The sequence below is a fragment of the Balaenoptera acutorostrata genome, chromosome 15, assembly GCF_949987535.1.
Source record: "Balaenoptera acutorostrata chromosome 15, mBalAcu1.1, whole genome shotgun sequence".
Taxonomy (NCBI): domain Eukaryota; kingdom Metazoa; phylum Chordata; class Mammalia; order Artiodactyla; family Balaenopteridae; genus Balaenoptera; species Balaenoptera acutorostrata.
In genome coordinates this window covers 16,941,236-18,033,844 of record NC_080078.1, presented here as the reverse complement: position 1 = coordinate 18,033,844, position 1,092,609 = coordinate 16,941,236, and the positions used below count along the sequence as shown (strand labels likewise).

At 48.9% G+C, this 1,092,609-nt stretch overlaps 23 protein-coding genes, 2 long non-coding RNA genes and 1 other non-coding gene across 92 annotated transcripts; 11 read left to right on the top strand and 15 right to left on the bottom strand.

The window, feature by feature from the left end:
• The first annotated feature begins 28,763 nt into the window (after nt 1–28,763).
• IL4R (interleukin 4 receptor) lies at nt 28,764–70,348 on the top strand. Of its 7 annotated transcripts, XM_057529474.1 has the most exons (12): nt 28,764–28,864; nt 41,226–41,409; nt 42,902–42,996; nt 46,988–47,078; nt 47,515–47,653; nt 49,379–49,530; nt 50,738–50,889; nt 55,883–56,039; nt 59,518–59,617; nt 61,447–61,525; nt 62,947–62,996; nt 64,438–70,348. In XM_057529474.1, the coding sequence occupies exons 4-12, from the start codon at nt 47,009–47,011 to the stop codon at nt 65,999–66,001; spliced, it is 2,463 nt and encodes an 820-aa protein (XP_057385457.1). In that variant the 5' UTR covers nt 28,764–28,864; nt 41,226–41,409; nt 42,902–42,996; nt 46,988–47,008; the 3' UTR covers nt 66,002–70,348. The 7 variants fall into 7 exon arrangements, with proteins under 7 accessions (XP_057385457.1, XP_057385454.1, XP_057385456.1 ...); XM_057529471.1 differs by lacking the exon at nt 42,902–42,996 and having other exon boundaries at nt 46,991–47,078; XM_057529473.1 differs by lacking the exon at nt 42,902–42,996.
• Nucleotides 70,349–105,855: 35,507 nt separating this feature from the next.
• IL21R (interleukin 21 receptor) lies at nt 105,856–140,986 on the top strand. Of its 2 annotated transcripts, none has more exons than XM_007186333.2 (9): nt 105,856–106,248; nt 125,802–125,865; nt 128,690–128,792; nt 131,876–132,075; nt 134,298–134,443; nt 135,499–135,676; nt 136,139–136,235; nt 137,238–137,322; nt 139,460–140,986. In XM_007186333.2, the coding sequence occupies exons 2-9, from the start codon at nt 125,817–125,819 to the stop codon at nt 140,222–140,224; spliced, it is 1,623 nt and encodes a 540-aa protein (XP_007186395.2). In that variant the 5' UTR covers nt 105,856–106,248; nt 125,802–125,816; the 3' UTR covers nt 140,225–140,986. The 2 variants fall into 2 exon arrangements, with proteins under 2 accessions (XP_007186395.2, XP_007186394.2); XM_007186332.2 differs by having other exon boundaries at nt 105,856–106,409.
• On the bottom strand, nt 116,916–118,542 carry LOC103018430 (septin-7). Its single transcript, XM_057529672.1, has one exon. The coding sequence runs from the start codon at nt 118,526–118,528 to the stop codon at nt 117,275–117,277; it is 1,254 nt and encodes a 417-aa protein (XP_057385655.1). The 5' UTR covers nt 118,529–118,542; the 3' UTR covers nt 116,916–117,274.
• An 8,220-nt stretch (nt 140,987–149,206) lies between the features above and the next one.
• On the bottom strand, nt 149,207–221,792 carry GTF3C1 (general transcription factor IIIC subunit 1). Of its 3 annotated transcripts, none has more exons than XM_007186334.3 (37): nt 221,532–221,792; nt 219,593–219,802; nt 216,655–216,831; nt 215,766–215,909; nt 213,971–214,067; nt 209,285–209,408; nt 194,847–195,005; nt 193,111–193,226; nt 191,722–192,031; nt 190,723–190,937; nt 188,022–188,158; nt 186,150–186,303; nt 183,199–183,302; nt 182,029–182,213; nt 180,283–180,537; nt 179,870–180,015; nt 178,630–178,727; nt 178,038–178,134; nt 177,743–177,920; nt 175,091–175,232; nt 174,558–174,693; nt 174,040–174,121; nt 173,718–173,906; nt 171,786–171,943; nt 169,784–169,926; nt 167,567–167,648; nt 165,324–165,436; nt 163,579–163,641; nt 162,596–162,689; nt 158,887–159,059; nt 157,449–157,736; nt 156,478–156,737; nt 155,127–155,407; nt 152,881–153,436; nt 152,195–152,246; nt 151,135–151,327; nt 149,207–150,194 (listed from the first exon to the last, which is right to left on the bottom strand). In XM_007186334.3, exons 1-37 carry the CDS (start codon nt 221,750–221,752, stop codon nt 149,982–149,984), a joined length of 6,345 nt encoding a protein of 2,114 aa, XP_007186396.3. In that variant the 5' UTR covers nt 221,753–221,792; the 3' UTR covers nt 149,207–149,981. The 3 variants fall into 3 exon arrangements, 2 of the variants coding, with proteins under 2 accessions (XP_007186396.3, XP_057384378.1); XR_009005310.1 differs by lacking the exon at nt 149,207–150,194 and adding an exon at nt 152,639–152,714 and having other exon boundaries at nt 151,265–151,327; XM_057528395.1 differs by lacking the exon at nt 151,135–151,327 and having other exon boundaries at nt 150,006–150,194.
• TRNAG-CCC (transfer RNA glycine (anticodon CCC)) lies at nt 191,313–191,385 on the top strand. The gene has a single exon. It is a non-coding gene; the product is annotated as a tRNA-Gly (tRNA).
• Nucleotides 221,793–221,982: 190 nt separating the features above from the next.
• Nucleotides 221,983–416,911, top strand: KATNIP (katanin interacting protein). 2 transcript variants are annotated; one of them, XM_057528396.1, is made up of 28 exons: nt 221,983–222,040; nt 242,208–242,263; nt 272,301–272,377; nt 280,699–280,868; nt 282,475–282,572; nt 294,765–294,896; nt 315,508–315,775; nt 322,621–322,752; nt 337,298–337,470; nt 338,467–338,526; nt 340,023–340,141; nt 341,707–341,809; nt 346,096–346,311; nt 355,461–355,598; nt 373,595–374,462; nt 387,629–388,354; nt 389,162–389,367; nt 391,500–391,578; nt 398,477–398,654; nt 403,270–403,435; nt 406,537–406,694; nt 408,249–408,313; nt 409,596–409,706; nt 411,442–411,581; nt 413,462–413,563; nt 414,119–414,279; nt 414,396–414,484; nt 415,036–416,911. In XM_057528396.1, exons 1-28 carry the CDS (start codon nt 222,034–222,036, stop codon nt 415,092–415,094), a joined length of 4,857 nt encoding a protein of 1,618 aa, XP_057384379.1. In that variant the 5' UTR covers nt 221,983–222,033; the 3' UTR covers nt 415,095–416,911. The 2 variants fall into 2 exon arrangements, with proteins under 2 accessions (XP_057384379.1, XP_057384380.1); XM_057528397.1 differs by having other exon boundaries at nt 221,999–222,040; nt 387,632–388,354.
• Nucleotides 416,912–424,983: 8,072 nt separating this feature from the next.
• Nucleotides 424,984–637,139, bottom strand: GSG1L (GSG1 like). 3 transcript variants are annotated; one of them, XR_009005440.1, is made up of 8 exons: nt 636,725–637,139; nt 565,424–565,471; nt 503,172–503,324; nt 466,552–466,663; nt 452,343–452,410; nt 451,676–451,843; nt 437,430–437,500; nt 425,608–425,673 (listed from the first exon to the last, which is right to left on the bottom strand). XR_009005440.1 is itself a non-coding variant. In XM_057529350.1 (7 exons), exons 1-7 carry the CDS (start codon nt 637,071–637,073, stop codon nt 425,576–425,578), a joined length of 999 nt encoding a protein of 332 aa, XP_057385333.1. In that variant the 5' UTR covers nt 637,074–637,139; the 3' UTR covers nt 424,984–425,575. The 3 variants fall into 3 exon arrangements, 2 of the variants coding, with proteins under 2 accessions (XP_057385333.1, XP_057385335.1); XM_057529350.1 differs by lacking the exon at nt 452,343–452,410 and having other exon boundaries at nt 424,984–425,673; XM_057529352.1 differs by lacking the exons at nt 451,676–451,843; nt 452,343–452,410 and having other exon boundaries at nt 424,984–425,673.
• LOC130704841 (cytochrome c oxidase subunit 8A, mitochondrial-like) lies at nt 553,971–555,339 on the top strand. Its single transcript, XM_057528706.1, has 2 exons — nt 553,971–553,975; nt 554,964–555,339. The coding sequence occupies exons 1-2, from the start codon at nt 553,971–553,973 to the stop codon at nt 555,337–555,339; spliced, it is 381 nt and encodes a 126-aa protein (XP_057384689.1).
• A 28,996-nt stretch (nt 637,140–666,135) lies between the features above and the next one.
• On the bottom strand, nt 666,136–777,146 carry XPO6 (exportin 6). 2 transcript variants are annotated; one of them, XM_007186336.3, is made up of 24 exons: nt 776,494–777,146; nt 740,422–740,512; nt 737,327–737,439; nt 736,358–736,555; nt 731,087–731,246; nt 729,044–729,121; nt 719,948–720,401; nt 716,536–716,662; nt 711,030–711,139; nt 702,387–702,495; nt 700,853–700,945; nt 699,628–699,697; nt 690,825–690,984; nt 687,303–687,395; nt 683,856–684,000; nt 682,056–682,202; nt 680,963–681,152; nt 675,258–675,413; nt 674,176–674,290; nt 673,830–674,001; nt 672,263–672,424; nt 669,783–669,881; nt 669,395–669,625; nt 666,136–666,846 (listed from the first exon to the last, which is right to left on the bottom strand). In XM_007186336.3, the coding sequence occupies exons 1-24, from the start codon at nt 776,494–776,496 to the stop codon at nt 666,745–666,747; spliced, it is 3,378 nt and encodes a 1,125-aa protein (XP_007186398.2). In that variant the 5' UTR covers nt 776,497–777,146; the 3' UTR covers nt 666,136–666,744. The 2 variants fall into 2 exon arrangements, with proteins under 2 accessions (XP_007186398.2, XP_057384619.1); XM_057528636.1 differs by having other exon boundaries at nt 700,853–700,942.
• Nucleotides 777,147–807,659: 30,513 nt separating this feature from the next.
• SBK1 (SH3 domain binding kinase 1) lies at nt 807,660–857,469 on the top strand. 7 transcript variants are annotated; one of them, XM_057529862.1, is made up of 6 exons: nt 834,999–835,849; nt 841,049–841,239; nt 846,696–846,776; nt 853,964–854,196; nt 855,636–855,838; nt 856,623–857,469. In XM_057529862.1, the coding sequence occupies exons 4-6, from the start codon at nt 853,971–853,973 to the stop codon at nt 857,454–857,456; spliced, it is 1,263 nt and encodes a 420-aa protein (XP_057385845.1). In that variant the 5' UTR covers nt 834,999–835,849; nt 841,049–841,239; nt 846,696–846,776; nt 853,964–853,970; the 3' UTR covers nt 857,457–857,469. The 7 variants fall into 7 exon arrangements, with proteins under 7 accessions (XP_057385848.1, XP_057385844.1, XP_057385846.1 ...); XM_057529865.1 differs by lacking the exons at nt 834,999–835,849; nt 846,696–846,776 and adding an exon at nt 807,660–808,469; XM_057529863.1 differs by lacking the exons at nt 841,049–841,239; nt 846,696–846,776 and adding an exon at nt 834,320–834,386 and having other exon boundaries at nt 835,635–835,849.
• On the top strand, nt 821,679–821,960 carry LOC114238463 (protein transport protein Sec61 subunit gamma-like). The gene has a single exon (XM_057529866.1). It carries the CDS (start codon nt 821,679–821,681, stop codon nt 821,883–821,885), a length of 207 nt encoding a protein of 68 aa, XP_057385849.1. The 3' UTR covers nt 821,886–821,960.
• Nucleotides 857,470–892,118: 34,649 nt separating the features above from the next.
• Nucleotides 892,119–896,522, bottom strand: LAT (linker for activation of T cells). 6 transcript variants are annotated; one of them, XM_007186338.3, is made up of 12 exons: nt 896,318–896,522; nt 896,114–896,141; nt 895,954–895,988; nt 895,605–895,689; nt 895,407–895,471; nt 895,285–895,314; nt 895,134–895,197; nt 894,968–895,062; nt 893,281–893,343; nt 893,018–893,080; nt 892,845–892,919; nt 892,119–892,675 (listed from the first exon to the last, which is right to left on the bottom strand). In XM_007186338.3, exons 1-11 carry the CDS (start codon nt 896,418–896,420, stop codon nt 892,852–892,854), a joined length of 699 nt encoding a protein of 232 aa, XP_007186400.2. In that variant the 5' UTR covers nt 896,421–896,522; the 3' UTR covers nt 892,119–892,675; nt 892,845–892,851. The 6 variants fall into 6 exon arrangements, 3 of the variants coding, with proteins under 3 accessions (XP_007186400.2, XP_057385365.1, XP_007186399.2); XM_057529382.1 differs by having other exon boundaries at nt 893,002–893,080; nt 895,134–895,314; XM_007186337.3 differs by having other exon boundaries at nt 895,134–895,314.
• A 792-nt stretch (nt 896,523–897,314) lies between these two features.
• On the bottom strand, nt 897,315–905,233 carry SPNS1 (SPNS lysolipid transporter 1, lysophospholipid). 3 transcript variants are annotated; one of them, XM_057529929.1, is made up of 13 exons: nt 904,902–905,233; nt 904,611–904,815; nt 904,447–904,512; nt 902,545–902,681; nt 901,242–901,393; nt 901,079–901,145; nt 900,125–900,270; nt 899,663–899,818; nt 899,187–899,376; nt 898,761–898,826; nt 898,391–898,489; nt 897,926–898,097; nt 897,315–897,652 (listed from the first exon to the last, which is right to left on the bottom strand). In XM_057529929.1, the coding sequence occupies exons 1-13, from the start codon at nt 905,169–905,171 to the stop codon at nt 897,558–897,560; spliced, it is 1,821 nt and encodes a 606-aa protein (XP_057385912.1). In that variant the 5' UTR covers nt 905,172–905,233; the 3' UTR covers nt 897,315–897,557. The 3 variants fall into 3 exon arrangements, with proteins under 3 accessions (XP_057385912.1, XP_057385914.1, XP_057385913.1); XM_057529931.1 differs by having other exon boundaries at nt 905,167–905,199; XM_057529930.1 differs by having other exon boundaries at nt 904,611–904,819; nt 904,902–905,160.
• A 7,049-nt stretch (nt 905,234–912,282) lies between these two features.
• Nucleotides 912,283–922,956, bottom strand: NFATC2IP (nuclear factor of activated T cells 2 interacting protein). Its single transcript, XM_007186340.3, has 8 exons — nt 922,517–922,956; nt 921,366–921,438; nt 918,858–918,972; nt 918,072–918,152; nt 917,793–917,979; nt 916,407–916,551; nt 916,173–916,282; nt 912,283–914,562 (listed from the first exon to the last, which is right to left on the bottom strand). Exons 1-8 carry the CDS (start codon nt 922,901–922,903, stop codon nt 914,404–914,406), a joined length of 1,257 nt encoding a protein of 418 aa, XP_007186402.1. The 5' UTR covers nt 922,904–922,956; the 3' UTR covers nt 912,283–914,403.
• Nucleotides 922,957–929,924: 6,968 nt separating this feature from the next.
• CD19 (CD19 molecule) lies at nt 929,925–935,615 on the bottom strand. Its single transcript, XM_028167636.2, has 15 exons — nt 935,525–935,615; nt 934,988–935,275; nt 934,461–934,664; nt 934,050–934,343; nt 932,905–933,015; nt 932,586–932,634; nt 932,174–932,262; nt 931,673–931,786; nt 931,446–931,550; nt 931,295–931,363; nt 931,131–931,187; nt 930,979–931,035; nt 930,315–930,407; nt 930,110–930,212; nt 929,925–929,999 (listed from the first exon to the last, which is right to left on the bottom strand). The coding sequence occupies exons 1-14, from the start codon at nt 935,613–935,615 to the stop codon at nt 930,124–930,126; spliced, it is 1,710 nt and encodes a 569-aa protein (XP_028023437.2). The 3' UTR covers nt 929,925–929,999; nt 930,110–930,123.
• Nucleotides 935,616–940,240: 4,625 nt separating this feature from the next.
• RABEP2 (rabaptin, RAB GTPase binding effector protein 2) lies at nt 940,241–951,756 on the top strand. 7 transcript variants are annotated; one of them, XM_057528470.1, is made up of 14 exons: nt 940,244–940,674; nt 941,184–941,393; nt 943,437–943,594; nt 946,081–946,191; nt 946,279–946,626; nt 947,559–947,654; nt 947,740–947,838; nt 948,686–948,970; nt 949,806–949,983; nt 950,134–950,145; nt 950,239–950,294; nt 950,391–950,444; nt 950,515–950,652; nt 951,095–951,756. In XM_057528470.1, the coding sequence occupies exons 1-14, from the start codon at nt 940,614–940,616 to the stop codon at nt 951,194–951,196; spliced, it is 1,908 nt and encodes a 635-aa protein (XP_057384453.1). In that variant the 5' UTR covers nt 940,244–940,613; the 3' UTR covers nt 951,197–951,756. The 7 variants fall into 7 exon arrangements, with proteins under 7 accessions (XP_057384451.1, XP_057384453.1, XP_057384452.1 ...); XM_057528471.1 differs by having other exon boundaries at nt 940,247–940,674; nt 950,536–950,652; XM_007186346.3 differs by having other exon boundaries at nt 940,256–940,674; nt 948,815–948,970.
• Nucleotides 951,710–968,136, bottom strand: ATP2A1 (ATPase sarcoplasmic/endoplasmic reticulum Ca2+ transporting 1). 2 transcript variants are annotated; one of them, XM_007186343.3, is made up of 23 exons: nt 967,825–968,116; nt 967,481–967,498; nt 967,060–967,142; nt 965,569–965,673; nt 964,726–964,864; nt 962,707–962,787; nt 961,735–961,820; nt 961,286–961,583; nt 960,927–961,093; nt 958,015–958,103; nt 957,645–957,747; nt 957,265–957,396; nt 955,851–955,973; nt 955,507–955,725; nt 954,507–954,842; nt 954,089–954,309; nt 953,785–953,987; nt 953,507–953,592; nt 953,275–953,408; nt 953,045–953,162; nt 952,766–952,883; nt 952,435–952,479; nt 951,915–952,001 (listed from the first exon to the last, which is right to left on the bottom strand). In XM_007186343.3, exons 1-22 carry the CDS (start codon nt 967,940–967,942, stop codon nt 952,475–952,477), a joined length of 2,982 nt encoding a protein of 993 aa, XP_007186405.1. In that variant the 5' UTR covers nt 967,943–968,116; the 3' UTR covers nt 951,915–952,001; nt 952,435–952,474. The 2 variants fall into 2 exon arrangements, with proteins under 2 accessions (XP_007186404.1, XP_007186405.1); XM_007186342.3 differs by lacking the exon at nt 952,435–952,479 and having other exon boundaries at nt 951,710–952,001; nt 967,825–968,136.
• Nucleotides 968,137–972,485: 4,349 nt separating this feature from the next.
• SH2B1 (SH2B adaptor protein 1) lies at nt 972,486–981,366 on the bottom strand. 8 transcript variants are annotated; one of them, XM_057528466.1, is made up of 9 exons: nt 981,097–981,366; nt 977,917–978,944; nt 977,558–977,659; nt 977,242–977,333; nt 976,954–977,129; nt 974,753–974,956; nt 974,331–974,542; nt 974,019–974,190; nt 972,486–973,279 (listed from the first exon to the last, which is right to left on the bottom strand). In XM_057528466.1, the coding sequence occupies exons 2-9, from the start codon at nt 978,853–978,855 to the stop codon at nt 972,903–972,905; spliced, it is 2,274 nt and encodes a 757-aa protein (XP_057384449.1). In that variant the 5' UTR covers nt 978,856–978,944; nt 981,097–981,366; the 3' UTR covers nt 972,486–972,902. The 8 variants fall into 8 exon arrangements, with proteins under 8 accessions (XP_057384449.1, XP_057384447.1, XP_057384448.1 ...); XM_057528464.1 differs by lacking the exon at nt 981,097–981,366 and adding an exon at nt 980,913–981,028; XM_057528465.1 differs by lacking the exon at nt 981,097–981,366 and adding an exon at nt 979,293–980,879.
• Nucleotides 981,367–986,145: 4,779 nt separating this feature from the next.
• On the bottom strand, nt 986,146–990,776 carry LOC102999295 (uncharacterized). 3 transcript variants are annotated; one of them, XR_451352.2, is made up of 3 exons: nt 990,411–990,776; nt 987,445–987,639; nt 986,146–986,303 (listed from the first exon to the last, which is right to left on the bottom strand). It is a non-coding gene; the product is annotated as an uncharacterized LOC102999295 (long non-coding RNA). The 3 variants fall into 3 exon arrangements; XR_451353.2 differs by having other exon boundaries at nt 987,445–987,630; nt 990,411–990,775; XR_003623817.2 differs by having other exon boundaries at nt 987,445–987,576; nt 990,411–990,773.
• A 90-nt stretch (nt 990,777–990,866) lies between these two features.
• TUFM (Tu translation elongation factor, mitochondrial) lies at nt 990,867–994,351 on the top strand. The gene is made up of 10 exons (XM_007186350.3): nt 990,867–991,025; nt 991,128–991,322; nt 991,795–991,961; nt 992,176–992,280; nt 992,373–992,537; nt 992,685–992,817; nt 992,901–993,005; nt 993,133–993,284; nt 993,374–993,493; nt 993,981–994,351. Exons 1-10 carry the CDS (start codon nt 990,983–990,985, stop codon nt 994,152–994,154), a joined length of 1,359 nt encoding a protein of 452 aa, XP_007186412.1. The 5' UTR covers nt 990,867–990,982; the 3' UTR covers nt 994,155–994,351.
• Nucleotides 994,352–996,859: 2,508 nt separating this feature from the next.
• ATXN2L (ataxin 2 like) lies at nt 996,860–1,008,411 on the bottom strand. 24 transcript variants are annotated; one of them, XM_057529563.1, is made up of 24 exons: nt 1,007,903–1,008,404; nt 1,006,383–1,006,419; nt 1,006,109–1,006,165; nt 1,005,949–1,006,020; nt 1,005,400–1,005,550; nt 1,004,885–1,005,009; nt 1,003,938–1,004,029; nt 1,003,283–1,003,483; nt 1,002,497–1,002,672; nt 1,002,217–1,002,327; nt 1,001,467–1,001,661; nt 1,001,307–1,001,378; nt 1,001,008–1,001,078; nt 1,000,536–1,000,831; nt 1,000,387–1,000,456; nt 999,857–1,000,003; nt 999,660–999,732; nt 999,379–999,566; nt 998,898–999,027; nt 998,686–998,807; nt 998,305–998,517; nt 997,928–998,171; nt 997,619–997,778; nt 996,860–997,506 (listed from the first exon to the last, which is right to left on the bottom strand). In XM_057529563.1, the coding sequence occupies exons 1-23, from the start codon at nt 1,008,196–1,008,198 to the stop codon at nt 997,624–997,626; spliced, it is 3,294 nt and encodes a 1,097-aa protein (XP_057385546.1). In that variant the 5' UTR covers nt 1,008,199–1,008,404; the 3' UTR covers nt 996,860–997,506; nt 997,619–997,623. The 24 variants fall into 24 exon arrangements, with proteins under 24 accessions (XP_057385546.1, XP_057385547.1, XP_057385548.1 ...); XM_057529564.1 differs by having other exon boundaries at nt 996,860–997,377; XM_057529565.1 differs by having other exon boundaries at nt 996,860–997,354.
• LOC130704909 (uncharacterized) lies at nt 1,008,393–1,032,848 on the top strand. Its single transcript, XR_009005470.1, has 2 exons — nt 1,008,393–1,008,844; nt 1,032,346–1,032,848. It is a non-coding gene; the product is annotated as an uncharacterized LOC130704909 (long non-coding RNA).
• A 2,772-nt stretch (nt 1,032,849–1,035,620) lies between these two features.
• Nucleotides 1,035,621–1,059,092, bottom strand: LOC102999562 (eukaryotic translation initiation factor 3 subunit C). The gene is made up of 21 exons (XM_057529587.1): nt 1,058,985–1,059,092; nt 1,058,709–1,058,848; nt 1,057,458–1,057,523; nt 1,056,843–1,057,032; nt 1,056,329–1,056,454; nt 1,056,083–1,056,137; nt 1,055,842–1,055,951; nt 1,055,319–1,055,446; nt 1,047,007–1,047,166; nt 1,046,767–1,046,870; nt 1,046,159–1,046,300; nt 1,045,844–1,045,969; nt 1,045,618–1,045,711; nt 1,044,590–1,044,780; nt 1,044,126–1,044,350; nt 1,038,000–1,038,363; nt 1,036,484–1,036,643; nt 1,036,327–1,036,392; nt 1,036,150–1,036,237; nt 1,035,889–1,036,051; nt 1,035,621–1,035,790 (listed from the first exon to the last, which is right to left on the bottom strand). Exons 2-21 carry the CDS (start codon nt 1,058,807–1,058,809, stop codon nt 1,035,708–1,035,710), a joined length of 2,742 nt encoding a protein of 913 aa, XP_057385570.1. The 5' UTR covers nt 1,058,810–1,058,848; nt 1,058,985–1,059,092; the 3' UTR covers nt 1,035,621–1,035,707.
• A 10,408-nt stretch (nt 1,059,093–1,069,500) lies between these two features.
• On the bottom strand, nt 1,069,501–1,080,946 carry CLN3 (CLN3 lysosomal/endosomal transmembrane protein, battenin). Of its 2 annotated transcripts, none has more exons than XM_028167556.2 (16): nt 1,080,700–1,080,946; nt 1,080,389–1,080,511; nt 1,080,186–1,080,288; nt 1,077,675–1,077,771; nt 1,076,791–1,076,862; nt 1,076,299–1,076,378; nt 1,076,076–1,076,161; nt 1,075,357–1,075,429; nt 1,075,128–1,075,271; nt 1,073,876–1,073,988; nt 1,072,956–1,073,002; nt 1,072,806–1,072,874; nt 1,072,656–1,072,711; nt 1,072,424–1,072,517; nt 1,069,989–1,070,129; nt 1,069,501–1,069,882 (listed from the first exon to the last, which is right to left on the bottom strand). In XM_028167556.2, the coding sequence occupies exons 2-16, from the start codon at nt 1,080,432–1,080,434 to the stop codon at nt 1,069,763–1,069,765; spliced, it is 1,341 nt and encodes a 446-aa protein (XP_028023357.2). In that variant the 5' UTR covers nt 1,080,435–1,080,511; nt 1,080,700–1,080,946; the 3' UTR covers nt 1,069,501–1,069,762. The 2 variants fall into 2 exon arrangements, with proteins under 2 accessions (XP_028023357.2, XP_007186414.2); XM_007186352.3 differs by having other exon boundaries at nt 1,080,186–1,080,264; nt 1,080,700–1,080,944.
• Nucleotides 1,080,947–1,082,331: 1,385 nt separating this feature from the next.
• On the top strand, nt 1,082,332–1,086,785 carry APOBR (apolipoprotein B receptor). The gene is made up of 4 exons (XM_057529609.1): nt 1,082,332–1,082,506; nt 1,082,847–1,085,513; nt 1,085,605–1,085,867; nt 1,085,958–1,086,785. The coding sequence occupies exons 1-4, from the start codon at nt 1,082,450–1,082,452 to the stop codon at nt 1,086,025–1,086,027; spliced, it is 3,057 nt and encodes a 1,018-aa protein (XP_057385592.1). The 5' UTR covers nt 1,082,332–1,082,449; the 3' UTR covers nt 1,086,028–1,086,785.
• A 213-nt stretch (nt 1,086,786–1,086,998) lies between these two features.
• IL27 (interleukin 27) lies at nt 1,086,999–1,091,633 on the bottom strand. Its single transcript, XM_007186354.3, has 5 exons — nt 1,091,603–1,091,633; nt 1,089,358–1,089,530; nt 1,089,175–1,089,273; nt 1,088,136–1,088,294; nt 1,086,999–1,087,250 (listed from the first exon to the last, which is right to left on the bottom strand). Exons 1-5 carry the CDS (start codon nt 1,091,631–1,091,633, stop codon nt 1,086,999–1,087,001), a joined length of 714 nt encoding a protein of 237 aa, XP_007186416.1.
• Between the last annotated feature and the right edge of the window lie 976 nt (nt 1,091,634–1,092,609).

The window sequence follows — 1,092,609 nt, the reverse complement described above, 5'->3', positions numbered from 1 at the left end:
TCCTATGAAATCGTGTGTTTGTGAGGTTTTAAGAGATAACGGCACATGGAAGTGCTGATTAAATGTTAGCTACTGTCCTACCTGGGCACTGTTGTGAGAAGTAAATGAAGTTATTAACAGAGGTGAACAGACTGTTTTGCGTCTCCAGGGCACTCATTTTACAAACGTTTGTATTCCAGTCCCTGCTCTGAGAGCTGGTCGTGCAGTCTAGCAGGGGCAACAGGTAACAGGTAACTAATTATAGACCAGTAGAAAGTGCAGGTGTCTATCCCTGTGATGATATCTTCAAGTCCCTACTTGGCCGGTTACCACTCCTGTGGTCTTGGACAACTTCTCAATCTCTCTGGTCCTCAGTTTTCTCATCTACTGCGGGAGGAAACCAGCAGAGTACCATGGTTAAAAACTTGAGCTCTGGAGCTGGACTGTCTGGATTTGAAACCTGATTCTTAAACTCAAAATCTCTGAGACCCAGGGCAAAGTACTGAAGCTCTCTGCCTCAGTTTGCTCCCTCTATAAAGCAGGATAATAATAGCACTTTGTTGATAGGATTGTTGTGAAGATTGAATGAGTTAATACATGCAAACCACTCAGAGGTGTGTCTGGCACATAGTAAATCCTCAATAAATGTGAACTTCCATTACTAATAAAGTACCTTATAAATTGTCCTAGGGGCAGTCGAATAAGAAAAGAACAGCCCTAATGAGACCATCCATGTTTTATTTACTCTGCACAGTTTTGGCAAACTTTCAATTCATAATCTATATTTAAAGTTGAGGCATTTCACGTAAAACCCTAGGGTATCTGACAGCTCTTGAAAAATGGGGCAATGTAGTGACAATCAGCCAGCATTCTCCCATGGCAGTGCTTGTTCGGAGCTTGGTAGAGACTACACCCCTTCGTAATGAATTGTGTGCTTTCCTGGTGTGTGTGGAGAAATAAAAACTGAGGACCATGAGTAGAAAACGCTGGGGACATTTCAGGATCAAAGGGACAAGAAAGAAGGTAGAAAGACAAGAAAGAGATTCAAGACAGAGTGGTATCAGGGGCAAAATAGGTAGGAGAGAGTTTTGAGAAGCAGGGAGTGGTCGGGATCTTCAGCGCTCTGGAGAGGGCAAGAAAGATGTGACCTGAGTTTAGAGTCTGATGGCCAGTTAGAGCCCATAGAGAGGGGAAGAAGCTAGGCTGGCCTCCAATAGGAGTGGATGCAGGGAAGCTGAGGTCGGGGGTGCTGACTACTTTTGGGAAGGATGGTTTGGGAAGGGGAGACACAGGAGCAGAGGGAAAAAGTAGAATAAAAACAGGGGAGACAGGAGAGGATGGGGTCAAGGACATACGGAGACAGGATTACTTTTACCCTAAGGAGGAAGAGAGACGCTCTGAAACAGAAGGAAAGGAAGTGAAAATGTTCAAATAAAGGCTCACCCCTGATGTATTCTATTTTCTCCATAAATTAGCAAACTATCATTCTGCTGAATAAAGGGGCTGGGGAGATGCTAGGGGACTTGAGGGGAGTCAAAAGGTTTGGAACAGAGGCCGAAGGGAATGCAAAAGTGAGGTTCCAGCAAAGGTTGAAACCTTAAATGTGTAGACAGGACAGTCGCTTACCCGATTCCCCTCCCCCCCCACCACACACAATCTCCCGTTCGCGTGTCAGGGGCCTCAGAGCAAAAGCTTAGTGTGGATTCATCCTGGGGTGGGTCTTGGTTGGGCATATGCCACTGACTCTAGAAGGCAAAGCAACTGGAGAGCGTTGGTGGGAGGGCCTTTGAAGTGATCCACCATGATGGGCAGGCAGAGGGAGGGAGGAGGGAAAGTGCTGAGAAATTGACATGGAGGGTACTGCAACCAGAGGCCTCAGTGAGGCAGGTTGGGTTCAGGAGGAGCAAGTAGTGAGTAAGGATTAGAGTTCATGATGAGGGAGTGAGTAACCCACCACTGGGTAACTGTCCTGTCTCAGCATAACTCCATCCTCAGAAGACAGCCCATTCTCTGGCTGACTCATTGAGTATCTAATAGGACCTTTGCATTGTCAGGCATTGGACTGTCTGCTACAGGACCACTCTGACAGTTCAAGCATTGCTTCTGAAAGTTGACCCTAAAAGGTACAAGAGCTACATGTCTGTAAATGTGTTGTATCAAAGGGAGGTGACTGAGGGCTTGGCTAAAGAGGAAGGTTGGGGCCAAATCATAGGCTAAGGCAGTGGGTCTTTAACCCGAGGACCACAGAAGCTATCAGAGAGGAAGTGATGAGATCAGTTTTGTATTTTAGACAAAGAACATTAGCACACCTGTTCGTGTCAAACACAGTTGAAACATTTATAGAAATTGACTATGCACTGGCCCACAAAGGAAGCTTAAATTCCAAAGAATCTACAGACTGTATTCACAAACCGCAACAAAGTAAAATTAAAAATCAACAACAAAAAGAGAGCCAAAAAGAAACCTATTCAACTCACAAGAATACACCTTAAATTAGTAACTGCAGTTGCTTCTCAGGAGGGGACCAGCAAGACAAAGTGATCTGTTTTTTATCACGTGCATCTTTTACTTATGAAAAGTAAAATTGAAAATTATCAGCATACATTTGAGTTTTATTTCTTAAGCTGGGTATTCATTATTTTTTTATATCTTTTTGTATTTGGAAAGATTTTATAATACATTTTTAACGGAAAAACAACAGGGACTTCCCTGGTGGCGCAGTGGTTAAGAATCCGCCTGCCAGGGTTTCCCTGGTGGCGCAGTGGTTGAGAATCTGCCTGCCAATGCAGGGGACACAGGTTCGAGCCCTGGTCTGGGAAGATCCCACATGCCGTGGAGCAACTAGGCCCATGAGCCACAACTACTGAGCCTGCGCGTCTGGAGCCTGTGCTCTGTAACAAGAGAGGCCGCGACAGTGAGAGGCCCACGCACCACGATGAAGAGTGGCCCCCGCTTGCCACAACTAGAGAAAGCCCTCGCACAGAAACTAAGACCCAACACAGCCAAAAATAAATAAATAAATTAATTAATTAAAAAAGAAGAATCCACCTGCCAATGCAGGGGACACGGGTTCGAGCCCTGGTCTGGAAGATCACACATGCTGCAGAGCAACTAAGCCCGTGCACCACAACTACTGAGCCTGCACTCTAGAGCCCACAAGGCACAACTACTGAGCCTGCGTGCCACAACTACTGAAGCCCATGCGCCTAGAGCCCGTGCTCCGCAACAAGAGAAGCCACCACAATGAGAAGCCCGCACACCGCAATGAAGAGTAGCCCCCTCTCTCTTCAACTAGAGAAAGCCTGCGCACAGCAATGAAGACCCAATGCAGCCAAAAATTTAAATTAATTAATTAATTTTAAAAAAAGAAAGAAAAAGAACATACATTTGGTAACTGAAGAATACACACGGCTTGAAAAGAAAACCAATAAAAAAATTATAAAATATTTAGAAATGAATGACAATAAAAGCCTGACATAAAACTTGTGAGACATAAAACTTGTGGGATCTAACTAAAACAACAATTAGAGGAGGGATTTATAGCCTTAAGGGTACTTATTACAAAGAAAGAAAACAAAATTTAAGTGTTGCATTTAAGAGGTAGAAAAATAAAAACCAAAGAGACAACAAAAGGGAAAACAATTCTTTAAAAGCAAAATGAAGTTGATTATGGAAACCAAAACCCGATGTTCTGTTAAAGACAAATAAAATAGACAAACTCCTAATAAGACTGATCAAGAAAATGATACACATACGCAATGTTATAAATGGCAGAGGAGACACCAGATAGAGTAAAAATGTTAGAAAACATCAGAGAACACAATGAACAACTTTATGCCAATACATTTGAAAACCTAGATAAAAGGGGTAATTTTTGACAAAAATACAAATTACAAAACTTGGTCCAAAAAGAAGAGAAGTAGATGAACAATCATCAATGAACTTGAAAAGGTAGTATAGAAGACTGGCTCCAACTGCCAAAATGCCTAGACTGAAATAGTTTTACTGGAGTGATACACAAAAAATGAGAAAAACAAAAAACAGAACAAAACTGTATTACACAAACTGCCCTGGAATGTGAACAAGATAGAGTAGTCGATCCAACACATTCTATGAGGCTAGTCTAAACTTGATACCAAAATGAGAACAGCAGAGTTAAAGAAAATGTCAGCTCCATCTATATTACAAACATGGTTGCAAAAACTGAGTCTCCTAGTGTATCTTCCAGAAGAGGAAATTCAAATGGCTGCAAAATGTGTAGAAAGATGTTCAACCTTATTATTACTTGGAAATAAAAACAAAGAGATACCGATTTTCCCCCATAAGAATGACAAAACGTTGCCAAGGGTGAGAGGAGACCAGTATTCTGGTACATATATGGTGGAGTTGTAAATATTATAGCTGCTCTGGAGAGCAATTTGGTGTTACTGAAATAGAAAAAGCTCACCTATCAGCTCCACTTCTAGGAAATTAACTGGAGAAAACTTCCCTTGTGCTCTTGAGGAGGTTTGCTGCCACAGTGTTGGCAATAGAGGGAAAAAAAGAAAACATCTTTAATAGGGAAATGAAAAAGCAAAATATTCACGTGCAATAGATAATTGTGTAACATTAAAAAGGATGAATTGACTCACAAGTATTTCCGCGGATGAATCTTAAAAGCATAGAATGGAGTGGGAAAAAAGCAAGATACAAAAGGATGCAACAGGATTACCATTTATGCAAAATTGATGAAATGCATAACGGGAATAGTTTATATTTCCAATAGATAAATATGTGCATATAAAAGTATTTTCTTTTTAAGGATTGGAAATATTGTCACAAAACTGTAACTAGAGGGCCTCTAGGAAGGGGAAAGGGGTGTGGGATGAGGCAGAAAATAAAGAAGTCTTGAGGTTTATCTGTAATATGATAATCTTAAAATAGTAAAACCACATATTCATATAGAGTTTGTATAATTTTCCAAACACCCCCTTTAAAAAAGGGGATAGAGGTAAATGTGCCAAAATCTTAACAGTGGTTAATGTTGGATGGTGGGAAAATGGATGACTGTCATTTTTTTCTCTTTCACTTTTCTGTATTTATTTTTAATTTCTAATAGGAAGAGTGAAAATAAGAAAAAGAATGAAAACCACATTTTAATTTTTTAAAGTACATGGCAATAAATGGAGAAGAAAGTAGAAAGGTTAAACCCTTTTCATTTTTTCATGACAGTCCTCTTTAGCATCTATTACTCACATAATTTGGGGATTCATTACATTTGAAGTTTGATCCGGTGGAGGAAATGGGTATGAATTTGTGGAGCAGAAAGGGAAAGTGATTCCCCTCTACTCATCCCTTATCTTAGAAGGATGGAGACAGCCCCCAAAGGTCAGCTTTAAAAACGATCCCTATTTAGAGTCCAACAGTGGACTGAGAAATGTGCATGCTGCAGGGCAGTGTAGACTGTTCAATCTTCATAAAGGGCAATTTGGCTGTGCCCGTGACGAGCCTAGACATATCATGTTCTTTGACCTCATAAGTCCACTTCTAGGAATCTGAGGACATAATCAGAGACTCACACAAAGGTTAATGTACAAAGAAGTACATCATAGCCTTAATTCCATCAGAGGAAAATGGCAACAATTTAAATGTCTCCATATAATTAAAAAGGAGAATGGTTGGCATAAGTTAAAATTCTGCAGAACATTATGCAGCCTGAAAATCATGTTTTCAAAGAATACTTGAGGTCAGAAAAAAACCATAATGCAGAATATTTTCAGAGAAAGAGAAAACTAGAGAACTAGAAGAATATATACTAAAATATTATCGATGGATATCCCTCATTGGGGGGATTACAGGTAAAATTTTTTTCATGTCACTTTCTTATATTTTCCATCTTTTCTCGAAAAGCATGTCTTATATTCATGAGAAATATTATTTTTCAAAATAGAGTCTGTGATCATGAAGATTTTAGATATAATGAAATTGACACTATAAAAATTGGGATATAGTTACAGCCATATTTATCTAGCATCATCCAAGATTTGTTATACAGAAAGGAATTTTCCATACAACTAGATTATCCCTTTACACACTAACATTTTAAAAGTTTTCTATTTTCTGTATTAATAATTCTAAAATACTTATCTGCCGTTTTAAGCCAATAATGACTTTTCTTGATGAGTACAGGGAAGTCTTTGAGGACAATTACTACTTCTAGGGCTTCTTGCCTTTGCATGAAATACCCCAAGTTTGTAACTGTAGCATCAGCTTTTTACAGTATTTCCATCTTCTTCCCTCTGTCAAGCTACCAGCAGTCCTAATCTCTTCTTCTAACTGCCTTCTTTTAACGTCCCCTGGCCTGAGCAAATAAATGTTGGAAAAGTGGCAAATAATAATAATAAAGCTAAATATTAGTAAAATGAACACATTTAGAATTAGATACACCTATTTTCTCAGGCCTCTGTTTTGCCTGTGTCTGTGCTCTCAACTATTTTCTAAAGAGTGAAATTACGAGAGAAGTGATTTTCAGATAAGATTCAAGGTCATAGTGATTTCCTAACTGACTTAAAAAGAAAACTTATCAAAGGTTTAATTCAGGGCAAGCTGATCAAAACTCCAAATTCAGTGTGGTCTCAAGTAGGCCTTTTAAGAGCTCTTGAATTGCAGTGACGGTTCTGATCACATAAGGAATATTCTACATTTGCTCTTCCAAGGTGGTCCATGTACTAGCGCGTCAGCATCACCTGGGAGCTTGTGGGACATCTCACAGGATGAGTCTGAGGCCCCACCCTGACCTACTGGAGCAGAATCTGCATTTTAACAAGATCCCCAGCTGAATCGCAAGCACGTCAAAGTTGGAGCAGGACTGATTTAGAAAACACTTAAATTTATTCACACGTCCCATGGCGCATGCTCTTACAGGTTATTCCAACAAAAGCATTTTCTCTCTCTTCTCTCTCTCTTTCTCACTGGGAACAGGTTGTAAATCATTTTCACTTTACATGTGTTTCTTTTAAAAGGAAGAAAAGTGGAGAATTCCTTCTTCTCCATGGTTCTTCCTCATGGGTTCAGCAACTTCTTGGGACACTTTTATTCTGATTTGAAAATTATTAATTCCTTTGGGAATGATAGACAAATATTTCCAAATTGCTGCTTCTCTCTTTGTCCACAATACAATGTTAAACATCAGGATTGGGGGAGGGGTGGGATGGGGAGATGAAAAACTAAAAACCCTACATATAGTATCTGTCATGAATTAAGAGCTTAGTGAATATTATTTTTGTTCTGATGTTTCAAAAGTATTTTGTTCTTTAGCATTTAATAAATTTTTGAAGTTATGAATCAATTAGAATATGATTGAAAACATATATATACATATATATTGCCACCATCATCATAAAAATAGAGGTAAAATCATATTTTTAATCTCTTAATTAAAACTCACTTGAAAATAGATTTGGAAGCCAAGACTGAAAAGAATGTATCTAGTTGACTCATCACACTTTTCATTTTCATTCAACTTTTGCATTCATCCTAACAAATAATTGTTGAGAGCTTTGTAAGTGTATGGCAGTGTGGTAGCATGCAAAGATGAAATCTTGGTAGTCCCTAGTCAGGTTGATTAAAAAATATATAGCTGATTAAAAAAATAAGATAGATGCACATTAGTAAGTATAATCAAAGAAGGAACTGCTAAGTGCTGTAGAGTTTATCAGTTAAGCTATTTTAGCCATAAGAAACTGACTCTGGGAACTTAAGCAAAAAAAAAAAAAAATTGTTGTAAGGATATTGGGTGTATATTACTCAGGATAGGCTAGGCTATGGTGCTGTAACAAACATCCCCCAAATCATTATTTCTAGGTCATGCTACCTAGCCCTTGTGTGTCAGCAGAGGTTCTTCTCTGCACTCACTCAGGGCCTCAGATTAACAGAGGCTCCACGATCCTGTAGCCACCTCACCTGAAACACGCAGCCTCCTCGGTAATCATGCAGGGGTCTCTAGAGACTAGAGATTTGCACAGGGGTTTTTTACTGCCTCAGCCTGAAAGTGACATGTCATTTCTACTCTACTGTCATCTGTCAGAACTAGTCACAGGGTCTGCCCTAACTGCAAGGGACTGGAAAATGTAAGGGGAAAATGGAATAATTGGTGATCTTACTGTCTCTGCTACAAGTGGGTTCAGAGACTCAAAGAAAAAGCTGAAGAATCAACTCTTGCCCTGAACAGGGATGAGAGCAGCTTGGGGGACCCAGCTGGCAGAAGCTATGAGGATGCAGTCAGGCTGCCATCCCTTTGGGGTTTCATGTCACCCATCTCAGGATTTGTACCGGAGGGAGAGAGAAGCTGATTGGCCCCAGTCAGGTTTTATGTCCCACCCAAGGCAGAGATGAGTGGACAACTTGACTGACAGTTTCACCAAAAAGGAAGGAGGGATCATCCGTCCAAACAAAATTGGTGCGCTGTTACAATAGAAAGGGAGGGTGCATGCAGGTGGGCAAAAACACACACCTGCTCCAGAGCTGATCCAAATACCCAAGTATTCAGGGTTGACATAATCGAGAAGGTTTTAAAGAGGTGACATTCAAGATGAGCCTTGAGGATGGGATAAACGTGATGAGGAGGAAACCTAATCTAGGCAATGTGTGGATGCAGGAGTAGTATCATCTGCAAGAAAGAGGAGACTAGTTGAGTCTGACTAGAAGAAGTGAGTTTCAGTTACTTTTTCACCCCATCTTGCCAGCTTGTCTTTGCTCCACTGGCTGTCAGTTCAGGGGACACAAGCGGGTGGGGCCTGATGGGAATGGCTCACCCTCCAACACGAGTTGGGCGCCTTGGTCTTCTGTGTTGACTGAGATTCTCAGCTCTCCTCCACATGGCCTCTCCTGGGGTTCACTTACACTGCCTCAGGCGCAGTGGTCTCAGTGCGGTTGGATTGCTTATCCGGTGGCTTAGGGCTGCTGAGGATGTAACAGTGGAATCTGCTTGGTCATCTTGACCCAGACTGACATAGCATCAGGCCCTCTGCTATCGAAGAATTAAAGTATTTGACAGGACCTGTGCAGATTCAGAGTGGGAGGGGGCTGCACAAGATTGTGGATCCTGGGAGATAGGCTCCATTGGGGGCCATCTTTGGAGACCAGCTACCATGGAGGACATACCTACTCTTGGCCTTCTTACTCCCAGCCTCCAGCATAAGGTATGTGGTGAGAAGTGGGTAACATTGCAAGAAAGATAAGTGCAGAGTGAGGTTGTCTAGGCATCAAATGTCAGCCTAAAGAGTTTAAACTTCTAAAACATAAATAAGGGAATTCCCTGGCGGTTCAGTGGTTAGGACTCAGCGCTTTCACTGCTGTGGGCCCGGGTTCAATCCCTGGTCGGGGAACTAAGATCCCACAAGCCACACGGCATGGCCAAAAATATTAAATTAAATAAAATAATCAAAAATAAAACATAAATGAAAATGATGGTGCTGGTTGGGGGGAGGGGGCGGGGCGAGCAGAGGTCCTTCTCTTCATGGGCCTCTTTCCAGGTTTCCCCTGTATGTCTTATTGGTCAAAACTGAATCATATCACCACCTCTTGGTGCAAAGGAGACCAGGAAAGTGAGAATCTGTCAAAGAGGATTAGGACTGCTGTTTCTGGCTTCAGTCAATCATGATTCATTCTTTAGGCATGGGCCATGGCAGCTTGAATGAAGTGAGAGAGAAGAAGGGGTGCTGGGTAGGCTATAATACAGGGGCTACCACCAGCAACAAAAAGCAATTTGTTGCTTTAGTTCATATGAGAGGGAGTTAGGGCCTGGACCAGGGCAGAAGCAGCAGGGAGAGGGAAATAGGGCAGATGTGAAAATGAATCCAGGAGTGGAGTGGGCAGACCATGGTGGCTTACGGCTGTCTTTCATGAGAGAGAAGGGGAAAGAGAGAGACCGACAGACAGGGGGAGGTCAAAGATGGCGACATCATTTCCAGCTTGCTTAGTTGGATGGCGACACCATTAACTGAGGCTGAGAAGACAGAAGGAGAAGTAAAGCTGGAGAAAGATGATGAGTTGGTCTTAGGCATGGAGTTTGAGAGGTCTGAGAGATAGCAACAGGGGAAACGCACACAAGATGGGGGTCGTGAAACACTGGGACATGGAGGACAGGCAGGGCCAGATGTAGAGACAGAGAATTATCAACATAGAGCTGTGGTCAAAACCACACTATCAAATTATGTCTCTGTTTATACAAGAATGCACATCTCAATACTCATAGAGCTTCCTTCTGGGAAGAGGGATTGGGAGGGTCAGGGGTGGGGGAGTAGATCCAGGCGAAAACATTCACTGACTTTACATCCTTATGCATCCTTGAAGCTTTGATCACAGGCACGTATCTGATAAGGGAAAAGTAAGTTTGTAAATGAGCTGAACAAGGAGAGTGCTAGAGGAAAAAGAAGAGGACGTGGTGAATGATCCCATTTAGAGGGCAGGATGAAAGGAAAGAGAAAAAGGTGATTAGAGAGTCTGTGTGGAATCTTATAAATCAACACAGGAGAACATTTGAGGAAGAATGGGCAGCTGCAGAGGTGGGGGAGACTGCGTGGGACCTGGAAAAAGAAGGCCTTTGTGTTGAAGCTGCCATTGTTGACCCTAGAAAGTTCTGTAAGTGTGGAGTTGAAATACGGTCACATACACAGAACTGTGGTGACATAAGGAGAGAACACGGCAGCTCAAGAAAGTGCGGGAGACAAGTGTTGCCACAGAAATGATATTTCTTAACTACAGGAGACCTATCACATCCTTAAAATGTATGATCCCACCCCTCCTCAAATATTTTAGCTAGTTTTTGACCTATGGGACTCCCACACCAAGTGTTAGGTGTTGATGAACCTGTACAAGGCACACACCAGTTATTGCTGTAACATCCTGCATCACCATGGGACCGGTAGTTGTTGTGGTGTAAATAGGTTGTGCATTTGTCTTTCCCACGAAATTTTTTTTAGCCACAAAATTAACCAGAAACAAGAGAAACATAACCCCTGTCTCCCCACTGACCCTTTTTCTCAGCAAAAGAGAGACAAAGTTTCCAATACAATAAAATGAATAATGTTCGGAAACTAAGTTAGAAATACTGTCATAACAAGGTGATGATAGGTAATGGTTTCTTTGCCAGCCCATGACAGGCTGACCCCCATGTTACAATTCTGATTATGGGACGCCCCCAGATTAAATGAACAAGGCTGTGTGATCAGATTGAGCACAAACCAAGCACGAGGAATCTGGATTATTCACTTGTGAGTGATTCCTCCCTTCCTTCTGTATTTTCTTTTGCTGTGCGTTCACCCACTCTCCTATGGGCACACTGTAGAACTGCCCATGAGGCCAACACATGTACTAGTGGACCAAGAAGCATTACCCATCTATGACCTCGGTTGGCAGTCAGCTCTTGTGCTAATGTGAATCTGGGTGGGGGAGTGGAGGCTGGAGAGCAGGGGGTGTTCATTGAAAGGCCACTTACGAGGGCCCCAGGAGTCCAGGATTTCCATCCTGGCACTGTCACTTCCTTTCAACAGTTACTGAGCATAAATTTCTGTAATAACATATTCAATGGGGCTTCCCTGGTGGTGCAGTGTTTAAGAATCCGCCTGCCAATGCAGGGGACACGGGTTCGAGCCCTGGTCTGGGAAGATCCCACATGCCGCAGAGCAGCTAAGCCCATGCACCACAACTACTGAGCCCGCGTGCCACAACTACTGAAGCCCGCGCACGGCTAGAGCCCGAGCTCTGCAACAAGAGAAGCCACCACAGTGAGAAGCCCGCGCACCGCAACGAAGAGTAGTCCCCGCTCGCCGCAGCTAGAGAAAGCCCGTGCGCAGCAACGAAGACCCAACACAGCCAAAAATAAATAAATAAAAAATAAATTTAAAAAAAAAACAAAACATATTCAATGGAATACTTTCAGCTGCTAATACCAGAATCCCCAATTCAAAGTAGCCCTCATAATAAGGTCATTTCAGATCCAATTTAACAAAGTGTTCTAAGATAGGAAGTTCCAAGGTTGGGGCAGCAACTCAACAATGTCATGGGGCTTCCCTGGTGGTGCAGTGGTTAAGAATCCGCCTGCCAATGCAGGGGAGACGGGTTCGATTCCTGGTCTGGGAAGATCCCACATGCCATGGAGCAACTAAGCCCGTGAGCCACAACTACTGAGCCTGCGCTCTAGAGCCCACGAGCCACAACTACTGAAGCCCCCGCACCTAGAGCCCATGCCCCGCAACAAGAGAAGCCACTGCAATGAGAAGCCCATGCACCGCAACCAAGAGTAGCCCCAGCTCGCCGCAACTAGAGAAAGCCCGTGCACAGCAACGAAGACCCAACTCAGCCAAAAATAAATAAATAAATAAATAAATTTTTTAAAAAACGTCATCAAGGCCCCTGACCCTTGCATCTTTCTGCTCTGACATTTTCAGCATGTTGACTTTTAGCCTTACCTCTGCCCTCATGGTCACAAGATGGCTGCCACAGCTCCAAGCATCACCTCTCTCTATGATAGTGTCCAAGGTCTCTATCTCTCTGTCTATTTATCAGAGAGGAAAATCTTTCCCAGAAGCCTCTTGCACACTTTTGTTCAAGTCCTGTTGCACAAGATTGGGGCAAAGCCACCTGCCCCAGCTGCAAGCAAGTCTGGGAAGATGAGTACTTTGCACTTTCAGTCTCTAATGTGGAAAAAAAGGAGCTGGGAATGACTGTTGGGTAGGCAACCAAACATCCACAACAAGTAACAATAATAAGAATAACAAGTAATAATAGCAGGTAATATTAATTGAGTTATTGGTACACGACAGGCACTGTTCTAAGGAATTAATATGCATTACCTTTGTTCATACCAACCAAACTACTATGAGATTGGTCCCATTTTACTGAGGCTCAGAGAAGTTTAAAAAACTTGCCTCAGTGGCACAATTAGAAAGCCCACTCTTGAGCGTTTGGAGACCAAGGTCAGTGAGACTGTTCTTGACCTCAGAAGACTCACAGTTCAGAGAAAGGTCCAGGCCAGGAAATAAATCACTGTAACGTGGTGAGGTAGGTGCTGATAGATGTGTAACAGTTAGTAAGAAACTGTCTGGCCTCGGTATCCCTTGCCCCCTCCCCTAGGCAAGCAAGACCATGCTGTGTTTCCAGTGAAAACTCCCAGGGAAGAAGGGAACAGAGGGAAGAGCTTGGGGGAGATGGACAGAAGCAGCGAGTTCCTCAAACTGGGAGGCCGGGGTGCGGGCATTTTGGGATTGTGTGACAATGCCATGCTGCCTCATGGTGCCCAGGGAGGTGACAGGATCCCAGTTTGAATGACTACATGATGCTATGAGGGGAAGCTTCACCCAGCCACTGCCAGACACTCGTGCCCCAGCTGGGAGGGACCTGGGAGGACACCCACCTTCCAGGGCCTGGCAGGATTGGACAATAGCCTCTCTGTGGTGCCTTTTGTAGATCAGAGCCCAGAGGGTTCTCCATAAGTGTCTACACTGCATACATGCCTCCACCCTCTGTCTCAACCTGGAGGCTGGGAGAGTCTAAGCAACTACTTAGAGTAATTTGTTATACTCTGGGGCATGAGGTCTTGGCAGCAGACAACTTTATTTGGAACAACAAATTCCTGTGGCGTTTTGTTCATCCAAAGAGAGAGCCAGCTTTACTTCACAGCTGCACGCGCAGATAGATGGAAATGCCAAAAAAGGAATCACTGCCTCTGCTGTAGGAGAAGGAATCCAGAAAAATTGCCACAGAAGAGGTGCAGGGTACTGAAGGACGAATAGGAGTTTCACCAGGGGAACAAGAGAGGGAAAAAAATCTATGCAAAGGCAAAGAGGTATGAAAGGCATTGCTCCTCTTCGGGACTGTGAATATTCTGAGCGTTGGGCAAATGGCGCAGAGCTCAGGTGATGACTCTGAGAAAGAAGACACCAGGGTTTTATCTTGAGCTCCAAGACCATGGGTAGGTAAGCCCAGCTCTTAAAATTGCAGAAATGACTTTGAATGAGGGTTTCCAAACTTGCACTTTTAAGTAGAAGAACATTTTTTTTATGCATGAACCCCTCTACAAGTTGAAATTAACTGTAACTCCAATATCAACATCAGATATAATAGAGATACATTTTTCCTTGACCACAACTGTCTTGAAGTTAGGAAACATGATTTTACTAATAAATTAAATTAAGCCTGACCCTGTATGCCCAGTGACGAGGCTGGTGAGAAAGCTAATCTCTGTCAGAATGGGAGAACTTTTTCCCATCCAGAGTCGAGTGCAAATCCAAGGTCCGATCCAGTCCAGATGGTGGATGAGAGCCTTGCGGTTTTCACCCACACAGATGACTTCGAGAACGCTGACTGCCTTCTGTTGCCACCTCAAGCTGGCTCTCTGATGCAGGAGACAGGATTCTGTCCATGGTCCAGCTTCCCTGGGGACAGCAGGCAGCCATTTCCCTCTGAGCTGAGCACAGGCTCCAGCTACTGCCCAGGACCTCCAACTGGCCCTGGTCCCAGAGTAGAGAACCCACCCAGCTCTGCTCACTTCTGGAGGCCCCAATCTCCCCAGGCTCTCTCAGGCTAAACTCTAAGTGCCTTAACCTGGTCTACAGCAGTGTTTTTCAAACTGCAGGTCACGACCCATCAGTAACTTATAAAATCAATTTAGTGGGTCATGACTTCTAATGCTTTAATTATTACATGTATTATTTAAGATATGAAGGGTGAAATGACTCACTATTTTTTATGTAATTAATTGTTTGTTTTGGTCATGCGTACATTTATTTATTTTTATCAATCACTTAATATCTTTTTGATGTTTTTGCCAAACATCTGATTCTGAACTTATTCAAACATACCAAGAAGATATGAATACACATATTCCCACCATCTAGATTCTACCTTTAATATATATTTTTAAAAATTTTAGATTAAGGTATAATTTACTTAGAGTAAGATTCACCTACTTTAGTGCACAGTTCTGTGAGTTTTGACAAATAACAGTCAAGCAGCTACTACCACAATCACAATTCAGAGCAGTGCCTTCAATCCCAAAAATTCTCCCCTGCCCCTTTGCAGTGACCCAGCTTCCCATCCCGTCCCTGGCCATCACTGGTCTAGTTTCTCTCCCTCGAGGTTGTCATGTAAACAGAGTCATACAGTAGGTAGCATTTTCAGTCTGGCTTCTTTCATAACACATAGTGCTTTGGAGATTTTCCCGCAGTGTTGTGTGTATCAGAAGATTCTTCCTTTTTATTGTTGAATAGCATTCCATCATATGCATGTACTGAGGTTCATTTATTCATTCACCAGCTGGGGGACATCTAGTTTTTGGCAGTTACGAATAAAGTCACTGTAAACATTTGCAGACAGATTGCTGTGTGAACCTGAGTTTTCATTTCTCCAGGATAAATACCTCAGAGTGGAAAAGTGGGTCGTATAGTAGAACATGTTTTACTTTATAAGAAACTGCCCAGCTGTTTTCCAAATGACCATATCATTTTGCATTCCCACCAGAAGGTGTGAGAATTCCTGTTATTTCAATCCTCACTATCACTTGGAATTGTGATATATCAAAAAAAATTTTACTATAAAAATATGAGCCATTCTAGTATGTGTGTTGAGGTATCTCATTGTGATTTTCGTTTCTAAATCCCTAATGACATGATGCTGAGCATCTTTTCACGTTTATTTGCTATATGTTTATATTTATTGGTAAAATGTCTGTTCAAGTCTTTTGCCCATTTTTAAGAATTGAGTTGTTTTTTATTGCATTTTAGAGTTCTTTGTATTATAGATACAAGTCCTTTATTAGATACATAGTTTGCAAATATTTTCTTACCATCTGTGGCTTGCCTCTTTATTTCCTTAGTAGTATCTTTTGAAGAGCAGAAGTGTTTAATTTTGGTGAAGTGCAATTTATTAATTGTTTCATTTTTGTCTACATTAACATTTTTAAACAGCTTTATTGAGATAAAATCCATAAACCATACAATTCAGCCATTTAAAGTGTATAATTTAATCGCTTTACTATATTCACAGATTTGTGCAAACCATCACCACAATCAATTTTAGAACCTTTTCATTACCCCAAGAAGAAACCCTGCACTCCTTAACCATCAGTCTCCTGCTGTCTCATCCAAACCTCCAACCCTGGGCAACATAATCTACTTTCTGGATCTTTAGATTTGTCTGTTTTGGATCTTCCGTATATCCTAAATAGAATCACACAACATGTGATCCTTCACAGATGGCTTCTTTCACTTGGCACAATGTTTTCGAGGTTTATCCATGTTGTAGCTTGTATCAGTACTTCATTTCTTTTTATTCCCAAATAATATTCCCTCGTATGAATATGGCACATTTTATTTATCCACTCGTAGGGGATGAACATTTGTGTTGTTTCCACCTTTTGGGGATTATGCATAATGCCGTTGTGTGCAAGTTTTTGTTGTTGTTTACATGTTCTAGATACAAGTCTCTTATCGGATATATGATTTTCAAAAATTTTCTTCAGGGCTTCCCTGGTGGCGCAGTGGTTGAGAATCCGCCTGCCAATGCAGGGGACACGGGTTCGAGCCCTGGTCCAGGAAGATCCCACGTGCCACGGAGCAGCTGGGCCCGTGCGCCACAACTACTGAGCCTGCGCGTCTGGAGCTTGTGCGCCGCAACAAGAGAGGCCGCGATAGTGAGAGGCCCGCGCACCGCGATGAAGAGTGGCCTCCGCTCGCCGCAACTGGAGAAAGCCCTCGCACAGAAACGAAGACCCAACACAGCCATAAATGAATGAATAAATAAATAAATTTAAAAAAAAATTTTCTTCAATTCTGGGGATTATCTTTTCACTTTCTTAATGGTGTCCTTTAAAGCCCCAAAGCTTTTAAATTTGATGATGTCAAATTTACTTATTCTTTTTTCTTTCGTTGATTCTGTTTTTTGTGTCATAGCTCAGAAATCACTGCCTAATCCAAGGTCAGGAAAATTTACATCCATGTATTCTTCTAAGAGTTTTATAGTTTAACTCTTCCATTTAGGTCTTAGATCCATTTTGAGTTAATTTTTGCATATGATGTGAGGTAAGGATCCAACTTCATTCTTTTGTTTTTTGGGGTTTTTTTAATTAATTAATTTATTTATTTATTTATTTATTTATTTAGGCTGCACTGGGTCTCAGCTGCAGCACTCGGGATCCCTGTCACGGCATGTGGGATCCCTCAGTTGAGTCATGCGGACTTCTTAGTTGCGGCATGCAGAGTCTTTAGTTGCGGCATTCGGACTCTTTTTAGTTGCGGCATGCGAACTCCCAGTCACAGCATGCATGTGGGATCCAGCTCCCCGACCAGGGACCTAACTCAGGCCTCCCACGTTGGGAGAGTGGAGCCTCACGCGCTGGACCATCAGGGAAGTCTCCAACTTCATTCTTTTGCATGTAAATATCCAGTTATTCCAGCACCATTTATTGAAAAGGCTGGCCTTTCCTCGTTGAATTGTCTTGACATGTGTTAACAGTTTTTTATATTTGCTTTATCACATATCTGTAAATCTTTCCATTCCTCTATCCATCCACCAATCTATTTTATTTTTTGATGCATTTCAAAAAGTGAGTTGCCGACACCAGAATACTTTCTCCTAACGCTTCAGCATGCATATCATCAACTACAGTTCACTACTTGCCCACAATTTTTTTCCTTTTGTTATAAAATGTACATACAATGAAATACACAAATCTTAAGTGTACCACTTGATGAGTTTTGACAAATGCATTCACCTGTGCAATGCAAATTCCTTATCAAGATATAGAACACCAATACCACCCCGGAAAGTTCCCTCCCATGCATTTATTTTTATGTATTTATTTTTGACAAATGCATGTGTCCATGTAAGCACCACCCTAATCAAGATGCAGAATATTTTCATCTCCTAAGAAAGCTCTCTTTCACTTCTTTGCTTTTAATCTTGCCCCACCCCATCTGCAGCCCAGACAGCCACTGACCTAATTTATACCACTGTAGATTAGATTAGTTGTGTCTGTTACAGAATTGCATATAAATGAAATCATACGATGTGTACTATTTTGTGATAAGCTTATTTCACCCCGACCAACATTTGAAAAACAAAATAGAACAGAATACAACATATCAGAATGAATGGCAAGTTGCAGTGCGAAATATTCTTTGTTGATCTTTGTTTCACACATGCATGCACACACGTGTGAATGTGCATGTGTGTGTGTGATTGTACCGGGCCAGAATAGAAAATGCATTTCTTACTGTGGGTTGTAATCAAAAAGATTTAAAAGCTACTATTCTCCTGGACCAGAACGCTGTGTTTCTTTTCTACCTGTCTTGTCACTCTCCCTGTTCCCTCAGCTTTTTTGATCTCATATCAATTACCCCAGTAATTGGTCTCCTCTTAATACCTTTGCAAATTCTGTTTCTTCCCCTGGGTCACTCTCCCCACCTCGTCCCGCTCACGCTCAAACTGGAGAACGCCTCCTCATCCATCAGATGTTCCAAGTTTGGCCCTTCTTCCAGAAAACTTCTGTTTTCATACTTCCCTCTCAGGACTGGTATAACATTGTACCCTAATTACTTGGTCATGCTTTCCTCCAGCTGATCATGAGCTCCTTCGGGACAGGGTCCATGTCTTATTCACCTTTGCAGTCCCTAGTTCCCAGGATGTGATGACATATAATAGGCATCAATAAATATTCACTGAATGAATGAATAAACCCCAGGGTTCTGGGTGACAGGGTTTTAAATAAACCAGCCTGGTTTTTCCCAAGGCCCCATTCCTGCATATTTTATTGTCCTGTATATCTCTGATTTCTTAACCATCATTTTTTATAACCTCCTTCAATCGCCCTGAGACTTTAGCCTTTCAACTTTCTTCTCTCCATGCCCCATACTAGTCCTTTCATCCTTGTAACTTCCTTCCAGACATGCTGAGGCAAACAACTGTCTTTATGAAGATGACATCATAGCCTTATCTTTGTGGCCTTTGTCCCAGAATGGCCCCACATCATCCAAAGTAACGCTAATTCTGTGACTGTGGATATGGGAGCAGGTGTGTAGGGTGTGAATGCACATGTGCATGGAGAGATGGTCATAGTCAGGAGAGTCATTGGCTCATTTTGGTCTGGGTCTTACCCTCAGGGCAAAGAAGCCCACAGATATACCTCCCAGATAGAATCCCAGAGAGGAAGTATAGCAGAGTGGTCAAGGGCACAGGCTGTGGAGTAGGAGAGATATTGGGTATTGTGCATTTTTACCACTTGCTAGCTGTGAGATCTTGGGAAAGTTACTTAATCTCTCTGAGCTTCAACATCTTCATCTATAAAATGGGAATGCACAGTGTTGTTTGAAGATTAAATGGGACAATTGATTATATGGCACTGGGCACATGGCAAGTTTCCAAGAAATGGAAATGAGTCCAGTCTGGAGAAATGACATTTCCCAAGAGGTATGTCTGAGTGTCCGAAGGAGAAGAGAAAAGACCCAGCCAGAGGTAAGCTGAGTTAAAGACCAAAGACACAGATGGCACTAAAGGACCAGCAAAAGATGTCACTAAGGACAAACAGCACTGATTGTGCAGATGCTGCAAGAACACCCAGGAGTAAAGTCTGGAACCAGGAGGCCACTCCGCTTAGGAAATGTACTCTAGGAAGGCAGGGCACATGTTGGCTTGTCCCTTGTTCGAAGAATCTGGTGCTCCACTGACTCCTTCTTGCAAAACAGCTGGAGGGCAGGAGTGGGGTGCCACCCTACTGACAGCTTTGCCACGGCACATTCCTGCTCCCTTCCACTGGAGACTAACCACTACAAATATTTCCGCACACAGGTTGAGCACTCGGTTCAGCACAGCAAATGTTAAGAATGGAAAGCTAACAAACTGGCTTGAGGAAAAAACCAAAATGTCCAGGGTAAGATCTTGCTAGCTTCAGGCACGGCTGGATCCAGGAGTTCTGACAGTTTCATTGGGACCTAATTTCACTCTCTCGTTCTCCATCTCTTGACTGCTTTCTGTGGGTGTCCATAAACAGAAAAGCCCTCTCTTGGTGGTTATAAGATGGCATCCAACAACAATGAAGTTAAAATCCCATACCTTCCACACTCAGCTCCAGTGCAAAAGGGTATAAGTGCTCTTGTCCCAGCAGTCCCACAAAAAGTCTTGAGGTTCACCCTGATTGGACTAGCTAAGGGTACTTAGGTCACATGCTTGCCCTGCCAAGCTTTGTGGCCCTGTGGCCACGTGGCCAGTGGAATAGCCTGGGCCACGCATTCCAACACTAGGCTGGGCATGGAGCCCATGCAGGTTTATGGATGGAAAGTTGGGGGAGGGGAGTAGATCCCCAGAGATTTAAAACAGGGCTTGACTATGGAGAACAGTATGGAGGTTCCTTAAAAAACTAAAAATAGAACTACCATGTGACCCAGCAATCCCACTACTGGGCATATACCCTGAGAAAATCATAATTCAAAAAGAGTCATGTACTACAATGTTCATTGCAGCTCTATTTACAATAGCCAGGACATGGAAGAAACATAAGTGTCCATCGACAGATGAGTGGATAAAGAAAATGTGGCACATGTATACAATGGAATATTAGCCATAAAAATAAACTAAATTGATTTATTTGTAGTGAGGTGGATGGACCTAGAGACTGTCATACAGAGTGAAGTAAGTCAGAAAGAGAAATGCTAACACATATATATGGGATGCTATATATGCTAACACATATATATGGAATCTATGTTAACACATATATATGGAATGCTAACACATTCTGTATGCTAACACATATATATGGAATCTAAAAAAAAAATAATGTTCTAAAGAACCTAGGGGCAGGACAGGAATGAAGACGCAGACGTAGAGAATGGCCTTGAGGACACGGGGAGGAGGAAGGGTAAGCTGGGACGAAGTGAGAGAGTGGCATGGACATATATACACTACCAAATGTAAAACAGATAGCTAGTGGGAAGCAGCCGCATAGCACAGGGAGATCAGCTCGGTGCTTTGTGTCCACCTAGAGGGGTGGGATAGGGAGGTTGGGAGGGAGACGCAAGAGGGAAGAGATATGGGGGTATATGTATATGTATAGCTGATTCACTTTGTTATACAGCAGAAACTAACACACCATTGTAAAGCAATTATACTCCAGTAAAGATTAAAAAAAAAACAAACAGGGCTTGTTGCCTGGCAACAAGGGGACAATTATGTGTGGGCGACAGACCACTAATATCCATTACAAATAAAGCCACAGTTCCCGCAGCTTCGGCCAACTAGCTGAAGAGGGCAGAGCCATGCCAACTGACAGGTGGTAGTCCTGCCGCCAGGTGAGGCCACTCAGGGAACACAGAAACATCACAGGAAAGCATTGGATGTGGAGCCCCAGTGTGCCGAGAGCTGGTTTCCACGTTCTTTAACTGTCTGGGCTTCAGCTCCTCCTTGGTCACTTCCTGCTGGGCAGTCAAGGGTGACTCACCAAAGCTCTGTAGGTCTCGCCCACCTCAACCATCCCATTGTCCACGCCTTCATTCATTCATTCACTCACTCACTCACCGGGCGCTCTGTGAGTGCTGGAAATACAAGACTGTTGGTGGTAGCTGTATCCCAGTACATAGCACAGTGCCTGGCACATAGTAGGTGCTCAATAAATATTGGTTCACAGAGTAAATGAACAAGACAGAGTCACAGCCCGCAAAGAGCTCATGTCTAATAGAGAAAACAAGCACAAAATCACAAGGTGCCCAAAACTCCTAAACAAGGACATTGGGTAGGTGGCCATAGGCATACAGAGGAGGTACCCTGTCTGGGAAGCTCAAGACTTCTCCACTGAGGAGATGTCAGGCCTTCAAAAAAGACGGTGGTTTCTGCAGGCTGAGGAATGGAAGAAGAGCACAGCCAGCCCAGGGAACAGAGATGGAGAAGGGAAAGCTCATATTATTAATCATTTACTATGGGCCGGAAATTTTATATTTGCCTTTTCACTCTTGGAAAGGATTAGAATTTATCCACAATGAAACAGGAAGACACTGCCTCTTGCCATGCCTAGAATCCTTCTGCCTCTTGCTCTACCCTCTGCTGGGCCTCAGCTCTCATGTGGATTATTGCAACACCCCAGCTGGTCACCAGCTGTGTCTCCCTCAGATTCGCCATCCATGCAACTGCCAGAGGGATTGGTCTATAACCCACGGTTGAACCTCTCTTGCCTTGGTTTGGAATCCTTTGACGCTCCACATCACCTGAAGCTGGTGTTCAAGACATTTTGTAATATGGCCCCAAGCTGCATTGCTGGCCCCAGCCCGGCACTCCCTGAGATATACTTGTACACCTCCACCCCTTGCTCGTGCTGCTTTTTCTGCCTGGCTGCCCATCTTCCCTCTTGTCTCCTTCAGAATGCTGCCCTACCTTCCACTGCAACTCACTCCTCTTCAGAGATGCACTCAGGACCCATTTCGGATGCCTCCCTCCTTGGTAGTCCCCACGCTTCCTGTTTGTATCCTTTTACCCCTTATCACAATCTGGTTGTACTCAATTTGACTCCTATCTCTTGAGTCCTCATTGCTCTGAGCTACAGATCAACCTCAGGGGAAGAGAAATAAGCCAAGTAAGGCTGGGTCTTCACCCTTGGGAAGCCCGCTGTCTGATGGGAGGCTCCCATGAGAGCCCTGTGGTCAAATTACCTTTTAAAGGTTGGAAACCTGTTTCCTTTAACCCAGGGGCCACCACCACTTCCCACCCCACTTTGCATTTGGCAAAGTCTGGAGACATTTTGGTTGCTACAACGGGCAGGAGGCTTCTGGAATCTAGTGGGTAGAGGCCAAGGATGCTGCTAAACATCTTACAATGCCTGGGACACCTCCCCACAACAAAGACTTATCCAGCTCAAAATGTCAATAGCGCCAAGGTTGAGAAACTCTGGTTTAACCATTAAGCAATGAGGAGTCACAGGGAGATTCTCAACCAAAAGAGAGAGAGATTTAACTTTGTGAATTCTGACAGCTGAGTCCGTGGTGGCCTGGAGGAAGGCAGCCCTGGAGACAATGTAATTCAGGACTTTTTTTTCCTTTGTCCCAGGAAATCAGTGAAGTAAGCAGGCAGGAGTGTACTGGTCTTCAGCCAGAAACACTAAGCTCTGTATACATTCCTCCCAGATGGCAAATCATGCATATTGCAACAAGCACAGTGTTACAATGTCAGTTAGGTTCCTGAGAGGAGTTTCTCTCTCCTGAGGAAGTGTGCTCACTCAGTACTCACCAGCTATGTGATCTTGAGCAAGTATCTTACCCTCTCTGTGTCTTTTCCTCAACTGTAAATGGACCTAATCATAGTACCTAATTCCAAGAGTTTTTGTAAGGATTAATTAATATATGACAAGAGCCTACAACAGAGTCTGGTACATAGTGCCACACTACTACATAAATGTCAGCTCTTAATATCATCCTCTCATCACTACCACCATCACCACCACCATCCTTATCATCATCATCATCCCTATCATCATCATCAACTTCAACACCCCCACCACTATCATCATCACCATCACCACCATCACCATTAACGTCGTCATCCCCACCTCCACCACCATGATTATCCCCACCAGCACCACCACTATCATCATCACCATCACCACCATCACCATTAACGTCGTCATCCCCACCTCCACCACCATGATTAGCCCCACCAGCACCATCACTGTCATCATCATCACCATCATCATCACCATCACCACCATCATCATTAACGTCGTCATCCCCACCTCCACCACCATGATTATCCCCACCAGCACCATCACTGTCATCATCATCACCACCATCATCATCACCATCGCCACCATCGCCATTAACATCATCATCCCCACCTCCACCACCATGATTATCCCCACCAGCACCATCATTGTCATCATCATCACCACCATCATCATCACCATCACCACGATCATCATTCCTTTCTTTTAGAAGAAAGCCTGTTTATCGAACCTGCGCTACCTGAGGTTTGATTGGATGTCATTCTGCCCCAAGGGTGGTAGCAAAAGGGATCAACCCTCAGCCCCCTTGGCACAGTCTGCTGGTTATGTCCACAGAGCTTGGTTCAGGGTTGTTATCAATCCCTTTGTCCTCACCCGCCAAAACCAGGTGAGCCAGGCCAGCTTGGAGGCCCCAGATGGCTCCAACTCTTGAAATAAGTCCCCTGGATCTGCTCTGTTAAAAACTGCAAAATGACAAAAAGTCAAAATTTCTCCTGTGGAGAAATGGTGTCTGTAGGTAGACCACAGCTGCTGTGGTTCAGCTGTTCAAAGATGTCAGGGCTCCCATGTCTGGAGAATTCTTTTCACCTTACAAGAATTCCAGATATTGGCTCTTGCTGGAGTTGCGTCCATAGTCCGCAGACATCAGGACTCCCACACTGCGGTTGTCTTGACCTTCCCTCCTGGCGGTAGGATGGCCTGTGTTCACAGCTGCAAGACCCCTTCTATCAGGAATACTAACACTGCCCCAGAAGCACTCCCCCACATACAGACTTCCATGTGTGTTTAGTTGGCAGAACTGGGTCACTCAGCCACCCATAGGACAAGGGAGGCTAGGAAAGCTGGAATGGGACTGTCATGATTGGCTGAAACAAATCATGTTCCATTGCCTCAGGGAGGGTACACCGCTGCCCTGATGAAGTCTGGGCTCTGTTGGCAAGGAAGAACGTGAGAGGTGAGTATCGTAGGTCTGCAGCAGGTCAAGGTACAATGGTTGCAAAACAAACTATCCCCAAACTTTGTGGCATTTATTTAGCTCATGAATCTGCAACCTGGCCGGGCTCAGTGGGGACAGTTTGTCTCTGTGCTACTTGGCATCAGATTGAAACAACATTCATTAGCAACATTCATTTTGCTGGTGACTTTGCAATTTGGTCAGGGTTCAGTGGGCTCGGCTCATGTCTGTTCCTCTTGGTGTCAGCTGGGATGGCTCAGGAATGGGAGCTGGAAACATCTGAGGGCTCGCTTGCTCACATCTGGGCCTGGGCTGGGAAGTCCCGTACAGCTGGGGCTCCTCCGGCCTTTCTCTCTGTCTCTCTGTGTTCTCTCCATGTTCTCTCTCCAGGACTGTGGCTTCAGGGTAGCTGGACGTCTCACATGTCAGCTCAAGGATCCCAAGTGTGAGCTGAGAGTGCGAGAGAGAAAGAGACAGAGACAGACAGACAGGCAGACAACAGAAAGAAAGAAAGAAAGAAAGAAAGAAAGAAAGAAAGAAAGAAAGAAAGAAAAGAAAGAAAGAAAGAAAGAGAGGGAGGGAGGGAGGGTGGGAAGGAGGGAGGAAGGAAGGAAGGAAGAAAGAAAGGAAGAAAGGAAGGAAGGAAGGAAGAAAGAGAGAGAGAGGAGGGAGGGAGGAAGGAAGGAAGGAAGGAAGGGATTCTATACATAGACCTTCTACCTTTCACAAAAAATAATGCAAAATGGATCATAAACCTGAATGTACAATGCAAAACTATAAAACTTCTAGAATATAACATAGAAGAAAATCTAGGATCTAGGTTTGGCAATCAGTTTTTAGATAACAACACCAAGAGCATGATCCACGAAAGAAAAAATAAGTCGAACTTCATTTAAAGTCAAAAATTCCACTTTACAAAAAACACTGTTAAGAGAATGAAAAGATAAGCCAAAGCTTGGAGAAAATCTTTGCAAAACACATGTTCAATAAAGGACTTGTATCCAAAATATACAAAGAATTTTTAAAAACTCAACTCTAAGAAAACAAACAACCCTATTTAAAAATGGGCAAAAGATCTTGACAGATGAAAAAGAAGATACACAGATGGCAAATAAGCATGTGAAAATATGCTCAACATAATATATCTTTAAGGAACTTGCAGATGAAAACAACCATGAGATACCATTACACATCTACTAGACTGGCTAAGATCCCAAAAACTGACAACACCGTGTGCTGGCAGGAATGCAGAGCAACAGGGACACTCATTCACTGCTGGTGGAAATGCAAAATGGCACAGGCATTTTGGAAGAGTTTGGCAGTTTCTTACAAAACTAAATGTATTCTTACCATATGATCTTAGCAATCACACTCGGTATTTACCCAAAGGAGTTGAAAACATGTCCACATAAAAACCTGCACACAAGTGTTTATATAGCAGCTTTATTCATACTTGTCAAAAACTGAAAGCAATCAAGGAGTCCTTCGGTAGGTGAATGGCTAAATAAGCAGTGGTACAGCCAGACAATGGAATACTATTCAGTGCTAAAAAGAAATGAGGTATCAAGCCATGAAAAGACATGGGGGGACCTTAAATGCATATTACTAAGTGAAAGAAGCCAGTCTTAAGAGGCTATATACTGTCAGATTCCAACTATATGGCATTCTGGAACAAGCAAAACTATAGGGACAGTAAAAAGATCAGTGGCTTCCAAGGTTCATGGGGAGGAGGAGGAGGAGGTGAAGCCTAGGGGATTTTCAGGAAGGTGAAACTCTTCTTTATGTTGCTGTACTGGTGGATAGATGTCATTATGCATTTGTCGAAACCCACAGAACAGCTCAGAAGGAAGCGAGCGTTAACCTTAATGTAAAGAGCAGACTTCAGTTAACAATAATGTATAAATACCGGTTCACTAACTGTTACAAATGTACTGTATTAATGCAAGATGTTACTAATAGGGGAAATTATGCACAGGGGAGGGGGTAATATAAGAGCTCTCTGTACTATCAATTTTTCTGTAAAATCTACAACTGTTCTAAAATTAAAAAAAAAAAATTAAACCTGAAAGACAGGATTAAAAACAAGTAATGTAACGTGAGCTGAGCTCGTACTGAGGCCAAACTTGGCAACCGCCTGTGTTGAGGGCCTGAGTTTTTATTGCTTTGGGGCCTCCAAACCCCCCCTCCAAGGCCTGACACAGAGCAGCCACTGACAAAGTTTGGACAGCTCAGGCAGGAATCCAAATAGTGCAACTATATGTGAGATGGCAAACTTTACATTTTTTATCCTTCTAAGGCTTCAGGACAATGTCCTATTTTCGTTAACTCTTTTTTTTTTTTTTTAATTTTTGGCTGTGTTGGGTCGTTAACTCCTTATATTGACATAATTTCAGACTTACAAAAAAGTGGCAAGTACAAAGAATTCCCATATTCCCTTTCTCCAGATTTCCCAAATGTTTTCACATCCAGCCACATCTGCCCCATCCTTTCCTGTCTTTTCAGTGTTGTTTTTACCCCCATTTCACAACCAAGCAAACAGGTGGAGGAAGCAGGCTCTGAATTGGCTTCTCATCTTCCTTCTGATCAGAACAACAGTGAACATTTATTGAGCGCCTACTATGTGCCAGGTGTTGCTCCAAGAACTTTTCATGGATGTCATCACATGTATTTCAGACCCTATGAGGTGGGGCCTGTGATCGTCCCCACTTTGCAGATGTGGGAGCTGAGGCACGCACTGTGCACGAGCCACTTCACCCAGAGTCCATAGTAAGCAGTGGGGTTAGTATGCAGATGCACTCAGTCAGGTGGAAGTGAGGGAAGAGTGAAGGATGACTTAAAGATGCAGAAAACAGGGTGGGAGCCCAGTTCGGGACCAGGAGGGCAGACAGCCCAGGCCACACATTCCCAAAGTGAGACTTCCACTGTCTCCAGATAAAACTTGGCACAAACTCAGAGACACAAAGATGGGGCAAAAGAAGATTTCATGTTTAGGAGGGGACCTCAGCACTATCCAGCCTGGGTCTGCACACCTCCTACCTGACTTTCTTCCCCTCTCCCCTCCTCAAGGCTCTCCAGCCTGGCCTTCAGGCAATTCCTCCAACATGCTAAATTGGTTCCCACCCCAGGGCCTTTGCACTTGCTGTTCTCACTTTCTAAACTAGTCTTGCCCCCATCCCTTTCAGGCTAGAAGCTCAAATGTTTCCTCCTCCAGGAGGAGTTAGGTCTCTCTCTGTTTTACTCTCTTCTTGGTATCTCTTGTTACCTGAAATACTTTATTCATTTACTGTTTTTCCCAGCTTCTGGGCTCCATCAGGGCTTTTATGGTGTGCAGTGATTAGTGGTCCATGGAGCGTGGGTTGGAATCCCACACTGGCTGCATGACTCTGAGCAAGTTTCCCCTCAGAGGCTCTGTGCCTGTTTCCCCATCTGCAAACTGGGGGACAGTAGTATAGCTCCCTCACAGGGTAGTTGTCAGTTAATATATGCATGGCCTTAGAAAGGGGTCTGCCAGATGGCACTAACTGTTGATTGAAGAGTTGTTTTACTATCTAAATTTTTCTGGAGCCCGGCATATCGTAGACGCTCAGAAAACATTTGCTGAAGAGAAGAACACACATCCGCATTCAGCAGAAGTTGGGCTGTCGGGAAGGGGAGCAGGATTAAAGATGCCCAGCCCCCCAACCCTTAACGGACCTGCCCCCTGTGCCTAGAGAGGCAGAGAGGGGCCTCAGCAGGAAAGGCAGGGGCAGGGGCGGTGGGACCAGCTGGTGCCAAATCCGGAGGCTCCATCCGGAGCTGGGATTTTATTCTGAGAGCTAGGAGAAGCCCTGCGGAGTTCTCCCCGCTGGGGTGTGACCTCCAGTGGCCATGGGGCCCGGGCGCTGGGATCGCCTCCGGGAGAGATCGGCAGCCCCTCGGACTGCGGAGACGGAGTGGACCGGGACAGTGACGCAGCTGTGACCGTCGGCGCCCCTGCCGGGAGGGCGCCCCGGGGAGCGCGGGGTGAGCGGAGCGGGGCGGGGCGGGGCGGCGCAGGCCAATGGGCGGGGAGCGGGGCGGGGCACAGGAAGCTGGGCGGGCTTGGCAGGGGGCCTAGGAAAGCCCCGCCTGGTGCAGCCAGGGCTGGGACGGCCACCCGGGGTGTCTCCCACTTGCCGCTCCGGCGCTGGCGCGGCGACTGGACCCGGAGCGCGCAGGTAGGACCCGGGGCCTGCGCACGGGTGGGAGGCTGGGGGATCGGCCCGGGCACGCGGCGGCGGTCCACAGAGCGCTGGGGCCGCCGGCGGTGCGCCAGGCGGCTGGGACCCCGGGATTTCCCGATCCCCAGTGGGGATTGCTCACCTGCCGGCTCCTCTTCGCGCGAGGGGCAGCGGCGGCTCCGTCCCTTCCGCCCAGCGCACCTGAAGCGGGGCTGGGGAGGCGAGTGCTGGTGCTCAGACACCCGCACGCCCCAAACTCGCCCCGTCCGCGACACGTCAGAGGGGCGGCCTCTTGGAGGGGCTTGGGAACGTCGTGAGCGTGGGGGGAGGCAGGTCTTGGGCCACCAACCTCCCCCGTCTTCTCTGGGCAGTCACCCCCCACCCCGCGCACAGGAAGTCGGTGAGGATTTGGATCGAGGAATCTGGTGAAACAAGGCCCTTTCGACCTCTGCTCTCCTTATGTGAATATTGATGGGCCCAATAATAGCGATCATTTGCTGGGACTTGTGTTGTACGGGCCTGCCCTGAGCACTGAAAGTATTCTGAGTTAAAGTTCAAAATAACCTTTCTGGTCGGTGCTTTGTGTGTATTGTGGCCATTTTGCAGATGAGAACTGCTGAGGCACAGGCAGCTTAAATGACTTGCCCAAGGTGATGCCCACAAAGAAAGTTCAGAGCAGGATTCCAAAGCACTCATTCTGGCACCAGAGCCCACTGCCTTACACATGTCAACAATATTTGTCAAACTACTCCATAAACAAATTCTCCAGGGGATTCGATTAAGATGCAGCTTCTCAGGCTCTTTTTGGTGAGATTCAGATTCAGTAAACACAGGAATCTAGATTCTTCTTCTTCTTCTCCTTCTCCTCCCTCCTCCTCCTCCTCCCCCTTCCTCTCCTTCTCCTTTTTCCCCTCCTTCTCCTTCTCCTTCTTCTCTTGAACAAATTCTATGTTTCTTATAATCAGGAGAGTCTGGGAACCAGCACACTTGGTGCCCGCTGCTGGGATCCACACATCACCCCCAGGCCAGCACTTACCCTGCTTGAATGCCAGCCTTTGCCCTCTGCGGCGAAGTATGACCCCCGCCCCCCTGCAACTCCTCCCCTATGGGTGGCCTTTTAGGAGCACCAGGCATTTGCTGGGACAACAGTGCCTTTATTAAAATCCTTAAGTCCAGTGGGAAAACTGAGGCTCAGGTTTACTTTTGTCCAGGTGTCCCCCACAGTCAGGGGTTTGTCCAGGTGTCCCCCACAGTCAGCGGTTTCCAGAGTCCTACAAAGGCCACTTGAACTCAGCCAGCCCCACCATGAGTACAGATGAGGATGCTGAGGTATAGAAAGGGAGGTGACCTACCCCAGCCATTCATTCACTCATTAGCACTCACTGGGCACTGCTTGAGTGCTGTTCAGGGCACTGGTGTTTGCCCTCAAGGAGCTCCCTCTTGGGGGGCGGTTGGGGAGAGCTATGAGGAAGGGAGGAAGCACAGGTAGGGGGTGATCAACCTTCATGGGTCAATGGGACAGACTTCATGGAGCAGGGACCTCTGAGCCAGCCCTGGGAGAGGAGGAGAGGAGCTCGGTAGGTGCAGAATGAGAGGGAACAGCATGCTGAGCAGTGGGAACAGCATGGATAAAGGCTAGGAGGTCGTTCAGGGAGTGGGGGAGAAGCCAGTGATGGATGGAAAGGTGGGGCGTGTTGTGAAAGGCCTTGAATGCCATGCGGAGGAGTGTAGGCCAGTGTATTTTACCTTTGCCTGAACCATAAGAATCATGATACAGATTCCTGGGCCCCGCCATGGACCTCTGGAGCTAAATCTAGAGGGAGGCTGGGGGAAGGCCGCAGGGAGGGAAAACCACTAACCAGTCACCCTGGTTACAACACACCCAGTTACCAGCAGGTCTGGGATGACCTGAGGATTTCCAAATTCTGGGCAGTGACTCAGTAACTGATGTGTTTTGTACAGCAAAAGCTCAGTGTTGCAGAAAGCCGAGGCAGGGGCAGGAATGCTGTCCCTGAAGGTATTCACAATTTCCTGGTGTTCAGATTCAGAAGAGGAGCTGAAATGAAGTATCAGGGAAATGAGAAGAGAGACCCTTTCCTGGACCCCCTTCTCTCTATCCCCTTATCCCCCATCCCTACCCCCGGATGGAAGAGAGAGTTTGGGATCAAATGTCCACTGCCCTTGATGGCACCTGGGAGTGGGGCAGGGACAGAGGCCCCCTGGGTGCTTAGTTTCCTCACGTTTGTAAAATTGAGCTTCTATGAGTGCTAATGACATCATGTTTTATAAGCTCCTTAGCACAATTTCCAACACAACACATGCACAGTCAGTATTCATGTCTGTTGTTACCTGTCAAGAAATATAGCTTGGAGGTTAAGAGCATGGACTCTGGATCCAGATCGCACAGGTTCAAATGCTGGCTTTGCCATTTCTTATGGAGCCAAGTTCTCAAGACTTCAGTTTCCCCATTTGTGAAATTACAGTGTCTACTTTATACCGTTTGTAGTGATGATAAACTGAATTCATAAGTGTCAAGCATACAGAACAACGCCCAGTGTAGAGTAAGCACTATATATTTGTTAAGTAAATAAATGAACCCCACTGGATGGCATTTAATCTGCCCATTTTGCAGGTGAGGAAACCAAGACTCAGAGATGTGCGTGGTGGCCTTGCCTAAGGTCGTACATCTAAGAGCACATCTAAGAGTGACAGATGGAGGGATTCAAACCTGCTTTCCTTCCCAACCTCTGTCCTTTCCCACTGTGCCACTTTGCTGGGGTGGCCAAGAGGGACATCTTTTGGAGCATTCCTCAGGACCGTGGAGACATGCCAGTCTTGTTTGACCAGATTTCCCTTGGCTCGGCTAGAAGAGAGGCCAACGGCTTGCCTAGATGTTGTACGAATTTGCCCTTGCAAGAATGTGGATGGGTGAACCCCAGTGGAGGCTGAGAGTCCTAGAGGGACTGGGGGACCCTGCATCTGATGGGCCGTAACCCCTGTTGCTTTGCTTCCAGCCAAGTCATTCTGCTTCTCTGAGCCTGAGGCAGAGAGAAGGTCACAGGCTTGAAGACAGGGGCCCCAGGTTCAAATGTGAGCTTGCTGTTCTTCCTATCTGTGGGATCTGGAGGAAGTTGCTTAACCTCTCTGAGCCTCAGTTTGCTTGTCAGTAAAATGGGTGTTTGGAGGTGGGGAGGGGGCGGTATTCGTGAGATGATTTTTGGAGTTACCTTGCCCACAGCTCCGTGATTGCTGTTTCTCTCCCCGATTAGGACAGAGTCACTTCTTCACATCCAGCGCCTGGCTTCCTCATTCATTTCTTCTTTGGATATTTATTGGGCACTTGTGTGCCAGGCAAGGTGCCAGGTGCTACTAATAGAGCACTGGACAAAGTCCTTGCTCTCCTGGAGTTAGACTTCTAGCTCTGAAAACAGGCAGTACACAAACAAACGTACACAGATCTATACTCCTTATCTAGCATTCGAAATCCACAAGCTCTGAAAACCGGAAGCGTTCTCATCACTCAAGTGGAAGCAAGACCTGACATGAACTAAATGCGAGGCTCTTTGGAGGCTTTATGTATTCTCCTTGGTGTGAAGGCTCGTGTGTCTTGCTGCAGAGATATTCATGTGATTGATCACAAGGTGCTCCTCGGGCCCCGTGGGGGACAGGGGTAGTTTTGATGGGTGGTATTTTATACAAGATTACCTTTCTCTAATCTGAGTAATTCTGAATTCAGAAACACACCTGGCCCCCAGGATCTCACACAGGAAGACAGGCACCTACAGTATCGTGTCACATAGTGACAGTGCTTGGAAGCAGTGTGGGGGCGGAGTCGGGGGAGCCTCTCCGAGGAGGGACATTTAGAAGGACAAGGGGCAGAGGCCCTGGAGGAGCGGGCCAGGTGGAGGGAACTAGAGAGGATGCTAGAAAAGGTCTCGTCCGCCCGACTGGCCCCATTTCCGGGCCTGCTGCTTGCCCCCGCTCTGCGTGCACAGTTCTGTCTAAATGCACACATCTTCGCCTTTCCAAGAAGTGGTGGTACCTCTGAGGTTTCGGGTTTGCCTCCGACTGACTCATTTTCATTCTTGGGGCCCCCTCGGGCCTCCTCATCTTCTCGACGTCACTTAAGAAATCCAAGTCTTCAACAAAGCAGGCCTGGGAGCTGCGACTCGCTGGGGTTGCTCACCATCTGGGCTGGCATCCGAGTCCCCCCTCCCCCTCCCTCCAGGGAGAGAGGCAGGAGGTGGGTCCTGGTGAGGGGAAGAGAAGCTTGGCCCTCAAGGGTTTGGTGGAACAGATTTCCTGAGAGGAAGGAGGTGTTCTAAGCAACAGGACTGTGAAGGGACTAACAGCCTCCAGCCTGCAGAGCCAGTTTGCAAAGCTAAAAGTGACAGGCACGCACGTGTCTTGAGTGCCAGTATGGGGCTCGCTGCTTACACTCAACTCAGCAAGCGTGCTGGGGCTGGGGACACAGCAGTGACTGATGCAGCAACAAGGGCCCTCGTGGAGCTGACCGTCTGGTGGTGGAGGTGACTTTTGAGCTAAGACCTGACATAGAAAGACACGTGGATATCTGGGGAAAGAGTGATCCCAGCAGAGGGAACAGCAAGTGCAAAGGCCCTGAGGTGTGTTTGACTCACAACAAGGAAGCTGATGTGGTTGGATGGAGTTGAAGCAAGTTGAAGAGGCCCGGGGAGAGAGGTCAGGAAAGCCAGTAGGAGCCAGAGACCTGCACTGTCTCACTCAACTTGTACAGTAGCTGTACGAGGTAGGAACTGCTCTTATCCAGATTTTACAGATGAAAAAAACAGGCACAGAAGCTTTAGTAACTTGTCCGGGGCCACATAGCTGTGAACCCGGCAGCTCCAGGGTCCTTAGTCTTTAGCACTGTGTTTAAACACATCATGGAAACTGTATTCAGGCGCTAAAGGCCCACCTGTCACTGTCTACTGTCGGTGCTCACCTCCCATCGATCTGCCCAGCAACCCTGTGCACGTGGTCAGGCCAGGACCAACGTCACAGGTGATCCGATCATTGCCCAGATCATTTTACAGATTGTTTTACCGACGAGCATCTTCCCAGCATGGCAGACACCCTAAAGCAGAGGGGGCGTGGTGGGGCTGAGGGTCGTGGAGGCAGGTAGATGCGTGGGTGCCTCCCCATTTCCCTGGGGAGGAAACTGAGGCTCAGGGAAGAGACTTACCCAGTGATGCAACTTGGAAAGGGCAGAATCTGGATTCAAATCCAGGGCTGGGAGCCTATGCATTTAACTACTATTCTGAGCCATCCGGCCCAAGGAGCAGAGTTTAAAAGAAGTAGGTTTCTAGGTTAGAAATAAGGGAGCACAGTCACCAAGAGCTGTTTTGGAGAACTGCGGAAGGCCTGAGGGTTTCCTGAAGCAGCCAGGAGAGTGTTTTGTCTTTTTAAAAGAGGAACTTCTCCAGAGAGGAGGGACGCCAGATCTCTGCGGGGGTAGCCCTCCAAGCCCGCAGACCCTCAGCTTCCCAATAGTGTTGCTTCTGGGGAGTAGGCCTTCTAGAAACCAGATTTCTACTGTTGGACAGCTCTTACTGGGAGAATATCTTTCCTGGGATTTAGCCAAATTAGCTTTCCAGCAGCTTTCGCTTTCTGGCTTTGGTTCTACCCCTTGGAGGTAGTAAGCATTCTCCTCCATCCCAGCGCAGTGATTCTCTTATTCAGATGACACAGCCATAATTCATTCAGTCATTCTTCCTCTTCAGTCTGGCTTTGGACATGATCCAATTGGTCAGAGTCCCACATAAAAACCATTGCCTCCCCCAAAGCCTGCCCAGTCAGAGAGGAGGGAGGCTGTCACCTCCTTGGATCTGGAGCCCATACCTCTGTTGATGCCACCTGCAATCATACTTTGTAGTGGCCACACCCCAGTTGGGGCTGGTATTGAACTTGTCAGCTAAACCCTCCAATTCTCTCGTCTACACGAGCTGCTGTCAATTAAGGTTTCTTCCATTCTGAGGTTCCTTGTTTGAGGCTAACAATCGTTCTCAGTCTTTCTTGTTTTCTAGTAAATCAACTGCAGGCTATAGTTTTTTCTCTGAGTACTGCTATGGCTTCATTCCACAGGTCTTGTTACACAGTGTCATTCACTACTAACTACTATAGTTTATAATTTCCCTTTTGCTTAAAAGTGTTATATGCGTTATAATATTTTTAAGGTGGATGGAATTTTTTAAGTTATTTTTTGATTGTTGATTTCTGAATGTATTGCATAATGGTCAATATCTGTAGATTCTATGATATCAGTGATGGAGAATTTGTCGAGATCATCTTTGTAGGATTTTCTGGTCCATTTTTTTTCTGTTTGTTCCTCTTGTATTTGAAAGGATGTGTGTTTTTGTTGGGTTAAAGTTCTGGAAATATATTTTGTTCACCCTTACTAATTATATCATTTATATTTTCTCTGTTTTTATGTAGTTTTCTCTACCTGATTTATCTCCCACTATGACAGAGGATCTGTTCAGTTTTCTCTGGCCTTCTCTCAGTTTTTTGCTTCATTTTTGAAGGTATGTTGTTAGGTGCTTATAAACAGAATATACGATACGAATAGAAGAGGGTTCATGATTTTTATACCTTCTTGGTGAGCTGCTCCTTTTATCAGTATAAAACAGCTACCTTTCTTTTAATACTTTGATGCCTTAAATTCCATTTTATTCAGTATTAGTATTCCTATACCTGTTATCTTTATTTGCATTTTTCTTGACTAATTTTCCAATTCTTTATTTTCTTTTCTTCCCCTCTAAAGTCGAAGGACTTTTCTTTGACTCCAGTCTGGTAGCCACATGAGTTTAAAAAAAAACAAAAAAGAAACTTGCATTTTAGTCTCAGCTCTGCAACCCACTTGCTCAGTGATCTTGGGCAAGTCCTTTTCCCTCTTTGGGCCTCAATTTCCTAAACCGTAACATGGGGCTATGACTCGCTTTGCCTCTCTCTAGGGTTTTTGTGAAAATAACAACACGCAGTGAATATGAAAGGCATTGTAAACATCCCGGTACTCATATTAGTCGTTGGGTGTAAACATTGGCCGGCATTCCAGGCAGTGAGAATGGCATGTACAAAGGCCTGGAGGAAGGAACACATCCAACAATGAGGCAGCCAACGACTTCAGTTTCGCCATCATTGGCTGGCCACCTCTGCGTTCGCAAGGAGACGTGCATGAGACACAGTCCCTGGCCTGGAGGACTTTCAGTCTGGAAATGGAGCAAAATGACGCGCACGGCTCACTCTTTATGGGAACGGAAAGAATGTCTGGACAGCGGGACAGGCAGAGCTGGGAAGTGGGAGGAGGAAAGAGTAGCGTTTGACCAGGAACATCCTGAGAGGGTGGCGTAGGAGGAGGGCACTGAGAGGCAGAGGAAACAGCCCAAGGGAAGTGGGGAGTCTGGGCACATATGGGGAGGGTGGGGCAGGGCTGGGAGGGTGGAAGGACTGTTCTTTGATCCCCTCGTCCACCCACCCCGAGGAGGAAAGCAGTGGGGCTTTTGCAAAATTTTGGAACTCCTCACTGACAAAACGATGCTTCTCAGCACCATAACAGCCGCATCCCGCAGGGACAGAAGGAAGGGAATGTTTGGGGGTGCCGGAGCTTAGGGAGCTTAGGGAAGGTGCAGGGGGCGGTCTCACCTGTTGCTCCTCTCCTCTTATTGGGGGTCTTCTGGTGTCTCAGGACACCCACTCACCCAGGAGGACATCACCTGGTGGTTGTAAGGCACAGAGGGACCACAAATGTGGGGTGTGGCTTTTTAAAAATTGAGCATTTAAAAACCAGGGCAATATACATACAAATCTGGATTTCCAGCTTCTTGTGAAAGATCGAGCACCCTAGCGACCCCTAGGCCTTCATTTACATGGTGCAAAGCAGAGTGGCGGGTGCCTGTTAGGAACTGGACATGTGCTCGCCACCTGCCCCCTCTCTACTCACTGAGGTCATGCATCTGCGTTCTCTTAGATATTTGAGTTGACGTTAGGGGAGATGACCCTCCGTGGCCGTGAGAGGTGGCTGGGAGCTGGGAACTGCCCCCGGAGGGAGTGAGCGCTCCATTGCTGGAAGCAGGCAACTAGAGGGTTGATGGCCCCGTGGCAAAGGCCTAGGGGGACGTGAAGTGCTAGCTGGCTTGGACTCCAGGGTCTTTGGGGATCCACCAGCCCTGAGAACTGGCTGTTCTGAGACCTTCGCTGACAAACCCCGATAGCCTCGTGCACCTTCCGCTCTATTCGCTTCCCTCTCACCCATCGTTTTTTTCTTTTTCTTTTTATTGCAATGTGCATGCAGACAAGTGCCCAGCTTCACAAAGTAAACACAAGCGTGTATAACCTGATCAGGAAACAAAGCATGACTAGCCCCCCAGAAGATTCTCTCCCGTCCCACCCTCCCCCAGGACACTTTCCTGACCACTAACCCCAAGATTGGTTTGTATCCTTTTGGACTTTATATAAATGGAATGAGTATTGCCCTTTAAAGCCCAGCTTCCTATACTCAGCTTGTACTCTGAGACCCGTCTGTGCTGTCATGGCAGCTGTCATGTACTCAGGGTCTGTACTTGGCGTTTGGAGACGAGCTTTTGCTGCCTGCTCCATCAGCACTGCCCTAAGCCTCTTCTGCCCAGCTATGCCAGCCGTGGTCTCTTTGCCTCCCCTCAACCGCCCCAGGAGGCAAGTGGTTCAGCTCTCATTTCACAGATAAGGAGACCGAGGCTCTGAGAGGACCACAGTGTGCCAAGGTCTCCCAGCCAGTCAGTGCAGAGGCCACGCGCTTAGGCTCAGAGTTACGCTTCCGCATCTTACGTGCTCTGGGGTCCCTGCCCATGTGGGTGTCCCCACACATCTGTGTGTCCCTGACCATGCCAAGAATGATAAAGGATGAGACAACAGAAAGAACTCGAGGGAGAGCCCCATCCCAACCCCTGCCTGTCTGCAGACAGACCATGAACAGGGAGCTGTTATCTGTGCTGACATGCTACTGCTTTGCGTTTGCCCAGGGGCCAAAGTCCTGGTCCCTGTTGAGACATGCTCCCTGTGAGGACCGGGCAAACAGTGGTCGGTGGTGGAGGCCAAGTTCTAGTTCATCACTTCCTGCCCTGTTACCTTGGGACTATTTCTGAATTCCCCTGAGCCTCAATTTCCTCCTCTGTGCAGGTAATGTTTAACCACATCTTCCACACGGGGCTTGCTGGGAGGAGCAAACAGAGAGGTGTATAAAAGGAGTGAATTTACGGCTGCTTCCTCCATGCCAGATGCTGTACTGTGACTCCAGAACCAAAAGATCTGGGTTCAATTCCCAGGCCCACCTCTTACTAGCTGTGCATCCTTAGGCAGGTTCCTGGACCTCTCTGGGCCTCAGTTTCCCCATGTCTACAAAGGGAATGATAATAATTGCACCTTCCATGTTCCTCAGTTGGGGAAGGGTGGAACCTATGGGCAGAAGGGCCCAGGACATGGTCTCTAAAGACTCAAGGAATTGGGGGGAATCATGGTGACTTCTGGTGACCTCAGGAAGAAGGTGAACCGGGAGCCGTGACTGTCACTAAGACAGCCAAAATCTAATCAGCATCTTGGGACCGAGACATCTTGTATCTGGGTATCAGGGCAATGAGCAGTAATCAGGGTAATGCCCCAATTACCAGCTCTCTGGAGATCAGCTCCCCCCTCCCCTCTTGGGGTGGCCAGGATCGGTGTGGTGCCTGCCTTGGGGTATATAAGGAGACTCTGAGCCAGAATTGGTCAGTGTTTATCCAGCAGTAAGAGGCAGAAAATGCCAGCTCTGGGAGCTGTATCCCTGCCTCCATCAGGGATGGCTGGCCAGGCCTCACTGCACACAGCCAGGGGGAGTTCGTTCATTTATTCTTCCATTCAGCAAATATCTATGGACCGCCCCCTACTGTGTGCCAGGCACTGTGCTAGGCTGTAGGGCTATAGCAGTGAACCCGGTGGGTGCAGCCTGTAGGAGCTGGTGTTCTCTGGGGGCTTTGGACTGTGCACAGGACACGTGCGTGTGTGCTAGGCTGTGAGGAGTAAGTGCCAGGAAGAGAAATAAAGCAGAAGGGCTTGCAGAGTGATGGAGGCTGGCCGCTGGTCCTGAGCACGTGGCGTCTGCACTCAGGTCCTCAGGCGCAGCCTCCTCCCCGGGGTCACTGGTACCTTCTGAGGATGGGCATGGCTTCCAGGATCCTAGATGGAGTCACCCGGCTGCCCCTCCCGTGGACACTTGGACTTCATGTGTCCGCAGCCAACGTGAGCGTCCACATTGCCATAAGGTGGCTGTTAGCCCAGGATGCCAGCCTGTCCCCGAGATGGTGCACCCCCTCGGGGCTCTGGCCCATCCGAATCCCACGAAGGAGGTTCACGGTCTCCAGCCCCCTCCCTCCCCTCTCAGACAAGGCTGTGTCTCTCACTCTGCACAGCCCCTGTGGGCTTCAGCCACAGCTGATGACCTGCAAACCGGTCTCCAGCGTGAGCCTTCCTCCTGAGCACCAGGCCGCTAGGACATACTGCCTCCTGGATGCCTTTTCGGGCCCATCGCCTACTTGGACTCACCAGGTCCACAGTATGGTGAAGTACGTGGTCTTCCGCAGCAAGACCACTCCTCTTCCCAGCACCCGCCACCACCCATCCGCCCATGCTCCAGCCCAAGGCCACCTCCCTGCTCCCAGCTCCCAGCCACCAGTCGTCACCAAGTTCTGCCACGTCCACCTCCCAAACAGAGCTAGAGCCTGCCTTCTCTTCTGCAGCTCGAGCGGCACTGCCTCTTCTGTCAGCTGCTCCTGCACTCGTTCTCCACACGCAGGTCAGAGTGGGCTTTCTGGAAAGCAGCTCCTCTCCTGCTCAATAGCCTTCAGTGGCTCCCTACTGCCCTGAGGATGGAGTCTGAATCGCTTACCACCCCTGGTAGACAGTGTTGTCCTCTGGCCTTTCTGATTGCACTGCTCTCATCCGCTATGACCCCTACCCCTTGCTGCAGCCAAGGGCCTGTCTTGTAGGATGGGAAATGGGCCACACCCTCCCTATCTTAGGATCCTTCAGAATCTGTAAAATGGGTTTAATAATTGTACTCATCTCATACGGGGTCTTAAAGCATCCTAGAACAGTGCCTGGCACGGAGGAAGCACTGTATAAGTGTAAAAGTCAGAATAAAGTAAAGTACACATGCTCATTTATTGAGTACCTGCTCTGTGCTGGGCACGGGCTAGGCGTTCTGCTTCCAGAAGATGGAGCACGTCCCCTGCCCTCACGGAGCCCACATGCCTTCTGGGGGACATTCTTCCTTCCTCTCCGCATGCCGCCGTCCCTCCCCTGGAGGATTCTTGTTCATTTACCTGCCCCCTGGCCCCCCACCGACCCTGTAGGACCAGCTGGCCCTTCCTCGCCCCTCCTCACTGACAGCTCTGTGCTCACAGCCTCTTACGTATCTGATGATGCCTGACCTCACACTGGTCCTTCCCGCAGCCCACTCCATCTTGGTGGGTGGCACCTCCATCCTTTCAGTGGCTCCGGCCGAAAGCCTCAGAGTCATTCTTGACCCCTACTTGTCCCCTTTTCTCTGACCCAGCCCCCGAACTCCATTCTGTCAGCAAAGCCTGTTGACTCTACCTTCACAACAGATCTAGAATTTAACCCGTTCTTACCTCTTCTTCCCTACAACCCTGGTGCACCTGGCACCTGGTGCCTGGGCTAGTCCAGTGGCCTCCTCATGGGTCCCTGCTTCTGCCCTTGACCCCAGAGGCCAGAGGGAGCCTTTGAAGTCTCACCTCTGTGCCCCAAATCCTCCAGTAACTTCTCTCCTCACTCCAATATTTGTTAAGGGAAAGAAGGTAAAAAGGCACGAATGAATGAATGAATGGCCTTTTTCACATCTGTAGTAGCTGGCACATAGTAGGTGCTGAGGAAACACCTGCAGCAAGAATACATGGGGCACAAGCGAGGGGGTGAGGACCCGGAGCACACAGTAGGCACGGGGGGAGCCTGGTGGGCTCTTTGGCTGAGGCGGCGGGTTCTTGCTGCTGCCGCCCCTCCCCTCCACTCTCTGGGCTGGGGGTGGGGCAGGCAGGCAGAGCCCAGGCCATTTTGGGGCCCTGGACGGCCTTCCTCACCGTCCTGGGTGGGGCTGGTGACGTGGCTTTCGGTTCTGGGAACCCTAGCTGGGCAGCAGTTCTGGGAAGGCTGCTGCCCCATGGAGAAGTGTATCCCTGCCCCCCTGCCAGACCAGCTCAGCAGAAGCTTCAGGCCAGCTTAAGATTGTGGCGTTTCAGGGGTCAGCGGCTCTGGAGGGAGGTCACCCGCAGCGCCTGCTGTCCCGGGTTTCCTATCCACATGCCTCTTGTCACAGGACCGGCTGCATCCTGTCTGCCGAGCCAACCTCCCACCCCCTCCACGTCGGTTTGCAGCCTAGAGAGGGAAGAGGAGCAGGAGGCCTGCACACCCACTGGGTTCAGGAAGAGACCCGCTGCGTCACTTCTGTACTGCTGCTGGCTTCTGACATTTCAAGACTCATCTCCCCCCAGATAAAAAGAGTGAGTTAATTGTGTTTCCCGGCCAGCAGGAGTGTTTTCCCACTCTGGGCACTTCTGCTCTTTTCTTGGTCAGGCTTTCACCCACTCTGCTGCTTCCTAACTCCATGAACTTGGCTTTGTCACTTGCCCTCTGTAGGCCTCAAGTTTCCTCTTTGGCCAATCAGACTAATAACACCACATGCCAGGGCTGCAGGGACGACATTCTGAGAGGCAGTGGTGCGTGGATTCTGGCGGGAGATTGCCTGGGTTCAAATCCCAGCTCTGTGACCACAAACGAGTGCTCTGACCTCTCCCTGCCTTCGTCTCCTCATCATTAAAATGAGGATTTTTTTTTTAATTAATTTTTTATTTTTGGCTGCGTTGGGTCTTCGTTGCTGTGCGTGGGCTTTCTCTAGTTGCGGCGAGCGGGGGCCACTCTTCGTTGCGGTGCGCGGCCTTCCCATTGCGGTGGCTTCTCTTGTTGTGGATCACGGGCTCCAGAGCGCAGGCTCAGTAGTTGTGGCGCACGGGCCGAGTTGCTCCGCAGCATGTGTGATCTTCCCGGGCCAGAGGCTCGGAACCCGTGTCCCCTGCATTGGCAGGCGGATTCTTAACCACTGCGCCACCAGGCAAGCCCTAAAATGGGGATTTTAATGGCATCTACTTCATAAAGTTGTGAGATGCTTAATATATTATAAGCACTTAGAACCATGCCTGGCACGTAATAAGTACTGTATATGCATGGCAGTTATTAGGGGCAAAGGCTTGGTACATACTCCATGTTTAAAAACAGATTATTGTATTCATTGTTGTTGAATTTTAACCAATCATTCATTTAATAGATGTTTCATGAGCACATACTGTGTACATGTCAGGCACTGTTTAGACACGGGACAAAGCAATGACCATGGCTATTTTACTTAAAGGAATGTTTTGTCGTACTGATTTGTCAGACCACTTTATATGTTAAGGCCCTTCACTTTCTGTAATGTAGATTGCCACTTTTTGCTAATCTTTTGCTTGCTTGCTTTTTTTCTTTATGGTGTGTTTTGATCTGGGGAAGTTCAAAACATTTTTGCAGTCAAATCTTTCTATCTTTGCCACCTACCTACTGAAATAAAATAAACATTCACATATATAACCACAGAGATATGATTAGAGATGGTGATAAGTATATGACAGAAATAAACAGGGTGCTGTGATGAGAAGTAACATAGAGTGCCCTCGCTGGATGGTGTTTCTGGGTGTAAAGGGTGCGAGGGAGGAAAGGGACAGGGGTGTGTCAGAAGGCCAGTGGGACAGAAGGCTTGAGGGGGAGGGAGCAGGAATAGGAGGGGATGGTAGTGGGGTCTCTGGGGGCCAGATCATCAGAGGGGCTTGAGTGGTTTGGGTTGGTTTTTTTTTTTTTTGCATTTTCTTAAACTTCTTATTTTGTGGTAATTGTTGTAAGGATTAATCCATGCAGTTGTAAGAAATAATACAGAGAGATCCCCTCTACTCTGTTTCCCCCAAGGGTAACATCTTACAAAACTATAGTTCAGTATCACAACCAAGGTATTGACATTGATGGAAACCACTGATCTTCCTCAGATTGCCTCCATTTTACTGGTACTCGTTTGCGTGTGTATTTGCGTGTTTGTGCATGCACACACATGTTATTTTTATTCGTTTTGTTAGCTTGCTTCTTATTAATTTAACTTTATCACGTGCACAGTTTTTGTCTCCACCACTGCAGTGAGATACAGAACAGTCCTACCATCACAAGGATCCCCGTGTTGCCCTTTTATAGCCATACCTCCCTCCCTCCCTGCTGCCCCCCCCCCCCACCTATGCGGCAACCACGAATCTATTCACCATTTCCATGGTTTGGTCATTTCAAGAATGTTACATAAAGGGAATCAAACAGCATGTAGCCTTTTCGATTGGCTGCTTTGGCTGCTTTCATTCTGGGGCTTGGATTTGATTCTGAGATGCTGCTCTTGGATGGGCTGTGGACCCCTGGGGCTCTGTGGCCCCCCCACCCCCACCCCCCGCCCTGGGGGTGAAGACATCTTTCAGGAGCCAGAGGCCAGTGAAGTGAACCGACAGATCATAGCCTGGTTTCCAATTTGAAAATGACTCTGGTTTCAGCATGGAGAAGAGACTCGCGTTTGCAGCAACTGCTAACTGCCCCCCACCCCGCCGGCTCCCCCTCATTTCAGCGTTCTCCCCAGCCCCAGACTGGGTCTTGGAAAAATCTTGCCACGACCCTATTCAAAGACCCTCAAAAACCGCTCATTGCCTGGGGAGCGGGTGGGGCTTTGACCTGGAGTCCTTACTTGGGCTTCAGTAAGCTCAAGTAACCGCTGTGTGAACCACTAAGACGGAATGCAAAATTAAATGTGTGCACTTTTCTGGAAAGAGAGCTTGGAGTTTGCATCGGAGGTTCAGATGGGTCAGGGACCTCCAAAACATGGAGAACTCTGGGGTCTAAACACAGATAGTGGTTAGGAGCCAAGGCTCTGGAGCCTGACTGACCCTGTTCAAATCCTAGGACTATCAGCTCTCTGTAACCTCAGACAAGTCACTTAACTTTCCTGAGCCTTGGTTTCCTCCTCTAAAAATGGGAAAAAGTACTAGTAGCTACTTCATTAGGGCTGTTTTAAATATTGAATTATTGTATGTAAAATGTTTAGAAAGAAACTTGGCATGTTTAAATATTTTGGTAAATAGTTTATGTTTGTTGAGTGCATGATGAGGCTGCAGGAAATAGGAGAGCAGAGCCGTTTAGGGGAGGCCTTCTAGCCCCTCTGGGATTTTCAGGCCCTCTCTGTATTAGTTGTCATCCTCTTGACAAGCTTGAAATCAGCAAGATTTCTTCCAAAGGGATGCACAGTTACGATTGGGTACTGTCGCCTCCCTGGTCTTGGCTCTCATATCTCTGTTAATATGGCTTTAGCTACAAGAGCTGTTTTGATTATTGAATTAATCGGTGTAAAATGTTTAGAAGGAAGCAGGTTGACCAACTCTTCCCGGCCCATTTCATTCCGCCTTGTTGGGTTCAGTCTGTGGTTCTAGGAGAAACTGAAGGAGTTGGTATATTGGAAGGTACCTTGGGCTCAGAAGCCAGCAGACCTGGATTCTGACTCTGGCCCTGCCCTCTCGCCAGCTGTGGGACCCGATGGGCAAGTTATTTGATCTCTCTGGCCTCGGTTCCCTTAGGAAGAAAGCGGAAATAACAACCCGTCTTGCAGGGTTCTTGGGCAGAGTCAATAAGGTAATAACTCTAGTGCACACGGCAAAGGGTCAAGCACATGTGAGTACTTGATAAGCAGGATTTTGTTTACACAAATGCTTGGTTCAGCACAAGGAAGCTGTTTCCAATAGTCAGGCTCTGCTCAAAAATGACCTGGGGGTGACCACCCCACCCATGGAAAGAGGACAAGCAGAAACTGGATGGCAACATGTCAGAGATGGCATCTCGGCAGGCACCCCTGTTCAGGTTGCCACTTGGGCTGGGCAGGTGACCCCGAGACTCCTCCCAACCCCTACACGTCAGGAATCCGACAGTCGAGGGTGTGGACTTGAAATTATTTCCTTTTGCCATGTGCCTTACACCCTGATCATTTGGTAATTATTCTTTTTAATTCCTCTGCTTCTCTGCACGTTCGTCCTTCGTTCCCTGTGATGTTCAGAGAGGCCTTGTCACCACCACATCTGTGCCGCGGTTTCTCCTGAGACGCAGCACCTGCCATCCCTGTGAAACCAGTCAGTGTGCGTGTGTGGGTGTGTGTGTGCACATGCGTACGTCTGGATGTGCCCTCCGAAACACATCAAGGATAACACCCTGACCGCTGTAGATGTCATGATATAGTCTGCCCTGAGGGGGTTGCTTCACTCCCCCACACCTTTTTAAAGGACTTTACCTCGGTAGCCTTTCTGCTGTGTGACCTTGGACACACGTCTTGACCTCTCTGTTTCTCTTTATTCAAAATTGGGGCGAGAGTGACCCCTTTGCTGTCTCTGCCACAGGATGCTGTGGATGTCTGTGAACTCACAAGAAGGAAGGTTGCTGGGACTTGGCAGAGGAAACCAGCATCACTGTTTTCCAAACTCCACTCCCACCCCTCCTTCCTTGGTCTTCACTGTGGCTCTGCCAGGAAGGCCAGTTGAGGCTTTGAGTGGATACCAAGTCTCCCCCTAGGGAGAGCTTTCCAGCCCCGTGCTGAGCCCATCAGTGGCCCCACATCATGTCCAAAGTGAATTTATTCGACAGACTTGCCTGAGCACGTGCTGCGTGCCAGGCATTGCCGTAGGTACTAGGAGATTGGCCGTGCACAAGACAAACACAGGCTCTCGGGATGACAGACACACAATTGAAAGGAGAACATCTCCCATTCTCCTTGCCTTTTGCCCCCAGGGCACTTTTTGAAGAGTACAGGCCGCTTCCTGCATAGACTGCCCCTCAGTGTAGGCTTGTCTGATGTTTCCATGCGATTTGTGCACTGGGGGCAGGGACCACAGGGAAGTGATGCTGTGTTCTTCCAAGGGCATTGTTTTCAGAAAGCTCATGACCTTGGTTTGTCCCATTCCTGGCCATGTCAACACTGACCATTTGGTTAAGGTGGTATCTGCCAGGTTTCTGTATATAAGGTTCTATACAATTACATATATCAAGTATTGTATATGAATTATGTAAAGTTAATTAATATGAGTTTGTGGGGAGATACTTGGAGCCTGCTGTGGTGAAATAGAGCTGTCCCTTCCCCCCACTTACTCATCTTTATCACCATAGACTCCTGCACCCCTATTTTAACTCTAAGGGTTACAGTTGGTTACTATAATATTCATTGTGAGGCTCTAATTGTGCCCATTTTGGCCGGTGGGCGTCCATTCTGTCTGGCTCCTATGTCTTTTCAAGAGGTCCCCATCATTCGTGGAGCACTTCCTTACTTTCTGGCACAAGAAGAATTCCAGGCTTTTCTTGTACTTTCCCTTCTCCTGGAGTCAGCTGTTTCTCCGAGGAGCCCTGGTTCCTGTCAGTCGAGAATAGTATTTAGAAGCCAAGACCTGGGCACTAGGATGGCATGATCATCAGATGCAACGCATGATTCTGGACTAGATCCTGGACTTATAAAGAGCATTGCTGTGGCAATTAGCAAAATGGAAATAGGGTCTGTGCATTAGCTGGCAGTAATGCATCCGTGTTAATTTCCTGATTTTGATGGTTGTATTGTAGTTATGTCGGCGACTGTCCTTGTTTTTCTTAATAAACACTGGAGTATTAAGGGCCCATTTATTCATCATGAATAGATGGATGAATAAAATGAATAAATGAGAGAGAAGACAGAGACAGAGACTGAGAGAATCAATGAGAAGGACAGGGAGAGGAAAGGCATGGGGGTGAGAGTGAATTCATGGTATGTTTGAAGAGCAGCAGGAAGTAAAGATGTGCAGGGGGGCAGGTGCAGGCCTGGTGGAGAGGGAGGCGGGGCCGGGTGGAGGGGGCGTGCGGCGGACGGGGAGGGCTGTATCTGGAGGTGAGCTCTGAAAGCTGCGCTCGGGATGATGGGGACCGTGGGAATCATGAATCAGCGCTAATGGGCTCGCTTGCTCCCAGCAGGCGCTGTAGGATCTCCCGATGGCGTGGCTTCACTCTGGGCTCGCGTTTTCCGTGGGCTGTCTGATCCTGATGTGGGTGGCACGCTCTGGTAAGTCACCACCTCTCGTTCACTCATTCCTTCCTTCATTCAGCAAACCTTGACAGTATTGACTGTTTATGCACCAGGCTTACGCCGGGGGACAGATGCCTGTGATGGTGGGATAGCTACCCTTAGACTGGCATATTTTTCCTTTAATTCGGCCAAGGGCAGGTAGTTGCATTTGCATACTATAAAGGTGCATTTGGTCTTTCTCCGCTGATGGACCCTGTACCCAAGGGTATTTCTTCCGCTGCAGGCATCACCCCAGTGCCAGCTGGGAAGCTCACAGAGCCCCATTCCTGGCCCCTGCGTTGTGAGGACCGTGCCTCGGACAGTGGTTTCGTTGTTTTGTGATGGGCCCCTTGGTCCTGTTTGGGCTGGTTTCCAACTCATCCCTCTTGGTCGTCAGGCTGTAGCTGCTCAGACGTCTCCTGTGTCTCCCCAGGGAGTGTGAGGGTCCTGCAGGGGCCCACCTGCTTCTCCGACTACATCAACATCTCCACCTGTGAGTGGGAGATGGCCCAGCCCACCAACTGCAGAGCCGAGCTCCGCCTGTTCTACCAGCTGGAATTTTTCTCCTTTGAGTAAGCCTGGGCTGGAACTGGGAGTTGGGGAAAGTTTGCCTCGGAGTTCGCCTGGCCCACGTGGTACCCCGGAGTGCGTGTGCTAAATGCGGTTCACGGGGGCTTACTGGGCATGGTAGAGGTGAGGTGCCCTGGGGTGCAGCGTGTGTAAGACACAGCGAGTGCATCACGGTGCTCCAAGCTCAGTGTCACCGAGGCACGTGGCATGTGGATGTGGTGGAATCCTGGACTAGACCAGCAGTTCTCAAGCTTTTTCGTCCCAGGACTCTCTTGCGTGCTTAAGAATTAGTGAGGACCAGGGACTTCCCTGGTGGTCCAGTGGCTAAGAGTCCATACTCCCAGTGCAGGGGGCCCAGGTTCTATCCCTGGTCAGGGAACCAGATCCCACATGCCACAACTAAGAGTTCGCATGGTGCAACTAAAGATCCTGCATGCTGCAACTAAGTCCTGGTGCAACCAAAGAAAGAAAGAAAGAAAAGAATTAGTGAGGACCCCCAAAGCTTTAGTCTGGGTAGCTTACATCTATCAATATTTCCCCTATTAGAAATTAAAACAGAAATTTTAAATCACAACAGCCCACAAGTTCACATTCAACAGGCCGTCAGAGCAATGGCATTATCACACATCGTGTACCCTCTGGAAAAGTCCACTGTACACTTGTGAGAGAAGGAGAGTGGAAATGGCAACTAATGTCGGAGTATTACTGTGAAACCAGTTTGACCTGGTGGAATCCCAGACCACACTTTGAGAACCTCTGGGCTAGACCATTGTTTGGGGGTACAGTGTTAGCAGTGGAGTTCACAGCGATGGTTGGTGGACCATGGAACTTGGGATATGTTTTTCCAGGTGGTCCACTGGGATAATCCATGGTACACAGGGGTAACCACTGGTATAGGTGGTGCCCCAGGACATGACCCAGTACACAAAGCACACAGTTATGGAGCACAGTGGGATATACAGCACACCTGATGTGGGCTACACTGACAGAGCTGTTATTCCACAATATACTAAGGTGGACCAGCTGTGCTTCTGTATGTGATACATTGGCCTAGACCAGGGATCTGCAAACTATGGCCCATGGGCCACATCTGGCCTACCACCTGTTTTTGTAAATAAAGTTTTACTGACACACAGCCATGCCCATTTGTTTACGTATTGTCTACGGCTGGGGCTTTTTTGTGCTGTATCAGCAGAGCTGTATAGTTGGAACAGCAAGGGTATGGCCCTCAAAGCCCCAAATATTTACTATCTGGCCCATTACAGAAGACGTTTGCTGACCCCTGGCCTAGTCTATGAGACATGGGGTTGGCTGTTTTGGGTGACACATTAGGATTAGGCTGTGGGGCACAGGATATGTGCCTGCCAAGCCACAGTCCGCTGTACTGGGCTAAACTGTGCTACCAGAGGGATGCTGGGACAGACACATATGTTGTTACAAATTCTTTCATGCCGTGGGTTCTTCCCTTTTGCTGGCTTTCAGGGTCCAAGGCTGGGGCCAGGGGCGGATAAGAGTCCATGGTGAGTGTGGTGAGGGGCTGTGGCCAGCAGGGAGGTGGTCCTAGGCCCCTGTCCCCATTGCATCCTGGCCACTCTGCTCCCAAGTTCCCAGATCTGGTCCTTGAGGCAGGGTGACCAGGAAGCTGGAAGGGCCTGTGGTTCCTTGAGGTGTGTCCTGGGATGCCCGTGGGTCACATGACCAGCCTAATGCAACATCTGTGTCTGCAGAAACCACATGTGTGTCCCCGAGAACAGAGCTGGCGCGGTGTGCGTGTGCCATATGCATATGGATAACGTGGTCAGCGCGGACACCTACCAGCTGGACCTGTGGGCTGGGGAGCAGCTGCTGTGGAAGAGCTCCTTCAAGCCCAGTGAGCATGGTGAGCAGGGCGGGGCACGGTGGGGTGGCATAGGGCGGGGCCGCAGTTGTTCCCACAGCGGCCAGGTGCCGGGCAAGGGAGGCAGGCTCCATTTGGGGGAGGGGGGCCATTCAAGCAGCCTCCAACCCCTGATGGGGTTGTTGCCCCTTTCTGGGCCTCAGTCCTCCCATCTTTGAAATGGGGTTGGGCTCAGCAGTACGTCAGGACCCCTTCGGTTCAGATATTTCAACCCCCTGTGTTTAAGTGCCCAGATCAGGGTGCTGAATGAGGCATATTTGGTGGAAGGCATGCTTGCTGCAGATCAGAAACTGAACCGGGAACCGTCCTTCCACCCTCTGTCAACTGTTCAGCTGTTGCTTCTTCTTCAGACAGTCTAGACCATGGGAGGCTAGACCAGTCTATCCTGGTACCCAGAATTCCCGCAGGAATTCCCCAAGAGCTTGCTGGGGTGTAGTGACAGGAGTTTAAAACACCACTTATTGCTGTATGATCTTGGGCAAGTCATGTTACCTCTCTGAGCCTCAGTTTCCAAAAGACAGTTATTATCCCTATTTTGCAATTGATAAAAACCGTACATAGTTCAGAGAAGGCAAGTAACCTGCCCTCAGGTCACACAGCTCCTCAGCAGCAGAGGCAGTATTCTCACAGAGCTCACAGTAGTCACCACTCCATCAGCAACTCCGGAAGGGCTTACTCATACCCGGAGTTGGAGGGTGTTGGGGGGAGGTGATTTAAATCGTCCCATGAACGGATCCATGAATTAAAAGAATTTTTATAAGTGTGTGTTGATTTTAATGCTCATTATATACCTGTGATCTCATGGATATGATTGCTTTAAAAGAGACTAAGTTTTAAAACACATGAATCAAAATAAAGAAAAATACTTAGTACATAATAATACAGAGCACAGAGGTGGCCAATAGAGTGAAGGATGAAGGTAGAAAGGCCAAAGTTTGGGTTACTTTGCGTATCCATTTTGCACTCACTGTGGAAATGTACTTAACAACCCCTAAAGTGCTAAGTAGGATTTTAGCAACATGAGAATCGGTATCAGGGTTTTAATTCTCCATTATGACGAAATCTGTGTGGTATCCCATCAACGTATTATGGAGGTGGTGTTGACCGAAAATCTCAATGGTCTGCAGGCCGGGCCGGGCCTCCTCCTGACGCCCAGCCCAGCCCCTCACCAGGCACCACTTCTCCGCAGTGAAACCCCTGGCGCCCAGAAACCTCACTGTTCACCCCAACACCTCCCGCACGTGGCTGCTGACGTGGAACAACCCGTACCCTCCTGAGAATCACCTATACTCCGAGCTCACCTACCTGGTCAACATCTCAAATGAGAACGACCCCACGGATGTGAGTGGGCACCCTGTGGGGTCTCTCTGTGACCTCTTGAGACTCAGACGGGTCGAGACTCAGGCTCTGGGGTGGGAGGTGGGGAAAGTGACCCGCGATTGGACAGCAAACCCTGGGGATCTGGACCCCCAGCTTCTCCTCTGGCTCTGTGCCGGGACCGGGCCCTCCACCCCTCCAGGCCCCTGATTCCCAGCGTGCAGACAGGGGAGTTTATTTCTGGGCGCTGTTCCTCATCTATAAAGAAGGGCTCTGGACCACATTTGTTTCCCAGGGGGCGGGACACTTGGGATTTTAGGTGGTACCTCCAAACACACTTAAATGAGCGAATCCCAGGGTGAGACCGGTCACTCCACGCCCGCTCCTGCCCAACCCTGACTGTCAAGGGAGGCATCTCAGCTGAGCTGACTGGTTTACTAATCCTTCTCTTTAACAGAGAGAAGAGGCTGCAGGCTCAGAGCCTTCCCCCAGAAAACAAGTTCAGCCGAAATTTAAGGCCGTTACGTGGCTCTGATTGCATTTACTTTATGAGATGCTTACGGCATTTCATGCTTGCTTTCCAGTCACGACAGTGGCAGTGAGGTGCCATTTTATTTTATTTTATTTTATTTTATTTTATTTTATTCTTTCATTTTATGATGTTCCTTTTTAAAAAAACGAACGTATTGACATTTTTTAAATAGGGAGAGCTGGTTTGTAGGAAACGATCAAGTAAATAATCACAGGGGCTACACAGTGGATGGCTTGGCCCGCCTCTATTTTAGGTGCAACTGGGGGTGGAGGCCATTTCCAGCCACTCATGTTTTCCCCTCAAATATTCCCATTGCAGGGATGACATCTGAATACCAGGGGCCCCAGAGTCCCACAGAGCTGGGTTCCAGTACCTGCCCTGCCACTTGCTGCATGATCTTGAGTTTTTTGCTCAACCTCCTCGTGCCTCAGTTTCCCCATCTGTAACATGGCGATAACAAGAGTACCCATCCCCTAGGGCTGTGGAGAGCAGGAAATGTACGACACAGACAGGCTCTCCTGTCAGAAACGTCATCCTCCTTTTCTCCTGAGTGCCACAGGCCTTGGAAATCCCATCTGACTCTCCCTCCCGCGCCCTGGCCTGTAACCGTTGAGGGTCTGCTGGGAGCCATGCCCTCGTGTCCCGGGACCCAGGCTGGCCTGGCTTCAGCTGACGGGGAGCAGGCCCCTGACATCTTGAGCTGTCACATCAGCTTCTGTCCCTGCTTCTTCTCTTCCTGGCCAAGCCGGGGGGGTGGCAGGTGTTGATTTACATCTCTCAGGTGTGGTTTTACTCCTTGGCACTGGGCCAGGATGTGGGGTAGGAGCAGGAATGGGGCAGCTGGGCTCTCAGAGCAATCGAGAAGAGGCGGTTGGCACAGACGCTGAGGAAAGACGCAGGTTCAGTTTTGTCAGTAAATCCCCTTCCCATTCCTGGGCCTGTGCAGGGATAGGCTGGAGGGGAGAGAAGGGTACGACCTATCGGGTCCAAAGGAATATCATTTATTTGCTTATCATGGCTGGATCCAGGTTCCAGAGATCTCCATCCTTTGGTCCTGCTTTATTCTGTGTTGGCTTCATTTTTAGGCAGGCTCTTCCCTCACGTAGCTGCCAATATGTCTACTAGCAGCTCCAGGTCTGCATCTTAAAACCGCAGTGGGAAAAGTTCTTCTCTCCAGATAGTCCCAGTAAAAGTCCTGGGGCCAGTGATCAGTTACCTGCCTGGGATCACATGCCACTCTCTGAACCTGTCGCGGGCTGTGGGCAGGAGACGGGGTGCTGGTGCAGTGTTCTCATTGTCCAGGGCCGAGTCACATGCCCACCTCTGGAGCAGGTCAGGTCAGCCTCACCCAAACCAGATGGGCTGAAAATGAGGGAGGGGTGGCTCCCCAAAGGAGGTTCTGGGGAAGAGGAAACAGAGATGGGGCTGGCTGAAACACAGCTGGGTTTAGGACCCGGCACCAGACTCCAGCCAGCGGACAGAATTGGTCGGTGTGCCTGGGCTACGGCTTAATGGTCACGTAGGTGCTCGGGGCTGCCTCAGGCCTCAGAATTCCAGGTCCAGCTTCTCTTGCTGGTGGGGCAGAATCTACTGAGACACGCTTCCCCCATCTCTCCCTTCCCAGGGACAGAACCGGGCCTGAAGAATTCCCCTCGTTAGTCACTGGCCAGAGAGAGTCACATGCTCCTCTCTAACCAGTCACAGGCTAGGGAATGAAATAGCCGTGATTGGTTTAGACCAATGAGAATTAACCCTGGAACTGGAGACAGAGGCTTACCTGCCCTGAGCTTTGGGTACCTGACCCCGATTGTGTAGATGCTGGGTGGGTGCCCAGCTGTGTTTGCTACAGTATTGCAGACACCACCTGTGGCTCAGACTGGTGGGATCAATTCTAAAAATATTAGAAACTCGCTGTGGAATTTGGGAGATGGAGATGCCCATTGTCCTGGGTGATTTCTGGACAAGGTTCTATAATGGAGGTAGAGTTTTGGCTTGGGCAGTGAAGGATGTATAGGAGTTCTCTAGCTAGGGAAGGGTAGGCCAGGCAGAGGGAACTAAATGAGCCAAGGCTTGGAGGCATGAAAATTCATGGTGTATCTGAGGATGATGGGGCTGTGGGAGTGTGTACAGTGAAAAGGCAGAAAATGAGGCCACAAGCTTACTGAGGGCCATGAATGCCATGTTCATGATAATGTCTCGGGTGCTTACTATGTGCCAGGCTCAATGTGTATTATCACCAATGACTGGGAAAGCCCTGCAGGTGGGAAGGTGTTTGTCTATCCATTTTAGTGACCAGGACACTGAGGTTTGGAGAGGTGGAATGACTCGCCCAGTGTCCCACAGCTGGAAATGGCCAAGCTGGGATTTGAAGCGAGGATTTGGACTGCGGGACCTGTGCTGTTCTCTTCTTCCGGATCTTTCTCTCAGAATGGTCTCCCGAACACCTGGCCTTTTTGTTAAAAAACACACCAACCACAAGTAGTTCCTCGGAAGCTCAATTTCTTTTTTGTTTCTTAGTAAACCATTTCCCAATTCCCTACTCCTCTCTAAGTTGTGTGATTCCTTCAGTGAACCAGATCCAGCTGCTTCTTCCTGTTTACTGCGATTTAGAAAGAAAGGAACACTGGCAGTAAGAGTGTCCTTCTCTCCCTGCCCTGGTCTCCTCCTGCCACTCCCACCCTGTCCCCAGCTTCCCTGGAAAGTTCCAGCTGCCCTCCAGTTTCTCCAGCAAGCTGTTAGGACTTTGCTTCCTTGTTGTGCAAAACCTCCCCTCGGCTCACTTTACACCAGACCGTTTCCCCCAAGTGCTTCCAACCTGCCAGCAGGAGCAGTTTGCCAGGAGCTAGGAAGGGGCTGCAGGGGATTGGTGGGGGGGCTGCGAAGGGATGGACCCCCCCCACAGGGGAAGAAGCCCAGGCAGAGGATTCAGGCCACTGTCTTGCTGTCAGAATCCATCCTGAACCCAAATTTTCCTTCATTTTTTATTTTTTTAAAGTCTTAAAAATAAAAGTAATATTTACATGAAGTAAAAAATTCAAATGCTACCAAAGGACTTAGAAAGGAAATATGTCTCTCTCCTAACCCCAACCTCCAGTACCTCTCCCAGAGGTTGACCACTGCTCCCGTCTCTTGCCAGGAGGGGAAGGCCAGGCTAGAGCAGGCAGAGGGTGTGGAGGCATGTGTGTCCTTCTAGAGACAGTTTATGCCTATACGAGCAAATGTGTGTGTGTTCCTTCATCACCATGAATTTTCTATTATTACATGATAATATTACTGCAAACAGAACTGCTTTAAACAGCACATATTTATTGCCCCAGAGTTTCTGGGGGTCTGGAGTCTGGGCACGGCTTAGCTGGGTCCTCTGCTTGGGGTCTCACAAGGCTGCACACACAAGGGTTGGCCAGGGGATTGCTTCCAACCTCCTGTGATGTTGGCAGCATCCAGTTTCTTGTGGGCTTTGAACTGAGAGCGCCGGGTTCTTGCTGACCTTTGTCGGGAGGCCGCCCTCAGTTCCTTCCCTTGTGGCCTTTTCAAAGCCAGCAAGGGGGAGAGAGTCTCCTAGCAAGTTGGAGTTACAGTCTTGCATAACGGAATCACATCCATGTAGTCCCTATATATCCATCACCTTCACCATATTCTGTTGGTTAGGAACAAGTCATAGGTCCCCCCGCCCCTTTAGGCAAGGAGAGGGGATTACACAAGGGCGTGATACAAGGTGAGGTCACGGGGCCATATGAGTCTGTCTGCCACCATCACTATGCCTTCTCCCTTTATGTTTTTAACATGAAAGGCAACAGACAACACATACTAATCTTCATGTTACCTTTTTCACTTAACAACGGATCTTGGACCTTCCTTCCCAATTGGGCCTAGGTTGGGCGGGACTGAGATGATGGGCCATTGTGTTTGGGCTTGACCGTGGAGCCTCTAGAGAGCCCTTGAAGGAGAGAGAGGGGCGCGGTGACCCTGTGTGTGCCTCAGGAAGATCACTCTCGTGCTCCCCGCATGCCTGGCCCTGTCCGAAGTGCTGACCTGTGTTAACCCACTTAATCCTCACAGCAACCCTGGGAAGTAGGCACTTTTATTATCGCCATGTTGCAGAAGAAGACATCAAGGTCCAGAGAGGTTATGTCACTTATCTAAGGTCACACAGCCGGAAAGTGGCAGTGGGAACTCTTACCTTCATTTTACAGATGAGGAAACTAAAACTCAGAAAGGTTCATCGACTTGCCCCAGTAACGTCAAAATGGCTAATTAGGGTGGGAGTGAGGGTTAGGATAAGGGCTGATTCCCTGACCCATCTTGCTTGATTCTGGTCACAGTTGTGGAAGTGACAAACAAGGGCCTGAAATTGGAGGAATAACCAAATACCCAGGCTGGTGGCTCTTAAACTTTGTGGGGTCAGCTAAGGACAGCAGCCCGGGTGGGAGCTGGTACTCCCCTCCCCCAGAGTTGGTGCGCTAATGGCTCCCTTTCCTCTACCAGTTCAGAATCTATAACGTGACCTACATGGGGCCCACCCTCCGCTTCGCAGCCAGCACCCTAAAGTCTGGAGCTTCCTACAGCGCACAGGTGAAGGCCTGGGCTCAGAGCTACAACAGCACCTGGAGTGAGTGGAGCCCCAGCGTCAAGTGGCTTAACTGTGAGTATCCTGCTGGGAGTCCTGAGCAGTCGGCCGCGCCGTGTGGCTTGCAGGATCTCAGTTCCCCGAACAGGGAACCAGGGATTGAACCTGGGCCACGGCAGTGAAAGCCCGGAATCCTAACCACTAGGCCACCAGGGAATTCCCAGCAGTTAGCGTCTCTGTTCCCCACTTTCATTCTGTGGCCAGAGACTTCCCCCAGCCAAACATCTGGTTTCCATATCATAGGATGCTCTAACTGCAGTGACAGAATTACCAACTGATGTGGCGTACTGGTCAGGGTAGGGTAGGTTACAGTAACAAACCCACAAGTTCTGCGGCTTAACACTGTAGAAATATATTTCTTGCTCACATAACAATTCAACACGAACTTTGCTGATTGGTGGGTGGTTTTCCTCCCTGCGGCTCTGTCATTCTCTAGGACAGAGATTCTCAGCCTTTCTGTATCATGGACCCCTTTGGCAGCCTGGTGAGGCCTGTGGACCTCATCTCAGAATAATATTTTTATTTTTATTTTTTTTAATTTTTAATTTTATTTTAGAGTATAGTTGATTCACAACGTTGTGTTAGTTTCAGGTGTCCAGCAGAGTGATTTAGTTATACATATTCATATATCTATTCTTTTTCAGATTCTTTTCCCATGTAGGTTATTACAGAGTATTGAGTAGAGTTCCCTGTGCTGTACAGTAGGTCCTTGTTGATTATCTATTTTATATATAGTAGTGTGCATATGCCAGTCCCAAACTCCCAATTCATCCCTCCTCCCCATCTTCCCCCCTTGGCAACCACGAGCCAGAATAATATTTTTTTTTATTATTATTTATTTATTTATTTAATTTTTGACTGTGTTGGGTCTTCGTTTCTGTGCGAGGGCTTTCTCTAGTTGCGGCAAGTGGGGGCCACTCTTCATCACGGTGCGCGGGCCTCTCACTATCGCGGCCTCTCTTGTTGCGGAGCACAGGCTCCAGACGCGCAGGCTCAGCAGTTGTGGCTCACGGGCCCAGTTGCTCCGTGGCATGTGGGATCTTCCCAGACCAGGGCTCGAACCCGTGTCCCCCGCATTGGCAGGCAGACTCCCAACCACTGCGCCACCAGGGAAGCCCTAGAATAATATTTTTAAACGTATAAAATAAAATACATAGGCCTTCAAGGGAAACCTAATTTTATTGAAATGCGATTATAAAAAGATTTTAGAATATATTTGTTATCTAGGAATATATGCTTCTTTAATAACACATTAAAAGCAGGATCTAATGGTAGTTCTCATAAATACTGTAATTTCACAGTAGATGAACATAAATGGTATTTCCTGCTACTGCAGCTGTCAGGTGATTTGAGAATAGCTGTGACTTCTGATGGGGGCTAAGTGACTGATGCTGCTATTACTGTGGTTTGCTCCCTCTATTCCTAATGGGGGGAAATGCCAGGTTTCAGAAGTTAGTGAAAATAAAGATATCATTTCTTTCCCATCCAAGTTCCCAGACCCCTAAATCCTAACAGCAGCCATGTTGGAGGTCAGTGGACCCCAAGTTAAGAATCCCTGCTCTATGGACCTGCCATCATCTGCATCCAGCCAGCCGAAAGGGAATGAGAGCGGGGAGACCACACCTGCTTCTTAAAAGCCTTATTAGCCCAGAAGTGACACACATCCCTTCCTCTCAAGCTCTATTGGTGGAGCTGGTCACATGGCCACACATAGCTGTAAGGGATTCTGGGAAATGTAGTCCCTCACCTGGTAGCTGCGTCCTCCAAACAACTCTTTGCGACTTTATCACACTTTTGCAAAAGAATATTGAATTATCTTACATAAAATGAAGTCTTTATTTTTTTTTGGCCGCACAGCATGTGGGATCTTAATTCCCCCACCAGGGATCGAACCCATGCCCCCTGCAGTGGAAGTGCAGAGTCCTAATCACTGGACCGCTGCCAGGGAATTCCCCTAAAATGAAGTCTTGCCAGTGGACCTTCCTGGTTCATACAGCTGCTCAGTTATGTCACCCCAGAGTCTTGTCTTCTTTCCCTCTGCCATCCCTAGCATGGTAGCATTTTATCCTTACCCTTGTCACCTCATGGCCCCAAGTTGTCTGCTGCACACACCCTCATGCCCAAGACCCAAAGGAAATGGAAGGCTGCCACAAGGAGTGCATCCCATGCATCTTTTATCATGAAACAAAAACCTTTCCAGTCCTGGTGGACTTTCCCTTGCCTTTCATTGTTCAGGACTGTCACGTGGCCTCTCCCAACAGCAAGGGAGGCTGGGAACTCAAATATCTGGAAAGGGGACTAGTTTTGACCCATGATTGGCTCAAACCTCAGGGTGGGCACATTGCAGCCTAGCAAAGAAGAAGGAGAGATAGCTGTTGCGTGGTGGAGGCTGCCTCGGGCATCATCCGTACAATGGGGAGAAGGAAGGGCTGTTGTGAACATTCAATGAGGAAAGGATTCTTCGAAATGCTGGGCACAGTGGTGATTGGCAGGTACCCCAACCCAACCCACCACACGCCCCTCTCAGCATCGCTCATCCTGTTCCATGGATACCTCTTGACCACCTGTCTCCCACTCCGGGCTGTGAGCTCTATGGGTAGTATCTTTTCTGTGTCTGTATCTCCATTGCCTGGCATGGTGCCAGGCACACAGTAAGTGCTTGGGAAAATTTTTTTTAATTGATTTGATTCTTCCTTTAACCTGGAGAAGGGAAGGGAAATAACTTGTATGGGACAGATACCATGTGCTGGACACTCATTATTTCCACAGATATTTCTTGAGCTCCTACTACGTGCTGGCCCAGTGGTGAACAAAATAGGCAAAAATCCCTGTTCTTGTGGAACTGACATTCTAGAGGGGGAGAGAGAAAATAAACAAGTAAACAAAAATATAAATGAGATCTAGATCCCGAGGACAATAATTCTGGGAAGGAAATAAAGCAGGGGAGAAGGATGGGAGGAGGCAATAGTAGAGAGGGTGTGAGGGAGAACTTTTGGGACCTGACAGTGAGCAAGGAGAGGGGGCCAGCTGTGTGAATGGACGTGTGGGCACTGCTTCAAGTGTATATTAAATCGTACAATCCTCACAACAACCCTATGAGTTAAGTAGTTATTAACCCCATTGCACAGAGAGGAAACCGAGGTACAGAGTGAGTGAGGGGCTTGTCCTGGGTCGCCAGCTAGTATATGACAGAGTCAGGCTTCGAACTGGGGCCGTCCAGCTCCAGAGTCTCTGCCCTTGACCTCACTGCTTCAAAAGAGAGAAAGCAGCAAGTTCAAGATCCTGAGGTGGCCCCGAGCTTTGGAGGAACAGAGGGCAGCAAGGAGGCCGATGTGGCGAGGGCTCAATGTGCAAGAGAGGGGAGTAGGAGGGGATGCAGCAGCCAGCAGAGTCTTGGAGGATGCTTTCACGAGGCCTCGGTCTCCCGCTCTGGGAAGTGGAGACCAGGCTGAACGCAGCGCGATGCAAGCTCACGGCTTCCCTCCACTTCCAGACTACGAGGCGACCTTGGAGCAGCGCCTCCCACTGGGCGTCAGCATCTCCTGCGTCGTCATCCTGGCTGTCTGCCTGTCCTGCTATGTCAGCATCATCAAGTGAGTCCTGAGCTGTGCAGGAGGCCGCCAGGCCAGCCCCCTGTGGTGTGGAGTGGGTGGGAATTTCCCCTCTCATCTGTCAGCTTGCAGCCCGTTCATGCAACTATAGATATTTACTGAGCACCTACTATGTGCGAGGCACTGAGACCGACAGGGACCCTGTGTCCTTGGGGAGGCACAAGATGCCAGGCCACCAAGTAACCATGGCTGTTTTCCATAGTGATCCTTGAGCTGAAGGAAATATGCCAGGGCAAGGGGGTGAAATGCTCCAGGGGCTGTTTTGGATGGGGAGGCCAGTGCAGGCCCCTCTGACGAGGTGATGTTTGAGCTGAGACCTGACTAGGGGAAAGGAGCTGGCCAGGGCAGGAGCTGGGGGCAGGGCCTTCCTTTGGCAGAAGCGAGATGGATCACGCCCAGGGTATGGCCCAGACACTTGAAGGCACGTGGCAATAGACAGAAGAATTCTAGATGATTGCCCTGCAGAGTCAGGAGACCTGGGTTCAGATCCTGGCCTTGGTGCTTGGTAGCTGTGTGACCAAGTTTCTGAACCTCTGTTCAGCCTTGGGTCCCTATTTCATCAGTCCCAAGAGTCCTAAGGGACTCCCCGATCACTCGGTGTAGGGGGGCAGAAGGAGCCTTGTTTCCAGTGAGCTTGAGCCCTTGGAATCATGGAGTCTCAGAGCCTCAGTCCTCCCACCTCTGAAATGGGACGAGCGAGCCCGAGCTGACCACTTAACGATGGCTATGGTTGAGGATTGATGTGAGCAAGTGTCTGCACTCTGCCGGGCACACAGTAGGTGTGCAGGGAATGCAAAGTCCCCTCTCCACGTCTGTTGCTGATGCCTCTGAGCCCCCCTGGGCTGGTCTTTCCCCTTCTCTGAGCCTCAGTTTCCCCATCGTCTGTCTTCCCCACCCCTACTCACTGTGTTCCAGTGCTCCAACCTCCTTGCTGTTCTTTGAACGCCCCAAGCAAGATCTTCCCTTGGAGCCTTTGCACTCGCTGTGCTCTCTGCCTGGAAAGCCCTTTTTCCAGGCATCACCGAGACCGACTCCTCCTCCACCTACAGTTGCCTCTCAGAAGTCACCTCCTCAGGGAGGCCTTCCTGGATCACACTATTCCTCTCTAGTCCCTTATCTTCTTTATTTTTATTCCTGGCGCTTATCGCCAGGAATGAATGATGTCACATAATCATTTCTGCAGGGTTTTTGCCTGTCTTGTTCACTGTGTGTCCCCGAGGCCTGGCACAGTGAGTGGTACATAGTAGGTACTCAATAAATGTGTGTTAACTGACTGAATGGAGTGGGTGGAGGCTAATCCAGGGGGTGTCTGAGGACCTTCCCTCCCAGCACTGACGCTCCGTGGCTCCAGGCTGACCCAGGAAGGGAGAAGGAACCCCTCAGCCTCTCAGGCCATCCCAGGCCTCTCCCCAGCACCTTATCCTCAGCTGCTCCAGAGTAAAGGTCGTTGAAGGGGAAACCCAGCATTCTCTCTCTGCAGCTTGAGTGTCTCCTGATTCCCTGGAACTTGTTCCCTCTGGGGCAGAGGCGGCCGCATTAGGAACTCCACTCTGGGTAGCAGGATGCTGGAGCCCAAACCCTGCTGTTCTGCCCACCGGCTGTCACTTCACCTCCCTGGGCCTCAGTCTCCTCATCGGTAGAGTGGGGTTAGCAGTAGAACCTGTTTCACGGAGTGAGGGTGAGACAGCCAGAAAACCTATCGACATGATCTCTGACCCCTGATAAGTCTTGGTGACTATGATAATTTTTATGGGAGGAACGTCAACCTGTTAGTGATACAGGGACCAACATCTTGTCCTTTTCTTTTTCAGGATTAAGAAAGAATGGTGGGACCAAATTCCCAACCCAGCCCACAGCCCCCTCGTGGCTGTTATCATCCAGGACTCTCAGGTAGGAGAGGGGGCTGGGAAGGATGCTGTGCGCTGTGTGTATCGGGAAATACAACTCAAGGCGTCTGGGATGTTCAGGATATTGCTTGGCTTTTGGGATTGCACATGGGAAGTCAGGAAGGTTTCAGGGTAGGTTGAGTCAGCAGCTAGAGGCTTTCACTCCCTTCCCTTTGGCTTCCATGACTGTTCTTTCAGCCTGAGTGGGGGACAGGGGTTCCTCTGGGGTTGGTTTTTTTTTCCCTCCCTTGGGAGGAGAGGATCCCTGAGGTCATTGGCATGTCATCTCTTGGCAAGGTACCTGTACCAGAGCAGGAGGCCAAAAGGAGAGGGAGAAGGGGACAGGCTTTCTGTATATTCCTCTTAGGAGCGGGAAACTGCCCCCCCAAAGCACTAGCAAATCTCTCCATTCTCATTGGCTTGAATTACATCACAGCCTCTTTCCTAAATCACTCGCTTGTAAGGAGTGGGAATACTTGAGACCAACCAGGTGGCCACCCCTGAGCTACGGGTGGGGTCAGCTTCCCCAGTGCGATGGCCAGGTGGGGTTTGCCTTAGTGCCATCAGGGTTCTCTAGGACAGGGGGAGGGGGGATACAGGTCCCGTCTAGAACAGAAGGTCTGAGTGTCCTCAATTCTCCAGGGACCCTGTAGCAGGCTCTGGAGTCCAGTGGTACTGGCTTTGAATGCTGGCTCTGCCACTTACCTGCAGGTTAGACTTAACAAGTTGCTTAACTTCTCTGAGCCTCAGTTTCCTTGTGTGGGTTATAGCAGTGGTTATAACAGGGCTGGTGTTGGAATTCACTGAGACAATCCACATGAAGCGTATATTACAGCATCCTGCACATAGTGTCGTTTATGTATCAGTTAGATTTTGCTGTGTAACAAATCATCCCAAAATTTAGAAAGTTAAAACAATAGACACTTATGTAGCTCTTGCTTCTGCAAGTCTGTAGTTGGGCTCTGCTCAGCAGTGGGGTTGGAAGGATCCTGGGTTTGGCTGGGCCTGTACCAGTGGCCTCACTTGCAGGTCTGGCAGGTGGCTGACACATCTGGGGCCATGGAGGTTACTAAGCCATGTATGTGTCTGTCATCCTTCAGCAGGCTGACCCAGTTGGCGCAGTATCACTTTTACCACATTCTATTGGTCAAAGCAAGTCACACAGCCATGCCAGATTCAGGGATGGGAGGAGCTTCAGAGACTGTGGCCATTTTTGCCATCAGCCACAGCAACTTAATAGTGCAGCCTCCTTAATTCTCAGAAAACTGAGGCTCAGAGAGGGGAAGTGACCTGATCAGACCTCAGACCTGTGTGATGTCAAGACTCAAAGTCTTCTCACGGCAAACACGTGCTGAGCATTGCTGGACGCTAGGCTGGGCCGGCAGGCCTCTCCGCTCTGTGTCACTGGCTGTCTCTATGTTTTAGGTGTCACTGTGGGGGAAGCGGTCCCAAGGCCAGGAACCAGCCAAGTGCCCGTATGTATATGAACTTGGGTCATAGCCTATGTGGATTTGGAAGGGGATGGAATTGGGGTGGTGGGCCCCATCTTGAGAGTCTGCCTTATCTTCCTTGGTGTTCAGCACTTGTCCTGTGACACTGGACTTCAAGGGATGGCAGGGGGAGGGGGTGGTCTGGGTAGGTCAGCTGCTGGCTGAGCCCTCTGAGTTTCACTGGGGGTCAGGTACATACTGAACCCCCTTGGGATGCCCAGTCTGTCCTGAGCAAGCCTGATGGGGGTAACAAGCAGGGTAGCTGTACCACTTGTTAAAATGTTGACATAGTGGCATACTGGTGGGCAGATACCACTATCCTGGACCCTTGAATATGCCACCATCTTCCTGGCCTCCTTAGCCCCTCTCTCAGGGCCCCCTGAACCTACCCGCAATCCAGTAACGGAAGGGTTTATACCTAGCACAGCAGGGGACTCCAGGATGCTGCCCCAGCCCTAGGACTCCCCAGCCATTCTAATTGGCCCTTACTTATGCTATGGTGTTCTGCTGTATAACAAAGTGAATCAGCTATATGTATACATATATATCCCCGTATCCGCTCCCTCTTGCGCCTCCCTCCCACCCTCCCTATCCTACCCCTGATAGGTATTTTAAATACCATCATCCCTGACAAAGACTTCTCCTTATTCAATAGATTGAGTTTGTATTATATGCCAGGCTCCAGAAATCCCAAAGTAAGGCACAGGCCCTGCCTTCAAGGAGTTCCCAATCTAGTAGTGAGGGTAGACTGGTAGATTATTGATTATAAAGTCTGGAAGTGTGTTTGCAACAGATAGACATTGATACCCACCAGGGTTCTCGGCCTTCCCTAGTCAAGAGAAATTGACTAGACGCCAGACAAGAAATTCAGGCAAGGCTTTACTGGGGCCCCTGCTGCAATGGGGCGGGGCGGCGTGGGTGAGGGGCTGGGGGGTGTTGGAGAACACGTAGCAGGTTCTCTTGCCCGCTCCCCGAGGGGGATGAGCAGGTTCCTTATGTGGAGTGAGGGTATGGGTATGTCCAGGGATTGGGCCGGAGGGGTGGCTTAGGTGGTCTGCCCACCCCTCTGGTGGTGTTGAGTGCAGGGAGCATGCGCAGTACCCTGGTTTTGCTCCTTACACCCTGTTTTTGCTCCTGGCTCTTCAGAAGTGGCAGTTGCATTTTTTGGTCTTTCTGTATCTTTTGTACATAATTTGCCCCAACTGCGCTTGCAGGCAGTTATTTTTAGTCCCATATAGTTTCTTTGTATTTTGTTGCTGGAGGTGAGGTTTGTCCAGGTGCAAGCATTGCAGCACTACAGCGAAGGGTCCTGGGTCCCAGCCTGTCTCAACATCAGTCCAGGGTGATTTTGAGCTGGGCTTTGAAGGATGAATAGGAGTTTTTTCAAGTGGAGAAACTGAACCCTGATCAAACTTTGCTTTTGTAGACACTGGAAGACTTGTCTTGCCAAGCTTCTGCCCTGTTTACTGGAGCATGGCATGGAAAGGGATGAAGATTCCTCCAAGCCTGCTAGAAATGAGCCTTTCCAGTGTCCTGGAAAAGTAGCATGGCACCCCATGGAGGTCAACAAGACAATCCTCTGGCCAGAGAGCATCAGCTTGGTTCGGTGCGTGGAGCTGTTTGAGGCCCAAGTGGAGAATGAAGAAGAGGAAGTGGAGGAAGATAAAGGGAGCTTCTGCCCATCACCTGACAGCAGCGGGGGCAGCTTCCAGGAGGGCAGGGAGGGCATCGCAGCCCGGCTGACAGAGAGCCTGTTCCTAGACCTACTCGGGGGTGAGGATGGGGGCTTTAGCCCACAGGGCTTGGAGGAGTCCTGCCTTCTTCCACCTTTAGAAAATCCAAGTGCTCAGAGGCCCTGGGCCACGTTCCCAAGTGTGGGGCCCCAGGAGGCATCGTCTGAGGACAAGGAGCCTTTGAACCCAGAGTCAAGTCCTCCGACCCAGAGCCCAGCCAGGCTGGCTTTCCCAGAGATGCCCGGCGTCATCACAGACTACCCCACTTGCCGCAGCTTCAGCACCTTCCTGAGCCAGTCCTCAGGCCCTGGAGAGCTTGACTCAGACCCACAGCTGGCCGAACACCTGGGGGAAGTGGACCCCGGCATCCCCGCCGCCCCCCAGCAATCTGCACTGCCCGCCGCACTCCAGCCTGAGCCAGAAACGTGGGAGCAGATCCTGCGCCAGAGCGTCCTCCAGTGCAGGGCGGCCCCGGGCCCCGCCTCGGCCCCCAGCAGTGGCTACCGGGAGTTTGTGCAGGCGGTGAAGCAGGGCGGTGCCCAGGACAGCGGGCTGGAGGGCTTTGGCCCTTGTGGAGAGGCTGGCTACAAGGCCTTCTCCAGCTTGCTCGCTGGCAGCGCTAGCTGCCCGGGGACATCTGGGGTTGAGCCCAGCAGTGGGGAGGGGGGCTACAAGCCCTTCCAGAGCCTCGCTCCTGGCTGCCCCGGAGCCCCTGCCCCAGTCCCCGTCCCCCTGTTCACCTTTGGACTGGATGTGGAGCCCCCTTACAGCCCTCACGACTCACTCCTGCCAGGCAGCACCCCAGGGTGCCCTGGTTTGGAGCCAGTGGTCAAGGGAGAAGACAGCCAGAAGCCCCCGCTGTCCCCGGAGCCGGCCACAGACCCCCTCGGGGATGACCTGGGCAATGGCATTGTCTACTCAGCCCTCACCTGCCACCTGTGTGGCCACCTGAAGCAATGCCACGGCCAGGAGGAACGTGGCAAGGCCCACGTCGAGGCCAGCCCCTGCTGTGACTGCTGCCGTGGGGACGGGTCCTCACCCCCGGTGAGCCCCCTGAGAGCCCTGGACGCCCAGCTTGGTGGGGCTCCACTGGAGGCCAGCCTCTCCCCGGCCTCCCTAGCACCCTTGGGTGTCTCAGAGGAGGGTAAGCCCGCCCTGTTCTTCCAAACTGCCCCCAACAATGCTCAGAGCTCAAGCCAGACCTCCACGGTGGTGGCCATGCTCTCCCCAGGGCCCACGTGCACGGACACTTCCTAGGTGCGTGCCTGCTTCTTGCTGAAGTCTGCAGGTGAGGACTGGGCCTTACCCATGACTGCGAAGTGCCTCCCTCCAGAAGGCAGCCAGGCTGGCAGTGTTCCGAAAGACTCAGAGAACCCTGGTGTGAAGTTGTGAAGTTGTCCAACACTGGGGTTACGGAGGCCGGACGCCCCCGGCTCCCAACGTTGGCCCGGGCTTGCCACGTCCCATGGGAGTGGAGGGTGCCAGGCAGCTGTACCCACAGCAGGCACCCGCAGGGGTCAGGAGGTTCCCGGGCACCTTGGCTTGTGAATGAGCTCTTGGTCATTTCATGGGTCCACAGCTGCCCCAGTGGACTATCCCTGTCACGCTCAAGGCGTGTTTTGTCCACCGAGCTGCTCTGTTACCCATGTCTTGCCCAAGCCGGGGGTCAGCTGCCACCATCTCACTGGATTGGAGGCTGAGCCTAGAAGCTAACCAAGCCAATGGGAGAATGACTTGGGAGGCCTTGGGAAACTGAGGTCCAGAAAGGGTGGTCGTTTGCCCAGAGACGCCTGTTCATTTAACAGAGGTTGACACTGGCAGCAGAGTCTGAGCTGCGGAGGGGCGCTTAGTCAAGTGGGGTTAACGAGGACACGAAAAATTGTGATTACCGAGCAGTGACAGCTTGCTGCCAGCTTCCCACACAGCTGTAAGGGTGGGGGTTCCTGTTAAGCACTGGATCCCCAGAACAAGCATGCCTGGTGACCTTGGGGCCGGTGTGTACCCCCATGCATGCCGTTGCCGGCATCGGTGGTTCAGAGGGAGTGGCTCAGGTCTCCTGATCCAGCGAGCTGGGCGTCCGAGATGCCGACACCAGGCATATCGCCTGCACCTCTGCCCGACCTCAGGTTGAGTAATGCTTCTTTGTGTGTATCTCAAAAATTGTTTCATCACCTGGTGTTTGTGTTTGCTGAGGAGGGTAGAATGGGAGGGGATGGAGTTTTGTATAAATAAAGGTTCTTTACCTCCTTCCCCACCCTCCTCTACCCCATTTATTAAACAAACATACTGCCAGGCACTGTTTCGAGTGCTTTATCTCTATTAACTCATAGAATCCTCCCATCCAGAGGTACTGAGACCAACCCAAGAGGTTAAGTAACTTCCTGTCTGCTTGGGTTTCCCTGAGACCAGGATTCAATTGCAGTTTGTTGAGATAGGTGGCGATCCCAGGAAGCCCTGCTTGGAGAGTGGGGAAAGGAGGCAGGGAAGGGCAGGAGGCAATAAAAGGTGTTATCACACAGAGTGCCAGCACGGGCAACAGATGCTTCACCCCGCCGGGGGGCTTGGGCAGGCCAGGCACCGCGCATGCCTAGAGGTGGGGAGCGGGCTGTTTGTCCACCAACTCCCATCTGTCGTTGGTGGAGGGCTGCTGCCAGGGGCAACTCCCCAGCACTTCCAGCTGCTCCAGGAAAAATTCCTCAGATCGAGAGTTGCGGGGGTGGCGTGGGGGGGGAGCCGTGTTTGAGCAGCTTTGGGCACGTGAAGATGTGGACAGGGCTGTGATGGCAGCTGCTACTTTGCCAAGGTCACACAGCTAGTGGCAGACCCGTAGCTGAGCCATTGCTCAGGCTCTCTGTAGGTGATCCGTGCTTGACATCTGGGCGGTGGGTGTATGGAGTGGGCCTCAGACAGGCAGGCAGGGGATCTTAAGCTCCTTTGTCTGCAATCACTGTGTCTGAGTAGCCGCCCTGACTGCCACGCTTGCAGAATGAAGGGCTCGGCTGTTTGAGGTTCCTTCCTGCTCTGGCATTCTATGTAATACATTACAGAGGTGATGGGGAGCTCACTACTTCACATGCAGCCTGATGTTTGTGAGAACTGCCTCCTTTGTGCTGAGCCCAAGTCTATCCCTTTAGCTGCCTGAGTCACCACCCCACACCCACGGTTTGCAGATCAGGGAAACTGCTCTAGAGAGGAAAAGGGACTTGCCCAACGTCACACAGTGGCAGAACCTGAACTGTGGCAGAACCTGAACTAGCCCTCTGGACCTTTTGTCTTCAAGAGCTCTTTGTAATAAAATATAATACTTTAAAATAAAAATAACTAGTTAGGACCAAGCAATTTGTTTGGTGTCATACACTGTGTCACAGCTCTAGCGAGCAGGTTATTATCCCAGTTTTACAGATAAGGGAGCAGGCCCAGAGAGGTTGAGGTTTAGCTTAGGGCCACACAACTGGGAAGTCCGGGAGCCAGGATTTGAATCCAGGTCTGATTGCAGAGTTCCCAGCCACCACGGTGTGCTATCTCATGTACAGCAGGGCACCGACTCGATTGTCAGCTCTGATTAGCCTGCGGGTCATCTCAGAAAATCAGATTTTAAAACTAAGCAGCCAGGGAATTCCCTGGTGTCCAGTGGATAGGACTCGGTGCTTTCACTTACGTGGCCCAGGTTCAATACCTGGTCGGGGAACTAAGATCCCTCAAGCCTCGTGGGGTGGCCAAAAATAAAATAAAAACTAAAAAAACTAAGCAGCCAACAGAGAAAATATACTTGCGTGAGTGCTGGAGAGCTGGTTGGATTCCAAGTCCAACAGAATTGAGACTGACTTATTCTATCCCCAGGATCTTAGGAGGAAGACACCCAACTTGTCAGCTGAGGCTCATATTACAGAATCCGCTGGGCTTTGGGAAACTAGAATGGAGAACTAGGCAGAGACACCTCCCATCTCTTATCCGGATTTCAACCCACCCTCCCAGGTTCAGGGAAGCTGGAGAGAGGTCACCGTTCTGGCTTCCTCAACCTCCTTCTGCATCTTAACACAGGGAAGGAGGAAGCAGAGAGAGCGGGAAAGCCACACATCCCACCGATGTTTACTGAGAACCTACTATGGGCCAACCACTGTGCTAGATGTGAGGAAACTGTGAGCGACACAAAGTCCCTTCCCTCTTGGATCTTACAGTTCAGTGGGGGAGACAGAAATGTTAAAGACAAAAGGAAAAAATAGGAGTCTGAGATGGGGGGGTTAGCGGAGAGGTCTTTAAGGAGGTGACATTTGAGCTGAGCCTTCAGTGACTAGAAGAACCAGGATGGACTGGAGGAAGAGCATTCCAGGCAGAGGACAGAGCAAGTGCAAAGGCCCTGAGGCACGAGAAGTTTGGCGAGTTCCCAGTAAGAAAAATAAGCTACAGTGCAGTGAGCCAGGGACAGTGGTGAGAGATAAGGTCAGGCAGGATGGGGGACTGGAGTGAGGAATTTATATTTTGGCTTAAATGCACATTAGCCCCACCCACTGAGAAACATGGTCCAGTAGACACCCATCTCTCTTCAATCTCTCCAGTCCCAAACGTAATCCATCCATAAGCAGGAGCCCAGGAGAGGAAGTGGAGGCACTGGAGCTGCTCCTCCAATAGGACTCCCTCTCACCTCGCAGAAGTGGAGGACTAAGGTTCCTTCTGATAACAGTGACGGAGTGCTTAACATCCTCCTAGCTGCTCTTCTCACTCAGGAGTGAAGTGAATCCCACCAGAAATGTGTTGATTAGCACAGGGGAGTGGCTGGCCGCCAGGGTCTTCCTTGGGAATTTCTTTGATAAAAGACTTTTAAAAATCCCCTTAAAATCTGATCTTGACCTCCCAGGCACTAGTCTCCGAATTAGGCAGGGAACCCAAGGGTCTTCGGGGTGTGAAGTCCCAGCCCCCATCTCTGCTCTCTCGGTCTCCTTTGTCCTGCCTGTGCCTTCATTTTTTTCGTTTGTAAAATAAGAAGGATAATAAAATCTGCATTGGAGGTTGTCCTGAAGATGGTCTACATTATCATCATCTTCATCATCTTCTGGGTTTACTCCAACCTGGCGGGGGCACAGGTAACAAGAGTGAAAAGGTACAACCAGCTTAGAAATCTAGAATTCTCAGCCTCAGCCACTGCTCTGGGCTTCCTCCCGTGGACCAAAAACAAACAAAATGTTGCCTGCTGTTTCAGTCAACAAAGAATGGTGTCTGCCATTCTGGTAAACAAAAATATTGCTCACCATCAAGCCTTCAGCCACTGCAGCTTCCCCAGGACAGGGAGCCCCGAAGGGAATTTGGGAGAAAAACAGGATACCAGCCCTAGACAGTTAAGATGCATATCAAAGGAGTAATTTCAATAAGCCCAGACTCTCGCACCTTCCCAAACACAGAAAAGCACTAAAATCATTAACTTGAGATGTCTGCTTTTTCTTGTGATTAGCAATAATCTTTCCATGTTCTACTACATGTTTTGTTTTGTTTCAGCAAAAACTCTTATATATCCAGGCTGCTCTCTTACCTCTTTGGAACAGTTCCTCAGAGCTATCTGAGAGGCTGTATCCTGGGCTATATAGTTCTCAGTAATGTCCCTGAATAAAACATAATTCTCAACTTGTACGGTGTGCGGTTTTTTTGTTTTTTTTGTTTTCTTTCAGTAGACACTCCAAATCTCCCTGGTAAGCCCCTGATGACTCCCACTGCCATTGGTTGATCCTGACATGGGAGATCCCCAGCTCATGCCCCCCTCAGTCCCCCATGCTCTCTGGCTTCTGCCTACTCCTTCGAAGTCAGGGCTTCGCCAGACTAAGCCTAGCGAGTCACTCCTTCATTCAAATATAATTACTCCCTGACAGCAATTGTTAAAAAATAAATAAATTTCTCAAATTATGAAAGTGGATCAAAGTTTTATTTTAGATTTTTAGGGAGGGAATCAGAAAAAGAGAGAACATTGGTTCAAGGAACAATCTTAGTGTTACCAAACGCAAGTTCATGTGCCGGACACACAGTGAGACCAACAAACCAAAATGTAGGAGTTTGGAGCAGAGAAAGGTTTATTGCAGGGCCATGCAAGGTGAGCGGATGGCTTGTACTCAACCCCGAACTCCCCAGAGGGTTTCAGCAAAGCATTTTTAAAGGCCAGGTGAGGGGGTGGGGGGGTCACAGGGTGTGTGATCAGCTCGTGCACAGTTTTCTGATTGGTTGATGGTGAGGTATCAATTCTTAGGCGCCAGTAGGTCTGGGGCTCATCAGTATCAAGCAGTTAATTTCTTCCATTTAGTGGTGGTTTTAGCATCTGTAAAAACAACTGAGGAAATGTGCATCAGATGCTATTATCTAGATATCAATACTTCAGAGAGGAGCTACAGCAGGGGATATGGGGGAGGGGTCTGTCCCCAGAAGGCCCCAGAAGGACCTGCTCTGTTACATTAGGAAGGGATTTACAGCAAGGCAAATGAGTGTCCAGAATAACGCTATCCAACAGAAATTTTTGCTGTGATGGAAAGCTTTCACGTTGTCCAATACAGTGGCACTAGCCATGTGTGGCTATTACACACTTGAAATATGGTTAGTGTGACTGAGGAACTGATTTTTTAATTTTATTGAATTAACATTTAAATTTAAACAGCCCCCCCCCCCAAATTTAAATAGCCCCAAGTGGCTAGTGATTACATTATTGGACAGGAGGACAGGGCTAGATCATTATAGTCCAAGGTACAACTTTAGCAGTTGCCTCAGCGTGGAGGAGCGAGGATAGGGTCCGAAGAGATGAAAGGAGAGAGGAGGGACAGATTGCATCAAACGTTTGCCCCAGAGCTACTGAGGGGCGGGGTCTAATGGATCGGGTGGGACCAGCGGGGGACCGCCCCACCAAGTAGGAAGTAGGCGGCAGGTGTGGGCGGAGCGAGATGCTGGCCGCGTGAGTTTCCCAGCGCCCCTCGCCGGTCTGGACCAGAGGTATGGAGAGCAGGAGGGGTGCCCCAGGGTAGCAGCACCAAAGGGGGCTGGGCGCGGCCGGAGACTGGAAGGTCTCAGCAGAACCCAGGAGACCTCCAGAGGCATTGAATTCGGGGTCCCCCCGCCCCAGCCCCGCACACCCACCGCCTCGATTTTACAAAGATTTTTCCAGGAGGTGGGGGTGGCAGGATGGGGGGGTCGTTTCCGCTTTAGTTTTTTTTTTTTTTTAAACAAAACCCCTACTTAACGCTTTTTTCTGATTACTAAATCGGCACGTGCCAGCCTTCTCCGATTCAGGGAAAACCTAAACGTATAAATAGGAAAGTGAAAACCACCGGAAATCCTGTCCCCCGCCCCAGCACCTGGCATCTCGTGGGCGGTCCCAAAATGTATATGTTTTTGAAGGTGTATCTCCGTTAACATCCTGTTGAATAACCTTTCTGACATTATTTTCCCACGAAAGTTATTGATTAAAAAAACAACAACACTAACAGCAAGAAGTTTCTGAGCCCCCGCTGCAAGGGAGGCATGACCTCACTGGATCCTCACAGCAGCCAGAGACCTCTGTGCGAGACTTTTCCATGATGTACCCTGACTCCTAACCACTCTTGTCTGCCATTTGCCTACATTCTTGTACTGCTTTTACAGGTGAGAACACTGAGACTCCGAGAAGCAAGGGCTCTGCACTCATCCTGCCTCGGTTTGAACCTGCCTTTGCTAATTCGGAGCCGTGTGACTGTGGGCAAAGCGTTGACCACTCTGGGTCTCAGTTTCCTCCCCATCAAAGATGGATAAGAGAAGCACCCTGCAGCCCACAGTGGTGGGGTGAGGAGAAGATGTCTTGATGGGTGAAGGCCAGGCGATGCCCAGCTGCTCTTGTGATGAACTGGCCTGAGCTTCCTGACAGCAGCAGGACAGTGCCAGTTCTTCCTCAAAATCCCACCTTTTTCCAGCTTTATTAATGAGTTGAGGACGCCTGGCCAGTGGAGATCAGATTGGCTAGAGACCCGCTTATTGATCCCTGCTGCCCCCTAGTGGCTCACTCTTGCCCAGCGCCTGCCCCTGGAGGTGCCTATGCACCTATGCCTATGGAGGTGCCATGCCCAGAAAGCCCAGAAAACTAGGCCTGGGTTATCTCCACCCTCCCGACCTCTCCTCTCTTTCATCCCTGCCTTTCTCCTCCATCCCCTCCAGCACCTGGCAAAGGGCTTGACATACATTCAGAACTCAGGGTGCTCCAAGGACCAGCTGTGTGGCTCAGGGCCAGTCATGGAACCCCTCTGTGCTTCCTTCCTCTTCTGTAAAATGGGAATAATAATAGTACTGACCTCATGGAGCTGTTGTTAGAATTAAATATGTTAATACACATAAGGCTCAGAATGGTGCCTGTACATAGTTAATGCTGTCTGAGCGTTTCCTAGCATTATTGTTATTATACTGAATGGGTCTGTGGGTGTCATAAAGCATAATTAAAGGAGATAATAATATTCTAAATTTAATGTTACTTTATTTTAAAAAGGACAGACTGGACCAATAGAAATCCGACCCAGAAATGGTCCCGATGGCATCACCCCACCAACTGTGTTTGTATATGTCCACATCACTTCTAGACGTCGTCCATGTGCAGAGTCAGTGTTTGTATATTGCAGAGGTTTCTATCATGCATTTCTCATCATATATTCATATATATTATATAAGACAGGTCTTTCCAGAGAAGGAGAACAAAACAAGAGAGACCAAGATGCAGAGAGAGAGAAACACTAAACAAACTTCTGATCCCAGCTCCAGCTTGATACTTGACTCCAACTACAGAATGACCTCTGACCCAGCTGTAGACTGATTCCTGACCCATGCTGTGGACCTATTCGTGATCCTGGCTGCACACTGACCCCAGCCACCTGCTGACCCCTAGCCCTGGCAACAGAATAATCTTTGACCCCAACCATAGACTGATCTCTGACTCTGGCCACTTGGACCCCTCACTCTTATACACGGACACCCCACCCCATCTGGGAAATGGCATTTCCTGATTTCCAGCTGGTAAATTCGGCTTGAGTTGGTCAACATATCTGGTCTGTCTGTCCTTCCTCTCTGCCATGGAACCACAGAGAAAGCTCGCAGTTCTCCTTTCTAATCAAAGAGAGCAGTGTTCAGGAAGGCCCCTTTGCCACCTTCTGTTCTGCTTTGGATGTGATGTCTGGTGGTTTGGAAGCCATTTTGTGATCATGAGGGGACAAGCTAGGAGAAGAAAGATAGTGTTCTGAATGGGGCAGAGTGAGAGGAAAAAAAGGGCCTGGGTCCTTGATTATATCATCCAGTGATCAAATCGACCTCTGGATTCTGAAATAAACCATAAACATGCTTCTGTTTAAACCATGTAGATTTCCTTGGTTTAAACAAGAAAAGCCATAAAGCAGCTTTAAAGCCATAAAGCAGCCTTGAAGACTGTAGTTGGTAGAATAATGGACCCCCTAAAGATGTTCACGTCCTAATCTCTGGAAACTGTGGACCTATTACATTGCAAGGGAGAATCAAGGTTGCAGGTGGAATCTCAATTGCTAATTAACTGACCTTGAGATGGGAGATTATCCTGGATTATGTGGATGGACTGACCTAATCACAAGAGTCTTTATAAGTGAAAGAAGGATGTAGGAGGGTTAGAGTCAGAGAGAGAATTGAAGATGCTACGCTGCTGGCTTTGAAGATGGAAGACGGGGCCAGAAGCCAAGGAATGCAGGCAACCACTAGAAGCTGGGAAAGTCTAGGAACAGACTCTCCTTTTGCGTCTCCAGAAGGAATGCAGCCCTGCTGACACCTTGATATTTAGCTCAGTGAGACCAGTTTCAGACCTCTGACCCTAGAACTATAAGATAATACATTTTTGTATTTCAAGCCACTGGATTTGTAGCATTTATTACAACAGCAATAGGAAACTAATCCACAGATACTCCTCGTTCATCTGGACACATCCCAGCCTTCTTTTCCTCAAGCCCTTCACCCATCACCATCCTCTCCGTCATTTTTTGCCACTCAATCTCCACTTCCAGAGGGTTCTGTCAGATCTCTGCCTGCTCCCTACCTCCATCACATCCATCATTTCTTGTTAAAGTGAACGTGGGGCAGGGCTGAACTTCATGGACAGGCCACCAGAGCACTAGTGCTGCAGGGCCCTGTGCTTGGAATTTGATGCTCTGAGGTCCCCTTCCTGAAATTCTTAATAATTTTACCTTTGAATCTGTGCTTTGTAAGGGAAGTCCCAGGGGACAGTGAAGCATGCACCAAGGGCTTGGAGTCTCTGCTCAAAACTCCCACCTCCAGCCATCTGCCCGCCCCCCTGGGAGAGGGTCATAGCCACCTGCCCCTGCACCCCCTGGCCCTCTAGATACTACTTGGCCTACCCCTTCCCACCTGCATCCAGTGTCCACTGGAGGGGGCTGGACACAAGGAAGGCACAAGGGAGGATGGAGGTCAGTTGCTCACCTCATGGGATCTTGGTGAAGAGTATGGCAGTGACCATTCCCACCCCAGGCGTGTCTGCCGCATGGCCAGAGGCTGCAGCTCAGCCGAAGCGGGCCTCTTGCCTGCTCCCCATCCAGGTACCAAGAGTCACCATCTTGAATTCTTAGTACTTTTTGAAGAAGAAGCCCTGCGTTTTCATTTTGCCCTGAGCCCCTCAAATTCCGTAGCCATTCCTGACATGGAGTCATTCTTTCTCTCCAAGGTTGAGCCCTCCACCTCCCAACACCATCACTCCCCTGAGTTTTCAGCTTTTTCCCTGTGCAGGCTTCTTCCCACCACCACGTATAGCTGTTCTGGTCCCTTCCATCTGCAGACAACCAAAGCTTCCCTCCATCAGCCTCCGAATTTCCCTTTCTCTGTCTCTCTGTCTCTGTCTCTATCTGTCCCTGCCTCTGTCTCTCTGTTTCTCTGTCTCTCTGTCTCTCTCTGTCTTTCTGTCGTCTCTGTCTCTGCCTGTCTCTGTCTCTCTTTCTCTTTCTGTCTCTGTCTCTCTGTCTCTGTCTCTCTCTGTCTCTCTGTCTCTGTCTCTCTCTGTCTTTGCCTCTGTCTCTGTCTCCCTGTCTCTGTCTCTCTGTCTCTCTCTGTCTCTGCCTCTCTGTCTCTGTCTCTCTGTCTCTGTCTCTCTCTGTCTCTGTCTCTGTCTCTGTCTCTGTCTCTGTCTCTCTTTCCCTCCCCAGACACAGTTCTCGAAAGCAGTCTCCTCTCTCTGTCTCCACTTCCTCAGAGCACACCCACTCCTCAGCCCTCTCTGTGCAGAAGCACTTCTGCCAGGAGCCTGCTTTCATGGACACCAGCTGCCAGGTCCAGGCCTGTTTCAGTCCCTAGCGCCCTCCGGCACCAGCCTCTCCCTTGTTCTTGAGGCTCTGCCCTTGTTGGTTTTCTTGCTACAGGCTGTTTGCTCCTGGACAGGCTCCCTTCCCAGGTCTCCTCTGCCCTCCCTGAAATGTTGGGAGTCCTCAGGGCCTGTCCTGGGCCACACACACACACACACACAGAACACACACACACACACACACACACACACACACACACACCCACGGGGAATCTTATCTGTGTCCATACAGATTGTAGCCAACCACAGCCTTTACTAAATCTAGACTAGAGTTTCATGGGATAGGGACGGTATTGCCCAGCGCCCAGCATAGTGCTTGGCACACAGAGTGTGCTCAAGAAACATTTGTTCAGTGCATGAATGAATGAATGAATGAAGCCTTCTAAATATGTCTCCCCAGCCCAGATCTCTCCCCTAAACTCCAGACCCATATAGTCAACTGCTATTGGGTGTATCTCAATTTCCACATCTCCCACCCAGATATGTCCCCTGTAGTAAACATCGCTATTTAATGTGACATCAGTTATGATATATTGTATGAAATATTGTCCTTGATTTCTCATCAGGTCTCCCATGCCTCTCCCACTAGAAGGCAGCCTTCACGGGGACAGAGATTTTGGGTTGGTTGGTCCACTGCTGTACCCTGGGGCCTTAGAACAGAGTGTGGTACATAGTAGGTGCTCAAGAAATACTCTGAACAAATGAATGGATCTCCACATGGATGTGCCCACACCTCAGACTCAGTGTATCCTCAGCTGGGTTCTTCATTATCCTCCCCACACCGTCTCCTTCCGGGTCCTGGTCTCAACTGCTAAATCTAAAGAGTGAGCATTACTCCAGGCAGCCCCCTCCTCCCTCTCTACCGAGATTCAGGCGCTGGCACCCTGTTCCTAGCACCCCATCTCTCCAGCAACTCTCTTTGGCCAAGTCGGCCTCCTCATTTGTATCACCTGGAATTATGCAAATAGCGTCTTCTCAAACGCTCTCCCCATCACTACCTGAGCTATTTTTCTGTGTCTCTTTCCTGCTCACAGTGCCTCCTGGCTTGCATTAGCCAGAAGTGTGGTACACATACCCCTGGGGTAATCCAGGTGGGGGACACAAACCCCTGGGGTCCCTAAGATGATTTGAAGTGGCACATGGGTGTGGGGTAAAAGGACATCGAGAAAGTGATCCCTTTTTCAATTTTCTTTCTCTTCATCTGACTAGCCTTCCACAGGCTACAGTATCTAGCTAGAATTCCATAATTCGTTTTTGGTGTCATTGTTTTTGTTTTCATAGTTCATTTCTGTTTATGATAAGGAACGCTGGTTTTTCCATTTGTGATGATGACAATGTTTCTTCTAAAAATAAAATTCTTTAAATAAAACAAGTAAATCAACATGAAGAAAAAGTTTAAAAGTGATGGAGGGCTTCCCTGGCAGTACAGTGGTTAAGAATCCGCCTGCCAATGCAGGGGACACGGGTTTGAGCCCTGGTCCGGGGGGATCCCACGTGCCGTGGAGCAACTAAGCCCATGGGCCACAACTACTGAGCCTGCGCTCTAGAGCCCACGAGCCACAACTACTGAGCCCACAAGCCACAACTACTGAAGCCCATGCGCCTAGAGTCTGTGCTCCGCAACGAAGAGTAGCCCCCACTCGCCGCAACTAGAGAAAGCCCGCAGGCAGCAACCAAGACCCAATGCGGCCAAAATTTAATTAATTAATTAATTAATTATTTAAAAGTGATGGACAAACATGTAAATCTGGAAGAAATAAATTGTGGCAGTGTGGATGAGGGACAAAAGTTTGGAAGACGTGGGTCTACAGACCAGAGCCCAAACCCTTTGCAGCCTGGCTCCTGGCTCCTCCCTTCTCATTCCTTCAGCCCATACTACTCCCCAGACACGTGACCTTGTGGGTTATAACGACTTATAATAAGAAATATATATTTGGTCTTCGTCCCTGTTCCTGGCACAGAGCTACTAAAACCCTCAGAATTTCCTAAGTGACAAGAGCATTAAATGTCTTTTGTTATGTTAATGAGGTGACCTTTGGGAAGCCCCTAGGTCACCTAAGGATGGAGGCTGGTTGCCAGGGGAACCAACCTTGTGATTAGAGGGGAACTGACTGTCCCTCCCTTCAACAGCCTGGGAAGGGAGAGGGGCTGGAGATTGCGTTCAATCACCAATGGCCAATGATATGATCATTCGAGCCTATATGATGAGGCTGCCACAGAAACTCAAAGGGACAGGGTTTGGGGGCTTCTGGTTTGGTGAACATTTGGAGGTGCTGGGAGATTGGCTAGTTCTGGAGATGACCTGGAAGCTCTGTGCCCTTTCCCCATACCTTGCCCTAATGCATCTCTTCCATCTGGCTGTTCCTAAGTTAAATCCTTTCCTAATAAATGAGACTCTAGTAAATAAAATGTTTCTCTCAGCCATGTGAGCTGCACTAGCAAATTAATCAAACCTGACTAGGGGGTTGTCGGAACCTCCACTCTACTGCAAGTTGATCAGAAGCACAGGGGACAGCCTGGACTTCCAATTGGTGTCTGAAGTAGGGGGTGGGGGACAGTCTTGTAGGACTGAGCCCTCAGCCTGTGGGATCTGATGCTATCTTTGGGTAGATAGTGACAGAATTGAGTTAATTGCTTGGTGGTGTGGAAGAGCACACACACATATTAGAATTGGTGTCAGAATCGTACCTGGGAACCCCTAGACACCATGACCTGGCCACTGTACCCAGACCACACTATGTATTCGAAAACCCCAAGCCTTTGCTCATGCCCTTCCCCCTACCAAGTGTGCCCTCCCCCACGTCTCCATCAGACACCTCTCCATCCTCATACAGAGGGATTCTGCTTCTGCCTGCCCAGCATCTACTCCTTCTTCTATTAACAGGACCTGGTGTTCCTTGGGGACAATCTCTCCCTACTCTTAGTTCATGTTGTTTCCAAGGAACTGATCTCACTCTCAGCCTTCCAATAGGACACATAGGCTTGGCCAATCAGAGTGTTCCTTCCCCAATCTGTATAGTGGTTGGTTCAGGGATGGGCATGTGATTAAAACTGACCAATGAGAGCCTTTCCTGATATGATCACTGAGACCATTAGAAAAAAGATCTGTTTTTTCCTCTGTGCTTCCTAAACTGGTAGGTTATAAGCCTGGACTTCTGAGAACCTTTATCTTTGGGTGGGGAGGGGGCAGGGGGAACAGCTGAGTTTCACTCAGCCTGCTTAAGGTAAAGCCAATACAAAAGAAAGCAGATCCCAGAGGTGGAGCCCTCCACTCTGAAGACATTATTTGATCCATCCCTGCCTGAAACTATATTCTTCAACTCAAAAAAAATCTTTTTATGAGCCAGTAAACCCATTTTAAAAAGCTAGTTCTGTCACTTGCAACCACAAGGCTCCTGCTTGAAACAGCATTTTCTTGTTTTGTTTTGTTTTTTTAGATAGAATTCACATAGCATAAAATTCTCCATTTTTTTTTTTTAAAGGATTTTCTTATTTATTTATTTATTTATTTATTTATTTATTTTTGGCTGTGTTGGGTCTTCGGTTCGTGCGAGGGCTTTCTCCAGTTGCGGCAAGCGGGGGCCACTCTTCATCACGGTGCGGGGACCGCTCTTCATCGCGGTGCGCGGGCCTTTCTCTATCGCGGCCCCTCCCGTTGCGGGGCACAGGCTCCAGATGCGCAGGCTCAGCAATTGTGGCTCACGGGCCCAGCCGCTCCGCGGCATGTGGGATCTTCCCAGACCAGGGCTCGAACCCGTGTCCCCTGCACTAGCAGGCAGACTCTCAACCACCGCGCCACCAGGGAAGCCCCTCTCCATTTTAATTACTTAAAAATATACAATTTACTGGGTTGTAGTATATTCACAATGTTGAATCCATCACTGCTATCTAATTCCATCATCACCCACCACACCTCTCCTCGCAAAAAAAACCCCAAGTCATTAGCAGTCACTCCCAATTTGCCCTCTGCCCATCCCCTGGTGACCACTGATGAAACGTCATCTTTTAAGACCCAGTTACAGTGGGCATTTCCCCAGAACCTTTCACTAAACACAAGGCAGAATTGTTCTCTCTTTTAGACACATCCCTTTATTATCACTTATGATTGTCAGTTTTATTTTTTGTTTTTAACAATGGAATATTTTGAACGTACAGAAAATTACTACTCCTATTTCTCTGACTAGACTGCCTTGAGGGCAGAAACTATATTTCTTCTGTGTCTCCTAGCCCCCAGCCCAGGGCCAGGTTCAGACAAAGTGTTCAGTGAAAATGAATAAATAAAATATTAAAACAAAAAGTGAACAAGGGCTCAGTCCAAACATCCCAGCCCTGGGCTGGGCCAAGACATGAACATGCCAGAAAAGGTTTGTTGACTGACTGCTGGACATCCTTGGTAAACAGTTCCACAATAGACAACACTCTTACCTTGTTTGTGTGTGAAGGGCAGGTGGGGGTGGTATGCTTTAGCTGAACTTATCACTTCCCACACTCTGACAATTAATTAAACCCCAAACTAAAGTTACAGTTGGTTGTCATGTCTGGGTACTCCCTAAAATTTTCCCAAGCCACACCCACTTCAGATGCTTAGAGGCAGCATAGTGGGGAGGCAGAGCAAACCAGCCATCACGGGCATGTTGACTAAACTTCTCTCATCTCAGTTGTCCCATCTGTACAATGGGGCTAAAAATACTAAGTATGTCCTAGGGTCATCTGAGGATTAAATGAGTGAAGATTTGCATAGCATTTAGATGAGATCTGGCTCATTTAAGAAGTCTATTAAACAGGATACTTTTTCTGGATTAACCAAGAAGTGCATGAGATCGCTAAGTCATTGCACATGCTGTTTCCTCTGCTTGGAAATACTCTTTTCTACCCCTTACTCACTGCCTTACTCCGTTACCTTTCTGCTTAGATGCCCCCACCTCCAGGAAGTCCTCTGGCTCCCCAGACTTTGGTTAGGTGCCTCTCCTCGGGGCTCCTCACACTGTGCTTCCCCATCAGCACAGGTAGGGATGATCTGAGACATCTTGGGGTGCCCATTGTCCAGCATGGGGCGGGTGCTGAGTTCATGAAAGGACATATCAGAATATGCATCGAAGGGTAAACAAGTGACTTTGTTCTCATCCCTGAGCCCTTCTAACTGAGACTCTTGCCCTGCCCTGGGCACCAAGGCCCTGGCTGCATCCTCCATGTGTCCCTGGGAAGAGAAGGCTGTGGAGCAGTGGGCATCCTAAGGCTGGTTTGCACCAGCTCCAGAGAGCAGCTGTGTCATTTTTACTCAGCCCTGCATTCTGTGACATCATATTGGTAGCTTGAAAGTGGCCAGGGTGGGAGTATTTACAACACGGAAAGCAGCAAACACCACATACCAGGTTTTTGTTGTTTGCTTTTTGACCGCTGACCAGCACACCTCCCATTGTTATTTGGGGGGACCACAGAACCCTTGTTTCAGTCTGACCGGGACATGCTTTCCCACAACCAGATTTTGCGCATGCAGCTCCCTCTGCCTGGACCCCTCCTCCCCTCCCCCCACGGCTAACCATGGCTCCCTCGTGGCCCCTGACCTTTGAAGGACGAGACCTCTGCTTCTTCCTCCTCCTCTTTCCCTGCTGCACCCAGCCCAGCCTGCAAGCTGCTGCTGTCAGTAAATGCTTGTTGATTGACAGTTCTTGGTAAATATTTTTGTGAATTTGACCTTTTCCCCATGTGAATGCGGGGAAACCACGGCAGCCTGAACTTTCAGTAAAGAGGAGCCTCTTTGAGGAAGGGAGTCTTTGCAGAAACTCACCACAGCTGCCTGGAAGCAGAGTCATTGCAGCCCTTCCTCCCTGCGTGCGCAGCCTCTTGGAAGACCCAGGTGTCTCGGGGCCACGGCTCCCTCTGGTGCAAGATGGGGGAAGAGGAGGAGGTTGGGGACTTTGGGGCAGCGGCTCTTGGTGGGGTGGGAGGCCCTGGAGGCTGACACACGTGTGCACACACACACGTGGGGTTGTGCACGTCAGCAAATGCATGTGGATTTGTCACTTGGATCATGGTCTGGTTTCAGGCGGGTTGACAGAGGCTTGGGGATCTTCCGACCACAGAGGGTGCTGGAAATAATGCTGGTCTCTGTCCCCTGCACAACCCACCTCCTGCCAAGACCCAGGTTGTGCCCTGTGGCTCCAGCAAAGAGCGAGAGGGTCTAGTCCTGTGTGCACGTGTGGGGAACAGTACTCAGCCCCAGATGCATGGGAGGGCTCAGCTCTGCAGAGTGAATACTCAGTAACCAGGACCTGTCTGATTTGACCATGGTGCGTGCATGTCTACACATGCGCGTGCCACCTTCCCCCCCACCCCGTCCATTACACACGTTGGGAAGGCGGGAACTCTGTTTTTGTCACCGCTATGTCCCCAGCACAGTGTCTGGCACATAGTAGATGCTCAATAAATATTTGCTCTTATGCAAGTGTGCACGTGTACACATATATGTGCCTGTGCTCACGTGACCGTGTGTGTACCTGCACACGGGTGAACATGGGTGGATGGGGGTGTTGTGTGCTTTCTGTGCAGCCGCGTGAACAGGGATGTGCACGCCTGTGTGTGAATGTGCCTGAAGAGGGAGCGTGAGAGAGGGGGCTGAGTCCTCACCGGCCCACGTGACCACGCGTGATGCATCTCCCGATAGCTGGGAATCTATCTCTGAGAGCTCGGGTTGCACGTGCGCATGGGTGCTTGAGCAGGGGTGTGATTTCATGTGCACGTGTGTGTATGTGAGAGCTGTTCAGATGTACACACGGGGGCGTGCATGGACTTTTGTGAGAAAGGTGATGGGGCGGTGGTTAGCAAACTGTCCAGGCTCAAATTCCTCTTTCATTTCATAGCTCGTCCATCTGAGCAAGCGTGGACGAGTTACTTAAACTCTTTGTGCCTCAGTTTCTTTATCTGTGAGATGGGGTGATAACAGCAACTGCCTCCTGGAGCCATTTGGGGGACTAAATAAGATACTAGCCCTTGGCACTGATTCCATTAGGAGTGGCTCTGGGCGTGCCCATGAGAGGTCCATTGGGTGGGAATCTTCCACTAATGCCATTAGCGAGTCCCAATCATGCCGCCTGCTACTGTTTTAAGTGGTGTGTTACACATGGCTCTATGAGCACATCTGTGTCCCCAGCCTGCCCCCACCTCAGCCATAGAGAGATAAGGACCCTCTCTGCTGGGCACCAGGATTTGCATGTGGGTTACAGGGAAATAATCAGGCTTCGGTCTAAGATGATTGGAGCAGGGTGGAGCTGGGGGGAAACTGGACTCAGCATCGCAGCCCCTCCCCTCAGCCATCCTTCCTCCCCACTCGGGGAGCAGAACTTGGTCTTTCCTTGGTCACCTGACTCCATCCTCCCAGCCTGGAGAGATCAGTCTTTGCCCGGCCAGCTCACTGGGCTCTGGCGAGGAAGATATGAAAAGATGGGTGAGGAGCTCACTCTGAGAAAAAGTGGTCCTAGGATGTGCTCACGGTGATTCCATTGGGAGTGGCTCTGGGTGTGCCCATTAGAGGTCCATTGGGCCAGAATCTTCCACTAATGCCCTAAAATGGAAAGAACCAGGTGACTTTCACGGGTCTAAAAAGAGCGATCATGCTCAGGAGGGGAACTTTGTACCTCGGAAGACATCAGAGGAGACTGTCAACCGATCAGCATGATTAAGGAGGATGAGGACTTTCCGTCACTCCTGCCCAGGCCCTGGGAGGGGCTGGAGGACAGGAAGTGACCTCCGAGGCTAATCCAGAGTGTTCATTCATCCACTGATTCACTCGAATCACATTTCTTGAGCCCCAGAAGATTCTAGGCCCTGGGGGATCCAAGACCGGTTCCTGCCCACGTGGAACTTGCAGTCACATAGAAAAGCCCCAATAATGCAGTGTGGTTCACAGCACGATGAGGGAAGCATGGGCCCAGAGGAGGGATGACTCACCCAGTCTTGGGGCATCAAGGAAAGCTTCCTGTAGGAGGTGACATCTCCAATGAAACCTGAAGAATGAGAACCTGTTTACCAGGAGATGGCAGGGGCGAGAGGGCGTCTGGTGGAGGATACAGCACAGGCAAAGACCTGGAGGAACAGCCCGACCTGGCTGGAGCACACAGTGTGAGGTGAGTGAGGTGGTAGGTGAAGCCAGAGGGGAAAGCAGAGCCCTGGGAGCCACACGTGGTGTTTGAGGCTGAAAGGGCCTTGTCATCTGTAGGCCATCCTGACTCGGGGATGGCAGGGGTGCCTATTTCCTGGGATGAGTCCAAAGTGGGGGTGGAATGGGGCTGATGGTGGAAAGGAGGGCCTTGAAATACCCATGCAATCACTCGACAAATATTTCATGAGCACCTACTACGCGCCAGGCACTGCTCTGAGGGTGGGGGGCTGTGCAGTGAACAGAACAAATCACGGCCCTAATGAAGTTGCGTGTCTACTGTGGGGACAGACAGCCAGGAGATGGGCATGAACACACTGAGTGAGGTCGGGTGGCAGTGAACAGGCCAGGGAGGTGAGGGAAAGAAGGGCAGAGAGCTGCTGTCGGGGGAGGCCAGGGAAAGCCTCGCTGAGGGGCAGGGGCGTTTGAACACTGGCTTGACGGGAGTAAAGGAATGGGCCACGCACGCATCTGGAGGTGGGAGAGGGAGAATGTTCCGGGCGGAACGGCAGCCTGGGCAAAGGTCCTGAGAAGGTAACGCTGTGATCGAGGAACAGCAGGGAGGCCAGTGTGTCCGGAGCAGAGAGCGAGGGGGCGAGGAGATGAATTCACTGGCGGTGGGGACCAGCCACGGAGGGCCTTGCTGGTACCCTAAGGACTTCGGGTTTTTTGTTTGTTTGTTTGTTTTGGCCGCACCGTGTGGCGTGAGGGACCCTAGTTCCCCCACCAGGGATCGAATCTGCACCCCCTGCATTGGAAGCGCAGAGTCGTAACCACTGGACCGCCAGGGAAGTCCCAGAACTTTGGGTTTATTCTACAAAGGACAGGAAGGCTTTGGGGGGCCTTCCCCAAACACTTCCCCAACATGGAAGTGACGAGATCAGATTTTTGTTTTATTTATTTTTATAAATTTATTTATTTTTGGCTGCATTGGGTCCTCGTTGCTGCGCGCGGGCTTTGCTTTTAGTTGCGGCGAGCGGGGGCTACTCTTCATTGCGGTGCGCAGGCTTCTCATTGCGGTGGCTTCTCTTGTTGCGGAGCACGGGCTCTAGGCACGTGGGCTTCAGTAGTTGTGGCATGCGGGCTCAGTAGTTGTGGCGCACGGGCTTAGTTGCTCCACAGCATGTGGGATCTTCCCGGACCAGGCCTCAAACCCGTGTCCCACTGCATTGGCAGGCGGATTCTTAACCACTGCGCCACCAGGGAAGCCCCCAGATTTTTGTTTTAAATGACCACTCTGCAGGGAGGAGGACAGGATGTTTCGGGTGGGGGAGGTCCGAAGGCACAAGCGGGAAGAGAAATGAGCAGCCGCCTGCTATAATCATCCAGGCGAGGGGTGCTGGTGGCCCAGGGCAGGTGCTGACCGTGGAGTCTGGGTGTGTTTTGAGGGTAGACCGGCAAGACTTCCTGACACGTGGGTTCAGGGTGAGGAGAGAAAGCGAGAAGGCAAGGATGACCCTGGGCTGAGGCCGTGCTGGGGACCCAGGCACACTCACACTTCACCCCCTTCAGCCTGGAGCGGGTGGAATAATTATCACCGAGAAGCATAATCGTAACCCCTGCTGTCTGTTGAGCCCCTACTCGGCCAGGTGTGGTGACCTCACTGCATCCTCGTTATCACCCCATCTGCAGCTGGGGGTGTAGAGGCTCAAAAGAAGGAGGCCCGCGCAGGCTCACACGGCCCTCAGGGTTGAGGTTCACCTGAGATGTCATCAGTAGGATTGTGGGTCCAACACCCCTCCCACTACAACACCAAATCAGGGGTCCTCTCCAGGGGCTACTTGGCAATGTCTAGTGACACTTCTCGTTGCTGCTGCTGGCATCTAGGAGCCCAGGATGCTGCTTAACATCGTTCGATGCAGAGGACAGCCCCACAGCAAAGAATCATCCAGCCCAAATGTCCACAGCACCGAGCTGGAGAGACCTTGCTCCCCCATCCTTCCAGCGCCCCTAAGAGACCGCCTGAGGGATTTGGGCGCCCCTCCCTGAATGAGAAGTGAGCCTGTGCTAGGGTGGCAGTTAGCAGCAGGCAGCTGTGGTGACAGAGGCTGGTTCCTCTGTGGAACTGAACTCAACATCCTTGTGGCTTTTCTTCTCCTTTTCAATCAGCCCAGGCATCTGGGCCTAGGCCTCTCATGTGCAGACGGTCTCCAAGGGCCCGATGTGTCCCCAGCCCACTACCCTGCTGAGGACCTTCTATGGCTCTGGGTACCATCTTCCCCTCCAGTCAATGGCCTCACCACTTCCCTCTTGTCCACCCACACCAGGGCCCTCATTCCCCAAATACCCTGTGTCTCTGCTTGGGGCTTTGTTGCTCATCTCCAGGGCACACTTCCTTCCTCTTTCAGTCTGTTCTTGACTATTTTCCTTCTCTTATTTTCTTCTGCATTTATCTTGCTGCTCTTTTTCCAAATTCTTGAGAGGGATGTTTGAAACATTCCTTTTTAGCTTTTCTTCTTTTCTAATTTATGAATTTTTAAGGCTACAAATTTCCCTCTCGGTATTGTTTTAGCTGCAACCCACAAGTTTTGATATGTACTTTTTGTATCGTTCAGTTCAAAATGCTTTCTAATTTTCCACTGTGATTTTTCTCATTGTCCCTTAGGTAATTTAGAGGTGTATTTCTTTGTTTCCCCATCCACATTTTTGAAAACCTTTGGAATGGCCTCTCCTATCTTTTCAACATAGTGAACTGCTCTTCCGAGTCCAGTTCAAGTGGCCCCTCCTCTGAGAAGCCTTCCCTGGACAGTCCCTCCACCCCAGCCCAGGCATGTAATTAGTAGTTGCCTCTTTTCTGTTCCCATGGCACTTTATACAGACGATCATTGTAGCACTTTTAGGGCACACAGTAATGTATCTGTCAAGACTCTTTCAGTTTCAAGTGAAAGAAAATTGATTCCTTTGGCTGAAACCAAAAGGGAACTTACTGTCTCATTTCACTAAGATGTCTGACTTTCAGGCACAGCTGGATCCAGCTGTTCTGATTCCTGACGACTCAGTTTATCTCTTGGGTCATTTCCTGTATGTTGACTCCATTCTGTTGCAAGTTCTCTCATTGTGGCCATGAGCTATCTGCAGCTACTGCAGCTACTGCAGATAGCTCATCCTCTCTGCTCCAAGTCTGGAGTCTTTGCCCTAATTGTCTCATCAAAAGTTTCATGGAGTCTCATTGGTTCTGACTGGGTCACACACTCTCACTGGATTAATTAATATGGCCTGGAGAATAGAGTACATTGGCTTAGGACAGGGTAATGTGCTCCCCTGGGGAGAGAGACAGAAAAAATCAGGACACAGTTACCAGGAGAGGAATAAGCTAGTACCAGAAAGCTAAAAAAGAAAAAGAAAAAGTAAAAAGGCACTACTCCTAAATAGTGTTACTACTAACAACAACTATTTAAGTCAGTCTTATACTCACCGAATGCCACCACCCCAAGTGCTTTACTTTTAGTCCTGCGTGTCCCTTTCCCACTGGACTTGAGACCATCGACAGTGAGGGAAGCTCTGTTGTATTAACTGAGAAAAATCGGAAGCTACAGGGGAGGAAGGAGATGGGCAACTCCTCCTCAACCTTATTAGTGTAGCTGCTGCAGTAACTCTCTGTCTTAATCAGCTCCGGCTGCTACAACAAATACCACAGACGAAGGGGCTTAAACAACAGATTTATTTCTCACGGTTCTGGAGGCAGGAAAGTCCAAGATCAAGGTGCTGACTGATTCAGTTCCTGGTGAGAACCCGCTTCCTCTCTTGGACAGCTGCTCTCTTGCTGCATCCTCGCATGGCCTTTCCTTAGTGCCCGTGGAGAGGGGGAGAGAGAGCGAGCTCCCTGGTGCCTCTTCTTGTAAGGACACCAATCCAATCCTTAATGACTTCCTTAGCAGCCCATCTCCATATACAGTCACACGGGGGGTTAGGGCTACAACATGTGAATTTGACGGGGACGCGAACATTCAGTCCAGAACACTCTCCTTCCAGGATAAGCCCTCCCACATCTTTCCAAAAATCAGAGCCGCACAGACACTCAGCATGAAAGGAGGCTTTATTGGCCCTGTGGTCCAACCACACATGCAATCAATCTGACCATACACCCACATCAACAGGTGGCCAAGCCTTGGTTTGCATACCACCGGGGACAGGAAGTTCACCTTCTACTGTAATTAGGCAGCTCTGCCTGCACTGGTCTGGACCTAAAGGTCAGCTATCACATCCCCCATCCTGAATCTTCTCTTCTTCAAGCTAAATACCTCTGCTCTCTGGTGGTTTTCAGACCCTCTTCACACCCCTCCCACCTTTTTGGTTGCCTCTTCTGAATATACTCCAGTTCACCAATGTTCTTAAAATGAAGGGCCAGAACTAGACATAGGCTGCAGGTGTGGCCACTGCAGTGAGGCTCACCTCCCTTCTTCTGGGCACCACACCTCTCTTAAGGCAGCCTCAGGGTGCCTCAAGTTTCTCTTGGCCGTGACATACTCTTGACGTTGGGAAAAACCCCCAAGCGCATGTTGCGTCAGTGGTTCTAATCCTCACACGTGTGAAATTGACTAGTTGACTTGAAGTAAAGGACATAACACTCATCCTTGGTCAGTGTCTTTGGAAGGACCACTACTCACATCTCTATAAATTTTTAATACCTTCCCTCTTGCTGTGCCCTCTCTCCAGCATGCAGGTGCTTTGTGACCTTCCATTTTTAATTTGAAAAATGGAAATAGCTTTATTATTTTCCTCAGATTCCAGAAGCAATGTATCACTTTAAAAATCAATACAGGGGGGCTTCCCTGGTGGCGCAGTGGTTGAGAATCTGCCTGTCAATGCAGGGGACACGGGTTCGAGCCCTGGTCTGGGAAGATCCCACATGCCACGGAGCAACTAAGCCCGTGAGCCACAACTACTGAGCCTGCGCGTCTGGAGCCTGTGCTCCGCAACAAGAGAGGCTGCGACAGTGAGAGGCCCGCGCACCGCGATGAAGAGTGGCCCCCACTCTCCACAACTAGAGAAAGCCCTTGCACAGAAACGAAGACCCAACACACCCAAAAATAAATAAATAGTTATTTAAAAAAAAAAAAAAAAATCAATACAGGGAATTCTCTGGTGGTCCAGTGGTTAGGACTCCATGCTTCCACTGCAGGGAGCATGGGTTCAATCCCTGGTTGGGGAACTAAGATCCCGCATGCCGTGCGGCATGGCACAGCCAAAAAAAAATTCAATACAGAAAAATACAAAAAATTAAAAATAAAAATTCCCACCACCTAGATATAGCCCTATTAACACTTGGAGCTAGACTGTCCAGGTTCAAATCCTGACTTGACCACTTACTAGCCCTATGATCCTGGGCAAGTTGCTTAATCTCCTGCACCTTCATTTCCCTGAGTCTAAAATGCGGATATTAAAAGTGATAACTTAGGGACTTCCCTGGTGGCACAGTGGTTAAGAATCCACCTGCCGGGCTTCCCTGGTGGCGCAGTGGTTGAGAATCTGCCTGCTAATGCAGGGGACACGGGTTCGAGCCCTGGTCTGGGAAGATCCCACATGCCACGGAGCAGCTGGGCCCGTGAGCCACAATTGCTGAGCCTGCGCGTCTGGAGCCTGTGCCCCGCGACGGGAGGGGCCGCGATAGAGAAAGGCCCGCGCACCGCGATGAAGAGCGGTCCCCGCACCGCGATGAAGAGTGGCCCCCGCTTGCCGCAACTGGAGAAAGCCCTCGCACGAACCGAAGACCCAACACAGCCAAAAATAAATAAATAAAAAAAAAAAAAAAAAAAAAGAATCCACCTGCCAATGCAGGGGACACGGGTTCGAGCCCTGGTCCAGGAAGATCCCACATGCCATGGAGCAACTAAGCCCACGAGCCACAACTACCAAAGCCCGTGCGCCTAGAGCCCATGCTCCGCAACAAGAGAAGCCACTGCAATGAGAAGCCCACGCACCGCAACGAAGAGTGGCCCCCGCTCACCGCAACTTGAGAAAGCCCGTGCGCAGCAATGAAGACCCAACGCAGCCAAAAATAAAATAAATAAATAAATAAATAAAGTGATAACTTAGCACAGGGCCTATTAGATGGTAAGTTCCTTAAAAGTGTAAACAATTTTGTTATTAATAATTGTATTAGTCAGGGTTCTGTTTCTCTGGAGAACCTTGACTAATACAGAGAAATATGTCTTAGTCGGTTCAGGCTGCCATAACAAAATACCATAGACGGGGGCGGGGGGGGGGGCAGCGGGCGCTTAAACAACAGAAATTTATTTTCTCACTGTTCTGGAGGCTGGAAGTCTGAGATCAAGTCTGAGCCAGGAAGTCAGCATGGTCGGGTTCTGGTGAGGGCTCTTTTCCTGGCTTGCAGACGGCCATCTTCTTGCTGAGTCTTCACGAATGTTGGGGAGGCAGAGAAAGAGAGAGAGAGAGAGTGTGTGCTCTGGTGTCTCTTCCTCTTCTTATAAAGCTACAGTCTTATCGGATTCAGGCTTCACCCTTATGACTTCATTTAACTTGAATTACCTCCTAAAGGCTCTGTCTCCAGACAGTATAACATCGGGGGTAAGGGTTTCAACATATGAATTGGTGGGCGGGGTTGGGGGGAATGCAGGTCAGTCCTTAGCAATAATATCAGTATATGTGATGGCTATTGTCTTTGTGTAACATGACTCTGTACCCGCACCCCCTTCTTTTTGTGATAACCACAGCGATGGGTTGGCAGTGACCCAATCAGAGCCTCCCTCCTCCTGGTCACAGTGACTCGTGCAGGTATGGCCAGGTTACTCAAGCTGAGGCATCCTTGACCCCAGACTGGCACACAGATTGGCTTGTGATTCAGTGCAAGCCAATGCAAATAATTCCCTGGGGTTTTTCTGGCTGGAGTCCATGGGAACTATTCCTTTCCACTCTGACTGCTGAGCTGGTGAGTTGGGAGTTCGGGGTCTCCAGATGCTACACAGAGAAAGCCCAACTGCAGCAGGAGAGAATCCCTTTCTGAGCTTTGCCCACCTGCTGCAATACATTCCCAGGTTTGCTAAGCTTGCTTGGTTTGGTTTTCTACCACTGCAACTGGAATAATGTTGTTAGTAACATGCCCCGAGTAATGAAATTTGTTTAGTTTATTTTCTAGGATATGAGAGACTGTTCGTTGCCAGTGTCAGTTTTATCTTTTTTCCTCCATAACAAGCCCCTGATGGGCATCTATCCATCAGTCAGGATTCTATCTGCATCTATATCTACCGCTACGTCTACATCAACATCTGTATGCAAATCTGTACCTGTATTAGTTCAAATACAGGTTCGGTTGCATGCAACAGGAACTCAAGTTGATAGCGGCTTAAATGAGTGGTTTTTTTTCTTACATGGACAGAGATGTCCAGGGCTGAGTGGTGCCCCACAAAATCACCTGGGCACCAAGGCTTCTTCTATCTTACTTTGTTGCAATGGTGAATGGGATTGTTTCCTTAATTTCTCTTTCCGATCTTTCATTGTTAGTGTATAGGGATACAAGAGATTTCTGTGCATTAATTTTGTATCCTGCAACTTTACCAAATTCATTGATTAGCTCTAGTAGTTTTCTGGTGGCATCTTTAGGATTCTCTGTGTATAGTATCATGTCATCTGCAAACAGTGACAATTTTACTTCTTCTTTTCCAATTTGTATTCCTTTTACTTCTTTTTCTTCTCTGATTGCCATGGTTAGGACTTCCAAAACTATGCTGAATAACAGTGGCGAGAGTGGACATCCTTGTCTTGTTCCTGATCTTAGAGGAAATGCTTTCAGTTTTTGAGAATGATGAGAATGATGTTTGCTGTGGGTTTGTCGTATATGGCCTTTATTATGTTGAGGTAGGTTCCCTCTGTGCCCACTCTCTGGAGAGTTTTTATCATAAGTGGGTGTTGAATTTTGTCAAAAGCTTTTTCTGCATCTATTGAGATGATCATATGGTTTTTATTCTTCAGTTTGTTAATATGGTGTATCACATTGATTGCTTTGCATATATTGAAGAATCCTTGCATCCCTGGGATAAATCCCACTTGATCATGTTGTAAGATCCTTTTACTGTGTTGTTGGATTTTGTTTGCTAGTATTTTGTCAAGGATTTTTGCATCTATATTCAACAGTGATATTGGTCTGTAATTTTCTTTTTTTTTTAAACATCTTTATTGGAGTATAATTGCTTTACAATGGTGTGTTAGTTTCTGCTTTATAACAAAGTAAATCAGTTATACATATACATATGTACCCATATCTCTTCCCTCTTGCTGTAATTTTCTTTTTTTGTGGTATCTTTGTCTGGTTTTGGTATCAGGGTGATGGTGGCCTCATAGAATGAGTTTGGGAGTGTTCCTTCCTCTGCAATTTTTTGGAAGAGTTTGAGAAGGATGGGTGTTAGCTCGTCTCTAAATGTTTGATAGACTTCACCTGTGAAGCCATCTGGTCCTCTACTTTTGTCTGTTGGAAGATTTTTAATCACAGTTTCAACTTCATTACTTGTGATTGGTCTGTTCATATTTTCTGTTTCTTCCTGGTTCAGTCTTGGAAGGTTATACCTTTCTAAGAATTTGTCCATTTCTTCCAGGTTGTCCATTTTATTGTCATAGAGTTGCTTGTAGTAGTTTCTTATGATGCTTTGTGTTTCTGCAGTGTCTGTTGTAACTTCTCCTTTTTCATTTCTAATTTTATTGATTTGAGTCCTCTCCCTCTTTTTCTTAATGAGTCTGGCTAATGGTTTATCAATTTTGTTTATCTTCTCCAAGAACCAGCTTTTAGTTTTATTGTTCTTTGCTATTGTTTTCTTTGCTTCTATTTCATTTATTTCTGCTCTGATCTTTATGATTTCTTTCCTTCTACTAACTTTGCGTTTTGTTTGTTGTTCTTTCTCTAGTTCCTTTAGGTATAAGGTTAGATTGTTTATTTGAGATTTTTCTTGTTTCTTGAGGTAGGCTTGTATTGCTATAAACTTCCCTCTTAGAACTGCTTTTGCTGAATCCCATAGGTTTTGGATAGTCGTGTTTTCATTGTAATTTGTCTCTAGGTATTTTTTAATTTCCTCTTTGATTTCTTCAGTGATCTCTTGGTTATTTAGTAGTGTATTGTTTAGCCTCCATGTGTTTGTGTTTTTTACGTTTTTTTCCTTTTAATTGATTTCTAATCTCATAGCATTGTGGTCAGAAAAGATGCTTGATATGATTTCAATTTTCTTAATTTACCAAGGCTTGATTTGTGACCCAAGATGTGATCTATCCTGGAGAATGTTCCATGTGCACTTGAGAAGAGAGTGTAATCTGCTGTGTTTGGATGGAATGTCCTATAAATATCAATTAAATCTATCTGGTCTATTGTGTCATTTAAAGCTTGTGTTTCCTTATTAATTTTCTGTCTGGATGATCTGTCCATTGGTGTAAGTGAGGTGTTAAAGTCCCCCACTATTATTGTGTCACTGTCGATTTCCTCTTTTATAGCTGTTAGCAGTTTCCTTATGTATTGAGGTGCTCCTATATTGGGTGCATATATATTTATAATTGTTATATCTTCTTCTTGGATTGATCCCTTGATCATTAGGTAGTGTCCTTCCTTGTCTCTTGTAACATTCTTTATTTTAAAGTCTATTTTATCTGATATGAGTATTGCTACTCTAGCTTTCTTTTGATTTCCATTGGCATGGAATATCTTTTCCCATCCCCTCACTTTCAGTCTGTATGTGTCCCTAGGTCTGAAGTGGGTCTCTTGTAGACAGCATATATATGGGTCTTGTTTTTGTATCCATTCAGTGAGCCTGTGTCTTTTGGTTGGAGCATTTAATCCATTCACATTTAAGGTAATTATCAATATGTGTGTTCCTATTACCATTTTCTTAATCGTTTTGGGTTTGCTTTTGTAGGTCCTTTTCTTCTCTTGTGTTTCCCACTTAGAGAAGTTCCTTTAGCATTTGTTGTAGAGCTGGTTTGGTGGTGCTGAATTCTCTTAGCTTTTGCTTGTCTGTAAAGCTTTTGATTTCTCCATCGAAGCTGAATGAGATCCTTGCTGGGTAGAGTAATCTTGGTTGTAGGCTCTTCCCTTTCATCACTTTAAATATATCATGCCACTCCCTTCTGGCTTGTAGAGTTTCTGTTGAGAAATCAGCTCTTAACTTTATGGGCGTTCCCTTGTATGTTATTTGTCATTTTTCCCTTGTTGCTTTCAATAATTTTTCTTTGTCTTTCATTTTTGTCAATTTGATTACTTTGTGTCTTGGCGTATTTCTCCTTGGGTTTATCCTGCCTGGGACTCTCTGTGCTTCCTGGACTTGGGTGGTTATTTCCTTTCCCACGTTAGGGAAGTTTTCAACTATAATCTCTTCAAATATTTTCTTGGGTCCTTTCTCTCTCTCTTCTCCTTCTGGGACCCCTATAATGTGAATGTTGTTGCATTTAATGTAGTCCCAGAGGTCTCTTAGGCTGTCTTCATTTCTTTTCATTCTTTTTTCTTTATTCTGTTCTGCAGCAGTGAATTCCACCATTCTGTCTTCCAGGTCACTTATCCGTTCTTCTGCCTCAGTTATTCTGCTATTGATTCCTTCTAGTGTAGTTTTCATTTCAATTATTGTATTGTTCATCTCTGTTTGTTTGTACTTTAATTCTTCTAGGTCTTTGTTAAACATTTCTTGCATCTTCTCGATCTTTGCCTCCATTCTTTTTCCGAGGTCCTGGGCCATCTTCACTATCATTACTCTGAATTCTTTTTCTGGAAGGTTGACTATCTCCACCTCATTTAGTTGTTTTTCTGGGGTTTTATCTTTTTCCTTCATCTGGTACAAAGTCCTCTGCCTTTTCATTTTGTCTATCTTTCTGTGAATGTGGTTTTCCTTCCACAGGCTGCAGAATTGCAGTTTTTCTTGCTTCTGCTGTCTGCTCTCTGGTGGATGAGGCTATTTAAGAGGCTGTGCAAGCTTCCTGATGGGAGGGACTGGTGGTGGGTAGAGCTGGGTGTTGCTCTGGTGGGCAGAGCTCAGTAAAACTTTAATCCCCTTGACTGCTGATGGGTGGGGCTGGGTTCCCTCCCTGTTGGTTGTTTGGCCTGAGGCAACCCAGCACTGGAGCCTACCTGGCTCTTTGGTGGGGCTAATGGCAGACTCTGGGAGGGCTCACGCCAAGGAGTACTTCCCAGAACTTCTGCTGCCAGTGTCCTTGTCCCCACGGTGAGCCACAGCCACTCCCTGCCGCTGCAGGAGACCCTCCAACACTAGCAGGTAAGTCTGGTTCAGTCTCCCCTGGGGTCACTCTCCTTCCCCTGGGTCCTGATGCGCACACTACTTTGTGTGTGCCCTCCAAGGGTGGAGTGTCTGTTTCTCCCAGTCCTGTCGAAGTCCTGCAATCAAATCCCGCTAGCCTTCAAAGTCTGATTCTCTAGGAATTCCTCCTCCCGTTGCCGGACCCCCAGGTTGGGAAGCCTGACGTGGGGCTCAGAACCTTCACTCCAGTGGGTGGACTTCTGTGGTGTAAGTGTTCTCCAGTTTGTGAGTAACCACCCCAGCAGTTATGGGATTTGATTTTATTGTGATTGCACCCCTCCTACCGTCTCATTGCAGCTTCTCCTTTGTCTTTGGATGTGGGGTATCTTTTTTGGTGAGTTTCAGTGTCTTCCCGTCGATGATTGTTCAGCAGTCAGTTGTGATTCCGGTGCTCTCGCAAGAGGGATGAGCGCACGTCCTTCTACTCTGCCATCTTCAACCAATCTCTCTACACTGTGGTTCTAATATGAGGAAGAAGGGCAGGAAGGAAGCTGGGAGGCAATTAGCAGTTGCTGCCATTTGCCCTGTAGCCACCGTTGGAGCCTCACCCTCATCCTCTCAGCTCTACACACTGAGGCGTTTTTATTGCAAATACTGGCAACTAGTAGCCCGAAGGCATATTTTTGGCTGCAGGTACACACAGGAGGGCAACTGAAGTGCCCCTGGAAGCAGCCCTCTACTAATGACAGATGGGGTCCTAGTGAAGAAATACCTTGGCTTCCTTGCTCCTCATCTGGGACAAGTTGGGGAAATTAACTGGATTAAGTTCCAGTTGCCGCAGCACTAACCTGCTCTTAGAGCTCCCTATTGGCCTCCTGCCCTGTCGTGCCTCACTTGCTGACTCGCCTGCAAATGTTTTCTGGGATCACCTCCCAAATCCATCATGTGCACTTGAATCCTTGTCTTAGAAATTGCTTCTGGCTCCGCAACAAGAGAAGCCACCGCAATGAGAAGCCTGCGCACCACGACGAAGAGTAGCCCCCGCTCGCCGCATCTAGAGAAAGCCTGCGCGCAGCAAAGAAGACCCAATGCAGCCAAAAGTAAATAAATAAATAAATAAACTAATTAATTAATCAATTTTTATAAAAGAAATTGCTTCTGGGGGAACCCAACCAAGACATCCTTCCTGCCTCAAACAGCAATAATGTGCTCAATGGCTGGGCAATCTGATCAGCCCACCAGGGAGACTAATTTGAGGAAGAGATTGAGAAAATTCTAAGACGTTATTATCATCTGCTTGAATGAGAGTCCTGTTTGGTCCACGGCCTCAAACACACCAAGGTGAGTCTTGAAAGCAGGATAATCATTTCCCTTCTGTGTTACTCATAACTGAGGGCACCGTTTATTAGTTTTTCCTTTATATTCAGCCACTGTTCTTGAAATAAATCCACTGTATCAGCGTAACAGAATGAAAAGATGGTTCCAAGTCTCAACCACATGTGTGTACAACCCAGCCCTCCTGCCTCCACCCTCTAGATGTTACCTTCTGCTATGGTGAGTTCTCAGTGTAAAACACCTCCTGCCCTTCCTTGGCTAGAGTCCTCAGCGGACCATTTGGTCCATCAAAGGAGCCCTACAATGTTGGACCTCAAAAGGAAATGGATGCGGAAGGAGGTGCCTGAGAGAGATTTTAAAAGATCTAAATAAATGGAGAGCTAGTTCGTGGGCATGGATTGGAAGACACAATATCTTTAAGACGGCACATCTCCCCCAACTGATCTATAGATTCGACACAATCCTTGTCAAAATCCCAGCAGATATTTTTGCAGAAATTAACAAGCGAATCCTAAAATTTATACAGAAATCCAAAGGAACCAGAATAGGCAAAACAATTCTGAAAAAGCAAAATAAAGTTGCATGACTTTCACGTCCCAATTTCAAAACTTCCTACAAAGCTACTGTAATCCAGACAGTGTGGTACGGACACACAGATAGACATAAAGCAATGGAACAGAATAGAGAGTACAAAAATAAACCCATACATTTACAGTTAATTAATTTTCAAAATAGGTGCCAAGGTAATTCCATAGGGAAAAGATAATCTTTTTAACATAATATCCATAATATGTTATGGATATTCACATGCAAAAAGATAAATTTAGATTACCTCACACTATACACAAACATTAACTCAAAATGAACCACGGTACTAAACGTAAGAACTAAAACAATGAAACTTTTAGAAGAAAACATAAGGAGAATTTTTGTTACCTTGGGCTAGGCACGTTACTCTTAGACATGCACCAAAAATGCAATCCATAGAAGGAAAAAAAAATTGGTGAATTGCACCTTAATAAGCTTTAAAATGTAGAGAATTTCAAGGATCAGTCTTTCCACTGACACAAGCATTAAGCTGGCAAAAACTGTCAGAATCAACTTTTTTTCCTGGAATCTAATCAAAACTGTAAAGCAACCAGGGGGCCTCCTTGATGAAGAAAGCGTTTGCTAAGAATGTGTTGTGGCATTTTTGCTTATCTGCTTACTATTTCTTATTCCCCAGCTCAGTGGGGCGGGTGTGGGAACAGTAGTCTGCATTTTGGGTGTGATTTGCTAGAACAGGAAAGGGCAATACAGACTTTGTTCTCAAAGAATTGTTGTACCTTTTGATCTGTCTGGTAGCTTCCTGAGGGATTGGCTTGGGCATTTGCCTTCATTTTGCCCCCCTTTGAAACTCTTTCAAGACTGGAGCTGCTTCCTAGGTAGTGTCTGTTGAAATAATTTAAAGACATATACTGCCCAACTGGGGCAAGGGGTGATGGACAGAGCAAGCACAGACAGACCAAAAAGCCTGGGAAAGAGGAGGCTGGAGAGGAAAATACAAAGGCATTGAAAGGCTTCATTCAACATATACCAGGGAATCTGGAATGCAATGCATATGTCCAGGGCTGAATGCATGCACAAGAAAGATCTGAGAAGACCCTAGGTTTGCACCTCTGGCTGATCTTTGGGTTCTTCAAAAGCAGGTGAAAAGCTAAGATGAAAGCTAAAATGCAGTTATAGTCAGCCTGGCTAAGCATTGAAGAAGTGTCCCAGCTCAGAGCCAGTCTCTAAAGACTAAGAAAGTATTTTTTGTTCTGTGTGCCTTATTCATTTTGGCTCCAGGTATTTAAGGAAATCTCTATCAGATCACTGGCTGACTGCTAAGATAATGGAATGGAGACTTCAGTGAATATACAACAACAAGGAATAATACAGTATTTGCAAAAATAGATCGGAAAAGTCACTAAACAAATGGATGGCCATAGCCAAAACAAACCACAAAACCAAACCCTGTTGGGGCAGAGGGGCAGGGGAGAATCTAATTTCCAGAGTTATCACATTACAATGTTCAAGATGTCCAGTTTTCAACAATAACAATAACAATAAGGCATAAAAGACATAGGAAAGCAAGGCCCATTCACAAGGAAAAAACAAACAAAAAAAGAAATTGACAGAAACTGTCCCTGAGGAAATCCAGACATTGGACTTACTAGCTAAAGATTTTAAATCTGGTGTCTTAAATATGCACAAAATGCTAAAGGAAACCACAGATGAAGAACTAAGGGAAACCAGAATGATGTATAAACAAATAGAAAATATTAATAAAAAGAGGGGCTTTCCTGGTGGCGCAGCGGTTGAGAATCTGCCTGCTAATGCAGGGGACACGGGTTCGAGCCCTGGTCTGGGAAGATCCCACATGCCACGGAGCAACTGGGCCCGTGAGCCACAATTACTGAGCCTGCGCGTCTGGAGCCTGTGCTCCGCAACAAGAGAGGCCACGATAGTGAGAGGCCCGCGCACCGCGATGAAGAGAGGCCTCCGCTTGCCGCAACTAGAGAAAGCCCTTGCACAGAAATGAAGACCCAACACAGCAAAAATAAATAAAATTAAGAAGCGTTGTAAGAAAGGTTTAATTAAAAAAAAAAAAAAAAAAAGAAATTACACAAAGGAACCAAATAGAAAATCTGGAGCTAAAAAGTAAACACTGAAATGAGAAATTTACCAGAGGGGTTCAACATCAGATTTGCAGCAGGCAGAACAAAGAATCAGTGACTTGAAGATAGGCAAATTGAAATTATCCAGTTTGAGGTGCATAAAGGAAAAAGAGAGTGAAGAAAAATGAACAGAGCCTGACGGACTTGTGGGGCCCCATTAGTATAACAACATATGATTTATAAGAGTCCCAGAAGGAGAGGAGGAAAAGAGCCAGAGAGAATATCTGAATGGCCTCCACCATCTGTTACTACAAATCAGTAACCTAACTGTACACCTTAAGGAACTAGAAAAAGAAGAGCAAATTAAACCCAAAACTGGCAGAGGAAGGAAATAAAAAAGATTAAAGTGGAGACAAATGAAACAAAGTGTAGAAAAACAGTGAAGAGGCTCAACAAAACCAAGGGTTGTTTCTTTGAAAAGATCAACAAAACTGACACACCTTTAGCTGAACTAAGCAAAACAGAGAAGATGCAACAGACTAAAATTAGAAATGGAAATGAGGCCATTATTACCAACCTTACAGAAAAAAGATTATAAGAGAATAAAAATTGTATGGCAAAAATTAGATAACCTAATTATCCATTTAGAAATGGAAAGACTCCTAAAAAGACATCAATTACCAAAACTGACTCAAAAAAAAAAAGAAAATCTAAACAGATATATAAGAAAAAAATAGTTGAATCAATAATCAAAAACCTCTCAACAAAGAAAAGTCCAGAGTCAGAAATGCTTCACTGATAACTTTTACCAAACATTTAAGGAAGAATTAACATCAATCCTTCTCAAACTCTTCCACAAAATAGAAGAGGAGGAAATACTTCCTAAGTCATTCTATAATACCAAAGCCAGATAAAAGCAGCAGAAGAAAAGAAAACTACATTATGTGCCAATATCCTTTATGAATACAGATGTAAAATCTTCAACAAAATACCAGCAAACTGAATCCTATTGCATGTTAAGAGGATTATACGCCATGACCAAGTAGGGTTTTCCCAGGAAATCAAGGGTGGTTCAACATAAAAGCAATCAATGTAGTACACCACATTAATAAAATGAAGGAAAACCCACATGATCATCTCAACTGATGCAAAAAAAAGAAGCATTTGATAAAATTCAATACCCTTTCATGATAAAATCACTTAGCAAACTAGGAATAGAATGGAAGTCCCTCAACGTCATAAAGGCCATATGTGAAAAACCCACAGTTAACATCACACATGATGAATGACACACCAAAAGCTTTTCCCCTAAGATCAGAAAGAAGGATGCCTGCTGTCACCACTGCTATTCAACATTGCACTGAAGGTTTTTGCCAGAGCAATTCAGCAAGAAAAAGAAATAAAAGAAACTGGAAAGGAAGAGGTAAAATACCACTATTTGTAGATGACATAATACTATAGCTACAAAATCCTTAAGAATTCACAAAAAAATTATTAGAGCTAATAAACAAATTAAGCAAAATGGCAGGGTACAAGATTAACATAAAAGTTAGCTGTGTTTATATACACTAACAATGAACAATCCAAAAAGGAAATCAAGAAAACAATTCCATATATAATAGTATCAAAAATAATAATATACTTAGGAATAGATTTAACCAAGGAGGTGAAAGACTTATACACTGGAAACTACAAAACATTGCTGAAAGAAATTAAAGATCTAAGTAAATGAAAAAGCATCCCATGTTCATGTAATGAAAGAATTAACATTGTTAAGATGGCACTTTTCCTCAAAACAACATCTAGATTCAGTGCAATCCCTGTCAAAATCCCAATAACCTTTTGTTCTTTCAGAAATGGAAAAGTTGATCCTAAAATTCATATGAAATTGCATAGGACCCAGAATAGCCAAAATAATCTTTAAAAAGAACAACAAAGTTGGAGGACTCAAACTCCCAACTTCAGAACTTACTACAAATCTACAGTAATTAAAACAGTGTAATACTGGCATAAGGATAGAAATAGAGATCAGTGGAATTGAATCAAGAGTCTAGAAATAAATCCATGCATGTACGGACAGTGACTTTTGACAAGGATGCCAAGACAATTCAATGGGGAAAGAATAGTCTCTTCAACAAGCAGGTGCTGGGACAACTGGATATCTACATACATGGACCCTTACATCATATACAAAAATCAATATAAAATGGATTAGAGACTTAAATATAAGAGCTAACAAAATAAAACTCTTAGAGGAAGGTATAAGGGTAAATCTTCATGTCCTTAGATTTGGTGATAGATTCTTAGACATGACACCAAAAGCATGGGCAACAAAAGAACAAGAGAGAAAAATTGTACTTCATAAACATTAAAAACTATAAGAAAGTGAAAAGATGACCACAGAATGGGAGAAAATATTTGCAAATCATATATCTGCTAAGGGTCTAGTATCCAGAATATATAAAGAACTCTTACAACTCAACAACAAAATGACAAACAATCTGTCTTAGTCTGTTTGGGCTGCTATAACAAAATCCAGTAGACTAGGTGGCTTATTAACAACAGAATTTACTTCTCACAGTTCTGGAGACTGGGAAGTCCAACATCAAGGTGCCAGCAGATTCGATAGAGCCCGCTTCCTTGTTTATAGACTGTTGTGTCCTCACACGGCAGAAGGAGTAATTTATCTTTCTAGTGTCTTGTTCATAAGGGCACTATTCGCATCCATGAAGGCTCTGCCCTCATGACCTAATCATCTCTCAGAGGCTCCACCTTCTAATACCGTTACATTTGAGGGGTAGGATTTCCACATGTGATTTTGGGGGGGAGCAGACAGTCTATAGCACAGCCCAAGTTAAAAACAGGCAAAGGACTTGAATAGACATTTCTCCAAAGAAGGTGTATAAATGACTACCAAGCACACGAAAATACGTTCAACATCATTAACCAGTAGGGAAATGCAAAGCAAAACCACAATGAGATACCACTTTATACCCACTAAGATGGCTCTAGTAAAATAAAAAAAAGGAAAATAGTAAGTGTTGGCAATGATGTGGAGAAATTGGAGTTCTCATACATTGCTGGTGGGCGTGTAAAATGGTGTGGCTGCTATGGAAATCCGTTTGTCAGCTCTTCAGTAAGTTAAACATACAATGACCCAGCAATCCACTCCTGGGTGTATATCCGCAAGATTTGAAATGCAGGTCTGCATATAGATTTGCTTGGAAATGTTCATAGCCGTATTATTCGTAATAAAGATAAGGTGAACACAATCCAACTTCCATCAGCTGATGAATGGATAAACCAAATGTAGCATATCTGTGCGATGGAGTATTACTCGGGCATAAAAATGAATGAAGTACATGCTACCACACAGAAGAAACTCACACACGTTATGCAAAAAAAAAGAAAGCAGACACAAAAGACCACATGCATGATTCAATTTATACCAAATATCCAGAAAAGAAAAAGGAAAATCAGTAGAGACAGAAAGGAGATTACTGGGGCTGGGGGTGGGAATGGGATTGACTGCAAACAGGAAAAAGGGACCTTTTTGGAAATGTTCAAAAAATTAGATAGCGGTGATGGTTGCAAAGCTCAGTAAACTTACTAAAAATCATTGAATTGTACACTTACAATGGGTTAATTTTATGCTGTGTAAATTATACCTCAATACAACTGTTAAAATAAAAAAGAGGAAATGGGTTGAAGGAGGGGCTGTGTCAATTTTTTTTTCCCAGTAGTCCCCTTGGCTGAAATGCAAATTTAACCACTTCCTCCCCGCTGACCAGCTTTAAATACTCAGGGGTGTTGGGAGGGTGTTGAGAGATCTTATTTCACCCTCTTCTGAGACCTCCTGGGCCACATTCATGAGACAGGAACTGACCCAGAGGGGTCCCTTAAGGGACCCTTCCCTCAACACAGATCTATTTCTAAGGGGACTCAGGTTCACCCCAGAGGACATGGCAGCTGTTAACTTTCCATCTCCAAAAGCATCTACTTTTTAAACACAAAGGGTTAAGTTGCCACTGCTGCATCTTACCCACTCCCTAAATCATGGCTGGAGCACTCTTTTGAAAATGTAAATTGGATTAAGCCACTCCTCTGATGAAACCTCAGATGACATCCAATTTCCCTTGGAGCCAAATCTACCTTCTTCACCCCGTCCTGCAAGGTCCCAGGTGGTGTGCAGGATGTGGGACTTCCATGACTCCGTCTCCTAGCATTCCTTTGCTTGCTCACTCTATTCCCCACACTGTTCCCAAGTTCCTGGAGCGAGCCACACTCCCTCCCACCTCAGTGCCTTTGCACCTGCAGGTCCTTCTGCCTAAAATGATTCCCCTGTGGCTGGGGTATTTCTTACAATCCAGGGTGCCCCCTCTGTGTCACTACCTAGACCTCTCATCGGTTTTCTATGACAGTATAATTTGCATTTAGTTTGTCCATTACTTCTTTTTGTCTGTCTCTCCCCACCAGAATACAGGCTCCATGAGGGCCACCACTCTTGTGTATTTCTGGAGAATATCCCCACTACCTAGCCAAGGGCATGTTCAGTGTTGGCGGGTAGAAGGCCGGAAGGAGAGAATGGGTTGGGTGGGTGGGTGGGTAGAAGAATGGAAGAGGGGGTGGGTGGGTGAATAGGTGGGTAGAGAGAAGAATGGGAGGGAAGAAAGCAGGCAGCTGGGAGGGAGGGTGGGAAGAGGGATTGAATATCCCTGGGTTAACATACATCCAGAAGCAGTGTAGTGCGTGATCAAGAATGTAAACTCAGGAGCCCGAATGACTGAATTAAAATCTCATCTCTGCCAGCATCAGCTGTGTGACCTTGGACAAGTCACTTAACCTCTCTGAGCCTTGGTTTCCTTATCTGTAAAATAGGAATGATGTCCATGATGGTAATAATAACTACCTTCTCATGTTATTCTGAGGTTTAAGTGAGGTGATACACCTTTAAAGTCCTTAAAACCCTGGCACAGAATCAGCCTTCAGCAAATATTAGCTCTTTTTTTTTTTTTTTTTAACTACTCCTTCTCTTGATCTTTCATCCATGGTATCAGAAAACTCACCCTGAAGATCAAGAGAAAGACAAAGAAAAGCTGGCTTCCTCTCAAGAAACGTGCTCCAGAGAACACAAGTTATTTTGGTTGTGAGGAAGAGAATCTCTTTAGGGCAAACTTCTTTTGAATCGGCCACAGGGGAATTTGTACCAAGTTCCTCAGACACAGCTAGAAAAAAAAAAAAAAAAAAAGAATAAATAACAAGATGCTTTCTCTTTTTCTCTGGAGCGGTCATGTGGCTTAGCTGCAAATTGTTCCCCCAAAATGAGCCAGGTGGGGAGAGATGGAATGTATGTTTGAGCCAACCTGTGTCATTAAAACAGCACAAAACAGCCCCCATCCACCCTGGTAACATTTCAAGGATGAAATGTTTGGGCCCATTTCCACAGCCTTAGGAATCTGATCCACCCAGGTTCAAATCCCAGCTCTGACACTTCTTTGCTAATGTGACATGTCACCCCTCTGAGCCTTGGTTTCTCCCACTGTAAAATAAATAGGCATAATCTTATTTGCCTCACAGCATTTGTAGAATAAATGACATCACCTAGTGCCTAAAAAATGCAAGATACTAATAGTAGTGGTTGTGATAGCACCAGCTTTTTGAGGCTGCTGGGTGTGAACTTGCTGAATTTTGCCCCCAGGTTTCATAAATGTCTGCAAGAGACATCTGACCCTCTCACGGGCCCTTGGCTTGTCAGCAAGACAAGAATTCTCTTGAGAATTTCTGTTCTCTATTTTCTTCATGAGTTCCCATGTGTTAAATGGCTAGGTCTCCCCATTTGACAGATGGGCAAAGCGAGGCATTCAGAGGGGTGATGTGACATGCCCAAGGGATTGTCTTCTCAAAGGCACGGAGACAGCATCCTGCTCCCCGCAGCATTGCAGCAGGAAGCCGGATTCAAAGGAAAAAGCCTCAGAGAGTCTGGGAGGGAGTACCGAACTCAGACCTCTGCTGGGCCAGGCAGGCAGCGTGCAGGAGTGAAGCCGGCCAGCGTGCAAACTCCAGAAGAGGGGCCATTGCCTCTCCATGGGACCTTGGGCAGGTCTCTGGGCTCTCATGCTTCTCTCTGAGCTGAGACCCCTGGGGACCTCCCGGGTCTCGCTATGCCACCTCCTCACCCTCGGAGCTTCAGTTTCCGCAGCTGGGAGAAGCGGCGGCTCACCGCCCCCCTGCCCGCCTTAAAGGTCAAGACTGTGAGGCCTGTGGGGGTCTTGTCACCCGTCCGCAGGAGGCAAACGTCACGCCGGTGGCCCCAAATGTCTTCCTAGCGGGCGACCTTTGGTGAGCAGTGGGCCTTGCCCTGGGGCCGGGCCCCCTCCCACCTCTTTCTCACTCCCTGGGGGAGGAGCCGGCTGCTCTGTGGGCGGGGCCTGGGGAGCGGCTTACCACATCCTCCCCTTCCTCCCCACCCTGAGCACGCGGTGGGGCTGGGATGGCAGGCACCGCCTCTGGCGGACCCACTGGCGTCTCTCTGCTGAGTGACCGAAGAGCTCGGGGTCCGACTGTCTGCCTGCTTCTCCCTGCGCGTGACTGACAGCCACCCGGCTGTCTGTCTGCCTGCCTGCCCGTCTGCCTGGCAGTCTGTCTGTCTGCCTGGGTGGCCAGCTACCTCTTTGCTTGACTTCTCCTGTCTGACTGGAGGGCCAGCCCTTGGCTGCTGTCGGTCCATCGCGGGTGCAGCTGATCGGTCCCTGCCCAACAACCTCTGTCTTCTGTCCATGTGTGACCTCTTTGGGACGTGACTGATGGTTGCCTTTGCCTCTGCGTGGCCCGCCTGCCCGGAGCCCAGCTGCCCTCCGTCTGGGTGACAGGTCTTGTGCTGTCTGGTAGGTGACTTGGGGCAGGTTACAGCTTCCCACCCCAGTCCCCTGCCTGTTCTGCCAGACCCCCATCCCTCACGCCAAGCCCAGCTGCCATCCCCTGGGAGCCCACCGGATTGCCCGAAGCACAGAGAGAATGGATTTCTGAGAAAGAAGTAGGACAGCAGGTAACTTACCTCTAGCTACCGCTCTGGAGGGGGGTGGGGGTGGGGTAGGGGAGGAGGTATCTTCTCTGCCCAGGAAGATGTGCAGGGGTCCTGTGGCCTCATCACACCTGGGGACAGTTCAGCCCAGCTCAGGATGCCTGGCGTCCCTCTCTGTGGGTCTGCAAGAGGCCCCAGGGACATAGAGGCAGAGGCATAGGCATGGCTGAGATGACCCCCTGAGGTTGTGGAAACCAGCCTCCAAAAGGCAGGGGCTGGGGAGGGAAAGCTGGTTCCAGACTGAACATGATGTGACAGTCACCATGGTTCTGGGCAGCTGAGCCGGGCAGGGGTGGACATGAGTGTGACGGGGTCTGTTTGGGGAAGGGGAGAGGCATCGACTTTGTACCAGGGTCTGTGTTTTATCTCCTTTATTTCATCTAAATCCTTTAAGATGGGTTGGTTTGCCCATTTCACAGATAAATACAGGTTCTGAGAGGTGGAGTGATTTTCCCAAGGTGACTCAGCCAGTACGTACGTAGCAGGGTCGGCAGGTGACTTGGAGGCTGGTCCTGCCCTCCACGTGCTGTCTCCTCATTTTTCTCATGAAAACACGGCGGATGCGCCGATGCTGAGAGGCAAGTCGGTTCTGTGTGTGCGGAGGAGAGGGGAATGAGGAGACTCGGGGAGGCTGAGCCTTGAAGGATGGGTTGAATTTTGACTTGGGGAAAAAAGGTGGAAGGAAGAAACAGGCAGACACACTCCTGGCAGAGGAGCAGGTGAGTAAACGCCTGGAGGGGAACTTAGGATGCAGAGGACCCAGGGCAGGGGGGACATTAAAAAGTCAGGGGCTGCTCCAGGGAGGACATCTGCTTTCCCCTGGGGGAAAGTGTGGGGGTTTCAGAAGCACATGGTAGAGTGGGGAAAACCTGGTGGGTTCAAAATCCAGCCATGCGGCTTCCTGGCTGGGTGAACTTGGGCAAGTTTCTCTGCTTCTTCTAGCCTCGCAGAGCCTCGGTTTTCTCATCTGTGAAATGGGGAGAATGGCAGCTCCGTCCTTGTAGGGCTGGTTGTGAGGATTCGAGGGAATGAAAATATCAAAGCTGCTGGCTGGGGGCCTGCCCAGGAAGGGAATTTGCATCATGAGGAGGCTGGAGTCTGTGGAGGAGAAAGGCCAGTTTCCAAGAGCCATGGAAGGTGCAGGGACACACTCGGGAACGTGCAGTCAGTCCCACCTCCCTCAGCCACCTGGGTTCTGGTCCTCCCGGGGCCAGCGCTCAGCATGCAGCAGGCGCGTGAAGCTCTCCCATCATCTTCACAACACCAGGTGAGGCTGGTGGCCTCATTCAGCCCATTTCACAGATGAGGAGACTGCCCCTCAGTGAGGAGAAGCTTGCCCCAGGTCAGCTGTGACCATAAGACGCAGAGCTGGGTTTGGAACCCCAGGGTGACAACCTGCTGGACAGGATGACAAAAAAGCAAGAGTCATAGTCCTAGGGCACCTTCTGAGAGGGGCACTGGATCAAGGGGGCTGGGCAGACCCCAGAGGGGGAGCCCCGATCACCTGTTCCCCATGGTGGGGTCAGCAGAAGCCCTAGTCTTGCCCGCCCCACACCTGGCGGGGAGTCTGGATACTCCCCGCAGTGGAGGAAACTAAGAGCCCTTATGTTAGGATGTGGCCAAGACCCCGGGCCAGGAGAGGCAGGTGAGCAAGACAAAGGATGTGCCCCAGGTGCTGCAGGCTCCCACCTGCCCATCGAGGAAGAGAAAGGGGTTGGAGGTGGGGACTGGAGCCCAAAGGGGCTTATAGGCAGAGGAAGGGGGCTTGCTGGAGGAGGGGGCCAGTTTAAGAGAAGATAGAACAAGTAAAGCAGGCAACCAGAAGCTTTGGGAGGGACCAGCTTCTCCACAGCATCAGGACCACCCTGGGGCCTGATAAATAAATGAATGAAAGGAAGGAAGGAAGAAAGGGCATCCTTCCTCCCAGCGAGGGGAGCCAGTGCCTTCAGAACCCTGGCAGGCCAGAATGATGGCTCAACTTCTCCACACAGCTGGGAGGTCTCCACAATCAGCTGGGGAGCCCTGGATCTGGCTCATCACCACACTACCGATTGTGATTTGGGGCTTTGAAAACAGTCAGACCCAAGTTCGAGTACCATCTCCATCACTTAGTACCTGTGTGACCTGCAGTGAGTCACTTAACCTCTCTGAACCTTTGGTTTCCTTATCTGTTATATGGAAATAAGGATGCCTATCTCGGTTTGCTGTGAGGTTTTATTCAATGTGTATTTATTGAGCACTGTCCTAGGTCCTGGGGATTCGGTGGTACACAAGACAGAGCCAGTGGCAGTTTGAGGGGAAAGAGCTTAGCAGTGGCTCACGAGAAATAGCAGCTACTATGTTTTACTTTAAATATCATTGGTAATAATCGTCTTGTTATTACCCAGAACACTTGGTGTAGCTTCTGGCTTATACTCAGCCCTCAATAAATGATCATTCTATGATGATTCTACTCCCCCCTTTCTCAGATGGGGAAGCTGAGGCTCTGAGAGGGCTGGGGGTTTCCTAGGGTCACCCAGGGAGTCATGTACAAGCAGAGGGAAGAAAGCTGTGAAGACAAGGGAACAAACACTTCCTCGGGGGGCAGGCGTCTTACCCCCCATCACAGCCCCTTCCTCCCCCGCTTCTCCCTTCCGTGCCTTCTGCAGCACCCCAGCCCCCAGGGGCAGGGGAAGGGGGGCTGAGAGGAGCCCCCAGCTTTGTGGCTCACAGGTGGCACTGCCCCCACTTCTCACCCTGGTGCCCGGCCAAAGGGACTTTTTACGACAGCTCAAATGAGAGCTCTGAGTAAACTTGGAACTTCTGAAACAACCTGACAGTATTCCCCGGGGTGTGAGCAGAGGTCCCTCTGAGGGCCCCCGATGGCCAGGCCACCTGCAAAAGGGCCCTGGCCTGCGGGTCCTCACAGCCCCCGGGAAGGATCTGGCCACTCATATCGTTCCGAGTGAGGTGGGGCAAATGCACCAGCCTGGATCCCTGCTCAGGCCCTGGCCGCTTCTCGCTCTGTGACCTGGGCAAGGCTCTGGGCCTCTCTGGGCCTCTGTTTCCTCATCTGCCAAGAGGGCTTGATGATGTAGCCTGGGACGAGGGCCTGCAGGCTTTCTCCAGTATGAACCAGTAACCCCCAGTCTACTTGGGCCAGGGCCAGCCAGGGCAGGCTGATGGGGGCGTGCTGGGCAAGGATGGGATAAAGGGCAGGTCGCCAGCCCGCCCCCCCAACCCACCCCAGCCCCCCACCCCCGCCTTGTGACCTCAAGCAGCCCTGGTTCAAAGCATCCTTTTTTCTCTGCCTTACAGCCAGCCCCTCCTGGTCAGGGGGCGGGGAAATGGGGCTGGGGTGAGGTGTGGCTACGGGAGCCCAGGGAGGTTGCACAGTCTGGGTGGGGTTGCCTAGCACAGTGAAGGGCAAATAGAGATGGCACAGGCAGGAAGAGTTTGCTGGGAGTGGGGCATGCGCCTCAGCTGGGAGAGGTTGCACAGGCTGGGGAAATTCCTGTAGGGAAAGGCCAGTCAGGCTTGGAGAGGCTGCGTGGACGGGGATTCATGGCCCGGCTGGGAGAGAGAGACGGACTAAAAGATTCCACAGGCTCAGAGGTGGGACAGGCTGGGAAGGCCTTTCCCCTCATGTTCAGCTCCTGCTGACGAAGCCGTCATCCCAGGGTCTTGGCACACCTGTCCTCAGACACCCCCAACCCACCCTTTGCCACCGCCCCCCTCCCCAAACTATGTAAAAAGCAACTTGCAATACTCACACACCTACAGTGTGCCCAGCACCCACCTTACGCTCCCTCAGCCAGGCCAGGGCCACTGCCCCCATTCTACAGATGAGGAAACTGAGGCCCAGAGAAAAGAAGAGCCCAAGGTCCCACTATGAGTTAGAGGCAGAGCCTCCTTCTGGATCCAGGGCCACAAGGCTGGTTCTTCCCCAGCCTGAGAGCTCCGCTTTAAGAACTCGCTGTGTGACCCTGGGCAACCCAACGTCCCTCTATGACAATTTCTTGCTGCTAATCTGATGACAACGGTCATGGTCACTCAGACCCTGGGAGCTGAGGGTGTTGCTCTGGGTGGGGGGAAGTTCCTGAGGACAGTGACAAAGTGGATGGAGAAACCAAGACCTCTTGGGGGCTGCCTTGGGGCCTGCTCCTTGTAGGACTGGACACAGCAATTTGTAGCCTCTGTCACTCATTCACCGTTCTTCAGCTCCTTGTTAAGTATCTGTTATGTTCCATGCCCCATTCTCCGCACTAGGGATGCCACGTGAACAAAATAGGTAAATTTCCCAACTTCTGGGAGCCTGTGCTTCAGGATAGAGACAGGTCATAAACACAAAACCAGGAACATTTGCTAAATGAATGCTAATATTACAGTTGCCAAGAAGGAGACAAACAAAGGGGTGTGTGGCACCCAGAACTGCAGGGGAGACGCATTTCAGACAGAGACGGTTGCCTCTTTAAGGAGGCAACATTGTAGCTGAAACCTGAGGATAAGAAAGCAAAGAAGCAGGGGGGAAAAGTGTTCTAGGTAGAAGGAGTGGCATGTGCACAGGCCCTGAGGTGGGGGGAAAATGTTGGCGCTCTGGAGCTTTTATCCTTATCAAGTGCATAAAGATCCTCAATGCACTGAATTTAAGAAACAAGAGTCAAAAAGAATAAGATTTATCTTTGGAGTGTACAGTCTACATGAGTTTCAACATTGAGGGTAAGCTTCAAAATCCATTATGATAGAAAGCATCTTCTTGCGTTTCGTCACTCATGTAACGAATGCTTTGAGCACCTACTGTCTGTCAGGCACTGGTTAGCCACTGCCATTCAGCAGTAACCAAGCAACACGTGGTTCCCACCTAGAAATTGCTCAGAATGTTGCCAAAAACACCATGAGCAATGTGCTGTGGTGGAAGGATGGACCCCAGAGGAAGGAGTGACTCATGCCTTGGAGAGGTCAAAGATTTACAAAGGAGACGACATTTGAACTGGCTTTTGAAGCCTGAGTAGGAAGCTGATAGACAGCCAGGGGGAGCAGAGAGTTCCGGTGGCTGAAACAGCACATGCGAAGGTGTGAGAACCAGACGAATGGGGATGTTGTGAAGATGTCCAGATGTCGGGGATCTGGAGCACCTGGAGTCCAGGATGAAGACTAGGGGCAAAGGGAATGTTGGGGGGCAGATCCTGACATGTTTTAAATGCTGGGCTAAGGAATTTGGGGCTTTCTCTGAAGGGCAGTGAGGAGCCATGGAGAGACATAGCTGGAGTGAGGACTGGGCTGGAGGGGCCACAGCTGGAGGCAGGGAGGTCAGGGAGGAGGCCAGGAGGAGGGCAGGTGAGCAGAAGTCCTTGGAGACCAGGGATAAACTAGGAGCCCTTTCTTCTGTGTTCCCTCTCGGGAAGTCCCTCAGTCTTGACACTTCCCCTTCTGGTGACCTGTTGGGTCTTGTTTCTGGCACTGCTGGGGAGTCCCTCTTCAACAACCTCATGTCTTCTTGGTCCCTGTGGAAAACGGGCCATTTTACTTTTACCACACCCCTCACCGTTCACTTTCAAGCCCCAGTCCTCACCTGGGTCACATTGGAAATGAGGACCGACTTAAGGATCTGAACGAGTCCCATTCCTGAATCATCAGTGAGGGAAAGAAGATACAGGGGAACCAAGAACTTGGGTTCTTTCCAGTTTGGGGAGGTAAATAATGCTGCTGTGAGCACTCTGGTACATGTCTGCTTGTGTACATGTACGTTTTGCTCTTTGGTGCATAATCTAGAAATGGAATTGTTGGGTCGCCTGTTCAGCAGAAGTTTTCCAAAGTGGTTGTACCAATTTACACTCCTCAGAGAAACTTGAGTAGAGATTGAGAGTTTTGATTAGTTCATATCCTTTTTAGCACTTGGAATTGTTTTGTTTTTTTTTTTCGTTTTAGTCATTCTGGGCTGATGTGTAGTGCTATCATATTGGGATATAAAATTGCACTTCTTTGATAAGTAACGATTTTAAGCCTTTTTAACATGCTTGTTGGCTGTTTGGATGTCCTGCTTTAGGAAGTGTCTGTTTAAGCTTTTTGTCCATTTAAAAAAAAAAATTGAGTTCTGGGTTATTTATTTATAATTGTTTTGTAGGAGTTCTCTCTATATATGTTGTATATAATTATATACATAGTTTAACATATTATATATTTATATACAATTATATAAAATATATAATTATATGAAAGAAACTATAACAGATATAGATATAATCTCTCATTTCAGTTTCTTTTCCATTCTTTTTTTTCAATTTGTCTTTTTGTTTGTGTCTTTTATAAAAGTCAAAAATTTTCTGAATTCAAAAGGTACTTGCACTGGAGAAAAAAAATGGAATTACAGTGTGACCTATTATTGTCTCCTTTTTTCAGAACAATAAAACATACCCCAATTTAATGAAGGTAGTTTACTCCATCAATCAAGCTATCTTCATCAACATTTGGCAATTTATCTGACACCTCAGTATATTAATCTGTTATTGCCTGATGCATACTTTTATAGATTTTAGACTTATGCACAAGGTAATTGTGCAAGTATTTATTTCCCTTTTGATAAGCTATCTGGGAAGATACCAGGACACGAGAGGCGTGATTTGTTTACCACATATTCTACTTCTCCATACTTAAAAATTTTTTTTAAATAAGGAAAATAGTACATAAATTTTGCAGTGTGGCTTATGACTTCTTAAAATGAAACAAAGTTGGCTCTTAAAATAGAGGTCAAAATTAGCATATGAATGTTGATACTGAATCACGTTATCAGTTGATTTCTACAAAGTTACTTAATGTACATTCTACTTTGTAAAGGTAAATTTATCAAAATCATACATTGCTATGTAAAATTAATATCCTCTCTATAATTGACAGTTTATTTTATGATTTAAAATTCTCCCTAGTTTCAGTGATGGTGATATAAAGTTCAAAGTGAGTATTTTAATAAGCTGTGTCATTGCTTTTAGAGAAAATGCATTGTATTCAAGTTGCAATATATTTCAGTTTCTGCAGCATTATTCAGTCTTTATAAAATTGCTGAAAACATGTTTTTGTGTACTTTTGACATACTCTTTGAACAAAAAGACAGAGGCAAAGCTAGAATAAATGCAATACTCAATGTTGGTGTAGCATTATAATTTATGGAGTAATAGTCTGTTCATGAAATTTAACTACACTGAACAAGACCCTCTGAGCTTATGCATTGCAAGTACATACATTTAAAAAAAATTTTTTTTGCTGCTTTTTTGTTGTTGTTTTTGCTCAGTAATGCACCACATTTTTTTTTTTTTTTTTAAAGGATTTTCTTATTTATTTATTTATTTATTTATTTATTTTTGGCTGTGTTGGGTCTTCGGTTCGTGCGAGGGCTTTCTCCAGTTGCGGCAAGCGGGGGCCACTCTTCATCGCGGTGCGGGGACCGCTCTTCATCGCGGTGCGCGGGCCTTTCTCCATTGCGGCCCCTCCCGTTGCGGGGCACAGGCTCCAGACGCGCAGGCTCAGCAATTGTGGCTCACGGGCCCAGCTGCTCCGTGGCATGTGGGATCTTCCCAGACCAGGGCTCGAACCCGTGTCCCCCGCATTAGCAGGCAGACTCTCAACCACTGCGCCACCAGGGAAGCCCTTTTTTTTACCTTTTGACCCCCTTCACCTATTCCTCCCACCTCCCACTCCTTTCTTCTGGCAACCATCAACCTGTTCTCTGTATCTATGGACTTATTTATTATTATTATTTTTGGATTCTACATATAAGAGAGATCATACAGTGTTTATCTTTCTCTGTCTGGCTTATTTCACTTAGCATAATACCCTCGAAGTTCATCCATGTTGTTGTAAATGGCAAGATTTCATTATTTTTCATGGCTGAATAATATTCCATTGTATGTATATTCCACATCATCTTCATCCATTCATCTATTGAAGGACACTTAGGTTGTTTCCATATCTTGATTGTTGTAAATAATACTGTAATGAACATAGGGGTGCAGATATCTTTTCGAGATACTGATTTCATTTCCTTTGGGTATATACCCAGAAGTGGAATTGCTGGATCATGTGGTAGTTCTACTTTTAATTTTTTGGGGGACCTCCATACTGTTTTCCATAGTGGCTGCACCAAATACATTTCCACCAACAGTGCACAAGTGGTCCCTTTTCTTCATATCCTCACCAATACTAGTTATTTCTTGTCTTTTTGATAATAGCCATTCTAACAGGTGTCAGGTGAAATCTCATTGTGATTTTGATTTGCATTTCCCTGATGATTAATGACGCTGAGCATTTTTTTCATGTACCTATTGTCCATCTGTATGTTCTCCTTGGAAAAATGTCTATTCAGATCTTCTGCTCTTTTTTTTTTAATTAATTAATTTATTTATTTATTTTTGGCTGTGTTGGGTCTTCGTTTCTGTGCGAGGGCTTTCTCTATTTGCGGTGAGCGGGGGCCACTCTTCATCGCGGTGCGCGGACCTCTCACTATCGCAGCCTCTCTTGTTGCGGAGCACAGGCTCCAGACGCACAGGCTCAGTAGTTGTGGCTCACGGGCCTAGTTGCTCCGCGGCATGTGGGATCTTCCCAGACCAGGGCTCGAACCCATGTCCCCTGCATTGGCAGGCAGATTCTCAACCACTGCGCCACCAGAGAAGCCCCCCTTCTGCTCATTTTTAAATCAGATTGTATGAGCTCTTTATATATTTGGCATATTAGTCCCTTATCTGATATATAATTTTCAAATATTTTCTCCCACTCAGTAGGTTACCTTTTCATGTTGTTGATGGTTTTCTTTGCAATGCAGAAGCTTTTTACTATGATGTAGTCCCACTTCCCTATCTTTGCTTTTGTTGCTTTTGCAGCCTACTTAGAGCCTACTTATTTCTTCATAATTCAGTCTTGGCAGGTTTTTAGGAATTTATCCATTTCTTCTACATTATCGAATTTGTTTCTGTATGATTATTCATAGTTGTATCTTATAATCAATTTTACTTCTGTGGCATCAGTTGTAATGTCTCATCTTTCTTTTCTGATTTTAGTTATTTGAATCTTCTCTTTCTTAGTCTAGCTAAATGTTTGTCAACTTTGTTGATCTTTAGAAATATATTTTTTATATTAGTCTCAAATTCAGTGCCCTTGTTTAACAGTTATTATCTAACAGTTTATCTGTTAATTACCTGGACTTTTTTTTTTTTTAAGAATTTCACTTTTATTTATTTATTTATTTATTTATTTATTTTGGCTGTGTTGGGTCTTCGTTTCTATGCGAGGGCTTTCTCTAGTTGAGGCAAGTGGGGGCCACTCTTCATCGCGGTGCGCGGGCCTCTCACTATCGCGGCCTCTCCTATTGTGGAGCACAGGCTCCAGACGCACAGGCTCAGCAGCCGTGGCCCACGGGCTTAGTTGCTCCGCGGCATGTGGGATCTTCCCAGACCAGGGCTCGAACCCATGTCCCCTGCATTGGCAGGCAGATTCCCAACCACTGCACCACCAGGGAAGCCCTATCTGGACTTTTTAAGGTAATATCATTCCAATCCTTATAGTTTTCTAATATTTATAAATTTATTTATTTTTCTTGCCTTATTGCATTGACTAGGACCTCCAGTACAAGACATTCTTACCTTTGTCCTGCCCTAGAGGATAAAGTGTTCAATATCTGACCATTAGGGATGTTAGTTGTATATAGTGTGCGTGTGTGCGTGTGCACACGTGTGTGTGCTCCTTATCAGATTAAGAGTGTTCCTTCTATTCCTGGTTTCCTGAGAGTGTTTTAAAAATCATGAATGAGTGTTGTAAATTATTAAATGTCATATATTTTTTTTTTACATCACAACATTGTTTATTATGTGAATTTTTTACAATACAAACAAAAAAATACAGAAATGCAATATATGAATACAGCTAAATGCAGAATGGTGACTTTTTTTTCTTTTCAAGAGGCCATGATTCCCATTTCTAGTAAAATAAAGAGACTGCACATAGGTAGAAATAGGTTGGTTGTTAGCTTCACAATTTTGCCTAGAAATGATCTATAAATGCATTTTTTCCCCCTGCTACTTACCATAAAGTGTAAAAAGGGAATTAAAGGAAAGTTTCCTTGTTGGTTCCTACCATATGAAAGATGCTATATCCTATTTTAGCAGGGCCAATATATGGAAAATACCTAAATTAAATGTTATTACAAAAATGAAGCAGTAATGAGATTCTGGCTAAAGAGGGCACTAAATGAGAATAATATATATTTAAAGAATCCAAAACAAACAAACAAAAAAAGAGGTTGTTATAAAAAAGCTCTAGGTGCGTTGTAAGCATATAGGTTTTTTTTTTCCATGTGTATTTTTAAACAATGGAAGTGTCAAAAAATAGGGTCAACTGTGTTAGACTAAATTACATTACTGTATATGTTGCACTGAATGAAACCTTTGTATTATAATTATCATAAAGAAGCATAGTTTGCATCATATTATGGCAATTTATCCTCAATGAAAACCTTCCAGAGTCCTTTTATTTTGGAATATCCTGTAAAAAATCAAACTACCAGAACATGATTGTACAACAGTAAAATGTTTTCTTGCATTAAATTGAAGACATCTGTTTAATAAAAAAAGAAAACATAGGAAAGGTACTTAGAGCTGTTAGTTTCTAAGTACACAACACCCTAGACAATTAAAGGCATCTTAATCTCCGTCAAGAACAAAAAAAAATAATAACAATTTTTGTCATGCTGTTAAATCCATCATTAAGGATAAAACCGGTGCAAATTGGTCAAACGGATCCAACAAACACTGATGTCCAAGCTGGCATGTTGGCAACTAATATGTAACTGGTGGTCAAAAGAGGGTTTAAAAGATCTTCCCTTTCTTCTTGTTCTTTTCCAAGGTTCTTGAAGAGTTCTGTTGCTCTAAAATACGTTGTTGGGCTTCCCAATTTGCTTTCTCATCTTCAAACTGACGACGTTTTTCCTCTAATTCTTTGTGCTGTGCTTCCAAATTCTTTTTCATTTGCTCATGGCGCCGTTGGAGCTCAGCTTCAGAGTCCTTCAGTTTTTGAACTTTTTCTTTGACCTTCATCTCAAACACCTGCTCCATCTCCATCTCCATCTTCTTCATCTTAGCTACATGCTCCCTTCTTTCTTCTTCCATTTGTGCAAGAGGGCTCTTAGTAAGCTGCCCTTTATTCTTGTTATTATCAACTCCATTATAAGTCACAGCTGCCAGTTTTCTGCTCCGGTAGTTCTCATAGTGTACATTATTAGTGACATCTTTCAAGTCCTGCATGTGTGTTCTTATCAACATATTTCTTAGAATTGTAAAATCACAATGTTCACCATTTTCAACTTCAGCAACACCCCAAGGATACTGCCTTCCTCTGACCCTTTTGCCATTAACTTCAATGATAGTATTACTACCTACCACAGCAAGAGGTAAACGGTCCTTTATCTTTTTAACAAGCTTATTTTCTTCTTCATCATCTGTCTCTGGGAATTCATATATTTTAATTTTATGTTCTTGGATTTCTTTCATTATCTGTTTCTTAAACTGTTGGCACTCCTCTGGTGTGAGTGTGTCTGCTTTGGCAATAAGTGGAATGATATTCACTTTTTCATGCAAACGCTTCATAAACTCAATATCCAATGGTTTAAGTCCATGTCGTGAAGGAGCAATGAAGTATAAACAACACTGCACTCTGTTATCAGGCATCTGACGTCTGTTCACCCTAGATTCTGCATTTAGGTAGTCCTCAAACTTACTATCAATGTAGTCGATAACAGGCTGCCAGCAATTACTATTATCCACTGCATCTCCAAATCCTGGGGTATCAACTATTGTGAGCAGCAACTGAACACCACCTTCTTTGATTAAAACTTTGGATTGTTCCACCTGTACAGTCTTTTTTATTCTATGGGAAGGACCTGGATACTCTGGAGAATACAAATCTGTGAGGAATAATGAGTTGATTAATGTTGACTTTCCCAGTCCAGATTCACCCACAACCATAAGTGTGAATTCAAACCCTCTCTTCACTGATTTTCTGTATACTTGATTTGGGAGATTTGCAAATCCCACATAGCCTTCAAGGTTCTTCTGTTGAGCCATGGTGCTGCTGTTGACGCTCCCTAAATGTCATATTAAAAATTATTAAATTATCGTATAAAATTTCTTCTTTATTCTGTTTATGTGGTGAAATAGATGACTGACTTTCAAATGTCAAACTACCCTTGTATTCTTGGAATAAACCTCATGTGATAAGGATGTATAATTTACTTTTGTATATATCATCAGATTTGATTTGTTAATATTTTGCTTAGAATTTTTGTAAGTATATTTATGAGAGAGATTAAACTATAATTTCACTTTATTTTAATGCAAAGTATTGGTTTCAAGGTTACGTCTTTAATTTCAGTGATTAGTTCATACACTTAATAAAAATACCGAGGTGTTTGGGATTAAGTGTAACTTCTTATTATTTGTTTTCCTTTTGTCCTATCTATTCTTTGTTCCTTTTTCTTCTTTGTCCCATTTTTTAGATGAATAAAGTTTTAAAAATTATTAATCTATGTTTCCTGTCTATTAGTTTGTTATATTTTCTTTTGTAACTCTTTTAGTGCTTTTCTTAGAGATTATAGCATGCGTAATTGATTTTTTTTTTTGGAGTCTACCTTTATATTAGTATTTTTATCACTTCCCAGACAATACAGTGACCTTTAACTTTATTCACCCCTTCTTATCTTTGGGGTATCATGGTAATGTATTTTAATTCTGCATATTGTTTAAACTTCATAAGATATTATCATTATTATTTTCAGCAATCAATAGTATTTATAATATTCTATTGCTCTTCATTCCTTCCTACAGTAAATTGCTTCCCATCTGAGATTATTTTCCTTTTGCCCCCAAAATTCACTTTAATATGTCTTTTGATGCAGGTCTACAGGTGACAAATTCTCTCAGCTTTTTTTTTTTTGGTATAAAAAATAAAGATTTATTTTGCCTTCATTTAAAAAAATTTGTAATTAAGATCCAATTCACATACCATAAAATTCACTCTTTTGAGGTACACAATTAAGTAGTTTTTAGTATACTTATAAATTTGTGCAATCATCACTACTATCTAACTACAGAACATTTTTATTGCTCCAAAAACATCCTATACCCATTAGCAGTCACTCCCTATTCCCCCTCCCTCCAAAGCTCTAGCCCTTGACAACAACTAATCTACTACCTGTCTATGGATTTGCCTATTCTGGACACTTCATATAAATAGTATCATACAATATGTGCCTTTTTGTGTCTGGCTTCTTTACTTTGGATAAATTTTCAAGGTTCATCCGTGTTGTAACATGTATCAGTAATTGATTCATTTTTATGGTGGAATAATATTCCATTGTATGCATAGTCTACATTTTGCTTGTCTGTTCATCAGTTAATGAACATTTGAGTTGCTTCCAGTTTAGGGTTATTATAAGTAATGCTGCTATGAACATTTGTGTAGAAGGGTTTTTTTGTGAACATATGTTTTCAATTCTTTTCGCTATATACCTAGGAGTCAAATTGCTTGGTCACGTGGTAACACTATATTAACTTTTTGAGAAACTGTAAAACTGTTTTGCATAGTGGCTGCACCATTTTACATTCCCATCAGCAATGTATAAGGGTTCCACCCTTATATCCTCACCCACATTTTTTATTTTCCATATTTAAAAATAGCCATCTAGTGGGTGTGAGGTGGTATCACTCCGTGGTCCTTATTTGCATTTCCCTAATGACTAATGATGATAAGCATCTTTTCATGTGTTTATTGGTCACTAGTATACCTCATTGGAAAAATGTCTATTCAAATCTTTTGCACAGTTTAAAATTGGGTTGTCTTTTAGATCTTGAGGGTTCTTTATGTATTCTGAACACTAACAAATATATGGTTTGCAAATATTTTGCCCATTCTGTATATTGTCTTTTCACTTTCTTGATAGTGTCTTTTGAAGCACGAAAGTTTTAAAATTTGAAATAGTTCAATATATCTGTTTTCCTTCGGTTGCTTGTGCTTTTAGTTTCATGTCTAAGAAAATACTGTCGAATACAAGGTTCTGAAGATTTACACCTGTATTTTATTTTAAGAGTTTAATAGTTCTTCCTCTTCATACTGGGCCTTTGATCCATTTTGAGTTGATTTTTGTATATGGTGTGAAATAGGAGTCCAGTTTCATTCTATTTCATGTGGGTACCCAGTTGTATGAGCACCATTTATTTTATTTTATTTATTTATTTTAATTTTAAAATTATTTTATTTTACTTTTGGCTGCGTTGGGTCTTCGTTGCTGTGTGCAGACTTTCTCTAGTTGCAGCGAGTGGGGGCTACACTTCGTTGTGGTGCGCAGGCTTTTCATTGCGGTGGCTTCTCTTGAGCACATACTCTAGGCGTGCGGGCTTCAGTAGTTGCAGCATGCGGGCTCAGTAGTTGCGGCGTGTGGACTCAGTAGTTGTGCCGCACAGGCTTCAGCAGTTGTGGCGCATGGGCTGTAGAGTGCAGGCTCAGCAATTGTGACGCACAGTTGCTCCGTGGCATGTGGGATCTTCCCGGACCAGGGATTGAACCCGTGGCCCCCTGCATTGGCAGGCTGATTCTTAACCACTGCGCCACCAGGGAGGTCCCCCATTTATTTTAAAGACTATTCTTTTCCCCCAGTGAATTGTCTTGGCACCCTTGTCAAACATCAATTGAATGTAAATGTATGACCTTTTTTCTGGACTCTCAGTTTTATTCCATTGATCTATATGTCTATAAATAAGCCAGTACAGTAGAATCTGTAGCTTAAGGTTTCCTGTTAGTTTTGAAAAATTCTTAACCAGTATCTCTATTATTGCTTCTGAGTTATCCTCTCTCTTCTTTTTCTTGACTCCAAATACATTCATGTTAGACCTTTTCACAATGTCTCATGTGTCTCTTTTGCTCTTTTCTGTATTTTTAAACATGTTTTCTCTGCATGCTTCAATCTGTTCATTTTCTACCAGTCTTTCAGTTCACCAATCCTATCTTCTGATTTTCTAATCTGTTCCTTTATCCATCTATTAAGTTCTTATAAATTTCAATTATCACATTTTTCAGCTCTAGAGTTTCTACTTTTAAATAGATGCCATATTTCTGGTGGAATTCTTGAACGTACTGATCATAGTTATTTTAAATCCTGTCTCATAAGGCCATTTTCTGAATCACTTATGGGTCTGTTTCTGGTTTTGTTTTGGTTTTATCCTCTTGGCTTTTGGTCATTTGGTACTGTTTTCTGGTTTGTCTTATCAATTTAATTCAATGCTGGACATTGTGTATGAAAAGTATGGAGGCTTTAGATGAAGCTAAGTTTTTCCAGATAGGTTTTAATTTTTTTTTCTAGCAGACATATAGCATATAGGCAGATCATCTTGATGCAGTGAAGACTGAACTATTTCTGATTTTTCTTATTCCCAAGGCATAGCCTTTCCTGAGTAACTGGGTATTTATCAGGGCCCATTTTTCTTAGACTCTGATTCTTTCCTTAGCATTATGAAACTGACAAAATCTCTTCTTAGCCTTTTAGCCTGTTACCAGATGCTTTCTGCTAGGTTTCCTGGAATGTAACTCATTTGCAATGACTTGGCAGATTATTTGAGGGGACATTGCATGCAGAATTTCAACACATTTTCCTTCTCTCTGGCACCCTGGCCTCTCAAGTACTATCTAACTTGGTTGCTTTCTCACGCTTTCTAGCGGTTTTTTTTCTCCTCTTGTAGTCGTTCTTAGTGAGAGGGTTACTCAGATACCAGCTCCATCATGGCCAGAAGTGAAAGTCCCCCTTCACATTTTATTTTATAAATCCAAGATTCACTTACATTTAAAATGTTATGAAATAGTTTGGACATACAAAAAGGTGTAAAGAAAAACATAATCAACACCCATGGTAGCTTCACTCAGTTTTACCAAACTGTTGAGACCCCTGGAGACCCTCACCTCATCACATCCCCTCCTTGTCTACGCTATTCAAGATTTGATGTTTTTCATTCCCTTGGATTTCTCTGTATATTCAGGACACATGTATATTCACCCAAACAATATATAGACCTGCTTTACATGGTGTTAAGTGTGACACAGATGTTGTTATTATGCCTCTGTTCTCTTCTAATTTTTCTTTTGCTCCAGAAAGAGTCATTTGCTTTGTGGGTTTTTTGGTTGGTTTTTTGGTTGTTGTTGTTGTTGTTTTTCTCTAAGAGTCATTTGCTTTGTTGTGTGAAGCTATGATTCGTTTTCACATTGAGTGATTACACCATAGTTTATCTTTCCATTCTCTTGCTTATGGATATTTAGGTTGTTTCCAGTTTTTCAATATTAAAATCAATGCCACTATAAACATTTCTGCCTGTGTTTCTTGTACACATGTGCCAGTGTTTCCTTGGTAGGATACCTCACAGTGGAATTGCTGGGTCTTAGGGCAAACACTTGTTCAGGTTTATTAGACCATGCCAAACTATTTTCCAGACTAGTTGTATTAATTTACATATCCACTAGCTGTAAATGAGAGTTCCCATTACGTTGTGTCCTCAGCAACATGTGATGTTGTCAGACTTTTAGTTTTTACTAATCTGATAAAATTTAAATGGCATGTTATTGTGGTTTTCATTTGCATTTCCCTGTTGACTGTGAAGTTAAGCACTTTGTGTTCTCCGTAGCACGTGCTTCCATTTGACTTCCTCCCCCCAGTCTTCTCCACATCCCCAGACTCTCCTGAAATTCGGCCAACTTTTAGTCTGAAGGACCACAACCTCAAAGTCATTTCTAGGCACTGGAGCCTGGTGGCTAAGCACCAATTTAGGGCGCCATCCCATCCAGGACTGCGCTGGAGTGCTTCACAGGCAATGATGCATTTAGTGCCTACAACAAAGATAAGAAAACAGAGAATCAGAGAGGTCAGGAACTTGCCCAAGGTCACACAGCTGGCACCTGGCAGACTCCAAGCCAGGTGTTCTTCACTCCTCTGTAGGAGGCTGCAGGGCACCCTCTGTCCTTCACTCAGGAAGCACACCTGCTGGTCTGGGTGCATCTGGGGAGTAAGTTGCTATCGCCCTCAGGAGTCGGCTGAGTGGGAAGCCCCATAAGGGGTGGATTCAGGGCAGGGAGGGCAGTAGGACCGGGAGGCGTTCCTACTTGGTGCTGTGGAAACAGGAGAAGACATCATCATTCAAGGTTGATGTTTCCCAGAATTGAGTGGCTTGTTTTAGATGGTGTTAAATATCCCTGGACCCCCTAGTGAGACCTTTTTCAAATTTCTTTCTATCCTCTGATGAGGGAGGGGGTGAGAATCTCAACTTGATGCTAGTATGTCTTCAACACTTCTCTAATACTCTTTAATCTCCCTTTTTAAACAAAGGCAAACTAGATCTCCAACTCATCAGAGTCTTTTTTTTAAAAATAAATTTATTTATTTTATTTATTTATCTTTGGCTGCATTGGGTCTTCGTTGCAGCGCGCGGGCTTCTCATTGCAGTGGCTTCTCTTGTTGCGGAGCACGGGCTCTAGGCGCACAGGCTTCAGTAGTTGTGGCATGTGGGCTCAGTAGTTGTGGCTCTCGGGCTCTAGAGCGCAGGCTCAGTAGTTGTGGCCCACGGGCTTAGTTGCTCCGCAGCATGTGGGATCTTCCCGAACCAGGGCTCGAACCAGTGTCCCCTGCATTGGCAGGCGGATTCTTAACCACTGAGCCACCAGGGAAGCCCCATCAGAGTCTTAAGCAGGGAATAGTATCTGACTAAAATTCAATTATTGTCTTTTGTTTTCCTTGTATTTAGTTTTTACATTTCACTGCATTTTGTTTTATGGTAAGTTGATTGTTTTGTTTAAGAAACAGTTATATAACACCTGCTATATGCCAGGCACTGTTTCAAATGCTTTACAGTCATTGACTGGGGAATGATACACAACTATGGGGAAAAAATACACAACTATGTGCATTATTGCTTAGCTTGAAGTTGGAGTTAAATTTTTAATAGGGTTTGTTTATAGAAAATACGTTAAATAAATAATAGTACACATGATCTACAAATATGGCCAACTTTTGGAAAATGAGACATTTGGGGACCTCTTGGCTAGATCACTCAGGGAGTCCATCCATTCTGGTGCTTTAAAAGCCTGTATCCATCACTGTTTCTTGAGTGTTTATGTGTCAGGGGCTATGCCAGGGGCCCAGTGATTCTATAAATGGAGTCTTTGAATCCTCACGAGAATCCTGGAAGCAGGCTTTACCATCTTTACTTCTAAGGCTCAGAGAGGGGAAGCGACCAGCCGAGAGCCACACAGCTGAACCTCTCCGTGCCCTGCACCACTGCCTGCCTGGTGACTTGTTAGGGAGCTCAGAGGAAGCTCCTGGCAGGGCCAGAGTAGGCTCTGGGGGAACCCAGGTTCAGGGATGGTGTCTGGAAGAAGCCATGTGTGTGACTTGGTCCCTGCACGGGTCAGCCCTCTGGGCTCCTGTTCCAGCTACACCCCTGTCCATGGGATCTATCTGGGTAGGGTTCTTGGGACCCACTGGCTTCTGGCTGGTACCTCCCCAAGTAGACACAGAGCTGGGGATGCAATGGACAAAGTGCCAGCAAGAGCCTGGCATTGCCAGCCTGGTGGGTTGTTCTTCTGTCCAAGGTACCAAAGTCCGCTCTTCCTGGACAGGCTGACTCTGGTCTCCAAAGAGGTCTCTTCTCCATCTCATGCAGATCAGGGTGTCCAGGGCACCTTCGTGTGGTCAAGCTGGGTTCCCCCATGCTTGCTGGTGGGCTAACCCAGGGGAGCTCTGTATTTGGGTCAGAACCCTCGCTATTGGGCTAAGCTTATCTTAGGTATGCAGTAACTGTCTCCTTTGTGGGCTAATCTTGGATTTGTTACTCATTAAGAAGCCAATTAATTGGGCTAACATCAACATGGGGGTTTCGTAAGAAGGAGGACTCAAGATCGCTGCTCCTCAAATACCACTTTCCAAGCCACTTTCCCCTCCCTGCCTCCCTCTTTCTTATCTAGATGGATAAACGTGCACACATCGTGCTACATCAACAGGCTTAGCAGGGGTGGACCAGCAGTGAGCTCTTCCCCCTTTACATCCCCCTCTCATTTGAGATGGTGCTGGGGGCCCAGGCAGAAGTGGGGAGACGTGGGGAGGGATCCAAGGGGCAAAGAAGCCACTTCTAAGGGACAGGAATCCTTGGGGGCAGCCACGGGCTCCTCAAACTCTTGTTTCTCAGAAACAAATCCAAGAAACTGAGGCAAGTCTTCCAAAGGAGGGATGGGGACCAGAGGCAGGATGTTCAAGGTCCTTTGGTCCCCAGGCCCCAGGCCCACCTTCTCCCTGTGTGTCTCTTCCAGGCTCTGGCAGGCAGCATGCTCTGCGGCTGGGCTGCCCCTTTGCTCCTGCTGATGCTCCAGGGGGGTAAGTAGTTGCCCCGTGGTGTGTGGGTGGAGAGCGGCCGGGCTGACCTTGTGGGCTCCAGGGCGGGGTAGAGGCCACGGGGTCAGAGTCTGTGGCATCTGTCCACTTGCGGCCGACACAAATCCAGTAGCCATCTCTGCATTAGCCAGAGCCCATCCCACCAGAGAGCTCCACTGTCCAGAAGTGGGTCCCACATGGCCCAGCCCACTGTCCTGGCCTCCACGTCTCACTGGCCGGGGAAGGGGGGCGGGAGGATGAGAGACTTCATCCTTCTTCTCTCTGCCTTGGCTGGCTCCCAATTCTCAGAGTGAGGAAGTCCTGCCTGTGGTCTAACCTCAGTTTCTCCTCATCTCCTAGGAGATGTTTCTCAACAATCACTGGATCCACTGCCAGCACAGATATTCCCTGGGTGGGGGAGTGGCTGTGGAGACAAAAGTAGCCAAAGCCTCAGAAGGAAGCCCCGGAGGACCAGAAGATGTTGCAGTCAGAGGGAGAGATGTTTGAGACCCGAGCAGGGAAAGGCCAGGTGTTAGACTTGGGGGCGCAGTCAGGGCTGAGAGATCCAGGAAGCCTTCCCAGAGGAGGCGGGACGCAGCACACAGGCTCGAATGGGAGCTGGCCTGGGGGCAGGGGTGCCCTCAGCCGCCACTGTGCTGACTCATAGGCATTTCACTCCGGTTTTTACCGGAAGACCCAAAGGCTCAAATAGCTCCATCAGGAAACAGATATCAGGCTCCTTTATTTTCCCTTTCTTAGTGGTCAGCATCCTGTCCTAGCCTCTAAGGGCCTTTGGGTCACCCGCTGCCTCTCCCCACCCCGTGGGCACAAATAACAAGCCCCTGCTGTGTCCCAGGGGCCAAGCATCCTCATTCCCTTCTCCCGACAGCCTGTGAGGCTCAGAGAGGGTGAGAGGCAGGTCCACGGCCACACAGCCGGGCAGTGGCAGAGCTGGGATGGGTTCCCAAATCTGCCTGATTCCCGTGGTCTTAACTGCTTTTATTGGGTGAGTGCCATGTGCAGGCAGTGTGGGCTGCACCGGCGTGATATCATCTAAATACCTCCCCACCCCCTCCGAGGGGCCAGTGTCTCCAGCTTACAAATAGGGACTCAGAGCAGTCGTGAGTCATGTGTGCACTTTTCATGGCTCCCACTGCCTCCCACACGCTGTGATAACCCTGGGCGGGGTGGGGGGGGTGGCCCGGGGGCTCTCTGCCCAGGGCTCAGGGTAGTGACCGGTGACAGGGTTTTTACTCCCTCTGGTCCCTGATGCCACGCCTCCACACTAGTTCAGGGACTACTGTCCCCTCTCCAATGTTTCATTACAAGTTTGGGACAAACCCTGTCCCTTGGTGGCCTTGAGTCTACCTAGGAAAGGCAGCTCCTCTCCGAGTTCTGGAGCCCTGAAAGAGAACAGCTAGGCTACGATGAACTCAGAGAGGACACAGCCACGTGGGTTTTGGTCCTGCCAGAATCAGTCCTCTTTTCTCCACAGAGTATCTGAACTGGCCGCTCTGTGTCCACCGACAGGCCCTGTGCCCCTCCCCGAGGGAAACTTCCTCCTAGAACAGGATTCATTGCCACATCTCAGATCCCTTGGTGGTGGCTGTCTGGAACCACTCGACTGTGTTGAGAAGGATTCTGAGGCCACACCCAAGGGAGTGAGTGCCATGACCGATGAGCGGTGTCTGCCATGTGTGTGGATGTGAAGAACCAGCACAGATTAGATTTTGCCTTTCCTGGGTCTCATGAGCCCAGACCAAGAGCGAGACAAGAGGTGTAGCCCAGTCTCAGAGCTTCAGTGTTCTCATTTGTAAAATGTGATGGGAGTAGAAATAAAGGATGTTTCCAGTGACAGTGTTCTTGACTGCAAATCCAGCTTCTGACCTAGATGGAGACCCAGGAGGAATGTACTACTACCCCCTGGATCTTCATTAGTCAGGGAAAAATAGGAAAAAGCCACTAAGAACGAATCCATTTAAAAGGGGAACAAATTTCTGGTAAATAGTGGGGGGTGGAGGCAGGGGGAATAGCAGCGTTGGCACTTGATCTTACAAAACAAAGCTAAACTAAAACTTATTAACTGGATTTTGTCGAACATTTTTAGCACAAAGTAAAGCAATTAATGTTGGAGTTGGGAGAGTATCAAATCTTCCAATAAAACTGCCTGAGGGGGACCATACCTGTGTCACTTGGTTGGTGCTGGTGGCGATGGTTTGGGCAGTAGGATAATACAGACATCTTGGCAAAAGTATCCAAGGGCTTCTCAGTTTTCTGAAGGTTTCTTGCTCCCTTGAAGCACTGCCAGGTCACCGAGGTCCGTGTCCTGTCTTGGACCAGCTGCGGGGAACAGAGGGAGCATGTGGTCTCTCACTGACCACACGAATCCCTCTCGCGGGATGTGCAGGTTCCCCTGGCAACCAGGGAGTTCAGGACACACCACCTTGAGAGGGAGGCCGGCCAGGAGGGCTGCTGACCTGGTGTCTGGACACAGGGCTTGTGGGGAGGGCGCTGAGTGGGGACCCGCTTAGTTTATGATGTTTATCGTTAAGAGAGTCTTGTCTCTATAGCCAACCTCGCAACTTTGGGGGCTCAAAAATAGAATTCTAAAAAAAAAAAAAAAAAAAAATAGAATTCTTAGGTGGCAAGGACCCCCTTGCTCCAGGACTTTATCTTAGTGGCCCTAGGATCATCATATTCATCCTGGCCCTGGGACCCCTGCTTCCCCTCATCCTCCAGCCCTCAAGGGGCTGAGGGGGTGATGAGCTCTGCTGCCCCTGACCGGCCCCCCCCAACACCAAGGTTTCTGTCTCCCTTGACCCTCCAGCCTGTGGCTGCTCAGACCTCGTCTGCTACACCGATTACATCCAGACGGTCACCTGCATCCTGGAGACATGGGCCCTGCACCCTGGCACGCTCACCCTCACCTGGTAAGTGGCCAGGCCTTGCCAGCCTCAGGGATGCTATTCAGGGTAGCCCTGCAGGGCTGGGGTGAGGCAGGACTGCCAGAGGCCACAGACTGAGTTGGACCTACTGTGTGCCTGGCAGGTAGTTTAGCAATAAAAATAATGGCTGCCACTTCTGGGGGCTCTCTCAGCACTTTCACCAACAGCATTTGGTTTCACCATGAGCTGAGAATCACTGACCGTGATCTGGGACCGTGAGCTGGGAATCACTGTGCCTATCTTACAGATGCCCATGCAGGACTCACGAGACTTGTCCAGTGAGCAGGGCTCCAAAGACCATACTCTCTTGCCCACACAGGCCAGACTGTGGTTTTGAGACCCCAGGATGACCAGACTGCCACATGATTTTTTTTGAACACTGAATACATGCCCGGCATCCTGCTACACTTCACATGAACCATCAATTCCCATCCTCACAATTATTACTCCCGTTTAACAAACGAGGACACTAGGGTTCAGAGAGGTTATGCAGTTTGCCCAAGGTCACACAGCCAGTGAATGGTGGAGGTGAGATTCAAACACAGGCAGTCTGACTCCAAGATTCATGGGTCCCTATTGTTAAAGAAAATTTTTTCATTGCACTTGTTTTTTTTTTAAAAATAAATTTATTTATTTATTTATTTATTTATTTATTTTTGGCTGTGTTGGGTCTTCGTTTCTGTGCAAGGGCTTTCTCCAGTTGCGGCGAGCGGGGGCCACTCTTCATCGCGGTGCGCGGGCCTCTCACTATCGTGGCCTCTCTTGTTGCGGAGCACAGGCTCCAGACGCGCAGGCTCAGTAGTTGTGGCTCACGAGCCTAGCCGCTCCGCGGCATGTGGGATCTTCCCGGAGCGGGGCACGAACCCGTGTCCCCTGCATTGGCAGGCGGATTCCTAACCACTGCGCCACCAGGGAAGCCCCTGCACTTGTTAAAGAATGGTAAGGCAGACTTTATTCAAGACCATAATGATCGGGCTTCCCTGGTGGCGCAGTGGTTAAGAATCCACCTGCCAATGCAGGGGACACAGTTTCGAGCACTGGTCCTGGAAGATCCCGCATGCCGTGGAGCAACTAAGCCCGTGTGCCACAACTACTGAACCTGCGCTCTAGAGCCCGTAAGCCACAACTACTGAGCCCACGTGCCACAACTACTGAAGCCTACGCACCTAGAGCCCGTGCTCCGCAACAAGAGAAGCCACTGCAATGAGAAGCCTGCACACCGCAATGAAGAGAGCCCCCTCTCGCTGCAACTAGAGAAAGCCCGCACGCAGAAACGAAGACCCAACGCAGGCAAAAATAAATAAGTAAATAGATTTATTTTTTTTAAAAAGAATATATAAGGGATTCTTTAAAAAAAAAAAAAAAAGACCATCATGATCGGTGTAGGGACCGCTGCGTGGGGTTTTGGCGTGGGGAAGAGAGCTTGGGCTCAACTCGAATACAGCAAGGAAAATTAGGAATTTATAGCCAAGGAGCAGGTCAATGGATGGAAAAATACTAAGAGGAAACATCAGGGTAAGGGGGGTTCCAGCTAAACTGACTTAACAGGATTCTTGCTAATGGCAGCCCAGGGTGAGCCTACATCACCCGGGGGTGGTGGAGGATGAGGAATTCGATCAGATATCAAGGATGGAAGATTCTGGCTAAAATGACTTAGCAGGATTTTTGCTAAAATTAGACAATGCAGAGACGAGCGTGGAAGTCCCAAAGTCAGGGCCTGGTTGAGGACAGAGTTCCGAGGAGCCTGAATTGAGCCTGGTCAAGGAGAGTCTTTGTCAATGTGCTGCTCAGGATAAAGAACAGCTGGCTTTCATTCTGTCATGACCAATTCATTCGTTCATTCACTTACTTCTTCAGAACATATTTATTAAGCTCTTGCCAGACACTTGCAGGCACTGGGGGCCCAGTAGAGCCTAAGACCAACAAGGTCCCAGCTGGTCCCGGAGCTGATTCACTGCAGGCGGGGAGTGGCTGGGGAGATAGACAAGAAACACGTAAACAACCAACAGGATGCTTTCTGAGAAAGCAAGTGACATGGGGGGAAGGTCTGCTTTAGCCAGGGTGGTCGGGGCAGGCCTCTCTGGGTGAGAAGGAGGCAGCCAGTGAGCTGGGGAAAGGGCAGTCCAGGCAGAGGGCACTGAAAGTGCAAAGATCCTGAGGTAGGGAGAGACTAATGAGTCTGAGGAAGAGCGAGGAGGTCAGTGGGGCCAGAGCAGAGTGACCCAGTGTGAGAGAGAATAACAAGCAAAGGAGATGAGAGGTAAGCAAGGGCCAGCTTTTATTGTGTGGGTGATGAGAAGCCACCGAGGGTTTTAGGCATGGGGATGATGGAGTTTTTAAAGATCCTCCTGGCTGCTGTGCAAGAGGTTTAGAGACCCTTTATTCAGCAGAAGTTTCTATTCCAGCAAATATTTAGCAAAGAACTGAGTCCACACATCCATATTAGCCCTCAAGGGTGGTCATGTTCACAGCCTGAAGATGTAGGTAGGGAAATAAATATCTGGTGAACTCCTATACATACTTCAAAACCCACTGTTTCTGCCCACTGGCAGTTAAAAAGCCAGAGCATTTCCCCCCACCCTTATACCAATAGCCTCCCTGGTAGTTCACCCAAAGCAGGGGATGAAGTTCATTTGGCTCTTATCTTGGTCCTGAGCACAAGCACTTATTAGGTATTCAGCAGATGTTGGACAGAAGAGGGCAGGAAGGAGAACTGAAATGCTTAGCACCCTTTCTGTAGGACAGTGATACAGCTGATGGAACTGACAGGGACAGATTTAGGCTCAGTCCAGGCAAGAATGGCCCAAATTTCCAAAGTTAAGAGCTGCTGTCCTTAAATGAGGTAGTGAGTTCCCAGTCCCTTGGAGGCATACAAGCCACGCCTGGACACCATCCATCAGGGCTGCTTCAGGGGAGGAGTATCTTCCCGGGGAAAGGGGTAGTTGGACCAGGTGACCCCTGGCGCCACCTCAACTCCCTCCCAGCCCCAAGATTCTGGGCTTGGGTCCTGGCCCTGTGCCCTGAGCCCCGCTGGCTTCCAGCCATAACCGGCTGCTCTGTCCTTGAAGGCAAGACTCATATGGAGAACTGCAGGACGAGGTCACCTCCTGCAACCTCTGCTGGTCCACCCACAACGCCACGCATGCGGAGTACACGTGCCACATGGATGTGCTCCAATTCATGGCCGACGACGTTTTCAGTGTCAACATGACAGACCAGTCCGGCAACCACTCCCAGGAGTGCGGCAGCTTCGTCCTGGCTAAAAGCAGTGAGTATCCCTTGGACCCCAGAGCTGAGGAGGACACATGGTCCCTGAGACAGCTCCCCTTCCCCCACCATCATAGCTGACCTGTCCTATGTCCTTACCTCCCCTTGGAGTTCTGCTCTGTAGATGCACTGATGTTTACTAAGGTGTGATGGGTTGATAACTAGGTTTGAGCTTTAACCAAAGAGAGGCAGCAGCGGTGTGAAAAGGAGCTGGACTGGGACCCAGGATCTTGGCCTTCAGTTCTGGCTCAGCCGCTGCCTATCTGTGAACTTGGACCGTTCCCTATTTGTAGAGTGAGGGCCCTTTTAACCCTGACTCTTAGGGATTCTGTCTGCATTATGAGGCAAGTGGGGACACTGAGTCCCAAGAGAAAAACTTCCCTGAGTTTTCTCCCATTCATTAGCTCCAGTGAGGCCTGGAATTTCCCTCCAGGCTGGGGGTAGGGAGGAGTCCAGGGGCAGGGGGGGCCTGGCTGGTGGAAGCAGTTGTCTCTGTAGGTCCAGAACCAGGGCGGGTCCAGGAGGCAGCTTTTAGTGTGTGTGTGTGTGTGTGTGTGTGTGTGTGTGTGTGTGTGTCCAAAGTGGGATTTCCACGGAGGGGGTGAGAAGCCCGTGCTCAGAGGCACGCAAGGGCAGACTGCTAAGAGAGTCCTGCCCTCCTCGGGAAGGCCCAGCCTCTGCGAGGAATCTCTGGGGAATTTTGGCCCTAGGTTCCCAGTGGTGGGGCAGGGGGGTGAGAGGGTGTCTGTCACCTGGAGGGGGTCCAGGTTTGCACCACTTCGCTGAGTGGGTGTCGCACCGCACAAGGTGTGAATGAAGATTCACACACACGCAGACACACCCAGAGTCTCTCACACACACACTCATAAATACAGCCTTGGACAAATGCACGGGTGTCCCAGCAGCCCTCGGCCTAGCCAGCCCGGCCACAGGCCCACGCTCTCTCACACACGCCCATGTGCACACGTACGCACACGCTCACTCAGCCGTGCAGCTCCAGGCATGGCGAGTTCACGGAGCAGGGGCGCCCTCTTGCCCCTCTGAGTGAGCTGGGCAGACAGTAAGCCTCCCGCTGCCCCTGCAGAGGAGAAGGAACCGCTTCACGGCCCCTCCACCTCGCAGGGTGGCTCCAAGTCCCATTTCTCTCTGGCCCGCTCCCTCTCCCCCTCCCTGCCAGGGCCTGAAGCCAGGCCTGTGCCCAGATTTGGCAGGGGGCAGTGTTCTACTCCCTTCCCCCTCCTGGGCTCTGGGCCCCCGTCCTTGACCCCATCCCTGATCCCCAGCTCTGGTCCTCACCACCCAGCCCAGGACGTACAGGGAAGTGGAAAACCAGGTCTCCGTCGGCCTGGGGAAAAGAAGAGAGGGCTTAGCAGTTTTTCCAGTCCCAAAGGACCCATGGCTGGAGTAGCAATGACAATAAAGCCCTCGCTGCAGCCTCGCGAACACTCACCTTCTCCCATCTCAGGCCTTGGTGCTGAGTCGTCTGCAGCCTCGGAGTTCCTTTCTGGAATCCCTGGAAGGTTCATTTGTTGGTTTAACAAGTATCTCTTGAGGGCCTGCTGTGTGCCGGCTCTGTCCTAGGAGCTGCGGACACAGCACTGACCTGGAGAACAAAACCTCTGTCCCAAGGAGCTAAGATCCCCAAGACAGGGGCATATGGCAAGCCGGATCACAGAGCCCAGGAGGGCGTGGTGTTGTGGCCCAGATCTCTGCTCCCGCACTTTCCAGAAGATGTCTGGGAGATGCCAACAGTCACATCGAATTCCCAGGACCCCTGCGGGCGTCAAAATGCTTGTTGTAGAGCAGCCCGGCAGGCACTCAGAGGTGGTAACTTCCATCATTAGCATAATTGGTGCTAATTAATTAGCATGATGCTAATTACAGTCTTTTGACTTCTCAAGAAAGCTAGAGTTAAAAGAAAATGATGCCATCATTTAGAACAGAAATGGAGAATGAGTGGGTCTCGTTGGTTTTTTTTCCCCCCAGCCACGCCGGTCTGCATTCTTGCCCCCCTGAGTCGTAGCACCCACCCTTTAGACTCATCTAAATCTCTCATTTCTCAGATGAGTAAACTAAGGCCCAGAGACAGGGAATGCTTTACCCCAAGTGATTCAGAGTCATTAGTCTTGATCTATCAAGGAGAGCATCTATTCGCATCACCACATCATTCTCAACTGCTGCAAAATCTCATCCCGTTTTATCTTTCTGACTTTTTCCTCTAAGTCAAGCCATCTCCCCCTTTCAACGTGACCGTGACCTTCTCCGGACAATATAACATCTCCTGGAGCTCCAATTACAATTTCTACGCGCTGAAGGGCAAACTTCAGTATGAGCTGCGGTACAGGAAGCTTGGAGACCCCTGGGCTCTGGTGAGACCCTCAGAGGATTGGGGCGAGGTGGGGGTGGCGAGGGGGAGGGGCAGTGCTGAGCATCCGGGTTGGGGGGAGGGGCAGGCACAGGTGAGCTTGTAATTCACAGTCCAGAGTGGAAACCAGGGACTCGCCAGGGATGGACGCTCTCCCTTGCGCTCTCTCACTCCGTGCTGCCCTTGCCTCATTTCTCCCTGGGGTAGGAGACCCCTTAAAATTCATTCCTTCCTGTCCCTGTTTCCCCCTCTATCGGTGTGCCAAGGAGGAAGGGATCTGCACTGTCCCTGGTTCTATCTCAAGTCTAGTACCGTCACAGTAGAAGAAGTTTCAGAAATGGGGCAGTCCGGAACCTTCCCGCTTTGCTTAGAATGGCCATAGTTGGAGAGTTCCAGAAGTATCAATAACCAAGAAAGTTCAGTGTCACAGGGACCGTTGTTTCAAATGTGAAGGCTTCTAGAGGCATTCTTTGTTTAGAATGTTGGAGAGTTCCAGAATGGCCCACTATTTAGAACAGTCGCAGCTGAAGTGGTCTAATTATCCGTCCTTTAGAATGGTCTCAGTTTAAGATTTTCATAAATGCCATAGTTTAGACGGTTCCCAGTGGAAGACTTCCAGAGGTACCCATTGCTAAGATGCCTGTAGTTAAAGACGCCCAGAAATGCCCACTATTGAAAATACCCACTGTTGAAGAATTACAGAAGTGTCCAAAGTCTGGAATGCTGCCAGCTAAACATTCCCAGGAATGGCCACTGCTGTTCCTGGCACATTCCCAGGCCCAGCAGGAAGGGTCCCCTGTGGGGCTGTGGGTGACTGAGCTGGGATCAGAGAGAAACCGAACAAAGCACTGTATCACAGGCAAGGCCGGGGCAGCGCCCATGGCTCTGTGCTGCCCACACTGGAGTGGCCAGAACTCACACTGATTCTTGTGGAGGGGGCGGAGACTTGCCAGGAGAAGCTCCACCCGTTTCCTGGGGGCTGGTAAAGGGTGGTTCTGCTGGAGGCGGGGGCTGGCCTGGGTGGTCCTAACCCAGTGCATCCTTTCCCTGTGTTGGCAGAGTCCAGGGAAAAAGCTGATCTCAGTGGATTCGAGAAGCGTCTCTCTCCTCCCCTTGGAGTTCCACAAAGGCTCAAGCTACGAGCTGCAGGTGCGGGCAGGGCCCCAGCCTGGCTCCTCCTTCCAGGGGACCTGGAGCGAGTGGAGTGACCCAGTCGTCTTTCACACCCAGCCAGAAGGTAAGATGTGAAGCAGGGATGCACACCCACTCCTTGTACTAAATCTTGTCCTAGTGCAGCGGCCCTGAGCCCTGAGATTTTCAGCACGGCTGGAAGGTACCCACTCAGTCATGCATCCCCTTGTAGCTGTTCCACAGCATTTCTGGGGCCCCTGCTTGCCAGGCCCTGCATTGGGTGCCAGGTGCTTCTCCTGGCAGGGCCTTTGATCCTCCTAATGTATCTGTGAAGTGGGAATTATTATCCCCATTTTGCAGATGAGAAAACTGAGGTTCAGAGAGATGAAATCACTTGCCTAGGGTGGGGGTGGGAGCAGGAGTTGAAGCCAGGTCCATCCCACTGCGAGGCACCAGCAGCCTTCCCACCCCCTTCCACTCCAGCCCAGACCCAGTGCCCTCCACAGCCAGCCCGGGTGGCCTCTCGTAGAGGTTGGTCAATTTCACCCAGTGTTTTCTTCCTTCCCAGAGATAAAGGGAGACTTGTACCCTCAACTGCTTCCCATCCTGGTCCTCGTATGCCCCATCCTCGTCTTCTTAGGCCTGAAGATCCACCTGCCTTGGAGGTGAGGCCAGGGAACAGGGTGGCAGGGAGGGGGTCAGCCTGGGCCAGGACTGGGGGACACACCTGTCACCACGACAATAGTAATGACAGTGATGGTGATAATAAACCGTTTACTGGGCACTGTGTAGAGCACATGCTTAACCCTCACAGCAGCCATATGCGCTTGATACATGGCATTTACTTCCATTTGACAAATGGGGAAACTGAGGCACAGAGCTGTCTAGGAACTTGCCCAGAGTCACACAGCAGTGAAGTGGAGGAGAAGGAATTTCTACCTGTGCTCATAACAGTGACCTCAGCTGTGATCTTGTCCAGTGAATTTTAAGCTTTGAGTCCTGAGGGTCAGGAGGGGCCGCCAGGTGGGAGTGAAGGGCTGGTAGGATAACCCGCCCGACAATCCTGCTTCAAAACCAGAGGTTTTGCTTTTATCTCTTTATGTATTGGGTTTCTGCCGAACGTGGCCATCGAGAGAAAGGCTGATGCTGATTAAAAATATTGATAAAACCTAAGCTCCCCTGGCCTTCGTGCGTGCTGCTGGCTGAGGCTGAGCCCTTGCTAAGTGGCAGACGCTGGGCGGGGGCCCTGCATACCCTGTTCGATGCAGAGAAGCCTGCGAATCACAGAGGGTGTTGCAGGCCAGTCTCTGGGTGCTGGGGTGCCTGGTGCCATGCCTACACTTCCTGACCCCTCCCTACAGCCCCACGGAATTGGCTGTTGGCTCATCCCTGGTGGTGGAGGAGGAAGTCAAGGCTCAGGGGCCAGCACTGGCTCAGCAGAGAATAGGCAGCCAAGCCCTTAAACTCGGAGCACCTTCAGGAGACTGGCTGCCCCATTTTACAGATGTGAAAACTGAGGCCTGGGGCAGAGGGGCGGAAGGGAGGGGCCTGGGTGTGTCTTGGAGGCTCTGAGCGTCCCGCAGGACACATTTGGGGAGCGTCTGAGCGGGAGGCCCGGCTGCCCTCTGGGAGATGCGGGGGGGCTCACCTCGTCTCTGCCCTCCCAGGCTATGGAAAAAGGTGTGGGTGCAGGTGCCCAGCCCAGAGCCCTTCTTCCAGCCCCTGTACATGGGCCACAGCGGAGACTTCAAGGTGAGTGTCCCCACCACGTGCTGAGCCCCTGGGAGCCTCTCACCTTCTGGGAGCTTGCTTCCACCCACACACCTAGACCACCAACCCCACCCTGTAGGCCCCGGGCCACCCAGATCCCCGACCCAGCCGGGAACCAGGCTTCAGTCTCTGCACATGCAAAGTGCAGGAAATACTTCCAGTGGGGCAGAGTTGGCCTAAGAATTAAACAAGATCCTGCAGCATTTCCCAGCCCGAGGAGCCAAACTGGGAGAGAGGGTGAGCCAGGTGGTCCCTTGAGCCACAAAGTGGTCTCCTGGTCCTTTGGTAGAAGCCCTTGCTGTGGAGGTGGGGAGGGAGCAGCTTCTGGGAAGGATATGGCCCTGCCTGCAAAATACACCAGCCCCATCCAGGCCCCAACCCCTGCTACCAGCGCCATCGCCCTTGGGTTCTCTGTGCCTATTTACCACCACCCACCCGGTGGCGGCAGTCACCGCAGAGAGGATGTGGTGACCCACCTGCTCCAGCAGAGCCTGGAAGTCAGGAAGTGCCACCTGCTGTCTGCCTGGCGCTCACTGAGCGCTGTCTCACCTCCACCCTTTCATCCTCTTAGCAGCCCCTGCAGGTGGGGAGGAGGGTGCTCCACCATCCCAGGGGAACCACGAGGAGACCGAGGCTCAGAGCCGGGCAGGGGAGGAGCCTAGGCTGCAGCCCACATTGGATAGACCCTTTCCTCTTTCCTCTGCACTTTCCCTGAAGCTCAAATATCACATCTATTTTGTGTTTGTTTTACCAATACTCATACAGCACTTGCTGTGCACCAGGCACTCTGCTAGGGGCGCCACAGATGTTATTTAATTTATCATTTAATCCCCACAACCACCCTGGGGAGTGGGGACTATTAGCAGGCCCATTTTACAGATGCAGAAACTGAGGCACAGAGAGGGTAAGTAACTGGCTCAAGGCCACACAGCTGAGAAGTGACTTCAAATCAGTGGTGGCGGCCTCAGCAGGGTTCTGAGAGGAGCTTTCTGATGGAGTAGGCTCAAAACTGGGAGATTTTGGTTCTCAGGGATTTTCTCTGCCAACTGGATGGAGACCCTGTGTCATGAGTGGGACCCCTGGCAGGTGAGGGCAGGGGGATCCTTAAAGTTTAGGGACGGCTGCCTCAGTCCATTGTCACCCCACAGCCCTTATCTATTCTGAGTGGCTGGCCCTTGATTCACTCCATTCATTCATTTAGTTAATATACATTTATTGGGTGCCTACTGTGCGCCAGGCACTGTGTGAGCCTCTGGGGACACGGCCGTGACCAGAAGAATTGGGGCTTCTTCCCTGGTCATGTGTCCACTCTGATGAGGACACAAACAGAAGAATGCATGGTTTCAAGAAATCTCCCCGGGCTTCCCTGGTGGCGCAGTGGTTGAGAATCTGCCTGCTAATGCAGGGGACACAGGTTCGAGCCCTGGTCTGGGAAGATCCCACATGCCGCGGAGCAGCTGGGCCCGTGAGCCACAATTGCTGAGCCTGCGCGTCTGGAGCCTGTGCCCCGCGACGGGAGGGGCCGCGATAGAGAAAGGCCCGCGCACCGCAAGGAAGAGCAGTCCCCGCACCGCGATGAAGAGTGGCCCCCGCTTGCCGCAACTGGAGAAAGCCCTCGCACGAACCGAAGACCCAACACAGCCAAAAATAAATAAATAAGTAAATAAATAAGAAAATCCTTTAAAAAAAAAAAAAAAAAAAGAAATCTCCCCGAGGACATAAAACAGAAGGCCTGGTGGGGGCTCTGTCACTCAGCTCTCAGGGCCTCCTGCCCCTCGTCCCCACAGCTCGGGAATCTTGGACCCACACCCATACAGACCCCAGGCCACTGAGCAGCGGATTGTCTGCGCCTGCAGGCTGCTGAGGGCCGTGGGTCCCTGCTACAGGCAGGGAGACTGAGGCCCAGGGAGGCCGGGACAGCGGCAGGGACTGTCCCTCGACAGGGACACAGCACGGTGCTCATCTCCCCCCACCCCCATCTCTCTCTTTATCTTCTGGAGTCTTTGTCTCTTTCTCTCTTGCTGTCTGTCTGGTCTCTGTGTCTGTCTGTTGACATGCTCCCCTGCCGCCCCTTGTCCCCCATCCCATCCATGACTCTCCCTCCTCTTCTCTCTCGCAGAAATGGGTGGGCACCCCCTTCACTGCCTCCAGCCTGGAGCTGAGATCCTGGAGCCCAGGGGTGCCCTTGTCCCTGGAGATGCACAGCCAGTGCCCACCGCAGACTGCAGCCAAGGGGCTGGTGCCCACAGAGCTGCCGGAGCCCCCAGACCTGGTGGAAGCCGACGGGGTGCTTGAGCCGGGCTCCTGGGGCCCAGCCCGCTCCACCGCCGGCAGCTTGGGCAGCTCAGCTCACAGCCAGGAGAGGGACCGGCCGTACGGCCTGGTATCCATCGACACGGTGACCGTGGTGGACGCAGAGGGGCTGTGCGCCTGGCCATGCACCTGCGGGGATGACGGCTACCCAGCCCTGAACCTGGACACCGGCCTGGAGCCTGGCCCGGGCACGGAGGACTCGCTCCTGGGCACGGGGGCCACCGTCCTATCCTGTGGCTTCGTCTCAGCCAGTGGCCCTGCCGGGCCGGGGGGCCCCCTGGGCAGCCTCCTTGACAGGATAAAGCTGCACCTCAAGGATGAAGAGGGTTGGGCCCCCGGGCCGCCCTGGGATGGCGGGTCGCCCCAAGGGGTGTCGGACAGCGAGGCAGGTTCGCCCCCAGCTGGCCTGGACATGGACACGTTTGACAGCGGCTTCGCGGACTCTGACTGCGGCAGCCCCGTGGAGCATGACTTCAGTAGCCCCAGGGACGAAGGGCCCCCCAGGAGCTACCTCCGCCAGTGGGTGGTCACGGCCCCTCCACCTGCAGGGCCTGGGCCCCAGGTCAGCTAGTGAGGCTGCCTGGCCGTCCAGAGCCGGCCATGCCACTGAGCCACGAGCCACGGACGGGGTCACCTGGGCTGAGGTGTAAAGAGGCCTGCAGCCCTCGGTCTCCCGGATGGGACCCCTGAGCCTGATGTTTACAGCGCGTGTCTGGGGCTCAGGTGCCCACTGGCGTGGCTGCACGTGTGAGTAGCCCGCGTGCCTGTGGACACGGAGCTCGCCCGTGGTTCTGCCATATTCCCGAGGCCACTCGTGTGTGTGTGCCAGCGTGAGCTTCCTGTGTGCGCGAATGTGAGCGGCACGCGTGTCTGTGGGCACGTGATGACAGCCTCCCTCCCTCCGAGGCACGTGGGTGACCCCCGGGTCACGTGCCGAGAGGCTGGTCCAGTGCTGCCCACTGGGCCTGCTGGGACCAGGGCACTGCCTGGGACAGACACCAAGCCCAGCCCCCCAGGTCCTACCTGCAGAGCCACATAAAGTCCAAACTGTTCCTTACCGCCTTTCAGGGGGAGGGGAAGGGGACCAAGCGAGCCCACAGTGACCCCGGGGGTGGGAAGATTTTGGGGGGAGCCGGTGGACCTGGCTCTGAATCCTGACTCTGACACCTCCTGGCTGTGCCTTCTTGGGTGAGTCACTTCCCCTCTCTGGGCTGGAGTTTCCTGTCTTAATAATGGGGGCGGCCTGACCTACCCTGGGGAGATATTGGAGAGGTCGCCCACGTACAGTGTGCAGCCCAGACTCTCAATAAACGTCAGCTTCCTTCCTTCTGCGGCCAGGACCAAGGCTTGTGCTGGAGGTGGGTGGGAGTGAGAAACCAGACACAGCCCAGGTACCTGTGGGCTGTCCCACCCTGCAGAGGGGCACTTCGGGGATTCCGGGTTTAAAATCAGCTTAGTTTCTTAGAATCAGCCCCTCACCAACCAAGATTTCTTTTTCTGGCTCCTGCTGCCCATTTTGTTGTTCCCTTTATGCACCCCAGAAATATTTATTGAGCACATTTACTGAGTACATGCAGGTGCTGGGAGACAGCGAGAGGACGCTCCCCTTGGCACTCACGTTGGGGAGGGCCGCAGGCTGGACTCGGCAGTAATGACACGGTGGTCCTGATCCCCTGGCGTCTTACTTGCTTGCCCTGGGGAATTGGAGGAAGTCAAGTTCTTTTTGATGATTGGTCGGAGAAACTGCTGAAATGTGAATTTAAGATGCTAAGAAAATACTTCTTTGTGACGTTTTGAAGGCACCTTATTGAACGTCAGCTTTGGACAGGAGCTCCATATTGGTGCTGCATATTGCATACAACTCATACTTTAAAAAAAGAAAGAAAGAAAAGAGATCGTTTTCCTCCTAAGGGTGCTCACCTTTAGAGGCAGCCTTTTCGAGTTCACGAAGCAGGGTTAAAATAGCAGAATCTGATTCAGCCACCGGCTCTCAGAGCCCTGAGGGGAATCCCTACCCTGGCCTGGACCTGCCTGGCCTGTGGTCCTCCCCAAAGGCCAGGCTGCATGCAGGGCAATGCCTGAAGCTCTGGCTTGTCTCTGCTTTTGGACGAGGGCTGAGCTGTCGATCCTGCTGATAGTTTCTCTGTGACTCTTCTGTAAAAGGGGATGATTGGAAGAAGTCACTGAGAGAACATGGGATTCCTTGGTTCTGAAAGTTCTACAACATTGATGGTCTTAATAGTGATACTGTTAACCTGGGATCAAGGTGTGAGGCTCGGATGGGAGCCCAAGTGCGAAACCACAGCTCCCGCAGGTGTGAGCAGCCCTCACCATCCCCCACCGTCACCCTGGAGATGCTTGGGTCAAGGTGTGCTGTGGTTTTCACACCCTCACGGAGGCCACAGGTTCCAGGCACCCCGTGAGCCCCAGGCTCCCCGTGGAAGCAGCTCAGCTCTCTCTCCAGCACACACAGCTCTGGGCCGGGGAGTAGGGGAAGGGGACACCTGGGACACTGGCTGATGTCAGGCCGGGGGGTGGGGGGATGGGGCTCTGGCCTGGGCCAGACGTGGTTCCTCAACAGCTCTGTCTTTGAAGGGGACCCAGCTCATGGTAGAGGCTTGAAGGAAGAGCAGTTGGATAGGTGGATGGAGATAAACAGTTGCTAGAGACAAGGATGAAATATCAAACCTAAGCTCCACGAAGGCAACAACTTTGCCTCTTTTGTTCACTGCTTTACACCCCCATCAGGCACCTAGTGGGCCTTCAGTAAAGCCTGATTTGCAGTGTTTGCTTATTTCCATGGTGTAAACACTTGCACCATGGTCAATTTCAAGCTACCAACTTGAGGACTTTAAACATGCGGTTGGAAGAGATGTTTACAATCAACTCTCCTAGCTCGTAGGAGGCAGCCCCGGCACACCATGGGTGGGAGCCCAGACAGGCAGCAGGAAGGCCCCAGGGGGCTTCAGGGAAGAGGTGGTATTCGTTGGGCTTTGAAAAATGAATAGGAGTTGTTAGGGACACCAGCTACTCAGGCAGAGGGAAGAGCTTGAGCAAAGGCCTGGAGGTGTGACCCAGCCCTGAACACATGGGGGTGGGGAAGGCAGTTCCCTGTCACCCAGAGTCCAGGCCAGAATTGCTAATGACCCTGTCTTCAGAGGCAGGGCTCCTGACCCAGCCCTTTTCCATCTGCAGGCTCCGAGGGGCAGGATATACATCTGACAAATGAAGGTGCAGAAGGGGCCGCTGACTTGCCTGAGGTCACACACTGAATTAAATGTCAGAGTCAGAACTTGAACTCTGGGCTCCTGATCCCAAGTCCAGCTATCCTCACCTCGCTCCGCTGGAAGGCACCTAGGTCAGGGGCGAAGAAACTCTCAGCAAACATCTGTGGGTGCCTGTGCTTCTGCCCTCACAGCATCGTTGGGGTAGCTGACTCCAGCTCTGGGAGTCACCCAGGCCTGGCCAAGAGAGCATTCTATCCTCCTGGCCTCAGGGCCAGTTCAGGGTCAGACATGTGACCAAGCTGGTCCATACGCTTTTCCTGCTGGGACTGCTCAGCTGTAGGGCTAGACTGAGCCTGGAGCTGCTGGGTGGTGGGACCGGGGAGGGGGGCACCAGGAAGAAGCAGCTCACCTAATATGAGGCCAACACACTGGAAAGCAGAGCTGGGAAGTGGGCATATACTCCTGGCAATATCCTCTTAAGCTCCTGGATCCAGCCATGCCTGAAACTACATTCCCCCTGGACTTTTGAGGTAGATGAGTATGGAAGTCATACTGTTCGCCAAGTATTTCCAGCTCTTGGCCTTCCGCCCCACCTTGTGGTCAGATGGCACCACATGACCAGGATTGGCCAATGAGTGGTGAGCAGAAGTGGTAAGTCTCACTTCTGGACCAGAGCATTGAACTGACAGTCGTGATGCCCTTCAGAGTGTTCCTCTGTGCCACAGTGACCAGTGATGTGTGAGATGGTGGCTTCTCCATCAGCCCGGGGCCTCGAGTGGGGAGATGTGGAGCAGAACTTCTAGTTCACCTGTGATGGACACGTATTGTGAGCAAGAAATAAATCTTTTATTCTAATCTGCTAAGATTTGGGGGCTGATTGTTACCACAGCATAACCCAGCCTATCCTGACTGAATCAATGAGCTGTAAGTTTCCTTTTTTTTGCTTAAGCACGTTTGGGATGGGTTTCTGTCACTTGTATTGGACAGTATTCTCATCTCATCCCTGCAGTGAGGACTGTCCTCCCATCCCAAGGAAGGACCACATTCAAAGGGGCCTGAGGACCAGCCTCCATCATGTATCATGAATGACCTTGGGCAAGTCGCTCGCTGTCTCTGAACCTGTTTCCTCTTTTGTAATGTGGGGCAGGAATCAGCCTCTCGGCTGACTCTGGGGATGAAAAGGGAGGATGAGGACAGGGACGTTAAACGTGTATGTGCTTCTCTGCCATCACCTTCAGCTGGCCTCTGGGTCAGATGAGGAAAGTGTTGTGGTCTCAGCCCTTCTCCAGTCTCCTTCCCAGAGAAATACCCTGAAGCTGCCATTGCCCTGTGCTAGGATTGAAAGAACCCAAGAACTCTAGCGTCCAGACATTTCCCCATCAGTTACTGCAAGATCTCAGCCTCGGATGCTCTCTGGATGTCCCGGACCATCTACTTTGGGAAGGAAGGAGAGAGTGCAAATTGGACCCAGCCCTTCATTTTACTGCTGGGGAAACAGAGGCCCAGAGGGGCAGTGACTTGCCCAGTCACCCGGAGTCTGTGCTCTCCACTCTGCATCCTCGACTCCTTTTTGGCCTCTTGTTGGAGGGAGAGCCTCTTCCCCCCTCCTCCCACCCATCTGGGGACTCGGTTTGCCTGGGCTGCTGCTGGCACTGCATGCAGGATAGCCCGTCACAGCCCGCCCCAGCTGTGGTCCCCCCAGATGCACCATCAAAACCCAGAATAGGGGACTTCCCTGGCGGTCCAGTGGTTAAGACTCCACGCTTCCACTGCAGTGGGTGCGGGCTTGATCCCTGATCAGGGAACTAAGATCTCATATGCCGCGTTGCACGGCCAAACAAAAACAAAAACAAAAACAAAAACAAAACCCAGAACGGGCCTTCTGTGGGTGATGGCAGAGTGAGCGCATGTACTTCCCCTCCGGGGAGATCATGACACCAAGAGCAAAGGAGAAAGGCGTATAAACTCTCCACAATGAAGGGGATGGGACAGGGGGTCACCTGCAGTCAAGAAGCATCAACACATGAATGGAAAACAAGCGGAGCCAAGTCTTTGCTCAAATGTCACCTTCGCAATGGGACCCACCCTAGTCTCCTTACTCAAAACTGTAGCACCCCACAGACCTAGTTTTATTATTTTCCATGACATTTATTGTGCTTTTAACATATGTCTTTTACTTGCTTATCATATTTACTGTCTGTCCCACTAGCACAGGGATTTTGTCTGTTTTATCCACTACTCGGTCTCAGAGCCTAGCATGGTGCCTGGCACATAGCAGGTGCTCAACAAATACTGAATGAATCAGTGAATCAATCAGTCAAAGGCAGAGTTGTGACTGACAAAGAAGCGGGCAGAGAGGAGGGAGGGGACTGAAACCAGGAGGGACCCACTTGCCCTTGGACTTGGAAATGGCCCAGAATGGGACATGAAAGTGAAAATAGGGGCCTCCTTGAAGTCTGTGAATGGAGCAAGAGACACCCCCCCTCCCCCCACTGCTCACACTGTGGAGCAGCTGGGGATCTTCTTTCATCTATGGTGGCAACAGGCGTGAGGGGTTTTCTCTTAAAAAATGATGTTCCCAGAAAAGAAATTTTGCATTCTGCCATTTTGTGGGTCTCTCAGCATCATGCTGGCTGGCCACCCCAAAGCAAACCCCATCCCTAAAAAGAAGTGTCAAGGGGGAGGTCTCTGAGGCTGGATGGCCTGAGTTGGGAAGCCAGTAGATCCACTTACCAGCTTCCAACCTGCAGAAATTATTTTACTTCCTTGTGCCTTGGTTTCCTCATACATGAAATGGGTATATTAATTGGACATACTTTCTTAGGTCTGTTGTGAGACCAAGAGTTAATATGTGTGAAGTGTGGAGAGCAGCGTGGCACATTGCAAGTGCTCAGAAAATGTTGTCACTTTATCATCATCTCTGTGGCCAAGTCCCCCCAACCCCAGCAAGCTTTTGTTGATCTCAACCTTAAACGTGGATAGACAGCGAGCTACAGACACCTGGAGACCCAGATGAACCAGCAGGAAACGGAGATGTTGGGCTGCTGCTGCCACCTGCTGGTGACCACTGGAACTTGGCTGAGGAGCCGGCTGAAGGCGGTGCCCTCCCCACGCTGCGGTCCAGGGGCTCCACTAGCATCTGCCAGCGCTGTCAGGTGGCTTCACAACTGTCACAGAAACTCCATGCAGTGGGAATGTGGCGATGAGGACACAAGGTGAACGGGTAGGTTCTTTTTTTAAAATTGAAGTATAGCTGGTTTACAATATTGTGTTAGTTTCAGGTGTATAGCCTAGGGATTCATTTTTGGGGGTTTTTGCGTGTGTGTGTCTTTTTTTTTTTTTTCTTTCCATATTCCATATAGGTTATTACAAGATATTGGGTATAATTCCCTATGCCACACAGTAAATCCTTGTTGCTTACCTGTCTTATGTATAGTTGTTTGTATGTGTTAATCCTAACCTCCCAATTTGTCCCTCCCCCTCTCCTCTCCCCTTTGGTAACCACAGTACATTCTTTTTTATTAATTAATTAATTAATAATTAATTATTTTTAGTAGGTTCTTTTTTAAATTCAACAAGGACTGAATTCTACTCCTTGGGTGGGTGGACCTGCATTGGGCAGTGGGCGGTGTGGGCAGTGAGACCACACTAAGCAGGGAGATCACATGTGTGTGTGTGCGCACACACACATGTACATATACACACATACACACATACTTCACACACACACAACACATATATGCACGTGCACATCTGGAAAGTCCCCGGCATAAGTGGGTCAAGGGCCCAAGGGAAGGATGGGTAGTCAGGTAGTCAGAGGACAGAGCTCACTCTCAGCCCAGGGTCCTGGGTGGCCTTGGGCGAAACGAGGCTGCAAGGGAAGGGAGGGGACGTGGGAGGAGGCTGGCGGCAGCAGCAGACTGAATGAGATCTGATTGAGCTCCAGGAAGAAGGGAGGCGGATCCTGAGAAGGCAGCCGAGAGGATGCTCAGTGGGGGAAACCAGGAAGTAATTTCAGTGAAGAGGGAATAAAATCAGGACCTCAGTGCCAGGACTCCTACCATAGAGATGACGTAGCGTGTAGCTCTCTACGTGCTGGTACAGATGTGCCAGGGACACTGCAGGGTGAACAGCCGGAGCTGTGTCAACATGTCAAATGTCATCGCAGGTCTATGTTTTCTCGGGGGTAGGGGAGCATAAAAGGTATGTAAATGAGAAAAGGCCTGAAGGAGAAAGCAGCCTGGAGGCTTAAGTCATATCTGTAATGTTTTAAGTGTTTAAAGAGAATGGATTAACTCATGGTTTATGTAAGTAAAAAGGAGTAATGAAACCGAGCAGGACCCTGTGGGGCTCCTGGGCACGGAAGCTTTTCTGTTCCCCGCTTTTTTTGTCTTTTTTTTTGGCCACGCCCTGCGGCATGTGGGATCTTAGTTCCCCGACCAGGGATTGAACGCGCACCCGCTGCAGTGGGAGGACGGAGTCTTAACCACTGGACCGCCAGGGAAGGAAGTCCCCTGTCCCCTGTTTCTTGTAGGGAACAGACTCCAGCCTCCATGAGCTTCCCTGAGTTCCAAAGGGCAGATTGGAACAGTCGCTAATCCGGGAAGGAAACGGATGCAAAGACAAGGGAGGGGCAGCCAAGAAACAATAGTGCAGCCCGGGGGCAGGGTCCTGGTTCCACCTCAGGGGATACATGTATCAGTGTCTTTAAGCTATTTATTATAGAATTAAAACCCAACAAATGGAACATGTCAGCATTTTTCATACCAGAGAAGCTCATCAACAAGATTACCTGAGACCAGATGAGAGGAGTGCAAACCCTGCACACACCCTAATCTTATCAGCAACCCCACTCTTGAACCATTGCTATAAACCTCCTCATCAAATCCTCCCGGGTTGGGACATCATACAGTTTTTCAGGGAAGGAGCCTCCTGTGTCCCCCTTTGCCTGGCAAAGCAATAAATCTATTCTTTTCTGCTTCCCCCCCAAACTCTGTCCCGAGATTCAATTTGGCACCCGTGCAGAGGCTGAGATTTCAGCATCAAGAGCCCACCCCACATCCCTATGTCCCATCTCCCATACACGTGCCCAAACTGTCCCTCAACTGGGGGAACAGGAAAGGAAACAGACTTGGCTGAGCTGCGCTTGCCCTTGGTGTTCTTCAGTTCATCTGGCCCTCCTGTGAGGCGGATATTCTATCCCCATTTCTCAGATGAGAAAACCAAGGCCCTGAGACGTGAACATCAAGACTGGATCCCAACAACGAAGTCCTACTACAAAGCATAGGGAACTCTAGCCAATCTCCTGGGATAAACTTTAATGGAAAAGAATATTAAAAAAAGAACGTCTCTATGTGTGTAACTGAGACACTTTGCTGTACAGCAGGGATTGGCACAGCACTGTCAATCAACTATCCTTCAATTAAAAAACAAGAAGACTTGATCCCAACCCTACCTTGCTCCTGCCACACAACGCATTCCCACATAATCAGCATCTGTTTACAAAGCAGATCACATCCACTATTCTACTTGATCTCAGAAAATCCCCCCAAATGCTAGTTTTTCACACTTGAGTAAAAATGAAAAAAGAAGAAAAAAATGATGCTAAGACTTGGCCAGGTCTTGGCTGTGCTTGGGTTCACCCTCAAGACCCTAGACCTCATGCCCCGCTCCCCTGCCCACTGCCCCGTCCCTCTGGAGTTTGGCCTGGGGACCAGGTCCCTGGCAGAGGGAAGATGGAAACACAGCGCCGCCAGCTGCGCCAGGTCAGGAGCTGCAGGTTGTGAGTGAGAGGAGCTGCAATGGGCCTGAGACCGGGCCTGGGGGTAGGGGGGCGGTGACTAGGGGGGCATGTCCCGTACATGTGACCATCACATGCAGTGTTACCAGGTTTCTCATCTTTCAAGAGAAGATAGAGATCTGGATTTTTTTAAAATGTGAAAACTCCGATTTTTAAAAAATGTTGGTAACTAAAAAAACAACAGAAAAAGAAATGTGGGCTAAAGATAACAGCCACGGGCCAAATCCATGTCCCAGGCCTGAGACCTCTGCGGCCTGCTGGCATCGTGGGCCACGCCAATTGGGCGCAGGCCTGCCCCGGATTGGGCGCTGCCAGACGCCTGTCAAGGGACAGGCACGGGCCCAGCTGAGTGGGAGGATGGGCTTCCAAGGCAGCCGCAGGCGGTCAGGCTGCACCCAGCACCCCGCCTGTTTGGTTTTACGGGCAACATCTATACCCGGCTGTTCCAAGGTTGTTCTGAGGTTGAAAAACAAGGAGCCCCCAGGGGATCAAAGATTCTTTAGGAGACACACACAACAAATTGCATTTTACTTCACTTTAATTAAAAAATATATAAATACATGCCAAGGGATTTTTTTTTCTTAATAAGGAAAAAGGTTGAAAGAACAAAACAAACCCCAAACCTGCCGGGACTCCCCGTTCCTAGGTGGCAGGAGGCCTGCAGGCGGGTCGCAGGCTCAGCCCCAGCCCAGAGGTCAGGGGTGCTGCCTGGAGAGGAGCACGTCTCTGCCGGGCCCTCGGCAGTGGGGCACCCAGCCCCGCTCCGTGACACGTCCCCAAGAGGCCCTGGCCCTCAGGCCACAAGGGCTTTCCAGGGAGCAGGGAGAGTCCTCCGCGGCGGGGTGGCTGGAATCTGGAACGCGAGGTCCGCGTGGATGGGGCAGACCCCCGCGGCCCCCAGCTCCTGACCCCTCACTGGCCAGTGGATGTCCGTACAGCTTGGGGCCTGGGCAGCCTCGCCTCGGAAGCCCTTGGAGGACGCTCCCCACAACCCAGGTTCCAGAGAGATCGGGAACACGAGGAGGAGAGCAGGCGGGACCAGTGTCTCCAAGCTCTCCCCCAGGCCCCGGGCTGACGAAGCACAGTCCTTAGGGCAGCCCTGGAAGGGCCTGGGGGCAGGCGGGCGGTCGGCCTTCCTTCCAGAGTTCCAGGCCGGGAACCACAGGCTGGGCACACAGTGTCCCCATGTGGCGGGCGAGACGCAGAGCCCCCCATGCCCCGACCTCGCCAGGCTGCACTGCTCACGTGGGCCCCCCAGGAGAGAACACCCTCTCCTCAGGGCCGGCGGTGGGAGAGGAGGCTCAGAAGTGGACCCACTTGTTCCAGTTGGCCTCGTGGGGGAAGGCGCGGCCCAGGTGGAGCGTGCAGTCCAGCGTGGGCTCGTAGAAGACCAAGGGGCTACCGCCCGGGCTGGGGGGCGTCTCTGCCTCTCCGCCCGCCGGCTTAGAGAAGAGCGAGACGGCCGGGAGCTTTCTCAGCAGGCGCTTTTGAACGCAGCCGAGGGATTCCAGGCCCTGCAGACGACACAGACAGACCAGTTCACAGGGGCATTCGAGGACCACGTCCTCTGTGCCCGGAGCTCCTCCCAGAACGAACACCTGAACCTGGCCTTGAGAGATGAGTAGGGATTGACCAGAGGGGTTTAGGCAAAAGCCCAGGGCAAGAGAGAGAAGCGCGTGACCAGCATCTGTACAGCGGCCCTGTGTTGAGCAGGGGTTGCAGGCCAGCTTCCAGCTGGGGTTCTGTTTGGCCCAGACCTGCTGTAAAGTGCAGGGAGTTCCACACTGAACTTCCCGTTTCCACTTCTGTTGAGGAGCTGGAGGCCCAGGGCACACAGGGCCGGAGTGCACGGTGGCCATCAGGCCGAGCTGCCCTCAGGAGGCCGCGAGCACGTCTCCAGCTCTCCCTGCCACCCACGGGGGCTTGTCACTCACTACTCACCTGTCCCTGTGGGCCTGTGAGCCTCTGAGCCCTGGTCTAGAGAAAGGGTCAGAGGCAAGACCCCGGGAACGCCCACGTGTAGGCCTGGGCAGCAGCTCGGGGCTGGGGAAGGGTGCTGTGAGGGACGGCCTGGGGACAGGAACCCAGGGCAGGGGTGGGGGATGTGGGAGGCTGGGCGCCAGCAGCGCTAAAGGGCACAGAGGCCAGAGGCAGGAGGACAGAAGCGGGCGTGGGGCTCGGCCAGCGCCGCGGCCTCGGCAGGGCTGACGGGGGGCGGGGGAGTAAGCAGTGCGGGGGACACCGGGGGCCTGAGGCTCTTCTGAGGAGCCTGGCTCTCTGCCAGGAGGCCAGTGCCCCCTCGCGGGCCGAGCCTGTACGTGGCGGCCACACCCTAGAGCTCGGCCAACGCGCCCACCACCCCTGGCCCTCTGAGACTCAAGCCCAGACCCAGGAAGAGGGAGCCGCAGTGGGGGACGGGGACCCAGTGAGGACCCTCCCCGAGCCCAGTCACACCTGGAGCAGCTCGAGCACAGCGAGGGGCTGCAGGACGCCCTCGTAGTGCTGTAGCAGGCAGCTCTCGGGCACGCCGGGCCTGGTCATGATGTGGTGCAACACGCCCTCCATCATGCCCTTGATCACGGGCGAGTTCAGGCGGCCGTCCACGATGCGCCACGGGCGCCCGATGAAGCGGACGCTCTCCCAGTCCCTGCGGGGTGGGCACACGGGCCTCAGGCTCGGCGGGGAAGGGGAGACAGCCACTCCCGCGTGGTCCCAGCTCCGGGGATGGGACACCAAGGCTCGGGGAGGTCTGGCGCCTGGCCTGGGACTCAGGGCTGGGGACCGTCTCCCTCTTGCTCTTCCACCTCCCGCTCCCCTCCCATCTGGACAGACGGGGTCCCAGCCCCACGGCCCACAAGCACCGGACCCACATCACCGCACACTGGTGGAGGTGGGGGGATGGGGGGAGGGAAGAGCTAGGACCTCTGGATTTTCCAGCTCCATCTGGGACCTGGGCCACTGGCTGCCTCCCCTTCTGACCAAGCTCTCAGGTCTGTACTCAAAAGTTCTACTTCTGTGCTGTATACGGGGGTTCCTGACACACTTTCCTTAGAAGGTTTCTGCTAAAAGCTTAACCAGTGACTGGTCTGACACACAGGGTCCCAGCGTGGGACAGGCCCCAGGGTAGCTGGACGCTTGGCTCGGACCGCGTGACTGGGCCCTGGCGGGGGGCTACACCTGAGCTGGGAGAGCACGGCCCCGCCAAGCCGAGGGTGATGTACACACTGGGGCAGGCGCCCCCTCGCCAGAAAGGCTTCTGTGACACCCACTGTTCCCGACGGACCGGGCGCTACAGCAGTCAGCACTGCTGGCCCTCGTCCACCACGTGCAAGGAGCACCTGCCTGGTCGCCCCGTGAGCGGGACCAACAGTCCCTCCCGTGTCCGGGACCCCTGTGCCAGACAGATCTTTGTGAAAGACCTTCACGTAATAACTAATCTTGGACCCTGGGGACAACCCCCAAGGCCCTCACTGCTCCCCCCGGCCCAGGCCACCTGAGTCTGAAGCACACTCACCTTTCCCACGCTGCCTGGGAGAGGCCCCCCGCCACAGAACTGTCCGCCAAACCTGACAAGAGAGAAGGGGTGTGGGAGACTGAAGAAGGTGAGGCCCATCTCTCCCTCCCCCATTCATTCCGCAAGTCCTTCTGGGTCTGGGGATAAAGCAGTGAACAAAGCAACAGCAATCCCACTCCTCAGAGCCTTCTTCCCGGGGCGGCAGGGCGTGGGGGGCAAAGCCTGCATGCCCAGGACAACACGGGACAGGTGGCGGGGGTGCAAGTGTGCCGGGGAGCGGCGCGAGCCTGGAGCCCTGACCACAGAGCTGGGGGTGTGAAAGCCTTGGGCAAAAACATCCCAGAGGGTTACAGCAGGGGAGAGGGAAACGGGGACCCTGCCAGGCCCCTGGGGAGGCCAGACCACCCCCTTTCTGCTTCCTGACAGGGATGCTTCAGGAAACACCTCTTTCCAGAACCAAGAGAGCGCCGCGTCCTCGCGATTCACAGGTCGGCTTAGGAGCGTCTGAGGCCTCTGCCCTCTAGTGGAAATACGAGTGTCAACAGGCAAGAGCCTCCCCCTCGAAGTCGAGGCCGTGAAAAGCTAATGTAAAGGCCCCTTTTGTGGCTGCAGCAGGTTCCCCATCAGGCCCCGTGACACAGAATGGGCGGGTGGGGGAAGGTGGGGTGGGGGACAGGGTTTGGTACCTCTGGGGTCTTCAGGGCCCTCCGGAAGCTGGGCCTGACAGCTCAGCTGCTCTTGGCCTGGGGAGCTGGGTACCCCGACACCCTCTTGGTCCTCCTGCCTGGCTTCCGATGCTCTGGGGGGAGGCTCCCTTACGCCTGTGTCCTCAGGAGCTGTGGGCAGGGCAGGCACCTGGGTTTCTGGGTCTTCTTCTGCTCTGGGCCCCGGGCTGGGGGCCAAACGCACGTCCTGGAGTGTGGGCCTCTTTGTGGGGGGCTCCGGGGCACTCTCGGGGTCGGCCCCCCCGCCCTGGCTGTCCACATCTGCACTGGCCCAGCTGGCACGCCTCTTGGCGCTCAGGGGGCCCTGAGAAGGCGGTGCCTGCCTCTCAGAGGGGTTGTCCTCGGTGGAAGGCCCCTCGGGGGGTCTGGCCTGGGGATCTTCTCTTTGAGGGTCAGTGCCCTCCTCTTTGTCTTTTAGCCGCACCGAGTGCAGGAGCCAGGGCTCGGCAGAGGCCACGGACACCAGGCGAGCGGTGTTGCCGCCGACTTCCAGCACCTGCTGTTGCTCTAAGAGGTCCTAGAAAAGCAGGAGACACTCGGCATCCGTAGGGATCCCCAGGGTCATCGGGGTCCCCTTCCCCTGCCTGAGGTGTTTAAGCGTCCTGAGCAAGTGGCCAGCCCAGCTCCTTCAGGACAGGTGGCTCCGCCTGCGCCCTCAAAGCTGATGTGACCTTACTAGTCTCCTTCTGCCTGGCCAGCTCCTCCTAGACTTAACACCCCGAGGGTTACCAAGTTCTTCTGCAAAAGCCATAATTATTCCCAAGTGAAGGACAGTGACTCCTTCCCTCGTTCACCACGCCCTCTTCCCACGTCCTTGTGCTTATCTACGAGCTGCACCAACTCTGGGCAGCACACAGGGATTCACCAACATCTTTTTCTTTTATATTAAAAAACCCACATGTCAAGATTCAAGGAGTTTGCCCATGTTCACAGCCTGGACGCAGGGCTCACACCCACAACATGCGGGTCTGCGGAGGGTCAGCTGCGCATGCGCCACTAGGGCCCTGTGCTGGGCACCAGGGAGCTGCCTGCCCCCCGCCTCTCGGCAGCCAGTGGGATCCGCTGCCTGGGGAAAATCCTCACCCTCCCTCCCAGGGCCCCAGAGGCACCATGAGTTTTAAGAACAATCCAACACCAAGTGAAAGGTACTCAACAGCCCTCTTGTATTTCCTGCATGGGTAAGAACTCCTTTGATAATGACAAGTATCGACTCCCGCCCCCGCTACCCCCCCCCCCCCGGCCACAGGAACACATGCAAGGCAGGCACCTCCGCAACATCAGTAACACACAACATCGATAACAACTGACACGCGGGAGGGCAAGCCAGGTCCCGGGGCACTTGATCTAAAAGGTCCAACTCTTCTCACATTCTTTGGGTTCAAGGGTCACTGATGAAAATGGGTCTGGGCAGGTAAAGCTGTAACCAAGCAGGACCCTATGGGGCCTTTGCGGGGCAGGCCTTTCCCCCATACCCTCTGCTTTAGCTCCTCTCTGAAGTACCCAGGTAACAGTATCTGGTGCACTTTCCTGAGTTGTTTTACAGATGTGAACCCCCCCCCCACCCCATCAAATGGAAGAAATTTAAATTTGCAGTCCCCAGACCTACTGGCACCTAAGGACTGACAATGTTAACCCCTGTGACACCAACCTGTTCCCTCGCCATCAGCCAATCAGAGAACTGTACACGAGCTGATCACATACCCTGCAACACCCCTCCCTCGCCTGGCCTTTAAAAATGTTTTGCTGAAACTTTTCAGGGAGCTCGGGGCTTTTTGGGGCATGAGCCACCTGTCTCCTTGCAGGGCCCTGCAGTAAACCTTTCCCCCCTCCAAACTCCGATGTTTCGGCTTGTCGGGCCTCACTGTGCGTCGGGCACGCGGACTCGCGCTAATGAAGCGGTGAGTACTGTGGACCAGGTGCAGGGTATCTGGAGACAGCAGAGAGCTGAGGAGGACAAGGCCCATGGCTTGGGGAGGCTCGGCCAGCTGTGCTGAAGAAACAGGGCCCAGAGTGGCCAGACCTTCTAACGCTCAGGAGAAGCTGGCAAAATTTCAGGCAGGATCTCCTGTCTTCAATGTGACAACTAATCCAGCTTTTGAAAAAATTCCACTACATGCCCCAAGCCAAGCCCACCCGCAGCGTGCGTCTGGCCCGTGAGCTGCTACTTCTGGTTCGGCCACCACAGGCCACCTGAGAGCGCAGCTCACCTGGACGTAGTCTGCGAAGGTCCGGGAGCGCTCCCCGTCCGCCCTCGCCAAGGCCGAGAACCTTCGGCTCAGCTCCGCCCTGTCCACCCCAAAGCAGCCGGCCGCAGCGATGGCCCCCTGGACCTCCAGGGCGGCCGACACGTCTCCGGGTCTGTACCCGGATAGCGCCACCTGGTGGGCGAACTCTTCCAAGCTGCAGGTGTCCTCCTGGCTGTTTATCAGCCTGGTGAATGTGTCAGGGAGGCAGGAGGTTCCCACCATCAGCTCTTCCAGAGAAGTGACTGTGGAGACCAGGAGGACCAGAATCAGCCCTGAGAAGCCCCTCCCCTCCCCAGACCAGTGTACAAGCGATGCCGAGGCAGGTCATGCTCCAACACCGACTCACTGCTCCCCAAATGTCCAGGGGTTGCCTTCTGGGTGGACACGGTTGGGCCCCTGGCAGTCGGGTTCCTGGTACATGCCGCCCTGGGCCCTTGACTGCAGCCCACTGGATCCCCAGGGCCAGTATGATTCTCTTGTTCAAGACTCACAGGGAAGGGCACAAAGGTGGGGCTGGGGTCTGAGAACCAGAACCCTAGAGCTCTGGAGGGAGCGGGGTGGTCCTCCACTCAGGCTGCCCGGGCCCCACCCTTCCTGATGTTCCCACGTCCACGGCTCCGCAGACCCCGTGAGATACGCCGGGACCCCTCCATAAGTCCCGACTTTTGTTCACACCAGCCACGGCTGGTTTCTGGTGCTTCCTGTACAAGGTGTCTCTGCTCAGACCACAGGCTACAGGTCATCACATTTTTGCCTGGGCCAAGCTCCTGAAACAGCACAGAATACTGACTGTGGTTGTGAAGGTAAACACCTCAACATGCGAAAATAAAGGCAAGTCAGACAGAGCGGGAAAGGGGTAGGAAGGGGGAAGAGGCCCTAATATTCTCGTTTTATGTGGAGGGAGGAGAGACTGCCAGAAATTAAGGGTGCAGGAAATGGAGGTTTAAGCAAGTCATTATCGTCTCAAAGGCAATCAATAGAAGAACTCAGAAAAGTGTAAAAACTGGAAGTAAAGGAGATAAGAGATAATGAATATAAGCAGAATACTTATCTTTCACAGCAAGAGGTCAGAAGGCAACACGCAGGCAAAAAGACCATGGTGGGCGCTAACCACACAGTGGGCACAGCCCAGGGCTCCCCAGGTGAGTGGGCAACTCAGGACGCGCGCCCCCCCGGGCCGGCTGCTACGGAGAGGAGGGCCTTTCCTTCATTTTCCGCTTTGGCTCAGTCAGTGGTGGCTGCCGCACGTGGCTCTGGGAGCCTGGCCATGAGCCCCAGGTCTGGGCCACGGGGCAGCTGGGGGGGCACTCACCGGCGGGCCCGAGCCCGGTGGGCTTCGGGGTGCAGCGCAGCCGGAGCCTGACCCGGCAGGAGTTCACCACGATGCTGTCGCTGGGGTTGAGGTTGCGGTTGCTGACGATGCCGGGGGCGCAGCAGCCCTTCATCAGCAGGTAGTTGGTGTGGGAGGCCTGGCGGGCTTTCACCTCGATGCTCCGGCGCTTGGCCCCCGAGCCCTCGTCCAGGTCTTCCTCTTCGTCCTCGTCCTCTTCCAAGGTGCCGTCCTTTCCCAGGCTAGGAGCAGAAAAGGACCTGGATGACGGAGCCCAGCCCAGCCTTCTGCTGGTCTGGCCGCCCCCTCAGAGAGCGGCGCTCTGACCACAGATGCGGCCCTGGCATCCGGCTGTGAGGTCAGGTCAGCACAGGCTGCGCTCCAGATTCATCCCCCTCGTCCACCTTCCATACCCCGCCACCCACCCCCCCCGTCCCTATACCTGTGTCTCTGCAAGGGCTGTCCCTTCGGCCTGGAAACCCTTCCTAGTCTCTGTCCAAAAATGCCTGCTTTTCCATTAAATCCCAATTCAGCTATTACGGCCTCAAGGAACCTTTAACGATCCCCCTGCTCTGCCTACCCCACCCTCCGTGCCACACTGTTCTGGGTCCTTCTCTTTGGCGCGGCCCAGTCACCCCCTCCTCTGGCTTCCCCGGCACCCAGAGGCACCAGCAGGAGGTGCTGCACTGGACACCGTACTGGAATCCCTGGTTCACAGACCCGTGATGCCCCAACCTGGGCGCTCCCTTTGCCGAGGCCCTGCTGTCTTTGTGCGGCAAATACCCACACAACGCCAAGCAGACGCAGAGAAACGCAGCACGTGTTCGTTGAAAATAAAAACCAGATGACTGAGGAAATAAAATTGCAGATGCCACAGCCTGAGAGGAAGTGATGGTGCCCAAAGCCCCCGACGGTGCTCGGAGCAGCACCCCAGCGGCTGCCCCGGCTCTTACCTCTTAATGACCTCGTTCTCCACCATTGAGCTGTCCACCACAACGATCTGCTCTGGGATCCTGACGTCCATGGAAACAAGGCCCAAAGAGAAAAGGGTCAGGACAGCCACACAGTGTCCTCCAGGGCCGTCCAAAGAAAATGCCACCAGGTCGCTCGTGGAGTCGTTATTATCCTGGTCTTTGAAGGAAAAATTATCAGGCTGGTCCAACTTGCCGGCAGCCCGGAGTCTATCGAAGAACTGGAATGATTCTGTGCAGATGGTACTCGGAAAGCGCCACGTGAAAATCCTACACAGAAAGAGAAGGGAAGGGCCTTTCTGAGGACGGGATGCTGGAGGCCTTGGTGCGGATGGGCTGAGGGCACTTCAAATCTTGCCGTCAACACTAAACACACCGGCTTCTCCCTGGAAGCCCTGTGTTCCATCTCGAATGAAGGTGCTGCACCTTTTCATCTAACCCAACACCCCAGGCCTCGTGGTACCAAATTGGGGAAGATGAATGTGCTTTTTGTAATCATCTTTACACAAGGCAAGTCCTGAACCCCTACAGAGGGGAGGGGACATGCGTGTGTTCAATCTCACAGTCTCCACTCGGAGCCTGCAGTCAAGCCCTCGCCTCTGTCCAGAGGGGTGACTTTCCAGACCCTGTAACAACCTCTTGCTGACGTGCCGCAAACTGGGTCTAAAAAGTACATGATGGGGCTTCCCTGGTGGCGCAGTGGTTGAGAATCCGCCTGCCAATGCAGGGGACACGGGTTCGAGCCCTGGTCTGGGAAGATCCCACATGCCACGGAGCAACTAAGCCCGTGCGCCACAACTACTGAGCCTGCGCTCTACAGCCCGCAAGCCACAACTACTGAGCCCACGTGCCACAACTACTGAAGCCCACGTGCCTAGAGCCCGTGCTCCCCAACAAGAGAAGCCGCCGCAATGAGAAGCCCGCACGCAGCAACAAAGACCCAACGCAGCCAAAAAGAAATAAATAAATAAATAAATCTATCTATCTATATATAAAAAGAGCAACTTATAAAAACAGAAAGTACATGGCTTCCAAATGAAGTGTGTGAGCCTGCAAGGCAGGCGGCCTGGTACAGCTCGGAGCCGTGAAGATTAGGACCGAGGTTATGCCCAACCGGGAGGGTGCACTTTCAGCTGGTCTAATTATTAGAAACTCATTTTACCCAATTTGATGGGAAAAAGGGAAACAAACTACCTACAAAATTGGTAAAACACCCCAACACAAAATACAGCAAGCGTTAACCTTATTCCCATAGAAGGGAGGACAGACACTGATGAGAAACTTGGTCCCAGAGGCTGCGTCTCGCACACGAGGCCACGAGAGGCCCAGGCCGCCCTGCTCTCTGATGAAGAGGGACGCCCGTCACTTCCGCTCACCCGTGTTCCTCTCCGCAGACAGGCCCCGCCCTCCCTGTGCTCACCTGTGGTAGGTCTGGGACAACTGGTAGGACATGGGCGCGAAGGGCAGAGCGCGGTTTTTCTTGGGGCCCAGCATGTGGTTGACCCGGCGCCGGTTGACCAAGCTCCTCTTCTGGTACTCCACAAAGGCCTTCACCAGGATGTGGTCCTTATACTCCCGGTAGAGGCGGAACGTCTGTAACACAGCAGGCCGTGCGTGAACAGGGCTCTCCAGCCGGCGGGGGGAACACCCAGACGTGGATGCAGAGAAGCCACAGCTGATCATCGATGGAGGAAGCGGCTGGCGGTGGGGGAGAGCCTGGAGGAAGCCCACGTCCCGCCGGCCGGCCTGCACCCACCTTCACGTCACCTCAGAGAGGACAGAGAACAGGCAACTGCAGGGAAAGGCGGGTTGCGCCCCATGCCTATTTCTCTGGCCGCAAAGACGCTGGGAGCTGACGCAGCATCACCTCTGATACCACTGTATCCCTTACCCCTACCTAACCCAGCAGCATGTCTGCTGGGCTCTACCCCCAAAATATGTTCCCAGACGCATCTGGTCTGTGCCGTCTACACTGCCACCATCTGGGCCATGCCACCATCGTTTCTCCCCGTGGCCTCCTGCCAACCGTTCTTGCTGCTTCCTGCCCCCTGCCCCCAGCCCGACCACTCTGCACAGCAGCCAAAGTAGCCCTTTGATGCCTAAATCAGACCACACGTTCCTTCCCTGCCTCGAAAGCCCCGATGGCTTCTGTCTGCAGGCGGAACTCCCAGTCCTCACTAGGCTTGACGAGAGCCCCGTGAGTGGGACCTGGCCCACCACCCTGGCCTCGACTCCTACAATAAGTGCAGCCCTTGCTCACTACCCTCCAGCCTCACCAGCCTCCTTACGTTTCTTGAAAAAGCCAAGGCACTCCCGCCTCAGGGCCTTTGCACTTCCCGCTCCCATTTCTGGGACAGCACACTCCCCCAGTCCCCGCGTGGCTGACTCCCTAACATTCGGCTCTCAGCTCACACACTTCCCCTCAAAGGCCAAATCCTCCTCCGTCCTGCTCCTCTGCAGTCAGCTCTATTACATTAACCTGTTTCCTTTTCTCTGTAGTAACTGTGTCTACCTGAAGTGATCTCATTTGTTTATTCACTGTCACTCTCTTCCATAAGAACATAGACTCGACTCTTACTGCTGCCCCAGCAGGCGCCTGGCACCCAGCATGGGGCACACATGGAGGGCGGTGTTGGGTCCTGGGTGCAGAGGCCCCCCCCGTGGGCCACACCGCCATGGCTCCCTGGCTCGCAGATGCGGATCCCGCCCAGAAGAGGGGCAGCTCAAAGGACTGCGGGACCGGCAGTCCCGTCATTCCAGTTTTCCGAACAGCGTTGGTTCAATCAACTGACAGCGAATGTCGAGTACACACCAGCCTCCAGGAAAGTTCAAAGCACTGGCCAAGAAAACCTGCAGGCATGGTCTGAGAATCCTGGCTTAGAAAGTTCTCTGCTGCACTGACCCCGGGACCCGAGGGTGACAGGAGACTGAGGCTCACGGATTTCGAGGGATCTTCCGAGGCCACACTGCTGGGAGGGGCGGGACCAGGCAGAGGACGAGGTGTCGTCCTCGAGCCAGTGGCCAGGGGATTGGGAGTCAAGTGGTGGTCAGTTGGGGTGCTGGGGCAGCATGGGGGGTGGCTCTCCCGGAGACAGAGGGGGTTCTGGGCACACACTGGGTCCCGTCAGTCCAAGGTGCACACAGTGCCCTCGATTTCTCAGGTACCACCTCTACGTCAGTCCTGGTGCACGGACGAGCAGCCTGATGGGGACAGACTGAGCGGGGCGGAGGGAAGAAGCAGGGAGCAGCCGCTAGGTCATCGCTGCCTCTCCCCAAGCGCAAGTGGAAGCTGAATCCAGCTTCCTGTGAAGCACCTGCACCTTCTGCTCGTCTCTTCCCCGTGACGACGAGGATGGGCGCACCCCCCAGACGGCCACTGGCGTGCAACAGGAGCGCACAGACCACGCACAGTGAGTGGGGAGTGTGGCGCAGCCCGTTAGACTCCCAAGAGGCTGGGCTGTCACAGACACAGTGAACTACCGCCATCTGGGGTGCCTGTGACGTCCACCTTCCTGCAGCACACTTCCCGGAAGCTCGGGGCTGCAGGGAGCCTGGTAGGATCCCGGGTGGCCTCTGACCTCATCCCTTTTCTTTTTTGTTTTTTTGGAGGTGGGCGGGGGGGGCACGCCAACGTGGCTTGTGAGATTTTAGTTCCCTGACCAGGGATGGAACCTGGGCCCTCGGCAGTGAAAGCGTGGAGTCCTAACCACTGGACCACCAGGGAAATCCCTGACTTCATCCCTAATGACCTCCCACTCCTTGCTGCCAGGGGGAGGGGGTCCCTGAAGAAGGGCCCTGTGTCCTCCTTGGGCTCAAGTGCTCTCCCTCATGCAACTTCCCACACCCTGGGTGGTCAGGGAGAGTGACAGCCCCTTGGCACCATCCCTACCACTCAGACTCCACCTGGAAATGGAGCTGGAGGAAGGAAAAATGAGGCCACAGCCCTGGCTGGGACACAGGGACCAGGCTCTTGCCATAACTTGGGGGCTGGGCTTTCTCGTGTGACGGGGGCTTGGACTGACCCCCCGAGGTCCTGCTAGCTCTAACCCCGGCTGGGCAGGAGAGCTCGTCAGGGCCCTGCCCCCTCCACTCCTGACTGCACACTGTGGGGTGGGGCTTGGGGCCCACGTGCCACAAGAGCTCTCCAGTTGACTCTGAGGCATCCCCACAAAGTGTGGGACAGCACCCGTCTGAATAGATCAGTGGGATGAGAAATAACACCAGCCTTTTGTTTTCTTATTTTTTTCCTGTCCCAAACTGGCTTGAAGAGCTGAGTTTAGGGTTTAGAGACTAAATACAAAAGTAGACAGGCTCTGCTTGGAACACACTTCTGTAATCCTTAGAAACAAGGGAAGCACGGGCTCGGGGAGAGGGCCCCTCTGCTGGGGGCTTGGAGCCACACAGACTCAGGTTAGATGGATGAGCTCTGGGATCTTGGGCATGGGCTTTTTAAACTTCTCTGAATCTCAAGTTTTCACACTTGTAGAAGAGCACTTCCCAGACTCAGCGCGGGGCTGAATGAGATCCGCCTTTCTCGTTCATCCTCATCCGGCCACAATAAAGCAGCGTTACAGTTCTAGTAAGTTCTCAGGAGATATATGACTCAACGCCTGCAGAAAGGCAGCTTTCCCACTGGGCGATATCTAGCAATCAAAATATGTTGACATCTGTCCGTTATAATTGGAAAAGATATGCCATGTAGTCCAATTACTTTCTCAGCTCTTTCAAGAGGCTCATTTCCTCTTCTGCCTAATTTTCTGCCTTCAACATTAGACTCAAAACCTCAGCGCTGGGAGGGATTTTGGAGGTCACCAGATCCTGTGCCCATACTTCAAAGATGGACGGGGGAGTGCCCTGGCGGTCCCGGGGTTAGGACTCGGTACTCTCACTGCTGTGGCCTGGGTTCAATCCCTGGTTGGGGAACTAAGATCCCAAAAGCAGTGCAGTGCGGCCAAAAAAAAAAAAGAAAAGATGAACAGAGTGAGGGCTAGAGTCTCAGGGGCAATCAGGCCCTCTGAGGCCCTGCAGTGAAGAAGTGAAGGGGTGGAAACCTCACAGGGCCCGGCCTGGGAAAGGCCCCGAGTTCCAGAGCACTGCTGTGAAGCTGACGTTGCGTCCCCGACACCCACCTGAAATGACTGGTAGATCTCCATCTGGCTGTCCGAGAGGGCCAGTGTGCTCTGGATCAGGTTCTGGAGCACCAGGAAGTGGATGTCATCCACGCTGAAAGAGACGGGGCAACAGGGCCACGTGAGCCCACAGGCCGCAGGGCACCGCGCATCCTGGGTAGATTTGGTCTCAAAAAAGTTTTCAATCTCACAAAAGTGATACGAATGTCCAAACTAGTCATAAACCAAAACAAAAGAAATGATGGTTTTTATGCCTTACTGATTGGTCCATTTTCACAGGGAAAAAGTTTCAGTCTGGTGGGTAAGGGGTGACATAACCTGGAAACGGGTTTTCATGACAACTAACTCATGTGGTTAGTGCTTAGATTTTCTTTTTGTCTAATTTTAAACAACTGTTTCTCCAACGAGAATAGGCTTTTCATTGAATACAGAGCTAAAAATCAAACTGAATATTGATTATCCAAGATGGAAAGAAAAGGCTGAGGCTTCTTTCTTTCTTTTTTTTTTTACTTTTCGCCGCGCTGCGCAGCATGTGAGATCTTAGTTTCCCGACCAGGGATCAAACCGGTGCCCCCTGAAGTGGAAGTGTGAAGTCTTAGCCTCTGGACCACCAGGGAAGTCCCAAGGGAGTTTTTGCTTGGGAAGTTCATGGGCTAGGAGTTCAAACCCCTTCCCCAACCCGCCCTCAGGCTGGGCCAGGGACAGGCGGGGTGAGGGGTCGGCACACTCTCCCCGCACAGGGCCTAATAATAAATAATTTAGTCTCTTTGGGCCCAATGGTCTCTGTTGCAGCCACCCAACCCTGCCGTCAGAGCGTCAAAGCAGTGCAGGCTACACGTGCAATGGGTGTGGCTGTGTTCCAATAACACTTCATTTCCAGAAATCGGCGCCAGGCTAGATTCAGCCCTAGATGACCCTGTGCTAGGTTGCAGACAACCCAATCAAGCAGCCGAGGAAAAGGCACTGGGTCTGTCAGTACTTGCCTATTAAGTTCATCCTCTTTCCTGACTTGATCTTTTTCATCTCCAATCATCAAAACTCGGTATCTGCATAGGAAACAGAAGAACTTGTGAACGGAGCCCAGCTGACCTCCCGTAGCCAAGGTGATGCTCATGGGAGGTGGTTACTGATTGGCTAACGTGGTGGAAAAAATAGTAAAGACCCTAAAATTGAAACACGTACGTGTAAGTTAAAATGAGAAAACACCACGTTCTGCCCATCGAATTGAGTGTGTTGCAAGAATGAGGGTTGAGGAAATGAGGAATGTTCGTTCACTGACCATTTTGAGGCAACAAGGAGATGTTAACTCACAGGGAGCGACTGTTAGGTGTTACTGGAGGAGGACAGACAGCTGTGGGCTCACCATGATGAAAAACAAGCATAAGGAAGAAGGTGGGGAGAAAACACCCCACAGGGCATAGCTGTATTAGGTGATGGCATTACAGGTTAACCCCTGATCTACTTTTCTGAGCTCCAAGTAATATTGTTTTATTGTGTTCATACCAAGCAAATAAATATAGAAGTAAATCATAGAACTCTACAAAAAAACACGGCCATCTATTTGAGACATTTCTTTGGTTTCTACAAAACTAAAGTCAAAACTCATCTTTGCAATCGTCAATTCTTCCTAAAACTTAGGAACAAGACAAAGCACCTTTTCAGAAAAACGTGACCTGATTTTGGTCAAACAAGAAAATATTTGGAACTGTCTTCTTTTTTGCTTTGCCTGCCAGAATGCTCAAGATCAAATTCAGCGGTAAACTGTTACAGCTGGAACTTTTTTCTCTCCCCTAGATGGGTCATGAACTCTTATTTAAAACTCTTAAGCTTCTTCTTTTATAACTAAAAGTTGCCCCACACATTTATTGAAAATATGTGGGAACATAAATTATATATAGGTAAACAGGCCACTTGAAACATCTTCAAGACTGAAGAGAAACCATGCCACTTGCAGATTCTGGGGAGGAGTTTGTGGCGAAGGCAACATCTGTAAACGGCTACAAATCGCTCCTTGGCCCTGGCACACAGTGGGCACGACATAAACTATTTGTTGGGTGAATGAAAGGACGAGATCCCCAACGGCAATGTAGACGGCTCACTGAAAAGGTACCACACAGTTCACAGTGGGACCGGATGGATGGAAGAAATGTGGAAATACAGTGCCGAGAGGGACTATCCTGATGAGGACGGAGAAGAGAAAGGATTCACATTTGGATCAAGCAGCGGAAATAGGTCTGGTTCACAGCACTCAAGATTTTCAAGTTTCACAGGTCTGGGCTCAAACCCAAGTATGTTCTTTTCCAGATGCCCAGTGGTTGAGCTGGAAAGAGCAGGGGCTCTGGGGTCAGACCTACCTAAGTTCAAATCCCGGCCTGGGGCTCACTAGCACTGTGACCTTGGGAAGTTAAGTACATCTCAGAGTTTCCTCGTGCTTAAAATGAGCCATCACAGCAAAAGGACTCAAATACCTGAGTAAGCCAGAATTAAGTCAGAGCAGGGCCTCCAGGGAATGGAAGGGAGTGCTTGGTGGGGCGCGAGGGATGGCAGTGCCTCCCCATTTTCAAGTCGCCCATGAGAGGAAACGAGGGCGTCCACAGTCAAGGGTAGTGCAGGGTTCGCTGCAAGGTCAAGTGGAACTGCTGGTGGGGGACACACCCGTGGCGGTCCTGGCCGGTGACTTTTCCTCTTGCCCCAAGGTTCACACAGAACCTTCCCAAGGGAACCTTACCTGGCAAACAGCTCCTTGAGTGTGTCTGGGATTTCAAGGTTAGGATTCTTTAGGGCTGAACTGAACTTCTCTTTAAGCTTCTCCACAAATTCTTTAAACTCGCTGGCACAAACCTTTCAACATGAGAGAATGAGATGTTAAGCCCTTTTTCTCCCTGAATGGAGGTTTCACTAAGACACATTGAGGGAAAATCTTGTAGCAAACTCCCTCGGCAGCGACCTCCCAGAGACAATGACAGAAACACTGTCTCCTGTGTCCTCCTGCCTCCCCAGCCCCCCCGGGAAGGTGACAGATGCTCGCCACTTCACTCGGAGATGGAGAGAGCCTTACACCTGCGCCGCCAGCACTCTCCCCCGAGCCCCAGATGGGAGCCCCGAACGTGTCCTGTGTAGTCTCCTCCAATCAGCAGGCCTGTGTCCCCTCGTCGCCTCCCTCCCCCCAGGTCTGTTCCTCTGTGACTCACCTGTGCAAGCTGGCCTCCACCGCCACGCTCAACTGTGAACCCCAAACCAGACCCCTCCTCCTCTGTACCCAACCTGCGACCATCCCAGTGCAGACCTGGATCACAGCATGGTCCCTCACTGCCTCGCCACCCCCAGGCTCACACCTCCAACTCATCCTCCATGGTATGGCCGGCAAAACGACCCTGTCACCCTGTCACCCGGTGTCCAGTGCTACAGGACAAGTTCACACTCCTCCCTGACGCCTCTCGCTGCCGCCCTCCCATGGGGCACCTCGCCCCCTTCCTTCTCTGCCTTTCCTCGGCTGGTCCCTCATCTCTGCATTCTGGGCTCAGTGCTGACACATTTGAAAAGCCCTCTGTAGTAGATGCCGTTGGTCGCCTACTTCCTTCATCCCGTTCTTTCTTAGCAGTGGAGCCAGCCCCAATTTGGTGTGGGGAGACAGCCTGCCCGGCTTCCTGAGGTGAGTCAGGACGGATCTTCTGGGAAAGGCTGTCCCCTCCCTGATACAAGGGCCCTCTCCCCACTTCTTCTTGCCCTGGGATTCAGTTGTGAGGACTGAGCACCAGCAGTTACCTGGCAGCCATGAGGTGACCAGCATGAGGATGGAAAGCTGACCACCAGGGATGGGGACAGAGCGACAGGATAAACCTGGGACCCTGAGGACATCTCTGCTTTGCTGCACCTGCACAGGACGGCCTACTTCCGGGCTGCTTGGCACATGGGGAAAATAAAGCCTTAAGCCCCTGTTATGTTTTTTTTTTTTCCGTCACCTGCATCAAAAGCACTCCTAATTCTCCCTCTGGGACCTCAGCGGCCCGTGCTTTCCTCTCTCAGGGTGGCTGCACTGTTCTGCGGAGCGCATTGACTTCTCTGCCCGGCCCACTGCCCCGTGGCTCCAGTTCAACTGGCCTCGCCTGGCACAAGGCCGGACATACACGCAGCGGAGGCCGGTGTGAGCTCAATGAGGGAGGGGTGAGCCGACTCTGAGCCACAGAACAGAGAAGCCTGGGTCTGGAAAGACAGCCTCCTTCCTTGTCAATCACCGTCCCGGCCCCGCCCACAGAAAACTCATGGCCGGGCTTCCCTGGTGGCGCAGTGGTTAAGAGTCTGCCTGCCAATGCAGGGGACAAGGGTTCGAGCCCTGGTCCGGGAAGATCCCACATGCCGTGGAGCAACTAAGCCCGTGCGCCACAACTACTGAGTCTGCGCTCTAGAGCCCGCGAGCCACAACTACTGAGCCCGCATGCCACAACTACTGAAGCCCACGCACCTAGAGCCCATGCTCCGCAACGAGAAGCCACCACAATGAGAAGAAGCCCGCGCACCACAACAAAGAGTAGCCCCCGCTCGCCGCAACTAGAGAAAGCCCGCGCACAGCAACGAAGACCCAACGCAGCCAAAAATAAAAATAAAATTTAAAATAAAATAAAAAAACAAAAAACAAAAAACAAAAAACTCATGGCCTATCCACGAGCTTTCCAGAAGTCTAGCTGTTTGTAATTTCTGAAGAGGAACCCTATTTTCTTAATAAAATAGACCCAAGACACAGCAGCGTTGCAAAGAGACATGGCAAATTCTAATCATCTTTAAAACTGATGCTGGACCCAGATCAAGTGAGGGCCACAGCCAAAGAACTGACAAGTCAATTTCCCAAATGAGCAGGGGAAAAGCCCATGTTTGCAAGGCTGGCAGAGGCACCGTGGGACCCAGAGGACCAGACTAGAACCTAGAAATCCCTGCCTCAGGGCTGGCTGAGCCCGACCACCGCGCGGGGCCCACCTTTGGGTCTCCATAGTCGCATTTTCGATTCATGAAATCTCCAACAAGCGCCTTATCCTGGTACACCTCGGCGAGGCAAACCCTGTGGAGAGAGCAGGCCACAGTGAAGTCTGGGCAATGTAACGATGCCCACGTTCAGAACCACCGCAAGATTTCTGTCCTAACAGTTCTGGCCTTGGGTAAACATGAAGTATGATCTGCTTATGTGCCTGCTGGGTGATTATAGCTTTTGAAAATGAAGGATTTGGGGTCGGCCTGTTAGTGCTCACGCTTCACATCTCGACTTCTCTGAGCTTCTGTCCTCCACGTGCAAACTGAGAACAGTAGCCTCCACCCGCCTGCCCTCACGGGGATTTGGCCAGGACCACAGGAGAGACCTATGTCAAAGAGGATCATAAGTTTAAAAACAGGCCCTGGTGTTTGGTATTAAGAGCTCCAGCCTCCTCCAGCACTCTGTCCACTGCACACATCTTCACACCTCCAGGCATCAAAAGAGCCTGACCTGCCCAAAGGGAAATGGAGGGAAAGACAACCAGCGTTTGCTGGGTTCCTAGGAGCTGCACACTTTGAAAGCTGGAGCTGCTCCTTCATAAAGAGCTTGCAAGGTAGAGACTGTCATTCCACTTCACAGCTCAGTGAGGTGTAGGGTCCGCCCCCGCCCCCAAGGTCACACAGAAGCCAAGGGCCAGGGCAGGTGGGACAGGTGTGGTTACTATTGGTATCGTCCTGCTCACAGGTGGGGAAACAGCCTCTAAGGGGATAAATGCCCCGTCCTGAGCTGCAGTGGACGGAGACCTGGGCCTGCGCACCCTGCAGCCCCCTCACGTCCCCCTTCCCCGGCTGCTGCGGGACAAGAGGAAGAGCGTCAGGCAGGGGCCAGGAAACCCGACTTCCAGATCTCACTTCACTGCCAGCTCACTGTCACCCCAGCCAACTTGCACACTCTCTCTGGGCCTGTTTCCACTCTGCAAAAAGGAGGACTTTGGACCAGGTGATCAGAGCCCTTTCAGATAGAACATTCTAAGCGTCTTCCACGCACTGGGGAAGTGGCTTCACACAGGAAGGCCCCTTGGTGTGTCTAACCCAGTGGTTCTCATCAGGGATCTGTCCCCCCAGGGGGCGCATGAAGACATTTTTGATTGTCACAGTTGGCAGGGGGTGGGGTGGGGGGCGGGTTGCCACTGGCACCTCGGGGGTGGAGGCAGGGAGGCTGCTAAACACCCCACAGTGCCCAGGACGCCCCACAACAGAGAATGAGCCGCCCCACATGTCAGCAGCGCCGAGACTGAGAAGCCTGGGCAGAGGGCTGAGTCTCCTCCGCAGTCCAGGGCTGGGCTGCTTCCCTGGCAATCTGGCTGACCGCAGGCAGCCCAGGGCTCGGAATCAACCGGGAGCCACGCTCTCCCACTGACCCGTGGCCCGAACATCAGCTGGTGGAAGCAGCTCCGCTTCCCGGCCCCACCCTTGTGCCGGCTGCAACACTCGGGTACCTTTCCACACCACCCGCTGGGCTTCCCCACTCGAGCCCACGCCAGCGGAAGGAGGGAGCTGCAGGAGTCTGACAGGGCTGGCGACGGCTTTACACCCTGGCCCTGAGAGACACGGATGGCGGGGCAGCCTCCCCGGCAACTGACGATGGGGGAGGCTTTGCAGCTCCTGGCCAGCTGCCGTGCCCTCACGTCTTAAGGGAACGCCCGGCTCTGCTGAGGAAATGGCCGAGTGCTTTTGGTCCAGTGATCCCGTTCCTGTCTAGCTTCTTTCTGGAGTGAGCTATGTGATGGGCCACTAACACGGAGACATCAAGAGCTGCTCTGGAGTGCTGAAACCCTAGTGGCAATGGGCGGAGGCCTCTGCTTTCACCACATGCTACTCAGGTGAGGTGAAGAGGTAACACTCAGCGCTGTCACCTAGCCTGTTTAGCCTGTTTCTTCACCTGTAACAAAGGAGAGCAGCACCTGCCTCACAAGGCTGTTCTAAAGTGTAAATAACACCTTGAATGTGAAAGTGCCCAGAATCACACCCAGCCCCCCAAAATCAAGGACGATCTCACCAACAGTCTCCAACAGACTGCTGATGTGCTACTGGACGACTCAGATTTTATCTATCTGGATTTTACAGCCGACTCTTAAGCAAATGGGATGAAAGAAGAGTAAAGAATGAACTAGAAGCATTGGGATACCCTCGTCTTGGAGTCACGGAAGTTCAAAGGAGGCTTACTTATAGTTCAGGTAGGCTTGTGGGTTTTTGACTATGTAGCGAGCTCTTCGTCCGACCGAATGGGATGTTTTATCCAAAGACTCTTCCAAGGTTGAGTGCAAAATGTCCCGCACGACCTGCCAGGGGACAAACGGGCCCTTCACCTGGATCAAACACAAGCCAAGACACAAAATCAGTACCCTCGGAGCCCATGTTATAGGTCACTAATGTAAAGGAGGGGGGAATACGCTCTGTGGAGCCTCTTTCCTCAGCGGACACGCAATACTGTCACCTCACGCATTTACTCAGTCACATTTACTAGGCACTGACCACGCGCCTGGCCCTGAGTGGGTGCTGGGCAGAGAGGAATAAGACAAATCCTCCAGGTCCAGTGGGAAGAGCATCTTTTGGTGACTAGTAGAGGTGCTCGGAGGGTGCTTGGGTAATACTGACTGGACGGCAATGCGTCACAGGAGGTCAGGAGTACAGAAGATGCATTTCATTAGACGGTTTTAGAGGTTTAAGTACCCATCGTGTACGCTCAAGAATGCTCTGTGTACGGCGCCTGTGGTTACACTAGTGGAAACAGAACATGCTGAGTCACAGACTCAGGAGACCCTCTCAGTGAACACATGCAGGAAGGCACAGCCCAGGTAAGGAAGGGGCTTGATGACAGGGTTATTTTCTTAGCGCCCCAGCAGGAGTGGGCCCAGGAATCTGGTGTAAGTTGAAGCGAGTGAGTGGAGGGTCCATGCAAGGCTCTCCTGGCTCCTCTGGCTGCGTGGAGGGCGGGGGGGAGGGGAGAGGCCTCTCCCATCAGTGCTGTGATGAGACAAGGCCAGGTATTAGGGACAGCAACACGCCTTCGGGTTCCTCCTGGCAGAAGGGATTGGGTGGGAATTGAGGAAGGGGTGGAGGGATAAGGAAATCTGGGGCAATGATCAAGAAAAGGGATTTAATGAGCTTGCAGGCAGAGAGCATCCATCCATCAGACCTCTCAGTGGGTTTCTCTTGGCTGGTATGGCTGAGAACAGGAAACACAAACGGGGCTCCTATGAAGCCGCCTCACCTACTCTGCCTGGCGGTATTACTGCCTGGAAGGGGCCCTGGACGGGACACTGGCAGAGCCCACGCTCCGGGTGGCTTCTGTGAACCAGCCTGATGGGACATTCGCCTCGGCATGGCATGGGAGGCGGGGAGTGAAGCCGGGGACATCCACCATCCCACGCTGACTTGGTCCGCACGGACAGAGTGATTACTGTGCGGGAGGCACCACGCGAGGGGCTGCAGCTACAAAAACAAGAAGTCTCTCTGCCTCTAGAAGCAGTCACTCCAGTGGGCCAAGAGGCGCCAGAAGCCAAAGGAGCAGCATGAAATGTACGCGTCCAAGGGGCAGAGCGAGAGCGCAGTAACTGCTTCCCTTTGGCAGGATCAGTGAAGCCTTTCCAGAGATGATAAGCAGTTACTGAAAGATAAATAGGAGTCTTCCAGGCAGATGAGGGTGGGAGGCGGGGAGCAGGGAAGGGTCAGATTCCTGGTGAAGAGAGAGGGAGAGCACAGCTCTCAGCCGTGTGGCCTGCAGCCAGGCAAAGACATAGACGCGCGAGCCGAAGCCAGGAAACAGATGTGCAAAAATAAGCATGGCGGGCGCGCGGATAACTCAGAAGAACCTGCTGTCTAGCACAGGCAACTCTATCAGTGCTCTGTAATGACTTACATGGGAAACGAATCTAAAAAAGAGTGGATATATGTGTATGTGTAACAGATTAATTTTGCTATACACCTGACACTAACACAACATTGTAAATCAACTATACCCCAATAAAATTAAAAAAAAAAAGAAAACGAGCGTGGTATCCATTGCTAGGATTCTGGGAAATGCTTCTCCCAGTGGCCAAGTGGAGTAGATGGGATGGATGAGAGGTCCCAGGCACGAGCCTCCCTACGTGGGTCCCACGATGAGAGGGACTTGCAAATCAGCGGGCCCGAGGCTGGGAGGGGGCGGGGGCGCCGGGCCGCGAACCTTGGTGTTGAGGACGTTGCTGGCAATCCGGCAGAGCGCAAGCAGCCCGTCCTCCTGCATGGACCAGGTGACACGCAGCCGGGTCATCCTCTGCAGGGCGCTCTGGTCGGCCTCGTCGTGGTAACGCAGCCTTTTGCTTTTTTCTTCCGGGAGCTCTTCTAAGAGGGGAAGAGGAGAGGGGGCCTCTAATAACCAGTCTGGAGCTGCCACTTTGGAGAGGGGAAGGGTCCCTACCCAGCAGGTCAGACTGCACCAAGGTACTGGTTATCAGAATCTCATTGTGCGGGGAGTCACATAAACTAATCACAAAAGACTCAGCCCATCCTGACGGACGTTTTTTTTACCCCTTTCATCATTTCTCTTTGGTCACATTTCATGGCGACGGGCTGGGCAGCCTGATGCATCCTCTTGTTAGTTATCTGCCCATCTCTGATCCTTCCCTTGGAGGCACCGAGCCCTTTGAAAGCACCTGGCACAGAAGCCAAGGGAGCCTGCTTGGGGTGCGCTCTCTGGATAAGTGGGTCCCCACCATCCCCTGCTCTGCGACCTCAGAGATGCTGTGCAAACTCTGGCGCAGCGTGGGGACAACAAGGCCCACCCTACGGGGCTGCCTTGAGGAGTGAACGAGGCTGGGTATAAAACACCTCGCGCGGCACCTGGCACAAAGTAGCTACTACCTAAACAATAACAATCACTAACATTATGGAATGTTTACTAGGTGCCAAACACTGCCTTAAGCTTTTTACACATATTCACTTATAATTAAAAATAATACTTGGCAACAACCCTATGAGAAGGATACAATTATTATCCCCATTTGGCAGCTGAGGAATCTGAAACACAGAGAGACACAGCACCTTGCCCAAAGTCACAGCCTAGTAAGCAGCAGACAGGAGTGGAACCCTGAGCTCTCAACCACTGGGTTTCCCAAAGTTTCTTCCCCTCGGGGAGACGCTAGTGGCAGTTTCACAGGCAGACGTCATATGCTGCCATATGCTACCGCCAATTCCAAAAGACTGTTTGTTTAGTGAGTGTCTTCCAAATGAGGGCAGGAGAAAAGTGGGCAAGAGCATTTAGATTCAAATCGACACACCACCACCGAATTTTGCCTTGTAATGCATTCAGGTCTTTGCGAGCCAATTGATCTTACGCGTATCTGGACAGGCTAAACAGAGGAGGCTGTTTCAGCTGACGCGAGGTTATTTGTTGTGAGCACCAGCCGAATGAACCACTACAAACAGGTTCCTGTTCAAATATTCTGTTCTCAGCTGGAATAGCTATAGCCATCAGATCACTGTGAAAACACACACACCACCGAGGTGATATGAAAGTGGCCTAAAACCTGGACACTGGTCTTCTCGCTGCCCTCCTTCACTGTAAATACTGCCCAAATGAAGACTCCGAAAGGGCAATCTACAAGGCACCGCACACGAGGGGTTCACGAGATCTGGAGAGATCCTGCGGGTTTAAGTGACGCCCATGTTGCCTCTGATTTAAAAACACAACGTAACTTTAAACTTTGCCCTGATTAGCACAGATGCAGATATTAAAAAGCAAACCAAAAGAGTAATAGGATTTGGGCTGGTTGTCATGAGGACTTTGCTATGGATTTTTTGCCGAGGTTTTTTTTTTCCCAGTTGAGAAGAAATTAGAAATTTGAACTGAGGAAGTTACTAAGTGAAAAGGCTCTACACAATGCAGAGACAGAGAAAGCAGGGGGAAGCGCAGAGTCAGTTCGAGGCCCTCTCGGCCAGCAGGCTGCGTGTGGAAAATAAAATGTGATCACGCAGAGTTACTGCTCCAAATGGAAGGAGACGGAACCCGGGTCTGAAGGCAGAGCTCAGGCTGGGCTGCGGGGAGGCTGCTGTCCATCCCCAGCCAGACCGTGCATGCAAAGGCAAGCCTGGCACACACGAACGAGCACCACGAAACCTTTTTTCTTTCTCTTGATCTTCTTCCCAGGGTCCTTCTTCAGCCGCTTGCGCTTCTGGCTTTTCCCACCCCTCACTTTCTGGTTCCGGTCCAGCGTGGGCTCTCGGTCAACCTCAAAGTGCTCTTCCCTGTCGGCACAGAGCCCCGATCCAGCTCGTGCTTCTCCCCAGACAGTCAACCTGCCGCTGCCTGGAAATAAGCACAGGACACCGGCGCTGCAGAATGACCTCTGCAAAGGCCAGAAGCCAAAGCCAACGCGCAGCGATCGTGTCGGCCCGAGACGGTCCCACGTCTATTTCTGCTGAACTCCTGGCCCACGTACCTCCAGCGCCAAGAGGCAACGGGCGCTTGGACAGGAACGTCTGCAGCCGCACCGTGAGCCCGTTCTCCGACGCGGAGGTCTCCTAAAAGACGGGGATGACACCGGACAAAGCGTGAGCTTTCCTGGACCGCGGGGAGCCCAGGGCAGCCACGGCGCTCAGGTGCACGAGCCTCTGACGAAGAGACTGTGCGGGGACCGCCACCCTCCTATCACACACGTACCCCCTCCCCGTGTGACCTCTGTCTTACAGACTTTCTGTTCTTCCTTTTAAAAAGGAATACTTGTCCACATCGCGGAATAAATTAGAATCCATTGGGGAAAAAAAAAAAAGGCCAGGCAGATATTTAAGGGGCCTGACATACCTTTAGTATATATGGAAGTAATTATTTGTGTCTCTGGTCAATTTTCATTTGGCCAGTTCAAAAACTGTGAGCCAGGAAAGGGAGAGGCACGTGAGTAGCAACGGCAGCCCCCCGGGTGGGGGCCCGGGGATGGCTGCCCACGTCCTGAAAGCCCACCTTTTTGGCCTTGTCGATGATGTAGCTGGTCCAGATCCAGTTTCGCTTTAGGTGTCCGTAGAAACTGGAATCGAGCCCAGCGGCTCCCAGCCCATCTCCGGGGATAAAGCCTTCATCCACGACCTCACGGCTGCCCCTGGGAGATGGAAATAAACAGAAAACAAGCCCTCCTTGGGAACTGAAAAGAGAGCTCATGGAGTGGGTAGGGGGCATTTATTATAACTGTTACCTTCCCAGAAAAACACCTGACAGGTGGAAGTAAAGGGCTTGTCAAAAACCCGGACTGTTAGGTAAAATTCCCAATTTGTGCACTCTGGTTACTGGTTCTTTTTATTTCTTGACCATAGGTGAGCTAACTACAGCATGGCTGGGGCCAGATGTGAGCCACGGCCACCAACTTGCAGCCTCGGCGCCAGAGACTCAGGCTTCCGGGCCTGACGGGGAAGGCCGATGGGGGGCGGGGCCGAGTCTGCAGGAGCAGGACGTCCGCGGCTCTGCATGCGGGGGCAGCGCGGGGCGGGGCGGGGACGCACGCGGTGTACTCCATCATGGCACACTTGCGCTCCAGGGTGTGCTTGTCCATGGCGCTCTCCTGCTCCTTCTGGAGACTGCCCTCCTCATCGCTGCCCTGATCTGGGCCGCTGTTCTTCCGGATGCGCGGGCAGCGCACCACGCCTAGGAAACCAGACACAAGCCCCGCTGAGGACACCTTCCAGCCACGGTCTGCCGGCCACGGCCTGCCGAGGGGTGGCGAGAGAAGACTGGATTCCCTTTCTGTGACCAGGCTCCCCACCAGGGGAGAGGGTCTGAAACTGGGGGACCTCTTTGCACAAAATGCACAAAATGCAGAAGGCAGAGAGTTAAAGCTGGTCGTGACCCTGAGAAAAGGGCCTGCATGCAGCCTGTACTCTATTAAGGAGGCGAGGCGAGCAGGCAACCAGAGAAACCCCACGCCTTCTTCCTTCCAGGGGGATGCCCCGGGGAGTTGTATGCCGCACAGAGGAAGCGGCAAGTGAAAACGGCTGCACACGGTGGTGGCTGCCAGGGTCGGGCTGGTGGGGGTCTAGACAGACAGTGCGAGGCAGCGTCACAGTCTCCCTGGGCCCACTGGGCTCCAGGAGCAGCCAGACGTTTCCTGAGTGCCCCAGAGGTGCATTAATTTAGTTGGGAAATTACATTCAGTGATTCCACCATAAGGCATCTCTTGCAAGGAAATATAAAATACGACTAAAACCGTTGCTTGCGTCAGGCCAGGGAAGGCTATGATAATTTGCAGACTACAGAAGAGCCTCTCATAACATGGTCAGCGGGAGACTGGCCTGGGTGGTGGCGAGGGGCGGCGGGGAGAGCCCATGCCCTGCACCTCCCAGCTGGAGCTTTACGTGAGACATCTGGTTCAAGCTTCACCTCAGCCCCACAAGGCGGTGGTGGTGTTACCAGATTAGAAATGAAGAAACTGAGGCTCAGGAGGTTACAAAGAGCTTACCCAAGGTCATGCATTTGAATGGACCTTGAACCTAAGAAGACTTCAGGCGATGCTTTGCCTTGCACCACCAAGCTGCCTGTGGGAGACGCAGATTCAGGCCCTCCCCAGGGCTGCTGAATCCAAATCCCTGGACCGTGCCCAGTAATCTGCATTTCAGCGGGTTCCCCAGGTGCTGCCTGTGTGCACTCATGCTCTGGAAGCCCCACTTTAAAGGATGCTCATGTCTTATTATTGATGGGGCAGAACCCCCTCAAATGTTTGTTGAATGAAGGGACAATCAATGCCTGATTAACGGACTCAATATGCCTCCCACATTTCGGCTCACGAACGTGGGAAGGGATGGAAATTCACCAGTTGTCAAGCCTGAAAAACTTTGGTGCAAATAACATACTGGTTCGCAAACTCTTATCTAGGTATAAAATGCAGGGGAATTAGGGCACTTTAAAATCTGCCCTGGTAAAAGCCTAGCTCACTGCTGATGCCAAAGGATTCTACAAAACACTGTTTCTAAAATTTGTCTGGACCCATTAAAGGATCTATACAAGTGCTCATTAGCCTATTGGCATTAAACAGTTCTACCCAATAAACATGTGGCCCCTGCTTTGCAAAAATCAAAGTGTAACCTTGATCTTCCAGCTCTGTGACAGAAGGAAGAGAGGGAGTCCTCTCCCAGGTGCAAATGGAATGTCCTTTTCCTCCTGGGACAGGTGGCAAGAAAGGAACTGATGAAAACTGGCTTAGAGGAAAGAGCACAAGACTGGAGGTTCTAACGCCTTCTACAAACCCTCCATTCATTCCATAAACATTTACGGGATGTCACCTAGCCAAGGCTTAACTCAAAGCCCAAGTCATCCGACCCACTGGACAGTCTGGTCAGTTCCTCCTCCTAAAGACCTGCCAACCTGTCCTCTGTCCTTCACTATCACCAGCGGACCTCTCCTGGACCCGAATCACAGCCCCTAGCTGGTCTCCCTGCTTCTACTCTGGTGCTTCTCAGTCTGTTCTCCACCCAGCAGCCAGGGCAACTTTGAAAGACCTGAGATCTTGGCTTACAACCTCCAATGGCTTCTCGCTGCTCTCAGAACAAACCTAAACTCTTCCTGTGTCCTGCAAGGCCCCAGAGTCTGCTTCCTGCCTGCTTCTCCATCTCATCAGCTGCCACTCCCCTCCCACGCACACCGGCCTCTTCTGTTTCTCCAGCAACACTCGGGGCCGTTGCACCTGCCTGGGATGGCTCGGCCTCATCCTTTAGAACTCAGCTCAAAGTGCCCTCCTCAGAAAGGCTGCTCCTGACCAGCCCAGTAAAACACCCTTGATTCATCACCCGGTGTGTTTCCTCCCCAGCTCTTATCACACTCTGGATCTCTGTGTGCTGTGTCTTCGCCAAGACAGCCTAAGTCCTGTTGCTGTGTGATCGGGCGCAGGAAAAGACACACACAAGGTGTTCAATAAATACCTACAGAAGGAGCAAATGAATAAAGACAAAAGCAAAGCTGTGTGGGCTCAATGGGGTGGAGGGCTAGTGGCCCTCCCAGCTGAGGCCCACCATTGTCCTTTCTAAGGGAGCTTCCAGGACACTCCAGGCCTCCGGGGGACAGTCGGAAAACCAGCAGGCGGCTTCTAGTCTCTTCTAGCTCTAACTCCCGGCTATCCCACAGAAAGGAGGGAAAACGGCGAGTCCAGTAAAGACAGATGGTACCTAGTGGGGTGTTGAGGCAGACGCACTGCAGATCGAACCAATAGTTCTCCACGTCCTGCATTGAGTTCAGGACGTAGAGACGCCTCTCGAAGGGCCGGCTGCTGTGGGCCAGGTTGTAATGGGGGTCACAGGTGGTGGTGTCCACGATGACCACGTTCTTCTTCAAGAAGATAAAGACCTACGAGGGAGACACTGGATGGGGTGAGGGGACAGCCTCAGCCTCAGCATCGGTGAGGTGTCTGGAAACTGCGCTTAGCAGTCAGGACCACCTTCATCTGGGCCTGGAGGCCGTTACCTGATCTTTATCCTGAAACTTCTCTGTGGGCCCGAACTGGAGCAGCCCCATGTAGCACAGCTTCTGAAGGTTCTCCACCACCGAGAAAATGTAACGTCTGGAAAACAGAGGAGGGTGGTGGGTTCTCAGCTGCCGTCAGGGGGTCTGCATGGGGGTGAGGGATGTGACTTGCTTCTTCTCCGCTCTTCGACCTGTGGGACCTCGAGGATTGGCCTCAGGCCTGAAATGTGCTGAGACCCAGAACCCCCATCCCAACACCAAGCAGGGCAACGGGGCATTGATCCTACTTGGGGGGCTTGAGTTCGAAAGTAAAAGTAACAAAAGGAAAGACCCACCTCATTACCTGCAGTCTTTATCAGCAGATTTTACTTTAAAAGAACCTTGAAAGCAAGTACTAAAATGTCCCAGCCCACACTGCATTTGCCTCTGTGCTTTATGTAGAAGGCACAGGTGGCTGAATTAATGACCTTGGGTTGCTACAACCTGGCAGGCAGAAACCTTTCCTCTTCCTGATCAACGATTACTCAGAAGCCCAACTCCAAGGGGCCTACCAGGACCCTCGGCCGCCCTGAGTTGGCTGCAGGGACCTCACCTCTTGTACAGAAGCTGTTGCCGGATGGGCCTGGGGAGAAAGCGGATCAGCGTGTGCTTCTTCAGAGGGTCGTTCAGAAACTCCTCGAGGTTGTCCACCTGAGAGGTGATTTTCAGGTTCAGCTCACCCTCAAGGGCAGGGTGAATTGCAAGAATTGTGAAAAAAACACCACTACTTTCCAGGCTGTGGTCTCGCTGAATCTGGCCATCCGTCCCATGGGGACAGCGCCCCCTCTTGCCTGTCCCTCCAAACCTCCCACATCTCTCAGTCCTGACGCCCCTCCCCTCCAACCCATCTGCCACACTGCTGGGTACAGTAAACAGGTGGCTTCACTCACTGCTGGTGGGCATGCAAAGTGCTAAAACATTTCTGGGAGACAATAGGGGAATATATTTATTCATATTAAAAACGTTTTAAAAAGATGAAGGATGCTTATTGCCTTTAAAGCCAGTGATTCTACTTCTATCCTTAACCTAAGACGAAAAATTTTGGAGCTGCCCACAAATACGTCTACCAAAAGGTATTCATCAACATGTCACTTACACCACCAAGAAACTGGAGCTTAAATGTCCAAAAATAGAGTATTGGTTAAATAAATTAGGGTACATGCATAAGAAGGAATACTATGGATTTACTTAATATCAAGTTAAGGCAACGAAGCGGAAAATACAATACATTGTTCAGTGGAAAGAACAGATCATAAAAGAGTAAATACAGTATGGTCTCAATTCAATTTTTTTTTAAAAAGGAAGACCTCATATATATATGTACATGCATTACATACAAACATGGCATAGGAAGAAAAAGACTAGAAGAAAAGGCACCAAAAACACTAGCAGTGATACCTCTGAGTGATGAAGTTATAGCATTTCTATGGAAATTTCTATTTTTTCCTTTTTCTGTATTTACCAAATTTGTAAAAATATATTTTATTGCTATACCATAATTGTCTGTCTTTTGACTGATCTAGAAGAACAAGTCTTTGAAATATTTCCCTTGACCCACCATCTATCTATCCATCCATCCATCCACCCAATCTGTCTGTCTTTCTTTCTATCTATCTTTCTATCTAGCGAGCCACTCTATCTATCTATCTATATCTATCTACCTATCTGGCGAGCCACCCACCCAGCCAGCCAGCCAGGCAACTGCAGGTATTTTCCCTTGACCAGGTGAGTGTAGGCCCTCTGGTATGGAGCTGAGGGACCAGCCCCTGAGAAAGCATGGGAGTCATCAGTACCTTGTAGCTGACTTGCACAATCTGGGTGAAGATGGAGAGGGGCAGGCAGAGAAGAATGTCGCTGACCAGAGCCCAGCCGAAGCCAAAGTCCTTGTGGATTGGGACGGGAGGGATGTAGCGCGTCCACGAGGCTTCATCCACGTACACTAGGGGAAAACAGGGGTCAGTCCCGAGACAGGGTCCTGGTCATGATGCTGGTATCGCCTCCCAGTAGGTCTTGGTTCCCTCTCACCACAAACTAGGGCAACACCCTCCTTGTCAGGCAGGAAGCCCAGAGGCTCAGGAAGCTTGGATTATGTCTTCGTTTTGATCAGGGCAATATGGGGACTCAGCCAGTTCAGATCATAAGGACAAGCAACCACCGTGACTCCCCTCTGGACCCCACTGTGGCCTGCCTGCCCAGGGCATCTCACCGGTCTCTGTGGAGAGCTCCACTTCACCCTCCCGGGTCGCTCCATCTTGGGTGTCCTTGGGTGGGGCGTCGAAGGAGGCCTCCAAGTTGCTCCCGGAGGAGGATGGGGCCCCCGTCCTCCTTTCGCTGCTGAAGCCCGGCTTCTCCACCGTGTCACTGGCAGGGTGCCCATAGATCAGGTACCACAGAAACATGTGGATCACCCGCAGGCGAGGCATTTTGGGCAGAAACCCTAGAGAACGCCCAAGTCCAGGAACTGGGGCAAGAAAGGAGGGCGATGCTTGAAAATCCCAGATTTAAGTGAGTTCAATTCATTCAAAAACTACTGAGTGCCACTGTATCCCAGGGGCCAGGGAGACGTCAAATGTTTTCACCCTCACGGGACTTACTTTCTAGCAGGAAAGGGCAGACAGCAACAAACTACCTAAGATAGTACATCGGATGGAAAGAGCTGATGCAGAAAATAAAGCAAGGAAGGCAGAGGAGGGCTATAATTCTACAGAGGCCTGGAAGGTCTCACTGGGGAGAGGCCTTAAGGGACGTCCTCGAGTTGGTGAGGGAGCGGGCCATGCAGACACCTGGGTGACATGCACCCCAGGGCGAATGCCAGAAGCCTGAGACGGGGGTGTGCCTGGCACATTCGAGGAAGGGCCAGGAGGCCCGAGTGATGGGGTGGAGCAAGGAAGGAGGAGCGCGCAGGAGGTGAGGCAGAGTGTAACAGGGCAGGGGGCCACCATGACAGACCCCAGCAAGAGGACCTGAGGCTGATGGGGACTGCGCAAAATATCCCAGAATCCAGGTTCTTCTAAATAGCTTATTTCTTTGACACAAAGTGCTCCTAGACTTTCCCCAGCGAGAGGAGACAGGTGAGAGCCAAGGGAGGTGCAGGAACAGGGTGGCGAGGACAAGGGACCGGGGGGCCCCTCCTCTGCCGTCAGGCCTTGACCGTGCGAGGAGCTCTCGGCCGCCTCCTGTCCTCTCAGGCGCACGTGCTGCTCCGCTGCGCCGCCTCGTGCGCAGGCTTCTCCCTCCATCTGTACTTTCTAACTGTGACCGCTTAAGAGTCTGGGCCAAGTCCATGTGCCTGGAGCCCTCCGCAAGGGAAGTCACACAAATGACCTCTCCTGCTCAGAACCCCCGGGTTGCCGGGTCCCCCACCAGGACGTTTCTGCCTGACAGAAGTCTGTGAGCTGTCACCATTGCCCTCCTCCTCCAGCTGCACGCTGTGACCAGCAACTACAACTACACCCCAATTATGAAGGCCCGGCCGTGGGCACCGGCCCAGCACAAGCTGACGTCAGAGCAGCTTGGTGTGGGGTGAGGGGAGACAGCCCTGTTCGAGATCTGCATCCCAGAAAATTAGATGAATGCTCAAAGCCATCAGTGGCTGTTAACTACCAGAGGCTTGTGGGCTCAGGAAAGGCAGAGATTTTCTGTGGTTTACAGAATGTTCCAGCCCAAGGGTATTCAGCAGAAAGAGTTAATCTTTGTGAACAATTCCTCAGGTTGGGACCTGGCATAATTTCACCTGGGCCTCACAATAGCCTTGTGAGGTACTCCGGGCAAGAATCACCCCCATTTTACAGACAGGAAAACTGATGTCGGCACGTGACCAGCCCCCCACGACCCCAGCTGTTGATTCAGACCTGACTCTCTGCCTGCAGCCCAGGGCTCAGATGTGCAACACCAAGTGACTCAGAAGACCAAATGAAACACAATCAGACACTGACAAGAAGCCGCTTTTTACCTACAACAGGGTGATAGTTTTTCAGCTGGGTTATGCCCATCTTCTCATCAGTCTTTTTCACCCGTCCACTTTCTAGTTTAGAGGAAGCATTCAGCTGAGAGTCTCCTGATCCTCTTGGGCCTCCTTTTCCTTGACTTTCTTCTTCAGCTTCCCCTTGAGGCACTGAAGGCTGGGGCGCTTTAACCCTGAAGTTCAAATATAAGATGTTAGAAAACCAAGGGCTGAGAAAGGACAGGGTCTGTCCTCAAGAATTTGGCCCTGGGGTTTCAAATCAACTGCCTGTAGGGGCCAAACAGGTGATGCAAACGGATAAAACATGTCAGGGCACTGGACATTTGGGGGTGACCTGGACAGTGGACCCCCACCTACGGGGCAGCTGCTACCTCGTGAGAAGGGCAGCCCAATGTGCTGGGTCCTCTGACACTTTCATCAATGCCAGAAATCAGGAATTTGACATGAAATTAATTGGTAACTGATTCAAAGCACCTGTGGCCAAGGCATGGCAGGCCACAAAAACCAACATCTGCGAGCCCAGGCGCCACCTCTAATTTAAACCCAACTGAGAACGTTCTCCCACCGAGCTTTCTGCCGGTCCATTAGGTTGCTTATGAACAAAATGAAAGAAGACCTCAGAAAGGCAACCAGAATCATTCTGAGCTATATTATAAACTAGGCAAGTCTCACATGTCATAGGGCCTGTGACTTGGACCACTCTGTCCACACTCCATTAGAGAGCATGGAATTAAGAATGTTAGCAGAGGGGAACTCTGCTCATTATTCTGTAACAACCCAAATGGGAAAAGAATTTGAAAAAGAATAGATACGTGTATAACTTAATATATATATATATATATATATATATATATATACACATACATATGTATAACTGAATCACTTTACTGTACACCTGAAACTAACAATATTGTTAATCAACTATGCCCCAATATAAAATAAAAATTAAACAAAGAAGAATGTTAGGATTTTTTTCCTCTTAAAGAATCCAGAAATTGATCCTTTTTGAGACTAGGGGATCATGAACCATAAACCCCAAACCAGTGACTTCACTGATCTCACAAAAGTATGAATAAAGGGCTTTTGTGGAAACTGCTTCAGGTTGGAACACAAACCCAGGGAGCGTCACTGTGAATTCCCATGGGAGCTGCCACTTGCCTGTTGGCTGTGCTTGAATTGGACATCCGGAAACGAACCTGCTCGATAGCACTTCTCACGAGAGGGTCGTTCTGGTCCATGGACGGGTGCACCACCAGATCCACCTGCGGAGAGAGATCGGGGGGGGGGGTCCCAAAGGGCAGGGGAGGTGCCAGGGGAGACTTAGTTCCACAGCTCGGTTCCCTGGTGGAACCCTGGTTATACCTGCTGTCATTGACATTTCCAAAAGGCAGTTATGAAACGGGACGTAAAATGCTAAACAGTTTGCCCTTACAGTTTCTGGCATCAAAATCCCTCAAGTGCCCAAGCCAGAAAGCTCCGCCATCCGTAACGTGCTGCTCTGACTGGTTAGGAATTCTGCCCTGGAAATCAAGCGGTCTGCCCTGCAGCCCCCCAGCTGGGCTGTCATGGCCCACTGGTCCTGGCTGCTACCTGGGGGGCTGCTCCCGACACCCCATCCTGCTAGCTGAGCATTTCCCACAGTTGCTCGGGAATCCTGAGGGCTTCCATCTGGAAGAGGTAAGCGGCTTTCATTAATCTCCCCTTGCTGAGAGTGCCGTCGGGGGACTCCTGCCAGCTGTGCCTCTAAACAAAGTGACAGAGGATTTGGGGCTGCCTTTGTTGTTTTAGCTTTTCCAAGGTACTGAGGCTTTAACAGTAAGGTGGCTATCATTTCTCGAGTGATAACTAGACTGACAAATGGCCATAACTCGGTGGGGCTGAGCAGCAGATGGGAGTGTGAGGCCTGGGCCCCAGGAGACAGCAAGGTAAGGTTTTCTAAACAAGGAACTCTGGCCAGCAGGCTTCGTGCCCAAAGTGGCCTGAAGAGGGTGGGTCACAGGGGACAGGTGGCCACGCCTGGACGGGGACGCCCAAGGCCACACGTGGCTCCATCTCTTCCGCTCCTCACTTGGGAAACGGAGGCCCCTCCCCGCTGCCCTGCCAACTGTTTTCGTGGTTCTGTGAGGTTCAAATGAGATACAGTTAGGCAACACCTCAGAGAATCTATAAGCCAGGTGCAAATACAAGGCATTCCTAGTTCCCCACTTTCCGCAGCCAAATGGCCGGGCCAACTTCCCAAAAGTCCGATGGACAGGGCAGGACGCAGGAGCAAAGGCAAAAGGCGGGTGCCGGACACAGCAACGCCAGCCAGCGTGACTCCAGCAGGTCGGTGGGAGCCAACCGGCAGCACACGCTCTGGGTGCCAGAGGCAGTGCTGCCGAGGAACTGAAGCTTACCCTGGAGGCAGGTGTACAATACGGCGGCCCTTCCAGCTGGCAAATGGGCTACTACAGCGGTAACCCCCTGGCAAGAGGCCCCCAGTACTGGGACACTGATCGATCCTCAGTGTTCACCCGGGACACTCACTCCTCATCCCCACCTCTTGCCCACTCCCTCTGGTACCACCGATGGATATGGGACCAAATAGGCATGGGGGACACGGCAGATGTCCATATGTCTATATAAACACAGTCTCTCTCCACTCCTAGGCTGGGGGCGGATTTCATTTCCCTGCTCTCAGTTACTGCCTGAGGAGGCTGCACATCGGAAAGACCTGCTCTGTGAAGACCAGCAGAAATCAGAGGCATTGCTGCTGACCGGCTGGGCTGCTGTCCCCCAGTGAGAGAGGTCAGCACCAGGCCCTCCTGCCATGCTCAGGGGGACGAGAGGCAGGCAGCCTGGGGAAGGGAGAGGGGCGATGTCAAGGGGACTCACAACAGATATAAAAACTGATGAGCTGCCCAACTTGGAATGGTAGAAACAGAGTTTTTAAAGTCATTTTCTGGTACTGCTCTATGTTTCTCAAATTTCAAAGGTCTCAAGAAAATAAGATAAAGTAAAAAAGACCAGAAATGACCTTGCCAGCTTATTAAGAAAACAAAACATCAAAGCAGAGCTTTCTTAAGGCAGAGATTTAAAACGTAGTCAGAAAAAAGGGCAGGAAATTACAAACGCCTATTCCGCAGCACCATTCCCTTTGGTCCCAACGCCCAGCCGGGTATCTCAAATGACTCTGACCCTGAAAAATTTATGCCTTAGAATATGTGCAAAGCCACTGAGCTGCAGTTGCTATGGGAATGGCCTAAACTTTAAACTTTACAGAAACAGATAAATTGGGAAAGAAGAGATCCACTGTCCCTGTTGGACGACCCGGCAGTGCATGCTAATTGAGTCGCTGACATCATTTCCTCTGGGATATGTTTCTGCAGATTTCTGTGGCTAATGTTCTTGCTGCTTAGTCTAAATTTTCCACCTTCCTTTTTTTTAAAAAATAAATTTATTTATTTATTTATTTTGGGCTGCATTGGGTCTTCGTTGCTGTGCTCGAGCTTTCTCTGGTTGTGGCGAGCGGGGGCTACTCTTTGTTGTGGTGCATGGGCTTCTCATTGCGGTGGCTTCTCTTGTTGCGGAGCACAGGCTCTGGGCGCGTGGGCTTCAGTAGTTGTGGCATGCGGGCTCAGTAGCTATGGCTTGTGGGCTCTAGAGCGCAGGCTCAGTAGTTGTGCCGCACGGGCTTAGTTAGTTGTTCCACAGTACGTGGGATCTTCCCGGACCAGGGTTCGAACCCGTGTCCCCTGCATTGGCAGGTGGATTCTTAACCACTGTGCCAACAGGGAAGCCCTAAATTTTCCACTTTCTAAATGTTGCTTAATTTCTCCCAGTACTAGTCAGCTGAACCTGGATATGCCTCCCTTTCCATCCTCTCCTTCGAGGCTGGCTGTGGGGCAGGACACCTGCCTTGGGCTGCACAGGCTGCTCTACAATCCAAGCAGGTTATTCCTCTTTTCTGTTTCCAGCTTCCACAGGCAGTGGAGATAATCCCTGTTGCCCCAGTGAGGAGGCATAATGGGAAATTCCGAAATATCAGCAACAAAGGAACAACCGAGGGACAAGGATGTGGGAAGCTGGGTAAGAAAACACCGAGCACGCGCGGTGGTCTGCGTGGTTACCTTCTTCTTGATGCCGTCTTGAATGACTGTCGTCCGATACAGCCTCAGGAGGCCTTCCTCGGACAGGTTCCGCACCAAGCGAACGATGGACTTCTTGCAGCACTTGGTGGACACACCTTCTTGCTTCTCCTGATCCATGATCATCTTCTGAATCCTGCAGCATCACAAAATAAGCCGTTAATATTCCCAGTCTCAACATGGAAGGCCTTTCTAAACCCAGGCAACCGACACCTGCCTAATGGGATCCAGCAGAAAGTAGGGGAGAATTAAAGGGTGTTTCACCACTGAAAGGATGACTTCTTAAGATAGCAAAGATCACCTCCCTTTGTGATAAATGAGTTAGCTAAAGACAAGCCACCATGCACAGCAGCTTCACGTTCTGAGCCTTTCACCAGGAACTAAAGAGATTACATGATTCATGACAACGACGGTGGGGAAACTGAGCTCCGTGATGGAAATCTGTCTTCACTGAGTCTCCATGCTAATTCAACATCCAGCTAAGGAATGTTCCAGTTTACCACTGTTGGACACCCTCAGATCTGAAGCTCTTTTGACTCCTCTCCTCACGTATCTTCTCTCTAGATGTTACTGAGTCACTATGCTGATGTTTCTGTATCACTACTCATAGAATGGCAGGCCCAGAAGGGATATTAGGAGCACCTAGCTCCATCTCACCTGCACAGAAGAGGAGACCCAGGCAGCAGTATCCACAGGCGGTCTCCCCATCCCCTAGTTAGAGAACTCACATCCTTGACTCAAGGGTAAGGCTCCTTCCAATCGAGTGGCTTTGACCTTGGCTGCCCAGACGCCCAAGGATGCCTCCCAGGACGTGGTGGTAACAGTGGGTTAGAAGGACCAAACCAGGGAGCAGAGCCCCCACTGCACCCTGGACACAGAAGCTCCACATGTGTCCCCTTTTTTTTAAAACAGATCTTTATTGGAGTACAATTGCTTCACAATGCTGTGTTAGTTTCTGTTGCACAACAAAGCGAATCAGCTGTATGTATACATGTGTCCCCATATCCCCTCCCTCTTGAGCCTCCTTCCCATCCTCCCTACCCCACCCCTCTAGGTCATCGCAAAGCACCGAGTCCATCTCCCTGTGCTATGTGGCTGCTTCCCACCAGCCAACTATTTTACATTCAGTAGTGTATATAAGTCGATGCTACTCTCACTTCGCTCCGGCTTCGCCCTCCCACCCCATGTCCTCAAGTCCATTTTCTATGTCTTCCTCTTTATTCCTGTCCTGGCTCTAGGTTCTTCAGAACCATTTTTTTTTTTTTTTTTAAGATTCCATATATATGTGTTAGCATATGGTATTTGTTTTTCTCTTTCTGACTTACTTCACTCTGTAGGATAGACTCTAGGTCCATCCACCTCACTACAAATAACTCAATTTTGTTTCTTTTTATGGCTGAGTAATATTCCATTGTATATATGTGCCACATCTTCTTTAGCCATTCATGTCCCTTTTGTTTTTGTTTTCATAAAGGATTTTGTTTGAACAAAAGGCTCCCTGGAGAACTAATAACAATGTTTCTAAGCTGATGCTATTACCTGCCTCCGTTTCCTCTCACCCCTTCCTGAGCACCAAATTCCTAAGGAAGGAACAAGGCAAATGCACTTTCCCCATGACCTCTGTTTCCTGCTCCATCATTCTCTCCCTGTCAAGTGTATGGATATTCCTCAATGTCTACACTTTTCAAATCACACAAACAGACTGCAAATCCTTTCTACCACAAAGGGCTCCTATGAGAATCTATACAGCAGAAGAGAGATGCAAATGCCTCTAAGTCGTTTCTGTGGATGGCGATGACTGATTGATGTGGGATTTACTATTAATGCAAGACAGACAGACAGACTACTCCTTACGTGAATAAGCTCTCGATTAAGCGGAGGTTGGTGACAGCCTCTATGATCAGATTCCTGCGTTTCAGCAGTCGGTAAGTCTCATGGGGTTTGTCTTGGCCTGGGCCGTGCTTCCCAGTCTTCTGGGAACTGCTACTCTCCTAGAACAGGGACCAAAAGCATGAGAAAACTATGGACTCAGCAAGGTTTGGGGGCCAGACACCACTCCTGCCGGTATGCTTTCCCTCTTTACGGAATTTCTACGCCATATTTCAAGAAGAAAAGTCAAGAGGATTACTGCCCCCATAGGATCCCACTACCCCACTATTTCAGCGCTTTGTAACAGCACAGACATCTGCCAGCAGAGGATCCCAGAACTTTATGAAGATCAGCTGGTTTCAGAACAGAAAGCAGTGGCATCTACTCCAGCCCTTCCCGGGGAAGGGGACCGCATTCACTCAATCTTTACTTGGTTCTTCCGCAGTGGAAGGAAGGAAATGGACAGACTCAGGGCCGACTCCCTGCCATCACTCTATGGGGCTTCTTCATCCAGAACTCTCAACCACCTCATTATTATGGTCCCCATTTTATGGAAAAGGAAACCAGGGCTCAGTGAGGTGAAACCACCATGCCAGGTCCCATGGCGTGAACGTGCGCCAGGATGGGCTTCTGCCTCCGCCTCAGGGAAGCCACAGGCAGCCTCTCTGGGAACATAAGGGAGATGCAGAGGCAGGGTTCCGAGTGGATCAGGATGAGTGGCGAGTGAATGCCGGAGAAAAGAGCGGACGGGTGCCCTCACCCACCCCTGCTGCGACGCCCACTTTTCTCTTCGTGGTTCCTTTTAGCTTCCAGGAACTTAGAATCTGAACTTGTTCCATCTGCCTTTGGATCAAAGACGCTGAAGCCCAAATGTGCACCCTGAAGGGAAAGGAAATCCCAACCCTAACACACTCCTGGCAAATCACTCAACATAATTCAGCGCCACTTGGTGGTCCCATGGCCTGTTTTGCTGGACGCCCTCCTCGCTTGGAGAAGTGCTTCGAGAGAATGAGAACACACTTGAGGAGGCGCCTTGGGCCAGGGTCCCATCACTTCCCCGCTGGCACCGGTGCTCTGGAAGAGGCTCGGTTCTTTCCTGAAGGGGGCGGGGCTCGAGGGGTGAAAGAGTCACAGATCCAAGAAGGGGCCCAAGAGTGGCAGAAAGACTTTGCTTCTCTCTTGCGTTTCAAAGCAAACATTTTGGAGGAGACCCACGTGAGAAAATCTGCCTGCTTCCCACGGCGCTGCTGCAAAGTGAACACATGCTTCACCAAGGGACCTCCAGACAGGACAGTTCACGCCCCTCTTCTCAGCAAGTGGGCAAAAAGAAGGACAAGGTTCTGCCATTACTCTGGGGACAGATTTCTAAGAGGAAGAGAAAGAGCTGAGCTAGGAAGCTAGCAGCAGGATTGGCAGGGCCTGGAGGGAGTGTGCTGCCGGGGACATGTGGACCTGAGGAGGAGGTGCAAAGGGGGTGGCAGGGCCAGGACGGCAGGTGCTTCAGGTGGAGACAAGACCAATCATGCCTTGATAAAGAGTCATGGCATCCAATGACAGGATACAGCTAGAAGGTTCTAGAAAATTCCACAGAAACTCTCCCCCACCCCATGCCCCATCACTCCTGCTGTAGGGACAGAACCCAAGCTCAGGCTTCCACACCGGAAACGGAGAAGCAGGGCAGGGTGGGAGCTCCACACCCACGGGTTCCACTCTCCATTTTGTCATTAACTGAGCAGGCAAGTCCCTCAGTCCCCAGAGGCTCTGCTCGCCTCCTCCTGACCAGAGCTGGCTTTCATCTTACAGGGTTGCTGTGAAGCCTGAGCCAAACAGCAGCAACAGCAACAAAGGCCATCCCGATCCCAAGTCTGTTCTGTGCTGGGCAACTGAGGCACCACTGGCCGTATCTGAGGCACCTTCCAGCGACCAAGGACAGCACTGAGTGAACTGAATCACATAATGACAAAGGCATTCCTGTGTCAACTGCCTTTTAATCCTTCTAATTACACTGAGGAAAAAGTATTGGTTTGATTCTACTGTCTTTAACACTGTGAAGTACAACACTATCTGACCAGAATGGACTAAAAAAGTTTTGTTTTTATCAGATCTATTTTATGATCACCTTCTTTTTATGGCAAATGATACTGGCTTCTCATCTAAAGCAGGGTTTTTCAACCTCAGCACTGCTGACACTTCGGGCTGGATAATGCTGCTGTGGTTTGCCCTGCATAGTCCAGGACATTTAACAGCATCCCTGGCCTCTGCCTACGAGATGCCATTAGCACCCTCTCCCTGATGTGACAACGAAAAATGTCTCCAGACATTGCCAAATGTCCCCCGGGGGGCAAAATCGGCCCAGAGTGAGAACCACTGATTTAGAGTAGCCATACACATTTTTCCTTCAAAATAAATTTAAGTAGAAAGAGTACGTTGTTGGAAATTTTAAAACCCTGTAAATAATATGCAGGTGATTTCTGCTAAAGATGGGCTGCATGAAGGTGGTGTGTCAACGAGCATTGCATTCGTCCCGTAGAGGCCCCCCCACCTACACTGCCTGAGCATGTGGCACTTTTACTATTATTGATTTTGTTGTTGTTGTTGTGATTCTTAAGCACAGAAAAGCCAAGGCTGACGTCCACCTGCCACAGGCTCCTCCCTAGAGGAAACGCCCTCCCCCGTGGGCACTCACCTTTGGGTTTTCAAGCCTGACCTCTTCGATCACGGCGATGTCGCCGCTGTGACTCTCCATGCAGTGGGAGCCCAAGGACACGCCGGGGTCTGCGGAGCTGCTGGTGTCCAGGAGGTTGTCCCCCCTGAAGGAGCTCTGGCCGGCTCTCTCAGCCGCTCCCACGGAGGAGGACGAATGCTTCTTCAACGGGTGAAGGCTGATGACTTTCCACCCCCCTGCAGTGGAGGACAGGCGTAGAACGGATGAACCGCGGCCGCAGCAGGGGGAAAGTGAGAGGGGCACTTCTGCTCAGCTGCCGGACCAGAGCCGCACAGGCCAAAGGAGTCCATGTGGTCAGTTTAAACGAGGGAAGTGGACCAGCAAGCAGCGAGCCGCACCCTCCGGACTCCGACCCCCACCCCCACCCCCGATGTGCAAATCTGTCATCAGCACCACCCTCCACGTGTTTTAAGAAAAGTCTTCCATAACTAAACTAAAACCCCAAGGGCTTCTCACATAGATTGTTGGAGGGAAAGGGATAGAGGAAGTTTAGGGAATTCCATCCCTTTAAGAGTCAACACATAACAAACAAAACATCTGCCAAGGGGACTTCCCTGGTGGTCCAGTGGTTAAGACTCTGTGCTCCCAATGCAGGGGGCCCAGGTTCGATCCCTGGTCAGGGAATTAGATCCCACATGCATGCCGCAACTAAGGAGCCCACGAGCCGCAACTAAACGGAGCCCCGGCACAACCAAATAAAAGCAAAACAAACAAAACATCTGCCAAGGAGAAATGACTTGCCAGCAGCCTGGAGACAGACCACACAAGCACCTCCAGAGCTTATGATTTATGTGATGCACGTGACACCAACAAGTCCCTAGTTAGGGCAGCACCAAGGCCATCCTCAGGTGTCTGCTGGACTGAACGTCCCCAGAGCCAGGCAGGACAGGCAGCAGCTCAGACTGAGGGCGCGCACCCCCCTGCCCACCCCCCTACCCCCCGCCCCGAGCATGCCCCTACCCTTGGTCGGGGTGGTGTGGTGAGGCTGAGTCCTGAGACCGCCGTTCGAGAAGGACTTTGAGTCCCGCTGTGATCCTCTGCCTCTCCTCCTGCAGCCGCTGCCCTCCTCCTCGCTGTCCGACTCGGAGAGGAAACCGTCCTCGCCCTCGGGCAGCAGGGACTCCTCCTGCACTGCGGCCAGGCTCACGGTGGTCAGCAGCTCGCTCCGCGCCTTCTCCCTCTCGTACTGCCGGCTCAGGTCGCTCTCCTCCGCAAACACGCAGGAGATGTACTTGGTGGTTCGCTGCCGTCCTTCGTCCTCCATGAAGCCCTGGAGGGGACGAGATGTGTCTAAGACACTGCAGAGGATGCCGGGACACCCAGGCGTTCGGGTGACCGGGCTTCTGCGGTGTCTGTTTCCTTGTCATCCCCACATTCCCCCACGTCTCCTCCACCTCACGCCTGGGCCCCAGCTCAGCCCCTCGTGGGTCCTCCCGTCTCGCCATCCCTCAGGTTCTGCTTCCACAGGAAGCAATCCCGACTGTGTGTCTGCTCTAGGAGACTGTGAGCTCCCCGCTGGGCAGGGCCCTAACTTGGCCTTCCGCAAACCCCCGGGGCCTGGCACAGGACGAGGCCTACGAGAAACGGTCAATAAGCAGAATTCGACGGTTCCTAACTGTTGTCACACACTCGGAGTCAGGGCCTTGAGGTCACCAGCTCCGTTCGGCCACTGCCGTGGGGAGTGGTGGTGAAGCTGTCACTCAGCTACTCCGTCTCCTACAACAGGGGAAAGGGGCTTTCTGCCCTTAATGGCAGAAGGAGTAACACCTTCCACGTACCAACCACACGCCAAGGACAGTGCTAAGTGCTCCACAATCATTAGCTCAACTGTAAACTGCCTTCCAGCAAAATGGCCAGAAAGCTGGCAAGAAGGGAGCGAAGCATAATGGGCTGAGATAGCAGGTCTGGGTCCCGAAAGGGGACACCAGACACAGTTGGCTGACTCGGGGTCCCCAGGACCCAGGCAAGGAACCTAAATGAGAGGGAGGGCCGGCTGGGGCTGAGGCCTGGGGGGGTGCCCGCTTTGTGTCTGGGCGCCGTCGGAGGCGCCACCTCAGCTGATGCCCCACGCGGGAGTGGGGGACCTGCTCCCTGGGCTGCAGCATCTCCTGCTGACTTTTCAAAGCTGACAACTCATTCAATTTTCAAAAAGCGAAAACCAACAAAATCCACAGTGGGGGTGGGGTGGGGCACACTTGTGGGCTGCGTTCAGCACTCCCGCCCTCCCTGGCAGCCATCTGCCTCCTTGACCGAGACGGAAGGAAGGCCGACCTGGGCTCCCGACGTCTGAGACAGCCCTTCAGAACCACGCTGTGTGCACATCCGAAGACAATGAACTCACGCTGTTACCTTGACCACTTTGAATCTCTGAAGGAGACGGCACAGCATTCTGGCTTCCAGTTTTCCCACGTTCATAGCCACTCGGATTTCAGCTTGGGAAATGCCTTTCGTGCCTCGACGCTCAACTATGTGAAACAATACACTTGAACCCCAGCCTCCGCCACGGAGCCGTTCTGCACAAGTCAGGTCCGTTCCCAGACATTTCAATGCGGGGAAACCGACAAACAGAATAAGACACCTGCCTCCTCCCACCCTCCCCTCCCAAGACTCTGAACGCTCCAACTCATTGCTCATTTTTAAGCGCTCACTATCTGACTCTTCCACGTCAAAGCTGTATGTCAAGCAACCGACGCCCGATCCACCGAATTCCAGGGACGCTGTTTTATCCTGCAGCAGGAAGTGTGTGCTTTCACACGAACGAACTTTCTCAGCTAAATTAAACTGAGCCTTTTAAAAAGCACCGAAGGAATTTTTAAGGAAGAACGTCTGCCCATCCTTCTCGGTAGGCTCAGAGGCACTACAGACACCGATTATGGCCTTATTCCGTAACAGCTGCCAGCCAGCAGGGGCCACAGAAGGAAATAATGCTATTTGCTCCTGTAATAAATGACCAGTAGGCAACTGTGCTCTATTACTTGCTCTGTCTGGTGTGTCACCTCCTGCCCTGCTACACGCTGTGCTATTACTGCATCTTCCTCCAATGAGCCCTTTCAAATTTACTCGACTACTCAGGGGGTGGGAACTCCAGGAAGGAGCCTGGTGGGGTGGCGGTGGGCGGGTGTCCCTCCAGTAAAATACTACAGGGCAGACTTCGGGGCAACACTCTTGGACCATTCAGAAAGAGCTTCCCCTTTATTTCCTGATGTGGCATACACTTGAGGCCGCCAGGCAAAACCGATCTGGATAAAGGCAGTTTTGCTGTATTGTCCATGCATAAAAATAAACAGCAGAATGGAAAGAGGTGACTAGAATGTGTTCCTATGTTAAACTAGTAACATGCTAAAAGCGGGGATGAAAGGGTTATGGACAGCATTTCTCAAACTGTGTTCTGAGGAACAGATCCTGAGAGATGTTGAAGAGTTGATGGAAAACAGCCAAACAGCCTTTCCTAAAGGCTGTGCTGATTTGCCAGGTGTTTTCGTACCTGCTGGCTGAACCAGATCTCCTGCAGCCCCTCCCCTTCTACTCTAGACATCCTCCGCTCCACAGCGACCTGCCACCACACCATCTATGGCACTGGGTCACTGCTGTCTTACATAGATTTTAGGGGATTTAGGGGAAGGGGGAGGAATGGACAGAGACATGTTTCTTCCCCCTTCATCACAACAATCCCCAGGCTGCAATGATTCCAGACCAATTTTAGAAGTTGTTAGGTGACTCTCAAATCTTTGAGTAGTAATATTAATAGGTAATTTTTTTAGTGCTTTCTACGTACCAGGCACTACACCAGATGTTTTAATCCTACTTATTCAGTCCTCTTACGTGCTAGGGGAGATATCCCCATTTTACAGATGAGGGAACTGAGGCTTGGAGACCTTGCTAAAGTCTCCAGCTGACGGACAAGGGGCAGAGCAAGGACTCAAACTCAAATCTGACTCCAAAGCCTAAACCCTCAAGGGGACCGGGGGGCTTCCCGCTGCGTGACATTCTCGACAGCAGGGCCCTCTTTCAACATGTGACCAAAACACACCTCGACTCAAAGCTCGGGAACCCTGTGTATATGCAAGTAGGAGAACGGGACTTACTGAGCTCGTAGGTCTGTGTGAGCATGTCCCGCTCGTACACGATGTCCACCGGTGGCACGGCCTTGGAGATGGCCTCCTCGTCCTCGTCGTCGTCCTGGTCTTCGACCTTCCGCTTGAACTCCTTCAGCAGCCTGAGGCAGCGCACCATGACGTCGGTCCCTGGGAACACAGGCACACGGTTCCATGATGACAAATCAGTGCGGCCCTGGGGGAGGCGGCTTCAGCAGACCCAGAGGCCCCGAGAAAGGCCGCACAGGGCATCGAGTTTGGAACATTTAACACTGCACACCTTGGGGCACGAGACCTGAATACTGACTCCATAAAATTGCTTTAAAAATAAAAAACATATTATTAGTGAACAAAGAAATGCAAATGAAAGGAATAATGAGGGGCCTGTTAAATAAACAGCAGCCTCTGCTTCAGGCAAGCTCCATGACTACAGGAAACGTGCCTGTCTTTTCCCATCACCACCCCCTGCTCCCCCACATAGTGCCCGGCACACAGCAGGCACATGGGCGGTATTGCTTAAAGGATGAATACAATCTTCTCCCTTTTAAGCCAATACCCGTTACCACTAAGGTATGGCAGCAGTGTGAATAAGTTCTATGACCTTTCCAGAGCATTTCAAGAGGCCTTTAACTCCATGATTCCAAGGGTAGGAATTTACTCCAAGAAATAACTCAAAAAGAGGCAAAACTGCCAATAGTAAGAGGTCCACACAGAACTGTTTATAGACCCAGCTTCTGTGAATAATATAAACGACGACCAGGACTAGGGGCAGGACACGGACAAGTCACCACACTCTGCAGGCGAGCGCCTGCCTTCAGACAATCACAAGGCACCGGAACTCAACCTATGGAAGCACCATGTGGGGAAAATAACAAGCTCACGCCTATGGCTGTAACACGAGAGGTACAAGGAAGAGGAAAACCATCTCGACACTACGTGCGCTAACTCCTTTGATCCTGACAACCCTAGGAGTCATACAGATGAAGAAACTGAGGTACAGACGCGTTAACTAACTTGCCCAAACTCCCAGCAGCCTGTGACAGGGGCTAAGTGACTCAGGCAGGTGCCAGTCTCTGATATGGAAGAGATGGTTCTACACTATGATGTCCTATGATACTGACAGCAGGGAGGCAGAATAACAGCCCCTCAAGGATGTCCACGCTTTCATCCCTGGAACCTATGAACATGTTACCTGCCATGGCAAAAGGGACTTGCAGGCATGATTAAATTAAGGCTTTTTGTCGTGGTGCCGGTGGTCAAGGATTTTGAGATTATCCTGGAATATCTGGCTGGGACCAGTATAACATCACAGAGTCCTTGTAAGAGGGAGGCAGGGAATCAGAGTGAGAGATTGGAAGATGCTACGCTGCTGGCTTTGAAGATGGAAGGGACCACGAGCCAAGGAATGCAAGCAGAGTCTAAAAACTGGAAAAGGCCAGGAAATGGATTCTTTCCTAGAGCCTCCAGAAGGAGCACGGCCCTGCCGAAACCTCGATTTTAGTCCAATGACAGACTTCCAACCTTCAGAACGATAAAATAACGAGTTTGTGTTGTGTTAAGTCACTGTATTTGTAGTGATTGTTACAGCAGGGCTATCAGCAGCTTCTCCACCAGCGTCCATCAGCACACCGAGGTGCAGAATCCTCGGGTACCAGGGCAAGGAGCGGTGGCAGTGAAGCTGGTCTCTGCAACCCAGTGCCTCCTAAGCAGGAGCTGTGCCACTGAGGGCCTTGCTGTGAAGGTGTGTGGAGCACCCACACCAGGGCAGCACAGACTGACGTCTGAGCAGATCAAGTCCAATCACCCCAACTCGGGCAGGGGATTCTCTGTAGGTGGGGGACACAGCACGTGGTTTGCAGGTGAAGTTCACAAACAGTAAAGCATCTCAGGGGCCTGAACTCTGACATCGGAGACTTTACCCTCAGAGTCAGGTCCACAGAGGCTGACCCACCAGAACCCTCCGGGAGGGCTGGCCTGGGGCCAAAGGTCAGCAGGTGTGTGGGCACCCTCGGCAGGGCTCGGGCACCAGCTGATTCCCCTCCACTCCCGCCAGTGAGAGAAAATCCCCCAGTTCTCGACTTTTCATGAGAAGAAACATGAAGCCCGCGAAGCCACGTCTGGCACAGCCTCCCTGCCCCCGGCTCCCTCTGCGCCCGCCAGGTCCTCCCTTCCTGCTTCCAAAGCTTTGCGCTTCGCTCCCGGCCTCCCCCTCCCAAGAGGGAAGCCCTGGGAACGAGGGGACTCCTGGGCCATCTGAATGGGTGAGAACTATTTCAAGGCTCCGGGGCCCGGGACTGGGTCCTCCCCGTGGCCAGCACCCCCAGCACGTGGGCAGAACACTGGCCGCCAAGCCACTCGCCACCTGGTCTTCCTCTCTGTCCTCTACCTTGAGCTACTGCCAAGCCCCTCAGCCCCCCTCTCACCCCTAAGCTGGTACTCACAGAGCCACCTCCTGCTCCTAACAATAAAACCACCACCACTCCTCGGACGCCTGCCAGGTCCCGGACGCTGATCTCAGCTCTCCCGGCGGGTTATATGGGTTAGTCCTCATCACAGCCGTAGGAGGTGGGCTACCATCCCTGTGTCATGCCTGAGAACGTGAGGAGCCAAGGGATTTGCCCAAACTCCCATCCCTTAGCGAGTGAGGAGCTGGGATTTACTGGGCAGTCCAGCCTCGAAGCCCAAGCCCTAAACCTTTGATGGCATACGGCCCCTGATTCAAAGATGCCCGTGTGACTGAGAACAGCGGGTGACCCGGGGCAAGGGCCAGCCCGCGTGAGGGGTGACACAATGCAGCATTTATGGAGGCAGACGGACTCGCTCTCAGGCAAGAGCCCAGTGTGATTTTTTCCCACACTTTTATAACTTCCTTAAGGGGCTAATTAGCCAAGAAAAGATACACAGAACAGCCCTCAAAGTAAGCTAAGTGGAAGAGGAAAAGCGTTACTAGTACACTCATGGACTCTAAGGCAACAGAGGAAAACGCCCTCAGCCATCAGCCTGCTCCTCATGCCGAGGCAGCAGCTGTTCTCACCTGCATCCCCCGTCACAGCCTTCTCCTGATGGCATAGCTGCGTCCTCTGCTGACAGCCAGGACGGAAGGATGCCCAGAGGAGAGTGGGGATAAACGGGCTCCCGGGTCAGGCACATGTGGGTTTCAAGCTCAGCTCTGTAACTCTGGGGCGATGACTTGCTGTAGCTCTCTGCTCCCCACTCAGTGAAATGAGATGATGTTCTCCGCCTCACGGGTGTCAGCGAGACCCGAGACAACGTCTGTACAGAGGCTGGCGTGGAGCCGTGGGCCAGGCACTGTGTTGTGAGCGTTACATAAATTAACCCATCAAATCTCATGATCTGAGGCTGGCAGGCCCCTGTAAGCTGCACTGTACAGACGCGGAAGCTGAGGCACAGAAAAGTTAAGTGACTTGCTCAAAGCGACGGAGCTGTGAAGTGGCAGAGCTAGGATGTGACCCAGGCTGTCTGACTCTCAACTAACACAGCAGTTGCTCTTAATGGCATCACCGGCACCTAGCACCGTGCAAAGGCGTGACAAACAGGAGCTGAACTCAGGGTGGTTGGTCCCTTCCTGCCAGGTAGGAAAGCCCCACAACTGGCCCACGGTCGGGGTGACCTGGCTCCTGGGTCCCATGGGAACTGTCCCCTGCTCTGGTTCTGAGCATGGGGTTGAGGAAGGCGCCTAGACAGGCAGGCCGCTGGCTGGGGGAGGCTGAGGGTGACGCAGGAGGACCAGGCTGCTCCCTGCGGTCACACCGGGAACTGTGAGCCCAGGACCAACAAGGAGCATGCGGCCCAGTGGGGGGAGGGGGAGTCCCAACACATCTCAAGGGGTGAGCTCCAGCATCTGAGGCTGGGCCGGGCAGGAGGCTGCTATGACTCATCCAGATGGCGCCTGGAGAGGGCTGGGGCCACAGGGTCTGCAGCTCTGCCTGTCCCTGAGCACAGCTGATTTCTCTGCCCTGAATCCCGACTGCACTTGTTTCTGTATCCGTCAGAGAGGTAAGCCCTGGTCATTCACCCACGCTGCATCTGTCGCTCGTCTTTCTCAACACACTGATGGCGGCAACGTTTCCCTTTCCTCAGGCCATGTCATTTGCATCTTTCCTTTGGAAAACCCTGCGTGAGAGAGAGCGAGCCTGCACAGTGGTTAAGAATCTGGACTCTTCTGCCTGAGCTGGTGTGGGAACCTGGGCAAGCTGGTCGACCTCCCTCAGCCTCCACTGACTCGCCCGCAAACCAGGGCTGATGAGAAAGAATGTCAGCCTCGTGGGGCTGGGGGAGAGAGGCAGGAGAAAAAACAGGTAAAGGATGGGGCACAGGGCAGTCTGAGCTTCATGGTCCAAGGGACCACTTGGAATTCGTTTCACCAGATCTTTATGCATTTCCCATAGTTCTAGAGTTTTTTCCAGACTCAGAATTTCTATTTTTATTAAAATCCTTTCAGCTCATACTTGCCTTTTTTTTTTTTGGCTGTGCTACACAGCTTGCAGGATCTTAGTTCCCCAACCAGGGATCAAACCTGGGCCCCCTGCAGTGGGAGCGTGGAGTCTTAACCACTGGACCACCAGGGAAGTAAGTCCCTCATACTTGCTATTTTTAAGGGTATTGTTCCAGAGCACAAGGCAGCTGAAGTCAAAGCAGAAGGGGCTAGAGTGAGACTGGTCAGCAGACTCACGCAGGTGAACGTGGCCTGTCACTCCATCTGAGCTGCCACCTCGGTTACCTGCAACCGCCCTGGAGGAGTCGCGGTCCCGTTGATGACGGCCCCTGACCCCTGGGTGCAGGGTTTTCTTTCCAGGAACAAAAGGGAGGAGAAATACAACCGGCCAGATCACTGCTCGTGCTCTCAAATACACAAAGTTTTAGGCATTTTACACGCACAAAAACATGTGGCGTGCACTAAGGTCAGCATTTCCACACAAAGGAACCACGCAGTTCTTCCGTGTCAATGATCCAGGAAGGGCTCCACCTTAGCGTGAAAAGTGCCTTAATTTAGACATCCTGAAGTTCCAAAAAGGAAGAAAGGAAGGACAGAATCTTTACTGAGTACCTGGGATGGGCCAGGCACTGTGTTAGGTCCTTTCACAGGCTATTTTACTTAACCATCGTGTGAATTCTGCAAGTTATTATCACCGTTTTAAGAAATAGGAAACTGAAGCTCAGAGGGCTCAAGCGATCTAAGTGGCCTTGGACCCAGCAAGTGGCCTTCCTTCCACACTAGGCCACATGGTTGGGCCTGAATTTCACATTTCTACCAGAAAGCACTGTTCCTTGTAAAGGAAAAGCCAGAGCGGCTGTGACGTAGAACCAACAGCCCGTGTGTCACACATTCCCAATGAAACATCTCATCCGCCTCCTAGCAGAGTGGTACCCTCAACTGTGATCAACCAGGGAGGGAAAAAAAGCAACAAATGAGCCCCAGGACAGACTTCCTCTTCAAGGGTCACAGACAAAGGGACAGTCCTACTAGTAAGCCAAGCGGAAGTTATGTAAATTCAGTGTTACCCCCTTCACCCCACCAACACACACACACACACACACACACACACACACACACACACCACCCCACCCCCACCCCCTGAATGGGGCTGGTCAGTCATTCAGATAGTCTGGGAAACTGAAACTGTAAGCAAGCCCATGGGACATTCTAAGGAGGTGACTGCCTTGGGTACCGGCAGAGAGGCCTAACCAGAGATGGAAGGACAGCATTCAGGGCAGCACCCAGAAGGACGGAGGGGGGTGCTGCAGCCCACACCCAGGGCGATGGAGCGGGTGAAAAGTATGGGCTCTGGAGTCAGTCTGTCTGGTGAGAACCTGCCTCTGCCTCTTGCTGGCTGCATCAGCGTGGCTGAGTGATCCCACAGCCCTGTGCCTCAGGCTGCTCAGCTATGAAATGGGGACAAGAATAGCATCTTCCTCACAGAGTGCTCGGGACAGTGCTTGCTACTGCTTTATCATTACTGTTATCACCACCACAACCTCGCAAAAACAGAGCTTGGGGGCTCCAGTGTCAGACGGAGTCACCGGTGTTGAAAATGTCAGGAGGCTGCTTGGGGCCTTTCATTCAATTTCACAGCATTTATTCTGTGATGGGCCTAGAACACATAAAGAAGGACAAGACAGGGTTCCCACCCCTGCAAAGGGTTGTGCCTGAGAGAGAGGCCAGGGAGCCTCGGACAGGGTGATTAGGCTTCACACAGGCCCGGGCGTGAACTCTGGCTCTACCATGAGCGAGCTGTGAACCTCTGAGCCTCAGGCTTCTCATCTACAAGGCGGGGATAATTCTACAACGTGTCTAGACTAACCTGGGAGTAAGGACTAAGGGAGTGAATGAGTTAAGTGCTCAGGGTACGCTATCCAGCTGGATGGCTACAGAGAAATCGGCTACAATGCGCTCAGGGCTCTGCTTCCAAAACCCACAGAGCTGGCAAACAAAAAGACTACGCAGGGGAAGGGAGAGAGGAGGGGCCATTTGGGTGGGATATTAAAGGATCCGGAAGAAACTGTCTTGGCAGAAGAGGACAGGCATTCCATGCAGATGGAAGGGCACCAGCAAAGGCAGAGGTGGAAAAGGACTGGCCGTTTGGGAAGGGGTGCTGGTGGGAGAGGCAGGAATGAAGATGAGAACGAAGAGGAGACTGCAGATGATTGCAGATGGTCTCCAGCCGAGCAGAGGTTTTATTTTTCATTCTGCAGGCATGACGGGAAGATACCGGTGGGTGTGGAAGAAGGGCTGATGGAGGGGTCTCCTGCTCCCGGCCACCCAGGCCGCCTTCACCTTCACCTTAAGAGCCACACTTTTCTGTGCTCACTCCCCTAGCAGCACGTCCCAGCTCTGTGACCTTAGGCAAGTGATCTGTGCTTTAGTTGCTGATCAGTGAAGGGTAGCACTGAGAAGATGGGGTGATAAAGGGATCAGAGTCAAAGAACTAACACTTGGCCCAGTGCCCCGCAAATTCCCTCCACGGTTCTTCTGCCCTGCGCCCCCCCAAGGCACAAAATGGTTAACAAAGTGCGGAATCTCCCCTAGCCCCTTCCTCTTTTTCACGCCCTAAGACAAGCCATCAGGGTCAGTGGTCTCTCTGGCTAACTGTGCAAGGCAGCGCGGGTCCTGACAGTAGCACACACGGGGGCTCACACAGGTTTAGGAAACTGTGGGAACGGCCTCGGTCTAGAGGTTCAGTCATCCTTCAATACCTGGTGCGAGTACCACCTCCCGGACCCTCTGGACGGATCACTTAGGTCCCCAAAGCTCTTAGAGCGTGACCGACAGGCAGAACTTTCTCTAGGACTCCAAGCTGGGCGCTGTTCAAGGATGAAACCTCACCACGCAGACACCTCTCAGTCACTTTGCTGGCCACGCAGACACCTCTCAGTCACTTTGCTGGCCCCCTGAACGTCTCTGTGGCCAGGCTGCTCACCTGCAGGCCAGCCCTGTGCCCACAGGTCCCAGCACTTGCCTTCGGGCTCTTCCGAGCATGGGGAGCCTTCCCTTCTCATCCCTCAGTCACACCACAGGAAGTTCTCAAAGGACAATGTCGCCAGTCCCTCCCCTCCGAGGCACATCTGCTGTTGTCTGTCCCCGTCTCATTCTCCAGAATTCTGCCCCAGACCTCACCGCCCTTCCCCCTCCCCGCCGTTGCCAGCCTGCTCCTTCCACCCCGCAGACCAGGCAGGCCCATCTTCCTGCTCAGGGGGGTCGATGGAGCGGCCAGCAGGCTTGAGCCCGTGTTCCCTCCTGGGGGGGGGGACACAGAGGAAAGGACTGTTTTCCCACAAGGGCACCCTCCAGGTGCCTGTGCCCCCTCAACCCCAGTGAAGTCACCCAAGGCCCAGAATTTATGCCACTGAGGATTCTACCCCTTTCTCTACTCTTTTAAGTTCCTGCCTTTAATAGTTTTTGCCATATTAAAAGGTCTATTTTATTCATCTTAATTATTGAGAGTAATTATCTTCATATTTTAGCTAGAGTCCTTTAATCAATCTTGTCACTTTTAACTTAGAGAAATCTCGCTATTTTTAATTGTTTGACCTGTTTTCCCCGAGCACCATTCATTTTCTAGGCTTTAAACTTCTCTGACAATCTTCTATTCTTTTCATGTTTATGCTCGCCCTTTATCCTGTGTTTCTGATCTTCATTCTTTTTAATTCCGGTTTTCTGGTTTCAAAGCTCTTTTAAACCTTTATATTTATTTTATTGTATTTTAATCCTTCTTAGTATGGCTCATGTCTCTTTTTTCTTAGCTTCTATACTTTAATCCTACTGTAACATTTTAAATGTCCCCTTCTGCCATTTTAATGACCATAATTTAGTTTGCTGTACCCTGTTTTAAGTGTTTGTTGGATTTGGTTTTCAATTTTATTGTAATTTTAACAGCTTTATTGAGATATAATTCATACACCACACAATTCACCTGTTTAAACTATACAAGTCAGTGGTTTTTTAGTATATTCACAGGTATGTGCACCCATCACAAGTCAGTTCTAGAACATTTTCGTCACCTCAAATCCTTTAGCTATCACCCCTCTGTGCCCCCAGCCCAGCCCTAAGCACTCACTAATCTACTGTCCTATTCTGGACTCACCCCTAAATGGAATCCCATAGTCATGGCCTTTTGTGATTGGCTTCTTTCTCCATTGAACGATCATGGCACCCTGGCTGAAAAGTCAGTTGACCACAGATGTGTGGGTTTATTTCTGGACTCTCAATTCTATTCCATCAGTCTCTAATTCTATCCTTGTGCCAGTACCATGCTGTCTGGATTACTGTTGCTTTGTAGTAAGTTTTGAAATTACAATGTGTGAGTCCTCTTACTGGATTCTTCTTTTTCAGGATTGTTTTAGCTTTCTACATACCCTCTAATTCCATATGAATTTTAGAATTAGTTTATTGATTTCCACAAAGAAATCAGCTGGAATTCTTATAGGAATTGCGTGGAATCTGAAGATCAGTTTGGGGAGTACTGACATCTTAACAATGTTAAGTCTTCTGATCTATGAACAGGGGATATTTTCCCATTTACTTAGATCTTAAGTCTCTGTCAATATTTTGTAGTTTTCAGAGTATATGTTTTGTACTTGTTTTGTTAAATTTATTCCTAAGTATTTTATTCTTTTTGATACTATTGTGAACAGAATTGTTTTCTTAATTTCATTTTTGGACTGTTCATTACAAGGGTAAAGAAATATAACTGATTTTTGTATATTGATCTTGTCCTGCTACCTTGTTGAACTTGTTTTTCATTTTTGAAAAGTCACAGGGCAACAGCTTGGGGGAAGAGTACACACCATAAGCAGGGAGGTACAGACACTAGAACCACCCCATCCTCTTCACAGCTGGACTCACCTTGCCACTGAACCTGGGAAACCCCGCTAAATGCCTGTCTCAGTCATTAGCCCCAGGGAGCACAACTTCTGTCTTCCGACTGTGATCCTTTTCTGAGGGATTACAAAGTTAACTTCTATTTCTCTTCCTTTCTGTCCTCAGCACAATTTAATAAACACAGAATGACTGCTAAACACTTGAAGAAAATAATCCAAATTTGCAAAACACATCAGTTTAGGTGACTGTTTTCATTACCAAGATATATTTGCCTTTTGCAAAACAGATCACTGCAGCTTTCTGTAACACATTTGAAATATGCCCGAAATCCAAACTCTTTGTTTATGGCCTTTTAGAAACACTCATATATATCCAGGCGCACCTGTAAATTTACATGAAGCAATACGTCATCTTTATTTATTATTTAAGTCTTGTCTACTCCATAAGAGCTTGGAGGGAAGGTTTTATGTTAATTTTGCAAACTGGGAAGACACAGCTCAAGGCAAGAAAAGACTAAAAAGCTGTGCATTCATCCCTTGTCTCCTGCGCGAGGAAAGTCACTGAAGGGGCACCTAATTAAATTAAATTGGCTAAACATTTACTTAGCACCTACTCTGCTCCCAGCAGACAATGCACAGACATTAAGGACAGAAAGTATGTGAGGGGTGCGGCCGCCACCCTCAAGGAGGGTGGCTTAGTTGGGAATAAGTCACACAGATAAATAGCTGAGACACAGCGTGGCAGGCCTGTCCATGAGCCTAAACAGCGGAGAGGTGGTGACAAGACCACGCGGGGATGAGATGAGCCTCCTGAACGGTCAGGAATGGGCTCACTGCGCGTGTGCGTGACAATCTAAAAATGCTGTCATCTCATCGTCGTAGGTATTTGCCCTCTTAATCTCACCACTGACACCCTTAGTACCCAGTCTCTGAGCCGTGCTGATCCTTCTTCCCAGCACTGGGCCTCCAGAAAACTAGGGCCACTCATGGTGTGATGAGGACGCCCCTTCAAGGGTTAGGCAGACGACATACCCAGACTGAAGCCAGCTGCGGGTTAAACAGCAGCTGAATAAATGGGGAAGGTGGGTTCCCTCAACAGGGGGTGGCACACCTCTCTGCCTCACCAGTTGCTATTAAAGAAATGCAGTTCAACGTTGCCTAGTTTTATTTTCACAGAAAAGTTGACAGGCTGACTTTGTAGGTGAAATTTCTGATTTTTAAATGCCAACAACTACAATTAAAACAAACACCATGAGGCCAACAAAATACACTGCCAGATGTGGCCCAAAGGCCCTGCTCTGTGTACACTGTCGCCTGTAAGCTCCACGACACTCTGGAAATATATATATTATTATTCCAGATAATCCTGATGAGGAAGCTGAGGCAGAGAGAGGTCAAAATTTGCTGAAGGACTCCCCAACAGGAAGTGACAGGACAAGAATTCTAACCCAGGGGCTTCCCTGGTGGTGCAGTGGTTAGGAATCCGCCTGCCAATGCAGGGGACACGGGTTCGTGCCCTGGTCCGGGAAGATCCCACATGCCGTGGAGCGGCTAGGCCCGTGAGCCACAACTACTGAGCCTGCGCTCCACAACGGGAGAGGCCGCGACAGTGAGAGACCCGCGCACCGCGATGAACAGTGGCCCCCGCTTGCCGCAACTGGAGAAAGCCTTTGCACAGAAACGAAGACCCAACACAGCCAAAAATAAATAAATAAATTTATATATATAAAAAAAATAATTCTAACCCAGGCTATCTTACATCAAAAGTCCATTCAGGTGTGATAGTCTCAAGGGGCTCCTTTGAATTTCCAAGGACCTCAAGCCGTGGAGAAGCCCAGCAAAAAAATTATTTAAGGCTATTTCTCTCTTAATTTCTCTTTACTCTAAAAAAATTACTCATCTGCTTATTTTTAATGCCTTTCTTTCAATAGGTCAGGAAATAAGAATGCTTATTAGATCCACAGGTCATGATATTTTAAGCATTCAGATAATCATATTTCCAAGCCAAATGTTAGGTGGGAATCCCCAGCATACCTCTCAGTTCCTGAGGCCTTTTCTTCCCTGCCTCAGGACCCAGCGGAACTTCCTGGTTTCCTGTCCACTTAAGGGCTGATGCTCCCCATCCCTTCCCCTGGGGAACTCCAGTCATTCAACCAGTCACACATCTACTCAGCACTTAAGACACTCAAAGATGAAGTCTGCTCTTGGGGGGCTTTCCTACCTCCAGGGGCTCCTGCCTTTTATACACCTGTTGTGTGGTAATATCTGTGTGTTACCATCTTCTCCACAAGACTTAGACACAGGGAAGTCAGACAGGGGGGGCAGTGATTCCATTAACTAAATGAGGAAGCAAAGGAAGAGACACAGCTCCCTCAGACTGGCAGCTCGGTCACTCAGCAAGCATACCACCTCCCTCCTGCAGGCACCAAGCCAAGTACTGGGGACGCCGTGGTCTGTCCTCATCCAGCAAACATTCTCTGGAGCTGTTAGTGAGGCCAGTCTCCAGAGGTTACTTGCTATGCCCACATAGTCAAGCACATAGGCCTTAAGCTTTTTAAAATTACACACCTTTTAGTTTTACTTGGCGTTGATAACTTTTTTCCATTTGCTTGGTTTTCTCTGTACCCATATCGAATTCACACTCAGACTCTCTGCTAGCATACAAATTTCCCTTCACACATTCACAGGCACTAGGCAAATGATCCTTTGCATGAACTTCCGTCCCCCACCCCCCGCGTCTGTCATCATGATTTCCCTTCATCATCTCTCCAGGGTTTCCATTGTCCCCCCTTCTTCCTGGACCCCATGCTTTCCTGTCTCTCGGCTTAGCCTGTCATTTGGTGGTGTACATCCTCCTGTAGCTTCCTAAAAGGGAACTTGGGAGATTAGAGATGAATTGTTTCTAATCCGCATGTATGAAAATGTGTGAGGTCCTTATTCTCACACCTCACTGATTGGAAGATTCCAGGGTGAAAGTCCATCCCCTTCAGAAAGTTGATGGTGTTGCTCCAAGCTCTCTAGCTTCAGTTACTACTGGGAAGTCTGATGTCTCCTCTCTGGAGGCTCTTCAGGCCCCAGACTTCTGAAGTCTCAGGCTGTTGGATCCTGGTGTGGGTTTCTTTATGTTCATCATGCTAGACATCTGCTAGGTCTTTTGATCTAGGACTTAACATCCTTCAGATCTAGGAAAATTCCACGTCATTTCCCGTCATCTCCTCCCCTGCACACACACTCCCTCCCCCTACTATGAACTTGAACTCCCACTGTGTGAACATTGGATCTTTTAGGCTCAGCTTCTTATTTTCAACTTAAACTCTCCTATTTCCATCCCTTTTGAGTTTCTGTTCTTTACAGGAGATTTTCTCAACTTTATCTCACTATCTTTCCTTCTACCAAATCTTTTATTGCAATAGTCATATTTCTTTTATTTCCAAGAGCTCTTTTTTATTTTCTGCATGTCCCTCCTTTATAGCCTCTTGCTCTGGTTTCATGGATGCAGTACCTTCCTTCTCTCTCCTTTCCTTTTTTTCTGCTCCTCACTTTGTTTCTATTTCCTAAGTTAGTTTGTTTCTCTTACATTCATGTTAGAGTTCTCAAATGCTTGGTGAAACGTTAAAATGCTTCATTAAAATACTGCTGTACATTAAAAGTCCTGTGTTTTGCAGGGTCGGGAAGAGAAAGGGAGAGGCTGCCATTGTGTGGGCTTCCATGAAGCGTGAGCAGGCAGAGGCCGACTATTTTGCTAGGAAACCCCTAAATTTCAGGATCTAGAAGACTTTTCTCTTGGACTGGTCAGTTTCTGCAGAAAAGAAGCCTCCAGCCTCTGGCCTTAGGGACTGTAAGCCTGGCTGCCAGTGTTTTAGGAGCCACAGGGGGAAAGGCAGTGAAGACTCCTACCTCATTGTGTATAGAGATTATCTCAGACCGCCTGTTATCAGCACTGGACCCTGTCCCCAGCTGCATCTCATGTCTGAGAGTCTCAAAAGTCTCCAGTGCATCTTCTCTTGAGGTTAAGTCCAAGGAATGAGGAATCACTGGAGGTACTAATGAGGAAAGACTAAGCCACGAAGTCCAGACCTCTGTCTTTGTGGGAAAGGGCTTGTTACCTGGCTATGCCAAATAGGGGAGGGGACCTGGGGGTGCAATGGCTCTTCACAGACTATAAACCAATCCTCTTGTCTCTAGTCCCATCCAAACTGGTGCTTTCAGAGTTCCCTGGTTTATTTCAGGTTTGAGGTGTCCACTCTTGGCTACTGCCCCGCACAAGCATTCAGCTTTCCCAGTCTGCTCGGTCAGTTACCATTTGTACATCTGCCTTTGAGCACAAAAATGTAGACAACTCTCCCTGCCGTCACTTCCTGTCCTATTCTCTTTGTACTTGCAGGTTTATTCCTTTTATAGCCTATCATCACTAGGAAGGAGTTGGAAGAGTGCAGAAAAACTCATCTATTCCTTCTGTCATCTTTTACTGAAAGCTCTGACCCTAAGATTTTTAAACAACTTTGGTTAATCAGGAGGGGTTAAACAGCATGGGATAAAAATCAAGAACTGAGAAAAATAAAGGACTAAGGAAGGTTTTTAAAGTTTCAGAGTCTATTGTCCCTAGTTTAACTTTCTTAGAAGGTTCAAATCCCACCTCCACCACTTCCTGATTGCTTAACCTCATGTAAGTTACTTAGCATCTCTTAACTTTAATTTTCTTACCTGTAAAATGGTAATGATACCACCTACTTTGCAGGGCTAGAAAAATGCAATCATGCAACACACAGATCAGGTACTTAGAAAATACTGGCTTAGCATAAGAAGGAAAAGATAAATTTTGGTTTCTGGACACCAGGAATGGGAGATGTTGGAGGGACATCCATATAGAGATGTTTGCTGGGAGTCAGAATGGGTTTCATTCAGCAAACGTTTCCTGAGCGCTTTTTATAGAGGAGGTCCTGAGCCAGGCGCTGAGGAACAGAGTTGAAAAAATAACGTGAAATCATCCTACCTCAGGGCAGAACGTGGTAAGAGGGACGGGCTGGCACTTAGAGGGGAGAAGTGAAAACTGTCCGTGCAGCCCGGGGAGGAACTGAGACTGCCTTTACCTTTCTTGGTCTTGCAAGGTCCACGTTCAGGGTGGATCTCTTGTAAGGGAAGAGGCACCACCTTGGCCAGCCCCGCGTTCAGCATGTACTGGTACAGACGCTTAAATGTCCTCTCGCACAGCCCCTGCAAAATTGAAATGCTGCTGTTAGGTAGAGCAAGGTGTTTGAAACTATTGGAGGGTCATGTAAACGAACAAGTGGGGACCTGAGTTAACTGATGATCTTGAATGAGGAAACACTGGAGGCACTAACGAGAAAATACTGCCAAGCTACCTTGTCCAGGGAACAAAATGGGTCTGCAGCAGCATATAAACCATCCTTTTGATTATGAGTGGGGAAAGAGATTTCCCTACAAAGATCCTGAAAGGATGCACCTGAAAGGGGTGAGAATGAGGCAGATGGGGGCAGCACTAGAAAATTTTCACTGTATACCTTTTCATATTGTTTTGGTTTTTTTAAACAAGTAAGTGTATTATTAATTATTAATAGATATATACATACGTACACACACCTCTCACAGGCAGTGGAAGAGAAAAAATTAAATTTAAGAACTTTAAAAAAAATTTAGTCTATCTGTGAAGTTTCAGCAAAATGAGGCCGAGTACCTCCACCCCATCACTCACATTTCTGCGAGGAGGCAACACAACCAAAATGACCCAAAGCGCCCCTAACTGTCGAGGTTACCAACGAGCAGCCTCCAGTGCAGGCCGTGTTTTTGCATCTACACGTTTTTTTTTTGAAAAAAGTAATTTACTTGCCAACACTGAAAAGTGAGAGAGTTCATGTTAAAAAAAACAGATTCTGGCTTCTCTTGAAAAACAGGATCTGGCAACAAATCCTAGGCCTGTGGTTCCTCCCAGCAACAGCCAGCGGGAGGTGAGGACCAGCTGCTCCCTCCAGACAGGCACGCCCGGCCCGGACGCCCTGGCCTTCTCTGCCCATCAGACCCCTTACACGGTGAGGCCGAAGGTCAGTTCCTGTTTATCACCATTTTTGTGCTGTTTTTCTCTCATGATAGTTAAGAGGAAAGTTGAATAATTCTTGAATCCATATTGATATAAAATTTTTTTTTTTTTTTTTTTTTTTTTGCCCACGCCACGCGGCTTGCAGGATCTCAGTTCCCCAACCAGGGATTGAACCCGGGCCACAGCAGTGAAAGCGTTGAATCCTAACCACTAAACCACCAGGGAACTCCCTCAAAAACTTATTTTACACTTGGCCTGTTTCACTAATCCGTACCACCCTCCTGGCCACTCGTAGCATTTGATTTTGCCACCTCTGGACAGACAGGCAGGTTACCACCTGAAGAGCAGGAGGCACTCGCGACCAAGAGTGGTTCATGGCACCTCCCAGGTTTCCTCTTACGCTCGGGGGGGGGGGGGGGGCAGCATGTGTCTGAGGGCTGCTGCCACCACCCACGAACGTGTGACCACCTCTCGGAGGAGCCGGTACGCTAACTGCTGGGCAGCAGAACATACTGCTATCAAAGAAATACAGACAACTCACACATGGCTCATTTAACCCGCTGGCTGGTAAATGGCACCTCTGGTTAATCCAGCCGTGCCCCCAGCGTCGTGGAGAGACCCTACGGAAACGCATCCATCAAAGCCTAGCCCTCAACATATGGCCCTGAGCCCTGGACCATCCTATGGGGGGCTGCCATCGAGGACTCACATCATCTGCCCAGAGGATGGAGGACGACACGGTCCTTCCCTTACGGGGGGGCCACCGTTGAGGACTCGCACGATCTGCCCAGTTAAAGAAAGTGGCCTTCCCCACTCCCCCCAAAAGTCAGCATCCATATGCACGGCGGCCACCTCATCCAGAGGTTAATTATTCACTAAATCCTGCTCAGCCTTCTCTGACCCCTATTTCCAGCTGCTGACTAAACATCACCAAGTCAAAGTCCCAGAAGATCTTCATACTCAATAAATCCTAAAATCAAATTTGCCATGTGCCTCAACCTCAGGCAAACTCATTCCTCTTTCTGAACTCTCTACTTTCATTGTACACTCATTCAACAAATCTGGGCTCAGCGTCTCCGTGGGCCAGGCCGTCCTCATGGTGGGGGGTGGCAGGCGTGGTCCCTGCCCTCAGGAGCCCGCCCTCCAGCTCTGGTCCACTCCAGGGAGGGGCTGCCACTCAGGCTGGACAACAGAGTCCTTCTCCTTCGTTCCTCCCCACACCCGACACCCACACCCCAGCTTCAGTCACTCACCAAGTCCTGCTAGTGCCACCCCCCCAAATGTCGCCAACAATTCAAGGCATCACCCACCCTACCTGAGGCCACAGCACCCACCTCCCCTCCCTGCCTCCAATCTCCTCCCCATCCATCAGTTCATTTCCCAAACGCTCAAACTGCAGTTTACCAGGCTAAAGGCTGAAACCCAAGTCCTCAGCCTGGCACTCGAGACCTTCCTTATCTGGCTCCAACTTTCCTTTCCAGCCATGTCTCTTACTACTCCCACCGGGCACGCTGCCGCCTGGCTGCCCCCTGTGTCACTGCCAAGCTCGGAAACACCCCATCACCTCCCACAGCTCCACGCCTTTGCTCCCGCCCATCTCCTCTGCCTGAAAGATGGTCTCTCCTCTGTCGGATGATGCTGACTTCATCTTCAAAGCCCAGCTCAACTGGAACTGGCTCTACAAAGCTTTTCCCATCTCTCCTTTCACGCAACTCAAACACATCCTTCCAAGGAGCAGTCTGGCCTGAGTGTGTGGTCACACGTCAGCCCCTCCAATTAGACTGCTCTGCGACATTGTAAGACTGTCATCCTGGTTAATTTTTGCCATGGTGGTGCGAAACACAGTTCTGACTCCAAACAGACACTCACTAAAGTATCTGTCGCATGAATAAATAAATAAAATAAACAGTGTCCTGTATCAGTCAAATCTCGTCACTTAGATCGTCCACAGCATTGACCTCAGACTGCTCAGTTTCTCTACCCTTGAGTGACTCAGCAGGGCAGAGGGTTTCGATCTTCAGTGTCTGCATGGGCTGGACGAACAATATAAAGAACAAAGCGGGCAGATATTTGAGCTTGCAGGAGTTTCCTTCATCTTGACTAGGGCCTCTCAGGAAGAGGCCTTATCAGTCTACCTTTTATTCCCCACTTTTGACAGACACTCAGACACTGAGAAATATTTCTCTCCTCCTGAACAGCAGTGCTCATGGAGTGACAAATGGCACTGCCTGGGCGTCTGAGAGCTGACAGGAGGTAAGGGGCCTGGGGTGGGCGGCCAGCACACAGCCAGCTCCAGATAACTGCTATCACAAGAGACCACGGGCCCAGGCTGGCCAGAGCCTCTGATATTTCAAGGGAAGCTGGTAACCTAGATTGTGAGGAAAAATCTCAATTTTTAAAAGATGCTAGGTCAGAGTTCTTTTTAACAATGTGCAGGCCGAATGTGACCCACAAGCTTTGGTTTATAACCTCTGCTTTAAAGAGGCTTGGGCATACAGTGCACTTAGCAGGAGGGGAGAGAGCCCTTCCCTCAGCGCAGTGAAATCAGAGAGCAGAGCCCCCCGGGGGCAGCACAAGGCGAGGAGCAAGAAGGATCTACCTGGACTCTACAACCAGACTCCAAGCCATGCTCCTCTGGGGACTAATTACTATCACCCCAAATCTTGACTTCAAATCGTACTGTTTAACCTACAGGGCAGTTTTACTTTCCTCCCGTTTCCAGCGTTGGCTCTTTCCTAACTTCTACCGAAGAGGGCTCAAATCAGACCGGAAGCGGCATCACCCCTGTGCTTTCTTCCTCCCACTCTCACTTCATCACTGCCTCTGTTCCTGGACCCAAAGATGAAGCAGGTCCATAACTGCTTTTCTCCCTGTGTTGTCTCTCCTCCTTCTCAGTAGTCACTCTGTTATTTCAGCATAAAACCACTGGGAACAAAATTACAAGCTTGATTAGGAAAGTAAATGTAAATGCCCAGATTCACCATTCCACAGGAACTTTTATAGCAGGACTTGGCGCAAATCCCCGGGAAAACTGGAGGCCACCCAAGAGCAGGAAGGACTTAAATTAAAGACTGAGCCCTTTTTCATTCTGTAAAGCAAAGGAAAGTTCTGCTGGTTTCATGGCTATGTAACAGGGAAGAGCCGATTTTGACTCCATGTTGATCTGTTTGACTTTAACCTTTGCTTTCCGTTGCTTTTGTTATTATAATCATACATAATGACCTGCCTCAGGGAACCCTGCCCCTCTGCCTGAAAGTTGAACTAAAGTGCCTTTGTTCAGCTCACAGGGAGACAATCTGACCCTGCCCACCGGTGAATGGCTGCTGAGAAGAAGAAATTAACATATCCCCTCCCGGATGCTGGCCAAGCCAGGCAAAACTAATGGCCATTTTACTTTACTTCCTCACCTCCTACCCCGCTCTGTTCTATAAAAAAAACTGGCATCCAGACCTGGATAGGAAGGTTTTTGGGGACCCTAGTCCGCATCTTCTCGGTCTGCCGACTTTCCGAATAAAGTCATTATCCCTTGCCTCAACACCTCGTCTCCCGATTTACTGGCCTGTCGTGCGGCGGGCAGAACGAGCTTGGACTCGGTAACAGCTAGGGATGGTCAAGTCCATGACAGGGTTTTCAACTGCAACGCACTGAAATCTACACTTGACGATGCTCCCCACTGCGTCACAAACGGATCCAGCCCCCCACACGGGCAGGGGCAGCTCACCAGCTCCTCCCTCAGCTTTCCCAGTGTCTCTGTCCGGTTACTCCGTGTGCTCAGCACAGCCGAAAGCTTCTCCATAAGGATGTCGTACTTGCTCCTCCTGTGAGAAACATAAAACACTTCATTTTTTTCCACACCTATTGCTAAAGACTGCCTGTTTTTTAAAGATGACAAGATTTAAATGACAACATATCAAACTACAGAACCTTGTGGTCTTAGGTCTCAGAGAACATCCAGCCCAACTCCTTGTCCTTTACAGTTGGAAAGACTGGGGCTCTGAGTGGTTCAGTCTCACGGCCAAGGTCACCGAACTAGTGGCAGTGTACAGACTAGCCTCTGTGGCTAAAACTGTCATGAAATGATTCTTTAAAATGCCTTACATCTTTTGATCATACTGATAAATGGAATACTGCCTGCCATATCAGTAAACAAAGGATGTCACAGTCATCAGCAATTGCAGCCCTCCAAGGTGAGCCGGTGAGCCCTGAGGAAACTCAGCAAAGAATACCTGCCATCTAGCAGCCATCAGACTGCAGCCACTCCCCATGGTGGGCCCTGAGGAAACTCAGGATGTGAAAACACAGGATACTGGCCCCAAATAGCTGAGGTGCATATCAAAGGAATGATTTCAGTGAGCCCAGACTCTTGCACCTTGCCATACACAGAAAAGCGCTAAATTCCTTAACTTGGTTTTCTTTAACAATTATATTTTGACGTCCAGATTACCTGCTCTGGGCTTGAAGTCCTAAAAATTCCCACCGAATAAAACATAACTCTCAACTTTTAGACTGTGAATATTTTTTGAGTTGACAATACCTTAAAGTTTAGGAAGCACCAACATTATTTCCTTATAAATCACTTGGTAAGAAAGGATAGGAATTATTTCATAAAGAAGTTAAGCTTTTCTAAAATTCAGGCACAAAATGTGAACCCAGGTCTTCCTCCTCGAAATACAGTGCCCTCTGCAGTAATCAGGACACCTCTCTGATTCTGAAGCCCTGGTTTCTACCTCTCACTTCGATGGCGTGACTGACTTTCCCTTCCTTTGCATTTTTATTGTGAAGTGGATGTCATAATAAATGCTTACAAGCTAATGGAAGCTATTAAAGGAGCCAAGGGCTCACCAGCTGTGTGTGGGTGGGGGGGTGTGGGAGGAGGGGCGGAGAGGAACGTATTGTCATGCAGCTGGGGAAGGTGAACTTGGCTTTAACTGCCCACAGGTTTAGCAGCGGGGAGGGCATATATATGGGATCCAGAGACGCCCACTTCTCCATTTTTACTGCCTTTCAATGAATGAAAGAATAGATGAAGGCACAGATATTCACTGCATATGAACTAGTACCAAGCTGTGTCATGGCCATTCTACAGAAGAGGAAACAGTGGTTCAGATAGGTCAAGTGATCGTGCCCAAATCAGGAGCAAAGACTTAAATACAGATCTTGACTTAGTCCATTGTTCTCTCTTCTACCCACAGAACTCTGTCACCATAACAAATCAAATCTGACTTATTTACTTTTATTTTTACATTCCCAAATTTCACCAAAATGTTAATAGTTCCTATTGCTGGGCTGTGGGGTGATAGGTATTTTTTGCCCTTCTTTTCTATATGATTTCCAGATTTTTCTAAATAAGCAAGACTTATTCTCATAATCCAAAATAGGTGGTAAATATCTTTTTTTAAAAGCTAGTCATATTCTGATTTGGCCTCTAGGATTTTTAAAGGTATAATACACATGGCTGAAGGACAGAGGTAAGGGAGCAGACAGGTAAGGGAGCGTTCTGGTGTCTCACACTGTACCTGTCCATGTGAAACCGATTCAGGAGGAGGAGGATTGAGTGCTGCTGGGCTCCGGTGGGTAATCGGATCACATGTGACTGCATCGTAATGAGCCCATTTTTGTTCAAAATTTTCCTATGATAGTGGAGCTTCCCAGCATCAACCCTGGAGGAGAGGAAGAGAATAGGTGGTCATTTTGCTTTGTTGGTTGCTTTCACCCCACAGTGTGGAGGACATGAACACCAGAGACACACACCTCCTATCCAGCCAACCTAAGAGAACAGTTGCTATGTGACAATGGCCTTGGAAAGAACAGCAGTGCCTCAGCCTAAGGCACACCCCAGACCCCCAAGAGAGGTGGATGGGAGATGGGGGTAGAGGATAGGGGAAACGGAGTCGGAAAGGATGGCTGGCGTGGGAGACAGTGAGGGTTATACTAGCGAGGAGCTGATCAGACATGGGTCTCTAATCATATAGCGGCCAATAACCAGGGTTGCCATGCATTCTGGCTCGCCAGGTGGTCTCAGTTTATGCCCATTGCCTTGGCGTCCCTTCTGGTCATCTCCACCTTCCACTCTCAAAATGTCTGGTTTGGACAATAAATTCTATGGTCACCCCAGGGTGTCTCTCTCTTTCTTTTTTTTTTCTTTTTTCAGCCGCACCATGAGGCATGCAGGATCTTAGTTCCCCAGACCAGGGATCAAACCCATGCCCCCCTGCAATGGAAAGGCAGAGTCTAAACCACTGGACTGCCAGGGAGTCCCCTTTTTTTGGTCTTTTTTTCCAGGGTCTCTTCAATGAGAAAGCATCGTGCTTCCAATCACCATGGATGTGGGGACTGCCCAGGTGGCAGGGCCCAATGATCAGGGAGCCCCAGCATTTACAGCAGAGAAGCAAAGCATCCCCTCACTTGAAAGCAGTGCTGTGGAGGTCTCGTTGGAGCTCCCCTTGCCACCGGGACCGGCCTAATCGCTCCAAAATGCAGTAAGAGAAGTCGGGGAGCTTCAAGTCGGGGTCACCCTCCAAGCCGATCAAGGCCCGGTACCGCATGTCTTGGGAGGCAACGATGATCAGTTTCTTCCCCCACCTGCAAATCAGAAGCCACCGCAGGAAGAAATAACTGTAATTGATTTTTAAGAATATCGAAATATAAAAAAGCAGAACCTTAGTGAACTATCATTTCCTGCTTCTTCTTGGAGGTTCACAATCCCCCAGTTAAGGAGGTTTCCATCCTAGAACCACAGAGCATTCAGGGGGAACAGAGCCAGTCTCACCAGTTCCTTGCTCAGAGCCCTCCCCGTCCGGCCAGGGCCCTCAGGCCATACCCCTGACTCCCCACCAGGGCCTGGCCCGTCCTACACACCCCCACGGCCCTGCCCTGCATCCACAACAGCCCCGCTGGTCCTCTGCCCAGCTGCTCTACCCTCACATCTTCAGGCCACTGATTCTCATCATTCAGGCCACTGCTCAGATACCAACAACCCAGGTCTTCCTGAAAATTTTAACCCGAGTCTATCCCCCGCCTCTGACCATTTCCAGACTCTTCACAGCACCTGACACTCTCAGAAATGGCCGCTTTTTTGGGTACACATTTCTGCAATAAGCGCCGTAAGAGGGGCAGGTTGTCATCAGGGTCCCCAAGACATCCTCAGGGCCTAGAATGGTTCTGGTGCACAGCAGGGTCTCTGTAAATATCTAATAAGTGAACAAACTCGCCTCCTGAACTGGATGGATAAAACAAACTTCAGAATCAAAAACAGTGCCCTGTGTCATCAGTGGACCTGCAGCCTGTTGGAGACCAGACTTGGGACAAATCATTAGTTCCTCCTACTGTCTCGGTGTGCGAAAAATAATGCCTGAAAAAGAGGCCAAGAACACTTCCCAGCCAGGTGCTTCGAGATGTCGCAGCTGGGAAAACTGACTTCTCTGCTGAGGTCGAACAGTCTACGGCGCTGAAGATGGAGACTCCACCCTGGCGCCTTGCCTGCTGACTTAAATGGCCATCTTGGGCAGATTGTCTCAGGTCCTAGCCCTGCCAGAGATCCCACAAGGGTGCGCTGGCAGAGAAGCCATCCCCACTCACTCCTTGGCATCGAGACGCACCAGTTGGAGGAGCTCCCTCTCCCAGGGGAATGAGTCACCAAGGGTCCATATTAGAGCCCACGGGCTCCCAACCCCTCCCACCTAGAGCCACCATCTACTGCCCCCAGCCTGTGGTTTACAGATGCCTGATCGCAAGGCCTGTCTTCAGTCACATCGCTCAGTCTGACAGTTCCTCCTCTTGCCCCCCTTGCTGCCCATACCAGATGACTTCATTGCTCCCACTGAACAGGCAAAAAGGAAAAAGAGGAGGTTGTCAACGGTTTCCTTTAACTGCAGCTTCCTTCACATTGCCTGTGACCCATAATTAGTCTTCCACATAGTCACAGGCTCTGTATGGTCCATCTTCAAAAAGAATGTGAGGCTGTGCATACACGTAACAGACAGAAAGTCTACTTTTCTGTGTCTGCGTGTCACAAACTTAGGACCTGTGTTCTCTGTCTCGAAACAGGCTCATTGAGTTAAATTGGAAGAGGTCAGTTGAGAAAAGTTTGAAAACAGGGGAGCTGATTTGCTGCTTTAAGAATGTGTTCAGGGTGGTTTACTCCCCTGTCCCATCAGAACTCCAACATCTCCCAGCAGCTGACTCTAGGACTCCTGCCCGAGGCCCAATTTGCTGACCCTGGTCATCACATAGGTTATCCAACACTGATTAAGCGCCACGCAAAGTACCGGAGATGCCAAAACAAATAAAAATGGCATCTGCCTTCACGGAGCTCAGAGTCTACTGAAGAGAAAGACAAGAAAAGGAACACTTACTCTGGGATTCGATAACTGTGTGTCAAGGTCATGAAATGACATGTACGAGGAGCCCCCATTCAGGCCTATGTGTGTGAAGAGAGCCTGTGTGCGGTCACTAGGGAGGGCTCTTCCTGAGCTAGCAGGAAGCTGGGTGGGGGAGGGTCAGGAAGCAGAAGCTGCAAAGCTCCAGAGCCAGAGGAGGGGAGGGGAGGTCAAGAGGGAGAAAGAGTGAGTATAGCTGTTTCTTCCAAGAAGCATGGCTGCAGCAACAGAATCACAGCTACAGGGGATCCAAGGCCAAGAGGTCTTGTTTTAAGATGAACAAGCCATGGTAATGGGCTGACGAGAAAGTACTGGTCAACGGGCAAAAGCTGAAAATAAAGGAGAAAGAGGAGCTAGCTGACAGAGGTAGGAAAGAGCACGAGGTAGAGGGGAGAAACGGAGGAAGAGAAGCATCCAGATGACTGCCCGAGGCAGGGCCCGGTTTCCCGTCTCCCCTGAGGTGAGGGACGGGGAGAGAAATATGGGCAAGTCTGCAAGCTGAGGAAGAAGGTGGCAACTAGGAGAGTTCACACTGGAAGCTTCTCCCTGTTCCGTCAAGTAGGAAGGGAGGTGGGGATGGGGCGAGGGGCTTGAGGCAGTCTGGGAAATTGGGACCCTGACTGAAGACTCACAAAAGTACGGCTGGGCAGCAGAGGACGCAGCCTGGACAAGAGAGCGAAAGGCACCCATCCAAATGACACCTGCCTGTCCTGCCCAAAGGGCCAGGCCTGTGGACACAAAGGGAAGAGAAAGGCAGCGCCCCACCCCCGCCCCCAGCAAAACTAGCCCCAAGAGGAGGGGAGCGGTAAAGGCCAAGGACTGGCTTGGGGCAGGGCCGACGCATTCTGATGGGCACGATGGGCACGATGGGCACGAGGGCGGCACGCCCGTTGTGGCGTTCTGACCACACCCCCAACTTAAAGCAGGATGATGCCCACAAGTTTCCCATGATGCAAATCAGTTACCTGCCAAAGGCTTCCACCATCGTACAGCGGGGCTGTAACATCTTGGTCCTGATGTCACTGGTAATGTTTTTCCTCTCTTTAAAGTACTGGCATGAGCCCTGGATGCCATCTTTATTCTCCAAGATCATATGAATGGGGTAGACATCCTCCAAAGGGACCGGGTCCCTCCTGGACTCCAAAATGCCAGTTTCCAAATCAATTTCTTCATACCTAAGGGGGAGATCACAGATATCAAACCACAGCTCAGCCTCAGAAATGACACGTTTGGCGTGTTCTTCCGACAACCTCTGGCAGAGGTCGGAGAGAGGGAGTGCGATCACCTCGTCGCACCCGCCTTCCAAACGCAGGTCATCTTAACAAGCAGCGTCCCTGCCTCTCTATCCCAGACAAGAGACTTTTCTAGGAGCCTCTGAATCCACCCTGGACGCTGAATGCTGAAACCAGAACCACCTTCCTGGCCCAAGTCATGGCCTTTTGTTTTCCCCCCAATCCAGTGCCTGGTCTCCAAACCATCAAGTTTGGACTTAAGGACTCAAGGCTTCCCTACTTTAAGATGTTACCTTTCCACATCTCTTTAGTTATCCCTCTCGTACTTCCATCCATTTTTATGGTTTCAATTATCACTTGCATGTTAACAATTCTCACCATCAAATCCTCGGTCCTGTTTTTCCCCCAAACACTAATCCTGCCTTCAGCTGTCTACGCCTCAGATTTGATGAGATCAAAACTCAAGTTATGACTGCCACTCCCCACCTCCAATAAAGTCCCTCCTTCCCCTCCTTGGTACCACTTTCTCCCAGTCTGGGTTTAGATTCTGGGTTGATGACCCTCTCTGCATCTCAATTTTCTCTTCAGGAAAATGGGGATAAGAATATCCAGCTCCTAAAGTTGTTGCAAAAATTAAATAACTTGCTATACGTAAGGATCTTAGAACAGTTCCTGCTTACGATAAGCATATATGTAAATGTCAACTATCATTCCTCATTCACTATCTCCAGTTCTACACTTCAACCAAACTTAACGTACTTCTCTTCCTTTGGAATACTCTGCCAACTGGCTACCTAAATCCAACCTTTAAGTCTTGTTTTAGACAGTATTACCTCTGGGAACCTCTCCTGACCCTCACAATATGGCTTAAGAGCACAGACTTGGGAGACAGACGGCCTGGGTTGAGTCAATACTCAGTCACTCAGTCCATAACTTTGGATGGGTTACTTAATCTCTATCACTCAGTTTCCTTCTCTGCAAAATGGGGAAGATAACTGGGAATTCCCTGGCAGTCCAGTGGTGAGGACTCGGTGCTGAATGGGGAACTGAGATCCCGCAAGCCCCGTGGCACAGCCAAAAAAAAAAAAAAATGGGTAAGATAAGAGCACCTTCCCTCACAGTGTCACTGTGAGAGAATGAAGTGGGTTCAGTCTCCAGGAACAAGATCTTAGAATAGTACGAGGCCATAACGAGCACTAAATAAATGTTAGCTATTATTATTGTTCTTGTTGTTGCTAAGCTTGCCGTCGTGAAGATCTCTAGTTGCCTTAGGCTCTCTAATCCAGCACTGAATGAATGCTCTGTTCTGTGGAACTCAACTGTCTCCAGTCTTGATCTGAACAGCCTTCCTGCTGCAATCGTAAGCTCCACTTCAGAGGAAATACTCTTTGAAACCCAAAGAATATCCTCCCAGTCCTGCTCACCACCACCCCAAACACACACGAACATAATGGAACATCACCAGATGACCCCCCCCCCCAACTCCATCAGACGCCTGGGTCCTGCCAGGCCTGAGGGACCCCAAATCAGCCTTTCTCTGCGCCTCCATCAGACTCCGGGTCTTTCTTGCGCTCCACTCCTTTTTCTCCCCTCCCGTAAGAACCTGGCCGCCTCGCAGCTCCATCAGACCCGGGTCTCTGCCCCCGCCCGCCCGCAGAGCCAGGCCGCTGACCGGTCTTGGAGCTGGAGATCCGGTCTCTCCCGAGGCTCCTCGTAGAAGCTGATGCCCGGGTGCGTAGCAAGGGCCCGCCACAGAAACTCCTGCGTGTAGGGCTCCAGAGGCAGCGGGAAGGGCGGCACTCGCGTCTCCAGACGGCTCCAAAGCGCGGGAAGACACAAGCCATCAAGCCCCTCCAGGGCCACCTCGTCCAACAACGACTCCAGCGCGTCCATTGCTACTTCAGTTGGCAGCACCCGGGGCGCCTGCGCACCACGCCGCCAAGGGCCCTGCTCCAGAGCGCCTGCGCACAACGACCGGCAGCCAGGGAGGCGGGGCGGATCCGGGGACCGGAGGAGGAGTTCCAGAGCATGATCGTGCTGTCACTCCCTTTGGGGGAGGGTTCATTCCGTGGAACTCCATTGCCATTGGTCCGGAACCCCGCAGTAACCAGGGGAACTGCAAACAGTGTAGAGGCCGCTTCCGGTTCGAGCACCCGGAACCGCCGCCTCTAGGGATGGACGGTGAGTGTCCATGGGCCCCCCCCCGGGAGGTCGGGCAGTTACTCTCCCGTCCCTCATGAGGGCCCCCCCCGCCCCGGGCAGAGCCCTAGGCCACAGACCCCTGGACCACCACTGCCTGACCCAAGGTGGTCTCCGTCTGAGGGAAAGGGAGCCTTAGTGGTCCGGGATGGGAAGAGGAGGCTGGGGGGAGTGGTCAGTGATTTGGTCACTATGCTGCCTGTGGTTGTGTTGGAACCCCGTACTGGCCAGGGCATCAGAGAAAAGGTTGTCGACTGAAAAATTATTCACAACCTAAAAGTTGAGAGTTATGTTTCATTTGGTGGGAGTTTTTAGAACTTCAGCCCCGCTAGGCAGCATCTCAAGTAATCCTGAGAGAACTGCTCAGAGGAGGCAAGTGGGGGGAGCCCGGATATATAGTTTTGCAACAAAGGGCAGGTAGTCTGAACGTCAAAAGATTATTGTTAATTAAAGAAAACCAGATATCCCAAGTTAAGGAATTTAGCGCTTTTCTATGTATGGGAAGATACAAGAGTCTGGGCTCACTGAAATCATTCCTTTGATATGCACCTCAGCTATTTGGGTTCAGTATGTAGGGAGTGGCTGCAGTCTGATGGCTGCTAAATGGCAGGTATTCTTTTTCTTCCTGAGTTCTCTCAGGGCTCACTGGCTCCTGTTCGAGGGCTGCAATTGCTGATGCCTGTGACATCCTTTGTTTACTGATACGGCAGGCAATATTCCATTTATCAGGATTTAGGGTGAGAAAGACAAATAGAGGTGGGGGGGGGCGTTCTTGTGTGTCCTGGGGCATGGAACTGTGGAATACGGGAGTTGGTTTGGAAGTAAGCATCATCGTGGGGAATGCAGTCATCAGCTACTGGGAAATGGGACTTGGTAAGGGGGATGAGGGGGAGACTCTGTGCTTTGAAGTTAATGATACTGTTCAGTGCCAGGAACTCTAAATGTTGTCAAGTAAGCTTCATAACAGTCTTTTGAGGTCAGTGTTATCCCATTTTACAAATGAGAACACTGAGGCTCAGAGAAGTGAAGTATCTTGCCCCAAATCAGAGTCATCAAGTGGCAGAGTGAGTAAGGAACCCGGACACTGTCTCTGGAGCTGAATTAGGGAGTCTGAGATTTGAAAGGGATTTTAGAAGCCCTTCATTCCAGAAGTTGCAAATGCAGATATTTGCAGGGGCAAGTCTGGTGGGCTGGATTGGGCTGTGATTAAAAGTCAATTTCTTTTCTGATTAAAAGTCAATTTCTTTTCTGAAAGGGAAGCTTCTCACTCAGCTCCAACCAATTAGTTTCCTGGGGTGCTTCTCAAAATGCCACAATGGCCAATCAGTCTGAAGGCCAGATGCAGCCTGTGGGCCATCATTTAGGGATCCCCAACAAGAATCATAGAATTCTATGATTCTAAAAATAGGCTCCCCTGATATCTCATTTTATAAATGGGAAGAGTTGGCCAGAATCCACATAATTTTTCTCATTATACCACTGTCCCTAACTTCTGGGAAATGTTGTTCCTTTGTGATATCTGCTTAACACAGTGTGGAAAAAAATTTTAATTGAACAATCTGTTATGTGCTTAAAAGACATCTTTGCCCTTTGTACTTCAGAGGTAGTATAAAATGTCATTCACTAGTTTGCCCAGTGGAAAGGTCAATGTAATGTTGCTATAGAACAACAGTACTCAACTCTTTCTGGTCTCAGGATGCCTTTATGCTCTTACCTCAAGAGAGCTTTGTGTGTATTGTATCTATGATATTTACCATATCAGAAATCAAAGCCAAGAAAATCTTAAGACATTTGTCATTTATCAACTCATTTAAAAGCAATAATAAATGCATTACTTCTGAACATAAGTAATACTTTTTATTGAAAAGTGGCTATATTTCCCACCAGAAAGGTTAGTAGGAAGCATGATATTGTTTTACAGTTTCTTAAATCTCTTTTTTTTTTTTAATTTTAAAAAATTTTTAAGTTTTTATTTTTTAACATCTTTATTGGAGTATAATTGCTTTACAATGATTAAATCTCTTTAATATCTGGTTTAATAGGAAATAGCTAGACTCGTTTCTGCTTCAGCAACCAAACTGTTGTGTTGTTATTTTGGCTGATATATTTGAAGAAAATGGGGCCTCACACAGACATTTTTTTTGGAACAGGGAGTATTTTAATTGTCTTTTCAGATAGCTGTAAACATTCTTCTTTGATAGTATTCCAAAACTTAGCAAGTGGTAATTTCTCAAAGGTTAGTCACAATGTGGCATCTGAAACCATATTGGTGAACTTTTGTTTGTACTCTGTTACATTAAAGCCCATTGGTCTATCTTGCCCTTTGATTGCATATTTTACCCATGTATGAGTCCGTAACATTAGGCACTGGTCATTTGGAAAGTTCACTGAGTTATGCAGATCTTCTAAATGTTGACATTGGAAATACAATATTAAATGGCATGTCATTACACAATATCAAAAAATCACATTCCTTAGTATCCCTTTTTAAAAAAAGTTTACGTATTGGGAAGCTATTAAACTCGAAGTACTGGAAACAAGTGTCCTACTTGTTTTCACTTGAAAGCTTGAATTTTATCATTGGCAACAAATACCATCACTTGTTTCCTTGAAGTGACATGCTCACTTTTGTATTTAAGAAAATGTCTGCCAGATACTCAAGTCTGAATAACTATAGTTTGTCTACTAGTTGTTCATTCAAGTAAACATGACATTTGATACAATATGTGGCTACTTCAGCTGGCAACTTAAACACACAAGTGTTTTCTAGGATCAACTGTTGTACTTTGGCTTATAGCAGAAGTGCTTTATGTGTACTTTGCATTTTTTCACACAGAATATTTAAAAGATGTGTTCTCATGGGTTCAGGTTTAATAAAATTAATTTTTACTGTTTCATCAGGACATTCTTAAGTGAAAATGTTTTTTTGTTTGTTTTATCGTCAGCACATGGCACTAAAGAGTATAATGACTACTGATACAGTTTGGTGCCGCTGCCTTGTAGCCACTCAAGCTATCAGCAGTTTTACCTACTGTTGGTTTTGCATCATCAGGGCAAATACCAACACAGTGAAAAAGTCTTAGAATTATCATGAAGATAATACTTGTCCTTGGGAACCCCTCTTCCTCCCAGGATCTGTGGAACACACTTTGAGAAACATTGCTGTAGACCATTTTCAAGAAGTCTATTCAGTCAGTTCTGTTATCATCTCAGTGCTCCTGAGCATTATTATGGCCCAGTGGAGGAACTTGTCCATTTTCAGATTGGTTACAAAAAGGAAAAATTTGTTCTAAGAAAGTGTTTGCCCTAAGATTAGATTTAGCATTCAAAGGATCCCTTTTTCCTTTGCAATTTTTAAAACTTTGATCTCTGCACAATTTTCCAGGCATATATCTATTGGGTAAAGTGAGGCATACCGTGATGAATTTTGATTCTAGCCAACTAGATAGATAAGCCAAGTCCAGCCTTGTTAGAAAGATGTTTACTTCCTAAACCCACAAAAGCTTAAATGTCTGCTAAGTATCCCCAAACTGGGTTGTAGTTTGGTTTATTCTTCCTGTCCTAGTCAGCATAGCTTTTCACAGCATTTTTTCTGGCCCATTGGGTTTGACTTTCGGCTCGGCAGGTTCTATCTGGCTCTGCGATGCAGCGTGGTGTAATACTCATAGGTTTTGCAGACCAAATAGCCCTGGATTTGAATCCCAGCGGTGTACTCTGACCTCTCTGAGCCTCAGTTTTCCTGTCAATAAAGTGGAGATGATAATGAAGCTTACCTCGTTTTGTGTGCCCATCCGTTGGTGAATCTATTATTGTGAATTCAATGAGACTATGCATGAACGCACTTAATACCAAGTCTGGCGTATAAAAAGCACACCTGTGTGGTAGCTGATGCTGTCATTACCTGCCAATGTGCAGACTTCTTCCGCATTGCTGACAGAAGAGGAAGGAGGGAATATGGTGAAGCTCTCTAACGAATAATAATCTTTGTAATTAGCTCGCTCTTTGTTTAAAAGAAAACCCAGTGTTTGACATGGTTTATTTACATGAAAGTAAATTGGCAATGTGTGAGTCTCCTGCCTATGTTTATTTACATGAAAGTAAATTGGCAATGTGTGAGTCTCCTGCCTAGGTAAATGTTCACCTTTATGTCAAAGTCAAATTTCCCCCATTGCTTTTAAAATATGAGATGGCCGAGAAAAAAAAAATTCTACTCAGCTTTCCAGGAACATAATAATTAGACAAAAGTTCAGCACATGGAGATAATTAGAAAGGATTTTAAAGCTAGGCATTTGCTTTGGTTCCCCACAGAGCAAGTATTCGACGTCTCCCCTGTTTATACTGTTCATTTGCCTAGCAGACTTTCTCAAAGAATTAATAATGCCAAGATGAAATTTAGCCTAGCTTGTCTAAATAATCCCAAACTGCAAAATGGGTGACGGTTGAATTACTTAGGTTTTGCTGAAAGTCCAGTCACCGTGTCTGATATTTTCTGTTCTTGTGTGGTGTTTACCTGGGCTCCTGGTGATTTGTCTGTTTCTCTTCCTACTTAAAATAAACCAAGCAAAAAAAAACCAATAAAATAAAACATAGAAAGCATTCAGCAGGCAAAATAAACATGTGGTCCATGTAGTCTCTGTGTTGGTTCTTCCTCCTTTGCTTCCATCCTTTTATCTGATTGATTTCTTTTCCCTTGCTGTTCCTCAGCATTCATTCCATCCTGTCGTTTTAGCTCGCAGGAACTTGGCACACTCTGTTTTGCTTATTTTTCTTGGGGGCATTCCTTCAGTTACCACATTCAGCTCCTTCTGTGTGCTGGGATCCAGAGATATCAAGATGAATTTGATTGAATCCAGGTGAAGAGTAGATGGGAGTTTACTGTAGTCTTCTCCAAATTTTCTTTAAAGTTGATTTTTCAAAAGCATGTAAGTTAAAATTTTTTAACCCTAAAAAATAGAAATGTAGCAAATTTAAAAATGAAGTCTTTGTATCAGAGGTTGCACACTGAGAGTCTTGGGCTGAGTCAGCCCACAGGCATATTTATTTGGCCCATAATGTTTCTTAATTTTTGAATTAGTTGTCAACATTGAAAAATTGGGAGATTTCTCATAAATCTCTGATTATGGTGTTTTCTTTGAAATATCAGTAAAGTCGATTTATCAATCTCAATAAAAAGCAATAAAGTTAACACTGAATTGAAATTCTGCATGGCAAGAGTTCCCTCAGCTGTAGCTAAGTGGAGACTGCCCCCTAGAAAGGAGGTGCCCTTTCCAATCCATCACAGCCTCTACCTGGCTGGCTTCCTTCATTGCCTCTGGTACCTGCCTGGCTTCCCTCATTGCCTCTGGTACCTGCCTGGGACCCTGTAGGCTTTATTTTTTCTAATATTTATTTATCTATCTATCTATCTGGCTGTGCCGGGTTTAGTTGCGGCATGCGGGATCTTCGTTGTTGCATGCGGGGATCTTCAGTTGTGGCATGCGAACTCTTAGTTGTGGCCTGTAGGATCTAGTGCCCTGACCAGGAATCGAACCCAGGCCCTCTGTGTTGGGAGCGTGGAGTCTTAGCCACTGGACCACCAGGGAAGTCCCCTCTGTAGGCATTTTAAGTTACAGTCCTGCTCTAGTATTAACTGGGACAATTTTGAAAACCTCTACGTACTTCATTGTGTGCCATACTGTGCTTTACTTGTTCTTTTAGTTGTTTTTTTTTTTTTTTAAGAAGTGTAGTTTATTTATTTATTTATTTATTTATTTATTTATTTATTTATGGCTGTGTTGGGTCTTCGTTTCTGTGCGAGGGCTTTCTCTAGTTGCGGCAAGTGGGGGCCACTCTTCATCGCGGTGCGCGGGCCTCTCACTGTCACGGCCTCTCCCGTTGCGGAGCACAGGCTCCAGACGCGCAGGCTCAGTAGTTGTGCCTCACGGGCCTAGTTGCTCCGCGGCATGTGGGATCTTCCCAGACCAGGGCTCGAACCCGTGTCCCCTGCATTGGCAGGCAGATTCTCAACCACTGTGCCACCAGGGAAGCCCCTCTTTTAGTTTTAATCTGGAAAAAAAAAAAAGTGGGGGAGGATATATTCTCTTCACTGAAGAACTTCATAGTCGAGTGAGAAAGCCAGACATAAACAGATAACTATAGTCCAACATGGGGGTCCCTGGAAGATAACATTTGTAAAGGTCTTCCCCACACCCAAAGCACTCTGGTCCACTGCTGGCTTTTGTAAATAAAGTTTTATTGGAACACAGCCACACCTATTTGCATACAAATGCACACCAACAGTCTATGGCTGTTTTCATGTTTCAGTGGCAGAGCTGACTCACTGTGACAGGGAACAGATGGCCCCCAAAGCCAAAAATATTTACTGTCTGGCCCTTCACAGGAGAAGTTTGCCAACTTCTGCTGTAGAAGACCCAGTTTGGTCCTTCAGACGGCTCAATACGATGCTGTAATTGTGCTCCTTTTACACCACACAGCTAGTTGGTGGCAGAACCAGGACTCAGCTGAATAAAGTCTACACTCTAGTGTGTCATCAAAGACCCAGCCCAGCCCTGTCCCTGCCAGTGTGTGGCTAGGTTCTCACACCTGGGGAGTGAGTCTGCGGGTGAGGCTTGCCCGTTAGGCTGGTTTAAAAGACACTGTCCTCGACTACTTTCTTGGCTCCCTCCTGGATCTGACCCTGTGGCTGTTCCTCTGTGTCCACGTAGGAGGGGCTTACGAGGAGCAACATGGTTGGTTGGAAGGAGGAGCTTGGAGCTGTTCACAGAGCACTTTATGTAGGAATAAGAAAGCATCCGTTAATACCACTGGACTGACTACTGGTGCCCCATGGGTTTTGTTTTGTTTTTTTAAGATTTTTTTCATGTGGACTATTTTTAAAGTCTTTACTGAATTTGTCACAATATTGCTTCTCTTTCATGTTTTGGTTTTTTGGCCGCTAGGCATGTGGGCTCTTAGCTCCCCAAACAGGGATGGAACCTCACCCCCTGCATTGGGAGGCAAAGTCTTAACCACTGGACCACCAGGGAAGTCCACCCCATGGGGTTTTGAACAGCCTGACCCTTGTAACCTTAACAGTTGCCCTGTGGACATAGCACCTTTAATCAGAGAATTTCCCTGGGGAAGCAGTCCCCCCCTCCTTTCCCCTATCCCTCGGTTGGTCTCCCTCTTCATCTTTAGACACTCACCCACCCATTCTTATGCTCAGAGGTTTTATATTGGGCTGAACTGGGTCCATAGATGTGTTTTCCCACATTTAAAAATAATGATTTCCCATAAAAACCTGGACATTTCAGTCTCTTGATAAAAGGGAGCTTTAGCCCTGGGGCTGTGTAGACCTGCCTTCCTACACAGCCCCAGTGGCCACCCCCTTGACCTTGGGCATGTGATAACAGTTTGACTCAGTCTTCTGGCTGGTGGTGCCAGTCATCAAGTGTTTACTTCTTGCGTTGAGAATGTTGGCCTGACCCTACAGGCATCTGTGACTTCAGCCCCTAGCCAAGCCACCTCAGAAAGCTGGCCGTCTCTTGAGCACCCTGTATCCTTTCCCACCTCCCTGCCTTGCCTTTGCTGTGCTCCCTGCCCACTGTGCCCTTCTTTCATGTCACTTTCACACTGTAGATTACAGTGAGTAACGTCACCTGCAGTCTTAATTCCTCCCACGTGGTGGAATCCTGTGGCCTCTCAGGCATGGTGCTGTATCACAGGTACTGGGCTCCATGCCTTTCTCCTCTGTGGGTGGAGACCCATTCTTGTTCCTTTGCATGCCCAACACTTGGCCCAAGGACTGGCACAGGGAGATGCCCATGAGTGTTTGCTGGGTTGACATTGTAACCAGGAAAGAGATGAATCCATTTGTTCCTTAGTGAATTGCTGGCTGGTCTCCATTAAGCAGAGAAAAGGCCCTTGTAGACAAGCCTCCAGGCCAAGTTCCAGAGACCTCAGCTGGTTTCTCTTTCTCTGGTGGACAAGTATGGTTCCTCCAGACTCTGTCCTTTGCAGCAATTCAATGCAGTCCTAATAATACACTCTAGCCTAGCTACCTTTACTATACCCCAGAGCCTCTAGTTTTATTTTGTTCTTCCTCAACTTTTCAGTTGGCATTCTTTTTTTTTTTTTTTTTAATTTATTTTATTTATTTTTATTTGTGGCTGCGTTGTGTCTTCGTTGCAGTGCACGGGCTTTCTCTAGTTGCGGCAAGCGGGGGCTACTCTTTGTTGTGGTGCGCAGGCTTCTCATTGTGATGCCTTTTCTTGTTGCAGGGCGTGGGCTCTAGGCGCATGGGCTTCAGTAGTTGTGGCGCGTGGGCTCAGTAGTTGCAGTGCACAGGGTCAGTAGTTGTGGCTCGCAGGCTCCAGAGCACAGGCTCAGTAGTTGTGGTGCACGGGCTTAGTTGCTCCACGGCATGTGGGACCGTCCCGGACCAGGGCTCGAACCCGTGTCCCCTGCATTGGCAGGCGGATTCTTAACCACTGCACCACCAGGGAAGTCCTCAGTTGGCATTCTTATGGTCCCCCATTCCCTATCCCAGTAAAGTCACTGCCACTCCTACCTCCCGACTCATTTTGGAGTCCGATGCTATCATACCTTGACCACCCTTAGCTGATGGATTCTCCAGACACAGCCGCTGACTTATGTCCTTAGGGGATAGGAAAGTTACAGGTGAATGCAGCACCTGGCAGGAAGTTGGAATATCACAGATGTCTAGTCACCAACCACAGGTCCCCTGCAGGGACTACAACACTTTTCTAAACTCTAAGTGAACTTGCAATGCATTGTGTGTGTGTGTTTCCACTACAAAGGGTCCCAAACTAATTAGATACATTGTATGAACCAACATAAAATCACAGAAGGTTAGAGCTGGAAGGCACTTGGCAGATCTGGTCCAGGATCCCATTTGGGGAATGCTGATATATCTCAGAACACTGAGGATCCTGTAGAGAGGTCATAAGTTTAGAAGCCTGCAGGGACCAGGCAGGTAATATAATGGTGGCAGTGGCTAGGGTTTATTTCCTTATGCTGATTTGCGTTGGGTTTTTTCAACACCTAAATACACTTTGCATATCTGGGAATTTCCTAAAGAAATCTGTTGTCTACTAATTTTTTTAAATTAATTAATTAATTTATTTTTGGCTGTGTTGGATCTTCGTTGTTGGGTGCGGGCTTTCTCTAGTTGCGGCGAGCGGGGGCTACTCTTCATTGCGTTGCGCGGGCTTCTCATTGTGGTGGCTTCTCTTGTTGCAGAGCACGGGCTCTAGGGCGCATGGGCTTCAGTAGTTGTAGCATGCAGGCTCAGTAGTGGTGGTGCACGGGCTTAGTTGCTCCGTGGCACGTGGGGTCTTCCCGGACCAGGGATCGAACCCCTGTCCCCTGCATTGGCAGGCAGATTCTTAACCACTGTGCCACCAGGGAAGTCCCTCTACTAATATCTTGAAGCGCGTGTCTTCCTCCATCTCTCTGTCATCTATACAATAGAGATAATAAATGTATTCACCTCCTCGGGTTGTTGTGAGAATTAAATACATTAGTAGCTGCCAAGTCCTTAGATCAGGGGTTGGCACTTGAGAAGTACACGTTTTAAGTACTTTTGATAATGATGATGATTCACTCTTGCTGTAGACGTGGACACATGAACCTTCACTTGCATCTTTACTGTAGGGAAAAACCTCTCAGACCTGCTGATAAACGGCAACTTGGACTTGACCTCTGTGGTAGGGAGACAACTGGGGAACGGGGAGGGATGGGAGGGCACCATGCCATCTGGTGGGCATTGCCCTCAGCTCCCGACAATGGCTGCCAGACAGGAACACAGGTCCTGTGTTGACAGATTTTTCAGTTTTTCAAAAGAATCCAGAACTCAGGATTTTTAAATGTGACATCTCCCAAGCTTTAAATGTTGGCTGGAAAAAAAAAAAAATCTTTTTCAACAGTTTGGAGGCCAGACAAATGTATATGGACTGGGTTCGGCCAGCGAGTGACTTTGGATGTAGTCTGATCACTGTCATGTATCAGATGTGAAGGCCGAGGCACGGGGTGTAGTTAAGAGCCCCCGATGGGCAGCCCAAGAATAGGTGAACAAGGCTCAGATCGCTTTCAGTCCGGCGCCCCTACCCACACCGCAAAGCCTTTCTCGTAATGAGCCTGCGCGGCAGAAGTTCTGCCTCCTGCCTCCACTGGGACGGAGTTTTCATTTTAAGCCTGCAGAGTGGAACTGTGAAAACCAGGGCCAAGAATTTAGACTCTCCTCTCCCTCTCTTCATGTTGATGCTCACCTGAGGCTTCCTCATCCTGGAAAGGAGTGGAAGGAGCCGAGCTCGTGGAGTTTTAGTCAAAAGGGCTTCGATTTCTGGCGACGCCTCTTCCCAGCCACGTGATCCCGGCTGGGGCAGCGGTGTTAGTTACTTCATCTCAGTACCTGGACTCTTAAACTGTAAAACGGAGATTAATAGAATGTAACTGGGAAGAGCGAAATCGGACTCCATGTTGGATCTGTTTCTTTGACTTTAACCTTTGCTTTTCATTGCTTTTGTTATTATAATCGTACATAATGGCCTGACTCAGGGAACCCTGCCCCTCTGCCTGAATGTTGAACTGAAGTGCCTTTGTTCAGCTCACAGGGAGACAGTCTGACCCTGCCCACCTGTAAATGGCTGAAATTAACACGTCCCCTCACCATGGCTGGCCATTCCAGGAGATGTTTTCCAAGGCTGATGGCCCTTTTTACTTTACTTCCTCACCACCTCTCCCTCTCTATTATGCCTTTTTACTTTACTTTCCTCTCTGATTCTGTAAAAGAAACTGGCATCCAGACCCCATAAGATGGTTATTTTGAGACATTAGTCTGCCATTTTCTTGGTCTGCTGGCTTTCCTCATAAAGTCATATCCCTTGCCTCAACACCTTGTCTCCAACTTATTGGTCTGTTGTGCGGCGAGCCGAGCGAGCTTAGACTCGGTAACAGTAGGACCTTCCCATAGGGCTGCTCTGAGAACCAAGTGAATTCATCTATCTAAAGCCCTTAGAATGGTGCCCAGCACTTAATAGGCTCTCAGTAACAATTAGCTATCAGAGGAACAAACGCATCTTTTTCCTTAGGATTCCAGGGATCTCATGAACCAGTCTCATGTTTTCCAAGTTTGTTTGGCCGACCATTTTTTTGGGGGGGATGAAAATACTCAAAAGATACTTGAATTTGGATATCCACACACATACACATATTTTCACAAATGCAGTCAGTGTTATCGCTTGTATTCTATGGGGAGCTGGGATGGGAGGAGGGGGCTGGGTGGGGTTTGGAGTGGGAGTGCGTTTGGGAGCTTGTATGATGGATACAGAGGTAGACCAAAGTCCATTTTAGCCTGGGAAGTGTGTCATCACGTAGACCACTGATTAGATTACAGATGTGTGGCATTTACTTATCTTCACTATTTCAAATGAAAAAAATCAATATTTTCCAATTATCTCCGATGGTGTATTTTTTTTAAATTTAATTTCTTTTTGGCTACGTTGGGTCTTCGTTGCTGTGTGCTCCAATAGTGTATTAAACTTACTTTGTCATATTTCATTTCACCATCCCAGAAAGAGCAGGGGGAAAGGGTCAGGAAAGCACATTGCAAGAGAAGATGAAGTCTTTACAGCAGTTCATAATCATGCCTCCTGCCCTTCCAGCATTGTCCATTCAGAATTTGATCATTCACTCATTCATTGATTTCAGAAATGCCTACGGACGCCTACTCCATTTCAGGCACTGTTCCAGGTGTGGGAAATTCAGTGATAAAAAACCAGACAGGAAACCTCTGATTTCACAAAGCTGATATCTAGTGAGGCAGGCAGACCACATCAGCAAATAAAGATCAGATAAGTGCTATGCAGAAGATTAAAGTAGGGAGGATTGGGGGCTAGTCCACTCTGAGCAAGTGGGTCCCTTTAAGCTGAGATCTGATTGATGAGAAGGAGCCAGCAGGAGAAGACCTAGGGGGATGAGGACAAAGGCCCCGAGGCAGGAATGGATCCTGAGTCCAAGGAGCAGGAGAAAGACTGGGGGCTGCAGAGGTGTGAACCTGAGGGAGGGAAGAGGGAAATGTATGAAGTGAAATACACCAGAGGACGGTCAGGCAGGCAAGTGTTATCACTTGGACTTATGGCCTTATTTTTAGATGGCTGCAGTGGGAAAAGCCAGCAATAGTGGAGGGTGGAGACCTACCAGGTGGCTGTTGGAAAGATGACAGGCCACACAACGGGATGATTGAGAGGAAGGAGCAGATTCAGGATATGTTTGGGCAGCAGAGTTCAACGGAACTCCCTCAGATCCACAAACAGCTGTTTCTGCGGAAGGAAACTGCTAACTGCTAAGTACCTACTACGTGCAGGGCAGTGTTCTAAGTGTTTCACATGTACTATCTTAACCCTAAAAATGGAATTGGAACTCTTAGGATTCCCAAACAGGTAATGAGTGGCTGAGCGAGACAGGCTGACCCAGAGCCTAGCCTCTCGGCCACCGCACAGCATCGTCCCCAGGCTCTCATGTGATTATGAAGCTGGCTGAAGAATGCACGGCTAAGCATTTCTAAACCAAGCAAATGCGCGGAACGGTGTGCAGGTTATAAATAACCATTTCTAGCTGCCAGCTGCTGTTTAGGTTTGGACAGGAAAAGAGAATCTTAGCATGACTTGCTTATCTCAGGTAATTTGGCAGTAAACTGGGCCCTGGGAATTTGAGTTATACAGAAAATGCAAAGGAAGAGTGACAGGGATATTGTTTCGGGCTTTCAGAAGACAGGATGTAACTTAAAGGCCCAGAACCAGCCTGGAGGTGCACATGGAGTATTTGAAGAGCAAAATGTGTCTCAGAGCCAATGTTTGTTTACTTGGCTCCCAAACAGTCATGCTCTTTGTCTAATAGATTTCTGTTCTAATGATGATATTTCCTTAAAGAGGTCTCCCTTCCCCCTCCCCAAAAAGGGTCCGTGGCATTGAGATAAGGAAATAACGGGAGGAGTGGGAGATTTTCCCATCTTCTGCCTAGTTGTCTACTAGGTTGGAAACTAGAGGCCTCTTTTGTTGGGCCTGTCCAGAGCTCTAAAAAAATTTTAATTACTTGTCAACATTTAAAGATTAGAAGCTTTCTCATACAACTGGACTTCTCTGGAAAAATCTCACCCAACAAAACTGAGCCCACGTTCCTGCCTGGAAACCTGCAGCCGGAGACAAATAGTGATTCCTCTTTAGGCTGGGCAGGTGCTTGCCAGACTGCCTTGTCCCCACCCTGCCACACGTGTCTCTGCAGAGGCTGTAGGTTCAGGAGGCTGGGATGGGGCTGAAGGTGGGTATGGGGTGGCGTAGAAAGGCCAGTGGGGCTGGAGCTCTGGCATTCCTGGAGGTGAAGAAGGCGTGCAGGCAGGCAGGCTGCAGGCTGTAGCGAACTCGGGATTAGCAGCCAGCTGATGGGTTCTTAGCCCCAGTTCTTTCTCTTCGTTGCTCTGTGACCTTGGGCAAGTTACTCTGCTCCTCTGAGCCTCACGGCTTTGTTGTTGCATATGCTAGTGAGGGAATCCCAAGAACTATCACCTGGGGAGGAACCTGACCATGCCCGGTAAGTACTAGGAAACCACGAGTTCCAGACAAGCCATCTGGACAGGTCTCAATCTTCCTTTCCTTTTTTCTTTTTCTCTTTTTCCTTTCTCATCTTGTCTAGCCATTCCAGAAAAAAAAAAACTTAGCCCTCAAGTAAACGAGCAGGTCACCACCAGCCTACTGGCTTAGCTCAGAAACTGTTGTTTCAATGTCCAGAAACCATATTTTGTCATCATTTCATTCTTAACTCTCACACGTTACAGACTGATCTCTTAAAAGAAGGCAGCTTTTCCTCCGAAAATACTGTGTCCTTTCGAGCAAGCTTCGGGGTCCTGAGGTCCATGGAGGCTACTCTTGTCTCCCTCCGGCAGACCACACCCTTGGACCTTAGTTGGGAGTGTCCACAGCGTTTCTCACTATATTTTTAAAAAATCTGAACCAGCCCTTTTGGACATTTAATGTCTTAAGTTTATTTTAGTTTCTTGAGTAGGAAATAGTTCCAACTAAATCATTCAAAAATAAAAACAATATAAAAAGTTTACATCGAGAAGTCGCTCTTGTGCATGTGCCTTCCAGGTGGTTCTTTGTACAAACAGAACCAATATGAGCATATATTCTTTTTTTTTTTTTTATAAGTTCATTTGTACCATTTTTTTTTAGAGAAATCTGTTCTTATAGGTGTTTTTTGTTTTTTTTAAAATTTATTTTATTTATTTATTTTTGATTGCATCTGGTCTTTGTTGCTGCACGCAGGCTTTCTCTAAGTTGTGGCGAGCAGGGGCTACTCTTTGTTGTGGTGCGCGGGCTTCTCATTGCGGTGGCTTCTCTTGTTGCGGAGCATGGGCTCTAGGTAAACGGGCTCAGTAGTTGTGGCTCACAGACTCTAGAGCGCAGGCTCAGTAGTTGTGGCGCATGGGCTTAGTTGCTGTGTGGCATGTGGGATCTTCCCGGACCAGGGATCGAACCCATGACCCCTGCATTGGCAGGCAGATTCTTAACCACTGCGCCACCAGGGAAGTCCCAGGAGCATATATTCTTATTTTCCCTCTTTCATAGAGAAAAAATTGTATACTACGTCAACTTTCTCCCCCTTGAATTCATTTAACATATGGTCATATTATCAGCTTGCCATTCTTTCACCCAGTATTCCATTCCATTGTGTGGATCAACCATATTTATTCAGCCAGTCCCCACTGTGATAGACTTATAGGTCACTTCTAATATTTTCCATTGCAAATTATGATGCAGTGAATACCTTGTGCATGCATTTGTTTCCTGTTTGTGGAGGTATTTCTTCCTGGTAGATTCCTAGAAGTGCTATTGCTAGCTTAAAGGGATACTGCCAAAAGCCTTTTTGAAGATATTGCCAAAATCCCCTCCACAGAGCCTGTATCATTTTATATTACTCCCAGCAGTGCTCGAAAATGCCTGCTTCCCAGATCTTGCCAACAGTATATTGTCCAACCTCTGGATTTTTGCCAATCCAATGGGTAAGATTAAGTGGCATCTCTGGGATATTTGCCATTTGAATTAAATTACATAGATATATAAAATGAGAACAGGGTGAGCCCTTATATTTGGACCGCAGAAGAAATAAGCTCGTTTTAGTAACCTAGTAGAAGCACCATCACCCCAGCTGGGAGAAACAAGTTCTTCATTTAAAACTCCTTTTTGATGGGGAGGTCCCTGCATAGTCTTGGATTTCCATTGAGTCGCCTTTATTCTCCAAAGCCCAACCCTGCTTGCCAAGGCTGAGCATTGTACCTGAGTGGATGGGAGTGAGTGTCTAATGCCAACCCGCCTTTCCACATTTGGCATTTAATGGCAGTTTTCTGGCTAATGGGGAACTCCATCTTCCTTGACTCTTGGGGAATCATTTTGTTCTAATCCCCTTATTAATTACTCTAGGAGTCCAAAGTACATTAAATAGCTGCATCACAGAAAGAAATCCTTAAGTCAGACTCCCTCCCTAGCACATGCTGGCCTTCTCAGACTTGTCTTTAACCTGACCGAGGGGCAGTGTAGTCTAGTGGTTAGGAGTGCAGGCTCTGGAGCCAAACTACCCAGATTCAAATCCAGGCTCCTATACTCACTAGCTGTGTGATATTAGGCAAGTTTCCTAACCTCTTTGGGTCTCCATGCCCACCTTGGACAAGTGGGATAATAGTAGTACCTATTTCATAAAGTAGCTATAAAGAGTACCTGAGTTGATTCATGTACGTAGACTGGAGCTCAGGGCCTGGCACATAAGAAACCCTGATAAGGTGAGCTCATGTGGTAATGATGATGATGATAATGATGGTGGTGATAGTGATACTGGTGCTGGTGCTGGTGCTGGTGATGATGGCCACTGGGAGCACACTGAGCCTGACCACTTACAAGCTACCCTTCTCTGGCCTTGAGCAAGTGGCTCAATCACTCACCCTCAGTTTGTTTCTCATTTCTTCATTGGTTTGTTCCAATGGGAATAGCTCTGTTCACCTAAAACAAGAGTCAGCAAACTACAGCCTGGGCGCCATATCTGGCTTGCTACCTGTTTCTGTGAATAAAGTTTTATTGGAACACAGCCACACCCATTTGTTTACATATTGTCTATAGCTGTTTTCATGCTCTAATGGCAGAGTTGAGTAGTTGCACCAGAGACCTTATAACCTCATGACTTTATGGTCTATAAACTAAAAGAATATTTACTCTCTGGGCCTTTACAGAAAAAGTTTATTGACCCCTGATCTAAAGGAGTGTCTGTGAGAATGCAGGAGATGAAGCCCGTGCATAGAACCTGGACCATAGCAGGTGTCTGGTACAGTGGAGCTATATCAACTAAGCATTTAAGCTTCAGGAACTCAGTGCCTGGTTCTTGCCACCATCCCCCCCATCCCCCCCACCCCGCTGCCCTCTCCTCCTACCCCAAGATAAAAAACAGAGGGAATAATTACAATATCGATAGCTTAATTAGAAATACCATAAAATTATATTTTGTATATATATTTTACCATGTACCATGCATTTGCAAATGCACCAAATATTACACATGCACATTAGTCAACAACAGTGGATATAAAATCTGTGTCCTGGAGGCTGTACTTTACAGGAGGTTTAAGGCTCTTTTTCAAGGGGAATTTTGACACTGATTTTCCCATGCCTGAGGACTTCAGAAGCTAACATCCAAGGAAAACACAACTTCCCTCTAAATGGTAGTGATGAATATTATTATCTGCAGCCAGAACAAAGTAAAACTAAAGTGTCAGAATCTTCTAACCACTGAATATTAATCCTAAGTGCAGATAAAATCTCTCCGAAATCCTAAGTGGGAGACCGGTATTATATTTACAACAATTCAACGCAGTCACTTTTTCTTTTCCCCAGGCACACATCTGTTTTCTAAAGTGAGGTGTACACGTGGTATTTACATTTGACCTTATTTATTGTTTCCTGGCTGAAGCTGGCAGGTCACCTTGCAAAATGCAGAGGAACACCCCCTTAATTTTGCAAGCAGCATATATTGATATTAATGTCACCTTCTTACCCCTCCCTAAGTCGTTGTGAGGATAAAATGAGGTCTAGGTAGGAAGCTAGCTACTCAGAGAAGCTAAGTGCAGTAGACAGGCACAGTGTAACCTGTTCCTTCTGTCCTTGGGGAGAAGGAGTCGTCGTCTCCACATCGAGCTACCTGGAGGAGAGAGGGGCTCAGTGGGGTGAGGACAGAGGCATTCAATAACAAATGTGCATAATTAGAGTGAATTATCTTCATTAGAAAATAAGCAAATTATTTTCCAATTTAATGAATAAAGGAGCTTCTAATTAACTCCAGTAGAGAGATTTGCTTGCAAATTTCAGTGGTTAAGCTCTCTGTTCTTTGTATTAATATTTTCTTTTTATGGCTCACCTGAATCTTTTTTTTTTTACTGTTCTTTATTGGTATAAAAGAACTTTCAAAATGGAAAGCAAACCCAGAGGTGATTCAGTCTAATCCTCATTTTAAAAAAATAGGAAGAAAATATGGCCCATAGAGAACCTGTTGGATCTTGTGAGTTATCTAAGATCTCATAACTGGTCAGCGATCCACTGGACTGGATCCCCAGGCATGTGTCTGACCAGAACAGGAAGGGCCTCAGCCAGACTCTGGGGTCTGCCGTGTTCTCCCCGAACTAGCACTGTTTCCCTCCTGCGCCCTACCCTTGCTCTGGGCTTTTCTTGGCTCTGCTGACGTCTTACTTGCCTCAACACTACTTCTGCTGCTAGAACACCCTGGCCTGTCAGCACAGTCTGCTCTGTGCCCTTCCAGCTCCAGACCCACCTCCCAGCTCCTGGCTCTGCATTGCGTGGCCTACTACCTTGTATGTCATCCTCTCTGGTCGACCTTAGGGCCTACCCTGAGGCCTTGACTGACAGCCAGAGCAGGTGTGGATAAGGGTTTGGGGGAGCTGTCCACCCAAGCTCCTGCCCTAGAGCATCAGGGATCAGGAGGTCAGGATAAAATTGACATAACAACCCGGATCACCTGATCCCTAAATCCCGGGCTTTTTTTTTTTTTTTTTTTTTTTAGTTAATAAACTTTATTTTATGGAGCAGATTTAGGTTCATAGCGAAATTGAGTGGAAAGTACAGAGAGTTCTCATATACCCCCTGTCCACATATGTAAATCCTCCCCCACTATCGACATCCCCCATCACAGTGGTATCTTTTCCTGGGCTCTTTTTTTTTTTTTTTTTTAGAAATTCACGTTCTTTTATTTATTTATGACTGTGTTGAGTCTTCGTTTCTGTGCGAGGGCTTTCTCTAGTTGCGGCAAGTGGGGACCACTCTTCATCGCGGTGCGCGGGCCTCTCACCATTGCGGCCTCTCTTGTTGCGGAGCACAGGCTCCAGACGCGCAGGCTCAGTAATTGTGGCTCACGGGCCCAGTTGCTCCGTGGCATGTGGGATCTTCCCAGACCAGGGCTCGAACCCGTGTCCCCTGCATTGGCAGGCAGATTCTCAACCACTGTGCCACCAGGGAAGCCCCTGGGCTCTTTTTCATCTTTAAACCCTAGCTTCTTTGTCTTAAGGCAAAAAAAAAGAAAAAAAAAAAAGAGGCAACAAACACACACACACAGAGAACCTAATCTAAGTGGGTGTCTGTGGAACACCAAGGCAAGCATGCAGTTGGTTTCAGATCTGTTCATTCTGTCTTGGCATTCTGTGTTAGTCTGTCCCCAAGGCCAGTGGCTGGCGGCTGCTCACACATGGAGGGAGCCCTGCTCCGGCCCTCTGTCCTCTCTCTCTCTCAGAATCAATTTCAGCGTTAGGGGCTGGGATTCTGATTGGCTGCAACTGCGTCAAGGGCCCATACCCAGTGCAGCGTATGAAGTTCAGGGTATGGGGTCATGTACAGTCGTGGCTGCCACAGGACCCCACCGTGGGGACGGGGAGGAAGAAAAGAGGGAAGGGAGCAGTCTAGGGTGTCATTATGAGCTGAGCAGATACCCCCAAAGATGTCTACCATACCATGATACTGTACAACCCGGGGTCTCCTATAAATAGCTGCCTCTTTTCTACATCCTCTTATGTATTGGCCCAAAGTTTGGCCAGTGCCAGAAGTTCATCTTTGGACCTTTGCTCTTTCCCTTATTCTCACTTTTTTGGAAAGAGCATCATCCCTTGACCTGAGCTTTATCACTGGCTGTGAGCCCCTCTGCATCCCCCTCACATGTGGTCCCACTGCAAGTGACCACATCCAAAGACAAACGTCTTTCCTCTCAGATTCGGTCCCCATCTCTCGCCTCTCAATAAGTCATCACTAAGCCTTTTTGTTCCTGCCTTCAGTGTGCTCCTGGCTAATGGGACATATGGTTGTGGCACTCTAAAAAATAGCCACCCGAGAGTGAAGCTGGACAATTTGGGAGACACACTGACAACGTGCAGTGAGACTCGCATCTTATGTTTTAAAACCAAGGCGATCCATTAATTTCCCATCAAGGATTCCTTTTATAATGGACACTTCCATCGAAGTTGTAAAAACTGCACTTGGAACAGCGTATTTAAACATTCTGATGTCGATCTGTGAAATGTATGCATAACTTCAATGTTAGTTTTCTAGTTTTCCGAGAAAAGCAACAATTCTCTCTGAAATTGCCCCATTATGTGAAATGCAGGTGATTACTGCTAATTCACATCTGCACCAGCACCTATGTGGCGAGTTTGGGGGTTTGGTGCAGCGTATTGGCACACACCCATCAAAGGTTATGTGTATGTGCACAGTGGAAGGCATTTTATATAACTCCAATTTAATAAAAATGTAATTTGACTGGGAAAAACTAGTCTGTCAGCCCTTGCAGAGTGCAGATAATGTTCCAGATTAAAGAGTGGAGGCTTTGTTCATTATAGTCAAATAATATGAGTGTGTGAATTACCATTTCATTGCCGTTGGTCTATTTCAAGAGTATGCCATTTTCCCATTATCATAATAGGCTACATTTTCTTAAAATCACTTGATTGTGATTGGTCCCATCTATTCGGTTTGCAAATAAAAAGCTTTTGTGGTGATAAACTAGCTGTTTTAAAACAGCCTTAATCTCTGTTTCTGCTTTTGAACTGCTACAGGTCAGACTCTGCAGAAGGCTGAGAGAAGCCGGTCCTGCTCTCGGGAGAAAAAGGAGGTAAATGAGTCACTGGGGAGGGCAGGTGGGAGGCAACTCTATTTAAAGAGACCTGAGGGAGTGGGCTGGTGATTAAGTATCCCTGGATCTCTTATTCTTTTCTCTCATTCTCAACTGGAGTTATCAACCCAGTGTCACTTATAGTAATAATCTCTTACTGAATGTATCAGTTAGCTTTGGCTGTGTAACAAGTCACCCAGATTTTAGTGACTCAAAACAACCACAGATTTAGTTCATGATTCTGAGGGTCAGCCATCTGGGCTTAGCTTCCCCAGGCAGTTCTGCTGATGGGCCAGGCTCTGCTGACTTCAGCTGGGCTCACTTACGCATCTGCAGTTAACAGGGGTGTTGCCCTGGGGCTGCCTGAACATCAGTTAGGGTGCTTTAGTTCTCCTCCGATGTTCTCCCATCCTCCAGCAAGCCAGCCAGGTTTGTTCACATGGGGGCTCAGGGGTTCAAGAGCATGAGATTGGAAGACGCAGGAACTCCTGAGCTCTAGGCTCAGCACTGGCATGGTGTCACTTCTGCCACTTTCTGTTCTTTAAAGCAAATCACAAGGTCAATAATTCAGGTTCAAGGGGTGGGGGAATAGGCCTCACCTCTTAATGGGAAGAGCTACAAAATATTGAAATTTACCACATTCTTGAAATTTACCATTCTTGAAATTTTTGAAATTTACCACACTGAGCCCACCTGTGCTGTGCTGGGCCCCAGGGCCGGGACTAAGGGATGGATGAGAGACAGTCCTTGACTCAGGGTGTGCGCAGTGTAGTTGGAAGGGATGTGCGATGAGATCATTACAATACAGTGTGAAAGTGCCAGTACAGGGAGAGAAGGCCAAGAGTGGGATTTCAATACAGAAAAAGGGTCACCTGCCTCTGCCAGTGGTATCAAGAAAGGCTTTGCAGAAAAGCGGATGTAAAGACCAACTCTTGAGGGTGAGCAGTTTTCCAGGCCAAGTAAATAGCATGGTCAAACGCAGAGAGGTGGGACTTCCCTGGTTGCACAGTGGTTAAGAATCCGCCTGCCAATGCAGGGGACACGGGTTTGAGCCCTGGTCCGGGAAGATCCCACATGCTGTGGAGCAACTAAGCCTGTGTGCCACAACTACTGAGCCTGCGCTCTAGAGCCCACGTGCCACAACTACTGAAACCCATGTGCCTAGAGCCCGTGCTCTGCAACAAGAGAAGCCATCCCAATGAGAAGCCCATGCACCACAACAAAGAGTAGCCCCCGCTCGCCACAACTAGAGGAAGACCGCCCGCAGCAACAAAGACCTGACGTAGCCAAAACTAAATAAAAATTTTTTTTTAATTAAATTTATTAAAAAAAAGTAACCAAGAGTGGGGACCAGTACCCCTAGGCCAGGAATGAATTGTTTAAACCTGAGGCCTTTGGTTGCAGAATGACAGCATCCGATTTATCCACATTAAGAAATTCTCTGGAAAAATGATGGAGCAGGGCAGCCGGTAACTAGCAGAGATACTTTTTCCCTCCCCTCATCTCTCTCCTTGGCAACAGGACTCCCCTAATTGCCGCTTTCCCGGCTACTCCCATCATGCCAGTCGCCCGAGAGCATTTCAGATCACTCTTCTGAAAAATGCTTGAATGAGGGAAAAGGGAGAGTGATGTTGTTTATCTCAACATCCGAGTTTAACCCTGAAAGATGTTTAAAATGGTTTCAGGCCCTCTGAAAAAGAGTGCTTTCTTAACAAGGCTTTTGTTTGGTTAGAAAAACAAGAGAAAGAAACTAATAGCAAGCTGCCAGGATGCTCATCTTGATATATTATAACATGCCTTTCCACCCACCTCCTCTTTCCACATCCTTCCCCCCGTCGTCTGTGAAATCTGCACTTCCTGATACTCTGTGCTTACACAGGATGCCAGGTATAGAGGAAGCTTTGTCCTTATGAAAGGCAAGGAAAAGACAAGCTGGTTAGAACAAACAGACAAGGACACTCATCATGTTCCTTTGGAGGTAGGGTATACGGGCCAGCTCACACCTTGGCAGGTGGATGTGCAGTTTCCATCCTGGGTGGGGATTGGGTACCATCCTGCATGGTCGTGGGCCAGCACAGCAAAGGGAGGATGGGAAGCTGTTCTCAGTGAGCTTGCCAGGCCACATTCAGCCCAAAGATGTGTTTTATTTGGCCCATACCCTACTACAGTTTTTAAAAATTAGGCAGCTGCATTCAAAAATTAGGAGATTTCACATAAAAATGCAGACTTCTTGCTTCTCTGAAAAAATGGAGAATGACAACACTGAGTCCTTCCTTATTCCTATAAGGCAACAGTGGGCAATGGCTTCTGATGAGGACATGTCCCCCTTTTGATGGGACCCTCCCTGTCCCCCACGACTCCCCACCCGCTCAACAGCAAGCAGGTATTAGCACCCACATGATGCCAGGCCCTGTGCTGGGTGCTTGATGTCAGCGGTTCACAAATGTTGCAGCACGTTAGAATCACCTGGGAGCTATTAAATACCCCCGTGTCCAGGCCTCTTTCCAAACCAGTTAAATCAGAATGTCTGGGGGTGTGACCCAGGCATCAGAATTTTTTAATCTTCCCAAGTGGTTCCAATGTGCAGCCATGGATGAGAACCAGCGTTTTACGGGTTATTAAGTAACCCCTGGTTCTCAGTGCTTCCCCACGCACTGCATGCCTGCCCTGCACCAAGGATGCTTCGGTTCTCAAGCCCTGTCACAGACACAGACAGGCACAGATCATAGCAGAGAATGACAGCCAGCACAGAGGAGACCCAGTTAAAGCCCCAGCAGGTGCTGGAGGAGAGAGAGAAGACTTCCTGGAAGAGGCGGCTTTAACCGAGGCTTTGGAAGGGTTAGTCATTTCTGAAAAAATGTATCTTTGATGGTTGGCTTTAAGTCGGTAGATACTTTTGAGGTAGCTGGTAAAAGTATTCTCCACTTCTTCTCTAGCAAGAATTCACTGCCTGTGGAGATTATATAGTGTTTATGGCCCTTGATCATGAATTATTAATGGTTTTGAAATCATGGTCATTGTAGTTTACTCAAAAATCATTAGAAAGTAAATTTATCATACAGTGTTAAAAAAAACAAAAACCAGGAAACCACAGTGGAGGAAGAAATCTTTATTCATCACCCCCCCCTCACTAGGGTCCACACTGATGGCCATGGCACCTTGGGGCTCACAGACATGGCGCTGGGGACATGTTCTCCTGCTGCACAGAGGCACGCAGGCCCCAGGCAACTCTGTGAATTAGTGTCCACAATGGACTTCTGTCTCAAATCCTTGTCAGGTGACCTTGGACGAGTCTCTTGACCCCTCACACCTGATTTGGTAATTCCCACCTTGGAGACTCAGTATACAGAGTCAAGGCAGTAATAAAGTGCCTAGCATAGCACATAGTAAACATTCCGTAAATGTTAGTTGCTACATAATTGTAATCATTCCTTAGAGTGTCTAGAATTTAGCAGAGAGACAGTCACGGCCTTGGACAGAAAAGGCAGCACAATTTCACTTAGTACTGAAGGAGTCTCCTTTGCTCCAGCTGCACTTTAGGCTGATTCCAGCCGTCCAGGCTTCTGGCTGTGCGCCCCCAGGCAAGCGAGCCCCAGGCAGGCTAGCTCTGGGGCCTCCACTGTAAACCACTTTGAAGGCCTTCTGTGATCATGGACTGCCTCCTTGTGCAGCTGATTGGAGATTCTGCAAAATGCTCCTGACGGCACACTCCTCTGTTGAGCTCACTTTGTAAAGGACTGCAAAAGTCATTTAACTCAACCACCTAGAAAATGTTAAGCCTTCCCTTTGCACGCACGCATAAGCGTGCACACGTGCATGTGCACACATGCGAACACTTCCTGCTATTAAGCAGAGCCTTGTGGTGCAATGACTAGAGAGGCCTTTCATCTTGCCAAGCAAAGGAGGAGACTGGGTTCTCAGGGGAACACAGCAAAGCAGGGAGGCCAGGATCCAGGGTGCCTCCAGGGATGGGGCTATCCCAACAACCTCTCCGTGTGCCGCCACGGACACGCCTCTGCTCCCCTCTGGTCCCTCCCTGTACCTCATTGTCGTCTTTATGCTCCTCTCTCCCAGCTGTTCCTTCTTTCAGCTCAGAGGCCAGAGAGAGAGTCTGATCAACCTGGCTAATCGATGCTAAAGGGCATTGAGGGGGTACAGTACTCTTGACATTAGCCCCCCAGTTGCCCTCCCAAGAGACAACCATTGAAATCAATTTCTTGTGTCCTTCCAGAAATATTCTATCTATCCCCTCTGCCCTTACCTCTACCCCCTGCTTTTTAACACAATGATAGCATGCAATACACATTGTTCTGGATTTTTCTTTTCACTTAACAACATGTCTTAGAGAACATTCTATAGTACAAATCTCATCCATTCTTTCTTTTTTTTTTTTTTTTTTTAATTTATTTGGCTGCGCCGGGTCTTAGTTGTGGCAGGCAGGATCTAGTTCCCCAACCAGGGATTGAACCCGGGCCCCCTGCATTGGGAGTGTGGAATCTTGACTGCTGGACCACTAAGGAAGTCCCTCATCCATTCTTTTTTATGGCTACCTAGTACTCCACTGTGAATCCACAGAAACACAATCCTTTATATGAAATCTTTGGGGCCAAATGTGTTTCATTTTTTTAGAATTTAGAAAGTAATACCATCCCAGTATGGCCTGGGTCAGCACTCTATAATCAAATATGTTAATATATCTGTAGAAAAATAAGAATATTCATACTATGTGGGGTAAATCAAGACTTTAAATTTCATGTCAGTTCAAATCTGGTTTTGCTTCTAAAAAAATGACATATAAAGGATCGTGGACCTGTCCATAAATACATGAGTAGTTCCCGGTTAATGACTAATCTAGACTATCAATAGTCTTCTGCTACTATAAGAGTACTGGAAAGAATATTCTAGAGCAGGCATCTCGGTGCACTTGTGCAGGAATAGCCAAAGGTTAATTCTTGCAAATAGAATTAAGGGATCACAGGGGATATGCTTTTTTAGATGAGCGTTTCTGATTTGTTTTGTAGCAGTGCACGAGAGGGGCAGAGTTTTTTGTTCCAAGACACCTGGTAGCATTCTGGCCAGATTCAAGTGTGGCTACCGTTGGCTGAGGCACCCACACTCAGTGGCCTCTGCTGTAGTTCCCCAGCCCGCTTTCCTCAGCAGGGAGTGGGAGCAGGGCATTGTCCTGAGAAGGACTTGGGGACATGTCCAGCACCTCGATTTCTGAATGCCATCTCTCATGGGCCCTCAACTCCAAGCACCTGTCTTGGCCAATTGCAGGAGGCCAGTGGGACTGGTGACTCTTCTTGTAAGCTTCGGACCCCACTAGCCTGGAGACCCTCCCCTTTCCTCATTTCAGTTCTCAGTGTTCTTGCAGCTTCAGTCTCCTGGGGGAATCAGGAGCTGCCCCTTGCATATTTACAGATCTCCACTGCTTTGTTTAAAATGCTAAAAAAAAAAAATTTTTTTAAAAAGGAAGGGAGAGAAAAAAAGACAATGTAAGCTGATGGTGCTGCATTACAAGAGCCTGTCTGATGTGACAGCTGACATTCCAAATATGCACTTTTCCTGGAAAAAGTTCACATTTCTGGGCAGAGAAGAACTAAATCCATTTTACGTCCAACTGCCAAATGTGTTCCCAGTTGTGAAGTTACCGTTGGCAGTTTTTTTGCTTCTTTTGCTCTTGGTCTCCATTGCTTTGAGAACTTGGACAAGTGGGGGCCCTGGTGACATGAACAGCTTCTGATTTCTGCAGGGCAGGGCAGTCACATGGCAGGGTTTGAAGCAGCGTAGCCAAGTGAGCCCTGGAACCAAACAGTCTGGATTCCTAGGCTCGTGCCATCACTCGGGCAAGATACCTAACCTGTCTGTGACTTGACTTCCTCTTCTAAAGAGTAGGGATAATATAGGGAATCCCTGGTGGCGCAGTGGTTAAAAATCCACCTGCCAATGCAGGGGACACGGGTTCGAGCCCTGGTCCAGGAAGATCCCACATGCCACGGAGTAACTAAGCCCATGGGCCACAACTACTGAAGCCCACATGCCGCGAGCCCGGGCTCCGCAGCAAGAGGAGCCAGCGCAATGAAAAGTCCGTGCACTGCAGTGAAGAGTAGCCCCCGGTCGCCACAACTGGAGAAAGCCCGCACGCAGCAACGAAGACCCAACACAGCCAAAAATAAATAAATAAATAATAAAATAAAAATTAAAAAAAAAGAGTAGGGATAATATAGAAGCTGCAGCCTAGGGGTGAGGTAAGGATTCAATGAGCTGATGCGTGTAAAGTACCTTGAACAGTGCCTGGTACTTACTAGGAACTCGATGAGTGTTGAGTATTATAATTTAGGACTGGTATTATAATTAGTATTATATTGAGGGCAAAATGGCTTGTTAATCCCTTCCGAGTCGGAAGGGGATGAGAACTCTTTCTAAGAAAAAGCAGGACACGGATTGGGCCATTGTTCCTCACCCCTTCGGTGTGATGGAACAGCACATAATCCCTCCTGTGAGAATTACCTTGCCCTTGAATCACCACCTACTCCCAGACCCCTGCAATCAGGCTGGGAGCTGCAGGAAATGTGTATACAGATGCCGTGCCCGTAACCCAAGTTGAACAACAGCAAAGCCAAGACTTGAGCTTCGAAAAGCAAAGAGAATCAATTTCTGATAAAATGCCAGGGAGGAGACTGACATGTCTGAAACCTTCCTGGTATCAGCTGAGCTTCCGGCAGAAGATTAAACTCGGGGGAAAAAAACCCATCGGAGAGCTGCAATTTGTGACCAGAAGGAGATAATGTTGACAGCTTCTTCTTCCTGAGTCGGTTTTGGATAAGCATTGTGCCCTTCACCAGAGCATCATCAAAGTTTCCTGTATCCTCAGATCTTAGGCATGAAATTGCCCTGAGTCTCCCTTCACCTCTCCACCGCCCCCCCCCAGATCACTTTATAGAATACAGAATATGATTAGAAAAAAGAATGATACTATCTAAAGGAAGAAGGTTCCTGCAAATTACTGATGAAAGGTATGTGTCCTGGGTGAAAATGCGCCCGTACAATTGTTCCTCAGTCTGGGGACACCTCTGGAGGAGCAGAACGAGGGCTGTAAGAGTGTCAGGGCACCTGGGCTCCAGTCCTGAGTCACCGTGGCTGACAGTAGGCACACTCACTCTCCCCGCTCTGGGCCTCCATTTCCTCTGTGACTACTCTGGGTCTGATAAGAGCCGATGGTCCTGTGAACTTCAGCTTCATTAGGGTTCACAAGCTGTGTCTCTTAGGCTCTGTTCAAGTGATAGAAGCCTTCCTCAAACCAGCGTCGGCAAAAAAGGGAATCCGTTGCCTCACCTAGCTGTAAAGTTCAGGGGTGGACCACGTCAGGAATGGCTGGATCCAGGTGCTCTGGCTCAGTCCTTCTGACCCTGCCTTCTTCTAAGACGTGGCCATTCTCCAGCTTCTGGTCCTGCTCAGTGTAAACTGGCCACTGGAAGCACCAGGCCGACTGCATAGATGCTGGATAGCTCACGGGTGCAGGGGTGCGGTGGGGGGAACCACACAGGCACTGGAGCCAGATAGCCTGGGGTCAAATCCTGACTCATCACTGACCCAAGTGCTTATCTGCCTCTGAGCCTTGGTTTCTTCGTATGTAGAATGGGGATGAGAGCAACACCTACCTCTGCCGGTTGTCAGGGATACTCTGAACAGTGCCTGACATGTAGTAAGTGAGTGAGTGACAGAGGCTTCTTCCTCTTCTCTTACTTTTTTCCTGTCATTATTACAATTCTCTCAGCAATTTCAGCAAAAGAGAGTCCGCACATTAAGCACATGGTAAGGAAGGGGCGTTTTCCCAAAGTACCATCAAGATCCAGTTACCAGAAGAAATGGGAAAGGCTGGTGGGCAGGCAAAGCCAAGCCGCTGTCCGTCACCTGGCCACTGTGTAGTGGGTGTGGTAAAGCGGACAAATAGTGCAATTGTTAAGAATTGCTTTTGGGCTTCCCTAGTGGCGCAGTGGTTAAGAATCTGCCTGCCAATGCAGGGGACACGGGTTCAATCCCTGGTCTGGGAAGATCCCACATGCCGCGGAGCAACTCAGCCCTTGCGCCACAACTGCTGAGCCCGCGCTCTAGAGTCCGTGAGCCACAACTACTGAACCTGTGTGCCACAACTACTGAAGCCCGCGCACCTAGAGCCTGTGCTCCACAACAAGGGAAGCCACTGCAATGAGAAGTCCATGCACTGCAGCGAAGAGTAGCCCCTGCTCCCCGCAACTAGAGAAAGCCCGCGCACAGCAGCGAAGACCCATTGCAGCCAAAAATAAATAAATAAAATAAATACATTTATTAAAAGAAAAAGGAATTGCTTTCACGTCCATGCTCACAGTACTCGGTGAGGTAAGCGATAGTATCCTCATCTCGCACATGAGGAATGTCGGCTCAGAGCAAGGAGGCCACCCGCCCCAGTTAACACAGCAAGCACTGGGCCTAGCTGATCCTGCACGTTCTGTGCACGTGGCGAAGTGGAGGCAGCTGGGGGAGCTTAGGCACGTTTCTTCACCCTTCCCAGACTCAGTTTCTTTAGCTGTAAAATGGGCGTTATCAGTCCTTCCTCCTCAGGTGTCTGAGGGCTCAGTGAGGTTGAGGGAGATAAACACGGGACGCCCAGCCCCTCTCAGGACACCCCTGCCTCTCCCCTCTCCTCCCCACGGGCCCTGTTGCCAGTTCAGAGCTAGACTGGGGGACCCCTGGCTACTGGGACCATAGAGCTGGACAGGTGAATGGGAGGCCGGGGCAGTGACTGCCAGATAAATGGAAGCCTCGGTTTCCTCACCTGATGAGCTGAGATAGTCTGACACTGACTTCCAGCTAAACGCTGTTAATGATGGCTAGATTCCCATTAGAGGCCAATGAAGAGATTATGTGCCCCTCCCCGCCCCCCACTACGTATTTCAGAACAAAAACTGTGAAATAAGTGTAGGAAAGTTCAACAAAGTTCTCCATTTCTTTTCCAAGGATGACTACTTTGATGCCCTTTTATGGTTTTTTGGTTTTGGTTTTGGTGTTTTTTTGGCTGCGTTGGGTCTTCGTTGCTGCGCGCGGGCTTTCTCTAGCTGCGGTGAGGGGGGGCTACTCTTCGTTGAGGTGCGAGGGCTTCTCATTGCAGTGGCTTCTCTTGTTGTGGAGCATGGGCTCTAGGCGCTCGGGCTCAGTAGTTGTGGTGCACGGACTTAGTTGCTCGCGGTATGTGGGATCTTCCTGCACCAGGGCTTGAACCCGTGTCTCCTGCCATGGCAGGCGGATTCTTAACCACTGAGCCACCAGGGAAGTCCTGCCTTTATGTTTTTAATATAGAAGCCTAAACTCTTTCAAAAAATTTTCTTTGGGCTGCTCATGCTCTGTTGATGCCCTGGGAGATGGCTTGGCACATGAGGGACGGAATGGCAAGACTGGTCAAGGGCAGGGAAGGGGTCCAGGTCGGACTGGTTGGGTTTGCATCCTGGTTCTATCTCTTAATTCGCTGTGTGGTCTTTGACACTTTACATAACCTCTCTGTGCTTCAGTTTCTGTCTGCAGAATGGAGCTGAAAGCATAGTGCCACATCATGGGGTTGTTGAGAGAATTAAATAATACACATGAAGTATTTAGGACCATACCTGTAAGTGCTGTTTAAATGTATGCTGTTGTTATTCAAGTCCCACCACTGGGTCCCCTTCATAGAATGTTCCATCAGTTGGGGTAGCTGGGGGAGGCAGGGTCAGTATAGTTCACATTTGTAGGCATTTACCTCAGTGGGGCCAGCATTAGACATTTTAAATCTCTTTCTGATTCAAGAACTGATGCATGCTGATTGTAGAAAAATAGAAGAAGCAGAAAGCTACAAAAATTAGTCCTTATCCTACCACCTATATAATTACTCTTACTTTTTTTTTTTCCCCTTCTAGCTTTTCCCTATGCAACTATATATATTTCAGGATTAGGATCATAGTAAGAGACAGTTAGAAATGCCTACCTTCTATTATTCTTTATCAGTTTTTTTTATTTATTGAGGTATAACATATACAATAAAGGGGATAATCTTTGGCGTACAGTTTTGTGGATTTTCATGTATGAATACTCCTGTGTTAGCACCACCCACACCAAAATATGGAACATTCCTAGCAACGCAGGAGACATCTTCATGCCACCTCCCAGTTACTACACCTCTCCAAGAGTAACCACTATCTTGGCTCTAATAGCATAGATTAGTTTTGCCTGTATTTGAACTTCATATAAATGGATTCACGGAGTAAGCACTTTTTTTGTCTTTTTGTTTTTTGTTTTTGTTAAACATGTCTATGAGATTCATCCATGTTTTTAAATGTATCAGTAATTCACTCTTTACCACTGTGTTATTAAACCTTCAGTTATTCTTTCATTAGAAAAATTAAATTGCAAATTTTTAAAATAATTTAGTTGTCATTATTTTTAAAATTTCAAGTTTGCTCATTAAATAAACTTTGCTCTCAAACATACCCCAACTTAATTCCCCTTTCTAGAAACAACCTATTATCAGTAGGATGTTCATCTTTCTGGGCTTTTTGCTATTTATACAATTCTAGTCATTGTTTCAGTTGGGAGTGCATTTGGCTGCAAAGAACAGGAAACCCAACTAACAATGGCCTAAACCAGGGATCAGCAAATTTTTTATGTAAAAGGCCACACTGTCTCTGTCACAGCTACTCAACTCTGTCATTGTAGTATGAAAACAGCCATAGTCAATATGTCAATTAATGAGTGTGTCTGTGTTCCAGTAAAACTTTATTGACAAAAATAGGCAGTGGGACAGATTTTCCCTGTGGGGTATAATTTGCTGACCCTTGGCTTAACAACAGGGATTTGTTTGGCTCATGTGGCAAGAAATCTAGAAATAGTCTCATAAGAAAAAACTAATAATTTATACTCCTGCTAAAAATATTTGAGAATGCTGGACTCTCTAAGACCTTGCTAATAGTGGATATTAATAGCCTATGCTGTTTTTGCCAGTACTCTTTGTGTTATTCCTGTGTTTTGGGGGGAAATACCTCTGTCTGATCTTCCAGCTCAGTAATTTTCTATAACTGTATCTATTCTGTTCTTCATTGTCTTCTGATTTTTTTTTATTTTGATGATTAAATATTTTATTCATGATTTCTAATTCTTTTGCATAGTAGGTTGCTCTTGTTTGATGGAGTCAACGTCCTCTCTTATCTCTCTAAGAATATTAAATGTATTTTTAATGTCTCTGCTTGCATCGTTATCTCTGTTTCTTTGGTTGTTAGTTCCGTTTGTTGAGTTGGCTGTTCTCTTTCATGATGTGAGTTTTCCTGGAATGTTTGGTGATTTGTGAATATGTGCTCTTCTATGTAATCTGATCCCCTGTTTTCTTCTCTGTGGATGCTATTTCTTTTTACTCGAATTTGCCGCCAGTGATTGTGGACAGAGGGGTGGAAATTGCCACAAGAAGTGTGATGCTAATAGTTTGTCTTCTGAGCACAGAATATTCCTTTTCCTTCTGGACACGTCCTGCCTTTCTGTCGCAGAGACCCACAGTCACAGCTCCTACAAGCTGGGTGGATTGAAGGGCCGCTTCCTAGCATCCCCACAGGCATTCTCAATCAGTCTGTTTGACCTTTGACCTTAGGCCCCCTCCTCTCCCTGGAGAATGTGTTGCCTCTAGGTTTGGAGCAGCCTAAGACGACCTTCCCCTATCCCAGCAGTCCTTTCTAGCTTTGGATTTGGCCTGTGCTTCTTTTCATTAATCCAGTTCTGTCTGCCATCCATTTCTCAGGAGTTTCTCAACATTTTAAAGCTGCCAGTAGCACCCCTCCATATCTTCCTGTGCTCTTATGAATTTTAAATGGTGTCATTTCTGTGGACTTGGGTGGGAGAGGCTGATGTGTGTATTTGCTCTTGGTCTTCCCAACTTGATTCAGTCTCAAGGTGACTTCTCATTAGAGTTTTCATCTTCCTGGTCACCTTCATCTGGACAAGTTCATCTTTCTCTAAAAATACACTGTGTCAGAACCAAACTGAATATTCCAACTATGAACAGATCAGTGTAGACTGTGGAGATAGAGTGTACTTTCTAATAAGAACTGGGTTCCAATACTAACTCTGGTCTCTACTATCAATACATTGGTCAAGTCCCTTCACTTCTCTAAGCCTCAGTTTCCTCACCTGTCAAATGGGAATAATGATTATACCACCCCCCTCATAGGTTAATGAAAGTATCAATTGCAATAGTGTGTCAAGTGTTTAAGGTGGGGCCTGGTACACAGTAGGTGCTGAAACGTGTTAGTTCCCTTCTTCTCTCTGATCCCGACAAAATTTTTAACACACTCGTCATGTTTGCTGTGGTGGTGGCAGTTTTTGGCAGCCACGTCACCCCGTTAGCTCATACTGAACACATTAGCTAAAAGCCCTGCCTTTGTCTCGTGAACTTTTCTCAAGCAGACTTTTCCAGTGCCTCTCCTTGTATGGAACCTTTACCTTGGCCGTGACGCATTTTATCAACCTGTCCTCGATCCATCTCTAGCCCGTAGAAGTTGATCTGAACCCAGATTCCGTCATCCAGTTTACTCTGTGTGCTACCCATCTGAATATCATCTGCAGACTTAATAAACAGCCTTCAACAGCCAGATATGGCCATTGATAAAATTACGGCCTGGGATACGACCAAGGACAGAATCCCATGGCATGCCACCCCTCAGGGGAAGAGTAATTTAGATGACTGGGCAAGATGATTAATTTGTCCAGTTCCTGTAATACTCTGTCCTTGTGGCTTGATTATAATAATAATATTAGCAACCATGTATTGGGTGTTATTTACAGGCCAGGCACTGAGGTAAGCATTTTTCATATATTATCTTTATTTCTTATAACAAGTCTATAAGGTAAGTATTTGTATTACTTAGGACTTAGTCCCTGTTCTGCTAAAGATAGAGTTTATTTTTTTAAACTATGTTACTTCATTACAAAGCTCTAAAGAGCAGGTGCTTCCCAGAAGCCAAGGGCAGGGATGCATCTGGGTGGCACGATGACAAAAACGGTGTCAAAAATGGTGAACCAATGCCTGGGGCCCCGAAGGTCCCAGAAAATCCTCTCTCTATGGCTCTTATCTTTACATCTGTCAGTATCTGTGTCCTTCTTCTCACTTGGTACAAACCAGCTTTCTCTGTTTCTCAGTTCACCTGGCAGAAAATAATCCCACCAGCAACTCTGAGTTCATGTTCCCCCTTTTGAGAAAACAGCCAGATCTTACCTGAGCCTGTTAGTCCCAATTCCCCAGGATTATTGGCTCTGCTTGGGTCAGGTGCCTGCTCCTGGGCAGTGGTGGGATCACACTGTCTGGACATTACCTCCAGGAGTCTCAGTGCTATGACCTGGTGGCCATGGGGCAGGCGACACCCAGAGCCCTACCCCATGACATTTGTACATTTTACAAGTGAAAGGGAGGCCCAGAGTCAATGGCAAGTAAGTAGAGGAATCAAGACTTAATCCTGGTTTATCTGATGCTGAAGCTTGTATTGTTGATGCTCTGTTCCTTACACCAGGCCACGTGGTCCCAGGGCAGCTCCTGTGGTGGTGCTGGTGAAGGCTGGCCTGTGTCTCTAGCGGGACAGCTCAAGCACCCACCTCATGCCTCACCATGTCCCAGATCAGGGCTCTGAGACCCTTGGTTGGTTGGTTGGTTTGCTTGTTTCTTTGGTGACTCGGCAGATGCCTCAGTGTTGGCCATCACAGGACTCACACACAACTTTGATGAGGGACCTGATACTTAAGAGGATAAGCACAGACTTTGGAGCCCAGTAAAGCTAGGTTCAGATTCCAGCTCTGCCACTTTTTCACTGGTGACTCTCTGTGCCTCAGTTTCCATAACTGTAAAATGGAGGTAATACTACCTACTTTGTTAGTTGTTGTGGTGGTGATTTAATGAGGTAATACGTGTAAACCACATATGGCCAGCAGAGAGCAATCAGTTCATGCTTCCACTTAGCAAATATTTGTCAAGTACCTGCTGTGTGCCAGGCACTGCCCTGGGGCTTGTAGATTTCTCGGTGAACAAAACAGACACAAATCCACACCCTTGTGTTCCAGTGGTTAGAGGCAGACACCAAGCAAATAAATGAGTGAAATATAAAGGGTAGCAGGGAAACAAATAAAGCAGGGAAGCGCGATGGGGGCTGCTAGGCGGCTTGTTATGTTACATAGGTCCTCAGGCAGAGACCAAAGGAGGTGAGAGGGGAGAGCTTTGGGCAGAGAAGACAGCAAAGACCAGAGGCCCGAGGGTGGAGGCCAAACTGGGGGAATGAGGGGCAGGGTGGTGGGAGGCGAGGAGAGGGGCAAAGGCCAGGTCGTGGAGGGCCTTGTGGCCGTTAGTAAGGACTTGGGCTTTCGTCTGAGTGAGAGGGGAGTCATGGGAACATTTTCAGTGAAAGAGGGCCAGGACCCGATTTTAGCAGGATATGCTCCCTGGCTGTATGTGGAGAACAGACAGTGGGGAAGGGCAGATGGGGAGACCTGTCGGGGCTGTTGCAGAAACTCTGTGGAGGTGACGGTGGCTCGGACTTGGGGGGGCAGCAGTGGAGCAGCAGAGAAGGCGCCAGGTCCCAAGCATCGTGAAGATGGAGTCGCTTGGATCTGTGGTTGGACAGGATATGGGTGGGGAAGAGAGAGAGGAGTCAAGAAGGACTTTAAGTTTTGGTCTGAAAACCAGAGAGATTGGTCATCTCCTAAGATGGGCACGAGAGTGGGGGCGGGTTTTAGGGGGAAGATCAGGAGTTCAGCTTAAACCCTGTTAAGACCTCGATTGAACCCGCAGCTGGGTATGGGAATCTGGAATTCTGGGGAAAAGTCATGTCAGGCTGCATCTGTCTGGAATGTGGAACCATTGATTTTTTTTTTTTTTCTTACTTTTTGGAGAAGGGAAGTGGGTGGATGGAGGTCATTAGTTAGGCAAGTAATACAAGAAAACAGCTTCGTTAAGAAAATATTTTTCACCCTCTAGATAAGCCTAGAGTCCCTTCTGCCAATTCCCAACCCTCCCTAATCCCAGCCTTCCCCTCCTGGACTAATTGTTGTCACAAGCTTGGCATGCATCCTTCCAGACCTTTCTCTGCACATCCACATATTCGAGTGTATCCATAAAATATATGTGGTATTTGGGGAGTGTATGTATTTTAACAAAACGGTGTCATAATGAACGTGTCATATGTGCTTTTTTTTTTTTTTTTTTTTTAATTTTTATTTATTTATTTATTTATTTATTTATTTTATTTTTGGCTGTGCTGGGTCTTTGGTTCGTGCGAGGGCTTTCTCCAGTTGCGGCAAGTGGGGGCCACTCTTCATCGCGGTGCGGGGACCGCTCTTCATCGCGGTGCGCGGGCCTTTCACTATCGCGGCCCCTCCCGTCGCGGGGCACAGGCTCCAGAAGCGCAGGCTCAGCAGCCGTGGCTCACGGGCCCAGCCGCTCCGCGGCATGTGGGATCCCCCCAGACCAGGGCTCGAACCCGTGTCTCCTGCATTAGCAGGCAGACTCTCAACCACTGCGCCACCAGGGAAGCCCATATGTGCTTTTGTAACTTGTCATTTGCCTCTCTTCTCTGAACTATGTCTTCAAGATCCATCCTTGGTGTTACAAACAAACCCAGATTTTTCTGAACTTGTTACGGTATGTTATGGACAGACTGTGGGTTATTTAGTCATTTTCCAGATGGAGGGCATTAGCATTTTGTACATTCCTCCTCCGGCACCTGTGTGAGTCTTTCTGGTAGATTCCAAGGAGTGCAAGGGCTGGGTCTGAGTAGACCAAAGCTATTCGGGGTTTTGTTTTGCCTTGTTTAGCGGAGACTGCCATTGCCCCCTGAAGTGCCTCTGTCACCTGACTCACCAGCTGTGGCAGGTTTTTCATGAGGGAGGCCACAGGGATCTGTGTTGTCGAGCAAAGCACAGTGGCAGGCTGTGGGCTGGAAGGAGCGAGCAGAAAGCCGAGAAGGGAATTTGTGGGCTGCTGTTCTGCTCTTAAGAACCCACATTCAGAGAGGACACAGGCTACTTTAGGGGCTGGGAGAGATGCTCCCAATCCCTTCCTTTCCTCCTGAAAATAGATTAGCACAAATGAAATACCATCTCTCCCGCAGCCTGCACGCCTGGCTTCTTCCCTGTCAGCCAGTTTCTATTCCTAGCCCTCCTCACCAGCTTGAAGTCATCCCCTTTTGACAAACACACCAATCAAGACATTATAAAAATGCTATTTTTATTAGAGCAGACCAACTCCCCCATCAGTGGGCCCCTTGTCCTGACCCCAGCCTGAGAGCATCCTTTGCCTGCCACCCTCGACGGCACATTCAAGGGTTGGTGCACGACCAAGGTTGTGTTTGTCACCAGCTTGGCGCCTGTTCTGAGGGTGTGATTGCAGTCCCACTCCTGAGGCAGACCGAATCCTACACCCAGCTGCTCTCCCCTTCCTACACGGGAAAAGGAAAGTTGCAGCCTTTGAGAAGTTACGTCATCTTTTCTTTGCATGCATTTCAGGCGGGTGTTAACTTTGTGGTATAAAATGCCTTTAGGGTTAGCTCAGGGAACTGGGTCTAGGGTCAACTCCAAGTTCAGGTTTTGTGCCATCGTAATTAGAAACTTCGAACTATTTCTCGTCAGCATCATCTTCATTGCTAACGTTTATCGAGCATGTATTATTACACACCAGGCAATATTCTAAATATTTTGTGTTTATAAGGTGGATGCTTTTAATCGTCATCCCACTTTTTTTTTTTTTTTGCCTTTTTTTATTGAGATACAATTTATGTAACACAAAATTCACGATTTTAAAGTGTACAATTCCGGGACTTCCCTGGCGGTCCAGTGGTTAAGACGCCGCACTTCCACTGCAGGTGGCACAGGTTCAATCCCTGATCGAGGAATTAAGATCCGCATGCCTCACGGCACAGCAAATTAAAAAAAAGTGTACAATTCAGTGATATTCGCAAAGCTATGCAACCATCACTGCTATTTAGTTCCAAAACATTTAGATCACCCCGTATAGAAACCCTGTACCTGTTAGCAGTCACTCCCAATTCCTCTTTCCCCCATTCCCTGGCAACCACGAATCTTTCTGTCTCTGTGGATTTGCCTGTTTTGGACCTTTCATATATATGGAATCATACAATACGTAGCCTTTTATGTCTGGCTTCTTGCACTTAGCATAATGTTCTCAGGGTCATCCATGTGGTCACATGTGCCTGTGCTTCATTCCTTTCTATGACCAGATGATATTCCATTGTATGGATATGCCACAGCCTGTTTATCCATTCATCCATTGATGGACAGTTGGGTTGCTTCCACTTTTGGGGCTATTATGAACAACACCACTAGGATGGCATCCCAGTTTGACAGCTGAGGAAACTTAGGAACAAGTATCTTTTCCCACTCAAAAGAGCCTGATGGGATTCTTACCCAGGTGCCTGGCTTCACAGCCGAGTCCTGACCACCCAACTTGGCTGTTTGGCTGTTGAACTAAGACCTGGAAATTGAGGACCTATATCACACACCTTCATGGCAACCATGTTTCAGAATTAAATATTGGGCCCCGTGGTCCGAGGAATTCATTTTTGGGGGACTTGGGTCTGTCCTGTTTGAATTCAGGACCATTGTGGGAAGTCCTGGCTGAGTCAGGACTGTCCATTCAATTCAGTTTGCGTTTACCAATGGCCTTTGATGTAACAAGATTCAGCTCTGCCCTGGGAGTTCATGGTCAAGTAACTGCCCTAGGTCCCCAGGAAGCAGACTGTGGGATGGAGATGTGCATGCAGGAGGCTGATTAGGGAGGGATCTCAGGAACAATACTCGTGAGGATGAGGGAAGCAGGACTGGACAGAGGGAGGAGCTGAACTGTGATGCCGGCCTTGCTGATCCCACAGGGAGCTGTGGGGATGGGTGGCCCTTCAGAGATGTTCCCAGTTGAGGCAAGGAGCCTGGGTCTTTGTACCCTTGTCATTAATCAGTATCAGAGATCAGACATAACCTGGGGCAAGACAGGCTTCTCTCTGGGAAGGGACACAGCTCCCAGCAGCTGGGGTGTGAGTGGGTGATCTGGGCCCGTAGCACAGCGTCCACTGTGCACACCTAGGCCCATGTCCATGGTGGCTTTCATCAGTGTCCCGACAGAGAACAGTCTGTGAAGATGCTTCAGGAGCACAGCTGAGGGAGGGTGTAACCCAGCCTGGGACGGGGATGAGCAGGGAGGAAGGGGCATCTTAACTGTGCGATGCACCTTGAACCCCAAACCTGTACATTCCAACCGCCAGTCCACGAACTGCGCCTCTTGGGTGCCTCAGAGTATCCACACGACTGCTCCAGAGCACACTCAGCCCCGCCCCTCCTCCAGCCTTGACCTCTCCGAGAATGGCACCACTGTCCCTCCAGTTACCCGGGCCAGAAGCTGCACAATCATCCTCAATACGTCGTTCTTCCTTGCCTCCTTTTTCCAGCCCATCACCAGGTCCTGCGCCCTCACCTTGGAAACATGTTCTCCCTGCTTCCTCCATGTGGCTGGCTGACACCTCTTGTCCGAACACCCACAGCACCCACTCCCAGCTGCCTCTCACTCCAGCCTCCACCCTCTACCCCAGTAACCCCACGTGGCTTCCCATTGGTCTGGGCTTAAGGGAAAAACTCCCTGCTGTGGCCCACATGGTGGTCTTGCCCGCTGAGTCCCGAGTCAACCCCTGCTCCCCTGCCCCCCGGCTCCAGCCCCTCTGTCATTCCTTGTCCCTCTTGATAGCGACCAGGGTTCTTGGCCTTCCCCAAGCAGTAGAAATTGACTAGAGGCCAGACAAGAAATTCAGGCAAGGCTTTACTGAGGCCCCTGCAGCCGCCGGAAGGAGCAAGAACAAGTAACAGGTCCCCTTACTTGCTCCCCGAGGTGGGGCGGTGGGGTGGGGAGCCGGTACCCTGTATGGGGTGAGGGTAGGGGTGTGTCCAGGGGTGGGGTCGGAGGCGTGGCTTAGGTGGTTTGCCCACCCCTTAGGTGGTGGTGTGTGCAGGGGGCATGCGCGGTACGCTGCTTTTGCTCCTGGCCCTTCAGAAGTGGCAGTTGGGTTTTTTTTGATCTTTCTGTATCTTTTTGTCTATAATTTGCCCCAACTGCACATGCACGCAGTTATTTTTAGTCCCTTATAGTTTCTTTGTAATTTGTAGCTTGAGGAGACATTTGTCCAGGTGCAAGCACTGCAGCACTGCAGCAAAGGGTCCCACATCCCAGCTTGTCTCACTCTTACTCTCTGCTCCCTCTCACCACGTGGCCTTCCACGTGCGTTCGTTTTGCTTAGCGCACACCCCGCTCTGCGCCCCTAAGTTGACGTGTTCGTCCTTCACATCGCGGTTGTTGTCACCCTTCCACGGAGCATCACCTCACCTCCCTGCCACAGTCGTGTTTCCCATTGAAAACCTCTCAAGGCACCACGCACCTACCTCCAGAAATGGCTGACGATGTACTTTGGTGGTGGGGTCGTTTGCTTAAAGTTGGCCTCCCTCCCTAGAGGGTCCATTCCCTAAGGCAAGGAAACTTGTCCCCGTGTGGAATAGGAGGTGCTCAGTCAACCTAAACGGGGGGAAGGAGAGACGGAGGGAGGGAGGAAAGGATCACAGCCCCACGTGATCAGGGAGGAGATGGGGGCGAACCATCTCCTTTACATTCCTGGATCTCCAGGATCTCACACGGCAGAAATCTTGACTAGTGTGTGAGACAGCATCAAAATGGGGACCCTGAGCCCCACTGCACCGCCCTAGACTTGAGTAGAACGTTTCAGTCCCTTCCTGGCTTTCCCCACCACTCAGCACCTGTCATGGGCACAAACAGGCTTTGTCCCTCATTGGGCTTTAAGCTGGCTGGAATGTCAGAAGCCAGGGCTCTCCCCTGCGATCAATCAACATGCTCTGACCACTCTCCATCCCAGCCCTGAGATGAGCTCCCAGGGTCTCCTAGCACTGGGCCTTTGCACACACTGTTCCTGCCCGGATGCCCTTCCCGTCCCTCCTCTGCCCGCCCCATCCACCTCTGAGCTCCTTACCGTCGGCACTCGTCCTCTCCTCTGTAGAGCCTGCCCAGCCCCGGAGCGATACCAAGGACCCGTCCTCTCCACCCACCGCCCCCGGCACAGCACCTACTCCATGGCCTCAGAGCAGTGTCTTTGCTGCTCCTCTAATTTCCTTGAGGACAGGGACCTTGTCTTCCTGCCTCCCTCTCTTTCTTTTCCTCCTCATCCCTTCCTTTCCACAAATACGCTGGCCCTGTCCTCATGGGTCTGGCATCCCAGCAGGGGAACCACAAACAAACAAACAGAGATACTTCCAAAGAGGGAAGTACTGCCACGTCGAGGAGGCTGAGAAGGCCGGGGACAGTCAGAAGAGGCCCCAAGAAGGGCCGCACATGCCCATGAACAAGAGGAAGCCATCCAGGCAGGGGGAAGAGCAAGTGTCTCGGCCCTGAGGAGGAAGGGACCTCTCTGAGAAACAGCCTGAAGAGCCACTGGGCTGAGGGGGGTGCGGGAGGTGGGAGTGAGGTCAGGAGGGTGGTGGAGCCAGATTACATCCATCTCTGTCTCGGGCCCTTAGCGCAGCACCCAACCCATAGGAGAAGCTCAAGGAGTCTTTGTTGAATCAATGGGGAGGGGGCCTGAGTGCTCCCCTTTCAGGGGGCGGGGGAGCAGCCCTGGGAGGAAAGCGTCCGCTCAAGCAGCCCAGCTTGCTGGGCAGGAGGTGATAGGTAAGGTCCTGGTGATGGATGCGCTCTGTGAGAGGTTCACTCCATTAGAATGAAAAATTCTCGGTTGCAAATCAGATGGTGGAGGCGGAGACTGGAGGGAAAGTTCCACCCAGGCCGCCTCTCTTCTCTCATCAGGCCAAGTGATGGGTGCTGTGGGATTAGAGGCTCTGACAGGTAACAGCCGCCCTAAATCAGTTTAGCACCAGTCTGCGCGTTCAGGAGCAGGCGTGCCTTGTTCCCTCCTTAGCAGTCAGAGGCTGTTTACGCTACCGGGCTTCCAGTGGGCCCTGCAGGCCTGCGTCCCCTCCCGAGTGCTCCTCGGGGTGGACGGTGGGGACAGCCTCAGCCCATGGCAGGTCTGCTCAAAACCCTCCACTAGCCTCCTGGTCACCTCACAGTAAGACCAGAGTCCTCACCATGGCCTCCGCCCCCATCTCAGGGCCTTTGCACTTGCTGTTCCTGCCACCTGGAAACCCCCTTTGTCCAGATTCCCACAGAGGTTCCTCTCCTCCACTTCCTTCAGTCTCTGCTCAAATGTCATTTCACCAGAGGCCTTCTCTGACCCCCTGGCTAAAATAACACCTCTCTCCCCACTCCCTGTTTTTCTCTACCTCCTATTTTCTGTAGCACCGAGCATCATTTGACATACTATATATTTACTTTTTTTTTTTTTTTTCTTTTAATCACTTGTCTCCTCTCGCTAGAATGTGAGCTCCGTGATAGTGGAGACTTTGATGTGCCCACTGTGTGTCCAGAAGAGGTGTTCAATAACTTCAATAACTTCAATAATATTGAGTGAACAGATGAATTGGGGAAATGAGGTCAGCGCCTCCCGCCTCTCGAGGTTGTGTGGATGTGGAATTTCGGGCACCGAGCTTCCCAGTATGTGGTTTGCACACTTGCACAACACTGCAGGTGGCATGTAAACGTGCTATTTCAGTCGGGCTGTATTTCTGTTTGCCTTCTGTTTATGGCAAGCGATAATGATTTTCCATTTATGGCGTTAATATAAAGTTTCCTTTTTGAAGCAAGCTCATTCAAGATTAAAAAAAGAAAAATCTATATTTGCCAGCCTAAAAGATAGTTTATAATACACATTGCCATCTTACAAGGAAACTTTTCTGAGAATACAAAGAAACGTTAATTATTTTCTAGTGGCTATGTATTGAAAATGATTTTTTAGATAGCCGTGGAAGAAAAACATTTTCATAAAGATACAGCGTACCGTGTCCTGGAGACCAGGAGGAAGCCCTAGATTCTGGATCTGCATCAATATTCTACAAACCTGAAACTAAGTATAAAATCTCAAGGTGTACATTGGTTGCAGTAAATAATGGTGCATGGGTGTTTGAGAAATAACCCAAAGTCTTCTTTGGATTATCCACCTGGTATGCAAATAGCATGTGATTTTATTGGCACATCTACCCAGGGCATGCGACACTCCAACCTTTGCTTCAGTGTTTGGGCTGTTTTGATCCACCTCTAGGAGGCAGTCTCAGCCATTGCTTTAGGTCTCGCAATGTAAGCATCCTGAATGCGGAGTATTTATTGTTCTTGTTTTGAGTATGGGAGTACATCTGATATGTCAGCAAAAGCTGCAAAAAACAAACTCAGAACTATACCTTTTCATTCAACTAATATGCATTAAGGACTTACTATACAGCACCGGGACACAAAGAACAGAATCACTGGGAGATCACTAGGGTGGGTTTTGAAGGAAGAGTAGGAGTTTTGTACTGTGAGATACATTTGGATCGTCGCTTTCTGTGGGCTTAGGGCCATCGTTGAGAATATTCATTAAGGAATTATTTTAATCCTCTACTAAATGCTCCTCTGGCCATAGGACATGGCAGAGACTTCAGATTCAGACACCTCTGAGTATTAGTTCTTCCACTGTACCACCGAGAACTCACTCAAGTGTGAGTCACACACACACACAGAGACACACAATTCAAAGTGGCTTGAGTAAAGAAAGGAATGTATTATTAGCTCTTGTGACTTAAAAGCCCAAGATAGTGCTGGCTCCACGTGGGGCTGGTTATGGGGGTTGAACACGGTTAAGAAGTTCTACGTTCTATCTGGTCTGTCTCTCTGTGTCCTCAATTCTGCTCCCTCTGTGTTGGTGTCTCTCTTGGACAGATCTCTTCATGGAACATAGAAGGACATTCATAATAGTGAACCTAATCAGTTGATAAAAAATAACTTCTTCCTTTTGGTGGCCCTTGTAGCTCTCGGCTCACATCAGCTAATAATTCCAGGGGAAGAGGAAGAGGGACTTTTCCAGCAGATTCAACCAATCCCTGGGTTGAGTCTGTTGGCCTGGCTTTGGGCACATGCCTAGTCCTAAACCAGTCACATGGCCAGGGAAACGGACTAGCCAGACTAACCTGGCCTTGAGTGGCCAGGCCTCTGTCATGTGCTCGCCCTTGAAGTGCCAGCAGTGTTATTTCCACCCATACCACATGGATTGAGAGTGGAGGAGAGGTGGTTTCCCAAAGGAAAACCAAGACGATGTAACTAGAAGAAAATGAATAGATGCTAAACCGACAGAAACAACAAATGTCCACTGTCTCCACTTGGACATGGCCTTTGGGCAATTCGCTTCAGCTTTCAAAGCCTCAGTTTCCTCCTCTGCAAAATGGGTATAATGATCCCAGGGCATAGCATTATTGCAGACACCCACAATAAGCGCCACAGAGAGCATCATAAATGGTCATTAAAGCGGCCCGAAGACTGGGCTCCAGTAACCTCGCTTGTCGCTCATAAATCATCCCTCAGTTAAGATGTGGCATTTGGGGGAGGGGGAGGGGCAGGGCAGGTGGAGTAGTCAGGTGTGCGGAAGTGCTCCGAGAACTCTGTGGTGCCCCCCCGGCACAGTGTGTTCACAGCTCATTATTAAACCATTCCAAGTTATTGTTCTTCTCCGCTGGGACTTGACACCTACAAAGTCAGGTCCTCAATGTCTTCCAGCCCTGGAAACCAACCCTACGCTCTAAGCTGCTCGTTAATGCAGCTCAGGCTCTGGCACTCGCTAAATCAACCCTGTTTAGGAGAATTCCAATATTCTGGCCTCAGAGGAATACGTGATCCCAGAAATATAGACTCTGTCTAGTTCCTTTAAGCATAACTGATTATTGGCGTTTCTCTCCAATTCCATTTCTTTTTCCCCAGAGAGAATTAATAATATGGCCATTGATAAAATTCTACACCATCTCTGGGGCCAGCATTAGGGATAAAGATGATAAGGATAACAATAATGGCAGTGGGACTTTGCTTTCGCATCACGTCCAAATTCCTTAAACCTTTTCCCGTACTTAACTCACGCCTCCCCGGCACCCATCACTCTAGTCAAACCCAACTTCTGGCCAATCCATGAACGTTTCAGGCTTTTTCAGGCCCCCAAACCTTTGCCTGTGCTGCTCCTGCTGCCTGGAATGCCTTTCTCTTATTGCCCAGCAAACCTTTCAACTTTCAAATCTCAGCTCAAATGTCTCCTTATTTATTCATTTAGGGCCCATTGTGTGCCAGACAATGTCCTAGGGGCTTGGCATACGCAAGTGATCAAAACAGACACAGTCCCTGCCTTCATGAAATTTCCATTCTAGTGCAGGGGATGGCCCAATAAATAAAAGGCTTGATGAGTAAGATAAAGTAGAGATTATTAGTGAGCGGTTGGGAGTGTGTGTGTGTGTGTGTGTGTGCGCGCGCGCGCGCGCGCCTGTGCACAGGTGCACGCACAGCTTGCAATTTTAAATAGGATGGCTGGGGAGGACCTCCCCGAGAAGGTAAGATCTAAGACAAGCCTTGAGGAGGTGAGGAATCTGGGGTATTTACCTGGGGGAAGGAATGGTGGGTCTAAGGCCCTGAGGTGGGCACATGCTGGGTGTTGCGGGTACTGGAGTGATGAGGAGGAGGGTGGAGCAGTGGGAGGTGGTCAGAGACGTGGATGGAGGCCCAGTGGGCAGGGCCTGGTGGCCGCTGGGACCCGTGCAGAGTCCAGAGCAGAGAAGTGACATGATTCGACTTCCCTTTCATCAGGACCCGCGGCTGTAGAAAGGAGAACGGACTGCAGGGGTGAGGGCGGGAGCAGGAGGCCAGTGAAGGGTCCTGAACCAGTGTGGTAGCGGGGAAGTAGGGAGAAGTGGTCAGATTTTGGATACATGGTATTTTTCACATGGAGCTGATGGATTGGACATGGAGTGGGAGAGTGAGTTAGTGAGTTACACTTCGAAGATGATTCCCAAGGATTTGGGCCTGGCCGTGCCCTCAGGAGCCTTCCCTGTTCCCTCCTTCAGATCCTTGGCATCACATTTTATACATTTTGCTATAATCACTTGTCTCTCTTTTCTTTTTTTTAAAAAATTATTAGCACCTTTAATGATTATTTATTTATTTATTTATTTATTTATTTAGACTGTGTTGGGTCTTCGTTTCTGTGCGAGGGCTTCCTCTAGTTGCGGCAAGCGGGGGCCACTCTTCATCACGGTGCGCGGGCCTCTCATTATCGCGGCCTCTCTTGTTGCGGAGCACAGGCTCCAGACGCGCAGGCTCAGTAGTTGTGGCTCACAGGCCTAGGTGCTCCGCGGCATGTGGGATCTTCCCAGACCAGGGCTCAAACCCATGTCCCCTGCATTAGCAGGCAGATTCTCAACCACTGCGCCACCAGGGAAGCCCCCACTTGTCTCTTTTTTTTGGCCTCAGACGCCCTTGGTAATCTGATGAAAGTTATGGACTCTCTTCCCAGAATAGTACCCTAGTGCATTCAATTGAATCGGTGTCCCCAGAGCCCCCTGCGGGCCATCCCCCGTATTAGGGACCCCTGGCCAGTGTGTGTTGCTTGACTGGGCACATGAAAGCGGGGGGTGCCATTCACACCGCACACAACAGGAATGGGGGCAGAGTTGTGCAGATCGGCCCCTGGCTGGTGGTTGGGTACTGTCTACAGGCACGTTGGAATCTGAATGCACGCTGGGTCAGTTTTTTGTTAAACCCTCATTGCGTAGGTAAACAGCCACATAGTAAACACTTGATCAGTGTTTGCTGAAACACAGTGATGATAAACCTGGCGCTTTCTAAGTTTCTCCCACCTTTGTGGGATGCCTTAAATATTAATTAATGCCTCCGCTTTATAGCCTGAGAAATAAAGCCTCAGCAAAGTGAAATATGCCGTGCTGGGGAGAGGTCGTGTCTGATGTCTGACCAGGGTGAGGGTTAACCAGGTGGGTACTTGGTCAGCCTTAGCAGTTATCACGGAGCTGGATGTTGTTGAAGCTGAGACCGGGGCCCAGGACTCCAGGCTTCCCACATGATGGTCCCCTCCTTTCCCAGTTCTGTGCTCCAGGAATTTATAATCCAGCTGGGGAATCAATAAGAAGAAGAAAGAAACGAATCCTAAATTACTTCTACTTTTCTCCTAGTTAATCCTTAGAGCAGCCCTGCGAGGTAGACCTTATTACTATTCCCTTTTTACAGATGAGGAAACTGAGGCTCAGAGAAGGTAAGTAGCAGAGTTCAGGACTCACCTCCAGGTCTCCAAATCCCCAGATAATGAGTGAGCAATAGATATAGTTAAAGGCTTACAACGTAGCACTTAATTATATATGATTTCACCCTGTATTGTATATAATTTAATACTAATTGCAGGGTTTCAGAATGAGCTGAAGTGAGAGGGGATGAGAATGGTAGGGGAAGACTTCGTGGAGAATTGGGGAGCTGAGCTGGGTCTTGGAGAGGATTTAGGTGGAGGTTGGAGGGAAAGGGAATCGAATGATTAAGGCATCAGGATAGCAATGAGCTGGCTGGGAGTGGGGAGGGGCCAGGATAGTACTAGTTAAATAATAGAACTCCATAAATGCAAATGTAACTAACGTTCATTGAGAACCACCCAAGTGCCAGGTACTGTGCTGTGGCTTTTTTATTGTTATTGCATCCAACCCACCTTTGACCCTGTGAGGGAAAGACAAATCCAACCAGACAGGTACTATTATTACCTCCATTTGATAGATAAGGAAACAAATAGCACTGTTGTGACTTGGAGCCAGGCCTGGACTCCAAAGCTCACATTCTTCGAAGCTCAAGTTCAGTGCTGATCTGATTAGAGGTGGGCGTATTGTGAATAGTGGGGAATAAGCTGGGCTGGTCTAGGGCCTTGCTGGCTAAGTGTGGCCCACGGGCATTGCCTGGGAGCTTGTTAGACGTGTCGGCTTGGGACCCTTCCCAGTCCTACTGAACCAGAACCTGCATTTCAGCACAATCCCCAGGTGATTTGTGTTCACATCAGCATTTGAGAAGCACGGGACTGGTGAGAAGTTTGACTGGATCTATGCCTGAGCTCTCCCTCCTGGCAGAGGCGAATAAATGTATTCCCGGAGGGTTTGAGGTAAAAGCCCAGGACAGCCCACCCCAAGCTGAGATTTCTCTGAAGTCTCATATTTCATCTAAAAATGTCTTTGACTCTTTCATTCCATACCATAATATATCAGTGGTCATTTTAATATCTCAAAATGGTTATGTAAATTGCCATGGAGTAAGATCCGTATTCCGGGAAGATGCATGGGATGGGTTTCCTTGTATCTTAAATGGGGTAATAATAACCACTTCAAGGGCTGCTGCAAAGATCAAAGGAGAATCATGTATATGGAATTGCTGCGTCAGCTGTCCGCATCGTACACATGTTGTTATGGAAGGAACTGAGAATCCTCTCCAGACCCAGTGTCCCGCAACCAACCAGCTGTCCAGAGGGCGGAGGTCGCGGTGCTTTTCTCACAGTCAAGGTGAGGCAGGGCTCAGTCCCAAAGAAGGACAAGGGAGCATCTCTGGGCATCTCAGGAAGCCAGGGAAATAGGAATAGGAACACCTATTGCTAGTTTGCTTAAATTTCTTATGATTTCATAATATCACCCTTTCTTATTATTCCCCACTTCCTGATTGGCCAGATTAGCTAAGCCGGAAAACCCCAGGAAAATCCAGAGGCTTCAGAGACATCAGGGTGAGAGAAGATGGGAGTACAGCATCCTGTCCCCAGGTGGCCCAGAGAGAGGGGAGCCTGGGAGGAAAAGTGGGGGTGACAGGGAAAGAGGGAAGCAGACGGCCACAACCTGGAGTCCTATAGGAAAAGGGGCGAGCAGGGGACTGGGCTGTCAGCCCTGGGCTAGCAGTGACTCTCTGGCTCCCCCATCCAGGGGACCCATTTCCTTGTATCGGAAGAAGAGAAGCCAGAGGGAGAGAGACCCAGAGGGGTGAGATGGAGAGACAGTGACTGTCCACGTCCAAGGCCAAGGAGGAAGGGCAGCCAGAGAAGGCGCAGGAGGGAAGGGAGGCTCATCCAGAACCGCAGAAGCTACAGGAGGGGAATTTGGGGACGGGTGGGTGGGAGCAACTCCCCATGGCCCGGAGCAGTCGAAAAGGATGAAGTTGGGAAGAGCTATTATATTTGCTTAAGGAGGTTATGAGTCACCCTTGGGGAGAGTTCTGGTAGATAATTGGGGTTAAGGCCAGATTTTGAGGCGCTAAGAAGAGAATGATGGAGATTCTTTTTTTCTCTTCTTCCCATGATAATCGTTAGGATTTTCACACAAACTGTGTTTCTCTTACAAATGTCTTACTTGCCATTTAACACTTAATCCCTGTGACTTGTGACTAGAATGAAGCTGATATTGTCCCTTTAATCCATTCCTTGGCAAAAAGTTAGTTAAGAAACATAGAAAATTACAAAGCATTGTTTACAGTATAATCCTACTTTTGTTTAAAAGAATGTGTGTGTTTGTGTATTTATAAATATGAATATATGTATATTGTAAACAAAGAAAAACATCTAGAGAAATATGTATCAGATTGTAATGGGGGTTTTACTGGTATATACATGTTGCTTTTAATATGTATAGTTTATTATACATTTATTATCCCTCCATAAAGCTGTAACAAATTCTAATAGAGGTTATCTCTAATGTTCAGGTTACGGTATATGACTTATAATTCTTTTGGCTACAAAGGACAGAAGCTCAGCTGAAACTTTAAAGAAATAACTAAGTTGTTCCAGTACTTCTTCAGGCATGGGTGGATCCAGGGGCTCAAATTATGTCGTTGGGAATCTCTCTCTCTCCATCTCTGGGATCTGCTGTCTTCTTTCTTGACTTCATTCTCAGGCAATTCCAGGCCTGCATCTCATCACTTTAGCACCCCAGTGGAAAGAGAACAGCTTTTTCCCCAGGAGTATTAGCAAAGTCCCAGGGCTGACTTTCAAGGGCTGTGCTCAGGCCATGGCTCATCCCTAGACTAGTGAATCGTTGTGGCTGAGGGAAGTACTATATTGATGGTTGAGACCAAGGCCAAGGTCATGTGACCCAAGAGGAGACCAAAGGAACTTTCATGGGTGTCTAAGGAAGCCAGTGAACTGAAAAAAGGGGGCTGAATGGTTCCCCCAAAGAAATTCAGAGTTCTGTGGCCGGAAGAGGAAGCAGGAAACCACAAATGTCTGCTTTAAAGGAGCCTTCACTCTAGGGGTCATATATATATATATATATTTTTTTTTTAATTTTTATTTATTTTTGGCTGTGTTGGGTCTTCGTTTCTGTGTGAGGGCTTTCTCTAGTTGCGGCAAGCGGGGGCCACTTCTTCATCGCGGTGCGCGGGCCTCTCACTGTCGCGGCCTCTCTTGTTGCGGAGCACAGGCTCCAGACGCGCAGGCTCAGTAGTTGTGGCTCACGGGCCTAGTTGCTCCGCAGCATGTGGGATCTTCCCAGACCAGGGCTCGAACCCGTGTCCCCTGCATTGGCAGACAGTTTCTCAACCGCTGCGCCACCAGGGAAGCCCTGGAGGTCATATATTTTTGTAATGACTGAGTTGTTTATAATAAGCATGCGTTTTTCTTACAGTGGCAAGAGAAAGATGAGCTTCCCCTCTTAAACAACTGATCTGGGTTCCATCTGGTTGGGACAACTGAGATCACAAAATCATGAGTGTGGAGAAAACAGTAAAGCCCAAGTCTTCCCAGAGTCCTTGATTTTATAGGACATGGGAGGAAAGAACAGTGGCAAGGCTGGGGAATCGACCTTCTCCTTTTCGTAGATTGTTAGTTGTGTATGTTCAAGACCCAGTGGGCCATCAGAAGGTCTCTGGGGCTCTGGGTCACCAGGGTGATGCGCCCAGGGAGCTGGGCCTTTGTCAAGGTCAGCCTCTCTGCCTCTTGGCCTCCTGTGTGGTGTGTGCTGTACCCAGGCTTCAGTAAAGCTTCCCTGCATTCCGATATCACACCGCTCTGTTTCTTCATTTCAGGGTTACACTAAGGACATGGTGACAGACTTTGATGAGAAACACGATGAGTATTTAATATTGCTCCAGCAGAGGAACCGGTAAGATGAAGCCGCTCAACGGCTACCCTTAATATTAACCAAATCAAAATCCTATTTAGATTTATTAACAGCATGCAGGCTCTTTCACACAGGAATGAGGTGCAGTCACCCTCCACTCAGAAGCTTGGAATAATATCTGCCATCCCAGTTCCTATTTCTCCATTCACTGATTTAATTGCATCTTTTGATTGAGCTGTAGCAAACTGTTTGACGTGTCAGAGCCGCCTCTCGCTTCCCTGCTTCGGTTCTGGGAGAAGCTGGGTTTGTTATGAAAAGCTAGAATTTGGCAGGGCCTGTGCATTAGTCACCTGAATAGGCCAGCCTGTGATCTCACAGGCTTTGAAGGTCCCTGGAAATCTGAGTCTGTAATCATGCCTTGTGTAAAGGAGGAGTCCTTTTACACTTGTGTTTGAAGTTGGTTGATGTCATTTAAAGTTAAGTCAGTCCTGATTTTGACTCTGGAGTGCTGGTTCTTACAAAAGCCTGCAGCCATGCCATGTGTAGTGACTGGGGTCAAGGCTTGTGGTCTGGTTTGAAAGAGAGTGGATATCGTGTCCTCCGTGCCTTTGCAGGGCTGCGCAAGTTCATTTGCAGTTCACTGTGGTTTGTCTTCAGGCCTGGAACCTTACAGAAAGCTGGGTTTGCAAACTCCGATGCTAGGAGGGGCCAGGCAGGGAGTGAAGCTGGCTCAGTGGGGACAGTGGGCACCTGGAACTCTCACGGGCCAAGGGGTGCATATCCTCCAAGGTGGCCAGAGAAGCTGGAAATCTGGATTTGTGTGGTGAAATCTCCTGAGTTTTAAAATGTTGGTAATGAATTCAAATCAAAGCACAAAACAAACAGAGGAATACCGCAGGCCCCCCAAACAGATCTGCAGGTGGGGGAAGGACGGGGGTACTAATGTGGGGCTTTGTGTTGTGGTCTGGGCTTGGGGTCTTGTAGGTTAAGAGAGTCTGCGGGTTGTTATTCTGAATGTGAATTCAGCCCTTGTCTGATGGGCTGGATTCCCGGTGCTTGTCAACTGGGGCTCCAGTGGCATGTCGCATGGGGCAAGTTTTTATGGTGCGGGATTGTCCCATGTGTTGTAGGAGTTTAGCATCCCTGCCTACTCACCCCTTTACTTAATTCCACTAAGACCCCCAGTATCTATGACAACAATACCTGGCCGCATTCCAGATGCCTCCTTGCAAGGCGGTCCCGCCCCCAGTAGAGAACTTCTGAATAGATCAACTCTCCAGGACCAGCCAGAAATGCCAGGCAACATCCCATGTGCCCAGCTGCTCTGCACTCATCTCTCTCCGTCCCAGGGGCAGCCTCAAACCCAGGCTTGTGCTGATTAGACCTATGTGGGTTTTTATCATCATTAATGCCAGCAACAGAATGTTTTTCTTCAGTTTCCGGCAGGCTGGATGGTGCCACTGAACACCTGGGCGATCACTGAATCATACGCATGTGACTTGTCTGGGAGGAGAGTGTCATAGTTCCTTATGAGCAAATTGCTTCTCATTAATCGAGAGATCAGTACGTGCGTGATCAAAGGGCACCAACCAGTAACATAGCTGAACAGATCCAGAGATGAGGTTGCAGCACAAAGGCCATGAAAAAATATGTCACCATGGAGCTGCCATAAAATTTGGGGGATGTGTTGTCACCAAGAGGGAGCTGGCTTGATGACAGGAAATTAGAAAGTAGAGCTAGAACACCTCCAAATGGAGACCTGCAAAGTAGGAGTGCCCCTGAGCTGTCATCAGATGAAGCCTGAAAAGGCACCTTTGCTGGAGTGCCAGTTGCGTGGCAGGCACCTCAACCCCATCATTTCGTTTTATCCACACACTACCTGATGAAGCCGGTACAGTTATTGCACCCATTTTACAGATAAGGAAGCGGAGACCAGGACAGCAAGCAATTTGACCACGGTCATGCAGCCGGGAAGTGGTGGAGCTGGGCCGTACTTTCTTATTTATGTTTTCTGTGACATTGTCATCAATAATCAAAAGGAGAGAAACCTGCCAGGGTTGCCAATGGGTTGCCATCTAAGTTCACTACGGAGGAGTTTTGTGGGAATAAACTGAAATTGACTTGGAAATGTAGTTACAAGACTGGGTAGAAAACCAGCCTCTGAACTTTATATTGGGCATAGAGGAAGGTGAAAACCCGGGCTGCTTGTCTGCGTTGCCTTGTGACCCAAGAAGAGGGTGTGCAATCACTGGGCTGAGTTCTTAGACATCTTCCCAGAACACAGCTGCCCACAAGATGCTGGTGACATTATTCTTCTATTCATTCAGCAGGATTCCACTGAGTACCTTCTCAGTGCCTAGCATTACCACTGGTATGAAGGAGAACATTGCAATGAGGGAGACACAGACTGTATTAGTTAGTGCTCCTTTGCTTGAAGGGACAGGAACCCAAGGTAAATGACTTTAAACAACGAAAGGTATTGACTTGTGAAATTAACAAATCCAGGATGATACACTGACTTCAGGCATAGTTGGATCCAGGCACTCAAACTGGGTCACTGAAATCAGTCACTCTCCATCTCTCAGTTCTGTTTTCTCATGTTGGAATCATCTCAGGCAGGTACTTCCCTCACGGAGGTCAAGGCAGCCACTGGAAACCCCACACTTACATCCCACCTCGAGGGGAAGAGAACACAACTTTCCTAATAGTTCCAGCAAAAGTGCTGAGGAGGGCCCCCGTTGGTCTGGCTGGGGCCCCGTTCCCATCCCTGAGCCAGTCGCCGCCCTGTGCCTGGTGGGGGTGGCAGGGTCTGCCTGGCCACTCCTGGGCGATGGTGTGAATCTCACCCAAACCACGTGGAGTAAGAGGAGGAGTGGAGCAGTTCCCAAGGGGAACCTGAGGGGCTGTGTTTGGAAGATGGGGGAGAGTTGCTGGACAGGCAGAAAGAACAGGTGCCCACCACACAGCCCTGGCCCTCAAGGAACTCCCCAGGCAGCAGCAAGTGAGCACAGGGCTACCTGTGACTATGCCAGAAGCACAGAAAGTGACCACATGCTCCAGGAGAGGACCGGGGAGAGTAGGGAAGGTGTGGCAGCCCTGGTTCACCCCCGTACAACCCTCGCCCAGAGGATGCTTAGTGATTCTAGTCGCTCAGCTTCAGGAAAGATGTAATCATGGCCAACAGGACTCATGAAAACGCAACCAGAATCATCAAAGGGCTGAGATATGAGGAACAGTTAAGAGCGAACGGCCAAGAGGGGCAGTAATATACGCGCTAGATGGTGGCAGATCTAAGATCTAAGAATCCAGCAGTGGTATTTGCTTTTTGAAAAAGGTTGTTTGAGGGAAACTTATAGGAAAACGTACCCATATGAGAGGTGAACCCACTGCCCCAAGAGGAGATTCAGGCAGAAAGAAGAAAGGGGAGAACCAGCACCCAGGGCGAGCCTTGCACAGGCCGGTCTCTGAGCTGGAGATTCATCTGGTATCACCTTCCATCCTCATGAGCCATAGGCATCCTTGGTCTCATTTTACAGAAGAGGAAACAGGCCCCGGGAGGTGTAGGGACTTGCCCAAGGTCACGAAAGCTGGGAAATGGCAGAGCCTCCAGTACGGAGCTCTGTCCTCCACCCACATGGATGGGGGGGTGGTGACATCCTAGAAGACAAATTACAGAGCCTGTGGGCCACCAGGTTCTGGGAGGAATGGCAGGCTCTTTGCACCACTGCCTTCCTCCTCTCCATCCTTCAAGGCTGCACTCAAATGCCACCACCTCCAAGAAGCCCCCACCTGGGAGCCACTGCTTCTCCTCTGAACTCTCCTTTCTTGGAGCCCCTGCGGCATGATGCCTGGTGAGGAGACAAGCAATGGCACAATGATGTGGCTGGGAGACGGGCTCTGGAGCCTCATGGACTGGAATTTAAATCCTGGCTGCTTACCTTGGGCAAATTCATCTATAAAACAGATCAATGGTAGGAACTTAATCCCTGGGCCAGTGAAGGATTAAGCAGGACAAGGTGCTTGGCGGTCCACAGTAAGCCCACCCATCCAAGTATACTTTCTCCATCATCATCATCATCGTCATCATCATCATTTTAATGATAAACATGCCTTCTCAAATGATGTCCAGATAATCCTTGAATGCCTGACCCTTAGAGAACCCCTCAGTTGACCCTGGGGGTACATGAGGTCCAGAGGAGGCACATGGCCAGCCCACAGTCACACAGTAACTGTGGCCCTTAGAGACCGAGATGGTTCAGTCAATAAACCCGGTCACAATTAGGCCCATGAACAACACGCCACCTGCCCTTTGAGCTCAGCTAAGTCCTCTCACCACCTGGACCCCTGCTTGTGCCCTGACTGCCCAGCCGTCAAGCGTCTCATGTCCCCGGTCACAGTCCCTCACGTGACACCCTGTGCTCTAACTCACAGCGCCTCCACTTCCTCTTCTGAACAAAAGAGCTCTCTGTACAAGTGACCCCAAAGGTCATTACGAGATAAGCGGAAATAATGCCTGTGGCGTGGTTAGATACACGGTAGCTGTATTAGGGTGCACGTGCATGCCTTCTCTCTCCTGCTGGACCTTGAGTTCCAGAAATATTGAGAGTATTCCTCACCGTTCCTCACACTCATCACGGACCCCACACCCGGGGGGCAGGAAGGGAGAATAAACAGGCACACAGACACTGTTCTGTAGCATGAGGCAGGGAGACACGTGCTCTGAAACAAACAGAATCCCTAAGGGAATAGAGAGTGACAGGGCAGCAGGTGGCTGGGGGCTCCACCTCCGAAAGGGCAGGGACTTAATCTGATTTTTCTGAATCCCCGACACTAAGGACAGCTTTTTATGCAAAATAAGCTATCTGTTAAAAAACACCCACTTTTCTTTGAAGCCACGTGTGTACTGCCGATGTGCTCAGCTGCAGCAGGGGAGTTCCTTTAGTGATTCCTTTCACAGTCTGAATAATTATCTCCCCATTTATCAGTTTCATAAATCCACATTTTCATAAATCACTCTGCTTAAAGAGAGACCTCTGTGGAGTGCCAGCCACAGAGCCTGGGTAACGGGATGCCACCGTGACCATTAAGGTAGCATCAGGAGACAGGGCGGTCTCCGGAAGGAAGTTGAGGCAGGCACTCCCTGGCTAGGTGGTCAGATTTTCCGCGTGCCGCCCCTCCCTCAGCTCCCTGTTCTCCCTCCCCGGGGACTGCTGGTACCCACTGTGCCCTTTGATTGTTTGCTCCAGAGAATGCAGCTACTGCCATGTTTGGAAATTGTCTCTTAGTTACTTGTGTTTTCCTTCTGTTTTATGCTGTTGCCCAACTATCAGGCATCTCCCAGGCTTCCGAGGCTGGCAAGAGATAAGCAGTCTGTAATAAATGTTCCTGCCATGATTGGCAAGATGGATGTGTCAACCGTTAAAGAAACATTTAAAAAGCAAACAAAGAAATCACCAGTACTACCACCACCGTCCCTCAACAGCTGATTTAATTTTCACATTTATCACCCTCCACTCTGGGTCCACAAACACACTTTTTTCCAACTTTGCACTTATCACATATATCCCATTTTTATCCTGCCTTTTTCACCCCCCACTGAACAGATCACAAATAAGCCCCTATGTTTCCATAGACTCTTCGTAATTTTAACAGCTGCATGAGATCCCGGCTTCCACTTCCCTAGTGTTGGACATTCGAGTTGCTTTCATGGTTTTGTTATGAATGAATGCTGACCATTGTTCCTGATCGGAAACAATTTGCTCACTGGGCAAAGACCAAGCAAATGGCATTTTCTGTATTTTCATGTTACTTCTGAGAAGGTCCTCTGAGTTTCCAGCAATGTCTAAGTTTGCCAGTTTCAGCTTGCTAGCTTTACAAGTCGCCTTCGTTGTGGTGAAGACTCTGGAGCCACATTGCTTCAATTTGCATCCTAACCCTGATGCCATACTAGCTGTGTGACCTTAGGCAAGTTACTTAACCTCTCTGTGCTCCAATTTCTTTATCTATTCAATGAGGTTAAGAAAAGTAATTACCCCACAGGGTTGTTGTAAAGATTAAAGTCTTAATACAGTCAGTCCTTATTATTCACAGATTCCATATTTGCAAATTTACCCACTCACTAAAATTTATTTGTAACCTCCAAATCAATACTTGCAGTGCTTTTGTGGTCACTCAAAGACACATGCAGATGGCAAAAAAATTGTAGTTGCCCAGCACACACGTTCCCAGCTAAGGTAGAACAAGGGAACACTCTGCCTTCTTGTTTCAGATCTTACACTGTAAAGCGTCCTTTTCACATTTTACTTAGTGCTGTTGTAACCGAAAGTGGGGTCCAGCTGCTCACCACTCAAAAGCCAATAAAGAGGCCAGGTTGGTGGAAAGGAAAGTTTGCTTTATTTCAGATGCCGGCAACCAGAGGGGAGGGTGGACTTCTGACCAAAGGCCAACTCCCCCCACACTGACAATCAGTGGGCAAGAGCTTTTATAGACAAAGGAAGGGGGCTACAGGCAGAAACAGAACAGTCAACTCTTGACAGCCATCTTGAAATTGGTCCTGCGGTGGTCTGACCAGCATCATTTGATTGTTTTAAGTACAGTTAATCTTCAGTTCCAGGGCTGGTTTGTTCCCATTTCCTTGAGGCCAGTTCTTGGAGTTGTGGGAGCTTATGTCATGGCTACAGTCTGGTCATCATGTAGTTAACTTCTTCCACCTAGTGGGGCTTTCAGTATCTACAAGACAGCTCATGGGATATGGCTCAGAATATTACCTATAGCCCTTGAGAAGGAACTAAAGGTCTTGTTGGACTGTTTTCCTTTGTTTCTGCATTTTCTCACTTCTCTGCTGAAATTTATTCTTTGGCTAAAGTTTTTCCACAGACAAAAGGCAGGCTGAGGACCTGGGGGGCAAAGACCATAGGGTCCTGCTCCATTTCACCGTGTTTTTTATATTTTTGTGCTTTTCATTGATGACTTTGCTGTTTAAACTGGCCCCCTGGCATAGGGGTGAAGTGGTGTCTCGCATTTATTTCTAAGCCCAAGAAGGCTATGTTGTCCCTTACGGAGAAAATACATGTGTTAGATAAGCTTCCTTCACTCATGAGTTGAAGTGCTGCTGGCATGAGTTCAGTGTTATTGTATTAAGTATATATTAAATAAGGCGCCTTCAAACAGAAACACACCTAAAGCAAGGTTTTGTATTGATCGGCTGATGAAAATGTTGTGACCAGAGGCTCACAGGAACCAAATCCTGTATTTTCCCCTAGGAACAGTGGTTCAGTATTCACTAATTCAGTGTTTGAGGCAACTTTATAGAACATAACTATTGTGAATAATGAGAACTGACTATATGCAAAGCATCTAGAACAGGGTTTGGCCTTCTACCCTTTATGTGATTACCATTACTATTATTTTTTAAAATTTACATTTTGCTAATTTGGTGGGAACTTACTTAATCACTGAAGAGGATGCACATTTATTGCCACGATGGTTGTTTGGTTGTATTTCTTCTTGTGCGGAAATAACTCTGGTTTGTGCGGGGTGCCTAAAAGTGTCTGTAAAGGCGCTGAAGGGTTTGGCATCACACGGGAGCAATTCCAAAGAGTACACTGCACACCGTTTACGGCAGTGAACATCAGGTCTGGGGAAAAAAGGACCAGGCCAAGGTGCGAGGTTGGGCTTTAGAGAAAGCTGAACAACGGACCCGGCCATGCTCACGCCAAGACCCTTTTAGCCAAAGGGTGTGATCATCACATCATTAATCTTGAGCAAAGCCTGCACTGGTGTATTTTTAAACTTCATCAGAATATAAAATAATGACATTTGGGATATCAGGGGGTGAGTGTTTGAGAACACATTTATTTCCTGAAGCCAAAAATCAGTCCACCTGGCCTGATGACAGCCGTTTCCTGATGTGTGTATGTGTTCCGTGCAATCTCTCTCACAAAGGCTTAGACCGTGTTTTGTTACACGTGGAACAAAGTGTTGCTATCCACGCAAAGTAGAGATGCGTGAAATTGGGATCATCCCTGGAGATCCGGGCAGTGTGTAGCAGCGTGCACACGCGCCTGTTTTGTCTCAGCCACCTTGGGGCGAGGCTGGGTGCCCAAGGTTCTGCTAACGTATGTCTGAGCCTCAGAATGACAAGCAGAAACACCCCTGCAGGGTCCAGAACAGCCTCCCCGTCGCTGCTCCTGCATGTGTGTAATGGGCCTCTCAAGGCTGTTTATGGATGAACAGCTGGGCACCCGCCACCCGGCCTCTGATTAGAGAAGCTTGGCTGTCAGAGCAGCAGGTCCCTCCCCGCGTGGGGGTGGGCGGTGGCCCAGGCTCCTAGAATGAGAAGCCAGCAATCGTTTCTCTTCCAGGATATTAAAGCATTTGAGAGCCAAGGACCCCATGCAGTTGAGGCTGGAGCACCTGGAACACGGGTTCTCTGTCTACGTCAACGGGGCCAATTCTGAACTGAAGACATCCCCTCGGAAAGCCATCCACTCCAGCTTCTCCAGAAGTGCCTCCCACGCCGAGGCGACTCACGGTGAGCACAGGCCAGCAACAGCTCTGCGGACAAATTAGGGACAACGGAGCCGCACCCCATGCACAGAAATTGGTTAACCTATACAAGTTAACTCTACCCACTTGGACAGAAAGAAAGAACATGAAAGTGTGTGAGAGAGAGAGAGAGAGAGAGAGAGAAATCCTTTTCCACTTCTTTTTAAACTAGTCTCGGCCTCCACTCCCCCAGGGCAAAGGTGGCCAGAGCAGTCAATTCCTGGCTTTTACATTTCCTAGGTCTCATGTGCCAGTCGTTTAAGGACATGTCAAGGATAGTTTTGATCATACTTGATTTTCACTCACTATGTCTTAACTTCAGTACCTAACCCCTGTGATAATTGATTCCACTGTTCATGTCTGAATTTAGTTAATACATACTCTGCAGACTTTAAGTGGATTTCAGGTGTCCTATAATAAAGGACACATGAAATAAAATCTGGGAAGTGGCCTAGAAGGCACCCGACCCAGTGGCTGGCCCCATATAGGCACCGAAAATGATTTGGTGGTGGTTGAATGAATGAAATGGCAGTGCATAGGAGTCAGATACCAGTTTGGCTGTGTTGCTTTGGGGAAGCCATTTTTGTCTCTCTGCGACTTTGTTTTCTCATCTTTAAAATGGGGCTAATGAGTGCCAGAGTGCCCTTCAAGGCGGGTCACTTTGTCTAAGAGGACAGTGTGCTACTGGGTTACAAGAAGAGGACTTGGAACAAGGCAGGGTTGGGTTCGAACCCTGTTCTGCCACTTTCTAGCTTTGAGACCTCTGGCAATTGGGTCCTCTCTGACCCTCAGTTTCCTCTTCTGTAAAATGGGAATAATTATGCCCACCTCACAGGCTTCCCAGGAAGATTAAACAACATAAGAAGTGTAAAGTGTCCAGCACACAATAATCTTGACTTGTGTTCTAATTCACTGCCTCACAGGTATGGTAAGATCCCAGGCTATTAATAGACAGTAAAAGTCAATACAACAACAAGGGGATAAAAGGAGAAAGTGGTGTCTTCAAATCTTCCCCTAGGAGAGCCACTGCATTTCTGCTTAGAGTTTAGCATGAGTTTCCTAGCCCCCAGGGCAAAGAGGGAAATGGGATGGACTCTCCTAGCTTTCATGGGGGAGGAGTCTGGCTGACCTGATAGGAGAAGCCGGCCTTTCCTGGTCCAGGTTTCAGGGAGGTGCAGATAACAGGAGTCTCTGTACTTGGGCCCCCAGCAGTATATTTACTCATTCCACATATCTCTCTCCCCTCACCCCTCTTTTATACTAATGCTGGTCTGTTGTGCGCCCTGTCCTATGTACCCTGCTTCTGTATCTTAGAGATTGCTCCTTTTGCACATAGACCTGCCCAATTCAGGAACATACCTACTGTTCCATAGCACAGCGGTGCTGTGACTGATACCCCATCCCGTTTTGTTGGGCATTTAGCTTGTTTTCTGATGCCTTTTGGCTACAGACAGTGCTACAAAAGTGTATCGCTTCACACACAAGACTCTGGGCACCCTGACGGGCATTGTAGATGTAAGTTACAAAAGTACCATCAGTGTGGGCTCGTCCTCGGGGCCTCACCAAGTCTCTTTCCCTCATCTCTGGTGCAGATTGCGGACGAAAAACCCTGTTTCGAGAAGCTGAAGAACCGCTAGGACGCCATTCACGGACAGCGCCCAGCAAAGTCCAGCGCCGAGGATGGCACCAGGTGTGGAGGCCCTGGGCAGAGAGGCAAGGCGGTGGCCCCGGCTCACACTTCAGATATCGTGAGAACAGAAACATAGTCAGAGCCTTTGGAGTCCCCACGGGCAGGGGGTGGGTCTGCCTGGGCACTGCCACGGTGCCCTCTCCGCCTGTGGCACTGGCCTCTGGAGAGCAGAGGAGCCCTGGGGACCCTCCAGCCCACGCTGTGGCACGATCCTCCCTTCTGGCTGGGGCCACCCCAGCCCCACTCAGGAGCATCACAGGTCCAACTCACAGCCCTGTCATGATGGCGTATTCGTACAGCGGTTTTTTATTGAGCACCTGTGACGTGCCAGGCGTGGTCTTAGATGCCATGGACGCAGCGGGTGGATAAGACCAAACCCCTGCCCCACAGACCTAGGATGCCTCTTCGGATTGCTACCGATGCTGCTGATCTGGCAGCTTGCTTTTTTTTTTTTTTTTTTTTTTAAATTTATTTATTTATTCATTTATGGCTGTGCTGGGTCTTCGTTTCTGTGTGAGGGCTTTCTCCAGTTGCGGCGAGCGGGGGCCACTCTTCATCGCGGTGCGCGGGCCTCTCATTATCGCGGCCTCTCTTGTTGCGGAGCACAGGCTCCAGACGCGCAGGCTCAGTAATTGTGGCTCACGGGCCTAGTTGCTCCGCGGCACGCGGGATCTTCCCAGACCAGGGCTCGAACCCGTGTCCCCCGCACCGGCAGGCAGACTCTCAACCACCGCGCCACCAGGGAAGCCCTGGCAGTTTGCTTTTTTGAGCACCTGCCAGTACCAGCCGTGAGCTAAGCTCCCACGTGACTCCTCTCCTTTACCCTCACAGCAGACCTATAGGATAAATTCCAAAGTCCTTCCTCTTTTAAGGATGCTGAGGACACGAGAGCTCAGAAAAGTTAAGTGAGCTTTCCAAGGTCAACCACTAGGATGTGGCAGAATCAAGATTCAAATCTAGATCTGTGGCTCCAAGCTCGGCGTTCTTGCTCATATAGTCCTGACACCTTCCCTTGCAGTTACTCAGCCTTACTTGGGACCAGTGGGACCCCCACTGCACATTCGAATCACCTGGGATTCTGAGGCCCCACCCTCAGAGGTTCTGGCTCACTTGGTCTGAGATGAGGCTTAAGCAACATATACATACATATAAGTATATGTATATATATATATATATATATGTATATATGTGTGTGTGTGTGTGTACATATATATATATGTATATGTATGTTAATCCTTTGTTCACCAAGATTGGGAAGTACTGCTTTATAACATTTCACACTGCACACATACGTATGGGTCTAGGGTAAATACTTTCCTACGCTTTATCCGCCATCTTTGCAATAACCCTGGAGGTACATAAGTATCCTCATTGTGCCACTGAAGAAATTGAGGCCCAGAGAGCAGAGAGGTAATAAGATGACTTGCTCCCATAGATACTAAGGGAGGATGTAGGCTGAGGTTTGCACCCTGGACCTGTGACTCCAAACCCAGTGGTCCTCACTTCTCTGCAGGGACGTTTGTGGGTCTCTGATGAAACGGGGAGGGGTGTTCCTGCCAGCTAACTCCCAGGCCTCATCTCCATGCTGATGAGCAAGGCCTTCAGGGCACACAGCCTGGAGGCTTCCTTTTGTCCCCAGCAATGAATGTTAATTTCCCACTAATGAGGCCTTTCTCCACTTCTCACTTCAGAGAGTTCTCCTAGCTGTTTTGAGTGCCTTCTATTATCAGGAGCCATATTTGCATCTTAGACTGTGACTTAATGGCTGACCCCAGAGTCTGTGCAATTTAAAGACTTGGCCTAAGATTAATTAGCATCCCTCCCCAGTCTCTCCCTGTGGTCCCACACTTCACAGGGCCTAATCGTGGCTAATTTCCTGGCTTCCTGATGCCACGAAGGCTGTAATTGGTCTTCTGTACCGAATCCGTCAGGGGTCAGTCAGTGCCTAACAACAGAGACCTCTCAGGCTATCTGAAGCATAAATGAATGGAAGGCAGGGAATTGGGTGCTTACATCCGGCGAGAGGATGGGCTCTGAGCCAGGCCTCCAGGAATGGTACCCAGCATCCTAACGCTGACCTGCCAGGAAAGCTGCTGCCTAGGACACAGGAGGGAAGGTGGGGATCAGCCTCAGGAATGTGTCACCTGAGCTGTGATCCAGGAATCAGGAAGCCAGTGCCACAACCACTGGCCTCAGAGTGATGCTGTGTCTGCTAGAGCGACACTGTGAAGAAAGGCCTTGCTCACAGCTCATCCGGCCAGGGTGGGACATGGATGAAAGCACTCATGGCCTCTGCCACATGCTTAGCACAGGAACAGCCAGCGTGTGTCCCCTCCTTTCCACCTCACTTCTGCTGTCCCTGCCTTCCATGAGGCCATCTGATCTGCTGCACCCACGTCACATCCAGACCCCAGCTGGGAGGGAGGCTGCGAAACGCAGTGTCTGGCTTTCCAGCCTCTTCTGAGCAGAGAGGCACCCTTGGAGGAGAGCGGAATGGGTGCTGGGGGGCCACCCCCCCAGCTTCGCGTCGACTCTGTTCCACCCACACACAGTCCTTTGGGGACCACCCTTCAGAGATGGAGACAAACCCGGGAACCTTCAGAAGTGGTGAGTGGGCTGGGAGCCATATCATGAGAGAAGTCATCCATTAAGTTAACGAACATGTATTACCATGGGCCAGGCACTCTGCAAGGCTCTGGGGTTAAAAAACAAAACTCAGGCTCAGTTCCTGCCCTGGAAGATCCGGTTGTGAAGACATGGGCACTGCTTATCCTGGGAGGAAGGGGCCACAGCTGTTCTCCAACATACGGAGGGCTAGCCCGGTAGACTCTGAAAGTCAACAGCTTGAAGCCTGTGGGCTGAACTGGCCCCCCAGATAATGGTTTTTGGGCTCACACAGTTTAAAAAGGCTTAATCACTTGCTAACATTTAAATTCAAAAGATTTTACACATTTTTTTTAAAGTTCGATTCCTCCTTGCCTAGGGAAACGGGAAGATCTGGCCCCCATGCTGGGCCGCCTCCCATAAGGCAGCCATCAGTGGCAGCTGAGTGGCGGTTCCCAGTTTGGACAGCGAACAGGCCTCCTGTTTGCCGTGGTCCCCAGCACTCCCTTTAGAGCCCTAGCGCCGAGGCCGAGTAGTAGTTGCAGTTTGTCATCATGCTCTGGCTGCTGTTTCTCTTATAGCCAGCAGCTTCCCCCTTGGCCGTTCCCCACCTGGCTCACTGGGGCGTTTGAACCTGAGTCCCTGGAGAGTAGAAGGGAATGGGCTTTGGAGTCAGACAAACAGCTTACTAGCTGTGTGCCCTGGAGCCAGCCTTGTGACCTCTCTGAGCTTTGGGCTCACCATCCATAAAGCCTCCCAGGGCTGCTGGGAAGGAATGTGTGTATAGTATGTGTCACGGGCGGTCCATCAGCAGGGGCGGTCGGCTGCCTCAGGTAGGAGCACCTGGCGACAGGTGACAGACAAGTCCAGATGGTTAAGAGCGCAGACTCAGGAACCCAGCGGCCTGGGTTCAAAACCTCAGCTCTACCAGTTGCTGGCTGTACGGCCCTGGGTAAGTGGCTTGTCTTCTCATCTGTAAGTGGGGCTGGTGATGGTACCCTCCTCAGCGGGTAGTTGCTGAGGACTGAGTGAGCGAACCAGTGTTTGTAGAACGCGCCAACCAGTGCCTGGCACAGAGGAAGCTGACAGTAAATGGTAGTGACCGTTGTAATCAGCTGAGAGGCAGGCAGATGCCGAGGGCGGCTCTTCACTCCAGAGGGTTCCTTCACTCGTTCAGTCCTTCATTCATTCCGGGACCAACTACTGGACACTTGCAGGTGCTGGGGTCAGAGCAGTAAGTGAGGCAGGCTAGGCCAGCTCTGGTGTGCGGGTCGGGACTCATAGGCCAGAGGGTCTAGAAGACCCCAGAAAGGAGCTTGCATTTCATCTTACATGTGAGGACTCCCCTGGAGGGTTTTCAGCAGGAGAGTTGTGTGTTGGGCTTCTGTTTTGGAAACATCCGCAGCGGTTGCACAGAAGGACCAGGTGGGGGGCTTTGAAGCAGGGCTTCCCGTAAGCCTAACGGACCTTTTCTCTCTCCCAGGCTTCCCCAGCCCCACCCTTGCACCTGCTTCCTTCCCCCAGCTTCCCCTTCTCACTTCAGCTTTCTCCAGGTCACAGTTTTTCTCTCCCTCAGTATTCGTTTGGTGAAATTTTCCAAGAGAGAGACCTTCTGAGTCTCTCAGCTCATCTTTGTTACTCGAGTCACGGCCTGGCCTGCCGGTCAGCCTGACGAGGCGCCCACTCAGGCCTCAGTTGGCCGAGACTGGAGGTGGGGACCAGGTCAGACGATTCAAAGCCTGCCTGCCCTAGAGCTGTCCCCTGAGCAGGGACTGGGTCCCCACCTTCTCGTCAAGGAGGCTGTAGGCAGGACAGTAAATAGACTCGATTTGCCAGCTGCACTGTTATTGTCAAGAGGAAGAGGGAATGGATTGGCTTCCTTTGGCCCCAAGAAGTGGAGTAAAGTAGAAAATTTCTCCATGGTGGAAAGTACATGGAGACAGACTTGGGGGTGTGAAGGATAGAGAGGAAGGTGGTCTCTCTATCTCCATCCTTTCGGATGGGTACCATTGCCCTTGGAGGCGGCCAAGGTCAGAGTGGTCAAGGCAGCAGAATCTCCAATGGCCACTGGTGGCGAGTTCTCAAGAGCCACCCCATCAGGAGAGGGACCACAGCCCTGCCCCAGTCCTCTTGTGTGCTGTGCCCAGCAGGAGGGACAGGTGGGGCCACACAGTCACTGGGTGTATTCACACGGGCCGTGTCCGGGTCAGCAGGGGACACAGCGGTCACAGCCAGCCCCCAGCCAGCACCACTTCCTCCCTGTCGCATCCCCGCCCCTTCCGACTTGTCGCCTTGCCGGTTTCTCTGAGTGGCGCTCTAAACTCTCTTGAGTCCCACGTAACCTTTCCACTGACCAAGCCCAATGCCTCTTCCAGTAGAATGGAGTTGCCAGCTTAGGGTCTTGCCCACCAACTAGGAAGCACTTTTGGGTGGAGCTGCCCTGATGGAAGGGGCTGCCGCAGGTGCACGGGCCCGAGGATACCTGGGCCAGAAGGTCAGAGAGTCATCCAAATGCTGGCCGAGATGCTGACCACTCCACCTGTAAAACCCTTCCCTGACTCTCCAGTGCTGGGAGAGCCAGGGAGGCGGTTGGCGGCACTGGGCTGGGCTTCCGTGCGGCCACCCACACTGTAGATCGGGCTGGTGGTGATAAATGGCTCTTGTTGGTGCTGTCCTTTTTCCCCCCACTGCTTCTCGGCCTTAGATCTTTCTGCTGCTATCAGTGGATTAAGATTTATGGCTTCCTCAGCCTTGTAATACTTGGGTGGACAGAGGCCTAATCAACAGAGCCGTCGTTTACCAAAATGCTGTCAGATTTGATGAACGTCGTCGGCTCTTAGCGTTAAATTGGTAGTGAAGGGATTGGCTTTCCAGCAATTTACTGTGGGGTGGGCTTTCCTTAAAGGCCTGGAAAGCAAGTTCATTGCAGTCATTAAAGCAAAGGCTTTGTCCTCGCTCTGCCACCATATCCGCTTTCCTGTTGGGGGCCAGGCAGCTTAAACACCTCCAGGAAAGCTCATAAGTGAAAATGTGAAGCGTGTGGGGCCCTTCCCTTTGTTTTCTTTTTTTTTTTTTTTTCTGAGTTTTGAAAACCCCTGCAGTGAGGACAATAAATGAAACAACCCATAAAGCATCAGCCTTTACAGTGACCTTGCTTGACACAGACTGTCAGAACGCGAATGCTGTTATTTGTAAGAGATCAGACAGATCCGGGAAGAACATATCAAATAAGGTCTATTTATTCCCCACCCTAACCCAAAGCTGGCTCTGTCAGTATCTTCAGAGCTCTCCCACCTCTAGAGGGAGCCATTTGCATACTGCACAACCTGTGCAACCATCCGGGGCAGCCCCCAGCCTTGCTCTTTTTTTCTAACTGATAATAAGCGTTAATGCACACCTCTTGGAATACTTTGCTAAGAAGGGAGGCAATACACACAAAAAACTCTGAGCGCGACACTGGGCTGAGTGCGGCTGAGTACAGAACAAGCTGGCCTTGGGCTGGCAAACTGGAACATGGGTGTTTAGGCATGAGGGCTTTTAAACCCTGTTCCAGTATATGGTCGATACTGCAATGGAGTACCAGGTCTGGGCGCTTGCAAGTAGGCAGGAAAGAGCAGCCGCTTAGAAACACCCACTCCGGGTAAAGCAGTGCACCGAGCGGGGAGCCAGCCAGAAGCTTGGGCATCATCTTCGCAAGGGCGTGAAGGTGGGAGACAGGGAGCGGGCGGGCGAGCCCGGGGACTGGGTTGGAACCTGCCACCTCGCGCTCCTCAGCAGCAGGTGGGTGTCCTCGTATGGGCGGGGCTGCTTGCCATCTCCTCCCGGTGGGGGTAGAGGCAGCTCCCTGGGGCTGGGGCGGGAGAGCCGGCCAGATGGAGAGACTATTTATTTCCCTCTCCAGCACCCACTCAGTGTTTAGACACTCCTTCTGGACCACATTAATTTTGTCACATGTTGCTTCATAAACACATTTTCCGTTATGTGTGCTGGGTGGGTTCTTTGAGGCCCGACATTGGTTTTAAAATTTTTTTATATCTTGACATATTTCCAGAGCCTAGTATGCAGTTAGCACTCGGTAAGGACTTGCTGATTGTTCCTTAATGCCTATTGCAAACCTGTCTCCTGATATCTTGGTGAGGTGAGCAGTTGTGCTAAGCTCCTTGGAGGGAGGATGGAAAAGCTGCAGAACAGAGAGACACACATGGACTCTTCTCCTTCAACGCTGGAGTGCCTTCTCATATTTATAATTAAGATCAGACCAGTAGAGCTGCATTAATCCCAACTCTCTTACTTGCCAGTGGGAATCCCACTTCAGGTATGGCTGGATCCAGGTGCTCAGACAATGTAGCAGGGCTCATTCACCGTCACCCAACTCTGCTTTTTTCCATGTTGCCCTGGGTGAACCAAGATGGCCACCAGCAGCTCCCAACTTACATTCTTTCACCTGCTGTTACATCTCTTTGGCTTCCCTAAACCAATCACCCAGACACCGTGGGCCAGCAGGATCTAATGCTCAGAGTGGCCAGGCCTGGGTCATGTGCTCTACCCACCCCTGGATGCAGTTCCACATGAATGCTTGGGTTGGGAGTGGGGAAAGGGAGGATTTCCCAAAAGAAAACCAGGGTACTTTTACCAGAAGACAGGGGAACGCACGCTGGACAGACAGAAGCAACAGCGCCCACCACAAAACCTCACAGACCTCCTGATCTCACACCTCGCCAACTTTAATGTGCGTATAAATCACCCGGGTTCTTGGCAAAATGCACCTTCTGATTCCTGCATCTGAGGTGGGGCTTGAAACTTTGCATTTCTCACAAATTCCTAGGAGAAGCCAATGCTGCTGGTCCCTGGATCCTCGTCCCAGCCCTCCCTTTCCAGAGAAAGGAACAGAAACCCACGGAGGAGCCAGGCTGCGCCCCAGGCCTGGGCCCCGTGCCCAGTGGTCCTCGCTCTGTTGCCCCTGCTCCTTCCCTCCTCCGCTCTTGGACTGTTTCTTCCCAACATTTGAACGTTACTGAGTGGTTCCCGGGACGAGGGAGGAGCACACTGTGGAACACCCATCCCAGCCATGACCTTCAAAGCCTTCACAGCTTCATCCTGGTCCAAGGCGGGAAAGCCCCCAGGAGCCTCCTGGCCTGGAAAGGCCCAGGTCTGTGGATTCCGTGGTGCCCGCCCTCCACGTGGTGCCCACTGCTGGCGCCAACAAATGCTCTGAGAGCGAGTTGACAAAGACTGGGAGGCAGTGACACTACACGGGAGGCCAGAGCCCAGGGCAGCGAGGCCGACGGCCAAAAGGAAGACGGGTGGAAGGTGCAGTTCCAGAAAGAGCAAGGAGCACTTGGAGTCCGGCGAACATCGCCACAAGACGGATCGCCCGTGGAAGGAAAAGTGTCCCAGGGTCCCTTCCTCGTGCACCTCTGCCTCCCGGTTCTCTGATGGGGGGCTCCTTACCTGCCTTTTTCTGCCTCTCACACTCTCTCTCCAAGGCCTTTTCCTGGAATGATCTAGAGCCCAGCCCCTGCCCCTTTAGTGTTAAATAGTCTCAGGAAATTCTTGAATCCCTCCTTGTTCTCCCCAAAGGCCACTGCAGCCCAGGCTGGATACATTTCTTCTTCACTAGCCTGTTGGGGGCAATACAGCATCGAGGTGCAGGACTGGGGTCAGTCAGCAAACTACAGCCCCGGGGCCAAATTCGGCCACAGCCTGTTTCTGTAAATCAAGTGTTCTGGGGACACAGCCACGCCCATTTATGTAGGCATCGTCCAGGGCTGTTCTGAGCTACAGTGGAACAGTTGACTATTGAGACCACAGGGCTGGCAAAGCCTTAAAATATTTATTCTTTACAGGAAACTGGCCCAAATTCGGCCACAGCCTGTTTCTGTAAATCAAGTGTTCTGGGGACACAGCCACGCCCATTTATGTAGGCATCGTCCAGGGCTGCTCTGAGCTACAGTGGAACAGTTGACTATTGAGACCACAGGGCTGGCAAAGCCTTAAAATATTTATTCTTTACAGGAAACTGGCCCATCCCTGTTTTCGAGTAAGGCCTCTGAAGCCACGCTGCTGGGGTTCAGATCCAGGTCTGTGGCTTCCTAGCTGTGTGACCTTGGCCACGTGGCTTACACCCTTGTGCCCCGGTCTCCCCCTGGGATGGCTGTGAGGACTAAATGAGCAAATGCCCCCGAAGCTCTTGGAGTGGCACCCGCTCTGCATTAAGTGACCTGATGCCCCAGGTGATGGCAGGGGGTGGGGTGGGAGCGCGGGCGGCGTGGACGCGATGAGAAAGAACTTCCGTCCTAACCAGCGAGAGTCCCGCAGGTCAACAAGCCTCACCATCCTCATCCTCTAGATAGAATAATAGCTCGTTTCACTAAGCTTGTGGGGAAGCTGAATCTCACCCCGGGGGTGGAGGGTTCTTACGCTGGGGCATCAGGGGAAATGCAAGCTCTAAATCACCCTTGACTGTCCCTCGGCTGGGAAGTAGGTCCAGTCCACATGGCTTGGTGGACCTCTTCTGACTCTCAGAGTGACGTTTAAGGAGGCCCTGGCTCTCGGATTTGTGCACGTGCGTGGCCTCACCCCTAGGGAACACCTCCTTAGATGTTGCTCCCTGGGCACCTGGCTCGCCTCACACTGGCCCCAGCCTTGCTCACCAAGTCTAGCACAGCCAGTGCTGGACCGTTGGCGGTTTCTTTGCTTGACTGCCCAGGCAGTTTGGTCCTGGGCCCATGGTGGATGAAACATACCCTTGGGGGGAGGTCTGGCCCCCTGTGTAGACTTGATGCCACTGCAGCCCCACTGCACTGCTCATCACAGCCCCTCGCCAAGGGCTCAGCCCATCACCACGAGTCATCCTCATGGCGGTTCTGCGAGGAAGATGGCATTAGTGCCACTCTGACAGACGTGGACACCGGTGCTCAGCGAGGGTCCATGACTTGCCCAGGGCTGCACAGGGAATAATCATCAGAGTGCCAGGGATCGAACCCGTCTGCCTGAATTTAGAACCCGGGCCCTAAACCACATGTGAGCAACTCCAAAACAGCCACAAAGAGTGATGAGCGCCCAGAGGAGGGTTATCCACTAGGGTGGGTTCAGCTCAGCTGCACGTAATGGACGCTGAACCACTGGGGCTTAAAGACTGTGGTTGTTCCTCCTCTGACACGAACAAGGCATTTGGAGGCAGCCAGGCTGCTAGGACGGGTGGACAATGCCCCAGGGACCCAGGCTCCTTCGGGTTTGCCTTCCTTAGCATGTGGCTTGCTTTCTTATTCTTACAAGATGGCTACCCTGCTCCCAAATGTTCCATCCACATTCCATCAGGAAGAAGGGTAGGATACAGGGCAAAAACCCTGTGTCCCTGAGTGAGTCTTTTTTTTTTTTTTTTTTTTTGGCTGTGTTGGGTCTTCGTCGCTGTGCACAGGCTTTCTCTAGTTGCGGCGAGCGGGGGGCTACTCTTCATTGCGGTGTGCGGGCTTCTCATTGCGGTGGCTTCTCTTGTTGCGGAGGAGGGGTTCTAGGCGCACAGGCTTCAGTAGTTATGATACATGGGCTCAGTAGTTGTCGCCCGTGGGTTCTGGAGCGCAGGCTCAGTAGTTGTGGCACACGGGCCTAGCTGCTCTGAGGCATGTGGGATCTTCCCAGACCAGGGCTCGAACCCGTGTTCCCTGCATTGGCAGGCGGATTCTTAACCACTGCGCCACCAGGGAAGCCCCCCTGAGTGAGTCTTGATTAGCAGGGAAACAGTGGCTTCCTCGGCGGCTCCTCCAGCCACTCACATCAGCCTCACAGGCCTTCCCAGCTGCGAGGGCCTCCAGCGACATGACCATCTTAAAGGGGCACAATGCCAACTCGATAGAATCAGAGTTCCATTAAGTCAGGATGGAGAGGGCCATGGATAGCTATTGGGCGGTCAGGGAGTGTCTCCAAAGTTTAGATAGGACTTGGATACTTGGAGAAGATTTGAAAGAATGGCCTTAAGATCGGGAGAACAGCATGAGCAAAGGCACAGAGGTGGGAGATTTTGGGGCCCAGGCGAGAGTCAGGACTCTGTCACAAACAACATAAATCCTATTCGCGTTGGCTTAAGCAAAAGACAGGAAGCTTCAGCGATGTCTTCCTTCAGGCATGGCTGGATCCAGGGGTTCTGAACAAATCCACCAGGACTCTGCTTCACTCTCTCAATCTCTGTGGAAGGGGCACGATGGTCCCCAGCAGCTCCTGGGGTGCCTCCCTGTAGCTTAGCACCCCTGTAGGAAGAGAGCACCTCCTTCCACAGCTGTAGCAGGAGTCCTGGGGCTACTGTCATTGGCTGCCGTAGGTCCACTCCCGTCCCTGAACCACTGGCCAGGTGTATTGTGAGGGATGGAGTGGGCTGATTGGCCAGACCTGAGTCACATTCCCACCCTCCCTTTGGCCACATGTGGACTGAGTCGGGGAGGGAAATGGGGCCTGGAGGAAAATGAGGGAGACCTTTCCTGCAGGCTGGGGAATGGATGCTGGGCTGACAAAGCTGCAGATACTCGGGGTACAGGAAGCAATTTTGCTTGGCCCAGGTGTCAGGTGTGTGAATGTATGTGTGGGAATCAATGCGGGAAAGATCGGTTGGGGCCGTGTTGTAGAGACCTTCACATGCCAGGTATACACCATTTAGGGTACAGGTCTGGCTCCTAAAGCAAGGAGATCCAAATACTGGCTTAAACAACATGAAAGTTGATGTCTCTGACACAGGTTAGCGGTGGGCAGTCACCTTGCTCCGAGAGTTCACGGGGGAACCCCAGCACAACCTCTTTTGTCACTCCAGCATCCTCCAGCTGTCGCCCCCTCCCCGCAGTCCTCAGCAGCTTGCTGCCACCTCCTCATTCCAGTCGGCAGGAAGGGGGGCAGGGCAAGGGGGGGGCTCTCCCCTTCCCTTTCCGGGCACAACCTCAAAGGTGTACATGCCCCTCTCACCCACCCACACATCACGGGCCAGAACGTGTTCACCTGCTCCCTCCCAGCCGCAGGGGATGCTGGGAGCACCACTTGCACATCCAGAGACGCAGTACAAGAGAGAGGGGAGACGGACATTCCGGGGACAGCCTGTGGGCTGCCACGCCAGGCCAAAGGATGGGTTTCCTAAAGAATGATCCAGGGAGTGCTAGGAGGAAGAGGCCCCACCGCTCAGTTTCCATGGCCCCAGAAGTTTGGGGTATGTTCCATCTGTATTCTGTTTTAGGACATCCACAGTGTGTGTGGAGGAGAGGGTGAGGGGGCCATTAAAGGCCCTGAGAAGTCCTGGCCCCAAACCCGGGCTTTCCTAAACTTATTTAGATCACAAAGCTCATTTGGGGAAGTTCTACCAATAAGTTATTTTAAACCAAAAAAATTACTGAAAAATTCTACTGAACACTCTTTGGGCAGTAAGAACCAGTAAAGACTTGAGTGGAAGTGGCGTGACCCATCCAGCTGGCCTTCCCGGGATGGCGCCGGGCCAGGTGCACCCCGACCTGACTGCTGTCATGTGCAGCGAACCCCTGCAGTGCTTGCCCCTCGGAGGAAACAAGAGGTTCGTTTCACCATATCTGAAACGGTCTGACTTTTTGTGTATAGAAATCTGTGCAGATCAGAACGGAAGCTGGCCCGCGGCTCCACATCGAGCCTCCTCTGGACTATTCTGAAGATTGTGAGCCACGTGGGGGTGTGACTGTCAAGGCAGAGGATGCTTCTGGGAATCGTCCACAGGTAGGACTGGCCTCAGCTCGGGGCTATAGCGGCTCTCGGGGGCGCTTTCTAACAGTTACTTATTCCTTCCTTTGCGAGCCCTTGCCTTCCTTCACTCTTGCATTTATTTCCCGCACTTTAACAAGCAGACAAATCTTGTGCTAGATGCTCTGCTAGGGACCCGGTGTCCAAAGGTCAGCAAGGCTGGTGTCTGACCCAAAAGAGGCAAAAGCATATAATCTCTTTTACCGCAAGAGGGAGCTGAGAGGTGGGGCAGGGCATAGCGGGACCAGGAGGGAGAGTATCTAGGAAGGCTTCCTGGAAGGAGTGACATTTACCTGGTTCCTAAAAGCTGGGTAAGAGTGTGGGGGCCAGGGAGGTAAAGGTAGGTAAGCCGAGCTGATACTCAGCCTGTCCACACCTGTATGCCTAAACCTGTTGTTAAATATTTTGAATATCCGCGCCCCCTCCCCCTCCTGCCACGGCACCAGAAACCACACATGGAAACACCCAGAGGCCCTGTGTAGCCGTAGCTCAGAGGCCCTGGCCGTGTAGCAACTCACAGGGTTGACCATGGGGTGTTTCATTCCCCTTCCTCAAATTGTCATTTCATTTCTGAAATCCTTGGAATTGCAACAGTAAACCCCAGCCTCCCATTCAACAAGCATTTGTTGGGTACCGACTTTTGAGCATCAGGCTCTGTCCTAGGCACCAGAGATGCAGAAATGAACAAAACTGACAAGGGGCCTATTCTTAAGCAACTCACGTTCCCGAGGGAGAGACAGACAGTAAAGAATAAAACCAAGAAATAAATAATGCGATTTCAGGTATTGATATGTTCTAGGAAAAAAAAACAGAAAGGGGAGATGGGACAGCCAGGAGATCAGACAGCATGGGAGAGAGGGAACATTAGACGGTAGACAGGGAAGGAGCGTCTCTCTCAGGTATGATTTTTCAGCTGAAACTTGATGGATAAGAAGGAGCCGGCTTTGGAGCCAGCAATGGGAAAAGCATTCCAGGCGGAGGGAACAGCAAGCACGGGTGACCTGAGGCTGGGCTTGTTCAAGGGCGCATGATGTAGACATGATGTGAGCCAAGGGGTGTTAGAAGGCGATGAGGTTGGTGGGGCAGAGGGCAGACCAGGCAGGGGTGGGGATGGAGAGTTGAATTTTATTTCAAGGGCATCGCTTTTATAATTAGAAGGAGTGTGTAAATTAGCTCCATGGTTATATACGAGCTAAATTTTAGAGAGGAGGCAGAGTCAAGTTGCTAAGCCAGTCCTGCCCCATTTGCCAGAATGAGATTGTTCAGCCGTGGACCCGGGCTGCAGATTCCAGAGCCTCACCAGGAGGACAGACTTCCTTCCGCATGCGCCTTCTGTACCAAAAACCTGCTTTTCTGAAATGAAAATGACTCAAAAAGGAGATGGGAATGTCACCCAGGAAACATTCCTCTGATCACAATTGCATGTTGGTGTTTCCTTCTTTGCTTGTAAAGGAAGGACAGTTTAAGGAGCAGGGGATCACTTTGTTTCACATTCTGGCTGCAAAAAATCTGAAAGTTAATTGCAAATTTTTGTCTTCCTGGAAAAAAAAAGTCCTTTTCTATGGAAGGACCCAAAGACCTTGTTTCCTTAAAAACAGTCCATAGGAATGGGATTTTTACAGTGGGCAAAATCGTGAACTTTATTGCCCTCAACACCCACCTCCTACACAACACAGACACACAGACAGACACACACACACAGACACACACATGCTTTTGAATCAGCTAAAAGGTTTTCTGCTCAGGATCAGTCTGTGCAAACAGCCCTCAGCTTCCCTTAGGGAGGCTGGTTTGAAGCCAAGTTCAGTCTGTTGCAACGCTAGCCCCGTCCCCTGTCTCAGAACGCATGCATGGCCTTCAAGCAAGAGGCATGCTCGTCCTCTCCTCCTTTGGCCATTTGGCACCCCCTGTTAATTGAACATATACAGTATTCCTTCTTTTGCAAGCTTCCAAGCTCCCTGCATCACCACGCAGCCTGTCCCTCACAAGCTATTAAGCTCCATTAGCATTCCTGTGTGAGCGTGCTCTGAATCAGCATCTCCCTGCTCACCCACACTTAATTTTCTCCACCGTGAGTGCCTGATTGCATGTCTTCCTTCCCTTTTTCTCCCCATCTTGAGGGGGCACTCTGTAAGCCTTCACAGTCAATTTCCCCCTGGAGTTATTTTCCTGCTAAGTGAAAGAGTGAAATGGCCATGCCAGTTTTCGTCAAAGGCAGAAGCCTTAAGAGATGCAATCTGACAGAGAAGGAAAAATAATGCCTGGCTAAATATACTCAGCCCCCCTCACAGTGTTTGCAAGTGCAGTCTGAAATGGAGCAAAAGGAATTGCTGCCCGCATGTGTACTTTTCATCTGACCTTCACTGTTGAAACACACCAGCCTTTTTGCCTTCCATCAGATCCTTAGTGAACTTCAATTTCTTGGCACTCTGAGTTCACAGACCAGCATATGCAGGCATGTTCTGTTGGCCTTCACCCCCGTTGACTGTGCCTTTTTAAAAGATGTGAATTACTAGCTGACATTTAAGAATCAGGAGAGTTCATGTCAAAATCTGAATTGGGGGTTTCTCTTGAAAAGTCGAAAGATTTAGGAATTACATTCTTAAATGACAGCCGCGAGTGGAGCTGGGGGGTAGCTGTCCCCTTAGACAAGTGTGTGCTGCACGTACCACAGTCCCCACCATGTCCCAGGCACCATCTAGACGCTGAAGCTAAAACAGACAAGTACATAATATGCCAGCAGGTGATCGGGCTTGTAAGAGAACTAGGGCAGAGTAAGGGGCTAGAGAATGTGGGCAGAGGCTGCCGTGTGATATGGGAGGACGGGGCTTACCCTTGATGAGGTGCTGTGTGAGCAGGGCCCTCAAGGAAGCCAGGGAGTGAGTAGGTAGAGAAGAGCTTCCACACACAAGGAGCAGCAGGTGTAGAGGCCCCGAGGAGGGAGGACAGCAGGGAGGCCGGTGTGGCTGGAGGTGAGTGAGCAAGGGGACGAGGAAGAGGGGTGAGGCCAGAGACATAGCCAAGGCTTAGATGGCATCGGGCTTTGAGGGCTGCGCTAGAGGTGAGGGATTCTACTTTGAGTCAGAGGAGAAGCCATCGTAGGGTTTTGTAAGCCACTGTAGCTTAACAACTCCAGGGAAAGGAGGACACCTCTTTCTTTCCAGAGAGTTCTGCCTAAGTGCCAGGTCTTGGTTATGTTGGCTTGCCTTAGTGTATGTGTTACAATGGATAATAAGGCTCCATTTAAATGCTTTCGGCTCCATTTAGGGACCAGGAATGAAAGTACACATTTTTTTCTATTATTAAGGTATCCTTTTTTTCCTGACAATGCATGATCAATGTTAAAAATTCAAATGATAACAAAGAAAATAAAAGTCCTCTCATAATCCCACTGCCCCAGAGATCAGTGCTGTGAATAGGTGAGTATATAACCACCCAGACTGAAAATTGCATATATTCATTCTATTCCTTGAAAGTATATATTAATTATATCCAGGATGAGATAGTTGATCTGGAATGTTCCAGTCCTGGCCTGTTCCCAATGAGTAGTATTTCCTGCGTTTAGTTATCTTTTCAGTCCCTGAGAGCATGACAGCTGATGGGAAGAAGATTGGCCCACTCCGGCATCTTCTGGAATACCTTCTCTGAGTTTTTCTTTCCATTGTGTAGATCCTGGAGTGGCGTGAATTGGATATTTGGCCACAATTACAATTCAATGTTTTGAAGTCATTGTTACTTGCTGACACATATAACAACTAAAGACCTGTCTTAACCCGTGTACCACCAGCAGGGCTGCCACATGTGGACTCTGCTGTGGTCCATGACGGCTCACCCACCTGTCGATACTGTTTGGAGAAATTAATGAAATTTGAAAGTCATATTATATTAGAAAATAATACTGTATTGATGTTAAATTTCCTGAATTCGGTAATTATATTGTGGTTATGTAAGAAAAGGTCCCTGTTCTCAGGTTTCTGAGAACTGGTGAAGAATTGGTGAATATAGGTGATGGGTATTTGGGCATTCATTATACCCTTCTATTATACTGTGCTGATAAATTTTCTACGGGTTTTACATTTTTTCAAACCAAGTTTTAAAGAAGTAGTACATTAAGGAGGAGATAAGCTGCTTCAGTAGAGCTAAGCATCAGCAAAGGAAGAAATAGAAAAAAGTAAAAAAAAAGGAGACCTAGTTTAAAAAGCTTAGTAGGATTGTATTGATGTCAGTTTCTGGACTGTGCTATTGTGCTGTTGTTATACGGGATGTTACCATGGGGGAGACTGGATGAAGGGTACATGGGATGGCTCTGTATTGTCTACAGTTAGCTCAAAACAAAAAGTAAAAAGCTAGCTAAATAAAAAAAACACAAATGTCCAGGTCATATCATCCAGAGGTTTTGATTCTGATTCTGGATTTGGACTCAGACATGGTTCCTCTGTTTAAGTGCCCCATGTGACTGTAATTTGCAGCAATGTTTGAGAACCACCGTTATAAGGAAAAGATAGAGCCATGGATCTTAAAATTTGATATACACAAGAATCACTAAGGTCCATCGACAGATGAATGGATAAAGAAGATGTGGCACATATATATATACAATGGAATATTACTCAGCCATAAAAAGAAACGAAGTTGAGTTATTTGTAGTGAGGTGGATGGACCTAGAGTGTGTCATACAGAGTGAAGTAAGTCAGAAAGAGAAAAACAAATACCGTATGCTAACACATGTATATGGAATCTAAAAAAAAAAAAAAAAGTTCTGAAGAACCTAGGGGCAGGACAGAAATAAAGATGCAGACGTAGAGAATGGACTTGAGGACATGGGGAGGGGGAAGGGTAAGCTGGGACAAAGTGAGAGAGTGGCATGGACATATATACACTACTAAATGTAAAATAGATAGCTAGTGGGAAGCAGCCGCATAGCACAGGGAGATCAGCTCCGTGCTTTGTGACCACCTAGAGGGGTGGGATAGGGAGGGTAGGAGGGAGACGTAAGAGGGAGGAGATATGGGGATATATGTATATGTATAGCTGATTCACTTTGTTATACAGCAGAAACTAACACACCATTGTAAAGCAATTATACTCCAATAAAGATGTTAAAAAAAAAAGGGAAAAGTAAATAACAACAACAACAACAAAAAGAATCACTAAGGAGATATATATATATATATATATATTTTTTTTTTTTTTTTTTTTGCCCGTGCTGGGTCTTAGTTGCGGTACGCGAGATCTTTGTTGCGGCATGTGGGATCTTTAGTTGCATCATGCGGGCTCTAGTTCCCTGACCAGGAATTGAACCTGAGTCCCCTGCATTGGGAGCATGGAGTCTTAACCAGTGGACCACCAGGGAAGTCCCACGATATATTTTTTTTTAATATTTTATTTATTTATTTATGTATTTATGGCTGTGTTGGGTCTTCGTTTCTGTGTGAGGGCCTTCTCCAGTTGCAGCAAGTGGGGGCCATTCTTCATCGCAGTGCGCGGGCCTCTCACTATCACGGCCTCTCTTGTTGCGGAGCACGGGCTCCAGACGCGCAGGCTCAGTAATTGTGGCTCACGGGCCCAGTCGCTCCGCGGCATGTGGGATCTTCCCAGACCAGGGCTCGAACCCGTGTCCCCTGCATTGGCAGGCAGATTCTCAACCACTGCGCCACCAGGGAAGCCCTCACGATATTTTTTTAAATGCATATTTTAGGTCTAATTTTTATGCTAAGAGAGTTGTTCACAGGAGGTAGCACAGTTTTTAACAGATGAACTCCTGGATATTCTGAATCAGAAGGTCTGAAGATTAGAGTCTCTCTCAAATGGAAGGAAAGTTTTCAAGATCATTTGGACTTTGTGGCTTTGATTTGGGGACTATAAAAGAAAGAAATGTTAAAATTGGAAGTCAAAATCTCATATGTCAGATAAAATTAAGATAACTGTTAAGTAAAAAGCAAAATAAAATAACAACAAAAATCCAGAGGTTCACAAAAGCCAGAAAGGGATGAGAGGGGGCTCTTCCCTTGTCTTCAAACCATATCCTGTACTTCTGGAAACTCGGGTAGGAGAGGATGTCACTTAATAAATGAAAGATACAAAAGCATAATAGCTCCTGGCAATATCTCCTGTATTATAGATCAATTTCTATCCAGAATATTGATTATTCGTATTAAGAAAAGACTAAATTATGTTTAATATACATACTCTTTTAAGAAGACAAGGAAGTCTTATCTATTTTAGAAATACTTTCATTTTAAATTATTTTATTTAGGTTTTTGACTATTTAAAGGGGTGAATTTTAGATAAATAGAAAATTCATTTTATATTATTAAGGCATTATTGTATTAAGAAAATGAATATGCACCCTTCATACTTGGCTTTCTCACTTCGGTCACATTCAAAATATGTCGCACATTCAAAATAGGTCTCAAACTTGAGGAAAAAAAATTCAGAAAAAATAGGGGCATGTAAGAGAGGATTTCTTATTAGTTACGACTTGAAAAAGTTATGCTTAAATTCAAGCTAAGGGTAGAAATATAGTGATAAATGGAAGAGGATATATCCAAAGGGGAGGGTTTGGACCCGTGACCTCAAGGGCCAGCTTCAGCTCATGGGCGTGTTTCATTGGCTGGTCTGGTGTTGTGCTATAATCATTATTGTTGCTGTTTTAGGGGGTTGGCCAAACTGGAAAAAATCCGAACGAACTTTTTGGCCAAACCAATATTTTGACTTAGAAAACTTTTATTCTGAGCACTCACCCTTCACTCTACCTTAGTCCTCACCTCTCCCTGTTGTCTGACACTGTGTCTCCCATTGCTGTTTCACACGACATTACATTTTCCGAAGATGTAGGGAGCTTGTGGCTCCTGTTTTAGGGAGGAAAAAGAACCAGTGACTGTGACTCAGCAAGTCTGGAGAGGGTAGTTTGAGCTTTTCTATAAACTCTGTGGGGACTTGGCTAAGTCACACTCTTTTGGAGCCCCATTTCCTCCCCTACAACAAAAAGGGATAGATTCGATATGTCCTGTGCCTGTCAGCTCTGAAATCATACATCCTACGGGGAGTTTATAGGTGTTCCCATATTGTAAAATCCACAGGAACAGAGGGCACGTGGTAGTTCAGGGAGCCCTCCACTCATCAAGGACCATTTCTAGAGGCTGTTTGCAAGTTACATATTTAGGGCTTGAAACACCCTTCCCCCCCCATCCCAGATCTAAGCTTCATGATGGCATAGACATGTGCCATCTCTTGCCTGCCGTGTCTCTGGTCCCTAGAAAAGTGCCTGGCGTAGAGTTAGTTTGCAAATCTTTGTTAAGCAAGTGAATTGGGTAGTTGATTGATTGAATCAATGAGCTAGTGTGGCAGAGATGTTGATTAGGCACCCTGGCCAGCCCACACATAGCTGAGTTCAGTTACCACATCGCTAAGTTATAATTATGATGACAGTATTTTCCAAACTATGAATCAGGACACATAATCTGACAAAGAATTTCTGTGCTACTTGGGGTAGAAGTGTCAGTTTGGGAGATGTAGCTTGGATTCTGAAATACTGGGATTTCTGGCAGAGGGTGCTAATTAAAATGAATATTTTAAGTGACATGAGTGAGGGGAGTGGGGGGTGGTACCAAGGATGGCACTTGGCCTGGGTGTCAGGGCATGGTAGAAAGTAGAGGGGATGTAGGGAACAGTCTCTGCACAGCTCAGCTGACTGTCATCATAGGGGCCCGGTGGCGCCAGGCTTTCTAATTTCAAGAGAAGCCAAGTATCTGGGCTTGTCTGTGTTCGATTTCTCCCATTTTTTTTATGTTGGTAACTAATTCACGATTTTCTATGAACCATACAAAATGTGCCTGCTGGCCAGAGTTGGTCTTCAGACCACCAGCTTGCAACTTTTGATTTAGACAATGAAAGCTTTGTTGCTCCTGACAAGAGAAGAGGAAGAGGTTTTTTCCTTTCTAGTGACACTTGAGTTAGCCCCTCTGGTACCCAGAGCCATCAGGGGCATGGCGTCCTGAATGTACCCAGAGATGCCCAGCTGGATAGCTCAGACCAAAGGACCACCTGGCCAACGACATTAGGAAGGGCCCTGAGCAGGTAGGTCAGACAGCACAAAGCCAGCTGAGCAGGAATAATTCAGTGATGAGCTTGAATGATTTGTGTGGAATGATGCTGAACAAGCACTAAATACCCATAAAATACAGGTCCAGAACTGAGAGATGTAGTAATCCTTTCACCTAATAGAGCATTCCTGTAATTGAAGATACTGGATGGTATTTGACTTCCTAAAGCATCCTTTTCAATCTTAATGAAAATTTTAAATGATCTCTGAATCAATACCGGAATAAATAATCTTTTTTTTTTTTTACTTTTTTAAAAAATTTTTCGGCAGGTGAGTTGTTACACACTCCTTAGCGGATTCCGACTTCCATGGCCACCGTCCTGCTAATAATCTTTTTTATTTCTTGCATTTATAGTCTACTTAGAATTTCTTAGGTATTTTCACATTATTTTGTCGTTTTATATAACATCTAATACATGAGTGATTTCTCATTAGAAAAGATTCAAACAATTAAGAAGTAAACTGAGTAAAATAGGAAAAACTCTCTCTACCACCCAGACAAACCAGGCCCAGCTTTCAGTTCTATTGAGCATGCATACTTTATTTATTTTGTCATTCATTCACTCATTCATTTACTGTTTTCTATTTCAGTTCATTTCTGCTTTTATCTTGATTCCTTCCATAAACTTTTTTGTTTAATTTATTGCTTTGATTCTCCCCCCACCACCATCCCATAACCTGGCTTCTTACTTTAAATGCTTAATTACCTTATTTTCAGTCTTGTTTTCTAATACAGCAATTTTAAGCCTATAAATTTTCCTCTGAATACTGCTCTGTCCTTATCTCACAAATTTTGTGTGTATGTAATGTTTTCATTGTCATTTACTTCTTTTGGTTTGTGATTTTAGGGATTTTTTTCTCTTTATTTAGAAGAGTTTTACAAATGTTCTAAGTAGAGAGTTTTTGTCTAGCTTTCTGTGTTAATTTCTAATTTTACTACATTATGGTTAGAGATTGGTCTGTTTGATTTCTGTTGTTTTGGAAGTTTTTGAGACTTTGTGGTCTACCAGATAATTTTTATGAATGCTCTATGGTATTTCAAAAGAATAATCATTCTCTTTTTGGTATAAAGTTCTCAGTATATCTATTAAAGCAAGCTATTAATTATGTTATTTAACCAGGCAATTATGTATGTCCCAGTATAGTCCCAGACCACCTATATCGGAATCACTTTGGCTTCTTATTAAAAACGTAAATTCTCATACCCCATTCAAAGATATAGAGCTGGGTTTACAGGGGGCATGGAGTGCTCAGAATCTGCATTTTTAATAGGACTCCCAGAAAATTCTTATGCTCATTAGCAAACCACTGCAATAGAGCCCTAATTAATTTTTGTCTGTTTAATCTGGGTGATTTCTGTGAACTTATCAATATTCCCTTATATTTCTCTGTTTTTGCTTTATACATTTCAAATCTGTCATTGTGTACATATAGAGTCAAGATATTTTCTGACCGGTTGTTTAATCCATATGAATATATCAGTATCATTCTCTTTGTCCCATTTAAAGTGCTAGGTGGGCCTTTTCAGTCTAAAGGCTTATGTCTTTCTTTAGCATTGGAAAATGTTCATTTATTATTGTTGTTATTATTTTCCATTGTTTCTGTTCTATCCTCTGGATCTTCTCTTGGACAAATGTTGGCCCAGATCTTCAAGTCTCTTAATTTTTCTTTCATATTTTTCTTTTTGTCTTTTTATACTGTGTCGAATGTGAAATTGTTTGGCTTGAATTTCTAGCACATTTAACTTGTCACCTTCTAGCTCTTTCTGTACTTAGTTTATCTTTTTCAAAATGTTAATGATAAAATTAAAACTTGAGATCTCTAGCTGTTTCTTTTTCATGGCTGAAATGTCCTCTTAAATCTCTCCAGGGATATTAATTTTCAGGATTCTAAAGTCTTCCTCTGCTTATTCTATTAACTCTCTTTCATTGGGTGTTTGTTCTTTTGTTAATTAAATTTTGTGCCAATCTTCAGAGTTTTGGTTTTCCCAAATGTTTGGTCATTCTCAGTTGTCTGCTCATCTTTGTATTTGAGAATCCTACTTCTTCTGCCTGTTCTATTTAATATAACCTGACCTTGATGTTGGTTGGGGCACAACATGCTCCTGGAGGCTGTGTGCCTTAGCTCCTCTTCCAGGTATGGGAACTCCTAGTCTACTTCGGGGAAAACGACCTCCTGGAGCATTGCCCACAACCAAGCATCAGCCTGTGTGCACTTAATACAGCTGGGGAGGGGCCAGCAGCCCTAAAAGCAGCCCCCAGTGAATGCCCCAGGGCTTCCTCTCACTCCACCTTGACTCTGGACTCAGCTACACACACACACACACACACACACACACACACACACACACACACACACACACACAATTCCTTGTATGGAAAATTTTACTGCCCTTGTTTTGGTCCATAGTTTCCTCTGCTTTTACTGCTTCATAGATGTGATCTCTGCTTTCTTGCCTTTCAGGAATTCCTCAAAATTTCTAGTGATCCAGCAGCATTCTGTGATGTTTGGTCTCTATCCTGCCATCCCTATCCGATTTCCTTCTCTTGATCTTTCAGCCACCCTCCCACCCCTGCTCTGGACAGGCTCAGGTGAGGCCTCCACAGCACACTGATGCCACAGGGTTTGCCCAGGGCCTCATAGCCAGGAAATGGTACCTTTCTGCTTCCCGAGTCTGTGCTCTTTCTCTTATATCACTCCACTCCTTAAGACAAGGATGGCTTTTTTCTTCATAATAATGGACATTTGAGACTGAACTCTAGGGGGCTTCATAAATAAATTTGGCTTTGAATGAAAATCAGTGAAAGAAAATCCAAGGTTGAAAGGGGGCAGTAAGAAAGTAGCAGAAAACCAAAAACATCGCACAGGTACTTGAAGCTCAGATAAAACTCATACTTTCCTAGCCACAGTTCCATCAGAATTGATGTAGGGAAATGTGATTTAAAAAATACACAGCGTGGACCCTATAGTTAGAGCTCAAGTCACTTTATTCTGGGAAGTTTGTGATCTAGATGCCACCAGGCTTGAGGTGTGGACTGGTAAGCCTCAAATGTGGGTTCTTGACACTCGTTATATTTGTAATTTCTTATGGAATGGCTGTCTTTGTTGCCAGATTATAAATTCCATGAGAACAGGGACTCTGTCTTATTCATCACTCTATCCCTAGCACTTAGCAATCAGACCTGCTTATGGGGACACATATATTCAACAATAAATGAATGAATGAAAAGAAGGACAGATTAGTTAATTAACCCCTCATTGCAGGGTAAAAATCATTTCTGGGTCAGGCAGTTTAATATATGTAAAATGGCTCATGTAAGGCAATAGGAGTTGGTGGGAATTATTGCAACTAACAGTGCATGCAAATTCCACTTTTATAAAATTGCCAATCAAATGAGGACATCATTGGGGGTTCGCTGCATGTCCATGACCTCTACCGCAGAGACTGCTGCTTCCTCTTGAGGACTCAAAGTATCCAGTGTGGCTTCATGGGCTAAACATCTGATACTCTTGTAGGCAGTGTCAATAGGGTCTGAGAGATAGAAAAGAATATGCTGTCATCTCAATGTTAAATTTTCTGTAAAAACTAGACCTCTGTTAGAGCAATCACGAAACACTAATTCATAGCTATTATCTCATTGCATCCCTTCCACAAACTTGTCAGGTTGTCAGGGAACATTTTCCCACATGAGAGGTGGGGGCTTGAGGCTCAGAGACTTGCCTGGGGACACAGGACGGCTGGAGTCGGGCCTGGAACCCACACCCAGAACTTAGACCAAGCTGTTCCCTTTTCTAAGTGGAGTTAGAGGTTTAATGCTTCATCCACTAACACCGAACACATGCTTTAACACATTTAGTGGCCTCATGGCAGCTTTGTGTCGAAAGCTCTTACGGGCAGGTGTCATCAATTTCGTGTAAGCCAATGGGTGATCACAGAGCACCTGACTTTCATCTCGCTCTAGAGACCACTGGCTTCCAATGCATTGATGCCAGGCAGGGAATAAACGTGGGCACGGAATGAAAAACCTGGACTTTGGAGTCAGACAGTCCTTCATCCAAACCCTGGCTCTGCCCTTGCTGGCCACATGAGCTGGGGCTGCCATTTAAGTGCCCTGAACCTGTAAGATAAGGATACCTACACACAGGGGTGGTGGGAGGCTGCAGGGAGACGAGGTGTGTAGAGGGGTTAGCCTGGTGCCTAATATGTAGCAAAAGCTTTGTAATCGGCAGCTGCTGCCATTGTTGATATTACAGTTGTGGTTGCTATTGTTGCAGACATTTCATGTGCTATGGTGACCCGGTTTTGCTCTTTTCCTAGCCCAGCAGAAAAGAGGAAGATCAGGCATGTACGGCACTAATCCACTGACCATGACACCTCGGCTGCGTTTTAGTCACTGGTCCAGCATCCTTCCTTCCCTTGCCTCCTCCCTGGCTCTCTAGCAAGAAGGCCAATTTGTATACAGTCCCATCATCTGCTCCCCACCTGTGGTATTTGCAGCCTGGCCTTCGTGAAGAAGGCTTTCTGTTGAAAGGGCTTGAACTGAACATTTTAAGGGCTGAGCATTGAAACTGCATATAACAGGGTTTTAAAGCAAAGCTATAAAGTAAGTTTTCACAGAGCTTTTTCTGGATGACAGCTTCAAAGCAACTGGTAGATGCCCTAGCAGGGTATCCCTTTGAAGTATCGGCAGGTTGGCTTTCAAAGCGACCAACCCAAGGTCCTCATCTTTCCAGGTGGAAAGGATTTCAACAGCTTTCTCGAGGGAATGTGGCTACTTAGTTCATCTCCCCTTTGCCCCTGGAACAGATGGTTTTAGATCACGTGGGCATTATAAGGGCCTAGGTTCTTAAAGTGTGCTCACCCAGTGTAAGCAAATGTATTATTTCCCTCTGTGAACAAGATAGCAGTAATGCAGAATCTAGGCTTCTTTTACATATATATTTACTATATATATTTATAGTAAATACAATTATGGCATTTAAATTTGCATTAATTTGCCAGAAGCAAAACCAAATTGAAACAGAATTATTGAAATTCAGATTTCTTTATCACAAGAGAGATTTCTTAAAACATCCCATCCGTCTAATAAACTATGAACAAAATATTAAGAGGTCGGAGTTGCCATTTTTTAAAACCCTGTTGTTTCCATTTAAGATGGATATGAATTGACTAATCTGCTATGGAAAATGAGGCCAGGGTGCACCCACACTGCCTGCCCTCTTCTGGCTTTTGTGAGCTTAGCTAAGAGCTTAGGTTTAGAACATTACATTTTGGTCCATAACCCCGATACGCACAATTGTCTAATACAGTTGACCCTTAAATAACACGGGTTTGAACTGCATGGGTCCACTTGTACGTGGGGTTTTTGTCAATAAATATAGTTCCTGTATTTTCATTTTACAGATCTTTAAGTATGGGGAAAAGTTTGTGTTCGGTTAGAGATCACAATATGCGAAATCAAAAGAACTAGGGTGTGAGTCCTCTTCTCTCCAGACTGCTTCAGCTTCCTGCCCTTGGGTGAGCCATTTATCAGTTCCTTTGCTTTTGAGGCAGGGACAGCAGTACATGGATCTTCGACTGCATGGGGGGCAGGGCCCCAGTCCCCGTGTTGTTCGAGGGTCACTTGTATTTCTTTAGTCTCTAAGCGTCTTCAGTGTTCACCATTAGACCTTTTATCGTAGGGTCTCCTGGTCTGCGTTCTTTATTTTGATTTTACTTTTCATTGTTTGGATTTTGTCCTCTGGAGGTTTTTTCTGAGAAGGACTTATGGGTGCTATATTTATATTACCGGATTGTCTCCCTGTTGAGATTGGTTGGTTGTTACTTTTAAATCTGGACCCCTTGAGTGGATACAGTAAGTTAGAAGCGGCTCCATCATCTCCCTCTTTTGGGGACAAGATGTGTTCCCAGGCTAGAGATCAGTGACCATCAGACAACTGGCCGTTCAGGGTCCTCCACACCACTGTTGCTACCACTCCTACATGGAATTTATTTATTTTCAGGAGTAAGGATTTAAACGTAAATGTAAATACCTGATTTTTTTCTATTTATAAAATGGAAAACATGCTTATAATAAAAAATTAAGTAAAACAAAGCAGAAAACAAAGTCCCCATCATGCCACCCCAGAGAGAATATTGTTAAGAGTTTGATGTTTCCAGACTTTTTGTATGCCTATATGTATACATACTAATATAATATTTTTTTTAAAAATCCGGTTTATACTATATGTACATTTTCCAACATGCTTCTCTTTACTTAAGCATATATCTTGTTGTCTTTCTGAATAAGTGCATGAGACCTACCTGATTCTCTGTAAGGGTTGCCTGGGGCTCCGTCAACGCCTGCTCTATTAGTAATTTAACCCATCTCTTACTAATGAACATGCAGGTCATTCTCTTTTGTAAATGATGCCTCAACGATCTTTGCATACTTAAGAATGAAGGGTAAATTCCTAGAAGGGCTGGGGTGAAGGGTATGCACATTGTTAATTTCTAGTCAGCCATTTCTGTCATCTCGGCCTCCAAAATACATCTCAAAATGCATCTCTTGTCCCCACCTCTGCTTCCACCTTCCTCTTTACCTGCTACCGCAGGTGCAGCTGTCTGCTGTCTGTCCTGTTTCCATCCTGGCCCCGCCTCTCAAAATCCACTTGGTATCCAAGAGCCATAGTGATCTTTATTTTATTTTATTTTTTTTTAATATTGATTGATTGATTGATTGATTGCTGTGTTGGGTCTTCGTTTCTGTGCGAGGGCTTTCTCTAGTTGCGGCAAGCGGGGGCCACTCTTCATCGCGGTGCGCTGGCCTCTCACTATCGCGGCCTCTCTTGTTGCGGAGCACAGGCTCCAGACGCGCAGGCTCAGTAATTGTGGCTTACGGGCCTAGTTGCTCCGCGGCATGTGGGATCTTCCCAGACCAGGGCTCTAACCCGTGTCCCCTGCATTGGCAGGCAGATTCTCAACCACTGCGCCACCAGGGAAGCCCCATAGTGATCTTTAAAAACAGAAATCAGATAATGTTGTATTTCTGCTTAGCACCCTTCGTGACCTCTCATGGTACATCAAAGAAAATCCAGGGCTTCCCTGGTGGCGCATTGGTTGAGAGGCTGCCTGCCAATGCAGGGGACACGGGTTCGAGCCCTGGTCTGGGAAGATCCCACATGCCGCAGAGTGGCTGGGCCCGTGAGCCACAACTGCTGAGCCTGCGCGTCTGGAGCCTGTGCTCCGCAAGAAGAGAGGCCGCGATAGTGAGAGGTCCGCGCACCGCGATAGTGAGAGGTTCGCGCACCGCGATGAAGAGGAGGTCCGCGCACCGCGATGAAGAGTGGCGCCCGCTTGCCGCAACTGGAGAACGCCCTCGCACAGAGACGAAGACCCAACACAGCCATAAATAAATAAATAAATAAATAAATAAATAAATATTAAAAAAAAAAAAAAAAAAAGAAAATCCAGACTCTGCTCTGAGGCCTACAAGGCACTGCCCCTGTGACCCCCTTCCTGCTCCCCGCCCTCCCCTCCCAGTGTGTTTGGTACCCGCTGCCCTCCAGCCATTGCTGCCTCCAGGCTTTTGCCTCTGCTGTTCCTCCTGACACACCTTGTGCCCCAGACATTCACTGGGCGTTTCTTTACCACCCAGCATTCCCTGACCAGCTTTCAACAGGGCTGCCCTCAGCCCACTCACTCTTGGTTCCATCATCCAGGCAGGCTCTTTCCTTCCCAGTCCTGGCCACATCTGAAATGCCCCTGATTCTTTTTCTTTATGCACTGATTGCCCGAGGCTTCGCCATCTTACTCCCCACCATGACCTCAGCCCTCAACGAAGCGTCTGTAGCACACCTGCGTGTGTGAATAAATGAATGATAATAGTTGCCGCATCTTCTTCCCCATTGGTTGGACCACAAAAGTGGGTCTGTTTTACACTTGGAGAGTCTAGAAGGAGCAGGGAGCAGTGGCTGAGGGCACACGTCACGACTCTGCCACTTAATCACTGTGACGGGTCGGACCAGCTTAAAGGCTCTAGGCCTCAGTCCTCTGACTTGTGGGGACTCCAGAAATTCAGTCTCTTAAAACATGGGGCCACCACAAGGTGAAGGTAATGAAGAGGCTGGAGGGAACCTGCTCAGCTGACCGTGGGTTCTAGAATCCTAATGCCCCATCCAGCTATTTCCTGGAACTGGCAGTGGGTGGTAGCTCCACTCGGCCTTAGACATCAGTGGGGAGGATTCTGGGCCCTGGGACTGACCAAGATTTCCTGGACAGTCACAGCAGTCTCCCATCCTGGAATCTCCCAGTTTAGCTGGCATCCATTTAATCATTTTTTTTCCACCGTGACTGGGTGAGAATACCAGGTTTGCCCACTGTTTTCTCACCTAGCCTTGCCTCCACCCCTGCAGAACAGAGAACTGAAGATGACCCCATCTGAGATGGGTGGGGTGGACCAAGAACCGGAACCAACTGCTTATCCTGCTGTAACAGGAGTTCACGTTATCATCAAAGCAAGTTTCACTCCACCCATCTATCTTGCAGGGTTATTGTGAGGATCAAATGAGGGAGGGAGTTGAAAATGTTTTGTAAAGTACAGAACATTATTCCGCTGTAAAGGATTACTAGCTTTACAGTCACTGCAGTTGCTGTTAAACAGCAGGCCACCCAGGAACTCAAGTTTCCCCACGGAGGAGCAGTAAATCTGTTCGCCCTCCAACTGCCGACCACAGTCAGACTGTGAAGACATGAGCCATGACTTCAGTCTGGCTTCCGTGAAGGTTGCATGGATCATGTCAATACACTCAACTAGAAGACCTTGCTATGATCTTTTGAAATGCCATTGGTGAATACGTGCTCACTTTAATGTAGGGTTTTTCACTCACACCACTATTGACATTTGCCCAGATAATTCTTTGTTGTGGGAACTGCCCTGTACATTCTAGGATGTTTAGCAGCATGCCTGGCCTCCACCTACCAGATGCCACTAGCACTCCTTTCCCCCAGTTCTGACCAAAAACATCTCCAAATAATTGCCAAATGTCCCCAGGAGAGGGGGACAAAATCATCCCCAGTTCACACCACTACTTTAATAAAACAATTCAGTGAGGTTGGGATTTGTTAACCCATTTTTATGGATGGCAAAATGCAGATCAGAGAAGTTAAGTAACTTTCTAAGAGTCACATCACTAATGCCACCGCCAAGGCAGGTGGGTGCTCTCCACCCCTGCTTACAGCTTCTACCCAATCACTGACATAAATTAGTCATTCAGCACATATTTGTGAAGCATCTACTATGTGCCAGGCAGTGTTCTATTTGCTCAATAAATATCACTGATACTTGATATTGGGCAGGGTGGGAGGGAGAGAGCTATAAAAGATAGATAGCTATATTAGTTTCCTGGGGAATTCCCTGGTGGTCCAATGGTTAAGACTCAGTGCTTCCACTGCCAGGGGCCTGGGTTCAATCCCTGGTCAGGGAACTAAGATCCCACAAGCTGTGAAGCATGTCTAAAAACAAAAAAAAGTTTCTTATTGCTGCCATGACAACTTACCACAAACTTAGTGGTTTATCTTACAGTTCTGGGGCTCAGAAATCCAAATTCAGTTTCATTGGTCTAAAATCAAGATGTCAGCAGACCTGTGTTCCTTCTAGAGGCTCTAGAGGAGAATCCGTTTCCTTGCCTTTTCCAACTTCTAGAGGCCACCTACATTCCTTGGCTTGTGCCCTTTCCTCCTTCAAGGCCAGCAGGGTAGCATCTTTTCTCCTGCCTAACCTCTGCTTCCACCCTTATATCTTGTCTTTCTGATGCTGATCTTCCTGCCTCCCTCTTAGAAGGACCCTTGTGATTACATAGGCCTCTCTAGATATCCAAGATAATATCCCCCATCTCAAGATCGTTAATCACATCTGCAAGGTCCCTTTGCCATGTAATATCCACCATCCAAGGTGATTAGAACATGGACATCTTTGGGGCCCACAGCAGTCTGCTCTTGGGTCCCCAAAGATTCATGTCCCCCTCACATGCAAAATATTTCCATCCCATCCCAAGTTTCCCAAAAGTCTCAACCCCTTACAGTAGCAACTTAAGTGCAAAATATCATTTAAGTCTCATCTGCTCAAAACTCCCAAAGCTCATTATCTATATCTAAATTAGGAGGGGTGAATCTATGGGTATTACTCATCTTAGGGCAAAATTTCTCTCCCTCTTTGAACTTTTAAAACTAGAAAACAAGTTATCTGCTCCCAAATACAGTGGTGGGTCAGGCACAGGATAACAGTTATAGACATTCCCATTACAATAGACAGAAAATTAAAGGGAAAAAGGAGTCACCAAAACCAAGCAAGTTTGAAATCCAACTGGGCAAACTCCATTAGGTTTCAAGGCACAGGAATAATTCTCTGTGGCTCAGGATTCCGCCCTCTGGGCCCATGGCTCCACCCTGGGAGTCATTCTTCCTCTTTCATGAAGGGTAGCATGTGTTTGCACCTACGAAGTTTTATTAACCTGTTTCCTGCCTGTAGAATTTTGGGAGCCTGTCAGCTTTCTTTAATTTTGTCCTTTCTCTCTCCCACGGAGTTCAAGCTGGCAGTGTTTCTGCTGGTATAACAGTCTCAAAAACCATGTGAGTCTCCTCTGTATGTCTCTAGGATTCACTCCATTAGACAAGAGGCTCCTCCACAAACCTTTCCTGGATAATCCCATCTCTATTCCTGGCTTCTGTTGAGATGTCTAAGGGGATTCATGAGTCACATGTCTAATCTCTTCAAAGAGCCCTCAGTGTGATTGAATACTCTAAACCAGCGGTCCCCAACCTTTTTGGCACCAGGAACCGTTTCATGGAAGGCAATTTTTCCATGGACAGGAGTGGGGTGATGGTTCAGGCAGTCATGTGAGCAATGGGGAGCGGCAGATGAAGCTTCGCTCGCCGGCCTGCTGCTCACCTCCGCTGCTCACCTCACCTAACAGGCCGCGGACCGGTACTGGTCCATGGACCAGGGGTTGGGGACCGCTGCTCTAAACTGTAGATCCCTCTGAGGTTTTGGCAAAAGGTTGTCCAGCCACACCCTTCGTTTTTTTCTCCAGAGCACGCTTTCCTGGCTTTTTCATGCTTTTTTTTTTTTTTTTAGCATCTTTTGTAGTAGGCTGAGAGCTTCCCAAATCATCAACTCCCAGTTCTTTGTACTTAACGGTTCTCTCAGTCTGTCCCTTTCCTCTAGCATTTTACTCTAAGCAGCAAGAAGGAACCAGACTGTATCTTTAACACTTTGCTTGGAACTCTCTTGAGCTAAATATCCAAGTTCATCATTTACAAGTTCCTCTTACCGTATAACTGTAGGACACAGTTTGGCTAAGATTCTGCTGCCACATAACAGGATTTTCTGTCCTCTAGTTCCCAATAACATGTTCCTTATTTCCTGAGCCCTCACCAGCAGCACCTTTGATGTCCATATTTCTATCACTGGGCTTTTTAGGATGACTTCCCTAAGATGATCAAAGTTTTCTATGTGGTGCGTCTCACTTGTACATGAGCCCTCACTAATTCAGTGGATCCAGGAATAAGGACTTGGACATCTTTGGGGAATCATTATTCAGCCTACCACACAACTATTAAGTTTATGGTCAACTGTAAACTTGATTGCTTCTCATGCTCTCACAACTATGTTAGTTACTACAAGGGCTACAGGGATAGCATAGCTAGGCTAACCAAAGATACTGGTTTCCCCAGACAGTCCAGTGTACACTTTCGTCCCAGTGTAAATGTAGTAGTGCCTTTATTCCCCTTCCAAAGTATCCTGGGGACTTCCCTGGTGGTGCAGTGGTTAAGAATCCGCCTGCCAACGCAGGGGACACGGGTTCGAGCCCTGGTCCGGGAAGATCCCACATGCCGTGGAGCAGCTAAGCCCGTGCGCCACAACTACTGAGCCTGTGCTCTAGAGCCCGCGAGTCACAACTGCTGAGCCCGTGAGCCACAACTACTGGAGCCCGCGTGCCTAGAGCCCGTGCTCCGCAACAAGAGAAGCCACCACAATGAGAAGCCCGCACACCGCAACAAAGAGTAGCCCCCGCTCTCCGCTTTCCACGAGTAGAGAAAAGCCCGCGTGCAGAAACAAAGACCCAATGCAGCCAAAAATAAATAAATAAATTCAAAATATCATTTTCTGATCACTGTAAGTATAGCTTAATGCTTGGTCTTAAGATTGTAAATCTACAATCTCTTAGAGACAGAAGACGTATGAAAAAATTTGCAAGCAGCTACAGGAAACCACAATTAGTACTATAAAACTAAACTCTGCTCCATCCAGAGGAGAGTTTCTCATTTGTCCCTGCCCCTTTGTTTTCTCATCCTCAAAGCGAGGATAACACATGGGTTGAGATGGTTTTGGTAAATGTTAGTTTCATGGGAATAGTTCTTTGATTCTAATGATCTATTTTCAAAAGAGTTTTTCCTCAAAGGAACATATTTCATTTTTCACTTCTCTTCTTGACTTTTGGCAGGAGCTAAGAAAAAGCCTGGAACTTAGTGTCAATCTACAAAGGAAAGAAGAGGATGGTTCCAGTGATGAGTATGACTCTATCGAAGAAGATGTACTCTCTGAGCCGGAGCCTGAGGACCAGGTGCTGCTGGGCCGTCCTAGAGATGACTCCCCTCTTCCCAGTGGGGACTCAGTGCAGAAGGATGTTTCCGAGGACCAGGGGACAGAAGGACGCCCTCCCCAGGGCCCAGACACCCTCGTAGTGCTGGAATTTAATCCAGCTTCCAAAAGTAAGCTCTGTCTTATGCGGCATTTCTTTGCCTTTGATGTCTCTGGATCTAATAATAGGACTTAAATTTCCAGTGGTACTTTGAATTCAGCTTTGGGTAGACCATCTCACAGGCCGGGGTATATATCAGTCAGGTCTCTGCTGATTGCAAGAGGTGAAGGCTCCCAAAAGCTTACAGATGACCCTGAAATTCCAGATGGTAAATGTCTGGCAGATAGTTGTAGGGGGCTGTCCTGTGTGCATCGTAGGAAGTTTACCAGCATCTATGCGGCAACTGGCTAGTGAAACTGACTTGAGCAAAAGGGACTATTTATTGACTTGGATAACTAAGGAGTCCAGGGCTGCAGTAGGACTCATTTCTGTTCCCCTCCCCTCCCCTTCCCTTCTTCCTTTTCTCCCTCTTCTCTCTTCCTTCTTTTGTCTTGGCACCATTCTCACGTGGGCTTTCCACATATAGACACAGAATTGAGACACTGGCTTTGTAACTCCATCAGAAAGTGGATTTCTCTTCCTAAAAGCTCCAGCAAAAGTCCCAGACTTGGCTCTCGAACCCACGTGGGGTCACATCTCTGAACTAGTCACTGTGGCTCTGATTGGCCAGGTCCGACCAACAGGACTGGGGGTGTGGTTATCGCCACCCAAACCACATGGACGGAGATAGTAGTTTCCAAAGGAAAATTAAGGTGAATCTAAAGGAGAAGGAAAGCAGCTGGGCACCAACAGCAATTGTCCAGTGGAGAGGGTTTTTCAGAAATCACCCTAGAAGGTAGAGTCAACAGAACAATTGGTGGGTGGCAGGGAGGGTTACGGTTAGGGCATTCTCCCCAAAGCTGGAGGTGCCGTATTTCCTGAACCAAATACCAAGACCAACCAATGGGGAAGCATGGGTGAACCTAAGGAAAGAGAAATGAGGGAATGTTTGAAATCAGGCAGTGAGTATATTCGCCTGCCCAGGCTGCCATAACAAAGTACACAGACCAGGGGTGGCATCAACAGCCACGGAAATGTAATTTTTTTCACAGTTCTGTAGGCTAGAAGTCCAAGATCAGGGCTTCGGCAAGCTTGGTGTCTTCTGAGGCCTCTCTCCTTGGCTTGCAGATGGCCGCCTTCTCCCTGTGTCCTCACATGGTCTTCCCTCTGTGTGTCCCTGTGTCCTAATCTCCTCTTCTTATAAGGACACCAGTCATGTCGGCTTAACGCCCACTCTCAAGGCCTCATTTTACCTTAACTACCTCTCTAGTGACCCTATCTCCAAATACAGCCACATTCTGAGGTACTGGGGGTTAGGACTTGAACCTATGAGTCTTGGGGGGACATAATAATAGGCAGCTCTGGAAAATCTACACCCCACGGTTGACGTCTCCAGCGAAGAGAACATTTGTCCCTCCGACATGCTCTCACCTCCTTGCTGGGCTGTTCCCTCCACCTAGATCACCACATTTCCTTTCCTCTCCACTCTGACCCATGAAACCTGGCTCCCTGCTTTTTCCTCGAGACTCAGCTCAGAGGTTGCTTCCTCCAGGAAGCCTTCTTGGCACTCCCAGCCTGGCCAGCTAGGTCGGTGCCTGCTCTGCTCCTGTAGCATCATCAGGACACTAGTCTCAATGCCCGCAGTTGCCTTTCTCTCCCTCCGGCCTGTGAGCTCTGCCAGGGCACAGGCCAGCTCTTCCCCTCTGTTGCATCCCCAGCTTGCAGCCTTCACCTGGCACATTCAAGCCAGTCGGGAAACCGTTAAAATAAATGAAGGACTATGCCCACCTGCTAAAGCGTCTGGTGGTCACGGCAATGAACATACCCTTCTGACTGAGACCCACTGGGGCTGCATCATTGCTGTGGATTGTGTTTCCTCCAAAGGGAAGGGAAGTGTTGTGAGGGGGTTGACTGGGCCCCTGCCCTGGAAACGGGGGTGTGGCGGGGACGGAGGTGGGAGTGGGTATGACAGTCACTTCCGGGTGTGGAGGACCAGGCCACAGAAGGGGAGCAATTGAACCCCAGGCAGTTTAAGAGTGATACTGGGCATAAAACTGAAGGAGAGAACTTCACTTTCTTGCCATTTTACATTTTTTAACAATTAGATTGCTCGGCAGGCCCCGAGTTGACCCTGGTGATGTCTGCTGCAGGCGGCGGGTGCCCAGTCTGCAGTACACGAGGGCGGCACGAACGCCCCCTACCGCCGCTCTCAGCCGCCCCTTTCATCTGCAGCCCCTGGCTGGCTTCTCAGCCCCAGCAGGAGACAGGCTCCCACCAAGGGGAGCAAGAAGGAGGCTGAGGGGCCTGTTACAAGGTCTCCCCAGACCCCAGCATGGGATTGGAGTTCTGAGATAATCCTGAGTGTTTACTCAAGAACAGTCAGCAGTAACCTGAAAAGATATGCTTGGTTCTGGGCAGTTCATTCATGCACTGGGCACGCATCATGCCCCAGGCCCTGTGCTGGGACAAGATGGGTCCGCTCATTCTACGTCATTTAATCCTAGCAGGGAAAACAGACAATAAGCACATAACTACATAAATAATAATTGCCAACACTTACTGAGTTGTTATTAATATGAGCCAAGAGCTACTCCAAGGGCTTTACATATAGTCCCTCATTAAATCCTCACCCGCACATTAAATCTCAACCCCGAGGAAAGTCCTGTCGTTGTACTTGTTTTACAGAGGGGAAACTGAAGCACAGAGAGGTCAAATAACTTGCCCAAGGTCACACAGCTAGGAACGGGCAGAGTGGAATTGAATCTGCAGCAGTCTGAGCCCAGAGCCTGCACTCTTAATCTTTAGGCTAAATAAATAAACCAGATGAAGTTACAAAGTGATAATTGGGCTTTGAGGAGCCAGTAAGTAACCCCACCCTGCTCTGCTTTCCCTTCTAAATTGTGAGACAAATGAGAAATGATCATGGATGGAAGGTCAGCAAATGATTACCTCTCCAACTGAAAGTACTGCCCCTCTGCAGTAGACTGACCCCTGACCCCAGATGTTGGCAAAGCTGGACCGCTGATGGCATCAGCATGGTGGAAGGGGCCCATGTGACCTGACGGCACCCTCCCACCCCACCCCAGCCCATAGAAGAGGGAAGAAGGAGGGCCTGGGCTGAGCCCCGATGGCTTCCTGCCCCCACTCTCTCCCATCCCATTTGTCCTCCTTGTGAGCTAAGGGGCAGTGAATGAGCGGCACAGAGAAAGGCAGAAGTTATTTTTCTATTAATTGGACAGGGGAGGGCTGGGTCATGGGTTAAGAATTCAGGGAGGAGGAGAGAATGGTACCCTGATGGTCTTGACAGTTGTGAAGATTATAAAACAGGACACTGGTTGGGCGTTGGGGGTCAGCGAAGGATGCTAGTAACTGGGATGGTCAGAAAAGGCTTCTCAGAGGAGGTGATGTTTAAGCTGGGACAGGAATGAGGAAGAGAAAGCAGCCATGGCAACAGCATTCCAGGTCCAGGGATCAGCAAGCACAAAGGGCTTGGAGAGGGAAAGAGCTTGGTGTACCCAAGTACAGAGAAAGGGCCAGTATGGCTGCAGCCGAGTGAGTTGGGGCCAAGGGTGGGGGGAGGGTGGTACAAAATGAGTGAACCCAGGCCACTTTCCATGAAGACCTGATGGTTTTAGGATCGCACCACGAGTCTGGGTCCTTTGGTGCCCTAAGAAATATCCTTGTATAGACTTTTTTTTTAATTGTTTCTGTGTTTCTGTTTTAATTAATTAATTAATTTATTTATTTTTGCTGAGTTGGGTCTTCGTTTCTATGCAAGGGCTTTCTCCAGTTGCGGCGAGTGGGGGCCACTCTTCATCGCGGTGCGCGGGCCTCTCACTGTCACGGCCTCTCGTTGTGGAGCACTGCTCCAGACGCGCAGGCTCAGTAGTTGTGGCACACGGGCCCAGTTGCTCCGCGGCATGTGGGATCTTCCCAGACCAGGGCTCGAACCCGTGTCCCCTGCGTCGGCAGGCAGACTCTCAACCACTGTGCCACCAGGGAAGCCCCCTTGTATAGACTTTTGATGGCCAAGGCAGACCTCCACCAGAGTTACTGAAGGGCAGTCTTAAGGAGAGGAGGGAGCCAGGAGACAGGGAATAAAGTGGTTAAGGGCAGGGCTCTGAGCCAGGCAGGCCTGGTCAAATCCTGATTCCCTCACTTCCTAGCTCTGTGATGTTGGACAAACGACTTGAACCTCAGAGCCTTACTCTGCAATAGTATGTATTAGTTTTCTACTGCTGCTATAAAAAATTAGCCCAAACTTGGTGGCTTGAAACAATACCAACTTATTATCTTATAGTTCTGTGGGTCAGAAGTTTGACATGAGTCTCACTGAGCTAAAATCACAGTGTCAGCAAGGCTGTGTTCCTTATGGAAGCTCTAGGGGAAAATGTGTTTCCTTGCCTTTTCCAGCTTCTAGAGGCTGTCACATACCTTGGCTCCTGGCCGCCTTCCAAGCTGGCAACGTTGCATCTCTCTGTGCTTTTCTTCTATAGTGACGTCTCCCTTTGATCTTGCTCTTCTGCAGCACTTTTCCACCTGTGTGCTGCACACACACATGTGTTTTATTGTGGCAAAATATACATAACGTAAAATTTACCGTCTTCACCATTTTTAAGAGCACAATTTGGTGTCACGAAGTACACTCACATTGTTGTGTAACCATCACCACTATCTATCACCAGAAGTTTTTCATCATCCCAAACTGAAACTCTGTCCCTCTTCCACTTTTAAGAACCCTTGTGATTACCTTGGGTCCAGCGGAATAATCCAAAATAACCTCCCTAGTTTAAGGTCAGCTGATGAGCACAGTTAATTCCCCTTTGCCTTGTAGCCTAACACATGCACAGCTTCTGAGAATTAGGATGTGGCCATTTTTGAGGTCCATTGTTCTACCTACCCTCCACCCACTAGGATGGCTGGGGAAACACATGAGACAGTGTGTGCCAAGGACCTGCCCCAGTGCCTGGGCACTCAGGAGGCTGAACTGAATACATGCTGGCTGTCGTTCTTACCATCATCAGCATATTTTCAGCACTTAGACAGCCAATCTCCGTTTGGGCATTGGCCCCTCTCCATTCTTTGTCTTGTCCCATTGGACATGGTGGCTTCTCGCTCACACACAGGTCTGCCCTTGGGCCCTGGATGTCAGGCCAACCAGGGAGCAGCCACTTGAGAAAGTGTAGAGGAACACGTGTCCTTTGCAGAGTCAAAGGGGGATGGCAGAGAGGTTAGTGCAAGTCGGACAGACCCCACACTCATCCCCAACATCTTCCCTGAGCTCCCAAGAATCCCATAGCGCCCTTGATTCCGGGGCTTCCCTCCTTTGGGCCACCACAGGCCCCAGAATTTCCTCTGAATTTGAGCAGACACTTCCGAGGTTTTCTGCCTTCCCAGACTGGAGGTTCCCAAGTCCAGGGACCTAACTCTTCTCCCTGCTTTTTTTCTTTATTCCATTTAGCCACCTGCCTCGCTGCCCCCTGGGCTGCTTTCCTGCCTGGAGCCACTTTACCCAGACTTGTGCCATTTGCAAACCTTCTTCACAATTTTTTTTTTTTTTGCCAAATTCACAGACCACTCATACTATTTTTTAGCTTTTATTTAAACCAGTCACCTTTCTTCTTTCCTCCTTTCCTTTTCTCTCCACCCCCTCACCCCTTCCTTCCTCACTCCTTCTTTCTTTTCTTTCATAATTCTAGGATTGTTCCACACAATAACATACATGAAATCAAGGCTTGATACACTGGTTGCTTATTTTTTTCCCATACACATTAAGATAGATAATTGCTTTCTTTTTTTAAATTTTATTTATTTTGGCAGCGTTGGGTCTTCATTGCTGCGTGCGGGCTTTCTCTAGTTGCGGCGAGTGGGGGCTACTCTTCGTTGCGGTGTGCGGGCTTCTCATTGCAGTGGCTTCTCTTGTTGCAGAGCACGGGCTCTAGGCACGTGGGCTTCAGTAGTTGTGGCACATGGGCTCAGTAGTTGTGGCGTGCAGGCTCAGTAGTTGTGGTGCACGGGCTTAGTTGCTCTGCGGCACGTGGGATCTTCCCGGACCAGGGATCAAACCCATGTCCCCTGCTTTGGCAGGTGGATTCTTATCCACTGTGCCACGAGGGAAGTCCCAGTCATTACCTATTTCACCAGTGGTCCAGGCACCCCACTTTGAGAAACACTGACTATAAATCATGGCCCGTGGGCCCTTCACTGTCTGGCTCCTCTCGCCAGCCCAGACCCTAGCCACTCACCTGTCACATGCATGTCAGCTCTCAAGCCTTCACACACACTGTTCCCTGTGTCTGAATGCCCCCCAGTTCTGTGCCCTGGAGACACCCTGGTCATCTGTAAGGGTTCTCTTCACTGTCGACTACACACCTGCCAGCCCCGTCCTCTGTGACCCTGGTACTGGATCCCTTCTTCTGTGCCAGCCCTGCTCTCTTATCTATTCAACCATCCTTTTCCTCGGCGCGAATGTGCCTCGAGGGCAGCAAACATGTTCTACTATACTTTTCCTGCTCTTGCATATCCTTGGTTACATCATTATTTTCTGTATCTTGCTGCCAATTAAATCCAGTACCCCATTGTTTATAAGACTTGTCCCTAATCAGAAATGTTAAAACCTGAAAACCTGTGTGTGTCCTAGAAGAATTCACTTATTTACCAAAATGTGGTACTTGGCACATAACAACTCTCAACAAACTTGTTTTGTTGTCTGCAACAAATCCCAAACTAGCATGGTGCCTGGCACAGAGCAGGGATTCCATCAATATTTGTTGAATGAATAAGTGAACGCACAAATAAACAGATGCTGGAGCAGAATTTCCCAACTCTGCCTGCACTCAGTGTTTGTTTGACATATAAACTATTGTGTTTTTACAGGTAATAAAAAAGAAAGGAATTTGTCTGCTAAGCGGAAGGACAACGCTGAGGTCTTCATTCCCAGCAAACCTGAGCCAAACCTGAGTCCCCAGCCCCTGACCGTGTTCCCAGACCAGGAGAGGGCATGCTCAAGTAAGAGTTCCGTGCCCACCCTCGAGCAGTTGGGACTGGGCTTTGGGTCAGTGGGGTGCCGTGATGGAGGAGTCCTTGCTTCTTCACCCTCCTCCCCGAGGCCTGAGCTGACCTTCAGCAAATGTATTATTGGTCAAGGTCTCCAGAGAAACAGAGCCAATAGGATGTGTGTGTATATACATATGCCTATATATATACATACATATATATATAGAGAGAGAGAGAGAGGTGGAGAAATTTATTTTTTTAAATTATTTTTTTATTGACGTATAGTTGATTTACAATGTTGTGTTAATTTCTGCTGCACAGCAAAATGACTCAGTTATACACATATATACATTCTTTTATATATTCTTTTCCATTATGGTTTACCCCAGGGTATTGAATATAGTTCCCTGTGCTATCCAGTAGGACCTTGTTGTCCATCCATTCTGTATGTCATGGTTTTCATCTGCTAACCCCATACTCCCAGTCCATCCCTCCCCCAGAGAGAAATTTGTTGTAAGGAATTGGCTCATGCAATTATGGAGGCTGCCAAGTCCAATCTATACGATGGGTCAGCAGGCTGGAGACCCAAGAAAAATCAGTGTTCCATTTCGAAGGCCATCGGGCAGGAAGGGCCAGTGTTGAAGATGAAATCCGGAGGCAGTCTGCTGGAGGATTCTCTCTTATTCGTGGGAGGATCAGCGTTTTTGTTTTATTCAGGCCTTCCACTGATTGGATGAGGCCCACCCACACTATGGAGGGCAGTCTGTTTTCTTCTATCAATTAACATGTTAATCTCACCCCCAAACACCCTCTCAGAAACATCCAGGATAATGTTTGACCAAATAGCTGGGCTCCCCATGGCCTAGTCGAGTGGACACCTAAAATTAACCATCACAGTTACTTTCTGGGTCTACAACCAAGATGTGGTTATAATTGAAAATTTGTCTTATTTTTGTTTTTACTTTTAAATGAATTTGCTTACTTTATATGGGTAACAATACATGCAGATGATACTACATTCTAAAGGTACAAAGAAGTTTATGGTGAAAGGTCCGTGTGCTGCCCTTCTAATGAAATGAGGGGGTCCATTGATTGAGTACTTACCATGAGCCAGCCACCATTGTAAGCTTTTATTTATTACAATTTACTATGTGTTTACTTATCATTTACTTATATACATTATATAGTTTACTTATATATATATATATAAATTCTATATGAAATTTACTCATCTATATGCAGTAAGTCCCCTACATATGAACCTTCAAGTTGCAAACTTTCAAAGATGTGAACATGCATTCCATCAGTGTCAGGCTTCAGTGAAATTACAGCTTGCCCTCCGTCTCCTATTGCTGACGATTCTTCAGCTCTACCATCTCCCACCTCCTCTCCCTCTTCCAGTCAGTAATTCTTCTTGCCTGCTCACTCGATGCCAGCCCCTGTATGCCAGGTGTTGTACTGTACTACTGTACTTTTCAAGGTACTGTACTGTAAGATTTAAAATGTTTGGTTGTTTTTTTTTTTTTTTGGCCACACTGTGCATGGCATGTGGGATCTTAATTCCCCAATCAGGGATCGAACCCACAACCCCTTCATTAGGAGCACAGGGTCTTAACCACTGGACTGCCAGGGAAGTCCCCTAAAAATGTTTTCTTTATTTTTTGTAGTTTTTTTAATGTATTATTTGTGTGAAAAGTATTATAAACCTATTACAGTACAGCACTATATAGCTGATTGTGTTAGTTGGGTATCTAGGCTAACTCTGTTGGACTTATGAATGAATTGGACTTACGAACCCACTCTCGGAACAGAACTCATTCGTATGTAAGGGACTTACTGTATAAGTAAATTATATATGTAATTTATATGTGTAGGTCAATTATAATCCTTATCACCAGGCTCTGAGGTGGGTTCTCCGATTGTGCCCATTTCTCAGATGAGTAACTGAGGCACAGAGCAGGTGATTCACACAGCTGGAAAGCAGCAGATGTAGGCCTCAAACCCTGGGGGAGTGACTGCACTGCTGTGTCCTTACCCAGCAGACTGCACACAGTGAGGCTGCAGATGAAACATCTCAGTCTGATGCTGTGGATCCAAACGAGTGGCTGGAGTGACTCTGTGAGGGCAGCTTGCTTCTGAGTTCTGTGATCCAGAGAACCTCAGAGAGCTCAAGGCATCCTGGTGTCCTAAGAATTTGGAACTGTGGGGTGCCTAGGGCAAAATCCAGCCCCAGCCAGCCAGCCTTGTTAGACAAGTGACCTCTGTGGCCATGACATTCCATCCACGTTTACTAAGGAGCTGGAGGGACTGTTTCCTGCAGGGACGGGCCAAGGGACCTGGCGGCAGGAAGCAACCCCTACTCCAAACAGTCACCGTTCCCAGATCTGGACCAGTGCACTCCATGCATGAGGCCTGAGGCTTGAAGCTCTTTTCCCAGCAGCTCAGGGCAGATGGAAGGAGGCGGAGGAAGTGATAACAGTCCTTCCACTTACTGAGCGTTTGCTCCCTGCTGTGTAAATATTGTCTTGGTTTGGATTCCCCAGGACCAGACTCTGAGATGAGGATTCCAGAACAAGTAATCTAGTTGGGAGGTGGTCCCTGGAAGGGGACAGGAAAGGGGAGGAGCCAAAACTGGCTTCATCACCAAGCAAGTTCACTGGGCAGGTGGAGCTCCACCTGGCTGGGGAGCTCAGGGGGCGGTGCCGAGCAGAAGCCTGCTCCCACCCCGGGGTGGCTGAGGGGCCCTCCCTTCGGTGCTGGGTTGTGGGCTGTACCTGGTGGTGTTGACCCTCCAGTGCTCTGGCTCGGGAGGCTCTGGGTGCCGGTGGAGCCCTGAGGCAGAGCTGCAGGTGGAGGTCTGGCTAAGGGGGCACCCAGGCATTCCCTGATTAACCCTTATCAAGCCCCAAACTGATGGGGGGAAAAGACTGTGCTAATACAAAGCAAAGCATTTTAGATAGCATGTGATAAAAAGAGTGGATTGAAGGAAAAGGATCTACATCAACCCGTGTAAATGAACTTTCAAAGGCATCAACCCGTGTAAATGAACTTTCAAAGGTGGTGTGATCTCTGGGCACAGCCAGACCCCAGTAATTAAAGTATGTCAGCAGTCTGCCTCTCCACACCTCTTGGCTCAGCTTCTCCTTTATGCCCTGCATTCTCAGAAAGGCTCTTAGGGTGGTGAGACAGCCCACCAGCAGCTCTGGGCTGACAGCCCACCAGCCCAGCAACCCTGGCAGAAGATAGGCCTGGCAGACTCTGCAACCTGACCACCTGGTACAAATCCTGCCCTTCCACCTACCAGCTCCGTGACCTTGGGCAGGTTACTTAACCTCTCTGGGCCTCATTCTCCCATCTGCCAAACAGGGATAAGAGTAAGACTCTCCTCTGAGGGTCAGTATAAGGATTAAAGGACTGGATGGATAGACTGCTTAGAGGAGCGCCTGGCTCAGAGCAAGCGCTTGCTCAGGGTCAGCTGGTGGAGAGTGTGGAGGGCAAGCCCTGAGCCATTGTTTCTTCTACGCCTGGACTGGCTCCACTGACCACTGCTCGAGTTGACAGGACTCCAGTCTGTACTGCTGATGTTCACTCTATGTGAAAAATTTTAAAATGGTTTTTTAGAAAATTCCTCCAAGACAAGTTGTTAAAAGAAATGAAACCAAGGGTAGAGTGCCACTGTGCAGGAACCTTCCAGAGCCCCTGGTAGAGTGGGAGCAGCACAGTGGCGGTCAAGCACCCTTCCCAGCTGTCCTGTTGGGCTCACTGGGATCTCCCTCCTTCATGTGCAGGCCATGATCACTAAATATTTACGTTTCTGGGTAATAAAATGAAGAACCAGCACTTACAAAGCACTGAACCAGCTCCCAGGCTGTGTTTTGTACCACACGTGTTAATCTTGCATTTAATCACCCAAACAACCCCGTGTAGCAGGTACTGCTATTATCAACACTATTATACAGAGGAAACCAAGGCACAGAGAGGTTGAGGAATCTGCCCAAGGTCACACAGCCAGTAAGTGGTAAAGCCAGTGTTTAAAACCTGGCTGCAGAGTATCTGTTTGTAATCAGTCCACTGCATGGCCCCTCATGTGTCAACTCAACTGCTATTTGCTTGCGACATACCCACATCAGTCTAGTTCTAAGCAATGACGTGCCTAAAATCCACAGGTTGGAGTCACTTGTTCTGTTTTTTCTAATGTTCATTAATATAAATATATAACTGTTAACATTTTTAAAGTTAAACCATGTATCAACTAAAATCATTTCAAATACTGTATTCATTTCCCAGGGCTGCTGTAACAAAGTACCACAATCTGATTGGCTTAAACAATAGAGAGTTATTGTGTCACGTTTCTGGAGGCTGGGAAGTCCAAGATCAAGGTGTCAGCAGGGCCATGTTCCTTCTGAAGGCACTAGGGGTGAATCTGCACCAGGCTTCTCTCCTAGCTTCTGGTATTTCCTTGCCTTGTGGCAACATAACTCCAACTTTCACCTGGTGCTTTCCTGTGTACACATCTGTCTCTGGGTCCAAGTTTCCCCTTCTTATACGGGTACCAGTCATATTGGATTGAGGCCCACCCTAATGACCTCATCTTAACTCGATCATCAGCAAAGACCCTATTTCCAAATAAGGTCACATTCACAGGTACTAGGAGGTTAAGACTTCAACAAGTCAACTGTAACACACACCTTCATGTACAGCATTTTGAGAAGTCAAGCTTCATTAATTATTTATAATCTGCCTTTCTCCAAGAAGTTCTGACATGTTCTAACAAATTTCATAGTGCAGGAAGACTTTAACAATATGTAAGGAAATGAAGGTAAAGGGAAAACAAGAGTAGGAACAATAAGTTGATGCCAAGGGGTGAACAGATGAATGCCTCAGGGGGTCACACTCATGACTCTGACTTTCCGGACCACCATGGCAAGGAAGCAATGCATTCACATAAACAGCACATGTCACTGGGTCCATCTGGTAAAAATCAGATTACCAGCTGTCCCTGGCACTTGGTTCTTAGTTTGTCCCATTGATTCCCTTAAAGAGGACACTGTTTGAGGTGGTGGAATCCTCATTTTGAACAGGTTTGGAGGTCAGCCTTTATCTGTTAAGTATACATGGCTCCTACATAGGCCAAATTTGAAAAAAAGGAAAGTTGAAAACCATGGCATTGTCACCACTCTCATACTGAAATGGGATGACATTGGAGCCACATGTCCCATGGGGATGAGGTTCTAAAGGTCAAAAAAAAGTGCAGGTGGTTAAAGCTACCCTTGAAAATCCCTCAGACTGATGATCAAGTGCAGCGTATATGGCTCCATCTAGAAAACCCCATACAGCCATATCACCTCTCCTTAAGCCCAAGAGTCATTGCTCCTTCAGGGTGGGGACAATCACAGCTTCTTGGTCAAGCTCCAGATGAAGCAGTTGGCCTTGTTTAGGGTCTGGTTGTAGGGAAAATGTGATTTTAAGCACTGGCATTATGCTGAGGTCACTGAGATATTAGTACCTCCAGAGGCACAGGACCCTGAGACTTGCTGAAAGGACAGAATACTCAAACCAGGTCTCACTTGTCCAGGCAAAATCTGGACTGCTTAGATGCTTTACTTTCTGTTTGTGGGGGGGACGTCTTTCTGGGGGGCATACAAAATCAGCCTTTTTATATCTTCCTGGTGAACTGAACCTTTTATCACCGAGTGTTGTCTCTTTCACTCTAATAATGCTTTTGTCTTAAAGTTGACCAGCTTTCTTTTGGTTAGTGTTTATGTAGCGTATCCTTTTTCATCCTTTCATTTCAAACAGTCTGCATCCTTACATTGGGGTTTGTCTCTTGTAAACCCCATGTAATTGGTTTTTATTTTTATCCTCTAACAATCTATGTGTTTTAATGGGCACATTTAGTCCATTTACGTTTAATGTAATTGCAGATCTATTTGAGTTTAAATCTACCATTTTATTGTTTGCTTTTTATTTGTTCCGCCTGTTTTATGTTCCTTTTTCTCTCCTTTCTTGCCCTATTCTGAACTGATTACATTATCCCTCTTTTTTCTTCTCTATTAGCTTGTTAGTTATACATTCTTTTACTAGTCTTTAGTCATTACCAGAGATTGCAACATGTATTCTTGACTTATTAGAGTCTACTTTAAATTAGCAAGTTTACCGCTTCTCATTCAGTGGGGACCTTACAACTCTGTAACTCCATTTACTCCCATCCAAAATTAAATGCTATTATTGTCATGCATTTTAATTCTCTCTAGATATTAAACCTCACCAGACATCATCATCATTATTATTATTATTATTAAAATAGTCAATAGTAATTTAGATTTGCCTACATTGTTAACCTTTCTGTGCCCTTCATGCCTGGCTCTTTCTAGGTCACCCTGACTCTCAGACTGTAGCCCTGAGTCTGTCACCAGCTCTCTTCAGTTTCTCAGCCTTGCAACAGCTCTTAGAATCAGCAGCACCTTGAGGGGAAACACTTCCCAGGCGCTGGGGTCACCTCTCTAGGTTTCTATTCTCCTGCCTGTAACCCTTCACAGCCCTGTTCACTCTCCATGCCTTCAAACAGATTTCTTTTTATAAACAGATTTTTATACTATTATTTGGTCCGGGTTTTCTAGTTGTGCTCCAGGGATAGGTTGGTCTGGATTAGATAGCCTGCCATTACCATAAGTGTAACCTATTGCCTGCCCTCTTAAAAGAGTTATTTCTCTCCTTGCTCCTTTATCCTTGGCCAAGGTCATAAAATTGAATTTATGTCAATTAAATGTACATATGATGCAACTCCACGAGAGCTTAATTCCTCTCTATCACTATAATTGTCCCTTGTTCTAATGAAAGGGCCTCATGCCCTGGGTTACTTTGGTCTCTATCAATAAGCCTTCCAGGAAACTTCCAGAGACCTGTTGTCTTGTTGAAGGTGAAAGAACATCAGTCTTAAATGCAGAAAGTTTACTGTCCAAGTTGTCAGAGTGCTCTAGGGAGGTTATATATCTGAACCACTTTTCCCAGACAAGCTGCCAACCACAGAAATAAAGTAACACCCTTCAGCATGAGTGAATTAGAAGACACTAACAGCCCTGCAGTTAGCGCAGTTAGCATTTCTGTCAAGAAAACCTGCAGCAGGAAGACCATTCTGCCAAAGTCCAGAGTCTCATAACATATGTCAGTGTTCATTATTAATAGCAAGTGTCAGAAATCCAAACTGGCTGAAGCAACACAGGAAGATGTACTGCTCAGAGACCTGAAAAGTCCAGGACTATAGATTTGCCCTCAGGCATGGTGGGATCCAGGTACTCAGATGATGCTATCACCAGGAACTGTTTCTTCATCACTTAGCTCTACTTTTTGAGTCCATTGGGTCTCAAACTTGAACATGCATCAGAATGATTGGCCAAGCAAATTAAAACTAGATTGTTGGACCCTGCCCAATTTTTAATTCAGTGCGTCTAGGGTGGAGCCTAAGCGTTTTAATTCCTAACAAGTTCCTAGATGATACTGATGTTACTGCTCCAGGGACCACACTTTGAGAACCACATCTGTAGTCTCAGGCATGGTCCGGAGATGGTCCCTGGTGGCTCCAGGCTCACATTTACTGACTTAGCAACCCCAGGGGAAAGGGACTGCTCCTCTCCAAATAGTTCCAGCAGAGTCCAAGAACCAGCTCTACCCTGAACCGATCTCCAGTCTCTGTAGTCAGGGAGAGCACCTGTTCTCTCAAGGGCCCAGGCAGGGCCAGGAGTGGGGGCAGATCCAGATCCATCCAAAGCATGTAGACTGAGAAGATGGAGAAGAGGTGGTTCCCTGAAGGAAAACATGGATGCCGTGAAGGTCACTGCTGCTGGGAGGATGAAAGCAACTGCTGCTCATTTCTTACAAAAATTAACCACACAGGGCACTTTGCTACAAATTCTTCAGGGGCCGGGTGCGGAGCAAAGGACTGTAATATGCGAGGAAAGAGTAAAGTCATTTAGTCAGGGATGGGGAGATGGGGGCTGACTGCCTTCCTTGAAAAATCATTAAAAATCACGTGCATTCCTGGGCTCATGAAGAGACAGCAGCAGAAGAATGAGTATTAAGGGTTACAGACAGCATCTGCCTGTGGAGAGGCCCCCAACTAAGCTTCAGAGATGAGAAGAGCACAGGCCTGGACAAGCCAGGTGTATCAACTATCTCTTGCTGCCTAACAATCCCCTCCACGCTGCAGTGGCTGCAAGCAACAATGCTTTTATTATTGCTGTGGGGGGTGCTGGCCAGTTCCATAGTGGGTGCCTGGCTGGCTGGTCTCGCACGGCCACCCTCACAGCGTCTGGCGGTCCCGCTGGCCCAAGGGCCTCAGCTGGGACACCTCGTCTCTGCTCCACGTGGTCTCATTATCCAGCGCCTGGTGGTCTCCAGGCAGCCCGAGAGGACACACCCCAGCAGTGCTTTCTTAAGTTAGGCTCCACTTGGTCGTGACTGCTAAGGACCTGTTGGCCAAAGGAAGTCACCAGGCCATGCCCAGCTAGAGAAACAGATTCAACAACCCACCTCTTGATGGGAGATGCTGCAGCGTCACAGGGCGGTGTGGCACATTGCAGGTGGGAGGCATTTGTGGCCATTTGTCGCAGTCTCCTACGCTGTGGGAAGCGTGTAGCCTGCTGAGGCTGAGCCAACTTAAAATGCACAGAGGCTCTGGAATACTCAGATGTAAGCTCTTGTCCCAGCAGGCAGCCCCCTTCCCCCTCCTGGTTGGATTTTAGAGGGAGTGTGTGCAGCTCAGGACAAAACACGGCTAAGCCAGCTGTTACCCTGGACCTTTCACCACACAAATCGTGCACAGTTTCCGGGCTGACAGGCACATGACCACCACTGATGCCCCGTCTATAGCAGGCGCTGCTCCCCAGCTCACGATTGCCACGTCAGATCATAGGACTTTTCAAGAGACGCCAGGAATCCCGATTTTCAGGTGGATTTTCTCTTCTTCTTCTTCTTTTTTTTTTTTTAACTTAGCATCTGTTTCCACTTTTTTAAAAAAGTCACACAACGCAGTCTTCAGGCTGGCTTCAGCCTTTGGGCTGCCGGCCTATGAGCTCTATCTACGTTAGACCCTTGTGATTCTCAGATGTAATGTTTGCCTTTTCAATGGATTCCCAGGTGATCTCAAAGGGCCCTTGCATGTGGGAAGGGGTCATTTTGCTGAGACTCTGACTTTGAGCTTTTCGAGTCATAGCTGGCGAGTGGGAAGAAGCCGCCTGGCTGGTGAGCTGACCAGACAGCCCCCATGTCCTCACGTCTTCTTTGTGACATGTGCTGCATTCATGGTAAATCTCCTGAATTGATACGCTCTTTTGTTTCCCTGCAAGAGAGATGAAAGCCAAGTTCTAGTGAAGCAAAGAGAAAGTGAAGTTAACAGTAGAGGAGTGGTTTTCAACCAGAAAAGAGCAGCTTGGGATAAATTAAAATGTGCCATTTGGCTTTTGCTGGTGGCACCGATTTACTGTGTGAATAAATCCACCGTTCTCCAGATCTGTGATGAGAATAAATCCACCCTCACGTGGTGCTCAGGCCAGTGCAGAAACGGCTCCCCCAAGCGAGCAAGGAGAACTTCCAATGGAATCAAAAGGCAGTGACCTCGTGTGCAATGAGGAAACGCACAGTCTACACAGCCAGGCAACGAGGATGTGATTCAGGAGGACACGGCACTGTGTACACGCGTTTCTGGGAAGCCATGGATGGGGAGAGCTCTGGTGGTGGAGCTGTGGCATTGACCTTCACTCAGAGAAAGGCTGATATAATTTTTAAAAGCATCTTCTTAGCCTAATAGGACTCAAAGGGCACAGGCAGGACCCAATGATCGTGTTGTTGCAGGAGCATTCCCTCCCAGATGAAAGGCGCTCAGGGCAGAAGGGTTTGTGCAGACAAAGCTGAACCCCACTGGAAGAAAATGCCTTCCTGATTATCCTTTTCCAAGAAGAGGTGATCGTAGGGTTGTAGTGGCCAAGGTGCGATGCTCCACCATAGCCCCAGACCACTGAGGCACAAGCGGACGGGGCTCTCGCCCACATAGTGGCAATAAATAGGCAAGGGTCACCACGCAGGGGCTCTCTTTCGACTGACTTTATAAGTGCTCTAGGCAGGAAGTGCAGAAGGAGCTTACGAATCTCAGGTTCTGCTTATCCTGGCATTGCCCGAGCCTCGCACCGATGCTGGGGTTCGCACCCCCAGTGTCAGAGTGCTGGCACGTTTGTTTAGCTGTACACAAGATCCTCGGCCCTTATTTATAGGGTCTTCTGTAGGATCTGAAGGGGCCTTGAATTTCTCAGCTCTGCTTTACTGCAGATGGAGGAGGAGATGATATGTCTTAATGATATTCGCAAATACTGCAGATTGACAAGGTTCGGAATTGAAATCATTTTCCATCCATTCATTTGACGATGATCATAATGCCGGGAGCCAGGACATAGCAGCAAACAAGGTGGGCGTGGCCTCCTGGAGTAGCAGGAGGCCTCTGGGGCTTACTTGGCCTCAGGGTCCCATGAGACCTGTCTACCCCCCCCCCCGCTGCCCCCCAGTCTTCCCCTCGCTCCCCGAGGCCAGCCCCCCTGTGCCAAGCTCCACCCACCGCAGGGCCTTGACACCTGCTGCTCCCTTGGCCTGGAACAGCCTCCGCATATGGGTATTCACAAGGCTCACCGCCTTCAGGTCTCTGCTCAGGTGTCACCTTCCCTGACCGAGTGTCTGAAATAGTGTCCTTCCCCCTCCTGTCATCTCTAGCTTTTATCCCACTTGATTTTTCTCCCCAGCACTCATCACCTGCTGCTGGCGTGTCCTGTGTGCCTGATCCGTGTCTGTCTCTGCCCCATGACTGTGAGGTCTGTGAGGACAGGGACATGCCTTTCCCACCCACGTCTGTACCCTGGCACCCAGAGCAGCATCTCATCCCACAGTGTAGTGACAGTTGAGAGCCTGTGTCATTAATGCCTGTGCCTTGCGGGGAACCCAGTTCTGCTTCAGCTCCCCTTGGGGTGAGGTTGTGTTGATGCTTCAGGATTCCTCAGTTCCAGCTCCAGAGGGGCTCAAGGCCACTTCTTTTCCTTCACTCTCTTTTCCTGTCCTCCCAGCTGCTTCAGGGACCTGCGTGAGGAAGATCCCAGTGGCCTCACCACACCCCTTGGACCCACAGTGTTTCCATAGCAATGAGAATCCCCACCTCCATCAGCTCCTTCCAGCTCTCACCTTCTCATCCCTCGAGTTGCAGAGCAGGCCAAGTAGCTGATAAGAAAGGAAACCAGAGTTAAAGCAGCCTTGACTGGGGAGCACAGAGTCCCCGGGTCACACTGCCGGCAGTGCCTTCCTCTGTGTCCCCAGGAGCAGTGCTGGACCCACAGCAAGAGCCCATCAAAGTCAGGAATGACCCACTGCCGTTACCGCCCAGGCCAGCCAGCCATCCGGAGGCATGCAAGGCTTCCTTTGGGTGCCCTTGACTTTCCTGGAGGAGCAGCTTGGACTTGCCGTGGCCTGTATTAGACCAGCCCTTGGGTTCTGTTGGCTTTCACGTTTCCTAAACACTGAAATACTTTATGAACAAATAAATTCAGGGGGATTTCACATAAACTTCAGATTCTAACTTTTCTTGGAGGAAAACCTGGCAACACTAGAAGCACAGCTCTGCCTGGCAGGCATTGGCTGGAGCTGGGCAGTGGCTCAGCTGCCTCCCATCTCCCCGACCCCCACCCCGAGTTCAGTCTTACTCACCCAGAGTGCCTGCCCGGTCCCTGGTTATTCACATCCAAAGCCCCTCTCCTGGATGCCTGGAAGAAATTGGTGTCCCCTCATTTTCGCTTAGCTTTTCCGTCAACCCAGTACCTGGCTATACTCCCTCTCCTGCCAAAGCCGTTCTTGGTGTTGCTACTTGAAGTCTCGTTCAGATGTAAATTCTAACAACACAGCAGGAGGATAAAGGGCTCCAACTAAATCTCTAATAATCAACGGTGCCTGTTAACTGAGGTCATGAGGATGGAAGGTTGCTGGGTTTTTTTTGTTTGTTTGTTTTCAAATTTTATGTATGTATTTATTTATTGGCTGCATTGGGTCTTCGTTGCTGCGCACAGGCTTTCTCTAGTTGTGGCGAGCAGGGGCTGCTCTTTGTTGCGGTGCACGGGCTTCTCATTGCGGTGGCTTCTCTTGTTGCGGAGCACGGGCTCTAGGCGCGTGGGCTCAGTAGTTGTGGCTCACGGGCACTAGAGCGCAGGCTCAGTGGTTGTGGCACGTGGGCTTCAGTAATTGTGGCTCGCGGGCTCTAGAGTGCAGGCTCAGTAGTTGTGGCACACAGGCTTATTTGCTCTGTGGCATGTGGGATCTTCCCAGACCAGGGCTCGATCCTGTGTCCCCTGCATTGGCAGGCGGACTCTCAACCACTGTGCCACCAGGTAAGCCCAGATTGCTGGTTTTTAACAAGCCTTTGTACCAGGCTATCTATATCTGTATCTATATCTATATCTATATCTCCCCAGAGAAGTCATAGCCATCAATTCCCGGTTAGTTAGTTATAGGCCAGCGTTAATGTCAGTCTTTGATACTATTGTTAAATGATGCAACCCAGTTGCCTATGTTGAATTCACATCTCCAGCCCAGACCACCCTCCCAAACTCCACCCTCGTGTGTGTGTACAGGCCAACTCGACAGCTCCACCCTGATGCCAAAATCACATCTCTGGGCTCCAAGCTGCCCCCGCTCTTCGCTTCCAAACCTGCTCTGCTGACAGCCCTCCCAAGCTCAACTGAAAGCAGCCCCATCCTCTGTTTCCTCAGGCCAGAACCTTGGCATCACTCTTGACTCCTCTCTTTCTGCACCAGCCACATCTACTCTGTCAGGAAATCCTGTTGCCTCTGTCTGCAACATACATGCAGAAACTGACCACACTCTGCGTCCCCCCTCCACTGGACAGCTGCAGGAGCCCTAACTGGCCTCTCTGCTTTCCCCTCACCTCCCTTCATTCTGTTCTCCACTCAGCACCTAAGTCAGATCAGGTCCCCTGCTCTCAAGTCTTCAGTGGCTCCCCATTTCTCTCAGAGTAATGGCCTTACAGTGTCCTCCAAGGCCCTGCCTTGGCCCTCCCCACCCCTTCTCAGGCCTCTCACTTCGCACTGGTTCCTGGACCACACTTCCCCAACGCTCCGTGAGGCCAACGCTGCCACCCTGCTCGCCCCATCTCTGTTACTGTGCTCTGCTGTTCTTGTTTTTCCATATCATTTTCTGGCATGGAACACCCTAGAGTATTTATTGTTGCTCTGCCTGTTGCCTCTCTCTACAAGGGCGAGGGTCTTGATCTGTGTGGTCGCTGCTGTGTCCCCAGTGCTAAGAACAGAGCCTGGCAGAGTGGCACTCAATAAATATTTGCCGAGGGGATGAAATTCAGTAGGTTAAAGCCTCTTTAAACATCCCAATGGAAACATTTTGAGCAGTTCTATTTTTAAACGGAGATTTTTTTTTTTTAACAGAGAAAGAATCCAAACATAAGTAATTGAGAGGATGTTATCATAACCCCCCATGTTCATTACCCGACCTTGGCAATGGTCAATTGATGGCCAATTTCATCTGCACCCACACCCACACCCCAGGTGATTATGAAGCAAATTCAGGTCACCATATTTATCTATAGATATTTTAGAATGCCTTTCTTTTTACAGATGTGTAGTATTCCATTGGGTAAACGTACCATAATGTATTTTTTTCCAACCAGTCTTGTTGGGTACTTTTTCATATATTGCAAATATTTTTGCATATTATAAAATCAGTGTTCCACTCATTAGAACTTCCAGAATCGACTACAGCTTTGCAATACTTTTTTTCTTCAGTTGAGGAGTAATTTCTTTGTAACTCTTATTACCTGTGCAAATATGAAACAAAGCAAAAATATTCCCAAATACCCATCCTTCTTCACAATGTCAGGTGTTAGTCCTTATAGGCACTTTGTTAGAGGGCTAACTTTTTAACTTTTTATTTCAATTTTAGATGTAAAGGCAAGTTGCAAGGATCGTACAAATGACACTCCCATTCCCCCAGGTTCACCAGTTGTTAACATTTTGCTGCAGTTGCTTTATATTTGCTCTGCGTGTGTGTATTTTTAAATCATTTGAAATTAAATTGTAGACAGCATCCCACTTTACCCTGAACACTGCGGTATGTATCTCCTAAGAACAAGGGCATTCATTTTACATTGCCACAGTGCACTTACGTATGAAATTCAGGATATTTAGCATTAATACAATACTATTATCCAAGTCACAGACTCTACTCGGATTTCTCCACTTGCTACAATAATGTTCTTTACAGGGATATTTGCCAACCCAGGATCCAGCCTCGGGATCACCATTGCATTCAGCTGCCATGTCTGCCCCATCTGCTTTCATCTAGAGCAGCTCTCCAGGCTATCTTTGTCTTTTTTGACCTTGACATTTTTGGAGAGTATGGGCCAGTTGTTTTTGTAGAATGTTCCTCAATTTGAGTCTAATCGATTTGGAGCTGCCCTCCAAGAATGCAGTCTAAAGGCTCACCCCCTGTTTTCTGCCCCCAGGACCTGGAAGCCGCCGAGAGAGACCCCTATCAGCAACCCGAAAACTCGTGCGCAAGGCGGAGGACCGAGAGGAGGACACCTCAGCCGTGCTCAGAGCCATCCAGGTGGAGAACGAGGCCCTGCAGAGGGCGATCCTCAGCAGAAAGGCTGAGCCCCCCGCCAGCCCACCACAGGTGCGTTCCCAGGCAGAGGGAAAGGATGGAGAAGGACTTGGGCTACTCAGGGACCAGGCAGTGTCTGAGCGGTGCTTGCAAAGGGCACATGGTGAAGAGAGAGAGCAGTGGAGGCATCCCTGACCTTAGACCAATCAGCACATCCACTGTCTGATGCACAGCTGCTTACTGACCTGTCGAAGTCCCCATTTCCTCCACCTCCTTTCCATCTTTTGTTTCCTAAGCCTAAGTTGGACGCTAATATGCCTCCAATTCTTGCTGATTTCCTTACAAACCCTGAATACCTTCAACTAGAGTTGCACATTGTTGGGTCCGAGACAGAATGGCGCAAACAACCAGCTCTGGCTTCTCTGGAAAGACCCCCTTCCCCAGAGCATGAGCCCTTCCGGCCTCCGCAGTCCTCACCACTCCTTAATGTCCTGCTCCTGGCCTGCTTCACCTTCTCAGGAAACCCCTCTGGCCCTACAGGTGTTTGAGTTGGTGCCCGCAGCCTTCGGCTTTGAGCAGCAAACAGGAGGATGGATGGTGGGGTGGAGCGGGGGTCTCTGGGGAGCTTGGACATCCCTCAATGTCTACATCCTTTCTCAGAAGCATGTTCCCTGACTCACCTGTTGAAATCCTTTACCTTAACTTGATGTTCACAGTAGCCCTGACACAGGCAGGGCTGGTTTCATCACACTGTTTTATAGATACGGCTGATGGCACCCAGGGCATCAGGGCGGCTCTCTCATGGTATGTCTGTGGAAGTGGCTAAGGTCTGCCTGCCTGAAAGCCTAGGGCCCCGTCCACACCGCTAGTTGCTCCCCAGGCCCTGTTGGCAGGCTGCTCTTTGGGGCGATCATCAAGCAGCATCTGTAGTCTGTTTTCCTGGTGCTCAGCCCTTTGCCCCTGACATTTGTGTCTATGACCCTCAAGATGGTCTGTACCTCTATCAGTGAAGAGTGTGAAGTGGATGGCTTTATTCTGACCTCAGATCATGTGATTCCATCCTTCCAGGGCACTGAGAGACCACCAGCAGAGTCATGGACCTGTCTGCTGAAGGAGGAGACCCCTGAGGTCAGTGAAGGCCAGAGAGGGACAGCAGAGCCCCATTCCCACAGCAGCCAACGGTCTCCAGAGGGCCTTCCCCACACGGTCCCAGCAGGGCCTCACCGTGCTCCCTGAGCACGCCAGCATTCTGCCCATCTCCCAGATGGGGAGACCCGTGCTGAAGCACGTTGCCCAAGGTTACAAGGGGAAGCCAGAACTCACCCAGGCCTGCTGATTCCAGTCCCTTGTTAACGTTTCCATTTCCTGACAAGATAACACAGAAAAGGGTCTCAGTATCCTAAATAAATCAATTTATATCTACATCTACCTAGGTCAGTTAGGCCAGTCTCAGCAAAGATGGCCCCAGGAAATATGGTCGTGAATTAATAAAACACCTGGGAACGTCTTTGTTAGACTGTGCACAAGTCTATGCTGTGTCCTCAGAATACAGAGGTGGCCGAGTCAGACCAGAGTAGCCCCTGGCCTCAGGGAGCTTTCAGACAAGATTCGAGTATATACGAGTAAAGCCGTATATAACCAAGGTGACTTCAGAGAGAGGTGGCAATACAAGGTGCTAATGGGTGAGAGAGTGACAGGGTATAGGATGGTGGCTACTTCCCACAGGGGGATCCAAGGAGGTCCCTTGGAAGGTGTCCCATTTAGGCTGAGCCCTGTCTAGTAAGAAGGAGCCAAAAAAAAAAAGGAGCCAGCCAACAAAGGAACAGCATTCCAAGTGGAAGGAACAGGGGAAAAGCTTTGAAGTGGGAATGAGCCTGGCCTGTCCCAGGAGTGGGAGAGTCGTGGAGGAGAAGAGGACAGGGGAAGATAAGGGGTGGACAGTAGGGAATTGGAGAGAACGCTCATGAGACAGAGTGCCGGGCAGGGCAGCACCCCAGAGCAACGCAGTGGTTTTCTTTTGGCATCCCTCCTGCTTTTTCTATTACTTCCCAGTCATCTTAAACCATTGCCGGCCAATATTTCTGACAGGTTTGCCACTCTGCCCACCCTGCGGTCCAGGATTTCTGGATGACCTGACCTCTGATTCACGGAGCTTCCAATGACTACAATTATTTGCAGATAAAGAGCAGAGCACATTTCTAGTTTAGATGATAAATGGAAAAGAAGGGGAAAAGGCTTGGAGGATTAAAAATCAAAGGGTCTAATGTTACTGGAATTCTCCATGGAGTCCCACTACTTTGTAGCAAACAGAACAGAGGTTCACTGGAGGTGGGGAAAGGTTTTGATGAGAGAAATTTTTCAATGGCTCATTGAAGCAGACCATTTCCTGGGACCTCCCAGATCATAAGAAACTGAGATCCCACCTTTTTTGCAAAGACCGTTTGAGGGGATTCTAGATCTAATCAGCCCCAGGTAGTCACTTTCACTCTCATTCCTGTTCCCAGTCTCCCGCAACGAGACTGATGGCCTGCGAAGTGTGTCCCTTTGACCGTGGCTGTGCTGTGTCTTGGGCCAGGAGGGTCGCCTCGGACATCTGTGTAATAAGCTTTTCCATCCTCCCTCAGCCGCCCTCCATCACCGCGGCAACCAGCACAGCGACCAGCGCACAGGAGCAGTCCAGGGCAGCAGGGGGAGCCAGAGCCGTCAGTGAAGCCATCGACAGAATCGGCCTTCTGGGGAGCAGGTACTTATCGAGGCAGCTTCAAAACAAAAACAGCAACCCGTAGCCATCCAGCCACAAGGATCTTATTAATTGAGGTTTTTCTTTGCATTATGATTCCAGACCATTTAAAACTGCTCCCTTAGACTGCATCCCCCCTCAACTTCCCTCCAACCCAAAAGCCTGAAATTGACTTGATTTCTTTCAGCCACATGTCTCTTGGCTTGTTCAGTTCTGTTCAGCCTGTGTAAAACTTCAGTCTCCTCAAAGGTTTCCACGGAAGCAGCCCACGCGGCAGACAGTGACCCAAGGCAGTGTCCTTTGAACCTTCTTTTCTCTATTCAGAGTTTGTTCAAATGCAGCATTCTGTTCCATTCACACATAGCATCAGTGATTGGCACTGTCAAGTTTTATTATCAAAATAAAGGCTTTCTTGTAGTCATCAGGCAACACTGATCTTCAGAAAGATGCACCATGCCAAGCCAATAGCTTCAAGCACGCATTTGAACCCCACCATGTTCCCCGGGCCGCTGTGCGGAGCTGGGCGCGTGGTAGTCTGTGCAGTGCCCGTGCCTGGCTGAGCGGTGAGAGCAGCTGAAGTCCAGCCTGCACAGTGGTCGCTAAGCTGAGGCTCTGGCCTGAGGCTGCATCAGCCCCAAAAGGCGTGGGGACTTTTTCTCTGCACAAAGGAGGAATTTCCTGGCCAATCTATGTACTCTCCAGATCTGTGTCCATCCAGAGGGTGTTTGCCTTTGATAATTTGTAGAAAAACTCTGAATAGGCTAAAGGCAGTGCTAGCCACTCCTCCAGGAGTCTGCAGACCCCAGATTGGAAACCATGCTGTGGACCATTGTGGCCGTAGATAAGAACTTGAAGTTTCCTCCGAGAGTGAAAGGGCTGGGCCTTGAGGATATGTTACATCAGATACAGATACAGGATACATTACAAGCAGCACACACATCACCAAATGCTTCTTTCTTCATCATCAAGGTCCTTTGTGCTTCAGGGTCTTGGGAGTTCTCAGCCTTAAACAGCACAAGTAGGGTGTGTTTGCAGACAACTCTCTGCTAGGTTTGGAATGCTGTGTCCTCAGAAACTAGAGATGCAAGGCAGGTCACTAGATCAGGAGCTGGCAAACTTTTTCAGTAAAGGGCCAGATAGCAAATACTTCAGACTTTTCACTTTTTGTTTGTTTGTTTGTTTTAACAACGTAAAAACCATTTTTAGCTTGCAGGCCACACAGAAACAGGCTGCGGGCTGCATTTGACCTGCAGCCTGTATGTACTGTGTAGACACCAGCTCTAGACTCTTACAGCCTAGCAGTCAGCTTAAGGAGATCAGCTGGCCATCTGGCCCCAAGCAATTTCTCTTACTTGGCCCTTCTTTCATCGCTAATTGTACAATTATTTATAAAGGGAGAAAACCAGCTGGTGTGCGCCTTTGATCTGTCTGCCGGGTGTGAGTATTTTCGTCTCAAATTGTTACTTCTCTCTGAAATAGAAAAGTAAGCCCGGTACCCTTGATGGGAACATTCTCTATTGTGTATCATTACTATCGATACCTGTTTGCTAAAACAAAATCAATTTCAGACAACAGCAGAAGGTTCTGAAAGTCCTCCAAGCCATCGAAAGTGACTCCGCCCAACTCAGCCAGGTTGTTTCACCCACTGAGGAGCAAGTTCTGGACCCAGAGGTGAGAACCTTGACCTGTGAGGGTTTTGGAAGGCATCCATGTCTTGCCTGAAGGCTGAGGGAGGAAGGGCCCCTCGGTACAATCATTTCTGTTCGGTGGGAGCTGCTCTGACAGTGGTAAACTTAGCATCTTTCTGCCCCAGTCTCCATCCCCCCTCCTCCCCAGCACATAGACATCCATGTAATGGAGCATGAAGTTTCAGCAGACAGAAGCCTGTCCACACAAGAGGAAATATAAATAGCCTGTAAGCCCATAGAAAAATATCCAGCATCACTTGTAATCAAGAAATACAAATTAGAGCAACCTTAACATCCCATTTGATGTTAACAAATCTCAGTTAACAAATTATTTTTTATGATAACCTCTAGCACTGGCAAGGTTACAGTAAAACTGGCAGTCTTACCCTGCCGGCAGGAATAGAAATGGGTGGAAAGCTTTTGAAAAGCTGAAAGGCTCTTAGGAAGAGCCTTAGAAATACTTATGTCTTCCAGCCTGACGATCCCACTTCCTTACCCTGAAGAAATCACTCAACAGGAATAAAAAACTATAGGTGCAAAAATGGCTATTGCACAATTATTGGAAGTAGGGAAAGGTGAGAGAAAAAAACACAGAAATAACATAAATGTCTCACGATAGTAGAGTTAATCAGGAAGGTATGATACATCAGCACAATGCAGTCATGTAAAAGGATGGAAATTTGCATTATGGAGATTATGCGGATAGAAAATGTTAAGGATATGAAGTTAGCTGCAAAAAGTGATGTTCATCTTCATCGAGTCTGATACGATTGCAGCGACTGGGCAAGGATATGGCTGTGAGTGGGTCAATGGAGCTGAGGCATGAACGGTGAAAGGGCAAGGTAGCATCAGGGTGGAGGGATAACGGGTGATGCTTTTCTCTTTTGGGTCAAAAGGTGTGTGTCCAGCACATCCTCTCACCTCTTCCTCTACCCAAGCCTTTCTTATAACTATTTGGTTCCGTGGTCACCCATCTTGTGATTGGCCAATGGGGACTTAACAGGAAGCCCTCCCAAAGTCACACGTAAAGCTCATATGACAGCAGAAAGAGCCCTGCTCCAGCCCAGACTGGAGTTCTGGCTTGGAGTCTGGCACCATCATTTAGAGGTCGTGTGACCTTAGATAAGCCTCTTAAGCTGTCTGGTCCTGGGGGTGTGTGACTGTCAAACTAGGTAAATAATCCACAGCCCACGGGGGCCACTGCGCAGCTGGGAGAGGAAAGGTCTGTGAGGGCAGACGGCTCGGTGCCTGGCACAAGGCAAGGAGGAATCAGGAAATATGCCGTCTAGAAAAATCTAGGGAAAGCAAAGCTTTGTTTCCCCCTGTATGGCATAGTTGCTTTCTTAGCTATGAGGATCCTAAGTGTGGTGAAACCTCAGCCACGTTAAAAAGAGCCTGGATGGGGCTTCCCTGGTGGCGCAGTGGTTGAGAATCTGCCTGCTAATGCAGGGGACACGGGTTCGAGCCCTGGTCTGGGAAGATCCCACATGCCACGGAGCAGCTGGGCCCGTGAGCCACAATTGCTGAGCCTGCGCGTCTGGAGCCTGTGCCCCGCGACGGGAGGGGCCGCGATAGAGAAAGGCCCGCGCACCGCGATGAAGAGCGGTCCCCGCACCGCGATGAAGAGTGGCCCCCGCTTGCCGCAACTGGAGAAAGCCCTCGCACGAACCGAAGACCCAACACAGCCAAAAATAAATAAATAAATAAATAAATAAATAAGAAAATCCTTTAAAAAAAAAAAAAAAAAAAAGAGCCTGGATGGATCAAGTCTCCTTATATTATAGGAGACAGAAAACCCAGGGCAAACTGACTTATAAAACAAAGAGAAGAAAAATGACACATTTCTTTGTAATGAATGCCGTAGTCGGGATCAAGTAGGACTTGATCCAGAAGCTCACACTATGTCTGTACCGTGTCAGCTGCATCTTGAGCCTCATCCCCACCTCAGTGCCCAGTCCCAGCTCTGCTATCTCCCTGTGATCCCTCAATAGCTAGAGTGATTCCCACCTCTTGCCCTTATACCCTCAGACCCCACAGTCAGGAGAAAAGAGCAGTTTCTCCACACACAGATCTGAAACTGGGTCACGTGCCCATCACCGAGCCATTCCCTCCAGGTGGCCCGGGTGACAGGACACACTGATCAATTGGACCAGTTCATCTCCTCCTTGGGGTAGGAAAGTGTCCATCCCCCATACCTCATGGCTGAGAAAAGAGAAGGGACAGCTTCACCAAAGGAAAAGCAGGTGGTCTTGTTGAGAGCGGGGCAGTGAATGCCAGGGACCAGAAGCTTGCCAGCCAGTGTTTGCCTCAGACCCCTCGATCCTAAATCGAGCAGGGGTGGCCGTCGGGTTGCAACTCTGACAAGTTGTGACACTTCCTTAGTTAATAGACCCTTCAGCTTCTTCACTTAGAAACCCCGCTGCAGGAATTTGCACATCTTAGATTGCACTGTGCGTGAGATCCAGCAGCCCCTCCTCGAGGCAGCTCGCCTCCCATCTGGCCTCCTCCCAACGGCCAACAACCACGGTGACCAGCGCCGCATCCTCACGCCTCCCACGGGGCGCACCTGGCAGCGGAACGCACCTCCCAAGCACAAGTTCATTAACCTCCTGATCCCCGAGCCTTGAGCCGGGCCAGTTGAGTTTTATCACCATCCTGCCCGCCTGGGACTCAGGCCCAGGGTAGCAGAGGGCTTGGCCTGGGCTCACAAGGCCCCGCGGCAGAGAAGGAGGAAGCCATGGGGTCTGCTAATAAACACAGCCCCTGCCTTCCTTCCGGGGGCTGACAGCTTACTTCCCTCCCTCCATGTCCCCATCCCATCGCCTGACAATCAAGGCTCATCCAAACACACGCTGAGAGCGCTAGCACGTCTCGCTGGCTATTAATTAAAAAAATAAGTAGGGAACAGTTGCTGTTCATTTGCTCAGCTTCCTGCTCACAGAACCATCGCAGATTACGGTGTTAATTAAGAGAGGGCATGTGCATGCGGGGAAGGTACCATTTTCTGAGCGGCTGATCCGTGGCGACCAGCACTGCAATCAGAGCCCGAAGGGGCCTCGGGAAGTCATTCCGCGGTGTGGCCATTGATTGATGGCATTCACGACCTCTCAGACCAGACAACCTACCCGCGAAGGAGGCAGGCATTAAAATCCAGGGAGGAGAGAAATGGGTGGAAATGGCCACTTACAGAGTGCACGCAGGCCAGGACTGCTGACCGGGTCTTCTCCGGGTGTGTATCCCGCTTAATCTCCGGGACAGGATTGTCAGATCTATGGTGTCATCTCCTGGTCCCCAGCCAGGCAGGGGGATGTCAACTGACTTGTCCAGGGCCTTGTGTTATCTACTGTGTTAGACAGGCCATCTGCTAGGCTACCACTACCAAGTACCACAGACTGGGTGGCTTAAACAACAGAGACTTCTTTTCTCACAGTTCTGGAAGCGAATGCAAGATCCAGGTGTTGGCAGGCTGGGTTTCTCCACCTTCTCACTGAGTCCCCACATGGCCTTTGCTTTGTGCCTGCCCATCCCTGGTGTCTCTCTGGTCCTGGGGATGTGTGACTGTCAAACTGGGTAAATAATCCACAGCCCACGGAGGTGGTGGTGGGGTCCAAATGTCCTCTTCTTGTAAGGACATCAGTCAGAATGGATTAGGCCCACCCTAACGGCCTCATTTTAACTTAATTACCTCTTTAAAGGCCCTGTCTCCAAACAGAGTCATCTTCTGAGGTACTAGGGTTTGGGCTTCAGTATCTGAATTTGTGTGTGGCGGACACAATTTAACCCATAACACCAGCCCAATTCAGCATAAGTTGTGACATGCCTATAGGACATGAACCCTTGGTAGTGGATGAGAAAAGTACGTGTTCAGGCAGAATCTGATGCCTTTTAAACATTCTTTGTTATTTACAGACTCTTACAGAAAATACTAAGTGCCAGGGTTCATAGTAACTTTTTTTTTTGGCCATACTGCATGGCTTGTGGGATCTTAGTTCCCCGACCAGGGATGGAACCTGGGCCCCAGCAGTGAAAGTGGAGTCCTAACCACTGGACCGCCAGGAAATTCCTCTAGTAACTATGTTTGAAATGCCTTACAAACATGAGCTCATTTAATCTCCATGATAACCATCTGTAATGGGTGCTCTTCTTATCCTCATGGTACAGAGGGGGAAACCCGGGCACTGAACAATTAAATACCTTGTCATTTAGTGGTAGAGCTGGATTCCACCTGTTGTATTTCCATCCTTTGGCATTACTTTTCTCCTCGCTAAGGACAAATCGGGACCGAAAGCAGAAGAGATCAAAGATGCCATCTACGTGACCATGGAAATCCTGTCCAACTGGGGCAGCGCGTCGTGGGTGGGTCTCACGGAAGTGGAGTTCTTCGACCGGAACAACACAAAGCTTTATGTGTCGCCTTGCGATGTGGCTGTCCGGAACTCGGACACGCCTGGGGAGCTGGGCCACCTGGTCAGCAAGAACTTGGCTGTAAGTGGAGGCGCCCTTGTGTGAGTCTTGGCCGAATGTTTTGATGCATTTTTTCTGCCCACGATAAGCCCACGATAAAGGTGTGGGTGCAGCAAGGGGAAGGATGATGTAATCGTCCACAGCCATTCATTTGGGCAGGGTGGGGAGGAGACGGAGGGAGAGGCCTCCAACCGCACCCCCGGGCCTGAGCTCTTGCCCAGATCCCTGCTCTGTAGAGGGTTCTTATGGGGGTTGAGGGGACAAAGCGGAGCCGGTTCACCCCCTTTATCTACATTGCAGTTTCCCACAGTAACCACCAAACACGGGACCTCAGGGCTCATTGAGGGCAACGCCCACATTTTGTAGATGAAGAAGCTAAGGCTTGGACAAGGGCATTGACTTGGCCAAGGTCACACAGCTGGAAGGTCGGTGGGGGGGAGGGGGGCGGTGCAAATGCACCCCCTGCAGCCTGGCCCAGGGCCCATGCACCCTCTCAGGGTCCTGCTTCCCTGGGGCATGGAGTACGCACCCAGCAAACGTGGAACATCACTTTCTTGTAAATATCTGAAAGTTGAAAAAAGAAAAGCACTGGCATTTTCTCTTCCTGCCACTTGCAAGCTGGACACAGGAGACTAGACAGACCGCCCAGCACTGACATCTCTACGGTGCTATGTTGCTTCAGCATCAGTCACCATGACCTCTGGGAGGGGCCCAAGATATGGGGAATAGGGGTTGCCTCTGGGCCACGGAACTGGCTGAGCAAGGGACAGGGGCAATAGGAAGACTTTCCCTTGGATGCTTTTTTGCACCTTTTAAATTTCCTGCAACATACATGTATTTGCTATTCCAAAGAACAAATTATTAATTTTTTAAAGGTATTGAAAATGAAGACAATTGCCACGTGTTCAGTTCTTGCTTTGTGCCCGGCACCACGCTAAGTGTGTTGTGTGTATAATCTTATTTAAACGAAACAGTGTACAGGCTGGAGAAGCAGAAAGGCCTGGGTTCAAAGCTTAATCACTTACAGCTTCATGATCGTGGGCAACTCACCTAACATCTACTTTGATTTCCTCGTCTGTAAAATGGGGATAATAATAGTACTTACCTTGATACGATGTTTTAAGGATCACATGTAAATATGATCCTCACTGTTCGAAAGGGCTCCAAAACATCAGCTATTACTGTTTCTGTTGTTACTCGTCGTCGTAGTAGTAATACCACTATGAAGTAAATATTACTACCATTTAAAGAAAAAGAAGCAAGAAAGGAGGGCTTTGAAATCCCCAGCTCTAGAGACCCAAGTTCTGGTCTTGACTCTCTAGCCTTGGGCATCTTACCCGCCTTCTCTGAGAGTCATTTTTTTCTGCCCCCTGTAGAATGGGAGTGGAGGGCCTGGATAATTCGTATGATTCTTATTTTGCCAGCAAAAGAAACTGAGTCTGGCTCTCTTTAGCCAATTTTTGGAAAGAAATTTGTTGCAAGTCTTTTGAGTAGCTGGCGTATTCACTGTCACCCAGGCCAAAAGAGGACAGGCCCCGTGAGCAACTTGGGGTTCTGGGTAGCATCCTGGGATGCATGAATACCGAGAGTTTGGTCTTCTTTTTTGGAGGGGGGAGGGTGCAGTGTTTGTTGGTTGATTGGTTAGTTAGTTGGTTTGTCATCTTGTCATTCTGCTGGAGATATCCAGTCCAGGAAAGGAAGGCTGATGGACCAACCTGGCTAGGAGGGCCAGGCACCTTGGTGCCAGTTCCACTAAGATGCCCCAGTGGGGCAGGGAGGGAATTTTCCCTGAAGAAATTTGTGGTTGTTACTGAAAGAAAGGCAGGGTAGATGTGAGATAGCCAGGAAACGCAGCCTGTCCATAGGGTTGGACTGGGTGTTTTCTGAGCCCACTTAAAGATCAGCAGCTCTGGGACCTTGAAGGAAACAGGTCATGGCCGCTTGGACACTCTGGCCTTGCATTCCCTGCTCTGCTCCCTGCTTCAAGTCTGTAGGCTCCCGTGCATGCTGCTGAGGCTTGGACCAGCCCTTGCTAAACCTCTCCCGTCCCCCTTGTGCACAAAGCAGTGGCATTGTTGGAAGCCTACTGTACAGAACAGAGCATACCAGGGGCGATAAAAAGCATCACTGGATTTAATGGGGACAAATTCTGTTGATTGCTCTCCCCTTTTCTCTGTTTAGCTGAGGCTGATGAGCATTGCCATGTGAGAGCAGTGAGGACTTTGGCCCGGGGTTTTGGTGGGTTTCGTTTTTTTTGTTTTTGTTTTTGTTTTTGTTTTTTAATTTGGGGCCCTGAGGCAGCTGTCTCACCCTGGGCTGCTAGATCTCTGGGCCCAGCTGTGGGTGGGCTGGATTCCCCCTGCTGCCCTGGCCTGGGGTCTCTCTGATAGCCGCCCTGTGAACCGCGCCGGGGGCCACCAGGACACACTGCCTCTCAGAACCATTCAGTTTCACTGGGGTCTCGGGCATCCCTCACTGAATCCTCACATGAACCTCGGGATGACTTTCCCCATCTGATAAATGAGAAAACCAAGTCTCAGGGAGGATGAGTGACTCGTCCAGGCCACACTGCTGTGGAGTGGTGGGGCTCGGCTGAAAGCTGAGGAGAAGATACCTGAAAGCAGAGTCTGGGTTTGAAAGAGAAGTTGCTTCAATGGAGGTGAATGGGGGGCGTATGGGGGGCTGTATGAGTGCCCCGTGTTCAGTGCAAACCCTCCTTCCTGCCCTGCCCACCCCATCTCTCTCATCGCCATCCCCCAGGCCCATGGCTTCAAGTTGACTATAAATTTATATGCCCAGCCCTGCCTGCTTCCGAGTTCCTGACTTGAATGTCAGCCTCCGCTCAACATCTCAGACTTCAGAGACCTGAAACCTGAGTGTTGATTCCCTGGCTCATGCCCACATCTCTTCCTCCTCCAGCTCAGTAAATGGCATCCCCATCCGCCCAGCTGCCAAGCCCACCACTTAAGAGTCTTCCTTGGTGGCCCCACGCCCCTTCCCCTTCCAACACGTCAGGAAGTCCTATTGATTCCACCTCCAACATGGAGCCTGGATCTGGCCCCTTCTCTCCATTTCCACTGGTTCTTCCCAAGTCTGATCAGCTGCTCCCTCTCACTGGAACTATTAAGTGGTCTCCTCTCTCATCCCTTTCTTCCATTCTTGACCCCATCCACTCCATTTTCCACTCTGTATTCGAAGGGATCTTTAACAAATGTCAGCTTGCAGCCCTCCCCTGCTTGAAACCCCTGCCGTGACTTTCTGGGGAAAATTGGATGCCTCTCTGTGGCCCCGGAGGCTGTCTGTGAACCGACCTCCAGCTCCCTCTCTGCCTGCCTCACATACCAGGGCTCCCTGCTGCTCCTCTGAGCTGCCAAGCTCGTTCTCACCTGTGGGTTCGGCACTTGCCGCCCCCTCTGCCCAGAGCATCCCTCCTCCAGATGTTCATGTGGCTCCTTCCTTTCTCGTCACTCAGATTTCAGCCCAGGTATCACTTTCTCAGCAAGACCTTCCCGGACTCTATAAGCCGGAGGAGCTACGCCAGTCTCTATCATCACATCAGATTTTTTCGTTTTCTTCAGACCACTTCCCACTATCAAAAGTGATTTTGTTCACTTGTTTCTGATCTGTCTCCTCCCATCAACCTGTAAGTTCTTGTCTGTCCTATTCACACTATATCCCTAGCACATAGAGCAATACATTTTTGAACTTTTAAAAATAAATAATTATAGACTCACAGGAAATTGTTTTTTAAAAAAACAGTGCAGAAAAGAGAAGAACAATAGAGAAAAATCAACAAAGCCAAAAGTTGTTTTTTGGGAAGAATCAACAAAATGAACAAACCTTTAGCTAGACTGAGCAAGAAAAAAAAAGGGGGAAATATTCAAATTACTAAAATCAGGAATGAAAAAGGGGCCATCACTACCAAACTAATAGAAATAAAAAGGATTACAAGGGAATATCATGAACAATTTTATGCCAACAAATTAGATATCCTAGATGAAATGGACAAATTCCTAGAAAGACACAAATTACCAAAACTGAATCAAGAAGAAATAGAAAATCTGAATAGACCTATAGCAAGAAAAGAGATTGAATTAGTAATCAATAAAAAACTTCCCACAGAGAAAAGCCCGGGACCAGATGGCTTCACTGGTGAATCTTACCAAATATTTAAAGAATTAGCACCAAGCCTTCACAAACTGTTCTAAAATATAGAAGAAGAGAGAACACTTCCCAACTCATTCTCTGAGGCCAGTATTACCCTGATACCAAATCCAGAAAAAGCCATCACAATAAAACTACAGACCAGTATCCCTTATGAATATAGATGTAAAAATCCTCAACAAAACATTAACAAATCAAATCTAGCAGTTTATAAAAAGATTTATATATCAAGACCTAGTGGAGTTTATTCCAGGAATGCAAAGTTGTTCAACATGTGGAAATTAATCAACAGAATACAACATATTAATAGAATAAAGGAGGAAATAACCACATGATGTCTTAATAGACACAGAAAAGGCATTTGATAAAATTCAACATTCTTTCATGATAATACATCAACAAACCAAGAATAGAAGCAAACATCCTCAGTCTGATAAAGGGCATCTATGAAAACCCACAGCTAACATCATACTGAATGGTGGAAGACTGAAAGCTTTCCCTCTGGGACCAGGAATGGGACAAGGACGCCTGCTTTCATCACTTCTATTCAACGTTGTACTGGAGATTCTACCCAAGGAAGTTAACTAGAAAATGAAATAAGAGGTTGGAAAGGAAGAAATAAACTATATTTGCAGGTGATACAATCTTATGTACAGAAAATCTTAAAGAATTCACAGAAGCTACTGGTAAAGCTAACATCGAGTTCAGCAAGCTTAGAGAATAAAAGATCAATATACAGAAATCAGTAGTATTCCTATACACTATCAATGAACCATCCAAAAAGGAAATTAAGAAAATTTCCATTTATAATAGTTTGATGCTATTTAAGAATAAAATACTTAAGAATAGACTTCACCAAATAAGTGAAAGACTTGTACACTGAAAAGTACAAAATATTGTTGACAGAAATTAAAGAAGACCTAAATAATGAAAGATGAAAAGATATCTGTGTTCATGGATTGGAAGACTTAATACCATTGATATGGCAGTGCTCCCAAATTATCTACAGATTCAATGTAATCCTACTGCCTTTTTTGTGGAAATTGACAAGCTGGTTCTAAAGTGTATAATGGAAGTTCAGAGAACCCAGAAGAGCCAAAACAATGTTGGAAAACAACAAAGTTGGAGGACTAACACTTTTGAGTGAGTCCAGTTTCAAAACTTACTACCAAGCCACAGTAATTAAGACTGTGTGGTTCTGGCGTAAGGATAGACATATAGATCAATGGAATGGAATTGAGAGTCCAGAAATAGATTCTTACATCTATAGTCAATTGATTTTTAACAAGGATGCCAATACCATTTGATGAGGAAAGAATAGTTTCTTTTCAACAAATGGTATTGGAACAACTGGATTTCCACATGCAAAAGAATGAAATTGGACTCTTACACACCATTTACAAAAACTAACTCAATGGATCAAATACCTTGAAATTTTTACAGTGTTAAGGCTATAAAACTCTTAGAAGAAAACATAGGTGTAAATCTTCATAGCCTGGAATTTTTCAGTGGAGTTTTAGATATGACATCCAAAGCATAAACAACAAAAGAAAAAAACAGGTAAATCAGACCTCATCAAAATTTTTAAACAAACAAAATTTTTTAAACATTTTTGCTTCAAAGAACATTATCAAGAAAGTAAAAAGATAACCTACAAAAAAGGAGAAAATATTTGCAAATCATGTATCTGATAAGGGTCTTGTATCCAGAATATATGAAGAAAAGGACTCAGACTCAACAACAAAAAGACAAATCACCCAGTGAAATATGGCCAAAGTAGCTCCACGCCACCAGGGAACCTGGGAGCCAGTGTGGAACACACCTCAGGGTGACTCCACTTCCGGGACAAGGGAGCTGGGGTATCCACACCCCAGTTCCCATCAGTGTAGGTTCAGGCCTGCTCCTGGGGACTCAGTTCCCCGCCAGTCTGGGCCTGCTGCAGGGGAGACAAAGTGGGCCCTGGAGGCCAGAAAACAGATCCTCCATCGGAGAAATGTGTGTGCTGGCAGTGGGAAGAGCAGCCAGCAGGGACCAAAGTGGGAAGGGCAGGGGACTGGGGGAGGCGCCAACGGCATCTGCTACCCACTTGCTCAACAAATACCGAGTGCGGGGGGAGCCTGGCCCAGCAGATCCCAGCTCTGTGCCAGGAGGGGAGGCAAACAAGTAATATTGCCAAGAAAAAAAAAAATCAAGCGGGGCTGGGGGTGGGGGAATAAATTCAATGAAGAAAATATGAGAGAATTATTAATGGCCAATGGAAGGACTAATTTAGAATGGATGGTCAGAGAAGAAGGCCTCTCTCAGGAGGTAGCTTTCTAACTCCTAACATAACTGCCTAGCCTGGTAACACACTCTTTATGGAATACCTCTCCCCCTCTCACTTCCCCACCCTCCAACTGGTGTTTCCTTCACTGTCTAAATCAACTCCGTACACTTGCCTTGCCTCAGGGTCTGCTCCTGGGGGAATCCAAACCAACACAGAATGAATGAATGAATGAATTAAAAACCTAGGTTTAAATCCTCACTCCATCACTTGGGCAAACCATGCCTTTGCTGGACTCTGGTCTTCCTTCGGTGACACGGGTGTTACTGCAGTACTCACCTTCCAGGGCTCGGAGAGAACCCAGTGAGATAACGGCGGTGCCCAGGTGCCCTGATTCTTGTTCTGCCATCTTGATTACCACCTGCGATGGGCAGGTGCAGCAGACGCTCTCCTGCTGGCCAGGCATCTGGAGGTTTGCCCAGCGTGCCTTGGGTCAGCCCTCGGCAGCTCCCCGGCAGCCTTCCTCTCGGGGACTCTGTCTGTGGAAAGGAAACATCAGAAGGCCCAGTTGCTAATGAGGCCGAGTTACCCGCAGGTTAATGTTCTCCGACTTTGAACACCACGACTCCCACTTAGCCCTCCCGTTATCCCTCCTGCTGACGGAAATGTGATGGGAAATCAATCACAGTTCCCTCGCTTGTGTCTAAGGTCAGCCTTCAGTCTCTGCCTTTGTCAAGCAGCCTCAGCGACCCATTTTAGGCTCCAATGAAGAGAAGGAATGAGACTCCCCTGCTGGATTTGAGATGTGCTATCTTTGACCCCTCGCAGCTGCCCAGAGCACTAAAAGTTCTCGCAGAGCTTGAGAAACTTGCCAGAATAAGTCAGAACCCCTTGAACTCGTCTCTCCCCCTTAACAAAGCAGCCTCCTCCCTCCTGAAAGGCACCATTGTCACTGGGACAAGCCACCTCTGTCCTCCGCGCAGCTGGAGCCTGAGCCTCACGTCTCCTGGGGGCCAGCAGACCCCAGAGGCAGGCACGGTCCTGGGGATGGGAGCCCATGCAGACGCTCTCAAATACGGGGCGATGCTCCTTTTAGATAAAAGGAACAACTTCAGCCAGTGTCAGAGGTACAGGTTGCTTATTGGCAGATGGGACTTGTGACTGTTCAGCCCCTAAGCAGGGACCCTAAACTCAGGCCTGCAGGGGCTGGGCAGAAGCATAACCAGGGAGGTGAGGTGGGTGTAGAACAGTAGGGAATGGTGAGGACTGGGGCACTGGAGAGCACCCGCCCTGGCCGCCAGAGCAGTGTACTCAGCTCCAGCCAACGGCTGCCGGGGACTCCGTGTTGCTGCATCTCCAAAGTCTGTAGACAAGCCAGACATCTAGCTCTGAGGGGGAGGGGATATCTTCCATCTTTAAGTCTTGGCAACGAATTTGCCTTTAAAAAAAAAACACTTCATGAGCTAGACAAAATATCTCTGCCAGCCAGATCAGTTTAGTCTCTTCTTTAAAGTTTCAGTGAGAGGACAGATATTAGGAGGTACATTTCACTTATCTGTTCATTTCTTCATTCAAGGATTGTTCAAAAAATTCAATTCCAAGATTTTTTTTTTGTCATTTACCAGGTGCCAAGGAACTGTGCTGAATGCTAAGGGTTCTGGAATGAATTAGAAGAGCTCGCAGCTGAGTGTGTGTGTATGTGTATGTGTGTGTGCGCGCGCATGCGTGTGTTGGCGAGGGGGGTGACATAGATGTGAAGACAGGTACTTGTGGGACACTGAGTAAATTATAACCTCAGGTGTTGCAAGGAGCCGTGGGCACCTGGAGAAGGGAGTGATTGTGTCAAGGGAAGGGATGACAATGGGGGAGACAGCACATCTGAGCTGAAGTTCCCAGGGGGAGAAGGGCAGGAGAGTACTGCACGCAGAGTCCCAGCCTGTGCAAAGGCACAGAGGCCGAGCCATCATGGACATATTTGGGAACAACTGTGCGTTTTGTCCAGACAGAGAGCAGAAGAGGTACCCAAAGAGACAAGAGAGGAGGTGACCAGGGCTGAGAAAAGTCCCCTGATTTCACTCTTTCCCATCTGCATCCCAAGCACTCATGATACGAAATTTTGTTGGTGCAAATGAAAATGACAGCAAGGCTCCCCTGCTCCTCTGCCTCTTTGGCCTTGAGACTGGCCTTGGCAGCCTCGCTGGCAGGCGGAAACTGCACACAGGGGTCTCACGGCTTGGAAACCCTGAAAGGGAACAGAATAAATCCTAAGGCTCAGTGCCATGGCCCCGTCCCAACAAACGCCTGAGCCAGTTTCTTTCTTTTCTATTTTTAAATTTGTAAAATTCTACAGGGTTTTACAAAAGAAAATCAAAGGCTCTGTTTGCCAGGTTAATCAAATAGCGCAAGTCATGGCTCTTTTCCCGTCCTTCTCCTCCAGTCTCTCTCCCCAACAAAGCCGATTAGGTTGATTAAAATAAAGCCCGCTGCATTTTAAATTTGGTCTGGATGGCAGGGGCAGAGGGGTGCATGTGGCAGCTTTGTGCCGGGGACGAGGGTCAGTAGCCTGCTCCAAAATACGGTCCAGATGGGGTGAGATCTAAGACCCCACCCAGGATGAAGTAGAGAAGGTGGGTGGCTTCCCACCTTCATCCTCCCCGGGTTTCCATGGTCACTGCCCGCTTACTTTGGGGTAAGGCAGAATTGTGCTAACAATAACAACTTCCTTCTCTTGCTGGCATTTCAGGGCAAGAAAGACCCTTCCTTTTGGACGTGCCCCTTCCACCCACCGCTCCAGCTCTTTTTTGTTATCCGCAACACGAGACAGCTGCGTGACTTTGATCTAACCAAGATCAAGGTTTGGAATTACTGCACGGCTGACGGCGTAAGTAACGGGCTCCGGTTCCTGGCTGGGCATTTGGCTGATGGAAGCACTTAGTGCTTCCCCATAGCCTGATTCCCGAAGTTGCAAAATGGGGACCAGGAGGCCCCGTTGCCCTTCCTCCTGGGTGTAGCAAGCGCCTGCTGGGGGCTTTCACTTCGCGTTGTCAGAGCCCCCAGGAACAGAGCCTCCGCTGAAGGTTTGGGAAGTAGAATCAGGTCACCTTTTGGGGGAACTGGAGAAATATGAACCGAGGTGCAGTTTTAACAGATAAGGAAACAGACGCACAGAGAGGTTACGTAACGTGGCCCAAGTCACACAGCCAGTGAGCGTCAGAGTGAGAATTTGATTCCCTGCAGTCAGACTCCAAGCCCATTGGCTTAGCCAGCGCTTCTCAAACCGTATCCGCAACAACTTGCCTGGGATCTTGATGAAAAGCGGGTTCTAATCCAGTAGGTCTAGGGTGGGGCCCAAGATTCTGCACGTCTCACCAGCTCCCGCATGTACCAGCGCTCCTGGTGTGTGCACCCCGCTCTAAACAGCCAAGCTCTTAACCTCTGGGCTTTTCAGCCCCTCTGGTTTCAGAGCCCCTCCCCTCCTTCCTACCCTCACACCACTACCCAGGCCCTCATCCTTGCTTTCTTCTCCGGGTTGTTTTTCACATATTCACATGCACTTATTCCTCCATTCAACCTTGATTATTGAGCACATCCTAGGTACCATCAGGCTTCATGATCAATTCTGAGGACACTGAGGTAAAAACACAGTCCATGCCTTGGAGATACTCCTTGTCTAAAAGCTGGCAGACAAGTAAATGTGGAAGTATGAGGCAGTGTGATGAAGGCCTTGATAAAGCTGAACCCGGAGAGCCAAGGGTTTCAAACAGAAGCCCCAGGGACTCAGCAGGGAACGCAGTGAGCAAGGAGGGACAGGACTCCCTCAGCCTATCTTGGTTTCCCCTCTTATGATAGAAAAGGGAGCAAAACTTGTTCTACTTTCCTTTCTAATCTGCTATAAGGGAAGCAATAGTACAAGCGAGATGATAAATGGGAACCAATCCTCGGCCTCCATATTGTTAGAGAGAGACGCTAGGGCCTGGTGGGGAACGTGGCAGACTGGCAAGCACATGGCCCAGGTAAAGGGCAGGGCATTTTTCAGCTTTAACTAATGGTTGATATGGAGCAATGCCAGCCAGCGCTGCTAGATCTTCTGAACTTTCCCAGAGAGCTGGGAATCCGGATTTTGAGATGAGCCTTTCTGTTTGCAAATGTCAGTAGCTAATTTCAATTCTTTTGAAGCCACCATACAGTTCAAACCAAACTCATCTTTGGGCTGGAGCTAGCCTTTCCCAGTCTGCGGCCCCTGGAGCCCGGAGGAGCGAGCCCGCCTCAGGCTGGGAGAGGTCAGGGAAGGTAGTTGAAAGAGCGCATACCTGAGCTCTAGTGGAAGGAGAAGCACTGAGCCGGACAGAAAAGGGAAAGCCTCTCCAGGTGGAGGGAGCTTCGCGGGCAAAGGCGTGGAGGTGTGGAAGAGTACAGCTTCCTAATCGCTCTCTCTGACCCCAGGCCCAAGCCTCCAGTCTGTCTCCAGTAGCCACTGGGAGGTCTGATCACGACTCTACTGTTTCAAGCCCTCAAAGGCTCCCCTTGATCCAGAGAATCCAGGACAGAGGGCCCCTAATCCCTGTGCGTCAAGCCTGCCTCCCTCTTGGCACCCGCCCCTTGACCACGCCACCCTCCAGAGTGCCAGCTGCTCGTGGCTCTCCACCGCCCTCCCTGGTAGGCGCACCTTTAGTCCCTGGCCCCTCCCATCTCGCTCAACTCAGAATGCTTGCCTCTGCCTCGTACTCCTGGGAAACCCAGACATCCCTTTCTCCAGGATGCTCGCCTGACCCCCTGACCCTTGTGCACTTCTGGACCTCATGAACTGGTTCTTTCACCCCTGTACCAGGATGGACACTTGTCCCCCCATCACACTGTGGGCCTCTTGGGATCAGGGCCTGAGTCGTCTCCACCACTGCTCTGTTCCAATTAGAAATACATGGTTGTCGAATGAATGAATGAGTTCATTCCCCCAAGAGCCCATAAGCAATTGTCTCATCCTTCTTGAGATCCAGATGAGAGACTGCGAGTAGGAGGGGTTAGGATGCTTGCCCAAGGTCATACCGCAGGTTAGAGGCCAACTGGGGCTCAACCAGGAGACTCTGTGCCTCCTCCCACCTTGCCGTCCTCCCCTCCTGTACCTCTTCTGGCTGGTTCTCCACCCACCCACTCACCCAGCCGTCCCTCCAGCTCCCGAGTAGCCATCTGCTAGGCTCTGGGGATCTGGAGGGTAACATGGCAGACGCGGTCCCAGCCGGCTCTGTTCACACACGATGCTGCCCCAGAGAAGTAACAAAAGGCTTTCTCTGATTTCTGTGTTTTGATTTTTTTTTTTAAACAAATGCCTAAAGTTTAAATTTGAGAAAAAGTCCGAACTATTGGAACAAATGAGAAAGTTCCTGTGGGCATGTCAGCCTCCCCTGCCCGGGGTGTGAGGAGGGGCTGTCCTCTAGGCCCCGGATGCAGCCCCGGCCCCATGTAGCTGCAGCGCGTTCCCGGCATCCAGGGCTGGGTCCTCTCCTTCTCCAGTTCTCCCGGCACTTCCTGGCAGGCGGTCACCAGCATCTTCTGCAATGGTTAATGAAACAGCGCTGGCTGCCCAAGCCCGTGCCCTGTAGCTCGGCCCTGTCAACAACTATATCGCTCAGGCCAAGAAAAGCAGATTTTATGTGCTGGATTACAAAGCAGATAAGCTTCGTCCCTGTTGGCTGAGGCCTGCCTTTCTTCTTTAACCTGCGCTCGGCCTTCCCTGTGTGCTGAGAACAGAAAAGGAGCAGGACATCAGGGCGTCATTGCTGTTGCGGGCGTTTTGGGGAGCAGCCGGCTGCGGGGATTAGAGACTTGAGGTGCTTCTACACAGAGGAGCGTGTGGAGGGCCGCAGTCCCCGGCAGGGCCACCACTTACGTCACGCACACCTATCTGTTGACAGAATTTTCCGGGGACAGAAAGCGCAAACAAATGCAGCTGCAGGTTGGTTTCATTTAATATTCTCCAGAGAATGCTATTACTGTGTGTTTTAGAGGAGATAAAATGAGAGTTTATAGGAAATATAGCTCAGCCCAGTAGGCACGGCTTGTTAAGACAGTGTTTTGTGTCTGGGAATTCAAGGAAGCAAAGTTCAATGTGAGGCGCTGATCCAACCAAGGCTTATTTAGAGCATAAGAAAAGAAGGTGCTAGAAGAATGGAAGTCTCTTATTGGAAAATCTGCTGCCCGTTTAATCCTCGGGCTAACTTGGATGGGTTCCTTCCCCCTCGCTAGGTGATGCGGTAAGTGTGAGCCGGCCCGGAGGAGAGGACTTGCGGGCAGGGTAAGGACACGGAGGCTAGCATCCGTCCACGCAGGCACACAGGGCGGCCCGCAGGTGTGGGTACTCATGACAGCCGCCGTTTACCCAGTGCTGCATGCATCTGGCAGGCGTGAACCCCCACTGAGCGCTCCGTAAACATCTGATGCCTGAACAAATAACTGAACAAATGAATCATCTCAATTAACCCCCCAACCATCCTGCAAGGTGGATGTTGTCGGGCCCCACGTTGTAGATAAAGAAGCTGGGGCTTAGGACAAAAAGATCCTACGGGACAGATAGCTGCGTCTCTTTTGCCAACTCTGCTTGGAAATGGCTGCCTGGAGTGCTGTCTTGAGAAGGATTTAGAACTTTCCTTCTGGTTCATCCAGGAAAGGGTGTGTGATTGATCAGCGATGCCTGTCTTGGGCTCAGGAGGAGGACGCGATAATATGTTTGTCACATTTTGTGATGTTTCCCCAGATTAGATTGACTGGCCCAGCTAGTAGAGGAGTAAGGGACCGAGGTGGGAAGGGAACATGGGGGCTGTGGGTTTTCCTGTGGTTTTTCTCGGCACTGCTTCCCCTGCAGAGCGACATCTGCTAGGAGAAAGGAATCAGTGGTCTCCCTCCTCTAGGATGTAATAACCCATCCAAAAAGTGGGCTTTCAGCTGCTCGCCACGGCCCATCTGTTTTCGTTTATAATAAGCACGTTCATCGTCTCCGTGGCGCCATTCCATCACCATTTTCACCTGCAGCATCACCACGCGGACGCCACCTCCAGCCTGGTCACGACAGCAAGTGAGGCAGGACCCAGTGATATAGTTTATGCATGGAAATGGTGCTCACTAAGTAGTTTCTGAATTAATTAATTAATTAATTAATTAATGTTAGATTTCCCCAGTGGTGTATTTCTTTTCTTTTTTTTTTTTTAACTTTTTATTTTATATTGGAGTATAGTTGATTAACAACGTTGTGCTAGTTTCAGGTGTACAGCAAAGTGATTCAGTTATACATATACATATAGCTATTCTTTTTCAAATTCTTTTCCCATTTAGGTTGTTACGTAATATCGAGCAGAGTTCCCTGTGCTCTACGGCAGGTCCTTGTTGGTTATCCATTTTAAAAATAGCAGTGTGTACATGTCAATCCCAAACTCCAGTGGTATATTTCTGTGACTTGTCATGGTGATCCAGGCCAGGACTGCCCAGTAGAACTTCTGATGATATTAACATGCTCCATCTGCCTTGTCTAGGGCAGTAGCCACTAGTCCCAGGTGGCCACTGAGAACTTGAATTGTGGCTCCTGTAACTGAGAGACTGCATTTTACAATTTATTTCATTTTAATATTAATGTAATTGTCCGCATGTGGCTGGTGACTACATATTAGACCATAAGGGTCTTGGTGCTCAGGGAACCATGTTGAACAAATAGACAAGGTCCTGTTCATACAGCCCTGTCCCTTCTCATGAGGAAGGGACAAAAAAAAAAAAAGGGTACAAGTGAATAGTGTCATTTCAGGTAATGCTAAGTGTTCTGAAGACGATAAAATCAGGCAACGGGAGAGAGGCAGGAGGAGAAAGAGGCAGGACTGCTCTGGACAGGTGATCAAAGGCCTTCCCCGACCTGGATGTTGAGAAGGAGCAGCCGTGCTGACATCAGTGGGAAGAGAATTCCCAGCAGGGGGCACAGCAAGAGCAAAGGCAGGAACACCAGTTTAGGCAGAGACTGAGCTGGTGAACAGAGGAGAGGGTAAGGGGAGGTCCCAAGGGTAGGTGGGAACCAGGTCGTGTGGGCCTTACTGGTTTGGAGGCAGAATAGGGGGATGGTCAGAGCCAGCCCAGCTGGGGCAAACCCTGGCTCCTCCTCTTCCTAGCCATGTGACCTTGGGCGTGTTACTCTACACCTCTATGCCTCGGTTTCCTCATCTGGAAAATGGGGTGATTATTGTTCGGTTAATACGTATGAAATGCTCAGAATGACTCCTGGCCTTTGTGAGCACTATACAAAAGTCAGCTCTTAGTATCATTATTGGAGGGTTTTGGGCAAAGGGTGATACAATCTGATTGAGGAATTTAAAAGATCACTCAGGCTGCTGTTTGGAGAAGGGGTCAGAGGGAAGAGGGAGCCCCAAGAGGAGGCTCTTAGCATAGTCTAGCTTGGTGGCTTGGATGAGGGTCACAGTGCTTCTGGAGTGCACCATGGGTAGACTCAATTCATCCCAGGGCAATATTTCTATTTTCAGAAAGGCCTCTTTTTTTGGCAGGGTTGGGGGGGTGGATTTTCAAATGAATGCAAGTGAAGAGATTAGTTCAATAATGACCTATGTACCTTTCACCAGCTTCATTAATTATCTACATTCTGCCATTTTTGTTCCATCTCTTCCCCTAACATTTAAAAATAATTGTAGCTATCATATCATTTCACTCATAAATTTTTTGTATGCATCTCTAACAGATAAGGAGTTGGTTTTTATATAATCCCAATGCCACTATCATACCTGACAATAATTAATTATTATGCTCTAATACCCAGTCCATATTCAAATATCCTTGATTGCCCCCAAATTATTTTTTTTAATAGTTGATTTGTTTGGATCAGGATACAAACGGAGGAGGCCAAACATGGCAATGGCTTTGAAGTCAAAGATGTGACCTTCATTTGGGCAGCTAAGTCAGTGTAGCCTGATGGCCCTGCCATATGGTGGGGTCTGTGCACCCTTGGGCCTGGAGATCATGATGGCATCTTAACAGGGCAGCTGGTGGGAAAGGCACTAACCCAGGTGCACGAGAGCCTTCCTCAGGTGTTGACCTCAGGCTTGGTCTAGGCCATTGCCTGTCACCAGAGGGTGCTCTCTTGTAGGTGGGCTGCAGGATCTGAAATCTATGTGCAGAGTCCATACTCGGGAAGATACAGGTGTGGTCATCTTGAGAGTCCCAGGAGGCTCAGGTTTGAAGCAGACCCCCAGCCAGCAGGGGAAGGAGAAGTGAGCAGAGAATTCTGCCTTGAGAGAGGGGGCCCAACGAGGTATTCAGGCTCCAACCAGAAGGTTGGAATTCAGATCCATACTGTACTCCCACCAGGGATGAGAACACAGATGCAGAACCAGGGTAGAAGCTGAGGCCCATGTCCTGTTCTGTACAGACCAGGGGACAGGCTGCATCTGGGACCAGACAGTTGTCTAAGTAGGGAGAACTGCTCACCCATGTGCAGGGGCCAGCCTAGGACAGCAAGATAAATCCCAGACCCCCTAGGGGGTAGGGCTCCCCATCTCCTGCCTGCCTTGGCCAGGACTGATTTAGTAGCTGAATCTGTTGATTAAAGTTCTCAGTCCCAGCGCTAGTGTATCAGCCAGGATTCTCTTGGTAACAAAGGACAAAAAAACCCAATTAAATCCGGCTTAAGGACAAAAAAGTGTTCTTTGGCTCATGTTACAGGAGAGTATGAGTTTGCTGGCTTCAGGCATGGCAGGATCCAGGAGTTCACATGATGTCATCAGGAATCTGCCTCCCTCCATCACATATCTCTGCTTTCCTCTGTGTTGGCATCATCCTCAGGTTCCAGGTGGTGGTCCCTGATGACATCGCTCTTGATTTCAGCACTCCTTGCAGAAAGAGACTCTCCTCAAGAAAGTCCCAGACTGAGGGCCCACTGGCCAGGCCTGGGTTGCAACCTGGGGTGAGGCCCACATTATCCACATGAAGTCAGGTCGAGGGAAGGGTGGATTCCCAATGGAAAATTGAGGTGCTGTCTCCAAAAGAAGGGACCATCACCAGGAAAAGTAGAAAACGATACCCAAACTAGGTCCTTTTTCTTTTCCTCTAAGAATGCAGAAATCACATGCTGTTGAATTTATTCGTTAAACCTTCCCCAAGGCTTAATTTCTGAACCAAGCTTCACTCCCAGCCACGAGATACTTTTCTTCGGCATTTCCCCCCAGCCTTGCACCGACACCCCAGCTTGGTAGCCCCACCCCCAGGCCCCTCTGCCCCGGTCCCAGCTCCGCTTCCTTTTACTGTCTGCAGCAGCGCCCGACTCCCACCTTTGAATCCTCCGCTCCGCCCTTTGCCCCTCACTGCCAGTCATTTCTAAGTCCTACCATTTCCACTGCCCAAAACCTGTCTCCTTCCAAGTCCAGCTCCTCCTTCCCCTGCTGCCCGCTGCCCCCTCCACCTCCCCGCTCCGCTCACTCATATGCTCAGTCCCTCCGTCTCATCAGCAGAGCCGTATCGATCGCCCCACACTCAGGCGTTTTGCTGGGGCCAGGAATCAGACACGCTGTCTGCCCCTGCGAGCTCTCACCCAGGCAGGAGGGCCCAGGGGGATAACGGCAAACCACAGTTCAGTGGGGCTGGGACAGTGGCGGGAGATGAGCCGAGGGCCTCGCCACTGCAGAATGCCTCAGGGGAGAGGCCGCAGTCCCCGGCCAGCTCGTGCTGCCGGGACATCCTGGGAAGAGGCTGTGCCCCGACTCACCGAAGGCAGCTCACAGATTGCAGCTGGCTCACAGCATGTTTTCAAAGTTCTTTAATTAATTGCCAACATTTAAAAATTGGAAGGGATTCCGTGCAAAATAGGGATTTTTTGACTTTTATTGAGAAACTAGACGATCCGGCGACACGAGGTCACATCCACTCCTGGAAGCTTTGGCGGAGCTGAGTCACGGCGCCGCAGTCCCCACCACTCCTACTTGTGTCCCCGACACAGTGACACAGTTGTCCTGACACCACACCACCTCTCCCATTTGCCATGCTTGCCCGGGCCCTGCGTGCGTGTGCACTGGTGACCTTCCCCATTCTCAGACCCCAAAACTGGCTCTCTGGCTCTTCCATCCTTATGCAACTTTCATCCCCTCTGGTCCCTAGGAAACTCCTCTCTTCTGTGCCTTTGCTCCTGCCCTTTCCAGCACCTGGAATGCCTAGCCGGTCTCATTACAAACCCTGCCTTTGGAAACATCAAGGTTCTGCTTCACCCACCAGCCTCCTGCACACCCTTAGCCTGCCCCAGGCCCCTTCTGGTGGTCTCAGCCACCCCTTCCGGGCACCAAGTCATGTACTTCCCTGGGGTATCCCTCAGTTTCCTGAGCCTTTGGTGTCCCAAACGGGTGCCCCCGGCCAAATCTATCCTGCAGGCATATTCCGTTTGGCACTCACGATGTTGTACAGCTTGTGAAACATTTGACAACGTTGGAAAGTTGGCTTTTGATGAGCCGGCTATATTCCCTCTGTGGCGTCCACCGGCTGGAGCCCAGTGGCCCCTGCAGCCTCTGGACTTGCAGGTGTGCATTCCCCAGCTCACCAGCGTCCCCGTGCCGCTCACGTCTGTGGTGCTGCAAGCATTTGAGTCTGTGACACCTAATTATTCATACTTTTGTGAACTCCTTAAGGAGAGGAGCCTTGCTCTCATCTTTTGTGTCTCACACAGACCAGGATCCTGAAAGGCCCCCATGTGGTATGTGTTGGGTTGAATAAAATTGCGAGAATTGCCTGCTGGGGCCTGAGCCCAGATCGAGGGGAATCTTTTTTTTTTTTTAATTTATTTTTTATTGAAATATAGTTGATTTACAATATCGTGTTAGTTTCTGGTGTACAGCACAGTGATTCAGTTATATATATGTATGCATATATATGTTATGTATGTACATATATACATATATATATATATATATATATATATATATATATATATTCCTTTTCAGATTCTTTTCCCTTATAGGTTATTACAAAATACTGAGTCGAGTTCCCTGTGCTATACAGAAGGTCCTTGTTGGTTGTCTGTTTTATATATAGTAGTGTGTATATGTCAATCCCAACTTGAGGGGAATCTTGACCTAAGTCAGCAGGAGTAATGCTAGGTCCCACTCTGGAGTGGATGGGGTTCTCCTGTGCCTGCTGCCAGCCTCTGCCAGGAACAGGGAACTGCTGCACCAGGACTTAGGGGAGCAGGGAGTCTCCAGCCACGCTAGCCCTGAGCAGCCAGCCTCAGTGGGTACTTCCATCCAGGCAGTAGATGGGATACAAGACAATGATGGCGGCTTGCGTTTCTTGAGTGTGTATTATGTGCCAGTCAGCATTCAAAGCACTTTACATGTATGAGCTCATTTATTCCGTACAGCAGTCCTATGAGATTGGTACTATGGTGATCAGCTCCATCCTACAGATGGGGAAGCTGAGGCACAGAAAAGCAAAAGAACTTGCTGGTAGTCACATGACTACCAGGCAATCTGGTGCCCACCACCTGGTCCTGCCTTTCAACAGAGAGTAGTTGTGGTCACTGGCAAGCCGGGCCCTGCCTAGAGCAGCCATCACTCTGCCCTGGCGCCCTCCTGCCAGATGGCCTAAGTTTTCAAGAGAGGCCAAAAATGCACATTGTTATGTGAAAGCTCTCAGTTTTTAGATATTATCAGCTGGTTCTGAAATTTTTAACTGCTCTATGGGCCAAACCAGCCCAGATTCAGCTGTAGGTCCTCCAGTTAGTGACCCCGTCTGTCAGGTCCCATCCCCATCCTTTGTCCTCTGAGTCTGTGATGCCGGGAGGTCAGAGTCGTTGGCCCCCAGCCTGGCATGTAATAGGTCAAATGTAGCTTGTTAAATGTCACATGTCCCCAGCATCTTCTTCAAGTGGCTACATCACAAAGAAGGGTTTTCATTGCTCTTCCTCCCAAGGGACATATGAAAGGTCATTGAGATCTCCTCTCGATAAAGCATTCAAGTTCAGGTGGAAAGAGCAGGTTTAGTTCCCAGAGCCAGGCCTCAAGATAGATGGCGATAGGCCTGTTCCCCATCCTTGAAGGTCTCCATCCGGCTGAAGACAGGTGAGCACATGGGGCCACGGGGTAGTAGGCGCAAGGGTCCAGTCGCAAGCCCAGCTGTGAGAGCCTGGAGGAGGACCCTCGACTCAACCCGAGGAGGCGGGGAGGGGCACATCGGGAGGGGCAGATCGGGAGGGCCAGGGGCTTCCCGGAGGGGTCGTCAGCTCCTGAGCCAGGTCCCGAAGCCTACCTGGCAGCTCTCTGGGCAGCCGCAGCTCACTCCCCAAAGTCCCCCGTGCCTGATAAGCCCCCCGATCAGCCCACAGCCCCTCGGCCCCTCCTGTTGTGGACCCAGCACTTCCCGGCAAAGAGAGCAGTCAGGGACGGCAGCCCACGTTCTCCCCGTGCAGTGGAGCCAGCGTGGGCGCCCAGCAGGTGACAGAACCCCTAGAGTGCGGGCCCCCTCGGGCTGTGCATGAATGAGGTCCAGCGACACACAGCTGGTTCGACTCCACTTGTCACCCACGCCGAGGAAGGGTTTGTTTTAATGGACCCTCCCCGGCATCCGGCACGTAGGCTTAGCCAATGCTTTGCTCCAGATCATTTCCTTCAGGCTTTTTCGCCTGTGCTGAGGGCGGTTGTTGGTCTCTAGGGAAAGTGTTTCGTGAGCACAAGAGCCCCCGCCTGTGCTTGGGTTGTTGTCATGATGGAGCCGGGCCGCCATCAGTCTTTGCTGAGCAATTCATGTGCTCATTGGAAGAGACATGTTATTTGACCCCAGGACCAGGGAGGAAAGTGGCCTTATCGAGTCAATTCAATTACTTAGATCAAAATAATATTAATGTTGTTGTGTTAAAATGCATTACAGTCTCAACATGATTGGTTCTCGTCAACTGGAAAGAAGGATAAAGTCCTTCTTTGGACTAGAGAAGGTGCTCCCATTGACTACGTGGCAGCCACAGAGTTTCAAAGTGTCCTTTTGAAAATCCACTGCAAGAGGGGTTTGAGACAGCATCAACAAAAGGCATAGCAATAACTCTAGTTAAACGAGGAAGAAAATATGAGCACCAAGGAAGCAAGTACCCCCCCCCACACACACACAAATGGTTCTCAAGGGTAAGGTCATCAGCAGGATGGAGTTTCACCTGGACTTCTTGGAAGCTGAGGCAAAGGAGGAAACAGCCAGGACTAGAGCCCTCTTGTTGGAAAGGAGGAAGCAGGCTGGTTGTTTAGGAGTGAAAGGATTTTCCCTTGGATCTATTCCCAAAGGCACCCCTCATGCAGAGCTTTACAGAGGGACGCCAAGTAGTACAGACCTGCAAAATCTCAACCCCGTCTTCTCCACGGAGCACACACGTGTCTCACATAGCTTTGGACCACACTCTTGAGGTGTGATGGCAGTTGCATCAATATGTACGTAAATACATAGGAAAAGCCTGGAAGGACACAAGCATACGTACACATGCTCCCCACCAGTGCCCACAGGGACTGCCTCTAGGGAGTGAGGAGAGGGCTAGGATGGGAGTACGAGATAGTTGGTCCATGGGGACTAATTAAGAAATAGAAGTGGGGACTCAGGGTTCCACCCAGAGCAGGTGGCCAGGCTAGCACGGCCAAGACGGAGGCCCTCTCCAGGTCTGGCTTGACCCAAAGGGAGGTGGCAGTAGGACCTCAGGGTGTCAGCCAGAGTGGCTCCCTGTGCACCAGCTGTGTGACCTCAGGGAAGGCTGAGGCTCAGTTTCTTCATCTGTCAGATGGGCCCTAATGCCCAAGACCTTGGGGAGTTGTTCCAAAGACAGCATGGGACAATGCATGCAGCCTTTTTTTTTTTTTTTTTTTTTAACACATGGAATTCCCAGAGAAGTGACTCCCTACCGTTCCCCACCAGGGATCCCACCCTGGTGATGCTTGGACCAAATCCACCCACAGATACGGCTTGTTTGGTCTGCAGAGTGTTGGAAACTTTAAACACCATCAGGTAGGGGGCATGAACCTCTCAGCTCCCCATGACCCCCGCCACTCCCTGTGGTTTCCACCCTAACCCTCTTCTCTCTCCTACCTGCCTGATCCTAGGGGCATTAGAGGTCACACCCCTCTAATAGCACCCCAGCCTGCTCCCCTCTCTCTGTCCCCACTCAGCCAGGCTTCTTGGAGAGAGCTGAGGTCAGACGGGGCTCTAGACCGTTCACGGACGGTCCAGAAGCCCATTGTGGAAACCAGGTATCTCCTTACGGAAGCCGGGATGCCCATCTGATGACTGTGCGGACTGAAAGGTCTCCTCCCCACCCACCGCCTCTCTCGGTGAGAGCGTGTCTGTCTCACCAGATGTTTCCACGGCGGTAATTTTGCGGAACTAGTCATTGAAAGCTGCCCAGGCTGTCCTTCTCAAATAGCTATTTCCTGATTAATTCACATCACACACTTGCTCTGCGCCTCTGCTAAACAGAGAACACATCCGTATAAACATGTAAAAGAGGGCTTTGAGAATCGACTTTTCTGACAGGCGGCAAATAGTAGCCTGCCATCCTGCAATTGGACGATTGAAGCTGGGTTCCTGTGGTGTAACACGGGCTTGACGTTGCTCATCCTAAATTGCTACGGAAACCTTCGTAGCAATAACTTAGTGAACTAGGAAGTTAGTTAGAGCTTCGTTGCCTGGCTTTCAGGAGGGCTAAGGCAGGGGGAAATAAGTATAGATGGACACCTCTGGGATCTCAGATCTTGTATCCCAAGAGCGGATCAGAAGCCAAAGCAAGATGGAAAATGGACTGGGGTTGAAATCAACAGGCTACCATTTTTCTGATCAGGTTTGTTCTCTGAAGATTGTTAGAGAGCAGTGTTGCCCGGGGAGAAAAATACCTGTGTTTATTCACTTATAATTCCAAAGGGATTACTGAGCAGCAGCTATGTGCCAGGCACTTGCCGGGCCCTTGGATGAGATTAGTCGGGTCTCTGCTGTCTTGGAGCTTAACTTTGAGTGGGGGAGACAATAAATAAGTTAGAAAGCTGATAAACAAGACCATTTCAGAGACCAGAAGGAAAGGAAACAGGGCCATGGGCTAGAGAGGTGACGGGATGGGCCGGGGGCTGCTCTAGGGAGAGCAGCCACGTCTCTCTGAAGACAAGGAGGTGCCAGCCTTGCAGGTTTCCGGAGCAGAACATTCCAGGCAGGTGCCCAGGTCCCAAGGTGGGCAGGAGCTCCCTGGGATCACAGAGCAGCAAGCAGAGCGGTGTGTTGGAAGCAGAAGGGGAAGGGAGAGACAGGTCGTCAAAGGACCGGATCACGCAGGCCACATTGACCACTGAAAGGAGCTGGAATTTATTCTCCGCGTAGTAGGAAGTCACTGGGTGGTTTTAAGCAGGGGGCTGCTGTGATCTGGTTTAAGTTGTTTTGGTTTGGTTTGGTTTTTTCTGGCAGCACCGTGAGGCTTGTGGGATCCCAGTTCCCTGACCAGGGGTTGAACCTGGGCCCCCTGCTGTGGAAGCGCAGACTCCTAACTGCTGGACCGCCAGGGAATTCCCTGATTTAAGTTGTTTTTTGAGAAAGACTGGCTGCTGGAAACGAAGTGTGTGTGCCGGGGGTGGGGTGGGGGTGGGTGGGTGACGGTGCAGAGTGGAAACGCAGAGAGCACTTAGGAGGATACGGTTGTTGTCTCCAGGAGAGATGACTGTGGCCCGGGCTAGGAGGCGGCCGCCATTCAGGGAGAAGAGGTCAGATTCCAGAGGGGTTTTAGAGGTAGAGCCGCAGGGCTTCTGATGGATTGGATGTGTGAGTGAGACAGCAAGAAGACTCAAGGACTCCTAGGTTTGGGGCAGCTGGTTGAACAGCAGGACCACTTTTGAGATGAAAGAAGACAAGTTTTGGGAAGAGTGGGTTGATCATTCTGTTTGGGGCCTGTTAAGGTTGAGACACCTGTTAGATATCCAAGAAGAGAGGTCATGTGGTCACTGTGGGCTGGATGGAGAGGTCAGGATTGGAGATTGAAATAGTCAGGAATCCAGTGTTCATTGGCATTATTCACAATAGCCAAGACATGGAAGCAACCTAAATGTCCACTGACAAATGAATGGATAAAGAAGATGTGGTACATATATACAATGGAATACTACTCAGCCATAAAAAAGGACAAAAATAATTCCATTTGCAGCAACATGGATGGACCTAGAGATTATCATACTAAGTGAAGTAAATCAGACAGAGAAAGACAAATATCGTATATCACTTATATGTGGAATCTAAAAAATGATACAAATGAACTTATTCACAAAATAGAAACAGACTCACAGACATAGAAAACAAACTTATGGTTACCAAGGGGGAAAGGGGGTGAGGGAGGATAAATTAGGAGTTAGGGATTAGCAGATACAAACTACTATATTTAAAATAGATAAACAACAAAGACCTACTATATAGCACAAAGAACTATATTCAATATCTTGCAGTAAAACATAATGGAAGGGACTTCCCTGGTGACGCAGTGGTTAAGAATCCGCCTGCCAAAAAAAAAAAAAAAAAAAAGAATCCGCCTGCCAATGCAGGGGACACGGGTTCGATCCCTGGTCCTGGAAGATCCCACATGCCGCGGAGCAACTAAGCCCGTGCGCCACAACTACTGAGCCTGCACTCTAGAGACCGTGAGCCACAACTACTCAACCCACATGCCACAACTACTGAAGCCCGTGCACCTAGAGCCCGTACTCTGCAACAAAGAGAAGCCCCCGCTCGCCACAACTAGAGAAAGCCCATGCACAGCAACAAAGACCCAATGCAGCCAAAAGTATAAATAAATAAATAAAATTTATTAAGAAAAAAAACCATAATGGAAAAGAATATGGAAAAGAATATATGTATACACATATATAAAACGGAATCACTTTGCTGTACATCTGAAACTGAAACAACATAGTAAATCACCTATACTTCAATAATAAAATAAAATTAAATAGTCAGGAGTCACCAATGAGAGAATGATAGTTAGGGCCCTGGGCCTGAGTGGGACCCCCCTAGTGAGAGGGTGCAGGAAAATCGGGAGGCTGGGGACCAGCCCAACCGGTCAAGGCCCAGCTGAAGAGGAGCAACAGCGGGGAGCCTGGGCTGCGGTGAGAGCAGGGGGGGCAGGAGGACAGCCTACCTGAGAACGGAGAACTTCCCGGTGGTTCTGATCCCCTGCTGGACCCTAAAACTGATTGTCCAAACCAGGGCACCCTTGAGAGTGAAAAGAAGGCTCTATGAGTGATAGACTAGGGCAACAGGAATCAACAGAATCGTCCAGGCAAACAGGGAAGTTCTGTGACCCAGTTTCTGGCACCCTTGGCAGGGTGGGTTCGTGTAGAGGAGCAGGCAAAGGCCAGCGGGCAGGAGACGCAGCTGTGACTGTGACTCTTAGAGTTTGCTGTAAAGGTGGACAAACAGATTGTGGGGCATCCCAGCAATAAGAAGGAATAAAACTACTCATTTACACAACATGGATGAATCTCAAGAGTTATTATGCTGAGTGAAAGAAGCCAGGCCCCAAAAAGTTCATAGTGTGTGATGCCTTTTATAGAAAAATTCTAGAAAATGCAAAGTAATCTATAGTGACAGAAGGCTGATGGGTGGTTGGCTCGGGGTGGGGGAAAAAGATAGGGTGGCAGGGATTACGTAGGGGTACGAGGAAACCTCATGGGTGATAGGTGTGTTCATTACCTCGATCATGGGTGTACATGTGTTAGAACTTATCAAGTAGCATGCTTTTTTTTTTTTATTGAAGTATAGTTGATTTACAATGTTGTGTTAGTTTCAGGTGTATAGCACAGTGATTCAGTTATATATAGTTATATATATATGTGTGTGTATATATATATATATCCTTTGCAGATTCTTTTCACTTAGAGGTTATCACAAAATATTGAATATAGTTCCCTGTGCTATAAGTAGATCCTTGTTGGTTATCTATTTTATACTTAGGAGTGTGTATCTGCTAATCCCAAGCTCCTAATTTATCCCTCCCTTTCCCCTTTGGTAACCATAAATTTATTTTCTATGAATGTGGGTCTATTTCTGTTTTGTAAATAAGTTCATTTGTATCTTTCTTTTAGATTCCACATATAAGCAATATCACATGATATTTGTCTTTCTCTGTCTTACTTGACTTAGTATGATCATCTGTAGGTCCATCCATGTTGCTGCAAATGGCATTATTTCATGCTTTTTTTATGGCTGAGTAATATCCATTGTGTATGTGTATATATATATATATATATATATATATATATATATCACATCTTCTTTATCCATTAAGTTGTATGCTTTAAACATGTACAGTTTACTGTATGAGGTATGTATTATATTCCTTGAGAAAGCTGTTTATTAAAAATGTTTTTGTGTAAAGAGGTATGGCCAAATAAGGCAGTAGCAGGAGGAGGTGTTATTTGATTTTTTTTTCTTTTCTTTTTTTTCTTTTTTTTTTTTGGCTGCGTTGGGTCTTCTTTGCTGTGCACGGGCTTTCTCTAGTTGCAGCAAGCGGAGGCTACTCTTCATTGTGGTGCAAGGCTTTCTCATTACAGTGGCTTCTCTTGTTGCGGAGCACAGGCTCTAGGCACACAGGCTTCAGTAGTTGTGGCATGCGGGCTCAGTAGTTGTGGTGCACGGGCTTAGTTGCTCCACGGCATGTGGGATCTTCCCGGACCAGGGCTCAAACCCGTGTCCCCTGCATTGGCAGGTGGATTCTTAACCACTGCGCCACCACGGAAGCCCCCTAATTTTAAGTATGACCCAAGAAGCGTTGAACACCTGCCTGATCCGGGGCACATGTGCTGGGAGAGGAGGAGACAGAAGGCTAGCAGGGACCCTTTTGTGAAGGTTACTGTACATCATGCTGAGGGGTTCGGAATTCATCTCATGGGCCTGGTGTTCTCCACACAAGTGCAGCGCCCACACCGCATCCTCTGGGCTCCCCTCCACTTGTGGCCACAGCTGCGTTGGGACAGTCCCGGGAGTGCCAACTGGGCACCACTTCCAGCGATTCCAGGCTCTAAGCCCTTCTGCTTGGGTCCTTTTGCCGAAGCCTCTAGAGGGCTTAGCCTGTGGTCATGGCGGGGAGTCAGTGTCCCCAGGGGCAGCCATCAACAGCAGGGAAGGGAGTCAGTGGATAAGCACCCAACCTCCCGCCTTTGGAGGGACACTTCTGGGATGCATTCTGCTGGTCCCTGACAGTGTCCCAGCTGGATGGAGCCCCAGTTCCCCACAGCAGTGACCAGCCCCAAAACCTTTTTGGGTTTTCACCTGCCCTACCTGACTCTCCCTCTTAGGAGCACCTGCTGATAAGCTCCCTGCACTCAAATCCTCGTCTCAGGCTCTGCTCTCAGGGCCCCCAAAATATGGCACCCATGGAACCTAGGGCATCTGCATTTTATGTGCCTGCCAAGCTTTTCTGACGCAGGAGGCCCAGGAACCATACTTTAAAGAACCCTGCTACAGGCAGTGAAAAAAACATGAAGAATTTCACAAAGGGATGTGACTGGGCCAGATCTGCTCTTGTAGAAAACTAACACGGGTGGCAATGTGAAGCTGAGGTCGGAGGAGCAAGAGACAGGAAGCAGGGAGACCAATTAGCAGGCTGTTACATGTGTCCCAGCAGGAGGTAATGATGACGAAGACGGCGATGGAGGCCGCCTCTTTGTGAAAGTCCTTTGATTTATAACATATGTAACCCTTTGCGCGGAAATGAAAAGGAGTCTGATTTAACAGCCCCAGTGCTGTAGTCTCAGAAAGCTCACGTTTCCAGCGTCCCACATTTGTCTTTTTCATCTGCTCCTTTCAAAATCTGATACATCAGTCCGATGCCACGCATCTTCATTTTGTGAAATTTTGTGTTTTCAGGATCTTGACATTGGGGCCAAAAACGTGAAGCTTTATGTCAACAAAAAACTCATCTTTGATGGCAACTTAGACAAAGGAGGTGAGGAGGCCCCACAGAGCATCCTGGTGGGCCTGCAAAATGAGAGAATGGAAAACAACGTTGCTGCCCACTCAGAAGAAAGCAAAGGTGCCCGCGAGAGGAACAGCACCGATGGGGACGAGGAGCTCGGCGTCAGTTACTCGCAGCCAGCTGGAGCAGCAGCGGATGTGAAGGTTTCTTCACAAGGAAATTTATTTGGTGGAAGGATGAATTCTCCTGACTGCATGAAAGACAATTTGTCCAAGTTAGAGGAAGAGTGCAGCTTTTTAGCCGCACCATCCTCTCCGGGTGGCATGCCCAGTGTCCCTCCCCACTCCTCCCCTGCGGAATGCCCTCCTCCTCTTGACCAGGAGCTCTCGCTGATCCAACAGCTGGAAAACCTTATGGGCAGAAAAGTCTCTGAGCCTCCAGGGAAAACCCCATCCTGGTTACAACCTTCTCCTGCAGGGAAAGGCAGGAAGCAGGGAGGCCCGAAGTCAAAACCCCTCTGGCTGAGTCCGGAGAAGCCGCTGGACTGGAGAGGCAGGCTTCCATCAGAGGATATCATCCGTGAGGGGCCTGGAGAGACCGAGGCCGGAGATAAAGGCCCCAGGCGTGAGCAAGGGCGGGCAAGCAGCTGGAATGTCATCGCCAGCGAGAGAGCTCAGAGAGCGACCCCCAGAGTCTGCGGTGATGACTTCAACATCTTTAACCAACCCTCCCACAGGGAGCACCCTGCTAGTGGGAGGAGGGGCCTGAGGAAGGACGCCCTCAGCAACAGTCATGGTGATGGCCAGCCAGACAGCAGAGGTAAGCTTGGGAAGCAGTCTGACTCGGGGCCATGTCACCTGAGCCAGGGCCACTGATTGGCATGAAGCCATTTTGCTCCCTGGACCTCAGTTTCCTCATCTGCAAAGCAAGTGGGTTCTTCTCAACTAAGGGTCACAAATTCCCTGTCTCAGGGGCCACAGGGGTGGCAGCAGTGAGTGAAATGGGCAAGGCACACTTTGCATGTTAAACGCATAGATATATTTGTCATTACCTCCAAGATACGTTCCTTTGTCCATTTTTCTTGCAAAACGTGGCTTTTCCAATCTAGACTGTTATCCCACCTCTGATGGAGACGTTGGTCTCTAAGAACTTCACTTTTTCTTAACCATACCATTAGAAAAATAATACAAGTGTGATGAAAAATAGCAATCAATTCTTGCCTGGGGGTTGGAAGGACTATAGGGAATGGTGAGGACTATGGCATTCAGGAATACAAGACCAGTATGCCAGATCTCCCTTTTCCTTTTATCAAGAGAAATCAAAATTGTAGAATATTCTTGTTTTTCAACATGGGCAACTGATGGAGATTATTTTTAAACCACTGTGTGGGTCAAAAAATATATATATACATCTGCTAGCAGGATTCACCTGCTTTGTGAACTTTACAGTAGATTATCTCTAAGAGATCCGAAAGGAGGTGCCAATGGCTGGGTTACTGAATATTTGCCCTCAGATTTGGCTACTGGGATGGAGTGTAGCATAGCAACAAGGAGTCAAATCATATGAATTCAAGCTCTGCTACTTATAGGTCTGGGACCTCTAGACTGGGTCCTATAGAACTGGGCATTTCCACTTTCTGAGCCTCAGCATCTTCATCTGTGAAATGGGAATGAACCCCCACGCCCCACAGTGTTGTGAAAAATGAATGAGATGATAGCTTCAAAATATTGACCAGAGCCTGGCATGTGGAAAGTGCTCCAGAAGTGGTGGCCATTATTTCAACACTAGCTTCTACATCCTTTATTGTCCACAGAGCTCCTGGACCTACCAAGGCAGGAGCAGAAGCCTACCTACCTACCTCTAGATCCTCTGAGTTTATCCCCACCCCCTACCACACAGGAGCAGAAGCCCTGGAGTCAAACTGACTGGGCATGTATCCTGGTTCCCCACTGCCAACCCACACTGTGGGCAAGTTCTGAAATCCCCCTGAGCCTCAGTTTCCTCGTTTATAAGGACACCAGTAATATCCAACTCACGAGGGGCTGGGAGGATCAAATGAGATCCTACATGTGCAGCATTTGGCACTGTGCCTGGGACATAAGAGCACCCAACAGACGTTAGCTGCTGCTATTTATTATTATTATTGTCGTCATCATCATCATCATCATCATCATCATCATCATCGTCATCCCCATTCTGTGACTCTGCCTCTTGGTGTATCTGTATGTGAAACCAATGTATATATTTTTAGTGAATTACATTAGCATCTGCACTATTACTGTCTACTGGACAGACCCCAAAGGCCTGCATTTAGCCAGAGTCTACACATAGAAATGTGAAGAGTTTGTGGCCTCTTTCAGACCCTTGATGTTACTTAGGGCAGAGCAAGTCCCTCAGACTCTTGAGTGCCTTTCCATGGTGAGCAGCTGGCTCCCTTCTCCCAGGCAGAGCTTCCCCTTCTGGTTCCCCAGCCTTACAGATTCTGCTGCCCACCCCCACCAAGACTTAACCCTGAGACTGGGTATCAGGGAGGAGAGCAGAGTGGGAGAACAGAACCGAGAAGCTCTTTGGGGGCAGGGACTACGTCTTATTTGTGTTGGGGTTCCCAGGACCCAGGTGCCTGACTCATGGTGGGTCTTCTGCAGTGTGGGAGGAATCATGGAAAGAAGGAACTGCAATGGCTAGATGCATGGCATGTTTGCAGTAAGCCAGGCTGTCATTTGGGCACGTTACTCAAACGGGTTCATTTAATCCTCATACCAGTCCCATTTTACAGATAAAGAAAATGTGAGGTAAGAAAGCAGGGTGAGATGGGAGGTTCAGGATGGTGGCAGAGGAAGATCCTGAACTCAGCTCCTCTCAATGGACACAACAAAACTACATCTACGTGTAGACTAATTCCCTCTGAAAAGGACCTGAAAACTGGATGAACAGAGTCTCCACAAGAAAGGGTAAAAGGGCAGCATCAAGGCAGATAAGAGAGGCAGAGAGATGATCTCATTAAGGAGAAAAACCACACCCCAGGTGTGACAGTCCACAGATGGGAGGGATTACACAGGTACAGTTACTGTCCCTGGGGATTGAAGGATTTGAGCTTCACATCAGGCACCCCAGTCCTTAGATCCTGCACAAGAGAGATGAGACCCCAAAACATCTGGCTTTGAAAACCAATGGGGAATACACTCAAAACTAAAGAACTGCAGAGAATGGAAAGCTAGCTTTTAAAGGGCACACTCACACTCACACTCACTCCACCTGAAAACCAGCACAAAAACACCAGACTGAAAAGTGCATGAGCCATAGGTGGATGGGACCCACCTGCTAATCTTGAAGCATCTGCTGGAGAGGCAGGAACGAGTTGGGATGCTCTCTGGGGACTGAGAAACTGGAGGGAGCCATTTTTCCAGTCTCAGGCTACCTTGCTGATTCCAATGCTGGTGGGTGCCATTTTGGAATTCTCCCTCTAGTCTGTTAGCACCAGTCGGCACACCCCACTTAGAGCCCCACCCACCCCTGCACCTCAGCCAGGCCTCACAGCTGACTATGTGATAACCCCGCCCACTAGAACCCATCAGCCACTGTGGCCAGCATTGCAGTCTTTCCAGGGGCCAGCCCTGCCCACCAATGCATGGCAGCAGCATCCATGACCCTGCCACAACAAGAGGGTGCACGCAACCCATAAGGGGACACTGCTTGAGGACCTGGCTCTGGTGGCCAGGCATGATTGCATTTCTGAGCCCCACAGGACGTCTCCTACATAAGGCCACTCCTTCAAGACCAAGAGAGGTAGTCGATTTACTTAATGTATAGAAACAAACACAGAAAATTAGGCAAAATGAGGAAACAGAGGAATATATTCCTATCGAAAGAACAAGACAGAACCACAGAAAAAGAACTAAACAAAACAGAGATAATCAGTCTACCTGATAAAAAGCTCAAAATAATGGTCAAATGATGCTCATAGAACTTGGGAGAAGAATGGACAAACATGGTGAGAACAACAAAGAGATAGAAAATATAAGAAAGTATCACACAAATTATAACTGAACTGAGAAATACACTAGAGGGGTTCAACAGCAGATTGGATGAGGTAGAAAAACAAATCAGCAAGCTGGAAGACAAAGCAATGGAACTCACCCAGACAGAGCAGCATAATGAAAAAAGAATTAAAAAAAAAATAAAGATATTTTAAGGGACCTTTGGGACATCAAGCAGAATAACATTCATATTATAGGCTCCCAGAAGGAGAAGAGAGGAAGGGCAAGAAAAATTATTTGAAGGAATAGTGGCTGAAAATTTCCCTGGGGAAGGAAACAGACATCCAGGAAGCCGAGAGAGTTCTGAATAAGATGAACCCAAAGAGACACCCACCAAGACACATTATAATTAAAATGGTAAAAGTTAAGGATAAAAAGAGAATCCTAAAAGCAGCAAAAGAAAAACAACTTGTGACATACAAGGAAATCCCTTTAAGGCTGTCAGCAGATTTTTTTCAGCATAAACTTTACAGGCCAGAAGGGAATGGCATGACATATTCCAAGTGCTGAAAGAAAAAAACTTCCAGTGAGAATTCTCTGCCCAGCGAGTTTATCATTCAGAATTGAAGGAGAGATTAAGAGTTTCCCAGGTAAGCAAAAGCTGAAGGAGTTTATCACCACTAAACTGGCCCTACAAGAAATGTTAAAGTACTCCTTTAAACTGAAAATAAATGACACTAATTAATAATATGAAAACATACAAATGTAAAAGTCTTACTGGCAAAGGTAAATATATAATAAAAGTAGTGGATCAATCAGTTATAAAGCACGACTTCCCTGGTGGTGCAGTGGTTAAGAATCCGCCTGCCAATGCAGGGGACACGGGTTCAAGCCCTGATCCAGGAAGATCCCACATGCCGTGGAGCAACTAAGTCTGTGCACAACTACTGAGCCTGTGCTCTAGAGCCGGTGAGCCACAACTACTGAGCCCACGTGCCACAACTACTGAAGCCTACGTGCTCTAGGGCCCATGATCCACAACAAAGAGAAGTCACCACAATGGGAAGCCCATGCACCGCAACAAAGAGTAGCCCCCGCTCACCACAACTAGAGAAAGCCTGCGCGCAGCAACGAAGACCCAACGCAGCCATAAATAAATAAATAAATTTATTTATTTATTTATTTATTTTCAAAAATCAATTATAAAGCAAGCTTGAAGGTTAAAAGGCAAAAATGTTAAAATTAACTAAAATTACAATAGTTTGTTAAGGGATACATAAAATAAAAAGATGTAGTACTTGTCATCAAAGTATAAAATGTGTGGAGGGGGAGTAGAAAGACAAAGCTTCGGAATGTGTTCAGATTTAAGTTGCTACCAACTTAAAACAGACTGCAGCTTACCTAGGATGGCATATGTGATCCTCATGGTAACCACAAGGAAAAAACTCACAGTAAATACACAAAAGAAAATGAGAAAGGAATCTAAATATAGCACTGAAGAAAGCCACCAAAACATAAGGGAAATGAGAAAAGAAAAAGAAAGGAACAGAGAAGAACTATAAAAACAGCCAGAAAACAATTCACAAAATGGCAGTAATTACATACTTAACAATAATTACTTTAAATGGGCTAAATTCGCCAATCAAAAGATAGAGAGTGGCTTAATGGATTAAAAGAAAAAGACACTCATCTATATGCTGCCTACAAGAAGCTCATTTCAGAAGTAAGGACACACACTGAAGGGATAGAAAAAGATATTCCATGCAAGTGAAATGAAAAGAAAGCTGGAGTAGCTATTCTTATATCAGACAAAATAGACTTTAAAACAAGGCTATAATAAAAGACAAAGAAGGGCATTACATAATGATAAAGGAGTCGATGCAACAAGAAGTTATAACATTTATAAATGTATGTGCACCCAACATAGGAGCACCGAAATATATAAAGCAAATATTGATGGACTTAGAGAAATTGAAAGCAATACAGTAATAGTAGGGGACTTTAACACCCTACTTACCTCAATGGATAAATCATCCAGACAGAAAATTGATAAGGAAACATCAGACTTAAGCAACACATTATAGCAGATGGGATTAACAGATATATACCAAATATTCCATTCAAAAGCAGCAGAACATACATTCTTCTCAAGTGCACATGGAACATTCTCCAGGATAGATGACATGTTAGGTCACAAAACAAGTCTCAATAAATTCAAGAAGATTTAAATCATATCAAGAATCTTCTCCAACTACAATGGTATGAAACTAGAAATCAATCACAAGAAAAAAATGGGAAAAACCACACATGAAGATTAAACAACATGCTACAAAACAACTGCAGGGGGGAGGCATTGAAGAAATCAAGGAGAAACAAAAAATACCTGGAGACAAATGAAAACAGAAATACAACATACCAAAATCTGTGGGATACAACAAAAGTGGTTCTGAGAGGGAAGTTCATAGCAATACAGACCTACCTCAAGAAATAAGAAAAATTCCCAATAAACAATCTAACTTAACACCTAAAGGAACTAGAAAAAGAAGAACAAATGAAGCCCAGAATTAGTAGATGAAGGCAATAATAAAGATCAGAGCAGAAATAAATGAAGTAGAGACTAAAATAAAATAGAAAAAAATCAGTGAAACTAAGAGCTGATTCTTTGAAAAGATAAATGTAGTTGACAAACCTTTAGCTAGACTAACCAAGAGAAAAAGAGAGAGGTCTCAAATAAATAAAATCAGAAATGAAAGAGAAGTTACAACTAATACCACACAAATACAAAGGATCGTAAGAGACTACTATGAACAATTATATGCCAATAAATTGGGCAACCTAGAAGAAATGGATAAATTCCTAGAAACAAACAATCTTCTAAGACTGAATCATGAAGAAATAGAAAATTTAAATAGACCAATTACTAGTAAGCAGATTGAAAAAGTAATCAAAAATCTTCCAACAAACAAAAGTCCAGGACCAGACGGCTTCACTGGTGAATTCTACAAAACACTCAAAGAAGATTTAATACCTAGTCTTTTCAAATGCTTCCAAAAAATTGAAGAGGAGGGAAACCTTCCAAACATATTTTATGAAGCCAGCATTACCCTGATACCAAAACTGGACAAGGACATCACAAAAAAAAAAAAAAAAAATTACAGGCCAATATCACTGATGAACATACATGCAGAAATTCTCAACAAAATATGAGCAAACCTAATCCAACAATACATTAAAAGTCTCATACACCATGAATAAGTGGGATTTATTCCAGGGATGCAAAGATGGTTCAATATCCACAAATCAATCAACATGATACAACAAAATTGAAGAATACAAATCATATGATTATCTCAATAGATTTTAAAAATGCTTTTGACAAAATTCGACATTTACTTATGATAAAAATTCTCAACATCGTTGGTATAGAGGGAACATACCTCAACATAATAAAGACCATATGTGACAAACTCACAGCTAACATCATACTCAATGGTGAAAAGCTGAAAGGGTTACCTCTAAGAGATCAGGAACAAGACAAGGATGCACACTCTCACCACTTTCATTCAACATTGGAAGTCCTAGCCACAGCAATTCGGCAAGAAAAAGAAATAAAAATCATCCAAATCAGAACGGAAGAAATAAAACTCACTATTTGCAGATGACATGATACTATATATAGAAAACCGTAAAGACTCCATCAAAAAACTGTTATAACTAATAAATGAATTCAGTAAAACTGCAGGATACAAAATCAATATACAGAAATATGTGGCATTTCTATACACTAATAATGAACTATCAGAAAGAGAAGTAAAGAAAACAATCCCGTTTACAATTGCATCAAAAAGAAACAATACCTAGGAATAAATTTAACCAAGGAGGTTAAAGACTTGTACACTGAAAGCTGTAAGACACTGATGAAAGAAATTAAAGAAGACACACACACACAAAATGAAAGATATTCCTTGCTCATGGATTGGAAGAATTAATATTGTTAAAATGTCCATACCATACTACTAAAACAATCTATAGATATAATGCAATCTTTATCAAAATTCCAGTGGTGTATTTCACAGAACTAGAACAAATAATTCTAAAATGTATATAGAACCACAAAAGATCCCAAATAGCCAAAAGCATCTTGAGAAAGAAGAACAAAGCTGGAGATATCATGCTCCCTGATTTTAAATTATACTACAAAGCTATAGTGATCAAAACAGTATGATACTGGCACAAAAAGAGACACACAGATCAATGGAATAGAATTGAGAGCCCAGAAATAAACCCATGCACATATGGACTATTAATCAATGACAAAGGAGCAAAGACATAGAATGGAGAAAGGACAGTCTCTTCCATAAATTGTGTTGGGAAAACTGGACAGCCACATGCAAAAGGATGGAACTAGACCACTATCTTACACCATACACGAAAATTAACTCAAAATGGATTAAAGACTTGAATATAAGACCTGAAACCATAAAATTCCTAGAAGAAAACATAGGCAATAACCTTATTGACATCAGCCTTAGAAATGTTTTTGTGGATCTGACTCCAAAGGCAAGAGAAACAAAAGCATAAATAAATAAATGGGACTACATCAAACAGAAAAGGTTATGTACAGTAAAGGAAACCATCCTCAAAATGAAAAGGCAACCTACCGAATGGGAGAAGATATTCTCAAATCATATATCTTTTAAGGGGTTAATATCCAAAATATATAAAGAACTCATACAACTCAACAACAAAAAACAAACAAACAGATTTAAAAGTGGGAAGAGGGTCTGAATAGACATTTTTCCAAAGAAGACATACAGATGGCCAACAAGCACAAGAAAAGATGTTCAATATCACTAATTATCAGGGAGATGCAAATCAAAACGACAAGGCAATGTCCCATCACACCTGTTAGAATGGCTACTATTAACAAGACAAGAAATAATAAATGTTGGAGAGGATGTGGAGAAAAGGGAATGCTTGTACACTGTTGGCAAGATTGTAAATTGGTGCAGCCACTATGGAAAACAATATGGAGATATCTTAAAATATTAAGAATAGAACTGCTATATGACCCAGCTATACCACTTCTGGGTATTTATCTGAAGAACATGAAAATACTAATTTGAAAAGATATATGCACCCCCATGTTCATTGCAGCATTATTTACAAGAGACAAGATATGGAAAAAACCTAAGTGTCCACTGATGAATGAATAAAAAAGATGTGGTATATATATACATATATATATAGTATATATATACATGGAATAATATACATACAATGTCATACTTCTCAGCCATAAAAAAGAGTGAAATCCTGCCATTTGCAACAACATGGGTGGACCTTGAGGGTATTATGCTAAGTAAAATAAGTCAGAGAAAGACAAATACCGATGACTTCACTAATATGTGGAATCTAATAAACAAAATAAAACAAAGACAAATTAATAGATATGGAGAGCAGATTAGTGGCTACCAGAGGAGAAGGCATTTGTGGTGTGGGTGAAATGGATGAAGGAGGTCAACTGTATGGTGATGGATAGGAGCTAGATTTATGGTGGTGATCACTTTGTAGTGTATACAGATGTTGAATGACAATGCAGTGCACCTGAAAGTTATATGATTAAAAAAGAGAAAAGAAAATGTGAGGTTTAAGTAACTTCCTCAGGTCACACAGCCAATAAGGGTTAGAGCAGGGTTTGAACCCAGGCAGTCCTGCTCCAGCATCCGTGCTTCGAACTACTACCCTACAGTGCCCTGTTTCCCCAGCTGTCATCAGCCACCTGCCCCAGAAGAGCTAGGCAATTCCAAACCTTCCTGGTAAACAGACCCAAAGAACCTCTGGGAGTTATGAGGTGATGGGCATTTTTCTAACTTGTCCATGTTCAGAAGACTTTGTCTCGCTTTAATTTCCTTCCAGGCATTTCACTGCTTAGCTCAACACACATTAAGAACTGAGCCCCTGAGATTTCATGCTTGTTAAGCTGGTCGTGCTAAAAAGGAAAGTTGCTTAGAAATTTTAAATTGCCCATTACATAGAGCCAAATCCCATAGCCATGCCCTTCAGGAAAGGTGGGGGCCAAGCCCTCCAACAGTGCTTGTAGAATGAATGACTGCCCACGATCCTCCCTGGGACTGGAATCGTGCTCTTACCATAATATAGAGCCTGGAAATCCTTTTGTTAAACAAAGTATCTCATTGTAATGACATCTGCATTTTGCAAGTGTCTTTATCAGGGGTCAGTTAGCTTCAGGTGAATGAAATCTCACTGGCCCAGTTTGAGCAGTAAAAAGGGGTGTTATTTGAGAAGCTCCTGGACCCCCAAAGGCAGGAAGCATCACATGGGATTTGAAGGAGGAACCAGAAAGCCAGTAGGCACCGAGGAGGCTTCTCCCTGACTCTCCAGGGCTGCTGGGCCCTGCCTCTGCTTCTTTGCAGGTCCACTCTTCCTCACCCCTCCTCTGTGCACATGGCGGGAAATGGCTTCACAGTCCAAAAGTGAAAATTTCCCAGCTCTAGCTCCAGAATGCAATTCCAGAGTCTCAGGGCAGAAGCTGATTGGCTGTCATGGGTCAGGTGTCCACTCCTAGTCCAATCAGCTATGGCTAAAGGGCTGTTCACCTAGAATAAACGTGATTCTGTTGCATCTCACTACATGCTTTTTCACTTCCCATTTTAATAGCAATTAATGCCTACCTCATAGTGGTGCCAGTGATTTCTATAAACTGAAATTCAGAACTTTGCAGTTCATATTAATCTCCACCAAAGAGTAGTTTTGAAGCTTTAATCCCATCATCTCATACTGGTCCCTCCCAGACCATGGGGACTGCAGATTAAAGCAGTAGCTTTCTGTTGTCGGTTCAGATCTGTTGGCAGGAATGTTGACAGACAAGACAAAGCACCGATCCCAGCAGTTTCCCAACTCCCAAAGACTAATGAGTCATGTGTGACAGAGGGAAACGTGGGCCCCAGCCTGCTGTTTCATCTGAGAGGTCCAAGACAAAGTCTATACCTCTCTGCTTTTAAAACCCAGGGCGTACGTACATCTCGGGGAGAATAGGTCAGAAAGCAGATGCAGGACGAAAGCCAAGTCCTGCCTTTCTAGCACACCCCGGCAGAGAAAGGCAGGCTGAGTCCCTGACACGTGACTTTTGGTGCTTTCTCCTCGGTTGCCCTTGCAGACCAACCCAGCCCATTCATTTCAGTCAGTGGAAATCAAATCACAGTAAACTGAGGTCATGATGATCCATATGGGAAGTTCCTTCTGCCAGATGTTAAGCCTCATGCCCGGAAGAAAGGATGGAAGGAACTCCTGGGGTCTTGTTAATGACAGCTGAGAAGGAGGGGAGAGGACAGGAGGTGCAGGAGAACTGACAGGTGGAGGGGGAGTCCCTCGGCTTCCAGCCCAGAGCACAGGGGGCACGTGATAGTGGCGCCAACCAGCCGTCCCTTTACTGGCACACACTTATTGAGCACTTCCAAGCACCAGCTTCTGTGCCAGGCCCTGGGATGCAACAGGGAACAGGGCAGAAAAGGCCTCTCCAAGAAGGAGGGTGTCAAGAAGAGCCAGCGAAGTGGGGCTCTGGGGGAAGAGCGTTCCTGGCAGAGGGCAAGTAAGGGCAAAGACTCTGAGGCGAGGAGAGACTTGTGTCCATGGAATGAAAGGCTGGCGTGGCTGGAGTGGGATGCTCGTGGAGAGAAGGCTGTGAGGCTGGGCTGGAGAAGTCAGCTGGGAGTTGGGGACCCACACTCAGGGCCCTAGGGGCACAGTGAGGAGTTAGATTTTCTTTATTCTCAATATAGTAGAGATAATGCCAACTAGAGGGGTTGATGACAAACTCCATTTTAGGTACCCGGAGTTTGAAGTGACAGAGTGGACATGTCTGGACCGTCCAAGGGGTCTTTGGAATTGGAAGATGGTACCCCAGGAAGAGAGGCCAGAACTTGGCTGATGTCAGTGAGCAGGGCCTGCATGGGAGCCAGGAGCTGGATGAGGGCAGTGTTGGGAGAGGACAGCATGGAGCTGAGGGGTTTGGGCGCAACCAGACTTCGAGTGCAGGGAGGAGTGGAGGGCGCCATGACACAAAGAGAGGAGCTGTTGGCCGGGGAAGTGGAGAACCAGGGAGGGATGATGTCTCCTAAGCTGGTGGAGGGGGGACTGCTGAGTGGAGGAGCCTTGCCTGGGATGTCAAGCAGGGAAGGAGGACTGAGAAAAGGTTGTGTACTTGGAGTCATTGTGTACTTGGAGAAAGTCACTTCAGTGGAGGGTTGTGGGAATTAGAGGACTCTTATGGATGCCAGGAACAGAAAACCACAAAGGGTTTGACTTCAGGCACAGCTGGATCCAGGGGCTCAAATGATTGTCATCGGGACTCTCCATCTCTCAGCTCACGTTCCCCAGGTTGGCTTCATTCTCAGCCAGGCTCCCCCCACACGGTGTAGCAAATGGCCACCAACAACTCCACCCCTCCATCCTACCAGCTCAGCAGTGCCAATTTAAAGAGAGCCCCTCTCTCTCCCCGTAGTTCCTTTCATGAGCCCAGCTTGGAAGGATGCTGTCAGTGTTTGCCTAATCTGCGTGGACTGAAGATGGGGAAAATCAGAATCTTGTTCCTAGGAGAAGGAGAAGTGGAGTCTGGGTGGGCAAAACAACAACTCTGCACACAGGAGCCAAGTTTCAGGGGGTTGAGAGAAGGCAGTGGTGATGAGGATGCAGTGTCTTTGGTGAAAGGAGGGAGAAAATAGGACGGTGGTGGGAGGGAGCCCCAAGATCAGGTCAGCTTCCTTTTTCTTTCAGGTAGGAGAGATTTATGCATGTCTGCAGGCAGAGAGAGGGGAAGATGCCAGTGGGGAAGGAGTGATTGAAGATTCTGGAGAGAGGAGATAATTGATGGGGCCAGGCCCCCGAGGAGACAGGCAGAAAATGGAGTGCAGAGCGCAGCACGATATGAAAGAAGGAAAAACAGAATGTCAGTGTCATCAGCTGCTGTTTTTCCAGAATGACACCCTTAGATGGCAGTTAGCCATGGCGTGGCCGTGAGGACCGGCCGCTGCTTAGATGCACACGCCAGGACTTTAATATTCTACAGGGAGGAGAGCAGCGCCTTCAGAGCCATGCCTCTGAGGGCCAGGCCCGTGTTCTCCGCATGCCCCAGACGCAGCTTCGGCTCTTGGAGCCAATTTAACCACAAGTAGAAGTAAATTCCTTGCCTTGTAATGTACCTGAGTTGTTTGGTTTTTTAATAGAATGTGTCCCTGATTATAAAAATAATACACGTAGGGAACTTAGAAGATAAGGTGTCAAAGAGGAAAGTACAAGTCTTTCCTACTCACCACGCAGACACGATGATATTAACAGGTCGGGACATGCCGCCCACACTACGAGAGGCCGCATCTAAAATGGCCTATCTGGCTCTTTTTTTTTCCCATGTAACATTCTTTCACAAGCCTTCCGCCTGCTATTAGGCAGTCTTTGAAACACCCCGTTAGAGTCACGTGGCTGTGATGGCCGTCAGAGCAGACCCTGGGGATGCTGACTCAGACTCTGCAGGCAGCGGCATCGCCCTGGGTCGTGTGAATTTCTGAAAAGGTTCTCACACAAGCAGAGAGTGTCCCCTTGATTTGCATGGTGGTCGCATTCTTAGAAAATTCAAAGTACATCGAGAAACACTTTGCTCTTTGTAAAACAAGTAGGTTCCAGACTCGGGTGACCATAAACAATTTTTTTACCGACCTGAATGGTGCCTGAGACAGGAGAGCGTACTCTGTGCCTGGAACCGTCCCCGGCAGTGAGGGACAGTCGCATCCCTGGTCCCACCCTTCAAGTGCCAGCAGGGCCAATAGGCACTGAGACGGCCAAGAGTGTCGAACCACCCACTGGTTACTAGAATTTCCCCCTGAGGGTGACCCCCACCCAGCTGAGAGCCACTGGGTGAAACGATCTCTAAGGGTCCCCACTTCCACACACGCCACTAATGGGGCTTCGCCTCTCCTGTGTCCTTCCTTCCAGAAGATGCCTGGTCCACCCGGACGCCACTGCGGCCCCAGTGGCACAGCGAGCAGGAACACACCTTACGTGAATCGTGGAACTCCCTCACCGTCTTTGACCACTCCCACCGGGGACGCATCTCCAACGTGGAGTTCCAAGGCGATATCCTGGATGAGTTCCTGCAGCAGCAGAAGAGCAGCCGACACAGCGACCAGCCGCACCCCTGGAAGGAGGAGAAGCCGGAGCCCATGAAACGACAGGACCACAGCTCCCTAGAGATAGATGACGGGGGTGACTTTAAAATCCCCGTCTTGCCTTATGGACAGCACTTGGTCGTGGACATCAAGTCCACGTGGGGGGACAGGCACTACGTGGGCCTGAACGGGATAGAAATATTCAGTTCCAAGGGAGAGCCGGTGCGAATTGCGAACATTCAAGCCGACCCCCCGGACATCAATATCTTACCGGCCTATGGGAAAGACCCCCGTGTGGTCACCAACCTTATCGACGGGGTGAATAGGACCCAGGACGACATGCATGTCTGGCTGGCCCCCTTCACGCCGGGCAAGTCCCACTCCATCTCCATCGACTTCCTGCAGCCTTGCCAAGTCGCCCTGATCAGGATCTGGAATTACAATAAATCGCGGATACATTCCTTCCGGGGTGTGAAGGACATCACGATGCTGTTAGATACACAGTGCATCTTTAAGGGAGAAATCGCCAAGGCCTCAGGAACCCTGACGGGAGGTACAGTATGTCTGTAAGAATGCCCTCGAAGCCCCTACCTGCTACTCGCTGAGGCTCTGAGGAAAATCTAAACTTAGTGGCTAGCCAGTGACAGACAGGTCTCTCTCCTTTCCAAGAGCTGGCCCGCTCCTCGCCTTTTGCTGCTGGGTGTGAAAGAGCTGACCTCATTGAAACGCCTCCCCTGGGTACCAACCTTACTTAGCTTCCTAGGGCCTGAGCCTGATGAGTGCAAGTGAGTTATGGGGGGAGTGCTCTCAGGAGACCCTGTAGGGCAGGGAGGGGTGTAGGATATGGAAGGGTCGGGGGGAGAAGCTAGGCAAGGATGTCGTTTCAGGGAAAGCCCAGCCTCAGCCTGATCCCAAGGGGAGCTCTGGAGTGTAAATTGCAGGGTCTGTCCTGCCTTAAGGCAAAGCAGCAGGGCTTTGGAACCCTCAGACTCCTGGTTGGGACGTAACACCCACACCCTTCCAGGAAGGCCCCCTATAAGGATCGGCAAAGGATCTGGATGGGGCACCAACCGCATCAGCTACCGTGCCTCACCCACGCCTAAGAAACATCCCTTATTTCATGACAGACCACAGTGATTCTCATTAGATTAGGTGCCTTCATTAAATCTATGTGGTTCTTATGGTCCGTGAATTCCATTTGCAAATACGTAAAGAAGAATAAGGCTCAGTTACACAAATCAAGACCTGTTAGTGGTTTGGGACTTTCTAGCCCAAAGATTGATGGGTTTAGGTTCCTGGTCTGCACATCACTGGGACATGGGGTGAGCTGACTCTTCTGTCTTCCTGGTACCCCTGTCAGCTCCAGAGCACTTTGGAGACACGATCTTATTCACAACCGATGAGGACATTCTTGAGGCCATCTTCTGTTCTGATGAGACGTTTGACTTGGACGTGGAGAGCCCGTGCAGCCTGCAGTGCGAGCAGGCGCTGAGGAGGCCCAGCACGGCCGACGGCCAGTGGGAGGAGAGGCCCTACACCCAGGCTGGCTCATGGGCTGATGACCGGGTAGGACTGGAGGCGGGTGGGCGCCCCAGAGAGGTTTCTTCTCCTGACTCGGAGTATACCAGGAGGAATGAAGATGGATCTCCTTTAAGCTGCTGGTGCTCCCGTTTTGACATTTCCCATTTTTTCTGCTTCATTTTTGTTCTGTAGGTCATATTTCATTCTCTAATTTTTTTTAATTTTTTTCTAAACCAAAGTGAAGGAAGTATTCAAATTTTAATCAGAGCTAGGGGAAATCAGTTCTGTGTCATTTCTGTAATTTAGAGGTTGGCAGTCTCAGGGGAATTTTTGCTTTGGGTTGCGTTTTGATCACTCACTGTTGTTTTTGATGGAAGGGCTAGAAATGCTTTTAATAGGCGGACTTGAGAATGAAAAGAATGATGATCCTGGCAATCACTTCTTGGGCACATACCGTGATCCAGTTGTGGAGCACCTTGTTACCGTGTTTAACCCTCCTGACAGCCCTTGGGGTAGAGATGATTCACATCCCCGCTTAGGAAACCAAGGCTCAGACAGGCTAAGGGCCTTGCCCAAGGGCACATCTTGGGAAAGTAACAAGGCTAGAACTTGAATGCAGGACTCCAAAGTCTGTGCTTTTAATGGACAAATTATCAAAAATGAAAGATGACCTTCAGGGCAAGGGTCAGCCCAAGTCAAAGACGGGTAATCAAGGTGAAGAGACACCAGGGTCTCCGGGGATGTTCCTGAGGCCACGGGAGAAAGAGGAGCCGGTTAAAGAGGGTGGGGGGAAGAGTGGAAAGAAGCAGGAACCACGGACAAAAGGTTCGGCCACAAGAAGGTCATGACCAAGGCGGTGCAGTGACATGCCCCTGCCCCGCCCACTCAGACAGTCTAGCTCATTGTTGATGGTTGTCCTGATTTTTTCAAAGAAAGCCAGAAATCTGGATTGTTATGTAAAAATCTCCCCATTAAGAAATGTTGGCAACTAATCCATGATGTTTTCAACCCTTCTGCGGGCCACAAAACATGTCCGTGGTCTGGCTTTGCTGCGCAGGCCTCCAGCTGGGAGATGGCCTTGAGGCCTTTCATTCCCCCAACATTTTCCAAATGGCAAAGTGCCTGCTCAGGAGCTCTGATAGGATCTAGTCCTGGGAGGGGCAGGGAGGGATCACTCTCTCCGCCTTAGAGATAGGACCTCGAGCTCAGGGAGGCCACGTCAGTGTCACACCCCTAGCAGGTGGCTGGGCTGGAGCCGCCCCATGCCCGCCTAGGTGTCCTGGTCGGTGCATCCACCAGGGGGCGTGGCAGGAGGCTCAGGGAGGGCAGGGCGCCAGGGAAGGCAGGAGAAGGCACGTGGGTTCCAGGGCAGCAGCTTTCCGGGAGGCCACTCAGCGTCAGGGGTTAACTTCTGGCAGACAGGCTTCCTCTCCCTCCTCCCCATAGCCGGGCAGGGGCCTGGAGGGGCCGTGCCTAGGGGCTGGACTGAGGGGTCATCAGGGTGTCATTGGGTACCGAAACACCATCCCCACTAAAAACTCTAAGATCCAGACAAGCGACTTCACCTCTTTTTGCATCTCAGCTTTCCTGTCTGTGAAGTAGGACAGGCGCTTCTACCCTGACTTACGGTGCAGAGATCTAATGAAAAGAGTTTACATAGAGACCCAAGAAGCAGGGTGTGGCAGCCCACCGTGTCTGTAGACCGAGGGTTCTTTATCTGCCTGCCCATGGGAATCACAGAGGAGGTTTTAAAAATGCAGATCATAGACCCCAGGGTTGAGAACCACTCTTTACGTTTGAATTCTTTCTTCTCCTTCCCTCCATCCCTCCCTCCCGATCTCTCTCCCTCCCCCCTTCCTCTAGTTCACTAGATAAACTAGATAGGGCCCTTCCCTGTCCCAGAAAATCTAATCACCTGAGCTGGTTAGTGTCAAACTCCTCCCCTACAGTAAGAACTTCCAGCAAGGACTCAGATGCACTCAGGGTTTCTGGGCCCGCCCATATTACCAGTCATGGAGCTCCCACCAGGGCAGAAAACACCAGAAAAGACACCGGGACTTACCTGGGGCTTACCTGGGGCACAGAGTAGGCATCTAGCTGGGAAGATGTCCAGTGAGCTGCGTGGGTATCACTAAAGTCACCCCCTTTCCCTCTGCTTCTCTCCAACCTGTGTGCAGACCCCTGGGCCAGAGCTGCCCCCCAGCCCCACTGTCCCTGAAGTCACCACGCCAGAGCCGGGCATCTACCACGGCATCTGTGAGTACCCTCTCTGGGGGCAGTGTCAGGGGAAGGAGGACCTTCACGGGTCGGGGGTGGGGAGGGAGTCCTGGCCACTTGGGGCAGGGTTTCCCGGGACAGTTGGACAGGTTGTACCTTGGCACAGAGACACCAGGCCCTGGGATAAGTCAGGGCTGAAACCAGCCTGCACTGGCGACACTGGCCCGGGCAGGGCTGCATCCCTTCAGAGGAGGGGTCCTCCTGGCAGTGTGCCCTCCCAGAGGGGCACTTCTGCATTTCACACGCAGACATCTTACGTGTTAGCTGCAGCCCTGACCCAGGAGGCGGCAGTCAGAGCCCAGAAGTTATAGAGCAAGAAGACATAAGAGCCAGAGAGACCTGGGCATCTGTCAGTCAGGGGTTTGAGCTGCCCCTTCAAACTGGACCACAGAGCAGGTGCTGCGGCAGAGAAAGTCTGCATCCTCCTGGCTCTAGGTGGGGTGGGGCAGCAGGAGTACCGGCCCAGGTGCCAGGTCTTCTGAGAAGTCAGAAATCTGGATTTTTACATGAAATCTCTAGATTTTTCAATGTTGGTGACTGATTTTACAGTATTTTAAAACGCCCTATGAGCCAAGCAAAACACATGTGTTTGGCCAGTCAGCTGCTGGTTGGTGGCCTCTGAGCAGATCCCGTCTGGGTTTCGCTGTCTGTTCTTCTGTCTCCTCTGCCTGTGTGCCCTTCCAGCCAGTTCCTCTCTTACTCCGCGTACTTCCCATCAGCACCTCTGCCTGCATCCCAGGGAATCCTCAGGCCCAGCGTTGCGCTGTGATCTCTCCCACCGGTTCCCTGTTCACAAGGCTCTGCGGGCTTGCTCGCTGCGGCCTCCCCTCCTGCTCTTTCTTTTTCTTTTTAATTTTTAAATTTTTTTATTTTTGGCTGCGTTGGGTCTTCTTTGCTGTGCGCGGGCTTTCTCTAGTTGCGGCGAGCGGGGGCTACTCTTCGTTGCGGTGCGTGGGCTTCTCATTGCGGTGGCTTCTCTTGTTGAGGAGCACGGGCTCTAGGCGCATGGGCTTCAGTAGTTGTGGTGCGTGGGCTCAGTAGTTGTGGCGCACGGGCTTAGCTGCTCCGCGGCATGTGGGATCTTCCCAGACCAGGGCTCGAACCCGTGTCCCCTGCATTGGCAGGCGGATTCTCAACCACTGCGCCACCAGGGAAGCCCCCCTCCTGCTCTTTCTTGCCCCCTTGTGCCTGTCATCTGCCTCCAGTTATCTTCTGAAAAGAAGAGACGTGCCATTGTCACGCGCCCTCCCCACATCCACACCGTCATCTCCAGAACGAAGCCGAAGCCGGAATGTGTCAGAGTTTAGCCCCCTCCTTGCTCCGCTCCTCCCCGCCCCAGCCTCCCCCTGCGGGCTTCTGTTCCCTCGCTCTCCATCCCTGCCCGTTGAAAGGATGTCGACTGCCGATTGGGTTCCCAAGAAGCAGCCTCTGAGATGGAGTTGACTGGGGCGTGCTTTTGGGGGAGGGCAGGAAGCAGGGCTGGGCAGGGGGAGAACTGGGCCGTGGGGCAGTCACACCAAGGCCTCTGCCAGCTCCACAGGGAGCTGCAAAGTCCCCTGGAAGTTGTCCCTGAGTTGAGTAAGGGGGCTGGGCCTTTACACTCCTGTGTTAACGTGTCACTGGATATGGGCTGGGGAGGGGCAAAGCCAAGGTTAGTCACAAGTCGGGGGACTCAGCTGTGAGCTGTCAGCCGTCAGCACTCCCAGCCACTGTAGGGATGAGCCCTTCAGCCCTGGGGATGGGAGGTGGGATCTGGGCAGTGCCCCACACTGTCCTCCACTCCGCCTTCTTAAGGCCTTGCTGTAATCCCATCCCATCCCCAGAAGCCTTCCCCACGGTGCCCACTGAGAATTCAGCTCTCCCTCCCTCACTCCACGAGGACAAATTACCTCTTCGAAAAGACGAAGTCTTCCTTTGAATCCTCACAGCCCCTTACTTTCCAGAACTCTCTCTCAATTACTTTGGGACTTTGGGACAACCGAGTAATTTAAAAGCCAACCTGATGTAGTCAAGAGCCTGGTTTGAGGCTTGGTTGTGTATCCCATTCAGACACTGTGCTGGGGCTTTCCCTCCCTTATCTCACTCACAGCTCTTATTCTCCCCATTTTTCAGATTAGATTAGGAAACTGAGGCTCCGAGAAATTGAGAAAGCCACCCAAAGTCACACAGCTAGTACAAGGCCAAGAACGGGACCAAGCATATCTGAATTCAAAGCCCAGGTCCTCACCACTCAACACACTCCCTGAGAGGCTGCCTGACCTCAGAGGTCTTTGGGAAGAGTCAGCATCCCCACAGAGCTGTAAGGTCCTGGAAGACAGCAGTCGTTTCTTGTTTAGTCTGGACTCCCCTAGGTTGGTCAGGATCCTGGGGGTCAGGGTCGGTGGGGGGGGAACAATGGAACTTGAATTCCAATTGAGTTAAGCAAAAAAGAGAATTCCTTAGCTTATGCAACTGAAAAGATCAGGCGTTGCTAGTTTCCCCGTACTGCTGGATCCAGGTGTGCAAACGACGTCATCAAGCCTTGGCATCTCCCTGCATCTCTATGCCCTGTTTCTCACTCTCTTGTCCGTCTCCCATTCAGACTCTGTCCACCTGGGAGCTCCTAGAAGCTCTACCTGGTAATCCCAGGTAAAAGAACTTCTGTTTCCCAATAAGTCCAACAGTTGTCCCAGAATTGTCTCCTCACCTGGCTCAGGTCACGTGCCCATCCTTAACTAATAATCACCGTGGCTCACCTTGGCGGGGAGGGAAGGGGGTGTGATGGAAAACACGGATTGGCCCGGCCTGGGTCAGAAGCCCATCTTTGGAGCCAAGGGTGAGGAGTCAGCCTCCCATACAGTGCTTCAGAGGAGGTTAGAGTGCCATAACCAGAGGAAGGGAGGGAGGGAGGAAGGAAGGAAGGAAGGAAGGAAGGAAGGAAGGAAGGCAGGCAGGCAGGCAGGCCAGAAGCAGCCACTGTCCTCTTCATCTGATGATTTCCCCAAAGATGCTGCGTCTGATGATTTCCCCAAAGATGCTGTCTGTAAATGTCTGTCCCACTGAACCGGCTTCTGACCTTTCTCAGAAATGTTATTTCAGTGCCTTTGGGAGTTTTACCCTGGAGTAGCGCTCCCAGACCTTTTTGCTGCAAGGAAAGTGTAATTTCTCTGCGTCTCTACTCAGCAGGAAGGCAGAAGAACCTCCTGATCAAGGACCCTCTGCCCGTTTTGAGGCCTGTGATTTCTGAATCTCTCTTCTCTGAACCTTTGGCTTTTTCCTCATTGTATCCCAAATCCTAACCCTACTTTCCCAGCCTGTGCAAATGAAGAGAGCTTTGATAAAGTGACCCAGGGGGTATGCGTTGGGGTTGGTAAATACGGCCAATCCTATTAATGTTTTGAACGGGGATATATGACTTGCTAATTTGCAGATGACACTAATTTTGGAAGTTTTGCAAATATCAGCGGTGATGAATAGGAAAGGAGCTGAGAGAGTTGAAACATGGGAGAGAAATAACAAAATTAATTTCCATTTATATAAATACTAATTGATACACCAGAGGAAAATGAATATGGAACACGGATATCAGCTCAAAAAGGAGAGCCATCACTTTCAGAGCAGACTCGATTAGATGGCATCATAGTGCATCTTGCCAGGCAGACAAAGGGGTGGCAGGCTTGGGAGCGTCTGGGGTGCTGCCTCTTGTTTCGAGGGGGAGGTGGCATTTCTCCCTCACAGGGATCCCCCTGATCTAAATCCACTCCCACTTCCACCTCCAGGCCTTCTCCATCTCAGGAATGGTACCCACAGCTACTCTGTCCCTTGGGTCAGAAACATTTTCTCTCTTCGTTAATTCCATACAGGCCATTGAGAGCCCTGGCAAGGCTGTCTCCAAAACAGGTCCTGAATCTGTCCACTTTGCCCCCGTTTTCACCACTACCGCCTTTGTCCCGGCCACAGGTATCCCAATTGCCTCCTCCCTGGCCTCCCTATGGAGTCCAACCCCAGTGCGCTTTCCAAGACACGGGTCCGATCATGTCACTTCTCAGCTTCCACATCTAAGCCTCCCTAGCTGCCCACTGCAGAGAAGAAAATCCAGACTTCGTGACATGATCTGGCCTCCACCTAACCTTCTGACCTCATTTTCCTCCACCTTCTACCTCAGTCACTTGGTTCCAACCACAGATCAAATATGTTCCCATCCCAGGGCCTTTGCCCTTCCTGCCCTCTCAGCCTGGAATGTTCTTCCAGAAATGCTACAGAATGGCGGCCTCCTTCTTATCACCCAGCTCTCAGCTCAAATGTCACCTCCTCAGAAAGGCCCTCTGTGGCCAGCCCTATTCCTGCTTAGTTAGTCCCTGTCTTATCTCTTTCATTTTTTTCATGGTATTCATCACTCTATGGAACTATCAGATTATTTTTTTGGTGTGTGTTCATTGTCTGTCTTCACTGCAGTGGAAGCTCCTAGAGAGATTTTGCTATGTATTTACCCCTGAATCTCCAGTGCCAAGAACAGGGCTTGGTACCATAGTAGCAATATGTTTACCATTGACTGTGATTTTGGTGAAACTCAAATGATTGTATTTTGATTCATTTACCTACACGTATTTACTAAACACATACTCTTCAATCAATCATTTATTTTTTTAAAAAAAGCCTTAATGGACCATCTGTTTTCAGGCACTATTCTAGGCTCTGGAGATAACAACAGTGAAACACAGCTAACAGAGCCCTTCCCTCAGGGAGCTTCCATCTTAGTGGGAAAGACTGATGAAAACAAATAAGCAAATCAATGTAGAACATCTTGTGACAAAAAATAAAGCAGAGGAAGGGTTTTGAGAGTGATGGGAGAGGGTGCTATTTGAGTTCAGGTGGCTGGCAGGGCCTCTCTGAGGAGATGACGATTGAACACAGACTCATCATGAGAAGGAATGCATCAGTTAGCTTCTGCTGTGAAACAAACCAACCCCAAATTTAGCAGCTTAATATAACCACCATTAATTGTGATTTATCATAATTCAGTGGCTTGGCTGGGCATTCCTTTGCATCTGAGCCGGGCTGGCCTCTGCTGACCCTGCTCATGTGTCTAGTCAGCTGGCAGATGGGCTGGCAGCTGAATGACCTAGGATGTCTTCACCCACATGGCCTGCAATTGGGAGGCTAGCCTGTCTCCTTCACATGGCAAGACTCCAGGTGTGGAAAGAGAGGCCAAACCCCTGTATACATGCGCTTTACAGCCTCTGCGTGCTTCACTTTTGCTTCTGTCCCATTGGCCAAAGCAAATCACATGGCCCAGATTCAGGAAGTGAAGAAATAGACTCCACTTCTGGATGGGAGAAGCGGCAAAATCACATTGCAAAGAGGCAAGGACTCGGTGGGAGGAATTTGTGGCCATTTTGCAGGCTTCTGGTGCTGTGAGAAGCTATGATGTGCCCAGGACCACGCTGGTCACACATCTGTTTCATGTGCCCCCAAGATGCTCAGAGTTACCTTGGCACCATGGAGGGCAGAGGGGAGGGATCTGAGACCAAGTTACAAAATGTATGTTGGAAACGACAGGGGCGTAGGAGAGGAAGCCACGCTCCAGGGAGGTCACGTGGCTTGGCCTCCCTTCCAGCCGCAAGGACGTCTGCAACCTCCCTGAGCTGAAATGGGTGGAGCTGCGTGAATCCAGGCTTCCTTCCTCCAGTGCTACGGTGCTGGCATTCTGTGAAAGTGGCAACGAGTGTGACTCTTTGGAACACAGCCACCCAAAAGAGTGCTAAAGTAGGCCCCCAGTTCTCCAAGGGTAGAAGAGTTCATGGGGCTTGGTCCTGGTCCTGCTGTAACGGGAGACCATTCAGGAAAGAGAAACTCCAGCCAGATATTGGATAGAGAGTCATCGGCTTTGCACTTTCTGGGCAAATGAATGACTCACCTGGGCAGTTTTGCCCAGAAGTTCACTCCTAAATGCTCCCTGATGGAGAAGGGGTGGAACAAGGGCAAGAGCATGGGAGTGTCACCATGGGTCACTTCCTTTACCTTGAATCCTTTACCTTGAATCCTCGTGGTAGCGGCCAATTTGCATAAAATGTCCATTTCCGACGCGGTGGCTCACTGCTGCAGCCCCCTCTATTTAGTTACGTGTTTAATCATTCCATCTGTACTGAGCTCCTACTGTGTGGCAGGTACTGTACCAAGCTCTGGGGGCACAGCGAGCTAGCACAACAGATGGGATTTCTGCCCTCAGGGCAGATGGGTATTTACCAAACGATCACAAGATCACAGTGGTGACCAGAGCATGCAAGGGGAAGTTCACAGTGACATGGCAGGCTGTGAGTGGAGGCTTGATGTGGTCAAAGAAGTTGGGAGGGCTTCCCTGAGGAAGTAGCTGGGGTCTGAAGGATGAGCACAAGTTAGCCTAGGCCATGTGAGTTCAGGAGGGAGAGAACAGCATGTGCAAAGGCCCTGTGGTGGGAGAGGGGAATGTGAATATTGAGGGATTGAAAGACAGTCTGAGTGGAGCAAGGGATTTTGGGTGCAAGATGAGGTTAGAGAAGTAGGCAGAAGGCAGATGACGAAGCCTGCTGGCCAAGCAGCATGGGAAGCCACGCTAAGGTGTTAAGCATGGGGTGGGCAACGTGATTGATAAGTGGAGAAAAGACCCAGGGCTGTGTGCAAGTTTAAACCACACCGGCGCACTCATCCTGCAGACATTTCCTGAGCATTAATGGTGACCCAGGCCCAAGGGCCACCGAGAGGAAAGGTGCAGAGCCCACTCTGAAGGCCCTCTCATTAAAGTCTGGGCTTTCCAGTTGGTAGAATGCAGAGGCTGAAGATCACTCCTCTTCCTCTCTCCATCTTGGGTACCTCCTCTGGAACCTCTGATGTTCACGGGACACTTTTCTTCCTGCTGCAGGCCTCCAGCTGAATTTCACCGCCTCCTGGGGAGACCTGCATTACCTGGGGCTCACAGGCCTGGAAGTGGTGGGCAAGGATGGCCAGGCACTGCCCATCAACCTGCACCAGATCTCTGCCTCCCCCAGAGACTTAAATGACCTCCCTGAGTACACCAACGACTCCCGGACCCTGGACAAGTGAGTGTCTGTAAGAAGCACAAAGCTCATGACAGCAGGGGTTCGGGGACCTGATCTGTATCGTAGGTTTCAGACTCAACCATCAGCCGGCATCTCCTATTCCACCTTCTCCCAGCCACCCCGTGAGGTCTGGGGTCTGCCCATTTTATACTCAAGGGAAACTGAGGCCCAGGAAAGGGCCACACAACTGGAAGAGGTAGGCAGGATTGGAAGCCAGGCTCTCCTGCTTCCAGACCCAGGTGTAATTTGTGTTTTCTTCACGGTGCTTAGCATGGGCCTCGCACATGGTGGCTGCTTGGTAAGCCTTTAGCTCGGTGTTTAGGCGTGAGGGACCCCACCTCTCGGGGGCTGAAAGCTTTCCCCTCCCTGAGGTCAGAGGTGATGGCTGAGGAAGTCTCCACAGGTGGCTACAGCTGCACTTTCCTCTGCATTTGTCAGACTCATAAGCCCAGGTTGGGTCAAGTCAATAAGAGAACACAAGCCTGAATATAGCATTGATCCACAGGGCCCCAGAACCTGCAGACTGGCACTCGGCCCCCCTGAATCAGGACAGCTGTCAGGCTTAGGCCCTGCCTGGAGGTGCAAACAAGAAGAGTCTAGGGGAGTCAGAGGGATGAGAGTTCAAATCCTGTCTCTGACCCTTACCAGCTAGTTTCTTAACCTCTCCAATAATAATAGACATGATAATAATAATAATAACGGAAATTATAACTGCCATTTTTTGAGCATTTATTAATGCCAGACACTGGACCATGCTAAGCAGGTTGCAGATATTCATTCATTTAAACCTCAAACAGCCCTAAGAGGCCCCCACTCTACAGATGAAGAAACTGAGGTACAGAGAGGTTAAAATTGTCACCCACACTAGTTGAATGGCAGAGTCATGATTTGAACACGGGTCCATGGGAGACCAACACCCATACGTTTAACCACTAAGTTATGCCTCAGTTTCCTTATCAGTAGAATGGGGACAATAATTCCCATGGCTGGAGGGCGGGAGGGGGATTGCCACGTCACAGCTGCGCCCCTCCCTGGCCCAGAGCGTGTGTGGGGTCCATGGTGGGCCCCTCCCTGCTTTCCTCGAAGGTGCCCCTTAGCCGCGGCCCTCACAGCCTGCTGCCGTTGCCTGCCCACGGGCCATCTTGGCGAGTCACACTCCTGCACACTGTGGTCCCCGCTGCCGATTGGAAAGGTGATCAGCTCGTGGCTGGCCCTGCTTGTTCATCCGCACCCACCCTCTACCCAGATTGTGTTGCAGCAAATCCCAGGTCTGATAGTATTTCATCTCTACATATTTCAGTATGTAGCTCTAAACAATAAGGACTTAAACATAATCTGAGTACCATTATTCCACCTAAATAACTAACAGTCATTTCTTAAATTACTAGATATCCAGCATGTTTCTATTTCCCTGACCATCTTTTTCCCCCTTTTATAACAGTTTGTTCCTTGAATTGACATCCAGGTAAGGTCCATACATTGTGATTGGTTGTTATGCCTCGTTTTAAAAAAATTTGGGGGAAATTCCCTGGCAGTCCAGTGGTTAGGACTCCACAATTCCACTGCAGAGGGCCTGGGTTCGATCCCTGGTCAGGGAACTGGGATCCCGCAAACCGAGTGGCGTGGCCAAAAAATAATTTTTTTTTTTAATTTTAAAATTTTATTTATTTATTTTTTAAAAAAATTTTATTGAAATATAGTTGATTTACAATGTTGTGTTAGTTTAGGGTAAGCAGCAACGTGATTCAGATATATATATCTATATATTCATGTTCCTTTTTTAGATTCTTTTCCATTACAGGTTATTACAAAATATTGAGTAGAGTTCCCTGTGCTACACAGTGGGTCCTTGTTGGTTGTCTATTTTATATATAGTAGTGTGTATATTCTAATCCCAAACTCCTAATTTATCCCTCCCCTGCCTCTTTCCACTTTGGTAACCATAAGTTTGTTTTCTATGACTGTGAGTCTATTTCTGTTTTGTAAGTAAGTTCCTTTGTAGGTTGATATGTCTCTTAAGCCTCTCATAATCTCTAGGTTCCCTTCCATCTTTCTTGTTTTTTTCCTTATAAATTATCTGTTGAAGAAACCAGGGTTTTTGCCCTGTTGAGTCTGGATTTTATCGCTATGGTATCGTTTAGCCTGTTCTTCAGGCCCCTGTATTTCTTGTAAATTGTTCACCAGATCTAGAGGCCTGATCAGATTGAGGTTTGACCATTAGGGCAAGACATAACCATCAGGGCGTGGATGTCACTGTGTATTCCCTTCAGGACTCATGGAATATCTGGTTGTCAGGCTTTCTGTGATGTTGGCAGCCAATACTAGTGGTTAGATCTATTACTCTATTAGGGGTTGTGAAACAGTGATACACTGATCCTATCACTCTTTTTTTTGTCAATAAAGGGAAAATTTCCCTCAATTATTTGGTTACTTTGAGGTACAATTCAAACAGGAAAGACAACCTAAATGTTTGATTCTTTCCCTTTATTTTTCAGTTTTCAAAAGAGCAAATTGTTTCTCTAGCATCCTTTAAAACATTTGTTTGCTTTTGACTACCATAAGCTCATGGATTTAAACCTACTGTGTTTGAAGGGTTTCAATCTATTACGGTTTTTATCCTATTGATGCTCAAATTGATCCCTCTTTGGACATTGGGACCTCCCAAATCCTTTTGTAAAATAGTAGTCTCTGATAGCTGCCTTGCTTTCTGATGTGACAAGGTAGTCCAGGTTCCTCTTTTATGTGTATTGTCCCAGGCATGGAATCAGCTATTTCTCCAAGAAGCCCAGGTTCCTTCTAGTGGGAAATGGTATTTAGAGACCATAATCTAACCTCTAGGGATGCTCATTGCTTCTGGGTCAATCCTTGTTTCTAGGCTTTTTTTGTGGACAGAGCTAGGAAGTATCATTTAGATATTCTTGAGGGTGTCTATAGGGACCTCTCTGGACTGTCAGCTATAAACGCTTCATCGGTTCTCTCCACTCTCAGAATTGGGCAGTAGTTTTGCTTTGGAGGTGGTACCATATCTAGGACAGAGAGGTAATTGCTTTGGGGAGGAAATAGAAGGTTCTCTAGCTTCAGACCTCAGTCAGCTTAATTCCACAAACACCCCAGGGTTAAATTGCTGAATTTCCTCAGTTTTAAGATGCCAGCAATTGTAAGACACACCATCCATCAATTTAATAACAGCCTTTTAGAGAAAAAAAGAAACATTACCTCCTTGGATGAACACTTCGATTGTAAGATTTATTCCAAGTCCAAAACTTCAAAATGTAAGAGGAAAAACATAAAGTTTATTTTAAAATCTAGGAAACGTGGGGCCTTCCCTGGCAGTCCAGTGGTTAAGAATCCGTGCTCCCAATGCAGGGGGCATGGATTTGATCCCTGGTCTGGAAACTTAAGATCCCACATGCTGCGCCACCAAAATAAATCAATAGAATGTTTAAAAAAAAAAAAATCTAGGAAGTGTGGCAGCAGCCTGTGTCCCTCCCAGGGCAGCAGCTTCAAAGTCACCAGGAAAATGGGAGGGTGAGGGGAGGGGGTCGCCCAAGAGGCTGAGAGTTGGGCCCCTATCTCCAGGGCCAGGCCTCTCAGTGGTAGTGAGATCAGGGCTGGGGTCTGGGCTGAGGTGTGCTGGGCAGAGTTGGGAAGGATGAGGCAGGATGTCCCAAGCAGGAGAACCAGAAACTGGCCAGGATGGGACTGCAGTGTGGTGACAAGCTCTTTTAGAACATGAGGGTGCTGGGGGCTCCCTCCCAGCGGTGGCGGGCTGCCCTGGGATACCCAGGCTGGGTGACTACAGGCCAGACCATCTCCCCCAAGAGGCACCTGCCCCTTCTTGTACTTGTCCTACGCCAGGAGCTGCCAAGTTCACCCTGGTGCTTTAGTATCTTTCTCCCCCCAGCACAAGAAAGAAGGAATAGAATTCTTTCAAAATGTACCATGGAGTCAATACATCACTTTATAGAAATTTGGGAAAATAGAAATAGTCACCCCCCCATCCCCTCTGACAGAAATATATCTTTCACTTTTGCATAATCTCTCCTGGCCCTTGTCCTCATTTTACAGCATTAAAATCAGTGCCCCTGCCATCCCATAGCCTGCCTTTTCCCATCACTGCGTCATCCTTGTGATTGTCATTTTAACTACCGTACAGATTTACTGAACTTTTCCCTATTTTGAGACCTTTTAGGCTTTGCTTGTTTGTTGCTAATGTAAGTAGTATCTTGGTTCAGATAGCTTTTTGACATGTTGAATAAATTTTTCTTAGGGGGAATAAATTCTAGAAATGAGATCTCTGGGTTAAAGGGTCCTAAAAAATAGCACACACCCCATCCCCATTTTAAAAACCTTGATGATTGCTTCACTGTACCTTTAACAGCACAGACTGTTATTTTTCCCCTTGTTTTCCTATTCTGTCTAACTTCACAGATGAGAGATGGCTCCTCACTGTTGCTTTAATTAGTCTCACCTCCCCTTAATGAGCCAGATCCAGCCAGGCTCGTGCCAGGCAGGGGCTGCCATGGGGAGAGGAGTGGGTGTAGACCCTACACTGTGAGTTCTCCCAGCAGACCGGGCTGCCCCCATCTCTCCGCTCCTTCCCCACTGAGTGCAGGTTAATCGATGGAGCCAACATCACGATGGAGGATGAGCATATGTGGCTGATCCCCTTCTCGCCGGGGCTGGACCACGTGGTCACGATCCACTTCGACAGAGCCGAAAGCATCGCAGGCCTGCGCTTCTGGAACTACAATAAATCTCCCGAGGACACCTATCGAGGGGTAAGCCGGGCAACAGCAGCCGCGCTTAGTCCACTGTCAGGGAAACAGCGCCTTGATGAATGGCTGGCGTGGCTGCCAGAGAGGAGCATAAATCCTTCAGAACTTTCCAGATGAAGCTGCGGGAGGTTACAGCCAGGGAGAGAGAGCTGCTGCCTTTTCCTTCTTCTGCAAACAGCAAATGCAGGCTAAAGAGGCCAGGGCAGACTCGGAGAACTGCAGCGCCTTGTCTCTTCTGGGGGTTCAGGGGTCCTCAGCAGGCCCAGCCCCCAACTCACAGTGGTCGGTTGCAGCCCTGCTGTTCACTGAGCGCTTTGGGGGCCAGGCCCGGGCTGAGGGCTTCTCACGCCTTTGTCATTTCATTGGACCCGCATCCCAGCCTCTGGGAGGCAGGTGTTATTACCCCCATCTTTCAGGGTATTGAAAACTGAGGTTCAGAGAGGTCCAGTCACTCGTCTCAGGTCACACAGCTAGAGGCCCAGTCCATGTCTGCTGAGCTTGGAGCCTACACTCTTAATTTCCACCCTATGTTCTTCTCCTTCTGGGTGTGAAAAAGCAGGGGCCTCTGTTGGCATGTGGAAAAGAGCATCAGAAGTGCCCCCTTTCATGGGCTTTTCTGACCCGTGTGACCATGAACTATGAGACATTTGTCCCCTCCCACTACATGGAAGTGATGATGACAAGGTCACCTAAAATATAGCAATGCAGTTGGGGCCCTAAATGCACAAGGCTCTGCGTCTGAATCCCCCCTCGGACCCTTACCAGCTGTGTGACCTTTGGCAAGTGGCCCGCCTTCCCTGGACCTCAGTGTCCTCATCTGTAAAAGGAAGAGGAGGAGGAGGATACCTGCCTCTGGCCCACGGAAGTTGACAAAGCCAGGACCTGGCCTGTAAGGATGCTGTGAGCCCAGGTCTGGGTCCTCAATACGTCCAGGGACTTAAGACTGTGGTGGTTTATCATAGCGGAGTGAGCAGCCCCCAGCCCCCCGGCGGCTCCTCTGAGCGTGCAGTTTACAAACCCTCCCCAGGCTGCCCTGGTGTCTTTGTAAGCAGGCTTTTGGGTCGAGCGCGAATAAAATGTCAGCTATATTGGCGTTAAAGAAACATTCTTTTGCCTCAACTCGTGCCTCTGGGCCTTTCCCTTCCCTTGAATGAATCCCTCTTTCCAGTTGAGCTTCCACGACCTGGATTTACCGCCTGGGAACGTTGGACCCAGAGCCCCTGCTTCCCAGGTCGGGCCCCCACCAGCCTTGGTGCCAGTGATGAATGGCCACCATGGGAGGGGGTCTGAGCGCCGTCTGAGAGGGCGATCCCAGGGCTCAGAGTAAGGGGAACTCTGGCCCCTCCCTCCCCAGGGAAGTACATCAGATGCCTACCCCACAAGGCACCACTGGGCACCCTGGCTCTGAGCCCCTAGCGTGAGGTTAGAGGCAGGCCTGGCACTCCAGGAGGTGGGCTTCACACCCCTCCAGTGTGTCCTTGGGCAAATTGCTTAACCTCTCTGAACTCTAGTTTCCTTAGCTATAAGATGGAGGTGATAATAAAAGCCCCTTCTGAGGCAACGAACTGGGGTCTGGGGAAGTCAGAGATGCTCCCAGGAGGCGGTGGTGGCCCTAGAAGAGGGACAGGGACTTCCTGGACCTCTGCTTTGCTCTGTTGCCAGCTTCACTTCAGGTGGCTTTCTCCTCCGGGCCAACCCTGGCAGCTCTGGGCTTGCATCCTGCATGCTCCAAGTCTAGCAGAGCAAGCCAGCAAAACCCCAAGAGCCACGCTGATTGTTCTGGTCGAGTTCCATCACCCCGAACCAACCACATGGCCAGTGGGTGACAGTTCTCTGTTTGGCCAGGCCTGAGTCACAGGTCCAGCCCTGGGGCCCAGGCAGGAATTAGGCTTGAGGAAAGCAGAGTGGAGGTGTAGTGACAGCTTTGGGGTCGCCATTTCCAGCCCCTCTACACCTTTTAGGTTTATGCACCCTGTGACTGACTGACTGAGTTTCGGGGGCTCCCTAAACGCTGAAGGGTGAAGAGCCCCAGGGTACGTTGTTATCCATGAGACCCAGGACAGGGCCCCTTCCTTCCCTCACGGAGAAGCCCTCTGTGTCTCCCCGGGTGAAACACCACCAGTTTGGTGAGCAGCTGGCTGGGCTGCCAACCATGAAGGTGGAGTGAGGCGCCAAGGAGCCCTGATTCCAAAATGTGGAGTCGGAGAGGGTACTGGCTTAGCCCCCTCTCTGCTCACCTACCAGCCTCGTTCCCCGGGTAACAGAGCTGAGCCATCTCAGATCCTGCCATTAGGCTTTGACATTTACTGGCAGATCCTGGCCATCCGGCTGGCAAAATCTGGCCTATAACAGGGGGCCATGGTGGCCCAGATCCAATCAATTCAGCAAACTCCTACTGTGTGCCAGGCCCAGAGGCGGATGTAGAGATAATCCAGCTGGGGTCTCTGCCATCAGGGGAGACCCCGAAACCACGGAGGACACAGCTAGGGAGTACATGCCCTTAAAAGGACAAGCCAAGGGCTGTGAGAAAGAATATCAGGAAGGGGCCCATTTCTGTCGCAGGGGAAGGTGCTAGAAGAGGAGGTGAGGTATGAGCCAGGGTTTGGAGAAGGATCAGTCTAGGCTAACACTGGTCCAGTGTGTATTTTGTGCAAGGCACTGTTCTGTTCTGGAGACTTTATATAAGTCAGCTCCTCGTTGAGCCCATTTAACAGATGAGGAAATTGAGGCAGGGAGGTCAAGTAACTTGCACAACTACTCATGGTGGATCTCAGAGCAGCTGAATCCATACCCTTGACCACCATGTCATACCTGCTCAGGCCACTGCAGCTGAGTAGACCGGGGAAGGTCTGCACGTGTCCACCGTGGCTGGGGCCTCACCTGCCTGCTCCCCTGCTATCCGTCCAGCGCCCAGCACAGAGTAGGGATGGCACTGGAAAGGGGACCCCGGCCAAGTGGTTCTGGTCTGGGAGAAAGCCCTGGGGGCTCTGTGAAGGCCCCCAGTCATACATGTCAGCTGCCAGCAGCACCAGCCATGTCAGTGCTCACTGCCCTCCTCACGCTGGCTCCTGCCCTTCAGGCTTGTTATTTCTTTTGTTTGCTAGGCCAAAGTCGTCCACGTCTCCCTGGATGGCCTGTGCGTCTCCCCTCCTGAGGGCTTCCTCATCCGGAAGGGGCCGGGCAACTGCCACTTTGACTTTGCTCAAGAAATCCTCTTTGTGGACTACCTGCAGCCCTGCCCGCTGCCCCCGCCAGCCCAGAGGTGAGGGGAGCAGCTCCATGAACGGTCCCTCCCGGCCCAAGGGCGCTGGCTTTGCGTCGTGCTCTGAAACGGTCCCTCCCGGCCCAAGGGCGCTGGCTTTGCGTCGTGCTCTGAAACGTGTACCTAAAGGGTTTTGAAATGATGATCAAACACATTGCTTTTCAACTTGGCTGCTTTCTAAAGCTTAGCCAAGCCTCTCTGGAAGCCTGGGGGATGTACCCACCTTGTCTGGGGATGTTTGGGTTTCTCACAGTCTGGAGTGCTTGAGATTTTAAATGCTTCGTTGTGCTTCCTGCTGGGAAGAGAGGCTCAAGCCTGCCTAGATTCCAGAAATGCCTGCTGGCCGATTCGGGGGAAGGGCCTTCCTCCTCTTGTTTCTGTATTCCTGATTTAGAAAGATTCAAAGAGAAAAATAGAGCCTAACATTTCATGGATTCACTGGGATTCCTTGGCCCGTCTCAGCTGCCATTAAGTTCATAACAATTTGTAAATGCCACGTTAAGTTTATTCATTTAAACCCCCTGATGTCCAAGTACCAGAGGCCAAGCTCTCAAAACAAAATGAGTTTCCCTCCACTGTAGCTGGGATCACTCCTTGGGCCAGATACTGGGAATAGTCACTTAATTATAACACTGCCCTTGAAACTGAATAAAACCAGGCCAGGGCTGGAGGGCACTGGCCGTGGACCAGGGAGAGAAGCCCCGCGGGGAGGAGTCTGGAGGAGGAGAGAGGCTCCCTCCCGTGTGCCTGCTGTGAGCCAGATGCTTTGTAGTCATCCTTCAGGGAATCCTTCCAACTACCCTTTGAAGCAGGGATTGTTAGGCCCATTTCACAGATGTGGGAACTGAGGCCCAGGCGAGTGAAGCCGCTTGCTCAAGATCATGAAGCAAAGACTTCAGGGCTCTCCCCACCTCCCTGCCTCCTCTCCCTGCCCGCCTCCCATCCCACCCCACACTTCAGCCCATCTGGCGGCTTTCTGGGACAAACATCAACTGTCCAGCCCCGTCCCACCTCAGGGCCTTTGTCCTGGGTGCTCTTCGGCTTGGAAGGCTCAGCTCTGACTCTTCCCATGGCTGCCTCCTCCTTAGCTCAGACATCACTTCCCTGATTACCGCCTGGGGTAGCCTGCCGCCTCCCAGCACTCCACCCCATCGGCCCATCGTGGATCTCACTCAGCTCTCAGAACAGTGTGGACTTACCTTGTTCATGAAGGGGCTGAAGTCGGGTGGGGTGATTAAGAGTGTGGACCCTGGAACCAGACAACCTCAGGTCACATCCCACTTCTGCCACCGCCCAGCTGTGTGACCTTGAGCAAGTGACTTCACTTCCCTGTGCTCCACTTTCCTCACCCACAACCCAGGGATGTGAGAGTACCCACCTCCCAGGGTTGTTTTGAGGAATGTGAGTCAAACCCGAGGTGACGAGCCTCCCCCAGTAGATGGGAACTCCAGAAGCTTGTCTGTCCTTCCCCCACTGCCTCCCCGGGGGATCACTGACCAGCGACTTGGGCCACTGCAATCCTCTGCTTCCTGGTGCTGTTCTGTGTTTTTTCAGACTGGACACAAAGAGCCTGGAGCGGGCGAGCATGGACTATGAGGCGCCCCTGATGCCCTGTGGCTGTATCCTCCCTCCTCCACCCACCTCGCATCCCAGGCACTGGCTCTACGCCCAGAGCCCAGGGAGAGGGCAAGGCCTTTGTGGCCTCCTCGCGGGCCCTGAGGTGGGGTCTGGGCCTCAGCTGCTGCCCTGGGGTTTCAGCCAGGCCACAGCCAAGGCAGCTGGAGCCCATGCAGGGAAACTAAGGGGAGGATGGGAGAGCTCCCGGGTCCTTGGGAACACTGGGTGCTGCTGGGACCGAGGAGTTCCAGGCCCCGCCCCCCTGGTGGGCTGAGGTTCAGGAGGCAGCACCAAGGACTGTAGCTGGGGGGGGCAGGCCAGAGAGGCTGGAACCGACCCCGGGACTGGGCTGGGGGCTCTCCTTGGAACCAGGCAGGGAGGAGGTGAAGAGAGAAGGAATCATAGCTCAAATGTGCTGGACCCTTTCTGCCGCCCAGCACTGTTTGCAGTAGGTCGCCTGTATGAACCTCCTGTGTTAGCCCCATGAGGTGGGTACTGCATCCCCATTTCACAGCTGAGAAAACTGAGGCACAGAGAGGTTAACTAACTTGCCAGGCCACCTAGCCGGGAAGGGGTAGGACCGGATTAGTGAACACAGACAGCCTGGCTCTCTCACTAGCCTTTTCTCCCTCCAGCGTTATCGCCTGGTGACCACCCTACCACTTCTCAGGCTTCCCAGCCTGCCTGCTCCTGGGGATGCTGGGAGCCAGTGGGGGACAGAGCTGAGGAAGGGCTGGATGCCCGGTTGTCTGTGTGAGGCGCAGTCAGCAATGCAGGAGTTGGGGGGGGTCACCCTGCCAGGGCCCATTCCCCCAATGCTGTGATGCTCCCGCGTCCCCCGTCCCCGTTCACGCCCTGCACACTTGAAACGGGTGGAGCAGGGAACAGGCACTCTGTTCGTGTCATTTTACAGCCAGGGAAACTGAGGCAGGAGGTAGTTTGAGGCTGGTCACGGTTCCGCTCTAAATACTGAGTTTGTGACAGATGCGTCCCCATCCTGCCAGCTCCCTGGAGCGCACCCTCCCCACCTGTCCTCCTACCTCCTGGGGCCTGGAGAAAGCTTTTGAATTCTTAAAACACACATACACACATTCATATACAGTTTAAATTAAAGAAAATTTCATGCCACATACATTTTGATTGACTTCAGTCTCAAAGGAAAAAGAAACCATTTTTTTCTCTCGTTCATCTCTATAAACATATATGTATCCCTTTTATCTTTGTAATTGTTTTCCTCTGTTCTCCAGAAAATTAAGCCTGTTTTTCCTTAATAACATGCTCCAGTCATTTTCCAGTTTCAGCTCCTGACCAGCTGGGGTGACCCCTATTACATCGGTCTTACCAGCCTGGAGCTGTATGACGAACGGGGAGAAAAAATCCCTCTGTCGGAAAACAGTATCCTTTCTAGGCAGAAGGGGGGCTCCACCCAGACTGCAGGGAGCATGGGAGGGTCGGGGGAAGAAGCAGAATCCTCGAATGTAGAGAGAAATGTCCCTTTAGGAACCAGACGTGGAAATTCAAAATGCCACTGGGCTCTGCTTACAGTCAGATGTGACCCTTGCAAAGCAGAGAGAAGCTCCCAGGCACACCTGCCAAGACATCCATAAAACAAAGAGTCCTGTGGTCCAGGAATTTGGGAGAGGCTACCAACTGCAGCCTCGTCTTGGAGAAGCACAGACACTTTGGAGTTGTAAAGGCTCTGACAAGGCCTGTAGGGAGAAACCTGTTCTATTGTGTTCAACCCAGTGTGTCCTGAATTTATTGACCATGGAGCCCTTTGCTCACAGAATGCCGACACCAGAATTAGCAAACTGTTAGCCCAGTGAGTTTTTAAATGTTTTGAGTTAGTCGCTAATATTTTTTAAAAATCAGGAGGTTTCAGATGACAACCCAATCTTCAGCTTCTCTTGAGAAGTTGGCAATGCGAGGCCACAGTCCTGCATAGTGACGATGGCTGGACCTGAGTGTCTGCTGCCCTTTCTCCCCAAGCGCATCCACCTGCTTGATCCCAGTCCTCTACCTCCACTGATACTTCCCAGGCCCCAGAAACATAGTGTTAATATTCACCAAGGGCTCACTCGGTGCCAGGGCTTGTCCCATGTACCTCATTTGCCCTCACAACAATCTTGTGAAGTGAGGCACAGAGAGGTTGAGTAACTTACCCAAGGCCACACAGCCAGTGAGCTGGGAGTCTGGCTCCAAAGACCATGCTCTTGACCACTGAGCTGTCCTGCTTCCCTTTGATATAACCTGCCTGACCCCTCTGGGCTCTTGATCTGTGATCCCTGGCGCACCAGTTAGGGAACTACCAGAGCAGGTCAAACCCGAAAGCCTCCCTTGCATCTCTTTGGGGTCCCTGGGTTCTGACTGGATCCTTTTCTGCTTTGCCCTGGTGGCACGGCACCATGCTCCTCACCTGGGATAAGTGATTCTTGGTGGTTTTGATCGTTATTCGTGATTCCTTAGATGTATAAGTCTTCATCCATTCTGGGACATAGAGACGTTTATTCCCATTTTACAGATGAGGAAACAAGCCCAGAGATAGCCCATGACTTGCCCAAGATCTCACAGGTCAGGATGGCAGAGCCAGAGCTGGGACCATGTCCTCTCCGTCCGCATTAATGCCCATCCATTGAGTAGCAATAGCTGAGTCAGGCTCCGCCCCCCACATCCTCCCAGTCTCAGTAGGGTGGTCACATGCCAAGGCAGAATCCAGCCATGACCCCGTCCATCCCCTCGCAAAGGAAAACCTCAGAGTCTGCCCTCCACTCTCCAACGAGACAGCAACAGTTTTTCTTCCCGCCTCCAGCACGTCCATGAAACCCATCTTTTTCAGCCTGCTCTCTGCCTGCTTTCCTCCCCTTTCCTTGAAACTGGCCACGCCTCCACCCTCACCCCGACTCCCCTCAGCCTCCTTGCTTTCATTTTCCCCAGAGCATGTCTAATTTGGCTGTCACTTCTCTGGCTGCCCAGAGCAGCAGACGACGGCTCTGCCTGCCAGGCGCACCCGCCCTGGCGTCCCCTGAGCCGCGCCGTCAGTGTGATGGAGGCTGGCGGCCGCAAGAGTGGCCCACGGCGCGCGGTGCTGAGCACTCCGCTTTGGGTTATGAGAACTTAGAGGCGCCCACAGATATCGCCGCCTTCCCCGACAGCGTCAACTCTCTGGAGGGCGTGTGTGGGGACGTCCGGACCCCCGACAAGCTCATCGACCAAGTGAACGACACCAATGACGGCAGACACATGTGGCTGGCTCCCATCCTGCCTGGCCTGGTGGGTTCCGGAGGCTCTCAGCCCTGGGGTGGATGGGGGGGCTTTCTGTCCCTGGTCTCAGTGACACATCTTTCTTCCAGGTTAACCTCGAACAAGTCAAAATGCCCAGGGGCCGCCAGGAAGGCTCGGGTCTTTGCTAACACATCTGACGGGTTGGCTTTTCCTGGCCAGAGTTCTTTCCCTTTGCTCTGAGGGTGCATATTATAAGGCGACACCAGGGAGATGAAGGGCCACATTGGACTCTGAGGCCAGGAGCCCAGTGCAGCGGTCCTGGGGGCTTGGGCATCTGTCGATCCCTGTAAGACATCCCTCTCTGGTTCTCTTTTCTGCCCCTGCCTCTCTCTGAAGAGTCCACTCTGTCCTCTTCTTCCCAGCCCCAGCCTCTCCACATTCACTGTTTCTGCTCCCTTTTTATGTCGCTGGGCACTTGACCCCAACCTTGCCCTCTCTCTGGCCTCAGACCTGCCTGGTAAGCTCTTCCAACCAACTGACTCAGTCTCCCAGGTCTCAGACTCTGCAGTTGGTCCTGCCTGTCTCTTTGCTCCAAGGCCTGATGGCGAACCTAGGGGTGGGCCTTTGCCCGCCTGGGCCTGGTCGATAGTGGTAGAGAGGGAGGTGAGAGACCAGGAGATGGGACGGGTTGGGTAGCACCCCCTAGCCTCTCAGTCACGGGGCCAGATGCCTGGGTAGATGTGCAGCAGGGGCTGGGCATCTAGCCCTGTGACCACTGGGTGGGAAGATAAGGGGTACATTTTCCTCTCAAAACCCTCACAGGAAGGGGCAGCACCCCTTCAATGGTCCATCAGCTTCCCTTGAGAAGAGGCCAAACCTCTCAGCCCCTCCACTGCAAAGGGGAACCACATAGATCTATCAGCCCTCCGACCTGGGGCTGCAAACTGGTGGCCCCCTGGCCAGTCCAGCCTGCTGCCATCTTGATCTTGGCCGGCAGGCATTTGCCAACGTCTTTCACATGAAGGCCTTTGGGTGTAGAGCAGTTTCTCCATCTCTCCCTCTTCTAGCTGGACTCAAACATTTGTATCCAGTTGAACGCTGTGGGCAACTGAGTTTGAGGACCCTCCTCTAGACCTTTATTATTTCCACGGTACAAGCAGAAGGCTGACCCTTTCCACATCCCCCTACGTCCTCTTGGGGCTGAGACCCAGGGCTGGGACAAAACGAAGTCTGCAGCCTGTGGCCAACACTGAATTCTTACTGCTTTATTCTGTCTTGCAAGGGGCCCCCTAATATTTGCGAGTCTTTGTTGGGGGTGAGGAACTGGTGGAGGCTGTTGGGTCCCACTTTACTAGCTGATCTGCCACGGATCGGGACACCTCCCTCCCCCTCCCCCAGCAGAGGTTCAGAGATCTCCGCTGAAAATCACCCAGCAGTGCCTTCAGGGCCACTCGGCTGTGCTTTTCATTTATGACTTGGAGAAAGGACAAACAGGGGTCAAGGCTGTGCTGATTGCTCGGAGGTCGTGCCTCTTGACTCTGGAGCTGGGGACCGTTCCCTTGGCCCCTGGAGCCCCAGACTGTGTTTCTGGACCTGACCTGGAGGGAAGGGAAGGGCGCACCCAGTTCTCAGCGGGCATTTGAATGACGGCCATGCCAGGCCCGGAAAACAGGCCTTTCAACAGCCAGCTCAGCGGTTTGTTGCAAACGCAGCCACACGTGACCTGACTCAAGATGGGCTGCAAGGAGAAGAAAGGCGGCGGGAACCCCACGCATAGCGGTCCCGAGCAGCCCAGGCGGCTCACCTGGGCCGGCACTGCCTCGGGCACCCACCGCCCTCGCGCCCCGGCCCACGCCTGGCACCCCGGGCCCAGCCCAGTGCCTCTGTTCCCAAACATGCCTGTTTTAATTAGTTCTTCTCTCTGACAGGTGAACCGGGTTTATGTGATTTTCGATCGGCCTACCACGGTGTCAATGATCAAACTGTGGAATTACGCGAAAACACCCCATCGAGGGGTGAAGGAGTTTGGCGTAAGTACTTACTGGCTGAGTTTTTGGAGATAATTATGCTCGTTGGTAATTAGGCTGCCGGCAATTATCATCTGTCGCAGTTTGATTTACTTCTCTCGGCCGCAACCTTAGACACAAGTGCCTGGTCCTCAGAGGCAGGGAGATTTGCCATCCAACCGTGAATTCAAAACCTCCAAGTGATTTGAATCATCACCCCGAAAAAAACAGAGTGGCTTTTCTTTCATCTTTTCTTCTCGAATCGTACTGGTGTAGGGAGCTCTTCCTGCCAGAGGCGACTCTGGGGTAGGGAGAGCTAGGGCCCTGGGGGACCAGAGACCCGAGTTTGCCTCCCAGCCCTGCCACATGGGTGAAAGATTTTAGCCCTTTGAGCCTCAGCTTCCCCATCTGCAATGTGGGGCTAATCCAGGTGCCCTTCCTGGTCGTCGTGAAGATTTGAGGCCGCGCACTTAGTAGGCGAGGCTCTGAGCAGTGATGCACTTTGCCCGAGGTCACACGTGGGAAGGACGAGGGGGATGATAGACCACACGCCACACAGGCCTTCCTCTGTCTGTCCAGCTCCTGGTGGATGACTTGCTCGTGTACAATGGGATCCTGGCCATGGTGGGCCACCTGGTCAGGGGCATCCTGCCCACGTGCGAGCCCACAGTACCCTACCACACCATCCTCTTCACCGAGGACACGGACATCTGTCACCAGGAGAAGCACACCGCCATCAGGTGCGCCCCGAGCCGGCTCCGTGACCTCCCCTCCCCTGCCGGCCCTAACGAGGAAGGATGGCAGCGACACGCGGCCTGGAGCCCGATGGAACCTTCTGGCTTTTCCCTCCCCGCAGTAACCAGGTGGAGGATCAGGACGTGCAGATGATGAATGAAAACCAAATCGTTACCAACTCGAAAAGGAAGCAGAATGCAGCTGACCCAGGTCAGTTTCCTCCTCTGCCCAGAGCACCCCTCCCACCCGCCTTCAGGAGTCTGGTCGGAACAGAGAAGGAGCTGGCAGCATCACACACTGTCTCTCGCCCCTGCCAGCCCTCAGACCCCTCTCCTCCACCCAGGAGCCTTCCCCGGGGGGCTGCGGGGGGGCTGATGGGGGCAGAACCCCGGGAGCAATGTGGTGCGCTTCCCAGAAGCCAAGCCTTGCATGTACAGAGGGAAAAGGACCATGAAGGGCAGAAGCGCTATATTGAAAGGGTTGCCCTGGGCCGCGGGAAACCAGGAGAGGATGCGCAGGGCAAGGGCTTCCCAGAGGAGGGATGCTCGAGCTGGATCCTGAAAGATGCTCAGGGTTGGTCAGGCAGAGGGAACAGCGTGGCAGAGCCTGCTCCGAGCTCGAGGCTGCTGGGGGCGGAGGCCAGGTCTCCAGGGGCCGTGAATGGCAACCCCAGGCAGTCTGGATTTCACCCCAAGGGTATGGGGCAGCCCTCGGGGATGGTGGCTGGGTGACACTGCTCCCTCTGTGCTCTCCCTCGACAGCCTTACGCCCCAAAACCTGCATCAGCGAGAAGGAGACAGCGAGACGCTGGCGGTGCTGACCGCTGAAGGAGAGGGAGCTGGTCCTCTCAGCCGGGGTGGGGCTCCGTCACCCGGCCCCCACTCAGCACCCATGTCCCCCGCCCTCAGGCCTCCGTGTGGGCCAGCCCAGACCCCGGACCCCAAGAGCTGGAAGGGAGCTGCAGCGTGGAGGGAGCCCGCTGGAGAGACGGGACTCAAGGGGTGAACGGCCCTGGGAAATACAGGAGTTGCGGGCAGGTGGAAGAAGGGGTGTGGTGTGGCCTTCCACTGTCCCCCGCGGTCCTGGGCCCAGCTGCAGGCAGCCCGGGGTCCCCTGGCTCCGTGGCTCTACCGTGAGATCCAGCAAAGCAGGGCCCGAGTCCGCTGAGGCCTGTCGTGGGATCCGCAGGCTCGGCCTGACTCCAGGCAAGACGGTACCATGGCCAGCCGTGCCAGGGCCTGGAGTATGGCTGAGCGGGCAAAGGAGGCCAGGCGTCAGACACCAACACCGACAGGCGTGGGGTCCTGCCTTCCGAGGCCCCCGCTGAGGGGCCAGCAGCTCCCACCCCCACCACATCCCCACCTCATCTGGGGGCTGCGGAGCCAGCTGAGCAGGTGGGACTTTCCCCTGGACCCCCCTAGATGTCTAGCCTGGACTGCTACCACCCCTTCACCCATCCTGGGTCCCGCCCAGGCCCAGCTGAGAAGGAGGGATCCCCTGAGGGGAGCTGGTCCTGCAGGGCCTCTGTCCTCTGGTCAAGCCCAAGAAGGGATCTGCCAAGGGCATGTGTCCTGCTGAGCAACGGAGGGAGCTGAACCCACCCGCAGCCTAGAGCCGGCCCCACCCTGGCCTGCGGGGCCTTGTCCCTGAGGAGTTGCCCGGCCCAGATAGGACAGGTGGGCAGCGTCATACCCCAGAGGGCCAGTAGGACCCACCCAGATGCCTTCTGGATGCAGGGCCCGGAGACAGAGGACCGGTGCCACGGCCCCACCCTCGGGCCCCAGAGGCCCCGCCCCCTTCCGCTGGAACTAGCCTGGAGGGGGCGGGGCCCTCGCTCCCCACCTGTCCCTGCCCTCAGTCTGATCCAGGCTTTTCGCCCTTGCTGTCTCCCTTTCCATCTGTCCTTGACCCCGTGTCCTGGGCATCAGGCAGTGAGGTTCTTGGTGCCGGGGGTCCCCACCCCTGCTCCCTCATCGAGCAGCTTCCCAGCAAGTTGGAAATAGGGTTGCACCCCCAGCTGCGTGAAGCCCAAAACGCATCTATTTCCACCTGTGTAATAAACTCGGATCAGGGACCTAATTGGTTTCCCAGTGGTGGGTAATTTCTTGTTCCAAATATTAATGCGTTGTTTTCCTGGCGCCCGGCCCAGCCCCGCCGCGTTACTGTACTCAAAGTAGTTCCTATGCAACCAAAAGCCCCAGCAAATACTTTATGAGCTTTGCAGCTTCAGCTGAGCAGCTATGCAAATGCGCTTCTCATTTGGAGCGTGGGGCTGATGTGAAGATAAGGAATTGTTTCTCCCGGAGATGATCCATCATTTCTGTAGCTTGCAAGCCCCTGGCTGCCCTGCTCACCTCCCAGATGTGGCAAGTGCCTCCGGGGCCTCGGGGCTCCCAGGAGACCTGACCAGCTTTTAGTGACCAAAACCAGTGCCGTGGCTTTCAAGGGAGCCCAGCCTTCCATCCCCGCCGAGGCACGTGTACAGGTCAGACGTGTCCGGGAGATTGCACGAACACCGCACACTCTTGCTCCCGGAATCTCAGTTGATGTTTAGAATAATTGTATGTACCATGCAATTTAGGGGGAAAAAAAGCTGTACAGGCATTAACTCTCTATTTTTTTCTCTTGCAAAATCAATAAAAGATGTTGTTAAGAATATGGTCTGATGCACTGGATTTGGGCTCAGACAGAGGGAACCTGTGCTGCCGCCAAGAACTGAGTCAGAGTCTGCTGGAGGCTGGCCGTTCCCTTTTCCCACCTGCAAATGGGGTCGTGGTCCTGGCCAGGTAATAGAAGCCCGTACATTTATAGTGGTTATTACCTGCCTGGAACTAACTCATTTCATCTGCATGCAACCCTGTAGGGTAGGTATGATTATGATCCTCCTTTTACAGACAAGGGAACCAGGGCACAGAGAGGTTGAGTAACTTGCCCAAGACACACAGCTTGGGGAGCTATTAGTCAATACACAAATCCTGAGATAACCAAGGGAGAGCTGAGACGGGGTGAAATTCCCTGGGCCCTGGGGTTTCCCTTCAGCATGTGTGGATTCTGAAAGCCCAGCCCCCAGATGCTGGGTTGCTGGCTCCTCCTGCGGTTCCCCATGCCCCTGCGTCCTTTAGGGGTGAGCATTGGCATCTGGATAAAGCAGCCCTTGAGTGGGAAGAAGGTTCAGTTGAAGGGGCCAGGGGTCTAGACTGCAGCTCGGTTGCCAGCAATTGCATTGGCACTAGGTAAGAGGGCCCTCTGGAGACCCCACCTCCCTCCACTGAACCAGCGAGAGGGGAGAGGGCCTCTGTCCTGCCCGAATGCAGGGAAAATGGCAGGGCCTCTAGGGGGCCTGCCCCGGCCCCTGCTCCCCTCTGAGTTCCTGTGAAGACAGAAGGGCCCTGCTCTGCCAGCCACCCTGGTGCTGCCAAGGCTTGTGTCTCTGCGCCAGCCCTGGAGACCCTGAACGCGCAGGCCAGCCCTTCCCGCATTCCAGCTGTGGGCTGTGAGGCCGGCTGGGCATCCCAACTTCTAAGCCTCTCCAGCCACCAGCCAGGGCCCTGGGCCTGGGTCCCTGTTGCTCAGGAGCCAGGCAAGCAACGTCGGGGAGCAAAGCTGGCCTTCAAGGACCTGGTCAACAGGGCAGCACGGGCCCCTTCCAGGGGGCAGCTGCAGCTCAGCACCCAGGGGCCCGCAAGGCCAGATCTTCCGGGGTTTTAAGGGAAGCCAGGAATCCAGGTGTTTTCATTATTTTTAATCTGAAATCTGACTTTTAAATGTTGGCTCTAAATTGTTGTTTAAGTTAAGTAAACATTGAGTGAGCCAAATAAATCCGGTTACAAGTCCTGTGAAGCCGACCGTCCACCCCGGCTCCCACCCCAGCTCAGCCTGAACATCAGCCCCCCTCCCTTCCTGGCCCCCGGGAGGTTTCGGTCCCTGATCCCTGGTTCCATGAGTGCCCAGGGCTGGTTCCCCCCCCAGCCCTTCTTGCCTCTCCAGGGAGGTAAAGGGAGGGAGGGGATTATTCCTGAGACCTCAGCCCCGCCCCTCAATCCCCAGGGGCAGAAAGGCAGGGGTCAGTGGGGTAACCTTTGCCAACTGGAGCTGCAGTCCCCAGCCCCAGCCCTCCTGGAGAACAGAGGCCTCCCTCTCTCTCCACATCCCGCTCCCTGTTCCCTGCATCCCACCCCGACCCTGAAAACACAGGGGTGTAAATCAGCCCCAAACCATAGCTGTCAGTTGGCACGCAGACCACGCAGGGGCTCGTTGGCACCCAGGCATGGTCTGCTGGGAATGAATCTTGGCCACAGCTGACAAGAGGGTTAAGGCAGAGCAGGCACAGCCCCCCAGGGGAGCCTCCCCGCAGGCCTGCGTGCCCTGGGGACCTGCCTTCTCTGCTCTTCAGTGGGAAGGACCGGCTTCTGTCTGTCTGTCTGGCTCCAGACAGTTCCAGCACTGGCACCATGACCTCAGAAGGGCCCAGAGGGTCCTGCAGAGCCTGCCAAGGCTGTTTCTGTAGCCAGACAGGTGACAGCTGCCCCATGCCCAGACATGTTTGCTGAGACGCCCTGGGTCCCTCCGCTGGCCTCACCTCCCACCCCACCTGGAGCCAGGATGGTCCTTTCCCGAGGCTCCAGGCACCCCCTGGCCTCTGAGTGAAATGGCAGCTCAGTCTGGAGGCCCAGCCTCCTCGGGGTTGGTTGGCTGCCCTGGTCTGGCAATTCCCTGCTTCTCTGGAAAAACTGGAAGCTCTGGCATCTCTCATCCCACATTACCAGACGGTCCCCAAAGCCAGAGCTGGCCCTGAGCCCAGCAGGTCCTCCCCGGATCACCACAGTCCCCACTAGCCCCTTTTGCCTCACTGGCCTCGACATCACAATTCTACAGGCATCTGACTTTGCACCCCTGAGACAGAGACAGGTTGATTATGTGGAGGAGCAGGAGGGGACGGGGTGACAGTGCTGTAGGGCCCAGCAGGGGTGGGGCTCAGCCTCCTAGGCACGCAGAGAGCTCTCCTGGCGTCCTGGGACTCAAGCTTCAAACATCCGGTCAGGCAACAGGCCCAGGCCAGGGGGCCAGGGGAGGCAGGCGAGGCATCTGTCCAATGGGTCGTGTGTCCCAATGTGCCATGGGGCTGGCCATCAAGCATGTCCCTGGACCTCTATGCGGCATTCGCGACACCACTTCCAGGTTCCCAGCCTCTGGGAAACTGCTCCACTCAGCCCCTGCCGAAGGGACAGCCTTTGGTAGTCACATTCTGTGATAATAACAACAAAAATAATAACAGCCAATGCATACGAAGCCCGTACCGAGCTGGATGCTCTGTGGGTTTCGTCACTGAAGGTGCGTATCACTGTTAGACACCGAGACCTCGAGGGTACCCTTTCCCCAGCGTGTTGATGATGGGAGCAACGGCCCTGGGTCCAGCCAGCCAGGGCTCAAGGGTGGGCCCCACCACCTCCTAGCTGTGCGACCCTCTCGAGTGACCTTACGCCCCATGCCTCCTCAGCTTCCTTACCCAGGTCGCAGGGTGCCAGCCATGCCTGCTCCGTGGAGTCGCTCTGTGTGCCCTTGGGGCATCTCCTGGGAGGGAGGGCACGCTGGCTAAGCTCTATGATTGCCCTCATTTTACAGGTGTGCAAACTGAGGCTTTCACAGTAAGAGAGTGGCCTGGGGGCTGAGATGGGACCCCAGGGCTGCCCAGCTCCGGGCTGAGGCTCCTCACCAGAGCAGCACGGCGCTCGCTCCCGCTCTGCCCACCTGAACTTCCGGGATGCCCTCCAGCCTCAGCTGGTCGGTCCTCAAAGGGCACTGGCCTCAGAGAGTGAGTGCTGTCTCCCCTCCCCCACCAGCTCTTGTCCCTGCTCTGAGCACCCCCCTCGCCTCCTCTCTCTAACCCACCCTGCCTGCACCTCCCACCCCGCCTGCACCTCCCACCCCTGACACCCACCCACTCACCCTGGAAGTTCTGGGGGAGGGTCAGCAGGGTCCAGGGAAGGGCGCTTGGTGCACTGACTCACCATCTCGGCCTCATGCCCTGGAACTTCTCCCAGGCAGAGGCCCCTTCCCGCTCCCCGCCCTCCGAGTCCCAGGGCCCCTCCCTCCCCAATGTCCTGGCCAGTTCTGGCAGCTGCCTTCTCCCCTGCCAGGCCTCTGGCCATCCCCCAGCCACCGGCCTCCCCGAAGGCAGAGACTCAGACAGCGTCCGTCTGGGGTGAAATGTGGCCCGAGAAGCAATTTCCAGGGAATGGTGGGTCGGGCTGTGCGGGCACAGGGAAGAGGTCCCGCACCGTGATTTCCTGTCTGTCTATGCAGTAAATCCCCACGCGGAGGAGACTGGTTTTTCCTCATGACTGGTGGTCCGGCTGGGCTGAGTTTATCTTCGGTCCCACGGCGGGGCTGTCCACCAGTGCAGCGGTGTAATTTGTTCACCGCCCAGAGGCCCTGGGTGAGGGGTGAGGGGTGAGAGGAGCTAAACTCCAGGCCTCCCAGGCTATGTGCTCCAGGGCCCCATCTCTCGTGGCTTGGGGACAGGAGCTTTTCTAAGTCGTCCACTCAGAGGACACTCTTTCCTGGTTTCCACGAAGGCCTCATGTGGCCTACAGCATCCCTGCCTGCACAGTATCAAAGCCCCAAAGGGAGGCTCAGAGAAAGGCCAGCCCAGTCCAGACGCCCCTGCCCCCTCCCCATCTCCCTCCAGGACCTGCAGCAGCTCCTCTCTGGTCACCCTGCCTCTGCCCTGCACCCCATCTCCCAGACCTGGGTGAACTTCCCAAAACGCAGAGCTGATGTGTCCATCTCTTAAAACCCTCCTATCAGAGGTCCCCTGCAGCCTTCCAGGTGAAGGCCAAACTTGCTGTAATCCACAAGGCCCCACACACTCTGACCCCAGACGCCTGCTCAGTAGCAGGCCTCATGCCCTCGCCTGGAGCTCCAGGCACACTGTCCCGGTGTCACACACAACCACACGGCATTCGTGTCGACCCCAGGGCCTTTGCACATGCTGTGACTTCTGCCCACACCGCCTCGTTGCCTCCTTCCTCATCCTTCAATCCCTGTTGCCATGGCCCTTCCTCTGAGAGGCCCGCCCTCACCCCTGCAGTTTAAATCCGGTCTTTCCGTGGTTCGCCTACACAGCGCTTCCCAGAAGCTGAACTGATATTTTTGTTAGAATTATTAAAGTCATCTCTGTCTCCTCCCTGGAATATCCTTTCCATGAGGATAGAGTCAGTGTCTTTCTGACTCACTGTGGCAGCTCCAGTGCACACTCAGCGCCTGGCACATGGAAGCCCCTCGGCAAATAGTTCTCGACGAATGAGGCCCAATGCAGGTCAGCGGTGGTCTCAGGATCTGAATTAACTCTGCAGCCCCAGCTGCTTTCCTCTGTCCCCACTTCCTCCCAAACAAGGAGTCGGCACCTTGGAAGCAGCGGCTCTTCCCAGAGACGAGCCTCCCAGCGAGCCTTGTCCTCAGGCCTGGCTGCCGCGGACGAATGGCCATGAATCAAGTTGACGCTTCCATTACCTGAGGGAGTGTGTGGCCAGGATGGGCTGGCTTTGGTGCTGGCGGCGGGGAGGACGGCTCATCACAGCCACCAGCCGAAGAGGGCAGTCAGCCCAGTGACCTCCAGAGGCCTGGACCTGCCCATTAGCCCCCGGGCAAGGCAAGGACCATGGCCCCAAGGGCACCTGGGGAGAAAGGGGGTGATATGAGCAAACAAAAGGGCAGAGCCTCATTTCAGGGCACGGGGCATGTGCAGTCACGGGTCCAGGGCCAGCACGTGCCCACATGAGCGCGTGCTCAGGGCCAGCGGCAGCACACAGGCAAGGGTGGGTTAGCAGCTGTGCACGTGCAAATTGCTAACTCAAGCTTATACAATGTCGAGGTTGGCATGTGCACACAAGCCCAGGGTGTGTGGCTACAGGGAGGCTGGGAGCAGGTGCCCAGGGCAGAACAGGCTGCATAATAACTACTCTGGGCTGTGGGTCAGGCCAACCTATGGGGGTCAAGGTCAACATCCAAGGTCAACGGCCATTCTATCCATGGACAGACAGATGGTCATTCTATCCATGTCTGCTCACTGCAGGGGATGGAGCTGGGAAAGTTGTCTGCCGGGGCGGGAGGAGAGCGCCTTTGCCTCCCCATCCAAGCCTCTGTGTGCTCACCCAGGACCCCTGCTTTCAAACCAGGTGGTCCTTCCTCCTCCCAGGTTCAGACAGACAGTGTGACATTTGTTCCCTGCATGAAGACAACCCTTCCAGTAACTCTCAGTAGGGACTCATTGGGATCATTCACCTGGCCTGCCTGGAAGTGCTTCCTTTAATCTAACCTGCAGCCTTCTTGCTGCAACCTCTGTGAGACTGAAAGACAGCTACTTCTCCCCGCCGCCCAGCAGGTGCCCGAAAGGACTTGAAGCCTGAGTGGTCCCATGGGCCTCCTCCCTCCTCCCCGTCCCTCTCTGGCCTGAGCAGAGGGTAAGAATGGCCCTCGCTTGAGCCGTCCACGTACCATAATCACATACCACTTCCACGATTATTTATTTAATATTTTTCTTTAAGCCAACTTTTTCTTTTAACTTAAATGCCTATTTTGGTTTCATCTTAAGCAATAACGTCTGTGAAATCATGGCACTAATGTGCCCGTTACACATTTTTTTCCTAATACACATTTACATAAACACAACTGTTAAAATAGATTAGAATTTTTCCCATGTGTCAATGAAAATCATCTCCCGGACCTCTGTGGTCCACTTGTAACTTTGAAAGGATCCTGGGTGAGAATAGAGAGCTCCAAGGGGCCCTGGGCCAGATTTCCCTTTGGGCGCGCCCCTGCCCAGCCTCACACTGCTGCTGTGCTTTCTTCTCGCTCAGAGGCCAAAGCCTGACCCTCTTGTCCTGACATTCAAAGCCTTTTTATTTGGGTCCCAGTCTGTCTCCCAGACCCAGCTCCCACCCCTCACGGTAGGTCTGCAATATTCACTGGATGAATGAATCACTGACTTAACAGCTGCATGAATGAATGAATGAATAGCACACACCTCCACCTGGGTGTCCCCCAGGCACTGAGACTCAAGACATCTGACCCTGCCCCCGCCTCCCGCAGCCCATAACCTGAGAGTCATCGCTGACTTTCCCCTCTCCTCCCCCCACCTCGGCCTGTTCTCCCTGCTGACTAGCTCCTGAATCTGCTCTCACTGTCCCATCCCAGGGCCTCCGTGCTGAAGCAGCCCACCCGCTTCTCTCCCTTCAGGTGTGGTGAGGGTGAGGAAGGGAGCCATCCTCTCGCATCTGTTCTCTGTCCAGAGCTGCGGGGACCTTCCTGGAATGCACAGCTGGGCGCTTCCCACTCTGCTGAAAGCATCCCCCGCTGCTCCGTCCCAAAGAGGCTTCAGAGTCCCTCTGGCCCCACCGACCTCTGCTGCCAGATTTCTCACCACCTCCGCTGCTCTCCCTTCTCTCCGCACCTGCCATCTAGACTATCTTAAAGTTCCTATCATGTTCCCAACTTTCTTCCCCTCTACATTTTTGCCTGCCCGACATCTAGACAACTTCATGTCTCAGCTTAAATGTCATTTTCCCACAGGAGCCTCCCCTGACCACCACTCCCCCCACAACAAGCAGGTGCTGCCTTTGGGCTCCTGCAGCTTCCCCCCCCCTCAGTTCCCCTCATTGAGGTAACAGCAAATACCGACAGAGCGTTTGTATGCCAGGCTCTGTTCTAAATGCTTCGCATACATTCCCTCCTTTAACCCTCAGAATAGTTTTAAGAGGTAGGTGTGCTGATGAGCCCCATGTGCCCATGGGGTTGAGGCACAGAGAGGTCAGGTAACTTGCACAAGGTCTCAAGTGGAGGAGCGGGGATCTGAATCCAGGCTGCCTGGTCCCAGAGCACTTCACACGCTGTCCTATATAATCATCTGTCTAGTTATGTGCCCTGCCCATCTGTGAGCTCTGTGAGGACAGACGCCCTCTCTGGATGGTTCAGTATCCTGTCTCAGGTGCCTACCACAGTGTTTGGCACATAGTAGGGGCACAATGAATTATATCATTGGATATGGATACACAGATGTATGGATGGTTGAATAATGAGGATGGGTGATGCGTGAAAGGATGACGGATGGCTGTCTGATACAAGGAAGAAAGACCACTGATGGGTGGATAATGGATGAATGGATGGGTGGCTGGCTGGCTGGCTGGATAGGTGGATGGATGGATGGAAGATGGATGGAAAATGGATGATGGATGGTTGGATGACGGGTTTATGAAAGAATGAAAAACATTCTCTACCTGAGGGAAAGCTCTAGAAATCCTTCTGGGAAGGGATGAGGCCTCTTGGAGTCAGGAGTCTTGGTTCAAACCCTCATCTGCCGTTTGCTAGCTCTGTGATCTTGGGCAAGTTATGTCATCTCTGTGACCCCAGGTTCCCTTGTCTTCACAACAGGAATGTTTCCCCAGTCACCTAAGCCTTGAGATTCGATGTAAATGTGGCTCTAGACACAGGGTAAAGGGTCCCTGTGGGAGGCAGCGTAGCTTAGCGCCTGGGTTTGAGGGCCTGTCTCTTGTCCACCCAAATTTCCCACCTGCCCGGCCCCCAGCTCGCCCACCCTCTGGAATCCAAGGCAGCCTGCCAGCCTGGCTCAATCCTGACCCCATCCTGACCCCGCCCCCCAGACCTAGCCTCAGCTCCAGGTCCCCCCTGTGCCCCACCCGCCCATGCTTCACTGTCTGGCCCTGACCAGCACACTCAGGGCTGTCTCATCTTCAGGTTCCTTAGGGACCTGATGGGGGGGGCCATGAGGGGGCAGCCACAGCCCGGAGAGCAACTGGCCTCCACACATGGCAAGGAAACAGATCCAACAAGCATTTATTGAGCCCTTGCTGTGTGCCTGCTGTGAGATCCCCCTGGTGCCAATGCCACTGCCCCTCCTCCAGGAAGCCCCACCCATTCCCTGCCCCCCCGCAGGGCTCCGCACACAGGGGACCTGCTGAACTTCCCGGCTGGCTCGTGGGTCCCAGGTTTTCAGTGACCGAGCTCTGTGTCTTTCCCGGCATCCCAGCTGCACCCAGCAGGGCTCTGCAGGTGGCGGTGGCGAGAGTTAGGAGTTGCTGTCCCAGAGTCACGCTGTGCAGCTCTGTGCAGTCCCTCCGGCTGCCCTGGTCCCGTTTCCAGGACCCTGAGACCCAGGCAGCGGCGGGCAGGGCAGGCCACATGTGTCCCACACAGGCCAGGTTTCCAAAGGCGCCAGACCAGTGGTCTTGCAGCAGGGGGCTGGTGCCGATGACGGCCCGAGGTCTGGAGCCAGGTTGGTCGCTGTCACACCCAGTGCCCCAGGACCCAGCACTGGCGGTTCAGCTCCGGCACCTCCTGTGCAGAGCTCCGGGGCCAGGAATCTCCCATGTGTGGCTGGTATCCTGCCGAGAGATGGCATGGTCAGTGCCAACGGCTGCCTTCCTCCACTCCCACCCCATCTGCCCACCGACCCCCGCCAGCTCCCCACCCAGCCATCTATCAAGCTGCACCCAGCTCTCTACCCACTGTCCCACTCACCGTATCACCATCCGCCCACCCAGCTCTCCACCTCTGCCACGCCCCCATCACCCACCCATCTGCCCACCGGTCCACCAACACCTAGACATCCACCTGCCAGTATCCGCTGTCATCCACTCACCAACCCACCAAGATATCCACCATCCACTCACACACGATCCCCCCACGAGCCCACACAGCCCTAGAACCCACTCAAGCATCTCCCACCTCTCAACACACCATATGCCCACCATTGCCTCATCCAGCCTCCCAGCACCCCATAATACTCCCACCAGCCTGGCTTCCCACACACACATCTACCCATAACCTGAAGCATCCACCCGTCCAGCCACCCAGCCACTCTCCAACTCACCTGGTTACTCATCTGCTTCCCAACCTGCCAACACATCCACTAACTCATCAGGTCTCTATCCCTTAACTCACCAACATACCCATCCAACAATCCCACACTGCCCCGCCACCAACCCTGCACACCCACCTGCCCTGACGTTCACCCACCCAAGTCATCCACCCACCAACTTTCCATCCCCCCCTTCACCTACCCACACCCTCACCTGCCCCCCAGCCACCCACCCCGTCAGGCTTCCCTGGGCTCCGCTGTGTGCTCCTACGTGCTCGAGGAGCTCTGGGAGGGTTAGAAGGAGAACAGTGTAGATGACTCCTGGGGCCCAATTGTACTTGACCTCAGGCCAGCGAGCAAGTACGTGGACGTCCCAAAGCCGGCCCTGAGCAGCTCCCTGGGCCGAGACATGGGGCAGAGACTCTACCGCCTCCCACTACAGCCCTCTGCTATTGATGGCCTGGGCAAGCACAGGGGCTGGGAGGCTCGACTGATCCAACATGCTCACTCTTCTATTTTTCTTGATTCTCGGAAGCTCGCTCCCCTGCCTTCACCCAAGCACCTCCTTCATGTCTTCCTAACACACAAGACCCATTTCCATCTCCAAGCTGGGACCTGCCTAAATTGCCCTTGTACCTACTGCTGAATTGAACACTCAAAGCCCAGCTCAAGTTTCTTCTCCTACAGGAAGCCCTCCGGACATCCTCTCTCCAGCCTCAGGGGTCTCCCTCTCTTGGAGCATCCACTCCAAGTGGTGCTCTGCCAGCTGCCACCCCCCCCCCCCCCCAGCATTAGACTGTGAGCCCAGGAGAGAAACGGCTCAACCCCTGGAGAACATTCCATGGTGAATCAATGGAGCCAGAAAGATAAGAACAAAGGGGAACACAGGGAGGAGAGACTGCGTGGCATGGTGGGTGGGACTGGCTCAAAGGGCAAGGGGGAAAACTAACAGTGACAGAGCACTTATAGTCTACACACCCTGCTAGGTTCTGTCCTCGCAAGCCTGAGCCCATTTTACAGATGAGGAAACTGAGACTCAGCCAACGTAAGCAGCTGCCTTAGGATTCACAGCTACAAGCCTGCTGGGCTGAATTAATTTCTTCCTGATTCCAAAACTTCAGCATTAAAAGAAATGTGTTCTCTGCTGGTTTGTTTCCCTCTCCGAGCTCTAAAGGATGCTCAGATATACTTCTCATCCTTTAGGGTCAGACATCCTTCAGAGCAAGCCCGTTGAGGTGGGAATTCCTGCGGAAGCCAAGCGGCTGCTTGCACTCCTCCAAGGACAGACAGCTCATCATTCTTCCTCCACCCCCAAAGTAGCTCTGACTATTGGGAGATTCTTCCTCATAACAAAGGCTGGAAGGGAACAGGCAAAGATGAGGATGGTTGTACCAATGGTGGGGAGTGTGCACGCGTGATTTTTTTTTCCTTTGGCGTTTCTTCTGTTTTTAATATTCTTTAATGTTGGTGCTTTGCTAATTTTACTATATTTTAAAAAGGGGTGGGATACATTTGCCAAACATTCTGGAATCGTTTGGCCTCAGGAAAAACATTTGTTTTGGCCCCAGTCACTGAAACAGTTGCATTCTTTGGAAGTGCCTGCTGCCAAGATATAGGTGTTGGGAATTTTTTTTAAATCTAAAAGCAAATATTTGGTGCACAGAAAACCTTGATTGTTTTTCTAAATGAGTGTTTAGAAATGATTGTACCTGCTTACCGTTGCCAACAGGCAGAACCTTGGAGAGTTTGTTGGAACAGAGAGAAAGTGATCATGTGATTTTAAGGAAAAAGAAGGGCCGTGATCCTTATCCTTCTGTGAGTCAAAATCAGGTCAATTCGCTGATGACTGGGGCCCTCCTCCCTTCTCTAGCCTCCCAGGAGGGGCTTGGGGCCCAGAGCCATTTACAGTGAGGGGACCCTGTCCTCACCATACACCCCACCAACCCACCACGACTCCCCACTCACTTCCCTTCTCCTGGTTCCTTTACTTTGGGGCCAGTCACCAGCCAGGAATAAAAAAAAAGCCTTATGCTATAAATCAGAGAATCCCACCTCAAAATGTCTACTGGCCCAAGCAAATGACATAACTGGGTGAAGTGGCCAGAAGCAGCCTTTCCTTAGCTTTGGTCAACTGTTGCCGTGGGGAATGTGGGCTCTGATCTCCCAAAATGATCAGAGAAACTGAAAATCGGAATTTTGAAATCAAATCTCCTGGCTTTTGAATGATGACAACTAAGGCTTTTAAAGCATTTAAAACCGTCTGTGGGCTAAACAGCATCTCTCAGGCTGGACTCAGCCCACAGGAGGCCATTTCTGACCTCTGACTACTTCTCGGATGGCGTCTTTGTCCCATGACTCCAGTCTGTGGCTTCACACATTCTGGTCCCTCGGCCGGGGCACCCTTCCCTGCTGTCCTCTGGCCGTTGAGTCCCCCACTCCTCACTTGAATGCGCCCTCCTCTGGGAAGCATTCCATGGGCCTCTGTGCCCACACAGCAAGCTGCACGTCCTTCTCTCCCTGTGCATGTCCCTTTGTGCTGTCGGGGTCTCTCCAACTAACCTGGGGACTCAGTGCCGTCAGGGACTGGGTCTGCTTCATCCCGGAGCCCGCAGCCCCCAGCACCTGGCTGGGCACAGAGCACGTCCTGAGCTGACTTTTTATAACAAATGAAGAAACCATGCGGGAGGAGAAGGAGTGATCCCTGAGCTGGAGGCATGTTCTCGGCCCACCTTCCCTGAGATTCTGTACATTTGAGAGTCTCTTTGCTCAGCCTCTCCTCCTCTGGGTACAGACTCAGGGCGGGGAACTGTACTTGGAGTCTGATAGTCAAAGGTTCAAATCCGGGCTCCACCACTGACAAGCTGAGTGAACCTATTTTTTTTTAAAGCTGTGTGACTTTTGACAAGTAACTTCACCTCTCTGGGCCTGCAAATGGATGTTAGTTACAAAGGAGTCAGCAGACCCTGCAGGCCCCCTGCTAGAAGCCTTTCATTATGTGACCTCAGAGAGATGTGAAAATTTTTAAATGCCAGTATAGAGGGGGTTTGGGTTCAACCACCTCTCTTCACAGATGAGGTGGCCAAGGCCCAGAGGTGGGAAGAGATCTATCCAAGGTCTCGCTCAGAGGGTTGGCAGCAAGTACTGTGCTTCAAATTCCCTTGGAACCTCCCAGGCTTAGCAGAGTATTCAGCCCATAGGAGGTTCTCAGAAGATGTGATTTATCTTCCATTTTTGGTCCAAATGTCAAACATGAAGTTTTTTAACATTCAGCCTCTTCCAGTCCTAACATCTCAATCCCTCAGTGGGAAATCACTGTCTCGAACTCTCTCCAAGGCACCAAGATCCCGGGAGTTCAGCTCTCAGCTCTGCTGAATTGTGTGAAGTCACATCCACTGTTCCAAAATGGATTCATTGGGTTGGAAGGGTCCTTCAAGACCAAGAGCGGCATCACAAATGTGCAGACAGGGAAATGGGGGCGATCACAGGGGAAGTGACTTGTCCAAGGTGCTCCAAAGCCAGTAGAGAAATTAGTGAGGGTGGGCAGGTGGCTGGTATTGCCGTCCTTGACCCCATAGGAGCTCAGCCTATCACAGAAGAGCCAGATGGACCCTCTCCACCCGCTGTCCAAGGCACTGAAGAACTCTCTCCAGGACTCATGGGCCCATCCAGAGCCTACTGTCTGGCTGCGCAACCTTGAACTCTTACCTCTAGAAAGACTTGGGATGTGCGGAGAGATGGGGAGATGAATCAAGGTTGGCACTGAGATGTCTGGCTTTGGAGACCCTTCCAGCTAGTGACACCATCATCCCTCTTCCATGGCCGCCCTGATTGCTTCTCCAAGTCAACCGTGCTCTGTAAATCTGTGTGCTGAGGGCGCTGCAGAAACTCCATCATATTTGGTAACATCTGTTTACTTGTTTCCTCCCGTTTTCCTTTTCTAGGCTGTATGTAACATGAGGACACAGACTAGCTCTGCTTTTATTCATCGCTGTGTCCTCGGCACCCAGCACAATTCCACACACAGTGCTGAGAGCGTAGATTTGGTGAATGGATACGATGGAGGATTTGGGAAGGATTTGTGTGGGATCCATGTGGAGGGGAAGGTGTGTCCGCCTCCATCTGGGTGCTGGGTCTGCAGACACGAGTCAGACGCAGACCTGTCCTCTGGGTGCTCACAGTCTAGTGAGGGGAAGAGATGACAAGAGCAAACATGCCTCCAGCTCTCACTGTGTCAGGAGCCATTCACTGTGCCTCGTGTTCACTGGCTCATTTAATCCTCAGAAATGGGAGTCAGGTGCCATTACTATGCCCATTTCACAGATGAGGAAACTCAGGCTCAGACAGGTTAAGTGACTTGTCCAGGGTCTTACTGCTGGGATTTGAACCTAGGCAGTCTCACTCCACAGGCTGGACTTGTAACCACTATAAAATTCTCCCTCATCTACTCGAGCGCCAGGGAAGGGAAATGCAGAGGTGAACACACCAGCTCTGCTAGGGGCTGGAGAGGGGACTGATTACTATTGCTAGACATCTGAGCTAGACTTGTAAAGCACTGTGAAGCTCACAATTCCACTGGTAGGGTTTGTTTTGTTTTGTTTTGTTTTTTGCCAAACGGAGGCAGGGAGCAGGTCATTTCAGGCAGAAGGAACAGGGTGTGAAATAGGTTCTTGGCAGGTAAATGAGGTTTACAGGAGGTGTGAAAAACCTCATGATGTTGGTGGTTGGAGGAAAGCAAGATGGTCTGTGAGGCTGGAAAGCCCAGTACACGGGGCTGGAGGGGTCAGGAGTGGAAGGCTGCAGTTGCAAAGACACTGGGTGCCAGGTGTAAATGGCCCGGCAGGCCCCTGGGGGTACAGGGTTTATCCTGCACCTGGGGTTTCTGCTGTATCATCAGACTTACCTGAAGCCAATTCCTGGCCTGCCCCAAATCAAGGAATTGGAATCTCCAGGGAAATCTGTATTTTAACAACTGTCCCCAAGTGTTTCTTAGGATCGGGGATGATTGCAGAAACACTGCCTTGGGCAAAAATGGGCATGAAGAACAATGACACAGCTTGAGCTTAGAGTCGCCCAGACTTCTGAGCCAAGAAAAATGACATTGTTGCTCGGAATATAAGGAACTTCACCTGTAAAATGGAAATAGTCCTCAGAGCAACTACCCCATGAAGACAAAGTGAGCTCAACCATTCACTGGAACGGTACTGAGGACCAACCCTGTGCTAGGCACTGGGGCTGCCACACAAATGTGGTGACAAGGTCCTGGTCTTCATGACATTTCCATTCCAGTGGGGAGAGAGTTAAGCAAAGGAGGATTCCAAGAGTGATGACTGACTGAAAGAAAGCTGAAGCACGAATGGGATGGCTGGAGAAGGCTTCCCAGGGAAGGTCCAGGAGGGGTCGGCACAGGACCTGACACCCACCAGGGATGCTCTCACAGGAAGGTTTGGGGCTGGGAGGGGGTGGAGAAGACATGATTTTGTGTCTTAGGAAGATGGATGGGAAGAGAATCGGCCCTAGAGGCAGCAGTTTCCATCCAGAAGTTGCTGAAGAGCCCAAACAGGTGACAAAATGCAGACTCCCTCCTGGCAGCAGCCCAGGGCCAAGTGCAGTTCAGAATTTGGTCTGTGGAGTAGCAGAAGCGGCGTCTCTGGAAATGCAGAACCCCAGGCCCCACCCTGATCTCCTCAGCCAGAAACTCTGGGCTGGGACCGGGCAATCTGTGTTTCCGGGAGCCCTCCAGGGGATTCTGATGCTGACATTGGCTCGGCTCTCTCTACCCCAGTGCCAGGGTCTCGGATCTCTCCAAGCTGCGCGGCTGTCTGTGTGCCCAGCAAGTTGGCATTGATATTTATTTCAGAAATATCGTCTGTTTCCATTTTAATAAAGGAAGCAGACTCAAGCAGTGCTATATTGGATTTGATTTTGATCTAATAAAAATGCCAAGTTGCTCTGAGCCCAGAAAAGTCTTCCTTGAAATTCCCTCTGCTATTTTGAGGGCAGCAGCGGCAGAGACTCGTCTAGATGGAGCTCCCAGAAGCCACCTCTGTACCCGGGGAGTGACAGCCTCTCACTCAGCCCAGCCTCACGGACACACCTGGCAAAATCAAAAGCTTGTCTCGGGCATTGAACTGGACAGCTGCAATCAGCTGCGAACCCCAGTTGTCCCTAAAAGGAAGATGCAGACACCTGGACCATATGGCAGCACTGCCTCCATCAAATGTCACGTCTGATGTGCCCGAGCTAGCTGGTGGCACTGCAAAGCCCCAAGGGCAGGTTTCAAAGGCAAACGCTTTCCTCAGGAAGAAGAAGAAAAAAAAAAATGTGGCAGAATCTATATCACAGTAGCCCAAGAAAAAATAGCAACTTCTGGAACAGTTAAGATAACCAAAAGTTCATGTAACTGCTTATGTAAAAGTGGCTTCTCGGGTGGGATATGGTGGGAGAAAATGAGAGGTTTAGAGAGGCAATTCAGCACCTACTGTGTGCCACCCACTGTTGTAGGCTCTCAGGATACAGGCGTGAACAAAACAAAAGACAGGGTGCTTAATCTCATGGAACCCAGCGGAGAAAGGCAACAAAACAAAAACCAGGTATGTAAGTATAATTTCAGAGAGGTACAGATATGATGAAGAAAAGAAAACACAGTGATGTGAGGTCGACTGGGGAAGCTGGTGCAGGTCAGGGGAGCTTCTCTGAGGAAGTGGCCTTAAAGAGGAGACAAGGGACTTCCCTGGTGGCGCAGTGGTTAAGAATCCGCCTGCCAATGCTGGGGACGCGGGTTCGAGCCCTGGTCCGGGAAGACCCCACATGCCACAGAGCAACTAAGCCTGTGCGCCACAACTACTGAGCCTGTACTCTAGAGCCCATGAGCCACAACTACTGAAGCCCATGCGCCTAGAGCCCATGCTCCACAACAAGAGAAGCCACCGCAATGAGAAGCCCGCGCATCGCCATGAAGAGTAGCCCCCGCTCGCCACAACTAGAGAAAGCCCATGTGCAGCAACAAAGACCCAACACAGCCAAAAATAAATTAATTAAAAAAAAAAAAAGGGGGAGACAAAGCCAGCCATGCAAAAATTTAGAGGGAGAGCATTTCAGGTGGAGAGAAGAGCATGTGCAAAGATCCTGTGGAGTGAATGAGTTCTGTACGTTCAAGAAAGAGAAAGGCCAGGGTGGCTGGAGCAGAATGAGGGAGGGGAGAGTGGGAAGAAATGAGGTGGAGAGTTTGGGGGCCAGAGCAGGAACGGCCTGGTTCCCAGGATAAGGGGATAGATTTACACGCCAAGCTGAGTTGTACTGCCCGGGGGACCAGAGATCTCAACAAAGTCAATCTGCGTCTCAGAGCCTCAGCCTGTCAATCTACACAATAACAACAATCAACCCTCCTTCCCAGGGCTGTGCCAGCCATCAGATGAGATGGCTGTGAAGTGCTTAGCGGGACCTGCACACAGTAAGTGCTTAATAATGCAGGCTCCCCGGCACTCCTCCTCCCCCGTGCGTCCCGCTGGCAAGTCAGTCCACCAACCAGATCTGAGCAGTTGCTCAGTAGAGAAATATAGCAAAACTTGTCCAGGCCTTTCCAAAACATTTTCTTGGCCAGAACCCCACTAGCAGCTAAGAGGCCGCATTCTGGAGACGGTGTCATTTCCCTAGACGGTCTGATCAGGCTGATCTCCAGCCCATGAACCACGTGAGGACCCAGTCCACACGTGGCTGGGCCCCGCATCCCCAAACGCTGCCTGGGGTCTGGCAGATGGGGTGTGCCCAGCCCACATTCGGGGGCCTCCCCGCTCAGCTCCGACAGCAGATGGGGGTCTATCTCTTCCTCACTGTTGTGACTCTGAGTCCCCAGCGCCTCCGCTGGTCCCCAGGGAAAAACAGCCATCTGGATAACTCGCCTACCTGATGAAAGGCACACCTGGCAGAGGTGCTGGGGACTCTGCGGTTCCTTTCTTCCCCAAGAGGCTGGGACTTGGAAAACCTGTGGAAGCCACAGTGCCTTCCCCACCGGCTTCCATGCTTCTCTTTGAGCCCCAGGGTGTTAGGACCTCGTGGCTTCTCCATCTCTCCCCACCCCACACAATCTCCCTCGACGGTCTCAGAAGTCCCCCAGCTTCAACTATCTCTGTTCTCAACCCTACACGCCCCTCAAACTCGTCCTCTCCAGGTCCATCAGTGGGTGACATCTGGCCCTTGATTGCTGGCCTGAAAGTTCTGTGCAGATCTTAGGTTCCTGGCCGCCTCCATCCCTCACCTCAAGTCAGACAAGCTGATGCTGTGGGTGCGCCCTCCCTCCCAGTGGAGCAGGCTGCTGACCTCCTACGGCGCCAGAGCTTTCCCCACCCGCCCCAGGAGAATTCATGCACCCCACCCTAGCCCAGCAGCCTTCGAACAACGCCTGAGGAGAGCTACTGTCATGTCTGGGGGGATAACTCAGACCGTGTGCTCTGCACTGGCTCCCCAAGTCACCCAGCAGGGCCTACAGTGATAACCAGCCTGGAACGTGGCTTCCACCTGCCATCTGCCTTTCCCTGCTTAGTCTGCCTCCCTGGCACCTATCTGTATTTTCTGGGATCACCCCAATAAGGTACTTGCTGTTGGACCCTTATCTCAGGATCTGCTTCCAGAGGAGCACAAACAAAGCACTCAGACGACTCTTCCAGCAAAAAATTCTTGAATCCTCCCACTTTTATCTCTGTTGCCACAGGTCGGGCCACTGTCACTCCGGGGGCGATGAGGGGACAGCATCTAAGCTGGTCTGCTGGCCTCTACTCTTCCTCCCCTCCCATCCTTTTCCCACATTGCAGGTGGATGGAAGGAGGGATGGATAGATGTGGATATAGGTAAAGATGATGTAGACACAGATATAGATATAGATATTGATACAGATACAGATAAATAATCTGGGCAAGTCTCTTCTGCGCTCAAAATACCCCCTGCCCCCTACTGCAGAGCCAGCTCCTTCCCATGGTCCTGCCTCCTGGGCACCCCAGCCCCATCTCCTCCCCCATCCCAATCCCCACCCCCCACCGCCTTCCCTGCTCCAGCCACGTGGCCTCCAGTGCTGGCTGCTTTGGAGACTTGGCACCTGCAGGCCCCTCTGCCTGGAAGGCTCTTTGTTTGGCTGACTCCTTCTATCTCCTTAGGCCCCAGCTCCAGCGGCTCCTCAAAGAGATGGCTCTGAAGAGGCCTCCCCCGATCCCTCTTTATCATCACGTTCCTTAGCACTTGAGATCACCATGTTTGTTTCTGAGTTCACGTCTTTCTTGATTCTCTCTCCCTCTAGACTCCCACCCCACAAGGCAGGAGCTTTGCCTGCTCTGGCTCCCGGCTGCATCTCCAGTGCCAGCACGGAGGGTCTGCACAGCTCAGTATTTGCTGAGGGCACGAAAGATGGAATTCTCTGCAGGCTGCTGACCTGGGGAATGCATCTGATGCTTGGGAGGTGAAGTGGATGCCAGGACAAAGGTGAGAGGCTGGGCTGGGGGTGGAGGGCTTCTGCGGCTCCCCCGACGCTGGCTGTCCTCACTTTCCATCCCACGGCTCGTTTTCAGGGCCAGATTTGCTCTCTGGACTCTTTCTTCCATCCTCAGCCCTCAGGGATCTGGCCTTTCCTCCTCCCAGCTCCCTAGCTGCCCCCAAGACAAGCCCCACGACCTCTTTCCACCCAGGGCTTCCTGCCCACTCTGCAGGGGCCTCAGGGGGCTCCGGCCCAAGCAGGGGAGCCAGTGGCACTCTGGAACGTGCCAGGGCTCTCAGCCTGTGTTCCTGAACCCCTCTGGTGGATTCCTGCTCTCTTCTGTTATCCCTGAGGCAGGCGCTCCCCAGCCTCCTCCATGCCCTGGCTCCTGACCCCTTCCTCCAGGAAGCCCCCCACCCTGACACCTGCCATGAAACCACAGTCTGTGGGCCCCGCATCCACCCTAGTTTCTCGGGCAGGCAGTTAGCATTCTGGACATCTTCCTGGGCTGGTGTCTCCTACAGGAGCCTCTTCCCTCAGCGTGAAGACCAGACCCTCTCCTCCTCTCCAGCTGGGCCTCCTCCCAGGCTCCTTCACCCGCCTCCATCTTCTGCTCTCAGCAGAGCCATTTCTCACTCCGTTACTAGGATCCCAGGGGTTGGGGGCAGACAAACCTGAGTTTAAATCTCTGCTGTCTTAGTTCAGATTCCCCAGAAGCAAACCCTGACATAGGAATTGGAGCAAAGGGGTGACACTACAAAGATGCAGGGAAACTTGACAGAGGGGAGACATGGCCCAGGGAAGGGAAGGCGGCCAACCCAGGCAGCTGCTAGACTTGGTAAACCTGGCTAATCCTGCAAATCACACACCTCGGGGCGATACCACTCAAGGGGCAAGGGAGCTGGGGTATCTATATGCCGGCTTCCCTGGTACTTCCTGCTTTCTGTGGGTGGAGGTGGGGCAAGCCCCCAGGCACAGAGATGCAGATACTGGCAGCTGGGAGGCACCGTAGCTTCCTAAAAGGTCTGAGAGATACAGGCAGGGCACAGACAGCACCTGCTCTAACGGCTCTGCCACTGACTAGCTAAGCTGTGTGACCTTAGGCAAGCTGCTCCACCTCTCTGAGCCCTCACTTCTGCAAAGTGTGGTTAGTAATCCTGGCTGTAGGGGTTGGCGGTCAGCAAGAACAGGAGATCAGGCATAAAAAGCCCTTAGTACAGAGTGGGGTGGGCAGGGAGCACGGGGTGGGCATTCAGCAGGCTCGGATGAGATTCTGCCACTTTAACTCTAGTCTCAGCTCCTTTCTTTTCTGTCCAGAGCAAGGCCTTTCTCTCCTTTGACCTCCCCTTTGCTTTCTGGTCCAGACATTTGTTTTCTGAATAGGAGCCCTAGATTCTGACCCCCACAGTGAGGCAAAGGAAGTCAGTGCATTCTGAGCTGCCGCAAGTATCCGCTGCTCAAACAGATCTTGTGAGCTATCACCTCCCTGACTTGGCTAGTTCTGCCCCGGAGCTGTTGTCCCTTCCAGCCAATAGCTAACCCCGGCCTGGATGGAGCTGTGGTTCACCTGCCTGTCTTTAAGGCACCCCCATGTCCCTCTTGCTTCCTTAGCATTCCGACTGCATTGCAAGGGCCGTGGCTGCTGTGTGCGGAAGACTTGCTCTGCTAAGACCCCAGCCTCAGTTTTGCCATCTGCAGTGTGTGTCTGGGGGAGGATGCAGGGGGGCAGGGAGAAGTTGGCCCGGCCCATCTCCAGGGTCCTCTCTTCTCAGACGGCTCACGAATCTGCAGCACTGGCTCCTGCAGGTGAGGCCACTTACGGGCAGGGTATCTCTCGTGGCGGCAATCCAAGCGAAGGTCCTCCTCCTCGTTCCCGTCCCCCTTCTCTATCCTGGAAAGAAAAGAAGCCAAAAGCCGGTGTAAGAAAAAGCAGGCTGAGCTGGCAGAGACCCGGGACCTGGAAAAGTGCAGCCCCGCCCCTCTGGAGAACATTTTGCAAAGCAACTTGGCACCATCGTCCCACGGGATCCTTCCCACGGCCCTGTGAGATGGGCATCGTTATCTTTCCATTTTATTGATGAAGAAACTGAGGCATTGAAAGGTGATGTGACCAATCAGGTGCCATGCAGCTGATAAATTAGAGGCAGACTAGGGATGTAAACCTACGTGCTCTCACAAAAAGATGTTCAATCACGTGCAAACAGCATATGACACGAGAATGTGTACAGTTTGATTTGCTTAAAACTTACACACTAATATGCACAAAACATTACTTGCCAGAACATATACCAAAGGGTTAGTGGTGATTAACCCCAGATAATGAGAATATAGCGGATTAAATCTAGAACCTTCTTTTTGAACTTACCCCTATTTTCTGATTTGGGGGCAAAGGACTTTTATTAGCTGCGTCACTTTCTTTAACTAAATCAAAACATTCCCTAAAGACATTTCTACATAGAAACAAAGCCCTGGTCTTCTGACCTCTGTCACAGTGTTCTTTCCCACCAACAACTGTGAGAATTTCTCCTCTGGCATCTCAAGATCACTGCAGTTCCAGAGGGAGCTGTCTCTACCGGCCTGGCCGGGGATGCGATGACAAGCACAGAGCAGAGGAAGGGTCAGAGTGAAAGCAGCTGCAGATTCTCCAACACAGCTCCGGACCTAGACCCTCACCCCCATCCCACCAATGACTGAGCCAGAGAATGGGCAGGGCCATAGTCCCACATGGCACTTATCCATGTGCAACCCAAATACATTCCAGAGCTCCACGAGGTCCAGTCCACATGTGCCTCACCTTTAGACAAACATAACCTAGGCCTCCAAAGTAGAAACAATTCCAACCATTACTGTATGTCCTAAAGAACACTGAAAGCACCCCCAATTCCTTATCAGTGGCCCTGCACCTTGACATCGGCCCTCTATCCCTTGCTTTGCTTTTACTTGCCTTGCAGCTGTCCTAGAACCTCTCTCGTCTCACATCTCACTTTCAGTGCCTCCCCACACTCTCTCCAGTGCCCCCAGCATGGTGTCTTCCCTTTTCCCCACCCTCCTCTTCTTTCCACTGCTCTCCTCTTTTCTCTCACGCAAGGATGTCTCAATTCTTTCCAGAGCAAATGCCCCACCCCTGTTTTCTGACTCTTCCCATCACCTCTTATTCCTAGTTGCAGAGCTGTGTCCAGAAGCTTGGGGCTAGAGGAGACGTGGGGCAGGCAGTGACTGACAAGCAAGCAATGCCAGAAGTGTCCCCAGTAGAAGGGAAAGATATACTCCTGCAATGATAATTTGGGTCTCCTAACATTGTTCATTCACGCATTCAGCAGGGATTTCCTGAGGCCTTGCTCTGTGTAGTTTGTACCAGATGCTGTAGAGGGTGGAAATGTCTACTTCATAGTCTCTGCCCTCAAAGAGCTTCTAGTCAAGTAGGAAGTCAAGCATGCACACGAGTTAGAAAATGCCATGCATTAAATAACACACTTCGGGATTGCCTACGATAATGTCTGTACCAGGGGCTAGGCCTGTGCTTCCCAGGAGACAAACTCTGAACACAGATCTTATTAACAAGGACCTTCTGTGGCCCAGGAAGCCCCAGATGGCAGAACAAAGGCCTGAGTGTAGATGCTATATGAAGGCAGATATCCTATAGATAACTGACGCTATAGGAAGGTTCAAGGGAGGTTCAGTATAAGGGAAGATGTATTTTTGTTTGTTTGTTTGGTTGGTTTTTTGATTTTTGTTTTTTTGTTTTTTAGTGGAAACATCCTTGTTAGTTTCCTTATAGCACAGGCTTGTTTAAAAAATTCCAACCTTATAGACAGAGCAAAAGTCCCCCTATAATTAAACCTCCATGAAGGGAGATCACCACTGATAGTAGTTTAGGGTTTCAGAATTAATACTTTTTTTTTACATAAATAGCCTCAAATTAAACAGATTTTTTGTAATCTGATTTTTTAACTTACCCTTAAAGTTCCAATGTCTTTTTATATCAATACACATAAGTCCCACTCATCTTTCCTCATAGTTGTACATGAAAGAATAATGAATATTCAATAACCTATTGACAGACATTTAGGTGTTTTCCAGTTTTTTCACTCTTCCAAGTAATGGTACATGTGTATCTAGCAAGGGGGTTAGTTTCCCTTCTGCAGAGGTGCTAGAGGCGGGAGAATGCCCAGTCAAGAAGGTGCAACTGGGGGCTTCCCTGGTGGTGCAGTGGTTAAGAATCCGCCTGCCAATGCAGGGGCCCTGGGTTCAAGCCCTGGCCTGGGAAGATCCCACATGCTGTGGAGCAACTAAGCCCATGAGCCACAACTACTGAGCCCATGTGCCACAACTACTGAAGCCCACGTGCTAGAGCCTGTGCTCTGCAACAAGAGAAGCCTATGCAGTGAGAAGCCCGCACATCGCAACAAAGAGTAGCCCCCGCTCACCTCGACTAGAGAAAGCCTGCGCACAGCAACAAAGACCCAATGCAGCCAAAATAAATAAATAAATTTATTAAAAAAAAAAAAAGAAGGTGCAACTGGGGACTTCCCTGGTGGCGCAATGGTTAAAAATCCACCTGCCAATGCAGGGGACACGGGCTCGAGCCCTGGTCCGGGAAGATCCCACATGCTGTGGAGCAACTAAGCCCATGCGCCACAACTACTGAGCCTGCGCTCTAGAGCCCGTGAGCCACAACTACTGAGCCCACATGCCACAACTACTGAGCCCACATGCCACAACTACTGAAGCCCGAGCACCTAGAGCCCGTCCCGTGCTCTGCAATAAGAGAAGCCACCTCAATGAGAAGCCTGCGCACCGCAACGAAGAGTAGCCCCCGCTCGCCACAACTAGAGAGAAAGCCCGCATGCAGCACTGAAGACCCAATGCAGCCAAAAATAAATACATAAATTTATTTAAAAAAATAAAAATAAGAAGGTGCAACTGGAGTCAAACACTGGATAGGAGGCTGCAGCAGATAACTGAGCCCATTTCATCCCGGAGACCACCTACCCGGCCACGGCTAGAACCTCCGGGTCAAGAGATACCAGCCTGGCCAAGTACTGGGCCTCCCACATCCTCCTGCATTTCACAGCCTTAACCTTGAACCCATTCCTCGATCTCCTCCAGGCTCCCAGTTCTCATAGCTTCTTATCCTGAGATCATCTTCCTCCAGGCCTCGTGCTGGGCACCTCCTTAGGCTCTGCTGGGAGCCCCGCCCTGGGGAGAGGGGCCAGCGAGCAAAGGAGCTGATGCTTTAGGAGAGAACAGCCCCACCTGGCATGGTAAGCCCCGTCCCTGGTCACCTTCCTGCTAAGAAGCCCAAAGTTCAATAGTCAACATATAAGAACACCTGCCAGTTAGTGGGCACCTGCTGCGCTGGGGGCCACAGGGACAGCTCGAAGTCCCCACCCTTGAGATGCTCACACCTGCTATACACATGAACCAATAAGCACAACTTCATGTACTAAGTTTTAAGCTAGAAGGACATTACGAAGGCTGAATAAGGGTGACTGTCTGTCTAGACCAGGGGTTGGCAAACTTTTTCTCTAAAGGTCTAGATGGTAAATATGTGAGCCTTTGCGTACCACATGATCTCTGTCACAACTATTCAACTGCCCTTGCAGTTGGAAAGCAGCTGCAGACAATATGCAAACGAATGGGCACATTGTTTAATAGACGGATATGTACAGCAGGCGGTGGGCTGGACTTGGCTTCCGGGAGACAGTATGTTAACCTCTGGTCTAGCCAGTGGTTCTCCATGTGGAGGCCCCCTGAAGTCACCAGGGGAGTTTCAAGTTGCCCGGCGATCACAGTGTACAGCCAGGGTTGAGATTCACTCGTGTCGGGACCAGCAGAGGCTTCACAGGAGGAAGCGATGCTGGAGCTGCATCTTGAAAGCCACAGGACGCGCTCGCCTCTCAGAGAGGGAGCTGGGATCCAGCCCAGGTCTACCTGTCTTTCTGCTGTGCTGTGTGGCCGTTCTGGAAAGAGCTGGTTCCTTGCACAAATGCAGCCCTCTCCACCAGGTTCGCCAATGAAAATAAACGGTCTGCAGGGTCCTGGCAGCTGTCTGGTGAGTGGCAACGCCTGTGACCCTTCGTCCCCCTACCCCCGTGCATCCTGGCAGAAAACACATGAAGACAAGAGGATGCTTTGGGCACAGCTGAGACCTTGGGCCCTGCAGTGAGGCGGGATCATGGCCGAGCCCAGCTCTGCTGCGAATGGACAGCTCAGCCGCTCTGAATCTCCGTGATCCGGAGTTTTCTACGTGGCCACGGGCAGGACAGTGGTGGTAGGAATGACCGTCGGACAGCTACCACCGCCCCACTGGTTGTTGTGAGGTCAGAAGTCCAGGACCTGGCACGGAGGGAGGGCTCAGAACAGAGTTGCACTACTACTGGTTTTCAATCTGTTTAATCGTTGGTCTCCCCGCAAACATTTTAAACTCAGAGAGAAGAAGGATGGAGTTTATCTCCTTCTCCACTTGTAGTCTCAGGGTCTAGCACAGCGACGGCACAAAGTATCCCAAAGAATGTCAGAAGGGAGGGAAGGGAGAGTGGGGTAGGTAGGGAGGCAAGGTATTGAGGAAAAGCAGCCAAGGCTAAGAGCAGACCACCGGGGAGGCAGCTCAGGTTCATCCAGGGAGGCTGAGCTTTGTATTGAAAGAAAAGGAAATACTCAAATGTCACTAGATGACTATCTTCTTTAATTTGAAGTACTTCCTGCAGGAAATATTATGTGTTCTCTGAAGACAGGCTTTTTTTTTTTTTTTTGATGGTGGTGTGAGTGGTGACCCACGAATCTAAATAAGTGCCTTGAAGGGTTAGCGGGGGAGGCTTGGGGTGAAGCAGTGCTCAGAAGGGGCAGCGGGTGGGTCCCAGGGCCGCTCAGGCCCTCCACGCACCTGCTGTGTCACCTTCCTCTCCGGGTCTCAGCGACTCCTCTGTGAGGGGGTGGAGCGGTGGCTCCACCAGGTACTACCTCTCTGCGTCTGGACACGTCCCTGTCATCCCCGAGCCTCGACTTCCTCATCTGATAAATGGGCATAATAATGTACCCACTCTTAGGGTTGTCATAAGGATTTAGTGAATAACACATGCTCTAGCTCCATGTGTTTGGCGTTCTTACAGCACTGCCTGCACTTGCTACTGTCACAACTGTTATTATTATCCTCATCGCTGGGGCCTTTGCAGTCCGTCACTCTGTGACTCCACCTCCCAGCTCCTGATGCAGAAGGATATTATTTTAACATATTAACCAATGCTCCTCCTCAAAAAACCCCACATACACCCCTTCCTTTCATTCCATCATTTTGACCTCATTGCGTCAGGAAAGGGATGTTTTCCAAGAAGCAGAGAAAAGGCTTCAAAGTATGAAACACCTCTGGGTTCAGGGCAGAGGGAAGCACAGGGACTCACAGCACAGCCTTATGCCCCAGAAGAGAAGAGTCTCCCCAAACTGGGGACAAGGAGAGTCAGAGCAGAGGCTGAGTGAGCCCATGCTGTGATGTGCAGAAAGGTGAATGAGCCCTAGGGAGAGGCGACAAAAACAGAGGTAACTGCTCAGACTTTCACGGGAGAGAGAAATAAACTTGTACATTGTTTAAATCCTCATTATTTGCGGTATATTTACACTGATTCACACCTGTATCCCAACCACAGAGGCACTACCATCGTCCTCATCGTTACCGTCATCCCCATTTTACAGATGTGAAAACTTTGTAACTTGCCCAAAGTCTAGTGGTGTGCTGGTAAAGATCAACAACCAGCTCTACAATAGAACATGCTCTGCTTTGTGGTGTTTGTGGACCTCTGTGGGGTGAATGCTCCCAGCACGGCTGATCTGAAGCAGAGAAAAGGCTTCAAAGTGTCAAACACCTCTGGACATCACTGAAGGTGTGATGTCACTGAACGCGGCACCAGGAAGGCATCTGTACACCCTGCTCTCATGGGCCAGCTCCACCCCAGCAGCTGGCTGGTGGCAGGGCAGGGATTTGAACTCAGGTTTATCAGGAAACAGGCCCAAGCCTGTTTCCATTGTGCCCTGCAGATTCCCGGCTGGCAAGGGATGCTCTGTCAGACTCACCATGGGTACACACCTACACTATGAGGTCCCAGTGGAAAGTGGGGCTGGGCACCATCCAACTCGGGCTCTCCCGAACAGCCAGCAGGTGTGCAAATGGCGGTGAGGGGTGTGACCACACTGTCACAGAGTCACTGCTCCAATGACCCACAACATCTGGAATCGGGTTGAACCTGGGCATTTGCTCTTTTTGAGAGAAGAGAAGGACGCAAGTGATGGAGCAGGGAGGCTCCAAGGATTTGATGGTTTGAACCAATGTCTTGTCTTACAGGGAGACCACTGGCACCTGCCCATCTAATTCCACAGCCAAGGGTGGCCACAGCAGCTGGGGCACTGGCAAGGGGTCTACCGGGTCTTACCTCTGTTGTGGCGGGAGTCCCAGGCCGCCCCAGCACACAGCTCCCAGCACGCGCTCCAGCTGCCGTGGCCCTCTCTGTGCCAGCCTCAAAGCCAAACCCTTTCTTGCTGCCCCAGGCTGGCTTGTTTCCCAAATCTCCAGTCACTGCCTGGTATAAAGTGGCAGTCTACGTGGTGTGCTTCTCAAACCATCTGATAAAGGACTAGGTTTTTCCCCCTTAATTTTCAATCTACCTCGGACCAAATTTTTAATAAAATACAATAAAAATGAGTTGCTGGAAAATGAAACACACACACACACACACACACACAAAAGGTAAGCTTGGGTGTACCAGCGATATCAACTCACTATGAAAGTTTCCAAACACGTGTCTCAGTTCCTCTCCTTATATCATCATGGACGTTTGCAAATGGGCCCCGGTCCAGGGACCACACTTTGAGTAGCACTGAGGTGTAGAACCCTTCTTTATCCACTGGCCTCTACTGGCCATGTCCACCTCCTGACCCGTAACCGGGCTGCATCTGCTCTGTCCTCTAGCCCGACGTTTCCCAAATGTGCCGGTGCCCACAGATCACCCGAGGAGCTTTTTAAAATGCAGATTCTGGTTCAGTGGGTCTGGGGCAGTGGGTCTGGGGCAAGGCCTGCATTCTAACAGGTTTCCAGGTGGGGCCAATGCTGTTGGGCCCCAGATCACATCTGAGGAAACAGGCATTGGACCCTGGGCTCTGGGCACTTGTGAGGCTCCGCAAAGTGTCAGCCCCGTCACCCTCTACGTCCTGGGCTGTCATCCAGTGGGCCCAGGCCTCCAGTGCCCTCCCCACAGTCCCAGCTGCAAATGAGCTTCACTGAAGAGCCCGCAGTAGTGACGGGGGGAAGGAGGGCACCCGGAGCCCTCCCGCCTCCACTGGGCTGATATTTGGAGAAGACATGGAGGTCAGGGAGCAGCTGTCCTGCAGGGTTATTTCCAGTTCAAGGACCACTCTGTTCTTTTTGCTTTCCTTTCACACAGCGTTGGTCATCAAGCTAGTCTTGGGAGGGCCCTGAAATTCCCATGGTGCCATCTCCAATCTCTGGGCACCTCGCGAGAGGTGCGAGGCATCCCTGAGAAGTAATATCCAGGCAGCAAGAGTGGAAACAGACAGGTAAGAGGGAGCTGTGATCGAGCACGTCTCAGAGGTTAAATGGCTAAGAAACAGTCACAGAGGAGAAAGAACACAAGGATTTTTAAATGATGCACTGATGATGGGATGGAGGATGAAATTAAAAGAAAATTTGGCAAATAAATGACCACAGGTAGGAGATTAAGATTCTATAACCTCCCAGCAGAAGTGCCATTCCAAGACGGGGGAAATGAACGGGTTTTTTAAAAGATTCTTTTTTTTTTTTCTCTCTTTTGCCATTTTGTGAGTAAGATCATCATGATACAGAACAGCTGGAAAATACAGGGAAGGTAAATAGCCACGGTGCCAATGCCCTCCCCTGATCTTTGTGTGTGGTTGACAGTTCTACCTCCTGTTTCTCTGCTGAGCTTTAAAAAGAGACCTCTAGATATTAGCACCTTGAGATTATTTTGGGAACAGCATGGGCTAGAAATTATTGCTCAGAAAAACAATCACTAGCATTAGTGGAGCCCCTACCCCCGCACCCCGTGCCCGCCTTCAACAGTTCCAAAGGCCCCTGACAACATGAAAACCTCTACACCTGACTTCTCTCAAAAGTCAAAAGACCAGGTGAGCAGAGGTGAGCGCACCTGAGCAGGGTGCTGTCCAGCATGGCGGCAGCAGTGTGGGAAAGGTCATGCAAGCAAGACCAGTGGCAGCTCCTAGAGGACAAAGGTCACCTTGGCCAACAGACTGACCAGTGACCTCCTCACAAGGCTCCTTCCTCTCTGCTCTCTGTCACCCTCTCCATCCATCCCCTATTTGGGAATAAAGAAGGGAATGGACCTGCATCCCTGCCCCGTGGAACTTGCATCCGTGGCCAGTGCTGAGAGAGGATGGGCGGGGGAATTCAGTCCAGTTCAGAATCGATGCTTCAGGACTTCCCTGGTGGCGCAGTGGTTAAGAATCCGCCTGCCAATGCAGGGGACATGGGTTCGAGCCTTGGTCCAGGAAGATCCCACATGCTGCAGAGCAACTAAGCCCGTGCACCACAACTACTGAGCCTGCACCCTAGAGCCCGTGAGCCACAACTACTGAGCCCGCGTGCCACAACTACTGAAGCCTGCGCACCTAGAGCCCATGCTCCACAACAAGAGAAGCCACTGCATGAGAAGCCTGCGCACCGCAACGAAGAGTAGCCCCCTCTCGCTGCAACTAGAGAAAGCCTGTGCGCAGCAACGAAGACCCAACGCAACCAAAAATAAGTAAAATTGATTCTAAAAAAAAGAAAAAAAAGAATCAATGCTTGAGGTAAGATCTGCAGGCCCAGAACCAACAAGGCAAAGAATGGGGGGCACCCCGATAGAGAGGACAGCCATCCTGAGGCTACATGGAAGCAGAACGACTCTGTCTGGGGAACTTCCAGGGGAGGGGCAGCTGTGTGCAGGGGAAGGGGCCCGGGTCCGCAGGGAGGCTCATAAGTTATGGCGGGGAGCTGGGCCTTTGTCCTGGGGCTGTGGGAAGGCACTGCAGCGTTTTAGAGGAAAGATGAGGGTAGAGGCACCCTGATCACATTAGCATAGTGAAGAGGCTTTGGCTGCTGGGGGAGGACAGATGTGGGATTTACATCTCACCTCCACGTAGGAGGTGAGAGCTGCCGCCCTGGACGAGGAAGACGGGAGTGAAGACAAAGAGAAGTGACCCACCCGTAGGGGAAAAGCACTGGATTTGGGGTGTCCTGACATGATGTGCAGATGTCTGCTTGCACAAGCAGGACCACCCTGGCGAGGAACGTGGAAACAGGACCAGGTTTGGGGGAGACCATCATGAGTGGGCACTGGCCATGTTGAGTTTTGAAGCCTTTGAGGATTGAGTGGAAACACCAGGGAGGCGGCTGGATACGGGGCTGGGGGTCAGGAGGGGACTAAGAACTCAGGAGTCCTGGTGCGCATGTGGCTGCTGAGGCTAATGTCGAGGAAGGGCCCAGAACTGACCTCGGGAGCATCTCCATTTAACACAACAAGGAGGAGGGGGTGGGAGGGGCTGCCTGGAGCCCAGAAGCGTGGCTGGTGGGAGCTGGGGGAGGGTGTGTGCACATCATCTAGGCCTCTGGGAGCTGGTTCAGCGGAGTCAGGGGTGGAGGGCAGCTTGCAGTGGGTCGAGCCATGAGGGAAGGTGAGGAGGTGAAGACCAGCCCTTCCAAAGGTTTCCCTACAACAGACAGGAGAGAGAGCAGAGCCAGAGCGGGGTGGGGTCCTTAAGGCCCTTTCTGCTCCAGTCACGGGGATGGGTAAAGAGGCGGTGGTCCTCCACTATGCCAGAGCGATTTATGTCCAGGCCAATCGCCCCCAGGTTGGGGTGCAGCTGCTCTGCGTCTGCCCAGAGCCCCGTGAGGCCTGGCGCCCAGGAAGGAGGCTTAAGGATGGTCCCCACGCCGCCTTCTCATCCCAGTAACATCCAGTCCGCTACTGCGCCAGCCCCCCGCCCCAAATGCTGTGGGAGGACGAGAGAGATGAGAAAGCGAGGCCGAACTCCCACCCATACCCTACTCTCAGACCACACCAAAGTGCTTAGATTTTCCTAACGACCCTTGTGTGTTGCCCGTCCTGGCCTTTGCTCGCGCTGTTGCCTGTGTCTGGGAACGCCTTCTCCCACCCACTGCCCGTCTGGCCACGAGCGCTGTGCATACCTTTAAAAACCTGGCTTGAGGGTCTCGTGTGTGAAGGCTTCTCTAGCCTCTGCCTTCTCCGGGGTGCCCAGCCCTCCACCTGGAGTGACCTCCAGGAGACCCCATCGCGGCACCCAGGGTGATTTGCTGCACTCCCTAGACCAGAGCCGGGGGACCGGCAGGTGATGGAAGAGGCTGGAGGGCTCTGAGGTGAGTGACTCACCTGGGGACTCACAGCTAATAAACTGCAGAGCTCATTCCAGCCCTGGTCTATTTCCTCGTGGCTTCCACAGGGTTAAGTGAGAGTGTACAGGTAAGGCCCGCGAACAGTGCTTGCAACAGGGGGGACTGCACCACTATAATGAACAATATAATTACTACGGATAGTTAATAACTTGTTGAGCATCTGTGGTTCTAGGTGTCAGGGACAGAGCGGAAGCCAAGAAAGCTCACTGCTCTGGCGCGGAGGCAGATAAAGTGCACGCACAAGTTCAGAGACTGGGACAGGCGCCTCATGCCTTGGAGCGAGGGCGTGTGACGGGGGGATCTGACCCTGGGGAGGGCAGCTGCGCTTCTCCCTGGAGGCCCCGGCCCTTTGCTCCCACCCACCCACGGCGGCTTCCCTGGGAGCGGGATGCTGGCTCAGTTGAATTCCCCCTGGAGTCCAATCCAACAGGGTCTCATTTCCTTCCCCGCATTGTTAAACGAGATCTGAACATCAAGCATTCAAGAAAGCCCCGATGTGCAGATATCTACCTCTCGTCCTGCAGCTTCCGACCCTCCCCTGGGAGGCCCGATTAAGACGCCCTCCTTGGGGACGACAGGCAGGGTGAGGCTGGGAGGGTTTAATGCCAGACGTTTCTCAGAGCTGGGACAGGCAAGGCGGTTCAGAGTTAGCAGGCTCGCCCACCCCCACAAGCCCAACATACGGGGGCACACTGGCCCCTGCACATGCATACACACACACACACACACACACACACACACACACACACCCATGCCTTTCTTCCACACACCACTACATTTCAAAACCTCTGAAAACGGTACAGAATCTGCCCGATCACTCTTCAGACTCACAACTGGCTCCTGCAGAGAAAAATCCAGCAAGACAGGGATGGGGTGCAGTGGGGTGGGCGGCAGTACGGGCCCTCCCGCTCCACCAGCCTCCACAGGGCACCGTCTTGTCCTCAGTCAGGGGTGCCTCTCCCGCTGATAGGAATGGCAAGGGCGGGGGCGGGGGGGCGCACCTGGGAAAACCTGCACCCTCTCCAAGGGCAGGTCTTATCCCACACCCCTCTTCCGTCTTCACAGCCCACCTCGCACCTCACCCACCCGTTTGCTGTGGTTATTAACGTGCTTATTAGATTCCCAATATCCACAACTGTGTCTTCACCTCCATCCCAAGCTAGTCAGTCCCAAGCTTTGTACTTTGCATCGGTCGCAGAAGGGACACGTGAAATGCCCTCCATGTGCCACGCACTGTGCTTACCACGTGACCTGGGTCCAATTTGAGCCTTCCCAAGACGACGAGAGCTCTGGGTTCTCCTACTGTAGGTCAGCGGAAATCGACCCAGAGGGGCTCAGTGACTTGCCCCAAGTCACATAGCAGTGAGGCGACAGAACTGGAAAATTCAGGTCGGGGGGCCCTCAAACCCCTATTCTCTCCACAGCACCCCCTGTTCCCCAAGGAGTGAGAAACGTGGGCAGGGGAGCTCAAGGATCTCTTCCCTCACGTCCCTGGCTATGGTTTCGGGGACTCCGGCCACTGCAGGAGTTCAGCCCTGCTGCTGGGTCCCCACAGACCTGTGTAGACATCTGTCTGTGTGCTCTGAGCTCTTTGCAGAGAAGGCACCAAAAAGAAAAAGAAAAAAAAAAAGAACAGCCCAGCTAAGCTGAAACGTTCTCCTTGGAGAGGAAGGGAAATAAAATTTGATGAACCTCTGCATAATGTTCAAGTTATGAACGTGTAAAGTGATATTCTGCACATATGCTGGGAAGCATTTATCTTCTCCCACGTCGTTGGGGCCTGAGCTGTTCAGGACCAGCGAACAGCAGCTTCTTGCTGATGAGGTACAAAGAGGTCCTGTCTTCTGCCTCAGCGAAACGAGGGTGCCCATGGCTGCCCCGGGCTTTCCCACAGCCCAGGTAACAGCGGATGCGGTGTTCATGGAGCAGCTTTAGAACCAGGCTGCTCATGTAGCTGCTGTAAACATTTCCTGAGCACCTACTATGGGTCCCGTGCTCTGCCAGTCATCACCACCTTCCTAGTGGACGTGCTCTGTCCACAGCCATGGGCAAGGCGGGCCTGTGTGCCAGGCTGGCCTGACCTCCCTGACCACACCTGACAGGCCCAGGACTGGACAACTGACTGGGACTTTGATGAAGGGGCACTGGGATGCTGAACCTTGCTGGGATGGTGGGGCTTGAGCTGAAAGTGGACGAGGCAGTCAGGGCTGAGGTCTCCAAAGAGAAGTATTCAGCCAATCACACACACACACACACACCCCCACACACACCAAACTAACCCAAATAATGTTAAATGAGCACCTATTAGGTGCCTGACCGAGTCCTCGGTGCTCAGAATACAATGGGCAAGAAGTCAGCAGAGCCCTTCCATCATGGAGCTCACGGTCTACAAACTATCAAACAGATAAACAAATAAAATAATGTCAGGTTGTGTAGGTGTTATGAAAAAATAGCAATGATAGAGTGTCTAGGACAGAGTGTATGGGGGTGTACAAATTTAGATGAAGTGATTAAGGAAGGCTTCACTGAATAGGTGACATCTGAGCCAAGACCTGAGTGAGCCAGCCAGGTGAGAATTCCAGGCAGGGGCACAGCAGGTGCAAAGGCCCTGAGGTGGGGATGAGCTTGTAGTGTTCAAGAGACAGAAAGGAGGCTCATGGGGCAAGGGAGAGATGATGGGGTCTGCAGCAGTCAGAGGGAGGTTCCGGTGTGGCCCCCACCATCCCCCACTGTGCAACTTCTTGGCTTAAACCCTTCCATGTGCCCCACGGAGAGTCCAACTCCTCAACGCTGCCCAGCTCCACAGTCTCCTTCCCCCTTTTCCTCCTCAGACTCTGTCATCAGTCCTGAGAACCTTTCAGTTCCCTGCCACCAAAAGGCATTATGGCATGTCCAATCAGCTCCCCAAAAGTAAGCTGTGATAAAGATTTGGGTACAGGTAGTTTATTTAGGAGATGGTCCCAGGAAATATGATAACCATCTGCTTGTCCTTCCACTCATCCATCATCCATCCATCCATCCATCCATTCATCCATCATCCATCCATCAATTCATCCATATACCCGCCCACCCAACCATACATACATCTGTCCATCCACTCAACCGTCCATCCATCCATACATACATCCACCCACTATTTATTGTCACCTTCTCTATTCCCAGCTGGACTCTAAGGACTCAGGTGATCAGATGTGGTCCCTGACCTTGAGGAGCCCTCCTCCTCTAGCAACCGTCACCGATCCCACCGCTGAGTCTTTTTTTTCACTCAGTGCTGTGACAGACCCCAAGAAGGAAACCTTGGTTCTGCATCTCTGTGACCCTATCTTGGTTCTAAGAAGCATGGGGCCCAAGGGCAAACACTCAAACTTGATTCCCTTCTTAGTTTCTCAGGCTCTGTTCCCATAAGCCCAAGGCAACCTCATGCCCCATAAAACATTAAAATGTCCCAGAAATTCCAACATAGTGGGGTCCAAACTCTGCCTCACCCAGCCTGCCCCTTCCAACCCGCAACCCCCCAGAACACTTCTGTCAGATCACTCTAGTTTTCGACTGGCGCCCTGTGGCCACTGAGGCCGGGCCTCAGGCTTCTGATTCCCAGTGGTGGCCAGAGGTGACCCCATGTGCACTGACCTCTCCCGGAAGTACTTGATGGCCTCAGGGTCTATGAAGGTCGGCTCCTCCCGGTAGCCCTGCTCAAAGACCTTGCGCTTGTGCCGGAACTCAATGACCGTCTTGGTGTAGGAGTTGAGCGTGGTGACAGAGGCTGCCATGCAGCAGGTAAAGGAGCCCCACGCCAGGCTGCCAAGAGATGAGGAGAGAGGTGCCACGGTGAGGGTGGGCAGGGGACAGAAAACCACACCCACCAGATATCCAGACCTGAGCATGTGCCGCCGCAGAGAAGAATAAGACTTGATCCCTGCCCCGCCCGTGGTCTGGCCTGGGAGACAGCATTATCTGTACATTGTGATGCAGACACCACAGAGTTCATTACTGGGAGGCAAGAAGACAGCGAGTCATTCCATCCACAGGTTGGCATCAGGGAAAGTGACCAGAATACAACAACACTTGCAGTCGGTCTTAGAGGATGAGTGAGAGTTTACTAGGGGGAACAGCATTCCAGGAAGAGGGAAGAGCATGTGTAAAGGCGTGGAGACAGGAGGCAGTAGGAAGCCCTCCACAAACTGTAGGAGGTTTGGGGTGCCAAGTGAGGGGGTTTGAGGAGGTTAGTTGGAAGTGATGGAAAAGTAGAGGGGGGTCAGATACCCTAGTAGCTGATTTTCCATGAGAGTTAAATTACCCTTGTTCACGAGTGACCTTGGCAAAGGTGTTTCGCCTCTCTGCCTCATAGAGTACCATGTCACAGGCCTGTTGCAAAGATTAAAGGAAACGACCCATTAAAAATATCTTAGAACAGCGCCTGGAAATAGTAGGCACTCAAGAAAGGTTTGCCCTCGTTACTGCCATCACTATTATCAACATCCTTACTACCCACTTCTTTTTTTTTTTTTTTTTAATTGGGGTATAGTTGCTTTACAATGTTGTGTTAGTTTCTGATGTACAGTGAAGTGAATCAGCTATATGTATACATATACCCCCTCTTTTTTGGCTTTCCTTCCCGTTTAGGTCCCCACAGAGCACTGAGTAGAGTTCCCTGGGCTACACAGCAGGTTCTCATTAGTTATCTATTTTATACATATTAGTGTATATATGTCAGTCCCAATCTCCCAATCTAGCTGACTTGGTTTCCAGGCTCTTTCTCTGTTAGATTAAGGCTCTCTGCTCACACTTCCTCTTTGCACAGCTGGGGACTCCTGGCTGCGCTCACCTCATGCGGATGTCAACCAGAGCTGGAGAATCTGTCCTGTCCACATCTGGAGAGAAGGGAAGGGGGGCGTGGAGCTAGTAGAGTCAGCTGGCCAGGATGCTGGTCTTCTCTGCTCCAGCGCCCACTCTAGAAATGGCCTCCTGCCTGCTTCCTCTGATCAAGACCATGCAGTAACATGTAGAACCAGAAGTGGGGTACCCGCTTTGCTCCAGTTGCACCCGGTCCGGTTCCCAGGTACCTGTTGCCCAGTTTTTTGTTTGTTTGGTTTTTTTTAATTTTTAATTTTTATTTATTTATTTATTTATGGTTGCATTGGGTCTTCGTTACTGTGTACTGGCTTTCTCTAGTTGCAGCGAGCGGGGGCCACTCTTCGCTGCGGTGTGTGGGCTTCTCACTGTAGTGGCCTCTCTTGTTGTGGAGCACGGGCTCTAGGTATGCAGGCTTCAGTAGTTGTGGCATGCGGGCCTAGCCGCTCCGCGGCATGTGGGATCCTCCCGGGCCAGGGCTCGAACCCGTGTCCCCTTCATTGGCAGGCGGATTCTCAACCACTGCGCCACCAGAGAAGTCCCCCAGTCTCTGTCTTGATAACTGGTTTCCTCCACATCAAGGGCTCAGTTTGTTGCTGCCAACGCTGCACTGTCTCAGGGCCTCCAGCCTCCCCTTCCACCAGCCACCCACTGGGTCTCTCAACGTCACCGCTCCTGCATTCCTCAAGGTCAGTGCAGCCCGCCTCCCATACCCACTGCTCTTCTCTGTGTCAGCCTCAGAGCACCCGGAAGGAAAGCAAGGGGAAATCTGAGGATTCCGCCTTTCTCCCAGGGATCCCCATTCATCATCCATCCCTTATCACAAAACCCTTTAGGAGAGTCCCCTGTTTTTTCATAAGAAACTAATTTAGATCCTCTAGAAACTCCATCTATAATAGACAGCTGCAGGGTGTCAGTCTGGCTCCTCTAAGAACTGCCTTGTCCATCAAAGGGCCCAGTAGGTGACCCCACCCTACTGTTCACAGATGATTGGAGGAGGGCCGAACACCTGGCCAAAGCTGGTCCAGTCAGATACATTGTTCTCTCTTCCCAACAATGAAACTGAAGAGTCTAGCTCAATCTGGGATGTCTGTTTGAACTAGAGTGATGGAAATTCAGAACATGAGGACAGAGGATGAAGAAGCAGGCTTTTTCTGGGATTCCACGAGTACACGTCTGTTGGTTTGGCCTGACCAGCACCCATTCTGTAAAGGGACCACTACTCCCCTCCTCTTGGGCCGTGTGGTTCGTGGGGGGTTGGCCTCACCCCCAAACTTTAGGGGTGTGCACATGACCTAGGCCTGGCCAGTGAGAGACTTCCATCTGGCCACAGTAATTGGTGCAGGGATGGACATGTGACACCCTAATTAGGCTTTCGAGACTCAATCCCAGGACTTTTGCTGAAGCTGTTGGGAAACAGGGCTCATCTTTTTTCTGGGGTGCCAAGCTGGTGGGATTTGAGCCAGGAGCTGCTGGAGCCCATTTGGCCACACACCCCCCAACTCTGAGAATGAACCTGACTCAAAAGGAAGCAGAGCCACAAAAAGGAGCTAGATCCCTGAGTTGAAGCCATTACTCCTGGACTTTCAATTATAGGAGCCCAAATTCCTTTTTTGGATTTTTTCCCCCCCTCAAGCCAGTTTGAATTGGGTTTCTTTCATTGGCAACGAAAGTTCTTATACAATTACTTTCTATAAATTCCCTTCTTTTGCATAAGTTCCTTTTGAAGTGATTTTCTAGTCTTTACAACCAAGGATCTTTACTCGGAACAGGTCTAACTCTCAACTCCGATGACCCAACCAGGATGGGGCCTCACATTCTACCACATACGCCTGTTTAATTTCACCGCAGTCCTCATAACACCCTGTACTTCTCTTGTGTCTTTTTATCTACTATGTTTTTATTCTTTGTTTTTAAATTAAACATTTTATTTTGAGATCATTACAGATTCACATGCAGTTGTAGGAAGTGATTCAGAGAGGTCCCTGTGTACTCTTTACCCAGTTTCCCCCAATGGTAACATCTTGCAAATATAGTAACAACCAGGATATTGACACTGATACAGTCAAGATACAAAACATTTCCATCCATCACCACAGTGACCCCTCCTGTTGCCATTTTTATAGGCATACCCACATGGCTCCCAACCTCTGGCAACCACTCATCAGTTCTTCATCCCTATAATCCTGTCATTTCAAGAACGTTGTATTAATGGGATCACCCAGTATGTATGTTTGGGGTTGGCGTTTTTTGCTTAGCATAGTTCTCTGGAGATTCATCCAAGTTGTGTGTATCAAGCATTTGTTCCTTTATATTGCTGAATCGCATTCCTAGAGCAATGTATGAGTTGCTCCACACCTTCACCTGCTTTTGGCATTGTCACTATTTATTAATTTTAGTTATTCTGAGAGACATGTAGAAATATCTCATTGTGGCTTTCCTTTGCATTTCCCTAACGGCTAATGGTGTTGAACATCTTTTCATTTGTTTATTTGCCATCTGTGTATCCTCTTTGGTAAAATGGCTGTTCACGTTTTTTGCCCACTTTCTTTTTTTATATAAATTTATTTATTTATTTTTGGTTGCGTTGGGTCTTAGTTGCTGTGCACAGGCTTTCTCCAGTTGCAGCAAGCAGGGGCTACTCTTCACTGCAGTGCATGGGCTTCTTACTGTGGTGGATTCTCTTGTTGCGGAGCACGGGCTCTAGGTGCGTGGGCTTTAAGTAGTTGTGGCACGCGGGCACAGTAGTTGTGGCTCGCGGGCTCTAGAGCGTAGGCTCAGTTGTGGCGTGCGGGCCTAGCCGCTCCGCGGCATGTGGGATCCTCCCGGACCAGGGCTCAAACCCGCGTCCTCTGCATTTGCAGGCGGACTCCCAACCACTGCGCCACCAGGGAAGTCCTGCCCACTTTCTAATTGGATTGTTTTGCTATTGTTGTTATTTACTATTGAGTTTTGAGAGTTTTTATATATCCTAGATATTAGTTCTTTGTCAAATATGTGGTTTCCAATAGTTTCTATCAGTCTGTAGCTTATCTTTTCAACCTCTTAACAAGGTTTCTCGCACAGCAGAAGTGTTTAATTATTTTAAATTAATTAATTAATTTAATTTTTGGCTGCGTTGGGTCTTCGTTGCTGCGCGCGGGCTTTCTCTAGTTGCGGTGAGCAGGGGCTACTCTTCGTTGCAGTGCTTGGACTTCTCATCGCGGTGGCTTCTCTTGTTTCGGAGCATGGGCTCCACGGCGTGCCGGCTTCAGCAGTTGCAGCACACGGGCTCAGTAGCTGTGGCTTGCGGGCTCCAGAGCGCAGGCTCAGTCGTTGTGGCGCACGGACTTAGTTGCTCCACTGCATGTGGGATCTTCCCAGACCAGGGCTCGAACCCATGTCCCTGCATTGGCAGGGGGATTCTTAACCACTGCGCCACCAGGGAAGTCCCAAAAGTGTTTAATTTTGATGAAATCCATTTTATCAATTTTTCCTTTGACGCTTTTGATGCCAAGTCTAAGAACTCTTTGCCAGGTCTAAATCCCAAAGATTTTCTTCTAATTTTTTTCTAAAAATTTTATAGTTTTACATTTTATTTTGAGGACAATGATCCATTTAGAGTTACTTTTTATATAAAGTAGGAATTTAGATCAAGATTGGGTTTTGTTTGTTTGTTCATTTATTGAAAAAGTTATTCCCTGTTCCACTGAATGGATTTACACCTTTGTCAAAAATCAGTTGGGCACATTGGTGTGGGTCTATTTCTGGGTTCTTTGTTCTGTTCCATTGATCTGTAGGCCTATCCTTCCACCAGTACTACACAGTCTGGATTACTGTAGCTATATAGTAAGTCTTGAAACTGGGTAGCCTGATCCGTCCCGCTTTATTCTTCTTTCTCCAAATTGTTTTAGCTATTCTAGTTCCTTTACCTTTCCTAATAAGTTTTAGAATAATCTTGTCTAAACCTACAAGAAATGTTGCTGAGATTTTAATGAGAATTGCATTAAACCTCTATACCAACTTGAGGAGAATCAACGTCTTAACCATGAACATGGTGTATCTCTCCATTTATTTAGATCTTCTTTTATTTCTTTCATTAGCATTTTGTGGTTTTCAACAAGCAAGTCAAGTAGTGTTTTGTTAGATTTATGACTATTTCACTTTTTGAAGTGTACATGGTATTGTACTTTTTGGTTTTGTTGCCCAACTGTTTTTTCTAGCTTACAGAAATATAATTGATTTTTTGTATTTTTATCTTGTATCCTGAAACCATACTGAACTCATTTATTAGGTCTAGGCATTTTGGAGGGGGTAGATTTCTTAGATTTTTCTACAGAGACAATCATGTCATCTGCAAATAGGTGTAGTTTATTTCTTCCTTTCCAGTCTCTATGCTTTTTATTTACTTTTTGTGCCTTACTGCACTGGCAAGAACTTCCAGCACTATGTTGAGTAAGAGTGGTGTTCCCAGTCTTAGGGAGAAAGCATTCAATCTTTCACCATTAAGTATAATGTTAGCTGTAGGTGTTTGTAGATGCTCTTTATCAAGTTGAGGAAGTTTCTCTCTATTCCTAGCTTTCTGCAAGTTCTTTAAAAAAATCACGAATGGATGTTGAATTTTATCAAACTTTTTTCTGCATTGATTGATATGATTATGTGGTTTTCACTTTATGTCCCTTAATCTTCTGCCATTAATAATATAATCACCTTAAATATTTCCTCTGAGTAATTTAGAACCACATCAGACCATGTTATAATTTTTGCTTCAATCATCATGCATGATTCAGAAAACTCAAGAGGAAAAGTAAAAATGTTCTTTCTTCATTCCTAACATTCCAAGATGCCTTCTTTAATTTTTTTTTTTTTTCCTGTTTAGAGAACTCCTTTGGCCATTCTTTTAGGATAGGTCTGCTGACAACAAATTTTCTTAGTTTTCCGTCATCTGAGAATGTCTTGATCCCCCCTTTCCTTTCCTAAAGGATATTTTTGCTAGGAATGGAATTCTGAATTCTTTTCTTTCAGGAGTTGAAATGTCATGTCACTTCCTTCTAGCCCCATGATTTCTGATGCAAAATTCCCTGTTTAAATTGTTTTTTCCTGCAGTTAAGGTACTGTTTCTCTCTTGCTGCTTTCAATTTTTTTTTTCTTTGACTTTAGGTTTTTTTAAAACACAGATGTATCATAGTGTGGATTTCTTTGGGTTTATCCTGTTTGGCTATCCACTCAGCTTGACTCTGTAGGTTTATGTCTTTTACAAAATTGGGGAATTTTTCAGCCATTATTTCTCAGTATTTTTTCAGCACCCTCTTTCCTCTCCCCTTCTGGCACTCCAATGTTAGATTTTTGTTATAGTCCCAGAGGTCCTTGAGGCTCTGTTCATTTTTTTAAAGTCTATTTTCTCTCTGTTGTTCAGATCAGGTGACTTCTATCTTCAAGTTCACTGATTCTTTCCTCTGTCCTCTCTATTCTGTTGTTGAGCCCACTCACTGAAGTTTTTATTTCAGTTATTGTATTTTTCAGTTCTAAAATTTCCGCTTGTTTATTTTTCATATTTTCTAGTTCTTTCCTGAGACTTATTTCTTTCCTGAGACTTTCTATTTTTTTCATTTGTTTCAAGGGTGTTTGTAATTGCTTGTTGAAGCATTTTCATGATTGCTTTAGAATCTTTCTCAGATAATTCTAACATCTCTGTTATCTCAGTATTGGGATCTCGTCTTTTTACTTTCAAGTTGAGATCTTCCCAGGTCTTGATATGGTGAGTGATTTTTAGTTGCAAACTTGACATTTGGGGTATTTTTTTACGAGACTCTGGATCTTGTTTAAACCTTCTGCTTTAGCTGACTTCCTCTGACACTGTTCTGACACAGGAAGGGGGAACACTGCCTTGTGAATGCCAGGTAGGAGTAGAAGTCCAGGTTTCCCACTGGGCCACCACTGACATTCAAGATGGAAAGGTTCCTGGTTACTGTTGGGCAGGGGTGGGAGTTCTGACCCCCTTAGGCCTTTGCAGATACAACTCTGGTTGGGAGGGGCAGAAGTGCCTCGTTACTCCTCCCCAGTTTGCCTCCACTGACACCACAGGGAGGGGGATGACTTCATCACCACTGGGCAGTGGTGAAAATCCTGACTCTCCACTACTTCTCCTCTGACACCACTCCAGCAGGGATAGGGAGGGTTCTTACTTGTTACTGCCTACTGGGGGTGGGAGTCCAGGCTCTCCAGGTGACCTCCACTGACACTCAGGGGTGGGTGGGGCATATTACCGTCAAGCAGGGTGCAAGTCACAGCTCCCTACTCTGGTACCAGCTCAGCAGGACGTGGGCGTGCAGTTGAGTGCCTCATTATAGCCTGATGACATGAGAACTAAACTTGGCATGAGTGGGGTAGAGCCACAGGGTGGTTTTGTTGTTGTTGTTTGGGGATTCTTTTGTTTTGTTTTTTTTTGTTTGTTTGTTTTTTTAAAGGTTAGACTTTATTTTATTGCCTAGATTCTATTTTTTTAATTTATTTATTTATTATTTATTTATTTTTGGCTGTGTTGGGTCTTCGTTTCTGTGCGAGGGCTTTCTCCAGTTGCGGCAAGCGGGGGCCACTCTTCATCGCGGTGCGCGGGCCTCTCACTATTGTAGTGTCTCTTGTTGCGGAGCACAGGCTCCAGATGCGCAAGCTCAGTAGTTGTGGCTCACGGGCCTAGTTGCTCCGCGGCATGTGGGATCTTCCCAGACCAGGGCTCGAACCCATGTCCCCTGCATTGGCATGCAGATTCTCAACCACTGCGCCACCAGGGAAGCCCTTTTGTTTTGTTTTTGTTATTTTTCTGTGATGGGTGACTGGGTAGAGCAGTTATTGCTAAAAGTTTTCTGTCTTGGTAGGCTGGCCCTTTTCTGGTTCTTTGACTAGAAAGCAGACTTTTAGAGGCGTTTTTGTGGGGGGGCGTGGGGGTCGGTGCCTTTCGGCATTTCTGAGTTGCTGATTTCTTCAGCTCCAAATCTGGGATGTAGGAGACAAAAAGTACTCACCAGTGTGTTATCCCTTGGGTCCTTAGCTAGCCTACTGTCTTCCCTCCACCTCTCAGAGGCTTATTATGTTTGTTTTATGTATACTGTCCGGGATTTCAGTTGTACTTAGCAGGAGGGTAGGGAGAAGTGTGTCTGCTCCATCTTCCCAGAAGTGCAAGTCCTTATTGTTTGTTTTCGGATTGTCTTCCCCCACACTCCAGAATGTCAGCTTTATGAAAACAGGAGCTTTATTTTGTTCACTGCTATATCCTTAGCACCTGAAACAGTGCCTGGCACATAGTAGGTGCTCAATAAATATTTGTAGAATGAATAAATACAGATAAAATAAAAACAGATAGAAAAAAAACTGTTCTGGTTTTGATGTGGGTGAGGGGTTCAGGGGTGCATCTGTGAGTCTTCAACTTCCCTGCTCCCCCAAACCCCCGGCTCTCAGGCCCCCATGCAGGGCACAGATTGAAAACTTCGAGTCTGGAACGCCCGCTGGTGTTTGCAGCTTACATGGCTGGACTGGTACAGTGAGGTACGTGGGTGGTTGGCCTGGTTTTTGGAGACAGGGACAGAGTGGACACTGTGACACGGATGGGGGAGGGGCAGGGGGTGGCTGTCAGCTAACTCTCTGTCTTCTGGGAGCTATAGGGGTGGGTCGGGGGATGCTAGGGGACCAGATTCAGAGATGCATGGATGCCACCTTGAAATCCACCCCAGGCCCTGCTCGGTGGAAAGATTGTACCTGGTCACTGAGGGAGGCAGCCCCCGTCCACCTGCAGGCCAGATGGGCGTAGAGTCACTGTGTGGGGCAGGACATGGCACAGATGCTCCTAATGTAGGCCATCCTCAGTGCCTGTGAACTGAAGGGGCCAGGAGATGATGACGGCAGGTTCTGGGGGCCCAGCTGGTCCATCCATGGCAGCAGGGCACCCTTGGGCACCACAGTGCTCTCTCCCTGCCCTGGTCTTAGAGAAAAGGAAGCCAGTGCCACCTGCCTGGGGCGGGGGGGATGAGTAAGAGCAAGAGATTCCTGCTGACCACACAGCCTCTCGGTAACACCAGCAAACACCCTGTCCAGTGGTTCTTTGTGGCCAAGGCTCTTCCAGAACCCCCCTCTCCCACTGCAAGGGATCAACTTGCTGAAATGCCAGCTCGGCCCTGCAGAGAGGGCAGAGCAGCCTGGGATCCCCAGAGAGGGAAAGGGCTAGCCTGCTGTTTCCACAGGGTCATGTAGACTGAAGAGGAGGGGAGGGGAAGAAAGGAGGACAGTGGTGAGGCCACCACATGACACACAGATGCAAACAGAGAGGCACCACCCTCCTGGGACCTGGCCTAACTTGCTACTCTCTTGCTGCGTGACCTGGGACAAACTACTTAACCTCTCTGGGCATCCAGCTTTTATAAGCTACAACTCCATGACCTTCTACTACCCTCATTCTGTCACATGAATGCTCAGGATTGGTGTTTCACCGTGTGTGCTAGGGTAGGAGGGCCCCTTTATCCACCCCTCTCCATTTTGATCAAATGCAAAACGGAAGTAGAAAGTGACTAGCTTTCCATTCTCCCACCATCACCAGGAAAACTGACATGTTGACATTCCAACTGGGGTCACAAACTCCATTTCCTGCAGGGTCAGACAAATGACTAAGTGAGGAAATTGTAAGGAAAGGGAAGGCAATAGCGAGCAGTGGGGACTGGGGTGAAGTAGAGAGCAGGTGCCTCATCTAAAGAGGGCAGCCTCTACTCAGCTGAAGCTGCCTGCTGCCATGCGGCAATGCAGGCTAGACACAGACATATCTTCCAACAGTCAAGAGAAGGCAGAAACCTGGATTTTTATGTAAAGTTTTTACGAATTTGAATGATAGAAATAAATGCAAATTAAAAAAAAATAAAACCACTGTGGCAGGTCAAACAAAATATCTACAGGCTGGGTTCAGCCCTGGGCTTCATGCAATTTGGAGCCTCTGAAGCTAATTGTGTGACTTGGGCCTTTGCCCTTTCTGAGCCTGTGTCCTCATCCCTCAAGTATGCATGGCAACCCCTCCGAGTGGGAGTCAGTGGCAGGACCGGAAAGCTCAGGGCTTGTAAAGTGTCTCCTGGTGTGCCTGGTACAAAGGAGGCGCTGACCAACCTTGGTCTCATCCACCCCTTCCCCACACCAAGCATCTGCTGTGTCCCCGTGCCCCCCACCCCCCAGGGTCTTGCCTTGGCACTGTCATAGGAGGACCTGGAGAGAGTTAAGACAAAGAGCTGAAAAAAAGGAGCAGGCAGGAGAGCTGGAGGGACCGGGGTGCAGGGCAGGGATGGGGTTCCGCAGCTTAGTGGGTGCCCACGGAGGGGAGTCTGGGCGTGAGGGGAGGGTGCAGCCAGGGCTGGATCTCAAGGAAACACTGAAGTCCTGAAAACAAGCATGAGCAGCAAGTCGGGGGAGACTGGGGAGAACGGAGCGCAAAGGGCTGCCTGCATGCCCACCAGATGTCATCCTCTTGGACATTTGGGTCACATGTCTCTCAAAAAGTGACAGTGGCATTACCAAAGGCCCAATGTCATTATCACCATTTATAATCACTGCCACTTAACGGAGCAGTTACTGTGTATACACACTTTAAGAGCTGGGTGTCACATGGCCCTCACAATAACCCCATTAGACCTGCATTACTGTGATCCCTACTCCAGAGATGAAGAAGCTGAGACTCGGAGAGGATGGGTCGCTTGCCTTTAATAGCAAAACGCATCAAGCACATTCTCTGTGCTAAGTGCCTCATGTGCGTTATTTCACACAGTCTCCAAAGATGCCCCCCACCCCTGAGACACACCTCCTGGGGTTCATGCTTTGTGCAGCACTTTCTCCTTGACTCTGGCCCCATTACTTGCTCTTGACCATCAGAATGCAGCAGACGTGACACTGCGTGGTTTCTGAGGCAGGGTCATGAAATAAACTTGCAGCTTCCACTTGGATCTCTTGGGGCACTCTCCAGGGACCCAACCACCGTGGCTGAGAAGCCAGTCTCGCTGACAGCCGAGCTCCCAGTGCCAGCCAGCACCGACTGCCAACATTGTGAGGGGCCACCCTGGATGCCTAGCCCAGTGGGGCCCCAGAGGACTGGCCCCAGACAGCATCTGACTGAAACATCGTGGAAGAGCCCGAACCAGGACCACCCAGCTGAGTTGGGTCAACCCGCTGAACCATAAGAGATAATAAGACATTTTTTATTTTAAGCCACTAAATTTTCTGATGACGTCTGATGAATCAACAGAGAACTAGAACACCACTCACAAGAGCCCCATGACGTGGAAACTCAGGTTGTCCCCATTTTACAGCTGAGGATACTGAGGCGCAGGGAGGGTAAGTGACTTGGCCAGGCCCACAGTTGGTGAAGGTCAGGGTCAGGATCTGCTCCCAAGCTGTCTGATTCCAGAGGCCGCCCCTCAACCACCCCTTTATGCTGCTCACAGTGGCCGGCAGTGCCCGTCAGGGTGAGGTTTGAACCCAGGCTGGTGGACCCCTAACCATGGAAACTTCGCCTTCCCGTGCAGGTGTGGCTCTCGAAAGCTGGTCCCCAACATCCGTTGAGCTCCTCAGAAGCCCCAGCCGACAAGCCCCTGCAGCCCGTTCTTCCTCTCCTGCTGGGCCAGGAGACAGAGGCTGGTGCTGTCTTGCCGTGGAGCTGACCTCCTCCCTGGTCGGGGGCTGGGGGCAGAATTTTGACACATGGCCGCACACATATTAAACAAGAGAGATGACGCTGCACAGCCCTGCCAAGGCCCCCAGATGCGAGGGATGACAAATGGGGCTGATCCATCTTGCGGGCCTCAGTGACAAGGAGAAATGGATCAGACCTAATAGGGGCCGCACACTGGGCACCAGCCTTAAATAAGTCAAATGGGAATTGGGTGCCCCTTGAGAGGCTGGCCCGGGGGGAGCTGAGGAGCAGGGCAGGAGGTCTGGCTTTCAGGGGAAGAAAGGTTCCCGTGGGAGACCAGCAGCCTGGGCTCCAGGCCAGGTGGAGAGCCAGGGGCTGCTGGAAAGAGAGGCACGTGGGGGGAAGGGGTTTGGAATCCTGGGCAAGTGACCCAACCTTTCTGAGCCTCAGTGTCTACATATGCAACAGGGGGTTATTGTGCGTGTTAAATTTCATGTCAATAACGATAATATTAGAAGAACTAGTGTTCCCTGAGCATTTACATGTGCCATGTGCTAAACACACATGAACTGTCTTACTATTAGCCCATCCCCTCCGAGAGGCAGAATACAGAGGTTGAGAGCATGGGCTCCAGAGCCAGACTGCCTGGGTTCAAATCCCAGCTCCGCTGCTCACAAGCTGGATGACCCCAGACAGGTTACCTAAGTTCTCTGTGCCTCAGTTTCCCCTCCATGAACCACCTACCTCATAGCGCTGTTGTGCGGTTTCCCCACGACTGTTCTACTTAAAGGGATCAGGGTCTGTGTTGACGGGTCCAGGTCCCTTTAGGGCACATGCCTTTAGCTTTAAGGGGGTGGAGCCAAGCAGAGAGTGGGAAGGGGCAGAAAAACAGCAGGAGTCCCCACTGGTCACAGTCAAAGCCTTTCTTGCTCCATTCTGACCACCTTCCCCCCAAGAAGCCCTCTCACTGGCAAGTCTTTGCACCTGCCATTCCCCTGCCCAACACGCTATCTTATTCCCTCCTCCACCAGCTTGCCTGACCAAATTCTCCCCCGAGGACCCTCCCCAGGGGAAGCTGGGTCAGTGACCCCTTCTCTGTGCTTCCGTGGCTGTCTGTGACTCGCCGCCCCCCCCACCAGCCAACCACCCACATCGTAGCATGGCTCAAAGTACTGCTTGTCCATTGTCTTAATCCCCTGTTACCACACTGTCTCAGCCACTGCTGTACCCCCAGCACCTAGGAGCCCCAGCACCAGCTGCCCCCAAATAAGTGCTCACTCGGTTAATATGTGTTAAATGACTGAGTGGATAAATGCGCCTAGGCACCAGAACCGGACCTGGATGCCCTGCGTAACAGACACCTGTGGTCACTGTCTTTCCAGTGCACATTCCTCCTTTTGAGAACACCTCGCTCCGCCCTTGCCCCACCCCCAGTTTTCCATTAGAGGACCTCTCCTCCATCTTCCTGTCCAAGAGTTTGGATGGGGCAACTCCACCCTCTGCACCACATGACTTAGGCCAGACAATTAGAGCAGCTGAGTCTCCTCAGGGTCTAAATCATTGGTTGCAGTATGGTCACATGACTTAAGCTAACCCAGTGAAAGTCATAACCAAGATTTTGGCTGGCGATATTGGAAAGAGGCCCCATCTCTCTGCTGGTATTGCTACATTTGTAACATGTAAGCCTAGAACTGGGCTTGGTGACCAAATTTGCTACCACCTGGGGAAAAGCTGCTTATGAATAAAGCCACCACAAAGAGAATGGAGTCAGAAGTGGGGAGAGAATGACTGAGTTCCTGATCAATCACCTGACCACCTGGATCCAGCTGTGCCTGAAGCAGACATTGTGGTAGCTCGCCCAGCATCCATTCCACCCACTTACCATTTGAGAGTTTTGGACTCATTCCTCGTTCCAGAGGAATGGTCCAGCTGTGCCAATGTGCTCATGACACTCCCCCAGCCATGGTGACGATTCAGAAGAGAGAAAATGACTTAAGTTGGGCTCATCAGAGGGAGGCTTGGGACTTTAGTGAATGTTAGGGAAAGAGCTCTTTCTCCCCCCTGTATGTGAAGGAAGAAGCACCAGCTTCAAAGAAGCTTTCTCACCACTAGGAGGGAAGCCCACCCAGAGACAGAGTTAACATGGGGAGTGGGCAATGCTCAGGTGACCACAGAGGAAAAAAAGTCAGCCCTGATGACAACAGAAACTCTGGATCAAACGTTCCCTGAAGTCCATGCCAAGCTGCACTTTCCATTTACAGGAACCAAGGTATTTCCTTATTGACTGGACTGAGGTGGGTGGGTTTTTGTGTTATAATCCATGCCCCCACCCCCAGCTGAGCCAACTGGGTTTTTCAGTTCCATGAACTAATACACACCTCTTGTTTACTTAAGGTTGGGACTCATCACTCACAAGCCAAAGAATCTTGACGGATTCTGCCTTTCTTTTGCACACCATGCTCTGAGGTGCTGGCCCCTGCTCCCTGTAGCCAGAGCCCTTCACTAGGCTCTCGACAGCTTCCATCCCACCTTCCAGAGCAGCCTCTAAGGCAGAGGCTGGCCAACTTTATCTGTAAAGGGCCAGATAGTAAATATTTTAGGCTTAGTGGGCCATTCAGTCTCTGTCACAACCACTCAGCTCTGCCATTGTAGCGTGAAAGCAGCTGTAGACAATATGTAAACGATAAGCCTGGCTATGTTCCGAGAAAACTTTACGGACACTGAAATCTGAATTTCCCATAATTTTCGCATGTCCCCAAATATTTTTCTTCTTTTGATTTATCTGTTCAAGCATTTAAAAATGTAAAAACTATCCTTAGCTTGAGGGGTACATAAAAACAGGTGATGGGCTGGATTTGGCCCAGCGGCCAGTTTGTCAACCTCAGCTCTAGGATCTCAAAGCATCTTTGGACTCTGGGCTTCCCCCCGACACCCCACCTTCCTCTGTTTCCCAACTGGGTTGAGCTACTGAAGTTCCAGCATGCCTCGGGGCTCTGGTGTCTGAAAGTCAAAAGCCACTTACCAGAAGGACCACCCGTAGTCCCAGGAATGGGGCCTCCAGTCTTCAGGGCCGAGGCTCACGGTGACCTGGAACACCTGCGTGTACATCATGTGGGCTACCATTCCCAGGAGGCCTGTGAGGGGGGAGCAGGACAAGGTGTCAGGAAGCAAGGTGGGGCTTTGTCTACCCAGCAGGGGCCTGTTAGCGCTGGGGAGAGCATGGACCCCCAGGGAAGGACAGTCAGCAGGACTGAAACACAGAAGACCAGAGGGCGGTGGTTTTCTAAGCCTGCCAAGGAGTTTGAGTTGAGCCCAAGGGCAAAGGGAGACCCTGGAGAAATGTAAACAAGGGAGACACAGAGTCAGATCTGCTTCTGGATGGGCAAAGTTTTTCTGTTAGGGACCAGATAAGTAAATATTTTAGGCTTTGTGGGTTTCAACTCTACCGTGGCAGCACAAAGAAGCCGTAGACAGTACATAAAGGGATGAGCATGGCCGTGTACCAATCAGACTTTATTTACAAAAGCAGGCGTTGGGCTGGATTTAGCCTGTGGGCCAGAGTTTGCTGATACTTGTGTTAGAAGGTCATTTGGGAGAAGTTGCTTAGAGAATGTTTATCAAACTGCAGGTCTTGACTCACTAGACCAGTGGATTGTGAAATCAACTTCATGGATTGCATGGATTGCAACCAGCATTTAAAACAAACAAACATGGACTTCCCTGGTGGCGCAGTGGTTGAGAATCTGCCTGCTAATGCAGGGGACATGGGTTCGAGCCCTGGTCTGGGAAGATCCCACATGCCGCGGAGCAACTAGGCCCGTGAGCCACAACTACTGAGCCTGCGCGTCTGGAGCCTGTGCTCCACAACAAGAGAGGCCACGATAGTGAGAGGCCCGCGCACCGCGATGAAGAGTGGCCCCCGCTTGCTGCAACTAGAGAAAGCCCTCGCACAGAAACGAAGACCCAACATAGCAATCAATCAATCAATAAATAAATCTTTAAAAAAAAAAAAAAAAAAAAGAAACGGCCTGCCAATGCAGGGGACACCGGTTTGAGCCCTGGTCCAGGAAGATCCCACATGCCGTGCGTCACGTGCCTAGAGCCTGTGCTCTGCAACAAGAGAAGCCACCGCAACTAGAGAAAGCCCGCGCGCAGCAGCGAAGACCCAACACAGCCAAAAATAAATTAATTTTTAAAAATTTAAAAAAATAAACAAGAGTGGAATGGAATAGATATCTGATACCATCAAATGTAGCAGAAGTAAATACCATTTTGTGAAACTTTTCAGTTGTATACATGTGTGCGTCCACGCGCGCACGCACGTGCGTGTGTATAGCGATTGTAATATGAAATGTTTTTCCATGGTCATGTCAAAAATCTTGAAGCCCACTGGCTGGGAGAACTCTGATTCCAAGGGATCTGAGCGGGAATCCTTTCCCACCACGTTTCCACTGCGCGGCCCTGGGCAAGGCACCTCACTTTTCTGAGCTTCAAGTCTTTCAACCCTAAGATGAGGATTATGACAAGTAAGGTGAAAAGTGGCTGAAACGAAGCGAGGCAGCCTCCATGTCTGCTGCCTAGCGGGCATGCAGTCGTTACAGTTACCAGGATTATTATGAACCTGGGGACATCGCTCGTGTGGACTATGGCATCTGGAGCCTTTGTGGGCTAACTGGCGTGGACCTAATTTTCAGATGGAGTGATACGGTATTGATGAGGAGGGAAGAGATAGATGACAAGAGGAAGGAAGGAAACCAACAATGCATGTGCACCTACTGTGTGCCAGGCACTCTGTCAGACTCATTCACCTCCATTACAGTATTATCTTTTAATCTTCACAACAACCCTCTGAAGTAAGTATGATGATGTGGGCCATGTACCGCTGTTCAGGCTGCCCACTGCACATCTCCATACGGCTCCATTCACATCACAGTCTATGCGTACATCACTCCCTGGAGTTGAAGCAGAACCACACCTCCAAGGCTGTATATAGTAGTCCTGAATATGATTATTCCCATTTTACAGGTGAGAAAACAGAAGCTCAGAGTGGTCAAGTCTGTCCCAGGTCACAAAGAGAGTAGATGGCTTAGTTGTGACAGGGGCCCAGATCCAAATGCCCTTAAAGCCAGGGCTCTTCCCACGCTGCCTAGAATGCATCTGTCCTCCCCTTGTTGCCCCAGTCACCCTTTCCCCTGTGGAGACGAGAGAAGAGATGGAGATAAGGAGAGAAGGGGTAGAGATAAGAAAAGACAGAAGTAAAGAGGCAGTGAGGTACCGAGTCCTGAAACCCAGCCTTGCAGGCAGCTGTGAGGGCAAAGGGGGACATCCTGTGTTGTCATGGTGTGAAGGTAAATGTTTAACACCAGGTTCCCCAAAGAGAGAGAGAGAGAAAAAAAGCTATGATTTGTAGCGTTTGCCAATTTCCATGGTGTGAATAATCCCACCATGGCCAATTTCAAGCTACCCGTGTAATGTCAGTGAAAGCAGAGTAGAGAAGAGGTGTGCACAGTCGGGCCTCGGGAGCTGAGCCAGCAGGATCCAGCATACCTGTCACCTTCCAGTCACCTGACCCCAGGCCCCACGGAGACAGAGGACTCAGCGCTGGTTGCCTGTATCTCTGGGCCGGGGCCAGCCCCTCATGGACCTCTGGCGTCAGATGAGAGCTGCTCTCCAGGGCTGGCAGGGAGCACCTGAGTCAGGAAATCCAGGGAGAGGGTGACTGTGACAGGTGCTGAGGCCCCCGAAGATCTCCTAAAGGCTCTGCCTTCCCCAGCTGTCTCTGCCAGGCTTAGACCCCATCCTCTGTCATACCCCGGCAGGTATGCTAGAAGCCTCTCGGGTCCCCTCTGCCTTGGCTCAGTTTGTTAGAAGGAGACAAGGGCTGAGCCACGTGGGTATCTTATTTATCTTTACTTGACACAATTCCTGGTGAACTTCCAAGAGGTACATAACAGACGTACCTTATTCTTTGGAACTGATGCATAAGATTCCCTGATAATGATACACCATGTTTTATTTATCCAATCAGTTGATGGTATTTACGTTATTTCCAGCTTTTTGCTCTCTAAGCAATGCTGCAGTGAACACGTTTCTACAAGTCTCTTTGTGCGGACAAGCAAGTATGTCTCCAGCGTGAACAACAAGAGGAATTGCCACGTCGTAAAGCGTGTGCATTTTAAATTTTAATCAGTGTCAGTGAACTGCTCTCCTGAGCAGAGGTACCGTGTCGTACTTCCGCCAGCTTTGTGAGAGTCCTCACCCAAATCCTCACCGATACTTGATATTATAAAACATGAACAATTTTGCCCATTGCATGGTAAAAAATGACACCTCAACATTGTTTTAAGTTTTATAATTTCCCTTATTACTAGTGAGCTTGGGCATTTTTCATGTTATTTATTAACCATTTTTATTTCTTCTTCTATGACTGTGCTTGGCTGTATCCTTTGTCAATTTCCTTTTATTAAAAATCTTTCTCCTTATCAATTGATAGAAATTCTTTATGTATTCTGGATACTAAACCTGTCTATTGTATAGACTCCAAATAGCTTACTGCTTGTCCTTCCCCCTGTACAGCACAAGGGAAAAAGCACTTTTTTTTTAACTAATAGATTTTATTTTTTAGAACAGTTTTAGGTTTACAGAAAATTAAGCGGAAAATACAGAGAGTTCCAGAGTTCCCAAATGCCCCCTCTCTCTGCCTTCACAGTTTCTCCCATGATTAACATCTTTCAACAGAGTGTATATTTGTTACAGTTGATGAGCCAACAGTGATATATTATTATTAATGAAATCCATAGTTTACATTAGGGTTCACTCTCTGTGTTGTACAGTCTATGGATTTTGACAAATGCATAGTGACATGTATCCACCATTACTGTGTCCAATAGTTATGGCCCTAAAAACCCCCTGTGCTCCACCTCTTCATCCCTCCCTCCCCACTCCTTCTGAACCCCTGGTAACCACTGATTTTTTACTGTCTCCATAGTTGGGGTGCTTTCAGAATGTCATGTAGTTGGAATCACACAGTATGTAGCCTTTTCAGATTGGCTTCTCTCACTCAGCAATATGGATTTAAGGTTCTCCCCTATCTTTTCATGGCTTGTTTGTTCTTTTCCTTTTATTGCTACATAATATTCCACCATATGGATGCATCACTTATTGAAGGACATCTTGGTTGCTTCCAAGTTTTAGCAATTATGAACAAAACTGCTTTTGTCATACATTTTGATTTTTTTTTTAATTTTTATTTATTTATTTATTTATGGCTGTGTTGGTCTTCGTTTCTGTGCGAGGGCTTTCTACAGTTGTGGCAAGCGGGGGCCACTCTTCATCGCGGTGCGCGGGCCTCTCACTATCGCGGCCTCTCTTGTTGCAGAGCACAGGCTCCAGACGCGCAGGCTCAGTAGTTGTGGCTCACGGGCCTAGTTGCTCCGCGGCATGTGGGATCTTCCCAGACCAGGGCTCGAACCCGTGTCCCCTGCATTGGCAGGCAGATTCTCAACCACTGCGCCACGAGGGAAGCCCCATTTTGGTATTTAATACAGTCAAATTTAGCAGTCTTTTGCTTTTTGCTTCCTGTGTCTACTTTAGGAAAACCAACACCATAAACACATTATCCTATATTTTTTCTAATATACTTATAGATATTTATGTTAATTTATCTGGAATTTATCTTGGTGAATGGTGTGAAGTAAGGATCTAACTTAATTTTTTTTTAATGAGTCGTTAATTGCTCTGAACCCTTATAGAAGGGACCGTTCTTTTCCCAATGATTTTTGATAACACTTTTATACCACATTCCAAGCCTCACATTACATGAGTCTATTCCTAACTCTCATTCTGTGCCATGGATCTCTCTCTGTTCCTGTGACAATGCCACACTATTTTTTTGTTTTGCAGTGCCACATGGTTTGTGGGATCCTAGTTCCCTGACCAGGGATCGAACCCAGGCCCCCAGCAGTGGAAGCTCGGAGTCCTAACCACTGGGCCGCCAGGGAATTGCCGCCCCCTGTTTTTTTTAATCATTGTAACTTATGGTGGAGTCTGTTAGCTGGAAGGACAGGTGTCTCCTCCTTTCGGCCCATTGCTCATTCCCTCTAGAAGTGCTACCCTACCCAGAATCTTGCTCCCTCTGTGGGGCAGGACCCCTTCTTTAGCCCCAACCCCCAACCCCACCCACTGCCCAGGTCCCTTTCTGAAGGCTGGACTTTCTCTCCAAACACTCAGCTGTTGTAACGTTCAGCTTCTTCCTCACCATGTCTGTCCAGATGCTATCCAAGTTATCTGACCTGTCAGTGCCTTGGTTCTCTCATCTATAAAGTGGGGATAACAGTAGACATAGGTAATTCCAGAGAACATCCACTGAAGCAGGAAAACGTTCATGAGAACAACTGCTCCATGTACTAGGACAGTGGGGACAGAACAGTATTTTAATACAAAAACTACCAACCAGACCCAGAAGCTGGACCCAGCCTGTTGGCAGAATAATTAATTTTCCAAATTGTTAGTTTAGAAATGCATTGATTTCTCAACTGAATCCCATTTATTCCCAAATATGAAAGGCCATGCTTTAAGAAAATTCAATAAATGAAAATTACAAATCATTCAAAGATAGGCTGGTGAGATTTTCTGATTGCATTCTAACGATTCTGCTTAAAAAAAGAGAGCCCTCAGTCAAGCTTCTGGAAGCACGTTTGTTCTGTAAAGTGAGGCCCACCACCAGTAGCATCTGCTGTCACAATCCTCAGCAGAAGGAACTGTTTCCAGCTCGCTCTGAATTGAAGAGTGACTTTCTGTGAGTTATGACACCTCCTAAACCAGTGGCAACTGACCGAAGGCAGCTTTCCGTGCTGCTTCTGCTGCTTCCTGGCATGGACTTACACCACGAAACTCACAGCTGTAAATCTCTCATCCTGTGGTTTCTGGAACCTCCCAACTCCTGACACCATACATGGGATTCTCAGCCCCTGTGGTGAGGCAGGCATGGCTCCTCCCTGCCCCTGCGGGACCTTGGACAGCACTGACCGGTGGGGGATGCTGGCTGAGGGCTCAGAGCTGGGCTGGGTGCGATGCCACCCAGAACCCAAGGCAAAAAGAGCTGCCATGACTCCCAGGCCTGCCCTCCGCTGGTCAGACTGAGGAAGCCGAAATCTGTTGTCAAGGCCGGAGGGGTTGGTGTCGGGGCCAGAATTAAGAGCCAAAGTCAGGAGAGTCAAAAGGTGAGCCCACAGTAAAGCAGGGGTGAAACAAAGGGAAAGGGAGGGTCTGGTTTCCAGCTCTGTCTCTTACAAGCTATATGACCTTGGGTAGATTACCTTGCCCGTCTGTGCCTCAGTTTCCTCAACTGTAATGTGGGGATAATAATAATGCCTACCTCATAGATTGATATGAGGATTAAGTGGCTTATACTGTAAAGCACTTAGAATAGTGCTTGGCAGATAATAAGCCCTACGTAAGTGTTTCATGAATGAATGAATGAATGTATGTTTGAGACTCACTGCGTAGGCCTGCTTGACCGCACACTAGTCCAGGGACCAGGTCTGTTTTCTCTCCACTGAATCCCTAGCATGGAGCCCAGGGTCTGGCACAGTAAGTGTTCCATACGTGTTTGTTAAATGAATAGATGGTTCGTTCCGTTCAATGCCGATTGCAAGGTGCTTGGGAGAGCTGCACTGCCTGCTGTAAAGGTCCAGGGTCTGGGATATGGGAATGAGCTAGGACAGGGCCAAATCTGAAAACTCTGGAGAGCAAATTGTCTCTGTACAGGAACAAATGTCAGACTCATCATTTGTTTATTTATCATTCATTCATTCATTCAATGAATATTTATCACTGCTTTTTACATGCCAAGCACTGTTCCTGGGGGCGGGGGAGGGGTCTGCTCTCAGAGGTCTCAGGTTCCAGTGGACAGATCCAGACAATGAGCACATTGATTAACAAGAAAAAGTCAGGCAGTGAAAAGTGTGGTGATGAAAATAAAATAGGGCAAATGCCTGGGGCTCAGTTCAGAGTGGGCGGTCATGGAGGTCATGGAGGGCCTCTCGGAGGAGGTGACACTTAAACAGAGGTTTGAATGGGGAACTGGAGGCAGCCACAGAGAGGTCTGGGAAAGAGCATTCCAGACAGAGGGAGTGACCGGCTGGGGCAAAGGCTTGAAGGCAACCAGAGCCTGACCTTAGGGGGAAGGGGAGAGAAGGTTCGGCAGAGTGGGAAAGGGGCGGGGCGGGGGGGCGGGGTAGAGACGGGTCAGGAAGGCAGTTGAGGACCAGCTCATCCAGGACCTTGTAGGTCACAGTGAGGACTCTGGCTTTCTTCTAAGTACTATGGGAAACCATAGTAGAGGGCTGAAGCAGGGGCCTAATTTATGTTTTCAGATCATTCTGATTACTGTGTGAAGACAGATGGTGGAAGCTGGGGTAAAGAAGGGCGCCCAGGCCGAGCTGTTGCTGCTTGGTCTAAAGTTATTGCCAGCTCTGGGGCAGGTTTCGAAGGTGGAGTCCACAGGACCTGCTGGTGGGCTGGGTGTGAGGGACCAGGGCTACCCAGAGATTGGGATGACCTTGGGGTTTGCGTTTGGGCAATTGGGCGGACGATGGTGCCCCTCATGAAGATGAAGAAGACGGAGGAAGTTGTCTGGGTGGGTCAAACCCCATGTGGGCTACATTAATTTGAAATGCCTATTTTATACCCAAGCTGAGACAACACACCAGCACTTGGGTGTACAAGTTTGGGGTCCAGGGGACAGTCAGAGCTGGAGATTTAAATGCGTGAGTCATTGGCGAACGGACATGGGCCGAGAAGAGGCCTGTAGGGAGAGAAGAGAAGGGCCGGGATGGAGCCAACATCCAGTGCAGAGCAGAATAGGCGGAGCCAGCAGAGGAGGATGAGGCCCAGAGGCCCAGGCAGCAGGAGGAAAACCAGAGCACGGCACTACCAAGGTCAGGAGAAGGATGCATATCGCGGAGGAGGACGCATATCGAGGAGGAGGACGCATACCGCGGAGGAGGACGCATACCGCGGAGGAGGACGCATATCGAGGAGGAGGACGCATACCGCGGAGGAGGACGCATACCGCGGAGGAGGACGCATATCGAGGAGGAGGACGCATATCGCGGAGGAGGACGCATACCGCGGAGGAGGACGCATATCGAGGAGGAGGACGCATATCGCGGAGGAGGACGCATATCGCGGAGGAGGACGCATATCGCGGAGGAGGACGCATATCGAGGAGGAGGACGCATACCGCGGAGGAGGACGCATACCGCGGAGGAGGACGCATATCGCGGAGGAGGACGCATATCGCGGAGGAGGACGCATACCGCGGAGAAGGATGCATATCGAGGAGGAGCAAGTGGTTTGTTAGATCAGAGATGAGGACAGGGAAGTGACTGCTGGATTTGCCAACATGGAGGCCATGGGGGACAGACGCTCCATGGAATACGCTGAGCGGAGGACAGAAAACAGCCAGTTAGAGAGAAGACGTCCAAACTTGCTGCATGGAGAAGCGGAAAAATGGGGTGATAGCTGGAGCAGGCCTGGGGTTCAGGGAGGGATCTTGAAGAGGGGAGATATAGGCTGCTCCTGCACTTACCCAGAGTGCTCGAGTAGACAGGGGGAGCCTGCGGGTGCGGAGGAGCCAGACAGCAATTGTAGAAGCAAGGGAGAGAGAAGGTTCTGGAAGACGGAGGAGCTGGCTTTAGATGAGAGCAGGGATGCTTGGCCCAAGGGAACGGGAAGCAGGGCGTGCGAGTGAAGATCCCAGTACCGGGGCGGCTTTGCCTGTCCCTCTTCCCGAGGAGTCCAGGCCACCAGCCGAGAGCGAGACGGCGGATGTAGGAGTTTTGAGGAACCAGGAGATGGTGTGGAATGGTCCTTTCAGAGCGTGGGAAAGCACAGAAAAACCGTGGCAGTGCGTGTGGCCGGCGGGGCAGTGCTGCTGCGCGTGAGGCCTGAGCTCAGGAATTTAAAGTGAGACCGGGCGGCATGGCCAAGGGATTCGGGTGAGGGGAGAGGAGTCACCTGGCCGTGCAGAGTGGTGCCTCCTGGGTCTGGAGGACACACAGGAGGGCCAAGCCATGGTGCCTCCCCCCAGATAGGGATATGGAGCAATGAAGCCCAACTGAGTTCCAGAACTCCTCTTGCCTCCAGCCCCACTTCTTCTCTTTTGCAGGGTTTGTATGTATTATGTTAGTGGCATGCTCCATTTAATTGAGATAGCAGAGGAATCAGCTGATGAATTAATTTATAATAGAGTTTATCATTAAAGATGCTGTTCAAGTTATTACTCAGAACACTCGGGGAGAGTTCATGTCTAAACAAACATTCCGTGTATGTGGGCACTGGCCTGGATTTGCCAACATCCCATGCACGTCATGTCAGGGACGTAAGACAGAGGGGCCAGTGGGGACTTGGAGGGAGCTGAAACCAGATGAGGTGGGGCACAAAGGTAGCAAAGGGAAACCCCTGCTAGGGCAGCCTGACTTTTAGTTAGTTGCTGAGCATGTACTGAGCACCTGCTGTGTACCAGGCCTCCTTCTGGCTGGGGGAATATGCCTGGGAATGAGAGACCTGGCTTTCAATGCTCTCAGGGAGGTGAGAGACAGAAAACTGGGGACGACTGTGTGGCAGGGCAGCCAACGGGGGAGGCCAGGGGCCTGCGGGAACCCTAGCTGGGTTCCCCCCGCCCCAGGTGGGGAGGTCAGGAAAGGCGTCGAGAGGGGGTGACATCCAAGCTGAGAGGGAGCAGGAGGGCGGACCAGGCAGTGGAGCAGCTCTAGCAGAGCCCACAGGCAAAGGGGTTTGGTGGGGCCGTAATGGGCCGTTAGGTAGGGCATGTGGGTGGAGAGAGCGGCTGCTGGAAGGGTAAACAAGAGGCTGCATGGAAAATTCTGAAGCCATCCTGGGAGTTCAGGCTTTCTCCTGAGGGCAATGGGCAGGAATTGCATAATTGTAAGTTCGGGGACGAGAACCAGGCGGCCTTTTTTTAAAGCCCTCTCTTCCTGCTGGTGGAGGACGGACTGGCAGGAAGCTGGGAGCAGGGAGGTCCGGGAGGGGCAGCTGCAGTGAGAGGTCGAGGCCAGGCCAAGGGTGCTGAGATTAAGAGGTGGGCGAGCAGGTGGCTGGAGGGAGTCACGTCTGGCACCGCTGAGATGGATGGATTCCCAGCAAGGCCTCAGGGCACTGGAGAGCCCTGACTCAGGAATGGGGACAGACTGGGAGAAGCTGGTGGGACTGACCCAATTAACATCAGCCCTATAACATCCTCCCACAGAAAGAAAACTCTGAGATCCTAAGGGCTGGTATTTCATGACACCAATCAACTGGGGGCAGATGGAAAAAGAAATCCCTTACCTATGCAAATCTCAAACATCCATCCAGATGTCTGCCCCCACAGGGGCTAAAGGCTGACTCTCCCTTCTGCCCTTTGGCCTGGGGAGGACCCCACACCGCTGCAGACACCTGCACATAAAACCATCCCCAAGAAGCTAAGCTGATGCTGTTTAAAGCTTGCCCAGATCTATTTTTAAAGAACAGGCTATTTTTAGATACTCTCCAGAGAATCCGCAGCCTCTCTTGGTAGCATATTTCAGGGTTTAAAAAGTTATTCCTTACAGGTAACCTAAATCTTTCCAGCGCCAATTGAAGCTAATTTCTTGCTCTGCCCCCTGAGGACAAGGGGGCTGGGGAGTGAGCTGGTTGGCATCTTCCTGAGAAGAACCTTCCCCGAGCTTGGCAATTACCGAGTCACCCCTCAACTCTGTCTTCTCGGCACTAGATCATTCCAATTACTCTGCCCTTGCTCCAAAGGTCTCCTTCTGGGCCCCTTGAGTTATCAGCACCACTCCTGATTGGATTCTGCCCATTTCTCTATTTGCCTTTTCAGGTGAAGTGGCCCAGATCAGAGGTGGCATTCAATGAGGGACCAAGGTTTACTGAACCCTCACCAGCCTCGTCCACCCGGCTACCCCCATCCAGCCCTGGGACGATGAATGGGCTAAGACAGCCCTCTCACCCGGGAGGCGGGCGTCTAGAATGAGTCCTGAGGCCACGCCCCCAGTTCCCAGTGAATCTTGGGGTGGCCCGGGGCGACTTGGTGGTGGATGATTTTTTTTATATTAGTGGGTATGTCCCCATACCCTCCTTCATTAGGGTAACTAGATATAAGACCTCGATGGCCTCGGCTATCACAGAGGACTGAGAAAACAAGAATCAAACCCCTGGCTTTGGGGATTTCAAAAGCCTACATGCAGGTGCTCAAAGAAAAGGTTTGGAAGAATATATGATCAAGCAGAGCCATTTCCTCCTCCCCTCCACCTGGAGACCAGGTAAAGTTGCCCGCCTGGGGGAAGTGGGAGGAAGAGGAGGAGGAGGAGAGGATAGTGGGTCCCAGGAGAGAATGGATGCAACGATGCAGGCATGAGCAGGGCAGCCCCCGAGGGGGCCCAGCCTCCTCTTTATTCCCGGGAACACATGGGAGTGAAGTGGCCTCCACGAACGGCCCTGTCCCCATCTGAGTGGACCGGGAACATCCTGGGAGTCGGGCCACGTGCTCACAGACAGGGCCAGTACATCCTGTTCAGAACGACTGCTGTCTGCCTGGGTCCCGGCCCTCGACTCCCGTGTGACTCTTCGCGTGGACAACCCCACTGTGACAGCCCTGGATGCCCTTAAGCCCCCCAGGATGGAGGGTCGGCCCTCTGGCCTAGAGGAGGATGGTGCGAGGAAGAGGAGAACGTCCCCCAGCCCGTGCTTGGGCGGGACTGAGTAAAGCACGCTGGGAACCTCACACAGACACCCAGGCAGAGGCCAGAGGCCCCCTTCACAGATACACACACCCAAGTCACCGTCCTGCCCCTCTCCCACGTCTCCACCCCGGAAATCCACGTGCCACGGCACGGGGTCTTGACATTCCACCCAAGCCTTGGACTTGGGCTGCCTCTGTGGGGAACAGCCCTGACCCTGTGAAACTGAGCAGGGCCCTGTGGGGCTCCTGGACACAAAAGCCTTGCTGGGTCCCCCATTTCTTGATTACAGGAAATAGGCTTCATTCAGCCTCTATGACCTTCCCTCAGTTCCAAAGGGTAGGTTCAAACAGTTGCTAAATCGGGAAGGGAGCGGATGGGTAGACAAGGGATGCGGAGACAAGGGAGGAACAGTCAAGAAACAAGACTGCAGCCTTGGGGCAGGGTCCCGGTTCCCCCTTAAGGGATACACATAAGAATATCTTTAAGCTGTTTTGCAGATACTGAAACCCCCCCCCACCCCAGGTGAGAGAAGTTAACTGTACACTGCCCACAAGCATGTAGACCCCAGACCGGTTGCAACCAGAAGGTTGATGAGGCTGACTCCCGGTTACCTCACCGCCAACCAATCAGAAGAATGTCCATGAGTTGACCACACCCTCTTTGAACCATTACTGTAAAACTCCTCACTACCCCCTCCAGGTCGGGACACACAGTTCTGAGGGCCTTAGCCCGCTGTGGCCCCCTTTGCCTAACAAAGCGACAAAGCTATTCTTTTCTACTTCACCCCAAACTGTCTCCGAGATTTAATCTGGTGTTGGGGTACAGAGGCCAGATTCGGCTTCACCTGGGCGTGATGTTCCCAGCCACATGTCTGCCATGTGGCACCTTCTCAGAGGCTCCCAGCCAGCCCCACCTGCAGCCTCTAGGCCCTGCTGCTAAACAGAGATCCCTGAGGATCCCTGAGCGCTTAGCGCAGGGTCCGCAGCAGTGGGAGCAAGGATCAGATGACAGGGTGGAGGAGATCAGATGACAGGGTGGAGGAGATCAGATGACAGGATGGAGGAGATGACAGCCAGGGCAGACGGCCCTCTCAAGCCTTAATTACTGCTCACCTCTCCACTGCCCTACTAGATACAGTGGCTGAGAGTGAGAGGGACTGTATCACTGAGTGCCCAAGCCAAGACGCCTTTGAGATGAAAGGGGATGTAACTAAAACTTACCCTGGGACAAGAGGAATACAGGCTCTTGACAATGGTGGTAGATAAATGAATGAGAGAATGAGCCCCAATCTCTCCAGCGATCCCCCTTCTACCTGTGGATGCCCCTAACCTTTACCGAGGGCTTTCCCTCTGCCAAGGACTTTTACACCTGCTGTTTCTCTGATGGTGACAGACTCCCCTTACGGTGTCCATCTCACAAGTGAGAAAAAAAAAAGTTCACCAAGGAGAGGTTATGTGCCTGACCGACAGTGGGGAATCCGGGAACAGAATCCACATCTTTTTTTTTGCCCAAACCTTCCTTCTTTCCTTCCTTGCTTCATTGTTTCTTTCCTTCCTTCCGCACGTAAGGAGCCCCTACTATGAGCAAGCACTGTGCTAGGGGCTGGAGAAAGAGAAAAATGAGGCAGACGTGTCCCCTGCCTGCTTGAAGGTCTAGTTGGGGAGACAGACACAAGCAGAAAACAACTGCCAAGGGTCAGAGAGTTAGGAGGTGGGAGGGTCAGGGGCCATAGGACCTGACATCTGGAGTCCTCTGTTCCGGGGGTCAGGGAAGGTGTCCCTGGGGCAGGTGTTCCAGCTGAGCCTGAAGGATGAGGCACAGTTAACCAGGTCAGAGCTGCCCAAGTATGGGGCATACCTCCCTGGGGTGCTCAAGCTTATTTTAGATCAGGAGTTCCAAGCCTCAGCGCTATTGGCATCTGGGGCCAGATAACCCTTAGCTGCGGGGGTGAGCTGCCCTGTGCATGGCAGGTTATTTACTCATTACATGCCAGGAGCATTCACCTCCCAGCTCCCCTAGTTGTGACAACCCAAAACGTCTCCAGATGTTGGGACTTCCCTGGTGGTCCAAAGGCTAAGACTCCATGCTCCCAATGCACGGGGCCTGGATTCGATCCCTGCTCAGGGAATTAGATCTCACACGCATGCTGCAACTAAGAAGTCCGCATGCCGCAAATAAGAAGCCCGCATGCCACAACTAAGACCCGGCACAGACAAATAAATAAATAAATAAATAATCAAAATGTCTCCAGATGTTACCAAATGGCCCCGGGGGCGGGGAGGGAGCTGAGAGTGCAAAATCACCCCCCCCCCCCGTGAGACCACCGTCTTAAATGCTACATAAACGTCTTTACAATGGTAATGTTTTTATTTTTACAGATTTACAATTCCCTTCTATTTACTGCAAGGGATATTGGCTTTTTATTTCCAAAAGTGATCTGAAGCTTCCTTGCTGGATAAGTTTAAATTTCAAAACAAGTGAGTGATTAAGAGGTAAAAAATGCTAAGTAAATAATGGCATATGGATGTGGCTATAGTCGTGGAGGAAGAATGCCCAGGCTGAGAAATGCTGAGTCAGGTGAGAGTGGGGCGTGTGGCACCCGAGGGAGCTGAAGGCTGGTGTGTGTGTGTGTGTGTGTGTGTGTGTGTGTGTGTGTGTGTGAGAGAGATGCTTGGGAATCCCCCAGGGCATGCCATCCTGGAGAGCACACCCTTTCCCTCTGGAGTTCAAGGCCAGCTTTCCTCCTGCCTAGCAACAGATTTTCTCTCTTGGGTTGGGCACCAGAAGAAGGAATTGGCTAAACTTTGGGGGCCCAAGTGGTACGAAAGATAAGAATCTTTAAACACCAGAAGCACACTCTTTGAGGCAAGATGCTCGCGTTATGAAAGGCATTGGGAGCCCTGAATCAATGGAGGCAGGGCCAGCACGCTGGACAATTCCATCTCACTGTCCTTCTGGGGCATGTGTTCATAGGGGCCGCTAGGCAGACCCCTTCCTTTTGGCTTTTTTCTCTTTCTACCTCTGGCTCTGTCTCCCTCTTTCTTCTATTTCTGCCTTTGACTCTCATTCTGTGTCTGGCACTCTCTCTCTCTCTCTCACTTTCTCATTGTCCCAGGAATATCTAGTTACATGAGCCCAAGTTATAAGCAGGAATAGTCACTGTACTCAGGTCTCATGCAGTGGGCCTCCACTTCCCCTCCCACTTGGCCCATGAGGGACCCTGGCCTTCACAGAGAAACCTGGGGTGGGTTTGGGGCTGAAGTTTCAGGCCCACACCTCACCCCCTGCCCGCTGACTCTTTCCACCTCAGCACAGAGTGAGCGGAGACCTTCATAAGCAGCCTCGAGAACATTCCTCCCAGGGCTACCCTTCCATGCCCCCGTCACATTAGCTGAAATGCAAATCCGACTCTTCTGGCCGGTGAGATCTTAAGTGCTCTGAGCTTCCAACTTCCCCGCAGCGACGCTATGATACCATCCAATTAGTTTCATTGCCTGGGAAGCTGCCCGTGCACTAGGAAAATGAGATGCCTTACTGCAGAACCTCTAGAGAACAAAACCTCTGCACAGCCCTTCCCTTCCCTGGGGACTCTACAGTTTGTAAGGCACTCAACTGTCCCATATCTCATATAATCCTTGCCTCATCCCAAGAAGGCTAGGTTTGGTGACACCCTATTTAACAAATGAGAAAGTGAAGCTCAGAGAGGTAGAGCAATCCACCCAGCAAAGCACAGCATGAAAGGAGTGTGTTTGAGTCCAGGTCTGCCCAACTCCAAGTCCAGACGTTTTACCATTCCATCATAGCCCTTTCCATCCATTCATTCAGTCAACACATATTTATTAGGTACTTACTGTGTACCGGGCTCTCTTCATGGTTCAGGATATAAAGGAGTATGTAAGACAAGCAAGGTCCCTGCCCTCATGGAGCTGATAGTCTTATGAAGGAAGATAGAAAATAAACACAGAAGCATATCTAAAATTTAGAGTTTAGGGGATTTCCCTGGTGGTCCAGTGGTTAAGAATCTGCCTTCCAACGCAGGGGATGCGGGTTCCATCCCTGGTCGGGGAACTAAGATCCCACACGCCACGGGGCAACTAAGCCTGCGCTGCAACTACTGAGTCCGTGTGCCACAACTAGAGAGCCTGCATGCCGCAACTACTGAGCCCGTGTGCTCTGGACCCTGCACACCACAACTCGAGAGAAGCCCACGAGCTACAGCGAAGAGCCCGCTCGCTGCAACGAAAGATCACGCACGCCGCAACAAAGTTTCCGCGTGCCACAACTAAGACCCAATGCAGCCAAATAAAAAAACTAATTAAAACAAATAAATTAAAATAAAATAAAATTCAGAGTTTAGTAAATGCTGTGAAGGAAAAGAGAGGGCATGAGGAAAACAGAGATTGGGTAGTTAGTCTGGTCAAGGAAGTCAGGGCACGCATGTGTAGGAAGGTGACATTTAAACCGAGACCTGAATTTTTTGAAGATTTGGGGAAGAGAGGCCCAGGCGAAGAGGAGGGCAAGCACAGAGGCCTGGAGGTGGGAAGGAAGCCAGCTGTCCTCAGTCCAGGAGGCCAGGAGGACAGAAGCCTCATCTCCATGGCGGCAGGGAGGTGGGGTTACGAGCTGTGAGGAGGTGGGGTTACAAGCTGTGCGGAGGCGGGGGCAGAGCACCATCAGCCCCTCCTCCTTCGTGAGTGATGTTGGCTCTGGGGGTCTCTCCGCAGGCCCCCTTGCTGACCTGGCTCAGGGGGACTCAGAGGGGCCCAGATGCCAATGGACTGCAAGCCCCAGTGGGCCCACTTCTGTCCTGGGACAGGAGCTAAGATGGGAGCCTTCAAGACTGGGACCCGGCCACGCACAGCCAGGGTGATGGGAGGACAGAGCTGGAGGGAGACAGTGCAACGAGCCCGGAGCTGGATGTCGAGGGGCTGCCCCAGTCACCCTCCGGCGGCGCTAAGAGCTCCCTCGGGGTGAGAGGCTGGGATTGCCTGGGGCGCTCCTGGAGGACAGGATGTTTCACGCGCATCACTGCGGGGGGGCCGGACACCACTGCTTTTGCTCTTATGGGCCGGTGCCCCTGTGCCTAAGACCTTCAGCTTTTCTCCTCTGCTCCTCCCTCGGACGGGAATGGGTTTTGCAGCCCCTCTTCCAAGGAAGGCCTGGGACTCAGGCAGGTGCCCCCACTGGGGCTCCCCGGGTGCTGAGAGTAGACCTTAGGGCTGGGGGGGCCCTCAGGCCACGGGGAGTCAGCTGTGTCTGCGAGCTATGGAGGAGCAGAGGCAAGTGAGGGGTGTTGTGTTTTGTTTTGTTTTGTTTCACTGTTCAAGGTTTATTTATTGTTTTAGTTGGTATAACAGTTGTCTGCGTTATTTATGTCGATTTTTCTTTTTTACATTACATGGCAATGTACACTATTCTCATCCATATAGTACATAAAATAAGATTCTTTACAACAGTTATGCACAAGACATGCAATACTGGATTTATAATCAATCCCAGGATGTGATTAATTGGAGAAAAAACAAGTTGGACTAGGCATCTTGGCTAAAGGAACCAGAAGTTATATAACACAGAGTTAAATACACTTCTGGTTTGAAGGGCAACTGCAGCACCTGCAACATGGTCAGTGGTACCTTTTGAGGAAGTAGAACTATTTTACACGAACCCATTTAGGACCACACAAGATAAGCGCCATGCAGCATCAGGATAGAGCTGCAGGGTTTTATGAACCATTCCTATTGCTAATGTTAGGAAACTGATGTTTTTTCCTAGGCTGTCTTAACATTACTGCTTTAGTCACAGTTCAGATATAAAGGACGATATGCACAACCTCCATTTCCCGGCCACGTCCCTCAGGGTCCAGCTTCCCCTGGGCCAGCGCCTGGCCCCCCTCATGTTTCCCCAGAGACCAGGCCCCTGAGCCCCTGGCATCCGTTGCTACATCCACTCTGCTAAGTAGGTTAAAACCACTAGAACCAAGCAGTTCCAGGACTGTGGGTTTTACCTCCAATTTTTAGTAAACTTATTAAAATTCTTGCTTCCTCCTACGCCCCCCAAAGCCCAATTGCTGCCTGGTTCTGTGCCTGGGGCCAGCCTCATTTGTATGAAAGGCCCCGTGGGTTGCACATTCCCCCAGTCCTCGCTTCCAAAAGCATGCAAAGGATGTGGCAGAATTTCAATCACCGCGACCAGCCTCAGTGAGGTCAAGGACAGACACAGGCTGCGCCCTCAGCCCTACCTCCTGAAGACACACTGGTTGCCCCCCAGCTGACAGGTCCTGGTTCCCTTCTAGAATCTTCAGACCCCTTTGCAGGCCCCTGACTTGCTTCTAACACTCCAACTCATTCATTCAACTAACATTTGTGAAGCATTCTCTATATGCAAAGCATTGGATCAGCCACTGGGGATACAGCTGTGACTACGGCATGACCATTCCCCCAAGGCTAATGAGGAGGACAACATAAATAGTGAAGGAAAATCAATGATTACAAATACCAAAATAGAAATACATACAACCACGGTCGAAAACTGGCAGCCCATGAGCTGAATCCAACCTGCAGATGTTGGCTAGAGCTGTAAAAAATGATGAATTTTTTTTGGCCAACATTTAAACATCTGGAGGATTTCCATTAAAATATGGGAGTTTGGCCTTCTCTGGTAAAAATCAGAAACTGTGGCAACACTGGGTCCACATTTCCCCTCGGTGACCCTCAGCTGGAGCTGATCAGAGCCATGCTGTTTAGTGAGGACCCGTGGTGGCCGAGCCTCACAGGCTACATGGTGCCCAGGGGGCCACCGTCTCCCTGTCCGCTGCCTTTGCCAACCCTGTAATATTCCCACCCACTCATGCATCCACTTTTCCTTCCAGGCCACTCAAGGCATTTACATTTTCAACCCCTGGAAAGGACCGGAGGGAGAGAAGGGGTCAGTTTTACCTGGGCTTGGGGAAAGGCTTGGAAGGGGAAGTGAGCTTCGAGCTGGGTCAGGAAAGATCGGCATGTGTTCACCAAGAGGGGGCAGGGGGAGGCGGGGAAGAAGGAGAAAGGCAGCCTGGACAAGTAAAGAGCCCAAGCAAAGGCAGGGAAGAGAGGAACAGCCAGTTCTGGGTCTCCCAGTCCTGCTGAGTTTGGCACTGGCTGCTCTGATGGCGCTCCTGACTCAGGAATGTCAGTTGTGTTTCTGATCTCCTGGGACCTGCCACAGACAGGAGAGAGCAAGGCCACAAGTGATGCAGACCACAAAGTGTAGGGGACATAAGAAGGGGAGGTTTCCGACCATATCATCCGTAAGCCACCTTGTAACCCTTACTGGAATTTTTTTTTAAACTTCTTATTCTGAGATAATCATAGAGTCACAGGAAGTTGCAAAGAAATGTACAAGGACGTCTCGTGCACCCTTCCCCCAGTGTTAACACTTACCCACCTTGCATGGTCCTAGGGTACAATATCAAAGCCAAAAAATTGACCATGGCACAATCCATAGTTGACTCAGGTTTCACTAGTTCTGCATGCACCCGTAAGTGTGTGTGTGTGTGTGTGTGTGTGTGTGTGTGTTCACTTGTGTAGCCTGGCATAAACACCACCACAATCAAGATACTCAACTGCACCATCACTAGACCCCATCAGGTCGCCTCTTACTAGACACACCCATCTGCCCTCCATCCCTAATCCCTGATAACCACTTATCTGTTCTCCATCTCTGGAGATACATTTGTCACATAAATGGAATCATGCAATATGTGTCTTTTTGAGATTGGCTTTATTGGCTCAGCACAATTTTCTTGAGGTCCATCCAAACTGTTGTGTGTATCAGCAGTGGTTTTTTTTTTTTTTTTTTTTTTTTTTTTGCTGAGTAATGTTCCGTGGGATGGATGTGCTGCAATTTGTTTATTTACTCACTCACTGAAGGACATTTGGTTAGTTTCCAGTTCGGGGCTATTACAGATAAGGCCGCTATGAACACTCTTGTACAAGTTCCTGTGTGAAAATAAGTCTTCTTTTCTCTGGGATCAATGCCCAAGAGTGCAATTCCTGGGTCTCCTGGTAAGTCTTACGGTCACTCCATCTTTACTTTTGAAAATAACTGCTGAACTATTTTCCAGAGTGGCTGTACCATTTTACATTCCCACCAACAATGTACGGGGTGATCACCTTTCTTGATAACTGGACTTCTATTTAAAAACAAAAAACTAGAGTTCTCACCGGGAACCCAACCTTTCTGCAGTCTCAGCCTTTCTGAGCCACCCCAGGACTTTGACACCCTGTCATCCCATCATTGTCAGCCTTGGACAATGCCTGTCTCCTCCCTCTGCCACCCCCAGGCCATAAGCTCATAGAAATCGGGGGCCAGGCCCCGATCAGGCCTGCAGCCCTGGGTCCAGCATAGGCACAGGGCATAGCAGGTACTCTGTGAAGGAAATTAAATTGCACAGAAAGAATAAGCAAGTCAGCAAAGACCCACAGCCAACAAGTCGGTTAGAGAGCAGGGTAGATGCCAGGCCCCCAGGTCCCAGGGCCATGGCTTAACTCACCTTCAGGCAGGCTCTACGTGAAAGTGCTCAGCCTAAAAGGTCACTGTCATCCTACCACATGCAAAAAAAAAAAAAAATCTAATTGTGTAGAAAGCACAGATGTACATCATGTGTGTAAACAGATATATAGTGTATCTGTGGAGTTAAGATTTCATGAAGGGAGGGGCAGTTAGGAAAAGAAAGTGTAAAACGTGGAACAAGAATGAACGTAAGGTTGAGAAACGCTGTCCTGGCTGCACATCTTGGCCTTCCATCTGTGAGTCAGAGGGAGGCCTCCTGACTGGCAGAGCAGACCTTCCCAAAAGGCACTTTGACTATCTCACTCCTCTGATCTAGAACCATCACTGGCTCCCCACTGCCTCCGGGGGAGAGTCTGAACTGCCCAGCATGGCCGCCTCTCAAACCTCATCTCGACCCACAGTGCCCAGGCCCACCACTCACGTTGCAGCGGCAGGAAACTACAGATTCACCTGCACTCTCCAAGCTCTGCCATGCCTCCTTGCCTTCACACCTGCTGTTCCTTCTGCTTGAAATGCCTTCCCCCGATTCTTTACCTGATCTTCCTTCAAAGAGCAGTCAACTTGTCACCTCTGTGAAGGCTCCTTCACCTTTGCAGTTGCCCCAGGTGGCCTGCAATGCTCTGTTCATGCTTCTATGGCATCTTAAACACATCAGATTGTCACTAAGGTATGTCCTGGATGGTTTCTCCAGGCTAGACTCTGAGTTCCCTGGAGACAGGGGTTGCGTCTTACTCATCTGCAGCATTTAACGGGCATCTCAAGTTAGCATGCCCCAGATCTAAACTCCTGATCCCCCCAAACGTTCCACCCACCCAGTCTGCCCAACCTGACTGAAGGAGACTCCATCCTTTCAGTGGCTCAAATCCCTCTCTCTCTAAATCTCTTAATGTCCATCTCCATCTCCCCTACATCTGATCCATCAGTGCAGCCTGTTGTTTCTACCTCTGAAACACATCCAGAAGCCAACCACCTCTCACGTTTCCACCACTGCCCCCCCAAACCTAAGCACCCACATCTCTCACCTGGACCGTCATGGTAGCCTCCTCACTGGTCTCCCTGCTTCTGCCCTTCTCAACAAAGCAGTCACTGTGGTCCCTCTAAGAATAGATCAGATCGTGCTTCTCTGATCAGAACGCTCCAATGGCTCTCCGCCTCCTTGGGGTCAAAGCCAAAGTCCTCATCAAGGATAAAGCGGCCGACAAGGACTCCACAATCTAACCCCTGCTCTTCCTGGTCGTTCTTGACCTTGTAACACTCTCCACCTTGCTCATGCCACCCCAGACAGGTGGCTTCCATTCCTCAGGCAACACCAGACACACTGCTACCCCAGGGCCTTTGTACTTACTGTCCCCTCACTCTGAAATGCCCTCCCCCAGATAGTCCCACAACTCCCTCACTTCTTCCAAGTTTCTACTGAAATGTACAATACCTCTGTTGGGAGGCCTTTCCTGACCACCCTGTCTACAATAGCCCCTCCTTCCACCACTCTCTATCCCCTTACTTTATTTTTGCCAAAGCATGTATCATCACCTGACATTATATCATCATATTATCTTTGTTTATCCAATTATATGTCCAACTCCTCCACCAGATTGTACACTCCACAAGAACAGCGATTTTGTCTGTTTTGATCACTGTTGTATTTCCCAGATCTAGAGCAGGGGTTGGTAAACTATGACCCACCCGCCAAACGTGGCTGGTAGTCTGTTTTTGTAAACAAAGTTCTTTTCCTCCCAGTTTTACTGAGATATAATTGACAGATAACATTGTATTATTTTGAGGTAATTGCTGATTTGCTATATCAAATCACGTGATGATTTGATATTTGTATGTATAGATGGTCCCCAATTTATGATTTTTCAACTTCACAGTGTTGTGAAAGTGATAGGCACTCAGAATTCTGAATTTCCTCTTTTCCCAGGCTAGTGATACGTGCTTCTTTCGTGATGCTGGGCAGTGGTGGCCACCTCAGCTCCCAGGCAGCCATGCAATCACGAGGGTAAACAACCGATACACTTACAACCATTCTCTACCCAGACAACCATTCTGGTTTTCACCTTCAGTACAATATTCAATAAATTACATGAAATATTCAACACTTTATTATGAAATAGACTTTGTGTTAGATAATTTTGCCCAACTGCCGGCCAATGTAAGTGTTCTGAGCATGCTTAAGGCAAGCCAGGCTCAGCTTTGACGGTTAGGTGTATTAAATGTATTTTCAACTTACGACATTTTCAACTTAAAACAATGGGTTTATCAAGACATAACCCCCTCACAAGTTGAGGAAGATCTGTATTGCAAAATGATTATCACAATAAGTTTAGTTAAAATCCATCACCTCACATAGCTATGATTTTTTTCTTATGATGAGAATTTTTATGATCTACTCTCTTAGTAACTTTCAAATATATGATACCATATCATTAATTTCAGTCACCATGCTGTACGTTAACAACCCCAGGACTTATTTATCTTATAACTGGAAGTTTGTCCTTTTGACCACTTTCACCCATCTTACCCAACCCAACCTGCCTCCTCTGGCAACTACCAACCTGTTCCCTGCATCTATGAGTTCTACTTTTTTTTTTTTTTTTGATTCCACATATAAGTGAGATCATACAGTATTTGTCTTTCTCTGTCTGACTTATTTCACTTAGCATAATGCCCTCAAGGTCTAGCCATGCTGTCACAAATGGCAGAATTTCCTTCTTTTTATGGCTGAATAATATTCCACTGTGTGTGTGTGTGTGTGTGTGTGTGTGTGTTTGTATATATCTCACATTTTTCTTTATCCATTCATACATCGATGGACACTTCGGTTTTTCCCATGTCTTGCTTATTGTAAATAATGTTGCAATGCACATGGGAATGCAGATATCTCTCAAGACAGTGATTTCGCTTCCTTCCAAGAATTACCCAGAAGTGAAATTACTGGATCATATGGTAGGTCTATTTAAAATTTTTTTAGGAACTGCCATTCTTAAAGTTGTTTTGGACGATGACCATGCCCATCATTTACATATTGTCTATGGCTGCTTTCAACAGCAGTGTTGAGTGACTCTGATGGAAGACCCAATGGCCTGCAAAGCCTAAAATATTTACTCTCTGGCTTTTTATAGAAAGAGTTTGTTGACCCTGTTCTAGAACAATGTCTTGTATGTAGGAGCTCAATAAACATTGGTTGAATGAATGAATGAACCAATAATTGCTATCGCTATTCTCGGAATTCCACTGTTGTAATTCATTAAGATACACACACACACACACACACACACACATAAACACATACAACTGTATTCCAGACTTTATTCAACAGTAGAGGGTCCCAAAGGTCTTCGAGTCGGAGAGGGGGTTAATCGTAAGATTAACTTTGATCATGGGTCTGGCACACAGTAGGGGCTCAGTAAAAATTAGTGTCTTTGCTACCGTTTTCTTGCTGTGTCTCTTCCCTCCTTCCCCCCACCCCCCTGCCTGTCTCTTTCTCCCTGTGTGTGTGTCCCCCTCCATCCTAGTGGGTCTGTCCATCTCCCTCTGCCTCCCCCAGTCTCCTGCTCCATCTCTTTCCTTATCAGGGACCTTCTACTCTCCTCTCTTCCCTGCCCCCTCCCTCCTAGCCCTGGACAGACTGAGACATGGTGAGCAAGTATTTCCCATGAGAGGTCCCGTCTCAGCCCTCACACACCCAGAATGCACCCCTCTGCCTTCCTGACCTCAGGGCATGACTCCCCATGTCCTCATCACAGTCACAACCCGGGCACATCAACAACTCCCACCCCTGCCCTCCAGGTCCTGCCAATCCTTCCTCTCTCAAATCCATCCCCATCCCTCTCTGTTCCCACTGCCACCATCTCCTTGTGGCCAGACACCCACATAGCCTCCTAGCCGGGCTCCTGGATCTGTGCCCACCCCTCTCTCTACCCCAAGAACCATATTTCTAGAACTCGCCCCTGACCTTACCACTTCTTTGCTTAAAGCCTCAGAGGTCCCCAACTACACCCCCACTCCGGCGAGGCCCACATTTCCTGGCCCGGCATCCACAGCCAGTCACAATCAGACCCAAGTTTCTACTTCCCCACCCTTGCCCAGCGCACCCATGTCCAGCAACTCCAGGGAGTCACCTTCCCTGAAACTTCCTTACTGAAAACCCCTGATGCCTGGCTTCCTCCGTGTTGTTCTGCTAGGAAAACTCAAGCCCTGCACCATCCGCCTCTGCATCTCGTCCCCAGCGCTCCCTTGCTCCCCAGTCTCCTCCCATGGCCACCTTCTCACAGAGCCTCTGACATCCCGCCTGGATGGGGCCTTTGCATTTGCCGCCCCCTTGCCTGGAGCACTCTCTGTCACCTCCTCCACCCCCGCTGCCTCCCCACCCAGCTAACTCCTCCCATCCTTAGGGCCTCTGGACGGGCCCCTGAGCCCCCAGCAGCGCCGTGGTCTCTAGCCTTGGGACTGTCTCTTCATATCACAGTCCTAACTGCTCACTAATTCACTGCTTCCCCCACTAGACACAAGCCTCCGAGGGCAGAGAGCTTGCTTGGTTGTTTTCCTGGTACCTGGTACAGAGGAAATGCTCTAGGACTCTTTGTGGAAGGAAGGAGAAATGAAGGATGGATGCCGTGTGTCCCTCCGGCCTCTGCATCTGTCATCCTGCTTCCTCCCCGGCAAGGGTTTTCACACCTTTCCACCCATCCTTTAAGGCTAAGAGAGTCTTTCTCTAAGTGTCTGTCAGCCCCAGGGTGGAATTAACACTTACACCCGGCGAGAGGCTGCTGACACAGCCCCCTCCCCCAGCTCCAAACAGTCCCCACCCTGCCTGGCCTCCCTCCTTGCTGCCCAGCTGTCAACAACCACAAGAAAAACAAAGCCCAGATGAAAGTCAGCAACTCAGAGTCAAAAAAAAAAATTTTTTTTTTTAAAAAGAAGTCCCATTGTTCCAGCAAGCCGAGAGAAACAGAGCGGAAATAGACCAAGCACTGGACTAGGAGAAAAGGAACAATTCAAAGGACTGACAGCCGGAAAGGGCTGGCATTGGGGTGGGTGATTTCTGCCTTAGGAAAGAGGAGGGGAAGATGTGGATTCTTCTAAGAAGAAACTCAGAGAATAAGGCAAGAGCAGAGCCCCCAAAAGTGGGTGAGCAGACAGTTTATCACCCGAAACAGGGCGCTTCTGGGAGTGAAAGGGGCCCTGTTAATAATGCCGCTGGGACTGTCCTGGGCACACCTGGACACACGGTCGCCTACGCAGAAGTGTAGAGCCTTGTACCCGATCCGATCGGTGTCACTGTTCTCACCCCAACTCTTCAACAAACAAGGCCGAGAACGTGCTGCGTGTCTACCCGCTGCACTGGCTCTTCACGTGGTTCGGGGGATGTCATTTCATCACTCAAACCCATCTTGTGCAGATGCTACAGGATGCTATAAGTAACTTGCCAGACCACGCAGTTTCAACGGGACCCAACTGTGGTTTGATCTGATCTGTCTGGTTCAGAGTCCCTGCTTGTCCTATTGGGGCGAGTTGCAAACCCCAAAGCTCAAATGCCAACAACCCCACTGTGAGGGGTCTGGCCCCCGCATGTCGCCTCTACAGTGCACGCCTACATTCAAGGAGAATTTTCTGAGGGCCAGGCCCTGGGGATACAGCAGCGAAGAAGACAGCCGCGGCTCTCAGGGACCCCACTGTCCAGGGCAGTGGTTCTCAAGCAGGAGTGCTTTTTGCCTCCCACGGGACATTTGGCAACGTCTGGAGACATTTTTGGTTGCCACGACTTGGGTGGGGCACCTCTGGCATCTGGTGGGTAGAGACCAGGGAGGCTCCTCATCACCCTACCACGCACAGGACAGCCTCTCTCCCCCCACAATAAAGAACGATCCAGCAAAGAGTGTGCCACCGTTGAGAAAACCTGGTCTGAGGAGCAGAGATGGGGTGGCAGACAAGCAAGCAAATTAGTATGTAAGTTCTCTTATCCATTCAACAGATATTCATTGAGTGCCCACCATGTTTTAGGTGATGCTCAGAAAGCAGTATGTGTCATTAAGAAAAACAAGCAGGGGATTTCCCTGGTGGTCCAGTGGGCAAGACTCCCCGCTCCCAACGCAAGGGGGTCAGGGTTCGATCCCTGGTCGGGGAACCAGATCCCGCGTGCATGCTGCAACTGAGTCCGCATGCCGCAACTAAGAAGTCCGAATGCTGCAACTAAGAAGCCTGCATGCATGCTGTAACTACGAAGTCTGCATGCCGCAACTAAGAAGTCTGCATGCCGCAATTAAGGCCCGGCACAACCAAAATAAAGAAATAAAGAAAGAAATATTTTTAAAAAGGAAAGAAAAACAAGCAGGAGGGGATGGAAACGACTGGGGGAAAGGAAAGAGCTCCTAAGGAGATGCCATTTGAGTGACAGCTGGCTGAAGGAGGAAGTGAGCCAGGCTCATGCGGGGAAGGCAGCCCCACGGAGGGGACCACGGGCCTGGGCAGGACCAAGCTCAGAGAGCGTGAAGACCAGCAAGGAGGGGCTGATTGTAGGAGATGAAGTTAGAGAGGACGGCAAAGGCCACATTTTGTGGTCTTGGGATGGAGTTTAGATTTTGTTTACAAAAGTAACATTTGACAAATACCAACTAGAAATGACAAAAACAGACTTTGTAAAAAAAAATCCCCTAAAATGTCCAATGAGGCGAAGTGAGAAAAAAGCCTTCTATATTTAAAACTCTAAAGGAGCTGGAACTTTATCACACGGAGAGCCGTACACTTTGATGAGTATCAACTTGAGGTCAGTTGCTAAGTATGCAAAATGACCATTTGGCAAATAGCTGTGGCGTAATATTTTTAGATGGTAATTCATGCTCTTTTCCCCTGTATTTTCCCCCCTTTTCCTTTCGCTTCAAACGGTAAGAGGCTCTGGACTTCTTCATCCCAGAGGTTTTGCAGCAAAGAGGGGAAACCCATCTGCAAAATCCTTCCCTCCTGGCTTTCATCTTTAGAAGCCTTAATTTACCGAGGAGATTAGGACAGGGACCTCTGAGTCAGGGAGAGAAAGAGTGAGCTGTCTTCTAGTCCTTAGGACAAAAAAAGGGTTGGGGACTTCCTTGGTGGCGCAGTGGTTAAGAATCCACCTGCCAATGCAGGGGACACAGGTTCGATCCCTGGTCCGGGAAGATCCCACATGCCACGGAGCAACTAAGCCCGTGGGCCACAACTACTGAGTCTGTGTGCTAGAGCCCGCGAGCCAACACAGCCCCCCCAAAAAAAAAACAAAAGAAAAAGGGTTGGATTGTCCTTGTCGGGGGCAGGAGAGGATGCTGAGGGTCTGCAGTGATGTTTTGTTGGCTAATACAATGTTTTAAAACATTTTGAATTAAAAAGTTAAACCTAGGGTTACTAGGTAACCCAACAATTCCTCTCCTAGGAGAACGTATGTCCACACAAACACTTGGACATGAATGTTCACAGCAGCATTATTTGTACTAGCCAAAAAGTGAAAAACAACACACATGTCCATCAACTGACAAACAGAGAAATGAGATGTGGTGTATTTGTGCCATGGAATATTATTCGGCAATAAAACAGAATGCAGTGGTGATACATCTTACAACTTGGATGAACCTTGAAAACATCACGCTAAGTCAAAGAAGCCAGTCATAAAAGACCATATAGTGTATGACCGCATTTATATAAAATGTCTAGAATTGGCAAATCCATGGAGATAGAAAGTAGATCAGTGGTTGCCTAAAGATGGGGTGGGGGTTGGTGGAAAATAGGGAGTGACTGCTAGCGGGTATGGGGTTTCTTTCTGGGGTGATGAAAAGATTTTAAAATTAGATTCTGTGACGGTTACTAAAAGCCTTTAAACTATACACTTTACATGGGTGAACTTTATGATATGTAAATTCTATCCCAATAAAGCTGTTTAAAAAACATTTTGAATTAAAAATCAGGAGATTTTCCTATTAAAAAACCAGTTTTGGGCTTTCCTTGAATGCCGTGCATCTTCCCCCACGGCAGCAATGGGGTGCTGATGGGGCGTGCACTCCCAAGTTTGCCGCCATCCCCACATCCACTGCTGTGTTACATCTGGACAGCTTGACTCACTTATGTCACCTACATGGTCCCTGTAGGCACTGCACTTGAGACCTCTGATCAGGAGTGATGACACCACAGGCACTGAGGTCACCAGCCCCCTTCTCCCACCTCCCATCTGGCCCTAGAAGCAAAGAGCTCTGGGGACTGGAAGGGACCCTGTGAACAGGGCACTAGAGAAGGCTCAGTGGCAACCTACATGGACCCATGTAACAGTAAAGCACATGGGCTCTGAAGCCAGAATAGCCACATACTAACTCTGTGCCTCAGTTTTCTCAACTGTAAAATGGGAATAATAATAGCACCTACCATCGTAGGGTTCAACAGAGGGAATATGTTTAGAACAGTGTCTGGCATGATAAATGCTCAATAAATGGAAGCTATTGAGCCCATAATTTCTTATCTGCAATTTCAAATTCCCAGAAGTTCTGAAATCCAAAAGCTTCTTCATAATTCATCTGGCCACAAAATCTGACTTGGCCTGAACTCGTTTAGCACCAAAACCTGACCTGAATGGACGTGAGGCTATTGACCGTCTTTATTTATCCCCCCTAGAATGAATATTCACGGGTTTCACTGTGTTTGCTTACACAGTGCTGCCCCAGCCCCTACTGGGGTGTTATGTAATGGATGGTTTATGTATTACATTACCTGCCCAAATCTGAAAAGTTCCAAATTCTGGAACACTTCTAGCCCCAAGGGTTTCAGATCAGGGACTAAGCTGTATGATGAAGATGATAATGACAAAGATTAAACCCCACCCCCTCTTTGTCTGACACTGCATAAGACCAGACAATTGCAGCACAGCCCCAGGCAAAGGCAGTAGGGAGTAAGCCCCTCAAAATTCTGACAATAAATCTTCTACCAGCCCAGGAGGATGGGAGCACAGAATCAAAATGAAGTTCTTTTCCAGAAATGAAAGAAATGCAGTGTTCCTTGCATGCCTGGATTCAGGGTATGAGAATCACACAGGCCAGGTTAGCCTTAGAGGACAAAACCTCACCTTGTCCTTGGTTTAGCTCCCAGACCTCGTTGGGTGTCTCTTCCTTTGGCTGGTCCTGATTTGTATCCTTTAACCGTAACTATAGTGCTTTGCTGAGTTCTGTGAGTAGTCCTAATGAATTATCAAACTTAAGAGGGTCATAAGAAGGCTGATTTGAAGCCAGTTGGTTAGAGGTGAGGGTAGCCCGGGGACCCCCTGAACTTACACGTGGCACCTGCAGTGGGGCAGTCTTGCTGGGGACCGTGGCATCTGATGGCAAATAGCGTCAGAATTGTATTGCAGGGCACAAGTTAATGTCAGAACAACACCCTTTGCCTTGGTTTGTCCTCACCCATACCCCCCTTGCCGGCACCAGAGGTCACCGGCAGATTTAGTTGGCAGCTCTGGTGCATGTTGGTGGCTTCCTTCCTCAAACACTTTCCATCTTAGGTGGCAAAGGCTAGAAATGCTGGGGGAGTTACTGACTCAGGAGTGCCCCCTAAACCAGTGATGGATGAGAGATGGTGAATAAATTCCACTGCTTTCTCACCCCTTGGGTGTCCTACACAGTCTCTCAGAGGGTCCCCAGCAGGAGGAAAACCCAGTTGCCCCCAGTGGTCACCCACCTACCAACATTCCCTTTATTGGCCCTCCTGCCTTCTTGTCTTACAAATCCACTGTCCGACCATACTTCCTGGGATCACTTCCCAAATAAACTACTTGCACCCATATCTTCACCTTGGGGTCTGCTTTGGAGGAACCCAAATGAAGACCTCTACCATTCCTGGGGCTCTTGAGTCCTTTAGCTCCACCGCTGACCTCCTGATAATCTCCCAACTTGACAAGCCAACCAATTCCCAACCACTGGGACTTCCAGTCAACGATGCCTTTGGGCAACCACTTGTCCACCATTGCATAGTAATCCTGCTTGGTCCATGGCTAAGCCCATGCCACAGGTGTGCTTAGAGACCCAGGCCCGGCTAATCACAGTATTTCATCCTCTGGCGTGGTGACTGGCTCAGGAATCAGTCTAGGAACCTAGCTGGTCTTATCATAGTCCTCCTTGGAGTTTTGCAGGAGGTACTTGAAAGGAGTCCTCTCTGCCTCTGGAATCTTATGTAAGGCTGGAGCTGCTTGTGACTATCCACTCTCCACAAGGATGGGCCTGACTGAGACAGAAGCTAAAAGAAGTCAGAGTTTGGAGATACAGCTAGATTCCTGATGACATGATCGTCTGGATGCAGCCATGCCTGAAGCGTAACCACCCTGTACTTTTCAATTACATGAATCAATAGAGTTCAACCACGCCCCCCCCCCAACTTCTTCCTTTAGCTAATTTGATTGGGTTCTTGTCACTTGCAAGCAAAAGAATCTTTTAACGATACTGAAAACTCATTTCTCTGATTTAGACCGTCTGCACTTTTAGACATAAAAATACACAAAAGTACTTGCTCTCTCAGTTATGAGCAAGAGATCCAGTCTGGCCAGGGCAGAAGAACTGAACAGAGGCAGCTATGGGCAGGAGATTCTTTTTAGCACAGGCCCACGGTGGCAGGGTAGCTAGTGGAATTAGTGTCTCAGGAAACTCACCCTAAAATACAATGGCAGTTTATAGTAGGAAGTTACAGATCATCACACCAAGAGTAAGCTCTAAGAAAGAGTCAAGGAATGAAGTGAAGGGTGGACTGGGGAGGAATTCAAGACCACAGGCAGCCTCGCTTGGGGGGAGCTGCTATGACTGAACACAAAACAAACAGATCTAAGCTTCCTGGCAGCCAGTGAAAGGCAAACCCGATGGGTTAACCAGCTTACATTCGCTCACAGAAGGCAGCCTCAGACCAGGTCGTAGGGCCAATGGCTCTATAAAATTGCCTTCCTGGAACTCACAGGCTTCATGGCTCATGGGGCTGGAGGTGGGTCCAGAGGAGCAGGTAGCACTTTGCATGCCTCACAGCTTGGTTCCTGAGGATTTTGGTGGTCCCACGGGTGTCTGCAGTGCAGTGGGGTTTGCCTGCTTTGTCCCTCAGGCCCCAGGCCTCCGGATCCCCAAAGGTCTATCCAAAACCCACGGGTAGGTGTCCACCTCGCAGGCTTGCCCTTCAACTCCTACCTCACCTTGAAAATAGCCCCTGAAATTTTTTTAAAGTGTATGTAATGGTTAAGACTTTAATGCTTCTCAATCAAAATTCTTAGAAGTCATTCTGAATGCATAAGATTAGAATTCCTTCAAAGAAAAACATACAAGATTCTAACTTGAATTCCTAACCTAAGTTTCCACTAGCCCTGTATTTTTTGGTCACAAAAGCATCAAAACATCTCCAGTCCCATCATACTCCATTCAATTGCCTTTCAAGTTTAAGATATTCTGTATTTTTAAAAAAGAAAATTAAAATAAAAATTTTCAAATCACACATTATGTATACAAGGTTAAGAAATTAAATACAAGATTAAGAGTGGTGTACTGTGCAGTGAAATATACGCTTTATGATGAAGCCAAATATGCCAAGATTACATAAAAGATAAGGTTCTAGTTTCCCGGATTCAAAGAGCTACCTCATCCTTGGTCATTTTTCGTTTTATCGCAAAATTTCCTTTTCTCGATACTTAACAAAATAGATTCTTGCTGACTTCTCCATGAGGTCTGATTTTTTCCTGGAAACAGACGTTCTCCTCTTCATTCCAGTGCAGTTTTTACTAAAAGCCCACCTGTGTTAGCCTGACCATCTAGGAGTTCTCCAAATGACCTTTTCTTCCTAAGTAGATCAGCCTCATTTTTCGGAGAAACTGGGGAAGAACAGACATCTTCCAGCCTGCTTTCACATCCCCTCCAAGATACACGACCCTGGCCACTGGGGGAAGAGACAGTGGCACAGGGAGCCCCATCTTCTCCAGCACCTCTGCTAAAGCCACAGGACAGGGTGGGCGGGGGGGACCCTGGCAGCTGGAGCGCACCCCCGTCTGGAATTAGTCTTGCTCAGGCCTGATGGACGGAGAAAAGCCATGGCCCAGTGCAGGACCACATTATGACTTTCAAGGGCCCCAGGCACTTTTGACTTCATGGGTCTGTTCCTCCATAAAAGAAATATTAAAAATTACATTTTATGATGGCAGTGGTATAAAAAACACCAGTCCAGTCTAGGTTCATTCTTATGCCTTCATTAATATTCTATGTTTTTCTTCTGATTTTAAAAGCAGTCAAAATTAAAGCACTTTGTGGGTCCCTAGAAGCACCGGGAGCTCTAGGCTCTGGACCAGCGGACCAACAGTCTGTACAACCACCCTCCTGCCAGAATTGGGAACATAGCCCTGCTGGCCCTGCCCCACCACCCCTTCTCCCTCGGCTATAGAGTCCAAATCCCTCACCCCAGCCTCACTGGGACAGGGCTGGTCCCTGGGGCCCTGATCTGCCCTTCAGTTTATTCAGGGACAACTAGGAATAATAACAACAGTGACAACCTGAAGCCCTGGGGGCCAAGCCCTGCTCAAAGCACTCTATGTGGCAGGCTCTGGATTCAACCACTGGCTAGCTATGTGACTGCCAGCGAGTCAGTTTTCCCATCTGTGGAATGGACGTAATGTCCCTCCCACAAGCACACTGAGGAATAAAGATATTAACACGTGCAGCAGGCTCAGCCCAGTGCTGGTGCAGCATGGCATCTCAGTCCGTGTTGGCAATTACGATTAATCCTAACCCACTGGCTCATTATAATAATTAATTATAATAATTGGCTCCCATAGGGGCTGCCCTGCCTCTGCTTTCTCCTCTACCCTAGAAGGCGTTGACCTTGGGCTAAGGACCCCTCGGTGTGAGCTGGTCCGGCAGCATCACAGCCCTGGCAGCAGCAGAGCCCAGCCCTCTCCCCACATGGACTCAGTCGATGGGCTCTCCCCCACCCTGCTCGCCCACTCCTTCCCCTCCCACAGCAACAAACCAGAAGCCCACCCACCTCCTCCAAGCTTCTCACCCTCCCCAAACACAACCCCCCAGCTGCTTCCCCACCCCCAGCTGCCTTGTTCTCAAGTGGCTCCTGAAAGGCCAGCTTCCTGGTTCCTCCAGGCCAGGCAAGTCAGGGGCTTGGCTCTCTCCTGGTCTCATGTTTCTCCCAGGCATGAATACAGAATCCTTTCTCTCCACCACTTGCTTATCACATCATCTGGCTGCTACATCCTTCTCAGTTACTGTTTTCTGAGGACTTAAAAGTCTTCTCCCTCCCTGCCTGCCCGGTCACTCCTGCAGTAGGATCCTGAGAAAACAGCTGAGGGCTTTGAAGCCAGCAGGAGCCGGGTTTAATCCCAGCTCCACAACTGACCAGCTGTGTGACCTTGGGCAAGTCAGTTAACCTCCCTGAGCCATGCATTGTTTATCTGCCTGAAATTACGGAGATGATCTTATTTTCTTTAGCAGTGGGACTCCCCGCTAGAAGGAACCTGGGGTTTTTTGAGGGGTGAAAACTTTGATAAGCCCTTTGAGGTAGGGGGAAGAGCGCCCTACCCGCTTCCCCACGAGAGAGGCTTGAAGAACCAGAGACAGCTGCCTTGGGCTGGCCACCAGCTTTTGTTTTGTGACAGGAATAAGCAGGTTGAGGGGAGGGCTGGATGCTTGGGATAATGGAGGGGATTCTTTGATGCTTGGTAGAGAGAAAGAAAAGGAGAGATGAAACCACTGACAAGGAAAGGAGCCTAGACACCCCGCAGCACCTCACACCCAACTTGTTCGAAAGGGACCCATCATCTACCCCACCTGCTCTTTCCCCACCTTCCTCATCTTGGTGGTACCATCCCATCCTGGCCAAATGCCAGCCCAGATCAGGGGTCTGGCCATCTGGACCTAGGGGTCTCTCCCCAGAATAATGTTTTCAGCTCCATAAAATAAAATAAAAGGATTATAGAAGAAACCAGTTATACTGAAATACAATTAGCAAAATATTCAAACAAATGTGTTGTATAGTAATGTACGTGCTTCTTCATTAGCATGTTAGATAAGATTCAGTGGAAGCTCTCAGAAGCACTGCCCTTTTGAAGGAGTGCATTTCAAGATATGTGCATATGAAAAATGTGGTTCCTACTGGTGACTACGTCACAGGTGCCGCCCACGACTGTGATGCATTACCTCCGTTCATATTTGAAAGATATTCTAAATGTCAGTTACAAGTTAGAGAAATAAAGATGTAACTTCTCCCCCATCCAGGTTCATGGACTCCCTGAATTCTGTGGACTCCACACTAGGAACCTTTGACCTAGAGTCTCGGTGTTTCCATACCCACTCATTCCCGCCCACCTCTCCTAATCAGTCTGCAGGCACTGTGCCTGCATCTCCTATCCCCACAGCCACTGCATGGGGTTGGGGCCTCACCCTTTCTTACCTCCTGTCCGGCCTCCTCACCTCCATTCTGACTCCACTCCTCCCGTGCTGCACCCTGAACCCTCATCCCCAAATGCAAACCTGACCGCATCACCCTTTGCTCTGGATTCTTCGATGGCTCCCTATTGCCTGCATGATAAAATCTACAGACCATTGCAAAGTACCAAGACCCCTACCCAGCTCTCCAGCTTCATCTCTCAACACTCCTACTCACCTGACTTTTCACGTTCCCATTATTTTGAAGTACGTGAAGTTTCCAGAATATGCCACCTCACTAAGCTTTTCCCTATGCTGTTCCCTCCACCCAAAATGCCCTCCCCGAGTTGTCCATCAAGGCAAACTCTTAAAGTTTTTTTTCCAAGTCTCAGCTCTAATGATTGCTTCCTCAGGCCCCACCCCACCCATCGGCACCCCCTGGGCAACTGTAGGTGCCCCCTTGCAGGGCTCACCACACCCAGTTCATGAAGGTCAACTTGCCATGTTACAAGGGTTTGACGAGTCTGTGTCGCTACAAGATGGCAAACTTCAGGAGGCCATGACTGAGTCATTTTTTCTTTGACTCCCCCAAACCTAGTACCGACCCCGGAGCCCAGGAGGCCTTCAGTGAGTGTCGGTTGAGTAAATGAATACAATATGAAAAAAAAAATGATTTCAGGCATAATAAATGCATTTAATAACAGCAAACAAAAAATAACCCATCTCTCCATCTGGAATAGCTGAAAACAGGGTCACGGGGGAAGGGGAGGGTGGCCAAAATCGACACTGTGCTGTGAAGATCACTGTTTTTCTTTTCTTCCCTTTACTATTCTGGTTAGATTTCCCACATCCTGGGAATGACAATGCGCATGTTTTGATCTATGCAGCATGCTATAATTTCTTGAATTCCGCTCTCTATTCTTTGGGAGATCCTTCTGTTATATACACATACCTCAATTAGGGGGCGATTATTTCCCTTTACCAAAAGGCTCATCGTTTCGGTTTCATTAAATAGAGAGTTCTTCCAGTGCATGAAGAATAAGATTAGATTTATAGAAATTCAGTTTACATTTGGCTTTTTAGGAACAGATGTCGTACACAGCCAAGCCACTGCTCTGTCAGGCTTCCTGAAGTTATGGTTTACAGGCTCCTTTGACTCCCTTCCGGCAAACTCCTGGCTTAACCCCTCATGACCCGGGTCTGCTGAGGCTATTCGGGGCACCTGGCCACCTAATCCAATGACCTTTGCTTGGAGCCTTCCGTCTCCACCTCCCTGAGTCATGCTGCCGCCACCGATCATCCAATTTTTCCTAAAACCCTCAAAATCCTTGGCCTTTGTCCACAATCTCTGTTCACCCCACCCTCACCACTGAGATTCCAAATGTGTTTGTTCATCCAGCTTCCTGCTGGCCATCTCCCCATGGAGGTCTCAAGGGCAAATAAGATAAAGCAGATGAGTATTGTGCCCACCACCCCCAGCGGGCTCCCCTTTCATATCCCTGTGAAAGACACCACCATCCGCCCATTTTCACGACCATCTCCCTTTCCCTCGAGCCACAAATCCAATCCATCACCCGCCATGTGGCGTTCATCTCCTGAATACATCTCCAGCAAACCCATCTCTCTCTCCCACGTGTGTTAAGCTCCATGACGCACTGGAATTGTCTGTTTCCGTTCATTACTATAACCCCATACTTATTAAACACATGACCTGGCACATGAGACACTCAGTAAACACATGCTGAATCAGAGAATAGGGGAGCAGACAAATCCTACTTTACAAATTGTAACACTGAGCTTCAGAGAAGAGAAGTGATTGGCCCACGGTCACCTAGGTGGACCAATCAGGACTTCGCCCGAGGGTGGTTCCAGCTCCCGCATTCCCCTCTGCTCTGGGCACAGGGTTGGTTCCGGTGTGTTCTTGCCCCACTGCCCGAGGCCCTCTGCCTTACCTGAGAGCACCGTGAAGACGGCCGCAAAGGCATTGAGCTTGAGCCCGTCGATGACATTGCTGGAGTGGAAGAGCTCGAGACACATGAGGCTGAAACCAACCACCAGCAGGAGGATGTAGAGCACCTCGGAGACGACCGACAGCCACAGGACCCCTGCACGGAGGAGGCAGGGAGGTCGTGAGATGGGCACGCACAGGGCGGACTCTCCCTGGGTTCGTTCCACCCCACGCCCTTGGGTTGGGGGATCAAGTCGTTTTAGAGAAGACCTCGGTTCTAGGGTGGGTCCTGATTAGGTAAGGCGATCCTGGCCAGCCATCCTCCTCACCAGGACTGGCTCAGGAACCCCAGCCTAAGTCAGCCGGAGCGTGGCACTCTCAGGATGACAGTTACTGGTCCAGGGAGGCATGTGACCAATAAGCGGGTCCATTCAGATCGGAGGGAAGAACTTCCATCCTGTGGTTGGATGGGAGGCTCTCTTTCTCTTCTCATCTGTTACATGACTGCCACTGGGAGCCATCTCATGGCCCATAGAGCACCTGCCTTAGAATGAAGCTGACACTGGTTGCTGAGCAGAGCAATGGAAAGATGACCTCACTGGGCCACGCACCACCAGCCCCGACGGCTTCCCTGTGGCTAAGCTGGCCAGTATGATGTTGTCTGTTACCTGCAGCTATAAGCATCCCAACTCTTACACACATCATGCTTGCCCTCAAGGTACACCTACATTTTTATTTACCCTGTTCCCTGCTCCACTTTTTTCTAGAAACCACCACTGCTATTCCCACAGCTTCAACCTTGTGTTTCTCTTGGGAGCTGCCATGTTCTGCTGTGGTCCCACCCCACTGGGCACAGCTAATTGATCCAATGTGATCACGTGACCTAGAATTGGCCAGTCAAGGCCCTTCTCCAGGAATCTGTGCTTGGAACCGACTGAAGTAGACAGGAAGAGAGGCCCAGATGGGAGTCCAGGCACTCTGTCAGTATGAGCGACTGGTTCCAGCTGTTCCTGAAGGCCAGCTGCACCCCATCTTGCCAGTGTTTTGGCTACCCAAACCTTCTTTTTATTCCCTAAGACAGCACAGCTCCCTCTTCCCCCAAATTGGCCCAAATTGGGTTACCATCATTTGTCACCTAATTTAGGGGGCATCTTCTACTTCTCCCATCCTACATTATTCTTCCTTCTTCCTACATGCTTTTTATTTGAAGAACCCCTTTCCTCTCTCAGTCTGTGCAGTTTAGTTGCATCAGATTCACACCCTGGCTCCATGACTCGTATCTGGCCAATCAGAACTCCGTGTCCTTCTGACTCTAGTCATTGGTTCAGGAATGAACCTCTCTATGCCTCAGTTTCTTAACCTATAAAATGGGGATAATAATAACTCCTATCTCATAGTACTGTGGTGCTGCGAGGATTCACACGGCAACGTAATGAGCTTGAGCTTAGCATATAGCAAGAGCTCAGTTCATGTGCACCATTACCATTGCTGGATGGGAGGAACACGGTGGGGACTGGAAATGGAGCTGAGGGGTCCTTGAGTGAGGTCAAGGCTAGAGACAGTCAAGAGGGAGAAATGACACTGTGGGAGCAGACACGATTTCTGAGAAAAAGGGTGGCGAGTAGGAGATGGAGCACATCATGTGACTTACCTTCCAAGCCACATTAACCATAGGTTTTGAGAAGGGACTATGGAGGGACCAGGCCTGGCCAGCGGAGATGGATACATGACCCAAATCAGTTCAATGAGTCAGGCATAGGACTTTTGCTGAAACTATTGGGAAAGAAAATTCCTTTTTTCCACTGGGTTTGAGGCTGGGAAGATGGAAGGATGGAAGTGACTGCATCAAGTAGCAAGGGCCTTCCTGAGGGCAGAGCCAAGGCCAAGGAAGGCGGCACCAAGAGATGGAGGAAGACCGTGTCCTGTGACATTGAGCCCCCAGATCCAGCCATGCCTAAAGCTGCCAGTCATCTGTTCTTTCAATCACATGAACCAAGAGGTCCTTGTCTTTGCCTAAGCCGGTTTGGGGTAGAACTTCTGTCTCTTACAACCAACAGTCCGGATCTTCAGTTTTTCTTTTCTCGGAAGCTGTCCTTCCCTACCTCTCTGCCTTTGCACAAGTTGTTCCTTCCACCTTAGTGCCCTAGGGACACCCGATATGCACCATTCAGTAAAGGAAGCAAACAAACAGTAATGTCTGAGCCCCTATCTATTCGCTGATGAAGGATCCAGATTCTCAAACACCCACTATCATTCCTAATGCAACGGGGCTTTGAGAGCTTTGAAGAACTTTTTTCTTTTCTTTTTTTTTTTTGCTACAGAAATACCGCTTCTCCTGGGCAATCCCTTGGATTTCTGTGAGAGAATAACGTGCTCTTGGCAGCCTGCATGTTGTTAAAACATCCCCTGGCACCGTACACTCGCAGCCTCTGAGGCCCTTCGCTGGCCCCAGGCCCACCGGGCAGAGAGGAGGAAGGCAGGAGGTGCAGGGTGAGCTGGGCCACGCAGGGGGGCGGCTGCCCTCGGGGAGGCCTGCTCTCCCTCCCAGCAGCCTTCACCTCCAGCTGCCGTTGCCCTGCGGGTGGGCGGAGCCTCACCAGGGTGAATTTGCCACAACTAGGCTCACAGCATCTGTCTGCAAGTTACAGCCCACCCCAGCCAAGGAAATTAATAACTATAGTAAGAAGCGGAATTGTTGCTGAGGTTATGCTAATAGCAGCAACAATGTCACAGTAAGGGCCAAGGGATATCAGGCGTTTATCACGTGCCAAGTCATACTGGACAATGTTTATGTTCCACCCAATGTCCTCGCACCTCTTTTTAGCGTTTCTGTCTTTGCAGGATTGTCTTTGGGAAACTGGACTACATCTTGCCCATATTCATTCAGAAAGTGCCTGGAAGCTTATATTTTCCTCTCTGTTCTGTCGTCAACCAGTGGCCGACTGAGGTAGTCCTGCCCCATGGCTCTGGTGGAGACCACCCTGGGTGGTGACCCACACTGCAAAGCTCCCTCGGGGCCAAAACTGAAGCTGCCCTCTCTGGGCCCTGGCCTGACATCACCCCCTCACTTGCCTTCCTCCCTTCCCCGTTCTGCTCCCCCCAATTCCCTTACCATTCTCCTCCGGGGCATTTCCTTTATAAATGACTTGCACATGGATCCTCAGCCCAGAGTCTGTTTCTAGGGACTCTGGCCTCAAACACCAGCATTCACATGCATGATCTCCCTCAATCTTCCTGACAGCTTTGCAAGGCAGCAATGCAGCACCCATATCACAGATGGGCAAACTGAGGTTCGGAGGGATTAAACCACTGGTCTACACAGCTGGACAGTGAGTGATATAGTCAATCTGGGTTCAAACTCAGGCCTCTCTGACTCCAGAAACCATCATGGGTCGGGAGGTTGTAACCTATCAGGATAGAATGGCCACTTTGAAGTCATATCGGGGGAGTTGGGTTCCCTGGCAGTGGCTCTCATCTACATGCACTCCAGCATCCCAAAGAATTTCTGCATCAGAATTCTCGCAAGACGATGGCCACGGAGTGGGATTATGGTGGGGGAGGGGGTTCTCAGTGATCCTGAACCCAGCTGGCCACCAGGTGTGGTGGGGAAGGAGGTCGCAGGGAAGAGCAGATGGGTCTTCAGGATGCTGGTGACTCAGGCTGGGACCTGGGACCTGGGACCCTTTGCTGCAATGCTCGTACCTGGACAAAGTCTCTTCGAGCAACAAAACACAAAGAAACTATAAAGGACTAAAAATAATTGTGCGCATTGGCAGTTAGGGCAAATTATGATTATGGACAACAAGATACGAAAAGACAAAAACCCCAACTGCTACTTCTGAAGAGCCAGGAGCCAAAGCACAGTACTGCGCATGCCCCTGCACACAGCACCACCAAGGGGGTGGGCAGACCACCTAAGCCACGCCTCTGGCCCGACCCCTGGACCCGCCCCTACCCTCACCCCATATAAGGAACCAGCTGGCCGCCCCCCACCCCACCCCCACTCCGGGAGCCAGCGAGCAAGGAAAACTAACTGTTGCTTGTTTACGCTCCCTCTTGCTGTAGCAGGGACCCTGGTAAAGCCTTGCCTGAATTTCTTGTCTGGCCTCTTATCAATTTCTATTGATTAAGGAGGCCAAAAACCCTGGTTGGTAACACTGGGAACCAGGCTGGAAAAGATGGGTTTGACCCATGCTGCAGAGGCAGGTGCAGTCCTAAAGGGCTTAGCAAGGGAAAGACATGCAGGGAGGCTTGCTCTGGAAGGGGTATGGCTGGAAGACCCGCTGGAGGTTTGGGCCGCGCTCCATGAAGAGATGGTGGTGGCCTGGGCCGTGGCAATGATGGGGAGTGAGGACAAGTGGGGAGCTTGATGACTCCAGAGGGGTGGGCTCAGTGGCCTGCTGACCCATGAATGCGATGGCAAAGGTGAGGGAGGAGTCCAGAGTGGGGCCATGTCTCCAGCGCAGGCAACTGAGCAGGCAGTCATCGTTCCTCAGTGAGAATGGTGCTAAGGCAGGAAGGTGGTGAGGCCACTCCTACATGTGCAGAGTCTGCAGCAGCTGCAGGACCTCCAGTGGGGATGTGCAGGAGGCAGCTGGCGCTCAGACAGGGATGTGGGGACAGTGGCAAGACATGGGCACTCACTAAATGTTTGCCGTGATTGTTAAAGAGATGGATGCCCAAAAAAAGCATTTAGAGCAAAAGAGAAAAGGGTAAGAAGTAGAATCCACAGGAACATTAATACTCAAGGGGAGGGCGGGTGGTGAGGGGCTGTGAAGGTGTAGTGACACTGTGGGTGTCCCATCCATCCCTGCCAACAGCACTTCAATGCACCTGCCACCGGCCAGCACCTCTCTGCCCCAGGGGTTGCCCTGGTCACCAGAGCCTACTCCCCACCTGCTGGGAGACTGACACCAGCCTGCCCTGCACCTCTGCAGCAGCCCTCAACCAATGCCTGATGTGAGCTGATGAATAAGTACAAATTATATGTGTGTTTCCCACTGTAACAGGGAAGAACAAATCTGACTCCATACTGGATTGGTTTCTTTTCCTTTAACCTTTATAGTCTATTGCTTTTGCTACAAGTTAAGAATATCGCCTATAGCCTGAAATACACAGGATGGCCCATTCTCAAGGTTCTGACCTTTATAGGTGTAACACTTATCCATTCATGTAGAGATAAAAAGTTGCAGAACAGAGAAGAACATTTGTCTTGTTGGAGGTTTACAGGAACATCTGACCTGACCTAGCTGGACAGTTGTAAGAACAAAGGATTCCCCTACCAAGAAGTTTGCAACAACAAACCACACCCCCTCCCCTTTCAGTATAAAAGTAGCTTGAATTCTAACTTGGGGAAGATGGTCCTTTGGGACACGAGTCCACCATCTTCTCAGTCTGCTGGCTTTCGGAATAAAGTCGCTATTCCTTGCCCCAGCAACTCTATCTATTGTCCTGCCATGCATGAGCAGTACAAGCTTGGACTCAATAACACCACCACCAGGGGAGAGATGGTGTTAAGTGTGAAGAACCACAACATTAAATTGTCTCCATCAAAGAGTGAAAACGCTATTCGCTTTTCCATTATTTTTAAAATTCTTATCAGCCCTATCAAAAGAGTCTCGCTTGGCGATAATGTGTCCTTAACACTTTCCTAACACTTGTTAATTGTTTAAAACAACGAGAGGGCTCAGATCTTCGGCAGTTCCTAAGCAGACTTGCAGAACATTTTGACAGTTGCCTTCTGTGCTGGGGACTCTCCATCACCCCCATCCTCTCCCTCCCCTCCCAGGCCACAGCTCTCCACCCATCTCTGCCCTACTCTGGGCCCCAGGGGACTGACTCCTTAGAAGGTCATCCCCAGGCTCCCTGGCCCTCTGAGTCAGCAAGGGAGGGGGGGCACCAGCTGGAAATCGGCACATGGGAGGAGAGAGGTCAGCGTGCTTCTGCCCTGCTCCCTCTCTCTCTCTGTCCACTTCTCTGGCATCAGCTTCATCCTCTTGCCCATGACTACAGCTCCGTTGTCACGGCTGCTATTCTTACAGACCCCAGAACACTGTTCTTGCCCTTTTCTCCTTCCTGTCCAAGGCTGGTAACGGCTCCCCTCTGTCATCAGCGCTTGGGGGCCTCAGATTCTCTTAACCCTTTCCATGCCTCTGTTAGGAGTTCTTTCATCCAAGTGCCTTCATTTGAACCATTCGGGAGATTCTGTTTCCCGCAGAGAACCTCCCTGACACATCATGTTTTATGGCAAGGGATCCAATTAGAGGAGTGATCTTAGCCAGTGGTCCCAGAGTAGGCCCCGAATAGCAGCAGCAGCAGCACTTGGGAACTTGTGATGCAAATTCTTGGGCCTTACTGAATCCAGGAACTCTGAGAGTAGAACCCATCTGTGTCTTTTTTAAAAAAAAAAATAAATTTATTTATTTATTTATTTTTGGCTGCTTTGGGTCTTTGTTGCTGTGCGTGGGCTTTCTCTAGTTGCAAGCGTGCAGGCTTCTCATTGTGGTGGCTTCTCTTGTTGCAGAGCATGGGCTCTAGGCACGCGGGCTTCAGTAGTTGTGGCACGTGGGCCCAGTAGTTGTGGCTCGTGGGCTCTAGAGCGCAGGCTCAGCAGTTGTGGCGCACGGGCTTAGTTGCTCCGTGGCATGTGGGATCTTCCCGGACCAGGGATCAAACCCGTGTCCCCTGCATTGGCAGGCGGTTTCTTAACCACTGCACCACCAGGGAAGTCCCCCATCTGTGTCTTAGTGGGCCCTCCAGGTGATGCTGATACACATTCAAATTTGAGCATCACTGATCTGAAGTCCCCTTTCAAATGTATGTAGGAAAAAGAGAGTCGACTTGTGTAGGGGAGGGGATTGAGTCAATAAATGCTAGACCGTAGGTGTTGGTGTCTAGCCAACAGAGAGAAGGTATAATGGGAATAATGAAACAATCGGGAATCATCGCGTAGTGTCTGGTCTAAAATCAATGCCCACTATTAGTGTTATGGAATGCATGCACGTGTGAATAAAGGAAGCTGGGAAGGACAGTGGGCTGGCAGCCTCTGGGCAGGACCAGCGGGGAGCCTTGGTGACACCCAGAAAGGCTCAATAATCACAGAGATGATTGTTTCAAGTCTCTGAAACTTGCTGCTAATGGCTCAATTTGCAGCTGAGAACTGGTGACCTCCCGGGGCAGAAGAAATGAAATGATTTCTCATCAGGTGCGTGGCCTGTGGGGTGACAGCTAATCCTGTTAGCTGCACTTTTTGCCTTTTTAAAAAACATCTTCATGACGCCAGCTCTGACCCTCCACTGATGCAATTGATGGGTTTGCAAGAACCATTTCCCTTTTGCCCGGGAATCCCTCCCTTGCTAAGGCACTTTCCAGGGCCAGCTCGTTGGCTGAGGGGAAAGTCACAGGCGGGAACCGTCTTGGATGTGTAACCTTGGCTGGAGGCCTTAACCTTTTGCCCTCTGTTTCCTCAAGTGAAAAATGGGCATGATAGACTTGTGAGCATTAAATGAGATGACATCTTTAAGTCACACAAGCCTGACACTTGGAAAGTATTCAAGAGAGCTAAGTATTACTATCACTTCCTGATTAGTATAATTATTAGCAATTACAATAATTACAAGAGGCAGTGAGGCATAGGGGTGAAGAGCCAGATGTGGGCCAGGCCACCTAGATTGACACTAGCTCTGCCAGTTACTAGCTGGGAGACTGAGCAAGTGGTATCACACACTGTACCTGTTTTCTCGCTTATAAATTGGGGATTGATCTGGTACCCATTTATGGACTGTTGTGAGGATAAAGCAAGTTAATTGATAAGTGCTAAGGGCAGTGCCTGGCACATAGCAAGTGTTAACATAAGTGTTAGTTACTGTCACTATTATTGTTGTCATCGTTGTTATTCCCATGGGACGTAGCCAAGGAGTAGGCAGCCTGGAACAATTGCATCTCAGCCACCGGACAAATAAAACTCTTATGGCGGGGGGTGGGGGGGGCGGTACACAGGGGGATTGTGGTAAAATCATATGAAATCCCAAGATGCAATGGCATCTTAAGAGAAAACATTTTTCCTCCCCAAATCCAGCAGTTTAATACGTCAAATCAATAAGTCGTGGTGCAGTGGCCACTGGCTGTGGGCTCGGTGACACGTCCCCTGAAACCTAGCATGTTAAATCATGTAAATGGCGTGGGCCGGGACCTCTGAGGCTGGAAACAGCTCCATGATAGCTGCTGCTTGCGAAATGTCCATACTGGAAGCTCAGAGGCAGAGATGCACAGGGGATGGGAAGAGAAAGCCAGAGGCCTCGAAGAACCGTGGAGAGGGACTTTGGGGGTCACCGAGACCCCAGCCCTCCATCTGCAGATGAGAAGTTAGCCCAGAGAGGAGTTAGGATGTGCCCCTGTCACAAAGCACGTTGGGGGCAGATTGGGGTAGGGGTGGGTCTGCCACCTCCCAGGCTGCTCGAGGTTGCGTGATTGGGGTGACTCTATCACAGGCACTGGGATTGAGATTTTAGGGGAAAGGGGCTGCCTTGAACATGGTGGCCGCATCGCACGTCTGTAGCCCCGAGTTCCAGCCCTGATGCCGGGGGACCTCTGGAAGGGCCCCGTGTCTCCAGGCGCCTCAGTTTCCCTCCCGGTAAAACAAGTGGATTCTCAAACAAGCTGCCAACAGGCCGAAGCCAGTCCGCAAAATTGTCTTGTTTGGCCCACACAGGATTTTAAAAATATCTGAATTCATTATCAACATTTAAAAATAGGAGACTTCGCATAAAAATCCAGATTTCTGGATTTGTTTGCAAAATGGGTGGATGCAGCAATATAAGACCCGCATCCCCATACAATGATGACTGTGAGGCTGAGCTGGGGCGGCCCCCCCTCAAACAGGGCAGCCCAGACCCCAGCCAGCGCCCTTCACCCCTTCATGGTTCCTTCCTAGCACTCGTGAGCATTTGGGTTTACAGCCCCCCCATACAATGCTGTCTAAGGTCATTTCTATCCCTGACACCCGGCAGCGATGCAACATTTTGAGACCCTGTATGGTCCTCCCTGATATTTACACGCGGGAGTGAAATACAAAGTCTCAGTTATCCAACTTCCTCAGGGATGGGGGGTTCTAGCAAACACCATGCTACCCCACACGTGAGGGTACCAATTTTCCAAGAGTCAGATTCAAAGGAAAGGCATTCAGCTCTAAAAATATGCCCAGATGGATTTAACGGAGCCAAGAGCATGGGTCTGAACGCTATTTCCAAGCATCATGTTGTCCACCCCAGCCCTACATCCTGTTCATGAAGGCCTGAGAGGGCCGGTGAGTGGCCCGAGGTCACGACACTGGGAATCTTCCTTTCATGAGTCAGATAGAACCTTTTAGGCTTTGACTGGAGGTCATGGTGGAGACCCTAGGTGGCTGCTCTCGTGGATGTGCAAAAAACGTTGGGTAACAGAGCGCCTGGGAACGGAATGCCATTCAAACGCCCATCAGCACGTTGCTCGGGAAACACAGGGCCTGGCTGGGGCTGTTTTCTGTGTCAGTCACCATCTTTTCCAGAACTGTCCTTTTTTAGAGCCTCTCTACTCAAAGTAGACCTACTGACTCAAGGTCTACATTTTAACCAGATCCCCAGCTGACCCGAACACACGTTCAAGTGTGAGGAGCACTGCTCTAGAGGATGAAGTTCATATGTTTTAATATGGGACCCGCATCCTTGACAAGCGGGTCCTAAGTAGCCCTGCCCACCTCAGCACTGGCTGCTTGCTGAACATTCCATGCCCTCCTGTGCCTCTAGCATGGCCCGGGCCCTTGGAGTGTTGTCCTCCTCTGGGGTCAGCTGAATAACGGCAAAGATATCCACGCCCTAATCTCCAGAACCTATGAGTATGTTACCTTATACGGCAGAAGGGACTTTGCAGACGTGATTATGATCTTGAGATGGGGAAATTATCCTGGATTAATTGGATGGGCCCAATGTAATCACAAGAGTCCTTATAAGAGGGAAGCAAGAGGGTCTGAGTCAAGAACAGGAGATGTGACAATAGAAGCAGAGGTTGGAGTGATATGGGGCCACGAGCCAAGGAATGCAGGCAGCCTCTAGAAACTGGAAAACGCAAGGAAACAGGTTCTCCCCTGGAGCCTCCAGAAAAGGGATGACGACACTTTGATTTTAGCCCCATAAGGCTCATTTCAGAATTCTGATCCCCAGAACTTTAAGATAATAAATCCAGGGACTTCTCTGGTGGTCGAGTGGTTAAGACTTCGCCTTCCAATGCAGGGAGTGCGGGTTCAATCCCTGGTCGAGGAGCTAAGATCCCACATGCCTCACGGCCAAAAAAACAAAACATAAAACAGAAGCAATATTGTGGCAAATTCAATAATGACTTTAAAAATGGTCCACATCAAATAAATAAATAAATAAAAATAAAAGAGAATAAATCGATGTTATTTTAAGCCATTAAAGTTTGTGCTAACTTGTTACTATAGCAATAAGAAACTAATACATCTTCTTTCTTTGTTCAAGATCACCTCTTCCAGGAAGCCTCTCCTGACTACCCTAGCCCCCACTGAGGCCCCCAGACAGACCTCAGCAAACAAGAAATCTTCTCCATCACTTCCAGGTAGATGCCTCGCTGAGATGGAGAGAGCCTGGACTTGGGGTCAAGCAGGTCTGGATTTGACCTTGGACCCTTACCTAACTTCTCTGAGTCTCAGTCTCTTTGGCTATAAAATGGAGTTAACACCACCAATCTCACATATTTTCTGGGCAAGTTAAATGAGATTGTGGCTGCAAACCCTCCCCCACCCCCCAACAGTCCAGTTCCTGGAACATTGTTGGTCCTCAGTAAATGTTGTGTATCAAGCTGACAGGCTGGGCCCAGAGAAATGAGTCGTTCTCCTCTGAGCTCACAATTGATAAACGAGTTTATCACTGGAATGGATTTTGACAATGTCTTATTGCCCCCAGAGTTCCACAAGGTTCCAGTTCCTGTCAATTTAGAAATGACTCTGGCAGACATGCCCTTATAAACGCCTCTGTTGGAACCCTGGGACAGTCACTGAGCATTTGAGATGTGTCATGGTGACCTTGGCCTTCAGCATCAGGCTACAATGATTTTTCTCTCTCTTTAGGACCCAGAAGCTGGCCTGGAAAATAATCTCTGGCCCACACAAGCCGGGGCCTGGGGAGGAGGCTGGGAGGGGGAGCGTGGTGGGAAGAATTTAGAAGTCCGAGGTTGAGTACTGGCCACTACACCCCACCCGGACCTCCCATCACTTGAGCAAGTCCTCTCATCGCTCTGGGCCTCCCCCTTCCCCATCTCTAAAATGGGGTTGCTATGTAGGCAAAGGAAGTAGGACGGGGTAGGTCAGAAGTTGCAAACTGGCCTGAAGACAAGGTTTTGAGATTTTTTTGCTGTGTTTCCTGGGTTGGTGTTTTGGTTTGGTTTGGTTCCTTCTCTTTCTTTGTCTCTCTGTCTCTCTGTCTCTGTCATTCTGTCTTTCTGTCTTTCTCTCTTGTTATATGTGGTATTTTTAAAATTTTGAATTAGAAAAATGAATTTGAAAAATGGGAAAATCACATGAAAATCTAGATTCTTTTGGAAATCTGGTTGACCAGGGCCACCTTCCTACAGGAAGACGATGGCTGGAGCCCGGTGGTGGCCGCTCCCTGCAGGCAGTTTCTCTCTAGTTTGCCAGAGTCCTCACCCTTCCCTATAATTTCCAGCCCTGGAGGCTGAGGGCTACAGCCCAGGGAATCACCCCCGAGTGCAGGCAGGTTCTTTTGCAATGAGAGCTGGGAGAAAGTCGTTGGAGGGTGGGGAATGCCAGGCGGTGTGCAGCCAGGGGACAGAGATGGGCAGGGCCGGGGGAGGAGGTCAGCAGGGGATGCTGGGAAAGGTACTGCATCAGAAGGGCCTCCCAGACACCAGCTGGTTCCTACTCCAGCTGCCACCTGCTGCCAGGTGGGAGGAGTAGTACCCTGAAGAACACAGCTTCAAAGTGTGAACAAAGTGTTCACAGTGAACAAAGAATGGGGCTGGTCACTGCAGAGGCGGGGAAAGAAGGAAAGGGTTATCTGCTGTGAGATGGTAGTGTGCCCAATGGTTAAGGGCATGGCCTGGGGAGCCAGACCACCTACAGGCAAATCTCATCTCTGCTAATCTCATCACTTGCTGTGTGGCCTTGGGCAAGTTACTTCACCTCTCTGAGCCTGTTTCCTCCTCCGCCTCAGAGGGTGGTTGTAAGAATTAAATGAGACATGTAAAGAGGCATAATCCAGGCTCAGCTCATGATAGGCCTCAATATATGCCAGCTATCCCCATTTAACAGATGAGAACATTGAGACTTGGAAAGAAGAAGGAAAAATTCATCTGTCTCAAGCCTGACAGAGCCAGGCCGAGTGGGTAGTGGGGAGGTACTGTCAACCGGGTGATCTGGATTCAACATTTGCCCAGGATGTCAAGAAGAAGCACAGTCTAGCCCTCTGCCTTTGGCCTCCCTGTGGCCCCCTTGCTCAATCAAGGGCATTCTGACTTGCCCTCCCCAATCCTGACCTCTAGAGTGTCCGTCTTCCCTTAAACTCACCTGAAAAACCATAGTCTCTGCACCAAACAAATTTCCCAAACCCAGACTCTGCAGAGGGCACTATGGGGAATGCAGAGGGGAACAGACTTGGATCCAGCCCTCTGGGAACCCCAAATTTAACCTGAGGGCTGAGATACACCCAATAATGACAACCACGTTATACATCACCTAAGGAGGGCAAAGCACCATGCTGGGGCCTTGGCAAAGAGAAGCTCATTTCAACCCACAACAACCCTATGACTTGGGTGCTATTATTTTCTCTGAGTTATGGATGAGAGGAAACTGGGCACAGAGAGCTTAACTACCGAGCCCAGGAACATAGCTAATAAGTGACAGAACTGGGATTCAAAGGCCAGCCAGCCCAGATCCCCCTGCCTACCAAGCCCAGCTGGCCTCAGGGTCTGGTGAGCCAGTGGAAAAAAGGGCACTTCCTGATAACCTCTGGGTGGCCTGCCTGGTCCCTTCCAACAAGCATTCAAAACAGCTGATACAGGTTCCATCTTACAAATGAGGACACTGAGGCAGAGGGAAGGAGAGTGATTTGCCCAAGGCCCCACAGCATTGGCAAGGGGAGGAGTCATGAGTGGTGCCCAGCTCTGTCTGAGCCCCCTTCCAGCTCTCTGCAGGGGCTCTGCCCCTCTTCTGGGCCATGGACCCCTATGGCATCTGATGAAGCCTAACAGTTTTCTCTGAAAAATGTTTTAAAATAAAACAAACATACAGGGTTGCAAAGGAAACCAAATATATTGAAATGGGGTTATCAAGACATTTTTAAAAATCAAATGTATAATATTAAACTACGTGCTTTTTTATTAATGCACAAAATAACAAGATCTAGTGCAAGTCTAATAACTTCAGTAACTTTGAAGGAGAAAGGAAGAAAGTGATATTTTCAAGACCTCTGCAAACCCTGTAATGTGTTATGAAATCTGTGATTCCAACTGGCGACAAAGTCCCAGGTGGGGCTAGGACTCCACATATCATGGAAAGAAATGCTTAACTGCCAGTTAGAAGCTAGTGAGAGTAAAGATGTAATATTTTGCCACCCAAGTTCTGGGATCCCCTGAATTCTGACCACTGACCCCTTGGGAATTTCCAGGTTAAACATTTCTGCCTGAAGCAGTTGTTCTCAAATATGTAAGTGCTTGCTAAAATGCAATTCCCAGACTGGCCCTAGGGAAGCTGATGCTGCAGAGACGAGGAAGAGGCTGGGCTCTGCATTGTGAAAAGCACCCCAGGTCATTCTGATGCATGGGCCATATTTTGAGAAAGAGGCGTCTTTCAAAAGCACAAATACCATGAAGTCTCTTCTTCGTTGCAACCTTCTGGAGATTTCTCACTGCACTTGGAATAAACCCCAACTTCCTGCCCAGCTTTCAAGCCCCGCCCCCAGATTGTCAAGCCTCTGCCTACCCTTTGATGCCTCCTCACCCACCGTGCTCCAGCCACCTCAGGGCCTTTGCACTTGCTGTGCCCTCTGTCTAGAATGCTCATCCCCCAGCACTGCTTGGTTGACTGTTTCCCAGATCAGACGCCACAGACCACTCCATCTAAATGAGCCACACACCCAACACACACAGTCACTTTCTATCCTTCACCCTGTTTTATTTTTCATTATTTGAAATGGTGTCTTCTCTTGGCTAACATGTGTGGTCTGTTCTCCATTCACAGTGAAAGTTCCACGCGGGCAGGGATTTTGTCAGACCGTTCAGCGCTGTCTCCTAGAACAGTATCTGGCACTGGCCCGGGAGACACTAAGTAAAAAGTTGTTAAATAAATAATTAAGAAAGGACACAAGCCAAGAGGAAAAGGAAGAGACGGCCAGACTCTCTCAGCTGCAAAGAAGCCAAGGGAAGAAACTGCTTCAAGGATGAGGCAGCTGCTGCTGTGAATGCCACCCAAAGGTCAGGAAAAAACGAGGACCAGGAGATGAGAAAAAGGCCATGGGCTTTGGAGATTTGAGCCCCTCTAGTGACATCTGCGGGGAGAGAGGCAGAGTCTTCAGAGGGGACGATGCCAAGGGGAATCTGACTTGAGGGGCTAGGGAAGGAGTGGGCGGTGAGGCTGGCGGTGCAGACCCCCTGGGTTTTGATGATGAGAACCGGCCCGCCCGGGGGAGGTTTGCTCAAGCTTCAGTGCAGAGGGAGAGAGAAGGGGAGGCAGCCAGTTTGGAGGTTTGGTCATCTGGCCTGCGTGGGTGCCTGAGTCATTCATTCCATTTCAGGGGGGGAGGGACAATCCTGCCAGAGCAGTCCAGGAGTCCAGGGGAAAAGAGCGGGGCTCTTGGGAGCCCTGACAGAGTGGATTCAAATCCCACCTCCTCCACATACCAGCTGTGTGATTTGGGGCAAGTTATTTACATCCTGCTGGGCCTCAGTTTCCTTATCTGTAAAATGGAATGCCTACAATGCCCATTTCAAGGGTTGTAGCAGGGATTCAATGACCTACGTGGAAATAGAGCCTGGTACACAGTGAGCGCCCAGCAAGTGCAATCTTCTATTTCCTAAATGTGCCGGCGCTGTGATGGAGCTGGAATGTCAGGATGAAAGTGAAAGGCCACTCTCAGGACACACCAGAGAGATGAGGAGAAAGACCAGCTAAGCACGGCTGGTCCACGCGTGAGCCTGTAAGCAGGGGCTGTGGCCAGGCTGGGAAGTCCCAAGAGTTTCTGGAGGAGACGCTGCCTCCAATGGGACTTGAAGGACGAGAGGGGACCGGGAAGGGCAAAGGCCGGGAGGAGCAGGAGTTAGGACCACAGGGAACCTCAGGTGTGGCTGGACCACAGAGGCCGAGAGGTAATGGGCTGGGGCTGGGCAGAGGAGGCCACTTTATCTTGAGGGCAAAGGGGATCTAGTGTCCAAAAGTTCATGCGGGTGCCACGCAGAGAGGGGAGGGAGGAGTCGACGCTGACCTGTGGGGAGACCACTCTGGGTATCCAGAAGGCAATGGTGGATAGTGTGACCAAGGCAGCCACAGGGCTCACCCCTGAGGACTCCAGGGTGAGTTAATCTGATGCATGTCCCACTAGGACAAGTACCTGAGGTGGCCGCCAAACTCCCACCTGACACCATCAACCCTTTTTCCCCCAACTCCATCACGGCCGGCTGAGGGTCACAGATGGAGCCTATTCGTAGTGCGGCGGGGAGGGGACTTCAGCTGCTGAGACTTCATCCTGGGGTCTGTGGACAGAGAACAGCCTCAAAGCTGGAATGGGCCACCAGGGCACCAACCCCTGCAGAGCAGGCCAGGAGTCCGGGGCTCAGTGGACAGACTGCAGCTCCACCCTCCTCCCCAAGCTCCCATTTGGAAGTCCTGGCCCCAGGAAGGCCCAGCCAAGACACAGGCCCTCCGAGGTCCTCCACGAAGCCAGTCCGAGATCCTCCAGTGGGCTCAGCATTCACTTGCCTGTTGCCTGTTGCCTGTCGCCTGTCGTGGGCAGCAGTACAGTAGCTTTTAACTCCCCCACACCTCCTGACCCCATTTCCTACCCTCCTCCCCCTTGCTCACTTCCTTCTACTCCTACTGGCCTCCTTGCTGGTCCTTAAATACATCAGGCACACACCCGCCTCAGGGCCTTTGCACTTGTCTTTCCCTTCCCCTGGATCTCCCTCCCCTCCCCTAAGTTTTGCCCAAATGTTATTTCTTAGTGAGGTCTTCCCTGATCCCACTGTTTAAAACTGTCAACACCCCTCCCCAATATTCCCTGGCCCCTTCCCCATTTTATTTTTTTCTCTAGTACTTATCACCATTCAGCAGCCACAGGGATCTTTCTAGAATGTAAATGGAATCTCATTCTTTTAAGCCCTCCAATGCTCCAATGTTTTCCCATCACACTCAAAATAAAATCCAAGTTCCTTCCAGGACCCTAAATAATCTGGCCCTTGCCCCCCTTGTCGGGCCTGATCTCCCTTCCTCCTTGAGCCAAATGCACAAAACTCATTCCTACCTCAGGGCCTTCGCACATGCTTTTCCCTACCTTTGGCAGAAAACATGGGTGCAAGAAATGTCTTACTTTCTTCCTTAAGTAAAGGCACAAGCACAATAATAAATGGAACTGACACCCGGCTTCCATGTCAGGAAGACAAGAGGGCAACAGGGTGGCAACTGCAGCCACCTGGAGGGCCCTACCCCAGGTAAAAGGAGAGGCTGACTCAACTCAGCCAACTGGTGGGAGGGTGTAACCAGGGTTGCCAGATCTTCCAACTTTTCAAAAGCCAGGAATCCTGATTTTTTAATGTGAAATCTCCCCATTCTGAAACACCAGCAACAAATTCTAACATTTCCAAACACCACGTGAGTCAAACACAGATGAGCGGTGGCGGGGTCCTAGAACACTAGTGTGCATCCTTCACAGAACTCAAAACCCAATCATAACTGAGTCCTCTCCACTTCATTACTCAGATGGTAAAAATTCACCCCAGAGAGGGAAGAAGAATTGAACGAGGTCACACAGCAGCACACTGGACTCCAATCCAGGACTTCTGATTCTTAACAGACATGTCTTTAACTCCTACAATGCTAGACTAGACCACACAAAGGGGAAAATGCTAGTCAAGTTCATGTCAATACCTTTAAGGCATGCACGGAATAAGGGGAAAAAAAATGCTTGTGGGCAGAAATCTTTTAGGACTTATCTGCAAGGGTGTGAGAAGGGCTATTCTAGCACAAAGGAAGGGCTTCTATCTGAGTAGGACATTCATCGTGGCGGGGGTTGGCGGAGTAATGCATGATTCCGCCTGAGTCTCCCTTGCACTTGGAATCTCTATTTTATTACCCTGGAGCCAGACAGCATCTTTTCTCTTGCACCCTCCCTCCACCCCCCGACCCCCGCCGTCACCACCTTGGTCAAAAGGATCCTAGTTTTATCACTCTAGCAGAGATTCTAAAAATACCTAAACTTACCAACTTCAGGGCTTTATTCTCTCATCTGGGAGGCACCCACAAAGCTTTTGCCAATATAAATGGCATTTCCTTTGGTATTTTTAAAGATCAGAGAATCCAAGAGAATATGCAAGCTGGACGGGGCCTTTGAGATCACAGCTTCCAAATGCCTCATATTTCAGGCTTTAAAAAAAAAGGCGGGCGGGGGCAGATTTTAAAGAGGCCCAAAAGGTTAGGTTTTCAGATAATTCACAAAAGAAGAAATGAATGTAGTTAAAATTCTATGGAAAAATAGATTCAACCTCATTAGTAGTAAAATTTAAATGAAAACATCCATGAAATAGCACTTCTAACCAGCATATTGAGCAAAGGTTTTTCAGGTAAGAGTTTCTGGCCAGAGATGTTAAGGGAAAGTGGGTTTCCCTTGCAGGAACACTTCTTACTCAATAGCCATGTGATCCCCGGTGTTCCAGACCCCTTGCAGATAGGAAGGGCTGTGTGACTTGTCCTAGCCACTGTGCTCTGAGCAGAAACATGCACCACTTTTGAGGAAATGCATAGAAGAGCTGGCATGTGACCTCTGTAGCCCTCACCCCTGCTTACGGGGAGTGTGGGAGACCACAGGTTGAGATGTTGGTGTGTAGACCAAGTCTGCTTCAGCCTGGGGCCCTCTGCACCTAGCTGTTCCTTCTGGAATGTTCTTTCCCCTTATCCTCACGTGGCTGACTCCTTTTCTCCATTCAGGTCTCAGCTCAGATGTCATCTCTTCAGACAGGATCCAGAAAGGTCCCAGTCTCTCCACCAATCCAACCTTCCTCTCCCCAAACCCTCCCCACTCTAACATCTTGTTCATCTTCCTAGCAGCCTTCCCATTTGAAATGATCATATCCTTGGCTCAGTCTCCTCATCTGTGAAATGGGCAGTTGGACTCAACAGTTCCTAAGGGCCCTTCCTCTGTGACATGACTTGTGGGACTCGTGGTAGGTACTGACCCCCACGCCCATCCCCCTCCCCCAACCCCACCCCGTTTCCACCACCTCTCCCGCTCCTGTGCCCTTGGCCAGCCCAGCATCCCTTTTGGGAATAGAATCTGCTTTTCCCTCCAGGGACCACCGCTCCCCACTCCAGTCCCTGGAATGGGTGGGACAGACCCCCCCCCTCCCAGTTCCAGTGGGGCTGGGACTCAGGCCACGGTGATTGGTTCAGGGATGGGCACATGACTCAAAGCTGAGCCAATCAGAGTCAGCCCAGAGCTTTGCTGAAACATCTGGGAAGAAGGTGTTCCTCTTCCATGGTGGGTTGCTAAACCGGGGAAGATGGAAAGCTGGAGCTGTCCGGGGCATCTCTGCCACTACATAACCCGCTTGAGAATGAAGCTGACAGGAACACCAAGCTGAGAGACAGAAGCTGCTCCCTAGCGGACCCAGCTGTGCATTTTGAAGATCTACCCGACTGCTGGGTTACCTAGGCTGGCAAATTCTTCCTTTGGCTCAAGCCTGTTGCAATGAGTTGTCTGTCTCTTGCAAGCAAAACAGCCTTCAGCCTTCACTGGCCCTGTAAGAATGCCTGTCACAGCCCCCGGAATGTTTGCTTATCGGCCAGTGTCCCTTCAGGCTGTGAGCTCCCCGCAGCCCCCAGCAGGGCCTGTGGCCTCTCTGCCCCTCCACTGCCCTCCACAGCCCTGGCCAAGTGACCAGAGAAGACCGAAAGCTCAGTAGCTCTGAGTCCCTAACTGGGGAGCTGTTCTGCTGGTAGAGAAGCTTCAGACTGTGTGATCTGAGCAATTAACCTTTCCGCAGAGGCCAAGGCCAATTATAGCCCCGGGCCATCTGTGACATCTGTGTAACAGACCGAGTACCTCAGCCTGACTGCCTGGGTTTTTATAGGACAAAAGTAGCATAATCAATCTCTTCCATCCCCACCGCTCTTGCCGTGGTCCGAGCCTGTGTCCTTTCCCGTGGCGGCGGCAGCCGCCTCCCCACTTCCTGTCGGCCCCTCCAGTCATTCTCCACAAACTTGTCCCCAAGACAAGACAGACGACCTCTGCTGCCTCATCTGCAGCTACACCCCAGCTCTCCAATCCCCCAAACTCCCTGTGCGATAGATGGCAGACGTGGCCCCGATTCTTCACCCCTCCTTGGGTCTGTGTCCTCTGCGCTACCCCCCTGCTGGGACTTTGGGCTCCACCGCGTGACTTGCTTTGGCCAATGGGGTTCGAGTGGATGAGACACAAGCATAGGTGTGCCCTGTTGCTTGCACCTCTATTATTGCCACAGGTCATGCCTGCGGCAAGAGGTAACTGACACATACGACACATAACTCACATGTCATTACTTCGGCAAGAGATCACTGACACATCTTCCAAGTCCCCCAGACACCTCCAGCCTTTGCAAGCGCTCTTCCATCTGCCTGGAAGACCTCCCCGTCCCCGCTCTGATCTGCCTGGCCAACTCCTACACATCCTTCAATACTCAGCTCAAGTGTCTCATCCAATGAAGACCTTCAGGAACTTCCTCCTCCTGTCCCACCCCAAGACAGTTCATTTCTTTGTGCCCCTGCAACAGCCCTCTGTTAAAACAGGCTGGAGTCAGACAGTGTGGGTCAAGTCCTGGTGCCACCACTCACTAGCTCTGGGGGCTTTGGACCCATCATGTCACCTTACTAAACCTCGGCTTCCTCACGTGAAAAACGAGATGATGATAACAGCACCCGCCTCATAGATAACCCACAGGAAGGGTTAAGCACCGTGTCTGGAGCACAGATTTCAGTGCACCATACACCTAGCTGTTATTCTTGTTACCATGGTGCTTATCACACCACAGTGCAATTATCTGGCTCCCTCATCAAGGCATGAAGGCATTTGGGCTCTAGAAGTCAGGACCCACACCTTGTTCACCACCACCTGCCTGTGGCCTGGACCATAGAAAGATGGAAAAGGTAAAGCGACCCAACACCCTCCATGACCCAGCTCTGGATAAGCTGGCACTGCTGCTTCTCTGAAGAGGGCATTAACAGTCCCATTTCATTACTAAGAAAACTAAGGTGCAGAGAAGCAACATAACTTGCCCATGATCACAGAGCAATTAAGTGACATACATACCCCTCCTGTCCTGTCCATATTTGGGACAAAGATACATGTTGTGATATCCAAGAAAAGTGAATGGTCCTCTTTGGTATAAATAATAATAATAGCTAATATTGTAAAGCATTTGCTGTATTACTGGTGCTGTTCTAATCAACTGACTTATTTCAGCATATTTAATCTTTGCAGAAACCTCTCTGAGGTATGACTATGATTATCCCCATTTTACAGTCAAGGAAACTGAGGCACAGAAGGTTCATTGACTTGCTCAAGGTCTCACAGCTAGTAAATGTCAGAGCTGGGATTTGAATAGGCTGCCTGGTGCCATGGAGCTTTCTAGGCTGACGGGCTCTCGCGGAAGACAGGACCCAAGAGGTGGAGAGGGCACCCCAGCACCACTTCAACCTGTGGCTACTGCCCTGTTCTGGGCTCAGCCTGGCCGCCCTGGCACCTCCTCCAGACTCAACCTCACCCTTACCTGAGCCCCACCAGCCTGTGAGTTCTGGCATTAGTCTTGTTGCCCTAGACTAGGAAATGAATACTAATGATCCCCAGTCTTCCCACCAGAGATGCCCAAACGCACATACAGGTACACACACCTTGTCAACCTGCCTTACACAGTGGGAGCTTGCCTCTGTCTCCACCAAACACTCCAGTTCCCTGCGCAGAACCCCAGGCAAGGGCTGGGGCCCCAACAGTCTCTTTTGATACCGACCACTTCCTCCCCAGCAGCTGCCAGACCCTGCCACCCCCACCAGCCTGATCGGACTCTCTCAGAGTTTCTTGGCAGCCAGAATCAAGCCTGCCGTTTGCACAGCCCAGCACAGTCTGGCCCCTTTCCTCTCTAGCCTCACCTCCCTAACTCTCCTCTGTTCTCTCTTTACTCCAGGCACAATGGTCTCTTTGCTGCTTGGCTGTTCTTTGAACATACTGGGCATTCTCCTGCCTCAGGGCCTTTGCACCTGCTGTTCCTGATGCTTAGCACATTCTCCCCCCAACTCCCCCCCAGATATCCTCATGGCTTGTTCCCCCACCTCCCTCTGATCTTTGCTCAGATGTCACCTTCTCAGTGAAGTCTGCTCCGGCCACTCCATCTGAAACGCAAACACCCATTCGCTCCCCGTTCCCTCCTTTTTCTCCACACTTACCACCACCTAAGAAAACCATGTAACTGATGACTTACTTTTTGAATGTTTGTTTCTCTCTTCAAGAGGGTAAGCTCCATGGAGGCAGGGATTTTTGTCCCTTTTTACACCACTGAACCCTTGCCATCTTGACCAGTGCCTAACACAGAGTAGGCATTCAATATTTGTCAAATAAACAAATGATTCACTTGCCGGCTTTGAATTCAAGCTACAAACTGCTGACTACCTACTGTGGAGGTTCAGGCTGAGGCTTGGTTAGTTCCTACAAATCCTACAAGGGTCTGACAGCCACCACTGTCCCACTATCTGGCACCCAAGCTCCCAGCCTGCTGGTGGTCCAGGCCCAGCCACTGGACCACCAGGGAAGTCCCTCACTGCGTTTTTATTATTGGTACTTTGAACTTATTTTCATAAATATTCTTTTGTATCTATTCCAATATTTAATGAAGTCAGGTGTTTTTAACAAGGAAAACAGGAACTTCCCTGGTGGTCCAGTGGTTAAGACTCTGCGCTTCCACTGCAGGGGGCACGGATCATCGGGGAACTAAGATCCCACATGCCACACGGCATGGCTAAAAAAAAAAACTAAAAAAAGGAAAACAATAACTAGGGAAGGCTAGAGCAAGGAGGGTTGGCAAACTATGGTCCATAGTGTGGCTTACATCTTGTTTTTACAAATAAAGTTTTATTGGAACACAGCCATATCCATTTGTTTATGAGTTGTTTGTGGCTGCTTTCACACTACAATGGCAAGGTTGACTAACTGCAACAGAGAGCACAGACCCACAAAGCCAATGTTTACTATCCAGATATTTGCTATCTGGCCACTTCGCAAAAAAAGTTTGCTGAACCCTAGGCTACAGCCTTGAGCCAAACTCACACACTAAACTAATTATTTTAAATGTTTGTACTTATTTTTTTAATTTAGAAGTGATACATGCTCATTGTGAAGAATTTGAAAAATATGGCAACATGAAAAAAATAGCAGTTTTCCATATAAGGTCAGCACCCAGCAATAACCATTAGGAAAATTGGGAAGTATTTCCTTCCTTTTTTTTATGCATCTGTTCATCCCCCCCCCCCGACCCATAACCAGCAGCACACTGATTATGCAATTTTGTACCCTGCTGCTTTCACTCAATATCATCTTAGAAGCATTTTTCTGTGTGGCTTAATTACATTCAATTTTTGCTATTATAAGTAATGATGCAATTAGTATCCTTGTACACACATTTTTGTTGACAATATGAAATATATAGTCATCCAAAATGAATTCTTCAAGGAATTCTTAATGATATGGAGACTGTCATGGCTGCATTATTTATACCAGCAAAGAGACTGGAAACAAGATGAATGGGCTGGCAGTAGGAGAATCATTATAGGAACTTGGTACATTATTGGATGGAATATTCTCTAGCTATGAAGTGTGAAGATCATAAGGAATGGAAAAATGGCTGTCTTTCAGAGCCTCAGTTTCCTCATCTACAAAGTGGAGACAATACCTTGCAGAGCTGTTTTAGGAGGATTAAAGGAGATGATGCTTTGGAAGCATCTAGCACAAATGGCCTGCATCCTCTGTCCTAGAGCTATTATAATTAAAAATAATAATATATAAATGGGGAAAAGAGGATATAATCAGGCTGATAGGTCAGTCCTGCATCCTACCAGCTGCTAAATTTTTGAAGATCGCCCCTGGCTACACCCACACTTAAGTAAAAAATAACAAGCTTCTGGAAGGGGCCCCAGCAAAGTGGCAGGAGGCACTCTTCCGGCTCAACTTTGCAGCCCTGTGATGACTGTTTCCATATCATTTGTCGAAGGACTGATCACAAATGGGCTTTGATGAGAACATACCTGCAACCAAAAAAGGAGCAAATGGCTCTTGACTGCAGACAGAACTGAGCCGCTACTACGCAGGTATTGATCGGAGCTGAGGCAGATCCGAGCTGAGTGATGGGGTGATCCTCTCCCCCAGAGGATGTGTGTGCACACGCATGCACACACACAAGCACATCCAAATTTGGTTTCCAAAACAGGAAGTAGGGAGGGAGGGATGGGATGGGGTCTGAACACGTGACCTGCTGCCCAGGAAGTCTGGTGATTTAGGGAGCGTTTGCCAGACTCCTATTTCAGTTAGGAAAAAAATATTTGAAAGCAAAGAAATCCATGAACGGCAGGAGGCCTTTTGGGGCCGTAAATAAAGATCGGGCATACAGGGCACGGTAGTGAGCAGACAAACCACAGGGGAGAGTCAACTGGCTTCCTGGGCTCATGGCCCCACCAGTCCTCGTTCACACCAGGAACATTTCCTGAGTACCTTCTATGGGCCAGGCACTGTTCAAAGCACTGGGGATGTAGCTGTTTCTTTCGAAATGATGAGTTGGCTCCCTTGAGGAGACTGAAAATAAACAAGCTTTAAGAAGTCAATGAATCTTGTAATAACCTATAATGGGAAAGAATCTGTAGCTGTACACCTGAAACTAACACAATATTGTAAATCAACTATAGTTCAATCAATAAAATTTTTTAAAATTAAAAATTAAAAAAAAGAAGTAAATGAGATCATTTCAGACAGTGCCAGCCAGAGCAGAGCGGCTGAAGGTACAGACTCTGGAGCCAGACGGCCTGGGTTCAAATCCTGGCTCTGACACTTGCTAGGTAGGGACATTGGGCAAGTCATTTAAGCTCTCTGTAGTGAATGCTACCTGTGCTCTGCCCACATCCCTGGCTGCCCTGACTGTGGACCACTAAATGTTCACGTGGCTTCACGTTGCCCCCTTTTGCAGATGTCCTTGGCCGATTTACAGCAACCTCACCTGGAAGGTCATGTTCATTCCCTCTAATTCTTGAGGCAGCCAATGAGGGGAAAAGGCCCGCCCCCTTTGTCTGAAGGTGGGACCAGCTCTGCGGTGCAATTCATGCTCCAAAACTCCCCGCGGGATCAGATTGAAGCCAGTCTCTCAGAGGCCACATCCTCGCTTAGCCCTTCTCTGCAGCATCTTGCTTCCTTCACCCCCCTTCTCCTGAAAATGCCTCTCTCAAAAACCTTGGGCACCAGAATACACATCTTAGGCTGTGTTTCTAGGGAACCTAGCTTAAGACACTCATTCTTATCAGTAAATGGAGGCTATCGTGGCACTTCTCTCTGGGAATTGTTGAAGACTAAATGAATCAATATATTTCTTTTCTTCCCCAAGCTTTACTGAGATATATAATAATAATATTTATTGACATATAACATTGTGTAAGTTTAAGATATACAACGTGATGATTTGATATATGTATATATTGTGAAATGATTACCACAATAAGGTTAATATATTTTTAAGTGCTTAGGATAGCACATTACAAGTGCTATTTAAGCATTCATAATTATTAAAGAAAAAAATAAAATTGTTTAATGCAAAATAAGTGTCTAAGGGGCTACAGTAGTTAAAAGTGTCCAGGGAAAGTGTCTATGAGGAGGTGACATTTGAGCTAAACTCTGAGTGATGGAAAGGAGTCAACTAAGTGAAGAGCTGGATGAAGAGAAATCCACACACAGCAAGTGCAAAGGCCCTGTGGTGGGAATAATGTTGCTTAGTGCTTTGTTCCTGTAACAGAAGGCCAGTGTGGCTGGAACCTCAGAGGGTTTTAAGTAAGGGTGTAGTCTAATTTGATTTACACTGCAGATCACTCTGGTTGATGAGTTAAGAATGGATTTGTTGGCTTAACAAGTACTTCCTGGTGGCTTGTTTTGTGCAAGGCAGTATAACAAGTATTTGGAAGGGTTCAAAGATGAACCTCACATCAAAGGGTTCATATCCAGAAGAGGCAGCGAGCCTTAGCATCAGGACTCTACAATCTAGAAAGTGCTGATAGAGAGGGGCAGGTGAAACCTGGGGGAGCCTGGGGGTGGAGAGCTGCTGGACCTTAAACAGTGACAGGAATGTAGATGTGAAGAGAAAGAGAGGATGTTCCAAGCAGAGGGAACAGAATGAGCAAAGGCACAGAGGCGGGAAAGGAGGAGACGGTGGAGGGCAGTTTGAAAGTCCAATTAACCTAGCGCACAGGATACCTTAATCTGAAGCCAGAGAGAGAGAGTGGAGCCAGACTGTGGGAAATCTTGGATGCTGGGTGAGAACTTGAACATTCCTCCCAAGGCAGCGGAGAACTATTCACAAAGTTTTGAAGAGATGAATACTAAACCATCTGTTTTTTGCATATTGAAATATAAAATTTATAGCAGGCTTCTTTTAGTTGAAAGAGACAGAAAATACAACCCAAATAGGCTTAAACAGAAGAATCATTTATCAGCTGAAAAATATAAAGGCAGGTGTAGCTTCAGGCACAACTGGATTCAGGACTCGGTCCTCTCTCTTTTGGCTCCACCTCCCACTTTGTGGCTTGGGTCTCTGGCTCTTTGCAGTAGCTCGAAAGCTTCTGGCAGCCCCCAGGCCAGCGGAGTGCTGGCAAGTCAGCTCTCAGGGAAAAGAACGTCCCTGATTTGTGGCAAATACTTCCACTGTGGCTGACTTCGAGCTACCAGTGTGACATCACTGAACGTCAAGTTGAGAAGAGGTGCAAAATGAGCTCTTAAGAACATGGGAAACAGCCCCAGCACACCTAGGCCTATATCCTAACACCTTCAAATCCACGGGCACAGTAGCCTTCCCCAGGGGTTACAGCACATATTTCACTACATCTCATAACCTCTGTGTGGTCATGGGTCCACCACTTGACCCACTGCCATGATGAGGTGACTATCACGGTAGAGGCCTGGTTCTCGTATCCTATCCTCAGCCCCAAAGCACACAGCCTGAGCACAGGAAGGGATTGGTGCCCAAGAAAAAAACCAGAGTATGGTTACCAGAAGGAGGGATGCCGGGTGTGAGACAAACATAATAGATTGTTAGGTTCGAATGAGAAAATGGCCATGGAAACTCTTTGTAAAGTGGGAAGCCCTGTGTAAGTTTCCTAACTTGCTAGACATTTTTATTCCTGGTCTGGTGCTCCAAGCTGCTGATACGTCTGACTTAAAGTCTCATAAAATGCTATAGAAGACACCTCCGGGAGCATGTGGTCTTGAGATGAATGATTCACCACTCCTTTTTTCTTTACCCATGGCAGACATTGCTAATGGGTCATGGCACTCTCCCATAGAGCCTGGGTGATACTCACAATCCTTCTCTCCAAAGCTGTCCAGGCAAACACTACCAAGCGAACAGAGAAGGGATGAAAGATGAAATCTTTTTGTTATCCTTGAACTAGTCCAATTCCATCATGAGCCAGAGTGGAAACAGGCCCAGAGAAGGGTGCAACTGGCCCATTTCACTGAGCAAGTCATCAGCAGAGCCTGGGGACGCCCCTAGTCCTCTAACTCCTAATTAATCCTGGTAATATCCAAGATGACTCATATGAAGGGATGAGTCAGGAGCAAAGAAGGTTTGAGGGTGTGGAGATGCCCAAAGTGGTGAGAGCTTCCCACTGCTGTTAGAATAAACTCCAAATTCCCTACCATAGCCTTCAAGGTTTTGCATAGGCTGGCTCCTGCCTTTCTCTCTGACTTCACCTCTTACAAATCTCCCCTCACCCTCCAGCCCCGGACATCCTGTCTTTTTGTTCCTCAAAAGGGAACACTCTTGCACTGTTGGTGGGAATGTAAATTGATACAGCCATTATGGAGAACAGTATGGAGGTTCCTTAAAAAACTAAAAATAGAACTACTATATGACCCAGCAATCCCACTACTGGGCATATACCCTGAGAAAACCATAATTCAAAAAGAGTCATGTACCAAAATGTTCATTGCAGCTCTATTTACAATAGCCAGGACATGGAAGCAACCTAAGTGTCCATCATCGGATGAATGGATAAAGAAGATGTGGCACATATATACAATGGAATATCACTCAGCCATAAAAAGAAATGAAATGGAGGTATTTGTAATGAGGTGGATGGAGTTAGAGTCTGTCATACAGAGTGAAGTAAGTCAGAAAGAGAAAAACAAATACAGTATGCTAACACATATATATGGAATCTAAGGAAAAAAAAAAAAAAGGTCATGAAGAACCTAGTGGCAAGATGGGAATAAAGACACAGACCTACTAGAGAATGGTCTTGAGGATATGGGGAGGGGGAAGGGTGAGATGTGACAGGGTGAGAGAGTGTCATGGACATATATACACTACCAAATGTAAAATAGCTAGCTAGTGGGAAGCAGCTGCATAGCACAGGGAGATCAGCTCTGTGCTTTGTGACCACCTAGAGGGGTGGGATAGGGAGGGTGGGAGGGAGGGAGATGCAAGAGGGAAGAGATATGGGAACATATGTATATGTATAACTGATTCACTGTGTTATAAAGCTGAAACTAACACACCATTGTAAAGCAATTATACTTCAATAAAGATGTTTTTAAAAAAAAAATACCAAGCTCAGACACTCCTCAGTGCCTTTGAAAGGTTTCCCCAAGGGGAGACAAAGACCTTCACCAGCAGCTCCAGCCTAACATCCCACCAGCTTAGCCCACGAACCCCACAGAAGGAGAGCTCCACTCTTCCACTAAGTGCAGCAAAACCCCTAAGCCTGAGTCTCATTTGCCTATTAGACTCCAGAACCCACTGTGGCAGCCAAGAAGATGGAAAGCTGACTGGCCAGGCCTGGATCCTGAATCCCTGGAGAGTAGTCAGCCTCGTCCTGATCACGCAGACTGACAGCGATGGAGAGGTGGTTGCCCATGAGGAAATTACAGCACACTGGCAAAGGAAGGGAGGAAGGGCTCCACAGACACTCTAGCTGGTAATGTAGAGTCCAAATCATTTGGTTTTCACCTGGAAGGAGAAACCTGAGAGACAGGAGGTTTGGATGCTTATTTTCCCAGGACCAAGAACAAAGAGTGCAAAGGTAAATGGATTTATCCCATCTCTCCCGATGAGGGTCCATCCTACTCCATGCAGATGGCATATTCAGAGAGGGCTGCATTGGTGAAATACTGGGGAATCTTGACAGCAGGGAAGGGACCTCTTTAGCCATGATCAGAATGTCTTCCTCTGAGGCCTACTGAGGCTTGACATGACCATTGTACTTCAAAATGACCAAAAAAAAAAAAAAAAAAAAGATCTCTCATTGTCTTATTTTAAGATACCCCCAAGCCCTGAACAGCCAACATTCACATCCACGCTCCTGTAACATTCAGGCTTACTGGGTGCCGTGATCAATTAGCAATGTCTGCCGTGGGCGGAGAAGTGGGAAACAGTGGCATGCCTGCTGTGTATTTGCCGTCCCTAGTCTACCAACTTTCTTGGACTCTAGAGTGGCTGCCTAAGGCCAAAAAGATCCCCCCTGGACCTGAGCTGTCAGCACACCAGGTTGACGTAATTAAAGTGAGCAGAATTACTAAGTCATTATTTAACAGATCTAAAGAGTTTCCAGAAGTCCTTGGGAGCACGTACCACCTCCAGGGGAACCGCTGTGCTTTCTGTCCTCCGCCCTGGCTGCATGGCTCTCTCTCTTTTATCATCTCTTCCGCTGCAAGCGTTTTCCCTGCTTGCTAGCTGATCTCGCAAAATGGGAATGAGACATGTTTTGCTCGGGAAAACACAGAGCGGCCCAAGGAGTGTGGGGCCAGCCACTGGGTACAGCCACCATGCCGGGAAGCCGCTGTTCATCACCGCATGTTCCTGTCACCCTCCCAGTGACAGCCTGCAGGAGCCTTGTGATGGGCTGAAAAGCCCTCAGGGAACCTGTAACTAAATCCCAGAAGATTGCCGATTCTCTTGCTGGTGAGGGGAGAAAAGAGCAAGGCACAGCAGGCATGTCCAGACAGGGCTGAGCAGAGACAGCCAGCCAGGGACAGAGGCAGCTTGGGCTGCAGTGGTCAAGAGCAGACAATGTGGGGAGCTGGGGATATGTTTAGTCACAGGGAATGAGGGGCCAGATGGAAGCAGGTGATTTCTGGCCAGGCCCAGGCTGAGAAGGACTGGAAACTTTTACATTCTGTCAGGTGGAAAGAAATCAGCCCAGATCCCTACCCATTCTAAAATTCTATTACCCATCAATCCACCTGGTGAACAAACATTTGCTGTGACCAGAGCCACTTTTTTTTTTTTAAGGGAATGCTATTTATTTATTTTATTATTTATGGCTGTGTTGGGTCTTCGTTTCTGTGCTAGGGCCTTCTCTAGTTGCGGCAAGTGGGGGCCACTCTTCATCGCGGTGCGTGGGCCTCTCACTATTGCGGCCTCTCCCGTTGCAGAGCACAGGCTCCAGACGCGCAGGCTCAGTAGTTGTGGCTCACGGGCCCAGCTGCTCCGTGGCATGTGGGATCCTCCCAGACCAGGGCTCGAACCCGTGTCCCCTGCATCGGCAGGCAGACTCTCAACCACTGCACCACCAGGGAAGCCCCAGAGCCACTTTTTAAAGCATAAATCCAATTGTATCATTCCCTTGCTCCCAACTCAGGTCTGCTGGTCAGCTGATACGCACCAGTACAGCCATTCTGATGGTTCAAATACTGAAATACTTTCATATCAGTTCATACAGGTAAATAGTTGCTATCTTGAGCACCACCTCCCTGTCCCCAGTGTTCCTCCAACACACATACACTGTCCTCGCCCCTCTCCAAGACCCTTAGTTTTCCCTTCCAAGACTTTCTCCAGCACCATGGCCAGCGTCTGCACTTATGGTTGGTGCCTGAGTGTTATTAAAAGATTCTGAATATCACTCTCCACTATTTAAAGTCCATAGCCTTTCATCTGGCATATTCTTTTTTTTTTTTTTTTTTTTTTTATAGCTACTTTATTTATTTATTTATTTATTTATTTTTGGCTGTGTTGAGTCTTTGGTTCGTGCGAGGGCTTTCTCTAGTTGCGGCAAGTGGGGGCCACTCTTCATCGCGGTGTGGGGACCGCTCTTCATCGCGGTGCGCGGGCCTTTCACTATCGCGGCCCCTCCCGTTGCGGGGCACAGGCTCCAGATGCACAGGCTCAGCAGTTGTGGCTCACGGGCCCAGCTGCTCCGTGGCATGTGGGATCTTCCCAGACCAGGGCTCGAACCCGTGTCCCCTGCATTAGCAGGCAGATTCTCAACCACTGCGCCACCAGGGAAGCCCCCCATCTGGCATATTCTTTTATACTCTTGCTCCTACTAACTTTTCTGGGCTTATCTCTCGCAACACAATCACCATGAACCCCAGTAACATGAATTTCCCACCATTCCCCAAGCAAGACTAAATAAGGCACATTCTCCCTACCTAGCTTTTGGTCTCCCTCATCTTTCCTTCAAAACCCCTACACATCCTTCACAAGCCTTCTCAGTTTTGCCCCAATTCATACACTTGAGCTTCCTGCAAGTTGAGGAACTGGCTTGATAGCTTGGATTCTGCTCTGTGTATAACCAGATCTCTGCCTTGATTTCTTTTCCAAGTTTCTGTCTTGGTGATGTGTCTTAGACTGTGTCTTAGACTTAGACTTAGCCCCCTCCTAAGATGAGGACTCTACCTTGATCGTACCTGTCACCCATTTTTTTTTGGCAGCAGCAAGAGACAGGGAGGGAAACCAAGGCATCAGGATGTCACAGTATCTATATAATAACTCAAGCCAACTCCCTAAAGACCACCAGAAGAGTAACTCCAGCCTTCCCTCCATCCACTATGTCCTCTAATCAGCTGTGCTGAGGAGCAAACATAATAAACAAATTTATCAACATTACATTTATTTACCCTGTTGTGACCATGCCTGTACACATCTCCTTTATCCATCACTCATCCTTTTCACCCTGAAAATGACTTATTTCTCTCTCCTCTGCACTACTCTAGTTCCTCCATCTCTCTTGTGGCCACAAGAATGTCAAAACTGCAGTTTTCCCCTCTTTATCATGCCTGTGTCTCCAAGTATCTTGCTGCACAAGATAGTTGTCTATTTCCATTGATCCAATATATTCTATTTCTCCCAACAAAACAGGCCTATAAAACATTTTCCAACACACACGGCCATATAATTATAATTTTTTCCTTCACATACCTATAACCAAATACACTTTATATACTAACTACTAAACCTAACAAGTTTCCCTACTCGATTACAATAGATTGGCCCCCGATCAATACTGCCAATCACCTCTAGGGGAAGATGGGACTCTTTGATGCAGATGCTGACCTGATTCCCAGTCTCTGTGACTCCCTCCCTATCTCCTTTCCTTTGTTCATTCTGCATTCTGCTTTCTCTCGTGACCCAAGCCTTCAGCACTGCCCACCGGACAGCTCCCCAGCACCATTTACCCCAGGGTTCGGAGTCCAAAGGTGGATGGCCCTCAATCCTACACAACAGCCTTCTCCCCAAACACAGACAAGTGGAGGCACCCCGTGCTGATGCTCCTGAATCTCTCCATCCCCCCTCATTCTCCACAACTGATTCAACATATCACCATTTAAACATAATATTTGCATATATAGATTTGACAAATTGGACCAGTATTTACTGGCTGGGTAAAGCCTGGTGCTGGGAGATGGGCTGGACATGATCATCAAGCTTTGCTCTGCTGCCCCTGGCTAGGGTCAGGCTCTATGTAGTACTCAGCACACCACGGCCATCTGGGCAACTGTTGCTGAGCTTCTGCCTCTGTCCCTGTGCTCCCAAGAGGCTCTAGACACCCCCAGGATGAGGACCACCTCTCATTTCTACACCCCTGATACACTCTGTCAATGCCCTGCCCTACTGCAAAGGGGGAGACCTCACCAGAAATCCCTGGTATGCAGCATGCTTCAGGAAAGTTCCGAAAGACCAACTACAAAGAGTATTGTGGAAGCCATTTTTTCAGGGACACTCAAAAGGAGTGTACCATGGTGATTAAGAGCACGAACTCTGGGGAGTTCCCTGGCAGTCCAGTGGTTAGGACTCGGCGCTATCCCTGCCGTGGCCAGGTTCAATCCCTGGTTGGGGAACTAAGATCTCCCGCCCATGCGGCACAGTAAAAAGAAAAAAAAAAAGGCACAAACTCTGGAGCCCAGCTATCTGTGTTCAAATCTTTGCTCCCCCCGCACACTAGCTTTGTGCCCTTATGCAAGTTCCCTAACCTCTCTCGGCCTCAATCTCCTCAAAGTATTATTAAATAGGAATAATAGTACATTCCTCAGAGGGTTTGTGAGGATTAACTCAGTGTGTTAATGTTTAAATTTATGAATATAATATTTATATTTATAAAGTGTTTAATCTGTAGGAGCAAAATTATATATATGTATGAATATACACCTATACATACACAAATATATATCATTATATATATCATATATACTTAGTATATACCATATATACTTATTGAACTATGTAATCAATATTAGATGTCATTATAGTACACTATATACTATACTTTATACAGTATATTTAGTATAATGTATATGTGCGTGTTTGTGTACACATTACTAAAGGTAGCAGGAAGTGGGGGTAGAAATGAACAGATTCACTACCCTAACAGCTATCATCATTGTTTAAATTCTTTTCTTCTGATCTTTTTTTCATTTGCATACATTTTTATATCATGCTGGACCTACACTTTTGTGTCTTGATTTCTGGGCATAAATAATGTTATCAGCATTGTTTCATGTGACTACACAACCTTAGAGTTCCTTTTTTAATGGCTGTATAATACTCCAATGAGTAGATAGACCCGGATTGACTTAGCTGTTGCCCTTATATCTGCTAGGGTGCTTTAGGCTGCAAGTAACAAGAAGCCCTGATTCAACTGCCTTAAACAATAAGGGATTTTCTTATCTCACATAAATGAAACCTTGGAAGGAAAGCATCTCTGGGGTTGATTAGTTTGGCAGCTCAACAGTATCATCACAAAATCCTTTCTATATTTGGGCTCTGCCATCTGCAGGTGATGGATGATGGATTGTCCTAAGACCCTTACGATCATAATACGACTGCAGTGATCCGGGCTGAAGTGGAAGAAGAGACTGATTCTCATGTCTCTTCTTAAGAGTAGGAAAAGCTTTCCACTGTCTCCCAGCAGAACGGGGTCACACACCTACTTCTAAGCCAATCACTGCCAAGGGGACAGGACAACCTTGTTGATTTAGACCAACTGGGATTCATTCCTAAGCTGCGGATATAGGGTTACATTCCCCAAAAGTGGATACACGTGGATAGCTGAACAGAAACCAATTCCTTTGGAAGAAGAAAGGTAGGGCGGACAGATAGTGGGGAGATAGTTAACATATCTGCCTTGTTCCTCGTTTGGACGGTTCACTTACATGCAACTTGGAGAAGCAATTAAGTCTGAGTAAAGGGATTAAAATGCTTAAAGGAGGTGACATTTGATCTGGGCTTTGGAGGATGTGTAAATGTCAACAGTGTGGGAGGAGCCAACATTTCAGGCTGAAGTTCCAGCATGAGTAGAGTCAGAGGTGCAGTAAACTGTGGGGCATTTTCCAGGAAGAATGAATGTCCCAGGGAAATTGGGATGTTGGCTGCTAGAAGTGAGGAGGGGTGGAATGTAAGGCTACATTGAGGCCAAATTGGAAGAAATGTTTAAATGCTAGTTGAAGAAGGCTGGACTCAGAATTTGGGGCCATGGGAAGCCACTGAAGTTTTCAGAGAAAATAAAAACACAGAAAAGCTGAACTTTGGGGGGAAAAACCTGGGCATAGATACAGGATGCAGGGCAGGAGAGAGGTGGGTGAAGGGAGACCAGTTAGGAACAAGGCACAGTCGTCCAAGGGTAATATCACAGGCTCACCCCAGGGCAGCGCTCATGGGAGGGAGGTGAGAGAGTCTACCCATCCAGGGAGGTGGGATCCAGAGAAGCAGCGGTGCTTTCATGTTAGGACAGGGGCCAAGGGGCAGGGGGTGATGAGATGAATGATGGCATCGTTAACCAAGCCAGTAAAGAAGCAAAAATAAAGAATACTACCCCACCTGCGGCATGCATAGAGTCCTAGATTTCCAGGCTATGTGCCAGCACCTCAAATGGCGACAGCAGAGAGCAGCCCAGGAAGTCCAAACAAAAATGCATTTATGCCAACATCGGAGGGGAAGGGGAAAAATTAGCTGAATGAAATGGTGTGTGTTGTTAAAGTTCCAGAGGCATCCTCCGTGAAAGTTTTTCTGCATTAATTGAAGTGGGGTTTCTCATTGGGTTTCAATAAAACGGGCTTCACGAATACAAGATGGAGAAAAGGAATGACAAAGCCTAATCTACAATTATGGTTTCTCATTGGATTTTAATAAAACGGGCTTCACGAATACAAGATGGAGAAAAGGAATGGCAAAGCCTAATCTACAATTATGGTTCCATCTTCTCCAAGGAAAGGCCCTGGACGTTAGATTGTAAGCGTGGGAAGCCATCACCGAAGGGTTCCACAACCCTGACCATAGGTCAGTCTGGACTCAGTGCTGGCTCCGTAAAATGCGAGAGGAGTTATCCATGTATTTGTTCCTTCTTGGCATTCATTCATTTATCCACAAACATTAAGTGCATGCTATGTGCCAGGCACAGAAAAAGAACCATGAAAAAGAATCATAGAAAGAGAGCCATGATCCAAGCAGTGATGGTCCCTGCCTTTGCAGAGCTCGTGTTCAGTCTAGTGGGGGATGCAGATGAGTACAAGACAAGCTGATAAGATGCACTGACAAGGAATCCCAGTGGAGAAGCAACGAGCTGGAAGACGTGCCACCTGGGGTGACGACTGAAGAGTGAGAGGCTAGCACAGAAGGTTGACCTCAGTGAGATGTCCACTATGGAGGCAGGTCATCATCTCCCATTTAATGATCACGACAATCCAGTGAGGTGGCTATTGCTACTATCCTCCCTTTTCAGATGAGGAACCTGAGGCTCAGAAGGGTTAAGAAACATGTCAGAGACTGATGCCAAACCCAAGCCCCTGACCTCTACATTGAGCCACCCCCTCATCCAACCCTCCGTCTTTGCTCACCCAGATGACTATAGTAACCTCCTGATGGGTCTCCCATGTCCACTTAGATCCCCTTCAATCCACCCTCCACACAGCAGCCAGAGGGATCTTTTGAAAATGCAAATCTGACCTTGTCACCTCCCACCAGGATCCTTCAAAGGCTTCCCTTACCATTCAGATGGAGGAAAGACTCCTCACCATGGACTTCAAGGCCTTGTGCAGTCTGGCCCCTCCCATATCTCCACACTCATCCTCTCTGTGCTCCAGCCACACTGGCCTTTTCCCAGACGCCCTCCCCAATGCCAACTTCCTTCATGCCACAGGGCCTTTGCCCATGCTCCCCCGTCTCGAGCATTCTACCTCACCTTCACTCCCACCAAGCTCCTGCCTTAGTTGGCTCACACCCATCCTTCAGCCCACCTGTCACCTCCTCCAGGATACCCTCCCTGACTTCCCAGTATAGGGAAAATCTCCCCAGGTACAGCCACAGTGGAGAATCAGTGCCTCATCATAATTTCTTCAATGCATAAATCATAATCTTATTCATGTTTGTCTCCTCCACTAGACTATAAGCTCCATGGGGGCAGAGGGTTTCCCCAAGCACCCCTCACAGTTCCTGAGAAAGCAGGCACACAATAATACTTATTCTGTGGGTGAGGATCACCATTGCAGCCAGTGTGTGCCAGGCCCGCGGACTTCACGTGCACTGCCTGGCTTCATTCTCACAAAAACCCTATCAGGTGGGAATTCCTATTAGCCCCACTTGACAGATGGGGAAACTGAGTCTCAAACCAGGACCAAGATCACAAAGAGAAGCGAATCCCAGAGGGTAGATTCCAGCCCCGGTCCATCTGACTCCAGAACTTTCTCCCTACCCAACCCTGCCCATCTCCTCACATCATGGTAAAAAATAACATCTGTGAAGCTGCCGCCCCGAGGGAGACTCTGATTAAGTGTTTGACTCGGTCTTTCCCAGCCTCTTCACCCCCGAGCTCAGTTCTAAGGAAAATAAAACCCTTGTGAGTGGAGAGGAAACAAAACAAAGACCAGGGCTCCATGTGTCAGGCCTACTGCACACCAGGGAGAGGCATCAAATTGGATTCTGTTCAGCTGACCTGGATCTTTCTGCTGACACTTGGCTGGTGCTGGAGGGCGCAACAAAGGCCTGGCTCAGAGGGTCCTCGGAGTGGCCCGCGGCCCGGGCAGTAGGACTTTAACCTCAGTGGCTTTGATGCCCATCAGAAGCCACACTCTGATGAAACTCACCCTGATGACCTCCATCCCTGGAGACCCGGACACTGGCCTGGAGCTCAGTTTAATATAAGCCAGAGACTGGCTAAGGGGTTTAGAGTCTGCTTATGGATTTCTGTCCCTTTTAACTTTCTTCCTTCTGAACTGGGAGACTGAAAAAATCTTTCCTAATCACAGAATGATAATACGTGGAGTGAATTAAGGAGTGGGAACCCAGGAAAGTGATTCTCAGCTCTGGCTGCCAGAGGAGCACTTAAAAAATAATGGGGCTGGGGTCCTACCTCAGACCTGTGTCTATCCAGGTAGGGCCCAGGTATCTGTATTTCTTAAAATCTACCCAGGTGGTTTTAACCTGCTGCCAGACTTGAGAACCACTGCACAAGAGGTTAAATGGCTCCTTGAAGGTGACAGAGGGTAAAATCATAGTGGAGTCACCCAGTCCATCCTCCTTTCTTCTGGTAACAGCTGCCTGGTTTTCCTTACCCTTCCTCCACTCTCATCCCTTGGTTTGGGACAGTCTCACTGCTGGCCCCGGGATAGTCACATGACCCAAACCTGGCCAATCAGAGTTTTCCATCTCCCTAATGACACTGATTGATTCAGGAAGGGCAAGTAGCTCAAGTCATCCCACTGATAATCAGCCTGGGGCTTTTGTGGGTACTGCTGAGAAAGAAAAGCTGCCTTTTCTCTGGGATTGCTATGTATGGAAGCTCCAGCAGTCACTGGGCCACCTCCTGGAAAGAGTCAACCAGATAATGAAACCATAACAGAGGAACTGTAAAGCCAACAGCTGAAAAGAAGATAGATTCCAGAGATGTAGTGTGAGTCCTGGATCCAGCCATGCCTGAAGGTTGTTTCCAGTTACTTGGGCCTATGAATTTCCTTTTTCCTTTCAGCCTGCCTGAGTTGTGTTTCTGTCTTGTATGGTTTTTTTAAAAGTCTCGATGGCTGGAGTTGAGATTAGTCTGCCTGCTCCATGGTGAGCTTGGTGAGGTGAGGTGAGCCTGTGGGCCAGATTCCATTCCACACGCCCGGGGCACCCAGCTCAGAGTGAGAGAATGAGGAATGGGTGGGCAGGGTCCCAGCTCTCTGTTCTCTTCTATCACACTCTTCATCCTTCCTGCTCTTATGGGTCCCCTACAGCCCAGATCACACCCCAGAAAAGACTCTCTGTGATGAAGCAGTAGCCAAGCCCTGCATAGCTGGCCATCCCCACATGTGCAGCACTTACTGAGTGCCCCATGCTGCGTGTTAGAGAGCAGGTTTGAGCCCAGCTGCGCCTCTTGGCCAGGGCTGGGACTTGCATGCCTCCGAGAGTGAGGGTCTCCTTATATTTTGTACCCAAGGCCCTTCACCTTAGTCCCAGCCTGCTCCTGTGGGCAAGAGGAGCTCCTCTGGGCAAGTCACAAGAGCCCCCTGAATCCCCGCTTCTTCATGTATAAACTACAGTTGTTGTACAGAGGGCCTACTAGGTGTCAGGAGCCACTCTTAGTGCCTTTTTATAATGCCTCGCTGACCCCAGTGGTCGATCCCCTCATCCCCTGTGGGTCTTTATTCAAAGGAGCCTTCTTCCGCCCTATTAACAAGTGCATTCACCCTGCCCCACTTCCCTCCTTAGCACTTAACACCAACCACCTAAATACTCTACATGATCCACATTCACTTCTTATCTGACTCCCCACTGGAAGGTGAGCTGCAGGAAGGTAGAACTGTTTTCCTTTTATTCACTGCTGTATGCCAGGGCCTAGCATACGCCGTGCACATAGTAGGTGCTCAATCAATGTTTGCTGACTAAATGAACGAGTTCAGTCTTCACAAGGTCCTAGTATCCCTGAGGTGATATCATTATCTTTCAGCCCCCAGCGCATAGTAGGTCCTCGACTGACGTGGTTCAGAAATGCTCTTGTCTTGATTTCCATAGCAACCTGAGAAAGAAGGGTTTGGGGGTGCCTCTCAGGTCACTCAGAATACAGCAAATAATGTGACATCTGCTTCTTCATTCAGGTTCTTCATGGGGCCAATCAAGGAACAACAGGTTTCCTATCTCAGAGGTGCTAATAAAGGTTAAATAATTAATGCCACCGGGACAAAGCAGATGAGCCTGGACTTTTTCCAGGTGAAATCTCCTGCCTGTGCCCACTGAGGACTCAGCCACACGGATGCCCTGCTCTGACCTCAGCCCAACACGTCCAAATGGGTGGCCTGCACACCGCTGCCCCCCGCCCAGCCCCCTTCCCAGCCCCCCCGCCCCCGACCTCTCTCTCCTGGTAGGAAGCACACAGTGCGAAGGATGTGAAGAGGCAGTTTCCAGAAGCGGAAACTCAAACCTGAGGGGCATGTGAAGAGACACTCAGACGCATTACTAATCAGAGAAATGCAAATTAAGGTAAGGAGACATGACTTTAGGCTTTCTACTGATTAGACAGGTAAACATTAGAAAGCTGGCTGATACCCGGATGTGAGTCCGGATGGTCTGAATGTGGAGGGTGTGGGACCCTCCAGCGGCGCTGGTGTTAATGTTGCAAAGTAAGAGTGTATCCTACCCTACGACCCCGTAATTCTGCTCCTGGGTGTACACCTCAAGGACGTCCTCACAGGGCAGACTCAAGGATGTTCTTTGCAGCATCGTTTGTGGTGAGAGAGAGTGAGAAACAACCTTGGTGTCCATCTCTAGGAGAACAAATAGCACACAGAGGAGATGCTCAACCTGGCCTATCAGGCAGGTGTTGGACTAGGTGTGCACACAGCTACATGGACGGAGCTTAAACACGTAGTGCTTAATGGAAACTTAAGAAACAAAGTGAGACCTAAAACAGATACTGCAATCAACTGCGTTACTGTTCAGCAAACAGTCACACCCCTCTTTCTTGGGGCAGAAGATACTTGCCCACCCTACTAACTTTGGGCCTGGCTGTGTGACTTGCTTTGTCCACTGGGATACGGACAGAAGTGGCCATGCACCATTCCCTAGCCAAGACTTAAAAAGGCATCACAGATTTCTTTTCTTTTCTTTTTTTAGGATTTCCTAGGATTTTCTTTTTGTTCTTGATGTTTTTCATGCGTGAATGGGACTTTCATTCATTTATTTATTTATTTATTATTTATTTATTTAATTCTATTGAAGTATAGTTGATTTACAATGTTGTGTTAATTTCTTCTGTACAGCTAAGTGACTCAGCTATACATATATGTGTATATTCTTGTTCATATTCTTTTCCATTATGGTTTGTCACAGGATACTGAATATAGTTCCCTGTGCTATACAGTAGGACCTTGTTGTTTATCCATCCTATATATGATAGTTTGCCTCTACTAATCCCAAACTCCCATTCCTTCCCTCCCCTACCCACCCTCCCCCATGGCAACCACAAGTCTGTTCTCTATGTCTGGCATCACAGATTTCTCTCATCCCTTCGCCATGAAAATATCCTCCAGGTAGATGCCGGCCCCAACATGACAGGACACGCCCAGGGCAGACCTGAACCCAAGGCACAGCCTGGAACCAAGCCCAATCAGCCCACAGCCCACAGCAGTCACCACCCAACCCTCAGACCCACGAGCAAGAAAAATAAAGCTTGTTTCTGTAAGCCATTGAGTTTTGGGGTGATTTGTTATAGTACAGCCTTACTGCAGAAATAGTAATACACGTACTATTTATATAAATTTAAAGGATGCAAAAAAATGACACATGTGCAAGAATATATACAAACATGAATACTTTAAACAGAACTGAAGGTTGCCAGTATGGAAGAGAGGGGAATGGGAGGAGGGTACGGGGGATAAAGAGAAATCAATCAGTCGCATACTCGCACGGACCACTGATGGTCACTGCCTTGGTCAGAGCAGTAACAAGGGCTCACTCTCTTCCCCTGAGTTTCTGCCTCAACAAAGTCAAGCCCAGGAGGGCAGGGACCTAAAATAACCCTGGGAGGGTGGGGTTCACAGTTGGTGCCCAATAAATACCCGTTGAACCAATGACTAAGATCAAAAATCTGAAGCCTTTTTGACTCCCGGAACCCCAGAACCTCCCTTCCAGAAGAAAGGTTCACACGATTTTGTCAGAATGCAAAACTCAAGTGCCTGGAGAGAGTGTCTTTGTCACCTTTACCTTGCAGGTCTCAGAGAGGTTCAGAAGCAAGTCCAAGATCCCCTGGGTGCTGGCCCTGCTTGGCCCCAGATCCGCTGGAGGTGGAGGCCCTATTTTGAACCCCACCTCAGAGGTCCTTCTGTTGGCATGAGTGCAGGAGGGGGAAGGGCCAGAGTTGAACTAAATTAAATCGTTCTGACCGTCTCAGCCAGTTTGTCAACTTCAGTCGTAAAGGGATGTTGATGAGAACTCCACGGGAAATAATGAGACAGCAGAGGGGAAGCCAGGAAGGCAGGGCAGCCTTCTGTGCCCAGCAGGTTACCGGTCTATTTGTAAGGGCCCCTCCCTCTTCAGCTTATTTAACTCTAAATAAACCTCAGGATGGAATGCCCTTGAGGTGCAGAGAGGGAAGGACTTAAGTGAGCTATGAATTTTATTTCCAAGGAAACTAGATTCGGAAGAGACCGAAAAGTAGAGGAAACCCAGAGCAAATGGCTCGGAAACCACCACAGAGCCGGTTCTGGAGTCCAGGCGGCCCCGGGTTGAACCCCGATGCTGTCACTTTGCAGCTGTGTGTGTGTAAGCAGTGTGCTCAGCCTCTCTGAGCCTCAGTTTTCCCATGTATAGAATGGGGACAAGAATCGCCCCTATCCCATGGGGCTGTTAGGAGAATTCAGTGAGATGCTCTGTGCACAATGCCTGGTTCAGCAGAGCCTCCAAAAGGTACCTCTGATGTTGGCTGAGCTCCTGCTGGGCGCCAAGCACCATGCTGGGATTCAGCGCCGAATGAGGCAGGCTAGGCTGTGCCCTCGTGTAGCTCAAGGTGTTTTGGAAACAAGACAGAAAACAAGTAAACGCATCCGACAAGATCATTTTAGGGATTTGCAGAAGGGGTAAATCATAGTGATTAGAGATGGGGGTGTCCATTTCAGACAGGCTGGCAGGGCAAGGCTTCTCCCAGGAGAGAACATTGAGGTGAGACTGCAAGCTGGGAAGATGCCCATGTGGGAAGTGTTGGTGCAGATAGGGTGCAGGAAGAGATCCCCCCACTCTCATCAGCAAACAGTGCCCCCTGCCCGGGGAAGGGCAGCCAGGATGGCTGAGAAAGGCCCCGCCCACAGGTCCTCCAAAAGCGGCCTTGGCCACACCTCCTCATCTCTTCACACCCTATCAGAGGAAAGGAGGGCTTCAGAGTCAGCAATGGGGGCTTTAGTTGGGCCTTTATTCCCAATGACACCTGAAGTCTATGACACAGGCTCTGATTCTGGGCTCTTTCTGAATCCGTAGGACATGTAGTCAGAATCTCAACTGACAGCTTACTCAGTGCCAGTCTCTCAGACACATCTGAGAGACAGACCCCCCCTCTCAGGCCCTCCCCAAGCTCCCCCAGAGTTCTAGGGGCTGCTGCTTCCAACCAATGCCACCCCTCTGCCTAGGGGTAGCTATGAATCCGTTTCCAGAGTTCAGGTCGGATCTGCCACTGTTGATCCTGTGGCTGACCCTCTGGTGGCCTCCAGGATAGAGACTAAGCTTCTTGACATGACATTTGAAGCTTGTTGCGACCCAGCCCTGCTGACCCCTCTAGCCTGGCTCCTCACTGCTCCCCACTCATCAGTGTCCCGCTAAAGCCAGCAGTTACTGCAGACAGAACAGGCCACGGGCATCCGATCTCCTTGAATTTGCCCCTGCTGATCCTCCCACTTGGAATGCCTTTCCCTCCCTTAACCATGAAGCCAGCAAGGTGCATCAGGATGGTACCGCTCAGTAACCCCTACCTGACAATCTGACCCCTACCGCAAGCACGGTCAGGCCTAGCTCTGGGACCCACACTGTGCCGTAATGTAAGACCCCCCAATCCCAGGACCCAAGGGTCAGCCCCACCCGCTCAGGACCCCACCTGACCTTCACCCAGCCTGCCCAGGACACCAAGGATTTCACATGCCCAGTGCCGTCACAACCCAGGCAAGGGAAAAGGAGGCGCTAACAGTCACAATACTCTTAACTGGGGGATGATCCTGACCATTTTACAAATAAGGCAACTGAGGTTCAGAGTTGGTAAGGTCACCTGGCATGCAAATCAGAGCTGGGATTTGAAGCCAGATCTTGGGTTTCTCTGGTTCAAAGTCCTTCTCTTTCTCCTAAACCAAACAATGGTTCACTCCCCATCCCCCCGCCACAGTAGCCCTGTCAATCATCTCCTCCCTGACCACATCACCTTCTTATTGAAACTGACCACAACCCTGGGGTGTCCTGGGTGATCCCGCCCCCTGCTTCAGCTCATCCAGTCTGAGTTGTTCCCAGCTCCAAGCTGGACCAATCAGATTCTCTGTCCTCAAGTATTTGAAAGTGGGACCTAGAGATTTAGTTAACAGATGGAAGGTTAAGTAGACTACTATAGGGCTACGGTCATCACGCAGGAAAGGGCACAAGAAAAGAAACAGATGTGCAGAGGAAGAGAAGTAAGACTTCTGGTCAGTCCCCTTCTCATGTCCTAAGTTTTGGTCTTTAAATACTTCTCATCCGGACTTTGTGGGGTTGTCCTGTCAAAACCGCCTTTGTAGTTAAGCTGGTCTGAGCAGGCTTCTGGCTCTTGCAGCCAATCTTCCTTCTTTTCTAGAACCTCCCACCACTCTCCGGTCCAACAATGGTGCCAAGGATTTGGGGAGCACTGAGCGATTGCCTGGGTCTGTCTCACTAGGAGAATGATCTAGAGGTAGACTGCCCATTTCAGATCCCCCTGTCAACAAGGGAGATGGTCTCCTGAGAGAGCATAGGGCCATGCAGGATGACCACTGACCTTCCAAGAGTCTACACTTTATGCTCCCCAAAGGCTTCCATCGAGGCAAACATGCCTCGACACGGGCTGGAGTCCAGCAGGGATGGGAGCAGATGCCCTAATGGGGAAGGAAATGTCGAAGGCCCTGTAGGCAGGGTGTCAGGATCCTGTCGGGATGGGCAGGCGCCCACCACCAGGGACTGAGCTGGTGAAAACTGCTGGTGAGAGCAAAAATGAGCTCTGCAGTTCCGTTCAGAACAAGAACAACTGGGCAGGAACAAACAGGCTGCTCAGGGCCAACAGTCCGATGTCAAAGCATGACAGGAAGCGATCGGAACTCCCCAAATTCTGCTTTATTTCTGACTTCTGTGGCACGAAAGAGGATCAGTTAAAGTGAAAAGGGCAGAGTGAGTACTGGCAAGGTAGAGCCAAAGTCCAAAGGAAGTGAAGTTCTGTGCTTTCTGAATCAGCCCCCAACACAAACAACACAGTCCAGGGTGCAGGGACCCCCACCTGGGATTGGTGGCCCTTTGTTGCTGTGCAGGGGGGAATCCTGTGGAACCAGTGAGGAATCAAGCACCTGAAAGCAGGTAATGGGCATTTTGACTTTAAAAAGTGCAAGAAACTAGTATCTGCAAACTAAAGGGTGGCAGACACACAACTGGATTCTTGAGTTAACAGTAGCAGGATAATTTTTTGAGACATTAGGTAAGGTTTCCCACAGCCTTCCTGAACCCCTTGTCCTTCCCCACCTGTATCCACTGCTGCAGGGGAGGGGGTCCAGGGGAAAGCAGGGCCAGGTCTCAGGACACAAGAGCAAGGCTTCTGAGCTGCAAAATCCTGGACTTTTAAGTTTAAAAGCCACAACTTTTACTGTAAATACTGTATTTAGAAAAAGAGAAGAAGGTCTGGGCTACCTCCCCTCTCCTGCCCCTTCACCCCCCAATATCCCACACTTAATAAAGCTCCCCTGGCCTGGGGGACAGAGAAAGGGAAGACAGAGGGTATGGCAGAGACTTCCACGTGTCACCAAAGCCCATTTCCTTTTCCTCGTGGGCACACAAATAAGCTACATTTCTCTATAGCCTTTGTAGTTGAGTACAGCCATGAGACTGAGTTCCAGCCAAAGGAATGTGGGTGGAAATGAAAGAAGCCACTTCCCAGCCCAGCCCGGCCCATAGGGACCTCCCACACCATCCTCTTTCCCCAGCTTCTGGCTGGATGGAGAAGATTCCAAAGCCTGCAGGGGAAGGAGCCTGGAGCTCTGGATGAGCAGGAGGAAGGAGGTCGGCCATGGGATCACCTGCACAGGACCTCCCGTGATGGGAAAATCAACTCTTATCACAGAGGGCGACTAAGATTTGGAGGCTTCTTTGTTACAGCAGCTAGTGTTGCTAATTCAAGGGAAGCAAGAAAGCACAGATGCTGGAGTGGATCACTGAAGGGGGCCCCTGCACCCTCTGCCAACGCACACGTGTGCGCGCACACACACATGCACACACCATCCTGCCAGGGAGAGAATAACAGACTACGAAATCTTAAAGCAGAAATCACCCAATCTCCCAAGGAAGACGAGGAGAGTAGCAAGACACAAGAGTTCTCCTGCACCCAGTACAGCGCAGGAACAAATTAATGTTTGCAAAGGTTTTCCAGACAAATGGGCCTGGGACAGCCTTGGAGTGTTTTTCATGAGGCCAGAAGGATGTGCATGCAGCTGGAGAATCAAAATTATCGGATGGATGGATGGATGAATAAGTTTTGGGTGTGTGTTCATGCTCTTAGAAGGAAACAGGGGGAAGCTTCATGACATTGTATTTGGCAATAATCTCTTGGGTACAACAACAAAAACACAGACAACAAAAGAAAAAGCAAATAAATTGGACTTCATCAAACTTGAAAGCTTTTGTGCATCAGAGGACACTATCAACAGAATGAAAAGGCAACCCACAAAATGGGAGAAAATACTTGCATAGCATATATCTGGTAAAGAATGATATTCAGAATATATACAGAACTCCTACAACTCAACAACAAAAAACAAACAACCCAATTCATAAATGGGCAAAGGACCTGAATAGACATTCTCCAAAGGAGATACACAAATGGCCAAAAAGCACAAGAAGATGCTCAACATCACCAGTCAAATCAAAACCACAGTGAGAGACCACCTCACATCCATTAGGATGGCTGTTATCAAAACAGAAAATAACAAGCGTTGGTGAGGACATCGAGAAATTGGAACCCTTGTGCATTGTGAATGTAAAATGGTGCAGCTGTTATGGAAAACAGTATGGTGGTTCCTCAAAAAATTAAACATAGAATTACCATATGATCCAGCAATTCCATTTCTGGGTGGAAGAAGTGAAAGCAGGGATCTGAATGGATGTCAGTACACCAATGTTCACAGCAGTATTATTCACAATAGCCAAAAGGTACAAACAACCCAAACGTCCGTCAACCGATGGATAAACAAAATATAGTATATATACCAGACCACACCAAAACATTTTGTTTCTGACACATCCACAGTGAGGTACATAGATGAACCTCAAAGACATTATGCTAAGTGAAATAAGACAGGCACAGAAGGACAAATATTGCATATTCCACTTATATGAGGTACCTTGAGCAGTCTTATTCATAGAGACAAGAAGGAGAATGATGATTGGGAGGGGGGAATGGGAATTAATGTTTAACGGATACTGAGTTTCAGTTTGGGAGGATAAAAACGGTATGGAGATGGGTGGTGGTGATGGTTGCATAACAATGTGAATGTACTTAATGCCACTGAACTGTACAGTTAAAATGGTAAATTTTATGTTACGGATGTTTTATCACAATTTTCAAAATTAAGAATTTATATTCATCAAAAGACATCTGTGAAAAAGCAAGCCCACAGAGTGACAAAAGGAATGTGTAATACCTATAAGCAACGAAGGGTTATAATATGTAAAAAAAAAAACACAAACCCTTATAAAGCAATAAGTAAAAGACAAACAATCTAATAGGCAAAAGATGTGAACAGGCACTTCATGCAAGAGAAAACCCAAATAACCATAAACATGAGGAGATGCTCAACCCATTTAATAACCAAGGAAATGCAAATTGAAAACCACAATAAGATACCATTTCTCATCCATCCTTTTGGCAAATTTTAAAAATCTGATAAAACGAATCATTGTCGAGAATAGAACAATGGGAATTCTCATACCACGTGCGTGGGAGCATAAATTGGTACGCCCGCTTTGGAAAACAAGACGACTAGTAAAATTAAAGATATACAGAGTTGACCCAGTAATTCTATGTCTAGGTAAACACTACAGCAGCGATTCTCAAACTGGAGGATGCATCAGAATCACCCAAAGGGCTTGTTAAACACAGACTGCCAGCCCCAACCCAGAGTTTCTTGTTCAGGAGGTCTGGGGTGGGGCTTGAGAACTTACAGCTCTAATAGGCTCCCAGGTGATGCTGATGCTGCTGGGCCGGGTACCACACTTGAAGAACTAACAGCACTATTCACAATAAAAACTGAAAATGTCCCAAATATCCACTGAGGGTAAAACGAACAAACAGAGGGTCGTAGAGTCACACAATGGAATATTACACAGCAATAAAAATGAACAAACCACAGCTACGTGATTGCTATAGACTGAATGTTTGTGTCCCCTACACACACACAGATTCATATGTTGAAATTCTAACTCCCAATGTGATGGTTGGAGGTGGGGCATTTGGGGGTGATTAGATCATGAAGGTGGACCCCTCATGAAAGGGATTAATAACTTATAAAAGAGACCCCAAAGAGCTCCCTCACCCCTTGTGCCCTGTGAGAACACAGCAAGAAGACAGGCATCTGTGAACCAAGGAACAGGTTCCCACCAGACACTGAATCTGGCGATGCCTTGGTCTTGGACTTCCAGCCTCCAAAATAGTGAGAAATAAATTTCTGTTGTTTTTAGCAGCCCAAATGAACTACAATAATGATCAACATAATGTTAAGCAAAAGAAGCCAGACACAAAAAAGGTCCATCATTTGATCACATTTATGTAGAAAGTTCAAAAACAAGCAAATCTATTGTGTTTAAGTTTGCATATTTGATGGTAAACTATGAAGCAGGGTCAGCTAACCTTTTCTGTAAAGAGCCAGGGAGGAAATAGCTTATGTTTTTCAGGCCATACCATCTCTGCTACAACCGTTCAACTCTGTCATTGTAACATGGAAGCAGCCAGGGATATACATAAGGGAATGAGCATAGCAGTGTTCCAGGAAAACTGTATTTACAAAAACAAGTAGCGGGCCATGCTTTGCCAGCCCCTGATGTACAGCTAAGCAAGGCAGTGACTACTCTCTTCTGGGGACAGGAGTTGGTAGTGCTCAGGAAGGGGCACATGGCATGCTGGCAATGATCTTCTTCTTTGACCTCAGTGGTAATAAAGTTTTTGCTTTCAACTATTTGTTAAACTATATATTTTATGTACTTTTTGGAATCGTGCTGTATTTCCCAATTTTAAAAAGGGTTGATAAATATCTACACAATGAAATATTATTTGGCAATAAAAAGAAATGAAGTACTGATACATGCTACAATATGAATGAACCTTTAAAACATTATGCTTATTAAAAGAAGTCAGGCACAAAAATCCTCATATTATATGATTCTGTTCATATATGTCCAGAATTGACAAATCTACAATGACAGAAAGGAGATCGTTGGTTGTGTGAGTCTGTGGGATCTGGTGGATTGAGGGATGATGGCTAAAGGAAACAGTGTTTCTTTTCAGGGTGATGAAAATATTCTATAATTCATAGTGGTGATGATTGCACAGCTCTGTGAATACACTAAAAACCACTGAACTTTAAGGGGACAAACATATGGTAAGTGAATTATATCTCAAAAAAGCTGTTACCCCCCAATCAAAAAAATTTTTAACTAATGAATAAAACCAACAGCCTCTGCCCTCACCACCAGAGATGGGCCAGGGAACGGGAGTGTGTGATGAGACCAACAGACAGACACCAGCTTCGGAGAAACCACTTTCCTTCCTCGTGTCTCCGGAACAAGTGCACGCGCGCACGCGCGCGCACACACACACACACACACACACACACACACACACACACTGGGCTTTCCTCTGCCTTTGGCAAAACACACACTGAATACCAGAAGCCCACGAGGCCAGAGATTCTGTGGACGAGCAGGGGACCAGGGCATCCCTGCCAAGAGACACAGGACTTTTTAAACTCAAAATGAAATTTCAGGGGAAAGCCTAAGCGAAGCAGAGCCCATGGGAGTCAGGCTGGCTCCAGAACTGGCACGAGGTCTGCAGGAGCAAATTCCTGGGTAGCAAACCAGGGCAGGGGCTTCAGCCCTCCAGGGCCTGAAAGGGCCTCTAACTTAAGTCCATCGTTCCGAGTGGGTTCAAGATATAGATAAGGTCTCAGGGGCTTAAACCCCTCTGCTCCTCACACAGGCTAAAGGCAGTGGGTTTCGGGGATTCTGTGTCACATCACAGACTTAGCGCCTCCAGGGAGCCCGGCAGATGGTTGCAAATGACGAGTCTGCAGGAGCCAGCAGATGTGATGCGTGAGGAGCAGAGGGTGCCAGGAGCAGGAGCAGCCATGGGTCCCCTTAGCTGCCACCTCCCTCTGCTCCACGCAGCCCCTGACAGCTGTGAGCCAATGGGGCCACCTGGCTGGGTCAGAACACACAGCAAAGCCAACCAAAGAATTTCCTGGGCCCAAGGAGCGGAAGAGGGGCCAGGAGGCCCCAGGCAGGGTGGAAAGACCTGTGAGGTGTGGCAGAAATAGCACGTGACTGATGGGATACAGTGCTTTGCTGTGTGACCTCAGGCAAGTAGCTCAACTTCCCTGAGTCTGTTTCCTTGGGTGTAAACCAGAGATAATAGCACCTCCTCAAAGAGCTGTCAAAAGAATTAAATGAACCAAGAGATGTGAAAGTATTTAGCAGGGAATGGAATTCTGTGCATGATTCAATGAAGGTTAGTTGAGTAGAAATAAACACAAATTTGAGTTCTTTCCAAGTTAGCTTTCCAGCTGGTTGGGCCGAACTGAGGAGATGGCGGAAATATGCTGGAATATTCATTCAAGCTAGTGTTGATTGAGACAGACCCTGTGCTAACCCCTCGCGTGGATTATTCCATTTGATTCTCGGAAGAATTCCACAAAGTGGATGCTATTTATCCCCATTTTTCAGATGAAGAGAGTGAGCCATAAAGAGGATGAGAAGCATGCCTGAGATCCCACAGCTAATGAGGTAGAGTCACAATTTGAATCCAGAGCCCATGCTCTGCATTAACACTGCACTCAGCTCTGTGATTAAATCCCAGCTCTGCCCCTCCCTGGACCAGGAGCAAGTGTCTTAGCCTGAGCCTCAGCTTCCTGATCTGAAAAGGGGGATAACAGTAAACCCACTTTGTGGGCTATTGAGAGGATTAAATGGGATAATATGCCTGAAAGGGACTGGTATGCAGCAGGTGCTCAATAAGTTTTCAAAGTATTGCCAGGGCTGGGCTGGGGGAGGCTGCCCCAGAGTGGGGACTCCACTTCTTAGGGATTTGTATGCCATTTGTACACTCATTATACAGGCACACCTTGTTATTGCATTTTGAAGATACTGCTTTTTTTTACAAATTAAAGATTTGTGGCAATCTTGCATTGTCAGACAATGGTTAGCATTTTTTAGCAATAAAATATTTTTAATTAAGGTATGCACATTGTACTTTAGACATAATGCTGTTGCACACTTAATAGACTACAGTATTGTGTAAACATAACTTTTCTATGCACTGGGAAACCAAACAATTGGTGTGGCTTGCTTTATTGCGATATTTGCTTCATTGTGGTGGCCTGGAACTGAACCCGCAATATCTCTGAGGTCTACCTGTACTCAGGCCATGGCAGCCACGAAGAATTTTATCTCAGGGCCTCAGTTTTCTTATCTGCAAAATGGAGCAGGTGAGACCAGCTCTCTGAGGCCTTCCCACCTGACAGCCCATGTGTGATGGTTAGACTCCTGTCTTGGAACAGGAGGTAACAAGAAGGAAGCAGCATTAGATGCATGAGTCATAAGGGCTTTGGAGGATGACAAATGTCACCCCATGCGGTATGACGACCTTTTCTCCCTCCCAGCCCCACCTAGACAACACTTACCTTATCCTTTCCTTTCATTAGATTTTAGTCCTTCCCTAGTCGCGGGGATTCTTTTTCCATTTTAATAGCTCGCATCAAGGCAGCAAGTGGAATGGTAAAGCGCAAGGACTCTGCGGCCCACCTGCCAGGTTCCATCCCAGCTCCACCACCGCAACCCATATGGCCTTGGGCAAGTTAACTTAACCTCTCTGGGCCTCAGTTTCCCCACCCATCACATAGTTTAACGACAACACAAACTCACTGAGTTGTTGGGGGAATCAGCTGGGTCTGACACATTGGCAAAACAGAAATAAGTTTTTGGTATTATTATTATTTATTTTAAAGCACCTCAGGAAAAAATAACATGGCACACTAAAACCGTGAATTGACGGATCTCATTGCTCAGGATGGGGAGAAAATAATTCGACTTTGTAAGTGAATCAATGTAAAGAGAAATAGTAAAGTGAATAATAATATGGGGATGCAGTATACAGCCCAAATTGGGAAGGCAGTGCAAAATGAAAATTCAGGGGACTTCCCTAGTGGCACAGTGGTTAAGAATCCGCCCGCCCATGCAAGAGACACGGGTTCGAGCCCTGCTCCGGGAAAATCCCACATGCCGCGGAGCAACTAAGCCCGTGCGCCACAACTACTGAGCCTGCGCTCTAGAGCCCCCGAGCCACAACTAATGAAGCTCACGCGCCTAGAGCCCATGCTCTGCAACAAGAGAAGCCACCGCAATGAGAAGCCCGCGCACCGCAACGAAGAGTAGCCCCTGCTCACCGCAACTAGAGAAAGCCTGCACACTGCAACAAAGACCCAACGCAGCCAAATTAATTAATTAATTAATTAAATTGTAAAAAAAAAAGAAAATTCAGGGCCTCTTGTGGAAAACATTATTAAGAGTTTCAAGACAGATTTTGACTTCACGGCCTTGGGTTCCGGCTGCCTGCTACCTGCAGTCTACTCCGTGCGGTCACGTCTGTGCTGACTCCACTGCCGCTGAGGGGCCTGACAGGCCCGGCCCGGCGGCTCCCCGTGCTGCGGGCCCAGATCCATCCCAAGCCGCCGCGGGAGCAGCTCAGAACCATGGATATCACCATTGGGCTCACCTCCTGCTTCCTGTGTTTCCTCCTGCCGTCGGGCTGGGTCCTGTCACACCCAGAGACCTACAAAAAGCGGGAGAGACAGGAGCTGTCCTCTCCCTCACCCTGTGACCTGACCACCCCGGCCTGTCCTGATCACGTCTGCTGCATTCCTGGCTGGCCTCCCGGGATCATGTCCTTCAGTTACAGTGACCTCTTCTGCAATCATGACCTCTTCATTTCTCCATGCTGACATCCTGGGACCACATGTATCCATTTAGAAGGCCCTGCTCCGTAGGGCCTCCCTTGTAACAGTAAAGTCTATTTAAACCCTGCTTCAGAGGGAATTCCCTGGTGGTCCAGTGGTTGGGACTCCGCTCTTTCACTGCTGAGGGTGTGGGTTTGATCCCTGGTCAGGGAACTAAGATCCTGCAAGCTGTGTGGCGTGGCCAAAAAGTAAATAAATAAATAAACCCTGCTTCAGGAACTCAAAAAAAAAGAATTTCAAGACAGTTACAGTATAGCATTAAACCAAATGGAGGGCCCTTCCGTGCACGGAACCCTATGCGACTATAAGGTCACGTGCCCACGAAGCTGGCCCTGGTTCTACATCTTGGCAAGCATGTGGGAGACATGGATGTATGCATTTCTTGAAACTCACTGAACTGTACATTTAAAATCTGTGCCTTTCATTCTTTGTATATTATATAAATGAAATTATATCAATTAAAAAAGAAACATGACAAAATAGGTTTATAAATTCCCTGCTCATCACAGGCAGTGCAGTTCAGCAATGAGGTGCAGGTATAGACTTGTATGTTGAATGTTGTCTTCTTTTAACCCAGTCTGTGTATCCCCGGCCCCTGCCTACAGCCATATAGGATGTGCACTGCCCAACCCAATGCCACTCACGTAGATGAATCATGACCCCCAGAGTTGCACAGTGGGTAACCTACACAACTGTACCTGGTGGCCTTGATTGTATAACTTCATTTGAAGGACTCATCATTTGTCTAAAGTGAAGGCCCTGTGTGAATGCAAAGCCTGGGCCAAATGGAAGGGTCTTATGGCAAATTCCATCCCAAGGCCTCCCATCCAGGCAGAGATCCAGAAGGAAACCAGCCCATGCAAAGACTTTCCTAGAATGTGCAAAGGAGCCATCCTTCAAATTCCTCCACCCCCGTGCAGTTCAGCAAGCCCTATTTCCCCAATGCTGCTGAAACCTCTGCTCAGAGGGGCAAAGAGCTGGATTTAAGCATCCGAGGTAATTTCTCAAACCAAAGTATGATAAGACCAAAGAGTCATTTCGAAATGTTAATTACCACTGTTTACACTTAACAGAGTCTTCTCACCATGGAGAAACTGTTTCCAATTATGAAACATGAAAGCTGGTCACCGTTTGGGGTTAATATGACACTCTCTGAGAGAGCGAACAGGCAAGACTACCCAGACACCTAATTACCTGGAAAGATAATCTTGAATAATTGGAATTAGAGCAACTAAAGCAATTATTGGATGTTGTGATCTCCGGGAGCAGTCCTCCACTGGCACGGGGGTTTAATCACTTTTAATAAGAGCACGTAATTAGAGGAATCCAGAATTTCAGAACTAAAGTGGCAGAACCAGCACTTCAGAATGAGGGAGGTGGGAGGACCATGTGTGAAGCTAGAGAAAATGAGGCTGGAGGGATGGGTGGGAAGGAAAGGTGAGATGAGAAACAATGGGTGGTGTTGGCAGAGTGAGCGGGATGCTGATTAAAAGCCCTCAGGATCCTGGCAGGTGAGCCTGACTCTAACCTAAATTTGCTGTGTGACTTTGAGCAAGGCACTTAACCTCTCGGGGCTACACTTTCCTTCCACTCTTCAGTCATTCAGCAAGTGTCTATTGCACCTCTGTCATGTGCCTGGCATAAGGATACTGGGTCTCACGTCTTTGCACATGTCATTCATTCTACCAGGAATGACACCCCCCCCCCCACCGCCGTGCCCCTTATGCAGTAGAAGGAATGCCACTCATCCTTCAGGACCCTCCCCACATGGAACCCTCCACACAGCCTTCCTATACTGCCATCTTTCCTTCCACAGGCCTCTGGGCTCCCCCATGGGTCCCTGATTCACAGACGTGACTCTCCACCTCCTTGTGTGTCTCCCCCACTAGAAGGCGCCTCAAGATCGGAAGCTGTGAGGCGTCCTCCTCACTGACCCAGCTCCTGGCACACAGCCTGGCACCGAGGGATGCTGCCCACTAGCCTGGGGGAAGGTGGACAAAGGTCCCTGCAGCCCTTCCCCGAAAACAAGGCTGCAGCCTGCCCTGCTTCCGAGAATGAAATGGCTCCAGGTGAGGTGGCTGTGCTGTGAGTTTATTGAGAATGGCCAGGAAATGATCTCCTTCTGTCGGAGGATACCAGAGCTCTGCTGCCTCCACAGAAGGACCAGGGCCATTCAGACAAACGATGGTTCCCACCCACGGTCAGAGGGCTGCAAAAACTAGCTCAGTGTTGTCTGGGAATGGCAGGTGAGCGGGAAAAATGGACGTGTGGACCACTCGGGCCAGTCTCTTGCCTCTTTGTGTCCTGAATTGTCTGTCTTGTTGGGGTGAAAGAATCAGAGTTCCCTTTTTGTCAGGCCCTGGACCACAGGCATGTACTCCGTGACTTGGGAGCCCAGAGCGGGCATAACTAACTCAGCCTGGGGGCCAGAGAGGACTTCGCAGAGGCAGGACCTTTGGGTTGGCAGGTGAAGGTGACAGTGAGTTCCCCAAACAGCCAGGGCGAAAAGATCACCCAGGATTAATGCACAGGCACAAGGATGCACTAGTGACTCGGTGTGTTCAGGCTGCAGCCAGCAGGCTGACCTGCTTGCAGCTCGATGTCAGAGTCTGGGCAGCTGTGGAAGCTGGTTCCCCTCTCCCTTCCCTGTTCGGCATGTTCTGATCTATGCACCTTTCGGTTCTATGACATAAATCAATAAAATGCACTAAATAAATTAAGTGAGCAGCAGAATTGTAAATCGATTTCAGACGGAGAACAGAGAGGTTGAGGGAACCAACAAGAGACTATTATAGGAACTCAGTTGAGAAATGACTCACGCAAGACTAGGGATCGTGGCCACAGAGCCACCACATTGTTGCATATCCCTGAAATATTAAACAAACGAAACCTACAAGCTTAAGAGATTGTTTCACAAAAATTGCCAGCTGGTAGCTGCCCAAAATCCCAGCTCCCTGAGACAGAGGGGCAGGGAGCCGGGATGGCTTAAAACACAGCTCAGCCCAGGCGGGACAGAGGAGACCACGGCTTCCAGAGTTGGGATCCAGATTTCCAAACCCAAATGGGATACCCAGTATCTATAACATGACCCCTGTTCCTTCCTTCCTTCTTTCCTTCATTCAACAAAACTTTATTAAATTCTTGTTGTGTGCCAACCCCATCTGGGGCACGGGAGCCACTGGAAAGACAAGATCCAGTGCCTGTCCTCAGGGAGTGTCCAGTCTGGTGGAGGAGATCATCTCAAGGCTGTGTGATGGGTGCTAATAGGACCAGTCACCGTGAGTACTTCTGGGGTCCGAGGTGCCTTTTCAGAAGAGGTCATGTCTTAACTGGGTTTTGAAGGATAAACAGAAGTTGTCATGGCAAACAAGAGGTGGTAAAAGCAGGTCAGGCAGAGGGAAGAGAATATGCAAAGGCACAGAGGCATGAGATATGATGGAGAGTTTGGGGGGGAAATGTATGCAAGTAAGGAGGCGGGGCTGGAGCACAAGGTCCACATGAGGGATTACAGGAGGTGGAGTGGAAAAGGCAGACACACACTAGATCACGAAGGGCCACGAGTGCCGTGTTACGTGGTGTATGTTTAGGAGCCAGGAAAGCCTTTAAGCAGGAGGCTGATGGAGCTGGATTTCCAGTTTAGAAAGATAATTTAGAATTCAGTGCAGGAAATTTTTGTTTTACTTTTTATGGAAGTATCACATATACAGAAAAGGGCATTGATCACAAACGTACAGCTTGATGAACTTTCATAAACTGAACACATCGTGTAACCAGCACCGGCTTAAGAAACATAACATCGCCAGCTGCCAGAGCCTTCCACTGGCTCCCTTTCAGTCACACTCGCTCTTGAAGGGTAACCCCTGTCCTGACTTCCGACGGCACAGATCCGTTTTGCCTGATTTCCAGTTTTATACAAATGGAATCACATACTGTGTATTCTTTTGAATCTGGCTTCGTTTGCCCAACATCCATACAGCTGAGAGGAGTTGGAGACTGCACAGTACTCCACGGTGTGTGTTGATGGGCATTGAGGCATCACAGTGATTTACCAGTACAGCCTTGTTGGCAAATATGAATCAGGACGAGTTCAATTCCTTCCCTCCTTCCTTCCTTCCTTCCTTCTTCATTCATTCATTCACAGTGAGAACCCATCCACCTGTGAGCGGAAGCTCCAACCTGGGATTTAGAAACCGGGAATTTTCCCCATACCACACCTTGACAAATGACTTGGGACAGATCTTTACTGGGGGGTCCAGTTAACATAACAAAGGGCAGAAAACCCAAAATTCCTCATGGACACCCCCCACCCCCGCCCCACGGCAGGATCGGAGGTGGCAGCCATCACGTCCCCAGCCTTTTGCACTGGAGGGTGGCCTCCCTGTTCCTCGGCTGGAGCCCTCCCACGATGCCTGATAACCGTTTCCGTAGCTCTCTCCCACTCCTGTAGGGCAGGGACCTTCACCTCTTTCGTCCTTGCATTGCCCCCCATACCTAGCCCAGAACCTGGATCATAGTAGGTGCTCAGGAGATATGTGTTGAATTGGAAGGCATGTGTGCAGATGGCTGGCACGCAGAGGCTGCTCAGCTGATTGTTTGGGGAAGGAATGAATTACCTCCCTCAAATATTTTGGTTACTTTTGGAAAAAATAAATAAGTCACTTTGGGATGACAATGACCAGAGAAGACCTTGATAAGCAAATTAAGCACATACACCCAGAAATCCAGCTGGGCCAGTTCCAGCACAGCCAGCTGCCAATCATCCTTAAGGCCTGTGGTGAGGCCCAGGTGTGGCAGATTAGACTATCACTCAGCAAATATTCATTCCCACTCCACCCTCCACGTGGGTCATGTATTTCTTGCCCCATTGATGTTGGATGCAACCCCATGACTTGATTTAGCCAATAGGATGTTAGCAGATAGGATGTAAGCAAAGGTTTTAAATGTGCTTGTGCATGGGACTCCCCCGGCAGTCCAGTGGTTAAGACTCCACGCTTCCACGGCAGGGGGCATGGGTGCAATCCCTGGTCGGGGTACTAAGATCCTGCATGCCACACAGTTCAGCCAAAAAAAAATAAATGAATAATTTTTTTTTTTTAATGTACTCGTTCAGTTAGCCACCTTGCATTTCTGTCCCCTCTATTTGGCCCCCAAAAAGAATACACATGGAGCGGACTTGAGCCCAGTCTGCAGCCTGGAACCAAGACAGCCTACATCAGCTAAACCTAAGTCAACCCACAGACATGCAAGCAAAAAAATACATGCCGGGTGCCACTGAGTTTGGGGATGGCTTGTTACATAGCATTACAGTGACTATTGCTGACCAATACACTAGGTTTGAAAAGTATCCAGTTGGTCACAATTATTTGGTAGGAGAATCTGGCCCCAGGGGATAAGAGGTTGAGATTTGGAGAGACAAGGGAAACCTTGAAGAGGAAGATTAGGAAGCATAAGAAGCTTTTCCTCTGCATTTTCAGTATCAAGTTCACAATACACAGACGTTGCTGTTTATCTGCATTTGCACATTTCATGTTCACAGACTGCTCAAGCGTCTTTAATCCATTCCTCCTCCTCTGACTCTCATGGCTTGCTGGGCAGATCTTTGTCACAGAACTTATTACTCTGCTCTGCCAGTAGGGCTCCAGTGCTGGGCTGGGCCCCGGAGGCCCAGAGGTAAATAAGAAACCACTGCTCGGAGGGCCCCATTCTTGCGAGGGAGAAAGATATGTGTACAGGTTACTATTATTCAGCTGTGATACAAGATTCTCAAAGTGTACTGGGGACATAATCTGAATGTCCAGTGATAGGGCTTGGTTAAATAAATTGTCTCTATGTGATGGGCTATTATACAGTTGTTCCAAAAGATGAGTGAGTTCTATGTATTGATATAAAAAGCAATCTATGATTTTATACAGGTGTGTAAGTATATATGTGTATATACGTATGTGTGTGTATTTATCTATCTACCTATCTATCTATCTTTCATCCTTCTAACTTTCTTCAGGGACTAATAAACCAAACCATTACCAGTGAATATCTAAGGGTGGGCTTACAAGAGACTTTCATTTCTCATTTACACATTTAAACATTGTTATAATTTTTATAACAAGAGTGTATACAGTTAAAAATCAATGTTCATTTTTCATTAATTCAACAGTGCCAGGCATTGCTTTGGACCCTGGGGATACAGTGAGTCACAAACAAGACAAAAATCCCTGCCCTCATGGAGCTGACGGTCTTTTAGGGGACACCATTCTTGATCAAAGAAGCACTGAGTACATTTCATATGTGATGTAAAGACAACTAAACATTGAAGAGAGTAGAGAAGGACTTGGCAGGAGGAAGGGCTGCTCTAAGGATGTTCAAGGAAGGCTGCCCTGAAGATGTGACGTTTGAGTGATGAGAAGGGACCAGCTGTGCAGAGAGCTGAGAGAACAGTGTTCCAGGAGCAGGAAACAGCAAGTGCCAAGGCACACACCAGCTTGGCTGACTCAAGGAACAGTAAAGATTTTGGAGACCTGAAGTATGGTGAGGGAGGGGAGATTACAGGAGATGAGGTCCCGGATGTACAGGGCCAGATCCCCCAGACCTTACAAGCCAAGATGAGGACAATGACTTTTACTCTGAACGAGATGGGAGCCAAGGGAGTGTTTTAAACAGGGAGCTACAGGAGATGATTTATGCTTTAAAAGGATCATTCTGGCTACCAGTGAAGCAGGGGTCAAAAATGGAAGGACATAACCAGTTAAGAGACTGTGGCAGGAATCTAGATGAAAAATGGTTGTGGCTTAGGCTAGTTTAAAATGAAAAGATATTTCCCCACGTGAAGCACAAAGCTAGAATGATCAGGAGAACTAACAAAAATATGCCATGGTAAAAACACTGATGACAGACACATATTTTGCCAGGGGAGAGGGTAGGGAGGAAAGGACAGAGGGTATTGGAGAAAATGGCAAAGACGGGGCCCATTTCCGAAGGGCCTCAATTACTCTCACACACACACACACAAACACACACACACACACACACACACACACACACACACACACAGAGGCTCGGAAGGCCTAGCTTTTCAGCAGAAGAACCAAACATTTAAGAGCCAGACAGCTCAGTTTTAAATCCCAGCATCCTAACTGTGTGACTTTGGGCAAGTCAATTAACTCCCTAGGCCTCAGTCTCCTCATCTGTAAAATGGGGATTAAATGAGCCACCAGGTATAAAGTTCTCAGAACAGCGCCTGGCACGTGGTAAGCACCGCATGAAAGCCAGTTTGTGTTAGTGTCACCTAACACTAATTATTATGATCGGATTTTGCAGAGCAGGAAGGAAGTCACAGCGGGACCGGGTGCAGCCAGAATCTGGGAGAAGAGTGTTCTTTGGGAGAGAACACGCCTGGGCTCCAACATTGGCCTGGACTCCCTGTGTGACCCTGAACCAGTCCCCCTCTCTCTGCAGCCTGGGCTCTTCATCTGTGAAACAGACAGTGTGGCGAGGACTCGGCGAGAACACGGAGGGGTCCGGGGACACCAGGCTCCTGCAGGTGCCCCTGGGAGGGCTGGGCCTCCCGGTAGGTTCGGGAACAGGCCACAGAGCTGCCTGACCAAACCCCGCCGGCCCCAAAGGTGAGCCTAAGTGCTTGAGAGGCAGTGAGTCCATGAACACTGGTCTGCAAAGCCAGCCCGCTCAGGCTTCTTATAAACATTTTTATACACACAGCCAGAAGGTCTTTGGCGTGGCCACCAAGCCCTGAAAGTAAAATCACGAGGCCAGTAAAACACAAAGATACAACCCCTCTGGGGCCTTGGTTCTCATACACGAGGCAGGAATAAGCCACTAGCAAGAGGCACGAGCAACCCATGTGCCACTGTATGTGGACACACACACGCATGTACACATATCCACACGCTCATATGTGCACACATGTGTACATGCCTCCATGCTCACACTCACCCACGAGTGTGCATGCAGGCACACACATGAGACCCATGTGCACACTCTCACAGGAGCACCTGCCCATGCATGCATACCCTCGCCCTCAACCAGACATGCACACACATTTACATGTGCACACACGGGCCCAGCTTCCTGGAAGCCAGATTTGGAGCAGAGGTGACCCAGGAACTCCAAGGCCTTGGGGATTATGGGATGATCATCATAGAGGTTGCCTACAGGTATTGGCTTCTCAAATGCAGTACAACGGAGGGGTACAGAGCATGGGCTCTGCTCCTTATGAGATGTGAGACGTGAGTGGCTTAATGTCTCTAGGGCTCAGTTTTCTCATCTGTCAAGTGGGGTGAGAAGGTCAGCCCCTTCTTAGCAAGGTTGTGGGGAGGTTTCTCAGTTGATACATTTAAAGTGTTTGGCCCAGTGCCTAACACACTGTACCTGCTCAGTAAGTATCAGCCATTTATTAGCAGCTGTAGTATTTTCTGAAGAACTCAGTTTGGCAGCTGTGGCCCAAGTTGCTCAGCTCGAAACTTCAGGGATGGCCACAAGTAGCCACTAAACAGGGCATCGTCACTGGGAAGCAAAGGAAACAGAGGAGGTAGTTCCCACTGCAAAAAGCTTGCTCAGAGGGGGAGCCCAGCCTCTTCCTGGACCCGAGAGCACTATGGGCTCCCTGTCACATGCCCCTCAGTCTCACCAGCTGCCACTTGGCTGGAGCTCTTCAAGGGGACAGCGTCTGTGAGACAGGAACGTCACCAGCCTCAAAGACACGCAGCCCCCTTGCCTGTCCCGCCTCTCCCAACACCCTGGACAGGTCAGAGACGGGGCACTTCAGGCCCTTGAACCTCCTGACGCTGCAGGGAAACTGCAAACTCAGCCCCACCAGCAGGGGGCGTGGGTGACCGCACGTCCTGGATTTAAGAATTTCCCCTGAGCCTCGGCCCACCAAGGCCCCCCACGTAGGGACAGTTTAGGGCTGAACTCTTGTCTCAGTTTCCCCACCCCGACTCCCAGGACCAGAGCCCTCTCCTAATCTCCAGGCTGTCTGAAGAGACCTGCACACCTGTTCTCTCTTGGCAAGGGTTCTCCTTGGTGGCAGGGTAGGGAAGTAGGGAGGTGGCCATGCCCTATGCTCCTGTGGCAGCGCATCCTCCAGTATCCATTCTCCTGTTCTTTCATAATGATAAAACCCCTGCCTTTCAGCTGAGCACATGGTTGCCAGGATAAAGACCTCATTTCCCAGCCTCCCTTGCAGCTGTGATCAAGTTCTGGCCAAGGGGATATAAGCCCGTGTCATGGGGCAACTTCTGGGAACCTTACTGTTGACATGCAACCTTTGCCCTTTCTTCTTTGCCTTTCCTCTATCCTGTTGCCTGGAGTGCAGATGTGACAGCTGTAGCTCTAGCCATCCTGTTAGTCCATGAGGACAAAGGCCACAGGGATGATGGAGAGGGTCCCCCGGGGCCGGGATGCTGAAGACTGGACGGAGCAGAGCCACCCCAGATTTGAAACTTTTAAAAGGAATAAATACATTTCTCCACTGAAGCCAGTTATTTGGGGTCGCCATTACTTGCAGCGAAACCTAATCCTGACTGCTCTGCCCCCTACACAAGCTGCAGCCCACTCCTAATCATCATATCTGAGCACCACTGGGCTCAGAATCTCTGCTGTCAAGCCCTGCACACCAACGGGTCCTTTCTGAATGGCAGTGTCCGATCAGGCTGGACCTCCCCACACCCGTGAGACGACAGAGACAGAACGTCTGGCTTCCCTCCCCCAAGGTCAAATCCTACACTTGGAAGCAATGCCAACACTGGTCCCAACTTCTGTACACCCATCCTACCTCCCCCAAAGTCCCAGCACGCACTGGAAGTAAGGGAAGTGTAATGACTCTCAGAACCATCCCACTTGGGGGGCGGGTGGGGAACGGGGGAGGGCAAGATGATGTCCCTCCACCTGCCTCTCCCCCTGCACTAACCGCTCAAGGAACTCAGAGCTTTGCAACAGGATTCTGGCCCCTGGGGCACCATCACCCAGGGATGCTGAAGGACAGGATCACCCAGGGCTTCGGGAAGTGTCCCTGTAGAGGGCAAGGTTGGCACACCTGAGCTGGGGCCACACCTACCTTTCTCTGATGCTGGGGCCAGGTCAATGAAGCTGCGGCATTTTTCACCTTTGAAAAAAAAAAAAAGAAAGAAAGGTTTTCAGAATATGAAAGGAAGTGAGGGCTTCAGGCTTTCGCCTCTCGCCCTGTACGGATCTGGGGGTAGGGGGGCCCAAACATCTCTAACCCGAGTGCATCTTTCTCTAACCCTAATTCCCAGAAAGCCAACGTCCTGAGGAATGTGGATGGCGAAGCCACAAGTCCCCGTGATGCCTCCTTCCGTCACCTCCCAGTCCAATCCAACCAGCCCTGTCACTCCCACCTCCTCAAAGCCCTCCTGCCCTTTCCACGGACTCCACCCCATCCAGGCCCAGCAGGACGAGGGCAGAAGCCGTCACTGGGCTCCCTGGACCTCCACTCTGGCCTCTGTCGGATCCACTCTCCACACTGCAGCTGGAGGGATATTTTCAAACCACGCAGCTCTGATTACATCACATGCACACACGCAAGTACACACACTCCTGCTCAAAACACTTTATCCCAAAATAAAGCCCAAATTCCTTCACATGGATCCAGGACTGGCCTCCACCGGCCTCTCCATCCACACCCCCTCCCCGCCCCGCCTCCCCTCCCCTCCTCTCAGCTCCTATACTCTTCGTGTTCCCTCCGCCCACCCCCCGACTGGGAACACACTTCACCCCTATTAGAAGCTCTCATGGCACCATGGCCTTCTCCTAGGGGGCAGCTAGTCACCTTATAACTCTTATCATTTTGTGTGTGATTCTCACATGGATGGTTCCCAAGCTGGAAGCCCCGTGAAGGCAGGTACCACATCTTCAATTCATCCCCAGCTCAGAAAATGGTACCCCCATCCTCCCAGATGCTCAGGCCAGAACCTTGATGTCATCCTTTGTTTCTCTCTTTCTCTCACACCTCCCCATCTGATCTGCAGCTCCAGCTTCCCAATATACTTAGAATCCAACTACTTTTCACCACCTCCTCTGGTCCCAGCCCCATCATCTCCCCCTGGATTACTGCAGTAGCCTCTGCATGGGTCTCCCTGTTCCTGCTCTTATCCACACAGTCACCAGAAGGGTCCTGTTATAACCTAAGATGGATTACGTCTCCTCTCAGAACTTTCCCATGGTTCTCAATTCACTCAGAGTCAGAACCTAAGTCCTTACCATGGCCTATAAGGCCCTGTGTGATCTGTGCCCCCATCACCTCCCTGACCTCATCTCCTACTGGCTTGCCCCTCACTCACTCCACTCCAGCCACACTGGCCTCCTTGCTGATCCTTAAATGTGCCAGCCACATTCCTGCCTCAGGACCTTTGCACGTGCTGTTACTTCTCCCTTGATCATTCCTCCCCCAGATGGCTGAATGGTTTATCCTTTCTCTCCTTTATCACTTTCCCCAAGTTTTACCTTCTCAGGGAGGCCTTTCCTAACTAGTCTATTTAATATTCCAAACACCTTTTCCCTGACTCTCCCCATCTCTCTTCCCGCTGGACCCCTAGCACCTAGAACAGTGCCTGGTACATAGAGTGCTCAATAAATATTTGTTGAAGGGGTATACGAATGAGTAAATGAATGAATGAACAAATGATTGCCTTCCACCCAAACCTTATGCCTATAAGAAACTTCAACTCTTCAGTCTTTCCTCCCAGCCTCCTTGATGTCAGGCCCTATGCTGGCCATCAAGGACACAGTGAGGCAAGATGTGACCCAGCCTTAAGGTCCTTTCTCAGATGGGACATGTGCTCTATACTTTGCCACAGTCCCCACCACACCCTGTTGCTTTACCCCTAGACCTTAGACCTCACTGGTCCCTGAGACACTAGGTTCGCTGACCTTTAGGGTAAGCTTGCAACTCCTAGTTCAAGGATTTTACTGCTGAGCATAGCAGCAAGAGATAGATTTCACTGCTGAGTCCAACAAGGAGATAGACTTTGAGTCCAAATGGAGTCAATGTAGGTTGGGGAATGAAAAGAATCTGGAAGCTTCCAGCATTCTCAATTCTTGTGTCTGCTTGAAGCTTCCTAAGTTTTCCTCTAAGAAAGTCCCTTGAAGCCCGTTTGGGCTCCTGAACCTCCTTCCAGCCCCATATAAATGCAAAGGCAGATATCAGGGAGTGGTGAGAGATGAGGCTGAGAAGGAAGGCTGGGGCCAGATCACGAAGGGTCTTAAGTGCTGAGTTAAGGAGTGGATTTCTCTCTTATATATGTCACCCCTTCCAAAGAATCATGAGGCCACAGATGGATGGATGCCGCTCCTGTGATTCCATCGTGCTTGCTTCCTCCCCAGGCTCTATATTGAGATGTAGGACCCTCTCCTTCCTTTACAGAAAAGGCTCAGGGCCACTGAGTGACCAGCCAGGACCACACAACAAGTCAGTGGTACTGAGATTATAAAGAGATATTTGCTGACAGCCAAGAACCAGAGAGGATTTTTTAAAATGAGAATAGGTAGTGTGCTAAGAATGGATGGATTTTAAATGCATCATCTTAAACTTTCTTTATGTTATATTGCTTTCTCAGAGCTAGAGAGGAAAAATTTTAATGGCCAAATTCAGACCAGCAGCCAGGGCCCCATTAAGACTTTTGTGGACCTTAGGCTCTTTTGCCTTTGGGGTCTCTTCCTCAATAAAAACAAATTAAATTAAAAATTATATTTTACAAATGCATTGGTTAAAGATTAATATATTAACATTATATATTAAAATTTTTCTTCACCTAAAAGGTTTTTTTTCTTCTGATTCTGAAAGAAATTAAAACATTTTATGGGCTATTGCTCTGACCTTGTACCCTGAAATCCTGCTGAATTCATTTATTAGTTCTGATAGTTTTTAGTGGATTCTTAGGATTTACTATATACAAGATCATGTAATCTACAAATAGATACAGTTTCACTTTTTCCTTTAATCTCGATGTCATTTATTTCTTTTTCTTGACTAATTGCTCTGGCCAAAACCTCCAGTATTATGTTGAATAGAAGTGGCAAGAGCAGGCATCCTTGTCTTGTTCCTGATATGAAAGGGAAAGAATTCATTCTTGTACCACAAGTATGATGTTAATGGTACTCTTTTTCATAGATACTCTTTATCGGGTTGGGGAGGTTCTCTTCTATTTCTAGTTTGTTGAGTAGTTTTATTGTAAAAGTGTGTTTACTTTCTCTTTAATTCCACAACAACCTACAATGTAGTTCTGAGAATCCCCATTTTAGAGACAAGCAAACTGAGGCTCTGAGTTTTCAGTGACTTGCCCAAGACCACATAGCCAGTCAGTGATGGACTCAACCCAGTCCATAGACTCCAAACTCTATGCCCTAAAGTTTTTCCAGCTATCTATTCCCATTTGCAGCTAGCCATTCCCACTGTGCAGAGCTACTAGGTCCTAAAAGTAACTCTCTGAGAACATACCTCCATGCAGATAGGGAAAATCCACCAGGGACTAAATAAAATGCCTCTCACGCTTCTATTTCTGCTACATGGACAAGACCGAATAGAAGATGTCTGAGCAGAGATGGTCAAACTTGGCCCACACTGCCTGTGCAGGGCAAAGCTGAGGTTTAAGGAAAAATCATAGTAATGACATAAGGACAACTGGATATTTCAATGGTCACCAAGTCTAATAACTAAAATCCAAACACAAAGAGATTCTTGGCTCCAGACCCTTAGTTCCATGATAAAGGTTAGCTAACCATTTGTGGGAAAGATATCAAAGTGTACCATACTGGCTAATTGCTTTTAGAAGTGGCCCTTAAAACTTTAACATCTTTATTAGTTATTATTATATTTGTTATGTTCAACAAGGGATTTCGTTTGGGTATAAAACTGAAGAAAAGTGCACTTATCTCTTCAGACCAAAACTTGTCAATTAGATCATGGAGCTGTGGCCTGTTACTACCACCTGATGGCAGCATACCTTCCTTGCACTGCAGAACTAGAAAGCTGGAAAGAATTTTTTTTTTTTAAATACATTTATTTATTTATTTTTGGCTGCGTTGGGTCTTTGCTGCTCCATGCAGGCTTTCTCTAGTTGCAGCGAGCAGGGGCTACTCTTCGTTGCAGTGCGCAGGCTTTTCATCGCAGTGGCTTCTCTTTGTTGTGGAGCACGGACTCTAGGCACGCTGTTTCCAGTAGTTGGGGCACACAGGCTCACTAGTTGTGGCTCGCAGGCTCTACAGCACAGGCTCAGTAGTTGTGGCATACAGGCCTAGTTGCTCTGTGGCATGTGGGATCTTCCCAGACCAGGGCTCGAACTTATGTCCCCTGCATTAGCAGGCGGATTCTTAATCACTGCGCCACCAGGGAAGTCCCTGGAAAGAATCTTAAAGGTCATCCAACGTAAGTGGTTCTCAGCCCTGGGAAGCCCAGGCCCCACACACAGACATTCTGGTTTAACTGGTTGGCAGGAGGCCTAAACATCAGTGGGTTTTCAAAGCCCCCAGGTGATTCCAGTCACAGCCAGGGTGAGATTCACATTCCAATCTGATTTGTAAAAACAACTATTTTCAACATTAGAAAAGCAATAGTAAGTCATTTTAGTGACAGCTGGTGCTATCGCACAGGACACTCCTTCCAGTAACAGTGTTTATGGGGCAGGATAGCAGAGTGGCCAAGGCCTGAGCTCTGGAATCAGCAGAGGTGGGTTCAAATCCTGGCTCTGTCACTTCCTGTCATGTGAGTTCACAGTCTTTCTGGACCTTGAGTTCCTCGTCTCTAAAATAGGCACAGCACCTACAGGGGTGTTATAAAGACTCAACATGGGCAAAGAACTTAGACAGGATGCCTGGAACAGAGTGGGAACTTAGGAGATGGTGGCTCTCATCACCATCATAATCATCACCTGCCACACAGGGGTCAGAGGAAACATGGAACATCATGGGAAGAGAGACAAGACTGGTGCATCGACCACCATGGGGGGGGGGGGTGGTATGTGGCTCTAGAGCCAGACCTGCGTGGGTTCAGCCTGACTCCATCACCTACTAGATATGTAACATCAACGTTAGCCTTTTGGTGCCTCAGTTTCCCTACCTATAAAAAGTGAAAAGCACTAATGCTAGTGTTTCTGTAGTGCTTATTACAGGGTGGATCTGTAGGGGTTGGTGCCAACCCCCAGGTGACACACTAGGACAGCTCAGCAGGCAGGAGTCCAGCCAAGTGGCAGCTGCAGGGATACATGGGTTCCCCTACAGCCCTGCACCTTCCGTTGTCTCCCCCTAACCATTGGACACTGCCTGGTGACTGCCTCATTTTTGCCCCGTGAAGATGCCCTTTCTCCCGTCACTCCCTCCCACTCGGATTCCCTCTGACCCAAGATCAAGAGGATGAATGGGTGTCAGCCTCTCCTCCCCAGGAAGGAGAGTTCCCTAAAGATCCACTATGTTCCCAGAGGCCCCCTGGAGGGTAACGCTGCCCCACTTCAGGGAGGGGCAGAGGAGGGAATTTGTGCAGGAGGAGGATAGAGCCAGCAGACCCCTGGGGAGAAGTTTTTGGGGGTCCATGAGCTACAGGACCGCCACAGCCCCCTACGGAGATGTCAGGACCTTCTAGGAAAAACAGCCTGGGAAAGCTGGACTTTGGGGTCAGAGGTCACAGGTTTAACAAAAATCCTGTACCCCAGTGAGGGTCTCAGGGCCCCCATGGGCCCAGGAAACCATCAGCAATGGGGAGAAGAGGGGCAGGAGAGGACAAGAGGTTCTCCCAAAAGTTCTGAAAACTTCACATCACCCCAGGGCTGTGAGGGAACCTTCATTATGTGAGGTCTGAATTTCTCACTATCCCAGAGGACGGACGTTCAGTCCCATTAGACCAGAGGAATAAACTAATGGGAAGTACCTTGCCTGTAAGAAGGGGGCGTGCCGATTCAGACCCACCATAGCCTCGAAGGGAAACATCCTGCACAAGGTTCCTCATCATTGCATCTTGCTCCGAGGTCCGCAGTCAACAGATGGGACTTGGAACCCAGTCCCAATGCATGAGATCTCAACACCCAGCAATGACTGGGGAAGCCTGTGGGGACTGGGTAACCTGGAGGAGGTGTGCCCTGTCTAAAGGAATATGAATTAACATCCTGGCCATCTGGACCAGTCAGGATCCCGGCAGGAAACAGAAGGCACCCTGGAAAGGGCTCACCGAAGACTGCTGAGTGAAGGGCCTATTCACAGACGTGTGGACAGGGGCGAGGGGTGAGCAACAGTGGGGAGCCCTCACCTCCTCCAGCCTGAAGGGGCTGCGGAGGGAAAGGAGGCTGCGAGAGATGATGCCACAGAGGAGGAACTGCCCCTCGGAGCTTAGCTGCACCGAAGCAAGCATCAAAATCAGAAATTCTGGGGCAGGGCCTGAGAATCTGCATTTCTAACAAATTCCCAGGGGTTGCTGTTGCTGCTAGTCTGGGGACCACACTTTAGAACCAGTCCTTAGAGGAATGCAGTCACTGTCAAAACCTCAACAGGCCAAGAACGAGGCAGGGGAGGGGAAAACACCCCGACCTTTCTCCCCTTCTGCCCTCTGATTTCCTTCCTATGCCTCCCACTGGCCAGAACCAATAAGAAACCAGAGGACGCAGGAGTCCGGGCCATTGCATCTGCACAGGGCAGTCTCCCACGGCCCAGGGGGCAGTGGACAGACATGGAGGGGTGAATGGCGAACCACCAGCATGCCACCCTACACCAGGTGGCCCTCACCCCTCCTCACCCATCACTCTCATCCTCTCAACCTGCATGCTTGTCTCTTTCACAGTCTTACCACGGTTACTATCTGAAATGATCTTGTGTATGCATTTGTTCACGTGTTTATTATCTGTGTCCTCTACAGGATGTGTGTGGACTTCTCCTCTGTTGTGGGTTGTATTTACATGTAGGTATGCATAGGCTGTGGGCTTGACCACATTCTGGACCAGGCTGGAGGCTACACACAGTGATGCAACAGTGAAGATGAGATCTCTCTCTCTCTCTCTGAATCCTAGGAATCCAAATCACATCAAGCAGTGATATTTGGGGATGTTTGAATTTTTTTTTTTTAATATTTATTTGTTTATTTTTGGCTGCATCTGGTCTTAGTTGCGGCACGCGGGATCTTTCGTTTTGGCGCATGAGCTTCTCTCTAGTTGTGGTACGCAGGCTCCAGAGCGCGTGGGCTCTGTAGTTGTCGCACAGGGGCTCCAGGGTGCGTGGGCTCAGTAGTTGCAGCGTGCAGGCTTAGCTGCCCCATGGCATGTGGAATCTTAGTTCCTCCACGGCATGTGGAATCTTAGTTCCCCAACCAGGGATCAAACCCGAGTCCCCTGCATTGGAAGGAAGATTCTTAACCACTGAACCACCAGGGAAGTCCCATGTTTGAATTAATTTTGATCCCTAAAAATATACTTCTCTTTGGTTCCCAATATCAGTGTTTAGTATTCACGCACTTATATTCAATGAACATTTATTGAGCACCTACATGCCAGGCACGATTCAAGGTGCTGGGGGTGCAGCAGTGAACCAGAAGGCAAGTGCCCACCCTTGCGGAGCTGCTGTTCTAATATTAAAGTGTATGTATAGACCACTTGGAATCCTTGCACCAAAAGAGGGCATTCCCCAGCTCATCTAAACAGTGCCCAGATGCATATAGCCAGACAAAACTCTAATTCAAAAAGATACATGCACCCCTATATTTATAGTAGCACTATTCACAATAGCCAAGGCATGGAAACAACCTAAATGTCCATCGACAGATGAATAGATAGAGAAGATATGGTGCATATATACAATGAATACTACGCAGCCATAAAAAAGAATAAAATAATGCCATTTGTAGCAACATGGATGCAACTAGAGATTATCATACTAAGTGAAGTAAGTCAGAAAGAGAAAGACAAATACCATGTGATATCACTTATATGTGGAATCTAAAATACGACACAAATGAACCTATCTATGAAACAGAAACAACACTCATGGACATAGAGAACAGACTGGTGGTTGCCAAGGGGGAGGGGGTTGGGGGAGGGATGGAGTGGGAGGTTGCGGTTAGTAGATGTAAGCTTTTATATACAGGATGGATAAACAACAAGGTCCTGCTGTATAGCGCCAAGAACTGTATCCAATATCCTATGATAAACCATAACGGAAAAGAATATTAAAAAAGAATGTGTATATATGTATAACTGAATCATCTTGCTGTACGGCAGAAATTAACACAACATTGTAAATCAACTATACATCAATTGAAAAATTAAAAATAAATACGTAAACAGTGCCCAGCCAGCATCTCTGAGACAAACAGAAGCTCTGTGATCAGGTGTCTCATTCGCTGCTGTGTCCTCAAAGCCTGGGACACTAACAGGTGCTCCGGACATGATGGTGGAATGAGTAAATGAAGAGCATTTCACAGATTGCCTTTATTAAGGATTACACCAAAGGGGGGCGACTCTGCAGAACCCTACAGGTATGGCCAACACACCTGCAGGCAGAGGTGAGAATGAAAGTTGAGCTCCGGAGCATCTTGGGGCCCATCTGAGAGGGAAGAGGCAAACAGAAAGGGGGGGGAGGGTCTTCACTACCCAGCGAAGAGCAGCCATGCCTAGCCTCACGTCTGCCACGACGCAGAGGAGCCCGGAGATCAGCCTGGGCGTGATGCCTTTGATGGTCGCCTTTCACCTCCTTTTCTGCTGCTTTGCGCCTGCTGATTCAGATTTACAACCTACCTTTTCCTACCTCTCAATCTCGACGTCTTCTCTCCCTCCATTTCCCCATGTCTGACGCAGCCCCAGCCTTCAAACCCACCAGCTCCCCCACCGTGAAGCCTGCCTTGTTCACCAACCACCTGCCCCGCCCCGAAGAGATGTCTCCCCGCTCTGAATTCCATGTTTTATCATGATATCTCCCATGATACGGTCACTTTCTACCTTGGGCACAGCTTGGCCCGTTTTGGCCCCCTTTGGGCTGTTAATAGCAGATCTACCCACCATCAGGTGGAAGCTTGAGTTTGTCATGTTGCCTAAGATCCAGGATCCAATGACCCAAGGAGAATCCAGGGCAAGCACCATGCTAAGAGCATGGCACACATCACAACTGTATGAGGTCAATATCCACCCCCACTTTACAGATGAGGAAACTGAGGCTCGCACAGGCAAAGCGACCTACCCAAAGTTACACAGCCAAGAAGTAGCAGAACCAGGAGCTGGACCCAGGTCTGTGTCTTTCCACAGCTCTTTCCATCATGCAAGGGACTGACTTGTCCAGAGGGGGACAGGGACCCAGGACATTCCATGACCAGACCAGCTTGTTTAGACTCCAGCAAATCAACACTGTCTCTGAAATATCTTTTTCTTTTTTTAACATTTTATTACGGGAAGTTCCCATCTTTTACAAAAGCAGAGAGACCAGTATGAAGAGTCCCATGTCCGCAGCCCAGCTTGGAAACTTACCTTGTCTCTCCGCACCCAGCAGCCCACCACTAGTGGGGTTATCTTGAAACAAATCCCAGAGGTTTGAATCTAAATGCCTCTTTGAAGGGTTTGCTCCCTTGCTCAGAAAAGACAAATGGAAGGTCATTTCTTCTTAGACACTCTGGCATCACGCTATGGGGCTGCTGACTTTTAGCACCACGGGAACAAAACGTGCAACCCAAGAGGCCCTGACCTGCCCTAGCTGCTGACTCCTTTTGACCCACTGTCTGCGGGACCTGGCCGAGCTAAGGGTGAGGCGGCTCAGAAATTGCCCTCAACACAGCATCTTCAGCTTGGCAGCCGGCGCTCCAATCCCACCACCAAGGGGAACACCTGGCAAGGCCCTCGGCGGAATCGAGGCTTCTAGGAATCCACACCAGAGACAATGGGAGGGTCACAGCTGCCTCCTTTCTGGCTCACCACTCACGCCTCATTCCAGGAATCTCACCCCGAGGTCCCTCCTCCAGGTTCAATCTACTTGAGAAAGAAACTCATGGTGGAGGCCAAGGAAGGCGGGTAGCCTGGGGTCCACGGTAGCCAGGCAGGCTATGCTCCCTGGTGAAAAGCCTGGGCTCTGATTTCACACGGACCTGAAGCCAAATCCCAGCTCTGCCACCTGCTAGCCGTGGAACTCTGGGGGAACCATCGTTTTTATTCGTTTGGTTGGGTTTTTTGGCCAGTAAAGGATGATGATCCCAGCCTCACGAGGTTGCTTGAGGGCTAAATGAGGTAACGGGTATAAAGCAAGACGTCTTCAGTTAGGATTTAAATCAGGCAACACCTGCGAGGGATCAGCTTGATGTGCTGACATCCACATCCCCAGCCCGTCATTCATCACAGCTCCTGGGCTCCCTCCTCGAAAGGGGGTGCTCTGAAGGCAAACGGAGGTGTCTGGGCTCAGAAGCCACAAGACGTGCGTTCAAACCCCTCCTCTGCCTCCCCCTGGCCCCGTGACCTCAGGAAGTGGCGTCACAAATCTGAGCCTTTTCCTCGGGTGCCAAATGAAAGTCATTTCAGTTCTGCCCTCCAGGCTTGCAAAAAAGGATGAAAACGGAAGGGAGTGTGAGAAAATGCCTGCCCCGTGCTCGGCTCCGTAAATAAGCGCTATTTTTTTATTTATTTATTTTTTTTTTAATAAGCGCTATTTTTGATTCTATCCCTGGATCCTAAGTTAGAGTCACACTGCGCTCCTCCTAAGGAGAGCCTGGACGTCTTCCCGAGCCAGAAGCAGGAGGCTGTAATTGTGCCACTTCAGCGGGAGCAGGTGGGGGGAGCCTGGCAGGGCCACGGGCAGAATCCAGGGAGGTGGCCAGAGGCAGATGCCCAAGGCTGGCAGAAGGGTGAGGAGCGCTGAGGGTCAGCCAAGCTGCCCTCGGCATGAACACGCAGGAGCCAGATCTGGTTGGCAGCGGGAAGACGGGCAGCAAGAGGAAGGGGCACTGGGGAGCCCAGTGTCCTTGGCTGGGTCCCCAGATCATGGGTCTGAGGTTCGTGACTTAATTTCACAACCCATCTGATGGTGGAGTTGAGGCTTCTGTGGCTTGTAAGGTAGGGAGAGGGCACCCAGAGGGAGCCCCATGGTGAGGAGCTAGGCCCAACATGCTTTACAAACTACCACCCCCATTTTACAGATGAAGAAACTGAGGCACAGATATAGACTGAGTAACTTGTCTAAGGTCGCACAGCCAATGGTGGAGCCTGGATTCAAATGGAGACAGCCCGCCACAGAGCCTTTGCATTTGGCCACTACCCTGTGCTGCCTCTTAGGAGAGTAAGCAGGTTCTAGAAAAATCTGTTCTTTCTAAGGGAAGTCTCAGATGCCCTCCAAGAGGACTCCACATGTGGCAGGAGAAATCAGCATCCATCAGGATGTGACTGCATTTCGAGATGTCCAGCCAGATGCCCAAACATGGCTGGTTCTGCTTTTGACTCTGGTTCTGAGACCCAGATTCCACGGAGCCCAACCTCTGGGCAGGTGCATGGCTAGTTTTCTCTATAGTAGGAGCTTTCAACTTGCTGGGAGGGCAGAGGAGAACAGTCCTGGCCCCCAACAAATGTGGCCAAAAGAAACAATTTTAACTGTTTGGCAAGGGTGAAAATCCACACACCTTCGCTGGGCTGGATTCAAGGAATTCAGCACCGGGAGCGGGGAGTAAAGAAAAATGCCAGCAGATCTTGCATGAAGCTTCTCCTCACACTATCCAGGCTGGCGGCAGAGCCTTGGCAAGCACTTCCTTGGAATTCTCCGGAGGCCTCTGCCAGTTCAACTGACAGGGCAGCAGATGGCACACACTTATCTGCTGATGATATTTTGATTTATTTATCTCTTACAGATGGTACCAGGCCTTGATTTCTGGCAGGAGTTCAAAACATGGGTCAACTTTCTGGAGATAATCATTTCTCCAAGTCCACTGAAACACTGGAAACTAAAATCCTGCCTGGCATCATGACTGCATCACCATGGCCTCCAGACGTACCTTGCTTGGGCATTTGGGGGCATTCTGGGTAAACCGAAGGGAATAATTTGTTCTGAAGAATTTTACAGCCAGAGGAACCTAAATGCTTATTTAAAATTAACACCATAGTGGTTAAGTGTAAGAGCTTTGAACTCACAGAGCCTCTGCCACTTATAAACTCTGGGACCCAGGCCAGACTCTGGGTCTTAGTTTCCTCATCTGTAAAATGGGTATAATTGTCTTCTCCACCACATAAGCTGTGACAGAATTACCTAGCTATCCACCAAAAAATGTGCTACTCCTTCTGTAGTGTGGAGTTATTGCTACAAAGTGGCTGCCCCACCAGGCACAATATTTCCCAGCACCCCCTGCATCCTGCTGGGGTCATGTGACTGGTTCTTGCCTATAAAATGTGAGTGTGAGTGATGTGTGGCACTTCCTGGGGTGGGCTTTTATGAAGTAGAAGTGCCTTTTCTTTCCTCTTCCGCCCAGATGCAGAGGCCTCCGAGGTCCTAGGAAATGGTAGAGGCACAATATGGAAGTTGCTGGGTCCCCAAATCACTGTGTGGAGGAGAGCTGCCACCCACCAGCATCACCTGTACCGAAGTGTTACATGAGCTACTGTGTTAATCCCCTGCCATCTCAGGGGTTTATTTGTTACAGCAGTGGTTGTTGCCTTATACATAATTGGGGATCAAATGAGACCATACATGTGAGACAGCTGGTGCATGACAAGAACTCAGCAAGTGTTCACAATTATTATTATTGTCATCTTTCAAGGGAGCTTAATAAATAAAGGATATTGTGGGGTTTTTTTATGTCATCTCTTATGTTGGGTTTAGTTAAAGCAAAGCAAAGCTGCTTTTCCTGATACCTCAGTCTTATTTTCACCCTTTTTTTGATACTATCAGGAATCCTTCATGCATTGTCACTCCTCAAAAGAAAGTCCTGGGAGAAATTAAGGAGGGAGAAGGTATGGGTAGTTTTTGGGGGGCACACTCTGGCTGACACAGGGACATTATGGCCCACAATCATCTGTGTTCCCAGTTTGCTTCTCTCCTCCCTCAGCACAGAAGTCTCTAGCCCGGCTGGAGATGGGAGGGGGGACTTGGGGACCATGAATCCCACCACCCTCAGCTTCCGGACGTGGAAACCAAGGCCCAGGTAGGGCTCGTAAGTTGCTTACGACCTCATCACCAGGCAGATATTGAGCTGAAGCTGGAACCCAAGTCCTCTGCCTTCTAATCCAGAAGAAGGGATGGGAGGACAGGGGCCCCACAGTCTGTGGCTACAGAAAATAACAGTAGCCAACACTTACTGAGCACTTAATAGGTGTCAGAAACTGTTCTAAATCTCCATATGCACCACCTTCTTTAATTCTCATAACAACCATAGGAAGGAGACACTATTACTGTTCCCATTTATCAGATGAATAAACTGAGGCCCAGTGAGGTTAAGTATCTTACCCAAAGGCACAGAGATAGTAAGTGGTGGATCCAGGATTCCACCCAGGACACTCCAATTCCAGAAGCTTCGCTTTTAATCATGTTTGGAGGGATGGAACTTGTAGGAAGCATTTGTTTTTTTTTTTTTTCTGCTTGACTCCAGGGAGCAGAATTAAACCCTGTGGGCCCAAGGAGCAGCTCTCTACCTGGCACAACCAAAGAAGAGTCCAGCCATAAAAAAGGCCCCTCCAAGGTGGCATTAAACTTCCCAGTGGTGAGGGAATTTCCTGGCGGTCCAGTGGTTAGGACTCTGCGCTTCCACTGCAGGGGGCCCGGGTTCGATCCCTGGTTAGGGAACTAAGATCCTGCAAGCCACGGCACGGCCAAAACAAGAACAAAAACAAACTTCCCATTGCTGAGAGGATGTAAGAAAGGGTTGGATTCCCACGTGGAGATGTTGCCAAGAGATTCAAGTAGCCAGTGGGGTATCAGACTGAGCCAGTGCTTCCTCACGTGTCCCACAGGTGGTTTATGATGGGGGATGTGGCACTAAATTACACTGAATCACATCATGGGTAAACGATTTCCCTTCCCAATTCCCTTCCAACCCTTCAAGATGACTTCCAGGAAAAAAATTTCAGTTTGCGCTAGTCTGTCCTTAACATGGCTCTAACACTTGCTAATCTTCTCTTTTAAAAAAGGAGAAAAGGCAAAAATTCCCAATTCCCTTCCAACCCTTCAAGATGACTTCCAGGAAAAAAATTTCAGTTTGCGCTAGTCTGTCCTTAACATGGCTCTAACACTTGCTAATCTTCTCTTTTAAAAAAGGAGAAAAGGCAAAAATATCCAGTTAGAATTTGATAGCGTTGTTGTCTTGTATGCATACACTTACGCACGTGTATACATTTCTTCTATTTTTGGCAAGCTGCGCTGATTTTCTATTTCCAGTTGGAATTGAAAGCTCCCCTTCATTTATGTAAGGAAAATATGAGCCAATATAGAGCAAAAAAAAAAAATTCATAGTAGAACAGGAGGATGTGACTAAGAACAAATTCATAAAGGTGTTATAAGAATAACTAAAGTTTGGCAAACACTGGGATAAAAGCATTCTGTGCTTCTAGGCCCACTCCAGGCTAAGAGGTTGCAGGGTCACCATCCTGCACAATGCTGGAAGCACGGTCCACATCGTGGTTTATACAAATGAGATTCCCTGGAGTCATGCAGTGCGCAGCGTGCGTGGCTGTACACAGCAGCCATGGATATTTTTAGAGTAACAAATACACCAAACATAGGATAAAAGAGAAGTAATCTTCTGTTCAACTGCCCTGAAATTGGCAGTCAAAGTTCCTCACTCCAAATTATAGCACTCTCTGATCTTCCCACAATGTCCCCATGCTCGGGGGGCCCCCCAGGCTGCCCAAGCAGCGCTGGCACCCAACCCATCCTCAGGATGAATGGAAGAACCCCAGGCACGGGATTCTCCTCAGGGGATGCAGCAGGAAGATAAATGGCAAGTGAGCTGCACGTTCAGCTACAAAGGCAGCGGGCAGACGTCCTCAGACACAAAGGCAATTGGAGAATATAGAGTCCGTGAACCATTCCTGGAATAGCTAGTTGACACTGAAATCCAGCTCCCCCGGGGATGAACCAAAATCAACTCAAGAATGGAGAATTCATAGTAAAATCACCAAGATGAGGAAGGAATCTATGTGAACACACAAACAAAATGAAACTATTGTAGATATCAGGGGCTTACAAGCCAGAGGCTGTAATGCAACCCTGACTTTGTAAAACTCATACAAACATCAAAAGTCAGGAGGTCAGAGCAGTAGGAATGCTGGTGGTGCTCTCATGTTTCTCAGGTGGGGTCTAATACTGGAAACACCTTGTTTAAAGGCTGCAAGCACACATTTTTTTCCTCCCCTCCCCACCCCCTCAAATCACAAAGGTAAGCACAGACCCAGAGTCAAATGACCGGGCAGAAGGGAAAGGAGATTAGAATTCAGGCCTGACATGTGAACACATGGGCTCACTTGTCCCCAGGGACCCCAACATGGCTCTCTGACCCAGGGTCACTGAGAAAGAGCCTCTCATGTCCTATGAATTCCCCAAGTTGATAAACAAACAAAACAAGAAAATCAACTTACACTCACCCATGCCAGGTCAGTCCTAAACTTCTCTCTCTCTCTCTCTCTCTCTCTCTCTCTCTCTCTCTCACACACACACACACACACACACACACACACAGACACACACACTCATCTCTCTAGAGATCCATTGCCTCAGCCTCTCCTCCGGCCTCCCTGCCTCCACACTGTCAGCCACAGGGATGTTTATGGAGCCCAGATCTGAAATTCTGTTCAGGAGCCTCCACTTAATTTCAGTTCTCACCAGAATCATCGTGCCCTCAGACATTTATTAAAAATGCATGGGGGCTTCCCTGGTGGCGCAGTGGTTGAGAATCTGCCTGCTAATGCAGGGGACACGGGTTCGAGCCCTGGTCTGGGAAGATCCCATATGCCGCGGAGCAACTAGGCCCGTGAGCCACAACTACTGAGCCTGCGCGTCTGGAGCCTGTGCTCCGCAACAAGAGAGGCCACGATAGTGAGAGGCCCGCGCACCGCGATGAAGAGTGGCCCCCACTCGCCGCAGCTAGAGAAAGCCCTCGCACAGAAACGAAGACCCAACACAGCCAAAAATAAACTAAAAAAAAAAAAAAATGCAGACTCCCAAAGATGCATATTCTCTGTGACCCAACAATTTCGTTTCTTGGAATTCACCTTACAGACATATTCACACGTGTGCAAAATAACACAAGGTCAAGATAATTTGTTGCATCATTATTTTAATAACAAAGGACTGGAAATAATCTAAATTCCCATGAATTAAATAAGAAATACACATTCAATTTATGGAATATTCACACCCATTAAAACAAACAGGTAGCTCTTTCCCTCTCAGAATATTAACATAGACTATTAATATTAATTAATATTAATACAGAGCACAGAATATCAATATTCCATGAAAAAGTGGATACCCCGCTGAAGCTTGAGACCCACTGCTCTTACAGAATAAATCTAAACAATTCTATCTGCCCCTTCTTTTATCCAGTGTGGTCTCAATCTTCTCCCTCAGATACTGTATCAGTTTCCTATGGCTGCTATAACAAGTTACCACAAACGTAAAGACTTAAACAATACAAAATTTTTATCTTATAATTCTATAGGTCAGAATTCCAACATGAGTCCCGCTGGGCTAAAATCATGGCGCTGACAGGGCTGTGCTCCTCTGTGGAGGCTCTGTGGACAATTCCCTAGCCTTGCCTTTTCTAGCTTCTCATACTCCTTGACTCTCGGTCCCTTCCTCCATCTGCAGAGTCAGCCGTGTTGAATCTCTCCTCTTCCATAGACAGAGCTCCCTGTCTGACTACAACTGGAAAGGTTCTCCTCTTTTAAGGACTCATGTGATTAGACTGGGCCCATCTGGAAGATTCAGGATAGTCTCCCCAACTCAAAATCCTTAACTTAATCACATTTGAAAAAGTCTCTTTCACCATTAAGGCAACATATTCACGGGTTATGGAGAGTCTGATGCTGACCTCTTGGGGAGGGGATATTGTTCTGCCCACCGTGGATACTCTGGACTCCAGCCACCAAGGTACTGGTCACATCTCATCAAACCCAAGATCTCGTATCCATCCCTCTGCCTGAAATGCTCTTTCTCACTTGTCAGACTCCTACTCAAACCTTCAAGGCTGAACTCCATAGCCCCCTCCTCTGTGAAGCTCTCCCTGATTCCCCCAAGCAGAATTAGGGACACTGCTGGCACTTTGGAAAGATCCTTCTGTATGACACTTGTCACTTGGCATTTGAATTATTTGCCTATACGTGCATCTCTCAGTAGCCAGCAAGCAACTTAAAAGTGAACACTTATTCAACCACACATCCCCACCATTCAGCATGATGCCTGGCACACAGTAGGGTTAGCAAACACTGAAGGGATGAATGACTTAATCCTTTCTATTTTACTGTGGCATGAAATATATATATAATTATACATATAAAATACATATATTATGTATATATATATGTACAATACATATATGTATGTATATATGTGTATATATATGTATATATGTATATATGTGTGTGTATATATATATACATACATATACTTATTGATATTTATATAATTTGTAATCCAAATATGATTTTATGTGTCTGTTGTTGTTACAGGTATATTGTTGTTGTTATTGTCAATCCACGTGCCTGGCATATGATAGGAGCTCAATAAATATTTGCTGCGTAAATAAATTAATAAGTAAACCCAATATTTATTGAACTTTTTCTATATTCCAGGCACTTGGCTAAGCTTTTCATAAGCTCTGCCTCCCTCATTATTTTTTCCACAATAACTCTCAAAGGACTACTACAGTAGCTGGGTAATGAATACTAGCTGCTGTTACAAACACCTCAAAATCCTAAAGGCTTATTTCTCAGATGTCTCTCCTGTATGACTCCCATCCACGAGGTGACTCAAGGACCCCGGCTCCTTCCATGGTGCAGCTGTACCACCGACGAGGGAGAGAAAGCATGGGGAGAGCACACTGGATACTTACCCACCTTAGCCCAAAGAGAACATATGTCACTTCCTTTCATACCCCACTGGCCACACCAGTCACATGGCCAATCCAACTGCAAAGGAGGCTGGGAAATGCAGAGGAGCTCATGGATACTGATAAGCATAGCAGTCACTGCCACAATTATTACCTGCCTCATCTTACTGCTGGAGAAACAGAGGATCAGAGGAATGGAGACATGGCCCAAGACCTTGCAGCTAGTGTGTGGAGGAGACCAATTCAACCCCAGGCCTGTCTGCCTGCACAGACCACACTCTTAACCATTGCTTGCTCATAGGCCACCACAGAGGGCAAAGGCCTGCCTGGGACCTTGCTGAGTGGCAGGAAGGATCCCACCCTGGAATGGATATTTCCTCTGGACAATGCCCATATCGGATAATCTACACAGAGATAATCGGGAGTTGGCCAGGTCCGGTTCCACCATCTATTTCCTTACCCCTCCAGTGTCAGTTTATTCATAAGCATCTGAATGATGACACGAGGCAGATGTTTTGTGCTTGATTTTCCCCTCCAGACTGTTGCAAGAGGGGAAACAAAATCTATTTTTTTAAGAGAGCATCAGATGATGCTTGAACAAAGCCAATAACTCTTTCAGGACAAGCAGCTCTGTAAGCTTCCCACAGACGTTCTCTGAGTGTCATTTCTGGCGTTTATTTGGCAGTTGTTTACTGTCTGCAAAGAAACATCGCTCCTTCCTGTATATGTTTCTCCTCTCCTTCTCCCTGTAACCTTCCCCCACGGCGTTAGCCCTTTGCCCTTGCAGTTTAAAATTGTAACAAAAAGATTTCCCCTAACCCCGGCCCCAAGTTGCTTTGCCGTGCATCAATCCCAGATCCTGCATCCTCTCTCCAGATCCTATCGTTCTAGCCTGCCTGTTCCTTGTCTTTTAGCATCAGCATCTCAGCTGACACAACTGCAATTATAAGTCAATTCGCAATTATTCAGGGCTGATTATTCAGGGAGTGGATTCCTCGGGCTTCTAGCTTCCCCCCTCCCTGTGGGCCTGGCACCACTCATTAGCACTTCCACCAGCAGGGAAGAAAGGAAAAGAAAGTTTGCAAAACTCTTAGCTACCAAGAGGAGTTCCTGGTCAGCCATTTCTGTTTGGCAAGGAGGCAACTCAGACACTGGACTCATCCGCTCATGCTACCTCTTCCCCAATCACACAGGTAATTCGATGTTTACAATCATTTTCACGGAAAGGAGAAGGGAGCTATGGCCGGTACCAGACTGGATCTCCCATCCTCAGGGCTGCTCCCACCAGCCTGTGATGTCTGCACGCTTCACAACAGCACGTGCACTTGTGTGAGCTGTGAGCGTGTTGTCAGCTACGGCGCACAGCTTGATGGCAGGGGCTGTCTCTTTACATCATGAAATATGTCGAGGGATCAATGTGTAATGGCTTATCTAATAAATGCAATGAACTTTTTAAAAACAAAGCAGAGAGAGACAGATGGAAGGCAACTCACCCTCGCATGAAATCATCTCCTTTGCCAGCTGACCCAAGAAGGGGCTTGTTTTCTGACACAAGGCCCTTCCCCAGGCCAAGGCCCCCATTCCTGGGGAATCTGAACCATGGTCCCCTACTGAAGGACTCTAGGAAATACAGGGGACCCACTTGAGGAGATCGTCTCCAGGGCCCCCAAGAGAAAGAACAGACACTGGCCCAGGAGACAGAGTGCACGTCAGCCCAGTAGGGGACCCAAGGTCAGTGCAGGTACAACTGGGCCACCTCTGCTGCACTCACCACCTCCATGCCGCCTGGCAGCCCAGTCTCCACCCACTGCTTCGGAACCTTTAGAACCATCATCTACTGGGTCAGAGCAGCCAATGGGCAAGAGGTGGGGGGTCCTATGTGAGGAGAATGAAATGGGTCCTTTACCTTTCTCCCAGCAAACCCAGCCAAGCTCCAGCTGATCTAACCCTCAGTCCTTTTACCATTTTCTTGCATTCAATCAACAAATCTTCATTAAGCCCCTACGATGTGTCAGGCACTATTCAAAGCACTGAGGAGTCAGCAGTAAACAAGACATTTCATTCCAGCAGAGAAGACAGACAGTAAATAAGTAAACAAATAAGTAAATAATAGATGGTGATATACACTCTGAATACAACAAAACAGGACGGAACGACTGGGGTGGGTGAGACTTCTTTGACAGAGTGATCTCCTCCTCTCTAATGAAAGAATAGTCCAGCTGCAACCTGATGAAGACAAGCCAGCCATGTAAGGGTCCAGGGGGAAAGCATCCCAGAGAAGCTCATCAAGTGCAAAGGCCCTGGGGCAGGAATGTGCTTGGAGGGCTGCAGGAGCAGCCAAGAGTCTGGACGGCCTGGGGCTGAGTGAGTCCTGGGTGAAGAGAAGCAGGAGTCAGCAGGGCTGAGTCTTGCGGGCCTCGGGCTGGGGTTAGGCTGAGGAGCTATGCTGGGGCTCTGGGAAGTCACTGGAGGAATCCAAGCAGCAGAGTGCTGTGATCTGATTTGCATTTTTAAAAAGCTCTATCTGGAGGCTGTGTAGTTACAAAACACTGAACCAGCTCACAAGCTTAAGCACGGAAGCTTGTTAACTTGAAAGGCTACAAGAGTATCTTGCTGAACCCAGATGCAGGGACTGCACGGAGCTGGGAGCCATCGGGAGCCAGGGCAGCCTTTCTCTGGCCATCTCAGCTCCGGGGTCTCTCTTCTCAACCCCTCTCTGCTCCTCAGACCACAGGCCCAAAGCACGTGCTCTGGCCCCTGCTCTGCATCCAGCCCTACAGAGTCTGACCAGTCCTCCAAATGCCCAGGAGACTGAGGCTGATTGGCCCAGCTCAGACCACGTGTCCAACCCAGTGTCCAATCAGCACAGCCCCCGGCAAGGGCGAGGCTGCCCAGGAAAATATGGTTGCCGGCAGTGGCCGCAACTGTAGGTGGGGAAGCTCCCAGAGAGGAGGGCTGGGCAGACACCTCCAAGTGCCCTCTGCTTGGCGGTTCCCCAGAATTCCCTCTCGGCAGCCTTCGATGACTTCCTGCATTTCCAGTCTCCATCTCAGTCCCCACCCCCAACTCTGCAGGAGACCGTGGGCTGGCCAGACCACCGAAGTTCCCTGGGGCTTAGGAAGTGGGAGAGCTTCCCACTCAGAGAATCAGGGGACCCCAGAAGCAGGGGCAACAGAGGGGACAGGCCAAATCCTAAAGATTGAGGGGTCTGACAGGGAGAAAGGCTACTCTGCAGACCCTGGAACCAGAAATCAGGTGCAGACAAACAAGAGTCAGTGCGGCAGGGTCAGGGTGATTGCCAGAACAGCTGCTGGTGCGTATGGCTGGTGTCAAGCGCCAGCCAGGCCTGGTGGGGTTGACAGCCACTCTGCCAGAGGCTCATGTGTGCAAGGCAGGCTCAAGGAGAAAGGACAGAGCCCACAGGGAGCACAGAGAAAGTGGGGGGCTCAGCTTGGCTCCTCTGCGGCTCAGGTGCCTCCTCTCCGTATCTCCATTGTCAGCTCAGTGCTGCTGCCATCAGGGCCCCAAGCTGAGACAGTGCGGCCACCCTGGGATCTGGGCATGTCTGGGCCTTGATTAGTCAGCGGTGCAATACAGAGGGCTGCTCTGGGAGGAACGGTGGCTGGAGGGGGATGGGGGACCTGGGAGGGGTCCTCTCTCATCTGCAGGGCCAGGAGGAGAGGAGGGAAGGAGGGAGGCAGAGAGATGGATTAAGGGGGGGTTAGCAGTGAGGAGACAGAGGAACAGTGAGTGAGAAAAAGACAGAAGAGAGAACGATCAGGACAGAGTAAGCAGAGCCAGAGAAACCAAAGGGAGAGAGAGAGATGGAGACAGAAGCAAGGAGAAAAACCACTGGAGAGTCAAAGAGGGAGAGCTGCCTGGGTTCAAATCCAGGCACCACAACCAATGACAAGTCACTTGTATTAGTTTGTTGGTACCAATAACTGGGCAGCTTAAACAACAAGAATCTATTGCCTCACAGTTCTGGAGGCTATAAGTTCAAGATCAAGGCATCGGCAGGAATGGTTCCTTCTGAGGCTGTGAGTGAAGAATCTGTTCCGGGCCTCACTCCTTGGTTCATAAATGGCTGTCTTCATGTTCACATGGCGTTCTCCACGTATGCGTGTGCATCTCCAAACTTCCCCATTTTATAAGGACACCAGTCGTGCTGGATTAAGGCCCACCTTAATGGCCTCATTTTAACTCGATTATCTCTGTAAGACCCTATCTCCCATCTCCTATCACATTCTGAGGTACTGGGGCGTTTAGGACTTCAACATATGAATTCTGGGAGGACACAATTCAACCCATAACATCACTTAACCTCTCTGTGCCTCCGTTTTCTCATCTACCTTCCTCAGAGGATCATTCTGAGGATTCATGAGTTTCTAAACATAAAACCTGGCAAGCTGTAAATGCTTATTAAGTGTGAGACACATTACAATCTTTATTATCATTATTTCGTGTGTTAGGTAGGATAATGGCCCCCAAAGATGTCCATGCTCTAATCCTCAAAACCTGTAAGTATATTACTTTCCACGACAAAAGGGACTTTGCAGACGTAATTAATTGCATATCTTGAAATGGGGAGATTATCCAGGATTATCTAAGTGAACCCAATGTAATCACACGAGTCTTTAAAAGCAGAGAACCTTTCCCCGCTGTGAAAGGACTCAGTCACCATTGCTGGCTCTGAAGATGGAGGAAGGGGTCACAAGCCAAGAACACGGTGACCTATAGAAGCTGAGAACAGTCATCGATTTACAGCCAGCAGGAACATGGGGACCTCAGTCCTACAACCTTGAGAAACTGAATTCTTCCAACAATCAAAATAAGCAGAAACAGAGCCTACACTAGGGCCTCCAGAAAGAAATACAGCCTGCCAACACCTTGAGTTTAAGGGGGTGAGATTGTACAAGACTTCTGACCTCCAGAACTGTAAAATAATACATCTGTGTTGTTTTAAGCCACTACATTTGTGGCAATTTGTCACAGCTGGCCCCTCCCCCACCTCCTCACTCACTGTACTCCAAACCCTGTGGCTTCTGTGCTGCTACCCACACCATCCAGGCTCAGACTTTTGCACCTACTTGCCCTCTTCCCCCTGATACCTGTGGGGTTTGCACTCTCAAAGGCCTCACCCCCATTATAAGAGAGCACTCTGCCCCTGCCCCCTTGACCCTGCCGGACGTGGCTCATCAGCACTCAAACCTGACTGTGGGAACAAGACGCCTTTGTTCCTGTGCTGTGTGTGCTCATCGTCTGTCTCCACGGACTCTCAGCTCCGTGAGGGCAGCGGGTCCCCTCTGTCTTACTCACCACTAATTCCCTAATACAGTTCCTGGCACAGAGCGTGGGCACATCATATGTTGGTTGAATGAGTAAACGAATGCTTTGCCATTACCCACATCTCTGCTCATATAAGGAAGGCTCACAATGGAAGCAAACTCAGCACCACGCTCCAGCAAAGAGGTTTTGGAAAGGCAGAGGTGCCCCAGAAAGGGCGCTGGACTTGGGAGTCAGTGGGCCCAGAACTGTGTCCCAGGGCGCACCTCATCCAGCTGGGTCACCCTGAGAGATTCACTGTACCTCTCTGAGTCTCGGTTTCCTCATCTGTAAAATGGGGGTGATGACTTACTTCAGCCAACCTCACAGCTGTGAGCAGCACGACCAGTACCAGTCTGCCAGTACCAGAATCCCTCTGGGGGATAGAAATGACTTTGTTGAGCAAAATGTTTGGATGAGTGCTGGAGTACAAGGTAAGTGTCCCACCACACGTGCACACACAAGGTTGTATGTTGGCTCCAACGGGGAAGGCTTCAGGGGAGAGGCATCAGGTACATCTTGGGAAACCCAGGGGGAAGGAGGGGCCCGTCAGATGCCAGAAGCTCCACACTGTGCGCTGTAGCCTCCCACGGATCTTCAGTAAAGTCAGCTAAATCCCCCAACGCTCTCACTCTCTGAAGAGGGGTTTGTCACCATGGAAACCAAGGAAAGGACAGCATCTCATCTTGGAGCTAACCCCATTCATTAGGGGAGTCAGCTGTGGGAAACCCAGACCCTGAATGCACAGGGGGCCTCTGGGAACTTGGAAATGGCAGGGGGTGGGCCCCAGGGACCGTATGCTTTGTGGAGAATTGCGCCAGATGGACCTGGTTCTCCAGGGGGACAGAGGTCCCAGCTGAGAGATGGCGCTCAGGAAGAGCACATTAGACCAGACTCCTCCTACTGGTATGGGAGAGCCTTCTCCACACTGTGGAGTGCTAGTTGACCTTGAGGTGGCAATGCCCTTTCCTGCCCACAGGGACCTTTGGTCTCCAGGAGTCCTGCAGCCCCTGGGAGGCAAGTTTCTCTGCTCTCCAGCTCCACCTGAGTATCTTCATCAACATTCACCCCTAAAAGGAGACCTATTCATCCCCCTCCTGCCTGATAGTCCCAGCTACAGAGGCCCTGGTGTCAGGAATCGTGGATACCGATGGATGGCGGCAAATATCCCGACACAGGAAGTCATTCCTTGGCAACTGGTCCACCAGCAAGAGTGGGAAGAATATAATCTAGAGCTTCCATGGGGCCTCGACTGCAAAATCCATATGCAGCCTAACGGCCCACAATTGCCTCTGGCTGGAAGTCTGAACAGCATCCCAGGCCAAAAGGCTCCCGCTCTGACAGCCTCAGCCCTTTCGGGGACGGGAAAGCAGGTCTGGGAGCCTCGGAGGGCAGGGCTGAGGAGGGGGCTCTGCTGGGCCAGCCACTCTCACCCCTGCGTGGGGACCCCTGGGGAGAGCCAGCTCCCAGGGCAAGGAACTCACATGCCTCAGGGACCAGGTGGGTGACGCAGGTGAGTGAAGGAGCAGATGTAAGATGGTTGACACCAACAAACAGTCAGGGATACAAAAGGGAGTGGTGGGGACTGTGGAGAACTGAGAGTACAGGCCCTGTCCAAAAGGGTGGATGCTATTCAACTCATGTCTGTGTGGCCCTGTGTGACCCACCACTGCTGGAGTCTTCCTGTTGTCCAAGAGCCTGAACCCTGACGCTTCTGTGAAATCTCCTGATCTTTCCAGTTTGAAGTGAAAGAGACTCTTATTCAGCCCCAATATCCACCCTCTCCTCCTCTGGCGGCTGGAATCTGGCCATGACCGTGGTCTATCTCAGACCATGTGGACGAGAGCAGTATTTGGGGATGCCACAGTGACAATCTAGAAGAATCCTGGGTCCCCAGTGTGGAGCTGAGATGCCTGACTAGTTCAGGCTCTTATGTGAGAGAGGAAAAAAAGCTTCGATCACATGTAAGCTGCTGTTATTTTGGGGTGTTTGGCTCAGCGGTCAGACTTAAAATCCTAACTAATACAGTTGGCCCCAAATTCCACTGTAGGAGGCTAAGTGAGCCCAGCCAGCTCTGTCAGCCAGCCAGGGCCAGTCTGCAGCCCTGACCTGAAGTGATGTTCTAAACGGACCCTATGGGCTCACGTGGCTCCTCTGTTTACGAACCTCTGAGAGTTCCCGTCAGCTCGGCTAAGTCCAAACTCCTTGGAACCCCGAAGCAGGGCCTGCACAACCAGCCCTACATTTGGTTCCATCTTTTATACTCCCACGCAGTCGCGATAGCTACTCCAAACTACCCACAGTTTCTAAGCCTTCAAGGTCACCGCCTCCTCCAGGCAGCCATCCTCTCCCCCAGGCTGAGTCAGTCATGCCCTCCTCTGCCCTCCCACCACCCCTTAAACATACCCTATTAATACCCTATTACATCATGTGGCATTCTAATTGCATCAAGCTGTGAAAGCCAGGGCTCTGGAGGCAGACAGACTGAAATCTCAGTGCCCAAACTCACAAGCTGTGTGATCTTAGGGCTGGTTAGTTACTCAGCCTCTCTAAGCCTCAATTTCCTCATCGGTGAACTGGTGAGAATACCGATTAAACAAGTAGAGACAGAATACCTATCGTGCCAGGTGTCCTGCTAAGTGCTGAGCATACAAAAATGCACCTGTCATCGTGAAGCTTACAAACACACGGTAAGGACTGCCTTGAAAGAAAATCTTATACAACAGAAGTTACCTCAGTGCAGTTGTGATTAAATTTACACAGGAAAAGTACCATGTGTGGAAAAATGGGGGGATCCAACCTAGTCTGGGGGAGGGGGTCAGAGAAGGTTTCCTTGAGGAGGTGGCATTTATGAAGAGACGTAAAGTAGGGGCTGGCTAGGCCAGCGAGGAGAGCTGCAGGGAAGGCAGTCCCAGAAAGAAGGAAGAGTATATACAAAGGCCCTAAGGCAGGAAGAGAATATCCTTTTCCAGGAACCCAACAGGGTAATGATAATGATGTCTGAGAGCAGAGCAGCTGTGTCTTTGCGTCTCCAGGGCCCAGATCGCGCTTGGCACGTAGCAAACATAAACAGGTATCTGCTAAACGAGTGAAAGATTCTGTTCAGAGGCCACCATCCTCTGTTTCAATGACTAACACGTTACCACGCACTGGCTGCGTGTTTGCCAAGCACCAATCACACACCAGGTGCTGCGTGGGACTGAAGGAAGATGCAGACATGGATCAGTCCTGGGTCATGCCCTCAGCCTTGCCACTCCCAAAGCCGGGAAGCACGAATAGGGGACCCCAAACATGAGGTTAAGGCTCAAGGCTTGTGGCAGAGACTAGCCATTGTCCACCAAAACCTGCTTCCTTTCTTCAGTGGTACTGATGCCACGCAGGCCTCCTGGGCAGCAGGCATGGCCACGCAAAGCTCTTGCCAAAGGCTTGTGAGTCCACACTCCAGGTCAGGGATGAAGACGCCAGGCAGGCCTCCTCCACACTCTTTCCCAGCTTCCTGGGTGGCCCAGTTTCAACCATGCAGATAACTGGGTGCCCTAAGTGTTGGCAGAGTGATGACTTGGACAGAACCAAGTTCCTGAAATGACCGGCAGGGGCAGAGCTGCTCCACCAACCAAGACTATTACCTAAGAGAGAAACAGCCTCTCGGTTCCATAAGCCTCTGTATGGGGGGTCTCTTTGTTACAGCAGCATAGCCTTACCCTGACTAATACAGCACCTGAATAAGAGACATGGTTCTAGGAGTTTGGAGCAGGAAGTGGCCATTTTGTACTGCAGGAATCAAGGAAGACTTCCTGGAGGAAGATGGCATTTGCACTAGGCTTTAAGGAAGTCTGTATTCCAAATAAATAAGTGTGTATCCATTGTGGCAACAGTAAACAGCTAATAAAGACAATGAGGCAGATCCATATGTGCAGACATGGGGAAATGCCTGAGTTCTGTTGTTACGAGAAGAAGGCAAAGTGCATACATCCATGTTTCCATTGCTCTACAGAAGAATGTGGTTGTAGATGGAGAGAAAATAATGGGAAAAATACAGGCTAAACTGAGGAGTGGGGCCGCAGCACAAGGGAAGAAGAGGGATTTTCTTAATTTTTACTTCTCTGTTCTACTGGCTATTGTATCTTTTGACGATGAACACCTATCACACTATAATAAAACTTTCCTGTATTTCTAAAGCAAATTGGAAATGTGCTTGTCCTACCCTGCCCGGCCAGGACGTGAGCTCTGGAAGAAGGCCTTGGTGTAACTACTGGTCCTCAGAGTGTGGGACTCAGGGGTTCCGGTACAGGGAGGTTAGGAATCAATTTCCAGTTAGTCAAGTCTGAGCTTAGTGGTTTCCCAGAGACAGAAGTCTCAGAGGCAGGGAGTTCACCCTCTCTGCCTGGGCCAGGAGCGAGGAAATGTGACCTCATAGGGCCAGGCCATGGCTAATCAGGGAAGGCCTGGGCAACATCCCGTCAAAGGCAGGATGGGTCCCTTGTCTCCTGTGGTACAGGATGGATGGTGACTCAGAGAGGGAAGCCCACCCACGGAAAAGGTGGCCAGATGAATCCCAGCTGCTTCAATTAGTGACTCCTCACATCTGATCTGTCCTCGGCCATCAGGGAGGAACTGAGGCAGCCCAGCTGGCAATGGCGAACTTGTACTCACTGTATGGTAGAGCCTGTTTGTTACAGCTGCAGACCTTTATCACAACTGCAGCTGGCTTCTGGGAAAGGGATGGGGTCCTGGGACCTCAGAGCAGGAAGAGGCCATGGACCTAAGAAGTTGACCATTTTCATAATTCTAGAACAGAGGTCAGAATACCTTTTCTGTAAAGAGCCAGAGAGTAAATATTTTAGGTTTTTTGGGCCATCCAGTCCCTGTCACAATTACCCAACTCTGATGTTGTAGCAAAAAAGCAGCCATACGAGATACATAGAACGAATAGATATGACTGTGTTCCAATACAACTTTATTTACAAAAACAAGCAGTGGGCACAACAACGTGGATATACTTATCACTACTGAACTGTGCATTAAAACTGGCTGACGTGGAACTTCCCTGGCAGTCCAGCGGTTAAGACTCCACGCTTCCACTGCAGGGGACATGGGTTCAATCCCTGGTGAGGGAACTAAGATCCCGCATGCCGCATGGCCAAAAAATGGCTGAGATGGTAAATTTTATATTATGGTTTTTTACAATTAAAAATTAAAATTTTAATTTAAATTAAAAAACAAAAAATAAAAACAGGCAGTGGGCTGGATTTGGCCCCCAGGCTGTAGTTTGCCAACCCCCTGTTCTAGAACATCGCAGCTGGAAAGACCCTCCGAGGACACAGTCTCTTCTGCTATAAGGCAGGTTCCTTTAACAAGGGTACTTCATCTGTGATTGGTAAATAGGGAAAGGATGTTGAAATAACAGGGAAACTGTGCCCATACATGATTTTCCCCAGCACGCTAGTATTTTTAAATAGTCCGGAACAAGCACAATTTTAAAAAATATCTATAGCAGGATTTAAAGAACTTAAGGAAAAGACTAGAATTCTGTAGAAGTGCCTTCGCTTGTTATAAGTAGTAGCTGGATCAGTGGCTCCAAGGACCTCCATGCTGTCACGGGATTAAGCAATGTGGGGACATGGCAAGTTGAGATGAAAAAGCTATAAAGTCATTCCTACTACCTCTCCTGAGAAAATGGATTAATGACGAAGGCTATCCTTTCAATCATATTTTTAGTCCCGATTAGAAGCCACTGCCCCCCAGGACCTCCCTCTCAGGAGGCAAAGGGAGCCTCAGGGTTTAAGGCCGAAACGTGTGAATGAGTGTGCAGCTGGGCTCAAATGCCCCTGGGAGTCTGCACGTCCTCAAGTGTTTATTAGAATTGGTATTGATTTTGTGGTGCTCTGGTAGATTCTGAGCAATCTACCCGAACTCTTTTTTTCTCGTTGGCCCTGTTCTTATTAGTGCACAATTATACAGATCACAATGTCTCACAGGAGCGCATTTATGGCAAGAGGGCAGTGACACCTGGAACTTTTCTCAAGCACACCGCACCACTCTAGATGAGAACTACGACCAATAGTGGCTGCTAACATTCATGGAGCACTTACTGGATGCTGGCATCGTGCTAAAGGACTTATACACCCCCTCTCTCCACAGTAAGCCTATATATTTTTTTTTTAATTTTTTTTATTTATTTATTTTTGGCTGTGTTGGGTCTTCGTTTCTGTGCGAGGGCTTTCTCTAGTTGCGGCAAGCAGGGGCCACTCTTCATCGCAGTGCGCGGGTCTCTCACTATCGCGGCCTCTCTTGTTGCAGAGCACAGGCTCCAGACGCGCAGGCTCAGTAATTGTGGCTCACGGGCCTAGTTGCTCCGCGGCATGTGGGATCTTCCCAAACCAGGGCTTGAACCCGTGTCCCCTGCATTGGCAGGCAGATTCTCAACCACTGCGCCACCAGGGAAGCCCAGTAATCCTATATTATCATCCCCGTTTTAATAGAAGAGAACTCTGAGTCTCAGAGAGGGTAGGGGACCTGCCCAAGTCGGTAATGAGAGCCAGGGAGGGCCCTCTCGCGTCCTTTCAAATCTCCTTGCCTGCCCCATGTCCTCACCTCCCTACAGCACGCACGCCTGAGAATCCTAGAATGTGCGTCCACCTGCAGAGTTGATTATTCAAAATACATAGTGAGAACCAAGGGAGAGAAATTGGATGCTGACCTTGAAGAGAAGTTCCCGCAGATGTGTGGGGAAATTGAACCAGAGGCAGTTTTGATGACTGAGGATGTCAAATCAGTTTTACCCTTACTGGGAACTCTAAAATCAGCAGAACCCAGAGATAAAGCCATGAGTGAAGCAATGGCCTTAAGGCACCCAAAATCACTTGGAGGTGATCACTTAAAGAAGTATGAAAGCCGATATTTAATGGCAAATGGGGCAGAGCACCTTTAAAGATCAAAGGTCAACTCTGCTTGGCCACAGGGCCATTCAGAAGAGAACGTGCCCAGGACCGAATGTCGGTGAGGGTGTAAGCAACACGAGCATTCAGCCACTGCTGGGGGAGTATAAATGGGTGCAGCCACTTTGGAAAAGCATTTGGCATTACCAAACCAAGGTAGCATGTGCATTCCTACGACCCAGCAACTCCACTCAAAAGCATATGCCCCAGAGTGACTCTTGCCCATGTGCACCCTGAGACATGGACAAGAATGTCCAGAGCAGCCTTGTTGGCAATGGCGACAGAACAGCAAGCATCCCAAATGCTTCTGTTTATATACAATTCAAGGATAGGCATCATTAAACATCATATGTTTGTGGACACATGGGTGAAACAACTATAAAGAACAGCAGAAAATGATTAGCATAAAGTTAAGGATAGTAGTGAGCTTTGGGGAGAATTAGGGTGTGATGGAGAGGGACACACAGGGAGTATCTAAGGTTTGGTAATGTTCTAATCCTTAACTTAGGTGGTAAGTATATGGGTATTTTTATTATTATTCGTTAGACTATACACTTATGTTTTAAACACTCTTTTGCATAAATGATATATTTCACAATTTAATTTTTTAGGTTTAGAAGTAAAAAAAAAAAAAAAAGAAAAAAAAAAAAGAAAGAAAATGGCCTAGGGGTAGGATAGAGCAAATTCAAGACCCTGTGGATGTTTAAGGGGTAGCCAATTCTCTATAGCCTCAGATAACATGCTCAAGCACTCCCTATAATATTAGGAATGCAGCTTTCGGTTGAAATCAAAAACTCCACTAGAAGTGGCCTAAATAATAAAGGCATTCAATGATCTCTCATGACAAGAAGGTTGGTGGTTAAGGGTTGATCAAGTAGCTGAGTGATGCATTTCTCTGAAATTCTCCTAGAGGCACAAGATGGCTGCTGCAGCTCCAGACATCACATCTTCACCCAACCACTTCCAGAAGTAGGAAGTAGGGAAGGAGCCAGGATAGTGAAGACTTCCCTCATATGCCCACATCCTTTCATCAAGGGGAAAATATTTCCCAAAAAGTCCCAGCAGAGTTCCACTTACATCTCACTGGCCAAAACTGGGTCATTTAAACACTGCTAGCCACAAGGGAGGCTGGGTAAATATCTGCCCTTTTCAGCCTCCCTGTCAGATAGAAAAGGAAGAAGAGGGAATGCTCACTGGGCAGGAAACCATAATGCCTGTCCCAACCCACCCCCACCTCTAGGCAAATGAAGTACATCTGTCCCACCACTGATGCCTTCAGATCTGTCAAATAAACCATGCCTCACGTGGAAACTGGAGTGGATACCACACAGCCCCAAAACGAACGGCTGAGATGTGTCTGTTTCCTCCATGAGATTCTTGGGAGGGGGGTGCTCTGAAAAGCGTTTGCTCTCCAGCCCCCACCCCAGCTCAGAGTGATAAACCTCACTTTGTCAATCAATAACAGTCGCTATCAGATGATGAAGTAAGTCAGCAAGTCCTCCTGAGGTCATGATCTGGTCATTTGGAACTCTGGTGTATGATGGTGATGACCCCAATGCCAGACCCTATAGAAAAGGGAGAAGCTAGTCAGGGGAGGCCACTAGCCACTTTACCCACTGGTTGCAAATCAACTGGAAACTTGAGCTTCGAGGGCCCAAAAGTTCACTACGGTGGTAGGCCACGGCAGCAAAGCACTGAGGCGGGGAGCAGAAATCCACGCAGTGCTGGCCTACAGTCCTGCAGACAATGACTGCCTGGCACCTGAAATACAACGGTCCTGGAGACAGGGCATCTGTTGTCCTGTCTGCCACAGTCCCCACCGCTCCCTATTGTTTCTCCAACACTGAGGCCAGGGGTTGACTGCTGTTTATCATCACGCTCACATGGTTCTTATTGCCCTTGGCCACTTCGCAAGTTTGGGTTACCTGTCTGGTCTTTACACTTGAGTTTTGGATCCTTGAACTAAAGCACTGAAGACAGTCAAGTTTCCTGTTCTGTGGTGAAAGGAACAAGTCTACTCTCACATCAATGCCTTCATTCGCTCTGGGGCATTAATGCGGTAAATGATTGAAGTCAGACTCAATGCTTGTTCCCAAAGAGATAAGAATCAGCCCTACCATCTTGCTGGGCATCAGTCCATGCAGTGAAGCTGACATGCAAAATGGCTATGTGGGGTGCCGTCTCTGCGCACTGGCTCAAATGCTGCTCTGGCGGTTACTCCAAAGCACAGCTCTTCGTGACTATTGTTACATGGTGTGTCATTCCAGGAAACCTGAGCACCGACTTACAGTTACAAAATTAGGAGATAAAATGAAGCCCAGAAAAATTCATGAAGGTGATGCATTTGGCAGCATTTCTGAAATAATAATGACAACTAGGGCTCCTATGAAGCTTATCGTGCCAGCCATTGTTCGAAGTGCTTTTACCCAGATTAATTCACTTAATCCTCACAAAAACCCTAGGAGGTGGGTACTACTATCCCTATTTCAGATGGGATGCGGTAACCAGCCCCTACATGACTCCAGGGAGCCTTACCTCCTGCTCTACATACCCTTGTGCATGAACCAGGGATAATGGACTACTACAGAAGTGGCAGTGTGTGACATCCAAGGCCAGGTCACAAAAGGCACTGCAACTTCTGACTTGGTTTCTGGACTGCTTGCTCTGGGGGAAGCCAGCCGCCATGTTGTGAGGGCTCTCAAGCAGCCCCACGGCGAGATGCACGTGGAGAGGAACCCACTGGCCAGTGCCAGCCTGGCAACAAGACAGTGAGCCACCTTGCAGGCCAACTCTCCAGCCCCAAGAAAGCCTCAGATGACTTCAGCCCCAACCCTCATCTACTGCAATCTCATGAGAAACCCCCACTCAGAACCACCCACGATGTAATGAGGTGGATGGAGTTAGAGTCTGTCATACAGAGTGAAGTAAGTCAGAAAGAGAAAAACAAATACAGTATGCTAACACATATATATGGAATCTAAGGGAAAAAAAAAAAAAAGGCCATGAAGAACCTAGTGGCAAGACGGGAATAAAGACACAGACCTACTAGAGAATGGACTTGAGGATATGGGGAGGGGCTGGGGTGAGATGTGACAGGGTGAGAGAGTGGCATGGACATATATACACTACCAAATGTAAAATAGATAGCTAGTGGGAAGCAGCCGCATAGCCCAGGGAGATCAGCTCGGTGCTTTGTGACCACCTAGAGGGGTGGGATGGGGAGGGTGGGAGGGAGGGAGATGCAAGAGGGAAGAGAAATGGGAACATATTGTATATGTATAACAGATTCACTTTGTTATAAAGCAGATGCTAACACACTATTGTAAGGCAATTATACTTCAATAAAGATGTTTGAAAAAAAAAAAAAAGAAAAAAAAAAAAAAAAGAACCACCCACGAAACTGCTCCCAGATTCCTAACCCATAGAATCCAAGAGAGATAGTTCGCAATTATTGTTATTTTAAGCCACTAGGTTTTGGAGGTGATTTGTTAGGCAGCAATAGATAACTGTTACAGGTGGTAAAACTCAGGGAGGGAGATAGAAGTTAAATAAACTTCTGTTTATTTATTTTAACTGACAAGTAGTGGAGCCAGGATTTGAACCCACGCCATCTTGAGCCCCTGCATCTAACCACTCCACTACACCGCCCCTCTGGCTGTTTCCAAAAGAGATCCAGCTTGTGTTTAACTGTATCCACCTCCCTTTCTCTGAGTTCCTGCTCTGTGTTCCCAGTGTTACCTATATTAATTCATTTCACTCTCCCAACCACTCTGGCAAACATGTAATATTCTCTCCATTTTATTCTTTCTATTAAAATGTAATTAGCCAAGTAATGCATCAATGCATTCCTCCTTCAAAAAAAATTCAATTAGAAGATAAGATTCCTAAATCTCCTCAGAACACTCCCATTCCTACATCCAGGTCCCTCTCCCAAACTGGCATCATCAGTTTGGTGGGTACCTTTCCAGATCTTTTTTTCTAGTCATTTATATTCATGTTTATGTCCCCCAAAAACTACACAGCAGAACAACTATGGAGTGAAGTCTCACGAAATAATGTTGAGCAGGACACCAGTCACAACAGAATCCACTGTGTGACTCCTTTAACGTAAATACAAAACATAGGCAAAATTATACTATGGTGTTTAGGGTTGTAGGCTTAGGTGGCCAAATTATCAAGTGAATCAAGGCAGTGACCACCAGAAATGCCAGGGCAGTGGGTACTTCTCAAGGTAAAGGTGGGGGTCATTGCAGAGGTGTGAGAGGAGTTTCTGGGGTGGTGGCAAGTTTCTATTTTGACCTCCGAGGTGGTTCCACAGGGTCGGCTTTGTGATAAATCATTAAACTGGGCGTTTTCGTTTTGTGTACCTTTCTGTAAGTACAATTCACAGTTTTAAAAGGCTTAGTTTAAGAAACTATGTGTTCTCTACTTCTGTTTTATAGCAAATTTCTCGTTCTATCTTTCTAAACACTGCTTCTGTTCACTCACCAATAAGTCTATCCATTTCTCACCTGAAAATTTACTTCATTCTCTTTAACAGCTGCAGTATATACTACAGAGTGGATATTCCACAATTTCACTTAGCCATTCCCTACTGATGAATATTTGGTTTGTTTCAAATTTGAACAAGACTGCAGTGAACATCTTTGTGGACATGTGCATTTCCTTAGGGATGACCCCAGCAGTTGGAATTGCTGTGGCAAAAGGTAAGAACATTGATAGTTTTAATAAACGTTGCCAAAATAGTGTTCATCGTGGTTGTACTGGTTCATCTCCCCCCAGCATCATGTGAGGATTCCCATGTTCCTTCATCCTTACCAACTCATGATATCCTCAAAATGCTCCATTTTTTGGCCATTTCGGGGAAGGAAAATAGTGCCTCCTAATTGTCCATTTCACAGATGAAGAAACAGAGGCTCAGAGAACTTAAGTGATTTGCCTGAGACCACACAGCAAGGAAGTTGCAACACAAGGACTTGAATTCGGATCTTTCGCCTCCAAACCCAAGCTCTTGCCAAGATGTGGAGTTTTGATCCTTAAAGAACAGGTGCTCTTGAGATATGCCATGGATACCCCCTACCGAGGGGCTAAAGGCAACCTGATGTCCCCAAGGTCACAACCAGGTGAGATGCATGTGGAGCCTGGCCCAGGGGCTGGCAGGTAGACCACCACCTGCATGGAAATCATCGGGGAGGAAATGAGCTCGAAATGGAATTGACAAGGTGCCGCCGCCAACTCTGATAGTAAATTAGATACACTTGCATCTGACACGATGCATTTAGAGCATGGGAACACGAGGTTCTCAGCTGCTCCCGAGCAACAAGCCACTGGGAATAAAAAATAAAACAATCTATGAAGCTACAAAACGCAATAATAAATGATAACAGGCCCCAGAGCAGCAAGGGAGAATTATTGGAAAATCAGCTAAGAGCCCATCAGACTGGAGGCCTGCGCAGCTGGCAGCAGGAGATGGTGAAGAGTGGCAGAGAGGACAGGACCTGCAGTCAGAGATGCCTGGGCGTGAAGCGACTCCCACACTTGCTGACTAAGTGACCTTAAACAAGTTCCTGAAGCTCTCAAAGACTCAGCTTCCTTGACTGTAAGATAGGAATGAAAACAGCACATACGACCTCCTAGCACTATTATGAGGATTAAATGAGATAGTGACTAGACAGGGCCCAGGGCTGCTAAGCACAGTTGTTCAGGTTGTGCACAAACAAGGACATTTACCTGAGGCTGTGAGTGGGGTTTCAGTCAAACCCATCCTCCATGCCCGAGCAGGAGGCTTTCTCAATTTTGCCAGAGCCTGCCGTGTGCTACAACAGCCCTGAAAGTGCTGGGCACATAGCAGGTGCTTGATAAATAGGAGTGTTAGGATCACGGCAACCTGATTCCCCACTTGGGGGCTCAGGCCATTCTGACGGTGTCTGTAACAAGACCTCCTCTCCTAGGACCAAGAGAAAGTCCCCATGCAAGGGTCCTGAAAGCAAGCCTTGCAGGACTGAGCGGAATGAGTCGTGTTCCCCCAGCAGCCCATGTAAGAAAAGCTGGAGTTCCAGTAAGTGCAAATGAACCAGGAGTTGCTGTGTCCTGTGCCTGCCGTGGAGCTGCTGGCGAGCCACATCAGCAGGGAAGGAGGCGAGAAGCCAAGGTGATGGGAGAGCTTGACACTCCCCATACGGGAACTCCCAGGAGGGGAGGGCTTGGGAGGACTGGAGCCCCACCTCTAAAGGGCCGCCCCAACCTCCATGTCTTTGTGCTTTTCTTTCTGCCTAAAATGCTCTCTGCTTTGTCAATCTCACCCATCCTCCTAGACCCAGCTCAAATGCCATCTCCCTGGTTCCCCAAGGCCCTCGCACACCTGTCCCAGGCTAGAAGGACTAACTGGGTCTTATTCTCCCTGGAACCGCCACCCCCCAACTGGATATAATTGGTTATCTATCTGTCTGATAAATTAATGAATAAGTGACTGAGAGAGAGAGAGAGAGAGCGCCGGGCCTTCCTGTAGGACCCTGTGAAAGAGCGGGGACCCCCATCCTTGCCTGTCCTTTTATAATTAGGACCAGTGAGGTCTGAAGTCAGAGAACAGTGTGTTAGGACAGGAGAGCGCTGACAGTTAGGCGTGATATGCCTGTCATTCTGATGGCCCCAAGGGCTACAGCAGAGTAAAATGTGACCCCCAGCCAAGGCAGAGACATACCATGGCCGGCGCTGCGCGGAGGATAATGAGCTGGGGAAGGATGCTCCTTGCCACAGAGAGAAGATCTCTAGAGGCCTTCAGTCTCGCTGGACCACCTGCGCTTGTAGGACCACACTTCTAGTCCAGGGTCATTTTTAAAGGAATTGATCAGACAAACACGGTGCTCCAGGTCCAAGGCCAGCCCCGTGTTCAACCAAGCCAAGCTCCCAGGTCGTCTTGGGCCTGGGTCTACCAGAGCCCTCCCTGGTCCTGCTGCACCTTCGTCACTTGCTTGCCAATCACTCTCCCTTCCAGTTGTGCGCACCTGGAGGGCAGGGACTGAATCTTGTCAAGATCTTGCAATTCCAGCCCCCGGCATATGGCAAGAGCTCAGTAAATGGTTCTGACTGAGTGAATGGCAGCAAGCTCAAGAGAAATCAGGAGAGGAGCCCCTTCTGCCCTGGCCTGAGTTTGGTCCTCACTGGAGTCTGATGCTGCCACGGGCTTCAGATCCCAAAGTGGATGAGAGCAGGAAGCAGGATGGGACAGAAGGAAGAGGATCAGGATGTGTATGAGGCAGCTTCTGCTGCAATGATGAAGAGTCCTAAAATCTCAGCTGCTTTCAGTACCAAACATTTATTTCTTATGCTTGTTACACAAGGGCAGCAGGTTGGCCACAGCTCAAGCAGGCTCAGCTGGGCTCAGCTGGGCTTGGCTGCACTGGGCTCTGCGTGTCCTCTCTCTGGGACCAGGCAGAAGAAACAGCCACTCTCTGGGGCTCTGTGTTCTCATGACAGGGGTCTGAAGCTAAAGGAGGGCAGAGGCTTGCCATGCTTGGATATGGCAAACATCACATCAGCTCACATTTCAATGGTCAGAGCAAGTCACATGACCATTCCAAAGTCAACGGTGGTAGGAAGTACACAGGGCCTCCAGGGACACATGGTAATGGTGGAGAGGAAATGAATAATTGTGAATAAATAATACTATGGAGCACAGTATGTTATTTTTTCATTCTCCAGCTTCCCCTCTCCTCCACTCCGGAAACATATTCCATGTGGTGTGAGCAGACCTAATCATCCCCACCACTGGGTAGGCAGAGGAATTAGGCCAGCCAATCGGAGTATCCCATTCACACCCCCAGGCCACGATGATTGGTTGAGGAATGGAAATGTGTTGTAAACAGGCCAATGAGAGCTCTCCCTGAGACCTTTCTGCCAGGGCTACCAGGAAAGATGTTCTCTTCCCTCTGGGGTTGCTAAGCAGGTAGGGTGTGAGTGCAGGGCTTACAAGTGTCCACACCAATCTCCACAGAGAGCAGCACAGTCCAATATGGCAGCAATGGTGGAAATGTTCTGCGCTGCCCACATGTGACTGTGGCTGGTGCAGATGAGGTACTGAAGTTTACATTTTCTTTTGGGTTTAATTTAAATTTTATTTTATTTTAATTCATTTTTCATTTCAATCTTATAGCCATAGGTCGCTAGTGGCTAACGTATTGGATGTAACCAATATAGAGTCATCTAAGAAATGGAAGAGCCTTTTATGATTTTGGGGGACCCCGGGTCCCATCAGGTTGAACCTGATGACTTTGTCACTTATAAGAGCAAGTAAATTTCTTCACTTTGCTTAAGCTAGCAGGGTTTCCATCATCAGAAGTGGAAAGAGTCTCAAGTAATGTCATCAGCAGCAGTATCACCTCCATTTATTTTGCCCTACTATGTGCCAGGCATTCAGCTGATATACATGTGTCATCTCACTGACCTTTCTAAGTAAGCCCATGAGGAACTCGGGAGCCAGACGTCCTGGGCTTGAGTCCCACCTTCACCAAGTACTGGCTGTAGGGCTTTGGGCAAGGTATGCACTTCTTGATGCCTCAGTTTCCTTATCTGTCCAATGGGGATGATGGTCATCCCTACCTCGAAGGGCTTTGAAGGCCAAGTGAGTTATTAAATGTGGATTGCCTACAACAGTGCCAGGCATGTAGCAAACAGTCCCTAGTGTTAACTATTTTTTTTTATTATTATTTTCATCCTGATCCTGCAGGTGAGTAAACTGAGGCTCACCCTGCAAAGTGGCAAAGGTGACAAAGCCAGGAATGGAACATCAGCCTAGAAGATTCCAGAACGTAAACTCTTTACCACCACATTATGCTGTCTATGGCTTTTAAACTCTGTCCATGGTCGTGATAAGACTAATATTAATAAGCTCTAGAGCTCATTGCATGCCCAAGAATATACATCCCAGGCGGTTTTGCCTCAGAGCCCAAGCTTTTAACTCTCAGAGAAAGAAAATTATTCCCTTTTCAATGCTCCTCCTGTCCTTCTATTAATACCAAGGAGAAAGTCCCAGCTTAGTGCTGATGTGTCTTTAATGCCTCTCTAGTACTTGCGCAGAGAGAGCCAGCCTAAGGCTCAAAGCCGACCATACTATCTAAAGGGGATTTATTACTATCTAATAGGCCCTATGCTTAACCTCTATGCTATATGCCTCCAGAAGATGCAGGAATTCCCTCTCTCTAGAGGTACTATGGCTCCTGGTAGCCAGAAAGGCAGTAGTTATAGAGGGGAGGCCTCGGCTTCAGGGAGCTCTCGGAGCCTGTGGAAGTGACCCCCAGTCTGCCAGGCTCTCATTCCCAGCCCAGGTAAGTTTCAGAGGGTGATGGATGGCAGGGCACTGGGGGACCAGCAGCCTTCTGTGACACCACCAGATGTCATACAGCCTGCATCAGCTGGTGGACAGATTCTCAACCCGCAGTGAGTGGAGCTGCAGAAAGTGCCTTGACTCACAGCATGTGAACAGGAGCCAAAGGCCCGTATCTGAGTACCAAGGTGAGGGTCCTTGGGCAGTTCCCTGCCCTCTCTGGGCCTCAGTTTCCTCATCTGAGAAACAGACATAACAATACCTACCCCCAAAGAATGGTCCTAAGAAACAAACGAGGCCATACATGAGAAAGCACCGTGTAAAGAACTGAATAAACGTGAACTGATGCCATTTTTATTATTTGAGTACAAGTGTATTATTTACATGTAGGACTCATCAGCACAAAGTAAATGGCTGACACTGGGGTGAGATGGGAGCACCTGTAATTTTTTGAATTTTCTTTTTTTTTGTATCTGTCTCTTGCTCTCTCAGGGCAGGGATCTTCTTACCCATCTGGGGAGTCCACTGCCTAAGGCAGTGCCCAGAACAGCAGAGACAGCAACAAATATTTGTTATATGGATGGATTATGGATAAATGGAGAACTGGATGTGTGGGAGTATGGGGGCATGGATGGACGGATGAAGGGATGGATGATGGATAGATGGATTGTGGATGGATGAATGGATGGGTAGTGATGGATAGATGGAAGGATGAAGGATTGATGGGTGATGGATGTATAGTAGATGGATGAAAGATGGATGGATGAATGGATGGATGGTGGATGAGTGGGTGATGTATTTATGAGTGATGGATGTATAATGGATGGATAAATGGATGGAGGAGGGATGGGTGATGAAACTGAAATTTTAGGATGCAACTCTTGGCTGGGTCAGAATCTTACTCTGGTACTAGATCCCAATACCCAAAACCCTCAAGGCACAGGGAGCGTGTGTGTGTGTGTGTGTGTGTGTGTGTGTGTGTATTGGTTGTGCTGTCCTGAGGGAGAATTTGGCAGAGAATGTGGGTTGTGAAAAAAAGTTCAAATTAAAATGTACTTTTTTTTTAAGTGCCGGGCGGCCTCCGGGGCTGGTTTCCAGCTTGGGCATGGAAGGACTGACGGACTCACACACCTGGCCTGGCACCATTTGGTCGCTCCCTAAAATGTACTTTTTAAAACAAATTCCGGAGTATGCCCTCTGCGAGTCTGCCTTCTCCCCAGTCTCCTACGCCAGCTACACTCCCAGACCAATGCAAGGAAGGCTTGTGTTCAAGAGGCTGCAGGTAAGGTTGGTCAAGGTGAAAGGTCCCCAAAAGGCATCCATTGTACAGTTCAGCCCAGCCCAGCCCCAAGGGGCACTGATTTATCTCAAATGGATTTTCAAGAATGGTTGGGACCAAGAGCTCTGGCCTCTCACCAGAATTCTCAGTTACCTGGAGTGGCCTGTCCTCCAGGCAGCCTACCTATGATGGGTTAGTCTCAGTATTTGTCTGCCTCACTGTAGGTCTCTGGGGCCCTCCTTGAGCCAGAGGTGGGACCGGCAGGTAGTAACCTGGTGCAGTCTAATTCCCAGCCCCTCTCAATACCTCAGTGATGGGGGCACAAAGCGGGAGCAGCTAACCCCACCTACAGGGGCCAAGGAAGCTTCATCAGGGAAGCAGCACTGACTTTGAATTAGGCTCAAAGGACGTGTGGGTGACCCCTAGATGACTCACAGTGGCTTGACCGCACCGGGGCTCCCCTCATGCATACTGCACTTTCACTGGTGAACAGGTAATTACGACAGAGTGTGGGCGGAGAGATGACTCGGCACTTCTCTGCGAGCTGGGGGGACAGAGTACAGGGCGAGATGAGGCACACCAGGTCACAGATGGAGGGAGCCTCGCTTGCACAACCTCGAAGCAAGAGGAGGAAGGACTTTTCCAGGAGGACCGGGTGGGGGCCATTTCAGAAGGGAAGTGCTTGCAAAAGACACAGAGGCATGGAGAAGCTCTTTGAAGAAAGATGTAGCAAGGTGCTTGTCTGTGGTTCTGCTGGCCCAGCACCATAACTCTGGTAGCGGCATCTTGACTCTCCTTGGGGCACCACCACCCTCAGTGTGTGAGATTCTGTTGGGGCTGACTCCACCCCTCACTCCAGTGGTGAGCAGGTGACCCAGGCCCAGACTATCAGGGCCACATTCTTCACAATGGCAGGGTTAGTGATGTCAAGTGACCCAAACCTGGCTAACGAGCCCTGCCTGGGAGGTTTACTGGTGCTAAACTGGGGGGAATAAAAACACGGAGCCGTTGGGGGCTACCATAGAGTGAATCCAACAAAAAAAAAGAAGAATTCTGAAATGGGGCAGAAAAAAAAAACAGAAACAGAAGGAGAAACAAAGGGAAGTGGAGAGAAAGAGAGACACTGAATCCCATTGACATCATATGAGCACCTGGATCTAACTGAGCCTGAAGCCATATCTTTTCCCTTGCGTGAGCCAATAAAATTTTGTTTGCTTAAGCCTCTTTTTCCCAAGGTCTTTTTGCTTAAACCAGTTTGAGTTCTGTCACTTGTGGCCAAACAAGTTGCCTTATTCATTTTTGTACCTCAATTCCCATACCAGGAACTCAGGACTGGGAAAGGGATGGGATTCAGCCCTGCCCTTTATGGTAACTGTGCATAGGCCATGCTGTAGTTGTTCATTAGTATGAACATTATTGCTTGAGCTCATCCATTAACTTTCCCAAAGCAAGGTGTCCAAGAACATGAGGCCCCTCTAGGTTCCAAATGGATGTGTCCATTTGTCCATTCATAAGAGGCTTCACCAGAGGGGTGACCTTAATTTCCTGCCTACTTTAAGATCCCAGATTCTTTGTAGCAAGCTGATGTGACCTGAGAGATAAGCACAGTTGTGACCCCAGCATGTGGATGGTGCTCTATAAATAGCTGCCTGATGAATCGGTTAATGCTACCTTACGTAAATGTTAACATGAATACGAGACTCGCTTTCTGGATGTGCAGAGCACAGAAGGTGAACTCCATGCCAATTTCCATCAGCAGCCCCTCCAAGGAGAGCCTTGACGTCACAGGGGGAAAAAAATGCATCTTGAGGCTTTTTGAGCCTTGACAGGAATTACAACCCTGCTGGAAAGGAAAATAATCTAGAAATAGAGAAAATTAGGATTTATAATGAAAAAGCAACGAGAATGTATTATGCCAAGATCAGCAGGGAGCCGCGTCTCTTGGGTTTTCAAGATACACAGGGAAGAGGAGAGACAGCTCCAGCTCTATACTGGAAGGTTCCTCTCCAGTGAGCACCCCTGGCTTTCAGGGTGGAAATGGCTGGAGATGCATGAACTCAATGAGAAACCCAGAAAGGCTCGTTTTCTTGATTTGGGTATCCGGCAGATTTGATTCTCCCCTAGATTAGGTAAAGCTACTGAAACAAGTAAGAGAGTTCCTAAAATCCAAATACAAGCAGCCAACCGATGTCTTTAAATTCACTACAGGCCACGTTTGCTTTGGAAAATTAGAAAGTTACAAAATAAAAAACATGAATGATAACATGCAGATCTGGTATAGTTAAGGTGAAACGAATAGATTCCTACACTGATGTATGCACTAAGCACTCCCAGGTAACCTCAACCCATCCTCCCCGCCATCTCCCTTCCTCACCCCATCACCCCTACCATGCCCGCTCTACTTGACATGGCCTCTGCGCTGTCACACAGACACAATAAACTTAACACAGCCAGTCTGAACTCAAGATTCCCTCCCCTCCTGCTAAATAAATTAATAATAAATAATAAAAACAAAAATCTGTTCCCACTTCAATCTTCTCCATCCCAATAGTGGACACAATCATGTGTGTAGAACAATAAGTCTAGGAGTTGTCCTCAGTGCCTCCTTTCCCTCACTCCACATCCAATTTGTCAGTTGATCCTGTTGGCTGTATCATCAAGCTATATCCTGAATCCATCCAGTCCTCTCCACCTCCCCCCGAGGCCAAGCCACCAGCATCTCTCACCTGGCCCATCACCTGTTAAGCCTCCTATTCCTGCCTCTATCCAATATTCTCCACTCATCAGTCAAAATGCTCTTTTGTTCAATGCAGATCATATCCTTTCACCTCTCTGCTTAAAAGCCCTCAAAGGCATCCCAGTGTATTTAGCATAAAGACCAAATTTTATACCACCGCCAACAGTGCTCTGTATGACCAGTTCCCTCCCAAGCAATTTGACCTTTCTTGTTCTGCAACAGCCCCACTGACCTCCTTCGAGGTCTTGCAATCTGCCAGCCCATTCCTACCCCAGGGCCTTTGCACTTGCTGCCTCATTTTCCTATACCACTCTTCCTTCCATTCTTACCATCTTCTAGGCTTCCACTCAAATGTCACCTCCTTAGAGAGGCCTCCTCTGCCTCCCCTCCGGTCCAAAGGAGATCTGCTCCCACACAAGCCCACAAGCAGAACAGTGGGCAGAGCGTGACCCCATTTATAAGACATGAATATAGACAAATACTTGAAAAGTGCTACCAGAGGTCACCCCTGGGAGAGGAAGAGGGTGGCTGGGAACAAGGAGACTTTTTACTCTGCATTGTTTAATGCCTTTGAATTTTAAATCATGTGCATATATTATTATTCCAAAATGTTTCATTAAATCAAATAAAATAAGGAAGGAAAGAAGGGAGGGAGAGAGGAGAAAAAGAAAACAGGGAGAGGGAGAGAGAGAGAAATACTCTTGGGAAATTGTCCTAAGGAAATAATTCCACAAACAAAAATGTTCTATTCAAGAAAACAATCATTGTGGTGTTAAACTACAAGGAATCCAAAAACTAAAAATAAAATAAATGCCCAGCAACACAGGAAGGACACAGGAAATACTGTTTTGTGAATAGGACGGAGTAGTATGAAGCACTTAATAATGATCATTATTAAGACTGCAGGGGCTTCCCTGGTGGCGCAGTGGTTGAGAGTCCGCCTGCCGGTGCAGGGGACACGGGTTCGAGCCCTGGTCTGGGAGGATCCCACATGCCGCGGAGCGACTGAGCCCGTACGCCACAGCTACTGAGCCTGTGCTCTAGAGCCCGCGAGCCACAACTACTGAGCCCACGCGCCTAGAGCCCATGCTCTGCAGCGGGAGAGGCCACCGCAGTGAGAGGCCCATGCACTGCGGCGGAGAGTGGCCCCTGCTCGCCGCAGCTAGAGAGAGCCCGCGCGCAGCGACAGAGACCCAACGCAGCCAAAATAATAATAATAATAATAATAATAAAATTTTAAAAGACTGCAGAAATGTGGAGAAACATTTATGACAATAATGGAAAAGCAGACTCTAAAAGAGTATACTGAAAAGAGAAAATACTGTCAAATTGTTGAAGAGAGAAGGCCCATAGCTTTCATCACTTTCTCCAGGGCGTGTACAACACAGAAAACATTGGTAACATCTCAGCTCTAGGCATGGGCCCATCTTCGAGATCAGAAACTGAGGCTCACAGGGTGCCCACGCAGGACTGGCGTGGCAACAAAGGCAGGGTTAGGACTCCAGGAGATCTTAGCAGGGTGATAGCAGGCCAGGGTCTCATAGCCTCCGCACTGTTGACATATGGTGCTAGATAATTCTCTGTTGTCAGGACTGTCCTGTGCACTGTAGGATGTTTAGCAGCATCCCTGGCCCTGACCCACTGGATGCCACCAGCAGCCCCCGCCCACAGCCGAGAACCCCTATACTAGGCAAATTTCTGAACTTCTCTGACTGCCAGTTTCCCCAACTGTAAAATGGGAGAGTGCCTAGCACGTAAACTCTCTCCCCTGCTTTATATACACTAATTACAGCTATATATTTTTTTATTCTATTATTTGGCTGCATCAGGTCTTAGTTGCAGCACGCTGGATCTTCCTTGCAGCATGCAGGATCTTTCGTTGTGGTGGGTGGGCTCTCTAGTTGCGGCGCATGGGCTCAGTAGTTGCGGCGTGCGGGCTTAGTTGCCCTGCGGCATGTGGGATCTTAGTTCCCCGCCCGGGGATCAAACCCGCGTCCCCTGCATTGGAAGGCAGATTCTTAACCACTGGACCACCAGGGAAGTCCCAACAGCTCTATTTTTTAAAGAAGATGTATATTAAATGGGTTTCTATGGTGCCTTTTTAATTTAAATAAAATAGGTGAGGATCCTTCTCTCATGGGAACCCCAACTGCCAGCTTTTCAGTAGCCCGTCTCAGTGACAGTAATTATTTATCATCCACTCACCCTCACATACATACAGGTCCGGTTTTATAGCACACGGGTGCCCCTTCACAGGGGGGCTCTAATGGGGCCACGATTAATTCATAAAATATTAGGAAGCACTTCGCCACACACCATGATAATAGCCCCGATTTCCACACAGGGTCTTTGTAGTTTAATGGCAGCTCAAATAATAAATTGCTTTAATGTCTTATTCAAGCTTTTCCAGAGACTGGAAATGTCAGCTCTAGAATTCGAGATTTCCTCATCCAACTCTCATTTTTCCGATGCGAAATCTGAGCTCCTTCCACCTAAGGGGATGTGACCTGTCTGAAGTCTCACAGCTCATCAACAAGAAAGCTGGGATGACAGCCTGGTCCCCTGGTTCACTGGGCCACCTCGGTGCCACCCAGCCACACTCCCTTGGGAAAACACCGTTAATCACTGTAGGAGTCGTTTGGGTCAGCAACCTGGGCACTTCTGACCAACAACTGAGCATCTGAGTGGGCTCCCGTGTTTGGAATTAGCCTGAGGGTGAGGCCGCAACGGTGGGTTAGGAAAAAGAAAACCAGCTTTAAAAGCTATTCTTCCTCCACGGCCACCCACCTCCAAACTCCCCCAATCACCTGTGGGATAAAGAGCCGGGATTACAGCATCTCTCAAGTGGGCAACACGGACTAAATGCCTTCAAGATTCCACATCGCCCAGGGCAGACTCAGCCCAACTCCTCGCCAGCAGTCATCCAGGCACTACTTCCCTAACCCCATTCAGGAGGCTCACTGCCAGCTCCCAACACCGCCCCTGTGCCCTGGCACTCACCACCCCCCGGTGCTTCCTCTGGCCCCAGCGCGTGCTCAGCCAGCACCCAGAGCGGGGAAGAAGTCAGCGACGCCCTCAGCCGACAGCCCATGGCAGTTGGTGGGGCACATGCCTGACTCTCCCGCGTCTCAAGCTGTCCCCCAGAGTCCTCCGTGGGGTTCCGCATTGGAACACGCACTGTTCCAGCTGCCCTCCCTACCCCGTCTCATGACCCCCCCTCTTCACCAGGACTTCTGGAACCCCCTCCCAAATAAACTGCAGGCACACAAATCAAGTCCTCATTTCAGAGCTGGCTTCTAAGGCAGAAGCCGAGCAGCCCAGGCTGGTCTGAGCTAAGCCTCTTTCCATTAGCTTTTGTCAGCACAGTCTCCCTCTGATGGTGACTCTGGGGTCTCCTAGGACAAGTCAGGGCTCTCTTCACCACAGAAGCCCTTGAGACATTTCAAGACAGCTCCCAGATGTCCCCAGACCACTCCCCCTTCCCTGCTTCTCTTTCCTTGGCTTAAAATGCCTTTCCCCACAGTTGAAACCCTCCGCCCAACACACACAGTGTTCATTGCATTTCCCATTGTGTATGAGAATCACGGGCCTGGTTTATACTCCCTAGAAGAGTGTACACTCCATGAGGGCAGAATTTCTCTTTGTCTCTTTCTTAATTCTTAGAACTGCAAGCCATTAATAGATGAACAAGACACAGCCTCCACTTCCCTGTGACGAAGTCACCCTCCTGGTTCCTCTCCAGAAGACCCATGATATAGTTCATTAATGTCCTTCTTAAGGCCAAATGCTTTGGGTGTGCCTCCACTATAGCGGAGAAGAGAGGGGCCACACCTCCCTCATGCTATATGTAACATTTCTGGTGATGTAACCCAAGGTCACATTCTGGTTTTGGGAAACCATTTTTCACTGTTGGCAAAAAATCACAGTAGCAATAATAGCAGCAGCAGCAAAGATAACAATAGTGTATATATACATATATATATATATATATATATATATATATATATATATATGCACACACACTATATATAGGTACTATATATATAGTATATATATGTGTGTGTATATATATATAGGTATATAGTATATACCTATATATAGTACTATATATATATATATAGATAGATATATATGATGTGCTAGGCCCTGTTCTTATACCAAATTCACAGTTAACCAAAGCCTTGCTGAGTCTCTCATATGTTGCCAGACTTGCCCATTAGATCCTGTCATTTGCTCTCTGGACCTGAGTGCCTCACATTACCTTTTTCCATCTAATATCTCCCCTAGTGGGATGCAGCCACCACCATCCTCTCCCCATCTCTCTGTACCCTGAACCCTCCCCCTACTGTCTGACAGATACACGGTTGGTCAGAGTGCCCCCAATCCCTCTCGCAGGTCATGGATTAAATGTGTCCCCATAGCACCAAGAACAGATCCTCACCACCACCTCTAAACCCCCGGTCCAATGGTCTGGACGCCCAGACACCCGCACGCACAACTGATCCACTTCTCCCCATCTTGCCATGGCTTTGCAGCAAGCTCTACAGAAACTGGATATCATACCAGCCTTGTTAAGTTCACTGACTTTTTTTTAAATTAGTTTATTTATTTATTTATTTTTGGCTGCACTGGGTCTTCGTTGCTGCCCATGGGCTTTCTCTAGTTGCAGCGAGCGGGGGAGCACGGGCTCTAGGCGCGTGGGCTTCAGTCGTTGTGGCACATGGGCTCAGTAGTTGTGGCTCGCAGACTCTAGAGCGCAGGCTCAGTAGTTGTGGCGCACGGGCTTAGTTGCTCTGCGGCATGTGGGATCTTCCTGGACCAGGGCTCGAACCCGTGTCGCCTGCATTGGCAAGAGGATTCCTAACCACTGCGCCACGAGGGAAGTCCCGTTAAGTTCACTGACTTAACAAACACTTACACAGCCAGACACGGTCCTAAAAGCTTTACAAATATCAATCCATTTAATCTTCACAACAACTCTGCGGTAGGTACTATTATTATCCCACTTTACAGCTGAGCCGCTGAGGCACAGAGAAGCTACATAACGTGTGGTTACACATGCAGTAAGGCTAGAGCTGAGACGCGCCCAGGCAGGCTGCCCAACCTGGCAGCAGCACAGCTCCAAGCTGCCGGCTGCCAGAGTCATGGTCTAGTTCTTGGGTAGTCTCATTCTCAAGGGTTCTTACCAAACACATAAATAAAACACAGTGAGGCCACACATTGACCTTTGGTGAGAGGACAGCACGAACCACAGGTTTGGTTTTGTTGAGTGTGTTCATTTGTTTGTGTTTTTTTAATCAAGGATTTAGATTCCTATCATTCTGGGTTCCTGAGGTCCATATTAACAATACAGCAAGTGAGGCCACACTCTAATAAGAGTTTTTGAGAGTTCACAGGGTTCTCCCCCACTGGAGATGGAGTTTGATCCTCCCATAACTTTGTGGGGAGGGGGGAGTACTTTATCTTCATCTCACAGATGAGGAGACGGAGGCTCCCAGAGGCTGAGCCACTTATCCACGGTCACATGTCAGGAAGGGGCAGTGCCAGCACTTGAACCCACAGCCCTGGCGTCCAGATTCCACAGTGCTGTCCCTCTCTAGGGTGTCCTCTGACTCCTCACTTCTGCCCAAGCCAGAAGGAGTCTGGGTAGAGGGAAGAGGGAACGTGCGTGTGTGGTGAGTACATATGTGCAGGAGTGTGGAATCAGCTCCACGGAAAGAAGGGGGGGGGGGGAAGTCTGTCTCCATGGTTACACAGAACCTGAACAAAACATCATACACCACACAGATTACCGTAGCCTTGAGCATTGCCACTCCTCCTCCTGGCGACAGCCTGAGACAGCCAATTGCAGGGCCTTCCAACCTGCCCGCCCGCTCCTGAGAGCCTTCCTTTTTCATTATTCCCATTATTAAATATGGCACTTGATAACAGCTAAATGTTTTCTAATCATTTACAGGTTCACCTTCACAGCACCCCATGAGATAATGATCCCACTGCACATTTCTGTAATATTCTGCCCGCCTCCAAAAACTCAAATTGAGTTACCAAGATTATCTCATTGATCCTCCCACTTAAGGCTCTGTCAGATCCATAGAAAGCAGTTAGAATTGCTTTCATCTGACTTGGAGGGACACTGAGGCACAGATGGATAAAGGCTGCTGTCTAGGATTTTACTGTAAATCACTGTGTGGGCCACAGAGAGCATTCTAGGTTTTTTGTTTTTTTTTTCCTTTTAACCCCAGAGTAAGGAGAATAAATGGGTTTCCCCTCATTACCAATCCCAGTCATGGATAAGAGCTACTGGTCAGCTGTATTAAGAAGGATTCTGAGGCGGTATCGAGATTTGTAGGAAAAAAGTAGTGTGATCAATTAAGGATGTTGACCATGGGTAAGGGAGAGGGTGGTGCTAGCACTTGTACTGTGTATTTTCCATTTCTTCCTATGACAACGGCAAACGTCCCTGAGAAGGTTTCATGTTGGTTCTCAACCAGAAGCGATTTTGTCCCCCAGGGGACATTTGGCAGTGCCTGGAGACGTTTTGATTGTCACAACTGGGATGGGTACCACTGGCATCTAGTTGGTAGAGGCCAATGAGGCTTCTAAATACTGTACAAGGCAAAAACAGTCCCCCGCAACAAAGAATGATCCAGTCCAAAATGTCAACAGTGCCAAGGTTGAGAAACCCTCAGCAGAAGCAGAACACACCCACGCATACACACCACACACACACACACACACACACACACACGCACACACACACACACACACACAACAGTTTGGATTTCCGTCCTTGGTCCTCAGCAGGTCAGATGTCAACATGAGTATCTAGACCTTAATAGGACAAAAGACAAAATTCCTGATTTTACCCCTAAACGTGTTCCCCCTCCTTTTCCTCCGTCTCAGGAAATGGCACCACCTGTTTGTCAGGCCAACATCCTAGGGCTCTTCCCTGACTCTCCTCCTCCCTTTGTGAGCCTCATCATCAGGTCCTGATGTTTCTTCCTGCAAAACAATTCCCACACTCACCCACCCCTCCTCCAGGCCCCCCACCCCAGCTCAATCTACCATTTTGCGTGGACCACTGTAACTGCCTCCTAACTGGACCCCCAGCCATACCCACCTTTTTCAGTTCCTTGCGCCCACCTCAGGCCCTTTGCACTTGCTGTTCCCTCTGCCTGTTCTGCTTTCCCCAGATCTTCACTGGGAGGCTCCTTTTTGACATTCAGGTCTTCAGAAAAACATCACCTCCCCAGAGAGGCCTCCCTGCCCTGATGACCCGAGCTAAAGTAGCTCTTCAGTTACCCTCCAGTCCATCACTATTTTTTTCCTTCTTTCATTGTAATTCTCACTCTCTGAAACCATCTTATTTACTCATTTGTTGCCTCATCCCTCCCCTTAAAGAGATTTAAAAGTTCATAAGAGTAGAGACCTTTTTCACCACTGTCTCCTCCTCGTTACCCCCACGAAACCCCAACAAACACAAAACAAAACACACACACACAGCGTTTGGCATACAGCATGCACTCAGGGAAATCCCTGGCGGTTCAGTGGTTAGGACTCTGCACTTTCACTGCCAAGGGCCAAGGGTTCAATCCCTGGTTGGGGAGCTAAGATCCTGCAAGCCACGAAGCATGGCCAAAAAAAGAAAAAGAAAAAGAAAAAAAAGCAGCATGCACTCAAAATGTTTTCTAATAAATGAATGAATGAAATTTCAAGGATAGATGCCTTTCCAGCGACCTAAGAAGAGACCCCTTTTGCTGGGTAAGACCCAGGAGATGAAGACAGTCTCACAGCCCCAGAACTGAGAACCTTCTCTCTGCTGAGCTCTGGCCCCTCTGGACACTCAGGCAGGTGGGGGGTTTGCGGGTCGCTCCAGGGCCTCCCACCCCCCAGGCAGGGCAGTGCCGACTGGCTTCCCAGGCATTTCTTGGAACCAGTTAAGATCTAACCAAACTCTCTTTTCTCAACAGTATTCCCATCCCAGGCCCTCCTTTTAAATTCCAAGTGCTTTATTCAGACTTGAAAGCAGCAAATGTGCACATACCTGCCTATGCCGAGTGCTGTGGGAGAACACTCCTTGCCTGCGTCCTCTCGACCTCACAACAACCCTCCAGATGTTTGGGTTTTTTATGGTCATTTTAGTGATGGGTAAAATGAGGTACCATTAAGTCAAGTCATTTATTCAAGATCACACAGAGCTGGTAATGAAAGAATTCCTCAGAGGACAAAGACCCAATGCTAGCCGTCTTTTATCTCTAGTACCTATCAGGTAAGCACCTGACATAATATGAGCTTAATAATTCAGCGCTTAATAAATGGTCGTGGAATGAACGAGTGAGTAAATGAATGAATAACTGAGCCACAATTCCAATTCACATCTTCTTATTCTAAATCCAATAGAGATCAAGTTTCCCCTCCTCTTTATCAAAACCTACACTCAACAGAGGGTGCAGGGCTTCTGGGTTAAGACTGGTGGCACACCAGGGATGTATGACTTGCCCCTTTTACCCATCTTTCAATCAAAATGCTCAGGGAGACACATGAAGTAGTGAAATATTACAAGGGGACTAGAAATTGGGCTTATAGTCAATGATCTCTGCCAGACCAAGAAGGAATTTCTATTAGTCGACTTATCTTTGCAGCCAAGAAGGAAGACCAAAGGGGTCCCACCGCCCTAGTGCAGTGACATCACTAGGTCTGGTAGAGGTGGTGCCCACCCTCTGTAGCCCAGGACCCACGGGACTGTTCAGTCCCCAGCCTCCATCCATCTGGTATCTGTGATGCCCAGTGAGGGCACATGGCGAGGGTCTGAACGGAGGAGAAACAGTGCATTGCATCTTGAGTTGAAGTAAAATGGGGCAAAGACAAGAAGAAATGTAGGAATGGCATGCTGTGGGAATTGGAGTTTTACATCAGCCATTTCTGTTAAGAAAAGAACTAGAAAGCACTGCATAGAACAAGAAGGTCATTCCTCCTTTCCATACTCAAACCACCAGGAGGAAGAAAGGGAGGTCCCACCTCCAGCAAGCTGAGTCACAAAACGTAAATAAATTCTGAAAAAAACAGAAATCGGCTTAAGGATATAAATGCCAACCATCGGTACCGCTTAAGATACATGAGGAAGAATCTAACAGCAGCCAGGTGAAAAGTGAGACGGATGGAAGAGAATCCACACATCCCATTTTAGAGTAAACATTAGGCCTGGAGAGACCTTTCCAGACCCAAAGATGAGAAAAACAATGACAAATAGGGCATTGGGGATAATTCTACAACCTAAAAAGAGGAACAGAAGCACATCTTTGAAATGTACTTATTCCAAGATAATTCATGAAAGCATTTGTTTGTGTCCCTGAGAAAATATAAACTCTATAACTGAGACTCAACAGATTGGAGACCAAGACAACAGATTTAGTTGAGAAGAGCCTCCAGGAAGGCAGTCTAAGTGAAAGAAAGGACTATAAGGAACTAAAGATGCAAAAAACAGAGTCCAAATACACATCTGAAGCAGTAAAAAGCAGACTCAACCCTACAGAAAATGGAATCGACATGGCAGCGTGTCAGTGACACTGAGCTCCAGAAAATTACACCACTGCCCAAGAAGAGATGTTTTGATATGAGTTAGGGACACAAGGAGGCACAGCTCAAGGGCAGAGAGAATCTTCTTTTGTGTCTCTGCTCCTCCCAGCTGGAATTGAAACTAGGGCCTGGAGCCTCCTCTTGCTTTGGTGGATACACCACATTTCACACCCTTAGAGGTCCCAACAGAATCAGTCTGGGCACAGGGAAGAGGAAGCAAGGCGACCTCTCAGACTAGACCAAGGCACCCTCAGAGCTGCCCAAGCATGGTCTAACCGTGATCACTAGAGTAAAAAAGCATCAAGGATATAGGGTCTGGAATCCACTCGCTTGAGCATTCAGAGATACCAAAAGCTGGAGAACAAACTTTCTAAACTACTTTGGCATACAAAAGAATGAGACAGGACTTCTGGTTTCTGGACCAGCATGTAAGAGGCTTGGAAGTCGCCAATCCATCCAAAGAACGAGTAAAAAAGCTGAACAAACTGAAAAATCAACAACTCTTCTTAGAGCCCTAAGAGAAGTGAGGGCACAGGGCAAACGGCTGCCCCCAAAATTGGAGACTCAGGTGGATTCAGAGCAATACAATGTACTGCAGCAGAAACCACTGTGGGAACCAGCACCGGCTTAATGCATCCTGAACTGTAATTGATGAATTGCTGGAGGCTCAGTGTGGACAAGTCTGAGAGATGAAAACTCCCGGGGGGACTCGGTCATCAGGGGTCCTCACACTTCCGTGATTTTACCTCCAGAAGCTCGACCAGGTCCTCACAGTGAATATCAGAGAAAAATCCCCTCATGCTTCAGGACAGGAGGAGGAAAAGGAACCATTTTGAAATTCATGAGAGCATTCTGTTCTTAATAAGGCCTGCCCTCAGGACAAACTAGTTAACCAGAGCCTAACCTACTGGGGTGTTATCAGAGCCTAACTGACCTGGGGGAAGGGAAATACCCAACTCCAGCCATCCTATGCCACCTAACAGGATAGGGGACTGAGAAGCACTTGGGAAACTCACAGCCCAGGGGCACAGGCTCACTAAAAGGCTGAGACCTAAGTCACAGGACGATAGGACACTTGCCCTGCCCCACACCTCACCACCACATTACTAAAGGCTATTTACAGCAGTTCCTTTTACCCAGCACATCATGTCCAGCTATTAAGAAAAAAATTACAAGGTACAGTTAACATATGATCCAGCAATACCACTCCTGGGCATATATCCAGAGAAAACTCTAATTTGAAAAGATACATGCACCCCTGTGGGACTTCCCTGGTGGTCCAATGGTTAAGATTTTGCCTTCCAGTGCAGGGGGTGTGGGTTTGATCCCTGGTCAGGGAGCTAAGATCCCCCAGGCCTCTGGCCAAAAAACCAAAACATAAAAAACAGAAGCAATATTGTAACAAATTCAACAAAGACTTTAAAAATAGTCCAGATCAAAAAAAAAAAATCTTTAGAAAGAAAAGATACATGTATCCCAATGTTCAGGGCAGCACTATTTACAATAGCCAGGACATGGAAGCAACCTAAATGTCTATTGACAGATGAATGGATAAAGAAGATGTGGTACACATATACAATGGAGTACTACTCAGCCATAAAAAAGAATGAAATAATGCCATTTGCAGCAACATGGATGGACCTAGAAATTATCATACTAAGTGAAGTAAGTCAGACAAAGACAAATATCATATGATATCACTTATATGTGGAATCTAAAATATGATACAAATGAACTTATTTACAAAATAGAAACAGACTCACAGACATAGAAAACAAATTTATGGTTACCAAAGGGGAAAGTGGGGGAGGGATAAATTAGGAGTTTGGGATTAGCAGATACAGACTACTATATATAAAATAGATAAACAACTAGGTCCTACTGTATAGCACAGGGAACTATACTCAATATCTTGTAATAAACCATAATGGTAAAGAATATGAAAAAGAATATATATATTTTATATATATATGTATTTCCCAAATTAACATCAGACACCATACCACAGATCCAGGAAGCTCAGAGAATACCAAACAGGAAAAACTCCAAAATAATGAGCCAAAAAGAACATTAAGATTATGTGACAGACAATAATAGCCATAGAGGTCAGGGAACAGAAAGCAATCCCATAAATAAGAGGTGGGTGTTTCTGAAGAAGAGCCCAGAACAAATGGAATAGTAGAAATAGTTGAAAATATAATACAATTAAGCTTTCCTAAGCTGATCGCAGCAGGTACCTGGCCAGTTAAAAAGAGATTTATTTATTCTGTGATGAAATTCTATTTTGAGGATGAATGGGGAAAAAATTCATACAAGAATTAAGGAAAAAACAAAACAAGTTGCCTACAAAGGAAAAAAATTAGGCTGACTTCAAGCATCTCTTCCTCAACGCTAGATGCCAGAAGACATGGAGCGATGCCCACAGGATGTTGAGGGCAAAGGTTTAAACCTGTGGCTTCTATACCCAGCCATGGTGTTGTCATTCATAGCCAAAGGTCACAAAGAGCTGTTCTTAAATAAACAAGAGCTAAGAAGTAGATCATGTGCACAGCCCTCCACGCCTACAAAGCTCTCATCTTGTCTCTGCTCCCTCTCCCACTTCGCCCCACACCACTCTCCCTAGCTCACTACCCTCCAGCCACATCCATCTTCTCTCCATTCTTCCCACTCACCAAGCTCTGTCCCTCTGCAAAGGCTCTGCATGGCTGTTTCCTCTGCCTGCTCAGGGCCAACTATTCCCCACTCTTCAAGTCTCACTTAGATGCCCCTCCTCAGAGGTAGATGGGTTTGCTTCCTTGTGTATTGTTTACATGCACATGAGCACATGAGCACTCACGCGTGTGCACACACATACACACAACTAGAAGTTCCAGGAGAGCAGGAGCCTACACCTCGTTGGCCTCATCTCCATTGCATCTCAGCATCTAGCATGGGATCCAGCGCACAGCTGGTGGCAAGAACATACACCATCGTATCTAGTGTTCAAAGCCAACCAAGATATGAATAAAATGTGTGGGAAAATGAACTAAAGGGACTTGCAATTAGTACTGAAACCAGTTACACAAGGGATCAAGCTACAATTATTATTACAAATATGAGCAAAAAGCAGAAATCAAGAGCAACTAATCTCATCCTACCATGGAAGATGCACTATATACAGCTCTTCATAGTTATTAGAGAAATAGAAACCCAAGTTTTAAAAACAGAATTAATAGCAATGTGTATACTTTTTAAATCATTAGTAAAGAAAAAAGAAACAAAACCAAATCCACATACCAAAGGATAAAAACAAAGAAAACGTTTAAAGAAAAAGGAATAAAGAATTGAAGCATTCAACAAAAAGAGAGAGGTGAGATCAAATTTATTGACTGTAGAAATGTCATTTGGTTAAGACCCCTAGGATGTACCAAAAGACAGAATCTAACTATGCTGTTCTTACCAGATATGCGCCTAACAGAAAGACATGAAAAAGTTAAAATAACAAGGCTAGAAAGAGATACAGCAAGAGGACACAAATAAAAGAAAACTGGGATAGCAATATTAAAATATGAAAAAATAGAAGCCAAGGCAAAAAGCATTCACTAGGGGAAAATAGTCATTTTATCTTGACAAAAGATAAAATCCACAATTCCACAGTGAAAATATAACTGTCACAAATCTTTTTGTGATGAATAACGAAGAATCAAACTTTATAAAAACAAAAACTATCAGAAACACAAATAAAAATGGAAAGAATTCTATTGAAGAGAAAGACTTTGACCTACCTCATCCAGCTTTTCACAGATCAAGAAAGCAAAGAGAAATAAATAACAAAATGATCCTTGAAATTCTAAATTCTGTAAAGCTGCCTTCCCTTACATACAGGGAAATTACCTGCTTTTTCAAGTAAAACTTTTACCAGAAAAAGTATGAAGTAGAACCTCACAGGCCACCTCCTCCAACATTCAGTAAAACTAGAAATTAATGACAAATATTTAAGCAAATAAGGCAAAGCACCAGGAAATGTTTAATGCTCCACTAAATTATTCTTGGATCAATGAAGAAACAAAACTGAAATTTCAGAACTGCTAGAAACAAAATTGTAATTACAGAATTTTTAGAAAACAATTTTGAAAAAGGCACTGCATTTTTTTTTTTTTTTTTTTGGCCATGCAGCATGTTGGATCTTAGCTCCCCAACCAAGGATCAGACCTATGTCCCCTGCATTAGAAGCGCGGAAGCTTAACCGCTGGACCGCCAGGGAAGTCCCATGCATTTTAAAACTCACAAGATATGACCAAAGTGGTGCTCATAGGCAAACTCATAGCATTAAACACATTCTTTTTTTTTTAACTATGGAAACAAAAGTTTTCAACTCAAATACTTGAAAACACTAACAAAACAAACCTCAGAAAAGTAAGCCAAAAGAAATTTAATGATGCATTAGGAAATTTGAACAAACAGAATTTATAAATACAAGAGTATGGATTCTTTGGGGAAAAAAAAAAAAGTGGGGGAGGGCAATAAAACAGCCTAGCTGGCAAGACCTGGACCAAAAACAAGGGAGGAAGCTGGAACAAATTACCAGAGCCTCCAATCCAAGGATATGACATCTCAGTTCAGATCCCATGTAAAGATTTCAAGCCAGTCTGCTCTTTCTGGAAGGTCTGAGAAGCAATTTTCACCAGGACCCACATCACCCTCAGCAGATCTCAGCAAGGTAAATCAAGAGAAAGAGAAAAAAATACACAGGACTAGGAGTACAAAGAGGAAACTCATCAAAGAGAGACTTTTTCTTCTAATCATAAGAAAATACTTTGCTAAATTTTATGCAAATAAGTTCAAATCTCTTGATGAATAAATTATTTTCATAGAAAACACAATCCACTAAAAATTGACTCAAGAAGTAGAAAACGGATGAACTTATTCTGCCTAGAATGCCCTCCCCCGCACCAGAACTCTGAGTGGCCACCTTATTCTAGTCATTCAGGTCTCAGTTCAAATGTCACCCCTTCAAAGAAGTTTCCCTGACACCCCATCAAGAACTCCACCCTCATGTGCTACCTCATGACCATGCTTCATAGCACTTAGGTCTATATTGATTGATAATAAATGAAATGATTGCTTTACCCCTTTTTAACTTATTTATTTTCTCTCTCTCCACTGGAATGTGAGCTCCTTGTGAGCAGGGACCTCATTCACCAAGTTCACCAAGTATTCCTGGTATAGAGGAAAGGACCCAGCACAGAGTAGTTGCTCAAAAAACATGTCTGAATGAATGAAAACCATAGAAGACAAGAGGATAGCTTCCAGAAAATCCTTCCAAATAACCTCTTATTACAAAGGAGGACAAATCTATCAAGATGGAAAAAACTATCCTGGAAAATACTTCAAGGGTCAGGACAACCGGGCCAGCAGGTGAGGGTTCATATACGGGAAGATGACCACAGGTCTCAAAACCCTACTCCAACACCATTAGAGGGGGAATGAAGAACAGGCTTGAGAAGCAACCTAAATGTCCATTGACAGATGAACGGATAAAGAAGATGTGGTACGTATATACAATGGAATACTACTCAGCCATAAAAAAGAATGAAATCATGCCATTTGCAGCAACATGGATGGACCTAGAGATTGTCATACTAAGTGAAGTAAGTCAGACAGAGAATAACAAATATCATATGATATCACCTATATGTGGAATCTAAAAAAAATGATACAAATGAACTTATTTACAAAACAGAAACAGACTCACAGGCATAGAAAACAAACTTAAATTATGGGGAAAGGCAGGGAGAGATAAATCAGGAGTTTGGGATTTACAGATACACACCACTATATATAAAATAGATAACCAACAAGGACCTACTATATAGCACAGGGAATTATACTCAATATTTTGTAATAACCTATAAGGGAAAAGAGTCTGAAAAAGAATACACACACACACACAACTGTGCGGTACACCTGAAACTGAAACTAACACGATATTGTAAATCAACTATACTTCAATTTAAAAAACTCCATTTAAAGACAGTGAGTATTCTCCAATTTAAAATACTTCAATTGGCTTCCCTGGTGGCGCAGTGGTTGAGAATCTGCCTGCTAATGCAGGGGACACGGGTTCGAGCCCTGGTCTGGGAAGATCCCACATGCCGCGGAGCAGCTGGGCCCGTGAGCCACAACTACTGAGCCTGCGCGTCTGGAGCCTGTGCCCCGCAACGGGAGGGGCCGCGATAGAGAAAGGCCCGCGCACCGCAATGAAGAGCGGTCCCCGCACCGCGATGAAGAGTGGCCCCCGCTTGCCGCAACTGGAGAAAGCCCTCGCACGAACCGAAGACCCAACACAGCCAAAAATAAAATAAATAAATAAGAAAATCCTTTAAAAAAAAATAAAATAAAATAAAATACTTCAATTTAAAAAACTCCATTAAAGACAGTGAGTATTCTGACTCTACCACAGATTAAAAAATAAAATAAAATATAATAAACAACAAGGACCTACTGTATAGCACAGGGAACTATATTCAATATCTTGTAATAACCTATAATGGAAAAGAATCTGAAAAAGAAAAAAAAATATATATATATATTATATATAAAAAATATATATAAAAATATATATATATATATATCTGAGTCGTGTTGCTGTACACCAGAAACCACCACAACATTGTAAATCAACTACACTTCAATTAAAAAAAAAAAAAAAAAAGCAGGCTTGAAAAGTCACAGAGATGTGACTGGCTTATGCAATTAAGAACACACATGGAAGCAGTGAGTGGCCTGTTAGCCCTCAGGGGGTCCAACTGCTTCCCTGACCCCTGAGTCCCAGGGAATCTGGTGCTGCATAAGCCATGATGAGCGATAAAACTATTCTCATTGTCCGTCCCCTCTAGAACGTAAGCTCCATGAAGTCAGAGCCTTTGTCTGTTTTGTTCACCACTGAATCCACAGTGGCCTCAACAGGGACTCAGTAAATGTAGGTTAAATGCACAAATATATAACCAACCTCTTACTGTCTCTTTCCCTGCTCTAGAATGTAAGCTCCATGAGATTAAAAGCTTCATGTCTTGTTTCCTGCCATAATCTCTGCACCTAAACAAAACCTAGAACATAGTAGGTATTCATGAACATGAATGAAAGAATGAATAAAAATTTGAAGTTTTCCAACTTCCCACCAGTCCCAGGAAATGTGGCTTTGGGGAGGCCGGGGAGTGCCATTTTTTAAACAACAGCTCTTCTGACAAATAGAGCAAAAGTCAGGAAACTGGAGGTAAAGGTCTGTGGATCTTCAAGGGATAATCGAGGACCAGCAACTAGAAGCCAGGGCTGAGGGGGATGCAGTCCAGGACCCAGCACCAGCTCTGCTAGTGACAGGTGTGGTTTACAGGAGGTCTGCTCCCCCGCAGAGACCTGAGTGTCCTTGGCCATAAAACAGAGTTAAGCAGCTAGTGGTTCTCAGAGTGTGGCTTGCAGATCCCTGGGGCATTGAGGTAGGTCCAGGGACTGATAGAATGTCACAAGGGAGAATGTCACAAGGGAAAAGTGTTATGAAAAAAAAATTAAGCTGAGTGGTGGAAGAGGGTGTGCTGGGTTCGCAATTTTAAATAGGGTGACCAGAAAAGATCTCGAACGAAAGGAGGCATTTTATTAAAGTGAGGGGGCAGAAATCTCAGGGAAGAGCGTTCAGGCTGAGGGAACTCCAAGTGCAAAGGCCCTGAGGCAGGAACATGCCTGGGGCATCTGTGCAAAAGCCCAGAGGATAGCGGGGCTGGAGCTGAGGAAACAAGAAAGTATGTAGTGAGAGACGAGGCAGAGGGACATCAGGGACAAGTTACATCTTGCAGCCACTGGGAGGACTCTGGCTACACCCAAGTGAGATGGGAGCCACTGGAGGGCTTAAGCAGAGGAATGAGGTCTGATGTGTAGTAGGATCCCTCGGCAGACTGTGGGGACACGTGAGGCAGGAGGACCAGTGTGGGGGGGCTGGAGTCGTCCAGGTAAGAGATGGTGCTCGCTCAGACCAGGGTGCCAGAGGAGACAGGGAGAAACAGTTGGACTCTGGAGGTATTTTTAAAAGAAGCCAACAGGATTTGCTGATGGATTGAATGGTGGTGGTGGTGGTGGTAGCGGTGGAGTGTGTGTGTGTGTGTGTGTGTGTGTGTGTGTGTGTGTGTGTGTGTGTGTGTGTGTGTGTGTGTGTGTGTGAGAGACAGAGAGAGAGAGAGAGACAGACAGGGAGACAGAGAGAGGAGTTAAAGACAAAGACGACTCCAAGGTTTTGCCTGGGAAAGATGGCATTGTCCTTTATTGTTTCTTGAGATGGAGCTGAGAGGGGCAGGTGAGGGTGAGGTAGCCTTACATGGTGTCACCAATCTTCCCAGTCCTCCGCTTTCTAGGCACCTGGTAGGATAGCAACACTCCAGCCCCCGAGGAGATTAGCTATGGCCATGTGACTTGCCTTGGCCAATGAAATGCAAGCCAAATGGCATGAGCCACTTCTGGGCAGAAACTCATCCCCCTTTCCTGCTTCTACAGCCAAGGAACCCGGGGACAGAGGCTCTTTTACCTGAGTCCCTGATGGGGACAGCAGGGAACAGAGCCCCCAGGGTTGTTTGAACCCTCCCGGATTTGCAGATGATCAGGGCAGAGTGACCTAGCCTACCCCAGCTGGTGAGGGCAGAAGAACAGGCGGCGGGTTGAGGGCTTGTTCACTGGAAATGCTGGTTAGACCTCCGAGCAGAGGTATCAACTGAGTGGAGACACTGAGACTTGTGTCCACCCTCTCCCACCCCGACTGTGTCTGGGGAGGGTCTCCCTCCCTCTGCGCCTCTTCCAGGGCCACCCAGATTTCTCCTGAGGTGGGGTTCGGCAGAGTGGGGCAGCAGGGGACAAAGCCGGCAGCCGAGAGCATGGGAGGGACGGACGGGAGTTCTTCCAGAGCTGCACCCTCAGATAGAGAAAGCAGGGTGGACAGAGGCCCAGAGAGAAGGGGGGACAAACAGGACAGAGAGGAGGGGAGGCTCCACAAGTGTGTCCCAGAGGCAACAAGGGTACAGATCCAGTTGACTTGCGGAGAAGCTGCCTCCCACGTACTGAGTTTACTTAGGCTGTGAATGACTAATAAAATACCATAGTTTTTAGACGAAGAAACAACCCTCAGAATGGGAGAAAATCCCTGCAAACGAAGCAACTGATAAAGGATTAATCTCCAAAATGTACGAGCAGCTCATGCAGCTCTATATCAAAAAAACAAACAACCCAATCCAAAAATGGGCAGAAGACCTACACAGACATTTCTCCAAAGAAGACATACAGATTGCCAACAAACACATGAAAGGATGCTCAACATCACTAATCATTAGAGAAATGCAGATAAAAACCACAGAGTGGTATCACCTCACACCAGTCAGAATGGCCATCATCAAAACATCTAGAAACAATAAATGCTGGAGAGGGTGTGGAGAAAAGGGAACCCTCCTGCACTGTTGGTGGGAATGTAAATTAATACAGCCACTATGGCGAACAGCATGGAGGTTCCTTAAAAAACTAAAAATAGAACTACCATATGACCCAGCAATCCCACTACTGGACATATACCCTGAGAAAACCATAATTCAAAAAGGCACATGCACCCCAATGTTCATTGCAGCTCTATTTACAATAGCCAGGACATGGAAGCAACCTAAGTGTCCATCGACAGATGAATGGATAAAGAAGATGTGGCACATATATACAATGGAATATTACTCAGCCATAAAAAGAAACGAAACAGTTATTTGTAGTGAGGTGGATGGACCTAGAGTCTGTCATACAGAGTGAAGTAAGTCAGAAAGAGAAAAACAAATACCATATGCTGACGCATATATATGGAATCTAAGGGAAAAAAAAAAAAAAAGGTCATGAAGAACCTAGTGGCAAGACGGGAATAGAGACACAGACCTACTAGAGAATGGACTTGAGGATATGGGGAGGGGGAAGGGTAAAATGTGACAAAGTGAGAGAGTGGCATGGACATATATACACTACCAAATGTAAAATAGATAGCCAGTGGGAAGCAACCGCATAGCACAGGGAGATCAGCTCTGTGCTTTGTGACCACCTAGAGGGGTGGGATAAGGAGGGTGGGAGGGAGGGAGACACAAGAGGGAAGAGATATGGGGACATATGTATATATATAACTGATTCACTTTGTTATAAAGCAGAAACTAACACACCACTGTAAAGCAATTATACTCCAATAAAGATGTTTAAATAAATAAATAAATAAATGAATGAATAAATATCCATCTCCTGTTAATGTTTTCCTAACAGAGAAAGAATAAAACAAATAAAAGTGGCAGGTATCAATTCTTACTAAAAATAAGAGGTTTGGTATAAAAACCTGGAGTGTTGACAAAGTGGACAACTTGGCACCACGTGGTCTCCCCTCCCCCAATGATAATGGTCACCTGGAACTGAACAGTAGCTACTGCTTCAGGCCAGGCAGACGCTCCCAGTTCTCCACAGTCCCCTCCACTCCCTGTATGTTTACTCTCTTTGGTTTCCAATCTGGGCCCTGTAGGATTTTAGTTGGTGGCTCTAGACCTGAGGGAGGACTCGTCCACTCTGGCCTCCAGGAGCCCAGGAGGTCCCGGCTCTGACCTCCGAGGCCTTTGCCTGGATTCTGTAGGCAGCAGCAGCATCCTTCTTAAAAACTCCCCTTTATCCTTAAGTGGGCCTGAGTCTGCTTCTGTCACTTGGGACCAGAAGAGCTTAACCGCCACGGATGGTCCCACAGGCAGCACAGAGGCCCGAGGTCACAGCATCCCTGCAAGATGGTTCTGAGTTGGTACACCAGGATTTAAATAGGGAGGATGACCACAGTGAACCCCCTCAGCCCTTCACAGCAGCCCACTACATACCTCTTCTTGGGAGCAGAACAGGGGAGGGAAGAGGGAAGAAAGAACATCTGACAAGTCCATGGGAATGATGGGCACAGAGCTTGGGGCCTCTCACAGCACACACAAGTCCTGAGAAGGCCCTAGAATCCCAAATGCTTTCAACACATATTCACCAAACCCTCACTCAATGCCAGCTCGTCTAGTTTCTGGGATATGGCAGTACGTGAAATGGACCAAGTCCTGCCACCATGGAGCCAGCATCCGTGCAGGGCAGACACATAATAAAGAAGACAAGTGAAAAACAGAAATAGAGTCACAGATATAGAAAACAAACTTATGGTTACCAAGGGGGAAAGGGGGGGAGGGATAAATTGGGAGATTGGGATTGACATATACACACTACTATATATAAAATAGATAACTAATAAGGACCTACGGTTTAGCACAGGAACTCTACTCAATACTCTGTAATGACCTATATGGGAAAAGAATCTAAAAAAGAGTGGATATATGTATACGTATAACTGATTCACTTTGCTGTACAGCAGAAACTAGCACAACACTGTAAATCAACTATACTCCAATAAAAATTTTAGAAAATCTTTTTAATGAAAGAAAGAAGATAAATGAGTGTGATATGTAGTGGGTAAGACAATAATCAGAGTGATGGGGGAATAAGGAGGGAGGCAGAAGTGGTTGGGGGTGGTGAGGTCACTGATATACATCGTGTGGTCTGGGAAGGTCTCACTGAGAAGAGGACATTTGAGCAGAGACCTGCCTGAGAAGGGAGGGAGCCTGGCAGACATCTGGGAGAAGAGTTCCCACACGAAGGAACAGCAAGTGCAAAGGCCCTGAGGCAGGAGGGTCTTAGCCTGTTCAAGGACCAGCAAGGAGGCTGGTATGGCTGGAGCAGAGCAGTTGCGGGGAGAGATGGTCAGAGAGGCAATAGGGGCAAATTTCAAAGGGCCCACAGGCTTTGGAGGATGTTTGGCTGTAACTGAGCGAGATGGGATGCACAGGAGGCCCTGAGCAGTGGAGGGAAGTGACCTGACTCGGATTTAACAGGATTCCTCTGGCTGCTGGGTGGAGAGCAGATGGTGGGGGCCAAGGGCAGAAGCAAGGAGTCCAGGGAGGGGCCACTGCCCTAGTCCAGGGGCGAGGCACCAGGGGCCCGGCCAGGGCAGAGCTGGAGGAACGCGATCAGGCAGGGGCTGGATTCTGACTGAAGAGCTGGCAGGATTCACCCATGGATGAGACGTGGGATGTGAGAGCAAGAGGCACCAAGGAGGACCCCAAGGCTTGGGTCCTGAGCGCCTGGAAGGTGGCGAAGTTACCTCAATAGTGAGGAGGGGCGGGCGATGGACTCCCAGGAGGGGCAGCTGCCACTCCCACAGGAACCTGGGCCCAGCGCTGATGGATCTGCCAGGTTTTTGAGAAAAGCCATAAATCCAGATGTTTCTGTGAAGTGTCTCAATTTTCAAATATTGGCAACTTATTCAAAGATGCTGAAGACACTGCAGGGCCAAACAAAACAGATGGACAGTTTGGATCTGACCCGATGGCCATGGGTCTGCAGCCTCTGACACGAGGTCAGATCACCGAAAGCTCCATTACTGAGTGATTGCTGTGTACCAGCCAAGCATCCACGTTATCTGCTTTAACTCCAAGGACACTACCATGAGGCAGATATCATCGTCCTCTTGTCCCAGCCAAGGAAACTGAGGCCCAGAGAGGGCAAGCCCCTGCCAGAGGTCACACAGCAGGTGAGTGGTGGCATGGGGGCTGGAGCCTGAACTGTCTGACCACAAGGCCTGTGGTCATGGGGTGCTCTGCCGCCTCCATCACCCAGACGAAAAACAAAACCAAACCCTCATTGTACACATAAGGAAAGAAAAGCCCACAGAGAGAGGGAGTGTGACTTGTTTAAAGTCACTCAGCAAGTTGGCACTGGAGGCTGGACTTGAACCCGGGGTTCATGACACCTGGTGCAGCGCCCTTCTCAGTGAGGCCTCTTGGAGGTGCCTGGGGAGGCTGCATGAACTGGGATGGGGGCACGGGGTGCAGCACAGCACTGCAGGCAAGAGCCAGGCTCTGGAGCCTTCTGCATATCACAGCTCTGCCACTTGGAAGCTGTGTGACCTTGAACAAGTCACTTCACCTCTCTGTGCCTTGGTTTCCTCATTGGGTGTAACCATGGCACCTACCTCATAGGGCTGTTATGGGAACAAAAGGAAGTAACACTTTTGGGGGCTCAAAGCCATGCCCTTCAAAGTCCACCTCTTCATGTATCAGCTGCTCCTGGCCTGTCTAATATTACACCAACGTATTCCCAAGCGCCGGAAGTCCCCAGGTTGGGGACATCCCATGCGTCCTCATACTTGTGGAAATGTAGCAGCATGATATAAGGGACGGAAAGAAGAGCTGGGGTTTTCTGTAGAAATGAAGGGGAAGCAAGAAAGGCGTGGGGGTGGCAGGGGTCTTCTCCTGAGGGGCTATGGGCCCGCCCCACACTCATGCGCGCGTGTGTGTGTGTGTGTGTGTGTGTGTGTGTGTGTGTGTGTGTGTAAGGAGGGGTAGATGTAGCAGAAGCCTCAGCGGAAGGGGAGGGGTCCCCGGCCGGGCCCCCTGCTTCCCTGCAGCATAAGAAGACACTTAGAGCCTGGCAGAGAACTGGACACAAAGAACAACAGACATAACAACCAACATCTAACCCACAAATGCTGACTGAACACCTACTGCTGCCAGTGTCCTGAGCACTGGGGAGCCAGCCGTGAAACAACACAGATAAACTCAACCTCCACCTTCACGGAGCTGGTGGACCACACACAAAACAAACAAGGAACGCTGAGGAAAAGTCAATGGTGGCAAATGCTTGCAAAAAAATCAAGCAGCAAAAGTGTGGGGAGATCAATATTGAATGGGGTGCTGGGAAAGAGCTGACTTCAAAAAGTTTCCGGAAACAGTCTTGTGGCCAACTGGGGGAAGAGCATTCCAGGCAGAGGGAAAGGCAGTGCAAAGGCACTGAGGCAGAGTGTGCCTGGTGTCAGGAGCCAGTGTGGCAGAAGCCAGTGACCAGGCGGGAGAAGGAGAGGACCCCAGAGAGGCAGAGAGGCCATGTAGCCGGGGAGGGGCTGAGGGCCACCTTCACGCAGGGCCTCAAGCTTTGGGGAGGGTGTGGCTTTGACTCTAAGTGGTGGGGTGGGGGGAGTTGTCAGAGGGGGGCTGTGCAAAGGAGAGACAGGATCTGATGATTACTCACATGTAGGGTGGACAGGGGACTGGCAGGGGTGGGGGCAATGGTGGAAGCGGGGAGGCTGCTGCAGAAGTCCACAGGAGAGATGTGGGCGGCTCAGACAGGTGGCAGCACAGAGGTGACCCGGCGCACTCACACATCCAACAGGTGCCCGGCACTTCCCTGCACTATTTCACTGAATCCTTGCACCATGAGCAGCTGCTAGTTGCTCTGATCTCCCTGACCCCATTCTACAGGGCAGCAAACTGAGGCCCTCGCCCAAACCACACTGCTAAAAAGAGGCAGCACGTGGCATCCATCCTTCACAAGAGAGAGTGGGCACCGTCCCACCCATGACAGGGGAGAGAGTGGGTCTAGAGTCGGGACACCAAACATCCAGCTCCTCCTCCCCCTGACCGGTCTCTCCCTTCTCTCTGGCCGCCCCAATCCCACTTCCCTCCAGCCACCCTCACAAGCCCTCCTAGACCCTGCCACCCCATCAATCCTCCGGAGTCACCCATTTCCTGAGGTTCAAACACACACTCCCTGAGACTGAAGTCCAACATCACCTGCGTTCCCAGTCAGCATAACCACCTGCCTGCCATCCCCACCTCGGCCGCCTCCAGACCTTCACTCGTGACCCCTCCAGGCCTTTCTCTGCTGCCCCTCCAACCCCGATGCCTGCGTCTGCACCCACCCGAGCCTTCCGAGCACCTAATCCAGAAGAGAAACCCAATTTGCGTGAAGGCCTTGGGGTAATTCTGTGTCGAGGCCACACTTCTCTTTCTGTTTGTTGAAGGAGCTGATGCTCCTTCTTGGAGGAAGGAGAAAAGCTTCCTTTGTGCCGGGTCTGGGGAAATTGTGTCTGTTTAGGACAGGCTGCAGTTTTCTTTGTGAAAGCTGTAGATTTTTCGTGTGGGAAAAGGGTTTATTAGATTTCCCTGCGGCTGCCCAGAATGGGGAGAGGTTTTTCTGAGCACAGAAAGAAATTACCAAACAGGCGTTTGAGAGGAAGGAACATTTAGCAGCTGCTTCTCACGGAGAGGTTACGATTTCGTGGTTGGTGTTTTCATTGGAGTGAACATAAAATGCAGAGAAAGGAAGAAAGCCTTCCCTGTAGTTTCATGCGAGTGAGGGAAGGAAGTTGGTCCTTGATGTTCTGGCAGGGAGGGCAGGATTTTGTTTGGGGGGGGAAGGGTGTTGGGGTGGTTTTTTTTTTTTTCTCTTCAAGTAGAAAATAAATTTTAAAATGGTCGCAGAACCCAGAAGAAAGGTTGTCATAGCAACAAAAGTTTGAGGCCAGGTACCTCCTGACACCCTTTCAGTACCGTGACCGTGGAGGGGCAGGATTTGGGCACTGTAGGATCAGTGGGGGAAACCATCCAAAGCTTGGCTCAGACCTCCCAAATTTCTCACCAGCACTGACAGGCTGATAACTATTTTCCAAGCTCCCAGGGAGGAAAATTGTGATTTTCTGGGAGGGGCGATCTCTAGCCAACAGTGATCAAGAGGAAAGAGAAAACTGTGGGTTTGGTTTATTTACCCAACAAACTAACCATCCGTGTTTTTACTAACCAAGGACTGGGGGTGAGGGTCTTATGCTGAGCCCCCCAGATCACCCCTTTCTCTGACCCCCAACTGCACCATTCTCTTCCCTGATCATTTCATCGTGATCCCTTTGCGCCCCATGAAGACAATTCAGGCCCCCTCATCAGCTGTGAGGCCACACGAAAAGCTCTCTTAGCTTCAAATTCCTCATCTGAAAAATGGGCGCCGTAGAAGTGCCTGCCACAAGGGTGCTGACAAGGATTCAACAAGATCCGGCCGGTGAGAAGTTTTAACAATGTCTGGTACACATGAAGGGCTCAATAAATGTGAGCTAGCATTGTTTTTAATTAATACTTTTTTTAATGCTTAGTTTTAAACATCCTGTATCAAGCCCTGGAGGAGCTACAGGGACGAGCTACAGGGAAATAACTGCAAGAGCTGGGGGGCATGACCTTCAGGAAGAAGCTAGGAGAGACCTCAAACAATTGAGAGGCTCAGCTGGCCAGTGAGGGCCCAGGCACTCCATGGGGCAGAGACAGGGCAACTCCGCTGCAGGACACAGCATTGGATTTAAGTGTGGACATAAAGGAAAGGGCAGGGAGTCTGCGTTTTTACACAAAGGAGAAACTTGGTGAGAGGCGGAGGTGAGGTAGGGGGACCTCTACCCCAAAGGGTGCAGATATTTCCCAGGACGAGGCATTCCGAGGCCTCCATGGGAGAGGATTGGGCTGAGCGGAAAGCAGGGAATTTTAGCCAAGATGTCTTTTAAGGTTAATTATTATTAAATCATTAAATTATTATCATTATTACATCCCAGAGTAAAAATTCAAGTCCTGAGTGCACACCAGAAGTGAGTCTGATGGGGTGAAACTGGTCAGGGGTGGGACCCTATTCGGAGTGTCTTTGGCAAACAGCCAGCATCAAGCAGGTGGTCCCAGAAAACTTAAGTGGGGCACCCCTACAGGCAAGACAGAGCAGGGAGCACCCCGGGAAACCTCCGGTTCATGGTCCCGAAGCCTCATCCAACATTTATCCTGCAAATAGGTATTGAAGACCTTCTATGCACTAGACAGTACCCAGAGACTGGGCATGGCAATGAACAAGACGGCTGGGGCCCTGCCCTCATGGAGTGACATCCTATGGGTAGGGGGGACAAGAAGCTGGTGACCGAAGGCATGCCCCCAGAAAACTTCAGGTGTGCCAAGTGTGATGGGGGAGATAAAAATGGTGATGAGATACAAAGATGGGGCGACCCTGCCTCCAAAGAGGGATAGGGAGGTCTTCTCTCCAAGGCACCCGGCCTGGGAAGGTGGGTCAGGAAGTCCCACTGGAGCTGAGGAGGAGCCAGCCAGGGAAGATGTGGGGAAGGGCATTCCGGGCAGAGTCAGCAGCCTCCCCGGGTTTATTTCACACCTTCCTCCCTCTGTCCTTTAAACCAGTCAGGCCAACGCCGTATTCAGGGCAAACTAGCAGTTGTGGCCCACTCCTGTCTACATGAGACTCCACACATAGCCCACGCTGACATCAAAGAGCTAGGCAGGCACGGGGAGTTTTAACCTTGGGCAAAGAGGTCAATTCAACTCAAGAGGGTCCCCAGACTTGGACTCGGAGCAACATGGTCTGGGAGGTACCAGGTGGTGTGGACCAGCATCCCCAGCATGTGATACAACCACTGCCAGGCAGCTTTCCCCTGAGCCCTGCCCTAGCCTCAGTGCCTGCCTCGGGGACACTTACTCCGGCCCTGGCTGCCTCCGGCGGCGGGTCCAGGAAAGGGTGCGAGGCCGAGGGAACAGTTTGATCTGCCTTCTGAAGAGTCCCCCCCCACCCCGCGCCCCAATTCTGACCTGAGCCTCGCCGAGCTGTCCCGCTTTCCCACCGGCCTCCTCTCCCTCCCGCCGCATATTCTCCCGGGCGGGGGCCGGGACACGAAGGGCTCCCTGCCGGGAACCCACCGGACTGGCCCCACTCCTCACTCCCGTGCTGCCCAAACCCGGTCTGGGAGCGGTTTAGTGCGGGCCGGGGATGGGGGTGGAAGAACGAGCGCCTCGGCTTCTGGCTCTGTGTACCTGCGGTGGAAGGGGCGGCTGACACAACAGTCCCTGCGCCAACACCACCGCCACCCCAGGCTCCCGGGAAGGGATGGATGGGAGTAGCCAGTGCCCCGCGAAAGGAAGAGGGGCAAGGGGCGAGCATGGAGATGAGTTCTGGCTCGGAAAGGAACGGGGTGGGTGCCGGGAGACTCTCCTCTCCAAGGCGCGGCGACGTCCCCACAGGCGCCTGGTGCTCGGAAGGGGCACGAGCTCTGCCCGAACCTTGAAACGGCGGAGCGTCCCGAACGCCATCATTCGACACCCCCGGACCTGCCCACCGCGCTCCCCGCCCCCGAACGTTCGGCCGAGCCTGCGGAGCGCGGGGCACGGCGTCCTGGCGGTGGCGCGGGTCCCCGGCCCGGGCGCGAGGAGGGAGCGCAGGTTCGGGTCTGGGGCGCCGGGGCCGCGCAGCCCGGAGAAGCCGGGAGCGGAGCCCCGGGGCGCCGCCGCTCACTCACCGAGCCCGCCGAGCTCCTCCTCGCACGAGTACCAGATGCCGGTGTGGAAATTCCTGAAGAGGAAGCGGTCGTCGCCCGTCTCCCAGCTGTAGAGCGCGACGCCAGGGGGGCCGTTCCCCGCGGCGGCGGCGGCGGCGGCGGCGGCGGCGGGGGCGGCGGTGCCGTTGGCCGTGGCGTTGGCGCCCGAGTTGGGGCAGTTGGCGCTCCCGCCCTGGCCGCAGACCGGCTTGGGCACCCGCTGCGTGCCCTGGCACCAGTGAGTGGTGAGGAAGGCGGTGGTGGCGAAGAGCAGCGCCAGCAGGTTCAGGGCCACGGCCAGGAGCGCTCGGCCGCGGCGGTTCGTCTTCATGCCGCCCGCGCCGCCGGGACCGCGCCGCCGGGGAGCTCCGCGCGCGAAGTTGGCAGCCGGCGCCCCGCGTCAGCGGCCGCTGCCCGCCGCGCCCCGGGGCTCGGGCGCCTGCGATGGGCGGCGGCGGACGCGGCGCTGGCCCATGCCCCCGCCCCCGGGGTGGGGGCGCGGCGCGCGGGGGGCGCGGGGGGCGCGGGGGGCGGGCGGCGGCGGAGCGGCTCCTGCGCGCCCGCAGCCCGGAGCGCGAGTGCACCTCGGCGAGGAGCCGCTGGCGCCTGGCAGCGGCCACGGCGCAGGGACGCGCGCCCCTCCGTGGGGAGACACCTGCAGGCGGCCGGCGACACTGTTCCGGCTCCCGCCCTCACTGGGAGAGGGGGCGCCCCACGCCGGGCGCTGGCGGGGGCCCGGCAGAGAAGGGCGCCCCCTAAAGAGACCCGCACCCGAGTGGAGAGCCTGAGAAGCAAAGAAAGTGCCAGGAGGCGCTCTCGGAGAAAGAGGCTTCCCACCGGGTACGTGAGGCAACAAAACCAGCCGGGAGGGGTCATCTCACGCAGGAGCCAGAGAAGTCCCGCCCTCTGGAGAGAAGGGCAGAGCCTGCTGGGGCTCCCCACGAGGAACATGGACCAGCAGCACCCTCCCCCGGAGGCGCGGTAGGGAGCCCCAAGAAGGAGCCCCAAAGAGTCTGAGCTGCAGAGTTGAGTTTTTTGGGCTTCCCACACCCAAGAAGCAGCAGGGCCCACTGAGAAGGATGCCTCATTACTGATCCTGGAGTTGCAGGACCTGTCAGGAGGGGTACCTCACCAGAAATGCGGGGTTGTAGAGTCTAAAGGGCTTGTGCTTCCCCTGGGGGTCTCCCAGGGAGATTTGGGCTGTGTGAACCAACAGGACAGGCTCCCCTGGCAGGATGAAGCTGCAGTCACCTGGGCTCCTTATCATGGCATGGTACAGCACGAAGGGTGGCAAAGAAGTGTGCCACACAGGATGCCAAGTGTTGGATATGACGAATGGGACTTCCCCATGCAGGCATCCCCACCCACCTGAGATCCTTAGCAGTATGACCCAAGGAGGTACCACACCAGACACAAAGTTGTTGCAGTTATCAGGCAGGGGTGCCCTACAGAGGCTGCCAGCCCAGAATCTCCAAGGTGGGGGGTGAGAACAGAAAGGTCAAGAATACTGACTTTGGGGTCAGGCAACCCTGGGGCTTAACCAGCTGTGGGCTTTGAACAAGTTATTGTACTAAACCTCTCTGAGTCTCAGTTCCATATCTATAAAAGGGAGGAGGAATATTGGGCTGTCGTAATGAGATCACACCTGCAAAAAGCACTTGGCACATAGTAGGTGCTCAATAAACGCTGGCCATTATTATTATTATTAACATCTGAACCAAGATCAGAGGACTAAATTCGCACAGACCTTTTCAGGATCTCTTGTGCAAGGTGGGATTGCCCAACTATGAACGCTCCATCCCCACCTCTGCTCTAAAATAACCATGTCCCCTGAAGCCCCGTCACGCTGCAAAGCACAGGGTGCCCGGATGCCCAGGATGTGCAACAGTTAATTGCATGTTGATTACAAGAGCTCATCTGAATTCTGCCCAAGCTGAGAACTTCTCCAACAACCCCCTGCTCGTGGAGTGGCAGGGCGTGCAGAATTCAAGGTTAACGGATTATGAATTGCCTTACTCTAGTGGGTGAGCCTGTGCTCCCTGGCAGCTGCTGCTACTTTGCCTGGGGGTAGGTGAGAATAATTGTGGGCAACGTTCCTGGCAGGAACCCATATGAAAGATGGCCAAGGGTCTCCAGACTTGTTTATTAGATCCCTTTTCTGGCCCTAGGCAAGGTGTTCCCAACTATTTTGAGGAGGACCTCCATTCAGTATTGAGGGTATTGGTTGAGAGAGAAAATACATCATGGCCAAACAGCTAAAAAGAATTCAGTGACACTTTTAAACGGCCGTGCAATATTCATCGGAGGAGTATCTGTACACATTTGAAAACCAGTCCCTCAGATGTTGGCTTGAGACGGTGGTTCATGTGCATGTGTGTAGCACTCAGGGACCTACAGGCTGGGAACCCTGTCCTGCACATTCAAAGCCAGGAGAGCCCAAGTGACCTATGTCTCAGGGACCACACTCTCTTAAAAAATACCTGGAGGAAGCACAGAGGGGTTTGAAATTTCCATCTAAGACACTCTTCCACTCTCTGAGTGCCCACTGGATGCTCAGCACCAGGGAGAAAAGAGCATGAACAGCATTAATAAGTCCGTTGTAGAGTCGGCAGGTGTTAAGAGCCAGGGAGAACAATAAAGCAGGGAGGAGGATAGAAGTGAGGGTAGCAGACTGTGATTTTAAATCAGGGCTTCAAGGAGATCTCACCGGGAAGTTGACATTGTAGCAAAGGCTTGAAGGAGGGTGGGAGCAGGCCACGGAGATATCCCAGGAAAGGAGGTTCCAGGAAGCAGGAGCAGCCAGTGCAAAGGCCCTGAGGTAGGGGATAACTGAGAAAGCAGTGTGGCTGGAGATGAGTGAGCAGGGAGAGTAGAGAGGTGATGGGGGGAGGGGACAGGTCATGGTGTGTGGAGTTACAAGGACTCCGGCATTTACTCTGAGTTGGGTGGGAGCCTGGGGAGGTTCTGCGTAGAGGAGAGACATATCTGACTTGGAGTGTAACAGGACCACTCTAGATGCTGGATTAAGAAGGGGGAAACAGAGACCAGCTGGGGGCTAGTGAGTGAATCCGTGCAAGCAATGCCAGCGGCTCAGACCAGGGTGGTTGCAGCGAGGTTCTGCATCTGTGTCAGTTTTCAAAAGCAGATCCAGCAGGATCTGAGGTGGGATGTGTAAGACGCCTTTGAGGTGTTTGGCAGGAGCTCCTGCAAGGACAGAGCTGCCCTGTGCTGAGCCGGAGCAGGTGGGGGTGGGGCGCGGGGAAGCTCCAAAGTTCTGACTGATGTTGCCCTGGACCTTGTACTCAAAGTGAAGATAAGGACGAGGGGGTGGCGCTTGTGCCACCAGAGGGAGCCACTGCATGTGTCTACACACCCTTCCGGAACCGAATCCAAACTCATGAGCGAGCCCCTTGGATAGGATACGTATTTTTATCCTCAAATAATAATACAGTTGCCTTGGGTGTGGACAGGTGTTAAAGAAAAATTATTCATGACACTTGTTAAGACAGTAAGGCAGCCTTTATTCAGGGACCACTGTAAAAGGAGCTTTGCCACAGGAGAGAGAGATTGGGCTGAACTCTCAACACAGGGACAAGAGGGGATTTATAGCCAAGGAGTGGGGGCGGGGGGAGGTGGTCAGTGGACGGAGGAAACCTCAGGGCTGGGGGGATTCTGGCTAAAGTGACTTGACAGGATTCCTGCTGAAGGCGGCCCAGGAGGATAAGCTGTCTGGAGTGGGGAATGAGGAAGTTGATTGGGTTTCAAGGATGAGGGATTCTTGCTAAAACTGGAGTTAGCTGGCCAAGGACAGAGCCCAAGGTCAGGGCCTAGTTGAGAAGAGGGCTCAGAGGAGCCCGACTAAGGCTTGGTCGAGGAGGGTCTTTGTCTGGGGTGGGGCTGGGGTGGGGAGGGAGCTTGTTTAGGAGGCCAGAAAGGTGGGCCCAAGCCCCTGTCCCCTCCTCTTCAGACACTGTCAGAGGCCAAGGCCTCCTGTCTCCCAAGACACCCGACCAGGGATTGAACCTCGGCCACCGCAGTGAAAGCACCGAGTCCGAACCACTGGACCGCCAGGGCATTCCCCCAATGCCTCTGCTTAACCTCCTCCAAGTACTGCGCTCTGCCGGCCCCAGGACAAAGTCTAGATACCCCAGTCCTAGAAAGTCCTGGAAAGTCCAGTCCTTTCCAGGTCCTATACGGCTGGCCCTGCGCACATCTCAGCCCCTCCCATGCCGCCGACACACCAAGCCACTTTCCGCTTCCTGATCACCGTGGGCTGGGACAGGCCCCCAGGCCTCGCGCACCTCCCTCCCTCCCCCTCCCTCTGCCTGGATGATCTGATCCTGTGCGTCCTTCAAAGTGCTGGTCACACGTCGCTCCACGCACCGCAGAGCCTTCCTTGGCTCTGTCCTCCTCCGTCTGGCCCTTCATCACCCTCCTCTGAGCTGTGATGTCTGTGTTCACGCTCATCTCCCCCACGGGCCTGGGGGTCCCTCAAGGTCACCCCCACCGGCAGCCTGCAGGCCAAGTTTGGCCCATGAGCGTGTTTTGTTTGGCCTGGTTGGAACTGGCCTCCACAGGGTACTAAATTTTCATGAGTTGCCAACATTCAGTAATCATGATTTCACACAAAAATCTAGACTTCCAGCTTCTCTGGCAAGATCAAGTTACCTGCCGACACTGGGCCTGCATTTTTGCCCGGCAACCATTGCCAAAGTTCCCCGTAAAGCGGATCACAAGAGACCACAGTCCCACTGGGCCCTTCCATCGTTAGGGATACCTGTGGGGAGCTCCTGGGGGCATTCAAATTTGAGAACCTGGAAGCAAGGCCTCGAACATTTTTGATAACAGCACTTAGCACGTCTCACCACTTAGCACGTCTGTGGTGCTGAAAGTCAGGGTGATGGTTACAGTCTCGAGGTGGCACAGTGACTGAAAGGGGCCCCTGGGGGTGGGGCTTCTGGGGGCCGGTCACATAGGTGTGTGCACTTTATGAAAACTCATTGAGCCATACAATCGGGAACTGTGCCCTTGTTTATATTCAACAAAATTTACCAGAAAAACTGTTGCTGTTAATAAGGAAATTCATACTTTTCAGGAACCATGAATATGCTTTGAAGGGACACGACCCAAATGCATCTCACTTTCCACTTAGAGTCGGCTGCTGCCAACACTCTCACCAGCTTCTGGACCTCCTAAGTCACTTCCTGTTTTCTTTTTCTTATTTTCTAAATTTATTTATTTGTTTTTATTTTTGGCTGTGCTGGGTCTTCGCTGCTGCATGCGGGCTTTCTCTAGTTGTGGTGAGCAGGGGCTACTCTTTGTTGCGGTGTGCGGGCTTCTCATGGCGGTGGCTTCTCTTGTTGTGGAGCACGGGCTCTAAGTACGCGGGCTTCAGTAGCTGTGGCTCGTGGGCTCTAGAGCGCAGGCTCAGTAGTTGTGGCGCATAGGCTTAGTTGCTCTGCGGCATGTGGGATCTTCCCCGACCAGAGCTCAAACCCGTGTCCCCTGCATTGGCAGGCGGATTCTTAACCACTGCGGCATCAGGGAAGCCCAGTCACTTCCTGTTTTCTAAGCCTTCAAAATAAACCTTGGGAAACCAGAGCATCTCCGGCCTCCAGGCCCTCCTAATTATAGCAAGGGATTAGCCAATTTCCAATTACTGGTGAGGTTTTTTAAACATTGACTCCCAAGGTATCTAAGCCTAATACACATTTTACTCCCTGGTTCAGATGCCTCTCCAGGGCTTCAGTGAAAGCCTCCGGCCGCTGGTGTGTTTATTAGGCTGCCTGCTGCTTGGGGCCAGTGTTCCCAGGGGAGGAAGGGACCCTGGAGCTCTGTGCAATCAAATAAGTCCCAAGGTGTGGGGTCTCTGGAGGAGAAAGGAACCCACTTCATTAGCAAGTGATCAATTGGAGTTTCTTTGAAACTGTCTTAACTCTTCCAACAACTATTCAAGAAGAATTTAACAGGCCCTGGCTCTGTGCTAGGCTTTCAATGAACAAGACCAACCAGGTCCGTATCTTCATGGGGCTATGTTCTAGAAAAGGAGACAATAATGAGCAAGGAAACCGCTCATACATTCAATAATTGCAGATGGTAAAACAGGATGCAGGAGACAGCAACCAGGGGCCTCACTGAGGAGGGACGGTTGAGCTGGGATGTGTTAGCAGATGTCCCGGATCGAGGGTGGAAGGTCTGAATTTTAATCCTGGCTCTGCCACATCTGGGCCACCCCTACCCCTCAGAGCCTCAGCTTTCTCATCTGTAAATGGGGAGGGGAAGGGGCCATCAACACGTGCTGAGCGTCCTCACCACAGGAGGAGACTTCCATCCCCTGTCACTCTCAACCCTCACGAGGCTAGTTGCCTCCATTTGACAGATGAGGAAACTGAGGCATGGAGAGAGAAGAGGCTTGGAGTGCAGGGGGTTGGGGAGAGCTCCTATCCCACGGCCTTGAACATCAGCCCAGGAGCTAAGATCTTACCCCATCAGCGATGAGGATCCAGTGATGACTGTGGAGCCTAGAGCATGACACACCCAGGGCTGTGTTTCTGGAAGGTTGCCCAGGGGGCCGGCAGGGTGGGTGGCTGGGAGGTAAGGAGTCCTGGAGATGTGTCAGGAGGCTCATGCTGTGGTCCACACCTGCTCTGGTGATGAGACGGAAGCCTGGGCTTGTTATCTGGCCACATTCACAGAGAACAAGGCTAGGGCACACGTGCACCACAGGACGTCTGCTCAAAAATGTGTTCAGAAACCACAGCCATAGGGTGACCAACAAATCAACCTCAGCTCTGACGTCCGGGGCAGGAGGGAAGTGAGCCAGTCCTGGAGAGAAGTGGGAGGAGGACAGGAGGCCCTCACACTGGTCCCCACCATCAGCAGTGACGTCCTCTGGATGACAGGCCAGGGACGATCTCAGGGGGATGGAGCATGAATGAATCACGAGAAAGAGCGTGGGAACGTTTATTTAGGACCGAGGGCACGTCAGGCACTTTGGCCAAAGGGATGTAACTGAACCCTTATGGAATTCTTAATCTCAGCTGGAGAAACTGAGGCTCAAGAAGTAGCAGGGCAGGGGCCGGAGTCCAGGGCCTGGCTGACTGTCATCTTCAGGTAAATCAAGTCTCCAGGTGAAAGCCCCATAGCCCACTGACTCCCCTCCTTGTTTCCAGCACTCAGTGGGATTTTTCTCAGTCCTCAGGGGCTGTAGCTGGTTTGTTTTACTCCAGTCTTGAGGAGGGACAGTGAGGAAGGTTGGGGAGAAAACAGACATTCTAAGGTGTCTCCTGAAACCAGCCCTTCTTGGGCTTTCTGAGACCGCTTTTTCCCCCCAAGTTGTTTTTTGCTTCCCTCTTCTGCCCCCTAGAGGCTGAGAATGGGGCAGCAGGCTCTGCTTCCCTGGACCAGGAAGAAAGCCCCCTCTCTCCGCATCCACCCTCCACCAAGAAGCTAAAATTGCCTCCACAGCGACCTGAGGGACACCTGGGACTCGATTAGGTGATTGAGAGCAGAGGTCTCCAACTGGGTGTAAAAGTTTATAAATTACAAATATATTACCAGCAGTATAAAGCATATATAAAAACTAAAAAAATTTAAAGGAGGACATAAAGATTAAATAAACACGGCTTTTAAATGTTTTTATTTTATTTACTAACAGTATAATAGACCTTTTGGCCTTCCTTTAAACATTCTTAATAATATATTTTTACAGCTAGCAATGCAACTGCATATGCTTTCTTAAATTTTTTGAAAAGCATGGGTTAATACTCTGTGCTGTTGTGATTCAGGAGTCTGGTTCTATGTAGAGTTATTTCCATACTTGATTTGGCTGTTGGAGCTGAAAGCAGCGCTTTCATTTGGATTTATACAAAGGTTTCTAAATCCAAATGAAAGAAGCACCTCATGGGCTGTGCTTTCTAAATACTAATATTCATATTTTAGTCCCATTCTCAAAATAGGGAACCGTTTTTGGTGAAATCTGGCTAATCTACATTCATCTTTCTAGATATCCATCACTAAGTCCGGCAAACAAATCAGAAGATTAGTATTCATGTATTTTTAACAAACGGATTCAAAACGCCCTGAAAGTTTTCTTTTTGGAAGCTTTTTGAAATTGGTTGGAATCTTCCGTTTTCAAGTTCTTAAAGTGTGCAGACTTGGAGAGTTTCTAAGGAGAACATACTTTCCTTGTTTTTTGGCAATATAAGCTCATAACAATGGAAACATTTCCAAACATCTGCTTTCAAAATTCTCTTTCCAAAGATGTAAAAAAGCAGTTACATTCTCTCCCATTGTTTAAAAATTACCTTCCTCTTAGAGGAGCAGATTAGGTGCTTTGTTTTCAGGGGGATAAATAGTCGACAGTCACGTGTCACCCCAGAAGAGGTCAGTGAATGTGGGCGCTTGTCTTTAAATACATGAGCCTCATCCCCAGGCTCAGCAGCTGTTTGAAGTTACACTCAGGGTCCCTCCGCATCTCGTAACAAAGTATCACTGAAGAGTCTTATATGCAAAGGTCTTGTTCTAGTAGTAATAATATAAATCATAAATACGATGATAGAGAATAGGGACTCTGTGTCAGGCACTATGTAAGCGGGCTCAGACGGATTAACTTACTATATCCACGAACAACCCTGTGAGGCAGGTACGATTCTAGACCTTTTTGACAGATGGAGAAACTATGGCACGGACGTGGCAAAACCATGAGAAGCCAACTGGACAGCATGTTTAGGACATCGTTGTTGTTGTGACTCTGACAGATGATAATGGCAAAGGGGAGACTGTTGATGGGGCCACTGTGAGAACATGGGGACCCTCAAACTTGGGAATCAGAGCTTCCCCCACCACCCAGGAGACACCATGAGCTTCTAGCGGATTTGAGTGCAGGCCTGTGGTTTCGGCACAGCCCGCAAGGGACACCCACACTCTGATGGGAGGTGAGGGGCACAAAACTCACTGAAAAAGGGTGAATCTTGCCTGTGCTCGCACTGCCTTATCTTCCTCGGGTTTCTGATCAAGACATATATTCTGGAGCCTCTTACCTTTACCACACAATCTGTTAAACAGTGGAGATGCTCACACACATACACACACACACACACAAACTGCCTGACAATCCTTTCATTGGTTTAGTCTCCCAAGTAAAGCAAAGAGAAAGACGATTTATTGAACATCTACTAAGTGCCATATGGTGTACCCAGACCTTTATACGCATGACTTCATTTTCTCCTTGCAATAGCCCTATGAGTCAGGGGCCCTTGTATCCCCATTTTATAGATGAGAAAACTGAGGCTGAAAGAGGAGTTGACCTGCCCAAGGTCAATGGCAGAGCTAGAGTTCAACCCCAGGTATGTGACTCCCATTCCTGTGGCCCAGGATACCTTGACCTGTCAGCCATCACTTCTGGAAGTTCCACCTGGCAACTCTCTGAGTGGTCAACTCTGTTCTGTGTGTTGGGAGGGGGTTTTGTTTATTTGTTTGTTTTTTGGTTTTTCTAATGGAATAAATTTGACATGTAACATTGTGTAGAGTTTTTGAGCAGGAAATAATTCTACTGAGTTAGAAGAGGGTTTTGTTAAAATAGGTGAAGGCAGTGAAGCATGGAGAAACAGAAGTAGGAAGAATGGGATGTATTCCACTCCTGCCTCCCCAAGAGTGAGGAAAACCAAACACTGGATTCAACCCAGTGCAAGGGAGAGAGCCCCCTCGTTGGGGTAAGTTTATCACGAAGAGAAAATCTACCGCCTGACCAGCACCCCTGAGGGGAGGCTGCCCCAGGAAGGGACTTGGCTGGGGTTTGTGAGCCAAAGGTGGGCACACAGGGGGTGGATTTAGGCTGTTGAGATGAATAAATGAGGTAGATCCCATCCTTGGCCCCCATTCTTTATCCATCCTGTATCTGTACCCTTTGCCATCTTACACTGTCCTTCCACAGTGGGCGGGGCCTGCTTCCCTGCCTCTTGACTTTGGACGCGGCTTTGCCAAGAGCATGAGGTCAAGATGTTGGTGGCTTGGTCCTCAGTCTAGGCCTCATGAGATCTTGCAAGTTCCCACTTGCACTTCTGTCGTCGCTGCGATCAGAACACACCTGGGCTAGGCTGCTGGCCCCAGGAGGGGGACCTTGATTGACAGCCCCCCCAACTGATTCCCAGATACGTGACCAAGCCAGCCAAGATCAACAGAGCTCCCTTGCCAAGTCCAACATGCCTTGATTCCTGACCTCACATTCTCACACCACGCCAGCTCTTTCTTAGATGATGGGGAAGTTTCTCTTTCCCAGAAGCCCCAGCAAATGGCTCTTGATGTCTCACTGTAGACAGAGAGAATGGGATGCTCCGACTGGCTTAAGACAGTCAGGACCCACCCCTGGAGCTGCGTCTGGGGTCAGTCCCTGCTCAAACATCATGGATGAGACTGAGAGAGAGGTGGCTACAACAGTTATCTATTGCTGTGTTAACAACTTGCAAAACTTAGCAACAATTACTATTTCTCATGATCCTGTGGGTTGGAATCTAGGCAACTATACTTCTCTCTCCTTGTACCATTCATGGGCTGCAGTCTTCTGATGGCTCGACTGGGCCATAGGATCAATGAGGAGCTCGCTTGTACACCTGGAAGTTGGTACTATGCTTGGTGGGGTGCCTTAGTTCATCACGTGAGCCCTCCCCTCCAGTCAGCTAGACGGGGCTCCTGTTTTGCATGCGTCTTGGAGGTCTTAGAAGGCACAGGTGGAAGCCACAAGGCCTCCTAAGCTCTGCCCTAAGCACACACATGGAGTCACTTCCATGCATTCTATTGGTCTAAGCATTTCTGCCCAGATCTAAAGGGAGAGGGAGTATTGCAAAGGGCTGGTAGGTCTGCAAACAATCCCCACAGGTGATTAGGGCAGATACAAGAGAACAGATTCTGGATGGCCAAAATGGCCAATGACCACCACGAGAGGGCAGAGGGAAGCAATGGCAGAGAGGCCTTCCCAGGCAGTGGGTGGATCTTTCTGCCCACGGGTGCCCTGGCAACTCAGCAGGCGATGCCCCTAGAGACAGTGCTCGTGTCAAACACAGGAATGTTCCTGGGACCTACGCCCAGGGATAATCTTTGAGATCAGGACAGGAGGGGCTGGCATTACATGTCTCCCTCACTAAACTGAGTCATGAAACTTTTATTAAGGGTTATAGTTTGTCAACGTCAAGAAAACAAGGCAATTCTGGGCAGACCCATTAAGAGCAAATCCTTCTCCACTACCGCCATCGCCGGTCCTGATGGAATTGTGAAATGACAGGGGAAGAGGTAGATGCGGGGTGGCAGAAGGGGCTGTCTAATCTGCTAATTGCATGCGAAGTGCTTCCCAGGCCCCTAAGAAAGCAGGCCCAGCAGCCACATCCAATTTCCCCAGGTTTCTTCGCAGAAAACTACCTCCTTCACAGACACGAGCGACAGCTGCTTCCATCAGACACGGGAGTGTGTACCCAGCCACTTCTCCATCAGCCAAGAAGGAGGGTCAAGTGTGGCTATGTCATTCCAGGAACCTGAACACCCCCCTCCTTCCCCCTCTGACTGAAGGCATCAGGGACCCAGACCTCCTAGCTGGAGAGACCCCCTGGGCCCTCTGGACCACTCTGCTCAGGGAATGGGGCCACACAAAGCCCCCACTTGGAAGACTATGATGTCACCCACATCCAGATTGGCCATCTCATAGATGTGTGTTGCTGGTCAAGCAACTTAGCCCCTCTGAATGTAAGATGGGTACGACAGTGTCCACTTAACCTGTGGAAAACTCCTGGTATGACATTTTTTTTTTTTAATGTGAGCCAAGATTTTAAATCAGGAGATCGAATACAAATAATTGGATTCTCCAGCTTCTTAGGGACAATCTAAAAGTCTGCCAGCACTGGGCCTGCATTCCCAGCTGGCAGAACTGGCTGGAACTGAGTAACTGTTTTAGATAGGAGACAGTCTCCCCACTTTGCCACAGTCCCCACCACTCCCTATTGTCTTACATCAGATCTACTTTGTTCATTCCTATCCCTGGCCTAATCCCAGCAGGCACTGGAGTTTGCCACCACTGGGTTAGAATTTTAGTTCCACTGTCCTCAGAGCTCCACCAGATCGTTATCCTGGGATCCACTGTCACTAAACCCACAGCTCAACATCTGATCTTTGTAGGGAGCCGTCATTGCCTCCTTCTGCATCCTCCATCACTCCAGCCACCAGGGCACCAACCAGCACTGAGGACTTGGGAACCACCTCCCTAGCCAGGCATCTGAGTGACCGAATCAGCCTTCAGACGTCCTCGTTCCTCCCTGTGGCTGAAGATCCTGGGGTGAGGCCTCTGCTTTCAGCAGTTTGCAGGGCCCCAGAATCCAAGTCTGTTTTAATCCTCCAGGCACTTAGTCTGCAAATGGTTTCATCTTGGTCTCTGGGCTACTTGACTAGAGCATCCAGCTGCCGTCTCTGATGTTCCAATCCTTCAACAAATCCCCATCGAGCATCTGCTACAGGAAGCAGCAGACCACGGCGCATGGGCCCAATCCAGCCCTCCACCTGCTGCATTCTGCCCACAAGCTGAGAACAGTTTTTACATTTTTTAATGGTCGAAACAAAATCAAAATAAGAATCATATTTTGTGACACATGCAAATTATATGAAATTCAAATTTCAGTGTCCGCAAATAATGTTTGATTGGAAAGTAGCCATGCCCATTTATTTCCGTGTTATCTGTGGCTGCTTGCAGGCTCCAGGGCAGCGTTGGGTTGTTGCAACAGAGACGTAAGGCCCACAGCCCACAGAGCGTCAAATGTTTGCTCTCTGGCCCTTTCCAGGGAAAGCCTGCTGCCCCCTGCTCTGCTACATTCCAGGCCCTGTTCTGGGTATTGGCGCTACAGAACTACTTCCGCTGCCTGGCGCTGCATAACAAAGTACCACAGACTGGGCGGCTTAAAACAACAGCAATGTATTCTCTCTGAACTCAAGGTGTCGGCAGGGCCACGCTCCCTCCGGGGGCTCCAGGGGAGGATCCTTCCTTGCCTCTTCCAGTTTCTGGTGGCTCCCGACATTCCTTGTGGCCGCATCCCTCCAATCTCTGCATCCCACCTTCCCCTCTGGGTACATCTTTTGGAGACACTCATCATTGGATTTAGGGCCCACCGGATAATCCAGGGTGGTCTCATCTCTAGATCCTTAAGTATATCTGCAAAGACCCTTTTTAAAAATAAGGTCGCATTTACAGGTTCTGGGATGTGGGCATATCTTTGGCGGGAAGGGGTCATCTTTCAACCACTACAAGTGGTTTATTGCCTTCTAGAATCTTCCATTCTTTTGAAGGGAGACTAATGATAACCACTCCCCACTCCCCCCCAGAAAAGACCCTAATAGGTCAGGTGTTGATGAGAGCTGTAGGTGAACTTGAGGCAGGTGAAGCAGATGGAGAGGAGGCTGCTTACATACCCTGGAGCAGAGACCACAGGGAAGTGAGCCTTGCAGACCCGTGGGGGGGGAGCGGGGGGAGGGTACGGGGGTGCGGGGTCGGTGGACAACAGTGTAGAGACCGGAAGAGAAAGAATGTGAGAGGAGCAGCAAGGGGTCACTGTGTGGCCGGAGGGAAGAGGGCAAGACCGGAAGAATGGTCACCATCTCTGGCTCAGGTACCGCTGGTCAAGGGGCTATTAAGTTCCAGGTCCTTCACCACATAGTAAGGACGCCTTCCTACCACAGTTCTTGCTACGTACCTGCAATTAACGCACACACGCTGGTAAACTCCCTCACAGCCCTAACTTGGAGCTGTCTTGATCATCAGCCTTCCCCCAGTTATTTTGATGAATAAACCGAGGCAGGTGACTCATGCGAGGTCACTTAGCCCAGAGGCGGCAGAGCTGGGATCCAGGGTGATCAATCTCTCACAGCCCATCCGTGGGACCTTTCTTTTTCTTCTTTTTTTTTTAATTTTAATTAATTAATTTATTTATTTTTGGCTGCGTTGGGTCTTCGTTGCTGCGAGTGGGCTTTCTCTAGCTGCGGCGAGCAGGGGCTACTCTTCGTTGCGGTGGTTTCTCGTTGGGGAGCACAGGCTCTAGGTGCTCGGGTTTCAGTAGTTGTGGCACTTGGGCTCAGTAGTTGTGGCTCGCAGGCTCAGTAATTGTGGCTCACAGGCTTAGTTGCTCCGTGGCATGTGGGATCTTCCTGGACCAGGGCTCGAACCCGTGTCCCCTGCACTGGCAGGCGGATTCTTAACCAGTGCACCACCACGGGGTCTTTCCTAAAACAGAAGGAAAGGGAAGGATGCTGGGTTTTACAGAGTTAAGCCTCGCCCAGATTGAGGAACAAACTTGTTTTCTCCAACAGCAGGAGACTCCGGAGGTGCTTGGGAGGAGGTGGCTGGTCGTCCTGCTTTGACTTTCAAGGAGGTCAATTATCACAGAAAACAGCCTTCACAATCAGAGCTCGGGGGCAAGCGCGCATGCGTCATGTGCGGTCTTGCCGGCCGGCGTGCGCCAGAGGTCGCTGAGCTGGCGCGGTGTCTGCTGTTGTCCGTGTGGAACCCAGGAGGTTTTAGGGGCCCGAGTTTGGGGTGGGGGTCATGGAAGCCTCAGCAAGGACTGCTGAAAGGAAGGGCTGAGACTCCCCCCACCCCACCACCTGCCAAACAAGACAGCTGGGGCAGGACATCAGCTCCCACCTGGGTAGTGCTGGGGCTTGGGGAGTAGTAGTTTGTACTATTGTTGATTTTCAATTATTGTTTAAAATTCATATTAAAATTAACATGTACAGATTTGGAAAATCAAATAATATCTCATAATATTCTGCCCCCTTGCCCTCTAAATTCCAGCCACCCTGGCCTTCCTTCTGTTCTCTAGCACATCCAGCTGATTCCTGCCACAGGGCCTTTGCACTGCTATTCCTCCTTCCTGAAGACTGTGCTTGGGTCTCATTGGGTCTCAGCTCCAGATCTTGAGGTCCCCAACCGTTCATCCTGTGACATGCAGGCGTCCCATCCCTAGCACGGTCTCCTTCCCTCGGCATGATCCCAAATGGCCACGTTTAGTCATTTATGACTGTTGTTCATTTATGGTCTGTTCTGTCTTCTCCACTGGAACACCAGCTACATGAGGGCAGGACCAGGCCTGCCATTCCCTGTTGAGTCCCGTGGGCCTAGAATACAGCCCGGGATGTAGCAGATTCTCACTGAATGTTTGTCAAAGAAAGAAGTGAAGAAGCAAGTGGGGGCCGGGGGGAATGGAAGAGGCAGACACGGCCACAGGCACCTTGCCCACCTCCTTCCTCACTCTGCGAATGGAACCCAACCCTCACCCGCAAAACTGACCCAAGTATAGCAGCTGCCCTTCTGGGGGAGCAATGGGGGCAAGTAGAGAGGAGCCCTAAAGAGATTCTTCCAGAAGTCCCAGGCCCATCTCAGCCCAGACTCCATGAGGTGGCCAGAGAGGGATGCTGGCTTCAACCACCCAGTTGAGATTCTTTTCCGTGGCATGTGGCAGGACTAATAGCATGGACTCCTTTGTCAGACACGTGTGCTGGGATCTGGGATCCATCACTTACAACCTTGTGCAGGACATTTACCATACTGACCTCCATTTCCTCATCTGTAAAGCGGCGGCAGTCTCACTGATGCTGCGGACGTTAACTCAGATAATATGCAGGTAACAGGCCACCCAGTGAGACTTTTTTTCCTGTTTTGTCCGTGCTTAGCAGCTAAGGTCCGAAGCCAAGGACCAAAGCTGCCAAGGATCCCACGTTCTAAATAGAAGGAGGCTCTGTGAGAATTGTATAGACAGACTGGGGATGTCTTTAAGGAAAGGCATCTTGTTTGTCAGCTGGATGCTGGCAGAGGTAGGGGCTCCACAGGCCCACATTTGTGCCCCTACAGGAGAGAAGCATGGGAAGAGAGCTTCCTCGGGGCCCACGGAAGTGCGTAATGAATCCTTATTTTCAGCCCTTCTCCATTGTGGGGTAGAAGGTGGGGGTGTGTAGCAATTAACTAAAGGCCAAGATAACACTGTGTAACAAAGAGCCACAAAACCTCAGTGGCATCAACACCACACATGTATTTAGCTCAGGAATCTGCAGTGACCGGGGTTGGATGATCTAGAATGAGCTGGCTAGGACAGCTCTGCTGATTTCCATTGGGCCTACTCACATGTCCAGGGGCTAGCTGGGGTCAGCTGGTCTCAGCTGGGTCATCTGGGCAGCTCCACGATCTCAGCCGAACTCACTCTCACGTCAGAGGGTTGGCTGGGGTCTGCTCATCTCAGCTCGGCCTACTCACCTGTCTGGGGGTGACCGAGGCTGGGCTCTGCAGGGCAGCTCTGCTGAGCTTGGCAGCCTCGCTCAGGTGGCTGCAGTTGACTCGAGCTGGTGACCTGGGCTGGCCTCGGCTCCTCCTCGTGTGTCCTTCATCCTCCTCTTGGGATCAGGAGGGTGGTCCAGGCCTACTCTTTTCATGACAATAGTAGAGGTACAAGGAAGTGAGCACGAGGCCTCTGAAGGTCTAGGTCAGAACTGACATGCTGTCACTTTTTTTGCCGGAATTCGGCCTCTGTTCACCAGTGCCGAATAGAAGCGCGGAGACAGAGTTTTGGGTGAAGTAGAAAAGAATAGCTTTACTGCTGTGCCAGGCAAGGGAGGCCACCAGCAGGCTAATGCCCTCAAAACTGTGTGCCCCACCCCGGAGCGGGTAGTGAGGAGTTTTTTTTTTTGTGTGTTTTTTTTTTAATTTTTTTAAAAAATTTATTTATTTATTTATTTATGGCTGTGTTGGGCCTTCGTTTCTGTGCGAGGGCTTTCTCTAGTTGTGGCAAGCGGGGGCCACTCTTCATCGCGGTGCACGGGCCTCTCACCATCGTGGCCTCTCTTGTTGCGGAGCACAGGCTCCAGACGCGCAGGCTCAGTAGTTGTGGCTCACGGGCCCAGTTGCTCCGTGGCATGTGGGATCTTCCCAGACCAGGGCTCGAACCCGTGTCCCCTGCATTGGCAGGCAGATTCTCAACCACTGCGCCACCAGGGAAGCCCAGTGAGGAGTCTTATAGTGTTCGAGGAGCAGGGTGTGGTCAGCTCGTGGACGTTCTTCTGATTGGTTGGCTGTGAGGTAATCGGGAGTCAGCCTCATCAACCTGGTTCCAACTGGTCTGGGGTCTACGCGCTTGTGGACAGCATACAGTTAACTTCTTCCACCTGGTGGGAGTTTTAGTATCTGTAAAACAGCTCAAAGGACGTGGCTCAGAATATTATCTATAGTCCCTGAGGAAGAACTAAAAGTCCTTGACTTTGTTTAATGGCTAAATTATTATTATATTGTCTTGCTTGACCGTTTCCCTTTCTTTCTGCATTTTCTCACTTCTCTGATTAAATTTATTCTTTGACTAAAGTTTTTCTACAGACAAAAGGCAGACAGAGGACATGGGTAGGGGTCTATTCTAGGAAGGCCTCATAGGTCCTGCTTGGTTACACTTTTACTTTACCTTACTGGCCAAGGAAAGTCCATGGACAAACCCAAGTTACACTCCTCTGTGGTGGGAGGAGCTGGAAGCCACAGACAAAGGGCAGGCATAGGAGGGGTGAAGAACTGGGGCCGATAGGGCTCCACTGCACAGGGCTTGGCTCCTGGAGTTTGGGGATGCACTTGGGAACCTGGCATGGGTGGCATTTCTGCCCCAGAGACTTCTGAAGGTGAGAGGCCCCCTGTAGGGGGCCCACAGATGATCTCCACTTGAAGGGCCGGTGGTGGTGTGCGCCCCGGGAGACCAGGGGAAATCACGTTTCTTCTCTGTGGCCCTCAGAAGGGTGGGAAAGGACTCTCTTTATCCCCAGCAGATTAGAGGAGGAAAGGAGGTCTCAGGACCACTCCTGGGACCACAGAACTGAGACATGGTGTGGACTCCCGGCTGAGTCCATGGTGGAGACTGAACCATGGTGGGGTCCAGGTGAGGCTGGCTTCCGCTCCATGACGTATGTGGGACCCCTCTGCAGGCAGTTTGCAGGGTCGAGGGGAGGGGAGGAGCTCTGAGTTGAACTGAAGACTGAGATTTGGAAACATGCAGGCCTGAGCCTACGACGGAAATGAGACGGTTCCCACAGAAAGGGACCAGAAGCTGCGGAATCAGGCCAACATGGCACTGAGGGACGGGGTATAGTTGAGGGCAATTATGTGACTAATAAAAATACAATAAGTACAATAATAATAACAATGTTAGCAGCTAACATATACACCACTTCTTGTGTACCAGCCAGCGTTCTAGTGCTTTATTTATTTTAAATATTTATTTATTTATTTATATTATTTTATTTATTTTTGGCTGCGTAGGATCTTCGTTGCTGCGCGCAGGGTTTCTCTACTTGCGGCGAGCAGGAGCTACTCTTTGTTGCGGTGCGCGGGCTTCTCATTGCGGTGGCTTCTCTTGTTGCGGAGCACGGGGTCTAGGCGCATAGGCTTCAGTAGTTGTGGCGCACGGGCTTAGTTGCTCCGGCATGTGGGATCTTCCCGGACCAGGGATCAAACCCATGTCCCCTGCATTGGCAGGCATATTCTTAACCACTGCGCCACCAGGGAAGCCCCATAGTGCTTTATTTAGATTTAGTAACTCTCTTAACCTTCACAACAGCCCTATAATACCGTTATTATATTAATCATTATATTATTATTATCTTCATTTCAAAGATGAGGAGGCTGCGGCAGAGAGGCTCAGAAACTTGCCCAGGGTCACACAGCAAGAGGCACAAGCCAGGATTTGATCCCTGGCAGTTGAAATTCCGAGGCTTGTAGCTATGCTGTCTCCTTATTTTTTAAGAAATGAAACCATTTCATGTTTACACTCCAATGAGTTAAATGCCCCAATAAACCAGTCACTTAGTAGGTTCTCAAGAAATGATAGCTCCCTGGCCTATTCCTCCCAATGACCTGGGCCACCTGACGCCCCCTGTTACCATGGTGACCCCTCCCAGGGGTGCCCAGGGGCGCTGTGGAGAGAGTTGAGCTGCGAGATGGGATCCTAGGTTCTAATCCTGGCTCGACCCTGGCTCTCATATCTGGCTCGTTCCCCACTCTGGCCTCGGGCTCCCAAGCTATAAAACACAGGCATTGAACTTGGCCGTGACCAGGGAGGCCATGTCAATACCTCCTGGGGAGGCCATGTGCTCTCTGCCTCCTCAGACAATTCCTGCTCTCCCAGACGGTATGTGTGGATGTGCATGTGTGTGTCAAAGTCACAGGCTGTGTCCCCAGGGTGGCAGCCATGCAGAACAGGGCAGAGCATCTGGAGGCAACAGACAGCCATAGGGACAGCCCGGGAAAGCCTCACTTTCCACCAGCCCCCCTGGACCTGCCCAGACAATCCCTGGACCCCAGGGCCAGCATTGCGGGCGAGGGGTGCTCAGGAAGAGCCCCATCTGCGTCACGTGTGGCAGGAGAGGGCTGACCAGCAAGCTGCCACCACACCTGGGCTCACAGCCCCACCTGCTGTGTCTCTGAGCATCTGAGCTTCTGCCTCGAAAGTGAGGCTAACCATGCACCTCTCCAGGGGCATGAGGAGTGCATGAGGGACCTGGGGGGATGCCCAGCCCGGGACCATCTTCTCTCCTGACACCTGCTTCATGTCTACACCTGGCCCGTGTGTCTGACACTTTGCTCAAGCTGTCTCCATCTTTTCCAATCAAGTATCAGCTGAACCCCCAATCACTCCGACCGCTGCTGACCAGCCAAAGCCAGGCCTTCTGCGCTATGGGTTACACACCCCAACGGCCCAGAGGAGCCTGTATCAGTAACAACCCAAAGGACCACTGTTCTACTACAACTACTGCAACCCAGGCTTGAAGCTGAATACTCTACATCCATCAGCTCATGTGGTCCTTCAACAACCCTGGGAGGAACTCATACTAACTCCCCTTTACAGCTGAGGACTGAGGACCAGAGAGCCTAAGTGACTTGCCTGAGGTCACACAGCTGGGCTGACTGACTTGTGCGTGGAAGCACAAGAGAGAGAAATCAGCCCACAGACAAGTGTAGCATCACTTTACAATATTAAATCTAATTCTATGACTTAGTATTGTGGGGTTGTTGGGTTTTTTTTCATTTTTTCCTCAGTTTTATTGAGGTATAATTGACTTAGTATTGTTTTTATTTTTAATTACTTTGGGGTTGGGGGTGGGGTGTTGGCACTACACTTTTTCCAGTGTTTAGGGTCTGGCCCTCCATCTAGGAAGCAGTAGCATGTGAACTTGAACCCAGATCTGTCCGAACCTGACTCTCAGGACCTCGACAAGAACAGACAGACTCTGAGCTCCACCAAGCTCCCAGGCACCCACCTCTCTGGGTGCGTTGGCACCTCCAGAGGGCCTGGGACTGCGGGGGTGGGAGGGGAAGGCTGAGGACGGGGTCCCCAGGCCAGCCCCTCACACTGTCATACCTGAGGGGAGGGTCTGTGGAGTGGGTCTAGCTGGAGGAGTCCTATGGATCCAGAAATGCCTGTGTCGCCATCTAGTGGGCATAGGTCACACACGCAGCTGCCCACCATCTTTTAAATAGCCTTTGTATCTGGGGGAAATTCTCGCAGTATGAGTCCATCTCCCGGCACAGAAGGCAATACACACATCCCAGCTTCCCTGTCCCAGTCTCCCTGTTGCCATCACATGCGCTGACCTAGGATTCCAATTTGGGAGAGAGTCAAGTAGCTTCCTGGAGTAGGAGGCAGAGCGTGGTGGGGGACATCGAGATTTTAGAGGCGGGGGGTAGGAGTGACCAGCGGTTGGAGTTTAGCTCCTCATAGTGGAGCTCCAAGCCTGATTAAGGGTTCCCCGGGCAGCCTGTTCTCACCAAGTCCTGCCGGTCTGCACAGAAAGGTGAGGCTGTTTGCACGTGGCCATGAAGCGCCCCCTCCCTAGGGAAGCGAATACTCTTGGTTCTCCCTGCTTTGCCCCCTCAGAATGCAAGGCCAGGGCTGACCCCAAACTCTGCCCCTGGGAGGCTGGCTGGATTGGTGGGCAGAGAGGCCGGAGAGAAGACGGAGCGTGAGGATGGGGATGGGGACCGTCATCTGTCACCACGTGCAAACTGCTGAAGACCAGCCAGTGAACAGCCGACCCCTCAGGGGCCACATGGGTCAAGGCTTCGTGTGGGCAGTGGCCAGCCTGTTGCCCAAGACTGACCAGCAGGACTGATGCCCATCTGTGCCAGAACTCCGGCTCTGCCCCCTCTGACCTCACTTCTTGTTGCCAACTCCCTTTTCTATGGCCATGGCCTCTCCAGAGTTGTCTGGAAGAGTGGTGGGAGCAGGGCCCGGGTGGACCGGAGGGAGGCGGCCGAGTCACCCGAGCCCGGTCCCCGGCGTCCCCGGCGTCCCCGGCGCCGGGGAGGAAAGCTGAGGCTCAAGAACAGGGGCCTGAGGCCTGCCCCAGGGCAACAGGCCACCCCCCGGCCTGGGAGGGTCGGAAAGGCAGGAGCTGCTCCACCACCCACCTAACTGCGGTGGCACCAAACAGCATCGAGTCCTCAAGCCCACTCACTCTGATTTTGTACTCTGCTGACAGGAAGGCGGAGACTTCAGGCGCTGGTGACAACCTGCTGTGTCCTGGTGGGGATGGTAAAGGTCAGATGTCACAGGCAAGGGTATGGCACACAGACACACTTAGCTTCAGACACGGGATTGAGTCGGTTTCGGATATTCCGTCCTGAGGGGACCAGGATCATCTAACAGTGGCCTTTTAGTCTGAGGATCCAAAGTCCAAAACAAGACCTGGATGTCCCTCCCCCAACCCCATAAAGACGTCTGCCTCCCCCCAAAAGCCGTCTTGGAAAGAAGAGGGATGAGGGGGAAAGGGAGTTTGACAAGTCTGCCATGGACAGCTGTGCAGGTTGTTCACCATCCAAGAAGGCCTGGCTGAGGGAGCAAGTGTGGGGTGAAATCTTGCTTACACTCCACTCTCCTGGTGCAGAGCTGCACCTATTTGGAGGAAGAGGTGCCTTTTGAAATTCTCACAAAACTTGTCTGAAGTTTGAACTTTAATGGAATATTTTATCCAGAAGAGCCTGTTTTAAATCTGGAGAGAATGATTTCGGTTTAATGGGCAAATTTTTTAAAAATACATTTTTCCGGCCACCAGTTTTGCAGTGTAAAATGAGATGATTTCTAGAAACAGGTACATTTTGTGTACCTCTGAGTCAGGTCAGAGCACAGAGTATATTTTGTCCGTCACCCCACACATGCGCATTGTACACACACACACACACACACACACACACACTCTCTCTCTCTCTCGTAATTATGATGATATAAAGGACACGGACCACTTTCTTGAGGGCAGGACCCATGGCTATCCAGGCGTCAGGCCTAGTCCTCGACCCAGTACTGGTCACAGTATAAACCCTCAGTGAATGTCTGGTGATGACTGGCAGACTGAACAGGTGAGTGATGCGTAAGTGATACACACCTTTGAGCTGAGGGCGGGTCAGACCCGCATCATTCTATTAAGGGAAACCTACACAGCTGGCCTTTGGCTCCACAACCCCTGTGCACAGAGAAACCCCAAGGAGCCTTGTGCTCAGGGATGGGCCGGAGTGCCCAGGGTCTCCCAGAAGTGCACTCCACCTGGGTCATCTATACAAACTGGATTCTGCAAATAGCTCTCAAAGCCACCAGGGGAAGCAGAACCAACTGTACGGAGCATACTGTGTGCCAGGAAGCAGTCCTGCTCCTCACATGCCCAGGCTCCAAAAACAGAAAGGGACGGGACCCGGCAGACCCGGTCAATCTGGGCCCCCAGGGACCCAGACTCCTGGCTCTCGGCTTCCCACTGTCCCCGCAGCCAGCTCAGGCTCTGGCTCTGGGACTCCTCCAGCAGCTCCGTCCACAAGCACTTCCCCTCAGGAAGAACAAATCCGACTCCAGGCACAGCAGCCACGGCACCTCTGGCAGGGAACAGAATTTGGAATCCCGTAGACCTGGTTTCCCCGCCCTGCCACTTACAAGCTGTGTGACCTCGGGCAAGCCACATAACCCCTCTGGGCCTCAATGTCCTTCAGGTTCAAGGGTGACAGTGACGAATGTCCTGTCTCCTCGGCTCAGCAGAATAAGAGCTTAGGGGACTTTCCTGGTGGTCCAGTGGCTAAGACTCCACGCTCCCAATGCAGGGGGCCCGGGTTTGATCCCTGGTCAGGGAACTAGACCCCACATGCCGCAACTAAAGATCCCACAGGCCACAACGGAGGTCCCACGTGCCACAACTAAGACCTGATGCAGCCAAATAAATAAATAAATATTTTAAAAAAGAAAAGAGAGAGAAAGAGAGAAAGAAAAAAGAAAGAGAGGAGAGAAAGAAAAAGAGAGGAAGAAAGAGAAAGGAAGGAAGGAAGGGAGAGAGAAAGAAAGAGGAGAGGAGGGAGGGAGGCAGGGAGGGAGGGAGGCAGGGAGGAAATGAGCTTAGGAATGACTGACAGGAGCACAGAAGCTTCCAAGGCCCCTCAGCATGCCGTTTCCCCAGTGAGGCTGAGCAGAGGCTGGCTCCTCTGTGAGCACGGGCATAGCAGAAAGAACACAGGCTCTGGAACCACACAGACCTAAAACTGGACCCCAGCTTTGCCAATGACTTGCCGCGTGGCCTTGGGAAATTCACTTCCCCTCTCTGCGTCTCAGTCTCCTCATCTGTAAGCGTGTGCTCTGAGAGCAGCGGATCCTAAGGGCTGGGGTGGGTGCCTGCAGAAGGCAAGCCCCAGGCAGCATCTGGAAGGCAGTGGTGGCCTGTCTCGTCCTGCAGGGGGGGAGGCGGGAACCATTTTTGGAAATGCCACAGTACAGATCAGTAAGGTAATAACAGCCCCCAGAGCGTCCTCGGGGCTCCCAGCCCCTCCCCAGGTAGGCTCAGCAGGGGGAAGCTGGAGATGCTGTGCATGTCCTTTTCTGGAGTCCGAATCACTTCTACTCCAGTGGCCTTCAGAGGCTGGAAGCAAGGTCGCAGCTACTCCAGGGGAGCTCAGGACTTGGGCAGAGAGAGGCAGGGCGTGGGCTGGTTGCAGCCTCGGGACCTCAGGCCCCACCCCGGCAAAGTGAGGATAAGCCTTCCTCGAGGGCTCCGAGACTGGACAGTATCTGTCTTGGTTTTTTTTTTTTTTTAAATTAATTTATTTATTTATTTTTGGCTGTGTTGGGTCTTCGTTTCTGTGCGAGGGCTTTCTCTAGTTGCGGCGAGTGGGGGCCACTCTTCATCGCGGTGCGCGGGCCTCTTCACTATCGCGGCCTCTCTTGTTGCGGAGCACAGGCTCCAGACGCGCAGGCTCAGTAATTGTGCCTCACGGGCCCAGTTGCTCCGCGGCATGTGGGATCTTCCCAAACCAGGGCTCGAACCCGTGTCCCCTGCATTGGCAGGCAGATTCTCAACCACTGCGCCACCTCTGTCTTGGTTTTTCCAGAAGGAGCCGCACCTCTGGATGAGTCTCTAGCCTCAGGCCCCAAGCTAACTCCAGACACCAACGTGGGTCCAAGAGACAAGGGCCCAGATTACCTCCTACAATGTTCCAGAGGCCACTTCTACCTCACTGGTCCCAGTCACGGCTTAGGCAGAAACAGTCAGACAGCTGGGGTCTCCAGGGGTCTGTGACCCACCAAAAGGTGTGTATATGCACAGAGGCCTAAGGGGACAGAACCCTGCCACACACATAACATCATGTTGTACACCCTGAAAGAAGTGTGTGCATGTACATACACACAAGGAAAGGTCTGGAAGGCCACCCACTGAGTCATTATAATGACTTAAGAAACTTATTTTGTTTGTTTCTCTGAAAGGAACATGTATTGTTTGCACAATAAAGAGAAGGAAAACTGGAGCTGCTGGATGTGTTTAAATAATTAATCTTTCACCCTCCTTGCCCCCCACCGCGGGCACCACACAAGGCTCGCGGCTTAGACCCAGGAGACCGCATAACCCATGTCTGTGGCGAAATGCACCAGCCCACCTAGGGCCCGAGCCAATCAATTAACATGGTTTTTAAAAGATGTTTCCAAACGATGCAGACAGGGAAGAGCGGAAAAGGGAGTCCCTGAGCTGAAGAAATCCTTCACTGAAGAGCCGTTCTCTCAAGTGCTTTTCCCTAAGGAGCCTGAAAGTAAGGCCAGGCGTTCTGAGAAGACACCAAGGACGCAGCTTCATTGTGTTAAAAACTAGCGCCAGGAGAGACCTCAGTGTGACTCCAGCTTCCTCCTTTGAGGAAAAACCCACTTAGATACATCTGGAAAATCCTCACGCACTCAGTATTTTGGGGGCACCTGCTCCAGGCCCTACACTGAGTGCTGGGGACACAGATGCTCCCCTGCCTTCACGGAGATCTCACCCCGGTGGGGGACAGAGGCGCTTGTATGGTTAGTTAGGAAGCCTCGCTGTCAAGGGGCATGCAGGAGAGCTTCTGAGTGGAGGACCTGGAGGAGGGCAGCCAGCTCAGGTCCAGGGGGTCAGGGAAGACCCCAGCTTTCCCCTGGAGAAATTTCCCCTGGGGATGAACCGAATTGGTCAAACTGCAACCACCAAAATGCTGGCTGCGCAGAATACGATGTTGCTCGTCATGTTTATCTCAGTGCCGGGGACCCCCTCAGAGTCGATCCCTCCTGACGAGCCAGGCGGCTGCACCTGAAGCTGAAAGGAAGGACGCCGGGGATCGTCTGTCTTCTAGACACAACAAGCCTCCCAGGGCCGGACACTTTCTCTTCCAGGACTAGGGAGAACAGAAGTCCCAGTTTACACCTGTCACCCCAGAGTTATTGTGATAATGTCTCTTTTCACTCAACACATCCTGGTTTGGGGAAAAAAAAAAATACAGTCATCCTACCCATCTGTCCACCAAAGCTTCATGGCAATCTTCAAATGTTTCCAGTCAGCGCCAGCCTGCTGGCCAGCCTTAAGATGCCGTCACACCTGTGTCTTCAGCCTTCCTCTGCCCACTTGCCCAGAGGTGAGAACCACTCAGATGATCGTCACCTGCAGTGAAGCCTCCCCTGACCCCCCTAGCTCTACAACCCTCTGTCCATTTTCTGGACTCCTAACCTTGTCACAGTCCTAAGTACTGAGATTCTGCAACAATCTGTTTGCCTTTCTCCTCACTGGTCTGTGAGTTCCTTGCAGACACAGGCTGTGTCTTATTAATCTCCAAATCCTTCCCTCGCAGCCCAAGCACCTGGCTTATGGAGGCATTTGGTAAGTCTGTAAAATTGACGAGCCACCACCAACCATGGCTCCTGTGAAGGTCCCTCTCCCTGGTCTCAGCTGCCTGGCAGAGGTGTCACTCGGGGACACTAACGTTGCTCAGAAGTGGGCAGGAGGCCTGGTTAGGCTGCCACTAACCAGCCAGGAGGCCCTGGGGCTCAGGGTCCCCACGATCCACAAAATTAGGGGCTGATTTGGTCAAATGGTCTCAGTGGAGCCCTACAGTTCAGACATTTTGCAACTCTGAAGTCTGTAACTTTCATCCTTCTTCTGAATAGAAATCAGGCCCCACCCCCGCAAGTGATATCACAAGCCTCAAAAATATTTGACCCAGCAGTTTCACATGTAGGAACTGAACCTGTGGAAATAATCACACAAGTACCAAGATTTATGTACGAGGACGTTCACTGCAGCATCATTCGTAATAAGAAAAAGTGTAAACAAATCATGGTATAGCCATACGACAGAATACTGTTAACGATTGCAAGTTTGTGTGCCTGACGCCCAATGAGGCCAAACGGAAACATCAGAGTTTGGAGCAGAGAAAGGTTTATTGCAGGGCCACGCAAGGAGATGGGTGGCTCACGCCCCCCCAAAACCCCAAACTACCTGAAAGCTTGCAGCAAAGCGTTTTAAAAGGTGAGGGAGGGGTGTGGCTGGTTGTTACTTCTTGGTGCAGGAATCCTTTGTCCCCATAGGTCCGGTCACCATGTTCCTGTAAACTTCCAACAAGCCAAGTATTATTTTCTGCTCTGCAACATTTTATCTCTGTATGAGCAGAAAAGTGTAATACTCTTAAAAAGTATAGCGCTTGGGACATTGGGATTGACATATATACACCTGTTGATACTATGTATAAAATAGGTAACTAATGAGAACCTACTGTGTAGCACAGGGAACTCTACTCAATGCTCTGTGGTGACCTAAATGAGAAGGAAGTCCAAAAAAGAGGGGATGTATTTATCTATACGTATAGCTGATTGTAAGGCAACTATACGCCAATTAAAAAAAAAAAGGTATAGACTTGAGAATAGGCTGTCCTGTATATTTCAGGCTATGGGCAACATTCTTAACTGGAAGCAAAGGCAATAGAACACAAAGATTAAAGTAAAAGAAACAGATCTAACATGGAGTCAGATTTGTTTCCCTATTACAATACCATCCACCATTAAAAACCATGTTTTAGTAGAATATTTAACAACATGAGAAAATGGTCATGTTAAATAAATCAAAAGGAGCCTACAAAAACAACAGGACCTCTATTTAAAAAAAAAAAAAGGAAAAGGAAAATCATACATGTTTGCAGACAAATAGGGAAATGTTGAAAGAAAATTCACCAAAATATTAACAGCGGTTTTCTCTGGGCATTGGGATTAGATGACCCTATTTTTTTTTTTTCCTGCATTTTTTACATATTCTTCTACGACATTTTGTAGTTGGAGGGGGAAAAAAGGTTGTTAAAAAATGTCAACCCTCCGTTGTGTGAGGCCAATGGTAGGCAATGGAGGAAAATGCCATAAATTGTGAAAACCAGAAAATTTCATCAGAACCCTTCCCAAAGCCAGCGGCTGTGCCTTTGGCGGACATAAATGACATAAACCAGAGGAAAAGCAGGACATGGGCATCAAATGGAGCCGAGACAACCTCCTTGCACACGAAGGTGGCAGGGAAAGCAGCCCACCTCATTGAAAACCCCCAGCCATTATCTGTCCCCAGCTGAGACTGACCTAAAGGCTCCCTCTTGTCCATCTCTACCCTTTCCCCATCCCCTTCCTCAGATCACAGAGACGGTTTCTGGATTTGCCAAGGGCCTGAGAACTTACCCAGTTCCACCCAGGCGTCCTAAGGCCTGCTCTGTGCCAGGCCCTATGTGGGGCACTGCAGTCAAGAGAAATCGGATCAAGACCTGTCTGACCTCCCTCCCAGGGGAGGAACCCTTCCTGCGGGTCACCCAGCCTCTTGTCCACCTCCGAGGACTGGGAGCTCACTACAATCCATGCAGCTGGGGCCGCGCCCATCAGTCTTAGAATAAAAATCCTCCATCCCAGCCCACCTTACTCCTCAAGGCCTTTCCTCTACCATCCCAAGTCCTGCCTTGGGTTCCATCCAAGGGTGGGGCCCACAGGCGACCAAACCCATTCCCTCACCCCCTCCGTCGTTAGGCATTCAAAAAGCCCTTTCATAATCTCGGGCACAGGCAGCGCTCCCGGCCTTGCCTAGCAGGCAGGTGAGGTGGTGTTTATAGCCCAGGAATAACTGGATGCTAATTCCCTTCTGTAGAAGAGCAACTGAAGTTTCAATTCCCTCCTCTATGAACTCTGAACTGGGGCTAGCTGCAGCTGGGAGGCTGCGACTGACGCGGAGCAAGGGGCTGTGTGCACGTGTGCACGCATGCACACGTGCGCGCACACACACGTAGCTCAAAGCCAGCCCACGTCCCCACCCCCAACCAAAGATATTCTTATAAAGAAAGGCCTCGGAAGTAGAAGCCGTCAGCCCCCAACTCCCTCCCCAGTTCTGTCAATGAGTTCACATAACACCCCTACCCTCACTTTCAGGTGAGCAAACCTCTTCCTGCCAGGTGTGGTGTTCCTCATTAGAAGCAACCCCAGTCCTGTCTGTCCAGTCCCTGTCACACCTCAAGCAGGAGGAGCTGCCGATCCGTTATCCTAGAAACTTCGAGGACAAGTACCATTTCTGCACATGAACAGCGGGTCAAGGCCTCACCTCTCCGACACACCAGCGAGCCCTGAGTCCCACGCACTCCTCGTCCCTCACACGGCTACACCCTCCCCTCCCCTCTCCAATCCCCATTCTCAGACAATCCATTAAGAGACCTTCACCTCCCTGTTGTCCTCAGGCGAGACTTTGGTCCATTGAGGGGTCCACTCACTGGGAGGGGGAGGAGTGGGAGCCCACGTTTTGAGAAGCAGGGGTGTGGACACCACCTGGACTCCAGGCCCACCTCCACCACTAGGGTAACTGTCAGACCAAGTCCCCCACCGTCCCTGAACTTGAGAACAGGGACCCTGCGTCTTCTCACTGTTAAAGACACTGTCGAGAAGAGGACGGGATGTAAGTTAGTCCTCCTCGGAGGGGCTCCCCGTGGGCACCGACACAGGCCTCACCCCCTGCTGCCCTGCTCCCCGCCAGGACGCTCCCCTTCACCTGGATGCTGGCCCTTGAGGAAGTTTTGAGTGGAAAAGAAGCTCCCTAACCAGCGTTTATATAACAACAACATAAGCATTTTATTTTTTCATTAAGCTTCTTAGTTTCTTAGTATCACAATGGAATGATGAGAAAACAAGACCAAAAAAAAAAAACCCCATGGGTCTGCAAATCTCTGACAAACAGCAGAGACTTCAAGGCAATTGAGGGGGAGGGAGGGAGAGGCTTGACAGAAGTGCCAAAGTAGTTCCAACATCATGCCTCTCCTTAGCCGGCTGGGCCGGGAGGGGTGGGGAGGTGGAATGGTGAGAAGGTGGCACTGTCGCAGCTGTCCTTGGCGTTTCTGCCTCGTGACTGATACACGCATGATCTGCACGGACCACCCCACAAGGTTTCCCGTTGCCTCCCTGGTACCTGGCCGCATGATCCCTGCCTGCTCCAAACCCCGGGACACCCCGGAGCCAGTTCTGCTGGGTGGGTGGCAGGAGAGGAGCGTGGAGGGGGGTGAGGGCAGGCGACGCCGCTCCAGGCGTGAGAAGCCGAGGAGCGGCCGAGGCCCGTCCGGGAGACACCCGTGGCAGCAGGCGGAGGTGGTGCAGGTGGCGGCGGCAGGAGTCCACGTCCCTTGGGCGGTGAGCAGGCCGCGCCTAGAGCTTCACGGTGCCGGGGGGCAGGCTGTCATTGCAGAGTCTGTAGTAACGCAGGTCGTTGACCAGCCTGTGCACACTCTGGGTGAACGAGGGCAGGTCCTGGAAGGCAGGGGCACAGCTGCAGCCCAGCCCCACCCAACACCCCAAATCACCCCCACCCCACCAGCCACTCCTGTCCCACAGGGCGTCCGGAGCTCTGAGAACATTTGACAAAACGCGAAACTTCACTCATTCTTGCCCCACGTGTCAGCAAAGGCACGGTGGGAGAAAAAGAACAACAGCTGATACTGCCCTAGTGCCCACCACGTGCCAGGCCCTGTCCCAAGCAATTCAGAGACAAAAGTCATTTAATCCTCACTGCCAGCCTGCGGGGCAGGTTGTTAGTACCATCATTTGAAGGATGAAGAAAGCGAAGCGCAGACAGATTAAGAAACCTGCCCCGGGTTACACAGTCAGGAAGGGAGGGGATCCAGACTGGAGTCGCTCCCGAGCACTGATACAGCTCCCCTCCGCCACGGCCAGCCGAGCCACATCTGCAGAACCCTTCTCCACCCAGGGCTCCAGGCAGGCCCTGCCAATCAAGAGTCACGGTGGCCCATATGTCTCATGACACCTAGCCTGCTAGGCCGCAGAATAGCAGAATACAAACAGAGAAGGCCCCTCACAGCAGGAAGCTCAAATTCAACCATGGACCACTACAGGACCACCCGAGGTCTGCTTCTTCATCTTTGGATTGGGATTACTGAAGGCTGGATTGCAGGTCCACAGGCAAAGTAACATCAACGGTGCCTGTCCACACCCCCAAGGCCACCTGGCTAACCTCTCCTCCTCTTCAAACTCCAGCTCAAAGCCTGCCTCTTCCAAAAAGGCCACTCGGATACGTCCTATTTCCTGGCTCCAGCGGGCTAGGTCGGCGCCTCTGCTCCAAGCTCTCTGAGGCCCTTGGCTCACCCTGCCTGTGGACAGTGAGGGCAGGCTCTGGAGCCAGAACCCCCAGCTCCAGATCCCGCTTCCTGGCTCTACCAATCCCAAGTTCTGTAACTGCCAACCAACTGCTGCCCTTTCTGAGCCTGGGTTCCTCTGTGAAGTGGGGTTAAACAACAGGACCTACACTTCAGAAGGCTGTTGGAAGGCTAAAAAAAAGCCGAGGCAAATAAGGTGCTTGGCTCAGTGTGGTCCACAGAGGGCGCTGTTGCCCATCTTCCCAGCAGGACTCCTTAAAGGCAGGGAGGCACGAGCTCCTGGACACCTGGCACAGGGCTGGAGAAGAAGCCAGCTTCAAATACACAGTGGATGAATGAATGAATGAAGGCGCTGATTCCTTTACTTATTTCATCCTCAAGAAAACAAACCAAGGGATATTTTTAAAATCAGTGGCGCCCAAATGCCAAATTCAAATGTCTTGAATGGAACACGGCAGTACACTTCTGCATTTTTAATAAGCACCCCAGGTGCTCTGATGCATACCTATCAATAGCTTTGAAAACCACTGCTTTAAATCAAGAAGTTGACTGAGAATGACATCATTAGAAACTGATCATTAAATATTAGGATTTGGCCTCCAGGATAAGGATGACAAAATACCCAACTGGCTGAAGTGAACTTAACGAAGCTCAGGAGAAAACAAGATCAACGCCAGGGAGAGAAAGATTCCAGACAAGGGAAAACAGGAGCTGAGTCTAAGAAAGAACTACCCTGACACGTATCACAGACGAGACAAGCAAGGAAGACGAAGAGTTTGCTCCAGCAAGAGCAACACGCAACCCTGGACGCTGAAGTGGAACGTGGACGGGCTGTTCTCACACGGCGGTCGGGTCAACACCACCAAGAGGATGTGGGAGAAAGAGAAGGTGTCACTGCATCAAGTGTGAGTGGCTGAAAGACGAAAATTACTTATTTGATAGGAAAAGTTCCAGGAAGGGCCTCTTGGCGGGCGAGCAGCCAAGACTGAGCAGCTGAAACTGGAAGGAGGACAGGTGAGGGCCCAGCAAGGAGGCCCCAGGACAGGAGAGGCTGGGCACCACGGGACCCGGACACACTAGCAACGATGGCTTCACGTGCATCCACAGGCCTCACCACCCCAGTTCCCACTCAAGGGGCTGCCCAGGCGGAACAGCCCACCTGACCGGCTCTGGGTGGACAGTGGTAGGCAAGAGCGTGAGTGCTGTGAGGCTCCTCCCAGGGCCTGGCAGCAGGTCAGCCCCACTGAGCCTGGCATCTGGAAGAGCCCAGGGACCCACCGCTAACCCCTGGCGCTTGGGCTCCCAAGCACCAATCTTCACGGCCTGTCTGCCAAGTCCGGGCTGTACTGGCTCACGACCCAGAGGAAACAAGAGCTGGGCCCCAGTCAGAGGTGGGCTCGACAGAGTGTAAAGAAGCTGAGACAAATCAGGCGGACGGCTGGGGCCAGAACCGGGCCCAGTAGCTGAGACGAAGAATATACGTGCTGCAGAGGCCACCACTGGGGGACAGCGTGTGCCCCTCAATCCAGCCACGGCACCGAGTCATCCAGGAGCCGCACAAGCTACAGTGGAGCCGCCGGGGGCACAAAGCACGCGCGAGGCAGCCTGCCCCCTCCTCTCCGAACAGGTGCCAGGCTTGAGAGCCCACGCCTGCCCTCCCTTTAGCCTGGCCTCTCTCTCCTCACCCGATCCATCTTGAAATTCCGCCCCAGCACATTTTTCTGGTTGGCATCCACACCGTCACAGCTGGTCAGGAACTCTGGGAGGAAGGCCGCGAAAAAGCCATCGAAGTCCACAGAGGCCATGTTGTAAATGGCGATGCCGATCTCCTCCTGCAGGAGGTCGTGGGACTTGTGAACCAGGACCTGGAGCAGCACGTTCACAAACTGAAAGAGCATGGTGGTCCGGAAGATCTTCTGCAGACAGAGAGGGAGCAGGGTGAGCGAAGGCCGGGCGGGCTCCCTGCCTACTTCCCGTCGTGCTCCGCAGCCACTGACCTGAGGAGGGTGGCCTCGGCCTGGGCCCATGGCACCTCTGATGAAGAAACCTTCATCTGAGAGCTGGGGCACTTACCTTGTGGTACAGCTTCTGCTTGGTGTTGAGAGTCTCCAAGTAAAAGAGATTTTGTTTAAATAGGTGGATGTCAGGCTGGAGAAAGGACTGTCCAAAAGCCTAGGAAATAAGACCACCATTTTATAAGCAGCCTTTCAACACCCTCAGATCCAGCCCTTCTAGGGCACCTCCCTACGCCCAAAGAACTGACCTTGGCGGCGGTTCCCCACGCTGACGCAGGGCGGGGGCACCTACTGCCTCATTCTCCTGGCCTGTCTGGTCAGATCTTTGGAACGCTCCTGTGTAGTCTGAGCTCCCAAGTCCTCCCCACTGGGCCTCACTTATTTGGTCTCATCTTGCACCTTTTGTAATTAACCTCCACACCTTCACAGGATCTGTCTTTGAAGGAAGCAGCTAACACCTCTAGGCAAGTACCTCAGCCGTCTTAGCAGATACCAGAGGCTGCCCTCCCCGCCTCAAGCCAACCACTCGCCCGTAAGCCACCCTCTCCTTGGCATCCCAGGTCTTATAAACCACAAATCCTTGAAGGCTCCTTCACACCTGGCTGCCTCTGCCTTAGGGTTAAGCAATAGCAAGTTTTTAAACTGCTTTGCAGTTTCTGGGCTGTGGAAGTTTCCAGTTCACCCCCCACCCCAAACACAAAGAGCCCTGCTCCCCCAGAAAGTGACTGAGGAGGAGTGGGGGAGGCGAGTGAAATGCAAACCCAGTGGTGGGCAGGACACTCCCCAGAATAAGCCGGTGATGGCCTCGTCATTCTGTCCCTGGGCTCCTAAACTATGAGAAGGGGGTCTTATAACCCTTGCTATAGTGATAAAATCTCAATGATGCCCAATTGTTTTATTAAGTTTTTAAAGTCGGGTTTATTGAAGTGTAACACAGAGTGAAATTCACCCTTTTGAGATTCACCATTGTGTAATTCTGACCAACACACAGAGTCATCTAACCACCACAACGATCAGAACAGAACATTTCCTTCTCCCCAAAAAGTTCCCTCATGCCCCCTTTGTGGTCAGTCCTCTCCTCTCACCCCGAGGTAACCACTGCTCACTCTCTGTTCCCCTGGATTTGCCTTTTCCAGAACATGTGTCATATGATGGAATGGAATCAGCAGTATATAGCCCTTTGGAGCCGGACTCTTACACCTGGTGGAATGTATTGGGAGGTCACTGTGTTGTGCGAATGAGAACAGGTTCCTTTTTACTTGCTGAGGAGCAGGTGCCACAGTCTGTTTATCAAGCCACTGGCTGATGGATATTTGAATTGTTTCCAGCTTTTGGCAATTATGAAAAAAGCTGCTATAACATCTGTGTATAGGTTGGGGGGAATATATGTTTTCATTTATCTTAGGTAAAATATTTAGAGGTGGGATTGCTAGATCACATAGTAATTACATGTTTAACTTTATAAGAAACTGCCAAACTGTGAAGCTGTTTTCCAAAGTGGCTTTTACCCGCCCTGAGTGGAGGACCAGCCATCAGAAGAGTCTTGAAAGCAAGGACAGTGTGGAAGAGGGAGGTAGGAGGGGAAGGAGAGAAGGCACTTGAATACTCCAAATCCAGGGCCGTGATGGGGTGTCAGAGATGGAAGTGCATGAAAATAACTGCAAAGACCAGGGGTGCGACATCTGCTCTTCTACACAGGGAGAGCGCGTGAGCGTGTGTGTGTGTGCGCGCACGCTGGGAGGAAGCCGAATGGAAGAACGGTAGAATCCCGCTGGTTTCCCCGTGACGAAAAGCTAGCACTGAAAAACCAAAAAATAAAAATAACTCTCTACTTCAGCCGAGGCTTAGAATAAAAAAATTGTATGACTGAGGGCAGAACAAGGAGTGCGCCTGGAAGCGGTCCCTGAGCAGCCGGCCACGCTGGCACGGGGAGGCCGCCCGTCTCCCACAGTGGCGTGTGCTCAGCCCCCAGAGCTCACTCTCTAGGGTTTAACAGTCGCACTTGATCAGAAAGGGAGACAATCACAGGGCAGTGTTTCTCCCAACACGGTACAAGCCAGAATTCTCTCTCAAAAATGCAGATCAACTAACACAGTGCTGCAGGTAAGGAGGGCCCCAGGTGGTCCTGACGTGGGCAGCCTCCTCACACGTGGGGCAACTCTGCTATAAGGCAGAGGGAACTGAGACGTGTCCAGCATCCTGGGTGCCAGGAACGCTGTGTACACTCTCATTTAACCCCACAACAAACCCACGAAATAGGCACTATTATCCCTACTTCACAGATGGAGAGACTGAGGCTCCAAGAAGTTAACTAATTTCATAGGTACTAAGAGGTAGAGCTGAGCTTCAGACCCAAGACCACGAGGCTTCAAAGTGCCACTGTGTGGCGCCTGCTGCAGTGGCCATGTTAGAGGCAGTGGGACCATATGCCACAGAAGCAAAGCAAGGGACACTCGGCCAGTGGACCCAGGTGGTGTCCAGAATGATGTGTGTCTGTTCCTGGATCACAAGGCAGCCTCACCAGCTCTGCCCCATTACCTGCATGATGGCACTGAACTGAGGCTCATTCTCCATCTGCTCCTCAGCAATCCCCCTCTGGACACTGGCCAGGACGGTGGACCTGAAGAAGTACCTCCAGTTGTGATGCAGCGTCCGGAAAAGGAGCTCAAACAGCTCAGCCTTCACATCAGGGGAGGGGCGCTGCGGAGACACACACAGACCCTCAGACCTTCAGGGAGCCACTCACAGCCTGGGCCCAGAGCAGCAAAGAGGCCTGAGAGATGCCTCCTAACAGCCAGCAGCGGGTTGGCTTTCCACCCTCACTCTCGTCCTGTCAAGCCCCCTGAGGGCCAGCAGTTCAAACGAGGAGTTCTTCGGCAGAGACATGGTCACAGTTGAGACACAGAATGCCTGGGTCGGTGCCCAGGGGCCCTTTTTCTGATGGAAGCACTCAGCTTTTTAAGTTAAGAAAAAAAGGCTACTAAATGGAAAACAATTAGAAATATGGATTTCCTGCTGAGCAAGCAGCTGATCTGATCTGTCACATCTTCTTGGTGGTGCTGTTCCTTTGTCAGTATTAAAAAAAAGCTGTCCCAGCTAACCTGTTGGTCTTATGCAACCTCTGAGGATAAAGACAAATAAGAAGGCTTAAAAGAGGTTCTGCCCTCTATAGAAAAGGAGTTTAAAGAGCACTTAGAAACCACCGACAGCAGCGTTAGAGGGCCTCCGGGTGGAAGCAGCACCCCGGGGGAGGCACAGTGTGGCGCTAACTGCTCTCCCAGCCTGTCTCCTTTCTCAGGCAAGAGGAGGGGGTGAGGGAGGCAGGCTCAGCAATAATTTTCACATTTATCCAAAAATCTCCAAGTCACTGAAGAGCACGACAGGTCACATTATTCCACAGGTCTCGGCAGAATTAAAAATTATAAGGCCCAGATCTATTTAATTCAGCTTTGATTAAAGTTAAATTAAGACCAGGGGGCACCAACTTCCATGGCAGGAATCCTCAGAGGGCGCAGGTGTGTTTAATGATGCAAAGCAACTGGACTTACTTAAGCCTTAGTTTGGGCAGTTAGGAAGGTTAGCCCTTATTTACGTAACTATTACAGAAAACTTAAGTTAAATATGTATTTATTCTGAATTTTGTCATGCTGAGTGGCTGTTTTCTAAGAAGGACAAAGAGCTTTCTAATGATGAAAGCTTTGAATGGTTCTAAGAACTTGTTTTGTATCCTTGAGATCATGAAAGTTCTTAATAGGAAAGTGTTGTGAAGTGTTATTACTACAACATTTGTTATGTTTGCTGGAGAAAACCATATATTCACCTAAAGTTCTAAATTATTTGCCATGGGACACTGATCTTACTTACCAACCAACCTTGTGACAATTAACCTGTTATGCTTACACTAGATTAGTTCTAATTAACTCAACCAATATAAAAAAACCATACCAAGCTAATGGCATTCTTTCTCAGAAAAAAAATTATTTTATAAGAAAAATAAAATAACTAACAAATTAGCTTTAAAACACAACCCATTTTCCTCAATATTTCATTCCCTCCCCCATCTCAGGCAGGAGGCAGCACAGGGGACCACCCCAGCCCCTCATACCTCGGCGATGATGGGATACACCTGCTCCATGCACAGGGAGATGATACTGGGGAGGAAGGGCTTGAACACCTGGCCAGGCTCCTGGACCACCACCTGCAGGATCTTCAGGAACTTCTCAACCACCCGGCAGCCAGTACTGCCTTCATGGAGGATGCTCTCGGCCAACTGTTCTCTGCAGACAGAGAAAACACACAGTAGCCAAGAAAGCGTTTCTCTGGGGAGCAGCATGAAAACCAACACTTGTGGCAAGTGAAGGAAAGAGCAAAAAGTCCCACACTTTGTAGCCAGGTCGCACCACTGCTCATGTGGAGTCTGAAAACCCTGGACACAGCGGGTCTGTGGTTACCTGGTAAACATATTGAGGAAAGTCTGTATGATCTGCTCAGTGAAAGGCACGCCCATCTGTACTCTAAGGCCTCGAAACAGAGTGAGGAAGAAACTCAGCATCTCATCAGTCACATCTAAATAAAGGGACAAAGCAAATGATCAGAGGCACGTACACAGGGATAAACAGAAGCCCTTGGCTTGATGCACTTCCTTCTGCAATCTGCACTATCCTTTCTCTCTAAGGCTTCCTGCTGGAAGAAATTTCCCCAACACCATCACAGCCAATGATGGAAAGTGGGAAATGATTAAGGATGTGCTGAGAAAACTGCTCTGGCACAGAGAACTCTGCCTGATGGCTCACGATAGGAAAAGAAGGTCATCTCGAAGCCGCCCTCACTGCCCAGCACCCAGCGCCACGCAGAATTCTCACTGCAGGTGGGTTATTCTGTACTCGCTGATGCAACTACTGAACTGGGTCAGCCCCTGAGGGCTTCAGCCACTTCTCTATGACTGATAATCTGCAGTTGGGTCCAGGGTCAAGTGGCTGAAAGTGGACAGTGAGGGTGTACTCAGATTGCATGGCCCTGGGCTATTAAATAGATTAACTGCAGAAAATACTGGTTACATTTAGCGTGGCTCCACTTCCAGATCTAAACAATCATACTGCACAGTGCGCTCTGGCTTGAACCACACACACTCAGGGGCAATCTGAGTGACTGAGAAGCCCTGGATATTTCTCTCATACGACTGACAAGACCACTGTAAGTGGTCATGAAAGCCAGGTGAGTACCTCCAGAGACCCAGAGAGCCTCTCTGAGTGACAGTGACAGTATGCAGAGGTGAAGCATCTCAGCAAAATCCACCTTGCCACGTAAGTAAATAAGTGGAACTATCAGAAAAGTTCTCTGTCCCACTGCAATGCCCCTCTTACTCCCATCCATTCATGTTCCCAAGTGACTCAGCAACACACAACATAACCGCCCTCCACCTTCACCATCTAGGCCGACCCCACCGACTGACTTGGCCTGCCCTGCAGAGCTAAGCAGTTACTCTGGTCCTTGTCAGCACCACCCAGCAGTGAGGCCTGCGGCCAGCTCCTACCTGACTGATGGATAAAAGCTGGAAAGAGGGCCAGGGAGACCTGAACGGATTCCTGCAGGGACTGGTAGCAGATCTGTCGGGACTTGGTGGATTCCCCGGAGATATTCTCCACGATATCTTCTAAGACACTAAGTGTCTGGTGGATAATCACTTTGGCTGCAAACCAAGATTAAGTTGCCTGTTATGACTTGTCTGAGGATAAAGCAGGGTAAGAGGGAACACAGGGAAGGGGAAGAAACCTGCAAAGTTATTCAGAGGACAATCACACAGAAGTCTCTCTTGAGTAAGTTATCAATCTCTCTCTGTATCTCTCTTTCTACATCCTTTTCTTCCTTTTTTTGTTCCCTTTTTACTGTCAGGACTCCAGTTGCCTGCCAGCCAGCCTGCTCAGTTTTTTGCCTCTATTCTGCCTCTATCCACCTGAAACATGTCCACAGAGAAGATGAAATGTCCCTCAGGTTAGGTGTCTTGGACTTAAACAAGACTGTAAGATGGTGAATAGACCAGTGAGAATGTTAAGTGTCACAAGGTAATCATCACAGGCAAGAATGGACACATGCAGATCAAACACCCTCCTTCAACTCCAGACATGGCTCCAGCCCGGTAATCCACACAAGCACCTGCCATGCACATCTACTGCTGCTGTGTTAAGGAATCAACTGCCTGATCAACCCTTGGTCTACTGGGCCTGAGGGCCTGAAAAAATATATACAATTATTGTTATTATGTTGCATTATATTATATTGTAATATATATTGTATTATATGTTACTGACAATAAATACTTCTAACAATCCCCTGATGTAAGAGCTCACTGATGACTCCGTACAGCACACAGGGGAAACAGAGGCAGTGGTTAGCAAACAGGCAGGATCTCAGAGAACAGAGCAAGGGCCTGGGTCAGAGGGGCCTGGATGTGAATTGCACGTGGTCAACACAGCTACACATGGGGGCAGGATCCTCATCGGTACACCAGGGTTGGCCAATAGCCCCCACCTTTGCAGGGTTGCTGTGAGGATTAGAGACAAGGTTCAGAATGATTCTCGCCAAGCACCTGACATATCAGGAGATCCAGCACAGGGAAGTTGTCACCATTCCCCAGCACCTGTGGGGTTTCTCTTCCCACCGGCTGCCTCAAGAAGCCCCACAGGGCTCAGCCTGAGCTTGACAGACTCGACCCTGGCGGAGCTCCAGAGGAGGAACCGGAGCTGGGCTGAGAGCCACCCTCCACCTGCTAGGGCTCTCTGGGTGGCGCTGACCCCGAGCCCACCAGACTCTGTGAGGGCTGCAGCAGCTTCCAGGGAAGGGGACAGCAGAAAGAATCCAGGCTTTAGAGGTGCATGGGACCAGATCTGACTCCTGACTCTGCTTATTCTGAATCTCGGTTTCCTCATCTGAAAACGTGGAGAGATGATACCACCTCACTCATAGGACTGGGCATGAAGAAGACAATGGCTCGCAACAGGCCTGGTCCACTCAAGGCTGGTCACAGGGATGCTAGAAACCGAGCTCCTGAAGAAGCCATTCACTCACAACACTACCAGCACACGGATGCTCACTGAGCCGGAAAACTGCATCCGGCAGACGCTTCCCCAAGAACACACAAGGCACAGGGAAGGCAAACAGAGTCAAGAGACCAAAATCTGACCTCTGATGTGAGCGTATTTAAACATGAATCAAGATTTATTCACAAAAATGTGCAAGTGGAAAACTAAAAGCACAATTAAATATGCAATAATAGGAAAATGGATTAAATATGCAAAAATTGGAAATATGTAAATTGGTACTTCCACAGGATAGGATGTTATAAAACCATTAAAAACACTGCTTTCAAGAAGAAAGGCTAATTAATAATAATAAAAAAAAAGGTGGCGGGGGGCTTCCCTGGTGGCGCAGTGGATAAGAATCCACCTGCCAATGCAGGGGACACGGGTTTGAGCTCTGGTCCGGGAAGATCCCACATGCCGCGGAGCAACTAAGCCCGTGTGCCACAACTACTGAGCCTGCGTGCTACAGCCCACGAGCCACAACTACTGAGCCCGTGTGCCACAGCTACTGAAGCCCATGCACCTAGAGCCCGTGCTCTGCAACAAGAGAAGCCACTGCAATGAGAAGCCTGCGCAACACAATGAAGAGTAGCCCCCGCTCATCACAACTAGAGAAAGCCCGCGCTCAGCAACCAAGACCCAACATAGCCAAAAATAAATAAACAAACAAATAAATAAATAAGTAATTTAAAAAAAAAAAAAAAAGAAGAAGAAGAAGAAAGGGGCAATGTGGTGAAGAGCAACGGATCTGGAGCCAGTCAGACCTAAATCACACTCCTGACGCCACCACTTTCCCTGTGATCCAGAGCAATGTACACCGGCCAGGCCTGGGGTGGGGGGTAGGGGGTACGGGATATCTTTATTGTGGAGAGATTGGCAGACACTCCCTGAAGCTGGTGATCACACTGAGCATCGCCAATAATGGGATAAACAGAAGCGATGCAGTGGAAGTACACGTCACCACCTGGGTGGTATTCCTGCCAAAAACTGCTGGAAACAACCAGACAGAGTAAGATTATGGGACTGTCTACAAGAGGTCTGGACGCTTTAAAAATGTCAATGTCATGACAAACAAAAACTAGGAATATTTTTCTTTATTAAGAAACTAAAGAGATGTGACAATCAAATGTAACTCATGATCCTTGAAGGTATCCTTTTTTAAAAAGCAAAAAAGGACAGTTTGATAAGAACTAGGGAAAATTTAAATGTGGTCTATATATTAAACAACATTATTGTAACAATGTTCCACAGCTTGGTTGGCTGTGTTAATGGTGTTCTGGTAATATAAGAGAATATCTTGTTCTCAAAGATAAAGGTTAAGTACTCAGGGATAAAGTGTTGATGTCACCAACTTCCTTTAAATGGCTCAGTTAAAAAGAAAAAGTGTGTGTGAGGTTGGGGAGAACACAAATGTGGCAAAATATTAACAATTGGTGAATCCTGGTGAAAGATATCAGTTTCTCATTTAATCTTTTTTAAAAAATTTTTTTATTGAAATATAGTTGATTTACAATGTTGTTTTAATTGGAATGGGGGTTTAATTCTGTTTTACTACCATGTATTTTCTTGGCTGCTTTGGGTCTTCATTGCTGCATGTGGGCTTCTTCTCTAGTTGCGGCAAGCGGGAGCTACTCTTTGTTACAATGCGTGAGCTTCTCATTGTGGTGGCTTCTCTTGTTGCGGAGCACGGGCTCTAGGTGCACAGGCTTCAGTAGTTGCAGCACGCAAGCTCAGTAGTTGTGGTTCACGGGGTCTAGAGCACAGGCTCAGTAGTTGTGGCACACGGGCTTAGTTGCTCTGCAGCATGTGGCATCTTCCCGGACCAGGGATCGAACCCGTGTCCCCTGCATTGGCAGGTGGATTCTTAACCACTGTGCCACCAAGGAAGTCCCTCGTTTACTTAATCTTTTAACTATTCTGTAGGTTTGGAAATTTTTCAAAGTATAAAGTTGGGATAGGAAAAACTTTCCAGCCTTCATTTCACCACTTGTAGAATGAGGATAACAAGACATAGCTCAAAGGGCTATAGGGGAAAGCTAGATGAAATAACGTATATAAAGTTCCCAGCCCAGTGCCTGGGACAGAGTACACACTCAACAAACGTTAACTATGTCTTTCATTATGTTTACTGTGGAAATCATTATGCTATTCAGCAAATATTTGCTCACATGGTGGCAATCACACTTCCCACTTCCTCTGAAGTTAAGCCCTGGCCCTATAACCATTCACTCTGGCCAATGAAATGGGAGTGGAAATGACAAGCATCACTTCTAGGCAAGAGCTTTAAGAACCACTGCACAATTCGCCATGTTCCTTTCCCAACGTAAGCACAGACTACAACCGAGCCATCATCAGCCTGGGTCCCCGAGTGACTAAAATAAGAACAACCTCCCCAAACCCCTGACGCAAGCTGGACACATAGTAAGAGCAAGAAAATAGATGTTCTACCTGCATTAAGCCCCTAAGCTTTGGGGGTTGTTTGGTACCACATAGCATAACCTAGCTTATGCTACCTGATATAAGTACATGCAAGATAAAGTGAGACAAGACCATTAAGCTTTATAAAACATGATTCCACAATAGCTGTATGGAACCCCTCGGCAGGTTACTCGATCTTCACATACCTTAGTTTCCTCATGGATAAAATCAGGATAATTAACAGTACCTAACTCATAAAGCTGATACTAGAATTAGATGAATTACTGAATGTAAAACACTTAGAACGAGATTCAGACAAATACCAGACTTTGAAGGTTGATGTTGGCACAGCCAGATATTTGATGAGGATGTAAGATCGCCAAGGCAAGAGTCTGGCACACAGGATGCCCTCATTAAGCCAGCCATTCTTATGCAGCTATATAACTATAAAATATTCTTACAAATAGAAAAGGGAAGACAATGAGGAATTAAACCTTAGCTAGACCAGGAGTCAGGACAGGTCTGCAGGGGGAGCTATCATGCCCCACCATGTATTACTGTCAATTACTCCAAATAGGAAGGTGTTGCCTACTTATTCCACAGGAAGAAGAAAACTATTCTCCCACCTGAAGACAGTCCAGCCAATCACAGACTGTAGCAGCCTAACCAGTGAGAAGACTTTATACTTTGGACTCCCAGGTTCCTCCAATGGACTCTGGTTATTACAGCCCCTAGCAACTCCCCCTTTTACCCTATAAAAGCAAGTTCCCCTTCCTAGTTCTTTGGATTTGCCTATGGTCTGCCATAGTCCTCATATCCTGAGAACTGCAATTCCTCTGGCTATTCCCGAATAAACTCACTTTTGCTGGTAAAATAATTGGCTATTACGGTATATTATTATTAAGGTTGATAACAGTAAGACGGTTAAAAAGGTTACTTTCTAAAATACTAAAAATGGTGAGATTTAAGAGTTTCTTTTTCCATCTGTATACCATTCTAGTATTTTTGTACAATTAGCATATGTTAATATTTCTAATTATAAAAGTAATGCTTTTTTTAAAGAATGTTGAGTACATATGACTAACATTTCACAAAGCATTTTTGTTGATATCAGCAATGTTCTATTATTTTCTTTCTGTGAAAATAGACTGTATTTTCAAAATATTTCTTTAATATTTGTTATTTCAGGAAGATTTTTCAGAGAAAGCTGATGCCTTCTACTTGAACTATTGAGTTCTCTTGATTCTTTTTTTTCCTCCTCCTTTAATATAAACAATCAAACTTGAAGATACCACGCTCTTTCAAAGCCTCTTAAATATATTTGGAGAAAGGTTAGAAACGGTTTCAAAAGATAGTTTCATGTTTCCCAGTGTGTAGAAGTGAACTGCTTTGATTGCTTATACAAGTATCTGAAATGGATCAAGAATCACTGTAGGATGTTTACCCACGGAAGGCATCATCAAATAATGCCTTTAAATGGATGTTTTCCTTATTTTGGACATTTTAAATAAGAGACAGGGGCAACCTGCATTCAGGAAGTAGGTTCACCTGATGTGTTCACTGAATTCCACAGGCGAACAGGATTCTACCCCCGAGTACGACTCTGCTGCTTAGCAGCTGCGTGACTGTGGACAGATGAATTCACCCACGAGCCCCAGATGCAAATCCCATCTGCCACAAAGGAAGAATGATGCCTGCCCTACCTATCTCCCCAGGCTGCCCCTGCCTAGGGGCCACTTACTGTCATCCAGGGGCATCTTCCTCTGCGGGGCGACAGCATTGGGCTTCAGGTTGTGATAATCCCGGGAGAGCGCAGAGATGAGGCTGGCATGGTTGATGGAGCGCACAGGCCACTGCTGCTCATTCTCTGGGAGGTTTGGCCATGGAAGCAGCAGGATATTAGAGAGGGCTCGGCACACCAACACCTGAGCCTGGAAGAGACCCCAAGGCATCCATCAGAAGTTTACGAGCAACGTGGGCAGCAGAGGGGCTGTGCCTGACACAACCTTCAGTACCTACCGCACACAGTGAGCTCAGGCCTCAGGCTCCTTTCTTAAAACCTGGGCCTGGGACTTTGGTCCAACTCAGATAATCCAGGGAGAAAAGAGAAACTGAGGCAAAAACACCAAATCTGGGTCTAGCACATCTCAGGGCCAGCCTCCACAATCACTCTTAGTGCTGGCACTTCCCCTCTAATTCAGTACTTGAAGCATCACAGAGGGAGAAATCACAGACACTGAATCCAACCTGTCCCTCAGCTGCTGGCTTCTGACACCCTCCGAGAAGCTACTCACAACAGTGCTGGTAAGAGTCTCTTACAGTCAATGTGCCCTTGGTGTCACGTCAGAAGCAATACATTCACATCCCAGGTGCTTTTAAGTAACTGCTTGGACTCCCCTATGACCCCACCCCTGTTTTGTTGTTTTTAAACTTCTAGCCTGAGCCTCCCGGAGGATTTTAGGAGACTATACTTGTCTGGAGTGTCTCAACCCTAAGAAAACAAACATTTAACAACAAAAGCAGACTGTTTTAAACCAGAAAGAATGCAAAGAGGACTCTCCCAACACCAGCCAAATCGCCAGCTCTCAAAGCAGCACAATCTCCACACCTCTTGGGAGGAACAATTTATGTGTGAATCAGCACACTGACTGTGTTAGGAAGGTCATGACAGAGAGCACTGAGGCTGCATCGGTGCCATGCATATAAGAAATCCATCTATGTTAGCACAGCCTGTAAGCTCTGAGTGCAAAAAGAAAGGCTAGACTCTTCTCCTCAGCTTCCCTGAGCCTGAGCCACACGGCTCTGGGGACCCCAGGGTAGCCCTGAGGCCTCACCTTATCAACCAGCCGCTGGGCAGAGGCATCGGTGATTCTGTTGAATACTTTCTGTACTGCGGGGATGCTGATAAGAAAGACGGGTCGCACAGTGGTGGCCAGTGAGACCAGTAAATGGCATGCAGATAGCAGCAATTTGTCTTGGACCTGGAGAGGGAAGAGGACATGATATGTCAGCTCACGACATCTCTTGTGAGACTGGTATCAGAAGAACTTGGTGAGGCAGCCACGAGCTAAATATGGCTCTTGGATGCCAAATTATACCACCTAGGCTCTGGCTCAAAGAATTTTTCCTATAATGATGCCCAGCAACAAGGCATCCTCTTCCTTGCCACATCCATAGCTCCTGCCCTCAAGCCAGGACCATCCCCCCGTGCCCCCCCCAGTTCCTCCCATTCTCAGTCACCGGCATCTTTGAGCTCAGTCACTTCTCAGCTCAAGAATCTACAGTGGCTCCCGTCAGCTCTTAAATCACATGGCAAACTCCTTGGCATATCATTCAAACAGCTGGGGATTGTTCATCTCACTCTTCTTGCTCCAATCAAGCCAAGATCTCCCCCCGCCACTTTCTGCACTCCATCAATTGCACCAGGCTCGCCTACTTCCTTCACCTCAACATGCCGATCAAAACCTTGGTTCACGTACCATTCTATCCCTTTCAAATTAGCAGAAGAGAAGACTCTTTGAAAACAGGACCTAATGCTAGTAAGACTGTGGTGAAAACAACACACCAAAGAGTCAGTGGCACGTAGAATAATTTAGGGAAAAAAATTACATAATTTCCTTAGAACCACAAAATATCCCTAACTTTTAACCCTATAATCCCACTTGTTCTAAGAAAATTACCTAACAGGACAAAGCTACATTCATGAGTACACACATTTCAGAGTTATTCATTACAGAGTGACTTTTTATCAAGCGGAGGCAACGTAAAATACCAGCAATGGGTAGGTAAGTTTTGAAACAACCCCTCACAGGATATCATAACTCATTTACAATTACAAACATAACAAAAATTTACAGAAAACAATACCGTGTTCTGTTAATAGTGGTACAGGATGCCATGTATGATTAAAACTACCGCCCCCCACCCAAAAAAAGAAAGAAAGAAAAGAAAAAAAGTATATGCTTTAGAAATATAAATTGGTGGTCTTCTTGGAGGACGACTTAGAATCTATCAAATTTTACATGGATATAACCTTCGACCCAGCAATTACACTTCCAGGAGTCTACTCTACAAGGATGTACACACAAGGATCTAATTTCCATCAACAGAAAAATCATTATACGCCCCCACTACAGAATAGCGTTGGTCAATTTGAAAAACTGAACTTGCTCGACATGTGTAAAGGTCTCCGAGGCATAATGTTAAGCAAAAGAAGATATCTGAAGATATCTCTCCAACTATCTACAAACTTTTACTTATGCAGTATGTGAAAACAGGAAAAAGTCTGAAGGATATACAACAAACTGTTGACAGTGCTTCCCTTGGAAAGGAAAATGTTTTGAAGGTAGGGATTAAAGAGTACCATAATTTTTTAGTCTGTATATTGGAACAGTATTTTACTTTTTGACAATGAGCATGTATTCATGTGGGACTTAGAGAATTGAAAAAATAGTTATATTTGAATTTGTATGGACTACAACTAAAAAGGAACATGAAATACACATAGTTCTATCACAGCGGTTAAGAACTGGGTCCAACGCTTTGTGGTATTTTAATGTTATAAGAAACGAGTATATGAACAGAAGGACAGACGTGGAGTTAGAGAAAAGGTGCAGCCTTTGCTGTTTCAAGACCTTGGTGCTGATCAGGGGTGTGACTGCATCCATGGTGGTGGAAATGAGCGTAACAAACTGCTGCGTATTCTGCCGATGAGCCTCGCTGCAGTACTGTGCTAGCCAGTGAGAGTAAGCCTGCAGAGCAGCCAGGGACTGAGCATGCCTGCGAAAGGAGAGAAGACGCGATTTTAAAGGTTATGCTCAAAATATATTATCACTAAACTTGTTTCCACAGGAGGGAAGAATTCCATCCATCACATTTACTATTCTAGGACACGCGTGAAAGTGTGGAAACCATTTACTTGCTCACGTAGTACCTAAAAGTTAAAACCCATCGTCTAAATATTGCCACCATTGCCTGGAACACAGAAGGCAGTTAGTAAATGTCTATCAGATCTCATTCATTCTTTCTGTGACACACGTGAGCTCAGCCGAGAGAATGGTAAATAATAAAAACGGAATCAAAGAACTTAAGTGATAATGTGTTGACTTGGGAACTAGTAAAAATTTTATATCCATAGCTACAAATCAGGATGTAGAAAACTACCAGGAATTATAGTTTTATAAATAAGCTTTGATATGAGTCTCTCAAGTTTAAGCTTCCATCATACCATACATGGTATCTGGCTAGAGGCTTGAAGTAGCAAAGACTATGTTTGGTTTCTGCCAATTTTGTACTGCACCATACACACAACAAAATATACATCATAAAAGCTAAAAATTCATCAAAGATAATAAATAATCAATCTTTTTAAAAGTGAGGCAGTTGTCTCAGAGCTTACGAAACACCAGACCTTCTAATAAACCTAAATGGGTTATTTCTCCCTTTTCTGAAAAAATTAGTAAGCAATCTTGGGGTGATACTTTGAGACTCTAAATAAATATACCATTCCCCAAAGAACACCCATTGAGGAACCCTGCCTAAATCATTCTTACACTGGTGGTTGCAAACTAGTGGTTTTTCTAATTCTATCTTTCTTTTTCTGTTCATTAGCTGTATTCTTCTGTAAAAAACAGCTTCCCCTCCCTGATCTTTTTCTTTCTTTTAAATTATATGGATGCCTTATATTCAATATGTTATAACTCATTATCATCCTCATTCTTTCTTGATGATCACACTGTCAAGTCTGACCAGGAAAAACCCTTTCAAGCTAGCCCCTATATCCTTTTCATATGTTCCCAACCTTCCTTACTGACTCAACAAGATTCTCCAGGGTCAACCTGCCCCAGACTTAGAGCATTTCTCCAAGGAACTCTGGTCCCTTTTGATGGAGAATGTATTTTAGAAACCAAGAGCCTGAGTACTAGAGGTAGCATTGCTACTGGAGTGCCACTGCTTCTAGGAGCTTTCAGTGGATGTAGCTAGGTTATAGGCAGACACTATTTAAAATCAAACTCAGTACCAACAATCCCAGGGCAAACTGACCTCAAGTGCCTCTAGATACGATGCAAGAAGGACATGTCATCACCTATGCAGTACTCTTGCTAAAATGTTTAACCTCAATCGAATACAGAGAAAAACAACTAGACAAATCCAGATTAAGATTTTCTTAAAAAAAAAAAAAAAAAATTAGGATCTGGATCTCCAGAAAGTCAGTCTCTCTCTCCACTCCACCCCTCCCAAACATGCACAATTTGGGGAACTGGTCTAGGCTACAGGAGGCAAACATAATGTGTGATTCATTAGTTAGAACTCAGATCCAAAATATGTATGTCTATAGATATATATGTAAAAAGGACATTCTTGGGATAATTAGGGAAATTTGAATACGGAATATATATACATATACACTTAAAAATAGGAGATGACATTACTGTATCTATGAAAGTTTTTGAGTGTTGATAATGGTATTATGGTTACATAGGAGAATGTTCCTAGGAGATACATGCTGAAGGATATACATGTGAAGTGATGTGTTGTCTGCAATTTATTTTCAAACAGTTCACACACAAAAAATATATGTGTGTGCACTTGTGTATACAGAGAGAAGCACAAGAAAAAAAAAACATGATGGCGCAGTGGTTAAGAATCCGCCTGCCAATGCAGGGGACACGGGTTCGAGCCCTGGTCCGGGAATATCCCACATGCCACAGGGTAACTAAGCCCGTGCGCCACAGCTACTGAGCCTGTGCTCTAGAGCCCGCGAGCCACAACTACTGAGCCAATGCACCTAGAGATTGTGCCCTGCAACAAGAGAAGCCACCGCAATGAGAAGCCTGGCAGTGCGACGAAGAGTAGCTCGCCACAAGTAGAGAAAGCCTGCATGCAGCAATGAAGACCCAATGCAGCCAGAAATAAATAAATAAAAATAAATTTATTAAAAAAAAAAACCCAAAAAACAGCAGATGTGGCAAAATATTTATCATTGATGAATCTAGCTTGAGAGTATAGTATATGGGTGTTCATTCTATTTTCCCCTTTTCTATAGATTTGAACTTTTTCAAAATAAGTTAGGTAAGAGAAGGTACTATGTACCTTAAAGTAAGAAAATATAAATATTATTTATATTTAAATATAAATAAGACTCTCTTTCTATTATTTATCTAATTTGAAGCTCAAGAATGCTCTAGAACAGGAGTCAGAGACTTTTTCTGCAAAAACCAGAGTATAAATATTTCAGGTTTTATAGGCTATCCACTCTTGTTCAGAAATATTCAACTCTGCCACTGTAGTGCAAAAGCAGCTCACAGATAATATGTAAATGAATGGGCATGGCTGTGTTCCAATAAAACTATTTACATAAGCTGGCAGTGGGCTGGATTTGGCACAGGCCATAGCTTGCCAACTCCTGCTCTAGTCTAGAGCAAGCCTTCTGGGCAGTGTAATCTCTGGGATATGGCCCCATCTCCAGTCCCCATTCCTCTATCCCTTCCATATGTCACTTTCCTAATGGCTTTTCACTGTCTGTAAAGTTTCTCAAAGTGTGGTCCCTGGATGCCCCGCTTTCAAAATCACTTGAGGTTCTTGTTTAATATGCAAATACCCGAGGCTTATGCCATCCTGCTACAATCAGAATCTCTGAGGGAATATGTTTCCCAAGCAATTCTCCTGTACCCTGCAGTTTCAGTCACTGGTCTACAGGGTAAGAGTAATGGCATTCAAGGTGAAACACTTAGTCCTAACATGCCTATCCAGCCCCACCTCCCGCCACACCAACTGCTCAGCACGTCCCTAACTGTGTGACTCTGGAACACTTCTGTGGCTTGGCTTGTGCTGTTCTTTCCTCCTGAAATGCCTACTCCATATACCTTCTGCTGCCAGCTCTCATCTGCCCGATGAATTCCATTCACTCCAACCACCCCGGCCCCAAGATATCATCAAACAATCTTTCTCCTTCTAGGTTACGAGGTGGGAGATTTTCATCTTTTCATGGCAGCCACTACAGTCCCTTTTTACCTGTAAAATCATTTGGGGCTAGACAACAAAGTCTTTCTGAGAATACATGAACATCTAACTATACTTACACATCAATGAGATCAGGCTTCAATACTGATGGCACAGCAGTCTCAATGTTGTACAATTTTATCTGAGATCCATACAAAGTGACTTTGACCAGCCTGTTGGCAAAGAAGAATATAAGAAAAAACATTCAGCTTATGGACTAAAATAGACAAAATGGACTAGGTACCAAGGTCTCGAGGACAGACTTCTTTTCAATCAAAAAGAATCCAGGGACTTCCCTGGTGGCGCTGTGGTTGAGAACCTGCCTGCCAATGCAGGGGACACGGGTTCGAGCCCTGGTCTGGGAAGATCCCACATGCCGCGGAGCAACTAAGCCCGTGAGCCACAATTACTGAGCCTGCGTGTCTGGAGCCTGTGCTCCGCAACAAGAGAGGCCGCGATAGTGAGAGGCCCGCGCACTGCGATGAAGAGTGGCCCCCGCTTGCTGCAACTGGAGAAAGCCCTCGCACAGAAACGAAGACCCAACACAGCCATAAATAAAAAATAAAAAAATAAAAAAAATAAAAAAAAAAAAAGAATCCAGACCAGGTCTTCAATTTTATCCCAAAGACATAATCTGAGATGTGCATAAAGATTTATATACTAAGATACCAACTAAAGCATTACTTACATTGAAAACAATATAAATATCCAACACAGAGAACATAATGTAATGTAACAATATATACAATAAAAATGATTAGGATGGAAATTTTTATGCTATGTGTATTTTACCACAATAAAAAAAATTAGAAAAAAAGTGAATGTTTCAGGCGGATAGGTATATGACAAAGAAAATACAGCAAAATGTTCACTGTAGAATCTATGGGTATTTCCTACACAATTTTTTAACTTTCTGAAGAGTTGAAATGGGGTTGGGGGTTGGGAGGCCACAAAAGTTTCTAAAATAGATTAAGGTATTTTTAACTTCAAGCACAATTCTTTGAGAAGCAAGTTACTGAGCCCACTGGTTGCCCAAGGGCTCACTATATATCAGTACAAACGAACATTAAATACAGTAACTAATAGCCAGCTCTAGTGGGAAATGGGAAATGCGTCTTTCATTAGAGACAGACATTCCTTTCTGAGTAAACATAAACAAACAAACCAAAAAAACTAGAGACCTGGCTAGGTTCTCTCTGTGCTTACTCTGTAAGGAAACCTGGGAGCAGGTCTGAGGGGGACGCCAGGGAAGACGGTGCATGTTTCTCTCCCCCAATCCAACAGTGAGGAGAGTCTCAAACTTCACTGAGCATAAGAATCAACTGGGGAACTAATTACAAATGCAGCTCGCTGGTGCTGCCCCACAGACTGACTCTAGCATTGAGGGGGGTCTGGAAATGTGCATCTTTGAAAAGCAGCCAGGGGACTCTGATGCATGTGGACCATACTCTGAAAAATGCTCCGCTCTGATGGTGGGGAGAAAGCAGGACTTTGTTAAAAAACCACAAGCTTGAGCCACAAGTTATTCAGGGTTGGGGAGCAGTCAGAAAGACGTATTTCCAGTCAGTCAAGGAAATAAGGGTAAAAGAGCCAAGGGTTCTCAATCTGAAGACCTAGGAAGCGGGGTGTGGTGGTGGCAATACTAGGCATCAAATCAGTCACCATCAATAAGTAAGACGCCAATGTGCAGCCAGTATTTAATTCTTTAAGCTGCCCCACATTTTTCACATTCATACAATAAGTGTACAGTTCAGTGGTATTAAATATATTCACAACGTGCTACCACCCCCACCATCCATCTCCATCACGCTTTCATCTTGTAAAATTGCACCTCAGTACCCATTAAATAATAACTCTCCATACCCCTCCCACCCCGGCAACCAGCCTTCTACTTTCTGTCGCTATGATTTTGACTACTCTAAGTACCTCATATAAGTGAAATCATACCGCATGCGACTTTACATTCTGTTTCTTCATTCAACAGCATTCTTTAACGTTGTTCTACACTAAAAATGAACATCTTTTAATATTTCTATGTTTAGCAATCTTAATATTAGGTTTGTTTCATGTAACCTATAAGTGAAAACACTGCTAATCACAGTGGCTATTAAGATCACATAGCCATAACAAGGAAGCTTCTCTCACACTTTATTCTAAATGAAGACAAAACAGCAAAGTATCTTTACGGACTGAGCCTGAAAACCTAAGCAGTGCACAAAGATGTATATATAAGGACCTATAAAATAGCAATCCGGGATCTCTGAACAGTCATCTCACTATGAAGTTGAAATGACTGATGGATATAATATATTGCTTAAGTTTAAATTAAATATAGATTTCAGACAGAAGGACATGTTCTATTCCTACTAACCATCAGTGGAAACAGGCCTAGTGCAGGAAAAAGAGGAAAAAGAACTTGAAGTAGAAGCTCTGTGGTTTGGAAAGAGCACAGTATTTGGACTCAGGAAACTGGTTAAAGTACCTGTGCTCCCACTCATGAACTGTGTGACCTGAGGTAAGGCACTCACCACCCTCTCTGGGTCAGAATTTACTCAGTTAAATGACAATACCTGTCCCTCAAAGAATAGAATGAAAGAAAATGTACAAAATTACTTTTGAAAATTTCCTACTACTGTATGCTGCTTTTATTATTAATATTAATCTGGCTTTTCAAGATTTATTTAAAATTCTTAGTTATCACTGCTTTTAAGCTAAGAGTAACAGTTTAAAAAAAATCTGGCATGCAAGTAATTAGGCTTGAGCCCCAGCTACCCCTCATGTGTTACCAACGATACAGCTACTGGGTAAATGAAAGCACCAGGTGTCTCTCAACTTTCGGCTGGACCCACACCCACCCAGTTTTGATCGAATCAACTCACTGGTTACCTTGAAATGATCTGAAAACCTCCTGTCGCTTTTATTTTAAGCATATGACTTTTTAAATGTATGAGTTCATGCGAAGGGAGGGGGCAGACTAGGTAGTAGGAAATGGTCTTCAACAAATGCAGCCGTAAACCCTGTGGGGGACCCTCGAGGAAGAAGTAGTAAAAGGAGCTTGGTGGTGGGAAGGCTGGGATCCACCCCTCAGGTCAGGCTTGGAAGCTGCCCAGTTTCAAATCCTCAGGACCCTAAGAGGACTGGAAAAACCAGTCCCATTCTAAAAGGACCAGAAAAGGTCCCACCTCTGGCATCTGACTGCCTACTCGGACGGATAGTGCCTACTGCCTACTTGTTTGTCCTTTTATTAATATGGCTTTCTTCATGTCTCTTTATGACCTCACCTGGTTTCTTCTGAGGTTATTCCTGTCTTTAAATATGAGATCTTCTATGAAACAACAGCTTATATTTACTGTTTGCTACACACTAGGCCCTGTGCTCAGTGCCTTACCTCATGTAATTCTCACAATAAACCTACAGGATACTACGTCCACTCCATTTTACAGATGAGGGACCTGAAGTTCAGAGAGGGTCAGTGACTGCTCCACACTCCCCTGCATGTGGCAGAGCCTCAATTCACCTGGCGCCAGAGCACAGCTGCCTGGCAACAGCTGTTCCTCACACAAGCAGGTAAGCTGAGCTCCATGCTGTAACTGCCAACCCACCTCTCCACCACCGTGAGGGCGTCGCTGAAGCGCACGGCGAACACGTCCCCGATGAAGTACTCGGCTAGGCGGCCCACAGCCTGCAGGAGGGAGCTCAGGTCTCGCAGGGAACAGTGCAGCCGCCGGCAGTCGTTCTCTGCTGTGATGTTCAACCTGTGTCCTGGAACATAAAACTTCAGATGGTTTTTCAACAGGAAGAACATGCTTTAATTACCACTACAGATAACTGCTCATCCAGGCAAGCTACATTCAGCAAAACCAATTTTTGAAACATAGCAACCCACAGGCTGCTTCCCAGTACCAAGCAGGGAAACTGGGCAGGCTCCACCTGCAGCCAGACCCACATGCACCCAAGGCCAGAGGGAGAAACAGAGACAACAGACAGCCCGGGCTGTGCTCACATGGACCGATCTGATCCATGACTGGATTCCTCTTGACCCTGTGAGGAATGACACCGCCAATTTTACATACAAGGAAACACACCCAGGGGGGCCCAGTAACTTGCCTAACATGGGTCGTATTTCCAGGGCAGAGCTAGACTCCTAAGCTAAGCCTATGCGACTCTGCGGGCTTTCTGCAAATGGCCCTGGTGCAGAATGGAGTCTCCATGGGCTGACAGGGTTCAAAGAACAGGGTGCACTCAGCACTCCACCCCAGGTTCGCAGGTAGCACAGTATGGACCAAAGGCACAGGACCTGGGATTCAGAAGACACAGGTTCCCTGCCACGTGCAAGCTCTGTGCCTCAGAGAGCCCTCTAAGTCTCAGTTTCTTCATCTTTAAAATGGAAACAAGCACTACTATCTAATTCACTATAGTAAGGGCTGAATTAGAATGTGTAAAAACCCTATAAACTATAAAACATTATTCAGTGTTTGTAATTAATAATGAATAACAAAGAGCTAGTGATTTTCTAAGGCCTGAAACTTCCCCTCAACATTTCTTCAAGCTGAGCAAGGAGGAAACAAAGATGAAGGGCAACAACATCCTCAATTCAGCCACCTCCTTGCCCTTTGGACCCCTCTACCCACACAGGTCTACAAAATATATTAATTATTGCCAAGCCAGAGAAAGCGCTCTCCGTCTGACCAAGTCCTCCTCCTGCATCCAGGAGGAGGGAGGGAGGGGTAGTAACAGTAAGATCACTGCCATAGGGCACCTGCAATCCATCCACTCCCTAAATACTTTTCAAACCTTCTCCTGCCACTGCCACTTCAGGATTTTACTCTGCTGCAGGCAGGAACCTCCCCCCATGGCACTCCACGGCATCTTCCTAGAACCCAGATCTAAGCACAAAGCTCCCAGCAGGCAAGGTGCCAAACCCTTCTGGGGCTCCCTCTGGCCAAAAGGGAAAATCCCAACCTCCCCAGCCTCAGCTGAGGTCTCTGTGACTTCGCCTCCTCCTCCGATCCCACTCTATCACCTGGACCCACTGATGACCCCCTGGTGCCTCGTCTCTGCACAAGCTGCGGTCTCTGCCTGGAGTCCCCACGTCACTCTCTGGCCACGCACACCTCAACAGCCCTCATATAGCCTGCAGGCTCACCTAAGTATCGCCTCTCCTGGAAAGCCTTCCCTCCTCCCCACTCCCCCAACAGAGGGAACTCACCTCCCCTCCTACATCCCCCCAGGGCACTCCGTGCACATAAGGAGATAAACTACTGATTTATAAGTCTGTCTCCTCACTGTGAACTCCTTCGTGGTGAGGGGCTCTGCCCAGCAGCCAGCACGGCACCTGGTACAGAATGAGTGACCACAGATGTACAACTGAATTCGATACACAGAACAGAGAGCTAACTAGAGCAGCAGAGAGAGTCCTGGGGGCCTGAATTTTCTCATATGCCCTTGGGAGCATTCACTTTACTATGTAAACGTGAATACGGATAAGCGACACCTGTGGAGAAGAAAAAGTAAGGATGACACCTAAAAGACTGGGGGTGAAGCAGCAAGTTCGATGCCTCAGCTCCTACACTGACTTCCAAGTGCTGAGCCTGGAAGAGAGCCTGTGACAGCCCCGAAGGAAGGACAGGAGCCTGGAAAAGGGGACACTGTGATCAGGGCTTGTTACAGTGGGTCACACCCCAAGGAGCAGAAGAACAAAAGGAAGGGGCAACTCAAGCAGAGAGCCAGTGACAAAGCCGGCCCTGACCTGCCCGATCACCTGTCCGCTTGCAACACTCCCCGTGGAGAGCAGAGCCTCGGTGCAGAAACACCCAGTGGGCTTCTCAGCCTCAGACAGCCCTGCCAAGGCCGCTGGGTGGGCGTCGAAGGAGGGTGGGCCAGCTCCCCTAGTCAGAGCAGGAGGGTGAGCGTCCCACACCGCCAGCCAGAGAAGCCCACAGAACACACAGAACCAAGAAGTGGTTCTGGTCGTGCTTGGTCACATGAGAGCGAAAAATGCCTCTCTCCTCTCCTCTCCCAGTTAACAAAAGTGCCACAGTTACACGCCTTCTGAATGTCAAGGATGTTCAGGGTTACTGCTATGGAACCGAAGCCCAGAGTAAATGAAAACCTGTTGTTCCACCTGTATGCACACCAACCAAGCCTTAGGGCTCTGTGGGAAATAAACCCTTAAGAAAAACATACCCTGGAACTGGATGTGGTGGTGGTACAGGCTTCAAAAGAGATGAGGCCAGCTATTCTTTCAGAGAGCAACGTGGACAGGTTTCGAATCCGCATCAGTAGCCCCTCACTCTCCCTGCACGCACCTATCCTCATCTTCCACCCCATCTCCCACAGAGCTCTACCCTGACGAGTTGGTTTCAACTTATTCACTGTACTAAATACCAAGAACTAGGTACCCTTAGGTACAATCTAAGAACTAGGTTCTTAAATATTTTAAGCATGAAGGAAAACATTCTGTGTTTCTCTTTTAAAAACCAAACCAAAACACCACCCTAAATCATGTTTCCCTAGTAGATGGTCATAAGACAACTTAAAAGTCATGGGGACCATTATTATTCAACATAGTTTTGGAGGTTTTAGCCACAGCAATCAGAGAAGAAAAAGAAATAAAAGGAATCCAAATCAGAAAAGAAGTAAAGCTGTCACTGTTTGCAGATGACATGATACTATACATAGAGAATACTAAAGATGCTACCAGAAAACTACTAGAGCTAATCAATGAATTTGGTAAAGTAGCAGGATACAAAATTAATGCACAGAAATCTCTTGCATTCTTATACACTAATGATGAAAAATCTGAAAGTGAAATTAAGAAAACACTCCCATTTACCAATGCAACAAAAAGAATAAAATATCTAGGAATAAACCTACCTAAGGAGACAAAAGACCTGTATGCAGAAAATTATAAGACACTGATGAAAGAAATTAAAGATGATACAAATAGATGGAGAGATATACCATGTTCTTGGATTGGAAGAATCAACATTGTGAAAATGACTCTACTACCCAAAGCAATCTACAGATTCAATGCAATCCCTATCAAACTACCACTGGCATTTTTCACAGAACTAGAAGAAAAAATTTCACAATTTGTATGGAAACACAAAAGACCCCGAATAGCCAAAGCAGTCCTGAGAACGAAAAATGGAGCTGGAGGAATCAGGCTCCCTGACTTCAGACTATACTACAAAGCTACAGTAATCAAGACAGTATGGTACTGGCACAAAAACAGAAACATAGATCAATGGAACAGGATAGAAAGCCCAGAGATAAACCCACGCACATATGGTCACCTTATCTTTGATAAAGGAGGCAAGCATATACAGTGGAGAAAAGACAGCCTCTTCAATAAGTGGTGCTGGGAAAACTGGACAGGTACATGTAAAAGTATGAAATTAGAACACTCCCTGACACCATGCACAAAAATAAACTCAAAATGGATTAAAGACCTAAATGTAAGGCCAGACACTATCAAACTCTTAGAGGAAAACATAGGCAGAACATTCTATGACATAAATCACAGCAAGATCCTTTTTGACCCAGCTCCTAGAGAAATGGAAATAAAAACACAAATAAACAAATGGGACCTAATGAAACTTAAAAGCTTCTGCACAGCAAAGGAAACCATAAACAAGACCAAAAGACAACCCTCAGAATGGGAGAAAATATTTGCAAACGCAGCAACTGACAAAGGATTAATCTCCAAGATTTACAAGCAGCTCATGCAGCTCAATAACAAAAAAACAAACAACCCAATCCAAAAATGGGCAGAAGACCTAAATAGACATTTCTCCAAAGAAGATATACAGATTGCCAATAAACACATGAAAGAATGCTTAACATCATTAATCATTAGAGAAATGCAAATCAAAACTACAATGCGATATCATCTCACACTGGTCAGAATGGCCATCATCAAAAAAATCTAGAAACAATAAATGCTGGAGAGGGTGTGGAGAAAAGGGAACACTCTTGCACTGTTGGTGGGAATGTAAATTGATACAGCCACTATGGAGAACAGTATGGAGGTTCCTTAAAAAACTAAAAATAGAACTACCATACGACCCAGCAATCCCACTACTGGGCATATACCCTGAGAAAACCAGAATTCAAAGAGTCATGTACCAAAATGTTCATTGCAGCTCTATTTACAATAGCCAGGACATGGAAGCAACCTAAGTGTCCATCATCGGATGAATGGATAAAGAAGATGTGGCACATATATACAATGGAATATTACTCAGCCATAAAAAGAAACGAAATGGAGGTATTTGTAGTGAGGTGGATGGAGTTAGAGTCTGTCATACAGAGTGAAGTAAGTCAGAAAGAGAAAAACAAATACAGTATGGTAATACATACATATGGAATCTAAGGAGAAAAAAAAAAAGGTCACGAAGAACCTAGTGGCAAGACGGGAATACAGACACAGACATACTAGAGAATGGACTTGAGGATATGGGGAGGGGGAAGGGTAAGATGTGACAGGGTGACAGAGTGGCATGGACATATATACACTACCAAATGTAAAACAGATAGCTAGTGGGAAGCAACCGCATAGCACAGGGAGATCAGCTCTGTGCTTTGTGACCACCTAGAGGGGTGGGATAGGGAGGGTGGGAGGGAGGGAGATGCAAGAGGGAAGAGATATGGAAACATATGTATATGTATAACTGATTCACTTTGTTATAAAGCAGAAACTAACACACCATTGTAAAGCAATTATACTCCAATAAAGATGTAAAAAAAAAAAAAAAAAAGTCATAGTGACCAGGCCTGCCCCTCTTCCCCTTTGGCCCCTGCATCCACGCACACATCTGAAGCATGGCCTTCCCCCAGCCTTGCCCCTCCAGCCTCTTCTTGGACACCTCAACTGAATACTAGAGAGCCCAATGCCTCTTGAGGGAGTCTTCCATCTTTGGACAGCTTCGTCAAAAACACAGGGGCCTCCCTATAATTGCTCCTTATTACCCCTGGTCCCGGCCTTTGAGGGGAGAAAAACAAGCCTAAGCCTGCTGACACATGACAGTCTTGGGGAGATATGCAGAGAGGGGTCACACTCTTGCCAGTCTCCTCTTGGCTGAAATACACCCCAGGGCCCCTTCCATTTTCTGTGTCACCCTCCCTCGAGAATCCTTGCCATCCTGACCACTCCCTTCTAAACCGACCCTAATTTGTCTGACAAAAAGCAGTACCTAGAATGAAAAACAGCTCGCAACTGCTATGTGTGTCTTAAACTATTAGTTTGAACCATATGAAATTGCTGATATTTGACTGTTTCTGACCTAAGAAAACTGCAATTCCATATAATTCAACTTAATACATATGTGCCATCCAAGGTTCATATTAATCAAAATGGCAGTTGGCTCTTCCCTGCTCCGTCTGCAAGGCAGACAGACATACAGGCAGTAAGTACCCTAAATCAGTCTCCAGTCCCTGCCCCCCAGCCTGGAAACCACATACTACCACCACCACCAAAAAATCATGCAAGGTACCACACCTCAACCTGAGGGGGCAGGCTAGAGTTCCCACTGTGAAAAGCTGTTCAGATCAACCCACATTTTCTCCTATTTGGCTAAGGCTTAGTTCCCTCCCTCCTCCAGTCAACAGCACAGAACATCCGCAAAGTGGAGCCTGCAGGGGAGAACACTGCTACGTACAGGTTTCAGAGACAGAAAATATCATGGCCACACTGAAGTCCTATCTTACAGAAAGCAAGTCACCCTGCAGCTGTCTAGATGTACCCTAAGCCACATCCAAAGAACAGCTCACTGGCAAATCACTGCCCTGGAAAGAAACATCTTAATGTTAAATATAATTTGGTCTTTCTTTTTTTTTTTTTTTTTTTGAGGTGGGGGAGGCTGGGAGATAAAGGTATAAAAATTAGCATTTAAGGTATTCCACTCTGAGAGAACAAACAAGTCATAAACGAACCTAAGCAGAACAAAGAATTTAAGTCCAGAAATCTATATATTGTAGATGGAGCAATCTCTTAGGCAGGCAAGTTTGCACAGCTAAACAGAAAAATTAACAGGGCTGCTTAGAGCAGAAATATTGCCCCAATGAGGGAAGATCTCAGTAAGGAGTGGCAGAAGCCAATCACCTACAAAATGGATACCTGAGGGCCACATAAGGACACAAATGCAGCACTAGGGGCACAACAGGGCTTTGAGGATTTCTCAAACCACAAAAGGGACAGACGAACAGCGAGGGCAAAGGATGACTCCCAGGGGTAAGGGAGGCACAGCGACTGACGTACCTAGCACAGGGACAGCATGTTTTGCCTTGGACTTTACTGAGGAAGTGGAAGCAGAAGGATCAGCAGAAGCAGAGGAAAGAGTAAGACTCCCATCTCACAGGCTCTGGAATTCAGGCCGGGAGAAGGTCAATGCAAATGAAAGGAACGGGCCATAACCCATCAGGGGAAAGAGAACGTAGTTTCTGGTAAGAGGCAGTAAAGCTGACTAATATAGCATGGAGGTTATATGAGGGGTAAATGACCATGGGAACCAAGGAACAAAATGTACTCAGAGTTTCCATTTTTTAATAGCCTTTGTATTGGAAACTTGGCTTTTGCTTTGTCATGGATAAGAGAGCTCATTTTAAAACAGGAAATAAGGATTTCTCTGGCCTGAGAGGTTCTGCCACTGGAGTATATGCACCAATGATCAGTGCTAGGGATGAGGTTTAGAAATGACCTGGAAGAGCCAAGAGCACTGTGAAATTGCCAGTAAATGGGCGGCAATGAGAGCAGGCATATGATATTTCATTTAGGGAAAAATCATTCAGATTATCCTTCTCAGATAAGAAGCTCTAAGTTATCAATTATGTCTCAGAAAAAGGACTTAGGAATCACTGCAGATTTTCACCTGAAGACCGACTCAATGTAATGTAAAAAAAGTCAGCTACTAACACTGACTTTAGGGGTCAATTTTGGGGGAAAGGAATACACGCTCAACTTTTTTTTTTTTAAGATCAAGAATGTCTTTAGGGTCCTGAGTATATTCTAATTTGAATAGTGGCCCTGAGGGAGAGATCACCACAGTACGATTTTTCCCAAGAATGGATTCTGGAAACATCTGTAGCATTTGTACACAGTCAAATGTCCATTAATGCTGACAGCATTTTACAGGCGCATTTGCTTTGAAAAGTGGTCTTTTTAAAGTTCTGCATAAGCTGTTCTTACCCTATCTACACAATCAGGGCCTAAAGCTGGGGCATGCCAAGTCCCATCAACCTCCTGGGGCCCAGTGGATTATTTAGAAGCTAATATAGTCATGGAAACAAGCCGTCACAGGCCACCAAGAAGGGCAGCCTCAGAAAGAGCCTCTCGGGGAGGCTCTGCCACAAATAACAAGCTCATCCAGGCAATGGGCTACACCCTGGACAGCTCTGTGCCAGGATGAAACAAGAGTTACACAAGAGAGGGGAGCCCGGCCAGGGCCAGGCAGAACTCCTGTAAGGAAAACTGTGAGGAAGAGCAGTGTGAAATGACGTGTGTGTGTGTGTGTGTGTGTGTGTGTGTGTGTGTGTACGTGTGTGTGTGTGTGTGTGTGTTTTCAGCTGGCAGAATGAATGTCAAATTTTGGTTAATTCACCTTTTTATCATTCCCTATTATACCATCTTGGTACTAGCACCAACAAGCCACATGGCCTTGGGTAAACTAACATCTCTGAACATTAATTTCCTCTTCTGTAAAACCGGAGAACTATTATTAGTACTTACACCTCACAGGCCAGTTGAGAGAATTAAATAACAAAAGCAAACAACATGGTGCCTGGCATGCAATGTGTGTTCTACAAATAGAAGCTATTATTTTATCATTATTATTAACAAAATAACCAAAAAATGCTAACCCTAAACCCCAAGCTGGTGAAACCTGCCAACAGCAGGCCAAAATCTTTCCAGCCGGCTACAGTCAGGGCTGCTGACACAGGAGCGCTAACAACCCCCCAGGGTGAGCTCTACCAGCCCACCTGCTGCAGAGCTGCTCCCATGTCCTCCTGATTCTAAAAGCCAGAGAAGAACGAACCCGTCGCAGGAAAGTCCAAGGCCATTTTTTGCTAGCGTACTAGCTGGCTTAAAGGACACAGAGAAATATTCTAATCACTAGGGTTTTTCAAAAGTCCTACCTCTTTGCTCCAAACCAGCTTCCTTTCTCTCACTGAGATGCCTCTTTGGAATATGCGGTCACAGCCTCATCTCTTACCTCCCCCAAAGCTCCTTTTTAATCATGATTTTTTGTGTTTTTTTTTTAAATTTTCCCTGTTTAGAAATGGAGAGAGAGGGAGCAGTAGGGAGGGGGCAGTGGAGAAAGCATGTTCTGACAACACAGAAGGCAGTAATTAAATATCAGTCCAATTTTTTCTGAACATTAAATTAGAAAATAAAAGCCAGCTTACCTGACGCTGAAGTAACTATAAACTGCTGTAACCCCAGATAAACTTCTAAATTGTCCTGAAGAACTGGAAACTGAAAACAAAGAAACAAAGATTTAAAAACAAAAAAAAAAACACCATAAATGCGAATTGTAACAGCATTTCAACAATGAAAGAAGTACCTATGGTGGGGAGGAACAGGATAAAAAACTTTTCTCTGGGAAGCTTTATATGCAGCCAAGAAGAGGTGGCACCCTTCAGCACCTCCCACCCCAGACAATTTCTACAATTGAAACCACCAGTTAATATTTGGAATAAGAAAGAAAATAACACACCAGTTTGATACTTTTTCTAAACAAAGCACTGGATGCTGGGTATGATTATTATGACTATTATGTTCTTAAAAGAGGACATCAAGCCCCCAAATGATCTACACCTTCTAGAGCTCTGAGACAGGGCCCACCTCCCTTCAAGTCCAAGGAAAACCCTGCCTTTTAAAGAAACAGCAGATTTGCCTTATTAAAGTGTATGGCAGAGTGAAAAGACAGCCAAATTATTTGGAGTCAGTTTGCCTTACTCATTTAGCAGACAGGACCTTCATAACCAGAGCTCTACCTTCTCTTTCTAAAGCTGCTAACTCACCATTAAGATAAAATGAAGACGTTAATACGACAGGTCCCAAAGAAAGGCAGATGGCAAAATAAAATGGCACTCTCCATAAGAGAATACAAGATATAGCTGGGCTGTGCAATGCAAAACTGACCCCAATAAATTATCTTGCCTCTAGAGGAGAGATGGACTTAATGAAATCTCCTCAAATAACAAATACCACTTAGTAAATGAAATCAGTCCTTATGACTTAAGGATTCTAGCACATAAACACAGGCAGAGAGTACCCAGCAAATAATTTGTCAAGAGTGAGCTTTACAAAGGCTAACTTTTCAACGATGTAATTTTTATAAATAAATCTTCCACTTGGCTTAGCCACTTCTGAGCTACTGATGAAAGCATTAGTAAAATTCATATTACACCCAAGAGTTTAGGAAAGAAAAACAGAGTTTCCAAAAGTTGATTTTAAAATATCTGGGGGAAATGTTAACATTTTTAAATTTGAGGGTCGGTTATGGTAATTATTACTCTGTTTAAAATATATACATTTTATAATACTGGTGAGCAAAAAAGCCTTACTACTCGTGCTATATGCAGGGAAATAATTAGGCTCTTCGTTCCCCTCCAAGTGGTGAGTTACCAGTGTTGAGAAGGCGTGTGTGGGAAGGAGCTCCATCACTTTGGCCACTACCTCCAAGCTCTGGCGTAAGTACCGCTGCCACTCTGTCTGCTGCTGCGGGGCAAACACAGAAGGATCAGCTCTCCCAGACAGGCAGAGTCTCGTCATCTTCCCTGCCAACCTGTCCTCAACCTCAAGTCCACTCTCAGACATAAATATGTGAAGAAATAGCAAATCATGGAACCAGGTTATTTGGTACTTTAAAAAGGCTCAGCTAAAAAAATTTTTTTAATCCAGTGAGTTAATTTCACAGGAAGCTATTTCCTCAAAAAGCAAATGATCCACATAGAATGACCTACTTTTCTCCCTACTGTCATAGGAATAAGATATTTTTAAAAAGTCACCTGTGAAATGCTCAAGTCCCCTTTACGTCATCCCAGCTATAGGAATTGGTTCATTACTTTCTGAGACAGCCCGTCACTAAGCACGTATAAGTATAACCAAGCACACCAGTGCCAGGCAAAGTACGGTCCTCAGACAGGCAGCATCAGCATCTCCTGGTGGTTTGTCAGAAATGCAAACTCTGTGCCCCCACCCCAGACCTCCTGAATCAAAGTCTATTTAACAAGCTGTCCCAGTGATTCTTATCCAGGCTACAATATGAGATGCACTGGCCTATATCAAACAGGTAACGGGAAGTGAAGCTAAAATTTACCAAGCCTCTGCCACCCACCAGGCATGTCGTCAGTACATCCACGTGTGCTACCCTCACATGTAACTGTCAATACAGGTCAGTTCAGATATATCCTTCACCTTTTGGGAGATGAGGAAATTAAAGCTCAGAGAATTTCAGTGACCAGACCTCTACCTCTTTCCTACCCAGGGTTGCAGAGATTCAAATCCAGGCCATCTGATTCCAAGTACAAGGCTATTTTGAACCCAAATATGGCTTCCCTCAAGGTCTTGACCACACCACAGTGGCTGTTATTTTGAGAGTCATACAGTGACCTGAAATTTTTTAAATGCACGGTGCTTAAGAAAAAGGAACACTGGAGTTGTGTCCTTACAGACATTTTCCTTACAAACGTTGGGCACACCAGCATCAATAAATTCAAGATTGATTTTAAGAGATATCAGTTTACAAAATATATATAGTCAAAAGAGACATCCTTTCATTCTAGCCTTATCATTTAAGTATCTCTTTAACTATTTCCACCAGCATCCAGCTAGCTTTTATTTGTTGCCCAGAGTGTGGGTGCAAGGCAGGGAAAACAGGAGGTAGATGCAGAGTCCTTACTAAACCACTTTTCACTGTATATATGGTTTCTCTACTTACCTCTCTAGTCCATATAGGTAAATGCCTGTAAAACTTTTTTTTACAGTTAATGAACCCAAAGAGACCAGTCGGATACAATTTCAAATGCATAACTCAAACCGTAAGACCACTCTGGCTTAAAAATAATCTCCAGAGCAAAGGGCCACGGATTCCAAGGCTCCATTTCGATTCATACCACAGCATGACAATGATTAAGGTCAATTAGGATGTGCTGCTTACATCGTCATCCAGTGTCTCATCATCCAACTCCTCCAACTGGGCCTGGTTGTATCTGAACTGGATTCGATTCAACACCTCCGTGAGCAAGAGGACTAGGGCGTCTTCGTACCTATGTGGCAGGGAGAAATTCAATATCAGATGAAAGCAGGCTTTTAGCCTAGGATTTCAAAAAGGCCTCCTGTACTGTGAAGGGAATGGTGTCTGTGTTGGATCACCATACACAAGAAGCATCTAAACTAAACTTAGTTTATGGTTTTGCAAGTGCTATGTGAGAGTGGAACAGTAGCAGGGGTGTTTGTTTATTTATTTAACTATGTTCCAGGCACAGAACATACTGGATTGAACCTTCTTGATGGATTGAACCTTTTATCATTATATAATGTCCTTCTCTGCCTCAGGTAGCAATTTTTGTCTTAAAGTCTATTTTGTCTGATATTAGTATAGCTACCCTTGCTCTGTTTTGGTTATTGTTTGCATGGAATATCTTTTTCTATCTTTTTACTTTAAACCTATTCGTGTCTAAAATTCAAGTGTCTTGAACAACATGTAGTTGGATCATGTTTTTTAATCCATTTTGCCAATCTATGCTTTTTAACTGGAGAAGTTAATCCTTTACATTTAATGTAATTACCGATAAGGAAGGACTTACTTCTGCCATTCGTTTTCTCTATGTTATATCTTTTCTTCCTCAATTCCTCCAGTACTGCCTCCTTTTGTGTTAAATAGATATTTTCTAGTGTGCTATTTTAATTCCCTTGCCATTTCTTTTACCATATATTTTTAAAGTTTTTTCCTTAGTGGTTGCCCTGAGAATTGTAAGTACTATATATAAATATCTATTAATTTAATGATTCAGTCCTTTTAACAACTGTGACAGGTAGGTGGTATTATCGGTACTTAGAATCTGATGAGGAAACTACAGTTAACAGAAGCTAAATAAACTGCCCAAGGTCACAAAGCTAGCTGGTTTGAACCCAGAGCTCCCTAACTCAACATGTCATGTTCTCCTCTCTACACATAAACCACCAACAGGCTTGGAGCCTGCTCCACCCACTCCAGAAAACCTCAATTCTAGTCAATTTGTAAGAACACTTAAAACCTAAAAGGAGAGATGGAAAAAGCCTAGGGGAACCCTGACCCTTTGATCTATGTCTAAGAATAATTTCTCAAAGAAACATGTGGAGCCCTAGGCTTGGATATTTCCCACATGTGATAAGAACTCAGAAGACACCATAGTTCTATGTGACAGTTGCTACCACAAGGGCCAACAAACCACTAATTTTCAAGAACAAATCAAGTAGCCGGAACACTTGCCTGTCCTGAAATGTTTCTACGGGAAGTTCAGAGCTCGTCCTACTCATAAGGCAAACCAGCCACGCTGGTTATGCAGCTCTCAGTACCAGTCCACTCTCCACATTGTGTGATGCTGGGACTCAGACTACACAAAGCACATTCCTCCTCTGCCTGTTAGGCTCTGTCAACAGGGGCACTGGAGGAAAACTGGAAGGCAGAAGAAGGGGCAAAGGGACCCCATTCTTCCTGTGGGCTTGCTGTCCTGGCCAGTGTCACCCCAACAATGGTCACCCGGCAGTAATAATTGGTTCCAGCTTCCACATTCCCCAAACCAGCCCCATCACGAACTCTCAGAGGTGCTAGCAGCAGCCAGGTTACATCTTCTCAAAGGATTAAGTCCCAGCTCCCTGGGGCCTCTCCTCTGAGCTCCTGTGGCAGTTGGGTGATACCCTCTCCTCAGAGATCTGAGCTCTAGCTGCATGGGGGCCGTCCCTCTGATATTTGACATTTTAATGACCCCAACACCTCTTTCCTTTGTACCGCTAGCCCTAGGGGTGGAGCTGCTTCCCACAGTTATCATCTGTGTTGTCTCAGTGGTCAAGGACATATGGAAAGAAGTCATTTGGTGGGACCTCTGGGAAAGCTTCTTTTGTCTAACCTCTCCCTCTTATTCCTGCTGCCTGAATCATAGGTGTGATGTCTATAGATTCAGCATCCATCTTTGACCATAACGTGACTGTGGAGATGGAAGCCATGCCTAAGGCTGGTAGAACAACAGGTAAAGGGATCCAAATATTAATTGACAGGGACTTCCCTGGCAGTCCAGTGGTTAAGACTCCACGCTCCCAATGCAGGGGGCATGGATTCAATCCCTGGTCAGGGAACTAAGATCCTGCATGCCGCACGGTGCGGCCTAAAAAACACAAAAACAAACAAACAAACAACAAAATATTAATTGACATACCAAAAAAAAGAAGACACTGAACATTTGTCAAGGGAAAGAAAATCAACAGATTGTCACAGATGACACGTGTTGAATTATCGAAGATTTTTAAAGCAGCTGTTATAACCATCCTCCATGAGGTTCTTTCAGCTGGAAGGTGTTTTGGACTGAACTGTGTCCACTCAAAATTCATATGTTGAGGGACTTCCTTGGTGGCACAGCGGTTAAGAATCTGCCTGCCCATGCAGAGGACATGGGTTCAGTTGCTGGTCCAGAGAGATCCCACATGCCGTGGAGCAACTAAAAGTCCATGCGCCACAACTACTGAGCCCGTGTGCTGCAACTACTGAAGCTTGCGCACCTAGAGCCCGTGCTCCGCAACAAGAGAAGCCACCGCAATGAGAAGCCCGTGCACTGCAACAAAGAGTAGCCCCCGCTTGCCGCAACTAGAGAAAGCCTGTGTGCAGCAACGAAGACCCAATGCTGCCATAAATAAATAAATAAATTCATACGTTGAAGCCCTAACTCTCAGTGTGACTGTATTGGAGACAAGGCCTATAAAAGTTAATAAAGGTTAAGTGAGATCATAAGGGTGGGGCGGGCCTTAATCCACTTATATGAAGAGGAGGAGACGTGAGGAAGTACGAGCGTGCTCACTCTCCCCACTCCCCGTTCATACACAGAAGAGAGGCCATGTGAGGTCACAGAGGGAAGGCAGCGTCTGCAAGCCAGGGAGAGCCCTCACCAGAAACCGAATCTGCCAGCACCCTGATCCATGACTTCCAGTCTCCAGAAGTATGAGAAAATTAATTTCTGTTGTTTAAGCCACCCAGCCAGTGGTATTTTGTTATGGCAGCCCGAGCTGATTAAACTAGAAGGTAAAGGATAATGAAAAAGAAACCTGGAACTTCAAGAATGAAGGGAAAGCAAGAGAACTGACAAATCTCTTGGTAAACACAACAGACTGTTTCTCTATTGTTTCTCTTAAGATCTTTAAAATATGAATGTTGGATGAAAGCAAAAACAGAACACTGTCTGATGGGGTTTTCAATGCACACAGATGTAACATATATGGCAACCTCAATACAAAGAAGGGAGGGCAAAAAGATCTATATGGTGGTGAGGTTCCTATATCACACTTGAAGTGGTAGTATGTTAACTTGAAAAATTAAATATATATGTATTTTAATATACAGAGCAACCACTTAAAAAACTCACATAAAGAGATATAGTCAAACACTCAATAGATACATTGAAAAGGAAAACTAAACTTGCGTGAAACAACGGAGTCTCAAAATAAATGAAGCAAAAACTGATAGAACTGAAAGGAGATGTAGACAAATCCACAATTATATCTGGGAGAATTCAACTCTCTCTCAGTAACTGACAGAACAAACTGGATAAAGACAACATGTACACCATCAACCAACCTGACTTAACTGACATATCTAGAACACTCCACCCAACAACAGCAGAATGCACACTTTTCAAGTGCACAATGAACAATCACCAAGAAGACTAGGTCATAAAACAAACCTTAACAAATTGAAAAGAATTGAAATCACCCAAAATGTGTTTGCAGATCATAATCAACTAGAAAACAATAATGAGAAGGCATATGGAAAATCCCCAAATATTTGGAAATTAAACAACAAAGAGGAACTCAAGAGAAATTACAAAATATTTTAAATTGAATGGAAAGGAAAATAAAACATATTAAAATTTGATAAAGCTAAGGCAGTGCTCAGAGAGAAACTTACAGCATTACGTGCTTAAATATACAATGCAAATAAACCTATAGATCTGGGTGGCTCAAGCCACAAATGTGATTCCAAAAGCACTGAGAGTTAAATAAAATTATACACGTTAAGGTGACTACATAGTAGGTGTTTGTAAACATATGATGAATGAAGGAACAAGAGAACAAACAAATGAATAAACATGCAGGCAATAAATAAACAAAACTACAAGTCAGATAACTATGAAGCACTGAAGCATAGTCCTGGATAGCTTTTTCAACTCAATGAAATAACTAAGATTCCATTCCCTTGCTCTCTGGGGCAATCAACAGCATGAATTTCTTGTAACAAGAGCTAGAAAGCTACTGAAGCCCTGGTACAACCCTAGTTAATACCTTTTATTAACTGTATCAAAATGTCATGTGTCACAATGGCACTTCCTCTCTATTCAGCAGAAAAACCCACTCAGAAAAGAAGGGCAGCAATTTTTCTCACGCTTACCCACATTTGTTTATAGTCCAGGCAGGTCTATGGCCAGCACTTGCCAGTACTTTCATGACAAAGGGGTTCACAGGACATGACTCAATAACTTCAGGTTGCTTAACTCACTTCAGGTTTCCTCATCTTCCTGTAAAAATAAGTTTCTACACAGGTGTCTCCCTTCACATTAACAAGCATAGAGAGAAGGGAGTGAGAGAGAGAAAAGGGACGAGAACCAATACTTATTTACTGAACACCTACTGTCAGCCAAGGTACTTTACACACACTGGTTCATTTAATTTGCTCAACAACTTGTAAAGTAGGAACAACCGTTCCCAAAGTACAAAGAGGAGAAAAGGAGACTGAAATTTAGGTCATCCCACACCACAGATTCAAAATGGCAAACCTGGACAATAAACCCCATTAGCAATTTCGTTCAGCTGGGTATGTTACAGAACATTTATTCCGTTAACACTGGGACTCAAGTTCTCTAAGTCCCCACCAGTTCTGATCAAGAAACTCTTGAGCATCCTCACTGAACAAGGAACATGCAGAGCTCCAATTTCCAAGCTCCTAGGACCAAAAATAAATCCACGTACATTTGTGCTTCTAAATTCGTAGCCTACAATGCCTATCACTTTGTTGTGATGAATGATGCAAAACTTTTAAACCACAAGGGACAGGAACTGAATGCTGTCTCTGTGACTTAACCACACCTACGTTTTGCATTTAAGATACCAAGAAAACATTCTTGACTACTTCCTGCAAGATCAGTTGCTTCTGAAATTCTGGCTCAAGCCACAAAAGCCCCCCAACTTCTTTCAGATACATTTTCTCAGTTGAAAAACATTTGATTGCATTTACATGCTCTTCATTAAAATGAATGTGGTAATTATCTGTAGCCAGTGCTCTTTAACAGCTGCTTCTGCAAAACAGTGTATCTCTACTCTATTGGGATCTCTAATATAACCTAGAGCAGTGGTTTAACTTTCATTTAAAATTTTTTCAGGGCTTCCCTGGTGGCACAGTGGTTAAGAATCCACCTGCCAGTGCAGCGGACACGGGTTCAAGCCCTGGTCTGGGAAGATCCCACATGCCGCAGAGCAGCTAAGCCCGTGAACCACAACTACTGAGCCTGCGCTCTAGAGCCCGCGAGCCACAACTACTGAGCCCACGTGCTGCAACTACTGAAGCCCACGTGCCCAGAGCCCATGCTCCGCAACAAAGAGAAGCCACTGCAATGAGAAGCCCGTGCACTGCAACAAAGAGGAGCCCCAGCTCGCCACAACTAGAGAAAGCCCGCACGCAGCAACGAAGACCCAATGCAGCCAAAAATAAATAAATAAATTTATTTTTTAATAAATAAATAAATTTATTTTTTAATAAATAAATAAATTTATTTTTTAATAAATAAATAAATTTTAAGAATAAATAAATAAAATTTTTCCAGTGCACACTTGTGTAAATATACAGCATAAGAGGTGAAAGGAAAAACATGTAAGTTAAAGTTCAACTATTTTCTTTGCACACCTCAGCAGACTACACCCTTCTTTGTAGTCTACCTTAGACCACTAGAGGGTGTCTGATTGACAAGCAGTTCCCCAGATGATGGTTACCATTTAACAGCATAAACCACAGACAAGCTTTGAGGGTTTGGGAGTTTTTTGTTTTTTTAAAGGCATAAAAGTGTTATACATGTACGTTTAAAAAAAAAGTCATGGGGCTTCCCTGGTGGCGCAGTGGTTGGGAATCTGCCTGCCAATGCAGGGGACACGGGTTCGAGCCCTGGTCTGGGAAGATCCCACATGCCGCGGAGCGGCTGGGCCCGTGAGCCACAATTACTGAGCCTGCGCGTCTGGAGCCTGTGCTCCGCAACAAGAGAGGCCGCGATGGTGAGAGGCCCGCGCACTGCGATGAAGAGTGGTCCCCACTTGCCACAACTGGAGAAGGCCCTCGCACAGAAACGAAGACCCGACACAGCCATAAATAAATAAATAAATAAATTAAAAAAAAAAAATAAATAAAAACAATGGTTTCTTATAAAAAAAAAAAAAAAAAGTCACGAAAAATTAGAAAGCCTTATTTAGGATAATAATCAAATGATCAATGAGAAAAATCCCTAGTGCTTTTTTTTTTAATTGGAGTACAGTTGCTTTACAATATTGTGTTAGTTTATACTGTACGGCAAAGTGAATCAGCTGTATATATGTATACATATACATGAATGTATATACATATACATATATCCCCTCTTTTAAGGATTTCCTTCTCATTTAGGTCACCACAGAGCACTGAGTAGAGTTCCCTGTGCTACACAGTAGGTTCTCATTAGTTATGTTTTATATACAGTATCAATAGTGTATATATGTCAATCCCAATTTCCCAAATCATCCCACCCCTAGTGTTTAAAGCCGTCAGCAAGAACCACTGACAACTGTGACAACAGATGACAGATGCCTAGGCAGGCAAGACAACATCTGCAAGTGGGCTGAAGGCCTTTGCTATCCAGGGACCCTGTCATTTAACTCCACAGTCACCACCTCAGTCAAATGACAGCAACATCTTCTATTACTTATTATTACTGTGTAGTCATTACTATGTCCATTTATTGAGTGCCTAATACGTGACTGATAGTGTGCCAGGTATTTTATATACAATTTCCTTGAATCCTAGCCATTCTGCAAAAGAGGTATTAGTATTAGTATGCTCATTTTGCAAGAGGAAACGTGATTACCATATAACTTGACCAAAAGTAACACTGCTGCCATGAAGCAGAAAAGAAATTTAAACTGCACCACTGCTCCTTCTATTGGTGCAACAGTCCGCACAAGTATATATTTTCTCAATGGAACCATATTCTCCACACCTAAAGCACATTTGTACTGCGCTTTAAAAAGCATTTTCATATTAATCATGTCCTCAGTTTATTCTTCCAACAAGCCTGAGAGATGTGAAAGAATATCTACCACTTAAATATAGCAAAATCAGGCACAGTCCCAGAACCAAAGGATGCAACTGCTCAGCATACGAGAAAGAGAATTTGGCGGAAGTGCCTTTTCTTTGAACAATCTCATTCAACAACACAATTACTCACAGTTGGCAAATTCACCGAAAACAGGATCCACTGTTGTGTAAGAAGGTTTCTGACACACAAATATACTACCCATAACCACATGTGACCTGACACCATAACAAGATGGAAGCTATTTTGCAATCACAAAAATAGTTTTGGGAATGAAAGTACAAATGCTAAACTTGGAATGCAAATACCGTTTCGAATTTTAAAAACGCATAAAACCTCAGCAATGGAAAGGGTTTTAGAGGTTCAGTCCAACTCTCCCCAGTTGGGGGGTCTCCTCACCACCTCCATTTGGCACATTTCTGGGGGAGGGGCATTCACTATCTCCACCATCAACCACTAATACTATTTACTGAGCATTTGTAATGTGTTGAGCGTTCTAGATATATTAGCTTCAAATAATTAGATATATAATGACCACAGTGTACAGGAACCATACTTTCTGCCTGCAAACAAGAAAAAAATGGGTTTGAGAAACGTGGGGAAAAAAACATTTCCCCATTTTCTGTTTTTTAAAATAAAATTAGAAGTACAAAAATGATTATCTCTGGATTGCGGGATTATAGATAACTTTTCTTTATATTTTTCTATCTTTGCTAGTTTTTAAAATAAATATTTTTTTCCTGACAAGTATTTATTACTTTATTTGGGAAATTTTCAAGCACATACAAAAGGAGTGAGGCTATAATGAACCCCAAGTTCCTATCAACTAAGTTCAACACCAATTATCAACACATGGCCAACCCACTTCCCCCTCTATCCCCAGGGAATTATTTTAAAGCAAATCCCAGATATCATATCATTTTATCCAATAAATACTTCAGCTTGTATCTCTAAAATAAGGGCCATGGGGGAGGATGGGGACCACAAAAGCATTATCATACCTAAAAAATTAACGATACATATTACTTTTTTAATCAGAAAAATGTGTTTTTAAAAATGAGATATTTAAGGGGAAGAAAGAAGAAAATGCTCAATGGCTTTACTACCTAAACAGCTTACATGACTCAGTTTCACTGAAGAGGTCTGACTGCATGGTTGCCTCTTTAGGCCACAAGAAAAACTGACAAAAATGTTTATTTCTAGTTATCAATGTTTCTGCGGTTTACCTGTTGAGAACTGCTTCCTTGTCTCCCAGACGGCTTTTAATTTTACTTGTCAGATAGTCCAAAAAGAGCGTCCAGATATCCAAACAAGAGAAGTAACCTTCATGAGTAGGCTATGGTGCAAAAGAAATCCAGACAATGAAATTACTTAATGCAACTACTCCTTAGAAACACACCCACCAGTGTTTACATCCACCAGAATGCTACAACCATAAGCCTAGGTTCCCTCGGCTTCTTGGTAACCACAATTGGTGTCTTTTATTCGGTCTTCACGATTGGGCCCTGTTGAACCTAACAAGACAAGGGTACCATGGAACACATCATTAAGGAGATACTGTACTATGCAGGGCAAACCAATTTACAAAATAAGCCGAGCGAACACCTGTTTTAAAATCTGAGACTGTGATGCAGAGAGCTCTTACAGATCATCCAATTCAAATCTGTTTTAGAGAAAAAGAAACTGAGATCCAGAGATATGTTCAAGGTCAGGGGTAGGAACAGGTCCCTTTACCCCCAGCCAATGCTCTTTCCACTACATACTATTACAAAACCAAAACTAAGTTTCAGTGGCTCCAAAGTGACAAGTTTACACATTTGAACATTAGGAAAGTAACATCTGCAGTCTTCCTACATAACAGATTGAAAATGAGCTCGTTAAGACTGACCTACAGGCTTTACCTCATCTGCAAAGTAGACGTGTCAAACAGGCTAACAGCAACCTCTTACCAGGTGTCAATAAGGACAAAGTAAGGAGAAAAGAGCAAGTCTTTGTAGGGTCCTAGCGCCTGGACCACTGCACTGATCAACTTTCTCAAGAGCCTTGAGATTCTATTTCATGCAAAATCCAAGCATTATATTCTCCAACATCTAGTCCTTCTCACACATATTCAGTTTCATCTGTGGCCCCCCAATCCCTTATATATCCACTCAAATTCTTGCTACCTACAAGAACTCTTTAGCTTTACTTGTGATTACTTCATCGAACCACATATTTGATGGCAGGATTAGACATGGAAAGAAATAATACCATCATCTTCTTGAGTCAGTTTCCTTCCATCTCTGAGCCAAAGAAATCCAGAAGTTTACAAGGGCATGTATGGAATCTGTCCAAGAGATAACTACCAATGACGGTGGTGGTGTACCCAGGCTGGGTCTGAGACAGAAAAACTGTCAACTTAAAAAATGTGGCAGACCCCACTCACAAGCCACAGGGCAGCTCTGGAACTGGACTGCTACAGCTCAATCAGGACCACTGGCAGGGCCATCCTCAGAACACGAAATGAACCAGAAGAATAAGCAGAAAAAACAATAAGCCGTGTGGAAATAATATGGATAGCTTGTGGACAGGCACTTGACTTGCAGCCAGGAGATGTAGTCTCGTCCTGGCTTTGGCTTGCTGTGCTTCCAGTAAGGAGGTCACCCAGCCACCCTTCCTTGCTTTGAAAATAAATACCCACCAGATCCCTCACCAAAAAATATAACTGATCAGATGCATGTGGAGGTGCTTTTGAGAAAAGCCACCATATAAATCCAAGTGTTATCGCTATGTCAAAGTAGTTTACAATTATACATGTCTTTCTCATGCGTTTGAAATGAGCATTTACTGTGTGGCTCAAGGCTGGAAAAAAAGTTGGGCAAATACACCCTCTGCAGGACCTGAAACACCACCATTCACATCCATCTCTACAGGCCCCACTGTGAGGCCTTACGCACTGCCCACAGTCTGGCCTTTGACAATTGCTCTGGGCACAGATTGCTAAGGTCATAAAGGCAATAGGCTGACTGCACTTTTGGAGTCATACAACTTTGCAGAGCCCTCAGGGACCCATTTTTAAAATGTACCCATACTCAGATTTTTTACTTTTCAGATCCCAGGGCTGGTTAGTCACTAAAGATCCTGGCAAGTTCCTTTAAGAAACTAATGATACTACTCTTCTCTCCAAGTGGTTTGTTTTCATTTGCATTGGTCTATTTGATCTTCACAACAGTCCTGGAAACCGGAGAGATGTTTTTCTTCTTCCCATTTTACAGATAAAGAAACCAGAAGTCAAGTCATCTGCCCAAGGTGACAAGATAAGGAACAAAAACAGAACTAGACTGTGGATCGTAAGACTCCCCCAGTCCAGACCCTTCCCCCTATGCCATACTATCTCAGGCATGTTTTAAGAAGAAGGGGCAAAATGGAAACTGCAAGACCAAGAAGGAATTGGTAATGATACAGCAAGAGAAGGAGCAGGAAGACAGAAACCATATGTTTATACAGACACCCCAGGGGCTCAGCAATGGTAGAGGCAAACACCTGATGAGCACTAGTGGCTGGAGGGACTGTGGCAGGACACTTAGGTGAAAGAAAAAATGCAGGAAAATAAACAGAAGAGAGGAAATGGTTACAGGAAGATACTACCACCATCTTTGTCTTATTACTATTCTTTAAAAATACGTTGACCAGGGACTTCCCTGGTGGTGCAGTGGTTAAGAATCTGCCTACCAATGCAGGGGACACAGGTTCGAGCCCTGGTCCAGGAAGATCCCACATGCTGCGGAGCAACTAAGCCCGTGCACCACAACTACCGAGCCTGCGCTCTAGAGCCCGCGATCCACAACTACTGAAGCCCACGCACCACAACCACTGAAGCCCACGTGCCTGGAGCCCGTGGTCCTCAACAAGAGAACCCACTGCAATGAGAAGCCTGCGCACCGCAATGAAGAGTAGCCCCCGTTCACCGCAACTAGAGAAAGCCTGCGGGCAGCAACAAAGACCCAACAGACCCAAAGATAAATAAATTTAAAATAAATTAAAAAAAAAAATGTTGACCAGGACTAATATTTCCATGAATTGTAGGAACAAAAGGCAAAGTACATTGAGAATAACCCTCTAAACAAGAGAAAAGACACATTTTCCCACTTTACAGAGAACTAAGCTATAATAAAGGAAGAGCACGCTGTTAATGAACAGATGAGAACTTAAAGCTCTCTTGAGAGCAATTTAATTTCTTACTCTTAAATCTTATCCTAAAGAAATCTTTTACTACCAGCTCCTGGGCCTAGAGTGTGCCCTGCCAGCTTTCTCCCGCCCTGCCTCTCCAGCAAAGGGCAGCTTCCCCCGGAGCCCCTTCCAGGTTCCTGCCCTTCTGGCCAGTGCTCAGAATCGGCTTCTGCCTGCACCTTGAGGCCACCAACCCATACAGCCCAGAGTCTGCACCCAGACATGCAAGTCCTCGCACAGGAGGCCAGCAGAACACAGGGAGCTCAGCTGACAGTGACCCGCTGGTGAGGGAGGAAGACAGAAGCTTGCTGTTTGCCTCATGACCAATCTATCTCTTCTCCCAGTATGTAATTAAAACACATATAAATATATAAAACCACCACTCTCGGTTCAGTGGAAAATTAACCCGTAGGATTCTAGTGAAAGAATCATAGAAGACGAATATGGAAAGACCCTAAAGATGCCCACTGCAGTCTATCTCCTTAGGAAATTTAAAAGACTTGTCCAAGGACAGAATCTAATAGAAATAACCAGAGCTCAAACACAGAACTTTTGGGTCCACATCCAAAGAAGGAGGCATCAGACATGCATACTTCAAAATACTTTTTAGCTTTCTTCTACACCACGTATACTAAAAAGGTCCCATTTTACACAGGGAGCAAAATCGCAAGATGTTTCATTCTGTTTCCCAAATAAACCCTTCCTTCTGCCCCCAGCACTGGCTCCTTATCTCTCGTTCATTTCTGCTGCACTTATTCTAAGGTATCTATCAAATCCTTCCTTTTTTCCTGGTCCCCTTTAAGATTTCTCCAGATCCATCTCAAATCTCTCCCACTTCTGATGCTTCTCTCCTACATCCTCACCCTCCTACATCTCATCACCTCTTCTATCCCTTCTAGGCCTAGTGAGATCAGCGTGTTTCCTTCTTGCTCTGCACTCACCGGCCCCTCTATCAGACATCGTGTCACTTCTTTAACCTTTGATCCTCCTCCATCCGCACCCTTCCAAATCCCCTTGTACATATACACACCCCTCCCAGCCTCCACCCTTACCTCTCCTCTAGCCTCATTAAGTTACAACATCAGTGACTGAAACAACCAAAAAAGACTGCTTATAAAATCAGATGCCCTCACTGACCCAGCAGTTTCATCCCTGGTAATATACCAACATACGCAGAAAGAGCTACGTATGTACATCAAAAGGCAGGCACAAGAATGTTCACTGCAACATGATTCATGACCACCAAAAACTGGAAGTGGCCCAAATCAGCAGTGGAGTGGCTTTTCTAATGACTTCCTATAAAACAATGAGAACAAACTACTGCCACACACAACACAGATGAAGCTCACAAACATAATGTTGAATGAAAAAAGTCAGACAAAACAAATCTACATTGTATGTATGCTTCCATTTAGACAAGTTCTAAAACAGGCACAACTCATCTGGGATATTAAAGTCAGGTCTGGGGTTACTTCTGGGGAGGATGTGGAGGGGAGTGATGAAGGACATGAGGGGATTTCTGGGGGTGCTGGTAACGTTCTACTTCTTGACTTAGGTGGTGGTCACATGTCTTTTTCGTTTTGGGAAAACTCACGAAGCTATACATGTATGATTTATGCACTTTTCCATACGTGTGTGATAGTTCAACAAAAAGCTTTTTTGGGGGGAGTAGGGGGGAGCTGCACCGCAATGCTTGCGGGATCTGAGTTCCTCAACCAGGGATTGTGCCCGGACCACGGCAGTGAAAACCCCGAAACCTAACTACTAGGCCACCAGGGAGCTCCCCAAAAAGCTAATAAAGACACACAAATGGGCACAAGTGATAGGGCATGACAGAAATGTTTAAAACTGGACTCTGATGATGGCTGCACAAGTCTATAAATCTATCGAACATCACTGAATTGTACAATTACAATGGGTGAATTGCATAGTAAGTAAATGTTATCTCAATAAAGCTGCTGAAATATATATAGAAACAAAAAATATTGAGTCATCAGAATGTAAATTCAGTGAAGGCAAGGACTTTGCTTATAAGGGTTATATGCCTCGCTCCTGGAACACAACAGGAGCTCAAAAAACATTTGCTGAATGGGAGAAACAACTGGATCCACCAAAACTGAACTCTTGAGAGCTTCACTATTTACAGTCTCCTTGTGGTAAGTCTTAGTGACAGTTACAGACTAGAACTAAAGGCCCTAACTTCAGACTTTTTCTATATTTTGCTTCTTCAACGTAACAGTGATTAAGAGCAGACTCTATGAGTTCAAATCCTGGCTCCACCGCTTACTAACTGTATGACCCTCAGCAAGTTATCTTTGTGCCTCAGTTTCTTTATCTGTAAAATGGGGATGATAATAATACCTACCTCATAGGGTTGTTATGAAGGATAAATGTGTTAATCTTCATATAGTAAGCACTATATAAATGTTTGACAAATAAAATAAAGAAGTTCTTTCTCCTGAAAGTAACAAAGTAGACATTTTGAGTGGCAAGGGATAGACATGGGCAGTTCCAGTGCTTTACCTGATGAAATGTGTACTTGAACAAAAGTGTCAAAAACTCCACCACAGGGAACTGGGAGTAGGACTCGATTCTTCTTAGGTGAACGCTGACAAAGAGCCGCAGAAAGTCAGTAAACTTCTCGATGTAGCTAAAGAAGACAAGAAGACAAAAGGTGACAATGAGAAACTCGGCCACCTCCCTAGAAGAGAACTCAAATTCAATCCAAATTTCTTTCAGTACAAAACTATACAGATTTATAACAAATATACTTTCAGTTAAAAATATAAAGGCCTGCAACAATTACCTACAGGTCAGGCAACCCTTCATTCCATTACCACCTGAAACATAGCAGAAAAGCAACTTTAATCCTCAGACACTATCTAGGTAAGGCATCTTATAAGCTAGCATCCTCATATTTTCTAACTCAGTGTTATGACCCAATTAAAGTGAAAGGAAATGGTACTCAAAAGGTCCATGGGCAGATCATCTGTCATTTCAATGTGTCAAGTCTGGAGGGCTGGTTTTCTTTGCTAGGAGGCCAACATATTAAAACGAATGTGCTAAAAACCCAAAAACAAAACAAGGCTATAGGAAAGGGATGGCATCCAGGTAAGATATATTCAGTCTTGCAACCTAATGTTCGTGTTTTTTCCCACCCTCTGGCTCCTGGTGCTAATTAAACATAGCACATCCCAATCCATTCTAAAAGTGATTTCAAATGTAAGGGAGGAGGACTATTAGAGCTGGACAAGACTCAGGGACAATTTAATGATGCATCATTTTAGAGATGAAGCCCAGAGAGATAAAGTGACTGGCCCAAGGTCACTCAGCCAGCTCACAAAAGAATTGGACTACCATCTACTCCCAATCCAGTGCTCTTTCTTTTCACATCACAGTGAATTCCCAATTCATTTGTATTCAAAAATCATTTCACAGAAGAGTGTGGGTCACAGCTGCAAGGATAAGATATTTCTGTTATTGAATACACAGCACATCATCACTCTCACATTTCAGAAACTGTCATTTTAAGCTCCTAAATACCAAAAGGTGATTAGAAAATGAGATGGGCATACCTCCATAAACCACATTTCAGAGACAGATTAAAAAAGATAAAAGATACACTGGGCCTTAGCCAAATATTGAATGATGGCTAAAAGCAATTCTGAAACTCCTAACTGCAAAAAGCTGTGTTGTTTTTTTTTTAAAGCAAAGATGTATGAGATAATAAAGGGGAAGAAGACTACTCCTCAGAAGAGCAAAACTGGCCCATAAATAAAACGTCCCATATTGTTCCTGGGACCTAGCACCCTCAGGGTGGCCAATCTGTGTGGCCGCCACACACAGGTAAGCTTATTTGCAGCTTAAAAAAAAAAAATTAATTTGTTTGATAAGGATCATGGGGCCAAATACCTGAAAAACAGTAAGGCACTAATCAAGTGTTTTTAGAGATAGGCAAGTACAAAAAAGCTTCTCTGAGGCCTTCAGTCACTAATACTCAAGAGCAGGAACTCTTCATTCCTCGCTCAGCCTATTGCACATTTTTATGTGGTTATTCAAAGACATCAACCAGTTTGCTGCTCTTCAGGAAGATGCACTCAATTCCCTACCACCCATTAAAGAATAAGGAGAAGTCATGGGTCAAATACCACACAATCTCAATTTTATTTGAATCTCCAACCCAATTTTTTTAAAGAATACAAGCAAGACTGTTCCGTAGCTAAAACTCCGATTTTATTTCACCTCATTTTCTTTCCCTTGCCCACCTTCTGGTACAGGTGCTAATGAGCAGTAGAAAGTTAGAAAAAAAGGCAGTAGAGGAGAAGAGAGGAAGAAACCTGGTTAAGCAGCTCCTAAACAACTGAGAATGGACTTAGCTGTTTAGAATTAGTGGTAAGGGACCCAAGAGCCAGGAAGCAAGCACACAGTGTTGTTCATGTCACCTTTCTGCTTCCAGGCACCTCTCAGCTTTCACAGGGCAATAGGAAGCATAGGATTAAAATATAAAACCAAGAGCACAAAAGTTACGCGTAACAAAATCAGAACACAGATCATCCATGATGACATTTTTATACCACCCAAATGTAAGCCATAACAAACATTACACCACAAGTAAAAGTCAGAACAACTGATATCTGATGGTTGGTACAAGCAGTTGGGTTACTGTTGTGATTTTTTTAAACATATGAAAATACAGCCTTTCTTAACCAAAGCTAGAAGGATATAAACATATAAGCTGTGTCTGAATGTTGATGCTTTTGAATTCAAATAGGAAGCTATTATCAAATAATGAAAAGTAAAACCAACATATTACCATATCAGATTATGAGTTCTTTTGTGATTATACAAAGAAAATTTCACACAAAGCTTGTTTACAATGAACCAAACCAAAATAATCTCATGTACCAATTTTTTCAACTTTAGAAAAACTTATTAAAATTGCTAAATTTAGAAAGCACTAAAACTGTCTTAACTTTAGGCACTTGACTTTATATCCTGCTGCTTACTCTAAAGAAAAAGAAATGGCTTAACTCTGCATAGCTTAACAACAAAAACAAGCCAAGGAAAATTGATGAAAATACTAACAACTTTTGCTGCCAGGCAATCTATAAATATTTACTAATTCAATACAATTTATCTGCTTGAAAGTCTCTGAACAGTCAACATAATGTTCTTAATATAAGCTTCCAATTTTCCCTTTTGTTTTTACACAGCAGTAGCATCATATTAATGAAAGCTGGAAGATACATAAATGACATCATCTGTAAGGGAAATAAATGAGACCATGCCTCAGCATACTGTGGAATCATCTGCTAAGAGTCCTTAATAAAGAGAGGCTAAGTGATTTTAGGCTCCATCTAAGAGGACAGTAACCAAGAAACACAGGTGTGTGCCCCATTAACAACTCTCCTTTCTTTTGATGAAAACTTGCCATCGGTGCAAAACTCACAATAGTGACAACATTCCTATACACTGCACGACGTTCACTTGAGAAAAGTCAAATAGGAAGAACCAACAAGCAACACCAAGCAAGGAAGGGCAAGTGTAACTCCTGTACCTCCACGGGCCTCCTCTCCTGTGCTTGGCTACGCATGAGCAGCGGTCCCAGTTCCTGCACCACCTCAGACCTGCAGGCAAAGAGTGAGGAGAGGGCGGACAAGGGTGGAAGGGAGGACAGGAAATGGACGGGCAAAGAAGACAACCAACCTACACAGTTCACACAATTCACAACTTTTCCAACTCAACTCCTTTCCCTTAACCACCCTAGCCCTTCCAGCTAAGCTCGGACTTACTGGTACACACCTACCTCTCCGTTCCTCACCAGGAGCCCCAGATTCTGAAACCAAAGAGGATTACAGACACTATGCAGTGCAACGTGATAAACAGTCAAGGCTCATTCTCAGGGCACAGCCGATGCCACACCTGTTTTCATTACCTCTCATCGAGTTCTTCTAGCCTGCTCTTCACCGTGTGGGCATTGTTATCCTTGGTGATTTTCTGCAGGAGGTAGAAAGTCTGCTGGAACATACGCAGTAAGTACTCCTCGAACTCCATAGGCACACAGTTCTTGGACATGAGTTCATTGATGCAGGACATGGCCAGGACCCCAAGCCGGCCGCGCTCCTGACCCAACACACAGTTCTGGCTGCTGCCATTAACTGATGCCATCTTTCTGGCCCGGATGTCACAGCCAAAGCGCGCAAAGTGGAAGATGGTGGTAAGGAGGGATGGGGTGATGCTGGCAGACAGAGGAATCCAACTGAAGAGATGGGCCAGGCACTCCAAGGCCAGGGAACAGATATACTCACTCTCCACATCAAGGATGGGGATTGGCTGATTCAACAGTTTGGCTGAACTAGGACTCTGCAACAGGTTACTCAGTAAGTCACCTGAAACACAAAAGGCTTCTAAGATATACACTATCAAATCTCTTATAAACCAATTTAAGTAATTCTCCTTAAAAAAGAACAAAAACAAAAAACCAAGCATTAGCATAAAGCAGAAGTTCTCAAAGTTTGGTCCAGGGACCCCTGAGAGCCCCCAGAACCCTTTTTGGGGTTCACAAATTCAAAACTATTTTTAAAAGAATGTTATTTTCCTTTTTCACTTTTACTATCTCACAAGTGTACAACGGAGCTTTCCAGAGGTTACATTCCAAGTTACAAGCAACAGAGAAAAAGCAAACGCTATCTATCATTAAGCTACATATTAAAGAGATTTACAAAAATGTAATGCCGCTCTTCTCAGTAAATGTTTTTGTTTGCTTTGGAAAAGTTATTTTTCATTAAGATATATTATTTGTTAATATGCACTGAATTCATCACAGTTACTTTTAAAAGAATTAATAAATATTTCCAAATTTTCTCAGTTTGAATATCAGTAGATAAAACCCACAAAGCTCTTTGAGGACCTCAATAATTCTTAAGAGTAAAGGGGTTCAGGGAATTCCCGGTGGCACAGTGGTTAAGAATCCACCTGCCAATGGAGGGGACATGGGTTCAAGCCCTGGTCCAGGAAGATCCCACATGCTGCAGAGCAACTAAGCCCATGTGCCACAACTACTGAGCCTGCGCTCTAGAGTCGGTGAGCTACAACTACTGAAGCCTGGGTGCCTAGAGCTCGTGCTCCACAACAAGAGAAGCCACTGCAATGAGAAACCCATACACTGCAATGAAGAGGAGCCCCTGCTCCCCACAACTAGAGAAAGCCTGTGTGCGGCAACAAAGACCCAACGCAGCACCCCCAAAGAATAATTAATTAATTAATTTTTTTCCCAAAAAAAGAGTAAAGGGGTCCAGGGAGGGCGAAACAGGTGAAGGTGGTAAAAAGGTACAAACTTCCAGCTGTAAGACAAATAAGTCCTGGGGATGTAATGTACAATATGGTGACTACAGTTTACAATTCTGTACTGTATATTTGAAAGTTGCTACTAGTGTAAAATAAATTCTCACGAGAAAAAAATTTGTAACTGTGTGGTAATGGATCTACAGTTACTGTGGTGATCATTTTGCAAATATACATAAACCACTATTTTGTACACCTGAAACTAACACTAACAGTGTTATATGTCAATTATACCTCAATTAAAAAAAAAAAAGAGTAAACAGGTCCAAAGACCAAAAATTTGAAACTACTGGGCTAGTCAAGGTGAGGTCTGTGGACCCGCATCATCAACATAACCTGGAAGTTTGTCGGAAATACAAATGATCAGGCAACACCCACACCCACTGAAGTAGAACCTGGTGGGTGGGGGCAGGAAGCTGTGCTTGTACCAGCTCTCCAGGTGATTCTTATGCTTGCTTAATTTTTGAGAAGCACTGAACACTAAAGGAAATCACACAAAATGAAATTGGGGGTGGGGGTGGCTATAAAATGATGTTAGAGAAGACAAAAGAAGAAAAACATTCATAACTACAACAAGAAGAAGCCTTTCCTGAAATAAAGGTGTGACTATACAAAATGAAAGGGCTTATTCTGCCCCAAGAAAAAAAATAAGGCGTAATCAATACAAAAACTTCAGGAATAAGGAAGGAATGTAGGCAGAAAATGCACATATACAAAGGAGAAAACCCCAAATTCAGACTTCACAGTAACAGTCAAAGCCAAAAAACAGTGGTGCAGTGTCTACAAGTTCTGGGGCAAAGAATGACTTAACCCAAAGGTCCCCTTTGAGTATAAAGGAAGGTGACATTTTTTTCAAACATGCAAAAATTCAAATAATATATTGCCCACAGATTCTTAGGGAGAATACTGAACAATGAAACCATGCAAATAAAGAGATAAATAAAAACGAAGAATTACAGAATGGTGAAGCTGTGGCAAAGGGACTAATGCAAGCACTGAATTAAATACAGAATCAAGACTAAACAAATGGTGGAATTATAGAAGGGTGTGCTAACTAACTTTCTCACCTTTCACAAGCACGAAGTCTCAAAATATATGGTCTAAAATTAAAATATGTAGTAAGAAATTGGTTTTCATAACCTTTTTTTCCTATCCTTGGAGATATCTTTTACAAACTAATATTCCTTGTGGAAAAAGCATCTCAAGGTCAGCAATTCCTTCCATTTAATACTTTCTGTTAAATTCAAGTAAAACTAAAACTGAATAGTCTTTAGCAAAAATATATGATACCAAAAAAAAAATACATGATATGATGCCATTTGGTCCTTTTATTCAGTTTAATCTATCTTTAACTGCATCTATGTAGAAAGAGAGGTCTGGAATGATGTTATTTCTGTATGGTGGAATACTAGGTAAATTTTTACATTTTGTTTTTTACCTTATAGCAGCAGTTCTCAAATGTTTTAGTCTTAAAACCCCTTTACACTCTTAAAAATCACTGAGGACAGCAAAAAGCTTCTTTCTGTTTATGTAGGTTATTGATATTTGTCATATTAGAAATTAAAACTAAGAATTTTTCAAATATTTAATTCATTTAATAATGATAAGCCCATTACATGTTAGCATAAACAACATTTTTAAATGAAAAAATTGTATTTTGCCCTCCAAAAAATAAGTGAGAAGAATAGCACTGTTTTTACATTTTTGGAAATCTCTTTATTGTGTGGCTTGAAAGAAGATAGCTAGATTCTCTCATCTGGTTCTGTACCCAATCTGTTGTACTAAGTTGTTTTATTGAAGTATATGAAGAGAACCCAGCTTCACACAGATATACAACTGAAAGAGAAGGAAGTGGCCTTTTCAGATAACGGCAGCTATTCTAATACTAAAATCTGATGAGTACTCATTTCTTAAAGGTTAATTGCAATGTGGAATCTGAATGAGCTTTTTTTACTCGGTATACTCATGAGAGTGAGAATAAAAATGACAAACAATGTCTTAGTATTTTTATGACCACATCGTTGACCTTTGGGACCCTGAAAGGGTTTGGGGGGACCTCCAGGGGTCCCCAGACCTATTGAGAACTGCTGCCTTATACTAATGTTGGATTAATATGAACAGAGTAGTTAACCTTTCTCAGCCTCAATCTCCTCAGCCATTAAAATGAGGATTTTGTGATTTATTAATAAGGAGTTTAATTTCCATTGTTAAAACTAGATTAAAAAGTTGTCCTCTGGCATCTATCTTGAAAGGTGTTTGCTGGTTTCTGTTCTGAAAGAGCTGCATTTGATACCAGATGAGACTCATCATGATCTCAGCTACTCAAGCTGGTAATCAGAAGACCTGGTTTCAAAGAATAATGCAAGAAGGATGTTCAAGCAGAATCTGCAAACGTTTCAGTTTGTTTATTACTGGATTAATAATTTTGATTTTTGGAATTGCTGTGGTGGCTTTCCACTTGAGTCATACAACTTTCTATCAATGGCTGTTTCTGGTATTGCTTTTTTCATCGTTCGTGGACTGACGGCCATTTATGAAAGATGCCAGTTAGAGGAAATCACCATTACCCAACTATTAGAATTATCAGGGCATTTATCAACCAGGATCAAATTGAGGCTTTAGCAATGGAGAAACCAACAGACACCACCTCAGTATGATCTTATACTAAACCCGGACACTGTTGGGCCCTTGGGCCTTTTTCAAGTCTCTTGAACATTCTTAAATAGAAATAAATTCTGGCTTTAAAAACAAAAACAAAACAAAAAAGTTGGCCCTATTCTTGAGCTCAGAAGAATTCTTCCAGAATGGGATTCTAAGGGGGGGTGCGGGGAGAGCAACACATCAATGATAACACTGATGCTAAGAACAGGTACTAGGATGTCCCTGGTGGCGCAGTGGTTAAGAATCCGCCTGCCAATGCAGGGGACAGGGGTTCAAGCCCTGGTCCGGTAAGATCCCACATGCCGCGGAGCAACTAAGCCTGTGCGCCACAAGGACTCAGCCTGCGCTCTACCTGCGAGCCACAACTACTGAAGCCCACATGCCTAGAGCCCGTGCTCCGCAACAAGAGAAGCCACTGCAATGAGAAGCCCGCGCACCACAACAAAGAGTAGCCCCCGCTCGCCGCAACTAGAGAAAGCCCACAGCCATAAATAAATAAATAATAATTAAAAAAAAAAAAGAACAGCTACCTTTCATGTGCTATTATTATTTGCTTGGTGCTGCACCAAGCACTTTACATACATATTCTCATTTAATGCTCCCAGCTCTAAAGTAGGTATTATGATTATCTGCACTTACAGACAGTTAGAATAACTCAAACACAGATGAGGCATTTCCCCCATGTTCCTCAGCTAGTCAGAGGCAGAGCTGAAACTAAAACCCAGGTCTAGCCCCAAAGCCTATGCTCCTTCCCAGAAGCCAGGTCAGGAAAGATTATGCAGCCAAGAAAAATGATCAGTCAGAAAGCTAATATTCAAATATAGAAAAATATATAAGATCCAAAGTCATATGTAAAATAGCATGTGTACACCATGACAGAAACTATAGAAAGGTATAAGCACAAGAACAAAGACTGAACGGGAGTATGCAAAGGTAAAACCTATTTATGTGGATAGGATGATCTCTGACTATTTTTTCCCCTCAAAACAAGTATCTTTTAATGTTGTTTCTCGATAAAAATTATTTTACTCAACTTTAAATGTTTCAGGGAATTTTAGTAAATCATAGAAGAATTCTTCCAAAATTGTATTTTAATCCAAGTGAAGGAATCGCCACAGAACAGAGACCCTGCTTCATGCTGCAGCATTTCCAAAGCCATGCTGAGAGAGCTTTAACAAGCTCTTGATTATAAAGAGGGCTTGTAAGAGGGCTCTTAGATTTTAAAAAACCTGTGACCAACCTCATCGTCCCTGAATTGGGCCAGGCCCTGGTGGCAACAGGCACCCACGCCCCAAGTAGTATGTAGGCTACTCTGGGGCATTTACTAACTTGGAAGTAACCCAGACATGGTTGGAACACTTGTAATGGGCTTTCATGCAAAGATCCCCTCAGCTTTTTTCTTTTCTTACTTACTGAAATTCCACATGTTTTCTATTCAGTTCTATATTTATTAAGAGTTTCTCAACCTCAGCACTATTCACATTTGGGGTTGGATAATTCTTTATTGTTCTGTGCACTGAAGGGTATTAGCAGCATCCCTGGCCTCCACTCACCAGATGCCAGTAGTACTCTTTCTTCAGTTATGTTAAACAAAAAATTTCTCCACATTGCCAAATATCCCCTCCAGGGCTAAATCACCCCAACTAAGATCCTCCGACCTAACTGTAGCCTCAGTCCAGTAAAATGGGGAGAAACTCTTTTTAAGGAACCCTTGGGAGGAGGAAACAAGATCACAAGAGTTGTGATCCCAAGTCCCATTTTTCTACAGGTGAAAAGATCTGCAAGTACACGAACATGTGCATCTTGTAAAGAGTTTGGGAAAAAACCCAGAAGGTGTAAACTGGTCGCAATCAATTAGGGCTAAGACATCTTCACCCTAAAAAACTTTCCATAGCCAGTATATATACACATTTATATTTAAAACTAAATACCATGTGTGCAAGAACGATATGGCCCCTTAATTTTTATTACAGAACAATCAAAGCTAGCTCAGAACTACAGTATTTATGTAATTTCGTTTTGTTCACTTTTTTTTCCCATTTTCCAAGCAAAAAGAAGCGAGGACAAGAGGAGAGTAACTAAGGAAGAGGGCTGAGGCTGCACGAGCGCAGAAGGAAGCCGCACGACGGCATACAGACGGTACATCCACACGACGGCATACAGACGGTACATCCACACGACGGCATACAGACGGTACATCCACACGACGGCATACAGACGGTACGTCCACACCTCCCCTCACTCACTCCTCAGAGCAGAGTTGCTCTTCTACAGAGAGGACATCCAAGGTCAGAGAAGGTAAACCAAGTAAGCAGCGAGCCAGGACTCAACCAGGGGAAGGAGGAGGCGGGCAGAAATGGTGAGAGTGACCGAGACAGCAAACTTAGAAGAAAGACAGTGCGCCTCGACTGGGAATGATGGGTTCACGTCACTGTCCCACCCCTCACTGGTGGTGTGACCTCTGGCAAGTCACCTGCCATGAACCCCAGCTTCCTTTTTGTAAATAAGAGAGAAAACCATCATCAATTTCACAGGATTCTGGTCTAGTGAGGTGAGTTTAGGAGATGAGGCAATAATTTGGGGAACTATTCTGAGAAATAAACTACACACACCCGTCAAAACTTTTTCTATAACCAGACTGTTAGAGCAGTTGTTGCAGGGACTAGTCCCTGGGTTTTATTCTTTGAAAGTGATCAGACAGAAAATGACATTACAAGAAAACATATGAGAAAAGAGACCAAAAGCCCACAGGGCCAAGTCTGATGGGCAGCTGGGCAGGGCAGTGAGAGTCTGGCAGGGACTGCTGATGGGGTATGTTTAGGAATTATCTGAGTTTATTCACTGGGCCCCATGGTTTCTCAGAATTTCCTCTATAAAACTGAACTCACAGTCAAGAGAGCTAAAGAATTTTCTAGACATTTTACCACTTAACTTGGTGTCTTAAGGGCACAAAGGCAGTTGAGCAAAAGCATCAAAATAAATGTTGATTAAATCATTAGCACTGCCCATATAGTGAAGCAAGATCTGATGACTTCACTCACAACTCTCACAGAGTTAACAAGTGAACATGCAATTTTTTTTTTAAAAGAGGAAGTGTACCAACTTAAAAGCTTACTTAACTCCCTAGTCCACCCCCCCACCAGTCTCAATTTATTTTGCTTTTTCTCAAATACTAATATTCAAGACTTCAAAAATTTTAATAATGTCTAAGAGGCAACTCTCAAAAAGCACTCATCATATTTTTAGGTTTTGTTTATATGGAATGTCAGCTGGGCTCTTATTTTATTTCCCCTAACCTCATAAACAAAACCTAGGCAACACATGAAAGAGTCAAGCATTTATTTTTTATTTGTATTATCTAATATTCTCCAACGTGGCCTCCAGGATATAAGTCTATCAAAGTATAAACTGAGTTAGCTCAGAACATGTACCTGAAAGAAGCCAACTAAAACTCACAGCTTTTGGTACTGGAAAACGATATCAGAAAAACAAGTTTTACTAAAGTAAACTGCTGCTGCTCACTTAACCTGGATACTAAGATAGTATTCAACTATCAAAAGAACCAATTTTTGCAAACTACTATTGAAATGAGATGACAAATTTTTTTTTTTTTTTGGCCACACCACACGTCTTGTGGGATTCTAGCTCCCCCACCAGGGATTGAACCCGGGCCCTCGTCAGTGAGAGCACGGAGTCCTAACCATTGGACAACCAGGGAATTCCTGAGATGACAAATTTTAAGATCAGCCAAACTGCAAGAGATTCCAAGGTGTATACTCAAAAATCAAATCTCTGCATCTTTGCAATTTTTTCTTTAATCATTCAAATATTGCAAAATATAAATCTGCTAAGTCACCTCAAAGATCCACTTTGAAAATGAAGGTTTGCCACCAAATACAAATAAAGTTCAATTTCCTGTAGGCTTCTAATATACTCTAGAACTCTGTAATAGTTTTTAACCTAAGAAGTATGGCAAGTGACTCTCTAACAGTTTTTAATCCAAGTATGATAAATAGAATCGAAATAAATTAGTAAACTGTAAGCAGTCCTCAAAACTTCATGATGTATTTTCAATTCTACAGTAACTCTGCAAGAATTTCAACTTCCACATATTAACAACAGGCTACATGAAACAGCTAGGGCTCAGAGATGTCTGATTTCAACAGCCTATTTCCTTGAGGTAAAGGAGAAAGATGAGAAAACATTTCTCATTAGCCACATCAACCTTTACAGTAGAGGAAGTAGTATGTGCCAGTTCACAGGATGTACTCTACTTGAAAAGCATTTGTGATCATTTAATGTAAACAGAAGCCATTTAGAAACTAAAAGTTCCTGCTCAGACACAATTTCCTCTTTCCGTCCATCCTTGAAAGTAGCCATTTTTAGGTGAACTGCACTCTGACTTTTGAAACAGATATTAATATAACTATGGACAATAACTAGCCGCCAGTAAACTATTTAATGGCCGCTGTAAATATACCCACACTTTATCAAATGAATCCAAACTTCTGTAAAGTCAATGCTGATTACTGCACACTGGCTCCCAATCTGTCCAGGCCAAGATGACTTTTCCCTGAGCCCATGAGGAAGTAAGCACTCCACATGCCCACGTCCCCTCCCCTCCTTTGGGCTGCCACCCACCTCCTATGACCTGACCCCTGCATGACTGCAAAGCAGACACATCACGCCCACAGGCTCATACCAACCTCAGCATGAGCAATACAGCCATGAAATATGAGAAAAAGGGAAAAACAAGCCAGGAGGGACAGCAGTCATAAGCTGAAGGTGCCACCTTCCTGATGGGCAAGGAAGAAACAAGCTATGTTGTTCAAAATATTATATTAGAAAGTACAAGTACTTACAAGGAACTAATAAAGTCAGCTACTCAGAAGACAAGGGCAGAGAGGCCAAAAATAGATTAAGGAAGAATGTGCATCTGTGTCTGGCATAGATAAGCAATTGCTACCCTGCTGAGACCCCCAACTGCATTTAAAAAGAGGAACACAATGTATGGTGCAGACCATACCACTTTCTCCTGAGGTCGGGGATGGTGGTGGGGTGGCAGCAGTCACGCTGTGTTTGTCCCAGACAGTCTCCAAGATACCTACAAAGAAAGGAGAAACTGAGTTTAAGAGAGAAATAAAACTTAACATATAAAAATCAGATTTAGAAAAACAATGTATTGATATATTTGATCAAGAATCAGTATTTAAACATCTGTCTCTATGTCTAACTGCTTTTTCTGGACAACACCACTTGGATATTCCAAACTCAATATATCTTTCCCCACAAACCTGCCACTAATATTCTCATGCTCCTCACCAGTCAACAGTACCATCCGCACAATCTCGGCATCTGGCCTCTGCTCTCCCCGTCAGGCCTCACCCCCACCCCACACAAAGGCTTCATCACGCTGCACTATTTACTAGCTGTTCCTTTCTCATGTGTTCTCCTTCTTAACCTCTGAACTGCTCTCCCCCTTCCAATCCAACTTGACATATCACCAGACTAACTGCTACCTGTCTCTCAGAATTCCACTCAGCTGTCACCTCCTCCAGGAAGTCTTCCCTGCTCAGTTTTGCCTGCACATAAAACATTACCTCTACCATAACTCTTAACACATTGTCTTTCTCCCCTACTAGAGTATACATTACTAGAGGGCAGGGACTATGTTTTATTCCTCTTTATATCTCCTTACAGAACCTGGCATATAAGATGATCATAAAAGCTTTTAAAAATATTTTGTTCTCAAAATATTTAATATTATAACATGGAAAACATTGAAAATATCGTGTTAAGTAAAAGAAGCTAGACACAAAAGGTCACATATTCTATGATTCTATTTTTATGAAAAGTCCAAATAGGAAAATCCAGAGACAGATAATACACTAATGGTTGCCAGAGGTTGGGGTGATGAAAATGTTCTGGAATTAGACAATGTGATAGTAGCACAACCTTGTGACTATGTTAAAAACCACTGAGCTGTTACACTTTAAAATGGTAGATTTTATGATACGTGAATTATATCTCAATTCAAAAAATTTTAGTGTCCGCAAAAGTAGGACACAGAGATGTCAGACATGGTCCCTAACTCTAGAAATTTAACAACTAGTTGTGGATGTCAATAAATATGCTTTGAATGAATAAATGCTCTGAGGTCTGGGTTTCCCCTAGGGATTTCGGGAAGGATGGGGGGTAAATGGCAAGTTTACTTTTAATCAAAACACTCTTATAACCAATTTTAAGTGCCCACCTCATGACGACCGCTTTTGTAACACATAAAAAAAAAAAAAAAAAAGTCCCTAGATATCCAAGAAGCAGCCTGAGTAGAAGAGCTGGAGATAGAAACCCTTCTTGTCCCTGCAACACTGCCTCCAGCGCGCGGCTTGGCCTCATGGCCCGACACCGCCCCTGCACCTCAGAACCAGCAGCTCCACCGGCAGCACAGCGGGCACGGCCCTCGCCCTGTCGCCCTCGAGACACAGGGGCTCCGTTCTCTTCCTACCTTCCTGTCTCATTCTGCAGTTTGCTTTCTGTTTATTCTTACTCTTCACTCATAGTCACGAGGCTCTAACGCAACAGACCAGATGACGAAGCAAACGCTACATACAACTACAACCTGGCACACAGGGTGCTGACTCCACACCTGGTCTCACTTCCCTACTCAGAATTTGAAATGTTCACATCTTCCTCCTCCTCCTCCAACTTCTCCTGATTTAAATTCAAATCATCTTAAATAAAGTGCCTGCCACCCACCTTACTTAGAATGCAGTAATCAGCATTTCAATCACATTCCCATGACCCGGTCTAGACCGCATTAATCATGGCTATAGTGAGGACCAAATAATGACAGACTTGAGAAGGAAAATAAACTACAAACATTTTTTGAGACCCTACCGTGTGCTAGATACTGGGCTAGGTGCTGGGACTATGGCACCACATTCGTTCTGTTTTTACGTTCGGTCTCAGTAACAGCTAAGGCAAGTGCTCAAAAATTCTGAGTGCCAGGGCCTGCACCCCGGGCATCTGCAGGCAGGCCTCTGCCTTCTGGTGCCACCCAGCTGCTCACCTGTCAGTAGCCCAAGCACTGTCTGCACCTGTTCCAGCAGCAGCTTGCGCAACTCCTCCTTCCGAGCCACGCTGAGGTCCTCACGGGGACAAGCCAGCTCTTCTGAAGTTGTCTTCAACATGATCAGCCCGAGGGGAGTTGTCACAGGGGACTGGATCAACTGCCAGGAAAAAGTAAGTTTCTGAGCAGAGTGCCTGGCTAATTAAGGTACAAAGAAGACTGACGAATGGTGAATCTATGAAGTACAGTCGTCTCTCGGTATCCATGGGGGGTGGGGGGGGGTGTTCCCAGGACCCCTGTGGATACCAAAATCCAAGGATGCTCAAGTCCCTTTATATTCAATGGTGTAGTGCAGTCAGCCCTCACACAGGAGGGTTCAAATCCTATGGATACGGAATGTCAACTGTACCTCTGTGTTTAATCTTACATGAACAGGCTACATAAATCAAACCTTGAGAAAAATGACCGAGTACACTTACGTACCTTTTTAACCATTCAAAATATATTCTCATCTTATTTTAAAGACAAAATTCTAAATAACACCATGAACTTAAAAACAACAAGAAAACAATGCTCTTTTACACCTAACATGGCAATTTTTATACTTGTCCATACTCCCAACAGAGCCTTGGTTACTCTGCCCAGGTTACTATATTAGTAATTTCGGTATGTGTAAACCAATTTGTGATATCTTTCCAACATTCAGGTGTTAAATCAAGTTTACAGTTCCAAGCTTTGAATGCTTCATAAAAGTTCAAGATTAAACATGTGGCAGAGCAGAAACACACATACACGTCATTAAACTATGATACTGATACGGTTAGGACTTTGCAAATACCTACGTAGCAAATTAAGGTACTTTTTCTATCACCTGCAATATCCACTATGCCATAAGAAAGTTTCCTTAAACAAGAGACAGAAAAAAAGGTACACTTTCAACAGCATAACACTACTTATATCTTTCTTATCAATTTCACAAAATTCAAAGCATTTATTTTTTTAGTTTCCAGAAATGGTAAAAGTAATCAAGGTACCATTAAAATCCTATTGGGTTATATGCTACAATCTACGAAAGAGCAAACAAATTAAAAAAAAACTTGACCATTTTCTTTAATCATAATTAACTTTAAATGTAGTTCATTCCCTGATAAAAATAAGTTTTTTTTTTTACTCAATCTATAAAATATAAGCCTTAGGGAAGAGAATGTCACCAGGAACTACACCCAGATAGAAAGGATATTCTCCACTTCAAAAAACACAGGGCAAAAACAAAAAAAACAAAAAAAAACACAGGGCACTTTCCTGTCCCTTGAAAACAGCTCTTCCCATCGCAGACCAAGGAAAAGCACATCCCCAAAGAGCAGGACTCAACATTGGGAACTTAAAGAGAAATTCAACTGCCCTCAGCAGCAAGTAATAGTGTGTTGAAAATGCTCTCTATTAAATCAGCTAACACTTCAAGTACATCCTTCACAAGTTTTCCCTTCATGCGCTACAAGTTCGGGCTATTTCTAACACCGACTTAAAATTCAGATAATGCAGTAGGGGAGAAACAGGAAATCCCTCCTCTAACAATTTTTCTTTACATGATAAAGTGAATAGAACTTTATAAGCATCCCTTTTCATTCAGACACCTTTGGATTATCAATCTGTATTTTAAAAGATTTCCATTACTTCTCTCCTTTCATTTCCTTCTTTCTGTTCCATCCCTTTTGTCTCTATTTTCCCCCAAGACCTCATTCTTACTCTCTCAGCTGGGAATGACTCATTACCAAATATTCCACTGGGCAATACTTTCCTGTACGTATGAAATGCTTCTGTGCTCTCCAGAAATAAAAAATCCCTACAGTATGGAAAACGTATCTTAAAGGTCCTCCTTTCTCTCATCATTTGGGAGAAGGGAAGAGAGTCAGGCAAGAAGCTGGCTGAAAATGAAAGTTATTCTTTACTTGAAAGAACAGCCTGATAAAATGTGTAATTTTCCTTCTCACTAGCTTTGTTTCCAGAAAGCTATTTATTAAAAGAGTGTCTCCTTTCACCATCCTCACATACATAATTAAAGCTCATGACATAGGTAATCTCTGCAATTTATTTTAATAGAGAAGAAGCACCTTCAGGTTGCAAATCAAGTTCAGGTCCTTAGTGTTAGCTTCAGAAATTTTTATCATACCAGCCAATCAGAGAAGAAACATCAAAATTCTTTCTATGCTTCTTTTCAATGCTTGCCCCTTAAGTATCTGGCCCCACGCACAATGTGACCAGAAGTCCAGCTCAGCAGATTCCAGGACTCTGAAGAACTGACTCTAGAAAGGTGTGATGTACGTGCTAGTGCAGGCGGGGCGGTGGGCGCAGGTGGGGAGAACAGGGGTCAGTTCTGACTTCAACAATTCCTTCTCCAATGGCCTAGAAAGGCTATAACCAACACACAGAATTGCAAGTATCTTTCTGGGGCCCCAAATCAACTCCTCTTTGCCTGGTATGGCGGTCATCATAATTATGGCATAAACTGTACAGATGCCCCAGGCCAAACGTTACAGAATTAAAAAAAAAAAAAAAAAAAAGGCTATGCACCCTAGACTGCAGACCATAATGGAACTAAGCCTATAAAACCTTTCAGATGGTTTAATCAACAGATTATATAATTGTGAAGTTGATTCCAGAACCAGTTTGGTCTTGTTAACCAATGCCTAAAGAAAAGATTTTCTTTATTATCATTATCAGAAATGTCAGCAATTTAGCACCAATCGTTCTTGACATGGCTTTCATGCCACTGACTGGTTCTCATGCATGAATAAGAAGTGGGGAATAATGCAACTGGAAAGAATTTTAAAGATCACTTAGTCCAATCCTCTCATTGTACACAGAAGGAAACGGAGGCTCACATAGGAGCTACTAAAATCAAGGTGATTTGTAACAAAAATGGACACAGACCCCAAACCCACTGCCTCCCAGTCCAGTGCCCCTTCCACTATGGGGTGTTTCAAAGTCATGAAGGCTGCATGAGGTGAAAGGAGTCATTTCTGAAGGGTGGAAAGCGGGAGGTGGTGGCAAAGAGAGGAAGACAGCTACCCTTTTGAAATCTCCATGAGCACCTCACCTAAAAATGCTCTTCCGAATTCTCATTTATCATCATTAATCATACTTCATGGGAAGACAAGAAATGTCTGCTTTGCATCGAAGGAAATGATCCCAGCTGGTCGAAAACATGGTTTCTCCTCACTGCTGCCAACAGGACTCGGCTCTCTGTCTGGCTCACATTCTTGCTGCTTCACACAAGACACACCACTGACCAACCCAGGATGGAGTCCACTCAGACCCCCCCACCTTCCTGGTTCTTTCCATCTCTGTGGACTTCCTGGCTCCCTCTTAGAGAGCCATGCAGACTTACCACAACTGCTTTTCAACTTGGAGTGAAAGCAAGCGTGTCAGAGAGAGCCAGCAAAGCCTCTGGCCTCCTAACCCACCACTCCAGGCTCCCCGCCTCCTAGTCATTCCTCGGGTTCTTTGCACTGTTATTCCCTCTGCCTACAACACTGTTACCCTGGAAGCCCACATGGCTCACTCCATCACTTCCACTCAGTTTCTGCTCAAAAGTCTGCTTCTCAGAAAAGGCTTCCATGATCATCCCATCTAAATAACACTCCTGATATTCCCTCCTCCTCACCCCAGATTTAGTTTTCTCACAATACTTATACCTACCTGAAAGAATTTACTTGCTTATTGTTTACTGATGCCTCCCCCTTGGGATTATAAGCTCCATGAAGGCAGCTATTTGTTCATTACTATATCCCCCCACGAACCTAGTTATTAGTACATGGCTGGTATTCAACAAATAGTTTATGGAATAAATGCATGAATCTCCTTTACAATATCAATTCAATAAATCTCTAGATAAATGAATCACCATACAAAACAAAATAATATTGAATGAAGAATTTCTGTGCCACCTTGAGAGGCAATCCAAAAGAAGCAATATGGATGCTGGATTTTTTAAATTGCTGCATCATTCAAACGGTTTGCAGGGAGAGCAAGCAGAACATTAGAAAATGGTATTGTTCCGGAAGATTCTGCCGTCACTAAGACTATAACCAATTTTCAAAGAATTTTATTTCTATAATCTGTACATAATACCCATTTCCTACATACCCAAGACTGCCTCGATAATATAAACGTTTCCAATTTTATCACAGGAGTCAAATGAACAAAAGCATCGCCCTCTTGGCTTTTAGGTCCCACCTATTCCCTGATGACTTCCAAATCCTGAACTCCAGATCCACATTTCCTAATGTCTCACTAGACGTGCACAGAAGGAACACGCAAATCTTAAATGCATTTTCTGCCAAACTGAATTCACCATCTTCTACCCAAACCCATTTCCTCCTCCTTCATCCCTGGCCTAGAAAATCTGCCATCTGAGCCAGGAACTTGGAAGGCATTCTAGCTTCTTCCTTCCCTCCTCCCTACAACCTAGTCCCTGCCCAAAGCCTCCTCCATGCCTCGCTGCTGTCCAGCAGGTAAGCCCCGGCTTGGCTCAGGCCCCTCGGCTCACTCAGCCTTCTCCAGCAGCAGCCTTCCAGGCCTCCTTCGCTCTGGCCTCACCCCTCTGCAATCCAGACTCCACACTGCTGCTGAAGTCGTCACTCCAACATAAACATGTGGCCACGTTGTCTCCCTTCTCCAAACTTTTCATTAGTTCTCGAGTAAGGACTATGAATTAAACACTGACACCCCCTGCAAACGCAAAGCCCTCCCTGCTCTGGCCCTGTCCGTCAGCCTAGCCTCTCACTCTACCACTCAAGCCACCACCTCGCATCTCATCACCAACAACACTGAAAACACCTCAGCTCCTTGAGTCGAAATGCTGTGTCCTCACTGCACTCGGCACAATACTCCACTACAGACATTAACATATTGTTGGGTAATTATTATTTCCATCGCTTTCTCCCCACTAAACTATAACTATCGAAGGCCTCATCCTGGCACCCAACACCTGGCACAGTACCTAACAGGCTTTCAAATACTTGCTGCACAAAATTTCACAAGAGGTTAACAAAGTGATTGGGGCTCCCCATCCCCCACCTTCTCCACTGCACCAAGGTACAGCATGTCTCAGGAACACAAGGTTAAGTGAATGAGATAATCCACCCCACAATGACCTCACCACTGCAGTTCCAAAACGCTCATCTTAAAAATCGTCTTCAAGACAAGAAAATAATCACTTCTTCAAACGAATTATTTACAAGATAAAGTTTCCGTAGGTTATCTCCTTACCTGTAAAATGTTAGTAAAAAAGTCATGGTAGAACATGGGCCAATCCTGACGGCCAATGTCAACAATCACTTTGCAGAGCTTGTTCCGGATGAAGTAAGGTAAGGTTTTGTGGTGAGCCAAGAGGAGTTTGGGCAGGCAGCTACGGATTTCCATCTTATCCTGAGATGGGACCCCAAGCCACATTTTATTGATCAGATTCTGAAAAACAAGTATACATCTTGTAAGTTAACAATCTATACACAAAACAAACTGGTTTTCATCCAACAGTAGCTATCTCCCTCAAACAAGAAACTCTGCTTTTAAACAAAGGTTTGGAGCAATTTGGCAATGAGAATAATAAAATATTCAAATTTTATGATACAACAATCCCATTCCTAGGAACATAATTTAACAGCTACATAATTTAACAGAAACAAAAAGGTGTAGGTGCAAAAACTTTCTATAACACCACTGTCTCTACCAAAAAATAAAGACAGAAACAACTTTAATGTAAGAATAGGAGAATGGCTTGGTCAATAATGGTACAGCCACTTATAGGAATATAATATAAAGGTAAGTAGGGGGAAAAAAACAATGCAAAATGAAGTGAGCAATATGATTATAACTACGTTTTTTGAAAAACAGTGTGCACAGGAAGGCAATGATTGGAAGAGAGTTGAAATAAATGAAGATTTTTGTGGTTGGGATGATGGTATAATGGGTATCATCCCTCCTCCCAACTGTTTTTCTTTAATCATCTTTCTCACGACCTCCCGACCTCACCTATCTTACCTTTTGGTGCTGAAGATGGAAAGGCGCCCTGGAAAACCTGACATCTTGACAAAGGCAGTATGTGGCAAGAAGCCCCTGAGCTGAGTTACCACTATTTCCCAGCCATGTACACATCAAAACTAAAGTCTAGTGCCAATAACAAGGCAATGTGACTAAAAAATACTCTTCAGAATAGTATAAAAGTATCTGACAACTTACCTCAAAAACCGTTAAGCTGTACATCATTACATAGTCATTCCTAGTGCTGGAGAGAAAATACAGGCAGAATCTCCAGGCTCCTATTTGCTGAGCAAAGTTATTAAGAAGTTCCTCTGGAAAAGTTAAATAGCAACAAGAGAAGGCTATGAAAATACACAAAATTAATATATAAGGCTGGCTGTCTTATTTTTTTTTTTAAACACACCTCTCTCCACATAATGTAATGATGTCAAAACCAACTACAAAATCCAGCTGATTCTTCAAGATAGAAAGGACAAAGCATACAATATTTTTCTGACTCTGAGGTGACCATGAACACTGACACCTAAATAACAATAACCTAGCTATGGACACCTTTTTTTTATGGGCACTTTTTTAGGCAGAGAAACTTTCACTGCTGAAATTCTTAACCTAATGTGTAGACGGATACAAGAGTATCATTTTTACCTTACAAATGATGGCCAACTGGTAACTTACATCATCTGGGGTACAGCTATATATTACCTCCTCACCACTCACTCAACACTGTTCTTACACACTTATACACACACACACACACACACACACACACACAGTGATGGCCAGAAAAGTAGGAAAAGAAAAAATTAAGACTAATCATATAAATACAGGATTGGAAAAAATGCAAGAGAATTCAAGATGGCTAACTCTTCATCTGAGTTGGTTTTATTTTAAAATAACACCCACAAGTCGGCAAATAAGAGCAGCAGTCATGGGAGCTGCCAGGAACCACCCTGTCCACCTCAAATCAGTTAGAAGTGGTTTTCTTCCTCCTGAGGCTGCTGGGCAGACAGCAAGCATTAAGAGTCTATCACCGTGTTTCTGGACATGCTGCCCCTTAGTCACCTTGACCTGCTGCGCTGGTCATAAAATATAAAATATAACACAGAGCAGGTAAAAATACAAAGGCAACAACCCTGAGAGATTCTAGGAAGCCCTTGGAAAAGCAGCAAGCACAGCAGCCCGTTCTAATCCTAAAGTCACTGCTCTGCCAGTGCCCTACAACTCAGGCTAAGTGCACCAAGGCAGTCTCATTACAAATCCTATAAAAGGAAGCTGATGGTGTGTTCTTATAATTAAGCAAAAGTTTCTATGACTCCCAGAGGTGAAGTCCAACCAGAGTGATCTCTGACTGGAAATAAGGAACTCTGGGCTCTGTTCTAGACTTTGCCACTAATTCACTGAGTCTGATCCCAAGCAAATCACTGCTCCTCTTTGATGCTTCAGCCTTCTCCACTTTCAAAAATGACCAGACTGTCTCTTAAGGCTCCCTGCTAACAGCTCTATCTCTAGAGCACTAATAACACACTTTTGGTGGAGGATGGGTGGAGCCCCTATAATAAAAGGTCTCCCCTCCTTTCTCCCACCTAGCTAGGAAAGACTTTAGTTTATCCTAAGACATCAAAAAAGAAGCAAGAAGTGGTTCCAGCCCACACACTCAAATAAAGCTATGGAGACTATGTACAAAGAGAACTAAGACACGCCTACTACCAAACCCCCGGATTCCCCTTAGCCGGCATTTAAATTAGACTTTTGTAGCATCTGGTTATTTAAAACTATTTAAAAATCAGATTAGAATAAAAATATGTTAAAAAGCTTCCACTTTTAATTCATGAACACTGAGGTGAACAACATTAGCTTTGCAATCCAAAATTTAAGAGAAAAACCAAAAGCATATCAATTATAAGCTAAAAACAGGACTATGGAGAAATTAGATGTAAGGGAAAGATCCTTCACCTCCTTTGGTAAAAATCACCAGTGATACTTTTACTATGAGGTACTTTGGTAGCATAAAACTAACAAGAGGCTCACTCTGGGGGCAAGAGGTGGGTCAGCCCAACTGAGTAATAAGAGAGAACCTAGGGAAGCAAGCAGAGGGGATCTTCTAAGCCAGAGGCCTGATCATCTACTGGGCTCAGCTTCCGTCAGTATCCCCTGTTTATAAACGCTCTGGTTCCCTACAGCACAGTCCCTCAGAAAAGAAGGCATATACAGGGCAGGCCCACAAGAGACCACCACATTTAAAATTAAGAGATAAGAAGCTGCATCCACCAGGAGCTGATGTGATACTCAAAGGATGCAAGGGAAAATGGGCTGCAGCCGAAGGTTTACTGGCCACCTGAAAATCCAAACGCTAATCAAGCTTTGGACCAAGGGCAGAAGTCAGCCATAACACTCAGCTGGCTAACATGACTTAGAGAAGCCACGTGGGACAGAGAAATGGCTCTGCAGAGACCTGGAGACACAGAAAAAGGCCTCCAAGGAAGTGAAAGCAATGAAGGTCAGTACAGAGCAGCCAGACACACAGGGGAAAGCCTCGAGGTTTGGATCAAGAAAAACAGTTTTCATCTTCAAGTTCAGGGCTTAAGTGAGGGCTCAGAGAGAGAAAAAGATTACTCTAGGACTTCAGTGCAGCATGTCCCTGAAGCAGAGATCTCACAACTTAAATAAACCTTCTAGTTTACAGTATGCTTTAATGAATATTGTGCATGTCAGTGAGTATTAAATTCAAAAAGAGGTTCTAGAAGGTGCCGAGGTTCCCAGAAGACCTGAAATTACACCTACATCTCTGTTGTTTGAAGCCTTTATTCAACAAAACTTGCAGAATGAGAGCGGTAACAGTGGCAATAAGGAAAAAGCAAGAAGGCCCCAAAGGTTACACCTGTTAAAGGATCTCTGGGAACTAGATGAGGTTCAGGATAGACTTCTACACACCAAAAACATGTTTGTTTTAATGATTTCATGAGTTTTTTCTTTAAATTAAGTCACAGACTTCTTATAAAAGTTTAACATTGCTAAAATTAAGAGCAAAGCAGGGGGAGGGGTTTCCACACATGGCCAAAGGAAAGAAAATCCATCACTATGGATTCTAGTGGGCTCTGCCGAATACAGCCCTTGCAACTAGGTTTGTAGACCTCACCAGCCACCAACCAGCAGGACTGGATTAAAAAGAGCCAGAATTCAAGGGGAAACATGCAGGCTTGACCAGGCTGCCAACATCAAGGCTACCAACTCTTCCCTCCCCATTGGGGCCTCTTCGTTATAAACGACTCTTTACTACTCAACATTTCACTTACCTATCTCACGTTTTCTTTCATTGGTTGTACAGTCGTGGAAAAACTCTGTCATCAGACTTTCCAGTGCCCTGAGAGAGGCTTCTTCAGATGCCTAACAAAGAAATTTGAAAAAAACAACAAAAAAATCAGTAACTGTATTTTCAATTCTACTGTTCCTCAGTTCCTTCAGGTAACATTCAACAGCCATAGTAATTTACTTCCTCAAAACATCTTGGTTCAACATTCTTCAAATACATGATATAAGCCAGAAAACTGCAAGGAATTTCCCAGATGACTCAAAACCCAAAGTTTTAGTATACTCTATAAATTCGTGCTACCGTGCTATCAATTTTCAATTATTTATGCTAAGGAAAAGAGAGCAAATAATTTAAAATTTAATTCTGGAAACATACTAAAAGCAAATTAACAGCCCCTGGCCCTGACTGAATAGGCAGAGTGAAGAGATTCAGAAAGGTTAGGGTGCCTTATAGACTATCTGTCAACAATGTTATTTGCCCCATGTCTGAATAGTTAGCCATACTCTAATTCAGAGCAACTGTAGTCAAACTGCTGCATGGATTCCTGGGGTTTTCTGAAGGGACTTCAGGGGCCAAATATCCACTCAACTCTCAATTTCACATGAGCAGCCAACAGAGATTAAGGTGCAGCTAAGAGCCAAGCAGAGCAAGGACTAAAAATGAGACAGTACCTCCCAACCTCAGACCCACAGAGAGCCAGACTCTCAGCAGAACCACTCAGGCGGAGAATAAGAGGAGAGGGACCCTAAGCCCCCAAGGCTCATCCTCTCCCTTTTCCATACGTAGCCCCAAACCCACTTCCTCGTCTCTCACTGAAGGAGGGGACATCAGGTGCAGCAATGAACTTGAGTCAACACTCCTTCACATAACCAGTCTGCAACAAGGTGAGCATTTGCAGGCCCTTTTTGAATCCTCACTGGCAATAATCTACCTAGAGATGATCAGGAGCCAACAGCAGTTTTGATTTCTTAATCATCTCCTAATTTCCTTCTTCCCACCCACCTTCCCTATATCCTCTCCACTGCCCCCAAAGTGAGAGCTGACTATTAAAACTGCATTTTAAAACAAGCCCACAGGGACTTCCCTGGTGGTACAGTGGTTAAGAATCTGCCTGCCAATGCAGGGGACATGGGTTCGATCCCTGGTCCGGGAAGATCTCACATGCCGTGGAGCAACTAAGCCCGTGTGCCACAACTTCTGAGCCTGCGCTCTAGAGCCCGTGTGCCACAACTACTGAAGCCTGCACGCCTAGAGCCCACGTGCTGCAACAAGAGAAGCCACTGCAATGAGAAGCCCGCGCACTGCAACAAAGAGTAGCCCTCCGCTAGCCGCAACTAGAGAAAGCCCGTGTGCTGCAACGAAGACCCAATGCAGCCGAAAATAAATAAATAAATTTATTTTAAAAATTAAAAATAAATAAATAAATAAAATAAGCCCACACTCAAATGTATCATTTATCAAACTGTAATATTACCAAGGACCTCCATTTGGTAATCGGCTTTTTTTTTTTTTTTTTTTTTTTTGGTAATCGGCTTTTGAGGACACTGAGGAACTTGGGCGATTTCTGTGAATCAACGAGCACTTCTTAGGACTGGCACTAATTACAGAGGCTGAATCAGGCTTGCACCAGCCCACCTACATCAGCCAGCACATGTTAGCACACTAGCCAGCACACGGGGGGCCACGTTCAAGCAGTGCCAGGCACGGCTGTCGCTCCCATGCTGCAGTCATGGTGACAGCTGTGCAATGACAGCTGAACTCTGACATGCTGAGTGATGAATTATTGTTTAATAGTTCTAGCACTTGTGAGTTTGAGGGACTTTTTTTCTTTTTTTTGTAATTTAATTTTATTTATTTATTTTTGGCTGCGTTGGGTCTTCATTGCTGTGCACGGGCTTTCTCTAGTTGTGGCGAGCGGGGGAGTTACTCTTCTATTTATTTATTTATTTATTTTGGCTGCATTGGGTCTTCGTTGCTGCGTGTGGGCTTTCTCTAGTTGCGGCAAGCAGGGCTATTCTTTGTTGCGATGTGCGGGCTTCTCATTGCAGCGGCTTCTCTTGTCGTGGAGCACGGGCTCTAGGTGCATGGGCTTCAGTAGCTGTGGCACGTGGGCTCAGTAGTTGTGGCTCGCGGGCTCTAGAGCGCAGGCTCAGTAGTTGTGGTGCACGGGCTTAGTTGCTCTGCGGCATGTGGGATCTTCCCGGACCAGGGCTCGAACCCGTGTCCCCTGCACTGACAGGCGGATTCTTAACCACTGCACCACCAGGGAAGTCATGAGGGACTTTCTGGTCTGAATTTTATGATAAATATTAGCCTCTGCTCTTTTTTCAAACCAATATACCAGTTCAACTAAAAAATATCCTTGGATTGCAAGTTAAGCTTTTTAATGCAGAAATAACCAGAATGTGGAACAAAAATAAGACTGCAATCCTCTTTAACCTGTTTCAAGTTGTTTGTGTTGATCAAAACAGCCTCACTGTTCTCAGTGACAGATTTTCTAAGTGTTATAAATTCATATTTCAAAATGAATTTGTATAAATAAAAGAATGCTTCGGTCTGCTTCATGAATCAACTTGGTGGGGCTTCCCTGGTGGCGCAGTGGTTGAGAATCTGCCTGCCAATGCAGGGGACACGGGTTCGAGCCCTGGTCTGGGAAGATCCCACATGCCGCGGAGCAACTGGGCCCGTGAGCCACAATTACTGAGCCTGCGCGTCTGGAGCCTGTGCTCCACAACAAGGGAGGCTGCGATAGTGAGAGGCCCGCGCACCGCGATGAAGAGTGGCCCCCGCTTGCCGCAGCTAGAGGAAGCCCTCGCACAGAAACGAAGACCCAACGCAGCCAAAAATAAATAAATTAATTAATTAATTTTAAAAAAAAAAGTTAAAAAAAAAAAATCAACTTGGTGTACCATTTCATTTGAAAAAACAATTAGCTGTTTTTAAAAATGTTTGTGGGAAGATTTAAAACAATCAAAGGAAAATCTCCTATGTTAAAGTAACTTATTGGCAAAGAAATAAACATAAATCAAGACATATTTCTTGAACCAAAATCAGCTATTTAGTTAAAATAAATCGATAGTTTTTCTGGAGCTAAAATAGGTTCCTGAACACTAAAGATACATCTTCAAGTCACACCTGCTACACAACTTATTCTTTTTTTTTTTTTTTGGCCGTGACGCGCAGCATGTGGGATACTTAGTTCCCTGACCAGGGATTGAACCCGGGCCCCCTGCAGTGGCAGCGTGGAGTCTTAATCACTGGACCGCCAGGGAAGTAAGTCTCTCCACAGCTTATTCTTGCAATGAATCATTTTAGAGTAGATCCTGTAAAAAAACCTGAGCTTATCACATTCAGGCAATCAACTGTCAAGGTTTATTTCATATGGGTTCTTGAGGCAGAAGTTTGTGAACTTGACAATTACCTGCCATACATCAAAGGCTGCTGAAAGCAAGTCTCTGACTCCCCAGAGAATCCAACCCTGTCTCCATTCCCAGTCCAATCAACCCCACCCTCCCAGCTCCAACCCAAGCTAACGTTCCCACAGAAGGTGGAAAGACAAAAGTATCCACAAAAATTACAGGATGATAGTCTCGCCTGATTTCGTAAATGATGGTTATATGAAAAAGGAAACTCTAAAACCTAATAATCCAGTGGCATCACCAGGTGTTTCTCAGCAAGAACAAATAACGTGCTGTTTGCATTTTCAATCATTTCTCTAACTGCAACAGGAACACCTACCCCATGGGGTGTTAGGAGGACCAAATGAAATGCTCCATGTAAAGCTGATATGTAAACTCCAAGAGGTTATCTAATTCACAGTTATGGCTGCTATCATTTTTATTTGGTCTCAGATACCAAATGAAAACAGACCAAAGCAAAACAACAAAAGTGGTCAGGCCTACTTTGAAACTGGAGATTCATGCCTTCAGGCTTAAGGGCTTTGTCCCAAACATATCTACTGGGGCTTTTTTCTAACTGGATTTCAAAACAAAACTATCTTCAGGAGAAGAAAAGGAGGTTGAGACTTTGCCAGGATCATACAATCGGAACAGAGCTATAAAGACATGAAGGATATGTTCAAGACCTGCAAATGGTTGAAGGATATTGGAGAATTAGCCCCATTTGGCAAGAAGGCCACTGGACCCTTTGCTAGCTGTTTTAAGCAGGTGGTGAAGCCAGAATTCAGACGGCAGTGGGTTAAGAAATTAGTGGCCTACTGAAGCCCGCATGCCTAGAGCCCATGCTCCACAACAAGAGAAGCCACTGCAATGAGAAGCCCGTGCACCGCAACAAAGAGTAGCCCCCACTCGCCGCAGCTAGAGAAAGCCCACGCACAGCAACGAAGACCAAAAATAAAAAATAAATTTATAAATAAATTTATAAAAAAAAATTAGTGGCAAGTAAGTATCAATACATGGGAATATTCCATACAGACTACACTTCCAAGTTATAAAAGGACAAAGACATTTAAAAAAAAAAGTGTCATGGTGTGGTAGGAAGAGAGGTTTCAATTCAATTCCCAAAGGCTATTCAAGCAATGCTCTGATTAACTGATGAAGAACATTCAGGATTCAGACACCTGACTGCTTCCCATCTTGGACTTGGGATTTAAGACCCAGATCTTGCAGAACTAAAAGACAAGTTTAGCTTAAAACCAAGCGAGGCACATTCACACACACACAAAATTTCAGTTACATGGTAGACAAAAAATGTAAGCAGTAAAACAATAAAGCTTCTAGAAGATAATACAGATCATCCTCATGACCCCGGGGTAGGGAAAAAATTCTTGGAAACACTAAACATAAAGGAAAAGATTGATAAATCAGAATATTCATCAGATGGCACAATGAAGAGAGTGTAAAAGAAAGCCATGAAATGGGAAAAGATATCACCAATATGGATAACAGAGAACTCATATCAGAGTATAAAATAACTTCTACAGATCAATAAGGAAAAGATAAATGACTCAATTTTTTCAACAGGCAAATAGTTATAAAAGAGGATATTCAAAAAGCCGATACATAAAACAAGTGCTCAACCTCATTAGTCATCACAGAAATGTAAATTAAAAACAAGACAGTGCTACAAATCTACCAGAATGGCTAAAATTTAAAAGACAGTAACAAGTATTGGTGAGTACGCTGAGCAACTGGGACATGCACACACTGCTGCTGGTGGGACTATAAACTGGTATAACCATTTTGGAAAATGAACATATGCATACTTTATGACCCTGTAATTCTACTCCTTGACAATATATCCAACAGAAATTTGGATACCCCACAAAACGTACACAGATATTCACAGCACCATTATTCATAATATCCAAAAAGTCTAAAGAACCCAAATGTACATCACCAGTGGAATGGACAAATAAGTTGTAGTTTATTCATCAGGAAGATAATATAAGACAACAAGAATGAATGAACAGGTACTTCCATGGTGGCGCAGTGGTTAAGAATCCACCTGCCAATGCAGGGGACACGGGTTCGAGTCCTGGGCCGGGAAGATCCCACATGCCGCAGAGCAACTAAGCCCGTGCGCCACAACTACTGAGCCCACGTGCCATAATTACTGAAGCCCGTGCGCCTAGAGCCCGCGCTCCGCAACAAGAGAAACCACGGCAATGAGAAGCCTGAGCACCGCAACAAAGAGTAGACCCCGCTCGCCGCAACTAGAGAAAGCCCGCACGCAGCAACTAAGACCCAATGCAGCCAAAAATAAATAAATTTTTAAAACAAAAAGAATGAATGAATATTGCTTCATACAACAACATGGATGAATTTCACAATGTTGAATTAAAGAGGCCAAAATACATCCTTCATTATTCGTCTTATATTAATTTTTAAAAACAAGCAAAACAAATCCATGGTGTTATAATCAGAATAGTGGTTATTAACCTCTGCGGAGGAGGGATTCTGGGATGCTAGTTATTCTGTTTTCTTGACTGAAAGTTACACCAGGATGACTGTGCACTTTTCTGTAAGTACATATACACAATTTTTGAAACTTAATGTTATACTTATTTTTAACATTCAGGTTGGTATTTGCAGACTCTGATTTTAGAAATTGTGTTTTTCCTCTATTAGCACAATTATTAAGAGCAGTTGGGAGGCCCACAGGTGAAGTCTGAGCATGAGACTCATGGATTCCTAGGAATCATCACCGATTTGTCTTCAAAGCTGCAAGGGTGACAACAAAAAGTATTACAATCCCATAAGTCTATGCTTCCCCTGAGCTTACCTCAACAGCAAATTAAAATCCTTAGGATGATGAATTAAAAGTGGCTCAGAATATATACACTCTCGGAGACCTATGTATATATCTAAAAAATCATTTGTGTTCCAAAAAGAGTTAAAATCTGCCAAGTGGACCTTTCAACTATGCCTGCCTTGACTTTATCTGCATTTTTATTGCACTGCTCATGGTCCAGCAGTTCAGAGACTATACTATATGTCTGACTCATTTATTAAGGAACTACTAAGTCAACCAAGACTCACAATCACCTAATAAATTATAAGAAAAATTGGCAAGAAGGGCAAGGGCCACATAATTTGAAATCTTCTTTGACTTTTCCCTCACTACCACTTCTACCAGGCCCTAATCACCCCTTGCCTAGATTACTATAACTTCTTTTACCTAGTCGTCCTGATGTCAGCTTCCCCAATTCCAATCCAATCTGTACTTCACTACCAGATAAATACTCCTAAATATCCATTTTCTGCCCCAATTAGTCTAAACCTAGCTTTAAAGAGGCTTTAAATCTGGGCCAACTGAGACACTCAGCTATCCACTCAACAAATAAACTCAGTATTCACTAAGTAGCTGATACTGCATTAGGTCCTTGAGATACCAGGATGAGTAAGACTGTCCTTGACTTCAAAGAACTGGAGATGGCCTGGGGGGGTGGGGGGAGAAGGGTAGAACCAATGAATAAAAACATAGAATGTGATGGTCTACATCCTATAGTAATGACATATGTATAAATGGCTTTAGGAGCCTAAACAGAACTAACTCTGTCTGAGGGAGGCAGGGAAAGCTTCACAGAGATGATAATATACGTTGGGATTTGAAGAATGCAGAGTTTACTAAGAAGAAAGAAGGAAAGCATGCCTGATTCACCATTACTCACCACAGGAAGCCATCACTCCACTCTGAATACTCATGGTCTCAGAACAAATGTCTATTCCCATCCTGCATTTGCTCCTGGGTCTGCAATTCATAGTTCAACCTTCATGAAATTTCTTACAAAGTTTACAGTGCAGATCCCTTCCTTGTTTTCATCTTTTGTCTTTTCCTGTAATCGGTATCACAGAATTTTGCCCATGGCACTGTTCTCTGCTCATTTCGGAATGGCACAATGAAAGGGCACAGGCTCTGGTGTCAGGTTCCTTGGGTTCGAATCAGAGTGCACCTTGGCCTAGTTATGTAACCTATTACTCTTTCTCCTCTTGTGCAAAACTGGGGATAATAAGAGAACCTAACACATTGGGTTGTTCTGAGGATTACATAAAATAATCTATGTAAAGCATGTAGTAAACATAATGCCAGGAATAAAGTAAGAGTTGAAAGTCGTCTCTGTAACTATTAATAATTCATAGACATTAGGTCTCTCTAACCAGAACATAAACTGTCTGGAAAGAGATTCTGCCTAATATGTTTGTATTTCCTGTAATGTCCAGTATGGACTGGTACTCAAATATTTTACAGACCAAATGCAGGAGAGTAAAAGGAACAAGTAGACCGTTAGTATCAGTTTTATTTTCTCAGGAATAATGGTAATTCCTCCGAATTCAAGATACATATGACTCTGTTTAAATTTCCCCCTTTAAGAGCTCTGATCATAATGACCTTTGCTCACAAGCACTCAATGAATACGTTTTGAAAACCAGGAGACTGCTAATACTTTATCTTAAAAACACTGAGACTGATGATGGATAATATGGTGCTCTGTTTGTTAAGACACCGATATGACAGTTTTCTCAAATCCTGATTAAATCTGTAACGTTTCACCTAATTGCCTCTATAACACCCTTCTCTAACACATAAACTTTTTATAAAACTGATACTGGGAAAAAAATGACTCTTTTTTTAAAGAAGGTTTTTATCAAGCTTTTTGCCACTTTTGCCAGGAGCCACATTTTGTCTATCCTTCAAGGAGGTGAATCACACGAGCCTTCTGTATTCAGGTTCATGCTTCCTTGATAGTAAACCTAAAAAAATGACGGCAAGCATAGCAGAGTCCCAAGTCCAATACTCCTGTGGCATATCTAGAACAGTTTTACTACTCTATTTACTTACATATAAAGAAGGTTTCTGAGAAAAGTGATTCTATACTAACTGCTGACCAAGGTTAAAAATAAAAAGTATGCAAAACATACCTGGTGTGTTACAACAGATGCCATTAGCAAAAAAATTCAATCTCAGGCTTCCCTGGTGGCGCAGCGGTTGAGAATCTGCCTGCCAATGCAGGCGACACGGGTTCGAGCCCTGGTCTGGGAGGATCCCACATGCCACGGAGCAACTGGGCCCGTGAGACACAATTACTGAGCCTGTGCGTCTGGAGCCTGTGCTCCGCGACAGGAGAGGCCTGCACACCGTGATGAAGGGTGGCCCCTGCACCGCGATGAAGAGTGGCCCCCACTTGCCTCAACTGGAGAAAGCCCTCGCACAGAAACGAAGACCCAACACAGCCAAAAATAAATTAAAAAAAAAAAAATCTTTAAAAGAAAAAAAAAAAAATAAATTCAATCTCATATAAACTCTGGGAGCTAACAGGATTACCATGGATGTCTAAACTCTCAAAAGAACACTCTCATTCTTCCCTATACCCTTCACCACTGCAAAGAAAACAGACGAGGGGAAAAATCTCTTTGGCCTTTAGGCCTGCATATAAGTAGAGATGAAATACTAAGCTTAAAATAACACATAATAGGAATCAATGTGACATCTATCCATCCCCTCCTGCAGTCAGCTCAAAATGCTAAGAAGCGCACTAAGGAAGCCCCAGGCAGAAGGATACGCAGAACAAGTCTTCTTCCCACCTTTCCCATCACTGCTCTTTGTGTCTCAACCTGCAGATACTGTCCTTTTAAAAAACAAACTAAACACACCACGATGAAGTAGAAATCTCACTTTATTTCTCTGAAAGCAAATTGGTAAAACCAGTTGAATCTTCAAAGTCTATCACTCAGAAGTGCAGTCACCCTGGGGGTGTTGAATGCTTCCACCAAAGACAGAGGGGAGACAAAGGGTACAGATACATAGTGAAGTAATTAACTCTAAAAGTTATATACTGGGCTTCCCTGGTGGCGCAGTGGTTAAGAATCCGCCTGCCAGGAAGGTTAAGCTGGGACGAAGTAAGAGAGTGGCATGGACATATATACACGACCAAATGTAAAACAGATAGTTGTGGGAAGCAACCGCATAGCACAGGGAGATCAGCTCGGTGCTTTGTGTCCACCTAGAGGGGTGGGATAGGGAAGGTGGGAAGGAGACGCAAGAGGGAGGAGATATGGGGATATATGTATATGTATAGCTGATTCACTTTGTTATACAGCAGAAACTAACACACCATTGTAAAGCAATTATACTCCAATAAAGATGTTAAAAAAAAAAAAAAGAATCCACCTGCCAATGCAGAGGACACGGGTTTGAGCCCTGGTCTGGGAAGATCCCACATGCCGCAGAGCAACTAAGCCCGTGCGCCACAACTAATGAGCCTGCGCTCTAGAGCCTGAGAGCCACACTACTGAGCCAGCGTGCTGCAACTACTGAAGCCCGCACTCCTAGAGCTCGTGCTCCGCAACAAGAGAAGCCACCGCAATGAGAAGCCTGCGCGCCGCAACAAAGAGTAGCCCCCGCTTGCTGCAATTAGAGAAAGCCCGCGCGTAGCAAGGAAGACACAACACAGCCAAAAATAAAAATAAATAAAATAAATTTTTTTAAAATTTAAAAATAAAAAAAATAAAAGTTATATACAAAAGTTGCAAGGAATAAAAATATTTTCTACTGGAGGAAAGACATGGAGAGCCACACCATGTTCCGGGAAAGCAAGGCCAGGGCAGATGCACTTACCACAACTCTACGAACACATGACTGGAACTAACTACGAAAGTTATACGTGTGCCTCAAAAGGCTCCTGGTTGTCTCACCTACAGCTTAAATCTGAACAATATTTGCCCTTTGAGAGTAACTATAGACGTAACTTTGTAGGATATCATCATGCAGATACTTAATATTTGATTAAAACATACTGTGGCTGTATCTAAACATAACTCTAATCATTAAAAGGCACCTTTCTGCTTTAGTCTAAAACTATTATAAAGCTGAGCAACTACAAGACATTCCCGCCCCCCCCACCCCCAATATTTCTTCGGTTTGCAGAAAGTGCCCAGTCAGATTCTCCGTCCCTTCCATGAACAAAAGGATCTGTTTACTGCTGAGGACCAGGAGTTTGGAGCAGGATGACTGCCAGGCATCTGGGCCAGAAAGCCCAACGGGGGTCCCACTATGGTAGTGAGAAAGCCAAAGCAGTATATTCTGTCCCTATGGGGACCAATTAGAGGAAACATCTTGTACACAGAGGACAGTGTGTTTTATGCTGGGAAAAACCAATCCACTTACTACTAGACAAGCTATAATAACAAGAGGCACCAATTAGCTACGAATGGACAGGTGCACTGGTTTCAAAAATTTCCAGCAAATCTAAAGAAAACTACAGAGTCATGACAAGTAACTGTCATTCCTGATTCTAGACTAGATCCTGTACTGGAGGGAAAAAATGCTGTAAAGGACATACTGGGCCAACTGACAACATTGGAATACAGATAGTAGACCAGATAAAAGTACTGAATCAATGTTAAATTAATTAAAGTTGACAACTGCACTATGGTTATGTAAGAGAATATCCCTATTAGGAAATATACTATCTAGGGGCAATGGACCATGATGTAGGCAACTTACTCTCAAATGGTTCAGAAAATATCGTGTGTGTGTATATGTATGTATGTGCATAAATATACATAGAGAGGAAGTGCAAATAATAAAAGCAATCATGGCAAAATGTTAACAGTAGGTGAGTTTGGGCTAAGAGTATAAGAGTGTTCTTGGTACTACTCCTTCTTTGCAAGATTTCTGTCCATTTGGAATTTTTCCAACTAAAAAGTTTTTAAAAATCTCATCTGTTGGATTGGTACCCTCCACCTTGCTCCTCACTGCTCCAAGCTAGCTGGTCAAAGAGGAAAGAAAAAGTGACAAAAGAGTACAATAAGAAGGAAAGGATTATTTTACTCTCTCAGATGCCAGATTTATTATCTCACACTGTTTCAGAAAAAGGATAATACATAGCCTAGACATTAAAAATTCTGCATCTGCTAGTTGGACAAGAACCACATCCCACTAAGAGCTAAAATACATATAACTTATACACTTATTTATTTATATTCTAGTCCGAAGGCTTTAATTAGACAGCCAAAAAAGCAAATGATAAAAATAGTTATTCTGCAAGAAACTGCCTAAAATAAATGAGTAATACAGCCAAGAACAGGCTCTCTTCACAATCCCATCTGCTTCTCTTTCCCAGGTACATATCCCAGGAGGATGAATGTATACATCAGCATGCCTAGTCAATTAAACTCAAAAGATACTTAGTGAGCACATTAACACAAGGCATGCTACCAAGAATTCCTAAAAGAGGACCATGGAATCTTAAGAGAGAAATAAACAAACCCCAGAGAACAGCAAGTCCAACCTCATTTTACAGATGAGGAAAATGAAGCTCAGAGTATCTTGTCCAAAGTCAGCCAGCTATTGGTCAAGTCACCGGGCAGGGCCACCAGAGTCCCTTCCCAGCGATGGCTCCTCTACCCCTTAAAGAAGCCCAAAGGAGTTCTGCTCCAAGGGCTGTGGGGACGATGAATGAGCTGGCATTACCCTGCATTTGATGAAATCAGGAAATGAATGGGTGCAAGGTTGATGGGCCACTATAAAAACATGCTGCAGGGCTTCCCTGGTGGTGCAGTGGTTAAGAATCTGCCTGTCAATGCAGGGGACACGGGTTCGAGCCCTGGTCTGGGAAGATCCCACATGCCGTGGAGCAACTTAGCCTGTGCGCCACAACTACTGAGCCTGCGCTCTAGAGCCTGCGAGCCACAACTACTGAGCCAGCGTGCTGCAACTACTGAAGCCCATGCTCCTAGAACCCGTGCTCTGCAGCAAGAGAAGCCACCGCAATGAGAAGCCCACGCACTGCAATGAAGAGTAGCCCCCGCTCGCCGCAACTAAAGAAAGCCCGTGTGCAGCAACGAAGACCCAACACAGCCAAAAATAAATAAATTTAAAAAAAAAAACATGCTGCAAATCTGAATCACAATTAACACTACAGCTCAAATGTAAATAATTTCATTTCACTGCTGTTACCACCTGCACCATTTAAGAGCAAGTCTCTTGTAAAACCCATACCACCTTCCTCCTGAATTACTCCCAGAATGGCCTTTTAAATAAGTTAAAATAACATGTTTGTAAGTTTGGCAAAAATCTCCAGACTATATTACAGACTGTTGGAATCTGGGGGAGCATAATCACTTCCCTTCTCTCACCCTCCCTGGTTCTATCCATTGATACACAGTCTCAAGAGACCAAGTACAGGTCAAAGTCTAATGTCCTCCTCAGGACAGGTAAAGCTGCAACCCCTTTCTCGTTCTAAACTGCCCTGGCCCGCCCAGGCCTAGCCACGAGAGGAAGGCGGGACACAGAGGAAGCCAAGCTTCTCCTGAGGGGAGGCAAGTGAGAGGGCACAGGCACAAAGCTGGGCAGTGTTCTGATGCAGTGAGTGACCTTGCACCTAGCAGATACAGGCCTTGGTGCTGGGCTCCCCCCAGTGCAACCATCAAGAGATCAATCACTCCTGTGGGAAGAAAGAAATGCAAGGAGGGAGACAGGGCCCAGAAGACTGTGCTCCAGTACTGCTCCCACTTGGGGTACAGACGACAATCCCCTGGATGTGCACCAAAGCAGGAATGAGGGGACACAGAGAAGGTGCTCTTTACATGAGCAATGACAGAACTAACAGGCTTCATGGGAACCAATGCTACCACTGAGAGGTCCTCAGCCACAGCCTGGCAGGCAGAGACAATACCAAGTGAGAGCCGGCCCCAGCTCCAGAATACAGCCTGCGTAACTTTGGGCAAACCCTGCCAGCTCTTGGAGCATCCTTGGTACTAAATGCAATCAGGTGTGTGTACTGCGTGTTGATTATAAAGCACTATGTAAACGTTGGCTAATATAGTAGTTCCTCTCACTACAAGTTTCTCTTAGCCCACCCTCATGTTGGGATTTGCTTTTATAAAGGCAAAGTCTCCTAAGTTGTCATCAGCTGTCCCTCTCAATACATCCAGCACCACCTTAATGCTGTAATTCTTAATTTATGATCAGTCACATTACTCTAAGGCTCTCCAAGTATCACTGCCGACTGCCAAAGGGTGCTTATGTATCCCACACAACGTAAACAACGATGCCCACGAGAGCAGCTGCTGAAGGACCTTTGACGGTGCTACGTTCTGCAGGAAGTGTGATGCTGCTACACAAGCAGAGATCTGCGTTCAGTAGGAAGTGACTCTTCCTGACTGGGGAGTTCTAAATGCTCCTCCCATCACCATAGATGACTACTAGCCACCAAGAAAGAAGACACCACATGCTCTGGTGAGAGCAACTCTCTCCACCAGGGACTGTCCTGGGTGCTGGGTTCTGCACAGCACTATTAGTCGATGCAATTTTCTTAAGTTTTACTTTCAATAGTATGCTTGGTAATCACAACTGTGATTTTTAAAAAGCTGTAACTTTTACAATATGGAAAGCTATCGTAATATTGAAACTATTCATGATTCTCTTCCTCCACCCCATTGAAGATTCAGTGGGTTAGAAAGACAGAACAATGGCAGTTCTGGGGGTGTTTTTTTAGGAGTGGGGGAAGTGGAGGTGGGAGGTGCACAGGAGAAAGGAAATGGATACTTAGCTCCTGTCCAACTGTCTGATCCTGCCAGGAACCCTGGCCTTGCTCACATCCCTGGATAATGAAGGGATGACTCAAGAAGCAGCCTTCTATCAGCCTCCAAACCCCACACAACAAGCATAATTAGCTTGAGACGGGAGCATGTAACCGCCCTTCCTACAGTTCCCAACCGACCCTGCTAGAACATGGGGGAAAGGAGTGGAACAGAGGTAAAGATAAAGTGCTGCTTTTGATTCCCACCTCCCAGCTCTGCTCCTTCACTCTGGGCAACAGCCCAAAGCCAAGGATTAGAAATTCCACACCATTCCACCTGAACGTGCCCTTCCACCATACAGCTGGCTGGGTACTCCCTATCCTGGGAACGCCTTAAAATGAATTGTCACAGCGTTAACTGTGAGGGGTGTGGACTCTGGAGTCAGCCTCAGGTCTGTATCTGACCTCTAACTTTACCACTTACTCTGTGCATGACCTGGCACAAAGTACTTAACCTCTCTGAGCCTCAGTTCTTCACCTGCGAAGTGGATTTACAACAGCTCCCCACCAGGTAGCTGTGAGAAGTAAATGACGTAACACACAAAAACCCCTTGGCACCTTTAACCATAAATGAGCAGAACTCTCTCACTATATATTTCACTGATGAGTCAGTAAGCTTTAAAAAAAGGAAGAAACCAAATAAACAAAAATCCCACATAAGTCAACTAAACGCTCAAAAAAATTCCAAGAATGCCACCGTCTTCACTTTCATTTTTATAGTGATCAACCTACCAGTGCCGCAAACAAAGAATAAAAGAAAAGCACCATCGTCTTCCAGGCTTCTATTTGTGTTTGGGACAACACGGATTGGAATTAGATCCATGATTCCAGCAGCAAAAGCTGTTTGGTCTTTTTTTTAAGAAAAAAATATTACATAGAATCCCAATACATAAAATAGACTCAATCAGAGACTGCTTAATTAATGGGGCTGAAGGAGGAGAACCCAAACGCCTATCCAGCACTTGGGACACTTCCAAGAAACTACCACATTAAAATTCCTCAGACTTAAAGCCCTTCCAAAAAAAAAAAAAAGGCCCTTCCAGCTTTGCTTCAGGTTCTACCAAGTCTGGCAAGTTTTCTTCAGGTAATAAATGGTTGCTAAAAGACTGGTTTGCAAATTCTCCCTCAAGTATCTTTCAACTGCAAGCCTCTCACTACCACCCAGGGTCTTCGCCACCTGACCATCAGGGGTGATCAAGTCACCCCATCACCTGACCCTGACCTGCCCCTTGGACATCACCATCCCCATGCTCCCTCTTCCAGTTTCCTCACCCACCCTGTGCCCCAGCCAGACCCAGCTTCTCCACATAACAGCTCCATGTCTTCACAGATGCCATTCCTGCTACCTAGGATGCACTTCTCTACCCAGAAAACTCCTACCTAAACATTAAGACTCCTTGAAAATGGCATCACCTCTGTGAAGCCTACTGAAGTTCCCCCGGCAGGGCCGGCCATTCTTTGTGGGCTTCCTAACATTACACTGAACACGGTGAACTGAAATGACCTCTTTCACTTTTCATACAACACTGGCGAGATCATAAACCAGTGCCACCACAATGGAAGACGATTTAGCAGTTATCTACAAATTTTAAATGCATCAACAACTTCACCCAGCGAGTATACTTATAGCAGTTTTTTTTTTCCATCCAAAAGTTTATGTGTGAAAGAACCTTCAAGTCAACACTGTTTGTAAAACAAAAGATTGGGAACAACCTAATTTTCCATCAAAGCAAGACCGGTTAAATAAGGTACATCCCTATCATGGAATACTATGCAACTGTGAAAACCAGTGAGAATGCTCTATACACATAGATATGTGGAACTACATCCAATACATTAAAATTTTTTAAAAGGCACGAAACAGTGTACCAGTATGTACAGTACGCTACCCATTAGTAGAGGTAGAGTAGGGAATGTGAAAATACACACACTTTTCTTTAAACTGGTAATGGTGGTTGCCTCTAGAGAAGAAAATGGGGTTCTGGGGACAAGAGAAGGGAAAGAGGCTGACTTTTCTCTGTACACTCTACTGTATCATTTAAATTTTGTACAATGTTCACTTGTTTAAAAGAGAAAACAACTAGAGAAAAAAGAAATTTCCTCCTAATGTGTGGGTCTCTCCAGTAGCCTGGAGTGCACAGGCAGAGACTACTTCCTAGTCATCTCTGTTCCCAGGGTCTATCTAGCACACAGCAGGCACTTAATAAACACTTGTTAGAGGAATTATTTTAACTCTTTCTCTTATACTAACTGAAGCTATAGTTACTCAATGGTGATAACTTAAAAAACTAACATTTACTTAGCACTCAGTACATACCAGGCACTGTCCTAAGGACCTGACATCAACTCCTTTAATCCTCGTAACAATCCCATTGCACAGATGAGGAAAACGAGGCCCAGAGAGATGAAGTAACTTGTCCCAGGTCACGTACTTGGTTAAGTGGCAGAGCCAGGATTCAAACCCAGGCCCCAAACCCATGCTCTTAAACATGAGGTTATACTATTTTTCAGATACCTAGGAATGTATTAAAATTGCTAAACACTGAATGCATTCCTTACTGAATACTTGCTGTAAAAATCCGTCCTTAACTGCTTAATCATAAGCAATGTTGAAATAAAATGAGTTAGACCACTGCCTACTTGGGGACTGAGGTATCTCTAATGCAAGTTCTGATCACTGGCTTTGCTGATTCACACTGACCCCACCCCACTCTCAAGGGGATCAGGCTCCGGGGAAATAATTAACACACTGACTAATGAAAACAAGACATTGACTTGCCCACAGAATTTACCATGGAAGCTATACTTTGTTTCATAAATAAAATCCTCCATCTACAAGCATTCCATTTCAGTGGGTGCCTGATCAAACTCTGAAGGCCTTTGGAAAAACTACACAAACAAAAATGAAAAACCACACAAACACACAAAATTTCCCCCACTACCAAGGACTTCCAATGAAGATGTCAAACACGAAAAAGACACCCCGGACCCTCTCTGGTTGTCCTTGTTGTCCCCAACACCACTCTTACGCCTAAGCAAAAATGCGTACGTTTCCTGAGGTCTTATACATTAGATACTGTCACAAACGTATTCATTTTTAGGCTGGCTATTTTGTTGCTATTGTTGTTATTTTTTGATGACACAGAGGGAAGCACCTTACCTGAAGTTCTCCAAATCATGCTGCTGTAGAGGTTAACTTCTAGACGAGTTTCCTATATAAGCCCAGCCACGGAATGTGCTGTCATTTCACTGGCTTCCACTCTCCAAGCCCATATTCTTCCTATCTTTGTCCTTATTTTAGGTTCCCTCTTCCCCCAAGGCCTGTAGCCCTCTGTTCACCAACAACAACCATAAACTAGGAATGGGAAATCTTGACCAACTAAATATGCTGAATTCAAGACTGTTGCGGGGACTTCCCTGGAGGTCCAATGGTTAAGACTTCGCCTTCCAATGCAGGGTGTGGGTTCGATCCCTGGTCGGGGAGCTAAGATCCCACATGCCTCGCGGCCAAAAAAAAAAAAACACAACAAACACCAAAAAACATAAAATAGAAGCAATATTGTAACAAATTCAATAAAGACTTTAAAAATGGTCCACATCAAAAAAAAAATCTTTAAAAGAAAAAAAAAAGACTGTTGCCATAGATGGACTGTCAATTTTCAAACTTTAATATTAATACATTAGACTCAATTCAAATTTTATTTAATCTAATTCATCTTTTTTTCTGCTTTAAAAGATACTGAGATGCCATGTATTATATGATTCCATTTATATGAAACATCCAGAATAAGCATACCTATAGAGACAGAAAGCAGATTTGTGGTTGTCAGGTGCTAGGAAGAGGCAGAAATGGGGAGTGACTGCTCCTGGGTACTGGGTTTCCTCTGGAGTGATGAATCGCTCTAGAACTGGAGAGTGGGAGTAGTTGCATAACATGGTGAATGTACTTTAATGTCACTAAATTGTACACTTTAAAGTGGTCAACTTTCTCTTATGTGTATTTAAAGAAACAATAAAAATCAACTTAAGACTATGGAAAAAAAAAAGTTAAAGGCACCATTTCTAATATATTACAGTAAGCGTAAAGGATACTTAAAGTAAACAGTAACTAAAGTGAGCATAAGGGATCTGTCTCCTATAAACAAACAAAAATAAAATCTAACTTGGTAAAAACTTTCCCTACAAAAAAAAAGATATTAAGGAATAATGAAAAGCCACTTTTTTAACCTACTAATTTTGCAACAATTTTCTTAAGACTACCCAATGCTGATGAGTATTTATCCATAGCTAGTGTAAGAATAAATTGGTATAACTTTTCCGGAAAATAGCTTACAACATACCTTAAAAATGTTCATACTAAATCTAAAACTATTTTAAAATAAAAGATTTATTAAAAAAAAAAACTTCATACCCCCTTGGGCCCTTCTGGGAATCTAGCCTAAGGCAATTTTCTGAAATACAGAAAAAGATTTTGGTAAAAACATTAATCACATATTATTTACAATGGCAAAAAATGGAACAATCTAACTGCCAAAGAATCTATGCAATGTGATATTATAGAGCCACTGTAAATATTTATGAAGTATTTAATGATTTGGAAAACTACTTATACTATGTTAAGTGGAAAAGGCAGAAGAAAAAAGTACATTTACAGTGTGATCTCAACCATATTTAAAAAGTAAATAGAAAAAAAACTGGAAGGAAACAAAAACGTTATTAGAGGTTGAATCAGAGGGGGGTAATTTCTTGTCTATTTTATACTATCAAATAGTCTACAGAGTTCAAAACACTTTTTACAATGAGGAAAAATAAGCACAAATCAAAAAATGGCAGAGAAGGCCTTGTGATCACATCAATACCTACTTTAACTGCCAAGCAGTACTAGAAGGAAGAAAGTGCAGAAACTGAGCTAAATTACTTGAAGACTTGGCTACTGTGGTTTTGCTTTTGTTTTTGTCTTTAATAAATCCCTATGGGAGAAGAGTATACAGGAACTCCCTGTACTATTTTTGCAACTCTTCTGCAAGTCTAAAATAACTCAAAGTAAGATGTTTAAATGGAATAAATAGGGACTTCCCTGGTGGTGCAGTGGATAGGACTCCACGCTCCCAATGCAGGGGGCGCGGGTTCCATCCCTGGTTAGGGAACTAGATCCCGCATGCCACAACTAAGAGCTTGCATACCGCAACTAAAGATCCCGCACGTGGCAATGAAGATCCCACATGCCACAACAAAGACCCAACAGCCAAATAAATAAATAGTTTTAAAAAATAAAATAAAATAAACAACAAGGACCTACTGTAGAGCACAGGGAGCTATATTCAATATCTCGTTAAAACCTATAATGGAAAAGAATCTGAAAAAGAATATATAATGTATATACATATACTCTCTCTATATACACATATATTATATATATATATATCTAAATCACTTTGCTGTACACTTGAAGCTAACACAACATTATAAATCAACTATACTTCAATAAAAAATAAAAATTAGGGACTTCCCTGGTGGTCCAGTGGTTAAGACGCCATGCTTCCACCTCAGGGAACGCAGGTTTAACCCCTGGTTGGGGAACCAAGATCCCGCATGCCACACGACATGGCCATAAAAGTTTTTAAAATTAAAATTAAATTTGTCTTTCTCTAAAAAGAGAATGCAGAATATAGAGGAATAATTTCCTAGGCAATAATAAAGCACATGGCTCCTTTCCTCAATAATTAAATAAAAGCCTTTCCAAGAGTAGCTGCCTTCACAGACGTCACCTGCACTGCCTATTAGAACTCCTTATTCTTCAACATTTCAAAGCTTTCATCTTCACGACCTGACCTAAACACACTGTGTTTTTTTACTCTTCTGTGTATACCTGTGGTTCCATCTGTCCAAAATGGCCCTTCTGCTTCCCCACCACCTCATGCCCCAAATTCTATGCCTAGGGACTTCCTACTTCTGCTTTGAAACCCAACTCATTTGCCACCTCCTTTGGGAAGCCTTCCCTGATACAACCCTCCCATCCCCAGTGTGGCCAGGCTTTTTTTTTTTTCTTTAAGTACAGTTGTACCTCTTACAAGGTTCTTTTTCTGTACTTATTCCCCAGCACTGTAATCATTTGCTGACATGCACATCTCTTCCAGAAGTTATAAACTTCTATAACTTCTAGTCACCCTTTTCCATGCTTACATTCAATAGCTGTAGGCCAGCTTCCAGTTATCTTGCAACTCTGTTGCAAGTGAGCCCCCAAATTCACCAACAATGTTTCCTCCAGCTCCTGACTTTCCATTTCAGTAAAGAATTACAAATTACACACATTCCAGTGAATAGACTAACACCACAAATTAAGTGTCTTTTCAACTTTCTCTAAATAATCAGCAACATTTGCAATGGCCCAGCATTCACCTAGTATGAGGAATTGCTTTCCTTTCCTTCCAAACCTAGAGTATGGTGGATCCAAGGCACCAAGTTTTTAACATTGTTCTCTAATTTGTCCATAACTCCTTTTTGCTAACTAAGAACTTTTAACTTCCTCAGATCATTTCATTTGCATCACCAGTTCTATTAGTTGAATTTCTTTGCGGGATTATCTTTCATAAAGTAATGAAGATTTTCATAACTCCCAAGTCATAACCCTGAAGAGTAAAGAACCCTCAGGCTGTACTGAGCTAGGAGATCAGCCGGGCCCACTCATTTGCCAGCCAAGTGAGTTGCTCCAGACACCTGAAGGCATTGCAAGTCATACTTTTTTAAAATAACAAATGATTTATCAAAGGCTTTGAAGGTTACTGACAAATAATCAAAAACACAAGTGTTACGTACCAAGGGTCTACTGAGTATGCCAATAAAAGCAGTCTACTCAAAGCTCTCTTTCAATCTGTTCCCTCTTGAGGTGTAAAGGGGTATTCTCTCAAAATGTTTTCTTGTATTTCTTTGAGGTCTTTTCAAAAGCCTTAAAGTTTTTTCTCTTCATAAGAAGTCTCCTTTACAGATACACCAGGATATTTTCAACGCTCCTCATAAAAATATGTCTGTCCACAGAGCTCTGGAGACGTGGACCAGTCACCCCCACAGTAAAATGTGATGATGGGTACAGATGAGCCGGTTTGCAGGGCAGAAGTTGAGACACAGATGTAGAGAACAGACATATGGACACCAAGGGGGGAAAACTGCGGTGGGGTGGGGGTGGTGGTGTGCTGAATTGGGCGATTGGGATTGACATGTATACACTGATGTGTATAAAATTGATGACTAATAAGAACCTGCAGTATAAAAAAAAAACAAACAAAACAACTAATACTAAACTTTCATTGGGTTATTTGTATGGAAATATGTTAATATAAATGTTTCAGACATTACATGAAATTTCTAAAAATCTTATATGTTCTGGTATAATGTTGTAAGTCATAATCCTAGTTATTACTTTAAAATGTATATCTCAGAAATAACTACTTTTCTTGTCAACTGCATTATTATGAACGTTCATGAAATCTTTAACTGTGGTCATTTTTAAGTCTTTTGTCATTTACAGACAGTTCTGGGTGTACTCTGATGCTTTTGCAAGTATGTTCCTATAAAAGGGTTTCATCTTCAAGAAATTCATGGAAAAGACTCTGAAAAGTACAGGTTTCTGGTAACTGACTGTACTGCTGAACTGAATGAATAAGCATTTTCAGAACTCTAATGAAAAACTGATGAACTCATAAAAGTGCTAACAAAAGATCAAGATGAACAAAAAAAATTAATTACATGGGACTGAGTGAACTGATGGGGATGAGTATAATTTTTGTGACTTTGTTTGAATTAAAAAAAAAAAATCCCACAAGGACTCAGAGGCAAAGAATATACAAATCAATTTTCACTGCAAAGTAAAGGAGCTGCTACAGTGGAGGATTACTGGACTGAATGTCAATATTATGACATAGTATGAGTGTGTTTCATGTTTGGTAATTGCAATCATTGTTGCTTTTGTTGTGGTCATCCATGTACAATGCTTGATGTCAGTCTATTTATCTCTTGTAAAAATAAAATACAGTGTGTGTGTGAAAAAAAAAAAGTGATGATGGCTACACAGTGCTCCTCAAGATAATGGATGTGCCTGGATCGTTAATTTGCTTGTAAAGATTGGTGAGGGAGGGAGAGAGGAAGAAAGAAAAAATATATATTGACTTTTAAACAACACAGGTTTAACGTACAATTCAAGATTTTCAAGAAATTTCAGGTTTACAGAGAGCTGCTATGACCTAAAGCCCCAGGACAAGGGCCTTCTCTTAAGCAGGTGTAGGCTCTCTCTACCATTAGAGGAATTTCAGTAGAAAATCAGGGAAACCCTAAGCATGATCAGTAAACTCTCCTATGAAGCTACTTCATATATCTTTTAACATTCTAAATTCATGCACCCAATTAACAGAACCAGCAGCAAATGATTACCAGAAAAATCACTTCACCAGGGTGAGCACTGCAACTTTCTGGCAATAGAAGTGCTTTCCTACGATTAAACCTGTTCTTACATCATGTTATGACAAATACATATGAAACCAAGTGGGAAGGAATAGACAACTTAATTACATGGATCATCAGACAAAAGGTCTGATGGTTCAGAAAACTATCAGATTACAGCCCCCTCACCAAGACAATCTTTTTATTCAAGTCCACAATACTAGTACACAAGAAATGATAGTGTTCTCTGACTAAAATTAGTGGCATGAGATTAATCAACCAAATGTGCAAGCTATTCCAAACCTAATTAAAATCAACATTCTAAAACTATTCAGCCAAATTACATTAAAAAAAAAAAAAAGTTGGCTGACCCAACAGAAAAATGTACAGAGGTCAGGAATGGTCAAGTGACATTGGAAAAAATACACATGGAAATAAAACATCAAAAGATGTTCCACTTCACTCATAACTAAAGGACTGCACATGTTATTCCTGAAGTGCCATTTTCATCTTTCACATTAAAAAGTTTTATTGGTGTCAGCCAGAAGGTGGGAAACAGGAACTATATACCACTAGTGAGAATATCAACTGATACAATCCTTTTGTAGAAAAACCACTAAATACCAGAATTTTTAAATGTACTTTTTGCCCCACAATTCCACTTCTAGAAACTTATCCTACAATCTCACAAAATGTACAAAGAGAAATTTGATGTGTTTATTGTAGTACTGATGCAGCACACACTGGAAATCTAAAATATCCATCATTAGGGAACTAGGTAAAAACATTAAGGCAGGCATACCATGTTCTAGGGCAAAATGATAAAAGAATGATCCACACTTAAAGATATCCTAATTGAGTTACTGAACTTCAGCAATACAGAGTTCTCCTAGCAATCATGCAAAAAAAGGCAAGTTCTCTCTCACTGAGGTAAAGGGAGAATGAATTAGGCTAACCAGGCTTTTCCACGCAACAACCTTCCATGGAAGAAAACAATGGAGAAATATCCACAGAATTCTAAGGAAAAGAATGTATGACCCATTAGTATTATACCCAGCCAAGTTACCATTTACGGATAAGGACGACAGACATTTTCAAAACAAATAATTCAGGGAACAGAGCAACCATGAACTCTATTGGAAAAAAAGTATATGTGTGTGTGTGTATATATATACATATATATATATATATACACACACACATACATATACACACATATACACACACACACACACACACACGTATCAGCTAATCAATGTTAAATAGATTAAAAAGTTCAAGAAAACACTGAATCCCAGATGGTGGAACAATGTTTACAAGATCTGAGGATGCACTCCAAGAATTTTTTTTTTTTTTAAGTAACTAAATCAACCAGAGCTGAAGCCTGGCCTTTTATCTTATTTTTATTTATTTACTTGGTTGCGCCGGGTCTTAGTTGCAGCAGGCGGGCTCCTTAGTTGCAGTGTGCACGTGGGATCTAGTTCCCTGACCAGGGATCGAACCCAGGCCCCCTCACTGGGAGCACGGAGTCTTATCTGCTGCGCCACAGGGAAGTCCCCCACAATCCAAGAATTTTATACCTAGCCAAGACATCCTTCAAATATAAAGGGAGAGAGACATTCTTAATTCACCAAATAAGGCACCGTTTCTTAAAACTGACAACAAGATCTAGCTAACAGGGAAATGAATCCAAAAATTCAGATATGGAAAGACCGTAGTTAAAATAACTAGTGGGGGACATTTGAATCCCTTAAAATGTAAAACTAAGACTAAATACTGAGGGAGTTATAGAGCAGACTATAAATGCTCTAAAGACACTGACAAAGTAAAATAACAAGAGTGAGGAGGGAAAAGGGGAAGGAGTACAAATTTTCTTATTTTTCCTATTATGAAGTTCATTGATACTGCCTAGAACTGAAACATGGAATATATTTATTTATTAAAAATGATGCCATCTTGTTTGTAGAGACGTGGATGGATCTAGAGACTGTCATACAGAGTGAAGTCAGAAAAACAAATATCGTATATTAACACATATATGTGGAACCTAGAAAAATGGTACAGATGAACTGGTTTGCAGGGCAGAAATAGAGACACAGATGTAGAGAACAAACGTATGGACACCAAGGGGGGAAAGTGGCGGGGGGGGGTTGGTGGTGGGATGAACTGGAAGATTGGGATTGACATATATACACTAATATGTATAAAATAGATAACTAATAAGAGCCTGATGTATAAAAAAATAAATAAAATTTTAAAATTAAATAAAATTTTAAAAAAATTTTTTAAAGTATATGATGCCGTCTTGGGACTTCCCTGGTGGTCCAGTGGTTAAGACTCCACGCTTCCAATGCTGGGGATGTGGATTCGGTCCCTGGTCGGGGAACTAAGATCCCACATGCCTGTGCGGCATGGCCAAAAAAAAATTGATGCCGTCTTCATATGGTTTTCATAATCTTTTTCCTTAACCTATGGGGATTTATCAAGAGCTAATAATTATTGTGGCAAAGATTATTTGAAATCTGACAACTTATTTTTCAGTTTCACTTGTTTATTTTTCTGCTATTAAATTCAAGTGAGGGGCTTCCCTGGTGGCGAAGTGGTTGAGAATCCGCCTACCAATCCAGGGGACATGGGTTTGATCCCTGGTCCGGGAAGATCCCACATGCGGCGGAGCAACTAAGCCCATGCATCACAACTACTGAGCCTGTGCTCTAGACCCCGCGAGCCACAACTACTGAGCCCACATGCTGCAACTACTGAAGCCCGCGCACCTAGAGCCCGTGCTCCGCAACAAGAGAAGCCACCTCAATGAGAAGCCCGCGCACCTCAACAAAGAGTAGCCTCCACTCACTGCAACTAGAGAAAGCCCGTGCGCAGCAACAAAGACCCAACACAGCCAAAAATAAATAAATAAAATAAATGTTTAAAATAAATAAATAATACAATAAAATAAATTAATAAATTCAAGTAGACGGAGAGACCTCAAGAGCACTGTGCTCAGTGAAACAAAATCAATGTCAAAAGGTTACGGCCTGCAGATTACATTTACACCACTCTCAAAATGACAGAACTGTAGAGATGAAGAACAGATTAGTGGTTGCTAGGAGAGAGGGAGGAGGGCTACAAATAGAAAGAGTATTAGGAAAAAAATACTCAGGCATGAGTTAGACCTTCAGCGGTGATGGGACAGCTCTGTACCTTGACTGTGGTGGTAGTTACATGAATCAATACATGGAATAAATTGCATAGAGCCAAACACACACATGAATGCAGGTCAAAAAATGGTGAAAACTGAATAAGGTCTGTAGTCTAGTCAACAAATGACATGTACTAATGTCAATTTCCTGGTTTTGGTATTGCACACAGCTATGTAAGGTGTTACCGTTGGGGGAATCTGGGTGAAGGGTACAACAGGAATCCTTGCACTCATTTTGCAACTTCCTGTAAGTATATAAATATTTCAAAAAGTATGTTTTTTTTTAAATGCAAAGAATAGTAAATTGATTTTTATTTTAAAACTAGCATGACCCAAAAAATCAGCATCACAACTTTTTTAATACGAGTACTTATTTTAGATATCTATCCTCCTTATCTTATAGACAAATAGAAACAAAGATATATGGATTGTTAATCATAGTTCAGGGTAGAAGGATTTAGGGGATTTCTTTTTTTGCCATGTTCTTTGTATTGATACCTTTTGATACTGCTTGATTTTTAATGAGCATACATAATTTTTATAAAAATTATCCAATTGTTAATCTAAAAAAAACCTTGATCTATCCCAGGTCTGATTATTAGCCAAGTTAAAAACTAATGACTTCCCCCCCAAACTGCATTTAACTCATAAAATAACTTTACCTTTTCAAGGAGTCTGAGATCAGAGATATTTTTCATTATAACCTTCATATAAAACAGCAGCAGACTGTTCTGATGTAAATTAACTACTGCGTATGCTAAGCCTAATGGGCTTAACTGAACTGAAATACATAAAGAAGCCAAGCAACCTTCCTCTCTGTTGCCCTGTAACGTGGTCCAGCTACCACTTTGCCCTCGAGTCACATTTTTTCTATTCTATCACATTAGAGCATATGCAGAAATATCTATTTTCTCGTTTGTTATCACTGAACTTTTACCATCTTGCCCTTTCCATTACCAGGTGTAAATTATGCAGGTTTTAAGGTTAGATGACTAAATGTACTGTTTTTCCTGGGACAATATACCCAGTTGGGCTACATTTCAAGTAACGTTTGTCATCAGCAAACTTTTACCATCTTGCCCTTTCTATTATGAAAGGTAAATTATGCAAGTTTTAAGGCTAGATGGCTAGATGTACTGTTTTTCCTGGGACAATATACTCACTTGGGTTACATCTGAAGTAAATATACCTATGTAAATGTGCATAGGCTTAAGAAGAAACCTAGTGCTACAGAAAAAACATGGGCTGTGCGTTTAGAATCTTGGGTCAGCATCCCATCTCTATCAACTTGCTATGTAACTTTAAACAAGCTACTTATATTACCCTCCCTGAGCCTCGGGGTCCTCATCTTCCTCAACTGTAAAATGGGAACAGACAGTAATACCTACCTTGCAGCGTGGCTGTAAGAGATGAAATGAGGTACTGTCTGTAGTATACATGAGGGCCCCTAAACAACGGCTAACACAAGAGTGTAATTATGAAACACTCACAGACCTTTTTTCTCCCTCTGAGCCCCAGCTTCCTTCCCTTCCCATTAGCCTCTTTCACCTCCCTCACTTCTCTCTGCCTTGTGGGTTTCCTCAGGTACATCCACAGCTCTCACTTCACCCCACCCCCACTCCCACTTGTTCCCCAGCAGCCCTCCCAGAAGCAATCAGTTTTTGGAGCCTCACAGGAAGTGTACCATCTGCACAGCATTTGTTCTAACAACTCCTCTTGCTTACCTGCTCCCCACCTCCACCTGCCCAGGGCAAAAGTGCTGCTATCTGAGCTTGCTGGCTGCATGGCTTTCGGAAAAACAAGGTGTTTACTATATTCATACTCTATTTCAAGCTTACTATACTCTCTAAATGCTGCTACTAGCATTTACTAACCTCAAGGGCATACCTTGACCTTCTTGGATTTGTTTTCATACCTCTTTTTTTGGGTGGGGGGCCGCACACCACACAGCTTGTGGGATCTTAGTTCCCCGACCAGGGATCGAACCCAGGTCCTTGGCAGCAAACGCAGCGTCTTAACCACTGGACCACCATGGAATTCCCATCACACCTGACCCTTTCAATTACCTAAATATCTGTTGAATGCTTAAGGGGCACTGGAAATGTAAAGAAGACTGAGATTCATTCTGATATAGGCTCATAAAGAGAAAGAACTAATCCCCTCCACTCCCAGGCTTGGAGGGGGAGGAAAGGAGAGGAAGCCAAGGAAAGGATGGAGGAGGTTCACATTTTGCTCTTCAAACTTCTGAGTTATTTGATACTTACTACAAGAATGTAGCCTTGTAATTCTTATATAATAAAAAACAAATAAATCAAAATAATAAAAGCAAAAAAAAAAACCTAACTATAATCAAAAATGAGAAACGTTAAACTAGTGGCTGGAAAGCCTCAAAGACGTCACGTTCATGGTAGGTAAGGTCTCAAAAAGAAGAAAAGGACATTCAAGCAGAGGAACAGCACTGAACAAAGGCAGAGACGTACGAAAGCGTACTCGGTGTTCTGGGAATGACAAGTGGCTTGCTGTGGCTAGAGAACAAGATATAATTTGAGAAGTCTTGAAATGATATTTCGAATGAATCACTTTAAGCATTTAATAAATCATCTTCTCCTTACTGAGAGGAGTAAAAGAGAAATTGTGAAAATCCAGGACCCATGTGCTTTCCAATACTCTGCTGTGATAAAAACTTGGTCTCTGACAACACTGGGGACCCTCTGCTCGAAATAATTTGGGGTCAAGTGACATGACCACATCTGAGTTCCATGAGGTAGCTCTGGCAGGAATACAGAAAAAAGATGGACTGGTGGAGGAAGAACCTGGAAGCTGTCAAGACACCACCCATGAAAGCAACAGATGACAATGGCCTGACCAAAATGGAGGGAATGGAGGGAAAGGCCGAGGTCAGGACACAAATAAGTTAGCTGCAGCATCAACAGGTCTACAAGTGGAGGACTGATGGCAAAGAGGACGCTAAAGATGACTCAGGTTTATCACTTGAGTGTCCAGTGAATAAGATCATTAAGAGAACTAGGGCATGGGGGAGGAGGCACTAACCTAAGGGGAAGATGATGGATTTGGTTTAGACACGTTTAATTTGATGTCTACAGGACACTCCGGTGGATATCCAAGGCTGGAGAGGGTGGTTGAGTTCTCATTGGTACACAGGCCATAGCTGAAGCCATAAGAAAGAAGATCGGGCTTCCCTAGTGGCACAGTGGTTAAGAATCCACCTGCCAATGCAGGGGACACGGGTTCGAGCCCTGGTCCCGGAATATCCCACATGCCGCGGAGCAGCTGGGCCCGTGAGCCACAATTACTGAGCCTGCGCTCCGCAACGAGAGAGGCCGCGATAGTGAGAGGCCCGCGCACTGCTATGAAGAGTGGCCCCCACTTGCCACAACTGGAGAAAGCCCTCACACAGAAACGAAGACCCAACACAGCCATAAATAAATAAATAAATAAAATTTTAAAAAAAAGAGAGAGAGAGAGATAAGCAAAACATTCTCTCTATAAATTTGATCTTTAAAAAAAATAAAAAAGAAAAGAAAGAAGATCAAGGGAGACTGAACCAAGAGTTATATCATGGAAGCCAAGGGAACCAAGAAAAAGTGTTTCGGGGGGGGCGGGTAAAGGAACCAGTGTTTGCCAACAGCCAAAAGATGGCATAAGGACTGAAAAGAGGCTATTTATGCATTCACTGTACTACGCCAACTTATGTAAGGAACTCGAGCATCCGTAGATTTTGGTGTACGCAGGGGCTCCTGGAACCAAGCCCCCGTGGATACCGAGGGATGACTGTATATACTGGAGTCAGCACACAGCGGTCACTGGTGATCTTGAAAAGTAGTGAAGACAAACAATCAGTCTGCAGTGGGTTGCACAACAAACCACTGGTGGAGAGGAAAAGGGAGGATGAAAAAGCAGCAGAAAGTAACAGCTACACATTCAGGAATTCCCTCCCTCTTCACCCCAGCCGGTGCAGTCACGTCTCCCTTGACTTGGACACATATGTCACCAATCCAACTACCTAAAAGTTGTCAAGATCCTTGTCCTGCCCAATGCCAATTACCTTCATCTCAACACAGCAGCATCTGCCTCCCTACCTACAGACAGAGCCAAATCCCTTATTTTATCGGCACATGGACCGTCTCCTGTCATCTCCCTGTCAGTTTCTTTACCTGTCATCTCTTCCATTCCTACCAAATCCAACCACCAATTAATTAAAATTTCCTACTATTCCCAATCACCAGTTTAGAGGCTTCCAAAATCAGCTTGAGCTCCTCCCTTTTCTTCATCCCTTGAATCTGGAATCAGTCAGTTTTAAGTGATGACTCTCTTGGTCAAGTCTTCCTCTCCACTCCTAACTCCAAATCCAAGAACAGGTCTTTATCACATCCACACAGGCATGGTGTCCTATCTGGTTTCCCACACCAATCTAACCTACACACAGTAGATGGATTAATGTTCCTTTAAGGAAAAATCAGCCAAAAAACAAAGCCAAACTCCCTTGAGTAGTACTGGAGGCCCTCCATAACCCAGCCCTTAACTGCTTTTATAAGCTTTCTCCCCAACTACTTCTTCACAAAAGTCTCCACCATTGCCAAACCAGTCTATTATAGATCCTTTCTTAACGCTACACATTTAGTTACACCCTTCTCTTCTGAAATACCCCCTCTGTGCAAGTTCTATTTACTCCCTTTTTCTAAAGGTCTTGAACACCCAAGACCTCCACAGCATTCCTAACTACAATGTAACTGTCTACTATGCCAGGAATTGTTCTAGACTCTCGGGATACATCAGTGAACAGAGCAAAGCTTTAGGGGTTAATATTTTAGCACAAAGAGATAACAAAAAATAGACTTCATAAATAACATTAACCATGTAAAAGGTTTAAAAGTGTAAATGCTACAAAAAGTAAAGCAGGATGTGAAGGACTGGGAGTTCTGAGATGGGATTACAATTTTAAACAGGGTGGTAAGCACGGGCCTCACCGGAAGATGACTCTTGAGAAGGCCTGAAGAAGGTCCCGCTGGTCACAGAGATATCTAGGGGAAAGTGCAGTCCAAGCAGAGGCAACAGCCAGGCCAAAGCCCTGAGGCAGGCACACACCTGGAGCATCTGAAGGACCGCAAGGAGGCCAGGGTAGTTGAACAGAGTGAGCCAAGGGGAGAGTAGCAGGAGATGGGTTCAGAGTGTAACCATGGGCCAGAATATGGAGGGCAGAGTAGGCCATGGAGGCGCATGTGGGCCACTGTGGCCTTCGCTCTAAGTGAGATGAGGAGCCATGGGAACAAAACAAAGACATGATCTGCCTTAGATTTTTCAAAGGATCACTGAGGCTACTGTGTTAAAACAGTCTATCATGGAACAAGGTCAGAAGCTAGGAGAACAGTTAGGAGGCAACTGCAGTAATTCAGGCAAGAGATGATGAAGGCCTAAACTAGAGAGACAGCAGTGGAGGGAACAAGAAGTGATAAAATCCTGGCTACATTTCGAGGGTAGAAAACAATCAGCCTTCCTGATACGGACCAGATGTGGGATATGAGAGAAAGAAAAGTCAAGGATGACTCCAAGTTTTTGCCACAAGCAACTAGAAGGATGGAGCTGCCCCCAACTGAGAAAGAGAAGACTGTGGGTAGCAAAGAATTAAGGGGAAAGTCGGGAGTTGGGTTTTAGACAGGTTACATTTGACATGCCTGACAAACAAGCTTGCATGTCAAGTAGGCAGCTGGATACATGAGAACTGCGGCTCAGGAGGGAGGTCTGGCCTGGGAGCTAACTAGGTCTGAGGCCTAGAGCACTCCAGCTGTTCAAAGATCAGTGCGATGAGGAAGAAATATCCAGTAAGATGGCGGAAAACCAAAAGCACATTTTAGTGTCCTGGAGGCCAGGTGAAGAAAGACTTTAACAGAAGGGGGAGTATTCAACATGTCCAATGCTACTGACAGATTGACTAAGATGAGAACTAACCCCTGCGTTCAACAGCAGCGGGGTGGGACCTTGACAAGTGAGCTTGGGAGAGAATGGAAGGTGAGGAATTAAAGACCACTCCTTCCTGGAGTTTTGTTGCAAAGAGGAACAAGGAAATGGGGCAGCAGCTGGCCAGGAAAGTAGGAATAAAGGTATTCACGATGAGAAAAAATAGCATGTTTGTGTACTGTGCGTATATATGCACATAAAGCCCTACAAAGTCCTAAGCACTCAACAACTGTTAATTCCTTCTTTCACTTCCACCCCTGACACCTTTTATTTTCCATTATCTTTATTGATTTATATCTAATCTTTGTAACTATCTGCAAACTTTCAATTAGAAGGCCCTTTTTTTCCGTGTCCAACTGTCAAACTCTTCCTAACCCTTCAAGACTCAAATATTCCTCCTGGGAAATCTTCCCTGTTCCCTGTCCTCAGGTATGCCACCTTTGTATCAATGCATTCTTCTACTATGGTCACCCTTACCACAGCCTCTCATAATTACCAGAATATATGCCCCATTTCCTCAATAAACTGACTTCTAGAGGGCAGGGACAATATTATCCCTCCTGGGGTGAAAGTGTAACAGTTGAGAGCACTGACTCTTGAGGCAGACTGCCTGGCTCTGAATGCCAGTCCCGCCACTTGGTTGCTGTGTGAGCGTGAGAAGCTGCCTAACCATTCTGGGCCTTGAATGTTCTCATCTATAAAATGGGAAATAAGAACTTCCCTGGTGGCACAGTGGTTAAGAATCCGCCTGCCAATGCAGGGGACACGGGTTCGAGCCCTGGTCTGGGAAGATCCCACATGCCGCGGAGCAACTAAGCCTGTGCACCACAACTACGGAGCCTGCGCTCTAGAGCCCGAGTGCCACAACTACTGAAGCCTGCGCGCCTAGAGCCCGTGCTCTGCAACAAGAGAAGCCACCGCAATGAGAAGCCCGCGCACCGCAAAGAAGAGTTGCCCCTGCTCGCTGCAACTAGAGAAAGCCCACGCACAACAACAAAGACCCAACACAGCCAAAGATAAAATAAATTAATTAAAAAGAAAAATGAGAAGGCGGACTTCCCTGCTGGTCCAGTGGTTAAGACTCAGCACTTCCACTGCAGGGGGCACAGGTTCAATCCCTGGTGGGGAACTAAGAGTCCACATGCCTCGTGGCATGGCCAAACATAATAAAAATATAGAGTTCAAAAATGAGAAGACTTTGTAACCAAAGCAATCTTCTAAGCAACTAAAAAAGAAAAAAAAATGCTAATTTAAGTAAGGGTTCAATTTTGCACAAAATTTCCATAATAAGCAAAGCTCATTTGATATTAAGTAACAACTTTTCAGAGAAGTAGTGGTAACCTCTAAGATGTTACATCACTTGAGAACTCATGGGAATTCAACCCAAAATGATGATTTAATCAAATGTAGTTACAGTTTAACCGTTCTAGGAATTCTGTACTGCAACTACAAATCTTTTTTAACTAGTTCTAAATTTGCAGGTCAAAATCCCTCCTCCTAGAGGGACAGTTTAAAGGAAATTCCCATGCTCCCCAGCCCTCATCACTATCTCAGAACCAAATAAAATATAGTTGGATGACATTCCCAACCAACTTCCACGTGAGGAAGCACCTGTACCTCAAGGAGCACAGGCTTTGGAGAAGAGCACCTTGGACCCAAATGCCAGCTCTACCACTTGTTAAACAGGTATCCTACACCAGGTCTGTTCATCTCCTCCTCTGGTAGTAATGGCAATAAGGTAACCAACCTAGCAGTGTTCGTGTGCTTAACTGATAACTGAGTGACTGAAAGAAAAACCAAATAAATGAAAAACAGCTAGCTTAGTGTAGATACTTAATAAATGGTAGTTCTATCATATTACACCATTTTCATCTTATTAGCGAGCTGAAGTTTTAAAAAGAAGATATTACAAAGGCCCAAACTTACCTGCCAACTCTTTAAAGGCTCTTTAAAGTAAAAATGGTAAGTCAGTAAGAAACGGAAAAAAGTTCCTGGAATAAAGAACTGTGATCCCAGGCAAAAGACCTTCCTCCGGTAAGACACAAATCAGGCAATGGCTTCCTTGCATTCAGGGACAAGGCCTGCCCCATCCACACCCCTGAACCTGGGACACCTACAGATGAACCCCCTGGTGTCAGTACTGCAAAAAGGACGTAATTTGACGTCCTATTCACTTTACATCCGCTGTGGTCACTTTACATCCGCTGTGGTTATTTATGTGCTAAAATAAGTGAGGGATAGGTTACAGAAAACTTGACTCAAAACTTACCTCAGAAAAAATTGTAAATGGTAATCATGAAGTCAACTACTACTACTTTACAATTAATTGCTCAAAGGTGGTCATTTTCATAACGCTCTCCTGACTGCCAATTAAAATGAAACCTGAATACAAGAGTGCTTGGCCAGCTTAAGTCGATAAACAATAAAATTCTGTCCAAAGGTTCTAAAGCAACGTTGTCAGCTACCCGAGGGGAGGTACGTGTCTGTCTTGTTTACCTGACATTCGCTAGAGCCTCGAATATAGTGGCTACTTAAAATTCATTAAAAGATTTGTACACCCATGTTCACAGCAGCATTACTCACAACAGCCAAAAGGTGGAAGTAATCCAAGTGTCCATCAACAGATGATCGGATAAACAAAATGTGGTCTACACACACAATGGAATATTATTCAGTCTTAAAAAGGAAGGAAATCCTGACAGATGCTATAACACGGATGAACCTCGCAGACATTTTGCTAAGTGAAATAAGCCAGTCACAAAAAGACAAAAACTGTACAATTCCATTTATATGAGGGACCTAGAGTAGTTAAATTCATAGAGACATAAAGTAGAATAGTGGTCACTAGGGGACAGGGAAGAAGGGAATGAGAGTTACTGTTTAATGGGTACAGTTTCAGTTTTACAAGATGAAAATAGTTCTGGGGATGGACGCACACAAAGTGAATGTACTTAATGCTACTAAACTATACACTTAAAAATGGTTAAAATGGTAAACATTATGTTACGTATATTTTACCACCATTTAAAAAAAATTCATTGAAAGAATCAATGAAGGATTACTGAATACTACTTTCATCATTCACTAAATATTATACCTCATACCTTTAGATTATTCATTAGAAAATCCCTGTCTCCACATTTTATAGCTGAGGAAACTGGGACGCAGGAGAGCTTAACTGATCTGCCACTATCCTACATACAGTATCTATTATACAGTGCTGCTTGGCATTAATGGTGCATTTTATCTGACTGGTTGTAAGCCCCACAAAGGCAAGGGCTACGCCTTAGGTCTTCTTTCTCCGCCCAGAACCTAACACATAACCCACAGGCCCCTTGAAACTTCTGAAAACCCCACTGGCCTGAACAAGCTATATTACAGATGTCACTGCATCCCCTTCTCTACTGAACCACTAGTGTGGAAGGTGTAAAATGGGCAACCTTAAGAACACTTCTGTAACTGGAGGTGGTCAAACACAGGCCAGGCAACCAGCCCCTGTGGGCTTACTATGTACCAAAAGCTGGGGCAGATAAAAGTTCAGACAATTTCATCTTTGAGAGAATTGAGTCTACTGCAATAGACAATTACAATAAGACAAATGCTTAAAAACAGATGTGACTGCACAAACCTAAGGGAGTACTGACAGTGCCTTTGGGTCTGGAAAATGTGGAATGTTATCTTCAGAAGTGGCTTCTGAACTAGATCTAGAAAGATGAAGAGTTCTCCAGGCACTACCAGGGAAAAAGGCCAGAGCATGTAGCAAAAAGAAAGGCAGAACGGGTGTCAAAAGAATAGGACAGTTCCTGACTTCTAGTTTCTATATCTACGTAAGTAACCTCTGAAAACCACAAACCCTCTCAGCTGCCCCCTATATAAACCTACAGCAAGACTCCCTCCAGCTCTGTGAAGTGTGTTCTATCAAATAGGAGCTCTGAAATCAGACTGCCTGGGTTCAAATCTTGCCACTGTTACTTAAGAGTGACCTTGGGCTGGGTAATTAGTTGCTCTGTGCCTCAGTGTCCCCACTTCAGAACACAGGGCTGGTGTGCTAATTAAATAACACATGTCAATCACTTTAGCACAGCGCCTGGCACATAGGAAGCCCTCAATAAATAAATGATAGCTACCATCACGATGAGCTGCTACAATGTAAGCGAGGCAAACACCAGATGCAAGGGTTGTGTCCGCTCCGCGTCCAGGTCCCTCCCAGTTCTGAGCGATCCCGAGGGGCGGGGGGGATGGGAGCTCAGAGCCCGGCTGCAAACCCTGCACGCATGTGTCACTGTCGGGCTCGGCACGCGCCTCTCCCCGCCCTGGGGAGAAGCGATGGCTCAGCAGTCCCGGGCCCGCTCCCACCGCTCAGACTCGGCACCCGGGAGAGAAGGGGCTCCGACCCCACTTACCATGCTGGCCGGGGAAGAGGGCGGCTCAGGTGAGCTAGCTCTCGGGCTTCGGACACGTCTCGCTCGCACAGTTCAGGTCATGGTCCCGGCAGGCTCGGGAAGTCCCCCACCCATGCAAAGACAACCGCCTCCCCACCCGGGCCACGCGGGGACCCTCTATAAAGAGCGCGGCCCCCCGGCCCGCCTCATCGGGGACCCCCGGAACAATTCATCCAGACCCACCCACCCCTCCGCAAGGAAACTGAAAAAGCAGGAAATGGGGCTCGGAGGCCGGCGAGGAGAGCAGCGGCTCGGGGCCCCCCGCCCGGGCCCGACCCCCAGTGGGAGGCTCCGGGCCCAGGCAGGGGCTCCCCGGCCCCCGCGTTCAGAAGCGGCGGTGGGCCCGACCCCGAGGCTGAAGGGGCGGAGGCTGAAGGGGCCTCGGCGGCGCAGCCCGAGCGGGCGGCTCAAGGGAAAGGCCCGAGGGCCCGAGCTATCCTTGCCGCCCTAGCCCACACGGCCGCCGCCGCCGCCCCCCGGAGCATCCCTGCGCACGCCCGCTCCAGAGCTGCCCGCTCGCGCCGCGCAACCGCCCCCAACCAACAGCTCCAACGCGCCGGAAGTGGCGAGTGCCCGGCGCGGCCCCACGGCGCGGCCGCCGGGCTGCGGCGCTGGAACCGGACCAATCCGGAATCGAGCGGGCGGAGGCCGGGGGGGGGGGGGGGGCGGCGCGGGGCGGGGCCGCACCTGACGGCTCCCTCTGGCCCCGCCCCCATTCGGCCCCGCCCCGCGCCCGGCGCCCTCCGCCAGTCCACGCGGGCCGGCGGCCATGTTGGTAAAGGGTACCGGACCTGCCACCTTGGTAAAGTGGCGATTTCTCTTTCGTTTCCTGCGCTCATTCATTCCTCATATCTTCATGGAGCGCCTTCTGCGTGCCCAGCACCCGGCTAGAAGTCGGCGGCACGCAGCCTCTGCCCTTGTGGAACTTATATCCATTCAGCCCACACATTTTAGCCCTGCCGTGGACCTGGCGCCGCTGTGGGTGCTAGGACTAGTGTAGTAAACAAGACTACTGTAGTCTTTGCCCTCAAAGAGGCAGATAAGCAGCAAGTAGAGAGCAAGTGAATAAATTAATTGTAAGAAACGAGAAGTGCTGTGAGTGAAATGAACGCAACAAACACGCAGGGTCCCGAGATAGAAAATGGAAGGGAGGGATGGAAATGTAAACTGAGGCCTGAAGGATGAAGTCAGTAGCGGGAAGCGTGATCAAAGTCGAAGGAACAGCAACTGCAGAGGATCTCAGAGGGCAAAGGTGTGTTGGGTTCCTGTTCCTTTCCTCCAGCCACTTTACTTGTGAAAGTGCTGAGTTTAAGAAACATAAGCGAGAAACAACCCCAGGCAGCAGAGGTGCTGCTACTGTGCATAGGCTGGATAGCAAATCTGTATAGTGGCTTTCAAACTCCAGCATGAACCAGAATCACCTGGAGGACCTGTTGAAACACTGATTGCCGTTCCCCACTCCTAGAGCTTCTAATCAGTAGAAGCTCATGATTTGCATTTCTAACAAGTTCCCAGGTGATGCTTATGCTGCAGGATCACCCTTGGAGAACTGCTGATATAACTCACGGCTACAGAAACCAACCGCTTTCGTTTATTCTTTCATCAAATATTGTTGCCCACTAAGTGACAACCACTGTTCCAAGGATTCAGTGCTGAGCAAAACAGACACACTTGGGCCCTTATGGAATAGAGAAACAAATTATTTTAAAAGTATTACAAAATAAGTCGGGCTTCCCTGGTGGCGCAGTGGTTAAGAATCCGCCTGCCAGTGCAGGGGACAAGGGTTCAAGCCCTGGTCCGGGAAGTTCCCACATGCCGCGGAGCAACGAAGCCCCTGCGCCACAACTACTGAGCCTGCACTCTACAGCCCGCGAGCCACAACTACGGAAGCCCATGTGCCTAGAGCACGTGCTCCGCAACAAGAAAAGCCACCGCAATGAGAAGCCCACGCTCTCCGCAACTAGAAAAAGCACGCACGCAGCAAGGAAGACCCAACGCAGCCAAAAATAAATTAATAAAATAAATAAATTAATTAAAAAAATAATAATAAGTCTTCACTTACAATTGTGATAAGAGCATTAAAGTAAAATACAAACCACTTGAGAGTTAATAGCCAAGGGATCTAAGCTAATCTTGGAGGTTGGGATGGAGAGGCAGTCAGGAAGTGACATTTATTTAGCTGTGGCCTGGATGACATGTTGTAGTTTGCTAGGCAAAGACGGGGGACATAGAATCTCCTAGGCAGCATAAACTGCATGTACAAGAGAAGCCATCTCAGAAGATAAACAGGGACTTCCCTGGTGGCCCAGTGGTTAAGACTCCGGAGAGTGCCACAACTAAGAACGGGTGCAGCCAAAGAAATATATAATATTTTTTTAAAAAAAGATAAACAGATGAATCAGGATCGATGCCAAGTGACTTGTCCTTTCTTGGCTCAGTTTAGTGAGATGAGCAAAGGCTTTAGGATGAGACAGATTTGAAGTGGGAAACCCAGCTCTTACCGCTAGCTGAGGTATATTGAGCAGGGGACTGTAGAAGTCTTATTTTTCTCACCATGTAATTGGATGAAATAACAGAAAGTCAACTCACCCTCAATAAGAGTTATGCCTTTGGCTCGCATAACTCCCATGACTGGACAACCAGAAATAAGTCAGCATCAGGCTGGGAGTGATGGGAGACCTGGATCCATTCCTCTAGGATTTTCTTGGCTCTGCGATCCTCCATGTATCAGCCGTGTCCTCAAGATGGCTGCCAGGGCCAGCCAGGGCCACAAAATTCCCTGTTCACATCCAGCAAGAGAGAGCACCTTTTCTCATGTCCTATCTCATGGCAGTAAGCTTTATCCTACCGGTCCTAATTGACCCAGGCCTGCCCATCCCTGAACTAGCCATGTGGAGGAAGATGGAATTGCTATAATTGACTTAAAGAATCCTCCCCTTGGGCTGATTTCAATTCCCCAGAATAAAGTGGATTTGTTGGAGTCACCACACGTCCATCATACCTCCATTGCCAGGCTAGAGTGAAGATTAAATTTAATGTACACAAAACATCTAGCACATAAGGCATGCAATAAATCACAGCTATTATTAATTTTACTCCAGGGATTTTGTCCAAGTCAGCTAAATAACATTCTGTTATTAATATTAATCTCAGGCCTGTCTATTCCAAAAAAAGATTTAAGGCTGCTATTGCTTTTTGTTGGCACTGCAGGAATGGCCCCCATCCATCTCCTCCTGCCCATTCCTATTGCTACTGCCTTGGTCTCATTCATTCAGTTATTTGTTCAACATTCAATGAGTTAGTATTAACTTTCTGCTAGATCTTTTGCAAAACCTAGGAGTTCCAAAATGAATAAGATTCAGGCAAATTGTTCACTGCCTTGTGGTGGAAACAGCCACCCAAAATTACAGTATAGTGTGAGAGGTGCTATAACAGAGGTGTGTACAAGCCTTCTAGCTATGGCAGGGGGAGTAGTTGGGAGGCTAAACAGAAATTGTAACATTTTAGTTGGGTCTTGTGGGATAAATAGAAGTTCACCTGACTGCTGCAGTGTCCCCAACTCCTCTTCCCACTCCAAGCTGTCTTGTACTGTGCCAAGACTCTTTCCACTGCAAGTGACAAAGTTGGGACTCTAGAGTTGGAATTCTAACTATCATATGGAAAAAAGGGACTATATTGTCTCTGGGAGAGATCCAAATGGTCGCATGCATTTTAGACATGGCTGGATTCTGGATCTGAAGTGATGTCATAGAACTCAGTTTTTCTCCATTTCTTGGTTCTGCTTCCTTGGTTATGGCGGTCCACATGGTGGGCTCTACATACCCAGGCTTTATCTTCTCCCAGGTTGAAGCCTGGTAGAGAAGAGAGTATACCTCTTCTACAAATGTTCCAGGAATATAATCCCATTGGCTTTCATTGGATCGCTCCTGAACCAATCACTGCAACCAGGGGGAATATGGTGCTCTGATTGGCTGGACCTTGGTCACATGCTCCATCCCAAGCTCCACAATAGCTCTTTCAATGGCCAAGATCTCTCTAAGCCCCACCACAATTCTACCAGGCTGTTAGAAGCTGGAGAATTCTCCCATTTTGCAGATGAAGAAACATGTTAGTTTCTCAAAAGACATAGGTGTTAACAGTAGCACTCAATATGGACTTAATGAAAGAAGGGAAAAAAGGGTGAGTGTCTGGCACCCTCTATAGGTGATGGGAACACACTCTCTTTAACCTGTCATTCAAGGCCTTTGACAGTCTTTGAAACTCTGTAACCAGAGTCTCTGGGTTGAGTCTTTACTCTGCCTCTTACTAGTTGTGTGGCCTTGAACAAGTCACTTAAACTCTCTGTACCTCAGTTTCCTCATCCATCAAATGGGAACAACACCAGTACCTAACTGGCTGGGTAGGTACCTGTGTCAGTCAGGTTCTATCAAGAAACTCTAATTCAGATTTGAAGAATTGACAAAGGGGTGTTTCAAAAGGGGTTTAAGGAAACCCTACAAAGGATAATGCAATACCCCAGGTCTAGTAACAGCAGGACTACTAGTACCCCTAGGCCTAAAGGGGCTAGAGGAGGAATGGTTGCCAGAATCTGGCAAGGGAGAATCATGTGAGAGCAGCTGAAGGAAGCATCCAGCCAAGGTGATCCTGCAGGGAGGAAGCCAGTGGGATAAATACACTGACCTCACTCTCTTCCCTCCCTCTCTCTCCTGCTGGGGCTCCCCATTGCATAAATCCAACTAGAAGCCGGAGACCAAGGGAGGCTGGTGATACAGTTCATAGAGTCCAACCTCCTGGGCCCAGGGTTAGGTAGAGAAGGGGAAATGGAAGAGACCCAGCAGAGCACCATGAAGTATTTAGAACTATGTCTGGCATATTAAAAGATTTTCAACCATTTTAGTTATTAATTACTATCTCCATCCTAGTTCCATTCCTCCTTTCAATCTCCTCTCTCTCACCTAGCCAGAATCCTCATGGCTCCTGGAAAACAGCAGCCTCTTTCATGTCTCTGAGCCTATGCTTAGGTTGTTCGACCTTTTGGAATGACATTTTCCTAATCCCTTTTCCTTCCTTTCAAAATCCTACTCATCCCAAAGGCCAGACTCACATGTCTCCTACCAAGTGTCCTCCTCCTGTGGAATAAACGGCAGTTAATAAACAGTCATTAATATGATATCGGAGAAATAGTGTCTGAAGACTTAACTAGTTGTAACATCCACCAGAAATATCCAACAGGAATCATCCATGGGTACAGCATCATGGGGGACAGACCCCTAGTGTCCAGCAATATCTGCCCCTGTTCTCTTCCAAGTACAGAGGAGGTTTACATGTCCCTATTCCTTACAGTTGGGTAGGATGATGCCAACTGAGTAGAAGTGACCCATGTCACTTCTGGGCCAGAGCATTTCCTTGCCTGGGCAATTCCCTTCCATTCTGCTCTCCCCTGCCATAGTGAACCCTGAGGCACCATGCTGAAATTGTGGTACCATGAAATGAGTGACTACATGGGACAGAACCCCTTCCAGACCCACACCAGACCAGCAGAACAAGCAATAAATAAATTTTGTGTTTTGAGGCACTGAGATTTTGAGGTAGTTTGTTACTGCAGCATAACCTGGCCTTTCCTGACTGGTACACATGACCATGTGTGCAAAGATGAGCCCCCTCTGAATCATATCTGTCAGTATTCTCAGGCTTATGTAGTCCCCTGCCCTTGAACCTGGGCTGGCCCTGGGAATTCAATTCTGACCAATGAATTGGAGTGGAAGGGAGCATGACTTCCAAAGTTAGATCTTAGAAAGCTTATAGCTTTTGCCCAGGTTTCATGGAATATTCCCTCTGGGGCAAGTCAGCCACCATGTAAGAAATCCAATTATGTAAGAATGCCATGCTGTGAGGAAATTCTGGCTAGCCACATGGAAAGACGGTGGGAAGAAAGAGTGTGGCCTGACCAGCTTTCATCCATGACAGCTGGCCCAGTGGAGGCACCAGCCATGTGAGGGAAGAGGCCATCTTGGATGGTTGAGCCCAGTCATGACTTGGGAAGACTCCAGGCCCAGCACCTGTCTGACTACAACTGCGTGAAAGACCCCAAATGAGAACCGCCCAGCTAGGCCTGGTCAATCTGCAGAACTGTGACAGATAATAAGTTGTCGTTTTAAGTCATTAGGTTTTGGGAGACAAAAATACATACCCAGAACCTGCAACAATCCATAACCAGAACACTATAGGAAGGGTCTGCCCTTTAAGGGAACCCATAAGGAGCCATCACAGCTCCTTTCTTGTAGGACTATGAAAAACCAATTGTCCACAACCCCAATCAACCACTGGGCAATCCCTTGACAGGAGACCTGGCTAATTGTCTGTTGACTGTGTCCTTAAAGGACAGAAAGTGCCTGAGGCTCACATCATGCAAGATCAAGACCATCCAACCTCAAGACACACCCAGGCCTCCTACAGCTTCACTGAGCCCCTGGCAACCTTCAGATCAGAGACCCTCCAGCTCAAGCCCAACCCCCGCCTCCACCTTCACCGTTAGCTAGTTGTTGAGATGGATTTCTGTTGACCTGGCAAACTTTGGGAGAATGAAGCAGGGCATATATATTATTAATAGAAAAAAATCTGCGAAGTTGCAATACCTCAATTCTGAAGAGTGTGTTTAAGAGTTATTTCTACCTAAATTATTTCCCAAACAACATCTAAATTTAGGAAATCCATAAATAATTACTTTTTTAATGGCTAACGAAAATGGTGAGGGTAATAAAAGATCACAGATGGTTCCAAAAATATGGTGCCGACAAAAGAGAAGATGAGCCCTGGTCTGTGGACAAATGAATACAAATTGAGTGCAAAATATCTCTATTTTATATGCAGATTAGACCTAATGGGAAAAAATGTCAAATGAAGAAAATTAAAAGGACACCTTATGGGAATTCCCTGGCGGTCCAGTGGTTAGGACTCCAGGCTTTCACTGCTGATGGCATGGGTTTGATTGCTGGTCAGGGAACTAAGATCCCACAAGCTGTGCGGTGCTCTGGCCAAAAAAAAAAAAATTTTTTTTTAATTTAAAAAAGAAAAGGGTGATTTATTATGATGCAGACAACAAAGAGGAAATAAATCTAGGGCTGTAATGAAGGAAGATATAAAAAGAGAAATTAAGTGATGTAGCTACAATATAATCAAAAGTCTTTTTTTTATAAATTTATTTTTTTAATTTATTTTTGGCTGCGTTGGGTCTTTGTTGCTGTGCGCGGGCTTTCTCTAGTTGCGGCGAGCGGGGGCTACTCCTTGTTGTGGTGCTCGGGCTTCTCATAGCGGTGGCTTCTCTTGTTGCGGAGCACAGGCTCTAGGCATGCGGGCTTCAGTGGTTGTAGCACGTGGGCTTCAGTAGTAGTGGCACTCGGGCTCCGTAGTTGTGGCTCGTGGGCTCCGTAGTTGTGGCTCGTGGGCTCTAGAGTGCAGGCTCAGTAGTTGTGGCGCACGGGCTTAGTTGCTCTGCGGCACGTGGGACCGTCCCAGACCAGGGCTTGAACCCGTGTCCCCTGCATTGGCAGGCGGATTCTTAACCACTGTGCCACCAGGGAAGTCCCTATAATCAAAAGTCTTATATGCAGGTGTAACCCAGGTGTCAGCTGTGTCTTTGTCCTCTGGCTCCTGTGTGCTCTGCTTTTTGCTTTACATCAACCTGGATGCAAAACCCAAAACATCTTCAAATTTCCCAAAACAATTGACTCACACCAAAGCAGTGTTTCCAATGGGGGTGCGACTGGCCGTGTGTGAGAAACATCTCACCAGTTAGCATGATCCTGGCCACCGAGACAGTAATGACCATGCCCTCACCCCCAGCAGTCATTGTGACCAGTAAAAACAGCCCACATGTTTCTAATGCTGCTGGGGCAGTGCCATCCTCAACAGAGTAACCATGCACCAAAGCAACAGGGACCCATCTTTACTAAAGATTTCATAAGGATACAGAAGAGGAGACTTACATCACACACCCCATTGCAAACAACCTAAAACCCTCATTCACACTCTCTGCTTTTTTCTACAATCTTTCATCAGCAAAACTGCTACTGGCTCATTTTTTCTTTAGCCCATCATCTCTCATAGTGCCTGGCAGTCTAGTTCATTTCTCTCCCTGCAGAATTTCATTCCAAATCTCAAGTTTCTCTCCTCATTATTATACAGAGAGGAGACTTATCATTGCCCTGGATGCTACCGCATATTTGCATATGCACACTCATCATTTGCTCAGCAAAGGGCCCTCATGTCAACACAAACTGCCATCCTTAAAAGGTGGTTTAGCCACCATCGCTGGTTACCTGAACACACCTTGAAATCTTACCACAAGTGTCATATCAGCTGTGTTTGCTCTGGAACATTCTGATGAAGGAAGTTGTCTCCATCTTGTTACACTGGAAGAACATAAATGACGCAGGGGACTCCTATTTTTTTCCTGTCCCTTCTTCTGATAACCTCAGTTTTGCTCAGAAGGTACCTCTCCTCCACTCTCAGTGTTTAAAGTTTGGGTGGATAGACTCCATGTCAGGGTTAAGCATGTGACCCAAGATAATATGTTTTCCATTCTTTTACTAACAAAATCAATACCGTAAAAAATAATCTTGGGGACTTCCCTGGTGGTTCAGTGGTTAACAATCTGCCTTCCAACGCAGGGCACATGGGTTAGATCTCCGGTCTGGGAACTAAGATCCCACATGCCACGGGGCAACTAAGCCCGTGCGCTGCAACTACTGAGCCCGTGTGCTGCAACTGCTGAGCCCGTGCACCACAACTAGAGAGAAGCCCACGAGCTGAAACCAAGAGCCCGCACGCACCGCAACAAAAGATCCTGCATGCCACAACTAAGACCCAAAGCAGCCAAAATAAATAAATAACTAAATAATAAAAATCTTGTGCATCTACATACATAAGTGTGCCAGAGTGTCCATAGAATAAATTCACAAAAGTAGAATTGCTGGGTCAAACGGTGTTTTTGATGGACTGTGCCAATCACCCTCCAGAGGAGTTGTGTACTGCTATAAGCTACACAGAGGGTATCTATTTCCACACAGACTGGCCAGCAGGATATATTGTCAAACTTCTGAATTTTTTTGCCAAACTGAGAGGTACCATCACAATTTTTTTGTGAACTGTCAATTTATGTACTTTGCCCCTCTTTGCTATTAAATTGTTGGACACTTGCCTACATTTCTAGGAGTTCTTTATGTAATTAGGAGATAAACTATTTGTGATACTGACTTGCAGGTATTTTCCCCAGATTGTCATTTGTCTTTTGATTTTGCTTATGGTTTTACTTTTCCAAGAAGAAGTTTTAAATTTATTTTTTATACTTGAATTAATCAGTCTTCTATGATTTCTGGATTTTGAGTCATACTTCGTAAAGATACTCCCATGCCAATGTTTGAAGGAATTTGTCCATGCTTTCATTTTTTTTAAAATATTTATTTATTTATTTATTTGGCTGCGCTGGGTCTTAGTTGCAGCACACAAGATCTCCGTTGCTGCGTGCGGGATCTTTAGTTGCAGCAGGCGAACTCTTAGCTGCGCCATGTGGGCTCTAGTTCCCTGACCAGGGATTGAACCCCCGCCCCCTGCATTGGGAACGTGGAATCTTAGCCACTGGACCACCAGGGAAGTCTCTGTCCATGCTTTCTTCAAGTACTTTTATAGCTTTAAAAAGAATACCCAACAACAACAGGTAAATCTCTGATCTACTTAAGAGTTTATTTTGGTGTACAGTGTGAGGTATGAATCCAAACCGTTGTTTGAGAGAGAAGACTCCAAACCCAAACCAGGCACAGACTAAGGTGACTTAGTTCCCAGAAAGAGGCCAGGCCAGTTGCTAGGACCTGATACACAGAATGAAGAAAAGTGCCCAGAACTGGCCAAGTTTAGACTCCAGGACAGCAGGAATGAACAACAGGTCCCAGTAGAATGATAGCAAGAAGCAGAATCAGATGGCAAGCCCAAGGTCCCAGGCAGCAGAGGGACAAGGAGACCAGGAGAGGGCCTGGGAAGCTGCTTCCAGCACTCCAGACGAAGCCTGCACGTGCCTAACCTCTGGTAAAGTCTGTGGCTCCAGGCCTGCCAAGCCTCATGGTCAATGTTACCTTGAACCCTACTAACCTGATACATGGAGAGAAGTGGGAGAGAGTCCTTGTCCTCAAGTTCTCATTCTTAAGGGAGAGCCACAGGGACTTCCCTGGCGGTCCAGTGGTTAGGGCTCCACGGTTCCATTGCAGGGGGCCCAGGTTTAATCCCTGGTCGGGGAACTAAGGTCCCACAAGCTGCCTGGCGCGGCCAAAAAAAAAAACAAAACCACAAGGGAGAGTCACAGCTATCTGCCACCAATTCTAGTAAAAGATTGAAAGCAGAATAAAGGTCAAGGAACACTGAACAATACATTCTGACTGGGGGGCTTCATGTAGGAGGTGATGGCATTTGTGCTGAGCCTTAAAGAATTAGTGAGCTCTGAACAGATGGAGTTTTTTTTTTTTAATTGCAATAGCATATATTATATAGATCATCTTGGGAAGAAGCGACATCTTTATGCTGTTGACTTTTCTTTCAAGAATAAGTCTGTTATTCCATGAGTTCAGTCTTCTTTTGCATCATTCAGCAGCGCTTTAAAGTTTCCTTCATATACATTTTTCATTTTTCTTTTTATAAATTTATTTATTTATTTATTTTTATTTTTGGCTGCGTTGGTCTTCATTGCTGCGCGTGGGCTTTCTCTTGTTGCAGTGAGCAGGGGCTACTTTTTGTTGCGGAGCATGGGCTCTAGGTACGTGGGCTTCAGTAGTTGTGGCACGCAGGCTCAGTAGTTGTGGCTTGTGGGCTCTAGAGCGCAGCCACAGTAGTTGTGGCGCAGGGGCTTAGTTGCTCTGCAGAGTGTGGGATCTTCCCGGACCAGGGCTCGAACCCATGTCCGCTGCACTGGCAGGCAATTCTTAACCACTGCGCCACCAGGGAAGCCCCAGACCTGGGTTTTCCAGATATAAAACTATATCACCTGCAAATCATTTTCATTTTACTTCCCTTTATCTATTCTCTAGAGATGACGGAAAATCAAGGAGGGCATTCCTCCTGATTTCAAACCCTAGGTGGGAGAAAAAGGAGAGAAATTTGCATCTACTATAGTACCTCATGGCCTTTACATATGTTCTTTCCTTTGCCACTACCTCTCCCTTTACATAAGAGATCCCCATTGAGACAGGAGGGAAGAGGGCAGGGCACAACCATTAAAAGAATGACACAGCTGTTGAGGATACGACAAAAACTTGTTAGAACCAACTAGGTCCAAGATGGTGGAAAATTTGACTTCCAGTAGACTTTCAGCCTCATTATACACGCGTAATAATACATTACCATGCTAAATGACACACCCACAGGTGCCAGGACAGTTCTGAGGCTAACCATAAAAGGCCAAAAAGTGGGTGGTGACCCAATTCCTGGAAATCTCCACCCCTTCCCCAAAATAGTTGGAATAATCCTCCCACTTATCAGCCTATGAAACTACCCAGCCCATAAAAACTAACCACCCCATATTTCAGGGCTGCTGTTCCTTCTGAGATGGACTACATTCTGTCTGCAGAATGTGTATCTCTAAATAAACTTGCTTTCACTTTACTGTGGCTCACTCTTAAATACTTTCCTGCGTGAAGCCAAGAACCCTCACTTGGCAGCCAGTCCCAGGGACTCACCTGAGACCTGGGAAGTGACCATCCCCTTGCACCCCATTTTTTTCTTGCAGCACCATCACTCTTAAAGCCTGAGATCAAATGTTGCTTCCTCTGGGAAACTCTCCCTGACCACTTGGCCCAAGTCTGGTTGGCTTGTACTTCTCCATCATGGAGGTCATCCCAGTCCATTGTACTGCCTTGTAAAAGTATGTGATTAGCCTGGGCCTCCTGCAGGCTGGAACTCTGAGAGACAAGGGAGTGTGCTCATTTGGGGAGCACTTGTTTTCAATCTGCCCGACATCCATCTCCCCCTCAGTTCCCTTTTGACGTTTTCTTCCTCTTATTAAATATGAAACCGAGCCCCCCTAAAACTGAGTTCTCCTGCTGAGTTTACGATTAATCTCTCTATCCAAAACTTTATTCCCTTTCTTGTCCCGCCCCTGTTCCCCTCAGGGTTGAGGAATATCAAAGAAAAGGGGGGATTAAAACCGAGCAGGACCCTGCGGGGCCTTCCCAGGTACAAAAGTCCCTCTGTGTCCCCCATTTCTTGCTTGTAGAAAAAAAGACTTTGGTCTCCAAGGGCTTCCCTGAGTTCCAAAGAGCAGGTTCAGGCAATTAATGATTAGGGCAAGAGCCACAGGACTCTATTTCCTCCTAAAGGGAAATAGATAACAATCTGATGCATACCTTTGAGTTGTTCTGCAGAAACTAAGACCCCCCACCCAGGTGGAGGATGGTGACTTCATGCTGCTTCGAAGCAGACCCCAGGCTGATTGAAACCAGAAGGCTGAGATTCCTGAAACATCACGCTGTTACCTCACCACCAACCAATCAGAAGAAGGTCCACAAGCTGATCAAGCATCCTATGACCCTCTCCACTAACACTGTCTTTTAAAACCCTTGCCTGAATCCATTGGGGAATTCTGGTCTTTTGAACATGAGCTGCCCCTTCTCCTTGCTTGGCACCCTGCAAATAAACCCTCACTTTGCTGCAAACACCCACTGTCAGAATTTGGCTTTCTCTGTCGTGGATACATGAGCCCTTGCTCAGTAACAGATACAATTAGCAGGGATTGAAGTCAAAGATTTTCTCTCCTCTAGCAAAGGGGAATGTGTGAACCCCATTACTCATGTAGTCAACACTTGTTGGACGTGACAGGATTGACATTGAATAAGAAAGCCTCAGTGTAATGAAGGAAGGAAATTATTCAGTGATCCCTTAATCCTGGGTGACCAAGAAAGTTAGTTCAGCATACAGCCAAAACTAGGTCAGATGGAGCCCTCCTCCTAGGAATTTGAATACTGAGACAAAGAGATTGAAATGATTAGACTGTGATTCCAGATGCAGTGCCCGCTCCATGTGACAATTTCCCCTTCCTGGCCTCTGGAACTGCCCATCTCCAAGCCTCCTGTTGACTCCATGAGCAGTCCATTTCCTTCCAAGAAATTCACTTTTGCTTAAGTTGGTCACAGGTGATGTCAGGGTAGGCTATGCTGCTGTAACAAACAATCGAAATTCTCAGTAGCTTATCACAGTAGAAGGTTATTTCTTGTTCATGTCACAGTCACAGTGGCTTGTCAGGAGGGCTTCGCTCCACACAGTCATTTGGGGTCCCACACCTTTTCCATCTTGGGACTCAACCCACCTTTAGGACCTTGGAGTCCTTCATCGGATCCTCTGCATCTGCTGGCAAAAAGAAAAAGAGAGAGTGTGGAGGATTCCACTGGAGTTGCTTTAGGAGAAAGGCCTGGGAGTGTCATATATCACTTCCGCCCCAAAATCCTTTGGCCAGAACTTAGCCATACGGCCCCACCCAAATGCAAGAGAAACTGAGAAATGTAGTCTAGCTGTGTACCAGAATGAACAAAGAAACAGTGTTTGCCACCATTGCTTACTACCAACCAAATTATATCTTGACTGATATACTAGCCATTGTATTTTTAGCTTCTAGCCCCATACCTGACACAGAGTGTGCACGCAGTAAGTATTTACTGGGATTTCCCTGGTGGTGCAGTTGTTAAGAATCTGCCTGCCAATGCAGGGGACACGGGTTAAAGCCCTGGTCCGGGAAGATCCCACATGCCACAGAGCAACTAAGCCCGTGCGCCACAACTACTGAGCCTGCGCTCTAGAGCCAGGGAGCCACAGCTACTGAGTCTGCACGCCTAGAGCCCGTGCTCCACAACAAGAGAAGCCACCACAATGAGAAGCTCATGCACTGCGATGAAGAGTAGCCCCTGCTCGCCGCAACTAGAGAAAGCCCGTGTGCAGCAACAAAGACCCAACGCAGCCAAAAATAAATAAATAAATTCTATAAAAAAGTATTTATTGAATGAAGAAACAAATGAATGACATTTTATACTGTTTAGTGTTCACAATAACCCTGATGAGGCTCAGAACATTTAAGTAACTTGCTGAAGGTCACCCAGATAGCAAGTGGCAGAGCTAGGATTCAAAGCCAGTGTATCTTCCATTATCCCATGCTGCCACCCAAAAGTTCCATCTGTGCGCAGAGCCCGAAGCTGTGTAGAAAAATGAAATCAATAAGAACCAGTCCCTGGCCTGGAGGAGTTCACATAAAAAGAGAAAAGTTGAAAAGCAGCCCAAGTTTGCCAAGATTTAAAGACCAGCTAAGGACAACAGATGAGATAGCACATAATTTAGTGCCAAATGCACTGCACAGACAAATGTGGAGAGCAGAGAGATGCACTTTGGGCTGGAACCAATGGTCTGGGAAATCCTCAGGGACAAGGCAAAGCTGAAACATCAAGACAAGCTATATGCACCCAAATTCTCCCAGGGAAACTTTGGAATCAGGCTCTGGTCATCAGTGCATTGCAATGGATCTGACAACAGGCAATGTGGGCCTTATGTCTCAGCCTAGCTGCCTAGAGGCCACACTGTTCTTCATGAGCTGAAATTCTCAAGACATTTTTACTTTGTATGAAAGAAAGCAATTCAAATTAGCTTTAAGAAAACAGTGATATATTCTGATTCACATATATCCTTTTATAATTTTTTTCTTTTAATTTATTTATTTATTGGCTGTGTTTGGGTGTGTATTTGGCTTTCTCTAGTTGCGGCGAGCAGGGACTACTCTTTGTTGCAGTATGCGGGCTTCTCTTATTGCGGGGCACGGGCTTCAGTAGTTGTGGCACACGGGCTCAGTAGTTGTGGCTCGTGGGCTCTAGAGCGCAGGCTCAGTAGTTGTGGTGCACGGGTCCAGTTGCTCCACGGCATGTGGGATCTTCCCGGACCAGGGCTCGAACCCGTGTCCCCTGCATTGGCAGGCGGATTCTTAACCACTGCACCACCAGGGAAGCCCCACATATATTCTTAAAAGTTTCTGTGTAGGTGGTCTTCAGGCATAGCCTGATCCAGGGGCTCCTACCATGTGCTTGGTCTCTATCTCTTTGGTTTTGCTTTGCTCTTGGACAGGGTCTCCCCTAGTGGTGGACCCTGGTTCCTCCATACTATCATCCTCTCAGGAATAATTCTAAAGGAAGGAAAGGTTTTCTTCTTGAATTGCTCTGGGAAGAGTTCTAGGGCTTATTCTAGGTTGACTTGGCTTAGGCCATCACTTTTGAGCTGGATGGAGTCAGATTTGAAGTTCTGGATAGTACACATTCTCCCCACACCAACCATATCTGTACTCTGTCAACCCTCTATTTTCAGGCCTTGATGACTTCAGCTGAAGAAGGATGCAGAAGGAAGGGACTAGCAAAGGGATTTCCCCTTGCATAAAGGAAGACCTCAGCCTGGCACCTTCCTCTGGAGCAGTCAGGAACCTGCCCAACGTATCATGACACACCTGTAGAAGCCCTCTAGTAGACAAGTCTGGATTATCCTCAAACACTCAGTGAATGATGGCCTCTGCTGCCCAAAAAGGGGGCCAAGGAAGTGTGGTGGGTCCCAAGGTTGACAATAGTTGGTGGACTATCTCCACCCTTCAGCCTGCTTGAAGAACCAAGATTTTCCACTCAGTACTCCTCAGCAGAATTTACTTACCTATGTGACTCACTTTGAAACATAGAGCCTGGCATGGGGATCACCAGGACAGAACTGCTGGCTGGGTCTGGGCTGAGCGTGTTGGAGGGTGGTTAGGAATACTCTTGCATCCACATGGCCCAGAATCCAAGACACTGTCACTGTCTGGGCACCAGTCATGACAATAAAGAGAAACCTGCTTGTGCTAACTTAAATAAAGTTATGGTGTATACATTAGGAATGGTTTCAGCAGCAAGAAACAAAGACATAAAAATGAGGACTTATTTTTCTTGCTTAATAGTAAATAAGTGATGCTGTGTAAACTCAGCTGCTCAACGGGTCAGTGGCATCTCTGATTCTCTTAGCTTTGCCTTCATGGTGGCAAGATGGCTGCTGCAGCTCCAGGCATTGTGTTCACATTCTAAGTAGGAAGCAGAGGGAAAGAGATGGTGGCAGCCACACCTGGCCTCTTTTTTTGGATAAAGTAAAAGCCTTCCCGTAAACCTTGAGCAGTCTTCTGTTCCCATCTTATTGACCAGAACTGAGAAATACAGCTTCCCTAAGCTGCAAGAGAGGCTGGGAAAGAAAATCTTTAGCTTTTCCAGGCTGTACAGTGGCAACAGCAAGAGAGAAGGAGGTAAGGAATGCCAGATAGTGTCAACCACAGGGAAGTTTATTGAAAATATGGCAGGACAATATTTTGGGGATATTAACCTATGTTTTTTTCAATTTCCTGATATTTTCTTTTTTCTTTCCTGCTGTCAAGCCAAAACCTGGGCTTGTCACCTCAAGAGAGGAATATGAGTGGGTAAAAAGCCATGAGTCTGGCTTTTGTGTCCCAATAGCTTAAGTCGTAATTGGAGAAACATAGAGGCTTGCCAACTTCAGATCAGAAATATTCCCCTGAGGTACGGGACAAAAGAGAGAGGCAGAGGAGAGGTAATGAAAAAAAGAGAGTTTGGGAAGTCTCTGAGGGTGAGGCCCTGAACTCAACTTCTTGTGGGGAAAGGAACAAGACCCCAGAAAGAGGTTTGAGAAGCCCAAGGGCAGATGGAAAGAATGTGGGCATGGGAGCAGCAAAACGATCCCTGAGCCTTGAGGATGGTTCAGAAGAGGCCAAAGGAGCTGCAGAGACAGAAACGAGGGGGACTGTACAAGCTAAAGGTCAGTGGCAGACGGCTGAGGGCTGATGTTTTGGGCACACCTGCATGGACAGAGGGCTTTACGACAGACATCGCCCACCATAGCTGGGCATTTCAAAAGCCACCCAGGGGGCTTCCCTGGTGGCGCAGTGGTTGGGAATCCGCCTGCCAATGCAGGGGACATGGGATCGAGCCCCGGTCCAGGAAGATCCCACATGCCGCGGAGCGGCTAGGCCCGTGCACCACAACTACTGAGCCTGCGCTCTAGAGCCAGTGAGCCACAACTACTGAGCCCATGTGCCACAACTACTGAGCCTGCACTCTAGAGCATGTGCTCCACAACAGGAGAAGCCATCGCAATGGGAGGCCTGTGCACGGCAGCGAGGAGTGGCCCCCACCCTCCACAACTAGAGAAAGCCGGCACACAGCAACAAAGACCCAGTGTAGCCAAAAATAAATAAATAAAATAAAAATAAATTTTAAAAAATAATAATAATTAAAAAAATAAAATAATAATAATAAAAAAATAACAAAAGCCACCCAGGAATTAGACACATTCACACAGTGAGGTGGCAGTGCCATCCTGGCTTGCAACAGAAATTATGCTAAGTTGCGGAAAACGCAAAGAAAGTTCTTCATGTACCCCTGAGTACCTGGACTGAGGTCACAGTCTGTGGTTGCCTCCCCCAGCATCCATTCTCCCCTTGCTCCTTAGGAATAAATCCTTGCTTTTAGCTGGGCACATTTCCCAGACTCCCTTGCAGCAAGGTTTGATCATGTGATTAAGCCATAGCCAATAAGATGTAAGCAAAACTGCTCCATGGGACTTGCAGGAAGTTGCCTTAAAAAGGAGGGACCCACTCTTTGTCCCTTCTTCCTTGATGCTGCCTGGAATAAGGCAACTCCAGCAGCCATCTTGGTCCAAGAGGTGACCTTGAAAATAAAAGGTGGGAGAGAAAGTGGAGCCTGAATCTCTGTGACATGGCCATACCATCTTGGACTGCCCGCCTCCAGACTTATTTGACATGAATGGGAAATGAACTATATTAGTGTGCTCGGGCTGCCATAACAAAGTGCCATAGGCTGGGTGGCTTAAACAACAAAATGTATTTTCTTACAGTTCTGGAGGCTAGAAATCCAAAATTGTCGATAGGCTTCTCTCATCGGCTTGTAAATGGCTGCCTTCTCCCTGCTTTTACATGGTCTTCCCTCTGGGTGTCCCTGTGTCCTAATCTCCTCTTCTTATAAGGACACCAGTCATTGGATTAGTGCCCACTCTAATGACCTCATTTTACCTTAATTACCTCTTTAAAGACACCATCTCCAAATTCAGTTGTAATAGGGAAGAACAAATCTGACTCTGTATTAGATCTGTTTCTTTTACTTTAACCTTTGTGTTCTATTGCCTTTGCTTCCAGTTAAGAATGTTGCCTAGATCCTGAAATATACAGGGTAGCCCATTCTCAAGACTCTGACCTTTAAGAGTGTAACACTTTTCCATTCATATAGAGATAAAAAGTTGCTGAACAGAGAATAACATTTGACTCATTGGAGGTTTACAGGAACATTGTGACCTGACCTATGTGGACAGCTGCAAGAACAAAGGATTCCACACCAAGAAGTTTGCAACAACTAACCACTCCCCTTCCTTGCTTTTAAAAATGCTTTGCTGAAAGCCTTCAGGAAATTCGGGTTTTGGAGGCTGAGCCACCCATTCTGCTTGTGTGGCCCTGCAATAAACCTTTCTCTGCTCCAAACTCTGACGTTTCAATTTATTTAGCATCACTGTGCCTGGGGCACAGTAACATTCTAAGGTACTGGGGTTAGGACTTGAACATATGAGTTGGTGGAGGGGGACAACACTCCAGAACAGGTACTTGCTAGCAGGGGCCAGGCCCACCTTGCTGTGCAGCTCTGGATAATTAGCCCCCCTGACCTTTCCGAGCCTCAGTTTCTTCTGTTGTGAAGCAAGGGGTTTAACATGCTGATGGCTGCTGTTGTGCATTTTGCTTCTCAAGCTCACTCTGGGGCTGCTTTTCAGCTAAATTTAGGACCAATCTGTCCCCACCGTGGGCTTGTGGAGCTGGAGAAGGGTGTGGGTGGACTTGTGAAGTGATGGCTGCCAGCCTGCAGCCTCCCTGCCCTTCAGCCTCACTTGCGGTCTCCCTCCCTCGCATGCAGTGAGGCTCGGGCCTGCCTCAGGCCCTCCACTGACCATTGACTATCCTCCTAGGATGCACTTAGAGGAGTTATGGACAAGGTCTTTTCCCGAAGCTGGCATATGCACCCAGCCTACTCAGGGCCTCAGAGAAGAAGTGAGAGTTACATTTGGTAAGTCAGTGCTAAGTGCTTTTCATGGTTAGCTCATTTTACAGATGGCAAAACTGAGGCAAATCCCCACACTTACACCTGGGCCTTGAATTCCAACCCTCCTACCCTCTTGCGAACCTATTCTATATTTTCAACCACTTTCTCTCAACTGGAATCCATCCCATTAATTTTTTTTTTTAGATATTCATTTATTTATTTATTTGGCTGCATTGGGTCTTAGTTGCAGCGCGTGCAGGCTTACTTGCCCTGTATCACGTGGGATCTTATTTCCCCGACCAGGGATCGATCCCGCGTCCCCTGCATTGGAAGGTGGATTCTTAACCACTGGACCACCAGGAAAGTGCCCCATTAACTTTTTAAAGAGTAAATAATTTACCGGTTTAAAAAAAAAAAACTAAGAACAAAAATAGTTATATTTGTCATTCCTATTCCCCATCCTCCCTATGTTCCAACCTTTTGTGATAACCATTTTTTACTTTTTCCCCCTCAGTGTTTTTTTTATGTAAATAAAATATATTTTCATATTTCCCATTTCCCCCATGTCTTACACAAAAGATGGCATTCTAAATATACTCTTCCTTTTCTTGCTTTTTTTTGGCTTAACAGTGTCCTAGCGATTTTTCCACTACAGCACATAGAAACTTTCATTTTTTTATAGCAGTGAATCAGTGATTTTTTTAATTTATAGCAAGTATTCATTAAATGTTTATTACTTGAATGAATGACTAATAATTTCAATCCAACAATCTTTAAATTGCTTAAAACTATGACACTATTTACCTTTTCAAATTTCATATAATCTTATTCTTTCTCTGCTCTAGTTTCTAAAAGCTTGATAATTTTTTCTATTTCTTATCAAAAATTCTTATGCAGCAAATTAGTCCCCTACTGATGGCTTCTTGGGCTATTTCCAGTCTTGTAAGAAAAAAGTCAACAGAAACAATAACCAACATACATACACACACAGACACACACACACACACATTTTCATCCATGTCAAGTTGCTCTATAGCATAAATTCCTGGAGGTGAGACTGCTGAGTCAAAGGATAAAAGCATTTGTAATTTTTAAAAATTTTATTGAACTATAGTTGATTTACAATGTTGTGTTAATTTCTGCTGTACATCTAAGTGATTTGGTTATACATATATATATTCTCTTTCATATTCTTTTCCATCATGGTTTACCACAGGATATTGAATATAGTTCCCTGTGCTATACAGTAGGTCCTTGTTTTTATCCATCCTATATATAATAATCTGCTAATCCCAAACTCCCAATCCTTCCCTTCCCCACCCAAGGCATTTGTAATTTTGATAGATAATGACAAATTGCCATTCACAAGAATTGTACAAATTTGCACAACCCATCAGAAATATACACAAGGGCCTATGTCTCTTTTGCCTCACAAGAGTCAAAAGAAAAATGACAGGGCTTCCCTGATGGCGCAGTGGTTAAGAATCCGCCTGCCAATGCAGGAGACACGGGTTCGAGCCCTGGTCTGGGAAGATCCCACATGCCGCGGAGCAACAAAGCCCGTGCGCCACAACTACTGAGCCTGTGCTCTAGAGCCCACGAGCCACAACTACTGAGCCCGCGTGCCACAACTACTGAAGACTGCGCGCCTAGAGCGTGTGCTCCACAACAAAAGAAGCCACCGCAATGAGAAGCCTGCACACCACAACGAAGAGTAGCCCCTGCTCGCCGCAACTAGAGAAAGCCCGTGTGCAGCAAGGAAGACCCGACGCAGCCAATACATACATACATACATATATGCATAAATAAATAAAATTTATTTAAAAAAAATGACAAGCTAGGGAAAAATATTTGCAGCTCATATCACAAATGAAGGACTCTTTTGCCTAATATGTAGAATTCTTAAAGTCAACAAGAAAAAGACCAATGAACCAATAGGAAAAATGGGTAAAAACATGAAAAAGATAGTCTCTAAAGAACAATTTCCCGTAGACCTATGAAAAGATGCCAAGTTCACTCACAATAAGAGAAATATACAGTGAAACCATACTGAGAGGCTATTTCTCACATATCAAAGAGTGGCAAAGAAAATTCAAAAGTTTTCACACGAATATATACAAAATAGATAACTAAAAAGAACCTACTGTATAGAACTGGGAACTCTACTCAATGCTCTGTAATGACCTACATGAGAAAAGAATCTGAAAGAGTGGATATATGTATATGTATAACGGAAACTAATGCAGCATTGTAAATCAACTATACTCCAATAAAAATTAATTTAAAAACAGAAAAGAAAATTCAAAAGTTTGCCACTTCATCGTTATTTACACATTTTCAACGTTGCCCTCTCTGGCACTATTTCTCTTCTCTAGGAGCAATCTTCTAGAAACAACTACCTAATGTCACTGCCGCCATTTGCATGCCTACTCAAAACACGCCGCCAAGGCAGGGGTTCTCAACCGGGGGCAACTCTGCCTTCCAGGGGACATTAGACAACATCTGCAAACGATTTTGGTTGCCACAGCTGGGGAGTGGGGTGCTACGAGCATCTAATGGGTAAAGGCCCGGGCTGCCGGTAAACATCCTCCAAGGCACGGGACAGCCCACAGCACAGAATTATCCAGCCCAAATGTCCACAGTGCCCAGGCTGAGAACCCCGGCATTCAGGCTGCCTCTGCCATAAACGTTAAATCCAGCGGGCTTTTTCTAAGTCTTCATCTCTCTTGGCCCCTCGGCAGCGTTCAGCACCGCTCACCCTCCTTCCCTCTTAAAAAGCTGACTTCTCTGACCCAGTTTTCCTTTCTTCATCCCCTTTCCTGGCTCATCCCCGTCTATGTGGCAATTAAATTTTGGGGTTCCTCAAGGCGGGGTCCTAGCCCCTCTTTTCCTCTCACTCCACACTAACCCTCCTTGTTGTCACTGACTCCCTTGAGTTTAATCACCATCTGCCCAAACCGACCCTGGAGGTTCAGTTCTGCATGTCTAACTTGCTGCTCCTCAATTCCACCCGGATGTTTCCTACGCCCGTGGGACCCATCAGGCTAAGCTTGCCCTCACGATGCTCCATACCAATTCTCTTTCAACGTTCCTTATTTCAGTGACTGACAAAACTGTCGGTCTAGATACGTGAGCCAGGAGCCTAGAAGTCCCCCTCTTCCTCCAACCTCACCAAGGCCTGAGATTTACCCTCTACATATCTTTCTAGTTCATTCGCTTCTTCCATTCCCACTTCCTCCAGTCTTCTCCAGGCCACTGTCACCTTTAGCCTGGACCACTGCGCCATCTCCCACATGGGTTCCCCACCCTGACCCTGCTCTCAGCAGCCAGAGGGAACTTTTCAAGTCACAAATCTGATCATGTCTTTTCCTCCTGATTAGCCTCTGTTTACTCTTAGGATCAACTCAAAACCCTTAACCTGCTGGCATGGCCTGGTCCCTGCTGGCCTTATCTCACACAGATGACCTTCCAGGGGCCTTCCCACCTTAGATATTGTGAAATTCAGGCCCCTGGTCATTTATACCCCTTAGACTATACAGTGACACTTGAGTGACACAGACCTGAAGGGACCTGTGGCAAGTGATGTTGCTACCTGGGGGAGGAGTGCTCCAAACAAATGAACAGGAAATGCAAAGACCCTTCAGGGATGAGAGGAGTTGAATATCTTCCCCATATACTTACTGGCTGTTTCTATTTCTTTATTTTGGAACTGCCAGTTCACAGTCTCTGCTATTTGTCCTATTGGGTTCATGGTCCTTTTCTTTCTGATTTGAAAGAGCTAATTTTGTATTAAGGACACTAGCTCTTATCTATCATTTGTACTACACACTTTAAAAATAGTTGGCCATTTGTGTTTATTTGGTTTGTAGTAGTTTTTGCTGTGTAGAAACTTTTAAATTTTTTATAGTCAGATTTATAATTTCTGAACTTGGTTTCTCACCGGAAGAACACTTTCTCATTGAGATTATTTTTAAAATTCATACTTTCTTCTAATTCTTTTATAGTTTTATTTTTAACTTTGAAATCTCTGATCCATCTGTTGTTTCCTATGCTTTAACGAGTGAGGTATCCAGTGCGTGAGGATCCAGATATATATTTTTCAAAGACTATCAAGTAGCCCATCTTTTTCTCACTAATCTGAAATGCCCCGGTGCCAGGTATTAGGCGCAAACCTACCCCTTCTATACTTGGCCTCGTAATGCAGAGGCCGGGGCTGTGCAAACCACCTTTCTGCTGGGTCAGAGCTCTGCGGTCGTCTCTGTCCATAGGGGGCGCTAAAGCTAGACTTCGAGGATGGAGGACTGAGGATGCACATTGGCCCTGGGGCAATGGTGATGCTTAGGGGTGACTGAGCGTCTTAAGTCCTCCCACCACGTCATCAGTTCCCCCCACAAAGTCATCCCAAATAAGCATTCTAAGTTCAACAGCACCCTGGCTCTCCACTGCTGCCTCAAAACAAGCTCCTCTTCCTCTTCCAATCAGATTGCCTTCCCAAAGATGTCTACAGAGAAACTCTGGAACTGACCTTACTTGGCTTCAGAAGGAGAGATCATCAAGGTCCAAGGGGGCTGGTCTCCCAGGTCCAAGACCCACCTTGCTGAGATCTGCACACAGGTCACCCAGCCCACGAAACTTCTCTTTGCAAAGCTGAGCCCACCCAGGTATATTGACCCAAAGACAGCATTCCCTGCATCCCACTCTCTGGTTCCTCCTCCCCACTCCGGAAGGGGGACGCAGACCTGAAGGCAGAGTCCCCCAGTGCCAGGGACTGACCCTGCTGGACTGGAAATCCAGTCGCGTCTCTGAGGCCACCAGGCTTCTTCAGCTGTGGCCAGTGCCACCATAGTTCTTTGGGCAGCTCCATCACAACACAGGGCCACGAGGCAGCCGCTCTCTAGCTGGCATCTGACGGAAGGGTTGCTATAGGGAGGGGAGGGATCCTACTTCCTTCGTATGGGTCCCCAAGGGTAGACGTAAGGCTAGTGGGTGGAAGGCACAGGGGCCCTTCCTATTGCTAGTAGCCATCTTGGAAGGCAGTGAGCTCCCCATCCGTGATCCTTTGTCTGGAATGGTTTTCTCCCAAGTATTAACGTAACTCACCACTCACCTCCTTCAGCTGTATCACTCAAGTGTCACTTTACCAGTGAGGCCATCTGCGACCACCTTATCTAAAATTGCAAACCTCCCTCTCCATCCCTCTTCCTTGCTCCACTTCCCTAGAGCTTATCATCACATATTTTCTTTTCTTTTCTTTTCTTTTATAAATTTATTTATTTATATATAGCTGTGTTGGGTCTTCGTTTCTGTGCGAGGGCTTTCTCTAGTTGCGGCGAGCGGGGGCCACTCTTCATCGTGGTGCGCGGGCCTCTCACTGTCGCGGCCTCTCTTGTTGCGGAGCACAAGCTCCAGACGCGCAGGCTCAGTAGCTGTGGCTCACGGGTCCAGTTGCTCCGCGGCATGTGGGATCTTCCCAGAAGAGGGCTCGAACCCGTGTCCCCTGCATTGGCAGGCAGATTCTCAACCACTGCGCCACCAGGGAAGCCCATCATATATTTTCTTAATTGATCTTGGTTAGTATCTGTCTTCCACCACTAGAATATAAGCTCCACAAAGGCAGGGGTTTTTATCTGTTTTGTTCATTACTGAATCCTTTGTGTCTAGAACAGTGCCTGGCACATAGTAAGTGCTCAATAAATATCTGTGGACCAGATTCCTCCCAACCACCTTCAGAAGTAAGTAGTACTTTTATTTTTTATTTTTTGGATACGCTGTGCAGCTTGTGGGATCTTTGTTCCCCGACCAGGGATACAACCCATCCTCGGCAGTGAAAGCTCGGAGTCCTAACCACTGGTCCTCCAGGGGATTCCCAGTAAGTACTATTTTTATCCCCATTTCACAGCTACAGAAACGGAGGCATATAAAGATGAAACAACCGGCCTTAGCAGCAGCCCTGGGTCTCCAATCCCAGGCATTCTATGTCCAGAGCATGTGCCCTTAACTCCACACTGTATTGCAGTTACAAAATGCTTATATTCCAACATTGTCTGTAAGAGAAGAAGGCTAGAAACAACCTAATTTCCCATCAGTAGGGGAGCAGTTAAATAAATTACAATACTAGGCATCCTGTAATAGCCTATAAAAGCAACCTATAAACGAATTAAGCAGATCTATATGCGCTTATCTGGCGTGACCTCCAAGTTATTGTTGAGTGAAAAGAGCAAGATGCAGAACAGTGCATTGCATGGGCTCTTATCTGTAAAAAAAAACATAAACAGGATAATCAGACACAGATAGGTTGGATGTGCAGAGAAATGTTCTGAATGGATACTCTAGAAACTGTTGACAAGGTGAAGGTCTCTAGTGGGAGAAAGCCTTTACATTCCATTTGGTATTTTGGGGATTTTATTTTATTTTATTTTTAAATTTATTTATTTATTTATGGCTACGTTGGGTCTTCGTTGCTGTGCGTGGGCTTTCTCTAGTTGCGGTGAGCGGGGGCTATTCTTCGTTCCAGTGCGCGGGCTTCTCATTGCGGTGGCTTCTTTTGTTGCGGAGCATGGGCTCTAGCACGTGGGCTTCAGTAGTTGTGGTACGTGGGCACAGTAGTTGTGGCTCACGGGCTCTAGAGCGCAGGTTCAGTAGTTGTGGCGCACGGGCCCAGCTGCTCCGCAGCATGTGGGATCCTCCCGGACCAAGGCTCGAACCCGTGTCCCCTGCATTGGCAGGCAGATTCTCAACCACTGCGCCACCAGGGAAACCCCCCTTTGGGGATTTTAACTCATGCACATGATTTACTTTTCTTCAGCAACGTAAATCTTCCACATGGTTTAAAACTCAAATAAAACTACAAGGCTTAGGGACTTCCCTGGTGGCACAGTGGTTAAGAAGCCACCTGCCAAAGCAGGGGACACAGGTTTGAGCCCTGGGCGGGGAAGATCTCACATGCCACAGAGCAGCTAAGCCCGTGCGCCACAACTACTGAGCCTGCGCTCTAGAGCCCGCAAGCCACAACTACTGAGCCCGTGTGCCACAACTACTGAAGCCCGTGTGTCTAGAGCCTGTGGTCCGCAACAAGAGAAGCCACTGCAATGAGAAGCCCACACACTGCAATGAAGAGTAGCCCCTGCTCGCCACAACTGGAGAAAGCCTGCATGCAGCAACGAAGACCCAATGCAGCCAAAAATTAAAAAAAAAATAAACAGAAAAAACCCTACAGAGCTTATATCAAAAATTAGCAGTCCCCTACCCCACCTCTCTTGTACTCCAGGTCTCTTCCTAAAGGCAATGAATTCAACTCTTTCAGCTGTTCCTTCTGTTTGCCATTCTCTTTCTTTTCTCCTTTTTTTTTTTTTCCCATTCTCTTTCTAAGTCAGGGTTGCTCAAACTTCAAGGAGCACGTGAATCACCTGGGATTTTGTTAAAATACAGGTTCTTATTCAGCAGGTCTGAGGCGGGTTCCAAGATTCTGCATTTCCTTATTATTTTTTAAAAAATATTTATTTATTTATTTATTTATCTGGCTGCGCTGGGTCTTAGTTGCGGCATGCGAACTCTTAGTTGTGGCAAGTGGGATATAGTTCCCTGACCAAGGATTGAACCCAGGCCCCCTGCATTGGGAGCATGGAGTCTTAGCCACTGGACCATCAGGGAAGTCCCTGGCATATGCTCTTAATTTGTCAGAAGATTTGTTTGAGCCACTGTAATTGAAGGCCTCTTTGTTACAGCAGCTTAGCTGCACCCTAATTAATAGAGAGTGAAGGGCCATCTCTCACCCATCCCCTACTGGGCAGGGAACCACCCCCCACTGGTGGGAGTGTTTCCTCTCTGGACCTGTCTGGGCCCCCACGTGCACTGCCCAGCATTGGAGGCCTGGCCTAGAGTGTGCACCCAGTGACTACTGAATTTGAATTTGAAATGGGAGCTATTTGTGTCTGTATTTGCTTCCCCCTCGGATTATGAGCAATTTAGGTTCTATCATTCAGGTCTCCGATGAAGGACTTTGAAAAGCACCAGCCATGCTCAGGTGTGCCAAAGGGGAAGGTGCTTTGTCCAAGCTTCAGAGGCCCCTGGGCGAGAGAGCCCGCCCAGTTACTGTGTACCTGGCATTTCACATGCCCTGGTTCACATAATTCTCTCCACCATCCCCCGAGGTAGGTATTTGGAGTGAACCTCAGTAGATTTTTGCCTGCCCACCATCCACGGGGGTGAGAGGGAATGAGAAATGAATCAAAACAAGAAAGGGTCCTGCGTGGACCAAGAATGACAATGTGCCATGAACTGAAGGGAAAGATTAACCCCGCCTTCCGCACACCTGAGTCCAAAATGGAAAATAAGGGGCATGGGGGAGTGTTCGCTGCGGCCTGGGTGGACAGGACAGGTGAGGCCTGGCTGTCAGTGTTCACGTCCCGGTTCCCGGTTCACGAAGGCCAGGGTGCTAGGCTAGGAACCCGGCAGACAGCCCCTGCGGGTGGCCTGAGTGCTTCCAGCCAGCAAAGGCGTGGGTCCAGGGTCCACCAGGAAAGGCCTAGGCTCTCAGGTAAGGAGGTGGGTGGGCCTCTCCAAGGTCAACACATCTCAGGCCTCTTCCTTTTTTAGAGGCTCACCGTGTTCTGGAAACATTAAGAAGTGCCAAAAAAGGCATTACAAACGCCACGGTGTATCTTAACTATTTATACTTGCCTAATTAACATACATGCAAATACAGTGCAAGATAGTTGTTCCATTCACAAGGTAATGACAAGATTCATAAAGGACAGTGACTCGGGGATACCCCATGGAGGGGTCAGGGGAGGATGTGGTCTGAGATGGGACAAGCTCTTAATGTCCCATAAATGTTCTCGGTTCTCAATCCCATCAGAGAAATTGTCAGGCCTGAATGTATAACTGCACGTAGAAATCATATCAGAAGCTTACATTTAAGTCTCTTCAGGAATGTGAGATTCCCCCCACGCCTGAGACAGGTCTGTGAGCCGAGCCTGAGCCCAGGAGGATGGCTGGGGCTGACCCTGAGTGCCAAGGGCTGCAGGCCTGACTCCAGGCCCCCAAAGCCGGTGGGGCTGCCCCTGTTGACGTGTTTCTGGCCCGTAAGTCTGGTGCGGGGGCCACCCCTCGTGGAGGGGGTCAAATGGCCGAGGTATAGTGCTCAGACTCTCCTGAGATGCTTGGAGAAGTTTGCAGCCGCCTGGTGACTCTAATCTTCCCTCCCTAAGCGGGGGTCAGAAGTGGGTGGGGCCGAGAGAAGGAAAGGCAGAGTCTCAGGCTCCTGCGAACTGGGTCTGATCCTCCACCCCCATCCCCAGCCCAAGAGCAGACCCAGCCACCCAAACAGTAGACAGACAGAGCTTCACAGCCACTGAGAATTAAAACCTATTGATTTTCCCCATTAGCTAGAGAACACCATCAGAGTGCATTAAAACCAGGCAAAGCACCAGCATCATGAATAATTAACATCCACAAATGACAAACCCAGGGGGCCCAGGGGAGGGGGAAGGGGCGCCTGGAGGCCTAGGGCACCTGACCCCTTATGACTCCCACCCCAGGGAGTCCTAACCTGGCCTGCCCTCCCCTCCCCTCCCCTCCCCCTCCTCCATGAATCTCTACTAGTCCTATCCCCTCTCATTGCCTGTCCTCTCCTCAAAGAAACATCAAGTCTCCAAGGCAAGCAGCCTAGGAAGACAGAGCACTGAGATGAGAATCAGGAATGCCTGGCCCTGCCGTGTGTCACTGTGTGACCTCCAGGGACTCTGCCCCTTTCTGGGCTCATTCCTCTGGCTAAGTCTACAGATCTATGGTTCCAGAGAGGGATGGTGACTGGCCCAAAGCACACAACAGGTCTGTAAGCAGAGCCCATACTAGAACCTGGGGCCCCTAGTCATGCCCCCCCAGTCCAGCCTATGGGGCACCTTTAGGCAAATCAGAAAAAAGTCCCCCGCTTTGGATTGACCATTGGAAAATGGCACCCCTCTGGGTGAACCAATTAGATGAAAGCATGCCCTCTGAACAGATCAATTCAAAAGCGACCCTCCCTCTAAGTGGACTAATTTTTAAAAAGGCACTCTTCAGGCTGACCAATAAGAAAAAGGAACTCTTTTGAGTGGACCAATTAGAAAAAGGTGCTCCCCAACCCCTGCATGCGGTCAGAGTTTTAAAGGTGCAAGACTGCAGAGCAGAGGTAGGGCTGCATGTCAGCCCCCCACTCACCACCCACCGGGCTGCCCTGTGCAGTGTGTGCAGCCTAAACAACTGTGTGTGGCAGGCTGTGTCCCCACCCCCACCTTTTCTTGGCCAAGGAGGCCCAGATCTGTCCTTCCAGCCGGTGGAATTCAGTTCACTGAATTGATGTTTCCTTCCAAGCCGCTCCACCTCCCACGTACTTCCTCAGCCCCTCAGCTGACCCAGGTTCCCACTTCCATCCTCCTCCCACCCATTCTTCCTCCTCAGAGCCCCGGGAGGGGCAGCGCTGGAATGAATACCTCCTACACCTCTGACCGTGTTACCTGCATCTTCTTCCTGCCCTGCAGGGCACCCTGCACCTTTCCATGCCTCTGAGCCTTTGCAGGTACACTGCTCTCTGCTGGTGATGCCCCGCCTCTAGAGCCCCTGGGAAACATCTACTCACTCGAAAACTCAGCTTAAAGACCTTCTCCTCTGCTGCTCACTCTCTTCCTTAAACATGCCAGCTAGTTCTTGCCTCTGAGCCTTTGCACCTGCTGATTCCTCTTCTTGGACCTGTTCTGCCTCCAGATATCCTGCAGATATTCCAGCTGGCTCCTCCTCCTGCCGGTCACAGCTCCAATGTCCCCTCCTTGTGAGGTCTTCCCTGAACACCCTGTCAAACCACCTCCCCATCAGCCTCCCTCACAGCTCCATGTTTTATTTTTTCATAACACTTTTCACAAGATGAATTTATTTTTCCTTTGTTTACTGGTGCTTCCAAAGCCACTATGAATGGCTGTGCATGTTGTAAGTTGCAGAGGAGGTGAGTGCGGCTGGAACACAGCCTGCCATGCACACTACAAGCTGGTGCTGGGGAGAGGGGCGGGGGTGTGTGTGTGGGAGGGGCTGCACCTGCCCGGAGGGAGCGCCTTTCCTAATTCACACACTGTCACCAGGTATACAAGCTTCAGCCCCAACGGCCTCCAGCTGTGACAGGCAAGCCCACCAACTCAGGAAGTGTCTGCCCTCTCCATTGCTGTGAGTCCAGTGTCCAGCGCAGTGCCTGGCACGTAGCTGGTGCTCAATAAACATTTTTCAGTTTTTTTGGGCTGCACCTCTCGGCTTGCGGGTTCTTAGTTCCCCGACCAGGGATTGAACCCAGGCCTCAGCAGTGAACGCATGGAGTCCTAACCACTGGACTGCCAGGGAATTCCCCAACATTTTTCAAGCAAACAAATTCTACTTGGATTCCCCCACTCCCACCCTCTCCCCACACTCTTCAATAGAATACACCATGCATGTGGTCCATTTCTGGGTCCCACAGGGGCTGCGTGTAGTTCATTGTTGGGGGTGGTCCCACAGGAAGCCAGTGACAGAACTGGACCCAGACTTGGTGATGGTAATTGTTTGTTAAGGGAATGCAGAGGGGATCCAGGAGTGGATGCGTAAGTGAAGGAGTCCTGGGTATGCTCCCTGCAACTCAGTGCCCTGCTCATGACAGGGACGATGCCCTGAGACCCCAGTCTCACCCGGCTCCCTGGAGAAGCGCGGGGTGGGTTCAGGTGGCCCCGGGCACTCTGACCAAGATCCAGATGCCGAGCGCTGCACAGTCATTCTTGGGCAAGAGGTGGCATCTGAGGGTCCCGTGGGAGGCAGGCCAGGCTCAGGCGGGGGCGGAACTCAGGCGCTGCCTTCCCTCTGCTCCCTGTGGCCACCCGCCTACCGGCCTCCCAGCTCTGGCAGGGAAGGAGTTAACCTCCCGGCTTCTCAGCGTGAATGTGGAGCTATTAATACCCACAGCCAAGCCGGTCTGCCCGAGCAGCCACTGGAGTCGGAAGAGCCGGGAGCAAAGGGAGCTCCAGTCGGAGCCAGTGCTGGAGCCAGGACTCCAGGGTCCAGAACTTTTCTCGGGGATAGCGAGGGCACTGTGCCAGCCTCACCTGGTCCTTGCCCACCTTCCAGCTTCAGGTCCCGACTGTCCTTCCCGGAGGCCACCCGTGCCGTGCCACCCACCCCAGCTGGGGAGAGCAAACTTTCTTAGGGAAACCACCGCCACTGCCGTGCTGGCTGGACGGGGAGGAGCAGACGGCCGGACAGACAGATGAACAGATGGACAGGACATCTGCGAACCTGTCCTCCTGGTCCTGCCTCTGACAGGCTGCAGCAGAGCGGGCAGCTGAGGGGCCTCGGGCACCACCAGGGGCAGCAAGGGGCCCTGCTGGACCTTTGTGCACCAGCCAGCTGCCTCTGAGTCCAGGCGGCTGGAAGCTGCTTCCCGGGGCCCAACCCCGTGGCTGGAAGGTCTGTGGGTCAGGACAGCAGATCCCACCAGACAGAGCCCCAGGCTCTCCCACCCACCGAGGCGACGGGTAACCTGAGTGAAAAGGCACAGGTGGCAGGTGGGCAGGTACAGGCGCGGGGTCCTGAAGCCAACAGGCTACTGACCCTGGAGCAAGCTGGCTCGGGGACCCCTGCCCAGGCAAAGGACGATGCTGCCGAGGCCGCCACCAGCCACCCCTGCCCCGTCCTGGAGCTGCCTCCGGCCTGGCCCCTGGGCTGTGGAACAGAGGACGTGCCAGCCTTCTGCTTCGTCTGCTTCCACAGGGAGGAGGAGGAGGAGCTGCTGGAAGAAGTCCCACTGCAGAGGTCAGTGCCCGAGGTGGGCAGCGGGTGGGCAGGGCGAGGGCACAGGGCTCGAATGGGGCCCCTGGGGGCCTGGAAGTCCTGCTTCCGAGTTCCTCGTCTGTCCACTGCTTACCAGCCTCCGCCACCTCCCTGTGTCAGACTCTCAGATCTCTCACCTGGGTATCCCCACAGCCTCCTCCCTGTCTCTCCCATCCTGCCCCCACAGTGACCCTCCTGTCCTTTCCCATTGTGGTCATGTCCTCCCTGCTCAGAGCCCTCCATGGCTCCCAGCTCCCACACGATGAAGTCAATACTCAGCTGGGCATTCAAGGCCTGTGAGATCAGGCCAGCCCCACCCACCTCATCTCGCTCAGCTCTCCTGTATTCACCCCCAGAGAAACCCTGCCCAGACTTCCCTTCTCCTGGCTCCCCTCCTTCTAGGCCCAGCTGCAATACCTCCTCCTCCAGGAAGCCCTCCAAGAAGCCCCTGCCCCATCCCAAGCTGAAAGCCACCTTTCCTCCCTACACTGCACTGACACCTAATAGTGATAGGTTTTCGTTGAATTAATAAGTGGAAATGTCTGTGTGTGCATATGCATGCGTGTATGTGAGTTTGTGTATAAAAGAAAGGGAAGGGAGGGGAATGAAGGTTTGTGTGTGTATGTGATTGGGTATCTGGGTGTGAGTATGTGGGATTGTGAGTATGTGTACATGTCTGTGGCAGTGGGTGTGAGTTCTATGTACTTATGTGGGGAAGGGGGTGTGCACTGGGACCGGGTCGGGGGGTTCATGCCCTAGAGATCATTGTCTCTTTTGCTAGCTCTCCCTACCCCCACCTTCAGGAAAACCCAGGCTCCAGCCAAGTGCATTTCACAAGCTGTGACTGCAAGCTCCAGGAATAGATGGAACATCTGTAGGGGAGACAGGGGTCACCTCTCTCCAGCCCAGCCTGCCCACGCCTCCATCACTGCCTGAGTCAGCACTGCCCTGGGTGGCGAGAAGGGCAGGCTCAGGGCCAGCCCAGGTGTGCCCTCTGGGCCCCTAGTAGGAGGGCGGGAGTATGGGCTCTTGCAGCCTGGGACAGTTTCCTCCCTGAATCTCACTGTTGGACCTGGGTCAGTCATTTCCCTTCCGCGGGTCTCTGTCTCCTCATCTGGGAAACGGTGGGCTGCTCCTTGCATGGTTGTCAGTTCATCATTCAGCAGCGACTGAGAGCTCATAGTACGCCAGGGCCCCAGCCCTCATGGGGTCCAGCCTGCTAGGAGAGACCCGAAAGCAAACCAATCAGTTTGGCAGCGCGATGGGTGCCTTGATGGGCTTGAGTGCACTGCGCGCAGGGAGTGAGGGGGAGGGACTGACCACCTCTGCCCGCAGGAACCCTAGGAGCCCCTGCGGGTCTGTCTTAAAGGACAGGTCCTCCGCCAGGTGGTGTGTGAAGTTAAGGAAAGGACATCCCAGGCAGGGGGTATGGCAAGAGCAAAGACTTGGTGATATGAAAAAGAAATTGTGTGGGCATGGTGGAGATGGGGCTGACAGGGTCTGCGGGGGCCAGATCACCAAGGGCCTTGACTGCTGAGCCAAGGACTTGATCTATAGGTGATGGGGTGAGCAGTGGGGAGGGCTTGAAGCAAAACGGGGCCAAGTTAGGCGACTCAATGAGGTCACAAGTGTGGAAGTGTTTCTCGAAATCCAAAACAATGGATTCCTGAAAGCATCACTATTTTCATAGTAAGAGCTCAAAATGCTTGTTGAATGATTGGACGAATGGACGAATGAATGAATGAATGAATGAATATGATGTGGGGAGATGGGACATCAGAATCACTGAGCTGGTGGGCGCTGGCCCTTTAAGATCTGGCAAGGGGACACCACCAGGCTGGGCAGAGACAGTGACCACAGGTGCCAGGTGGTAAAGCTAAAAATACTGAGTGATGTGGACACCCAGGCTGCAGGAGCCAGGCAGTGCTAGCGGGGGGGGGGGGGGGAGGCTCTGGAGTGTTTCTTTCCTACTGGAGGAGGGGCAGTGGGCAGTGAGGTCTGGTAGGGTCACCTTGGGGGTTTAGAGGAGCCTGTCCCCCTCCCCCACTACTCTCAGACTTTCTCCAGCCCCTGGAAGGTGCCAGCTTTCACTCCCAATAGCTGTCATGTTTAGTAGCCCCAGGGCGTGCTAATTCTGAAGCATCCTGCTTCTCTGCGACTCTGGGGAAGTCAGTTCTTCTCTTTGGGCCTCTGTAAAATTAAAGCATTGCTGGGGCGCTTTTAGGGACAGAAAAGCAAGGAGGGATGCAGGCAACCAGTTCACTCATGTGTGGATTCAGCAAATGCTCCCCGAGGCCTCCTGGGGACTAGATGCTGAGGCCACAGAGATGAAAACAAACCAGGCACTTCCCTGGAGGAGCCCAGCAAGGATACACTGGAACAATTGCATGCAGCGCAATGTGCTGTCATTGAGGTGTGAACGCAGTGCCCTCGGTGGGCTGATGCAAGAAACGGCCACACTGAGAACTCATCTGCATGTGGTGAAAATTTGTCAACAAAAGCATCACCCATCAGCCACCTCCACTTGATGCTTGATGTGTGATTAAGGTGAGGCTCGCGGCCTTAATGAACAAGCCCTGGAACCGCACGCGCTTCACATGGCAGAGCCTCCTGTGCTGCTCACGCAAAGTCCAGAGGGGGCTGCGGTGTGGGGGACACTCTGCTCTACCCAGTCTTTCGGGGACCCAGGCTCCTCCCACCTTGTGATACTGTCATCACCCAGGGCCTCAGAATCCATCGCCGGATCCTCTGCTTCCACTGGCAAATGAAGAAGAAAGAGGGTGGAGATCACATGGAAGGGTTTTCCGAGCCAAAGCTGCAAGTGGCCTACTTCACTTCTGCCCACACTACATGGCCAAAGCAGCTAATTGCAAGAGAAACTGGGAAACGTAGTCCTGTTGTGAAAATGTTATATTTGGTATACATGAAAGCGCCTGGCACATAAGAGGTACCCAGCATGTCCGTGCGGAATGCATTCATTCACTCTGCAGATTTCACTGAGCACCCTCAGTGGACTTGTACTAGAAACTGGGCAGTGAAAACACCAGTCCTGCTCTCAGTGGGCTTTTATCAAAGGGGGAGTCAAACAAAATACAAGTAAACAAACAAACAAATACCACCTTCCGTGTTCAAAACCCACTGTTAAGGAAATGACCAGAGGGATGGTTGGGGGAGACACCCACTTGACATAAGGGTGAGGGGAGGTAGGGACAATTCATCTAAGACCTCATGAATCAGAAGGAGCTGAGCAGAGTTGGCGGAGGAGCATTTCAGGCATGGAGAACAGAGAGTACAAAGGCCCAGAGGCAGGTTAGAGTTTGGAGACTGTGAGAAAATGTCAGGTCATTGTGGCTAGAGAAGGGTGAGTGATGGGAAGAGTGATACGGGCGACAGGGAGAGTGACAAGGGTGATGGGGAGAGTGACAAGGGCGACGGGGAGAGTGACACGGGCAATGGGGACAGACAGGAATGGCTAGATCACGTAGGCCTTGTGGGCCATGGTGAGGAGGATGGATTTTATTCTGGATAAGATTGGGAAAGCTTTGGAGGCTTTTAAGTGGGGGAAGCCATATAATTTGATTGACATCTTAAGTGGTCACTTGGGCTGCTCCGGAGAGAATCCATGGCAGCCAGCCCAGAGTAGACACAGGAAACCGGGGTGGAGGTCATGGTGATGATGGAGGGGGCCATGGTGTTGGCCTGGACCATGGTGGCCCATGGAGACGGGGGAAATAGGTGCCTTCTAGATATATTTGGGAGACAGAATTTGCTGATGGGTTAAAGGAAGAAGGGAAGCAAGGATGAATCTGAGGTTTCTGGGTTGGATAAGTGTGGGGATGATGGGAAGGTTCAAGGGAGGGAAGAGACGTGGTGGGAAACTCAAGAATTCGGCCATGGATGTTTTCAACATAGAAGCACATGAGATGCCCAAGTGAAGATGTCAAGTGAGGACTTGATACTAAGAGTCCGGAGCTCAAAGCTGGAGTTTTTGGGCGGGCGAGAGGATATCAGAGACTTCAGTGTGAAGATGGCATTGAAAGCCATGAGGTTGGGACTTCCCTGGTGGCGCAGTGGTTAAGAATCTGCCTGCCAATGCAGGGAACACGGGTTCGAGCCCTGCTCCGGGGAGATCCCACATGCAACTAAGCTCTTGCACCACAACTACTGAGCCTGCGCTCTAGAGCCCGCGAGCCACAACTACTGAAGCCCATGCGCCTAGAGCCCATGCTCCACAACAAGAGAAGCCACCAATGAGAAGCCTGTGCACCGCAACGAAGAGTAGTCCCTGCTCCCCGCAACTAGAGAAAGCCCGCACGCAGCAGCGAAGACCCAACGCAGCCAAATTTTAATTAATTAATTAATTTAAAAAAAAGAAAACCATGAGGTCACAAGGAGAGAGAGGAGAGGAGAGGCCCCAGGATGGAGCCCTGAGGAACTCCACAATTTTGGGGTCACGTGAAGGAGACGCTAACAAGGGCGGAAGAGAAGTAAAGTAGGAGGGAAACCAGGAGCATGGGTAGTCATGGAAACCAAGAGACGAGTGTCTCAAGGAGGAGAGAGAGGTGGACAACTGGCTTCAGAGATGCCAAACGGCCAAGGAAAAGGAGAATAGATTCAGCAGCACAGAAGTTGAAAGTGCCCCGGATAAGAACATTTCATGGAGGGGTGGAGACAGGAGTAGGTGTGAGCAGAAACTTCTGGTTAAAGATGGTGGATCGAGTACACACATCTAATTTCTCTGTGTCCTGAAACTCCATGAAAAAGAAGTGAGTGGGTTTTTTTTTTCTTTTCCTTTATGGTTTATTACAAGATATTGAATATATTGATAGTTCCCTGTGCTATACAGCAGGACCTTGTTGTTGCTGGTTTTTTGGTTTTGATTTTTAGTGGTGTTTTTTGGTCACACCGTTCCCTGACCAGGGATCTAACCCGCGCCCCCTGCAGTGGAAGCACGGAATCTTAACCACTGGACCTGCAGGGAAGTCCCAGGACCTTGTTGTTTGTCTCTTTTATATATAGTAGTTTGTATTGGTTAATCCCAAACTCCTAATTTATCCCTCCCCCACTTTCCCCTTTGGTAACCATAAGTTTGTTTTCTATGTCTGTGTCTGTTTCTGTTTTTCAAATAAGTTCATTTGTATCATATTTTAGATTCCACATATAAGTGATATCGTCTGATATTTATCTTTGTCTGGCTTACTTCACTTAGTGTGATAATCTCTAGGTCCATCCATGTTGCTGCAAATGGCATTATTTCATCCTTTTTATGGCTGAGTAATATTCCATTGTGTGTGTGTGTGTGTGTGTGTGTGTGTGTGTGTGTATAAATATAAAATTGTATATATACATTGTATTATATATATATATCACATCTTTTTTATTATTTTTTTTTTATTGAGGTATAGTTGGTTTACAATGCTGTGCCAATCCCTGCTGTACAGCAAGGTGACTCAGTTTTACACATACATACATTCTTTTTTAAATATTCTTTTCCATTATGGTTTATCCCAGGAGATTGGATATAGTTCCCTGTGCTATACAATAGGACCTTGTTGTTTATCCATTCTAAATGTAATAGTTTTGTAGATAGGTTCATTTGTGCCATACTTTAGATTCCACATATAAGTGATATCATATGGTATTTGTCTTTCTCTTTCTGACTTACTTCACTTAGGATGATAATCTGTAGTTGCATCCATGTTGCTGCAAATGGCATTATTTTTTCTTTTTTATGGCTGAGTAGTATTCTACTGTATATATGTACCACATCTTTATCCATTCATCTGTTGATGGACATTTAGGTTGTTTCCATGTTTTGGCTATTGTGAATAGTGCTGCTATGAACATAGGGGTGCATATGTACCACATCTTCTTTATTCATTCATCTGTCAGTGGACATTTAGGTAGCTTCCATGTCTTGGCTATTGTAAATAGTGCTACAGTAAACATTAGGGTGCATGTATCTTTTCGAATTAGAGTTTTCTCTGGATATATGCCCAGGAGTGAAATTGCAGTGTCATATGTTAACTCTTTTAGTTTTTTAAGGAACCTCCATACTGTTCTCCATAGTGGCTGCACCAGTTTACATTCCCACCAACAGTGTAGGAGGGTTCCCTTTTCTCCACATGTGAGTGGGTTTTTAAGGTGCATTTATTGCCCTTTTGTTGCTGCCATAACAAACTACCACAAACTTAGTTGTTTAAAACCAAATTTATCATCTTACTGACTATATGTCAAAAGTCCAACACAGGTCTCCCTGGGCTAAAATCAAGGTGTTGACAGGGCTGCTCTTGGAAGCTCTTTCTGGAAGAACTTTCTGAACGCTCTAGGGGAGAATCCATTCCCTTGTCTTTTCCAAGGTGCCGTTTTCCAGTTGGCCCCCTCTCTCTGGCAAGGTAGCGTCTCTCTGGCCCTGCTTCTCTCATCACGTCTTTCTTGGACCATGGCTGGGAAAGGTTCTCTGCTTTTAATGCTGCATGCGATTAGCTTGGGCTCACCTGAACAATCCAAGATCATCTCCCCATCTCAAGGTCCTTAACCTTAATCTTACCTGCAAAGTCCCTTTCTGCCACGTAAGGTAACATACTCCCAGATTCTGGAGATTAGGACACAGACATTTTGTGGGATTAGATGGTCCATTATTCTGCCTGCCACAGCATGAATCAGCAAGAACTAATACATTGAAAAAGGAGACAATAGCAACACAGTTTCGGAATCTGGAAAGCAGAAGAACATGGTAAATGATGTAGCAGTCTGATGAAATTGCACCTCAAGTGAACCCTAAATTGGGGGTGAGAAAGCCAAGGGGCACCACAGTTCCCCCACAAAACCCCGAAAGGCCCTGGTGTTAATGGACTAAGTATCCCCTGGAAGTGAGGGTAAAGCCGGGGCCAAAAACAGGAGGATTGGTCTAAGAAGGGCTTTAATTCTCAGATTTATTTCTCTGCTCAGCACCACTGGGCAGCTGCCTCTCCCCTACCCTGACAAAGACCGAAGGCTTATTCTCCAGAGAGGATAAAACACAGAGTCTCTGAACCAGAGGACAGGGCACCGTGAGGACGAGGGGAGAGTTCTATACCCTACTGGCGGGATTATTTGAATATTGCATCCTGAATGTGGGGAGCTCTGCCCCCGCCCCCATCACCTGGGGCCTCCTTCCCCATCTCAGCTCCCAGAATAGCGAAGTCCAGTCTAAACTCTCCAGGCAGGACACTGCAGATTTATTCCCTTCAATCTCTGAATATATTAACAATGGGTATTTTTTTCTTGCTCTTCTCTTGTTTCCTGTTTTAGTTTTCTTCTCTCCGTGCATAGTTTCTGTTTCCTCCAGATTTTTTTTTCTGTTCGGATTACTTCTGTCTACTACTGAGCCCGTGTGGGCTTAGTTGCCCCGCAGCATGTGGGATCTTAGTTCCCTGACCAAGGATCGAACCCATGTCCCCTGCATTGGAAGGCAGATTCTTAACCACTGGACCACTAGTGTCAGACTCTCCAAGAAAAGGATACCTAAAAAGGTTGGCATCAGGGATTTCCCAATGAAACAACCCAATGCGAATTCTCTATATTGACCCCCTGAGTCAGCCAAGCCCCCTACCCATAGCATAGAGCTACTCAGCAGCTTGCTTGCATAAGTTGTATTTTTCTATTCTTTAATCAAGGCATAATTACTGTGAAATGCAAAGGTCTTAAGTGGCCAAATGAGTTTTGACAAATGTATACACCTGTGTAACCCACACCTTAATCAAGATATTACCATGTGAGGTAACATTCAGGCTTTCATCATGCCCCAGTCAATACCCAACACACACAGAGGCAACTACTATTCTATCAGCTCTTTAACTCTCTTAAATACGAGCAGATAACCAGGGACCATCAACATTTGCGAAAAACCTCTAATATGAGAGGCAGAACAAAAACAAACAGAAAAACAGAATTTAGAGGAAACAAAATATGCAGGGAAAAGAAAACTTAAAAGCAAAACTATAATTACTATATTCAGAGATTTAGGAAAATATATTGCAACTATGAAACAAAAACTAGATGCTATTTTGAAAGGGAAAAAACCTCTGAGGATGAACAAAACAAAACAAAAAAGTTCTTAAAAATTAAGAATATCATAGCAGTGGGAGTTTGGAGTTAGCAGATGCAAACTAGTATACATAGAATGGATAAAAAACAGTTCCTATTATATAACATAGGGAACTATGTTCAATATCCTGTGATAAACCATAATGGAAAAGAAAATGAAAAAGAATGTGTGTGTGTGTGTGTGTGTGTGTGTGTGTGTGTATATGCTGAATCACTTTGCTATACAGCAGAAATTAACACAACATTATAAATCAACTATACTTCAATTAAAAAAAAAAGAATATCATAGCAGAAATGGAAAACTTATTTAATAGAGTTAGGGGTCAGCAAACTACAGCCTTCGGGCCAAATCCAGCCTGTCACCTGCTTTTTTTTTTTTTTTTTAATATTTATTTATTTATTTTTGGCTGTGTCGGGTCTTCGTTGCAGCCCACAGGATGTTTTGTTGCAGCATGTGGGCTCTTCGCTTCATTGCAGCCTGTGCGCTTCTCTCTAGTTGTGGTGCACGGGCTCCAGAGTATTCAGGCTCAGTAGTTGCAGCCCGTGGGCTTAGTTGCCCTGCAGCATGTGGGATCTTAGTTCCCCGACCAAGGATCGAACCCGTGTCCCCTGCATTGGAAGGCAGATTCTTAACCACTGGACCACCAGGAAAGTCTCCTGTCACCTGTTTTTTAAATAAAGTTTTATTGGAAAACAGCTACACCATTTGTTTATGTACTGCCTATGACTGCTTTCACATTGGTGGAGTCGAGTAGTTGTTACAGAGACCCTAAGGCCCATAAAGCCTCAAATATTTACCATTGAGCCCTTTATAGGAAAAGTTTCCTGACCCCCGGGGTTAAAAGATAAAGTTGAGGAAATTTTCCAAAAAGTAAAGCAGAAAGGTAATGATACGTATCTGTTTGGATCCTCCAATAAACAGATGGTGAGCTGAGTTAGCAGTGTAAGAAGTCCTGGGGGGCTAATGCTTGTGAAAAATAAAGGAGGAGGAATCAGGATTGGGCAGGAGGAGTCTTTAGACCGTGACGTAGATCTGACACCCGTGAAATGAAGGAGGAAAGGAAATAAATCTGGGAAGAGAGAGCCTGACTTTGGTGTAGATCAAAGTCTTGACCAACCCAGTGGGGGCTGCAGAGCAAAGACTGTCCATTGGAGGAGCCCCACACTGGGCAGAAAGGGCCAGGTCCTGGTGTCCCCGCTGTGCTCAGTCATTGGCTGGGCTGCCCAAGAAGACCTTGGTCTTGAGTCAAAGGCTGTGGTAGGTCTCAAAGTCACTGTAGTTGGAGGCTGTCAACCAACTGCACTCTTCACAGCTGAGTAACAAGTTCTTTCTTGAAGGGAGAACCCAGTGGGGCACCTGCATGGCTGCCACAATGTGGAAAATAGGAAAGAAAGAGTAAGAAAGAGGAGCAGTGCAAGAACCTGACACCTTATCACAGGAGTCCCAGAAAGAGAAGAGAGAAAGCAGAGAAGAGGAAATAAGTCGATGAAATATTTCCAATATTTCTCAGAATGGAAGGACCTGAGTTTCCAGATCAAAAGGGCTCACTGAGGACTTCCCTGGTGGTGCAGTGGTTAAGAATCCACCTGCCAACGCAGGGGACACGGGTTCGAGCCCTGGTCTGGGAAGATCCCACATGCTGCAGAGCAAAAAAACCCATGTGTCACAACTGCTGAGTCTGCGCTCTAGAGCCCGTGAGCCACAGCTACTGAAGCCCATGCGCCTAGAGCCCGTGCTCCGCAACAAGAGAAGCCACCGCAATGAGAAGCCTATGCACCGCAACGAAGAGGAGCCCTGTGGCAACTAGAGAAAACCCATGAGCAGCGACAAAGACCCAACGCAGCCAAAAAATAAATAAATAAAACTAATTAATTAATTAAAAAAAGAGAAAAGATGCACATACAGAAATCAATTTAATACAGGATAGATGGATGTAATATATGTGATATATGGATGTGAGATCACTCTAGAGAAGTGAGGAGGGAATAATGGAGGAGGTAGCATCTGCATCTCTGAAAAAGAAGTAGGGTTTCAGAAGGACAGTATGGAGGAAAGGCATCAAGAAGAAGGAGCAGCATGAACCACCGCAAAGAGGCAGGAGCATGATTTGTCCCGCGTGGCTGCAGTATAAAGGGTTAAGGGGAGTTTAGGCTGGAGAGGTAGGTTGGGGCCAGGTTGAGGAAGGCCTCCGATTCCGGCAAGGAGTTTGGATGTTACTCAGTAAGCAGTAAAAGCCTTTCAGTTGCTCGCTGCAACTAGAGAAAGCCTGCACACAGCAACAAAGACCCAACGCAGCCAAAAATAAATAAATAAATAAATTTATATATTAAAAAAAAGAGGGCCCACTGAGTGTCCAAAAAAAGGATAAAGTTCGACCCACAGCACAGCCAGTCACTATTAAATTTCAGAACGCAGAGACAAGAAGAACATTCTACCATATTCTAATAAGGATCAAGAATCATAATGGCATCAGATTTCTCAACAGCAATCCTGGAAACCAGAAGACAAGGCAGCTATTTTCAAAAGTATAAAAGAATTATTTTCGGTCTAGAATTTGATACTTAGCCAAACCATTAATAAAGTACAAAAAAGATCTTTTTAGATTTACTAAGGCTCAAAAATTTACCTCCCACGCACCCTTTCTTAAGAAAGCTACTGGAGGGCTTCCCTGGTGGCGCAGTGGTTGAGAATCTGCCTGCCAATGCAGGGGACACGGGTTCGAGCCCTGGTCTCGGAAGATCCCACATGCCGCGGAGCAACTGGGCCCGTGAGCCACAATTACTGAGCCTGCGCGTCTGGAGCCTGTGCTCCGCAACAAGAGAGGCCACGATAGTGAGAGGTCTGCGCACCGCGATGAAGAGTGACCCCCACTTGCCACAACTAGAGAAAGCCCTCGCACAGAAACGAAGACCCAGCACAGCCAAAAAAAAATAAATATAAATAAAAATAAATTAAAAAAAAAAAAAAAAAAAAAAAAGAAAGCTACTGGAGGTTGTGTTCCTAAAACAAGGAAGTAAACCAAGAAAGAGTAAACCTGGGATGCAGGAAACAAGGGAGCCAACACAAGAGAGAGTTGAAGGGCATCTCCCAGATGTTGGTGAAGGGAGATCCCAGGGCAGCTTCTCTGAGGAGCAGTCCTGGAGGGCAGGCAGTTCACATTGGAAAAGTCAAAAGGTTCTAGAAAAGGTTTCTTCAAGGAGATGAAACTGATAGGATGCCCAATATACTTAAACTTTTGAGAGATTTACACAACAAAGAGAGAGTGTGGGTTGAATTAGACATAAACACAGAAAAACAGGCCCTACCCCCCCAAAAGTTATTAAATCCAAGAAGAACAACTTTTGTGCAGAAAAGGGAAATTAAAAATTTTAAACTTCTGCTCTAACACACTGTTAAGAGAATGAGAAGATAACCCATAGAATGGGAGAAAAACATTTGCAAAAGACATCTGATGTGATATAGAAATGTTTAACTGATAAAAGACTGTTATCCAAAGTATACAAAGAACTGGTGAAACTCAACAATAAGAAAATGAACAACCCAATTAAAGAATGGGCAAAAGATCTGAACAGCCACTTCACCAAAGATGATCTGCAGATGGCAAATAAGCATATAAAAGATGCTCAACATCATATGTCATCAGGAAATAGCAAATTAAAATAACAGTGAGATACCAGTACACACTTACTAGAATGACCCACATCTAAAACACTGACAACACCAAATGCTGGTGAGGATGTGGAGCAACAGGAACTCTCATTCATCGCTGTGGGAATGCAAAATGATACAGCCACTTTGGAAGATGGTCTGGCAGTTTCTTACAAAGCTAAACATACTCTTAACATATGATCCAACAATAGCATTCCTTGGTATTCACCCAAATGAGTTAAAAACTTATGTCTGCGCAAAACCCTGTACATGAATGTTTATAGCAGCTTTTTTCATAATTGCCAAAAACTTGGAAGCATCTAAAATGTCCTTCAATAGGCGAATGGATAAACAAACTGTGATATACCCATACAATGGAATATTATTCTGTGATAAAATGAGCTATCAAGCCACAAAAAGACATAGAGCAATCTTAAATGCATATGGCTAGGTGAAAGGAGCCAATCTGAAAAGGCTATATGCTGTATGCCTCCAACTACAGGACATTCTGAAAAAGCCAGTACTAGAGACAGTAAAAAGATGAGTGGTTGCCAGGGGCTGGTGGGGAGGGAAGGAGGGATGAGTAGGGGGAGCACAAAGGATTTTTAGGGCAGTGAAACTATTCTGTATGATCCTGTAACAGTGGGTCCATGACCCTAGGCATCTGTCAAAACCCATAGAATGTACAACACAGAGTGAGCCCTCATGTAAACTGTGGACTTTAGTTAATGTTAGTGTATCAGTATTGGTTCATCAATTGTAACAAGCTTACCACACTAATACAAGATGCTGATAATAGGGAAAAATGGGGAGGGGGGTATACATGGGAACTCTCTGTACTTTCTGCTCTGCTGTTCGATAAACCTAAAACTAAAATAGAAAGTCTATCATAAAAAAGGAAGAAAAGGGAAAGAAATCATAGTATTCCACAGAAAGTTGTAAATAATGTTTCCACAATATGTAAACACCACCAATCTTTTGTTGCTGTTTTTTCTTTTGGCCACGCGGCATGCGGGATCTTAGTTCCCCGACCAGGGATTAAACCCTTGCCCCCTGCAGTGGAAGCATGGAGCCCTAACCACTGGACTGCCAGGGAAGTCCCCAACACTACCAATCTTATCAATATTATGATGCAACTGTACCGGGAGGGTGGAAGACAGGAAGTGGAGGCAGTGGACATCAGGGAGCTACATCCTTATCTTCCAACATGGGAAGTTGAGAGGAAAAGTCTAAAACTGGAAAAGCGTAACCTAAAACATGCTATGTAGGAAACACAGGGGTGAAAATTACTAATAATCAACTAAAAGAGTGGAAACGGTTGTCCTTAAGAAGTGGGAAATGGGAGCAGGAAATGCCCGTGTTTCTTGATAGAAATAGATGGAGGACTTCCCTGGTGGCGCAGTGGTTAAGAATCCGCCTGCCAGTCTTTGGCTTGCGAGCGGATGGCGGACATCATGGATCAGGTAATGCAGTTCGTTGAGCCAAGTCGGCAGTTTTTGAAGGACTCGATTCGGCTGGTTAAAAGATGCACCAAACCTGATAAAAAAGAATTCCAGAAGATTGCCATGGCAACAGCAATAGGATTTGCTATAATGGGATTCATTGGCTTTTTTGTGAAATTGATCCATATTCCTATTAATAGCATCATTGTTGGTGGCTGAGTACCTTTTTAGAAAAGTGTTTTTCATCTTGGGGATTGGTGAACAAGTGAGGATTTGAGATGCTCATGGAGTGAATATTTCCCTATATGTTTTGTGTTTTTCTTTCATTTTTTTTCTTCCAAGATGTTTTCTATTTGTAAATTAAAATAATTTCAAAAAAAAAAAAGAATCTGCCTGCCAATGCAGGGGACACGGGTTCAACCCCTGGGCTGGGAAGATCCCACATGCCACGGAGCAACTAAGCCCATGCGCCACAACTACTGAGCCCGCACGCCTAGAGCCCGTGCTCCGCAACAAGAGAAGCCACCGCAATGAGAAGCCCGCGCATTGCAATGCAGAGTGGTCCCTGCTCGCCGCAACTAGAGAAAGCCCGCACACAGCAACGAAGACCCAACGCAGCCAAACATAAATAAATAAAATAAATACATTTATTAACAACAACAAAAAAAGAAATGGATGGAGATGTGTGGTGGAGGAGACACCAGAGTCCGCGAGCTGGGGGGACGATCCTGGAGAAAGGAGGAGGGGGAAGGGAGGGGGGAATGTCCTGAAGAATCCAGGGCCCAAGGGAGGGGTTGGCCTCAGAAGGAGAAGGGCCACCACCCACTGAAGGCTTTGGAAGAAGTGAGGAGTGAGGAGCTAGGTGGGTTTGTGATTTGATGGTGGGAGCCAATAAAACTGCATCTGGTCCATCTGTTTTCTCAATGAAGTGGTAGCCACGGTTTGAGGAGAGAGGAGAAGGTGGGAAGACCTTGCCATTCAGAGTGGGGTGCATAGACCAGCAGCAACAGCACCCCCTGGGGGCTGGTTTGATGTGCAGAATCTCAGGCCTCACCAAGATCCCTAGGAGATGCACAAGCAAATTAAAGTTTGAGAATCACTGCTCAGAGAGAGTGGGGAAAAGCAACTGACAGGCATACTTGGGTTGTAGGGCAGCAGTGAGTGCCCCTCTGAGACCATGAAGGGACACTCCCAGCCAGGTGTGGTACCCTCAGACCAGCGCTAGCTTGTGCAGTACAGGCAGAGAGCAGGTGATAGCTGGCATTTTGCCAGGCAGGTACTCCAACAGGAAAGTTGGGCCCAGCAGTGGGGGGTGGTTTCCAGGGAGCGGCCATGGTGACGGTGTGTGGAGCCCAAACAGGGCACAGTGGACAGTCGTGGCAGAAGGAGACTGATGGGCAGTGAGAAAGTGATGGGGACAGTGGGCTGGTGGCCTGGGTGAGATCAAAGAGCTGTTGTTTCTGGGTACCAGATGAAGAGGATGGAAGGGGGAAACAGGGAGATGATCAAAACAGATCTCAGAGCGGGGTGGGGGGGGCGGTAATTACAAGGCTCGGGGTGTGAGCCTCAGAGGTTGAAGGGAGCAGAGAGGGTTAAGGTGACAGAAAAGGCCAGAGAACCGAGACGCGTGCTGCAGACTGCCTGATATCTCCTCTGTCCTCCCCTCTAAAGATGGTGGTGTGGCCTGTGCATCAGGACTTTCGAAAGTTCCCCAGTAGATTATAATGTGCAGCAGAGTTTGAGAACCACGGGTGTGGTCAAGGAGACCCAGGCTCTGACAGAAAGAGACACAGGGGAGCAACCAGAAAGTTCCTTGGGGCTTGCATTGCAAGTGGAGCCTGACCAGGGAAAGGGGCAGTTGGGTAGGGGCCGCATGTCCTGGGTTGTAGATGAGAAGATGGAGATGTTGTGGTCTTCCCCTGGAGAACCAGATAGTAAATATGCATGTGCGCGCGCGTGCGTGCATGTGTGTGAGACAGAGACCGAGAGAGCGGACCGAGCAAGGCCAGCGCCCCGTTAGCCCGTCTTCTGTCCTGCACTGTTGCAGACCGGCCACTAGAGGGAGCGCCGCGCCCGCACATTGCGGGGACGGCCCAGCAGGTTCCAGTGGTGAGGCTTCGGCCTCTTTTTCGGACAGTTTCTGTGTTCAAAGTTAAGATTCTGCAGCCACGTAGCCCTGGGTTTCACTCCAGGTCCCACTACTTCTAGGCTGTGTGATCTTGGCCAGTTAGGCGACCACTGTGTGACCCAGTTTCGTCCGCGGTACAGTGGGCACAGCGTTAGTTCTAGCCTGAGAGGGTTCGGAGGATGAAGGAGGTCACGTGGGTGAAGCGCTGCGCCACACTGGGGAATGGCTAACAAGACCTGACAGTGGAGGAGGTTTTGCCCCCGCCTCTGTATCTCTCTGCTTCTCCTGCAGCCCCTCAGCCCTGCCCAGCCCAGATCCAGGGTGAGAAACGGAGTGGGAGGAAGCAGAGGCTGGGTTGGGGGTGGCCTCTAGGCCAGGGACACGCCTGGGCTCCTCCCTTTCCTGCTCAGTCTTGCTGATTCTTTTGTTTTGCAGCAAACCTCACCCTGTGGCCCGTTCCTGGCCATGGTCTCGTCCTTCTTACCCCAGACCTTCCCCTGCTCCTCCGGGTGCCCAGGGGACCAGCAGCTGCCCTTGCCTGGCAACCACATCATCCCTGGAGCCCATGGGATGCCTGGTGCCCAAGGGCTCAGAATGGGTGCTCCATTCCAGACATTCTCCTAACTGCCCCCGCTCCTTCCTGGCTCCTGCCCAAACCAGCCAAGAGCTGACCTATGAGGCCACACCCCAGGGGATGTCTGCATTTCCAGGTTTGCCGAGACCCCCGGTGTGGAGGTTGCAGTGGGTAAAAGGCCCACAGAAGCAGCCCCTCTGTCCTATCCTTGGTCCCACAGAGGGGTATAGCCTGCCTGACTTTTTTAAAATGATTTGCCAATATTTTAAAAATCAGGGCATTACACCTTAGGATGCAGATTTCCAACTTCTCCTGAAAAATTGGAAGCTCTGCAAACCTGAGTTCACATTCCCACATGACAGCAGTGGGCCACAGGGGAGGGGAGGCCACCACTCAGATGGGCCAGGGCTCTCCGGCTCACCACTCTCCCCACCGAGGCTGTGCACCCCATTCACAGTCCCTCCCTGGCTCCCGTGAGCATCTCAGTCTGCGACCCCAAGAAGGGGGAACTGTGCCTAAGAGGGTTCATGTAACGTGTCATTGTTGTAGCCGCTGGCCCAAGGCAGGCAGAAATGCAGAGGTAGAGGCGTGGGGGCCCCGGAAATGAGAGCAGACCCTCAGGGGCAAGGAATCTTGGGGGACAGAGAGCTGCTTAGTGTCCTCAGCTGTTCGTGGAATTTCACGGTCCAGGGGCCAAGGGCACTCTACACACACACACACACACACACACACACACACACACACACACCGCCCCATTGGCCAATCGGTCAGCAGATCCTGCCACTTCTCACCACCTCTGTTCCTACTGCCTGGTCTGTTGCTATCTTCTCTCACCTGGCTGGGTACCGGAGCCTCCTCACTTCCATTCCCCCACAGTCTGTCTTCCCCACAGCAGCCAGAGGGAGGCTGTTAAAACCTACAACCCGCCTCCTCCCTCCTCTGCTCAAAACCGTCCAAGGACTCCCACCCCACTCAGAGTCAAAGGCAAAGGCTTACAATGGCCCTTAACAAACTCTTCCCATCACCTCTCATTTCCTCCCTTGCTCCATCAGCCTCCTCGTTGTTCCTGAGCATCCCAAGCACACACTCTGGCCTCAGGGCCTTTGCACTGGCTGTTTCCTCTGCCGCCCACTGTACCTGCCCACCTGCCTCCACATCTGCATGGCTCCCTCTCTCCTTCACCTCCTTCCAAGTTTCTGCTCAAATGTAACCGTCTCTGTGAGGACCTCCCTGTATGCCCTGTCCCCTCCCTGCTTTACTTCTTCCCTCCCGCTAATCCCTTGAAGCATAATCGTTTACTCGTGTTTCCTTGTTTTTTGTCTTCTCCCCTCACTACAGTGGACAAGGGCAGGGATTTTTCTCGGTTTTGTTCATTGCAAATGGTGCTTGGCACGAAGGAGGCATGCGATAATATTGGGTTGGCCAAAATTTTCGTTCGGGTTTTTCATAACATCTTAGGGAAGAACCCGAACGAACTTTTTGGCCAACCCAATATTTGGTAAGTGAATGAATGAATGAACAAATATGTGAAATGAGGGCAGCAACGGTACCAAGTAAGCAGAGTGTCTGTGAGGACTCAGTCAGTGTGCATTATTCAGGGCCCCAAACTTGGGCTATAGTGCTCTGTGGTTGGCATCTTGCGATTTTTTTTTTTTCTCATTTTTTGGCCGCGCTGCGTGGCTTGTGGAATCTTAGTTGCTCAACCAGAGATCAAACCCTCGCCCTCAGCAGTGAAAGCACAGAGTCCTAACCACTGGACTGCCAGGGACTTCCCAGCATCTTGCAATTCTTAATCATTTCATCTTTGAAGTGTAATGAAGTCTGATTAACAACGGCGCACGCACTGTGAGCGATCCCACCTCCCTTCCCACACCCCCTGGCGTTTTGGCCACCCACTCCTTGCCCCCAGCCAGTCAAGGCTGCTATCCTTCGTCTGGCAGCGGCCTGGGTGCAGGGGGGTTCCATGTCAGGTGTGCATCAAGGTGGCCCCAGGCACCCATGAGGGCCTGCACTGGCCCCAGGAGTATCCCCGTGCCCAAGGCAGCATGACATTAAATAGCAAATACAAAACACGGTGGCAGGCGGAGAGAGAGGCTTGGGTAGGAAGGAAGAGCTTCTCTTCTGCTTTCTGAACAAGAAGCCCCACATTCTGTAGCTGGCCCTGGTGTCAAGGACACACACCGCGCACGTGGTACCTGCTCCAGCCACGGGTGCTGTCGTTGTTGTTACTCAAGACCCCATGATTAGAGGGAAACAGAGCCCAGCAGGAGAAAGCCCCCAGGCTCCTGGGCCAGCTGCTGGCCTCCCAGGTGACCGGCTTGGAAGAGAACATTCCCCTGCCGCCCACCACCTGCCTCGCGTCCGCTCCGTGAGCCGTGGGCTGCGGACGCGCCAGGGCACATCCCTCCCTCCTGGCCGCAGCTGCCACATCTGTGAGCTGGGACGAGAGCCCTGCAGGTTTCCCTCTGGCAACGACAGCGAGTGCTTTGCCAACTTAAACCTGGGGGAATGTGAGGGTGGTGGTCATGGTTCCCAGCCCGTCGTCACAGGGATTGTCGTGGCTGCTTTGCAGGGTCCCTGGGTCAGGGCTCATTTTCTGCCTCCATCCCCCAAAAGTTCAAAGGGTGATATAGCTTTCAGCCCTGAGGGGTGGGTGACAGGGGATCAGGCCTCCATGGTGACTTCAACCCAAGCATCCATAGCATACGTGGCCCTGGTGAGGGCACCACACCCTGATGGTAACTTCAGGCCAGACCCTGGGGGTGGCTGCCGACCCTGATGGTCACTGCAGGTCTCGATAGTGGCCTCCGTGGCCTCAGAGCCCCGCGGTGGCTGCAGACCTGGTGACGGTGGGGAGGTGTCGGGCGCTTTATCCCCCCTCCCTCTGTCCTGCCTAAGCCTCCATCTCTCCTCCCAAGCCACTAGGATTTGAGCCATTCTCCAGGATCCACTTAATTAGCCAAGCTCATTAACTCCCACAGGCTTCTCCTCCCCACCTAATTAACTGACTTAATTAGGGCTTGCAGGCCCGGTTCCACCCAGCCCCCTCCCGCTGCACCCTGCCCACCTCCTCCAGGCCCCTGGCTCAGCCAAGCCTCCACCGGGCTGGGAATGGATGGGGGTGGTGCTAGGTCCCTCCAGCACCCAGGCCTCCACCCTGTGTCCCTCCCTCCAGTCCAGGGGCCCAGCACAGAGCCCCTCCCGGACAGAAGCTGATGGGCAAAGGAGTGGAAACTGAGAGAGGGAGGTGGGTAGGGAGAGGGATGGAACTGAGATAGTGGGATCAGGTGAGAGGAGGTGAGGATGGTGGGGCTGGATGGGCCGGGCACCGGAGTGGTTCGGGGCCTGGTCTCCGGAGCCTGCCTGGGTTCAAGCCCCAACCAGTGTGTCAGCCTCGGCATCTCCTCACCTCCCTGTGTCTCAGGTACGAAATGATAGCGTGCCCGCACCGTAAAGTTGTGAAATTTAAACGAGTTCATATGTGTCAAATGCTTAAAATCTGGCACCAATCTGTGTTTGTCAAATAAGTGGGTGGTGTGGACAAAGGCTCCCTGCGGAGGAGGGGCTGGAGGAGGGGAGGGGAGGGTGCCGCCCCTAGGTGTCAGGGAGACAAAACCCGCCCCCACCCGGAGGCCAGCAGTAGAGTGGGCCTGGGAATTGCAACCAGAGGCTGCCAACTGGGAGGGACCCTTGGCCTGGGAGAGGTTAAAGGGACAAGGAGCAAGAAGGGCACAGGACAGGGCGTCCTGTTCCTACTCCAGGGGGTGGGAGAGGCTGGCCTTGTTAGTGCAGGACCCCCATGCTCTGTGCCCTAGTTTCCCCATCTGGGGGAAGGTCTAGCCTTGTGGAAGCACCTGGCACTTCCTAGTTGCCTCATAAATGTCTAGAGCCTCATACCTGAGAAGCGAGGTGACATGAAAAGGTGTTCAATGGCCTTCATCTCCCCTGGGACCAAAGTAAAGAAAGTGGGCTGCACCAGCAGCAGGCAGGATGCAGGTTAGACAGGAGGTGGGGCTTCCAGGTTGAGGAGTACAAGATCCCAAATGTGGGAAGGAGAAAAATTGCGTCTGAGCTGCTGAGCGGGCTCCAGGGGAGAGATGGCCAATCAGCAAGGAGCAGGAAGGAGTGAGATGGGGCCCGGAACTACTTAGCTCAGAATCTGACGTTTATTGGTGTAATTAGTATAGGGTCTCCCCCACTAGACTGGAAGCTCCTGAAGGCAAGGATTGTCTGTTTAGCCCACCCTTTTATCCTGGTGCCCTTATACAGCAGGTGCCAGTGAATAAATGTGAATGCGTGAATGCACGCCTGCATGCCTTGGCCAGGAACACAGAGGTTCCTGATGCTTAGAAGGAAAGGGGCCCCACCTGGCAGCCCAGGCATCCACCCCGCCTGCTCAGCTATGATCCCCCCAGCTCTTCACGTGGCCCCAAGAACAACCACCCTAAGGGGGCAGGAGCTGGACTCCAAGGATTCCAAACTCCTGGACACACTGAGCTCCCCCTGAGAATCTCCTCAGACAACCTGGGATGCTGAGGAAATAGTGATTATGGGGGACAGAGTTACTCCTGCATTCTTAAACACTTTAGAAACCCCCATTTACACATAGTGTAAAGAGCCTGGGGTTGTAAGTGACAGAGACCCAATTCAAACTGACTTAAACACAAAAGGGATTTTGGGGTTACACGACTGAAAAGTCCAGGGTCTTCAGGTATGGCTAGATCCAGGGGCTCAAATGATGGCACTGGGATTCTGACACTCTCCATCTCTTGGCTCTGCTCTCTGCTAGGTCGGCTTCTTCCTCTGGGAGGTTCTCCCTTGTGGGAGCAATTCCAGGCTTACATCCCACCCTCTTTTGGTGCAATGGAAAGAGAGTTCTATTTTATCAGCCTGGCATGGGGCACAGACACATCTCAGAAACAATCAGTGTGGCCAGGGGACTGGTATATGCTGATTGGCGGGAGCTGGGTCACAAGCCCACCCCTAGAGCTGAACAGGTGAGCCCCACTTTCAGAAGCCCTAATGAGTAAGGAAGGGTACATCAAGGAATGTGGGTCCCCAAAGGAAAATTGGGGTTCTGTTGCTAAAAATAGGGGACAGATGATGCTGTGTAACAGAATTCCACTCTACTTGGAATAGATGGGCATCAAGCCAGCCCCAGGGCCCTGTTCGAAGTGCTGGTTATTTGTGGCAGACACTGTCCGTTCCCCACCCGGATCTCCCTGGGCCCCTTCCCAACTTCTATTTTCCAGCATCCTGGCCCCTCTTCCTGAGGGCCTTCCCTGTTCCACCCTGCTCTGCCCACATCCACAGCACGGCCTGCACCCCTGCCCAGCAGCTCTCACCAGTGACCGACAGGAGCTGGGATATCATACATGTTCAGTGTATGGCCGTGCATGTTCTACACTGTCTCTGAGAGTGCACCAGTGTGTTCACCTCCAGTTGCCTGCAGTGGTGATTTGTCACTGCCTTCCTGTCTCTTTTCTCTACCCCCCTGCCTGGGATCACCTGCCAAAAAAAACCCACCTGATCTCGAATCCCTGTCTCAGGGTCTGTTTCTGGGAAACCCAAACTAGGACATCATTAAAGCCAGCCCTCCAGGGATGTGTACGAGACAGCACTTTCTTCCTTCCAAATGTCTACTACATTCCTGGGGCTGGCTTTGGTGACCCATCCCTGAGGAAGGAGCAGAGACTGACGGGGCTCTGAGTAGCCTCTGTTCTGAAGAGGCTCCCAGGTCCCCTGCAGTAAGCATGGTGGGGGAGGGGCAAAGACCTAGCAGACCCTCACTCCACTATATCCCAGAGAAACGGCCACATCCAGCCCTAAGGAACACAGGCGTTCAGATCCGCCATGAGCAGTCGGTACAGGTGGCAGGGGGCCAGCGAGCCAAATGTACTACTCATTCCCATGTTCCTCAGAGAGCAAGAAATGAGATCATTTCAGATAGTTCTTAGACCTGGCCTTACAGTGAAAAAATTATTTTTTCCTCTCTTTTTTCAAGATCCCATTTAAAAACACTCCCACTGATTAATTTTTAATTATTTTGAAAAAAAAGTTTAAAAAAAATAGAGAAAAGTGTAACCCTGTGCATATCCACAACTAGAATCAATGTTAACATTGTATCATATTTGTGTCAGATGTTTTCAATAAAAAAATAATAAAACATGACAGATAAAGGTGAATTCCCATGATCTGTCCGCGCCCCAGTCCCATTTCCTGGATTCCATCCCCAAGGGCCACCACAGTTAGTCTTCTCAAATCAGTTGGCGCGCTTTCAGCTGCAAGGGACAGAATTCCCTTCAAAGCAGCTCCAAGTACAACTCAGCAGCTCTGAGGTGTCATAAAGAAGAGGGTTCTTTCCTCTCTGCACTACCATCGCTCTGTACTTCCCATCATCAGTGGCATCCTGCTGGCCGTGGTCACAGAGTTGTATTTCGACCCGGGAGGTGGAGAGCCCATCAGGACTCTTGCTAGAACACTGTGTTTCTCATTTCAGAATATATTCTCTAAAAAGGTGTTGAGAGATTCAAAGATCCATCGCCTCCAGCTGCCATACAGCTGGGGCTGCCCCGCTGTCTTCTTTCTGATCCATCGTGGGTTCAGGTGGATTCTTGGTTTTCCTTATCAGCTACAACTTGACCTGTGTCTCCCAGCGGCCCTGAATGCTCCCGCTCCTGGCTGTGAGCAGCTTCTGTACCTTTGCCCAAAATGGCATTGTCTTCAGCATCCTAAGCCTGATCAGCTCTCTGAGCTACTCAGTCACCAATGCCACCAGGGCCCCTGATCATACTGCATGAGCCAGTCACCAGTAGCAATGTCCTGGGCATGATGGTGGCCCTCCGGGGGAGGAAATTATTCCTGTACAAGACCATCATAATGCAGACCAACAAGCCAGGAACGTCTTCTCCCGGTCATGACTGGGGCCAGATGCAATAAGGACCATCATAGAACATAGAGTACACTGGGGAAAATCCCCAAAGGCCATCATTGTTCCATTGATGGAGATGATCAACACAGTCGAGACAATGTCTCAGCAGAGCCCTTTCAGTACAGCTGGTAGAGGTACCCAAACTCATATAGTTTGAAACATTATGTAGATTCTAGAGGACAGGGACTCTATTTCAATTCCTTCCCTGTTTCCCCCAACAGTAACAGAAATTTCTGACACATCAATGAATATAAAATGCAGCCAAGGGAAAAGTGCAAAATCATCAAAAGTCCTGTGGTTCCAGGTCTCACATGCTTCCCTGTGCAGGGAGCAGCAACTGACTGTCCAAGACCATGAGGACATGTCAGCCTTGGAGAGGGGTGTGGGCAGAGGGAATCTCAGTGGAGGTCTCTGTTTTCCAGTGTTCCTCCTGTGTCGCTATGGAGGTGACAGTTAAGTTTTACGTTTGTGTTTTGCTATCCAAATGACACCCATCAAAACCCTCTCTTGCAAAGGCAGCATTTGCTGTGGGTGCAAAATTTGAGCTGGCCAGAGTGGATTATCTCTGGGTGTCAAGGAAAAAGGGCTGCAGCATTACAAACAGCTGCTTTAGTTCCTCTCTTCGGATACATTGTATTGGTTCAGTCCTCCAAGAAGTGGGCCAAGACGGGGTCAGATATGCAAGCGATTTATTGGGGAAAATGCTTGGGCGGGAACATAGGGAAGGAGCCAGAGGAGGCTGGGAGAACTGTCAGACTGCAATAGAGCCAATATTTGGAAAAGGGAAAGGAAGGAAGGAAGGTGGGATAGGAAGAGTCTTAGATTGCAGTGCAATGTTAAGAAAGTTCCGACAAATCCAATGGAGAGTCCTTGATCTCAAGTTGCCCATCAGAGAAGCCCTGTATCTCCCAGGAACTGGGCGCCTTAGAGTCTCTGCTGCGCTCAGTCTTTGGCTGGGATGGGCTGGAGGGAAGCAAAGGAGCCTTCTCTGTGAACCCTGCAGACTCCACAGCTGCTGCCCTCAGAGCCACCATCCCTGCAGTCAGAGATCTGGGTGGTGCATTCTCAGGGCTGCCACATCCCAGCCCTTGCGCCGCATGGCTCTTCTGTGGATGCCATGAGCCTCTCTTTCTAAGGGGAAACTTTGAAGAGGGAGATTAGTGGAACCAACTACAGCTCCCCTCCCCTCTGCTGCACTTGATCTCGGGGACATAACTGGTACTCATCCTGTCCCCCTTCCACCATCCATTCTCAATTATCCACACCCTCAACTGTCGCATTGGCAGGTCTTGATGGGTCACCGGGTGGTGTGACCCAACCCTTCAGTCCTGAGGGGTCTAAACTCTTGGTTATCATACCAATGGATCACTTCAATGGATCACTGGGTTCCAAGTGTATTTCTCCCTGCTCCCACTTTGTAAAAGCAGCCCTGCCTTGTTCTAGTAACTGATCAGGGTACTTCTAGTAACTTCTAATAACTAATGAGGGTCAGTTACTGCTGCCAGGACAGTGACTCCTCTTCTTGCCTGCTGGTCCCAGAACACACGGAGTCCAGAGTACCCTGGCAAGCAGCCATAGCTTAAATTTTAATGGGACCCTTGCTGTGTCCCCTGGTAAGAGTGTGCCCCCTTTGGGGACCAAGACTTCTCTCCCTGCAGAGCTGGAGGGGGGTGTTGATTACCCACAGTGCATTTTGGCAAAGCTTTACTAATCACAGGGGTGGGAATCAAATCCCCAGTTGAAGAATCAGGGAAGGCTTCTTCGGAAAGTGGCCTTGAACAGCACTACCCTTGATAACCATAGCTGGGAGCATTTCAAGGCCTGATTCTACCTCTGCTCCTCTCTAGGCCTCAGTTTCCCCACCTGTAAAAATAGGAACTGCTCTCTAAATGCTAATGTTCTGGGACTCATTTGTTAGACGAAGGAAGATATTCCCTTCCCTCTTTCTCTAGTCTCCCTCTACTACCTGCCCAATAACTCAAACCCCTCCATTCATTTGTTTGGGACAATAAGGCCTTACTTGCAGAGGATCAGAACACCGAATGAAATTTGAAACTCCAGAACATTGGCAGGACAGGGAGGAGAGAGGAAAGGTAGACAGACATAGAGGAGGTATCTTGGAGGAAAGCTGTTTGGAGTACAAAGAAGAGGGGAAAGATGGTCGAGGCAGAGAAAACAAAATGTATAAAGGCACAGAGGTACAAGAGAGCAGATGTTCTAGGAATACCGGCTGAGGTCAAGGCTGAATGGAAAAGAGGGGGCCTCAGCAGGGGAAAGGTAGGAGGCCCCAAAGGCTAAGGGCTTGGAATGCCCGGATAAGGTTAGAATTTTACCCTGGTGGTAACGGAGTTATTGACAATTTTATGTAGGGGGGCAACCCAATCTACTTTGTACTTTATGGAGCTGATGATCACATAGACTTGGATTCTTTTTTTTAAAGTTTTGATAGAGGCTGGAGGGAGACAAGTTAGGAAGTAAGGCAATATTCTCCCCAGCAGAGGTTGCAAACCGATGGCCCATGGGCCAGATTTGGCCCAAGAGAATGTTTCATTTGGCCCATTCGGTATTTCTGAATTTGGGGAATTAGTTTCAAACATTTAAAAGTTGGACAATTGTATGTTAGAATATGGATTTCCTGCTTGAAAAATCATCTGTCCACCCAGGGCCCATGATGCTTGTTTGCTTCATCTCCACCATTCCCTATCACGTTACACCTGACCCCAGTCACTAATTTATGTTACCTATAAGTACTTGAGTTTGCAATCCCTGGCTCTAAAACTTCTAGAAACAGTCGGGGTGCGGCGGGGGGTGCGGGCAGTGGTTGGGAAGAGTGTGCTGGGTGGACAAATAGGGAAGGTGCAGGGGGTGTTAGGGGCTTTCTCTTCAGGGAAACAGTGTGGGTGAGGCTGAGAAAAAGGAAAATAGGGCCTGGGAGGCTGAGCTGCCCCCATCTCATCTCCATCCTCATCCACCCCACTTCCTTCCAGGTCACAATTTCCAGTTACCAAACAGACAATAGTCCTTCATACCTGGGTAGTGCCTTTGCACATGATGCTGCCTGGAATCCCCTTTCTTCCCTTCTATCTGGTGAGCACTGTGAATCCCAGCTGCATCCCATGACTAGCCACTACCTGTTTACAACAGGGGTCAAAAACGCAACCTGGGCTGGACATGACCTTCAAGGCCCCAGTTTACGACCTCTTTCCTAAGCAGACTTTCCTGAGTTAGTTCTCTGACGTCCTGCTCGGATGGATGGATGGATGGATGGATGGATGAATTTACATCGGACTGCAGGGCTTACATGTTTCCCTCCTTGAAAAAGACACAGGCTCTGCCCCACAAGAACAGACTGGGACAGTCTGGGGCAGTCTGGTCCCGCAGGAGCCAGGAGGCTGGACCAGGTGACCCTCTCAGACTCCCCCGACTCCTCTCTAACCTCGTTCTCGCCCCCTTGTGGGCTCTGACCTAGAAAAGACGGGGATGGGAGGAGAAAGAACAGCCCCCGGGCGCTAGGACCCAGCGCGGCCGGAAGGCGGGGTGGGGGCGCCGCGCGCTACTCTCGCCGCGAGGGGAGAATCTGCGCCCAGCGGCGCGCGGCTGGAGGGCGCGGCGGGAGGGCGAGAGCGCGCCGGGGTTAGTGCGCGTGCGCGAGGGCGCGCGCCAAGCGGGGCGGACAAATGGGCGGGCGGCGGCGCGCGAGCCAGAGGGCGGAGCCGCGGGCCAGGCGGGCAGGTGCGCGCAGGCCGGAGGGCGGAGCCGCGATGCCGCGATGGAGCGCAGCCCGGGCGGGCGCCGGGGCCGGGGCCCGAGCACCAGGCGGAGCGCGAGCAGGAGCCGCAGCCAGAGCCCGGACCAGGCCGGGGTCCGGGACCGCCGGGCCGGGCTGCTCGTAGCGGCGGCGACGGAGCCCCCCAGCGGCTGAGGGGCTTCCTCCCAGCTCCTGCGGTGGCCGGGACTCAGCAAGCCCCCGCAGCCGGGGAGCGTGGGGATCCCCCCACCACATCCAGGACCCAGAGACCCTTAGGAAAGCGGGTGGCCCCTCCAGATCCAACACAGAGCGATTCCCCAGCGGGGGAAAGCGGAGACTACCTCCGTATTCAGAAGACAGCGACCTCCCTGCGGTTCCGCGAAGACACCCCCTCTTCAGTCTGGGCCCCCACAAGACCTAGAACGCAGTGACCCCCCTGTCCGGGATTGTGGGGACCCCTTCTCAAGATCCTGGCCATTACAACTCCACACCTCAAGACACGAAGACCCAGCTCAGAACGCCCCTAGATCAGGGGTCTTAGACCTCCCCCCCTCCCCGATTCCGGCTCACAGAAACCCCAAATCTAGGGACCCGAGGACAGCAAGAGCTATCCCTCACCAGCAAGAGGCCTCGGGGACCCCCCCCCTCGAAGCTCCAGGACTGGGGTGACTGAGCCCCTCGCGGCGCCCTTCTCATCCCAGCCCATGGTTGTGGCGCCCTGAGCCCCCCGGGCCGGGCTGACGACGAAAACCGAGACGGCGCCCAGGCCCCCTGCCGCGGCGTCCCCGCGGCCCCAGCCCAGGTAAGCCGGGCCCAGGTGAGGGGCAGCAGGTGAGTGGCCGCCGAGGTCCCTAGCCCTGCAGGTGGGGAAGGAAGTATTGGGTGCGCACCGCCCCCTCCCCAGCGTCGCCATGGAGCCGAGGCTGAAGGACGTCTCTTTGTGTCTCGCTTGGAGGAGCCGCCCCCTCCTCCTCTCCCTTCCCCCACCCCACACCCTGGCCCTGGGGTTTGGGCACAGCTTCCCGGCCCTGCGGGGGAGTGGTGGCAGAGACCCTTGCGCCACAGAGAAGGGGGAAGAGGGTGGGGAGTCCACCCCCCAAAATTGTGAGCCTGGAGCTGTTGGATCCTTGGTCCTTGGAGTGTATATACCCCTCCCCCAAAGGCCAGGCTGAGTTCTCAAGTGAAGTCCCTCCCTGGGAAGAGAAGATTTGGGATGTCCACAGGTGAGGGGGCCTGCAGTGTGTGGCCCTAGGGTGATGGCTGGGGCTTTGGGTGTGTGTCTTTGTCTGCGAGAGACAGGGAAGGGGTGTGTTTGAGAGAATGGGTGGGATTCCCTTCTCTTCTCTGTGATTCCACTGCCCCCCACCCAGGCTGGGAAGGGGTGTCTTCACCCAGGCCATGCTTCGTGCTCCCTTCAGGACAGGGAGGGGACAAGCCCTTTCCAAAGTGAGGCTCTGGTTTCTGGGGAGGGGAGGAAGTCTGGAAGAAGAAGCCATTTCAGGTCAGGGCACCTCTCTGTCCCCATGTACCCCAGGGGCAGCAAACCCAAGGCCCTCCCTTCTCCTCCTGACCTCCAAACACCCAGGGCCAAACCTCAGGTGGGGTCAGTGTATCCTGGACAACCAAGGAACCATTCTAGGTTCTCACTGTAGCTTTACAGGCGGTGTACAAAGCAGTACCCCCGCCTGGCCTTCAGTGAGGTCCTGAACCCCAGGCCTTGCAGCTCATGGGAAGATGAGAGGCCCAGGGGATGTATTATCCTGGAATTCTGGATCAGAGATCGTAAGAAGGGACTGGACCATGCCGAGGGAACACACTCTGGGCTGCTGGCGTTTCCACCAGCCTCCTCTCTCTGAGCCCTCTGCAGGTGAGCAGTGATGCTGAAGAAGGTAGGACTCTGAGTACAGGTAGCCCCACCGGGAGTTCCTTTGTTCACTTATTCATTCAACAAACCTTTAGCTAGTGTCTGTGATGCACCAAGCCCTGGAGTCAAGGTCCTTTTTCCCACTTCATCCCCTTTCCTGATCTTTCCTGTTCATCAGATGTCTGGGCTGTTCTCAATTTGCCCAGGCTGTGCTTGGTTGGATCAGTTGAGGTGGGTCTGGTCAGGCCCAGCTGACCAGTTCTGACCCCACTCCTGAAGCACCTGACCCTCATCAGGATCTGCGTCTCCAGCCTGGTCCCACCCTCCACCCAGGGGCCCACATAGTGCTGCAGACTTGGTGGCGCTGAGCCTGGGCAGCAGCTTACTCTTCTCCCCGCTTCCCAGTACCAAGTGCCCCCACCCCCACCTGCTGCTGGCACGGACCTAAGGGGTAGTATGTGATCAGCCAGAGAAGAGGTTGGGGAGCTCCAGGCCAGAGCCCTGGCAACCCCACCTTCAAATTCAAGGACAGTTGAGACAGTCCCCCTCAGCCCAGGCTGTGGGGGGAGCCAACTGCCCTGAAGACTGGGTGACCTTGGGCAAGCATGTGGCATCTCCCAGAGATAACGGCAGTGGGCCACTCACTCTGCAGCCGGTCGGGTGGATGTGGATCGCCCTTGGGCGGCAGAAGCATCCAGGTGTGTCCTCTCCATCTCGAAAGGAGTTCATTTCCCCCGGGGGGTTCCCAAGAGCCCAGGGCCTTGTCAGACGACCCACCAGCAAGGGAGTGGAGTGAGAGGCTAAAGAGTGGAGATTTGAGTCACTGTGACTAGGGAAAACGATCAAGAGGCCAGAGGGGGACAAGGGAGTAAGATCTTCCCTCCTCACTAACCTGCAGAGGCTCCCCGTTGAGTCTGGAATAAAGCACCATCAAAGCCCTTTGCAGTGTGGCCCGAAACTACCTCCTGAGTGTCAGCTCCCGCTCCTCACTCTCCAGCCTCTACTTCTGGCTCATGTCTGTGTCCCCCAACTCCTTCCCTCTACCATGTGCTGTTCCCCTGACCTGAAAAGCCCCACTATAGGATGACTCAAGGGCAGCTCTCCACCTCCCCTTTTGATCTGACCTGGGCTGGCACAGAGTGGAGAGTAGAGTTGGACTGATTGATGGTTGGTGGCTGGGAACGGTGGCACGTGTCTCTATGTGCTGTGAGAGTGTGTCTCCACATCCAGACTCCGATCTCCGATCTCCAGGAGGCGGGACCAGGTCTGCGCCCTCCCTGCTGCATCGGCTTTGTCTAACCCAGAGCCCAGCATATTGTGTAGCACATGTTGTAAAACACAACTGCTAGACACATTTTGTTGATCCAAACAGTGTTTTTCTCATGTTTGTATTTGTTGCCAATGCTAAACAAACATACAGTTTCATACACAAATATTGATTTTTGGATCCTCTTGAAAAATCAGATGCTGTGATAAGCCCAGGCGAGAACCAAAGAATGACAACCTTCTTTAGATTGGCTATCACCCTGCAGCTTGACCCAGGCCCCACCTGGCCTGTTCACTCATTTCCATGACCTGCTGGCCCCTCTTGTAGGCATCTGGTCTTGCAGGCCTAGGATAGAGGCCAGAAAATGTTTGCTCAGAGAGTGACCTTTGTCTGTGTGTGTTTGCACACATGGGTCTTTCCTGCCTCCCCCATGGCCAAGTTAGAACCGGTACAGAGCAGTGTCCCTCCGAGGCTTTTAGGGCTAAGTGGTGAAGTGAGCCTGAACTCCTCCAGCCAGAAGCATCTCCAGCCTGGTCCCACGTTCCACTCTGGGCCCCGTCTTGTGCCCCCTCCTCTAGATTAGAAGGATTCAGCCAGCAAAAACCTGTTTTAATTGTCCTACTTGCCCAGGAGCAAAAGTCCAAGGTTCTAGACCCAGGTCTTACTGAGGACTCTTGGGGGAGGTCTGCCCTCTGGGCCTCAGTTTACCCATGTGTCAGGGAGGAATTGGACTAGAGGTTCTCTCAGCCATAATCTTCCTCCTTGTTCTAACTTTCTAGGACTGAGTCCAAACTGCTGTAGTTTTGGTCGGGCAGGAGACGTGCGGGCTTAGATGCAGAAGTCATGCAAAAATATTGACATACCCTAAACATTAAGGAAACCAGTGGGTGATACTAAGTAGCTGAGCCAGGGGTCAGGAGTCAGCACTGGGCCCCAGCCACTGGGCATGGCCCTGGGAGGGAGTGTGCCATCTTCCTGGATGAAGGTCTACAGCAGCCCGAGGCCAAAGGAGACAGCAGAGCACTATAGCTGAGAGCACAGGCTCTGGACTTCTGGGTCTGAATTCCATTTAGCTGCTGTGTGATCTTAGGCAACTCACTTAACCTCTCTGAGCTTCATTTTACTTATGTGGGAAACAAGGATAATACCTACCTCAGGGTCAACAGGGGGATTAAGTGAGCTAAGGCATGAAAAGGGCCTAGGACAGGGTCTGTCATGTGAAAAGTGCTCAGAAACTATTGGCTCCTATTGGAAAGGGCACATTGGCAAGTGGGTAAGTAACCCTTGGTGGTAATGTCTTCTTGGTCTTCCTATAGCTGTTCTGGGGGAGCCAGAGGGCTTTTGGTGCTGCCCCCAGGAAAGGGGAAGCGGGTGTTTGAGAGGCAGTTCTGTGTGGTGCTTAAGGACCTACCTGCCCCTGCTACGGGTCGGGTAGGGTGAGAGTCAAGCCTGAGGGGTGGGACATATATATGGCAGCTGTAGTCGAGGTCCTCTTCCTGCCCAGAGCTGCTTTCTAGGTGAGATGCCTGCCAGGCTTCTGTCCCCAGGCTTCCTGCTCCAGGCAGATGGGCCTCTGGCCAGAGCCAGGACCAGCATCTCCAACAGACCTAGTCTTCTCCAGACTACCCCCTCTCTCCCCTATTCCCTTGGTCCCCCTTCCAGGTCTCAGGAAGCTGTGGCGTTAGGCCTGGTGGGACCCGTTAGAGCCCCCTCTCCTCTCCTGTCCACCCTCTCCCCATCCTCCCCTCCACCCACCATATAGCTTGGCCACAGTCTGGAGAGGGGACAGCTCCAGACTCCCCGCTGAGCTCCCGTTCAGGGAACCATGTAATATCAAGGTTGGAGGGAAGCATTCTTCAGTGTCAAGTGCCCCACACCGGCCACTGGACATCCTTTCTCATTTAGCACCGAGAGCAGCACCTCCTTAACCCAGAGTGGGGATTTGAGCCCAGCCCTGTGAACCCCCAAAGGTTTGGGTGAAACTGGCATCATACTGCCTCAACCACTCACTAGCTGCGTGACCTTTGATGAGGCAGTGTCCTCCGTGCCTCAGTTTCTTCTGATGTAGAATGGGAATAATACCAATAGTAGCTCCTTTCTAGAGTTGTGGGGAGGATTAAATGATAAAGCACTTTTAGCTCTGCCTGCTACTTAAGTGTTTGGTTAATACTTTTGCCACTCCCAGCGGGGTATGCAAATGAGTGGGTCCAGCCACTGTGACTCCCCACTGCACCTCCTCTCCTTCCCTGTGGCTTTAGCCCGTCCTGGGAGAGGCAGAGAATGTTCCAACTGCCTCTGGGTGTTGGGATGGCCCTGAGGGGCAGGGGTGGGGACTGGACAGGACAGAGCTGCCTCGTCCTCCTCCTGGTCAGGCCCTGTAGAAGCTGCACAAATCCCTGCCCCAGGGTAGCTTCTGGTCTGTTGGGCCCCCCAACATAGCAGGAAGGCTTCCTACTCTCGAACTGGAGCCCACAGTCCTGCGGGGAGATCATCCCATCCCAAGAGCTTGGGTACCTGCCAGCCCTGACCCCAAGTGTCTCTGGGAGGGAGTGGGGCCAACAGTTAACTAGTGGCCAAAAGCACAACCTCTTAACTCGTTGTGTGACCTTGGGCAAGGTGCTTAGCCTCTCTGTGCCTCAGGTTCCTCGACTACAAAAAAGAGGATGATACTAGTACTTGCCTTGTAGGGTCATAGTGAGGATTAAGTGATGAAGGTTTGTAGAATGCTATGAATGGCACCGAGTACCCTCTATGGTTTGCTGTTACTATCAGTCCCCTGAAGCCCTGAGCAGAAATGATAGTCCCACTTGACAGTTTAAAAAAAAATGGAGGCTTGGGGTGAAGGTCTTTACTCAAGCTTCCATATCTAGGATTCGGAGAAGATCCTGCCCGCTCTTCCATCATTCACACATAGTCCACAGGCCACGGCCAGCCAGAAGGACCCGGCAGAACCTAACCTGGGCCCTGGCCGCGTTCCTGGACATACTGCCCGCACACCTCTTCTCACCTGGGGCCACGACAGCCGAGAGCTGCAGCACAGAGGAATCTTCGAAGGAAGTCTGTAAGGCTCCCCTATTCCTTCCTCACTCAGCCCCTCCAAGGACAGTGGTGGGATGCTGCTGGGGGCTGGACTGGGGGTCTCCGAGTGCAGCGGAGTCGGGTTCCTGCTGTCTTTTGGCCTCTCAGGGTCTGGCACATGGGCTGGCTTCAGGAAGGGTTTGCTCAGGTCCGGAGTCTGGCATGCATTTCCAAGTGAAAGGCAGGTCCCCGCCATGGCCTCCAAGGCCCTGCGCACTGCCCCCCATCCCTTACCTCTACACTCCGCTCTGGCCCCTTGCCCCTTACCCACCACTCCACAGCCATGCCGGCCTCCTCACTGTTCCATGAGCACACCAAGCACAGCCCTTGCCATCCCCACCTTGCCTCTGCCAGCAGGGCTCTTCTCCTACAAGATCCAGTCTCCACATGCTTGTAGCCTTCTCAGGGGCCTTTCTTGACCCCCCTCACCCCACCATCTACAATCCTATTCCCCACCCCCGGCATTTCCTCAGCTCTCCCTGCTTTGTTTCTCCCTTTAGGACTTCTCACTGTCTGACTGACATCTCTTACTTACCTTTATCATTGTCTGTCTCCAAATTAGAATATAAGGTCCTTGAGGACGGGCTGTTTGTCTGGTTCATGAATGTATTCCAGATCCAAACACATAGTAGGTGCTCAGCAAATATTTACTGAATGTTCTGGAGCCAGGCAGATCTCTCTTAAGCCACGCCTTAGCTGCGTGCCACTGGACACGTTACTTAATCGTCCCTTCTCTGAGTCTCAGGTTCCTGAGCTGTGAGGGATATAATGGGAATAGCAATAGCAGCTTCTCCTAAGATGGTTATGAGGTTTGAATGAGTCAATCTGTATAAAATACTTACACTTTAGGTGGCTCATAAATGTCAGCTATTATTAATAATACTTTAACCTATTTAAAGTATTATTAACCCTATTTTACTGATGAGGAAATGGAGGCACAGAGAAAGTAAGTGACTTACCCAAAGTTTCATGGCTAGACATGGTGGTGAGCTGGTTCCACCCAGGGGTGGCTGAACCTGGGCTCCAGGCTCCTAAGCTAGGCTGCATCCCCGCTTCCATCCTTCAGTAGGGGCTCAGGGAACGGGGGAGAGGTGAGGGCCGTAGCTAAGGAAGGGCTCATCTCTTCAGGGAGCCTCTGCTCACCCAGCCATCTCCCCACTGGCCGGCCCCTGTCCACTGGTGGACACCCAGCCAAGGCCCCTGAGTGCTGGGCTGCCCACATCACTCAGCAACAAGGCTCATGCCTCCTCCCACACCCACAGGGGCTGCCACAGGTAGGCTGGGAACGAGGAGGCCCAGGGCTCCCACCTCCCCGCAGGGCCTGGCTGGAGGGTCTGTCCCAACTCTGGGCACCAGCTGCAGGCGGGCGGCAGCACCAGCTATTAATAACCACCAAGGATGTGCCCTGGGGAAGGGGCAGACTGCACCAGCTGGGAGGGGAGGCTGAGGCAGAGGCTGGAGCCAGAAGCAGAGCCCGGCAGCACAGGGAACCCCAGGCTGCCCCTGGTGGGGAGGGCAGTGGGAAGAATGTTGTTTCCAGCTTCTGCTGCTTGATCTTGGGAAAGTCTCAGCTCCCCCTCTCAGTCTCCCACCTGGGAAATGTCGGGGCTGGCCCACGTGATCTCCAAGGTCCTTCCTGGCTCAAGCAGGTTCTGGGGGTAAGATTTAGCAAAGCCAAAACGGCCCCCATGTCCAGCATAGAAAACCAAGACTCAGTGGGAGTACAGCCTCACTCAAGACGGTGCAGAGTTGTCAGGGTCCAGGACGGAACCAAGGTCTCAGGCCCCTCTGCCCAGCAGATTCTTCCTGAGCATCTGCTCTGTGCCAAGCACTGTAGGAAGTGCCCCTTTAATTCTTACAGAAACCCATCATGTTAAACAGGCATTCTCACCCCATTTTACTGATGGGCAAACTGAGGCTTAGGCAGGTGTATGACCACACAGCTTAGGCCACACAGCAAGAGGGAATGTAGCCAGAATTTGCACCATGAGGGGAAGACGAAAAGATTTGAGAATATTCTCCTCTTCCTTTTGACCCTGAATAGAATGTTTGGCAGAGTCTGTATTTGTTGCAAAGGACCAAGGGGAGGGAGAGGACTTACCTGGACTTTCTTACGGGCTCCCTGGGGCCCTGACCCCTTGATGTTGTGTGTAGAAGTGTGTATGTGGTGGCTGGGGACATTTTTCAGGGGAAAGCGTACTGAGACTTTGGTGACCCATGAAGGGATATGAAATAGCTCATTTCCCAGATTGGAAAACTATGGGCGGGGGAGCTGGACAGGGCTCCCTGGGCACCAGCAGCAGAGGCCAGAGCTTACCCAAGCAACTCACAGGCCTCTTTCTGGGTTGAGAGGGCTCAGCTCTGGACACCCCACTCCCTGGCAGCAAATAGGAGAGCCCACATGTGAACTGATTTCTGCCCTGGGGTAGAAAACATGAGGGTCAGGGATACCCTTCCGAGAAGGTGTTAAGTGGCAGAGAACCAGACTGGGCACTGGCCTTGGGGATGTAGGGGGAGGGCTCCCATCAGGGGTGGGTGTCAAGGGGGCTCCCAGCTGCCCCCACCTTCCTGAGCACAGGCCAGCTCCATGTGGAAGTTCAGGGCAATCAAGCTGGACCACTCCTCCCCAGGCCCCTCTCAGGGGACACCACCCTGGGGTGCTGAGCCTGGGCGGGTGGGCACGACCTCTCCTCACACTCTCCCTTGACATTGTCTGGACCCCCAGCCATGCCTGATTCCTTACACCCCCCAGACCCAACAGGATTGTACCTAGTGAAAAGTTTAATTCCCGCCCTGCCCCTGTTCGCTCAGTTCCCACTTCTCTCCCAAGACATTCATTTGTTCATTCATTCACCAAATATTTATTAAGTGCCTACTATGTGCCAGGCACTGTGCTAGCTGCTGGGGGTACAGCAGTGAACAAGACCAGCCCAACAAAATCCCTGCCCTCCCAATGCTTAAGTTCTAGTGGGAAAGAGAGACATTCACAGTAGACATTACATTAGACAGTGATACACTCTACTGGGGAAAAAAAATAAAGCAGGAAGAGGGGAGTGCAGTAGGATAGCCCTAGTTGAGAAGGTGCTGTTTGAGCAGAACTTGGAGGAAATGAGCCATGTGGATGTCTGGGGGCAGAGGGAGCAGCTACCAGGCGGGGAGCTGGCGTGTTCAGGGAACAGCAGGGAGACCAGTGTGTCTGGAGCAGGGGGAGGGAGGAGGCGGGTCAGAGGGGTAAATGGAGGGCCGTTGTAAGGACTTTGGAATGAGATGGGAGCCAGTGGAGCGTGTTGACCTGGGCAGTAATGTGATCTGATTGGGATTTGATGGGCTCCCTGGCTGCTGTGTCAAGAAGAGATTGGGGTGGGGGGCGGGGGGTGGAGCAGTTAGGAGGTTGCTGCTGACGGCTCAGGCCAGTGGGAGTGAGTGCTGAGGGTGGTCAAGCGCCTTAGTGTCTGGTTGATTCCAGAGTTACTTTATGCACATGCAAGCAAATGAGGAACTTATTCCTATTTTCCCCCACTTCAAAGTAACATACTAAACAAAGTGATATGGAGGCCCAGAGAGGGTGAGGGAGCAGGCAGCAGCTGCTATGTTCCACCAAGAAGCAGCCCTCCCCTGCATGGCTGGGGGAGGGCCAGTGCAACAGCCCTCTGGGGGACATCGAGCTCTCTGCAGAAATTCCAAATGCACTCATCCTTTAACCTGGCAACCCATTTCTAGAATTGATCATACAGACACACCTGCTGCACACTGCAACATGACTTATGTACAAGGCTATTCATTGTTTGTGGCAGCAAAAGGTTGAGCACACCCAACATCTATCAGTTGGTTAAATAAATGGCAGTACATATATCCATACATACCTTTTCAGCCCCGGGGGCCTGGGTTTGGTTTGTCAGCCGTTCCTCCATCCTTCTGCCCAGCCTCCTCGGGCCTCCCCTAGCCTTGCACTTTGTGCAGGGCTGGCCCGGGTGCTGTCCACACCTGTGGTGCTGAAGACATGGGGCTGGAGGGAGGCCTGGGCTGCAAACCAGAGACCAAGAGTCGGAAAAGGGAGATAGAGCAGGAGTCGTTCAAGGTTCAATTCCTGGCTCTGCCTCTTACCAGCTGAGCGACCTTGGGCAAATTGCTTAACCCCGAGACCCTCAGCATCCTTATGTGTAAAATGGGGTTGCTGTGAAGATTGAATGGCAGCAGCAATGTAAAGAATTGGCAATTGAAAAAATAAATGATAATTTTAACTGTATCGTTTTAGAGACAGTAAAGCATAGTGGTTAAGCTTTTGGACACTGCAGTGATAATGCCTGGATTTGAATCCTGGCTCTGCCACTTACTGGATGGATGGTCTTGATCAAGTGACATGACCGCTCTGTGCCTCAGTTTCCTTGTCTGTAAATTGGAGTGAATAGTAGTCCCCATGTCACAGGATGTTGTGAGGATTTGACGAGTTAATTTACCTGAGGGACTTGGCACAGGACAGGGGTTCCTTAAGTGTTAGCTGTTGCTGTAAATTTCTTCTCCATTATCTTCATCATTCTCATCACAGTGCTCCAGCCTCTCTGTTCACAGTAGCCAGTGTCACTCACAGCCACTCCCGTCTCTGCTGTGCTTGGGGCTGGGGCTGTTAGAGCGAGACCGCACCTTGCCCTGCAGATGCCCTGGCTTCTAGCCCAGCCCTGCCACTAACTTTATATGTGATTTTGAGCAAATCACTGTTCTCTTCTGGCCATCAGTCTCTGCACCTGTAAAACGGGGCTAATGATATCTCACGCAGGCCCCTGGGAAAATAGCTATGTGCCTGCAGGGTCACATTCAGGAAAGCCAAGGTATAAAAAGTTACAGCTTCCCAAACACGTAAAGAATTATTCACCGGGCATTTGTCACACACTGGCTAAGTGCTAGGCATAGCGAGATGATTAAGGCATGGGGCTTGCTTTCAAGGAGCCCTTGGGTTTCTTGCTAGATTGTTAATCCCCTCCAAGGCCCATTAAGGTGTCACCTCCTCCAGGAAGGTACCCTGATGCCCACTGCCAGCGCCCTTCTTGGAAATGTTGGAGCACTGATCATGGCCTTCCTGGCCTCATGATTATCTGAGTCCTTCTTTATTTGCCTCCTTGATTTGTAGGCTCATACCCTCTATCTCATACCCTCTATCTAACCTACTCACCCTGTGCCAGCACCCAGCACCGTGCCTGGGCTCAAATAGATATGCTTGTCTGGAGGCTTTAGGCTGTAAGTTACACAAATTCAACTCAAACTGGCTTAAGCCAAATTCAACTCAAACTGGCTTAAGCCAAAAAGGAAATGTATTGATTCATGAAACAAACATTCAGGAATATAATTGGCTTTCGGCATGTCTGGAGCCAGGTGCTCGGGATCATCAGAAACCTTTCCATCTTTCAGCTCTGCCTATCTCTTTGTTGCTTCATTCTCCGTCAGGTGCTTCCCTCATGGTCGCTGAGCCAGCCCCCAGCAGCTCCAGGCCCGTGTCCTCCAGCTTTGCAGCCCAGGGGTCAGAAGGTATCTCTTTCCTGATAACTTCAGCAAAAGTCCTAAGGCGAGATCTCAGTGGGTCACCTTTGGTCACGTGTTCATCTCTGAACCAGTCAGCGGTGACCTGGCGGATGGGATGGATCCCCTGGTTGGCCAGCCCTGGGTCAGACCGGAGCGTAAAGCCAGAGTGGGGACAGCCCTACTGAACCACCGGACTGAGAGAGGGACCGTTCCCTGGAGAAAGGGAAAGTGATGCTGGGCAGGAGAAAACACCACAGGCCGATACAAGGAACCACTGAAAATGCAGAGCAAGGCAAGGATCAGGTCAAATCTGGTCTTGAGACAATTTATTTGACCCCGCAGGTGGGGAGGACTAGAGGGGAGAAACGGGGAGGCGGGCACGCGGAGAATGCGGAGTGTGGGGAGCTGGCTCAGCCACGCAGGCTGAGGGAATGAAGCTCCAGCCCCTCCCTTGACAGAAGCAAAGTGAAGCAGGTGAGAGAAGCCAGAGGGCCTCCCTGTCCCCACTCGGTACCTGAAATTCCACCTCGTGGCTGCTTTTTCACAGGGGTTTTTAAATCAGATTTTTTTTTTTTTTTTTTTAGAAATTCACGTTCTTTTTATTTATTTATTTATTTATTTATTTATGACTGTGTTGAGTCTTCGTTTCTGTGCGAGGGCTTTCTCTAGTTGCGGCAAGTGGGGACCACTCTTCATCGCGGTGCGTGGGCCTCTCACCATCGCGGCCTCTCTTGTTGCGGAGCACAGGCTCCAGACGCGCAGGCTCAGTAATTGTGGCTCACGGGCCCAGTTGCTCCGTGGCATGTGGGATCTTCCCAGACCAGGGCTCGAACCCGTGTCCCCTGCATTGGCAGGCAGATTCTCAACCACTGCGCCACCAGGGAAGCCCTCACAGGGGTTTTTAATAATAGAGTAGACCCAGAGAGGGGACCTACCCAGGCACAATCACTATTTCATGGCATCCTTCCAGGCCAGGGCTTTGTTGAGGATACCCTTGGGGTTTGCCTGTGCTAAGGGCATAGCATGGGTCCAGTGACCTGAGAGAGGGGACCCAGGCATGGGGACAGAGAATCTTTGACTCCCAGAGTGAGAGTAAGAAAGGCCTGGCTGACTCGGTCCAGCCTCACCCCGCACTGATTTCCCCCAACAGATGGGCTTCCAGTATCTGCTTTTCTGCTCCCAGCGGCAGAGAACGCACTTCCTCCCTGTGTGAGACTGTGAGACTGTGAGAACTGTCTCATTTTTGAGTTGCTGTCTGCCTGGGTCTGCCTGTAGGAGCCTCGCAGGACACAGCATATAAGAGCATGGGATCGGGCTTCCCTGGTGGCGCAGTGGTTGAGAACCTGCCTGCTAATGCAGGGGACACGGGTTCGAGCCCTGGTTTGGGAAGATCCCACATGCCACGGAGCAGCTGGGCCCCGTGAGCCACAATTGCTGAGCCTGCGCGTCTGGAGCCTGTGCCCCGCAACGGGAGGGGCCGCGATAGAGAAAGGCCCGCGCACCGCGATGAAGAGTGGCCCCCGCTTGCCGCAACTGGAGAAAGCCCTCGCAGGAACCGAAGACCCAACACAGCCAAAAATAAATAAATAAATAAATAAATAAATAAATAAAAAAAAAAAAAAAAAAAGAGCATGGGATCTAAAGCCTGATAGCCTGAGTTCAAATCCCACTCTGCTAGTTATTAGCTCTTGGGCAAGTTACTCAGCCCATCCATGCCTCAGTATCCCCTTCTGTAAAGTGGGGATAATAATAGTAGCACCTACCTCTGAGACATCTTGCGATTAAATGATTTAATCCACTGTGAGCGTACCACCTGGCATATGGTAAACAGTAAATATTTGCCAGTATTATTATTCTCCCACAAGACAGGATAAGAGCAGTCTCCCTTCCCTTCACAGGCTGATGACCCTCCACCTACTCCTATAACTGGATTCTTGGTGGCCAGTGTTATCACCATCCAGGTTACCTTGTCTGGCCACATTCCAGGCAGTCGAAAACACTGAGGTTCAAATCTTAGCTCTTTTGTTTACTTGCTATATAACTCTTGAATTAGGGCAGTATTAGCTGCTGTAACAAATAAGCCCCATATATCTCAGCAGCCTAACAAAACAAGTTTACTTCTGGCTCACAAAATACAGAGCAGGTAGTCCTCGTCAGCAGGAGGCCTCGCATACCCAGGGGACCCAGGCTCCTCCTATCTTGTAGCTCCACCACCATCTTCTAGAGTCTTGGAGTCCTCTGCATCAAGCCACAGAAGAAGAGAAAGAAACTTTAGCCACTCTTAAAAGCTCCAGCCTAGAAGTGACACCTCATTTCTGTTCACATGCCACTGGGGAAAACCAGTCACAGGTGGCCACACCAGGTGACCACACCTGGAAGCAGGGGAGAGGAGAAATGTAGTTCCCTGCTGACAGCCACCCTCCAGAACAGCTCTGTATTATAGAAGAGGGAACACAAAGCTTTGATGGGCAGTTGGCTATCTTTGCCATAACCATAGTAAGTCATGGTTTGCATGACTTATGGCATAAGTCATCTTTGCCATAACCATAGTAAGTCAGAGGTTTCTTGGGCCTCTGCTCTTTATCCATAAAGTAGAAAGCATCGCTTGATCATGGCAATGGTTGCACAGTTCTGTACATTTACTGAAATCATTGAATTATACACTTGCTATGGGGGAGTTTTGTGATATGCAAGTTATACCTCAATTAAGCTGATTTTTAAAATGGGAGGCATCTTGCCCCCTTCTCAGGGTACTTACGAGGACTCAGTGAGTGAAATTTTGCCAGACTGGCACTACGTGTGTGTGTGTGTGTCTGCGTGTGTGCATGTGGTGGGGAAGGGGGTCCCAAAGTAGGCCTGAGTTGGGTTACGCTTTGGGTGTTGTTTTCATGAACGTGGCACCCAGCTTGAGCCACCTGCCAACAGGAAGTGGTAGATGGTTCGGTCTTGCTTCTTGCTTGGGAAACTCTCCCCGCACCACCGTGGCCCTCCCAGCTTGTGGCGGAAGACCCAGCCCATGGGGCCAGAGCCTTTGTGGTCAGGGCCACAACCACTGCCATGAAGACTGGGTGACGCCCTCCTGCCTTCAGCACCCCAGATGGGGAATCAAGGGCCTCCCTCGGGGCCAGTGAGGACACACACTTGAGGTGCAGGTCACGTGGGGTCCCCTGGGGCAGCACAGCCAGCTCGAGTGTGCACGGATGCAGCACCAACTACACCGGGTGAACGGAGGTTGGCCAGGACCTCTGCTGCCTGGTGCTAGGAAGTTCACGGCCGTCAGGTCCTCAGCTGCTTCTCCAGGTGGAGGCAGTGACAGAGACGAAGGTAAAATACTTTTAGGTCAAGTTCCCCCTGATGCCAGATGTCTATGCCTTCAACCACCAGTGAGGCTGATGTGTCTCACTTCACTCTCTGGGCTCAAGTCCCCACCTGAAAAAAGGGGCTGGTACACCTGCCTCAGGGACTGTTGTGAGGATTGAGTTAATACACGTGGCACACCTGGACCGGTGCCTGGCATCCAGTCGGCTTTCCGCAGGAGCTCCGTGATGGCACGCGCATCCCTGGCTGAGGCTCTATCCTCTTCTGGGTCTCCGTTTCCCCACTCAGATACTGAGGGATATGGATACGATGTTCACACATTCTGACTTGGGGGAAAAAATAGTGGTTAAAAGCACCAACTTTGGAGCCAATGCCAGCAGTAGCTAGATGACCCTGGGCAAGTTATTCAGTCTCTGTGCCTCATTCTCTTCACCCCTAAAATGGGGATAATAATAATACCTACCTCATGGAATTGTGAAAATGAGATGAGTTCATCCTCCAAACAGGGCCTGACATGTAGTGAGTACATTTAAGTGTTAGCCGCTGCTATTACTGTTATTTTCTTCATCTTATGGATGTGGAAGCTGAGGCCCAGAGAGGTGATGTGACTTATTCAAGGTCACCCAGCTAAAAAGTGGCGCACGTTAGGATCAAGGCCAAGCCTGCTGGGCCCCAAGGCCTGTGCCATTTCCATCGTTCCCCACTGCGCCTCTTAAGTCACGTGTGTAGTAACTGGGACAGAGGCAGTGTGTACCTGGGGGGATGACGCAGCAGCAGGGACCGGGTGCGGGTAATTCCTTGTCTCCTGCTGACACCTTGCAGAGAACATGCCTGAGGGGAGAGAGAGGTTGAAGGAGTGAGGGGGCACAATATGCAGGACCCCCCAACCGGGACCCTAGGAACCAAGGGAAGGGACAAGGAAGAGTTGAATTTGATGTAATACCAGCCCCCAGGGCGCTCTTGGCCTGTTGATGGGGACAGACAGGGACACAGCTGAGACCACCATATTCAACAGAGGCCCTAAGAGAGAGAATACAGATCCTGTCTGAACCCTGGGGCCCCTCAGAGACAGAAGTTGGCACCTGGGGCAGCAGGGAAGGCTTCCTGGAGGAGTGGAACCTGAGGATAATGAGATAAGGAGATGGGGCTTGGGGCAGGGGGCAGTGAAGGCAGGCAGGAATGGCGGAGGGCACTGGAGAGGCGTGTTCAAGCTGTAGAGAGGCAGAGCTGGGCAGTGGTCAGAGCATAGGCTGAGCCTGGGGTGAGGGAGCAGGTGTGCCCCCCCACCCAGCCCGGTGCCTGCCCAGGGCAACTCTGAGGCCAAAGCAGCAGAGATAAGCCAAGCACCCGACAGTCCCTGGGGGAGGAAGGTGGGGAGGGAAGAAGGGCTTCTAGCAACTTGCGGCTGCCAGTCAAGCTCCCAGGAGATGTAGAAAACAGCCCAAACTGATCTGACAGGGCCAAAGCCCGAAGTGGGAGCACTGCCACACGTGTGCACACATGTGCCCACACACACGTGGCCGGCCCGCCTCAGCAGCCCTTGGGGAGTCCACACACATCAGGAGAAGTAGGTCAGCATAGCAGCCCAGCGCCGGGAACTCTTCCTGGTGGGCAGGGGGAAGAGTTCAAGATGAAGAGGGTGTGCGCTCATCAGCACCCCTCGGGGTGGGGTGGGGTAGGGTAGCCGCACACTCTCCACAGGAACGGCCTTACCTCTCCCGGCTACTTCACAGCAGGTCGTTCTCACTCGGCGTCCTTTCCACCCAACTAGCGGGTGGACACTTGATAAGGAGAGAGAGCTGACCCCTTCCAGCCCTGCAACCAGAGGAAGACTTGTGGGGAGATGTCACCCCACTTTAGCCCTGCAGCAGGAGGGGCCCAGTGCTGTCCAGCCCGGAGCAGGGACTGCATAGACTTGACGACGGTGCCAGGCAGGGTTGGGTTCAACACACTGAGGGTGGCGGAGGAAGCAGGGCTGGGTGTCAGTGGGTCTGGCGCCATCCCTCCCTCTTGAGGTCTGTGAAATGCGCTGGAGACGCTCTGAGGGCATCTTGTGGGACTTTGGCGGGCTCATGAATGGAGGGGAGGGGCCCGCATGGGGGAGCAGGATCCTGAGGAAGCAGAAGGGGGCGGGAGCCAGAGCAGAGGAGGCGGGGACGGCTCCCTGCTCCCCCAGCCAGCCGGGAGGACGTGCAGATGGAGCTCCGTTTGGGGCTGGGTGGGAGGCAGGAAGTTCCCTCCTGGTGCTCCTCCTCTCTGCGTCAAGTGGGAGGCTGGGTCGTGCCGAGGGGGAAGGGGAGGCAGAGGAGGGGAGGAGGGTTTGGGCCTGGGAGAGGAACGGCCGGGCCAGGGTGAAGATGCCAGGCTCGCGGGGAGGGCTCACCCCTGCTCCCAGCCTCCAGCCGAGCTCAGCAGGCGAGCATGGAGGTCCTCCGAGTGAGAACGTGTCCACACCTGACACTTTGGGAGTGCTTACTGTGCACCAGGCACCAAGCACTTCACGTCCTTTGACCCTTAGGGAAAAGATACTATTATCCTTTTGCTAAGATGGGGAAACGAGGCACAAAGAAGTGAAGTCACTTGCACGAGGGCATCCAACTAGCAAGTCATAGAGCCAGGCTTCAAAGTTGGCAGTCTGGCTCCAAGTCTATGCCTTCCCTCAGAGCCGCGGGGTGGTTCTGCAGGGGTGGCGGCTGAGGGGTGGGCTTCGGCTGCTGAGAGTGCTGGGTGGTCCACCTGGGACTGGAGGGAGAAGGGAGTGAGGGCAGAGGAGCTGCACCAGGAGGCAGCTCCCGAGGGTCCAACCTAGAGCGGATTCAGCGCTGGCCTCCCCTGCTGGCGCGCACACAGACACGGACACGCGGGCACCTGCTCCCGGAGGCTCGGCTCCCTGGTTTAAGCCTCCCCCATTAGACAGACGAGAAATGCAGACCCCAGATGGGCGTTCACTGTCACCCAGCCCTGAACTCTTGCCACTGCAGCTCTCTGCCCCCCTCCCCAGCACCATCTGGAGGCAAACTCTGTACCCCCAATGGGGTGGGTGTATCCAGGAAGGCCTCCCCACCCAGCTCGTGTGAACATTGAAGGGGTCGGTCGGTGAATTTGGAGGGTAGGGGTGAGGGAGGGCGGATCTTTGTAGGACAGGCATTCTGTCCTTGTGTCTGGGGAGCCTGTGCGGGGCCCTGGGGCTACAGCTGTAGCTGTGTGTACCTGAGCCAGGCTGTGTGTTGTCATCTGAGGTTGGGGGAGGGATTATAATGCTGTGATGGGGGTGTGGCCACACCTGCACCGCCCTGCCAGAGTTTCGTCTGAGACCCCTGCCCTCAGACCTCGTCTGCCCCTCCCCCTGCCTTATTTTCTCTATGGCCCATGTCACCTTTTATCATAATATAATATATAATATATAATTCATGGGTTCACTGTGTTTTGTCCATTTCCCCCCGAGAACGTAAGTCCTGTGAGGGTGGGAATCTGGTCTATGTGTTCAGTGCTCTATCCCCAGGGCTCCAAACAGCACCTGGCAAACAGCAGGTGCTGATCAGTACTTGTGAACTGGAGCACTCATGTGAACTCAGTATGTGGCGTGTCTTTGTGTGACATAAAAACGTGTGCCTTGCCTGGCACAGTGTCTGGATGATAGCACGAGACAGGCCAGCGGTACCCAAGTGGGGGCTGGGAGGCAGTGGCTGTGTCTCTGGGGAGTGCTGGCTCAGGCCTGGCCCTGAAGCTTTGGGGGAAAGGTGATGCAGCAGAGATACCTGTTGCCCCCTTGTGGTCATCTTCAGCCTGTCTTCGGGCCCGGCCCTGGGGATCCTGGGCCCTGGGGAGGGAGGAGTAGGCCCTGGCTTGATGTCACACCCCTTGCCACACACCAGGGAGAAGATGAGCGTGGGCTGCCCAGAGCCCGAGCCGCCCCACTCCCTGCCTTGCTGTGGGCCAGGGACCGCCCCTGGGCTGGGTGCAGGTGTGCCCCTCCTCACTGAAGACATGCAAGCGCTGACCCTCCGCACACTGGCCGCAAGCGACGTCACCAAGCACTACGAACTCGTCCGGGAGCTGGGCAAGGGCACCTATGGGAAGGTTGACCTGGTAGCCTACAAGGGCACAGGTGAGTGTCTGCAGGGTGGCCAGCTCTAAGACAGGCGTGGGGACTTGGCTGGGGCTCTCTGCAGGGGCCAGGAGGCCAGCAGGAGGCAGAGTCAGTGGTCCACGTGGAGAGAATGTGGCCTGAAGCGGCCCAGGGAGGAGGGGACCAGGCAGATGGGACAAGGGAGCAATCTCTGGGCAGAGTGCCCAGACTGGAGGGTGGGCTGCTTTGGGGCCATCCAGAGTGCCTTTGGGACAGCCAAGGGGATGCGCCCGGGGACATCTGGAGTCAGGGGAGAGGTCAGGGCTGGCGGTGGTGTCTGGGGAATCACCAGCATATTGGTGATAGCAGCCCCCAGGGAGGTGGACCGAGCTGAGAGGGGGTCCTCGGGAACAGGGCACCATGCTTACAATGGGTGGGAGAGGGCCCTGTGAGGTCAGTGTGGCTGTCTCCATTTCTCAGGTCACTGAGGACTCTGAGACCCAGAGAGATTCAGTCACTCAGCCAAGGTCGTGCAGCTACAGAGGGTGTGAGCTAGAATGAGACCCCAGTAATCAGCTCCAGGGCCTTCTTGCTTAACCCCTGAACTTGATGCCTTCCCCACAGTGTAGGCTCACAGCAGTGCCTACACAGCCAGTCAGGGACAGGGGCTGCATGAGTGCCCACAGCTGCACACAGAGGAGACAGGGACAGTAGGAGGAGTACTGGACATGGAGTCACTTGAGCTTTGCTACTTGCTTGCTGTGTGACCTTGGGCAAGTGACTTAACCTCTCTGTGCCTAGGTTTCCTCCTTTGTAAAATAGGGTAGCATTAATGCCCAGCTGATAGGGTCCTAATGAAGAGTGAGCTGTGCACATGAAGTGCAGAAGGCAGGCCTGTGATGTGTAAGTGCTCTGTGGACACACACGTGTGTCACACAGCTATGCACCCAGGTGGCTACAGATGCCTGCTCAAGCTCAGAGTCAGGGACGCGTGCCTTGCAGGTCCTCATCTCTCCGTGTCTAGTGCCTTCTTATTTATTCATCCATTTAAGAAACATTTGTTGAGTATCTACTATGCACCAGACTGTTCTGTCGGCACTGGAGATACAGCAGCGAACAAGACAAAGGTTCCTGTACTCAGGGAGCAGCCTTCTAGGTGGGCGAGACAGACAGATAAATCGGTACACAGTATGTCAGGAAGAAAATGAGAGGATGGAGAAAGCAACAGGCCCTCCTCATCGAGGGCTTCAGGATGGGCATGGAGGACCCAGGCTGACCGCTGACTTGCTGCATGGCCTTTGACAGTTCCTTCCCCTCTCTGGGCCTCAGTCTCCTACCTGTGAGATGAGGAGAGTCACACCCGCTGGGGCCCTCATCGTGCACTGTGGCTGGGACAGGCCGTGCAGACAGGCACGGGTGTGTGAGGCGCAGGGGCGCAGGGAGAGGGGTCTTCACCACTGTCACTGTCACCTGGCCAGGCACAAAGATGGCACTGAAGTTTGTGAACAAGAGCAAAACTAAGCTGAAGAACTTCCTGCGGGAGGTGAGCACCACCAACAGCCTCTCCTCCAGCCCCTTCATTATCAAGGTCTTCGACGTAGTGTTTGAGACCGAGGACTGCTACGTCTTTGCTCAGGAGTACGCGCCCGCTGGGGACCTGTTTGACATCATTCCTCCTCAGGTACATGGGTGGTGGCCGAGGAAGGGGAGACTGTCTTCTGGGTCCCCGGAGTATGAGAGTCGAGGAGGAGTCAGGCGCCTCCTGACTTAATCATTTATTAGGCGCCTACTGTATGTCAGTCACTGTTCGGAGGGCTGGGGATACGCAGCAAACAAGACAAGAGGTCCTGCTCTGGTCCTAGAGGGGGAAACAGACACTCTGCAATCGGCCAGATGATGCACTGAGATGAGGAGCAGCCAGGGTGATGGGATGAAGTCCAGCAGCCCCCTCCTCCGCAGTTGCATAGAAACAGGTGGGGACCCAAGAGGGGAGGTGGCAGGGCCACCAGAGGCTTCCCAGAGGAGGTGCCCTGGAGTGGGGAGAGTGCCCGGGGGGATTCCAGGCACCTGGGTTTGCAGTCGGCCAGGGTGAAACTGCTCTGCCGCTCACCGGGTAAGGGACAAGGCCTCGGTGTAAGGGAAACGGGCATATAACCATATAACGTGTGCTGCGGAGTTGAGGAGTCGTGCGGGATAGGGCGCTTTAGCAAAGCACCTGGCCCAGTGTAGGCGCTCTGGACAGTTGTTGCGGGAAATGTGGGGAAGGTGAGGAAGGTGGGAAACCACGGGGCCAGGGAGGGAGCCGGGGATGCCCAGGTGGGATGATGGAGGGTGGCTGGCACCGGATCTGCCCAGGAAAGGGACCCGGAGGGAGTTCAGGCGAGCGGTGACAGGGACGGGAAGGAGAGGACCGGGTTGGGGTGGGCCGGCGCCCCTGATCGTCTCTGCCGTCTGACCGGCCGCAGGTGGGGCTCCCCGAGGACACGGTGAAGCGCTGCGTGCAGCAGCTGGGCCTGGCGCTGGACTTCATGCACGGCCGGCAGCTGGTGCACCGCGACATCAAGCCCGAGAACGTGCTGCTGTTCGACCGCGAGTGCCGCCGCGTGAAGCTGGCCGACTTCGGCATGACGCGCCGCGTGGGCTGCCGCGTGAAGCGGGTCAGCGGCACCATCCCGTACACGGCGCCCGAGGTGTGCCAGGCGGGCCGCGCCGACGGCTTCGCGGTGGACACGGGCGTGGACGTGTGGGCCTTCGGGGTGCTCATCTTCTGCGTGCTCACCGGCAACTTCCCGTGGGAGGCGGCCTCGGGCGCCGACGCCTTCTTTGAGGAGTTCGTGCGCTGGCAGCGGGGCCGCCTGCCGGGGCTGCCGTCGCAGTGGCGCCGCTTCACCGAGCCGGCGCTGCGCATGTTCCAGCGGCTCCTGGCCCTGGAGCCCGAGCGCCGCGGGCCGGCCAAGGAAGTCTTCCGCTTCCTCAAGCACGAGCTCACGTCCGAGCTGCGGCGCCGGCCCTCGCACCGCGCGCGCAAGCCCGCCGGGGACCGCCCGCCGGCCGCCGGGCCGCTGCGCCTCGAGGCGCCCGGGCCGCTCAAGCGGACGGTGCTGACCGAGAGCGGCAGCGGCTCCCGGCCCGCGGCCCCCGCCGTCGGGCCCGCGCCTGGACCCACGCCCGTCCCCGTGCCGGTCCCCGTGCCCGAGCCCGGCCTGGCTCCCCCGGGGCCCCCCGGCAGGACCGACGGCCGCCCAGACAAGAGCAAAGGGCAGGTGGTGCTGGCCACGGCCATCGAGATCTGCGTCTGAGCCGCCCCCGCCGCCCCCGCCGCCCTCGGGCCCGGGGCGCCGTGCAGCAGCCAGGCCGGGGCGCGGGGAGCCGCCCTGGGCCGAACCGGCCAGCCCCCCGCGGCGGCAGGAGGGAGTAGTGGTAGACGCCCGGCCCGCGGCGGGCTGGTGAGATCGCCACCAAAAGGAGCCAAGCCCCCCAGGCCCGAGGATTCAGAGGCCCCCTGACACCAGGAGCAAGGGAGCTTGCCGGCAGACTCCCCACACCTCCCTGAACCCTGGAACCCTGACTAGTTGCTCCCGGCCCTTTGCACCCCCTGGCAGATCATCCTGCAGGCCCACCCCCGGTCCTGCCCTCCCGGCCTCCCCAACCCCCAACCCCCACCCTGGGCACGAAAAGGGGCTGAAGTGCTGAGGCAGAGAAGGGCCTTAGGGCCCCTGGGCACTGGCTGGGAGGAGGGCGATGAGCTGAGGGCGGGGGCGTTGCTCAGCGACCACCTGCCCCTTTCCTGGGAGGTTGGAGGGAAGGGACCAGGCCCCCTGCAAAATGTAGCAAATGTCTGGAGGCTGCAGAAGTGTGTATGTGCAGACACAGGGCCCAACTCCCCACCATTCAGTCCCCAGATGAGGACACTGAGCCCAAAAGGAGGGCAGCCAGCCGAGACCACACAGCCAGGGAGGTGGAGCTCTGGAGGCCCTCCCCTCCCCCACAGGGATTTCAGGACGACTGAAGGGCTCCGGGGCCAGGGACCTCAGCTGCCCCTGCATCCCTAGGCCAAGGGAATGAGTGCAGAGCCCAGGGCCGGGCCCGCCTGCCCACCGCACCTTCCCCAGGCCCGGGAAACCTCTCAGATCCTTCTCAGTCCTCGCTGCCCCAGCCCAGACTCAGGGGGCCTGGGCTCTTGGCAGGCGGCCAGGTGATCTGTGCCAGGAATTTCTCCTGAGTTTCTACTGGGGTCCAACATGTCAGCCTGGGGCTGACCCCAACCTCACGTCTCCTAAGTTTCTGGTACTGGGGTGTGGGTGTGAGAATGGGAGGCCCTGGAAGTGGGAGGGGGTGAGTGTGTGAATAGGTATGGGTGCAGCGTGAGTGCACGCGGAGAGCACATGTGTACGTGTAGCCTCGTGTGTTCAGTGGCTGCATCCAGACGCCTCAGTAACTCTGCCCCAGGATTCTCAGCGGGCAGCTGCCAGAGGGCATCCAGGCCTGCGGTTCAGCACACCCCTCAGGGAACCCGGCAAGGAGGCACCTGCAGGTTGGTTCAGGACCCTAGGCAGCAAAACAGAGGGACCCAGCCTCACCCAGCACGACTCCACGACCCCCGCCCCCTCCGTGGAGGCCTGGGACCCCGCAATAACCTCAGCATGGGTGAGGCTGTTCCCTCTGCCTGTCAGTGCCCCATCCACTGTCCCGGGCCACACCTTCCAAGGTTCCTCCTGGGGTTCTCGGCCATTTGAGGGGGCTCCCTGATGGGCCAGGCTGACCAGAGGGACCCCTCTGGCCTGAAGTCCCCACCTCTCCATTCACCCTCATTCCTACCGCGCAAAAGGGCTATAGGTCCCCCTGCCCTGCCCGGGTCCAGTTTACAAACAGTGTGCGGTTGCCCCAGGGCCTGGCCCCCACTCCTCCTTGGTGTGCCCACCCCTCTTGAGACCCACCTCCCCAGCGGGCATTGGGGCCCTCCACATGCCAGGTAAGTAGCAAACCCCTCCTCCCACCAAGGGCCAAGTCTCAGAGAAGGCCCCCCCATCACTGCCCCCGGCCCACCTGGAGCCCATCTGGGCACCTCTCCCAGCCGCAACTTCTCCTTTTGCCTTAGGCCTCTTGACATCCTGTCTCTCCTGCAATAACAAGGAAGCGAGATTCCAAGTAGACGCCCCTTGCGTGCGCCCTCTCACACTCTCTCTCTTTCTCTCTCTCTCTCTGTTAAGATCCTGTCTGAGAGTCTCTCCCTCGTCGTAGTATCTAGGATGTTAGAGTGGGGAAGGGATCGTAGTTCTGTAGCCCAGCCCCTGTTTCCGGAGGCACAGAGAGGGGGCAGCAGCGGCCGACAAGGAAGCAAGACTGGAACCCGGTCTGCGCCCTCCCCGTCGGGGCCTTGCTGCCGCTGCCGCCACCACCTCTGCTGGTCGGGCTGGGACCCTGTGCCCCTTAGGAGAGGTGTTGGTCACAGATGTTTACCTCAGTTTATGTCACTGTCGAAGAAAAAATAAACAGCAAAAAATTAATAACATCGTAAACATGAAGACTTAGAAGAGAAAAAAACAAAACGAAAAAAACCCCTCGCGATTCTTCTGTGAAGGTGTATGTGTGTGTGCGTGTGCGCCTGCATCTCTGTCCTCCCCCGGGCAGGCCGGGTCATCCCTGCCCTCTGTCCCAGCCCTGTGCCCCCCACACTACCCCCTATCCTTCGGTGCTTCCCAGAGGCCCCTCTGAGCTGGCCTGTGGGGTGTGGGGAGCCCCTGGGGGGGGAGGCAGGGCCACAGGTTAGCTAGAGGGTCCCCCACCAGGCCAGCTGAGCAGAGCCCTAAGGCTGCCCGTGCTCCCCGAGCCCACTCTGTGGCCGGCAGGACAGTCATGGTGGCTGGCGTCAGCATCCAAGCCTGGCTCAGAGCCTGGGTGGAATCCCAGCCCCAGAACCCCAGACCCTTATGTTGCCACCGTCCCCCGCCATGTGTTTGTAAATACTCTGGCATCCTTTGGCCCTGAGAAGGTTTTTAAATGTGTTATTTACTTCTCTAATCATGACAATTGCTATAAAATAAAAGTTTAGAAAAATTACCACTGGGTGGCTGTCTTGTCTCAGATACGGGGTAGAGAGGGAGGCACACAGAATTACTCTGGAAACTGAAAACTTGACAGATGGTTTAAGGTAGGGTCTGCAGAGTCCAAGGGCAGCTACTCCAGGGCTCCTGCGACCTCTCCTTTGACTTAGAGTAGGCCCAGGCCAGGGACTGAGTATGAAGGGAACAAGGACCCACGTTCTGGGGGAAGAGGCAGGGACTTGTCCTTGGACTGGAGTCCAACGTCAGCGTGGAGCCCTTCAGACTGGGCAGGAAATAGAGGCAGAAAGCCCAGAGGAACAGAGTAGGCGATTCATCCAGCCGCTGCTCAGCAAATGTTTACGGAGTGCATTCTGTGCGCCTGGCTTCCTAGCGGGGCCTGGGGATGCACCAGTAAACAGGACAGATGGGGCCCCTGTCCTCAGGCAGCCAGCGATCTAATGATGGAGCAGACATTACCCACATGGAAGGCTGGGTGCTGGGAAATTACGTAACTGAAAAGCTGTTCAAGTTTGGAGGCGGCAGGAGCTCCCTGAAGACGGAGACCAGAGTTGTCTGGGCATCGGGCACAGAGGGTGTGAAGAAGCTGATTGGCAGTGGCTGCGGATTCAGAGGCAGCAGGCAAATGGCCGTTCTAAAGCAGGGGAGTTGGGGCCAGCTGTGGGGAGTTTCATGATTCAGCATTCATTCGGCAAATATTTATTAATTGCCTACTTGTGTTAACAGAACAATTCTGTTGGCTCTGCCTTCAGACACAGGTCCGCCCAGAATCTGAGCTCACTCACCACCGGCATTGCTCCCACCGGAAGCCGGCAGCCCTCCTCTGCCTGTTGCCCCTCACTGGTCTCCCAGCTTCCTCTCCTGAGCCTCTTCAGGCTTTTTTCAGTACAGCAACCAAAGTGAGTCTTCCCATAGACAACACCTGTCACTCTGTTGGAAACATTACAAAAGCTCCCTATTTCACCCCAAATCAAAGCTGAAGTCCTTACAGCGGTCTCCAAGGTCCCAGCCCCATCCCCTGCTCCACCCCCGTGCTGTCTTCAGGCCATGTTGGCCTCTAGGAAAGCCAAGCACACTCTCCCCTCAGGGACTGTACCCTTGCCTTGGACTCTCCCAAATCTCCCTGGAGCCCCCTCCCTCCCCTCCTTCAGGTCCCTGCTCAAATCTCAGTGGTCACGGTGGGGTGGGGATGGTGGTGTGCTGAATTGGGCGATTGGGATTGACATGTATACACTGATGTGTATAAAATTGATGACTAATAAGAACCTGCAGTATCAAAAAACAAACAAAAAAAACAACTAATACTAAACTTTCTTTGGGTTATTTGTATGGAAATATGTTAATATAAATGTTTCAGACATTACAAGAAGTTTCTAAAAATCTTACATGTTCTGGTATAATGTTATAAGTCATAATTCTAGTTATTACTTTAAAATGTATATCTCAGAAATAACTAAATTTCCTTGTCAATTGCATTATTATGAACTTTCATCAAATCTTTAACCATGGTCATTTTTAAGTCTTTTGACATTTACAGACAGTTCTGGGTGTACTCTGATGCTTTTGCAAAAATGTTCCTATAAAAGGATTTCATCTTCAAGGCATTCATGGAAAAGACTCTGACAAGTACAGGTTTCTGGTAACTGACTATACTGCTGAACTGAATGAATAAGCATTTTCAGAACTCTAATGGAAAACTGATGAATTCATAAAAGTGCTAACAAAAGATCAAGATGAAAAAAAATTAATTACATGGGACTGAGTGAACTGATGAGGATGATTACAATTTTTGTGACTTTCTGTTTGAATAAAAAAAAAAAATCCCACAAGGACTCAGAGGCAAAAAATATACAAATCAATTTTCACTGCAAAGTAAAGGAGCTGTTACAGTGGAGGATTACTGGACTGAATGTCAATATTATGACATACTGTGAGTGTGTTTCATGTTTGGTAATTGCAATCATTGTTGCTTTTGTTGTGGTCATCCATTTACAATGTTTGGTGTCAGTTTATTTATCTCTTGTAAAAATAAAATACAGTGTGTGTGTGTGTGAAAAAAAAAAAGAAAAATCTCAATGGTCAGAGACGACTCCCTGGAGCAAATGACCCTCACCCTGCTTCACTCACCACCACTCGCAATACCAGGTATTTGTTTGTTCTCCATCTCTCCGCATTAGAACGTAAGTTCCATAAGAGAAGAGTCAGTATTTGGCAAACTGCTACTCCCCTCCCCATTCCCACCTCACTCCTAGGACAGGGCCTGGCACATGACACTCAAGAATTGTTCAAATGAATGAATGAATGCCCAATACTATTTTAGGGGCCGAGGATACAGCAATAAACAAGATAAACAATTCCTATCCCCTGAAGCTTACTTTCTAAAGACAGGCATTGAATAGGTTACATAATTATCTATGAAATTGGGTGGGGGGGGGAGTTAAAAGAGAGAGAGGGGAAAAAAAAGAGAAAAAACAAAACCCAACCAGACTAGATCAGAGGGAGAAGTACTCCTACCCAAGAATTTGATCAAAACCCTGTCACTTCAAAATGTCTGCCACTTGTCTGCAATCATAAGGGAGGATACCTGGGGGCAATAATCACTTTATTTAAGGGAACATTTTAATGGATTGTTAAGGGACGGAGGGGAAATCTATGAATGTACAAATATCCCCTCTTTGTAACTCCCAACGTGTCAGAGAATGCCAAGACTTACCACTAGGGGGCCTTGGTTTTCTGCGCTGTTGCTTCTGTCTGCCTCCAGCATCACTGCTGAACTCATGCATCCTCCAGGGTGATAAAGCCATCATCCTGCCAGAACAAAGGGGCTTGACAAGAAAGGTTTACACACACACACACACACACACACACACACAGAGTTTCAGAACCCAACCGACCCCTGGAACTCCTTAGATCCTTCTGTTTAGCCTGGGCCACCTCCCTTTAATCATAGAGAGTTCCTGCTCCAGAGCACTTAGTGTCCTTTCCTGTCCACAGTCTTCAGTCAAGACTTAGTCCCTCAAAATGTTTCTTTTAACATTGAACTTCAGAAGAGAAGAAATTGTATTCTTGATTGCTTTTTCCCCAAGGTGCTCCTTGAACCCCATGCAAAATTTCCCAACTCCTCGCCAGTGACAGCTAAGTATGCCAAGACAAGGAATATTGGAAGGGGCAACCTCAAAGCTCCCATTATACCCTTCATGCAGGGCAATGGATGCCTACTCAACTTGCATCACTAAGGGAGAGAGTCCCCACACGGCATCTCTGTCTCAAAAATGTAAAGCCCTACCCAGCCATCTAGTGACTGGTCTGGGGGTGGAAATGTGGGTGTAAGAAAAGCAAATTTGAGGTATTTACTGGCAGTTGAGGGGAGGAGAATATTCATCACCTAGTCTTGGGTTAATGGAGCTTTGGGACAATGGAGTAATTCAGGGGTTTCCATTTGGAGCCAAAGAAGGGCAGAAAATGGATGGTGGCTTCAGAGGCCAAGAGCTCATGGGAAGAGCCAAGAAGTAGGCTGTATAATTAACCTACTGTATTGTATACTTGAAAATTTCCAAGAAAGTATATCCTGTGTTCTCACCACATAAAATTCTAACTATGTGATGTGATGGATATATTAATTAGCTAATTATGGTGGTGATCATTTCATAATATACACACACATATATCAAAACATCAAGTTATACACCCTGAATATATACAAGTTTTTTTTGGCCACCCCGTGCCGTGCAGCTTGTGGTATTTTAGTTTCCCGACCAGGGATCGAACCCAAGCCCTCTGCAGGGAGAGTGCAGAGTCCTAACCACTGGACTGCCAGGGAATTCCCAATATATATAATTTTTATTTGTCAATTATACCTCAATAAAGCTAAGGAAAAAAAGGAGTAGGCTGAGCATGGCCTGACTTGAGAGACAGTGAGCCCCAACTTGGGAATCCTCAGAGAGATCATGGAGGCGCCTGGTTATCCTTAATATGTGGTGAGGGGCTCGTGTCATTTTATTTTGATGTTAAAGAAAAATGGAGGGTGACTGCAGAAGGTGGAGGATTGGGGGTTATAGTTAATTACAGCTGTGATAAGGACCACAGGATGCTAAGAATAACATAAGACGTAGTGGACATCTGCTATTTCCTGTTCTGCACCCATTCCCCTCTCTTTGGGTGACAACACCCCAAGTTTTCCCTTCCATGTTCTTGATCCATGTGGTTCCGGTGGGGCTGACTCTACCCCTTGGCTCCATGGAGTGATCACATGACCCAGGTCTGGTCAAGCAGCATATTCCTACCCCTGAGCCACAGTGATTGGCTCAGGCTTATATAACTGGGTTATACAAGGCTCCTGGCCTTTCTCTACACCTATTAGGGAAAAAGTATGCTCTTTTCATTAGAGTTGCTAAGCTTGTGGGATGTAAGCCTGGACCACTTGGGGAGATTCTGGCCAAGCATGAAACCTACACAGAGTGAATGAAGCAGGGCCAAGAGATGAGGAGCGATGGATTAGGATGACATCTGAGCACAAGAATTCATGACTGAAATTAGATCTAAATGGGTTTTGCAGTTGCATGAGTCCATATATTCTCACAAATCCATTTGAGTTTGGTGTCTGTCCCTTGCAAATAAAAGAGTTCTGACTGGTACCCAGAGAAACCTAATCTGTAAGACCCCTGAAACCACCAGTATCTATCGGGCCCTGCCGCATAGCAGCCACTGATCAACACAGGTAACCTTGATCTCTAGAAGCCACTGAGCCCTTCTGGGACGAGATGCTCACTTCTGAGGCTGAGATTACCGGAGTATTCATCAGGACTCATTGATCTCAAATAACAGAGAACCCATCGCAGACTGGTTGATTTGAAACTGATTTGACAAAGTCCAGAATTAGAACCAACTTCAGGTGCAGCTTAATGCAGAGGCTTCAACTTCAGTGCTGGGATGGATTTCCCTCTCCATCCGCTCTGCTTTTTCTGTGTAAACTTACTCCTGGACTTCTTCCTCTTTCCTTGTGGTGTAGGATGGCTGCCAGTTGCCCCAGCCGGCATGTCTCAGAGTGATTCCCAGCAGGAAAACATGAGACCCCCCTTCCCCGCTGTCCTGCCCGGCTGCTGTTTGCATTGTGTTTGGTTGATCCTGATTGGATCCTGTAACTATTGCTGATCCAATCACCAGGGCCAGAGCAATGCCATTCTCTGACTGGCTGAGACCTTGTCACATGCTCCACCCCTAAGCCAGAGGTGGTACCTCACTCCAGTAACTGACTGAGGGAGTAAAAATGTCTCCAGTGAAAAATCAGGTAAAGGTGTGGTGGATGTATCATTTGGCTCCAACTCGTCACCCTTCCCTGTACCCATGTCCTTTGGCAGATTATTTTACAGTGCCCTCCCACCATGGGCAAAATGACCTGCCCAATCTCTTGAATCTGCAATCAAACATGTGACTTGCAGTCAGTTGGATGTTAGCAGGTGTGACCCCGAGGCTTGAAAGGAGGCTTGCTCATTGGTGCTCGGTGTCTCTTACCTTCTGCCGTTGCCATGAAACCAAGTTTGTTTCTTATTCATGGACCAGGGGATAACTGCCTTTGTATGTTTCCCTGTTTTTCTTTACTCCTTATCTGCATGCATACGTAGTTTTAAGAACTGGAGAGTATTGCAGTAGGTATCTTTTTTTCCCATGAATTTATTTGATTTATTTATTTTTGTCTGCATTGGGTCTTCCTTGCTGCGCTCGGGCTTTGTCTGGCTGCGGCGAGCGGGGGCTACTCTTCGTTGCGGTGCGCGGGCTTCTCATTGCAGTGGCTTCTCTTGTTGCGGAGCATGGGCTCTAGGTGCCCGGGCTTCAGTAGTTGTGGTCAGTGGGCTCAGCAGTTGCGGCTCGCGGGGTCTAGAGTGCAGGCTCAGTAGTTGTGGCGCACGGGCTTAGTTGCTCCACGGCATGTGGGATCTTTCTGGACCAGGGATCAAACCCGTGTCCCCTGCACTGGCAGGCGGATTCTTTTTTTTTTTTTTTAATGAGGATCTTGAATCAGATGCGTATGTTTGATTGATTGATTGATTTTGGCTGTGTTGGGTCTTCGTTTCTGTGCGAGGGCTTTCTCCAGTTGTGGCAAGCGGGGGCCACTCTTCATCGCGCTGCGCGGGCCTCTCTCGTTGCGGAGCACAGGCTCCAGACGCGCAGGCTCAGCAGTTGTGGCTCACGGGCCCAGCCGCTCTGCGGCATGTGGGATCTTCCCAGGCCAGGGCTCGAACCCGTGTCCCCTGCATTAGCAGGCAGATTCTCAACCACTGCGCCACCAGGGAAGCCCCGGCAGGCGGATTCTTAACCACTGTGCCACCAGGGAAGTCCCCCTGGCAACTGGATTATAAAATGCATAATTTGGGACTTCCCTGGTGGTCCAGTGGGTAAGACTCTGCGCTCCCAATGCAGGGGGCGTGGGTTCGATCCCTGGTTGGTGAACTAGATCCCACATGCATGCGGCAACTAAGAAGTCCACATGCCACAACTAAAGATCCCACATGCTGCGACAAAGATCCCGCATGCTGCAGCTAAGACCCAGTGCAGCCAAAATAAATATTAAAAATAAAATAAAATAAAATGCATAATTCATGCAAAACTCCTGAGTCTTATGAGATACCAGAGAACTGAGGAGAGGCATAGGTTCCTGGAATGTGAGGGCCATAGTCTGTATCTTGGTCCTGCTGTCCTGGAAGGATTCAGAGATGCCCTCTCCATCAACTGCAGACCTGAGGTCCTGCAGCCATTCTCTAACTAGGGTCCCCAGGTCCCTCAACTCCTCCCAGGCTCAGAAGATGCCCCAACTTTTTCTGCCATCATCTGCTTCCCCTCCCACCCCTGGAAAAACAGTCTGAAGTAACTTGCATTCAGCGACCTGGGAGGTGCAGCGCTGGTTTGCAATGGGGAAAGAGGGGTTTCTTTCTTACCAGCTCATCCATGGTGTCTGTTGTGGTCCTGACCTGAGGATGCAGCCATGGAGCTCCATGAGGATCCTGGACTTCAAGGGGTCTCAGAGCTCTGCTGGCTGAGGCCAGAAGTGTGTCACAGCAGCTCTTAACCTGGCTGTTCACTAGCATGACTAATGTCAGGATTTAAAAAAAATATTTAAAGATAGAGGAACAAGGTAAGTGACACCATGAGGAAAGAATCTGGGAAATCCAGAGTGTAGGGTATTCTACAAGACAACTGGTCTCTTCAAAAAGTAAACGGGGGACTTTCCTGGTGGCGCAGTGGTTTAGAATCCGCCTGCCAATGCAGGGGACATGGGTTCGATCCCTGATCCAGGAAGATCCCACATGCCTCGGAGCAACTAAGCCCGTGTGCCACAACTACTGAGCCTGCACTCTAGAGCCCACAAGCCACAGCTACTGGGCCTGCATGCCTAGAGCCTGTGCTCCGCAACAAGAGAAGGCACCGCAAGGAGAAGCCCGCGCATCGCAACGAAGAGTAGCCCCCGCTCGCCACAACTAGAGAAAGCCTGCATGCAGCAATGAAGACCCAACACAGCCAAAATAAAAATAAAATAAATAAATAAATAATAAATAATAAAATAGAGTTCTGTTTTAAAAAAAAAAGGAAACGGGGAACTTCCCTGGTGGTCCAGTGGCTGAGACTCCATGCTCCCATTGCAAGAGACTAGGGTTCAATCCCTGGCCAGGGAACTAGATCCCACATGCCTCAACTAAGAGTTCGCAAGCCACAACTAAAAGATCCCGTGGGGCTTTCCTGATGATGCAGTGGTTAAGAATCCGCCTGCCAATGCAGGGGACACGGTTATGAGCCCTGGTCTGGGATGATCCCACATGCCACGGAGCAGCTAAGCCCATGCGCCACAACTACTGAGCCTGTGCTCTAGAGCCCGCGAGCCACAACTACTGAGTCCATGTGCCACAACTACTGAAGCCCATGCGCCTAGAGCCCGTGCCCTGCAACAAGAGAAGCCACCTCAATGAGAAACCCGCACACCGCAATGAAGAGTAGCCCCCGCTCACCACAACTAGAGAAAGCCTGCGCACAGCAACGAAGACCCAACGCAGCCAAAAATAAATAAATTAAATAAATTTAAAAAAAAATCCCGCATGCTGCTGGGCTTCCCTGGTGGTGCAGTGGTTGAGAATCCACCTGCCAATGAAGGGGATGCAGGTTCAATCCCTGGTCCGGGAAGATCCCACATGCCACAGAGCAACTAAGCCCATGTGCCACAACTACTAAAGCCCATGCGCCTAGAGCCCGTGCTCCGCAACAAGAGAAGCCACCACGATGAGAAGCCCGCGCACCGCTACGAAGAGTAGCCCCCGCTCACCGCAACTAGAGAAAGCCTGCGCACAGCAATGAAGACCCAACGCAGCCAAAAACAAATAAATAAATAAATAAACAAACTTATTTTAAAAAAATAGAAGATATTAGAGAATTATTGTTAATTTTCTTGGGTATGATGAGAGCTGGAGGCTATGGAGGAAGATATCCCTATCTTTAGCCGATTCATGCTGAAGTCTTTAGGGGTTGTGTCATGGTGTCTACAACTAACTTTCAAACATTTTAGCAAAATACACACACATGGCCCAAGCAATACGGCAATTATTAGTAATTATTGAATCAGATGATGTAATCATTATACCATCCTTTCAACTCCTCTGTGTTTGAACATTTAAAAAATAAAAAGCTGGGGAGAAGGTATGGCTGCCGCCTAATTGAGTGGAGCCTGCTCTCATCAGCCCTTCTGGGTCGTTTAAGGACCTTGGATTCTATCCTGAGTGCGTGAGGAAGCCCTGGAAGGTTTTAAGCAGGGTGTGACATGATCTGATTTTTTTTTAATTTATAGCTTTAAAAAAGATATTTTCCTTTTGAGGCTTGGCAAAATGGATGACATAGAAAATGGTTCATGGCCAAGCACCAATGTCTGCACCAGGAAAGCATAATTATCAAATTTTAAACCAGAAGCCACCTCATGTGTTGATCATTCTGAATAAACCTAAATTATTTGGTTCCCCAAAGCTGTGTGAAACAAAATCTCATAATCACTTATAGATAATAATAATAGCACAGGGACTTCCCTGGAGGTCCAGTGGTTAAAACTCCACGCTTCCAATGCAGGGGGTGCAGGTTCGATCCCTGGTCGGGGAACTAAGATCCCACATGCCACACAGTCAAATAAATAAATAATAACAGATACTGAGGCATCACCCAGACCAATTAAATCAGATTCCTGGCACCAGGATCTGTTAAAAAAACCCCACGTGAGCCTGCAGTCCTGGGGTGACAAGTGCCAGCCTGTGATGGCTCAGCTCCCAGAGTCCCTGAGAACAAGGCTGGCCCTCGGTGCCTGTAGAAGCACTAAACTGCAAGGACACGTATTGCACCCTGGACCTCTCCCAAATACAGACAAAGTGTGGCTCTGGAGGGCCAAGGTCAAGGAAAACTGCTCCTTCCCCGAGGGTTTCAGGACCTCTCACTTTTTCTTTTCATCTTCACTTAACTTCTCTGATTATCATGATCCATATACATTGTAACGAATTAAAATAATATATAAAATATGAGAAAGAAAGTAAAATCACCTAGAATCCCACTGCCCTGAAATAACTGCCATTTTACTTGATGACCACTCTTCAGGTATTCCTTTACGAGGCTAGACACGTGTAAGCATAGAGATGTGTGTAGGCGGGGTCCTAACACATAGGCACTGTTTATCACCGGCAGTTTTTGCTTTTCTCTGGGCTTACCTCCCACCAGGTCTCTCCTCCACTCCATCCCTTCCGAGGTAAAGCTAACAATACGGTGTGTCACCTCTTGTACCTTCCCTGTCTCATACGACCACACCCAAGCATGTATATGCATAGAAAGGGGACTTATTTTTGTTTCACAAAACTAGAATCCTATTATCCACACTTCTCTCTGTTTGTTTTACTTTCTCCATTTAAGAGCATTTGATGGAATCCCTCCAAGGAAGCTGGGATGGATCTATCAAATTCATTCTGTCTCCCGGTCCCGTGGTATTCAATGGTGTGGATGTTCCCCAGTTCGTTCAACCATCTCCTCTTGGGTGGACATTCACTTTCTTTCCAGTTTTTGCTGCCGTGAACCCTGCTGCAATAACCATCCTTTAAAAACTTATTGGGGGCTTCCCTGGTGGCACAGTGGTTGAGAATCTGCCTGCTAATGCAGGGGACACGGGTTCGGGCCCTGGTCTGGGAGGATCCCACATGCCGCGGAGCAACTAGACCCGTGAGGCACAATTACTGAGCCTGCGTGTCTGGAGCCTGTGCTCCGCAACAAGAGAGGCCGCGATAGTGAAGAGGCCCGCGCACCACGATGAAGAGTGACCCCCGCTTGCCGCAACTGGAGAAGGCCCTCGCACAGAAACGAAGACCCAACACAGCCAAGAATAAATATAAAAATAAATAAATAAATAAAGGCTACAGTTGCTAGCACTATATTTTTTTTAAAAAGGCAACTTATTGGGGCAGAAAAAAAATGTGAAGGATAATGGCTGAAAACTTCCTAAATTAGATGAAAGAGATTATTCTGTCCATCCAAGAATCTTAGCGAACATAACTAAGACATGTAAACTCTACTCAGCACTGAGCCATGAAGTAAATTATGATTACCTTTCCTTTCTGCACTTTTTGTTTTACCAGTGTTAGTAATTCTCTTTCTTTTTTTTCCATTTGCTTAGACAAATCTATGTACGTGTTATTAGTTCAACCCCAGACTCTCCACCAGTTGTTTAAATTGTTTCTCAAGATGTTCAGTTGGATTAAGTGGTTTACAAATTTAATCTTGAAGAAAATCTCTGCCAGAGCCCCCTGCCCTGCTCCAACGTGAACTGACTGCTCTCTGGACCTGTTGCAGCATGCGGGATCTTCGTTGCTGTGTGCGGGATCTTTAGCTGCAGCATGCAGGACCTAGTTCCCTGACCAGGAATCGAACCCGGGCCCCCTGCATTAGGAGCGCGGAGTCTTAACTGCTGGACCAGCAGGGAAGTCCCTGTCATCCTGGGGTCTGTCTCTCATTATTTCCCAGAGGAGTCCCTTCCCTCTTTTCTATGCTAGAGCTCCTATTTCTGTATTAAATTATGTTTCTCTTCCTCGATTGCCTCTCTTGTTTTGGTGGAGCACGTTCTTTTGTAGTTGCCCAATAAAGCATGCATAAACTCTTGCAAAATATCTTGCAAAAATTCTTATCAAATACTGCCAAATTGCTTTCTGAAAGAGCTGTTAACAGTTTGCATTTCCCTCAGCGATATGCGAACCCCAAACCCCTCCAGTTCTTTCATTTTTGCCTACCTGCTGGGTATAAAGTGCCAGCTCATTGGCACTTTAATTTGCCTTTCCCTGCTTACTATGAGATTGAGCATCTTTAATTTATGTATTTGCCATTTGGATTTACTCCTCTGTGAAGTGACTCTTCATACCCTTTGACATTTTTCTTTGGGGCTGTTGGTCTTTTTGCTGCCAATCTGTAAGGACTGTGCAGAACAAGCCTGGACCATTCATCTGCCATATTTGCAAATACAAATCATCTTTAACTATGCTGACAGTATCTTTCCATACTTTCCCCTCTAATTTTACCATAGTCAGACTCATCTAAAAGATTTTTGGTGGCCTCTGGGCTTCTTTTCTTGGTTTAAAAAATTTCCCCCAAACCGTAGATTGTTAAGTCTAGTTTCCTAAGTTTTCTTCTAAGACTTTTATTAAGCCTTTAATTCATCTCTAATTTACTTTTGCCTATGGTATGGAATTTTTTTTTTCAAGTAACATCCTCTCTTTTTAAAAATATTTTTACCTATTTTATTTTTTTTGAATTTTATTTTATTTATTTTTTTATACAACAGGTTCTTATTAGTTAATCTATTTTATACATATTAGTGTATATACGTGAATCCCAATCTCCCAATTCATCCCACACCCACCCCCCCTCCACTTTCCCCCCTTGGTGTCCATATGTTTGTTCTCTACATCTATGTCTCTATTTCTGCCCTGCAAACTGGTTCTGTGGTATGGAATATTGATCCAGTTTTCTTTCTTTCTTTCTTCCAAATGGATAGCCAGTTGTGCTGGCACCTATTACTAAATAAACTGCCATCTTCTGGGACTTCCCTGGCGGTCCACTGGTTAGGGCTCCACGCTTCCACTGCAGGGGCCTCAGATTCCATCCCTGGTTGGGGAAACTAGGATCCCACAGGCCGCATGGCCAAAAAAAAAAAAAAGCCCTCTTTTGACTGATTTGAAGTTCCACTTTTGTCATGATTATAGATAAGACTCCGCCTGCATTGGCAGGTGGAGTCTTAACCGCTGTGCCACCAGGGAAGTCCCCCTGTGATCTAATTTTTCAAAGCTCCCCCATTGGGGGCTGCATGTGGAGGCATTCATGTTTTTCTGATGTTTTAAGTCGTACTATTTTCTGAGGTTAACTCTTTATCTTTGTCCTTCTGCACATTTTTTTCTTCATAGAGATCCTGCATTTTCCCTCTTAAATTTATCCCCTGATAATATAAATGCAAATGAAATATTTTCTTTTTTCTATTTCTACCAATGGTTTCTTACAGTATCAAATTATCTTATCTCTTCTTTTTCAATAGTGAGGATTTCATTTTTTAAATACTGGTGTATTTGATAGGCCCTCCAAAATACTGTTTTATTTTGATTTCAAGGGAAATAGCCTTAGTATTTAGAATGAAGTTTGCTGTCAGTTTTTGGCAAAGAACCTTTATCATAGTTCAGTAGTTTATTCCTTTTTAAAATTTCTTTTTAGTAATTTTTTTGAAAAAGCTATTGAATTTTTTCAACTAACTTTTCGACATCAATTGATACAATCACATTGTTACTATTCTTTAATGTGATGCAAAGAATTACATCGATCAATTACTTGATATTGAACCTGTCTTGATTCCTGAAATAAAGCTCTATTTGCTCAAAGCATGTTATTCTTTCAATATACAATTTTATTTTACTTGTTAGCATTTTATTTAGAATGTTTGCATCCAAGTCATAGAGAGATTGGCCTACAATTTATAGGCTTGTGTTATGTCTTTTTTTACTGTTTTAACTTGTTTGCTGGTTTAGTATGTTTATCAGATTTTCATATTAAGGTCATGCTGCCTTCATAAAATAAAAGGGAGAGAATTCCCTGGTGGTCCAGTGGTTAGGACTCTGCCTTTCACCGTAGGGGGCCCGGGCTCCATCGCTGGTCAGGGAACTAAGATCCTCAAAAGCTTCACAGCAAGGCCAAAAATAAATAAATAAAAATTTAAAAAATAATATGGAGACTTTCCATCTTTTTCTATGACTGAGAATAGTTTAAGTAACATTGGAATTACCTTTATTTTTATCAATTTCAGCTATCTGACGATTCATCTTTGAAACTGTCAAGGCCTGGTGCCTTTACAATTTTATATGTACAAAAAAGGTAATGTAACATAAGTGTAAGTTTGAAGACAGAGAATGCCAAAGGCCCAAGAGCCAAATTAAGGTACATTTATAAATTACGCATCTGTGTCACCAGGGTTCAGCTTGGGCACATTTTTGGGGTGGGTTTCTCAGCTGTAAATAGATTTGTGTGAGGTTTAAATAAGATAAAGGCTGTGCAGTGTCTGCAGATATTCCACAAACATGCCTCTTCCTTGTCCTCTTGTCCAAAGTCCCCCCTAACAAAAGGCTGCACTTTGTTGTGTGGACAAGGGGGAGCCGCTGCTAGTCTTTGAGGTGGGGAGTCACCGGTAAAGCACCATAGGAAGGGTTTAGTGCTGGGAGGTGGATTTAATTAGCCTGATGTTACAGGTGAGGAAACTGAGGCACAGAGAGGGGAAGTTCCTTGCACAATTTCACACAGCTACAAAGTAACAGCCGGAATCCAAACCCAGGTCTTTCGGACTCCAGGCCTCTCAGTCACAGGATCTATCCACCCCCAAACTCCAGAATCTGGGAGAAACCACAAGCCCTCCATAGCCCACTGTACCACCAGCTTCTCGGGAGAGACAAGCATCACCCCCTTGTGCCCCGCACCTTTCGTACGCGTCCCCGCATGAGTCACTCGACGGAGCCAGAGTGAAAGAATCCACCCCCTGGAGGAGTTCTCTGTGTGAGTGCATTTCGGGTTCTGTCTTAGTCACCACTTCTCTTGGTTTCCACCCCTCCCCCGACTGCCAGGAGCCTATGCGTCCCCGTGCGTCCCCAGCCAGGGCCACCAGTGCCACCCACAGTGGGTTCTGGCCCCAAGTGTGGTGGAGGCTCGGTGGTGGGGCTGGTGAGGCTCGGTCCTGAGATGTGGGCAGGGTGGCTGGGGACACCTGGCCCTATAACCACTACTGTCTTCCCTCAACCTAAGTGAAAGCAGTGAACCTATCAGGCAAACGCAGCCTCAGTGCTAATAACAGCTGACACTTCTGGAGTGCTGACTTCAGCCAGGCCCTGCTCAAAGCCCTTTGCATCAATTAGACATTTAATCCTCATAAAAGCCCATGAGGTACTATGGTCCCTATTTGATAGATGAGGCAACTGAGTCTCAGAGAGGGGAAGTGACTTGCCCAAAGTCACAGAGCCAGCCAGGGACACAGCAGGGAATCCAACTCAGGGAGCCTGTGGCCCGAGTCCACGCCCAGACTCACTACACAGTCCTTCCTCTTTGCCCTGCTGGCTTCCCCTGGCCCTCCCCTCCATGATCAGTATCAGAACCAACACCGCCCAAGGGCCGGGCAAGTCTAGGTCCCTGCCCGGGCCTCATCCTGTCCTTCCAGACCAGCCCAGCCAGAGCCCCTGAGAATGGCGTGCAGCTCCCCCAGGTTGCCAGGCTGCTCAGCCTCTAGGCCTTTGTAGGTGGTTTCCTTTGCTTGGATCACCCTCCTCCTTCTCTCCACTGGACCAATCCCCTCTCTGGTACAACTCAAGCACAGTGCACCTCCTCTGGGAAGCCCTCTGGGATATGCCCCCATGGAACCCTAAACTTCCCCTAATGAGTCCCAAATTTGGCATTTGCTTGCTGTGACCTTAGGCAAATTACTGAATCTCTCTAAGCCTCAGTTTACTGATCTACAAAATGCGGCCAATGATATCTCAAGGGGTTGTTCAAAGATGAAGAAATAAATTGGGCAACGTGCTTATGACAGGGCCCAGCCCAAGGTGCAGCTCATTGAATGGGCTCATTTTATGGCACTGAGTTGTGGACACTGGGTTGCAATTGTTTGTGTCTGTCTCTCCCACTGGACTGAGTGCACTACAAGAGAAGAAATCCTGGAGCACAGCACGGACCCCACCCTGAAGGACATCTCAACACATATCTGATTTAGTGGATGAACGACCAAGGTCCAGCTCCCTGGCGGTGGGGCTGAACAGGCAGGCAGGGCTCATCCTGCGGGGGGCGGGGGACTGCCTCTTCCTGGTTGCGTGACCTCGTGCAAGTCACTTAAATTAACCTTTCTGCAACTGAGTTCCTCCAGGCCAAGTGGGGATAACAGTCGTCCTACCTCTAAGGACTCTTAGGAGGATTAACCGAATGGCTATTTATAAAGCACTTAAGGAGAGCTGGCCACGGCAATGCTGTATGAGGGTTGTTGGAATAAAAATAAGCAGCTGCATCCCCTTCAAGTGTCCGTATTTGGCCAGCTCCCACTCTCTGCCCCGGCCACCTCAAGGTCTAGGTCACAAGGAGCACTTCCCTGGCCACCTCCTCCTTCATGCCACTCCCTGGTTGTCCCATCGCCCTCAAGGCCCTGCCCCCAGCTGAGCCTCCGTCCCAGACCCGGGGCTGGGTGTCCTGCTCCATGCCAGGCACTCCGTGCAGGAGCAAAACCACAGAATCCAGAAGCAGAAGAAAACAGTATAAACTTGTTTTCCGAACCTAATTTTCTTGACTCTGACCCCCCGAACCCCATCAGCTCTGATGATATAATTGAGAGGGGTTCAGGGAAATCCAGTCCACACTGGTGATTTTTAGTCACGGTGAAGACTCTGAGTCCCAGCCATTTCATGACAGTGGTCACAAGATTCTTCCCCCATCACCTGCCTCTAAGCTGGGCCGTGGACCCCAGACCACAGGGCCACTGAGGGGTGAGTAGGAGCCCGATGACACAGGGGGAGAGGACAGGTCGGACTGCGCTGGGGCCCGGCTGGTGCTTCTGCCCCACCCCCTCCCATCTGCCCCGGGGAGAGGATGAGCGGGAGCGCTGTGGTTTCCCCTGCAGCTTCAAGGCTTTCTTCTTCGTGTTCACTGTTGCTGAGGCTTCTCAAGTCTCTGCTCGACGCCTGGTTGGCACCATCCCTCAGCTACGAGGTCGCATCACCCCTAAGAATGAACCTCCCTGTTGGCAAGCACTCCAGCCATTCCTCCCAGCTTCCTTCTGTGTCCCCCTCGGAGCCTGCAGAAAGTTCTGGAAGGCCTCTTCTCTAGGCATAGGCCATGGGATACCCCTGCCCCTTCCCCCAGAAATGCCCTCCCCTCCCCTCTCTGCCCCGTCCATTTCATGCCCACGGGTAGGCTTGTCGGATAAAACACAGGACACCCAGTTAAATTCGAAGTTCAGAAAACCAACAAATAATGTTTTAGTATAAGTATGGCCCAAATATTATATTTTTATTTGCCAAACCTGGCAGCGCAGCTTGTGGGGCTGGATTTGTCTGTAGGGACCTGGCCCAGCAAATCCAGCCAAGGAAAGGGTTGTTGGTCTCCCTCTCTCTCAAAGACCCCAAACTCCTCGGGGGACTCTTTTTCTGTGGCTCCTTCCCTTCCCTCTGCCCTCTTCCCACCCCATCCTTGCCCCTGGACACCCTGAGGGGAGGGAGGGAAGAAAACTCCTGCATCTCAAACTCCCCCTCTGCATCCCCTTTCCGGATGGGCTACGTTTCCCCTCTTGCTGGCGGGAGAAACCCTGTTTTCCCACTTGGCCTCCCCTCCCTGGTCCCTTCTGTGTCACACCTGGCACAGTCTTTTGAACTGGCAGTTTGGGCTCTTTGTCTCCATTTCCAGCTGCCTTTGTGGGAGGTGGTAGAAAACAACACGTTGTTTGATGTCTCACATTAACAGGCCGCCACAGATCAACCCCTCCATGCCATCCTGCTCTGCACACGTCCTCCCCTTAGAGTCTCCCTACAACCTGCCCATTTGATAGATGAGGACACTGAGGCTCAGAGAGGTCAGGGCCTCGCCCCAGGTCACACAGCTGGTGAGTGGTAGGCTGGGGGTCTCTTTCAAGGACTTGGGGCTGCCCAGAGAAAACTCCCGCCTCCTCGGAGACCTGGGTTCCCCGCGGAGACTAGCAGGCCCTGTAGGGAGGGGCTGAGTTGCTGAGGAGGCTCCAGGCCCCTCAGCCCACGAGGTCTGTTCTCACAGGAGCTGGTGCTGCAGCCGCCGGGGTGAAGCCTCATCCCACCCCCCGCAGCTGGGGCCGCTTGTGACATTTCCTCTCTGAGGATCAGCCACAGACTCGGGGCTGGGGGAGAGGGAGGAAGAGGGGGCCCCTCCCACCCATGGGAACTCAGAGAAATCTGTCTGCTTGAGGTGGCCAGGCCCCTGCGTGTGGGGCTCAGGAGCAGGCAAGTCCCCTTCTAGAACGAGTGCCGCCGCTCAGCAAGGTCCCGGGAAAGTCATTTCGTGGCTCCAAGTCTCAGTTTCCTCATCCCCAATAGGATCAACAATACTTGCTACATCATAGACCTGAAGGAAGGATTAAACATGGCCTTAAATAATAAAAATAGGGACTTCCCTGGCGGTCCAGTGGTTAAGACTCCGGGCTTCCAATGAAGGGGGCTCGGGTTCGATCCCTGGTCAGGGAACTAAGATCCCACATGCCCATGGCGCAGCCCCCCACCAAAATAAAATGGTTCACACTTAGTATTATATGCCCTAGACTGCTCTAGGCACTTTACATAATATATTAAGTTATTTAATCCTCCCAACCAACCCATGAGGTCAGTCCTATTATTATCCTGACCTTGTAGATGAAGAAACTGAGGCAGAGGGAATTCCCTGGCGGTCCGGTGATTACGACTCCACACTTTCACTGCCGAGGGCCCAGGTTCAATCCTTAGTCGGGGAGCTAAGATCCTGTAAGCCGTGCAGCTTGGCCCCCAAAAAAAGAAGAAACAAACTGAGGCAGAGAGATGAAGTCACTCGTTCAAGGTCACTGAGGTCACAGTAATTCTGAGGGCTCAAGGCTCTTATGTGTAAACCACACAGCACAGAAGTGCTCAGAAAACCTCCACATCAGGAATCAACAACTGAAATGGTCCAGGAGGAGACAGATGTTAACAAATGGACCAAAAATCCAGAAACAGTCCCGGGGAATTTAGTATAAGATACGGCACCATTTCAGATTACATGATTATATATATAATCCATAGACAGAAAATATGGACTGTTTCATAAATGGCATTGGGACACGGTTTAGCCACCTAGAAAAAAAATAATGACGGCTCCATAGAGCATACCTTACACCAGCATAAATTACATTAAAGATTTAAGTGGAAACAATAAAACAGCAACAATACTAAAATAAAGTCAGGAAAATGTTTTTAATCTCAGTGTGGGAAAGGCCTAACTATGACAACAGAACCTAGGAGTCATAAAATAGGAGACTGATAAACTCAACTGTGTAAAAATACGAAACTTTTCACAGCAAAGCCTAGGATAAATGATGATAAACGTGATAAACAACAGGGGACACAGATGGGTCCACTTTGTGAAGATTCATCAAGCTGCACACTTCTGATCTAATAGTTTGCTGTGTATGTTGTACTTTAGAAAGTTTTTTTTTTTTAAAGATAAGTGACAAACTGGGAAAATATGTTTGCTCCTCATGTCATAGATGAAGAGTTCCTTTTCCTAATATATAAAATGTTCCTAGAAATAATAAGAAAAAGACTACTCAAAAAAATGGCGATGGACATAGGTCACAGAAAAGAGAATACAAATGACCCTTAAACACATGAAAAGATGCTCATCTTTTCTTATAATAAGAGAAATGCAAATTACAACTACAGTTAGATGTCAATTTTTAGTTGACGGTCTGGCAAGAGATTAAAGAGTTATATAGCACTGAGTTGGCAAGGATGTGGGGAGACAGGTGCTGTGGGATATTGCTTGTGGGAGTGTCAACTGCCCTCCTCCCCCGAAGGGGAATTTGGCAATATCTATCAAAATCACACTTGCTCGTTCATTTTGATCAAATGACTCCACTTCTAGGGATTCGTTATACAGAGATACTCCCACGTATAAGATCGTTACTGCAACTCGATGTGTGCAAAGTAAATTATTGGAAACAATCTAAATGTCTGTCACTAAAGAACTAGTTAAGGTACATCCATATAATGTCAAACTACGGATCTGCAAAAAAAAAAAAAAAGAACGAGCGATGTTTTGGGATATGCACAGAATAATCTCCAATACATTGTTACATGAAAAAAGCAACATACGAAGAGCATGTAGAATTATACCGTTTATGTAAAAAAGGAGGGGCGGAGAATATGCACATTCATGTATTTGCTTATATGTGTGAGAAAAATCTCTGGGTAACATAACACCCACCGTGCCTTGGGTCAGGAACTTAGTGGCAGGGGATGAGGTAAGAGGGAGATTTTCCACTGTATACCCTTTAGTACCTTTGGGATTTTGAAGCACAGGAATACAATACCTATTTTTAAAAACATATTAAATTTTCATTTTAAAACTTTGAAAATAAAATAGAGCAGGGCAGGGTCTACCCAGCTCTGGCCAGTAGTTGCCACGTGGTAATGCAGAGCCAGCCTTGCCAGACATGTCACGTCTTCAGGAGAAGCTGGAACTGAATTTCATGTGGAAATTACCTGTGTTCTTCATGTTGGCAACAGTGGGGAGCCCATAGTGGCCCTCTCATTACTTGCTTCTTCCTTAGTTACAGAACTCTGATTTGAAGACATGATCAGGTAAAAAAAAATGCATTTCCTGGCCTCCCCTGAAGTTAGGATTGGCTAGTGAAATAGAAGCTGTGGTCTCCCTGAGTGGAGATGCATAAAATCTGGAATGGGGGCTTGGAGTTGGTGGGAGAGGCACCCATTTTGCCCCTCCCAGCTCTACTTTTTCCTGCCGGAACACAGATGTGAGCACTGGCAGCCATCTTGTGACTCTGAGGATGGAGGTAAGAGTTGAGGATGGTGACTAGGAAATGTAGAAGGAAGCTGGGTCCTTGGTGATGCTGTGGAGCTGGCACACCTCCCTGGACCAGGGGCTGCTTGCCTCACAGGACATATTCACGTGGTGGACATGGCAGATTTATATGTGCATGTGGCCATTTTCTGGAATACAATAATGGAATGTCTTATTTGAACAAAATAAGCATATCACAACAATTTTCCAACAGGTGGAAATAAAGTCTGTGGAGAACAGGGTATCTTTCTCTAATTTGCACAAAGAATTAGACTATTATTTGCCTGAGCTATTATAGTCAGGTCTCAGTCAAATCTAACTAATATAGCAACTAATTTTTAAAAATTAAATAGAAAAAAATCCATCCTAAAATTCATGTGGAATCTCAAGGGACCTTGAATAGCCAAAAGTCTTTTTTTTTAATATAAATTTATTTATTTTTATTTTATTTAGTTTTCGCTGCATTGGGTCTTTGTTGCTGCATGCAGGCTTTCCCTAGTTGCGGCGAGCGGGGGCTACTCTTCGTTGCGGTGTGCGGGCTTCTCATTTCAGTGGCTTCTCTTGTTGCAGAGCATGGGCTCTAGGCATGTGGGCTTCAGTAGTTGTGGCACACGGGCTCAGTAGTTGTGGCACACGGGCTTAGTTGTGCTGAGTCATGTGGGATCTTCCCGGACCAGGGATCAAACCTGTGTCCCCTGCATTGGCAGATGGATTCTTAACCACTGCGTCACCAGGGAAGTCCCCCAAAACAATCTTGATAAAGAAGAACAAATTTTAGAAGACTCATACTTTCTGATTTCAAAACTTATTACAAAGCCACAGTAATCAAAACAGTGTGGTACTGACATAAAGACAGACAGATAGACCAATGGAATAAAATAGAGAGTCCAGAAATAAGCCCTCACTTATATGGTCAAATGATTTTCAACAAGGATGCTAAGATCATTCAATGAGGAATGGACAGTCTTTTCAACAAATGGTGTTGGGAAAACTGAATATCCACATGCAAAAGAATGAAGTTGGACCCTTACCTAACACCATATACAAAAATTAATTCAAAATAGATTAAACACCTAACACTATAAAACTTCTAGAAAAAAAAAATAAGGGGAAAAGCTTCATGACATTGGATTTGGCAATGATTTCTTGAATATCTCACCCAAAAGCACAGCAACAAAAGCAAAAATAGATAAAAAGGACTACATCAAACTTAAAAGTTTCTATGCCTCAAAGGACACAATCAACAGAGTGAAAAGACAACCTAGAGAATGGGAGAAAATATTTGCAAATCATATATCTGATAAGGAGTTAATATCTAGAATATATAAAGAATCTTACAACTCAACAACAAAAAACCAAATAACCAAATTAAAAAATGGACAAAAGACTTGTATAGACATTTCAACAGAGGAAGGGATAAACAAAATGTTATGTATACCCAGAATGGAATATTATTCCGCCTTAAAATTGAAGGAAATCGTGTCACATGCTACAACATGGATGAACCTTGAGGACATGATGCTGAGTAAAATAAGCCAGTCACAGAAGGACAAATACTGTATGACTCCACTTGTATGAGGTAGCTAAAATCAAACGCATAGAAACAAAAAATAGATTGGTGGTTGCCAGGGGCTGGGGGAAAGGGAATGGGGAGTTGTTTCAGTTTTGTAAGGTGAAAATGTTCAGGAGATCTGTTGTACAACAAGGTGAATATACTTAACACTACTCAACTGTACACTTAGAAATGGTTAAGATGGTGAACTTTCTGTTACATGTTTTTTTTTTAACCACAATTAAAAAAAAATTAAACACTGCAGTGGGCCACCAGATTGCAATCCTTCTCTTAGACAGTGCTTCCCTTAGGCTGGATGTGTAACCATGTGTTAGGACTGCAAGGGCCGTGGGGAACTTGTCACTTAGGGGCTCACACGCTTGTCGTCAGCTCTCTTTTAATTCATTCATTCAACAATACTTACCGAGCACTTACTCTGTGCCAAGATCTATGCCAGGCCCTGGAGTGAGAGAGATGAAGGGTGAACTAGCTCACAATCTAGAGGAGAGACGAACGATAAACACCAAATGCATAAAAAATCAGTGTTATGATGCCAATTCATTGGGGTGACCCGATCCAGGGTGACTGGGAGTGGGACAAGATTACTTGAGGATCTTAATGACAAAAGGAGAGGGCCATGTGAGGACATGGGAGAAGGGCTCCAGGCAGATGGAAGGGCAAGTGCAAAGACCCAGGGGCAGAAATGAGCCTGGCCTGTTTGGGGGGGATGGGGCAGGAAGGTCAGCATGACTGGCTCAGAGAGCAAGGGGGAAGTAAATGGTTGAAATTCTGCCAGCAGGCCCACATACATGAAACAGATAAAAAGCAGCCTGTTATCAGCATAAACGTTTTTTTTCAACCAGCATAAACTTGATTTGTGAGTTCAGATATACCATTATCTTTTATGGTAAAAGTAAATTATAACAATTATTTTGTCCTAGAGAAAGGCTGGGTCAACAGACGCCCCTCAAAATCTCCTATTTGCCTCAACACATCCACTGTCTGCCGAATCTCTGAATTAGTTCCTTGGGGTAATTTAAAAACCACTGATCTGCTTGGGCCCCATCACCCCCACTCAGCAGATGGGTGGACTGAGGCCCAGAGCAGAAAAGGAGCTCCAAGTAAGGCCAGGGCAGAGCAAGAGTTAGGCCTGGTGATGAGCGGCGCCTGGCTCCCCAGTCAGGGGTGGGGAGGCCTGGGGGAGGGAGCAGTCCACAGCCCGTGACCCTTACTCACATGGGAGGAGCCGTGAGTGACGGGACACTGGAGGGCCCTGGCCCTGCTTCCCGTATAGGGAGAACCCTCTCCCCAACACCCAGGCAGCCTGGGCATGGGTGTGGGTCCTGGGAGGGACAGTTGAGGGTCAAGCCAGTGGCCTGATGGCAGGGCTCGGAATGTCTGAGCACGGCCACCTGTGCTCAGAACTTCCCCTCACTTCCTGCTGGTTTTCCAAGCCCGCCTCAGCCCTCTCCTGTGATCCTCTGGGCCTGGCTCCCCCTCTGGTGAATCTCTTTGAAGCAGACAATCTCAGCTGGTTTCTGTTGCTTGCTACCAGGAGCTCTGCGGGATCTGGAGGGTCTCCCAGGCTGCAGTGCCTCCATCACCACCCATACAGCCCCTCCGACGGCTGCTAGGGTCTCAGCTCTGTTACTGACTGGCCATGAGGTCTGGGAGAGGCAATCGCGGGCTCGGCCAGGCTGGGAGGGACATTGGCAGAGCAAGTAAAGGGCTCTCAGTCACCGACCGGCTCTGGGTTTCCTAAAATTCAATTCTGAATCCACGTTCAGGACTTTTACCATATCCATAACTGCCTGTACTCAATCTTATTATTTTTCTTTAAAATGACTTCCTTTAAAAATTCAAATTCAGGGACTTCCCTGGAGGTCCAGTGGTTAGGACACGGGCTTTCACTGCAGGGGTCCCAGGTTCAATCCCTCATCAGGGAACTAAGATCTCACAAGCCATGCAGTAAGGCCAAAACAAAAACAAACAAAACAAAACAAAACAAAAAACCTCAAATTCATTTAATAGGCAACTACATGCCACATTCCTAAATGGAAATCCTGTATTTCTTTCCTTAAATAAAAGGAAACCCTAAAAAACAAATCCAGCAAAATCAAAATGATTAAATTCCATCCAGCTGCCTGCTCAGGGCACTGAGCTTGAGGCTTCCTCTCTGTGCAAAAAGGGAGATTAGCAAGTGTCTAAGGACAGTTAATAGCACCAAAGAACCTTTCTCCATAACCATAATCAGAATTGAGAAGAAAATTACTTTCTCTCCCCAAGATTTAAGGTGAGTTAATGCTGCCACTGTTTAAAACTGGCACGTATACAATGTACCCAGACATTGGCAATGACCAGACTAATTCAGCCAGAGTCCTGTCACGTCGAGGGTTCCAGCTGTGTGACCTTGGGCAGGTCACTCAACTTCTCTGTGCCTCGGTTTCCCCATCTCTAAAATAGAATAAATAACAGAACCCACTTCCTCAGGGTATTGTGAGGATTAAAGCAGTGAATAGCAGACAGGCCTGCCAAACATCTGTTAAATAAATAAGCCCACCTCGCGGTACAGGTGGAAGCCCTGAGGTGCAGGGAAGGGGAGGGATGGGCTCAGAGCACCTGGGAGCCTCCCTTCCCTCAGCCCCTCACCAACCCCAGCCAGCCTCTCACCCTTGGGCACCCCGCCCTGCCCCCTCCCTGCTGCTCCGCACTCGCCCCAACTTCCTGAGCTCCTGCTCCGACTGGGCTACTTGATTTAATTCTCACAGGAACCCCGAGAGGGAGGCGGGTTCATCAGGCCCAGTCCACAGAGGGTCGGCCTGAGCCCCAAAGGGGTGACATAATTCATGTCTGTCTCTGCGTGCACCAGGGCTAGGAGGAAGACGCAGAGGATTCTGGGGTCCCCCCCATCCAGCCCAGGCCCCCCCACAATTATCTTTGAGCCTCCTGGTATCTCTCTGATCCCCCAAATTTCCGGTTCCCCAAAGACAACTCAGGATGTGGGGAGGGTGGGGTAGGGACAGGAGGAGGGAGACAGAGAACGAGAGAGAGATCACAGAGAGACAGAGGGCCACAGAGACAGAGAGAGACAGGGCAGAGAGACAGATGAGAGATACGGCTTCCAAGACAGAGACTGAGAAACAGATTGAGGCCCACAGAGAGGGAGACAAAAGAGTCAGGAAGGGAACGGGTGATCCAGAGACACACAGAGATGAGGAGGGGCGAGGGAAGGGAGAGGGCGAGAACAAGAAGGAGGCAAAAGTGAAAGTGGCAAGTGGGATGGGGAGCGAGGGGGCCCGGAGCCAGAGCTTGGTGTGCGGGGTGCCGCGGGGGACCCGGAAACAGAAAGACAGGTGGCGAGCCTGAGAGCCAGGTGGGAGAGGGAGAGAGTGCACAGAGGCCCAGCCGAGGCATACAGGAGGCAGACGGGGACAGGGACCCCGAGCGTGGAGGCAGGAGGGGCCCCAGGTCCTCCTCTTTCTCGGAGCTCAGGGGGCTCCCAGCCCCCACAGGGCCACAGATGCTCCAAGCGTCCACCCCTCACGTAGCCCGTGTGTCCCCAAGAATAGGGACTCGGCTCAGGTCCAGCTGCCCACAGCCCAGAGCGGGCAGCCCCTTTGAAGTCCGGCAGGGGAGTGAGCCCTGAACGGCCTTGGCTACCCACCCCGCTGAGGGACAGAGGTGGACAGAGAGGCCTGAGGGGGGACTTGGTGGGTACAGATAGATGGAGGCACTTGGGAACAGGGGTTGCTTAGACCACTTGGGGAGGGGAAGCCAGTACCCTGCTTGGTCTGGCCACCTGCCCTCTCTGAGCCTCAGTTTCCTCATTTGTAAAAGGGTGATAATGAGAAGAACTTACTCAGGGTCACGGTAGCGACCAAACATACGTGAACCGTGTGGCATCTCACGTGGCCTATGTCAGTGCCTGAAAGTGGGCCTTGTTGAAGGTCGAAGATCCGCAGCATCCTGTCCAGATGAGTCAGGGCCCTTTCATTTGCAAATGACAGAAACCCAGCTGGAGCAGAGCCAAGGGTGTTAATTAACTCATGTAACTGAACAGTTCATGGGTGGTGCCAGTTTCAGGAATGTATGGATCCAGGACTTCGACCCATGTTCTCAGGAACCATTTTCCCCCTACCTGGCGCTGCTCACCTTTGTGCTATCTTCCCCCTCACAGGTGCCCTTCACATGGTGGGCCCTGGCAGCTCCAGGCCCATGTGTCCTCCCTGTTGAGGGGTCCCAGCAGAGAGAGAGAGCCTTATTCCCAAAAGTTTTAGCAAAAATCCCTATGCAAAGCAGAATTTGCTCTCTGTGGAATTTCTCCTTGGGTCTGCCTCCTTGTTTTCTCCTTTTGCACCAACTTTTAACATAGTCTCCCTCCCTTCACTCCAAAGTAGGCTGCGTTTCCATAAATAACTCTGGCATTTGCTGTGTGACTTTAAGCAAATCACTTAACCTCCCTGAGCCTGTTCCCTTCTCTACAAAAGGGGCTCCTTATACCTTGTAGACCAGAGTGTTGTGAGACTCAGTGAAATCATGAGTGTGGCACACAATAAATGTGGAATAAATGCATCCCAACAGCCATCCTCCCTTCTACCAGCAATAGCTCCTAATTTTCTCTGGGTGCCTTCCCCATTTCCGGTGCCTTCCCCATTTCCACTCCCTCAGAGTGGAGCGTATGACCCAGGCCTAAGTCAGTCAGCACATGGCATTCTCCTGGCCAGTGATTGGTTCGGGGAGTCTTGTGACCCAAGCTAAGACAATTAGAGTAAGTTTAGGGCTTTTGCTGGCGGTGCTGGGACACTTTGCTCCCCCCACCCCCCCAGGATAGGAACTGGAAGGACATGGTCCCTGCAGCTGCCAGAACCATCACATGACCACAAGGGAGAGGCTGTGAAAATGGAATCAGTGGAGAAATTAGAAGTTGGTAGTGATACTTAAGCCTCTGACTCCAGCCATACCTGAGTTCTAACTTTCTCAGCAACAAGAGATCCCATTCTTTTACTTCCAGGGACACCTTTTGGGGCTAGGGACCTCAAAATGAGAAGGTTTTAAAACTTAATTTCAACATCCTCAAAGGTTCCCAAAGTCCAGAAATCTAGTGGCAGAGTTGGGACTCAAACTTAAGTCTCCTCACCTGTATCCCAGTGCTCTTGTCACCAAACTCAGTCCCCTCTCTAGAATTACTGCTCATCAGCTCCAAGACTAATAATACCAAGTAAATAAAGCAAAAGTAAGGAAAAACCAGAAAGATTTCCCTGGGCAGGTGGATGTTGAGGAGGAAAGTGGGACACTGGGAGGGGATTAGGTAGGAGGGCAGACCCATGTGTCCAGGACAGATGGGTTACCAGCCATAAAGTGTGCACCCAGGTATCTCTGAGGAGCAGTTAGAAGAGGTGGAGGGTGAGGAAAAAGGTGAGTTTCACACATTGGTCACCAGGGGCTCATCACCAGTCTGGGTTGGCCTGATTGTGGTTGGGATTTGGTGGAAATGATAGGCGCCGCGGTTATCCACTAGGAATCTTTTTTTTTTTTTTTAATTAATTTATTTATTTTTGGCTGTGTTGGGTCTTCGTTTCTGTGTGAGGGCTTTCTCCAGTTGCGGCAAGTGGAGGCCACTCTTCATCGCGGTGCGCGGGCCTCTCACTATCGCGGCCTCTCTTGTTGCGGAGCACAGGCTCCAGACGCGCAGGCTCAGTAATTGTGGCTCACGGTCCTAGTTGCTCCGCGGCATGTGGGATCTTCCCAGACCAGGGCTCGAACCCATGTCCCCTGCATTGGCAGGCGGATTCTCAACCACTGCACCACCAGGGAAGCCCCCCACTAGGAATCTTTTTGTGGCAAGTGGAAGAAAGCCTGGCTCAAATTGGCCTAACCAATTGGCCTGATGAGATTGACTCATCAGGCAGTAATGTCTTCAGGCATATTGGATCATTGGATCTGGGTGCTTATACAGCTATCAGGACTCAGTTTTTCTATTTCCATTTCTGTTGACTCTGCTTTCCTCTCTGGAGGCTTCATTCTCAGGCAGGCGCCCTCCAAGTGGAAGCCTGCAAAAGCTCCAGGCCTACATCTTATGGGCTTTGACACCGCAGTGGACATAGAGCTTCTCTTTCCTATTAGTTCCAATGAAAGTCTCAGGAATGTGTCTCATTGGCCTGAATTGTGTCATGTGCCCTTCTATCAACCAATGACTGTAGCCAGGGGGTGGGATATAATGATTGGTCAATTCTGGGTCACATGCACATCTAAGACTTCAGTCCCACCTGAGTCACACAGACATTTCAAATCCAGGTGGCATCATTGGAAGAAGAAGGCACAGATACTGGCAAGGAAAAACAAAAGAAGTCCTCTGTAGATGTTAGAAGGTGGCCAGCAAAATGCTGATAATAACATTTTTAAAACTTCTAAAGTCAAATACATTTGGGGAATACTAGGTTAGGCAAAGAGAAACAAACGTTTCTCACAGGATCCCTCAGAGCCATGAACTCAGCAAAGTGCACTTGACTCTGCCAGGAGGATTTAGAGAATGCACTTTTCCCAAACTCTCCTGAAAGCAGAACGCTTCCTTGAGAAGCTTCTCTCGGGACTCATGAGCCACACAGTGCATTTTGGAAAAAATGGCACTGAATACCACAAACAGCCCAAGCTCTTGCAGCAGGCACTGTCGATGCCTCGTCCATGGCCCTCCTCACCATTTCAGGGCTCACTGGCCCGCGCATCTGCCGGCACCTGCCTTCCTCTGCTCCAGGCTTGCTGGGGCCACTGGTGCCCACTGTGCCCACATGAGTGGCAGGCCAGAAGTTCTGGAGAATTAACAGCCCCCCTTTCCCTGGAGCCACCCTCAGTTGGTGAGTAATGGGCAAGGTTGTACAAATACCCCAGCTCCCTCCCCGGGCGGGATGGCTCATACCCACCCACTCCACAAGGCCCCCAGCCTGCCCTGGCAGGGCTGTGCCCCAGTTGCCCGCATAGGTAACTGGCTCTATAATGCATCCTTTGTTGGCTGCCTTCTCTTTCCTGTCTCACTCCCCTGCCAGTGATTTTGGGACCACCTCCCAAATAAACTATTTGCACTGGGACCCTTGTCTCAAGGACTGCTTCTGAGAGACCCCAAATCAATAGAGCTGTTACCTTCCAATGGCCTTTACACCCAGTTGTCTCCCCAGCAATTCCAGAAAATATTCTCTGTCACTTATCACTAAATCTACCTTTCCTCCAACAACGGACTTGAAGAAAAAATCTGTTTCTGCTCCCCAGCTTTCATCTGCAGGGATTCTACCTACTGACCACCGCACTGTGCTAAGAACCCCAGCCCGGCCCCGTAGACCTCATTGCCTTGACTATCTGTCCCTCCTGGCTCATCCACTGGTGGAAGCAAAGCACATTCTCTTGCTGATCCAAGAAACACCAGTGGGAAGCTGCTTCGTGCCTCAGGGCACACCCCGCCCCCAATCCACCAAGGCAAGGACCCAGAGTCACCTTGGACTTCCCCAAGCCTCACGGCCCACAGCCAACCCATCACCACGTCCTTTGCTTCTGCCTCCCAAACATCCCCTATTCTACCACCTCGCTCCACAGCCACCACCACTTCTTCAGCTAGCCCACCATTTCTCCTGTGGATCACTCTAGGAGCCGCCTCACTGATCCCACCTCAGGGCCTTTGCCTACGTTGTTCCTAAAGCCTGGAGCGCCATATGCAACTCACCTACTTGGCGCAGACAGACCAGCACCTCTCAGCCTCCGGTTTACTGCCTCCTAAAGCTGCCCTAATTTTCTGCCTCCATCCACTGCCCCCTTAGGTCTTGGCCTCTCTTCTTATTACAAAATTATTCAGATATGCAAACATTTAAGAGAGTCACGTATCACACACCTCTGTATCCAACCCTGCTTAATACGAACAGGACATTACACATACCATGGAGGCCTTCCTGAACTCCTTCCCAGGTATCCTCCCCGCTCCGGCCCATGGTAGCCACTCTCCAGAGTCTGATATTCCTCATTCCTTGGCCTATCTTTTCTTTTCTTTTTTTTTTTTTTTTGGCTGCACCTCACGGCTTGTGGGATCTTAGCTCCCTGACCAGGGATGGAACCCCTGGCCCATGGCAGTGAAAGCACAGAGTCGTAACCACTGGACCGGCTGGGAATTCCGTCCTTTGCCTATCTTACTATCCTTGCATATATGTGTATCCCCGGACAACATGTACAGGTTTTTCACGTTTTTAGGTTTATATAAATAAAAAACTTGCTTTCCTTTTCTCGCTCCAGCTTCTGCTGGTGATATTTAGCGGAGTTGACAGACGTTGCTCCAGTCCACTGATCTTTCTCTGCTGGTGGGTCTCCACGGTGTCACTGGACTGCTTCCCCTCCGTCCACTCTCCCAGTGACGGTGTCGGCTGTGTCCCGCTGTCGGCCATTACAGTTTGCCCTGAGCCCCTTGGACCCACCCCTTAGCCCGTGTGCTGGTTTGTCCAGGTTTATACCCAGGGATATGCTAGGCAAAGGGACACACCATCTTCAGCTTGACTGATGTTGCTTGGTTATTCTCAGGGTGGTGGCACCAACATGACCTTGTTGGTAAACTGTTTCTGTCCCTCAGCCCAGGCATGAAGGTGCCTCTGCCCTTTTCTATTTCCTCCAAATAAAATGACTTGGACTTCCCCGGCGGTCCAGTGGTTAGGACTCCACGCTTCCACTGCAGGGGGCATGGGTTCGATCCCTGGTTGGGGAGCTAAGATCCCGCATGCCGCACATCGGCCAAAAAAACAAAAAAGACGATGCCACCTGTTGATGTCCAGCTTGTCCAAACCGCTCCCCAGACCTCCCTCCCCCACTTCTCCAACGGGCCTCTCACAACCTCCCCACCTGGGGCAGCGGCACCTAATACAACACCCAGAGCAAGGGTGCTGGCGGCAATGACTCTGGAGGCCAACAGGCCCAGATCTCAGCCCAGATTCGCCACTTTGGCCGTGTGCCTTTGGGCAAATCACTTTTCCTCTCTGAGGCTGTGTTTCCTCACCTGCAAAATGGGGATACGCACAGTAACTGACAACAGGGGCGTGACAATGATGAAATAAGCGTGGAAATGTGGCAGGCGCTCCACAGAGGAGCAGTTGCTATTACCCTTGGAGGCCAGAGGACGCCAGCACCTGTGCATCCCGCTCAGGACTACTCTGGTTGTGTGTGACAGAAACCCCAAATCAAGCTGGTTGAAGAAAACTGGTCATTTATTGGCCCAAGTAACCAGAAGTCTGAGGGGATGTCTCGCTTCAGGTGTGACTGGATCCAGGCATTCTGACACCACCAGGAAGCCAGCCCTGCCCACCTCCAGGCCTTCTCTCTTCCATGCTGGCTTCATTTTTGGGAGGCTCTCCAGGTGGGGGCTCCAGGACCATGTTCTCCCAGCTTCACGACTGCCATGAACAAAAAGCTTCTCCTTCCTGACACTTCCTGCCCATGTCCAGCGCTGGGCCTCACTCTGGCCAGGTTGTCACACGCCCGCACGGGAGCCAGTCCCAACGACCAGGGTATCCACCAGACCCTCCTATTCAGAGGGGGGTCTCAGAGCAGCAGCAGTAGAACCACTTGGGAGCTCGTTAGGAATGCAGAGTCTCAGACTACATCCCAGATGGACTGAATCAGAATCTGCATTTTCGCAAAACCCCCAGGTGAGTCATCTGTACGTCAAGTCTGAAGAGGACTGTGCTGCCCGTTAACTTTGTCAGTTGCTTAGACAATTTTTAAAGTTCTGTTTCATTAAGAACCATAAAAAGTAAGAATTAAGAAAGCCCTTTGAGGGACTTCCCTGGTGGCGCAGTGGTTAAGAATCCGCCTGTCAATGCAGGGGACACAGGTTCAAGCCCTGATCCGGGAAGATCCCACATGCCGCGGAGCAACCGGGCCCGTGTGCCACAACTACTGAGCCTGCGCTCTAGAGACCGCGAGCCACAACTACTGAGCCCATGTGCCACAACTACTGAGCCCACGCACCTAGAGCCCGTGCTCTGCAACAAGAAGCCACCGCAATGAGTAGCCCCCGCTTGCTGCAACTAGAGAAAGCCCGTGCGCAGCAACAAAGACTCAATGCGGCCAAAAATTAATTAATTAATTTAAAAAGAGAAAAAGAAAAAAGAAAGCCCTTTGAGGTCATCAAGTCCACCCCCTTGTTTTAAAGATGGAGAAACAAGGGGCCAGTGGAGAAGGGTCTTGCTCTAGACGCCCACCCAGCGCTTCCCCACGCCCTGTTCTCCCATCACCTTGGCCGTCGTCTGCCACTTCCAAGGACTATCTCATGAGGAGACGCACCTGAGCCCCAGGAGTGCCAGCTGGGCTCAGAACTGCCTCACTCAGAAGGTGACGTGTCCCAGGCTTTGTTCAGTCACTCACACATACCTGGTCAGGACCCTCGGGAGCACAGAGGGTCTGTGAGGATGGAGACCCATAAACACACACACACACTCAGGACCTCAGACACAGCCCACCCTCACCCTGACTCCGACCCACTGCGCCCCCCAAAGCTAAGAGCACTACAGACCACAGCAGCCTTTATTCTGTTACAAAGAAGGGCTGGGGCCGGGGTGATTCATTCTCAGGCTGCGTCAGAAGGTGCAGGGTACTGGGGCCACACAGACTGGACCCCAAAGTGACAATAAGTTAGGGGGAAAGTTCTCAGGCTGTCGTCAGGTTGGAGACGGGGCGGGGTGCCAAGCGGGGGCCCACAGAGCCACTGCCGGCTGCTCAGCTCAGCACTCCCAGGCAAGGCTGGCTCCAGAACCCGCACGGCCTCTCACTGAAACACAGCGGGACAGGGACAGAGGGAGGGGTACAAGGTCAGGAGGTCCGTGGCGGTCACAGGGGGCCCCAGACTCAGAGAGGAGAGGGCTGAGATGGCGGGGAGGGCGGGGAGGGCCTAGGGCCCGCAGGTCCGGGGCAGGGCTGGGACGGGCGGGGCCTCTCACCAGGCCTTCAGTGAATCTGGAGATTCTCATAATCTGGAGTTTCCTCATCTTCCATCTCCTGGGAACTCCGGCTGGCTGCGAGGGAAGGGGAGGTTGGTCTTCAGCTCACAAACCATCCCGCTCTCCTCCAAGGCAGCTCCCCCAGTGTCTGCCCTACCTCCCCCGACACACACCAGGCTTGGTCCTCGCCACGGGCGGCAGCTCCTGGGACACGTTCACATACTCCCGGCTCCCATCTGTGGGGACAGGTCAGAAGGAGGGACGGCCATACCGAAAGGGGGGCAGGCCACACTGAGGGTGAGAGAGGAGGAGGACACCCAGGCAGAGGGCGAGAGAGCCAGAGAGGGGGCGGTGGGCACCCTCAAGGCCGGAATGAGAGTGAGGATGGGGTGGGGGGCGCGAGAGTGAGGAGGGAAGGCAGACCCCAGCCGCTCACCCAGGGACGCATCCGCACTCTCCTCACTTTCAGGAACGTTCACGTAATCTTCCCCCGACTTCACTGTAGGAAAAGCATTGGCGCCCACGCACTGGTACCCAGAGCCCCCGAGGCAGACACCCAGAGGCTCCCAACCGCAGCCGCCAAAGACTTTCCACATAACCAGCCCGAGACTCCTACACGCAGACCCCCAGAGACCATCCCCACCGTCGGCCCCAGAGGGAGGCAGGGAGGGCGGTCCGGACCTGCGATGCGGGCGGCGTTGGAGAGAAGTAGGACAACTTGACCAGAATTGATTAGGGGAAACGGAATTGTGGGAGGAGAGACAGCAGGCCCAGCATGTCCCCCAGGTTGGGGAGCAGGGACGGGGAGCGGCTCGGGGTGGTGGGGCTGGGCGACACGTGTGCAGAAGGAAACAACACGCAGGGCTGGGCTGAGTCAGAGGCGCCATCAGCCCCGCTGGCCCCTCCTCCTCAACCAGGCCCGCCCTGACCCCCCTCTCCTGTCCTTGTCCCTTCCTAACGCATAGCGCCATCGACGACATCTTATTCTTTCATGTGTTGACTTATTTCTCCCTGAGGATGTGGACAAGGCAGGCTTCAGAGTCAGACTGCCCAGGTTCAAGTCCAGCTCCAGCATTAACTAACTGTGTAACCTCTGGCAAGCTACCTAACCGCTCTGGGCCTCAGTTTTCTCATCTGTAAAATAGGGTGAGGAACGGTACCCACTGCATAGGGGTGTTGTGAAAACGGTGAATTAAAATAAGGCCTGTCATACAGTAAGTTCTGCCAAGTTTCTGTTAAATAAACAAATCATTGTACAGATGGGACAAGTGAGGGGCAGGAGGGGAAGGGACAGGCTCAAAAGCCCCTGGGAATTGTGAGGTTTAATATTAATAAGTTAATACACATAAAACTCTTAGTAGGGCATGTAGTAGGCCCTCAATAATGTTAGCTGTTTTAATCACAACTCTACCTCATTAGATGTGATTATATCAGGGGTACCCAGTAAATATGATGGATGACTGAATGAGTGAATGAATGAAAATAGGCACTTGGACAGATGGTCTGGGGCTCAAGAGAGAGGCCATGAGTTGAGAATCAGGATGGCACATGAAGCCAGGGTGTGGAAGTGAAGACCCAGAGCAAGTACAGAGAGAAAGGAGAGGAATGGAACACTGAAGATCACAAGACACTTAAAAAAGCCTCCAACAGGCAGGATGAAACCAAAATGAAGAGAGAAAAGCAGCCCAAAGGAAACTGAAACAACACAGGAAGCAGAAGAAAACTTCCCAAAGAAACCCAAAAAAGACGACCTATAATCAATATCCTTAGAGATTTATGAGATGATATTGCCTTTGTGAAACAAGATAGGAGGCTATGAGAAAGGAACATTCAGAGACAAAGAAAAGGCTTCTGGACAAGAAAGACAAAATGAAAGCATAGAGTCAAAAGAAGAATACAGTCAAGGAAATCTCGCAGACAATAAAAGCAAAAGACAAGGAGGGAAGAGGAGAGAAAAGGTAAGGAAATCAGAAGATCAGAGCCGGAAGTCCCCCTATCTGAAGGACAGAAGTGCTAGAAAGAGAGAAGAGAGAAAATGGAGGGGGAGGGAAATCCAGGAGGAGAGGGAAGAGCCGAGGGGCCGCAGCACAGAGGGGCAGTGAGTGGTCAGATGGCCGACTCACCGGAGAAGGCGCTATCTCGGAGGCCAGGGTTGCTGGACACAGGAGCTGGTGGGACGGCGGCGCCAGTGGCCGGGACGCTGTCAGGAAGCACGACCCTGAGGGAAGTCAAGGAGCGGGTGAGCAAGGAGCCCCGGCCTCGGCTCCCACCTCCCGCCTGGCCACTCACAAGTAGCCCTCGTTGGGATAGTCTTCCTCATCCTCGTCTTCGTCCGCATCCTCACAGACCGCCTCTGGGGGGGTTAACGACACAGGGTCAGCAGAGCACAGGACAGGCCCCAGCGTCCTCCCAACCAGGGCCGCCGGGGTCCCTGACGCACCCTCGTTCTCGTAGCTGGCCACACTGTTGGCTGCAGAGAGAGCGAGAGAGGGAGACTGAGCCAGCTCAGAGGGGCCTGTCCTCTGCCCGGCCCCAGCCCCATGGGCCCGGTTCCACACTTACCACCATCTGAGTCCTGCTGGGAAGACGGCATGTGGTGGGAGCCTCCGGGGGGCTGTGGGGATCTCCTGGGAATCAAAGGTCAGAGGGCATGCTGGGGTGGGGCTCTGGGGCAAGAGGGATTGCAACAGGGAAAGAGGCCCCCAATCCAAGCAGGTGAGGGGGTTAAAAGGGGGATTTGGAGGGGAAGTGGCCACTTACGGGATGGGGAGCAGGTCTGGCTGGCTCTGCAGCAGGTAGGTCACAGGCGGGTAGGAAGTGGCTGGTGGCCAGGAGGCGAGTGTGGCTGAGGATACAGGACCAAGCTGAAGGAACGACTCCAGAGCTCACACCCCTACCCTGGACGAGGCCTCGAAGGGCAGACTAACCCCCGACACCCCTGTGCCCTGGACAGGCCTGCGGGGGGCACCCACCTCCCTCCCCACCCCCAGCTCAGGTCAAGGCCATGTGGGCAGCCACAGGGGGAAACTGAACAAAGGCACACGCTCTCCCACCCACGCCAGGAGACGCTCCCCCCGCATCCGAGGAAGGGGACCCTCCATGTACTCACGAGGCGATTTGATCACGATGCTACTTGGGGTCAAACTAGCAGGAGAGACACAGCTTGGGTAAGCAGCTGGGAGAGGCCCCAGACCCCATCTCAGTCCCCTGGGGCCCAGCCCTGCATGGGGTATTGAGGGAGACACCCAGGGTGGACGGGGCAGACTCACCCATCGGAGGCAGCAGTGTCATATGAGCCTGGGGAAGAGAGGGCCCGTGAGGCAGGAAAAGGGGGTGACGAGGGCAGAGGGTGATGGAGTATGGGGCTCTCAGCAACTCGGAAGAGTTAAAGAGGGACAAAGGAGTTGGGGCGTGGGGTGAGGATCCCTGTCGGTGTGTCTGAGCATCTGGACACCCCACCAGCACCCACTCACCTGGCAGCTCTCGGCAACGCACACACAGTGCCATCAGCAGCACGGCCAAGAGAGGCAGCAGCAGGAGGCCCAGCACAAAGAGGCCGAGGCTGACTGCCTCCATCTGCAGGGAGAGCTTGCACCGGGCCTAGCTGCTCGCCGCACACCCCTCCGGGACAGAGCAGCAGCAGGCCAAGGGCCAGGCCAGAAAGGGTACAGGGGCCGAGCGGGCACCAGGCTGGGAGCCTGGTGGGGGGCAGCTGCGCCCTCCTCGGGGGCTCCCTGGATCTCCTCCCCTCAGCGGGCTGAGTGGGCGTCAGCGCGGGCTCTGGAAGACCCTTGAACCCAGGGCAGTCAGGCCCTGGCCTGGAGTCTGGGGCGCCAGCCACCCCTACACAGACCCTGTGCCCCAGCCCTACCTGCCCCTGGGCTCTGAGCCTGCCTCTCCTCAGCGCCTGCCTGCCTGCGGCAGGAAGCTGTGGTGAGCGCCGGGTGAGGGCAGGAAATCATCGGGGCTCAGCTGGCTGCACCCTCCCCCTTCCCACCCCCACCCAGCCAGTGGGGAGGGGGAGGAGGCCGCCTCAGGAGCCACCCCGGGCCCTCAGGAAGGGTCTGCTGGCCTCCGGGACAAGGGGCAACTCAGACCAGTGGGAGGAGGAAAAGATACTTGCAGGCCAGCCAGCTGCCGTGCCCTCCACAGCGTGGCTCAAGGAGGCAGCAAGGAGGGAGGCCCTGACACCGGGAATTCTGAGGGGCCCAGGGCATGCCCACCCCACCTCACCCTGGACGGCCTGCCAAGGGCGGGCGGGCTCTCGGGGAGACATGGGCATGAGTGACTCACGGTCACACCGAGCCAGCTCACTCCACCCCTTTATTCACTGGCCCAGAAGGGCAGGGATTTGCCCAAGGGCCCGCAGGAGTGACCCAACAGCCACTGGGAACCTGGGACTATAGAGGGGGCGTCCCCTGCAATCCAGAGATCACTAGCACCCAGAGAGACTCCAGCAGGCACTTGGGGTCTGGCTACAAACTTTATTCAGTTACAAATAGCACCGAGCCCCTGGGGCTGCTCCAGTGGTGGGGGATCCCCCTCTCGGACCCCCAGAATCCCCTCTTGGCCACCTGTGTAGTGTGTGGGAGCTGGAACATGGCCCAAGGCCCCTCCTAGAAAATGGGCCAGCCGAGGATTTGGGCCCGGGCACCTCCTGGGGTGGGCCCAGGGCCAGATGTGACAGATGTGCAGGTAGCAAGCGGTGACCCCTCAGATGAGCACACTGGACACGGGGACCCGGGTGGAGCGTCCTCTCTGGGGCACCACGATGCGGTCATCAGCAGGCCCGGCCTCACGCAACAGACCTGTCGGGGAGGGATCAGAGCCAGGGCTGGATGGACAGACAGACACAGGGCCAGGGAGGGGACAAACAGGCACTGGCAAATGGATGGGGCAGCAGAGCCACACAGTGGGGCATCAGCTCGTGGGACAGGGAGACCCGAGGCCGAGGGAGGGGAGGGCTGTGGACTGAGGGCTGCCAGGGACACGGGGCTGGGTGGGTGGGTGGATGCACAAGCAGGCAGCATCATGAAGTCAGGCAAGGAGCTGTGGATGGACAGCGGGGAGGCCCGACCGACCCTGCACATGCAGCTGGGCCCGCCGGCGGTCGCCCTCAATGAAGATGGCAGCGCCCAGGAAGGCCGCGCCGCCCAGCGCCCCCATGAAGGCGCAGAGCATGAGTGAGAACTGCAGGGCCCGGAACTCAGACAAGAAGGAGGGGGGCCAGCCCTGGCGGAGGCGGTCGGAGATCTGTGGGGAGACAAGGAAAGAAAAGTCAGGGGAACGGAGAGGAAGCCCCTGAACTCCAGAAGAACGAAGAAGACTTAGGCCTGGACCTTACTGGTGCAAATCTGCCAAGACAAAATCGTGCCCACCCAGCTGAGCCTCCGAGGTGAAGGGTGCCTGGCACAGGGGACTCGGATGCCTCACTAGGGTGAGACCCTCTAATCTGGCCTGTGCTCAGGCCACTGGCCACCGGCCGGTACTGGGAATGTGGGGTCCCCCGAGCCCCACCCCAGGCCCAGCCAAGGGGCCGTGCTCACCAAGCCAATCAGGTAGGGGCTCCCAGCGTCACCCAGCAGGTGGGACAGCACGATCTGAAAGGCTTCAGCAGTGGAGCGTCGTGTGGGGATCACCACGTACTGGGAGGAAAGAGGGGCAGGAGGCAGAGGGCGGGGACAGGGCCAAGGCTCAGCCTAGGCTGATGTCAGGTGAACCCCAGCTCAGAGGTGTGGCTGGGGTGAAGGGCAGGGCAGGCCCGGGCTACAGGCCCACCTGGGGTTGGACTCTGAAGTCAGTCCAGGGCTGGGTTTTGAAGAAGGGGTGAAGGTCACAGTTCAAGGCAAGTGAGGTCCCCTGCCCCCACTCCCTGCTCCCATCAGCCTCTGGGGTAACCCTGGGCCACCTACTCACCAGCAGAATGTCAGCCACAATGGCCCAGTTCATGGACAGCAGTGTCTCTCCAATAAAGATGAAAATCTGGGGGATGGGAGGTAGGCGGTGAAGGAGGGGGAACAGGGGTGGGGCGTTGGTCTCATCACAAGAAGAGCAAACACATGGAGGGTTCACTAGGTACCAGGTCCATCTATTAACTCATTTAACCCTCACAACACCCCTAGGAGACAGTTGCTACTATTATTCCCATTTTACAGAAGATGAAACTGAGCACAGAGAGGTTAAGTCACTTGCCCAATGTCACACAGCTAAGAATGGCCAGAGCTGAGATTCAAACCCAGGCGTTCCCACTCCAGAGTTGGCTCTGACCCTAGTCCTGCCCCAGTGCACCATTCCTCCACCCTAGACCCAGAACACCCCCTTAGACACCTGCTGGCTACTCACATAGGTGGCCACGATGCTACCATGGGCGCAGGCAAGGGACAGGAAGAGGAAGGGTGAAGAGCCCAGGAGGCCAGCAGCACAAACCAGCGGGTCAGCCCGGGGGTTGGAGCGGCGGAGTCGGCGGCTGATCTCCACGCCCAGGCCCACACCCAGGACCCCGGTGAGGCAGGTGATGAGCCCAAAGATGAGGCTGGGGGGAAGGGGAGAGGCAAGGGGGTTAGCCTCACCCCCATGGCCCAGAGAGAAAGATCATCCATCCCGGCCACCCTCACAACCCAGGTCTATCCAGGCACAGCACCCCATGGTTCACAAGAGGAAGGCACTTATTCCCAGACTGGGAAACTGAGACTCTGGGAGAGGAAGTAGCTTGTGGAGTCAGGATTCAAACTCTCCTTGCCTGAGTCTGAATCACAGACTCTCTCCACTTCATCCCCTGCAACCTGCAGGGCCACCCAGCCCAGACCCCATCTGGGTACCTGTCAGAGGAAGAGCAGGAGTCTCCAGGAAGGCAGGGGGGGGTCTCCCCCAAGACCACGCGGGAACGCAGCAAGAAAGCAGGAGCCCAAAGAGCCAGGGAGCCCGTGACAAAGGCCACAGCAGTGAAACCAAGGGAAGACAGGATGAAACTAGGACTGCAGACAATTAGGAGGGAGGAAGTTAGACTCCACTGAGGTATCGGTGTCAGAGACCTCTCTTCTCCCTCTCTGGCTTATTTTAATAGTCAGGGCACTGAGTCTGGAGGCTGTACTGGCTTCCAGGATCTGGGCCTGTAATTCAAGCAGCTGCCATAAGGGGGCAGTGGCGACAGAATTCCTGGCCTTAGGGTAGGGCCAGCTGACAGAAAACAGAACAAAGACCATACCCATGTAAATCTCAAACTAGACCTCAGGGCCTCCCTGGGGGCCTCAGATGTTGGGTTAGGATGGAACTGAACTCACTTTCTTGCCAGAGCCCTCAGATCTGCCCACCACGAGGTGGGGTTCAGGGGTGGTGAGTCTGAGTGGCGCTCCACAGCTCCCCTTGGCGGCTCCCGTACTACCAGGAACAGCAGTACAACAGCCACCACTCCTAGACCTGGTGTCACCTGGGGAAAGAGTGGGCTTCAAGAGAGGCACAGACGGGGAGACACTCAACCCTGGGGGCTGAGAGAAAGTGAGGGTGTATAAAAGCAACTCAGGCCCCAAGACCTCAAACACCCAGTGAGTGCCTGCTCAAGGAAGCTGAACCTGTGACTGAGGGGAGGGGGTGACTGCCACTAGGAAGTGTTTCTGTTTCTGCAAGCCTAACTGCTCCCTCTTTAGCAACAGCACCCTAATTTTCTTTTGGGAAACCACTCCCCCCATTTCTCTCAACCCATGTGGTTCAAATAGGGTGGGGCTTATAACCCAGACTTGGCCAAGAGTAATGTTAAACCTCCCAGGCCTCAGTGATTGAGTCAGTGCCAGCATGTGACCCACGTCCATCTAATCAGACACCATCCAGGACTACTGCTCAAGGATCCAGGGTGCTGAAGTTTCTAAACGGGAAGATAAACATGTGGAGCTTTCACTTGCTTGAGAGGAAGATAACAGAGGAAAGTAGAGCTGAGAAAAGGATGATCAAATTCCGGTGACACTGTGGGAGTCCTGAATCCAGCTTTACCTGAAGCTCACCCTGGGACTTTCCATTATGAGAGCCAATACAGTCCCATTTGGGGGCTTACAGTTGTACAGTGGGCTTCTATCACCTGCAATCAAGAGTTTTACCTAGCACGTGGCTTCGCAGTGAGGGCAGCTAGGCTGCCTGTAGGCTTGGCAGCGTGAGCACTGCCTTCAAAAGGGGGTGTCTGATGGTAGAAAGGGGGAATCAGTGAGTGCACTGCTAACCTTTCCCCAGGCTGTGACCCGACTCACCCGCAGAGCCCAGTGCCAGTCCCCGGCCGCATCCTTCACTTTGGAGCCTGCAATGTAACCCAGACCACTGTGGGAAGGGGGTGGGGGAGGAGAAGAGACGGCTGGTCAGTCCCATTCCAGGCAAGGCCCTTCTGCCTCCCCACCAGGGCCGAGGTCCACTCACCTGCCCACAGGGATGGCAAAGTAGAACACGCTGAGCATCCGACTCCGCTGGTCTGCCACGAAGAGGTCAGCGATGAGGGTGGGTGCGATGGTGGAGTAACTGGCCTCCCCGACCCCCACCAGGCCCCGGGTCAGGAGGAGCAGCCAGAATCGCTGGGGAACGAGATATGGGGGAGGTGGCACCCCGCCCTGCAGCCAGCCTCCCAGCCTCCCTCACCAGCCGGCTCTGGAGAGGCGGCAGGGGTGGCAGGAGAGGTCTGGGTTTCAGAATCAAACAGACCTGAGCTTGAATCTTGGCTCCACTACTTACTAGCTGTGACTCTGAGAAAGCAACTTAACCTCTCTGAGCCTCAGTTTCCTCATCTGCAAAAGGGGGATAATAACAACTTGTTCACATACCTATTGTAAGAACTGGACAACAAAAGGTCTATTCATTACCTTGCACCCAGTAGGTACGAAATAAATCTTTATTTCTATCTTGTCCAAACCACCCAAGACACCCCAACAGTGAATAATGATCTTAGGCAGGGGTTTATTTGTCTACCAGAGACACCAAAGCTAAGAACAAGGCACGATCACCCAAGGAGAGTGTGTAGTGTCCGGGGCTGAGGAGAAAGAGTCCCAGGGCAGAAAGTGAGAACAGACAGAGGTGATTTCAAAGGAGCAAAGAAGCAACAGCCAGGGAGGCAGGACGAAAGCCAGAAGAGGGCGTCACAGAAGTTAGAAGAGAGTTTTCGGAAGGAAGAAGTGGGTCAACAGAGCCAGAGGCTCCCAGGAGATCCAATGAGAACAGGACTAGGAAGTAGGAGCTACAGCTAGCAACTGAGAGGGCACTGTTGACTTTGGCAAAGGAGCGACGGGGGCAGGTTAGCCAGCAGTGCTCAAGGGGGTAGTGGGAGGAGAGGAAGTGCAGGCAAAGCGAGAGCCTCTCCCCAGCTGCTCCTTCACCCAGACTGGAGCTTCCCTCTGGGGAAGTCTGACTAGGAAGAGGAAGACGGAGAGAAGGCAGTTCTGGTAAGGGTCTTTCCTGTGATACAGAAATGTGAGTGTTTAGGTGTGCAGTGGAAGGAGGGGATGATGGACAGAAGAAGGTTCTGGAAGAAAAGGGGAGAGGATGGGGTGGGCAGATAACTCAGGCAAGCAGGGAACAGAAGACGGCATGGACCAAGGGAACCGCACAAGTTCCCCGGGCCCAGTATGCAATGACTCCAAAGAGGAGCAGCAAAGACTGATGGGGGAGTCAGGGCCGGGGGAGGAGAGGGCAGCGGGGGAGGGCAGAAGCAGGAGCCAGTGTGGGACCTCACCTCTCTGGGGATGAAGGACGACCCCAGTGTCACCAGGGACCAGAAGGCAATGCCCCCGCACATGAGATACTTCCGATTGTACCTGTCACCCAGGTAGCCAAACACAGGTGCCAACACCATGTAACTGGAGATGAACACTGGGGGGAAGCAGAGAGTCACAGCCCAGCCCCAGTACCCCTACCCCACCCCCAAACCAGCTCAGGGAGGGCGAAGGGGGGCAGGAATAACTCCCAACCCTGAAACTATCAGAGCTTCCTGCAAGCGGGGGTTGGGGGAGGTAGTAGTCGTCCAGCTCCATCTCCAATGTTCTTCAAATATTCCATTGTAGAATGGATGGCCCAGCTGACTCATCCCTTCCTCCATACCCTGGTCTGCAATGCACTTGTCTGATCTAGCCCCTCCCTACCCCTCCAACTTCATGCTTATCCACTTTCCCTCTCTGCACCCCAATGGCCCAACTGCCAAGTTCAATACCACCTTAAGGCTTTGGGCACCTGCTGTCCTCTCTATCTGGAATTGTCTCTCCTCTCCCCTGAGCTCCACCACCTCAGCTCAGAAACCTTCCCAACCACCACATATCCAGTCTCTCTCTATCACAGCTACTCTGTCTTCTTTTACATAACAGTTATTTCTATAGAAAATTATCTCATTATTACTTTAGGTTTTCAGGGACTGTTGCCCCCCTCATGCACAGCAAAATGCTGGCTCCAGGAAGACAAGGACTGTATTGGCCATGACTGTGTTTCCATCACTTAACACACTGCCGAGCACAAAGCAGGTGCTCAACAAACATGTGTTGAATGAAAACGTGAAGAGGGTTGCCAAGAAAGACGTGGGGTTTTTTTGTTTTTTGTTTTTTTTGGCTGAGCCACGGGGCATGTGAGATCTTAGTTACCGGACCAGGGATCGAACCCCCGCCCCCTGCATTGGGAGCACAGAGTCTTAATCACTGGACTGCTAGGGAAGTCCCAGACCTATTTCTTCTCTAACTCAACAACTCTTTAGAGCTTTGCAGACCTGGACCTATGATCCCATTCTCATTCCATTAAACTTTGGCTTAAATAACTCCAGTTCCTTGGTGGCCTGGAGTGGAGCAAAGAACACTGCAAGACCTGGTTTCAAACTCCTCTTCTGCCTCGAACTTGTTGTGTGACCCTAGGCAAGTCTTAACTCCTCTCCAAGCCTCAGTTTCTTTATAAAAATGTAGATAATACTACCTACTTTCTCTACAAAACAAGAATAATAACACCGACTCCTTGGCTGATAAAAGGATTAGAAGACAATGGGTGTAAAATGTCTTGCCAAATTCATTTGATGTTATCAGTACCTCCTCCAGGGCCTGGCACATGGTAGGCGCTCAGAAATGAAGGAAGGAGGGAAGGAAGGAAAATAGGACTTGGCTTTGCCTTTCCCATAAACCCCAAAGTTCTGAACAAGTAAAACTCACCTCTTCCCCTTCTAGACACCCTCTTCTGCCATTATTTACTGGGTGCCTACCATTTTCCAATACTGTACTATGCACTTCACAGGCATTATCTCATTGAATCCTCACATCAGCCCTATGAGGTGAGCCGGGGTTATTACTAGTTCCAGTTCACCGACAAGGAAAGTGAGGCTTAGAGAGGTTGAGGGCCTTGCCTACCATCACATTAAGTGAAAAGCTGGTATATAAACCCAGGTCTGTCTTAACCGTTATACTAAACTGACTCCCTCTTTAAATCTCTTTAAATGTGGTGTCCTAATCGAACAGGACAACCTCAGGGCAGAGCCATGGCCATCTCCTCCCCTAGCTCGGCCACCGGACCGCCCAAAAATAAGGCCCCAGGCACGCCAGCATGTGGCCCCAACTGGGGTAGAACAGAAAGAAGAGGTGCTGTGTGCCCAGGAGGGGCCTCCACTCACCGGTCTGGATAAGGCCGGAGCTACTGTCTCCGATGTCGAAGAACTGCTCAATGTCCGGAAGGACGCCTGGGAAGGAGAAGACTCAGGATGGGCTGGCCGAGGCAGCCCCACCTTCGGGACCCCGCTCCCATCCCCCTTTCTAACTTTCTCCCAGAAGTCAGTACCAGCCACGGTGAAGCGGTCCATGTAGTTAAGGAGGTTGATGTAGCACAGCACGGCCACTATGAGAGCCGAACGGCCCGAAGACAAGCCCGTGATGCGCTGCAATCCCTCCCGGTCTGGGACTTCGGGATCCTCGGACTTCGGGGTCCCCATGGACCCCGGCAACCCCGGGGTGCCGGGCGCAGGCCCGTCGTCCGTGTCATCCGCCTGGCTGAGGAAGGGCGCGGTGTCGGACCCGGACATGGTCCTGGGGGCCGCGCCCGCCCGCGCTACGGTCCCACCGACGATCCCACCTGCGAGGGGAGGAGGCTGGAGAAAGGAGGATGGAGGGAACCCAGGCGAGGGAGGTGCGCTCGGACACCGAGAGGAGCTTGCCCCGAAGCACAGAGCACGGGGGATGGAACCCGGGCTCTATCATGCGTCCCCTCCCCGGCAGACACACCGCGCGGAGGGACGAGTGGAACGCCAGTGAGATCAGAGACAGGAGCCGGTTGAGGAGAGTCTGATCCCCCGCCCTCTCCCGGTTGAGGCCACCCCTCACGCCAGGTAGGAGCCCACCGCATTCGCGGTTGGTCAGCCACGGCGCCGCACCACCGCTACCGCCATATTGTCTAAGAGCCGGTCATGTGACACCGGAGCAGGGGCGGGGCGGTGGACGCCACGGCGGGCCAGCCCCTGACGCGACTACGGGGGCCACGCGCGCCCCTGCGGCTTTGCCGACGTTCCCGCGTCACGTGACTGTGGACGGTCGCCACCGTCCTCGGCTGCGTTCCCGCCGCGACAGCCGACCTAAAGGTGTCTGGGTGAACTGTTGCAGTCCCTCCCACTCTGAATCTCGGCTTCCTTATCTGCAACGCTGCTTGGCAGACTTCTTATTGAACGAGATCAAACGAGATAATGGAACCTTGAAAGATTCTGGATATACAGTAGTACTGTAAATATCTCTAGACGTGCCAACAGACAGTTGTGGTTTTTAAAATTTATTTATTTATATGTATTTTTTGGCTGCGTTGGGTTTTCCTTGCTGCGCGCAGGCTTTCTCTAGTTGCCGCGAGCGGGGGCCCCTCTTCATTGCGGTGCGCGAGCTTCTCATTGCAGTGGCTTCTCTTGTTGAGGAGCACTGGCTCTAGGTGCGCGGGCTTCAGTAGTTGTGGCACGCGGCCTCAGTAGTTGTGGCTCGCGGGCTCTAGAGCGCAGGCTCAGTAGTTGTGGCGCACAGGCTTAGTTGCTCCATGGCATGTGGGATCTTCCCAGACAAGGGATCGAACCCGTGTCCCCTGCAGTGGCAGGCAGATTCTTAACCACTGCGCCATCAGGGAAGTCCCAACAGACAATTCTTACTCTCTTCCCCACGGTGTCCGGTTGGGGCTTCATACGTGCTCAGTAAGTGTTGGATGAATGAATGAATGGTGAACAGCGGCCCCCGTCCCTACCTTTCGGATTCCCCAACCCAGCTGAGCTTTCCCTGCAGACGTTTAAGAAAGTGTCCCCAGACCCCACCGGCCGCGTCTGGAGCCAGTTTTTCCTCACCTCCAACTCTGATGGTCTCACTTGGAACAGGCAGGGGCTAAGGAGACTCCTAGCCGTGGACGGGGCTCGAAGACCACAGAGCCCTGGCACCAAAACAGCTTGGTTCCTGAGTGCCTCACCGCCCCAATCGCCAAGCTACATCTAGTAAACATACACTCTAAGTAAAGTTAGTGTAGTTCTATGCAAAGGCAGCTTCAAGACCCCTCTTCCAACCAGACCTCTAAGTCCCTCTGCCGAAATTCTAGAGTCTCATGATCTTGGGACCCCCGCAAGAGGACTTATCAGAAACTCTTGAGTCACTGCCCTACTTGGCGTTGCCCCAGGAGTACTTCACGTTTCAGAACCTTAAGCCTGGTCTCCCTTTAGGGTCTAAAGGAAAGAGATGGAGAGGAATTTCAGATTGTAGTCACTGAATTTCCTCAATACTATTGAGTAGCTACTATATGCCTGACATTGTGCTGTGTGTCAGGCAACCGCAGATTTACCTACCCTCATAGAGCTTATCTGAAGGAGCTTTTGCATGCAAAAGGTGCACCTGTGAAATGAAAAGGCAAGCCACTGATTGGAAGGAAGTATTCGCAAAGCATGTATCTGACAAAGGACTTGTATCCAGATGTATAAAGAACTCTTAAAACTCAGTAAGACAAAAACACAGTTTTTGAAGTGGGCAAAAGATTTGAACAGACATCTCACAAAAGAAGATATATGCAGAGCACAGGGAGATCAGCTCGGTGCTTTGCGACCACCTAGAGGGGGGATGAGGAGGGTGGGAGGAAGATGCAAGAGGGAGGGGATATGGGGGTATACATATGCATATAGCTGATTCAGTTTGTTATACAGCAGAAACTAACACGACACTGTAAAGCAATTATACTCCAATAAAGATGTTAAAAAAAAAGATATATGAATGGCCAACAAGTATATGACACCATTGGTCATTATGGAAGATAGAATTAAAACCACATTAAGATACTACTATACTAGAATAGCTTAAAAAAATAAACGCACTGGGACTTCCCTGGCAGCCCAGTGGTTAAGACCCTGCACTTCCACTGCAGCGGGCACGTTTTCGATCCCTGGGTGGGAACTAAGATCCTGCATGCCTCAAGGCGTGGCCTAAATAAAGAAATAAATACCCTGATAAAGTACTGGAAATGATATGAATGTTTGTGGGAATGCAAAGAGTACAGCTACTTTGAGAAACAATTTGGCAGTTTCTTTAAAAATTAAACATACAGGGCTTCCCTGGTGGCACAATGATTAAGAATCCTCCTGCCAATGCAGGGGACACGGGTTCGAGCCCTGGTCCGGGAAGATCCCACATGCCGCGGAGCAACTAAGCCTGTGCGCCACAACTACTGAGCCTGCGTGCCACAACTACTGAAGCCCGTGTGCCTAGAGCCCGTGCTCCACAACAAGAGAAGCCTGTGCACAGCAACGAAGAGTAGCCCCCGCTCGCCGCAACTAGAGAAAGCCCACGCGCAGCAACGAAGACCCAACGCAGCCAAAAATAAATAAATAAATTTAAAAAAAAATTAAACATACACTTCCCATATGACCCAGCAACTCCACTACTAGATATCTATCAACAAGAAATGAAAACATGTCCAAACAAAAGCCTGTATGTGAATGTCCATAGAAGCATTATTCGTCATAGCCAAAAAAAATGAAAACAACCCATGTATCCATCGACAGGTGAATAGTATATTCATACAGTGGAACACTGCTCAATGATACATACAGTATGGGTAAATCTCATAAACACTGTGCTAACTGAGAGACCCCAGACACAAAAGACTGCATACTGTATTATTCCATTCATATAAAATCCAGAAAAGGCAAAACTAATGTGACAGAAAGCAGATTAGTGGTTGCCTGGGGCCAGAGGGAGGAGGAGGTACAAACAGGCACCAGGAAACATTTGCAGGACTGTGGACATCTACTAAAACTCATTGAACTGTAGACTTAAAATGAGTGAATGCTTAGGCATGTAAATTAAATTCCATTAAGCTAAAAAAACATTAAAAATCTGTAGATCTGTAGTCCAAACACAATACCTCTGGACATTAATGAAAATAAAACTTTCTAGTTATAAAGACAAATATTTTGATGCTAATTGGTTTTGGCAAATGGGGAAAATATTTGGTTCTTCCCCAAGTACAGGTGACATTTATTTATTTATTTATTTATGGCCACGCCTGCATGTCATGCAGGATCTTAGTTCCCCCACCAGGGATCGAACCTGTGCCCCCTGCAGTGGAAGTGCTGAGTCCTAACCACTGGACCGCCAGGGAATTCCCCCAGGTGCCTTTTTTTTTTCCTTTTTTTTTTTTTTGTGGCTGAGTCAGGTCTTAGTTGCGGCACACGGGATCTTTGTTGAGGCATGCAGGATCTTTTCATTATGGCACGCGGTCTGGGTTTCTCTCTAGTTGTGGCGCTCGGGCTTCTCTCTAGTTGTGGCGTGCGGGTTTTCTCTCTTTCACCCATGCGCGTGGGTTCCAGGGCGCATGGGCTCTGTAGTTTGCGGCATGTGGTCTCTCCCCGTTGAGGCACGCAAGCTCAATAGTTGTGGTGCGAGGACCTAGTTGCGCCGCGGCATATGGGATCTTAGTTCCCTGACCAGGGATCGAACCAGCGTCCCCTGCATTGAAAGGCGGATTCTTTACCACTGGACCACCAGGGAAGTCTGCCCCACCCCACCCCCCGCCCAAGGTGCCTTTTAATTTTATGGATCTCTCGATTAAAATTCCTTTAAGTTCAGATAAATAAATATGTCTGTACAGGTCTATTGGTTTCAACTGGAGCCCAATTTTTGCTCTATTTGCTTTGGAAATTGTGGTTTGTGAAATATAAGTACATGTGGAATTTCTTGGAAAAAAAAGTTCATCCATGACAAGTGCCACAAAAAAGAAGTCTGGCATATGGGTATTATAAGGACCTGATAACAGGGACATTTGACCTGGTCAGGGAGGTTTGAGAGCCTCTCTGAGGAAGTGGTCCCTGAGCTCTGCAAACAAAAGAAGAGCAAAGAGCATTTTGCTCAACATCCAAGTCTACAAAGATTAACCTGCTGCAGCCGCTGACCAACAGCGCACTCAGTGCTTCAGATGAAGAGATTAAGCAGGTAACGGGATGAAGCACTCTGCTCCAGACAGAGGAAATTAAGGATAACAGGATGCTCTGTGCTTTGGATAAACAGGCTTTTAGGTAGCTAATATGCATTTCAGGAAGAATTTTAATGAACCCCACTTCTTGCATCTTCCCATACATAGAAAAGCACTATAATCATTAACTTGAGAAAACTGCTCTCTGTGACTGGCAGTAATCTTTTACCAAAATGTATACTGACTGCTTGTACTCCCTGACCAAAATATTTACATGTAAACTGGCCTCACCCCCTACCTCTTTGGAGCAGTTTTTCAGAGCTATCTGAGAGGCTGTCTCCCAGGCTATAGTCCCCAGTAAGTCCCTGAATAAAACCTCAGCTGCGGGGGAGGGGCAGTCATTGACTTTCCAGGAGGGAAAGAAGAGCAGTCCAGGCAGCAGAAAGCATGGGCAAAGGTCCTGCCACAGAAGGCAGCATAATGAACACAAGGGTCTGAAAGCAGGGCAGTGTGGAGAGCAGTGAGAGAGGGAGGCTGGCTGGGGAGCGGGCAGGGAGCAGGCTGGGCAGGGCCGAGGCCATGTTTAAGTATTTCCTTCATTTTGAATCAGATTTGCATTTGAGAAAATCACTCTGGCTGGATGGGAAGGGTCCAGAGGGGCAGCAAAGCAATCTATCAGGTGGCTGTGGTACTAGGCTGCAGGCTGTGATGGCTTGTACCAGGATGGGACAGAGGGAGGGAGGCGAACTGCTTTGGGGCAGTTAAATTGATTTGGCGATGAAGATATGGGCATGAAAGAGGTATCAAGAGTGAAACTTAGGGAATTTCCTGGCAGTCCAGTGGTTAGGACTCCTAGGACTCCATGCTTCCATTGCCGGGGCCCAGGTTTGATCCCTGGTCAGGGAACTAAGGTCCCACATGATGTGTGGCACGGCCAAAAAAAAAAAAAAAAAAAAAGAGTGAAACTTAGATGGATGGGATGGATGGTAGTGGGATTCTTTGAGATGAGGAACTTATTTATTTATTCAACAAACATTTGTTAGGTAACTACTGTGTGTCAGACACAGAGCTAGGGATCTTTGGGAAGAACAAGATATAGTATTTGTTTTCAAGGAACTTACAGTCTAGTAGGGAGGAAAGACATAGACCAAGAAAGACAGCTCAGGACTGTCCTGAGCTAGACCTATTCCAGGCTAAGGTGGGACACACAACAGAGAATGTGGCCAGTCCTGTGGGGGGCTTTATGGAGGGAATGGCAAGGGTTGGGACATGGTAGGCTTTAAAGGTGTGAAGCTACAGGATAAAAAAGGAAAATAGCATCTTGCCACTCAGCAGTGCAGCAACACCTAGGAGCTTGTTAGAAATGCAGCATCTCGGGCCCCACCCCAGAAGTGCTGATCCCCCATCTGCATCATCACAAGCTCCCCAGCTGATTTGTGAGAACATTGAAGCTGTGAGAAGCACTGGTCTTGTTAAGAATTCTGAGTCTTCAACAGGCCCACCTGGTTTTCCGTCTGGCTCTGCATTCCATGGCTGTGCAGTCTGGGACAGGTTAATTCATCTTAGCTTGTTTCTCTTCTGTAAAATGGGAATAATAACACCTGCCTCCCAGGATTGCTGAGGATGAATTAGATTAGGAAAAGTGCCAAGCTTGGTATGTGGCACCAGATCAGGGCTCCTTAAAGTTTTGAAGGTTTCTAATCAGGGGAGTTTTAGAAAGATTCCCTGACGAGTGATCAATCTCTTTGATCAAAAGGATGAATAATCACTCTCATCATCGAAGAAATGCAAATCCTTTTACAATGAGTGGTCTTTCCCGTATCCTCCCCAGATTAAGCGCTGGGGAAGATAAGAGGGAACCTTCTAGCACTTGCTAATGGATTTATAAAGAGATCCAGTCACTTGTACTCAAGAGAAAATGGGTAGGTGCACATCCAATGATCTGTGATTCCATTCCTGGATATAAACCTGAGAAAAATCCCACTCGGGGTCACCACAATATTGCTTGCGATAGCAACATACTGGGGGGCTAGAACGGGGTTTGGTTACAAGTGACAGAAATCCTCCAATAGCAGTGATTTTTTTTTTTTTTTTTTTTTTTGGCCACACGGCTTGCAGGATCTTAGTTCCCTGGCTAGGTTTTGAACCTGGGCCCCAGCAGTGAAAGTGCCAAGTCCTAACCACTGGACCACCAGGGAATAACCACCCAATAGCAGTGATTTAAACAAGACAGGAAGTTCCCCTTCTCGCCAAAGCCCAGAGGTCAGCAGTGCAGGGCTGGTAAGATGCTGCATGGAAGCGGAGACCCAGGCGCCTTCTCTCCTTGTCCTGCCCTGCATGGCTTCCTTCCCCAAGGTCACCTTGTGTCAGTAGGGATGCTCCACTTCCAGTCAGCAGCAGGAAGAAAGGCAAAGAGAGGGGCACACACTGCCTGCTTAGGGATGTGTCCTGGAAGTCGCACGCCTTCCTCTGAATTGGCATTTGGCCACACTTGGCTACAGTGGAGGCTGGCAAGCACTGTCTTCATTCTGAACTCTCTGTGCTTTGCTAAAAAGCAGGGGTTGGGCTTCCCTGGTGGCGCAGTGGTTGAGAATCTGCCTGCCAATGCAGGGGACACGGGTTCGAGCCCTGGTCTGGGAAGATCCCACGTGCCACGGAGCAGCTGGGCCCGTGAGCCACAATTACTGAGCCTGCGCATCTGGAGCCTGTGCTCCACAACAAGAGAGGCCGCGACAGTGAGAGGCCTGCGCACCACGATGAAGGGTGGCCCCCACTCGCCACAACCAGAGAAAGCCCTCGCACAGAAACGAAGACCCAACACAACCAAATAAATAAATAAATAAATTTAAAGAGCCAACATGTTTCTTAAAAAAAAAAAAAAAAAGCCTCCTTCTCAATAAAAACCAGGGGTTCTGTTACCCTGGAGGAGGAAGAATAGGTGTGAGGGGACAACAAATGGTCTCAGCCACAGGGGTCATGTGGGTGGGTGGTCACGGGAAGGACAGAGAGACAGAAATCCTCAAATATACACAAGTTGAATGTATTCCCGTTTATTCTATTGAGATTGAACATATTTTAATTTTAATGTGTTCAGACTTACTAATGGACATAAAATATCTGAAAAAAAATGAGTTATACCATATCATGGATTATTTAAATGTTAAAAAATTTTCTTTCTATATTTCCCACATTATAAGTTCAAAGGAATACCACATTCCAACAAAAAACTCTTTAAAGAGAGTGATATGCTTTTGACAAAATTATACCACCTATCAGTGGAAAATTCACGGCTTTATTAGTAGACGGTGCTGAGAAAACTGGCTCATTATATGGTGAAACTAAAACTTGGAACTCATAGACAAAGGTGAATTTCAAATAGTTTAAAAGTAGTATTCAACATTTCAGCAGCCAGTACAGCCTGGCATCAACCAATGAGAACAAATATTTGACCATGCAAAGCAGATGCCAGCACATACCAGTGTGTACTGGCTGGACTTCAGCCCAATATTAGTGGCCTAAATGTGAAAGAAAAGCTAATAAACTAACAGAAGAAAATGTAAAATATCTTAACTACTTTTAAATAAGAAATCAAAAAGCAACAAATGATATAACAAAATAGTTAATTCATCTACATTAAAATTAAGAATTTCTGTTCAGTGAAGGACACCCCTGAATATACAAACACAACTGCCATTTTGAGAGTTTTTTGCAACTGCCCAGGAATATACGAAGAACTTCTGAGAGTAAACAAAAAAAAAGATAGGAAGCCCCCATGAGAAACTGAGCAATTCACACAAAGGGAAACCAGAAAAGCTGACAGGTATATAAAGAAATTCCCCAAATTACTGGTGATCAGATGAATGTACATTAAAATACGGCACCACTTTACACCCAACAGACCAGCAAAAATTAGCAAGTTGGGCAGTAGCAAGTGCTGGTGAGGATAAGGAGAAACAGGAAGCTTTATGTGGGAGGGTCAATGACCATTCTAAAAACAAATAGAGAAATTAACCTGTCTGACCCATATTCCCATCCTGGGTACCTCTGCCAGAGAACTTTTCACAAAATATGGAAGGGGACACATAAAAAGATGTTCACCGTGGCCTTGTATACATGCTGAGGAGTTGGAGGCACAAAGGTGTCCGCCACTTAGCAGATGTGTAAACAAAATGCAGCTGACACCCACCATGGAATACCTCAGAGCAGTTCAAAGAAATAAAGCTGATGTAGCATAAGCAACACAGGTTGAGTGAAAAAAGCAACAGCACAAGATCTACAGCATAATACTACATGTGGAAAAAGTATATTCACACATACAACATGGCATTTTTCAAGGATACATTCATATTCAAAGACATGTAATCAACACATTAAAATGGACGCTTACGGGAGAGGATGGAGTGAAGGGGAAAAGCCATAAAACCAGAGAAGCCTTGCGTGGACTGGAATCCTGAGATCCAAAACCAAAAGGCTCAAGGTGCTCAATTATGCCTTAAATAAAGTGTGTGCATCAGGAAGGTGGCTTGAAAGGGTCCTGGGGTGAGGAAGACACCCAAGCCTGAGAATCTACTATATTCTTCGAAAGAATAACCCATCGTCTGCCTCTGCTGAAGCTAATGCATGTGTGAGCTTGATCATCTAGTTTCCTGCAGGCTGAGGAGCCAGACCCCTGTGTGTGCCTCAAGCAAACTTCACCCCCACCCCCCAATGACACTGAGGTCACTGCTGGTCCTGGACGTGGCATAAATCCCAGGCCTGGAATCCCATACCAGGGATTTCATGTTGATTTCAACTCACTCTTTCAATAGGAGCAGTTTCATAAAAGAGACGTTTCGATAAAGGAAAGGGTGCTGGTGGAGGGGAAAGGGCGAGGGTAAGGGGTACCTTCTCCGTGCCCCAGGGGACTGCCAAACTCAGCACGCCCTGTGGGTGGAGCCACAGTCCGCCCGGGGCAGCAAGGACCACCACACACCTCATCAGGTAGCAGACGGCTTGAAACCAGGGTCGGCGGGGCGGGGCGGGGGTGGTCCAAGATCACTCCTTGATTTTGCTTCAGCTTGAGGATAAGTTCTACCTCAGTTTCAGCTAGCCGTTATGGGGCCAAAAGGGGGCAGCCGCTCTCCCCAAGTCCAAGCTGGGCCTCTAAACAGGGAGTGGGGTTTCAGCCCCAGACCTCAATGAGGTCCCCGGATTCCATGCCCAGATCAGCCGGCAGCTCCTTGCCTGAAAGCTTTGTCCCATCAAAGAAGAAGGAGAGCTTGTGGCCCGAGAGTCCCATGGCCTCCTCGTAGCGGGACATGAGGGTCTTGAGAGGAGAATCCTGGATGGAGAGGAAAAAATGGATGTAAGAATTTGAAAAGAGGGGCTGAGGAGAACTTGTAGAGACAGACAGAGGACTTGCGACAGGGAGGACAAGGGGACAAGTCAAGTCAGAGCCCACGGAGGGAAAGGCAACTGGCCGAAGAAGCCAGCAGCAAGCTGGTTCCTCTCTAGGGAGCTGGGCCACAGAGCCCAGGGCTGGGATGTTGGCTCTGGGTCAGGCAGGTTCTCCAAAGTCAGTCTCCTCACCTACGATGGAGGCATGAATCACAAGGAGGAAGCCAGCCGGGCTCTGGAGTGAGCATGACCCAAGCTGGGGGCCAGGCGCTCCCATTGAAATGGATGTATAACCCTAGCGAAGTGCTATGGGTTGATTGTGTCCCCCAAAAAAGATACCTTGTGGTCTTAACCCCTGGTAAATGTGCATGTGACCTCATTTGGAAGATGTGATCAAGATAAGATGAGGTCATACTCGATTACAGTGGGCACTAAGGCAACAGGACTGGTGTGCTTGTAAGAGAAAACAGACACACAGAGAGACACACAGGGAGAACGTCATGTGAGGAAAGAGGCAGAGATTGGAGTGATGCAGCTGTGAGCCAAGGACTGCCAGCCACCACCAGAAGCTAGGAGGAAGCAAGGAAGGATTCTACCTAGAGTCTCTGAGGGAGCATGATCCTGCTGACAACCTTTCTTTCTTTATAGTTGATTTACAATATTTTATTAGTTACAGGTTTACAACATCATGATTCAATATTTTTATAGATTATACTCTACTTAAAGTTATTATAAAATATTGGCTATATTCCCCTCTGCTGTCCAATATATCTTTTTTTTTTAACATCTTTATTGGAGTATAATTGCTTTACAATGGTGTGTTAGTTTCTGCTTTATAACAAAGTGAATCAGCTATACATAAACATATATCCCCATATCTCCTCCTTCTTGCGTCTCCCTCCCACTCTCCCTATCCCACCCCTCTAGGTGGACACAAAGCACCGAGCTGATCTCCCTGTGCTATGCGGCTGCTTCCCACTAGCTATCTGTTTTATATTTGGTAGTGTATATATGTCATTGCCACTCTCTCACTTCGTCCCATCTGCTGACAACTTGATTTCGAACCTGTAGCCTCCAGAACTGTGAGAGAATACATTTCTATTGTTTTAAGCCACCCAGTTTGTTGTATTTTGTTATAGCAGCTCTCAGAAACTAATACGGCAAGTTATTCCACTTCTATAGAGGTTGGCTTCCGTATTTGTTAGATGAGGGTAACAACAGTGCTTTCCCATCTAAGATTGTTGTGAAATTCAATAATATCCTGAACATGAAGTAAATATCCTTAGCACAGGGACTGTCACTTCTTTTGTAATTATGATGGGTTTTATTGGTTACTATCCAAGGGTGATTTTGACTTTAACCAGGAGGAGGTAGGAGACCAGAGCCAGGTTCCCAGCAGAAGGGGGCGGGAAGTTGAACACTGGGCTTTTTCCACTATCTAGGATGGGTGGGGACCCAAGACCACAGAGGGCAGTAACTCCATCCTCCACCCACTGACACAAGAGACCGCAGAGCACGGGGCAAGGGGCACAGAGAGCCAGCTCCCCTACTCACTCGAGGCAGCGAGACTTCCAGCATCTGGTGCTTCTCCTTCCCCTGCACCCGCAGCTGGAGCAGGTGGGACTTCTCTGCGACATCCGGAGAACTTGCTAGCACCACACAGTCTGTGGGGGGCAGGATGGGGAAGTCAGGCTTAAGCGCGGTTGGAAGCAGGGTCCCCTCTGGGCCTCTTCCCATATCCCCTCCCTGTGGCAAAAGCCTCCTCAAGCCTCCCTGCCTTCCTCTCACCAATGATGTCAGCCACTCCAAGCTTTAGGGTCCTGGGGGTGGCGGTGGGGGACAGCTCTGTCTCTCCGAAGAGCAAGAGGATCCTGCTTGGGGACACCCCAAGATGGGCGGCCATGTGGTCCACCACGCTCTGGAGGGGCTCCGACTGGGAGGGGGACAAGAAGTGAAGGAGGCCTTCCTGCCTTGATGTGCTTCTCCCCCCACCCCCAGTTTCTGGCCTTAACTACTTGCTGAATTCCTCATCTGTGAGTTCCACCATATTTACCTGGCAAGGCATAAAATAAAATCATGTCAATAAGGGGTTCAGGCAAGTGACACAAGGACACGAAGCAGCCATGAGTTAGGAGAAAAAAGGGAGTGGTGGGGATTGCGGCAAACCAGAACCGGATATGCTCCATCTAAACAGGCCAGCTGTTCCGCAGTTCCAGCTGATTGGTACCATGTAGGAATATGGGCCAGGTACTGTATCTTCCTATTTAAGAGAAACCAGAAATCTGGACCCTGGTACAAAATCACCGATTGCAAAGGTTGGCGATGAACTCATATGTTCATGTGACTCATACATGGGACTTCCCTGGGGGTCCAGTGGTTAAGACTCCACGCTTCCACTGCAGGGGGTGCGGGATCAATCCCTGGTTGGGGAAGTTCTGCATGCCGTGAAGTGCAGCCAAAAAAATAAATAAATAAAAGCACCGTACAGCACAAAGGAAGAAGAAGCATGGGACTTCCCTAGTGGTCCAGTGGCTAAGATTCTGCGTTCCCAATGCAGGGGGTTCGATCCCTGGTCAGGGAACTAAGATCTCGCATGCCACACAGCAGGGACAAAAAAAAAAAAAAAAAAAGAAGCAGCAGCAGCACAGTTGATAAGGCCATGGGCTGCCAGTTCACAAGCCCTGGCTTAGTTGCTTGCCTGATGCACGGTTACTGCTCGATAAATGGTCACTTCTGTTATCATTCTTGTTTTGGAATTGGAGTCATCCCTACAAAAAGAGTAGTCTTCATCAGGAAGCTAGGGGGGATCGGAATGACCAAGTGACATCTGGGTGTCCAAGGCAGTAAGAGCAAGCACAAGAGGGAAGCACAGGGTCCGAGGGAAGGAAAGAGGGAGGGATGCACCCTGGGGAGGGGCTACCAAGCAAAGCTTCTTAGGATGTTTTAGTGGAACCTTGAAAATGGGTGGGAAGTTTGCCAGAAAGAGAGGGGAGAGGGAGGAAAAAAATCTCCCAAGGGGAACAGTGAGCACAAAGGCGCACAGGGCTGAACGAGCGCTGGGCAGCTCCAGACGGCAGGATGGGCAAAGGAAGCCATGGTCCCTTCTGCCCAGACACCACAGTCTCTCCATAGACAGTTCCTGGGACCCTTCTCCCAGACTCTTCAGGCACTTACCATTCTGATGGGCAATCTGACCAGGTCAGCCCGGCACCGGATTTTGAGCGGCAAGAGCCGAGGTTTCTCTGGGAGAGTGGGCCCCTCCAGTAGGACCACCTCATCCTCTTGGCTCAGGTGGTCCTGGCCCTGGGGCTGCTTGGGACTCAGGCAGGAACGGAGATCTTGGAGGCGCTTGTTCACCTCCCTGGGGTGCAGAAAGAACTGTGGGTCAGTCAGGGTGGGCCGCCTCCATACTGCCGCTCTCCACCCCAGCCCAGAGTCCCCTGCCCTTGGTACCTTAACTTCTGGAGTGCCCGAGTATGCTTCCTGCTGTTGGTCCGTGGCAGAGGTGGAGGCAAAGGTGAGGTGTCCTGAACCCTGTAGAGATAAAAGAGGGACAGGATGGAGAAAGAGGTGAGACCCCAGCCTCACACCTCTCCTCATGGGACCCCTGGGGACCAGAGGGGGACCTGGAGAATCAAGAGAGAGCATCTTCCGGTGATATCCATCTTATGGGAAGACAGGGGGAGGTAAGGACAGGGAAAACCTGAGTCATAATTTTTATATTTATATGACCCAAACATGAGGGAGGAGAATGCCTAACTTTTAAGATAAGTTACTTCCCAGGTAAATGTCTGATAACATCCAAATGACACCAAGCACTTACTATCTGCCAAGGGTTAACTCTTAATTTACCCCAAAATTCTGACCCAGGTACCACTATTATCCCCATTTTACAGAAGAGAAAACTGAAGCACAGAAAGGCTGGCTAAGAGACAGCCGCCGGATTTGAACCACAGGGCAGTCTGCAGAGCCAAACCCTTCACCCCTGCATCACTACTTTCTTAGACACAAAGCTGAAATCTCCACTTCCTGGTGGGTCCTGAGGGCCCGCTGTCATCCTCTGAGGGGGCTCACCTCTTCTTCCCCCCAAGAAGAGCTTCATTCCTCACCTGAGCCTCAAGACTCCTTCCGTCCCTTCTCCTTACCCTTTGAGGAGCCAGCCAAGGGTTCTGCCTGCCTCAGCCTACCCCCCCAATTCCCTTTCTGCTCCAGTGGCCCCAGGGCCCTCGCCTCACTCACAGTAACATCTCTTTCTTCTCTTCTCCATCCTTACTCCTCAGCTTCTTCTTCCAGGGAGAATCGGGACATGGGGAATCCTCAGCGTGGGGACTGCTGGAATCTGCCATGTCCGCCTCTGGGGACAGAGTGGGAGGAAGTGGAAAGGGTTAGCCAAGAGAGGGCAGCAGGAGGCCAAGGAGAGACAAGTCAGGGGCTTCAGAAGGTTCTGAGAAAGGAGGAGACTAAGGGAGCCCCAGACACACACAACCACTGGGGAAGGGCTCAAGGGGTGTGAGTCAAAGGGGAAAAGTCTACCTCAGAGAGAAGGATGAACTGGAGCCTGACAGATTAGAGCAAGAGAGTGTCAGAGCTTCGTGCTAAGGCATGAGACAGTGGCGAGTGTGGACAGTCGGAAAGTGGCTCACCCCAACTGAAGCATGCTCTTCTCACTTTTGATCACATGCACCCCACAAATGAAGAACACTGAGCACACAACCCGGAAAATAGGTATTTACTTAATACACATATACCACTTACTATACAGGGACATACTATTATATATGTTATAAAACATACACTAAAACAAATGTCAAAGGATGACTTTTTTTTCTAATATTTCTCTTATTTTCTTCCCATACTCAGTTTGGTGGGCACAGAGAGACTGTGACTCCGGGGTGGAGGAGGGGGTGTGGGGCAGGGAGGGAATGAGGTAAAGAGGTAAGTATAGGCCCTCTGAGCCTACGTTTCTCAAATTTCATCCGTGTGTCATTGCCATATTTTGCCATATCTCTGTATTATTTAATATCTTTCTTTCTTTCTTTTTAAAGTTAATTTATTTATTTTTGGCTGCGTTGGGTCTTCGTTGCTGCGTGTGGGCTTTCTTTAGTTGCGGCGAGCGGGGGCTACTCTTCATTGCGTGCGCGGGCTTCTCATTGTGGTGGCTTCTCTTGCTGCGGAGCTCGGGCTCTAGGCGCGCAGGCTTCAGTAGCTGTGGCATGCGGGCTCAGCAGTTGTGGCTCGCGGGCTCTAGAGCGCAGGCTCAGTAGTTGTGGCTCGCGGGCTCTAGAGCGCAGGCTCAGTAGCTGTGGCGCACGGGCTTAGTTGCTCTGTGGCATGTGGGATCTTCCCAGACCAGGGCTCGAACCCGTGTCCCCTGCATTGGCAGGCAGATTCTCAACCACTGCGGCACCCGGGAAGCCCGGCAGGCGGATTCTTAACCACTGTGCCACCAGGGAAGCCCTAATATCTTTCTTTAAATCACTCATTTTAACTTGAACATCTTATAAAAGGAAATCAGGTATAATATTCTAAACTATAGAAGCGCTTTTCCATTTGCTTGCCACATGATCATCATTAATCATAAGATAAAAACTGTGAATACAAAACAATGATAATGAATCCTAGATCAGTGGTTCTCAGAGGCAATTTTGCCTCCTGGGGGACATGTGGCAATGTCTGTAGACAATTTTGGTTGTCACAATGAGGGGAGGAAGGGGTTGGGGTGTGATACTGGTATCTGGTGGGTAGAGGTCAGGATGTTGCTAAACATCCCACAGGGCACAGGACAGCCCCAAACAAAGAATGATCCAGTCCAAATGTCAGTAGCACCGAGGTTGAGAAATCCTGTCCTAGTAGCTGCCAGAGGCCTGAGATTCTGCGTTTCTGACAAACTCCTGGAAGATACCCAACACTCCTGGGTCCACATTTTGAGTGGCAAGGACAGAGGTGCCTTTGCACTTCTCTGTTCCAGGTACCATATGTGCAAACCATATATGTAGCCCAAGAGGGGGCTTTCTATATATTCTCTTTAATTAAGTCTCACCAAAATCCTTTGACATAGGTCCATTTTTTATCCCCATTTTGCTGATGAGGAAATTGAAGCATTGAGAGATTAACTCGCCCAAGGTCACACAGCTACTAAGGGGTAGAACTGGCATTCAAACCAGGCCTGCTGGTTCCTAAATCAGCTCTTAATCACCCTGCCATACTCCCTCATGGTGCAAAAGTCATAGTCCAGGGTCTGCATTTGCCCACTGGATCGCTTCCCTATTAGACTTGACTCCTACTCACTGCCCTTGAGTGGTTTGCAAAAATCACATCACTGAGGGAGAACAAAGGCTGGGCAGCCCTGAAAAGATTCAAAGAACACCCTGCTGGCTCCAGAGTGTTCCCAAGACACTTGTTGCAGATGTAACAAGATGTTACAGATTCTTAACACCTCCCCCTGCCCTGCTCCCAGGATTACAGAATCAGAATCTCTGGGGATGGCACCTGGAAATCTGTATATTAGCTCACTCTTATGCCTATTAGAGTTGGCAGAAGGGTGTTTTGACAGCATTTTCTGTGCCTTCTGGTTAACAATCCAGCTCCTTTCAGGATTGGAGCTTTTTCTGGCTAGGATGCAGGAGTCACCTCTCCCATGTCCTTCCCCTGAGCCTCAGGAAACAACTAACTGCAGGGATGTAAACTCCAGAAAGTCTCCTCAGAGAGGCCAGTGCTGGGCACCTCTCCCTAGAAGCCCTCCCTTACCTTCCTCAGTCTCTTGGGGGCAGGATTTCAGGAGGGACATGTGGTCTGGGATGAGGTGGAGGCTGCTTTTCACCTGCAAAGAAAAAGTAGATCAGTCCCAAATCCTCCCTCCACTTAAAGAGAAAACTGGGGTCGATTCTTCCCTCACACCCAGGCCTCCTCCAGCTCCCAAGTCCTCCCTAAGGATGTAGACATTACAGCCCTCCCACAGGGACTCAGGAGCTCAGCTTCCCCAGGATCCAAAATTGGAGTACCCTACCATACGGTATCACTTATATATGGAATCTAAAATATGACACAAACGAAACTATCTACAAAGCAGAAACAGACTCACAGACATAGAGAACAGACTTGTGGTTGCCAAGGGGAAGGGGGGAGGGGGGAGGGATGGACTGGGAGTTTGGGGTTAGTAGACGCAAACTATTACATATAGAATGGATGGACAACAAGGTCCTACTGGATAACACAGGGAACTATATTCAATGTCCTGGGATAAGCCATAATGGAAAAGAATATAAAAAAGAATGTGTATACATACATGTATAACTGAATCATTTTGCTGTACAGCAGAAATTAACACAACATTGTAAGTCAACTACACTTCAATTAAAAAAAATAAGGAGTACTCTGATTCTGACACCCCTTTCCCTAATGCACCATAAGGATGCAAGCTTAGTTCCCTTTTTTTACGAAGCTGCTAGCCATCCTGCTATCTTTGAATCCTTGGGAATCTCAGCCCCCTAGCTCACCCTACCACGTGGGGACTCCAGCCTCCTGGAGCCCCCAGTTCTCTCTGAACTTCCATGGACCCCAGTCCCCATCTTCCTGGATCTTTAGCAATGGGTCCCAACCTTAAAACCCAGTATGCCCCAAATCCCAGCCCTAGGTGCTTCAACTCTTCTCTGAACCATCAGGGATCCCAAACCCTTAGTCTCTCTATACCCCCGACACTCCAGCTCCTGGGAATCCCAAACTCCCAGCACACTCCAAACCCCGTCACCTCCCCAATTTACAGAAACCCCAGGAATCCTGCCCCCAAGGCTCCTAGCCCCTGCTTCCGTTTAGTCTCCCAAGACCAATCCTAGAACCCTACCCTCAACATTTCTAAACCCAGCCCTTCCGCGCTAGCCCTCTCGGGGACCCGCGGGCACCTTCTCAGAGTACACTGGAACCGCCGGTGCCTCCCCGGGATCCAGCAGCAACCGCCGCCGCCTCCTGACCAAGACCCGAGGGGTTTCAGCCGGCCGTGCATCCGCCCCTTCGCTGTCACTGTCGCTGTCGTCCCGGGGCGCGGCCGGCACGGGGGGTTCCGGGAGCGGGACCTCGGCCGGGTCCGCAGCACCGCGCGCCGTTGCGACCTCCAAGACATCCTCATCGCTGTCGCTGACCAAGTCCACAAGCACCGAGTCCAGGGTGCGCCGGGCTGGCGACCGTTGAGCGCCAGGACGCCGGCCACGGCCGCTCCGGGATCCCCGAGCCCCTCGGCCGACACCGCCGCCTCTGGACCGCCGGCCCTGTTTCCTCACCGGCTCCGCCATGGCACACACCCGGCTGCCACAGTCGCCCACCTCTAGCCAACTGGCCTGGCCCCCTCCAGCGGCTTCCGCCCTTCATTGGGCGAACTGCCTGCTAGTCAGCACCTCTCCCCGCCCACACCCTCTGGATCCACCTCTCCGCCTTTTCACTGGTCGCTGAACCCGCCCATCACACATTCACCACTGAAACCAAGGCGCCAAAGATTCCAGTCAGACTCGGCGCAATCGGCGTAGGTTTCGACTCGTCCCGGCTCATCCATTGGCCTGACCCTCCTTCTTCAAGCCCCGCCCACTGAGGAGAGTCTTTTTCCTGGTTGGTGGAGGAGCAGGGCATCCTGGGAATTGTAGTCTGAAAGCCCTCAGGCTAGAGTGGAGGGAGGAGTCCGGCTGGGAATTGCTTTTAGAAACCGCAGACCTCACGGGTATCCCGTTTATTCTTTCCCCCAACTGCTTGGTGGGCTGAGTAATTCCGCTCGACGCCGACGCCTCGCACACGACCCCTCCTCACGTGCAGAATCCGCACAATACGCCCCTGGACCAACACTTCAATACCACGCAACTCTCCGCATAACCTCCGACAGCATACATACCCTCCCTCACACTGGAGGTCCCGACAGACACTTTTCACGGGCAAAGTCAACCCAACATACACTCTTGAAACACCCTCCCACAACGTACACCTAAGCACAACCCGCCTCACAAACAACACCTGGAAGGGCAAATACAAGTGAAAAATAAGAGGCTTGATTCTCCCTGTTGAAAATAAGGGACGTGACTTCTCCCCCTTCTCCCTTTTCTTTCAGAATTTCTTTCTTGGAACTTTTCAAAATGTATGTAAATCTTTGTAATGGCTAACTAAGCCTCTTGCCAGTCTCATAACTCAGGAACTCCAGGACCTGGGAGACATTTTCTGTTTAATTGAAGTGTAGTTGATTTACAATGTTGTGTTAGTTTCTGGTGTACAGCAAAGTGATTCAGTTTTCTATATATTTTCTTTCTCAGATTCTTTTCCATTATAGTTTATTACAAGGTATTGAATATAGTTCCCTGTGCTATGCAATAGGACCTTGTTGTTTATCTACTTTATATTTAGTAGTTTGTATCTGCTAATCCCAAACTCCTACTTTATTCCTCCCCCCACCCCACTCCCTTTCCCCTTTGGTAACCATAAGTTTGCTTTCTATGTCTGTGAGTCTGTTCCTCTTTTGTAAATAAGTTCTGGAGCCATCTTTTTGAAATGCAAGCATCAGGGGAAATAGCTCCCAATTTCTCCATCTCCCAGCTCCAGTGGGAGAATAACAGCCTAACTTCATGGAGGTTCTGCTGCAATATACAAAACCACCTCCCATCAAAAATACTGTAAAGCAACTATACTCCAATAAAAATTTAAAAAGAAAAGAAAAGAAAGAAAACTAGATAAATCAGACTCTAGAAAAAAAAAAAAAAAAAGATGCCAGAAGTTTGTCTTGCCCTTGGATAAAAGCCGATCACCATGATAAAGTTAGGATGATCTACGTGTGCCTAAAGGTGGTGTCAAGTCCTCTTACTTGAGGCCTAGTCATTGTTTATCTTGAAAACAAGATATGGGTTTTGAAAATTTATCTTGAAAACAGGATAATGGGTGGTACCTGCTTGGCTATATAAAATGGTGAGATTTCTTTCTGCTTTTGCAATCCATCTCTCAGGGGATTGCCTGTAATGTGCCTGGCATTCTGTTTAATGCTTATTCAATAATAAAACTGTTTTCTCAAACGTATGGACACCAAGGGGAGAAAGTGGCGGCGGAGGGTGGTGGTGGGGTGGGGTGGCGGTGGGATGAAGTGGGAGATTAGGATTGACACATATACATTAATATGTATAAAATAGGTAACTAATAAGAACGTGCTGTATAAAAAAATAAATAAAATAAAATTCAAAAACTCAAAAAAAAAATAATAAAACTGTTTTCTGTCTCTACTACCTCTGTGTAGAGGTTTTCTGGGTTGGAAAAAGGTTTTGTTTTTTCATTATATTTCCCCAACACACCCACCAACGACATTGCATACCTCAGAGGCTACATATCCTCCACACATCTACTGTATCCACAAATCCTATACAACATGCACCCCGACGCAGCACAGATGTAACCGATCAGGACCCTATGAGACCTTCCCGGGACAGGCCCTTCCCCCATATCCTCTGCTTTAGCTCCTCTCTGAAGTATTGATACCTAGATAACAATATTTGATGCACACTTCCTAAGTTGTTTTACAGATGTGAAAACCCCCCACCAGGACTTCCCTGGTGGCGCAGTGGTTAAGAATCCGCCTGCCAATGCAGGGGACACGGGTTCGAGCCCTGGTCCGGGAAGATCCCACATGCCGCAGAGCAACTAAGCCCGTGCGCCACAACTACTGAGCCTGCGCTCTAGGGGGCCGTGAGCCACAACTACTGAGCCCACGCGCCTAGAGCCCGTGCTCCACAACAAGAGAAGCCACAGCAATGAGAAGCCCAAGCACAGAAACGAAGAGTAGCCCCTGCTCAGCCCCCGCTCGCTGCAACTAAAGAAAGCGCGTGTGCAGCAACAAAGACCCAACGCAGCCAAAAATAAATAAATAAATAAATAAATTTTTAAAACGATGCTTTGCCGAAACCGTTTGGGGAGCTCCAGGCTTTTTAGGGCGTGAGCCACCTGTCTCCTTGCAGGGCCCTGCAATAAACCTTTCTCTGCTCCCAACCTCAATGTTTTGGTTTGTTTGGCCTCACTGTGCGTTGGGCACACAAACTTGCGCGCTAACACAGACACACCCCTCCTACACTTCACACCTCCCATATTGCCTCCAACTGCATGACCCCCGTTGGCCTTAGAAATAAAAGTCAGTTATTTTACCAGCAAGAATGGGTTTATTCAGGAATGGCAGAGGAATTGCAATTTAGGACAAGGAAGCTATAGCGAAAGCCATAGGCAAATCCAACAAAGAAGGTTATTTTATAGAGAAAAGGGAGGACATTGGGAGGGGTCGTTTTGAAGGAAAGTCCATTGGAGAAACGTGAGAGTTCAGGGTGATGATGGTTTCTCATTGCCTGAGTTGCTCAGGTAGTGGATTTCTTGTAGGAGATGCAATGTACATCTTTTCCTGTTGGGACCTGTAATTGATGATTCTTTCCTGTCCGTGATTCTTCTGTTGGGGTCTTTAACTGACAGTTCTTCCTGTAATTGATGACAAGTGGTACAGCATGAAAGCTCCCCCTTCAGACTCCATTTTAGTGAGGTTTCCTTTTATTAATTTTCACTCCCCTGACACCTCACACTGTACATGCCACACCATACTTCACACATAACACCCACACAGCATACACCCAATACCACCTGTCTCTCACACACATAACATTCACATAACTTGTACTTCACACATCCATCCAGTACAGCATCTTTTTTTTTTTTTTTTACAAATTAATTAATTTATTTATCTATTTTTGGCTGTGTTGGGTCTTCATTGCTGCACGCGGGATTTCTCTAGTTGCGGCGAGCGGGGGCTACTCTTTGTTGCAGTGCGCGGGCTTCTCATTGCGGTGGCTTCTCTTGTTGCGGAGCACAGGCTCTAGGTGCTCGGGCTTCAGTAATTGTGGCACGCGGGCTCAGTAGTTGTGGCACATGGGCTTAGTTGCTTGCAGCATGTGGGATCATCCCGGACCAGGGCTCAAACCCATGTCCCCTGCATTGGCAGGTGGATTCTTAACCACTGCGCCACCAGGGAAGTCCCCCCAGTACAGCATCTTGATGACCACCCACATCCCATCCCATCCCCCTCCTCTGCTACACTGATAATCCTCTACACACACACCCCAACTCAGCCCACACTTCGAGTCCTCCAAGTAGACTCAGTCAAGGTCAAGACTGAAAGCACACAACCCCAGCAGGTGAGGCTGCTTCCCAAGGAACAAAGACTCTGGACTTGGCAGAGTGGACTCCAAGGACCTCCTAGCCCTGGGAACTCTTCATCCACTCTTTATAGTAAGGCTGGAAGCATAGAGATTGCACCAAAAGCCCTTCTGCAGCCTTGGTCCCTACCTGGGAGGCCCCTGCAAACTAGGGGTGACCGTGGGGGCCTGAAACCTCTCTCAAGCCTCCTTCTCCCTAAATCTTGTTCAGGAACTATAAGTGGTCCAGTCCCTGCCAAAGAAACAGGTCATGGGGTGGGAATTTGCGAAGCTTTGGAGTGTGGCTTTCTTCTGAGCAGGTCCCTGCACTGGAGGAGTTCCTAATCCAAATATTCTGTGTGCCCTCTGGCTCCTGGGACACAGTAGGCCCTTAATAAATGCCAAATAATAATAATAGCTAATGTTCCAGTGCCTACTATGCTACTGTCATGTGCTTTACATCTCATTTAAGATTCACTTAAGGTAGCTATCATTATTATCCCTATTCTACAGACCAGGAAACTGCAGCACAGAGAGTTTGAGTCACACAGCCAGAAAGGGTTGGAGCTGGCATTCAAACTCAGGTAGTCTGATTCCAGAGCACTGGGCTGGAGTTAGCACACCTCTCTTCCTCATCTTCTCCCAAGACTTCGCTGGGTAGCAGAGCTCACAGGAGTAGCTCCAGCCTCTGGCCCCTGAATCTCAGGACCTGGCACAGTCCTTCATTCACTCCTCCTTCCCCACTCATTTCCTGAGCTCCTGATCTCTGCCATCCCCCGGCTGGGTACCAGGGGCACAGAGAAGACCCAGACATGGATTCACCCTTGAGAAGGTAGGATGTTTTCACCAGGAGTGTCATGTTCAAATGATTCAGGCACAGGCAGGAGACCTACATGAATGAAGCAGCCTGGGTGAAAGGCAATAGGGAATGGTGGGAACTTTGGCGATATGGAAAGCTTACATTAGCTGAAGGGTAAGTTCGGGGTGTGAATCCTGAGCTAGATCTGGGATATTTATTTATTTTTTTATTTTGTTTCTGCCACATGGACTGTGTCCAAGATGGAAGCCCAAGGAAATGCTGAAGGTTCACTTCCCATCCCCCGCATTCCAAGCATACATTATGCAAATATAACAAGAGGCATCGCTTTCTTTCTTTTCTTTTTCGTAATAGATACTTGAGCTCAAAGCAGGACAGAATCTCCCTGGTGCTAGAAATAACAAGGAAATCAAAGCCACAACATTGAGAGGGCAGCGCATGGGAATGCTGGGATCCCTAGGATTGGAGTTTTAATGCCCCCATGGGGACAGAGGTTAAGGCTGAATCCCCAGGAAGAGCAGAGAGCTGAAACTAAGCCCCACGCACAAAGCTGGGAGCTGAGAAAGGACTGTCTCTTCTGGGCACAGAAGACAGAGGGGAAAAAAATCCATCCACAGGCCTTGGGATGCAGTTTGGAAAAAGTCACCACAGGAAATCAGAATCCCCAGGGTCACCAGAGTATGGGCTTGGAGTCAGACCAAACCCCTAGGGCAAAAGCCTGCTCTGAATAAAATGGTCAGAAACCTGCGTAGCCTGTAAGACTGTGGCAGAAGCCAAAGCAAGCTGGCCCCAGAAGATGTGAGTGGGGCAAAGGACTCCTGCAGGAGAAACACAAAGAAACTCCTGCAGGAGAAACACCCCATTGTACAGATGATGATAATCACCTCCTCCTCAATGTTACTTTATAACTGGGAACACTGAAGGTCATTGAGCTTGAGTAAGTTGCCTAAAGCCAGCTAGCAACTGAAGTACTGAATTTCTCTGTGCCTCAGTCTTCTCAGCTCTAAGGTGATAATAATTTTCACGTACCTTCTTCATAGAATTGTCATGAAGATGAAATGGGATGTTACTTGTAAAGTATTTATTAGAACAATGCCTGGTACATCATAATAGCGTTAATACAGTTAAAGTAAGTTTTAAAGGTTCAGAGATAAAGAAGGAATAGAGTCTCAAAAACAAACACAGGACATTATGAAGAAAGAACAGGTGCGTTAAGAAAAGGAATTCTAGAAATAAAAATATAGGTACTGAAAAAGTCTAGGCAATCTTACAGAGAGCATTGAAACTTCTGGAGCAGGAGAGGGACTAGGTTTCAGATGCCAGTCCTGGGTTTCAGAAGAGCACTGGAGCTGGGGAGACCAGGCAGATGACACCAAGACTATCAATGACTGAGTCCACCTCTGCCTGAGACAGGCAGGAATTTGGGTGTGGTAGAGCTTGCTACATAATGGTTTCAGGGCCTGGAGACTTTTAGCTCTGAAGTCTTTGTGTTTGTGGTTTATATCATAGGCAGTTTACCAGGCAGTAGGCACAATGGCTAGAACAGCAGCCAGATTTCTGGATTCAGCTCTGTGAAGTGCTAAGTGCATGACTTGGCCTCTCTGACCCTCGGTTTTCCATCTACACAACTGCACCTAGGAAGGGAGAGTGTCAAGAATGATATAGGCTCTGGAATTAGATGGCCAGAGTTCAAGTTCTGACCCCAGCATTTATTAACTAGGTAAGCCTTGGGCATGTAATTTAGGGTCTCTGCCTCAGTCTCCTCATCTATGAAATAGGGTTGTTTGTGAAGATAAAATGAGCTAATATATATAAACATACACACACTTAAAGTATACATAAAATACTCTGATACAATCCTGGCACATAAGAGATGATTAGAAAGGTTAAATGCCTTCATTAATGTTACAACATAGTAGATGCTCAATAAATGGCAGTGATGACTGCCAATTCCTGGATTGCTTCGTCTTCACTGGGCACCACGAATACAACTGCTGAATGAACAATGATTGAATGACTGGCTGGCGGGAATGGCAGGCAGGTGAGGGAGATGAGTGCAGGCCAAGCCCCAGGCGGGGAAAAGGCCCTGTGGTTCCGGAGATGCAGTTCTCCCTCCTGCGCTGGATTCAAGAGGGGATGGGAATACACGCATCCTCACCTTCCCTTCCCCTCCCACACAAGGGCACTATGTCACAGGATTGGAAGAGCTCACTGAGTTTATTTGGGGAGTGCAAAGGGGGCTGAAGTTTCGCTTGTGTACACTGTGTGTGTACACAGATAACACGCATCCTGAGTAACACTGCTCCAGAGGCTGGCGCCATCTGCTGGGGGTCCCAGATTTCAGAGTCAGGTGTGGATCTCAGGGGCCTGAGGAGGCCCATGCTATGCAGAAGAAATGGTAATGGGGAGCAGGCCAGGAGCCAGCACCCCACTTCCATCCCTATTCATCTCCCGTCTTCTTTCCCATCCCTGGAGGGCAGTTCCCAGCTCACCTGAAGGGAATCACCTAGTTGCTCCAGGTGCCCATGTGGCCCCCTCCTCGCCATGCTGGTTCTGGTCCATCGGGATTATCCATATTCTCGTAAGAGTCTGCATCTGGTCAGGACCAGGAAGGAGTAAGATATAAGTGGAGCTGAAAGTCAGCTGGGAGGGAGGAAGCCTCAGAGGACAATGGGAGACAGCAGGAGAAGCACCCACCTTCTTCATGACTGGGACCAGGCTGGGCTTGAACAAAGCGGAGCTGGGGGGCTGCATACAGGATCCCTCTCATATCCTCATAAGACTGGGACCCTGCTTGGCCAGGGGATGGAGAGTTGGAAGCCTGGGAGCCATGCTGGGGGCTTGGGGAAGGGAAGTGCAGCCTAAGATACTGAGGGAGTCTTAGGGGCAGAGGAAAGTGGAAGGCTTGAACAATATTGTATTAGGAAGGAGTGACAGGGGTAGCATCAGGTTCTGGGCCCTTGTTTGTTGTAGGGTTTGATCACATGTGGTTAGATTATGGTCGGGGTCAGAGAAAAAGTGAAGAACGGAATTGGAAGGAGTCAGAGTTGTGTGGAGGTTGTAGAGACAGCTCAGGTCAAAGCTGAGGTCTGCGTTGGGGCTGAGGTGAGCTGGAGGTCAAAGTCCAGGCTGGAACTGGATTGGGGTTGGGGCTGATGTTGATGATGAGGGATGGGGTGAATACTGGGCGTCAGGATGGGCATTGGGGTCAGTGTTGAGGTTAGAGTTAGGAGTCAAATCTAAGGTCAGGATTGGGCTTGAGTCTGGGGTCAGAACCAAGGTCAAGGTCGGGCCTGACATTAGAGCCGAGGCCACATCAACCCAATCTGGACAAGACAGGCAGGTCCCAAGCACTTCTCACCAAGGGAGGTTGCCTCCCTGCTGGGGTCCCAGGCTGACCCATGGGGGCTCAGGAAGTCTGGAGAAGGAAGAGGGAAGTCACTCCCAGCCTTCGCGTCACACACACCACCACCACCACCCACCCCGCAGGAATGTGACCATCCTCACACACACCTGTTGTCCTGGCAACTGGCTGGGCCAGTTCTTCATCCTCATTCTCATAAGACTCAGCTGCTGCCGAAAAAAGAGAACTCCAGGGACCACTCCGGCCCTGTAGGGGATCCACAGCCCTGTGGGTTCTCCCAAGTCTATGAGGCCTCACGAGTACCCCAGATTACCGTTGGAGAAGGAGTCTTCATCCTCAGGACCCAAGACCCCTTCCTCAGGGTTCTCATAGCCGCTGCCATCTGGTGGAGAAGGAGGGGGATCCAGGGAGGGCCCACAGCCCACCCCGGCTGAGAAGGTGAGGATGAGGGAGGGCAGTCTTACCCTGGGAGAGCTGGTCCTGCCCAAGGTTGGAGTCGTTCTCGTAGAACTCGGAGCCCTCCTCACTGTCCGGCTCCTCATAGGCCTCCGCTTCCTCTTCTTCTGGGCCTGGGGTTTGGGGATGGGGGTGGGAACCGGGTCACGGCCCCCCTCCTCCAGGCCCCAGTCCACTATTCCCAGCACAGACCGCTCCAACACCTCCCATGTGAGTAACCACCCCCCTCGATCACCGGTTCCTGGTGGGCTCCGGGACCCCGCGGCTCTGGCCTCCTGGACGTCGCTGGGCGGATTTCCGTAGGACGGCACGGTGGCTCCCAGGCCCGCAGCCCACCGCAGGGCGCGTCCTGGCGGGTGAGAGGAGATGGGGGCGGTCAGGGCTACGGGCAGAGGATGCTTCAGGGCCTGCTGGAGGACTCCGGGTCTAGGTACCCAGCCTTGAGCCAGCGGGGCGGGATCTAAATCTAGAGGCGTGGCCTGAAGTCTCGGGCGAGGTTCTGGGGTCAGAACCGGACTTCAGGTCCCGAGTCTGGGGGCGGGGATACGAGTTCTGGGGGCGGGTCTTGGTCCTGGGGGCGGGGCTCAAGTCTGGGCGGGACTCCGCACCATGGGGCGGGCTCTTTTCTGAAGGCGGAGCTCCGAGCTCGGGAAGGCTTGGAGTTCAGGGGTCTAGAAGGATGAGGAAAATGGGTGGGGCTCTAGCTCTGGGTCAGGGACCTGGCGGTGCCTCCTACCCGTGCCTGAGTGGGGAGTGGAGAGGGAGAGCATGTTCCCGTACTGGTTCTGGGCCCCGTTTCCAGGGGGAGGCGTCACTTTGAAGAACCTGGCGGAGGAAGGGGAATTGCACTGTGAGGCCAGGCCTGGAGGGGACTGGAGGGGACACTCAAGATTCAGGCTAGACCCTCAGAGGTTAAAATGTGGTCACTTGTTATGAGCACCTCTGTTCTGCCACAGCCTACAGAGGGGTCTGCGATCACTCGAAGGAGGACTTCACAGAGGAGGTAGCTTTGGTGCTGGGCTTTGAAGGTTGGGCAGTATTTCAACCATAGAGATGGAGAAAAGACACCCTGAGCAGAGGAAACAGCAAGTGCAAAGCATAAGGTGAAAGTGCAGGAGTGGGAGCCTGGAGGGCGCTGGCATCATTACCTTCTAGTGGGATCTGTCATTCGCTTTCTTTTCCTCCTCAGGATCAGGGCTGGTGGGAGTTAAGGGGAATGATTAGAGGAGGGACTCAAGAGTGAAGATTTGGGGGATGCTGGGGAAGTCACTTGGAGGAGATGGGATTTCAAATTCCAAAGAGCTCGGGTAGTTTGGGGGAGGGGGTAGAAAAGGAGTGGGGGCAGGATTTTGAGGTCTGTGGGGGAGGTGTGGGAGGAGAAACAGATGGTTGTCAGACTGGCCAGTGTGGCCTCTCCTGAGGAGGGAGGGGTAAGTTTGGGAAGACCAGCTGGGGGACATGACTCACCTCTTCGAAGATGAAGAAAGCCCACCAGGGCACCCAGGCAGAAGATCAGATAAACTAAAGTCACAACAGGGACTATCCAGCAACCAGTCTCCAGTAGCCAATGCCATACTGCTAGGGGGAAGGAGCTATGAGTTGAAGACCCCGGGCTGGCATCTTGCTGTCCAGCCTCAAGACCTCAAAGGGCCATAAGTCTGGAGGGCCGGGGCAAGACACAGATCCTCAACATCCCAAGCTACAGGGAGGGCTCTCCTCCCTCCCTCTGAGGACCCGGAGCCTGGCACGGGGCCTGGAGTGGCATCTGTTAAGCAAACCATGAACAAACTATGACTATAGTCAGACACAATGTTAGGATTAAGGGGAGCATAATGATCAGCTTCCTGCTGCAGTTAAGGACCGCCATGGTCAACGTAAAGGGCAGAGTTGAGTTCACAAGGTTAGAGGTGAGACCCGGCAATGTGCTGGTGAGGTCGAGTTTGGAGGGAAAGTTCAGGATGAGTTTGAGAATTGTGGTTGCAGTAGCATGGTAGGATTGAAAGAAGGGAGACAGAACGGGCAGAACATTATGGCCAATTTGATGGACAGGTGAGGAAAGGAAGGATGCCCAGGTTGCTGGCTTGGGCACATGGGCAGGTGGTAGTGTCCTTCACTTCTAGGGCCACCTAGAAGACTGTGCTTGAGGAAGATATCAAGTTTGATTTTGTACATGTTGAGCCTGCAATGTCCATGGGACATCAAATGGCAATGCCAGGAGTTGGTTGGGTGTGGGGTGTATGGAACTGAGTCACCAAGGCATGGTGGCCTAAGGAGCCATGGGAGTAAAGGAGGTCAAACAGGAAGAGTGTGTAATCAAGGGTGAGAGAGTGTAGACAGGGATAAGAAGAGGGCTCAAGGCTCCAACAGTGAGGAATGAGGGAGGAAGGAAGGCTCTCCCAAAGTTGATGGGAAGGAACAACCAGTGGTAAAAGACCCAGAAAAGTAATGTCTTGGAAGCAAGGGAGGAAAAAGTTGGGGTCAGTGTTCAGTGTAGAGGTTGGGGCTCGGGATGAGGCTGCTACTAGCCCTCAGGTTGGGGAACCAAGGTTGCCATGCTTCCGGTTCTTCCCAGTAGCCCCACTCAGATGCCCCACAATTGGGAGAAACTCTACCTGACTGGGCAGTGACCTTCAGCTGCACCTGGGTGGTCACGTTGCCATGGTTACAATGATAGATGCCAGCATCTTGAGCTGTGATCTCGGGCAGCAACAGAACAGCCTTTCCCCCGAGGGTGCCCATGACCCACATCTCTCTGAGTTGGGCATCCTCACTCAGGTTTAGGCTCAGCAATTTGATGCTAGGCTTCTTGGGACGCACATGGATCCAGGAGATGGGGCCTCTGGCCAATGAGGTACGGGATGCCCCACAGGACAGCGAGAGTGTGGAGCCAGGGGCCACAGTGAGGTCTGGGGCAAGGAGAGCCAAGGCTAGGAAAGTGTAGTCCTTGGGGGTCTCCTCCCCTGCACACCCTCCAGTTCCCAGTTACCATCCCCCCACTTCCTGGCATCTCCCCAGCACCTTACCGTGGTTGTTGCTCTGGTTCAAAGTGCCGTTAGGTGGGGCACAGGCAGAGTCTGTGTGTAAGATCTCAGGGCGGTTCTTGGCCCACACATAGAGCTGGGACCTTGTGGGGTGACCAGAAGAGGGCCTGGGGCCCTCTGAGGACCTGTCCCCCAGGCCACAGCTTGGGTCATTTAGGTCTGAAGCCTTCCACCGGAACAGTTCTCCTGGGAAGATACCCAGAACCAGATACAGAGACATCTAGGAGAGGCAGAGAGATACAGAGACCCAGAAAGGCAGAGGCAAAGACCCAGAGAGAGACAGAGAAACGGCGACTCAGAGAAAAGAGTGAAAGACAAATACAGAGCAGAGCAGTGTTGACGTCACGAAGCCACAGCAGTTTTTAGAAGCCACCTAAAACTGGCTCCCAGCTTGTCCCTCGGACCCTCCAGCCCCTCCCTCCAGATCCATTTCAGCTGCTGGACCTCCTCCATCTACGGTGGGCCTCCCTCTTCTCATCCAGCCCTCCCTGCCCCAGCCCGGACCTCACCGCTGCCCTTCACGCTGACCGTCCAGCCAGGCTGCCAGGCTTGCTCAGAAGAGGGGCCTGGCTGGCACAGGTAGAAGCCCCCCATCTGGTCGGAGACATTGAAGATGAACAGCAAGGTTCCCTGGGGCTCCTTCAGGGTGCCCAGGGGCCCTACATGGATGCCCAGGCCTGGTAACCCTAGTCTCAGCTCTAAGAAGGGTGTTGATTGGGAGCCCCGAAACCAGGCCAGCTGCTCAGGGGGACCATCTGAGAGACCTTCAAGGCATGGCAGCACAGCATTGCCTCCCTCTGTGGAGAGAGAGAAGGATGGGGGTGGGGAGTGAGGAGCCCCTAGCCCCCTTCACGCCTCACAGTGGGTTATAAAGCCGACGACCCCACCAGCTGGGAGTGGATACGTCCTCAGAGTCCTTGCAGTCCTCCCCTGAATTTTACAAATAACAAAATGGAGGCTCAGAGAGGGTAAGTGACTTGCCCAAGGGCACCCAACCGGAACCCAGGTTTCCAGCCCTTCCATCCATCTCTGCCCTCCGGACATACCTTTAGCCTCCAGTAGGTGTGTTTCCTGGGGCCCGACTCCCATGGGGGTAAGGAACAGGAGGAGGAAGAAGAGAAGGAGAGGAGGTGGCATGGTGGCCAGACTCCCCGGGACACCCAGCTTCGCCGCGCAGGGGATGCTGGGGCAGGCGGGGACCTGGTGGGCACTGAACCATGGACGTCTGTGGGGGAGGACGGGCAGTCCCCCCGGAGAGGAAGGGGTGGTCATGCCTCAGGCCCTTTCTCCATGCACCCCTCCAGAACCACAAAACTCGCCTCCTCCCCGCTACCGTGTTTTATTTTCATCACAGCACTTACCACCATGTGAGATGATCTTATTTGTATGTCTCCTTTCTTGATGGATTTCTGTTTCCCCACTAGAAAGCCCCTTGTGGCAGAGACTTTGTCCTGTTCACAACTGTACACACAGTGCCCCGGAACAGTGCTTGGCACGTTATAGTGTAGGCACCAAGGAATATTTGTTGAATGACTGGGTCCAGGCTCTCTCCTTCTCCCCCTCCTCCCTCCTTCAACCCCAGGCTCTTAGTTCATTTCCCTTCACACACACACCCCCTTCATTCATTCAACCAACATCTCTTGGGCCTTTCTCCACCTCCGTACAACCAGCCCATCACACATACAGTGGGATCTGGCAGACCTGAGTTTGAATCTTCCACCTCCGCCACTTGGCTAAATGTCTTCATCTTTCTAAGCCTTAGTTTCTTTCTCTGTAAACTGGGGATAATAACCGTAGTCTCAAAATATTGTTTGTGCTTTCAGGTCCCTGGGGCCAGGACGACACCTCCACACTGTGACAGTGTATGGCCTGTTCTTAATTGCTGCTAATTCGATGATGACCCCTGTCCCCGTTTCCCCAAAGTATCAGCCAGGCCAGAGTGACGTGTTACAGATGAGTGAAAGAGGAGTCCCTGCTTCCCTCAGAGATAAAGGGAGCCGAGCTGCAGTGCTGCATTGGGCTTCTCAGCCTCCAAGATCTCCTCCCACTTCCAGAATCCAGACATAACCTTGCATGTTCCCCTTCCCCAGAGAAAAACAACTGTCAGAAGGGGAGACACACTGCCCCCTCGCCCTTCTTCACCTGAGATGGACCCTGGCTTTTCCTCATCCTGCTCTACAGTGCCCGGTAGACAAGTGCTATGTTGAATACAGACCTTGTTAAGACTTGTCCCGTAGCTTGGTATTACAGATGTGCTATCAGTGCAGTAAGGTGAAGGCTGTCTACCCAGAGAAATTCATAATTTATATAAGAAAATAAATTTCATAAATTAAAAAAATATATATTGTTTGTGGAGATTAAACAGGATGCTATACATACGGCACTTGTAGCCCAGCACAGCACATAGCAAGCGCTCTCAATTCGTGAGAGACAGTGTCCATTAATAGCTAAGGGTTCAAGCCATTCTGCCACTGGGGCTCCTTTGCAGCGGTACTGAGGAATGACTGATGGTTAATGCCCCTTTGTCTCCCAGTTCTTCCCCAGGAAGCCCCTGCTTCAGTTATGGAAGGAACCCATTTAGAAGTGGGAAAATCGAGCCCTCCCCCGCCACCAAAGGCAGGGTGTTGCCTGAGATCACACACTGGGCTGGTGGTACAACTGGGCACCAGAACCCAGGCGTCCTGACTCTTCAATCTGTTCTTCTGCCACACACCCCTCCATGTCTCCTCTCTCTCTCTCTCTCCTCCCCCCCACCCCGCCCCACCCCCTCCATGTGAATCTCTGTGTCTGTCACTGCTGCAGTCACGGAAGGAAAAGGGCCAGGGACCCAGGAGACCTGCTTTCTCAGTTGCTGGTTCCCAGGCCCGTCTCACTGGGCTGTGGCTTCCTGTTTGCCTTAGGCAAACCCCAGGGGACCCTCTGGCTGGCAGGGCCCCCACCTCCCTTTGGGGGTGTTAGGGTGGCTGGGGTGGGGTGAAGAGAATGGAGCCAGTGAGGGAGCAGGACCCCATCTGCCTTTCCTTCAACAGAATCTCTCTCATCCCTTCACTAGCTTCCCAGCTGCCTCACAAGCAGAGCCTTCTTGCTAGAGCATGTCAGCTCCCTGCTTAGAACATTCCAGAGACTGTTATCTGCCTAAAATAAATATTCCAAAGGCCTAGGGGAGGCTGCCCGTGACTACATTTCCTACCTCAACTCTCCGCCACTCTGCCCCTGACTCAGGGCCTTTGCACTTGCTGCCCTTCTTCCTGGATCTACTCTTGGCTCTTTGCTCCACTGGCTCCTTTCCATTGCTCAACTCTCAGGTCAAACATTGCTTCCTCAGAGAGGCCTTTCCTGACACCCCAGGTACTTTGAAATTAACCTCACACGCCTCTTTTATTTCCTTGCCAGCATTTGCCCCAGTCCCAAAGTCTGCTTGTTTATTTTTTAGTCTTCTCATTGGCCTCCTGCCCTAGATTATTCATTGTGCTACAACAGGGGTCTTTACTGCCTGGTTCATTGGCATCCAGTAGGTGCTCAATAAGTGTTTGTTGTATAAATGAAGGAAGTTAGTTATGGTTTCCGAAGGGGAAATGAACGGGATTGGGGGGGGGGATAAATTAGGAGTACGCAATTAACAGATACAAATTACTATACATAAAATAGATAAGCAACAAGGATTTAGTGTATAACACAGGAAACTATCTTCAATATCTTGTAATAACCTATAATGGAAAATAATCTGAAAAAAAACATATATATATATATACAACCGAATCACTCTGCTGTACACCTGAAACATAATATTGTAAATCAACTAAAATAAATAAATAAATAAATAAAAAGGGAAGGAAGTTAGGAAGAGTGACAGAAAACTTTCTTTTCTCTTTCCCCCACGTACTCAGTCACCAAAGCTAGTTCATTTTCTATCCTCAATATTTCTAGAGTCAATTTTCTCTTGTTTTGGACTCTTCTCAACCAGAACCATTTCAACAGCTTCTTTTGTGGGCTCTCTGTCCTCTACCTCCTTTACTTCCCACCCACATTCCTCACAGAGAGTGTTTCCTTGGAATCAGCCGTGTGCTTCCACTGCTCAACAGCCTTCAATGACTCCCAGGGTCTCAGGTTAAAATCCAAGCCTGATAGTTGACCGGAACCTTATTTACAGGCAACATTTCATGCCCTTCCCAAGAAACCCTGCCACATATACAGGGAGTCTGGACTTTATTCTGAGGGCAAGAAGCTCTTGGGGATTTATAATCTAGGAGTTGACCTGGTCAGATTTGCATTTTCTAAAACTACCCAGGCTGCAGTGGGGTGGGGGAGGGGAGGGGGTTGGAGGGAGGCCAGAGAGATCAGTAAGGAAAGTGTTCATTCATTCATTCACCAAATATTTATTTACTACTGTTTATTTACCCGGCACTGTGCTAGGTGCTGGGAAAATAACAGGGTACAAGAAAGACAACGTTCTTAATCTCATGGAGCTCTGATTCAAGTCTTGGGGCCACAGAAGGCTAAAGGGGGTAATAAACAAGTTAACCAGTAAACAATTGGTTAACCAATTGTTAATAAACAATAAATAAGTTAACCAATAATCAATTTCAGGTGGTGAGAAGTCTCTAATGCGATCTAATGGTGGACAGGTGATAGAAGTGGCTACTTTAGACAGGGTGGTCAGGGAAGGCTTCACTGAGAAGGTGACTTCGGAGCCAAGACCTGGGGTGGGGAAAAGCTTGATGTGTTCAGGTAAGGTCATGTTTAGTTTTGTAAGAAACTGTCGTACCCTTTTCCACAGTAGCTATACCGTTTTTACATTCCCATCAGGAATACATGAGAAACTCAGTTTCTCCATCTATTCACCAGCATTTGGTATTATCACTCTTTTTAAATTTTAGCTGTCCTGGTAGGTGTGCAAATAGGAAATCTGCACTTCCCTAATGGCTAATGATGTTGAATATCTTCTTTCATGCACATATTTGCCATCTATGACATCAATGAAATGTCTATTCCTGTCCTTCGCCCATTTTTAAATGAGACATGACCTGTTTTACAAAGATCACTCTTAATTGCTTTGAGAATTAACTAAAGGGGCCAAATGGCAACACAGGGGGAGCCTCTGGCAGGGTGGAAGTTCAGGAAAGAGATGATGGGGACTGGGGCTAGGTGGGGCTAGTGATGGTGGGACTGGGGCTAGGTGTCAGAGCTGAAGATGAAGAAAAAGGGACCCGTTCTGGAATATTCAGTCTTTTGGAGGTAGAGCTTACAGGACTTGCAGAAGGACACGAAGAACCAAGGACTTGCAGGCTTCTGGAATGTACTTTCCAGAGGGAGAAACGGGTTTGGGAGAAAGGGAATCAAGGCTCTAGACTGAAGTTTGAGTTACCTGTCACCGTCCAAGGGGAGAAGTCAGGTCGGCTGTTGGAGGGGAGAGGTCACAGATAATGAGAGCTTGACCTAGGGCAGCGGCCGACAGAGGAAAGGAGGGATTTGAGAGGCACTGGGAGGTGGAGGGAAGATTAGCAGGAAGCGGTGACCGGCTGAATATCAAAGTGGGGGTGGGGACATGGAAGTTTCTGACTTCTACGACTGACTACGCGGGGACCCAGGCGCCCAGAAAAGTGAAGTCGACCCAGCAGCCCTGCCCCGAGGGACGCTCCACGAAAGCGGAGGTGCAGGGAGGCCAGACCACAATTCGCTGTAACGTGAGCCAAGCTCTGGCGGAAGGGCGGCCAGGGACCGATCAAAGGGGTCAGCTCCGGGGCTTGGGAGAGACCGCGAGAGCTTCGCCCTCCTTAGGCTGAGGCAGTGGGCGTCCCGGAGGAGGTGTAATTTGAGCAAAGCTTCCAAGGTCACGCGGAGACACCCAAAGGCCTTTGACGAAAGAACTACTTCGGGGTTTGAAGGGCAGGTGTCCTTCTCGAGCACCGCTGCCCAACAAAGAAGGCGGGGAGGGGCGGGACCTGCGGCCGCGGTCGGGAGTCCACTCGGAAATCTTCGGCCGAGGCTCGGCCACCCCTCCCCAACTCCGGCCTCAGCCTCGAGCCCAGGGCCGATCCGGAAACAGCCGAGCGGATCCGGAAACAGCCGAGAGGACCCGGAAGCGGTGAGCGCCGTCACCAGGGAGTGCGGGAACCCGCCGTTTGAGCGGAGGCGATGGCGGCACCTGCGCGCCCGGCCGCGGGCGAGGATGGCCGGCGGCGGCAGCCGGAGGCCGGTATGTGAGGACGCGTCCATGCACGCGAGGGGCGGCGAGGCCGGAGGCGGGGCCGAGCTCCGCGTCGGTGGGTGGGGGGTGGTGGGGGGAGCCTGGAGAAAGGGGCGGGACCACGCCGCCGGGGGGGGTGGGGGGGTGGAAAGATGGAGGGGGCGTGGTCTAGCGATTCTAGGGAGAGGGCCAGTGCCAGGTTAGAGGTGGGGCCCAGTGTGGGAGGGGAGGAGCCAGGTGGACAAGGGGCGAGCCACTAGAAGGGAGGGGTCGTGTCAGAGGAAAGAGAGGATTGGGTGAACCGAGGGAGGAAGAGGCGGGGCTCTATGCAACACTAGGCAGAGCTAGGTGAGGAGGAGTCGGGGGAAGGGGAGGGGCCAGGTGAGTGGGGCGGGGCTAGGAAAAGGTGCAGGGACCTTGGCTGCTGTACCAAGTTGCAGAAGTTGAGGATTTGATGCCCTGGGAATATTGGGAATCCGAGAGTGATGAGAAAAGAGGCTGATCCCTGTCCTTCACAGCGCTGGACCCCCAGCCCCCGGAGGGGGCAAAAGTTGAGGCCGAGTCAGCGGAGCTCGACCGGCTTCGGGCTGAGCTGGCAGGCGCCCTGGCAGAAATGGAAACCATGAAGGCTGTGGCCGAGGTGAGCGAGAGCACGAAGGCCGAGGCTGTGGCTGCAGTGCAGCGGCAATGCCAAGAGGAGGTGGCCTCGCTGCAGGCCATCCTGAAAGGTGAGGCAGGCACTCCTCCCAGACTCCCTCAGCCCCATAAGGGGGAGTGCATGACAAGAAAGGGGTCAGGGGGCATAACCTACACCTGTGGGGTAGGTTAGCAGGGCTGCCTAGCGCAGGGCAGACCCAGGGGCTCAGAGGGAGACGCGCCCTTTTCTGATTTGCATAGCGGCGCTGCCTGCGCTAGCAGCAGCTCTGTCAGTTCCAGCTAAGTTTAGCTCGGAGCTGCTACCTGTTCCCTGGCCCCATGTCATGTCATTTCTTGTCCCTCACTGATGACTGATCAACCCTGAAAGTGAGCAGCTTCTCAGTTCCCTGAGAACTCGTTTGAGCCTCTGGCCTTCAGACTTGGCCCTGGGCCTAGGCTCTGTAAGTCTCATCTGGTTTCCTTTCCTCCCCAAACACCCCTACATCTGCGCACAGCCTCCCCGCCACCCCGCCCCACATGCACCGACTTCTCTCCCTCTCATCCTCTGCAGTTGGGATGCATCCGCTCCCCTTGTCCCAGATCCCCCAGCTTCTTTTCCTCCATTCCCCTTCTCCTCTAGTCCAAGGCCAGAGTCTCTGCAATAGCTCCCAGTTGCATCCCACCCCTTTGCTTCCACTGCCACTGCTGTAGCAAAGCTCTCGTCAACTCCCCCGGACTGTTGTCCCAGCCTTCTTACAAGTCTCCCTCTATAATCTGGCCTTGACATTGACTTCCAGAGTAAACTTCCTACAATTCCCATCCCACCATGTCATTTCCCTTTCTAACAACTGCTCTTGGCTCCAGACTTCTCTGGGGCCATGGTTCCCCACATTTCAGGCATCCCTGTGCCATCTGTGCAACATGGTTGTCCTTGTATGACTTACCCTGTCATCTACTTAATATTGTTCTTTAAATAGATCCACTTTTTAAAAACCTATACACATTTATTTTAAAGGGAACTTCCTGTCCCTATAAGGAACTGTGTCCTAAATAATAATAATAGTAATAATAATAATAACTAACATTTATTGAGTGCCAGGCACTGAACTAAATGCTTTATGAGTATTTAATCTTCATAATAATCTCTATGAGTTACGCACTATTATCCATCTCCATTTTACAGAGGAAGCTCTGAGGCCCAGAGAGGTTAGATAACTTGCCTAAGGTCATACAGATAGAAAGGAGGTTTGAACTCAGGCAGTCTGGCAACAGAACCCTTACTTCTAATGTTAGTACGTGTTAAAATAAATAACTATGCAAATGAAAAATGACCATGTTCCGCCCAGCATCCCTTTACCTCCCACTGACATGTAGGATAAATCCCAAACTCCTTGGTGTGGCATTCAAGGCCTTAGCAGCCATTCACGGCCACCCTCTCCACCCTTCCCAGCATCTCCTCCTACATCTTCACTCCAGTTTTTCCAATGTGCCCACCATGCCCCAGCCACACCATCCACCTTCCCACCTGTGAGCCTTTGCTCCTATTACTTAATGTGTCCTTTCCATCCTTCACCACTTGCTGGTGTCTCTCCTGGACAGGCAGGCAGAGCGAGGGGCTCTTTCCTCTGGGATCCGCAAGCCCAGGAGTGGTCCTTTCACGAGCTCTCCTCACACTGCTTCGTAACTATTTCCACGGCTGTCTTCCTCATTGGACTGTGGGCTCCTGGTGTCAGGGTTTGTGTTTGATTAATTTCTCTATTTCCAGAGCCCAGCTCAGAGTCTAGTCCAGAGTGAATATTTATGACCCTTATTAGATATTGATTGTTATTGGTATGTATTAATAGCAACAGATAGCCTATCTTTAGCATTTATTATGTACCAGGAAGAGGGCTGAACCCCTTCCAGATATCATGTCATTTGATCCTGTAACAAGCCAGTGGGATAATCCCTGGCCGAGGACATTATGCAGAGAGGCTAACTGATTGCCCAGGACCATCCCACCACAAAGTCCACTGTCATCACTGCTATGGTAAATTGGCTTGCAGAGAGCGGCAGTGATGGCGCGCCCCCCGGTCGCCCCCAGGTAGGGCTGGCGCACTGACCCTCCCTCTCCTCTGCCCTTCCTGTCTCGCCAGACTCCATCAGCAGCTATGAAGCCCAGATTGCGTCTCTGAAGCAGGAGCGGCAGCAGCAGCAGCAGGACCGTGAGGAGAAGGAGCGGGAGCTGGGGCGCCTGAAGCAGCTGCTGTCCAGGGCTCACCCCCTGGATTCCTTGGAGAAGCAGATGGAAAAGGTTGGGGTTGGGACAGCCTACCCGCCCCCTCCTCCGGGATTTGGAAATATGTTGAAGCAGCCAAAGGTGACCGTGGGGCAGAGGGATTATCTGTGTCCCACTGCCACATCACTGGGAGCAGGGCACCCAGTAATAATTCTAGGTATAACGTACACGAGACCTGTACTCAGCACGGTCCTGGCTTGCCACTTACTAGTGGGATGGCCAGGTGTGTTTACCTCCCAAATTAAGAAGAGTCATGTAGGGAATTCCCTGGCGGTCCAGTGGTTAGGACTTGTGCTTTCACTGCAGGGACCCAGGTTCGATCCCTGGTCAGGGAACTAAAATCCTGCAAGCCACGTGGTGCAGCCAAAAAAAAGAAAAAAGTCATGTCACGTAGAGGGGAGGGAGCTAACATTTAAGGATACCTCTCATGCACTAGGCATTGCAATACCTGCTTGACAGACTCAAGTCTCCCGAGTCTTTCCCCTAAAAGAGGGGCCCATTAGATCCATTTGACAGATGAGTAAGGTGAGGCTCAGAGAAGTTTAGTAATTCTCCCCAGGTTATGCACGTAAAAAGGAGCAGATCTGGGATTTTCAAATCTAGGCAGTCTGGTTCTAAAGCTTTGCTCTTAATCTCTGTGGTATATTGCCTCCATTATTCTTGTCATGAACAATTGTAGGAAGCACATACTACCAAACTCTTCATCTTTCAGAGCAAATTCACATCTTCCCTCATTGGATCCACACAGCTGCCCTGTGAGGTAGGTACTTACCTCACTTTATACGTGAGGAAACTGCGGCTCAGGCGGATGGAGTAAGTCGCCTGGTTAGAAGGACAAAGATCAAAACAGGAGCCCAAGAAAGGAAGGTTCCAACCCATAGTTTGCCAGCAGAGGGTTGCCAGCAGTAGCAACTTACTTGCATTCAGAGTGTTCCTCAGGGAGCGGTTACACAGGGTGGTGAAGGAGAGGGCTCCACTGAATTAAGACTACCTGGTACGGCGGAAGGAGCCACAGGCCCAGAGCCGGGAAGTTCCAGTCCTGGCCTTGCGTCCATCTACTGCGTGGGCATCTGCAGAGCATGCAGGCTTACCCTACCTGTTGCCACTGTGCATGTAAGAGATTTGGAGGGTCAAACTGAACTTGTCTGAGATGGGTTTTTGAGTGATTCAAGAGGTAGAAATGGCATGACTTGGAAGAGGATGGATGACTGACAGATTACTGCCTCAGACAGCTGGGCGGATAGCAGGGTCATTCTCGCCAACCTAGCGCTTATGGGAGGAGAAACGGCATCATGAGTTGGTTCAGATTTGGCTGTACTTGGACAGAGGAGCCTGTGCAACATCCAGGTGGAGGTGTCCAGAGGCTGTTGGCTGTGCAAGTTCAACAGGATCCCAAACCTGAAAAGACTGAAAAGAAGTGGCCAGAAATATGCCGGTGATGGGAATATGGGAAGACATATTGATTAGGACAAAGTTTGAAAACCCAAATCAACAGTGGCTTAAATAAGATAGAAGTCTGTTTTTCTTAGAACCAGAGGTAGACATTCCAGGACTGATGTGGCAGCTCAACAAGTCAATAGGAACCCAGGCTCCTCCTATGTTGCTGTTTTGCCATAGGTAGCCTACTGCCTCATGGTCCAAGATGACTGCTTGAGCACCAGCCATCACATCCACATTTTAGCCAGCAAGAAGGAGGAGGAGGAGTAAAGAAAAACACACCCTCTCCCTTTGAGGAGTTGTCCTGGAAGTTGCACCTGACACATATGCCTACATCTCATAGCTGGAACTTAGTCATATGGCCATGCTTAGTTATAGGGAAGCTGAGACATGTAGATGGTATTCTAGAATTTAGGTCATGAGCCCAACTAAAAATGTGACGTTCTATGATAAAAGAAAAAAGGATACATGATGTTGGGGAAGAAAAGTATGTCACGCTACAAGTGGGCAACAGGAAGGTAGTTATGACTTTGGCTCTGTACCGTGTGACCTGGGGCAAGTCATGTAAGCTCTCAGAACCTCTGTGTTCCTCTCTCTAAAATGGGGGTGGGAACTTCCCTGGTGGCGCAGTGGTTAAGAATCTGCCTGCCAATGCAGGGGACATGGGTTCGAGCCCTGGTCCTGGAGGATCCCACATGCTGCGGAGCAACGAAGCCCATGCGCCACAACTACTGAGCCCGCGTGCCGCAACCACTGAAGCCCGCGCGCCTAGAGCCCGTGCTCCACAGCAAGAGAAGCCACTGCGATAAGAAGCCTGTGCACTGCAACGAAGAGTAGCCCCCGCTCGCCGCAACGAGAGAAAGCCCACGCGCAGCAACGAAGACCCAACACAGCCAAAAATAAATAAATAAAATATTTAAAAATTAAATAAATAAAATGGGGGTGGATGGTGCCTTCTTGGGAGGATTAGAAGAGCTGACGTGCTTGGAGGGAAAGCTCTGAACAGTCCTGAGGGTCCTGCAGTCGGGAGGGGGGACAGTCACTGCCCAACCCCCCTTCCTCAGGCCCACGAGGACTCGGAGAAGCTGCGGGAGATCGTGTTGCCCATGGAGCAGGAGATTGAGGAGCTGAAGGCGAAATTGCTGAGGGCAGAGGAGCTGATCCAAGAGATCCAGGTGAGGGGGTGGCCAGGGGGCGCTGAGGGAAGAAGGGGCGCCACAGGACCCTGGCCCCCCAGCCTCTTCCCTGTCCCCTCTCCCTAGAGACGTCCCCGGCATCCCCCTTCCCTGCACGGCTCCACGGAGTTGCTCCTGTCCCGGGACCCATCTCCCCCACTGGAGCCTCTCGAGGAGCTGAGTGGAGACGGGGGCGCGGCGGCCGAGGCCTTCGCCCACAACTGTGATGACAGCGCCTCCATCTCCTCCTTCTCCCTCGGCGGTGGGGCCAGCGGCAGCGCCTCCCTGCCCCGCAGCCGCCATGGCCTGAGCCCCGAGCAGGAGGAGACAGCCTCTCTGGTGTCCACGGGCACCCTGGTCCCTGAGGGCATCTACCTGCCCCCTCCCGGTTACCAGCTTGTCCCAGACAACCAGTGGGAGCAGCTGCAGGTGGAGGTGAGTGGAGTGGGTGGAGTGGGCTGCCGACGTGCACCCATCCGTCTCTTGCTTCAAGTACTTACTGAGCACCTACTATGTCCAGGCCCTGAGCTAGAGCTGGGGATCCTACAGTAAAGAAGAAAACTCCCACCCTCTTGGAGCTTCCTCTAGTGAGGGAGCCAGGCCCAAACATGCACATGGGCACATGAGGAAGACAGTGTCACAGGGTGAGACACCCAGAACAAGACTTCATAGGGTCGTGGGGTAGAGACTGGCAATGCAGGAGACCGTCCTGGCTGGAAAAAGAGGTGCTTTTTGAAGATCGGGGACCAAAGGAACTGCAGGTTCCAAGGCCCAGGGGACGGACAGACCACAGTGTGTCTGAGGAACAGGAAGGCCACAGAGGAGGGGAAGAGATATGAGGTCAGAAAGGCAGGCAGGGGTCACAGGAGGTCGGCCTTGGCCTTGGGGCCAGCCATGGAGTTTGCATCTTAGAGGAGAAGCTGCAGGAAGCCTCTGTGGCGTGTCAGGCAGGGAGAAGCCTTCTCTGCTCTAGGCTTTTAACAGGTCACTGAGGCCTTTGGGTAGGAATGGACTGCAGTTGGGGGAGGGGGCAACGGGAGAAGCAGGGTGGTGACCCGTTGGGAGGGCAATGCTTGACATAGTTTAGAGAAAGGTAGTGACTGAGACCAGGAGATGGTAGCAGAGGTGGAGAGAAATGGGTGGATTTGGAATCTACTTTGGAGGCCCCCGGGCAGGGCCGGCTGGTGGGTTGGAGCTGGGGAGTGGAGGACTTAGAAGAGTCAGCATCCATTCCTGGGCTTTTGGCTTGAACGACTGGGTGGATGATGGCACTGCCCACCGAGGTGCAGGGGGCAAGGCGTGAGAGGTCTGGCGAGGAGGGAAGGCCTCCCCTTGGCGGTCGAGGCTGAGGCCGGCGTCTGTGGCAGGGGCGGCAGCTGCAGAAGGACCTGGAGAGCATCAGCCGGGAGCGGGACGAGCTGCAAGAGGGCCTGAGACGGAGCAACGAGGACTGCGCCAAGCAGGTGGGTTCAGCCTCTGCTCCGCAGGGCCTCCGCTCCCTGCCTCCTCCTGGCCTGGCCTCACCCTCGCCCCCCTCTCCACCCACAGATGCAGGTGCTCCTGGCCCAGGTCCAGAACTCAGAGCAGCTGCTGCGGACCCTGCAGGGGACCGTGAGCCAGGCCCAGGAGCGGGTTCAGCTGCAGATGGTGAGGGCTGGAGGCCGGGACGGGAGCGAGAGGAGTGGGGTGGGAATTGGTTGAGGGGGGCACGTGGAAGGTTGAGGCACCTGTCCTGCCTCGCCCCCTGCCCCTCCCACCCCACCAGCTGTTCTGGCTTTGCCCTGGAGTTGGTGCCAGGTGGGTAAAAGCGTTTCAAGGGCACCTGGTACTGATTCAGAAGAACCCACCACGCACTCACTCTGTGGTCTTGAGCTAATCCCACAAGCCCAGAGCCTCAGCCTTGATGCCTTGAAATTGAGATAATGCGTCCTAGCTTGCAGAGTTGTGAGAATGAAAAGCAGGGATTGCAAAATCAGATACTTCCTGAGACCAGACAGGAGAGGCAGATGATTGAACTGGGCCACGTGTGAGGCAGGAAGGAGCAGCAGGGCAAACCAAGAGACCCTGTAAAGGGAGCTAGTGCCCCTTGACTTGCTGCCCGTGGCGCGTAGGAGTGCAGGCTTGATGCTGCCTGGTTTTCTCATCTATCAGGAGAAGCCAGAGATCCGGATGTTTGTGTGTAGTCTCCCAGTTTTTAATGTTGCACTTGCTTAAGGTTTAAAAACACCCATATGGACCAAATAAAACACCCGATGTGGCCTGTGGCTGCCACTGTGTGACCTGCAAGTCATCGAGGAGGGTGTAGAAAGAGCTTGAGGGAGTTCCCTGGCAGTCCAGTGGTTAAGACTCTGCGCTTCCACTGCAGGGGGCCCAGGTTCGATCCCTGGTCAGGGAACTAAGATCCCATGAGCCACGTGGTGTGGCCAAAAAAAAAAAAAAAAAAAGAGCTTGGGAGGCAAAGATGCTTACTAAAGGGTGTTTCTTTCTTTCTCAGCCTAGAAGGAGGGCGTGGGCTTCCTGGCTCTCCTTCCTGAACACTGGGAGGAGTGTTCAGGCTTTGGCCTCACGGGAGACTGGAGACCCCCTGTCCCCTCATCGCCTCGTCCTAACTGTCCATCCCCAGGCAGAGCTGGCCACCTCGCACAAGTGCCTGAGCCACGAGGTAAAGCGACTGACTGAGGAAAACCAAGGGCTCCGGGCTGAGCAGCCGCCGTCTTCAGCCCCCCGGGGCCTGGAGCAGGATGAGGGCCAGGAGGAGTCGCTGCCCAGCTCGCTGCTGGTAAGGGCGGGGACAGGCCCTTCCTCTCCACGCACAGCAAAGCATTGGCCTGGGGCCACGGGAATCGGGGATGGACCCAGGCTGCTGTGTATTAGCTGCGTCACCATGGCCAACTCACTCAACTTTTCTAAGGCTCAGTTTCCTCCTCTGCCAAATGGGACCACACCCCGTCCCAGCATCAGCACGGAGAGAAAATGAGTTAACAGAATGCTTGACACAAAGGAAGCAGTAATTTGGCTTGTTTTTTTTTTTTGGCTTGTTATTTTTAAGTGATGTGAGATCCACAAAATTGAACTCATCATAATCTTTGGTTCATAACAAGCTGTCATCATTGATCTGTGCGTGGCCTCTGCTGATTGAATTTATTAAAAATATGAACATCAGCCGGAACCCTTGCCCACCTTGAGAACTATAACTGACATCGCCTTACATGCGCCCCGCCCCGTGTTCCTTGGCTCTGTTTCTGCCGTCCTGAGCTTTATCATTCCCTTGCCCTTCTTTGGGATTGTTTTTATTACATATACACGTCTGCCTAAACCGTGGAGTGCTAACTTTAGTTGTTTTTAGTTATAAAAACTCAGAATCTTGCTCTGGGTAGTCTCTTGGAGCTTTCACTCAGCACCGCTCCTGAGGGTCCTCCACCCCGGGTTGTGCTGCGGGAAAATATTCACTGCCGTCCCAGGGTATTTGTCCAGTCTCCCCACGATGGGTGTTCGGGTTGTTTCCTCTGTTACGTTTTCTTCCTTCTTTCCTTCCTTTCCCCTCCCCACAATCCCCTTCTAGCCGCTGGCCCCCAGCTGGCCCCGCACCCAGCCCGTGACTTGCATCCTTCCAGGAGCTGCGGCAGCTCGTGCGCCACACGCAGCAGGAGGCGCGGGCCCACCAGCAGGCCCAGGAGCACGAGGCCGAGCGGCTGCGGATTGAGATTGTGACCCTGCGGGAGGCACTGGAGGAAGAGACGGCGGCGAGGGCCAGCCTGGAGGGGCAGCTGAGGGTGCAGCGGGAGGAGACAGGTGAGGGAGGAGGCGGCGAGCCACCCCACCCTCGCTCCCCGGGAGGCTGAGTCCCCACCCCCTCGGGGACTGCCTGGGCACCAGGAGGGGAGAGAGGACGCAGTGCGAGAATGATGAGCCTTGACCTCTCTTTCTTTCCTTTCCGCACAGAGGTGTTAGAGGGTGAGTATGGGCTGGAGCCTGTGCCGGACCGGGCGGGGCGGGGGAAGGAGAGAGGGCGTGGGCCTGACGTCTTGGCCCTGCCTGACTTCCCAGCCTCCCTGTGCAGCCTGAGGATGGAGATGGAGCGGGTCCAGCAGGAGCAGAGCAAGGTGAGGCAGGACCTGGGCCAGGCCGGGATGGCGGAGGAGGGTGGCAGCGTGGAGAAGATCCTCACCAGCCCCTGCTGCCCTTTATGTCTCCCTTAGGCCAGGCAGCAGGAAGTCCTGAGGCAGCCACCGGGCTCGGGCCGCACAGAAGAGGTGAGGATCGGGGCGATATTGAAGGGGTTACCCTGTCCAGACATCCTGTTTCTTCAGCCCAGGGCCCCAGCTCTATGTCCTGTGCCCCCAGGCCCAGCTCACAGACCTCCTCTCGGAACAGAGGGCAAAGATGCTGCGGCTGCAGGCTGAGCTGGAGACCAGTGAGCAAGTGCAGAGGGATTTCGTACGACTGTCCCAGGCCTTGCAGGTACGGCGTGTCCCCTCCCCACCAGACTGGCATGACTCCAGGTGACTTGTCCTCCGTCTTGCAAGGATAGTCTCCCAGTTAGAAGAGGCCTCTCCCTCCCTCTGGGGCTGGCATGGTCCTTTCCTCTGAGCTAGTGCTCAAAAAACGTTGAAGATCTTGTGCTTCCATCTTTGTCGGTGGTGCGAAGCCCGTGGCCCAGGGCCTGGCACGCCGACGTGCCCCATGCTCATCATGTCACTTCCACCTGCCCCTGCCCACCCTTCCTCAGGCTGCTCTCTTAGGATCCATTTCTTCCCTTGAACCCATTTTCACTGGGGGTTGGGGGAGGTGAGGCCCCTGGGTACACTGGTCCCGTGCTCTTGCCCCTCAGGGGGCTGGCCGATGGGGTGGAGGTTGCATTTTCCCACCGAGGGCCCTCTGCCTCCCTCGCCGGCCCCCACAGGTGCGCCTGGAACGGATCCGCCAGGCAGAGAGTCTGGAGCAAGTGCGCAGCATCATGGACGAGGCGCCCCTCAGGGACGTCAGGGACATCAAGGACACCTGAGGGGCCAGCACCGCCCACCCTGGGGGGAGACCGTCTTTCTCCACTCCTGAACCGTGAGGCCGAGGCTTTGGGGGTCTCAGGATGGAGTCTTCACCCTCTCCAAGCCTGGGGTTGAGGTGACGGGGCCACCGCTGCCCTGTCCCTCCAGCACCTCCTCCCAGGGGTGGCGGGGCCTTCTGCTTCCAAAGATGACCCCTGGGTGAGGGTCCCAACCCCCTCTGGAAACCAGAGGGGCAGGCTCAGCCCTGTGGCTTTCTGGCTGCTATGCTGCCTCCTGGGCTCCAAGCCTCCCGCCCCCGGCCCCCACCCAGCCTAACAGCCATGCCTGTTACCTCCGTCCCCTTCCCCAGGCACAGCCGAGGTGTGAGTGGTGGCTGGGAGCCCTGGGTCGTGTCCCCGGGTCCCTCCACACACGCGCCCTGGGACAGGTGGCTGCTTCCTGGACTGCATGACACTAAGATGCTTGTCCCCAGGGGCCCGAACCAGGCCCCAAGGTGTGCACGGAGACAAGGCCAGATTTTTCTGTCATTTATTTTCAATAAATAAGCAGCTCAGCTCAATCGGTCGCCTTGTCCCTGCAAGCCCCACGGGGTCAGGGAGGGGAGGTTTTACAAGGGCAAAAGGGGGGGGGCGGTTGCTGAGGGGAAGGAGACGTGAAGGGGACATTATGTTTATAAACAAGAATGTTGGGCTGGGGGGCACATGGTGGAGGCCTGTGCCACAGCTCTGGCTGAAGACGCGTCACTATCAGGGTGGGGAAGGGAGGGCAAAAGGACTGGTTACTTCCTTCTTTCATCTACTGGATCTGGAAGGAGAAGGGGAAGGATGAGATTGGTGGCGGGGCGGCACAGGAGAGAAGTCCCTCCCAGCTCCCTACCTGTCCCTGTCCCCGTCCCCCAGCACACTCACCTGGAGGCCCCCCGCCACCCCCACTCACCTGTGTCCCCAGCCCCACCCCCCCCCAGCCACTGCAGCCCCAGCGGCAGACGGCTCAGCGGCCAGCCAGCGCGACGCAGCGCAGCCCAGCAGACAGTGGTGCCTGGGGGCGGGCAGTGCCGGCCCCGCAGAGTAAGGGCAGCAGCCCAGCCCCACTTGGAAGCGCGGCGGCGGCAGTGGCTCCAGCGGCACTGGCTCCAGGTGGAGCTGCGAGCGCACGTGACCCCGGCGCCGCCTGAGGGGGAGAGGGGTGGGCAGGGGGGGCACAGCAGCTAGGGCACGGGCAAGAAGGGGGGTGATACCTGTGACACGGCTCAGAGAGGTGGAGGAGGGGGAAATGAGTTATCCTACGGCCAGAGAGGACAGAGAGACAGCCATTATCGAGGGAGGGAGGTGGGCGCAGGGGACCAAGAGGGCTGAGGAGGCTTTGGGGCGCCAAGGAGACCGTGTCTGCCCCGGGCTCGGAGGAGCGGGCAAAGGGGGGGCAGGGGCTGGGTGCGCCCCTCGGCGGAGGACACGGGGCCTGCTGGGGCCCCGGGAACTCACCCACCTGACAAGGAAGCGGGGCAGGCGCCTTCGCGGCCTAGAGGGAGGGCCCAGGGGCTGACAGGGCTGGGGGCGGTGCGCTCTTACCCTCCAGGTAGTTCCGAGCAATGAACTTGAGGAGTTCATCAAGCCCGATGACTGGTAACGAGATCTTGAAGACCATGAGCCAGTGGGCCACGTCCAGGGCCTGCAGCTTGAAGATCACCTGGGAGGAGGCGGGAAGGGCAGTGAGAAGGAGCCGAGGAGCTGCCACTGCGCCAGCCTGACCCCGCCCTCCTCCCTCTGCAGGGGTCGTGGTCGCGGACCCCTGCAGAGGCCCCCTTTTGGGGGGGGGGGCAGGCGGCCCCTGGCCAGAGGAAGGCTTACCGGCAGAGGGTCCACGTAGAGGATGAGGAAGTGGAGGGACATGGAGAGGCAGATGGAGCCCAGCAGCCAGATGTTCGCCCAGGGCGGCATCCGCAGGAGGGACTGGTTCTCAGACAGGCTGCAAGGGGGCGGGTCGGCGGAGCCAGGGGTGGAGGCACAAGGGGAGAGAAGCAGTGAGCAGGGGAGGGTGGCCTGCAGATGGCCGTGGGGGGAGGGTGCGCGGACCCCACCTGTTGAGAGCATTGCACATCTCGATGGTAACCAGCACGGACAAGGCCATGGTCATGGGCTCGGGGGCCTCGAAGACCTCACAATCCACACCCTCAAAGTCAGCGTTGTGCTCCGTACACTTCAGGTAGTGAGTCTGCAGGAGGAGAGGGGAGAAGCTGGGGTCCTGAGGAAGCCTCCACGCCACCCTCCTGCTCCCCTCGCCTCCTCCCACCTCCCTCCGTGCTGCCCTACCAGCTGGCTGTAGGTGATGTGAGGCCCGTCCTCAGCGTACAGGAACCACCAGACTGCTGCTCCCACCGTGGCTGCACCCACGTAGGCTGTGGTGGAGAGAAGATGGGAGTTGGGGGCCCAGGGCTGGGGAGACGGGAGGAGTTGAGAGGGCCTCCTGGCCACGAACAGCCTCTGGAGGAAGAGGGCCCACCGCAGTGGCTGCTGTGGGGAAGCTGGTGTCCCAGAGAGGGGATCAGCCCTGAGGGTCGGGAAGGAGTGTGGGGTCTCATCCTGCTCACCCCCAATTGCCATGTAGCGGAAGAAGAGCCAGCCACTGATGAGTGGCTCCTTGGGGTTCCGGGGGGGCCGGTCCATGATGTCCAGGTCTGGGGGGTTGAAGCCCAGGGCTGTGGCCGGGAGCCCGTCTGTCACCAGGTTCACCCACAGCAGCTGCACGGGGATCAGGGCCTCAGGCAGCCCCAGGGCAGCTGTCAGGAAGATGCTGCCAGAAGGAGGAGGTCACATGTCTGTCTTGCCTCCCAGGCCTGTGGTCACCCCCCACCAGCCCTGAGTTCCTCCTGGATGCCCTTCCTGGCTGCTCACCAGACCACCTCTCCCACATTGGAGGAGATGAGGTAGCGGATAAACTGCTTCATGTTGTTGTAGATGGCGCGGCCCTCCTCCACGGCAGCCACGATGGTGGAGAAGTTGTCGTCAGCCAGTACCATCTCGGAGGCCGTCTTGGCCACGGCAGTGCCGGATCCCATGGCAATGCCGATCTCCGCCTTCTTCAGGGCAGGGGCGTCGTTGACGCCATCACCTGTCTGCGGGGAGGGAAAGAAGGTGGGCGCCAGCCCCCTCCTCGTACCCTCCTTGAGACTCTTCCATCGGGGCCCGAATCCCTCACCTCCGTGCATCTCGCCAGGGCCCCCGCTCAGCCCCGTCCTCCCTCGGTCCCCAGCTCCCCAAGACGGTCATCTCAATAGACACTAAGCAGACCGCCCCACGCCAGTCTTCTCACCATCGCTGTGATCTCATCGAAGGACTGCAGACACTCCACGATCTTCGACTTGTGGGAGGGCTCCACGCGGGCAAAGCAGCAGGCGCGTCTGCAGGCCTCCCGCTGCACGGCCAGGGGCAGGTCATCAAACTCCCGGCCAGTGTAGGCTCGGTCGGCCACATCCTCGTTCTCCTCAAAGATGCCAATTCGTCGGCAGATGGCAATGGCTGTGCCCTTGTTGTCCCCAGTGATCATGATCACTCGGATGCCAGCATCACGGCACAGGAGGATAGAGCCTGTGACCTCCTTGCGGGGTGGGTCCAGCATGCCCACCACGCCAACGAATGTCAGGTCCGTCTGGGGAGACAGAGAAGAGAGCGACAGGGTCAAGGAGGAAGGTTGGGGGGAGCTGAGGGGAGAGCTGTCCCTGGGCCTGGTGTTTAAACCTCAGTGGGGCCTCGAAGCTCAGGGGTGGGAAATGTTCACATGTGTGCCTGCAGGCCTGGCGGTGCCAGGCCCATTGTGGGTGGCAGATCGTGTCTTTCATAGAAAGAACTCGAACTGGAAGTGAGGGAGGTGGTTTCTGCTTTCAGCAGGGCTGCTCACTTGGTCTACAACTTTGAGCAAATCTGTGTTACCTGCCAGGCCACACTGTTCCCTCTATAAAATGGAGTGGGGCTTTGGTGCTATTCAGAGAGCAGGTCCACTACAAGATAAAGAGCTAATGCCAGAATGCAGGTTGATGCACGTCCTTAGAAAACCTCACTGTGGAAACACGTCAGCTAAACCCGAGTGTACTTAGTGACCTGGCTGGCTTCTGTTCTGGAGCAAGCACCTCACCTCATCTCAGATGGGTCCACGGACCACACACCAAGTAGCCCTGGACTGGATGATTCCTAAGGTTCTTTCAAACTCTAACGTCCTGTGATTCTAGGCCCCGTGACGAAGTAGGAAATGACAAGGGTGGCGGAGGGGGTGAGGCAGGTGACTCTGGGACAACGGGAGGCTTCTGTCTGCTCACCTCGTACTCCATGAACCTGGAAGAGTCATCCAGGACCATCTCCTCTCGCTTTGGGGGGGTGTCCCGGGTGGCCAGGGCCAGGCAGCGCAGGGTGTCCCGGCCACCGCTCCACTCCTTGATTACCGACAGAATCGTCTCCTTCACCGGCCCTGTCATGGGCACCCGAGTGGTGCCGACTCGCAGGTAGTTACAGCGTTCGACGATCCCCTCCGGGGCACCCTAGGAGAACAGAACGGTATTCAGAGACTACTGTTCCTTCCAGTGTACGGTGAGCGGAGCAGGGAGAAGAGAGGAGGGTTCAGGACTGGGAAGAAGGGGGGCTGAGGCGCACTCGGATCCCTGACCTTGACAAACATTTTGTTGCCCACAGCAGCCCGGGATTTCATTGGAGAGCAATAGACAGACATGGACTTTCTGTCCCGGGAGAACTCCAGGGTGAATTCCTTCTTCATTAGCTGGCGGATCACCTGGGAGAGAGGAGACAGGGAGGGAGAGGCCAGATATGAGACCGGTGGAGAAAGAGTGATGATGCTATGCTAGAAGGGAAGAGTCCCAGACCCCTTAAAACATAGTCAAAAAGGATCTGGAGGTCAGAGCAGACCCCAAGCTGAGTCCGAGATAAAGCTAAGTCTGCTGCCTACAGCAGAAATGGAGAGAATTCCAAGGCTAGTGCTGCCAGTGTCTTACTATGTTCAGGTTAAAGCACAATAGAAACAGGATGGCGTAGTGTGGCACTGTCCGATAGAACCTTCCGTGATGATGGGAATGTTTAATAATCTGGATGGTCCAATACGGTGCAATCGAACAACGGCTACTGAGCCCGGGGAATGTGGTTAGTGCAACTGAAGAACTGAGTTTTTACTTTTATGTAATAATTTAAATGTAGACAACCACATGTGTGCGTCTACAGACGTATGTTGCTAGACAATGGAGAGCTGGTACCTGGCATGTAGTACTAAGCACTCCATAAAAGTGAATGTGCCAAATGCATTCTAGATGTTTCTCCACAAAACAAAAATAAAAACAATAAATAAATTAAAAATAATTTGATGTTTTTATTATCATTTGTAAATTTTTAAAATGAATCCTTTATTGATAAATACTTAGGTTGTTTTCATTATTTTTGTCATATTAAATAAAGCAGCAGTGAGCATCTTGCCTCTATGAAAAAAAAAAAGGAATGAGCCGTGTGGGGAATATAATATAATACCCCAGAGGAATTCAATATAGACATTCAGTAAATATTAATAGCAAGAACTTGGAGTGATTGTCACAGAATTGGGCTTGTTCACCTGGACACGGGGAAGCAGAGGCATATGAGGCAGTCATATTTCCCAAATCCTAAATCAGGTCTTGTGATCTGATAAAAACAAGTGTGTTTCTAGAGACAGTGGGTAATAGTTGAAATTGGGGCTGTCCCAGGATGGGTCACTTGTGGTTTCTGTGTCCAGCTCTGTCCCTTTCAACTAGGGACACGACAGGAAAAGTGATCTTAAATTCTTCCAGGGAGGCTGCAACCGGGCACCAGGAAGAGCAGTGTAAGTGCAGGTGCAGTAGGTCCTACCCCAAGTCAGCCTTGCCAAGGAAAGCTGTGGAGAGGCTCTCTGCCTGTGCCGGCTGGGTCCCAGCATGGGGCACAAGGCCCTGACCAGCCTGACCCGGGTGGGGATGGGGGGCCCTGTCTCCTGAGGTTCCTTAGGTCCTGGCCTGTACAGTGTGGGCTGGAGAAGGACCGTGGGAGGGAGTGCCTAGACTCACCAAGTTGCAGGCGTTGGCCCTCTCCACCTTTGAGAGGTTTCTCAGTTCAGTGTTGAATACATTCATCTTCTCCACCAGGGTGGTGAGTGCCGTCTCGGTGGCCTCGCCCACCTTCTCATAAACACCTTTGGCCTGAGAGGGCAGAGGAGGAAGAGGAAGTAGGTGCCCTGGGCTCCCAGCCCCGTGCTTCCATCTATCATGCCCACCTTCCACCTAGAACGGGAAGGGAGCAAGCCACTCTCTTCCCCTTACACCCAGGAGAGGGCTTGGTACAAGGGACCCCCTTCCCCTGAGCCCTTCCTTGCGGCCTGTCGAGGAGGCCTGGACTCTGAGCCAGCTGGAGGGGGAAGGAGGGGCGGCTTCAGGAGTGGAGAGGTTACCTCATTGAAGTCCAAGGAGGAGTCATTGCAGAGGGCACAAATGGTGGCTAGCTCCACCAGCCCATCATACTCCCCTGTCCGGACTGGCTTATCATTCTTCAAGCTGGCGGCCGGGTGGGGAGGAAGGAAGGGAAAGAGACAGGTAGAGAAGATAGGGAATGAGATGCAGAGAGAGCACGGGGAATGCAGCAAGGAGATGGCAACCAACTTGGAGATCAGGTGGGAGAGAGAATAAGGTTGGGGAAGGAACAAGAGAGAAACAGGAAGACAAAACTAGAGGGAGGCCCCAGGGAGAGAGGATATGTGTGTGTGTGTGTGTGTGGTGGGGAGGGGCACAAGTAACTGGGAAGACGACTTTGGGGGAACTTACACCTCTCCTTCTGGAGCATAAGTGGAGCCAGTGATAGAGAACTTGTTCAGAAGGCAGATGTCCCCTTCCACCTTGTCGATGATGAACATCTGCAGAAGAGAAGGGCATGCACACAGATGTTTAACTCTCCCCATCCCCGAAGGCAGTCTGCACCGAAGGGGCCCGTACCCCAAGTGTCCCTCTATCCGGCCATCTGCACGGACTTACCCAACTTCCCACCGTCATCCCCTGATTCGTCCTTCCCTTTTCCTCCCTTTTCCTCCCCTCTCCCACCACTCCCTTGCAAATCATTCTCTATGTTCTGTGTTCATGGCCTTAAAACAAAAGGCCATGCTGGAGGTTCTTACAGATCAATTAGTAAAATAAGACGTGCATCACAAGGTGTGGTGGCCACCAGTCTACCTGTCAGTACATGGCCCATCTACAGCTCCAGCCTCTTGTGGCCAGATCTTCCAGTTTTGCAGGAAGAACTAGAAATTCAGGTTATTTTCCTATGATATCCCTTGACTTTTCAAATGTGGGCAATTAATTCATCTTTATGAAACATGACAGAAGACCAGTGGTCTGGCTTTGAAGCCTGTGCTTTGGAGGGATGTAGATCACACAGAGCAGAGGGGAGCAGCCCACTCTGAGCCAGAGCACGCGTGGAAGGGATGGGGCTTAAGATGTGCTCCAGGATAAAATGGTTCCGTGGCCAGGTAAGTTTGGGAAACTCGTTTAAACTGAGTGAAATCCTCCCTCTCTATGGTCAGCCTTCTCTGAGGCTTTCAAATGCCAACAGGCATGTGGTACAGCCTTTCTCGGCCTGGTCTGACCACACAACCCTTGATTCTTAGGACACCAATTTCTATTTCACAAACATGCTATTCCAGAGAACTCTGTTTAGGTCAGGGGTTCTTTGCCTGGGGTCCATGGATGACACCCTGGACCAAGGGGGTCTGTGAACTTTGATGGCGAAACAAAAATTACATCTTTTATTTTCTCTCTGACATTTAGCATTTCCATCCAATTATGAATGGCAGCAATGGACCACATTAATATTAGCAAAACCTGTGACTTGGCCACCAATATAATCACAAATACTCTCTTGTCACGTTGTATTGTTGCAGGGCTCTCAAAATAGCATTTATGCTCATCACCGCTTCAGCGTTATGGCAATTATAAGACCCACTGCTGGACTTGCTACTTAATACATTAATAAAGAAGCATACGCTTTACCAAATCACAAATCTGTGTGTGTGTTTTTTTAACATCTTTATTGGAGTATAATTGCTTTACAATGTTGTGCTAGTTTCTGCTGTATAACCAAGTGAATCAGCTATATGTACAAATCTGTTTTTAAAATATTTTGATTGCTGTATTTCAATCATTGGTTTCCTCTGTAATCCAATGTATTTTTTTAATAGAGACACTCAATTTATTTATTTTTTAAATGCATAGTTTTTTTTTAATTTATTTATTTTATTATCTATTTTTATTTTTTTTGGCTGCGTTGGGTCTTCATTGCTGCGCTTGGGCTTTTCTCTAGTTGCGGAGAGCGGGGGCTACTCTTCGTTGTGGTGCGTGGGCTTCTCATTGCGGCAGCTTCTCTTGTTGAGGGGCACGGGCTCTAGGCACGTGGGCTTCAGTAGTTGTGGCACGTGTGCTCAGTAGTTGTGGCTCGTGGGCTCTAGAGCGCAGGCTCAGTAGTTGTGGCGCACTGGCTTAGCTGCTCAGCAGCACGTGGGATCTTCCCGGACCAGGGCTTGAACCCATGTCCCCTGCACTGGCAGGCGGATTCTTAACCACCGCGCCACCAGGGAAGCCCAGTCCAATGTATTTTATTTAATTTATGTTTTTGGCCGCGCTGTGTGGCTAGCAGGATCTTAGTTCCCTGACCAGGGATCGAACCTGGGCCCACAGCAGTGAAAGCACCAAGTCCTAACCACTGGACCACCAAGGAATTCCCAATCCGATGTATTTTAGAAACAGAATCCTGTGTGTTTTATTTTATACATTGAAAATATTAAATGTAGAGATCCAGACTGCCAAAGACTCCAAGGCGGGACTTCCCTTGTGGCGCAGTGGTTAAGAATCTGCCTGCCAATGCAGGGGACATGGATTCCCGCCCTGGTCCGGGAAGATCCCACATGCCACAGAGCAACTAAGCCCGTGCGCCACAACTACTGAGCCTGTGCTCTAGAGCCCACGAGCCACAACTACTGAGCCTGCGTGCCACAACTACTGAAGCCCGTGCGCCTAGAGCCCGTGCTCCGCAACAAGAAAAGCCACTGCAATGAGAAGCCCATGCACCGCAATGAAGAGTAGCCCCTGCTCTCCGCAACTAGAGAAAGCCCATGCGCAGCAATGAAGACCCAATGCAACCAAAAATAAATAAACAAATAAATAAATGTATATATATAAAAAAAAGAGTCCAAGGCACGGAAAAGATCAAGGGCCCTGGTTCAGGAAATGCTGTTCAGGATTTGTGTGGCTGGGCTTCCCGGGCCCTGTCATGGATGACCACTATGGAGGGTAGTCTGGTGCACAGGCAGGCACTCTAGGGCCAGACAGACTTGGGTTTGAAACTCAATTCTGCTCCTTATTAACTGTGCACTGAATCTCCTAGAGCCTCAGTTTCCTCCTCGGGAAAACTGGGTAAACAAGACCTTCCCCTGAAGGGCTGCTGTGGGGGATTAGAGATAACACAGGGCAGCATCTAGCACACGGATGGAGGCTGCAGGGGGCTGCCTGCCTGGGCCAGGGGGGCTTCTCTGCTCCCTCTCGTAGCTGGCAGGATGGCACTCTCTGTGCCATCTAAGCATTTCTTTCTCAGGCCAAAATGAAAAGCTACCCATGACGAAGGGGTAACCACAACTTTGGAGGGCTCATTTCACCTCCCATCTAAGTGGGAGTTGCCACCCTTCCCTGACCTTGCAGACAGACATCTGGTTCGTGGTGAGGGTGCCTGTCTTGTCGGAACAGATGACAGAGGTGCAGCCCAGCGTCTCCACGGAGGGCAAGCTCCTCACAATTGCGTTCTTCTTTGCCATCCGGCGGGTGCCCAGGGCCAGGCAGGTGGTGATGACTGCAGGAAGGCCTGTGGCGAGGAAGGAGAGGGGGTGAGGGAATGATACCGGGGGAGGGAGGGAGACCTAGTGGGGTAGGCTGAAGAGCGGCTCCCAAAGATATCGGGTCCCAATCCCTGGAACTCGTAAATGTTACCTTATTTGGATAAAGGATCTCTGCAGATGAGATTAGCAAATGGGAGGAAAAAGAGAGGTTGCCCTACCTTCTGGGATTGCAGCCACAGCCAGGGCCACGGCAATCTTAAAGTAGTAGACGGCACCACGGATCCAGGAGCCCCCATGGATGGGATCGTTGAAGTGGCCAATGTTGATGAGCCACACGGCCACGCAGATGAGGGAGATGACCTTGGAGAGCTGCTTCCCAAACTCATCCAGCTTCTGCTGCAGAGGGGTCCTGTCCTGCTCTGTGGCGGCCATTTGGTCACGGATCTTCCCAATCTCAGTGTTCACACCAGTAGAGGCCACAATGCCTATGGCCTTACCAGCTGCAATGTTGGTGCCCTTGGAGGCGGAAGAAGAGGCAGGGAGTCAGGTGACGCCCCTCGTGCCGCATCCCCCCAGCTGTGGGTCTCATCTCTTCCCACACCGCCATGTCTCTCCCAGACCAGGGCCCCCGGCTTGAGCGCGCGACAGCTGGCCCTGGAAGCCTCACCGAGAAAAGCATGTTCTTCTTATCCTGGTTGACAGCTCGGAGGTCGGGAACAGGGTCTGTGTGCTTGACGACAGAGACAGACTCACCTGTGGAGAAGGGGCAGAGGGGTTTTCAAATGACATCATTTCCTTCTCCCATACTTCCCACCCCTAACTCTCTGCTTGGCAGGACAGGGCCTGGTAAGGACCAAGCAACAATCCTGGAGGAAGTCTGGACTCTGGAGGAAGGCCCTGGAGGCAGATGGGAAACCCACTGCACTTAAGAGTGAAAAGACCTTGACCCTAGTCCCAGCCTGACCACTCACAAGCAGCATGGCTTTGGATCACTTAGCCTTGGTTTGCTCTTCTGTAAAATAGGGACAAGGATGTGTACACTTCAGAGCAAGGTCTTGGTGAAAGTCAAACAAGCTGACGTATGTGGAAGTGCGCCGTCAACTGGAGAGCACGTTCCTGGGAGGGAGAGGCCCCCACCCTTGGGACCTTGCCTCCTTCATCCAAATGGCAGGAGCTCAGGCAGTCATCCTGGGCCGGCCCACCCTGCCTCCTTGGACCATGGAGCATGCTCACTGGCTCTTCACCCTCTCTCTCCCAGGACAAAAGGAGAAGCAGCTGAGGTTTTAAGTGTATCTGAACCCTGCATCCTATCCCAGAATCTCTGCTTCCTCAGTTGGGGGCTTCTGAGGAGGCAGGATAGTTCTCTGGGGGAGCGTGTCCGTATGTCCGTGTGGAAGGGATGGGTTGATGGCCATCTGGAAATGGGGACAAACATCCCGCCATTTCCCATGACCCCTTGTGATCCAGGCTTAGGCAGTGGGCAAAGCTGAGCAGGGCTGATGTCGCTGCCACTCCGGGGCCAGGAGGGGGCCCTACTGCTGAGGGTCCCCTTTCATCCCTGTCTGTCCACTCAGCTCCTCCCTCATCAAATCCTCATCCCCCTCCCCCTTGATGCCTCCCCTGACCCTGGTCAGCAGACCTGTCAGGATGGACTGGTCGACCCGGAGCGTGGTGGACTTGATGGTGAGGATGCGGATATCTGCGGGGACTTTGTCCCCCACTGTGGAGAGACCAGAGGAGAGTGAAGTCAGTTGAGATGGGAGTTTTCTTTCTTCCTAAGAAAAACCCAGTCTTTGATGACCTCACCTCATCCTTCAGGTCTCAGGGAGGTCACCCGGGCTGTGCTCCTGTCACCCAAGCAAGCACCTCCCTCTAACACTCACTCCAATTGTTCCCCGCTGCTGAATGTTTTTCTCCCTACCAGGCTGTGAGCCTGGCAAGGGGAGGTCTGGGCACACAGTATGTGCTCAATAAATGTACCCTGAATGACAAAAAATCAGGGAAAATCAGGGACAATCCTGTCATCTAACGAGAAACGAAAACTGAGGCCGGGAGAGAGCAAAACAGAGAGGGAAACACGAGGGAGAAAGGAGAGGAGGGACAGGCAAGAAAAGAACTAGAGAAAATAGGGTAAGTCTCACAGACCTGCGTCCGTGGAGGAGAACAAAGTGGAAGAGCTGGAGAAGGCAGCAAGCAACAGGAGGAAAATATGGGAATTGAGAAAATCAATGTCAACCCAGACAAAAGGTGCAGTGAGAAGCAGGAGAGGGAAGTGTGAGAAGGATAGACGCAGGAGGAGAGGGAGGAACAGCGGAGGCAGAGGGTGCAGGCCTGGCAGGTCCACATGGAGGGGATGGGACGCACATCAGAAGCCTGCCGGGCCCTGGTCTGAGTATCTGGGGAAGGCAGGAAGCCACAGTGAGTGAGCTGGGGAGACGGCAGGAGAGAAGGGGAGTCTGCAGGAAACAAGGCTCTTGGGGGGTGGGGGTGGAGGGCAGGGGGGCACCATACACAGCAGAGAGCTGAGAAAACAGGGAGGGGTGAGGGCAAGGGATGTGCACAGAAGGAGGGGGTCCACACAGGAAACTTCCTGGGGAACATGGCAGATGCCCCACCAGACTTAGAGGCCTCCAAGGAAGCCAACTGCCTCCCAGCCTCATCCCGGCTGGCCCCAAGGATGGTCCTGGGGATGCGGTTTGACTGCTTTCCTTTAACTGTCCCCAAGGTTCCTCCTCCGGTGCCAGAGGAAGCTGATGGAGAAGGGGGGAGGTCAGCAATGGAGTTGGGCGGGACACCCTGTCACCCAAACTGAAGCGATATTTATAGACATTCATGGCGCTGACTCCAAACTGTCACCGTGGCAGGGCGGCCCTGTGATGGGGCACCAGAGTCTTCAGCCCACCCGCCCTCCCTGTCACCAAGCTTCCCAGGGTGGGGACTTGGGTATCTGGTGGAGGGATGTAGGCCTAGAAAGACACATCTTCCTATGCCAGGGGCCGGGAGACATGGGAAGGCCTGCACAGGGCAAATATAAAAACCGCTGAAGGGGGCAGAATTCCAGTAATCTTAGCCTCCCGGCCCCCACCCCTCCCTGGTCAGGCATTAAGTGTCCCTCACCGGAGAGGCGGGGCCCTCCTTGAGCTCCCCTCCTCCCAGTCCCGTGCTCTCTGCTGGGGCCTGAGTTTCCCTTACATGGTCGGGGGCTTGAGCCTCCAGCCCCCCTCCTCCCTTCTACCCTTGCTCCTTCCCCTTTGAGAAGCCTCAAGGGTACCGAGAGGTCAAGATTTAAAGCTGACCAAGCTTGGGGGTGGGTGGAAGGAGAGGGAAGCCAGGCCTCAGGAGGGGGGTGGAGACAGGGCCATTGGCAGGGACTGGGTTCCACCTGTTACTTGCAAGTGCTGGGTGAGAGGAGGGGGAGCAGGGGTCTGCCTGCGGCGTCAGGGACAGGACTGGCTGTTCCTGCTGAGACTCTGATGGAGAGGGGGTGCTGTGGCCACAGTGCCCTGGGGTGACCTCCTGAGGAGTCTGGGAAGGAGAAGCAGAGACTCCACCATCCTGGCTACCTCCTGGACACTGGGGATCAGGGCCCGACCAACCCCCAACATGCACATCTTCTTGGCCTCGAACCCATCCTGGACCACTCGTCCCCATCACTCACCAACCACCTCCACGATGTCTCCGGGGACAATGTCCCGAGCCTTGATCCTTTGCACTGACTTGCGGTCAGCCCGGTAGACCTTCCCCATCTCCGGTTCATATTCCTTCAGAGCCTCAATGGCATTCTCTGCATTCCTTTCCTGGGGGGACAGGGTTGAGGAGAGGAGGGTGAGCAGAGGGAGGAAGGTCGTGGAATGACAGAGGACTGGTCAGGGAGGAGGGGGAGGTGTAGGGATGGAGGAGCAGGGGCCAGAGTCCTAGGGGAAGTAGGGGCATCACAGAGAAGGAGGCAGGTTATGCAGTCCTGGCTCCTGGCCCAGGGGAGCAGACAAATCCCACATGACGGTTAAGGAAACCATCACCCACAGCTGAGAACAGGTAAGGGGGTTTGGGGGAGAGAAGGAAGGAGAATCAAAGAAAATCAGAAAGCAGGGGACAGGAAAAGCAAAGGGTGGTATAAGGTAAGAGAAAGAAGCATATCAAACTAGCATTTACTGAAATCCTCCTTTATGCCAGACACAGGGCTGGGCACTTTCACACTCATCATCTTGTTAAATTTCACCACAACTCTGAGGGATAGGATTATGAGCCCCATTTTATGGATGAGGAAACTGAGACTCAGAGAGATGAAGGAACCTGCCCAGGGTTGTACAACCAGCAAGTGACAGTGGGAACACCAGTCTCCTGCCTCTTTCCAACATTCTGTCCCTTTTCTGAATTGGGCAAAAGGACCAGAGAACAAGGCAAGCCCAGGGTAAGTGATGGAGGAGAAGGAGACAGGGAGGGAGGCTGGCCTCATGTCCAGTGTCAGGATGTGAAGGAATGAGGCGGGGTCAAAGCTAACCTGCCAAACCCCCACGATGGCATTGGCAATGAGGATCAAGAGGATGACAAAGGGTTCAACAAAGGCGGTGATGGTCTCTTCGCCTTCCTCAAACCAGGCCAGCACCTGGGGAGCAAGGGAAGGGAGAATAACAGGTACTAAAGCCCCTCAAGTGAGTAAGGAGAGGAAATGGAGGTGAGAACATGTGCAGGAGCAAACGGGGCAGGGCATCACGGGGGCACTGCAGCCCCACATCCCTTTAAGGGTCTACGTGCTCCACAGCTCGAACTCACACAAGCGCAGCCACTACTGTTATTCAGCGGGTGCAGGCCGGCACAGACATGCGCAGCTAGGGGATTAACTGGGAATGCTTTCAGGTTTCCCTGACCAAGTTACTGGCTTGTAAACGAAGCTCAGGGGACACCCAGGCCAACTACCCCCGCAGCCACATCCATCCCCCGGGAGCCAAAACTCAGTAGGAAAAACCCTGTGGTCCTCGCAGGCGCCCGGCCCACCCACGGCCCACCCCCAACAGCCCAAGGCAGGGGAGCTCCAATTTCATGAGGGAGCAGGAGTGGGGGATAGTGTTACGGGGCCTCCTGTGCACACCCCACCCCAGCTGTTGCCTCTGCCAGGCAACAGCCTCAGGCAAATGTCAAGGAGCAAATCTGAGAAGGGAGAAGTGAGGCCCTGCCAGCTAGCACTCAGGGGCCCAAGGGGCCTCCACTAAAGACACCAGGGGACAGGGAGACTTTTTTGCCTCCAGAGTCTTGTCTTCCAGGACCACTAAGATGTTAAGGAAGAAACTCCAAAACGCAGGCCGGCCTGCTGGGATGGTGGGTGCGGAGGGGAGCTCCAGGGCAGGAGAGGTAGCAGGGCCTTGAGACCCGGTGGGGGCAGCCCTGAGGCTGTGAGGGGGAAGGGGAGGGTCAGGCCAGGTAGGTGACGAGGGCGATCCTGGGAGTTCTAGCCCTGATGGGGGGAGTGGGGAGGTGAGGCCCAGAGACAGGCGAGGCTCTGGTTCTTTGGCGTCACCCTCGCACCAGCAGCTCTTTCCCGCCTCTACGAGGGGAGTCTCTGCCTCGACCAATCAGCGTCAGGAGGGCGGGGCAGGGGCGCCAGGATGCCCCGGGATTGGTGGAGCAGTGCGTGCGCCCCCGGGGGCATGCTGGGAGCAGCGGTGGCCTGGGAACAGCAGCAGCGTCGGAGCCGTGGAGCCCAGCGCTCGGGGGGGGTAACCCGAGCCCTCGGAGCTCCGGGGGCGGCTTAACTTCAGTGTTTTGGCTGAGAACACCCTTAAAGCTTAAAATAAAACCCGCCTGCGGGGTGTGGGGGAGGGCAGAGGAGTATACAAATCAGCGTCACCCCACCTCCCTCATTTCTGGTCTGTAGAAAAGGATGCTGAATGCTTGGTCTACAGGAGCCGATGATTTGGAGCTGCCCGCCAGCAGACTCTCCAGATCCCCCCAACCCACACTCCCAGCCTGCCCCCAGATGCCCTCCCACACTTACAAAGGAAATGCAGGCGGCCAGGAGAAGGATCCGCACCAGGAGGTCTTCAAACTGCTCTAGCACCAACTCCCACAGGGACTTCCCTGAGGGAAGAGGCAAGGGGAGGGGGCCCCCCCGGGGTTAAGGTCTAACGGATGAACGGCTGGGACTCCAGGTGCAGGCAGGCCATTTGGTACTGAGAAAAGGGCTGAGAAGAGCTGGCCCGGAGTCCAGAAAGAGGCTCCTCAAAGTGGTGGGCACTTGTTCAAGGACTGGATGCCTCAAGGAGAAAGTGCCTGGAAACTTCTGCCCCCAGCCAGACTCTAACCTTTGGGGAGGAACAGTTGCCCCAGGAGTTGGAAGGAAAGGGCAGGGAGAAGGGAGTGGGGCACAGAGGGGAGGAGGTGTCATTTATGAGAGCTCAAGGCTTCCAGTAACTTACCTTCCTCTGTAGGGAGCTCTGCCCAGGGAAAAAGAAGAAAAGGACATATTCATTTGGCGTTCAGTCTAATGCCGCCCACACCCAGGACTTTGTGGCTAAGGTAAGAGAATCAGGCCACCAAAAGGGCAGCTGAGATTCACCAGGGTTATCCCATAAAACTTCCCAAAAATCAGGGTCTCAGGGACCCTGTTTTCTCAGTATCCTCCCCTCCCTTGCAGTCATTGGACCATGTCCTACCTCTTCCCTAAGATACCCTGGAGGGAGAGGCTCCAGTGTGTTTGAGCGTGAGTCTGTGTGTGTGTGTGTGTGTGTGTGTGTGTGTGTGTCCATCAAGGGACACTTACCATTGTGGCCGTATTTCTCCAGATGCCGCTTAACTTGGTCCGGGGTAAGGCCTGTAGTTTCGCTCACCCCAAAATAGGCCAAACATTCTTCTGTGGTCTTGGAGTGTGCAGCCTCCATTGTGCTCCCTTCCTGGGGGCCAGGGGGCGGTGTGTTCCTCCTGGGCGGTTCTCACACGTCGGGGGCCTTCTTCAGTATGTCCACCTGCCTGTTTGTCTGGGTTTCTTCCTTTTTCTCTCCTGCCCCCCCAAGTTATTCTTCCCTCCACGAAGCTCTGACCCCCGTTCCACTTGCAGCAGCCAGCCACCTGCCCCAGCCCCCAGCTGGTCCTTATGAGGGAGTGGGGGGGGCCGGGCTCCCCCCTCCCCCAGATCAGGGATTGGCTGGCTGAGACTCTAGCAGGAGGGGTCAGAAGAGAGAGAGATTTCTGCTGACAGAGGGGGAACAGTGGGGCTGCAGCCTGAGATGTCACTCATGAGGGAAGCTAAGGTGGCCCCAGCCCCAGGGAAGGGGGGGCAGAGAGAGACTTCACTTTCTGTCTCCTGCTACTGAGCCCTCCCCCAATTGCCTCGACTTCTTCAGCCGCACTGAATTTCCTGTTCCAACCTCACCCCTTCCAGTTCTTCCCTTAAGCCCACTTCTCCTCTCAGGCCTTCACCGTTCCCTTTCCTTGTGTCCCCTTCCCGTCTCATCCCCCTGAACCTGCCTGTTTCTACTGCCCCAGTCTCCTCCTTTCTCACTTAGCTTGTTGAAAGGGCAGCAGAGACACTCCAACCCTCAGGGGATTGAAAAGGGGGAGAACATCCCTTGGGGGCGAGAGGAAGTGGCTCTAGAGGGACAAGGGGAAGTAGGGAGGGGAGAGGGTCAAGGGGACAGGGCAGAAGATGGTAACCCTACCCTAGGGAGGGGATGCCGCAGCCATCAACAAGGGATTTAGTGTCCAGGCCCTGGTGAGCAAAGCCAGGACTGCCTGTCTCTCCCCTAAACCCCCCCTCCCCATTGCTCTAACTCAGCCACTGGGAACAGAGCCTTCAGGGCCCCGCATCCCTGACAGGGAATCCCCCCCACCGAGAAAATGGGATACCCAGGCAGCCGGGTAACCCAAGAGCCTACAGAATGTGCTGATGGCAGAGGGAGAGGGATCAATGTTTCAGAACGGGGGCAGGGGTCACCCCAAGTCATGGAATAAGGGTCACCTCATCCCACACCATGCTCTCTTTAACCCACGGGGTTTCCATGGCAGACCCCATGTGGCGTGTGGTTGCACTCCGCCCTGGCCCTGAAGTAGCTGTCCTCAAAGGGAGTGAGGATCAGAGCTGTGTGCTCAGGCACACCCTGTCGGCAGAGGGCTGAGGGAAGGGACATTAAGGGAAGGGGCTCGGGGAAGCTGGATAAAGCAGAGGCTCCAGACCAAAGGAATGGACGGCGGGCAGATTGATGGGGACAGGTCTAGGGGAAATAAGGACATTCATAGCTGGGGAAATAGAGACAGGGCTGCCAGGGTCAGAGGGAAGTCTGAGGAGCAGTGGGGAAAAGGGACAGCAGGGAGCTGGCATGCGGCAGCCAGGTGGGTGGGGGCCCAGGGCTGGGTGCAAAGCCACAAGCTGTTGCTGAGCGGCTGGCCTCAGTATCAGCTTCCTCAGAGAAGCAGCTGCTCTGAACACCCCACCCCCATCCCTGCTCTGGGAGAGGGGCGTCTCTTGGTTACTACCAGCTGCGGGAGGAACAGACAAGAGGGTAGCATGGGGTGTGGGCAGGGGAGGAAAGGAGGGCAGAGAGGAGAAAGGCTGAATGAGAGAATGGTGAGAGGTCAGTGAGGGGAAGCAGGCTTATGGCCTTGGCCTCAAGTCCTTCCTCCATCTAGGCCTCAGTTTCCTGAAATGAACAGTGAGGGGTATAGGCCCCTGAAAGGGTTCTCAAGGTCGCTTCGCCGTCTGGCACTCAAGTTCCTAAGCAGACAATGGCACAGGAGACAGGGGGGCAAAGGAAAGGGAAGCCCCACTTTTGGGGGGTGGGTAGGCCAGCAGGGGTGGATGGCACTGGAGGATTTAGCCCCCCATACCCATCCTTTCCTCTGCCTGGACCTGGGGGAGGGCGGCCTCTCGGGTGAGTTGAGGACACGGCGCTCCTTCCCTCTCCCTTTTCATGGGTCCAACAAACCCCTCCCTGAAGCAGAATCCTGCTGCGATGTGCGGGTGTGAGGGCTCAGACAACGGTGTGAGGTGTTGGAGGTCACACCCTCCACCTGGCCCAGCACCCACCTTCTTAGGACAGAGTCAGGCTCAGCATCTGCCAAGCCTTTTGGTGGTGGCTGGCTTCTCCCCGCCACCACCTAGAGGAGTGACAGGGGCACTGTCTTAAAGGAGCAGGAATGCCCAAACACGGAGAAGGGGGAGAAGACTGGACAAATCTCGGCTTCAAGGGACTGGAGAGCATGAGGCCGAGGAAAGGAGGCAGGCTTTACAGGGCACTGCTGCCAACAGGGCCCTGTAAGGTTATTCATTTCTGCCTCCCCCAGCTTCCTAGAGGGGAAACTGAAGCCAGAGAGGGAAAGCCACCAGCCAAGAGCTGTCAAAGGATCACCATCAGGAAGGCTGGGTGTGAACTGGGATGGAGGCGCGTGCTCTCTTGGAGCCCTCACCTAGGGTCTCCAGGCCCAGAGGTGGAAGGAGTTCATCCCCTCCTGGGCACTGAAGCTGAGAATGGGAGAGGCGTAGTTCTGAAGGACACAGAGATAGAGCCCGCTCGATCCCCGACCAGTTCCGAACTTCAGCTGAACCATCCATAGACAGGCTTAGAAGCAAAGTGTCTTAGGCTCCTCCAGCCAAGACATGCAAATCTTGGGGGTGCCAGTGGGGGCGGTGAGGAGGCCCTTGTGCCCTTCCCCCGCACATCTTCAGAAGGCAAGTCCCTGAGGGCTGGCAGGGTTTAGGGGGAGGGGGGAGCCTCGCAGCACCAGTTGCTGCTAGATTAGGAGAGGATCAGGTCCTGCTTACCCTGGGGCGCCACAGCCTTCGCTCGCCATCTCACTTTGAGAACACAGCATCCAGATCCCCAAACCATCCCCCTCCCTTTGCAAGGCCAATCCTATCCCCAGTCTCCTGGGGCCAAGGTTTGGGGTAGCCCCAGGGATTAGACAAAACCAGGAGAGACAGCAGGCTTCCCCCATCTAGCCCCCAGGCTAGGTGGCCTGTGAGCCCAGCTGTCTCCTGTCCATCTCCCAACAGGACGCAAGGCCCAGAATAGCAAGGTCATAAGCATGGTCATAGGGCCTCCTGGGGGTGGGGGCAGAGGCTGAGGGGCATGGAAGTGTAGACTCCACACTGCCCAGGAAGGAAAGTGAGGCAGAGTGGTAAGAGGCAGAGCTGGATGGAGGTGGGGAAGGGAGAGGGCCAACAAAACAGGTGGGATTCTTCAGAACCCCGCCCCTCCTTGTTGGCACCCACAGAGCTGGGAAGCCCAGGCGTGCCCTCTGTTGCAGGAGGGCACAGTCGCAATTCAGTCCAGAGAGGAGAGCCTGGGTTTAATGGGGCGGGGGGGGGCGCAGGGAGGAGGAGGAGATGTTGCAAACTCAAATGCTCACAGGCCTAGCTAGGCACATCATGTGAGTGAAGTGGGCTGGTGGGGATGGAGCAGATGTAGAAGGCGGGTACCACGTGAGGCTGGATCTTCTAATTTTCAAGAGAAGCCAGTAATCTGAACTTCTATGTGAAATTCCAATGGAAACATTGTCCAGGCCAAGCAAATCATGTCAGCAGCTCCAACCTAGATGAAACTTCCCATTTTACAGATGAGGATATTGAGGCCTGGAGAGGCTACACCTTGCCCAGGCCACACAGCAAATGAGAAGCAAAGGCAGGAGTGGAAGCCAGCACTCTTTATCATCTATCTGGCAGCTTCCCAGCTTGGCTCTGAGAAGGGGGGCAGTCAGCCTGCCCTTGGGTCCCTCTGGCTGCCACATTAAATCTCTCCCAACACAGCCACTGTGCCCCCAGCCCAGCCCCCCTACAATCTCTCTCGGCCTGCTTTCTCCCTAGGGTAGGAAGCCTTAACTGAAGAATTCAGAGCAGGAAGGCTCCTTGGAGGTCATCAATCCTGCCGTTCACTGTCCTGTCCCATTAAGAGAACTTGGCTGGAGACCCCGAGAAGCACCGTTTGGCTCTGCACTTACCGCTCAAGAAACAGGACAGCCCCCAGAGGACTGATGGGCCGAAAGCACAGGTCTGGAGAGCAACAGGGACTCAACCTGACACAGCCCTCCCGTCTCTCAGCTCTGGAGCTCGCAACACTGAGTGGGCTACCTTCCTGACCCACCGGTCCCAGTCCCCACTGCAAAAACTGGCCACATGGGCTTCCCTGGTGGCGCAGTGGTTGAGAATCTGCCTGCCAATGCAGGGGCACGGGTTCGAGCCCTGGTCTGGGAAGATCCCATATGCCGCGGAGCAACTGGGCCCGTGAGCCACAATTACTGAGCCTGCGCGTCTGGAGCCTGTGCTCCGCAACAAGAGAGGCCACGATAATGAGAGGCCCGCGCAACGCGATGAAGAGTGGCCCCCACTTGCCACAACTAGAGAAAGCCCTCGCACAGAAACGAAGACCCAACACAGCCAAAAATAAATAAATAAATAAATAAATAAATAAATAAATAAACTGGCCACAGCCATCACGATGGAACTGAGATAAACCCTTTTATTTATTTATGCTTCTCCATTTTGTTTAAAACAACAAGAACAACCACCTTAATATAACTGACAGCCCTTCCCCCTCACCCTTCCTTGGGCTGAGGAGTGGTTAATAGGGAAATGGCCCCCAGGGATGGGGCTGACCATAAGAGCCCCTTGGGGAGGTAATGGAGCCTGAATCCCCTGCCCAGGGGACGGGGCACCTGTAGTGTATGAACTGGGGAGTTAGCAGGGCTCTTGAACCTTTTTGTACCAACATATATGCCCTTAGCCGTCAAGGGTCAGGAAGCATGTGGGGAGGGGATTCCCACTGCTCCTCTATGTCCCTGCCCAGCCCCAATCTCACGAACTGAGGGCTGGGGAGCAAGAAGAGTGGAGAAAGGGTGGGGTAGGGTATCTCACACGAAGGAGTACTGGTTATTTATGGCTCTGGGATGGCCCCCTTCTTCTCCATCGCCCCCTAGTGGTAACTGCTGGAGCTGCACCATCAGGGTTACCCCGGGGGCCCCACCAGCTCCAGCGCCTCCCTGGGCCTCCGTGCCTGGTGCTACGGCCTCTTCCATTTCAACCACGGGGACCAGCTCAACCACGGGGACCAGCTCTTCCTGGACCCTTCCACTGCCCGCTTTCTCTTTCTCTTGCCTCTCTTTGGCTGCTGCGGCTGTTGCTGCCGCCACTTCTGGCGCCCCCGACGCCTCTTCTGCCCCAGGATGTGGGGGATCTGTCCATGAAGGGGGTTCAGGGGGCTGGGGTGGGTCATGGGAGGTGCTCGGTTCTGGATAGGAATGGTAAGAAGACAGACTGATTGTGGAGGGAGGCAAGCTCTTGTAGCAGCCTCCCCTTCACTCATCCCCCCAGGAGCCATGTGCTATCTCCCCCGTATCCCATCTCCTGAGCAACCCCCATCCATGGAAGATGGATCATGGGCGGCGGTGAGAGGAGGACCACACTTACACACAGTCACTCGCTCCGAAGGGCATGAGGGTGGAGGAGGCATCGGGATAGCATCGATCTCCCTCGCACACCCCTGCATGGCTCCCGGCCTGCTCCCGGCCTGGGGGGGAGGGGTAACGTGGGGACAGATGGGACGTTGGGGTGGGGAAAAGGGAGAGATCAGACAGGGACATCAGACATCAAGGGAGGAGGGCGGGGGATCAGACCGAGCACCCCCAAGAAGGGCAGGCCCAAGGCAAGGTTGTGATGAAGGGCAAAGACAAGGCCAGGGAGGATGGATCTAGGAGACAGACAAACGATGGAACAGAGGGTCCGATGGAATGGGAATGCGCCAACCCAGCTCTCCACTTCCTCCCGGCTCCAGCACGGAGCCCCCTGCCTTCCTACATCCCTGTGTACTCCTCTCCCCGAGAAACCCAACACACAGGAAACTTCTCTAGCCCTCTCTCCCTGACAAAGCCTCTCCTCCTCAAGCCCCCCGCCCCGTCTTTCTGGCACACACACCTCCTCACTTCTTGGGTGCACGGGCACCTCCTCCCCTGCAGACCTGCTCTGCTCACCCTGCTGTCGCTGGGAGGACACGACATAGCTGACAAGGACAACGTCACTGGAGCCTCCAGACTCCAGAGGGATGGGATGCATCCGGAAATGCTCGAGCATATCAAAAATGGACTGGAACCACAGGTGCTGAACCCGGCACTGACCTTCCTCATTCAGTGAGAGGCGCAGGTGCTGAGGGCGGGATGAGTGCGGTAAATAAAGCAGGAGCCCAAACCCCGCCAGTCACAGAACCCTTCTCCCCTGATGGCAGCGTTCCCCACTCTACCCGCAGGCCCACTGCCTACCACGGAGCCTTCTCCTCAGTCACTCACCTTGGCCTTGCCCTGGAAGTTGAAAGTGAGGACATATTCACCCCGTCTCGTTTCACTCTGACGTACCAGGAAAACGCCATGGGAGCCGGTACCTCCAGCCAGCACTAGCTGGGCAGCCTTGAGTCGAGAGAGCATCCCGTGGAACCAAGGATACCCTGAGAGGGGTTGATCCCCCTCACCTCCCTCTGGCTCTCCCTGGAACAGTAACGACCCTTCAGGAAAGAGAGAGGAAAGGAAACTGAGGTGTCAGGGAAGCCTCCCTCATCCTGGGAGACGAAAAGCCTTGCTTTCCCCTCATATGTCACTCCTCCTCCGTTCCCCCACCAGCCCCCCAGGTCAGATCCCTCAAGATCCCAAGACAAGAGTTTCTGGCAGGTGGTCAACCAGGCTTGGAGGCAGACACACACTCACACCTCTGGTACCTGTGGCTGTTTCCGGAGTGTCCAGGGGTGGGTAGGGGGCCGAGAGGGGATGAACTGTCCCTGCTGGGGGTCCCTCTTCAATGGGGATACGGGGGGGCAACTCTGGGGGAAGCAGTTCCATTGAGTCAAAATGGGAGGCGGCAATGGAGGCAGAACTGGGGGAGATGGACGCTGAGGGGCGGTCTGAGAGGCCCCCATATGCCCCTGGAAAAAAAAAAGGAGGAGGGCAAAATTGAGAGCTCGAGAAGCTACTCTTTGGGAGGATTGGTCTGCTTGGGCCCACTTCCCCACCAGCCGGGTTACCCTGGGTACACTGGTGGTCAGCTGGCTGAAATGCTGAATCTTTCCTCAGGCACTGAGCCCTGATGGTTTTCATCAATGACTCCTAACTTATGCTTTACGCATTGCTAAAGGACTGCAGTTATTCCAACAAGGTCCTAGAATCCTAATGTGCCTACATCTCTTCTGAATCAACAGTTGAAATTACAGCTATAGTCGCAGAGGTGGGGATGGCGGTGGGTAGAATCCGTCAAATATTTTCACGTTAAAAAGGGGTCCTTGGGCTTCCCTGGTGGCGCAGTGGTTGGGAATCTGCCTGCTAATGCAGGGGACGCGGGTTCGAGCCCTGGTCTGGGAGGATCCCACATGCCGCGGAGCGGCTGGGCCCGTGAGCCACAACTACTGAGCCTGCGCGTCTGGAGCCTGTGCCCCGCAACGGGAGGGGCCGCGATAGTGAAAGGCCCGCGCACCGCGATGAAGAGCGGTCCCTGCACCGCGATGAGGAGTGGCCCCCACTTGCCGTAACTGGAGAAAGCCCTCGCACGAACCGAAGACCCAACACAGCCAAAAATAAATAAATAAATAAATAAAGTAGCTATAAAAAAAAAAAAAAAAAAAAAAAGGGGTCCTTTTTTTGCCTGCAGGACAAAACCCCCAACTCTGAGAGGCATCAAAGATTCTCCTTCTGTGAATCCCCCCAACCTAACCAACCTGATCTTCAGATTAACTTGTATTCTTGTGTCCTCCGCTTTAACCCAATTATCCCGTCTAATTCTTCCAGCTCTCCGGGGCTCTCCCCATCTCAGGTCTCTGCTCTCCTAGCTTCTCCAAGCCATGTTCTTTTCTCACCTCGCCTGTATAGAATTCCCCGTCTATCCCACCTCCCATGATTCTCCTCCTCCTCTGAGCTCCCAAGGCTTCTTGCTGGTGCCGCTCAGAGGACACTAAGCACAGGGTCTCCATTTGGGAGTCCTGCTTTTTAGAGGGAGTGATGTCTTGCCACCTCAGCTAGACTGTGAGCCCACGAGGCAGCTCTGAGCTCCTCATCCTGCCCCAGAGCCTAGCAGAGGGTCAAGGATGTACTAGGGCGCTCCTGAATGTCTGCTAAGCAGCAGGCATGAGCCTACAGGCACGTCGTACATAATCAGTGCTCAGAGGATGGGAATATGCGGAGTGCAGACTGCCATGGCTCAGGCAACAAGTTGGCATAGCCGCTGTCTTTGTCAGTGACTCTCGGATGACCTCAGAAATGCCATTTCTCCTCTCTGCTCTTAGCTGCCTGAGAAACGAGGAGATTGGAATGGACGACCTGTAAGGTCCGTTCTGGCTCTTAACAGTCTTTAATTCATTTGTTTACTCATTGCATACAGCCTGTGTGCTAGGCACAGTGAAACTGAAGCTCAGAATGGAGGATCAGAAAAAAAGGGTGTAGTGGAGTCTAGAAAGGTGAGGTGGGGCCAGGTAGACACATCTTTGTGTGTTTATGTATGTGGATAGCATACACGTGTGTTTAAAAGTAGGGAGTCAAAAGAAAATCTAGTACCGTCAACATGCGCAGAGAGATGCAGAGTAAGAACAAAACAAAGATATGTACAGAGCGTTCTGGAAGCTCTGGAGAAGAGAACTGTTACCTCCAGCCAGAGTGGTGGCCAGCACAGGCTTACAGAAAAGGGGACAAGGCCGGGCATAGAAGGCTGGAGAGAAGCGGCCTGCAGCTCGTGTGGGGCTGTTGATGGTGATGGTTCTAAACTGTAAACTGTGGTCAGGCACGTTCGGGGACAAAAGTCAGACATTTGGTCGTGGCAGCTGAGGAGCAGGCATGGGGTGCACGGCAGAGCCTGGAGAGAGGGCCTGGGCCTGATGGCCGGGGTTCTTGCATGGCGGGTCCCAAGGTTCACAGCTCTCTAAGGCTCCACCCTTACCCTGCGAAAGGCGGTCGCTGCTCTCGCTGGGCCCCAGCAGCAGCCCCTGGCTGGGCAGACTCTCCGAGTGATTCAGGCAGGGCAGCTCCAGGCTGTCTGTGTTCTCCCTTGTCAGGAATGAGGTCCCAGGGGCCAGGGGGAGGGTCATGGGGCGGGGACTGGTAGCAGGGCAGGGTCTGCAGAGACAGGGAAAATGGTGCTGGGAGGAAAGTCACCAGGGGAGAAGCAAAAGGCTGCTCAGCGCCCTCACCCCCTGGTCCCCTCAGTGACAGAAGACGGGCTCCTCACCCTGGGCTCAGGCATTCTTGGATGTCAGACACCCAGGCCTTCACGTGTAGAGCATCAGCTGTCTCCAGGATATACTCTGAGGGGCCTTCCACCTATGGGGACAAGAGGAGGCCCACAGGCCACTCCCAGGTCTCGAGGCCTTAATTCACCCCCAACAGGAACGGGAACGTCCTCCCTCTCGCCCGTCCCAGAAAAGCTGCCGCCCCAGGGACACACCGTCAAGGTACCTGGCACATGTGCCCCTCCTTGCATCAGTATCCCTTGCTTCAATGTGCTAAGAGTGCTCCGAGTGGACAGGGGAGCCCAGAGCTCCTACCTTAACCACAAACGTGTTCTCCCGGTCAGGCATCTCCAGGGCTGTGGTTGTCCGCACATCGGTGATCGTAGAGCAGGGAATGCTAAGTCGAGGCCGAGACGCCTAAGTCAGGAGAGAGAACAAGATCCAGATTTTTGGTGCGCAGAGACCAGCTTTCCTTTCCCTCGAGACTCATCTTTCCTTCCACACCCCGAGGGAGTTAGACAAATAACACTACTTTCTCTGTCCTGCCCACGCTAGGAGCCCAGAGTCAGGAGCTAGCTTTAAAAATCCAAGTAAGCAAAGCCAGGTATGTCGGCCACATCCCCAGCACTCAATCCCTCGCTCCCAGTCACCCACCCTCCTCCTCTGGTCCTCACCTTGGGTGGTACAAAGAACTCCAGACGACTTCCTCCTCCTCCTTCTCCTTCACTTCGAAGCAGCAAGCGACACTTCTGCCACTGAGGTTGCCCTCCTCCCCCTGAGGTAGGCCCCGCTGCCCCTCCTCCCCGGCCCACTCCAGCTGGGTCAGGGGCTGCCTCTTCAGCCCCCATGAAACTCAGCAGCTCTTCCCTCTGCACCACGCCTCCTCCATCCTTCAAGGTCCCCCCTCCCCGACTGAGTCTCAGCCTCTCAAAACGGTGAGTCCATCTGTCCCCAGGGGATGTTCCATCGCTAACCAGTCCCCTACCAATGGTCCCAGCCCCGCCAGAGGAGTTGGAATTGCTGTTTCCACCTAACACTGGGGGGCCCGATGAGGTCTCTAGGGGCCCCGCTGGGGAGGGAGGGTCAACAGTCCCCCGCCACTGCAGGATGCCGCGGACTGAACCGCGGACCGAGCGACCCACTGAGCGGAGGGAGAAGCGTTTCTTTAGCTTCGGCTTCGAGGAGGTTGTAGAAGAGGAAGAGACTGAGGAAGGGAGGGGGCCGGCCAGGTCCTCAGATGATCGAGAAGGGCCCAGCACAGCCAGGGGCCCGCCCACCCTGCAGCTCTCAAGGGACAGGTCCTGTGGCGGGATCTCCACACCAGGACTCAGAGGAGCCAGGATGGGTGGCGAGAGGGAGCCGGAGGCCCGGGCCACCTCGGCTTCAAAGTGCTGCAGGAAGAGCTCAGCAAAACGGCGGGAGAAGGCAGCCTCGGCCCCAGGCCCTGCGTATTGGGGGTGGGAGGCCAGGTAGAGGCGAAAACGGCGGGCAAAATCCAGGGCAGCCGCCCGGGCGTGGGACTCGCAGAACTCCCGCCAACTCGGGGGAGGGGGTGGGGGCAAGGGGGGAGGGGAGGGCGAGGCCCCATCCTCCGGGGAAGGGGCACCATTCATGATGGCCCCCAGGAGGTGGAGAGGGGGAGCCTGTGGGGAGGGGCAGCAAAGAGGGAAGCGGCCAGAAGACACAGGGTGAGCGGCAGCAGCTGCAGAAGGAAGAGGCACATACATCGAGTCACTGCTGAGGTGGGACCGGGGCCAGAGCCCCACCCCGAGCCAGACGCCCTCCTCTGGTCTAGACTCCTCAAGAGAGCAACGGGGATGAACACCATGCTGCCACCCTTCCCTTCCCCAGATCCTCATGCCCCACCACCCCCAGGTCTAGCCTGCACCCACCCTGCTGCCTCCCCAGTCCACTCTCCCTGGCTTCAGCTCCAGGAGTGGTGGACGGCTGTGCAGCACCTTCCTCTAAAAGGGACTCTTTTCCACGTCACCTCCCTTCTCTAAAACCATCCTTCAATATTTATTACGTGCCTCCCATGTGCCATTCTTACCTTTCCCTGTGAGAGGTTTTAACAACCTCTGTAATAGATGAGGAACCCGAAGCTCAGAAAAAGTTTCAGAACTCCAAGTCTACTGTTTTTCCCACCGCACAGTCCTAACTGCACCAGCCTCAGTCACCGCCCCTCACTGCCCCAGCTCTCAGGGGAACTAGGCCTGCAGAGCTTAGAGACCCTGCCTCATGCATCCCGAGGTCCATCTCTGAGAAGGGAGGCTGCTCGTTAAGGAGGATGGATGGATGACGGATTCAAACAACTGTCTTGAAAGCCGACCCCAGGGCCCAGCACCCAAGCACTGTGTCAAGGAGGCTTGGAATGCCCAGAGCCCACTTCTTTGGTGCCCCTCCAGGCGGGGGCCCAGAGGCAGCAGCACCAGGTGAGGACAGACTGTGGGTTGGGTCCGGGCAAGTCTCTGCTGGTCACAAAGTAAACAAAATATAACAGGGAGCTGGGGCCTTGGATTTTTCACCTCCCTCTTCTCTCACAGGGGAGCGTGCCCTAAAGGCTGGTTAGCCTGATGGTTAAGGCCATAGGTTCTGGAGTTAGGCTTAGGATGAAATTCCATCTCTGCCACCTATTAGCTGTGTGATCGTGAACAAATTACATGTCCTCTCCGAGCTTCAGTTTTCGTATCTATAAAACAGAGCTAATGATCCCTAACCCCTAAAATTGTTGGGAGAATTAAACAGAACATGTCCCTGCTTGACACAAAGTAAGCACACAATAAGTGACTTGCCGTTATTACTATCTTTATGGGTTCCAATTTTCTCAAAGAGAAATCAGCGAAGGGAAAAGCCTTCCCAACGTCTTACAACTAGCAAGTGGCAGAGATGGGCATGGAATTTACAACCCATGGCTCTTCTGTTAGTGTTCCTCCCCCATATTATATTGGAAGATGACTGGCACCAAGAATGGGGTGAAAGCAGTTCAGGCAAATCTCCCCAAACCCGAGACTCCTGCTCAGACCCGCGGTCAGCGCCCCCTCCCCTTTCTCCTTGACCTAGACCCTACACACTCAGATGGCTCCAACCGTAGGGACAATTCCAAACCAACGAGAAGACGCCAGGAGATAAAAGAGTCATGGAGCACGCGGGAACCGAGCCAAGAGGTGCAGACACAGCAGAGAAACCAATCTCCAAGCAGAGACCACCTCAGCTCACACCGGCCGACCCAACCCTCTGCACCACAGGCAGACCCAGCCCCCTTCAGGCCCGCTGACCCTGCGGTTCCTGAGCTGGTGACTCAGTTTCTCTTCTGCCAAGCAGGACTCAGGCACCTTTTCCCAGTGCACCTGCCTCTCGGCTCAGTTCTGATATTTCCCGAAGGGCGGGTGGTGGAGGGTGCAGGCTCCGCTCTGGCTCGGACCCCGCTCCGGACCCGGTGGTCAACCCACTCCGACCCGACCCTCCTCCCTGGACACCCTCTACCCGCCCATTCCCCGGGGCCGCAGCCTCCAGGGAAGCAGCCCGCTCTGCTGCACTCTCCGGGGCGGGGCGCCCCTCCTGCCTCTAGCCCCCCACGCCCGCCCCCACCCAAGGCTCCTCGCAGGCGCCGGGGCCGGGTCGCGGAGAGGGAAGAGGGACTTGAAGAGGGGGGTTCCGGTTCCGGTCCCACCTGCATCTCGGTCCCCGCGGTTAGCTCCGGCGGCGGCAGCAGCTCCCGCTCCCTGCCCCACCCCCCCCTCCGCGACTAGCTCCCAGCCCGGTTCTGCGCAGGCGCCGGGACCCCCTTTTTCCCGTCACCGAAGGAAGTGACCATAGAGAAGAACGAGGAGAAGGAAGGGCACGTTCACACTCACTTCCGCCATCCTCCCACTCCGTGCCACCCTTCCAGAGCTGAGAAGGTGGGAGTCTCGGAGGGCTCAGTGACTTCTCCCGTTGCGCCTAAAAGGGACCGCAGAAGCAGCCATAGGAAGGGGTTGGGTCCCACCAGAGCGTCCTCCCAGAGGAAAGTCGGGACCGTAGGGCGCAGTCAACCATAGAGAAGGCACCTTAGGGGAATAGAATCCCGAGGCCCTGATGAAGGCTAGAGGAGCCACCAGTACCGGGAACCAGCGAGTTGAGAAGGCTTTTTGAAGGGCCTGATGTAGCCTAGAGCGCCCAGCCGGGCTGCAGAGGGGTTCGAGGACACCGCCCCCAAAGAGCTGGGGGAGGGAAGATGCGGGTGACCTTGGTGAGGCCCTGCGAGGAGGCGGAGCCTGAACTTAACGACCTTGGCTTCTCTGAGGAAAGTACTGGAGGTTCTAGGAGGTTCCAGCTCTGAACTGGGAAATAAAGGTTGGGGGGGCAGGAATAATGAGATCAGTTTTGGGCATGTCTGTGGGACGTCAAGAGGCAGGTGGACATACAGTCTGGAGCTGAGGAAACATCAAGGCCAGGTATAGAAATTGAGACTCATTAAGGTGTAGTAGAGGGCAGTCGAAATCATGAGCACGATGAGATCCTAATCAATCAGGTCTCTCACTGACCCAGCTCCAACTGGCCTAAGCAATAAGGGAATCTTTTGGCTCAAGCCATTAAAAAGAATGGATCAAGCTTCTTCAGGAACAGCTGAATAAAAGGGCCAAAAGATATTGGGAACCTGCGGTTCAGCTCTAGGCTGAGCTCTCCCCATGCCTCTCTTAGTGGCAAAATGGATTTCCATAGCTCCAAACTTAAGTCCCAGTAGCTTAGCAACTCTCGTAGGAGCATGTCTTTTTTCCTGAGATTTGCAGTAAAATTTCCAGAACTGACTTTAGCTGATTGGCTTGGATCTTGTGCTTATCCTGAAACACAAAGGCCTCGTGACCCACGAGATTGGAGATGGATAAATGCCCTGACTCACACAAGGATGTTTGTTCGAGGCTGAGGCTACTGGATGGAGTTGGAAAAAATCATGGTGGAAGGGCACGTTCTGGCCTAACCAGCCTTTGTCCCCATCTCTACCCCAGTTCTAACCAAATTAACATCAGCTCCCAGATGGCCTTTGTTAAGGTCTTCATCACCATCTTTGTCAATTCCATCTTCCAGTTCAGAAAAAGATGTCAATGGAAAGGCCTCTAGTTCTGTGATCACCCCCCCTCCTCCCTGATACCCTTACATACCCTTTCTCTGTAGTTGGCCCATCCTTGTCCAGGAGAGAGAAAAGTTGAGGAATACAGAAAGGTAAGGGGCCGGTGATGATGGGTTAGGTTTGGAAATGTGTCTAAGCTGTCCAATAAAACTTTCTGCAATGACTGAAGTGTTCTGTATTAGTACTGCCTAGTTTGGTAGGCACTAGCCACATGTAGCTTTTGAGCACTTGAAATGTGGCTAGTGTGACTAAGGAACTGAAGTTTTCTTTCTTTTTCTTTTTTTTTTTTGTGCCATGCTGCACGGCTTGCAGGATCTTAGCTCCCTGACCAGGGATTGAACCCGGGCCATGGCAGTGAAAGCGTCGAGTCCTAGCCACTGGACAGCCAGGGAATTCCCGGAACCGAAGTTTTCATTTTAATTAATTAAAATAGCCACATGTGCCTAATGACTACTGTATTGGTGTAAGAGGTGCCTGTAGGCAACTAGGTGGAGCTGTCCAGCAGAGATGGATCTACAGCCCCAGCTGCACAAAGTAGTGTGGTCGTGATCAGACATGAGTAGTGGTTAAAGCCATGGACATGAATGAGATTATCCCGGTAATATGTGTAGAGAGAAGAGAGCCTGAAACCTAATTCTGGGGGAAAAGCCACATTTAACAGGCAGGTAAAGAAAGAGAAGTAGAAAGTGCTGAGATGTTGTCTTGGGTAAGATTTTCCAGAAGCATACTCTGAGATGAGAATTTTTGTGCAAGTGATTTATTTAAAAAGTGCTACCAGAAGAAACTAGTAAAGGAGTGGGAGAAGCAGGAGAGGAAACCAAGCAAACGTGATCTCAGGAAGGGAGTAGTTCAGCTTGATTCCTCAAGGGAGCCCTGGATGTAAGTTGTGCCTCAGATTTATCCAGAAACAAGGGAGCTGGGCCTTTCATATGCCAACATCCCTCAGCTGTAGACTAGGGCTTCCCCTGGGAGATGTCAATTCTCAGGCACTTCGTCAAGGCAAAGACTCCAGTAGCCTGAGGACAGTACTCAAAAAAAAAAAAAAAAAAAATCTGGAAGGTCTAATTGTGTGGAAGAAAAACCACACACCAAAGACCAGAGGGTGTGGGAATACAGTGTGTGCGTGTGTGGTGTGTGGGGGGATTGGGCAAACACTTCACACACAAATGATAAAAAGGGATCCATGCTACTGGGCACTGCCATTGTCTCCTATAGAATACATTGACTTAGATTGCTTGGTGACTTTGTTGAGAGTATCTTTAGGGAAGTGAAAAGGAAGCAGAAGCCAATGGTAGTGGACTGAGGAGTGAATGGAAGGTGAACAAGTGGGAGGAGGAATGCTGAGAGCTGCCTTACAGTTTGGCCAAAAAGGGAAGGAGAGAGATATGGAGGGCTGCAATTTTAGAGGGTGGAAAGGTTTGCTCGTTTGTTTCAATCCTGAGGGAAACCTGATTATGTCTGAAGTCCTAGGGGAAAGGAGCCAGTAGAAAGGATGGTAATTGAAGGAGTGAAGTTTGGGGAAGGTGGGAAGGATGGATCTAGGGCCCAGGTTAAGCCAAGGTATTAATATGAAAGGGAAAACACTTCTTCCTCCTTACGAACAGGGGATGCAATACTCAGGATGCTTTACAGTTACAAGTAATAGGAACACCTCCCCACCCCATTTAAGGTAAGTTTAAACATGAAAAGAGAGGGAGTTTATTGGTTCACAGAATTTAAAATCAGAGGTAGAATGATGTCAGGCATGGCTGGAGCCACAGGCTCAAACAATGTCCATCTGAACTTGCTCTCTGTCTCTTAGCTCTGCTTTCCTCTGGACTGTCTTCCTTCTCAGGCAGGTTTTCCCCTCATAGATAGCAAGATGGCCACCAGAATTCCAAGCTTACATTCTGCCAGCTTCATAATCCCAGCCGAAAAAGATCATAGCTTTCCCAGTAATTCCAGCAAGTGCAATAGGGTTGTGTCTCATCAGCTCAGCTTGGGTCACCCAATGCCTATCTATCGTGTAATAATTTGTCTGGTCTTTGTCCCATGTTCCTGGCACAGAGCTTTTAAAATACTTGGAATTTCCTCAGTGACAGATGTGCCTGTTATTCGTGAGCCCCTTAGGTCACACCTGAGTTTCTGCCCACAAGCTGACTAATGGCAAGTCCCTACATAGCTTCAGGATGGGCTCACCAGAAACACCAACTTTGTGATTAGAGGGTTGGGATTTTGAGCCAGTTTGACCTACAGGGAGGGGAGGGGACTTGGAGATTGAGTTCAGTCACATGACAGTGGTTTAATCAACCATGCCTAAGTAATGAAACCCCTAATAAAACTTTGGACACTGAAGCTCAGTGGGGCTTCCTGGTGGGTGAATACACTGATGTGTCAGGGGGGTGGGGGTGATGTGCCTGATTCTATGTCTCTGTGGACCCTCCCAGACCTCTCCCTACGTAGCTCTTCATTTAGCTGTTCCTGACTTGTATCCTTTATTATAAAATGTAATCATAATTGTAATCATAAATACAGTGCCTTCCTGCATTCTGTGAGTGGTTCTAGTAAATTATCAAACCTGACGGGGGTCATGGGAAACTCCCAGATCCGTAGGCAGTTGACCAGAAGTAGAGATGGCTGGGGGACCCCACTTGCAGGTGGCATCTGAAGTGGGTGCAGTCTTGTGAAGGAGTGAGCCCTTAACTTGCGGGGTCCGTGCTAACTCTGGGCAGTCAGTGCCAGAACTGCACTTCAGTACACCAGTGAGGGTTGAAACAAAATACTAACACTGAACAGACAATTGTGACTATGAGGAATAGATTATGCTGATTGGTAAACACTGGATCGCGGCCCCATCACCTGAGGTTGGGATGGGCTCAGCTCCAATCAAACTCCATGGGCTGAGCATGGAAGAGGGTGGCTCTTCAAAGGAAAACTGGAGTCTCTGGCTGAAGGGGAAGTGGTTGCTTGTGGGCTTCTGGAGGTCATCTTGACCCTCCCCCACCCCAAGAGATGGAAATTCCTCTTATTTTGTCCTATTTTCTGGGATGTCAAATTCAGCCTTGGTGCTTTGACCAGAACCTCCTACCCTCCAAGCAAATCATGCTTTGCTCAATCAGAACATTTTGACAGCTGAAGAACTCCACCTTTACTCAGGTTCTGCCTCTGATACCGCACACACCATTTCCCCCAATTCTGCCAATCTTCCTCCCCCTGGTTTCAGGCTTCAAAGTGTAGCCTCCTCTAGGAAGCCATGCATGACTAACACACCTAGGTTGCCTCTCAAGTGCCTTTTACTTAGGAGCTTTTGTGTGACATTCACAAAGTGTTTCCAACTGGAATGTCTCCAGTCACATCTGAGTGACATGAGTGTGATAAGAGTTCTGTGTTTGGAAGGGCATCCAGGGCCAGTATGGGAGGGCTAGGACTGGATGCAGAGAGGAGACGGGTGCAGTGGTCCAGGAGAGGGCTGATGCTGACCTGGCCAAGGCAGTGCAGTGAGGTTAGTTCCAAGGAGAATGTCCAGAAAGATTTCTGAGGAGACACTGCCAGGCTGGCTGGTGGGGAAGAGTGAAGGATGCCCTTGAGCTTCCAATAAGTCTGTTGAGTGACACCAACAACAAGGCTCTGGGTCCTAGTCCCCAACTTGCCACTAAGTTGTGGGTCACCCCAGAACCTATTTCAATAACAGTAGACCCCACCTCCTTTTAGAAGTTAGAGCTACAAAAACTCTTAGAGATCATAAGGTTTAACCTCTTCACTCATCCCCATTTTATAGATAATAAAGCAGAAGCCCCAAAAGTTACAGTGACTCACCTTTATTTTTTAAATGAACGTGAATACAAAATTTGCCTTCCATTGAAAACATCGAGAAACTTAAGCCCAACACAATGCTTAACTGAATGCTCAACTGAAATGATTCAACAAATTCTTCCTTCAACAAATACTTCTTCACCTAAGCATTAGGCGCTGTTCCTAGAGTGAAAAATAAGTTCTTACTGTCAGGAGCTGGTGAGACAGAATAAAAAATAAAAACAAAAAACCAAACCCCAACAAACAAGCAAACTACTAAGATAATTTTGGATATTTAGATGCTATGAAGAAAATTAAAGAGGACCATTGATACGAGAGTGACAGAAGAGATGACATCTGAGGTGGGAAGATGAGAAGGAACAAGCTGTGGGGAAATCTCCAGGGAAGATCATTCCAGGGAGGGGGAAGAACATTTGCAAAGACCTTGAGGTAGAAGCAATGGTGGATGTTTGTGGAACAGAAGGATGGCCAGTGTGGCTGGGAGAGAGAGGAAAACAGTACTGAGATGGAGGTCAAAGAGGTGGGCAGAGGCCAGATCATGCATCTTGTGGGCCACAGGGAGGACTCTGGATTTTTTTTTTTTAATAGTAGGTTTATTGAGATATAATTCACCTGCCATACAGTTCACGCATTTTAAAGCAGGAGCTTGGATTTTATTCTAAGTGTTATAAGGAGTCATTGAGGGAGGATTCATTTCTGAATCGTATTTAAAGATTGATCTGGCTGCTGTGTGGAGGATGGATTTGACAGGTATTGAGAATAAGGACAGAAGCTGGGAAACCCATTGGAGAGGTCATCAGGTAAGCTAGGGGAGAGGTGATCCTGGTTTGAACCACAGTATTGACAGTGGAGATAGAAGTGGTCACACTGAGACTTATTTTGGAGAGAGAACAAGTGGGACTGGGTAATGGATAGATGTCCGATGAGGGGAAAGGGGAAAGGTGGTGCCATTTATGCAGATGTGTAAGGAGAGTGTGGGAGAACACAGAGTGTCCGGTTGGGATATGTTAGGTTCATAGCATCACAGTGGTAGCACCCTTCGGTTTGGAAGGCTCATTAATATAGTTCAAGTGTAAACATGCACAGAGGCCGACTGTGGCCAGGCACAGCGTATACGGAGATAAAGGAAGCCCAGTCCTTGCCCTACTCAAGTCACTCAGTCTCAGACAAGTGAAACCAAGAAATATGTCTCAGGGTACCAAGTGTTGTAAGGCAGACTTATCTGTTAGGGTGTATTTGGCTGCAAGTAAGAGACAACTCTGACACAGTCTGGCTTAAACAATAAAGACATTTGTCATCTCACACCATGAGGAGTCCAGACTTCTAAGATCCTCTTCGCTTTGCCCTCTTCTGGATTTTGGCTTCATCATGGACCGGGAGCATGATGGGCACAGTAGTTCCAGGCTTCCCATCCAGACCCAACAACTTCCAGAATCTGAAGGATGTCCATCTCGTCAGTGTCTCCTTCTTAAAAGTGAGGGATCCTCTCCTGGAAGCCCTCCCCAAGGCAGATAGCCTCTTACCAATCATTAGCCCCAAAGGAATCACACACGTAACCCTAAACAAACCCCCTGGCAAGGAGAATAAGACCAGCAGAAGTGGGCTAGCTCTGTCAGGATTTATTCCTGGAACTGGGAAAAGGGCCACCTGAACAAAATCAGGGCCCTGACTGCAGGAAGATGGAAAAATAGTTGTTAAGCGGGAGCTCAAAGTGTCTGTCATAGAGCAGAATGAACGCACTGCTGGGGAGACCAAGAAGGTTGTTTGATTTCAAGAGCATCTTTTTTAAAGAGTTCAAGATTCTGCACAAAAAACTCCTTTAACTGTAATCACATAAAAGAAATGTTTGCGAGAAAAATCTCTCCTTCTCCAAGCAAATTACAGCCTCCTAAAATCACAATTGTTTTCCACTTTGTCCGCACTCCCACCTTGTACACTTGCTATTTTTTTTTTACAGTGGCCAAACTTCTTTCATTTAACACTGCTCACAAGCATTTTCACAGGTGGTTGGCTCTTGTCTCTGCAACCCTGAACCCAACATTTCATCTAGTGGCTATGCCAAAATTTATGCTACTGTATCCACATACTGGGCATTTGTATTCATTCTTCTCTTTCACTGTGATATTGGTCATAAGCATGGCTGGACATCTGGAGAAATTCCCTGCTATCAGTCTTGTTCTTACAACAAAGTTAGAAAAATATATCCCGCAGCCTCCTCTGATACAAGAGCACTGAAATATGATGATCTAAACTTCTCCAATCAGACACATCCATGTGAGCCTTCGAATTTGCCTGGCTTTGGGGGTGGAGAGGAGAGAAGGGCACTTTCTTGATGCAAAAGTGGCTTCAGTGCCATAAGCAGTCACTGTTACAGATAAGTCTAAGTCCTGGCATTTAGTGTTTGGTGGCAGCGGCAGTAGCAGCGGTTTTCTTATCAGATCAGTTCTATCGCTTAGGAGCCACTTCTGCAGCCTGCCCCACAAGTCTATAAGCTGCCTACCACTTTTTTTTGTTACTTATTTATTTGTTTATTTGGCTGCATCGGCCCTTAGTTGCAGCATGAGGGATCTTTTGTTGTGGCAAGTGGGCTCTTCATTGCAGCACGCGGGCTTCTCTCTAGTTGTGGTGCGTGGGCTCAGTAGTTGTGGCACGCGGGCTTAGTTGCCCCGTAGCATGTGTGATATTAGTTCCCTGACAAGGGATTGAACCCGCGTCCCTTGCACTGGAAGGCAGATTCTTAACCACTGGATCACCAGGGAAGTCCCAAGCTGCCTACCACTTCTAAACAAATCCCTCTCTTCTCAAACCAGCCCCTGTAAATTCTGTTATCTGTAAATCAAGACTCCTGACTATTACAGAGAATGCTACACACAACAGCTCTAGAAGAAGCTCTCTCCCTTTGGACTCTTTTCCGAGCACTGTGTTTTGCAAATTTCAGTCATTCATGTTCACCTCTCCCCAAATTTGCCATATATTCATACCACCCATTTTATCTACCAAGTATTGTTTTTCAAATTGATTCATTTTTTCAACTCAATATTTACAATGCCAGTCTTTCTGTCAAACTAATACACATTAAAATAAATATAGCACCACTAAAATAATAAGCATCAGTTCAAGTACCAGCCCCCAAAATCTCACATCTTGGTGGTGGCCAATAGTGTCTTAGGAAATTCCCAGGAGTGACTGAGGTACAGGCTGGGGACAAAGAGAACCCTTTTATACTGTACCTACCCTTCGTAAGCAGAGCTGATGGGTTTGGAGGGCCAGGAAGACAGAAGTCTTAGCAAGACTTTCTCATTGTAAAATGACAGTTAAATTATAGTACAGTGCAGTGGCTAAGTGCACACTCTTTTGGAGGTTAGCCGTGTTGGGCTCCTTGATCACCCTATGCTCAGTTTTCTCATTGCTAAAATGAGGTAAATAATGGCGCCTATTACAGACGATAACACTGGGAGCATTGAATGTGAACCAATATGAAGCATTTCCACAACGTCTGATCCATAAAAGTCTCTAATTCTGAGTTTCCCAAACTCCTCTGAGCTTAACAAGGGTGTTTGTGTGTGTTAAAAATAAATACAGTTTCCTTGCCTATGCCCAGACACTACCGAATCATAATCTCCAAGGGAGGAATTAAGGAATCTATTTGAAACAGACACCGTCAATTGAGTCTTAGGCTCTGATGAGTTTCAGAAACATTAATCAAGGTTAAGCAGCTGCTATTATCATCCCAGGGTGATGAGATGATGGATGTGAAAGTTAAAGGTCATCCTTGCACTCATTCATTCAGTCAACAGACATTTATTGAGTACTCACTGAGTGCCCCGCCCTGTGGTAGGAGCCAGGGACACAGCGGGAACAAGAAAGACTCAGGCTGCCCTTAAAGGCACTAGAAGTTTGTCCCTCACCTGGTCATCTGTAAAATTGGGTGGGTGGAACGACGATCGAGGGAATTACTCTCTGGGCTGCTGAGGGTCCACAAGGGTGGACGGCAAACTTTGTCGCCGCAGTCTGTGAGCCAGGAGCGAGGGTATTTGAGGGTCAAAGACTGTGGGACCTGGAGGCTTCTGGAGCCCTTTTCTGTCTCTTGCCCAGCTCATTTCCTCTCAGAGCCAGACGTCAGCATCTCCCTATGAAGTAGATACTACTATTCCCATTTTACAGATAAGAAAACAAAGGCTCATTGGAGAGATGAGTCATACTAGAGCCCCACCCCCGAAAGATTCCCAGGACGGTCTTCCTCAGCCAGGCCGCAGGGCCTGGTCCTACCTCCAGCTGCGACACACGGCCGCCAGATCTGTCGCCAGACCCGCGCAGTGGGTCGCACTCCAGGGGGTTCGGGGCCAGGACGTTCCGGAGTCATCCACGCTGGGACAGCCGCTTCTGCCTCAAGGAGGACGGGACCTTGCCTCCAGACCTGGCCTCACCCTCCCACGCTAAGTGCCAGCACAGCTCGCCGCCCTGGGAACTACAACGCCCATGAGCCTCCGGGGCGTAGGTGCGCTGTGGGACGCTCCACATCGCCCCCCAGCGCCACCAGAGAGAACTGCGTGGGCCCTGAGCCCGCGAGGCCCGAGGGCGCCTTGGAAACCTTCTCTACCCTCACCCAGCCGAGAGCCATCAGCACCTTCCTGGACGTCTTACGTCCCGCGCCCGGAAGTTGACAGGGCCATAGAGATTGGGGGCTAGAAGCTCCCAGACTTGCCCTCTCGGCCCTCACTTCCGCCGGAAGCGACTTCCATCCACAGTTGCCCTTTGCTTACTGCACGCGCCGCCGCCAGTGCCCGGTACACACTAGTCCGGGCCCGGTACACACTAGTCCGGGCACCAGTACGACCACAATGGCGGCCTCGACCCTGCTGCGCGCGACGCCCCTCTTCAGCGGTGAGGGGGCGGGGAGGGCGATTGCGGCCCGGTTTCACGTGGGGTCTTCGGGAGCGGCCGGGCTCAGATCCGCGCCCTGACTCCAAGCCTCTGCCCCGGCAGGTCTCGGCGCCGGCCCGACCCCACTGCTGAAGGGTCTTTTGCGGCCGCTGAAGGCCCCGGCATTGCCCCTCTTGTGCCGCGGCCTGGCTGTGGAGGCCAAGAAGATCTATGTGCGCGACAAGCCCCATGTAAACGTGGGTACCATTGGCCATGTAGACCACGGCAAGACCACACTGACCGCGGCCATCACGAAAAGTAAGCAGGGTTGGGGTGGAGGCTTCCGGCAGCGCCAGCTCTGCTGGCGGGACCTGGAGCCAGGGAGGTGGGGCCCGCGGAGAGGCTGCTAGAGGTGTTCAGTGTGACCCCAGGCGCCAGAACTCGGGCGGACAGTAGGTTGCAAGATGCAGGAGACAGATTTCCCGTAGACATGAAGAAGTTTGTGATGCATAAACTGGGGGACCCCGAAAGGCCTCCCTCCAGCCCTGGGGAGTGCCCTGTAAGCAGAGGTGTTACCCTAGAGAAGTCACAGGGATGGCCCTTGAGGCCCTATAACCTTTCTTTCTGACCTGAAGTTACCTCTGCTCCAGGAGTTGAAGGAGGGCGTCTCGGAAGCTTACTTCTCCCAGACTGTCCTTTGTTTAGGTAGGAGGGGCCCAGGGGTGTGGCCTGAGCCCCTCCTCTATCTCTGGAACTTTAGCTGAAACGTGTGTTCTCTTCCTTTCGTTAGTTTTAGCCGAGGGAGGTGGGGCCAAGTTTAAGAAATACGAGGAGATTGACAATGCCCCTGAAGAGCGAGCCCGAGGTATCACAATCAATGCCGCCCATGTGGAGTACAGCACCACTGCCCGCCACTACGCCCACACTGACTGTCCCGGTCATGCAGACTACGTTAAGGTGAGAGCTGCTGGGGACAGGGCCTGGAACTGCCCTCCCTCGGGAAAAATGTTAGGCTTGTGGGGAGGAGGTTAAGATACTTGAGATGTATGGTTTTGAGATTATGGATTTGTGGGCCTGGCCAGTCACAGCAGGTGGTAAGGAGGTGGCTGGTGAGCTGAGGAGGTCATTGACCTACGCTGAGTGTTTCCTCTCCTCTCCTCTCCCTCCCCAGAATATGATCACAGGCACAGCCCCCCTCGACGGCTGCATCCTGGTGGTGGCAGCTAACGATGGCCCCATGCCCCAGACCCGAGAACACTTATTACTGGCCAAACAGGTACCCAGAGCCTGGGTACGGGTGGAAGGAGGAAGGGGGGAGTGGCGTTGGGCCACTCAGGACACCATCTCTATGTCTTTGCCCACCTACAGATTGGAGTAGAGCGTGTGGTGGTGTATGTGAACAAGGCGGATGCTGTGCAGGACTCTGAGATGGTGGAGCTGGTTGAGCTGGAGATCAGGGAACTGCTCACTGAATTTGGCTACAAAGGGGAGGAGACTCCGGTCATCGTTGGCTCTGCCCTCTGCGCCCTTGAGGTGAAGGCGGGGTTGGGCAGGAGCTGCTGCTGGCTGGGGCTGGGGCTGGATGGGCGTCAGAGCTCTGCTCTGAGTCTGGGAACTGGCTCTTGGCAAGTAAGAGGAGCAGAATGGAAGTTTCAGAGTCCTGTCACCTCCCACTCATAGCAACGTGACCCTGAGCTAGGCTTGAAGTCTGTACAGAAGCTGCTGGATGCTGTGGACACTTACATCACAGTGCCCACCCGGGACCTGGAGAAGCCTTTCCTGCTGCCTATAGAGTCAGTGTACTCTATCCCCGGTGAGGACCCTGCTTATTTGCACCCCCTCCCCCTCACAGAAGCTTCACCCGGAGTTCTTGATATCCTGTCCTGTTTCTCCCAGGCCGGGGCACGGTGGTGACAGGCACACTAGAGCGTGGCATTTTGAAGAGGGGAGATGAGTGTGAATTCCTGGGACATAACAAGAATATTCGCAGTGTGGTGACAGGTACAGAAAGAAGCCTTGGGACCCAGGGGCTCCAGGATGACCCCTCCCCTCGCAGACCCCTTGTGCCTTCCCTCTGCCTCACACCCTTCTCCCTCCTCTCTCCTCTCTCCTCTCTCCTCTCTCCTAGGCATTGAGATGTTCCACAAGAGCCTGGAGAGGGCAGAGGCAGGCGACAACCTTGGGGCCCTGGTCCGCGGCTTGAAGCGGGAGGACCTGAGGCGTGGCCTGGTCATGGCCAAGCCAGGTTCCATCCAGCCCCACCAGAAGGTGGAGGCACAGGTGAGGGCTCCGTGTGATGGTGGGCAGGCACCGTGGAGAGGCTCGGTGCTTCCAGCCACGCCCAGCTCCACCCTCGTTTTCTCTCACAGGTGTACATCCTCAGTAAGGAGGAGGGTGGCCGCCACAAGCCCTTTGTATCCCACTTCATGCCTGTCATGTTCTCCCTGACTTGGGACATGGCCTGTCGGACTGTCCTGCCTCCAGGGAAGGTACGATATATATGACAGTGTGGGGGACTTTTCCCTTGTAAAGAGAAGCTGGCTGATGATGAGGTGGAACTGGTGACGGAAGGGCCTGGATCAGTGGATTTAGGGGGAATGAGTCCTCATCCGGTATTCCTTAGCTTTGGTAGCATTTACCCACAAAGATTTCCCAGAAAAGAGTTCCTGTGGTTGAGAGTTCCAGTGTATTTTACATTAAGGGCTCAGAGAAGCCCTGTAACTAAGAAACTTGTATAACCCAAAATTCCCTAAACATTTTTTTCTCGAGAAAAATGTTAGAAACACTAATCACCAGTCCTTTCCTGCCTTTGCGTATGCTGTTTGCATGTGCCTAACAGCTGGGATGAAGGTATCCCCAGAAGGAATCATCACCCTGCTTCATTTTCCCAAGGAGGTTAAAACCTCCTTGGTAGCAAACAAATAGGGAATGGAGGCTCTCTGGAGAACATGAGTGGTCCTTGTCTCTGCCCTCCAGGAGCTTGCCATGCCCGGGGAGGACCTGAAGCTCACCCTAATCCTGCGGCAGCCAATGATCTTAGAAAAAGGCCAGCGTTTCACCCTGCGAGATGGCAACCGGACCATCGGCACCGGCCTCGTCACTGACACACCAGCCATGACCGAGGAAGACAAGAACATCAAGTGGAGCTGAGTCTGGACCTCTGCTGGGGCTCTCTTGTGTTCATGGCTGTGCTGGCCAGTGTTGTCTCCTGCCTCTCGTGCCCCCTTCTCAGGGCAGAGGCTGCAGCCCAGCCGAGTTGCAGCTAGACTGACACTTCCCCTGGCCAGAGGGCCACGTGGCTGGCCAGGTGAGGTAGGTCAATAAACTGTTTTGTGAATAGAAAGCTAGCTTGTGTGCCTCGTGTCCTTTGTATACACTGGAGAGGATGAGGAATATAAAAATGGAGCTGGACACATAGCTTGGGAGAGATCCCTGAGCCATTTGAACTGAGTTCACCTCTCTAGCCTCAAGAGTTCATCTATGGTACAGCGTGGAAAAGCTCCTGTCTTATTAAAGGTGTCACCACTGCTGTGACAACTTGAGAAAGGTAGAGAAGCTAAATTAGGATTGAAAGCTATTCTAGTGAGCTTTGTATGATTGCCTAACAAAATGCTACATATAATAGGCTATATTTTGGATATCCTACTGGGAGATACTGGGAAAGTGGTTATAGCTTGGGCCCAGTTCAGGTGCCAAACCCACCTGGTTTCCTCTGAGTAGTTACTAGGCTGCTAATGTCTAGCTACCTTTATTTAAGCTTGATACTGGGAACTGTATCTTACCTCTGTATCTTACCCAGCACATAAAATGTACTTGGTAAATACATAATTTGCTTGATGGGTTATCACCACCATATCACTAATTCCAAACAGGAGTGAGAAATTGTAGCATGAAAGTTTCATTTTCAACATTTACTTAGATTTAACATTAACAAGGTCTGTTTATCAAATACACAGGGAGTAAAATGCTGAGATCTGGGGGAATTCCCTGGCAGTCCAGTGGTTAGGACTCTGTGCTTTCACTGCCCAGGGCCAGGGTTCAATCCCTGGTCGGGGAACTAAGATCCCACAAGCTGCATGGCACAGCCCAAAAGAAACAAAAAAATGCTGCAACTTACAAAAACTTGAAATTACCGGTCAGATGCTGACCCCCAACAAAAAAGGTAACATTCAGCAGGGATTAATGGGCACCCTTTCAAACTTGGATCCTGACAAATGAGTATATTCAGGACCGACAACCTGTTCACAAGCAGCTCATAGAAGGGTCTTGGGCCGAACCTGGCAGCTGTTTTGAGAAACTCAGCCTGATCTGTGATTCCAGAACGAGGCAAACTTGAGAGGACAGGGGCTTCCCTGGTGGCGCAGTGGTTGAGAATCTGCCTGCTAATGCAGGGGACACGGGTTCGAGCCCTGGTCTGGGAAGATCCCACATGCCACGGAGCAGCTGGGCCCGTGAGCCACAATTGCTGAGCCTGCGCGTCTGGAGCCTGTGCCCCGCGACGGGAGGGGCCGCGATAGAGAAAGGCCCGCGCACCGCGATGAAGAGCGGTCCCCGCACCGCGATGAAGAGTGGCCCCCGCTTGCCGCAACTGGAGAAAGCCCTCGCACGAACCGAAGACCCAACACAGCCAAAAATAAATAAATAAATAAATAAATAAATAAGAAAATCCTTTAAAAAAAAAAAAAAAAAAAAAAAACTGTGGTAAGTGCTTAAAAAAAAAAAAAAACTTGAGAGGACAAAGGAACTTCATGAAAGTACTGTCCAACAGTAAAGCGAGGTTACTTGTTTTACCCTCTTCAGTGTCCAAGGTGAGACTGAAGGGTTTCACAGGATTCCTGACCGGGGGTGGTGGTGGGGGGAGGCTTAGTTCCCTTCCAACTTCAAGACTTCTGCTCTTAGGAATAAAGTATCATCGAAAGGGCTACTCACGAACGCCTGCAATTACACCTCTCCCAGGACTACAGAAACCTGTCTCCATCTGCGCCACAAACAAACATCAGGAGCCCAATTGAAGGCTTTCCTGCTCCTGTTTCTTCCATCATGGATTGCCTCCCAACCCCAAAGGATGGCCGCTAAGACAGCTCCAGTCACTTGGAACCCCAGACCCACCTGTTTTTAACAGCCAGTTAGCTGCTACAGATAACCCCTTTCTACTCGCCTCTTTAAACACCTCGCCTGTCTTCCCCAGTGCCATGCCTGCCAAATACCGAGTTTCAGATACTCACACCTGGGAATTCTCCCCCAATATCTAACTTCATTCTTCCTGCCCTGGTCTCAGCCAATTTTCTCTGCCTATAACTGAACACCAGTCCCATCCTCTATCCTCTAAGGGTGAAATCTTCACTTTATAGACAAGAAACCAAGGCCAGGTCCTCTAGTAAGAATTCCAAACCGTCTCTGAAAAAACCCCCTCTTCTGAAGCCTGTTATTTCTCCATCCCATACTTGCCTCCTCTCTTCCTAATTTAGCTCCTGCTCCCCTCAGCCTGGCTCAGTTCAGCCCTCTCCCCACTTTCACCAGCAGCTTCATCTTACAGCTCTTACCCACACCCAAGACCTCTCAGCTGTGTACCAGTCAGGCCCTTATTTGCAGTGGCCCAAAACACTAATGTACTTTTCAGTGTAAAGAGATAGACATAACTCATGAAGTACTTACATTAGAAATGAAAACCTCAAACCATACCTATGAGGCCAACTTTGAGGGGAGAAAACAGCCACAGAGACTGGGTGGCCTGTGTAGCACTTACAGAGCCAGAAAGGCATCTTTGGGCTGTACTGCTACACTGCCCCACCTCGGGAACCACATAAAACTGAGCTGCGATCTCACTATTCTCCAAAGAGGAAACTATAAGCAGGTTAAGTTAGTTTAAAATTTTATTTTTTTTAATTTTTTTTAAATATTTTTATGTAATAAAAAGTAAAAGTCCTTGTCCAACCATCCTTGTGGGGCATCTGTGTCTCTCACGCAGGTCATTCAAGTTAATGGGGAAGAAAGAACAGGGGGCCCAAGTCTGAGGTTATAAATAATAGAAAATAAAAGATCTTCGTCTCCAGCGGGGGGGATAGATGAGAGGATGGAAGGGCAAGATGGGGTGGGGATGGGCAGGGGCAGAGCAGGAACCCCCCACCCCCGCTGGACCCCGGCCCTGCCCACTTTGAGGCCCTTCCCATTCAAGGTGCTTGGCAGGAATTCCCCAGCTCCCCCCGCCCCCGGGGGGGAAAAGGGGACTGGGGGGCTGGGACTGGTCCGAGCTGCTGGGGGAAGAGACATAGGTCACTCTTCCCTCCACTCATGGAGGTCTCAGGTCGCGGCCAGGACAATCTTCAGTTCCCCGGGGGGTGGAAGGGGAGCTGCTGGGAGGGATGAGATTGAACTGGTTGGAGGGGAAAGAGAAGAGAGCAGGAGCATTAGAACCCAAGCAGCTGTCCCTGCATCCAGTGCCGTCCAGTGCGGGGTGTGGGGCAGTGCTGGTAGAAGCGCCTCCTCAAGGTGTCTCATGGGGCTGTCAGAAGCACAGATCAATCGCCGTTTCCCAGTGAGCCAGAGCCCTTCCTCATGTGCCCAGCTCAGCCCCCCACACCCCAGCCTGGCCCTGTCTGCTGCGCTGACCTTACCTCGGCTAAGTCAGGAGACAGTCGGGGTCACTGAGAGCTGGGGAGGCAGTGGGGAGGGGGGCTGCTGGATCACAACTGAGCGAGGACGGAGGGAAGCAAAGGACAGAGCCAGGAGCAAGCCCCTGGCGGCGGCGACTGTGGCTTCTGCCCACCCTACATACTTCACAGACAGGTGCAGGTCGGCAGGCGCCCTGTGGGACAGCCCTGCCTCCAAGACCCCTCACTCCCCACCCAGAACCCGTGCATCCTGCCCCACCTGCAGCCCATCAGCTCTTCCATGCCAAATTCCCCCAGCTAACGAGAACTCACGAATCCTGTCATCGGCTCCTCCTGGAAATCCAGGCGCCTGGCCAGGCTGCTCACCTTGGGGGTGTCCGATGTAGGGATAGGGTGAGGGTGTGGAAGCTGAGAGTGCAGGCACCCCACTCTGGGGCACCGCGCCTTGGGGGGGGCCCCCATGGCTCTGGGGTGGGTGCAGCAGCATCACCTGGGGCGGGTGGGGAGCCCCAGGGTGAGGGGGCGGGGCTGCTGTGATTCCAGTTTGGACATGGGCCTGCAGAGAACAAAAAGCAGCTGGGAGCACCTTTCAGACACAGGCTCTGAAAATCCCAGTGTCAGGAGCCTGAAGTGAAAGGTGCACCGAGGGTTCAGGTCCTCGTGGCAAAGCAGGTCACGTGGGCTCTTACCTGGGTAACATGGGCCATGTTGGTGAAGCCGTGGGGCAGCTGCTGGTGGGCATGGATAGCATACACAGCGGCTGGCTGGGGGAAGCTGCTCTGAGGGGACTGCGCAGAAGGTCCCGGCGGCAGAGAAGGCGGCGTGCCTGTCAGGGCCCCTGGGTGGTACAGGTTCTGCTGTGGCTGTCCACTGCCCAGGTGTGGGGCCTGCCCCGCCTGGTGCTGTCAAGGGGAGATGGAGGGTGAGTGCCACTTCCTCCTCTGGTCCCCCGGCTTACCACTTGCTGACCCCTGGGTCCTCCCTCCCGGCTGGAGAATGACCCCTAGCCTATCCCTCTCTTGCAGCCACCCATTCCTGCCCCACCCACTTGGATCCCCCATGGCAGGCACCTGGACGGGACTGGGGGCTGCATGCTGGGACTGCGGCTGGCTCCCAGTAGGCGTGGTGGCCGGCTGCGGCTGGTGGGCATGGAGCTGCGTGGCATGGTGTGGATAGGACTGGTGAACAGTGGCTACAGCAGGAAAGGGGAAGAGAATCAGGGCTGAGCACACTGGAGGGGACCGAGGAGCACAGCCTGGAGGCGGGAGGGTACAGAACTCACCATAAAGGGCTTGGGGGGTGGGCTGCTCTGCAGAAGGGTACTGAGGGGTGGAGGATGACACAATGGCCTGGGGATGGCTCCCCGACGTCAGCATGCGTGGGTTGCTTTGAAGCATGGGGGCAAACACCGGCTGGAGGAGCAAGGAGAGGAGCGGTCGGCAAGGCGGAGGGCTCGGGAGGCAGAGCCTGCTGCCGAGCACCCTGGGCACAGCGCTACCCTGGTCTCGTCATGACCACCCTGCTTCCCGTTCACAATAACCCTACTAAGTTCTTTTCCATATAAAGTGTAGCACTACTAAGGCCCAGGGATCCACTGCCTTGCACACGTCTTACCAGAGCCAGGACTGAAGCCCAAGTGGGACACCACCACCCAGAACTCTGCCTGCCTCCCTCGCCAGCTCCCAGAGTCTGGGAGGTGGAGAAGACGGGCTTTCTAAGAAGCGGGGGCTCTGCACCCCTCCCTCCTCCCGTGCCTCAGTCACCTGCGAGGGGTAGTGGGCCATGGGCTGCATCATGGCGGGCTGGCCTGGGAACTGCTGTGGATTGTAGGGGATGTAGGAAGAATAAGGTGTGGCAGCCACCAGAGGGGGGCCAGCAGCGGCGGCGGCCTGCATCATCGGAGGGGCTGAGGCTGGCTGGTGTTGGTCCGAGCGCTGGGGGGGCAGGGAGCCTGCCGGTGGGGGAAAAATAGTGCAGAGCTCAAGCTCCATCTGCCAGCAGGTACTAGGCAGTGCCACCGACTGCCCCTCCTGACCCTGCTCACCTTTTGCTCCCCGGTACTTGCCCTGCTGTCCAGGCACTGAGTTGGACACAGGATATGGATACATCTGAGGTGCCTAGGGACAAGAACACACGTGAGACTGAACGACTTGCTTATAAATGCTCAGAACAGGTGTAACTCGGTCCCTCAGGTAGCCCAGCCAAACCTCTTACCCTGGGCCACCCAGTCTCTTCTCTCACCTGAACAGCTGGTCCCATGTGGATCTGAGGTATGTAGGAAATGTACTGGGGGCTATATAGCCCACTCTGGCCTGCTGTCAGCACCGGGATGGAGGGAGTTGAATGAGTCCGGGGCCCAGGAGAAGTTGGAGTACTGGTGGATTTATTCTGTGAGAGACAAAGGAGGACACGTATAAGATATCTTAATGACTTTCGTACCTCCCCCCCAATCAACAGCATCCACGGAGTGCTGTGCGCCAAACACATCCTATGCTTTATCTTGGTTAAGCCTCACGTCAAACCCTATGAGATGAGCTTTCTCAAATTACAGGTGAGGAAACTGAGACAGAGAGGTTAAGTGGCTTGTCTAAGATCCCAAAGCTTGCAGGTACAGAGGATCAAGCCGAGTCAGTGGGCCCGTGCTCCTAACTACCAGACTCTGTCACCCCTTGCGGCCCGACAGTCAGGTGCTCCCCCTCCAGTGCTCTAACACCCTGCTCCCAAGTCTCCCTCACGGAAACCAAAGCCCACATTCCCCCATCCCATCTCACCACAGACAGCAGGGGCTTAGTGGGATTGAACTCCTTGGCATTAGGGTTCAGTGTTGACTTCTTCACTTGTCTATGAGAGAAAAATAAAGTAAATCCTCACAGCTTGCCCCTCATCACCCGATACCCACCCAGCTCCCCACCCCACTCACTCAGCAACAGGGCCCTCATCCTTGTCATCTCCCTTGATGAGGCCCACTGGGGGGCTACTGTTTTGGCTTGGGCAAGGCGGTGGGGGCTGATCCGGCCCTTCGGCGCCTCCTGCTGGTGGCAGGGGTGGTTTGTCCTCCTTATCTGATATGGATTCTGTCTTGGAGGAAACAGGGGACCCCATGGGCTCTGAAGCCAAAAGACTATCAACCTCCTTCTCCTTCCCTTTGGCCTCCTCCTTTAGGATCCGGGGAGGAAAAGGATCCAGGCTGGTCTCAGGGGAGCTACTGGGCTGAAGCTGGAAGGAGAGAAACACATACACAACATACAGAGTACTGTCCAGTCCAGAACCCAAGCCCACCTTCCTTCCTTCATCTTTGCTTGCTGTCACCTCTTGGTGCCACCCAGTGCCTATTCCATAAACCCCCTTCAACTCCATCCTAACATCCTAGCTCATTCCCACACTTTTCTCACCTTAAACTGGGCCCCAAATTTTCTCAGTTCTTCCAGTTGAAAGCGTTTCTGCTCGTTCTGAAGGCCAGGGACTATGAGAAATACCAAAAAGGAAAAAATATACATTTCTTTTCTCGAAGGTGGCTACACAGCATCCCAAAGGACAAAGAAACCACGGAAAAAAAGAAGAGCTCTTTAAAACCCTTTAAGTTAGGATCAAAGGGCTGATACACATTGTCTGAATTCCAACAACTTTCCTAACTGAAAGGCTGTCCTAATCCAAGGGGTATTAGACTCTGGCAAAAAAAAAAAATCCTCACCTTTCCCTGCTATCCGGGACAGCTCCTGGGACTCCAGCGTTCTCCCAGGTTCCTTGGCTGGGAGTTCTTTTACTGAACAAGAAAGGAGAGATGCATGAAGGCCCTTCTGTCCAGAACCACACTTCCCACTGTCCACGGCCCTCAGGCAGGTGGCTCTTACCATCTGTGGGTGCCAGTGAGATCTTTGGAGAAGCTGGGGAAATGGAGCCTACTCCAGGATCCCCAACTGACGATGTCACGGGGATGGAAGCTGAAGAGGTCGGTACTGCTGAGCCGATGGGAGGCTCAGGACAGGAAGCTGAGATTGGGGCAGGGGCAGCTGACTTGGGAGAGCGTGGGGGGTACATCCGGCCTACTGAAAGAAAAGGGAGAACGACGTGATAGTCACTGCTGGTCAATGAGCAATGGGTACCGGGGACTCATCAGAAACACCAAGAAAACTTTATCCACAAGTTCACAAACCTAAATATTTAGAAGGGCAAGGCAGGTAAGGTAAGCAGGTAAAATGGCTTCATGGGTACCATGAAAGACTGGAATGCTGAAAGGGACAGGCATGACTCAGTTCCAGCCAACCAGAGCTACGCAGCAAGACAGGTTCAGTGTTGGCAGAACTTTCTGTATTTCAAAAAAAGTTAGAAATTTTCTGTGTTTTCTCCTGTCTTAAAATGTTGGCAACTAATTTAAACAAAAGACATCTGCCGGCCAGACACAACCCATGGATTGCCACGCTGGGACTTCTGCACGAGGGAAACTGAAAAATTATTTCCTAAAAAGCATAAATCCAAGCCTCCAGAACACCTCTTATCATATCTTGAAACTGTCTCCCATCCCAGCATTCTAACAACTGACACATTTACATCCCTTCACAAATTTCTATCCATTTCTTCATGTAACACCACTGGAATCTTACCTGCAGGAGGAGGTGGAACAGAAGCTTCTCCAGAAGGCCTGCTGCTGGGGGAAGACAGAGTCTTGGCACCTCTCAGAGGCCGCTGTGCCTTAGGGGACATGCGGGAAGGGCCTAATTTTTTTTTTTTTTTTTTTAAAGATGGGAAAAAAGAGGCAGAGTTCCTGCTATTACATTACCATCAACACACCTTCCTTCTAACCCATCTAAATCCTTTTAATTGTCTTCTCCACCTCCTTACCTTCCTGTTCCCTGCCCCCAACAAGTCTGCTTCATAACTCACCTCCATTGATACCGCGTGTCTCAGAACCTGGGCCAGGGCTGCTATTGTCAAGATGGTGAGGGCCACGAGGTGGCAAAGAGCTAAGGCCAGGCCGGCCACCCCGAGAACTACTGCATCGAACTCCTCCCCGGGGACCTTCCCGAACTCGTTGGGGTAGAGGGATATACTTTCCCTCCCTGGGGAGAGAGTTCAAATAACATTAAGTAGCCACAAAACACATTTTACAAAGATGAAGCCCTCCTCCTAAAGTCCACCTCCTGCCTCAACACACACACACAACTATGCCTGGCTTTGGCTGTCTGCACTCTTTCACTTGACGAACTGTCCTGGTTATGCGTTCTGTGGCTCCAGGATTATGCCCTTATGTTGCATCAACCCCTGACCAGAACAAAGCAGCCAGTACTCCACAATCCTAACCCTCCTGACCTACAAGAAAGGCAGTATCACACTGTGGTTTAAGGTGCAGCTCTTATAAGACACTATACACTTTGGTTTCATTTTCATAAAGGGAAGAGTAGAAAAACATATGAATGAATATGCAGAGGAAAAAAGAACATGTATCAAAAAGCTGAAAAAAACCTGTCCTTAATCTGTAAGCTTTAGCCTTGTTACCCTGGGCAAATTACCTAATGATTCTAGACTTCAGTCTCCTAAACCTAAGAACTGGGAATAACTATGTATTAACCTACATGGCTGTGAGGCTTCAACAAGAGTATACTGAGCTCTTGGCTCAAGCCCTGGCCCAAACGGTGAGCCCCACATGGACCAGCCACCCCTAGCAATCACCTAGATGCCAAGCTGGGGCTCTCTCGCCCTGAACCCTGTCGCTGAACTGCACTGTGCTTCTCCTCCTCGGTGCGCCCGTCATCGTTCTCCATGGCGATCCGCAGGCGGTACTGGGGGCTCGATTCAATCTCTCGAGCCAACTGGGCTGCACGCAGCTCCCGCTGACGAAATTCTTCTGAGTTGTCCTTCTCTAAGGGCACCCTGAGAGGACCACGACCATCCCAGTGCCACGGGACAAGAGGGGAAAAAGGGAAGACATTTCTATCAGTCCTATCACCAGCTCAGATATGTAGGTGTTTAAACCCTTCAACAACTCAGCATGTATTGAACTGGCATCTAGGAGGGTCCCAGGCAGAGCAGCAAGGCCTATCTCTGAATCTGAGGGACACTTAGACACATATATAAATCTGTTAAGGTTTTAGAGAAAAAGTATGGACAAGAAAGCAGTTAATTCTACTCATGGAATCAAGGTTAAGAGAAAAGAGAAAACCTTTGCGGGAGCAGTTCACAAGGCAGATCAGGAGTGGGGAGAGGGCAACCCAGCACCCAGAAAAGCACGTACAAAAGCTATGTTCCACCTACACACCCACCCGCCTTCTGTTGATGACCCCACACCTCAAGCTGTACCACATAAGAAGTACCAAAAGACACTCACGTGTAAGAAGAGAGACTGCTGTCATAGGTGGTCTTTATGCCATAGTTCTCCTCATTGAACTTGAACATTTCATTGGGGTCCCATCCATTGGACTAAAGGAAAAGGGAGAATGTTTTAAAACCCAGGAAGGAAAGCAACAATAACCTGTCTTTGTCCTCCATCAGGTTGAAAGATTAAAAATCTGACCAAATCAAGAGTGAAAAAAGGAACACAGCTGGTGGGAATGTCAACTAGTACTACGGACTGTAGTACAAACCGGCAATATCTAGCAAAAGAAAAGTCTTTAAGACCTAACATCCATTTCCAGGTTTATATCCCAGGGAAATTCTGGCATATGTATATGGGGATACATGTTATAAAAATTCACTACGGCGCTATTTTTAATACCAAAATAATGGCCAAAGAAACACCAATCAGTAAGGAAAGGGATAAATACAATTTGTTGTGTATACATACATGTACATGTATATAAATAGGACAACACACAACAGTTAAGAGCAATGACTAGATCCACAGACCAACATGAAAAATTCAAAATCTATAAGCAGGAAAAGTAAATTTTAGACAAATTAATGCAGTGAAATAACAATGCACTCACTAATGAGCAACTTTAAATGGTCACGGTAGTTGTTTTGAGAAAGGAAAATGGGCCTACACAGTACTCAATCTCATCTATATCTTTTTTTTTTTTTCAGGCTGGATAAAAAACTGACTTGAAGCAAAGGTTAACAGCTGTCAATCACAGATGATAGAAGAACAGGTATTTTTGTTTTGTTATTTTCTGTACCTTTCCATTGGAATCTAACTGCCATCAACAAGCAATAGTAAAAGAGATCCCCCCCACCCACCCCAGCAACTCTTGGTTCTAAGAATTACGTCGTGTCAACAACCCACACTCTGGCAGCAGAGCTCCCCAGCTCTCAGGTTCTCGGGGAAGGAGACTGTACCATGTCAGACTCCAGGTCGTAGTCATCGCTGTTGCTGTCGCCCCCCTCCCAGCGCTGAAGCACCTTCTCTTTGTGCTCCCCATTCACCTTCGAGTTCATGGCAATGGCTGAATCAGTGAACTTGTCTGTGAGGGCAGATTGAAGATCAGGAGTCAGGTGATATTTCACAGCCTTCTTTCCAACACCCCTCCCACCACGGGAGTAAAGAAAAGTTTCTGTGTGTCAGAGTTTGGGGGGTGGGGTGCAGCATAAAAAGCCTCATTCTAAGAGTTCAAAAGGAGCAAGGAGTTGAAAACAAAGCAAGGAAAGTATAAAGAACCACAACACAGGCTGGAATTCATTCCACTGTATCTTAGACATTAAGACATACTCTCAAGAAGAAAAATCTAGCCATCTTCCTCAGAAATAAAGGAAGATGGTAAAGAGGGGTAGGGAGGAGGAGAAACAAGTCATCACGTTCTCTGCCCTCTACTCAAGAAGTGGGTCTGACATAACACCCTGGCCCCAAAAAATACCTTTAGTAGCATAATTGAAGTCAACATTTCGGAAGTGGACAAGCATGACATCACTTGGTTTAAACACCATGGTGTCCACAATGTCTTCCCGACGAGGGCCACCTGCTGGCTCCAATGCTTTCCGGTGCACAGCGTCTACTGCCAGTTCAAACTACAAAAGTCCCATTTCCCAACACCCAAGGGTCAGTATCAAGAAATGTGAAGACAAAAATATGACTACTTTCGTTTTACCCTTTCTAAACTTTCCCCAACACCACATTCTAACGTGCACTGTCTTCTCAACACCAGCCACAGGACTTAGCCAAAGTTCCAAACTTAAAAATTCACATCTTTAAAGTTGAGCATTTTAACATCAAAGTACTGAGCCCTCAAATCTCAAACCCATATCTTTTAAGTGCATGCAGCACTATTCCGGCACAGGCCTACAAAAATGATTACAGCCACAATGTTGACCAACACCACTCAATTTATATCTGCAATGAGCCTATTTCATTTTCCCCCTCTTCCTCCCATGTAACTCCAAAGCTAAGCTAATTTGAATACACTGACCTTTGAGCTCAGCGTCTTGAAGATACCTTCATAGGTGGTACCATTCTTTACCTTTACATCACAAGTGGAGCCCTGAAAGAGCGGGAGGGAAAGAAAGAAGAGTGCCTCTAGCAAACGGATGCATTACATTTCTCAACCTAGGGGTTAGGTACCCACTTACCACAACAGCTGTAAGGAAATGCAGCATTCTGGAATTGTTGTAGACACCCTCAAACACCTGTCAGTAACACAAGAGAGGGACAAATAAAGGAACAGCCAGTCACCATCTCATCTTCCTTCAAAATGTCCACATTCCACTCACACCCTCCTTGTATGTGCTGGACCCCTTGCGCTTCTGAACCCATCTGACTATTTCTGCACCTAATCTGCCCTATATACCCATATATACATCTTTTAGGTCTCTATACTTTAGGCAGGGGGAAAAAGGCACTCACCGGTGACTGTGGGGGTCCCTTTCCTGTGCTTTGTCCCCTGTAAGAGAAAGAAATGAGAAACTAGTTTTTAAAATATGTTCAATCCCTCTTATACAACTGATTTCAAAGAACTTGGTATGCTAGAGCCAGATACCATGTGAAGATGATCATTTAGGCTACAAACCAATTAATCAACAAGATTTTCAAATTCTCACTTTATAGAGGAAGAAAAACAGGCATTCTCCAAATGCCAGTCAATCATCAATGGCTGTCAATTGCTTTAAGAGCCAATTCAATACAACCGTTTCACTTTCTGCAAGAGGACCAGGGCTGCATGCTTCCAAAAGACAAATGCTACAATATTCGACAACAAATAACCCATCCCCGATGTAAAGGTGGAAACTCAGAGTGCAGATTTGTAACTACCTAGCTCAGGCATATTACCTCCGAAACAGAAAAGGCCATCATTTTTACGTCCTAAACCCTGGAGGGTGGGGGTACTCCCGCTACAATCCACCCTTCTAGACTTCTTTACTCATTCAGCCTGTTACCCACTCTGGAAGGAGTCACCTATCGCCCGGTAACCCTGCTCCTCGCTGGGTGATGTAACCAGCGATTGAAGAAGGCGATCAGGGGGGCCGTTGGCGGGGCTGGGGGACAGCGCAGCCGCAAAACCTATCCACCGGGAAGCCTCGCCCGGTCTGCGCCTGCGCACTAAAGCCCACGGGCCTCTTCTAACCACCCCCTCCCGCGATCAGAACCCACTGCGCCTGCGTGTACCTCCACTCTCAATTCCATACACCCACACACAGAAGAAACCGAGTGTGGTGCCCACCACTCATCCAAGAACACCAGGCGAACCCGTCCACGCACACTCCCAGCAGCTGCCCTATGTTACCCGGGGCTGGAGAATGGCCGGGTCATAAGACAGAGCATCCGCGCACACGTAGGGAAAGAGCGCGCGCGCGCGCTGGAGGTTCCCGACCTGCAGTCCTCCCAGCTTCGTCCCTCCTTCCGTCCCCCCGCCCACCCTGCTCCCCTCCTACTGGCCAGACTGGGAAGGGGGAGGTAGCAACTCGCTCCCAAGTCCCTCCCTCCCCATTGGCCAAACTGTGGGCCGCGCGCCCCCCTCCATTGGCTACGGCCAGGAACCCCTTCCCGCAGCTGACTCCCCATTGGCTGAAGCCGGGGACCGCCAGACCCTTCGTGGTAATGGAGCCGGGGACCCCGATCACCTCTTCACCCCCCCCCCCAAAACTCCTCGTTCCGACGCCGCTGGCGGGATGCGCCCTGCCTGCCCTTAAAGCCCAGGTCCCGAGCCCTGACCAGGCTCGCAGAGCTGAACACGGCCCCTAAATGCCCCGGTGGCCATCCGGGGACCCTTTTCCTCCGACCTGTTTGGACCTGAGGGGCCCAACCCCAGCTTCACGGGGTTTCCCCACTCCTCCTGGCGCCCCTCAAAGGTGGCCAGGCTGGAAATCCGCCTCGCGCGGTGTCTCAGCCACCTCGGCTCCAGCGCCCGGAAACCCACCCATCCTCACCTGGCGCTGCCGATGGCCGCTGCCCCTGGCCTCTCCTGATGTTGCTGCTGCGGCGGCGGCGGCGCCAAGATGCCCTCAGCTCCCCGGCGGAGCCCGCTCCCGGCAGCGGCTGCAGGCCCCAAGCAGGGGGAAGCAGCGGCGGGAGGCCCTGGGGGAGCCGAGGTGGAGGCCAGGGGCCCCGGGAGGCCGCCGTTGGGAGGGCTGGTGCCCCCGGGAGGCCGGCGGGCCACGGCCTGTTGCGTGGGGGGCGGCTGCTGGGGCTGGGAGGTCTGTTGTGGCGGCTGAGGCTTCAACATGATGGCAGCGTCCGGAAGGGGAATTAGGGGGAAGGGAGGGAGAGAGGAAGCCGGGGCTGGGCCCCCGCCGGAGAGCGCGGGAAACGACGGGGACTGGGAAGCTGGGGACCCGCCGTTGGCGGGCGGGGGCAAGCCCCGCGGTGTCGGGGGTGGAGAGAGAAGACCGCGGCGCGACGAAGCGCCGCGAGGCGGAAGGGGAGGGGGTCTCGCGGGCCGGAGGAAAGCGAGAGGGCGCGAGCCGGCTTGGCGCGCGTGCGCGTCGCCGGGGAAAGGGGAGGGGGAAGAGCGCCCGGGCGGGAGCTCCCGAAGGGGGAGGGGGGGGAGGAGGGAGCGGCGGCGCGAGCTGTCCGCGCGCACCGGGGCGTTCAGCTCCGGGCGGGAGAGGCGAGAATAAAAAAAGGTGAATCTCCCGCCCCTCGCCTTTGGAGTTGGGAAAGAGCAGCGCGGGCGCTCACGCGCGCCAAGGACTTATGGTCGCTAGATCTCAAGCAGCCCGGAAGGCTGCCGGCCGCTGTCGCTTCACAATGAGCGTGTGAAGCGCTGGGGGTGGAGCCGAAGAAGCAGAGAGGAAGGAAGAGCCGGCCGCCCCGCCTAGGCCGCCGGCGTAGCGTCGGGATACCTCCGCAGTCGTGTGAGAAGTCACGACGTAAGCTGCAGTTCTTCCGCCATTTGGGGGCCCATGGGCGGAGTCTTGAGTGCAAAAAGAAATCCCGCGACTAGACCAGGGACTTATCTTAGGCTTGTGGTAGGTTGCATGGGGACCTTATCTGCTTTACATAAAAGACTGATAGGCATTAAAGTTATCAGTTTGAGCATGCTGATCTTTGGGGATAAATCTATGCCTAATTCTAAATTATTTTAATGATTTTCAACCTAATGGTTTCTCCATGCCCTAGGATGAACCCTTAAACTGTAGTAACAAAGAGACTGAAGGCCATAGTTCCTAGGGTCTAGTTCAAAATCCTCCACCCAACTCCGCAATGAAGGCAGCCTTCATTCATTCAAATTAGTTGGGCATTAGGACATTAGGCTAGGTGCTTTGGATGTAACTAATTAAACCACTTCTTGCTCTCAAGGAGTTCAAACTAATGGTAGATTCAGAGAATTAGATGAGATCTATTAGGTGAAGCACAGGGCACTATGATAGTACACCTAATTCAGCTTTGGGTGATGGATTTCTAGGCAGGGGAAATAGGATATGACAAGGTAAGAAAACTTCATTATGTCGAGTATAAAATAAGAGGGAGGAATTAAAAAAACAACAACACACACACACAAAAACTGGAAAGGTAAGTAACCTGGGACCAGAGTTTAAAAGAGATGTGGAGGGACTTCCCTGGTGGTCTAGTGGCTAAGACTCCGCACTCCCAATGCAGGGGGCCTGGGTTCGATCCCTGGTCAGGGAACTAGATCCCACATGCCACAACTAAAGATCCTGCATGCCACAATGAAGATCCTGCACGTGGCGATGAAGATCCGTGGTCCACAACAAATACCTGGTGCAGCCAAATAAATAAATATTTTAAAAAATAAATAAAAGGCACTTCCCTGGTGGCACAGTGGTTAAGAATCTGCCTGCCAATTCAGGGGACACGGGTTTGAGCCCTGGTCCGGGAAGATCCCACATGCCACAGAGCAACTAAGCCTGTGCACCACAACTACTGAGCCCGCATGCCACAACTACTGAAGCCCACGCGCCTAGAGCTCAAGCTCCACAACAAGAGAAGCCACCACAATGAGAAGCCCGTGCACCGCAATGAAGAGTAGGCCCTGCTCGCCGCAACTAGAGCAACTAGAGAAAGCCTGCGCACAGCAACGAAGACCCAACACAGCCCAAAAAATTAACTAATTATTTATTTTTTAAAAAGAGACGTGGACATCATCCTCAAAGCAGTGGGGAGCCTTTTACAGAAAATGAAGAGAACAGATTTGCATTTTTAAAGGACTACTCTTTCTTTGCAAAGTGGATAATGGAGTGGAGAAGTGATGGGTCTATGGTCTTAATGCCGGCGAAACTTTCAACATCTCATTCTCTCTTCACTCAGGCATTAGCACTGGAACTCCTCCAGCTCCCAACTCTCCCCTGAACATGCACACACTTAGCTAAAAGTCTACCTTACTCTTTGGGAACTATTCCTTCACCCCACCTTACTCCTAGCTTTTTAGAGTGTTAGGTTCCCTCCCTCTGTGTTTGGCCAGCAATTTTCTCCACTGTATTCTGTGAGCTCCCTTTCATTCTGTTTTCCTGCTGGTATCAGCTCCCTAACGGCTGGGATCTTATTCTTGCTGCTCCTTCTGCGATACCTGGCACAATGCAGGCAGTCAATTAAATACCTATGAAGTGGATGGATCCAAGAGGTATTTTGAGGACCATGTCTCCTGGATGTCTGAATAACTGTCTAGCTCTTTCCTGGCCTTATGCCACCTCCCCGGCCTCGTTATGGGCACTCCTGTCTCCCCACCCACATTCTGCTCCCACACTCTGTTATGTCTCAGCCTGTTAAACTCCCATTTCTGCAACATGCCTTGCCCTTATTCAACTCTGCCTTTACATGTGCTGTTTCTTAACCTACTGCTCATTCTTCAAGCTCAGGTGTCAGTTCTTTCGAACATCTTGTTATTGACTCCCTCCTCCAGGCTCCCAGAACACTGATTTTTTTTTTTTTTTTTTTTTGGCTCCCCTTTCCATTGGAGCCTAAGGTCATTAAGGTCAGGGACTGTATTTTACTCATTTCTCTATCCTTCCTGTCTAGCTCAGTGGCTGGCACACAGTCATTCAATAAATTGATAAATGAATGAAATGTCTTATTACCTGCAATTTAGAGATTATATCCTGTGATTTGCTCTGGAGTTATCTCCAGGGTATACTGTTAAGTGAAGAAAGCAAAGAGTATTAACTATGCTTCCTGTGTGCAAGGAAGAAGGGGAAATAAGAAAACAAATATATCTGCAAATTCTTCCAAAGAGAAACGCAAGAAGGGTAAACCAAAAACTAATAAAATTGGGCACCCGTGGGGCTTCCCTGGTGGCGCAGTGGTTGAGAATCTGCCTGCCAATGCAGGGGACACGGGTTCGAGCCCTGGTCTGGGAAGATCCCACATGCCGCGGAGCAACTAGGCCCGTGAGCCACAACTAGTGAGCCTGCGCGTCTGGAGCCCATGCTCCGCAACGAGAGAGGCCGCGGTAGTGAGAGGCCCACGCACTGCGATGAAGAGTGGCCCCCGCTTGCCACAACTAGAGAAAGCCCTCGCACAGAAACGAAGACACAACACAGCCAAAAATAAATAATTTTTTTAAAAAATTGGGCACCCATGAGGGGTGGGAGAAGATGAGGGTTCCTTGGTTGTTGGGTTACATCCCTCTTGTTGAGGTAAACAACAGTGCCCTGAATGGGGAAAGGGAGACACTTCTTTGAGCCTTTTCATATAGTTTTGACTTTTCAAATAATGGTCAACATATTAAAAAAATTAAATCAACAGAAACAGGGTACCTAAAATCTGAATACAGATATAAATAAATGAACCCAACACTATTTTAGATAAGTAAAATTAACACCCTTGGGCTTCCCTGGTGGCGCAGTGGTTAAGAATCCGCCTGCCAATGCAGGGGACATGGGTTCGTGCCCTGGTCCAGGAAGATCCCACATGCTGCAGAGCACCTAAACCCGTGCGCCACAACTACTGAGCCTGCGCTACAGAGCCCGTGAGCCACAACTACTGAAGCCCGCGTGCCTAGAGCCCGTGCTCCACAACAAGAAGCCACGACAATGAGAAGCCTGCGTACCACCAACGAAAAGTAGCCCCTGCTCGCCGCAACTAGAGAAAGCCCAGGTGCAACAACAAAGAGCCAACACAGCCAAAAATAAAAAACAAATAAATTTATTTAAAATACCCTGAAGGGCAAAAAAATAGAACTAATTCAAGTAACTTTTAAGCACCTTCTGCTAAAGAAAAAAATATCTGCAAACCTTGAATTCTTCTTAAGTCAGTGTGCTCTAGTGGTAAGGGCATGGCAATTCGGAAATTATTTTGGGTGCATGGTAGGATTGAGCACATGAGTAAATATGCAGACTGGTTGGGAGCGTTCTCACTGAGGAAGTAGGGAGAAGCAAATGTGGAGTGAGAGAAGTGAGCAAAAACTGGGGATTGGAATGGGAAGCATCAGTATAAAATTTATGGGAAAAAATTAGATGGATAGACAGACTGATATTTACACAAGTTCCCAGATCTTGTTTACTAAATATTCCATTGAAAGAAACCAGGGCTCCTTGAAGAAATGGCTGACTCCAGCCTGGACAGGCACAAGGAAGGTACCAGATGAACTTGGAACATTTTGTTGTGCCAGAAAATAAGTACTAAAAACATTTATAAGCGCATCAAACAGCCACAGGAGCCATCTTAAGAAGGCCAAATCTGGCACAATTTGAGCATCGAAACAAATAAGGATAGTGAGTGATTATAGCTCATTGAATAAAAGAATCCATGCATCCATACTGTTAACAGATATAAACATACATGCAGGACTTCCCTGGTGGCGCAGTGGTTAAGAATCCACCTGCCATTGCAGGGGACATGGGTTTGATCCGTGGTCTGGGAAGAGCCCACATGCCATGGGCCAACTAAGCCCATGCAACACAATTACTAAGCCTGCGCTCTAGAGCCCGCTAGCCACAACTACTGAGCCTGCGTGCCACAGCTACTGAAGCCCGTGTGCCCTAGAGCCCACACTCCGCAACAAAGAGTAGCCCCTGCTCGCTGCAGCTAGAGAAAGCCTGCTTGCAGCAATGAAGATCCAATACAGCCAAAAGTAAAATTAAAAAAATAACTAATAAATAAATAATGCATACACTGCTAAAAAGAAGAAACGTAGAAATGACTGTATTTTTCAAAAATGTCCATGGCATGAAAGGCAAAGAAAGGTTGAGGAACTGTTCCAGATTAAAGGAGGCTAAAGTGACTAACAACTAGATGAAATACTTGATCCTGGCCCAAATCCAGAACAAAATTGCTATAAAAGACATTGTGGGGGGCTTCCTTAGTGGCGCAGTGGTTGAGAATCTGCCTGCCAATGCAGGGGACATGGGTTCGAGCCCTGGTCTGGGAGGATCCCACATGCCGCAGAGCAACTAGGCCCGTGAGCCACAACTACTGAGCCTGCGCATCTGGAGCCTGTGCTCCGCAACAAGAGAGGCTGCGATAATGAGAGGCCCGCGCACGACGATGAAGAGTGGCCCCCACTTGCCGCAAATAGAGAAAGCCCTCGCATAGAAACGAAGACCCAAGACAGCCATAAATAAACATAAATAAATAAATATGAAAAGACATTGTGGGGAAAATTGATGAATTTGGAATATAGACTATGAAGTATTACATCCATGATAAATTCCTTGAATGTGCTAACTCTGTAGATGTGTAGGAGTATATTCTTAGTAATTATACACCAAAGTATTATGGGGCAAAGGAACATGATATATGCAACCTACTATTAAATAGTTCAAGTTATATATATTCTTTATACACCCACAGAGAAAATGATGAAGCAAATTGGCAAAATATTAGTTGTTTGTGAATCTTGGTAAATGTCATACTATAGTTCTATGTAGTAGCCTTTCAACTTACCTGTAAATTTGAAATAAAAAAAAAAAATTTTTTTTTTGGACACTCAGTTTGTGGGATCTTAGTTCCCCAGCCAGGGATTGAACCCGGGCCCTTGGCAGTGAGAGCATGGAGTCCTAACCACTGGACCACCAGGGAATTCCCTGAAATTATTTTAAAAATAAGGAATTTACATGTAATTAAATCAGTAAAAATTATTTGATACCCCTAAAGTTAGGGAAAAGAGGGAGAGTAAACCACCTAATTATATTTACTAAACACTCATAAACTTGTTGATAAATTAGGTGAGGAGCTTTTAGCTCTTGAGAGTACCCTTAGGCAGTACCCCAGTGTTCACTGCAAAGTAATCCCACTTTGAGGTTCAGGTGTTACCAGACTCCACTGATACAAAGAGGCCACATTCCTCACTTAAGACATGTTAAGAGAGAGTGGCTGGAACAGCTAGAGACATTCATTATGATGAAGCCCAGCTCAACGACATCTCCCCGACAGATATCCCACAGGGGCAGTTTTCCTTCACAAAGGCCTGCACGGTAGCAGAAAGAATAGAGAGTCTGTCCCGGGAGACGGGAGACAAGAACTCTAGCTCTGCCTTTGTCTCTTATTAGCTCTACCGACGAGGGCAAGTGATTGGACTTCTGCGGCCCCAGTCTGAATCTGTAAAAGGAGGGGCTGGATTAGAGGAAGGATCCCATACTCAAATTCCTGCATGAGACGGGTAATAAAATAGGGTGAAACAAAGAGGCACCGTGAAACTGGAGAGCATGTGCCCTATCTAAAAGGGGTGCCTGCTTCTCAGCTCCAACCAACTAATGCCAGGCAGGGATGTGTCCCAGTGTTGCCAGAGATCTTTTTTTTTTTTTTTTTAATTTTTTATTTATTATTTATTTATTATGTTTATTTTTGGCTGTGTTGGGTCTTCGTTTTTGTGTGAGGGCTTTCTCCAGTTGCGGCGAGTGGGGGCCACTCTTCATCGCGGTGCGCGGGCCTGTCACTATCGTGGCCTCTCCTGTTGCGGAGCAGAGGCTCCAGACGCTCAGGCTCAGTAGTTGTGGCTCACGGGCCCAGTTGCTCCACGGCATGTGGGATCTTCCCAGACCAGGGCTCGAACCCGTGTCCCCTGCATTGGCAGGCAGATTCTCAACCACTGCGCCACCAGGGAAGCCCCAGAGATCTTGATTTAAAACAAAAAAATAGAAGAAGCCAGAAGTTTGGATTTTTAAAAATTGAAATCTCCCAATTTTTCTTTTCTTTTTCGGGGGAAATATTTTGTGTGCCAAACAATGTATGTGTGCAAGCCACAGTGTGCAGCCATCAGGTTGGATGAACCCCAGTGTCTGCTGTCCTCCTTCACCAAGGTCTTTCCAATGCCGCTCATGCTATCCAAATATGGTATGAAGACCTGCTTCAGCCTTCATCAGAAGAAGATAGGCACACCTTAGCTATGCCTTTGCAATCAGTTTGGAGAATAAGCTCCCTTTCTGAGCATATCTTGCACTTCCTTTCCAAAAGAAGACTCTGGATTTCTCATTTCCCTCCCAATGGACCACTAGGCACAGATCTCCATGACTGCATCCTTCAGGAGGAAAGTAAGGGCAAGAGGAGATGACACATTAACAGATGCTCTACCCACATTTTCCCACTTGATTCACTGGGTTTCTCTATCTTCTTTAGGTCTCTCAGAAGTTCCATCACCTTCTTTTGGTACCTGCTCATCAAACATTTCTTCACTTTCTGCTTCTAGGACCTGGCTCTCTCATTTGTCTCCCCTGACCAGTCTCTCATGTTTATCTCTGTCCTCCTGAACATCGACTCAAAGATTGAGCTCATTTTCTCCCACACATTCAAGCTCACTCCTTCCATCTCCTTCCAGGAACCTCTCCATTCTTCAAAAACCATCTTTCTCTCTTGCTAGTGTCTGGCCCCCAATCCCTTTGCACTTTCCTGGGCTTTGCATTTCAGTATTTACATATCATGTTTTCATCTCTCCCCCACCTTCCAGTAATCCAGAGAACAGTGGGGTCTAGCACTCCTGCCTCCTGGGAGCTCCAGCCCACTTGATCATAGGGACTATGCTTCCAAGTCTATCTCAAGGACAGGAACCCAGTTCTCGGTGGCACCTCTTCCCTGTCCCCTCCATCTGCTGCTTTTCAGATCTTGAAGACTGGGAATACATAAGGATGCTAGAGTAGTTTCTCCTTCCAAAGAATCAATTGCCTAATTTTCTCCTCTCCCTGTCCAGAATCCCAGGACTTCCACAAGAAAGGCAGCAAAGTTCCTGCCCTTCTCAAGCTGCCCTGCCCCTCCTCGTCCATGTCGCCATGTCCCCAACTTTTATTTCTTGTCTCACTCTAGGGTCTTCACCTTGTTCCTTCTCTACCCCCAGATACTTCTGTGCTTCTTTAGATGTAGAAAATCACACAGCCAGGGCAGTGATACTCATCAAAACGGTCAGGATGATATTCCTGTGGCTCATCATCACCCTGAAAACCCTGTTGCCACTGCCTGTCTCCTGACCATGGAGGAAGGAAAAAGTAGAGTCAGTTTCCTGAGACCTCTGGAGCAGACTCTTCTCCCTGGAAACTTTCTCACTTGTTCCAAGGAGAAAGACCTTCCCATAGCTCAGTGTTCAAATCCCTTAGAAATGATCCCTCTCCTGAGTATCCTCCAAATCTCTGACCATGTAGCCTCTTCGTGATGTTGGATGGATGAGTCCACATTCAAGAACTTTCCTTGTCCAACCCCGGACCAAGCCTGAACCAAGCCCAGACTTTTCTCCATGAACACCCTCTTCTGCCTCTCAGACCTGTATTCATTTCCCCAGTGCCCCCCTGTCTCTCATGCCTAAAATGCCACACACTGACTTAGAGTTACTTTTTCATTCACTTCCCCAGGTGCCCTTTGTTCTCTTTTCTTTGGTTCGTCTTTCTGGTTCTCAGGCAAGTTCTACCTTCTCTCCTCCTTCAACCTTTCCAATTCTCTTTTAGTTGGACTCATTTCATACCCATGTCCCTTTCTCCTGACTTCTGCTTTCCAAAACGATTTCTTATCTCTAGACGTAACCTTCTAATCCATCCCGTTCTCTCAGTCATTCATTCACTTATGCATCAGCATTAATGGAGTGTCTATTATGTGTCCAGCACAACCCTAGCAATGAAGAGTGGATTTGAAGCTGAGAGGCAATAAATTGATAACCATCATCGTAGCCATCTCTTTGGCTATTCAGCTTTTGTATGCACCCTATTTTTTACACATTAGAACACCATGCCACTATGTTTCCACCTTATAAGATACAGCTACCCTCCATACAAGTGGAGTTCTTTCCTGTTCCCTAAAATGAGGGAACCATCATTGTATAAATTGCTGGTTATATGAATTACTCCTCAAATTCAATCACAGTCCTACAGAATATTCTACTACCTAAGCACTAATTGTAAAGTTAACCCCCAACAACTTGTATAAAAATAAAAATGAGAGAGAAAAAGAAATTGGTTAGCATATACAAATAAACACGTGAATATATTAAGGGAAGAGAAAATATGCCAAGCTTCTACAGTTGCCATTTCTGTAAGCGGTCATGAGGCTGTAATTAATAACTATAGTTCCTTCTTCAAGTATCCAAGCCATCTTTCCTTGGCACTCAGCCAGAATCTCAGATAGTTGGGATTTTTACCTGGTGGAGTGATGCAAAGCTTCATTCCTTATGGGTCCTCAATTGTCCTGCCTTCTTTTACTTGTGGTAGCTCTCCATTAACCTTTGTAACTGGGCATGGAAGTAGTGCCCAGAGGCACCCCAGAGAACCCCTGGGTTTCAGACACACCATTCTCACCCCCACTGTGTAGCAGCAACCCAGTCTCCCCTGGTCATAAGTGTCAATTACTCCAGCCAGTAGAGTAACCCCCATTTTTTGCTGATTGGTTCAGTGGCATGAAAGTCCAAAATAGCCCAGCAGAAGTCTCATCTTCCAATTCAATGGAATCATCCTTGCGTGCCCTAGTGGAAGAATTCCTCCCTTGAGGACTAAGTCTTCCAAATCAGCAGAGCTCAAAGTTGCCAAGATGAGAAGCAAAAATTCTACAAGTGGGTTATTAAGTATAATAATGAGAAGAGTGGGCTTCCCTGGTGGCGCAGTGGTTGAGAACCTGCCTGCCGATGCAGGGGACACAGGTTCAAGCCCTGGTCTGGGAAGATCCCACATGCCGCGGAGCAACTAGGCCCGTGAGCCACAACTACTGAGCCTGCGCGTCTGGAGCTTGTGCTCCGCAACAAGAGAGGCCGCGACAGTGAGAGGCCCGCGCACCGCGATGAAGAGTGGCCCCCGCTTGCCACAACTGGAGAAAGCCCTCGCACAGAAACGAAGACCCAATGCAGCCAAAAATTAAATAAATAAATAAATAATTAATTAAAATAATAATAAAAAATAAAAATAAATAATGAGAAGAGCAAGATTCATTTCCACCCATTGATTCTCAGACCCATGTATTCTGGCTTTAGGGGAAACAGCATCATATAACGGTCTCTGATTAAAGTATACACTCCATGCTGTAAAAGAGAACCCCATCCTTTCAGGGTGTCAGGGTGTGGTCTCCCAAGTGATGCCATAATTAGCCCTTAGCCCTTATAGTTAGCCCTTCTTGCCATAATATTCTCACTCCATGGACTGGGGAGCCATTGTGGGGATCCTTCCATTTGCTATCAAGGTCTATTCTAGTTATACTCTCAGGAACTTAGAAGTAACCGCAGGGTGGGACTGTGGATCAGCTGAGCCCTCTGTGAGTTGGGCTAAGACCCCATCTATTACCGGACCACCTTAAGCCCCCACTTTGATTGGTGAGCCACAGTAGCATTTGGATGCCCAGGAGTTACCAACAATACATAGCCAGTGTCTAGTAATCCTCAAAAGGTCTGGGTATTTCCTTCTCCCTAATGTACAGTCACTCTAGTAAATGGGCCACAGTTCCTTTCTTGAGGACACCCAACCTCCCCTTCAATCAAAGGATTCTGGATCTATGCTGACTTAGGTCTGGAAACTGGGAGAGAAACCAGGGCTCTCCACTGTGGTGACTCAAGTTAGGTTTTTGGCTACCAGAGCAGGATTTTTTCGCCCTGTTATATAGACCAAGCAAATTTTTAGTAGGCTTCTCATCTATTTGTTCTTAGGAACATGGTAACCAATTAGCCACTGCCGAAGATTGCTGTGGGCCAAGGCATTCCAATTAATGGTATATCCTGCTGCCCTTTACATGAGATGCATCCATCTTGTCTTTGGTGGTAATATACTGTCATTTGGCCTCTGCTACTTCAGGTTCCCATTATCCCCATTAAAATTAGAGAGCCCATCTCAATAGTGGCATCCTCCATGGTAATACCTGGCTTACACAAACACACAGCAAAACAGAGCTTTCAATAATGAGGTGTTGGGACTTCCCTGGTGGTTCAGTGGTTAAGACTCCATACTTCCACGGAAGGGGGCGCGGATTCAATCCCTGATTGGGGAACTAAGATCCCACATGCCACTCGGCGTGGCCAAAAAAAAAAAAAAAAAATGCAGGTGTTTTCCTCACTAATGTATTACTCAATGCCTTTGTGAAGGAAATATCTTCTAGGCCTTCTCGTGAAATGTAATTAGGTGGTGAATATTTTAATTGCACGTGATAAATCTACTCCAAAATTCCTATCTCTATTCCCTGCTCTACATCATGGCAGGAAGGTTCTGGCATCTCAACTTCACTGAAGGTAGGCCACTGTTAAGTTCACATTGCAGTCAACTTACTATGTAAACTGTTAAAGAGCCACCTGCAGCTATATGAGCCAACACATTAAATCCAGTCTCTAGCAAGTGCACCCATATCAATGAATTCAACCCAACCCGGGGCTATACTTTGCTCTACTTGGTCTAACACTCTTAGGATCCCCTTCTGCACAAATTCCCCAGGTTTCTGCTGATATATATTAGCAAAGTCTTGCAGTTCTTTTGCTGCATAAATTATTTCCTCCTGGGTTATAGTGTGCACCTAAATCCTCTGGAGCCCACCGAGATTTGACCCTTGTTATGGATCTAATGGCAACAGGAATAGTTGTGGTTTTAAGGAGGATGAATATCCCCTTCCAAGGAATCTGTCCCAGGTGAGGTTATCACAGAGTTTTCAAGCAAGAAACACTAGTGTCCTTAGACGTCAGAAGGCAAGATAGTTCTACTGGCAAGGGAGGCCCAGAAAACTTGTGTATTCAAGATTATCAGTTTCATCTTGGTTCAATATAAGACATCCCTATTCCAAGTTTCAGGATCCCAATCTTTCCCAATCAGTGTCCAGAATTACATATAAGAAACTTGTGAGACTGTGAATGTAACTATCATTGTAATTCATCAACTCACAGAATTCATTTTTAAACCAGCTTAAATTGAGGTATAATTAAAATACAATAAATTGTACAAATTTTTTTTTTTAAAGGATTTTCTTATTTATTTATTTATTTATTTATTTATTTATTTATTTATTTTGGCTGTGTTGGGTCTTCGGTTCGTGCGAGGGCTTTCTCCAGTTGCGGCAAGCGGGGGCCACTCTTCATCGCGGTGCGGGGACCGCTCTTCATCGCGGTGCGCGGGCCTTTCTCTATCGCGGCCCCTCCCGTCGCGGGGCACAGGCTCCAGACGCGCAGGCTCAGCAATTGTGGCTCACGGGCCCAGCTGCTCCGTGGCATGTGGGATCTTCCCAGACCAGGGCTCGAACCCGTGTCCCCTGCATTAGCAGGCAGATTCTCAACCACTGCGCCACCAGGGAAGCCCAAATTGTACAAATTTAAAGTGCAAAATTTGGTATGTTTTGACATATGTATACAACCATGAAACCATCACCACAATCACAATAGTAAACATATCCATCACCTCAAAAGTTTCTTTGTGACCCTTTGTAATGTCTCCCACCTGACCCTCTCCAAGCCCCCCATCCCCAAGCAACCATCGATCTGCTTTATGTCACTATAGATTGCCTGCATTTTCTAGAGCAGGAGTTGGCAAACATTTTCTGTAAAGGACCAAATAGTAAATATTTTAGGTATTGTGGGACAAGAGGCAAAAATGAGGATACTATAGGTACTTGTATAACGAGAGAGAAAACAATTTTTTATTTGTCAGATTAAAAATATAATAACAATGAGTACAATTTTTGTAATTTAAGTCTACTAATGAAAATAATGGAATTTTTTTGTATAACATTTTGCTTAATTGGGGTTCAAAGTGAGTGTTCCCTATCATCAAAATCTATCACAAATGTTTATATGTTAATTTTGATTTGTAATGATACTTCTAATCTGTGTCTTTCACACAGACAGGTACTGCAAAATACAGATATCAATCCACAAGCATTTGATTTTTTTAAATAGGATGCTTTTTTTTTAATCTTTTTTAAAATTTTTATTTATTTATTTTTGGCTGTGCTGGGTCTTCATTGCTGCATGCGGGCTTTCTCTAGTTGTGGCGAGCGGGGGCTACTCTTCGTTGTGGTGCACGGGCTCCTCATTGCGGTGGCTTCTTTTGTTGCAGAGCATGGGCTCTAGGCGCGGGGGCTTCAGTAGTTGCAGCACAGGGGCTCAGTAGTTGCAGTGCGTGGGCTCTAGGGCGCATGGGCATCAGTAGTTGTGGCGCATGGGCTTAGCTGCTCCGCAGCATGTGGGATCTTCCCAGACCAGGGATTGAACCTGTGTCCCCTGCATTGGCAGGAGGATTCTTAACCACTGGACCACCAGGGAAGTCCCAAGCATTTGATTTTACTTGAGCATATTCATCATTTGGAAGGCATTTAAAGAATTCTATTAGATTTTTTTCTTGATATTTGCTTTTTAGCATGTCACCACATTGCAGATTGATCACTTCCAATTGAAGGTTATGTGGAATAGCCTCAATCACACAGTTAAATGGATTCTGAAATATGGAAATTTCCTTTGTACTGCTTGTATTAAAATCCTAAAAAATGCTGCTGGAACTGTAGTAGTTTGAGCTTGGAAAATAACAGCTATTACAAATTTGTGGGGGAATGGAGATCTTGCTTCTTGTTTTAACTTTTGACATCATGTGTATAATGCAGCTTGTCATTACTTGTGATTCAGACAATGTTGTCATTGAAATTACTTTACAGCATCATAATTTATGTACATAAATGTTATTTTGCCTTGTAATTTTAGGTTTAATTCATTAATAAACATTGTCAAGTCTGAAACAAAAGCTAGTTACCAAAGCCATTCAGTGTTGGATAGTAGTGGTTGAGTTTGATTATTTTCATTCAGAAAAAATTTTAATCTAAGTTGTGAGTTCAAAAAACCACAATAAAACTTTAGCACTGCTAAGACATCAAACTGCTATGGGGTAGGGTAAGACAGGATATTCAGCTTTCATTTCTAACAAAAATTTATGATGGTTAAGTCCACAAGAGCAAATGAAGTTCACAATTGGCAGTACTAGTTCCATATCGTATAACAGATTCAAATAATTTCTGCAAAGCACCTACTGATGAATAATACAATTTATAATTATAGGCTTTAAATACCTCACATTTTCACAAGCTTTGTAAATTTGTCCAACTAAGGCTTTTTCTATTCCACATATATTTTTACCAACATCAGTTGTAACACATCTTAGCAGATTCCACTTCAGTTTGTACTGAATTAGTGTTTTCTCAATTTCTTTAAACATATACTTACCTGTACTTATTTCACATAGACTATTCATAGAGGCTAATTCTTGAGTTACTTCAAACATTTGATTCCTCAAATAAACACACTAACTAAACAGTACTGGTAACATCTGTTAAATCATCAAGAGCCAAGAAAAACCACTTGAAAGCATTCCCTTGTTTTGTTCTGTTTTGTCCATGCAACTTGTGGGATCTTAGTTCCCCAAACAGGGATTGAACCCAGGCCCTCGGCAGCGACAGCATGGAATCCTAACCACGGGACCACAAGGGAATTCCCATTCACCTTGTTTTTTAATCGTCATTCATGTTGCTCCCAATTTCTTCATCTCTTTCGAGCAACTGTTCTCACCTAATGACTAATAGTCTAAACAAGTTTATTTTCTCTGAACACATTTCTTTGGTTACTGCAATCAACTATCATCACTATCTCCAGAATTCCTTTCATCCTGAAAAATTGAAACTCTGTACCCATTAAAAAATAAGTCCCCATTTTCTTCTCCCTCCAGCCCCTAGCAACCATCATTCTATTTCTGTTTTTTATTAATTTGACTACTCTAGATATAACTGAAATTACACAGTATTTATCTTTTTATGATTGGCTTATTTCACTTAGCATAATGTTCTCAAGGTTCATCCATATTGCAGCTTCTATGAGAATTCTATTCATTTTTCTGGCTGAATAATATTCCATTGTATGTATATAACACATTTGCTTATCCATTCATCCATCTGTGGGCACGCAACTGTTTATAATATTCCCTTATAATACTTTTATTCCTGAGTGTTGGTAGTGATGTCTCTTCTTTCGTTCTCGTTTTATAATTTGAGTCCTCTTTTTTTTCCCCCCCTTGGTCAATCCATCTAAAGATTTGTCAATTTTTAACTTTTTTTAAAAAAATTAATTAATTAATTTATTTTTGGCTGTGTTGGATCTTCGTTTCTGTGCGTGGGCTTTCTCTAGTTGTGGCGAGCAGGGGCCACTCTTCATCGCGGTGCGCGGGCCTCTCACTGTTGCGGCCTCTCTTGTTGCAGAGCACAAGCTCCAGACGCGCAGGCTCAGTAGTTGTGGCTCACGGGCCTAGTTGCTCCGCGGCATGTGGGATCTTCCCAGACCAGGGCTCGAACCCGTTTCCCCTGCATTGGCAGGCAGATTCTCAACCACTGCGCCACCAGGGAAGCCCAAGATTTGTCAATTTTGTGGACTTTTCAAAGAATCAAATTTCAGTTTCGTTGATTTTCTCTAGTGTTCTTCTATTTTGTTTCATTTATTTCTTTTTATCATTTTCTTCCTCTGCTTGCCTTGGGTCTAGGTTGCTCTTCTTTTTCTAGGTTTTTGGGTTTTTAGTTTTTTTTTTTTTTGGCAGTGCTATGGCTTGTGGGATCTTATTTCTCCGACCAGGGATTGAACCCGTGCCCTCGGCAGTGAAAGCCCAGTCCTAATTGATTTAAGATCTTTCTTCTTTTATATATATATATATATATATATTTACAGCTATACATTTTCCTCTAAGTACTGACTTAGATGATTTCCCTAAGTTTTGGTATGTTGTATTTTTGCTTTCATTCATCTCAAAGTACTTTTATTTTATTTTTAAAAATATTTATTTGGTTGCACAGGGTCTTAGTTGCAGCACACGGGCTCCTTAGCTGTGGCATGCATGTGGGATCTAGTTCCCTGACCAGGGATTGAACCCTGGCCCCCTGCATTGGGAGCACAGAGTCTTATCCACTGTGCCACCAGGGAAGTCCCTCAAAGTACTTTTAAAATTTCCTTTGTAATTTCTTCTTTGACTCATCAATCTTTTTAGAAGTGTGGTCTTTAATTTCCACATATTTGTGAATTTCCCAAATTTCCTTCTGTTCTTGATCTCTAATTTAATCCCTTTATGTGTAGAGAACACACTTTGTGTGATTTCAGTCTTTTTAAATGTACTGAAGTTTGTTTCATGGCTTAATATATGTTCTATCAAGAAGAATATTCCAAGTATACTTGAAAAGAATGTTTATTCTGCTGTTGTTGGATACAGTGTTCTATAGATGCCCGTTAGGTCTAGTTGGTTATGTGTCATTTGAGTCTTCTATTTCTGTTAATCTTCTGCCTACTTATTGTATACATTACTGAAAGTGAGGTATTGAAGTCGTCAACTATTATCGTTGAACTGTAATCTCTCTTCAATTCTGTCAGTTTTTGCTTCATGGGGCCCTCATATTAGGTGCTTATATGTTTATAATTATTGTATCTTCACAATGGTATGCTTTTATCATTATAAAATATCCTTCTCTGTCTCTAAAAACATTTTTTCTTTAAGTTTATTTTGCCTCATATTAGTATAAACACTTCAGCTTTCTTTTGCACTGTATCTTCTATGATATACAGAGCGGGCCTTGGGCTGTGTTTTGTGAGGGAATAGCGCCCCCTGGGGAAATAAAGGTAGTGCAGAGGGTGAAGACAGACACTAGGTCAAGGATGTCAGAGGACTGAAAGGCAGCAAAATACTAGACCCTTCTACACTCAACCTTGAGGAATCTGGGGCCTGGTGGTTCGATCTGAGGGCATCCTAGGTCCTGAAGAGGGGACCAAAGGCTTGCTTTGTGACAACTGTCTGGACTGTCCTGACAATCCCTTTCTCATCTCTTCTGACTGCAGATCTGTTCTCCAGAGCACAGGGGTGGCACTTCCTTCCCCTCTTTCTCTTGAGAGTGAGGCCTTGTTCATATGTATCCATGGGGCCCAGATCAGGGGCTAGCACAGAAAAGGTGAACCAAAATGACTGTTTAAATGAATGACATTCACTGAATCTCACCCCAGTGCCTTCCTCAAAGCCCTGCATGAAAGCCTCAATAAATTTTGGCTGAATGCTTAATTAATTCTTACTAACAGCATGATGAGAGCAGAATTCAACAAACTGAGGGCCCTGGGGCTGAACCTAGCCAGCAAATATTATGTTTGTCCTACAAAGTACTGATCAGTAAAGTGTTTTATAAAAACCTAACATACCAGGCTTCCCTGGTGACACAGTGGTTAAGAATCCGCCTGCCAATGCAGGGGACATGGGTTCAAGCCCTGGTCCGGGAAGATCCCACATGCTGCGGAGCAACTAAGCCCGTGCACCACAGTTGCTGAGCCTGCGAGCCACAACTACTGAGCCCACATGCCACAACTACTGAAGCCTGTGAGCCTAGAGCCTGTGCTCCGCAACAAGAGAAGCCACTGCAATGAGAAGCCCGCGCACCGCAAGGAAGAGTAGCCCCCGCTCACAACTAGAGAAAGCCCACACGCAGCAACGAAGACCCAACACAGCCAAAAATAAATAAATAAAATAAATAAAATTTTAAAAAATCCAAAATACCAAGATCAGGAGATTTCACAATAAAATCCAAATTTCTGCTTCTCTTGAAAAATCAGCTCTGGCAACTCTGGGCCCGTATTCTGAGGGGCTGCCTCCTAAAATAGGGCAAAGCTCTCCAGTTTGTCACATTTCTACCATCCCCTATTGCCTTTCTCATTTATCTTGCTTCACTGCATTATTTACTCATGACTGCCCCCTGTAGGCACTGTCTTGTGATCCCTAGACTAGAACGAAGGGGTGTCTCTCTCCTGACCCCCAATAAGACACTGGGAAGTGAAACATCATTCCCAAAAGTGGTTACCCAGGTCAAAAGGAAACAAGTTTTCTTGTTAAAAAGAACGTGACTCAGAGCAGAAATCCCAGTAGCCAGGTCAGAAATTCCCCTGGAAAGAGCCAGTGGCTGCTCCCCAGAGGCCAAGAAAACACACCCATCATGTATGTACCAAGCCCCTCCTGTTGGTTCACCCCACCCGCTGGAGAGTTATATAGGATGATCCCAATTGGTAGTAAACTAATATACACATGCCAGGAAAAAAAAAAAAAGGCACCAAAATGTTAAAAGTGTTTATTTTTAAAATACAGGTGATTTTATCGGTTTTACACTTTCTAGTATTTTCCAAATTTTCTACAATAAGCAAGAGTGACTTCATAGTCAGAAAAAAGTTTTTTTCTTTGAAATACCACTCAGGTTGCATGTATGAGTTATTGGTGGGTCTGCCACACCTCTCGACTACATGCCCCTTCCTACCACATTCCATACCTCCCATAGCCCCAGGGCCTGGACTGAACCCAAGTGGGGGCTTGACATCTGTTAGCAATGCCCTTAGCTTTTCATTGGCCATAGCCTTTCTCTCTGCCTGACTTAGACACACCATGTGGTCTTTAGAGTAAAGGTTTGGGCTGTGTAGCCACTTTCTACCCCAAAGAAAGCTGCTGCTTGTTTTCAGACTCCAGAATTTCTTTCTTAGACTGAGATGTGCCAAGACAAGGGCTAGGAACTCTTGTCCTGTTTTCTCGGGGAGGCCAGCCCAGGAGTTGTGGCAGAGATTCCAGGAGAGGCATCCATAACTTATAGCAGGAAGATAACAACTTGGGGCCTGAGTTTCTTTCCTACACTAAGCGGGAGAGAGTCATGGAGTGAGAATTCGTGACAGTCACAGAGGGATGCAAACGACCTTGGGAAAATAACTTTCCTTGTATTTTAATTTCCTCATCTGGCAAATGTTGACTACAACACCTGAAAGTCCTTTCAAGTGCTAGCATCATACATTTCTTTTATATTTAAAAGCTGTATGACCTCAAGCAAGTAATTAAAACTCCCTGATGTTTATGACAACATAGCACATTGCATGCTTAAACAGCTTTTTACAATTATACTATCACACATCTTGTTAAATCTTAGTGTGCCAGTGATGTAGCTATGGAGAAATTGAAGCTCAGAGAGGTTGAGAGAAATCTGCCCCAGATCACACCTACACAGAAGTGGTGGCAGAGGAACCAAAACCAGGTTCTGGCCCTGCATCTCCCACTTCACTCTGTCCTTCCTATCCACAAGGTTGTCACCAGCCCAGGAAAGGCAAGCAAGCCATGGAGAGCATTACATATGGGTGTCCTCAATGCTCTAAACCTCTTGAGACCTCTGTCCATATGGTAGCTGTATAACTCTTGAAGAAAATGCCAAACTGTTTTCCAGAATGGTTATGCCATTTTACATTCCCACCGTGTATGAGTTCCAGTTCCTCTACATCCTGCCCCCAACACTTAGTACTGTCAGTCTGCTTAATTTTAGACATTCTCATAGGTATACAGTGGTATCTCATGGCTTTAATTTTTATTTCCCTAATAACCAATGATGTTACGCCTCCTTCTAATGTGCTTATTGGCCATCGATATATCTGGTAAAGTGTCGGTTCAAATCTTTTACCCATTTTTAAATTGGGTCGTGTTACTTCCTTACTGAGTTTCGAGAGTTCCTTATATATTCTGGATACAAGTCCTTTGTCAGATACATGATTTGCAAATTTCTCCCAGTCCTAGCTTGTCTTTTCATTCTCTTGTCAGCGACTTTTGAAGAACAGAAGTTCTCAATTTTGATGGTCCAATTTATCTTTTTTTTTTCTTCTTTGAAGCATGCTTTTGGTATTACACCTAATACATCTTTGCTTAACTCATGGTAACAAAGATTTCCGACCAATGTTTCCTTCTAACAGTTTTATAGTTTTAAGTTTTACATTTAGACCTTTGATCCATTTTTGTTTGATTGTGGTAAAATATACATAAGATGAAGTTTATCATTAAAAAAAAAAAGACACTACTTTTAAGAGTTTTTTTTTTTTTTTTTTTTCTGGCTGCACCCTGCAGCTTCTGGGATCTTAGGTTCCCCAATGAGGGACTGAGCCTGGGCCCTCAACAGTGAGAGAGCAGAGTCCTAACCACTGGACCGCCAAGGAATTCCCATTAAGAGCAATTTTAGGTTCACAGCAAAATTGCGCAGAAGGTACAGAAATTTCCCATATACCCCCTGCTCCCACACATGTACAGCCTCCCTTATTATCAATGTCCCCCCACCCCCTGTACATTTGTTACAATCAACAAACTACATTGACACATCATCACCCAAGGTACATAATTTACGTTAGGGTTCACTCTTGGTGTTATACATTCTATGGGTCTAGAGGAATGTTTAATGACATGTATCCATCATTATAGTGTCACACCCAGTAGTTTCACTGCCCTAAAAATCCTTTGTGCCCCACCTATTCTTCCCTCCCTCTCCCCCAATCCCTGGCAACCACTGATCTTTTTAGTCTCCATAGTTGTGCCTTTTACAGAATGTCACATAGTTGGAATCATACAATACGTAAACTTCTTCGGAATGCATTTTAAAGTGTCCTCCATGTCTTTTCATGGCTTGATAGTTCACTTTTTAAAATTTTTTTGGTTGAGTTGGGTCTTCATTGCTGTGCGCAGGCTTTCTCTAGTTGTGGTGAGTGGGGGCTACTCATCGTTGCAGTGCATGGGCTTCTCATTGAGGTGGCTTCTCTTGTGGAGCACAGGCTCTAGGCACACAGGATTTAGTAGTTGTGGCACTCCAGCTCAGTATTTGTGGCTCGTGGGCTTAGTTGCTCCATGGCATGTAGGATCTTCCCAGACCAGGGATCGAACCCGTGTCCCCTGCATTGGCAGGCAGATTCTTAACCACTGTGCCACCAGGGAAGTCCCAGTTCATTTCTTTTTAGTGCTGAAAAATACTCCATCATCTCGATGTACCACAGTTTACTTATCCATTCACTTACTGAAGGACATCTTGGTGGTTTCCAGGTTTTGGCAATTATAAGTAAAGTTGCTGTAAGTACCCACGTGCAGGTTTTTGTGTAGACGTTAAGTTTTCAACTCCTTTGGTAAATACCAAGGAGCATGATTGGTGGATGGTATGGTAAGAACATACTTTGTTTTGTAGATAATTGCCAAAATTGTCTTCCAAAGTGGCTGTACCATTCATTTTGCTTTGCCACCAGCAATGAATAAAATTTCCTGTTGCTCCACAACCTTGCCAGCATTTGGTGTTGTCAGTGTTCTGGAATTTGGTCATTTTAATAGGTGTGTAATAGTAATTTTTAACCATTATTAAGTATACAATTCAGGGGCATTAAGTACACTCACAATGTTTTGTAACCATCACTACAATCTACTTCCAAAACTTTTTCATCACCCAAAATAGAAACTCTTTAGCTATTAGCAGTAATTCCCCATTTGCCCTGCCCCAGCCCCTGAAAACCTCTATTTCTACTTTCTGCCTCTATGAAGTTGCCCATTCTAGATTCCTCATATAAATGGACTAACAGAGTATTTGTCCTTTGTGTCTGGCTTATTTCACTTAGCATAATTTTTTCAAGGTTGTAGCATGTATCAGAACTTTATTCCTCTTTAAGGCTAACAATTATTCACTTCATGTATATACCACATTTTGTTTATCCATTTCTCTGTGGGTGGATATTTGGGTTGATTCCATCTTTTAGTTACTGTGAGAAATGCTGCAATGAACACTGCTGTACAGGCATCACTTTGAGTTCCTATTTCCAATTCTTTTGGGTATATACCTAGGAGTGGAACTGCTTGGTCATACAGTAATTCTGTTTAGCTTTTGGAGGAACCACCAAACTGTCTTCTGTAGTAGCCTCACTATTTTACATTCCTACTAGCAACATATGAGAGTTCCAATTTCTCCACATCCTCACCAACACTCAGCTTCTATGTGATAGCAGCCACCCTAATGGGTGTGAAGGGGTATCTTGTGGTTTTGATTTGCATTTCCCTAAAAATTAATAATGTTGAACATCTTTCCATGTGCTTATTGGCCATTTGTTTATCTTTTTTGGAGAAATATCTTCAAGTCCTTTGCTCATTTAAAAATCTTTTTGTTGTTGTTTTTAAGAGTTCTTTGTATATTCTGAACAATAACTCATCAGATGTATGATTTGCAAATTTCTCCCATTCTGTGGGTTGCCTTTTCACTGTCGGTAGTGTCCTTTGATGCACCTGATTTTTGTGTTGTGTACCCTGTAATTTTGCTGAATTCGTTTGATCAAGTAGCTTTCTTATGGATTCTTTGGAATTTTCTCTATACAGGATCACCTCATTTGTGAATATTTTACTTTTTCCTTTCCAATTTGGATGCCTTTTCTTTTTCCTGTCTAATTGGTTTGGCTCAAACTTCTAGTACTATGTTGAACAGCAATGGTGATAACAGGTGTCCTTGTTTTGTTCCTGATCTTGGGGGAAATGCTTTCAGTCTCACCAGAGAATGTTGGCTATCAGTTTTTCATAAATACCCTTTAACATGTAATGCAGGGGTCCCCAACTTTTTTGGAACCAGGGACTGGTTTCATGGAAGACAATTTTTCCACTGGTTTGGGGGGGAATGGTTCAGGTGGTAATGCGAGCGATGGGGAGAGAGATGATGCTTCACTCTCTCGCCTGCCTGCTGCTCACCTCCTGCAGTGCGGTCTGGTTCCTAACAGGCCATGGACTGGGCCCTGGGAGCTGGGGACCCCTGATATAAAGAATATTCATTCCCTTCTATTCCTAGTTTTCTATTGTTTTATCATGGAAGGGCATTGTGTTTTGTCAAATGCCTTTTCTGCATCAAATGAGATGCTCATATGGGTTTTTCTTTGTCCTATTAATGTGGTGTATTACACTGATTTTCTTACATTGAACCACCCTTGCATTTCTGCAATAAACCCTTTTGGTCATGGCATATAATCCTTCTAATATGCTGTTGAATTTAGTTTGCTTGTATTTTGTTGAGAATCTGCTAAGAACTTCTATCTTGCCATCCACTTAAAGTGTGTTTATATTCATTTCATGCAGTAGTCATAATAGCTGCTTTATAGGTTTTGATATGAGCTGGCATCTGTCAAGGGACTTTTCCCTTGAGAATTGGTCACATGGTAATTCTGGACAATATCTTGGACATTTTGAATATTATGTTGTGAGACTCTAGATTCTGTCTAAATCCTCTCAAGAATATTTTTGTTTCAGCAGGCAATTTAACCTGTCAGAAGGATAGGGTTCCTTAGACGTTTTAGCTGCCTGTGCCACCACTACAGCTCTAGCTCTATGACAGGGCCATACTTGGGCCAAAATAGGAAGAGAAACAGAATGGTGATTCCCCTTCTTTAGACAAGTGTCCCCTTTTCCTGGTTCCTCTGCCCAGACAATAATAGTTTTAGCTGCCAGAGCTAAAGTGCTGCAGCCTTGCAACTTTTGCCTGCTCTTGGGGGCCAGCAGAGGAAAAAAAAGAAATGGATTTCCTATTATGTTCTCCAGCTCACAGGGTCCCTTTTCCCAGTCCTCTGGCCAAAGCCAAGCTGGGTTCTTTAGGGGGTTTTGCAGCCTGACCTCAGAAGTGAAAGCCATGAAAAAGGAAAAACACCAGGAAACTCAGCCCTGTAGGGATTGCGTAAGTTTTGACTCCCCCTCCCTAATCTGACTTCTTTTATTTTTCAGAATCCTCAGGTAACTTTTTGTATTTTTTCCAATTTTTGGTTATAATCAGTTGGAGATAAGCTGTAGTGGGCTTAAATCTTGACCAGCACCAGAAGTTGGGAAGCAATTTCTGAGAACTCATGATCTGTGCTTTCACACAATTTCACAAGAGCCAATACTGTTGCTTTCCACCTACACTTGCATAAACTGATGCTAGGAAGTTGCATCTGAGAACTGTTAATTTGCGCTTAAATGGCTGTCTTAGCTACATTTGGTCAAATTCATAACAGGAATGGCTGTCTTAGCTACATTTGGTCAAATTGGCTAAAAATGGCTGTCTTAGCTACATTTGGTCAAATTCATAACAGGAAAATTTATGAATCTAAGCTTAGCTTTCACAAAAACTGTTTCATACTTATTTCATCCAAATTTGCTTGAACATACTTTTGAGACATTTTGATTGGAGTTTCTTTTAACAAAAAGTATTTTTTATCCTCTAGGTTTGCTCAAACTCCTGCTTAAGTCTTGAAAACTTTTGAATCTGACTTTATTTTCATAAAAGACTATTGCTTCAGCTAGATTCGTACAACTGAGAAATTCTGTGAACTCTTGAAAATTTTGAGAAAAACTTGTGAAGTTGAGCTTTTCACCAAAACTGAAGGGCGTGGGACTTCTCTGGTGGTCCAGTGGTAAAGAATCTGCCTTCCAATGCAGGGGACGGGAGTTCAAACCCTGGTCAGGGAACTAAGATCCCACAGGCCGTGGGGAAACTAAGTCCATGCGCCACAACTACTGAGCTCGCACGCCTCAGCTAGAGCGCCTGCATGCTGCAAACTACAGAGCCCACGTGCTCTGGAGCCTGCACGCCACAACTAGAGAAGAGAAAACCCACATGCCACAACTGGAGAGAAGCCAGCAAGCCACAACAAAGAACCTGCGTGCCGCAACTAAAACCTGACACAGCCAAAAATAAATAAATAATCTTTAAAACAAAAACAAAAACTGAAGGGTGTGCATTGGCAGAGGTCATATTTTGCCTCCCTCCGTAAGGCCAGGCTGAGGCAAAATCATGCTGAACGTATTCTAGGCCTCCGTCAATAATGCCATGTGGTACAATTCCAGGTGGCACCAATCACTCTGTATCTAGGGCAGGGATTGGGGCAAATCTGGTCCGCGGATTGTTTCTGTACAATCAGTTAGCCAAGACTGGATTTTACATGTTTAAAGAGTTGTTCAAAAGAAAAACGGTATATGTGACAGATCACATGTGGCCTACAAAGCTTAAAATATTTAATATCTAGCCCCAGACAGAAAAAGCTTTGACAACACTGTTCAGTGGTTACCAGTTCTAGACTGGAAAATGGAAAGGGACTTCATGGAACCGGGCAACACGATGACTGTACCTTCTGCCAAAGGATGCTAAACTGGCCAAATTTAGTACGGGGAAGCCTAGTCTAGAGATGCAGACTCTTCAGCCTTTCCATCACCTTTCCTCCCTGGTTCTACTGCCTCTGTGGCCACTCCTTTCTTTGCCTTCCCCCTTTCTCCTACCACTCACATGCTGAGAGTTCAGTCATTAGCTGTCTTCTCCTCTATGCTGACCATTCCTGAAATATAATTATCACTAAGTACAACGGTTAAGAGCTAGGATCACAGAGTAAGGCTGCCTTATTGTGCATCTATCTACCGTACTTCCTAGTTATGTGATCTCAGGCAAATCACTTAATGTCAGTTTTCTCAACTATAAAATGGAGATAACAGGGTTATTCTAGAAGGATTAAATGAAGTAAGGCATGTAAAACACCCAGCATGTAAACAGTCAATAATGCTGGCTCTGATAAATGTTACCCACTACCATACTTTTGACAACCATTTACAAGCCACTCAATCCAAAATCTTTTGTTCTTTTCCTTCTGTGACAGACTAATAATTGTGCCCCCATGGTCCACTCTCCTCTTCTTTTAATAATATAACCCCCAAGTTTAAATGAACACACAACCATCCAGATAGAGGCATTTTAGCCTTCTCCACAGGATGGTAAGAATTTGAGACTAGGTTCTAGCCCACGGGATCAGGGTAATTTCCAGGCCCTCTATTTTCTCTTCCTCTTCCTATGGGCCTGAACAAAGATGTGGGGCTGGTGCACTAGCTTCAACCATACAGATGAGAACCACCACCTAGGGGATGGTGAAGCATTAAGACAGTAGGACCCTGAGTCCCCAGATGATCCTGTAATATAGTTGCTTAACTGCAAGCCAGGGCCACTCACCTACCTCTGGACTGTCACATGAGAACTAAACTATTTTGTGTGAATCATTGCTTTGGAGTCCATTTGTTAGAGCAGCTTAATAGTCTAATTAATATGCATCCCAAACCTTAACCTCCAACTGCCTTGCTTATGTCCCAGAGGAACCTCAAACTCAACATTCGTAAAACCAACCTCATTATCAAGCCCACTCTGCACCCCTGCTCTTCTTGTATTTCTGAACACAAAGACTAGCCCGACAATTTCTTGATAACATCCCTACTGTCAATTTATCCCCAGACACGAGAATCTGTCGCTCTTACTACTCTCAGATTCAACCTGTCACAGAACCCCACAGCTTGACACATACATCCCTCTTCTATCATTCCCTCACCTCTGATCCCAAACCAATCCTGGCTTTATTTATTTATTTTTAAAATTTATTTATTTATTTATTTAGACTGTGCTGGGTTTCACTGCTTCGCGCGGGCTTTCTCTAGTTGCGGTGCACGGGCTTCTCATTGCGGTGGCTTCTCTTGTTGCGGAGCACGGGCTCTAGAGCGCAGGCTCAGTAGTTGTGGCGCACAGGCCTAGCTGCTCCGCGGCACATGGAATCCTCCCGGACCAGGGCTCGAACCCGTGTCCCCTGCATTGGCAGGCGGATTCCCAACCACTGTGCCACCAGGGAAGCCCCACCCTGGCTTTAGATGCTTTTTACTCTGGTAGGCTCTCTGCCTCCAACTCTATACTCCACAGTACTGCTCCATTACCCTTCTTAAAAATGGATCCATTCTATTTTGTTTCCACAAGTCCAAAGCATTTAGCCTTCATGAGGTGGCCCCTGGATTAAGCCTCTAGTTGATCTTCTGCACATACTCCACAAACACTTTATACCAACCACAATATTCTTTTGCTCCTCTCATCCTGTTTAAGTGCTCTTTTTCCTTTGCCTACATCAATGCTCTTCAAATGTGGTGAAGGGCCATTAAAAAAATTTCCAGCCTATTGTGGGTAAATACTTTCGAAAACACTATACACACAAATCAGAAAATCGATCACATGCTTAGATATCACAGCAATGGCAAAGTTTCTCAGTGCTTACTCTTAATTATGGTGCCTGTTTTGTCATGGACAGGCTAACTGTGCATCCACACTGGTCTGAGGACTACACTTCACACGGGTCTAGACTAACTCTCCCTTTTCCCTGCCTGGTGAACCACCACCCATCCACTTGCAACGTCCATCACCACTGCCTCCATTATGCTTTCCCTGACATTTATGCCCCATAATCACATCCTATTCAATATACCCACCACCTTTTAAAAAAACACCCGTTATAACTTATCACATGTTATTACAATTTTCCGGTCAAATGTCAAAAAGCAGCAAGCACTTTGAAGTCAGGGATACGTGCAAGTCATCCCTGCATCCTGAGCCTTGTGCCTGTCATGGGATAGAAGCTTAGAAATATAATTAGCAAATAAATGTGTCCAACACACCTCTGGCGACACACAGACAGGCAGAACTGCAGCAACTCTAAATAGACCTTTAATGACTGGGGTGTGGCTGGACCTAAACGTTGAATGGTTTAGGGCACTGGGAACTGAAGTCAAGCAATCAGTAGGCCGTCTGAGACTGCTGCTGGCGGTAGCCACCCCGGCGCATGTAGCCCTCATTTTTGCGGTAGCCATCCTTCTGGTCTGCAGGAGAGAGATGGGGAGGGGAGGGGGTGAGTGCCAAGGGAGAGGCAGTAAGGGGGCCAGGACCCTGGGAGCGCAGAGGGGATGGAAGCACTCACCTCGGAAGTAGCCACCATAGGTACCCTGCTTGTGGTCAAACACCCGCTCATTATTTTCCACCAGGCTGCCCAGCTTCTCAGCCAGCTGCAGGGCCAGGTTCTGCTGGGCAGTGGGCTCAGTGCGGTGCATCACCACTGTCTGTGTCGGCTGGTCCAGGGAGGCCTGACAGAAGTGAGGCGCAGGAAGGGACAGATCAGTCTCCTGCACTCCAATCTCTCCATGACTCCACCTGCCCATGTGCCCATGTTGATGGCCCTTACCATCAACTCCTCGTTAATGATCATCTTGCTGATGATGGAGTGCACAGTGGGCAGGTCCAGTTCAAACATGTCAGATAGTGTCTCCATGCTGGGGAGAAAGAAGGCCAAGAGCAGGGAGCAATTAGGACCCTCGACCACAGAGCTGGGGCTCCTGTGCCTCCTCAGGGCCCATCCTACCTGATGGAGTCATAGACACTGCTGTAGGTGAAGAGGTAGGTCCGCAGTGACTCTTCCTGGATTTTCCTGTGGGGAGAAGGGAGAAAAGGGGGAGATCTTCAGTGAAGGAGACCAAGTCTTTTCTTCCCCACCCACTAGGGTCTTGTTTTCTGCTCACCTAACCAGCATGGATCGGACTTTGTCAGCCTCCGGGAAAAGGTCCCACACTTTGCCATTCATCTTCTCGTTGATGATAAAACTGTGGCAGGTTTTCCAGTCACCCATCTTCATGGCCTTGGAGGCAGCGACCACGTGTTCCCTCATTGACTCGGGGGGACCTGAAAGGTTGGGAATGAGGGAGGGCCTAGGGAAACTTGGGATGAGGGCTCCTTCCCCCACAAGCACTATTTAAGGAGGAACCCAGGCTAGGAGAGCAAACAACTGGATTGAGACTCTCCCAGCTCTCCATTAAGTAGCCATGTAACTGTAATAGTCACTTAATATCAGAATAACTGTATTTACATTTAGACTTAGTCTATGATGTGCCTCAGGGGATTGGTGAGTTCCTTGAAAATGCTGACAAATTGCTGTGTGTACCCTTATGCACATTTTCCTAGGAAAGGGTCCACAGCTTTTACAGATTCTTACAAGGTTCACTGACCTAAAAAAAATGTCTAACATCCACTGCAGACAGTAGTAGAGAGGCGGGGAATGTGAACCAAAAAGCCCTAAGAGATGCTGGACATACAGATTTTCACTGGCAATTTTCCAATGAAAACAAAACAAAGTAAAGCACCACTACACAGCCCAGACAAAACGTGCCTAAAGTGCGCCTGCTCTTAATATGACCATACACACAACCAGTAGAGGACAAATCTGTAGAGGGACGTGGCTGTGGGCAGTAAGCTTGGCTCACTTGCCAAGTCCTTCCATGCACCAGCCTTACAGGAAGGGCACAATTCAAATTCCTTTCCCAGTGAAATCACAACTCACTCAACCTCTGGATTGAATGATCAGATCTCTTAGCCAATGTCAGATTCTTGAATGCCAAGGGTCTAGTTAGGTAGCTAAAAAATAATATGGATGAAAGGGAAAAAGACGAAAAGGTCAGAGAGACACATACCAGCTGTGTTAACCCTGGGTAAAGTCACTTAACTTTTGTGCCTCAGTTTCTTAATCAGAAAAAAGGGGGGTCATAATAGTATCTTCATAGGGCTATGACTAATGAAGAATAAATGAATTATTATTATTTATAAAACACTTAGTGCCAGGCAGAAAAAAGTAGTACGTAAGTTTATACTAAATTAAAAATACTGTTGGAATCAGGTCATGGAGACTTTAACTTAGCGACTAAGGAGGCTGGACTTCATTCTACAGGCAATGAAGAACTTCTGAAGGTGCTGGGGGTGTATAACATCCTACACTTGGTAGAAAGATACTACTGACAAATACAGACTGAAGGGGAGAAGCAGGGAGCTTAATTTGTAAGCTAAGACAACGTGTCCTATGGTCAGAGACCATGGAGACTACTTAGTAAAAATGATGCTTTTATGCCATACATGGAAATGCCATTAAATCAAAGGGAATCATCTTGTGGGAAAGTTTACTCCCTTTATCTTCTCTTAATCCTTTGATTACAAGTAATCAAGGAACAAACGAACAAAGTCTGCTGCACTACAGAGCCCCACACTCACCCAGCAAGGGCTGTCGCTCGCCCACCCGCAGCTGGTGATGGAACTGCTTGCTGATCATGCGCCGGCGGGCGTCACTCTCATGGGCGGCCATGTAGGGGATCTCTAGGAGCATGGCCGACACCAGGTAAACACACTCCAGCAGCTCCAGGTTTATGTGCAGGTGGAAGGGCACCTGCCGGCGCCGCTCCACCTTCTCCTGCTCCTGGTTGCGCTCTTGCAGGCTGCGCAGCAGCAGACCCTGGCCCAGAAGCTCCTTGGCCCGGCCGCTTGACTGGATGTCCAGCAGGGCATTGTGAGCATCCTTGGTCAGGCCTTGGCGGAAGGCACAGATGCCCAGCTGCACCATGGTGCGGTTGTACAGGATCTAAGAGCGAAGGGCAATGCACTCAGAGGTGATAGCCACAAGGCAAGTCTTTCACAGGGTTAGGACAGAGAACAAAATAGACCAGTTCCTCCCCTTCCATGGAGCTTACACTCTAGGGACAGGGGTATGGAGGACAAAATAAGCATAATATGCAGGTGGTGACTCAAGCTAAGGAGAAAAATAAAGCAGACGAGGGAGTTAAGAAGGGAGTCTGAGTGGTGGCAGTAGTGGTGGGAACTCACAATTTTATGTAGGATAACTAGGGAAGGCCTCATTTTGAAGGGGATGTTTAAAAACAAAGACCTAATAGAAAAAGAAAGAGCAAGTCATACAGATCTCTGGAGGAAGAAGAATATTCTAGGAAACGTGAAAAGCAAGTGAAAAGGCCCTATGCCAGACATATTCAAGGACAAGGAATACGATATGGCTAGAGCTGGTAAAAGATGTGATCAGAAACTGGAGTCTGGGCAAGCACAGGGCGTTGTAAGCCGTGTTAAAGATTTTAAGATGGGAAACCACAGGAGGCTTTTGAGCAAATAAGTGACATAATTTGACTTTATTAACAGGGTTACTCTGGCTGCTGCATTAAGAACAGCCTGAAGGGGCTTCCCTGGTGGTACACTGGTTAAGAATCCGCCTGCCAATGCAGAGGACATGGGTTCGATCCCTGGTCCGGGAAGATCCCACATGCTGCAGAGCAACTAAGCTTGTGTGCCACAACTACTGAGCCCACACGCCACAGCTACTGAAGCCCGCGCGCCTAGAGCCCATGCTCCGCAACAAGAGAAGCCACCGCAAAGAGAAGCCCGCACACCGCAATAAGAGAAAGCCCACGCACAGCAACAAAGACCCAATGCAGCCAAAAATAAGTAAGTATATTTAAAATTAAAAAAAAAAAAAGGATCTGCCTGCCAAAGCAGGGGACATGGGTTTGAGCCCTGGTCCAGGAAGATCCCACATGCTGTGGAGCAACTAAGCCCACGCGCCGCAACTACCGAAGCCCGCGTGCCCTACAGCCCGTGCTCCGTAACAAAGAGGAGCCACCACAATGAGAAGCCCGCGCACTGCAATGAAGAGCAGTCCCCACTCGCCGCAACTAGAGAAAGCCCGTGCGCAGCAATGAAGACCCAATGCAGCCAAAAATAAATTAATTAAAAAAGTAAAAGGAATAAACATTAAAAAAAAAAAAAGAAAAAGAAAAAGAAAGAACAGCCTGAAGGGATATAAGGGCAGAAGCAGAGAGACAGACCGGGAACCTGATGGTGGCTTAGACCAGAGGGTAGCAGTGGAAGTTATAATAAGTGGTCAGATAGGGATTTTCAACACAAATGGGTGGGGAATCAAATGTGAGAGAAAAACAAGAATCAAAGATGAATTCAAGGCTTCTGGGCCTAGGCAACTGAAAAGATGGACTTATCAATAATTAAGATAGGGAAGATTGTAGGTAGTACGGATTTTGGTGGGGGGGAAAGACCAAGTCTTTACTGACAACAAAAATATAGAGGTCAATATCGGTCATGAACTTAGATACAAAGAGCCTTAAAAACATACCAGCAAGCAAAATCCAGCAATACATACAAGAGATAATATACCATGACCAAGTAGGATATATCACAGGAATGAAAGTCTGATATAAAAATCTAAAATCAAGGTTATTCACCATATGAACAGAATAATGGAGAAATAACTGTGCATTATTTCAATAGATGCAGAAAAAGATTTTGACAAAATTCAACACCTATTAAGGACAAAAATTCCCAGCCAACTAGGATCAGAAGAGAACTCCATCAATCTGAGAAAGTCTATCTACAAAAATACTATCTATAAAAATAGGTAACATTCTTCTTAATGGTGAAATGTTCACCGCTTCCCTGCTGATACTGGGAAGGAGGCAAGATGTCTGCTCTCACTTCTATTCAGCACTAAGTATTAGTGATTTGAGTCATTACAATATGGCAAAAAAGAAAAAAGAAAGAAAAGTCTCAGAGATTGGTATAGTAATAAAACTGTCCCTATGTGCAGATGACATGATTAATTTTGTAAAAAAAAACTTAAGGAATCTATAAAACACTAGACCCAATACAGCTGTCCCTCAGTATCCATGGGGGATTGGTTCCTGGACCCTCCATGGATACCAAAATCTGCAGATGCTCAAGTCTCTTATATGAAATGGCATAGTATTTGAATATAACTTACGGTACATCCTCCCATGTAATTTAAATCATCTGTAGATTACTTGTAACACCTAATACAATGTAAGTGCTATGTAAATAGTTACCAAACAAGGCAAATTTTGTTTTTTGGGGGAACTTTCTGGAATCCCTCCCCCTCCCCCCAAATATCTTCAATCTGCAGTTGGTTGAATCCGCAAATACAGAGGACAGAAGGCCAGACTAAAACTGAATTTAGCAAGATGGCAGGATCCAAGGCCAATGTAAAAAAATTAACTCTATTTTTAGATACTGGTAGTTAACAATTTAAAAATGAAATTAACAGGAGTTCCCTGGTGGTCTAGTGGTTAGGAGAGTTCCCTGGTGGTCTAGTGGTTAGGATTCAGTGCTTTCTCTGCCGTGGCCCAGGTTCAATCCTTGGTTGAGGAACTGAGATCCTGCAAACCATGTGGACAAAATAAAAAATAAAATAAAATTAAATTAAATTAAAAAATTGCATTTACGATAGCATCAAAAATCGTATAATTCTCAGGAATAATTTTTTAAAAGATGTGTATTACCTCTGCAGAGAGAAGCTGAAGAAATTAAATGAAGAATAACACGTAAGATCAAAAGGTTTGAAATTGTTAAGGTGTCAGTTCTCCCAAAATTGATTACAGATTCAATATAATCCCAGCAGGCATTTTTGCACAAATTGACAAGCTGACTTTGAAATTTATGTGGAAATGCAAATGTCACAGAACATTCCAACTATTCTTAAAAAACAACAAAGTTGGAGGAGTCATACTACCTGACTTCAAAACTTACTCTAGGGACTTCACTTGTGGTGCAGTGGTTAAGAATCCGCCTGCCAATGCAGGAGACACGGGTTCGAGCCCTGGTCCGGGAAGATCCCACATGCTGTGGAGCAACTAAGCCCGTGTGCTACAACTACTGAGCCTGCGCTCTAGAGCCTGCAAGCCACAACTACTGAGCCTGAGTACCACAAGTACTGAAGCCTGCACGCCTAGAGCCCATGCTGCGCAACAAGAGAAGCCACTGCAATGAGAAGCCCACGCACCGCAACCAAGAGCAACCCCTGCTCGCCGCAACTAGAGAAAGCCTGGGCAAAGCAACGAAGACCCAACGCAGCCATAAATTAATTAATTAATTAAAAAAAAAAAAAAAAAGGCTTAACTCTAAAGGCACAGCCATCGAGACAGTGTGGAACTGGCATAAGGAAAGACAAAAAGATTAATGAATGGAATAGAATAGAGAGCCCAGAAACACATTTATAGGGTCATGTGGTTGGTTTTTCATGTGCTTTTCCACAAAGGCACCAAAGCAATATAATGGGGAAAGAACGTCTCTGACCCTGACTTCACACCATATGCAGAAAACAGAGACCTAAATGTGAAAGCTAAAACCACAAGAACTTCCAAAAACTAAAAATAAAAAAAGATTATCCTTATGAATTGCAAGTAGGAAAAAGTTTCTTTAGCTAGGACCCAGAAAATAACCAAAAGAGATAAAACTGATATATTAGAATATACATCAAAACACACGGTTAAGAAAATGAATAGGCAAACCACAGACTGGAAAAAAATATTTGGTAAACATTTATATGACAAAGGACTGGTATCCAGGATATATAAAGATTTCCTACAACTCAATAATAAAAAGATGAATAATCCAATCTTCAAAAAAAGCAGGGGGGGCTTCCCTGGTGGCGCAGTGGTTGAGAATCTGCCTGCCAATGCAGAGAACGCGGGTTCGAGCCCTGGTCTGGGAAGATCCCACATGCCGCGGAGCAACTCGGCCCGTGAGCCACAATTACTGAGCCTGCGCGTCTGGAGCCTGTGCGCGGCAACGAGAGGCCGCGATAGTGAGAGGCCCACGCACCGCGATGAAGAGTGGCCCCCGCTTGCCACAACTAGAGAAAGCCCTCGCACAGAAACGAAGACCCAACACAGCCATACATACATACATACATACATAAAAAGAATGTAAGCAGACAAGAATATCATTAAAAAAAAAAAAAAAAAAAGCAGGGGGGCAAAAGTTGACCAGACATCTCACAAAGGAAGATATATAAAGGGACAATAAACATTTAAAAAGTAGTCAATTTCAACAGTTATCAGGGAAATACAAACTAACACCACATTGAGATACCATTAGACAACAACCATGATGGCCAAAATTAAGAAGACCAACAACACTAAATATTGACAAGGTAGAAGTGAAAAACGGTACAACCGGGCTTCCCTGGTGGTGCAGTGGTTAAGAATCTGCCTGCCAATGCAGGGGACACGGGTTCGAGCCCTGGTCTGGGAAGATCCCACATGCCGCGGAGCGACTAAGCCCGTGAGCCACAACTACTGAGCCTGCGCGTCTGGAGCCTGTGCTCCCCAACGGGAGAGGCCGCGATGGTGAGAGGCCCATGCACCGCAATTAAGAGTGGCCCCCGCTTGCTGCAACTGGAGAAAGCCCTCGCACAGAAACGAAGACCCAACACAGCCAAAAATAAATATAAATAAATAAATAAATTTATTTTTTTTAAAAAAAGAAAAATGGTACATTTCTGAGTTTCATTCTTTTTTTTTTTTTTTTTATAAATTTATTTATTTACTTTTGGCTGCCTTGGGTCTTCACTGATGTGCACGAGCTTTCTCTAGTTGCAGTGAGCGGGGGCTACTCTTCGTTGAGTAGAGTACTCGTACTGAGCAGGGGCTCAGTAGCCGTGGCTTGCAGGCTCTAGAGTGCAGGCTCAGTAGTTGTGGGCTTAGTTGCTCTGCGGCATGTGGGATCTTCCCGGACCAGGGCTTGAACCCGTGTCCCCTGCATTGGCAGGCAGATTCTTAACCACTGTACCACCAGGGAAGTCTCACTTTTGAGTTTCTTATAAAACTGGACATACACCTACACTATGATGCAGCAATTCCACTCTTAAGTATTTACCCAAGAGAAACCATACATCCACACAAACTTACACATAAATCACAAGAGCTTCATTTATAATACCCCAAACTGGTTGATCAGGTATCTATCAAGAGGAAATTCAAGAACCTGTGATAAATTCATACAATGGAATAAAAAATAGGAGTGCTATTCAAAAAGCACCACCAGACAGGCTCACCAAATGTTTTATACATAAATCCCTCACAATTGTTCTAAACACACATTTATAGGATCTATACCTAGACACAGCTGTAATACTCCTACATGAAAATGTCCTCACAATGCTGCCACACACAAAATTTTATGTTTCACACGTCACACTGTATTTGGGTCCTTGTCCTTCTCAGTTTAACTGCTTAAATGCTTTTTCATCTTTTTAAGTAAGATGATCTCCTAATGTTTGTTCCAAACCAGACACATAGTAGTTATAATAAATGTTAGTTGAACCCAAATCCTATCCCAGAGGACTCTATGTTAATATGTAGGAGAATCAAAGAATGCTAGCACTAGGGAAGGACCAAGTGTCTCCCTGTATCTGCATTAGCCAGACAGGTGGCTAATCTGCCTGAGACACTTTGCCTGAACAGAGAGGACGGGGGCCTGGCCTGGTCTTCCCTTTGCCACCAGGGCCAGAACGCCTCCTTCCCATCCTACCTGTACTGGCGGGTCCGCGTGCTGAATGTTGTCTTGTAGGTGGCTCATGAGCATGAGGTCACGGGCCTGGTACCACCGGGAGTGCAGAGCATGATGGTAGATATGGCAGAGGATGGCGCATGTGCGGATTCGGTCTGTGCGGTCCTTGGCATAGATGTACTTGCACAGTCTCTCCATCAGCACAGCTGAGTCCTCGCCCTCATTTTCGGCCTGGTCTTGCTCTGACTGGAGGGGTAGGGGGTGGGGGGAGATATTGCTGGAGGAGTAGATGCGGCAAGGACAATGGTTCTAAATGGCTCAACCTTCAGCAACCAAAGACGAGACTCCATCCAGCCTCATCCTCGTCCCTCTGCTCCACCACAGACAGTCCCCAGGGAATAGAAGATCTGCCATGAAGTCCTGACAGACATGCAGAACCGACGGACACACCCCTTTCCCCTCTGACATGGTGGCCAAGCACTTACCTTTGAGGAGCCCTCAGGGGGGGTAAGCTGCCGCTGATGGGCCTTGTAATCAAACTTGTAGTAGGTGTGGAGGATGCGCCTCAAGTAGATGCGACAGATCTCGTCAGTGGTGCCCTTCTCCTCCAGGTAGCGCTGCACACGCTCAATGATGGTGCACACCTGTGCCTCGTCCTTCAGGTGCTCCACGTACTCTGGCAGGGAGAGCACCCACCCTCAGCTTAGCCAGGCACCCAGGCTTTCCCCATCATATGTCCCTCATCAACCCAATTACCTCTGCATGTGTTTTCTGTACCCATCAGAAAAGTCTACTCACTGTGCCCTAAAAATACCATCCTCTCCTGGGACATGTCAAGCTCACTTTCCATTGCTGTCAGGCACTCTCTTCTGCTAATTCCTCCCCTGATTAACTCCTCCTCCTCCTTCTCATTCGGCTCTCACCTCAAATGGGCCCTACCTACAGATGCTTCTTCAACCATTATCTAAAGCAGCCACCACTCCAGACATCCTCTGTCACATGTCCCGATCTGAATTTCTAATTCACACTTTACATTATCTACAACTGACTCGTTCATTTTTTTTGTAGAACTGCCTTGCTTCAGCACCGAAATGTAAGCTCCATGAGCATGAAGGCCCCAAGCTGTCTTGTTCGTCAATACACCTTTGACTTGGTGGACACATGTGGACACTCACATTTTACTGTGTAAATGTCCTGCATTTCCCCATTCTAATGCTTAAGGCGTACAAGCTAAACAAGCCAAGTGGACAGAGACCATCATACCCCAACAGTTCTCAAAGTAGCAGACAGCAGCATCACTTAGGAACATGTTTGAAATGCAAAATGTGAGGCCTCAGCCAGACCTATTGAATCAGAAGCTACGGGAGTGGGGTCCAGTATCTTAAAGAGGCCCTGTGGTATGAATGCTGGGGTGAGGAAGGGCTGGCTTTCTGAACATTCTCACTTAGTATAATCCTTCATTTTAATCCCTGCACTTTTCCTCTCACTGATGCCCATGCTTGCTCAGGCTCACCTTGGGAGTGAGGATCAGTGTTTTGCATTATCTTGGTAAATTCTTCATCCATTCGTTCCACCAGAGTTAGGATACAGCCACGGACACGCAGCGGCTGAAGAGAAGGCAAAGGAGGAAATAAATTAGCCCAGATTCCAGTCCTGGACTTCAACCCTTCTGTCTCCAACAAGCCTTCCCAAAGCAGACAACACACACTTCCAAATAGCCTGCCAAATGCCCTCTTTACCTGGTCGGCGTTATGCAGGTTCTCACTCTCTTCCAGAATGTTCTCTCCAACAAAGATGTTGGGGTTTGCAAACAGGATGTCCATCAGCTCATTGATGCAGTCCAGACACTTCTGCCACATCTCAGGCTGCCAAGAGATCAGACAGCAGTCAGAGCTGTGAAGGTGGAACAAGCAGATGCCTCCCAAGAGCCCTTCACCAGAAATCCACGGGCCTTCAACCACCAAGACTGCTCCAACCGTCCTTGAGTCTTGAGTCACTAGCCACCTTCCCATGACCCACCAGCTCCGCCGTGGGATGCTCGTTATTGTTCTCACCTTCATGTATGTGGCCAGGTTGGGGTTGTAGTCATAAAGAGAGGCGATGATATTGAACTTGATCTTGACGGTGACACCCTCTCCCAGGTTGTTTTCAGAGGCAATCTGAACCAGCAGCTGTAGCAGCTCAATCTGGGCTGCACTGGAGGGGTACAGAATTGGGTGAGGCACAGGAAACAAATAAAAAAGTCTTATCCTGTCATACAGCATGCCCTCTTCAGACAAGAAAAGCAGCCTCATTCCCAATACCCACCCCTAGCCTCACCACCTATATACTTGCTTCTCCCTCATAAATTCCAAACAGAAATAGCAATAATGCTAACAATCTACCATCCTCTTTAGTCACTGAAAAACTAAAGAAGATGAGTATTATTCCCATTTTACGAATGGGAAAACAGCCCCCAAAGGTTAAGTGATTGATCTAAGGTCAAACAGAATGTAAACAGCAGAAAATAGACTGGTGTATTCCAAGTACATCATTCCTTCTACTGTAACCACACAAAGATCTTCCCAAAATAGCACTGTTTCCCCACCAACCTTCACCCTGTGTCTTGAGAGAAAATGAGCTTTCACCCTGTAGTGACATAGCCCAGGCCCATGAATCTTACCGATCAGTTCCCTTCTTGCCTCGTGCCTGTAGGATCTCATTCAGTTTCTTGATGACAACAGTGTGGGTGATCTCAGTTCCCTTGGCAAACATTTTTGGCTTCTCCTAGGTAACACACAAGTTATGTGCAGGCTGACAGAAACCTGTTCTTGCCTTAATTGTTCTCCCGAATCCGACCAGGAGGGTACCTGTATGCTCTCCCAAACTGTTTCCCAATTCCTTTTCGTTCTAAAATCCTCACCTTAACCAGGGGCACTCCACCCCGGACCCTTTCCCACTCCCCGCCTTCATTGTCTTCCTCCTCCTCATCCAGGCGCTTGGATTTCCTATCGTGCTTTTTCTTGGCTTTGTCCTCCCGTTTCTTCTCAGCTGCCTTCTTGTCCTCCTCTGTGGTGGGGGCCCTGCCAAGAGACACAGGAGAAGATGAAGGATCAGCCCCCCTCTCCACTTTGAGGCTTCTTCCTCCCACGAAATTCCTCTTTTTCTCTTCCTGGGTCCAAGTTACACTCTACAAGAATGACCTATGGATAACTGTAACCATAACCAAAGCAAGGACCACTAAGCATTTGAATCTGCCAGACCACTTACCAAGGTCTGTTACCATATTACACTAAGCAACTCGTATGAAGGAAAGACTATGGTCTAGTTTAATAAGACAGAGGTGCTAACCAGGCCACTACAGACACAGAAACAGCCTGTCATGTTGCTCCACAACTAAACTCTAAGGTTTTCCAAAGAATCCATAAGCAACACAGTTGTTCTTTGGTACTAGTTGCTCTGTCCAGACTAATCTTTTTTTTTTTTTTAAATAAATAAATCTATTTATTTATTTAGTTCGTTAGTTAGTTATGGCTGCGTTGGGTCTTCGTTGTTGTGCACAGGTCCTCTCTAGCTGCGGCTAGTGGGGGCTACTCTTTGTTGCAGTGCGCCATCTTCTCACTGCGGTGGCTTCTCTTGTTGCGGAGCACGGGCTCCAGGCGTTGTGGCTCACGGGCTCTAGAGTGCAGGCTCAGTAGTTGTGGCACACGGGCTTAGTTGCTCCACGGCATGTGGGATCTTCCTGGACCAGGGCATGAACCTGTGTCCCTGCATTGGCAGGGAGATTCTTAACCACTGCACCACCAGGGAAGTCCCCAGACTAATCTTTTCATCACCAACTGATTTATCAGTTTAAAATCAGTGCTTAGAAAAAAAAAAAGTGCAAAAAAATTTTTGCGGTTCCCAGACTGGCTGCTTTTCCCTTTCTTTCCCCTCTTATGAAAATTATTAATATAAATTCTGAATTAAAAAAAAAAAAACTGTTCAATACAACAAAATGTCCCCAACAAAAGAGAAAAAGATCACTGGCTATCTCAAAGTGGACTTAAGCTATTTGATGTCTGAAACCATTTCTAGACTTTAATACTTATATAATGAAATATAAACCAAATGACAGGGACAAATTATTTCAAACTTTATAAAGATACTGAGGAAAAAGTCTCTCCAGAAAGACTTGAACAGACATTCAAGTTATCTATAATTAAAACACCATTTAAACATTTACAAATAAATTTCATTTTAACTGCTTGAAAGGTTTGAATATGCTTTAGTAATAGTTTATAAATTTGCCAGTTGGATTAAAACTTGCCCTTGCCAAAAGATTTATGGCATTTTTTTTTTTTTTTTTTGGGCCATGCCACGTGGCTTGTGGGATGCTTGTGGGATCTCAGTTCTCCAACCAGGGACGGAACCCGGGCCATGGCAGTGACAGCACCGAATCCCAACCACTAGACCACCAGGGAACTCCCTATGCCATAACTCAATAAAAGCTTAATGGTTTTTCCTCCTGTACTAATGCAATACTCCCTAACGATAAAAACTCATTTCATAGCTAAAATCCTTTGCAAATACGCTAAGTATGTTCATTAAGCTGAAACTGCTTGGTCTGCATCATCCATCCCCAAAGCTCTGAGATCACAGGACCTCATGCTATTTAAAAATCAATGCCGTCTAAACTTCAGAAGAACTTAATTATCCTTGGCCTAAAGTTTTACTCGAAGCCCTCAGGATATTGTGATTCACACCTCAAAAACACAAACTCTCACCCTATGAAATTCTAACTGAAAGACCTACAACTTGACTTGATCTCTCCCCTATGACAGATTATACCTTGGTATATTCACATCGTTAGAATCGATCAGAAAACTGACATTTATGCTCTCAGGTAGAGGGACATGACCAGATACACCTCCACCTAAATACACAGCTAAGAAACTGAAGACATTAAGAGACACCAATAGTAGTTAGTCCTAAAACTACACTGAAAAGGACCATTCCACACCCTCTTAACCACAACTGTGATATAGAGCCTCTAGACATACACTCTTCCTTAGGATCCTAACAACTTGGAGATCCAGTCCCACCAGAGATCTATCCTGAGGTTCACTTTAAAAAAGGCCTCCAGAAGCAGGTAGCTCTTAGAAGCAGACAGCATCTCGGCGAGATCCCACAGGACAACCATATCAGATGTAGACAACTTCCTCCAAAACCCTTCAGATTAGGATTCCTAATTGAGACAACAAATGTATTCTGTGTATTCCTCCTCTTTTAACTTCTTTTGAATCAGTTCATCATTATCGAAGTTTCACAGTAAAAATCTTGGTTGCTCACTTTTGGAAGAGGTCATTGAGAGGATGTGACCATGGGCTGACCCAAGAGCTGGACCCAGGGTACTGGAGGCTCCTTACTCCCTCCCCTGTCCTTGGAATGTACGTTCTGCTCACGGTTCCCACCTTAGGAGCCACTTCAAGGATGCAGCCTTGAGAGCAATGTGTTGAGACCATCTGATCTGAATATGTGACTGAGCTCTATTATAGCCTCTACATAAACTCTTAAGATTCTGGAAGACAGGTGCAGAGATCTACTCATCTTGAGACCACCAAAGATAAACCTTGTATTTAAGTTCCCTTGCTTATTACACCTGCCACCTACCAATCTGGAGTGGTCTGCCTCTTTCTTCGGTCTCTCCTTGTCCTCTGTGCATGGGGATGGTTTCAGATTTTACCAGGGAGCTCCCAAGGTTGCAAACCAATATTCACATTTGATTAAGACTCCAACATGGTAACTTATGAGAAGGGGTCCAAGATACTAGATTTCATCAGTTTGTACTTAAGAATTCCTACCCCAACTACCAATTCAGAAACACGAACATGTGATCTGTAATTTACCTCTTGTATGGTCCAAAATAACAAATAATTTAAACATTTCAGCCCCAAACTAACAAATTCCTTAGCTAAGAATTAACCTTAAATAGGGAATTCCCTGACAGTCCAGTGGTTAGGACTCTAAGCTTTCACTGTCGAGGGCGTGGGTTTAATCCCTGGTCAGGGAACTAAGATTCCATAAGCCACGAGGCTTGGCGAAAAATTAAAAAAAAAAAAAAAAGAATTAACCCTAAATAAAACTGATCTCAAATACTGGTCAGTCAAGGCTAATAAATAAAGATGTGCAATAAATAACATCTTATTGAACCTGGATAAATACTTTGGAAAAAACAAATCAATTAAGAGAAAAGCCACTTGATTAAAAGTTCACTAAAGTGATTCTTAAAGACATTCTCCTAGATAGGCTTAGCCTGATTAGAAAATTAAATAAAGGTCCTAAATGTCTCTTTTATTGTATCTGTGACTATCCTCATATTTTCTGCCCAAACACACTATCTAATATCCAGGTGCTTTAATGTTGCTAGACAACCTTATTATCCCACATCAAAGAAATTGAAGCTCTTGAGATTAAATGTGTTCCTTTACGTGCTTGTTTTGACCAAAAGATGAAAGCTGAGAAATTCTGATGAGAGGAAGGGTATAGACTGGTTTAATACGGAGATGTTGAAAAAGGATGCTGGCAGACATTATAGGGACAGCCTATCATGTTTCTAAATAATCCATTAACAACTGAAACTAACCTTGGCTGGCTTAGATAGCTATGAGTTTACACACACACAAATGTGCAAACAAAATTCAACATTCCCACCCCCATCTGTGGTTTCTCCCTCTCTCCTTATTCCTCTTTCTCTTATCAAATTCTTTTTTGTCTTGGTTAGAAATCGATCTTAAAAGTTGCTCTACCTTGTTATACAAGTAAAATAGTGTCTCTGAGTTATTCTTTGACACTACAAAGCCACAAACTCTTAATGTCAATAAGGCCTTTGAGGATCCCATGGTTTAACCCAACATCTGACACTTGACACTTTAACTAAATCTAATTTTAGATTTTTTTTGGGGGGGGGTGGAATCAGGTGGGTTAGGTACACAAAGTAAAATTTCACAGATTAAAAAAATATATCAAGGGTAACCTCTAAAGTAAAAATGATAAAGATAGGATTAATCTTAAAATAATTATTCTGAAAAATAATTCTGAAAGCCAAATCTCTCCCAACCAAATTACATACTGTATGAATCCATTTATATAAAACTCTAAAAAATGCCAACCTATCTAGTGATAGAAAACAAATCAGCAGTTGACCACAGAAAGGGCAAAGAGAAGTGGGGCAGGAGAGAAGGTTTACAAAGGGGCATAAAGCAATTTTTAGGAGTGATGGATTTTATTTACTCTGATTGCAGTGATGGTTTCATGAGTATAAACATGTCACAACTTATCAAATTGCTAACTTTAAATATGTGTGGTGGGCTTCCCTGGTGGCACCCTGGTTAAGAATACACCTACCAATGCAAAGGACACGGGTTTAAGCCCTGGTCCAGGAAGATCCCATGTGCCGTGGAGCAACTAAGCCCGTGGGCCACAACTACTGAGCCTGTGCTCTAGAGCCCATGAGCCACAACTACTGAAGCCCGTGTGCCTAGAGCCCGTGCTCCAAAACAAGAGACACCAACATGGGAGATTGGAATTGACAATATATACAGTAATATGTATAAAATAGATAACTAATAAGAACCTGCTGTATAAAAAAAAAAAAATTAATTAATTAAATTAAAAAAAAGAGAAGCCACCGCAATGAGAGCCCATGCACTGGAACGAACAGCCCCCGCTTGCTACTACTAGAGACAGCCCACGCGCAGCAACGAAGACCCAACGCAAAAATAAATAAATAAATTTACGTTAAAAAAAGGAAGTTAAAAATAGGAAGAGGATAAATAGAAAGCACATTAATAAGAGAGCAAGAACAAGACAAAATACATTTATAATCACAATAAATGTAAATTAACCTGCAGAGATTAAAAAGCAGAGATCAAGTTTTGGAGACAGTGGTGGTGGTTGCACAACCGAGTGAATGAACTCAATGACACTGAATTGGACACTTAAAAAATGATTAACGGTAAATTTTATGAGTGGCACAATTGAAAACAGAAAAAAAAATAGCAATGATCATGAGATGAAAAAGAAAAAAAGCCGAGCTGTGTTTGTAAGAGACATCTCTAAACATAAACCATGGTAAAGTGCAAAATAAAAGGACAGGAGAAGATACACAGTTGACCCATGATCGATGTGGGGTACGACATGGGGATGGGGTGGCAATCCCCCGTCAAAAATCCGCATGTGACTCTACAGTTGGTCCTCTGCATCTGAAGATTCAACCAACCATGGACCATGTGGTACTACAGCACACATTTATTGAAAAAGTCTGTGTATAAGTGGACCTGTGCAGTTCAAACCAATGTTGTTCAAGGGTCAACTGTATGTGTGTTCTCAAAGATGCCCTATTATCAAGCAGAGGAAGCCCCCTTCTACTCCTACTTTGTTAAGTGCTTTTATCATGAGGGAGTGTTAGGATTATTCTCAAATGCTTTCTCAGTGTCTACTGAGATGACCATATGGTTTTTATCCTTTATCCTATTTATGTGGTGTATTACATTAATTGACTGTTGTGCATTACACTAACTTTGCATTATTAGGATAAATTGCACTTGGTCATGATGTAAAAGCCTTTTTGTATGTTGCTGGACTGGTTTTTGCTGAGGATTTTTGAACCTAAATTCATAAAAGATATTGGTCTGTAGTTTTCTATTTTCATGATGTCCTAAGTTTAACCTTAGTCCCCACTTGTTCCCTCAGACAGGAGCCTTTGTGCAATGCACATGTGCAGTGCACACTACACACATTGGTCCAAATAATGGAGACTTCAATACACAATTATTGAAAAGACAAAAACACAAAGGAAATATAAAAGATATGAACCAATAATAAGGTTGATATTTCTGTAGGATGTCAGTAGGCTTAAAACATGAGTTTCACAGTAAAGCAAATTTAGGAGATAGCTAATGAAACAAAGTTAAACAGATCTATTTTGCTTAACTGATATATGGTTGTAAACTCTCCAAGAAGGGAATATGATACTGTGGCATAATAAGAAATATTTATGTGGTCTTTGTCCTCAGTTCCCGACACAGAGCTCCTAAATCCCTTGGAATTTCCTGAGCAACAGGAGCATCTTTCATTCTAATGAAGCCTTGACAGGCCTCCAGAAAGCTTTCAGGATGGGGGCTGGTTGCCGGAAAGACCAAAGCATGATTAGAGGGGTGGAACTTATAGCTCCACCCTCTGACCACCAGGGAGGATAAGAGGGACTGGAAATGGAGCCCAGCATCAATGGCCAACGATTTAACCAATCAAGGCTACGTAATGAAGCCTCCATAAAAATCCTTAAATGATAATTTGGAGAGCTTCCTGGTTGATGAACCACTGAAATGCTAGGAGGATGATGAACTCAGAGAGGACACTGAAGCTCCATGCCCCTTCTCCCATACCCTGCCCTATGCATCTCTTCCATTTGGCGGTTCCTGAGTTGTATCCTTTATAATACGCTGGTAATAGTAAGTAAAGAGCTTTCCTGAGTTCTGTGGGTTGATCTAGCAAATTATCGAATCTGAGGAGGGGACTGTAGGAACTCTGTGAATTTAGAGCCGGTTGGTCAGAAGTACGGGAGCCACACTTGGAACTTACAACTGGCCTCTAAGGTGGTGGCAGTCTCACGGGGTCTATGCTAACTTTGGGTAGTGTCAGAACTGAATTAGTGTTGAACACCCAGTCGGTGTCCAGAGAGTTGGAAAACTAGCTGGTATGAGAAAAAAACACATATGGTGTCAGAAGTGTTGTGAGTAAAAAGACATCAGATACACAATACTCCCCCAGCATTTGACCAGTGTTCCCTGGAGCACACAATGAAAAATGCTTCTCAATAAAATGGCTGTGTCTGACCCCTCTAGTGTGAGGGAACTCACTAACTCCTGAAGCTGCATAACCCCAACTTTTGAAAGCAGGAAAGCAACCCTTAGAGCATCAGTATTTCTGCCAGTTATCACTGAGCTTGATACTCAACTTCTGTAGAATACACAGGGATAGGTGTCACCTTGACTTCAAAGGAGGAAACCAGGACCTAAGAAGGTTAAGTAACTCACCCAAGTTGACAGATACTAAAGTAGTAAGGGCTGTGACCAGAATCCAAATCAGAATCCTCCCCCATACCATGACGATACTAGTAAAGTTCAGGAAGGCTTGCTGCAGTCTATATGCTATATGCTAGGTTCTCAGAAGAGTGAGAAGAGACGCTACTGTCACTGAGGGCACCCCACATGCCAGTCCCAGGCTGAGCCAGGCGTATCACCTCCCTATATTTTTGCAGGTATCCTTGAGACAGGGTCAAGTACCACTCCATTTTACAAAAGATAAAACTGAAGACTGGAAAGGTTAAGTAGCTTATCCAATATCACACAGCTAATCAGCATCAAAGAGAGATAAACACTCAGTCCACATGCAGCAAGTAATGTCATGGTTAAATATTTGGACAGTGGAACCTTCAAATCTCATCTGCAGGACACATTAGCTTTATGACCTTAGCCAACTAACATACTTGACTCTGAGATCCCTCTGTTGGCCTCTACAACCTAAAAGGACTCCATGGGGGGAGGAGCAATATAGGAGTAGGGGATTAAGAGGTACAAACCACTAGGTATAAAATAAGCTACAAGGATATACTGTACAACACTGGGAACTAATCTATAAATGGAGTATGACTTTTAAAATTTATGGATCACTAGGGACTTCCCTGGTGGTCCAGTGGTTAAGAATCCACCTTCCAATGCAGGGGACGTGGGTTCAACCCCTGGTCGGGGAACTAAGATCCCACATGCTGTGGGGCAACTAAGCCTGCGTGCCGCCAACTACTGAGCCTGCAAGCCACAACTAGAGAGAAGCCCATGCCTCAATGAAGAGCCTGTGCACCGCAACAAAAGATCCCGCATGCTGCAAAGAAGATCCCACGTGCCACAACTAAGACCTGACACAGCCAAATAAATAAAATAAAATAAAAAATAAGTTAAAAAAATTATGGATCACTATACTGTACATCCATAACTTATATAATATTATACAGCTACTACACTTCAATAAAAAAACCTTTTAATGTCAAAATAAAAAGACAAGACAAATAAAAATTAAAACTGAAATGGAAAAAATAAATAAATAAATAAAAGGACTCCACAGGAGCAACAACTTCCAAGATGATTAAAGGCTTCCTACCCCTCCCACTGTAGCCCAAAGTACCACTACTTTTCTTACTTTTTAAGGAATCTTGACGCCAGCACCGTTTGTTTCCCTTCTTCCTCCTCTGAATCTGAATCAGAAGATGTGGAACCTGTGTCCCAATCTTCATCATCTTCTGAATCTTCTGAGTCCTCATCTTCATCCTTAGAGAAAAAAAAGATGATCAGAAGAAACAAGATGGGAAGACTGACTGGTGTCTCTGCTCTCCCTGCTGACACATTTTTCAGAGACTCTCAGGAGCAGAAGAAGAGTGGTTGAATCAGGATATTAAGAGCTGGACTGGACCACCAAGACCCAGAGAGAAGTGGTAACTTGCTCCAGGGACACAAAGCTACCCTGGGGCAGAGCTGGGCCCGCAATCTAGTTCTTCAGATTCCAAGTCACTCAGTGCTCTAATCGAAGAGGAGACCTGTCCCCAGACCAGACTCTGCTAAACCCCACCCCTCCCAACCCTAGGGCTCTGTCTTTTCTTCTCCCCAGAGACACAAGAATGGTCCACAGCAGACAAACCACCCCTCAGTGTAACCCTGGCTCTTACCTCCATCTTTTTGAGGAACTTCCGACTCTCCCCAGAAGGAGCTTCTGATTTCTTCTTTAGGAAAGCTGCAGCACTGACTCCTTCATCATCCTCATCCTCATCTGAAGAGCCTGGTGGGAAAGGGGAGAGAAAAAAAGAGTTAGAATGGTGAAGAGCTGAATGACAACCAAGAAAACAAGCCAAGGAAACCCTTAATTTTAGACCTCCTAACCATCTGCAATTACGGGTTTTCCTCACTCACCTTCTGAATCCTCCTCATTCTTCTCAGCATCTTCATCTGCAGACTGCTCAGGGTTCTTGACAGAAGGAAAGGAGAGAATAATTAAGGATGCCTGCCAACCACTACCCCACCCCATCTCCTCCACCCCACAGAGCTTTCTCATGATTCCTTCTCCAGTCACACACCTCCCATTTGCAAATACTTTTTTGTCTCAGTCATGAGGTCACTGTCCCCAAAGTTCAGAAAGTCTCCCTCAAGCAGCCTCACCTGCTTGTAATTTGTAATATGGGACTCAAAATCTCGGTTGTATTTTCGGATCTTCTGGCGCAGGGTGCTCAGGGCCTTAGCATTATTCTTGTTCATCTTCTTCTTCCCTTCCTTATCTTCCCATAGCTGAAGGGAAGAATAGGGAAGAAAGGGAGAACAAGGATCTGAGATTAAGTAGTATTCTTTAAACTTCAGGCTTCACAACTTTTGAGTCTTGCTATCTATACACGTCTATACTACTTAATAACTATATGTTAACTTATTGTTTACCAATGCTTCATTTATATATCAAAAGTACAAAACCACAAATAAGAGATAATATAAAAATATATACGATTAAAATTCTTAACATAAAAAAGACCCCCTCCTTGCTTCATCCCCCTATTTCTTATGTTCTGGGAAATACTGAATATCTGCCAAACTCAGAGAAGACATGATCCCTGGGTGTGGGTCACGAGAAAGCTCCAGGTCCACAATCCCCTTCTAGATCCCCCTGCACCTACAGGAATCACACCTCATTAAGGTAGTCCTCCAGGTCAGCCAGGATGCGGATATAGAACCGGGGGACACCTTCCTTGTCCACAATGCTCTTAGCCTTCCCATATGCTTTTCCCAGGAGCTCAAACTCTTCCAAGCACTTGGTGACATCCCGAATCTTCATGGCATTACGAATGGTCCGGATAAGGTTGGTCAGTTCCTCAAACCTGGTTTGAGAGCCCAATACCACATTGCACATGCCCACCATCACCAACCAGAAAACCCACCACTGCTCCAGAAACTCCCCATCACCCCGCCTCCCCATGGCCTCACCTCTTTTTTTTTTTTTTTTTTTTAAAAATCTATTTATTTATTTATTTATGGCTGTGTTGGGTCCTCGTCTCCGCGCGAGGGCCCCCTCCAGCCGTGGCAAGTGGGGGCCACTCTTCATCACGGTGCGCGGGCCTCTCACTATCGCGGCCTCTCTTGTTGCGGAGCACAGGCTCCAGACGCGCAGGCTCAGTAATTGTGGCTCACGGGCCTAGTTGCTCCGCGGCACGTGGGATCTTCCCAGACCAGGGCTCGAACCCGTGTGCCCTGCATTGGCAGGCAGACTCCCAACCACCGCGCCACCAGGGAAGCCCCTCCTCACCTCTTATCCTTGGCGCTTCGGACAACTCTCTTGGTATCTTCTTCATCCTCACTCAGCAACAATGGCCTATTTGGAAGGAAAAGAGACCATTAACCTCTGTTCCCAGCTCCAGTCTTTCCAAATGATCTCTCTTTTTCTTCTCAGATGGGGCAGGTAGCCCATTCCTACCACACTCATCTTGTTTTATTCTTCCTCTTCACGGCCGCATCATACAGAACTCAATCTTTTGAGCTTACTTCAAGTAAAGCCTTTTACCAAATGTAACACATTAAAAAAATGACCGTCTCCAGCCTCTCAAGCATAAACAAATGACAGTGCTTACTTACTGTGTCAAGAAATTAATTATGTGAAGACACAAGTCACTAAGAATTACTAAAAGAAGTTGACAAAAGAGGTACTTTACCTAGAATGAATGAAAAAGGTGGTACCTGAACTAGATCCTAGAAAGCAGTATTTCCTAGAGTGTGACAGGCCAAGGGCAAGGAAAGAGTCTCAACGGCTTTGACACCTCCATTACTAGTTATTTTTACTTAATAATTAAAAACCAGACCACAGACAGCATTCAGCTGGCAACAATATCTCTTTTCTTTCCATCTTATTAACTTTTCCAATTATTTCCTATTTTATAGCAAGTGATGTTAATTTTCCACTTGTGGCACAGATACGAAATCATATTCATGTGGGTATACACAGATTGTATTTTTCACCTTTAAAAATGAGTTTTATGCTGAAACAAGACTTTGAAGTGGTATGTATATATATTCTTAAGTACAAGCATGTGGCAAAAATAATGAAGGTAGCATGTGTATGACCAAAGTTTGAAAAACAACATTCCAACGTTCCAAAAGGAGAAAAGAATTTTAATTTGCAGAGATGGGAGAAGAGTATTTAAATGGAGATCAACAACAGGAAAATACTAATAGATGTTTAAGAACCTCAGAGCCACATCAAGGAACTCCCAGGTATCAAGCGAGTATTGGGGGTTTCTTGCTGATGCAACACACCCAGCCAGTGGGAAACCTCTTCTCTGTGACTCTATCCTTTGCCGGGTGGGTGGATTCCCACAATTCACAGCACCCTTAGCGTTACGGTTGTCCCTCCAACACTGCTCCGGTCCCTTAAACTCTCAACATCCTTAGAAACCGCTCTCACCGCCCCCATTTCCATTCCCCTCCCATATACGCGGCCTTCCACAGCCTGCCGAACCCCTCACCCCCACGAGTGGTCCCCATGGCCCAGGCCCTCACTCACTGTTTGCCGTAGTTACCCCCGACAGGTTTGGTGACGAGCTCCTCCCCGGACAGGGACGACTCGGACTCGCTGTCCGAACCGGTGGTAAAAAACCGCGACATGGCGACGGCGCTGAGCGGCTGCGGCGGGCACGGCCAGACCTACGGTAGAGCCCGAAAGTCACGGGCCACGAGAAAGGGCCCGGGCCGCCACCTCCTGACCCCCATCCTCACCGTCTCCGCACGTACCCCAACCCGGACCCTCCTCCCCGAAGCACGAGGCCCAAGAAGTACGTACCTGCTGACCTCCCGAATCACACCACTTAGCCGAAGCAGCGGAAACGCTGCGAGGAGAAGGCGGGACCTTTGCGTCACTTCCGGGAGACGCCGACGAACTATACTGTGAGACTACAACTCCCAGTGGCCCTCGCGCCTCGAGGGGGGCAGGGTCAGGCCTGCAGTAAACTTGGCCGCGAGGAGGCGGTCTAGACATTCCTGGATCCGACCGCGCTTTGCCCTCGGGTGTTGTTGCTCACAGCCAGCCAACCAAGCACACACCTCACCTGTGGAATCAGAATTTCAGGGCCAGTTTACTTTCTTAAAGCGCCCACGCGATGCTGATGAGCTGCAAGGTTTTGGAGCCAGGCTTAGAGCAAACTTCGGATCGGACTTTGTATTTGAATCCCAGCTCCATCACTTACTAGTGTGTGAACCTAGGCAGATTTCCTAACCTCTCTGTGATTCAGTTTCCCCAGGTTAGGACCATAATAGGACCTATTTCATAGGGTGTTATGAGAATTAAGTGGCTTAGTATATGTGAAGCATTTAGGACAATGCCTTGCACAACATAAGCATATAATAAATATTAGCTAGTATTCATTCACTATTCCACAAATGCTTATGCGACTGTTTTACATTTTTTAAGGTGGTTTCATTCATTCAGCACCTGCTGCATGTCTGGTACTGTTTAGCACTGGGGGTACAATGCTCCCCTGAAAGAAAACTGGGACTTAGCAGATCATGGGGAAAGAAGGAGGCCACTTTAGGTAGAGGAAACAGTCTGAACAAAATCCTAGAGACAGGAAAGTTCAGGGCAAGTTCAACAGCTGGTATATTGGGGTTAGAATGTGGCAGGGCCTTTCCACACATCCTGGCCTGTCACCCCTGTTCTCCTTCCACTTTCCCCCCTTTTCCTCTCTGTCTCTCTTTCTCTCTCCTTTCCTCTCTTCCTCCCTCTCTCCCCACAGATCCACCTGATGCTGAAGTCAGCCTCTTTACCTCCCAAAACAGAAAGGGAATGCACTGAAATGGCCAAGGGAGCTTGAGTAAAGGGTAAAGGAGGTTGAGTGATTTGAAGATCATTGTCACTGAAGATGAAGAAATGCAAATTCAGACTAAAGTAAAGCTACTGATTTTAGAGTGGTTTCTAGTTACTCCCAAGACCCTGATCATTTGCAAAGGAAAAATCATATCCAAACTGTTTATTTTTTACTAATCCTTTACTAAGTCATTATGAAATTTTTCGATTTAACAGGGAGGGGGCTTTTTTAGTAAAATTTTTATTGAACTGTAACATAGATTCAGATGAGTGACAGATCATAAGTGTACAGCTTGATGAGTTTCCACGAAGTGAGCACATCTGTATGCCCACATCAAGAAACAGAACATGACCAGAACCCCACCCAAACTCCCTTCTCGTATCCCCCTCCTGTCACTACCCAGCAGGCTTCTTAAATTTTTTTATCGTGAAATATTTCAAACATAGAGACAAGAATAAACACTATTTTAATGAACACCTATGTACCGACAATCCAATAAGCATTGTCAAAACTTCATGTGATACCACATACCACATTCTGCTGTGGTTCATTTTTGTTTTTAAAGAAAAAATTTAAATACATTTGGGACATCTTAGTTAAATGAACAAGGTTCACTGGACATCCACAAATATCTTTAAAGCACCTACCATGTTCCAGGCCCTTTCATGTGATCATCTCTCTTTATCTGAAAATAATACTTGTACATGATTAAAAATATAAATGATACAAAAGAATATACAGGGGGGAAAAAAATCTCCTTTCCACCCCAATCTCCAGTTCCTTAGCTTCTCTCCCTAGGGGCAAATATAATGATCAGTCTATAGCGTAATCTTCCAGATGTCTCTCTCTGTATTTAGATATAGATACATAAAAGGATATAGATATATGGGTGTATGTATACGTGTAAGAATTGTATAAAAATCTATCTATCTATCTCTTGGATGTCTACATGTGATATTGGATACCTCTCTCTGTCTATATATCCTTATCTATATAATCCTTATACATGAACATACGTACATATATCTATATCCTTTTATGTACCTATATCTATATACAGAAAGACAGGTCGACAGGTCTATCGATAACTATTTATCTGTCTATTTATAACCATCTGTCTGTCTACCTAGAGAGAGAGATGGGATGACATGATTTCTTAGACAAATCATGTCATATTTTATGTGCTCTTCTACGTCTTATTTCATTATTCATATATCTTGCAGCTCATTCTTTAATGCTTATGGATTTCTCCTTTTTTTAATAAATTTATTTATTTATTTTTATTTTTGACTGCATTGGGTCTTCGTTGTGGTGCACAGGCTTCTCATTGGGTGGCTTCTCTTGTTGCACAGCACGGGCTCTAGGCGCGTGGGCTTCAGTAGTTGTGGCACTCGGGCTCAGTAGTTGTGGCTCGTGGGCTCTAGAGCACAGGCTCAGTAGTTGTGGCGCACAGGCTTAGTTGCTCCGCGGCATGTGGGATCTTCCCAGACCAGGGCTCGAACCTGTGTCCCCTGCATTGGCAGGCAGATTCTTAACCACTGCGCCACCAGGGAAGCCCTCTCATTCTTTTTTTAAATTTTATTTTTAATTGAAATATAGTTCATTTACAATGTTTCAGGTATACAGCAAAGTGATTTAGTTATACATGTATATATAAATAGGTATTCTTTTTCAGATTGCTTTCCACTATAGGTTATTACAAGACATTGAATATAGTCCCCTGTGCTATACACTAGGTCCTTGTTGATTATCTATTTTATATACAGTAGTGGGTATCTATTAATTCCAAATTCCAAATTTATCCCTCTTCCCTTCTCATTCTTTTTAATGGCAGACTATCATATCATTATATATCATGAAATATAAAATGTGTTCCTATTGATGAATACCTCTTTTAAATCTTCACAACAACCCTGTAAGGCAGATATTATTGTCCCAACCCTTTTTTTTTTTTTTTTTGCCATATGTCACTGTTTGTGGGATCTTAGTTCCTTGACCAGGGATCGAACCCAGGCCCCCTGCAGTGGAAGCATGGAGCCTTAACCACTGGACTGCCAGGGAATTCCTTGGCCCTCCTAAGAGGTCAAGTGACTTGCCCAGGATTACACTGCTAGCCTGTACTTTAATCCAAATATTATTTCACAGCCATCTGAACTATTGGGAGGTTTGCTGTTTTAGAGCTAGACGCTAACAATGTTTGAGTTGCCACAACTTGGTCTTATGAAGAAGATGGATGGGAGTGAGGACAGCAAAGTAAAAAAAACCCCAAGGATGTCTTCCTTTGTGAGTATAACTAGGTTCTGTAACTGGGCCAAGCAGAACGTGGGTGTTTTTAACGGATGAATTTTGTTAATGCCTAGATTTTGATGAGGTCCTTAATGGTTCCAGAGTAAGAAGCACACCCTGGAGGAACTTTTGATCAGTCTGGCATCTCCAGTTCATTATGGGCGTCACATGACCCTAAGCAAATTGATTCTCTCCCAGTGCCTGTAATAATGTAACCAGCAAGCAGAAAGGTGATAATCATTACTGGCAATTGAATAGCAATTTCAAATGCATAAAGGCATGTAAAACTCATAACAAACTTGTAGGTAGGCAGGAAAAGCAGCTATTACTAACCTCATTTTACAAATGAGAAAACTAAGACTCTGAAAGAGCAGGAAATGGTTAAGCTAGTGACAGAGTGAGGTCCTCTGATTTAGAAGCCACAGAAGACTCTTCTGAATGTATAATTTTATTTTCTAATACTGACCACAGTGGAATAAATCATAACTTGGAAGGGGAGTGGACTGAGAGGAGGCAGAGAACAGAGCATGGGGTAGGGAAGGAGGTGGTGCTGACTCCTCGTTGGGACTAAATCCTGGGTACCATGCCCTCTCTTACTCAACTCCAGCCACTGAGGCCTCAGCTCAGGCAGACCCAATGCCCCACTTTTAAAACAAGTATCTTGAAACATTTTATGAAATTAATAGATAATATAAACTTCTGACACACACTATTTTATTTTACTTTGTGTGTGTTTTATTTTCCCAAATAGCCACCAAGCTCCTTGAAGACAAGGATAGTATCTTGTATGTCTTAGTAGCCCTCTCAGTGCATTTCCCATAGTACGTGTTCAATAATGTGTTCTTTTCATTATTATTATTGAAAGACAATAATAATAATCAATATTGAAGACATATACAGCTGAGTGCACCAACTGTTTTGACTTCTACCGTAATCAATTAGTTTTGCCTTTTCTTGAGTTTCATGTAAAAAGTAGAATTATAAGGTATGTCCTCTTTAGTGTTTGGCTACTTTCAGAAGCCTATAAGATTCATCCATGTTGTTACATGAACTGAAAGTTCCTTCTTTTTTGATTGCTGAATAGTCTTCAATTGCATGACTATGTCACAATGTATTAATTCTCCTGTTGATCTGGGCTCTTTCCAGTCTTGGGCTATTGTGAATAAAGCTTTTATCAACATCTTGATACGAGTCTTTTTGTGGACATAAATACTTATCCTCTTCTGTGGAATAGCTGAGTCATTGAGTAAGTGTACTTTCAGCTTCAGTAAATACTGCTGTGCTCTAAGTATATTTATAAAGGAAAAATAGGAAAAAAATTTTATTGAAAATATGCATTTAAATATGTAAATGTTGAGACGTGATTTCCCTAGCAGATATAAAGAAATAGAGATTTGCACCTATTTGCAATGACATAGTTTGGATTTATGAAACGACGATTATCATATGAACAAACGTTGAATTTTTTTCTTCATATTTGATATTTTGAAATAAGTATGTGTATATATACTTAGCATTTTTATATGTACTTAGAATCACAGTGAATGAGACACTGGGTGTTGCCTTTAGTGAGGGGATTTTCCAAATACAGCAAAAAGCTCTTGGTAAATGTTCAAACAAAATGAAGTGCAGTCTTCCTTCAATGAACATGATAGTTGAAATCCTGGAAAATTCACGTATATTAAAACCAAGCAAGATATACTTTGGGTTCACATGTAAAATGGAATTAGATGTCTGGGTTGCGGGGAGACACTAAAAAGCCACTCAGGCGTAGGAAAATTACTTTTCACACAGGACCATGTTGTGCATGGCAGGATGGCTAGGCCCTCACCCTCTAAAGGGCTCTGCTCCATTTACAGTGAGATTCAAAACCCCACAAACTTCCAGAATGATGATAGGGGGCAATACCACCCCACTGAGTACCACTGTTCAAGACCTGTTCTGTAAGAACAACCATCTGTGGCTTATTATATTTAACCTAATTAATTAATATTAAATGAAATTAAAAGTTCAGTTTCTCAGTCGTACTAACCACATATTAACTGCTTAAAAACCACAGGTAGCAAAAAGTACCCACAGAGAAAAGCCCAGATCCAGACTGTTCACTAGTTAATTCCTCAAATATTTAAGGAATTAACACAAGTTCTTCACAAACTCATCACAAAAAATAGAAGAGGGAACACTTCCCAACTCATTCTCTGAGGCCTGCATTGCCTGGATATCAAAACCAGACAAGGGACTTCCCTGGTAGCGCAGTGGTTGAGAATCTGCCTGCCAATGCAGGGGACACAGGTTCGAGCCCTGGTCTGGGAAGATCCCACAACCCACGGAGCAGTTGGGCCCGTGAGCCACAGCTACTGGGCCTGCGCATCTGGAGCCTGTGCTCCGCAACAAGAGAGGCCATGATAGTGAGAGGCCCGCGCACCGCGATGAAGAGTGGCCCCCGCTTGCCGCAACTAGAGAAAGCCCTCGCACAGAAATGAAGACCCAACACAGCCATAAATAAATAGATAAATAGATAAAAAAAAAAACCAGACAAAAATGACACGAGAAAAGAAAATTACAGACCAATTTCTCTTATGAATAGAGGCATAAAAATCCTCAGCAAAATACTAGAAAATCTAATACATACACCATGACCAAGTGGGATTTATCAGAAATGCAAAGTCAGCTTTACATATGAAAATGAATATTAATTCGCTAATACACCATATCAATAGAATAAAGGACAAAAACCACACGATCATCTCAATAGATGAAAAAAAAAGCAGTTGACAATATTGAAAACCCCTTCATGATCAAAACACCTAACAAACTAGGAATAGAAGGGAACTTCCTCAATATGATAAAGGGCATCCACAAAAAATCCACAGCTAATATCATACTTAATGATGAAAGACTAAAAGCTTTTCCCCTAATATCAGGAACAAGACAAAAATGTCTACTTCTATTTGAATGTTGAAGAATGTTGCCACTTCTATTTAATGTTGTAATGGAGGCTCTAGTCAAGGCAATTAGGCCAGAAAGTGAAATAAAAAGCATCCAGGGTTTCCCTGGTGGCGCAGTGGTTGAGAATCTGCCTGCTAATGCAGGGGACATGGGTTCGAGCCCTGGTCTGGGAAGATCCCACATGCCACGGAGCACCTGGGCCTGTGAGCCACAACTACTGAGCCTGCGCGTCTGGAGCCTGTGCCCCGCAACGGGAGGGGCCGCGATAGTGAAAGGCCCGCGCACCGCGATGAAGAGCGGTCCCCGCACCGCGATGAAGAGTGGCCCCCACTTGCCGCAACTAGAGAAAGCCCTCGCACGAACCGAAGACCCAACACAGCCAAAAATAAATAAATAAATAAATAAAGTAGCTATAAAATTAAAAAAAAAGAAAAAAAAAAAAGCATCCAGATTAGAAAGGTTTGCACAGGACATAATCTTGTATATAGAAAATCCTAAGGAATCTACAAAAACCTATTTGAACTAATAACAAGTTCAGCAGAGTTGGAGCGTAAAAGATCAATAGACAAAAATCAATTGTATTTCTAGACACTTGTAATGAAGAATCCAAAAAGGAAATTAGGAAAGTAATTCCATGTACAAAAGCACCAAAAAGAATAAAATACTTAGGCATAAATCTAACAAAAGAGGTTCAAATATATACGATGAAAACTACAAAGCACTGTTGAAAGAAAATAAAGATCTAAATAAGCAGAAAGACATCCTATGTTCATGGATCATAAATTAGTGCTTTCACTGCTGTGGCCTATGTTCAATCCCTGGATGGGGAACCAAGATCCCACAAGCTGAGTGGCGTAGCCAAAAAAAAAAAAAGTTTTTTTTTTTTTTTTTAATTCCACATGTAAGTGAAATCATACAGTATTTGTCCTTCTCTATCTGACTTATTTCACTTACTGTAATGCCTTCAAGCTTCATCCATGTAGTTGCAAATGGTAGAATTTCCTCATTTTTAACAGCTGAATAATATTCCATTGTGTGTATATATATATATATATATATATATATATATATATTCCACAACTTCTTCATCCATTCATCCATCAATGGACACTTAGGTTGTTTCCATGTCTTGGCTATTGTAAATAATGCTGCTATGTACATAGGGGTGCAGATATCTTTTCAAATTAGTGTTTTTGTTTCCTTTGGATATATTTGCAGATGTGGAATTTCTGCATCATATGGTAGTTCTTTTAATTTTTTGAGGATCTTCTATACTGTTTTCCATAGTGGCTGTGCAAATTTACAATCCCACCAACAGTGCCCAAGTGTTCCCTTTTCTATACATCCATGCCAGCATTTGTTATCTCTGGTCTTTTTGATGATGGCTATTCTAAGAGGTGTGAGGTGACATCTCATTGTGGTTTTGATTTGCATTTCCCTAATGACTAGTTTTTTTTTTTTTTGGCCGCGCCACTCGGCTTGCGGGATATCAGTTCCCCGACCAGGGATTGAACCCAGGCACAGCAGTGAAAGCCCCGAATCCTAACCACTAGGCCACCAAGGAACTCCCATGACTAGTGCTGTTGAGCATCTTTTCAAGTACCTGTTGGCCTGTTGGCCTTTCATATTTCTTTGGAGAAACATCTATTCAGTTCCTTTGCCCATTTTTAAATTGGATTATTTCCTTTTTTTGCTATTGGATTGTATGGTTTCTTTATATATTTTGGATATGAACCCAGCAATCTGTACTTTTTAAAAAAAATTATTTATTTTATTAATTTATTTTTGGCTGCACTGGGTCTTCGTTGCTGCGTGCGGGCTTTCTCTAGTTGCAGTGAGTAGGGGCTACTCTTCATTGTGGTGCACGGGCTTCTCATTGCGGTGGCTTCTTTGTTGCGGAGCACGGGCTCTAGGTGCACGGGCTCAGTATTTGTGGCTTTCAGGCTCAGTAGTTGTGGTGCAATGGCTTAGTTGCTCCGTGGCATGTGGGATCTTCCCGGACTAGGGATTGAACCCGTGTCCCCTGCATTGGCAGGCAGATTCTCAACCACTGCACCACCAGGGAAGTCCCAGCAATCTGTACTTTAACAAGCCCTCTGGTGCACACTAAAGTTTGAGAACCACTGGCATAAGGCAATGTAAAAGGTAAAGGCGGGATTCAAACCATAGCATGATCTAAGCTAACATATACTGAGTGCTATGGTTTCCCAGGAGCTCATGTAATTTCCACAACCACCTTATGCTGTGTTGATACTGTTATTCCCATTTGACACGTCAAGAAATTAAGGTGCAGAGAGATGGAGAGACTTGCCTAAGATCATAGAGCTACTGAATAGCGGAGTTGGGACCCCAAAACCAGGTTTCTCCACCGCCAAAGCCCATGCTATCAAGCACTGTGTCAGCATTTCCCCTGAGTGTGGGCCACAAGCATCACTGGTAGAGATGAGGTAGTCTCAGGGGGTACCTGAATGTTCATTTTACACTCTAACAGCTATGTATTTTTAAAAAATATATATTTATTTGGCTGCGCCAGGTCTTAGTTGTGGCCCGCAGGATCTAGTTCCGTGATCAGGGATCTAGCCCGGACCCCCTGCGATGGGAGCTCAGAGTGTTAACCACTGGACCACCAGGGAAGTCCTATGTATTTATTTTAATGTGTCATAGAAAAAATATATATAACCAGCATTCCAAGCTCATGATTTCAATAGTAACATCGTTTCCCTTTAAAATGAGTGAATTTCATTAAAAATTAGTTGCTTTAATGAAAAGTATTTATTTGGCCATACTGTGAGGCTTGTGGGAACTTAGTTCCCTGACCAGGGATTGAACTCAGGCCCTCAGCAGTGAGAGTGCTATGTCCTAACCACTGGACCACCAGGAAATTCCCTTAAATGAAAAAAAAAATTTTTTTTTTAGCTGCACCACATGGGATCTTAATTCCCCGACAGAACGCGTACCCCTTGCAGTGGAAGCACAGAGTCCTAACCACTGGACCGCCAAGGGAATTTCCAAAAAATCTTAATAAATGTACTGTTATGCACAGATATCACAAATATGGTAGAGACGGTTAACAGTGAAGTATGGGAAATACTGCTAAGCCAACCTCAGTTACTTTAAAAATATATAATGATTTGCGCATTTTACTGTATATAAATAGTACCTTATTTTTAAAATTTTATTTATTTATTTATTTATTTTTGGCTGTGTTGGGTCTTCGTTGCTGTGTGCGGGATTTCTCTAGTTGTGGCGAGCGGGGGCTACTCTTCGTTGCAGTGCGTGGGCTTCTCATTGCGGTGGCTTCTCTTGTTGCGGAGCACAAGTTCTAGGCGCGTGGGCTTCAGTAGTTGTGGCACGTGGGCTCAGTAGTTGTGGCTCACGGGCATAGTTGCTCTGCGGTATGTGGGATCTTCCTGGATCAGGGCTCGAACCTGTGTCCCCTGCATTGGCAGGTGGATTCTTAACCACTGTGCCACCAGGGAAGTCCCCCTACAAGTCCTTTTTTTAAGGTACTGTTGGGACTTCCCACATGCCGTGGAGCAGCTAAGCCTGTGTGCCAGAACTACTGAAGCCTGCATGCCCTAGAGCCCACGAACTGCAACTACTGAGCCCGCGTGCTGCAACTACTGAAGCCCGAGCGCCTAGAGCCCATGCTCCACAACAAGAGAAGCCACCACAATGAGAAGCCCTCGCACCACAACGAAGAGTAGCCCCCGCTCGCCACAACTAGAGAAAGCCTGCACGTGCAGCAATGAAGACCCAACGCAGCCAAAAATAAATAAATTAAAAAAAAAGAAAGGGGACTTGTAAAATAGCCTGGATTCTAGGTAAAAACGTGCATGCTGAAGCATTAAGAGGGAGGTGTATTGCAGTCAACCTGCTACTTTGAAATGCATCACAAAAATAAGTTGAACTAAGGAAAGGATAGATTTGCATGGAAGGTTGGCTACATGACAAAGCAACTAGAACAAAACATTCATTGTAGAACCCAGGTGGTACATACATCAGTACTCATTGCGTAAGTTCTTTCAATTTCTCTGTAGGTTTGGAAACTTACATGTTGGGGAAAAAATGCATACCGATTGTCCCACACAGTGAATGAATGAGTAAATGAATAAAGGAATTAACAAATAAGCAAAGCCTCAAAGACTAGACAATTTGCTGAAAGACTTTCTTTACACGCTCCTGTATATATTCCAAAGTGAGCTTACTGCTTTTATAATAGAAGAAAATGTTTTTTCGGAGAGAAAAATGGCACAAGAGTCAATTGATAAAATAGGCATTTATTCTGAAGGCATAATGCCAAGAAATTCCCCGAAAGCAGCTTGGAAGTGGAAGAAAACTGCTGCCCCTCCATCAAAGGGGAACAGGACCTCAGCACTTTTCTACATCCCAGCCGTGTAGGGATGGCTGGGGGCAGAGCTCATGGGTGGGCTCTGGGCTGTGGGTCTGGGGTCGGTCCGACCTGCCCGCCTGTCAGTGTGGGCCCAGGTCAGTGTGTCCTATGTTCCAAGGAGTCAGAGTGTCAGGAGAACTGGCAGAGGAAGTCGTGCAGAGGCAGGGCCAGGAGCCCTGACAGCGAGATCCCCAAGGTGTCGGAGATACAGGCAGTTGCCATGGCAAACTCCCGGTGCTCACTGCTGGTCTGGGGAGGGTGGGGAGCAGGCGTGAGGCTTCAGTCCTAGCTACCCCTGCCTGGCACTTTCCCAGAGGGGCCACCCACCCACAGCCCTCGACCGGCTGGTGCTGACCTCCAGGGCGATGTTGTGAAAGGTGTTCACGTAGGCCGCGCCCCCCAGGAGTCCCTCATACAGAATGATCAGGAAGACAAGGTAGATGCTTGGCAGGAAGCTCAGCCACACATCCGCCAGCAGGAAGGCCAGGTTGAGGCACTGTGGGTGCAGGTGGAGGGGAGGGCTGAGCCTGGGACCAGAGATGGGCAGGAAGGGAGATGCCATCCCGTCCAGCGGGCCCCGGTTCTGAGAGAAGCTGATGAGGGTGAGGGCTGACAGGCCTGGATCAAATCCTAACACCCAGCTGGCCTACCAGACCCTGGGATCTGGGGTAGGCCTTCTCCCTACCGCATCCCAACATCCTAGACCTTGGGGGTCTCCTCCCTTTGCCCATGTCACTCCTACCGCCTGCGATGCTATCCCACCTTCCCCCACTTGGGCTCTCCTAGTCACCACCGTTCACAGCTCAGCTTGGATCAGGGTCACTCTCACTCCTATAATCTCATTCCTCTTCCCAAAGTCTCCCTGAATGGAGAGGTTCCCCTCTATTTTACCAAACTGAGGCTATGGTGAGACCAGAGGTTCTCAACTAGGCGTGACTTTGCTGCCTAGGGGACATTTGGCAACATCTGGAGATGTTCCTGGTTGTTACAACCGGGAAGGGAGGGTGTTACGGGCATGTAGTGGGCAGAGGCCAGGGATGCTGCTCGACATCCTACAGCTCACAGGACAGCTTCACAACAAAGAAGGATCCAGCCCAAAACGCAGTAACGTCAAGGGTGAGAAACCGGGGCTTAGATGTTCCCACGCCTTCTAAGAAGGCTCGCTGACCCCATCCAAGGGTGTAGGTCCCTTTCTCTGTGCCCCAGTCCTTCAGGGGATCCCACTGTCCCAGTCCTCAGTGCACAGGGTTGCCTCCCCAGTGTGTAGGCCACGCCAGTGGTTCACATGCTTAACATACACACAGATCACTTGTGGATCTTGTTACCTACACAGGCCTTGCCCTCAGAGGTTCTAATTCAGGAAGAGTGAGGTGGGCTCAGAGATCTGGATTTAAAAGAACACACCCTGATAATACTAATATGACCCTAGAAACACTGCAGATGCTTTCATCTGGAGCATTAGGCCAGACACGTTCTGTAATGGAATTAAATGATTATAAGCCACTAATTCTATGAAGCAGCCTTGGTTAAAATTATAGCTAAAATCATAAGCTACACATTTCAGTGGCATCTAATGAAGAACCCTGAGTTAAGAATTGTTGATACAGGGACTTCCCTGGCGGTCCAGTGGTTAACACTCCGTGCTTCCACTGCAGGGGCACGGGTTCGATCCCTGGTCAGGGGACTAAGAACCCAAATGCCCCGCGGTGCAGTCAAAAAAATTGTTGATACAATCTGGGACTTTGCGGGTACAAAGCCCTGGGGTGGCAGTCCTGCTCAGACAAATAAGGAAGAAAGTTAGAGGATATTTGCCTGCTGTTGACATAACATTAAAGTGTAATCTACCCTAATTCTCTATATTGTTATCACAGAATTGAGCTAAAATTATTAAAAAGGGCAAAGAACTTTCCTGTAAGAGTTGAAGCTTTATTTTAAAGGCGATTTTTTATATGCCCTTCTGGTCCCAAGATTATGGCCCAGAGGGATATTAGAGTCACCGAGAATAATTTGGAGGTTGCCAATGACTTGTTTTAAAGTGTTTTCAAGTCTGACCACGGAGAACTCTGACATTTAGAAACAAGTAAGAAGACATGAATGTTTAAAATCATGTTTTCTTTCCAAAACAAAAAGAGTTGAAGGTTTTTTTAATAGTTACCTTCAGTGGCTGTAGACATGTGACAATGAAACATGAATGCTGGTTACATAAAACTCCTTTTGTTAGACTGTTGCAGGTATTTTCCTTCATTTAAAGCTTAATCACTTACATGACCTTTGCCATGAATTTGCTCACCAGCCTTGAGATAAATAACCTGTTGACTACAATGTCACTGATTCTATTGTAATTAACCATCCAGGATAAAAGAACTGGACATTATCCTATTGTTGGAAACATTATTTGAAAGCCTGCCTCTCTGCATGAGGCTTGGGCAAATAATCATTAAATAAGTGCTTCTAGCTGATTAAGACACAATACAAATTCTTGTTCTTTCATTCTTCGCATTTCTATTTCTTACAACCATGCCTGATTTATACATGAGGAAACTGAGGCTCAGATGAGTTCAGGGACCTGCCCTAAATCACGCAGCTACTGAGTACAGAAGCTGGGATCTGCCCCCAGGTTCGCCTGGCTCCTGAGGCCACTCATTTTACACAGAGCCCTGCTGGCCTCCGTTCCCCGTGTTTAGAACATGACGGTATGCAATCAATAACCCCTGCTGAGGGAGGGAAGCATGGGGCCTAGGGAAGCTGGGAGCCAAGGCAGGCGGAGAGTGAGGGCCAGGGGCTCAGTACCTGTAGCAAGGCCAGGGCCCACGTGTGGCGGATGCGACAGCAGCGGAGAGAGGAGCGGGAGGCAAAGACGCCGGCCTGGTACAGCATCTGGTACCTTCAAGGGGGCAGGGAGTAAGAGGAAGCCCCTCCGGTGCCTACTCGGCAGGGCAGCCCCTCCCAACCCCAGTCCTTATCATCAAAGTCCCGCCCCCCAGCCCACCGACATGCTGCCACCCACCCGCAATCTTCTCACCAGCGGTATTGCTGAGCGTGACTCAGGAACGTGTTCCGGAAGAAGAGGAGTTCAAACTGCAGCAAAGGCCAGACGGGGGAGGTGGACGGGGATGTGTGGGTCCCCACCCTCATCACTATTTCCACAACCCTCCCAGCAGCCCTCACTCACGAGTCCCTGGTTGATGAAATACTCAGCAAAGTAAACCAGCACCAAGGGGACGATGTAGCGCAGCAGGCCCTGGAAGGGTCAGGAGACATAAGCAGGAGGCTGGGAGATGAACACTGGCCACAGGGGACACGCCAGAGCCACCGTCCGTACCTTAAACACGGTCCACCTTTCCTGAAGGGACAGGTGTGAGCTGGAGCCTGCAGGGGGGCAGGGAGAGAAGGGCAGGTGAGGTCGGCACACTGACTCAGAAAAAGGGTGCTGGTGTGCAAGAATCAGCCAGCCAACACAACAGTGTGAATGCACATACGCCACTGGACTGTACAATTAAAAATGGTTAAATTGGTAAACTTCATGGTATGGATACTTTACCATGATTAAAAAAAAAAAAGTAACTAGATGAGACTTCTTCATGGCTCTTGTACAGCTTGATGGCAGTACACCCCTACCCCAGCCACAGTGGGCCCTTCTTTCTGTCTTTGAACACCCAAGCTCATTCCCACCACAGGGCCTTAGCACTTGCTGTTCCCTCTACCTGGAACCTGTTCACCTGGATGTGCACAGGGCTGACTCCTTGTCATTCATATTTCAGCCCAATGAGATGTCCTCTAAAAGGCCTTCACTGACCACCTTCTCTAAATAGAACCCCTTTCCTCCCCACATCTGTCATTTCTTGCTTTTTTTTTTTTTTTTTGGCCGCACTGCATGGCATGTGGGATCTTAGTTCCCCAACCAGGGATCAAACCCGTGCCCCCTGCAGTGGAAGTGCAGAGTCCTAACCACTGGACCACCAGGGAAGTCCCCCCATCTGTCATTTCTAAGCACATCACTCTGTTATGTTCTTCTAGTACTTATCAACGTGTGAAAACAACGTGCTTCCAATTCAGTTATTTGTTTATGAATGGTACAACACATAGTCAGTACTCAGTGAGTATTTCTTGAGTAGATGAATGTGATTGGCTCTCACCATAACCAGCACGCCTATCCACTTCCTCTTCTGACTGCCCACAGTAGAGAGGAAAAGGCTGAAACTCAGAGAAAGTGACCACTCTGACGGTCACTGTGTCTCCTACCTGGCTTCGACTCTGGGGCCTCGCTGTTTATCAGGGGCTGCCGGGCTGCCGTGTCTGCCTCCCCTTCCCCTCCAGGGTCCTGGGGCCCAGGAGACGTGAGCAACAAGAAATAGCTAGAAGTGGGCAGAATGAAAAGAAGATTGAAGAGCCTCTGTCGGGCTGGAAAGGTCACTTCTTCCCAGGGCAGCCCCCCTCATTCCTCCTCTCCGCCAAGGCCCTCCATCCCCCGCCAGAGAACTCCAACCGCGCAAAAATGCTTCTTTCTCTGGAACTGAAATGTATCTTCTTGTTGTTTCTTTTTTTTTTTTTTTAATTTATTTATTTATTTATTTATTTTTGGCTGTGTTGGGTCTTCGTTTCTATGCGAGGGCTTTCTCTAGTTGCGGCAAGCAGGGGCCACTCTTCATCGCGGTGCGCGGGCCTCTCACTATCGCGGCCTCTCTCGTTGCGGAGCACAAGCTCCAGACGCGCAGGCTCAGTAATTGTGGCTCACAGGCCTAGTTGCTCTGCGGCATGTGGGATCTTCCCAGACCAGGGCTCGAACCTGTGCCCCTGCATCGGCAGGCAGATTCTCAACCACTGCGCCACCAGGGAAGCCCCTTCTTGTTGTTTCTAATCCATGGGCCCTCGTTTTGACTCCTGGCTCACACCAAGCGTGTCAGCCCTGTTTTCTTGTTGTTTTTCTAATAATCACTCTAGCTACCATTTATCACGTGTTCATTTTGTGCTAGGCCAGAAGTTTCCAAAGTTTGGTCACTTATGTTTTGCCTTCATGATATTTGCCATATCCACATTCCCTCTGTGTATAATATTTTTTATTTAATATTTCCCTTTCAATTGATTCACTTTTTCTACATGGCCTTATCCTAAGTGATAATCTGTGAAATCACAGGTTTGGTCGACCAATTGAAACTTTTCCTAATTCACATGAAAATACACACAAAATGAACAGAGTCTATCCTTGTCCCCTCACTGTGGAAACCACATTGTAATGAATGCTTCATGCATGTCACCGCACGGGGAAGCAAGGAAAGCCACCACTATTTGAAATATGGGAAAACTGAGGGTCAGAGACGTAAAGTAACTCGTCCCATACAACACGGTTAACAAGTGGCAGCTCCAGGACTCAAACTCGGGCCTATCAGAGTCCAGAATCCACATCCCCCCACATGGCTGTAGGGATCTGAAGATTGGGATCGTGATCAAGTTCTCTCTCCTCGAATCCCTCTTCCTCCCAGCCCAGGCCGCTTACCTGGCCAGCAGCAGGGCGGGTATACCCAGCATGGACAGCAGGGTGTGCTGGGGAGAGAGGCCAGCCTGGGTGAGGCCCAGGTAGGACAGTGCCCCCAGCAGACCTGCTCCCCCAGTACCTGAGGACCACCAGGAGATCACAGCCCTGAGAAGGAGAACACAGTAGCACTAAGAAGGACCAAAGCCAGCAGTGGGACCCCCTCCCCTCACTCCCTGCTCTGCCTGCTTACCTGGGGTAGAAGGCGGTGAGTGCAAGGAAGGTGACCTCCCCCAGACCTGAAGAGATGCTAGCCAAGACCACACCTGGGGAAAGACAAGCATGGCCATACCTACCTAGCCTTTCCCCAATAGCCTCAATCCCCTAAGGGGTGTGGCCACAGCCTCCTCTGCATCCGCAGAGAGGGGCTAAAAACAGATTCCTAGGATAGGCTGGGCTCCAGATCTGAAGTAGAACCAACCCCTTCCTCTGAATGTCCTCTCATAGGGAATGGTACCTCCATCCGCCCAGTTATCAAATCAGGAGTAAGAACTCATTCTTTTTTTTTTTTTTTCTTTTTTTTTTGGCCACGCTGCGAGGCTTGTGGGATCTTAGTTCCCCAACCAGAGGCTGACCCCAGGCCACGGCAGTGAAAGCACTGAGTCCTAACCACTGGACCGCCAGGGAATTCCCAAGAACTCATCCTTGGTGCCTCCTCCACCTCCATCACAGACGCTTGGTGACTCTGCTCATCTTGATCTCCATCTAATCTGTCCGTTTCCTCCCATCTTCCCCACCGCCTACCCCTCCAAATCGACCTCATCTCCCTTCCCCTATTGTGACAGTCTTAGCATGCTTCTCAGGGGTTACAAAAATAATCCCTCTCCTCTGGGAAGCTGGGGAGATTACCCCCACCAATGCTCTGTTGTAGTTCCTTGGAACCCCCCACCTGACACAAAACCTCACACTCACCACACAGGCTGATTCCCACCGAATGAGAAAAGGCAACCAGGATGAAGCTTCCAGCAGCACAAATCCCACTGGTGAGCACCCGGGGGCTGAAGGGAGATACGGGCCGGGGGGGATGGTCAGCTGCCATTCTCAGCTCCCCAGCCCTCCCGCCACCTCCTCTGCTCTCCCAGCCTCCCCACTCTCAGATCCCACCTGCCTTTCCTCCCGCCACCTCCACCCAAACCTGTAGGGCAGCAGATGAAGGCCAAGAGGAGCCAGCAATTTGATGACGAGGGTGGGAAGGATGTCTGCCAGGAGCACCGCCTGGGACCGGAGAACAGAGTAAGACCCCAGATCTTCCCAGGGACAACCCTCCCAACCAAGTGGCCAAGAAAAGATAGAAACCAGCCCATTAGACCTGCTACAAACACAGGCTCTGAAGTCACACAGATCTGAGTTCCAGTCCCAGGTCTGCCGCTCCTTAGCTGTGGGTCAAGGTATTCACATTCTCTGAGCTTCAGTCTCCTTATTTGGAAAACGGGGATGATTAAAGAGCCTAACTCACAGTACTGTTGTATGGATTCAATAAGCTAATATATGCTGCACACAGAAAGGGCTCAGTAAATGGCAGTCTTAATCAGTAGAGTCATGATAGTACCAGCTGGGTGCTGAGGGGGTGTGGGTGGGGTCTACAGACCCAGAGTAAGGGTAAAGGGAGGACCAGATGGGTACTCACAGCTGTGGAGACAGAATTGCAGTCAAATCGAGATGAGCTATTATGGGAGGTGGGTGTTGGGTCTGGGTCCACCTGATGGGAGACAAGAAAATCTTTCACCCAGGGAGGCAGGAGGGCAGACAAACAGGGCCAGGCTCCATTCCCAGCTCTGCTCTAACTTGAAGGATGGCCTTGGGTCAGCACTGGCTTCTTAAGACCTCAGTTTCTCTATGTGCACAAGGGGGAAGGGGAGGTTTCCACAGAAGTCTCAAACTAATGGTCCACACGCCGAAGATGGCCTTGTAAGTGGACTTTATTTGGGTAACACACTCGGGAACTTTCATTTAAAAAATTTGGGTTTCCAGAAAAATCTGTTCTTGGACCAAATTCCCTGTTGGACCTGCAAGGTGGTAGCTGTTCCCCTTGGGGCTGCATCCTCCAGCTCATCATAGACAAGAGGTTCTCGACCAGAGATGATTATACCCTTCAGGGAACATCTGGCAATGTCTGGAGACATTCTTGGTTGTCACAACGGGAGGGTGAGGGATATGCTATTGTCATCCAGTGGGTAGAGGCCAGAGATGCTGCTAAACATCCTACAATGCACAGGAAAGTCACACAACAAAGAATTATCCAGCCCAAAACATAAACAGTGCTGGGGTTAAAAAAACATGCCTTAGACCATAGTCCCACCTGGCCAACGTTTGAGTTTGCAATTGCTTTACAAGAACAAATTGATTCTTAAAGACCCTTCCTGTTCTGAGGTCTGGGAACTTTAGCCATCTTGCCCCACCCCTTAGCCACCTCATTCCATGAATTTTTCAAGTGGGTTTCTGCCCAAGGGTGAGTCCCTCATCTTCCCATAGGGACTAAACATGGTGGTGGTGGTAGAGAGGGTCACTTACATGGCTCTGGTTCCCAGGTGCTCTCTGGTGACTGAGGATGTCGTGGGCAGCGCTGAGCATCACCACGTAAGAGAAGTTGTTGCAGAGGCCCAGGAGCCTGGAGTGAGCAGGACAGATCCCCCCACCCCCCAGTTTTATTGAGATATAATTGACATAGAAGAATAGACATATAATATAATTATATACAATCTATCCACAGTCCTAGCACCAAACCTCCCCCTTTCCTGTGCCTTCTTTTTTCTCTATCGCCAGACCCCATCCCCATTTAGGGTGTAGGTTAGAAATACAGGCTTTGGGACAACAAACTTAGGTTCATATCTAATCTCTGAGACTCTCCCAGGAAGAAAAGGAAGTTATCCTTGATGACTCTCTCCTCCAAGCTCCCACAATGATCCAGTTCCCGGGGCATTTCTCATCCACTGACCCACTGTCTCTGACTGTGGTATGGTAGAAAGATCCTGGGGGCTTGAAACCCAAAGGACTATGTTCAGGTCCCAAGTCTGCCACTTCCTACTTGAGTGGCCTCAGTCTACTCATGTGTAAAATGGGGATCCAAATTTCTCTCCTGACTATCTCACAGAGTGCTGTAGGGATCAAAACAAGATGATACCCTTTATGATCCAGGAAGGATCTGGTTCACTTATTCTCATCTCCCAGAGCTGCCATCAGTGATGGGAAGGGAACAGGGCCCAGCACCAGGATATCATGTGTCCTTTTCACAAGCCTCTGAAGTGGTACTGCTGCTCTTCCCATTTTACTGCTGCGAAACTGAGGCTCAGAGAGACAGCCTCACTTCCAACCCAATCTGTTACCCAAGTCCTTGATGTTTAGGCTAGTGCTAGAAGTATTTCCCAAAGCTCAGTATTCGAATGATTTTAGGAGGTAGATGGATGACTTTAAAAGGTAGTGATGCATTTATTTAAACGTGCATTAGGAAAATACTGGCTTTCCATCCAGAGTAGTGATTTATAGTTTTTTTTAAAAAAGTACATGTATTTACAAATTTAAAGGCTGAATTGGATCTCCAAAATATACAAGCAGCTCATACAGCTCAATACCAAAAAAACAAAAAACCCAATCCAAAAATGGGCAGAAGACCTAAATAGACACTTCTCCAAAGAAGACATACAGATGGCCCAAACACATGAAATGATGCTCAACATCACTAATTATTAGAGAAATGCAAATCAAAACTACAGTGAGGTATCACCTCACACCGGTCAGAATGGCCATCATCAAAAAATCTACAAACAGTAAATGCTGGAGAGGGTGTGGAGAAAAGGGAACCCTCATACCCTGTTGGTGGGAGTGTAAATTGATACAGCCACTATGGAGAACAGTATGGAGGTTCCTTAAAAAACTAAACATGGAACTACCATATGACCCAGCAATCCCACTACGGGGCATATACCCAGAGAAGACTATAATTCAAAAAAACACATGCACCCCAATGTTCATAGCAGCACTATTTACAATAGCCAGGACATGGAAGCTACCTAAATGTCCATCAATGGAGGAATGGATAAAGAAAATGTGGTACATAATTACAATGGAATATTACCCAGCCATAAAAAGGAATGAAATTGGGTCATTTGTAGAGATGTGGATGGACCTAGAAAGTGTCATACAGAGTGAAGTAAGTCAGAAAGAGAAAAGCAAGTATCGTATAATAACGCATGTATATGGGATCTAGAAAAATGGTATAGGTGATCTTATTTGCAAAGCAGAAATAGAGACATAGACGTAGAGAACAAATGTATGGATACCAAGGGGGAAAGGGGTGGGGAGGCAGGAATTGGGAGACTGGGATTGACACATATACTTTATTGATACTATGTATAAAATAGACAACAGATGGGAACATACTGTATAGCACAAGGAACTCTACCTAATGCACTGTGGTAACCTAAATGGGAGGGAAGTCCAAAAGGGAGGGGATATCTGTATGTGTATGGCTGATTCATTTTGTTGTGCAGTGGAGGCTAACACCACGTAGTAAAGCAACCATACTCCAATAAAAATTAATAAAATAAAATAAAGTCCTCACAACATGGCAAGACACCTGCTATTATTCCATTTTACAGATGAGGAAACGAAAATTCAGAGAAACTAAAATCAAGAAGATAACCGATGACATTGAGATTTGTCTAGAAGTTAAATGATTTGTTACTGATATTCATCTCAGAAATGGTCACACAGAAAATTTCAGAGACACGAATTCTGAATTTGAATAGATATTATTTTCATGAAAAAATAAAATAAAGGCTGAGTTGGTTGGAGTAAAAACATGAAGAAAATATCCCTACAGGTCATATGAGAAGCTGGCCAAAAGGTGAAGGTGATAAGGGAATGAGTGAAATTTGGGAAATTTACACATGGCCTCAGGGCAAACCAAGCGGTTCAGTAAATATTTTGTGGATTCAGCTCCTTTTTGGAAGCTCAACTCTCTTTTCTCACCCCTCTTGTTGCTTCCCTCTTCCCACCCTACTGTTATTTCTTCAGGCCACTCACCAGAAGCCCACCGCGTTCTTCCAATGAGCGCCCTGACGGTCCTGCGGCGGGGGCCTAGGTGCCGGATCGGCCTCCTCTCCTGGAAGGGGGAAAAGAAGAGGGCCTGACCCCCACCCCACTCTCAGGTGCACAATGGGCCAACGGGCGTTCTCCCGGGACCGAGGAAGTCAATCCCGTGAGGGTGGGCAGGAATGAATACTCACCCTCCGAATCCGAAAGGCGCCGCCGAGAGCCCGCACAGCCTCCCATGGCATCAAGTTCAGGTCCCCCGAGGGGTCCAAAGTCAGCGAGAGTTCAGAGTTGGCTCCGATGAGGCGGATGAGGGTCTACGACAGGCGAGAGGGATCAACGCCCCATTGCCGGTCCCAGCTCCGGCTTCTCCGCTGCACTGGCGCCCCCACGAGCCACGGCCCTAACCCCAGGCTCCACCTCGCGCCTTCGTACGCCCCACCACGCCCCACCCGTCGGACTCTGCCCTCGCCCCCTCTAAAGCAGGGGGCCCTGCAGCCTGTACCTTTAAGAGCACCTAAACATTCCGCACCCAGGAATGACGAGTCACGTGACAGCACCTGTGGGTCCCTCATCACGTGCTTGAAGGTCCTCACCACTTCCGGGTCTTTTCTCGATCTTCTCTTTAGACCTTCCCAGCTTCGGGGCGGGGGACTGAGAGAGGCTGGGAGAACCCTGGAACCACCGGTTTAAAACTGGGGTGGGTAGGATCAGCAAGAAGAACCATGACGTTAGCTGGGGACGCCCAAGGCCGTGACCTACCGTACCAGCACTAATCATGGCTGCCGGTGGCTTCAGCTCCTCTGCAACTGCTGGAAATAAATATGGCCACCTGCCTAGCGGGTACTGTCTCTGGCTGACAACAAAGGCAGCCAGCTTCAGGTCATTCTTATTTCTATCTGTTGCCTTTAGATTGCTTTAGAAACTGCAAATAAAGATAACACCCACCTAAAAAGATTTCATGAATTGTCTGTTGGCAGTATCCAAGGTGGTTAAGAGAGCCCTTTTCTCAAATTACCTTAGAACCAAAGTAGTAGTTCAACCCTGGTTTTACAGATGAGAAAACAAAAAAGGAAAGTTACTGATGAACATACAACACGTTAGACCTAAAGGTGACCTTAGAGACTCGGCAATAAGAAATAGAGCACCGGAGGCAGGGGTGCTGGCTGAGCTGGCTGCCGCAGGATTCCTGCCTGCATTAAGGGTGCTTAGACCAGATGATTCTAAGGCCCAAGATTCTGATTCTGTGATCTCATCTAGTTCCTCTAATTGGAAATTTGGAAAGTGAGGCTCAGGGAGGGGACCCAAGGAAGAGGTGTCGATTAAGGTCACTTCACAAAGTCCCAGATAAGCAGCGATTATTCTCTTACCTTCCTCTAGGTGGTAAAGCAACATCCTGAATTTTCTTCATCACGTCTTTCCCCTGCTAATCTCTCTTGTGGGCTTCCAACAGTCAGTGCCCACCTCTCCCAGCTCTTTCTCACCACCAGGCCCTCAGACTGCTGTTTGAAATGTACCCCCTTTGGTCTGCTTCCCAGATCACTCAACCAATGAAAAATGGGGTCCTACTACCCATGCAGGGCTCTAGAAATTCAGCAACATGTCATACATGGCCTCCACCTTCAAGGAACTCAAAGGAGGGTAGGAGGTAGACGTGAATAACCACAGTACAAAGTTTAGCCAAGTTTCGTTTCGCAAGAATGACTACAGGTGAGGGAATGGGCATTGGAGCCACCAATCCAGCCCCTTCTTCCTCTTGGGCAAGCATTAATGACCCTGAAATGAGAAGCCAGAGCTCTTACCAGCCCCCTCCTCACTCCTACTCCTTGTCCCCAGGCAAAACAGGAACCACAAACCCCAGCTTCCTCTCACAGAGAGGCTGTGGCTTTGGGGGGAGACGGAAACGGCTGAGGTGTAAATACAAGACCTGAGTCACTTGAGCTGCAGTTGCCACATGCCCCCTCCCCCCTCCCCAATTCTGAGGTCTTCTGCTCCTGCTTTTTCCTTTGGGTCCTCCTCCCTTGCCCTTTAGCTCCGAATGTACACCACCTGAGTCCCCTGTGTGATATACACCCATTTCCCAGCCTGGGCTGGAAGCAGCTGTGGGCATTGCAGAAGGTGGGCAGGGCTCGGGGTGGGGATGCGTCAGGGAGAGACAGGGGAAGAGGAAGTGTCTTGGGTCCTGGGGAAGACTGGCTTGGTGGGTGGGGACAATCATTGTCAGCTTTCTGGACACACAGACAGAGACAGACAGGATGGATTTCCTCCGGCTACATCTCCCTGGGCTGCATCAGGCCTTGAGGGGGGCACTGGTGAGAGGGGCAAAGAGAGGCCAGAGATTTTCACCCTGCTCCCTGGGGCCTCACCTTCCTTTCTCCCTTTGAGCTTCTCCTCAGACTCAAGATTCCTTCCCCAGGATCAGACAGACTGCTAGCCCGATCTTCTCTGGATTTCAATCCCCTCATCTCCACAAACACATCCACACACCTCTAATCTAGGCCCTTTCCTGCTCCTTCTGCAGATCCTGTCCCCCTCCTCCTCCTAGATCCTAGAACCTCTCTTCCTTCTCCCGAGTCCCTCTGGCCCAGGGCCCCGAGGGAGAGGGCTGGGCGTCCCCTTAATACCTTTGTCCCCATCCCTCTTTTCTTCTAGGAGTCTTTCAGCACCTTTGTCTCCTACCTTATGGGAGATGATGTCCCCACTGCAGAGAGGAGGGAGGCGTGTGCAGCTGAGGAACTGGGGGAGGTGGCTGCAAGAAGGCTTGGGGGGAAGGTGGAGGAGGAAGCCCAGGAGGCCGTGGAGGGCCTTGGAGGCAGCCAAAGCAAGGGGGATGGAGGGCTGAGAGGGCCTGGAGAGGCTGGAAGATGCCAGGAGGAAAGCTCAGCTACAGAACAGACCTGGGGTGGGGGAGAAGGCAGCTCCCATGGGTCTCAAGCAGATAGGCAGGACACTGGGGCCTGGGAGGCAGCCACGGCCACTAGATGCCAGCATTCAAGTATCCCCCTGGAGCCCAGAAAGAAGTCTGAGGCAGGGTCTGAGGCTGGTCGAGACAGGAGTAGCCAAGCGCAGGACAGTCAGCAGCCCGATGAGCAGGAAGTGAAGAGAGAGAAGACACTGAGAACCTGGGAACGGGAGGAGGAGGAGGAAGAGGTGAGGGCAACAGAGCCAGGGGTGGCTGGAGGGGCGGAGTCAGAGGGGACCTGGCACAAGGTGCTTGAGCGGAAGGTGAGTGTTGATGGGCAAAAGGTGGCAGAGGACAGAAAGGAGTCAGAGCATGGGGTTGATGAGACAGCTGCAGAGGAGATCCAGGGGCCTGGGGCCAAAGGGGCTGGGAAGGAAGAAGAGGTGGTAGTGGTAAGGGGTGGCCAAAGCACAAGGGCACAGGGGACACAGGAGCCAGGGGCAGAATCTGAGGACAGGGAAACCTCAGGCAGGGAGGAGGCTGACCTCCCAGGGGTTGGGGAGACTGAACATGGGGCAGTCCCAAGAGAAAGGATCCCAGAGGGTACTGGGAGAGTCTGGGCCCTAGAGGAGACCTCCAAGGGAGACCAGGAGGAGGAGGAGGTGGATGAGAATAGAGAGGCTGAAGTGAGCCTGTTCCCCAATCAGACCCAGGCCCTGGGAACTGAGAGAGTGGAAGAATCAGCCAAGCACCAGGCAGCAGGGAGGGAAGCTGAGGAAGGTCAGGAGTCAGAGGCGGAGGGAGGGGAGGGCTTTGAGGGCCAGGCAGATCAGGCTGAGGAAGAGGCTGTGGAGAGGCAAGACTCAGAGATCAGGGCTGCTCAGACCAGTCTCAAGGAGGTGGTGCAGGCAGAGGAGGCCGAGGAGCAGCAGAAGAGTTGCTGGGCTGCAGAGCCTGAGCTGCTCCAGGACAAAGTAGCAAATGAGGCTGAAGGTGATGTTGACTTGGAGGCAACCCCAGAGGCCAGGCCCAAGAAGGAGTTCAGCAGGGAGAGGGGTGAGGAAGAGGCTGAGACCAGGGGAGAAGCACTGGAGGTGGGGTGGGGTGGCCTTGAGCACAGGGTCACTGAAGGCCAAGAACCTGAGCTGGTGGGAGGCCCCCAGACCCCCACAGAGCAACCTGAGGAAAGGCAGGCATGTAAGGAAGAGCTCTGGAGCATTCCAGCCCTGAGCAGAGAGGAGACAGACAGGAGCCTGGAGGAATATCCCAGGAACGTGGGGTATGTAGAACCTAACAGCTCTGTGGCTGAAGCCTGGGAAGACAGAAGAAGGGATGTGGAGACAGGGAACACCCGGGAGGAAAAAGCAGATGCTGAAGAGGGGAAGGAGGAGGCTACAGGAGGCCAGGCACCGGTGGCTGAGGCTGAAGGAGGCCGAGAGTCTGCACGACCAGAGGTCCCAGAGGCAGGCGGGGAGTGGATGAAAGTAAAGGAAGCCTGGCATGAAGCAGAGGAGGGGGAGGCCCCTGGAGCAGAGAACCAGGAGCTGGGTGGAAGGCAGGGAGCAGAAGCAGGGACCGTCCAGTCATTGGGAGAGTCAGACACCACAGAAACCAAGGAGGAGGAGGTGGAGGCCGCCGTGCCCTGGGGGGCAGACAGAACATCCAGGAGAGGCTGGAGGCTGGAGGCGGAGGCTCCGAGTCTCCAGGACAGTGACGACATGGAGACAAATTCTTTGGCTACCGAGATCGTGGAGGATAAGGCAGCTCTGGATGGAAGGGCTCCTGGGACTGGGGACAGGCCTGGCAGAGAGGCTGAGGAAGCATTCGGGAGAGACCGGGATTCAGAAGGGAGAGAGGAAGCCGTCAGAGGTGAGGACCTGGTAGAGGCTGCAGAGGGGGAGAAAACAGGTGGGCAGGAGTTTGGCCTGGAGGGCTCAGCAGAGGAGGAGGTGCCTGGCAGAGGTGGCCAAGGAGAGGCTTCTGAGGCCACTCGGGAGGGTGAGCCCGGGGGAGAGCAGGCTGAGGTGGAGGAATCCGCAGTAGCAGAAGGAAGCTGGGGGATGGATGGCGTTACCTCGGGCTCCCAGGTGGTGAGGGTAGAGGGCCTCCCAGGAGGGCACACACTGGGGGAAGAAGAGGCTGGAGGATGGCAAGCGAGGGAGCAGGGGCAAAGCAGTGAGGGGCAGCATGGGGACAAGCACCCCGAGGGAGAGGCACAAAGGCCCCTTGAGGTGGAGGATATCGAGGTGACTGGAGACCAAAAGGCAGAGACCAAGGAGGTGGATCCAGAAGGGCTGGAGGACATCCAGGGCCAAGAGGACCAGTCAACCAACCAGGACCCTGCAGAGGCTGAGCCTGGACCATGCGGGGAGGCCACCAGGAGCGCCAGAGGGGGTGCTCACAGCAGCTGGAGCGAGGTGAGGGCTCCAGGTAGCGTCCCGGGCTGGACAGAGCAGAGTCTCGAAGCTGAAGCCGGCCCCGTGGTACCCCGTGCCCTCTTCCCCGTAGGCCCTGCTGCCTGGGTCTTGCCTGGATGTCTCTGTCCCGAGGAGCCGAGTACTCCTTTCCCGCAGCTCCTCGCAGCGCCGCTCCCGGCCCTCCTTCCGACGGACCCCCGCCCCTGAGCAACCGGAGGAGCCTCCCAGCCCCCCACCGGAGGGAGAGCTGGTAGCCCCCGAACAGAGACTTCTCGAGCCAGAGCACCCCCCAGAGCCAAGCTCCTCCAGCCCTGAAGGGACTCCATTGCCAGCCAGAAGGCCCCTGGGACAGAGGTAAGCACAGGGTGAGGTGACCGGCCTGGGATAGGGAGGAGGCTGACGGCATCTGGACACCAGCTCCCACGGCCTGTCTTCCGTCTGCAGGTTTGGCCTGGCACACCCTGGCATGATGCAGGAGCTGCGAGCCAGGCTGGGCCAGCCAAAGCCCCAGTGACTGGGACGTGAGGCTCGGAAGGCTGGGTTGAACCCTGCTCAGCCTGACTCCCGCTGCCGCTTTGGACGCGTCCTTTCCACCCTCTGGGCCTTAGTTTCTTGATGTGTCATTCACGGAGCAGACAGAACCAGATGTCTGCGCGAACCATGAACTTAAGGAGTCTGACTCTGCAATGTGGCTGGTGGACCACTGCCCCGCTGGGGTCACCTCTCTCTGATGGCCTGCCTTGCCTACCTCCCCAACCTGTCTCAGCTGCTTGGAGGACTGAGCGAGGACAGAGACAGTTCTCCCCACAGCCTTCCCTCTCTACTGCGCCCACTCCTCGACCCCCCCATTCTCAACCCCCCACCAGGCCCTGGAGAGCTGTGTAGGACTAACGCAAACCTCTGGGGCTGAAGCCGGCCTCGAGGAAAAGGTCAGGAGGGCCAGTGGTGCTCCATTTGCAATCAAAGAGAAGCAGACCAGCTGCCTTGAGCTTCCGAAATGGGAGCTCAGTCTCAGAACTCCGCTGGTTACTACGGCAGCCACCAGCTGAACAAGCCAGAGTGGGGGAAGGTGGGCCAGGAACCCCAAAAATGTAAGATCAGAGAGGAGTCCAGGGTAACCAGAAGCTGCAGACTCTGTTCCAGGGCCCCTTTGCATGTCAGGCACCCCTTCTCTGAAAAGAAGCCGAGGCAGAGAGAGGGTGAGAGTGCTTTATTAGGCACCCAGCGTGGCAGCCTAGTCTGAGGATGACTAGCAGGTCCCCGAAACAATAAATAAACCATTTTTCTAAACAATAAATAAATATCTAAGAAATAAATATCTGGCAAGGACTGGAGGGGCCTTAAGTTATTGGATAGGGTCTGGGGCGGGACACCAGTGGAGTCGTGCCTTGTCTAAAGCAGATGAGCCGGAGCCTGTCTGCTGGCCCAGACTCCAGTCCTCAAGTCCTGATGGGTGGAGGGAAGGGGCTAAGAAGTCACCCTCCATCAGGGCTGGGAGCTGGGTGTGGGGAACCCCAAGGCCTGGGCTGAGTTCCCGGCCTGGGAGAGCAGCAGCAAGTCCCTCACCGCCCGAGACAAGACAATTTCCAAGGAGTGTAGCGACTGGTAGGTGTAGAGGAGCCGGGGCCAGGACGCCTGGGCTGACATCTGCAAGGGGCCGCCCAGAGCCCCTGGGAGCAACCCCTCCCCCTCCTCATTCTCCTCCTCCTCAGGCACGTTGAATCCTGCAGCCAGCACCTGTGGAGAGAGACCCATGGGTCAGAGAATGGCCCGCCTGAGACCCTGAGTGAATCCTTGTTTCTTTATGTGCCCAGTGGTGCAGAATGACATCAGAGACCACAAGGGCATGATTTCTCTGGACAACCCCTACTTCACATCTTCCATTACATCATCGTTTCATGTGAACTGCCTGATTTTTTTTTTTTGGTTCAAAAAAATGGAAGTCACAGAGCAAGATGATGCTCATGGAGCTGGCTCTCACTCATCCAGGACTGCCCGGGGGACTGGGGGCTCTGGAAGGTCCTCTCTTTCTCTCTCTCTCTCTTTTTTTTTTTTGCTGTGTCATGGGGCTTTCGGGATGTTCCCCTACCAGGGATAGAACCCGGTCCCCGGCAGTGAAAGCCTGGAGTCCTAACCACTAGGCCATCAGGGAACTGGAAGTTCCTCTCTTAAGGGTTGTCTTAAGATCAGAAATGGGCAGAAAGGTGATATGGTTAGTTTTTATGCTATTTTCATTTTCTATTCTTTTATTAAGGGTAAAATTCCTATTTCCCTTTGAAATGTTCAGGAGAATCTGGTGATGTCAGAGGATGAGGGAGAAGGGAACGTACTTTGCCGTAGGGCCTGCTGACGCCAGATGCTGTCCTGGCTTCTGTCATTTAAGACCAAGACCCCAAGAGAAGGCAGAGATTCAGGGGGTAGAGGTAGGACCTGGTACACCTACACATACACACACACACACACACACACACACACACACACACACACACACTCAGAGGATCTGGAGCATCTCCTTCCAGACTTATCCTACCTCTGGGCAAAGGGTGTTTTAAAAGGGAACCAATGAGCCTCAATTTTGGGTGTTAGTCTCTGGGGGTCGAGGAGGGTGGGTGGGCACTCTACCTGGAAGCGGAGATGCTGCTGCAGATCTCGGAGATCCAGCCTCATGGCCCACAGGTGCAACCTCTCTGAACTGGTCCAGAACCCCTGCCTCCCCAGCCCTCCCAACAGGGTATGGAAGGGGTGAAGTGTCATGGAGAGGAAGCGGAGTCTTTCTGGGTCCTATGGAAGGGGAGGGAAGGCATCAGGAAAGGCCTGCAGGCCAAGGATGACCCACTTCAAACCCAACCTCATCTCTATTTGGGTCCCATTCCCAGCATGAACTCCAATCCCCATTCCATCCCCATATCTATTCTCATCCTTAACCCCATCTCCATCCCTACTCCCTTCCTATGTTCATCACCATTCCCATCTCCACTGTCTCTGATCTCTATCCTGTCTCCTTTTCCAACCTCATTTTCAGTCACACCCGAACTCATCTCCAACCCCCAAGCCCATCTCCATCCTTCTGTCACTCTCTATCCACAACCCCATTCCCTTCCCTTCTCTACTGCCCCGCCCCATCTCCATCTCCTCACTTGTTTTCATTCTGTCTTCAACTTCTTTCCCATCCTTGTTCCCATTCTTATCCCAATTCCATCCCTCTTTCATGTGTCCAGCCTCAATGTCACCATCTCTCCATCCCATCTCCAACTCTACCCAACCCCATTCCATTCCCATCCTCACCAGCGACCCCCATTCTTTCTCTATCCCCACTTCATTTTCACTCTCATCCCCAACCTTCTTCCCATCCCTAACCTCTTATCGTTCTCACTCATAATACCAACTCCACGCCTCCTCCATACTAATCTCTAACCCCAATCCCATTCTGTTCCCATCCCCACATCTTTCCTTGCTCAACTTCATTCTTACCTTCTTCCTAACGCCATTTCTTTATTCCAGCCTCATCTTTATATTCAGTGACCTACCCAGCCTCATCCAGATTCTCTCCCTCAATTTATCCCCAAATCCATCTTCAATTCAATCCCCAACTTTATCTCCATCCCCCCAACCCAGCCTTATTGCCAGTTTGCCTGTCCCACCCCGCCAGTCCGCCACTCACAGAGAGGCCACGCCAGGCCTGGAAAGTCAGGGAAACGTTGGGGAGCTGCTCTCCCAGGGGCAGAAGGTCCAGGTTCACTCCTGGCAGGTGAGATTCAGCCTATGGGGCAAGGTCTTTTAGTGGGGGCCCGAGGGCATTGCGGATCTTCCCATCCCCAGCGCCAGCTGCATTAGGGAGACTCACAAAGTCACGGGCCTGGACCCGAACCTCGGAGAGCAGCTTCCTGGCGAGATGCAGGCTGACCTTGAACTCCCTCTGCAACTCCTGCAGGCTCCGGAGGGGCCTCCCTGGGGGCCTCGGGAATCCCCAGACACCAGCTCGAGCCAGGAGCAAGGAGAGTAGCAAAAGGCTGAGCCCTGGAGCAATGAGGAGGGGGTGGGCAAGATGAGGGGAAGAGCTGGAGAAGAACTCAGGAAAAGGAAGGGACCGTGCCTTTTCTGAGCCTGTGCTACAGGCACACTCTGTGTGTCATCTCACTGACCCCTCAAAACCACTAACAAGCTGTTGAGACACTATATGGCATCTCTGTACAGTGAAAGGAAAGTGCCCCTTCCCCCAGGCAGACACAGTCGTGCACAGAGTGCCCGCCTTTGCAAGCAGATCTCGGGCTGGATCTTGAACCCCACTATCTCCCTTGGCCAAGTGCCTTTCTCAGTGAACAAACTGCACAAGGGTATGTGGCAGCCTGGGTGCTATTATTCTCCCTATTTTGCAGATGGGGAATGTGAGGCTCAGTGAGGTTGACTTGCCCAAGGGCACATAGCCAGAGGGTGAGGGGACCAGGACTGGATTCTGGATTCCAAATCTGCCCAAATGCAGAGCCTGCATGCTTCCCCCAGGGAACTCAGAGGAGACCGCCACCTCCCCTGGAGTGGGCACGGTCTGTTCTGCCAAGGATTCCCCGGGCTCAGCCAGGTGGCTCTGATGGCCTGAACCGGGGTCCCAGGGGTGGGCTGATGATGCTGAGGCTCTATCCCAGGGAGTCAGAAGGACAGATTGGTCCAGCCTCCCCCAAGGCAGGTAGATCACTCTGCAGGGTGGGAGGAACACGGGGTGCCAGGAGAGGGAGGAGGGTCTGGAATGGGAGGCTGAACCTCTGTTTCTCATTTGGGTTCTTCCCTTGAGCAAGTCACGTCTTATCTCTGTGCCTCAGGCTCCCATCTGTAAAATGGGGGAGTCAGACTGGCTGATTTCTGAAAGTGCTTCCTGCCCTGCATTTCCTGGAAAGAAGGAAGAGGGGCAGTGGGGCTGGAGCTCTGGGAAGACAGCAGTTTCTTCTTCAGGGAGAGGAAATCTAGCAATCACTAGGGAATTACACAATTCTCCTCGAAACCCAAACCAAAACTGGTCACTAAGTCGAAGTCTATTCCTGCTCCCCCTTCTCTCCATGCCTCTTTCCTATCCATTCTTGATCTCTAAGCCCTGGGCTCTGCTCCTCGAAATATCCTCTCAGTAAAGACTAAGGGGAGTTTCTGGGCGCTTCCACTACCCCATGGACTTACACAGGTGGTGGGTCATGCCTGCAATCTGTAGCATTCAGGCTCCCTGGCTTGGGGGCCACTCTGGCACCCTGGAGACTTAAGGCAGAGTGGGGTTCTTCCTAGCTCTATGGGTGCGCACCCCCAGGCCCTGGTGGATATTGCCCACCCAGAACTGAACTGTGCCGTCTCCTACTGACCCCCTGCTTTCTGAGCTCTGGAGTCCCCAGACCCTTCCCTTGGTTTCTCCTTCCCCTCTGCAGCCAATCCTGGGGCTTTTGCCCGGCCTTTGAAGGTTCTGTCCCCGTCTTTCAGTCCTTGGTCCCTACCCTGACCCTACCATCGGCTCCTCTGTCTAGAGCTCTCTTTCCAGCCTCTGAGCTCTTCAGCCACCAGCTGTAGCTTGGACCTCCTTCCAAGCTTCAAACTCCAGACCCTTGACCCAGTTAGGCTGCTGACTCCTTGGCCCCAGCCCCCTGCTCCTGCTGTTCTTCCTCTAGCCAGCCCCAGTTCTCAGCCAAGCTGATTGGCCCCTGCTCATTCACCCCAAATAAATGCTTCATTTATGCGCCTGGTCCTGATCCTGGTCAAAGCGCCTGCCCAACTCTCCCCATTCATGCCAGTCAAGTCTTCCCATCCTCAGCCCAGCCCTCACCAAACTTCCACCCTTCTACAGAACCCTGGCCCCCCATTCATGCCAGCCAACCTGCCCTGCCCCATCCTCTGCCCAGCCCTGGCTTGATCACTACCCCTTTGCCCCAGCCCCTCTCCCCAGTTTATGCCTGTGTCACTCCCATCCTCCAGTCAGCTGTATCCTGTATCCTTAGTCTTGCCCACATAGTAGCACCTCAGCCCTTGGCGCCCATCCACAGCAGGCAAGCTCACCCATCCTCTGCCCAGTCTCAGCCAAGCCCCCCACCCCTCTGCCCCAGCCCTGGCCTCAAACTCACGCCAGCCAAGGTCGCCTGCCATCTGGCCCATGGTGGGGCCAGCCTCTTTGGACAGCCATCTCCCGGGCAGGGGGAGTCTTATACTGGGGGCTGCGCCCGGTTTCACTTTCCGTCCTGCTTGTACTTTCGGCTTTGTGTTCACTCAGTCTTCCCTCTCACCACCCCTTGCTAAAATGGGGAAATGTAATTTCCCTTCCCAGAGGGGGTGGGAGGTGCAGTGAGGGTGGTGGGAAGCTGGGGTTTTGGTCAATCCCAGCTCCTGACTCCCTGCTGCTCTACCAGATCCAGCCCTCCCCTCACTTCCCCACTCTTGGGTGAACCACCCCGCTCTGCTTGCTGGTAGATCCCGGAGACTCTAACCCCCTCCTGTTTCTCTTCTTTGTCATCATCATCCTAGTGCCATCACCAGCTCACTGTCCTTCAAAAGACGGATGGCCAGGTAAGGGGATTGCCCATTAGAGGGGACTTGGGGTTTTGAGTCATCCTTACTCTCTTCTGGTTTACCAGATGGCTGAGGGAGGGAGTGCCAGGGAAGTCAGGGCTCAGTGGGTAGCTGGGATGAGGTTTTGTGTGAGGCAGTGGGGTCTCAGTCTGGGCAGAGTCAGAGTTCAGTCTATAGTCAGGGTCAGGGCTGGATGAGAACACGTTCATTCAGGGCCAAGCTCAGACTTCAGCCAGAGGCAGATCTAGGATTAGCGTTCAGTCTATAACTCTGATCAAGACTTGGTCTAGGGCTGGACTCAGAGCTTTGTCTGGGGCCAACATCCTGCCTCTGCCTGTGTTTGGGGTCAGAGCTATCAATGACCTGGGGGCTCTGCATGGGGCCAGTTAGGATTGGGCTTAGAGCTCAGTCCAAATGGGGCACAGACCTCAGTCTGCGGCCAAGGTTCCAACTGAGCCTGTGACTCAGGTCAGGACTCAGGCTTGGGCTGGGATGAGAGCTCAGTTGATGACCAGGGTCAGGGCTCAGTCTGTGGCCAGGTTGGGGTTTCTGTGAGGTCAGGATC

Excerpts from the sequence above, each read along its gene's own strand:
- IL4R (XM_057529472.1), top strand. The coding sequence starts at position 47,009 with ATGGCGTGGCTTCACTCTGGGCTCGCGTTTTCCGTGGGCTGTCTGATC. Across the intron at positions 61,526-62,946 it reads TTATCATCCAGGACTCTCAG|GTGTCACTGTGGGGGAAGCG; the intron begins GTAGGAGAGGGG and ends TCTATGTTTTAG. Across the intron at positions 62,997-64,437 it reads CAGGAACCAGCCAAGTGCCC|ACACTGGAAGACTTGTCTTG; the intron begins GTATGTATATGA and ends TTGCTTTTGTAG.
- LOC103018430 (XM_057529672.1), bottom strand. The coding sequence starts at position 118,528 with ATGGCTCAACAGAAGAACCTTGAAGGCTATGTGGGATTTGCAAATCTC.
- IL21R (XM_007186333.2), top strand. The coding sequence starts at position 125,817 with ATGCTCTGCGGCTGGGCTGCCCCTTTGCTCCTGCTGATGCTCCAGGGG. Across the intron at positions 125,866-128,689 it reads CCTGCTGATGCTCCAGGGGG|CCTGTGGCTGCTCAGACCTC; the intron begins GTAAGTAGTTGC and ends TTGACCCTCCAG. Across the intron at positions 135,677-136,138 it reads CTTTCACACCCAGCCAGAAG|AGATAAAGGGAGACTTGTAC; the intron begins GTAAGATGTGAA and ends CTTCCTTCCCAG.
- GTF3C1 (XM_007186334.3), bottom strand. The coding sequence starts at position 221,752 with ATGGACGCGCTGGAGTCGTTGTTGGACGAGGTGGCCCTGGAGGGGCTT. Across the intron at positions 209,409-213,970 it reads GAAAGCTGAGGGAGGAGCTG|GGGCTGTGCGAGAGGACATT; the intron begins GTGAGCTGCCCC and ends TCAATTTTGCAG. Across the intron at positions 174,122-174,557 it reads TCATCGACAAGGCCAAAAAG|GAGACCTCCGCGTCGGAGAA; the intron begins GTGGGCTTTCAG and ends CCCGTCTTTTAG.
- KATNIP (XM_057528396.1), top strand. Across the intron at positions 272,378-280,698 it reads TTGCTCCAGCAGAGGAACCG|GATATTAAAGCATTTGAGAG; the intron begins GTAAGATGAAGC and ends TTTCTCTTCCAG. Across the intron at positions 406,695-408,248 it reads CTGCCCCCGCCAGCCCAGAG|ACTGGACACAAAGAGCCTGG; the intron begins GTGAGGGGAGCA and ends GTGTTTTTTCAG.
- GSG1L (XM_057529350.1), bottom strand. The coding sequence starts at position 637,073 with ATGAAGACGAACCGCCGCGGCCGAGCGCTCCTGGCCGTGGCCCTGAAC. Across the intron at positions 565,472-636,724 it reads GGAGGAGCTCGGCGGGCTCG|GTGAAAAATGCCGCAGCTTC; the intron begins GTGAGTGAGCGG and ends TTTTTTTCAAAG. Across the intron at positions 503,325-565,423 it reads GGCCCCAGCATCAGAGAAAG|GGGTCCTGTGGCTGTCGGTC; the intron begins GTAGGTGTGGCC and ends TCCTCCGTGCAG.
- XPO6 (XM_007186336.3), bottom strand. Across the intron at positions 702,496-711,029 it reads AAGGAAGCAGTTCTCAACAG|GTACGAAGACGCCCTAGTCC; the intron begins GTAAACCGCAGA and ends CCTGCCACATAG. Across the intron at positions 687,396-690,824 it reads GCCCTCACGGTGGTGGAGAG|GCTGGTCAAAGTCACTTTGT; the intron begins GTGGGTTGGCAG and ends CTTTGCCAACAG.
- LOC114238463 (XM_057529866.1), top strand. The coding sequence starts at position 821,679 with ATGGATCAGGTAATGCAGTTCGTTGAGCCAAGTCGGCAGTTTTTGAAG.
- SBK1 (XM_057529861.1), top strand. The coding sequence starts at position 853,971 with ATGAGCGTGGGCTGCCCAGAGCCCGAGCCGCCCCACTCCCTGCCTTGC. Across the intron at positions 854,197-855,635 it reads GGTAGCCTACAAGGGCACAG|GCACAAAGATGGCACTGAAG; the intron begins GTGAGTGTCTGC and ends TCACCTGGCCAG. Across the intron at positions 855,839-856,622 it reads TTGACATCATTCCTCCTCAG|GTGGGGCTCCCCGAGGACAC; the intron begins GTACATGGGTGG and ends GACCGGCCGCAG.
- LAT (XM_007186337.3), bottom strand. The coding sequence starts at position 896,420 with ATGGAGGCAGTCAGCCTCGGCCTCTTTGTGCTGGGCCTCCTGCTGCTG. Across the intron at positions 895,472-895,604 it reads CCAGACCTGCTCCCCATCCC|GAGATCCCCACAGCCCCCCG; the intron begins GTAAGTGGCCAC and ends TTTGATTCCCAG. Across the intron at positions 895,315-895,406 it reads CCAGCAGGACTCAGATGGTG|CCAACAGTGTGGCCAGCTAC; the intron begins GTAAGTGTGGAA and ends CTCTCTCTGCAG.
- SPNS1 (XM_057529929.1), bottom strand. The coding sequence starts at position 905,171 with ATGCGGTGGGCTCCTACCTGGCGTGAGGGGTGGCCTCAACCGGGAGAG. Across the intron at positions 904,816-904,901 it reads CCAGCCTCCTCCCCTCGCAG|GCGGATGACACGGACGACGG; the intron begins GTGGGATCGTCG and ends TTCCTCAGCCAG. Across the intron at positions 904,513-904,610 it reads GGACCGCTTCACCGTGGCTG|GCGTCCTTCCGGACATTGAG; the intron begins GTACTGACTTCT and ends TCTCCTTCCCAG.
- NFATC2IP (XM_007186340.3), bottom strand. The coding sequence starts at position 922,903 with ATGGCGGAGCCGGTGAGGAAACAGGGCCGGCGGTCCAGAGGCGGCGGT. Across the intron at positions 921,439-922,516 it reads TTCCAGTGTACTCTGAGAAG|GTGAAAAGCAGCCTCCACCT; the intron begins GTGCCCGCGGGT and ends TTTTCTTTGCAG. Across the intron at positions 916,283-916,406 it reads TGGAGTGGCTGACATCATTG|ACTGTGTGGTGCTAGCAAGT; the intron begins GTGAGAGGAAGG and ends TGCCCCCCACAG.
- CD19 (XM_028167636.2), bottom strand. The coding sequence starts at position 935,615 with ATGCCACCTCCTCTCCTTCTCTTCTTCCTCCTCCTGTTCCTTACCCCC. Across the intron at positions 934,665-934,987 it reads GGTCAGCGTGAAGGGCAGCG|GAGAACTGTTCCGGTGGAAG; the intron begins GTGAGGTCCGGG and ends GTATCTTCCCAG. Across the intron at positions 931,364-931,445 it reads GCAGGACCAGCTCTCCCAGG|ATGGCAGCGGCTATGAGAAC; the intron begins GTAAGACTGCCC and ends CTTCTCCACCAG.
- RABEP2 (XM_057528468.1), top strand. The coding sequence starts at position 940,614 with ATGGCGGCACCTGCGCGCCCGGCCGCGGGCGAGGATGGCCGGCGGCGG. Across the intron at positions 947,839-948,685 it reads AGCGGGTTCAGCTGCAGATG|CCTAGAAGGAGGGCGTGGGC; the intron begins GTGAGGGCTGGA and ends TTTCTTTCTCAG. Across the intron at positions 950,653-951,094 it reads GACTGTCCCAGGCCTTGCAG|GTGCGCCTGGAACGGATCCG; the intron begins GTACGGCGTGTC and ends CGGCCCCCACAG.
- ATP2A1 (XM_007186342.3), bottom strand. The coding sequence starts at position 967,942 with ATGGAGGCTGCACACTCCAAGACCACAGAAGAATGTTTGGCCTATTTT. Across the intron at positions 965,674-967,059 it reads TGGCCGCCTGCATTTCCTTT|GTGCTGGCCTGGTTTGAGGA; the intron begins GTAAGTGTGGGA and ends CTTGCTCCCCAG. Across the intron at positions 961,094-961,285 it reads TGTGGCTGCAATCCCAGAAG|GCCTTCCTGCAGTCATCACC; the intron begins GTAGGGCAACCT and ends TCCTCGCCACAG.
- SH2B1 (XM_057528460.1), bottom strand. The coding sequence starts at position 979,101 with ATGAGGATCTGGGGAAGGGAAGGGTGGCAGCATGGTGTTCATCCCCGT. Across the intron at positions 974,957-976,953 it reads CAGCGACCGCCTTTCGCAGG|GGGCATATGGGGGCCTCTCA; the intron begins GTAAGGGTGGAG and ends TTTTTTTTCCAG. Across the intron at positions 973,280-974,018 it reads GTCCTCCCAGCGACAGCAGG|AACCGAGCACCTCCCATGAC; the intron begins GTGAGCAGAGCA and ends ATTCCTATCCAG.
- TUFM (XM_007186350.3), top strand. The coding sequence starts at position 990,983 with ATGGCGGCCTCGACCCTGCTGCGCGCGACGCCCCTCTTCAGCG. Across the intron at positions 993,006-993,132 it reads TATTCGCAGTGTGGTGACAG|GCATTGAGATGTTCCACAAG; the intron begins GTACAGAAAGAA and ends CCTCTCTCCTAG. Across the intron at positions 993,285-993,373 it reads ACCAGAAGGTGGAGGCACAG|GTGTACATCCTCAGTAAGGA; the intron begins GTGAGGGCTCCG and ends TTTCTCTCACAG.
- ATXN2L (XM_057529563.1), bottom strand. The coding sequence starts at position 1,008,198 with ATGTTGAAGCCTCAGCCGCCACAACAGACCTCCCAGCCCCAGCAGCCG. Across the intron at positions 1,005,010-1,005,399 it reads CTTCAATTATGCTACTAAAG|ACAAGTTCACTGATTCAGCC; the intron begins GTATTTTTTGGG and ends CTGCCCTCACAG. Across the intron at positions 1,003,484-1,003,937 it reads AGCAGTCTCTCTTCTTACAC|GGTGCCCTTAGAGAAGGACA; the intron begins GTGAGTGTCTTT and ends TGGTCCTCTCAG.
- LOC102999562 (XM_057529587.1), bottom strand. The coding sequence starts at position 1,058,809 with ATGTCGCGGTTTTTTACCACCGGTTCGGACAGCGAGTCCGAGTCGTCC. Across the intron at positions 1,056,138-1,056,328 it reads ATATTACAAATTACAAGCAG|AACCCTGAGCAGTCTGCAGA; the intron begins GTGAGGCTGCTT and ends CCTTCTGTCAAG. Across the intron at positions 1,046,301-1,046,766 it reads GGCAAGAAGGGAACTGATCG|TGCAGCCCAGATTGAGCTGC; the intron begins GTAAGATTCATG and ends GTACCCCTCCAG.
- CLN3 (XM_028167556.2), bottom strand. The coding sequence starts at position 1,080,434 with ATGGGAGGCTGTGCGGGCTCTCGGCGGCGCCTTTCGGATTCGGAGG. Across the intron at positions 1,076,162-1,076,298 it reads CTTCATCTGCTGCCCTACAG|CCCCCGGGTGCTCACCAGTG; the intron begins GTTTGGGTGGAG and ends ATCTCCCTTCAG. Across the intron at positions 1,070,130-1,072,423 it reads GGGCCCTGGCCTTGCTACAG|TGCCTCAACCTGGCCTTCCT; the intron begins GTACTGAGCCCC and ends CTGCACCCACAG.
- APOBR (XM_057529609.1), top strand. The coding sequence starts at position 1,082,450 with ATGGATTTCCTCCGGCTACATCTCCCTGGGCTGCATCAGGCCTTGAGG. Across the intron at positions 1,082,507-1,082,846 it reads AGGCCTTGAGGGGGGCACTG|GAGTCTTTCAGCACCTTTGT; the intron begins GTGAGAGGGGCA and ends CTTTTCTTCTAG. Across the intron at positions 1,085,514-1,085,604 it reads CTCACAGCAGCTGGAGCGAG|GCCCTGCTGCCTGGGTCTTG; the intron begins GTGAGGGCTCCA and ends TCTTCCCCGTAG.
- IL27 (XM_007186354.3), bottom strand. The coding sequence starts at position 1,091,633 with ATGGGCCAGATGGCAGGCGACCTTGGCTGGC. Across the intron at positions 1,089,531-1,091,602 it reads GGCAGGCGACCTTGGCTGGC|GGCTCAGCCTTTTGCTACTC; the intron begins GTGAGTTTGAGG and ends TCATTGCTCCAG. Across the intron at positions 1,087,251-1,088,135 it reads AGCAGCATCTCCGCTTCCAG|GTGCTGGCTGCAGGATTCAA; the intron begins GTAGAGTGCCCA and ends CTCTCTCCACAG.